The following is a 1,153,433-nucleotide window of genomic DNA, read 5'->3' as shown; positions in this document are numbered from 1 at the left end:
GCATTTAAGAGGTAAACACTGGACACATTTTTCGAAACACCAGTACTGATTAGGTTCATTTCACTTTACTGGAAGTCAAAGATAACATGTTAAATAGATTTCCCCCCTCTTAACAGTCAATACATTAAAGAGTAGGTTAAATCCAGCTTTGTTCTTTGTTTCCATAAACATGAAATATGTAGAAAATGGAAGTCCTTCAATTTCTCTTAGCCAATCAGATTCCAGCATTTAGGGACCACAGATATGACGTATGGTTTGCTTATCTACCATGACTAAAATACCAGGGTTCAGTTTATATACCTGTCGGGATAAAACTCATGCTATTTCAAGAAATAACAGTTGATTTGTACACAAAAAGTACCATGCAATGTATTAATGGTTTCATTTGCCCTGTTTTTACTCAAAGCTAGATCACCGGAACTATAGGGCAGGGACATTATCAATGATGGTCACAGCTGTATGCCCAGTCCATAGCAGAGTTACAGAAGGCAATGGAACTGATTACTGAATGATTCCTTTTGCCAATCTTGATGCCAAGTTGGGGATAGTTATTAAGTTACCATTTTAGGCCTGAGTTTCTTTATATTATTTTTGATATATTTAATATTTCAATATAATATTTTTGCAAGATATATGCATTTCAAGTAAGTTTATTTCTGCCATTTTTTCGATAATTTGGATTATTTTCCCTTGTTCATACCTAATATAAGAAAAGTGACTGTTATTATTTACTTTTTTTTTTAATGTGTATTTATTTTTGACACAGAGAGAGATACAGACAGACAGAGCACGAGTGAGGGAGGGGCAGACAGAGACACAGATTCTGAAGCAGGCTCCAGGCTCTGAGCTGTCAGCACAGAGCTCGAGGCGGGGCTTGAACCCAAGAGCCATGAGACCATAACCTGAGCCAAACCAGGCGCCGTGAAAAGTGACCATTATTAAGTTAAAATGATATTCTTAAATTTACAAATTATCTATTGGTGACACAGGAGCCTAAATTCTGAAAGTAATTAATTATTCTTTGTCAACAGAAAGAGGAGTTGGGCCCCAAAACTAGATGAAAAACCCAACCAAGTAATGACCGAGAATAGCAATAATAGTAAATCCTGTCTCTTGCTCAGTAACAAGTAGGAGTCTCTAACCAGCAAATAGATACATACTATAGAAACACCAATGTCTGTCTCTACAAAAAGCATAAATAATAACTTTGTGCAGCAATAGCCTCTCCGATGCATTTAGAAAATGATGTTGGCGCACCTGGGTGGCTCAGTGGGTTGAGCATAGGACTTCAGCTCAGGTCATGATCTCCCGGTTGGTGAGTTCAAGCCCCACACTGGGCTTGCTGCTGACAATTCTCTCTCTCTCTCTCTCTCTCTCTCTCTCTCTCTCTCTCTCTCTGCCTCTCCCCCACTTGTGTGCACGCACACTCTCGCTCTCTCTCAAAAATAAAACATTAAAAAAAAAAAGAAAATGATGTGAAAACAGACCTTCAGGAATAAGTGTTCCTTTTAGCACTTCCAAGATGCACGCAACCAATGAAATACATTGTGGGGCAGGGAAAAAATCATCCAATCACAAGGTAGAAAGAAGCCCAAGATGTCACCTGGCCTGTGATGTGCACGTTATCGGCAAGTTTAATTTCATTCCACCAGCACAGGCTGCTCTTAGTCCCCTGGGCTCCCACTTTTGGCTCTGCCTGGAGACAGACCCACTCAAAGACCAAAAACCCTGTCATGTAGTCTAATACTAGCAAGCCCCTAGATTCTGATACCTCGGGCCCACTGAATACTGCAGTAACTTGTTCTCTGTCCCAGCCTGATTACTATTTCAGAGGAACACCGCTCTTTGTTGTGACAATTCTTCCTGCCCCTTGTTCAAAATGGCTCAGGAGTAGATTCAGGTGCTGTTTTCAGTACATGAAATGAATACTCTATTTATTCTATTGCATTTCTGTGATGCAACTGTGGGGTTACATGGTTGCTACTCTTCATCTGGCTGCTTTAGACACTACATCTACTGTGCACATTCTAACCAGCAACCGTGCACGTTCACATGAGCTTTCCATGAAAACCCCCCCGGCCACAAGCCTCATAGTTGCAGCAAACTGGACACCATGAAGGAAGAATCACTTCCTCTACAGTGTAACCATTAACTAAAAGAAAAACCTGGTGTGACATCAGTCATCTGTAACACAAGTAAATCATAATCCTGCAGGGTGAAGTAGGTGGCTACCTAGGAAGCAAGAGCTCAGAGGGGCTCCCTCTACCCGGATCAATCAAATTCTTGTCCTGTGAGACAAAACACAGAATTCTAAAGATAAAAGTCTGAAACGCAAATACACCCAGGTAAATTGTTCTAAAACTTCAGGAACTCACATTCTCCTTTCCCGATTCTCCTATCTGTGTGTGAGCCCATGTTCTAGCATTAATATAATATTTTTCTTTTAATCTACTCAATTTTGCTAAACTAAGTTTTCGGAAAGACAATTCCATATTGCCACTGTACATATTCACTATTGTGCGTATACAGCCAATATCACTTGCTGCAAATGGAGAAACTTTAAAAAAATTAATGTGACTGGGGCGCCTGGGTGGCTCAGTCGGTTAAGCATCCGACTTCGGCTCAGGTTATGATCCTGCAGTTCGAGGGGTTCGAGCCCCGCGTCAGGCTCTGAGCTAACAGCCCACAGCCTGGAGCCTGCTTCAGATTCTGTGTCTCCCCCTCTCTCTGCCCCTCCCCTGCTCATGCACTCTCTCTCAAAAATAAATAAACATTAAAAAAAATTAATGTGACTAATCCAAAAAGTGTTCACTTATGTACTATGTAAAATCATCTCCTATATCATGTGAAACACTGTAATAAACTATTGGTTGAATTTCACAGTAAAGAGTACAAAATGAGTGATATCAGGATTCTCAACACCCACCACCCCCCACCCCACCCCCCACCCCCACCACCAAACAGTGGTAGGAAGGGGACTGAGAACCTGAAGAAGCCTGTGCAAAGGCCACGTGCTTGGGGCTGTAGGTGCCGCGTGGAGTGTGTGTCACAAGCTATGAGAAATCGGGGTACGAAAGAGCAGGCTGTTGCCTACTTCACAATTATTTCCATCTGGGGCTGTCCCCGTATATGTGTCATAGAGAAAGTCTACTGTGTTGTAGGCCTTTCTCCACTTCTATGCACCGTCTCCTTTACACGTCTGAGCTCACAAATTACCCATCACAAAGAAATCGCATGCTGTTAATAGGTCTCTTCATTGTGACTGACAGTGCAGAACAAATGTCAATCCCTGTGCTGAGACCGAATTTCTGGAATACTAACAGGGGTTCCCAGTAGGAGGAGACACATTACCCAGAGGTCACCCCAATAACTCCTGGAGCAAGCTCCTGAATTCTGCTGCTTCTTGCCATATTTGCCACAATGGGCCATATGTTCAAGCTCTCCCTGGCTACCTTCTCTCCAATCAGATTCTCAGTTCTCTGATCATCTTTCCACTACTCTTAACACCTAGCTCTCAGCAGAACAGGTGCCTAATTTATACAAAACACGAGTGAATTTGAATGCATCAACCATAAATGAAAGAATGAATGAGTGAATGAATGAATGAATGAATGAATAAAAATAAATCAGCTTTGCACCTGCATGCCTAAGGTACACCTCCAAATTATCCCAACTCTGTCCAGAATTATCAAGGGACACAGCAAAAGCCCCATCAGTATGCCTTATCAGAGAAATGACAAGTTCCCCTTCCCTTGCCCTAGCTGTACAAAGATCTACCACATTCTATCTTTTCAAATGACTCCATCTTACAAGCTGTGCAATCTTGGTGAAGTTACTTAACTTCTCTGAACTTCGGTTCCCTCATCTGTTAAATTCTAAAGAAAAATATCTGTCCCATGAGTTGTGATAAAGATTAAATGAGAGAATTAAAGAAAAGTGACTGCCATATTGCCTAGAGTTGATCATAAGCTAAAGATGCTGGCTGCATTTTTTAATAAGATCACAGTACCATGATAAATGTCAATTGCATAATGGTTCTGTGTTGTTACAGTGTAACACCCACATGCTTTCGCCATCCTGATAGTTCCTTGGTTTGCCAGTGTTAAAAAGAAAACCACAGGCCCCAAATGGTGTCAGTTAGGCTAAGGTCCCAAGTCAGTAAACTGAGACTTAATACCTAACCTAACTGCAGTTTCAACCCCCAAAGAATATAACCTTTAGCCAGTCAACTTGGGGATTTAGTGGCCAGCACCAGAAAGTTTACTGAGAGACTCCTTCTACTCCCCTTAGGAGGGAGATCTTGCCTAAAACAATGAATTCTTTGTGAATAATTTCCTTTTTTCCACTCCCTCTCTACCTTTAAAAACATTTCTTTTCCTGTAGCTCTTTGGACTTCCCCTCCACCACTCGCTTAGTTGGGATGCTGCCTGATTCATGATTCATGAATTGTTTAATACAGCCGATTAGATTTTCTAAAATATACTCAGTTGAATTTTTGTTATTTAACACTAGAATCAGAGTTTTTAACGTTCACAAAGAAAATGGAGCAAATTAGCAAGTCCTAGTGCCATCAAGAGGCACAGCATCATGTACAAACGGTTCTTCATAAGTGCATCCTCCCAAGTGCATCCTGGGTCGATGATGACCACAATTCATTCCCATTTTGAAGCCCCCTACATTTTTCACTTCTTTCTCGCTCTGAATCTCCTGCACTGGTAATGCCCAGTAAGCGTCCCTCATTTCTAAATCAGAAGGATGCACACCTGCAGCCACAGGAGGGAACGTTCAGGATCTGATGCCTGTCATATTTTCCAGACAGAAAACAATCTCCCAATGCCTCTACCCAGGAGATGGTGAACTACTCTGACATCTCAGCTGTTGCCCCTCCGAGCAGATTCACACACCTTCGGTTAACGCCCCCTTTGGGCAGGCATCTAGTCATGTTTACAGTTATCCATTATGACTGGCTCTACACAGAGAGTGCCTTTGGTGTCAAACCGAATGGCCCTGTAGACCTCTGTCCCAAGAGAGCCGGAAGATACAGACATGCATTAGATAAGACACAGGCAGAAACACAGCATCCACTTCCCTGAGATGGAAGGAGACTGAAGCAGACCTACTTGGGTCCTCCAGAGCTGCAGTGTGGAGAGGGCCACAGCAAGGGCTCAAAAAACCTGAGTTGCTTCAGGATCCGAAAGCTTATCAGAAAGCATCCGTAGGTGTCTGCAAGCCGATATGTCAGCAAAGAAAAAGATGAACTGTTTTAAAGGGGAATCATCTTGAACCAGAAGGACGAACATGCATGCTCGGTGCCAGGGCGTGCTCCTGAACCCCTGAGCTAGTGCACATCCAGCTTGATGCCGTGCAACTCTCCATGGAAGAATCGCTCCAAGAAGGCCAAGTGGAGAAGTGCCCTTCGCCATCTGTAATAATCTAAGTGGGGAGTCATGGGGGGGAGGGGGGAGACAGTGACATGAAGAGATGGCCTCCGGTTCTCAGAACGCACCATAATGAACACTCTGTGTTTCAACAGGGTGAACTTGCATTTCCTCAAAAGGCATGTAGACACAGCCACATAATTGGGAGTGAATCTAAGAACTCTAGAAAGAGCGGCACATTTCCCCACTGACACAGCTGTATTGAAAAATCAACCCATGGCTCTAAGGGAAATGAGAAAACACAACTGGTGATTTCTAGCAAGGCATCCAATCTTCATTTTTGTGATCCCTCAATTCTCAGTTCAAGTATAAACAGACTTTTTTCTTCCCCCTGAAGTAGGAAGAGGATTAAGCAGGCAGGACGCTTTCTGAGTTCTGCGTAGCATATGTTCATAAGCTTTCCTTTTGTAGCATTTATGGATTCATTCTGGAGTAGGGTTAAGCTGGAGCAAAGCAATTTGGCATGCTTGCATTTGCTTTATTGCAAGTGCAGTCTGCAGGGGCCACCCTGACCTGAGCGGCAAAAAAGCTTCCTGGAACCCTGAGGGGGATGCTGATTATTTTCCTTACAGGGATGCTCCAGCTGAGACTTCCTCCTTGCAAAACAGAAAAATAGCTTCATGCAAATTATCCTCAGGAAAGTGGTGGCCCCGGGGACAAGCGTGATCATTATCGCGCAAACTTAATTTCTGACCACCGTCAAGGATCGCCCTGCAGTATCTGCACTGCCATACAGCCTCGGGGTCAGCATTCCAATCCATGCCAGCCGAAGGACCCCACTCAGTGACGGATGTGACTTCCCCATCTGTGTGTCCCCTTCTGTGTGCTACATCCACACGACGGAATACGGTGCCACTCTGAATGACGGTGCGATAGAAGAATTTTTAGTGTTCACAGTGCAAGTTTAAAAAGCAATATGTAATCATTTTTAAGTGGAAATGCATCCCATTTCTTTTAAACATGTCTACATAGAAAACTGTTAAGACACACCCCAAAAGGCCATAGGTGGTCATCCCTGGGCAGTAGGATCTTGAGCTATTTCTATTTTCTTCTCTTTGCTAATCCATTTCCCAAATAAACTAAAATGCGAATGTAGTATTTTTGTACTACGAATAAAGTAATTGTAAAGTGGCTTAAAGATAGACTGACATCTACGAAAGAGTGTTTCTGTCTGCAAAACAAAGAAGCATCTCCATTAAAATAATATAATTGACCTGCACCGTTAAGAAAGAACTACCACATAGCTCACAGATCACTTGGCTACTATTATCATCACTAACTACTTCTTAAGCACCTGCTGTATCCTGTGCCCTGCAGTAGGCATCAGTACTGGGCTAAGTAACTCAGGTAATAGCTAAATTATTTACATCATTGGGACCCTCCCAGTGTTACTAAGGTTGGAGAACCTGGAAAACAGCATTTAACAAGGGCATTAATCCGTCCACCTGGCCTACAGTGCGCCTTGTCAGAGACTCTCTCCCAATCCTACTGAGAGGGATTAAGTAGAATTAAGTAGGCAGTCGGCCAGGTGGACCCTGTGCCCAGACCACAGCGGACTCCAGCAAGTGTGGGCACCTGACCTAGATCAAGCGATTCAGACATTGCCCCCCAGGAAAGGGGAACTGGAGTAATTGCTGTCAGTCTCTATCCACCCCTTAAGTGGGAGAGAGGGGGCTGCAGGGACAGTCAAGGTGGCCCAGGATATGTGCAGCACAGCAGCCGGTGTGCAGGGAGAAGCAGTGGGAGAGCACATGCAGCCCGAGTCGGTCACTGTGCTTCAGGACGGAGACAATGAGAGACAATGTGGCTTATCCATGTACCTGTCCTGCTCGAGAGGGTCAACCACTTCCTGGGCCAGTGTCTCAGAAGGCTCTCAGTCCAACCTGCCCTCAAATCACTGAACTAGCTGGTGGTCTTAGAGCAAATGCTCCGTCTTGGGTTGTTTTTGTTTGGTTCGTTTCTTAAAAACAAATGATTCTGAACTGAGCGGTAGTTAGAAGGGCCAAGGCTATGACACCCTGCATGGCGGATTCCCCCTCTGGTCCTTCTTGCAGCCCTCAGCTAAAATGTCATAAACTCAAGCCCTCCCAGACCAGCAAGTATGAAGAGGTCTGCTCTGTTTTGCCTCCTGTTGCAAGAGGACTTAACTTTTAATTATATATGTGCTGTTTAGTAGTTATGACCGGTCTCCCTCCCTAGGTGTAAAATCATCAGCGGGGGCCCACATTTCTTGCACCTCCTACAGCACATTTCTGGCACATTCTAGGAGGTCAGTGGTAATGAAAGCATCAGTTAGTCAAGTACATTAGTACATACCCATTCATGCAATATACAAACAATCACTGAGTACTTAAAATTGCAAAACTTGGTCCTTTCTCCATAAGGAACTATTGACTCAAAGAAGGATATTAGGTATATATAAAGACAAGAAACACCTATGCAGCAGACACTGCTGAGGGCTTATCCAACAGCCATCCCCTCTTCTGCCTTAAAAGTAAAACTGAGGGATGCCTGGGTGGCTCAGTCAGCTAAGTTTCTTTGGCTCAGATCATGATCTCACGGTTTGTGGATTCAAGGCCCACATCCGGCTCTGCACTGATAGTGCAGAGCACGCTTGGGATTCTCTCTCCCTCTCTCTGCCCCTTCTATGCTTGCCCTCCCTTTCTCCCTCTCAAAATAAATAAATAAACTTTTAAAAAAAAAAGTAAAACTTACATTTTACTGGAGTATCCTCCCTCCACAAAGCCATATGCCCAGAGAAAGGGAGGATTAACCCAGCTCAGGGGTAAATCCTGATTAGTTTAAGAACGGGATGCGTTATAGCTGCTCAGATATCATCTCTTTAGCCCCTAAGGCAGCCAGGTAGAACAGGGTCAAGACAGCCAGACAGACCCCACTCACACCCCCAACACAGGCACACGCATGCACATACCCATACACAAGCCACGTCCAATTATGAGCAGCCTCGGGCACCTGGGTGGCTCAGTGGGTTGGGCATCCGACTTCGGCTCAGGTCATGATCTCACAGTTGGTGGGTTTGAGCCCCGTGTCCAGCTCCGTGCTGACAGCTCAGATCCTGGAACCTGCTTCAAATTCTGTGTCTCCTCCTCTCTCTGCCCCTCCCCTGCTGATGCTCTGTCTCTGTCTGTCTCTCAATAATGAATAAACGTTAAAAAAATTTCAAGTATGAGCAGCCTCTTCTGTTTACTTAATGTGCTGACCAAACATTATCATTTTCTACGTGTACCATGACAAGAACAAATTTAGATTGGAAAGCACCAATCTAACCCAATCAAGGTAATCCCACCCCATGTGCCTGTGTATGATTTAGAAAGGAGTATGTGGCTGCAATCAGCCAAATGTCACCTAAGGAGAAGCCTGCTAGAGGGGTTACAGGGAAGGCCCCTTGTTTTTAAAACAGGATACAAAGAATAGTTTCTTATGCCAAGGGATGCTACCATTAGTAGAGATGACTCCCCAGAATGAAGCAGCCATCTTAGAACCGTTAAGGCACCTTGGTCTGAGGACCAAGTCAAAACCGTGAAGATGGCAGAGGAAAAAGGCAAGAAATGAAGACTTTAATAACATTGTTGAGCCACTGAATTAACAGAGCCTGGAGTTGCTCTGTTGGGATATCTTGTTCCTTGACATAATTCATTTTCCTTATTCCTATGGCTTTTATTTTGTGTTCAAATGCAAGTTGGTAGAGAAATTCACAAAAGAAGTGACAATGCTTAGCAATCTGTCAACAGCTTAGTGCTGAAATCCTCTCCCTACAGCACAGTGACAACCATCAAAGGCACCCTGGTGGGACCCCAGTTGCTTGGCACCAGGGAAAAGTAGATTGAGGCTGGATTCCAGACATTCAGAGCCCAGGTTTTATAATGCCTTCCTATCAATCATGACATGCGTGGGGCTCAGCAAGTAGATATGGAGAGGGTGGGAAGCTTTTTTTTTCCTTAATTCTTTTATTGTTTAAACCATTTTGAGTTGACTTTCTGATTATGTGTAGCCAAAAGCATCTTGACTGATAAATCTATCTTCATATAATTAGCAACAAATTTATATGACCTCCTTGGAGCAAAAGACTCAGGAGAAAATGGTGCAGAGATACATAGTCCTGCCCACATTCCTCCAAATCTTCAAATGATGGGTCTTAAGTGAATTTCTCCCAAAGAGGTAGATAATTGAAAGGCCAGGAAAAGAATTAACCGTGCGATCATCTGATGCTCTCTCCATCATCAGAGTCATAAAGAACACCACAAATGCTGAAGCATCACCTTGTCTCAGTGGGGGGGGGGGCAGCATATTTTAAGCATACCAACTCGTACTTTTCATTATGCTTTCAGTATAGTTCCCTTTCTGATCTCAAGAACTTCAACAGAGCTTCCAGTCCCTTTGTCCCAAAGCAGAGAGTACTAGAGGGCAATCTCTCAACCAAATCTGGCCCCCGCTAAGGATTTTTTTTTCGACAGCCTAAATTCATGGAGGGGTACGTGCTAGACACTAGCAGAAAAAGACAACGATAAAAACAAATTTGGATCATGTTGTTTAAAACAGTTGTTTCCTTTAACCTTGTTTGGGTGGGACTGGACCTTCCTACTACTGGGGAGAAGCTGGAGGTTTTCCAGTTCCTTGAAGTAGTAGAGGCTGGCACTCTGTTCCCAGGTAGATCTCTAGAGAGGCAACAGGACTTTTGGTGGGGATGGTGAGAAGATGCTGGGAAAATGAATACTGGGTCCATGAAATCCAAAAGAGCCCAACCTCCTTTGGAGAGCACAGCAGGGCCACCCAACATTGCTTGGAAGAGGAACCTCCTAGAATAGCCAGCATGGACTAAGAAACAGAAGGTCTTTTCTTGAATGTTCTGTTTGCAGGGGCCAAGGGAAGGCATGCCCAAGATGGGCAAGTCTGAGTATTTTCAGTTAAAAAGCAATCGAGGGGTGCCTGGCTGGCTTCTGATTTCGGGTCAGGTCGTGATCTCGCAGTTCGGGAGATCAGGCCCAAGTCGGTCTCTGAGCTGGCAGTGCAGAGCTTGCTTGGGATTCTCTCCCTGTCTCTCTCTGCCCCTCCCCAGCTCCTGTTCTATCTATCTCTCAAAATAAATAAATAAACATTTTTTTTAGAAAGGCAATTGAAACCCAGAGGATTTGCCGCAAGCTCTTTTCCTAGTAGACTGGAACAAAGTCAGTCCTGTTTCATCAAAGTCCTTTCTGTGTCCCATTGTTTCTGAGTGGCCCAGCAAACATTTGTTTACCCCATATTTACTCTTTTTCATCTTCCTGTGAATTATATTCCTTCCCTTTTGAGTCCCAGACCCCCACGCCCTTCTCAAGTCAGAATGATACATATACTTCATTTTGCCTGACTGTTTTTGGAATCTCCATGTCTATGTGGATTCTCCATATGGATAAAATTAAATTTGTTTCCCTCTTGTTAATCTGTCTCATATCAATTTGATTCTTAGTCTTGCCAGAAGGTCCTTGAATAGAACGGGGCATTCTTGCTCCCCGACATGTGCTATGGCAGACGTGTAACACTTCTGTATCAATGACACTAAGTGAGCAGACACCCCAAACACCACCAAGATAGAACTTCCCAACATTTTGAGGGGGAAAATGTAATGAGGTATGTACGTATGCATGATTAAAATTCAGGCATGCAACATTCAAAACAAGTTTTCAGAATTAAACCTTTAAATCAGAATGCAAAGTCGGTTTGTATTTTTAATTGGCTTGACATGTCATGAGCTCCCAAAGGACACCACATTGCCGACAATCCCCACCAGTTATTCAGTATATTCCTGCAAGTCCTGCTACCTTAGAAAGGGAAAATTAATTGTAAGATAGACAGTTCCATAGCTGGTGGACATTACTGAATATTTTCAAAAGCATTCAAATAAAAGGCAACAAGAGAATGCTTTTATTTTAATTCTGTCTAAATAATGCCACACCCCTTCATGGGAAATGGACTATATTTACCTCAATGTGCTATGAATTAGTGAAGACTGCATATAAAGAAACCAAGTGCCCTATATGCATGGCACTTTAAATGGTTCAGATTCCCAAATAATACAAAAGCATTTTCAAGTCACACATGGGATATGAAGTGAAAATGTTCTTGGAGGAAATCTTCTCTAATAATACTTACCTACTTCAGAGGGTGCTGGGAAGCTCTATTAACACCAACAGAATACTTTTAGATCTTCAAATAAAAGGACTATAGAAATGCAAAGTATTATTATTATAGTTCTGAAATAATTTCACACCTAGGGATGAGAAAACCCCAGGCCAAATTTTAGTGCTTCTCTCCTGCCTGATAAACAAGAAATGCCACAAGCTGGGGGGGGGGGGGGGGGGGGGGGGAGAGAGGGGGGGTGGAAAGCAAATAGAACAAAGACATCAAAGTTTCTCTTTTCCTTGAGCTTTCTATTTCCTCCAGAAGTCATTTTAGGGGACTCAGGGAAAAAAAAAATGAGTCCGTTTAAGGTCAGGGTTAAGTACAGAGACAATATTCTCATTGCCTTTTTTTTTTTTTAAATCCAGATAAAGTAACCACCAACTGAGGTGAAAAAAATACACCTGTCCACTTCTATGGGGCATAGTTCCTCCAAAAGCACTGGCCAAACTTAAAAATGGCCTGATAAATCATTACCTGAATCACCTACCAGTACGATCTCACCTAGGAGGTCAGAAAGCAGCTGCTTTAACCAACAGCAGGATTTCTACTTAGCCACTGAGAGCACAAGACGGTCATTCATGGCCGCTGATGGAGGTGGTGGTGATGTTGCTGGTGGTCATGATGGGGAGGATGGTGATGACAGTAATGATAGGACATTAAGAAGAAAAGTTCTCAAACCCTGCTTGTCAATGGGATCATCTGTGGAGCTTTTTAAACGACAGGTTCCTGGTCCCCATTTCAGATCTACTGATTTTGAATCTGAAGAAAGACCTCAAGTCTTCATTTTGTTTTATTTTAACATGGCCATTAGGATAACAACTGAAGTGACAGTGCTTGCAAATCATGTCATGATTAAGAATACAGGCTGTGTAGGGGCGCCTGGTGTTTCAGTTGGTGAGGGTCTTTGGCTCAGGTCATGATCTCACAGTACACGGGTTCAAGCCCCGCGTCGGGCTCTGTGCTGACAGCTCAGAGGCTGGAGCCTGCTTCAGATTCTGTGTCTCCCTCTCTCTCTCTGCCCCTCCCAGGCTTGTACTCTGTCTCTCTCTCTCTCTCTCTCTCAAAAATAAATAAAAGCATTACAAAAAAAAAAAAAAAAAAAAGAATGCAGGCTTTGTAGACAGACTGGCTGTAATCTAATCCCAATTCTGACACTTACGAGCTGTCTGACGGAGCAAAATACTTCAACCTTAAGCCTCAATTTATGCAACTATAAAATGGAAATGCCGTTACTAGCCACACCTCATAAGGAAGATGCCTAGGAAAGTAAGCAACTTTTGAAAGCTTATCTTAATTCCAAGGAAGACCAAAAGTTACATGTTAAAGAAAACAGTGCTAACCAGACCAATGTGATAAGTATTACATACTGATTTAAACAAAAATTGTGAAAGAATTGTGTTAAGAGGCTATGGGGACCAGAAGCAGTGAGGGTGGGGAGTGTCAAAGAGCTATTGCTCACACTGATACAGCAGGAAAACACAGTATAAGCACATTATTTGCAAACAGAGATAAACACCGGAAGTACCAGAACTGAAAGTTGCCCACTGGGGGGTGGGCGTTGGAAGGGTGGGAGAAATGCAGGAGGAGGCAGGTGTTGCATTTTTCGATATTTGCTTTTTAGTGCTGTTTTATTCAAACCATGTACATAAGCTGCTTTGACAAAAATAAAAATGAATTTTAAAAGATAATTCATAACATGTATAATATTATATGTCTTCACATACTAGGGTTAACATAAGCTTTTTCAGTCGACCCAAACCTGCTTTTTAGAAACTGATGGCTATAATCCCTCCAAATGCACCACCAAAATATCTAGTTCTTGAAAGTGTGCCGTCACCACCTACTATGTCCCTGGCGCACTGGAAGTTCTAAAAAGGCATTTGCTGAATTGAACTGAAGATGGCAGAAAGACATGTAAGTATAAAGAAAGAAGTTCCTCTGTGCCATCAAGGTCACATCAGGAAAGAGGCAGCAGCTTCACCTGGGGTGTTTGAGGTGAATGGAATAAAGGGTGTGGGAAAGGGTAAGGGAAGCCAGAAAGGACAGTCCAGTACCGTGCAGTTAGCAAAAACAAAACTGTCGCTCCCCCAGACTTAAAGGGGCAAGGAGAAGGAGCAGTTCCCAGAGAGCAGCGGGAGCTTTAGCCACAGAAGAGGGGCCCTTGGCAGGAACTGTGGCCCTCCTTAGAGGGTTATAGTCACTACCAACCAAAGTGTGGCAAGGAAGGTAGGGAATAATATTCTAACCTTGAATTCTCGGATTTTCACCCAGTGCCTTCCATGGGCTAATGCAAGAAAAAGCGGGAGAGCTAGGAAGCCCAGGTAATGCTGACAACAGAGGTTAGCCCCCTGGGGCACAGAGCCTTTCAGAGGAGCAAGAAGTTGGAGGCACAGAGAACATCCAGCACAAGCAGTAGGCAGAGTTCTGTTTTTATTTTTTATTTTCTTGAAGTGTATTTATTTTTGATAGAGAGAGAGAGACAGAGCGCGAGCAGGGGAGGGGCAGAGAGAGAGAGACACAGAATCCGAAGCAGACTCCAGGCTCTGAGCCGTCGGCACAGAGCTTGACTCAGGGCTCAAACTCACACACCTTGAGATCATGACCTGAGCCAAAGTCAGGTACTCAACCAACTGAGCCACCCAAGTGCCCCTGGTTTTATCTTTGGTTTTAAATTTAAGTCCCTTTTCTACTCAGCCTTCTAAAAAAAAAATAATAACAAATAAAAAGTAAAAAGCCCTTGATTTTTCAATGTGTTTAATAAATATAAGTGGCATCATCATCATCACCTAACACACTGATGTCACGCAGCATTTGACAGCTGGCTAAGCACTTTCACACACGTTGCCTTTATGTCATCCCTCAAAACAGCTCTATGCGGTAGACAGGGCAAGGCTTACCCTGATTTTACAGGTGAGGTTAAGACCTTAAGAAAAGTTAGGTATTTTGCCCAGAATCATAAAGTTACCAAGAGCAGAGCCCAAGCTCTTAACGATTCAGTTAGGGCTCTTTCCACCCATACAATGCTGTCAAGCTACTTATTCACAGTGAGGAGTGCACAATTGATGTTCCTGTGGAAAAAAAAAATCATCAACCAACTTTGTTCTAGGCACTGCACAGAACACAGAAACAGTCAACAAACAAGACACCAGGGGAAATGGAGCCCACTTGCCCATTCCGTTGTCAAGAAACCACAAGCAATGCCAGAGACGAAAATAATTGAGTTTTCAATCACATTTTACACATCATTGAAAAGAAGGTGTTCAGTAGGGCAAGAAAAGTGTTCAACAGAGGAATAAAAACTCAGGGAAAAGCAGAAGAATATCTCACAAGTTTTGTTTTGGGAGGCTGGAGTAGGCAGAAGGAAATCACAGTCCCTTTACAAGCCACCTGCCACAGAGAGATCAGGGCCCCAGAAACTGGAGGGAAGACCTCTCTGCTTCTCTTGCCCTTTCCACCTCTACCCCTGCATATACACACATCCTTTGAGAGCTCAGAAAAGCAGCCACAAGTGACTTCTTTGTGCCGAACAAAGGAGTAGTGGGAAGTCCAGCAAAATAGCCCATTTTTGAAATACTAATTGAGAACTCTGCATCTTTTGTGACCTACTGCAAAATGTTCAGTTACTTGCCCATGAGGGAAGAAAGTAATGAATGGTATTTTAATTGTAAACCTCCAGACATCCTCCATTTATTCCAAATCTAGCTCCCTGATGTGTAAGCTACTCTACCAGTTTAGGCTTCTGTAGTTGCAAAGCAGTAGAAGCCAGTTGGCTAATTTGAGGATTATTGGAAGGAAACTAGGGACTCAGCAAATCCAAGGCAGACTGGAAACTAAGGCTTAGCAACCATCAGTCACCGAGACAGACATGGAGACTGGGGAACGGGAAGAGCTAAGGTGGTCCCAGAGTGGAGTAGATATTTTCAGAGCAGAATGCCAACTTGGAAAAATGAGAAGAATGCCGCAGCTCAAGATTCAACTTGTACACGAGCACCCACCTAACCAAGCTGGTGATCACGCCCCCAGCCCTAGGCTGAGTGTAGACTCCTGGTTACAGTTCCATTAATCAAATCACCTTAAAAGGAAATAAAGGTGCTGTCAGGAAGGGGAAACACATAAATACTGGGAAAGAAAGCAGAAGGACAGAGAAGTCCCTCTATACTTACCAAGACTCCCTTCAAAAATTCCTTAAGAATCTAACTAGCTAGCAGTTAGATCACTAATTTCTTAAGACGACATTAATTAGTAATTGTCTACACACAGCCAAAGAAAGTGTTTACCCTGACGCCTACAAACCTTCAACCTGACAACATTTTACTTCCAGAGGTCTCACGTCTCACACAATCTGAAAGCTCTCTTTTCGTGTGAAAAGAGAAGGCAGAATTTGTCCTTCTCTAGGCACGACATGCTCTTCAGAAACATCCTGAAGCATCCAAAAAGCACAGACTTGTCAAAATGTCTGATGAATACATTCAGAAGGGTGCTGATTTGATGACAATGACGATGATGGGAATATTAGGAAGAGCGGCTACAACTAACATGTACTGAGTAGTTGTCATGGGCCAGGACAGAGTAATCCATCTACCCTCTGCAACACCCTATGAGGAAAACAGTATTATTACCTCCTTTTCACAAACTAGGAAACTGAGACACAGAGCGGGTAAATAACGCATCCGTGGTCCAATAGCTAATAAAGGCCAAACCGGGACTGAACCCATGTCTGACTCCAGAATACCAATTTAACAACAGATTTTTGCTGAGAGCAGAGGAAATGGACTGTGCTGGGTGAAAACCTTCTCCAAGAGAAATGTGAGCCCCATAACTGTACCTAAAGATCGCAAGGTTCTCAAGATTGCTACAATATCACCAACTCCAAAAATTGATGAGAATTTATTTCTAAGAAGCTATCAAGATGTGGTGCAACGGTCCAGAGATAGGCGGAGTTATATGGCTGAAAGCCATTACAGAAGAAGTCCAGGCCAACCAGCTTTCATGGGCTGGAGTTTAGTCATCCCAAAGCAAATCCTCAAAACCGTGTTTTTATAGCTCGTTTTGATCATTTCAAGAGAAGTTTTCTCCAATTTGCCTATAAAATTCTTCTTCACCCTCAAAATAAACATTAAAAACTCAGACCCAGAAGTAGATCTGTCATAAAGTTGGGAATAACTTAAAATATAAGGTAAATCAAAATGGCTTTTCAACTTTAACTAAAGTGGTCACGGTCATGATTGCTGTAATAAAAACGACAGGAAAAAAACCTAAAATTGTCAAAAACATAATTGATGATGAAAACAAATGGAAAATTATGGCATATTTCACCCTGGCCACCAAAGACTCTTGATGAAACTGCAGCCCTATAATTCCCCAGAATGAATTCTTTAAATTAAAATACTTCATGCAGAACAGAAATTAAACAATGAATCAAAGAACAATGCCATGTAGTGGTATGCGTATAAATATACTTAGCAAAGAGGAAACAATTACATTTTTCCATGTAAAAAACCAACTCGATTTTAATGTGTCACAGAAAGGTGCTAGGTACTTTTCCCATTGCTTCCCACTTGGAAGTTCATTTCCGGTAACTCACTTAGGGTCCACAGAGACTGGGCAGGATGAAATTAGCTACACCAAACTGGCTGGCTTTCTCCTTCCTACAAAACTAGGTCCTCCACGCAACTGCACAACTGACTTGCGTGATAAATTTCATCCAGCCCAATTCAAATGCCACTCTGCATTTTAGTTTAAATGCTTTATTTGGCCAGCTGGTTTTATTTAACCATCGACTAGAAGCAGTACGAGTGCATTCTTTTTCCATCTAGCATTAATCTTAGTAAACTTAGCTCCAGTGGAATGTCTTAACTGCTGAGAAGAAAGCAAAAGTCAGCAAGCATACAATTGCATTTGGCTACCCTCAGCACATCATTTTATTTCCTCCTGCTCTCTGCTAACTATTGCTCAGCACTTTTGCCTAAGAGGGAGGACAAGCAGGTGGTTAAGGAAGTTGTCCTGTCAGCTATATCTTTAATCCAAGTGTTTAAATCTCTGAATAAAAGAAAAATCAATGTTGTAAAGGCAATGTTTGTCAAGGCCATGTAATAAATACACTTACCTTTACAGACTGTTCTCAATGGATTTTCCTCCTTTGCTGAGCTTCAAAGCTACAAAGAGATAAAAATGAAAGTAGTGAGTTATCTGCGAGTAAAACACCAAACATTTTCTCTCCGAGTCTCCAAGTAGAATCTCCATATGCCATGGTATGTGGTGCTGGCCGAAGAATCCACTGATAAAACCCATGCCTTGTACCTCCCTCACAAAGAGGCCGATAAAAGACACCGTCATCAAGTGAAAACAGTGCACACATCTATCCAGAATTGAATCACAAAAACTGGCCAGACCTACAGTGTTTTGGGTTGTGAACTCCTCAACAGAATGGGAATGGTTTATAAAGTGCAGAGATGAAAATGGAATTAAACGTTATGCAGCACACACAGTCTGACCAGGCATTTTATTTGCTTACTTCTTTCATTGTCATCTTTCTTGCACACTCGACTTCCATTTCTCTGCCAAGTTTTACGTGGGGAAGCCTGTTCCATATACACAAGGTGCATGGCCTTTTCAATCTAGACCTCGCCACTTGTTCCCATGAGTACACATGTGCAAGCTGACAGGCGCAGTCCCCTTTCTCACAGTAGAGAAAAGCCCCCCAAACGGAGGAAACCCCACTTGACATTTCAAATAAAAATCTGACTTGTTAAATTAAACTTCCTGTGACTAAACCATGCCACATACTGAGCACACACGGGTCCACATGACAAGAGGTGTGGTACATTATGGTTTTTTTTTTTTCTTAAATGTTTATTTTATTCTTGAGAGAGAGACAGCACAAGCAAGGAAGGGACACAGAAAGAGGGGAACAGAGAATCTGAAGCAGGCTCGGTGCTAACAGCAGAGAACCCAATGTGGGGCTCAAACTTGGGAACCACAAGATCATGACCTGGGCCAAAGTCAGACATTTAACCAACTGAGCCACCTAGGCGCCCACGTTCTAGTTGTTAAACAATATGGCAGTCCACCCTTATTGGAGGTTTCACTTTCTGTGTTTTCAGTTACCACCAGTCAACAGTGGTCTGGAAGTAGATGATCCTGCTACTGACAAATTGTCAGAAGGTCAAAGTAGCCTAAGGCCACTCATGGTGCCTACGTCATTCACCTCACTTCACTGCATCTCGCCAGCCTCTTATCATCTCACGTCATCACAGGAAGGGTGAGTACAGCACAATGAGATATTCTGAGGGAGATCAGAACTGTTGCTCATCTCTTACTACGCCTAACTTATACACCAAAAAAACATAGTATATACAGGGTTTGGTATCCACAGTTTCAGACATCCAATCGGGGTGTCAGAATGCACCCTCAGTCAATAAGCAGGGATCTACTGTAGTAATAACATTTCAAGGGGCTGATTCTATATCAGTACATCATTACTCATATGATGACTCCATGTGGTCAAAAATAATGGAAATATTGCCTCTTTCTGTCATTCTCAGCTAGGTCCCAACATCCCCTACAGGTGTAATAGTTGGCAATGGCCAAGTAATTCATGGTTTTCCCATGGTTCTTTCTCTTTTCCGTCAGTGCCCTAAGTACCTGCATTATTAGCTCTTACCAAAGAACCTAATACCACTGATGCATGACCACTAAAGAACATAACCAAACTTGGGCTGTGATGTAAATCTTGGAATATTAATGCAGGAGATAAAGACCCTCTATGAGACAACATCAGAAATTTCCCCTTCCCCCTGTATTACATGGATTGCAATAGATTTGGGGGAAACATAATTTGGAGAAGACTAGATAAAATAGTATAATACTGCATTTTGCAAAATATAAGAGATTTGTGGTCTGACAACTGCCTTTCCATTTTAAACACACAGAAATGCTAAACAAAATATGATGATAATTTAAATACATATATATCCAAATAGTCAAGTTCAAAAGAAAGGGAGAAGACAAATATGAAAAGAAAATGAATGTAAATTTTTGAGAATGAGACATGAATCCTCTTGAAAAAAAGCACCCCAAGACCTCAGCAAGATAAATAAAAGCAAATACACAGGTAGATACATCAGAAAGAAACCACAAAACACCAGAGATAGAAAGTCTTAAAGTCAATCAGAGAGAAAAAACAGACTCCTTGCAAAACAACTTGTCATCAGCAAAAACAAAAGCAAGGCAGCAACGGAATAACATGTTCAAAGTACTAAGGGGGAAAAAAGTTCAACAAAAATTCTATAACCATGCTAAACCAATTATCATGCAAGAATGACAAAGAAATAAGGACATTTTTCAGGGGGGAAACAGACTGTTTTCTGTTTACAGTAGTGGACTTTTGCTGAAAGAAATACTAAAAGACATAATTGAATAAAAAGGAATTGAACCCAGATGGAAGGAATGAGTATCAAAAAGCAATGGTAAACAAAGAAATTAGCAAGCATGATGGTTAATCTAGTTAATTTAATAATAAATAATGGGTATTGAATAATAATTACTAAGCCTTGGTTGTAAAAAACCAACAACAATTTTTAGGGTTTGCAAATAACGAGAAATGAATGGTTGGCCATAATTATATGGAATAAGTGAGGGGAATGAATTGCTTAGAAGGAAGAAACAGATACTGATAAATTGTTAAAGATATGCATTAAAGTTACCGACCAACTGTTAAGGATAACCAGCATTTCTTGCTCTATGTATATAACCAAAGACACCCTTGCATAGATGCTCACAGAGATGCATACAAGAATGTTTAGAGCATCATTGCTAGAATGCCAAGAACTCCTGAAAACAACCCAAACATCTATCAACAGTACAATGAATACATACATTTTTACAGTCTTACAATAGGGTATTATACAGCTTGGAAAAATCAGTGAAATAGTTACACACATCAACATCTATGTCTCTCAAAAATATGATATAAAACAAAGAAGCAAGTCATAGAAGACTAAATATATTATTCCATATATACAACACATTCAAAATGACAAAAATACACACTGTCTTGTTTTAGAATACAACAAAAGTGCCAAAAACCATAAAGAAAAGCAAAGGAGTGATTTACACAGAATTCAGGCTACATTTAGCTTGAGGGCAAGGGAGGAGATATAATAAGAAGCATTGGGGAAGATTCTGGAATATGGTAATGCTCTATTTCTTGGCCAGGAGAGAGGTATCTCTATGTTCAGTTTATTATTTTCCATAATAATTATAATATAGTACAATAACTATAAACAACTGTAAATATGCACTTCCAAAAATTATTTTGTATGTATGCTCTATTTCACAATTTTAAAACATGTACGAGTAATCAAAAGTACAGAAATGTCCAAACCAACTAAGGGAACAATATAGCGAACAGAAAACTCAGCCAATTCTCTACAGAAGACTGGAATGGAAGCAAGCAAGAAGCAAAGGAAAGCACAATGCGTAGAAAATACAAAAGGAAATATTTAAAATAAGTTCAAATATGTCACTAATCAGAGTAAATGGACTAAGTACATCTGTTAAAATAAATTTTTTAAATGGATATTTTTAAACTTTGCTATATGATGTTTACAAGAAACACACCTAAAACATAAAGAGAGTCTGAAAGGAAAAGTATAGAAAACTATACACCAAGCAAACAGGAACCAAAAGAAAGCTGAGACCTTCACTGGGGCTGTCAGCTGAAATACCTACATGTGGCCTCTCCATGTGCCTTGAGTCCCCCAACATGGTGGCTGGGTTCCAAGGGCAAGAGTTCCCAGAGAGGGAGTCAGGCAGAAGCTGTATTCTTTATGGCCTAGGCTTGGAAGTCACTTGAACACCATTTACATTTAACACCATTTGTGACAGGGCACTCACAAACCCCCATGGAAACTCAAGGAGAGAGAAGAAAGGCTCCAACTCTTGGCAGGAGGAATATTGGTCAGTGCTCAGTGAGAAGAGCACACGGGACTGGATAGATGTGTTGGTGTGACCACCTGTGGAAAATGTAACCTGCCACGGCATTCTTTGCAAGTACACGTAGAGCATAAGCCACACTGACCACATGTTAGGCCCCAAAGGTAGTCTTCGCAAACATCAAAAAACAGATACCAATCAAAGTTCTCTGATCACGGTACATTAAAGTTAGATGTCAATTATGAAATCATATTTTAAAAACCTGTGTTTGAATATTATAATCTTCAGGACAGTTTCCCTTGCAGAGCTGGGGTTGGACGAGACCACTGAACGAATCCCACTGCACAAGGATTCTCATCTGAAGCCCAAATCACCACTTTGGTTGTGGATATATTGAACTTGAGGTGCCTGAGAACTATGTAAAAGAAATGTCCAGGTAGGGAGTTGGATACGTGTCTCTGTGACTCAGAGAGGAGGTTTGGAAATGGTGAGTTATCCAGACGTAGGAAGTAATGTGATGTGAGTATGGATGTGGCTATCCAGGGAGACGGTACCAAGTAGGAAGGGAAGATCTGGTCCTTGAGGATTTTCAACATTTAACACCTGTGTTGAGGAGGATGCTGCCCATATAGGAGAGAGAATAGTTGCCAGAGAAGTAAAACAGAAACCAGTAAGTGTCACAGAAAGGTCAAGTGATAAAAATACTAAAAATGCCCAGCGTGAAGGTCACTGAGGAGCCCAGTGAAAACTTGGACTAGTTGAGACAGAATTCAGTTGGGAGTTAGTTACGAAATAAGTGGAAATTAAAATGAAGACAAATAAGGACAAATTGTAGACATGTTTGGGTGTGAAGGAGAGGAGAGAAAATACCAACAGGAAGTAGATAAAGGACAATGAGAGTTTCTTTGTATAGTTTATAAACGGGGAAAAACCTGAGTGTCAGGGTGATGAGAAGATCCAGTTGAGACTAAGAGGCTAAAAGCAGAAGAGCAAGAGAGGGTAACCAGTGATACAGGTTCCCAGAACGTCAAAAGGGATAAGTGGTGAGACTGGTCTTCCAAAAGAACTTTGGGCTCATCCTGGTCATGTAATGCCTTGTGACAGGCATGCATGGGATTGCCTCAACTTATTACTTTCTCCTGCATGTATGTTTTATCACCTTGATTTGCATCTAAACTCTTCAAGACCCAGGACCTTCATTGTTCAAAGCAACCTCACCTGCCCGTGCATTGTGAGCCCCAGATTCTATACCTGCACCAAATCCTCCTTCGGTAAATACTTGTGGAGTAGACAAGTACACGTGGATTCTACAGTCTTCGTGTACACCTCTGGCACCCGAGCATTTTCCACATAGGTCTACGTATCCAAAGCAGGAGCAGGTCAGGATCAGAAAATTCTGGTTTCAATGCCCAAAGTACACATCTCTGGACAAAAGTCAGGAATACCTACCCAAAGTAGTCCTCTCCTTCCCACGTTTGCCTTGACCCAAAAATCCAAGGACCTAAACTTCTCTAGGCCATGAAGACATGTTTACCTGCAGCTACAATGCGATATGCCACTTCCTACTCCCCTCAGGCCTAGCTCATCCCCATTTTGTTCTAGAGCAGACAGACTCTGTCTGACCTCATATGACCCTCATATGACCTCTTGCAAGACAGACTAGCTTTTGATCAATCCAAATAGGTTTGGACTTCAGCTGCTCCTAAAAGACATAAAAATGGAAGCAGAGCAGTACGGGCCAGTTAATACACTGATTTATCTTGGTGGTTTTTCAGAGGACAGACACCTAGAAAGTCTTCACCAACCCTAAGCCCCTCACTCCATGACCCAGCCCCCAGCCCCCTGAAAAACCAGTCAGCATGTAAACAAGCATCATTCTCAAATAGAGAAACCTTCTTTGCGATTCATCGTCTCCCAATTGAAACCTAGGTCTGGGAACCATTCAACTGCACCTTAACACGGCCAGGAACTGAGGGATTTCCCCCCATTGTTTGCATTCTGCAGCCCTCGCCTGACCTGACTGCCACAGGAAGGGATTGGTTATTGACCTTTAAGTCTTTAACAATTACCTACGTATCTGGGAAAGAAGTCTGTTCAGTCGGGAATGAAGACCAGACACAAGAATGAAGACACTGAATAAAATCAGCCCTTGTTTTCCTTCTTAGGCTACGTTTGGTGAGCTGTTACTGCCGACAAATTATTGCAACATCCTTTCAAATGATAGCCAATTTTCAACTCAGAGAAGATTCTTAAACCTTTTTCAATGTATCGGTGAAAACCAGGCAGCTGGAAAACATAGCCCTGGTTAAATGACCTGATGATGAATGGATATTTTAAACACATGGAATTATTTGTAAATCTGCATACTGATTTAAACACTCACAAAAAACAGCAGCAAGGACACTAGAAACTTGACATTTCTCAGGTATATTCCTAGAAGTTTTATTTCAGTTTGTATGTATGTATTTCTATTAGAATTTCTAATTCAGAATCTGTGAAACTGATATATTTAGAGTTCAGAGGGGTGGTTAGAATAATTCTTAGTTTTGTTATTCACCTAGAAAGCTGAGCAATACTGTCAAAATACATATGGAAGTCTTTCCACTAGACCTTAAGTTCAACAAAGATACAGACAACATCTATCTTGTTCTGCACTGAATCTACATCCTCTACAACAGTATCTGGCACATAACACACACTCAATAAAATTCGCTAAATAAAGGAATATTGTAAGTTTGCTTTACTATTAAAATTGAAAATTCTTTTTTATTAAAGATCTGTTTTTGAAAGAGAGCATGCGAGTGCAAGTGGGGGAGGGGCAGAGGGAGAGGGAGGGAGAGAATCTCAGGCAGACTCCATGCTCAGCACAGAGCTTCATGCAGGGCTCGAGACTGTGAGATCATGACCTGAACCAAAAGCAGGAGTCAGACACTAAGCCACTCAGGCATCCCAAGATTTTTTTATTTTCTAAGTAATCTCTACACCCAACATGGGGCTTGAACTCATATGCCAAGATTGAGAACCACACACTTCACCAACTGAGCCAGCCAGGGGTCCCTAAAATTGAAAATTCTTAAGTTAGGGTTAATTTTGTTTATTTTTGTTCTTTTTTTTTCTCCTTTTCTTTATTTGTACCCTAGGGCTTTCGTAAGATGAGAAGATCTCTCTATACAGAAGCCTACACTTCTGTGGCCACACACACACACACACACACACACACATACACACACACACACACCCCACACCATCGCCACACCTGTTCAATGCTGTCATATTTGCCAGACATCGGAAAAGCAAATTTGCCCAGAATATGAGCTCTGGAAAATCATCAGGTGACGTCCAAGGAGCTGCATACCAATCAGCCAATAATTAGCATGTTAAAATTCAGAGAGCTAGTGACGAATCAAATTGCATGAAATCTCGGGGAGCATGACCCTGGCCAGGTTAGTGCCCTGGCTATGGGAAGGCAGTGGCATTGTCTGACCAGCCAGACAGGACTGGGAAGTACCATGGCCACTCTAATCCCAGGGGGAGACACTCTGACAATGTGACATTTGCACAGGGATGCCCTAACGTGGCCCCAGTATGTTTCCTCAAAATGGGATGACATTTCAAGTCAAACAGCTCTGATCCCAATAGTACAAACCCTCCCCAAACTCGAATATAACCTGATTTTGAGAAAAACAGGGTCATCTCAGAGAGAAACTGGGGTTGCCCAGAAGCAATGTAAAAATAATCAATTTTTAAGGAAGGTCAAACCAGATATTCAGTGTTTAACCTCATTTGTTATCATTCCATCATTACATAGACCTCAGAGAGCCTTAGTCTAAAAACCAGTTCTCATTTGAGCAAAATCCTGTTCCCGGAGCATCCACACTGGATACTTTTTAATGAATGCTGAAGCCAGTTACAAAATTGAGCTACCAAAAGGTGTGGAGAGTGACTGTTAGTGCACTGTGTCCTCACCAAACCCCTGCTGTCTGGAACTGCTGTCCACATGCGAGTCTGTCCAAGGATGTATGGCCACTGCTGTTCCTGCTGCTTCCAGCCTATCTAAGGTCACCTTTCTTACATGGCTGATTCATTCTAAAGGAAGAAACACAGAGGTTGGAGAACACCAACTCCCCATTTTGGTTTCTGCAGTGCCCATACGCCTGGGGGAACACACTTAAAAAGAGTCCAGGATGAAGGGCCCATCCTCTAACCAGGCCCACCCAGCTCTTGGGGTAAATGCTCTGCCTCCACCACATGGCCTGTGTGTGCCTGGTTGGAATATGTTCCCACTCCAAGCCAACGGTGACTGGCCCACCAGCTCCCCCCCACCCCATTCCACTACAGGGTCAGGCAGCAGCCTGTGCTCCTCCTGGCTCGTGGCCCGATGCTCCAATAGCCCAGCTACGTCACTGTGGAGAGGGAGTCTGGTTGTGCCCTCCTCTGAACTCTCCATCTGGAAGATTCTCTGGCCTCCTTCCCTCTCATTTTTAATCTGACAGACACTGCTGGACAGGGAAACTCAGAGCACACCAAAGTTCATTTTCCCTTCCCTGCTTCTCGGCTGGCTTAATCACAGGGGCAGAACGAGGTTGGCGTGGACCGGGATGCCAGGAATTAAATGAGGGTCCCTGACCACTGGATCGAATTAGTCCTGCCTTCTAAAGTCTTAATTAGTCTTCCTCTGCCTGGCACACCCACTTGCCTTTGGAAAACAGGAAGGTGGCAGAGTAAGATGCCATGTTCACAGCAAGTATTCCACAAAATATTGGTTGAGAAGGACGGTCGCAAATGCCTGCTGGCTCAGGGCTTTGCAACAACAGTCAGTTTTGAGGTCTGGGCCCCAGCGGCAAGATTTCTGCTCCCCTTTCTAATGCAAACTGTTTTGCAGTGTTACCCTGAGTGATATTCAGACCCTAGCTCAATTTGGAAGCAAAATGATCTTAACAAACAGTGGCAGACTTACAGATAGGCTGCTGAGTCTGGGGACCAAAATAAAGGACAAAATGAAGAAAAAAAAAGAAAGTGAAGGATTGATGGCAAATGGAGAGAGGAAAACGAACAAAGAGAAATGAGGAGGATTTCGGGACTACATACTTGAGCTCTACTACTCCGAAATGAGCTGTGAACATACCAAGGACCCAGGGGTGGAAGCAATGTGGGGGAGATCACAGAAAGGAGACAGAGCAACAAATTTGGGGATTTTGATGCTGGTACAGATTCGGGGCTAGCGGTGAAATAGATGCAACAGTAAGTAACGTTTGAGAGGTTTCAAAAGACAATGAGTCTTAATTCCCTTCTGTTTTGCACCTCTTGAATTAAAGTGAGACACCAAAATTTGCTATTTTTCTAAGAGGACATTGACAGATACAATGGAAACTCTGAATACATTTTTTCCCTCTGCATTCATTATCTCTGGCCCTTATCCACAGGCCTACTGCAGACTAAATTGGATTCTGGATCACTGGTACTGAGGCGCTGCAATTAATTAACAATAAAAACATAATATTTATACCCAGGCCTAACAACATCTGACATTTAAACTATTCTGCCAGTCGGGCAAATTCCATTCGACAAATTTTCATTTTAATGAACATGACAGGCCATGGTTTACATGATAGGCCAAGGAGCAGGACGGAGTTGATCTCCTGGCATGGGTTCTCAAGGCCTGGCCACGCTGCAGGAGAAACAAGCTGGGGAACTGTCAGAGAAACAGAAATACCAGATCCCCGGTCCCACGCAGACAGACCAAGAACACACGGCCCACAACAAAGATCCTAGCAGGCAACTGTCCTTGTTTCCTGTGCAGGCTCAACGTTAAATACCTCCTGCTCCTTATGATCCACTGGATAATTTTCCTATCTTCGGGCTGCTGACATTTTCTTTGGGGCACGAAAATCCCTTAGTCCTTCCTAATTAAAAAGTGATAAACGTTTTGCAAGGCGTCCAATAATGTGCAAAGTACACAAGAGTTGGAACTGATGCAGCTTTCTCAGTTGGCACAAGACTGGCCTTCCGTGTTTTGCCAGATGGTGTATCTCAGTAAGTCCCCAATCCCTGACTCAAGTGAGGGGCATTGTCAATATGATGCTGAAGCAGAGACTATCTTTAAATGCTATCTTATTTTACATTATACCAATGCCAAAGGCCTAACATTTTTTTTTCCTTGCTGGAACTTTCACAGCTAAAGAAGTTTTCATTTTTCTGTGACTCATTAGTCAAGCCAACAGGAAGGAGATGGTAGAGATGAGGGGGAAAAAATTTCAATTCCCTAAGAACCATGTAAATTCGCTGGAAACCAACATTAGAGACCAGATCTCCCAGCCTGACCTCTTAACACTCCTCTGTGGGTTACGGGTCACAGGACCCTGGGTGAGATGGTGTAGAGTTCTCCAAACCTGTCTTCACTACCCCAAAAATGTGGATGTAAAGGACAGAGTTATGGATGAAAAATGCAAAGGAGGGCAAGGCAATTAGACAGAAGCATAACAGATATGGGAAAGAGCCAGTAGAAAACTAACAACAAAATGTCAGTAGAAGCCTTTCTTATTGGAAAGGCCATATATTTCTAGTTCAGTTATCTAAAACAGTCTTTATCCTAGCTTTTAAATCAATTCAAAGGAAATGAAATAAAGGTCCAATTTAAAAGTAAGACTTCTTTGGAATACGGATTTGGTTCTTGGGTTCCAATTTCAGCAATTGAAACAGCCACCTTCATGGCGACTTGTCTTCAAACTGTAGCTCTGAATATATCCAAAATGGTGCCAATGTTCCATGTGTATGGTCATGATACCAGAACATTAAATCTTGAAAAGATAACAGCATTCCCACTGTTATAACCCAATTTGGAATTATTACTGGTTTCAGTTAAGGTGACAACCCACATGTAGCGAGTAAACATATACACATGTACACACAAAGGTTACAGTCATCATCACACATTTGAGGACATTACATCCATTCCCTCATATATAACATTAGGAGAAAAGTGCTATTCAGAACTCTATTGCACACTGAGGAAAGGGTAATTAGAGATAATTGGCCTCCCGAAGAGGTGAGGTCCAAGGTCATAGGCAGGTAAAGTGGCAGAGTTGAGGTACCAATCCAAGCCCCAGCCAAAGCTCTACACAACACAGTGCATATGATGGCATCCGCAAGGGAGACGGCATGAAAGAATTGATTCTTTTGGCAATAGTCAAAATATCTTTTAAATATCAGGTATAAAACATTTTCAGCCCACCAGATGCTTATTTAATTTTAAAAAATCAATTTTTATGGAGCTGCTATGTTTGTTAATGCCTGGTTATGTTCCTGAAAAAGAAAAGCCTTACGGAGAAAAAGATGCATTTCTTAAAGTTGGGAAGAAAAGCAAAACCCTAACTAGATTGAACTGAAAATGTTTGACATTACACAAATGAACAGAATCTATAACTTTAACATGCCTTTGCGGGAGGCATGTTCTAAAATGGTCGTATCAAATTCAGAACACAAAAGACTTAACATGCTTACTGTCGTAAACAAAGGCATTTGGTTAAATGAAAGTTCCATCAAAGCTTAATAACCAAATTCAAGTGAACACAAAGTAAAGGGTTATATACTTTCTGCGGTTTCTGTAATAGCTAATCTAATAATGGTAAATGGAGGGTTATTGTTGATTCTTTTGCCTCTGTGTCATAAATTAGATAAAGCAACCTGGCAGTTACAGTACTTTGGAGTTTTATTTGACTAAGTGATTTTAAAGCTATCTCAAAATATAACAAAGCCATGACTTGAATGATTGCTGAACTGCACCTTGCTTTCCATCACCACGTTAGTACTTCTGACCAATGTTAAGTAAGTAAAAAGCTTCCTGTGAACTAAAACTATTCTGTAAAGCTCCGTAACTGACCATTTAGAAGGCAAAGTGTCATTGATGCAGTATCATCTGACATTCTGTTTCACCAGGGCCAAGCTTGTAAAATATAAACTATAAGAGCGGTCAAGGGTTATTTGTTTTCTGATGCAAAACTTGGGAACAGTAGAATTTCTCTGGCTAATGATTTTTCATAGCACATTTCCAATTTTCTACCACAGTTTATTGATCTGGAATACTAAAACAGTTTTCTTCCCTAGCTACAGAACATACAAAGCCCGAGCCCTAGGTCCCATGGGTTGTACGCCAAAGGTAATGGTGGTGGCCTCTCATCGGGTGGCTGAGGAGTGGCAACACGAACCAAGGCGTTTTCCTTACTGAAAGAATGTTCTGGTCGAATACTAGGCCTTTTGATAACAGGAAACACTCCCCTCGCCTCTGCACTTGGAGAGGAGACTCGACACCTGCAGTTGTGAGAGCCGATGGGTTGCCCTTCACAAAAGCAGTCTATTTTCCTACATTTTCCCCTTGTGCCCTGATATGGTTACTTTCAATTACCCTGATAGCCCAGGAAGAAAAATATCCCTCTCTCCATATTTCATTCACATAATAAGAATCTGCAAGCTGTTCTGTATGACAGATGAGGACTGTGAGCTGAAGCAACTTGTTCCGCCTGTCAGCCTCCAAGAACCCACAGCAATGAGATACAATCGTGATGACATTACTAGAGAAGAAGTGGGTCAAATACATGGTCACTTTAAAACAGAATGTCAACTGTTCTTTCCACTCCAGTAATTTGATGCAGTGGTCCCCTCTCCCTCCCCAAAAAAACAGAAAGAAGAGAAAACAGTACTTACCGCCATTAGCGTGCGCCTGAACATGTACGCGCACACAAGTACATGGATGCAACTATTGTTAAAAGCATTGTTCCTTGGGGTACCTGGGTGGCGCAGTTGGTTGGGCGTCCCACTTCAGCCAGGTCATGATCTCACAGTCCGGGAGTTCGAGCCCCGCGTCAGGCTCTGGGCTGATGGCTCAGAGCCTGGAGCCTGTTTCTGATTCTGTGTCTCCCTCTCTCTCTGCCCCTCCCCCGTTCATGCTCTGTCTCTCTCTGTTCCAAAAATAAATAAACGTTGAAAAAAAAATTTTTTTTTTAAAAAAAAGCATTGTTCCTATAAGCCCTTAAATGACTTTTCCAGCCTCTGACCAATCAGTCAACAAAACTTTTTCTAGTGTCTACTATGAGCCAGACACTAAACTAGGTAGAGTGTTGAAAAGAGGCATAGACCCTGACTTGCAGAGTTTACAGTGTGGGGTAAAGGACACACATTAACAAAGCGATTGAAATGGACGCAATGAAGGCTGCAAGTGAAGTTCAAGGTACTGAGGGGGCTTACAAAATAACTAACCAAGTCTTGTGGGTCAGAAAAAAATTTCCCTGTGGAAGAGACATTTAAGCTAAGGTGTCAAGTAGAATTAGTAGCTGGGTAAGAGGTGAGAGGGAAGAGTCCCAAGCACAGGGCCTTTGTTTTCAAAATGTTTCCTTTCAAAGAAACCAAGGCCTCAAGATGCAGTAGAAAGTACAATGGAATAGGGGAAGCCATGAAGTCCACCACTGGGAGTCAGCATCTTTTCACTGTTTTAACCCCTCTTTTAAAAACGTAATTAAAAGAAACATTTTAGGAGTGCCTAGGCAGCTCAGTCAGTTAAGCACCTGACTCTTGATTTCAGCTTAGGTCATGATCTCATGGTTCATGAGTTCTAGCCCTGCTTTGTGCTGACAGTGCAGAGCCTGCTTGGGATTTTCTCTTTCCCTCTCTCTGCCCCTCCCTCGCTTGCGCTCTCTCACGATCTCTCAAATAAAATTTTAAAAACCTTAAAAATAAATAAAAGAAACATTTTGGAAAGCACTAGTATGCCTCAGTCCTATCTTACCACATAAGGGCAAAAGTTAATCATAACCACGTCTTCTTGCTGATCTAAATATTAAGGTAGATTTTACCTAAAAAAAAAATCTAATTGATCTTGAGTGTGCTGGTTAAAGCCCATGGGTTATTTTAAAAAAACATGTTTTGACAGCAGTGAAACTTGCAGCACGTACAACACTAAGAGTCTAAATGTGTTCAGGGTACAAGAACATGAAAATTAACACAAGCAGTGGTAAATGTGGTTTATAAAAAAAAAAAAAAAGAAAAAAAAGAAAGAAAGAAAAAGACTCCACCAATGATATTCCCCTATGGTGGAAATTAAGAAGGAAGAGGTTCTCTTCTCTAATATTTGGTCATGAAAATCCATGAAATTTGTTCTTGCAAAAAAAACTGCTTTGGATCATCATTCATCCCTCTTACAGCACACAACTTTTTTTCATGGGTTTAACAACTTGGAACAGAGAGGGAAAACTGGATTTATTCATAAGAATGCTTGCCCTTTCCACTAAACCCCAACGTGTGACGATTGGACTATTTTCTTTCCAATCTCAAAATGCATCCTCAGAATCCAAAATCAATCAAAATTGCATTTAACTGAGTGCTGAATTTGGCCCTAAAAACTCAATGACCGACTAGGGCTACTGGTATAGGGAGTTTGTTGTTGTTGTTGTTTTATGTTTTTATGTACTAATTACCAGCAATTACTTTAGCAGTTGCTCTAAAATGAACACAAGCCAGGGCTACTTTTATTTGTTTGTTTCTTTGTTTTTAATGTTTATTTATTTTGGAGAGAGGCAGAGACAGGGTGTGGGCCGGGGAGGGGCAGAGAGAGAGGGAGACACAATCTGAAGCAGACTCCAGGCTCTGAGCTGTCAGCACAGAACCCAATGCAGGGCTCAAATCCATGAACCATGAGATCATGACCTGAGCTGAAGTCAGACGCTTAACCGACTGAGCCACCCAGGCGCCCCTGTTTGTTTGTTTTATATTAATAGTTTCAGGTGTACAATATAGTGATTCAACAATTCTATACATTACTCAGTGCTCATCATGATAAATGTGCTCTTAATCCCCCTTCACCTATTTCACCCATCCCCCCCACCCACCTCCCCTCTGCTAACCATCAGTTTGGTCTCTATAATTAAGAGCCTATTGTTGGATTCAGCTCTTTTTTTGTTTTGTTTCTTAAATTCCACATATGAGTGAGATCATATGGTATTTGTTTTCCTCTGACTTATTTCACTTAGTATTATACCCTCTAGGTCCATCCATGTTGCTGCAAATGGCAAGATTTCATTCTCTTTTATGGCTGAGTAATATTCCATTGTGTATATATATCACCTCTTCTTTATCCATTCATCAGTCGATGGACACTTGGGTTGTTTCCATCTTCGCTATTGTAAATAATAAACACAGGCGTGCATATATCTTTTCAAATTAGTGTTTTCATATTCTTTGGGTAGAGAGCCAGTTGCAGAATTATTAGATCATATGGTAATTCTATTTTTAATTTTTTGAGGAACTCCCATACCGTTTTATGTAATGGCTGCAAGAGTTTGTATTCCCACCAACAGTTCATGAGCACTCCTTTCTCTCCACATACCCACAACTAGGGCTACTTTTAAAAAATACAGTATGCAGAGGCGCCTGGGTGGCTCAGTCAGTTAAGCATCCAATTCTTGATTTAGGCTCAAGTCATGATCCCACAGTTCACGAGACAAAGCCCAGTGTCGAGTTCTGTGCCGACAACACAGAGCCTGCTTGGGACTCTCTCTCTCTCTCTCTCTCTCTGTCCCTCCCCGCTCATATCGTCTCTAAATAAATAAATAAATAAATAAAACCTTTTTTAAAAATACAGTATGCAAACCATAGAGAATCCTGTTGCTTAGATCCTATCAAGAGTTCAAACTGGAAGGCATATTTTAAGAGGAATCCTGGCCAAGTTAGAGAGTTCGTCCAGGAGTGCAGCCAGAATGGTGGAGGGTTCTGAACTTCACATAAAGAACAACTGAAGTACCTGGAGATTCAGCCTGGCAAAAAGTAATGAGAGACACAAAAACCTGCCTTCTTACATTCAATGGATCACTCATTGATAAAGACATTCCTTTTGATTGAGCACTTCCTCTGCACAAGGCACTGAGCAAGACAATAAAGATACAGCACTGAGCAAGAAACCTCCAGTCTTTCTTTTATCATGTGGAAGAGAAAATAGACTTTTTCTGTGGCTCTTCCCAGGACACGGTATAGCAGAGCAGAGCACAGATTCTGGAATCAGAGCACTAAAATCAAAGCCTTGTAGGGGGCCACATGGTGGCCCCCAAAGAGATATATCCGAGTCGGAGAGAAGAGGAAAAGACATAGAGAAGGCCAAGTGAAGGAAACAGTTTTACAGCTACAGGCCAAAGAATGCCTGGAGCCACTAGAAGCTAGAACAGGCAAGGAAGGGTTCTTCTCTACAGTCTTTTGGAGGAGCACACAATGGTCCTGAACTGTGACATTTAATTCCTTAAAAAGTACGCAGGACATGATTTCCTATAGGAGCTACCACCCCTCGGATAAGAATGGAGGGGTTGCTCTTTACCCAAACTAGACCATGAACAATCTTACAATCAAAGCTGGGGGGGCTAGTGAGTTTTCAAAGAAGATACACCTACCTTTATCATTCTCTCCCTTCTTGCATTTAGAATACTTCAGACACTGCCAGCTACACCCTGGGAAGCAAAGTCAAAATGTGCAGCAGGCCAGGCAGTAGGTCTGGGAAATTAAGATATAGCTGCCTGTTCCGATTAGTGGTATTGCTGCAGGGCCAGAATATCACGGTTCATTTGGGCCTGGTTTGGCTGAAAATATACAAGCCTCAAATAAGGCTAGACAGTAAAATAGACAAATAAAACTATGGAGCATTCACATAATGGAACATTATACAGCAGTCAAACCAAATAAAGTAAGGTACAGAATAGTGTATGTTGCATGTTGCTTTTTTTGTAAAAAAAATAAATAAAAGAAAGAAAGAAAAAGGAGAGTAATTTATACACATATTTTCCTATATACACTAAAAATACCGAAAAATTTTAAAAGAAACTAACCAAGGGGCGCCTGGGTGGCGCAGTCGGTTAAGCTCCGACTTCAACCAGGTCACGATCTCGCGGTCCGTGAGTTCGAGCCCCGCGTCAGGCTCTGGGCTGATGGCTCAGAGCCTGGAGGCTGTTTCCGATTCTGTGTCTCCCTCTCTCTCTGCCCCTCCCCCGTTCATGCTCTGTCTCTCTCTGTCCCAAAAATAAATAAACGTTGAAAAAAAAAATTTAAAAAAAAAGAAACTAACCAAGGTGACAACCCTAAGGGAAATGGGGGCAGAGATAGGAGTATGGGGACAGAAGCAGAAGCAAAACTTTCTTTTTGTATTGTGTTGATTTTTGAACCATAGGAATATATTACCTACTCAGAAAAACATTTAAGTCTACTGAAAATAAAAAAAAAAATAAAACAAGATTATAATAACTCACACTGCAGGCAGTAGTAGAAAATGATACATATGAAGAGGGCAATTTGATGATATACATCAAGGACTCTAAAATTAGACCCTGGACCTAGTGATTCGACTTCTGAAAGGAATTTAAGGAAAAAGTGAAAGATTTGTATATACACACACATACACCCATTCTTACACACAGAGATGTTCACTACAGAATTATCTGTCATAGTTAAAATTTTGAGAAAATTTTGAAAAAATAATCAGTCCAAGAAATTATGGAACATCCAAACAATTGAGTGATAGGCAGCTGTTAAAAAGTACGCCAAAAACAAATATCTTAGCAATACAGAAAAAATATTCATAGAGTATTTTTGAAATCATTCATTAATTTTTCAGTAAAATTGGTAAAGCGTTTACCAGGTGCTCTGCATTGAGATGGATGCTGATTAAAAACTCCAGTTATGAGGCAGTACATCAGTGGGTAATCCCGCTTTTTTGTGCATTTATAACTAAACTGGAAGGATAAACACCAAAATGAGAACAGTGATTACCTCCTGGTGGTGAGATTACAGGTGAAATATATTTTCTGTAATGGTCATACATTACTTCTACAATAAGAGCAAAAAGCATCACTTTTTAAAATCAGGCTAACAACTCCTAGGATCAAAAATGAATCACTTCCATCTCTCTTCCCTCAGCCCTCCCTGATTCACTGAACACAAGCAAGGTGTATCCTTCAACCACAGCCATCCAGTGATCAGTAAGAAAAAGCCAAGAATACTGTAGATATCTCCTTGACATCTCTGAGCTGCCGCAACCCACCTGTGCCCTCCCCCACCATTTCTAGGTTTCTTCTTCTGTGGAAGAAATAATCCTCTGGTTTTTTAAGCCGCTCTAAGTTGCATTTGCTGTTACTTGCATCTGAAGACATTCTGAGCTGACAGGGTAACATACTAAATAATAAAGGCCGCGTTATGGCTGGGATGAGTAGTCCAAAATGTTTCTTGTGATCACCAAGTTGAACCTGTAGACTGATGTTAATTACCTCACCAGCTTCTGGCTCCATAGTCTTCTCTGAAGTTCTTGGGAAACAGAACACAGGAGAAGCTGTTAGTGGGGACTCCAGGCACACAGGGAGCACTACCTATAGTGTGAAGTATAGAAAAACTGGGTAGCTACTCCTACCACATACAAGATGACCCAGCATTTCCGCTTCTGAGAACGCATCCTAAGAAAAGAATCATGGATGTGATGATGCATCCACGCAAATATTCTTCATTAATATATATCAGAAAGAGAGGTGGGCAAAACCTAGTGCTGAACAATTGGAATAGAAAGGAAAATTGCATGTTCTAACAGTGGAGTACTTTGCAGTCATTAAGGCCTGGGAATATGCACTCAATACACTGATGAGTGAAAAACAGGTAGCAAGGTGCTATGTAAATTCAGAAACCAGAACAAACAAATTTATACATGTAATAAAAAAGGAATGAGAGTATCCACTGAAATATTGATAGTGCAGTCACAAGGGGGGTAGAAAGACAATGTTATTTTATTTTTGAGCATTTGTCTTTTTGTTTAAGCTTCTAAAATAATGTATTTTCTTATGCAGCAGGTAAGAAGATTTTTTTTTTTAATGTCCCCTTTTCATAGAATAATGTGGGCCCTCCGGCCAAGATGTTGGCCTCATCAACACCAACTTAGTCTAATAACTGCCTGCAGATCCAATGGTGTTTACAAGAAACAATTTATATTTGTGTTTTAAACACAGACTGAGGCTGGGGCACCTGAGTTAGTTAAGCATCGGACTTCAGCTCAGGTGACGATCTCACACTTTGTGAGTTCAAGCCCCGCATCGGGCTCTCTGCTGTCAGTGCGGAGCCCGCTTCAGATCCTCTGTTTCCCTCTCTCTCCACCCCTCCCCCACACACACTGTCTCTCAAAAATAAACATTTAAAAATAATAATAAAAAATAGACTGAGGCCAACGGCAGCAAGCTGAGATACAGAAAAAGATAAAGAAATTTTGTTTCCAGGTAAATTTGCGTTATATAAATGCAGTATGTTTTCTTTAATTCCATAAATACAGTTTTGATGCTGCCAATTTGAGAAATTATTAACATTTCCTTAAATAAGTCTATTCTCTATTGAAGCTCATTCCCTTGCACAAAATGGAATGATCTTGGAAACAATATAAAGGAATGCTGATTTGCTACGTCATTGATAAAAGCATAGTCATTTACATAAAAAGCAAATCATTTACATCCTTGTCTTGATCCACTAGACTTCATTATGCAGAAATAGTAGCTATCAAGCAGGTCTGACCTTTGTACCATCTGGGGACAACAGCTAATACAGCTCTAGCTCCTGGATCACAGGACCTGGGTCCACTTCTAGCCTCACCACTTGCTAGCTGGGTGTCCTTAAGCGTTTACTTAACCTCTCGGAGTTTCAGCTTTCTCATGTGTATACAGAGACAGTAAGAGTATCTGCCTCAGAGAGCTTCCATGAAGATGAAATGAGCGAATCCACACAAAAAGGTCTGAGTTTCATTCCTCGCCCACAGTAATCTGATAAAAAGTAAGCTCTCTTCTAATTTGGTTTCATCTTATATGTGGAGATAGACCCTCGACCTGGAACATTAGATTCCTTTTTTTTTTTTTTGACTTGTAACAAAATGTTTTTTATTTATTTATTGTAAGGCAAAGTATATAACCATTAAAATCAAATGGCAATACACAGCTCTTAGAAAAAAAAACAAAAAACCCAAAAAAAACTCTTGCCTCATTTCTTCCCATTTCCCAGCTGTCATCCCCGGAGACACCTGCATTCAAGCATTTTAGTTATCTTCTGTTCTCCTCATTCTCCGGCGAGAGATATATCAGTCTTCCAGTTTTATTGAGAGATAAGTGACACACAGCATTGTGTAAGTTTAAGATGTGCAGCACAATGTTTGGATTTACATGTATTGTGAAATGATTATCACAACAGGCTTAGTTAACAACCATCCTGTCATATACATACAATAGGGAGAAAAGGAAAAAAATTCTCCTTGTGATGAGAACCCTTAGGATCTAATCTCTTAACTTGCCTGTATACGCTACAGAGGTGTTAGCTACAGTCATCATGTGGTACGTGACAGCCTAGGACTTATTTATCTTATAACTAACTGGACGTTTGTGCCTTTGACCACTTTCTTCCAATTCCTTCCCCCGCTCCCTTCGCCCCCTGGCTCTGGTAAACACAAACCTGATCTTTTCTTTCTAAGTTCAGTGTGGGATTTTTTTTGTTCTTGCTTTAGATTCCACAAACAAGGGGCACCTGGGTGGGTCAGTTGGTTAAGCATCTGACTTTGGCTCAGGTCATGGGGCTCAGGTCATGATATCACCGTTCGTGAGTTCAAGCCCCCCATCGGGCTCTGTGCTGACAGCTCAGAGCCTGGAGCCTGCTTCGGATTCTGTGTCTCCCTCTCTCTCTGCCCCTCCCCTGCTCACGCTCTGTCTCCCTCTCTCTCAAAAATAAATAGGCATTAAAAAAAAAATTTTAGATTCCACAAGTAAGTGAGATCAAACAGTATTTTCTTTCTCTGACTTATTTCACTTAGCATAATGGCCTCAGGGTCCAACCATTCTCATTTTTTATAGCTGAATAATACTCCAGGGTGTGTGTGTGTGTGTGTGTGTGTGTGTGCATACCCTAACTTCTTTCTCTGTTTATCCATCAACGGACACTTGTTTCTCTAGCTTGGCTACTGTAAATAATGTTGCTATGAACGTGGAGGTGCAGATATCTTTTCCATTAGTGTTTTCATTACCTTTGTATGTATGGAACATTAGATTCTGAAGAGGCTCCAGCATCCTATTTTAAGAATTCATGTTGGACATAGATATTTAACTTTTAAGTACAGACTTGACATCATTTATTTAATGTTCCCTACGTTAAATGAGATGCTCAGAGAAAATGGTGGATCTTTTAGACCACTAAAAATATACTTCAGCATGTGTATTAGAAAAGGTAACTACTCCCATTTGCTTGTCCTATCTTTTTTTTTTTTTTTAGAGACAGAGAGAGAGTGAGCAAGCGAGCGAGTAAGCAGGGGCAGAGGGAGACAGAGAGAATCCCAAGCAAACCCCACGCTCAGCACGGAGTCCAGCACAAGGCTTGATCCCATGATCCTGGGATCATGACCTGACCCGAAATCAAGAGTTGGGCGCTCAACCGACTGAGCCACCCAGGCGCCCCTGCCTTTTCCTATCTTATTCTTTACAAAAAGCACTACTTCATTCTTGGTATTGTGACTAATAATACAAATGATAGCTAAAACCATCACTCACATGTATTTGGTACTTACTATATACCAGGAAGTATCCCACATATTTTCATGCATTATCTTATTCTCACAATTAACCAATGAGGTACGTTCTGATTATTCCCATTTTTTCTATGTTTATTTATTTATATTGAAAGAGCACATGTGCATGAGCAAGGAAGGGGCAGACAGAGAGGAGAGAAGGAATCCAAAGCAGGCTCCGCCCTGTCAGCACAGAGCCCGAAGCGGGGCTTGATCTCATGAACCGTGAGATCATAAGCTGAGACAAAATCAAGAGTCCAACGTTTAACTGACTGAGCCACTCAGGCACCCCTATTATTCCCATTTTTTAGATGAGGAAACTGAGTCACAAAGAGACAGAAAAGTCCTGAGTCCAGATATAAATATAATATATAACAATAACATAACAATAATAACAACACAGCACTGGATTTCCAAACATCATCTCTTATGCTTAGGACAACCTTGTACTATTCCCAATAATGGATAAGAAACTAAGAACTAAAGTAAATTAGCTAAGGCAAGATATAGGTTTGTGTGGCCCCAAAATCAGGCACTCCAAGCAAGTGCCCCTCTGCAGACAGAACAAGGAAGGGCTTAGCAGATTCCTAAAGGTCTCCCCTAAGGTTATAGGACATTGGAGAGGCACAGGACTTCAGAATTACCAGATCCAAGCCCCCTCACTTTACAAATGTGGAAAGGGAGGCCCAGAGAGAGGATAAGACTTGCAGAAGGCAGTGAGAGCCACAACTAAAACCTAGGTCCCCTGACTCCCTGCACCACCTCCTTGTGGTGACATGATGAGACCCTGTCACACGGAGTCAGCCATGCCCGACTCTGTGAAAACAGGAAAGGAAAGCCTGACTGCCTCACAGTGATGATGTCGGCCTGTTGCCTCTCCCCCTGCTCCCTGCTGACTCTGGGGACTATTGCACATACTTCTGGCACATTCAGAACTGGCAAGAGCAGAAAAGCTTGGGAAAGGAATCCACAGCCAAGACAGGGAGCTCACAGTGCCCTTTCATGATCTAATAGGAGCCAATTTCCACTATGATTCTCCTGAAGCAGAACTGGAGATCTGGAGAAGGAGAGTGGCTCTAGCACATGTGGGTCTCTGTTGTAGACACCAGACACGAACATAACCTAAGTCTCTGAAAACGTGATCAAAATGAGCAAGTCCCCTGAATCTTTTCCAACTAAATGCATGCCTTTCCTAGTTTTTACAATGGATAAAAAACAAATAAGAGAAATTTTTAAAAACAGAATTTTGGATGTGTTGAATTAAAATTCCTTCAGTATTATGTAATCCTTGAAATACAACAGTTGTTTACTAAACTTTGATTTCTAAGCTTCCCTTTGATGACAAATATTAATATTTATCATTTTTCTGATGTTGGACTAATGAGAATCTTAAGTGTTTATGAGAAGGCATTTAAATATTACAGTACGGTGGATGTGTTTGTCTTCTGACCTCTATTCCTCTGTCTTTAACATCAACCAGCATTTATTTTTTGTGTTGAATCCTGGGTTGTTGTTTGCCAACATTTGCAGCAAACTCTATATGGCCAGAACCGATGGCATCTACGCTTACTTGATGACCAAAGGGAATATGACAGCCCACTATGGGAAGGATGTAGCCCTGATTTTCAAAGTGAAAATTGGGACCCATGTGCAACTACCAACCGGCAGGAGTAGAAAGAGCAACATCCCAGGTTTAATGACACCAATCAAGGTAATATTTATTGAATGGTGGCTACATATCAGGCACTATGCAAGGGCATGCTTCACAGCAACCATCTCACTTGATTCTCACAACAACTAAGAGCTAACTGGTATTATCCTTGTTTTACAGAAAAGCGAGATGCAGAAAGGTTGAGTCCTTTGCTCAAGATGACACGGCTAATGAGAAGCAAAGACAGGAGTTGGTCCTCAGAGCCAGAGAATAGGTTTTTGTCTCTACTCCCTTCCTATGAGCCCCTTCTTGACTCCCAGCATTTGAAAATTCCTATCACCTGCATGGAGCAGCAGCCTTCAAGGTAACCCAGACTTTCAGATCTTGATGGTAAGGATGAGACATAACTCATCCTGTCCACGACAGGCCTTGTGCTGCTTTATGCATGGAGAAAGAGCAAGAAACAGTACTACAAAAGGTCCATGCCTTCAGGGAGCAAACTTCTGAAGAGGGAAAATACACAATATTAACACAATAAACAAGGCACTCTCTACAGGAAAGGGAGGAAAGGGGAGGCTGTAGGATTCAAGAAGCAGTAAGGGGGCTGAGGTCCAGGACTTCAACAGATTTCACTTACCTATACCCTCCGTGCAACCAAGACTCAGCTAACCAGAGAAGTAATGGAGCAGAGCCCAGAAATAAGAGGCACAGTGCAAAGTTCAACATCGAGTTCTAAGTTAGGGACCAGGTGATGGGAGGCAGCATTAGCAAAATAGCCACTACTGCTGCCTTCATAGAGCTTCCTTTCCTTCAGAGGAAAGAGGGCACCAATCAAAAATGGAGGTTAAATAAAAGCTATAAAAAAAAGTATAAGTCAAGGAAGCTAAAACACAGGAACTAACCTACAGAGACCGAAGAAAAAGGCCTCAGTGAATGTGGAGTGAATTAATTAATGATGAGCAAGGAAATGACTCACAACCAGGAGCTGGCAAGAATACAGTTGGAGATTAGGTACAGACACTGGGGTACCAGGCGAGTCAGAGACTGTCAAGGCAGAGCCCAGTGAGGTCCATGGTCAGAGCAAACTTCAGCACTGAGTTGGATTTGCTACCGGACCTGTCACCAGGCTGTCATCCCACATTCCACCTGCCTGCTTACCTTAACTTCCAGACATCACCTACTTCCAGATCCTGGTCCCACTCTCCACTTACCTGTCTCTAGTGTAGGCAGCTCCTACCACACCAAGAGTGACTCACAGCAACCTGGCCAACCCAGAGTACCAGAAGCTGCTGTGTAGACCCCCCAAATCCAGTGATTAGTATTCATAAGCATAAGAGTAGTTAACACATGCCAAGAGCTTTATACATACAATCTTACTCAACCCTCACAACATCCAGAATCAGTGACTGTTACAAGTTCCATTTTAAAGACGACAAAACAGACCAAATCAAGACCTGTCCATGTGTCCACATCTCATACCCGGTAAAGCCGCATGCCTTGGGTTTACAGATCTGAGTCTCTGAGCTCAAAAATAATAAAAATGTAAAATATAATAACAATAATAAAAATAAAAGCTAACATTTACTAAGAAATTATTATAGGAGAGGTACTCGTGCTAATATTTTATATAGATTATCCCATTTTATTCATACCTTCCTATGAGGTACACACTCACTATGTCCATTTTATAGAAGAAAATAAAATTCTGCAAGGCAACACAACTTGCCCAAGATCACCCTCGGCCTGTAAGAGACTGCCCTATGTATTTGCGAACTCCTAACGCTCCTCATCGCATCACAACAGAATGGTAGCATGGGAGGAGCCATCAAGAACTAGAACCTTGCTTTCTAAGTGTGGCCCATGGACCAGCAGAATCTGTACCACCTGGGAGTTTGTGAGACATGCAGGAGCTTCTGGCCCCACCAGGACCTTTCCATATCATTCCAGCTAGTCCCCAACCCACGAGAGCTACACCCAGCTGTTTCATCTGCACTGGGAAGCCCAACACAGCTAACTCCTCCAGGCCAGGGAAGAGCTGGCCTGTTGCCTCTCAGAAGTTCAAGAGCCTAGAGGAAGCCGTGGCTTAGAAGAAGCTTTCTGTCCTGCTTGGAGGGGCCAAGAGAGGGCCTCAGCTGCAACCTTCATCTGTGGTCACTGGATGCAGAAGCTTCTGGCCTTGCTCGTACCCACTCAGCCAGCAGATCCCAGCAACTGGGATTTCACATGGCAGTGGCCACCTGCTGTTTTTGTACCCCAGTATCACTTCCCCTCTTCTGAAGGTGCCAGCACCTCCATTCATCAGGTCCCCTGCGTGTGATAACCAGGCAAGCAGGGCACAGCACAGCTCAGGAGGGCACCATTCACACAGATATTTGTAAAAACAAAAAACTTTCCATCCCCCCCTCCACCTGACCATCTTTGTTGTTGTTACAGCCCTTCCATACCCTCTGCCTTTGCTTCTCCATCTGGGTTGCTTTTTCCTGCCCTCCTTGGGACCACTACCTCTCTATCCACCAGCCTCACTCCTGGGAGAATCTGAACAGGAATCGCCTGTGCTCCTGGGCTGAGACAAACAACCTGACCCCAGCAGGTTCCAGCCCCCTCCTCTGCCTGTCCTCCCAGCACACACCTGCTCCGAGGCATCCTTAGAACGTCTCCAGGCACAACCGAGCAGGTACTGTCCTGCTGGTAATGTGGAGACTTAAGACAGCAATGAGTTCTAGGGTGTTTTTTCCCAAAAATGAAGACATGGGAAGAAGACCTTAAGCCTTGCAGAAAATGAAAATTTTGTTCTTACCATCCACCACATGCTTCAGTGATTAAACGACTACAGACCATACTCTCCTCCAAACCGTGCTCAACTAAAATATGCAAGCACTAAACCTCATGAGGGAGTACTGATACTTCCACATTATCTGTGATGGGTTTTAGCTCCAATAGCTGTGAGTCTGAGAAACTGCAAAATACACTGAATTTTAATGGAAATCTGATTCTTAATAAAAAGAGGTAAATCCATAACAAGGAAGACTAATAAACACATAAATAGACTCAGAAAGAGCCTTTCAGTTCCAGAATACTGTCGAGGTGTGCCTTTTGCAAACCTCTTAGCCAGTTTCTCATTTTCCCCTTCTATTCCTACTTATTTATCATTAAAAGAAAACCTTGGCATATGTACAAAATATCCCCCAAATATGTAATTTTTAAATGGATTTTAAACCCTCCAACAAGAACACTTTTTCCCACTCTCTTTTTCCCCTCTATTAAGTCAACACAGAAGAAAAAGAAAACTACTACAATTGCGAAATGACCTCCTGGTGAGTAAAAAACGCTCAGGAAATGCTGAAAAACGAAATGGTGGTGCAGGGTAATCGAAATTCAGGCCAAGAATGCTCCTGGACACTGGATACAAGGTTTTAAATATAAATATTCAGATAGAAACAAACTTACATATACACATTTTCTATAAGAAAAAAAAACTTTTAAAAGGAAAAGGTCCTCAAATACTATGGATAATCCATCAAATGGAAGGTATTTAATCAAATTAGCTTAATTATTCTGCCCTGAAAAGGAGGGTGAGGGTAACTCTAAAAAAATTAAAAAGGAAACAAATCTTTATAATAGGCAACCTCTCTGGAAGCCTCCGTTTCAGGCTACTGAATTAGAATGGTCAGATGCTACTGGTTCATTCCCACGGTGGGCGTGGGGCCTACTTAATTAAAAACAAAAAAAGAAAGAAAGAAATTTAAAATAAAAATTTAAAGAATGTTACTAGTTAAAACCGGTGGTAGTGTGTCTCTGAACAATAGTTGAAACCTTTACGATAATGAAGCCACAGCTCTCGAAAGCATGTAACTCAGTTTCTTTTGAACATAATTGTAATGGGTTACTATTTTTTTTCCAGCTATGAGGCATAAAACAAACTAAGTAGCAGGAAGAGAAACACAGCCAGAAACAAAATTGAGAATCCTAAATCAGGCGAGCACAACTAGAGATACAAAATGGGACAGGGGGTGGGGAGGGTGTCTTGGATTTGACCCCAAAGATAACCCGGAACACAACCTATATGGTTGTAGTTCATCAAATTCCAGGAGAGCTTTGTGACAAGGCTTTCATGCCCAAAGCCTTCAAAATGCTACATTCTAGATATTTCCCTCCCCACACAGGACGTTCACCTGTTAGACTGTACCTGATTCATTTCATGACGTTCTGTTGTTAGAATCAGTGGTTGTCACTCCTAAATGCACTTCAGACACACCTGGGAAACTTAAAAAAGAAAGTAACGCTGCCTGCCTCCCCTCCCACACTCTGATTTAATTTTTCTGGATGGGACCAGCCCCAGGTGACTTGAACTTGCGGCAAGGGCTGAGGACCACTGGTTGAAAATCAATCCAAACAGGTTAAAATTATGTAGAGAAAGAAGCACCATAATTGGCCTAAGTAAATTTACATGAGGAAGCAAGGTGCCTCAAATTCCCTTCTTAATCAGATATAAGATGATACTTTAAGGATCCCAGATTTTTTCTTCATCAAATTTAGAGTCTCAATTGCATGGGAGAAATATATCTAGTTGCCCATAATGCTCCAGCTTTTACCAAAGGACTGAAGAAGTTTGGCACATCCCATGCGAGACGGAGACAAAAACTGTACAATGAAGAGTGATCTATTCCATCTAGTACTCAAAATATGATAAACAAGGTAACGTGGAGCAGGGTGCATGAGGTTGTCTTATCAATTAACAACAGTAAGAGCAAATTCACAGCTACCATTTCTTGACTGCCGGTTACTGTGCTAAGCACTCTCTATGGGTTACCTCCCGGAAAATTTCAACAATTTGAAATCTGAAACAGGAATGAATCATCACCTCCATTTCACAGATAATAAGGAAACTGAGACTCAGCAAGACTAGGACATTTTCCCCAAGTCACACTAAAAGTAAGGTGTCAAACCAAGACTGTAATCCAGGTCTTTGACCCTCTAGTGTCCATTCTCTCTTTTTTTTTTAATTTTTTTTAATGTTCATTTATTTTTAAAAGAGAGAGACCGAGCACAAGCAGGGGAGGGGCAGAGAGAGACAGAGGCAGAGACAGAGAATCTGAATCAGGCTCCAATCTCTGAGTATCTGAGCCGTCAGCACAGAGCCCAAAGCGGGGCTCGAACTCACCAACCATGGGAGCCTGACCTGAGCCAAAGTCGGACCAAATGAGCCACCCGGGCGCCCCCCCTCTAGAGTCCATTCTTGTAACCACCACAATCTCCCATCTAGATCGCGCAAAAGTTTCCTCAATACTTGCTCCTCATAGTACAGTCCATGGACCAATGGCATCAGCCTGAATCTCTGGCCTATTTCACATGTACTGAATCAGAACCAGCAGCTTATGATCAGCAGGAGATTCCTATGGTCATTAAAGTTAAAAAAAACAAAACAAAACCAAACACAGGTCTACCTGGACAATTCTCTCTCACAAGCTCATCATCATCTATACTGCATCCACACTCTTAAAAAACAAATCCCATCATTTCATTTCCCCACTTAAGACTATAAAATGGATGGGGCGCCTGGGTGGCACAGCTGGTTAAGCGTCCGACTTCAGCCAGGTCACGATCTCGCGGTCCGTGAGTTCGAGCCCCGCGTCAGGCTCTGGGCTGATGACTCGGAGCCTGGAGCCTGTTTCCGATTCTGTGTCTCCTTCTCTCTCTGCCCCTCCCCTGTTCATGCTCTGTCTCTCTCTGTCCCAAAAATAAATAAAAGAAGTTGAAAAAAAAAATTAAAAAAAAAAAAAGACTATAAAATGGTTTCCCAAATGCCCTTGGAATAAAGTCCAAAATTCTTTTACAGTACAGGTAACTGGACTCTGAATAATATCGCTGGTGGCTGCCAGCGCAGCCCTACCTCCCCATGTCCCACAACCAGTGATTTTTATACCCCAGACACAGAGACCTTTCCGCTCATCAAATCCCAATACCCACTCTTCCTTTCCTACTTCCTCTTTCCTGCCTTCCTTCTTCCTCTAAGCTCTTTCCTGCCTAAAATTAACCACCACCCACCACCACAACCAACTCCATGCCAGCCACATTCACAGCTGTGTCTCCAGGGCCTACCAGTGAGGTGCCTGGCACAGAGCTAGGTGCAGGATAAATGTGCAGAATAAATAGATGCTACTGAGGGCTTCTGCTGTTCCCTCTGCCAATCTGCTCTTTGCTCTTCCCCATTTCTCCTTCTCTGTCCCCTGCAGCACCCCTTTTCTCTCACTCACTCCTTATCAGTAACCAATAGCCTCATGGCTATTGCAGGTGTCAGCTTTAGAGAGACACCTGCCATGTCAACGTGTCCATTGCCCTGGGGTTAGTCACCAGCAGGGTGATGACTGTTTCACTTTAACCCTGAGACACCTGGAATAGGCCTAGTCCTTTCCAGAAATAGAAAGAAGCCCTCACTGACAAGGGCAGGCCGCTTTTCAATCTGATATTTAATATATAGATGGAACCACAGATCAGGGACCTCTCAGCAGGCAATGTAAAGCCGAAAGCTTGACTATCTATCTCTCTCCCCACACAAAGAGTATCACTGTGCTGGCAAGATCAATTATCAAATTTGCGGGCACACTTGACATGTGATGGTCAACCTGGCTGTTCTAAGAAATCAAACGGCAAATCCTTTTATAAAATAGACACCTGCCTCAAGTTTAAATCATGACTAAATGTGATATATTTTCATATGTTGTTTACTTTTATTACAAAAATAAGAGCTACTAGCCATCTACTGAACACTAGCTACTGAGTGCCTGACAACATGCTCCAAGCCTTAAAAACATCACCTTATTTAATCTTTATCATCACGTTATGAGGCACAAATGCTGATTATTCCTATTTTACAGAAGAAACCAAGGGCTAAGTGCCCTAAGAGGGAAGGGTGGGATTTAAATCATAGGCCTCCAGACTACCACTCTCGATGGCTTCTTTGCTATGTTTTGCTATTTGGATCACTTTCTCGTCTGAGAAATCACAGACATGGACATTCCCAAAGAAACAGCCCCTTGGAAGATGACCTCAAAGGGTGAGATTTTTTTCATCGCAATGTAGACACCGAAAGGAAAGCAACCTGCTACATCTTATATTTCAAAGCATTTCTATCTTAAAAGAGATTCAAGAAAAAGATGTGGGAACAGAGCTTAGGGATGCTTATGAATGCAATTTCACAAACATTTTTTCAGTGTCTACTAGTGGTCAGGCATGTGCTGGAAGCTGAACAAGCAGACTGTTAGCTGGGAGAGTGCTGGGCAGGCGGTAGGGAGGGGGCAGGAGGGGTTGGGGAGAACATCTCTCATGATGACTGTTTATGAATGTTTAGCCGATAATTTATAAAAACATTAGTTTAATAACTAATTATGCAGAAAGCATCTTTCACACACACAAGAGGTAAGTTACCTGCTTTATTATCTACGAACTGAAAGGGCCAATGTGCCTTCTAAAACTAAAGTTTTATATAATTCAAACAACACGTGTGTATATTTCTGATACCCTACGTTAGCTAGTGGGTTAGAATGTAACTTGTGCGAATGCACAGTGTCAGATTTTGTTCTCAAGGGTCTGAAAGAAAAAAAGGGAAAAAAGCATGGGGAACCAAAACAAGACATTCCCAAAATAGAAAGGGAGCATATTGAAGCTGCATGTATATACAAATAAAGAGAGGAGCGCAGAAATATTTCCTAAAGCATTCCACCAAACGCTTCCAGGAATAGGAACAGGATGAGAACACCAAATAAAAGAAATCATGAACCTGAAAAGTCATATACAGTACTATGAGGCCTCCAGAATCCTGTCTCCTGGCAGAAACAAGAGGCTTTTGACACGAGGGCATGAGATGAAGACTATAGATCACTTTCCTCATTTATAAAATAAAGGAGTTAAATTAGATGGTTTTTAAGGTCCTTCCAGCCCTCACTCATTAGCTCCTTTAATCCATGTGGCCCCTGCACCTAAAGAGGATGGGCATATGAAGATGCTCAAAAAATATTTGCTTAATTAATGAAATAGTACAACCTTACCAATAAGAAAAGGGCCTTTACAACAATGGGTCCTGGCCTATGGCCTACAAAAAACAAATTAGGAGGGAAACCTTATCTAAACAGCTTCACATCTAGTGCTCCTCCTAGCTGACTGATGGTAGAATGAAAATAACCCTGGACTAGGAAATGAATCGCTTGGGTCTAGTCTCATCTCTGACACAAACCAACCCTATGACCTTGGGTAAACTGCTTTACCATCTGGTCCAGTTTCCTCATCTCTAAAAGAAAGGTATTATAAAGCTAAATATAGCTAACATTTTTGGAACTTTTACTATATGCCAGGAACTGTTCCAAGATCTTTGCCTTAAATTTAAATGATCTCAAAGGTTTTTGCAGCCCTAACATTTAGTCTCTGACTACAGAGGAAACATGGTATAATGGAAAAATTCCAAATTCTGTACTCAGAAACATTGGGTTCGCTCACTTCGTTAGGCGGGGTCTTTTTCTTTTCTTTTTTAATTATTTTTAATGTTTATTTATTTTTGAGAGACAGAGCATGAGTGGGGGAGGGGCAGAGAAGGAGGGAGACACAGAATCCAAAGTGGGCTCCAGGCTCTGAGCTGTGGGCACAGAACCCTACCTGGAAGTCAGACTCACAAACTAGGAGACCCTGACCTGAGGCGAAGTCAGACACTTAACCAACTAAGCCACCCAGCACCACCACCCCCACCCCCAGCATCTCAGGTGCGGCCTTTTTCTAAGCAGAGCCTATCAAGGAGACTGGGTCAAAATCCCAGTACTTCTATTCACTAGCTGAGTTAATTTGGACAATTTGCTTAACTTTAATTGCTTTACTAAAACTTTTAGTTTTCTTATATGTGAAATGCATATAAAATGGTTATCTCATACAGCATTTGAGAGAATTAAACTATAATAACTAAAGGTAATAAATATAAATAAACATACATTACTTTTTATTACTAGGTGTGTCATGTGGACAAATAATCTTCTCAAGATTTTTCCTCATCTACAGATGGCAGTTACGGTGTTACAAAAAGAAGTAATAGGAACACTCTAAATTATCCAGTGTTAGCTGTGTTTGAAAGCATGCATATTCCCTAACACTTGGAAAAGCACATACAATACTCCCCTAATACTTGTAACAGCATATACAATCAATGACGACGACACCTACAAAAGACATCTTTACTAGCTATATCTCTCCAGTACCCAACAACTGCTTTCCTAAACAATTCTCTTTAGTCCCAGCTTCAAGCAGGTGGACACACAGGCTGCCAGCCAAGAACGCAGTGCCACCTGGATGTTGTAGTTCCGAGTCAAAGGCCCAATCCACAGCACGGGGGGAAGTGAGACTTCAACTCCCAGGAGACACCTCGCCGCACCACATGGCACGCTGGGAGATAGAGTACCAGCCCGCCGGGAAACAGGGGGCAGGACTCCAACTCCCACACGCCTGCGCTACTCAGGCCGCCGGCAGTAACATGGAGCCTGAGAAGGAGAGTTCAGGCACACCCGGCTTAACAGGTGCGAATAGGAGTCGTTTTCGGTAGTCCCAGGCCCAGCATAGGTCAGGGCCTTTCTACAACAACCACTGAGCTCATTTTTCTACTGGTCCCCGGCACATTTCTTGAGGGATTCGAAATAATAAAGCAGTAAATCTGCAAGTGGCAGACTTCCACAAGCAAGACCTCTCTTAGCTTTCGGCTCCAGCCAGCATCCTTGGGCCACTTCGGTAAAGATCTTTAAGCTCTTTTTTCCCAAATAAAGCACTGTGAGTGGCTGATCCAAGGTCATATAACAGAAGAATCTGATCCTAGAGAGTCGCCTCCAACTCCAGTTCCACTAACCAGCCTCCCCCCCCCCCACGTTTTAAATCCCCGCGTATTTTTGTATAAAAAACTACATTAATCCATAAAATAGTCCAAACGAGTCCTCATGAGTTCCCCCACCATAAAGCCAGTGCTTTGTGTTTTTAAAATGTCAAATGTAAGATTCCCTCCCAAAATACTACCTTCCCTCTACCTACTTAGCTCCTTTCTTGGGCACGTGTTCAGCCCCCTCCCTTTGCGGATCCCAAAGCCGGGTGATTAACACAGTTTTGTTGGGGCAGCGATTTCTGCTACTTGCCTATGACCTTGGAAAACCCTCAAAAAGCGGCTAGTGCCAATTACACCACCAGGTCTGGGTGCCAGGGTATCCCTGGAGCCGCTGGTGTGGCCCATGCCTTAGTTTACCCCTTTGTGCAGCGAATGAGGGGCGGGTTAGGGTTAGGGCTGGTGCTCAGAATGGGGCCTGAAAAGGTTCAAGGGGTAGGAGCGTCCTCCGGACAGGCAACCTCCCCTGCCTCAAGGAGCTGTGCGAGCCAGACCCCGTCCCACTGGACTGAGGGAGTAAGGACCAGACACGAGTGGAAACCCAGACCCGCACCCCAGAAACACTCTTCGACTGGGGCTTGCCCCCTGCCCCTACCTTCCAAGATCTTGGCAGCTGGGAAGTGAAAGGCAGAGGGAGGGAGCGCGGGGCAGAAGCAGCGCCTGGGCGTGTGCCCACTGGGGTGGCCACCTGAGGGACCCGGTAACCGGAGGGCAAAAAGTCTCCGGACTAGACGGAGCGTAGAGGGGACTACAATTCCCAGAGGGCACCGCGGCGGGGGCGGGACCTAAGATGGCCCCTAGTCTGGACAGACGCAAGGGCCAATAGGCGTAAAGTATGATCCTGAACTGGGCCAATCAGAAGCCATAATGTCACTAACTCTGATTCAGGGGTAGGAAACGTTGTTTTCAAGACAGCAACGGAGGTGAGAATCGCTCTGGAAAGGGATTTTTGTCATAAACTGCACAAACCTCCTTTTTCTCCAAGTGACAAATAAGACTCTTCAGGTTATTCTGCTTTTTTTCCCTCCTACTTCCTTTCTTCCTTTTAACTACCCGCCCCCCCTCCACTGGCTGGATTTACTTTCACTTCCTCTACTCACTCTGGATCGTTCTTGATTACTTAAGCCTTCTTTTCCTCATGTTTCTCTCACCACACCGGCTCGCAGACCTTCACTTGATCCATCTTAAGACTACACTCCGCCTTCCCTGAAATCCTAACCAAAATTGTACCGCAAACTCCCTTGTCTCTTCCTTTCTACCATTTTTGTGCTGTTTTTCTTTTTAGCACTTTTCCTTCCCAGTGCTGTGTGTAATTTATTTATCTTTTTTATCGTCTTGTCCCCTATAGTGGAAGATCTAAGCAGATGACGATTTTTGTTCTGCTCACGGCAATATTTTTGGCACCTAGAAGTATATATAGTAGTAGGTACTCAGTAAATATACTTTGAATAATTGAATGAAATCTAGAGTAGTCTTTATTTTCTATTCTCCCTTTCTTTGGTGCAGATTTATTAAATACATCTTGAACCACCATGGGACCCTTGTGCTTGCTCCCTTTTCTAATTCAGAATCATTCTCTCAATATAGTCTAGGATGTTGGAGAAATCACTGAGTCAGATGCAATTCCTAACTTCAAGATGTTCCTGGTCTAGAGGAGTATGAAAAGTAAAATGAATTTTGCAATAAATGCAATTGCAAATTGCAGAACAGCTAAATAATTGCATAAGGTCGTGCAGCTCATGTACAGGGACTAGAATCTTGTCCTTCAGACCCTCGATATTACACACTATGCTCCTTATAGCAACCTCCCTTATTCAGGACTGCCTACTTCCCTTCTCTTTCCTCCCATTTCTAGTGCCAAGGAAGAACATATGTTTGCCAGTCACCTTTTACATTTAAGGAAAAACAAAGAGCAATTACACTTGGACAAACACCCAGATATGTCCCTACTTTGTCTGACACCATTTCCTTTTTTTTTTTTTTTTTTCCTCACTTGTTTCTTTGGCCTGCTTCATTACATGCAGGTGATTACACCAAGTCTTAGATCTCTCATCCTTTCTGATGTTTGAACCTCATGGAGAGTACCAAGGTGTCCTACAAAATGTCCTGGTGTGAAATACTGATGTCCTAGGAAGCTTGGCTCTCAGAGAATGTCACTGTGGATTATGGTCAATTTACAAGTCATCACACAAACACCATGGCCACATAGAATATTAGAGAATTGTGAATAACTAGATGAAATTGAAGACAATCACAGATGAACCAGAAATGTGATCAATATGTATAGAGACTAATTTTGTACGTAGAAATTATAACCTCTGTTCAGGCTTCCTAGCCTAATCTTCTGTCAATTTGGGGTTGTTTGCTGTGATACAACAGTTCTTTCTAGCTGTTATGAGCACAGACTCAGCTCAGCAATACCAACCTTTCTCAGGCTGACTGGAATGAGAGATTTCAACACATGTGTCGGCAGCCAGACTAAATGTGGAAGGAATCATTGAACCATGTGAAAACGGAAAGCTCAACAACTAGACTCTTCTGAGAAAGTATCAACCTATTATCACTGCATCTTCTACTTGGCAATCAAAAGGCAAATGTCATGAATATACTCAGGATTTAAACAGTGGTATCTAATGATTATGAAACCATTGTTAGGCAGCCTAGTATGAACATATTATGTACTGTTTCAACTGTGAGCTATGCTGTTTGCTGGGCTCAAGGTCAGCCATGACCTTCAGCAATATATACATACATAAAGAGCATTAACACATGGCACTTGCCGTGGACCCAGGACATCAAAGTGCCAAGACAATCAGTGGGGATGACTGTCTGATCTGCAACTTGATTAACAATCGCCAGGAGATGGTATCTTAGCTTGAGTTCTCCCAGAAGTATATCCTGAGACAGGTATTCAAGTGCAAGTCGGTAATTGCAGGAAACACCAGTAGAATAGAAAAGTGAAATAGGGAAGGGAAGACAGACAAAAAAGCATGTTACTACAAAGGGTGATTGAGCTTAATTCTCCTGAGGAACTATACGAAACAATGTGAAACACATGCCATAGACTGAGCTATCCCACCAGAGGACAAAAGAACTATGTTGTTTAAATACTAACTCCCATCAGTCAGTAATTGGAGTCTGTTTTCAGAGGCAGTTAAGTCCCTGGTTCTTCGGGCATGCTATATGAGAGGGCAGAGTTGCCTCAATGTCCAGAGAAAGCCAGGCAGCCAGGTGCTGCCATTAAAGTCAGGCTGGTGTATCCTGAAATGGCAAGGGAATAGGGGGTACTGGCAGGGCACCAAGAGGATCTGCTACAGGTGGCTTTGTGTCACCATAAGCTCATATTGCTGACACTAGCAGAATAAGAATAATTCAAAACTTACATACCAAAAACAAAACAAAAAGCAATCTATCACCTTGTATATTTCATCATGTGAACAATTAATATAGACAGTACTTTCTACATTCTCACTAACACACAAAAAAAACAAAATCTAGAGCAACAAAAGCCTCTCGCACTGGGAACTCTGGGGCTTTGAGGCTTCAGTGGGACTGGGGTTTAGTGAAAGGGAAGGAAGGAGATCGAGAAAAGGGGGAAAGGGAATTGAAAGAAATATTCCTGAAGACAATATGTTATTCATTTTGCGATATTGCAGAAGCACGTATAAAGGGCTCGGGATCTTTGCAAAATTAACACTAAGTACACAGACTGTGGTCTTTAGACCAAGAAGACAGTTTTGTGAAAGACCTCTATGCATGGTCCATTGTAGCACTTCTTCACAGCAAATAGCTTTACTTGAAGTTACAATCACCATTTATTTGTCTTTCTGTTTATCATTGATCTCCTCCAAATAAAATGTAAGCTCCCTGAATGCATGAAATTTTCTTATGTCTTACTCAATAGTAGACACTCAATAAATACAAAGTAAATAGGGAAAGTGCTAGAAGGGTCCAACATTATACCAATCATTACACTGTGCCAAGCCATGAAGTAAAGAGACAAAAGTGACCCTACAATAACCTCCCATTATCACAAAGCTTGAGACCATCCTAACATGTGGAAAGCCTGGTGGTCACATACTCTTCCACTTAAGTCAAACACTCCTCCCAACAGCATCCTCTTCAAGCACACAGGACCCACAAGAAAATCCTTACCATGGAAATAGAATTTCAAAAGTAGAAAGGCATTTGAGGTCAAAGAGTTCAACTCTCTGCATAATTCATCTCAGCCGTATGTTATAGGTCATAATCCAGAACTTGGGGGATATTTGGAAAAATCATCTCTAATAAGAAAATATTGTATTAGGAAAAAATGATGCATTGTTTCTGTAATACAAATCATACAAAGGTTGGGAAACTCAGCTGTACCCAGATGCTCACGTCTCCTTCACAAATTTCTCAGCCCATAATCATTTAGCTTTTTGGCTGTTATTGGAGAAATCTGGTTGTTAATAAGAACCATCTTGTGATGTGCTGAAAATTCTGTAAATTTTTTCCTTATCTTTTTTTTTTACCCTCCCCTCTTATTTATCCCTTTGTTGTTCTGTGTTAAATATATTCCTTGGGTGGATTTGTTCATCAGATATTTAGAGATCGGTCTATTCCCTATAGTTAGTGAACATATGCATGCTGTCTCCTTTTAACTATGCCTCATAAATAATCACACTTAATCCTTCTTACTGCCATCTTTTGCAATCATCTTCCAGTTACCTAGAACATAAGGTGCATAAAACTAAGCTCAGTGTCCAAGCTGTGATCTCACTAGGGTGGCTCAAAGATAAGCTCTGATTTTTCCTCACTCTCTTTCAAGAAATTATGCCTCTAAACACATTATGCCTAGTTTCACTGCAGCTTTAAAGGCATTCCATCATTCTTGGGCGGGGGGGGGGGGGGGGAGGGAGGAACGCTTTTTAAAAGCATTTCCTAAAAATTAAAAAGTATATTTCTTTCATAGAGGACTTAGTGCAGGGTGGGATGCAGCTTCAGCTCAGTTTTTCATGTATGGAGGGTTCCTCTGGGCCAGCCACTGTGCAATGGGCTGGGATTCACCAGTGAATCAGACACAGACCCTGATATTGCACTGGAACAGAGACCATAAGCAAATAAACTAGTGAACAAATCTATGTGATGCTTTAGAAGTCGATGCCAGAATGAGTCAATTCTACCTATAGAGGAGGAGAAGGGGAGTTCTAGGCAGAGGTAACAGCATGTGGAAAGTGCCAGAGCTCGGACAAGGTAGAGTCATTGGTCCACAATCCAGAGTGGAAGTAAGACAGTGGGGAAAGCAGCTGGAGGAGTCCCAAGAGCCAGTTCATGATGGTTTCACAAGCACACTTCTTAGTTTCCCAAAGAGCAACTGAGAGCCTTGTAACTATCAAACAAATTACTTAACTTTGAGGCAAATAGAAAAATGCATTCAACAAATATTTACTGAGCACCTACCAATGGCAGGCATTGTTCTAGTTATTAGGGGATGCAACAGTAAATAAGTCATAAAAAATCCGTACCTTCATGGAACTTCCGGTAGAGAAGACCATACATTGGTACACAAATTTATAATGTATGGTAGGATGATGAGAAATGCTAAGGAAAAAATGCAGAGTGGGGGGCTAGAAGATGATGGGTGGTCTTCTGTTAGCTAGGATGGTCAGGAAGGCCCTTTGAAGAGATATCATTTGAACAAAGATCTCAGTGAAGCGTGGGGGCCTCAGTGAAGTGAGGAGGTCTATGGAAGACTGTTCCAGGGAGAGGGAACAGTATGTGCAAAGTCCTTAAGATAAGAACAGGCTTGACATGGTGGAAGAATAGCAAGGCAGTCCACGTGGCTGGAGAAGAGTCAATGAGAGGAAGAGCCGTACAAGAGGAGGTAAAAGGTAATCAGAGGTCAGAGCATGTAGGCCACAGGAAACCTTAAGGGAAAATAATAAGCTATTCCATAACTGTACTTGCCAGATGGTGTATATAGTATGATCTATTTGTGTAATCATTAAAGGATTGTGTTACACATATAATTACCAAGGTCCATAATCACTCATCCAAAACTTTTGGGACAGGTGTGTTTTGGAAATTAATCTTACCGTTTTTAGAAAAGGTAAGATGTTGGGGCACCTGGGTGGCTCGGTCAGTTAAGGGTCAGACTTCAGCTCAGGTCATGATCTCACAGTTCGTGGGTTCCAGCCCCGTGCCGGGCTCTGTGCTGACAGCTCAGAACCTGGAACCTGCTCCGGATTCTGTGTCTTTCTCTCTCTCTGCCCCTCCCCTGCTCACACTCTGTGTGTGTCTCTCTCTCTCTCTCAAAAAATGAATAAACGTTAAAAAAAAAAAAAAGAAAAGGTAACATATGCCTACATTATATCTCTAGTGTCTACCACTCCTACAGCCGCCTTAGAACAGGACCCTGTCATCAAACATTGACATTTGTGCAACAAAACATACATGGGATAATCAAATGCTATAAATAGGCCAGACTTCTGGTTTTCAAAATTTTTGGATTTTGACATTGCAAATGAGAGATTGTGGACCTACCTGCACCTCTGGTAGGAAATTGGGAGCATCAAAATAGTTGTGAACGATGGTTGGGGAAAGGAGATGGCGTGGCTGTGGCAAGAGTATCTTTTATTCGACTTTATACAGTTCTGAACTTCTGACCAATATTTTTTTTTTGCCATGTATTTGTTATGGCATTGAAATAACACTAGTTTAAATTAAAAAAATAAAATAAATGTGGACTCTAATGATTTTATTCTTGTAGTCTTTGGGTGCTCAACAAGATGGATTGTATTAAGGGAAAATATTTTAAGCAAAAAAAGTAATGGAAAAGATTTCGAGTGTGCATTACAAAACTGCTTCTGAGTTTGAATGCTTTAGTCATGACACTCAACTTTTTCTGTGTCCTCTGTATGCTTTTCAGATTTTCGTTTTTTAAATATCTTTTGTGGATTGGAGAAAGTCATAGTATCGAGATGACTTTTTTAAGGAATAGGAAAATTCATTTCTAAAATTCAGTATAAAATATATTTTTTAAATTTATGGTAAATCACATTCCCTAATGTTCCAAAAAGGTTCTTCTGTTTTCTTATAGAACACAGTCCATTCTCTGGACTTATAGTTGTTTCTGTTTTGTTTCATTTTGTTTTTAAAACGAATCTGTGGGGTTTTTGTCTGTTTTGATAACAGGATGTCATGCTTGTGGTAAATACTTGCCTGAAAGAGATTTATAATGTGCAAGCCCCTAAAATATTTAGACATTCTAAAATTGTAATTTGCCAACCTCCCTATTTCCTACCACTCTCCCCCAACAAAAATTCGGAGAGATGTATTTAACAGATGCCGTGTTCTGTGGTGGATGTTATTGGCTATGTGGCTGAAAACTGTAATTAGCCATGCCTCACTGATTCATACATGAATCGTTTTGAGGTTTATTATTCCACCAGAATGTTAATGAACATGAATACAAAATACTCTGAGAGATTTTCTTTTTATCTTGGTAAAGTACATATGGTGAGGGAAAAATAATCGTTTAAAATAATTAATGAAAAACTACTTCATTTATAACTAGATCCTTGATTTTTTGAGTAGTAAATAAGACTCTAATTTATTGGAGCCTCGTGTCCAAAAAACAAACAGTAACACATTTCAATTAATAAAGCTTCAGGACCCCTACCAGGTAAATTTTAATCAAACCCAGGAGTCCTAACTTTTCTGACCTTGCCTCTAGTTTCCAGCTAAGAATCAAGCTGACAAAGATGCTCCCGTGTGTTTGAAAACAGAATGGGCATGAAACCAACATTCACAGTTCAGGTGTCATTTATGAGTAGTGTTCTCTTATGAACCTTGTTGGAAATAAAAGCAATTTAGGGAAATGATATTTCAGCACTGCCTTAATCTAGCAGGGATTTTCTTCATGAGAAAATTAAACCAAACACACACTGGAAGTATGACTTAACTGGGCCGGCGTCTGCATTTAGGGTCACCAAAGCATACTGTAAATGGAAATCAGATTGCTTTAGAATCCAAGAACAAACTCTACTTTTGACCTTTAGAAAGCTCATGATGTATATGCCCGCAAAATAAACAAAATAATTTCAAAGTAAATTCGTTGAGTGCACCTGACCTTTGAAACAGAGCAGATGATGTTAATCAGATTTGTACAACTTTAATCTAGCTCAGCTTCCATCTCTCCATGTAGTTTTTAAATATCATAAAGAAGAGTCTCACAACAGGGAATCTTTCAAATCGGAATAGATTTAGAAATGGAACAGAATGTATGACCTTGCCCCAAACAATGAAGTATAACTAGGACATGTAAGCAAGCAACCATTATGACTATAACCCAATATACATGCTCCTGAGGAAAAGTGATTTTTTTTCAAAATATTAACTTAAGCACATGGTAGGCAACTTCTCAATATTACAGTAAAATATGGTTTGAGTCCTGATACAGTGGAAGGCACCTTGGAGGAAACTTTGAGTCGAAAATGAGCTGCATATTATAAAAAGGTAGTCCAGGGGCGCCTGGGTGGCACAGTCGGTTAAGCGGCCGACTTCAGCCAGGTCACGATCTCGCGGTCCGGGAGTTCGAGCCCCGCGTCCGGCTCTGGGCTGATGGCTCAGAGCCTGGAGCCTGCTTCCGATTCTGTGTCTCCCTCTCTCTCTGCCCCTCCCCCGTTCATGCTCTGTCTCTCTCTGTCGCAAAAATAAATAAACGTTGAAAAAAAAAAATTTTAAAGGGTGGTCCATCTGACCACTGCGTCTGTCTCTCTCTGTCGCAAAAATAAATAAACGTTGAAAAAAAAAATTTAAAAAGGTGGTCCATCTGACCACTGCGTCTGTTTTTATCCAGCCATAACATTTCTGCATTTTGGATCTTTGAATGTTTGAGCCATGGCCTTTCTTGAGTAGCCTGTTAAGTAACTCGGTAGAAACATGCTTTCCTCCCCAGCATCACCTCCTTTGGGTAACCAACCCTGACCCCATCCCGCAGTAATCCTTCTCATTCTGAGTGGCTCTGATGGAGCTGACCACATTGGTTCCTTCCACCAAAAGGTAAGGTGATGGGCGCTGCGTGGGGGGTGCAGAGGGTGGTTCACAGAAAACAAGCTGGACAGAAGCACTCCAAGCCACTCGGCCACATGATTGGTTCAGGGATGGGCACGCGCCCCAAGCTGAGCCATTCTTTTCAGGTGTTCTGTGAGAGAGACTGAAGGAGGTGGTCCCTCCTCGTCTATGATAACAAGCTATAATGATAGCTATGTGGGGCTGCTGGCTACCCTGCCCACCTAGGAATTAGGTCAAACAGGGGCAAGCAGAGCTGAGAGATGAAAAGAGGAAAAGTCCCAGCAGTCATTGCATTACAGAATCCAATTTTGCCTAAAGCCACCCCTTAGATTTGCCAGTTCAATGAGCCTTTTCTCATTTAAGTTTCTTTGAATTAGGGTTTTGTTACTTGCAGCCAAAAGAGTCATGGCTAATTCATAAAGTTCAGTGGACAGATACACTCTTAAACTACCCAGAATAGGAAAGCGAAATGAAAGGGCTTATTCAGTTGTAACTTAGGGATTCTCAGAACTAGAGCCACACTGGTCTCTGCTCTACCTGGCACCAAAACTATGCATGAAGCATACTCCAGTCACTTGAGGATCTGGAGATGCTTAGCCTGGAAAAGAGAAGGCAGGATATGCCTGCTGGCTCAACCCTGGGAAGGTCTATTTTGTGAAAAAGGGGTAGGATGCGTTCTGTAGAGTTAAAACTCAGACCAACAAGTGCTTGTCATTCAGAGAAATATCCTATACAATGTGATGGATAACTTTTCTAACAATGAAAGCCATCCTAGTAGGCATCCTGTGACCCTCTCCCAGCAACATCACTTTTGCTGAGTGAGAGGTTAGACGAAATGACATCTGAGATGCCATCCAACTCTGTGATTCCTTGATTCAGTCAAAGTACGGTCACGATGATGATATTTGTAATTTATCATAAATCACCTCAACCTTTCAACAAATCACAGATCAATACAAATCAATCATACAAAAGGAGGCACAGAGGATGGAAGTGTCAGAAAAGATTTCCTAGAGCAGATACCACTTGCACTGCTTTAACTATGAACGCAACTTGGTCTATACCCCACCATGTGTAACAACACTGCATTCAATTCTAATTCTTTTTTTTATGTGTGTGTGTGCGCGTGTGTGTGTGTGTGTGTGTGTTTGAGAGAGAAAGCACGAGCAGGGGGACAGAAGGGAACAGAGGATCCAAGGTAGGCTCCATGCTGACAGCAGAAAGTCCAATGTGGGGGCTCAAATTCATGAACCGTGAAATCATGACCTGAGCTGAAGTCAGACGCTTAATCAGCTGAGGCACCCCTCAATTCTAGCTCTTTAGAAAAACTATTTTCTCTTTAATATCTTTAAATAACGTCTTTAAAAATACGTAAATACATATATAATGACAATATAATAAAGTGTACTATAAGCAAATAAACATTTTATGCCCCTTGAGTGCTTTTATAGGTATGTAGCTAGTAAGCATTAACACAGCAGTGTATACCAGACGCTCTCAGCCAATGAATGCGAGTCCTCCATTATTGCACACCATCATTCACCTCTGCATTGAGAGTGTTCTATACAACAGTTGACCTTTGAACCACGCAGGGGTGAGGTGCACCAACCCCCTGTACAGTAAAAAATCCAGGTAAACCTGTCTTCCCCAAAACGTAACGACTAATAACCTACTGTTGACTGGAAGCCTTACCAATAACACAAACAAGCAATTAAACCACATTTTGTATGTTCTGTGTTATATATACTGTATTCCTACAATAAACCAAGCTAGAGAAAAGAAAATGTTATTAAGAGAACCCTAAGGATGAGAAAATACATTTATAGTACTGTACAGTATTTATCTAGAAAAAATCTGTAAGTGGACCCATGCCGTTCAAATTTATGTTGTTCGAGGGTCAAGTGTACATGTTTTTGCTTCTCTTTCTGCCATTATTTTGACTACTGGCAATTTATTTTGTGTCCTCAAAAGCATTTTTGACACGCAGTGCTTAACAATGCATAACGAAGTGACAGCACCATGTTAGACACCAAATTGCAAGTTTTACAGAAGTTCAGGGTGCCTTCAAGAAGTGTTTGAGAAGACGGAGTCGGGCAAACAGAGACTGAAAGATCTCTTTTGGAGTTATGAAGGGCAGCATACACACCACTGCAGCCAGGGAGAAACAACAAAAATTGTATGGAAGCTACTTGGAAGAAATTATTGTCAGAAGGCACACCGTGATATAGAGAGTTTTACAGACAGCAGAAGCGTAGTTGCCATGTAAAGGACTTGGAATGCATCTCCGTGGAGATGGTGGTAAGAAGATCCAGGATAGGGCTGTTCACAGGAGCACTTCCAGTTTTAGGAATGGAACACTCCATCCATCTCCTGCCTTCTCTCTAAACAGACTTTGTGAGCACTGGTGGCCAAGAGGGATAGGCATTCAAGACTGAGACAACATGCAAGAAAAGGAAAAGAATTGTAAAACAAGGCATTTTAGAGAACTGTAAATAGTTTTATGTTACTAGAGAGGAAGTAAAAAAGAGAGAGAGAGAGAGAGAGAGAGAGAGGGAGAGAGAAACTGGAAATGTAGGCAAAAGCCATATAGGGAAAGTGCTGATGAAACATTCTGTACATGTCAGGCTTGACCTGTTAAGCAATGGGGAGCAAATGATTGACATTAGCAGGCAAGTGATATGATCAAATTTGAATTTTAGAGAAAAATCTCTCTAAAAGCACTGTGGAGGCTTGATTGGAACTGGATATAACTCCAAGAGGAGATCAGCAAGGAGATCACTGTTAGCAATTAGATCACTTTTTCTGGCCTATCAAATTACTAAATTAAGATATAAGCAGTAGCAAGAGTCGTCGTAGTAGCAATACACATCCCCATGGTATGATAAATGAGTAAATTTCCCCAAAACTATTTGCAATATGTAAATCAAATTGAGCTTTTGAAAGGTCAATACAGGAAGGAGTTCATGCCTTTTGACCCAGTGATCCTATTTCCAGGAATCTACAGTAAGAGAATAGAGAGGTAGACCAGTATTTGTTCAGTGATACTCCTTCCCACAGCCTTGTTTCCAAAAAATAAGAAACCATTTTAATGTTCAACAAAAAAAGGAATGGTCAAATAAATAAAATACGCCACTGCCATTTAAAATGTTTCTAAAAATATTCAATGACATGGAAAATTGCCCGAGAAATACTGTTAAATGAAAAGAACAACATGAAATCAAACATACAGTATGTGCTCAGTCTTCACAAAGGTATATGCATTTAAAAACTGGGAAATAAATACAAACGTAATTTCTGCCTATCCCCAAGTGGTGGAGATGTTGGTAATTTTTATTTTCATCTTTCTATCTTTCTGTATTTTTGATTTACTATTATGAACATGTATTATTCTTGCAAACAAGGATTAGGTTGAATCATCTGAAATTGCCTGCTGTGGACTGAATCTTGTCATCAAAATTCATCTGTTAAAGCCCTAACACTCAAGGTAATGATATTTGGAAACCAGACCTTTGAGAGATAATTAAGTTTAGATGAAGTCATGGGGGTGGGGCTCTCGTGATGGGATTAGTACTCTTATAAGAAGAGGAAGAGACACCAGAACATTCTCTCTCTCTCTCTCATTTTATCCCTTCCTCTTTCCCTCCCTCCCTCCCTTGATCTCTACCTTTATGTCTCTCTCCTTTATGTCTCTCTCTCTCTCTCTCCCTCTCTCTTTCTCTCCTTCCCTCACCTCTCTCTCTCTCTCTCTCTCTGCATGTTCCCAAAGAAGGGGCCATGTAAGCACAGCAAGATGGTGGCTATCTACAAGCCAGGAAGAGACCCTTGTCAGAACCTGGTCATTCTAGCACCCCAATCATGAACTTATACCTACCAAACTGTGAGAAAATAAGTCTCTGAGATTTAAGCCTCCTAGTGTATGGTAATTTGGTTTTGGTAGCCCAAGTTGACTAATACACTGCCAAAATTGACTCCAAAAATGACAAGTCCTAACAGTTCGACCTACTTAAAAGAGAAATAAGACAAGAGACTATCATTAAAACTGTCCTTGCAATGGATGCTAAGGGCCATAACTATAGCAATAACAATAAGGAAAGATGCAAAAGATATTAACGATAGTAGGTTCTATAATGTAGTAATTAATAGGATAGTATTCATAAATAACAGAGAGCATCTAGAAAATGAGTCCAATGTTTTTACACTAAGAAACTGGGTAATGGCAATAGTACTCTTCAAGAAGAAACATATTTAGAAAAACCTCTTTGGTAGCTAGCCTCTTAGGTGGTCTCCAATAATCGCCACCTCCTGGTATTCACAGGCTTGAGTACTGTCCTTGTCATTGTACAAGTTGGTCAGGAATCTACCTCATGTATAATACTGCAGAATTGATGGTGCACCACATCAGAGATGAGCAGTCTGGAAGAAGCCAGCTGCCATGTTGTGAAGGCACTCAGAAAGCCCATGGAGAGGTCCACATGTCGAGAAACTGAGGCACACAGCCAATAGCCAACAAGGAACTGAGGTCTGACAATGGCTACACAAGAGAGACAGGAGGCAGATCCTCCAGCCCCAGTCAAGCCTTCAGTTGATGGCAGCGCCAGCTAGCGTGTGACTGTAACCTCATGAGTCACTCTGAGCCAACCCACCCTGCTAAGCTGTGCCTGGACTCCTGACCCACAAAAAAATGTGAGAAAATAAATGCTTATTATTATACACTGCTAAATTTTGAAGTAATCTGTTACGTCACAACAGATAACTAATATAACCAGTGTTGATTAATTTCCTCATCTGAAGAGCTGAATGTTCCTTGAGGACAGGAGTCACATCTTAATATTTAAAGCTTCTTGTTGCACGTAGCTCATAGTCTATGTTCAATAAATACATTGCAAGCTAGAAAAGTGGAAAGGAGCCTGGAAAGGCTGACAAAGTAGTTTGGGCACCTCCTGGTAGGGACCCATTAACGAGTCATAAGCTATAACCATTCAAGATAAGGATTTGTTTGAGAAGAAATGTGGTGAATGACTTTAGTGCTTGATACTTCTTTAAGGACTTGTATTGCTTGTAAGTGTACTTTAATAACCTCATGTGCTTTAGAAGCCCACAAGTCCCAAATGACTCCAAATTGTAGCATTCTAAACCTGTAACTTATTTTCTTTTATTATAGAATGAACTTGGGAAAGTGTGGGCCTAAAATTTTTTAACTACAGAAAGGTTTAGCAAGACATTTTTCTCCAAAATCATTTCAGTACTTTAGGTAATTTGTAGCCAGCAATTTTCTGCCAGCTTTCATTTTTACTTTGGACTGTTGGTGACCTTGATTTAAAGCCCAGAGTTAGTGAAATTCAAATTTTTATAGGATATTTCACAAATCATATGATGCAATGGTCGATTCAAGAAAATTCTATCTGATGCACTGCATCCATAACTGTTCTTTATTGTTCTATAAACAATTGATTGGTCCCATTAATGCTTGTACACGTGTTAGAACCAAGAAGAAACAGAATGCAATGGACTAAATGTTTGTGTCCCCCCCAAAATTTATATGTTGAAATCCTAACTCCCAATGTTATTAGGAAATGGGGCCCCTGGGAGGTAATTAGGTCATGTGGGTGGAGCCTTCATGAATGCAATGAGTGCCCTCATATAAGGGACTCCAGAGACCTCTCTAGCACTCTCTTTCTGTCATGTGAGGATACAGGAATGCTGGCACCCTAATCTTGGACTTGTAGCCTCCAGAACTGTGTGATATAAATTTTTGTTATGCACAAGCCACCCTGTTCATGGTACTTTGTTATAGCAGCCTGAGCTAAGGTACAGATGATATAATAAAGTCCATTTGCACTGAGCATACAGACAATGGTATCTGGTACCTATTTAGTGTGTTACTGAGAGAATTCCATAAACATACAAACACACACACACACACACACACACACATACACATCCCAGGTTTTATGAAGCCGACTCATACTCTTTTCATCCTAGGGCTCAGTGAAAAATAGGAGTTTGTACCTATCTGGAATACACTGCATGCCTGATGAGAATGAAATACAAGAGTCTGGGAGCACGCTTCTGACATCCCCTTACTGAAAAGTAAGGCATGGAAATCTCACGTTCTAGCCAAATGTAAACAACAGTTCACATGAAACATTTATGTCTCTGGATAGAACCACAAAAACTGTGAAAGAAGAGGCAGGAAAGTCAAGGAGTGAATCCCCTGCTCATCTGAGGAGGGATTGGCTCTTGCAAGCCTTTTTAGTTCTGTTTGACATCCCCTCAATGACCCAACTCTCTTAGCTCTTGCTTCAAAGACTACTTAATTAGGTATGGCAAATAAGAATTTCCCTTCCTAAAACCATGACTGGTTTTTCTTTATTTTGTACCATTTCATAATTCACTTTGATATTCCTTGTACTACTTTCATACGATTTGCAACTTTCAAACATTGGAAGATAGTGAACATTACCATGTAGATTTCACTTAACTAAATCATAGGCAGTTTTTACCACCTTTAATGTTTATTTATTTTTGAGAGAGTGAAACAGAGCGTGAGTGGGGGAGGACCAGAAAGAGGGAGACACAGAATCGGAAGCAGGCTCCAGGCTCCAAGCTGTCAGCACAAAGCCCAAGGCGGGGCTCAAACCTCAGGTCATGAGAACATGACCTGAGACGAAGTCGGACGCCCAACCGACTGAGCCACCCAGGCACCACAGTTTTTACCACCTTTAAAAAGAAATGGCAAGAACATCTTTGACCTTGTATTTTAACTATAATTAAGATATCATCTGCAGTGTTTTTTTCTTGCAAATCAATAAATAAAATATGAATTGGTACAACAAATTCATTCATACTGAAAAGCAAATAACAGCTTATTCCTCATCATCCTGCTGCAGGCAAATAGGACTGCTAGCTGTGTGACCTTTAGAAAAACACTTGACCTTTCTATGTGTCTGCTCCCTAATCTGTACTAGCATAACAGTTCCTACCCTTAGGATTGTTGTGAGGACTAACTGAGATTATGTGGCTCTCTCCCAACAACATAGCATTATGTGTAATATCTCCCAGGCATGAATAAAATTCTTTTGGCTTCCTTTTTCAAAAAAATTTTAATGTTTATTTATTTTTGAGAGAGAGAGAGAGAGAGAGGAAGACACAGAATCTGAGGCTCTGAGCTGTCAGCACAGAGCCCAATGTGGGTCTTGAACCCACAAACCGTGAAATCAGGACCTGAGCAGAAGTCAGACACTTAACCGACTGATCAACCCAGGCACCCCTGGGCTTCCTTTTTCGAAAAGAGTTCATACTATTCCATTTGTGCCTCATCACCTAAAACAAGCATTGTAAGAGGGTTTTGTTGAATTATTTTTAGATGTTGGATTAGAAGCAGCTACTGAGTTATAGCATCCCAAGATGCAACACCATGAGAGGAGGTGTGCAGGAATGTACGTGTATGCACACACGTGTGAGTAAATATATATATATATATATATATATATATACACATTCCACATTTGCATATATGCAAAACACCAACCACAGCATGTGGTAAAGAATGGCAGAGATATTTATATTACATGTATATTTATATATATACATATATTACAAATATACACATAAATGCATATTTACATGTTCTGTTGTTCTGGTTGGAAGAAGAAATGCTTATTTATATGTACACCCATGGCTAAGAAAAAATAGGGTGCACATAAGCTGTCCTTTCTCCTGCCAAGGTGACTCCTGCAGACAGTTCATCCCCTTGCCTCTTCTCTTTACAGGCTTACTCCCCAGATCTGGGATAGAAAGCTTGAGCTGAATTGCCGGTGAGGCAGAAGAATGAAACAAAAGAGCTCAGGTTCTGAAGCCCCTTTGATTGGCCTTTAACTCCAGTCACTGCTACATTTAGCTCCAAAATCTTGGCTAAGTTACTGAACTTCTCTGAACTCAGTTAACTCTTCAGCAGAATGGGAATAATGCGACTAACCACCTCCACACAGCGGTAAGGATGATCCAATGAGATAACATGTGTGCAGCCTGTGCCTACCACACAGTGGGCACCTCACAAAATAAAATGGTGGCGGTGGTGCTGCTTGCATGAGAGAGGATATAGGCTCTAGCCGCTGCGGTGAATAACAAAGACCGAAACCTAACAGAGGTGTAAACAAGACACAATTACATTTCTCTTCACTTAGGACAGATCAGACAGCTCCGAGGGACCCAGACTGCTTTTATCTCGTTATTTTGCCACAGTCAAGTGGTAGCTTCTATCTCTGAGTGCCAGATGGTTCTTCCAATGTCTGCCATCTTAACCACAAAGGAAACACGGAAAGAGGTTGGGTAGTTATTTGTTCATTTGTTTTTCTGGCTGCATATTTTTGTATTATAAACCTCCAGATGTAGTGACATAAAACAAAACTCATCTTTCATGGTTTCTGTGTCCCGGGAGCTCAGAAATGGCACAGTCAGGATGGCTCGTCTCTGTCCCACAACGTCAGGAGCCTCATCTGGGAGGATTCAAAGGTTGGGGGTGACACTGTGGCTGAGGGCTGAAGCTAAGTCGGAGGCTTCCTGACCCCACAGGTCTGACAGCTGATACTGGTTGCCAGCTGGAACCCCAGCTGAGGTGGTGGTTAGCCAGAATACCTGGCTGTGTCTTCTCCACGTGGTTGCTTGAGCTTCCTAATTGTGCCAGGCTGGGTTTTGAGACAGAGGGTGACCCTAAGAAAACCAGGTGGAAGCTTCATCACCTTTTTATGTCCTGGCCTCAGAGGTCAAATAGCGTCCCTTCCCACAGCAATTTCAGACCTGCACAGATTCAAAATGGGGGATCATAAACTCTACCTCTCAACAGGAAGAGTGTCAAAGTCACAGTGTAAAAAGATCATATGAGGTGGAAGATTGTAGTAGCCATTTTTGGGAAATAAAACTTGACTCAAGCAGCCTGGGATTGATGCGGCAACTTTATGGTGATAATGATTTGTGCATTCATACTTTGAATAGATGTTTGTTTTTGTTTTTGTTTTGTTTTTTTTTTTTTTTTTTTTTTGAGTGCCCACAATATTTGAAGCACCATTCTAGGTTGTAGGAATACAGTGGTGAACAAATCCAAGTCCCTGCCTTCATGGTAATTACATTCCAGCCGGGAAGACAGACAATACACAAAAACAGATGTGCCCCGCTTTTCGAAAGTTCACATTACACCACTTCCCTTTTACAAAAGACCTACTTTGGTACTTGTTTTCGCCAACTAAAAGACATTTGAAGAGTATTTTCACTTAAACTGAAAAAAGACAAAAAGCAAAAATAGTATTCAGTGTTTGTGTTACAGGGAGAACGAGAGTTGTTACTGAGGCAGCACACACCCCTCACAGCAAGGCTGACCCACCAAGCTCCTTCCCCAGGAACTACACTCAGAACTTCAGGGTTGAGCTGCCCTAGCTTTGAACTGTGTCCTAGAGCATCTGTGCTTTCTGTCCATTTATTCTGCGTATCCATTAGCAAGATGTGTCCTAAGGTATTAGAAAAGCCTAAGAGAGATTATTTTGGGGGTCTGGGAACACCCCCCAATGTTTTCATACAAATTAATAGTAATTGCTTCTCCACCTTACACCATTGAGGGTTATGGAACATTTCATAGGAACGCTCTACTTTTGGATAACGGGAGAAACTGTGTATAATACACCCTTGGGCAGGGAAGAAATTAAAGCAGAGTAAGGGTATAGAAAATGACAGCAAGCAAATTTATTTAGATAGCATGGTTTTCTTTTTTCTTTTTCTTTTAAAGGATTTTCTGAGGAGGTGATGTCAACAGAGACCTCAGTGGTGGGAGGCACCAGCCATACAAGCTGAGAGAAGAGCATCCTAGGCAGAGGGAATTGCCCGCACAAGGTCTGAAGTGCAACGTGCTTGGTTCCTTAACTGCACAGCAATAAACACTTGAGACCAGGGTGTGAGAGTTCTGCAGGCAGCAGTCAGGGTCTACCAGCAAGAACTTTAGGCCAACATCATGAATCTGGATTTTATTCAAGGTGTTTTTATTTATTATTTTTAATGTTTATTTATTTATTTTGAGGGAGGAGGAGCAGAGAGAGAGGGAGAGAGAGACAATCTCAGGTAGGCTCCATGCTCAGCACCATGCCTGATGTGGGCTCGATCTCACGACTGTGAGATCATGACCTGGGCTGAAATCAAGAGTTGGACATTTAACTGACTGACTGAGCGACCCAGGTGCCCCTCAAGGTGGTGTTAAAGCAGTATGAGTGATGAAACCAACAGATAATAGATGGATTGTAGTAGAAAGATAGAGATCGATAGGTGATATTTGTCTAGTTTTTTAAAGACCATTCCATTCACTATGGAAGAAGAGGGTAAGAATGAAAGTAGAGGTTATTCCAGTATTCCAGGCAAAAGGTAGGAGAATAACCCTGGTGATGTTGAGAACTACCCAGATTTGGAATCAGTTTGGAAGGTAGGGACAACAAGAGCCACTGCTGGGCTGGATGTGGGGTGAGAAGGAAAGAGAGACACAGAGGATGATTGCTGGGTTTGAGGCTCCGGTTTGCACTGGAAGTCTCCCCAGCACCCCAAAGCTAAAGGCATACCATGCAGTGAGTGGTTCATATGCCCCAGTAGAGACTCCGGGTTAAAGCCTAAAGACTGTGACATCCCAGCAATGACCTCAGTTCCTCTCATTTCCACCACCTGCGGGCAGAACCAGCCCCACACCCTGAGGTTTACCTGGCAGGGGGGATTAGGCTTCTCAGATGAAGAGAGCAGGAAGCAGGGGGTGGACCAGGAGTGGGGAAGGTTGTTTTTGCAAGGAGCCATGGCAGAAAGGAATTAGGAGCTCCTGGGGCAATGCACAGTGGAGCCCAGAGGAAATCAAGCCTACTAATTCTCTCGGAATCATGGCCTTTGCTTCATTTTTGCCAGACACCCAGTGGGCATTCCCTAAACACCATTGACCACAAAAATGATGTTGACTGGGCAGCTCTGCCACTCATCGGACCAATTATTTATGATCGTTCAGCTGATTTCCCACTCTGGTAATAGTCTTCAATTTTACTGCAAACACAATTAGGGCACACTAATGCAAATGCTTTAGCACCACAAAAATAGATCTTACCTCCCACTGGATGCCTTTATGCACTAAATTTGTGGCCAAGAGACCCATTATCAAAGTCCCAGGCAGGGTTCCCCTGCCTGCAGATGAAGGCAGTGTAGGAAAAGTCAATAGACCCAGGTCAATCCTACCAGTGTATGATGGAGTCTACATTTTCCCTCTTAGCAATCTCATCCGCTTGTTTCTTACCTAGCATTGTATTATAACTTCCTAATATATGTATTTTTTTCACTTGAAAAATCAAATCTCAATTGATCCGGAATGGCAGGCTGTTCTCTGTTTTTGCTTGCTCCCTCATGCACTCACGCTCTCTCTTCTGTTTCACATTCAAGTCAAACTGAGAAGAAAAAGTTTGAAATCACATGACTTTTCAAAGTCAGAGAATTGAATCTCTTTTCCTTTAGAATGTCTATTTTTTCCTCTCTAGATTTTCCCTGAGTGTTTATTTCTTCAATATGATTGTGGCATGTTGTCTATTGAAGTTGAAAAAAAAATTTGCAACTTAGATCCTATATGTGTCACCACTACCCTTCTCCACCAACCCCAACTGATGGAGACCAAAGGGAGACAGGTGCAAATCTGAAATGAATAGGAAGAAGAGACCGGCTTCCCTTTGTGTTACGTTGCACCCGCCAACCTCCACTCCAGTCCCCTGCATTTACACATAACCAGGGAAAGACATCTCCTGATAAAAATCCCAGAACATGTGCCAAACAGGAGAAGAACCGGGAATTCTCCAAGTCATAAAATCCAGGGCCAAATGGGAAAACACTGGGGATAATCCAAACACCCTGAGTTAGCACAGTTGATCAATATTTGATTTATATTTCTTTGAGACACTTAAACTATAGAGTTTCTTCCCTACCTTAGAGATCTCTCAAACACAACTTTGCAAAACCACCCTATGTGTGACAGACACTCTCCAGTCTTTCTCCTGGATGTAATGGGCTAAGCCTTTTCTTCCCTTACAGCTTCTCTTGTCCTCATTTAAAGCTTAGTTTTGTTTTTGAGTCAGCAATAAAGGAACATCTTGTCTCATTAAATTTTATTTAGTAACTATTTGTGAGTGAATAAATAACTTGTTGTTTCTCTAATCTTTCAGACTGAAGGCTTAGTTGTTTTACCAAATTAGGACTCTAGCCCTTACCCTCTTCTTACTTTCCTGCTATTAAAGAAGTAACTCATCGGCTCTACTAAACTCTCATTGCCCTCTAAACCCTAAGTATCACTGCACTTATTAGTGATATGACAAAGTAATAGGAAACTAAAAGAGAAAATATGAAGCCTCAAGTTACACTTTCCAGACTGTTACTGTTAAAAAAAATTTTTTTTAATGTTTATTTATTTTTGAGACGCAGAGAGAGAGAGAGGGAGAGACAAAGCATCAGTCGGGGAGGGGCAGAGAGAGAGGGAGACACAGAATCCAAAGCAGGCTCCAGGCTCTGAGCTATCAGCACAGAGTCTGACAACCTGGGGCTGGAATCCACAAACCGTGAGAGATTGTTACAGTTTTAAACTATGTCCACAATGTTTTGATATTCCTCCTTAGAGTGTGAGCTGGTTCCAAGTGTCGGCTTCCAACACGTGAGATATGCAGAAGTGTGTGTGTGTGTGACTTTCAAGATCAGGGCATGAAGGTCATTGCAATTTCCATCTTTCTCTCTCTGGATCCCTTCCTCTGGGGGAACCCAGCTGCCTTGTCATAAAAATACTCAAGCAGCCCTTTGGAAAGGTCCAAATGACAAGGAACTGAGGCCTTCTGCCAACAACGATGTAAATGAACCATCTTGGGAAGTGCATCTTCAGCCTCAGTGAAGCTTTCAAATGACTGCAGCCCTGGCTGATGTCTTCATTAAAATGTCATGAGAGTGGGGCACCTGGGTGACTCAGTTCGTCAAGCGTTGAACTTTGGCTCAGGTCATGATCTCGCAGTTCGGCCTGCAAGTTCAAGACCCACATCAGGTTCTGTGCTGACAGTTCAGAGCCTGGAGCCTGCTTCGGATTCTGTGTGTGTTTGTGTGTGTGTGTGTGTGTGTGTGTGTGTGTGTGTGTGTGTCTGCCCCTCCCCACTCATACTCTCTCGCTCTCTCTCTCTCAAAAATAAGTAAGTATTAAAATTTCAAAAAATGTCATGAGAGACCCTGAGCCAGGCCACTCAGTAAATCTGCTCACTAATCTCCAACCCACAGATCCTGGGAGACAAAAAATGTTGTTTTAAGTTGATATGTTTTGGGATAATTTGTTAGGCAGCAATCAATAGCTAGTATACTGATACAAATGTATTACCCTCTTCTCTACTTGAACATACAGTGCTGTTATCCTATACTTACATCTCCATACACGCCTCTAATCATGACAGTTGATTATTGCACAGAATATCTTTATGTTTAATGGACTCCAACTTATATGCCAGGGACACCTGACTGGCTCAGTCAGAAGAGCATATGACCCTTGATGTTGGGGTTGTGAGTCTGAGCTCCATGTTGGGTGTAGAGATTACTGAAATATAAAATCTTTAAAATATATATGTATGGCAATCTGTGTATTTTTCAAAAAGCTAAAATGTTTTAAAATTGTGTTTTAAAGTTTATTTACTTAGAAGAGAGAGAGAGAATCCTGAGCAGACTCCACAATGTCAGTGCAGAGCCCAATGCAGGGCTCAAATTCATGAACCATGAGATCATGACATGAGCAAAACACAAGAGTTGAATGCTTAACCAACTGAGCTACCCAGGTGCTCCAAAAAGTAACATATTTTTTAAAATGCCATGTCTCTAATAGAAAATACTTATAATAATAGTAACTACCATTTCTTGACTACTCATATGTATAAAACAATTATATTAGATTCACATATTATGTGCAATTATGCATTATAAACTAAATTATATTCATATATCACATATAATTATATTTGTTATATTATAAAATTATTTCACTTTTCACTTATCACAGGCTTTGTCATTGACATCTATATCCCCATTTCTTTTTCTTTAATATTTGCCCACTTTGTTTTTTTTTAATTTTTAAAAAACATTTATATATTTTGAGAGAGCAGAGGAGAGGCAGAGAGGGAGAGAGAGAATCCCAGGCAGGCTCTGTGCTGTCAGCGCAGAGCCCAACGTGGGATGCGAACTCACAAACCGTGAGATGATGACCTGAACTGAAACCAAGAGTTAGACACTTAACCAAATGAGCCACCCAGGTGCCCCTTTGTATCTCCATTTTATGGAGAAGAAAAGTATGCCTTGGAGAAGTTGAGTAACTCATTAATAAATGGTAAAGTTAGAACTCAAAACTGTATCTTGGAAGGCTAAATTTTGCACTCTGTCTGTGTGACCACAAAAGATTCATTTTTAAGAATTCTTTCCACTGGAAAGAAAAATCCAATAAACATATATAAACTTTAACCCTAAACGTGTGTCTTATCAAAGTACCTTACAATCCTCTAATAATATAGTAATCAAGAACTTAAATTGTTATATTACTGTCTTCATCCATTTAGGGGTTTTTTGCATCCTTGTTAACACATTAGAACATATCAGACTGGTGTGAAAACCATTCATGTCAGCTGTGTCCAGAATTTTCCTCCTGTGGTGAAATTCTTTTACATTATAATGACTTTTCTGATACCTTTGCTTACCAATTTCATTCTCTATTACTCTCACATGGGCTATAAAAATCTTAGCAAGTTGTTGGGAAAAATTAATTCAAACAACTATATCATTAAAGGTAAGATAATGTGCTATTTAAAAAACCTGCCTCAATTTCTGAAATAAGCTATATGAAAATACACTCAATCTCAGCCTCAACAGATTTTTTTCACCATTAAAATTATCTTTCAGATAATTAGTTCAAAATAATGCAATAAAAATTCAGATTATAGTTAAAAATTGTTTTCTCAATCTACTATAACTTTTTCATATCAAGACTGACAATTAGCAATGATTTCTTACATCCACAGGTGAATGAATTTCCCTAATTTTTAACAGTGACCCAAAAGGAATTATTTCTGGGGAGTTATTATTGTTTGTTTCTCTAACTTCACAGTTTGTAATTCACTTAAAGACTAACAGGATTTTAAAATTTTTCAACAATGGGTTTCATTGTTTTACACTGTTATTGATATGATTCTTCATAGTAACAGATTTTTTCCTTTCACATTTTCCATTTGACACTTGAGACTGTTCAGTTTGTTGAAGACAGAAGGCTTAAGAAACACATTAATCTGTTTTTTCTAAAACTGTGGATCTCCTATAGCCTCCTCTTAAAATATGCATAATAAAAAGTACATCTGTAGTATTTCTGGAAAATAAAATTTTTTCCCAATTTAGCTATTAGGCAATTTCTTCTACTGTTTTCATTACTAAATAACTTAATAACTGTGAGATCAAACTGAGAATTATTACCTAGTAAATCCCTCTACCTTTTTATTTGTAATTTGTCTTTGAAGGACACTCACCATCTTATATCTTTCCATGGAATTATTTATATAAATGCCTTATTTTCTTCTCCAGGACATTATAATCAGTGCATAACTAGGGCTGTTCTTTCAAATGTTTGAATATTTTTCAGGTCCTTAACTGAACCTCTCAAAATAACTATTTCCCAAATTAAGATCATTCATGGGACTTTTAGCCCTATAGGATTTCAGACACAATACTAACAAAGAAATAATGGCTTTTATCTCTATATGAAAATTTTGAAAATTTTCACTTACTCATCCGTTCTTCAAAGGTTTCTATGGCAGGTTCCAATTCTTCACTCTACTGTAATACAATTATGTGCATAATTTTATATTTCTCTCCCATTTTGAATGAAACATACTTCTCTGCCTTGGTGATATCAGACTAGGTCATTGACATACTTGCTTTGGTCAAGGAAATGTTAATGGAGGCTACAAATGTGCTTGCATGGGTTGGCTTGCCTCTTACACTCTTGTTATCCATTATGAGAGGAATGTTCTTCAGCTAGCTGCTCATTCAAACAGGGATAAGAGAAATGAGGAGTAAATCTGGACTGAACATGTAGATTGTAACCAAGGTCAGCTGATGCTAGACAAGCACCGCAGAACCATAGCCAACTGTAGATCCATCGGCAAAACAAGATTGAATGCCTGCTATTGAAAGACACTGAGATTTCAGGCAGTTTGTTAGACAGTGTTATTGTAGTGATAGTTATCTATTACAGTGTCCTCCCTTTTAGTGTGCCTGTCTTTGTTGTAATGATTAAATGAGTTAATAGTATACTTTCAGTACTCAGTAAATATTGGTTGTTGTTATTCTGCTTAGCTCTGCATACAGATATAAACCATGCAAATGACCCTTTAACAACACAGGTTTGACTTGCTCCTACTTATACATAGTTGTTTCTTCCCCCCCATAAATATGATACAATGCTGTAAAAGTATTTTCTCTTCCCTATGACTTTCTTAATAACACTTTCTTTTCTCTGGCTTACTTCATTATAAGAATACAGAATATAACACATATAACATACAAAATATGTGTTAATCAACTGGTTATGTTATCAGTAAGGATTCTAGTCAACAGGCTATTAATAGTTAAGTTACTGGGGAATCAAAAGCTATCAGGGCATGTGGGTGGCTCAGTCAGTTAAGCGTTTGACTTCTGTTGTCTGCTCAGGTCAGGATTTCATGGTTCGTGGGATCGAGCCCCACATCAGGCTCTGCACTGACAGCATGGAGCCTGCCTGGGATTCTCGGTCTTCCTCTCTCTGCCCCTCCCACACTCATGTTTCCCCCACCCCTAAAATAAATAAATAACCATTTTAAAAAGTTATATGTGGATTTTCAACTGTGTGGGCATTTGACACCCCAAATCCCCAAATTGTTTGAATAACAACTGTAAATTGAGACAAATAAGCCCCCGAATGTGCAAAAATGTATTTTCAACTCCTCTGCATAATAATAGTAACCACTCGTATTCACAATATGGTATAGTGCATGGCACAGTTGATTTCAGAGACATATGAAATTCATTATAGGAAAATTGGGACATAGTACAGAAAAAAAGCTAAGTCCAACTTCAATTGCTGAGAAGTATCTTTCTTGAAATTCACAGGCAAACACATTTGCAGAGGAAATGAAAGAGTTAAAATGTGGGGCATTGGTATGACTCATTTAATTATTAATTCAGCTTCAAAAACTATTTACAAATAAAACCCAAAGAGTTAATTTCTATCCCAGCTGTCCACAAAGATTTATCTCTATAGTTAGCATTATTTTTGTAGCAAAAAAGTTGCAACAACATAAATATATGACAGCAAGGAATTAACTAAATTTTGATACAAACATGCAGTGAGATGGCATGAAGTCATATAAATTTCCTGTTATAAAAAATGTTGTATAATATGAAAGCATGCCCATTATATATTGCTTAAGTGAAAAAGAAAAGGTTACCAAATGGTATTTGCAGTTTGATTTATATTTTTTAGAACATACACTTAAAATATAAAAAAAACCCTTATGCTTATGCATTTGTTAGAAACACAAATTAAAACTACATAAAGAAACATTTTAATGTATTAGATTAGCAAAGACCCAAAGTTCAACAACACATCATATGGTGAGGGGTTAAGGGAGAATATATACTCATCCATCGCTCATCCCCAAATATATTTCATTATATGTAAAATGACATATGCAACAGGCATTATGGGTCTAATTGTGCCATCTTCCAAACTCATGTGTTGAAATCCTAAACCCGAGTACCTCAGAATGTGACCTTATTTGGAGATGGAGTTTTCACAAGATAATCAAGTCATAAAGATCACTAGCGGGGCCCTAATCCAGTATGACTGGTGTCCTTGAAAAAAGGGTAAATTTGAACACAGAGGCACACACATAGAGGGCAGACGACACGGAGACACATGGCAAAGAGGGACATCAACAAGCCAGGGAGAGAGGACTGAACCGGATCCTTCCTCTCAGCCCTCAAAAGGAACCAATACTGTCAACACTTCAATTTTAGATTTCTAGCCTCAGAACTGTAAGACAAGGTGTAGAACAGTTTGAATATTAAGCTAACATTTGGGTGGGGGGGCCAACGAAAAGAATCTACATACAATTGAGTCTACTTAAAACATCTCTGCAAGAAGAAAGAGCAGAGAAGAACTGGAAAACTGGACAAAAAGGAACTGGACAACCGACATTCTAAAGGAGGGGAGTTTTTTGATTCATCACCATTTCATTTTTTGAATTTTACACTATGAGACTGCATGATTTATTCAGATATAATCCGTGAGCCTGTATGTGAGTGTATATCCATATATTAGAGAAATTAACTAAAAGGATATAAACATACAACCTTAGGGCAATGACATAAGAGGTTATTGTTTTTATTCCTGTCTCCTTTTTGCTTAAAGTATTATCCTTGCAATTAGAAAAAAAATCACTATGTTTTAAAAATGTTAGGTAATTCTTAAAATAGAACTGTTTAATTTTGCTTTGCTTCCTAAGTGACATGGTAGCAGAAAGTACATTAATAGGACTTTAGGAAGAATCTGTCAGCCAGAAGAACAGAAAAAAAATGCAGTATTAAGAAATTTTATGGTTATCTTACATTAACGTCCTAATTATTTTCTTTCAACAGGTACAAACACAACAACATAATTTATTCACATGCTCAAAATATAGAGCTCATCATTCATTAGGATGATATTAAGACAAAGCCTACATGGGTCTGCCCTGAGATTTAGTCTGCTTAGAGCTCGTAATAGCCCGCCACTATAACTGTGTAGAAGCAGGTGCCACGGCGTCATATGTAGAATAGCATTAACAAACTGTATCATATCTGAATGACTGTCTCTCAGAGGACAGAAATGAAATTGAGGGCAGATAGTTGAGCCCTTATCAGTTTATTAATGAAGTAGCAACCTCTTCTGTATAATAGATAACACCACAGGGCCAAGCAAGCTAAAGCCAGCAGTGATACCATTGTACTTGAAGCAAAACAGCTCCTATAGGTGTGCTCTAAGGTAAACCATGAAAAAGAAAGCCTTGAATAATCTGAATTTTAATGTTGACTTTGAAAAGATTTCATTTTTCTATAGGATAATCTAGGCCAGCAATAGACCTTTACAGATTTGCTAGTGTTAAAGGTCTATAGAAGGAAATTGCTTATAAAAAAAGAAGGCTGCACAACCTGTATTCTCTTGATTTTACAAAGCAGACAACCTATCATTCATGGCCACATATTTATCTTTAATATGTGGCTATTCAAGAACGAGGTAGTTCAAATGGGTTTTTCATTTTCTGGGTTAAAAATAAAATCTTGTCAAACTCGGTAGAGAATTTACAGAGCACTAGGTAAGATTGGTTTTGCATTACAGGTGGATTTAACATCCCAATTTCTTGAGTCAGATCCAAATGCTTCTCAGTTCTTCTTCTCCTTCTACAGCAGTTGGGATAAAATTCTTGGCTCTGCTTCAGAGGAGAAATAACACAGGCTGGGCCTGAATGAGAAACACTGGGGCAAAATCACGTCTCCATAACTGCCAGTATTATGAAGACTGTTGAAGTATCTGGATAGTGGATACTCCTAGAAATTACCTTAGGCAACAAGAGGAAGATATTTCCACACGCCCATTGGATACTCTTTGTGATGGTTTAAAATATGTGTACAACTTTTTTGACACTCCTCCCTTGAGAGATGGGGGGTCAATGTCCCTGCTCTCTGAATCTGGACTGGTCTTAGTGACTTGTAACCACAAGAATGCAGTGGATGGGATGCTACATAATTCTGAAGCTAGGTCAGAAAAAAACCATGTAGCTTCTGCTTTGTTCTCTTGGGATGCTCAAAGCCAAGTGCCATGTAAGAAATCTGATTGCCCTGAGCCCACCATGCTGAAGATGCCATATGTACACAGTCAGATAGACAGGCTTACTGAGCCCCAGCCAATAGTTAACATCAACTGCAGCCATGTGAGTAACTCATCTTGGATGTCCTGCCCAGCTGTCTACAGCTCCAGCCAACACCTGACTGTAACAACATGAGAGACCCCCTAAAAAAGAACTGCAAAACTAAGCCCTTCCCTATTTCCTGACTACTCGATAGTGAGTAAAATTAAGTGGGTATTTTAAGTTACTCAGTTTTGGGACAGTTTGTTATAAGCCAATAATAATCAGAGCACTCCTTCACACAAATTATGAAAAAAAAAATAGATAACGCTTCAGCCTTTTAATGTCTATAAAATCTAGAATCAGCAACCAGCCTTTATTCCTTAAAAAACATTTGGCATTTTTCCAACCTGCTTGGATACTTCTGGGTTTTCAATATTCCACTGATACTCAACTCTAGAGTGTAGACTGGGCTAGAAGAGATTGGGCTGAGACGCCAGTAACTTCAAGAACAACTGTTGGTCTCATTTACCAGCCAATACAATTGATTATTCATGAGACAAATGCTACTTTAGTGAGAAATCAGCCTAGAGGAAACCTTTCTTCATGCTATGCTCCAGGGTCTAAGAATATTGACCGTGCAGAAATACCTCACTTGAGCATAGACATTATGCTCATGTCTGTTCTTTTCCCTAAACATTTTCATTCTCTATATTATTCAAGGTCAGAATAAAGTTTGAGGTGTGTTTTTTTGTATTGGTCCCAAAGCACAACCATTTCAAAGGCTAATAACACAGGGCGCATCTAGAGACGCCAGGATTTCTGATAAAACTTAGTTAATGGTCCATGGTTCATCCATATAACTGATTATTGCAGGACACTTAAAGCCCCAAACCTAAATTTATCCTGCAAAGAAGTGGGATGGTTAGACAGATTCAATGAGCTTCAGTTCTCACTTGATTTGCCAATGAAGCTAAAAACTTCCTGAGATGGGTGAGCATTTTCAATGATAAATGACAAAGCACCTTGACCGCATCTACTTAGATAACCTCCACGTGCATTAGGAAGAACTCAGGCAAAACAGACTGACTGGATGTCACAGTTCTGGGTCCAGTTCACTCGTGACACTTGTCCCATCATAATGATAAATTCTCAAGCAGATAAGTAGGGGAACGGTACCTGTAGCGAAGAAGGGATTTTTAAGACTTTCTTGAGCCGTAATATTCTATATGAATAATGCACTGCTTCAAAGATGTTCTGTGGCAAAGAAAATTCAAATTTCTTCCTTACAGACATTTTAATGATTTTCAATCACCTACCCTCTTCCCGGATCACTTTCTCTATATATTAAGTGGAATTCAAGTTACTGGTTAAAGAGGTTGTTCAAAATTATTCAAAAGCAGAGGTTAATCAAAATGATAAATCAGTTTGGGTAGTTGGAGACTTTCAAATAAAGAGCCTTATATGATATCTATTATATGCTCACTACATTTAATAAAATAAGTCACTTACTGGATGTGTATCCTATGCCCACAATGGTTGATGCTAGTTGGATACACACTGTGTTTTTCTGACCAGTATCCACTTCTTATTCCAGAAACAGGGTCTTTATTACCTCCACCCACCTCCATTTCCAAGTGTGAGTACATGATCCAGGTCTTGCCAATGAGAACATTTTAGGAAGGGGGTAAGGGAATCACAAGCAGTGGGTAATGAAGAAACAGTTTGTGCAAAGGACTAGACAGAGGTGAGCACAGGATGACTTCATGGAGTGTGGAATTAGGGGAAGAAGTGGGGAAAGGTGCGGAACAGGAAGCTTTGGATGCTTGCTGAGGAATTTGGAATTTTTCCTGGGAGCCCTCAGAGGGCTTTAGGCAGCGAAGATGTAAGAGAGTACTTTACTTATGTTTTTATAAAGTAACCCAGTCCGCATTGTGGAGAATGCATTTTAGGGGCCCAAGATGGAATCAGGGAGATAGTTGGGGAGATTACAGTAGGAATCTCAGCATGTGACAACTGTGCCCTGAACAAAGGCTGTGACAATATGAAGGGAGAGAAAAAATGTTAAGGAGGTAAAAGCTGACTTCTGATTGGCTAAGGAGAGGAGGAAGGGGGAGGGAGAAAAAGACACAAGCTGTTGACCTGCAAACCTGTTGTAAACATCTTGGGGTAAGAGACCCATGTGTCTCTCACTAAGGGAGACCTTGTTTGAATCTGATGTAGTGAAATGGTGAAGAACCCAGATCCCAAAATCAAACAGCCTGTGTTTGAGTCCCAACTCTGCCACTTACAAGCTTTGTGACTCAAGGCACTTTACCAGACCCTCAGGGCCTCAGTTTCCTCACCTGAAAAATGATGGAAAGGCCTGTACCTACTTCATAGAGTTGTTGTACTAAATAAGCTATTCCATGTATAATACCTAGGATAGTTCTGGAACACAGCAAGCACTGTATAAGTGTTAACTACTATTATTCATATAGTATACTCTCAATAAATATAAAAAGCAACCAGCCCTCCCCCAAAACACATTTTCCAGGGGAAAGTAAGATGTCTTTTGACATAATTTATCTTGGTCATCCTCTCCTTGCTGTTGAAATTAAGAAAAGTTACAAGCTACTTTCTGTTTTAAAAAATATAACAACATTTTCACAAGAGAAAAAAAAAAAAACCCCTGACTGAATAAAAAATAACGAGTAAACAGGCCAGAGTCAAATTGGGAAAAGCAGGGTGCCAGAAGGCAAAAACTGAAGCACAGTCTATTTAATATCTTTATTAATGATCTGAAGCACAAAATAAATTGTACATTACTCTTATTTGCAGAAAATCATAAACAGTGAAAAAAAATAGATCAACGACACAGAATAATCTAGAGACCTTGGAAAGGCACACAAGTTTAAGTGTGATGAGTTCAATTTACAAGAACATAAAACAATGCACTTTGGGAAAAATACTATGAAGCACAAACATAAACTGAGAATTCTTCTAAAGAGTGAAAGGCTTAAGAGGATTTGGGGGTGATGGTCGATAACAAATTCACAAGAGCTTACAATGTACTGCTGGTAGCAAAAAAAAAAAAGGCAGGGAGGTAAATGTTCTAAAAGAGGAGCACTACGAAATTACTGGTACTGAGGGAGCAGAATAATACTGGGGCAATCTAAGTTATTCCAAGTCACCCCGTGATTTTCTAATTTTGGCTTTAGAAAAGTGCATAGTGATACATATCTCACCAAGAAAATGTTCACCTTCATCTCCACAGCCCTAAAATAGCGAGGAAACATAACAAATAAATGAAAATAAACAGGGCTCTTTTCAATGTGAAAATTGGGCTCCCACATAAAAGTTGCCTTTTAGGACCCCCTCTGTGGCTCAGTCGGTTAAGCATCTCTTAATCTTGGCTCAGGTGGCGATCTCACGGTTTGTGGGATCGAGCCCTGCGCCAGGCTCTGTGCTGAAAGGTTGGAGCCTGCTTGGGATTCTGCCTCCCTCCCTCCCTCTCTCTCTCTCTCTAAATAAATGAATAAACTTGAAAAAAATTGCCCTTTAGTCTAAGGAATTTGGGTGAAGAGTAATATGGCACTGTCAGAAGCCAGTTAACTTTTAATGTTTATTTATTTTTGAGAGAGATAGAGACAGAATGGGAGTGGGTTAGGGGCAAAGAGAGAGGGAGACACAGAATCCAAAGCAGGCTCCAGGCTCTGAGCTGTCAGCACAGAACCCGAAGTGGGGCTCGAACTCAGGAGCTGTGAGATCATGACCTAAGTGGAAGTTGGACGCTCAACCGACTGAGCCACCCAGGCGCCCCAGAAGCCTGTTAACTTTTAAAAAGATAATAATTGTTACAGATGTCAGGTTTTGCCCTACTTACCTGTAGGGGAAATGTCAAGGAAAAATGCATTGTGTTCATGCATCTACTCAGTCAGCAACATTTATTGAGAAATAACATAAATAACAATGAAACCAGGTGTTGTGCAATGCCTAGAGATACAAAAATGGATAAGCTATAATTCTGCAGGAGACCAGGCCCTTAAGCTGATCATTGCACCCCCATGTGGTAAACCCAGTGATGGATGGACATAAGGACAGGAACCCACAGGATGGAGAGAGCAGGGCAGAGCTAAGCTGGGAGATGCTGTAAGTATTTTGTGAGGCTAGAAGACCAGGTCCAGGCTGACAGAGGTGAGAAGTGACACTGGAAAATCATCGTATCACTGCAGAGCCAGAAGCCAAGAAGAATGGCCAGTTTGGGTTACGTGGGGATTACTCTGGCAGCCAGTGTGTGGAGGCTGAATTTGAGAGAAGCAATTTGGAGAAAAATGACATCTAAGGGTCCAGATGTGGGGTGCTAGAAGTAACATCTGGTGTTTTTCCCACAAGTGGCCTCTTCCTTTGGCAAGAGCACCTGGATTGCCCTTGGGGAAGACACTTCTCCACTGGCTTCAAGCTTGGCAGGACGATGTGGGCTGCAGACTCAAGCTGGGCTAATCATATTCATCATTTCCCTCTCCCTGGAATTTGAATTATGAGCCAAAGGACAAAGGGATTGAAGACAGACAGAGCCTCTTTATCCCTATGACAGTATCCTCAGGGGATCACACTATTTTCTGTTCCCTATATTCCCTGAGCCCCCCTAGTGTCCTTCTCTACCCCTGCTTGCCCCTCCCAAGGCCTCACCTTTATCCCTGGATTGTGAGACCCCCTCCTCCTTTTGGCGGGGAAGGGGGACTTAAATTCGCCAAATTCCCATTCTGTTACTTGTAACCAAAGAAATCAAGCTAATTAATAACAGTCTGAGAAACAGGACTTAAAATAAGCAGGGCATAGTTTCTAGGTTTCAAACAATTTTTTGATTAATAGGTATGGCTGGGGATATAATCATATTTATATATATACAAATATGCGCCGTGTTCCTAAGCATATGTACCAAGTTGCAAATATTAAGAAGTCCTAAAACCAGCAAAATAAAATTAGCAAGGCTTTATAACTACTTCAAATGAATCATTCCAAAAACTTTATTTGTGAAATTCCTATTTTTAAGGCACAAGTAATTTCACTTTCAAAGATAAGGGGTTTTCCCAACTAGCATTCACAAATATTTAAAGCTCTACTCCGAATCCCTGGAACACATATTGAAAAGACATGTGAAATCAAGTCATGACATCAGAAGAACCATTGAACGGTAGGCGCCCCAAGCATATTCCCTGAGGGAAAATGGGTAGAGTACTTAAAATGATTTTTTCCATTAGGTATGGCAATGAATCAATTTGAAATTATTGAGTAGCCGACATTGTAGCACAGAGGAATAATGTCCTGGAAGTCTTACTTAAATTACTGACATCAGATATTTGAAAATGAATGACTATGAAATCTGCCTACAGGTAAGACACTGTGTATGCAATTATTCTTTCAATTTCAACTAGAGAGACATGCTTTTAAAAGCTTAAAATGAAAGTTTTTTTTAAAAAAATTACATTACCCATTGTATATATAATCGTACATTCATGGACACAGGGCCTTCTCTTTCTCTAATAATTGGAGATTGTAAAGTGAGGGCCCCCCCTACCCGAGAGTTAAGTACCAACAAGATACATACCATCAGGCCACACTCTGGTTCAAAAGTCTTTAGGGAGTCTCTAATTCTCCCAGAATGAGTCCACACTCTACATGTAGCTTTCAGGGACATCTGTCATCAATTCACAAGGTTTGAGCTGCAGTGCTAAACAAAATGTGCTCAGTTCTACTGCACTCTGTTGCCCCTGAATCCCTTCCTTGTGTATTCTTCCCCCACTGCCACCATTTCTGTCTGTCTGTCTGTCTGTCTGCCTGTCTAAATCCAGTCAGTGTTTAAAGACCTCCTTAGAGCTTATATCCTCTACAAAGATCATTGCAGTCACCCAGACCACCCTGGTTTATTTCTCTTTCAAGCTCCTCTTACCAGTGAGTGGCATTGATCAAACATCATTTTGTGTCATTACTTTCTTATTATATCTTCACCTACTACTTCATGACTGGGGCATCCATTCATTCATCAAATAGTCCTCGAATTCCTACTGTATACAGACATGGTCCTCTATAGAAAGAATCCAACAGCGAGCAAATCAGACATAGATATAGTCTAGTTGGGGAAGGGGTGGAAACTGATTTTTAAAAAATTTGTTTAACATTTATTTATTTTTGATAGAGTGAGATAGAGCACGATGGGGGGCACAGAATCCAAAGCAGGCTCCAGGCTCCCAGCTGTCAGCACAGAGCCTGACGCAGGGCCCAAATCTACGAATCGCGAGATCATGACCCAAGCCGAAGTCAGACACCTAACCAAGTGAGCCACCCAGGTGCCCCAAAACTGATTTTTATTAATCAAATAATCATGTAGTTGAGAATGAAATTACTGTGTCCATTAAGATAGTTCCAGTCTTGGGGCGCCTGGGTGGCTCAGTTGGCTAAGCGTACAACTCTGGATTTCAGCTCAGGTCATGATCTCAAGGATTGTGAGATACTGTGACAGTGCAGAGTTTGCTTGGGATTCTCTCTCTTTCTCTCTCTCTCTTTGCCCCTCCCTTGTTCACATGTGTGCACACACATGCACACATTCTCTCTCTTAAAATAAATAAACTTAAAAAAAAAAAAAAGAAAAGTTAGCTCCAGTTTCAAGTGATAGAAAAATCTTCACCTCAAATTGGCAAAAACACTATGGATATGTGCCACCTCTCGTGAGAAGTTTGACAGTAAAGTGACTTCACTTGTTTCCAGGTGTCTCCGTACTACCCACCTCTTTTGATGGTCTCTATCCTCAGTTTGGCAGAGACAACTAAGCTGTTCCAGGCAGCTCTTCCTAGCCAGCAGAGGCAGAAAATAGGCTGCTTTCTTCTGAATCCTCTTTTAAACAGCAAGAAACACTATCATCCCAGCCACCCGGCACATATTCTTTTTTGTTTCATTGTCCCAGACTTGGTTATGTGCTACCCCTTAACCAATCATTGGAAAGGATGTTTACTACGAGAGGGAAGTACAGACATCCTCTACTAAGTCATTCAGGGAGAGGCAGATACCTGAACAAAATTCAGGTTTTGTTACTAAGGGAAAATGTGGCAGTGAGTCAGTAGGCAGGTAGCCGTGCCTAATACATCTATTGGCTACCAACTAGGTGTTATGAAACACAATTCCATGAGAGAAACAAAGAAACAGGGCATAGACTTGGTACAGTGGAGAACAAAGGTAGGATCTGAGAGACAGGTAGGAGGTAAAATTGGCAAGTCTGGACCATGAGTGACCACCATAGTAAGAAGGAAGGCAGCCTCAGCAATGACCTCCAGTTTTCTGGACTGCCTCTGCCTTGAATACATCAGATAGATATTGGGACCACTTCCCAAGCTAGCAAACAATGGAAGGAGACTAAATTGGGAAGGAAATAAAATCATAATCCCAGTGTATTGCATGTGCTTTTTTATCATCTGCAAATCCAAGAAGCAATGTCCATGAAGCAGTGGGGATATGGGTTTGGAATTGGTGGAATGATTTGGGATGAAAATGTAAATTTGTGAAACACCTATTTATGAGAAGTCATTGCAGCCAAGGTCATAGATGAGTTTTTTTTTTTTTTTTTCAGACAGAGAAAGTAAAGAGAGAAAAGGAGATGATTCAGGACTGAGTCTTGGTGAGCTCCAACATTTAATGCCCAGAGATAAAAGATAACTGAAAGGGGGATAGAGAAAGAAATATCAGAGGTAGTAGCACATGCCCTACACATTGCAAGCATATCATATCGTATCATATCATGTCATATTATATTATATCATATTTCCTATTTCTGGATTGGCTACAATTACTCTTTTCTTTTTTAAGTAGGCTCTATGCCCAACGTGGAGCTTGAACTCACAATCCTGAGATTGAGAGTCACAAGCTCTACTGACTGAGCCAGCCAGGCACCCCTGCAATTTCTCTTTCCCTTTAAGTCCAATAATTAATGATTAACACAAATAGCACCTTTAAAAAATATTATTATTCTCAGGTTATCTCCAATACACAATTTAGCCCTTTATTTTACCCATCTGTATTGCAGCTATATAGAATTGCACTTGAACTACATACGTCTGTTTGTTTCCCCAGCGAGACAGTAAACTCTCCATTGACAATGATGAGCTCTTATATTTTATTTCCTTTGTTCTCAAGATCATAGCACAATATTCTTCCCACAGTAGTCATTCAGCAGATAATTTAATTGATTCTGACATTTCCCATACATTTATAATGTCCTTAATTCTAGGGCATGGAATAGGCTTATTGTTCTTGTATTGAGTTTAGAGCTAGACTCACCGTATGGTGCAGTAAAAAAGAACTAAGATGAGGAACCAAACAGCCTATTTCTAATCCATACCCATCATCACATTCCCAAGGTCCAAATTATCAAAAGGCATTTTTTACTAACTATGCCTTTGCCGTTTAATCTGCAGCTCCTCATTATTTTTCTAATAGAATGCTTAATAATTTACAAAGTACAAAAATGAAGATTACGACTTCGAAGAAACATGCCCCCTCCCTTTTTCAACTAGAAAGGACTTGCTAATAACATTCGACTCTTGTCAATCAAGCCACACATTCTAATTTTATGCTCCTAAAATATATTAGAATTCATTTACTCTCTGTCCCTTTAATGGCCAACATTTCAAATTAATTTTAGAAACTCAATGAATAATGACTATAAGCTGTCCCACTTCTACAAAGCTTGGTCTTAAACACAACCTGTGGTTAACCAGTGAACATCTGTCCACTTTGACATCTCCACTAGAGACATAACAAAAGCAGGTGTCTTCGGAGCCTGCAGAATCATTTTAAGTAAAGGGGTAAATAAATGTCTATCCAAACGGGCAACATAAAAATATCACTGCCCGACTTTGAAGAGGGAAATGTTTTTACACCAATCATCAGAAAAACAGAGGCATGGCATGGTCAGCAATGAAGATGAGAGTTAGTAACCACCAATAGTAAGTCTTGTGATGAAAACAACCAAACCAGAAATTCCAGAAGAGTCCTCTCCAAGTCTGTTGGAATTTCATGGCAATATCTCTGATATTATCAGTAGGAAAAAAAAAAAACTTGGCCCACACTTTTATCATTTGTGAGGATCCAAAAACAAGAGACCTGAATGTGTTATAAGGGGCTTTGTACCGATCTGGACAATTTACCTGCTTTGTATCCTCAAGCTCTCTGTCCAACAGGCCATCAGTTAGGCTGTCAATCAATCCACAAACCCATATTGAGAGCCTTCTGTAAGTCCATGTGGAGAGGAAGCCAGGCTGTGGAAGCAAGCTCTCCAATCTGGCACCTCTCATTAAATTCCAAAGTCACTTGTCTTTGTCTCTGTATTAAAAGAAATGATTTCCTGTCCAGTTTCTCTTTAAAAAGTGACAGAACTCAACCATGCAATATTCATTAGTTCTTTTGGCAACCCCATTTAGCTAATGGAAAATCAGGTACATTCATGTGCAATTATTAGATATTGAAAAATTATAAAAAGTCCAACTTTTCTTTTTATGGCACACACATACGCCCAGGTTCTACCCTAAGGTTGTGAAATAAACACATGCAGCTGTGACATGTTAATGAACTTTTGTGTAATTGGCAAGTTTTTAGTTTGCTGTATCTACGTATAATGTGATAAGCAGTCAGTTTCAACATCTTTATCAGCTTAACTCCGCTGTACTTTTTCCAATAGCACTCTGCAGCTACTGAGCACAATTAACCCAAAATAGGAGGTGTAGGGGGGTGGCCCAGAGTGGGGAACTGTGTATCACTTCTACACTTCCTTGACAGGGTCACCAAAAGGGCAGTGATTGGGAGAGAGGTCTGCATGGGTGGATGATAGTGCTCAGGCTGGGGTCCTCTGGGTGGCCTATGTGACTTAGAGCAATCTGCTTCATGTGCCTGAGACTCGGCTTCTTCATCTGGAAGATGGAGATGATATTAATACCAAGGTTAGGAGCACTAGCTTCAGGAGCAACATTTAAGAGGGCACCAAAAACTCAGTAGTAAAGATAAGTCATATTTTAATGCAGTATTTTATTTTATTTTTAATGTTTATTTATTTTTGAGAGAGAGAGACAGAGAGACAGAGTGCGAGCAGGGGAGAGGCAGAGACAGAGGGAGACACAGAATCTGAAGCAAGCTCCAGGCTCCCAGCTGTCAGCACAGAGCCCGATGAGGGGCTTGAACTCCCAGACTGTGAGATCATGACCTTAGCTGAAGTCAGATGTTTACCCGACTGAGCCACCCAGGCGCCCCTTAATGCAGTATTTTAAGAAATCAGATTGGCAATCTACAGCCACCTCTTTTTGTAAATAAAGCTTTACTGGAACCAATGCCAGCATTAGGGTGAAACAAGTGAGTCAGGGTCATGTCAAGTGTGGGTCAGTTCTGTCTTCATTTAAAATGCTGGCCATTTATCTAGCATGCTTTTTTTGCATTAATTTTGACTTTTTAAAGTATTGCATTAAAGTATGATTTACCTTGATTACTGTGGTTTTGGCCACTCACTTGCTTCACCCTAGTTCTGACTCTCATGGCATTATTGGGAAGGTTAAATGAGATAAAGTGTCTAGATAGTGGCCATGGGTTGCTCTGGGACCCCTCACTCTATTTCCCCTCACTCTGAGCCCTCTCAGTGCACTCCAACTGCTGTGCACAGTCTCCATATATGCTCACAGCTTCCTGTCTCTTGTGCCCAACTGTGTCCTCTGCCTGCGAGTTTCCTCCCACACCAGAGGGGCTTAGGGTAGCTCTTGAGCAGGGCACCCGGTAATGGCAGGCATTTAGCACCTCCAGTGGGGAGACCTCAACCAATGAAGGCAGAGTTGGTAAATAGACACCTCCATTCACCATATGGAGCTTTCATCCCAAACTCTGTTGACCAGCAGAGATTTAGCAGGACTAACGTGAGGCAGGTGAGGTGCTCATCTTAGGAGTATAATTTAAGGGAGGGCCAAAAACTCAGTATCAAGATAGAGGTTTCTTTCTTTTTTTAAAATTGAAGTGTAATATACATATAACATTATATTAGTTTCTGGTATCATTGCAAAATGATCATCCAATAACAAGTGTAGTTAACATCCATCACCACACAGTTATAAAAGTTTTTTCTTGTGATGAGAACTTTTAAGATCCACTCTTAGCAACTTTGCAATATGCAACATGTTATTAATTACAGTCACCATGCTGTAAATTACATCCCTGTGTCTTGTTTTGTAATTAGAAGTTTGTACCCCTTGACCCCTTTGATCCATTTCTCCCACCCCGACCCCCTGACTGTAGTGGCCACCAGTCTGTTCTCTGTATCTATGAGCATGAGATTTTGTTGTTGTGGATGTTGTTTATAGATTCCATGTATAAGTGAGATAATACCACATTGGTCTTTCTCTGACTTATTTCACTTGACATAATGTCCTTGAGGTTCATCCATGTTGTCATGAATGGTAGTATGTCCTTTCTTTATGGCTGAATACTACTCCATTGTACATCTATACTGTATCTTCTTTATCCATTCCTCCATTGATGGACACTTAGGTTGTTTCCCTATCGTAGATATTAAAAATAATGCTGCAATAAATGTGGGGGTGCATATATTTTTTCAAGTTAGTAATTTTGTTTTCTTTGGATGAATACCGAGAAGTGGAAATACTAGCTCATAGGTAGTTCTATTTTTAACATTGTTAGGATCCTCTAGACAGTTCTCCAAAGTGGCTGCACCAATTCATATGTCCACCAACAGTGCACAAGTGTTCCCTTTTCTCCACATCCTCAGTGACACTGGTTATTTCTTTTCTTTTCCATACTAACCATTCTAACAGGTGTGAGGTGGTACCTCATTGCGGTTTTGATTTGCAATTTCTTGATAATTAACGATGTTGAGCATCTTCTCATGTACCTGTTGGCCATCTGTATGTGCTCTTTGAATAGAGTTTAATGAAATATTAAAAAAAATTAAAAACTACAAGGTGTAAGGACAGAAACGAAGATTTATTTGACGACGTTTCAAGTCTTCAGCTCCACATCGTGTCAACTTAACCCTGAAATTAGAGCTGTAAATTTAAAGTATCAAAACTGGGGTGCCTGGGTGGCTCAGTCAGTTAAGAATCTGACTTTGGCTCAGGTCATGATCTCACAGTTCATGACTTTCAGTCCTGCCTCAGTCTCTGTGCTGACAGCCTGGAGCCTGGAGCCTGCTCTGGATTCTGTGTCTCCCTCTCTCTTTCTGCCCCTCCCTGCTCACGCTTAAAAATTTTTTTCTAAATAAATAAATAAATAAAATACAGTTTCAGAATCAACAGCAGAAAGAGGACCAACTTGCCAGGGATTTCTGTTCCTTTTCCATTCCTAACATCATAACACTTTCCCCTAACAACAGATTACTTATTACGTGTGAAAACTGTGACTACAATGTTCTTGCAAAGCAGACTATGAGGAACAACCAAACGCATTTGGCCCAAGACCACTTAGCCAAACGCCATGTGGCCAAAACCATTTATTACTTCCCTGTTAGGAGAGGAAAACAAACTCAACAATGTGAAGCAAATAAAAGGTTTCTATGTGTTTTAATTAATTAGCTTCTCCAATTCACCCTAGTTTTTAAAGAGACGCCAAGTAGTGTGTATCAAGAACATGTATCATATGCCTACTTCAGCGTCTGCTGGAAGGGCTAGCTCTTTCCTTGTTTATACTTCTCTCCTTACAACTTAGGCAACCTAAACATAAGATTTTTCTCTCCATAATCCTTCACAGTGGCACAAGATTTTAATCTCTTGCTTGTCCTTGTCAGTTTTACCTCACTCCTTCCCTGAGCCAAGCCCTCAGGAAAATCAGTGCTTCAGCTGCCAAGAAGGATTGGAAAGTCTGTCTGGAACAGAGATGCATGGGAACTGTAGTTTATTTTGTATTTAGCTCCAAGGCTTCCATAAAAAGTGTGTCATCCTAAAATAAATAATCCTGGAGGGCCAGGAACGTAAAACATCTATCTTTGCTCCGTCAGAAATGCAGCATCTTTGGTTCCTTGTTGATTGTACTTCTATTTCTGAGGAGATCCTATATTCACTTGGGTCACTCCTCACTGAGTTGTTTCTGTTCAACCTGAGACCTAATCTTCCTCGTACCTCCACCTGCGTTTCACCATGGCTGCCTCTGTGACTGTAACATACATCAGCCAGCATTGCTTTCAACTCTACACATAAGCCACCAGCCAAGCAGATATTAACTTCATCCCATTTGCATCAGAAATCTGAAGATCCATTCCCAGGACAGCCCATGCAGAAAATACTGATGAAAGTCAATAATAAGTAAGAGCAGTAACGGGGACACACTAAAATCGGCAATACTCTGGTAAACTTCCTCCCAAATAAATGCAGGCTGTAAGGGAAGGTTTTCTCTGAGTAAATTTCCAAGTATTATATTGAAACTCCATACACAGCTCAAAAAGAAATTAAAAGATGGGTCAGATTTCTTTTTTTTTTTTCTCAGCAAATATCATAGCCTATTAAGCTACATTAACTTAATGTAAAATGAATCCCATTTTAATATGTCAGATATTAAAAATATATAATTTTTAAGCAGCTAGGAAATATGCTAGTCAAAGTGCTAACCACACTGCATGAAACCCAATTAAGTTGATGTTGGATTGCTGAAATGTGTAAAAGTTCAACAAGTTTACCCAATCACAAAAGTTGCCTCTGAAGAAAATATTAAACAATTACACAATTACCTTGAAATGCAAACCATTCCAATATAGTCTAAATCGTTTGGGGAGAAAGCCAGTTGGAAAATTAGTCCTCAAAGCAAGTGATAAATTAGTGCTATTAGAGTAAAATCTGAATTGGAAGAAATTGGCCAGATTTTTAGAAGATTGAATAAACATGACCATATTGAAAAATTTGTTTGTTGCTTAGCTTTCGTGCTTTCAAAATTAGAATTTCCTTTAAATAGTCTCAGTCTTTTGTGAAAATTCTTCAAAATATATTAAGGGGTGGATTAACCAGATTGCTTTAGGAATGACACATTCTTGTTAATCTAATTAACCAGAAAATCTATTTCTCCAACCTATATGGTTGAAATTTTTACTAGAATGTTTTGTGAAGGAAAGTATACTGAACTTCATCTTCCCTTGAGAATCTGCCATCCTGGGTGATTGGGCATTACACAGAGCTATAAAAATGAAGCAAAAATTTGGTTGCATGGGTGCAGATATATGGTCCTAATTGGGGGTGTGGCATACAAGCCACACCCATGCCTTGTCTTATTCCCTGAGATATAAAAATTCTGCCTAGTTGGAATCAGACTTAAAAATAGGTGGGATGGAGAAAGATGGCGGAACAGCATAGAAGTTTCTCTTGTGTCTCGCATCCATGAAATACAGCCAGATCAACACTAAACCATCCTGCACACCTAGAAAACTGACTTGAGGATTAACACAACAATCTGCACAACCTGAACTACAGAACTCAGCAGGTACGTGGTATAGAGAGGTGAACTGGGGGAGAAGCCGTGGAGGGCAGAGAGCTGTTTTTGTTTGTGGAGAGAGGACGCAGATGGGGCAGGGGAGAGAATATGGGAAGAGCATCTCCCAAAAGCAGCTGGAGAGAAAGTGGAAAAGTGGAAACAGCCTCAGAGATGGAACTAAAAAGGGACAAAGGAGAAAGGAGAGGGTTTAAATTCCATTAAGATTCTATAAACGGGGAGCACAGAGTCTGAAACTCTGCAGTGCAATACCTGACAGTGCCCTGGTGAGAAGGGTCAATCCCCAGGAGCAGAGTGAAATCCAGGGGTCTTTGGGCCACACAGGGAGAGGGTCCTGCTGGGAGGACATCTGGTAGAAGCTGTGTGCCCCCCACCACCACTCACAGGCAAAGGTCCCAGTAGACCTGGGAGAACAGCCACATTCTCTGGTGCTGGAACAAGGTTGTTGGGGGTGAAGCCTGGTGCCAATGTGTGTTGTGATTTTCGATAATTTCTGAAATGCTGCTGCTACATGATTGACTGAACATTTTCTGGGGCAGGCTGGCACCCAGCTGCGGTCTCTGGGCATCAGCATCAGCACGATCCCCCAAACATTTCTGGGTGTGGTCGGCACCCAACCATGGCTCATTGAAACCCACCCGCAGAGGGGCAGAATGGGTCAAAGCCATAGTCCCTCAGAAGTGAGGGGATGGGAAACACAGCCACAACTAAGATAAAATTCAGGAGGGAGGTGCTGCCTGGGGCTTGGTTATAGACAGTGTAAAAGCAGGGAGTGGATGGAAGTCAAAGACAAAGGACAGGTGTGCGATTGCTGATCAGGGAGAACAGAGTTCCAATACTAGAGACTGGGTAGCTGGGTGACGCCATTTTCATGACTCCTGCTCCCGTGCACGCACACACACATCTACAAGCGCCACAACAATCCACCCCAGTAAGTTAAGCAGTGTCCTCTAATGGAGAACGGAGCCATTACACTAAGCCCCGCCCAGCTAGGCCAACCTCACTCTTCAGGAACACAAACCTCTCCTCCTGCTTAGTTTACAGACTATAAAGTACTTCATAGTTTGACTTCTATGGGAAAATGAAGTAATTTCGATCATATTGCAGTATGTTCACTGGTCCATTTATTCAATTTTCATTTTTTTCTTTTTCATTTCTTTTCTTTTTCTTGAAAACAGAAAGAAAAAAATGTTATTTTCCATTTTTATGAAAAATATTTTTATTTTTTCTACTATATTCCTTACTTTTGTGTAATTTTTTTCAAATTCTCTTTTACTTCAATCATTTCATTTTATTCTACTTCAGTGTATACATTTTTTCAAATTTTCAAACAGTTTCCTTCCCCCCCTTTTTTCTCTAATTTATCAAGCCCCTTTAAACACCCAGACCAAAACACACTGAGGATCTAGCATCATTTATTTGATTTGTGAGTGTGTGTGTTGTTTTTAATTTTTTAATTTTAATTTTTTTTAATTTTTTTTTTAATTTTAACTTTTTAAAAAACTCATTAATTCCTTTTCTCCCTTCAAAATGACAAAACGAAGGAATTCACCCCAAAAGAAAGAGCAGGAAGAAACGAGAGCCAGGGACTTAACCAACACTGATAAAAGCAAGATGTCTGATCCAGAATTTAGAATCAGGATAATAAAAATACTAGATGGAGTGGAGAACAGATTAGAATCCCTTTCTGCAGAGATAAAAGAAGTAAAAGCTAGTCACGATGAAATAAAAAATGCTATAACTGAGCTGCAATCTCATATGGATGCCACAGCCACAAGGATGGATGAGGCAGAGTGAAGAATCAGTGATATAGAGGACAAACTTATGGAGAATAATGAAGCAGAAAAAGACAAAAGAGCACGATTTAAGAATTAGAGAAATCAGTGACTCAGTAAAAAGGAACAACATCAGAATCATAGAGGTCTCAGAAGATAAAGGGAGAGAAAAAGGAGTAGAAGAGTTATGTGAGCAAATCATAGCAGAAAACTTTCCTAATGTGGGGAAAGACACAGACATCAAAATCCAGGAAGCACAGAGGACTCCCATTAGATTCAATAAAAACCGATCATCAACAAGGCATATCACAGTCAAATTCACAACATACTCAGGCAAGGAAAGAATCCTGAAAGGAGCAAGGAAAAAAAAATCCTTAACCTACAAGGGAAGACAAATCAGGTTTGCAGCAGACCTACCCAAAGAAACTTGGCAGGCCAGAAAAGAGTGGCAGGATATATACAAAGTTCTGAATTGGAAAAATATGCAGCCAAGAATTCTTCATCCAGCAAGGCTGTCATTCAAAACAGAAGGAGAGATTAAAAGTTTCCCAGACAAACAAAAATTAAAGGAGTTTGTGACCACTAAACCAGCCCTGCAAGAAGTTTTAAGGGGGACTCTCTGAGGGGAGAAAAGACAAAAACAAACAAACAAATAAATAAATACCAAAAGCAACAAAGACTAGAAAGGACCAGAGAATACCACCAGACACTCCAATTCTACAAGAAATATAATGGCAATAAATTCATATCTTTTAGTACTCACTCTAAACATCAATAGACTAAATGCTCCAAAGACATAGGGTAATAGAATGGATAACAAAACAAGATTGATCTATATGCTGTTTACAAGAGACCCACTTTAGCCCTAAAGACACCTTCAGATTGAAAGTAAGGGGATGGAGAACCATCTATCATGCTAATTGTAGGCAAAAGAAAGTCAGAATAGCCACACTTGTATCAGACAATCTAGACTTTAAAATAAAGATTGTAATAAGAGATGAAGAAGGGCATTATATCATAATTAAGGGGTCTACTACCAAGAATACTTAACAATTGTAAACATTTATGCTCTAAATGTGGTAGCACCCAAATATATAAATCAATTAATCACAGGGGCACCTGGGTGGCTCAGTCAGTTAAACGTCTGACTCCAGCTCAGGTCATGATCTCATGGTTCATGGGTTCAAGCCCCACGTTGGACTCTTTCCTGACAGCTCAGAGCCTGGAGCCTGCTTTGGATTCTGTGTGTGTGTGTCTCTCTCTCTCTGCCCCTCCCAGACTTGTACTCTGTCTCTCTCTCTCTTTCAAAAATAAACATTAAAAAAAAAAACAAAACAAAGAAAATGCCCATTAATCACAAACATAAAGAAACTCATTGATAATAATACCATAATAATAGCGGACTTCAACACCCCACTTACAACAATGGACAGATCATATAAGCAGAAAATCAACAAGGAAACAATGGCTTTGAATGACACACTGGACTGGATGGACTTAATAGATATATTCAGAACATTTTATCCTAAAGCAACAGAATATACATTCTTCTCCAGTGCACATGGAACATTCTCCAGAATAGACCATATACTGGGACACAAATCAGCCTTCAACAAGTATAAAAAGATCAAGATCATACCATGCATATTTTCAGACCACAACACCATGAAACTTGAAATCAACCACAAGAAAAAAATTGGAAAGATAACAAATACTTGGAGATTAAAGAACATCCTATTAAAGAATGAATGGGCTAACCAAGAAGCCAAAGAGGAAATTAAAAAGTAAATGGAAGCCAATGAAAATAATAACACCACAACCCCAAACCTCTGGGATGCAGCAAAGGTGGTCATAAGAGGAAAGTATATAGCAATCCAGGCCTTCCTAAAGAAGGAAGAAAGTTCTCAGATACACAACTTAACCTTACACCTTGAAGAGCTGGAAAAAGAGCAGCAAATAAAACCCAAAACCAGCAGAGGACAGGAAATAATAAAGATTAGAGCAGAAATCAATGATATCAAAACAAAAAAAAACAAAAACAAAAAAAAAAAAAAACAGTAGAACAGATCAATGAAACCAGAAGCTGTTTCTTTGAAAGAATTAAGAAAAGTGATAAACCACTAGCCAGTTTGATCAAACCGAAAAAGGAAAGGACCCAAATAAATATAATCAAGAATGAAAGAGGAAATATCACCACCAACACAGCAGAAATAAAAACAATAATAAGAGAATATTATGAGCAATTACCCACCAATAAAGTGGGCAATCTGGAAGAAATGTACAAATTCCTAGAAACATATACACTACCACAATTGAAACAGGAAGAAATAGAAAACGTGAACAGACCCAAAACCAGTAAAGAAATTGAATTAGTAATCAAAAATCTCCCAAAAACAAGAGTCCAGGGCCATATGGCTTTTCAGGGGAATTCTACCAAACATTTAAGGAAGAGTTAACACCTATTCTCTTGAAGCTGTTCCAAAAAAATAGAAATGGAAGGAAAACTTCCAAACTCTTTCTATGAAGCCAGCATTACTTTGATTCCAAAACCAGACAAAGACCCCACTGAAAGAACTATAGATCAATTTCCCTGATGAACATGGATGCAAAAATCCTCAACAATATATTAGTCAACCAGATCCAACAATACATTAAAAAAATTATTCACCATGACCAATTGGGGTTTATACCTGGGATGCAGGGCTGGTTCAATATCCACAAAACAATCAATGTGATTCATCACATCAATAAAAGAAAAGACAAGAACCATATGATTCTCTCAATAGGTGCAAAGAAAGCATTTGACAAAATACAGCATCCTTTCTTGATAAAAACCCTCAAGAAAGTAGGGATACAAGGATCCTATCTTGAGATAATAAAAGCCATATATAAATGACCCAACGCCAATATCATCCTTAATGGGGAAAAACTGAGAGCTTCCCCCTAAGGTCAGGAATGAGACAGAGATGTTCATTCTCACCACTGTTATTCAACATAGTTTTAGAAGTCTTAGCCTCAGCCATCAGACAACACAAAGAAATAAAAGGCATCCAAATCGGCCAGGAGGAGGTCAAACTTTCACTCTTTGCAGATGACATGATACTCTATATGGAAAACCCAAAAGATTCCACCAAAAAACTGCTAGAACTCATTCATGAATTCAGCAAATTTGCAGGATATAAAAATGCACAGAAATCAGTTGCATTCCTATACACCAACAATGAAGCAACAGAAAAAGAAATCAAGGAATCGATCCCATTTACACTTGTACCAAAAACCATAAAATACCTAGGAATAAATCTAACCAAAGAGGTGAAAAAGCTATACACTGAAAATTATAGAAAGCTTATGATAGAAATTGAAGAAGACACAAAAAAAATGGAAAAATATTCCATGCTCCTGGTTGGGAAGAACAAATATTGTTAAAATGTCAATACTACCCAAATGAATCTACATAGTCAATGCAATCCCTAGCAAAATAACACCAGCATTCTTCACAGAGCTAGAATAAACAATCCTAAAATTTGTATGCAACCAGAAAAGACCCAGAATAGTCCAAGAAATCTTGAAAAAGAAAACCAAAGCTGTATTACAAAGCTGTAATCTACAAGACAGTATGGTACTGGCACAAAAACAGACATTCAGATCAATGGAACAGAATAGAGAACCCAGAAATGGACCCACAAATGTATGGCCAACTAATCTTTGACAAAGCAGGAAAGAATATCCAATGGAATAAAGACAGTCTCTTCAGCAAGTGGTGCTGGGAAAACTGGATAGAAACATGCAGGAAACCTGGACCACTTTCTTACACCATACACAAAAATAAACTCGAAATGGATGAAAGACCTCAATGTAAGACAGGAAGCCATCAAAATCCTCGAGGAGAAAGCAGGCCAAAACCTCTTTGAACTTGGCCGCAGCAACTTCTTACTCAACACATCTCTAGAGGCCAGGGAAACCAAAGGAAGAATGAACTATTGGGACCTCATCAAAATAAAAGGCTTCTGCACAGCAAAGGAAACAATCAGCAAGACTAAAAGGCAACCGGCAGAATGGGAGAAGATATTTGCAAATGACATATCAGATAAAGGGTTAGTATCCAAAATCTACAAAGAACTTATCAAACTCAACACCCAAAAAACAAATAATCCGGTGAAGAAATGGGCAAAAGACATGAATGGACACTTCTCCAAAGAAGACATCCAGATGGCCAACTGACACATGAAAAAATGCTCAATATCGCTCATCATCAGGGAAATACAAATCAAAACCGCAATGAGATACCACCTCACACCTGTCAGAATGGGTCAAATTAACAACTCAGACAACAGATGTTGGCAAGGATGCAGAGAAAGAGGATCCCTTTTGCACTGCTGGTAGGAATGAAAACTGGTGCAGCCACTCTGGAAAACAGTATGGGAGTCCCTCAAAAAATTAAAAATAGAACTACCCTATGACCCAGCAATTACACTACTAGGTATTTATCCAAGGGATTCAGGTAGCTGTTTTGAAGGGGCATATGCACCCCCATGTTTATAGCAGCACTATCAACAATAGCCAAAGTATGGAAAGAGCCCAAATGTCCATCAATGGATGAATGGATAAAGAAGATGTGGTATATATATACAATGGACTATTACTGAGCAATCAAAAAGAATGAAATCTTGCCATTTGCAACTATGTGGATGGAACTAGAGGGTATGATGCTAAGCGAAATTAGTCAGGGAAAGACAAATATCATATGATTTACTCATATGAGGACTTTAAGACACAGAACAGATGAACACAAGGGAAGGGAAGCAAAAATAATAGAAAAACAGGAAGGGGGACAAAACAGAAGAGACTCTTAAATATGGAGAACAACAGAGGGTTACTGGAGGGGTGTGGGAGGGGGGATGGGCTAAATGGGTAAGGGGCATTAAGGAATCTACTCCTGAAATCATTGTTGCACTATATGCTTACTAACTTGGATGTAAATTGAAAATACATACATACATACATACATACATACATAAAGTCTATAGTTTTTTTTGTTTTGTTTTGTTTTTTTTACAGCAAGTTTAGAAAAAACAAATAGGTGGGGCATAGGTGGGTTATCCACAGAAACAGAACCAATAGGCTGTATACAGAAAAATTTATTCCAGGCAATTGGCTCCTATGATTTGGAGAATTTGCAAGTCCAAAATCTGCAGGATAGACAGGCAGGCTGGAGTCCAAAGGCAGTCTAGAGGCAGAATTCCCTCAGATGAGGTCAGTCTTTTTTCTCTTAAGATCTTCAACTGATTGGGTAAGGCCCACTCACAGTATGGAGGGTATTCTGCTTTACTGAATGTCTAGTGATTTAAATTATAATCTCATCTAAAAAGTAACTTCACAGCAACATCTAAGTTAAGTTTAACCAAATACCCGAGTACTGTGGCCTAGTCAAGTTGACACATAAAGTTAATCATCATGGGTAAGGTAGAGCATTCTTGCAGAAGTCACAAAATATTCAACAGGATAATGACAAATACATGTTAGAGAGCTAGAGGGCAAGCTCATCTGTTTCACCTTAGTATGTCAAGGCAAGAGAAGGAAAGGGCAGAGAGGTTAATATTATGCACATTAACCAACATCCTTTTTCTTTTAATCAGATGGTTTAAATACCTCCTTATGTGCCCCAAAGCATCAAGTCCATGTTGAATATTCTTATAGTCCATTGCTTTGCTCTGGTAACCTTGTGAAATGTCTGAGAGGTGGTATATAGACATCCTAATGGAGGGGTGCCTGGGCGGCTCAGTCGAGTAAGTGTCCAACTCTTGGTCTCAGCTCAGGTCATGATCTCGAGGTTCATGAGATCGAGCCCCATGTGGGGCTCTGTGCTGACAGCACAGAACCTGTTTAGGATTCTCTCTCCCTCTCTCTCTGCCCCTCACCCACCCATGCCCTCTCTGTCTCTCAAAATAAATAAATAAGCTTTAGCAAAAAGATATCCTAATGGATAAAAGGTTGAGTACTAGATGCTTTCCATGCACTACCTGATTTCACACACCCCCACAAAGTAACCCTTCAAAGTAGATAGTAATACACTGTCATTCTACAGATGAGGAAACTGAGGACCAGAGAGGTATAGTGACCAGCCTAAGATCAGCCACCAAGGAAGGGGCAGCATAGTGACTCATAGTCAGGTCCATAGAATACACTGTAGTAGCCTGTATCCCTGTTTTCCTCCACTACTTACCAAACACATATCAATTGTGTGCTACAAATAAACTGTGTGCTGTTTAGGCTACACATAAACATAAACTGGCAAGCTAAGGATTGCTGCTGGTTTGTTCTCTACCTCTCTTTTGCATTCCCACCTAAAAAACGCAGCCAAGCCATCCAATGCATACCAATTTGTGTTAAGTCACTTCCTTATATATTTCCTTGAACGGTTACTGAAATTTAAAATGAAATCATCATCCAGGCACAGAAAGGCAATTTAGGTACAAACAGCTAAAACAGGCAATATTTGTCAGGGGAGCTAAATGTAACATGTATGACATGGTATACTGTACATGGAAGGGCATAAAAGTTACAGTCACCCAAAGTCCAACCTGTAAACAAATGCAAATAGTTCCCCCCCTGAAGTAATCATGTAAGACAGAAACAAGGTGCTGTATGCTCTGAAGAAGCTCAAACTCTCTTTGGAGAAACAAAACTCTGCTGGATGAACCAGAAAGGGGTAAAAAGTCATTCAAACATAATTCAGCACCAGTAATAAGCATTTCAGGGCCTCTAGGTGAGAAAGAAAATGTTGGTTAATAATTGGTCTCCATCTTCTCGCTCCTCTAAGAAAAGCTGTACTCCTGCCACAAGGCAGTGAAAATCAGTCAGTGACACCTCTCAAAAGTTACATACCTCAGCTGGGAACCTCCAGTTCAATAAAGCCCTGAGAACAACCTTTTGTGACTTTCCAAACCATTGTCTGTACAAGCTTTGCCTCCACAAGCGGCGTCCAGGAAAATGAAAGCAACCATGAGTGTCATCAATGTTAAATAGTAATATGGCCAAGTTGGCAGTGGCAGCGGGCTCTGGTCCCCAGCACCTGTGGGATTTGGACACAGCCCAGGGTATCCTGCTGTTGTGCTTCTAGATGGTCCATGACGACAGGATTTGTGCCTAGTGTGCTCCAGTGCTCCCAGGGCCCAACGCATTGCCTGGCATACAGTGGGCACTTAGAAAATCAAACAAATCAAGCTACCCAATCAAATGGAAAATTGAAGGGTAATTTGGGGAAGGTATTCACTTTTGTGGGCTCTTCCTATATATTTTTTTTAATTAAAAAATTTTTAAAGTTTATTTATCTCTGAGAGAGAAAGAGAGAGACAGAGTGCGAGCAGGGAGGGACAGAGAGAGAGAGGGAGACACAGAATCTGCAGCAGGCTCCAGGCTCTGAGCTGTCAGCACAGAGCCTGGTATGGGGCTTGAACTCACAAACTGTGAGATCATGACCTGAACCAAAGTCAGATACTCAACCAACTGAGCTACCCAGATGCTCCATATTTTTTTTAATTTTTTTAATGTGTTTTTTTTTTTAAGAGGGAGAGATAGAGTGTGTGAGCTGGAGAGGGGCAGAGAGAGGGAGACAGAATCTGAAGGAGGCTCCAGGCTCTGAGCTGTCAGCACAGAGCCTGACGTAGGGCTCAAATTCATGAACCGGCTCGTGACCTGAGCTGAAGTCAGATGCTTAACTGACTGAGCTACCCAGGTTCCCCTTCCTATATATATATATATATATATATATATATATATATATATATATATATAACTTTATTTATTTATTTATTTAGAGAAAGAGAGAACACAAGCAGGGGAGGAACAGAGAAGGAGAGAGAGAGAATCCCAAGCAGACTCTCCACTGACAGTTTGGGGCCAAACTCACACACTGTGATATCATGACCTGAGCCAAAATCAAGAGTTCAACAATTAACTGATAGAGCCACCCACACACCCCTATATTTTTTATTATTCTCATTTCTGTTTTAAATATTTATTTATTTATTTATTTATTTATTTATTTATTTATTTATTTTGAGAAAGGGCATTTGCAGCCCTCTCAAATCACCAGAGCAGGAGAGAGGCAGAGAGAGAGAGAGGGAAGAGAGAAAATCCCAAGCAGACTCCATGCCATCGGTGCAGAGACCAATTTGGGGCTCTATGCCTCAAACCATGAGATTGTGACCTGAGCAGAAATCAAGAGTCAGATGCCTAACTGACTTAGCTACCCAGGCGCCCCTATGATTCTCATTTCAAACAGACAGCCAGACTTTGGGCTTTTTGGTCCCAAGAGAGATCTGAAATCAGCAGCAATTCCTGTCTTAGGTGGAAACCCAGTCACTGAATTGATTATTAATGGTTTTTCTTAAGCTGGTAGAGAGGGAGAGGAATACAGGTCATAGGAGAGGAAAGGGAGGCATTTCTCAAGGGAGATGGAAGAGGACAAATGTTGAGGCTCTTCTGATGGCACCAAAGGCCTAACTATGGCAACACTCTGGGGGCACCAAGATCTCAGAGGGAATTACTCTGCAGTGCTTAGGGAGGCTGAAAGCTAGGTTCCCAGTATCCACCTCTGCCCTGATTCCAGTTCCCTACACGCAAGAAGGTCAGACAGCATCAGAGAACGGTATCCCAGGCTTTCTTTGGGGCCATGTGAGACCCAGGAGACTGCTGCACAGCATCCTTGGTGGAGAGGGGGAGGGTGGGGAGCATGAGGTAGAAAAGTGTCCCAACAATGGCCAAGGTTAAAACTGGACCCACTCTGGCAGGAGGAGAAAACTTAAGCAAAGGTTAAGAAAATTAAGAACGGCAATCATTCATTCCACCTGCGGACTGTACATGGCACATCCTGGCACATCGAGCCGCTGGTTTTACAAATTGGAAACAAGTGTAAAGTACTCAACTGGTGATGCATTTATCACCCAGGGAAGCCAGGTGAGTTGGTAAATATCACTTAGTAGGAAGCGCAGCCATGCAGAGCCAAGCTAGAACAAGGGGGGCGCCAACATGAGCCCTGCTGTGGCTGGGGCTGACAGAGGGTCCTGACTTTCATCACAAGGGGATCCTATTTGGAGCCTCAGGGAAGGATACTCCACAGGCGGCCTCAACCCGCAGTAACTTCAGCCTGACTACTCAACTTACATGTCAGATCCCCAGGATTTAGACATTCATTTCAGTGCTGGGATTTATGGTTCAGCTTTGAAGCCTTGCCGCTGCCCAATGATTAACACCTAATCGGTGCTAATAGCAACAAAAGCAACGTTCACAGTGATGAAAATAGCAACAAAATGATAGTGATACTACTCCCGAGTTCTTACTCCCTGCAGGGAATACACCGCATCTCTTTACATGGATCGGTGAGGAAAAAAAATGAAAACCAAAAAATTCTTATGTTACCATTTTACGGATGGGAGGGTTAGCATTATCTCCATTTTACAGATGAGGAAATGGAGAATCAGAATAGTTTTAAACTTGCCCAAGTTCCCGAAAGTAGCAGGTGGCAAAGGCAGGGTTGAGATCCAGACAGTCTGACTCCAGCCCATGCCGTTCAGATATCACAGAAGACTGCTTTCATATGCGCTTATCGACAAATAAATAAGTGCTAAGAATTCAAAGGTAGTCCTGGATTCAGTGGAAGGTACTTTCTGAACCACAAAGATCCAGACAGGCCACACCTTGCCATGTCCCCTGATGTCCCCAGAGAGAAGGTGGTGGCATTGTGTAATGTGTGTGATAGTTTATCACATTCTCGGTGCAGTGCAAGTAGATTTCCAGAAAGAGCATTTCAGCTCCGCTTCAGAGAAAAATACTTCTGTTTGATGGAGAAATGAGGACAATAAATTGGAAGCTCTCCCACTGACAGCCTCGCATTCAGAAGAGAACTCAGTCCATACAATTAATATTTACACCTTTTCTTCAAAAACCCTAAAATATTGACTCATATTTTAAAACACGACATCTAGACCGATTCAACGTGACTGAAATGAAGCCACAGGGACAGGCACATCGTGTTGTTATGGTAACTTCTCACACAACTGTCCGTTTAGTCATTGAACAATTGCTAATTTCTTTGCTTTGCAAGAAGCCCCAAGTTGCTTCCTTAGAGGCTCATCCTGCTATCAAAGGAAATTGCGTATGATGGTGATAGAAATGTTCACAACAGTAACTTTTGGAAGAATAATCTTTTATTATTAGTCACGCTTTGCATTTCAATTTCTTTTCCTCCTCAGCACGCCATTTGTGGTGTCCCTGGCTTCCAACAGTTCAGCAGACTTTAGCAATAAAGGGGCTGGTTGGAACTTTGCTTTCTTTCTAAGACTCAGGCTGGCACAAAACACCAAAATCATCTGTTCCTGAAAAGGGATTTTACCCCATAGGCGATTAGAAACTGAGTTTCTTAAAGGCTGAGAATGAAGCTGTCTCTTCTCTGTGACCTTCAGTTTAGCTAACATGTTTACTGGATGGACAACTTCAACAACATTGAGGTTCTGAGGTATATTTTAAAATTATTTCCATCTTTTCCAAAATGCATAAGAATTATTTTACTATTTTCCTTTTGCAGGGCCCCAAGAAACAGATCAGGAATCTGATGAGTGGTTGTACCTAGAACTGTATGCCTGGAACTTGGAAGGCAAAATGAAGATGTTTAAAGCAGAGATCTTTATGCATGAAACATAAAAGTCTGAGGAACTGCTGTAGATTAAAGAAAGCAAAGAGACATGGAAACTGAATAAAAGGGGAGATCCTCAACTGAATCCTGGACTGGAAAAAAAAAAGTAGTTATAAAGAACGTTATTGGGACACTGGGAGAAATTTGAATATGGGAAGAATTAGATAATGATCTTAAATTAAGGTTAAATATCCTATGTACAATCACTGTATTACGTATTATATGCACATACACATGCATGCACATTTATATGCACATATGTATGTAGAGAGATTTTTTAAGAAGCAAATGTGGCAAAATGTTAACAACTGATGGATCTAGATGGAGAGTATACACTTGATCATTGTCCTACTCTTGATCTTTTTCTGTTAGAGATAAAAAACAGGGCTGGGAAGTCCTTTAGGATGAAAAACTCCAAAATCTGTAGGGAGATGGATGGCAAAAAAAATAAATAAAGATGTGGTAATTGGGTAACAAGAGAATATGATAACCTGACAGGGTACCAAATTGTACAACAATTCTTTTGGGACCAAAAACATCCACGTAAGATAAGTCTCCATAGAGATAATATTTGACACTAACTACAGAAATAAATTTTATTGCACATAAGAAAATACCTGTAGAATAACAGAATTCAGGTGAAATGATCCAAGACAGCTAAAGAAGTGCCAGAAATGGTCATTAAAGCAAGTCAAGAGACAGGAATAGATATCTCAGACCTATCTTCTTAAATGACGAGTCCATAGACAGACAGGTGGCAGAGCTGGGAACCTTGGCTTTCAGAGACTCCTGGAAGCATTGGCATCAATTGCACGACCTCTCACCAAAATGCCTAATAGCCTGCAACCACTGAACTCAAGTTCATAAGCTTTCCAAACAGCGGAAAGATCCAATAAGCCAATATTGCTTCTCAAATTCATCTTAATAATGGATGCAAATCTGACAAATATTCCTTCTACTCATGTCTATTGTTCTTGTAAATTGTTTTCAGATTAAAAAAAAAATTGATCAGTCTAGTTCTTCCTTCAGTTACAGTCTTCAAAAATCATTAATATGCAATGTAATGGACAGGGCCAGGGTGTGTGCTCTGAAATCTGACTCCCACAGATTGAAACTTACTAGCTCTGTGATCTTTCAACCTGAGTCTTAGCACCCTCATTTGTAACATGGGGGAAATAAATACTTTGAATCTCATAGACTTCCTGTGTTTATTAAGTCAGGTGACGTCTTGGGATGAGACCAGGCGCACTCTAGACACCAAATAAACATCCGCTAATATTATTTATAACTCATTTCTATGTCTCTACGTTACTTAGTTCCTAAGACAAGAGATAGTGATATCTAATAGCTACACATAGCAGATATGTGTTGCCTGTAGCAAAAAAAAAGGGGGCAAAAAATGTATGAACTCGTAACCATGTAGGATGCCCCACTACCACCTAGAGTAGGAGAAGACGCATACGTTGCAGACTTTTAGAAATCTGAGTTTCAATCTCTAATTCCCTCTCTTTAGCTATGTGCTCTGTGGCAACTACTTAAGATCTTTCTGGCTCCATGCCCTCATCTGGAAAATGGGAATAATATCACCTTCCCTATATTGACATGACAAACTGCGGGTACAATGGCCTGTCACACTGCAAGCCCTCAGGAGACGGTAGCCATGGAGGTCCTCATTCTGCCAGCCTACTGGACAGGTAAGTGTGTCCAAAATCAAATCTATGTGGGTCTATACCAAATTTTTTAAATGGCATTTCAGATAGCCTCAGATATGGTACATAGCTAATGCAAGTATTTATTACAGCCGGTAGCAAACTGGCTTTGTAAACACATTCATTGTTTTGTTTTGCTTCTTAAAAAAATTTTTTTAAGATTTATTTATTTTTGAAAGACAAAGAGAGACAGAGCGTGAGTGGGGGAGGGGAAGAGAGAAGGGGGAGACACAGAAGCCAAAGCAGGATCCAGGTTCTGAGCTGTCAGCCCAGAGCCCGAGGCCGGGCTTGAACCCACGATCTGCGAGATCATGACCTGAACTGAAGTGGGACGCTAAACTGACTGAGCCACCCAGGCGCCCTGTTTTGTTTTACTATTTAATTGAGGTATAACATGCAATACAATGTGTTAATTTTAAGTGCACTAGCCACAAGTGTACAACTCGATGAACTTTTACACATATACACACATACACATGCACGTGCTCACCATCCACATCAAGATACAGAACTCTTTCGGCACCCTCAAGCCCTTTGCAGCCAATATTTACCCCCCAGAGGTAACGACCAGTGTGACTGCTACCACCACACTTCAGTCTGGCTTGTTCTTTAAACTCAGGTAAATGTAGTGGTACAACGTGTTCTCTCTCTCTCTCTCTCTCTCTCTCTCTCTCTTTTTTGATTGGGGTAAACAGTATGTGCTCTTCTTAAAACATATTTAAAAATATGTTAAAATTTCCAGTGTATTTCTGGTAAGGAATGTTCCTTAACTTGGCCACTTTTTATTATTACTTTTGTCCTTGTCATTGGAAATCCCTTGTCTTGGTTTCATATTCACTCACTGTTTGTTTCAGGTCAATTTTCTGGACATGCTCGGAAATTAATGGATTACATCCAACCATCTTTCAGGAACTAAATGATTACTACTTGTGTGGATCTATTGAAGGAAAAAATCATGAGTGTGGGCATTCAAGTACATCCTCTAGAAAAGGAACACACAAGTGGCTGGTGGGTGCTATTATGTAACCAACAAGCATTCTGAGAGAGGAGGCTTAAAGCATAAATGTTTTCTTTTGGAAGAAAAAAAAAGCAAAAATTCAATTGTATGCAGAGAGTTCAGGGAAAAGAATACCCAGTATGAAGAACATAGAACTGCAGGAGATGGAGGAAAACAGAATTAGAGAAGCAAAGGAAGCAAGTAAATATGGCAAAGCCTTCTAAAAACACAACGGAATGTTATGCCCAAGAAAACAAAGGCTACCTTTGCTAAACCAGGAGCGAGCACATATTCTGAAAGATGCAAAAAAGAGCAAATATGGAACCACTATTTTGTCTCTGCCTTTAACACAAGAATGGAGGAAGTAGAAGCTCCATAAGATAAATATTAATGAGTCTCTGGGAATATCAAGAAACAGAATTAATAAGAGGCAGGTAAAAGAATACTTACACAATTTAAATATTTATAAATCAGCGGCACTGGATGAGATTCATTTGAACATATTCAATGAACCAGCCAAGGCAGGACGTACCTCCAATACTAGTGTTTGTCGTGGAGACTTATGTACCAGAAAAATTTAAGCAGGCTGATTTAGTGCTGAAGATAAAGCAGCCAAAAGCAGATCCGGGAAAAGGTGGGCTAGTTAGCGTATCCAAACTACCAGTCAAAACCTTAAATGAAATCATAAATCAGTCCATGAGCACCTTGAGGAAAATAACATAGTAAGTAATAGCCAAAGAGGTTCATAAAAAATAGAGCCTGTCAAAGCAACTTAATCCATTTCTGATATGCTAAGAAATTTGGGGAAGGTAATGGATGTTATAGACATAGTTTAGGGAGGCCCTGTGGATGCCACCAGACAATTCATTTTGGACCCATCTTATTGATGCAATGGCTGTTGTTCTCACTCTTTACAACCCTGAAGGGCAATTTCACCTGCACACTTAGTACGAGGGACTAGGACTCTGTATTTATTCCCCATGACAATCCCACATGGAATTCAGTTATTGGGTAAATGTAGTCAACACCCAGAAGTACAAACTACATGTTACCCAAATGACAATGAGAGATATTGATAATACTGAAGCACACTGGACTGTGTATGTGTGTGTATGTGTGTGTGTATCTTCAACTGTCGGCATAATTTAGGCAAAAATGAATGCTTTTGCTCGAACCACTCATTTAATTATAGAAAATATAAAAGGACATGGAAACAAAGGCCTTTTTAAAAATATGCATATCTGGGACGCCTGGGTGGCTCAGGCGGTTAAGTGTCCGACTTCCGCTCAGGTTATGATCTCACTGTTCGTGAGTTCAAGCCCTGTGTCAGGCTCTGTGCTGACAGCTCAGAGCCTGGAACCTGCTTTAGATTCTGTGTCTCTGGCTCTCTCTGCCCCTCTCCCCCATCTCTCTCAAAAATAAACATTAAAAATATAATTACAATTAAAAAAATAAAAATACACAGATCTGATCACGTCACCAGGTTTTCCTGAAACTATCTAAAGGCTTCCCATTGCTCTTACACCGTGATGCTTTGCCTGCCCAGGAAGCCTGCCTCATCTGGCTTGTGCTGACCTCTCCAGCCTCACTGACACCACCCTCCTCATTCTGGACAAGCCAGTTCCCCCATCTTCTTTCAGTTCTTTAAGGCATCATATTGTTCTTGCCACTGGGCCTTTGCATATGCTGTCCTGCCTTTCATTAAGTTACTCATTCTTCAGCTTTCTACCCAAATCCCACTTTTGGGGGAAACCTTCTTTAACCTCTCAGGCCATAAGCTTTCAATTGTATTTTGCTCTAATAAAATCACATTTCCTTCCCAGAAGTGTTTATTTTGGAATGTGATTTGATATTCATATTAAGTAATTAATATAGTCCTTCCCTACTAAACTATAAGCTCCACACAAGAGTGACTAAATATGGGTTTTTGTGAAGATTGCATCCTGGCACAGCACCATGGACAATAAATACTTGTGATCAATTAAAAAATCATTTAAAATATAGACACAGATGGGTTCCCTTCAAAAAGGGTTAACTAAAAATATCTCTGTCCTGAGGATTTTAATATTCTCTTCAGTCTTCTTCTCAAGTGGAATAATAGGGAAAAGTCTTTAATGAGGGTCCTGTTGACAGAGGGTATGAAAAACAAGAGGCAGCTCAAACTTGAATTGTTGAATTCTACATTACATTTGCACATTATACTTACCTCTGATGTGCTCCAAAATTCCATTTCATGGTGATAATGAGTATGTGGGAAATTAGCATTCTATCGCTCTTCCCATGAGAGTGTTAGTGAAGGTTTTCCAAGCCGTGTACCATGCAAAAGACAAAATGGTTTTCTGGCAAGTAAACTTCTGACCCACCCTTACTGCTTCAACAGCATTCATCTTTGTACCTCAGAGGGGTCTAAACCTAGACTAACAGGGGGCCATGAAGTTAGAAAACAATATTCTACTCTCAGGTCAGTCACTGACCGGAAATGTTCTCCTTCTCCAACAATGCTTGGATGTTGAGACTTTTTTTTTTTAAGGTTTATTTATTTTTGAGAGACAGAGAGAGACAGAGCATGGGAGGGGGAGGGGCAGAGAGAGAGAGAGGGAGACACAGAATCTGAAGCAGGCTCCAGGCTCCGAGCTGTCGGCACAGAGTCCGACGCGGGGCTTGAACTCACGAAACCGTGAGATCATGACCTGAGCCGAGGTCAGTTGCTTAACCGACTGAGCCACCCAGGCACCCCAGATGTTGAGACTTTTTAACACATAAGTTCATAAGTTCATAAGACACCAGACCCCTGAATGCAAGGTTTTGATATATTCAAGGTCACACAGAAATTAGTGACCCAGGGGACTAGAGCTCGGGTTTCTGGCTTCAGGTCATCGTTCTTTCATTAGTTCCTTTGTTCACTCAGGAAATAGACCAGAAGGACTCCCAAGGGTCTGGCACTGCGGGGCACTGTGGAAACAATGGTGGAGAAAAGGTCCTTGTCCTGATGAAGTTCGTTGACCTGTGTGAGGAGCCAAGCAGGAGGGGATGCAGCCGCCCTGTGATGAACGCTCTCTGGGGCAGCTGCTGGTGAAGCCCTGGGCTCGAGGCTGTCAGCCCTTCTCTGACTCCCGGGCAGCGAAGGTGGGCACCCCAGGCCTGCTAACAGCCTCCCTCTGCAGGGGCTTAGCTCAGAACACTGAGCTGTGACCACCCTGAAGAGTGACCCTCAACCAGAGGGGGATGGGAGTTGGTGGATGGATGTCCCACCCGCTCATCCTTCAGAAGGACAGTTTTGACATTCTACACGGTTTCTCAGAGAGACCCCTGAGATTGAGCCCCCTGGTACTAAGGACTGCTTTTGGAAAAAGAATGTTGGGCGGTGTGGTTAAAAAAATAAAAATCCCCAGAGCCTTTCTCAGGCATACACAGGCCCTTGTGCCTCTCTAAGTGGCTGGGACCATGCACAGAGGACCGTGTTTTCAGAGTCACTTTTAAAAAAAATTTTTTTTTAAAGATTTATTTTTGATAGAGAGGGAGAGGCAGAGCACGAGCAGGGGAAGGGCAGAGAGAGAAGGAGACACAGAATCCAAAGCAGGCTCCAGGCTCTGAGCTGTTCAGCATAGAGCCTGACGCGGGGCTCGAACTCATGAACTGTGAGATCATGACCTGAGCTGAAGTCAGACGCTTAAATGACTGAGCCACCCAGGCACCCCCAGTCACTTCTGTGACTCCAATCTGAGCTCTTCAGAACTGCTGTCACTCACCAAGATCCCCACCACACCAAGGACAGCAAATGAGAACTCCAACAGTGAAGGTGGAATAAAATGTCTCGCGAGGGCTAGCATTCCTTAGTTGTTTCTCTGGAAACCATTGCTTCCTTATGAGGCAGGAATAAAGACTTGGAGTGAGGGAATACTCCCAAACAGCACAAACTGGATCCAGTCCCTCCCCTATGATGCTTCCCATTATATTGGGATGATGTCTATGTGGGAGCCAGGTATAGAGTAGAGTGCCTGGCACACAGCGGTACTCAATACGTAATTATGAAAGAAAATTGAGAGAAAAAGGAGGAAGGGAGGGAATTAGATAGTTCGATAATCAATCAATGCATCATCAATCAAGAGATTTTAACGATGGCGTACACGTGGGATCAATGCACAGAGCCCAGTAAATTAAATCTTTATAAGGATGAATACATTAACATAATTCCAGATCTCTTGGATCCTTTGATGGATAGGAGAACTGGGGAGTGGGTGGAGAGAACATTATGTTCCCATCGAAGAAGTAGAAAAAGTTATTTTTTTTCCTTCAGAAAACATCAGTGGGTAAGATGATACTCTTTTATTGGTAATGAGATACGGGCTTTCTTCCAGAGAGTGACAGAGATCCTTCAAGCAAATCTCATGGTCTTTGATGTGAGCACTGCTGAGAAAATACTTTCAGCTGAGCAAGGATGGAAGAGAAATTTGAAGAAGGCATTTCATGTTCTCCTCCGTTGCATCTTTGATGTACACAAAGGATTTAGTCCTAGAAGATGAAGACTTTATCTGTTTTCCCTCTCCCTAAGGAGAACTTTGTTCCACATTTCCCTGTTGGGGCATGATCCTGGTGAGTAGGTGACAGATAATTACAGGGTTTTCTCATTACCCAAGTCCCCACAGGCAATAGAATGCACAGAAAAATAGAAGTCATCATAACACAAAAATATTTACCAAAGAGCTTACCACTCATAATATTTATAGTATCCTTGACTTAAATATTCCTTGTCAGTTGCAAAGACCCATATCAAACTATGAATTCAAACATATCAACTGTTGGGGTGCCTGGTTGCCTCAGTTGATAGAGCATGTGACTCTTGATCTTGGGGTTGTGAGTTCAAGCCCCACATTGGGGGAAGAGCTTACTTAAAACAAAATCAACAGCTAAGACCAACTGAAAATCTTCTAAAGTATACAGAGTTTCATGCAATCAATAAAAGTGATCTGGAAGAAGTGCTCCAAGCATAGGAAAAGCCTTTGGCACATGACAAATCAGCCTAGTTAAACTGCTTAAGAGCTAAAAAAAATGTGCAAACTGGGGTGAAGGGTGTCAGAAGGTACAAACTTCCAGTTATAAAATAGGTAAGTCATGGGGCACCTGGGTGGCTCAGTCAGTTAAGCATCTGTCTTCGGCTGGGTCATGATCTTGTGGTTCATGAGTTTGAGCCCCACACTGGGCTCTCTGCTGTCGGCATAGAGCCCACTTTGGAGAGCACTACGAAGAGAAAACGATCTGAATATCAAAAGACGATACCCTTGGGAAAATTAACAAAGACCAAATATTTCCCCCCAAATGATCTTCATTATGAACTTGCTGCAAAACTTCAACGTGAGGTGAAAGGTGCCATTATCATACTACCATGAAGTCTGTGTTGAAAAATTATGCCTCCAGAAATCATGACTCACTTTTCATCTTAAAATTTAGTTCATAATGATAATAACCTAAATAATTATGTGTTATATGAAAACAGAGATTTAAAAACTAATTGCGGTTTAATCTTTCCAGTTAGTGTGTCACTCTTTTGCCCTCACGATTTACTTAAAATAGTAAGTAGTAAATAGTAAATAGTCCCTGCATTAAATGGCCTTACTCTCAGTGACCTCTTCCGAGTATCAGCTCTCCTTGAATGAAGAAGACCTCCTCTACTCTCACATGTCTCTCCTTCCCCCACCCCCGCCGTGGCTTCCTTACTCCAGACCACCAGGATTTCTCACTGAGCTTGCTCTTCCTTCTAGCTTCTCACCATCCCCCAATATGCTATTGTCCCCAAAGCTGTGGTCCTTGCAACAGCCTACTGTCAGCATAGCTTTCAGTTCTGCACTTAGAAATCACTTCCTCCAGGAAGCTTTCCCAGATCCCCTGCATTTGGTATCCCTCCCTTGTAGTCCCACAGCATCCTGCACTAACTGACAATAATAAAGCATTTATGACATCATACTTAATTATCTATTAGGGATGAAAGCACTGGGCCTGACCCTTCAAAAGTCTCCGGCACCTTGCTCAGTACACAATGTATGCTTAATAAAGGAATGAATACATGAATGACCTGAATGACCAAGTTAACCAAAGCAAAATTAACACAGAAGGGAACAAAAAGCTATGCAATTAAGCTTCCTTCCTTCCTTCCTTCCTTCCTTCCTTCCTTCCTTCCTTCCTTCCTTCTGTTAATTATTGCAGTAACAACACTTAATTATTGTGGCATGAGATCTACCCTTAACAACGTTTTAACTGCACAGTACAGCATTATTAACTATAGGCACGATGTCGTACAGCAAATCTCTAGAACTTATTTGTCTTATATAACTAACACATACCCACTGAACTGTGACTCCTCACTTCTCCCTCCCCTCAACCCTGGCAACCACCCTTCTATTCTCAGTTTCTATGAGCCTGACTGTTTAGATTCCTCATATAAGTGAGATCCTGTAGTATTTGTCCTCCTATGTCTGGCTTGTTTCACTCAGCATAATATCCTCCAGGTACATGCATAGTATCACATATGGCTGGCTTTCCTTCTTTTTAAAGGCTTAATAATACTCTATCACACACCCACACATGTGCATGTGCACACACATACACATCCTTTATCCACTCATCCATCAGGGGACACTTAGGTTATTTCCACAACTTAGCTTGACTTGAATTTGAACAGTGCTGCAATGAACGTGGGAGTGCAGATAACTCTCTGAGATCTTGATTTCAAAACTGCCCAATGGTTATTTCTGGGGGGAGGGATTGGGAGTGTATGAAAAGGGAATTTCATTTTTTACTTTATACACCTAACAATTATTTGACATTTTGTAAGAATGCATTATAACAGAAATTTACAAAACAATAAATAACCACAATCAAATGTTTACTGTTAGTTTTAAAACAGCCTCTAATCATCTTCTTAATTTGAATATTTCCACTTGTTTGTTTCCCAGTTGTTAGAAAATAGAAAAACTTTAAAATAAAGGCTATCCTGGGGCACCTGTGACTCAGTTGGTTAAGCATCTGACTCGGTTTTGGCTCAGGTCATGATCTCAAGGTTTTGTAGGTTCAAGCCCCGTATCAGGCTCTATGTTGCTGGTGTGGAGCCTGCTTGGGATAGTCTCTCTCTCTCTCTCTCTCTTCCCCTCCCTTGCTCATGCTGTCTGTGTGTCTCTAGGAAATAAGCATAAAATATTTTTTTAAGCTGTCTTTAAGTTTATTTATTTTGAAAGAGAGAAAGAGTGGAGGAGGGGTAGAGGGAGAGGAGAAGAAAGAATCTGGAGCAGGCTCCACTCCACTGTCAGAGTGGAGCTTAATGCAGGGCTTGAGTTCAAACCATGAGATCATGACCTGAGCTGAAAACAAGAGTTGGACACTTAACAGACTGAGCCATCCAGGCGCCCCAAACTATATATATTTTTTAATATTTATTCATTTTGAGAGAGAGAGAGAGAGAGTGTGTGTGTGTGTGTGTGTGTGTGTGAGAGAGAGAGAGAGAGAGAGAGCAGTAGAGGTGCAGAGAGAGAGACAGGGAGAAAGAGAGAACCCCAAGCAGGCTCTGTGCTGATAGCCCCGACATAGGGCTCGAACCCACGAACCATGAGATCATGACCTGAGCCAAAATCAAGAGTCAGATGCTTAACCAAGTGAGCCACCCAGGTATCCCTAAAAAAAAAGGAACAACAACAAGTTCTGGACATTTTTAGCTTGCCTGTTATGTGATGTCTACACGGGATCTCAAGGATTTTTGTCTTTCATAAGATCTTAGAATGTTCTTAATAATCATGTGTCCTGAGAATTTAATTATATTTTTTCAGAAGAGTGAGATCGATGGGGGGGTTGGTGGGGGTGGGAAATGGGAGACATTCAGAGGGAAGAGATTTGTAGTTTTCACAGTATACCTTTCTGTCCTTTTAAAAAATTTTGCAAGTAGCTCATATTACTTTTATAATAAAATAAAAAGTGATTAAAAATTCAAAAGTAAATATTGGCAAGCATTTTATGAGGCTTTTAAAAAATACATTAACATTCCTGGCAATTCTGCAAGATAGATATTATCGTCATTTTAAAGATGAAGAAACTGAGACTCCAAGAAGTTCTGTGACATGTCCAAGGTCAAAAAGGTAATAGTGGCAGATGGAAAACTCAAACACAAGTCTGATTGTAAGGCCAAGGTCTAGCTCTTTAAAATGTAATACATCATGTTTTCTTGTTTTATTAAACAAGCAGATAGTTGTTTGCTTTGGAGGCTAAGTATGTTACTTTAGGGATGGAGACAGATTTATTTGCTTAGTTTAGGGCAGTAATAAAGCTTAGGGATTCAAAATAAATGCTTTCCTGGACTAAGGCACCCAAACAGGAATCCTATTACCTGCCAAATTTAAAACAAATTTCCTTCTAACATCATTATTAGTATCCTAAACATTATCACATTTCCTAACTACTCTCTCAGCTTTGGTAACAATAAAGCTTTTGACATAGAGCTTTGACCATAGTAAGTAATCAGTGTTTATTTGTCATTTGTTAAAGTATGAATGTGTATATATATCTATATACATGAAACATATGTATTTGTGCATATTTTCATATGAGAGTGTATATTGTTCATTATAGAAAAACATACATAAAATGTTAGCAGTTGTATCTGAGTGGTGAAATTATAAATAAATTTTAATATCTCTAGAATTTTCTGTACTTTTTCAATTGTCTAAGATGGGTATTTACTAATTTTATAATAAGAAGAAAGAGTAGGCATAGCTCTACAACATGGAGATTTATTATAAAGTCACAGTAACCACGGGGCACCTGCGTGGCTCAGTTGGTTAAAAATCCGACTCTTAATTTCGGCTCAGGTCATGATCTCACAGTTTGTGGAATCAAGCCCCATGTTGTGCTCAGCGCTGGCAGCACAGAGCCTGCTTGGGATTCTCTCTCTCTCTCTCTCTCTCTCTCTGCCCCTCCCTCGCTCTCATGTGCCTTCTTTCTCTCTCAAAAATAAAATGAAAAAACATTAAGACATACATATTTATTTTTAATGTTTATTTTTGTTTTTGAGAAAGAGAGAAAGAAAGACAGTGTGAGTGGGGGAGGGGCAGAGAGAGAGGGAGACACCGAATCTGAAGCAGGCTCCAGGCTCCGAGCTGTCAGCACAGAGCCTGATGCAGGACTCGAACTCATGAACTGTGAGATCATGATCCAAACCTAAGTTAGATGATCAACAAACTAAGCCACCCAGGAACCCCTAAAATATATATATATTTAAAGTCATAGTAACCATGTGTTTTGGTTGAGGAAGAGACAAACTGACCAATGGAACAGAATAGAGAGGCCAGAAATACATATGGAAATTTGATATATGAGAGGTAATATGGCAAAGTGTGGGGTGGGGGGAGGGGAGACATAATTCAATAAATTGAGTTTGTAAAAACCAGTTGTGCATAATAGAAAAATATGATTTTGGGTCCCTATCTCTAATCATACTCAAAAGTCAATTACAGATAAAGTAAAGACTTAAATGCCAGAAGGAAATAGAGAGGAATGAAATTATTAAACATGATACAAAGAGTACTAATCATTTTTTAAAAAGGTTGATAAATTCAACTCCATTAAAACTAAGAACTTATGCTAAGAACACACTAAAGTAAGTGAAAAGGCAAGTCATAAGCAGGGAGAAATTGTATCTGCGATGATACAACCACTGTACTAGCCAGGGTTCTCCAATAGGAAGGAGATCATATTTATATGAGGAGATTTATGATAGTAATTGGCTCACATGATTATGGAGGCCGAGAAGCCCCACAATTTGCCCTCTGCCAGCTAAAGACTATAAAAGCAGGTGATGTAATTCCATCTGAGCCTGAGGCTTGAGAATCAGGAGCACAGACATCTAAGGGCCAGAAAAGATGGGTGTCCCAACTCAAGCATAGAGCAAATTCACCATTTCTCCACCTTTTTGTTCTCTTCAGGTCCCCAAAGGATTGAATGATGCTCACCCACCCTAGGAGAGTGATCCCTACTCAGTCTATGAATCCAAATGCTAATCTCTTCCAGAAACACCATTAGACACACTCAGAAAGAGTATTTTACCAGCTACCTGCGTATTGTTTGGCTCAGTCAAGTTGACAATAAAATTAGCTATTGCAACCACCAACAGATTAGTATGAAAAAAATTACGAAGACCCTCTCCAAATCAATAAGAGAAAGCAAACAATTAAATAGAAAAGACAGGAACAGACAATTCACAGAAATGGAGATATTTATGGCCAATTAATACAAAAAGAGATGATCAACCTCATTAGTAATCAGAAATATAGAGCAAGGCCAAAATAGCATTTTACACCCATTAGCTTAGGAAAATTAAGAATACCAAGTGTAGGGGAGGATGTGGCTCCACAGGAAGGCTGACATGTTCTGGTGGGAGTATAAGTTATTACAATCACTTTGAGAAGTAATTTCATATTATCTGGTAAAATTGAACATCCACATACCAGCAGTTCCACTCCTGGGTGTGAACTCCCAAGAGAAAATCCTGTTCATGTGCCCATGAAGACATGTTCACAAAGGTCTGTGAAAGCACTCTTTGTCATATGAAAAAGATGGAATGACTGAAATGTCCATTGATGAGAAAATAGATGAAAGTGTCTGAGATCATGCCTTATACATAGTAAACACTCAATAAATGGCAGCCAAATCTTCAGCCCTGAGTATCAGTGTCTTCATGCAAAATATGGCAATAATAGTACCTGTCTTACAGAAATGTGTAAAAATGAGAAGCATATGTAATCCCTTGGTACAGAGAAGGCATTTGATAAATGCTTCTGCTTCCTTACAGATCTGTGTGAGGGCTGGGCAGGAGCCATCCAGTTAGTAATGGAAATTTGTATATATGCTGCCAGTCAAGGCTTACCCTCAGCAGGCTAAAACACTAGAGGCTTTTGTTCTGAGTCAACATTTTAATGCTTACTTTATGCAAGGAAAGCACCATGTGAGGTGATACACAGTTATCCCTAAATTTTACACATTTGGAAATTGAGTCCTGAGAGCTAAGATGACTTACCCCAGGTCACCCAGCTCAGAAGGACCCAGAAGATCTGGATTTGAACTAAGGTTGCTCGATCCACTCTCAAACCACCACTCTCTACTACTTTCCAAATGCCACCATCAACTCTAACAGGAAGTCAAGCAAAATCACAACTGGCAAGGATTCCAAGGTCTTCCTTCTATCACTGTCCCAAGCTGACGGCCGTGTGTGTGTGTGTGTGTGTGTGTGTGCGCGCGCGCGCTTTGGAGAAGGGAGGAGACCAGTCTTGACAACCTGACAACAAATGGGAAACATTAGGGGAAGTGTCAGCTTGGAGGAGCAGAAACCACAAATGGTTAACAGCATAACGCCCGGAAGGGCATCAGAAAGTCAAGTAAGCAATTCTTGACCTTTCTGAAGCTGTTATGAGGAAAACGTAAAGAAACAATTCTGTGGGCTTAATGAAGGAACGCTGTGAAAAGTGTAATGGGCTATTTGTGCACATCTCAAAAGCATCATATAATTTGGCACGACTGGCAGTCTATTCTCCAGTATGACCAAGCAGGGTGTTGCTACTTAGGCCCAAAGTGCCTTGGCAAAGCCAGGTCCCCCCCCCCATCCCTTCTCTAAAACCCAGGGCATCTATGACTTAATTTCTAAGGCTTAAATATCAGCTGCTGAAATGAAATGTAGCACAGGCTCATTCATTTTCCCCGATTGCAAAAATATGTTTTATGCTCTAAAATATGAGCCTTATTTTGGTTTTGTTTTTTTTTTTTCCTGCTACATATATGGAGTGTTTTTGTTTTTGTTTTTGTTTTTTTAATTACATTTTCAGGCAACTGGTTCATTACGTTGACTCAGCCCTTCGTGATTTTGGTGGGGGCTGATGGAAGAGTGAGATGGTAGAGTACTTCATTATTTTTAAAAATGATTATTGGCCATGTTCGGTTCCCATATTTCATTCCCAATTTCATAAGGACATTTAGTATGCAGAGTCTCTGCATAACATTATCAGCTGCTACATTAGCACAATGGCTCTTTTGGAACCATAACAGTCTACCACGGAAATGATCCGTGGATTATACAAGTTTATAAGGTCTGATACATTTACAAACAAAGATTTCTTTTTCACCCTTTTCCATTATTTATTCCTCATTAGGCTTCCCTCTCCCTTTTGCTCTCTGCTTTTTAAAATGCAAAAATAATACACAAAGCTGGGAAGAAACACTTCCCAGTGTGTTTAACTAAAGCTAAAGGAATTCTAGAGAAATGGTTCCACAAAAGCAATGGTTTTCAGTCATCCCTGGGCTTCATCTACATTGTGTGCCTATAGTTTCTGTTCATGGTGCAGATTGCCTTCTAAGTAAAGGTAGTGCGTGGCTTTGGGGGCTAGAGGTTACCAGCCTTTTGTGGGAGTTTCTGCAGTTCCAGAGGGCAGTTATGTTACTCCCACACAGTGTTGCTATGTTGGCTGTGAATGAGTGGCGTCTACTCCAGGTTCTGAATCCTTCTAAAACTGAGTAGTAGAAGCCGGAAGCAAAACAGGTAACCATGCCTTTGGAAAATGTGGGCATTTTTACTCAACTTTCTTAAAAGAGAGGAGACTTTGTCTAAGCCTGCAGAGATCAATAGGCAGAGAGCAAACTGTATCTTCCGTGGCCTGAGCAATCCTGGGATTAGAGCCCATGTTTGAAAAAGCTATAAACAAAAACAGCAGCGAAGTGAATTTAATGATAACGGAAACATACCCTGGACAACTGTCACTGCTCATATTTGATTTAGATAATTCTTTACAAGCAGTATAGCCTTGCCCTTCACTTCTGACACCAGAGAATAGATTGTTTTCTCTGAAATGGAATATTCAAGCGCAAGGTATTTTTAGACATCTGTAGAAATGCATCCACTAGCAGCAGAGGGTTGACCATAAGCATTTATCATCTCTCCCTGCCAAGACCCAATAAATGATAGTAAAAGAATGAACCCATAACTGAGACAAGCACCAAAGGGGGGGGGGCATCTGTGCATAAGTCACCGCGACAACTGATGGATGGGTAGAGGGTAGAAGCCTATTGGTGGATGAAGGAGAAGGAGCAGAGAAGTAATGGCAGGGTGTCTAAGAGGAGACTCCACAGGAAGAAGGAGAAAAGTGACTTAGAGATTATAGTCAAGATGGCCAGAATCAACAGAAGTTAGGAATGAGAAAGAGGTTGCCTGACATTATCTTTGGGAAGACTGTTTCCATCAGCTCCCTCTCTCACCCTCCCCTTCCCAGCCTTGCTGCAGCGGTACAGGGCTTGGTTAATGGAGCAAGTGTGGCTCCCACACTCCCCTACCAGTTTCCCCATCCCCAAACAAACAAGGTTAGGTCTCACCCTACTGCCACTACCTTCTAACCCCAGCATTTTAGCCCCAGGCTAAGGAACCAGAAGATTCTTTTCTAAAGAAGTTGAGCTAAGGCCTAGGGAGCAAGGAATTTTAGCATGGTTGCAGGCGGTCCCACAGTACAGATCTCCACCTTCTGACATTTGGAAGCCTCCAGCTTAGAACCCAGCTCACTGCCTGCTGAATTCCTTCCCTCCCTGAAGTGAAATCAGGTATGTACTACTCCCTCCCCTCATACTCAGAGCACCCAGGCAGCCTGCCCACGCTAAGGCTATCAGTACAGAGACCTACTGGTGCCATAGTCGATCATGTGTGGTCATGATCAATGTTGTTGCGGTCATCGTCATCATCGTCATCATCACCATCACCATTATCAAACACTTACTGAGCCCTATCTGACATCACTTCGCTGGTCTCTCAAGACCATTGTAAATTCTTGCCCCAAGTTGGGCTGACAACTCTCTCCCCCAACTTCCTCCCTGAACACTTCATCTTCCAATATTCTTCTTTCAGAAAATGGACCCACCAAACATCATCATTTACATTTAGAAAGCACTTAACACTGTTCTAAGCACGTGGCATATAATAACTCATCCAAACCTCACAACAACTCTAGGTGGGAGGTGAAGCCAGGCTGAAACAAGAAAAGATTCTTTGTAAGGATTTCAGATGACCTGGCCAAAAAGGTCTCAGAAGAAAGAGACTTAAATATCCAAGTCTCTGGTTATTTGTTATGATTCTTTTCTCTGATTTGAAATACATTTCCTATCAAATTTTACATGGTTTTTGTCTGGTGTGTCCAATTTTGTGGTCCTTTTACCTATAAATTTTAGGTTGTCATATCTGGGATTCAGCCCTGGACTGCGTACATTGAACAAGAACCAGACTTACATGAGAGGTCCCATGGGCAGGAGCAGTACCTGACAAGCACATAGTGGAGCCAACACATGTAGACTGTACTTACAACGGACAGGCGCTTGCCTGTAATTCTTCATGTATATTAACTCATTTAACCTATGCCCCACATTTTCCAAATGAGGAAACAGAGGCACAGGACATTGCAGTGACCTACTTAAGGTCCTAGGTAGCCAGGTTTGATGACTCAGCTGATAATGATTATAGCACTGTATCTTGAATCATTGAACAGCTTCTGCCATTAAAAAATTATTGTTACAATTTTAGCTGTGCAACAGAACTGGTGGTGTGTTTTAAATTGTGTGTTTACCTCAAAAAATTAAACACAGAGTCAGCATATGATCCAGCAATTTCACTTCTAGGTATGCACTCAAAAGAATTAAAAGCAGGGTCTCCAAGAGATACGTCCATATTCATACAGCATTACTCACCATAGCCAAAAGGTGGAAGCAATCCAGTGATCATCAAATGATGAACAAATAAAGTGCTGCAAATACACACAATGGAGTGTTACGCAGCCCTCAAAAGGAAGGGAATTCTGAAACACAAAGACTGCTAAGTGAAATAAGCCAATCATGAAGGACAAATACTGTATGATTCCACTTATATGAGATATCTAGAGGAGTGAAATTCACAAAAAGTAAAACAGTGTTTGCCAGGAGCTGGGGGATTAGAGAATGATGAGCTATTATTTAGTAGCTATAGAATTTCAGTTTGGGAAGATGAAGTTCTAGAGATGGATGGTGGTTGTACAACAATGTGAATGTATTTAGTGACACTGAATTATACACTTAAAAATGGTTAAAATGGGGGGCACGTGGGTGGCTCAGTTGATTGAACAACCAACTTCAGCTCAGGACATGGTCTCACGGTCCATGGGTTTGAGCGCCGCGTCAGGCTCTGTACTGACAGCTCAGAGCCTGGAGCCTGCTTCAGATTCTGTGTCCCTTCTCTCTCCGCCCCTCCCCGCTCATGCTCTGTCTATCTCTGTCTCTCAAAAGTGAAAAATTAAAAATTTTTAAATGTTTAAAATGGTAAAATTTATGTTGTTTTATCACAGTAAAAAAACAAACAGCAAACCAACAAACTCACCAAAAATAGCTATAAGCATAATCATTTTAAGACGCGTACTTATTGGGGCGCCTGGGTGGCTCAGACGGTTAAGCGTCCGACTTCAGCTCAGGTCATGATTTCATAGTTCATGAGTTTGAGCCTCGCATCAGGCTATATGCTGACAACTCAAAGCCTGGAGCCCACTTCGGATTCTGTGTCTCCCTCTCTCTCTGCCCCTCCCCTGCTTGTGCTCTGTCTCTCAAAAATAAATAAACGTTAAAAAAATTTTTTTAAATGTGTACTTATCTATTAGAAGTAAGAGCTAAAGTATTCATAGGTGAAAGAACATTCTGTCTGAGATTTACTTTAAAATAATCTGGTGAAAGGGCTCCTGGGTGGCTCAGTCAGTTGAGCTTCTGATTCTTGATTTCAGTTCAGGTCATGATCCCAGGGTCATGGGATCGAGTCTCATGTTGGGTTCAGTGCTGACAGTGCAGAGCTTGCTTGGGATTCTCTCTCTCTCTCTCTCTCTCTGCCCCTTGCCTGCTCTCTCTGTCTCTCAAAATAAATAAATAAACTTATAAACAAACAAACAAACAAATAAAATAATCTGGTGCGGAGAGAGGTTGAGGAATATAAGGGCATGGGAAGGGGTTGCAGATAAAACAAATGTCCAAATGTAAATAATTATTAAAGCTGGCTGATGATGTATATGGCCACATGATACAAATCTCTCTACTCTTTGAATGCTTGAAATTTTCCATTAAAGAAAAGAAAGTTTTAAAAATCGTATTCCAGTAGATGATGGGACAGCAGCTGCCATTGTATTTACTAACACTTCAAATAGAAATAGGGCCATGGATCAAAGCTGCCCGCTGGGCCCCTTCCACAAGGCTCTTGAGAAGACCTCCCTCTTCTATGTACCCAGCTGCCCACCAGTAAGGGCATCACCTTCAGTGTCCCTCAGAGAATTCTCAGAGCCCTCAGCTGTCAATAACTGCCCACCCATGGTGATATCATCCTGCACAACAAAAAGACAAATGCCAGAGAAGGCTCACATCATCAAGAATCTTACCTGCAAGCTACATCTGTCTCATGTCATGGGACTTACCAACCTTCCAACAAAAGACACATGTATTTTAAATCATAAAACTAAGGAACCCATTTTCTCCATTCACAGGGCACTATGAATATTTTTGTCTGAGCTTTCACACAGATGACACCACCACCACCACCAATACTACACACACACACACACACACACACACACACACACACACACACCTGGCTCAAGCAACCACAATAAATTACTGGGCACCGTGAACAAATGGTGAGCGCTCTACTCACCACTTCATTTAACCATGTTTCCACTAGGTATTTAGACAGTACTTACTACGCGTGAGGCACAGCACCAGGTGCTAGGTGATGTGCAGACCCCCTCGGACCCTTAGAGTTGATGTGAATATTATGTTGAGCTAAAAACATTGGAGATTCAACAAATCCAGAAAGAAGCCTCTCAAAGCTTCCCTTTTGTGACTAAAGACAGAAGCTTCTGGGTATGAGGCTGTCATAAATCTCCTCTTGGGGCAGTTTTCATGGGCTAGAAAGAACAGAGAGAGGGGTACTTGTACCTGCATCAACAAACATCACCACAAACTTTCTTACCTTCTATTTTGTTCTCCTAAAAGCCCATTTGGCCTTCCTAAAGAAACTCATTTGTTTTTCCCATAAAAGCCTTTTCTCCCCACACCTCCTTTTCCCATTATGAAGTGGCTATATGAGCCCCTATCTTTGGTTATTTTGTGAGTCACATTTTTCTGTTAACTCTCATGTTCGTCAGTGAATAAAAGTCTGTCTTTTCTCATGCTAAACTTTGTCAGTTTAGTTCATAGGCCTTCAGACACAGAACTTAAGAGGATAAAGGAAAATTTTCCCTTCCTGATAGTGACAGAAGCAGAAAAACTCTGGCTCTCATGGAAACTGCATTCAACTGGGGAAATACACACAGAAAGAGCAAAGGCACTAATGAATATTCACAGACTGGAATTACTGCTGTGAATCAAAAAATCAGGTGGGTCAGTAAGAGCTGGTAGTCACCTGGTTGGCCCCAGTACAAGGAAACGATTTGTTAATACTGGAGTCTATTCTGAGTAGTTGTTACCTATGCCTGAGGATGGTTAAATATGTAGAACATCACACTGGGTGATCTAAGAAAGCCTTTCCAAGGAGATGACATATAGGCTGAGTCCAAAAGCATGAGAAAGAACCAGCCTTGGGAGAGGTGGGGGAACGCGGCAGTCAGAGGAAGAAGCACACAAAAATAGCCATTGCTTCTCAAAGCTATAAAGGAAGATTCCAAAATGGAGCAAACAAGCCTGGTTAAGAAAGTCTCTTCGTGAGGTGCCGCCTGGGTGGTTCAGTTGGTTGGGTGTCTGACTTCAGCTCATGTCATGATCTTACAGATCATGAGTTCAAGCCCCAAGTCGGGATGTGTGCTGAGGAGACCGCTTCGAGTTCTGTGTCTCCCTCTCTGCCCCTCCCCCCATTTGCACTCTGACTCTCTCTCTCAAAAATAAACATAAAAAAAAAAAAAAGAGAGAAAGTCTCTTTGAAAATAGAATTAGGAAGGCACAAGGGAGGAGGAATTTATGCTCATCCTCATTGGAGCAACCATGAACTTTTTGCCAGCTGCAAGCCCTCAGCCTGGAATTAACCCTGTTCTCACCATGACTCCTGAGCTGCTGGCATTCTTCACTTCCAAAGGAGCTGATGCAATTTGACAAATTTTCCATCCCTTATTTGCATATTAACTCAACCAATTCTGGTGAACCTATTTCTGTTATGCTTACAGACCTGACCCTTCTTTGTCTTCCTGGGGACACACGTCAGGTTTCTACCTGAAACCATTGGGAAATGGAGATCTCCCAAATTGAAATTTGAATTGCCCAAATAAATGTCTGTTTACTTAAATTTTCAGTGAATTCTTTCTTGGGTGACAACACTTAAAATGTTAAAGTTAAGCAGATGAGAGGAGGGAGGGATCAGGGCACATCACACAAGACATGGTCATGCCTCTGTTTGTATGGGATGTCAGAATTTGGGAGAGTCACCACTGGAATCATCACTCTCTATGATGGTGGTGGGGGAAGAGACTAGGGCTTACAGACAAGCAAAAAGAGATTTCAGGTAAAAAGAGAGCACATCCAAAGTCAGGAGACCAATGAAGCACTAGACAGTCTGTAGCAGGATTCTCGCACATAGAAATGGGAAACTGAGGCTCTTCTTTCTAAGAAGCAGCTTTGTGCCAGCACAGGCTCAGTGGGCTAAGACCCCAAAAGGCTGAGTCCCAAGCACAGCGGGGTGTAGCCTTTTATGCAATTTCTATTTCTTTGCCTCCAATATATGGTGAAACATATAGCCTGATTGGACACAGTCCAAGTTACAGAGTCGTGTCAGAGCTATGCATATGTATAAAGGAGCTGATTGGGCCATGGTGCACATTGCCTTTTTTCTGAGGAGGCCTCCACCACATTCCTTAGGGAGGGGCTCTACCACATCCCCCCACCACCTTTGATGCTCAGACCCCCTATTTTGGGTCAAAGAGCATCATCTTGGGGTGCCTGGGTGGCTCAGTCGGTTAAGCGGCCGACTTCGGCTCAGGTCATGATCTCACGGTCCGTGAGTTCGAGCCCCGCATCGGGCTCTGTGCTGACAGCTCAGAGCCTGGAGCCTGTTTCAGATTCTGTGTCTCCCTCTCTCTGACCCTCCCCTGTTCATCCTCTGTCTCTCCCTGCCTCAAAAATAAATAAATAAATAAATAAATAAATAAATAAATAAACATTAAAAAAATTTTTTAAAAAGAGCATCGTCTTGGTTTAGAGGTTTATATTTCCATAACATCATCACATGCATGGCCATTTTCCTTTTGACCATTGTCTCAGTGAGGCTGGAAACAGACCATATAACCAGGAGAGCTAGGCAAGGTAGGATTAAGCAAGCTCCCCAAATCAAGAGAATAATATCTATGTGGGTTTTGAATTCCCCTGAGAGCTGAAAACCACTCTCTAAATAATTCCCCAGGTTCCAACCTTTCCAGGTCTGGACTGGGACATGAGCAACCTTTCTCATTTGATCTGTGATCTCTTCTATGACTTTTCCTTTATCATCTACCTGTAGGTAGCAGTCGCTCTGGTTAACCTTTCCACAAACTCCTCCCTCAGAAGCAAGCAAGTAATCTAAGGCCAAGCAAATGTGATAGATAGCATTGCACATTTTGGTTTGCTGTTGGGCTAGCAAGTTAAGAGCTCTAGCAGTTTCATTGATTATAATTTCTACAACTGCTTGAAGACTGATTATGCGGTTTAGCATGTGAATGGGAAGGAGGCAGCCCCAAGACCCATCCTCTGCCCAGGTGGCAGGGCCATAATATTGGATTACATGCTCAGGAGGCCATTCATCATCTTTCCAATGGCCAATGTGTAGGTCACATCGTTTCCTTGAGTCTCCGTGTCCCCATACACTTGGACTCCCAAATGTTCCCCTCTGGCAAGTGGGAGCAGGAAGCTGGACAAATAGTTCCTAGCACACATGACCCTGATTAGCCTGGAGGAAGTACTGTATAGGCTGTCCTTCCACATATCCAGTATAGTCCACCTGGGGCCCGCCATTTGATGGCTCCATCAACATTGTCTTAGGCCTCTTGGAGATGAGAGAAGTTAGACAAGAGGTGGGGACCTGGCTCAAGATGATCTGGGGACTCCCACCACTGGGTTTCCTGGGTGATTGAGTTATAACATCTTTGGCCTAAGCCTGTTAAACTTCCAACAGGGATGGTGAACTTTCTTCCCCATCAGGCAAGGCACGTTTTCCCAATAATTAAGGTTTTGAGGAGCCAAACCTTGGTAGTAGGATTGGGGTATTCTGTTCCATTATAAGATTCATGGGGATCTAATTCTCTAGCCTCCCATGGCCATTGATCCCCCATGTTGGTTATGTATGTTATACATAACAACAAGAGACCTTTAGAGTCTGAGCTATAGTCTCTTTTAGGGCTAAAAAAAGATGTTTCATTGTGACAGAGACAGGAGGAGGGCCCTTTTCCATTTCTTCACAAAAGGAGTGAAAGACTTGGTGGGTCATGGCCTTATGCGTGACTAACTCTCTTAAAATACAACAAGGTTCCTGGGTCTGTGCTCTACCCATAAATAAGTATACTAATCCTGCAGTTCGTTTTCCATTTTGAGTCTCCTGGGTTAAGGATGATAAAATTAATGGAATTACAGGTTCCCGACCGGCAATCTGACTCAGCCACACCCTTTGGAGGAGTGCTGTTTTGTCTTTAGTCTTCCAGATGGCCCATGTGACACAGCTCCAATAAGGACAGAAGAATTAAGGTGGATGAGGCCAGTGACCACATGAACCAGACTCTTCACACAGGTACTTGTCATTGTGTTGATATTCATGTTCCCATGTCAGACCTCCACATGGCAAACCATATGGCAATGTGTCACCTATGGCTTTACTTACACCAAAGAATATAGACACCAGCCAGTTTGGATTGGTAATTTGAGTTTTGTTAATTAGGTGGCCCACACCAGCGGTGTCTGTCTTGGGGTGACTCCAGGTCTCTAGCATTCCTCTGTTGGGGAATACTGTGGGTCAAAACAAGTGTTGACTCTCCCATTGGCAGATAGAATAGGTGGTCTTATTGTGTCTGCAGGTCCCCAAGCCCTTTCACTGTCATGAGAAATGGGTATGGTAGAGTAAGGTCCAAGTGACTCCCTGGCTTGACCTGGTTATGCAAATACACAGGTCACATGATGAGGAATCTACGTCTACGGATGAGGTCCAGATTGGTAGCAACCAATACCTATGAAGCATCCTATCCACAAAAGGAAGGTGAGTGCTAGCAGAAACCTCTCCCCACATTCCCAGGGGTGGCCTCTGCCAATCCTATGGCAAAAAGTAGAGCAAGAATCACAATCACGGTGAGAAACAAGGTGTGACAGTGCATCATAGTAAGGAAACAGATACAGAAAATAAAGAAATTCTCTGTGTTCCACTGGACCATCAAATCCTCAAGCTTCTGCCGTGCCTAGATTAGTCAGCTTCTGGAGTGACTAAAGCAGGGCTGCAGTCTCCCAGAGCGTCTGGAATTACAGATTGCTTCTTCCTTATGGTCAGTTTGCACGGCGATGACAGATCAGGAATTCATTCCCAGATTTGAGATGTTGGCTTCACTCTGCTCTGATGAATCCAGGGACCCACCTGGGCTACCTTTACTACAGGAGGGGTGGAAAAAATGACAGCGAATGGGCCCCTCCAGAGGGGTGTTAGGGGTTGGACATTCCATTCCTTTACCTACACAGCATCTCCTGGTTTAAAGATGTGGGTGTCTGAAATGGAGAGTGTTATGCTAAGTGAAATAAGTCATACAGAGAAAGACAGATACCATATGTTTTCACTCTTATGTGGATCCTGAGAAACTTAACAGAAGACCATGGGGGAGAGGAAGGAAAAAAAAAGTCAGAGAGGGAGGGAGCCAAACCAAAAGAGACCCTTAAAAACTGAGAATAAACTGAGGGTTGATGGGGGGTGGGAGGGAGGGGAGGGTGGGTGATGGGCATTGAGGAGGACACCTGTTGGGATGAGCACCTGTATGGAAACCAATTTGACAATAAATTTTATATTATAAATAAAGTAAATAAGTAAATAAATAAATAAAGAGGTGGGTGTCTGTGGTCAGACTCACAGGTAATCGCTCCCTAACCTCATGGTGTAAGGTGGTTAGGGTAGAGCCAAGGGCCCGCATCTGTTGTCTTAGGGTTAGATTGCCTATCTCATTTAGACCCCCCTTATGCCCTTGATAATGAGGGGAGGGTACCCATACAGGATTTCATAAGGGGAGAATCGCGCCTTCCTAGTGGGGCTACACCTGATTCTTAACAAGGCAATTGACAACACCTGGTCCCAGTGCAGGTGGGTTTCCTGATATGGTTTACTCAATTGCAGCTTCAGGATTTGGTTCATTGCTTCCACCTTCCTGGTGTTCAGGAATCCGTGTGCCGTGTAACCTCCAGGTGATCTTTGCCACCAGCTACACCACCTCAGCCAGGAACACTGGCCCATTATCTGATCCCATAGTGATAAGGACCCCAAATTGAGGAATGATTCTTTCAGAAGTTGGGTCACTTCATGTGCCTTTCCTGTGTAAGTAGGGAAGGCTTCCACCCAGCATGAGAAAGTACACACAAAGATATTTACAGCCTTGGACCCAGGGAAGCTCAGTGAAGTCCACCATCACATTTTCAAATGGGGCTTCCCTGACACCCCAGGGGCAGCCTTGGATCCCTGATGTGGGTTATTCCAGGAACACGTTTCACATTGCTCGCATACTGCTTGGGCTATTCTGGAAAGTCGGGGGATGTAGAAATGTCAGCTCAACGTAGTCTTGAGAGCTGTCCGGCCAATATGGGTTTCCTGATGGAACTGCTTGACAAAAGCTGGAGCCAGGGCCTCAGGAATTGCTACTCGGCCATCCACCTGAGAGGTAGTTTCCATTTTCAGTCTTAAACCAGGTATTCTCATGCTGTGAGTAATTAGGGTCCCATTCTGCCAGTGGACTAAGGAACAGTGTGGTGGCTAAAGTCACTGATTCTACTGTTCCTTTAGAGGCCACAAGCTTTGCCTCTCGGTCGGCCTTACAGTTCCTCCATACAGCCGTGGTGTCTCCCCTTGGATGTCCCAACAGTGCATGACTGCTACTCTTTTAGGGGCCCACCCAGGATCCAAGAGTTTAAGGATTTCCTTACCATACTTTATGACTTTTCCTCCTGAGTTTATTAGACCCTTCCCTTTATATAAATCCCCATGTACTTGGAGGGTGGTGAGGGCATACTTAGAGTCTGTGTATATATTAACACATATTCCTGCCACCAGTTGGAGGGCTCATGTTAGCACGATGAGCTCTGCCTTCTGTGCCAAAGTCCCCTTTGGCAGGGGTTTGGCCTCAATGATAGAATTTAGGGTCACTGTGGAGTACCCTGCAAAGTGTTCTCCCTCTTTCACAAAACAGCTACCATTGGTGAAATACTCAGTATCGGGGTCCCTCAAGTCTGGTCATCTGGAGAACACCTCATCCATGACTTCAATGCAGTCATGATCTGGTCAACCTGGCCCAACAGGCAGTAGGGGTGCAGGGTTTAGGGCCCCCACTACTTCTAGGTGAACACGTGGGTTCTCAAATAGCATCTGCTGGTATCTGACCATCCTGGTATTAGTTAGCCAGTATTGTCCCTTGTATTCCATTAATGTCAATACTGAATGTGGTGCTCAGACTGTCAACTTTGTCCCATAGTTAACTTGTTAGCCTCAGACACTTGGGCAACAGAGTCAAGCTTATTGGAGACATATGCCACCAGGCAATGCCATAACCCTAACATCTGGGTTAGGACCCCTACCATGATGCTAGTGTATTTATGAATATATAAGAAGAAGGGCTTGGACATGTCTGGGATCCTCAGACCAGCCGTGTTGGTAAGGGCCCATTTGATCTCTTCAAAGTCCCTTTGCTGTACTGTCTCCCATAACAGAAGTTCCCACTCTCCAACCTTTGTGGCCTCATAAAGAGGTTTTGCCAAGACCGAGAAGTTAAGTGTCCAGATTCTACAGAGACCTGTAGCTCTGAGAAACTCCCAAACCTGACATCGGATCCACGGGACCAGGATTGAACAAACAGCCTGTTTTCTCTGTGGGCCGAGTTGGTGCTGCCCCTGGGAAAGGTGAAAGCCAAGGTACTTGACTTCCTTTTGACAGATTTGGGCCTTTTTCCTTGAGACCTTATAGCCAGTTTCCCACAGGAGGGAAAGGAGCTGCCGAGTTCCTTCCACGCAATCCTCCTGAGACCTTCCAGCCAACAGTAAGTCATCTACGTACTGAAGCAAGACACAGCCATGTTGATCTGCTGGGAAGGCTCTTAGGTCTGAGGCTTATGCAGTGTCAAAAATAGTTGGGGAATTTTTGAACCCCTGAGGCAATCTGGTCCAAGTCAACTGACCCTTGTCACCATTTTTAGGATTCTCCCACTGGAAGTCAAAGATTGGTTGACTCTGGGGGGCCAGGCAGATGCAGAAGAAGGAATCCTTGAGGTCTAGGCATGTGAAGAAGGCAGCTTAAGCAGGGATGAGACCCAAGAGAGTGTATGGGTTTGGGATGACTGGGTGCAGGGTGACAGCGGCCTGGTTTATTGTGCACAGGTCTTGGACTGGCCAATAGTCATCAGTGCCCAGCTTCTGGACTGGTAGGAGAGGCGTGTTCCAAGATGACCGACAGGGTTGGAGGATCCCATAGTTTAGAAGTTTCTCCAGGTGTTTTGTCTGTATCCCCTTCTGTGCCTTACAAGGGATGAAATATTGTTTTGGGCGGATGGGCCCTTCTCCTGGCTTTGGTTCTATAATTACTGGAGGTATGTTCCAGGCCAGATCTGGTGGGTTGTCCTCAGCCCACACCCCCTGTACTCTGAAGGGCAGCTCAGGTCCCTGTTGTGGCTCCTCCATGTAGAGGCACCATTCTTTCCCTTGGGGAATCATGAGAGTCATAATCTTAGCTTCCAGCTTCCGTAGGATCAGAGCAGCTTGTCCGTGGGAGGTGAAAGTTATCTGGGCCTGCAGCTTTCCCAACAGGTCCCAGCCAATTAAAGCCATGGGGCAGTCAGAGAGGTACAGTAATTCACAGATGACTTCATGGCCACCTAAATTTTATCACCAAGGCAGCAGAAAGGAACGGTGTGTCCAATTGTCCATGGCCCCCACAATGGTGGCTCTTCTCTGTGAGAGGTCACCCACAGGTTGGGTCACCACTAAGTGTTCCACCCTAGTATCTATCATGAAGTTAATGGGTAGGCCCCCCACATTCATTCGGACCACAGGCTCTCGGAGGCCTAACAAAATAGAGTCTGTCCTAGTCCTCCTCATAGACCTCCATGGAGGTTAGCCACACAAAATCATCTTTGAGGGCCCCATGAGGCTGTGATGCTGGTTGGTACTGGCCCTGGACCACATGGCCTCTTTCTTTCTGCTTGGGGCCTTGCTGAGAATTACCCAGCCACAGGGGACACTAATTTTTCCAGTGGCCCTCTTGATGACAGTGAGCACACAGGTTCTATCCTAACTTTGGTCCTGGCCAAGATGATCATCCCTGGCCTTCCCCTTTCCAGCCCCAGACCCATCCCTGCAGGGCACCTTTCTGGGAGCATTCTGACCACTCCACCAAGGAAGCAGCTAACAAGTCTGCCTTTATCTTCATCTTCCGGCATTCTTAAATTGGCACCACCTGGTCAAGGTTGACAAACACCTTAGTTGCTACTTCCAGCAACTGACTGGCATTCATGCCAAGGAATGCCTTTAGCTTTTGCAGCTTGTGCTGGATGTCCCCTTGGGCCTGACCATCTGCTGGTTAATGAGTGCCTCTGGATCAAAAGGGGTATAGAGACTAAATGACTCACATAGTCTCTCATAGCAGTGGCTCCAGCTCTCCTTGGGTCCCTGGAGCACTTCTGATGTTTTACTTATATTTATGGCCTTCTCCCCCCTTCCTTCATGCCACTTAGAAGGGCTTCTTGATACCCTTCAGTCCATGTGAGCCCTCCATCTACACTTGAGTCATTTGGGTCCCATTTGGAGTCCTCCCCAGGGAAGTGAGCCTGAGCATAAGCCTGAGTGTCTAGCATCCCAACCAGGGCATTCTCTTCTAACCATTTTAGGGATTCCTGGGTAATTCAGTGATGCTCCTCCGTGTCGAAGAGTGTCAGGAGGAGTTGGTGGCGGTCCACCCAGGTAGGTTTATGCATTTGAATGATGGACTGCATTAGTTCAATCACAGCCTGGGGGCTTCTCCCTATAGGAGGGAGTATGGTGCTTCACCAGTTTAGGAGTTCCATAGTGGTAAAGGGTGGATACACAAAAATACACTGGCCTCCTTGGATCTGGCCTTCCTGGTCATAATAGATGGGTCCCCTAGTTTCCCTCAGGGTACGTGTAGGGCTCCCCAGTGTTGCTGCAAGAAGGGACTGCCTCCACTGGCCTGATCTCCTAGTCACCTTATGGGAGGGGTGTGTGGGGTTAGGACTGGTGGTCCGGGCAAGCTGGTCACATCCAGAGAGGCCAGTGGTACTAGAGGTGGCAAAACCTCGGGACTAGGGGCAGGCTTCAGTGGGGTTTTAGCAGCCAGGGCAGCTGGAGATGCAGCGGGTCATATGACTGTGGGGTCCCCTTGGGCTCTCCCGACAGTATTGGTTTTTCAGTTTTTGGCCGGCATTTGGAGGAAGCCATGACACGAGCCATCATAACTTTACAGTTCTCTTCAATACAGACTTTTAGCCAAGGTGGCCAGGATAGGACCAGGTCTTGCCAACAGTCAATGTAAGGAAATTGGTTGGGGTAGCCTGGATCCCCCACAAGAACCCTAAACACTCGGCCAACTAGTTCCTTACCAAGTGAGCCCTCGGAAAGCCAGCCCACCACGAACGATGGCCAATCAGCTTCACAGAATGTCCAGAGTTTTCTAGGAGTTAATTTCACACCATAATCTCCTGAATATCTCTTTTTGAAATTCCTCAACATACTGACTGACATACGGACTGAAATTCCTCCCTAAGTGACAACGTTCATGCACAAGGGAGGAGAAAAGAGGAGGGAAGAGACTAATTTATAGAGAACGCACACTCACTTTGTCTGTTTCCAGCCACTCTCCTCTTGGAGATATCTCAGGTGCCTCTTAGCATTGGTAGGTTCAGTATCAATCTGTGACCCAAATCAGACTCCCGAGAAAGTCTGTCACCACCTTAAGCCATATGAGGTCTCCACAGAACCTTGGAATGGGACTCAACCCTTGCTTCGGCCCTGGGTCAGGTCAGAAGCTTTCCTCCGTCCATCTCATTCACACACAGTCACACGGCAACCCCAGTCTGCTGCCCAGCACCCAGCGCCTTACAGTTGTGGTTTCATTCCTTATTCCTATGGAACTACTCAGGCAACTCTGGGAGGTGATGGGGCTCCTCTTCTCCTCTTAGGGGCAAGTCTACCAAAACGAACCTGGGTTCTTACCAGTCTGTTGGGTGGTGCTGCCTGAGCTGATTCCTAGGCCTCACTGGGTTCCGTTGTGCATCTGAGGTCCTTGCCCTGGTGTTCAGGGAGGTCCGCTAGAAGTGAAGTTGCTTCCCCCGGTGCTCCAAGATTCACACTCCGGCAACAAAGGAGGTGGAACCGCACCATCTCTGAATCCTGGACAAGCCCCCAAGAAATGTAGCAGGATTCCTACACAGAGAAGGGATACCAAGACTCTTATTTCCAGGAAGCAGCTATATTTGTGCCGGCACAGGCTCAGCAGGCTAAGACCCCAAAAATGCTGAGGCCTGTGCACAGCTGGGTGTAGCCTTTTATGCAATTTCTACTTCTTTATCTCCCATAGATGGTGACACATACAGTCTGATTGAACACATTCCAAGTTACAGGGTCATGTCAGAGCTACACATACGTGCACAGGAGTTGATTGGGCCACCTTGCATGCTGTCTTCCTTTGTTCTGAGAAGGCCTGAACCACATTCCTTAGGGAGGGGCTCTACCACAAGTCAATGTAAGAGCAAAGACCTGGAGTTGGACATCAGTTAGAAAGTAGAAGCTATCTGACCTTCAGAAAATATGGGGTGGGGTGGAAAGGGGGTTATGAAAGTGTCCTGATAATTGTTTTGGCCACTTCATCCCCTTGCCACTTTGTCATATGGTAGGCTTGAATACTGGGGAGGGAGTCAGTGAGGCTGAATTCATAGGCAGAAATATAAAGACTGAGTGCTTTTAGCAACGCGTACAATATGGTTCCCAAACATCTGACCTGCCAATGTGTTTTGGTTTTCTTTTATAAGAAATACATAGAAAGGAAGGGTCACACAGTGATTTCTGGATTCAAAAGAAGTAACATTAAAAAGGTTTCTTTAGCCCTCATCAAGTAAAAGGGTCATGACTTCCCCTAGAAAGAGGCCCTAACACCCAGGGCCTCCCAGAAGGCAGGCAGGTCTGCTGAAAGCACTATTTATATGCAACAAGAAAGGGAAAAGCCTCCAAAATGACAGGACTCCAATATTCCTACAATTCTGTGTGGAGTCATTTATTGAGGACTTGGGTTTATTTTTTCTAAAGTAGAGTGAATTTTATGTCATCCTCGAGGAAATGCAGTATTTAAAGTTAACCTTATTACAGGAGGGATTCCTGGAAAGATATAATAAAAATCCAACAGTTGGTGGATTGAAGCTGGAGGTCACTCTAATTAAGAAACTAAAGAGTAAATGGAATGCAAACAATCCTATTTCACACTAAACAACTTAACGTGGGGAATCATTTTAACATAATGACTCATGGGCAGATTGCATTCTCCCATGCATAGGCACAGCCCCCTTTGACTACCACCAGAGACGGTGATGCATATCTACAAACAGTTCCAAACAGTTCGGGGCCTAGAGGCTGGTGAAATAAATTGTGTGAATCAATTTAAAATGCAGACAGATGTTTTTGACTCAAAACGCTGGGGCAGGGGAGGGGGATCCACAGATAGCCCACATGACAGAAGACTGAAGTACAGGCTGCTTTCCAAAGCCATAAATTGGCTAACTTGACCTCTTTTCCTATCTTGCTATCTTTTTTGTTCCATTTAAGGAAGAATTCACGTCAAGAAATTATTTCGTTTGATAAGCATTTCGGAAGTCCTCATTTTAAAGAACTCTGAGGAAAACAAAGATGGATTAACCTGAATGCTGATCTCAAGAAGTTTGGTTAGCAGGAGAAATGATCTGTGCATATACAAGGTTAAGCAAGGGAGACATTCAGAAAATAATCACAGATGTGTGAAAAAGTCATCTGCAGGGATTTGATGGCAGCATTATTGCAATGAAAAAAGGTGGTTTTAAATGGGGAGTCAAGAATGATATTTTGTTTTCTTAAAGTACCTATTGATAGCAATGGAATAGCTTGTAGCCATTAAAAAGGATGTTGGAGAGGGTCACCTGGGTGGCTCAGTGGGTCCAGTGTTGGACTTCGGCTCAGGTCATGATCTCGCTGGGTTCATGCAGGGTTTGCGGCTGTCAGTGCAAAGCCTGCTTGGGATCCTCTGCCCTCCCCCTCTATCCCTCCCCAACTTGTGCCCTCTCTTTCAAAAGTAAATTAACATTCAAAATAGTAATAATAAGTAAATAAAAAGGATGTTGGAGAAAATATTTAAGAACTTGGAAAACTGATAAGATATTATTAAGTAAAAAAATAGCTACTAAATAAATATTATGTACAGTATGACTCTGTTCTTTCAAGAAAAAAAAAAGAGAGATTTTTACATTGGTTTGTTTGTACAAGGGAGAAAAAAAATATTTACCAAAATATGAACAATGCTTATCTTTGGGTGATATGAGTGGTTGTTTACTTGCTTTTAACTTTTTGGATTGTCTATGTTTTCCACAGTAAATATATACTATTTTTTGACAACTGGGGAAGAAAAAAATATGAAAAGAAGAGTTTAAAAAGAGGACAGAAGTGGAACACAGAAATTTAGAGGAGGCAGAGAATGTCTAACTGCCAGGCATCATTTACTTATTACCCCAACATTTCTTACTGAGCATCTATCTCGCAAGAAAGTCAGCCTATAAGTAACTGGGAAGAGCAACTAAATACCCATATCTTCAGAGCTTAAATTAGAGCATCTCTAAATACAAGACGGGTCTGCCAGATAAGGATTCCTTCTAAATGCTTTCATGTGTTCTTGGATCATGCCTTTCCCAAGAAATGTAACTTAAAAAAAAAGAAAAAGAAAAAGGAAGAGCAAAGGAAGGAAAGGAGATTGTCTAATAGATTTAAGGCTCTTGTTTTACCACATTTAACCATTTGGGAATCAAACAAGCAGTCTCAGAACCAATTCACAGCTTTATTTTAGAGTTTCATTATTAAAAAAGGATTAACAGTTGCCCACCAGCTTGCATGCTTTTTGTTTGTTTGTTTGTGTCCTTTCCCTTTCTCTCTGTGGCTTTAATGAGTTATCTTCAGAAGATAATTGAATACTTGCTTCAGTTTTCTTGGTTCTTTTTGACCATCCATGCCTTGGCTGGTCTTACCTCCTGTGGGTAGAAGGGTAGAAGGACTCACGCTACATCTCCTCCACACTATTTCATGAATCAAGTGTTAACTAACTTTGTAGCAAAACAAATCCATCTGGAAATTGGCATTTCTACGATGTGTTCTTAAAACTGCTGTTCATCATTCCCGACATGCGAGCATGTGTGAAAACTCTGAATACATTTAAAGCAAGAAGCACTGGAAAGGCAAGGCATACACTTAGAAGCTGGAATGCATGCCACAAGGGGAGGACATACTCAGGACTCCAAAGGTTGACTCTTGCTGGTATCAGGCATGAGACATATTTGACCATTTCCACTGAGTGCCGTTATTCGGAACAGGTGCCACCTTCTTTATTTACCAAAAGATTATTTAGCAACTGCAAAAGGGATTACAGTTATAACAGGTTAAAATATATAGCCCTTTTTCTTCATTAGTTAATTTATTTATACCCAGCCCTGCTTGTGGCAAGACGATTTGAGGTAGCTCAAACAGGACCTGATGAACTGAATTATCCAGGGACACATTCCTTTCCTATGCTGACTGCTACTTCCAGATGGATAATAGCAGTAAAATTAATAACAAAGCAATGATTCAGCATCACTCACATCCTTCCCCTGCCTACCATGTGCCAGACTCTTTGCTAAGTGCTCTGCCAACATTTTCTCACTGAACCCTCACAACAACCCTAGGTAGAGACAGTATTCTTGTCCCCATTTGATTAATAAGTAAAATGAGGTGCAGAGAAATGGGATACACAACAACATTTAATTAGTAAGGGGTGAAGCCGAGATTAAAATCCAATGCTTTTCCAGAAAGTTCCCTCCGTGCCACCCTGACCACTGCAGTTCCGGTGGGAAGTGTCAGCCTGGAGGAAAAGTTTCTAATTAGTCACTTGAGTCCAAAGACCCTGAATGACACACTGGAGATAGATTAAGGCCGGAGGTACAAAGACAAAATGTGTGATCAACTGGAGCTGCTGAGATGGGGGGGCGGAGGGGGGGAGGAATATAATATAATGAGTTCCTATATGCTGTGGTGCCTGAGGCGTCCCCTGGGCTTGAGGGCAGTGACCACATCTATTCTATTGACCAGTCTATCCCCAGTCCCTAGCACATTGGTGTTCGGTGAATATTTGTTCAATGAATGAATGTACCATTGGGTTCACCAAACCAGAAAAGGAACCTTCCGAGGAGGCGGGAATATCTGAAGAGGGATTACCTTCAGGAATTAAAGAATGGAGCAGAAAGATAAGTGAATTTTCCTCAATGATTCCACCTCCTGATAATCACACTCTGCATAATCCCTCCTATGATCCCATGCCAGACTTATTGGTTTGTTTTTAATAAACAGAATACAACAGAAGTGATGGGATGTCACTTCCGAGATTAGATTAGAAAAAAAGGCTGTGTGTCTTCTGAATTTGTCTCTTTCTGGTGCTCCCTCTCTCTCGGATGACCACTGTCACGTCATGTGAATAATCAGGCAGCCTACAAAGAGGCCCAGATGGAGAAAAATGGGGGCCTGCCAGCAACCTAAAAAGGGAGCTTAGAAATACATCTTTAGAAGCCTACCACCAACCATATAAGTGAACTTGGAAATGGATTTTCAAGGCCCCTATATGAGCCTTGAAACGACTGTAACCTCATGAGACCTGAACCAGAAGCACTCCCTTAATCTGTGCCTCTATTCCCAACCCGGAAGAACTGTGAAATAATAAGTATTTATTGTTTTAAACTGCTCAGTTTTAGGGTAATTTGTTATGCAGCAACAAATAACTAATACATTCCCTAATAACTTTCAGCGAAATGAGAATTATTAACAGGTGTTCCAGCTATGACAGTAGTATAGGACCACTTATAACTGCCCTATTTGTTATTTCCTGGCTGGTTTCCCCATAGTGATTATCTATAAACATTCTTACAATAGAGACAGACCATATGCTTATTTTCTGGGGCAGCAAAGGAGTGGGGCAGGCTGGGGACTCTTGGTCCCATTCCACAACAAGTCCTACAGAGACAGGACCTTCAAGAAGATGTACATGTCACAGCACAGGGAACATAGTTGATGGTATTGTGATGGCATTGTATGCTGGCAGATGGTAGCTACATTTGTGAGCACAGCATAAGGTATAGAGTTGTCGAACCACTATGTCATACACCTGAAATTAATGTAACATTGTGTGCCAACTACACTTCAATTAAAAAAAAAAAAAGAAAAGAAAAAGAAGGAGACAATGTACATGTTGTCATTACTTTGAAAAGGGAAGACAGCCAGGCATGGGGAATGTGGTCAGTAGTAAAAAATTAAGTCGATGGAAAATTCCTTGGTTCCTCAACACTCCTGATACTTGAGGTAGGTGATGTATCAATTAGAATTAGGTTCACCTACATAAGACAGGAACTCCCAAGTAACACTGCCTTAAAGGAAAACATGCTTATTTCTCTCTCCTGTAGGAGAATTCTCCCATAGGGAGAAGTCATTTGAGGATGAGTCTGGCAGCTCTAAGAAGTCATCCAGGTGCAGGCTCCTCCTAGTCATCCTCAAAGAGATGCCAGGAAGACAGCCCCCACCCTTGCAGTCTGACAAAGCAGTGTGATCTCCACATGTAGATGCTCACTCCAGCAGCAGGATGCGGGAAAGGGCAAGCAAGGACACGCCCACCACTTTAAATAGACTTCCTAGAGTCCCATGGGACCCTTTGGTTTCTATCTCATCGACCGGAACTTATTCACGTGGGTATGCCTAGCTGCAAAGGACACTGTAAAACTTGCCCAGCTCAACGTCAAGGTCCTGTTCCTAAAAGAAAGGGGAGAAGAGACACTGGGAAGGCAAGTAGAACTCTCCGCGACAGGTAATCAGACTAAAAGAGCACCAGATGGTTTGTTATTCTGAGATTTCCATGATCTGACTCATCTCACATTTTTAACTTTATCGTTGTTCTTTAATTTCAGCAAGCGGGACCAGACACCACTCTTGATGTCTTTCCATCTTCATATCTTGGCCTGTGCTGCCGGCTCTGCTGCTGGAGTCCCAGCCTCCACATCACTACTCATCCAGCTCCAATGCCACTTCCTCTGCGGTACCTTTCTCAATCCTTTCCTTCCTCTGAAAGTTCATGGCACTGATTTATGCCTTTGTCCAATTTAATAGAAAAAAAATCATGTACTTTTCAACTGGCAGACATTGCATTAGGAATGCAAATGTGAATTAAAAAAGGACCCAGTCCTCAAAAAATGTATAATAATCAATTGATGAATGTTTGTTCAATAATGAATGACTAATCTGCTTCTAAGTCTCACATCGAGCTTTGACTACATATGGGTTTTATAATCACATGCACAACAAAGGATGGAATGTGGCCCAGGTATACCTAATCCAATACGATTTCTTCTTCCTTCCCCTAGGGGCTTGGCATTATGTTTTCACATGATCCTTTCAGCCTTCATTCACACGTTTATTTAAAATCTACTAAGTGCCCTTCATTGTGCAAGGCACTGGACATAAAAAGAAAGACCTGGTCCTTTCCTTTGGGGCCCTGGGGAAAAGTCAGAAAAATAAACAGACCATTACAATATAGTGCTGTGAGATGATAGAGAATATTTACATATCAGTCTCTGCCCCTGGTTCCTGGCACAGAGCTCCTGAAATGCTTTTAATTTCCTGGGTGAGAGGAGCATCTTTTGTTCTAAGGAGTTGACTCTGGGTGGGGCTCCTGGATGGCTCCTGGACAGGGACTGGTCACCAGAAAGACCAAGCCATGATTAGAAGCCTGGAATTTTCAACGGTGTCCCTCTACCTTCCAGAGAAGGAGAAAGGGCTGAAAATGGAGTTAGTGATCCATCATGCCTACATAATGAAGCTCTCATAAAAATCCCAATAGTATGGGTTCAGAGAGCATCCAGGCAGTTAAACACATCCACAGACAGGAAAGATGATACTTTCCAACACCATGGGGATGGAGGTATACGATACCATATTGTCAACCTTGCTGACTTGATTTTTGGACTTCTGGACTCCTGAAATGTGAGAAAATAAATTTCTGTCATTTAAGCTACCCAGTTTGTGGTAATTCATTATGGCAGCTCTAGAAAATGAATTCAAGATTTAAAGAAACATTAAGGAAACCAAATCAACAAGACTAAGTGGGCATGAAGGAGGATTCCCTGGTTTCTAGTGGGACCAACTGGGCAAATAATGGTGCTTTATTTGAGATAAGGAACATACAAGAAAGGACAGAGGTGGAAGAGAAAAAAGGTTCATCTGTAGACAAATCACTTTGGAGGTGCCTAATGGCCATGCAGGTGATAGGTCTGGGATGGGGATTAGATGTAGCAGCACTTGAAACCCTTAGAGTGGATCTTGCTCACAAGTTGAGACTTTCATATGTGAAGTGGTTCTGGAATATTCCAAGACAGTGTGTACTAACCAGTCAAAATGTAGAGCATAACTATTTCAAGAACCTTGAAGTAGGGGAAATTAACGTAAGGTGGAAAAAATGGCCCATGTTTCTATAGTAATGAGTAGGGTTGTTTCATTTTTATTATTAACTGGCACAGACATACATTAGCCTGTGACCAAGCAGGCCGTACCAACTCTGAGATCAGTTTTCGTCACACCTGCGGATGCTCACACAATGCAAATGTTAGATTCGGATAAGACACATATTGTCCAACCACCTCCCCTTACAGATGGAAAAGCAGAGACTTTGAGGGAGAATGACTTGTCCATGGCCAATAAGACAACCAAGTGAGATCCCAGCCTAGGCTCTGTCTCCACCCTGAAACTCACATAATAGAGCAAATTGTGAAAAACCTCATCTGAAGACAAATGAAATGTAGTTTAATCTTTAAAAGTCAAATGATGAGAAAAATGAGATGAAAATACTGTCAAGCTCCAGAGCTACCAAGACCTGATTTCAAATCCAAAAGCCATCCAGGAATATCACTAAGTATGCTTTTGGGTTGTTTATTGTTGTTGTTTTTTTATTTCAACAAGGAGAAAATTACTGGTTGGCATAATTGAAAAAGTCTATTGACAGGAAGGGTTTGAACATGGTTGGAGCGGGCTCTAATTTAATTTCCACTGCCTTCTACGTTCTCCTCTGTACTTTTCAGCTTCACCCTCTGCCTGATTTCCTACAGCAGCCTTATCTCTCCACCCGGAGCACACAGCATCTGTACACTGGTGTATCAAGGGCAGGGAGGCAGGGAATGGTCTACCTTGGTGCAGACAGTAGGGTGCACATTATCTGCAAATAATTTTAAAATAACAATAAAACCAACAAACCTGGGCCTATTATTATCATCACAAAGCAGTCGCAACTTGAAACCAGGTCAGTGATAAAACACTTCTCCCAGCTACGCCCACTGCAACCACACCCAGTGTTTGGCTTGTCAGTACATCCATGCTCCAGAATTGCCAACAAAAGTCCCAAGAGCCACACAGATTAGACTGGATTAAGTCAGGTACCTGCACTTAAACTAATCATGGCCAATGGGAGCTTGGAATGTGCTGATTGGCTTAGTTTAAGTCGTTGGCTGATTGCCAAGGTAGGATCAACTTTTCCAAATTTCCGCAGTGTCCTAGTTGAAGCCTGGAATGGATGAGCTGGAGGAAAAGGAACGATGCTGGTGAAACACTCACGGGATGTTCACCACACCTGTGGCCTTAGGCAAGTTACTTGGCCCAAATCTCAGATATGTGCTGGATACTGTTCCAGATGCTCTACATGTATGTAAACTCCCATGGCAGGAGGTAGCTAATCTGATTATCCCAACACATCCATCAGGATCCTAACAGAAAACAAATAGCACACTCAAGTTAAAATCCCTGATGGAAGGCTTATTTACAAAAAGGCTATTTACAAAGTTGTGAGTTTGGTGCAGGGAACCACAAGGGAGCCTGCAGAGAAGTGAGAATGGAGGCAGCAGAGCACTCACTATCCCCAAGGCCTACAGGGACCAGGGGAGGGACAAGTTAGGCACCCGAAGCTGAAAGAGAGAGTGAGTTGTATAGAGATGGTCTCAGCAACCTGAGAGGGGCTGTGACTTTCGCCTAAGAGAATCAAGGCAAATTCACACCACAGGAACCAGGAAATACATACTCCACCCTCATTCTCCTCCTCCCAGCTATGGCAGGGTCTGCTGTTGGCCTACACAAACAGGAAGCATAGGATGCCATAGCCTGATAATGGGATCCATACACCCAGCCTCTTGGAGCCAAAATTAGGGTAGAAATGGTGGGGAGCAGATTTGGAGGGACAGAGAGAACACATCCAACACACTCCATTTTACAGAGGAGGAAACTAAGATTTGGAGAGGTTAAGTCACTTGTCTGGTCCAAGGCACATACTATTTTTAGTCATTTTTCTTTTCTCCTCCCAGCTTTATTAAGGTATAATTGCCAAATCAGAGTATATACTTTTAACCACTACACTATACAATCTCTCAGAGCAAGTAAAGCACAAAGCAGAGGCCCGGATACATAATATATGCTTCACAGATGTTATTTTTCCACTTCATTTTAGTCTCCACTGGCAAAGAGAAACCACTGATAAAATCAGAGTGTCCAGATCCTTCCCAGGGAGGTGCCCCCACCACCCCAGCAAATGAACTAAGGCTCCCTCCCAGGAGTCAGCCCACATCTCACAATCCACACTGTGTCAAAGCACCCAGGAGACCACAATATAAATGTAAAAGACATGCTGCTTTTCCTCTCTGCATTTCTAAACTAACTCGAATTGCTGGCTATACCACGAAAATAAATCAAAATGTGAGAGTCTGTGAACAGTATCCATTCAAGGTGCAATTGATTTGTTACACAATGCACACCATAACCAGAGCCACACAGCCTAAGTAAACAGGATGTCTAATGATACGCACACATTCTTGCAAGGAGTGCCTGCCTGCATGCCCCCCTTTCCAAGAAAATCAAAGTGTTCAACTGGCTTCTTCTTAATCCAATTCACACTCGCCTCACTCTTGTCGAAAGGTGGGTGGCAGATATTATTTATCATTTCAGTGTCACTGGTGGGCTCAGAAGGGTGACATGATTTACCTATTGTCAAACGGGTTTTCATAACAGCCTAACTCCATTTGACACATTCCTTTTCAGCAAACCAAATATGCTGTCGGTCCATACCTTGAATGTGTCAAAATAATTTGCAAGCGACACCCACATCCCCATCCCATTTGATAGAGTTGGGTTAGTCATTTGGAAGAGTTGCTAAGGAGATTATTCAGAAAGGAGGAATGCCAGAAAATTAGAGTTGCGGGGGCTTCGCCTTACATGGACGAGTCTGATAATTAATTATAATACTGACTTGTAAAGAGGTGATTGTGGGCAGGGTACGCTGCTAAGCCCCATGTTCCTGTATCTCATGTAATGCTCACAAGCGCCCAATGAGGGAGGACTACTGTCTGTACTATTTTGCAGGGGAGGAATTTGAGGTTAGAGAGATAAGTAGCTAGCCCGGAGGCAGGGCCAGCTTCTTGAACTGCAGCTTTAGAAAGGACCAGCGCTTGGTTCAAGGCTCTACTGTTGCCATCTTGAAATGCTTATTAACTTTTGCACAAGGGGACCTGCATTTGCATTTTGTACTGGGCCCTGCAAATAATGGAGCAAGCCCTGCCTGTAGGCAACTATCCTACAGATGTTTACCTAGTATGTATCAGGCACTGGTTTCAGCCCCACTCTCAGGGAGCTGCCATTCCACTAAGGGAGAAAGATGGCGATGACGAGAACAGCAAGTAACTATAGAGTGTGATGAATGCTATGAAGAAAGTAAACCGAGTGATGAGATGAAGTGAATGTGGGTGGGTGGGGCACTACTTTAGACAGGGTGGTCACCCCAACCAGGTGACACTTAATGAGGTGTGAACTTGAAGAGGAGCCAGGAGAGGCTCAAGCACCAACAAGGGTAAAGGGATGAAGGAAGGCAGCAGTCAGACATGCTGGAGAGCCAGGAAGAAACCTCAGTTCCTCAGCTGTGGGACAGAGGCTGAAGCACAGTGAGAGCACAGGTGTAGGTGCAGCTGAGAATGACACAGAACCCAGATCTCATAGGGTGATGAGCTTGGATTTGATGCCCATGCAAGGGGAGGCCGAGGATGCATACTGAGTGGTGGAGCGAGAGGCACTAATGCAGATTTTAAGATTACCCAGGCTTCTCATGTGGAAAACAGGGTAGAGGAGGCCAAGGGGCACAGAAACAAATCCCAACTATAGCGCCCACCACTCCATACAGCTTCCAATAGGACCAGCTGGCCAGAATGTGACGATTCCATACAGACCTCCAGAGAACCTACACATACAATAATAATCTGTACAAACATAGGTATACATGGCATCTGGAGAATCCACGCATAGCTGGTTCACATTTCATTATGTATGTTTAAGTATGTATATATCATATATTTTAAAATAAAACGTGAAAGAATCCAATATGCACACACAAATATACCATATTTCTTTTTTTTAAGTTTATTTATTTATTTCAAGATTGAGAGAGAGTACATGCATGATCAGGGGAGGGACAGAGAGAAAGGAAGAGAAAGAATCCCAAGCAGGATCAGTGCCAGAGCCTGACATGAGTCTTGATCTCAGGAACTGCAAGATCATGACATGAGCTAAAATCAAGATTTGGACGTTTAACCAATTGAGCTTCCCAGGTGCCCCACAAATGTATATTTCAAATTTACATTCAATGTACTAACTTATGTAGTGGGATTAATGCATTTTTGTATACAAACCTGATATTTAAAATTCCTTTGCCATCTTTACTTATTTGGAGAGTCTTCTAGGATAGCATGATGAGATGATTCAAACCCAATCAACATTTGAAACCATTAATAGGCACTTCCTAAAACTGCACAACTCAACCAAAGTAAGCAAGATGCTAGGACCAATAGAAAACTGTAACTATTACCCAAATCCAGTGTCACATTTGGTGTTCCCCAGCTTGTCACTGACTACCTCTAAAGAACGTAAAATGCTGCATATTTAAAGGTATATTTGGTTGTACTCTTCAAGACAGATGTGTCCATTTTGTGTTGATTCAGCAAATGGTAATAAAATGAATACTGAAAAACAAGACAGTCTCCTCGTCCTAAAACTTTACACATATTTACTCATGAAACCTGACAACAGAAGATTCTATTATTACACCCCTTTCATAGGCAAATAAAACTGAGTCACAAAGAACTTAATAACTCCTCGTGTTAGAACTTAATAACAAGGTCCCACAGCTAATAAGTGTCAGCTCTAGAATAAACACCCGGGCAGTCCACCTGCAGTGCCATGCTATAAACTAGAGGTTGGCAGATTGGGTTGGTAAACTACAGCCCATGGGCCCAATCTGGCCCTTTGCCTGTTTTTGTAAATAAAGTTTTATTGGAACATCCACACCCACTCATTCACATGTGGTCTATGCCCACTTTTGCTACAACAGCAGAGTTAAGTAGTTGTGACAGAGATTATATAGCCCACAAAGCCTAAAATACTTACCAACTGGTCCTTTACAGAAAATGTTTGCTGACCCCTGCTTTAAACCATCATACAATGTGATAGCATCTATGTGCCAGCCAGTGTTCAAAGCACTGGAGATAGAGTGCACACAGAACTAACGAGGGTCCTGCTCTCATGGTGCTTATAAGTATATGATGGATTTTGCATATATACATTCTGTATGTGTGTGCAGAGGGGCCATGTTCTGCAGCTAAAAATTTTGACTGTCCAAATATAGACGATCCCTTACATCTCATTCCTTTGTTACAAAAAAAAAATCTGCTAGTAGCAGAGCCTTGGGTGTCTTAAAATTACTTTGGAAGGAAAAGCAGTTGATATGATTCTAGGGACTTCTGTCACAGGCAAGTGTGACAAGCCACACAAAGAGTGTGGCTCTGACCCAGCAGGGTAATTCTCATGTATAAAATACACCTGCCTATTAGAATTGTACAGCTGGCTTGTTCTTGACAAGTATGCCAATAACAAAATAATTAATAGAAACAAAGATTGCTAAAATTGATAAACGTTTATGTAACCAAATCCGAGCTTGCAACTGAAAAAGGAAACCTGGTGAATACAGCAGGAATTAAAATATTTCTGAATCAAAACTCTACCTGCAATATTTATTTTTCCATTCACACCCTCGGTACTCTCTGTTAAGAGTTTGTGATTTTCAACGTTACCATGGCAACCTGTTTGAAGGGGCTGCCAAGAGATATACCTCAGGCTTCCCTACAGCTAACACTCACCAATAGTGTTCATCTTTGACTAAAGGGGTGGAGCACAAACTCTTGATGTAACCAGCACCCTACACCAAAGGACTTGTGGGGTTTTTCTCACATTATCAGATAATAAAGAAAGTCATTGAATTCCTAATACGAGCTGAATCCTGGTAAGATTTCACATTTGTAATCAAAATGTGGCAAAAATTCACCAGTAGAGAACAGTTTGCTGATCATATTATCATAATTGTTGATTGAGTGATAGATGACATTAACAGTCTAAACACAGATTTTCCTCTCCTTTTAAAAATTCACTCTTAATTCTAACTTGTGGCCTTCCTTCAGAATTTTGAAGCCACTAATTTGGGATTTGTGATTCAAATTCAATCAAAATGTATTGAGTTCCTACCAGGTGTCTTCACATGCATCTTTCATTTAATTCTCTTGGCTACACAACTATTCTTGGAAGTAGACATTATCACACCTATTTTGTAGATGAGTAAACAGAAGCTCAGAGAGGTTAAGTAATTTGCCCAAGTTACCCAGTAAGAAAAGGGAAGAGCCAACTGTCACATATTAGTCTCTTTATGATATTTCCAGGTTCAAGTTAATGTCTATCGTCACTTAGCAATATTTTCTTCATAGACTGTTGACGATATATAGGATGGGGGAAGGGTAAATGTTAAAATAAGTGAGGCAATTATTTTCATGTTGCTCAAGCTCTTTAAAATCTAGCATCTTGGGTGTTCTTTAGGGAGCTAGGCAAGATGGCGGAGCAGCATGGCAGTTCTCAGCTTATCTTGTCCCTGAAATGCAGCTAAATCAGAACCAAACCATTTTGAACACCTAGGAAATTGATCTGAGGATTACCACAACAATCGGCATAACTTGAGCCACAGAACTTGGCAGGTTTTCAGTGCAGAGAGGTGAACTGTGGGGAGAGAAAGTCGAGGAGGGTAGGGAGCTGTTTTTGTGGAGAGAGGGCAGAGAACAGGAGAGTACAGGAAAAACACTCCCCAAAAGTAGCTGGAGAGAGAAAGAAAGAAAGAAAACACTCACAAGTGACTGAACAAGAAATCTGTTTCCCAAAACCACTGACGGAGAGAAAGAAGAGGATTTCAATGCCGTTAGGATTCTATAAACAGTGGAGAGCAGAGTCGGAAATTCTGGAGCTCATTGCCTAGTGGTGCTCTGATGAGGAAGTAGAGCAAATCCTCAGGAGCAGGCAGCAGTGTCTGAGGGGACCATGTTCCACAAGGGGAGAAGCAGTTCCCTGCTTGGAGAGCATTTTGTAGAGGTCATACGTCCTTCCCACAGGCAAAGGTCCCAGCAGACCCCAGAGAATAGCCACCTTTGCTGTTATTGGGACAAAGAGGCCAGAGTGCAATGAAACTTGGCACCAACTATGTGTTGTGATTTGCCATAATCTCTGCACCTCTACTGCTGCACTATCGTGTGAAAGTTTTCTGGGGCAAGCCAGAACCCAGCCACTGGTCAGCAAGACCCTCCCCCAGAGGGTCAGTGTGGGTCTAAGCCGCAGGGTTGTGTGAAGTGAGGGGTTTTGAAACACAACCCCATCTGAGAAAAAACTCTGGAGGGGGAGGTGCTGCCTGGCAGGCTGATGGCTTGCACACAGACAGGGTAGAGGGAGGGAATAGATAGAAGTTTGAGACAAAGCAGGGGTGATTGATTGCAGGTCAGTGAAAGCATGAAGTTCCTATGTCAGAGATTAGGAAGCTGGGTGAAGCCATTTCTACCTTTCCAGCATACAGGCATATGCACGCCACACCAATCCACAACAGGAAACTAAGCAGCACCACCTAGTGGAGAACGGAGTCATTACACCAACCCCAACCCAACTGCACCCTCCAAGCATAGCCACTAGAAGACCAGCACAAGTCTCCCCATCTGCTTAGTGTGTGGACTATAGAGTGCTGCATAGTTTGAGTTCTAGGGGAAACTGGATGTAACTTCATTTGGGTTTCATTCTTCTTGCTGGTTCATCTTTCGCTTTTTTGGGTTTTTCTCTTTTTTTTTCCTTGCTTCTTTGTTTAAATTGTTTTTTTTTTCCTCCTTTTTTTTCTTTTTCTTGGATACAGAAAGAGAAAATCTCATTTTTATTTTCTTTAAAATTTTTTGATTATTTTACTATTTTTTATTTTTGTAAATTTTTATTCTATTTCACTTTATTTCATTTTATTCTATTTTATTATATACATTTTTTAATTTTTATTTTTTTAGTATTTTTTCCTTTTCTTTCTTTTCTTTTCCTTTTTTCTCTATTTTATCAATCTTCTTTCAACAAGCAGACCAAAACACAATAGCTTCCTTTATTTGATGTCTTGTGTTGTTTTTAAATTTTTCATTTTAATTTTTTATTTTATTACTTTTTCCTTCCCCCAAAATGACAAAACAAAATAATTCACCTCAAAAGAAAGAAGAAATGACAGCCAGACATAAGCAAGATGTCTGAACAAGAATTTAGAACCACTATGATAAGCGGTTCTAAGCTGGGGTTGAAAAAAGCATGGAATCCCTTTCTGTGGAGAGAAAAGAAATAAAATCTGGTCAGGACAAAATTAAAAATGTTGTAACCGAGATGCAGTCTTGAATGGATATGACACTGTCAAGGATGGACAAAGCAGAGCAGCAAATCAGCAATAAAGAAGACAAAATTATGGAGAATAATGAGGCAGAAGAAAAAGAGGGAAACTAGAGCATGATATAAGAATTAGAGAGCTCGGTGACTTATTAAAAAGGAATAACATCCAAATCAGAGGAGTCCCAGAAGATGAAGAGAGAAAAAAGGGGGCAGGTTTATTTGAGCAAATTATAGCAGAAAACTTTCTGGAGAAGGACACAGACATCAAAACGCAGGAAACACAGAGAACTTCTATTAGATTCAACAACAACCAACCATCACCAAGGTATATCATAGTCAAATTCACAAAATACACCGACAATGAAAGAATTATGAAAGCAGCAAGGGAAAAAAAGTCTTTAATGTACAAGGGAAGACAGATCAGGTTCGCAGCAGACCCATTCACAGAAATTTGGCAGGCCAGAAAGGAGTGGCAGGATATATTCAACATGCTGAATCAGAAAATATGCAGCCAAGAATTCTTTATCTAGCAAGGTTGTCATTCAAATTAGAAAGAGAGATAAATAGATTCCCAGACAAACAAAACTAAAGGAGTTCATGACCACTAAACCAGCCCTGCAAGAAATTTTAAGGGGGACTCTTTGAGTGGAGAAAAGATGAAACAAAACAAAAAATACCAAAGCAACAAAGACCGGAGAACAACACCAGAAACTCCAATTCTACAGGCAACACAATGGCACTAAATTCGTGTCTTTCAATACTCACTTTATAATGCCAATGGACTAAACACTCCAATCAAAAGACATAGGGTATCAGAATGGATAAGAAAACAAGACCCATCTATATGCTGCTTACAAGAGACCCTTTTTAGACCTAAAGACACCTACAGATTGAAAGTAAGGGGATGGAGAACCATCTATCATGTTAATGGTCGCCAAAAGAAAGCTGGTGTAGCCACGCTTATATCACACAAACCAGATTTTAAAATAAGGACAGTGGGGTACCTGGGTGGTTCAGTCGGTTGAATATCCGACTTCGGCTCAGGTCATGATCTCGTGGTTTGTGAGTTCGAGCCCTGCGTTGGGCTCTGTGCTGACAGCATAGAGCCTGGAGCCTGCTTCAAATTCTGTGTCTCCCTCTCTCTCTGCTCCTCCCGCGCTCATGCTCTGTCTCTTTCTCTCCTTCAAAAATAAAAATTAAAAAAAATAATAAAATAAAATAAGAACAGTAACAAGGATGAAGAAGGGCATTCTATCATAATTAAGGGGTCGATCCACCAATAAGATCAAACAATTGTAAATATTTATGCTCCCAATGTGAAGCACCCAAATATATAAATCAATTAATGTCAAACAAAAAGAAACTCATTGATAACAACATAATAGTAGGGGACTTCAACACCCCACTTGCAACAATGGTCAGGTAATCTAAGCAGAAAATCAACAAGGAAACAATGGCTTTGAATGACACATTGGACCGGATGGACTCAACAGGTATATTGAGAACATTTAATCCTAAAACAGCAGAATACAAATTCTTCTCAAGTGCACATGGAACAGTCTCCAGAATAGATCACATACTGGCACACAAATTATCCATCAATGAGTACCAAAAGATTGAAATCATACCTTGCATATTTTCAGACTGCAATGGTATGGAACGTGAAATCAACCACAAGACAAAATTTGGAAAGACCATGAATACTTGGAGATTAAAGAACATTCTACTAAAGAATGAATGGATTAACCAAGAAATTAAAGAGTAAATTAAAAAGTACATAGAAGTCTATGAAAGGAAAACACGACAGCCCCAAACCACTGGAATCCAGCAAAGGCAGACATAAGAGGGAAGCATATAGGAATTCAGGCCTTCCTAAAGAAGGAAGAAACGTCTCAAATAAGGTATAATCTTACACCTTAAAGAGCTAGAAAAAATAACAGCAAAGAAAGCCCAAAATCAGCAGAAGACAGGAAATAGTAGTAAAGATCAGAGCAGAAATCAATGATATCAAAATTAAAAAAACAAAACAAAACAGTAGAACAGATCAATGAAACTGGAGCTGGTTCTATGAAAGAATTAACAAAATTGATAAGCCCATAGCCAGATTGATCAAAAAGAAAAAGGAAAGGACCCAAATAAATAAAATCAGGAATGAAAGAGGAAAGATCACAACCAACACCGCAGAAATACAAACAATAATAAGAGAATATTATAAGCAATTATATACCAATAAAGTGGGCAATCTGGAAGAAATGGACAAATTCCTAGAAACATATAAATTACCAAACTGTAACAGGAAGAAACAGAAAATTTGAACAGACCCATAACCAATAAAGAAATTGATTCAGTAATCAAAAATTTCCCAACAAATAAGAGCCCAGGGCCGATGGCTTTCCAGGGGAATTCTATCAAACATTTAAAGAGGAGTTAACACCTATTCTTTTGAAGCTGTTCCAAAAAACAGAGATGGAAGGAAAATTTCCTAACTCATTCTATGAGGCCAGCATTACCTTGATTCCAAAACCAAAGACCCACTAAAAAGAAGAACTACAGACCAATTTCCCTGATGAACATGGATGCAAAAATTCTCAACAAGATACTAGCCAACTGATTCCAACAGTACATTAAAAAAATTATTCACCATGATCAAGTGGGATTTATTCCTGGGATATAGGGCTGGTTCAATATCCACAAATCAATCAATGTGATATGTCGCATTAATAAAAGAAACGATAAGAACCATATGATCCTTTCAATAGATGCTGAAAAAGCATTTGACGAAACACAGCATCCTTGATAAAAACTCTCCAGAAAGTAGGAATAAAAGGATCATATCTCAAGATAATAAAAGCCATACCAAAAGACCCAACACTAATATCATCCTCAACAGGGAAAAACTGAGAGCTTTCCCTCTAAGGTTAGGAACATGACAAGGGTGGCCATTTTCACCACTGTTATTCAACATAGGTTTGGAAGTCCTAGCCTCAGCCATCAGACAACACAAAGAAATAGAAGGCATCCAAATCAGCCAGGAGAAGGACAAACTTTCACTCTTCGCAGATGACATGATACTCTATGTGGAAAACCCAAAAGACTCCACCAAAAAACTGCTAGAACTGATCCATGAATTCAGGAAAGTCACAGGATGTAAAAATCAACGTACAGAAATCAGTTGCATTTCTATACACCAATAATGAAGCAGCTGAAAGAGAAATCAAGGAATTGATACCATGTACAATTGCTCCAAAACCATAAAAAGCTAGGAATAAACCTAACCAAAGAGGTGAAAAAAATCTATACACTGAAAACTATAGAAAGCTTATAAAAGAAATTGAAACTATAGAAAGCTTATAAAAGAAATTGACACAAAAAAATGGGAAAACATTCCATGTTCATGTATTGGAAGAACAAATATTGTTAAAATGTCAATATTACCCAAAACAATCTACATATTCAATGCAATCCCTACCAAAATAACACCAGCATTATTCACAGAGCTAGAACAAAAAAATCCTAAAATATGTGTAAAACCAGAAAAGACCCTGAATAGCCAAAGCAATCCTGAAAAAGGAAACCAAATCTGGAGGCATCCCAATTCTGGACTTCAAGCTGTATTACAAAGTTATAATCATTAAGACGGTATGGTACTAGCACAAAAACAGACACATAGATCAATGGAACAGAATGGACCCACAAATGTATGGCCAACTAATCTTTGACAAAGCAGAAAAGAATATCCAGTGGAATAAAGACAGTCTCTTCAGCAAATGGTGCTGGGAAAACTGGACAGTGACATGCAAAAGAATAAACCTGGACCACTTTCTTACACCATACAGAAAAATAAACTCAGGGGTGCCTGGATGACTCAGTTACTCCGACTTCAGCTCTGGTCATGATCTCATGATTCATGGGTTCAAGCCCCGTGTTGGGCTCTGTGCTGACAGCTTAAAGCCTGGATCCAACTTCAGATTTATCTCCCTCTCTCTCTACCCCTGCTCACTCTCTGTCTCTCAAAAATAAATAAATAATAAAATAAATAAAATAAATAAACTCAAAATAGATGAAAGCCCTAAATGTAAGACAGGAATCCATCAAAATCCTAGAGAAGAAAATAGGCAACAACCTCTTTGACCTCAGTTGCAGCAACGTCTTACTCAACATGTCTACAGAGGCAAGGGAAACAAAAGCAAAATTAAACTATTGGGACCTCATCAAGATAAAAACTTGTGCACAGTGAAGGAAACAATCAGCAAAACTAAAAGGCAGCCAACGGAATGGAAGAAGACACTTGCAAATGACATCATATAAAGGGTTAGTATCCAAAATCTATGAAAAACTTATCAAATTCAACACCAAAAAACAAATATTCCAGTGAAGAAATGGGCAAAAGACATGAATAGACACTTTTCCAAAGAAGACATCCAGATGGCTAACAGACACATGAAAAAATGCTCAGTATCAGTCATCATTAGGGAAATACAAATCAAGATCACACTGAGACACCACCTCACATCTGTCAGAATGATTAATATTAAGAACTTGGGCAACAGCAGATATTGTTAGGGATGTGGAGAAAGAAGAACACTTTTGCACTCCTAGTGGGAATGCAAACTGGGGTAGCCACTGTGGAAAATAGTATGGAAGTTTCTCAAAAAATTAAAAATAGAACTACCCTTTGACCCAGCAATTGCACTACTAGCTATTTATCCAAAGGATAGAGGAGTGCTGTTTTTAAGGGGTACATGCATCCCCATGTTTATAGCAGCACTATCGACAATAGCCAAAGTATGGAAAGAGTCCAAATGTCTATCAACTGATGAATGAAGAAGTAGTGTGTGTGTGTGTGTGTGTGTGTGTGTGTGTGTGTGTGTGGAGAGAGAGAAAGAGAGATAGTGGAGTATTACTCGGCAATCAAAATGAATGAAGTCTTGCCATTTGCAAAACATGGATGGAACTAGGTTATATTATGCTAAGTGAAATAAGTCAGTCAAAGAAAAACAAATACCATATGACTTCACTCACATGTGGAATTTAAGATACAAAACAGATGAAAATAAAGGAAGGGAAGCAAAAATAATATAAAAACAGGGAGGGAGACAAACCATAAGAGACTCTTAAGTACAGAGAAGAAACTGAGGGTTGCTGGTGGAGTTTTGGGTGGGGGATGGACTATTTGGGCAAGGGGCATTAAGGAGGAAACTTGTTGGGATGAGCACTGGGTGTTATATGTAAAAGATGAATCACTGAATTCTACTCCTGAAATCATTATTACACTATATGTTAACTAACTGGGATGTAAATTTTAAAAAATAATTAAAAATTAAAATCTAACATCTCTATTCAAATCCCTAACATGTTTGATGATGACAAATAGCTCCCTTCCTTATTAAGGTGGTCTAGAGAATTTTCTAGAAAATACTTGGTACCCACCCTATTCTATGCTCCGGGAGGCCTTTGTGGACCAACAAACATTCCTTGTCCTATGGTTTCCTTATGGATTCAGTCAGTGGGGCAGCACCATAGAAGATCAGAGGACAGAAAGAAAGCAGAGTATTTATTTCCTTAACTCCCTTCCCACAAGCTGACATTGGCTGCATTACTCTTTCAAATACCAAGCTCTTTCCAGGCCATCTTATCTTAAAGCTGTAGCTCTCACTAGGTTTCTGCAGAAACTCCCTCTTCTTGTGTTTTCAGGCATAAAGGGTGGTAGTACTTTCTCCCACCGCTACACTGGGGATGCTTCATCCTTCCTTGTTAGTTTCCTTTAACCCTGCCCTTGACCTTTATTAACAGTCCCTTCACTGAGTGCTCTTCAATCTAGGCTCTTTAGAGTTTAGATTATAGGTGTGAGACTTTCCTCTTTCCTAATATAAGCGTTAATGCTATAAATTTAATGCTATAAACTTTCCTCTCAGCATTGCTTTTGCTATGTCCTATAAATTTGATATGAAGTCTTTCATTCAGTGCAATATTGTCTTTTTAATTTCCCTTGTGACTTCCTTTTTGGCACATAGATTACTTAGAAGTGTGTTGTTGAGTTTCCAAATGTTGGGAGATTTTTCTGTTGTCTTTCTCATATTGGTTTCCAGTCTGATTCCTTTGTGCTCAAAGAACATGCTCTGCATGGTTTCAGTTCTTCTAAATTTGTTGAGGTTTGTTTGATGGCCTGGCATGTAGCTTATCTTGGCATACGTACCATGGGCACTCACAAAGTATGTGGATTCCACTCTTGGGTGGAGTGTTTTCATACATGGCAGTTAGCTTCTGGTGGTCGATGGTGTTGTTGAGTTCTTCCGTAACCTTGCTAATTTTCTGTCTAGCTGTTCCATCAACTATGTTTTTGGGTATAATTGTGGATTTGACCACTTCATTTCTTAGCTCTATCATTTTTAATTTCATAGCTTTTAGGAGCTCTGTGTTTGACACAGATGCGGCTCAGCTCCTCACACCATCTCTGTAGATGGGGAGGGGTGGTGGGCAACAATTATCTTCTTGAGAGCAGCTGTTTTCTGAAAGTCCTCTGTCTTTCTAGGCTGCCCTTTTCCTGGTCATTTGGCTAAAGAAAGCAGGCTTTCACTGGGACTCATTGATCTGCACCCATTGGTGCTTTGGGGTTGCCAGTTTCTTTAGTAGCTGGGCTGGGATATAGGAGGGAAAAAAGGAAAACCCAGGAGATTCATTGTCATGTTGTTATTTGGGTCCTGAGATCCTTAGCCAGTCTGCCTTCTCTCCACCTTTCATAGTCTTCTTAGATTTGAAATATAATATGCTATAACACAATAAAAACATATAATTTACAATATAAATCATATAATTATTACATTACATTATTTCCAGGGCTTTTACTTGGAGAAGAATAGGGTAAAGTAAGTTATTCCATCTTCCCAGAAGCAGAAGTCTTCACGTCAGTTAGTTTGGGAAAAGAAGTTAATATAGACAACTAGTTACAAAAGGTTAGATGAACTGAAAAGCTAAATGGCCAGCCAAAGATTTGCAAGAGCGGAACGTGGCTACTACCCTCGGGCAGCGGCGTGAGAGCATGTGGTGCTCACAGAGCCCAAAGCTGGAGCCGCTCAATAGGACAATGGACCAAAGAGGGAGAGAGTCACCCACAGACAGCATGAACCATGGAGATACAGCCAGTTATGGACTGCCATCTGTACCCAAGGTAGAAAGAGAGAGAAAAAAATACATTGGCTTATCCCCTCCTCTTTTCCTCCAGTCCCCTTCCAGTGTCTCTCAATGGCCAAGCTCAGCCAGAATCCACTTGCCAGGGGAGCTGGGGGAAATGTCATTGGCAGGAGTCAACAAACTGGACACTGAACACAGCAGGGGGAGGCAGGGAGCAGGTCTGAAGGGGAGCAGGTAAATGACTGGCACAAGGATAAATAGTTATTCCAGAAATGCCTTCGATTTGCAGTTGAGAATCCCTAACAGAAGAATGGGATAATGGCAAGAATACGGGAAGTATGTCAGAGGCCACAGGAAAGTATCGGGTGGCTCAGCGTATACTGGAGTAGGAAGATGACCAGCCCAGCATACCAGAAACATCCAAGTAATTTCCTGACAATCCATTCACTTTCCTCTGGCTATGCCCACCTAGCTTGAAAGATAGCACACCCCAAATAGTTATTCGTGTGACTATGCTGTCTTTGGACTCCACTGTTTTGATAATTGGGGGGTGGGGTGGGGAATAATCCTAAAGGTATTAGGCCTGTCTCCTTCAGTGATGCTTGATGGGGCTGGGTTCTTTGTGATGCGTTTTCTTTTCATTCATTAGTTAAAGTAACTGCATGCACAGTAGTTTTCCTGCACTCATTTCATGTGAGTAGAAGCTGGCTATGCTACCACTTTCAGATGGATATGTGAAGTTAAAAAGAGCATTAAAAATGTCCTGTTTGAATAGGGAAAAGTCAACATTGCTACAAATAGAGGTTCTATCTAGAAGTCTAGTGGGCAGATCCATCCACAGAGAAAATCAACAGGCTTCAGATGGATGACCACCACGGCACCAATGATATTCATTTGGTGGCAACTCGTGTGCAATTTCTTGGAAACGGTCTAGGAAAAATTTAATTCAGCAGAATCTGTGACATTAATAACAGAGAATGATGAATGGAAGAACTTCAGCCAAGTATTTTAAAGAATGCTTTCAGAGAATCCACTTTAATGAACAACTACTATATTCATCAAAATTCTTATTCTTTTATTATATTTGGAAAATATATTTTGGAAATGTTTTTCTCAACCTGATAGATTAAATAAACACTTTTATAAAAATATTTTATAACTCAGATTTGTGAGTATACTTCTCTCAGTGGTTGTGATGGGGGGGGGTTGGTTAGTTAGATATTATATAAGGAACCTACGTACAGAACAAATAAGCTATATCTGTTCTCACAAGTGAGTAACTGATTTGATTGACAGTTTTTTCCTTATTAACTATAGCCGACTATACTGGTGTTGGAAGCCCAATACAATAAATTATCCTTCAATTGTCATTCAAAGCAAAGTTCAAGAAAGAACTAAACAGGCAGGGGGGTGGGGGAAGGCACCACACGCATGGTCTATTAATAATGTACGAGAATGGCCAGCATAATACTTGAATGAGATGGAGGTGACAAAAGTCAATTAAAACCTTGAGACAGTTTCTGAGATTTGGAATATTAATTAGGAAAAGCAAGTGCAGACTACTGGCATACCCAGGCACACATTTGAAATCTTGTTGGTAGTTCAAGAAGCCCATTTTTTAAAGCACACTTAAGAGACTGAAAAGATGTATCCAGAAAAGAAGCAATTAAAATAACTCAGAGCTGGAAGATGTTAGGTCAACCCGGCACATGTAGTACAAAAGGATACAGTGGTCATCAGGGCATTCTGTGGGACTCTTTACTGGTTTTGGTTGTGGGGTTTTTATTTTTTTATTTGGGGAGGGGCAAAGGCCACTTTAAAAACAAAAATACAAGAAAGTCAGTTACAAGCATGTAGTGTTACAAACTATTATAAATTGCCTCTTTCAAGCATAAGTGAAAGAAAGGCCATTTCTGCTCTGGTTAAGCAAATCATATCTGTCTACAATAGAATTAGAGATGCGACAGACTGGGTAGCTTGGCTTTATTTCTGTGACAGGATGTCTACCGTGCAAAAATAAAAATAACTAACATCTTTGAGAGCTTTCTTGTGTACCAAGCCCAGCGATAAGCTTCTAAATGCTTTAGGCTCTCCAGAATAGAAGCTACGGGAAGGCAGGGAAACTTGCTTGTGTTGGTTTGTCCCATGCCTAGCACGTAGTAGGCACTCGATATGTACATTATCAATGCATGATGTTTCTCAATGGGTATGTATGTATTACTTTTGTAATCTGAAAAAATTAAATTGTATTTTACCACCTCTTGATAGCCACTGCCCTTATGCTAAGTCCCTCTCCTCGAGGGTTGGTTGGATATAGTCACTTACTTATAATAAATAAGAATACAGCAGAAGTCATGGAATGTCACTTCTGAGATTAGGTTACAACATGACTCAGATTTCCCATTTGTCTTCTATGGCTCTCATGTTGTGAGCTGCCCTATGAAGGGGCTCAAGTGGCCAGGACTGAGAAGGCCTCTGGCCATCTTCTAGTAGGCAACTGAAGCCTTTAGTCCAATGTCCCATGAGCAATTAGATCCTGCCACCAAATATATGAGCCTGCAAGTAGGTTCTCCAGCCTCAGTTGACTCTATAGATGACCGCAGTCAGTCTTGGCCGTGTAATCTTGTGAGAGACCCTGAGTCAGTTACCTACCTATTCCATACCTGGATTCCTGACATACAGGAACTATGAGATAAAAAGTATCTGTTGTTTTGAGCTATGTTTGTGCAATTTATTACACAGCTATAGCTAGCTAATGCATGAATCTACAGAGGGGCGCCTGGGTGCTCAGTTGGTTAAGCGTCCGACTTCAGCTCAGGTCATGATCTCACAGTCCGTGAGTTCAAGCCCCGGTCAGGCTCTGTGCTGACAGCTCAGAGCCTGAAGACTGCTTCCGATTCTGTGTCTCCCTCTTTCTCTGCCCCTCCCCTGCTCGTGCTTTCTCTCGGTCTCAAAAATAAATACAAACATTTAAAAAAATTTTTTAAAGCATTAATAAATAAATAAATAAATAAATGCAAAAATAAATAAATCTACAGAAAAGTAGTCTTTTTAAAAGTTGGGTTTTAGGGGTGCTGGGGTGGTTCAGTTGGTTAAGTGTCCAGCTCTTGGTTTCTGCTCAGGTCATGATCTCATGGTTCGTGGGTTTGAGTGCCTCTTGGGGCTCTGGGCTGGAAGTGTGAAGCCTGCTTGGGATTCTGTCTCCCCCTTTCTCTTTTCCCTTCCCCCACTTGTGCTGTCTCTGTATCTCGCAAAAAATAAATAAATAGACTTTAAAAAAATATTGAAGTTGGGTTTTGGGTGGGGTTTTTTTTCTAAAAGCATTATAATTTTCTACTTTCAGCTCTCTATGGAATGTACTAGTGTTTCCAAAAAATTGACTCTGCTTTGGCAACGTGGTAACCGCCGCTCCTTCCATGACCAAAAGATGGAGGCAATATTTCAACTGGAAATTTATTTCCCAGTTCTAATGGGCTACCCTAGCATATTGACAAAGGGGGTTTGAAACAGTACCTAGAAAATTATAATTAAGTCAAAATTCTAAAAATACTTTAAAATCCATTAGGTTTATTCATCGCAACATTGTACATATCATAATGATACTAAGTGCTCAAATTGATTTTCAGACACCTTCCTATTGAAGTGAAAATGGGCTCTATCTGGTTCTATCTGTGGTGTAATGACATCCATCTGTTTTCTTCCTTAAAGGCAGACAACAGCTGTACAAATGAGTCCTAAGGATTCACACCAATTCACCATTCCATTCTAAATACAGTAGCCAACTCCCCCCCCCCAACCCCTTATGCACGGGGAATATGTTCTAAGACCCTCAGGGGATGCCTGAAACCGTGGATAATACCAAACCTTATATAGAGCTGACGCTGGAACGATACAGGTTTGAACTAAGTCCACTTACAGGTGGGGTTGGTTTTGTTTGTTTGTTTGTTGATACAGCACAGTATTGTCAATATATTTTCTCTCCCATATGATTTTCCTAACGTTACCTTTTCTCTAGCTTCCTTTATTATAAGAATACAGTATATAATACATATAACATACAAAATATGTGTTAATCAACTGTTTGTTATCAGTTAAGGCTTCCTGTCAACAGGACGCTACTAGCTAAGTTTTGGCGGAGTCCAAAGTTTAGGCAGATTTTCAACTGTGCACGGGGTTGGTGCCCCAAGCCCCGTCTTATTCAAAGGCCAACTGTATACTATTTTTTCCCTATACAGACACAGTTTAATCTCTAACTTAGGCACAGTGAGGGAATAACAATAATAAAAGAAAACATTTATAACAATACCCTGTAATAAAAGCTACATGAATGTAGTCTCTCTCACTCTCTCTCTCAAAATATTTTATTGGAATGTACTCACCCTTCTTCATGTGATGATGCAAGATGATAAAATGCTGACATGATAAGATAAAACGAGGTGAATGACGTAGGCCTTGTGACCTAGCATTAGGTTACTACTGACCTGCTGACAATATATCAGAATAGGGATCACCTGCTTCTAGACCAAGACTGACTGCAGGTCACTAAAACCATATAAAGTAAAACCAGAGATAAGGGGAAATTACTGTATAGATAGCCCCCTGGGGTGTGGCCCCCAAGTTCCAATGATACCTATGCATGATAGCTTATTTTTGCACTACCGATATTATAAACCCTCAAATTTGATAAGCTCCATCTAATACTACAGTGGGACCAAAGTAATTTAATCTTTGAAATTCAAAGGGTGAAGGAGTGCTAATCACACGGACTCCGTCTTTGCCCACCATCCTGTTCATGTTCTTGCAGTGACATCGTTGGGGGCTACGTGCTCCTGGCCCCGGTGGGGGTTATATATCCTGACTGGAAGGCAGGAAGCCTTGTTCTGATCCTCCCTAAAGTGGCACACAGAAGGCTCCACTTTAGATAACTGGTCGAGGCCCTCTGGCACACAGATGGTACCACTTTAGAGAACTACCCTGTGACCTCGCCACCCTGCCCCTTCACAAAAGCCGGGGTTTAAGGTCCAGAATGGGCAAAGAATGGGGGTAGAGAATACCTGTGTACCACCTGGATCATCCATGAGCTCGATCCCCTCTGTCGGTAAGTTATCCTAAATAAAACTCTGTGTAAATGGTATGGAGGGGCTTGCCTTGCTTTTCTGTTTTCTAGAAGTGCCTACCCAGAAGCATACTTTACTGACCCTCCTCTACCTTCTAATCGAAAGGTCTTAGAGTTACCATTATGAGTAGCAAGTATTATTGTACTTAGTTAATATGAGCTTCTTTCTCACGTAGCTGTACCAAAGCCCTTGTACGTGTCCTCAGACTATAGGTATTCTCTTTTATCACTGAAGAGTACCTGGCATATAGTAGAAACTCAGAAGTATATGCCTAATACTCCATCCTCCTTTATTTGTTCAAAGATACTTCAGCATAGTCCTAGCCCTCAAGGCTCAATGGGGAAAGGAAGGAAATACACAAATAATCATGACGTAGGACAGTAATAATAATTACTTTGAGAAGTGTTCAAAATGATACTGAGGCTTTATTTAAAATACACAAATCTCTGGACCCAGCCTCCATTTTAATGTTTAATTTAGTATGTGAGGGTTGCTACGGGCAAACTTTTTCTATAAAGGGCCAGATAGAAAAAGGTTTTGGCTTTGCTGGCCATATAACTTCTGTTGCAACTACTCAACTCCATGATTGCAGTGGGAAAACAGTCACAGGCAATATATAAATGAATGGACATGGCCATGTTCCATTAAAACATTATATGTGGACATTTACATTTGATCTTTATATCACATGGTGTGAAATATTGTTCTTTTGATTTTTTTAAACTACTTAGAAATAAAGTAACCATTCCGAGTTCATGGGCTGTACAAAAAAAAAAAAAAAAAAAACCAGAGCGCTGCCCAGATTCAGCCTGTGGGCTGTAGTTTGCCAACCCTTGGCAGAAATGAAAGACCACAGACTCTGGAATTATCTTGACATCAGTTTATTTCAGCTCTTCTCTTTACTAGCTTGTCACCTGGGCAAACAACTTACCCAGGTGAACATGTTTCTTCACCTGAGCGATGAGAGACTTCAGTAATACCTACTTCATCCTTGAGGTGGCAAGAAACTCACAAGAGAGAGAGTGACAGGGAGAGAGGGAGAGAGAGAGAGAGAGAGAGAGAGAGAGAGAGAGAGGCTAAAAGGCCTGTATGCTAAAACAACAACTGTGCTATTTGAACTATCAGAGTAAACATGTTTTCTTTTTACATGCCAATCAGAGAACTAATTTGGACATGGAATTTAATTAAATGCAGTTGGCTGCATCACTAATACACTCCTTTTTCTTCATCATATTCTTTTACACAGTCGTCATTTCTTTTTGGCATTTGTTATTGTAATCTGATGAGACCTCACCATAACGTGTCACAGAGTGCACCAGGCCACATCTTTTATTTTTATATGACTAGGTTTTAATGGGATTTTACAATTTAGCTCTAGGACGTCTAGCCTGCCAAATCATTCAGCAAATGCTAAGGAAATTGTCTTAACTAGCATACTGCAAGTAAATGGTTCAATTTAATACATCATAAAAAACAATTAAAAAAAAGAGTAAAAATAAAATGGATAGGGAAAAAATCATTTTGGAGAAAATGCTAGATTTCTTTTGAATTAAGATTTCAGGAAACAAAGTTTACCTTTTATTTCTTCCATTTAAAGAGGGACAAGCATTATGGCCACTCTGATCATGATTCCTCCTCCCCGCCACCCCCCCCCCAAAAGACACATTCCTAGTGTAATCCATTTACTTTACATTGTGCCTGATAAGTGGTCAGTCCTCTAGCCTCATTTCAACAATCTATCCCTGATAAACGGGAGTCTTAAAAGAATAATGCCTTAACTGGAGTGAATGAATATTCTAATAATAGAATATTATGCATTAGAATTGAGGCAAGTGGGTAGTAGTGGGAGTGGTAAAAGCAGTAGAGTTTTAGACCAAAAACAAGCCCATCCCTGTCATTTGTGGGATCCAGGGGAAAAGTACAAATGTAAACTACATAGCATGTTGAAATATTTAGAAGACATAAATCAACCTAGCCCTTTGCCACCAACTCACAGATAGCTCTTGCAGGCCAAAGTCTAGGAATAGCCCTCCAGCTTGGATGTTAAAAGCCTATTGGACTGTGTGGTTGCACAGGTATGCTGGGCAAGGCAGAGTGAAAGGTAGACCTGAACTCGGGGCCAAGACTTCTGAGTGGTAAACAGATTTAAAAAACTATTGGAACTCATGATCAAGTTCAGCAAGATTGCAGGATAGAAGATCCGTATACAAAAAGCCATTGTATTTCTAGGTGTTAGCAATGAACAATCCAAAACCAAAATTAAGAAAAAAAATTCCATTTATAATAACATCAAAAAGAATAAACTGCATAGACATAAGTTTAAAAAAGAAGTGAAAAGTATAGACTCAGAAAACTATAAAACAGTTTTTTAATTAAAGAAAACCCAAATTAATGAAAAGACATTCCATGTTCGGATTGGACAACTTAATATTGTTAGGATGGCAATACTTCCTAAATCAGTTGACAGACTGAACACAATCCATGACAAAATTTCAGCCGTCTTTTTAGCAGAAATTGACAAACTGATCCTACAATTCACATGGAAAAGCAAGGGACCCAGAATAGCCAAAAAACCTTGAAAAAAGAAGAGCCAAGTTGGAGAACTCATACTTCCTAATTTCAAAAATAACCACAAAGCAACAGCAATCAGTAATCAAGACACTGTGGTGTATATCTATAAGGGTGGATGGATAGATCAATAAAATAGAATTAAAAATCCAGAAACATAACCTCACGTTTATGGTCAATTGATTTTCCACAAAAGTGCCAAGACAATTTAATGAAGAAAATAGTATTTTTTTTCAACAGATGGTATTGGAATATCCACAAACAAAAGAATGAGGTTTCATCTCTATCATATAGAAAATGTGATTCAAAATGAATTATAGAACTAAACTTAGGAGGTAAAACTGAAAAACTCTTAAAAGAAAATGTAAGAAGGAGTAAATACTCATGATCTTGGATACAACACCAAAGAACAAAAGACAAAATAAAAATAGATAAATTAGATTTCATCAAAAATTGAGACCTTTTGAGGGGTGCCTGGGTGGCTTAGTCAGTTAAATGTTCGACTTCAGCTCAGGTCATGATCTCATAGTTTGTGAGTTTGAGCCCTGTATTGGGCTCTGCACTAACAGTGTGAAGCCTGCTCAGGATTTTCTCTCTCTATCTCTCCTTCTCCCTCCCTCTCTGCTCCTCTCCCAGTCATGCTTTCTTTCTCGCAAAATAAATAAATAAACTTAAAAAAATTAAGACTTTTGAGCTTCAAAGGATGCCATAATAAAATGAAAAGGCAACCCATAGATTAGGAGAAAATATGTGCAAATCATATATCTGATAAGGGACTTGTATCTAGACTACACAAAGAACTCTCACATCTCAACTATAAAAAAGACAAATAACACAATTTAAAAATGGGCATAGGATTGGGTGTCTTGGTGGCTCAGTCCGTTAAGCATCTGACTTCCTCTCAGGTCACTGCCTGGGTCATGAGTTCAAGCCCCGTATCGGGCTCTGTGCTGACAGCTCAGAGCCATGAGCCTGCCTCGGATTCTGTGTCTCTTTCTATCTCTGCCCCTCCCCCACTAATTCTCTGTCTCTCTCTCTCTCTCTCCCTCAAAAATAAACATTAAAAAAAAATTTTTAATGGGGAAAGGATCAGAATAAACATTTCTCCAAAGAAGGCACATACATGGCCATAAACACACGAACAAATTCTCATCATCATAACTCATTAGGGAAATGCAAATCAAAGTCATAATGAGACACCACTTCACACCCACTAGAATGACTATAACTAAAAAGACACAACAATAATATGTGTTGGCGAGGATGGGAAAAAATCAGAACCCTCGTATGTTTCTGGTGTTCATATAAAATGGTGCAGTGCAGCCACTTTGGAAAAAGGTTGGCATTTCTTCCAAAAGCTAAACACAGAGTTATCACATTGCCTAGAAAATGCACATTTAGGTAGCTAAGAGAAGTGAAAAGTACATGCCCACACAAAAACTTGTACATGAATGTTCATAGCAGCATTATTCTTAATAGCCACAAAGTGGAAACAACCCAGATGTGTATCAACTGATGACCTGACAATGGAATAGTTGACAATAAAAAGGAGTGTAGCACCAATACAGGCCATAGCCAGATGGACCTTAAACACCTTGTGCTACGTGACAGGAATCAGCCACAAAACACCACATATGTGATTTTGTTTACATGAAATGTCTACAGTAAGCAATCTCTAGAAACAGACATTAGGGCTGAGAGGGTCAGGAGGAAATAGGGAGTGACGGCTAACAGGTATGAGTTTCTTTCCAAAAATGTTCTAAAATTGATGATGTTCTAAAATTAGTGATGATTGCATACTAAAAGCCTTTGGATTGCACACATCGAATGAATTGTATGGTGTGTGACTATACCTCCAAATGCTGTTGGAGGAGAAAACCCTAAAACTACAGCACCTACTTATTTGAGGAACCCAATCCATCTAGACATCAGCTTAGGTAACTCAACATGAAGCAAAAGCACAACAGCTGTGGTTTTCTACCCCTAGCCCCCACCCCCACACTTGCAAGCCCTCAGTCTTATGTTCTCAAGCTGTGAAATCCCAAGTAGGTTCAAAGGCCATTCTTCCTTAGTTGTTGTTCACTCAATGGTTTACTGAACTTTCTTACAAGAGTGAAAAGAAAAATGATCTTTGTGCTGGATATTTGTCACATGTGGGGTCCTCTAAAACTTGGGCTCTTTGTATCTATGTCTAAAGGCAGGATCAGAAAAAAGTTTTGGGGGCCCACCATAGCACGTGGAGAAAGTCATTGGGAGGCTCCTGGACACTCATTTCTCTTCAGCACTCAGAGAACATGAAAAGTCTGTCAATGTCCTCCTTCCATTGGAAGGCTGAGCATGCCAGGTTACATTAGCCTCAACTGCCACACTATTCATGGGTGAAGATGGGGAGGGTTTGTTTTAATGCACTTTAACTTAAATCCTTAGACAACCTAAATGGTCTCGATCTAGAACTAGCAAACTTTTTCTTCAAGGGACAGATATTAAGTCTCTCAGTCTTGTGGGCCATACATTTATGTAGTCTATGGTTGCTTTCAAGCAAAAACACAACTTAGACAAATGGGTATGGCTATATTCCAATAAAACTTTATTTATAACATCAGGCAAGGGGCCCCACAAGCCTAGTTTGCCAATTCCTGGTCTATGGAAGCCCTGCACTGTCTTAAAACCAAGACTTCTGATGTGACAGAGTACACAGTTGAGAAATAATCTGTCTCTAGTTTTCATGTTATTTTTCTCCTCGCCTCCCTAAAGTGGAGCCAAGGCTTAAATCCCAGAGAATTCAGCTTCCCCTGCCCCAGGGGAGAGTTAAAGTCTTTGTATTTAATAACCCTCCAATCACAGAGCAATATAATGATAATGATAATAATGGCTGACATTTACTGAAGGTTTAGTAAGTACCGGCATGGTGCAAAGCATGCTTTAGGACAATTAAATTATTTCATTATCACTATAACCAAATGCGGTGGATTTGTTATCATTCCCATTAGCTAGGAAAACTGAGATTTAGAGAGCTCCAACACATAGATAAATCTGGAGAAAGTAATGATTTCAACCTGGGCAGAGCCCATGATTTTATCTGCTACATGTATTAGAATGCTAGAACCTGGGGCGCCTGGGTGGCTCAATCGGTTAAGCGCCGATTTCGGCTCAGGTCATGATCCCACGGTTCGTGAGCTTGAGCCCTGTGTCAGGCTCTGTGCTGACAGCCCAAAGCCTGGAGCCTGCTTTGTGTCTGCCCCTCCCCTGTTCTCTCTCTCCCTCTTTCTCTCTGCCCCTTCCCCACTCGTGCTCTGTATCTCAAAAATAAACAAACATTTAAAAAATTTAAAAAAAAAGAATGCTAGAACCTGGTTGTGGCACAGATGGAGGTTTTCAAAAATTGAAGAGAAGTTAAATATTCTGACCTTTTATGAAGCTGGAGTCCCCTAATGCCAGGGAAATGAAAGGGCTCAAGGAAGATGAAGACCCGTGCCCCATTCCCACATAGAGCTTAGAGGCTGACGAAAGCTTTGATGGGATCAGTCTCTGGGGGACTGAGCACCAAACTTAATGGTGTTGAAAGATGGTATGAAGTCCCAGTAGCCAGGTCTATCATGAAAAAAAAGGGAAGAGGAGTGCCTTCAGAATTATCCTCCCTGGCGTGAATTCAGGTGAGGGAGGAACAGAACAGTCACCACTGACTGGTTTTTCTGGATACTCATAGGTCCCTAGGATCATTTTCCAGCACTGAGAGGAAGAGTGGCCAAAACAATGCTGATTAGACATCACGCCAACTAGATTATTGAAGTCTAAGTTAGATGCAATTCAATTTGGCAGATTGAAAAACAGGTGTTTCCTTGAAACCAAGAATCGTAGAACAAATTCACGGTACAAAATCATAGAACAAATTTAGGGGACATGGAAAAGGATGATGAAGAGATGGTATCTGGTGACACAATAAAAAATAAGAAGTTTATGTTTCTAATTTGAAGGAGTAGAGTCGGTCACTAGAGGAACTAGTTCTGAGGAATGGGGTGGGGGTCAGGGTGTAGATAACCTATTCAACTTATATTCACCATAGCAGGAATTTACTCAAGGCCCAGGAACCCAGACCAAACTTGCTTTCTGTTTCTGTGCTAAATAATATGGGCACCAAACTATAAATAACTTAGTTCCCTACTCTAGGGAATACCTGCTTCTGGTAGATAAGACCAAACTAACTACACAGCTTACTTATGAAGGCTATCAAGGCTAAATGTTGCTTATCAACATTTTTAAGTTTATTTATTTAGTGTGTGTGTGTGTATGTGTGTGTGTGTGTGTGTGAGAGAGAGAGAGAGAGAGAGGGAGGGAGGGAGGGAGGGAGGGAGAGAGAGAGAATTCCAAGCAGGCTCCACAATGTCAGCGCAGAGCCTGATGTGGGGCTCCAACCCATGAACCGTGAGATCGTGACCTGAGCTGAAACCAAGAGTCAGGTGCTTAACAGACTGAGTCACCCAGATGCCCCTCATCAACATTTCCTTCAAATATCATCTTGTGCCCATCAATCCAAAATTAGCAACCCCTTAACTCAGCCCAATTCCAATCAGTTTCTTCCCTGTAAGACTTGCCTTAAATCACCCATAACTTCATATATATCCTCCTCTGATCTCCCCTTTCTGACACTCTAGGAAGATTCTGGGACTCTTCTCCCTTCTGCAGTAAATCTAATTAACTTAAATTTGCTTGATAAACAAGTTTTTCTAGTAGTCTTTTTGAGGAGTTGGCAGTCAGCAATTCAAAGTGGATAAATTAAAAAATAGTAGGAAATGAAAAACATTTAGAGATACTGAAATAATCCCCTGAAAACAGAAATGGTCAAAAGAGTCTCCCTCTGGTGGTGGGGAGGGGTAAAGCAGGGGACAATTGCATTTCCGGTTAAGCCCTTCTGTACCAATAGCTTTTTAAACTATGTATGCATATTGCTATGCAAGAATATATTTTGAAATTTTAAATATTGGTAACAGTACAGTGGCTGGCAGACGATTTCCCCAACCCTTTTTATACCGGGAGAGCTGGTATTCCTCTTCCTGGATGCAGCTCTGAAAACATAATGTAATACTGAGCTAACAAAGAAACATTACAAGTTATGTCCATCCCCATGGCACAAACATAAAAGTCACAGCTAATAGACATATTTTACAAGCATAGAAATGAGGCCAAGAGAATCGAAAATATTGCCAGAGTCCATACTGCACCCTTCATCTGCTGCTGTAGAATTTCCTAGGTAATCATCACGTCCATGAATTGATCTTAGCAAGTTTGGGATTGGGTCCCCCTTCCCCCACCTGCTCTCACTACACACATTCCCAGCCAACTCCTATTCTTAACTCACCCTCAACAAGAAAAAATCACAAGAGAAGAAGTCATTTTTCTTACAGGACAGGCCTTTTCCCTCTGCGCCAATCATTTTTTAATCTCAAAGCTTAGAAAGGAAATTACCTGTTCAGATTGGAAACTGGTAGTCTCTGCCTAGCTCCAGCCTGACTTTACATATCGAGTACCTTGCTGTGAGGGCAATGTGTTTGGGGAAGTATTGGGCAGGCTGATGGGGGAACGGGTGGGGGTTATGGAAGTCCTTTGAGAGGCCTCAGCAGACCAAATGCAAATACGGTTCAGTTCAAAGAATAAATACGTACGTGAAGAACTTCCTTGAAGGTACATTTTTAGATAAAAACACACACATACATACACAAATGTCATGTGCAAAGAACCTCTTTCCACAGTCAAAGACCATAAAACAAGTTGAGTCTGGATCTCAGAATGTCCTCTTCCTCCAACCTTGAGACAAAAAGAAGTTATACACTGAGTCAAGGCCCCCTCACTTCAGAATCCATTCCCAGAATTGGCCAAAAGACATATTCAAGGCTAATGTGGCTTATTTTTTTAAGAACTTCAACCCCTTGGGGCGCCTGGGTAGCTCAGTCAGTTAAGTGTCGACTCGGGTCATGATCTCATAGTTGCTGAGACAGAGTCCCGCATAGGTCTCTGCGCTGACAGCATGGAGCCTGCTTGGGATTCTCTCTCTCCCCTTCTCTCTGCCCCTCCCCTGCTAATGCGCTTGCTCGCCCTCTCACTCTCTCACTCTCTTTCAAAATAAATAAACATAAAAAAGAAACTTCATCCCTCTTTCACATGAAGCTAGTAGAAATATCAGTAAGTGTGCACTCAGTAATCATTCATTCAACAGTATCTACTAAGTGTCCCCACATGGCAGGCACAGCTCCAGGCACCAGGGATGGGGGTGAACAAGAACCGAGTCCCTGACCACAAAAAGTCCCAATCTGGTAATTTGTACAAAGTAAGCATACCACAAATACCAGATGACCAAAGGAATCAATAAATAAGTTTAAAAATTAAGTCAAAAGATAATAAAATCACTCTCGAGTGTCAGACTTTTCAAATTCTCTTATATTTTTAAATGCTAATAAAAGGTAACTAAGTTGGAAAAATACTCAGTAATGGGAAATATATGTGATACTATCATAAAGAAAAAGATACAAACTCTATATACAGTTTCTTTTGTTAACAAGAAATATATACGAGGGGAAAAAAATCTATAATGCAACGATCCAAAAGGTTAACCGTAATCTTCTTTACGATTAGATACGTTTTCATATTTTTACTTCTCCCTTTGTTTCAATTTTCTATATTAAGCACACATTTGTTGTATAAGGAGGGAAGACTGTTCTTAGAAAAACAATGCTATGGTCATTCTGCACTTGGCAATGGAAATAAGAGATCTTCAGAAAACAGACTGTTGACAAGCCAACTAGTTTCTCTCAGCTTGGCCCTCCATACCCCAAGACAACTTTATTTTTATTTCTCAAATCTCATCTCTGTGTGGTATGGTGGAATTGCTAATGCTCAGAAAAGGGACCAACAATTCTGGGTCCAGGAAGCAAGCAGAGACGAAACCCCCATGGCACAGAATGCAGGAAGCAACAAGGAACGTCTTTCAGACAGCAGGTACCTGGGACAGGTGCTCTTACAATCACACATGGCTGGAAATGTGGTCAACTGATGTCTTGTTTGTTTGTTTTTTTTAATTTCTTCAGCTTCCTAATTCGTGAAAATGGTACTCATGGAACAAATAGACAATAGCAATTTCAATAGGAGCTAATGCTTCTGCATACTTGCTGTGGGCCAGGCTCGGCGCTATCCTTTGTACATGCATTATTTCACTGAATTCTCGGTCCTATGAAATAGGACTATTATCTATCACACTTAAAGGTGAGGAAACAGAGAGAGATGGTTAGGAACTTGCCCAAGATCATGATGTTAGGTGGCAAGGTGGCCTCAAACCTGGGTCTGGCTGCATCTCAGACTCCTCATGACTAAGATTCTTAACTATTTGCTACTATTTTTCTTTGCCGGTACCAACAAGAAAATTTCAGCACATGATATTAGATTTTTTTTTTCCAAAAGCTGGGAGGAAAATGCAAGGCTTTACCAACCTCTATTCACCCTTCGGTCCAATCATTTTTTTTTCAATAAAGTGAGACTTTGGAGGAGGGGAACATGCTAAAATATTTTTTTTTTAACTCAAAGAATTAGAGGCGCCTGGGTGGCTCAGTTGTTAAACGTCCAACTTCAGCTCAGGTCATGATCTCATGGTTTGTGAGTTCGAGCCCCATGTTGGGCTCTGGGCTGACAGCTCGGAGCCTGGAGCCTGCTTCGGATTCTGTGTCTCCCTCTCTCTCTCTGTCCCTCCCCTGCTTGTGCTATCAAAAATTAAATAAATAAACATTAAAAAAAAAACAGACTGAAAGGCTGTTACATATTATGCAATCACTTCCAGCATCACTTTTTGTCTTGTATCTTCTACTGAAAAAGAAACACATGCCATGCTATTATTTGGTATTTCCACCAGTCTCTAGGGGTCCAATATAGAAAACTGTGTAGGCAGGATAATATTCCTTCTGATGAATTTATTGCTTCAACTTAACATTTAGAATGTAGTGCAAAGAATCAATAAGCATATACTCTTCTTGGGACCCATAAACATTTATTTAAACACACTCAAAGTTCCTTTTGTGTTTATCCAACACATAAACAGCTAGAGATTGGAAATTGTATCCATTCCCTTAAAAATCTCAGATGAAATCATAGTAAATGGAAAAGGGATTGTATGAGACAACAACAGTATGTACACACTCAAAGAGCATTATCCCCTTCTATTATTTTGTAAGTCTGTAAACTGGATAGGTGAGATTTGGATCAAATTTGCACTTCTATTCGTGGTCATTAGAGCAAAGAGAAGTGGTGCTCAAAGTCAGGTCTCTTAAGAAAAATTGAGACTCACGACCTCCCATTTCAGAGATTCTGCACACTCTGGGCATCTGGGAATCTCTACTTGACAAGTTTCCCTGGGATTTCATCCCCTGGGTGGCACATGACCCAGGCCATGAGAGGTACTGCCATGAACAACAGTCGACAGGAGCCTGGGATCAAGAGCCCACCATACCGGTTTGCAGCATGTCCCTGCCACTTATGAACAGGGTGTCCTTCGTCAAGCAACTTAATCTCTCTAAGCCTCAGTTTCTTCATTTGTGAAATGGAAAGATAGCAAGAGTATCTTTCAGAGTTGTGAGAATTTTTTAAAGTAGATTTTATGTGTGTGTGTGTGTGTGTGTGTGTGTGTAGAAACTTACCACACTGCCCAACACAAAGTAAATGCTCAAACACTGTAGCTTGCTGATATTAAATTATTATTTTAAAAGAGGAAGCCCCAAAGCTCTAAAACCTCCTGCTGTAATGTTCTCTTCATTTCTCAATCTCCTCGCAGGGATATTGACTCAACTTCGTGTTTTCTCTTCATTAAATCTTTCATGAATATTAATCTTAACTTGCTTTGATCATGAGGTCCCCAAATTTTGTAAGCGCAGTGTTTGGCATTCAAACAGTTCTCTCTACACTTGAAAATATTGGAACATTAGGAGAGTCTGTTGCCTAATTTGGCCTTAGTTGGTACAACAATTGAAAATGGTCTCCCTGGATCTGTTTAGGTGGTGAATAAAATAAATCCCAAAACACAGAAGATCAATTAATTCGTTATCAAAGTACCGTGCACATGTTTTCTACTAACAGCATTCTGCGTATCTGTTTGATTTTTAAAGGGTACACACATGCACCCAAGAGTTGATACTATACTATTTCCTTCCATTATCTTTGAATAATATGGGTTTTCCGCTTCTAAACTTCATAGAATCTTTGCCTCAAACATTATGCCATAGTTTGTATTACAAAGTATGGTAAAAATATGTTTTAATATTGAAACTCAGGTTTCCAGGGGATTTGTCTTTTTTTTTATTGATATATACTATTCACACAGTTAAGTACACAAATCTTAAGGACACTACTCAGTGAACTTTGACCAAGGGAATACATTCCTGTAACCACCATTGAGACTGAGATTTAGAACACCACCAGCACTGCAGAAGGCCCCCTCTTGCCCCCTCAGTCATTACCTCCCCCACAGGTAACCATTACTGTGACCTCCATCACCACTGATTAATTTCATCTACTTTTGAACTTCAAATAAATGGAATCATGAAGGGGGCACCTGGGTGGCTCACTCAGTTGAGCCTTGGACTCTTGATTTCAGCTCAGGTCATGATCAGGTCTTGGGATTGATCCCTCTGCTTGGGATCTCTCTCTCTCTCTCTCTCTCTCATTCTGTCCCTCCTTCCCTGCTTGCATGCTCTCCTTCTCTCTCTCTCTCTCTCTCTCTCTCTCAAAATAAATAAATAAACATTAAAAAAAACAAAATAATAAAATGGAATCACGAAGTATGGACTTTCCCTTCAGTATTAAGTCTGAGATTCATCTATATTTTTGTTTGCAGTAGTTCCTTTTTTCATGAATATATTGTATTCCACTATGTGCATGCATCACAAATTATTTATCAATCTATGGACATTTGTCTTGGGGGCTACTATGAACAGTGACTCTGAACAGTCTGGTCCATATTTTTTTTAGCACACATGTGTATGTAGAACAGGATTGCTGGTCGGTAGGGTAGGCATATGTTTAGTTTCAACATGCCAAAAATAATGATTTTTACCAGTTTACATTCCCCCCAGCAGTGTCTAGACCTCCATCACTCAACATACTCACCAATTTGAATATTCTCTGTCTTGTCATTTTGGTGATGTTGGAGGATGTGCAGTGATAATGCACTGAGGTTTTAATTTGCATTTTTCTCATGACTGATTAAACTGACCATCTTTTCTTGTCTGTATTGGACATTTGCATACCTTTCTTTTAAGTTCCTCAAGTTTTGCCAATTTTTCTTTTGAGTTACCCATATTCGTTTGTTATTTTTAATAATTTGGGGTGATAATTTTAGATTTACAGAAAAGTTGTAAAGATAATACGATGACTTCCAATGTACCCCTCACCTACTTTCACTGGTGTTAACATCTTACATTACCTTAGTGCATTTGTTAAAGCTTAGATACCCACATTGGGACATTATTATTAACTAAACTTCAGGATTTTTTTGGATATCTCCACTTTTTCCACTATACTGTTCTTTTACTCTTCCATAATCTAAACCAGTCTAGCATATTGCATTTAATCATTATGTCTCATTAGTCTCCTCCGGTCTGTAAGAGTTTCTCAGTCTTTTCTTGTTTTTCATGACCTTAACAGTTTTGAGACATATCAGAGAGGTATTTTGTAGAATGTCCCTCAATTTGAATTTGTCTGATGGTTTTCTTTTGATTGGATAGAGATTGTGGGTTTTGGAAAGGATAATCTGACATTTATCAACACTTGCTTTATGACTCAGAGAATGGTTTGTTTTAGTAATTGTTCCATGTGTACCTTAAAAGGGATGGATATGGTTTGCTTTTGTTGGGTGCAGTGTTATGCAACACACACAAACACACACACACACACACACACACAGGCAAGTTTGTTAATTGCATTGTTCACATATTCTATATATCTACTAAATGTTTTGTCTGAGAGGTGATAAAATCACTCACTATGATGATTATGTATTTATCTGTTTCTCCTTTTATTCACATCACATTTTGTTTTACTATGTTGGAGTCTATGTCATTAGACACAGACAAATTTAAGATTGTTATATCTTCCTGTTGAATCGTCTCATTAATCATCATTACAAAATAACTCTTCATCTCTAGTAATAGCTCTTGCAGCAAAATTTGTCTACTACTGGTACAGAAAAACACCTTTCCGTGGTTAGTGTTTGCATGCTGTATCATTTTCCATGTTTTTCATTTCAACTTTTCTGTGTCTGTATGTTTAAAGCATATCTCTTATAAGCAGTATATAGTTGATTTTTCAATCCAGATCAACAATCCTTGCTTTTCTTCTTTTTTTTATAATGTTTATTTATTTACTTTTGAGAGAGAAGGGCAAGGAGGAAGGAGTGCAAGTGGGAATAAGGGAATAAGGCAGACACAGAGAGAGGGAGAAAGAGAATCCCAAGCAGGCTCTGCACTGTCAGAGCAGAACCCAACACAGGACTCGAACCCGGGAACCATGAGATCATGATCTGAGCAGAAACCAAGAGTTGGACGCTTAAGTGACTGAGCCAGCCAGGTGCCCCTAGTCTGATAATCCATATTTTTCTTCGGAATGTTTTATCCATTCACATTTAATGTAATTACAGATCTTCCTCAAACTTACGATGGGGTTGCATCCTGATAAACCCATCAGAAGTTGAAAATATCCTAAGCTGAAAATGCATTTCATGCTCCTAACCTATTGAACATCATAGCTTAGCCTAACCCACCCTAAATGTGTTCAGAACATTTACATTAGCCTACAGTTGGACAAAAATCATCCAACACAAAGCCTAGTCTGTAATAAAGTGTTGAATAACTCATATAACTTATTAATACTGCACTGAAAGTGAAAAACAGAATGGTTGTATGAGTACAGAATGGTTGTAAGTATATTGTTTGTTTACCTTTGTGATTGTGTGGCTAACTGGGAGCTGGGATTGCCACTGCTCAGCAACACAAGAGAGCTTCATACTGCATATCACTAGCCTGGGAAAACATCAAAATTCAGAACTGGAAGTATGACTTCTAGTGAATATGCATTGCTTTCACACTATCACAAAGTCCAAAAATCCTAAATCAAACCATTATAAATCAGGGTCTATCTGTACTAATATATTTGAATTTAAATCTACCACATTACTATTTGTTTTCCATTTATCCTATCTTCTTGTTTTCCTTTTTTCTCCTTTCTTGCATTCTATTTGATTAATCAATTATTTTACCATTCCATTTTCTCCTTTATATTAGATTCTTAGTTATAGATTATTTTTTGTTCATTTAGGATTTACCTTAGTTATTGTAACATACATCCAGAACTTAACAATTTACCTTAAGTTAGTAATTGTACTTCTTCCCAGATAATGCAAGAATCTCACAGCTTAACTCCAATTACTCCTTCCCTGCCTTTTGTGCTATTGTCATGTATTCTTTTTTTTAAAAAAAAATTTTTTTTAATGTTTATTTATTTTTGAGACAGAGAGAGACAGAGCATGAATGGGGGAGGGTCAGAGAGAGAGGGAGACACAGAATCGGAAGCAGGCTCCAGGCTCTGAGCTGTCAGCACACAGCCCGACATGGGGCTTGAACTCACGGACTGTGAGATCATGACTTGAGCTGAAGTCAGACGCTTAACCGACTGAGCCACCCAGGCGCCCCTGTTGTCATGTATTCTTAAATTTTTTAGTATTTATTTATTTTGAGAGAGACAGAGAGAATACAAGTGGGGAAGGGGCAGAGAGAGAGAGAATCCCAAGCAGTCTCTGGGCAGTCAGTGCACAGAGCCTGATGTAGGGCTTGAACTCACAAAACCATCAGATCATGACCTGAGCTGAAGTCTGATGCTTCACCCACTGAGCTACCCAGGTGTACCTGTCATGTACTTTAATTCTGCATATTGTTTAAACCCACTAGACCTTATTATTATTGTCTTAAAGAGTCAATATTTATTTTGAGTTTTTCATATATTTATCTTTTCTGCTCTTCATTCCTTCCTGAATTTCCATGCTTCTAGCTAAGATCATTAACTTTCTCCTGAAGAATTTCACTTAGTGCCTATTTTTGTGTGGGTTTTCCAACAATGATTTCTCTCCCTATTTGAATCAAAGTTCCTTTATTTCACCTGGATTTTTAATGTTTATTTTATTTTTGTGAGAGAGACAGACAGAGGGGCATGAGTGGGGGAGGGGAAGAGAGGGAGGAACACAGAATCTGGAGCCGACTCCAGGTTCTGAGCCTAATGTGGGGCTCAAACCCATGAACTGTGAGATCATGACTTGAGCCGAAGTCAGACACTTAACCGACTGAGCCACTCAGGCACCCCCTCACCTTGATTTTTGAAAGGTTTTTTTCACCAGGCATAGAATTCTTCTTTGGTAATTATTTTCTTTCAGGTGCTTATATATATCACTTATTATCTGCTAGCTTTCATCATTTCTTTCTTTTTTTTTTTTAAACAAGAGAGAGAGAGAACAAGTGGATCAGGGGCAGGAGAAAGGGAGAGAGAATCTCCAACAGGCTCTTAGCTGAGCATGGGGCTCAATCTCATGACACTGAGATCATGGCCTGAGCCAAAACCAAGTCAGCAGCTGAACTGACCCCACCTAGGTGCCCCTCATCATTTCATTTAAAAGGTCAACTGTCAGCTTATTGTTACTCTTTTAAAGGACATTCACCTTTTTTTCTCCAAGTACGACTTAGATTTTTCTCTTCATAGGTGTCATTTTTTTGCAGTGATATTTTGTATTTATTCTATGTGAGGTTCATAGGGCTTCATGAATCTGCAGTTTGATATCTTTCATTAGTTTTGGAAATTATTTGGCCCGTGTATCTTCAATATTTCTTCTGCTCCATTTTCCCTCTCCTACCCTTCTGGAATTTCAGTTACACATTACTAGATATTTTCACAAAGTCTTGTATGAGCCTTATGCTCTTATTTTTATTTTCTATTTATTTTTCCTCTCTGCACTTCAAGTGATATTTTCTACTTACCTACTTTTGGCTCACTAATTCTCTATTTTGATGTGTCTCATCTGCAGTTAAACTCATCTTTTGACTTCTTAATTCTTTCTGCTTTAGAACTTCTATTTGGTTATACTTTTAGATTTTAGTTTTATGGTGACATTCTCTATTGTATTATCTGCTTTATTTAACATATGAATCATGTTATTTTAAAATTATATTTCTGTTAATGCCAATATTGCATTGCTTGTACACCTATTTCTTTTTTTTTTTTAATGTTTATTTATTTTTGAGACAGAGAGAGACAGAGCATGAACGGGGGAGGGGCAGAGAGAGAGGGAGACACAGAATCGGAAGCAGGCTCCAGGCTCTGAGCCATCAGCCCAGAGCCTGATGCGGGGCTCGAACTCACGAACTGTGAGATCGTGACCTGAGCTGAAGTCGGACGCTCAACCGACTGAGCCACCCAGGCGCCCCTTATACACCTATTTCTAACGTCAGTTTTCTTCTTTGTCTTAGTTTTTGTCATTTGGTCCTGTTTCCTGGCATAGCTGGTAATTTTGGACTGAATGTTGACATCATGCATGAATGATACCTATGGTGTAGGTCTCTAGAGTATATTTTATCTTCTTTGCCTGACAGGCAGGAAATTTTGATCCAATTAAAAACTGAAATAACTGGAGGCTAGTTTTAAGACTTTGTGAGGGCTAATCTATTACTGATTTATCCCTATCACCAGCCATGACACTTCAGAAGACTATTTTTAAAACCTGGGGAATTTACTGAGATCTCTTCTCCTGGGTAGGTTCTAAATTATGATTTTTATCTCTCTTTAGCAATGTGAGGCTGCCAAAAGCTATGATTAGCCCTTTAACTTCTTAGCAACTAATTTTTTCTGGGTTTCTTAGGCTCTCACTCCACTCATCCTCAGCTTAGGAATTAGGTAAGGAATTAGCCTTATGTCTGATTTTAGTTTAGAATTGACAATTCAATGCAAATGTAGATTTGTTTCACATTTCCCTTCATTTAAAAAAAATTTTAATGTTTAATTGTTATTATTGAGAGACAGAGCATAAGCATAGGAGGCACAGAGAGAGGAGGAGACACAGAATCTGAAGCAGGCTCCAGTCTCTGAGCTGTCAGCACAGAGCACAACATGGGGCTGGAACTCACAAACTGCGAGATCATGACCTCAGCTGAAGTCAGACGCTTAACCGACTGAGCCACCCAGGCGCCCCCACCTTTCACTTCATTTGAGTGGAAATTATATAGAGAATGCCAGATCGCTTCTCTGAAATTAGTTTCTTCAGGATCTTGGCTCCATAAGTGCTTGGCTATGTTAATAGTCCTGAAGTTAAATTCGTGGTTCCCCATCCTAGTGATAGAGTTGCAAGCTCTAGACCTCTGCTTTCTCTGTAGTCTCTATGCCCCACAGGGAAATTAACAAATATTCCAAAAGCAAAAGCATCCATAAATGTAGGACTCACCTTATGCTTTTCCCCATCTTCTTGAGATGCTGGCGCTTCAAGTTTTGGACACCTCAATTACTATCTGATGGCTTTGAACAGCTATTATTTTGAATTTTACTGAGATTTTATAGTTTTCTCGGTGGGGAGATTAGTCTAATACTGGAGAATTTGGCTTTAATTTACCTTACTACTTGCTCAACCACTAACAAAGTTGAAATCAACCTGTAAGTGGAGGGATAATATATCCCAGTTTAATATCTAGGATGCTTCTGATTTGCGGCTCTTATTCTAGAATAATACCCAATAGTGCCCCCTTTCACTCTCAAGAGTTCAGTATGTGCAGTAAATGACATGATTATTTTACCTCTAAAGGTGATTTTATCTTTCTTCTGGTCCCCAATAAATAAGCATTAATTACTTATAAAAGAATGCCAAATGATGGGGCCCCTGGGTGGCTCAGTCAGTTAAGCATCCGACTTCTGCTCAGGTTATGATCTCAGAGTTCATTAGTTTGAGTCCCCCCATCGGGTTCTGTGCTGACAGCTCAGAGCCTGGAGCCTGCTTCGAATTCTGTGTCTCCCTCTCTCTGCCCCTCCCCCACTCACACTCTGTCTCTAGCTGTCTCTCAAAAACAAATACACACTAACAAATTTTTTTAGAAAGAATGAAATAAATAAATAGAGAGAGAGAGATTCTGCTCTTTTGCAGTCACTGTGGCATGCAAAGTCTCCTGTGACACCTCTACAAGGCAGTGGAGGCAGTCCTGCACAGGAACCAGTGGAAGCAACAGAAGTTTTTGGACACCATGGAGCTACAGATCAACTTGAAGAACTATAGCCCTCAGAAGGATGATGTTACTTGGGCACCGTCAGGCTTAAGTCCACACCGACTTCTCTGTGTGTGTTGTGGGGGGAGCAACAGCGCTATGATGAGGCCACAACTGTGGATTTCTCCCATGTGGACACTGAAACACTGAAGAAAAAGAAACTCAGCAAGAATAAGAAATTCATCAAGAACGTGGCCAAGAAGCAGGATGTCTTTTTGCTTTGGAATCTTTGATGAAGAAGATCCCATGAATCCTGGGCCCAGGCCTGAGTAAGACTGGCAAATTCCCTTCCTTACTGACCCACAATGAGAACATGTGGCCAAAGTTGATGAAGTGAAGTCCATGATCAAATTCCAGACAAAAAACGTGTTGTGCCTAATAGTGGCCATTGGCCACGTGAAGATGATAGATCATGGACTTGTGTCCATTTAGCTGTCATTTCCCTGGTGTCATTGCTCAAGAAGAATTGGCACGATCTCTGGGTTTTATACATTAAGAGCACCATGGGCAAGCCTCAGTGCTTATACTAATGCACAGCTTAATAAACTCTACTCCCACCATTAAAACACACACACACACACACACACACACACACACACACAGAGTTCATATATATTATTTCTGCAGGTCTTAGAATTAGTACTCTTGTGTTTACTTGAATATCTGACACATCATTCTGGAATCAAAAAAAGAAGTTTATATTTATAAAGATTAAGGATATTTCCACATGTTTAAGTGGGTAATCAGTTCCAATGTCTAAAAACTTATATCATGTGTGAAAACAGAAATATGTATATGAACACAATGTGTTCATTTAAAAAAATTTTTTAATGTTTATTTATGTTTGAAAGAGAGAGAGAGAAAGTGCAAGTGGGGGAGGTGAAGAGAGAGAGGGAGACACAGAATCCTAAGCAGGCTTCAGGCTCCAAGCTGTCAGCACAGAGCCCAACGTGGGGCTTGAACTCACAGACCGTGAGATCATGACCTGAGCCGAAGTTGGACATTTAACCAACAGTTGACCAAAGTCAACTGCTTTTCTACATGTATAATTTTCATAGCCTCTGAGTACTAGACGAAACCTTAAGATGACTGAACTCAGCCATACTTGCTCTTTACACAAAAGGGCATTGAGGTTCCAAAAGTTAATTTAGGGTGACCTGAATCATTTATCCAACATTACAGATAGATTCTGAACTCTCCTGATGCCTATGCCAATACAATTCCATCTCTACAAACTATCCCACCCAGTATTTTCCTATTAGCAAACTCTTCCGGCTCCTATGTCCTAGTGCACGAGTATAAAGGTTTGGGAATCCTTCCATATTGGGTTATGTACAGGCAAGATTTAAAAATTATAAAAAGAGAAAGATTTAGGCCTTTCATACCAAGCTACAAAGGGCAAGATATCTTCTTGTGAATTTCATAATCGTTAATATTTCTATTCACTAAACGTTTGCCAGAATACCTACTGGGTAGCCCCCAAGGATTTCAAGTTGCAGATGGTTCATTAGGATTCTTTGTTTATTTCAAATGGAAGAATTTACAGAGTACATGATTTATTAGGTAGCTCCAGCAGACACATCTGGTGCCCTGAGTCACATCCGTCTAGCCTTACATCTGATTTTAAACAGGTTGGAATAGACAATTCCATGCAAACTTGGATTTGTTTCACCTGATAGCATCCCACCTGTAGCCCACATAGTATCTCTCATTTCTTCCCCAAGCCTGTCTTGGATGCCAGTGAGAGTTTGCTTGGCTCTTATGTATGTGCAGGGGAGGAGCAGGGAGCAATCTTGACCAATGAACAAGAGTTAACGGATAAACATTCCTGCCTCCTGATCATTGTGTATAAAAAATTCTGGGGGCACGCCTGAATGGCTCAGTCGGTTGAGCATCCGACTTTGGCTCAGGTCATGATCCCATAGTCCGTGGGTTCAAGCCCCACATCGGGCTCTGTGCTGACAGCTCAGAGCCTGGAGCCTGCTTCAGATTCTGTGTCTCCCTCTCTCTCTGCACTCCCCCACTTGCACTTTGTCTCTTTGTCTCTCTCTCTCTCTCTCTCAAAAATAAATAAACATTTAAAAAAAAAATTCTGGGAGGCATTCTATGTGTGTCTTAGGATATTTCAGTAGAATTAAGCTTTGTTGCCCACAATGGCAGCCATGAAACATCACCCTTATGCTTCTCCTTTTTCGTATTTTTAATCTCGTTCTTCCTGCTCCCTCATTCCTGTCCCAATATCACCTCTCAAAGAAACACGCACACAAGTCTTTGTCTCAGGGTATCATTTTGGAGGAACCCCAATCATATAGTGCTCAAACACTAAATTCCTCCACTTATAAAATGTCCCTGTTTCAAAGTTCTCAACTTTGGTTTCACATATGAAGGCTACTCCATAGCTTCAATTTCTATGGCATGTTTTGCTAGACAGGAAAAGAACTATAATGGATGTGTTCTATTATGATGCCATCTAGTGGCAAGGATGAATCAAAACTCATGACATCCAAGTGACCATGTTGTAAGTACTAAATTTAAACCCTAGTAATTTCACATTACATGGGATAGATAGATGTATTCGAGAGCAGGCAATCTTACCACAATTCCACTGAAGGTCAAAAAGATAAATGTTTGTGACAGGATATTAAAAGGTTGGGATAATTTTATGATATGTAGGCAACACAAGCTAAGACAATGATAAAGATAATCAAATCTCACGCATGAAAAGGCAAAAGCTAATCGCCTACAAGGTCAGGTAGAGCTCTACCTCTATATTTTGATTTAGCTGAGCATACAGTCATATTAAGCACACAAAGTTGGTTCACACAGTATAGTATCAGCCCCAACAGCCAGTGCTAAAGAGATCCCAGGGTAGAAATAAGCAGTAACATGAAATAATAGTAGTAGTAGTAATAATAATAATAATAATAATAGCAGCTACCATTCAATGTATACTTATTATGTTCCAGGACCTCTGCTAAATCTTATATCCACATGACCTCATTTAATATTTATAACAACCCTAGAAGGTAGGTATTACTAATATACCCATTTTCATATGAAGAAAAGAAGGCTTTGAAAAATTAATAAAGTTCTCAAAGTCACACACAACTAGTGTTCTCTTACTCAGTTCTCATTTTATGCTGCATCACAAATCATGGCTAATTTTATGCCAAGTACATTGTTAGTGATTGTTATCAATAATGATCCCCCTTTTTACAGAGGGTGCTAAAACAGTAACAGTTAAATATCTTGCCCCAGGTCACCTAGAAATCAGTGGTCTGCCTGAATTAAGACTCCTTGGTCACTGGACTCTAGTCTAAACGTATCTTCTTTCTCTTGACTGACTTCTGCCAGCAATTAATTTATATCCCTAAGCAAAAGATCTGATTGCCTTATCTTAGATTATGTAACTGAAAGTGCTATTATTAGAGAAGCTCTTCTACAGAACTATGAAAAAAAAATCTATCCTAGAGAGTTTAACTCTGTGACATCTTCTGACAGTGAATTTCATAGTTGAATCAGGTTTAGGGTCAATCAGAGCTCAATGGCCAGCATATATTTTCCTAGCAGTTCATGCTAACACAAGAATCAAGGAGGAGATAGATTTACCATCAAAGGGCAAATAGAGTTTGATCGTGATAAAAAATAGAATCTCCCCAGTCATAGGCACATCCTCTTAAGAGAGACAAAAAAGCTTCTGGATTCTGTTGAACAACCATTAGCACAACTTGGGGTGAAATATTTAAACTTTCTGGACTTTACTGTTTCATCTTTGAATAAGAAAAATGAAACCAATGCCACAGAGTGGTGATGAGGATTCATCTATATAAGTAACCAGGAATAACACCTGATACCTGGTAGGACCTTAAATGATTTTGCTTTTCTTTTGCACCTTTTTTTTTTTTTTTTTTGCTTCATTAAGAATTCTAAATTGCTTATAAAAAAGGTCTCAAAAAATGCTATCTCTCTTCTTCCTTCTTGTAGTCCAAAGAAGAAAAGCTCTTGTAGCAAGTTGGACACTGCATAGGACTTGAGAAATTAATACTTTTGGAGTATCTAGGCCTGACCTTAGAGGACAATTTAGCAATATCTAACACCTTACAAATGCAAATACTGTTTCATCTACCAGTTCCACTTGTAGGAATTTTTCCTGCAGATAAATGATTGAGGTGCAGGGCTATTCACTACAGCATTAATTTTAACAGCAAAATATTTTTAAAATCTAAACGCCCATCAGAGGATTCATTATAGAGGTTATGGTACGTGCTACATCTATAGATGAGCATAGTACACAACTGGAAAAAAATTCCAGAATACATCTTTTAAGTGAGAAAGAAGGCATAGAAAATTACACATAATATACTATTACTGTATTAAAAGGAAAGAAAATAAGCATATATTAATATTTTCTTGTATGTGCATATAAAAACTCTAGAATGATAGCTGAAAAATTGTGTTTTCTGGTGAGCAGGGTGGGAGAAAACTGAGTTCATGTGTGAAATGGGTGAAAAGAAGATTTTCACTGTTTTCCATTTTTCTTTCTTTTTTTAAGTTCTTATTTACTTATTTTGAGAGAGACAATGAGAGAGAGAGAGAGAGAGAGAGAGAGAACAACTGAGTGGGGTGAGGAAAAGAGAGAAGGGAAAGACAGAATCCCAAACAGGCTCCACACTGTCAATGCAGAGCGAACGTGGGGCTTGAACCCATGAACTGTGAGAGCATGACCTGAGCTGAAGTCAAGAGGTAGACACTTAACCAACTGAGCCACCCAGACACCCCTGTATCCCACTTTTTCTAGGCCAGTGGCAAAAATTCAATAAACTAATTAAAGCTTAAAAATATTTTAATTAGTCTTGTATCCACTTCCAAAAGATAACAAGATGTTCAAGAATGTCATCTTATCTCACATACTTTCTAATAGTCAAATGGTTGAACTGAGCCACAAGCTACTAGATTTTTCCATAGAAAGACCATCATCACATCTTGGAGACAGAGAACTACCCACATCTATGACTACTTCAACTGTTTCTATTTTGGTCATATTTTATTTTTCTGATGCTGGTCCAGTAACAGAACCATATGATGGCCATTTGTAGGGAAGCACAGTTTCACCACTGACCTTTAACATAACTGACAACATATGCCACATACCCTTAATTTCCTCTTCAAGCAAACCTATAACACTTAATTGAACAGTGAATCACATCGCTCGCGTTTTTTACATGTCCAACTCTTGCACTTGTAATCAAACAGAAGTCAGAGGACCACATGATGAGCTCTCTTCCGGTGGTGCTCTATTTAGGGAGCACTTCCTTATTTGCACTCTAATTTTTCCACTTCGTATGTATACTCGAGCATGAAAACATTAGAGCAACACATTTCTTTTATGATGCCAGAGAGCCGACGCTTGACTCTCATAATGCATTCAGCAATATGACTTCCATGTCCAGACCTAATTTCTTGATTTCTTATACTCAACATGCTACTACCCAAGCGTTGCCCACCATGGCACACCACAGCACCAATTCACATAGATGCCTAGGCCACAGCCATTGGAGTCAGCCTTATTGCCTTTCTCTTGTACCCCACATCCGGCCTACCAACAGACCGTGCCAGCTCTACCATAGAACGTAAAAGAGCAAAGATTTGTAAACTAACCCATACAACCCGTGGGTCAAAGAAGATATCACTAGGGAAAATTAGAAGATATTTCAACCCGAAATATAATTAAAACATGAAAATTTGGGGGATCCAGCTAAAGCAATGCTGAGAAGAAAATTTAAAGCTTTAGGTGATATTAGTAAAAAAAAGTCTAAAATCAAAGATTTAAGTTGCCATCTTTTTTTTAATATAATTTATTGACAGATTGGTTTCCATACAACACCCAGTGTTCATCCCAACAGGTGCCCTCCTCAATGACCATCACCCACTTTCCTCTCTCCCCAACCCCCAACAACAACCTTGTTCTCAGGACCCAAGAGTCTCTTATGGTTTTCCTCCCTCCGTCTCTGTAACTTTTTTTTTTTTCCTCCTTCCCCTCCCCCACGGGTCTTCTGTTAAGTTTCTCAAGATCCACCTGTAAGTGAAAACATATGGTATCTGTCTTTCTCTGGCTGACTTATTTCACTTAGCATAATACCTTCCAGTTCCATCCTAAGTTTCCATCTTAAGAATGTAAAAAAAGTGGGGCACCTGGGTGGCTCAGTCGGCTAAGTGTGCAACTTTGGCTCAGGTCATGATCTTGCAGTTCGTGGGATCGAGCCCCACGTCCAGCTTGGTGCTGACAGCTCAGAACCTGGAGCCTGCTTCGGATTCTGTGTCTCCCTCTCTCTCTGCCCCTCCCCTGCTCATGCTCTCTCTCTGTCTCTCAAAAATGAACAACAGTTAAAAGAAAATGTTAAAAAAAGAGAAAATTCCATCTTAAGAATGTAAATAAAAGACCAAAAAAGAAAAAAAGCCCAGAAATCATGAATATCAGGAATAAAAGAAAAGTATCACACAGATCCTATAAACATTAAGAGGATAATGAGGATATGTCATTAGCAACTTTATGCCCATAATATTGACAAGTTATAGGAAACAAACAATTGTTTTAAAAACACAAGTTATAAAAAGTTAATAGAGAAGAAAATAAAAATTTAAATAGCCCAATAAGTAAGCACAAAAGTAAAGCACAAAAGTAAAATAGTACTTATTCACAAATGACTTGCCTTTCTACATAGAAAATAAAAAACAATCTATTCTTTTAGAACTAGTAGAATAAGTGAATTTGGCAAGATTACAGGATATGCGGTCAATATACAAAAACCAGTTTGTATTTCTCTACATTAGCAGCAATCAGAAAATTAAAACTTAAAATACCATTTCTAATAGCATAAAAAAACATAAACACTTAGGAATGAGCTTAAGGAGGAAAACTGTACAACTTGTGCCTGAAAACAACACAACACTGCCAAGAGAAATTAAGGAAGTCACAAATAAATGAAGAGGCACAGCATGATTAGAAGATTCAATATTATTAAAATGTCAGTTCTCTTCAAGCAGATCTGCAGATTCAACATTCCCAGACAGAATCTCCTCGGGATTTTTCTTGCAGAAACTGACATAGTAATTCTAAAATTTATTTGGAATTTCAAAGGGGTTAGAAATACCAAAACCACCAAAAATGTATAAAAGCAAAATTGAAAGACTCATCACTTGATTTCAAGACTTACTCTAAATGTACAGTAATTAAGACAAAAGTTGTGGGCACCTGGATGGCTCAGTCGGTTAAGCATCCAACGCTTGATTTCCGCTCAGGTCATGATCTCGAGGTTCGTGAGTTCAAGCCCTGTGTTGGGCTCCATGCTGACAGTGCAGAGCCTGCTTGGATTCTCTCTCCCTCTCTCTCTCTCTGCCCCTCCCCTGCTTGCTCTCTGTCTCTCTCTCAAAAATAAACAAACTTTTTTAAAAAAGACAAAAGCTGCAAGATTATTCAATGGAGAAAGAACGGGGTTTTTTTTCAACAAATGATGTGAGTCAAATGTACGATGTGTAAAGAAAGATGGAACACAATCTCGATGTCACGTTATACATAAAAGTTTACTTGAAATGAAACACACGCCTAACCATAAAACTAAATTTTGTATTTCTAGGAAAAAAATGTAGAACACCTTCACAAAGTTTTCAGGTAGGCAAAGATTTCTTAGGCAGATTTAAGAATCATTAATCAAAAGGGAGTTTTTCCCAATATTCTAATTTTTTGCTTGAAAACTCAAGTTTTATTATTGGCAACAAATGTATCCGTTGTTTTGGAAAAGACAGGCTCACATTGTTCATTCTTAAGAACACTTTTGTTAAAATGTCTGCCAAACACCTAAGTCTAACCAACCACAGTTTGTTCCACGACAAAAACAGCTAGTAGTTCAGTTTGCAACTCAAACCATCACCCAAGTGTTCCCCAGCCTAGACCCAGCCAATGAACCTTGTTATGCAGCATAAATAAGTACTTTATGCAAAGTTCCCAGTTTTGTCACACAGAATATTAAAAAGACTTGTATTCGTGAGTGGAGATGTAATAAAAACTATTTATACTTTAAAAAAAAAACCAGTCTGTTTTTAACTCTTTTAAGTTTATTTATTTTGAGAGAGAGAGAGAGCACAGCAGGGGAGGGAAAGAGAGAGAGAAAATCCTAAGCAGACTCCATGCTGTCAACATGGCCTATGTGGGGCTCAAACTTACAAACTTTGAGATCATGACCTGAGCCGAAATCAAGAGTTGGATGCTTAACTGACTGGGCCACCCAGGCACCCTCCAAAAACACATTCTTACATGAAGCTGTTTTTTCTTCTTTTTAATTTTTTTAAACGTGCATTTATTTTTGAGAGGGAGACAGACAGAGTGTGAGCAGGGGAGGGGCAGACAGAGAGAGGGAGACACAGAATCTGAAGCAGGCTCCAGACTCTGAGCTGTCAGCACGGAGCCCAACAGGGGGCTCAAACTCATGAACCATGAGACCATGACCTGAGCTGAAGTTGGACGCTTAACCAACTGAGCCACCCAGGTGCTCCTTCTTCTCCTTCTTCTTTAACTGTGATTGTATGGCGGTGAGGAATACAGTTATCAAGGAGAGCTTGGGGCCGCTTCCTTGATTCATGCTAAGGCACCAACAGTTTTACCCACTCTTGCTTTTGCACCATTAGTGCAAATGTCAATACTGTGAAGTAAGCAAATAGCATTTTAGTATTATAATGAAAATTCTTTTGACCTTATGAATTGCCAGCAGTCTGCCGATTTTCTGAGCTACTGTTCTAGGAGATAGAGAAATACATGTAAAGGCCTGAAGGAGACTGATTAACTAAAGCCATAAGATCGGCCGCAATTTACATTTGTTCATTCAGTTAAGTAATTAGTAAGTGTCTACTATGTTCCAGGCACTGCTGGCACCAGGCATATAGTGATGAACAAATTAAGTCATGTCTTTTCTCAAGGAGATTTCATGTAGGCAGGGGAGTATGTAGGCTGAAGGGTGGGAACAGAGAAGAAAATACACTAATTAGTCCATTACATGAATATATTACAATTTGTTTATCCACTTACCTATTAAGAGGAATTCAGGTTGTTTCCATTCTTGGTATTAAGAATAAACATGATACGAACTTTTGTGCACTAGCCTCTCTCTCTCTCTCTCTCTCTCTCTCTCTCTCTAAGTAATCTCTATGCCCATGGTGGAGCTCGAACTCATGACCCTGAGATCAAGAGTTACATGCTCTACCGACTGAACCAGCCCAGGTGGCCCCACTAGTCTCTTTTTGGACGTGTGTTTTTGTTTCTCTCAGCAGATAACTAGCTGTGCAATGGCTGGGTCACAGAGTAGATAAATGGTTCTCACCATAGGATGATTTTGACAATGTCTGGGGACGTTCTTGTCATGACTGGTGAGACTCTTCTAGTGGATGGAGGCCAGGGATACAGTTCAATATCCTACAATGCACAGGACAGTGTCCATGGCAAAGAACGACCTGGTTCAAAATGTCAAAGTGTTGAGGTTGAGAAAACTTGGGTCAGATCTATGTTTAAATATTAAGGAAACTTCTAAACTACTTTCTAATGGGAAGTAGCAAGTTATGAGAGTACCAGTTGCAGAGAAAGGGCCAATTTCCAGAACTTTTTCATCATGCCAATAACTTCTGTGTCCATTAAGTAATAACTCCTCACTCCCACCACCCTCCAGCTCCTAGTAACCATTGTTCTTCTTTGTGTTTCTATGAATTTTCCTATCTTAGGTACCCCCTACAGGTAGAATCATACAGTTTTTGTCCTTTTGTGTAGGTGTATTTCACTCAACATAACATTTTTGAGATTCATCCATGTTGTACAGATGTCAGAAGTTCATTGCTTTTCTATTTTTTATTGTTGACATACATTTATTTTTGAAAGAGGGGTGGGAAGAGAGAGGGAGACAGAGGATCTGAAGCAGTCTCTGCACTGTGAGAATAGAGCCCAATGCAGGGCTTTAACTCCTGAACCGTGAAATCATGACCTGAGCCGAAATCAAGAGTCCTCCACTTAACCGACTGAGCCACCCAGGAGCCCAGTTCATTCCTTTTTAAGACTAATATTCCATCGTGTGTATATACCGTACTTTGCTTATCCATTCATCTGTCAATGGACATTTCCATAAATAACATTGCCATGAATATTGTTGTACAAGTATCTGTTTGAGATTATACTCTCAATTCTTTTGAACATATGCTTGAAAGTGGAATTGTTGGGCTGTACAGAAATTCTATGTTTTACTTTTTGAGTAATCCTCAATAACTTTCAAGATATAAAGGGATTAGAGACAAAAAAGTTTCAGAACTGCTGTCCCAGAACATCCCAGCTTTGCCTGGATAACTCCTGCTTGTTATTCAAGATAAAGACAGGCATCATTTCTTAAGAAGAAAGTCAAGTCCACCCCTAGGTTGCCTTATAAGGCTGCTTTCTGCATGGCCTATATGTACCTTCCTCTTGGCTCTTAGTACACCATATTTGATCACCTGTTAACATCACTTTCCCTTCTCTGAACTATGAGTTCTTTGAAGGTGACACTCAGATCTCTTCCATTTGTGTACATGCTCAGTGTCTGGAATATAAGGGTTGACAAGAAATACAGTGACTTATCTTTGAAGGAAATTAAAGGTGATTATTTGAAATGCTCTATAGGAGGATTGATAAAGTCACCTCCAATTACCTGGTAATGGCTGCTTAGAAGGCTGTGTTGAGAAGGATTCTGAGGGTACCCAGAGGTTTAGCAGAAAGAACTACAGGGACTAATTAGCGACGTAAGTAGGCTACAGAAAGATCTATACCTGGACTAGATGTTAAGTCCCTTTCAATTCCAACATTCCATGCAGGAAAATGTCATTATTTTTGTTTTCAAATCTCAGCTTTATTACTTTAATCTAAAAATCTGATACTTCTTTTATTAGTAAATTAAATGTGACTATGTTGCAAAATCCACTGGATAGAAACCACAAATATTCCCTCTTTAGTCTGCATCTCTACCCCTGGATCCTACCAAGATCAAAAGTTCCTTACAGAAGTCTTCACGGACTTTTACAAATACATCAATGCAATTTTATGATAATATAGGGCTGTTAGAGTTGAAATGACTCACACTGCTTTCATCTGGGGACACATTCCTTATCCTAGTAGCATTCAGACACAAATATATACAGCCTACATTTTCATTTTATTTCTAGTTTCATGTCTTTCTTTGGTTTTATTTATAAAAAGCTACACATTGTTAGGAAATGAAAAACATTCAAATATGTATTATTATATTATTTCTCCAATTTTTCCTGTTACAAATGGATATTTATTGGAGTTTAAAAAAATTACTGGCTAGGCTAAAAACAAAAAAATTACTGATGCCTTAGAAGAAAGACTAACAAGACATATTTGAATGGGGAGTCTGAAATCTTTATGGCCACCATTTCAGAAAAAAAAAAAAAAGGAAGACACTTATAAATTAACTGTGAGTATGTTATTATCCATGTGGGTGACATAATATGTTGGTGTATCACAGTATTAATTTATCAACAGATTGATCCATAGATGTTCAAATTGGACTGGAGATGTTACTCCCAGAGAGACCCTTTCATTTGTGCTGTTTAGATGTGTTCTAAGATTACTATGCTTCAGAGAATGAGCTATGTACTTATCTTAAACTCACCCTAGACAGTATGGAAACAATAAGTGAGGAACTGAGAATTTCAGGAAAATCTAAGTGATACTACCTTCATAAAGGAACAGAAAAAACATTTCTAATTTCTTGAGGATAGAAGACAAGGATTGGGGATGCTTTCATCATATGCATACACGTGGGGAACAGTTGATAATAAATGTGATAGAAAGGCACAAAAAATACCGTCCTGAACTTTACAGCACTTTTTGCTTTTTAAAAACACGCTCACATTCATTATTTCATTTTGTCCTCCCAAGAAACCTGTGAGGTAGATAAGACAGGTTTCATTATCTCCCAGATTTATCTAACACTTTCACCACGACTATTTATAATAGGGTTCATGGATCCAGAGAGAAGTATTCCTCGCATAATGGCTGTATCTAGTGACTCACAAGAACTGGAAAAATGAACTAACGGGTATGCATTACGGGGAATAGGAATACGCTCTCTTCACCTGGGAGTCAACTTTCCCTTATAAATATTCTACCAGCAAAATTGCCAATATAATACATTTGTTCTGCTGTGTTGATGTGGGGATTTCCAGACAAACCACTTTTGACTTGCCAGCACTGGAGATGACCATAAAAGGCGACCCCAGAGACTACGCACCAAACAACACTGGCTCATAATTTCTTAACGTCATTCATAACTCTTTCTCTTATTTAATTCTCTCGCTGGCCGGTAGAAGATCAAAAATTAAGAGAAGGGGAATAGAGAAGGAGAATTAGGTTAGATAGTGCAATGATTAGAAATTGCCTTGTGTAAACAGAGTCCATGTTTCTATTTAATTTAAAGCTAATGTATGTATTAATTATTCCATACCTTATCAGAAATATAAATGGATAATATTTATTAAATGCGTATAATATACCAAGCAGAGTAAAGAAACCTTATACAAATGTCTTTTAAAAATTCTTACTTATGGGCACCTGGGTGGCTCAGTTGGTTAAGCGTCCAATTCTTGATTTCAGCTCAGGTCACAATGTCACATTTTGAGGGTTCGAGCCCCGCATTGGGCTCTGCACTAACATCGCAGAGCCCGCTTGGGATTCTCATTCTCTCTCTCTCTCTCTCTCTCTCTCTGCCCCTCCCCCACTTGTGCACACACTCTTTCTCTCTCTCCTTTCTCTCAAATAGATAAATAAACATTGAAAAAAATTTTTTAATTCTTATGCATGCTCAAAATGATGGCCTCCCAGGGGCTCTAAAATGCTATACTTGAATGGCTTTGAAAACAAAAATACAATTATTTGAAAACTGAAAACAAAAAATTCTTACATAAAAATGTTGTTTATGAAAACACTAGCTCCAGCTCAGAATGTACTCTTTTATTACAGTGAATTGAAGGGGGTAGCAGACAGAGAGGGAGACAGAGAATTCCAAGTAGGCATCACACTGTCAGTGCAGAGCCCAACACAGGGCTCAAACTCACAAACCATGAGATCATGACTTGAGCCAAAATCAGGACTTGGAAACTTAACCAACTGAGCCACCCAGGCACCCCTCCAGCAATTCATTCTTCAATACCATCTCTTCTCCTTTCTATGTTTTGCGGCCTAATGGTTAGAGGCTGGGTTCTGGAGTCACATGAGCTGGGATTCATATCCTAGCATTTCTCCTTTCCAACTGAGTGACCTTAGAAAAAATAATCTCTGTGGGCCTATGTGGGCCTGAGTCTCCTGATTTATAAAATGAAGACACTGAAAGGCCCCACCTAAGAGAGTAGTTGAGAATGAAACGCGTAGGACACAGTACCCAGAGGGTAATAGGTGCTTGATGCTAGGAGGCCTATTTACATCACTATAAAACATGGGTCTCGACCCTGACAGCAGATGACCTTATGAAAGGTAGAATACTCTCGCCTAAATGTCTTATATCCTGACATCTCTTCAGTCAGATACCAAGGTGGGTACATACCTGTATTGACTTCTGAAACCATGCCAAAGTTTAATGTAGCCTTTTTGTACCTTTTCTAATCAATTATGCCCTATCTCAATTCTACCATTGTACCTTACACTCAATTACTTATCGTTCTGCACAATCGTTCCTGTCCATTATTTTGTCTTGTCTCAGAGAATGAGCACCTGGAGAATGGGGATCTTCTACTTAATACTAGCTTCTGCTCCTCTAGTGCTGCTGAAATGAGGTTAAGTTGATTGACTAAGACTTCCACAGGGTTAATAACCAAAATACACTGCAGTCTGAATTTCTTGGGTGTATTTCGCCATTGGACCATGTTGACCACTTAGGTCTTCTCGAAACTTTCGCTTTCTGAAATGTAACTCTGGACCAATTCTCCTCCTGCCCACCTCTCTATTTCTTCTTCTCCTTCTCTCCCCTAACCGCCAAACGTTAGTATTCCCAATGGGCAGCAACTTAAAATAAAGAAGTAGTACTCTCTGTGTTGATGTAGACAAATTTCCCAAATATCTAGTGAAATGGGAGAAAAAAGTGTTTCACCAATAATTGACTCTCTTCCTTGTTTAGTTTTTAAATATCCTAACCATGGAAATGTGTATTAGTTTCCCAGGGCTGCTACAACAAAGTATGTACCACAGACCGGATGGGTTAAGCCACAGAAATTTATTCTCTCATAGTTCTGAAGGCTAAGAGTCCAAGATCAAGGTGTCTATAGTGTTGGTTCCTTTTTGGAGGCTCTGAGGGAGAAACTTTTCCTTGCCCTCTTCCTCACTTCCAGTCCCTTCTGGAACTCCTTCGCATTCTTTGGCCTGTAGACTCATCGCTGCTCTCTCTGCTGTCTCTGCCTCTGTTGTCACATGGCATCGCCCTGTGTGTCTCTGTCCTCACACAGCATTCCTTTCTTCATGTGTCTGTGTCCAAATTTCCAAATTTCCCTTATTTTATGAAGACACCATACCCTAAGCCAGTATAACCCTATTAACATTTAAAAATAATTAAAAGCAAAGCATATAGTTATGGGTTGTATAGTGTCCCTCAGAAAGATACTTTGAAGTCCTAACCCCCAGAATCTGAGAATGTGACCTTATTTGGAAATACATTTGCAGATGTAATCAAGTTAAGATAAGGTTACACACATACACAGATATATAGATATATATTTACATATTACATAAGAATTAGTATGCTGCAACTTTCTGTCCTGGCTCTTCCTTCTCTATCCCCATCCTGCCCAAAGACATCCAGGCGGGAAAACTGGGAGTCCCCCCTTGGGGTCTCCTTCATCCCCACCTGGCTGATTCTATCTCATTAAAATCTCTCAATCCAAGCCCTCCTTCCAGCCTCCTTGGGCTGTGCTTGAGTCCAAGCACTCATCATCTTTTACCTGCACCATTGCAATCACTTATTAATTGGTCCCCTGGCATCCAATCTTGACCCCTGAAATCCATCACTTCCAGGGTAGCTAGACTTATTTATATAAAATGCAAATTAGGTAAGTTGCCCTGCTGCTTAAAATCCTGCCCTGCCTCCTTTCCCTCCAGCTCCTAATCGACACATCTGACCCTCATTACCTGCCCTCCCCATCCCTTCAGCCTTATCTCTTGCCTCGCCTTGCCTTCAACACTAAACTACTAATATCAGTGGCTTGCAGATTCTGGTTCACACTTCTTTTCCTCTGCTGTGCTAGTCCTCTACCAGGAATGTCCTGCTTCAGCCTAAATTGTATCAACCTTCAGGATGCTTTCCAGGTGGGCCATGTCCTCCATGAAGCCTCTCTATCCCAGGTGAGGGATATGTGTGTGACCACATGTGTGACCAAGCACCCTCAGCACACTGATCTCTTCAACTTCCTCAGATATATTAAATAGCAAATTCTGTCTGCCTCTCTGACTGTATATCTTAAACCATATATCTGTAGTGTCTCCCCCATCCCTGGCACAAAGTAGGTGCTAAAGAAATGTTGGTTGAGTGAACAAAGGAAGGTGTACTTTATTATTAAAGAATTTCCACCAACTATTAATTAACAAAAGGATAATTGACCATTTAATAATATTTTAATAACATCACAGAACACTTTTTTTCAACATAATACTTAATTTTATTTTTTTAATTTACATCCAAATTAGTTAGAATATAGTGCAACAATGATTTCAGGAGGAGATTCCTTCGTGCCCCTTACCCATTTAGCCCATCCCCCCTCCCACAACCCCTCCCGTAACACTCTGTTCTCTATATTTATGAGTCTCTTCTGTTTTGCCCCCCTCCCTGTTTTTATATTATTTTTGATTCCCTTCCCTTATGTTCATCTGTTTTGTCTCTTAAAGTCCTCATATGAGTGAAGTCATATGATTTTTGTCTTTCTCTAATTTCACTTAGCATAATACTCTCCAGTTCCATCCACGTAGTTGCAAATGGCAAGATTTCATTCTTTTTGATTGCCGAATAATAATCCATTATTTATATATACCACATCTTCTCTATCCATTCATCCATCGATGGACATTTGGGCTCTTTCCATACTTTGGCTATTGTTGATGGTGCTGCTATAAACATGGGGGTGCATGTGTCCTTTCGGAACAGCACACCTGTATCCCTTGGATAAATACCTAGTAGTGCAATTGCTGGGTCGTAGGGTAGTTCTATTTTTAGTTTTTTGAGGAACCTCCATACTGTTTTCCAGAGTGGCTGCACCAGCTTGCATTCCCAAGAACACTTTTTTTTATATAGAGCAGAGTTTCTCAGCCTTGGCACTATTGACACTTTGGCCTGATAATTCCTTGTTGTAGGAGCTGTCCTGAGCATTATAGGATGTCTAGAAACATCACTGACCTCTACCTATAGATGCCAGTAGCTCCTAGTCTCTAATTGTGACAACCAAAATGTCTACAATCATTGTCAAATATCCCCTGGAGAGACAGAGAAGACAAATTCAGCCCCAATTCAGAAGCACAGGTATATACTGATGTTCAATATAGATTTTGAATTTAATTACACCTATAAAGGCAGGAATTCCCATAACATTTCATTTGGTCCCTCAGGATATCAATTACCTTTTGTAAGAGTGAATCTGCCATAGTTTATCATATGTTTTTAAAGGCATTTAAATTAGATGTATGTAAAACTTTTAAGAGTTTTTCTCTAATATAATTACCTTGTAAAAAGATGAGATCATGTCATTTATTGTTCTATAAAAATGTAGATTTCTTTTTAAAAAATATAAAATATAATTTTAATTTGAATGATACTCTTCTCTAGCTGTGAGAGAAGAAGGAAGAAGGGAGAGAAGGAGCATAGGAGAAGGAGAGAGGGAGAGAGAGAGGACTGTTTTACTTTATTATTATTTTTTCTTTAACTAAGCTCTACACCCAACATGGAGCTTGAACTCACACCCCTGAGATCAAGAGTCCCGTGCTCTACTGACTGAGCCAGCCAGGTGCCCAAGAAAGGACTGTTTCAATTCAAAACAATTTGGGGGGGTGGCTTTTATTTGCTCTCCACGTGATTCTAATTCACTGTTACGGACCATTGCAGTCAACATTAAATGAAGAATGAACTGTGTTACACAGCCTGGTCAGGCAAAGATCAATCCAATACTCTGGTTGACAGAGTTTCCAATATTCAAAGTATTCTGCTATTCATAAACACACCAAACATGAAAACTATGGTAAAATATTTTAGAAATTCTTTGAGTCAAAGGGAGTACCTCCTGTGGGCCAGGAATTAAGGACTTTTTTTTTTTAATTAATTTATTTATTTTGAGGGAGAGATAGCATGTATGCACAGGGGAGGGACAGAGAGGGAGAGAGAGAATCCCAAGTAGGCTCCATGCTGTCAGCACAGAGCCTGACATAGGGCTTGAACCCATGAACTGTGAGATCATGGCCTGACCCCAAGTCAAGATTTGGACGCTTAACCAACTGAGCCACCTAGGCGCCCTGAGAATTATGGACTTTTAAAAATGAGCCACACTAGTACCCAAAATCTACAAAGAGCTCACCAAACTCCACACCCAAAAAACAAATAATCCAGTGAAGAAATGGGCAGAAAACATGAATAGACGCTTCTCTAAAGAAGACATCCAGATGGCCAACAGGCACATGAAAAGATGCTCAACATGGCTCCTCATCAGGGAAATACAAATCAAAACCACACTCAGATATCACCTCACGCCAGTCCGAGTGGCTAAAATGAACAAATCAGGAGACTGTAGATGCCGGAGAGGAAATGGAGAAACAGGAACCCTCTTGCACTGTTGGTGGGAATGCAAACTGGTGCAGCCTCTCTGGAAAACAGTGTGGAGGTTCCTCAGAAAATTAAAAATAGACCTACCCTATGACCCAGCAGTAGCACTGCTAGGAATTTACCCAAGGGATACAGGAGTATTGATGCATAGGGGCACTTGTACCCCAATGTTTATAGCAGCACTCTCAACAATAGCCAAATTGTGGAAAAAGCCTAAATGTCCATCAACTGATGAATGGATAAAGAAATTGTGGTTTATACACACAATGGAGTACTACGTGGCAATGAGAAAGAATGAAATATGGCCCTTTGTAGCAACGTGGATGGAACTGGAGAGTGTGATGCTAAGTGAAATAAGCCATACAGAGAAAGACAGATATCATATGTTTTCACTCTTATGTGGATCCTGAGAAACTTAACAGAAACCCATGGGGGAGGGGAAGAAAAAAAAAAGAGGTTAGAGTGGGAGAGAGCCAAAGCATAAGAGACTCTTAAAAACTGAGAACAAACTGAGGGTTGATGGGGGGTGGGAGGGAGGGTAGGGTAGGTGATGGGCATTGAAGAGGGCATCTTTTGGGATGAGCACTAGGTGTTGTATGGAAACCATTCTGACAATAAATTTCATATATTGAAAAATAAATAAATAAATAAATAAATAAATAAATAAATAAATAAAATAAAATAAAAATGAGCCACAAAGACATCATCTCTATTCTCTGAAAGTTTACAATCTAGTAAGTGGAGATAAAAAATTAATGTAATAGTCAAACTGATGGGGGTGTAATTCAAAATTGAATAAATAAATGCTACGAAGTAAAGTGATTAAGGGACATGATCTAAACTTGAGAGAATGACACTTGAGTTGAGATCTGAAGACGGAATCTGAGAAATTAACTAAAAAAAGACAGAAGAGGAGCAGCTGAAGGTGGAGAGGATGGCGTGAGTAGATGTCCTTGGCTGGTGGCAGCATGTCAGGGACTGAGTGAGGGGAAGAGTAGTGCCCATTGGAGCCAGGCAGGGAGGCCAGGGCAGCCAGACAGAGCCTGCTGTGCCAGGTTGAGGGCAGATGGAAGGGCCATCAACTAGTGTAGGTGGAAGAAATCACCTTGGCTATGGTGTGGAGAATGGATGTGTAAAACAGGCAGGGAGGCCAGCATCTTACTAGTATCAACATCCTTATGACTCCTTGAAAGCTCAGGCCAAAGACTCCCTGTTCTACAATGTAGATGAAAGTTGAAAACATTATGCTAAGTGAAAGAAGCCAGTCACACAAAGCCACATACTACATGATTCCATTTATAGGAAATATCAAGATAGGCAAATCCATAAAAATAGAAAGTCGATGAGTGACCACCGGGGAGACGGGGTGAGAGGGGATGGGTGACTGATAATGGGTACTGGGTTTCTTTATGGGGAGATTAAAACATTTTTGAATTAGATAGTGGTGTTGGCTGCATAACTGTGTGAATATGCTGAAAGCCAATGAACTGAATACTTTATAAGGGTGGATTTTATGGCACGTGAATCATATCTCAATAAAGCTATTACCCAAAAAACCCAAAAAGCCCTCTTATTATGTCTTGGGAGAAACCAGGTTTTAAATTCCTAAGTAAAAACAAGGTTAAGAGCTGGCTTTTTAAATTCTTAATTTTGAGGTCATGTTCTTTAAAATGCTCTTTGCATTCTAAAATTCAATTAGCTGAAATGTAAGAATTATATTGAAATAGAGGCATTTAAACAAGAGCAGCTGATCAATGATTTAGAGAGAGCCCCATAATTCCAAAATCATGGTTTTTGTGAAGAAAAATTGTAAAAGCACCAGCCACTGGGAATTAGATCAATTGGAATTTTACTATTTTGTCAATTCAGTCAAATAGTGGATTTTAAATTTCTGCACGATTTTCATTTTCTACCCAGACAGCCACTTAGCAGATATGTGATATCAATCTTGATTTCTAACCTTAGCTTTCTCTATGAATTTAATGGGGGAAGTAATTGTGCAAGAATGTGTTTTAAAACACAAATCGTGACTATCCTATTATTACATTTATAGCTGATTACCATGTGAATTGCTTTTATGCTATGCAGAATATCACTACCACTGTTCTTTCAAGGGGTACAGTAGAAAGTACAGGATATAAGGAATAGCCTTTAATAATGGCGACACTGGATAATATTTATTTTTAAATTCAGATTTGCGTTAAAATTATTATCTTGAAAAAAGAACTAAAGTGCGTGGTAATTTTCTACATCAGGACTCTTTTTGGTGTCACAGAAAATTCAACTCAAAACAAGGTAAATGAAAATATAATTTAATGGCTTTCTTAGCTCTAAAGTTCAAAGGTGTTATTATGTTCAGGTACAGCTAAACTTGTTTTCTGAAAATTGCAAACTGCAAATTTTCTGTACGTTTCCCCCACTCACCAAACTCAACCAGAAGTTAGAAGGTACAAAAACTGTTATTCTTGTCCATTCAAGTCAGCCTTTGGGACAGACCCCAAATTGGTTTCATTTTTATACTCAGAGTTGTCTGGTTTTCTGCAAATTGGTTTCATTTTCACACTCAAGGTATTTTTCCCAATGGCAAGATGGAGTAGCAGCTCCTTCTTTCTCTCTGCCTATAGTCTTAGCAAAAGACTAAGACCTTGTGTCTCTCAGGTTCTAGCCAAGCCATGTGATCAGTCTTGGACCAACCACCATGGCCAGCAGGACTGGGCATGTTGATTGGCTCAGGCCTGGGTCACATGTTCAACCTTGCAGAACAGAATCCAACTCCAATCATATGGGCTTACAGTAGGGGAGAGATAGGTACTGATGCAGGTATTGTTGCTAGAAAAAAAAAACACGGAAGCTGGCAGGGAAAATAACAAATATCTGCCGAGGCTTCCAGTTAAAAGACGGGCCAAGGGAAAAGGCAGTGGGTGGGCAAACTGACAACAAAGCTAGGAAGTTGAGTGGATCCTTCCCTAGCTGACCACTCTTTGCAAATTTCTCCATTGGCCTCATGGTTTGAGCCAATAACTTCCACTTGCCCCTCTGGCTCCACTCTGTACCCTTCTAACTGTGCTTTCCACCCCAAAGGCTGACTTGAATGGACAAGAATAACAGACCCAGTACCCCTTGACTTCTGGATGGGTTTAGTGAGTGGGGAACACCCACAGAAGATCTAAGGGAGGGGGGAAAGGGTCCTTTCAGTCTAGTTACATCCCTCAACCAACCGTTACATGCCCGTTTACTTCCCGAGCTTCCCGGAAATATAGTTGACATGTGATATCGTGTAAGTTTATGATGTATATAACTGAGGATTTGACACACATATATATTGCAAAATAACGACCACAAGAAGGTTAGTTAATACATCCTTCATCTCACATAATTATTTTTGTTGTTTCCTCTTGGCAACTTTCAAGTATACAACACAGTATGGTTCAATATTGTCACCGTGCTGTGTATTAGATCCCCCTTTATGACCATCTTCTCTACTCGAACTTTCCGTCCTGGCTCTGGTCATTGCTTCCCCACTTGCTCGTGTAGGCTTAGAGATGGTAAGGGCTCCTTTTCTTTGTGAAGGTTCCTGAACGCTGTCAATAGCTTTGAAAATAGTCCCATAATTAAACCCTCCTTGAATTATAGTAATTTGAGTGCACCGTCTGTTCCCTGCTGAGACTCTGACAGCTATATGTATTGAATGGGGCAGATATGCCTTTACTGCATGACCTCACTTTATGTATTATTCCAAATCCTCACATTAATTCTATGAAATAGACATTCTTAATCCCTATTTGACAGATAAGGGAACTTTGGCTCAGAGAGGTTAAGTAACTTGACCAAGATCCCACAGCTAGGATGGGACCCAGATGACACGGGTCTAATTTCTCATTCTGTATGTCCAACCTGCATTATCTCTGATCTGGAATGACTTCCATTCTTGCCTTCTTATAGTTTTTCTCCACACAGCAGCCAGTCGTAGATGTGTTTCATAGATCTTCCAAGCTCTTTGTCAGGAGTCAAAGAAATAACAAGCAACAGTACATAGTACAGGGCCTTCAAAGTGTAACATATCAAGTGTACGCTTGTCTTGGGACGCCTGGGTGGCTCAGTCATTTAAGAGTCTGGCTTTGGCTCAGGTCATGATCTCACGGTTTGTGAGTTCCAGCCCCTCATCGGGTTCGCTGCTGTTAGCCCAGAGCCTGCTTTGGATCCTCTGTCCCCCTCTTTCTCTGCCTCTCCCCTCCTCTCTCTCTCTCTCAAATATAATAAATAAGCAGTACACTTGTCTTGATGAATACTGAGTGATGTCTAGAATTGTTAAATCACTATATTATGCATCTGAAAGTAATATAGCACTACTAACTATACTGGAATTAAAATTTAATATATACAAATAATAATAACAATAATAATATAAAACATAACATATTAACTCACTGAATATATATATATGTAGATCCTCTGGTCACTCTCACAATCAGATTCCTTGAAGTTGGAGGATCTGAGGGAGACACTGGAGGAGTAGAATCTAGGCGTCCAGTCCCTCTGCACTGACTCAGCTCATCCATCATCTTCTCCAGAAAGATCTTTCTGATACTCCAAGATAGAAAGATGCCCACTTTGTGCTCCATAGTATTTATCCTACCATAAAACTTATCCCATGTAATGTCATTATTGTTTGCTTTCTTTTTCTACTCCACATTCTACACCATGATAATTATCCATTCACTTCTTTGTCTCTTTCTAGACTATAAGTTTCCAAAAGGCAAGGTCATAGCTATTATTTCTGTATCACTGGTGTTTCCTAATTCCCTAACCTGAGGAAGGAAATAGATATCCAGATCCAGGAGCACAGAGAACTCCCATGAAAATCAAAAAAAGCAGGCCAACACCAAAACTTATTATAATTAGATCTGCAAAACATAGCAATAAAGAAAAAATGCTAAAAAGTAGCAAGACAAAAGAAGTTTCTCACTTACAAGGGAAGACCCATTAGGCTAGCTGCAGATTTCTCAACAGAAACTTGGCATGTGAGAAGGGAATGGCATGATATATTCAACATTCTGAATGGGAAAAAATATGCAGCCAAGAATACTGTATCCAGCAAGACTATCATTCAGAAAGAAGGAGAGATAAAGAGTTTTCCAGACAAGCAAAAACTAAAGGAGTTTGTGACCACTAAATCAGCCTTGCAAGAACTATTACAGGGGACCCTTTGAGTATAAAGTAAAGACTAAAAGTGATGAGAAGAAGAAAGGAACAGAGAAAATCTCCAAAAACAACAACAAAACAAGTAATAAAATGGCACTAAATACATATCTATCAATAATTACTCTGAAGGTAAATGATTCAACTCCCCAATCAAAAGACATGGTGTGTTAGAATGGACTAAAAAAACAAGACCCATCGACATGCTGCCTAGGAAAGACTCATTTTAGACCTAAAGACACCTGCAGACTGAAAGTGAGGGGAAGAGAGAAACATCTATCATGCAAATGGACATCAAAAGAAAGCCAGAGTAACAATACTTATATTGGACAAACTGGATTTTAAACCAACTATAACAGAGATAAAGAAGGGCACTATATCATAATATAGGGGACAATCCATCAAGAAGATCTAATAATTGTAAATATTTATGGTCCAATATGGAGTACCCAAATATATATAAAAAAATTAATAACAAACATAAAGGAACTAAGTGATAATAATACAGTAATAGTAGGGGACTTTAACACCCCACTTACTTCAATGGACAGATATCTAAGCAGAAAATCAACAGGGAAACAAGCTTTGAATGACACACTGGACCAGATGGACTTAACAGATAGAACATTCCATTCTAAAGCAAAAATACACATACACATTCTTTTCTTTTTAATTTAATTTCTTTAATTTATTAATTTTTTTTAAATTTTAGACAGACAGAAAGCATGCAAGCTGGGGAGACGGACAGAGGCAGAGAGAGAGAGAGACAGAGACAGAGACTCTTAAGCAGGCTCCATGAATAGCACAGAGCTGCAGGGCTTGATCTCACAACCCTGGGATCATGACCCAAGCTGAAAGCACAACCCTGGGATCATGACCCAAGCTGAAAGCAAGACTTGGACGCTCAGCTGACTGAGCCACCCAGGCGCCCCTACACATTCTTTCAAGTGCACATGGGTCATTCTCCAGAATAGATCACATACGAGGTCACAGAACAGGGCTCAAAAGTACAAAAATATTGAGATCATACCATGCATATTTTCTGATCACAGTACTATGAAACTTAAAGTCAACCACAAGACAAAAATTGGAAAGACCACAAATACATGGACGTTAAATAACATGCTACAAAATAATGAATGGGTCAACCAGGAAATCAAAGAAGAAAATCTTAAAATACATGTGAGCAAATGAAAATGAAAACACAATGGTCCAAAACCTTTGGGATACAGTGAAAGCAGTCCTAAGAGGGAAGTATACAGCAATACAAGCTTACCTTAAAGGAGCAAGGAAAATCTCAAATAAACAAACTAACCTGAGACTTAAAAAAGCTAGAAAAAAGAACAAGAAATTGAAGCCTAAAGCCAGCATAAGGGCAATAATGAAGATTAGATCAGAAATATATGATAGAGAAACTAAACACCTAATAAAATAGATCAATAAAACCAGGAGCTGGTTCTTAAAAAAAAATTAATAAAATTGATAAATCCTTAGCCAGACTTATCAAAAAGTAAAGGGACCCAAGAAAAGAAAAAGAAAAGTAAAGGGACCCAAATAAATAAAGTCATATATGAGAGAGGAGAAATAACAACCAACATGACATAAATACAATTATAAGAGAATATTATGGGGACGCATGGGTGACTTAGTCAGTTGAGTGTCTGACTCTTGATTTCGGCTTAAGTCATGATCCCAGGGTCATGGGACTGAGCCCTACATAGGGCTTTGTGCTGAGCACAGAGCCTGCTTAGGATTCTCTCTCTCTCCCTCTGCCCCTCTCCCTGGCTTGTGCTCTCTCTCTCTAAAAAAAATGATAAAACAAGACAATATTATGAAAAATTATATGTGGACAAATTGGACAGCCTTGAAGAAATGGATAAATTCCTAGAAATGTATAAACTACCAAAACTGAAATAGGAAGAAATAGAAAACTTGAACAGACCAATAACCAGCAAAGAAATCGAATCAGTAATCAAAGGTTTCCCAACAAGAGTGCCTGGGTGGCTCAGTCAGTTGAGCATCTGACTTGGGCTCAGGTCATGATTTCACATTTGTGGGTTCAAGCCCATTATTGGGCTCCACACTTACAGTGTAGAGTCTGCAGTAAATTCTACCAAACATTTAAAGAAGAGTTGATACCTATTCTTCTCAAACTATTCCAAAAAATAGAAATGGAACAAAAACTTCCAAATTCATTCTATGAATCCAGCATTACCCTGATACCAAAACCAGATAAAGACTCCATTAAAAAAGAGAACTACAGGTCAATATCCCTGATGAACATGAATGCAAAATTCTCAATAAAACACTAGCAAATTGAGTCCAACAGTACATTAAAAGAAATATTCACCCCGATCATGTGGGATTTAATCCTAGGCTGCAAGGGTGGTTCAATATTTGGAAACCAATCAACATGAAATACCACATTAATAAAAGAAAGGATAAGAACCATATAATCCTTTCCAAAGATGCAGAAAAAGCATTCGACAAAGTACAGCATCCATTATGATAAAAACCCTTAACAAGTAGGATTAGTGGGAACATACCTCAACATAATAAAGGCTAGCTATGAAAAACCCACAACTAATATCATCCTCAATGGGGAAAACCTGACAGTTTTCCCTCTACAGTCAGGAACAAGATAGACTCTCACCACTGTTATTTAACATAGTACTGGAAGTCCTAGCCATAGCAATCAGACAGCCAAAAGAAATTAAAGGCATCCAAAATGACAAGGAAGAAGCAAAACTCTCACTATTTGCACATGACATGATACTGTATATAGAAAACCCCGAAAGACTCCACAAAAAAATTGCTAGAACTGGGGCGCCTAAGTGGCTCAATCTGTTCAGTGTCTGCTTTGGCTCAGGTCTTGATCTCGCGGTCTGTGAGTTTGAGCCCTGTGTTGCTCTCTGTGCTGACAAGCTCAGAGCCTGGAGCCTGCTTCAGATTCTGTGTCTCCCTCTCTCTCTGCCCCTCTGCCACTCATGCTCTGTCTCTCTCTCTCTCTGTCAAATAAACATTAAAAAATTTTTTTAATAATTTCTAGAACTGATCCATGAATTCAGTCAAGTCACAGAATATAAAATCTACATACAAAAATCTGTTGCATTTCTATACACCAATAATGAAGGAGAATAAAGAGAAATTGAGGAATCAATACCATTTACAATTACAACAAAAACCATAGGATACCTAGGAATAAACCTAACCAAAGAGGTAAAAGATCTGTACTCTGAAAACTATAAAACATGGATTAAAGAAATTGAAGATGACACAAAAATGGAAAAAAACATTCCATGCTCATGGGTCAGAAGGAAATTATTGTTAAAATGTCTTTATTATCCAAAGCAACCTACACATTTAATTTAATCCCTACCAAAATACCACCAGCATTTTTCACAGAACTAGAACAAATAATCCTAGAACATGTATGCAACCACAAAAGTCCCTGAATATTCAAAGCAACTTTGAAAAACAAAAGCAAAGCTGAAGGCATAACAATTCTGGACTTCAAGTTATATTACAAAGCTATAGTGATCCAGACAGTATGGTACTGACATAAAAATTGATGATGGAACAGAATAGAAAATGCAGAAATGAACTCACAACTGTATGGTCAATTAATCTTCGACAAAGCAGGAAAGAATATCCAACAGAAAAAAAAACAGTCTCTGTAAAAATTGTACTGGGAAAACTGGACAGCGATGTGCAAAAAAATGAAACTGGACCACTTTCTTAAACCATACACAAAAATTGGGAATGTAAGCTGGTGCAGCCACTCTGGAAAACAGTATGGAGGTTCCTCAAAAAACTAAAAATAGAACCACCCTATGACCCAGCAATTGCACTACTAGGCATTTATCCATGGGATACAGGTGTGTTGTTTCGAAGGGACACATGCACCCCCATGTTTATAGCAGCACTATCAACAATAGCCAAAGTCTGGAAAGAACCCAAATGTCCACCAATGGATGAATGGATAAAGAAGATGTGGTGTGTGTATATATATATATATATATATATATATATATATATATATATATACACACACACACAATGGAGTATTACTCAGCAATCAAAAAGAACGAAATCTTGCCATTTGCAACTACGTGGATGGAACTGAAGGGTATTATGCTAAGTGAAATTAGTCAGAGAAAGACAAAAATCATATGACTTCACTCATATAAGGACTTTAAGAGACAAAACAGGTGAACATAAGGGAAGGGAAACAAAAAAATATATAAAAACAGGGAGGGGGACAAAACAGAAGAGACTCATAAATATGGAGAACAAACTGAGGGTTACTGGAGGGGTTGTGGGAGGGGGGATGTGCTAAATGGGTAAGGGGCACTAAGGAATCTCCTCCTGAAATCATTGTTGCACTATATGCTAACTAACTTGGATGGAAATTTTAAAAAATAAAAAATAAAATTTAAAAAATACACAAAAATAAATTCAAAATGGATGAAAGACCTAAATGTGAGACAGGAGACCATTAAAATCCTACAGGAGAAAAACAAGCAGTAACCTCTTTGACATCAGCCATAGCAACATTTTTCTATGTCATCTGAGGCAAGGGAAACAAAAACAAAAATAAATTATTGGGACTTCACCAAAATAAAAAGCTTCTGAACAGTGAAGGAAACAATCAAGAAACTAAAGGCAACCTACAGAATGGGAGAAGATATTTGCAAATGACACATCAGAGAAAGGGTTAGTATCCAAAATCTATAAAGAACTTAACAAACTCAACACTCCAGAAACAAATAATCCAGTTAAGAAATGGCTAAAAGACATGAATAGACATTTTTCCAAAGAAGACACCTAGATGGCCAACAGACAGATGAAAAGATGCTCAACATCACTCATCATCAGGGAAATACAAATCAAAAGTACAAAGAAATATCACTTCACACCTGTCAGAATGGCTAAAATCAATAACATTAAGAAACAACAGATATTGGCAAGGATGTAGAGAAGGGGGAACCCTCTTACACTATTGGTGGGAATTCAAACTGGTGAAGCCACTCTGGAAAACAGTATGGAGTTTCCTGAAAAAGTTAAAAATAGAACTACCCTATGATCCAGCAATTGCACTACTAGGTATTTACCCAAAGGATACAATAATACTAATTCAAAGGGATACATGCACCCTGATGTGCATAGCAGCATTATCAACAATAGCCAAATATGAAAAGAGCCCAAATGCCTATGGAATGATGAATTGATAAAGCAGATGTGGTATATATATAGAATGGAATATTACTCAGCCATAAAAAAGATGAAATCTTGCCATTTGCAAGGAGATGGATGGAACTAGAGAGTATTACACTAAGCAAAATACGTCAATCAGAGAAAGGCAAATACCATATGATTTGACACATATGTGGAATTTAAGAAACAAAACAAACAATCATAGGGGGAAAATAGAGAGAGGCAAGCCAAGAAAAAGACTCTTGACTATAGAGAGCAAACTAATGGTTACCAGAGGGGAGGTGGATGGGGGAATGTGTTAAACAGACGATAGGGATTAAGGAGTGCACTTGAGATGAGTGCCAGATACTGGATGTAAGTGTTGAATCACAAAATTGTACACCTGAAACTAATATTACACTGTATGTTAACTAACTGGAATTTAAATATAAATTTTTTAAAAACCCACCTTAAATAGTTTCTACTAACACTGATTGAAGAGCTAAATATATTGTAAATATAAAACACAGGCCCTTCACTGTTGGACAAATGGCTTTAGTGGAAATACTGTTGGCATTCAAATAAGGTCTTTACTGTAGCTTACAGTATCATAGCAGTTGGAATTTCCTGGTTCAGATCATTGCATTGCAGTTATATAAGACATTAAGATCAGAAGAAGCTGGGTGAGGGATAATGAAACTTTTTGGACTATTTTAAAAACTTTTCTGGGATCTAAAATTAGTTCAAAATGCCACTGTCTTATGGTACATTCTTTTAAAGTCATACTCTTAGAATCTAAATAGGTGATAAAATTTCACCAAGAAGTTCATGGAGTGTAACATATTAATAGCTGGCTGTGTTATTTGGAATCACAGATTACAGTTGGGATATGAGCTTGGCAGTCACAGTCCATCATTCCACTCTTGAGGGAGTCCCCTTGGTATTGTCCCTGATAGCATAAAGCCTTTGCTGGGACATCTCCAGGGACCACCGTGTACCACTGCTTCAAAAACGAATTGTGGAAGAAGAGCTAGAAATGTCTTCCTCTTTCTATCCACCAAGATGAAATCGATCTCCTTGATTCTCTGGACCCACGTGGTGACCCTTCAGCTACATAAAGAGTCATCATCATTTCTCCCGTGGTTTTTCTTCTTCAAGCAAAACACCCTCAATCCCTCACCCTTTCCAGGTGACATAATGATGTCTTATTAGGGGCTTCTGATGCTTTGACATGGCCATGTCCGAATTTTTCATTTCAATAACAGAACTCTTCCTCAAAGAAATTCTTATGTAGAAGTCAGTATGTAAAACAGAGGTCAGGAAAATTCTTTTGCTGGAGGTGGTGGGTAAGGGGTCCGAGAACTATATAATCCCCGCATCCTGCCCCTTCCCTAGTGGTCCTTGGAACTTGAAAATTTCCAGAATATGTTGTAAACTCCTCCTTAAACCAAAAACAAACTTTATCTTAAACCAAAGGTTTGAAAGGATCTGAAAACCTCAGATCCCAAGGTGGGTTTGTGGGTGAGAAGTTTTGGGGTACATGCTTTCTACCATGCCCAAATTATACCACCTGGACAATCCCTGACCTCACCATCCATAGGGCAATGCATAATGGTGATCACAACAACTAAGAACAACTAATGTAGGCATTCGGATCATCCCATTTTGTAAATGAGAAAACAGAAGCATGAAGGCAAATCAACTTATTCAGTGTCAACAGAAGTGACAGAACTAGGGTTTTAACCTGGATTTCTCGGATTCTAAACCATGCCCTTAACCACTGTACTCTCCTGTTCCTCCGGAACAGAAACTTAGAAGGATTATGAGACTCCAGCCCTCTCATTTCTTGTACACTAGTTCCTTTACAACTTGGACGTCATGCTGGAGCGGATTCAATAGGGAATCCGCCATAAACAGTAGGTCTCTGACATCAAGGCTCTACCATATAACCCAATCCTTTCCTTCAGATATACCTAAGTCCTCATTTAAACAGAATTACCTGGCAATATAATTGCTCTGAAGTCTTGAGGGTTAAAGACTCTTAGAATGGCTGGTTCATACATGAGGAAGGTTGGTCTGCAGACCTGCTCAGACTAATGCCCAGCAGAGCAGTAGTTCACATGGAGCCTGAGGGCCACTTATGATTCTGATCTGTGTCTGTTTTATCCTTTCACACAGGGCAGATGCTTCACGAGCCTCAGACAGCAACCTCTCTTCCCCAAGCAAGGGCTGGGATGACGGTCATCTGTTGTTACTGCCTGTCTGGCACCCATGCTCCCTTTGCTGATAACGACATGTGTTTTCTTTTGATGGAAACCCTCCCCTCCTACCCTTCAATACTCTGGTTTGGGTCGCCAGGCCTCAATTCCCCAACTCTACCTCAGGGTAGATACCTAGCTGAGCCTGGCTGATTAGCAGATTCCCACTTCCATGTGATCCAAGCTAGATCATTGAGACTCAATATCAGGGCAGCCATTAGAATCACTAGAGAAGATCTCCCTCTTTTCCCTAGGGCTCCTCAGCAGAGAGGTTGTGAATCCAGCAGCCATGTTGTCACCGGTAGACAACTGGCTGGATGTTGAAGCCAAGGAGAAGAAAACAAAGCCAACAGATGAAAAGAAACAGATTCCAGAAATCTTCACAGGCACAGCATCCAGCTGTACCTAGGGAAAGACTTGTTACATTTATGTGAACTAATAAATTCCCTTTGTAGTATAAACCCATTCAAGTTGGAAGTGTGACCTTTGAATTCTCTATAGGCCTCTCTTCTTCATCCATTATAGAATTGTAACCCATTCCACACCCTGGTTCTGCCTAAGCACCTTCCCTCATTTATTGTTTTATTCCTCGGCACTTATCTAACACACTATATATTTTACTTATTTGTCTTATTTATTTTCTCTCTCCCCAGTGAAAAGGTAAATGCCATAAAAGCAGAGCTTTTGCATATTTGTTCATAGCTATACCTGGAACAGTACCTGGGATGACCCTGGAACACAGTCGGTGCTCTATAAATATTGTGGGGTGAATGAATGAAAGAACTTCGGGTGAAATAGTTCTAAATGGTTTATATGGAAATGCTTTTATTTTAGTTTATTTATGTTGAGAGAGAGACAGAGAGAGAGCTAGAGGGGGAGGGGAAGAGAGAATGGGTAAGAGAAAATCCCAAGCAGGTTCCATGCTGTCAGCACAGAGCCCGAAGCAGGGCTCCAACTCACGAACCATGAGATCATGACCTGAGCCAAAGTCAAGAGTCAGACGCATGGGGCACCTGAATGGCTCAGTCTGTTAAGCCACCACTTTGGCTAGTGTCATGTCCTCATGATTTGTGAATTCAAGCTCTGCATTGGGCTCTCTGCTCTCAGGGCAGAGCCTACTTAAGATTCTCTGTCTTCTTCTCTCTCTGCCCCTACCCAGCTCACACACGCATGCACTCTCTCTCTCTCTCTCTCTCTCTCTCAAAACACACACACACACACACACACACACACATTAAAAAAAATATTTAAAAAAAGAGTCAGACACTTAACCAATTGAGACACCCAGGTGTCCCTGGAAATGCTTTTTTTTTCTAGAGAAAGTTACGATGGAAACTTTCCCTGTGACCTAACTTGAGGCAATTTCTCTCTCAATTTCAAATACCTATTCAGTAAACATTTATTGAGCATTTACCTATGATAGTCACTCTGCTAGACACAAAGAGAGAAGAAAACACAGTCCCTGCTTTCCAGGACCTCTCAGTCTGAGGCTCCCAGTCTTGCTTGCACAATAGCAAGTACACACGGTGGGAGAACAACCAGCTTTGACGTATGAACCTGACTTCCATCCGCAGGAGACAGAGCACCTCCCTCTCTCTCTCTCTCTCTCCCTCTCTCTCTGTCTCTCTCCCTCCCTCTATACTTACAGGCTGACCTGAAAACACAGAATGAAGAGTCATAAATACCCCAGTCTGGAAACTGGCTACACAAGTTAGAAAGACAAGGATACAGCTTAATTAAGGAGAGACTAGGATAAACAACAACTAAATTAAAACAACAACAACAACCTCAATAAAAACGAAACTCAAGTTTATGTGGCAGTGGTGAAGCTGCCTAAATACTTGGCATCCACTCCCTTCAGGTTATAGGGAAGCTAATTCTAGTAATACGAAAAGATTGTAGGGATACATGCGGGCGGCAGTGAGTGAGACAGTGGCCTCAGAAAGAACAGTAGATCTGATTGCCCGTCGTCTTGGGGACTGAACTGTGGCTCCTTCAGGATCCAAGGCGCTTAGCCCTCTGGTTCTATCGGGTCTCCTCAATGGGAGCCTGCAGACGTCGCCCCCTAGAGGCTGCGTAGCATGACAGCAGCTACCCTTGGTCAGCTTCTCTTGGCTTGCTTTCTTTTTCTTCCTTTCTCCCTTCCTCCTCTCTTCTATCCCTTCCTCCCCCCTCCCTTCTTCTCTCCTTTCTTCCCTCCCCTCCTTCCTAACTTATTTAGCTGCATTATTTATAATTGACATATTTAAAATTCACAGTGTAAGTTTTGACCTATGTTTACACCCGTGAATCCACCATAATCAAAAGAGTAAACCTATCTGTCACCCCCAAAATATCCTAAACCCCTTTTTAATCCTCTCCCCTGCCCCTCAGCAATCCTTCCTCTTTTCTCCCGGCAATTGCTGGTATGCTTTCTGTCGCTTTAGTCATAGTTTGTATTTTATAGAATTTTTAATAAAAGGAATCACACAGTATGTACTCCCTTTCTTTGGTTTCTTTTGCTCCGCACCTTGATTTTGAGACTCATCTGTGACATTGTGTGTATCAACTGTCCATCCCTTTTTACTGCTAAGTATTCCACCACACATACCACAATCTGTTTATGCATTTACCTGTTCATGGATATTTGGATTTTTTTTTTTTTTTTTTTTTTTTTTTTACTTTTTAACTATTATGCATAAAGCTGCTGTGAACATTTGTGTACAAGTTTCTGTAAAAACATATGTTTTCATTGTTGTTGGGTAAAAAAACTAGGAGTGGCATGGTTGGTCCCATAGTAAGTGCACATTTGAGGGCTTATTTATTTATTTATTTATTTTTATTAACATTTTTTCTTTTACATTTATTCATTTTTGAGAGACAGAGAGAGACAGAGCACAAGGGTGGGAGGGGCAGAGAGAGAGGGAGACACAGAATCCAAAGCAGGCTCCAGGCTCTGAGCTGTCAGCACGGAGCCTGACATGGGGCTCGAACTCACAAACCACGAGATCATGACCTGAGAGCCAAAGTCAGATGCTCAACCGACTGAGCAACCCAGGCGCCCCTTATTTATTTTTTAATGTTCATTTTTGGGAAAGAAGAGCATGAGCAGGGAAGGGGGGGGGTGGACAGAGGATCTGAAAAGGGCTCTGTACTGACATCGGAGAGCCTAATGTGGGGCTCCAACTCACGAACCATAAGATCATGACCTGAGCAGAAGGCAGACAGTTATCCAATTCAGCCACCCAGGTGCCCTTAAGGGTTTTTTTTAAAACTGTCAAACTGTTTTCCAAAGTGGTTGTGCCATTTGACATCCCTACAACAGTGTATGAGAATTTCAGCTGTCCCACATCCCCACTTGGTATGTCAATCTCTTTAACTTTAGCCATTCTAATAAGTGTGATGGTATTTACTTGTGGCTTTCATTTGCATTTCTTTAGTGAATAATAATGTCCAGCATCTTTTGTGTGCTTATTTGCCATCCATACATCTTAGGTGAAGTATCTGTTCAAATCTTTGCCCACTTTTTTATTAGATTATTTGTTTTTCTTATAGTACTTTGATAATCTTTTATATATTCCAGATATAATTTTTTTCTCATATATATGATTTGCAAATATTTGCTCCCAGTTGCTGGTATATTTTCTCATTCTCTTCAGTGCATTTTTTAAAATAGCAGAAAATTTTAATTTTGATGAAGTCCACTTTATTAATTGTGGTTGGTGCTTTTGTGTTATACCTAAAACATTTGCCTAACTCAAGGTTATGATTTCCTCCTGTCTTCTTACAGAAACAGGTTTGTGGGGTTATTTTTAAAACTATGGATTGGGGCGCCTGGGTGGCTCAGTCAGTTAAGTGTCCAACTTTGGCTCAGGTCATGATCTTGCAGTTCATTGGTTCAAGCCCCACGAAGCTGTACTGACAGCTCAGAGCCTGAAGCCTGCTTCGGATTCTGTATCCCTCTCTCTCTCTCTCTCTCTCTCTCTCTCTCTCTCTGCCCTTCCCTCCCCTCTCTCTCAAAAATAAACATTAAAAAATTCTAAACAATCTATGGGATCATTTTGACTCACTTTGGGTTTATAATGTGAGGTATGGATTGAGATTCACTTTGGTGCATCTGGATATACAATTGTTCCATAACAATTTGTTGGGAACACTATTATTTTTTCATTGAACTGCATTTGGAACGGCCTTTGCCAAGAAAATATGTTGGTTAAATATGTGGGGGTCAATTTCTGGACCCCGTATTCTGTTCCACTGGTCTATGCGTCCATCTTGGTATTGGTACCACCTTGCCTTGACTCCTATAGCTTTATAGTAAATTTTTCACATCAGGTTGCAATAGTCACCCAATTCCTTTTTTACAAAGTTGTTGTTATTATATTATTATTATTATTGTTATTATTATTATGGCTCTTTAACAAAACAGTCTGTTGGGATTTTAATTGGGATTACATAGCCTCTACAGTTTCATTTGGGGCAATCAGTACTTTAACAATGAGTCTTTCAACCCATTATTATCTTTCCCTTTATTTATAACCTCTTTAGTTTCTCTCAGCAATGTTCTGTAGGTTTCAGTGTATAGGTCTAGAACATCTTTTGTCAAATTCATGCCTAAGTATTTCATTTTTTTTCTAATGCTGTCATAAATAGCATTCCATTAGTAATTTTCCTTTCCAATTGTTTGATGCTTTGCGGAGTCTCTATTGTTGCATTTCTGATTAGAGCAGATCTTATAAAGTCAAGCCATCTTGCAAGGCACCATCCTGGATGGCTGTCTTAGGGGAGGGATCAGCCCAGGCTCATCAGCTGTACCTAAGAGTCCAGAGTCATTTGGTAGAGAACATGCCCTGTACCCAATTCAAGGATTAATCTATGGTCACTGATGGCCCTTGATTAACCCATTCCATACACAGGATGAGATGATCACTAACAAATTGGTGAAATGATTTGAACCAAATATTAATTTTGTGCTTTGAAATTTTGCCTAGAAAACATCTTTATGGCTGTAGGAAGGGCCAGGAAAAGAGAATCTTGCACTAAAGGTCAAGTATTTATTTCTGCTGGCATCGTTAAATACAACCATATGCTCCTAGAGACCAGGGTGTTACAAATTCCACCTACTGCGGGAAGATCTAAATTCCAAGGAGGCCACATATCTAATGATGTTTCCCAGATCTTTAACTTACCCTCTGGTCTGTCAACAACTCCACTTTCAACTGGTCTGCTAAGCATAGGAGGCAGGACAGTCCACTGAAGGCTGAGGCTCAGAATAAATAACAGTTGTCTCTAGTGAATTCCTATCTTTGAGGGCAATTTTTGTAATGAGGGAAATGCCCAGCAAAAACAGGACATCTGAGCAATTTTAAAGGAAGGCATTTTTAAGCCAAGATTATGGATGAATTATGATATTTTTTCAGCATGACTCCTTTGCCTTGGTTTTTTCTTTTATTTTCTTTCTTTCATTTATTGATTTTTTTTTTCCACCCAGCAGATATCCGTGAGAAACTACTTTGGGTCTCAGCGCTATCAAGGTGGTAGGGAGAGAGGGGATACCAAGGTTCATAACACAGGATTTCTGCTCATAAGAAGGGGAAGCCCACACACCAGTATCATCTGAGTAAAGATACAAGGTGGAATGCTTGGCACTGTGATTGGTAAACCATAAGGCACTGTTCCAATGTTCATTATTTTATAGCTCAGAGGAGGAGATAATGCTAGGGAGAGCTGAGGAACGCCTCACAGAAGATGCAGGAGGGTTCAGTCTACTGTTACAGATGAGCAGACATTACTTCACCAGGAGAGAGGACCCAGAAGGAGTCTCTGGGTTGCTTTTCCACTTCACTGAAGAGCTTGGTGTGTCATGTTGGAGGGAAACTAGAGAAGAGGATGTGGTGGAGGGATGTGGTCAAGCATCTTTTCCAAAGATGGCCACATTTCTCATCAAGAGATGGAGTCTAATTTCCTGGCCTTGCATGTGAGTTGGCTTTTGTGACTGTTGCAACCAAGAGAATGTGGCAGACATGACACTAATTACAAGATTAGGTCAAAAAATTTCATTTCTGCCCTTTTCACCAGACCATTCCAGCTAGAGCCCTGGGCTACCATGTAAGCACTCCCACTGACCTGGGGGAGCCATGTTGTGAGGAAGCCCAACCTAGCCACTACAGAGGTGGCATAAGGAGCCCTGAGATGACATAAAGAGAGAGAAATGGCTGGAGGCCCACCGCTGCTCCAGCTACAGCCACCTTCTGACTGCATGAGACAGCCAGAACTGCCCAGTCATGCCCCTCTCAAATTACTGACCCACACGAACCATGAAAGGTAAGGAAACGATTACGGTTTCCTTAAGTCACTAAGTTTCAGGGCACCTAGCGGGCTCAGTCAGTTGAGTATCTGACTCTTGGTTTTGGCTCAGGTCATCAGGTCATGATTTGCGGTTCGTGGGTTCAAACCCACGCCCTATTGGGCTCCACACTGCTGGCAGGGAGCCTGCTTAGGATTCTCTCTCTGCCTCCCCAACTCGTGTGCTCATGCACTCTCTCAAAATAAATACATAAACTAAAAAAAAAAAAAGTCACTAAGTTTCCGGGTGATTTGTTACATAGCAATAGATGACCAGAAAAAGGAGATAAGAAGTGACTTAGCTATTCTCTTTTCTTTTTATTCATTTCATGTCAGATTTGAATTTTGTGGAATTGGCCAAACAAGAGCTGAGAGGACCTAGAGACAAGACTGATCCCTGAGGGCAAAAGACGTAGTCAGGTTAAACCCAAGAGTAGGAGTAGAATCTAGATAATTGAGCAAAGGTATGTAGAGGAGCAGGGGGACAAGACAGAATCACCACTGAAGCAAGGTTGCTGCTAATCTGAGAACCAAAGCAAGGACTCACACGCAGGGGACAAAGGCAGAGACTTCACTACGCAAAACGGTGACAAAGTCACATGAAAATAAATAAGTGAAGCTTGACAATGACCAGGAAGTGTGACTTGACACTCAGTTGGGAAACTTTGGCTATAGAGTTTCTCCCAACTAGGGAAGCTGGAATGTTCTGAGCTTGGAGTGATGTGGGGCCTGTGATCTCACCTGAATGGTTTAGATGGAAGCAGGATTAGGGGTTGTGTGCCAGTCAGATCATTTTGTTCCCAGCGAGCCCTGATAACTACCTATTTCCCTCCACCAAGCCTCCTGTGAAAGTTAAAAGAGACACCTCTAAAGAAGTCTAAAAGAAAATAAAGTCAAAGGAGAAAGTAGAGGGGACTACGGGTGGCATTCTGAAACAGTCTATACCCACTGAAAAATCAAATTAGGTGCCCACCACTGAATTGGCAAAATGTATCAAAACATGCCTAGAAAAGATTTTTAAAAGACAGAACGCCATGCAAACATATAAGTAACAGAAGAATGATTGCTTTGACAGTGTTTACCATAGCTACATCCAAACCTAAAAGGAGAACATCAACAATGTAATTTTCCAACAATTAGGTGAATTACAGAATATTATGGAGGCTGCTTTTTTTTTAATGTTTTATTTATTTTTAAGACAGAGAGAGACAGAGCATGAGCAGGGGAAGAGCAGATAGGGAGAGAGAGACACAGAATCTGAAGCAGGCTCCAGGCACTGAGCTATGAGCACAGAGCCCAATGTGGGGCTCAAACTCACGAACTGTGAGATCATGACCTGAGCCAAAGCTGGACGCTTAACCAACTGAGCCACCCAGGCGTCCCGAGGCTGCTTTTTAAAATAACATTAATAACATGCAGAAATATTCCCAAGATATTGTTGAGTTTTTTAAAAATTCCTTGAGGGGCGCCTGGGTGGCTCAGTCAGTTAAGCGTACGACTTCAGCTCAGGTCACGATCTCGCGGTCCATGAGTTCGAGCCCCGCGTCGGACTCTGTGCTGACAGCTCAGAGCCTGGAGCCTGCTTCTGATTCTGTGTCTCCCTCTATCTCTGACCCTCCCCTGTTCATGCTCTGTCTCTCTCTGTCTCAAAAAAAAAAAAAAAAAAAAATTAAAAATAAATAAATAAATAAAAATTCCTTGAAAGCAGGTTCTTGGTCTCTGTATCTTTAAACACACCTGTAACAATTCCTTACACAAACAAGTCCTCAGGAAATGTTGGCTCAATGAATGAATCTTGTAGTTGAGGGCCTACTCTGTGCCAGGCATAATTTTAAGTTTCCTCCACATGTAAAATGATTTCACCTCCACATAACCCTAAGAGATAGATACTATTACCATCCCTATTTTGAACAAGTGAAAACAGGGGCAGGGGGGTAAGAAATTTGTAGGGGGGTAAATGGGTAGCACTGGGACAGATAGAGACAAGCAGCCTGGCTCCATGACACTGTATTGTCTCTTCAGCTAGATGACTCTTAACACAGTGATCTGAAGGGCACCTGGGTGGCTCTATCAGTTAAGCGTCCAACTTTGGCTCAGGTCATGATCTCATGGTTCAAAAGTTTGAGCCCCGCATCGGGTTCTTTGCTGTCAGCACAGAGCTCATTTTGTTTGGATCCTCTGTACCTCTCTCCCTTTGCCCCTCCCCACTGCCTTGTTCTTTCTCCCTCTATCTCTCTCAAACACAAATAAACATTAAAAGAAAACAGTTATCTGAAAAGACATCAAAAAATTAAAATTCAGTTTTTTCCTTACCAAGACAATACCCCAAATCATCAAGAAAAAATAACATTTATTAGGTCTCATGATGATTGGTAACACACCTGTGAGAACTAAGAGCGAGGAGAGTAGTAGCAAAGATTCCAGAATTAAGGAGGAGTGGGAGGGATCCTAAGATAGTCTTTATTTACATTTTTAATTTTCCTCACTGGCCAGGAGAAATAGAAAAAGCAGAAGGGGAAAAAAGAAAAAACAAGCTTGTTATTGGGTAATTTGGAAACGTTACATAGGAAGGAAAGATTCCAGTGAAAATATTTTAAATGCGTTATTCTGGAGTCTTCTACTTCCGGACCCATTTCATTTCCCTACTCATCTGTATACATTTGTTTCAGCACGTCTAACACAAACATAATTTGTCATAAATTAATTTAGGTCTGTTCAGGAAATTTAAAAAATCTTACCATCAAGAATTAAGATGAAAAGAGACTAGAGAAACCAATCACAGGAGACTGTCTCATGCTGTTTCTCAGCTGCTTCCAGCCTCGGGTTAAGACCCTCCAACTCCCAACCAGGATTAATGCTGGTGCCCATTGGCTACTTGAAATGGGGAAGGTGCCAGCATGGCATTCTTGCCCTCCCACACCTCCCCCTTTCTCTGCCAGCATTGGAAATTCGGACTGACCTGAAGCATGGGTGGTGGTGAAATGGGAGGTGTGAACCCAATCTCCCTCCCCCACCTTCTGCAGGTGCCCAGGGTACATTTCAACACGCAGTGGCTCCCCACACCAGCCAAGGGGAGAGATAGGGAGAGAGAGAGAGAGAGCAAGCATATGGAGCTTCTCCGTGTGTTTTCATTCATTTCTCCCTTCTTTCTCGCACTTAGAAGGAAATGGGTAAGGTTAGATAAAATTGCTACTTAATAAGGGGTTACTGAGTGTGTAATTGCTCCCAGAGTGTCTTTAAAGTGATAGTCCGCTGGTAAGAGCCAAGCTTCCTTCAAAGAATCTCACTAAACTGCCCAAAGACTGCAATTCCATTCATTTGTGGTTCTTTGAATAACACGCCAAAGATTAAGGAGCATCATTTACTGAAAGCCTTTTCCACTCACCTCATCTCAAACAGGTCAGCAAATTCAGAAGTCCCTGGTTTTAATCCTTGAGTTGTGGCGTGAACAGGTCTGAAGTTAGTCCAGAACCTTCTTTCGCACACATGGAAATTTCCCAGCAGGCCGATGTGATCTTTGACAGGGTTGTGGGCAGATCACGGCAATATATAATCTTTTTAGAGCCTAAGAGACCTTAAGGATCACATTCACGTGCCCTATTTCACAAAGTAGGTCACTCAGCTGGGAGTGGCAGTTAGTTCTACTGAGTGCTAAGCTACTGGTCTTTCTGTTTTCTCCCAGGACACAGGCACGGCACGACCAGAGCTAAGTGCGTGGTGGTCCAGGAGGGATGGGCACAGTCTGACTTGGTAGGTCGGCTTCTACTCAAGTTGACACGATTCCCAAGTGGTATGAGTGCTTCTCTTGATGAAAACTGTGCCAGTTTTCCTACTGTCCCAGAATCGGTGAGTTCCTAACCCCCCCCCCACCACTCCCCCACACCTTGTACTTGGCAAGGCTTTCCCTTCAAAGCTATGGCCTGAGGCTGCCAGGTGGAGAGAGTGCAGGCCTCACCCTTTTCACCTGGATGCTCACGGAGTCAATGCAGGGCCGCCATTAGAATTCCTGAGCTGTGCATTCTTCTCTGATGTGGTTAAATTACCTGAACTCCACAGTTCTACCAGAGGAACTCAGCTCACCCCAGAAGTGAGTGCAGCCAGACTTCTGGTTGTTGTTACCTCACTGACTCTTGGTCGTGGGACATTCACTTCTTAAGGGAGGCAACCTGGCCAGTCACATCCAATTCAGCTGTCTTCCCAGCGCCATTTCCAAAGAGCTTTAGTCAGTAAAGCAACAAAGGCAAGAACTTTTGGGGTATCTGTGTCTCCGGGTTGGGGTGTCCATGAGAAGTCTCAGGTTTTGTCCACTCAACAGTTTCTGGGGAGCCAGACAGGATTAGGGATTAGACACCCCCCACCACACAAACCCCTCCATCTTTCCATTCTCTCTGGAATCTTGGAGGGGTTTTTCTTGTTGTTGGGTTTTGCCTTTGGTTTTGTTTGATTTGGTTTTTGCTTTTTATTTTGTTCTGTTTTTTCCTCTGGAGCCACCATTCCAGGAATTTTGTTACCTTTGCTTAAGCTCCTCTGTTTGGTTGTTATAGGTGAATTGCTGTTGTTCATTTTTGCCATAATATATTCCTTGGGCCTTGGGGAAGGAATTGGCTGTGGGTCAGCTCCTAGGTAGCCATCTTTACTAGGGCACCATTCACAAGGGAAATAATACCATCATGTGCCTGATGAGGCACAATAATATCATCCTTTTTCTTGTATCCATTCTGTGAACCATCCACATACATTTTTAATCCTTCTCTGTTACTTGGTTTGACTCTAGACTACCACCCATGGGAGAGCTCACTGAAGGCAGGGAACCACCTATTTATCTCCTCTTTTCAGGATAATGGATACTTTGTGAAATAAGCAGGTAGTCAACAAGTGTTTGTTGAATGAATAATAGTGAAATGTTCAGAGGATACAAATGTTCAGAGGATGGTTTTCTAATCATTACAAAGGGAGCTATGAAAATTGATGGGGTGCCTATCTGGCTCAGTCAGTAGAGCATGTGACTCTTGATCTCAGGGTTGTGAGTTTGAGCCTCACACTGGGTGTAGAGATTATTTAAAAAAAAACAACAAAGAGAGCTATGAAATTTGAAAGGAGGAAGAGGTGATCTAGTGATTTGGCTTACACATTTCACTGTTTACCATTATTAATACAGAGAATTAAACACTATCTGTGGGACCATAGTAAGAAAGAAGTGATAAATTATGGTCAATTGGAAAGGCCTATTTACAATAACTTAAGAGCAAGAATGCTCACAAAATGATTATGAGTTAAGAGGCATGTGGGTATCTCAGTAGGTTGAGTGTCTGACTCTTGATTTCAGCTCAGGTCATGATCCCAAGGTCATGAGATTGAGTCGCACATCGGGCTTTGCACTGACAGCATGGAGTCTGCTTAGGCTTCTCTCTCCCTCTCTCTCTCTGTCCCTTCCTGCCCAAAATAAATAAATAAACACTCTTTTGAAAAAAGGTTCTCTCTCTCTCTCTCTCTCTCCTACTGCTCCTCCCTCCCTCTCATGCACTCTCTCTCTAAAATTAAAAAAAAAAATTTTAATATTTTAATGTTTATTTATTTTTGAGAGAGAGAGAAAAACAGAGTGTGAGTGGGGGAGGGGCAGAGAGAGAGGGAGACAGAATCTGAGGCAGGCTCCAGGCTCTGAGCTGTCAGCACAGAGCCCTACACGGGGCTCAAACCCACGAACCACAAGATCATGACCTGAGCCGAAGTCAGATGCTTAACTGACTGGGCCACCCAGGTGCCCCCTCTTCCCAAAAAATTTTTAAATGATCATGAGTTAACTTTATAGCCTTTTTCCTCAAAGCTCTTTCGATTATAAGCAGTGGAAACCTACTCAAAGTAGCTCAAATGAAAATGGGAGGTGGGGGTTTATTGTAATGCTACAACAATCTCACAAAATCCGAAAAGAGGAAACAAAGCTTACCTGGGTGTTATGCAAACCGGAGCACAAAGAAGAAAACAACCAAGAATTCTCCACTTGGCTTTTCTCATTTCTGCATCTCAGAATCAGCTCCACCCCCTTGCCGTGACCTAGCTTCTTCCACCTTCTCACCTGAGGCACGGTCCAGCAATGACATCCTCAGACCCATGAAGTCATTGCCCATCTTCTATGACAACCTCTCTGAGAGGATATCTGAGTAATCAAACTCATGTGACTTTGATGGTGTCTTAGCAATGGCAGACAGGTGGCCTGACAGTGGAGTGGGCCAGGTGTTATTGGTGAAACGTTTAGTGGCAGAGGGCATGGAAGGAGAAATATGTATTACCTAGAAATAGTCAAATGTGGGAAAGGCAATGTAATATATCTAGGCCTTTTAAACTTCTAGTAGTCTATGAACTTCTCAGTGTTAAAGATGCTGCTTCACGAAATAAGTCAGTCACAGAAAGACAAATACCATATGATCTCAGTCATATGTGGAATTTAAGAAACAAAATGAAGAAGCAAAAGGGAAAAGAAATGAGAGAGGCAAAGCCAGAAACAGACACTTACCTATCGAGAACAAACTGACGGTTATCAGAAAGGAAGTGGGCAGGAGGATGGGTGAGACAGGTGATGGGGATTAAGGCGTATACTCATCATGATGAACACCTGGTGATGTATGAAAGCGTGGAATCACTATCTTGTACACCTGAGACTAATATTACCCTGTATGTTAACGATACTGGAATTGAAATTAAAACTTAAAAAAAAAAAAAGATGCTGCTTTATTCTTGTTCGTACACTCGGTGCCTAGAATAGGGACTAGTACATAGTAAATATTCAGCAGTTGTCTGATGAATGACTGAAGGATGCATGGGTGAGAATGAATGCCCCTTAAACTTTATGAGAGACCGTGTTACTCGCACAAGAATATCTGTAATCAAGATGACACACGATAACCAGTGTTGACAGGGTGGAGAGAAACTGGAACCCTCACACAGACTGCTAGTGAGAAGATCAAATGGTACCGCCTCTTTGGAAAACAGTTTGGAAGTTTCTTAAAATGTTAATTATAAGTTTACTGCGCGACACAGCAAACTCATTCTTAGGTATCTAACCGGCGGAAGAAAACGTATGTCCACATAACGGCTGGCACACAAATGTCCATAACAGCATTATTCATGGTAGCTCAAAGGTGGAAACAATTCACACATCTCTCAACCAGCGAGTGGATAAACAAAATGTGGGGTGCTCATACAATAGAATACTATAAAAATGAATAAAGTATTAATAAATGCTACGATGTGGATGAACCCAAAAAATATTGGACTGAGTGAAACAAGCCAAATACAAAAGACAACATATTGTATGATTCCCTTTATGTGAAATGTTCAGAAAAGGCAAATCTGTAGAAACAGAAAGTAGATTAATGGTTGCCTGAGGGTAGGGGTGGAAACAAGAAGAGACTGCAAATGAGCATTTTTGGGTAGTGATAAAAATATTCAAAAATTAGATTGTTGTGCTGGTCACACAACTGTATACTGGTTAAAAATCACTGAATTATATGCTTTAAATGAGTGGACTGCATGGTTTATAAATTATACCTCAATAACACTGTTTTTAAAAATCTCTGAGATTAAAAATGGCTATATAGGTTATGTTAGATAACCAAAACCCTTTGACTGATTTTTAATTTTCTCTTCCTCTGTTTTCTGAATAATTCGCACCCAATCCACTGTTAGTTTCACATCCTCCTGGCAATCTAGCTTGTACAAAAATGATCTAAGCAGCATCAAAGGGGTCAACCAATTCATTGTGTAACTGAATTGTGTCCAGATAACATCACTGCTAAAGCTAAGATGATATGGGTTGTAGTCTCCTCCTCCTCCTCTCCATGGCCTGAATGACCAGTAAAACCATTCCCCTCAATATAGACAATTTACTCCTCTGGGGAGGTATTACACACTGTTATATGGGCTGTTTGCTTGGTCCAGAAAATAGAGCCAGCTGGTTGTTTTAGGTACCCATAAAAACTGTAATGTAATTGTTTAATACAGAATGTAACATCGCTGTATGGAGAGTGATTCATGTTGCATTCTTCAACAATACATATTGCCATGCTGCTTCTAAAGTCCCTTGAACATAATCTTGCCATATGGAAGAGGTTAAGGCTGGAAACAACATGGGGATATAGGAATAGTCAAAATGTTTCTCAGCCACCAGTATCCTCCTGTCTCCCGAGTGATAAAGAAGGGATGATGTTGAGTAAGTAACAATTGAAATAATAACAGGGGTGCCTGGGTGGCTCAGTCAGGTGAGTGTCAGACTCTTAATTTTGGCTCAGGTCATGGGGATCAAGCAGGCTCGCTCCACATTGGGCTCCACACTGAGTGTGGAACCTGCTTAGTATTCTCTCTTTATCCCTCTGCCTCTCTCCCCCACTCATGTGTGCTCTCTCTCTACAAATATAAAAATTGATTAATTAATTAAAATAAATTGAGGTTTACATTTAAAAACAATAATATCGTAGCTAGATGTTTTGTAGATACTTTTCTAAGTCAATATAAAAACTAATCTTATACATTTAAGTGACTGTAATTCCACCCTGGCCATTAAGATGTTGCTTGAATACATGATTTGAAGTAATGAACCACCCAGCTGGTCTGCCATTTTCCAAAGAGACTTGTGCTCTAAAAAAAAAGGTTTATGTTTTGCCCATCTCCGGGATGGGTCATAAATAATGTAAGCTATGATTCAAAAAAAACTGACTTCTTTATTTTTCTTTAATAAAGAAGTGGATTACCTAGACAAGCTGATTGGTTAGTTAAAAAATTTAATGCATGTATAAACACGCGTTAAATACATATACGTAAATGTTTGTGTTTTCTTTCCACAACTGCTCCAATTAGTTTGATATGGGTACCTTCTCTGATGATCAAATTGAGCCAATAAATGTTTGATTCATCTCTATGGCAAACCCTTAGCACTATAAAGTACAGTCATAGACAGGATAATGATAGGAACTGCTAGTCAAGGAGATTTTTCAAGGCAATAGAGCAGGGCCTAGAGTCAGGTAATAGGGCCAAAAGAGAGTGAAAATCCAAAAGTAGTGGCCATAGTTTCTAGAAATTCACAGGGAAAAAAATGGATTAAGGATTCTTAAGTGCAAAGTCAAATGATAAAATGTTTCCCAATTAACCAGAGCACCTTGTGAGTATTGAGTATAACTTAGAAAAATAATAAAGTTGTGCATCATAAATCAGGCAGAACATATTCCTCAAGGCATGATGGATGGAAAACAATGGGTTGAACTTATTATTATTCTAAACTTATTGAATAATTATTATTAAAAGTTCATTAAAAAATGAAACATTTTCTATGGTAAGCTGTTCATACTTCTGTTCATCATATGATCTTCCTAAATGAAACTGATCTTGAAACACATTTTTCAGAAGCCAAGATACTGATCTTTCTGCATTAATAGGGAAAAAAGGGGGAAAAAACATCAATCAGTCCAAAACATGACATGACTCAATGTCTTAGGAACATAATGGGATTATAAACAATGAGGATTTGATACTGATATATATATATATATATATTTTTTGGCTGCAAACAGAAAAAATTCTGGAATTGAGGTGTCTGTCTTTAAAGGTTTATATGCAAGATATTTATCTTTATCTTTGTCCATTTAAAAGATACCTGAACTTAAAGTGGAAGAGCTGGAAATAAGCACACTTTGGGAACACTAATGTAAGAAAACTGTTTTTCAACAGTGTGGGAACAGAAGAATAAGTATTCAAGAGTGTGTGCACTCTCAAATGACACTAATTTGTATTAATGAGGATAAGACTGGTCAAACTTAGTAAAATATAAACCAGAAAATATTCTAAAACAAAATAATTGTTGTTGGTTTTCTAGTACCTGCCCCTGAAATGAAAAAAATGGCTAACAAAGTCCTGGACCTGATGTTAGGGCCGGTTTTAATTGGTGAATGAGACCCATTTGTAAATGTTCATTAATTGCTTCTTTTTACCTGTATTAATCAACAAGTATTTAGTGCTCCTTACTGCATACCCACCCGTGTGCAAAATGCTGAGGAAGACACCAAAGGAACACAAAGAGGACTAACATAAATCTGGCTGTCTTAGAGATCAATTAATTTATAAAGCAGCCTACCCAATAGAGGCTAAATATTTCTAAACAGTCAGACACCCCTCTGACATTGTGAAAGTACATCTTTCACCAAGAATGCTTTTTATGGGCATTTTCATGGTTGGCCTGTACTATCATTCAAGGATACTCAGGAACTGTCAAGGAGCAAAGAGTTCTGGAATATTTTCAGTCATTTTCACTGACCATCTTCTCTAACTACTGCTGGTCTGCCTTCGGTAACAACCTTCTTCCTTCTAATTTCCTGCTTCTCTTCTCCAAACTTCTCTGACAGGAAACCAATTGTTTCCCATTTTATTTTCATTTTAATCATTTCATTATTTTAATCGAACCATGATTTCATGATTTCATGATTTAATTTCTCTTTATTTTAATCATTTTCAACGTAATCATTATAATAATAATAATAAATATTTCTCTATGTTAACCCACTCGTGGGGACACCTACTTTTTGTCTACTAGCATCTTTTCCTTTTCTTTTGGAAATAACATCCAAATTTTACTTTGAAGAGCTTCTTTCACTTCCCATGCCTACACACATGCGCACACACACACACACACACACACACACACACTTATAGTCCATTTGGTTTAGCTGAGCGGGCATGTGATCCAGTCTGGGCTTCTCAAAATACTCTATCTCCCTGACTATTGTCATTGGTCAGGATTGACCCAAGTTGAACCAATAAGAACTGGTGATACTTTGGCTGAAACTATTGGGAGGGAAATGGCCTCTTTCTTCTGTGGTGATTAGCCCTAAGGATGATAATGTAAAACTGGAGAGGTCTCTTAAGAACGATGCCAACACAGAAAGAAGCAAAACCTAGAGATGGAAAAAACAAGCTGAACCCCGATGATATTAAGTGTCCTGGATCCAGCTATCCCTGAAATCCACTTCTAGACTTTCCAAGTATCTGACCCACTGTCGCCTCTTTTTTGCCTTGTGCCATTGTTTATTCTGTGTCTGAACCTTGCAACTAGAAATACCCGCTTAATTCACTCACAGTTTCACCTGATTTCTGTCACAATTCTCTGGAGAAGATATTATGCTTCTCTACATTTTATGCCTCAGAAATCTGAGACCACAGAGATTAAGAACTTTGCCTAGCAACCTAACCATTAAGTGACAGAGCCAGGACTCAAAGCCATGTGCATCTAACACCCATGTCCATGCTTTAAATCTGTGAGGTCATCTTCTGCCATGCCTCTTTTCTCTCTGTGTCTCCAGCATTTAACACAGACTGACTCCTGCTCAGCGTTCTGTTAATGTTTTATTAATTGCCTGGCACTAGAAGACAAAGGAACAGGATTTCCTGCCTAAGGGTCAAAGACATATAATAAAATAACATGGAAAAAATACACGGGGGAGTGGGGACCATAGCAGGTGGGAGAGAGGAATGAGACAAATTTAGACGAGAAAAAAAGAATGGGGGAGAATGCCTGGCAACTGGTCCAGTTAAACCATTTAATAGCAGTTGATAAAAAGTGGGTTCAACATTACCTGAACTCTCTTATTTATCTGATTCACTTACTTTATAACCCCATACTTCATAGATAATACAAAGGTAAACTTCAGAATGGTTAAACCGGCCCAAATTTCTAACGAGGAAAGACAAATCAACATATTCTTCTCTATACTTAGGACAAGCTTTAACATTTTGCTCCTATATCATGACATAGTTTTTTTTTTTTTAACTCACCCTAGTTAATGATCTCAAAAGGGCCTACTTCCTGCTCATGTTCCAAGGGTTGTGATGCTTATCTGAGGACAGACCTCTCGCAGAGTTCAACGGGAACTCTGCCCTCAGATACGCTCTGTGGAATTGTGTAGCAAGACAAGAAACAGCTTCCTAAATGGGCATGGAGACACATCTGTCCTAATTAAATAATACCCTGTGCAGCCTCTGCCTTAATCATATCACAAAGCACACCCCAAATATCATTAGCCCCCGTGTACACACAGACATACAGGGACCAGCACTGCAGTGCGAGGCAGAAATGTGCGGTATGAAAACGGCTGCTAAATTATATCCGTGTCGTGGATCTCTGCCAAGGATGGCTGACAAGCCTCACCTGTCTAGCTCACTCATCCTTTGCAGGTCTGAGTCCATTAGGCAGATGATGGGGGAGTGAGGCTAAAGCAAACTGAAGATATTAAGACTCCATACGTCCATGAAAATGGATGATTGCACAGAGATTCCATCCCAAGTGATAGCCCGGGAGGCAAAGAACCCATTGAGAAACTCCATAAATTGTACTTATTATTTAGCATATGTAAAATATGTGAAACCACACTAATGGCTTCAGCTCACAGAAGGCTTGCTGTAGTCCAGACACTTTGCCAAGCTTCCTGCCTTCCTCATCTCATCATGATAACTGCCCATGACGCTGTCACCGTTCATAACCATGCTGATTCCACAGCTAGGGAGAGTGAGACACATTGAAGGACATAACTGGCCCACGGTCACATAATTCATAAGTAATGAGGCTGGGGTTCGATCTTATGGCTGGCTGTCTTTCTCTGGAATGAGGGTACTCAGCCACTATGTTATACCACCACTACAAGAGACTGCACAGAACATTAGAGATGTCCTCTGCAATGCAATTTGGCTCAACAGCAACTCTTGTAATTTTTTTTTGGTGGTAAAATACACAAAACATAAAATTTACCATTATACCTAAAGTTAACAATCCAGTGGCATTAAGGACATTGACTCTGTTGTGCAACCATCACCACTATCCATCTTCAGAACTTTTTTAAAAAAATTTTTAACATTTATTCATTTTTGAGAGACAGAGCATGAATAGGGGAGGAGCAGAGAGAGAGGGAGACACAGAATCCGAAGGAGGCTCCAGGGTCTGAGCTGTCAGCACAGAGCCCAGTGTGGGGCTTGAACTCAGGGAGCATGAGATCATGACCTGAGCCAAAGTCAGAAGCTTAACGGACTGAGCCACCCAGGCACCCCTCATCTTCAGAACTTTGTATCCTTGCACACTGAAACTCTGTCCCCGCTTAGCAATGGCTCCCCATTATTCCCCCCACAAACCATGATAACCACTCCTCAACTTTCTGAATTTGATTTTCCTATGTATCTCATGTAAGTGGAAATACACAATAATTGTCCTTTTGTGTCTACATTATTTACCTGACCTAATGTCTTCAAGACTCACTCATTTTGTAGCATGTATCAGAATTACATTCCTTTTTCAAGGCTGAATAATATTTGACTATATATGTATATAATATATATATAATATATATTATATATATATAATATATATAATATATATTATATATATATTATATATATATAATATATATTATATATATATAATATATATATATATATGCCACGTTTTGTTTATCTATTCATCTGTCAGTGACATTTGGGTTGTTTTCATCTTTCAGCTGTTGTGAATAACACTGCTATGAACATCAGCAGGCAAATACTTATCCAAATCCCTGCTCTCAGTTCTTTGGGGGATATACCCAGATGTGAAACTGATGGATCATATGGTAATTCTATGTTCAGTTTTTTGAGGAACCATCCTTACTGTTTTCTACCATGGCTGCACCATTTTTTATTCCCACCAGCAATGCACAAGGGTTCCAATTTCTCCCCATGCTCATCAATACTTGTTATTTTCTGGGTTGTCTTTGTTGTTTTTTGGTTTTTGGTTTTTAAACAGCCATCCTAATGAGTATGAAGTAGTATCTCATTATGGTTTTGATTCTCACTTCCCTAATGATTAGTTAGGTTGAGCATCTTTTCATGTGCTTATTCACCATTTACCTATCTTCATTCAGAAAATGTCTATTCAAATCTTTTGTCCATATTTTAGTCAGGTTGTTTGTTTCATTGTTGTTGTTGAGTTGTAGGAACTCTTTATATGTTTTGGATATTAATCCCTTATCAGATAGATGACTTATAAATCTTTTCTACTAGTCTATGGGTTGCTTTTTTACCCCGCTGATAGTGTCTTTAGGTGCACAAAAGTTTTGTGGTTTTGTTTTTTTTTTTTTTTTTGAGAAAAAGAGAGAGAGTGCGAGTGGAGGAGAAGTAGAGGGAGAGAGAAAAAATCTCAAGCAGGCTACACGCCCAGTCTGGAGCCCAATGTGCGGCTCATGCCCATAACCGTGAGCTCATGACCTGAGCTGAAATCAAGAGTCAAACACTGAATGAACTGAGCCACCCAGCAGCCCCAACACACAAACGTTTTTAAGTTTAATTGCATGGTAATGAAAAAATGTTTACCTCCTAGGCATACAGCAATGTAGTCAGAAAGTGAAGCTAAGGCAGGCAGGGGGGTGGGGGAGGCGGGATGTGACTGAAATTTTCTGCATCAGGGAATGAGGCATACAGGAGACATTATATGATTAAAGCCATATGTGGATATTAAAAAATTATGGAAGTCATGGTACAGAGAGAGTGATGGCTCATATCAACAACAGAGACCTGGAAAGCCTTGTAAGAGTCATCTCAAGTAGGAATTATTGCCCAAGAAATGAAATGCCTGGAGAAAGTACAGATCCTTCATGACCGCCTGGTAAAACAGGACCCAGCCAGGGAGACTGAGAAGTTAGAAGAAAAGGAAGAGATGGACTGATTGCTATAAGAGATCGGCATTTACACTGAGCAAGAAGTCTTAGTGTCAAAAGACTAGCAATCAAGTCCTAGCTTTGTTGGATATTGAGGATGTAGAACTGTGAAACAAGTCACTTAACATTTCTGAGCGTCGGTCTCAATCTAAAGTGGGGACAACAAGACCTACCCTTTCTATCTTCACATTTGCGCTAAGGATTCGGTGAGATAATGTAGTTGTCATAAACTGCAATGCACTGCAATGCACCTTACAGAATTATGAAAGCCGAGAAGAGGCATCAAGTGGGAGCATATGCTCAGCTTTCTAAAATTTGGTGGCCTATTTAAGAATTTAAGACAAAGATGTAGCAATCTGGAGATTCTTGGTGTCCAAGGAAGCCTCCTTGGTGACAGAGGAAGAGTAGAGATGCCAAATTGCCACTGGCTGAAAAGTAACTGGGAGCAGAAGGAGTCAGCTATGCAAAAATGGAGAGTGCCTTCGAGCTTTTGGGCAGTGGTAATTTGAAAGAGAAAGGACATGGGAAGGTCATGTGGGTCTGATGGGGATGGCAAGTTTATGGGATCCACTCTCCACAGCTGCCACAGGAGTACATGTCTCCAAGACTTTGCCCTGGCTGACTAATCAGAACATCCCACCTATTTATCTACAGTGGTTGAACCATGGTAAACATGTAAGCCAGATCCATATGGTCCAACAGGATTATAGTTGCAGATAGTAGAAGACAGAAGAGACACTCTTTCCTTGGAGGTAACCAAATTAGAGGGGTAAAGTGAGAATTCTCATTGATCTTACTCCTCATCCCACCTCCACTCACCTGGTCATGTGGAGAAGTCTATCTATAGTTAAAAAGAATAAGATCAACACCAAAGGAGGAACAGAGCCATGTGGGAGAGAAACATGCACACTGACACCAGGACCTGATAATGCCTTCTGGGTCTAGAACATGAGTCATCAAACTGATATCCAAAGGTCAAATCCAGCCCTCCACCTCTTTTTGTATGGCCCGTGAGCTAAATATGACTTTTACAATTTTTTTTAATGTTTCTTTTTGCAGGGAGGATCTCCAAGGGAGGGCAGAGGATCTAAAGCAGGTTCTGTGATAAAAGCAGAGAGCTCAATGCAGTGCTCGAACTCATGAGATCATGACATGAGCCGAAGTCAGATGCTTAACCTACTGAGTCACCCAGGCACCCATAGCTTTTACATTTTTATATGGTTCAGGAAAAAAATCAAAAGAAGAATATTTTGTGACACATGAAAATTTTATGAAACTCATATATAGTGTCCACAAAGTTTTATTAGAACACGGCCATGTTCATTCATTTGCATCTTGTCTGTGGCTTTTGTGCTTCAACAACACATAGGGCACCTGGGTGGCTCAGTCAGTTAAGCCTCCAACTTTGGCTCAGGTCATGATCTTGTGGCTCATGGGTTTGAGCCCCATGTCGGGCTCTGTGCTGACAGCCCTTCTCTCTCTGCCCCTCCCCTGGTTGTGCTCTGTCTCGCTCTGTCTCAGAAAATAAGTAAACATTAAAAACAAAACAAAACACAGTTGAGTAGTTGTGACAGAGATCATAAGGCAGACAAAGCTGAAAATATTTACTCTCCTGCTGTTTACAGAAAAAGTTCACAGATTCCTGCTCTAGAGTAAGGCCAGTGTCAGCCCTGGACTGTTTCATGAACCCCCCCAAATCTTCAGCTAACTGGAGTTGAACTTCTATCACTCACAACCAAGTGTTTCCCCAGAAATATCTTTTTGATTTTAAAGATGAGAAGCAGGAAGTTTTGAGGGAATAAGTGACTGGATTGGTCATATAGTTAGTGACAAAACTGGACCAGTGTCCTGGTATTCTGTTTCTAGGCTCATTGCCACAGAGGCTGGCCTCATGGGTGTGTGACTTGAGCAGTCATACAAATCTCCCCCTACCCATCGCCACCCCCACTTAAGAAGGACCTGCACTGGGATTAATGCTCTGTTTTGACAATCTTGAGATTCCTTTTTTGAAATATTCTTTAAGTTTGTTTATTTATTTAAGTAATCTCTACCCCCAACGTGGGGCTCAAACTCATGCCCCTGAGATCAAGAATCACATGCTCTTCCAACTGAGTCAGTCAGGCACCCTGACACTCTGGGGGTTTTTAACCCATTTTGAACAAAGGGTTCTACCCTTTCATTTTGCACTGGACCCAGTCCTGGTGCCAGCTACCCAGCCTCCCCAACCCTGTAAGACGTAACATTTTTTATTTTTTATTTTTTTATGAATACAATTTATTGTCAAATTGGCTTACATACAACACCCAGGGCTCATCCCAAAAAGTGCCCTCCTCAAGCCCATCACCCATTGTCCCTCTCCCCCACCTCCTCAAAACATAACATTTTTAAATCATTTTCCACATCCACGTTGTAATTTTGTACCACCCTAGCACATTCATATTGGAGAAAGTAAGATTGTAACAGCATGCATGTTTTAATTCCAACATTATATATATATATATATATATATATATATATATATATATATATATATAGTTAAAAGCACATTTGCCCACTTTTATACCACAATTAAGTTTCTCCAAGGTTCAGATAAAATAGCAATAATTTTATTTTTCTTGTGATTTAGTCATTATCCTCACCATAATTGTTTTGTATTTATTTTTGTTTTTCACTTGTACTCCAGGTGTGATATGGCACAAGGACTGGATTCAGTAATTCCACAAGTTCATAAATTGTGAACAGAATTTCCAAAATGGCGCCTGTTATTGAAGCATCTGGCTGTGATGATAATTAAAGTGAAAACATTCATGAAGTGCTTCGATATCCCCATAGCAGAGCAATGTATGGGTCAAGAAATTTATAGCACAGGGCAAACCACAAGGCTTAGTTGCCTAGTCAAACCTAAATCTCTGTCTAAAACAACTGGGTCCACAAAAGAGGAACCAAACATATACAAGAGAAAGGAACAGTTGGGTCACATAATATAATGTTGCTGTCCATTGTTTCAAACATTAACCTATTCAGGCTATGTTCAGTTTTTGTTTCCTGTACTCAGTTGACTTAAAAGCCTTTAACTAGCTTTTCCTTCCTTCCTTTCTTCTTCCCTTTCTCCCTCCTTCCCCCCTCTCATTCTTTTCTTGTTCTTTTCTTTTTTTTTCCTTCCTTCCTTCTTTTCTTCTTCCTTCCTTCCTCCCTTCCTCTCTCTCTTCTTTCTTTCTTTCTTTCTTTCTTTCTTTCTTTCTTTCTTTCCTTCTTTCTTTCTCACACCCTCTCTGTCTCCTATCCTTTCTGGCTCTTTATCATAAATTTTATCATTTTTGCAAATTACCAAAGTAATACATGTTTATGTAGGATATTTTTTTAAGTAAAGGTAAGAAAAATTAGAATGGAAAACCACTATCATTTCACTACCCCCAGATACCCATGGCTAACATTAATTTTTGTCATTGCTAACATTTAGAATACGCCTTTCTTAATCAATTTTCTATGCATACATAAAACTTTCAAAAATAAAATTTCGCTGTATTCCATGTTAGGAATTTGCTTGGGAGCATTTCCCCATGTCTTCATTATTCTTCCTGTGTGCCATTTTAATGACTACATTCTATATCCGTGTGATGATTAATTTTATGTGTCATCTTGACTGGGCTGAGGGATGCCCAGATAGCTGGTATAACATTATTTCTGGTTGTGTTTGTGAGGGTGTTCCTGGAAGAGATTAGCACTTGAATCAATAGACTGAGTGGAAAAGCTCCCCCTTCACCAATGTGGTGGGCATCATCCAATCCGTTGCAGACTCAAAAAGAACAAAAAGACAGAGGAAGGGCAAATTCTCTTTCTGTCTCTTTCTTTTCTTAAATCTTCTTTTTTTCACCATAAGTGCATTCATTCCTCCCCATCTCCTAGTTCCCCCATCCTCCCACCCACCTCGCCTCTGTAACCATCGGTTTGTTCTCTATAGTTAAGAGTCTGTCTCTTGGTTTATCTCTCTTTTTTTTCCCTCTGCTCATTTGTTTTGTTTCTTAAATTCCACATATGACTGAGATCATATGGTATTTGTACTACTCTGAGTGACTTATTTTGCTCAACATTGTACTCTCTAGCTCCATCCATTTTGTTGCAAAAGATAAGATTTCATTCTTTTTTGTGGCTGTATAATATTCCATTTTATATCACCTTTTCTTTATCCATTCATCTGTCAGTGGACACTTGGGCTGCTTCGGTCATCTGGCTATTGTAAATAATGCTGCAACAAACATAGAGGTGCACGTATCCCTTTGAATTAGTGTTTGTATTTTTTGGGTAAATATTCAGTAATGTAGTTCCTGGATTGTAGGATAGTTCTATTCTTATTTTTTTGACGAAGCTCCATACAGTTTTCCACAGTGACTGTGCCAGTTTGCATTCCCACCAACAATGCAAGAGAGTTCCTTTTTCTCCACATCCTCACATTCCTTGACTTGTTGTTTCATGATTTTAGTCATTCTGATAGGTGTGAGGTCATACCTCATTATGGTGTTGATCTGCATTTCCCTGATGGTAAATGATAATGAACATCATTTCATGAGTCTATTGATCATCTGTATGTCTTGTTTGGAGAAATGTCTATTCATGTCTTCTGTCCATTTTTAAAAAAAAAATTTTTATGTTCATTTACTTTTGAGAGAGAGACAGAGACAGAGCATGAGCTGGGGAGGGGCAGAGAGAGAGGAAGACACAGAATCCAAAGCAGGCTCCAGGCTCTGAGCTGTGAGAACAGAGCCCGACACGGGGCTCAAACCCACAAAACTGTGAGATCATGACCTGAGCCAAAGTCAGACACTTAACCAACTGAGCCACCCAGGCGCCCCTTGTGTCCATTTTTTTAATTGGATTATTTGTTTTTTAGGCATTGAGTTGCATCAGATCTTTATATATTATAGACACTAACCCTTTATTAGATATGTCATTTGCAAATATCTTGTCTTATTCAGTAGGTTGTCTTTTAGTTTTGTTGATTATTTCCTTCACTGTGCAAAAACTTTTTGTTTTGATGTAGTCCCAATAGTTTATTTCTGCTTTTGTTTCCCTTGTCTCAGGAGATATATCTAGAAAAATGTAGCTATGGCCAATGTCAGAGATTACTGCCTGTGCTCTCTTCTAGGATTTTTATGGTTTCAGGTCTCACATTTAGGTCTTTAATCTATTTTGAGTTAATTTTTGTGTGTGGTGAAAGAAAGTGGTCCAGCTTCATTCTGTTGCATGTAGCTGTCCAGTTTTCTCAATACCATTTGTTGAAAAGGCTGTCTTTTTCCCATAGTATATTCATTCCTCCTTTGTCAAGGTTAATTGACCATATAACTGTGGGTTTATTTCTGGGTTTTCTCTTTTATTCTATTGATCTATGTGTCTACTTTTATGGCAGCACCATACTGTTTAAATTACTACCACTTTGTAATATAACTTGAAATTTGGAATTATAATACCTCCAGTTGTGGTTTGTTTTGTTTTGTTTTGTTTTTTCTTTTTCAAGAGTTCTTTGGCTATTCAAGGTCTTTCATGATTCCATGCAAATTTTGGGATTGTTTGTTCTAGTTCCGTGAACCATGCTGTTGGTATTTTGATAGAGATTGCATTAAATCTGTAGATTGCTTTGGATAGCATAGAATTTTAATAGTATTTGTTCCTCCAATTCATGAGCATGGAATGTCTTTCCATTTCTTTTTTTTTTTTTCAATATATGAAGTTTATTGTCAAATTGGTTTCCATACAAGGCCCACTGCTCATCCCAAAAGGTGCCCTCCTCAATACCCTTCACCCACCCTCCTCTCCCTCCCACCCCCCATCAACCCTCAGTTTGTTCTCAGTTTTTAAGAGTCTCTTATGCTTTGGCTCTCTCCCACTCTAACCTCCTTTTTTTTTTTTTCCTTCCCCTCCCCCATGGGTTTCTGTGAAGTTTCTCAGGATCCACCTAAGAGTGAAAACATATGGTATCTGTCTTTCTCTGTATGGCTTATTTCATTTAGCAACACTCTCCAGTTCCATCCATGTTGCTACAAAGGGCCATATTTCATTCTTTCTCATTGCCACATAGTACTCCATTGTGTATATAAACCACAATTTCTTTATCCATTCATCAGTTGATGGACATTTAGGCTTTTTCCACAATTTGGCTATTGTTGAGAGTGCTGCTATAAACATTGGGGTACAGGTGCCCCTATGCATCAGTACTCCTATATCCCTTGGGTAAATTCCTAGCAGTGCTATTGCTGGGTCATAGGGTAGATCTATTTTTAATTTTTTGAGGAACCTCCACATTGTTTTCCAGAGTGGCTGCACCAATTTGCATTCCCACCAACAGTGCAAGAGGGTTCCCATTTCTCCACATCCTCTCCAGCATCTATAGTCTCCTGATTTGTTCATTTTGGCCACTCTGACTGGCGTGAGGTGATATCTGAGTGTGGTTTTGATTTGTATTTCCCTGATGAGGAGCGACATTGAGGAGCAACATCTTTTCATGTGCCTGTTGGCCATCCAGATGTCTTCTTTAGAGAAGTGTCTATTCATGTTTTCTGCCCATTTCTTCACTGGGTTATTTGTTTTTCAGGTATGGAGTTTGGTGAGCTCTTTATAGGTTTTGGATACTAGCCCTTTGTCCGATATGTCATTTGCAAATATCTTTTCCCATTCCATTGGTTGCCTTTTAGTTTTGTTGGTTGTTTCCTTTGCTGTGCAGAAGCTTTTTGGCTTCATAAGGTCCCAGTAGTTCATTTTTGCTTTTAATTCCCTTGCCTTTGGGGATGTGTCAAGTAAGAAATTCCTATGGCTGGGGTCAGAGAGGTCTTTTCCTGCTTTCTCCTCTAGGGTTTTGATGGTTTCCTGTCTCACATTCAGGTCCTTTATCCATTTTGAGTTTATTTTTGTGAATGGTGTGAGAAAGTGGTCTAGTTTCAATCTTCTGCATGTTGCTGTCCAGTTCTCCAAGCACCATTTGTTAAAGAGACTTTTTTCCATTGGATGTTCTTTCCTGCTTTGTCAAAGATTAGTTGGCCATACGTTTGTGGGTCTAGTTCTGGGGTTTCTATTCTATTCCATTGGTCTATGTGTCTGTTTTTGTGCCAATACCATGCTGTCTTGATGATTACAGCTTTGTAGTAGACGCTAAAGTCTGAGATTGTGATGCCTCCTGCTTTGGTCTTCTTCAAAATTACTTTGGCTATTCGGTGCCTTTTGTGGTTCCATATGAATTTTAGGATTGCTTGTTCTAGTTTCAAGAAGAATGCTGGTGCAATTTTGATTGGGATTGCATTGAATGTGTAGATAGCTTTGGGTAGCATTAACATTTTGACAATATTTGTTCTTCCAATCCATGAGCATGGAATGTTTTTCCATTTCTTTATATCTTCTTCAATTTCCTTCATAAGCTTTCTATAGTTTTCAGCATACAGATCTTGTACATCTTTGGTTAGATTTATTCCTAGGTATTTTATGCTTCTTGGTGCAATTGTGAATGGGATCAGTTTCTTTATTTGTCTTTCTGTTGCCTCATTATTAGTGTATAAGAATGCAACTTATTTCTGTACATTGATTTTGTATCCTAGAGCTTTGCTAAATTCATGTATCAGTTCTAGCAGACTTCTGGTGGAGTCTATCGGATTTTCCATGTATAATATCATGTCATCTGCAAAAAGTGAAAGCTTAACTTCGTCTTTGCCAATTTTGATGCCTTTGATTTCCTTTTGTTGTCTGATTGCTGATGCTAGAACTTCCAACACTATGTTAAACAAACAGCGGTGAGAGTGGACATCCCTGTCGTGTTCCTGATCTCAGGGAAAAAGCTCTCAGCTTTTCCCCATTGAGGATGATGTTAGCTGTGGGATTTTCATAAATGGCTTTTATGATCTTTCAGTATGTTCCTTCTATCCCAACTTTTTCAAGCGTTTTTATTAAGAAAGTTGCTGAATTTTGTCAAAGGCCTTTTCTGCATCGATTGACAGGATCATATGGTTCTTATCTTTTCTTTTATTAATGTGATGTATCATGTTGATTGATTTGCGAATGTTGAACCAGCCCTGCATCCCAGGAATGAATCCCACTTGATCATGGTGAATAATTCTTTTTATATGCTGTTGAATTCGATTTGCTAGTATCTTATTGAGAATTTTTGCATCCATATTCATCAGGGATGTTGGCCTGTAGTTCTCTTTTTTTACTGGGTCTCTGGTTTAGGAATCAAAGTAATACTGGCTTCATAGAACGAGTCTGGAAGTTTTCCTTCCCTTTCTATTTTTTGGAATAGCTTGAGAAGGATAGGTATTATCTCTGCTTTAAACGTCTGATAGAACTCCCCTGGGAAGCTATCTGGTCCTGGACTCATTTGTTGGGAGATTTTTGATGACTGATTCAATTTCTTCGCTGGTTATGGGTCTGCTCAAGCTTTCTATTTCCTCCTGATTGAGTTTTGGAAGCATGTGGGTGTTTAGGAATTTGTCCATTTCTTCCAGGTTGTCCAGTTTGTTGGCATATAATTTTTCATAGTATTCCCTGATAGTTGCTTGTATCTCTGAGGGATTGGTTGTCATAATTCCATTTTCATTCATGATTTTATCTATTTGGGTCATCTCCCTTTTCTTTTTGAGAAGCCTGGCTAGAGGTTTATCAATTTTGTTTATTTTTCAAAAAACCAACTCTTGGTTTCGTTGATCTGCTCTACAGTTTTTTTTTTAGATTCTATATTGTTTATTTCTGCTCTGATCTTTATTATTTCTCTTCTTCTGCTGGGTTTAGGCTGCCTTTGCTGTTCTGCTTCTATTTCCTTTAGGTGTGCTGTTAGATTTTGTATTTGGGATTTTTCTTGTTTCTTGAGATAGGCCTGGATTGCAATGTATTTTCCTCTCAGGATTGCCTTCACTGCATCCCAAAGCGTTTGGATTGTTGTATTTTCATTTTCGTTTGTTTCCATATATTTTTTAATTTCTTCTCTAATTGCCTGGTTGACCCACTCATTCTTTAGTAGGGTGTTCTTTAACCTCCATGCTTTTGGAGGTTTTCCAGACTTTTTCCTGTGGTTGATTTCAAGCTTCATAACATTGTGGTCTGAAAGTATGCATGGTATGATTTCAATTCTTGTATACTTATGAAGGGCTGTTTTGTGACCCAGTATGTGATCTATCTTGGAGAATGTTCCATGTGCACTCGAGAAGAAAGTATATTCTGTTGCTTTGGGATGCAGAGTTCTAAATATATCTGTCAAGTCCATCTGATCCAATGTACCATTCAGGGCCCTTGTTTCTTTATTGACTGTGTGTCTAGATAATCTATCCATTTCTGTAAGTGGAGTGTTAAAGTCCCCTGCAATTACCACATTCTTATCAATAAGGTTGCTTATGTTTGTGAGCAATTGTTTTATATATTTGGGGGCTCCTGTATTCGGCACATAGACATTTATAATTGTTAGCTCTTCCTAATGGATAGACCCTGTGATTATTATATAATGCCCTTCTTCATCTCTTGTTACAGCCTTTAATTTAAAGTCTAGTTTGTCTGATATAAGTATGGCTACTCCAGCTTTCTTTTGACTTCCAGTGGCATGATAAATAGTTCTCCATCCCCTCACTCTCAATCTGAAGGTGTCCTCAGGTTTAAAATGAGTCTCTTGTAGACAGCAAATAGATGGGTCTTGTTTCTTTATCCATTCTGATACCCTATGTCTTTTGGTTGGCACATTTAGACCATTTACATTCAGTGTTATTATAGAAAGATATGGGTTTAGAGTCATTGTGATGTCCATAGGTTTCATGCTTGTAGCGATGTCTCTGGTACTTTGTCTCACAGGATCCCCCTTAGGATCTCTTGTAGGGCTGGTTTAGTGGTGATGAATTCCTTCAGTTTTTGTTTGTTTGGGAAGACCTTTATCTCTCCTTCTATTCTAAATGACAGACTTGCTGGATAAAGGATTCTCGGCTGCGTATTTTTTCTGTTCATCACATTGAAGATCTCCTGCCATTCCTTTCTGGCCTGCCAAGTTTCAGTAGAGAGATCACTCACGAGTCTTATAGGTCTCCCTTTATATGTTAGAGCACATTTATCTCTAGCTGCTTTCAGAATTTTCTCTTTATCCTTGTATTTTGCCAGTTTCACTATGATAGGTCATGCAGAAGATCGATTCAAGTTACGTCTGAAGGGAGTTCTCTGTGCCTCTTGGATTTCAATGCCTTTTTCCTTCCCCAGATCAGGAAAGTTCTCAGCTATGATTTCTTCAAGTACACCTTCAGCACCTTTCCCTCTCTCTTCCTCCTCTGGAGTACCAATTATGTGTATATTATTTCTCTTTAGTGCATCACTTAGTTCTCTAATTTTCCCCTCATACTCCTGGGTTTTTTTATCTCTCTTTTTCTCAGCTTCTTCCTTTTCCATAATTTTATCTTCTAGTTCACCTATTCTCTCCTCTGCCTCTTCAATCCGAGCCGTGGTTGTCTCCATTTTATTTTGCAAGTCGTTGATAGCATTTTTTAGCTCCTCCTGGCTGTTCCTTAGTCCCTTGATCTCTGCAGCAAGAGATTCTCTGCTGTCCTTTATACTGTTTTCAAGCCCAGCGATTAATTTTATGACTCTTGTTCTAAATTCACTTTCTGTTATATTGTTTAAATCATTTTTGATCAGTTCATTAGCTGTTGTTATTTCCTGGACGTTTTTCTGAGGGGAATTCTTCCGTTTCGTCATTTTGGCTAGTCCCTGGAGAGGTGCGGGACTGCGGGGCACTTCCCCTGTGCTGTCTTGAATAACTTGCGTTGGTGGGCGGGGCCGCAGTCAGACCCAATGTCTGCCCCCAGCCCACCGCTGGGGCCACAGTCAGACTGGTGTGTGCCTTCTCTTCCCCTCTCCTAGGGACAGGATTCACTGTGGGGTGGCCTGGCCTGTCTGGGCTACTTGCACACTGCCAGGCTTGTGGTGCTGGGGATCTGGTGTATTAGCTGGGGCGGATCGGCAAGGTGCAAAGGGGCAGGAGGGGCAGGCTCAGCTCGCTTTTCCTTTGGAGATCCGCTTCGGGAGGGGGCCCTGCGGCACCGGGAGGGAGTCAGACCCACCGGAAAACGGATCCACGGAAGCACAGATTTGGGTGTTTGCGTGGTGCAAGCAAGTTCCCTGGTAGGAACCGGTTCCCTTTGGGATTTTGGCTGGGGGATGGACGAGGGAGATGGCGCTGGCAAGTGCCCTTGTTCCCCGCCAAGCTGTGCTCTGTCGTCCGGGGCTCAACAACTCTCCCTCCCGTTGTCTTCCAGCCCTCCCGCTCTCCTAGCAGAGCTGTTAGTTTATAACTTTCCAGATGTTAAGTCCCGCTTGCTGTCGGAACACACTCCTTCCGGCCCCTCCGCTTTTGCCAGCCAGACTCGGGGGCTCTGCTTGGCCGGCAGGCCGCCCCTCCGCCCCGGCTCCCTCCCGCCAGTCCGTGGAGCGCGCACCGCCTCCCCGCCCTTCCTACCCTCTTCCGTGGGCCTCTCGTCTGCGCTTGGTTCGAGAGACTCCGTTCTGCTAGTCTTCTGGCGGTCTTCTGGGTTATTTAGGCAGGTGTGGGTGGAATCTAAGTATTCCTCAGGATGCGGTGAGCCCAGCGTCCTCCTACGCCGCCATCTTCCCAGGATCCTGTCTTTCCATTTCTTTTCATTGTCTTAAATTTCTTTCATCAGTGTTCTATAGTTTGCAAAGTACAGATCTTTCACCCCTTTGGTTATGTTTATTCTTAGATATTTTATTGTTTTTGGTGCAATTGTAAGTGGGATTCTTTTCTTAATTTCACTCTCTGCAGCTTCATGATTAGTGTATAGGAAGGCAACATATTTCTTTTTTTTTTAATGTTTTATTATTTTTGAGAGAGACAGAGAGAGAGACAGAGTGCAAGCAAGAAAGGAACAGAGAGAGAGGGAGACACAGAATCTGAAGCAGGCTCCAGGCTCTGAGCTGTCAGCACAGAGCCCGACGTGGGGCTTGAACTCACAACCTGTGAGATCATGACCAGAGCCGAAGTCGATGCTTAACCGACTGAGCCACCCAGGCGCCCCAACAACTAAAATTTTATTGAATAAATGAATGAGTCCATGTTATCAGATATTGCCTTTGACCATTAACATCCAGGACTTTCATTTCTTCCCTTTATTTACGATCACCATTGATTCATAACTTCCCTTGGTTCCCTCATCTGTAAAATGGGAACAGCAACAGAGCTCTGTACGATTGTGAGGATCCAATAATGTCATGGACAGAAAGCATCCAGCAGCAAGCATGGAACTTGATAAGCCCTCAACAAATATTAGCTGTTCCCATTAACAGTAGCATCATCTCATCATTATCATTCTGGAATGTGAATGCCATCTGTCCTGCTCTCTCTTCATGCAGGCATGGGCCTTATTTTTTCCTTGAGAAAAAGATGTTTACTACAGTTGAGTGTCCAATGCATTCCCCACCAGAGGGTATGATGTGGAAGGGAGTCAGAGTGTGAGGGCCGGAGGAGAAAGGGAGCCGTTTAATTTGGAAAAAGCAACATGTTCCAGAAAACCTTGGCCTAGTATATGAGAAAAATGGACTTAGCAATTACAACTGTTATGAAACTTGTGTTTTATGAAGCCAGAGGCTGGGACTGTACAATAAAACAACTCAAAAATATCAGAAGACCACTTTGGGTGGCCTACCAGTGGATTATAGACATGACTTTTATATTGAGAGGGATTGTCTGGCATTGAATCAGAGGAACTATACTGTTTGAGCAGCGGGATATCAGTAGCTAGTTTGGGCTTAAATACAAAAATCAAAAGTGGCAAATCAGTACAGCATAAGCCAGACCTAAGAGATTTGTTATGTGTAGTGTAAAGGAAGAGGAAGTTCTCTAAATATCCAATTCTGGAAGAAAATGCTGCAGGTTTTTTGGTTTTGTTTTTTTTTTTTTAAACCCTCTCTCTCAGTGCACTGAAACTTTTAAGGACTTAATTGATTTTTAGGAAGACATTTAACATTGCAATCTGTATGGGAACATTCGTCAAGTTAATTTAAGAACAAATTTATCATAAAAGCTCATTTTTCTAATTATGAAGGGAGAGTAAAAAGATTACAGGTTGGAGAGAGACATGGCAGAACCCGGGGGGGGAGGGGGAATCTCTCCAACTTCCTCACACAAAAGGAGAAGAGAAGAGGACAGAAATTGTCCTTTGCTGAAAACCACACCTGCAAAAGCTAATGAGAGCAAGGCATAGATAGCTCTGTGTCTGTCAACTACTGATGGTTGATAAGTAGCTCGTCTTATGAATGTTGCCCATTGAAAACGGAAACAAAAACATATGTGAGTTTTAGCTTATAATTGGTGGGAAAGACTACTGCTGTTTCTAGAACTCAGCACTGGCTGCTCCCTGTTTCCAAGACAGATTACTGAACCAGGTGCCATTCAATTGCTAAATTCATTTTCGCAGCTGCTATGGCCATTTCTCATCCGCTAATGTGCAACATATACCAATGTACAAGGTGGCAAAGTGGAGTTTTAGCATTTTAGGATGCTTGGGACCCACACCTTCCGTTAAAGCGGGTAAATAATGAAATAGAAGAGGGCGTAAGTGCTGAAACTGAACACAAACAACCCATCATTTCTGCCTGGAAACTTTCAAAATGATTTTGCCAATGAGTTAGTCTGTTCTAACAAAGAGGACGCTTCAGGGCATTGTAAATAATGTCACTACATGTGCAGAAAGCCATCTTCAAGAAATAGATTTTTATAATACTAATACATTTTAAGTGTTCATAATTGGAGTCTGGTTTATCTAGGGGGTTAAAAATAGAAGGCTTTTTTGTGTTAGAATCTTGTGTACTACCCGTCTTACAACAAAGCCCATTTGACTGGAGATCCGGCCATTGGCCTCCAGGCTTTCTAGAGACCATTTCTGAATGCCTCCTTGATTGCAGCTAATTATCTCAGCTCCAACCAGTATTTATATACATATCTGGTCCAGACTGTCCTATCGGTCTTGGGAAAATCAGAATTCTCTGTCTAAACTGACTAATCTTGCTGTCACCAACCGTACCTTATTGGATCAAGCCTCCACAGAGATACCTTTCTAAAACATAAACCTAATATTGTCAGGACCCTGTTTTAAAAATCTTCAATGACAAACTGCTTTCCTACTGGATTAAGTCCAAAATCCTTATAGTAACCATTAGAAAAACCTATAGGCTGAGCATTGTATATGCTATTCATTTAATAGCATAACAATTACAACATGTTAAAAATGATTAAAGATTTTAAAAAATTTCTCTTCAAGAATGTGCCCTATGGCTTTTTGTCTACTGAGTGAATGGTTTCGATTTTTCCTGAGTAAAGCAGATAGATACACAGCAGAGCAGAGGTTTCCAACTCACGACGATGTGTCCCCCAGGGGACCTTTGACAAAATCTGGAGACATTTTTGACCATCACAACAGGGAAGGGATGTATCTAGTAGGTGGAGGTCAAGGAAGCTGCTCCACATCCTACCTCACACAGGACGGCCCCCCACAACAGAGTTACCCAGCCTCAAATGTGAATCATGCCAAGGTTGAGAAACCCTGGGCTAAGACAGTAAAATATACTGCTCAGCTATGACCGTGAAATTCAGGGTTGGAGTCTCGTGCTACAAGAATGGATCTCAGAGGGGCACGTGGGTGGCTCAGTCAGTTAAGCGTCTGACTTTGACTCAGGTCATGATCTCACGGTCTGTGAGTTCGAGCACTGCGTCGGGCTCTGTGCTGACAGCTCAGAGCCTGGAGCCTACTTCAGATTCCGTGTCTCCCTCTCTCCCTGCCCCTCCCCCGTTCACATTCTGTAGCTCTCTCTCTCTCTCTCAAATATAAATAAACATTAAAAAAAAAAAAAAAGAACGGACCTCAGAGGCTGAAGGGTGGGTCCTTGTGAGAAGGGACCTTCACTTCAGTCAGGGTTACAGTGAACACTAAGGAAGGAGTCAGGACTGTACTGCTCCAATACGTATGGCATACCTGGTGTGCCAGAATCTCCAGATAAGGCAGGCAGGATAGAACAGACGAGCAAAGGGAAAAGGCAGAGAGAGAGAGAGAAAGGGAGAGAGAGACATCAAGAAACAGAGTCTTAATTACAGAGAACAAACTGATGGTTACCAGAGGGGAGGGCAGTGAGGGACGGGTGAAATAGAAGACAGGCACCTGATTACGAATGGCACGATAGTGACAGTATACACCTGAAAGCAACAAAGCACTATGTTAAAAAAAAAAAAAAAAAAGCAGGAAAAAAGTCTAGAGGAGCTTAGAGAAAAAACAAAAACAAACAAACAAAAAAAGAATGGCAAAGGAACCTCATACCTGGCAGAGTCCTCAGCACAGGTGATGAGTTTCATTGCTGTAGGTCCTTATGGAGGACTTCAGGGACCGGAGAAGCCATCCCACCAAGACCCTGCAGGAACAAATTGTGCTATAACAGTCTGTCTCTATATTCTTTGCCATTTAAGATTCTTGCATTCTCCAACTTCATCTCTTGGCATTTCTATTAATCACCATCTCTTTAGGACAATGACACATTGTGAAACAATGATTTTGGAAGCTAGACTGAGTCGAGAAAGAAAAAGCGATTCTAAAATCTCCCTTGAATATATCAAAGGCAAAGCTTCAAGATCTGAATGTACTTACCCCCCCGCCCACCACCACCACCGCCCCCAACGCTACCACCACCACAAGCCAGAGGAACCTGGAAATCAAAATAGGACAAAAGGAAATTTCCAAGCTGCCCAGGCAGGAAGCAGAGAATATTTGCTCGGTAAGGGAGTCTAGAGCAGACTGTGCAGGAAGAGGAAAGGTGGCCGGAGGTCAGGCACAAGGATACTGACATCCCTTCAGGGTCAAGAGCTTGGGTGGGCAAGTGAAAGACAGCAAAAACACCAGAAAGCATGAGATGGGAGCTGAAAGCCTCAGAGATTTGAGCCCTACCTTCTACTTGTAATTATGGAAACAGCCCATGTTTCTCTCTAACAAATACGTAGCAACAGAGGAAAAGGAAGCATGACCTGTTTGGGGCAGAAGTGGCATGGGAGGAATCCAGATGTTTCCACATGCACCTCGTGAGGAATACAAAAAGACTGAGAGTCAGCAACGCACTGAGAGGTGACTTTGTCGCAGAGGCTAGGGGTGGACAACCAGAGTGTGGGCTCAGAGGCAGGATGTGGCTGAGATTCACGGCATCTGCAGCAAGAATGCCCACATCAGCGTGGGAGGGGAGGAAAACACACCGAAGAAAACTAACCAAGAAAATAAGTCTTGCCATCTCTGAACTTCAGTGGCAGTTACCAAGAGGGACCAAGGACATGTTCACAAGGCCAGCAAACACTTGGAGGTGTGGACCAACAAGTGGTCCAGGCCCCCGGCCGTGGCAATACACGTGATTTATATACACAGGCACCAGCTGAGGAGAGAGAGAAAGAAAGGCAACTCTTGGAGAGCAGCAGAACTGAAGGTCTATGCAAATGTGTAAGCAAGGTTTAGGGAAAGGGCACTCAAGATGTTTAGATGAGGTATGGAAATAAAGAAGCTGTAATTTTTGGCACATCGAAATTGTAGTACATCAAAGCGAGTTTCAAGAACCACTGGCTCAGTTATGATCATGTGATGTTCAGCATCACGTACGACTCATATTGCAAGACTTCGCTCATTTATCAAGTTAAAATGTATTAGAAATGTTTGCTCCTCTTGCGGAACACTCGCAGAACAAGTTACTTGGCCCCCCAAAGTTTTACTGAATTTAAAATGTTGCTACTCATTTTAGTAGGAAATTCCTACTTACAGGGGGTGATTACGAGGAAACTGCAGCACAAAAAGTAGCAACTCGCCCCAGTTCACAGAGCCAGCAGGTGGGAGGGCTCCGGCTCCAAAGATCACAATCTTTCACTGTGCCTCCCACTGTCACCACATTCCAGCAGACCCTGGGCAGTCCTGTCCCATTTACCCGCCTCATTGACCACTACCTTCCTCATATGCTCTTTGTTTCAGTCACAGGATTGTGTCCCAAACGTGCCCTGCATTTTCCCCCTTCATGCCTTTAAACAAGTTTTCCGGGCTTCTTCAATCCACATCCAAACCTCCCACGCAAATGAACACCTCTGGCTAGGCTGCACCCTTCTTTGCTGGTAGCAAAAGGTGGGAAGTCCCGAAACAAGCTGACAAAACTCCATTACCCGAGCCAATTCCCAGAGAAAGAGTGCAACTGTCTCGGCCGGTCCTGCTTCCCCTGCGCAGAGGCTGCAGGGTCCACAGGCAAGGGCAGCCTGGGTTTACAACCACCTTCTGGATTTCTGCTGGCCCCCCCGGAGTCAGCACTCATGCCACATCCCAAAGCGCTGGTAAGTTCTCCAGCTCAGAGCCTTCGTTCGACCACTCTGTTTACTACGGTCCCACTGCCCCCCACTGCCCCCTGACGCGTCATCTTGCTCCTCTGGCACACAACCCTCCCCACATATTCCCGCAAATATTCCCCGACTTCCCTCTGCAACCGAATCAGCCAGACCACACACTCTTCCTGTTCATCTCATTTGCATGTGACTTTTCTCCTTACGAGGTCATTAACGGGAGACCAAAACCCCCTCCAGTGCCTCAGGCAAATCCACTGCGTCCTTTGGTTAATCTCCAACTGGCTTACCTCATTCGTTGGTCAGGAGAAGCTGAACAAACTACGACCTCTTCTCTTACCAACCCTTACTGACGTGTTCCTAGAACTACTCTGATCAATTCATGTTCTCCTAAACCCAAGTAGGACAGCACTTTCCAATAGGACTTTCCATGATGAGGGAATATTCTATGTCTGTGCTGCCCAGTATGGTACCCACTAAGACACCTGGGGCTATGGAGATTGTAGAGTGAGACTACTGTTCCTGAGGAACTGTGTTGTTGTTTTTTTAATTTTTTATTTAATTTTAAGTGATGTAAATATAAACAGCCATAAATGATTGATGACTACCACACTGGACAAACACAGGGTTAGAACATTCCATTTCAAACAATGTGCCGTGAAGAACTTTTCCCAGCATACGCTTAAAACATACATGATGTGGGACGCCTGGGTGGCTCAGTCGTTTGAGCGTCCGACTTCGGCTCAGGTCATGATCTCACGGTTTGGGGATTTGAGCCCCACATCAGGCTCTGTGCTGACAGCTCAGGGCCTGGAGCCTGCTTCGGATTCTGTGTCTCCCTCTTTCTCTGGCCCTCCCCCGCTTGTGCTCTCTCTCAAAAATAAACAAATAAATATTTAAAAATAAATAAATAAATAAATAAATAAATAAATAAATCATGCATGATGTATGTATATTCCACTAACCAAATACGTCTTCCATACTTCATATTTAAACTAAAATATTTTCTTCCTCTAATACAGATTTCCTTTTTCTTCAGTTATAACTCAGAGCTGCCATAACCAAGCCCAAAACGGCCCCCTCAGCAAAGCCTTCGCTGTCACCTTCCCCATCACCTCCCTTTCCAAGGCTTGCACATCATTGTGGACACAGATCTATCATACAACCCACCACGGTGCATTAGTTCATTGTTCCTATTTTGATCTCTCCTCCTGTCAGAATGTGCTCTCTCTGGAGGAGGGAAGAGACTTTCTCATTCATCTTTGGCTCCCCAGCACCTAGAGCAAGAGCGGGCATGGGAAGAATGAAACTGTTGGATAAGTGAATGAACGAACAATCACTGAACGCAAGATCGGTAGAACAGTCGCAAATACTTTTCTAAATGACCATGGGAAGGATTAAACCTAGCTGGGGCCGAGAGAATCGAAGTATCATCTTTTTTTTTATCTTTTTCTTTCATGTTATGGAAGTTCCTGTGATCTACTGGGAAGATACAGGAACCCACCTGCTACCGAGGCCTCTGCAGAGGCCAGCATTCAGCAGTGTTTGAGCTGTCAGCTCTCAAATGTGGGTGATAGACAGGAGGCGACATGCCTGCTGGGACAGTTCTTACCACACTTGTCATCTGCTACACACACCAACCCGAGACATGTCTCAGCAGACTTCTGAGTCACAATTAATACACCGCAGTGTTGCCATCACCCCCGCCCCTCTGATCCTCTTTCCAAGCCACGGCTTCACTCGTCTTTTTAAGTGCACATGGTACTGGGTCACGTCCATGATCAAAATCCATTGCTGACCAAACTCCTTAACGTGACCCGCAAGACCCTGTGCGATCTGGCACTCGACCAACTCTCCAGACGCAACCCACACTGCATTCCTCACTTCGCTGCTTCCGCTACCCTGGCCTTTCCTCTGTCTTCCACCGGCAAGTTCCTTCTGACCTCAGAGCGTGCACACATTCAGCTCATGCTCCCTGGAACTCCCTCTCCTTTTTGCCAAGTGAATGCCGGCCCATCCATCAGCTCTCAGCTCAAGAATCACTTAGTAGGAGAAGACATTCCTAATATCCAGACAAGACCAGAGCCCCTTTTACAAACAACACATACCTCTCTTTAATAACAACTCATCACAGTTGGTTTTATATATATTTGTGAGTGTTTGATTCATGTCAAATACCAAACGTTTAGTTCCACATGGACCTGAGTGCGTTTACTTTTTCTCAAGTCGTTTTATTTTATTATTTTTTAAGTAAACACTAACACCCAACGTGGGACTCAAATCCACCACCCCGAGACCAAGAGTCACAGGCTCCACTGACTGAGCCAGCCAGGCACCCCGTGAGTGTGTTTACTTTTGTTCATCATGTGACTGTCTGGCCGTCAGCACTGATGCTGGCACAAAGTGGACACTCAATAAATACTGGTTGGCTGAATCAAAGAATGCGTGAATGATTGGCACAAAAAAAATCTCCCTTAAGAGTAGAAGCCCAACAATTAAATATTATTAAAGATCACAACTCAAGTACCTAAGGATCATAACTTAAGTATCTAAAGATCACAGAGATTGGGTCCCTGATAAGGAAGCAGCACATCAACCATGGCCTGACTTCTGTATAGTTAAAAACAGCAATCATAATGACTCTCAAACAAAAGATAAGGTGTGAAGATAAGCTAACAGATTTCATTCTAGGAAGTGACCCATCTAGCAGTCATTAATTCAGTGCCATTAGAAGCACTGATGTTAAAATGTCCAGAGATTATCATTAGGGAATTTACCTCAGGGGTCAAGGATATGAATTTTTAAAACTATTTCCTAATTGTTAAAACAAACCAAAAGCAATGGTAAGTTTCACTTTTTCACATTTTATCTGGTTTTATCCAAAACTATACTATGTACTTTATAAATATACAATAGAACACATTGATTATACAATAACACACATTGATTACATACTCATACTCATTCATTCATGCAACAACTATTTAGTGACTTACTGATATTGTCCACTAGGGGTGGACAAACACAGACACAGCATCTGGCCTCATGGAGCCCACACCCCAGTGGATGGTAACAGCTAATATTTATCGAGTGTCTAGTCTTGTTCCAAGCCCCGCGCAAAGAGCTTAACATACGTGATCTCATTCTAATGCTCACAAAAGTCATGTAAATTCATACAATGAGCATTTTTGTTTGGGGACCACCCCAAATCTACAATTCTTAACATTCGCTCTTTTCCTTGAGAAATCATTCTTCTCAGGGAATACTCTCCAGCTGAGACTTTTACACAAAGGCTCAGGTGTCAAGGTGTATGCAGCCCAGACTTCTAGGCTAAGCGAGTGCTTCCTAGAATCTGAATATGGGGCAGAGACAGAATGGGACTGAATTCAGACCGGATGTCTATGACCGGGAGACCACTGAGAGCTGCCTTCTTCCTAACATTCCATGTATGCTGCCTTCAAATCCATGAGCCCCTGATAACCTTCTAATTACCTATTTTTGCTTAAGTTAGAGTCAGTTTCTGTTGCTTACAACTCATGAATATTGTCACTGAAAGGATGACAACATGGGTTGAGAAATGCATCCAAAGTCATACAGCTAGAAAATGGTCGAGTTGGATTAGAATCCAATCATGCGCTCTGATTCTAGAGCTTTCCTCACTACTGAAAAAGAAGAAATGTCCACAGGTGTCATGGCTCATAGGGTAAATTTAGCAGATGCTGTGCTGCCCCACCTTGATCTAGGCTTTACGAATGTACTACTGTCAGCCTATAATGAATCCATGTCTCACATTCTTTATTTGAAGTGTGGGAAGAGCCTCCTAGAGCAGAAACATGGAGGTTGCCTACAAGCAATGGCTTGGTGAAGGTTTGTGTGTAGAACTAGGCAGAATTTCTAGGTCACCTGGAGACTTCACTTCAAAATGAACACATTGGCAGACAGGCTGGCTACCGGTACTTAGGGGTTTCGCCTGGATAGCAACAAAATGACTTCAGAACTGAGTCAGCTTCTAGTTCGAATGGTGCCCCCAGCAGCTCTCCCCTCTTCCACTTATCTCATTCTGGGGAGTAGGAAAACTTACCCCAGAAACCTGCATTTAAAATCTTTGGGCCACAAGCCTTTTTCTCTGAGTATTAAAGTCTCTGTTGCAACTTTTAAATTGAATGACTCAAGCCTGGGGGAAGAAAAAGGCCCTCAGATAATCAGTGAGAAAGCACAGGAGGAGGGAAAGCAACAAACTGGGGTTATAATTCTGCCCCATGACCTCGCTCCAAAGAAGGGCAACGGTAAATGACCCCTGTAAACTCACGGGAGAATGAAATGTATATAAATACATTGTTGGAGTCCAGTGAGTGCAAGAACGTTTCTTTGACTGTGTTGGTTGTGGATTTCTCACACATACAATAACAAGTTTCTGGCTTCCCTAGCACATATGCTTGAGCAATGTGTTGCTGTATCTCTGACAGTTGGTGACATTTCCTTTGCAGTCAGCAAGATTCATACAGAGGCTGTGTGTCCAATGAAGAAATTAACATCCCAAGTCCCTCTAGTTTCTACAACTCATCATCTGTGCCTTCATCCAAACACCATTTATTGAATGCCTACTGTGTGCTCGGTCTTAGGGGACACAAAGATCAACCCGAAGCAGTGACAGCTTCGTCCCTTAAGGACGAACATGTACTTAAATAAGTATATCGCCCAGAGATATTAATTAGAACAATTGCAGTAAACATTTATCTGAGAACTAACATCGTGCCAGTAACTGTTCTGAAATATTTTACATGCCCTATCTCCTCTAATCCTTGCAGGAGTTCTGTTATTTTATGCACTTTAGAGATGAGAAGCATGGAGAAATTATATAATTTCCCCAAGATCACATTAGTAAAATAAGAATTTTTACTTAAGCGGGCAAAGTACTTCTGGATTCCAGAAGAGCAATGTTAGGTGCACAGAAGAGTACCAGGAAGGTGTTGTAGAGAGACGGTGTGTGAGTTGGTGCAGTTACTCTACGGTCTATTAAGCTGATGTTAAGAAAATGTGATCATATTTCTCTTGTAATTCCAACCCGTAAGTATCATTCTTACACATCCCTCGTCTGAGAATTGCTTATGAATCTGCAGGTACTGATAACAGACTTAACATGAGGACCTCAGGCTTATATTGATCTCTTTTCAAAGCTTGAAAAAGTTCATTCTATTGGACTGTTGTGTTTAAGATCTGAGAATTCAGTAAGTCGGTTTAAAAATTGCCGCAGCGTTACAAGATCAATTGAAGAAACTGATATCTTGATGGATTTACCTATTGGCCAAAAGGCCGTTAAACAATCAGAATTTTTCAACAGAGTGAGGCTTTGGACGTAAACTGATCTATCACTTTCAGTTTAGAAATGAAAGGACGAAGACACATAGAATTAAAACAGATTTGTCTAAGGGCACACACAGACTTAGGCACAGGGGCTGGTATGGCACCCTTGCCTTTTAATTCCTAATCCAATGTTCCTTTTTATTAAAACAACAGCAACAGCTTTACTGGAGTATAATTGAAATACACTCAATCACATAGGTTTAAAATGTATGATTTGACAGGCACCTGGTAGCTCAGTTGATTATGCCTCCGACTCTTGATTTCTGCCCAGGTCGTGGTGTCACAGTTCATGGGTTTGAACCCTGTGTTGGGCTCTGCACTCACAGTGTGCAACCTGCTTGGGATTCCCTCTCCCTCTCTTTCTCTCTCTCTCTCTCTCAAAATAAATAAATAAACATTGAAAAAATAAAATAAAATGTACAACTTGACCCACTTTGACATATGTATTCACTTGTCAAAACAATACTGGAATAAAGACAAATATTTCCATCACCCTCAAAAGTTTCCTTACGCTTCTTTATTCCTTTCTATACTCCTGTTCCAAGGCAACTGCTGATCTGCTTTCTAGAAGTTTGCACTTTTGATAGTTTCATATAAATGGAACCATACAGTATGAAAGTACGCTTTGGGATTGGCTTCCTTCACTCACATAATTATTCTGAGATTCATCTGTGTTATGTGTGTCTCCATAGTCCACCCCTTTTTACTGGGGAGTAGTCTTCCCTTGTATGGATATAACATAGATTGTAGCCATTTATTGTAGCCATTCCAGTTTTGAGCTATTATAAATAAATCCCTAATAAACATTCTTGTGCACGTGTTTGTGTGGACATGTGCTTTCATTTCTCCAGACTAGATACCTAGGAGAAGACTGGCTGGAGCGTGTGGTAAGTAGATGTTTATCTTTTTCAGAAACTGCCAAACTACTTTCCAAAGTTGTGTCATTTTACATTCCACCAGCAGTGTATGTAAATTCTAGTTACTCCACATTCTCCCCAGCATTTAGTACCAGTTTTCTTTTCTCTACTATTTTTATTAGCTAGTAATGATTCCCATCACCAGTAAGCGGTACATTCTTCAATGCTGCACTGGTAGAGGAATGCCTTTCAATGGTCTGAGGTTGAGGTGACTTTCTTACCCTCACACCCTCTTTGGTTCCGCTCCTAGCCAGTTTTGGTGGGAGATAGTCTTTGCTCAAGCAGAGCAAAAGAATAGATGGTTTTAGAGGAGATATCAGTGTAAAACACAGGAAGGTCTGACTTTCTTAGAGACGCTCCCTTTGGTGACTATGGAGGATATGCCATTACCGCCAGGCTGGAGGGGAGCAACACTCAGAAGACCAATGCCAGGACCCCAAAGGGTCCAATAAAGGGAAAGAAGAAGGAGGGAAACCAATGAGAAGGCTTTCCTCTCCCTTTAAGGCCACATGTGGCTCCTTTAAGACCATATGTGACCTTCTCATTCTTTCCCTAAACTCTTTGAGAATGGACATGTTCTGTTGGTCACACCTTTAGGAAATCCACAAATACCTTGTCTTACTTATGGAATCATGACAGCTGCTATTAATTTAGCAGAGACCTTGTGCCAGGAACTGCACTAAGAATTCACATCCATTTTCTTCATCTTAATTCTCAGAACAGCCGTGTGAGGTTGGTATTACTAGTTTCATTTCACACGTAAGGAAAACGAAATGTAGAGATGTTAAGTTATTTGTCCCATGATCACCAAACTAGTAACTGGAAGAATAGAATTTGAACCCAGTTCTGTCTGATTTCAAAACCCAAACTCTCATGCACTCAACTCTACCACCTTTTCAATGACTGAATTTGAATGTTGTGAGTGTAAGTGAATAGTGAATGAAGGGGAAAACCCCTTCCAAGCCTAACCCTCAATGAGTCTATTCTGTAATATCACGGACTGATTGCAGGCATTGCATGCCAAATATTCAAGGAATTTCTGCAATCCGTAAATGTTCGCCAAGAGTAAGTCCTTCATGCTCCCTAACAGATTCTGGAGGGAAGGGGGAATCCATATTTAGAATTTTGGTTACAAACTGTACCCGTCTTTTCTGCTCCACCATTTGTGTTGATGTTACAGCAATTGCTACAGGTTTTTCAGATGTGTGTACACGCACGTACCCCTGCCCACAGTGTCCAGTGGTCATCCAACCTTGGTGTACCTTGGTAGCTTGTTAAAAATAGAAATGGCAGGGCTTCGCATTCAGACATTCTGATTCAACAAGACTGGTTTTGAACCCAGCATCTCTATTTCCAACAAGCATCCTAGGTGGAAAGATACTTGTCCCTCTGCAGCTGCCCACCATCCATTCCCTGACCTAAAGTCAACCCGGTTTTCCCTGGGGGGGATTGCCCCCTCCCTAGTTGGACTTGATCCTGGGGGATGGGAAATTCCAGGCACTCACCTCCACAGAAGCCAAACCCCTTTCCCACCAACTGGTTTAGCCAAGGGACTGGCATGTGAACTATGCCTAACTAATCATATGTCCACAGACCGCGAGATCATGACCTGAGCCAAAGTCGATGCTTAACCGACTATGCCATACAGGTGTCCCAAAGAGATATTCCTTAATACCTCAGGCAGTTCTGATGCAAAATATCCAAAGGCCAGCCTTTGAGAGACACTGCCCTTAATTTTCAGTAATTCTTTACTTCACTATTCCGGGAAAGGGTACATTAGCAACACTGGCTCTCTCTAGTCATCATTCCCACATGAGTAAACTTGTCAGATCTTTTCAAAAGCATAAGGAAACCCTATTTTCACAAGGTTTTGTTGTGTATATTTTATTCTCCCTCTATTGCATACCACACTTGTAGTCTCTGCATGTAATAAGGGTGGGGTTTTTTTTTGCCCCTCTTCATGATTAAATTAGAGCTCCAAAATACTGTTCTCAGGCTAGCAAACTCTGAATTACCAGCCTTTCTTTATATCTGTGCACCTCAGAGGCCTCTGCTAGTCCAAAGTACCACAAGAAGTTGCTAGAGCCAACTAGACATCTGACAAGCCACTAATTAGCTGCCTGGTAATGTGTTGATGCCGGCCATGACCTCAGGGAACTGACTGCATAGGAAGATCCATAGGAAAGCGTGGAAAACCAAAAGAGCACCATTATTAGCAATTCCTGATGAAATGATGACATTCCAATGATAACAATAGATGCTAATCGTCCCCTCCAATAAAGTTTCTATTATAATAAGCCTTTGGTCACAGACTTCTGGCTAAGGAATTAGTCACTGTAGAGCAAACTACAGCAGAACAGGCTAAGGGCTGCGACCCCCTCTTTTCTCTGCTGTGGCAATCTCATGTACTTTGTTGTTATGTAGTGTTGTCAACAAACTAGTTCTAGATGCTGGAGTTATCTTGATCTTTGGAAGCGTGGACTTCTGGTGGGAGAGGAGACCTCTGTGGCTTTCCACTGGACAACGCCATTATTGTTCCCCTTCTCTGAGGATGGCCGCCCAGCATGCCTCTGGGAAATCATTTCTCCATCTCAGTCTGCATAGTTTCAGGGGGGTTGACACCAGTTCCTTAGCTTCAGAGCACAGAACGTAGGCCTGGCCAGTCAGGACTTTCAGTCTTTCTGGCCACAGTGTTAGATCCCAGATGGACATACGACACAAGCCAGACCAGCAAGACTCACACCTAGATTTTTGCTGGAGCCACCAGGAAGAAGGTGCTTTCCACCGAGTTTTTAAGGTAGTTAGATCCAGGCCATTTTTGCCACCATTAAGGGACAGACAGTTTAAGAATTGAACCAATTCAGAGGAAAGCAAACTAAGGAAGACAGATTCCTGATGTCCCTATGCGAGCCCCTGAATCCAGCCATGACACCACCCACTGGGCTTTTCAATTACAGCACCCAATAAAGTCCTTTTGGGTTTAGCATAAGTTATTTTAGGATTGGGTTTCTGTCACTTGCAACCACAAAGATCTTGAGCCATACCTATGGGAAGCAATAGATTGACCCCCACAAAGATTATTCCATGAGTTTGTTAAACCATTCATCTGACACTTTATAAACTACTCTTTCTGGTCTAGGAGGGAAAGTGATCAGGCATAAGGGAAGGACAGGAAGCCCTTATAATTGAATCCTCCTGCTACAAACACGTTCCCACACATTTCCTAAGCTATGCGGCAAAAATCTTGTTTCCTTGCCTTCCTTCTGCACAATGTTTTCAAATTCAGAACATATGCTGCCACATTCCAAATGAACTTGACTTCCACTGTTTCTCTTTCTATAGGAAACCATCTCACTTTGTGTGGCCTCCCCTATCACCTTGATGATTTTCTTCCAGTTGTAATTTCTTTAAGAAGCAAGGACACCTCCATACCAGGCCAAGGTCATGAGCCCTAGCACTGCCATCCAACACCTGGAGCGAGTTCTTCATCAGAATGAATCACAGAAGACTCAGAGCAGGCAGGTCAGGGTTGCCTCCTCGAACTCTTCCCATTGTGCCAATTGTGTACACTCTACTTCTTTATGCCTTCACACCTCAGTGGGGGACTGTGGTCTATTAATATTTAATGGCCTTTCTGATGTGATTGGATGGAAGTACTGAGTATCCCAACACGCCTCACTCGTGTGAAGTTATAAAATCAGTTCGCGGCTTATCCTCATCCTCGACTCCTCACAAGTAATTTATTGCCTAACGCTGTGATCTCTGTCCTCAAGGAGCTTAAAAATGAAACTCAGATTGCTTAAAAGAAAACACACAAGGATTTTCAACACCACTGCACCAAGATGTAGGTACCCCAAAGATCCTCTGCTTTTAAATACGCGACAAAAATTCAGGTCTAAAACCTCACAGAGAAAGACAAGAGACAAAAGATGGGAGGAAATGTGAAGGAAAAAATAGTAAAATCTAGCAAAAACTGGACTGCGAATACAGAGAAAAAGACAAATTGGAAATTGTGTTAGACCTGCTTGCTCAGGAAGTTAGACATCAAATAGAAAACAGCCATGGATTAGAATCGGTAAATTAAAAATTATTACTTTTTTTCTTTTACAAAAATAATACTGCGAATTGTAGATATAGGACCTGTAATGGTTGATGAGCTCAAGCCCCACATCGGGCTCTGTGCTGACAGCTTGGAGCCTGGAGCCTGCTTTGGATTTTGTGTCTCCCTCTCTTTCTGCCCCTCCCCACTCATGCTCTGTCTCTCTCTGTCTCAAAACTAAAATAAACATTAAAAAAATTTTTTTAAGTTTATTGTGTTTTTATACCTAAATATTCATTGATTTAGAAAAGTGGGATTTTATTCATATTATTTATTACAACCCACTTATTTAAACACAGTATTTACAATCATTCTTCTACATACTTATAATTCTAAATTTGATTTTTAAAATTTATTTTTTTCAGTTAATTACTCAATATTTCAAACACAGGAAGAGGTATAAGAAATAATATCATGGGCACCCTATACTCACCACCCAGCTTAAGAAATAAATTATCACATGGGAATGCAAGCTGGTGCAGCCACTCTGGAAAACAGTATGGAGGTTCCTCAAAAAACTAAAAATAGAACCACCCTATGACCCAGCAATTGCACTACTAGGCATTTATCCACGGGATACAGGTGTGCTGTTTCGAAGGGACACGTGCACCCCCATGTTTATAGCAGCACTATCAACAATAGCCAAAGTCTGGAAAGAGCCCAAATGTCCACCAATGGATGAATGGATAAAGAAGATGTGGTATATATATACAATGGAGTATTACTCGGCAATCAAAAAGAATGAAATCTTGCCATTTGCAACTACGTGGATGGAACTGGAGGGTATTATGCTAAGTGAAATTAGTCATAGAAAGACAAAAATCATATGACTTCACTCATATGAGGACTTTAAGAGACCAAACAGATGAACGTAAGGGAAGGGAAACAAAAAAATATATAAAAACAGGGAGGGGGACAAAACAGAAGAGACTCATAAATATGGAGAACAAACTGAGGGTTACTGGAGAAGTTGTGGGAGGGGGGGATGGGCTAAATGGGTAAGGGGCACTAAGGAATCTACCCCTGAAATCATTGTTGTACTATACGCTAACTAATTTGGATGTAAATTTTAAAAAATAAAAAATAAAATTAAAAAAAGAAATTATCACAAACACGAACACAGTTGAACCTTTCTGTACGTAGCTCTGGAGTGACACTCTCCTCCCCACTTGCCCGTTAAGTTTGATTTTTTTCCTGGATGACTAATGTTCCCTTATAGAAATGTATCATAATCGACCTAATTCTTTATTGTTAAGCATTTAGACTGTTGCAAATTTTTTTAAGTTTATTTATTTATTTTGAGAGAAAGATAGCACAGGCAGGGAAGGGGCAGAGAGAAGGGGACACAGAATCCTGTGTATTTATTTATTTTGAGAGAAAGAGAGAGCACAAGCAGGGAAGGGGGCGAGAGAAGGAAAGACAGAATCCCAAGCATTTGTTTATTTTGAGAGAAAGAGAAAGAGAGAGAGAGAGAGAGAGAGAGAGAGAGAACGAACAAGCAGGGAAGGGGCAGAGAGAAGGAAAGACAGAATCCCAAGCATTTGTTTATTTTGAGAGAAAGAGAAAGAGAGAGAGAGAGAGAGAGAACGAACAAGCAGGGAAGGGGCAGAGAGAAGGAAAAACAGAATCCCAAGCAGTCTCCATGCCATCAGCAGGCTCCATGCCATCAGCACAGAGCCCGATATAGGGCTCAAACTCACCAACTGTGAGATCATGACCTGAGCTGAGATCAAGAGTCAGATGCTTAAACCAACTACGCCACTCGGGTGCCTTGACTGTTGCCAATTTTTCATTATTATAAATAACACTGCAAAGAAGATCATTATGTGTACATTTTTACACACACATCTGTGATTATTTCCTTAAATCAAATTCCTAAAAGTAAAATCACCGTTGCCGTGTTGCCAAACAGTGAGAACATTTTGTTACATATTGCCAAGTGACCCTCCGTAAAGTTCCAACCAAGTACACCCCATCCCACCCCAAGCATTGTTGGTCAGAGCTTAGGAAATAGCTGCACATGGTGCACTGGAGAAGCTTCATAAAGTTTGTTTCTAGTTCATCTTTGCAACCAGCTGCCAGGTGTCCGTTCCTGGGTGCGGGCTTTGTGCTGGGCACTGAGGGTACAGAGTCCAGCAAAATCCTGACAATCTAGCCAAGAAGGATAGGTATACAATGTGTGTGCTGAATAAGCAGACCAACCAAGTGGTTGGATCACTGCTGTGGGCGCCAGACTTACCCCGTGGGCGAGGGGTTTAACCTCTCTGTGCCCCGGTTTCCTGATCTATAAAACTGGCGTCGTCCAGCACAATTCATAAATGGAAAGCTAAAAAGATACGATGCACGGTGCCGCTCACTTGGACGGCAGTGTTACTACCTCAACTACACGCACGGTATGTGATGGGGAAAGCAAGGGATAGAAAAGGAGGGCAGAGCTGCAAGTCAGAAGATAGAAACAAATAGGAGAACATGGCAGCAGGGAGAGCAACAAGGTTTGAGCTCACCGAACGGAAGTGCAATTAGTCTCCTGAGTAAGAGAGCCTGGGAAGGGCTCTATGCCTGTCCTTCTTCGTCCCTGCCTGTGCAGCAGCCCCCAAAACAGATTAACTAAATGCTTTGGGACTGTGATCCACTCCCCCTGCCTGAGGCTATATCTGAGCCATTTAGAGGCAAGTTACTACAAGGGCCTTGGATCCCACAGAGAGGGGTGTGTTTTCTGTCGCCAAGAAAAAAGGAAAATGCTCTCTCTCATCACGTTGTCGGCATAATCTCAGTGTATTGATGTACCCGCTGTATCATGTAGAAAAAAGCATACTACAGGGGCACCTGAGTGGCTCAGTCAGCTGAGCGTCCGACTCTTGATGTTGGCTCAGGTCATGATCCCGGCATCGAAGGATTGAGCCCCGCATGGGCGGGGTCTGTGCTGAGTGTGGAGCTGCTTAAGATTCTCCCTCTCTTAATCTCCCTCTCCCCCAACTCTCTCTCTGTCTCTCTAAAACAACAATTAAAAGCAAAAGGAAAGAAAAGAAAAAAAGCACACTACAGACAGTATGTTGCATGAGATCCCATTTTTACACACACACATATATAAAACTATAATTCACGAAAAGGCTTTATTGAAAAACAAAACAAACGAACAAACAGAAAAACAGAAACAGATTCATAAATACAGAGAACAAACCGGCAGTTGCCAAAGGGGAAGGGAGTAAGCGGATGGGTGAAAGGGGATTAAGACCTTACAAACTTCCAGTCATAGAATAAAAAAGCCCCAAGGATAAAAAGTACAGCACAGGGAATATAGTCAATGATATTGTTTGGTGACATACAGTGCGTGCACTAATCGTGGTGAGCATTGCATAATGTATAGAATTGTGGAATCATTATGTTGTACGCCAGAACTAATATACCATTGTATGTGGGGGGGAAAAAAGTGTTTGAGTGCTGACTCTGTGCCAGGCCCTGTGCTACAAGCTGGGGTATGTAATGAGGAGGCGGTCAGTGCCATGGGGGAGTTTCTGTTCCAGTAGCAGAGACTGGCATTGGTTACATCATATGCTTCCATATTGTTTGGTTTCTGTAAAAAATAGTGGTTAGGTATTACCAGACTAATAAGAAAAAAAACTAACTTTTTTGGTTTCAGAATAACGAATGGTCTGTAGCAGCTGTAGGACAGAGACAGCTAAGCAAATGAAAACACAACAAAGCAAATACGAAATGAACCAGGTCAAAAGAAAGCACTGAAAACCACGGTCAAAAGGATGATCACAGACGCTTCAAGAAGGACAGCGGACTGAGAGCAAACTGCTGTTCCTAAGAACCTCATTCAATCTGTTCCAGAGCAGGGGTCGGTAGATGTTTTCTATAAAGGGCCCAATAGTAAATATTTTAGGCTTTTCAGGCCACGTGGTCTCCGCCACAACTACTCAAGTCTGCCAACACAGCACGAACGCAGCCAGCGACAGACAATACATTGATGAATAGGCGTGGCTGTGTGCCAAAAAACTTTATTTATGGATACAAGAGTTTGAATTCCACGTGATTTCATGCGTTGTGAATTACTCTTCTAATTTTTTTAACCGTTTAAATAAAAATCATTCTTATCCGGTAGATTTGGCTCATGCACCACAGATCCCCAACCCCTGTCTTAAACAGCTATGTAAGGGGTACCTGGGTGGCTCAGTCGGTTAAGCGGCCGACTTCGGCTCGGGTCATGATCTCGCGGTCCGTGAGTTTGAGCCCCTCCTCGGGCTCTGTGCTGGCAGCTCAGAGCCTGGAGCCTGTTTCGGATTCTGTGTCTCCCTCTCTCTCTGACCCTCCCCCGTTCATGCTCTGTCTCTGTCTCAAAAATAAACGTTTAAAAAAATAAATAAAAAATAAACAGCTATGTAACAGTCCATTCCATGGATATGTCAAACTATTTTTTTTAGTGTTTATTTATTTATTTATTTGAGAGAGAGAAAGAGAGAGAGAGAATGCTTGTGCATGCGCACAAGCAGGGGAGGGGCAGAGAGAGAGAGAGAGAGAAGAGAGAGCATCCCAAGCAGGCTCCACACTGTAGCACAGAGCCAGCCTGATGCAGGGCTCAAACTCATGAAGCCCTAAGATCATGACCTGAGTCGAAATCAAGAGTCAGATGCTTAACCAACTGAGCCACCCAGGCACCCCCCCCCCCACCCCACCCAAATATTTTTAATGAATCCTCAATGGGGGACATTTAGTTCATTTCCAAATAGTTTTTCCCTATGACACACAGCACTATGATGAACCTCTTTGTACGTGCGTCTTTGCATCCTTGAGTGTAGAAATGACTATTTTCTACCTGTCTCTGAATCCACGCCCATGGCCCCAGCATGAGCCCATTTGAAAAAACTGTATGAGATGGATTCTTGAAACAGTCCTGCTGAGCTCCCAATGCAGAGGATAATATCGCCTCTTTTATTCACCAACCTAATAATTCTATTTATAAAGGGCTGTCAAATTGCCTGCTACGAGTTATTGCATATGAACCCTGCTGCTTGTTTTCAGTGATCTACTGTGCTCAGTTTTTGAAGAATTCCAAGATGGCCTTCGCAGATTCATCCGGGAGGCTGTCAGAAACACTCAACAGTCATTTGCCAGGCCACCCTGCCTCACTGAGAGACCGCTGCTCCCCATGTCCCTCACCAGTTTCCTTCCCTATCTTTGTTTTAGACATTCAGTCAGTTTGATGTGAGATTTCCTCCCTACCTCCCCTGAAATGCAAACACTTAGATGGGGGGTGGGTATGTTTGTAGATTTTTTTTTTTTTTTACCAAACGATCCTCAACTTCTATTTATACATGGCTATCACCATCCTGTCTACACAATTCCTTCTTTTCCCCTTTGTTTGTATCACTGCAAGTTTGTACAGAAAAGGTTTATTTTATTTTTTGCAAAAGGAATGTAGGCTTACTGAAGAAAAACAAATAGAAGCTCATTAAACTCTATAAAGTAGACTGTGAAAGTCTTCCCTTGTATGCCCCCACCCCCAGAGGTAGCTATTATTCTCAAACAGATTGGGGCTCTAGCTACAGAATTGCTTCCCTGTATGGCCTTAAACAAGTTACTTAACTTCTCTAAGATTTAGGGCCCTCCTCTGTAAAATGAGGGCGATAATTCCTGTTACCTCAGGAATCATGCTCACAAGCATTTAACGCTTAGCACAGTGCCTAAACATAATAAATGCTCAAGAAACACTTGTTAGGTTAGTCTTATTATTTTTTTAAGTTTAATTATTTTGAGAGAGGGAGAGAGAGAGAGAGAGAGAGAGAGAGAGAGGCAGTATGAGCAGGGGAGGTGCAGAGAGAAGGAGAAAGAAAGAATCCCAAGCAGGCTCCACACTGTCAGTACACAGCCCCATGTGGGGCTCGAACCTATGAACTGTAAGTTCATGACCTGGGCCAAAGTCAAACACTTAACTGATTGAGCCACCCAGGCAGCTCTGTTAGTCTTATTATTAACAGCTTTGTGTTATCATTTCCTCTGTGCAAATGCAGTCATAATTTTTTAACATCATGTAAAATTGGTAACATATATGGCATCTTCCTGTGTATAAACTTTTGTAATTTCTTTAACCAATTAATTTATCTGGAACATCTAGCTTATTCTTAATCTTATTCTTGTAAATAAATTTATGGAATTCCAAGGCATTGGTATCCCATTATTTGTGTAATCATTTGCTTATTGCAGTTTATTTAGGTTTACAGTCGATTCACATGCCTACAAAAAGCAAGTGAAAGAGCCTCCTTGGTATACCACTTCTGCAACTTTTCTTAATTTTACAGATCTTTCCTTTAGTCTTATTAGAGATGATCAATAAAAAAAGGTGTGGGATGCCTCAGCTACTTACCAAGGCTTTCTTAATTTCACCTCCTTATTTATTAGGAAATCCCATTTTTTTTCAGAACTACCCTGCCATGCTAACATACAACTAAAAGCCCCTTTCATGTTCTTTAATTGTTTTTTCTTCCCCAACATTATCTAATTCCCTTTTGCTGGCATCATCTTCTGTTCACCAGCTTTAACAAGGGTGCCATAATCCCATTCATGTTTTGCCTCACCATCTTGATTTCCACAAGAGACTTTTCCCCCCTCTTAGAGAATGAGCAGTCACTCTATTTCATATGCAATTATATTGACTGGTCCCTTTGAAAAAAAAATCACATTACAACTCCATATCTCCTACCTTTATTTTTGACAAGGGGGGGATAAGTGTAGGTGTGGATTCAAAACCTACCTTTAGCTTTAAGAAGGAGCTTAAATGCATGTACCTCACGAAGCCTGCCCTCATCGTCCTCAGCTCAAGGTCATGACTTCCTCCTCTAAATACCCATGTACTTTTCCACAACCATTTCTCAACATTCACTTTGCAGCATGGCAGAGAGAGGGATCCGCTTTGGGAACTAACCTTTCTGGTTTCCCTTTTACAATCACATCTTGCATTTATTTGCAACATAGTTTGTTTGCTACCATGAATTACAAAGTTATTCATTGGGTAGCCGCTCTCACTGGGTGAGAGGGGACCATGTGATCAGAACACCACTGTGAAAGCAAGACCTTCCGAAATGGTGTTTGGAAAAAGCCTAGAAGCCTTAAAATCTGAACGCTCAAACTCTCAAACCCCCTGATGCATTCCTGTGTTTGTTTGTCTACAAGTTAAATGATTCTTCTACTGAGAAAATTCAGGAAGAAAGGAAACAAGGGGATGTATTTTATGATAACCATTGGCATCTGAGCAAACTCTCTACTGGGACGTATCTATCCTGCTTGGAAGGATGTAGTATGACAATGTGAACTGACTTGGACCAGTCTGGTTAAGTACAAACTACTAGGTTTTGTTTTGTTTCCAAGATTTTATTTAAATTTGAGTTAGTTAACATATCGTGTAGTATTGGTTTCAGGAGTAGAATTTAGTGATTCGTCACTTACGTACAACACCCAGTGCTCATCCTATCAAGTGCCCTCCTTAATGCCCATCGCCCATTTAGCCCACCCCCCACCCTCTTCTCTCCATCAACCCTGTTTGTTCTCTATAGCTAAGAGTCAGTTAGCTGCCTAGCAAGCATAAGGCAACCAGAATCCTCCAACTTAGTGAATGGTGGTAGGCTCATGTTGGAATCAAGCCGCCATTCCAAAAGTGGGAAGGTAAAAGGCTCACTAGAGTTGTATGGCCCATTCATGTAAGATTGAGAAGTAAGTGTCTCTAAAAATTCTTAGTCAATCTACAAATCTTGAACACCACTTTACCAATGAAAACCCCTGCTAACATTCAATATGAGATTAACAAGACCTTTGGTATTGGACAGGATAAATATCATTGAAGCACTTGTGGTTAAATTCATCTGGCATGTGGTCTTACCAATGAATGCAAACTGGAGCACATTCCTAATCAGAGAGACTGTCCCTGGGGTGTAGCTTAAAACTAATCAGCCACATATTTAGTTCATATTATCTCTGCTAGCATAATTTAAAATCAATTGAGGACATCAAAACACAAGAGGTCACTCACATAAAGAGTTTAAAGCATAAAAATTAGGATGTTTAAGCCAGCCTTTGAAGCCTGGAGTGGAGGTGAACACTCAGCTCAGTAGACACCTCTCTGTGTATCTCTGGTCATACCAACTTTTGTGGCAGTGTAGTGCAAAGAATTTGATTCACCAGGAAGACATTTCTCCTGGTAGATTGAGTGTACTTAGTGGGAACAGCAGAGAGGTGATGTCAGCTGTCCAAATTTGTCAGGGACACCCTGCCCCATATGTTTCTTCTCACCCCTGTCTCCTTACAGGCATCTAACAAGTTCTAACACACCACTCTAAGATGGGGCGTAAACAGCAAAAGATCCTTCACTCCTTTTTGTTGCCTTAAGAAGAACACCTAAGAGGCAAGAGCTATTCTTGGCCCTTCACGCAACGGCTCCTTCTCACCCCCATCCGTATCTCACTTCCACAGCACAGAGGTGGAGTTGACACAGCTGTAGAGTTGAAAGAGGTGACCCTGGATGGTCCTCATTCCCCTCTTTCCTCCTCCCCCTTGTCACTGCTCTCATCTAAGGATACACTTTTTCTGGCCCTGGTGTTTTGTGCAGCACCTCACTGTGTCCCTGTCACTCCTCCACCAAGCCAAGGGGCAACATTTTAAGGTACAGATACTTGCATGTGGCCTTTTATTATTCCTTCCGTATTTACATAATGTCTTTTAAGTGTTTTTGAAATGTGTTTTAGGTCAGTGTTAATGGGTAAGAAGTGTTGAATGATAAAGTTCTGAGTACGAAGCTCGATTTTTTTGTAATAATTCTTATGGAAATAATTTCCCATTATAGGTCTTTGTACTGCGAGTTCCATTTTTCCTGAGAGGTAGCCTTGACACGTGATAAGGACGCCCCGTGTTTGCAGGCCTGTTTATCTACCCCATTAGAGCACACCAAGCACATGATCGACACCTCTTTCGCCTTTGTATGTCCAACAGTCAGCTCAATGCAAAAGAACAGAATAGGCCTTAGCTATGAGTTCTGTAAGTAGGTATTTACGATGGGTGGGTACTTCCGTGATCACAAACAATTAGCGGTTATTTGTACATAGTTTCACTGTAATCCTGGCTGCGTACAGGCTTAACTTTGCTCCGAGATTATTTTTACAGCTCAATGTGTTTCATTGTATCCTGAGTACACATAGAAGAAGCTTAAAATGTAGTTTATTTTATTTTTTCCCTAGTACTATTTCTACATTTTTACAGAAGGATGGTAGGCTTTGCACCAACCCTACAGAATTTTTGCATAAAATTAAGTCAGTAGTTGCCATTTGTTTAAAAGACTCCAAATTTTAGGGACGATTGGTAGCTAAGCAATTTTGTAATTAGAATAAACCTTGGAGATAACTTAATAATCCCGGTGTACATTTATTGTATACTTACTACATGAAAGGCTTTGAGCCAAGTACCGTACAAGCATGTTCTCATTTAACCTTTTTATTTTTTTGGCCTCAGACTCCAATGTGTCTTGGCAGAGTGCTCTCGCTGATCCTGTCTTCATTGAGAAGGCTGATATTTTGTTCATCGTGAATTTTTTTGCACTAATTTTGACTTTTTACAGATAGGGTATTAAAACATTATTTATCTTGAGGGCTGAGTTTTTGGCATCCCCTTAAATTTTGTACCCTATTTCTGGCAACAGCTTTAAAAGATCGGGGCTATTCTTTTCCTCCCTTTAGAGATGAGAGCACTAGAAGTCAAAGGAATTGCATTTTCCCAAGGCTTACAGATGCCAGTAACTGTAGAACCAAAATTGGAATCCAGATGACTTGATACATCAGCTCTCAGCTCAGGCACTTATTTTCACAGATGGAGAAAATGAGAAGCAGAGGGGTGTGAGGATGCCAGGACTCATTCAATAGCTCTGCAGCAGAACCAAACTAGAACCCAGAGTTCCTCACCTGTCATTAAAATAGCACCATGAGCTTTTCATTGTGGATGCATCATACTTATTCTCCAGGTTGCACCAAGTTGCAGAAGGCATTATTTCGGTAACTGTGTATTAAGTAACTCCTAGGTGCTACACACTATGTACCTGGTATAATGATGGCTGACCTCCTGGGCATGGAAGCTGGGAAAAGGTAGCCTCAAAATGCATTCATTCATTCATTCATTCATTCATTCTGCTAAGCTCTGGGCTACAGGGAAGAATAAAATTCCAAGAGGTCCATGGCGAAGAGAAGTATGAAGGTACACAAGTAAAAATTTGGGATAAAGTATAATATACTCAACCATGGAGAGACTCAAAAGTTACAGAGCCTCTATCCCAGATTCTGAAAGCTGGGTAGTTTTGGTTTAAGGAGCACCTCTAGAATTTGAAATGTTATGTTATATGCTGGCAGAAGAGAGAAATTAAAGTAAGCTTCCTGCCTTTTAGAAGTTCATAGTCACCTCGAAGAAAAGGATCATGTGCACAAAACATGCCCCGTATTTACCTCACTCCTTAATTTGGTAGTTGACCCTTTTAAGGATTCTCATAGTTTATAGCACTTTTTTGTCAGGTAATCATCCATTCATTCCTTCAATAATTAAGATGTATTGCTACCTACTATGTGCCAGGCATTTTTATACATGTTGGAGATGTAAGCATACATAAAATGAGCAGGGCCTCTGTTCTTATGAAGCTATATTAACAAAGAAACTAACTTTGCATAGCAATGAACACCTAAAACAGGGTGATGGGACAGTTTGGTAAAGCAAGTCTTCTTCAAGTCATTGGCATTTGAGTGGAGACCCAAATACTGAGAAGAATCCATCAAGCAATGATGTGGAGCAAGAACACAGGAAGCAGCAAAGGGAAAGACCCTAAGTAGAATGACCATGGCTGGGCTGGTAAGAGAAGGGAGGAGAGTTCAAAACAAGGGAAGAGATACAAAAAACCAGACCGCAGGGTGCCTCATAGGCCAAGGTAAGAGGTTAAGATTTTATTTTTTTTTTAATTTTTTAAAAATGTCTATTTATTTTTGAGAGGGGGAGAGGAGCAGAGGGGCAGAGAGAGAGGGAGACACAGAATCCGAAGCAGGCTCCAAGCTCTGAGCTGTCAGCACAGAGCCCGATGCGGGGGTTGAACCCACGAACTATGAGATCATGACCTGAACCAAAGTTCGATGCAGACGCCTAACCAACTGAGCCACCCAGGCGCCCCCAAAAGTTAAGATTTTAGCCAAAATGTGTCCATCATGTATTTATCTCCCTTCCAAACTAGAAAATAAGATGTGTGAGGAAAGGGCTTCTTTCCTTTTGTTCTCCATGGTATTGCCAACACACAGAGTAACAAATGGTAGACAACAGAGTAGAATTGATGCTCCATGAGTATTTCTGGAGCAATGAAGAATAAACAGAAACAAGTCTTTTAAGTACTGTGTCATTCTGAATGAATTTTGGATAGATATTGTCTCTCTTAAAGTTCATTTTGACATATTTATTTTTAACGTCTTTTTCTTCTCTTCAACTCCCGACTTTAATTATCCATCTGTGTCTCTCTATAAAAGATGGATGGTGGTAGGATAAGGGGTCCTTGCTGGAAAGTTTGTCTTTGAATGTGACCTAAGTCAGGAAATGGATAGTTCTCTCTAAGGTTTTAAGAGTCTAATAAATACTCAGTCCGTGGGTTAAGGTAATCTAGTGTAATAACGCCCCAGAGCTGGGGAGTCAGAAAGATCTAGATATACATCCTGGCTCCACCGCTTGGGCAAATTACTTGACCCTTCTAACTCACCATTTTTTTCATACAAAAAGTGAGAAGATTGGGGCACCTGGGTGGCTCAGTCAAACATCCGATTTCAGCTCAGGTCATGATCTCATGGTTTAGGAGTTCCAGCCCTGCATCAGGCTCTGCACTCACAGTGTGAAGCCTGCTCAGGATTCTCTCTCTCCCTCTCTCTGCCCCTTCTGCTTGCTCTCTATCTCTCAAAATAAACAAATAAACTTAAAAAAAAAAAACGAGAAGATAAACGGCATCCAGTGTATAGACCTGTTGTGCCGATTAAATCCAATAACATACCACAGTGAACTTGGCAACGGGCTACCCGCAGCCCCCTTCAGGGAAGAAGTTACCAGCTGGCTGCAGGGAGTGCCCACAGCAGACGCTTCCACTGTTGCTTCCCTTTGAGTTGGCCTCAGCAGCAGAGAGCCCCTCGTTCAAGGTCATGCCCTTCCTGGGACAGCCCACACCTTGTGACTCAAGCATGGAGCTTGGCTACTTCAGCCTGATGCAGGAGACCGTGATGGCTAATACTCACCTCAGAACTCTCCCATCAGGTTGGCTGAGAATGCAGGGTTGCGGGGGCGAGGGGGAGGGGGACTTCTTCCTCTGCACTGTCCTGCTTTCCTCTCCTTCCTTTCACACTACTGATCCCTAATAAACATCTTGAACCCCAAAATCCAGCTTAGTGTCTGTTCTGGGAGAACCGAACCTGAGGCATATGGCAAGTGCTCAACACTGTCCCTAACATCTGGATCATAAACATTCAAAAACGTTGTTTATTGTTATTATTATTAATAGTAGGAGTATTAATGGCCCTAATGAAGACAAAACTAAAACTGCTTGCTTGTTCTCAATATGATATTCTACAGTGGTATTGAGATTAAAATTTTTCAATGTCAAGGCGCCTGGGTGGCTCAGTCAGTTGAGATTCTGACTCTTGATTTCAGATCAGGTCATGATCCCAGGGTCGTGGGACTGAGCCACGTGTCCAACTCTGTGCTGGCAGCATGGGGCCTGCTTGGGATTCTCTCTCTCTCTCTCTCTCTCTCTCTCTCTCTCCCCCCCCCGCTTTCTCTCTCTGCCCTTCCCCCCACTCACATCAGCACCTGCTCTCTCTCAGTCTTTCTCTTTGTCCTCAAAATAAATAAACTTAAAAAATTGTTTTCAATGTCATTGCTTTCACTTTTGAACCTAATACTCTGTCTGCCTGTCTCTGCCTCATGCATGTGGATCCACTCATTTATCCCAAATCATGAGTGACTACAACGGGCCAGTCTAAATTCTGGGAATGAGAATAATATAACCAGCATTGCAAGAACATTTTAATTGGCCTCAGCTAGCCACGAAGGTAAGGGTGACACTTACTGCCCCTGGTAAGTGACCTTGCAAATGGATGGCTGTCTGCCCCTGTAACAGGGCCTACATTAAGGAATGGGAAGGAGGAGGCAATCCAGGGGTCCCACAGAGCCTGGCAACAGCAAAACACCCCGTTGGCAGAAAAAGAAGAGTTATAGTCAACCGACACTGGTGCATCTATTCCCACTCCTATTGTTTTTTCTCTCAAACTGCTTCAGAGGTGACAGGAGGGGCGCCTGCGTGGCTCAGTCGGTTGAGTGTCTGACTTCGGCTCAGGTCATGATCTCACACTCCATGAGTTCGAGCCCCACATTGGGCTCTGTGCTGACAGCTCAGAGCCTGGAGCCTGCTTCAGATTCTGTGTCTCCCCCTCTCTCTGCCCCTCCCCTGCTCATGCTCTGCCTCTCTCTGTCTCAAAAATAAATAAAAAAACATTTAAAAAATTTAAAAAAAAACAAACTTCTTCATAGGTGACAGAAGAAACATGTGACTCCCTGAGGGGATGGAAATTCTGGCTTCAACTATGGCCAAAGCTGATGACGACTAACACGCGAATAGTCAAGAACATACAAACGCAACAGGGAACAAGAGACACTTCTAAGGTCATTTTAGTCAATCATTTCCTGAGTTTGCTGGATGCAAAGCCCAGCTAGATGCCGGGAGCAAGAGACACAGAAGGACAGTCTCTAGCCTTCGAGTAGAGCCTAATACAGGCCAGCTATATGGAAAGTAGAGCGTTCTTATGAGTGTTGGTGTGAGACACCACATGGGCATGCATATAACCTCATTTTTACTTTCTCATTTTTCCACCAGAAAGAAGAGATTTGCCTTACCTCTGAGTCCTTACCGTTTCTCTCGTTACAGGACAGAAGCTCAAACAGCTTAATTTGAAGGATGAATCATTGAACCAAAACCGACTGCAACAATGCTGGTTTGGGATAATGACAGAGGTCACCTGATATTGCTTTAAAAAAACAGATAAAAAGAGAGATTTAAGACAGATGCAGAAAGTATTCCTGAATGTGTGACCTCACATACCCACAAGTCATATTATTTGTAAACAGACCTTAGAAAGACCATTTTAGAAAGCAATTCAGGACTTTCATGTCAGCAGGGCAGACACTAGATAAACACCACTGCTGAACGAGACAAGTAAAAAGCTGGATTAAAAACATAAAAATGTCTGTTTAAGTGCTTTGCTGGGCTGGGCCGGAAAGAAGGATTCTCCAGGGGCCGGGAACAGAAGAGCATGCTTCCTGGGAGACATTCTTCCCACACTCGAGACCTTGAACTTAGGCACTGGCAGCTGCTCCAGAGTGGGTGCCAAAGGGGTAGGGTTGAGGGTGCAGAGGGGTGCTAATTTGGTGTTCTTACATAAAGTAGAAACCCAGTTTATAACCCGGTGCTAGAAGCAAGGAAAATAAACCTCCTGTACTGAAAGCAATCAGAATAAAACAGCTCCGGATGAAGGCAGGGGAAAAAAAAATTCCCCTGAGAATTTGTAACCACAAACCAGCCTTTGCCTGGGTTTGCAATCCGAATTCTGTGTGATCACACAACATTTCCAGAATAAAATTTAATACAAAGGAAGACAGGATCATTTAAAGGCTGTGTCTTTTCATCCATAGAACTGTAACCATTTTTTAAAAAGCCATTTAAGTGCCTGGGTGGCTCAGTCAGGTAAGCATTCGACTCTTGATTTCAGCTCAGGCCGAGATCTCATGGTCGTGAGATTAAGCCCCACATTGGGCTCCGTGCTGAGTGTGGACCTGCTTAAGATTTTCCCTCTCTCTCTCTCTCTCTCTCTCTCTCTCTCTCTCTCTGTCTACCCTGCCCCTCCCCCAGCTCTCACCCTCTCTCTCTCAATACCCCTGCATCATTCATCTCTTTATTATACAGGTACACTTAATTATCATATTTTAAAAAAATACAAAAACTTAAAAATTTTTTTTCAACAAACTCTATGTATTCTACTGTGAATGAATAAGAAATCATAGAGAGTTTTAAGAATAGCAATCAAAGCTAGCTCTGAGGGCAGAAGACTTCCAAGGAGGATACCGTAAAACATGACTTGTTCTAACTAATTCGTTTAACTTTTACTTTTTTTTTTCTTTTGCCTTTCTGTGAGAATATTGAGATAAAGCTTTGGAAGACATTTTGGACAGAACAAAGTGATATGATGCTACTGTTAATTTATTCAAGAAATGACAGCCAGTAGCTTTCTTTAATTGTATCAATATCGAAGCTTACCAGGAATGATATTAGGCTTCCCCTGGATGGCAGGGGACTTAGCCCAGAAGATCTCAAATGCCTTTACAAGACAAATTAGGAACAGGAAAAAAATTCTTGGTACTGGTAAGTATTCAGGTAACCAGGGAAAAGTAGTATAAAGACAATAATTGTCTGGCATGCCAATGTTTTCCTCTGGTAATCAACCTCACTCTTCCAGATGTTCAAATCTGCTTTATTTGATCAAAGGGAACCAAAGAAGGCCACAAAGCACAGGGCTTAAATAGTCAGCCTCCAAATTTCATCCAAGTTGTTTTGTTCCTCCACTATATGATTTTCCCCACCCCTCAACATCCCTTTTTGCAGACATCCCTACTACATATAATTTCAAGTAATTCAGACATTGCCTTAAGTTTAGCTATTGACAGACAATGAGATGAGACTAATGCTCACCAATGCCTAAATAATTAGTAGTAGCTCTACTATGGGAACAGGGCTTGGTAGTCAGGCTGGAACTATTTCAAATCCCAAATCAAGATGTCTCAGCATGATTCCCTTCAACCTATGAGAATAGATCTGCATAGTATTTCATTAAACAGAAAGGTACTTCCTTAATGAATCAGAAATAATCTCATTGTTCTGATAGGTGTCTCCAATAGGAAAAGCTAGAGCCTACCCTGTTCATTCATTTCTGAGGCAGTCCGTGATGAATGAATAGATGGATGATTGTTCTCTCACTAAAGTCAGACATCTAGCTGCACTCATCCAAAATTGGCAAAAAGATGACAGTGCATCGCAATCTAGGGAAGAATGTAAAATGAGTATGCCTTGAAATAAAAAGAATGTTGGAGAGGACATTTGTTGGTTGTCTCCCCTGTCTACCTTCTAAGTCTTTTCCCTTTTTAACCGGACCTCAGACTTCTCAGGCATGAGGTTTGGCTAGAATTAAATTCTCCCAAGAGTCCAAGGTTAAGCCCTGACTGGCCTTTGTCAGCAAGTGTTTCCCTCTAACCAGAGTGAATGGCTTTTTGGAGCAGGTCTGAGAAAGAAGTATCCTCTCTTCTCTGTGAAAGCTACCAAAAGAATTCTTTCTCTTGTCCACTAAAACAGAAAAGGGTCGCCATTATTCCTGATGCTAGCCTTTCGTGGCCATGAAAGATGCTAATCTTTAAGTGAAACTGATGACAGAGAAGTATGTGTCTTAGAAGAGAGTATGGAGAAACAAAAAGAAACAGGGCTTCTAGTGACATGGTTTAGCCCCTAGATCAATACATACCCGAAGCCTACCATACCACAGGACTTTTCAGTAAGATAAGATGGTAAATTCCCCTTATTGTTTCAATTACTTTAAAGGGGTTATCTGTTACTTGTAACCAAATGTTTGTAAATAAAAGATACTTGCAACCTAGTTAATTATTAATGGAAGCTGGAATTAGACTAGAAGATAAACATCCTTTAAAAACCAGACTTGAATAAAATTATCCAGATATCAGAGAGTCACAGATTAGACATGGTAGGGCATCTTACTGGACAAGAAAATGTAGCCCGGTATTTAGTAGTAAAGTTGAATCCATTACAAGGAAAAGGTTTTAACATTAACATGTAGAGAAGTCTACTGTTGCTGATAAAAGTGGCAGATTTTGTTAAAACACTTCAGTTCACTGTGGAAAAAAGAGCTGAGGCTAATACCTCAGTCCATCCCTATGCATAGATTGTGAAGAAAAAAAAAGACTGAGTGCATAATTTCCTCCATCGTCTCCATGGCAATTTGCAAAGTCTCCATCATGAAATGTTTAATCTAAGAACACGACTTTGCTTTGCTTTGCTTCGTGTTTTAGTAGAAAGATGAGAATTCAGAGATATTCTTTGGACATCCCAGATAAAACAAAGATGGGGGGGGGTTGTTTCATTCTTCTTTGGTTTTCTGGTTTTATTACTGTTTTCTCCCCCCTTTTCCTGTTAAACACCACTAAGAAGAAGCACAGTCAGAGGTTCCTGACTGTGTGTATTGTGTGTTCCTCAGTTTGTCTGACCAGTGTCTATCACCTGTTCCCCTTTGCTCCCTCCACGTGGTTATAACAGTGGATGCCTGGCAGCCATGATTAGTTAATAGGTCCCTGACTACTGCATTCAGTTTGTTGACCCGGGATGGATGCCTATGCCACTAAGCCAAACAATGTCTTCTCTACAAATGTGGATTGGGAACAAAGACAGTGTCAGGTTAATTTGTTCCCTGAAACTGGGGTCGAGTGGCCATGCTTAACGATGTAGACTGGAAAGTTAGGAAATCAACTCTGCAGTGACATATTGCAATAATAAGGAGGATATAAAAACTAACAGTTATTGAGTGTTTACTAAGTAGCAGGCACTGTGATAAGTCCTTTAAGACTCATTACTGCTTAATGCTCAGAACCACCTATGAGGAAGCTGTTGTTATTATAGTTATTGTACAGATCAGCACAATGAGTGGGTGAGTAAATTGTCCAAGAACAGAGGGCTCATGGCAGAGCGAAGATGCAGACAATCTGTCTGACAATCTGTCTTCAGAGCATTTGCTCTAAACCTCTAAAACCCATCCCCGATGCCATTTGGTGCCTAAGGTCCTCTCTCTTTGAAACCTGTAAGACCACCCAGTATTTCTGTCATAAAGTCCCCCCCCCAACTTTTTCTTTTCTTAGTTGAAGCTGGTTTCTGTTTCTTACAACCAAACATGTCTTCAGGAGCACGTTAGTGACAATCAGGAACCAACCTTTACAGCTCCCAGGAACTCCATAAACAGTGAGTAAATGGATAAATAAGCAAGCGAAGTTCTCATTACCACAAAGCTGTCTCTGCGGTGGGCTACTGGGCATCTTAATTCCTGGACCACTTCAGATGCAGATTCCCTGAGCGATGCCTCTCATCTGCACCCTGTACACAGCAGATGCTCCATCCGAGGGCATTTTGGTGGTAGGTGGATAATTTCTGGGAAATGAAGCAAGTTCTTCATGTTCTTGGGAGGTAACACAGACAACACCTTCCTTTGCAGTCTTGGCATTTTGAAGGCCAGATGTAGAACGCAAACAGTAGTTAAAATCCAGGGGGGAATTTATGCATTTAGGTCGAACCTATGAAAAATAAAATGTATCACTTATGCCAAGATTAACTCAAGGCCGAGAAGTGAGTTTTGGAGTCAAGCAAATCTGGATTTGACAACTGCCAACCCTCCCCTCTTCTCCGCACCCCCCCCTTCGCCCCCCACCAAGGACTCCACTTCTCACTAGAGGTGCTTTGGGACACTGGGAAACTTTCTTAATGTTTCTCTAAGTTTTATAAATTTTTAAAATATTACCTTGGGGATTGAAAAGTATCACAATAAAAGTCCAAAAAAAGAAATAAGAATTGACCATATTTTCTCCAGAATTAATCACCATGATGGCCTATTTGCCTTGACCTTCTGTGTTTGCTTATAGGCTCATTGATTGGTTTAAGAAAAATCACGTAAGATGTTCCTAAAAATCGGGGTGCCTGGGTAGCTCAGTTGGTTGTGAGTTCAAGCCCTGTGTTGGGCTCTGTGCTGACAGTTCAGAGCCTGGAGCCTGCTTCAGATTCTGTCTCTATCTCTCTCTGCCCCTCTCCTGCTCGTGCCCTCTCTCTCTGTCTCTCTCTGTCTCTCTCTCTCTCTGTCTCTCTCTCTCAAATATAAACAAACATTTTAAAAATTAAAAAAAAAAAAGATGTTCCTAAAAATCGTGTGTTCAATATAAAGAATCCAAGCAATGCAGAAAAACATGAGGGAAGTTTGTTTTAATCAACCCAAATTCCACCATCTAGAAATTCCCATTATATACATCAGGTGAATATTATCATGGAATTTTTTTCTATGTATGTGCAGAAAGAAGGTTGTCTACATAGGTAAACAAATTTTTTGATAAATAGATTAGATTGATGGATTGAAAAGCATTGGTAAAGACAGATACTTTTTTTAATTTTTTAAATGTTTATTATTGAGAGACAGAGAGCACGCGCGGGGGAGGGGCAGAGGGAGAGGGAGACAGACTCGGAAGCAGGCTCTAGGCTCTGAGCTGTCAGCACAGAGCTCGATGCAGGGCTCGAACCCACAGACCACAAGATCATGACCTGAGCCAATGTCGAACACTTAACCGACTGAGGCACCCAGGCACCCCAAGACAGATACTTTTAAAATCAGCTGGCTTTTTAAAAGATCAGATGGTTGGAGGGTATTATGCCAAGTGAACTAAGTCAGAGAAAAACAGATATCATATGTTTTCACTCATATGTGGAACTTGAGAAAGTTAACAGAAGACCATGGGGGAAGGGAAGGGGAAAAAATAGTTATAAACAGAGAGGGAGGGAAGCAAACCATAAGAGACTCTTAAATACAGAGAACAAATGGAGGGTTGGTGGGGTGGGGGGCGTGGGGGAATGGGTGATAGGCAATGAGGAGGGCACCTGTTGGGATGAGCACTGGATGTGGTATGTAAGCAATGAATCATGGGAATCTACCCCAAAACCAAGAGCACACTGTATACACTGTATGTTAACCAACTTGACAATAAATTATATTAAAAAAATAAAATAAAAGATCGGGTGGATTTTAAATAAAATATTAAATTTATTTTTATTTGACTTTAATAGAAAAAAAAATCTGAAGGACACTATTCTTGAATGTTTTAAGATCTAATATTCTTAGATCAAGACCCCAAGCTCCCGTTGGTGCTTATGCAAATATCACCATACCCACTTACATCCATGTATCCTAAATTTCATAAGATCATCCCATGTTTGTTTGTTTGTTTCAATTGTGGTAAAATACACATACCATAAAATTCACCATCGTAACCGTTTTGAAGGCTAAATTCAGTAACATTCACAAGGTCGTACAAACACCACCTCTATCTAGTTCCAAAACATTTTTAACACCTTGAAAAAAAATGGAGCATTCACTCTTCCCTCCCTCCTTCCCTCAGTCCCTGACAACCACTAATCTACCTTCTGTCTCTATGGATTTGTCTGTTATAGAGCCTTCCTAAAAATTGAATCATGTAATATGTCGCCATTTGTGTCTGGCTTCTTTCACTTAGCGGAGTGTTTTGAGGTTCATTTGTGTTGGAGCATGAATCAGCACTTAGTTGCTTTTTTGTGACTGAATACTACTCCCCTGCACGGATACCCCACGTTTTGTTCATGCCTTTATCAGCTGATGGGTATGGGGCTTTTCCACATTTTGGCTGTGGACGGTAATGCTGATCAGAACGTTTGTGTACAAACTGCTGTTGGGAGACCCATTCTCAGTTCTTTGGGGTATATACCCAGGGGTGGGATTGCTGCATCACGTGGTAATTCTGTGTTTAACTTTTAGAGAAACCACCAAACGGTTTTCCATACAAGCTGCATCCCGTTTTAATTCTCGTCACTCACTTCACATCTTCAAAGGCTTCCTTGTGAAAGAGGTTAAAACACCCTAAGGCCAGTTCTAATATCTACCCAACCGTATTCTGCCAGTTGCTCTGTATTTTGCCTGAAGGATACAGTCAGTCATGCAGGCAACTCTTACGTGAATGCATAACTCTGCGTCAGAGTTCCCAAGCTAGAACCACAAAATTAAACATTTTGTCCTCTTTGCCTTAAGCCTCCTTCTCATCTCTTATGTGCATAGGCCATCTTGCTAACTTGGAAAAGCCTACCCATTTCCATCTCTGACGGCTACTCGTTTTTAAGACCCAGCTCAGACCCATTTTCCATTATTCTAGTTCCCCTACTGTGAACTCCCAGAGCCAACTTATTGTCAGTGCCCCATAGTTTGTGCTTATTTTGTATTGCTTATTATTATCATTATATGCATAGAATTCTCTCCATAGCTCATGTGCCCCTTCAAGATAATGGGTGAAAAGCACATACCGTCGCATGGACAGAAAGTGGGTCGTGCAAGTCAGACAGAGCAGGCCTGAGTTCACACTGTATTTAGCTGTGAACTCCCAAGCCTACCTCCATTTCCTCTCCTAGGGAATCAGGGGCAACGCTGATATCACAGGCTCATTATGATGGTTAGAGATAATGCCTATAAAGCGTACAGAAGGTGACTGGTAAATTGCAAACATACAGTCTACATTGTTTTGTATACCTTATATCTCCCACGTGTCACTGACAAGCACTGCAAGTTGTAGGAGCTCAGAAAATGTTAGTGGATTGTTGTTTTCATTCCACACTTACCTGTCCGCTTTGAGTGAAGCGTGAGCACCAGGCAGAAACCTTCCTTTGCTGTATTTGTTAGTATTTTGTGCATATTCATTTTCCTATCTATTTACACTCACCACTTTCCAAAAAGTTGTTGAGACATATTCTCTTTTCTAGATAGGCTCTGCCCCCCAAATCCCCTCAAAATAGTCATGGACACAGGAAAGTGCCAGAAGGCCTATTTTTACACTCATATTAGCTAATAGATAATAATTCAATTGGACAAATGTTAGCTCCCCTTTACTAAGTGGTCAGTGTGGAAGAGGCTCTGACTCTGCCTTTCACGGTGTTTTCTCCCTGAACCCTCACCATAACCCTATGACTGACAGGTACAATTATCGTTCTTCTCAGGTGAGGAAACCAAGGCACAGGGCAGGCACAGAGCTTCTCAGTGAGTGACAGAGGTGGAATTTGAACATGCTATCTGATGATTGCCAAATCCATGCTCTTAACTCTGCCGTTACACACTCTCGCTCCAACCCATAACTGACCTTCCAGAAGGAGCAAGTTTTAAATCACATGGGTGTATCAAACACCTATGAAAGTGATTAAAAAGCCTCAGAGAAACTGGGTTGAGTATATTAACAAGGAAGAGGTGAAATAAAATGCCATACAAGCTTCGCCAGAAGTTGGCGGGCACGGGTCAAAACACATCGTCCCCAAATAAATGACAAATGAAGCAACCAACCGCTTTCAGCCCCATCTCCTGCCATCATATTTCAACATAATAAAACCTGATGTGATCATGGCAGGCTTCAATATTCATGGAACACTACTCTGTGCCAGGCACTGTGCTGATTCACGTGATGCTTTTGAATCTGTTGAAAGAGGATTTATCCCACATGTTTAACCGTTAGATGTGTTGTACATTTCAGGACGAGCACTGAAGGAGTTTTGTCCTTCTGCACAGACCTGGTAATTAGCTCCTCAGAAGGAGCTTCAAGAGGAACTTGAGTTTGTGTGAAAATCTCTATCACTTTCTCCATCAATATTACTATAATTTGAGTAATTCTTACCACTTTGCTAATGTGAAAATTAAATGTCAGCTAAGCCTAAAAATTTCACCTGTTTAAAAACAATGAAGTCAAGATGGAACCATTCAAGCATGCTGTCGGAATGAGACGGCACATCCCGCACGTGCTTATACTCTGGCTGTGGGAAACAGAGTAATGACACCCTCCCCCAGAGCTGCCCATCCTAATCTCTGGAACCTGGGAATAGGTCACCTTACATGGCAAAGGGGACTTTGCAGATGGGATTAAATATCTTGAGATGGAGAGATTGTCCTGGATTATTCAGGTGGGCCCAAAGCAACCACAAACGTCCTTATTTAGAGAGCATGCTCATGCATGAGCAAGGAAGGAGCAGAGAAAGAGGGAGAGAGCGAATCCCGAGAAGGCTCCATGCTGTCTGAGCGAAGCCCAATGTGGGGCTGAATTCCACCAACCACGAGATCATGACCTGAGCTGAAATCAAGAGTCAGAAATGTAACTGAATGAGCCACCCAGGTGCCCCACAAGTGTCCTTAATAAGAGGGAGGCAGGCAGAGCAAAGAGAGGAGAGAGGATAAAAGAAACAGGTTCAAGTGATACAAGGCCACGGTCGAGGATGCACGTGGCCTCCACAAGCTGGAAAGGCAAGGAAACAGCATCTCCCCCCAGGGTCTCCAAAACGAAAGCAGAGGCCAGCCCACACTTGGATTTTAGTCCACTGACTGTGAGTCTCCAGAACAGTAAGGTAAGCAGTTTGTATTGTTTTAGGCCACTAATTTATGGTAGTTTTTAGTGTAGTCGTAACAAACTTGCAGACAGACCTTTTAGAATCATGGGATGGCCGGAGAGTAAATTACCTCTGAATGTAAAATGTGCCATCGTTTAAAAAGAGAAAAGGATGTGTCTTTTCATACCATTCTTTTTAAAATCTTGAGAAAACTAGGCATGTTCCCTTTCGGGAAGGCAAAGGGAAGAGAGAAGGGAGAACGGTACACTGTGCAGCCTGACCTTGCGGAGAGGTCAGGGTATGGTTTGTAAGAAGGAGGAAAATGCAAATTCAAAAGACTGTTAGAAGCGTAATCCTCATGAAATCTCACAAACCCTTACTATGTGGGCCGGTTTCTAACCCACAATCCCATTCAAAGAAACAACAACCAGGTATGAAAAAGCATGAGTCGGAGAATCTCGATCCAAACTTTCAAGAAAATTATAAAGGGGAACGTTCATTCTTGACAGATAATTTCTCAAAAATCCTTTTGGGGCTTCTCTCCTTCTCTGCCTGTAGCAGTAGCTCCAAATCACGCCCCCCCCCCCCCCCCCCTGCAGCTTGCTTTCTCTCTCTCTCCCCCAGGCAAGCCTCACCCTTTGAACGTGTGTAATCTTCCACTCTCAAGCAGGGACTGCTAACTAACCATCCTACAATGCACAGGCTAGCTTCCCAAACAAAGAATTATTTGCCACAAAGTATCAAGGTGCCAGAGGGGTAGATGGACTGAATGTCTCCATCTTGATTTTCATTTAGGAACACCTGGATCTTGCACAATAAAGGTAGCTCTTTGATGTATCAGCAAGACGCCTTCCTTTTTAGAAATGAAGGGGGGAAAACACTTGCTATCTCTCATAATTCAATATATTGTTCCATCCTTGTGTCATAAGAATTAAATGCAATAACATATACAAAGTGTCCAGCATGACTGCTAAAACCATGGATGCTAATAGGTGCTCAAAAACTAGTTCCCATCTCTTTTCCCAGAAGGGAATGAAGAATCCAATTTATTCTTAATATGGTATCCCCAAGATAATAGCATCTCTACCTACTGTGTCCTCCCACTGCATAGAGGCCTCAAATTTTTGAATATTGAAGTTATAGAAACTGTTCACCTGCTGTAAGAAAGTACTACATTCCCCAGGAGAGTTGGGTTTTAGAAATAAGAACATCAGAAAAACAGCAAAGAGGATTATTGAAACCCAGCGTTCAACTGCGGAATATTGAAGGTTCCAATTAATGTTTCGGTGTTTAAAATAAAATTGTTTATCAAGTAGCTTGTGCCATGTCTAAGAAAGGAAATGACTTCTACCTGTTTTTCAAAAATAGCTCATTTTTATTATGGTGACCATGGAACCCTCTGCATATATGTATCGAACATAAAGGATTGAAATACTGAAAATTGGAAATATAGGTTGTGTATATAGAATTTCAATTTTTCTATACATATGCTTTTTCAAAACTGTGGTAAAATACCCATATCATAAAAGTTACCACTATAACCATTTAAGCGCACAATTCAGTGGCACCAAGTACATGGACTTTGCTGTATAACTGTGACCATCCTTCATCTCCCGAACTTTGTTCATCTTGCAAAACTAAAACTCTGCCGAAGAAACAGTAACTCCTCATTTCCCCTTCCCTCCAGCCCCCAGCAGCCACCATGCTACCTTCTGTCTCTCTGAACTTCACTACTCTGAGCACCTCACGTAAATTGAATCATACAGTATTTGTCCTTTTATGACTCACTTATTTCACTTAGCTTTATATCCTCCAGGCTCACTCATATGGTAGCATGTGATAGGATTTCCTTCCTTTATGAGACTGGATGATATGCCATTGTACCTCTCCATAATATTTTGTGTATCCATTCATTCATCGGTGGACAAGGTTGCTTCCATCTTTACCTATTAAAAATAATGCTGTTATAAACATGGGTGCGCCATATGTTTTTTTAAATGCTCAAGTCATGGCGGTTAACATGTTCACATTAGATTCGTACATGTTTAACATGGAACTCATTTTACTTCTACTGGCCTCTGAAAATATTGCAACAAGTTACACTTCCTAAGGTGGCATTAAATAAAGCAACAAAAAAAGATGACATAATCACTGTAAAGCCGAGATTATCTATACAGTCTTATGAGGGTTGAAAGCGTGGTGCTGTGGAACAAGCAAGTCTGGGCAAGTAATTTAATATTTCAATAATAGTTTTTATCATTTATTGAGTACTTACAAATGTAAGTACAGTACAAATGAAATGATCACAATAATGCTATGAGAGGTAGACCATTATTATTCTAGTTTACTAGGTACTAGTTTAGTATCTTGCAGTTGAGAGTATGTGCTAAAGCCACATTGCCTAGCTACAAATCCTGGCTTCTCGAGCTACTCGCTACAGTATCTTGGTCAAATTAATTAACTGGGCATTAATTTCCTTCTAAAATAATAATGATAGTATCCACTTCAGAGTGCTGTTATAAAGATTGAGATGATGTATGGGAACTTTCACTTCAGGACCTTGCATGTAGTAAGTACTCAATAAATACTATATGTTAATATTTGCATGTACTTTGTACTCAAAACAATCCAGGTATGTTTGTTCCCCATTCTTAATGGTCATATCTGAAGAGTGAGTACCGAATTTGCAGCTAGTGTTAGTATCAACTTAAGGCAAACATAATTAAGAAATGCTGGGGCGCCCGGTTGGCTCAGTCGGTTAGGAATCCAACTTCAGCCCAGGTCATGATCTCACAGTTGGTGAGTTTGAGCCCCATTTCAACCTCTGTGCTGACAGCTTAATGACCTGGATGGAACCTGCTTTGGATTCTGTGTCTCCCTCTCTCTCTCTGCCCCTCCCCTGCTCATGTGTGTGCGTGCTCTCTCTCTGTCTCTCAAAAATAAATAAACATAAAAAAAAAAAAAAGAAATGCTATGATTCACAAAGTTGATATTTGTATCAAACACCAATCATCAAAGCTATATCAAACCCATTTTTTGGATAGCTCTTCACCTTTGGGTCCAATGTAACAAGATCCTGCTTAAGTCAGTTCCCTCAATGCTGTTCAACAGACAGGAAACATATGCCCTCTATATTATGTGCATGCAAGGCAAAATCTTTGCATATGGATTAATTCTACTGAGTAAACTATTTTTTGAAAAAAAATCTACTTAAAAAATTTTTTTAATGTTTATTTTATTTTTGAGAGAGAGAGAGAGACCACATGAGCGGGGGAGGAGCAGAGAGAGAGGGAGACACAGAATCTGAAACAGGCTCCAGGCTTTGAGCTGTCAGCACAGAGCCCAACACGGGGCTCGAACTCATGAACTGTCGAACTCCCAAACTGTGAGTTCATGTCCTGAAGCGAAATCGGATGCTCAACTTACTGAGCCACCCAGGCACCCCTGAAATCTACTTCTTCTAATAAGAAATACCTAAGTGGCTTCTGTACAGAGGCGACTTTTGGCCAAGTATATCAACTGCTTCCTACCTCTTCACCATTATGAATGAAACAGCTGACGTACTGAAGTTTTGCTAACCAGAAGACCGTGTACATAGTCCATGACGGATGGATTTGGCCCCTTTCTGACTTTCTAATTTCTGGGCTTTTGCATGTACCATTTTTATCCACCTGGCATATGCTTCCTTCCCAATGGAACTATAATTCATCCTTCAGGGACTAGTTCAAATACCATGTTCCTCCATGAAATCGTCTAGAGTCTAGTCAACTGTATGTTTCCTTCACCCTTCATCTTCAATAGTATTAATTCATACATTTTTAATGATCCTTGTCATATATTTCTTTGCTTTATTTGCATACCAATGTCATGGAAACTTACCTTTTTCATCTCTGGAATCTTTGTAGCACTTAACACTGCCCAGTACAGATGCTCAACAAACACTGACCGGTTGGATGCTACCTACAGCCTATAGCATGTCCCTGTAGATGCTACCTGTGAGATTGAATCTGATCATTTTGGGGCGCCTGGGTGGCGCAGTCGTTTAAGCGTCCGACTCCAGCCAGGTCACGATCTCGCGGTCCGTGAGTTCGAGCCCCGCGTCAGGCTCTGGGCTGATGGCCCAGAGCCTGGAGCTTTTTTCCGATTCTGTGTCTCCCTCTCTCTCTGCCCCTCCCCCGTTCATGCTCTGTCTCTCTCTGTCCCAAAAAATAAATAAACGTTGAAAAAAAAAATTTTTTTAAATAAAAAAAAATAAATAAAGTATAGGCCATGGTTGTGTCTCCCACAACCACCCTCAGAGTGACAATGTTGGATCAATTTATCTGAACAGATAATTTTTTTGCCTTACCTTCACAGTATTTCAATACTCTAAGTCAGAAAATGTGAGGAGAAACCCAGGAAATCAAAGAGAAGCAGCTTTGTTTATTACAGAAGGACAAAGCTACTTCTTTTTTTTTAATGTTTATTTATTTTTGAGACAATGCAAGAGACAGGGTGCAAGTGGAGGAGGGGCAGACAGAGGGAGACACAGAATCTGAAGTGGGCTCCAGGCTCTGAGCTGTCAGCACAGAGCCCGACACGGGGCTCGAACTCATGAACCATGAGATCATGACCTGAGCCCAAGTCAGATGCTTAACTGACTGAGCCACTCAGGTGCCCCAGAAAAAGCTACTTCTTATACTTGATCCTGTACTGTCCTTAATGACCTAATAGAAAGAAAAACAGGTGTTGACTGGGTCGACTCCAATAGTGTGCTGTGAAGTTTCCCAAAGATAAACAATCAAACAAAAAACAATTTCAAAAGCCATTATGGAACACTAAACTGGACCAAATCTCATTGCAAACAAACAATTTTGGGTAGGAAGAATAGTTGGAAATACACAAACATGGACCAATACCAATTTGCAACTTCTGTGAAGAGAAAGCAGATGGACTTTTGAATTTATCAAAGCTATTTATAAAAGTCCACAGGGCTGTGGATTAAGAATAAAGTGTTCAAGAACTGGTGAGATACAAAATGGCTGATGTAACTGGCTGATGTTACTCAGAACTAAGGAGTTCACCTTAAATGTTGAAAGGGGTCCCTCTGTTTCACCTTGAAAAACTAAGTGATACATATTCAGAATCATCGTATCCAATATAAACAAAGATGTCAATTGGCAAGCAGTATTTTCTAGGAATAATTAATCTGGGACTGGCTAAGGCCAGACTCCAGGTAATTCCTTGATGTAAAACCAAACTCATTGAATTACCTCCAGGAAAGTTCCCCGTGTGTTAAATGGAAACCAGAGTTCGAAGATTCTGGACCTTGCTCTTGGAAAGACAAAAAGCTGGCTACATTTCTGATGTTATCACCAGAAATTCCTGCCCACCTGCTTAGTGATTTACATGCCCCATCTTTCTTTCTTTTTTTTCCTCAAATTTAAGTCAGATAAATATAAAATGGTCATTATTTTAACGAGCTCAACACATTTTACTGAACACACCTATGCTCTGTTAAGACAAGAGATGATTAAGACAGAGATGACTGGCGCAGTGTGAAGAGGATGAGAGAAGGACCCCTGGACCAATAAAAGCCGGCATCCCTGTGTCCAACGACTCCATGCTGTGTCCCTCCATCACCACCATGCCCAAAAAAGGCTGAAAGTGATGCTACAGGTGATAAAGCCAGGGTGAAGGATGAGCCACAGAGAAGTTCTGCAAGTTTATCTACTAAAACCCACTCTCCAGAGCCAGAGCCCAAGCCTAAGAAGGCCCCTACAAAGAAGGGAGAGAAGGTACCAAAAGGGAAAAGGGGATGCTGCAAGGGTGGGAATAACCCTGCAGAAAACAGAGATGCCCAAACAGACCAGGCACCAAAAGCTGAAGGTGCTGGAGATGCCAACTGAAGTGTGCACAGTCTTGTACTTCTGGTGACTGTACAGTTTAAAATACTATTCTTAACAAGTTCTATAAATGTGCAGAATTTTGTTTGACTTTTTTTTTTAATCTATGTTGTTAGCACACAGAACACTTCATTGGGGGAAGGGCATATGTCCCTATTAGAATATCACTGAAGCTAGATTGATACAGGGGGGAAACACCTTTCTCTTCTAGTTTTGAGAGACTTCTTCTTGGTTCCCAGGAGGAGGGATTCCTTGATGTTGAAGCACATTAGCCACCGTAGCCCAAATGCCTTGTGGTGCAGAAAACCTAAAATTCATTTTTTATGTCCCCTTCTCCCCTCTCTGCCTTCACCTTAGACTTGACTCCCTTAAACCCAGGGAGCTGTGGGAACCTGACCCCCAAACACAGTTCCCAGTATGTTGGGCAGTCTGGACTTCACATGGAGATGGCATCCGTCAAAAGAGCTCCTTTTTTAGCTTGTGGAGCTTCAGACTGATAATTCTGCTATCTTCATTTCATTTCCTGAAAATCGGGATCCACTTGTGAAAAGTTGTTGAACAATATGCTAAATGGGAAATGTCAACCCTCACTCTAAACTTTCCCTGTTCAGAGCATCAGAAGAAGACTTCATCAGGTTTTAGAGTGGCTTTCCCATTTTGGTAGTCCATCGAAGAAGGGAGTTTGAAAGTTGTACACTGTTAACGATTGTCTGCCCCATGTCCTGCCTGAAATACCATGATTGTTTATGAAAAGTATCTTTTTTTAAGAGAGAGAGAGAGCACACAGGTGGGGAAGAGGAGCAGAGGGAGAGAGAATCTCAAGCAGGGTCTACGCTCAGCGAGGAGCCTCACATGAGGCTCGATCCCATGATCCTGGGATCATGAACTGAGCCAAAACCAAGAGTCGGACGCTCAACTGGACTGAGCTACCCACATGCCCTGAAAAATGTCTTTAATAAAGCTGGATACAGCTGGAAAAAGAAAAGACAGAGATGATTAAGACATGGTCCCTGTTCTGAAGGAGTATATATTATAGTAACAATTATTACAGTAAAACATGAATACAATAATAGAAATAGCATAGAAGCACTCTTATCCAGTGAGGAGTGAGGCCTCCAATCTTGGTGGGTTTTTTTTTTATTGCCTTGACGACTCTAGGGCATTTGCATCAACATTTAATTTTGGAGGAGTGTTTATCAATTTCTATAAAAAAGGGGACTGAAATTTAGATTGGGATTTTGTTGAATCTGTAGATCAACTTGGAATGAATTGATATCTTAGCAACATTTAGTTTTATAACCCACGGATATGGTATATATATCTGCATTTATTTGGGTCTTCTTTAAAATTTCATCTATATTTTCAGTGTAAAAGTCTTGGATATCACTGGAAGATTTTTAAGTATTTTGTGTTTGGAGTACTACTATACAAGGAATTTAATTTTATTTTCTTATTTGCAGCTCACATATAAAATACCTCTTACATATATAACATATATTATAAATATATTTTATGTATTATATACTATATATTATAAATTTATATTAAAATTTTTCTCTAATAGTTTGTTGATAATGGTAGATTATATTGATTAATTTTCAAATGTTGAATCAGCCTTGCATAACTGGAATAAAACTAGCCACGAAACGTAATTATTTTTCATATATATTGTTGGATTTGGTTTGATAACATTTTGCTGAGGATTTTTACATCTAAGTTCATGAGAGATAGTGGTTTGTAGTTTTCCTTTTTGTTTATATCTGGTTTTGGTATCAGGTAATATTGGCCTCATAAAATGCATTGGGAAGCATTTCGTCTTCCACTTTCTGGAATAGATTGTTTAAAATTTGGGTTAATTCTTCTTCAAATGTTTCATAGACTTTTCCAGGGAAACTATCTGGGTCTGCAGATTTCTTTTTCAGAAGCTTTAAACTATGAGTTCGATTTCTTTCATGCTTTTAGGGTTATTCAGATTGTCTAATGGTTGAGTTTAGGGTTATTCAGATTGTGTAATGGTTGAGTTTTGGTGGTTTGTTGTTTCTAAAAATTGGTCCATTTCTTCTAAATTGTCAAATTTTTGAAGATAATGGTGTTTACAGTATTCTTATTATCTTTCTAATGGCTACAGGATCTGTAATGATATCCCCTTTTTCATTCCTAATGTAGGGATTTCTTTCATGCACACACACACACACACACACACACACACACACACGGCTTGAACTCACAATCCCAACATCAAGAGTCCCGTACTCCATCAACTGAGCCAGACAGGTACCACTCTTTCTTGTATATTTTTATTTTTGTCAGTCTTAACAAAGGTTTATCCATTTTGTTGATTTCTTTTAAGTTTATTTATTTATTTTGAGAGAGAGAGTGTATGAACAGGGGAGGAGCAGAGAGAGAGAGAGAGTGAGAATCCTAAGCAGGCTCAATGTTCTCAGCACTGAGCCTGACGCAGAGCTCCATCCCACAAACTGTGAGATCATGACCTGAGCTGAAATCAAGAGTCAGATTCTCAACCAATTGAGCTATGCTGGTGCCATTTTATTGAGTTTTTAAAGGATGAGCTTTTTCTTTTTTTCATTGATTTTCTCTATTGTTTTTCTACTTTCTTTTTTTTAAATTTTTTTAATGTTTATTTATTTTTGAGAGAGAGAGACACAGAGACAATGTCCAAGTGGGGGAGGGGCAGAGAGAGAGGAAGACGCAGAATCTGAAGCAGCTCCAGGCTCTGAGCTATCAGCACAGAGCCAGACTCGGGGCTCGAACTCACAAACTGCGAGATCATGACCTGAGCCAAAGTCTGATGCTTTGCCACCCAAAGTCTGATGGGGTGCCACCCAGGCACCCCATATTGTTTTTCTACTTTCAATGTCACTGATATCTGCTCCTTTTGTATTTCCTTGTATTCACTTATATTGAGTTTATTTTGCTCTTTTTATTTGAATTGCTTGAGGTAGGAATGTAGTTTATTGATTTCAGACCTTTCTTCATTTCTAGTATAAATATTAGTGCTATAAATTTCCCTCCCAAAACTGCTTTATCTTCATTCCATATGCTTTGCTTTGTTGTTTTTATTTTCATGGAGTTAGTTTTTTTTTTCCCTTTGAGACTTCTTTTTTGAGTCATGAATTATTTAAAAGTGTGTTGTTTAGTTTCTGCGTGTTTGCAGTTTTTTCTATGTGTTTGATTTTTGTTTGATTCAGTTATGGGCAGAGATTACACTCTGTATGATTTCAGTTCTTTTAAATGTGTTGAGGGTTTTGTTTTGTTTTGATTTGATTTGTTCTTAAGGCCAAGATATGGCCTCTCTTGATGAATGTTCTATAGACTCTTCTGCTGTTTGTGGGTAGAGTGTTCTCTGTACATCAATAAGATCCTGTTGTTTGATTATGTTGTTGAAATAGCATGTGTAGCATTTGCCACAAGGGGATATAATCATGGAGTTGTCTATTTCTCCTTTCAACTCTATCAGTTTTTAGTCCACGTGTTCTGAGCCTCTGTTGTTAGGTGCATATACAATTGAAGATCATTATGTCTTCCTAGTGGATTCATTCATTTATCAGTATGTAATGTCCTTTTTGTCTCTAGTAACTTTCTTTTTCCAAAATCTACCTTATCAGATAATATTGACACTCCTGCCACTATTGATTATTTGCATGATACAAGTTTTTTCATCTTTTTGCTTTCATCCTATCGAATGGCAATGTTTTGAAATGAGTCTCTTATAATTGGCTCCTATACACTCTACCAATCTTTTTATTGGTGTATTTAGATCATTTACATTTAAGGTAATTATGTTATCACATAAGTCTTTTTTTATTATTATTGTTTCTTTATGTTTCCTCTAGATCTCGTTTCTGTTTCTTGTGTTTTGATTTCCTGTGCATTACTTGAAATTGGGGGGGGGGCAGTCAATCCTGACTCATTTACAGTATTTTTTAATTTGTACCATTTATAGTTTCCTTAATGCTTACTCTTGGTATTTTAATATACATATGTGATTTATAACATTTATCAGTATCAATATTTTACCTTTTGGAGGGCAGAAATCTTAATTCATTTAGAAACTTCTATTTCCCCCACTTTTAAATATCATTGCTTTGGACATCATGTGGTATAATAATTTTTTTCAATCATCAAATATTACTTATTAAACTCATGAGGAAAGGATAGTCTATTGTGTGTATTTCTGCTCTGTCCTTTCATTATTCTTCCTTCCTGATAATCCAAAATTCTTTCTTTTATCATTTCCTTTCCATCAGAAGAAATTCCTTTAGCCGGTCTTTAAGGGTAGGTCTGCAAGTCACACATTTGTTTTGTTTTCCTTTGACTGAGAATACTTTTATTTCCCCATTAATCATGAATGATAGCTTCACCGGATCTAGAATTCCTGGTTGACAGTTGTTTTCTTTCGGCACCTCAGAAATAATGACACACTTCCTTTTGACTGCCATGGTTTCAGATGAGAAATCTGCTGTCATTCAAATTGGTGTCTCCCTATATATAAAGCATTTTTTCTCACCAGCTACATAAAATTTTTTTTTCTATATCTTCAGCTTTCAAAGTTTAATTATATGTGTCTTGGAATGGATTTCTTTGGGTTTGTCATACTTGGGTTTCCTCAACTTCTTGCATCTTATACAAATATACTTTGTGTCTTCAAATTTGAGAGGTTTCCAACCATTATTTCTTCAAATACCTTTTCTGTCTTCCATTCCCTTTCTCCTTATGGGCCTCTGCTGATACAAATGCCGAATTTTTAATCATTTGGTGAATCCTATTGTTTCGTCCTCACGTTCACTAATTTTGTTGTCACTGCCACTCAACTCCTGAGCCCATCCAGCAAGTTTTTAAAATTTGGGACATTGTATTTTTTTAATTCTGTGATTCCCAATTTGCTTAATATTTTTTTTAAAGTTTATTTATTTTGAGAGAGAGAGTGGAGAAGGGGCAGACAGAGAGAGATAGAGAGAGAATCCCAAGCAGGCTCCAAACTGTCAGTGCAGAACCTGACCCGAGGCTTGAATTCACAAACCGTAAGATCATGACCTGAGCTGAAATCAAGCCTTGACACTCAATCAACTGAGCCATCGAGGTACCCCTCATTTTGTTTTCTTATAGCTTCTATTTTTTCATTGAGATCTCATATCTTTTGATTTTCATTTGTTTCAAGAGAATTTGTAATTGGTTGTTGAAATCTTTTTTATGATGAATGTTTTAAAATCTGATTTATCTCAAGGTTGATGTCAGTTGGTTATTGTTTCTTGGTCAAATTGTGATAGTCTCGGTTCTTGGTATATTAGGTGACTTTCAGTTGTATTCTGCACATTTTGTCCATTTTATTAACAGACTATAGGTCCTATGTCAATTTTATTTTGATAGTCAGTCGCCTTAATTAGGTTTAGTGTGTGGGTCTTGGATGACATCTGTGGGCTGTGCTTTCAACGGCAAGTTTAATTTCCGAGAATCTGTGATGTTATTTTGATTTGCTTGGGTTTTTTTTTTTAATTTTTTTTTCAACGTTTATTTATTTTTGGGACAGAGAGAGACAGAGCATGAACGGGCGAGGGGGCAGAGAGAGAGGGAGACACAGAATCGGAAACAGGCTCCAGGCTCTGAGCCATCAGCCCAGAGCCCGACGCGGGGCTTGAACTCACGGACTGCGAGATCGTGACCTGGCTGAAGTCGGACGCTTAACCGACTGCGCCACCCAGGCGCCCCTTGATTTGCTTGGTTTATCAGGTACCTCTGGTGCCGTCTGACAGGACAAAAGCAGTTGCCCCAGGCCAGGCCACCAGATAGCTACTGGTAAGTGAGAGATGTGGTTAGGATCTCCCTATTGGTGACCCCTAGCTACCTTGGTGTCTTTGAGTGAGGGAGGAAGGGAGAGTTTTGAGCCCATGGGGGACAAAGAAGCTTCCTGAACCAGGCCACCTGATGTATTTGAGGCTCTCCTGCAAGGCTCAACCTACTTGCGTTGGTATATCTTGGCAGAAATGGAAGATATCAGGTCTGGCAAGAAAAAAGAGACATCAAGTAAGTTTTAACATTAAACCAATCTTACATTCCTGGAATAAACACTACTTGGTCGTGGTATCCCATCCTTTTTATACCGTTGCATTTGATTTGCTAATTTGTTGCTAAGGATTTTTGTATCAGTGCTTCTGAGCTTTGCATCAGTGCATCTGAGTCTGAATGTTAGGGTTATACTGCCCTCCTAAAATGAGTGAGGAAGTATTCTGTCCTCTGTTTCTTAGTAAAGATTGTGTGATAGTGATTTTATATCTTCCTTGAGTGTTTGCTAGATTTCACATGTGAAACCATCTGTTCCTGGCAGGGGTTTATTTGTGGGAAGATTTTTTATAATGTATTTAATTTCTAATAGATATGACTCTAGTAGATATGACCTATTGGTTTAGGTAAGTTGTATATTTTAAATTTGTCAGTTTCATCCGCCTTGTTGAATGTTGGCATAAAGTGGTTTATAACATTATATTGTCCTTTGAATGCCTATAGGATCTGTAACAAAAACACCTATTTAGTTCCTGATATTGGTGATTTCTGTTTTGTTTTTTTCCCTTGATCATTCTAGCTAGAGGTTTGTGGATTTTGTAGATCATTTCAAAGAGCCAACTTTTTGATTGGTTAAAATCCCTTATTGTTATCTGTTTTTATCACCTTGATCTGCTCTTATGCTTATTTTTTTTTTCTTTCTTCTTCTTATTTGGATTTACTCTGCTCTTATTCTAGCTTCTTGTAAATGTACAACCTTTGGTCATTGATTTAAGCATTTAAAGTTTTATGTTTCCTTCTACATGCTGTTTTAGCTTCATCTAACCAGTTCTGACACGTTATATGTTCCTTATCATATAGTTCAAAATATTTTCTAATTTTCCCTGTGATTCCTTTGATTCACGAATTATTTAGAAGTAGTTGTTTAATTTCTAAGTGTTGAGGGTTTTTTCTAAATATTTTATTGTTACTAATTTTAAATTTAATGCCTCTGCAGTCAGAAAACAAACTTCGTATGATTTAATTCCCTTCAAACTTATCAAACGTGTTTTATGACCTTGCATATGGTGTATTTTTATGAACGTATCACGAGCCCTCGGAAAAAAAATATGTATTCTGTCGTTCCTGGTATAATGACCTGTAAATATCAATCAGGTCAAAGTGGTCGATAGTGTTGTTGAAGTTTTCCACATCTTCACTAATTTTGCTTTTGATCTAGTTTTTCTGTCAGTTCTTGTGATGGACTATTAAAATCTAGCACTGCAGTTGGGGAATTGCCTTTCTCCTTGCAATTGTGCCAATTTTTCCTCATGTATTTTGAAGGTGAGAAGCACGAAACAGCAGGACATAGTCAAGAAGCCTACATTCAAAGTTACGGAAGGCTGGGCACGAGGTAATGCTGGAGCTATTATTTTTCATCTTTATGAAATAATAATTGTTTGGGTAGTAATAACAACATTATCATGCTGTTCCCAGCTCATAGTGTAAGACTTTATTACGATAAAAATAACGTTATCAGGAGAATCTACAGGCATTTTCAGAACAAAATTTCATCAGATGGAGTTTAAATGAGATCCTTTATGGAAAATGATCTTAAAATGTATAAACACAAGTAGGAGTTGTCATAATCATCATCATTATAAAATCATAAATAGAGTCTTCTTCTACCCAGTTCCATGCTAGAGAAGGTTGTGTTCTATTAAGACATTAGTACTCCTAAAGTTTATTAGAGCTGTGTTAAAGACTCTTTAAAAAGTCATTATGAAATCTTTTCTATGAAAGTCAACATGAAATCTTTTCTATGAAAAAAAAGGGGGAGTGGGGAGATGAAAATACTTTGAAAATTACAAAATGTACATTATATGGAATATAATATGATAAAAAATTAAATAAGTCTGGAGTACCTGGGTGGCTCAGTCAGTTGAGCGTCCGACTTTGGCTCAGGTCATGATCTTACGGTTTGTGAGTTGGAGCCACATGTTAGGCTTCATGCTGACAGCACAGAGCCTGCTTCAGCTTCTCTGTCTCCCTCTCTCTCTGCCCTTCCCCTACTCATGTGCACACACTCTCTCAAAAATAAATAAACATTAAAAAAAATTAAATAAGTCTGTGCGTAAGCATATGGAAAGTTGAGTAGAGCACACTGTTAAATGAAAAAAAGTTGTAGAACAATGTATAATATGGGGTTTTTTTAATGCACAAGTGTATAGCTGCATATGTTTATTTGTACATGCCTAGATCCAGAATGAAATTGTTAACTGTGCACAACTCTGGGGAGGGGTATTCCAGGATAGGGAATTGGCTGGGCGGTGGGGGTGGGGGATAAGAGAGGGGCATTTTCACTCTGTACTTTCTATAGTGTCTATCATTTGTATCTTCTTTGAAAACCAATGTGAATTATTAAACAGTATATATTTTTAAGTCTGAGCAAAAAACAACTGATCAAAAAAGTGGAAACTATGCAAAAAAGAAATAAAGGTTAAATTTCCTAATATTTGGACAGAGGAGAACAGTGAGAAGGAGGACCTCGCTGGAGAATTGGCCTTTATAATGTAAGGCGGGGTGAGATTACTGGAGTATTTTTTTTTTCGTAAGTGCATGAAAATAATTTTCTCTGAGATTAATGATAATTATACATTGTAACTTGTTTGTTTTATTGGATTTTTAATCAAACTTAAAAAAAAAAAAAAACTAAGCAAATACAAAGCTACCTCCAGGGTACTGCAACACAACAGCAGCCTTCTTCTGTGCTGTCCTTTATGAGATTAATTAAATTAGATTGCCTCTTAGGGGATCAGGAATTCTCCGGAAGCCTAAAGGAAGAAGACACATAGGGCTCCCTAGCCACAGCAACGTTGAATCAGGACTCAGTTTGAGGGGGTGGTCAGTGAGACACATGAGGATTTGCTTACAGCCTGTAGCATTTTTAAGAAAATTCATTTTGTCCTAATAAGATATGCCAGACTGCTCAAGCGTGGTCATTTAGAATGTACATAATGGAAAACGGCTTTGGGTCTGAAAGCAGACACTTTTAGTTGGCAACCTAAAAACTATTTTCTTACCCAAATTTTCTGCCAGCATAGCCTTCCTCACGTTCCAAGAAAAGTTGAAAATCCCCATACTCAATTTCTAAGCCTCCTTGAAGTCAGGGTGTGGATATGTGGCCCAGTCCTGTCCAATGGGAGTTGAAGGGGAAATTTCCTGGAATAAAGAGAGGCATGAGTGAGTGAAATCTCTTTCTCCCTTCTGCTTTTGGACACTGTCGCTTTTTGCTACTGCAGCAGCTATCTTGTACCCTGAGGCAATATAAGTCCCTGCTAACACTGTGGATGAGAGAGCAGAAAGATGGAAAAAATCTAAGTCTATCAGTCACCTGGGAACCCCACCAGGGAGTCCCCTACTTCCGTACTATTGCTTCTTTGCCTTGGGGTCTAGAGGGGGTCTGCTCTGGGGTGGAACAGAATATGGGAGCAAAGAAGAGAGGTCAGGTGTTATTCATATCTTTGGCATAGTCAAGAGGATGGCCACAGTTGCAGCAGAAATTTTAGGCATGTGAACAAGGAAACATTTTTAAATCATCCACTGTAGTCTCAAAGGTACCGGACCCATGAGAGCTGGAAATGGACAATAAAATCCTTTTGGGAAGCCTACTGCCCCGTCCTCAGGCAGAGTCACATTTATGTGGGGGGTTGAGTGGGAGGGGGGGATTGCATCTGCCAGACCAATCAGCAGTGGGATAGAATCTACCTTCTTTGTTGTTAAAAGCAGCTGCCTAATCCACCCAATTTACCTCCTGTGCAAGTTATTCTTTGTGCAGAATCTCTCACTGTTAGCCTCAAGACTACGCATCCTCCATGGTTCCTGTCAGAACTGTTTTTCAGAGACTTCCTCTGCTGGAGTCCTGAAAACTTCTTGCCTCACTCTTACTCCAGCTGAGGACTCTAACGCCTGGGCAATACTAACAACATAATAATGAAACAGCTAACATTCATGGAGCACTCAGTCTATGCCAGGTGTTATTTTAGGTACTTTCGTGTATTTACTCATAATAGTTCTGTAAAGAGGATACTATCCTTTCCCCCGTTTTACAGGCAAGGAAACTATGGCGCTGAGTGACTTGCCGAGCTCATATGTAGTAGGAGATAGCAAAGCTGGGCTACAGTCCCTGACAGTTTGGCTCCAAAGCCTGTGTACCCAATGCTTACATAAAACAGGTCACGATCTCACCGTCTGTGAGTTTGAGACCCACATGGGGCTCTGTGCTGACAGCCCAGAGCCTGGAGCCTGCTTCAAATTCTATGTCTCTTTCTCTCTCTGCCCCTCCCCACTCACACTCTGTTTCTCTCTCTCTCTCTCTCTCTCTCTCTCTGTCTCTCAAAAATAAACATTTAAAAATGTTTTTATAAAAAAAGGAAAATTAAAAAAAAAAAAAAAGAAACAACCTTCCTGAAGAGGCTAAGGGAAGAGGCAGAAGAGAGGAATTAACCTGAAGAAAAGATGTGAAGAAGGGACCACCTGGAAGAGGGAGAGCACGAGCGGGAGAGGAACCCTGGAAAGGTGATCGCTAACCTGAGAGGCTTTCCTTGTGCCGCCAAATCATTCCAAACCCAGTCTTCCTGTCTTTCCATCTTTTTTTTCTGAAAGCTTCAGTGTAGTGAAAATATCTCCCTCACTGGCTTGCTAGGGTTACAGACCTCTTCTCTCAAACCTCCTCCTTTTACTCTGTCCATTTCTCCGTGGCTTCTTACTTGTTTGTTAAACAACATGTTTACTCCCTGACAGACTTGAGCTGTGGGTTTTTGCTTCACTTGTCATGGCTTTGGAGACAACAGACTGTGTCACCCTGATGGTGGCCTCTAACAAGGACTCACTGTCGCTTTTCTTAAACGGAAAGGAGCCACAGAGGTAGGAAGATAGATAAGAAAAAATATCCCTTTTTCCTAGTGTTCCTCTCACCTAAAGGTGCTCATAGTCAACAGACGACTGTGTTCCCAGCATGACATCTCCTCAGTAACACCCCCCTCATAGCCACCTTTCCCAGTGAGGATCCTGAAGGACCAATGAGAACAAATCAGAAGTGATTTCACTAGAACTTCCCATAATACTGTGATTCTCAACACTGAGGGCAGTTAGAATCGCCCGGACAGCTTTAAAAGAAGATCCAACGCCCACGCTATGCCCCAGACTAATGACAGCAGAATCTCCATTAAGTGGGACCCAAGGAACAGCTTTGTGTAAAGCTGCCCCAATGATTCCAATGTGCTGGGAAACACATCCCTAAATAATTTGTGACTTCATTGTTATGATATAATTTTCAAAACCTATATCGTATGCAGATATAAAATGCATGTGTCAGATTTGTTCAACTCCTCAATAAGGGAGCCAGTAATAATGGTAAAGCCAGTTCAAAGCACATTTGAAAAGATAGATATTTTTAAGTAATAGTAGTATAAGACTGTTGTGTTAGAATCAAAACTAGTTTAAGGTCACTCCCCAAAGCAATCTATAGATCCAATGCAATCCCCATCAAAATCTCAATGGCCTTTTTTTTGCAGAAACAGAAAAGGCAATCCTTAAGTTCATATAGAATTACAAGAGACCCTGAATAAGCAAAAACAATTTTGAAAAAGAAGAATACCATTGGAGGACCTAATTCTGATTCTAAAACTGATTCTAAAACTTACTACAAAGCTATGGTAATCAAAACAGTGTGGGGCTGGCATATAGATCTATAGATATAGATATATCATTGATATATATATATATATATATATATATATATATATATATATCAATTCAAAATTGAAGCACCTGCCTGGCTTTGTCAGTAAAGCATGTGGCTCTTAATCTCAAAGTCTTGAGTTCAAACCCCACGTTGGGCACAGAGTTTATGTTAAAAAAAAAAAAACAACTCAAAATGGATCAAAGACCGAAAGACTAAAACTATAAAATTTAGAAGAAAACAACCTTGGAATTTGAAGTGATTTCTTAAATATGACACAAAAAGCACAAGCAACAAAAGACAAAATAGATAAATTAGACTTTATCAAGAGAGTGAGAAGAACAGGAGAAAATATTTGCAGATTGTATATCTGATAAAGGTTATCTAACATTCAGAATATATAAAGAATACCTACAGCACATAAATGATGAGTCGTTAAATTCTCCTGAAATCATTATTACACTATATGTTAGCTCACTTAGATTTAAATAAAATTAAATAAAAGCTAAAAAAAATACAACACAACCATAAAAAGAGAAATGATCCAATTTAAAAATGGGCAAAGGACTTCAATGGACATTTCTCCAAAGAAGATCTACAAATGGCCAATAAGCACATGAAAAGATGTTCAATGTCATTAGTTATTAAGGAAATGCAAATCAAAACTATAATAAGATCACACCCATTAGTCTGGCCATAGCAACAACAACAACAACCCCCAAACAAACAAAAATGGAAAGTAAGTGTTGACAAGAAGGTAGCGGTATTAGAACCCTTGTGTGTCGCTGTTGGGAATGTAAAATGGTGTAGCCACTATGGACACCAGTTTGGAGCTCCATTAAAAAGTTAAACATAAATTTACTGTATGACCCAGCAATTCCACTCCTAGGTATATACCCAAAAGAATTAAAAACAGGTATTCAAACAAATACTTACATAAGAATGGTCATAGTATCCCTGTTCTCAATAGCCAAACCATGGAAACAATTCAAATGTCCATCAGCAATGAATGGACACACCAAATGTTGTGAATCCATGCAGTGGAATACATATTATTTGGCCATAAAAAGAAAGAAGTACCGATACCTGCTACAACATGGATGAACCTCAAAAACTTTACGCTGAGTGAAAGAATCCAGACATGAAAAGCCATATACTGTATGATTCCAGGTATGTGAAACATCCAAAATAAACAAACCCATGAAACAGAGAGCAGATATGTGGTCGCCAGAAGCTCAGAGTGTGGAGTGGAGAATAACTGCCTAAACAGTAGACTTTCCTTTTGGCATGATGGAAATGTTTTGGATAGATAGAGGTGATGATTGCACAACATTCTGAATGTACTAAATGCCTCTAGACTGTACACTTTGAAATAGCCAATGGTTAATTTTATGTCTTGTGAAGTTTCCTCAATTTTAGTTAATGTCCAACAGAATCATAAAAGTATAACCTTTATGGTTACCTATTCCACCAGACAGACCTTAATTTCATCTGGCTAAGCCCTATCAGACAAAAATCTACAAGTTAGCCTCTGCCTCCCATGAGTTATAATAAAATGGCCTTGACAATGGAAAGCTGACCCAATACTGCATTGAAGAACACCCAGCAAGCTCTTGCTTATTTTTAAGTTTTGGATATTTTTTTCTGACATCACATAGAGTCCGAATTACCAGTTTGGACTTTACACTTCCTGAGGGTTACTTTCATCTTTGGAGAGGGTTCCCTTTTTTCCCCCGCTTTCTTTCAGTCGGCATGCCTTATCCATCAGGGACTCCTTCGCCCATTACAAATGCTGTATTAAACTGGAAAAGAAAAGTGTTGGAATCTAGATGTCTTTCCTTTCTGGAGATTTCTTAACCCTTATGCAAATTTGCCAAACCATTCCCAGCAATCAAAGCCATGTGCATGTGGGTCTGTCGGTCTACTTCCTTATAGGGTATATTTTATCTGTGTCACCAATGGGAAAGCAGTAAAGAATAGTGTCCTCTCTGCTTACAGAGTTGGATTTTCAGCCCTTTGCAAACAAAGGAAACAGAAGTCCCTACCAACCCCTCTTGCCAAAAGATTAGAGAGAGACAGAGACAGAGAACTTTTCTGTAGCACTTCAATTTGTACTAAACATTTTGAGGGGTGTTGAAGTTCCAGAATTTCCTGTCCCTTTCATGATCCTTCTTGCTGGATTAAGAATCAGATTAACATGAGACAGTTTAACAGGAGAAAAATCAAATTTAATAGTGTGAGTACAAGGATTTCACACAAACATGGAAATTCCAAAGACAGGCATAGTGAGGTTAATGTGTCATGCTGAACTAAGGACAGGGGTGTTGGGGTCTGGGAATGCAATGGGAGGGAATGCAATTCACAGGAAGATGAAAAAGAGGAAATGTTTGGTAAATAAATGTTTGCTGGGCCACTCGGAAACAATGGGACATAAGGGACACCTGGGTGGCTCAGTCAGTTAAGTGTCCAACTTCAGGTCATGATCTCAGGGTTCCGGACTTTGAGCCCCACATCAGACTCTCTGCTGTCAGCACAGAGCCCAGTTCAGATCCTCTGTCCGCCCCCTGCCACCACTCCCCTGCTTGTACTATCTCCCTCTCAAAAATAAATAAAACATAAAAATAAATTTTAAAAAGATATTTTAAAAAAAGAAACAACGGGACATAGAGGACTTTGATCAAACAGGCTTCACTAGGCTTCTCCCTGTTTCCTACACCTATTTTCTATCATAATGCAGTTATCTGTGGTGATAGCTCTTTTCCTGGAGCAGGTTCTCTATCTAAACTTTTTTTTTTTTTTTTTTTGGCAGTGGAGAGGGGAGGTAAAGAACTTTTTCCTGAATCTGCTGGGTTTCAAATTGTTTTTTTTTTTAATCTTTAATTTTTATTAGAGAGAGAGAGCACATGTGTGAGCAGGGGAGAGGGGCAGAGGGGAGAGAATCTTAAGCAGGCTCCAGGCTCAGCACAGAGCTGGATGTGGGGCTTGATCCCACGACCCTGGAATCATGATCTGAGCTGGAATCAAGAGTCCCATGCTCAACCCACTGAGCCACCCAGGCACTCCTCAAATTGCTTTAAATTTTTTTTAGATGTTTATTTATTTTTGAGAGAGAGACAGAGCGTGAGTGGGGGACGGACAGAGAGAGGAAACACGGCATCTGAAGCAGGCTCCAGGCTCTGAGCTGTCAGCACAGAGCCTGATGTGGGGCTTGAACTCACAAACTGTGAGATCATGACCTAAGCCGAAGTCAGACGCTTAATGAACTGAGCCCCCCAGGTGCCCCTCAGATTGCTTTTTAACTCAAAATAATCTTTGCACCAAAGGGGCTATCTTGGGCTGCCTGTCCTTGTCTACTGTAGGAGCGACAGAACTCTCTGAAAATTCGAAGAAAATAGAGGACTTTGGGGGCATCTAGGTGGCTCAGTCAGTTGAGTGTCCAGTTCTTGATTTTGGCTCAGGTCATGACCCCAGGGTCATAAGGTCAAGCCCTGCATGGGCTCCATGCTGAATGTGGAGCCTGCTTGGGGTTCTCTCTCTTTCCCCCTCTGTCCCTTCCCGGTTCGCATGCTCGCTCTCTCGCTCTCGCTCTCTCTCCCTCAAAAGAAAAAAATGTAAAATTAATTTAAAAAGTAAAACTGAGGACTTTTTCTGCAGGAAAACACACATAGATACATAAGCCCAAAACTTTGCAGACAGCTTCTACATTTTAGATGGTCTTGTACTTCCAGAAAATTTTCCAGCTAAAAAATTCCTACTCCGGGTGCCCCTAACCAACAGAAATGGCCAAAGTAAACCATTTTAAAATGTTCTGTGTCATCTAGCTAACCCATCTGTATACAAAGCCTCCAGTCTGTAGCTTTCATCTTTTTGTAAAGATCCGCAGAATATATGAAATTGCTTCCTTTATTTGTAGGTTCCTGAAATGAGGAAATAAAATTGTGAATAGGAGAAAAAAGGCATCAAAGAGGAAAACTTCTTCATAGGCTTGCTTTCTGAAGTTGTTTGTTATTTTAACTAAGTAGCCCACTACTGTTAAAAGAGATTTATTTTGAAAAACTTCTATATTTTGTTCTACCACATTTTATTTGCACGCTGTCACTCTTGTACACAGATCACGGGTCAATAAAGTCTAGAACAGCCTTCTTCAGCATGCATTTCTCTTTGAGACTGAAAATGACATGAGCCCTCTGTATCAGCTTCTCGCTGAAATTAATCTTTACTTTTGTCTCAGCTTGAGTACTTTTTGTAGGCCTTTCCTCCTCTCACACTCACAAACTCATTATTTTCATCTGCTAATTTGCTTTTTAATTACTTATTTCTATCATACTATACAATTGTATTCAGTGATTCCTGACTTAGTAAACTTTGGCCCATTTCAGAAAAAAAAAAACTGTCAGAATGGTACATTTTCTTTCTGAATCTACAGTTAAAAATAAGATTTACTTTGCATGCACCATTAAAGGTGATAAATCTCCCAGCTTCAGTTAAGAACATAACAGCGTCACATGTCATAGAAATTCCTTCTTTATGCCACTTATTTCATTATGAAAGTTAAAGTAGAATTTAAGGTCTTTTTAAAAATGTCATAGAGTCGATGAACAATGCTTCTGGAAAGATGAGGGAAAAGCTATAATACCAAGGCTTCTAATCAGTTGCCAGGCACCATTACCCAGTATGGCTTTTTACATCAAGTATCCCTTTTCATTGGGTCAGTATCCATTCTAAATGAGCAGGCATCTCTCTTTGCATTGGGTTTCCCCAGTCTTAGCACTGAAAAGTCCAGCCTCCTGGAAACCCTTTCAGTTCTGGGGACACTGGAACAGCCTGTCACCCCAATGAACCCTTTCAGCGAAATCCAACATTATTAATTTAAAAGCACCTCAAGTCCACATTTTGTAAACAATTCACCCTCTTCCGGTTTGTAACACACCCCAGAGCTTTTTTGTTGTTGTTGTTGTTGTTTTTTTTAATATTCAACTTAAAACATATTTAAGACCAGAATGGAAATTACATGAGTATCGTGTCAGAGAAGCCTGGTAGCAGAAAGACTAATTTGCATTGGCATTTATAATGGAGAGAATTTACATATTACTTGTGAAATTGAAAATAAAGATTTTTTTTAAAGGAGACAGATTTGGAAATATGCCTAAAATGTGTTAATCTGAGAAGAGTATAGAATTTCTTCTGCAGCTATTTGTTATTGTTTTTAAACTTGAGTGTTATTGGTTGGAATAGGTAAAAATTTGAACAGAAGTTCAAGAGGAACAAAAAGTGTTCTTGCAATGAAGCACCTTTCTCCCACCGTGTCCTCCAGCCATTCAATTGCCCAAACAATGGTTATTAATTTTTAATACGTTGTCCAGAAATCTTCTGTGGAAATTTAAACAAAGAAATAGAATTTTTAAGGAGTAAATTGATCATTACTGAAGACGAGATCAGAGGGGTGCAGAGAGGCTGAGTTTGGAAAGGAAGGGAAGGAGTTAGCCAAGCCAACAAGACTAGGAAGGACAAAGGAACAGCAATGGGTAAAGGCACAGAGTATGGAGTGGCTTGGAGCATTTGTGGAAGGACAGACAATACAGGTCAGAGCTAAGGGTGCATGAACGGTGGGGGCAGTTGAGAGAGGAATCTAAAGAGACAGGGCCAGCACAATTTTTTCCAAATGGAAGCACAATTTTTCTTTTAAATCAATGGGAGTCAAAGAAAAGCAAATTAAGCCTCCAGGGCAGGGAGATTTGGTGGAGGGGGAAGTCAAATCAAAGGTCTTGATGCGCAATTGTCTTCACGCCAAGCCCCTTCGAACCAACCTCTGGATAATGGTTTAGGTCACATGGTTGGGAGGGGAAAAGATACGTACATTCAAGACCAAACTGCATTTCTTTGAAGACCTATGTTTCATCTCTAGTAAGTGAACCATAAGCAAAGCTTTGACAAGGGTAAACTTTAGAGGAAACAGTTTCGGCCAGGGCCCCTGCTTCCACCTAGTACTGCCTTGAGAAGCTCTATTTTCCAACATTGTTGGAAAGTTCTGCTTTCGACAGCCCTCATCAGTCCCGCCTCCCACAATCTTAGCTCAACAGATGTCATAACTTCTAAGAAGGCGTTCTCTGTGGCTGAAACTCTCTACTGGAGAAGCCTAAGGAACACTGTCCTCACTTGTGCATTCCTTCTGCGTGTCAGTAAACTTCTGGCAACTGTAAACATGTTCCCAGTTGCTGAGCCAATAAATAGAAATACCCTTTCTAGAGAGAGAAACTTGCACTATCGCATAGTAAATTCTAAGGAAGAAAAGAGACAGTGCAAGATAGGAGTTTCCCAACATGGCTTTTGAGAATTAAAAGAGAGAGAGAGAGAGAGAGATTCAGGACACCAACCTTGACTTATTAGGTCAGAATGGGGAAGAAATAATAACAGAAACTGAGTTTTTTTAAAAAGCACCACAGGGGTTGTGATCAATAAGGTTGGGGAGACTCCACTTGCTAATCGAAAAATGGGACAGAACCCTCAATGTTTTGTAATCATAGACTTCTTTCAGACGAATCTAATTGTATAGTGAGTGTCGAAAAGTTTCTAATCACTCCACCTGGGAGACTCTAACTCCCTGGAAGTTTGTTAGTCTCCAAGCAGAGGAAATGGTCGGTGGAGAAGAAAGTCCTTATTGAAAGCCATTGGCAATGGGTCATTTAACTGTATTGGTGTACCTTAAAGCAGTAGATGTGTTCCAAAAAGTGAATAAATCAGATTTTTATTAATGGAATGTTTTTAGTGTACTAGGAGACCCAGAGGGATCTTGTGAGGGCAGTTTTCAAATCAGTATTTTATTTTAAATGTACTGCATGCTCGTAGTTTAAAACAAATCCACACATGGCAGAGAGGAAAATAATATGAAAGGTAGAATCACTCCTCTCTTTCCTTACTCCACCCAAATAATCACTTTCTCCCCTTTCTTGTCTCCCAGCCATTTTTGCTACATATTCCATCATGATTTTATAAAATGTTTGCCCTTTTTTTTAAAAAAACTTATCAATACATGATGGACTCTACTCCGTGTCACAACATAGAGAATCCCCCTCATTCTTGCAATCGCTGAATGGAGGTACCAGGCATCTATGATCTACATAAATATTCCTCTACTTATGGAAAATTAGGTGATGTCTTCTCTTCCTCTCTCTCTTTCTCTCTCTCTCTCTCTCTCTCTCTCTCACACACACACACACCCCAATATTCCAATGAACATCTCTGCACATATATACAGGTGTATCTGTAGGGTAATTTCCAAGTGAAATTTCTGGGTGGAAGAGGATATGCATTTTAATTTCGGCACAGAAGTATTCCCTAGAACAGTACACAACTTCCATCCCCAACAGCAGAGTGTGACAGTGCCTCATTCCCACTGCCTCATCTCTGCTCCATATAATCCAACTGCTTCATCTAGGTCAATCTCATCGGCAAAAAAAACAAAAAAACAAAAAAACAAAAAACAAAACTACAACACAAAGAACAAAAACAAAACTGTACCTCATTCTTACTGTAACTAGCATTTATTTTATTATAAGGGAGACTGAGTAGATCTTTCTGTGTTTATTGATCACTTGGATTTTTTTTCCCAGTCTATTGAGAATTTTTCTGCAAAGCAGAGAATCCCTTTTCATGGCAATCCTTCATCGGCCACGATTTATCCCTTTCTGAATTGGGGTCGTCAAAAATCAGCCTGAACAAGTCATTTCCAAAGGATAGCCATACACGGGTCATTCTTATTTTGAAAAGGCCATTACTTGATCCTGCTAGCATCCCATTTCTCTCCTTTGCTTTGCTGTCAACAGATAGACTCTTATTTCCTCTCCATTCATACCTTTCTCAGTCCCCTAGATTTGGTGCCTGTCTCCACCACACTAATGAATGTGCTCTCTAGAAGTTCGCTGAGGGCCTCCTATCACTAAACCCACAAACGCTGCTCTGTAATCATTTTCCTCGATTTACCGGGTACTTAGATGCTCCTATGCTTCCTATCTCTTCTGCATCTCAGATTCCTGGGGAGATACTAATAATACCCTTTCTGTCTTGGGTTTGTTGGGAGGTTTAAATGCAAACCTATGGATGTATTTTGTAAGCTATAAATTACTACCTAAATACAAGTTGTCACTATCGTTCACTGTGACCCCTGGAGTCTCCAGCATAGGCTTCCTGCTGAAGAAGGGATCCCTCATTCTTACTGGTCAACTCATGCATGGCCTCCTGTAGTTCCTTCTCTCTGTCTCTCTCATCCTGAGAGATCGACTTATTAAGCACCTACTGTGTGCCAAGCAGCATTCAGGTGCTGGGGAAACAGCAGTAACCACTTTGGGGAAAACTTCATTAAGTGTTAACGGGGTGCCAGCACGGTGCTTAGAAAGCCCTCAGGAATAATAATGTTTCATCCTCCTAGAGATTCTCTGAGGCAAGTATTATTTTTACTTAGTTTTAAAGATAGGAATCTCAAACGCAAAGAGGTTGAGTAATTTCTCCAAAGCTACACAGCTGGTAAGTGGGAAAGTCGGGGTTTGAACCCAGATCTCTTCAGCTGCTCTGTGTAATGCTCATTACGCTACCTCCCGTGTCACATGGCTATCAGAAGAGTTAAGCGAGATCATGTAGATACTTAATGAGATGATGTAGATGGGGAGGTGGGTTAAGGAGGTGCTTAATAAAGACAGACTCTTATCACTGCAGGACCAAGAATGTCAACACGGTCAACTGCAGGAAGAGCAGAATCTAGACGGGACTGATACGAGCCAGGCACAGGCCTCAGGGTGCTTTGATTTTCCAAGTGAGCACAACAGCTGCCCTGCATGATGATCAGTCTTACCACAACCGAGTACCTATTTCTGCCTTCGCCCCAGGGGTCCATAACAACTCTGTCTCATCCACTCATTTATTGGCCTCTTGCTGGAGGGAACACCAAGGGATTAGGTGTCACATCACAGTCCTGAGTCCCAAGAAAGACTTTTGAAACACGTCCCTGCAGGCAGAGAACAGTGTGCTTTCTCGGGAGAGAGGAACTAGCCCTTCAGCGTGTGGATAGTATTCTCTTGAAGCAGGCACCCACGATTAGGAATTCTGGGTCACCTTGCAGATTCACCTGATAGAGCAAAGAGAGACAGAGCTCACTGGCCAGGCATGATTCCAAAGCATTTTTTAAATGAACTACACGTTGCTAAATGGTTTCATCAGAGAACACACATGGTCCCGTGGTACATAATCCAGGCGCTATTATGACAACGATGGCTGCTGCCATCTTCCATTCTACCAGCTGGGCAGTCTTCCAGGTGCTTTGCGTACCTTGTGTTATTCAGTCTTGAGAACCTCGTGAAGGAGGCTCTCCTCCCTCTCGTGCCAGGGCTTGGAAACCTCCCTACTGTACACACAAGATCACAGAAGCACCGCTGGAACCCAGGTCTGTCCAGGCCCGGGTGCAATTTCTGTCGCCACCCTCCATCAGTTCAGAAAAGGTCAGCGTGTCCTTTGCAGTGCCCAGCAGGCAATGTGGAGTCTCTGAGACCAAGCTCCATAATAAGTGGTGGTGGGAACCGTGCCCAGAGCTGCCACCTGCCAAATGAGCCTGGGATGTGAACTGCAGAAGACATGTGTGGTTCCCCAAATAGTTTCACCAAGGTCATCTAACATCAAAGAGCATGAGAAAAGGTCAGCACCAGTGCTGGCATGGACTTTACCTAGGGCCATTATTCATCTCAAGCAATGAGCTGATAGAACGAGGGTGACAGGCAGCACAGTGGGTGGGAGGGACTCGCTCAACCCATCCTACCTTCACTTACTGTAGCTTAATTCTGGAATGTTAGGAGCATCCACAGACGAGAATGGCTGGCCAAATCGGAAACAGAAGGAACAGAATATTCTCTGAGAAACCTCCAATGAATGCTCAAAAAGCTCTTGTCAAAATGTGAATGCTTTTATTATTAAAAAAAATTTTTTTTAATGTTTATTTTTGAAGAAGAGAGAGACAGTGTATCAGTGGGGAAGGAGAAGAGTGAGGGAGACACAGAATTGGAAGCAGGGTCCAGGCTGTCAGCACAGAGCCCGATGCAGGGCTCGAACCCACAAACCGTGAAATCATGACCTGAGCCAAAGTCGGATGCTCAATTGACTGAGCCACCCAGGCACCCTTGAATGCTTTTATTATTAAACACCTACTCTTAGCTCAACCTCTTCACACCCTTGCATGGAGCCACCTTATCCCCATTTTCACAGCTGAGAAAATACACAAGAACAAGGTCATCCAAAGTCAGCCCCCGGGCTGCCCAGTCCCATCCAAACCAGTCTGTATCAGGAGAAGAAAACAGCTGGATATTTTTACAACGGAAATCAGTGTTGTGATTAGTAAGGGACAGCAACGCCCTCAGGCAATGCTCCCAACCTGACCCAGTCTTAGGACTCCCTTGTGGATTCTCATTTAAAATTCTGATGCCAGTACCTCTCTTCCCAGACATATTCAATCAGATTATCTAAGAATAGATCTAAAATTTGTATTTTAAAAAGTGGCATAAGTGCCAGATTGTTTGGAAAACCCTGCCCTGAGAGCAGATCTAATTTCAATGTTTGGAGAACCATTGAAATAGATATTACATGGGTGGGTGAGTTGCTGGAACACATATGACCCCTTGAGACAAATGGATAAGTGAAAGGTTATTGGTTCTTACCTATCATTTTCTCTTTAAAAATCATCTTTCAGCCAATTGCCTGGACATCATTGAGGATGAGTTGGACCCTTGGTGCCTATAGTATAAGAGGGAAATTGAAGATGGCAAATCAGAGATGTTTTAGTTTCTATTGTTAATCCATGAAAACAGTGGTTGGTATGTCTGTAATTATTCCCACTTTACAGATGAGGATCCCAAAGCCCAAATAGGTTGGTGATTTGGTGAAGAGTCAGGTATAAATGAGACCAAGGGGAGCCGAAGAGGTAGCAAGGAGTATAAGGGTGAACTTGGCATTTAAGGAAATCTGATCTCAATTTAGAAATAATCTCAGGTCTTTTAAAAATCATTAGGCTTTGAGTTCGGAGGAATAAATCCTACTCGAAAGGAAATTAGGTTCCAACTTCTTCTGCCATTCAAACTCAACTGAGAAGAGTTATCAAAGCCCAATATCAATATATCCGGGTATTCCAAATAGTCTACCACTGTCACATGATGAGATTTAAAAAAAATTAGTCCATTGCCTTATCATCCTTATTAATAAGGATGGAAAAAATATTTCTTGCAATTCAGCCACACCCATTTGTGCTTCTAATTGCAAAGGGACACACTTACAAGAAGGACCTGTAACTGCTACACCAATCCAAACAAGATTACTCTGTCCTTGTGAATGTCATTAAAACAGTTCCCTAGTTCTGTTGATCAAAATTCAGTGGGCAGGAGAGCCTGTTGTGGGGCTTGTTAAAAATGCATATTCCTGGCCCCAGTCCCTGAGATTTTAATTGAATATATTAGGTTTGGGCTGAGGCCCAGAAATGTGCATTTCAGTAAACTGCCCAGCTGAATCTTGTACTGGGGACCCATTTATGAGATTCTGCCTTAGTAAAACTTATTTGTATCTACTTTCCATTATTACTGTTTCTTTTCACTGCAAGGGTGCTTGTTTTTTCATTCAACTCAGAATTGTCAGAGGTGGCTGAAAGAGCTCCGAGTTTCAACAAAAACAGGTGAATTAGCAGCAGAGTGATTTATGAAGTGAAATAATTCACTCATTTAGGCAGATCGGCTCCCCCTTGTGGAATGTGTTCTATGGCAGGGACGGACCTCACAAATGAACCAGAGGTCCTGGGGCTGAGCTTGTCGACACAACTCAACCAAGACTATTCGTGTGGTTGTCGAAGCTGAATTCTGGGAAAGCCATTTGGTTTCCTGAGTCCTGCTTCGCTTGATTTCTTGCATCTGATATGAATGCTCGGAGTTTCTGTCTCACTGATGGCATGGGTAGAAATTAATTGAATTAGCCAGTCTCCAATTTTCATTTTCAGAAACCCTCTTAGAATTTAATTCTGCAATGTCTGCTTTCCTGAAAGCCCTGTCTTTTTAGAGGTAGAATCCCTAGATAAACAAACCACCAACAAAAAGTTTCTCCCTTGGTTATTTCCAAAGATAGATTAGCTAAATGAATTCTGTAGAATAGGTTTCCATCATCATTTCTAAAACCAATATTTTTTTTTCAAAATCTCCTAATTCTATGATAATCTCTTGTAATGTGTGTTTGCTGTATTATTTAAGATTATTCACTTCTGCGATGGAAAATAAGAGAAGCAAATAGGGAAAGGAGATGAAACCAAGCAAAGAAGCAAGTAGCTTATGAGTCACATGAGACGTAGATAAACTAAGTAGAGGAATACATGTGCCAACATAGACAGGAAAGGTTGGAAAAACCAAGAGGCACCAAATATTTCTGCTATACACATTAAGAATAAGATTTTTTAAAAGGATATTGTGTAGGGAAATTACATTAATGCATTGATTGCCTCCAAGTACGTGAATCATGTAGTATTCAATCTATGAGGTCTTACGTTGGCTCCTACTGGTGACAGTCATCCTGATACCAGGGTTTCTGCCCAAGAAACAGTAATGGCTGCTCATGTGGCTTTGGGCAAGGTACAGATGTTGACCAGGGGTACTTGCTGGTGTGTCTCCAATAGAGCAAATATGTGTTATGATTGCACCTTGCTCAAACCTCACTTCTTGTCCTTGTAAACGCACCATCACTGGGAAGACTAATGTGGCAGACAGAGAGAGAATATGTGAACATCCCCAGAATTCAGATAGTGTGGGCATCTTACCCCAACGGTACCCTATATTAAATATGTTAATCTCTTCCATTTCTTCTTCCTTGCTGTGCAGTGAGGATTTTAAATTGCTTCAATAAACCATATGATTTGAACGTCTTCATTTGTCTGTAAGCATTTCAGGTAAGTCACTTCTGAGTTTCCTTGCCTGGTAGTTTCCTTGGAGGCTATCACTGACCACCTCAGAGTGTTTTCTCGCACAACATCTCTTATTTTTATATTGTCCATAACTTGTTTTAAAATACGTCAGCAGAGATATAGCGGTGTGAAAGATTTGGGCCCAGGCTCTGGGGCAGCTTTTGGAGGGAAGAGGAATTTTGAATAGCAGCCTCAGACATCAAGAAGGAAGCCCCAAAGACTCAGGGCACAACAGATATCCTCCCACATGAAGAGGGAAGCAGAAGTACTGAGAGCCTAGAGAGTGTAGATCGAGGGTACTGTAATAGCGTTATATGGTGACAGATGGTACATACACTTGTGGTGAGCCCGGCAAAAGGTTCAGACTTGTGGAATCACTATGTTGTACACCTGAAACGAATGTAGCATTGTGTTTAAATTATACTCCAATTAGGGGTGCCTGGGTGGTGCAGTTGGTTAAGCGTCCGACTTCAGCCAGGTCACGATCTTGCGGTCCGTGAGTTCGAGCCCAGCGTCAGGCTCTGGGCTGATGGCTCAGAGCCTGGAGCCTATTTCCGATTCTGTGTCTCCCTCTCTCTCTGCCCCTCCCCTGTTCATGCTCTGTCTCTCTCTGTCCCAAAAATAAATAAACGTTGAAGTATATCATCATCTTAAAATAAAAAAATTAAATAAATAAATAAATAAATAAATAAATAAATAAATTATACTCCAATTAAAAAAAAAAAACCACGTAATAAGATGAAACACCTTTGCCTGAAACACAGGATGAATACTGGAAGCATATATTGTTTACAAAAAAAGAACACCGAGAAAACCCCTGGAAACCTATTCCTTCTCAAAAGCGTCCATAGCGGCTCCTGGCTTCTGTCTCTATTCTTCCCAAGACCGACTTGGCACATACGAACAGGGGCCATTCTATCATTTCTTCACTGATGGCCAAGCTTTCACCAGGTGGGCTATCGGAGACAAACCCCCCTACTTTCACCAGCAGCCCAAGACCACCAGGAGGATTCACAGTGTTCCGGACAGCATAGTGAGCCATATGGTTTCCTTTTTCATCTAAGAATATGTAGTCCCCAGCATTGTTTGTAAATTGGATTTCCTGAGAAATGGGTGAAGAGACAAGTGAGGGACAATTTAGAAATAAGAAATGCATTCAGATTAGAGGTGGCAGGTCCATATTTACCAAGCTAGCCTTACTCCCCCCACCCCCCACCTTTCTTTCTTTTCAGCAGGGACTCAGTTTTGTTTGTGTGCCCACAGTGTCATGAACTCAACGAGGCAAACTCTCTCCTTATAGGAGAAACGAGAGAGTAATCTAATGGAATCAGCAAAAGTCTATGGTGTTGCCAAGAGAATGGCTTAGACATGGGTTCTGGTGAAAATCTGAATGAGGTCTTAGGAACAACAACAACAAAACCCAACAACACTATCTTACACCACACACACACACACACACACACACACACACACAATAATAAAAATAAATAACTCAAAACCTAAAGACTTGAATGTAAGACCTGAAACCATAAAACTTCTAGAAGAAAACATAGGTGGTAAGCTCCCTGACATACGTCTTGGCAACGATTTTTTTTTAATCTGACACGAAAAGCAAAAATAAACAAGTGGGACGGCATCAAAACTAAAAAGCTTCTGGGGTGCCTGGGTGGCTCAGTCGGTTAAGCATCCCACTTCAGCTCAGGCCATGATCTCACAGTCTGTGAGTTCGAGCCCCGCGTCAGGCTCTGGGCTGACAGCTCGGAGCCTGGAGCCTGCTTCAGATTCTGTGTCTCCCTCTCTCTCTGCCCCTCCCCTGCTCATGCTCTGTCTCTCTCTGTCTCAAAAATAAATAAAACCATTAAAAAAATAAAATAAATAAAAAGCTTCTGCACAGCAAAGGACACCATTAACAAAATAAAAAGGCAACCTGAAGAATGGGAGAAAATATTTACAAATCAGTTGTATCTGATAAGGGGCTAACATCCAAAATATACAAAACGCACTAGCAAAAATCACAAGCAATCTGATTTAAAAATGGACAAAATCTGAACACACGTTTTTTCCAAGGAACACATACAGATGGCCAACAGGTACATGAAAAGACATTCTGCATCATGAGTCAGCAGGGAAATGCAGATCAAACCACACTGAGATATCACCTCACACCTGTTAGAATAACTATTATCAAGAAGACAAGAAATAACAACTGTTGGCAAGGATGTGGAGAAAAGAGAATGCTTGTGCAGTATTACTGGGAATGTGAATTGGTGCAGCCGCTATGGAAAACAGTACGGAATTTCCTCCAAGAATTAAAAATAGAACTGTCATATGATCCAGCAACTCCACTTCTTGGTATCTATCCAAAGAAAACAAAAAACACTAGGTAGAAAAGATATCTGTACCCCCATGTTTATTGCAGCATTATTTACAATAGCCAAGAGAAGGAAACAACTTAAATGTCCATCATTGGTTGGATGGATAAAGAAATCGTGGCATATAAATACAAAGGAATATTATTCAGTCATAAGAAGAGGAAATTTTGCCATTTGCAACAACATGGACAGACATTAAGGGCACTACGCTAAGTAAAATAAGACAGACACAGAAAGACAAGTACCATATGATCTCACTTATATGTAGAATCATCAATCAATCAACAAATAAAATAAGCTCGCAGATACAGAGAACAGATTGGTGGTTGCCAGTGATGGGTGTGGGAGGTAGGAGGATGGGAGAAATGGGTGAACTTTCTTTTTCTTTTTAGTTTAAATAAATCGAATGTAAAAAGACATAACACAGAGGATGAACTTTGGAGTAAAACAAATGTCATTTCAAATCCTGACTCTAACAATAGTTACGTGAGTTTGGGAACGTTACTTAAGGAAGAGAAAGAGAGACATTGAGACACATGTGTTGTGTATGCGCACCACATTAGGTGTGGTGCATTAATAGTCAAAATGTCCTAATCAAGAATCTACATTCAGTCACCGTCTACAGGACCTCAATCAGGAATCAAACACAGCAGAGAAGCCCCTTCCCCAACAGCTTCAAATATCTCTATCTGAAACTGCACCAGAAGTTTTATTAATTAGCATAAAAGATGTTAAAAATAAGTTTCCATGTGTGAAATGATGTGAAGTTGGCAGGAAATTTTGTGCAGGCTTCTTCATTCTGGCATGGATGAGGTATAATTATCTGGTGAGCCCAGAAGCCTCACGCCTCCTGAGTGACACCTAAAGTTGATAATTCAGTTCAGTTCTGTGTCATCTCGACTTAACTTACTAGAGGATTCTTTCACCTGATTCAAGAAGGTTAGTAGATCCTGCCATTGCAACATGGTCACACTTGCCTGGTAAAGAGCCTTTTATGCACAAAGCTATCAAAGGACCTAAAACATCAGGGTCCTAATGGACTTCATGAGACTAGGGACGTGATTGTTTTGTTGTCCGCTTGTTTGCATAGCAGAATGAGATCTGACACTTGCCGTTGTTTTTTCATTCAGTGATAGTGTCAGGAAGAATCAGAGCTCTCACCTACCCTAATTCCTGGAGGTTATCAATATCCATTAAAAATAACATACAAATTGTGAATAACCACATTGACTTAGGTTATTTGAAGTCTGTATTAGTTTCCTATTGCTGTCTAACAAATTAGCCTAACAGTGGCTTAAGAAAATAAGCATTTATTTTCTTACAGCTTCCTTGAGTCAGGAATTCAGGAGGGCTTAAATGGGTGGTTCTGGCTTAGGGTATCTTATGAGGTACTCACTACCTAGTTGTCAGGGTGAATATGGTCTCAGTATATCCAGAACTTCTGATTTTTCAAGAGAAGGCGGGACATATGTACATGCGTGTAAAATTTCCAGAACATAACACTATGAGGGAAAAAGAAAGTCACTGAGCCTCGTTCAAAGTTTGCCATTTTACCATGTCTAAACTTTTCAGAAAAAAGCAAAATCCTGATGATTCCAGGATGACATAAGCAAAAGTAAGGAAGTAGTAAGCAAGGTCTAAATAATAAAGTAACGCTTAACTAAGGGTTGAAGGATGAGACTTTCACATATAGATATCAAAGAGACAAAAATACTCACCGAATGCTCCACTATTATCTTAATGTTACTGATGAACTTGAATACTAACAGATTCTGTACTTTAAAATGATGTTTTAAGGCTTAAAACAAAGATGTGAGAAACAGAGTGGAAAAGAAAAGGTACAGTGGAGGAAGTTGGAACTGTCTGCATTTGAAGAAAATGAACTTATACTCAAGTATGAATTATCCTGGATAACTTTTGGCCGTTTCCTCTTACTGAAAATAAAGCAATTTTTGTGTTTAAAAAAAATTGACTGATAGAGGGGAATAAAAATAAAGGTATTGAGATACAGATATGCCCTAAACTCAGCTTATTGCTTTTGGTGATTTAAAAATAAATGCTATCAGGGCAACGGACTGGCTCCATCATAGAGCATGCAATGTTTTGTTTTGTTTTGTTTTGTTTTGTTTTGTTTTGTTTTGTTTTGTTTTGTGTCAAGTTTTTATTTAAATTCTAGTTAGTAACATAGAGTGTAATACTGGTTTAAGGAATAGAATTTAGTGATTCATCACTCACCTATAATACCCAATGTTCATCACAAGTGCCCTCTTTAATGACCATCACCCATCTAGCCCATCCTCTGCCCACCTCCTTCCATCAACCCTCAGTTTGTCCGCTATAGTTAAGAGTCTCTTATGGTTTGCTTTCCTCTCTCTCTTTCTCTCTTTTTCCCCTTCCCATAAGTTCATCTGTTTTGTTTCTTAAATTCCACACATGAATGAAATCATATGATATTTATCTTTCTCTTATTTTGCTTAGCATAATACACTCTAGTTCCATCCATGTTGTTGTGAATGGCAAGATTTAATTCTTTTTGATGGCAGAGTAATATTCCAGTGTGTGTGTGTGTGTGTGTGTGTGTGTGTGTGTGTGTGTGTGTGTAAACATATATACCACATCTTCTTTATCCTTTCATCAGTCAATGGACATTTGGGCTCTTTCCGTAGTTTGGCTGTTGTGGATAATGCTGCTATAAACATCGGGGTGCATGTGTCCCTTCGAATCAGTATTTTTGTATCTTTTGGGTAAATACCTAGTAGTGTAATTGCTGGACTGTAGGATAGTTCTATTTTTAACTTTTTCAGGAACCTCCATATTGTTTTCCAGAGTGGCTGCACCAGTTTGCATTCCCACCAATGTCTGTTGTTTACTGTGTTATTAGTTTTAGCCATTCTGACATGTGGGAGGTAGGATCTCACCATGGTTTTGATTTGTATTTCCCTGATGATGAGTGATGTTGAGCATCTTTTCATGTGTCTGTTGCCCATCTGGATGTCTTTCTTTGAAAAAATGTCGATTCATGTCTCTGCCTATTTCTTAACTGAGTTATTTATTTTTTAGGTGTTGAGTTTAATAAGTTCTTTATATGTATATTTTACAAATTTATATCTGTAATGATATATATTTATATTTATATTTTTACTAACCCTTATGTCCAATATGTCATTTGCAAATATCTTCTCCCATTCTGTAGGCTGCCTTTTGGTCTTGCTGATTGTATCCTTTGCCACGCAGAAGCTTTTTATCTTGATGAGGTCCCAATAGTTCATTTTTGCTTTTGTTTCCCTTGCCTCCGGTGACATGTCTAGTAAGAAGTTGCTGTGGCCGAGCTTTAAAAAGTTGCTGCCTGCTTTCTCCTCTAGGATTGTAATGGTTTCCTGTCTCACATTTAGGTCTTTCAACCATTTTGAGTTTATTTTTGTGTATGGTGTAAGAAAGTGGTCCATGGGGCGTCTGGGTGTCTCAGTCGGTTAAGTGGCCGACTTCAGCTAAGGTCATGATCTCTCGGTCCCTGAGTTTGAGCCCCACGTCAGGCTCTGTGCTGACAGCTCAGAGCCTGGAGCCTGCTTCAGATTCTGTGTCTCCCTTTCTCTGACTGCCCCCCCCCCGCCACCGTTCATGCTCTGTCTCTCCCTGTCTCAAAAAAAAAAATAAAAAACGTTAAAAAAATTTTAAATGTTTAAAAAAAGAAAGAAAGAAAGAAAGAAAGTGGTCCAGGCTCATTCTTCTGCGTGTCGCTGTCCAGTTTTCCTAGCACCATTTGTTCAAGAGACTGTCTTTTTTCCATTGGATATTCTTTCCTGTTTTGTTGGAGATTATTTAGCCATATAGTTGTGGGTCCATTTCTGGGTTCTCTATTCTGTTTCATTGGTCTATGTGTCTGTTTTTGTGCCAGTACCACACTGTCTTGATGACTACAGCTTTGTAATACAGCTTTAAGTTCAGAATTGGAGCATGCAACTCTTGATCTTGGGGTTATGTGAGCCTCGCATTGGGTATGGAGTTTACTTAAATAAAAATGAGAGCTATAGATACTCATAATTGATCAATGCCCTTGTCATTCATTTTATTCCCAAATTATTTATTCTGTTTTAAGATGCAGATTACAACTGAGAAGTAGAAATAATGATGTAGCATGTCTTGCTTTAATAATGTGAGCTTTAAAGTCAGTAAAACTTAATCTGCTAGGCTTTCATATTTAAATAAGAAATCATGACTAACGGTCTTGAAATGAAGCAGAGCAGGTGTGGATATTTGGTTTAAGAAGGTGAATGACTTCTGTAGATATAATCACACAGTTAACATCAGGAGGGTATTGAGTTTTAGTTTCAGATTCTTGGTTCAAATTTTAGCCTTTGATCTTAGACAAGTTGTTAGATCTCTCTAAGGTTTTTATGTTTTAATCTGCACAATGGAGATAATAAGATACACACTTTAATATGTTAGAGAGATAATAAGATCATATAAGTAAATTCCTATGCTTATGGTCTGTGCTCAAGAAATGTCGTCCACTTGCCTTCCATATGGCTGCCTCCTGGTAGAGAAGTCTATCCAGCTCACACAGATCTCCCTCACCCTTAAAATCCACAGGGTTCCTTGTGGGCCTCAATTTCAGCCAACAGCTGCTTTCTTCAAAGACAGTTGAACATCACCACGTGGGTATTTGTTAAATTCCTGAAAAATTGCCGTCATGGTCTTTGTACAGGTTTAAATCCCGGAATTCTGGCCATGACCTCCTCTTACAAAGGGTAAATCACTTAAACTCTCAGCTTGTTTGCCTGGAGAAAAGAATAAAAAGTCAGTTTCCCAACTGTGATATTAATTAGCAGAGGTAAAGTGTTTGGGAAATGTAGACTATGGTTAATTTTTAAAGGGTGAAATATAAATGTTAAGTGCAAGGGATTTTATCACGCTGTGGAAGAAAACATTTCAATGTTTTTTTTTTTTTTTTTTGCGGGAAAACATTACACGGTGGTAATAATGCTTAGCTTTCAGAGGCCTGAGTTCATTGTGAGCAAAGCTAAGAAGAGCCTTGGGAGATGAGGCAAGTTTTTAAAATTGGAGGGGGAGAAAAAGGCACTAGGAATTTTATAGGACCACTTTCTCCATGAGATCCCTTTAGTGAAAATGAATTTGTTTCCAGTTTCCAAAGATTTCCACTGCAGACTATCTCTAGCTTTAATACAGGTATAATAGCACTCAGATTTTCTCTTTGTCACGAAGGGGCTCTCTGTTGAGTATTAAATTGCTCATTTCACTTGTGGAAGTGAGGGTCCTTGAGTCACTAAATCAATGTAATGGATTTTACGAGCTGGTTTAGATCAGTGAGGTGTTCTAGAATAACGACTTGCTTAAAGAACTATTTAGCTTTTCAAGATGGAGGTATTATCCATTTGACCAATAAAGTACACATAGAAATCCCAAACGGGGGAATAGTTGTCATGGCCCACATTGGAAATAATGTTCATGTTGCTCATGAACAAGGAAACTGGCTTGTTTTCTGGTGTTCTAAGGGTGCTGACTTTGTCTTTGTCCCAGTCTTTAGAAACCCTCGGTGGGGGTGGGGCACCTGGCTGGCTCTGTTGGTGGCGTATGTGATTCTTGATGTTGTTCAAGCCCCACGTGGGGTGTAGAGATTATTTGAAAATAAAATCTTTAAATAAATAAACAAAATAAAATGAAATGAAATGAAATGAAATGAAACGAAATAAAATAAAATAAAAATTCTCTGTGGGGTAGAAGAGTAACATTGTCTGTCCCCCATTGACTGGAGGAAATTGGGGCAGTTGGACTTGATGACTTTTTCTAAGCTTGTGACTTAAGCTAACAAAAGCCAAAATTAGAATCACTAACTTCCTGCACCTTCTCCTTCTCCACTGGACCCACTCCATCCCAGGCAAGAGCATTTCACTTCCCTGTTTGCTGTTTGGTCTTGGAGGAGTTCAGCCCTTCCCTATTCTTTTTTCCTTTGTCTGCCCTTCCAAAGACAGGAACGTTAATAAAGTCTTCTCTCAGAATGACCTGCCTGGCACTCGCCATTTTCAGACTTACCATAAAGAACAGGCTGGTGACACCCCAGCACTTAGTGAATTCTTTTGAGGGGGACAGCATGCCTCCAAAAAGGTGGCTGACCATGATGGGAAGAGCTTGGAAATGGTTCCTATGAGACATGGATAGAGTCAGATGAAAATAGGGCAACAAAATCTGAAGAAGGCCTGGAAGAGGAAGCATTAAGGGAAAGGACAAATAGTAACAGGTGTTCTGCAGTGATTGAGAAGAGCTGGAAGGCAAAAAACGTGAACTGCAGGAAGGAGGTGAAAGGGGGAGGAATTTTCCATCTCCTGGCTATGCCCAGAAAGGTGGGTAACTTGATGATGGGAGTGATGATGGACTTAGAGAATCTGAGTGCATTGCTGTCTGGAGCAGGGAAATGAACTAATAAGTTTGTTGGGTCTCTCTGAGCCACAACGTTTCAGACAATGCAAAAAACTAAAGAAATCATAGCCTGAAAGGCAGGCAGAGTCTGAAGGATCTTGGTCAAATGCAGATTTTGACTGAGTCCTAGATGGGGCTCAAGTCTACATCTCTAACAAGCTCGTAGAGGACACTGTTGCTGCTGGACAGTCTGGATCATATTTTCAGTATCAAAGTCCTAGAGTTACAACATTAAATGGAGCTATAATACGAGCCACAATTGTAATTTCAAACTTTCTAGTAGCCATCTTACCAAAAAAAATTAATTTTAATAGATTTTACTTAACCCTATATACCTAAAATATTATATTTTACCATGTAATCAATATAAAAAGTATTTATGAGATAGTTTACTTTTTTCCCCTAAACTAAGTCTTTGGAATCTGGTATGTATTTTACACTCTACAGAACAAGTAATTTCTATATTGGGCAGTGCAAGGGTAGACAACCCCAGCAAAAACTTACAAGGGCCCAATGCTATTGGCAAGCTGAACCCACTTGAGTGGGAACCAGCAGAGCCCTGGGCATCATTAATTCCTTGCTATAGAGCAGGAGACCTCAACGTTTAGTTATTCACCAGGATCCCCTGTAGACAGGGTTAAAATGCTTTAACCTGGGCTTTAACTCCAAAGACTTTAAAAAAATCCTTTTAATTATTTTTAAAAATGTGCACATCTGTACCCTAAAATAGAGAAAGTAGAATATTGCCTGTCTTCTCCTTTTCTAAGGCCTTTGGTGTGTTTGTTAGAGAAACTGGGCCGTGACTTTTTGATTTGGCTTATTGCTTCCCCATGGTGTTATTTCACTTGTTCTTCTGTTCCTTTTATTTCCTGCAAACTGGCATTTAGTGCTGGAGAACTGATGAGATTCAGGTCCCAGAGATTCTGATTGGAGCGGGAGGTTTCCATCCTGGCTCTACATGGGAAACACGGGAGGGCTTTACCAATGACAGATGCTGGGGTCCCTCCCCCTGCACTTCCAATTTGATTGGTATAGTGTATGGCCTGCACATCAGGATTTTTAAAAGCTTCTGATGGGAAAACCACCAGATTAGACAAACATTGTCTTGAAAAAGCAGGGTGCCTGGGTAGCAGGGTTAAGCGTCCCACTCAGTTTCCACTCAGGGTGTGATCTTACGGTTTGTGAGTTTGAGCCCTGCGTTGGGCTCTGTTCTGACAGTGCGGAGCCTGCTTGGGATTCTCTCTCTCCCCCCACCCTCTCTCTTCTCTCTGTCTCTCAAAATAAATAAACTTAAAAAAAAAAAGGATGGGGCGCCTGGGTGGCTCAGTTGGTTAGGCGACCGACTTCAGCTCAGGTCATGATCTCACAGTTCGTGAGTTTGAACCTCGCATCAGGCTCTGTGCTGACAACTCAGAGCCTGGAGCCTACTTCAGATTCTGTGTCTCCCCTCTCTCTACCCCTCCCCTGCTCTGTGTCTCTCTGTCTCTCAATAATAAATAAACGTTAAAAAAATTAAAAAAAAAAAAGGCAAGTACTCAACCTCCTTCTCGCTCTGCCCTAAACAACTTTGCCAAAGGAGCTTCAGTGACTGCACATGCTAAGAATTAGAGTCTCCGGAGGAGCTGAAAATACTACCAATGTCAGACTCTATGCCCCTGCCGCCTGCAAAGAATCTGATATAATTGTTATGGTTGAGCCTTGGTATCTTTGGTTTTAAACTCTCCCCACTGGTGATTCGAAAGTATAGCAAGGTTGTAGATAGCAAGGACTGGTGGTGCTTCTCAAATTTTCAAGAGCATATAAATCATCTGAGGATCCTGTTAAAATGCAGGTTCTGATTTTGCAGGTCTGGATTGAGCCTCGGGTCCTTCATTCCTACTGAACTTCCAGCTAATGCCACTGCTGCTGGGACCACCATTTGAGCAGCCAGAGTGTAGATGGACAATGAGCTTATGGAGTCAGAAAAAACTGCCTATGAATTACTTTTTAGCAACTTACTAGTTGTGTGGCTTTCAGCAAGTCACTTCACCTCTGAGCCTTTTTCCTCACCCACAAAGTTGGGCTAATAAAGCCTATCTTTAGCCCATCCCATGCCAGTGCTCAGTAAATGGGGCCTCATCATTGGCTGATGTGGACAGCACAGGAGATCTAGGTGGATGTAGAGACCTTAGGTTCTTTTCCCATTGATGCTACATCATTTCCAGGGATATTTGACCATCTAGCCTATCCTTTGTTAAAACCTGACAGATAGGGGCATTTAAATCAGTATTCTGAGGCCAGCATCCATATTCCCCTGCTTGGTGCCAGACTTTCTGCTTGGCAAAGCAGAATTTGAGGTTATCTGTGACCTGTCTCCTCACTTCTAGTCCTCATTACCTGTGATCATTTCCCTCCCACTTTGCATCCCCCAGTGCTCTGGATTAATTGTCTTTATGCCATCGTAAATCACAGCCAGCACCACGTGTTTTTACGACTATGTTGAAATAAAAACGCTCTTTTCTCACCATCTGCCTGGCTTGCCCCCACGTCTGAACCTCAGCGGGATCCCCATGCTGACTTTCAGCACTCAAAGCACACGCCAAGAAGAATTGCATCTATCCTGAAGTTGAGAAAAGAAACTCTCCTGTTAACATAACGTATGAACTACAAGTTCACATCCTCTATTTTTAGCCATATGGAACAATTTGGAAGTCTATAAATCACATGACTCTGCAAACTAAACCCAAACCACCTCTTTTTTGCATTTTCAAAAAAGCTTATGTTTATTGTTTTCCAAAGTTGACAGACAAAAACAAAACACGACAAAAAAAACCTGTTGGCTGTCGCTTCCTGACTTCACTAATGTGTCTTCCCGGTGCTTTCAGCATTGTTCTGAGTGTTAATGGCACACAGTGGAAGCTGATTAACACCATTAATAGCTTTCCAGTTCAACAGCCCTCTCCTAACTGAATTATTTTCAATATTTGTCTGTTTCTTTCTATGTGCTTCTCATTCAGGCACCTAACTTCCTCTCAATTTCAAGTTCCTGTTATGTCTTCTGAGGATCAAATAAATTAGAGAACTTTTTATTTGTTTCCCAGTAGAGATGTTCTCATGCTAAGTAAAATGACTGAAAATGCATTTTCTATTCAAATTAAAGGGGGAAAAAAGATACTTTCCATATCAGTATTTTAAAAGCAACTATTTAGTCATTGATTCAATAAGCAATTATTGGGTATTTGCTGTATTAAAAACACCATGCTGAGTGCTGAGGAGGGCACCTACAGAGATGAAAATAACGAAAACATAAAGTCTCTGTCTTGACAGGCCTGAAAATCTAGAAAGGGAGAGAAATCTACATATATGAGCGCCTATGATATGAGCACAATGTGAAAGATGTTTTTCAAAACCTTCCCAGGTCATTGTACCCTGAGCTCACAGTGCAACTTTATCCGTTGTCTTATAATTTTAATTAGTTGCCTACTGTCTGTCTCCTTGGCAGGGCTCTAAAGGCTCTCGGGCTAAGCAGGGTCTAGTACTCAAAAGGCGCTTGATGAATGAATGAAAGGGAAGAGAAGAAAGAGAGAGAAAGAGAGACACAGAGAAGGAGCATTAACTTGGAAATGATCTTAAGGCTAAGAAACGGTGCTTGTGCTACAGACATTCAGAGCCTGTAGAGGGAGGTGACATTTAACTCAGATCTTCAAACCTGGTAAGAATAACATTGGGTATAAATGAGGCAGAAGAATGGATCTAGAGGGTGTAATGCTAAGTAGAATAAATCAGAGAAAGACAAATACCATATGATTTCACTCCTATGTGGAATTTGAGAAACAGAAGCAAACAAAGACAAAAAAGAGACAAAAAACCAGAATCTTCACTGTGGAGAACACACTGATGGTTACTAGAGGGGAGGTGTGTGGGTGGAATAAGTGATGGGGACTGAGAGTAGACTTATCATGATGAGCACTGAATAATGTTGTTGAATCATCATATTGTACACCTGAAACCAATATAACACTGTATATTAACTAGCATTTTAAAAATGAAGCAGAAGACAGACTTCAGAAGTGATATACGGTGAGGGGTTGAGGCAGGAAAGGCAGGCCAATCTGAGGAATACTTTGTGTGTTCCCTGCTCCTCCTAAGTCCGAGATAGGGACTCCGAGAAATTTTAAGAGGGAGAGTAAGGAATAGAAACCCTCAATAGTGGAAATGACAATGACAGCTGGTAAAAGGCCTGGCATCAAAGCCATCCCTCTTTTGTGAATTAACCCAACATGTTTGATTGTATGTATTGAACCCTAGTTATGTGCACATTCTAATCCACGTTCTGGGAACCCAGCAGTGAGAAATGCAGATAGGTGAGCTTGCTGTCTGCATGAGGCTCATACTCCAATGGAGGAGAACCCAGAGAGTGACTAAAGCAACAAAACCATGCACATATGCGATGTGATAATTTACTAAGAAGGGGATAGTGTGCCGCGATAGAAAGCGACCAGTTGGATAAGGTGGTCAGGGAGAGCTTCCCCGAAGCTGGGTTCAGAGTGATGAAAATAGTATGGCCACACCAAGAGTTGAAAGAAATGACTCCACAGAGCAGTGATCTCAACCTGGGATGATGTTGTCCCCCAGGGGGACAATGGCAATGTCTGTAGACATTTTTGGTGGTCACCTCTAGGTAGATGGGGGAGTGCTACTGGCATCCATTGGGTAGAGGCCAGACATGCTGTTAAACATCTATGGTGCATAGGACAGTCCTTACAGCAAGGAATTATCAGGACCCAAATGCCAATAGTGCCCAGGTTAAGGAACCCTGAGCTAGAGGGATGGGTAACTGCAAAGACCTTGATGCGGGAATTAACTGTTAAGCCTGAGAAACAGACAAAAGGCAGCGTGGATGGGATGTTCTGAGACCTGGGAGAATAGAAAGTGACAAGGGAAATAGAGCCTTGAGGGGCAAATCATGGGAGCATGTTGGCTGTGGCAGTGAATGCACCTAAATTGTGATGCTTCAGAACAATTAACCTGAACCCCATAAGCTGCTTCAAATGATGATATTAGGCAAACAAAGTACTTCCATTAATAAACCCATCGCTGTTTGGGGTTGCTTTTTCTGGCTCACTGCTATCTCAACAACAGAGCAAAAAGTGATTTCAGTACAATCTTCTGGGAGCGTAAAGAAGAAACTCCCAAACAATTGCCCCCTTCATCCTGTGGATCAACAGAATTCCTGCAGCAAAAACGGACCCAGAAAATGGAAATCTTGTTTAACCTTGTTTAATCCAATTCACCAGTCTTCTGTCATACATCTTTATGGCTCTTTTGCCCACCCAAATTGCTAATGTGGAAAGAAAGACACCTTCATTACCGAGAACTCAGACATGATGGATGATGATGTAATGATTGATTTGCCGTTGTTGGAGAACTGAGCTGTACGTGTTAAAACCTCAGTAGAGAGAAGCAAGATTGAACGGGAACGTGGCTATTAATGTGGTTGCAGAGAAACATGAAAAAATGTGTCTTTAGAGGCTTTTGATGTATGTACACAAATGTATAGTTTTATAGGCATACCCATATATACTCAGTTATCACTTATTCTATCATTCATGCGTGCTGCTAATACTATTGATCACCTACTATGTGGGGAAAAATGTATATGGCATTGAAAACTAAAAAAAAAAAAAGTCAGTCTTTGTTTGCAAAACATTTATGGTTTGGAGGTAAAATATCACATAGTCAACAGAGTATAATATAATTCAGAATTAAAGAAATATTAGGTAGAAGCCACAGACACCCATTGTTTCTACCCGTCTAGCATATATTCCTTTTATTCTAGGAACAGCAACTTGATTTTTCTAGGAGCAACAACATCTCCCACATTCTTAGTCCTGTGGCTTGGATCAGTTTTGACCCTGGGGGGAGGGTGGAGGCACATGACCCAGGCCTGGCCAATCAGCATATTCTGTTTCTCTGGCCTTGATGGGTGGCACAGTCCAGGTCCGCCATGCCAAGATAACACATGACTAGAGCTGGTGCAATGAGTCGGTTCCATCAGTGCAAAGGCCAGGCTTGACACAAATCCAGCCAAGAGTAAGAGACACAAGAATTGGGGAGAGGCTAATTATTGCTGACATTGTTTAAGCCCCTGAATTCAGCTATTCCTGAAGTTAGTCAACATGAACCAGCATTTAAAAACATTGTTTTTATAATTTACATACAGTGGGGTGCCTGGGTGGCTCAGTTGGTTATGCCTCCAACTCTTGATCTCAGCTCTGGCCTTGATCTCAGGGTCCTGAGGTCAAGCCCGGCCTTGAGCTCTGCACTGGGCATGAAGACTACGTAAAAAATAAAAATTAAAAACTAAATAAATAAAATAAAATAAAATAAAATAAAATAAAATAAAATTTTATTGAAAATTGACTTTTGGTGCATAGTTCTGTGTTTTAACACATGCGCATTAATATGTATAAACACCATCTCAATCAGGTTACAAACAATTACATCACCTCAAAACCTCTCTCCTTCATGCTGCCCCTTTATAGTCAGACTTTCTCCACATCCCTCAGCCTTGGCAATCACTATCTGTTCTCTATCTTCACAGTTTTATCTTTTCCAGAATGTTACTTAAATGGAACTATACAAATGTAAATTTTGAAACTGGCTTTTTTTACTTGGACTTTGAAATTCATCCAGGTTGTAGCATGTATTAATAGCTCATACCTTTATATTGATGAGTAATATTTTACTGTTTAGATGCACCACAATTTTGTTTATGCATTTTCCCACTGAGGGCACTTGGGTTATTCCAAGTTCTGGTGATGATGCATGCAGCCTCTATAAACATTCATACACAGGGTTTTGTGCAAACATAAGTTGTATTTCACTTAGGCAAATACCTGAAGTGGAATTGCTAGGTCCTATGGCGAGCATATGTTTAACTTTATAATATTTTCCATAGTGGCTGTACCATTTTATATCCATACCAGCAATGAATGAGAGTTCCATCTGCCTTGTATCCTACCCAGCATTTGGTATTGTCTTTTTAAAAAAGCCATTCTAATAGGTGTGCAGTGATATCTTAGTGTGATTTAACTTGCATTTTCATAATACCTTATGATGTTGAACAACTTTTCACATTTGTCATCCATGTATCCTCTTGGTGAAGGGTCTGTTTATATATTTTGCCCGTTGTTACTTGTTTTCTTATCGTTGAATTTTGAGAGCTTCTTTAAATATTTTAGATACAAATCATTTGTTGGATATGGGATTTGCAAATATTTTCTCTGCATCTGTAGCTTTTCAGTCTCTTAACAATGTCTTTTGCAGAGCAATTTTTTTTTTATTTGGCTGAAGTCAGATGTATTGTTTTTTTCTTTTGTAGATTGTGCTTTTGGTATATTATTTAACACTTTGTCTAACCCAAGATCATAAAGATGTTCTCCTATGACTTCTAATTTTTAAATTGTTTTATGTATTAAATTTAGATTTATGATTCATTTTCAGTTAATTTTGGGGTAAGGTATAAGGTGTAGATTGAGGATTATTTTTTTGTAATGAATATCCAATTGTTCCAATACTATTTGTTGAAAAAAAATCCTTATTATATTAAATTGCCTTTGCACTTTACTAAAAATCAATCGGCCATATTTGTGTGGGTCTGAGTTGTCTTTTCTATTTCATTGTTTTATGTGTCTATACCTCCACCAACACCATATTGACTTGATTGATGTAGCTTTATAGTTTGTCTTCCCATCATGTAATATGTGAGGCTTCCAACTTTATTTTTTCATAATTGCTTGGCTATCTTAGTCTTCTTTCTTTTCCATAAATTTAGTATCAGCTTGCCTCTATCTAGAAAAAGTCCTCCTAGGATTTTGACTAGAAACGCATTAAGTCTATAGATTTACTGAGAGTTGACATCTCATCTATAATGAATCTCCCAATCCATTGACATGGTATATCTCTCATATATTTAGCTTTTCTTTTATTTCTTTCATCAGCATTTTATAGTTTTCAGCACAATGATCCTGCACATATTTTGTGAGGTTTATACTTAAGTATTTCTTTTTTTTGGATGTATTATAAGTTAGTTTTTTGAATTTCAGTTTTCAAATATTTACTGCCTATATATAGGGCATACAAATTATTTTTGTAGGCCAACCTTGTATCCTAGAACCTTGCTAAACTCACTTATTAGTATTAAGAATTTGATAGGGATTGCATTGAATCTATAGTTGGTTTAGGTAGTATGGACATTTTAACAATATTAATTCTTCTCATCCATGAATATGGGATATCTTTCCATTTATTTGTATCTTCTTCAATTTATTTCATCAAAGTCTTATAGTTTTCAGTGTACATATCTTTCATCTCCTTAGTTAAATTCATTCCTAAGTATTTTATTGTTTTTTATGCTGTTGTGGGTGGGATTGTTTTATTTCTTTTTCACATATTTCATTCTTAGTGTATAGAAATGCAATTAATTCCTGTATGTTGATTTTGAATTCTATAGGTTCTAATAGTTTTTTAGTGTAGTGTTTAAAATTTTCATATATGAGATCATATATAGACAATTTTACTCTTTCATTTCTGATTTGGGTGCCTTTTATTTTCTTTTCCTTTCAAATTCCAGTGTAGTTAACATACAGTGTTATATTAGTTTCAGGTACACAATATAGTGATTCAACAATTCCATACATCACCTAGTGCTCATCATGACAAGTATGCTCCTTAATCCCCATCACTTATTTCACCCATCCCCTCCCTCCCTCCCTCTGGTAACCATGAGTTTGTCCTCTACAGTTAAGAGTCTGTTTCCTGGTCTCTCTCTCTTTCTCCTTTTTCTCTTTGCTCATTTGTTTCTTAAATGCCACATATGAATGAAATCATATGGTATTTGATTTCTCTCTTTTATTTCTTTTTCATGTCTGATTGCTCTGGCTAGGGCTTAGAGTACTATATTTAATGGGAATGGTAAGAGTATGAACTCTTTCTTGTTCCTAATCTTAGAAGGAAAGCTTTCAGTCTTTCACTGTTGATTATGATGTTAGCTGTGGGCTTATCATACATGGCTTTCATATATTGAGGTTTGTTCTTTCTATGCCCAATTTGTTGAGTGTTTTCACATGAAAGGCTATTATATTTTGTCAAATGCTTTTTCTGTATCTATAGAGATAATATGATTTTTACCTTTCCTTCTATTAAAGTGGTGTATCACATGAACTAATTTGTATGTACTGACCATCCTTGTATCCCAGGGATAAACCTCATTTTATCATGTTGTATAATCCTTTATATGCTATTGAGTTTGTTTTGCTATTGTTTTATTGAGGGTTTTTGATTATATTCATCAGGGATATTGGCCTATAGTTTTCTTTTTTTGTATCAGGGATATCGGCCTATAGTTTTCTTTTTTTGTGATGTCCTTATCTGACTTTGGTATGAGGGTAATGCTGGCTTTGTGAAATAAGTTTGAAAGTGTTCCATCCTCTTCATTTTTTGGGAAGTGTTTGAGAATGATTCGTGTTAATGCTTCTTTAAATGCTTGATAGATATCAGAAGGAAAACCATCTAGTCCTGGGCTTTTCTCTGTTGGGAGGTTTCTGATTACTGATTGAATCGCATTACTCATTATCAGTCTGTTCATATTTTCTATTTCTTCATGATTCAGTCTTGGTAGGTTGTATGTTTCCAGGAATTTATCCACTTCTTCCAGGTTATTTAACTTGGTGTTGTACTACTGTTCATGGTAGCCTCTTATGATCCTTTGTAGACCTGTAGTGTCAGTTGTATGTCTCTTTCATGTCTGATTGTATTTGAGTCTTCCTTCTTTTTCTAAAGTCTTGTCAATTTTATTTGCCTTTTCAAAAAAAAAAAAAAAACAGCTCTTTCATTGATTCTTTCTATTGTTTTTCTGGTTTCTATTTCATTTATTTCTTCTCTGATCTTTGATATTTTTTTTCCTTCCACTAACTTTGGGTTTAGTTTGTTCATCTTTTTCTAGATCCTTGAGTTGTAAATTATATTGTTTATTTGAGATATTTTTTAAAACATTTTTTAGGGGCACCTGGGTGGCTCATTCTGTTAAATGTCCGACTTCAGCTCAGATCATGATCTTGCGGCTTCTAAGTTCGAGCCCTGCTTTGGGTTCTGTGCTGACAGCACAGAGCCTGAAGCCTGCTTTGGATTCTGGGTCTCCCTCTCTCTCTTTCTCTGTGCCTCACCCACTCACACTCTGTCTGTCTCTCTCTCTCTCAAAAATAAATAAAACATTAAAAAAAAATTTTAATGCTTTTTACATTCTATCCCTGTAAACTTCCCTCTTAGTACTGCTTTTGTAGCCTCCCATAGGTTTGAGCATGTTGTGTTTCCTTTTTTTCAAGCTATTTTAAAATTTCCCTTTTTATTTCTTCTTGGACCTATTGGTTGTTCAGAAGTATGTTGTTTAATTTCCATATATTTGTGAATTTTCCAGCTTCTCTCCTGTTACTGATTTCTAGTTTCATACCATTGTGGTCATACAAGATATTTGGTATGATTTTAATCTCAAATTTGCTAAGACTTGTTTTGTGACCTATCATATGATCTATCTTGGAGAATGATCAAGGCACACTTGAGAATAACGTGTATTCTGCTGCGGAGTGATGGAGTATTCTATATATGTCTGCTGGCCCATTAGGTCTAAAGTATGGTTCAAGTCCAATATTTCCTTGATATTTTGTGTGGTTGATCTATCCATTGTTAAAAGTGGGGTGTGGAAGTTCCATACTGTTATTCATGTTTGTGGGTTTCATTACTGGAAGATTATTGTGATCCTCCGGTCATATCATAGCACCTTGATTTTTCATGTTCCTTGAAGTTTTGCATTGCTGTCTTTGCATTTTGAGGTAGCAGTCACATCCTCTAGTCTTTACTAACTACCCATTCTAATGTGTCCAAAGTCATTTTTCCCCCCTCCAGTGATGTGCTGGAACTTCTCCTCTGGAAACCTTGATTTCCACAAAGGTTCTCTTGTCCACAAGTGATTGTCCAAGATGATGTTTTTCATGGGCTCTCAGACTGTGGCCAAGAGGGGCTGGGGCCAGTTTGCAGGCCACTGCAGGGTGCACAAATAGGGATGAAGTGTGTCTACTTATCGCCCAATGCATGAGTGGGCAATTCCTTCTGGGCTGCTTTGTGTATGGTGCTGAAACCTATAGCTCCATCAAAGGCATTTTGGTGGATGAATGCCAAGGTTTTTTTGTGTGTATGGGGGAGACAAAAACAAGGAACATCCTATGCCACCATGATGTTGATATCACTGTAAATGTTTCTTTTTTTAAAATAAGTTTATTGTAGAAAAGTTTAAATGTGTAAAAAATATAAAGAAGAAAATAAAAATCACTGGTAACTTTACCATCCTAAGATAACCATTTAAAATATTTTAGTGTATTTTCTTCCAATAACTTTCACGTATATATATATTTTTAAAGTTAAGGTAAGAGTATGCATTTGTGTTCCCATTTTTACACCTTACAAAGCAAGGTAAGGGGGTACCTGGGTGGCTCAGTCAGTTAAGTGTTAAGTTAAGATAAGTTAGTTAAGCTGGACTGACTGCTCAGAGCCTGGAACCTGCTTTGGATTCTCTGTCTCCTTCTCTCTCTGCCCCTCCCCTGCTCATGCTCTGTCTCTCAAAAATAAATAAATGTTTAAAAAAAGCAAGGTAAGCATTGTTTCCCATGTCTTTACAAGCATCATTTAAATTCCCATGCAATAATCTGTTATATCAATGTTTTTCAAAATGTCATTTTCATGTATAATTTCCTATTATAAATATTATTGGAAGGAACACCTTTGTAAACATTTTTGAGGGATTTTCTCTGCTGATTATCTCTCTCTTTTTTTTTTAATAATTTCTTTCTTCTTAAGGATGGATAACACTTTCCCATAATCCCTCATGAATTTTTCTCTATTATTTTATTGTATTCTTTATTTTTATTCAAGTATTGTATTTTATTCTTTATTTTTTTATTCAAGTATAATTGACACTTACTATCTGTTTTTTTTTTTTTTTTTTACTTTTTAATTTGAGAGAGAGAGAGAGAGAGAGAGAGAGCGCACACCTGAGCAGGAGAGAGGGGCAGGGAGGGGGAAAGAGAGAACCTTAAGCAGACTCCACGTTCAGCAAGGAGCCTGACATGGGATTGGATCCCACAAACCGGGATCATGACCTGAGCTGAAATCAAGAGTCAGATGCTCAACCAAGTAAGCCACCCAGGTGCCCCTATCTCTGTTTTAAGAGATTACTAAAAGTTAAATTTCCACGCCAAAAGACATAAATATTTTTGAGGTTCTTGTTATACACTGACCAATATTTTTTCAGGACATTTATACCAAATCATATTCCACTGGCAGCATATAAGTAACCATTTCACTGCATGTTTACCAGCATTTAGTATTATCAAGGACAATTTGCAGGTAAATTTCCTTCCTTCCTTCCTTCCTTCCTTCCTTCCTTCCTTTCTTTTTCTTTCTTGTTTGCTTTTTTTAGGGGGTTAGGTTGTCAAGACATTGTATATGTGAAAAAGATCAGCCCCTTCAGAACATTTCAGAGCTTCCTTCACTAACAGAAATCCTAAACAGAAAACTTAAATCCACTGCGTTGAAATATTTCATATTTATTGAAAGTCCCCTTATTTTCTGCAATTGTGGAAAATAGTATGTCTGTGAAAACTGGTTTAGGTTTTAACACTTTTCATTTCAAAAGCATCGTTGTAGATAGCAGCATAATATTCCACTGAATAGCTATGTCATTATCTAATTGATACCTACACTTGAACATTTATTTTTTCCCCACATTTTAGCTGCAAATGCTGTGATGAAGATTCCTATTCATGAATTGTTAGCACCTCTGATTACTCTGGACCTACAAAATTTGTTTTTTAATTTTTTTTTTTAATGTTTATTTTTGAGACAGAGAGAGACAGAGCATGAACGGGGGAGGGTCAGAGAGAGGGAGACACAGAATCTGAAACAGGCTCCAGGCTCTGAGCTGTCAGCACAGAGCCCGACGCGGGGCTCGAACTCACGGACCGCGAGATCATGACCTGAGCCGAAGTCGGCCACTTAACCGACTGAGCCACCCAGGTGCCCCTGGACCTACAAAATTTGTGAATCATGTTACTGTGATTTTGGCTTTGACTCTAGCATTTAGGTCTGGTAACTAGGCTTCAGGTCTTACTCCCTGAGCCTAGGGTTCTCCAGAGACTGAGCCCCTCCCTTACTTCACAGTCCTTGGTAGCATCACTTCAAATTGCCCAACCTATCGATGCCTTAGTTTTTACTTCTTGAAAATAGGAATAATAACAGTTCCCACCTCCAAAGACTGTTGTCAAGGCTTGAATGAGATTATAGCTACTTTTTTGCTGCCTGTCCTTCTCCTAGTCCTTATTCTTCTAACGTGTTGAAAATCAAGTATAAGCCCTGCACTAGGTCCGGCAAGTGCCTGGTCCTAGTCCGGGCAGAGGTACAGGACCCAAGCAAGGGCAATCAAAATACATTTTGGGGAGTCATTATGGACATTGGGAAAGATTTCTATCTGAGAACAGGTATCACCAGGAGCCAGACAAGAAAGTCAAAGGAAAGGTAAGCAGAGCCAACAGAGCTCAAGAGGGAATTTGGAGCCATCGCTGGAGCCCCTGGATACAGTTTTCCCAAAGTCTTACACTTCCCACCGGTGAGATAAATCAATAACTTCCTTTCTTTGCTCCAATTGGTTCGTTCGGTGCTTCTGCTGCTCGTAACCAAAACAGCTTTATCGGTCATTTTTGCTGTGAGTATTTAATCCTATTTTACAATAGCGTATTAAAATACTACCACTATTAGTTCACTGAATATAGGGCATTATGTGATCCCAAGTATCATTATTATTAGAGGACTTGGAGGCTTTTCTTTTGTACATTTTTTTTTCAGAGTAAACATATTTTGTTGTCTTTATCCTTTTACCCTAAAATAAACATTGCCCCAGAATCTGAAGTCAGAATGACTAAGTTTTCTGTTGTTACTGTTTTGTAAGGATTCACTCCTGAGGTTGGCAACGTAGTCACAAGTGTGGTTCCTCTACGCATGAGGACGATCTAAGGGAAGAGGTTAATGGCCAATGTACAGTTTCCCACAGCTGCTGTAACAAAGTACCACAGACTGGGTATCTTCACACAGCAGGTATTTATTGTTGCACAGTTCTGGATGCTACAAGTCCAAAATCTAAGCAGTGCCTGGGCCACACTCCCTCTGAAACATGTAGGAAAAGTCTTCCTTGTTTCTTCCCAGTTTCTGCTGTTTGCCATCAATCTGTGGCATTCCTTAGCTTATAAATGTGTCACTTCAGTCAACTGGCCATCTATTTCCCACGTGTTTGCATATTGTCTCCGCTCTGTGCTGGTCTCTATCTGTGTCCAAATTTCTCCTTTTTGTAAAGACACCGATTGTATTGGATTAGAGCCCACGCTAATGACCTCATTTTAACTTTCCTCTGTAGAGACCATGTTTCCAAATAAGGCCATATTCTGAGGTACCAAGGGTTAGGACTTCAACATTTCTTTCTTTGGGGGGACACAAGTCAACTGACACGGTAACCATTTCGCTTTAACAGTGGAGAGGCTGTTTGCAAAGGCCACAATTCCTCTCATCCTTGTTTTCCTGCTCCCATTTGCAATGGAAGTTTGCTACTCTTCCCCACAAAAGCTGGAGTCTGTTTCTCCTTCTCCCTGAACTGGGGCTTTTGGACTTGCTGAGACCAATAAAATGCAACGGTCAGTCTAGATTTCAAGATAGTTTACAGCCTCCGCTCTCATTCCTACTAGCCTGAGACCATTTTGCGAAGTCCGAGGTAGGCTGTTGGAAATGTCAGTGAACGAGAACTGAGGAGCCCCAGCCAACGGCACTAATTGCTGGGCATGTAAGTGAGGCCATCTTGGACCGGGCAGACCCATCTGAGCTCTGGCAGCTGGTGCTATAGCTGCATGAAGGACCAGCAGACGTGACCAGCAGAAGTACTGTCTCACTGAGCCCAAACTACTGGCCTCCAAAAAAAAAAAAAAAAAGGTTATTTCAAGTTACTACATTTTGGAGTGATTTGTTACATAATAATAAATGATTGATACAGTAGATCTGAGTCCTCTTTTACTACCTCAATCACCTTGGTTAAATCACTTACTTCCACTTACGTCTAGGAGCTCCTGCTTCTTTCTTTGTAAAATGTGGGTACCTTACTGATCTTTCGCCATCAGTTCCAAGTTTCAAGTTGTTCATTTCCATTTAATAAAACCCTGGGGGCCCCTGGGTGGCTCAATCAGTTAAGCATCTGACTCTTGATTTCGGCTCAGGTCGTGATCTCACGTTTCGTGAGGTCAAACTGTGCCTCAGGCTCCACACTGACAGTGCAGAGCCTGCTTGGGATTCTCTTTCTTTCTCCCCTTCTGTGCACTCTCTCAAAATAAATAAATAAACTTAACAACAACAACAACAACAAAAACAATCCAAAGAGGTAAAAGGCATAAAAGGAACTTATCAGCTCAAGTAACTGAAAAGTCCAGGGGTCTGGTCTGGCTTCCAGTAAAACTTAATTGAAGGACTCAAGTGATGAAATTAGGGTTCTGCTGGCCTCTTCCTTTCCACTCTGTTTTCCTCTGGGCATCAGTTTTATTCTCAAGCAGTCTTTTCCCGAGTGGAGCCCTTCTTTCTTGTCAAAGCTTAAGGTCATCCAGCTTGGTAGGTCCAGAAGGGTCTCGCTCTCATTGTACCAAGTGGAAACAGGTGGCTGTTATTAACCGAACCAGGCCAGGGGGCTGAGAGGCTCCAAATGGTCGGGGTTGGGACATGTGCCGATGCTTCACCAGTGAGGTGGAAAGGCAGAGGGTGGCACTGGAGGAAGAAAGATCAAGACTGTCGGTAAAGATTAGCACAAAGGAAAACCAGGGTGCTGTTAGTGGAAGAAAAGACATGGGAGTTGCGTAGGCAGAGAGTAACATGTTCACTCTCTCTTGCATAGGCTTGTTGAACAGATAACAGTAATAGCTTACATTTATTAAATGCTTATTAGATGCTCCACACTACTCTAAATACTTCACTCTTTTTTCTCTATTTTTTAAAAAAATCTTTACTTATTTTTGAGAGAGAGACAGAGACAGAACTCGAGTAGGGGAGGAGCAGAGAGAGACAGAGAGAAAGAATCTGAAGCAGGCTCCAGGCTCTGAGCTGTCAGCACAGACAGAGCCCGATGCGGGGCTCGAACTCATGGAGTGTGAGATCATGACCTGAGCCAAAGACGGATGCTCAACCAACTGAGCCACCCAGGTGCCCCACTATGCTCTGTTTAACTCCTTTTAATCTCCTCAATTTAGAAGTAGGTGCACTTATTACTTCTGCTTTACAAATGAGAAGACTGAGGCATGAAGTGATTAAGTTGCCCATGGTCAAACAGATAGAAGCCAACTAGACTGGCTTGAGAGCGATCACCTTTAACCAACAGTCTCTACACACAATAGACCACCAGCACTATGGCAGGCAGAACCCTGAGATGGTCCCCAAGATTCCCACACCCTGGTGTATTATCCCGTCTTCTGAGAGTGAGTGAGACCTGTAAATGTGTTGGGATACTCACTTCATTAGGTTACATTTTGTGGCAAAAGTGATGGGATGCTCACTCCCAAAACTCCTACAAAGCTGCCTGTAGGGAGATTCTCTGTCGCTAGAGACGAGCTGTCGTTATGTGAGAGGAGAGGACTGAATGGGTTGGACCTGAAGATGGTCTCCAGCTAACATCTACCTCCAGCCAACAAGCAGGAAGAAAATGGGGATCTCTGTCCTACAGTGACAAAGATCTGAATTCTGTCAATAATCTGAATGGGTTTTGAAGAGGATTCTGAACTGCAGATGAGAATGCCTGGCAGACACCTTGATTTCAGCCTAGGGAGACTCTGAGCAGAAGACCCAGTTATGCTGTACCCCAACTTTGGAACTACAAAGCAGTGACATAATAAAGGTGTATTGTCGTAAGCTGCTAAGTTTGGGGGTCATGTATAACCCACACCAGCCCTTTCTCTTTGTAGACTTATCTTCCTATGGAGGATCCCTTCCCTCTTTTGGCACTCCCACGGCCCCTCACACCCAGTATCTTGGGGTGCTCACCATATTGTGCATCCCCCACATCTCCTGGGAGGTGGATTGTAATCATCAGGTGGGGGCACTGTCAGGTTCACTGCCTGGTCATTCTATACTGTCAACACTTGATATGATGTCCGGTATATATGAGCTGTTCTATAATTGGCTGTAGAATGAATGAATGAAAAGGCATCCTGTGTGGTATCCATTTAAAATTCTATTTTATAGGGGCGCCTGGGTGGCTTACAACCGACTCTTGGTTTTGGCTCAGGTCATGATCTCGCAATTCGTGGGTTTGAGGCCCATGTCAGGCTCTGTGCTGACAGTGCTGAGCCTGCTTGGGATTTTCTCTGTATCCCTCTCTCTCTGACCCTCCTCTTTGGGCGGTCTCTTTCTCTCTGTCGTGCTCAAAATAAATAAAGTCACAAAAAAAGTCTATTTTATTATGGCACCTGGTAAGGCCTGGGTTCAGCCTAGGGCCTCAGAAAAGTCACCAGCCTGGATCTAATTCAATGTTACTTTTTAGTGTGCGGCATCCTAAGGGTAGTGGTGATTTACTCTCCAAACCCATGCGAACTTTCCCCCACTAAGCCACTTCTCCCACCCACGTGTCGGTGTCTTCTCAAACCATCATTTCTTTGCCTCTGCACATGGGTGGAGCACAGGCCTCAGAATCCCAGCTCTACTACTCACTAGCTGGGGATCCATTATTTGACTCCTCTGAACATGTTTCTTTGTCGATAAAATAGGGAAAATAATCCCTACTGCTGGCGGACTCTTGTAAGGACTCTATGTACTTTGGAAGGTAAACGCGAAGGTCACAGGCCTTGCCTTTTTTCATCTTGGGCGGGTTCCCACCATGCCCGCCCAGTAAATGCTCAATGAATTTGCTGAATGAACAGTTTCTGGAAAAAATTCAGCACAGTGCCTGGTAGATGATAGGCATTTCACAAATCGCAGTTTTTATTACCTACATTTTGCAAAGGAGGAAACTCACCTGGGGATGTCTTCTAGCCTACAGTTCTAATTCAAATCCCAGGGAGTTTACCATTCATTCGTTAGTAAGGTAGCCAGACACACAGGGGTCATTATAACCTCTTTCGAAGCTCCAACTGACAACTGGACAGCCCTTAAATACGACACTCCCAAGAAAACTGACCCTCCAGCATTTACGGGGGAGTCAGGATTCCAACAAAACCAGGAAGGACCAAATTCCAAAGCAAACAAACTCATTACTGAGGGAGGGTGTTCCCCCCTGTTCATCTAAAGATAGGGCGCGGGCCCTCCCCAGGAACTTCCTGGCTTTTATTAGTTTGTAATCCCAAACGTAACTTTTCAAAGGTTTTTCTTTTGGAAGTGTGGGTGTGAAAGTGCTTCCCTAATCACATCTTGCAGGAGGATCTCTGAACATCTGTACATTATTTGAAAACCTAGCATCCGGTTGGGATGTTTGGGTGGCTGGGTGGGTGGGTGGAGGACCCTGCGTGGTGGGATGGAATAGCAGGAGCACGTTAAAAACATGTCAAAATGGCTTTTAAACAGAGGCAGAAAAATTAGGCAAAAATTACAAATGGCAAATTACCTTGGCTTAATTACACGTTTAATCAAAAGCCTGCCTCCCCCACTTTTAGTACCCGCGTAAGAGGGGAAAATAGGGCGCTTAGAAGTCTGAGCGATAAAGATCTTCTCACCAAGAGCCAAGGGACAAAACTCATTACAGATAAGCCTAGTCCTCCCATTTCCCCCGGACGCCTCTCCCGGATTGCTAAAGAGGCAGCCGCTCCCCGGGTAGCTGCCAGGAAATCGGTCCTGCCCCGCGGCGCTGCTTTCACCCAGCCGGGGGTGAGAGGCGCATTTCCTGCGCCCTCCCCACCACCCAGCCAGAGCGCGGGAACCTTCCCTCCTCCCGCGGAGCTTGGAGTTGGAAAAACTCAGCCACCGATCCTCAGTGGCGAGGGGGAAGGGGGTGTGGGGCTCGGAAGGGCTGGATTTTGCAAGCCTCGGATCGATATCCCTCCCCTCCCCCCCTCCCTAGCCGCGGACTCCGCCAATGGAAGCCTGAAAGGGGGAAAAAAAAATTAAATCCCAACGCAGCCCCAGAGCAAAGGCCTCTCGGCTTTGTTTCCAGGCGGGGGAATGCGCCGGGCTGGGGGCACGAGCAGGGACTGAGGCAGGGCGCGCCCCGCTGCGGCGCTGCTAGGGCGCTGGGGCCGAACTGGAACCCCCCCCCCCCTCGCCTAAAAAGGCGGGCAATCGACTGTCCCCTTCCTCTCCTCTCCTCAGACCCGAACCAGGTCCTCCTGCCCCCAGGTCCGGGATCTCCGAGCAAAGCAGACGACGGAGGGGAGATCTCGCCAAGCCCGCGCTAAGCGCGGCGTCTTTAAGAGCTCGCAGAACTGGGAGCTGGCAAAGACTCGCCAGCTCAAGAAGGCAGCCGTCCTCCTCCCTCTCTCCGAGACTGGGCCAGAGCCGTCCCCAGGCCCCAAACTGCCTCAGCCGAGCCCGCAGTACCCCTGGCTGTGCGGGGGCAGAACCCGGCTGCGGGACCCCTCGGAGGCGGGAGCCGAGCGCGGCTGCTTTAAGAGCGCGGTGAGCGCGCTCCCGCTGCCCGCAGCCCGGCTGCGTGCCCCCGTGCCCGCCGCGCGCCCCCTGCTCGCGCGCCGCCGCGCCCGCCGCCGCGCGCCCCCTGCTCGCTCGCTCGCCGGCTTTAAAGTCTCTGCCAGGATCCATGCTCACATGTTACTTCCTGTATGGAGGCATGGCCAGTTTCCAGCCCCGCGCTCCTCGTTCCTCCCCAGCCTGCGCTGGAGCCACAACTTTCAGGAGCATGGACTGAAGGCGCCCTCGCCCCAGCGCCCCTCTGAGATCCTTTGTGTTTTCCTCCGTTTCCTCCGGCCGTTTCTATTTTGGGGGGCTCTTCGCTCCCCCCGCCTCTCCCCTCCCCTTCCCCGCTCGCAAACATGCCTCCTTCCTTCCCCGGGCCCTGGAAGGAGCTGCCTGCCTGAAGCCCGGAGACGCCGCGCCGCGCTCAGCCCCGCCGCCGCCCGCCGGCTCTCGGGCTGCGCCGCGCCGCCGACTCAAGTTGGGGATCTTCGGCTGCTCGCCGCCGCCGCCGCCTGCGGTCCCTGCCTGCCCCGGGCCCCCGGCATCGCCGCCGCCCGCCGACTATTCACTGGCCCTGCTCGCTCGGCTTGCTCTTTTTTTGAACGGAAAGCAGCCCTTCTCCGCCGAGGATCGTCCCCAGCGTGGCTCCGCGTTCCCGGTCACTTTTTGAGATTTTCCGGGGGGCGCTCGGCGGCTTCCCGGATTCCAGGGGGACTCGGGCCGCCGAGCGCGGGGGGCCCTTAGAGCAGGCGAGCAGGGGAAGAGCCCGGGCTTAGCGGAGGCTCACACGGAGGCAAGAACTTACTCAACAAGTTTACCCCCCCTGCCTTCCTCTTTTCGATGTGCGTTTTCGGACATGCGGAGGTTACTGGAACCGTGTTGGTGGATTTTGTTCCTGAAAATCACCAGTTCCGTGCTCCATTATGTCGTGTGCTTCCCCGGTGAGTGCCGGCCGCTGAGGGGACCCGGCCCTGGCCGGCGCGCGCGGGGGGATGCGGAGTTGTCGCCGCGGCACGGAGCTCGGGCGCCCGTCCCGAGGACCCTGGAGAGGGCGAAGGGGGGCCGGGCGCCCGGGAAGGAGAGAGAGGGATCCGCTCGGCTGGTTCTGGCGGCGTTTAGGGAGGCTGATGGTTGGGGAGGATGGAAGCAAGGGCTGGCGGGGGGACAAGGGGCCGTAGAGGTCTGCTCTCGCTCAGGTTTGGGGGGGGGGGTTCTGAGGGAGCCGGAGTAGGAAGAAAAGCTCGCTTTGGTGACACGCCGCGGTTCGGGAGAGAGCGAGCTCTGGAGCGATTGAGGAGACTGGGGCCAGGGGAGGATGCCTCTGTGGGTTTGGGGGGCCCAGGGTGCGCCCCTCGCCTAGGAGAGGATTGAAGGAGCTCGGAATTGGGGGACTTGCTTTGCGGCTTCCCGACTCTTTGGAGAGGCTGGTGGTGGAGGCTTGGGGATGTTGGGAGCCGCCTGCGTTCTGGTGTCCGGAGCCAGGGGCGACCCCCGTTCGGGGCTGGGGGGCAGGCTGCTCTTCCGTGCTGGAGCGAGACAGCTTTCCCGGGCGCTGGGGCCCGGGAGCGGTAGGAGGGCTGGGAGCAGGCGGTTTAGGGAGATCCGGGGCTCCCCCAACCGCGACCCCGTGGCGCCTTTGCCCAGCAACTCTGCTCCGCGGGGCTGCTCCAGTAGGGGCGCCGGGGGCGGGGGAGGGGGGTGGGTGGTCGGCAGCTGGATTCCAGTTCGCAACGGGGCGGATTTTTTTTCTGTCTCGCGCGCCCTGCCTACCTTCATCTTTGCCCTTTTGCAGGCTGTTCGCGGCTGGCAGACCTAGACCCGCTCCTTTCTGGCCAGGTTAAGACGGGAACAGTATTGGCTATCGATGACGATAATAAATCACCGCACGTAGCAGTGTGCGGCTCGGCGACCCTCCACATCCAGCCCTCCACTGGCGGACCCTTTTTCCTCTCCGGGAGAGCAGAGGCCAGCCGCCTCCCTTGCCTCTCTTGCAGGAGCCCCCCAACCCCCCGCGCCCGGGGCTACAGCTACACAGCTCCGAGCTCCTTGGAGTCTGTCCGACCCTGCTCCCCGGGGGTGGAGGCCACGTCCTCTGCCCTAGCATGGGGAAGGGATGGGAAGGGGGTGATTCGCTTTTTTATCACTCGCTCTCGTAAGGATGGAGGACCCCCCCCCCCCCGTTTCTGCCCTCTCATCCATTAGCTGTTGGCTACTCAGAGGTGGGGGTTATCTGAATGAAGGAAAAAAGGAACGTGCCCTGATGTTTCAGGCGGTCACAGCCGCCTCTCCCTGAGCGGCCTGAGCGCAAGGTTTTGGTGCAGCGGGTCTCCCAGCTCCATCGTGCGCCCTGCAACAGGGCGCGGGCGCTCTCGCTGCCCTCAGGGACCTGCTCCGGGAGTGGCAGCGAGTGTCCCTTTTGCAGGCACGGGGTGGCCTCGAGGGGCAGAGAGGCAAGGCACTGTCTTCTCTACGGCAACCCCTTTCCCCTCTGCGCATCCTCCTGCCCCCGGAACCGCAGGGAGCTCCTGCCACTGCCCCGAAACCTAGCTCGGATGGTGAGCGAGGACGCGCGTCCACAGCTAACACTGAGGCCTGGGGTTTGCCCACCGGGGTTCCGTCTCCACGGGGCTAGGGGCGGTGCGGACATTTCTCCTTAAGAATGCCCTCTCTCCCTTAAAAGACTCCCGTGTTTGTGTTTCCCATCTGCTGCTTCTAGACTTTCTCTGCAGTAGACTTGCCGGCTGAGTGGGCTCAGGTGCATAGTGGGGTCGAGCGTTGTAAGGGTCACGCTTTAATAGGGGCAGTGGGAGGCAGCAGAAGAGCAGCCCTGCGAAAGAAGAGGAATTTCTCCTTCCACTTCTGGCCGCCTCCTTTCCTCGGCTGTGCAGCCAGTGGGCTGGCCATGGTTTTCTTTTTCCTGGTGTCTCAGGAAGCGTGAAATCCAAAATGGGACCTCCAGTGATGCCGCCTTCGTGGGGCTTGGACAGTTTGCACCTTCCACGTTTTCTTTTCGTGCCCACGCGGGGAGGTAGATAGCACATTTCCTTGCCCCGGAGCCCAAGACTGTTGGAAAGGGAAGGTGCAATGGTGTGAGGCTCGGGGAAGAGGGGCTGTGGTTCGGAAAAGTACCTTTTGGAGAGGGTGCAGCAAGCAGCCTCTGGAATCAGGCAAAGTTAAAATGTCAGAACCGTGGGAGACGCCGGCTTTCGGTTTTCTGAAGGTGCCGCGACGCCGCTGGACCTCAGGGGGCGCCCCCGAGCCACTGGTGGGGCTCCTACCACCTCAGCTCGGCCGGCTCGGCCTCCTGGGTGCGGTGGGGCCGCGGTGGGAGCGCGGGTTGGGGCGCACGCGGCCGGGTTCCCGGGCTCGGGGGCCTGCGGGTGCGCCCTGGGGCGAGGAGGCAGCCTCAGCTGGGAGCTTCTGCTCCTGGCTCGCTCCAAACCCAGTGGGGGCCCTCATTTGCTTTGGGGACCCCCCCCCCTTGCCCTCCATAACCTCGGAAGCTTTTATCTGGTTGACAGGAGGGATAAAAATGCTTCTGGTGTTTGGTTGGGTCCTCCTTGTGAGGTTTTAACCCCAATCCCTTATTTTGTTTCCTCTCAGAATGACCCAACTTTCCATTTGTATTTGTCCTCCGCTCGTGTTTCGGATGCAGGGTAGCTGTAATTTGGGAGGATTTTGGAAACAGCCCTGCCATGGATCTTTCCCCAGCTGGTCGGAAACAGTGGCTTTTAGTTAGTCTTCCAACAAAAGTACAGTATATGGCAGGTGTGGGACCCGCATCTCGGTTAGTGTTTCAAGAGATGTTTCCACTTTCCAGAGCAGAAGTGTTATCAAACATGTTTTAGTGCCTAGTACGTTCTTTTCCTACGTGCTTTAGAAAATACGCTGTTGCAGAAAGATTTATGAAAATAGGAAAATGCAATGGATCCCTGTGGGTCCCGCCACCCAGTTACAGCGATGATCAATTCAATCTTTTCTATACCCTTCCACCCTCCCTAACAGCTCGTTATTTAAAAGCAAACCCGGTTCATACTTCACTTAAGCGTGTCGCATATGTAGCTCATCTTTGAGAATTTAAGTGCTTGCAACAGGATATAAAATGTTACGTGAGAGGGTTAACATTTTATGTATTTTACATTTGTAAGCTATTCAGCAGAAACATAAAATTTTTTTTTATTGATTTCTTCTCTCTTTCCACCCTCAGAGTGAAACTGTTCTCTTTGATTCTGATATGTTTTGTACCATAATTACATTACATCTAGGAGGCCGACGTTGGAAACACTTCAGATGGATAAGCTCTGTGTACTTTGGATGTGTCAGAATCAGACCATCGGTGATTGATGTCCAGTGAATCTCCCTCTCCTGCTGTCGGATCATTTGCATGTACTTGCTTATTGGTGATGGACATCCTTTATGGCCTTCTTAAAGATACTTTTTAAAAAACTTTTATTTATTTTGAGAGAGCATGCACGTGGGAGGGGCAGAGAGAGGGAGAGAGAATCCCAAGCAGGCATGGGGGCTCAAATCCATGAACTGCAGCACCATGACCCCAGCTGAAATCAAGTGTCTGTTGCCTAACCGATTGAACCACCCAGGCACCCCATTTACGGCCTTAGAAGTGATATTTGTACGGCAGAGGTGATATTTGTACGCTGGCAATCTTACTCTTTAGGAATGGAGTGAGAAATCATTCAGGTCCCTTCACCCCCTACACCCCGCTTCATGTGTCTTGTTTGAACCTGAATCTTTGTCCAGTCTTGAAACTTGGTCTCTTGGACACAGTTGTGGAATACAGCCTTCCATGTTTCCTTCTAAAGTGTCCTTCTTCCAGAGTTGATGAAGTTAGAACATGAATACAAATAGGCGTATCAGGATTTTTTGGAAATGGGAAGTTGCTGCTGCCAGAGGCAGAAAGTTTTAAGGAAAAGTTGGCTGAAATGAGAAAAAAAAACCACAACTGTTCAATAGTGAAACACCTCCCCATAATCATGGACTTGTTTTCACTGAGTAAAAGATTATATTGTTTACATGAAGCAGTGCAGGGACAGCAAAAGGAAACAAAACCCCTTTCACATTCCTCTTTGTTTTCTGAAACTCCCCAAGTTAATGTATATAATCAGTTACATATTGCTGCGCCAATTGGAATGGACTTTCTTGCCATTCAGGTAAGATCATTAAAAATGCCCCATAGCAATTGTTCCTGCGGACCTCCCTCCCATCTCCTTACCCCCCTCTTGTTTTTCTGGAAACTTCTTGATGCAAAGGACAGTCTGGACACTTAGATTAGCTTTACCTAGGTGAAGACAAATTAAATGTTGCTAATGCTTTGCTGCTTTACCTCTTGACCTTTATGGTGGATGGTTTTTTTTTTTTTTAATCTGAATTTCCACTCAACATTTTACTTGTATAGTATGCGGCAGTGTAGTGGTATTTCTAATCAGGTGAAGATTCTAAGATGGGTGTACATTCTGAATTGCAAGATTAAAAAAAATAGGGTTAACATTTTCATCCTGGGCACAACTTCCCTGTGGTCACATTTCATGAATCAGAACTTTCGGTACAAATTCAGGGCATCTGAAGTTATCTAACGAATTCTGGATTCTCCCCATCTGCTCCCCTCCCCAATAAGCCTTTGATGTACCTTGGTACGGGTTGATCGCTATCAGGTGATCAGTGGTAATCACTGAAACTGCATTTTTGGCTGTATGTGTGGAAAATCAGAGGCCTGTGTATCTAATAATATAAAGGAAGCCAAGGAAATGTGTCTAGCTCCCCACCAGAGCTTGATGTAGGTAAAAAGCTAGTGAATACAGAGGCAGGGTGGGGGTGGGAGGGGCTCCAGAAAGTAAGAAATGTTCTCTTGGTAAGAGCCTGCCCCCAGCAGGCAGTGGGAGTTGATTGTGGAATTTGTCCTGGAATGAGATTGCCTGGGCACACATTAGGTCCATGCTAAATATTTGCAAAGGATTAAAGGATCAGATACTTCAGGTTCTCTTCCTGAGAAATTGGAGTGACCACCTTGCTTGTAAAGAACTAAACCCAGGTCTATGGCACTGCTATGTGCATGTAAAAAATCAAAGGCACCATTGTAAGGAAAAGGGTTATCTGTTACAGACTTTGATTTGACATTTTTGGGGGAAAGGGGGTTGTGTCTATGAGGAATTGTAACCAAGAAAAATCACTCCAAAAATGATGTGTGTTTTAAAATCCCTTGTTTACCTCTTCCTACTTTTTCCTACAGTTCCCTTTGTCTCAAATTTCCAAGACCACAGAATTGTTACCGTTTCTTTAAAAAAAATAAATCTGAAGCAATGTGGGTGAATTTCATTTTCAGAAGCATCTGATGGTTGAAATCTATAACAGATAAATTTGTGGTTTGCTCCGGTTCTAAAAAGTATGAAGTTTCTAAGAGATGGCTGTGTAAGATTGCTTGAAGTAAGCTAGAGGGCTCCGTGTGCCATTGTCTGCTCCTATAGGGACACCTGTGACTGGAGGGGCCCTTTCACCTGGTATCATTTGCAGCAAAATGTTTGGTGTTTTGACAGAAAAAAATATAATCTATGTGAGATGGTTTGTCAGGCCTATGCAGGTTCATAGATTTTATGAGTATAATATCTGATATACTTACTTTGAAAAACATTGTAAAAAGTGCTTTTAGGGCTACGCGGAGGAAAGACAGCTGACTAGGTTTCAGATGTGCTTCTCTTTTTGAAGCCCTTCTAACTGAATTGGGTGGTGTTACTGTTGTATGGGGGATGGGGGCTGGGAGGTGGGAGGCAACTGTCACATTGAAGGAGAAGTTGTGTTCTCATGAAGGTCACTGTACTGTTGGGTCTGCATATAGCAAGAAGTCTTGTAGGAGCCTGGAACTTGTTAATGCCTTTTGTTTTTGTTTTTAAACCAGGTAACTGGAGAGTTATACTGAATATATTGAACATAAGAGTATGGTCTTTGCAGCCAGCCCCCCTCTCCCATTACTAGCTGTGCTGCTTTAGATAAGTTACTTCACCTCTCTGTGCCCCTCTTTATCTCTCTTTCTCTTTTTCTCTCTGTCTCTGCGAAATGTCACAGTGATAGTACCCTGACTCCTAAGGTCTTTGCATGGCCTGAGCAAGAATGCATGCTAAAGGGCTTAGAACTTTGCATGGTGAACGAGAGGTACTCAGTACAGTAGCCGTTTTTATTTTATGTGTATTAAAGAGAGCTGGACAGGAGTATATGGAAAGAGGAGAATGGAACTGAAAAAGACAAGGGTGTGTAAAATTAAAAAAAAAACATTTTAAAAGTGTTTACATAAACTTGCACGATGGGTTTTGTGCCTGGCTTTGCTGTTGAGGGCAAGGAGGAAGAGGACGGGCATGGGGACATCCCATGTAGAATTAGTGAAATGGTTACTTTTTGAGGTTTAAGGAAATAAAGTCTCAATGAAGTCTGAGATATCTCATCACTCACAGGACAAAGGAGGGTCTCCCCGTTACCAACTTAAAAGTCTTTTTCTTTTTTAATGTTTATTTATTTTGAGAGCAAGAGGGAGAAAGAGAGGGGAGGGAAGGAGGGATAGAGAGAATCCCAAGCAGACCCTGTGCTGTGAACAGAGCCCGACCAGACATGGGGCTCGAGAGATCATGACCTGAGCGGAAATGAAGAGTCAAACCCTTATCCGACTGAGCCCCCCTCAGGCGCCCCTCCCAACTTTAAATGGAAAAAATGTTTTCCACCGTTTTAAAAGGTGCTGTGTGAATCTCCAGGATCCACGTGTGGTGTTATCCTTGGTAGAAAGAGTTGCCTGGCCCTGCACCCTGCCGATTCTTCTAAGGCCCTCTGGACTGTGTTGTTACCAAAGGGGAAGGGTCTGCCTGTTACCGGCATTCCTGGGTTTTAATTTTGTGCTGCTAAGGGGAAGCAAGCCGTGCTATTTGGGTATTGCTTTTATTTTGTACTCGTATGGCACTTGGACACCGTCACATCCCTGGCTCCCCGTCTTCATGGATTCAGACCTGCCGAGCGTGCAGGGGAGAGCCACACACGGTGCGTAGCAGCTCCTGCCCTCGAATCAATTTCTTGCAAACTGAAATCAGCATGATGGTTTTCTGGCCAAACAACAAAATGTGATTTTAAACCACTCGACTTAGCTATTTTTGGGCTGTGGCAAAGTGACACAGTTGGCTGCTAAAATCGAGCAGCTAAAAAAGAAGAAATGAAAGCATAGTTCATGGAATATGTAACACTTTCATGCAAGAAAATAGGACAACTGGTCTTATTTTTGGGTCTGTGATACTATTTTTCTAACGAGAATGAAACAGGTTTGTCAATTGATACCGCAATGGGTATACTTTTGAGGAATTCACGCTGGTTGTAGGACTCCAAGAGGTATTTGAATTTTCACACCATTGCAGCCACGTAAGCTCCACAGTGTACTTAAATCAGATAAATGCATCATCAGTTTGGAATAGTTTGGATAGAGGAGACCGCCATAAACGGTTTACCAAATGTAAACGCATAGGCCGGATTAATAAGGAAATGTTGACTTTTTGCAGGTCACGTTAGTTACGCATTGTCAAAAGGATTTCTTTACAAAGCGATTGTTATTTATAAGTGGTTTCTGTTTATTAAAAAAAAAAATTACTTTTCCTGAAGTGTGCCCATTCAGCGAGTGTGGAGGCTACAAACTAGGGGCCAATTACCCACCATCTTGTGGAGGTGGGATTGAGGGGCGTGCCCAGACGGAGGTACCTCTTCTTCAGGAACCACTGTAGGACCCCAGAGGCGCAGGTTGAAATTCTTGTTCTATTATGGCAGTGTTACCTTGGGCAAATGGGCCTCATTTTTTTAATCCATAAAATGAGAACAGTGGTGCTTGCCATTATCTAGGCGCTGTGCCTGAGCTTTGACCTACCTGGATGCAGACACTGTAAATATCTCTGCTTTAGGTTGAAGAAACTAAAGCTGAAGGAAGCTGTCCCTTGTCCACGGTGTCACCCCTTGGAGTAAGTGCGGTTGGCTAGATGATGCCTCTCTAATCATTTCTCAGGATACTTTTGAATTTCAGACTGGTTGCTGTTTGTTTGAAAACTGTTTTTCCTAATTGCATAGGAAGGCCAATTAAGAGACAGACCCAGCCTTGTACATTTCGCCTTGGTACTTTTCCCATATAAGCAAGGACCGTAAACACTAGGTGAAGTAAAGGTGTCTTTCTGTGTATTTACCACAAATAAATAAGGAAATAATGCAATTAGTATAGGACTTTATTTGGTTTCATTGAGGAGATGACCTTTCAGCAAATTACTTTAGCTTCTCAATAAGGTGATAATAACTGTGGGCAGAGTGAGTTTGTTGGTGGTAAGTTTTTTTGATTCCTCGTTAGAATGATCTCATGTAGTTTATTGTTTGAGAACTTTTGTTTGTGGCATCGAATATGGTTATGTTAGAATAATGCCGTATTATTATCCCATATATCATTCAAGTGTGGGCTGCAGGCTCTGGAGCTCAGCTGTCCAGGTTGTGTCCTTTTTTTGACTTGATGAAAAGGTCCGAGGGAGTTGTATTTGGTGGCAAGAGATGGTGTGGGTTCTGGATTTTTCCTCTGGGGTTTAGAAGTAGCCAAGGGAGCCAGCCAAGCCAGGCATGGGATCTGAGCAAGACCCTGCGCTCCTTTGGGGTTGTTTTTCCCACCCTTAACTGAAATTCGCCTGGGATTTTAGGGGTTGTTGGTGCCAGGCTGGGCAGTTTGGAAGGTTGTATCCTTTCTGCAGGATGCAAGTCAGATGCTCATTGCATATTATATTGTGATTTCTGAGGTGTACATCTTGTTAACATTCCTCTGAGAGTTTGCTTCCTAAGGCTCTAAGAACCCTTTGATTATGTTGCTAACCTTGCTACAGAATATCCTGAGGGAACAGCCAACAAGGTGGTGAGTGGATCTTGGTTAATGGAATGCCTATAAGCTATTTTTTGTTTTTAAACATTAAACCTTGTTTTTCCTGGAGTCCAGGTGAAAAACGGAGGCTTGTTCGTGCCAATGAGGTTACATAGGGCCTTTAAAACTAATGTGATTTGTGATTATGGGGCAGGATTCTTTGTCTAAATAGAGAACACAGAGCTAGTTCTTGATCTTACTCTGGAAAAGAGAAATAGAGAAGGACAGTCATTCGGGTTATCTGGAGTTCTGCGGGGGGCATCTGGCCATACTGTGTTGACAAGAAAAAAATGAAATGAAAAATTGGGGCATTTTGTATCTATGCCCTTAACAAGTGGATCCTGAGTATTTACAGCATGCCGGGCACTGTTCCAGGCACTTGGGGGACAGTGGTGACCCAAATGGGTGGAAACTCCTGTTCTCATGGTAGCTTCCCAGAGACGTCTCAGTTACTCCTGGAAAATTGGGACGCACTGCAGCTTAGTGCCTATATTCTTGCTTGGCAACAGGGTAAGCTTGAATTAAATAGTGGCTGCCCCCTGAGATGGGGCAGTCACCGGGCCCATAGCGGTTATTTACAATATCCAGCTGGTCCCTGGAGAGGTGTTTGCCATCTGTGTAGGGGAGACTTGTAAGTTTCTGCCTGAGGGCAAGTTTTTTTTGTTTGGTTTTTTGTCTTTTTTTGGTTTTTGCTTGCTTGAGGTTTTGTATTACCTGAATTAGAGGTGCGTAAGTGCGTGTGTATGTGCGTGTCATGCTGTGAGGACAAACACCACTGGCTGACAGAGTGCCTTCATTCCTGTCAGTCTGGCCTATACAAGCTGGAGCTCAGCCATCCTGGCTGTGTCCTTTTTGGCTGTGTAGGTGGCCTGCTGCTTGGGCGTTTCACGGTATTGTGACTTCTGTGGCCCCATCTAAATTGCTGTTGGCTTGTTCAGTTTCAAAAAAGTTGTTTTGAAAAATGTTATCACTTGGTATAAGAACCAGCTTTCTTGGTCACCTCCTTGTTACCAAACTATAGAGGAAGGAGATGAGGGAAGGACGGTGACCAGTCTGGAAGGATCCAAGTCAGTTAATACTGGAGATGTCATTTTAGTGGGTCCCTTGCCAAGTATCTTAATTTTTTCATAGAACATCCCTGAGCCATTAACTTTTTTGTGTATGATACCTGTACATGGTTTAATGTATGGTGGAAATAGCACATCTTAATTTTTCCAAAAACAACATATGAAAACCAGCAGAATGCCCAGCTTTTGGCATAGACAGAAGATTTGAGTAGGTGATTCCTTCGCCCTAATTCTAGCACATTCTTCAAGTGGCCATTATGATATGTGGTATATTCACCTGAATTCCTTATGTATGATTCAGATCCTAATTAGACTGTTTGCTCTTTGAGGCCAGAACGTCATTCCTCCTTCCATCTGGTCTATCTTCAGCATCGGTGGGATGTTAGTCATATTTGAGGACTGACAGAATGAGTAGATGCTCCCTTAAACAAGACATTACCAGACATTTGATAGCATTGTAATTGGTTTCCAGAAATCTCACATTGTATATTGTATCCTTATAAGAGGTAGGGTATTCACACTTAACGTCTTCTTTAAGAGAATTAAGAGTATACATATTTTCATGGTGTTTGCAGTCCATCCTTAAAAAGGGAGAAGCTGGGCATCTGGGTGGCTCAGTCAGTTGAGCATCCGACTCTTGATTTTGGCTCAGGTCATGATCCCAGGGTCATTGGGATGGAGCCCCGCATTCTACTCCCACTTGTGTGTGCCCTCACTCTCAAATAAGTAAATAAATAAAATAAAAATAAAATAACATAATAAGAGAGAAGATAAATTTGTATTTTCTGTTGCTGGCCACCAAGGTATCTTTTGCTGGAAACAAAATACATTCTAATTAGAGTTGAATGTCCTCAGGGGCAGCAGGGTTATATTTTGATGATCACAAACTTTCTCTTTTGGAATAACTTAGGCTACATTCTGTGAGGCTGGTGTTCATTTACACCAGTAGTCCCCTCGGTTTTAGGGTTGATTAAGGAGAAATGGGTATTCGCATGTCTGCTTTGGTTGTTCTGGTAACAGGGACATGAGGTATCCAGAGGGCTGCAGAGTTTGCTTGCACGGACCATAGAGTCTGAAGATGAATTAGTACCTTGTGACAAGGCTTTGGGCAGGTTGGTCTAGGAAAAGGGCTTGCCTGAACTATTTTTGCTTGCTTCACAAGTATTGGTTGATCACCTTGTCGAATGGCCTTGATGAGACAGCTGTTGGCTGGTACAGCATGGTGATTCTTTACTTTGCTTAGAAACGAAGTTTTCTAGAATTCATTGCTAGTCGACGCCACCCTGTTTTATTCTTCTTCCATCCAGTTGTTTTCTCTTCTAAAACTACTCATTTTCTCTGCTTACATGCATGCAAAGGCCACGTGGAGGGTGAGGACAGTAGAAAAAACTTGGTAGTTTTAGGTATCAGCTCCTCATTTTCCCAACTGATCAGATTGTGCAGAAGCTGCTAAAATTATCTCGCGGGATAGAGGGTGGGTAACTCTGGCATTCGTTTTTTCTGAACCCCTTTAAAGATGTGCTTTTTTTTTTTTTAGTTGTGTTTTTAATGTTTACTTTTGAGAGAGACAGAGACAGAGCACCAGCAGGGGAGGGGCAGAAAGAGAGAGACACACACAGAATCCAAAGCAGGCTCCAGGCTGTGAACTGTCAGCACAGAGCCCGACATGAGGCTTGAACCCACCAACAGTGAGATCATGACCTAAGCCAAAGTCGGAGGCTTAACCGACTGAGCCACCCAGGTGCCCCTCAGGATGTGCTTTTTAAAAGAGAAACTTCTCAGTTGTTACTGAGGCATAGCAACTGATGCAAAGGGGGGGGGGTGGTGCTGCTGATTCTAGAGGTTCCTGTCTTCACTGGGGATGCCAAGTGGAGGAAAAATTGATTTCTGGAGATGTAAGCACTCTGACCAGAGAAACAAAGGAGTTTGGGGAAATAATTCTTCACGTGCCTTGGGACCTTTAAGAGTTTTTACGAAGTGAGACTTGAGACAGGTGCATTCTGATGAAAGGGGCCACTGGCAAATGCGTTTGGTTTTTGAATTGCACAGGTCTGTCCATCAACTTAAGTAAGTGGCCCACTTTCGTGAATCCTCGCTTTGTTCTTTACTTACTTGGGCCAGTTACTTGAATTAGCTTTCTCATCTATAAAATGGGGGATGATGAGAGTTTTAACCTCCTGGAGTCCTTGCTGGGATGAAATGGGACTGTGAGTGCAAAGTACCAGAAAAGCATCAGGTGCACAGGGCATTATAAATGGTGCCTAGCCGTTTTTAATATCTGTTGCTTAACATTTATGAAAGAAATGCTTGCATACATATGAACTCACTTAGAGCCATGTGACCTTATGAAGAGGTGGGAGACTGGGAACTCAGGGAGAGCGGAGATCCCACAGTTAACAAAATGGCCGGATCGGAATTCCAACTTGCCTTTCTAGATGGTGTCATGTTCCCTCTCTGCTAACAGAGTAGGTGGTGGATGAATTAAAGTGCATGTGGCACCGGAACATTTTTTATTGACAGAGATTTACCAAAGATGGCTATTAGGTTTCAATTTGCCCTATCTGCCCCCACCTTAAAGGAACAGGTTTATAGTTACCCTTGGTATCTCATTACTGAAATTACCTGAGTGGGTAGGATGTACGTGTCTTACTCTCTCCCTTCCTTCTTTCCTTTCTCCTGTCTGTCTGTCTGTCTGTCTGTCTATCTATCTATCTATCTATCTATCTATCTATCTATATCTGTTAATGTGGGACCTGTCCTATCCCTTGGGTGCACACAGATGGGAATACTCAGTGCAAGTCTGTAGCATGTACGTGTTCATGTGTTTGTCTCCGTGTTATTTTGCAGGTGTTCTACACAGGGATTGGAAATTGGCATTTGAGGTGAGGGTCCTCATTGCCCTAGCTTGACAGACATTGCTATTTGATCACAGAGCTTTTTCCTGCGAACACCTAAACTAGGTCTTGAAGTTCTTTGCAAGATTTGGCCTGGGAGAGGACTTCTGTGCTGTCTCTGTGCTATTCTGAGACACGTTACCCAGCCTTAGAGGATAGCATAAGGAAAAGCATTTCCAAGGGGCTTTTATATTCTTGCTACTGCAGGGGCAATTTTTAAACCATGGAGCTCTTTTGAAATGGACCTGAAAGAGCAGGTATCAATAGCAAGTATCATGAGCACAGGTTTCCTGATTCACAACATTGATTTTGGCTCATATTTGACTCACATTCATTTATTCACAAGGAAAAAAAAATCCAAATCTCTTGGTGGTGGTTACATCATATTCTAATTGGTGAGCTTTACTAATGCAGGTTTAGGGACTTAAATTTAGTTGCTTAGTTTTCCTTTTCTTCAAAGCCCAAAGGTTTTGCATCAGATTAAGGCTCCTGTAGGACTGTTTGTATTCCAAAGTGACACCTTTCTGAATTCTTAGCTATTTAAGTAAGTGTTAAGTACGGGCTTGGTGACAGCAGTCTTTAAAACTGTGACTGGCTAAATGGATCCTTTCCCCTGTTGTTTATATCTGGTAAAGTGTCTTGTGTTTACTCTGAATAAATTCATTGTTACCTTTTAGGTAGCTTGTTTCTCAAAATTTGAGCGGTCCCCTGATCAGTGTTATTTTTGCTACTGAAATTGGAGAGCGGGGATAAAAGGTGAAAGGAGTTCTTTTGTGAAGCTGACGTCAGATGACTTTTTGGTATTTGGTAATACACCAAGTACTTGGATGATGGCAGGTAATCCCTTATCTGTTCCCTGGATATGAGCTTTTCACCCCTAAAGGTTGAGCCTTTGCTTAGCTATGAACTGTCTGTGGAGCTGAGCTGTCCCACATGGTAGCTGCCAGCCACAGGTGGCTAGTGACCACTCAAAATGTGGCTTGTCCGAATTGAGACACGCTTTAAGTCTAAGATACACACGGAGTTTCAAAGACCTATGGAAAAAGTTTGTAAAATAGCTCATTAACATTGTACATTGATTGTTGAAATGATAAATTTTCAATACTTTGGGTTAAGTGGAATATATTACTAAAATTTATATTGCCTGTTTCTTTTTACTGTTTCGTGTGATGTGACTATTGTAAAACTTAAAAGTACGTATGTGGCTCGCTTTCCTGGCTTGTATTGTAGTTTTATCTGATAGCACTGGGGTAGAGTGCTCTTTCCAGCCTTATCTTGCCTTCCAGAAGAGCGTTTCACAGCTGTACCCCCCTGCATGACAATGATCACCTCTCCTCCCTTCCGTACCCTTTTGACACATGGGACCAGGAGACTCTAGTCCTTGGTGGAGAGGCTTGCCTCCTGGAAGGCTCTGTCACTAGAAAGCAAGAGTCTGGGTATCACGAAAGAGAGTTGAGATCATTTATCTCTGAGGTCATTTATTTATTTTTAAAAATGTGTATTCATTTTTGAGAGACAGCGCACGTGGGCGGGGGAGGGGCAGAGAGCGAGGGGGACAGAGGATCGGAAGCAGGCTCTGCACTGATAGGAGTGAGCCCCACGTGGGGCTTGAACTCCCCAACTGCGAGATCGTGACCTGAGCTGAAGTCAGACGCTCAACCTGCTGAGCCACCCAGGCGGCCCATAGCTCTGAGGTCATTTAGCTCTGCCCGGCTGTGAAGTGGGGTGTAGCAGTCCTGCTCTGTGAAGTCGTTGAAGGACTAAATGAGGAGGGCCCCGTAAGGCAATTAACACAGGCCTGGTGGATAGTTAGCGTTTGAAAATATTAGCCATTGTTGTTATTTTACCAGCTCCTGAGTGGGCATTTGGCAGAGTTCCTGGCTTTGATTTCTCCCTCTTCTGGTTTTAGTTGGTCATGCACTGTGGGGTCTCTGGAGGGTTTCCAGCCGGCCTGCATGGTTTTAAAATGCCAGCCTCTGCTTCCTTGGACACCTAGGACAGTGGAGGAGACCTTGAGCATTCAGACTGAGCTTGCACTAAGCAACTTGAAAGACAGAAAGGACCTTGGAGAGCTTCAGGCATTGCCAGCTGCTTGCTTGTAGAAGCTCGTTGACCAGAGTGCTAATCCATCCCCCAATACCTGTTCCCTCCTGCCTGTGGGACCTCTCATCATGCAACACCCCAGGCCCTTGCATTTGTCCTCCTGTGTATTTGGTTTACTGAGGCCGAAGTTTCCATTTCTAGTGAATAGCCAAGTCTGTACCAGATCCAAGGACTGCACTCTAGTTATGACCAGCGGTCTGGGCGTTATTAACACAGCTGTGGATCCAGTGAGGTGGAGCAGGTGCATCTACAGAGTGCAGAGATGTCCAAGCCTTTTCTAAAGATGTTTGGTTTCTTTCTCCAACAGAATATGAAAACGGGAGGCTCTTCCAAGCAGAGTCAATATTCCAGACTTGCCAACCTGCTTCTTAACTATGAAGGGGACAATGGGGAAAATGGGAGAGACGAACACACGTATCAGACGGCTCAGATCCACCTAGAAGGTTCTTGACGTTGGGTCCTGTGTGTCGGTGCACATCTGCAGGCCAAGAACTTGGGTAAGGGTGGCCGATGCTGGAAGGAAGCGGCAGATTGGCTGGGAAGGCCCATCCCTCTTTAATTGTTCTTCAGGTTCTGGATGGGAATGCTTCCTTCCCAGGGAAGGTTTGGCAGGGTGGACACACGCCCTTTGTTTGGTGCAGGTGGTAAGAATCGGAGTTTCAGTTGTTAAGTTCTTTTGCGAGGCATAAAGGAGGTTGTTGAAGTCTTCAAGTTAGGGTGTCGGAGACGCGTTAGTAAGTAGGTCCTTAGGCCCCATCCAGCGTCTGCCTTGGAAACCCAGGGGACGGGCTGTGAGAGCAGCTGTTCGTGCTCACGTGGGAAGGGGAAGGAAAGGACTTCTCTGAGGACTTTCTCGTCTTCGGCACAACGAGATTTCAGGGTGACTCATAAAGGAAAATGATCCTCCAGACCTTTCTGTCCACACAGAGCTTTAGTGTTTCTGTTGCCAAATTATCAAGCCACCTACCTTTGCAGGTTGCCTGTGATCACCTGTGTCTGCTGCTTCTGCCAGTTGCCTCCCTCCTGGCCTTTCAGTGGGTCTGGGAGTTTTATACTCCTGCATAGTGATTTCTGCTATAATCCCTGATTTTTGGGAAGAATACTTCCCTTCCAGGCCATTCTTGGCAGGGGAGAGTGAGGGTATCCAGACATTTGGCTCTTCCTCCTTCTCCAGGTGTTGTATAGCGTTGCATCGCTAACATAAACCTCTGTTGGTTGAGCACCCACTCCGAGCAGGTGGGCCTCTTGTGAGGGGCCACACACACACACCCTGTCTGAAGTTTTGCTCAGTTAAGAAACTTGCCCAGCATCAGACACATTTGAAAGCAAGGATCCAAGTCTCTGACTCCAAAGCTAGAAGTCTTTTTCCTAACATCACGGTGCTTCTAATAGATAATTGGCTCTGCCCATCTTGGTTGAACTCTTGGTTCATTCTGAAAAGTCAAGAGTGAGCGAGGACTGAAGGCTAAGTTGAACAGATGTCTTCATTCTCTCACACTTTGCCAATGTAAGGAGACACGGAATAGGGTCAAGTATTTATGTGTATTTCTGACTTCTGACACTCAGGTTGGTGAAATGCTAGAATGCATTTTCAGCTCAATAAATGATATGTGTGTTAATAAAAATAAGGAAAAAAGCCTTATTGGGTAAGTGTGTTTTGTTCCTGTGGCCAAGAATAAAGTCAAAGGACTTAAAGATTATTATTTTCTTTTGGCTATAGAAACCTTTCAGGAACTCTTGGTAAATTACCTTGGATAACAGGATATAATTACACCTTTCGTCTGCAGAAGGCATGTTTGCAAGGGACTGTGTGATTTGTACAGGTTTCTGGAGGTTTCTGAGTAGTTCCAGAGAAGTAATGTCTTTGGTGGAGGGAAAATATTTGTGTTTCCTTCCTTGTTATCTCAGTACACAGCAAGCACACATCTTCGCTCTGACTTTTCTAAGGCTTTGGGACTCGGTCCACTCAGGTATTTTTGTCAATATTTTTGGCATCATCTGTAGCCAAGGAAGCAGCCAGCTCCTTAGGGATGAATTTTTAAAAAATTTTTTAATTTCTTATTTTTGAGACAGAGAGAGACAGAGCATGAGTGGGGGAGGGGCAGAGAGAGAATCTGAAGCAGGCTGCAGGCTCCAAGCTGTCAGCACAGAGCCTGACGTGGGGCTTGAACTCACGGACCGTAAGATCATGCATGACCTGAGCCGAAGTCAGACGCTTAACTGACTAAGCCACCCAGGTGCCCCAGGGATGAATTTTTAACTCTACTTTTTTGGTGGTGGATACTTTTAAAAGCAGAATAGGTGGACACGCTTTGAGTAATGAACCCACCTCACTGAGTTCTCTCTGTTAGTTCTGTCCTCGAGGAGCCATTGTAAATCTAAAGCCATCAATTCCCTGGGAGGAAGTTGCCAAGGTTTGTTTTCTTCTTTCTTTCTTGCCACACCTGTTAATTAGTTCCAGACACTAGCTAATCAGATGGCAAGCGTGAAAGCTCAAGGGTGAGAAGCAAGGTCAAATCAGTTGTCTTTCTCCCTACAATCGAAGCCCTTGTGTTAACAGCATTCCCAGGTTTGCAGCATTGTTTTTACTGTGTTCCCAAACTCTGTGTTTGTCATTTGTGAGTGCAGCCTGCACACAGCTACGGGGCTCTTTGTCTCCTGTGATGTTAGATTTGTGTTTATCTATTTGAGAGTATGTGGTTACAATAATGTGAGAGGGCAAAACAGTGGCCGAGAGGGGCAGAGAAGAAATGGGAGAACCTAGAGTTGTTGCTTCATCCTGGCAGTCGCTATAGCCTTAAGTTTTTTGGATAGGAGTGTGTGTGTGTGTGTGTGTGTGTGTGTGTGTGTGTGTAAATGATACAAATTACAAAGATAGCAACATAAGTGGCCAAAGTGATAAGTTGTTTTCAATATGTCATTTCTCATCATGGCATGGCTCTTTAGATAGATACTGCTTTTCTAGGGGGTTATGGATGAGAAATTGAATAGTTTAGCCAGGGTAGTGAATGCAGCTAGAAAGGACTGTAATTTGAACCCAGGGAGCCTTTGCTTGTGTTTGGTAAGAGCAGGGTCAGTGTTGAATTTAACCATATGTCTGTTGGATGTTGGAAGGGAAGGGAAGGGTGACCAGGTTCACTGCTGGGTGAGGCTCTTGACTTCTGGACTTGACTCCTTCCAATCTATAGACAGAAACAAATGCCTTAACTGACCAGTGGGACATCATTGTTTTTACATAGAAAGGGAGGGTATCCTCTTGTACATTATTGCAAGGAAAGTAATGGATTCACATCAAATAATAGTGGAAACTCCTTGTGGGTAGCACTTTGCTTTGGGGTTCTAAAAATATGTGTGAATTGAGGAAATAAGGTGAAAGCCCATAAAACACTGTGCCTAGCTGTTTGGGGCTCAAGATGTAACATGGTGAAATACTGATTCATCCCCTAAATGTTCAGGAGCAATAGAGATGAGAAAGATACCTTCCTGGGAGATGTTCTATAAACCTGGGACAGGCTGCCTGATATTTTATATGTGCACATTCAGCAGGGGGAGCTAGTGAGCAGAGGCAGTAATGATCCTGTTAAGGTGGGTTGACTAGTGGGTAAATGGGCTTATTCCAAGAGCCAGAGCGATGCCATTCTGGAATGTGGACCCATATCCACGTGTTATCTGAGCTGCTTCCTCATGGCATAAAGCCATTGGTGACTGCTTGCAGATGGACACTGCAGAGATTTGAGAGACCTGGGAGGCAATGCTGAGGCATTGACTGGCCCTTGAATGCCAGGCTGAGGCACTTGGACTTGATTTGGTTGTTTGTGGAGACTGTAAAATTGCACAGGGAAAGACTGGACAGTTTTCTCACAGTGGTCTTATAAACTGAGACTGTAGCGTCTTGTTTTGTCCTGGGCTAGCTTTGTGTTCACAGTCCCCAATTTTCTCATCCGTAAGATGGCATGATGCTCTGTCTCATAAAGTTGATGTAAGAATTAAGTGTGAATATAAGTAAGGTACTGCCCCCTGCAAGCACACAGCTCTGCTTTTTATTCTTATACCACTCTTGATTTCTTTTTTTTAATTTTAAAAAATATTTTAGGGAGAGAGAACACGCAAGTGGGGGGGGGGGCAGAGAGAGAGAGAGAATCTTAAGCAGTGCACAGCCTGATGTGGGACTTGATCCCATGATCCTGGTTTCATGACCTGAGCCAGAATCAAGAGTCGGACACTGAATTGACTGAGCCCCCCAGGTGCCCCTATACCACTCTTGATTTTGCCTGCCCAGCATCTTTTTATCCTTTTTGGTTATTAGCATCCTTGCTACTTTTGGGTATGATCCCTCTGGGGCCTTCTGCTGATCAGGAGGCTCTATCCAGCCCTGTTTGACGGAGGGGCCGGCGGGGCGGGTTACAAAACCCAGGCTAGGCCGGTCATGGTCATACTTTTTCTCCCTGGAATTGGAGGCTTAAGTCAAGTGACCTAAGAATACTGACATCTCTCTTAGTTCCTTCTGTCTGAATTCCCAGAGCTGCTCTGATCCTTGCCCTTTCAGAAGCTGGATTGTTTGGCTGTTGATTGGACTCTTTGAAATGTTCCAAATCCTTTCAATACATTCTTTTTCTGCCTATGTTAACCAAGGGTTGATATTGGTCATTGTCAATCAAAGAGCACCAGTATCAGCCGGAAATAGGGTAGGTAACCAGGTGTATTGAGGACTGGAAAGGTCTCCCCTGCTTGCCCACAATAGTCCTTTAATAATGTTTCATTCCTCCGTTAGTTTTTTTTTTTTTTCTTAGTTCATTCATTTTGAGCTTTTTATCTCCAGGAATGTGAAGACTTTTATTTTGGTGCGTGGGACAGCTTCTCTCGAGGAGACATGCTGATAACACTTAGCCTTAACTGCTTCTCTTGATTTTATTTGTAAATGAGAATCCTAAGGATCTGTAAGGAAACGAGTAAAACTTAATTGAACAACATTTAGAGACGGAATTAAAAAAATAATAATAAAAAGAGTCCATAATGGTAAGAGGCCCTGGAGGCTGAGATTAACGAGGAGCGGTGAGTCTGGGTGTATATTCAGCCAACACCTCATCCTCTCTCTCAAGCCTTAGCTACTGCATAGACCGGAGGTCAGCAGAGTGTCTGATGGCCTCCAGAGCTCTCTCTTATCATATCTTGTCCCTGCTTACAGCCTTCTGTGCTGGCATTATTGGACAGCGAATGTTCCAGCCTAAATTAAAATCAATAAGAAGCAATTTCGTTTGTTTTTAACTACGAAGACAAGCACTTCCAGAGGAGCACTGTACTTTCAAGTAAAGTTCAGGTTTGTTTTGTTTTGTTTTCCCTCTCTCTGGCTGGAGCCCCAGGTGCATTAATTTTTCAGTATAAGACGTCGCTGGTGTTGCCCTGCTTTGATTTAAGGCCTTGTTATCATCATCATCTTTTTACAACCGGGATGGTTGGCATCTGAGTTGCATTTGTGTGTTGTAGCTCCTTGGCAATCAGAGCGCCATCGGGTTTGTCTCGCTGTCACCGGAGATCTTGTTAGAAATGCAGGACCTCCGCCTCGCCCCAGACCGATGACACCTGAATTTCTTTCCGGCAAGAGCCCCAGGTTGATTCCCAGCACCTTTGGAGTTTGAGGATTGCTCTCTGTGTTTGAATGGGAATGTTACCTTAATGTCCTCAGAGTTCATGATTTTTTTTCTGTGGAAGTGTAACAAATGTTCGTTGTAGAAAATAGGGGAATTCATTTTCATTCGTAGAGGAGAATGTAATCATCTGTAACCCCAACACCCTGTCATAACTAATGACTGACCATTAAGTCATTGGTCTGTGGCCTTTTGGTGGGTTGTTGGAATGAACATTAAAAAAGAAAAAAAAAGCAATATTAGAATCATATTGTGAAAGATATTAAAACATCTTTTATTCAGCATAAAGCTTAATTCTCAGGAGAAGAGAGATGAGCCAAGATCTCCTTTGGTCGATGACAGAAGACTCTTAGAGACCTTCTTTTCTCCCCCCGACTGTGCCATTTGTTAGGGACTTGCTATGTGGCAGGTACTGCTACCTGCCTATGGGACCTTAAGTCAGTAATCACAGAAGATGAAAATTGAGACACTTACTGGGCTTTTGATTCCTAACATGCGTTTTCTGGATAGTTGAGATAAAGGAAGGTTGTTCATACGGCTAGTTTTGTTTATTGAATTTCCCTCCTTTTTATATATTAATTTGTTTTGCTTGGCTACCATGGATTTTGAATTGTTAACTTTAATTGCTTTCATTAGGCGGTAGATTCCTCTGATTGAGCAGACCTTTCCATCCAAAAATATCTAGGATTTGAAAGGTCAGAGAGGACAACTTCTTCAGGGGGGGTTGGGGGGGTGGGAAGGATGGTTGTCTTGGCAGCTAAATCTCGCTAATTACTCTGCCAGTTGTAATGTCTATTTATGATGGAGGCACTGGGGACCCAATTAGGTCATTTTCATGTAAGGGTTTTGGGATGGGACTGTGGTGTGTGAAGATGATGTGGCAACTAGCAAGCACCTTCTCTGTGCAGGGGAATTGGGGGTGGTTTTAGATCGCATCACCAGGGATTGCCCCAGGTCATGGATAGGAAACTACAGCCCTGCTGTTCCCTTTGTTCCCTTGAAATCAACAGTTTCTAAAGTTGTCTTGCCTGCAGGGTCAACAACACTAAAAGGTTGCTACTCTTAAGAAAGGCTGGCTTCCGGGGAAGGAACTGGCCATGGTGATGAGGCCAGGAGGATGGTAAGAATCAGCGAACTAGAAACACAGGGATGTCAGAGGGCGTGGGACCATCTCTGTGGTTTCCATTTACCATGTATATTGTGGGGTGTGTTTTCCTTCCCTGGAGAGAACCTACTTGGATACTGTCACTAGTGATGATATGGAAATGACAGGGTACCAAGAGACAGACTAGGCAGCCTTTTCTACCCGTTTATTCCTTATCATTTGTAGAGCCAAGTATCACCTTGGTAGGTCTTCCTTCGCCCAGGTATGTCTGTGCCCAGGTATATCTTCCTGCTTCCAGTCCTGTGACACTTGGTGTGTGTCAAGGGCAGAGAGGTTGCTTGTGACCAGGCCACTGAAAGGGTCACTGCTAGTGGGTATGGGGAGTATTTTGCTTCTTTTTTATCTTAACCCAGAGCAGAAATTCGGGTCCCGCAGTGATATTAGACACCGTCTTGATTTTATATAAACATAATACAATCATCAGCAGAAAATTAACATAGACACAGTTCTGTTCTCTAATCTATTCACCTCACTCAAATATAGTTATGTCATCAATGTCCTTTGTAGGAAAACAAGAAATTTTAAGGTTTTTTTTTTCTTTTGAACTTTTTCCTCGTCCAGGATCCAAATACATGATCACATGTTGCATGGGGTTATCTTGTCTCTATAGTTTTCTTAAATCTGAAGCTTTCTTTGGGTTTCATGAACTTGCCCTTTGAAGAGTATAGGCCACTTATTGCATAAAATCTCTCTCACCTTGAATTTGTGTGATGTTTATTCATGAAGAGATTCAGGTTATTCGTTCTTTATTCCAGTTAGATGCCCTGTTTCTTTCTCTCTCTCTCTCTCTCTCTTTTTTTTTTTTTTTAACGTTCATTCAGTTTTGAGAGACAGAGACTGAATGTGAGCAGGGGATGGGCAGAGAAAGAAGGAAACACAGAATCTGAATCAGGCTCTAGGCTCTGAGCTGCCAGCGCAGAAGCCACCTTGGGCTCAAACTCAGGAACCGTGAAATCAAGACCTGAGCCAAAGTTGTACACTCAACCAACTGAGCCACCCGGGCGTCCGTAGATGCCCTGTTTTTGAGAAGAACACGTAGAACTTGCCTCGGCTTTTATTCTGCAACCCCCAACTTCATGTCTCAGCTTTTTTTGATCCAATACTCGTACTGAGGGCAGAAAATTTTGAACATACACCTCTAATGTACTTTATTTTTCTGAATTCTAGATTGTCTTAGCTTGGGCTGCTTTCACAAACTTCCATAGACTGTGTGGCTTAAACAACAGAAATTTATTTCTTATAGTTCAGGAACCTACGAAGTCCAAGATCAAGGGGCTGGCCAATTTGGTTCCTGATGAGGACTCTTCCTTACTGTGTGAACATGGCAGAAAGAGAGAGAGAGAGGGAGAGAGGGAAAACGTGAGAGAGCTCTCTTACGTCTCTTCTCATAAGGGCACTAATTCCATCATGGAGGGTCCACCTTTGTGACTTAATTACCTACTAAAGGCCTCACCTCCAAAAACTTTCACGTCGCAGGTTAGGCCTTCAACATACAAATTTTGGGGAACAGAATTCATTCCATAGCACAGATGTACTATTATAGTAATGTATCATAAAACGTTTCCAAAGTACAAATTATGAAGGATGAATGAATATGTACATACTCATGTACACACACATACACGCTCACATATATACATACATGTATATGAGTGCATAGGTGTTGTGTTTTACTTCAAGTAGCCCAGTGCTGCTGGGTGTTGTATGTAAGTGATGAATCACTGAATTCTGCTCCTGAAACCAGTATGGCCTGTATGTTAACTAGAATCATTTTTAAAAAGTCTTTTACGGTTATTTATTTTGAGAGAACATGTGTGAGTGAGCAGGGGAGGGGTGGGGCAGAGAGGGAGGGAGAGAGAGAATCCCAAGCAGGCTCTGAGCTGTCAGCACAGCCCAGTGTGGGGGGGAGGGGGGAAGGGGAGCGGGGGGGGGGGGGGCTCAAACTCATAAACCTGGGCTGAAATCGAGTCGGATGCTTAACTGACTGAGCCACCCAGGTGACCCCTAACTAGAATTTAAATAAAAATGTAAAAAGAAAAAAAATAAAAACAGTGCCGGAGAGGAGACTCCAGCAACAGGCAGGAGGGATTAGTTGCACAACAGGTTGGCATTCCTTGGTCTCTTTGGGTGGTAGGGTTTCCTCTAACACAGGGGTCAGCAGACTGTAACTGGGGACCAAATCAGACCTATTGCCTGTTTGTGTACAGTCAGTGAGCTTCAGAAGGTTTTACATTTTTAGGGACGCCTGGGTGGCTCATTCGGTTAAGTGTCCAACTCTTGATGTTGGCTCAGGTCATGATCTTATGGTTGTGGGATTGAGCCCTATGTGGGGCTCCGCACTGAGCTTGGAGTCTGCTTGGGATTCTGTTTGCCTCTCTCTCTATCCCTCTGTCCCTCCCCTGAAGGCTTGCACACACTCTCAAAAATAAACATTGGGGGCGCGTGGGTCGGCTCGGTTAGTTACGTATCTGACTTCAGGTAGGTCATGATCTCCTACTTCATGTGTTCGAGCCCCGTGTGGAGCTGCCAGTGCAGAACCTGCCTCGGAACCTCTGTGTCCTTCTCCCTGCCTGTCCCCTACTCACGGTCTTTATCTCTCGCAAAAATAAACACTTAAAAAAAAATTTAAAAAAATTTTAAAAAATGTTTCACATTTTTAAATTGTTGAAAAGATTAAAAAAAGATCATTACTGAAGGCAGGTAAAAATCGTGTCATTCAAATTTAAGGTCCATAAATAAAGTTTTATTGGAACACAGCTACACTCACTTTATTTTTTACAATCAGGAGAGTAATGTATGACCTGCACGCAGAGATGAGGCCAGAAGTCCCAAAAGTGTCCCGAAAATCCTGGTGAGTGGTAGTTGCATATGGCACAGTGCTTTGGGAATGCCTAGGCCTCATCTCTGTGTCCCGTGGGTATGTGCCTTCTTAGGAGGATATCATCTCTTTCTGATAGAGATGATGGGTCAAGCAAGGGGTCACCTACTATTGGGGTAAGCACTCCTGGCATTAATTATTTTCTTCAGTTGAAATCACATAGAGCATATGAATAAATTTTTTCTTAGAACATTTTAGCTAAGGCTTAAATCTGTTGTCTACTTCTCTTCATTCTGCCTCCCCGGAGCGTGAAGCTGTTTTAATAGGTTTAAATATAGATTTATACAAATACATAGATTATTTAAGGTACACCGTTTACTGGGCGTGCCTAGGTGGCTCAGTGAATTACAAGTTGGACTTTGGCTCAAGTCATATGCTCACAGCTCATGGGTTTGAGCCCTGCGTCGAGCTCTGTGCTGACAGCTCAGAGCCCAGAGCCTTCTTCGGGTTCTCTGCTTCAGAGTTTATGCCTGCCTTTCTCACTGCCTCTCCCCTGCTTGTTTTCTCTCTCAAAAATAAATAAGCATTAAAAAAAAAAAAGACAAATTATACCATATGAGACTTTTTTTTCCCCCATAAGCACAGCCCTTTTATTTGCTGTATAGTATTCCATTTTAAAGACTGTGCTGCAGAAGGCAGTAGCTATTTTCCAGCTGATGGTCATCAGGGTTACTTCACAGAGAACAACTTTATACGTATCTTCTGGTGCACAATTGCCAGTATTTGTTTACGGTCCACTGGGAGAATTAGAACTTCCGGGTCATGGGGTCATGGAAACGGGAGTCTTAGCTAGCGTGTTGCCCCCTTCTGGCCCTGGACACCCGAGGGTATGATTCAGTTTTCCCTAGCTGGGTCACTTAGTCTTGGTATTTGTGTGTATTGTTTCAACTTTTTGGAAGCTGAGAGGTCGGGAGGATGAGCTGTGGCATTTGCAGGCCAGGTGTACATGAATCTAAGGATGCCCCAATTACGGCGTTATAGGTTTACTTCCCTTGGTTTGTTGCGAAGTGACAGAAAGGATGTGTTAAGTTTTCCAGCGCATCCTCGCCTTAATGCTAAACTGTCTTAGCAGAGGGGGCCAGTGGCATCAACCTCCAGGTCAGTAGTGTGAAAACTACCGTGCGACAAGGCAGTAGGAAGAGGGGAGGGTGGCGAGGAGTGTCTGAGGGGCTGGAGAGGACCTGCAGATGGCAGGTTTTGAACTTGGCAGTGAACACGTGATGTGCTTCTATTTAGAAGCTGAGGGGCGTTTAGGTGGCTCAGTTGGTCAAGCGTCCAATTCTTTTTTTTTTTTTTTTAGGTTTATTTAGTTTGAGAGAGAGAATGAGCAGGGGACGGGCGGAGAGAGAGAGGAAGAGTGAGAATCCCAAGCAGACTCTGTACTTGGCGCTGAGATTGTTCAGCTCCCCGCAGGGTGTGAAGCCTACTTAAAATTTTTTTCCCTGAAGCGCCACAATGTGTAGCTGGCAGGTGGTGGGGGTGTGGCTGGGGAGGACATAGCCTTTGGAACTGAGGAGACGGATTTGGTTCGAATCTTGTTTCTAGGCTGAACCAGCTAAATTAGCCTGCTCTGAATGTGGGTTTCTGTAAGGATCCTGGAGAATATCCCTGAAGACAATGGATAATGAAGGGCTACATGCAGTGCCTTACACTTACTAGGTGCTAGTTTTTAAGTCTCTATTTTTTTTTTTTTTTTTGAGAGGGAGAGAGAGAGAGCACGTGCTCAAGTGAGCCAGGGGCAGAGAGAGAGAGAGAGGGAAAGAGAATCCCAAGCAGACTCTGTGCCATCAGCCTAGAGCCAGATATGGGGTTGAACTCATGAACCATGAGATCATGACCTGAGCAGAAGTCCGATGCTTAACCGACTGAACCACCCAGGAGCCCCTCTTATTTCTCTACTTTGTCCCAATTAAGTGAGTGTGGTGCTTGGACTAGAAAGGATAAGATGTGGACTTATTCTCAACAGCATTCAAAGGCTAGAAACTGACACGTATGTAAATACATGCATAAGGAAAATGTCGGATGAGCCCAAAAGAGACAGGAGGAACTGTTTGGAGTTTCCTCCGTAAGAGCCATTAAAAAAACAAAACTGGGGGTGCCTGGGTGACCCAGTCGGCTAAGTGTCCGACTCTTGATTTCAGTTCAGGTCATGATCTCACGGTTCGTGGGTTGGAGCTGACAGCACAGAGCCTGCTTGGGATTCTCTCCCTCTCTCTGTGCCCCTCCTCCATTCACTCTTGCACTCTCCTTTCTCTCTCTTAAAATAAATAAATAAACCTAAACAAAAAAAACTGAGAAAAAAAAGAAAAACTATGAGTCTTTCCTTTTTCTGGAGCTTAAACTGCTCGAGCAAGTAGATACTGCAGCGAACCATTTTTGCTTTTATATAAAGCATATAGGTAACCGAAATGATTTCAAATTTTTTTTTAGTAGTAACTGTAAGAATTACCCATTTGGGGGAGGGCGGGGAAGGTGGTGGATGTGTGCATCTGTGAACTTGATACAGTCTCTTTGAAAGTCACCTCTTTGTCAATTGTAGCTCACTAGAGCTGGGGACGGAAAAGGGGAAAAAAAATCATCCTCAGCTTCCTGAAGTCTGGTTGGTGCTCTTCGGTCCCACCGTGGACGCTGGGCATGCAGACACAACGCAGGTTCTGAATGGGCCTAGGGCATTTGTTCTGGGATATTCTAGATCTTGGTATTTGAAGTGTCAGCCCCTGACCAACAGTATGAGTATCACCTGGGCGCTTGTTAGAAATGCAGGATCTCGTCTCCCCCCTCGGTGCCCCCTGTGCACATGGATGTAGGAGAAGCCATGGGCAGAGAGAGGTCCGGGACAGCTTGGCCACATCTGTATACCCATTCTCGTTGCAGCTTTTCCTCACATACACACCAGGCACCTCTGCTCCCCATCAGGACAGATACCTTTGGAACCGTAAAGCTGTCTCTCAAGACGGGCCCCACGGTGGTGAATTGCTTTTTGGAAGCCCTTCATTTTACTTTCAGCCCAGGAATCAGCATTTCCTTTGTTAACTAGGTAAACGTTATGAGATTAAAAAAAGGAAGAAGGTGAGGGTGGTCTGCTGGCTCAGCTGGTAGTGCCTTCGACCCTTGACCTTAGGGTTGTGAGTTCAAGCCCCACGTTGGGTGTAGAGATTACTTAAAAAAAATAAAACCTTAAAAAAAAATAAAAGGAAGAAGGTGATCAAAATTTTGCTCGCAGTCAAAACAGCTGTGGTAACATGGGTGGGAATTACTTCTGGAGGCTTAAAGTCTTCCTTAGAAGGAAGCTGTGTATACAGTTTTCCTTTACTTAGCCAAACAAAATGAAATGGGTTTTGAAAATTAGAGATAGATGAATGAGGTTTTTATAATAATCACTTGCATTTACTCATCAGCTCTTGTTCTCTTCATTTCCTTTCAGATCGAGGCATTTTTAATGAGGAGAGGAATTAGAAAAGGGGCCAGGAAAACCAAAACACAGAAAGAAAAATTCTGCTGAGCTCTGTAGCTGTTCTCCGTTCTTTAAAGTGCTTGAGAAGTATTATTTTGTTGCTCTTAAATCTAATTAATAGCTAGCTGGTACTCATCAAGACTTCATTTCTTTCAACCTTGAAGGCAATTGGAAAGATACACAGATCTGTGTATTATCACGGCAAACAAATTCTCTTTTTTTCCTTAATCATTTAGAGCTTTATCAGCAATGTAGGCAGTGGATGGACAGCTGTGTTTAAAGAAAAAAAAAAGAGATGCATCTCGGTGTTCACTGTGGCATGTAATGAATGTGTATTGATTTTTAAAATTACTTTAAAAAATATAACTTTGAAACCAGAGTCTAAACTATGTACTAGGCATGGTTCTTAACGGAGTATCCAGCCTATTCCTGAGTACTAGGGTGGGATCAACAAGTCTTTGCAAGCCTGTTCTCTGCCCAGCATGGGCTAATCAGAATGCTGTGGACCAAAATGGATTTAAACACAAAGAGAGGATGAAAATGCTCATCTGGGAGGAGGCAACCGCAGGATTACAGTGCAGAGCTCTGCATTATAGCCCATGCAGGGTGCAGCTGTGGGCTGTGAGTTACATGGACATTTCTTCCATTCTGAGCGGACCAAGTATGAATTGACTTGTTGGCTGACGTGCTAATGGGCTCAAGTAAAGTAGGTCAAGCCTTAATTGTAGCTATCAGACACTGGGAGTCCAAGCAAAGAGAGGCAGAGATTGCAAATGCAGCTTATGTAGAGGACAAGAGACGCTTCCGAAGGCCCTCCGTGCGTCCCTTTTATACTCTCTCCTGCGTCCAAATCAATTATTTCTATTGAAGCACACCCAAGACTTGATGATGTTTTGTGTTTGTTAGGTACAGTGTTGCTCGGTTTGGCAAATACTAAGTATCTACTTTGTGCCAGGTCCTAGGGACAGCAGTTTAAGCCTCAAATCTGCCTTTTGGCTGGTGGGGTCAGTGGAGCCAACATCCAAAAGCACTTTGCATGGCTGTAATTTATACTATGCTAATAATCTGGCAGCCCTCCTTTCAAGCCTGACTCTTATCAATAAAGCATGACAGAAAAATCTGCACAGTGTGTTTGGGGAAATAGCTTGCAGGAAGAAACACGATGTTACAACAAAACTGGTCTGATCTAAGCATGGCTAAGGTCTGAAATCGACAGGGAATTGTTACAATTAGTGCATTTTTTTTCTTTTGACCGTTTTTAATCTGTTGTGGGAAAATGAAGTTTTTCTTAATCCAGATGAAAAGTGAGAAAGCCTGTCTGTTTGTTTACAGATGTTTGTCATTTAGTCAAAACACAGATGAGAGTATGGTTTTTGGTTTCCATCTGGTCATGCGGCATGTGGCTGTGTACACAGAGCAGGGATAATCTCCCACCTCCCCGGATGGAACCGAGCAAGGCATGGGGTATTTCCTTTGTACCCTGAACCTAGAAGCTTTGCAGTCTGTGTTTTTGCTGATGAATGTTTGTTTCTGCTATAGGTGGACGGTAGGATCCGCCCAGTCATATTCACATTACAATCAATTCATTAAATTGTACTTCCTATCACTTGCAGATGGGAAGGAAAATTGGATTGTATAGTGTTAACGTAGCTGCTCAAAGAAGTTGCCTGAACTAAAACTAAAAAGTCCAAGGTGTCCTTTCTTCGAGCTGGGAATGTGTCCTCTACCTTTGGGCGCCCTACAAGATGTGTGAACAATGTTGCAGTTCTAGCAAAAGGATTGAGGTCAGAAGTAGGGTAAAGGGGTGTTTTCTTATGGGTATGAGAGGAAGGTGTCAGGGAATTTTATTTATAACTTGGCAGTTTGGCCCTAGGCCTTGACTCTTCTAAATGAAACAATTAGTGTCATGTTCATAAGGAGTAGGTGGAGTACCATTTATATACACACAGCAGCTGGGAAGCTGTAGGTGGGACAGAGTCTCAGATTTCCATACATGACTGGATATGGGTCTTAGAGTCCATCAGGTTTATATAAAGGGCAAGAAATCCAGCTAGTGTTCCTATGAGGGTCAAAGATTAGAAAATTGATATGTTGTATTTCTTTTTATACTTAAGTTTCTGTAAGTAAACAAAGTCTGAGGCAGCTACTGACTAAAATGTTAGTGCCATTGTATTCTTTAGCAAAGCTTGAAAAATTGAAAATATTTTTTGAAAAGAAAGCTTTTTTTAAATCCACTTAATTTATACAGAGCTCACTTTTTTTTTTTTTTGAGAGAGAGAGAGAGAGAGAGAGAGAGAGAGAGAGAGAGAGAGACAAACATGTGGGGGGAGGGAGGGGAGAGAATCTTAAGCAGGCTCTATGCCCAGCACAGAGCCAGATATAGGGCTCCATCCCACGACCCTGGGATCATGACCTGAGCTGAAATCAAGAGTCGAATGCTCAACTGACTAAGTCACCCAGGTGCCCCTATACATAGCTCACTTTTAAAGCAAAATCTATTTAGGCAGGAAGACCATTAATTTTGAAAAAATATTTGAACATCTCAATTTCTGTTTGGTTTCAGCATATGGAAAACATATGCCTTTTATTTTATTTTATTTTTTTAATATCTATTTTTGAGAAAGTGCAAGACAGAGTGTGAGAGGGGGAGGGGCAGAGAGACTGAGACATAGAATCCGAGGCAGGCTCCAGGCTCTGAGCTGCCAGCACAGAGCCCGACATGGGGCTTGAACCTAAGAACCATGAAATTGTGACCTGAGCTGAAGTTGGATGCTTAACTGACTGAGCCACCCAGGTGCCCCAAAATGTATGCCTTTTAGATCACTTTTCGGGTACCTTTCTCCAAAAGACATATTCAGACAGAATTATTCTTCATAAGTTGCTTCTTTTGAAATGCTTAGATAGGGCAAACATTTATCTGTGATTACCTTCTTACTTGTGAACTCCCTAAAATTGGTCTCAACCCTGTTTTTCCTTTGTATGTGAAAACACTGGATATCTGCATTTAGCTTAAAAATAAGTGGAATTTTACTTTAAGTTCACATTAGTTGTGAGTGTGGAACAACATACATAATTAATTCATTTCTACAAGTAACAGGACCATTTTGGAAAAAAAAACAAACCCAAAACAGAAACAAAAAGACCAAATTTCACCAGTGGTTTTCAGACTTTGTTTTTTAAGCATAGAATCTGTTCTTCAAATCTGATTTCTCTGATTAAAGCACAGAATGTGCAACACATAGGATGCCTTATTTATTTGACAAATAATTGGGGGGCAGTACTAAGACTCTTGCCACCTTAGATTTTATTTATTTTATTTTTTAATTTTAATGTTTATTTAATTTTGAGAGAGAGAGCATGAGCACCAGTGCAGGTCAGGGAGGGGGAGACAAAGAGGGAGAGCACAATCTGAAGCAGGCTCCAGGCTCTGAGCCATCAGCACAGATCCCACGAGGGGCTCCAACCCATGTACTGTGAGATCATGACCTGAGCTGAAATCCGCCTCTTAACTGACTGAGCCACCTTAGGTTTTAAAATGAGGTCTTTGTTTTTTGATGGAGTCCAACCCTTGTTATTCCTGATGAGAATACCCGTTCAGGGTCACAGTGAGTTAGTAGTGGAATGGTTTGAAATCCGTGCCTCTTGAGTTCCTACCTAGCTCCTGATTGTTTTTTCTTTGAAAGATAGAATGATGAACAAAAATGGTAATTGCACACATGTGAATATATGGTCTCAACTGTTTTTCAGAATTGAATAATTTGCTCAAGGTTTGTGGGTTTGTTTGTTTGGTTCTTTTTTTTTTTTTTTTTGCTCAAGGTTTTTATGCTACTTAACCCAACTTTTAGTAACTGTATATGGGATTGAAGAAAATAATGGTGTAGAACATTTAATGTCAGATTTCACTTTCCTTATCTGTTAACTATAGAATACTGCCAACTGACCACATTTTCTAAGGCAACCGAGTTGTTAAAGGGTCTGATTTATTTAGTGCTTTTACCATGTTGAGTTTGGTGTTAAGTCATTAATAAATTTACCAAGCCTACGTATTATTTGACTATATCATGTTTAATTTAATCAGTTATGATGGATAAATCTGCAAAGACATTGAAGATCCTGTATTTCTTTGACAGGTTTTGTGAGTCATTTAATCATTTTATTTTGCCATGTATTGATATTTATGTGAAAATGGAGAGACAGTGGTTTGTGTTAGTTGTAATTAGAGTCATTTTACTAATAAGAACTTTATCCCCTTAAAGCATTTGGAACCATTATCTTGGAGTATAAAACAAAACAAAACATTATCCTAGCATGAAAAATCCACTTAAAGGGCACAGTTGTTGCTACAGTTTGCTTTTCTTTACCAGCTAAGATAGGGCTTTGAAACCAAGGGGCATTGGTCATGGGAAGGAGCTATTGGCATGGAATGAATAGAAATTTTGCACATGCTTGTTTTGAAACTCGGCTACTTCTGTTCAGGGTTGACTGGTCTCGGTGGTAACAAGCTTAAAATGAAATAATGCCTTTGCCAACACCATCTTGATTCTTCTTGTATGGACTGCTTGAGCCAATGTAACACATAATGTAGAGCAAAACAAGGAATCGATAAAGCCATTAAGTGGCTCACTGTCTGGCTAGGAATGTTGATGAATGGGTCCGCATTTCCCCTTGGGTGTTTTTATTCACCATGGGAAGAAAAGGAGTGGGCCAACAAAGTAGAGGAATTGAGAAGAACGGTTTTTCATGCTTGAGCAAGGCAGTTCAGCTAGTGTCTCTTTTTAGCTTGGAGACTTTTTTTTTTTTTTTATCTGTGAATCAAGACTTGCAGTTGGTCATCCTGTGCTGTCCTCTTCCTGTCTCTTATTTTTTGGTTTATTGTCAGTTGATGATAGGGTGGAGAGATACCAGACACGTTCCAAAAACTCAGGCATCAGTTAAATTGTAACACCACTTAAGAGTCATGAGACCGGTGCCCGAGAACATGGGTGCAGTGGCGTCTACTGGGGCCACGGGAGAAAATGTGAGCTTCTATGTGATATTAGTTTGCTAGGGCTGTCGTAACAAGCTACCGCAGGCTGGGTAACTTAAACAGGAATGTATCGTTTTACGATTTTGGAGGCTACAAGTCCAAGATCAAGATGTGGACAGGACTGGTTCCTTCTGAGGGCTGTGAGGGAGAATGTCTCCCATGCCTCTCTCCTTAGCTTCTGGTGATTTGCTGGCACTCTTTGGTGTTCTTGGCTTGTAGAAGCATCACTCTGATCTCTGTTTTTATGTTCACCTGGCGTTCTTCCTGTGTGCGTGTCTGTGGGTACATTTCCCCTTTTTTATAAGGACACTGGTCGTATTACATTAGGGTTCACCCTAATGACTGCCTCTTAACTAATTACTTCTGTGATGACCCTGTTTCTAACTAAGGTCATATTCCAAGGCACTGGGGGTTAGGTACCGGGGCTAGGATATATATGATTTTGAGACTTCAGTTCCTAACAGGTAGATTTTCTGGCTGATTTTGTGTGTTTCTAAAATCTCAAGAGTGGTTTCAAGTCTGCAATCTACAGATTCAAACTTAGTAAACACTTACTGCATTTTACGGTTTTTTTCGAGGTGCTTTCACATCTCTTGTGTTCCTTATCACAGCAAACAAATGTTTTCATGTTTGTGAAGGCTGTAGAGATTTTATAATAGAATAAAATAGAGCAAACCCTGCAGATGATCAGAACACCTTAGAATCTTATACTCCTGTTTTCTTCTGGATATGGAAAATCATCATAAATCCCAGTCACCTGCATGAAAACTTTAATTTACCTTAATCAAGCTCAGTGGGTGGCAGCTGTTGGCATTACACAATCTGTGTTCTGTATTTTGACATAAAATATAGATTGTACTTTTTGAGTGATTCAAGGGATTTGTCAAGGGTAATTTTGGCTCTTGCTAAAACCTTGTACACTAACTTTTGAACCTGACCTCCTCACTACCCCAGATGGTAATCTCCAATTAGATGAAAGTTTGGTCAGATGGGTTTTGTTTGTTTGTTTTGGCAAAAGAAAAAAAAATGTCTTCATATCGAGTTCTTTTTTTTTTTTAATTCTTTTTTTTAACGTTTTATTTATTTTTGAGACAGAGCATGAACAGGGGAGGGTCAGAGAGAGGGAGACACAGAATCTGAAACAGGCTCCAGGTTCTGAGCTGTCAGCACAGAGCCTGACGCGGGGCTCGAACTCACGGACCGCAAGATCATGACCTGAGCTGAAGTCAGCCACTTAACTGACTGAGCCACCCAGGCACCCCATATCGAGTTATTTTCAAGTATCCTTCAGCAGCGGAAATTATTTTGCAAATGTTGCTTAAGTTTATTTATTTATTTTGAGAGAGAGCAAGCATGAGCAGGGGAGGGGCAGAGAGAGGGAGAGAGAGAATCCCAAGCAGGCTCTGCATTGAGCCTGAGGTGGGGCTTGAACTCACGAACTGTGAGATCATGAGCAGAGCCGAAATCCAGAGTCTGAAGCCTCCTTTAACTGACTGAGCCACCCCGGTGTCCCACTTGATGAAAACTTGTAAGATTTATTCAGTTAGCAATTGTCATCTACACAATACTGTGCTATTAACTGTAGTCACCATGCTCTGCGTTACATCCCCGCGATTTACTGATTTTATAACTGGAAGTTTGTATCTTTTGACTCCCTTCACCTATTTGGTCCACTCCCTCAGCCCCATCTCTGTTAACCACCAGTCTGTTCTCTGTACCTATTAGCTTTGGGGGGTTTGTTGCTGTTAGTGTTGTTATTTATTTATGTGAAGGTTTTATTTTTAAGTAATCTCTACACCCAACGTGGGGCTCGAATTTACAATCTAAGATCGAGAGTTGCACGCTCTATTGACTGCGCCAGTCAGGCGCCCCTGTTAGTGTTGTTTTTTAGATTCCATACATGTCAGGTATACCTCAAGTCAGTGTGCACGGTATATTCTTCTGTTCATTTCTTCAACAGAAATTGGGAGTAATCTGTAAGGTGTTGGAGATTTAAAGATCCATGCGATATAAACTCTTCCATAAGAGTTTTTAGTTTTCATTCATTCATGCATCCGTCCATTGTTCCTGCTTATTGAGTGCCTCCTTTGTGCTATGCCCTGTTCTTTGTATTTGAAAAAGTGATGTAACCGAGAATACCTGTCTTTGCGGGCTTGTGTTTGATTGCAGGGGGTGGTGGGGTGGGTGGGGGGAAACAGTGAACATGCTAGAAGGTGATGAGTGTCAAGAAAAAGGAAAATATGATTAAGAAGAATCAGGTGTTGTTGGAGGTGGGGAGTTGGGTTGGGTGCTACCTATTATATTCATTTGATTTATTATTTTTTAAAAGATTTTTATTTTTCGGTAATCTCTGCACCCAGCATGGGGCTCAAACTCACAACCCCGAGATCAAGAATTGCACGCTGTGGCGACTGAGCCAGCCAGGTGCCACATTGTGTCATCTATTTTAAATAGACCTATTGTAGAAAACTGACATGGAGTAAAGCGAAGTGTGTGGTGTCTGGGACGCAGGGGACAGACAACCTGCTCGCCTGCATATCTCAGTTGGACCCAACAGTAGCCCTCTAAGAGCAGGTACTGTTAGGACCTACAGTAAGCTAAGGCTCAAGTTGTCCAGGGTCAAGTGACTAGGAAATAATGGTGGAATTTCCAGCATTTCGATGCAGCGTGAAGTTGCCTAATTGGACAGAGGTCTTTCTGTGACTTTGTTAATGAGAACCTGCATTAGGCTCCTTTTTCAGGCCCTCCTAGCCTTTTGCCAGCCTGTGTGTCCCAGAGAGGCTGTGGCTGTATCTTTTCTTGCTCACTTGGCTCTCCAGAGTGCCTAGTGCATGTCTGTGGTTCACTATACATGTGTCGGCCGAATAAGAAGGATAAAATACGGTCGCCGCCACCTTGTAAAGAGAGGGGTTCAGGCACCCAAGCCTGTGGTGGAACGCAGTTCCGAGGGGAATAAGACCACCTTCCACAGGGTGGTACCAGCCACGTGTCCAGCTTTGGGTTGGAGTCGTGGAGCGCCCTGCAGCCGTGGCTCACGTACGTGGGCTTCTGATTTTCTCTGGGGGGTCACACTAAATGGTCCATTGTTCATCAAGGAGAGGGGAAATTGATTTCAAATCACTCCTGTATTGGTTAAAAACCAAACTGCCACAAATGCTTTATGGGATCAGCGAGAAGATAGGCCCAGGGTTTTAGCTGCACTAAAACCTGCTTAATTAACCGAACGCTGTCTATTACCATCTGACAGCAAGCGTGACCCCACTTCTGCAGAGGGGCTTGGTTTTGATGACCATACTCCCAGGGTCAGGAGTAGTTTAGACCTGTAAGGGTGGAAGATTCGTGCTTTGTGGGCTTCTCGTGCACTCTGATAAGCAACCTTTCCCTGGTCAGGGAGCCCTTTGTGCAGGCTCATGAGAACGGATTGCTACATTACCAGGAATTTTGTGAGCTGGTTATGAAATTAAACATCATCTTTTTAAAGGATAAACTTACGTAAACTTACAATTAAGTTACACTTAGAAGTAATAAATACCCCAGACTCCTCATTTCCTAATTATGTTAATACATCTCACTGTTATATCTGTGGTCTTGAGTTTTTGTCTGTTGTATTTGTGTGGTAGAAATGCTGTACGATGAGGGGCGCCTGGGTGGCTCAGTCGGTTAAGTGTCTTGACTCTTGTTTGCGGCTCAGGTCATGATCTCGTGGTTCTTGAGTTCGAGCCCCGCATCGGGCTCTGCGCTGACAATGCGGAACCTACTTGGAATTCTCTCTCTCCCGCTCTGTGCCCATCTCCTGCTCCTGTTCTCTCTCCCTCTCTCTTTCAAAGTAAATAAAGTTAAAAACAATGTTGTACGATGATGTGCTTTGGTCATCCTTTACCTGTTTCACATTTAGTGATGTCACATTGGTAGTTTGAAATGAGCTGTTCTGGGAATGTTTATACCATGGTAATCAGCAAATGGTACAGACCCAGCCCCTCTCCCGGAGCTGGATGGCAGAATCTTTACAAATGTACCGCTGGTTGGGGCCCTGCTCTGTACTCGTTTGCTAGGGCTGCCATAACAAAGTGCCATAAACTAGGTGGTTGAAAACAGCAGAAAATGATTGCCTCATAGTTCTGGAGACTAGACGTCCAAAGTCAAGTTGTCAGCCGGGTTGGTTCCTTTTTTAAGGCTCTGAGGGAGACTCTGTTCCTTGCCACTTCCTAGTTTCTGGTCCTTGCTGACAGTCGTTGGCTTGTACGTGAATCATTCTGTTCTCTGCCTTCATCTGCATGTGGCCTTCTCCCTGAGTCTGTGTGTGTTTTCACATGGCCATCTTCCTTCTGTGCCTCTTGCTGCTTATTATAGGGATACCAGTCATATTGGATCGAGGGTCTTTCCAGTAGGAAGTATGAACTCCAATGATCCTAGTTCCAAATAAGGCCACATTCTGAAACGCTGGGTGTTGGGACTTTAACATATCGTTTTGTGGGGACACAATTCAACCCCTCATGGTCTCCAGTGGCTCTACATTGAGTTTTGGGACATCTTGCATTTGGCAGCTCAAATAATAAAAATAAACATAAAAGCCCACATATATAATAACTTAGTGGCTTACTGTATACTAGGGTTCCCCCCTCACCACATGTCTTCTCATTGAACCCTTTCAGCCACCCTGTAATGTAAGTACCATTATTCCCATTGAACAAGTTAGGAGTTTGGCTCTGGGCGAATTGGAGCTGTTGTCCTAGATAGCATATCAGGTATTTGAATCCAAATACCACTGGCTTCAGTCAACTTACTTGTCATGAATCTGATTTCCCCAGAGCCCTATTAGCTGTGCCAAATCCATGTGGAGGCTTAATTGTGGCATTGTAGGAGAGAAGGATGTGCAAGATGTTTTATAAACTTTACAGAATCAGGCACCAAGCCTGGTGCCTTTATCTACATATTACCTACTTTAATCCTCATGCCAAATTTTTGAATCTTAATGGCTTGTGTAGATGAGAAAATGGGACCATAGGGTGATACAGTGACTTTTGTGTACTGACCAGGAGCACAGAGCCGGTAAAGGGAATGACTGAGATAGGAGCCCACGTCCCTCTGGACCAAAGACCCTTCTCGTTGCACGCTCCCATGTTGTCCTTCCAGCAAAGTCCACATCTGATACACGGGCACATACCATTCCTCATCCTTCTTGTTGGTTGAGGTGTTAGACCTGTGCGTATTCATTTTCTCATTCAGTTAGAAAGTATTGAGAGAGCCCTAATGATGTACCAAAGACTGGGCTAAGAGATGGTTTATGACTTGTCAATCGATACTAACAGCTCAGCTCTCAGACCTAGAAGGCTCTAGAATCCTCCATGGCCAGGCTTCCTTAAAAAGTCACAAGGTCCTCTGTCTCCGCCATTTTCCTAGTTGGTGACAACCCTGAGCCTGTCTGGTGTATTTTGTTTTCTATTGCGGTGTAATAAATCACCACAAACTCAGTGACTTAAAACTGAGTGACCTAAAACTTATTATCTCACAGTAACCATGGAATAGGAGCCCGGGAATTAGTTGGGTCCTCTGCTCCAGCTGAAATCAAGGAAGTGGGCCAGGGCTGTGGTCTCATTTGAAGCTGAAGGTCGTCTTCCAAGCTTGCTAACAGTTGGCTGAATTCAGTTCTTTGTGGTTGTAGGACTGAGGCCTTAGCTTCTTTCTTTTTTTAAAAACATTTATTTTTGAGAGACAGACTGAGCATGAGCAGGGGAGGGGAAGAGAGAGAGGGAGGCACAGAATCCAAAGCAGGCTCCAGGCTCCTAGCTGTCAGTACAGAGCCTGACGTGGGGCTTGAACCCACAAACCTTGAGATTGTGACCTGAGCTGAAGTCAGATGCTTAACCGACTGGACCACCCAGGTGCCCCTGAGGCCTTAGCTTCTAAAAGCTGCCTGCCTTTGCCTGCTCTGTGGCCATCTCTACAACATTGGATGTTTGCTTCTTCAAGGCCAACAGGAGAGTGACTGCTTCTAGTCTCTCAAAAATTCACCTGATTAGGTCAGGCCCACATAGGATAAATTCCCTATTCATTAATCTACAGTCAGCTGATAAGAGACATTAAATTACATCTACAAAATCCATTTTCCTGTTGCCATTTGTAATGGCTAGAAGAAAGTTTTCGGTTTCACTTCTGCCCAAGGGAAGGGGATTATGCAGGGCACAACACAAGGATGAGGTCACAGAGGCCATCTTGGAATTCTTTTACCTTATCTGGTAAAATAATTTATCCACCCTTTTGGGTTTGGACCCATGTTATTCCCCCGTATTCCCTCCCTTACCTTCGCTAAATATCTCCACATAGTTCATGAACAAGTCACAGTTTGAGTTCACTGAGTGTTCAAACTGTGGCTGGCTTTGTATGATTTTGATCTGCTTCACCAGTCCTCATGATTAGTATAAAGCTATGTAGGTTCCTCATGTAGAGTCCCAGTCCTCTGGCTTCATCTCTGATGCCTCTGTTTTCTATTTGAATATTCTGAATTTCAAAAAAAAAATTGCGTTTTCATTTGGAAGGAAGAGAAGTCAACACAAAGTAGTTCAAGCAGATAGAACCTACTAGTGCCACAGCACCAGGGTGTAGTGGGTTCAGGCATGGCTGGATACAGGTTTTCAAACCATGTTATGAGGGCCCCCTCCGTCCCTTTTTAATATCCCCTTCTGGTAGCTCTTGTGGTGTTGACAGATAGCCACCCTCACACCCCTAACACCTGCAGACTTACAGTCTCCTTATTTCTGAGGAAGGAAACTTAGTTCCTGAGTCTAGACACCATATTATCATGCCTTACGCTTAATTATCAAGACTTGGGTCAGATTTGGCTAGACCAGTAATTGGCCAGGCTCAGATAATGTCCCCACCACTGTGACTGAGGCAAGAGTAAGAGCCTAAAAGGCTCTTGCAATAGCTTCCTCTTAGGAAAGAGGGGGCTTTGCCAAGGGAAGAGAAGAGGGAACATTGTCAGGTGAAAATAACAAATACCCAGTTTGGAACCTGGAGTGATAGATAACAGCCTAATGGATCATCTTGGTATAATTTCAGGGATCATTTTTGGTATAATTGGTATGCCTTATCCTTCCCTCCTCAACACCACAGCTGGTGAAACAGAAGTGGTATGGACAGCCATCGGTGACATAACAAAAGCTTTGGGTAAGTGGCAGTCCCCGGTAGGTTTTCATATTAGCGTAAAATCCTCTGTCTTCTTGACACGGGTCTCCTTTGAAGACTTCTGAATATTGTCCTGAGAAAATGCCACGTGAATTCAAGAAATCGGATCAAAACTGTGTTCTTTGGGATTCATTAAAACTGAAATGCCTGGGGCCAAATGCTAGCCCGATGCATCAAACGCACTAAATCTGAGACAGCGCTGAGCTGGATCACTTGGATGTTCTCATTTTATAGGATTTTTCTTTACCACGGAAAGGCAGCTCCATAAACTCTTTAAATCTTACATGACTTTTTTGGGGGAGAGGGATCTGAGATGTGGCTAGAAATTTTTTATTATTAACCTGCCTTTCCCCCTGCTTCTCCTTGGAATTGAATTGTCCTTGAAGAGGCCCCGAGGTGGACATCCCTCCAGGTTGAGGGCTCACTTTCTCCCCTTGGTTTCTGTGATGGCTGGTGTGGAGATTGCAAACGCAAATAGATGCCATCTGGGCTCGGGAAGCTGAAATAAAGGAGGGAGCAGAGCCAGAGGGAGTGGCAGGACTCTGGACATGTGCACACAACTTGCCTTTCCTCTGGGGCCAGCTCTGTTCTGCTTGATTGTGGCCCGGAGGGAATCGGAGCCAGTGTTAGAACATTCCAATATTTCAAGAGAAGCTAGAGATCTTACATTTTACTGAATTACTTCTGACTTAAAAATTTTCAAATGACTTCAGTTTTTATTACACCGTGAAGGCTGAAGTGATTTGTCTTTTGGCCAGGGTCGTCCTCTCAGTGGCCAGTTTTGGTCTCTGGTGTGCGTCTTGCCCAGGTCAGAAGGCCTGTTGTGGATGCTGTTTGATGCCTTGCAGCATCCAAGTCCTTCTTCCTAAGGGAGCCTCAGTTGTTTACAGGGTCCACCCTCCTCTCTGGACCCTCAGAGCTGGGGAAAAGCCAAGCTCTAGCTCCAGGGCTCGGTTTGTTTGGTTTCCATCCCTTATTAGCGATTGGTTCAGGGTTGGCCATGTGATCGGACTCTGTCCAATGGGAGGGAAAGATGTGTCTGCGGGGCCCTCTCATGGAAAGCTGCATTTTACCTTGAAGCCAGGGAAGCTGTGGACTCTCCGTGCTCTGGGTAGGGTTGGGATGTCGCACCTCCTACTGCTGCAGGTGACTTGCTTTCAGCCTGAGGATGAAGTCAGCTTTGAGGCCCTACCTGGAAAAGAAGGGAAGAACCTGGATTTTTGTTAACATCCTTGAAGGGCTGAATCCACCAGCCCTGAAGCCTAGTCTTCCACTGAAGTTCTTTTGACATAAAGAATTCTTTCTTGGTTAAGGCAGCATGACTTGGCCTGAGAGGACTAGGACTAGGGGAGAGACCCCCCCTCCATTTGTAGACCCCCTGAACTATTGGTCATAAAGAATGCCTTCCCTGATGCTGGGCTGGGCTGTCACTGCCTCGGCGCTAGATGATGGAAGGGGTTTCTTCTTCTGTCTTTACTCTGATCCCTTGCTACTGCTCCCTTGGAATAGTATCTTAGGAGAATACGCCATCTTTCTCTTGAGAAGGGGGGGCTCACGGGAAGAAAGAGAAACCTCATCAATTACAATTGTCATGGGTGCCCTGAGTGGTGAGCAGACCTTGTGTTTGCTGTCAGTGGTTTGTGGTCAGATTCCTCCTGAACACGAACTGAGGCCTTTACTCTCTGTAGAAGATTAGAGAAGGATTAATAATAACTAAACTATGGCCTTGACCATTTATGAAAATTGTTCTTCAGGTCGCTACATCTTTGTTATGGAAAGAGCTTCACCCTTCAAGGAAGGGCCAAGTTGTGTTTGGTGTAAAGAGTTTTAGGCTCTTAGAAGAGGGCAAAACAGAAAGGAGTTCCTGTTTGACCTGTGCTCTGAAGGTAAATCCGCTGGAAGCAACCCACCATCTCTAAAAGTTCCAGATGTTATTTTTTTCTTGTTCTTCTCCTCCTCCTCCTTCCCCTCCTCCTCCTCCTCCTCCTCCTCCTCCTCCTCCTCCTCCTCCTCTTTCTTGGTTTAATAAGGACTAATCTTGTACTTTAAGATGTTTTCTTATTTCTGTCAGTTTATGCAGATTATTCTTCCCAACCTTTTTCCAGTTGTTAAAAATTAAAGACCGCCCTTGTGTTATTGATAATATAGGTAGGCTTGCTCATGCACAATTGATATTCACACTATTATTATCATTATTATTATTATTATTATTATTATTATTTTGATTTAGCACAGAGAGGCACTGAGTAATGTGGTAAGCAGTGTGAGCCCTGTTGCCACACTTCTGGGTTCGAATCCCAGCTCTGCCACCTACTGGCTGTGGGTCCTTGGCAAATTGCTGGATTTCTTGGTGCCTCCATTTCCTGATCTATAAAATAAAAGTAATTATAGTGCCACCCTCGTAAGGATGTTAGGATTAACAGTTTAATGCATGGGCCCTTTTAAAGCACTTGGAACAGTGCCTGACACACTATACGTGCTGTGTATGTGTGCTATTAGACAGCGTCACAAGAATGGTAATAAAATCTATAATGCTACCACTGGCTGTGGCATCAGGCTTTCGTAAGAGATTTTGGAAGACCTGAACCATTTGGTAGGTGTAGTGTCAGTGGCTCTGAGATTACAAGTGATTTATTACCGGGTATAAAAAATTGCCCTAGGAGGTGAGCATGGGGGATGGAGTCTCCATGGGGCAAGGATGCTGGGGTGTAGCCAGCAGTCTTCAGAGCAGATGGATAAAGATATTATATAGTGTGTTTGCCTAGATGGGTTTGGCCGTACTCAGGGTGATAGTAAGTACAGGAACTGATTGTTACTTACGAGCCCAACACCAAAGCATGCAGCATTTAATAAGACAAACATTTCTCCGTTAAATGACCATTCCTTTGAAGGCAGGTAGTTCTCTCATTTCCTTCACTTAAATGTTATTTATTGCCTTACTGTCTCATTCTTTTTTTCTGAAGTACAAAGACAGTATGAGTATGTGAACAGAAATTCCAAACATTTTGAAATTGTTACAAGTATGGGGTTTAGAGCCATTGAAGCCTGGGCTGGACCTCCGAAGACACCATCTATGGCCGTGACCTTGTGAGGACCTCATGAGGACCATGGACGAGTTCTCTGGGGCTCAATCTGTTCATCTGTAAAATGGGGGTAACCGTTCCTCAGAACCCGGCTCTGCGGATGAAATGGAATCATGTACACAAACTGGCCAACGCAGTGCGTTCATCATCATTTTTTATTTTCATCTTTTTCCTGCTTTGTTTCTAACCACTGTCTTGGCTACCAAGTCAGCAAACTTGAAAGCTTTTCTGGGGGACTTTATGTACGTTGTGTCATTGCTGCTGAGTTTTCTGAGAAGGCAGCCTATTTAGAAGGTAAAGAACAATTTCTTTGATTAGTAACTACATTTTTCTAGTGGGCCTTTAGTTGATTTGGAACTGTTTTCTTGAAATTTGTGGATGAATTTGTGGCAGGGATTGGCAAGCTTTGCTATAAGAGCCAGAGAGTAGACATCTTTGGTTTTGCACACCATATATCTCGTTTGTATTACAGCTCAGGGGTGGTCATGGACCATACGTCAGTGAACGGGCATGGCTGTGTTCCAATGAAACTTTATTTATGGACACTGAAATTTGAATTTCACATATTTTTCATGTGTCACAAGATATTCTTTTTTTTTTACCCCAACCATTAAAATTATAAAAACCATCCTTAGCTTGAAGACCATACAGAAAGGGGCTGTGAATTGGAATTTGCCAACCCCACCATTAAGGTTTTGATGAACTGCCTTATATAATCCAACCACCAGAGAAGGCTCTCCTTTACAAAGCTTGTCTGGCCAGCGTCTTGGAATCGGAAGCTTCTTCCTGTAACATTGGTAGTGACTTTGCACTTCGGTCAGGTTCAGATGCTGTTTTCATGGATGGCCTTTGCCCAAAGTGAGGTGCATCCTGCTTCCGGTTCAGTGTAGCCTGGGGCCTGTTTCCAATTAGAAATGTTAATGCCTCGAGCTTTGGTAGCTGCTGGGCATGAATTGCTTGATTGCCTCCTTGAAAAGCTGTTAACTTCTCCACTGCTTTTGAAAGGAACTTCACCTTGATGCATTCTCCAGCCTATTTTGTTCCTTAGGTGTTTTTGTTCCCCCTCTGTCTTCTCTGCATTAAAGGTGCATTAGTGTATTCTCAGTGCAACACTTTAGAGTTCTTGGAACAGGCAGAGAGCAGTTATATCCCATAATAGCAGGATAATCAATGGAAAGAGATAGATTGCCAGGTTGTAAATCATGTGAGAGAATTTGATGATATCAGCTTCGGCGGGGGGGGGGGGGGGGGGGGGATGGGATCCTATTACTCGTTCTGAATTCTCTGGTTCCTGGAATTAATTTTTTTTTGTACTTGTAATCGTTTGATGGAGCAGCCTTTGTCGTGAACGTGAGGATGACACAGAAGGGGTCAGCTGTGTCCCTCCATTCTTCGCTGTCCTGCTCACCCCTGTATAATTTCTGACCTGCGGTGTGAAATGCTGTTTCTATTACCCAGAGTCCGCACTGCAGAGTGGGATACACTTAGAATTGTCAAAGATTTGAAAGGGCATTTATGCCTCCATATTCAAAAGTGAAAAAAATCACAACCTTTAGACCAGGACACTCAGAAACCTAGTGGCATTCTAGCAGATGCAATTACTGGCAGTAGAAAGCAAAGAGCTTTTTTTTTTTTCATGTTTAAGAGAAATCAACTGTACCTTTTACTTTCTGACTTAATGCAAAGAGATGAAAATATGCTAAAGACACGGGTTTTTTTTTTTTTTTTTAAAGGCATAGACCAGAGACATTTTGGAACCTTTCATCTGGCAAATCTGGCTTCCCTTTAAGCAGAGCATCAGGATTGCTTCAATATTTAGGTATTAATATTCCCTTGTGGCTCAATTAGCTCCTTGAAATGAATTTCTCGGCACTGCTGTCACAATGAAAGAAAGACATGCTGAAGTGAAAGAGAATTTGTGTGTTTCTTAGATTGGAAGGATGTGTTGAGTCAAATGAACATCCTCTCAAGGTTAAATTATCTATTTAAAACCCTCCCAATTACAGTGCCAGGTACAATCTTTGATGAGATTCAGAGAGAACAAATGACTTCATCGGTGGGAGAGAGATTCTCTTTGGATAGAGGAAAGCTATGAAATCAGAATGAACTGGACGTTGTTTATTATGGGGGGAAATGGTTACTTAAACTGAATGTGGTGTAGTCTCACTAAAACATGAACCATTACCGGGTGACTGAAGGCCTCGTAATAGAAGGGGTAGGGGTGAGTTCTTTGCTCTCCGTACTTTAAAAAACGGGGTGGGGGGGAGAGGTGCCAGGGTGGCTCACTCAGTTAAGCATCTGACTGTTGATTTTTGCTCAGGTCATGATCTCATGGTTGGTGAGTTTGAAGCCCTGCATCGGGCTCTGTGCTGACAGTGCTTGGGATTCTCTCTCTCTCTCTCTCTCTCTCTCTCTCTCTCTCTGCCTACTCTCCCCATCCAGAAGGAAGGGAGGAAGGAAGGAATTGTGAGTTGACCAGAACAGAAAACCACCGGCACTGTACTGTGACTTTTCTGTCTCTGTATGCAATGTGATCCAAGGAATTTGGATGGTGATTGCATGGTGAATACAGTTTTGTTTAAACGGTGGTTTCATGGGCTGGCTGTCTAGAATAGTCACCCAAGTGCTGTTGCCTTTACTCCAAATTATAAATCTTTACTCTCTCTGGCCAGCGTTCTCCATCTCTTCTTTTACTGACTTTGTCCTGCCGGAATTCAAATACAGTGACAGCCTTTTAAGGGTCTCCCTGATTTCAGAAACATCTTCCCATTACGCGTGGCAAAATCCAGACTCTCACCTGTAGACTTGCCTACTCCATTCTTCGAGGCTGGGGTGGTCCCACAGTCCTGCTCCATGCTGCCTCAGCGCCTCATGCAGTTACTTGCTTGGGATAACCTTGGTGATGTAGTTGTTGAGTCTAGACCCTGGAGCCAAGACAAGTAGGTTCAGATCCTAGCTGTGTTACTAACCATTCTGTGACCCAGGTAAGTTAGTGGAAATCTGTGTCTCAGTTTCCTCATCTTTAAACTGGGTGTAGTAATAATTCTGGTTGGTAATACTTAATTCTATGTAAAGTTGTTGTGAGGAATCAGTGAGTGAAGATAGGGAAAGAACCTAGACCATTGCTTTGCACTCAGTAAACATTGTGTAAGAGTCACATAGTGATGGTACTGTTTGTTCTAAAATTAGCTTCGTAATTATTATTCTGGCTGGGTTTTGTGTGGTGGCTTCTTCTCTTGTACATCTCAACTTCAGTGTCCTTTCTGAGTGACTGTCCCCATCCACCTTCCGAAGGACCCAGCCTTTCAGCAGCCTCCTTGCACCCTACACATTACAGGTTAAAGAAGCCTTTTTTTCTTTTTTAAATTAGAAAAAAATTGCAACAACAAGTAAAAGAACTACCCCTCACCCTGAACCAGTTTGAATTCTTTGCCAACCCGGTGCCTTGTCATTTTTGAACACCTGTACGTATAGTTCCTGTATGTGTATTTCCTCAACAAGGACATCCTCCTGTAATGTCACGGTACATCCATCAAAATCAGGAAGTCAGCTTTGATAACAGCACTCCTGTCTACTCCTCAGACCCCATTCAGATTTGCTGTGATTGTCCCCATAGAAAAAGGAGCCATTTGGGATCATGTGCTAGTTGTTAGCGTCCTTTTTTTCTGCAACAGTTTCTCAGATTTTCCCGGACTTTTATGACCCTGATAATTTGGGAGGTAACAAACCAATTATTTTGTACATTGCCCATCAATTTGGGTGTTTTGAGGCTTCCTCACAATTAGATTTAGGTTATGTGTCAGGGCAGAAATATCAACAGAAGTGATGCTCTGTTCCTTTCACTGCACCTTATCAGGTGGCCCATGATTTCCACATGTTCCTTGCTGGTGATGTTAACTTTAATCACTCTGGTAAAGGCAGCAGGTGCCGGGCTTCTCCGGGGTAAAGTCCCTCTTTTTTCTCCTTTGTACTGTTTTGGGGATGGATACTTTAAGATCCTTCTTAAACTTTCAGCTTATTTTTTTATCATGCCACTTTTGGACACATGGATTTCAGTTTTATTTAATAGGTTATAATATGTTACTACCATCATTTTGATCCTCACATTTCCCCCACCTTTAGATAGTGGGAGTTCCTTTCAGCGGATTCCTGTGTCCTTTGATATGTGTCGCCATCATTATTTGAATGCTTCCTTACTGGAACAAGAAGTTCTGGGTTCATCTTGTGCATTGCTGGCCCCAGGTCTGGATTTAGCTAAGGAGCAGAGGAGCCATGGAGCTTTGATTCGTTTTAGAGGAGAATGGCATTTAGAAACCAAGATCTGGGCATTTGATGTGTTCATTGCTTGTGAGATGTTACAGCTTCTAGATCTGTTCATTCAGCAGAACTATTTAGGGATTGTGTGTGTGTGTGTGTGTGTGTATACACACACACACATATCAGTATGTATATATGCACACACACATACATTTACATCTCTATTTATTTCTGTATTTTTATGTATTAAAAATCACAAGTTCATTACCTCCAATTCCATTTCAGCAACACATGGTTCAACTTTGTTTTCTCCTTTCTTTATTTGTAACTCCCTGCTTTTGACAGTGAGTATCCTGGCTCCCACTGTCTTGAATATATTTCCTTAATCAATCATCCCACCCCTTGTGGGGCCACTCTTGCATGTAGACATGCTTCTCAACTATCTGAGATACACTCCGTGCCAAGCCCTTCTCCCCCTCAGGTATAGATGCCCTCCTTGCCATACTTGGTGCCCCTTCTGGACAGATGGTGCTTTTGTGCAAGGAAAATGGTACCTCCTCCCCCGGCAGAGAGCAGCCTCATGCCAAATCACCTAGCTTGGCAAGTGACATGTGTAGGCTGCATTTCACTTCTCTTGATTGACTTTTATGCTGTGTGTCAAGTACCCACATTTTTTGTGGCTATGCCGAATTGGTTGATGGTGGGCTCCTCACTCACCTTGGGACTTAGGTGCTACAGCTGCTCTAGCTAGTTTGCTGCTGTATTGAACCAAGGAGGTTTAAGAGAGGATGCTGCTGGTAGTTGATTTCCTGCCATTGGCACTGGAAGACAGAGAAAGCTTGCTGCAGTAAGAGGAACTAGGGTAGATGGACAGAGGGGATGGGGAAAGAAGACTGTTGAGACTTCATAGAAGGATTGAGAGCCTTATCCTAGCTTGTGTCTGAGGCTAGATGCATCCCTGCCCTTGATATTTGAGTGATAGGCTCACATTCTTATACTAAATTCACTCTTGAAGTTCAGCTGCCAACCTAAGCCACGTCACATGGCCAAACTGCAAGTCAAAAGACAGAGAAGTCCACCCTAGAAGGAATTGCAAAGTTGACTGGCAGAGGACCTGGATGAGGGGCCAATTATCTGGTCTATGAAGGGGGAGGTCAAATTGTTTGCCAAAGGCTAACTCGTCAATAAGTGGCAGAGCTAGGAATTGCATGAGGTCTGTCGAGTTAGGACGTCGACATTTAATTACTCTTCGGTTGCTTCTGGATCAAATAGGGGCTTGATCTGCATGTGGTTTTATCACGGTGTATAGGCATAGGCAGGTTAAAAGGGTGTTCCCCTCCTTGCTTTCTCCTGCCCTCTTGTACATAGGAAGTTTACTTTCAAGAAGATGGTGTTAATCAGATACAGAGCTTCTTCCAAGAACCAGATGGCCTTCATTTCTTTCTTCCTGATTAGCTATATAAAGCTAATTGTCCAACTGAGAGAGGCTTAATTTTACAGGCTTTCATGGGAGGCACACTTATTGTTTACAGCTTTCTACCCCACTCTTGCCTTCTTTGCCAGAGGCTCTGCTCCAGCAGGGGAGCCTGAGTCTAACACTAACAAATTTTGGAAGAAGTTTGATATTTACAAGGAGTCACTGAATAGGGGATAGATAATGAGAACCCTTCTCTTCAATTCTGCAGGTTAAAGGTGTGCCCATATTGTTCCCAGGCCCTTCATTCTCTGTCTTCTCTGGATTTATCTTATTTTACACGGTTTTGACAGACAACAGGAGTTTGTATGGTGGTTTTTGGATAATGTCTGCATTAATGTTCTGTAGGCAGAGGGCCGATTGTGCTGGAGACCGTATTAAGGAATTGTAATATAAAAATTACACTGAATTATAAATGTTATTATTATAATTAATTATTAAGCTTACAAAGAGGCCAAGTGGTACTTGGTAAATCTTATTATTTCGTGTGGTGGAAAACTATTTTGCATCAGTGGAAATATTACACTGCAGCATTGTGCCTTTTTTGCGGAGTAAAGATAATAGTGGCTGTAATACAGGATCAGCCATGTGCTGTGTGAAAGATGGCAGGCTTAAAAAATCCATTTGTGTTTCTGGCAAATTGTCTTAACATAATCCACATGCCTTTCTAATTTAAAATATGAAAAGTTAAACAAAGTTTATACTGAAGTTACATCCAGTAGGAAACTGGTAAAACAGTCAAGTCTCTCAAGCTGAGACTCCAGCTTTAGATGTGTGTGTGTGTGTCTCCTGCTCACACTGAATTGTGAATTCACGTTGCATTCCCTTGCAAGGATGTGCCATTTTTAATTAAGACTAAAACATGGTGGGGTATTCTAAATTAGGCCTGATTATAATTGCAGATGGCAATTGAGCTTTTGGAAGCTGGTTTCTTTAACTGTTAAATAAAAATTGTCTTTTTTAGTGTTGGTTTGCCGAAGTTCAGCAGTAGTTGTTTAGGGGGAAAAAAAAACCCCAAACCTTCCATCTATCTCTGTGTTTCCAATTAAGTAAATATCACAGAGTATCCATCCGTCTTCTCTTGGGGGGTTTGACTCTGAAGAAATTTTTCTTAAGGGTTCCTTGACAAGTGAGGAAGTGAAAAATTTCGGCCCCTAAAGCTGAACTTTCTGGAGGCTTTCTGTTGATGAATATGGAAAACCTGTGACAGATAGTTTTCAGGTGTTGTTCTCTGCCTAGTCCTTGAGCTAATGCAGTAAGAGCGACAGCCTTTTTTTTTTTTTAAATAAAAAGAGTACTTTTGACTAGTAGTAGACTTTTAATGGTCAAAATCAGTACCTCTGCATACCTGCTTCTGTTTGGTAGGCTACCTTGACTTTGTTCCGTGTCCCAGAAAGGTTTATGGGCATTGATAGACTATTACCTAGGTGTTGAGTGGATTTATGGATGTTGTTCCCTGCTTATACGAACCATATACGTACAATTTTTGCCTGTTGATGGGCATGTAGACCCAGTAGACCAGTGGTTTGCAACCAGGGCTTCACAGTTTTGTCTCCTGCAAGGGGACATCTGTCATTGTCTGGAAACATTTTTGATTGTCAGGACTGGGAGGTGGTGCTGCTGTCATTTGGTCATAGAGGTCAGGGAGGCTGCTAAACATCCTGTAGTGCACAGGACAGCCTCCCACAGGAAAGAATTACCTGGTGCCAAATGTCAATGGTGAGGCTGTTGAGAAACCCAGCAACAAACAATGAACTCATCATGCCTCCCTTTGTCTCCCACCGTGAAAATGGTCATGGATTCACCATTGATCTCCTTGTATTTTATCCTTCCGTTACAGTGCCAGTGGGTAGTATATTGAATTAAACACGAATTGATAAAAAATGTGTTTTCTGGAAGAATTCAATAAGGAAGTCAAAGGTGAACCACGTGTTCGTTCGGTAAGAACCAGAAGTTTGCAACAGGCCAGGTAGTGGATTTGCTTATGGGCCTTGGTGAAAGCGGGTGGCTCTGTCCCACCCGGGAAGTCTGCCTTTGTTGGAGTAGATGCCGCCCTTCAGTGTTTGCTCTTGTAAGTGATAGATTCATAAAAAGCTGGTGATGAAAACGTCTTAATAAACATCATGCAATTGTGTTATGCCTTCACACCGAATTCTGCCTAATGAAGATTGGCTGTGTACAGCCACCACTGCTTAATTTTGTTGCATTTTATGTACACACCTCAGAAAATTAAGAGACCGGGGAACTCATATTGAGTAGAATAATAAAAGGACCTTCTTGAATGGTGGCACTTTTGATGTTTTCTTTTTCCCCCTGCCTTACATGACTGGAGGAATAAGGGAGAAGGACGTCATGGGGCTTATAAACAGCTGATAACAACAGGCTTCATTTACATTTTGTAGCTTGAATGGCCCCCCTCCTCCAAGCACATGTGTAGGGAATTGAAATTGCAGTTTGCCTATTATGTGTTGGCAGTAATCTTTCAAAAAAATTTTATGTTTCAAAATCAGGCAGCCAACAGCAGTAGCCAGTGATATATAGGGCTATTGATGTGAATTGAATTTGCAGAGGGAAAATGGGATTTGGTTGCAGTATGAACTCGTAATGAGGTGGCCCCATAGATTTGTAATGGTCAGCCATTGTTTGTGCCCAGAATCAGCCAGGAATCAAATACCTTTCAAAGAGAGACTGAAACGAAACTTGAGTTTTTGTTGTTGCTGTTTTTCTCTCCTCTAGTTAATGGAATGGTTCCAAAGTTGTGTCATTTAATTTGGTTATTGTGAGGGGACTGGAAGGTAACAGGTTCCCCTTTTAATATGTGTGTAAATCAGTGTCTTCATTGGTCATATTCACTGTCTTATCAGTAAAAAAAAAATGGACCCATGCCCCCAATATATGCATATTTATTGAATTTGCATGTGTGGTTTTATACTAAAATATTATATAAATTCTAAAACAAAAATGTAAACCATGAAGTAAAAACTATTATGATAGACGGTACAATTTTTTTTTTCTCCCCCCAAGGAATCATGTTGTGCAGCCCTTGGGTGCTCACTGTTGGAAATGGCAGGTGCTAGTGTTGCATTAGGTGACATTGTCAGGTTATGGAGAACATTGGGCTGCCTTTCTTTCCACGTAAGTGTCTTTCTTTTTTAAATCGTTATTTTTGAGAGAGAGAGAGAGTGCATGCATGAGCGCATGAGCTGGGAAGGGACAGAGAGAGAGGAAGACAGAGGATCTGAAGTGGGCTCTGTGCTGAGAGCAGAGAGCCCAATGTAGGGCTCAAAGTCACCAAAGATGAGGTAATGACCCGAGCCGAAGTCGGATGCTCAACCCACTGAACCACCCATGTGCCCTCCATGTGAGTGTCTTAATCTTGAACCTTTACTGTGATTGTGTGGTGTGAACTACAGATGGGATTGGATTGATGCTAGACATTCAGAAGTGACTTTCTTCCCTGGGTGCAGAGTGTAGGATAGAGTAGAGTAAGTCAGCGACAGCTGACATCTCATGGTTGTATCTGGATGCTGTGCCTTAGAAGTTTACTTTCTGATTTATTTCAGTTATTTTTCTTCTTTTTTTCCCCCTCCCTCCCTTTCTTTTGCTTTAGTGCCAGGGAAAACTGGGACACATTTTCCATATATAGATGTTTTCCTCTAAGGTCTTCTCTCTGTGTGGGGGTTGAAGTTAGAATAATTATAGTATTTGAACGAGTGAATGAAAGAATCAATAGATTTATCCCTTAGTCTGAACTATACTGGTTAGGTGATCTTGGTGGGTGAGCTGAAACTCCTCTGATTCTCTCTTTTCCTGTCTGTGCAATGGGGATCAATGCTGATCCATGTTGTTCTCTGTGGGATTAAGGAGGGTACCCTTCCCAGGGCTTAGCATCAAGATAAATGCCCATTTCATTATGATGCAGTTACAATCCCAGCAGCCCCCATCCTTCTTGGAATTCTTTTTTTTTCTTTTTAAGATTTTATTTTATTTTATTTGAAATGTTTAGTTTTGACAGAGAGGTGGGCAGAGCCAATGGGAGCGGGGGAAGGTCAGGGAGAGAGGACAGAGAATCTGAAGCGGGCTCTGCGCTGACAGCAGAGAACCTGATGTGGAGCTTGAACCCATGAGCCGCGAAATCACGACCTGAGCCGAAGTTGGACATGTAATCGACTGAGCCACCAAGGTGCCCTGAAGATTTTATTTTTAAGTGATCTCTATACTCAACATGGGGCTCAAATTTATAACCCTGAGATGAAGAGTTGCACACTCTACCAACTGAGCCAGCCAGGTACCCCTTGCTTGGTTTTCTTGAAAGTATTTCTTGGATATCTTCACTTAACTGTGGCCAACACTGATTTCCGTGGCCTCAGAGCCCTTAGATACCACAGTGACCATTGATACAATATTTCCTGGGCCCAGTGGTATGATTATTCACTTGGATGTTCTTTCACTTTCCTTTTCCCCAAGCAAATTTGGTTTCTGGAGGATGGAAACCAAATCTTAACTTTCTTTTGTGATTGCTTGCCTTTTCTTGCCTCCCTGTGCAACACCATGCTGAGTGACTAATCAAAGAGCTAATTCTTCGTTGACAGGTTAAAAGGCATTTTCATGCTTTACTGTGCTTTTGGTTGACTCAGAAGACTTTGGAATCAGGGAAGGTGTAGGAGGAAGAGGGAGCTGGAAGGATGTCAGAAATGAGATTTTGCTAATTGTAATTAGCGCCAAACAGAAGTTGGTACACTTCTGTAGTTTTCTGTTGTCAGTCACTTTGGATGACGTTTTTTTTTCCCATTATTTGTAAGTGACAGATTGCAGTACATATTTTAGGACCTGCCACCCATTTTGATTCGAAAGATTCTGTTGTTGGAATTTTAGACACTGCAGGTAAAGATCCAATTTTACTAAATAACAGGGACTTATGAATCTTGTAAATTACTTTGCTCTTGCAACTGAAAGTGTTTTTCTCTGATTTATTATGCAAATAATTATAAATCCTGTAACTGAACAGAGTAAAACTTTTCATGTCTTTTAGAATCTGTTTTCTGGTTTTGCTCATTCTGTAACAGTCTTACCTTAATAGGCAAGAAGTATAAATTGTGTGGTTTACTGAGCAAAGATGAAAGGTAATATATTTTGGTTATTTCCAGTTAGCAGACTGCCTCTTAATGAATCAGATTAAGTGCCTCAATCACTTCCTTTTACAAGTTGTCTTCGGGAAGGCACATTTGCATCCTAAATGCAATTCAGGGAGATTATTATTTTGCTACTTTTACTAAAAGTAATAATATCCTGTTTTCCTGTTCCAGAATTCCAGGTATGACCTCCTGAAGCGTAAGGAGAGACTGAGTTTCAACTGTGTGTCTTAATATCAGGGAACTATCTTACATGCACATCACACTGATGCAAGAGGGTTTTCTTAATTGCTAGCAGTGTGATGGATTCTGACTGACTTAGTTCACAATTTGGCTTTGGAAGGGTTCTATTGTATAGGTTTATTTATAGGAACCAGGAAAAATGGGATAACTTGGAAAGCGCAGGAACCAGGATAGGGGGAGCTAATGGCCAACTGGTTTTAGAAAGAGTTGGGCCCAACCATGTCTTGTTTTTAGGGATGATAACTCCACTCAAGAACGAGATCCTTCCCTGGTAAGATTCTGCTTTGCACGGTTGGGGAGGAATGTTCAATGGAGCATGCAGAACAAAGTGGAGGGATTGTAACCTGGAGAAGATGGGGAAGGACCGTGAAGTTAACCATAGCCAAGATCTCTTGAGATTGTCCCTTATGTGGCTTCCAGCATGCAATGGATGACCAAATGTTGGAGCAGGAAGGGGCTCCAGATTCCTCATGAAAGCCCCGATGAGTAAGTGATGTGTGTAGGGGGTCCTCCAACTGTGGGTATGTAGGCTAGTTTTTGTCATCTTTGCACCAGGCTAGAGAATTTGGTTCCCGAATGATGCTATCTCACATTGGGAAAGAAAATCTCTTTTCAATTAGGAGAGACAAAGTATTGACAATGAAGTCGAGCGGATGCCTATAAATATAGGTGTTCTTTAATTGGAAAGGAGCAATTAAAGACAACTTGAAGACAACTTCTAGCTGTTGTTTGTAGAAGCCAAGTAAATGACTACCTGTGAAAGCCTTCACCTGTTTGAGGATTATATAAATATCACTTGAACAAACAAATACCCGAGGGAATAGTAGCAGGCTATGTAAGTCTATTCTTAAATTTTATTGCCATGCACCAAGTGCATCCTCTAGAATTTCCTCAGAAAAGGCTCTTTTGGGGCCACATCAGCGGCTCTGTTGGCCTGATTGCTTTCTTGGGTGCTCAGAGGTGCTGAGTTTATCTAGAAATATAAAAGGAGACACTGCTGTAGTCAGGAGGAGCTCCTGAGAGGCCAGACCCTCTCCAACTCTTTTTCAGTTAGGAGCACTCCTTCACAAGGTCTTGGGTTTGCCAAGGGTACGGAACAACATGGCGGTTCCAAGTATGGATTAAAATGAGACTGGATTTAAATCTCAACTCTCCCCACTTCATAGCTGTGAACTTGGGTAAGTTTTGAACCTCTTTCAGCCTCTGGTAGATTTGCTTAATCAGGATCGAGTCCCTCCTTCCTTCTAATTGGATCCTTGTATTATTGGGGATACCAATAAATCTGACTGAAAAACTGTATTCCCCAGCTTCCAGGGCTGCAAATAGGGATGGTTGATGAGTTACAAATAGAATGGTTAGGGGCTTCCAGGAAAGCTGTTCTGAAGAGATTTAGTCAGGTGGGAAGTAGGCTGTTTTTTGATTTTTTTTCCACATTTTGCATTTGAGATAGGAGGTACAGATGTTATGGCTTGGAGCTACAGTAGCCATTTTGGGATCATGTGGAGAAGGTCAAGGGAACTGCAGAGATAGGGGCATCTTTGAGCTGTTAAGTATCTACCTGTAGTCACTTACCTCCGGACGTCTTGCTATAGGAAAGAAATCAACCCTTATGTGTTTAAAGCCGCTATAATGGTCTCTGATGGCAGCATTAGAAAGCAGTTCTTGATCCCAGACTTGAGATACAGTTTAAACCAGTATCCGAACATATATATGTAGCATATTACTAATGAAGTTGTATTCTTTCCCCTTTTTTTTCATTGCAAAAGTTCTTCATAAAAACATCAAATGCTTCTTTCTGAAAAAATTGCCCTCCCCCCAAAAAGTATCTTGTTTTGTAAATGACTTTTAACTTACACTTTTAGATTCTAGAATCAGTAAGTGCTTGTGAAAGGGCCCTTTGTTGTAATTTTAGGGCAGTGACTCTGCTCTTAGGGCACTCTTGGATGTGAGTATTCACTTGGGTAGTTTTCAAGCCCATGGCTAAGAAATCTAAGAGTCTGTTGTTTGCTATTCCATATTCTTTAGAATTCTTTGGAGTGAAGTATTAGTGTGGTCACAGTCATGCATGTTATGGATCATTGGGTGCTGTTGGTGAGTCACATGACAGTGATGCTCAGGCATGTCCTCCCACAGTGTGCCCAGAACACAGCACCTCAGGCTATTTAAAGTGTCTCTAACGATGCTGCCAAACATCTCGGCCTCCAGTGCAAGTTCCGTAGGGTGGGACTTGTTTAAATCACATTCTGATTACAAACATTAAGAAAAAAATGCTGAAGTTTCTATTATTGGAGAGTTTTTTCAACTCTGTTTAAATCTGGAAGGAAAAAAAAAAGACATTAACGCAGTGTTCTTACAGCTCCTTTCTTTTCCTTTCCAAATATTTCAAGCAGTGAGACTGTTCCCTCCTGAGTAAAGCAGAGTAGTTTGTGTATTAAATAAATAACTTTCCTGTCCCGATAGGTGGTGGTGTTTTTTTTGTTTTTTTGTTTTTTTTTTTTGAAGATCACTTTTAGGCAACATTATGTATTTGTAGGGGCTTGTCTTCAAATAAAAGGCATAATTGAAATACAGCCGGATAGGAATCAAGAGTGTGATTCAAGTATAAGGTAAAATTGATGACATCCCTTATTGCTTTATAGATGAATTACTTTATAGTGGCCTGTTTCCCGATAAAGCTTTTTTAAAAACGAAAAATGCATTTTTCTACACTCTAATCATCCATACTGACAGCAGCGAAAAGAGAAAAGCTGTTTCCCCCCATCCCTTAGCAGTGATAGTAGAAATTGCTTATTGCTTGAAAATCTATATTTGCCTGCTGGTGTGCCATTAGAAAGGGATTTTGTAGCCTGAATTCCATTTTTTTTATTTAACATAAGACATAAGGGGTTGCATTTTCCATATTGGCAGACTGTGGAATGGGTGGGTGACTTGATTGTGGTCTTTTCCACGTGGAGTGTTCAAAACCTACGTGTGCCAAAGAACTGGGCCTGTTACATGGGAGATTGAACAAAGATGACCTTGGGGTTATTTTTCTCTGTATCCACCAAATTATTAACCTTCTTAGAGTCAGTAGCTCAGCCCAGGAAAGAAGAGGACCACTCTTGAACTGGTGCTGCTGATTCCCTGTACTGGATGCCAATCTCCCAACAAAGCCTGCAGAAGAGGAAGTCTGGTTGGGAAATCATTACATTGTCAACCAGATTATTTCACGTGGCCTGTCTCACCACCTGCGATGTATTCTTGGAAAAAAGAAACATAATTTGAGTCAGATCAAACCTCTTGATCGAATTCTGAGGATAAAGCATAATGTAAAAGGACACACATGGAATTCAATCAGCAAAACCCAGAACGAGAGGAATTCTGTACTTCACATGACCCCATTTATTCAGTAAATGTATCGATCAGTTTAAAGAGTCAGAAAAGAACCTTTAGGTGAAAAAGGATTAAAGAGACATTGCCACTAAATGTAATGTGTGGACTTTGGATCCTGATTCGATCAAATCAATGTTAAAAGGTTTTTTTTTTTTTTTTTTTTTAATTTTTTAAATGTTTATTTATTTTTGAGAGGGAGAGAGAGAGAGAGAGCATGAGAAGGAGAGGAGCAGAGAGAGAGAGGGAGGCACAGAATCCGAAGCAGGGTCCAGACTCTGAGCTGTTAGCGCAGAGCCTGACACGGGCTCCAACTCACAAACTGTGAGATCATAACCTGAGTCGAAGTCAGATGTTTAACCAACTGAGCCTCCCAGACGTCCCCATTTATTTATTTATTTATTCATTCATTTGTTTTTTATTTTTATTTTTTTTAAATTTTTTTTTTTAATGCTTATTTATTTTTGAGACAGAGGGAGACAGAGCATGAGCAGGGAAGGGGCAGAGAGAGAGGGAGACATAGAATGTGAAGCAGGCTCCAGGCTCTGAGCTGTCAGCACAGAGTCCCATGCGGGGCTCGAAGTCACGAACTGTGAGATCATGACCTGAGCAGAAGTCGGACGCTTAACCGACCGAGCCACCCAGGTGCCCCATTCATTTGTTTTTTAGATAGGGAAATTTGAATACTGATTATTTAACTCATGGCATTATTATTAATTACTTTCTAGGTATAGGCAAGATAGCAGTTATGGAATGATAATTAAAAAAGAGTCCTTATCTTTTGGTGATAGATACTGAGTTAGTTATGGGAGAAATTGTGATGCCTGGGACTTTAGAATTCTTTAGAGTGAAGTATCATTGTGGTCACAGTCAGAGACCAGGTTGAGTCGGGAGGGAGTTAGGGTAAAAAAAAATAAGATTTTCCATCCATGATAATTGTCGAAATTGGGAAATAGTTACATGGGAATTCTATTTTTGAATGTTTGAAATTTTCAATAGAAAATTAAAATATAGGAAATTATAATAATGGCCTACCTCTGTTCTATTTTTCATCTTGAGTGCTGACTTTACCAGAGCAACTTCTTTTTAAGTATTCTTAGGGCAATAAATATTTTAATATATAACCTTTCACCTCATTGTGATCTAAATATAAATATGGTCACTGACTTGCAGCAACCAAGCCTTAAAGAATTGACAGGTTTTATTTAATGACCCATTTTCCTTTATTTGAACTCAGCCCTGTGGAATAAAAGGGGATGTTTTATTCATCAGACTTTTAACTTTTTTTAAATCTTAGAATGCCTTTGTAGGAATTAGCAGGTGTTTAATTATCAATGGGAGGATTCTTGATATGCTGAACGCGGTAGAAAGTCATTAAAAGAAGTTTAAAATATGAAAAAATCCAATGGGAGAACTTGGGGAGAAATGAATAAATCTGTTCTCCCGTGTCCTGGGTTTATTAAGGTCAAATGAGGTGCGGTTTAATGTTTTCCAGCTTCATTGTAAACTAAGCCAAAGGAAAATCTTTCTGCCCTTTGGTCAAACATTCCTGTGTGAAGAGAACACCAGCTACAGTGGAACACTGCCAAGGTTTTTTGGGGTCATACCTTAGCCCTCCAGTTTAGATAGTTGAGATAAGCCAGGATTTATGGATAGATTTATCACCGGTCTCAGCATTGAGCCATGACTTCCTGTTTGGCATTTTCTTTCATGCTACGAGGAATTGTGGAGTGCCCATCTAGGAACAAAGGTAACCAGAGTTTCATGGTTTTGTTCTTTTGTCTGACTGGAGCGTCAACTGTCCCCTGCTCCCTCTTATCTCTCCCCTAACTTCCTCTTTTTCTAGCAACATTGCCCCCTCAACTTCTAATGATGTAATGCCCATGGTGATGGTAAGTTATTTGGATCTGGGAAAAAGGTGTCATTAAGTTGAGGCAGTTTGGAGGTGGAGGGAGGAAGGGTGGGGACAATAGCTACCATGGATCCGGCTCTGACCCTGTGCCAGGTACTGCATGAAGAAATGTCTGGTTTATTCTGCCCAAAATGTCTGCAAGGTAGGAATCACTCCTACTTTTACAAGGAAGGAAGGAAGCTCATAGAGCTTGGATAACTTGCTCAGGGTTTCATCGCTCCTAAGCATCTTTGACGGTTAATGCACCAACAAAGTTGTGTTGTAACCAACATGCCATGTGCGTTCTCCAGGGTGTAGGTAATGAGGGTAGTTTTTAGTGAAACATTGACTGTTTTCACAGCGATGTTGCTTCTTATTGACTCCATACGGGACGTTGAGGAGCAAGAGGAGGGACACTGGGAGATGGGCATTTGTGCCTTTGTGTGGTTCACATCGCATGTGTACAGACTTCAAGATTGCCTAAATTAGACCTGTAACTTACATATTTTCTATATAAAAGAGGGGCACAGGAAGGACAGACAGACACCGGTAGTTTGGTTACCATGAAATGGCTTTGTTGGCTTTTCGTCTGCATTGCTGCTTTGTTTTAACCTCAAAGGTGAAAAGGTCTCCTTGATGTAATCCAGAGAGATCTTTGTGAACGAAGCTGCTTACAAGCCCCACTCATCGACAGGAAAGCAATATCTTCTTAAAGCTTGCAACTGACATTACTTTTGTGGTCTCTGGTAAGAGGGAAATAAAAAGGGTCATGGTTTGCTGTAGATTCTTTTGAAGGCACATGGAGTTTGTGAAGTGATAATAAATGGTGGATCTCAGTTGTTCTGGAGGCTCTCCAGGTCGACCAGTGTTGTAAGTGTGCCCGTCTTTGGCTTTGGGTTCCTTTTCCCTTCAGGAGCTGTTCTGTCGGGCTGCTAAGGAGCACCATGCCAGGAGCAAAACGTTGGAAAACAGTTGGAAGGTGGATGGAGAACAGCAATTTCAAGTAATGGACAGGAAATCATAGGATTGCAGAAATTACTCAGGCTGCGGTAGTGTGCCCAAAGATGCTGAGTAGGGCTGGTGACTGAGGCGTGCATTTAAGTGGTATTTCTTGGCCACAGGGCAGTGGGAATTGGTCAGCTCGATGTGTGCTTTAAATGGATGATCTTATTGGTGGGAAAGAAATGATGGGGTGAGAACTGTAGGCTTGCTTCCTGCACACTATTCCAGATCTTTTTTATGGAGTTGTTGGCCGGGGCATCTTTTGAGATGGAGAGGTTGGCATGATCTTCATTCTGAAGAAGTTTACTTGAGCTAACTCAGTATGAACAAAGTCCAGTATTTAAGGTGTTCTGCCTTTTTATATGAACAGGAGAGCCATATAGAAATAAAACATACATATTTTTCTTCAGTGTTTTAGGTTAATACCTGGTTAATACTTTAGCATTCCATGCTTTACTATTAATAACGAGTTTTTTTCTTAGTCATATATTTTGTCCTGTCGTCCACCCCCAATCAGAAAAAAATGTTTACTGTCTTTCTTTCAAGAGCTCTTTGGGGGATCTTTTTAAAGATTGGCTCAAGCTGAAGGAATTTTCCAGTTCAGTTGACATGCTTTGCAGTGTTTGTGGTTTCACATGGCTCAAAATATTTATCATCTCAAGTTTCTTTGACAACAAGGGTAGAAAGAAATATTAGTGTCCTTTCCCCAAAGTAGTATAATAATTGTCAGATGCTTAGAAAATGTATCTTAATGAGGGAGGAGGACATCCTGCCATTTGTAACAACATGGATGGACCTTGAACCACGTTATGCTAAATGAGATAACATCCGACAGAGAAAAAAAGTACTGTATGACATCACTTATATGTGGAATCTAAAAATTCCCAAAACCTTTATCTCCGTTACTCATCCTGACAAGTAATAGCCTTTAGAGCATGGGTACTACTATGTATAAGGAAATTAAATCAACGACTTGTCTATGGACACAAGTATTTATCCAGAAATTTTAAGAACCAAGTACATGAAAGTTAACTCATGCCAGTTCTTTTTTCTGATTCGGACCTTTAACCATATTATACTGCTATCTTATAGGTTGTTGCTACTTTGCTGTTTTTTTTTTTAATGTTTACTTATTTATTTTGAGAGAGAGAGACAGACAGACAGACAGACAGACAGAATTCTTAGCAGGCTCCTTGCTGTCAGCACAGAGCCCAGTGTGGGGCTCAAACTTAGGAACCATCTCAGGAACTGTGAGATCATGACCTGAGCTGAAATTAAGAGTCAGGCCCTTTACTGACTGAGCTACCCAGGTGCTCCTGGCTTCCCTGCTTTGTTTTCTAGATATTTCTGTGTATCCTTCAGAGTGGGTAAGGACTGAAACCAGGAAGTTCTGCAAACCAGATCAAGAGCAAAGGATTCTATAGATAATGTAAAACATCAGCTATGGCCCTTGTATCTTGCATATGGCTTCACTGAAACTTAACTGTTTTCACAATTATTTTCCTTAAAGTCTGTAAGTTCTATGGAGAGGCTATTTGTATTTATTTTTGTTCTTTGCTTTATTTATTTATTTTGAGAGAAAGAGAGAAAGCGCAGGTTGAGGAGGGGCAGAGAGACAGGGAGACGCAGAATCAGAAGAGAGCTCCAGGCTCTGAGCTGTTAGAATAGAGCCCGACGCAGGGCTCGAACTCCTGAGCCGTGAGATCATGACCTGATCCAAAGTTAGACGCTTAACCAGCTGAGCCACCCAGGTGCCCATGGAAAGGCTATTTTTTAATCTGCATAGCACAGTAGTTCTCAAACTTTGCTCATCAGAATTGTCAGAATCATCTAGGACTCCTTGTAACACAGATTGCTGAGCCCTCCCTGCCAGAGGTTCTGATTCAGTAGGTCTCTGGTGGGGCCCGTGAACATTTCTAACCAGATTACTATTGATGTTGATACTGCTGGCCTGGACCACACTTTGAGAACCACTCCTCTGTCGGCTGACTAAAACTTAACAAGTTATACGAGCAGCTTACTCCACGCTGCTGTATATCCCTCAGAACAAGTTGTTCATAATTTTTCAGTAGATAGAGTGATAAACTAGTAATCTCAGGTAGGAAACTGATTCCCACACAGAAGAGAGGATCAGAAGAGCTTACAGAAACAGACTGCAGGCTTTGTCTTGCCCTCCAGTCCTCTTAACCAGTTCTTTGGAAGGGAGAGGAGGAAATAGAAATGCAGACTTTTAACTTTGAAAGAAAAAAGGAACTTCCGATTTTCTGTGTCTTCTGCCTTGAGTCTTTAGGTACTTCTATGTGTTTATCAAAAAGACGAAAGCTAATTTTAATTTGCATTAGTTTGGTAAATTGGATATTGTGCAGTAGGGATTAGACTCGGATCATAAGCACTTTTTGGGAACCGTTAGATTTAAAATAGTTGTCTGGGCCTACATGTAATCAAATTAATTCATTGGTGTTCAATAAGATAATTTTACATTTTGTAGTATAAAAAACTTTAAATGAGTAAGGCAAACTCATAAAAACAGAGAGTAAAATGGTGGCCACTAGAGTATGAAGGGGGAGTGTGGAGGGTTAGGGCAGGTGTTTAAGGGTACAGACGTACACTGTGTAGAAAATAAGCCTTAGAGTTAATGCACACTGTAGTGGTTATGGACAATATCCTATTATAATTAACAAATTTGCTAAAAGACTAGAACTTAATTACTCCCACCGCTAAAAAAAGAATAAGTAGTGTAGTAGAGGTGTTAATTATCACTACAATTATTAATTGTAATCATATTACAATATAGAAATGTAAAAAATTACCATCTTGTATGCCTTAAGTTTATGTTATTTGTCCAAAATATTTCAGTAAAAAGGAAAATGTGTCTTGAGGATCTCCTTAATTCAAATCTTGAGACTGTTTGAGGCAGGCACTGTTACTGGGTTGAGGAATCCAGGTTAACGGTTCTGGTTTGACTGCCTTGAAATTGCACTGTGGGAAAAAAAAATGGGCGACAACTTTTTGCCAGATGTAAAGATCCCCCCAGAGTTTGGTGTGTGAGTATATTATTTTCTAAAAATTGCATTTGTTATATACAAATACATGTTGCCAAAGTTTTCCTAAGTCTTTTGTTTTTGAAAATAGCCTAAATTTTATAAGGGTGTTTATTTTACTCACATGTTGAGATTTTTGAGCAGTAGCGAAAAGGGAAATTTCAAACACATGCAAAGCTTCCCCGTTTTCAGTGATGTGGGCACTGGCAGTATAGATAGGAAGAAGATAAGGAAACTCTTTTCAGAGAACTTATAATCTAGTGACAGAGATGGGCATGTAGATAATCAATTGCAGTAAAATGATGTAGATGCTCTGATTGTGGTGTGGAGTGGGGACAGTGGAAGCCAGTAAAAGGCAGTGATCAATTCTGCAGAGGTGAGATTTGAGTCTACTGTCTAGAGGAAGTGATCAGATACACAGATAATGCTCATAATACTGCATGGAAAGTGATAAGTGTAAAAGTGCTCTTTGTTTCTAGAGAAAGAAATTCCTTCTGTTTTAGGCAGTTAGGTAAGGCCTGAGTAAGGATGATGATAATTTTGCTGCACTTTTCAGCAGCAAATTTCATTTTGCAAAGAGTTTTCAAATGTGTCATCTGGGAGGCAGTTGAGATAATAATCGGTATTGGTTCAGAGAGGTAGGGTGACATACCCACGTTCACACAGCAGGTGATGACCCAAGCATGTGTTGCGTTCAGCGTTTCTGACCATTTATTCCACAAAGAAGCTGAGTGAGCACATCTTATCACTTCCTTTCTTCCTTCTTCCTCCTTCCTTCCCTTAACCACTGGCTTCCCAGCACATATTAGGATAAAGCTTTCACTCTGGACCCTAGCCTGCAAGGTCCCACATGATTTAGGCCCCTGCCTCCCACCACCACTGCCCCCGCCCAGCCTGGGCCTGGCCTTGGCTGAGCCCCCTTGCTTGCCCTGCACTCTGGCTGTTTCGAGAACACACTAAGGTTGTTTTCAGCCCAGCATTCTTACATATGCTCTGTAGTTGTATAGAAACCAACCACACAGAAACCAACCCCCCACCCCACGCTTCTTCTTGATTTTGGTTTATTCTTAGAATATTACCACCTCAGAGAGACTTCCTTGGCCTCTGCATCTAAGGCACACCCCACCTTCCCATTAGCCTCCACCTCTCTTCTTTGTGTTACTTGTTGTGAAATAATAGCATCAGAAGTCATTGGTTTTTTGTTCCTGTTTATTGTCTCGTATGCCTAACTAGAATGTGAGTTTCATGGAGGGAGGCAGTAGGGAATATTTTTATACACTGCCATTTCCCTAAAGCTTGGGATATAAGTAGCACTTGATAAGTATTTATCAAATGAACAAATGTGACTTTAAGTGCTTAAAGAGCAATTGAGATACTTAAATTGATATACTTTTCTGAGAGCCAGAAATGAACATCATTGGAATGACTATAATTTCCCAGCGTATAGGTCAGAGATCTGGAATTTATTTGAGACAAAGCTGATGTGAAACACAAATTTTAATTTCATTCTTGGATTGTTCATTGCTAACGTATAGAAATATGATTGATTTTTGTATATTCATTTTGTATCCTGCCACCTTGCCGAACTTCAACTCTGTTGAATTTTTAGCTCATGTAGGTTTTTTGATGGATTCCTAAGAATTTTCTATATACAAGATCATGACATCTGCAAACAGAGGTAGTTTTACTTTTTCTTTTGAAATCTGGATGCCTTTTATTTCTTTTTATTACTTAATTGCCCTGGTTAGAACCTCCAGTGTAGAAGTGGACAGAAGTGGTCCCCAGAACAGAAGTGGTGAGAGCAGACACCCTTACCCTGTTCTTGATGTTAGTGGGAAGACGGATAGTCTTTTACCAGTGATGGTGATGTCAGCTTTTGGGTTTTTTAGACGCCCTTTATTATTACGTTGAAGAAGTTCCTTTTTACTCATTTGTCAAGTGTTTTTATATGAAAGTGTGCTGGGTTATTGTCAAATGACTTTCTGCAGGAAAATAAAGTTTTAGACTAAATTTTTCTTTTTCTTTTATTTATTATTTTTAAAGATCTTATTTTTTTATTTGAGAGAGAATGAGTGGGGAGAGGGGCAGAGGGAGAGAGAGAGAGGATGAGTTGGGAGAGGGGCAAAGGGAGAGGGAGGGAGTCTTCAGTTATTTCTTTGAAAAAATGTTTATTTTGAGAAAGAGAGAATGTGAGTGGGAGAGGAGCAGAGGGAGAAGGGCGGAGAGAGAGAGAGAGAGAGAGAGAGAGAGAGAGAGAGAATCCTAAGCAGGCTCTTTGCTGTCAGTGCAGAGCCCAACCTGAGGCTTGATCCCACGAACTGTGGGGTCATGACTTGAGTCGGATGCTTAACCCGCTGAGCCACCCAGGCGCTCCCAGATCTTTCTTTCTTTTTAAAGCACAGATTTCTTTAAAGCACAAGGTTTCTTCTTGACCCCCATGCCGGAGATGTTTGCGAGTTTCTGCCTTTCTTCCGTGAGCTCCCTATGTATTCGGAGAAGCATTTGTCAACAGGTGAACTGTCTGAGAAGGAAGCCAGGGACTGTCCTCTTGGAACAACTCTGATGACAGGATGTTTCCCTGTAAGTCTCAGGTACAAACTGCTGGAATGTGATGCCGTACCTGACACGCGCACCATTTCCATGTTTGTTTTGCGGGTGTAATACTGTCAACGCACTGTTGAATGAGCTGATTTCAAGCTGTTGATATAGTTCAGACCTTGGCAGTTCTCTAATCTCCTTGAAGCTTTAGTGTTTGATTGCATTCGTTTGCCCTGCAAATAGTCAACGGTGTAAGTGATCTCAAAGTGAGAATATATCTAAAGCCTGTATTTATAATAGACAAGGTTCAAAGGAGAGCTGAGACCTTGTAAAATACACATATGGACTTCGTGAGCATGTAATGAAGACTTAACTTCCACTCGTTGGGGCCTGTCAAACAGCCATATTACAAGCATGATTTGGTGGCATGGGACTTCTATTCTTGATGTTAAAATAACATCCAGCAAAGGGAGTTGGTGGAAAAACAAGTTGTCAGCTAGGAGAATGAAGGGTAAGTAAGGTAGGATATCCCTAAAGTTGTATTGTGTTAATTTAGCAAGTTCAGAACTTTGAAGCATATTAGTTTTTTCTTGGGAGGGTCCTACTGTCCAATATTGTACTATACCTTCACGAAGCTATGAAAATAGCACTGACATTTCTTGGAAGTTTTGGATATTTATTGGCAACAATGTATATGGTGGGGTCTCTGGGAGAGGGTCCTGCACCCCCCCCTTTTTTTTAATACTTATTTTTGAGAGAGAGAGAGACAGAGTGTGAGCAGGGGAGGGGCAGAGAGAGAGGGAGACACCGAATCCAAAGCAGGCTCCAGGCTCTGAGGTGTCAGCAGAGAGCCTGACGCGGGGCTTAAACCCATGAACCATGAGATCATGACCTGAGATGAAATCGGACGCTCAACCGACTGAGCCACCGAGGCGCCCTGGGTCCTGCCCCTTTTGATCAGTGAAAGCTACTGGGTGGTGTTTTAGTTTTAGTTGGAAGTTACTATTTTCTGTTCCATGTGGTGTCACTAAAAATGCTGAGATGCTATGGCTTTGGCTCGTAAGAGCCAAGAGTCCGATGAGATCCAATGAGGAGGGCCTCATCATTTTGTTGTTGAATCTTACCAATTAGTCTGTAAAGTATTGATTTATGTTATTATTACTGACTCCATTATACAAGACAAAAAGCTGAATCTTGTGCTGATGGCTTCCCTAAGGGCATATTATGAAATGGTAGAGAATGGATTTGATTGCAGGGAACCTACCGCCACATTCTGTGCTCTCATACATATCCCAATGCAATGATAAATTTTTCAGTTACTTAACTGTCATCTGTGACAAATATGAGCATTTTAGTATCTTAGAGAAAGTCTTTTTGAACTTTTATCCCACAGGTGAAATAAGTCCCTTTGGTTGTTTTCTTCACGAAAAAGTCAGGTGGTCTCTGCTTGAATGCTTCCAGCACCAAAGAGTTCACTACTTCACGTTGGCAAACTTTTTTTCTTCTTCTTTTTGTTTTTTATTTTTAATGTTCATTTATTTTTGAGAGAGAGAGTGGGAAAGGGGCAGAGAGAGAGGGAGACAGCTGTCCGTGTAGAGACCCCTGTGGGGCTCGAACACACAAACCATGAGATCATGACCTGAGCCCAAGTCTGCCACGTAACCGGTTGAGCCACCCAGATGCCCCCTGTTAGCAGACTTTTTCCTTGTTCTTCCTCATTTTGAGCCAATCTGAAGGTCAGATCGTTTTCCTAGAATTAAGGTATACAAGATTCTCCTGCTTTCCCAAAGTCAGGTACTCAGAGGAACCTTTGGTAAGCTGAGATGGCATAAAGCCAAGAAGCAATTGTCATTAATTATGTGGAAAATTTTCTGAGCATTCCCAGACCCCCAAAAAATTATCTTAGGTTTTTCTGATACTTTAGGACACATCTTGCTAATGGATGCACAGAATAAATCGAGAGAAAGCACAGATGCTCGCAGACGCATTTCAAAGCTATGGCGGTTTGATGCTGAGTTGCTGAGTGTAGTTCAGGGAAGAGCTTGGTGGGGCCGCTCTTCAGCCTCCGTAAGGCTCGCTGGAGAACAGACTCTGAATGCTATTTTTGCTTTTCACCTTTTTCTTTTTTTATAAAAGTGAAAATCCTCTTTGGATTTCTTTCGATTAGTAAAAATAGGTACTAATGCAGGTCTCTTTTGAGAGCAAAGTGGTGTAAGGCCAACTTCTAAAAAGCAGGATATATCTATATTGCTATCTCTGTTTAAACATACAAGCAACTGTGGGGCACCTGGGTGGCTCGACCGGTTAAGCGTCTGACTTTGGCTCAGGTCATGATCTTGCGGTTCATGGGTTCAAGCCCTGCGTCGAGCTCTGTGCTGACAGATCAGAGCCTGGAGCCTGCTTCGGATTCTGTGTCTCCCTCTCTCTCTGCCCCTTCCCCACTTGTGTTGTGAGTCTCTCTGTCTCTCAAAAATAAATAAACATTAAACATACAGGCAACTAAATGCTCTAGATGTTTTCTTTTTGTTTTTGGGAACAGCTTTATTGAGATAGATCCATATACCATACGGTTCACCCATCTAATATCCGCAGAGCTGTGCAACCATTATAAGAATCAGTGTTAGAACGTTTTCAGCACCCTGAAAAGAAAGCCCATACCGATAACAGAAACCTCCCCGTTTCCCCTCAACTCCCCCTAGCCCCAGGCATTACTAATCTGCTTACTCTTTGTATAAGTTTTCCCATTCTGGACACTTCATAGAAATGAAATCATACAACATGTGGCCTTTTGTGACTGGCTTCTTTCACTTAGCATAATGCTTTCAAGCTTCATTCATCGTCTATGTATCAGAACTTCATTCCTTTTTATGGACAAATAAGAATAGTCCACTTATGAATATACCACATTATGTTTATGCATTCATCACTTGATAGACATGGGAGTCATTTCCATTTTTTGGACATTATGAATAATGCTGGTATAAACGTCTGTTCCAAATTATTTCCGATGGAACCGTCTGGTGTGTCCCTGGTCCTGCATTTTATGTACTTGGTGGTTAATCTGAGCCTCATATTTTACATGGTAAAATCTCGTGTTGTTGCTTTTAGTCCGGCTCCACCTTGCTGGATGTTTGGAATTTGGTTTCTTTGATCTACTGTGTGATCTGTTCATTCCAACCTTGTACACTGGGTCAGTTGATTAAATCTCCACTGAATCTTCACTGAAATCCTAGATCAAAATGCTGTTCAGTATAGGGTGGCTTCTTGGCCACATGGCTTGTTACTGTGGGGGAGGCAGGGCCACCTCCTTCCAGCCACTGGTCTCCGTACAGTTTGGGGACTAACACACTTTCATGTTAGTATCAAGTATTTTAAGTCATAAAAACACTTTTTAAAAATTTCTGCCAGCACCCAGATGGTCTGGTGTCACAGGATCATCTTTGTCATTTTCTTATCTCTTGTGAAGTTCGTTAGTTGTTTCATGTTCTAGCTCAGACCAGAATTTGAATTCTGGCTTTTGCACTAACTACTTAGTGCCAGAACGACATTGGGCACGTTACTTGAAGTTCAGTTAATTTTCTCATCTGGAAAATGAGGATAATAGTAGCCCTGACCTCACAAGGTTGCTGAGAGGGTGGAATGAAGACAGAAATCCATGCAGAGGACTCGTCGTGGGCCAGGCACACTGGTGAGGGCTGTATTTCAGGGAAGAAAATGGAGGCCAGGGAATTTTCTGTGACTTTCTCAGTGCCAAAGCTAGAGCGACATGGATCCAGTCGAACACTTCCTGTTCCTTTGGCGCCTTGTTCCGGTTTCAGTTTCTGAAGGAAATGAAGCTCTTTGTGATCTTGGAGCACACACCTGTGGAACTTGAGATTTCTTAGGAATTGACCCGGCTCTGCCCTGCCTCTTCCTCAGCATTTCTGTGTGTGAGTTTAGTTTATCATTGTTGGCCCTACGCCACAAAGATGTCAGTCACGTCTGAAACTGTGCTGGTCACCCGATAGAGAAAACTGCACAGGAACACAGCCCAGCCCTTTGAGGATCTGCCTGCCTAGCTGATGGTGATAAGTGACGATAGCCATCTTATCATTCAACTCTGTGAATTATTATTTATTTAGACTGGAATAATCTCGTTAAGAGAACTGTGTGTAATCTCTGCATCATAATCAGATTTCAGTTTATCACTTGGAGCTGTGACTCAGTCTTGTGGAATTTTAAGGACATAATTTAAAGAAAACATTCCTGCTTGCTCTTTTAGAAGGGCGTTTGTTGGACTTACATTTGTCAAACCTTTAGCTACTATTTTCAAAGTTGTGGTACCGAGTTATTATTTCCAGATACTCACATAGCCTGGCCCTTTGAGGCCTTAGAACAACTGAAAAGGCTGAGGGAAGAGCGGCATCTGATTACTAATTCTCTTCAGATACTGTTATGGAATGGATAACTGATGTTTTTTGTATTCAAGATGAAGGATATTCAAGTCAATATTTGTATGTCATTATTTTCTTTCTGTTACGCTGAGCAAAATGTCAGCACTGTACCATAGAGCAGTGTTTCTCAAATTTATGTATAGACATCTTATCAAAGGGAGAAGCATCTTGCAAGAACTCTGTGAATTTATCCAAGCCCCACAAACACAAGATATTTCAGTTTTGTTGCATGAAAGTGTCTTTTGACTGCCAGTTACCAGGTTTTTTGCCTGGTTTGTATTTGGGAGTATTTTATTTTTAGTTATTCATAGAAATAAAAACAAATCTTGAACTTTTGACTTTTGAAAAGACTATACTGTTCTTCTAATTCCGTTTTGAGAGACCTTGCCCTAGAGGTGAGCCCACCGGTAGGAAGTGAGGGAACTCTGATGGTCTCCAGGAGGTTGTAGTTTGTAGTAGATTGATAAAGTTCTAGATCAAATCGTATGATGCTGTCTTCTGAGATTTTGTTTGCTTGCAAAGATGCAGATCATTTTTTAAAAATTACATACGTGTAACTTAAATATATGTATGATTTGTCAACTTCAAATATTAGGCAGTCTTATTTAGAGTGGACATGCATGTTGTTCTTTAACACCTGGTATTTGTGCTGTACTGTCCTTGTGTTTTTTTAAAGTTTATTATCTTTTAGTGATCTCTACGCCCAACGCGGGGCTCAAATTATGACCTCGAAATCAAGAGTCACACGCTCTTCCGACTGAGCCATCCAGGTGCTCTGTCCTTGCATTTTTGCCTTGGCCCGACCTCCTTGAACTACACCGTTGCTCTGTCACTTTCTGACATGGCTTCTTACCTGGCACCTGCCTGTCCTATTTGTGGCTTTGGGACAACTTAAGAAGGAGAAGATGATGCCTCAAGTGTGTTACCTGGATGTGTACTTGCCTGTGAGTGCGGAAGCTGTATTAGTTTCCTAGGGGTGCCACAGCAAAACGTCAAACTTAAAAGGAGAATCTATTCTTTACCTCTTTTTCCTTCTGGTGGCTATCAGTATCCCTGGACCCTGTGACTCCATCTCTGTCCGGTGGTCGAGCTGCCTCTGCCTCTTCTGCCTGTCAAATCTCCCCTTGGCCTCACTCTCCTAAGGATACTTGTCGCTGGATTTAGAACTCACCTGGATCATCGAGGAGCAATATCTCCTGTTAGAATCCTTAACTTAATCACACCGAGGCTTGTAAGGGAGTGTTTGCTCTTGATGATACAACGTGGTGTTCGCAAGTTCTGGGCATTAGGACATAGACTTTCTCTCTTTTGGAGGGGGGAGTCAAGGGTCACTATTTAGCCCCCTACTGTAGCCTAAAGCTCTAGATTTCTTCTAGCTGACAGAAACACCAGTGCCGAATGCCGGATGCTCAGCAGTCTCAAGAGCTGCCGCTTTGCTTTCCAGGAAACTGGGTGATACACTGGTCTGTTGCATCCTTCTCTGTTTTTTGGTTCAGTAAAAACTTGGCACGTACCAGGCACCGCGTAGGCGTGGAGGGATACCCTTCAAAGCATTACAGATGCCATGTCTGTCTTTAATTGGGTTTGCATTCCACTGGAGACTTGCAGTGGGTTCCTTCTTCTTTGAATTCTTACCACCCGCTAACCCGTATGGACGTCTCTCTCCCTCTGTCTGCCCTCTCAGAGAGTCCTGCCCAGCGTCCACTGTTGACAGCTTCGTTTCTGGTTGAGCACTTTATGTGAACATGAAAATTCATAGCAGCCTTAGCGGAGGAAATGAAGCTGATGTGGTTGGTGGGCAAGGGACAGCCATCACTGTCTCGCCACTTGCCCAAAATGAAAGCTACCCTCTGGAGAACTCAGAGTAGAACGTGGGGTATGTGACATGACTGTATTTCCAACACTAAAATGGGCTATATCTCTTCATCGTGTACTGTAAGTTGATCATCGTCAGCATGACCGTCACTGTGGTCGTCATTCTCTTTGTCTTCATCATTCTCTTCCTCCTCATGATCACAACTTGTAGAGCATATTTGAAAGCTCAGACCCTGTGCCAAGTATGTTTTGTGCATTACCATATTTGATTCCCTTACAATTCCCAAAGGGAGCTCCTATTATCATTCCACTTAACAGATGAGGCAAATGAGTCCCAGAGGAGAGGTTACCTGTTTATATTCCTGTGGCTAGCCCACGTCTGAGCTTTTTGATCCAGAGCCTGAGTTTTGCCAGTAAACAGCCTGCCTCTTCACTCATCCTGCACTATGGGCTTTCAGGTTTTAAAGAAATGAAGGCTAACAACAGACGGTAGTTATTTGAAAGGCAGTGCAATGATGTATTCAAGGTCCATTTGCTTTGGGATATTTCATGTCTCGTCTGGTTTCTTCCTAGTTCACTTTCAGAATATAATGGATCTGGAATGAACAGGGCCCCAGTGTTTGGAGTTTCTTTTCTCTCCCTTCACTGCTTTAAATGGGAAGGTCTTTGCGGATCAGAGGAGAGGTTAATGGATTGCGTGGTATCCCTCAATGTTTGGGGGTTTCCAAAGAGCTTGCTATGGAGATGTGGGGAAATAAGGGGGGTGCTCTGCTAGCTTTGATGGGAGGAGGTCCAAGCAGGTTGTTTTCTGATGAGGTGCAATTAGGGGCATATTTACAGAGAAGGAGCTGAAGCTTAACTGTTTGGTCATCTCCTTGGAGTAACCTGTTGGCTCTGAAATACCCCTGGTTCTAGTGAATGAATGGAATTACTGTCCTCCCTCAAATAGATACAGAACACCTACCATAAAGCATTGTTCTTGGTGTTGGAGATACAGCAGTGACCAGAAATAGTTGAAATCCCTTGTGTCCAAGGGCGCTCATAGAAGTGGGGCAAAATGGAAACCAAAGGAAAGCAAGAAGCCACGGCACATGGTTATCCTGTGGACTACAGCTGTGGCGTGAGTAGTTTGTTAAGCAGTGATTATTTTTATTAATGTGGGGGAGAGACATTTTACAAACGTTAATTTCCCCTTGCTTTCTTTATTAATGTATTTTTTAAAGGAAAATCCCTGAGTTAGTCCTGACTCTCATTTAGGTAAATGTTTCCAATTCATTTAAAGCTTATCAGCTTCTGTTTTGTACCACTGCAGATGGGTTTGTGGTTCTGTTTAAAAGCTGGGCCAGAAGTACTTATATAGAAACTTAATCCGGGTTTAGAAGTGTCAACAGATGCCTCATGAAATCTGACAGGGATTAAGAAACAAAAGTAATTTCTTTGTTTGGTTTGGGGAAGGGTGGGACCCAAATCTAGGTGCTTGGTCATGAGCGGTGGTGATTTCAGTGCTTATGCCTTTTAGAAAAATTAAAAGCAGGGAGTAAACCTTTCCTGCTACAGAGATCTGAGATTTAGAATGGATGGGTCTAATTTTGTTTTGCATTTATATTTAATGGTCCAGGTCTCTTTCCCGTGGGCCAGTGCACATTTAGCTAATGAATGCAATTCTGAGGAGACCTTGCCGGCAGTAAGGAGGTCTTCCCAGCCTCCCCATCTGGAAGCCCCAGAGGGAAATCTGGCTCAGTGACCTGCGGGGCCATGCAAGGCTTACCTGCGGACTTGCTTCCGCACTCTCCACTCGCCTGGATTGTTAGTTGATAAAAATCAAAGGCCCAGGCAGAAGCCCAAGTGCCGACCCTGAGTTATTAAATCGGCTCTTCTGGCCTTTTTTTTTTTTTTTTTTTTTTTTTTTTTGTTTCGCAGCCACAGAGCTGCCCACCAGCCACAGACCCTGACCCCGTGCTGTGGTGTGTGCCTTTCTCCGCCTCGGGCTGTCAGCCCTCCAATTTGTAAAGCCATCGTTAAATTGAGTTCAGACTGTTGACTCCATTTTTCTCCTGCACAGTTTGTCAGTTCTCTCCGCTTTGCTGCCTGGTGTGAGGACTTTCCTTGGCCGGCCTCGGGGGAACTTCGGTTCAGTTCCCGGATGCCCGCTTCGGGTTTGGGGGCAGCCCGCGGCCCTGCGCTGGCGTTGGGAAAGTAACCTGGGCATGCGCAGTGAGGTGGCCTGCCACTCCCACGACAGGTGCCCCTGTGCCAAGGGCGCTGCTGGGTAAAGGGCGGTCTGAGCTCTCTGGAGGCTCCACTGTGTTGGCCTTGCTGCACTTTGTACGGATCAGGCCCCTCCTGACCTGGGGAACTCTTGAGCTCCAGATCTGGCTGGAAAATAAGGAGGCTTTTGCTTGTGGCTTCTGGTTATTCTATACATAGTGGAAGCTTAAATCTACAAGCATGTATATATTTAAAAATTAAGAGTAGCTTTTGATCCTGAGTAACCAGGGAGCAGATGGGTGGAAGTTTTTCTTTATTAATTTTAATTTTCTTTTTTTTTTAAGAGAGACAGAGAGCGAGAGAACCTACGAGTAGGGGACAGGCAGGGAGAGAATCCCAAGCAGGTTCCACACTCAGTGCTAAGCCTAGTTTGGGGCTGTATCTCCTGAACGATAAGATCATAACCTGAGCTGAAATCAAGAGTGTGGCGCTTAACTGACTGAGCAACCCAGGCATCTCAGAAGTTTTTCCTTTATGAAATTATTGTAACAACGAAAGCGAAGTGGAGGACTGCCATTTTGCATCCACTAATGAATTAATTGCCAAATGTAGGCATGGGCATTAACAGTGAGTTAATCCTATCACAAAAAGACAACCAGGTATCTTGAGCCCCCAGTGATAGAACACATTACCTCTTAGGAAATAGTCTTGCAACACCCTACTCCCTTCTACCTTCCACTCCTCCCCCTAGAAAAACCCCACATAAGGCTGTTCAAGTGTCCAAATATCCATTTTTTCCCCCTAAACTATATAAGAAGCACGGAACACTTCACAAATTTGCCTGTCATCCCTGTGCAGGGGCCATGACAATCTTCTATCATTCCAATTTTAGTATTTGTGTTGCTGAAGTGAGCACTGTCCAACCACCAATTTAAAGGCATTACAGAGGTCTGGCTGGAATACGTGGTGAACAGCACCATAGGAATACAAAAGGCAAATTCCAGACTGACCAAAGGTCTGGATTTTTGAATGAGTAAATTGCAAGGGGGAAATAGAGAGGAAGAGGAAAACCATAAAGATTTTAAAAGATATACTGGTCAAGCTCTGTGTGGACCTTATCTGGATCCTGATTCAGATGAATTAACAAGTAAAAACTAGGCATTTGGAGGGACACCTGGTTGGCTCAGTTGGTTAAGTGTACAACTCTTGATTTTGGCTCAGGTCCTGATCTCACGGTTTGTGAGATCGAGCCCTGCGTTGGGTTCTGTGATGACAGCGTGGAACCTGCTTGGACAGACAGGTGCTCTCTCTCTCTCTCTCTCTCTCTCTCTAAATAAATAAATAAACAAACTTTAAAAATAAACAAAAAAACCAGGCATTTGGAAGCTTGGGCATCGTGTATGGGATTGCGGCTTCTCTGTGGGGTCTTTGTGTTTGTTGGAAATTTTCCAGACTTAGAGATAAAAAAGGGAGCTAGGGTAAGGTATCTCCAAAAAAGCTTTTCCTAATATAAAAGCCACATGTGTTCATTGTAACAAACACAGATAATATAAACATGCTTCTGAGTTAGTTACTTTGAATACCTTAGTGCATTTTTGTATATACTTGTCTTAGATTTTTAAAAAAAAATTTTTTTTTTCAACGTTTATTTATTTTTGGGACAGAGAGAGACAGAACATGAACGGGGGAGGGGCAGAGAGAGAGGGAGACACAGAATCGGAAGCAGGCTCCAGGCTCTGAGCCATCAGCCCAGAGCCCGACGCGGGGCTCGAACCCGTGGACCGCGAGATCGTGACCTGGCTGAAGTCGGACGCTTAACCGACTGCGCCACCCAGGCACCCCTAGATTTTTTTTTTTTTTGATGAAAATTGTATTCTGTTGTAATGTGCCCTTTTCATTGAAGTATTCGTTTTACGTGTTTTAGGCCATTAGTCTTCTGAAACCTTTAGAATTGACCATTGAGAAGTGTTGAGTTTAATGCTTGTACCATGATTTTATTTAACTATTTCTTTATTGTTAAATATAGGGTCTTACAGTTTTAGATATTATAATGAGTTCTGTGATGAAAATCCTTCTAACTAAATCCCAACACTTGGCCTACTTTCCTAAAATAAATTCCTCGGAAATCTCAGGCAGTATTTGTCCCTAGTGTTTTGGATAGCTTTTGCTTGCACACTTTGCTCATGAAATGTTCTTAGCTTTCTTTCAGAATAGTAAGCCCCATATTTTCGATAACCTTCCTGTTTCATAAACGTGTCAAGATGTCCATGGGTATTCACACCTGCCTGTTGTTCCCTTGATCTTTGAAAGACACCCTATTCTCATTGGAGCTTGGAAGGAAGATACCATCCTTACTAGTTAGGTGTGGCCTTGTGGTGTCTGTGAAATAACATGAATATTCAGCATTTCACCAAACTAAAAACAGTGAGGCCTGCACTGCACTTTGACATTAATTAGTGTGAAGGGGAAATTTCCTTGGTAAGCACGGTAGAGTGTTGGAAAGGCAGTAGCTCCAGACTGTGCAATATAGACATTCCAGGCAGATTTGGGGGAAGAACATAATCCTGCCCTCACTAGTGTTTTAAAATGCTTGTGTTGGGTAGCTTGGGTGTAGTCAGCAGCTAGGGTTGTTCAGAGACCTTGTAGAAACATCTATTTTGTGATCAGGGGTCTCCTCCCGTGTCTCCGTCCTATTTTTCTCGTCCTCACCCTGGCAGCGAGAGACTGGACCATCCTGGAAACGATGGGCGTGAAATTGCATCGTGTTTCTGAATTCCATACGGGAGTTTATCTATTTCTTGTCCCTGGATGAGGGGACTTTGGTAACTAAAGAGTGAGATGTTTGGTGTTGGAGGTGGGTAAATGAGGGAGTGGTAGGAAAGGTCTTTTTGTGCCTATAGATAACAGAAATATGGGTCAGATTTTAAAAGCTCGAGGTGAAGTCGCTCATCTGATTTCACAGTGCTCATGAAAACAAGACTCCACCTAGGCCTTCTGTGAAGGCAGCAAACCGAAGTGCTTAGGACCCCCTCTTAGCCTTGTGTAATCCCAATGATGTGGAGGGTTTTTGGTACAGGCCTTGGAGAAAAGTGATTAACTCTAGCTTGGTGGTGAAAAGCAAAGGTTTTGTCATGCCGACAGGACTGAGTTTGCATCATAGCCATGCCACACGTAGTTTTGTGATCTTTGGCAGATGATGTGAACTTGTGCCTCCATTTTCCCATTTGTAAAATGGTGGGCAGTAATCTCACAGGGTGGCTGTGAGGGGTAAATGAAATAAAAGTGAAGTAATAGATATGTTTACAGTGATCAGAGCAGTGCCTGGTGTGTAATAATGGCTTAATAAATAATAATTACTGATATGCTAGCTCTTTTAGAGGCATTTTAAGGCATCTGAGCTAGCGTGATGATTGCATATAGTCGGCTAATGCTTGTTACACTGTCAGTTTGGTTGTATAATAGGTTTTATTCAACTCTTCCAGATGGACTGGGATACCCTTTGGTTTGAGTTGACCCGTTTACACCCTACAGAAAGGAACAGATGAGGCTTCCAGTTTTTCCCCTTATCGGGCTCTGCGGAATCCAATCCATTATGTATATGGCACCTACCCTAGCAGGGGATGATCACGCTCATGTTTAAATTATACTGCGCACCTACAGAGTTTGAGCAGATGTGTGAATATTAAGTTATTAATAACTAATTGGGTGCTAATTACGTTCCCTGGAGTTCTTGGAGCTGATAAAGAGGTGTCATCTACTGTGTCAGGCCTCTGTTCAGACCTGGAAAATCGTTTTTGGCAGAGGTGCCGAAGTAAACTTTTGAGCTCTAGCTTTCCAACGTCATCTCCCGCAAGCCTTGGTTTTATTTTTATGTGCGGCGTGAAACCTTCCTGATGAAATTGATGTGGCTTCTGGTAAGTGGGAGCTCCATTTGCAAAGAGGGGATAGCCAATACGCAACCCTAGTGTTTCAACTGTGAGGAGATGAGCAAGAACTAAGAGTCATCTCGGGGAAGAACTAAACAATGTTGCAGGGAATTCAGGAGTGCGTGGGTTTTTGGTGTAGTTGGGGAGATGCCTCTAGTTTTGAACTTGGATCTTGCAGGATTTAGTTTCAGCCCTAAGGATGTGCGTCTCGCACTTGCCTCCCCAAATCCCATCAGTCGTTCCACCTCCATTCCAATTGGTAATTGTCTGGCTTTTGTTAACTGGAAGGAAGCTTTGCGTTAGAAATCCTGGATGCAAGTCTGCATGCTAGGAATATGTTCCACGACATCTAACATTTATGGAACCTTACCGAGTTAAAGGAACTATTTTTTTTTTTTAAGAAAGCAAGAGAGAGGGAATGTGTGTGTGCTTGTGCACAAGTGGGGGAGGGGCAGAAGGAGAGGGAGAGAGAATCTCAAGCAGGCTCTGTGCCCAGTGTGGAGCCCAGCTCCGTGCTCCATCTCACGACTGTGAGATACGACTTGAGCTGAAATCAAGAGTTGGACGCTTACGTGACTGAGACACCCAGTTGCCCTGAAAGGAGCTATTTTTTTAATGTTTATTTTTGAGACAGACAGAAAGCAGGTGCACGTGTGAGTGGGAGAGGGCAGAGAGAGAGAGAGGGAGACGGAGGATCCGAAGCAGGTTCTGTGCTGACAGCAGAGAGTCTGATACGGGGCTCGAACTCACAAACCTTGAGATCATGATCCGAGCCGAAGTAGAGAGCTTAACTGACTGAGCCACCCGATCGCCCCTAAAGGTGCTGTTTTTAATGTGATAATCATTGAAAATACTACCCTCTCTTCATTTTATCTTTCATTACATGTCCGTGTTAGATTGCTAGAACTTTTCCCTCCTACTCTGGAAAGGCAAGATACTCATTTGTCTTAAAGTCAATACAATGAGAGAAGGTGTTGCCCTATGATTGACAGAACCCATTTGCTGCTAGGGAGTTGTTAGAATATTAGGGTTGCCTGGTTTGCTTTGTCTTTTAAAATTAGCTTCATAAATGCACACAACTGAAGAGACTCCCAAGCTTCGGTTCTTACTTTTCCTCCTACCCAACTAAGAGCATTAAAAAAAAAAATCAAAGCATGTCTAGACCAGGGGTAAAAGTATACTTTCAGTGATATAAGGGCAAACTGAAGATGAAAGTCAACAAATGGAAGCCTGGGTTTAGCAAATATTGACAGCGATTAACACCTCTTATTGGTCAAATTGGCAGAAAACCCCGTGTTTGGGTTGAACCACAGAAAGTAAAAACTACCCAGTTGGGCTGTGGTTGACGGCTTTGTCCACACTACACATAGCACTTCCATCCTGTGTGTTCTGCTCTCTGAAATCCCTTTCTGGTTGGGGCCTTGTTGGCTCTGAGTCGTAGTGGAAGAAAGGTCTGTCTGATGTTCAGGTTTCCAGCTTCCCTTGCAGCTAATACAGGGGCATTGACCTGGACGCCACTCGTTACATACATCTGCCTCGGACTTTGGATCTGTTTGTTGCTCATATTGCGAAGACACAGGGACAGAGGAAAAGCCATTTGGGCAGTGGCTAAAACATCCTGTTGACAGGCGGCAGTGGTGGTTGGAGGACCTCTTTTGCCTTAACTGGCTTGGCTCCTGAGCTTCGTTATCTAGCCCAGAGGTTGGCACTTATTTATTTATTTATTTATTTTTCTTTTGATAGTAAATATTTTGGGCCCTGGGGGATATACAGTCTTGTTTGGAACTACTCAACTCTGCCGTTGTAGCGAAAGCAGCCATGGATGATATATGGATTTGGATATAGTTTGCCAGTTCCTGGTCTAGCCTCCCTGGTGGTTCTGGGGCTCATCTACCTCTTACTTGCTGTAACTTCTTTTTCTTACATTGGGCAGAGTTGGTTTATTTTTCTTGCCTCTAGGATGCTCATTTCTACTTGGAGACTCCTTAGTCCTAATTTACTGTGTGGAGTGGCTGTAAAATCCCACCTTCTTTATATAGACACAAATAGGGGCTGTTCCTACCTCCAAAGAGATATAAGCTCTTTTCAGGTGAAATATGGCTCACTCCTTCTCTGCAGTAGATCATTTAATTCTTAACTGAACTTCTACTCTTCGTCTAAAACTCTTCTGCCCATTCAGAAATACTTCCATTTGAAACTCCCTGCCCCCTCCTCCCAGGGTTCCTGTGTACCCCTTACTCAGTCTACTCCAGTGGTTCCTTCTGTATAATTGTAGTATGATATCAAAATTAGGAGATTGGCATTGTCACATTCATAGACTGTGTTCAGATCTCACCAGTTTTGCACACACTCAATTGTGTACGTGGTATGTTTATGTGTGTATTTCTGTGCATGTAAAAAAAAAACACATTTTTTTATTCTTTATTTATTTTTGAGACAGACATATAGAGAGATGGAGCGCAAGGAGGGGAGGAACAGAGAGAGAGGGAGACACAGAATCCAAAGCAGGCTACAGGCTCTGAGCTGTCAGCACAGAGCCTGACGCAGGGCTCAAACTTACGAACTGTGGGTTCGTGACCTGAGCCGAAGTCAGACGCTTAACCGACTGAGCCACCCAGGCCCCCCTCTGTGCATTTTTATCATATGTTTAGATTCTGGCACTAGAACAGTCCTGCATCTTTACTGTGGTAGTGGTTACATGAATCTAAAGAAGATGATGCCATGTGCTACCCTTTTATTAGCTACATTGAGCCCACCCCTAACCCCTGGCTATCATTAATTCATGGTCATTTCAAGAATATTATATGAATGGAATTACACAGTATATAACCATTTGGGGTTGGCTTTCTTCACTCAACAGAATTCCCCGGACCCATCCAAGTTGTTGGTCCCTTTTTGTTGCTAAGTCATATTCCGTGGGATGGATGTAGTCTGGTTTGTTACACAGTTTATCTGTTAAAGGACTTCTGGGTTCTTACAGTCTGGGTATATTCCAAATAAAGCTGCTATGAATGTTCATGTACAGGTTTTTGAGTGAATCTAAGTTTTCATTTCTCTGAGATAAACACCCAAGAGTGTACTTGCTCGGTCGTGTGGTAAGTGCATGCTTAGTTTTGTAGGAAACCAACCAACTATTTTCCTTAACTGGGTGCACGACAGCGTGGATTGCTAGTGTTGGAAGCGTTCTTGGTTATCTTTCTTTCTTTCTTTCTTTCTTTAAGTTTATTTATTTTGAGAGAGAGAGAGAGAGAGAGAGAGAGAGCCAGGGAGGGGCAGACAGAGTCAGAGAGAGAGAGAGGGAGAGAGAGAAGAATCCCAAGCAGGATCCCCATGGAGCCCTATGCGGGGCTCAGTCCCATGACCGTGAGATCATGATCTCAGCTGAAATCAAGAGTCGAGTCAGACACTTAACGGGTTGAGCTACCCAGCTGCCCCCATCTTTCATTTTGTTCTTTTCCAAACCATTATCTGGGTTAATTTTACTAAAACAATAATTGCAGCTGTCTGACATGCCTGATATTATACTAAGCACCATGCGCATAGTATCTTATTTAATCTGTATAACAACTCCTCAAGGGAAGGCCGATACCACAGTTTCTCTAGCGAGGGAAACTGAGTCACAGTGTAATTGTTCAGGTTAACCCAGGACATTAAGAGGCAGATCCCACAATGCAAATTCTGTCTTTGGAGCTAGTGCTGTTAACCACCACACTAGATGGCTTTTCTAAAACACTACTGAATGTTCCACGCGCTCAACGTTGGGATGTTACCTTATGAAGTATTTCAGTTCTGATGATGGCGTTTTTGAAGCCTATTACAGCCTGCCCATCTGCAAGCACTGTCTTGCACCCATCATGAATCTTCTACTGCTTTGGCTTGTATTTGCCCTCTTGGCTTTTGATATACCCGAAGCCCAAGAGTTTCCACGCCTTCATGGTAAGTGAGGGCTTAATGTTTGACTAAATGGATCCTGTGGCACTGGTCACCCGAGAATATTCCAAAAGTGCAAGTGGTGAAGGAAACTTTTGCAGAGTGTGGAGATGAAGGCTTTCTGAGATTCAAATAACCCAACACATTTGTGTAGCTGTCGGTTCATCACCATGCAAATTTGTTCCTTAACCAAGCCCTCACAGTGGAATCGTAGCTGGGTTTAACAGAGCCTAACCATTAAGGAATCCATCCTTTTCTTCCTTGAATGCCTCCATGTATTCCAGGCACAGGCCTTGGCTCTAAGGATCCATCTGTAAGACACTTAGCCTGCCGCCTATCAGGGTACACACATTCACCACAAGGAGGAAGAAGACTGGGTGGCAAGAGAGAGTATCCAAGGAAATAATGAAATACTCTAATATACTTTTGTGGTATAGAGAAGTTTTCTCCTAGAACATACATCTTGAAGTATCTAAATTTTTCTGTTCTGACACAAAAAGCATTTCCTTTTGTGCCAGTGGCTGACTGCAGGGTGTTTATTGGGGTGACCCTAGGCTAACGTACCAAGGGAATGCCTGCACCTCCTAGGCTTTTCTGCAGAAACACATACTCACGACACACTCATTTGGCAGCCATCTGGAATACACTTCTTTCAAAGAGAGGGGATAGAAAATGTTCTATTAGGTTCTGTTACCCTGTATTGCAAGAATAATGGCATATTGCTTGAATGTTTCCCAAGAGAATGTTTTCATGTGCTCCTTGTGTATTTCAAACTCCAAATAGGAAGAAGAGTAATGGTGGCGGTGTGTGCGTTGGGTAGCGACTCTCCGCTTTAAAGACTCTGATCTTTGTTGAAGCAATTATTTATTTACATGAGAAAATAGAAGATGTCTTTTCCTTGAATTGTCTCCGCAAGCCCACAAGCTAAGAAAAGCATACAGATTTAATATAGTGTAGTGATACCCTGAAGCAGCCACATGTGAGTTTACTACCCAAGTGAAAAAAAGCCTAGTGGGAACTTTGGGCTCAATCAGAGTAACAACTAGGTTATTGTGTTAAGTGTAGTGCAAGGCTCTTTGTATCTTGACTGCTCTCCAAAGTCCATTGCCCTATTTTACACATAAGCAAACTGACAGTGTTTTACTTAAGATTGCGTGGCTGGTGATAGGGCTTATACTTGGCCGAGCCTGAGTTTGGGGTTTGGTCTCTGCTTTATTTATTATGTCCCAAAGCCCGTTATTTTAGCCAGCATGCCATGTTCTGTCTTGCCAAAAGCAGGCTGTAAAAAATACAAATGGTAGCCGGGAGGTCCCAATCTACTAACCCAAATCAGGGACATCTTTCTTTCTTTCTTTTTTCTTTTTCCCCCCTGATTTCTCTTTGTCCTTAATTCTCTCTTCTTTTCTTCTGAAAAGGAAAAATAAAACCTTTAGACACCAGGGGTTGCCATGCCTGGTCATTTTGGTTTTCCCTGTAGAAATGCCGTGATGGCGTGGTGCCAGTGTGAAAAGCACAGCTCTGTGCTGCTGTCAGGAAATGATCGTTTGATGCCTAAGAGTTTCAGAACTGAACCAAGGCAGCCAAGGGTGGAGGCTACATATACCGGAATCCCGAAAACGTTGAATGCCAGCAAAGTCTTACGGAACGGGCCCTTGCCACGTTCCCGGGAACATTAGCGGGAATGTGTAATACAAGATTTTTGTGGAATGAGACTCATGTTCGAAGCGCAGAGTGGAGAGCTCTGCACAAAACTGCTGAGAAGCAGCCAGAAAAGAGCTCATGAATGATGGAGCCCTGGCCAGGAGAAAGGATATTTGGCACCTGACTTAATAGGATGCACTGTTATCCAGCCATTGGATGCGTCTGCTGTTTTCACGAGGAGAACTGTGGGACCTCACTCTGGGTGATGACTGAGTAAGGAAGTTTTGTGTTTGAGCCCGTGTGTGTTCTCTACTGTGGAATGAATGTTTCTGAGTACTGGTGTGAACATTTGATCAAGTTAAATAAACATTCCATCATCAAACACAGTCAAGTTTTATTTTAGTTTATTAATGCAACCATTTTCGGCCGTTTTGTGTTCTTTTAACTCTTGAATTGCAAATGAGCTCTTTTGTCAGATGTATGCATTTGGAGGGGGCTTTCACCAGGATTTGGCTTTATGGCCCGCTTTTCTTGTTTACGTTATGTTATAAACGAATTTTAACGACCAATAAAAGTTTTAGGAATCCTATTTACATCTGAACAATGATTCAGCAACTTGAACCTATATTTTTTGCTGTGGAGTTGTCTAGTAAAAAGTTTATATGATTCTGCTGACTCTAATGGCTCAGATAAATTATACATTTATCTGTGTGTGTGTTTATATTTCTTTCCTCACTACCTACACTTTTAGAACCCTATTCATCAACCTCAATTACACCGGTGTATTTGGACACTCTTTCTCAGTATTTTTTAAAGGAAAAATATAACTTCTATGTGCTACCAGATGGGTGTGTTGGCTATAAGATAAAAATCCCAAAATACCTAACAGACCATCTGGTGTCTTGGTAGGGTTTAGTTGATTAAGTTCTTACGAACTGACTTCCAGGCTCATCAGAGGTAGCAGTCTTGCCCCCTTTGGATTTTTATTTTTAAAAAGTTGTTTCTGTTTTGTCCTATTGTGAATCTTTCTTTAGAACATTCACACAAATTATTGGTGTAGATGGTACCTGCCATTTTTTTCCGTGTTCACGTAGTTACCAGTTGGTCAGTAATAGGGTGTCCTGAACAAACCTGATGAGGCTGGGGGGTTAGGCTTAGTTCGGGGGACACAGCTTTCTCCAGGAGATGGTAACTGGTTCATACGGGAACTGCCTTTCCTGGTTTCATTGGCATTGAACTTGAAGCTAGGCAGTTTCCATGCACAAACATGATGGAAGTTTTTGGGTATGTGGGTTATACATAGCAGGTCAGGTCACCTCTTGCAAGCCATCCCTTTGGTTCTTGTGTATCTTGGGCAGTGTTAAAAGCGTCATACGCTTTGGCCAGTGGAAGTCATACAAGAGTTAAGTATGGCCTTGTAATCCTCACTTTGGAGATGCACAGTATGTTTAGTATGTTAGCCGTTGGCAGAGCTGATCTGTAAGTCTGTCTGCATCTGACTTTGCAGTTGGAATTTCTTCCACAGTGCAGCTCTGTGTTCCCTGATGGATGGCACACTGGCTAAGCCACCTCTCTGTGCCATGAACACTGCTAAGATGAAGGGATCCTCAGAGGAACAAGTGTTCCCCATCTCCGCCCTTCTGGAAATTTGTTCCTCTGGTACAAAACATTTTAAATAAGGTTAATAAGTTTTCTTCTCGTCTTGTTTGTGTTTAGGATAAGCATTCAGGCTCCCCACAGTATGATTTTTATCCTAACGTTTTATTTATTTCTAAAATGTTAAAAATGTTTATTTGGAGAGGTGGGGGAGGGGCAGAGAGAGAGGGAGAGAGAATCCCAAGCCGGCTCTGCGCTGACAGCCGGGAGCTCCATTCCACGAGCCGTGAGACCATGACTTGAGCCGAAATCAAGAGTCGGATGCTTAACTGACTGAGTCAACCAGGCACCCTGGTTTTTATCCTAATACTTACATTTTTTTTTTTTAATGTTTATTTTTGAGAGAGACAGAGCGAGAGATGGGGAGGGACAGAGAGAGAGACATACACACAATCTGAAGTAGGCTTCAGGCTCTGTGTCAGCACAGAGCCCGACGCGGAGCTCGAACCCATGAACTGGGAGATCATGACCTGAGCCGACCGAGCCACCCAGGTGCCCCTATCCTAGTACTTTGAAGCAGGGTTTTTCAACCTCAGGGCTATTGATGTTTGGGGCCAAATAATTCTTTGTTGTGGGGGGCTGTCTTGTGCATTGTGGGAATGAACTGCACTAGCACCCCACCCCCGCCAAGATGAGACAACCAGAAGTTTCTTCAGACATTGCCTCATGTCCTCTGGGGGCCAATTCCCCCCACTTGAGAGCCACTCTTCTAAAGTAACTGCCGACTATTTGTCACTGGGTAAAAGTTCAGAAGCCCATTTTGGCAGGTGCAGAATCTTCCTGTCAGAGGAGAGGAGATTTACAGTACAGCCACCGACGTCATGAAGGTAGAAATTATGTCAAGCAACAAATTTGTATTGTAGAACATTTTATAAATACATATAAGATAGAGGAAGGGCAATTTTTAAAAAGTGCTTATCAGCAAAACAGGAAAGAACATTTAAAAAATCATCTCACAATCCAGAAATAATGCTGACTTGATATTTTGTTCTTTGTTCTCGTAGTTTCTTAATCTATACATCTCACGTATAGGAAAGACATAGTATACTTACAGGGATAGATCGGCTGTCCATGATGTTTTGCTGTTTCCCTGTATATCGTGAACATTTCCCATGTTTTTCATTCCCCTTCTCCAGCATGGTTCAAAATGGACACCTTCTCTGCTAGTCCTTATCCATCCTTTTTAGCAGCTGCAATAGTAATCTTCAATTAATGGAATAGTATCTATTTTTGTATAATTCTGATGTTGGACATTTAATTTGTTTTACGTTTTTATTTATTTTTTCTGTTCCAAAAAATGCTTTGATTTATTCCCCAAGTATTTATTTATAATGTGCTGTGCCCCAAGCATTCCTGTTTGAGGTCCCTGGGGTAAAACAAATGAACCAAACAGAGCCCTGTCCTCATGGTTCTGACAGTCCAGCAGATCACTTACAGCTGAGTCGTTGTATATATATCTTTGCTTTGTCTTGTTGGGATTCATTGTGCCCTGCTGTGGTCTCAGATGTGTTGGCTCCCCCTCCAACCTTCTTTGCTCATCTGGACAACCTCTTCCCGATGTAGAAATCCTAAATCGGCTTGCCTGTGAGATTAGAATTATCCTTGGCTCAGACTGCTCCCAGTTTTCTAGCAAAATCACTGTGAGCCAGAATACACTAGAAACAGCATGTGTGTGCTTTGTTAACTGGGGGAACTGTCAAGGAACATGTAAAGCTAATTAAGGAATTTAATGTTACACAAAGTGTTGACTGAATGCTATCTTTCTTGTGTTGGTTTTCGTGGCTGGCCTCGTGGGAAACCCAGTTCGGCATAGGAGAGGCATTAAAGGGGTATGAGATTTCGCACCTTTCCTGAATATTTGACCTTGGTGAATTATTACTTAATCTCTTTGGGCCTCAGTTTACTCTTGTACCTCAGAGTCATTGATAGAAGTAGATCAGATGTGTGGGCAGCATTTGGCATAGAGTCTGGGGGTGGGGTGGTGCTTACTCAAGAGAATGGAGGCTGCTCCTTTTTGACAGCCTTTTGAATCACTTTCTAAGCACCTATTGTATACCTCCCTTTTGCCAAATAACTTGACATGCATTCTCAAGTTTTTAATAGTATGCTCAGGTGATAGATATAGGTGGAATTCTGTCAGTTTTTGCTTCATTTGTTTTGAGGTTCCAGTTTGAGGTGAATGTACATTTCTAAGGTTTTTCTGGTCTCTTGAGCATTCTATCCTGGGTTCTTGCACATGGCCTGGAATTTGCATGGCCATGCAAAGGAGGGTTTGTCTGTGCCTTGTTACCAGCTTGCTGAGATGTGGGGCAGAAGGGTCTCTACCTGCCTAGTGAGTCCTCCTGCAGGTGGGGTGGTAGAGCCTCTGAGTCCCATGTCACGTCTGTCCAGAGTTGCATATGTGCTCAGCGCTGCCTCTCAGTGATAGAAATAAGTATTCTGTCCTTGCCCTGCTTCTCTTTATTTCATCACCGATGATTATCTTCCCAGCAGTCAGCCACATTTGCGAGTTACACCTTTCGTGTATTTGTTGACCTGTTCATGACCTTCCCTTACTCTGGATTAAGGTAAGATTGACGAGGGCTGCATCATTTTCATTCATTCTTACACAGGCACAGCTCATTGTATGGCGCTTCGTTTTATTGCACTTGGCAGATACTGTGTTGTTGCAATTGAAGTTGTGTGGCAACCCTGCATCCAGCAAGCCTATGGGGGCCATGTTTTGCAGCAACATTTGTTCACTTTGGGTCCCTGTGTCACACGCTGGTGATTCTTGTCATATTTCAGACTTTTTCGTTATTGTATCTGTTACGGTGATCTGTGATCAGTGGTTGTTTTTAAAAGAAGTATAGTTGACACATAATGTTCTATCAGTTTCAGGTGTACGATCTAATTATTCAGCAAGCCTGTGTATTATGTGATGCTCACAAGTGTAGCTACCATCTGTAGTCAATGATCCCTGATGTTACTATTGTAGTTGTTTTGGGGGCACCACGAGCCACGCCCGTGTAAGATGTTCCACTGCTTCACCATAAGGCTGTTCCCCCGTCTCTTTCCTTCTGCCCGGGCCTTCCTACTCCCTGAGACATAACACGATTGAAATTCGGCCCTTAACCCCACAATTAATAACACCACAGTGGCCTCTAGGTGTTCAAGTGGAAGAAACCATTTGCGTGTGTCTCATTTTAAATCAAAAGCTAGAAAGGATTACGTTTCGTGAGCAAGGCCTGTCGAAAGCCGAGATAGGTTACAAACTGGCACCAAACAGCCAAGCTGTGAATGCAGAAGAAAAGTTCTTGAAGGACATTAAAGGTGCTTCTCCAGGGAGCACACAAAAGGTAAGAAGGCAGAGCAGCCGTATCGCTGATACAGAGAAGGTTTTAGTGGTTTGGATAGAAGATCAAACCAGCCACAACATTCCTTTCACAAGCTAAAGCCTGATCCAGAGCCGGGCCCTAACTCTTCAATTCTGTGAAGGCTGAGAGAGGTGGGGAAGCTGCACAAGAGAGGTTGGAAGCTAGCAGAGTTTGGCTCGTAACATTTAAGGGAGGAAGCCATCTCTGTAACAACATAGTGCACGGTGATGCTGTGATGATTGTTGAAGTGACACAAAGGATTTACAATATTACATAAACCTAGTTAATAAAGCAGCGGCAGGGTTTGAGAGGATTGACTCTAGTTTTGAAAGAAGTTCTGTGGGTACAATGCTCCCCAACGGCACTGCATGCTACAGGGAAATCGTTCATGAAAGAGTCCATTAATTAAGTCATTGTTGTCTTATTTTAAGAGATTGCCCCAGCCACCCCAATCTTTTGCAACCACCACCTGATGCCTCAGCAGGCATCAATATCAAGCAAGACCCTCCACCAGCAAAAAGATTTACAACTCGCAGAAAGTTCAGATGATGGTTAGCACTTTTTAGCGTGAAGTATTTAAAAAAATTTTTTTTAATGTTTATTTATTTTTGAGGCAATGTGAGAGACAGAGTGCAAGCAGTCGAGGGGCAGACAAAGGGAGACACAGAATCCGAAGCGGGCTCCAGACTGAGCTATCAGCACAGAGCCTGACGTGGGGCTCAAACTCAACGAACCATGACCTGAGCTGAAGTCGGACGCTTAACTGACCGAGCCACTCAGGTGCCCCCGCATGAAGTATTTTTAAAAAAAGGTGTATATACATTGTTCCTTGAGACATATGTTATTGCCCACTTAAGACACTACAATATTAGTGTAAAACTAAAACACTAATAACTAATACACTGGGTAACCAAAACATTAATTTGGTTCACTTCATTGTGGTTTTTGCTTTACTGCAGTGGTTGGGAACTGAACCCACCATATCTCTGAGGTATGCCTGTATTACATGTTCCTAGAGCAATGACTAGCATGTAGCAGGTGCTTAAAAACAGATTAAATGAATATTATTATTGAAATATCTTAGTTAAGAAGGAATGTCACTTATACTCAGTTTTTCTTAAAGGCATATTCAGGTTGATATGTGCTAATACGTGCTTACGCGGTTTGGCTGTTTCACTCTTTTAACTGTTGATGTCATTTGTTTCCTGAAAGGTTTTCCTTTCTTTTGAGTTTGTGTTTCCTGAGCATCCTGAAGACACAGATACAGAATTGGCCTAGTCTCAGTGATTAGCAAAGGTAGAATTGAAACGCTTGCATAGTCCCCAGTTTACATGTGAATAATTAAGAGCTGGCTGATGGTTTCAAAAGATAGGAGATGGCTGGACTGGGTCATGTTCTCAATTCTCGAATATTGAAGACATTTTCTGTGTTTTTTTGATCTGTTCCTGGTTTCATAGCGTTTAATTTGTGCCTTTTTTTCTTTTTTTTTCTATTTTAAGCGATATTTTTATTTATTCCCCAGATCTTATTTATAACCCACTCTGTGCTTCAGGCACCCAGCCTAGAACAGTGAACAAAACATCCCTGCCCTCCTGAAGCTTACATACTTGCAGCTACCTCATTGTATATGTATCTTTGGTTTGTTTCTTGGGATTCATTGTGCCCTAGTGTTGTTTGTGCCGTTTCCCAGCCCTCCGCCTTTCTTAGCTCAAAATGAAATCAAATGACTACACATGAAATGAGTACAGGAGGCTTTAAAGCAGTTATTCACTGCGAGCATTTGGGTTTTCCTTCTCAAAGAGTGCTGTTCACGTGGCTCTTGAGCGCTGTGCACTCCTCTCTGTCCTTAGGTGATGGGGAGCAAACCTCAGCAAGGAAGGAAGGGGCTCCTGCTTCGCGTGTTAAGAAGTGGGCAGCCGAGCAGCTGGGGTCCGCTTGGCCGGGCCTCGCAGCTGTTGGTGCTGTGAGGGTGGTTACTGTACTTTCCTGGGCACGCACGCTAGGTACTGACCCCATGGGCAGACAGCTCTTTGAGAAAGACGTTTGGCAAATGCAAGAGCTCCAGGCTCCAGGACAGGAGGGGAAGAGGACCTAACTAAATGTTAGGGGCTGCAAAAGCTGCCAGAATAGGACTGTTTAGCCTGGGCTAAGCGGATACCAATGCCTCTGTGTTTGGGGCTGGTCACACTGCAGCTGGACTTTGTGAATCCAGATGTCCCTCTGAGGGGGTGTTCCAGGAGAGTCACTAGGTGAGCTCTCCAGACCTCAAGACACAGGGTTAGAGGAGGGCAGCGTGTCATCATGACTAAGAGCTTGGATTGGCGCTACGGCCGGGAACCATTCTGTGTGGCCTTGGCAAAGTCGGATGATAATTTGAGCTCATTCCTCCATCTCTAAAATACGAGTCAAATGTCTAACTTCGTCCCCTGCCCCATCCCCATCACACTTGTGCTTTCAAATTTTGTTTTCTTTTTATCACTTATCCCTGAGATGAAGGTTTGTTTTGTTGTGGATTTCCCCAACTAGGATGCTACTTTGAGAGTCAGGTATTTGATTCTTTTTTTTTTTTTTTTTTTTCCCATTGCTCTATTCCAACAGCCAGAACCTAATAGATGAAATATTTGTAGAATGAAAGGGTGAGTTCACTAGAGTCTGTTCAGTAGAGTGAGTCTCATGGTCATTATCCTGTGCTCTGTGGCCTGTATTTCTTTGCCGCAGCCAGGAAAAGATCATCTCCAATTAAGAGCTCAGTGTATGTTGTAGACATCATGGATTCTGCCCATCATGCCCTTGGCACTTTTGAGTCTGTTTTCAGACCAAGAATGAAACACTTGTTCCCGTGGCCTGCCTTGGAAGATGTCTTTGCGAATTGCCGCCGACAGCCTTCTACTTGGGATCATGAGCTCGGCTGTGTTTTCCCTGCCCCCGTCCTGGTCCTTGCTCCCCTTTCTCTGATGGTGCCCAAGGCCTGGCAGGGGTACCCTGGGGCTCCTGCAGCCTTAAAGACTGTCTGATCCCTGCTTTTAAGGGTTCTGAGCCATGGCCTGGTGAACATCAAAGACAGGATGCTGGTTGTTTTATTTTTTAGCTCCACAGCTGTCAGTTTGATTAGATGTTCTCAGGGCTTCATAGAGGCATATAAAATGTATGTTTGCTTTCATCGACAAAGGCTATGATTGTGCAAGTCCAAACAGTGCCGTTCAGCTCAGTATTTTCTAGTTCAATTTTCGGTAGCTCTTGACGGACTGCATTCTGCTTCATTGGAGAGGAAGATGGTTTCACGGTACTATGTATGCTTCTTTAAGTGAAAACGCCTTTGCAGATAGTTTCTCCAGGCAGTAGGATGCAGCAGGAAGGCGAGCTAAAAAATGGGAGTCTGAATTCTGATTTTGAGCATCTGCTACCCCCCCAAAAAACCTTTTTTTTTTTTAAACCTTGACTGTCAAGTTCTACCTCTGTCCCAAAGTGGATTCGATTCAGTGTAATATGGCCAGCAGATTTAATTTTGAGTGTCGTGAGTGATTAATGGGTTGAGACTACTTGGATTACTGTGTTGAGAAGGATTCTGAAGTTGTGTCAGGACTCCCTGGGAAAGCGTCGCGATCGACTTATTTTCAGTAGCCTATTTACCTAAAGCAAATGACACCATTTTTCATTCCTGGATATGTAATGTAAAATTTCGTTTAAAAATAAGTAGTTCACTTGAAAGAATTGAATGGATTTTTACAATAAGAGTCAATTGGTGTATAGAGGGCACAGCATGGGTATGGCAGATACCATGAGCATAGCATGAGAAAGAATGAAATTCTGGAAACATGAAGTAGATCAGTGTGAACCTGCCCGACAGGATTGTTTCAGGGATTTTAGTGCAGGTGGGAAGTTCATTGTGATTTCTGAAGGCAGTGCAGGGGTAGTAAGTGGTGCGTGTTGACTTTCTTTTTTTGACTGAGAGGTAGATCTAACCCAAAGCCTGCCCACGCGCTCTCCAAGACAGGCCTTGCGTGTAGGATGTAAGTTGCAGTATAGAATGCAGAAGAGTATAGAATAGAATGGCCTGTACTCCGAACCTGGATTGCCTAACATTTATATAACTAGTGGGAGGGAAAGTTATTTGGCTTCTCTGAGCCCCATTTCCTCTTCATTAAAATTGGGGCGATAGTCATACCTGGCTCATGGTATTGACACGAGAATTAAATGGGTCAATCCAGGGGAGCCTCTAAGTAGCATCTTGTTTAGTACAACACAGTATACACATGTTGATGGTGATAATAATTATTGGACGTAGAGAACCTTAAACAATTCATTAAACATGTGTTTGAATATTTTCCTCCTCATTGTAGAAAGGGGATGGCTGGACTTACTGATTGTCGAGACTACTCAGGTCTGAAGTTTTATTATTTTTATGAAGGTTTGCTTTTATTGTTTTTTAAAGAGAAGTTATTTCTGGCTGGAGGAGTAACAAATCTTGACTTGGGTGAATATCTTATTCTTCCCCTAGTTTCTATATGCTCTTTCTTGTGCCTGTGTATATGTTATTTATCTGGCTGCCTAAGGCAGTTTAGAATATGTAACCATTTATGCGACTGAGTATTTCTTAGAATTATGGCATCTTTGGTGAATGACTGTTTCTTGGCTGAGACATTTTATCATACTTTAAATATCAGAAACACTAGAAATTAAAAAAGTTTATTTCATTTTTGTTTCTAAATCCAACCCCTTTTATTTTGCAGGGCATGAAGTATTTTGTTTTTAAACTTCCTTGCTTCTCCACACCTCCCTCATATAGCAAGTCAAGGGTAAATCCTCGTTTGTGCATAGATATTAATATTTTTATGTAAAGATTGCAGCCCTAGACGCATAAAATCCCAGTACCTATTAGCTAGTTTTGAAATGTAATTGTGGAAAAGAGAATGATGATTTAAGAACACCGGTCTGTCAAAACAACAAAACAAAAAACAAAAGAAAACAAAACTCCAGTCCCTTACAGTTTCTTTCCAAATACTGATAATTTAAATTTTAATAAGCACCAGGACTAACGGCCTCATCACGTAAGGTTCTCTTTCCTTATGATCATATACACTTTGGTGTAGCTCACCTACATCTGGTGAGCAGATCATTTCATTCGTGTTTAAGGGAGCCCTGGAGCACCGCCCTGGAAGAGCAAGCAAAGCGAGGTGCTCCAGGTATCAGCCCCTCCCTTGTCACGTGATCGCATGCGGGGTTGGTCTGTCGGCAGGAGGGTGGGGGGACGGGGTTTTTGGGGGGGTTGCTGTGGAGGGACTGGAATCTTTTAAAATCCACCTCAGCTGTCTGGGATGCTGCCCCAACATGGGGTCTGTTGCTTCCTTTGGGAAGTCAGTTCCTACCAATTTCCCGAGGGGTGGGGTACACTGAGAACATTCTGTAGGCCAGGGGTCAGCGAGAGGACCAATCCCGAGTGACCTTCAGGGCTCACACAGGTCTGTCAAGTACCTGGTCTGTACCAAGTGGGCTGAGCCGTTCTAAACTCAGGTGGACTCCCTGTATCTCCTCCTTGTGGAGCTTGAGCACCAGAAGGATGCCACCTCTGAAGGAAAGTCTGGGTTCTGACCTGTGTGGAAGGAATGAGTCTACCCTAATTAGAACAAGCTATCCGGGAGTAGAGGATGTACCAGCAAGAGAGGGGCAGCAGGTCGTAGGAAATGGCACCTGTCCACTCAACCTGTTCCTGGGGCCACACCCACTGGACATGCGGGAGCCTCTGTAGAGACGATGCAGGATCTTCCCTGGAGTGACAGCCTTTGTCTGGAGCGAGAGGAGAGGAGTTGTTACCTTGGATTGTCCCCAAAATGAGAGTAGAGAGCAGGCACCAAAGCCTGACCTGCCCTCCTCCCCAGACTGTGGGAAACTGAGGTCAGGGAGCTGTCCCTGACTGAGAGTATGGAGGACTGTGGAAGGTCCTTGTGAATAAAAGGTCCCAGTGGGCAAGACCTTGGAGGGAAAAAACAAAAACAAAAACAAAAACAATCTAAATTTACCTTCCAGGTCTAGATTTGTGGTTAATAAGCCTGAATTCTCCTGAAGGCCTAATTTCTTCTTGTTTTGGATAGAATTATAAGGTAATAGTCATGTTAAGTATACCCACAAATTCTTAGATACTCTCTTCAGAAGCTGGAGCTGAATTCTTCTGTTGATTCTGGGCTAGACTCAGTGACTCACTTCTAATGGACAGAATAAGGGAAAAGTGATAGTGACTTTAGCAACTAGGTATCTGAAGAGACTTCCTCCCTTGGGTCATTCACTCTGGAGGAAGCCACCCACCATGTTGTAAGGATACTCAAGCGGCCGCTGGGAGAAGCCCAAGTGGTGAGGAACTGAGTGAGCTTCATGTGAGTGAGTTTGGAAGTACATCTAACATCCCAAGTCAGATACTCACACGACTATAGCCTGATACTTTGATTGAAGCCTTAGGAGGGATCCTGTTGCCAGAATTTCTGGCCCAGCTGTGCTGGAATCCCTGGACCACAGAAATGGTGAGATAATGGATGTTGTTAGAGGCAGCTATGTTAGGGGATAATTTTTTACACAGTAATAGATAGCTAGCATAATAGGAGCAATTAATCATCACTGAAGCCCTAAGCCTGTTCCTCTACTTGGCCTTCCCTTTGGGGACTAACAGTGGTGGAAACCCTGGGAAAGGTCTTTCTAGGAACAGAAAGGGTAATGTGGTGGCGTTAGAATTGGTACTTTCTAAGCGTAAGGAAGATCTGTTACAATAGCAGTTTTTTTTTTTTTTTAATGTTTATTTTATTTTTAGAGACAGAGCATGAGTGGGGGAGGGGCAGAGAGACACAAACAGAATCCGAAGCGGGCTCCAGGCTCTGAGCTGTCAGCACAGAGCCTGCTGATGTGGGGCTCGAGCCCACGAACCGTGAGATCATGACCTGAGCTGAAGTCGGACGGCCAACCGACTGAGCCACTCAGGTGCCCCACAACAGCAGTTTTTAAAGACCTCTCAACTGAGACTTCTTGATGGAGACTTGTTTCACAGGACTGTCAGTTGGCAGGAGGAGTGCGGGTACGCAAGGGAGGGCAAAGCAGGTGCCGTAGATGTGCAATACGGAAATTGGCTTCTGATTAATTTCCAAGTCTGTTGTGAGTCACTTACTTAGTTTTCAAAACCATTGGAAAGAGCAAGGACACTGGCATTCCACTAAATTTGCTCTGAAATCTGGCTTTGCCAGATCTGTGTCATTCCCTTCTGCAGGCCTGATCTTGTAGAACATGGAAGGTTTTCCGTGGATATTTGTTGAGTGAATGAATGAACATCGTCGTGTGATTTGTGAGCAGATGATAATCTTTTTTGAGCCTCAGTAACCTCTCTATAATGGGGATAAATCATCTCTATCTTACAAGGTTACTGTAAGAGCTGGAGATAGTAAACATCCTAAAATGTCTGGTCTCTGGGAGGTGGGCTTGTATTTTACCAAATCCTCAGCATTAATTTTGGTTGTGGGGGTCAGAGAACGAATGTGAACGTGTGGTCAGGTCCTTTCTGTTGTGACGGAATTAGCCTGTGTAATTTAGTTCCTTCAGTTTGTTGGGGATGAATGCAGAAAGTGAAATGCTGGATTTGACTTCGTGTCTGGATCGTATGAAGTGGAATATCAGCAAGTTTCCACTCTCCATGCTCTTTGTAGTCAAGCTGATGTCACACCCCTCATTTCCAAGAAGATAATGTTGCAGCTACCCAGCAGGAAGCCCCATTCCTAGGTCTCCCTGGAGTGGCCTTGAGCAGAGTTCTGGATACTGATGGACCATGATTCCTCATTTGTCGTCTGTCCAAGAACACCTCCACATTCTTTATTTCTTTCACGAAGATGGTTTAAATAAAGTGACCTAGGACAAATCCATATATTCAATAAAAACAGTTCTCCCTTTGTGCTGTACATAGTACTTAGGAGTGATTGTTGGTGGGGCGGGGGGGGGGGTGGTGTTGGGTAAAAGAAGCACATTGGGAAGATATGGAGTAGGAATTTTCTGTCTGTACCCTTTTTTGTGTGCCTTTCTTTCTTTCTTTCTTTCTACTTATGACAAATGGAGTTTTCTGATAAATCTTAGTGCTATTATCAATATCACTCTGGTTTGGGTGGGGACTCTTGGGGAAATTCAGATTTAATGTCCGTTTTTGTTCTGTTTTGAATCTTTGCGCTTGTGGTTGGGGGTGGAATTCTGAAGAAACAAAATACTGTGTGGTAGGTGGGGCAGGATTAATTTTTTTTTTTAACGTTTATTTATTTTTGAGACAGAGAGACAGAGCATGAACGGGGGAGGGTCAGAGAAAGAGGGAGACAGAATCTGAAGCAGGCTCCGGGCTCTGAGCTGTCAGCACAGAGCCCGACGCGGGGCTCAAACCCACGGACCACAAGATCGTGACCTGAGCCGAAGTCGGACGCTTAACCGACTGAGCCACCCGGGTGCGGTTGGGCAGTAATCTTGACCATGTGAGCCCCTACCTTTCCACCATTCAGAACTTGAGACCTAGAAGAGGTGGGGCACCTGGGTGGCTCAGTCGGTTAAGCGTCCGACTTCAGCTCAGGTCACGATCTCGCAGTCGGTGACTTCGAGCCCTGCGTCAGGCTGTGGGCTGATGGCCCGGAGCCTGGAGCCTGCTTCCAATTCTGTGTCTCCCTCTCTCTCTGCCCCTCCCCCATTCATGCTCTGTCTCTCTCTGTCCCCAAAACAAATAAACATTAAAAAAAAAAATTAAAAAAAAATATGTGGTCTGGCCTCCTGTAGTACTTGCATATATGTATTTATGTCTATAAATGAAAGGTTTTATTTTTCTAAAAGTTGAAATGTGCAGATGAAGCTGCTTCAGTGGAAATTTTGTTTGTAGATTGGATAAGTCCTAAAACTGGAAAGGACTAGAAGTCTGGCTCTTAGAGACTTAACGTACTTTTGCCAAACGCCACGGCTAATTATTCTGGGAACCAGAGACAGGTGGCTGTGTATCTTACTTGGTAAATAAAGAATGATGTTAACCTCTCCAGAATGCTGGTGGCTATTGAGTTTGGGCAGAAAATCCTATAAAGGAGAACGAGCTGCAGAGTGTAATAAACTCCCAGCTGCTGAATAAAACTCCTGTTCCTCTTCCGCTGGCTGGTCAAGATCAAGGGCGCTGCTGCAGCTCTGCGGAAGTCTCCTTACCAGTGGGAAGGTGATGAGATTTCTCCTCTCCTGCTATCCCTCTGAATTACTTCTGGGCCTGACAGAGACAGGGACTCGCTTTTGATAGCAGTTCAGGACTTTGGATATCTTATTTCCTTTAAGTTAAACCCACCAGTCTTCATTTGCCAAATAATTTCCACTCCTGGGAAGGGCAGGTGGTAAACCTGACAAGCTTATGTTCAGTTCTCTGCTGATACTTAGAGACCGCGGGGCTTGGAGCAGGCATCTGAGCCTCTGTGCCGTCTTTTTTTGTGTGTGAGCCAGTGGACAGAAAGGAAAACCAGCTTTGCAGAGTTATTGGAGAGTTATTGAAATTAAATGATACGCCCAGGGTACCTGGCTGCTGATGTTCTAGCTACTGTCTTTTCCTACGTTTAAGGCAGTCAGCACAACCTCACCACCACTGCTATTTTGGACTGCGTATTTCTTTGTTGCAGGGCTCTCTCTGTGCACTGTAGGATAGTTAGCATCCCTGACCTCTGCCAAGTAGGTGCCCCTAGCGTCTAGCCCCACCTCCCTACCTGTGACACCAAGGATGCCTCCAGACACATTTGCCATTGATAGAAAGGTACATAACAAAGCCTAATGTTAGATTTTTCCTTTGACCAAAAATGGAATGAAGGAATGACTTCAATGTAATGTTATCTCTTAAAATTTTTTTAAAAATGTTTATTTATTTTTGAGAGAGAGAGAGGCAGAGTGCGAGTGAGGGAGGAGCAGAGAGAGACGGAGACACAGAATCTGAAATAGGCTTCAGGCTCTGAGCTGTCAGCACAGAGCCCGATGTGGGGCTCAAACTCATGAACCGTGAGATCATCATGCCTGAGCCAAAGTTGGACACTTAACCGACTCAGCCACCCAGGCACCCCAAAGTAATATTATCTTATACTTAATAAAAAATTGTATTATGATAGTGTCTTTCTCTCCCCCTTTTAACTCATTGAATCAGTGCTCTAAAAGGTACTTCTTACATTGAAGCCCAGCTGTCTGTTCCTTCTTTTCGGCTTAAACCAATGTTAATCGCTTTAGGATGGGCTTGGAAACAATAGCAGAATGGTCTCCTGTGACTACCAATAATAGTAGAAGACCTCGAATCCTATGAGAATCACCAGTGAGCTCCAAAGTTTCTATGTGTCCCCAGCAAGCTGAATTTGGATTGCACAGGTGATGTATTTGACTTAACCCTTTAAACCTCTATTAATCTCTACAAATTTCTGTTTCGAACATGCATAAGCATTAACACAGGGATGGGCAGAAAATCTCTTTCTAACTTTCACTGTAAAGTCTGATATCTTTGACATAAGCATACTAGAAATAAAAATGTAAGTATTTGTTTTTTTAAAATTTTTTTAATGTTTGTTTATTTTTGAGAGAGAGAGAGAGACAGAGTGTGAGCAGGGGAGGAGCAGAGAGAGAGGGAGACACAGAATCCGAAGCAGGCTCCAGGCTCTGAGCTGCCAGCACAGAGCCCGATGCGGGGCTCGAACTCATGAACTGTGAGATCATGACCTGAGCCGAAGTAGGACGCTCAGCCGACTGAGCCACCCAGGCACCCCAAAAATACAAATATTTGATGCTGGTTGTTGGATGAGATCAGTCATATTAAAAATAATGCTCGTAGCCAACTTACGGTACTTAATACGTGCCAGCTACTGTTCTAAGCACTTTCCCTCTGTTAATTTACTTGCTTCTCAGAACAATCCTATGAGGTAGGTTCTGTCATGCCTGCCACAGTCTTGCATTTTATCATCAAGGAAACTGAAGCAAAGTTAAGTCACTTGCACAGAGTTATCCAGCTAATAAGTGGCACTTTGGCTACTCTTTTTTTAACCTCATTTCTGCTGATTCCAAGACTTGTTCCACAAGACCCAGGCTTGGCAAATCTTAGTCCCAACGAACAAACATCTGGGCCACTGTGTATTTTTATAAATGCAGTTTTACTGGAATACAGCCATGCCTGTTGACTTACTGTCTGTGGCTGTTTTTCTTCCTAAAATGGCAGAGTTGAGTGGTCGCGACAAACACATTGGCCATCCGTGCCTAAAATATTTAACGTCTGGCCCACCCTGGCACAAGACTGTCTTCATCCACATGTGTAGTCCAAAAAGCTTGTGTGGGTAAATAAAAGTCATCATAATTCTGTAAACTTGCGAGTATGATTTAGTTAACATTTATCTCATACATTGAGGGCCCAAGTATTTGGTGTCGTTCTCAGTGTTATGGTGGATGTTAAGACATTTCTAGGAGACCCCTCTTCCTTGGGGCATTCTAGCAATTCTGGGAGCCGGGAGAGGGACAGGTAAACACATGAAAAATTGGAGAGAGCGTAGCAAAGTAGATCGAGGGACACTTGTCAGTGAACGTACAGTTCAGATGCTGCAGAGGTAGAAAATGACCGTGGACGGTATTACTCTACAAAGTGGACTTTAACTCCTTGCAAAATTTGGAAATGGTGCTCTGAAGCTCGGAAGGTTCCATTCTTCTTCCTACTTTTCTGTAATAGCTTCAGAATAGAAACAGAAGGGCCCAGTTTTGTAGAAGGCAAATAGGAACGTGTGGGGTGGCTCCTTACAACACAGTGGCCCAAGGTGGGGTGGGGGGAGGGGGAGAAAACAAGAAAGGGGTTTCTTTTGTAGAATCAGAAATTATGCACATTTTAAAAAAGTATTAGAGGGGTTGTCTATGGCTTTAATTGGTTTTATGGTTTTATCATTTTCTTTAAAATGTTACTTGACGAGTATTACCCTCTGCTGAACGTTGTAGACACTTCCTGAAGTTTTATGAGATCTTGGAGTAAAGTCACAAGTGTGATTTTCTAACATTTTCAAGCGATGATATTATTTTAGACTCTAAGTATGCTACACTAGGCTGTCATTTACTAGGAGGATTCACTCCACCACACAGGCTCCTCTTTATCTAAAATTACCGTGAACTGCAACATAAAGCTTTTTGGGCACACCTAATTCGCAGAATACTCAGTGTATATTAAGTCAATGGTGGCCTAGTTTTTTTAGGCTCACTGATTATGCTGAACCTTAGTTAATATAGAGATGCTTTATAATTATGGTTTTGTCCCCTGGTAAAACTAGTATTACCCATTGCATCTTTATTATTGACACATCATTCTAGGTACTCATGAGTGAAGGTGGCCGGCCGCTCTCTGGGATTGGTTATTTAAAATTTTGACTTTTAGGTTAACAGGGGACTGAGCTTGTGTAATCAAAACAGAAAGCAGCAGCAGCAGAAGTGTTTGTTTCATAGATTTTTCAGCGCTTCATTTCCGTTGGGATTGATGGATGGTTTCTGTGGGGTGGAATCGCTCACCGAGACCCAGCATTGGGTCAGAAGGCCCAATTCTGGAGTGGCATGTAGGCATGCTGTTCTCCATGTGAAGGGCCCAGAAGGAGTATTGAGCACACTCACAGCGATGACTGCAGTCACGGTCCACGGCGTGCCCGTGGCTTAGAGTGTCTGTAGGGGCGCCTACGCCTGTCCTTCCTTCCTTCAGGCCTTCACAGACTCAGTGCCACAGTTAATTACAGTTTGGTGTCTATTTCAGTTAGCCTATTTTACTAGTTTACACTGGGACCTACAGTATACTGTTGAATGATTGAATGTCTTGCCCTTTTCTTCTCCTTGGAAGCAAGGGGTTTCCCGATTGGAACCACACTGTGCAGGTCATCTTCACATTCCGCAGGACACATAGTCTTTTTTGAGGTCTGTGTCCTCCATTGTCACAGCAGTCGTCTGTGCTGGACACAGACTGGCATGTGGCCCACCCTGGCATCCAGACGGCTGTTGGGGTGATGTGAAGAGGTAGCAGGTAGGACTGGGAGGGAGCTCTCAGTGAATGAAGGTAGACCTCAGCGAAAGTGGTGAGATGGGGCTGCTCCTTTTGGGGAAGAGGAAGCTTGATAGGGAGGTCACAGGTCTCACTTCTGGAGCCCAGCTGACCTAGATTTCTGTCCAAATCCTGGCTCACTGGCTGTTGACCTTGGACAATTTTATTCAGCCTTGTTGTGTAGTAGTCTCTGTTTCAGTCCCTTTAGGTTGCCCTAACAGATACCATAAACTGGATGGCTTATAAACAGATTATTTTCTGTCCGTTCTGGAGGCCAGGGAGTGCAAGCAGTGCTCCTAGATGCCCTGCACTGTCTGCTGAGGATGATTTTCTGGTTCATAGTGCTTTATGGAGTTCTCACATGATGGAAGGGATGAACCCGGGCGCCAGGGTCTCTTTTTTATTTTTGTTTATTTTTTTAAATGTTTATTTATTTGTTTTCAGAGAGAGGAGAGCGAGCAGGTGAGGAGCAGAGAGAGAGGGAGAGACAGAATCCCAAACAGGCTCGGTGCTGTCAGCATGGGGCCTGATGTGGGGCTCGATCTCATGAACCCTAAGATCATGACCTGAGCCAAAATCAACAGCTGAATGCTTAATCAATTGAGCCACCCGGGCGCCGCCCCCAGCCCCCCTTCTCTTTTTTTAAAGGCACTAATCTGGGTCATGAGGGCTCTGCCTTTTTGACCAAATCACCTCCCTGCAGCCCCACCTCTTAATACATTATCTCACCTTGGGGGGTAGAATTTCAACATAAGAATTTTGGGTGCACACAAACATTCAGACCAAAGCAGTCTCCACATTTCTTTGATGGGGATAAATACCTGGTTGTACATAGGGTCTTGGGAAGGTGTTGAAAAACTTAGCCCTGGGCTTGGTATGCAGTAAACTCTTTTAAGTGTTAGCTTTTCTTCAGTTGGATCTGAATGGATTGAGTTGCACGGGGACTCAGGATGTAGGTTAGTGGCTAATGTTGAGAAACTTGGGAGAGACCCTGGAGGGGATTGACTTATCCTGAAATGAAGTTTTTTTTGTTTTCTTTTTTTTTAAATTTGTTAACCTCTTTGAGGCCAGCAAGGTGTCATCTAAAGATGTTAGAGAATTAACGAGTTCCCAGGGATCTCAAAATGTCACTGTGGCTTTCAGACACACCTAAGTTATTTTTAAGAGCACCTTGCCTGGTTGGAGTCCATTTTGTTATATTTGTTTAAATTATGTTACAAAGTACCGTGGACTTGTAATCGGTGTTCAAAATGGCATTATCTGCCGCCATATTGATCAGCCCCACACCTTTTACTTGCTTATCTCTGCTTCACATATGGCGAAACTCCAAAGCTAGACCAAGTGGAGAGCCACTAAACTCATTAACCTCTCTGACACAAAATATAAACCTTCCAGAAGGGGAGTAGCTGTGGGAGGCAGAGTGTTTAAAATCTCTTTCAGCCCCACTGAGTTTTTTTTTCTGTGTCCCCATCAGAGGCCTTAGTATTGGTGCAAGTTTTCACAACATGGAGGAATTTGGCATTTTTTTGTATTGTGGCCATTGAAATCCCAGCCCTCTGTAGGCTTGCCCTAACTTGGAAGAGGTGTGAAGTAGAAACTTCCTAAAACCAGAAGACTCAGGCCAGGTAAGGCAGTGCTTAAGTTGGCATCACTTTGAGAACACGATTCAATTGAGAACATGATGGATTGTGGTTTAATTACCGTGTTTCGGATCTTAGGATTTTCCCTGACGTGATGAGGTGAATGCTTCACTGAGAAAACTGTTTCTTGCAGTTCGTCCTATTGTGGAATCTAAAAAGTTATGTCACCTTTGCAGCTAAAACAGAAGTTGTCCCTGCATGGAAAGCCAGTGTTTGTGCTTTCTGGAAGTAATTGACATTTCTGTGGGTTCACACCTTGACTAAGGTTCTTGCCAAACCACTGGTTTAGATTTTTTTTTTTTTTTTTGGTAAATAACCAAGAACCTGAATGGTCCCATGGGGTAAAATACCAGGTTGAGACTTTACAAAGTTGGGCTCCCATTGTGATCTTTCAGTCTTCAAAGTGAGGATAGTATATTATAGATGTTCCTGTAATTCATTGCTATTATTGAGTTCAAACTCAGCATTAGGCATCAGACTGACTATAAAACATATGCCTCCTTGTTCTTCTGTTCAGATATGAACTCTGAGCAACACTGGGTTGGATGGGAGGGTTGGAGTAAGTAGCATGTAAATTCCTTAGGTTAAGTAGTAGTAGCAGGAAAAACAAACACAAGTTTGTGCATGACCAAAATCAACCCATTGTGCATCTCTTGAGATAGACATGCAAATGTTGACTTACATGGAAAGACCTGGATACTGAGCTCCATTTCCTCCCTGTCTCATTTTTGGATTTTACTATTACCTAATGTATTTCAAGCCATATTGGAATCCCATACTGCGTTTTTTTTTTTTTTTTTAAATTAAGGTGCAGTAGTAGAAGATCCTTTAATTCCCCACAAAGTTAGACTGATGTGCTGCTGGATTCTGTTTGTTTAGCCAACTGAGCGCTTGCTTGTTGAATTTGTTACAAATGAATTTAAAATAATTTTATCCTGACCTTTCCTTTTTGCACCTTTCGTATCTCCTCATGAGGTAGCTGGAGAAGTCCTGGTATGTCTTTCAAACCCTGAATGGGAATTACTGTTTAAAAGTTGTCAGCCAGTGTCACTAGGTGATAATTCCCCTCTGTGTGAATGTCATGGTTACAGTCTGCTTTTTTGCCTCTAAAAGAACAATCATATTCAAGAAATTTCCTAGTGCATTTAAAAACAGCTGGGTGAAAGTCATTTTAAATCCCCAAATCCAACACATTAGTTCTTTTATGCATTTAATTAAGCAGAAGTTAAAATAAATTAGAACAGAAGACATTCAGTGCTGATTGTTGAATCAACAAAGCAAGAAACAGCCTAGCATTACCCCACCACAGATGTCTGTCACTCAGCACAGTTGCCCTATAAATTTGCATCAACTCTTAACATTTTTGGAATAATGATTTCCTTTTTCGTAAAAACTGGCACGTGATACACAGCAAGCACTGTTCTTGATACAGACTTGTGCGTGTGCATGTGTACATGCGTGTGTGTATGATTTCTTCTCTTTTATGTTAACTTTGCGTTGCTGGCTTAGATCATGTTTGGGGAAGGAGGAGCCTAGACTAGATTGGTAAAGTTTAGGAAAATACAGAAAACTGAAAAAAAAAAAAAAGATTTGGTAGTAAATGTGGGTGGCTATTAGTGGAGTAAATGTGGATTGGACTGTGGAAATTGTTTTATTTTTTAGTACTAAACTGTAAGGACAGGGTAAGAATGAGTTTAAGTTGTCTTTATAATGTGAGTAATAGATGGCTGGCTCATTGTAGAAGTAGTCGATTAAAAACACGTTAGCCAGAAACTTAGCTATGTAATCTTATCACCCAAATATATATTCCTGTTGCCATTTAAATATAGGGATTTTTTTCCTAGTATGTATATACTTTTCTTCTTCTTTTAAAATAAGGGTATGTTTGGTAGGCGGTATTCTGTTGTCTTTTTTTTTTTTTTTTTTCAGTTTGATAGACTATGATGCTCGATGTGGTGTCCAATGTTGACTTCCAAATAGTCCAGGGGAGAGGTGAGGGTGTGGCTAGTGTTTCCACTGAAACAAGATTTCACCGTCAATTTTGGATGCTTTTTGCAGCCAGGTAATGGGTACATAAGGGTTCACTGTACTCTTGCTTTTGCATCAATTTTGTATTGCCCTTCATAAAGAATTTATATATGTATGTGTCAATCAGTCCTCAACATCTTCCCAGGTCTACAGATGAACATTGCTCTCATTATTCTTAGGAGCCATGTGTCATGCCCTTGCAGCATGGACCATGACTGGTAACACAGTCATAATGGAAACCATTATTCTTTTGTTGTATCTCTATTTTTTAGACTATTCTTGAAAATGGATGCAAACTTGTTTGATCATTTTCTTTTTCTTTCTTTCTTTCTTTCTTTCTTTCTTTCTTTCTTTCTTTCTTCGTTTTTTTTTTTTTTTAATGCTTATTTCTTTTTGAGGGAGAGACAGCACGAGCGGGGAAGGGGCAGAGAGAGAGGGAGACACAGAATCTGAAGCAGGTTCCAGGCTCCAAGCTGTTAGCACAGAGCCCAACATGGGGCTCAAACCCACAAACAGTGAGATCATGACCTGAGCCGAAGTCGGATGCCCAAATGATAAGCCATCCAGATGCCCCTGTTTGATCATTTTCTTGAGAATTTGTTGGTTACATTTTGTTTTTGTTTCATTATTCAATGAGGAGTCTTGAATTACTGAAGAGAGGAGAACCAGAAACTGTTATTTAGCAATTACTAAAGTTTGTGAAATCGGTACATTCTCCGATGTTAGTTCAGATGAATCTTAGTTGTAATCAGATGAATCTTACAGCTTTGCACACACAGACATGCATACACACACACACACACACACACACACACACACACACACACACTTTACTCCCCCAAATAATTTTTATTGTCAGATATCTCAGTGTCTTGAAATATTTTAACACATGATGCAGTGTCCCTTGGGGTTTCTGGAGACATTTTTGGGTACAGGGGGATTGCATAGTTTGGTGTGGTCTGTCATCTTTGTGCTGTTTATTCATCACAGGCTACTAATTCCCATTTTTCAGCTGAGGGCTATTCTAGACTTTCCCCTGGCTGGGGGGCAGTGGAGCCAAAAAGAATAGAGACTGGGTAACTGTGTGATTGTGGGCCAATTATTTTCCTATCTCATTCTATAGTTAGTTAGATTGGGAATCCTGAGTGAGGAGTATTATCTGTTCTGTGAGCCACAAGTGAATTTGGGTAAGTTAATTTCGGGTTAATTTAATATCAATCACTTTCTCTTATGTGACCTTACGTATAGGGCAGGTTCTGTGTTATAGCCAGTACTACCTTCTTTATTCAGCTGAATCTTTATAGCAGCGTTCAGTATAACAGCAGTTTCTTTTATTTTTCCCATATTACAAGTGTGGAAATGAGGCCTAGGGAGATAAGCTTGCGCAGAGAAGATCCCACTGCTAGGTAGAGATTTTTGGACACTATAGTCATTCCATTTAGTAGCTAGGATCAAGATCCAAATGGATAGCGGTGTATTTACTTATTAATTGTAATGCATGCCCATGGAAAGTCCTTAGGTATAGGCCTGGGATTCAAATCAGCTCATTGGTTATATGTCTAAATGTTTCTTTTCTATCCATGCCTCAGTAGCTGAATTTTACCGACTTTCCATTTTCAGCCCTCTTAATTTGATTTGGAATAAACCACGTTTGTTTTTTGTTTGTTTGTTTAATTTTTTATTTTAGAGGGAGTGAGGGAGAGGGGCAGAAAGGGAGAGAGAGACAGAATGAATCTCAAGCAGGTTCTATGCTCAGTGTGGAGCCCAGTGTGGGGCTTGATCCCACGACCCTTGGGATCATGACCTGAGCCAAAATCAAGAGTCTGATGCTCAACTGACTGAGCCACCCAGGTGCACCCAAACCTGATTGCTTTTTTGTTTTACCCCCAAACCAGATTTCTAATGTGTGGGGTCCCAGAGTGGTAAAGTGGCTTGTTTATTTGACATACATTTTTTAAGTTAGCAATTTCTGAAAATTGGCAGCCTCTTTTGTTGGGCAACACTTAGAGCATGAGTCACTTACAAAGAGTGCTTTTGATTTATGGGCTGTGGCATGGGGGAGGGACAGGGAAGGGACTAGTAGAGTTTTGAAAGGTACTTTTTGTACAGCTCTTCCGTATGGATTAAAATTTATGAAAGCTTTTTGGGGAAATTCAATACCCAGAGGTACAGACATCTCGTTTGGCAACACAACATGCTGTGTGTAGAGGCTGAGCAGAGAATCTCGATGTTGAGTAGATCGGGATGCTTTATCATCATTAGTCCAAGGGTGCAGGCCAGCTGGGAAGGAGGAGGGGGCTGTGTCAGGGATGAGCAGGCCCCACTCAGCAGCTTCCCTTTGCAGACTCATGAGCAAGCCAGAGATGTGGGTGCAGTTCCTCCCCCCATGTCCAAGGAATATGGATGATGAATATAAAATGATGGTCTCTTTGAAAGACCCTTGAAAACCAGCAGCTGAGGAAGGCTTTGGGAATACTTGAAGGGGTAGCCTGATGAATTTTAAAAACTGAAGAATGGGATAGATATTCATGTTTGGCCCAGGGAAGAAATCATCAACATGTGTTTTAAATCGTCTGCTTAGTGGTCTGGTCTTAACAGATGAAGTAGTCTGAATACACAAAGAAGGGGGTTCAAGAACAGGGAGGAGCCAGGTAGTATTGAAATGATCAGGTAAGACCTGAATGGTATTTTCTCTTATCTGCACCCCCCCTTTAATGTTTACTTACTTTTGAGAGAGAGAGACCGACAGACTTGATATCGAGTGCGAGTGGGCAAAGGGCACAGAGTGAGGGAGACACAATCCAAAGCAGGTTGCAGGCTCTGAGCTGTCAGCACAGAGCTCGATGGGGGGCTCGAACCCACAAACCATGAGATCATGACCTGAACTGAAGTCAGACACTTAACCGACTGGGCCACCCAGGTTCCCCTTTTATCCCCCCTTCACTCTATCTTCACATCTTTGATCTCTCTAGCATGGAGCATCCCAGACAAGATGGCCACCTCCCTGGTAAAATGTTTAGTGGCTGAGAGCCACCAAATTTCCCATCCTGGCTTCCAGGATAACTTTTAAAAATGACTTCAGGGGCACCTGGGTGGCTCAGTGTGTTGAGCATCCGATTCTTGATTTGGGCTCATGTCATGATCCCAGAGTCATGGGATTGAGCCCCAAGTTGAACTCTGTGCTGGGTGTGGAGTCTGCTTAAGATTCTCTCTGCCCCTCCCTAGTGTGCTCACTCTTTTTCACTCTCCTCCTCTCTCAAAAAACAAACAAAACAAAACAAAACCAAAAACAACCCAAACTCATCCACTTTCTGAGGGTTTGTTGACTGAAATTTTGTTCTCCAAAAATAAATACCTATTGTAGCACCCAATGTGTTCTTTTAGATTGTATCCCCACCCCTAAATTTTGGGATGCCCTTGAATGCCCACCCTTATTAAGGATCTCTGTGTTAGTTAATTATTCTTCCTCATAAACTTTTCTGGAACAGTGTTTTTATTTTGTTCTGTTTTTTCTTAAGCGAGACAGTCGCCCCTAAGCTGAGTTTATGTGACCCTGAGAAGGAGAGACCGTTCAGGGAGACCACTAGCTCGATGTGATTGGAAAGACTGATAGAGACACTGAAAGTCTGTGCCATAGTCAGACTGGATAGTTTGGAAAGCTTGCTGCCTCAGGGATGAATGTATATACAGAGTCCCAAATGGTACATTAATTGATTTTGATTATATGACTCCAAAGCTTGAGCATATCAAACTGTTTTCAAACTAATGGCCGCCACATTTGGCAGGCAGCCCAACTGTGCCTTGGGTTCATTATAAAAGGAGATCTTGACAGCTCATCAGGAGGACAGAATGCCTGCTAGGTTTTTGAGTAGTTGCTCAGTTTCAGAGGAACTTGTACTTCTTCCTTAAATGGGACTAGAAATTTAGGACCCCTATCACCTGCCAGGCCAGAGTGACTCCAGTAAGCACTCACAGAACCTTAACAGTATGGTCTCAAGGTCTCATTAGATTCCAGCTACTAAAACCTCTGATGATCAGAGGTTCGCACAGTTTAATGGAACTCGATGAGAAGAATTTTCCCCAGGAGAAGTAAAATCTGTGACATTTTGCCCCCTTCAACTTGTCCCACTTTTCCTCAACTGCCCCGCTCCTGGTACATTTTCTCTTTCTCAATTTCAGTTGTCCCCTTAAGCAATTTACTAATTAGACATTAAAATTTTCCAGCCTCTCACTCCCAAAGCAAAACTGATGAACACAGCAAACCAAAGCATTTGAGTTAGAAAAGAACAAAGACCTACGTGCTGCAGAGATTTGAAGCTGGAGCCCAAATTGGTAACCTGACTAGGGTGCCTTTAATGTCCCATTAATACCAGCTTGTCTTAGTGCGATTATGAACAGTGCCCCCTCTTCACTCTCAAAAGCGTCCCATTTTAGACCGTTAATTAAGAGGTCACCTTAGGAATGGGTGGGATGAGTGACGGGTGGTGGCGGTGAGGGGTGAGGTGAGCGATGGGCTCTCATCTCAGGAAGTGTCTGGTGCTCCGATCCACCGGCCGTGCCTTGGGTTGGACGTGAACCCTCTGTTGTCCCAGTTGCACCTTAAGAGAAGCAGGAACTCTGGACTGTTAGGGGAATGTCCCAATTTTGAAAAGTTGGCAATTATTCAGCCTAATAATACACACCGTGGGGCAGGCAAAATAGGTGGGTGATCCATTGGTCGCTTTTGAAGTTCTTTCTTTCAAAATACAAAACCAAAACCCAAATAGGCAATAAAGGGGGACAAAGGGTAGACATGGAGAGATACCAGCCCCCTCGAATGGGATATATGGGCGAGCAAACTTTTCCTACATCCAGTCATACATTTCCTGTGAAGGGTGCTGGGTGGGATGACTAGGGATGCAGGGTGCAAGAGAATAATTATTGTCAACTGGCTTGTGTTTGCCGTCTTCAGCATAACTGGCCGGGTGATGGAAATCTGTATGTGGCACATGTCAAGTGCAGCATGGGATGTATTTAATGGGAAACAAGGGTGGTGTAGAGATCATTATTTTCAAATGCAGTCATGGCTTTTAGGTCATGATTTTTTGTTCTTTTTCCACAGCCAGTTTAGACGAACAGCTTTGGGTTTGAGTCAGGTTGAGTTAATCTTATATCTTTATGTTCTCCTAAAAAATGTAATAATGTCCAAGCTTCCCTGGAGCCATTTCTGTCTTTGTGAAGTAGGCAATTTAAGGTCCATCCCATCCTAAAAGCTTTTAGCTTGTGAAAAGCTTCTTTTCTGGCGTTTAAAACCTTCACTCTGTGTTTAGAAAAAATGGCATTCCTGGATCTATTAAATAGGCAGTTAATAATGCCACAGAAGCTGCCCACGGCACAACCAACCATAAAACTTGCTCAGGGGGCAAGACATGTATTGGAATATTCTATAATGATCAGATGCTGAAACATTATAATCAGCCGTGACCCTGCAATCTGCATGCTTAATTACAGTCTTCATTTACAGTGGAGTATTGATCTACACTTAGTTTGTCCTGAGGGTTGACTGGATCTCAGTAATCTATTCATGTCAGACTGCTTGCTGGGACCAGCTTGAATTCAGCTCTTTAGAGAAGCATTGTCGTAGGGAGAAGTCTGGGTGGTTTGTTTCTCCTTGACATATTTTTCAATATATGCCTCATTCCCGGGAGATGCCTTTTCATTCCTCTTTTTTCAAAGTGTGGATTATAGGGTCGCCTGGGTGGCTCAGTTGATTGGGTGTCCTGAGTCTTGATCTCAGCTCTAGTCTTGATCTCAGGGTCATGAGTTCAGGCTCTGTGTTGGGCTTTGTGCTGGGCATGAAACCTACTTAAAAAAAATTAAAGTGTGGATCATAAGGACTCATGCTCCATGGAGTTTTTATGAGGTTTAATTGAGACAATTCATTTAAAATGCTTGACAGGAGAACATAATAAGTACCAAATAAATGATAGCTGTTATGATTTTTCTTACTCCAGATTTCAGTTCTTTAAAATCCTGAATTTTGGGGGCACTTGGGTGGCTCAGTCGGTTGAGCGTCCAATTTTGGCTGAAGTCATGATCTTGCGGATCGTGGGTTCGAGCCCCACATCCGGCTTACTGCTGTCAGCCTGTCAGCACAGAGCCCACTCGAATCCTCTGCCCCCCTCTCTCTGCCCCTCCCCCACTTGCACTCTCTCAAAACATAAATATTCAAAAAATCCTGAATTTTGGGTTACTAATCTTGTTAACTATTGAGAAGAGTTGAAAAACTATGGCTTCATTTTCTTGATTATTAAAAAGTGAACTAAAAATGAAAGCAAATGACATAAATGAAATTAGTGGCATAATTGGTGAAAGTCAAATGTGGACTGTAAATTAGGTCATATTACAGCAATACTAACTTTTCTGAATTTGATTGCTGTACTATAGTTATGAAAGAGAATATCCTTGTTCTTAAGAAATTTGCTGAAGAGGGGTGCCTGGCTGGCTCAGTAGGTGGAGCATGAAACTCTTGATCTTGGGGTTGTGAGTTTGAGCCCCACATTGGGTATAGAGATGATTTAAAAATAATATCTTAAAAAAAAAAAGAAATTTGCTGAAGAATTTGGGGTGGAAGGGGCATGATGCTTGCAACTTGCTCACAAATAGTTGAGGAAAAAATCCTGTGAGAGAATTAGAAAGCAGATGTGGCTAAATGTCGACAAGGATGGGTATGGGTGAAGAAAATACAGGAATTGTATCATTTCATCTCAGTTTTCTTTCTTTTTTTCTTCCTTCCTTCCTTCCTTCCCTCCCCTCCCTCCTTCCTTCCTTCCTTCCTTCCTTCCTTCCTTCCTTCCTTCCTTCCTTCCTTCCTTCCTTCCTTCCTTCCTTCCTTCCTTCCTCTCTTTCTCCCTCCCCTCCCCTCCCCTCCCCTTCCCCCTTCCCCCTTTTCTTCTTCTTCTTCTTCTTCTTCTTTTTTTTTTTTAACAATGGCTGGTGAGGAAACCGGTAGCAGGTGAATGTTCCGTATTTGTCATCAGGCGAAACTACTGGTTTAGTTGTCTTAGAGCTTCCTGTCAAGTGATGGGTTTCTTCCCAATTTCCTCCAGCCATCCTCTCCCACCCTCCAAATCTTGATTCCTGGGTATGGTTATTTGCAAAGAACTGCTTTGCCCAGCAGTCAGTGTAGTGCCCCTGCTGTTTCGTTTCCAACTCCCAAATCATAATCCTTTGTTCATGACATTATAATCATCACCACAAGTGGCTAATTGTGATGTCACAAACAGAGGATTATGACTCAAATGAGGACTAAACAGCAGGGGTGGATTAATTCCTAAGCAACAGAAGAAGGTTCTGTTTGGTGCAAATGCCCCAGGGTAATAAAATTTAAAACCAGAAATAGGCAAGAGAAAGACAAAGCTGAACATATGTGATCTATTAGCCAAATTGCCTTTAAGTGGAGAGCTTCTCCCCCCTCTGCCCTCCCCTCCTTGCTTAATTTTCCATGTGGTATGAATAGCTCCTCCATGGCAGATAAATGGATTTGTTTTTAAGGTCTAACAAAGCTCAAGGTGTCTTGCTGACTAATTACAGGGATGTCACACCTGGTCTGAAAAGGGAGTCATTATGGAACCATCGAGGTGTTTTTATTTTCTGAAACGTGTCCAATTGCTCTTTGCAGTCAGCATTGCAAAAGTCAGGCTATAAAGATCAGCACAATGGCTGCTGACAGCTGGGCGGGTAATTGACAGCAATCCCAACCTGGGGACCCTGGGTGAAGAAGCTAGAGCCGGATGAGACCAGCCTCAGTGGCTCCCGTTCAGGACAGTTTTCTGAACGGCTTCCATGTCCGTGAAGCCGTGGTAACAGCTGTTGCGATGGGTTGGGCTAGACTTCGTAGTCAGTTCTCTGTGGAACTGTAATTTTCAATTCCAAGTCAAGGATATACTTTTTTCCCCTTTTAGGAAATGTGTAGTTCCCATACTATTTGGTTAACCAAATACCCCAATTCTCCGCTGCAAGTGACACTTAACAGCTTCTTTATCCCTGGGGTTATTTGGCCGTCTCAGGAGTACTTTTGAATTGGTGGCCTTTTCTCAAACCATGGTTTCTGTAGCCAAACTAAACTGGAAATCCCTTTGAATTGTTTTCCTCTTCACAGGACACAGTGTTCCCTTCTCCCGTCTGTTATATTTAGTTCTCTCGCCTCGTGCTGTTGGAGCCCTCGCTCGACTTATGACTTACCCCTCGCTTGAACTTTGGAAGCCTTCTGGAAAAACACGGGTGGAAGGAAGACTTGAGGCTCCAGTTTGGCATTCGGCGGAGAGCAAATAAACCCACGTTTTAAAAAACATGGGAAATTTAGTTATAAGGGAGACTTCCCATTTGAGTCTAGGCATTTAATAATAGCCTTGATGCCCAAAGTGGAAATTATGTGATTATTATCTCGAGGCTGTGATTAGAACGTGGTGTTACATTGGTAGCACTGAGAGATGTGTAACTTCATCCATAGTGTAGATGGAGCCGCTTCGTGGTACCAGTCAGCACGACGGAACGTGATCCTGTAGTTGCGCGCTGGTTTGAGGTTCCCTGGAGAAAGTCATGCCTCCATTTGCCACTGTTTTCTCCTTTGTTTCCTGAAGCGACCCGAGCTGTTTTCTGTGTTTTTAAGCATAGCTCAGACAGCAACGTTGCCTTGGTTGTGAGGCAGTCACACATGGGTGTGTGTGTGTATGTGGTGGTAGGGGAGTTGTTTTTCTGGCTCTTTCCCTGTTAGGACACTGTGGCTAGCTCTTCTCCAGGAGGCGCTGTCTGGATGCAGGTGTGTGGCTGTGTGTGACCTTCCGGGACTTTCAAGGTGAGCAGACGTTCAGTTTTTCCTTTGAGAATCTTATTTGGAGCATTTACAGCCCTTCAAAAATGCAGTCATTTTCGTATGGGTTTTCTCTGAGCCAGTAATTGCCACACTCCAGTGATATTGGGAGAAACAAATGGAACACGTCCAGGCCCAGAGGGGCTCTTTCAACATGTGACAGGAGCTCCCAAGCCTGGTGTGGTTGTTATTGTGGGAATTCTCACACCGAGTGCTGTGGGAAACACAAAAGTTGTAAAAATGGGGGCTTAGGGTCCTGGGGGCATTTACAACTTAGTTGGGGAGCCAAAACCAGACCATGTGAAATCGATTAGAGCAGTTTCAAAACCAAGAATCGACAAATGTGGATTAATATAGATCAAAACTTGCCTGTATGATTTCAAGGGAGTTGTGGATTTAAGTTTTATAGTTGACTGGAGGAGGCTTCCTGGAATAGTTGAGGTTTGGGAACCAGATCTGAAAAGAACCAATGTAGCGTGTGGTGAACGTGACCATGATCTATGTCCTCAGAGGCACCTGTGTGTGAATTGCTTTCCTGCGTGGACTGACCTTGGAAGCAACGATTTAACCTAAGTCTGGTCTCCTAGACATGGATCTTCTCTCTGACTCTGGCTCTGCCCTTTCTCTTTCATTCTTTTTCCTAAATACAAGAGTTCCTGCCTTGTAGGTCACATTTATGAGGATTAATTGGGGGCAGAGCCTATGAGGAGTTGGGCAAAGTGCCTGCTCTTATTAAATTGAGAATTTGGAATTATTGATGCAGGCAGAAAGAATGCAAGATGGGGAAGCTGCCATGTGCAAACGAGTACTGATGGACATTGGTTTGACCGATAGCCTTGTGGAGGGAAGGATGGCTTGGTTAGAAAGGAAGGTCTGATGAGGGAGGTGAGAAGGGTTTGGATAAGTTTAAGAGTCCTCTTGATGATCCCAACAGGGTGGTCTATCCACATGAGTTTAAGAGGGAGGCAGACATTGAGTTATCGGGTGTAAGGGGGCTTATCAGGGGTTCATGCCTGTGACAGGTGAAGGTGGTGGGGGAGGCAAGATTGGACAAGGATTACGTCAGAACATGCTGCAGATTTGACACCATCTCAGCCAGCCCCCTGGGAAGCTCTGAAGCAAAGTTTGCCCGTTTTCGTGAGGTGGGCTTTGGGCAGAAACATCCAGTCCCCAGTACTTCCGAACCCTTTGTAGTCTTTGCCTGGGAGATGCTTGGGAAGAGCTTCATCTTGGTCCAAAGCCTCTTGGATTCGGAAGTTGCCTTGCAGCAGAGCAGCAAGATCTTTCCCGAAAGGAGATCCGAGTCCTTCTCCTGCCCAGGGTGTGGCCCTTACCTGTGTAATTGGCTGTCAACAAACCCAACAGGTAGAGAAGAGGGCATTTGCTGCCAGCCTGGCATATGACAGCATCAGGTCTCGCACTGCCATGATCTCTCATTTGGCCTCGGAAAGGTTGCTCACCTCTTGTTGGATTTGAGTGGGAACGCGGTCATTGTGAACATTTGCTAAACATTCATGGAGGCCGTGCATTGTGGTTATCTCCTTTGGTCTTTCCTGCATTCTGGCAGCGGGAAGGACTAGCTTCGGTTTAATGGGAGGATGCACGTATACATGCGCATCCACTGTATGGATGAGGAAACAGCTTTTGAGAACTTAGTTTTTTTTTTTTAATTTTTTTTAACGTTTATTTATTTTTTTGAGACAGAGAGAGACAGAGCATGAACGGGGGAGGGTCAGAGAGAGGCAGACACAGAATCCGAAACAGGCTCCAGGCTCTGAGCTGTCAGCACAGAGCCCGACGCGGGGCTCGAACTCATGGACCACGAGATCATGACCTGAGCTGAAGTCGGCCGCCCAACCGACTGAGCCACCCAGGCGCCCCGAGAGCTTAGATATTTAATATTTAGACTCTACAGGGTTTCTCGGCTCAAGAGCAGAAGAGACGGAACTTCATGCCTACGATCCTCATTACTCTGCTACCATGCTACAGGTAGAGTTGGGAGCTAGGGGAACGAAGGGAAGGAGGATTTGGCCCACACCAGGGCCCTGACCATTCTCAGTGTTTTCTGTGCCAGGTTTAATGGCCTTTTAGAATTGGTTTGTGCTGTAAATAGTTGGTAAGGCTGTGGGGAGTTGGGGAAGCCTTAGCCGTCAGTAGTGGGGACTTGAAATTGGTACAGCTTCTGTGAAAGTATTAGGCTATGTCCGCCGTAATTACACATATGCATCACCTTTGATCCAGCAACTTTGTCCCCAGGTGAGTATTCTGCAGATGAACTTCCACAAATGCCAAATGACTTGTGTCAAGGTTATGCATTGCAGCAGCGTTTGGATTTGGAAGCAATTGGGAACAACCTGACAGCCCATTAATAGGGTCTGTTTAATAAATTATGGTATGCTAAATAATGGCATATGTGCAGCTGTTATAATCAGTGAAACAACTCTATCTGAACTGATGCATATGTTTTTCTATATATCCATATTTCCCTGAATATCTTGTTAATTTGGTGGGGGAAAGGCAGGGTGCACAACAGTATCTAGATCAGGCTACTTTGTTGTGGGACACATACAGGGATATCATTAGATTTGCAGTAATAGGTGTTGCCTTGGGAGGTGTGGGGAGGAGGTGAGGGAATAAGATGTAGTTTCCACTGTGCATCTTTTTGTACCTTTGACTTCACCTTTTATAGTATATGCATGTGTTATCAATTCAGAAAATTCAATAAGGAGATCACCTCAAACCGATGGAAAATGAATAAGGCATTGACCATTCGGACCAGGGAGAAGAGATCGTATAAAGTTTACCAGTTAGACAACATCTACATTGAAATAAAACACAAAATCTCTGTTTATTTCCTGTTGAGAGGAAAACCCCAAGGAGATTTTCAACAAATTTGGAGGAGACATGGTGGGAATAGTTCCACTTGAAAATCTTACTCTCTGGCTTATCTGGAATTTGCTTTGGGGGCCTTCACGGCACCTCAAATTGGTACGTAGCCATTTGCCAGGTCACCCACTGACCCAGATTTGCAATGAAGGGCACATGTGCAGCTGTGTTAGCTCTGTTGGGAGTGACAGCCAACAATCATTGATGTAACAACCATTATTAATTCTTCCGGGCAGTATGAGGGAATCCACCATCCAGATGTATTTGTCAAGTCCTTACTGGGACTCTGGGGCTGGACAATGGGGGACCTGGTCTGACCTGACGCAATCTGGCTTTGGGATCCTTTTGGAAGTTATTGGTTGATGTTCCTTTTTTTTCTTCTTCCAAACAAAGTGATTTGCAATGAAAAGAAAATGAAACCGTTAACTTTAATATTTATACAAAAGTATGAAAAAGAATGAGAAGTTAGGAAAGCGTGAATTATTTCTTAAGTAGGACTTTGTAGCTTCGTTGGTCATAGACATCTTTTTATTAACACATTAGACAAATTCTTTAGAGGCCAATTTGCATTCACTTAGAGAAACATTTGTGGGGGTGGTGTATAATATACAGCAATACCTGCTCCTTTTTGGGAAATCAATTTGTTAAATAGCCCTCAAAAAATGACAGCTTTATGGTAGGATTATGACTTTTTTTGTTTTCATGTCTGCTAAAGGGCTAACAGAATAAGACAGTTTAATCACATGCCATTATGTGGATAGGGGTGTGGGGGGCTGAGTTGAGCTTCCTGAAGTGGAATTAGGTACCTGGTTTTTTGCAAGCTGCTTCTTAGCAGAAATCATTTAAGCAAAGCTCCTTAATAATTACATGGTTTGGAGGCATGCCCACTGAGCCCCTTCTAAGGGTGGCTGACCTTCCTGAGCCACGGCTGACATCACCTTCTCTACCTGGGTCCCATTGAGGTGGTTGTCAGGGAAGATGTGTTGCTAGGTAGGGATGTTGTCTCCAGAGGATTGGGGGGGGTGGTGGAGGGAGAGAGGCCTCCCCTGGAGTCATCCATGTTTCCAGCCAGATTTATATTATTTCCAGGGGATTAGGCAGGGACCAGGATTTGGACCAGCGTTGTCCTGGAAAATTGTTTTCTGACCTCAAACCTAAAAAAGGGTGCGTGCTGACCAGCCTAGGGAGCAGGTCTCCGCGGGGCAACCTGTACTCAGTATTCAGCGCTAGAGGAATCAGAGCTAGATAAAGCATGAGCTCATCAGAGGCCCCCTTTCCTGGGCCACCTCCATCTTTGCAGAGACGCAGAGGCCCCCAGCTGCGGAAGCGGTCTTGAGCTTTGTCCGTGATTAGCTGCGCCGCAGGGAGGCTCTTCGCATTTCCCTTGGTCCTGGAGCTCTTTGGTGGATGGGAGCAGTCTAATCTGGCTCCTCACTGAGTGGGCTGCGGGCAACTCTGAGTCCAAGAAAGGAGCCAGTGTCCCGCTCTCCCCCCAACCTTGTGTTTCCATACGAAAGGACTTAACACTTAGGCTTGCAAAACTCAACTTTAGTGCCCTTGTCAGCCGCTACTTTAAATTCAGTGTCCTTTTCTGTTTCTGGGTCACTGCCTGGTAAATGGTAAACACCGCCATATCCTGCCTTCCCTTTTCTAGGTTATCTTGTGTGAGGCTTGTCAGTGGCAGAACCTTCGATAGGGTGGCTTGACCTTGACTTGCCTGCCAAACTCGTGGACTGCCCTACCTCAGATCTCACCGCATCAGGGAAAATATCCTAACGTGTCTCGTGTAACCTTTTACTTCACAGAACGGGCAGAGGCTGAGGTTTGGCGATGGTCCTGCAATTGTTTAAGGAGCCCAGGCTGACGAATCAGACGTTAGCTCGGGCATCCTGGCTTCTGTTTGAGGACTCCTTTTACCCAAAGAATCCAGCACTGTGGGTTTTATGTACTAAGAATGAAAATTAGATTTTCCTGTTAGCTTACGGAGAACATTTTGCAGTTCCTATTTGGAGCTGCTGTAACAAAGATCCCTAATGCCAGCCAGAAGTGACTTGAGGATTGGAATGACCTATTGGGGGAAGGATTCATATAACTGCTCCTCTCTCATCATATGTAGGGAGAAATTGAAACCTCAGATGGTCCCTGACTTAGGATGGTTCGACTTAACATATTGCAGCTTTACTGTGGTGCGAAAGGGATCCACATTCAGTAGAAACTGTACTTTGAATTTTGAATCTGGGTCTTTTGAATCTGGGCTGGCGATCTATGGAAGATCCTCTCTCCCGATGCCTGGCAGTGGGAGCCTGGTTCCTAGTCAGCCCCGTGATCATGAGGGTCAGCCACTGACATACTTACAGCCATTCTGTACCCACACACCTATGCTGTTTTTACAACAGTTGTACAGTTGCACTGTTTGTACAGTACTCAAATTATATGAGATGTTCAGCTATTTGTCATAAACTAGACTTGGTGTTAGGTGATCAGACCCTCAAGGTAGGCTAGGCTGAACTATGATTTTGGTAGGTGAGGCACATTAAATACATTTTTGACTTACAGTATTTTCAGCTTATGATGGGTTCATCATGACGTAAGCCCGTCGTTAAGTCCGGAGGATCTGTATATGTGTACGTTCACACTTCTATGCACGTGCACGTGTGCGCGCACGCACACACACACACACACACACACACATGATCATTTGTTTACTGGATCTTAACTCTGGAAGAATTTTCAACAAGACGATGCATATCTGTGATGGTCTAACTTAAAATGTGGACTATGTGGCATATAAGAAATTCACCTCGAAGGGGCCTAGGGAGAGCACCCTAAATAAAGAAATAAGTTGTCACTCTCTTCTAGAGCAGCTGGAAATGAGTGACACACAGTGAGAGGCGAATGTGGCTATCCACCTGGGAAGGCCTAATCTCCATTATAGGATGCTGAGCAGCATGGACTCCTTGGAAACTTGGAGCCAGATCTGAAGTGGCAAGGGCAAGTATGAATTACAGGCATTGATTTGCATCAGATCTGCTTCTCTTGGGGGCATTTCTGTGTAGTGCGGGGGATAGCATTAGAAATATTGGTTTTCCTATTTATTGATGATGAGTAAATTTTCTCAAGAAATGGAGAACATTCTAGCATGTCATAATAACGACAAAAAGAAATCCATGTCATTTTCGAGTACGCTTATCCCACCCATTGTCGAGATTAGTTGATCAGAGAAATTGAGGGGTTAGTCATCTTCCACTTATTTTCCACTGGAAGAGTTTTGGGGATATCAGTTTATGTTCTGAAAATTCTCTAGCTACTAAGCTTTAGTAGAGTTAGAAGCAGTGTGCGTCTTAAGTGCTCTGGAATGAAAGCACATCCGGGGAAAGACTGCCAGTCAGACAAGGGGCATCCCTTCTAGCAAGTCTCCTTGTTCTTCCCATAGGATTGTTTCCAATATGATTGTTCTTCTATTTTTCTCCCCACCCCCTTCCTCTGGGCACTGTCTAAGCTGTCCCCTGGGTTCTCTGATGAGGGAGCTTTGCCAGATTTTGTTCTGGCATTAGCCCCAACCCGACAGTGGACCTGACTTGTTATGACAACTTCACCAGCCCTCATTGTTTGTAGCAGATGGCTTGGGAGGCAAATGCTGTCATTGGGGTGATCCCGCTCAATTCTTGGAGGAGCAGAGGCTTCATGGTTCTTCAAGGCCACTAAGCCCGAAAAGGGAGCGAGTGTGACATGACAGAATCACTAAGGGTCACGGTCAGATCCCTTTTGAGTGTTTGTTCCAGGGTAACTTGTTTCCTGATGCTCTCCAGGACAAAAGGCGAACGTTTAATTGTCCCTGTGCTTGACGGAGACATGTGTTATATACAACAGCTGTTTCAGGACCCTGTCTGAATTGCTTTCCATCTCTTGGACATCTGATACATGCAAAGTGTGCACCGGATTGGGGGACAGGTTGAACAAACATGCACACAACCAGGGAAAGCCTGGGACCCTAAACATTCAATGTGTTTGCCCTGCAGGTCTATGAAGTGATAAATTCATCTTCCCTCCCTGTCAGCACACATTAAGGCCAACATTGTGCCATTTATAGATTCCACATCCTAAGAAAACCATTCACTCAAATGGTTTCTGGTAGTCGACTCCCATTCTCTTTCAAATGCCCTTCTAAGTATTTGACTGGAAACAAAGCTCTCTGAATAACAGCAACCCTCTGTTGGCTTTTGAGCTTGTGTCAGAAAGCTAGAGAATTTTTTTTTTCAAGGAAATTAATAGACAAGACACTCATTGCCTGGCAGTATTGGATCTCAGCACTTTCTTCCTTGAAAAGGCACGTTAGTATTTCTTCACATGTCTCAGATGAAACTGCTTAGGAATGACTGATTTTTGGAGGGAATTGCTGTGTTTTTCCATGGACAAAAGAAAATCACATTATCTGTTGATAGAGGATTGGTTAAATCAAGCACGGCACCCCAGAAATATGGAATATTAGGTACCCTCAAATGACATAAGCCTATGTATACTGACATGGAAAAATGTTTACTATGTTGTTGGGTAATAAAAGCAAGTTGCAGGACAATATGTAGTATGATTCTATGTGTTTTTTTTTAAGTTTATTTATTTGGGGGTGGGGGAGGGGCAGAGGGAGAGGAAGAGAGAGAGAATCCTAAGCACGCTCCGCACTGCCAGCGTAGAGCCTGACGCAGGGCTCAAACAAATGAAACTGCGAGATCGTGACCTGAGCCGAAAGCAAGAGTCAGACACTTAACTCACTGAACCACCCAGGCATCCCTCTATGTGTGCTTTTTAAATAAGTGGAAGGAGCAGGGGCACCTGGGTGGCTCAGTCTGGTAAGTGTCTGACTCTTGATTTTGGCTCAGGTCATGATCTCACATTTTGTGAGCAGTATCGAACCTTGCAGCAGGCTCTGTGCCAGGAGTGGAGCCTGCTTGGGGTTCTCTCTCTCCCTCTCTCTCTCTCTCTGCCCCTCCCCTGCTTGTGCTCTTGCTCACTCTCAAAAAAGAAACAAAGTGAAAGGGCCAGCCTTTATATGTAGGAGTATCTGTGTGTGTGTGTGTGTGTGTGCGCGTGCGTGTGTGTATGTGTGTGTGTAATCACTTAGGAAAACGACTGAAGAGCTATAAACCAAACTGGGTTTCCTTCAAGGGATATGTGACAGCACTGAGGGGAAGGAGACAAAGGTGACCATTGTGCTTTGTCTGGACACATGTGTGTCCTAATCTCATCCGGAGGATGCCTTTATACAATACGGACTTACAAATTCTGGAAAATATCCCAACAAGGTTAGTGCAAACTACTTTGTCTGAGGTTACCATTAGGGTTTCCACCAAGCACAGATATAACACCAGATATTTCAGTAAAATTTTAAGACTGTGAAGGGCAGATGGGGCTTCCTTAAGGGCTGGTAGGTAGGTGCAGTGGAGTCACATTGAGTGAAGAGGACTTTCATTTGAACCCTGACTCATAAAGAACCTAGTGATGGGAGCATGGAAAGGGCACGTTCCATTATATAAGGGGTTGAAGATAGTACATTTTAGGTTATGGAGAGTAACTAGGTAAGTAGGATGAAGGATGAACAGTCCATGCTATATTTACTTGTATGCTTTTGTACACTCCAGTGCTGAACTGTCCTATGTGATAAGTAATGAATTTTCTGGTGTTACTCTGTGGTGTCCCGTTTAAGGGTTCAGGTGCCCTTGGGTATATGTGGTGCCAGTTAATGGTTTGATGAAGAGTTTTGTGTTGCGCATACATCTCAAATGACATTTACAGAAATTTGAAACACGACATTAGCCATTTTTATGCCACACAGAGTAGAGGTTGGGTGGTGATAAAGACCATGCCTCAGGGAATTGGACAAACCAGTATTCAAGTCTCCGTTGCACAACTTGGTAGTAACACCTCCTTGCGTGAAGCTTTCAGCTCAAGGTATTCAGCTATAAAATGTGAATAACAAAATTAGTCGACTCCACACAGTTGATGTGAATATTAAGTTTGTAAAATAGTGTGCAAAAGTGACCTAACTATAGTTTGTGGCACCTGTTGTTTGATAGCTGTTACCTGCTCTTACCGTGGTAGGGTTCCTTCCCTGAGGAATGAAGACAAAAACCAAAAAAACCTGAAGGCAACCTGGCTATATACACACATGACAACATCCCTCATGACCTTGTGACATGAGACCACTTAATCGGGTTGCATGTTTGTGTGTTCCCATATATGGGAGACAAAGAAATAGAAGATGTATAAAAAACTATGCCATGTAGCTTGGGGCTCAGTTCATGGGGTACGAACCCAACTGAGCTGTGCTGGCACGAATAAAGTTGCTTCCCGGAAAGAAAATCCTCAGTGACCTGACTCTCTGTGTGAGAATCCTGCTACATTACTACCTATTATACTGTGGAAATGATCAGAAGTGAAAAATTCATGGTAAAAGATAGCCATTGCTATGTAAGCACATATAAAACTTTTTAGTATGTTGTACATTTTATTCAACATCCTCCCAGCTCTTTTATGAACAGTTGTTTTTATAGCAATTGGATATGATATAAGAGCAAGATTTTTTATTAATTGGTTGCTATTCCTTGGAATAGAAATGAAAAAAAGATTAACAATGGAAGAATATTAAAAACGCAATTTGCCCATTCATTATACCAGACAATTCAGTTTTATGGAGAGGTGGGCATCATATTAACATCCAACTATTTAGCAAGATGTATAAATGATTAATATGTGAGAAATTCTGAATTTAATACCTGTCCCAAATTTGTTAGAATAAATGATTTTTATGTTTCCATTAGGTTTTGTGATGGGAAATAATATATTTTATGTAAGGGAATATTCAAATGCTTCTACTTATTACCCATGAGATGTTCTTAAACTTGGCACTGTATTCCTTTCTGCTAATGTATTCTGAACTTTTCTGGTTGAATGCCCTGGTAATGTGGTATAACCAAATGCACGTCCGTATCAGTACTGTCTGTCAGCCAGGATCCAGTAGATTCAGCTGACATTTCCTGCCCAGTAAGTCACTGGACTTAGTGCTAATGAGGACCAAAAGATGATTGAGTCCTTGCCCTGGAAGGGTATGTACAAATACTCCAAGAGACGAAGACATGATCTGTTACAGAACAGAGATGTTAAAAGGCATGTGTGTTGGGGGGTAGGGAGACAGAAGAAGAGAATACAATGAAATCTGACTCTGTTTGGGCTCCTGTGTGGAGAGGAGATAAGAGAGGCAAGACTTTGAAAAGTAGGTGGTGTTTGAGTTGAGTAGGGGATGACCCAGTTGGGCCTGAAGGTCAGCATGGGCATTACAGAGAGAAGGAATAACATCTTAGGTAGAGGGAAGAGTGTGTGTTAAGACATGTGGGCATAAATATGCCAGCTCTTTAGGGAGTGGCTGAGGATGTAACAGAGACAAAACTGGACCAGGAAGATAGGCAAGAGGCCAATTCATGAGGGCCCTTGTGAGTCTTATGAAAGCATTAAGATTGTAGCTAGTAAATGGGAGAGGTTGGTAAAAGGGTACAATCTCTCAGCTATAACATGAATAAGGTGTAAGGATCTAATAGAAGATACGGTGACCACAGATGATAACACTGTATTGTACAATGGAAATTTGCCAAGAGAGTGGAATTTAAATGTTTTCATACTCTCCCTCCCTCCTCCCCCCCGCCGCCCCAATTAAAAGAGAAATCTGTGAGGTGATGGATGTATTAATGAACTAGATGTGGGAATTTTTTTTTTTTACAATATATACATATATCAAATCACCATGATGCACACTTTAAATATCTTACAGTTTTATGTGTCAGTCATACCTTAAGAAAGCTTAAATAACAAAAAGTAAAAGAACTGCTTGGTAGGTAGGATTTTCCACGGTCCTGAGTGTTTACTTTGTAGTTCCTTATTCCTACCAGTATGGTAGTCTGTGCTTCCTGCAGTCTCTTCTTCTCCAGACTAGTATTTAAAAAGAATGAGAACTTTTTTTTCTTCCTTTCTACTAGAGTCCTAATGTACTGTTTAACCATATCATTCTAACTTTTTATTCCATCCAATCACATAAAGATTGCTTTTAGTAATTAATATGAACCCTTTTTAGACCATGTTAAAAGCTGGAGAGAACAGAATGAAGCCATAAGAAGGTTAGGTATTTATACTTTATTTCAAGCCAACAGTCTGTTGATTCAGTGCTCCGTTTTACACACATACACACCAACACACCCACACCCCTCCTACACTCATTTACCTACATCTTTCTGATGACTGGTTACATTCATGTATTCCAACTCTCCTTTTCTCTGATTTCACTTTTTCTCTTCTTTTCTTATCCAAAACTGACCGGTGGGTTAAGGACTCCAAGATATCATATACACCAAGGATTTCTTTACAATGCGGTTAATATTACACATGCTTTAGTGAATCAAAAGGGCCAAAACTGATTAACATGATCTTTTTTACTGCCTTGGTCCTTAATAATAATTTAGAAAGGATTATAGCTAGTAAGGAGCCATTTTGGGAATAGGTTTCATAAAGTCCCTTACATATTAAAACCATAATGACATAACATTTTATGTTGATTGGCAGAGATTAACATGTTTGACAAAGCATCAAATTAGTAAGGGTACGGATCAAAGTACTATCTACTACTGGACCACAACCATGTTAGTGGGAATACATGCTTGGTTCAGTAGTCTTCGGAAGGCAATCTGTAAGTTTCGAAGGAAAAAAGAATACATACCTTTTGACTCCCATTCCCACTTGTGAGGATTTATTCTGTGGAGAAACTTGCACATCTGTACCAAGATTGAGGTATGGGGATAGTAAATACAGCAGGCATTGGGTAGCCTGAACTGGGAACAACCTAAATATGCATAATTAGAATTCTTACTTGTGATGTATTTGCCTGATGGTGCATTGTGTAGCCTTTTATAAGAAAAGAGGCGACCGTATATATATTGATTAAGAATTATTTCTGATTTGGATACTTAGTAAAAAAGGCTAGATACAGAATTTGTATGGATTCCATTTAAGTGTTTTCCTGTGTGGGTGGGCAAAAGGAACATTCTCGTTCTCTCTCTCTCTCTCCCCCCCGTCTTAGTCATTCAAATGTGCATGCATGCATGCGCGCGCGCGCGCGCGCACACACACACACACACACACACACACACACACACACGTCTTAGGATGTGGAAGATCTATTGCAAAGGTAACTTCTGGGGACTGGGGAGGGATCCCAAATTTTCACTGCATGCTTTTTTTGAACTATTTGAAGTTTGGTTATAGAATACTCCCATTTTTTTTTCAAAATTTAAAAATAAAATGCCTAGACTGGTATGAGGTTCCCTCATGTCTTAAGAGCATTGGACTGGATGGACCAGTTATATCAAAGGCTGTGCTACCTAACTGAGTTTCTGGATCTCAGTTTTCTTCCTTTGAAAACAAGTTCCTCTGACTAAAGCAAAGGGTCTCTCTGTTCCCTTGCCATCACTGAAACCCAGTGCTTCCATGGCCCCATGTACCTCCTGCATTTTAAGCTTTACTTTGAGATTTTACAGTTGATTTGACTTGCTTTTGTTTTGTTTATTCGACTCCTGACTATTCAGGAGATTCTTTTAAAGCCAGACATTTCTATTAAAGGTATGATGAGTTCTGTGGCCAGTATGATTTGTTCCAGGTTGCAGTAGTATAATTCAGAAAGTACTTTTCTTCTATTTGTTTTAATAGTATGGTCTGTGCCAAGTCAACAATAATTGTCATAATCAAAGATTATATGATATACAGAGTCTGTTTTGAGATTGATAAAACACTAGTATATTAAATATACATTGGTTCTTACACAAATACACCCCTAATTCAAAAACGTTAGAGAGAATGAGTGACTGGGTGTGTATTTTGGCAAAGGGGATGGTGTCAGAATTAAGGAAAAGCTTTGAGAACATTCTGTGGCACCATCAATATTAGACTGAAGCGATTGGAATGTAAATACAGGTTATTAAAACTACGACTTTGAGGGTATTGCCATGAGAACAAACCTCATAGCTGCTTTTTTTTTTCAGTGTAGTACCCATAAATTCCCCCTAATGCTTATGTGGTCATGTTAAGTATTTCTTGTTGTTGTTATTGTAAAGGGCCACAAATTGACATCTTAAGTGCATAGCCATTTAAGAAACTCTAACCACATGCTCATTTCTTTTTCCTTTCTTTTTCTTCTTCTTTTTTTTCTTTTTCTTTTTTCCTTTTCCTTTTTCACGGTAGATGGAACTTTTATTAACCTAATAAACAGCACCTACCAAAAATCTGCAGCAGACATACTCGATGGCTAATGTTGAAGCTTTTCTTCTGGGGTCGGGAAGGATGAAAGGATTCCCATTATTATTATTTCTACTTCTTCTGGTTCTCCTCCCCCTCCTCCTCCCCCCTCCTTCACCTCCTCCTCCCTCTAGCTTTATTGAGATGCAGTCGATGTATGAAAAAGCACCCAGTCATTTCTAATGTAATCCCATATTTGGTTTCATGCGGCTTTTTGCAGATGGGTTGTGCGAAGACATCTCCTTGTACACTAGGTAGGCACTTCGGTGTAAGTGCACGTGAGCAGGGCATGGACTGGAGAAGTAGCCAGTGGTAGAAACAAGTGGAATCCTGTGCTCTCTTCAGTAGAAAATACCTTGTCTGAGTTTTGTTAGGAGGTTGTTCTTTTTTTTCCTGGGGGGTCTTTTGAAAAGTTACTATGTTTATTTTTCTTGCTTCATTCAGGCCATGGTTGATCCTCCAGTCACACCTGGTTTTGAATATTGCCTGCTCCACTGGTAAAACCTTGTGTCCTGAACATCCTTGAAACTGAGTTTTAAACTTTTCCTCTGTACAATGGGGTGTGGTGGCCTTGCCCCGCTGGAGTTAACTGGGAAGATGGAATTGATCCACGTAAGGTGCTGCTGGCACAGAGCCTGGTGCATGGGAGGTGGCTGGTTAAGACTGGTCATGGGCGCCACCATCCTCTCTTTCTGTAAAAGGCCAGATGGTGACTATTTTAGGCTTTTCAGGTCATACCGTCTCTGACAACTACTCACCTCTGCCCTTGTAGCAGGAAAGTAGTCGTGGATGATGTGGAACCAATGGGGTATGACTTCGTCTCAATAAAATTTTATTAATAAAAACATTTATAGAAACGGGTTGGACTTAGCTCCTATACAGTCTGCAAGCAAACATAGCTGTGTGCCAACAAAACCTTACAAAACCAGGCATGTTGGATTCGGCCCGTGGGGCATAGTTGCTGATTGCGTTTCTATGGTAGTGGTTCTCAAACCTTTTAATCTCTGGTATCCTTTGCACTCTTAAACGTTACAGAGAACCCCTGATAGCTTTTGTGTATATGGGTTTATGTTTTATTTACCCTATTGAAATTTTAAACAGACACTTAAAAACGATTAAATCACTAAAAATAAAACTAATAAAACCGTAGCATGTTAACATAAATAACACTTCTGTGAAAAGTAACTATTTTCCAAATCAAGAAATGTTAGTGGGAAGAATGGCATTTCTTTATCTTTTTTTTTTTTTTTTTTTTTTCAAATCTCTTTAATGTCTGGCTCAACAGAAAACAGCTGGATTTTCCTCACTGCTTTTGCATTCATTCTGTTGTGATGTTCCAAGTCATGGGGTCTCTGGGAAACTCCCACTTTTTATATCCTGAAAGCATCTTGACGACCCCCAGGGGTCTGTGGACTACACTTTGAGAATCCTTGTTTTGTAGACATCATGAAGGGAAATTGAATTAGGTATTACCCTAAAAGTACCAGCTGCTTCTGCCTTCCATTTCCAAGTCCCTTTGTCCTCTTATTCTGAGCTAAAAGTGAAGGTTGCACCGTTCTTCCCTTCCCCCCACTGCAGAAGGCATATTTAGTCACGTGGGAAGAGTTTATGAAAGCAGGTTTGCTTTATTTTCTGAAATGATTGTCACCTTAGCTTAAATTGTCTGCTGCTGCATTGCAATAGATTGTTACTACTGTAGAGAAACAAAAACCAGGAGAGAGTCTGAATTCATTGGAGTAAAGGGAACAAAAGAAGGGAGCTTCAGAACAGGAAAATGCTTCTGATGACAAAGAAGTCTAAAAGAATGATTTGCATAAAATTGAAACACTTGAAAAACTAGAAAATAAGGTTAAATGCAAAAGGAGACTCAACCCTGGAGTGGCTGCTTTTGAAGTAAGTTTTACAGTATTCTTAGGAACAAATGTCTCATATGTTAGTGTTGAGGGCCCTTGAATTCTAGGGCAAAGATGCTTGGAGCTTTGAATTATTTGAGGGGGGAGAATGTTGTCTCCGTGGTCCTCTTGGAATTGATCGCTATTTAGTGACCAGGTGTCTGTGAATATCTTTTGGGTTTCTCATACCCATGTGTCCTATTCCTTTGTATATATTCCCTCCCCCCAAGGATTGCCATCGGCTGATGGAACTTGACATTTCAACCAAGAAATAAGTTGACTCACGCTTTACTAAAACCTTACTGTGAAATCCCAATATAAACCCATGTATGTGTGATTTTCCTCATCAAGAAAGGGAAAATTACTTCATCCAGATCTGTTTTGCTCGTAGATACCTGCAAGCCAATAGACTGGGGGATAAAACTGCACATAAGCTCAGAATGTGTATCATCAAAATTTTGTGTAGCCCTGACTCGATAGAAATGAATATTAAAGTAATTCAACACAGTGCTAAAAGCTTGTGCCTAATTGCCTTTTCTTGATATTTAGCTTAACTTTAAGGGAAATTTATAACTAAATTGGGCTCAATGAATTCCCTGGTTGCCTACTTTTATTACACATGATAACACAGTTGGGTTTAATTTACCTCTTAGCACAATGATACTTCGATGAGACGACTGTATCTGGAAGGTGGTGAAGTGAACTTGACTGCCTTTGGAGGGTGAGTGCTAGGGCTTCTCAAAAATAAAAAAAAGAAAGTAAGAAAGAGAAAAAAATGAATGGCAATGCAACACTCCTCCCTTGTTCTAGGACGCTCATATTTTGGGTTTTCTGCATGTAGAAGGATAAATATCCCTCTTTTCTCAGAGTCCTAGTCGGCTCTGTCACTTTCATTCTGTGTACACCCCTATTCCCCATTTATGACATCTGTTACTTGTATTCCCCAGTGCCCCCATGAATCTTAAATTGCACACTTTTATACTCCGCAGGAAATACAAGTAAAACATCTTAACATGTCTGATGGAAACAAATCTGCATCCCTGTCGTTAATGCTGTCAAGGTCAAAGGGCCCTTCCACGTAGGGAGCCCCGGCAGTTAGTAACAGAGTGAGACCGGTCAGGGAGGATAAGGCTCCTGGTTTTCTGGCAACATTTGTAGTGGGAGAGGAATTGCTATCCACCTTCCCCCCCACCCCCACCCCCTGCTCCGCCACTGCCCCCTTTGCTTGCCCCTTTGTCTGTTTATTGCTGGCTACATGTTTCTTCCTGTGTGTTCACGCAGCACTCCACCATCGCGCCATATGGGCTTTTTCCTCCGGTGATTAATCAGGCTGCATGCTGGGCTCTCTGATTCTTTGGGGACCGCGCTTCCTCCTGGTCTTGTCAGAACATGCAGAGTACCAGTGTGATACTTCTCGCATTTGCACCCACTGCTAACAAGGTACCTGACGGCTCCTCCGCGGCACCTGGGAGGCAGGATGTGGGATGTGGCCGGATGCGCGTCTCATTTACAGATCTCTGGTAGGGCTGGGTCTCAGGAGGCCCCAGGTCACCTCTTACTTATGCTGCCTCTCGAGTTGCATACTATTATCAGAAGAATTGATTTGTTCTCTTCGTGTGGGGTTTTGTGGGCTAGACGATTGGGGTTTTATTTTATTTTATTTTATTTTATTTTATTTTATTTTTTATTTTTTATTTTTTACTTTTTAAATTAAATTAAATTAAATTTTATTTTATTTTTCAAATGATGGGTGTTTAAAACAACCAAAAGCCCACACGGACAGTTCTTACCTCCACGGCATGTCAATAAAGAACTAGCAGAACTAGCTGGAAGAGTTATCACAGTGTGGATGGTAGAAATAAAAGCGGCGATGTGTTTTGAGGCGTGGTGGTAAGAGTTCCCCTGTCCTTACCTTCTCCACTATTTTTACCACAACTTGGTGAGAAAACGGGCTATTGGCTCCATTTTCAAGAAGAGAAATTTGAGGCCCAGGAAGAGAGGTGTCTGGCCTTCAGTACCTCAGCTAGTTAGTGGCAGAGGTGGATTTTTGTCTCTACTATTTTTTTTTTTTTTTTTGAGAGGGAGGGAGGGGGAGAGAGAGAGAGAGATTGAGTGAGAGTAAGTCTCTAGCCGGCTCCACCCTCAGCACAGAGTGCAACACAGGGCTTGGATATCACCACCATAAGAGATCATGACCCGGACTGAAATCCAGAGTGGGGTGTTCAGCTGACTGAGCCAGTCAGGCTCCCTGTCTTTTTACTTTTCTTTAAGCAATTAAAAACGTTTTTGGTAGTTGAATTAGAATATAAGTTAATACACAAATAAGTTTACATATTAATATGAACTTAGTTGATATTAATGATAATATTTACTACATACGTAAATTAAATATATACGTATTATTAAATATATACGTATATTGGGGCGCCTGGGTGGCTCAGTCGGTTAGGCATCTGGCTTTGGTTCAGGTCATGATCTCGCGGTCCGTGAGTTCAAGCCCCGCGTCGGGCTCTGTGCTGACAGCTCAGAGCCTGGAGCCTGTTGCAGATTCTGTGTCTCCCTCTCTCTCTGACCCTCCCCCATTCAAGCTCTGTCTCTCCCTGTCTCAAAAATAAATAAATGTTAAAAAAATATATATATATATATACGTATATGGTAGATTAAAACATAAACAATATCTTAAACTTTAATTTTATTAAATTATCATATTTAATACACATGCACGCATAAATCCTAAGTGTGTGGCTAGATACATTACCATAGGGGCGTTTCTGTTTTCACCTTCACCATAGAGCCATCCACGCACGCCATGTTGGACTTCTTTTATGCAATGTCGTGTCTGTGAGATTCGTTCGTGATGCTGTGTGGGTTCCTTGGTTTTCTTCAGTGATGTGAATACACCACAGTTGACACACTTTCCTATTTGTAGACCTTTGGGTTCCTTCTAGTTTTAGGCTTGTAGGAATAAGCGGTAAAGAGCATTCTTGTATTTGCCTATTGGTGCATATTTCTAGATAATTCCCTTGGGTCCCTACTTTTAAGGGAATCCTAAGGTAAGTACAGAGTTTGAATTTGAGACTTGGTCCTTTATCCTCGGGGTGTTGATACTTTACCACTACCCTTTGCCGCTGCCTGTAGTTTAGAAATCTCCTCAGGTGATGAAGTTATAGGTTCTTTGTCAAAGCTCACTGGATTGGTACTTTGAGATGTGAAAAGAAAAATTCCACACACTCTCTCTCTCTGTCTTCGGATGACAGTTTCATGATGGGTCCCCAGGTTACCCAGAACTTCTCTCTGACTTGGTTACAAATCAGAGGTACCCCTAGTCCTTTCCTCAGATTCAGTCAGTTGCTAGAATGACCCAGAACTTGAGAAGACCGTTTACTTACTAGATTACTGGCTTATTACAAAAGGTCTATCAAAAGATGTAAATGGACAACCAGATGAAGAGATACATAGGGCCAAGTCTGGCATTTCTGTCCCTGCGAAGCTTTGAGGTGCGTCCTCACCCACCTGACACTTGCATGTGTTCTGGTTCAAACCTGAAAATTTCTCCCAGCCCTGTGTTTTTGGGGTTTTTTACTGTGGCTTTTTAAAAGTCACCTCATTAACATACAATGAGGTGTGGTTGCAAGGGGCTTGTTCATTTTTTATAGCTGTTAACACTTAAGAAATTGCAAGGGTTTCGGGAGCTTGGTGTCAGGAACTGGGGCAAAGACCAAACACATTTCTTCCTATAGGTCACTGTATCACAAGACGTTTCTTAGCAGCTTGTGTTTGCCCCACGTATCCAGGCACCGAATCATTAAGCTGCCCATTATGTCAGTTTGTTTTCAGACTTGTGCTTTTTTGTAAAAATAGATAAAGGACTCCAGAAGAATGCATCTTCTCAGTATTGCTGGCTTAAAAGGTTTTGAAGAAGTTTCAGTTACGATTGGGGTTGAGAGTCACTCTGTGTAACTAGGCTGGTACCTTTTCTATTTTAGCTTTATTTTATTTAATATGGCATCTGGGTAACAAAGTTTGAGTGATCTAAATTCAGAAACCAGAAATAGCGTTTCTAACACATTCCACAGCTTCGGGGCGTTGACACCATTTTTTCTGGGCTCCCCTTGTGCTAATTGGTTGTGTGGCTTTGGGAAAGCCACTTTCTCATGCCTTACTTTGTTTAATTTTAAAATGGGATGTATAGGATTGCTTCACAGTTTCTTAACCTTTTCTTGGTTCCTGCGATCCCTGTGGTAATCTGAAGGATCACTCTCTCCTTTGAGAAACAAATACAGATTTATGTCCAAGTTGGTATGGACTTGTTCATGCCTATTTCCTCCTGATTCCTTGATTGTAAAGGGTGTTTCCAATTGTAATACTAGATGAAAACTCACCTGTCTGCATTTTGGAGGAGGAATCTTGTATTGTGTTAGGTTTATTGTTTGGATGCTGGTATATACTGTCAGAGTCCAGATGACCATGGTACTCTGCGGTCACCCTGTAACAAAACTGAGCTGGGGGCACATTTGGTTATGTGGTAAGTAACATCTCTGCGGATTGCCTCTGTGAGATAACCTTGTGCTGTGAGGATGGAGAAGTGAGTAAGTCAGACTCCAGCCCTTCTATGAATGACGTTAGGGTTGGAGGACGGGGGAACAGGAATCAGCTATGGTGAAGAGCTGCTGAAGAGGAGGAGCAAAAATCGGTTGTCTGGGAAGGCAGGTGATAATGATGGTGAGTAGTGTAGGTTCTAGAGGTAGACCGGATTGGAATCTCAGGTCTACTTGGGCCAGTTATTTAACTCTCTCTGCGTATTGTTTGTCCTTCTGTGAAAAGAGTATACAGAATGGGGTGCCTGGGTGGCTCAGTCGGTTAAGCGTCTGACTTCGGCCCAGGTCATGATCTCACAGTCCGTGAGTTCGAGCCCCGCGTCGGGCTCCATACTGACAGCTTGAAGCCTGGAGCCTGCTTTGGGTTCTGTGTCTTCCTCTCCCTCTGCCTCTGCTCTGTATGTAATAACTATACCCACCATTGAGGATGGTTGGGGTTTTTAAATGAGTCAAGGCAGTGACTCAGCCTTGGCACTGTTTGACACTTCAGACCAGGTCATGTATTGTTTTGGGATGACTGTCCTGTGCATTGTAGGAGGGTTGGCAGCATTTTGGGCCTCTCTCCACTAGATTCCTCCACTTGTAGCAACCAAAAATGTCTCTAGGCATTGCCAAATGTCGTGGAGGAGGTAACATCCCCTACCCGTCCTCGCCCCTTGAGAACCATCGGCCTTAGGTTAAATTCGATGTTCTAAATGCTCTGGAAAAAGTCTTGGTGACGAGTGCCTTGAAGAAAAACTTTTTTGAATGCGCCACAGTTCCCTCCCGGATGCCCCACTGATGGAAACAAAAACAAAATGCTAACAAAACCCAGGTAACAAAGGTCTGTTTTGTTCCCTGCTTACTGAATTATTGATGTCTCCTCCGAGACGAACTGCATTCATTCAGGTAGGATTAATACCCACCTGCTTCCTGAAGAACCGTAGCGATTGCCTGGCTCCTGCCCCTGGCTGCTGTGATGTGACAGTTTCCACTACTGCCCATTTGCAGCCCAGCTTCCTGCGAACAGGCTCTGTTCTCGTGGTCCTTGTTCAGCGCGGACCTGCTAATAATGATAAAGCCAGGCCGCTCTGCCCAGAGCGCTAGCCCGCTGCAGGTGTGGGCACAGGTGCCAGGCCGTGTGTGAGCTTAGTGGGACGGTGATAAAAGACACATGCAGGAAGGGCTTTGGGTGGCCGAGACGCAAGCCCGGGTATTATCTCCTCACCTGTTAATGACCACACACCCCGGAGGTATCAACTAAGAAGTGGTGTACAGGGGTGGGGGGGAGGTTGGTAGATCTGATTCTTTCTTTATTCTCCATTTCTTTGTTCTAGGGTGTTATTTGGTTTTCTGCTTTGGATTTTATGGGCCAGTTTAAAATAAAATTTGAGGGCTGATGTAAAGTAGCTGACCTTTAAATTTGTCCATTAAGGGTGTGTAAAGCAAAAAAAAAAAAAAAAACCCAAGAAACCATTTACTGGCACTGGCATTGCATTAGAAAGAAAAAGATGTTTTGTCATGAAAGAAGTAGGAGGGACGTAACAGTGGAATAGAGAAGTCGTTTATGTGGAATAAATTTGGGGTTAGGGAAGGTAGTCAGTGGTCCGTTGTTTCCCTTCTTTCCCCAGGGCGGGGAGAAAGAGGTGGTGAAAGGCCCACCCCAGTGTTTTACTGCATGTAGGAGGGACTCAGGGAACGATGTTGAAGGGTGGCTGAATTAGTGAACGGTGCTATCGCACATTTGCCCGCCCTAGTGGGGACTGGTGGGCGGGCACACGCTGCGGTGCCCTTTATATAGGAGGTGCCCTCCTGAGGGCATTTATCTCCTTTCTCCTGCCCTCCTTTCCCTTCCCCGTCCTTTTGACCTTCCTCTAAATGGCTGGTGAGGGCATAGCAGGTGCACAGGCATATTCCTGCTCCTAAGATGTGGTCCCTCTGGTTTGTTCTTTGTTTCCTATTGTTTCTGTGTGCCCTAGTGGGCAGGTGTGTTGTGTCTCCCCATACCCCCCAGGGCCTGGAGAGGGATGGCATGGCTGATTGAAAGTGCAGAATGTGACCGCCGTTAATGCAGGCAAGATTAAACACTTGGAATTCACTGACGTCTTCAAATGCTTTGGGCACTAAGGGTTAAAGAGAGCTTTTAGAATTGGGGGCTCCCTGTCATTAAATAAAAGAACAACTCTGTGAAAATTTAAAAAAAAGAAAAAAAAAAAAGGAAGCAGAAAGCCTGGGAGAATGCAAGAATGCACAGGACCCAGCTGGGAGTTGTCCCATTGAATAAGGGCCCAGTATGTGCTACGTCTTTAATCCAAGTCAAGGCCCTGACCAGTTGCTTCTAATAATCAGGCAGTACTGTATCTGTAAAGCCATCAGTGAAGGGAGCCCCTAATTTCTTGCTTTGGACAGTGAGTATAGAAATTGCATTTTGTCAATTTCTTTCCTTGGTTTTTATCTCATTCTGTCAGTGTGTTGTTATTTTTATTTTCTTTTAGTTAAAAAACAGTAGATGAATCCATTGTGGTTTTAAAATTCTAACACTACAGAAAAACTTGACCTGCCCCTCCTAATTCTAGACCCCTTTGAAAGATAGATGTAATGAATTTTGTGCATTTACTGTGTTTTAAGTGTGGAAAACGTCTAGTTTTTATATTACACGAATGATACACAGCTAACCCTTGAACAGCATCGGTTAGAACTGCAAGTGCTCACTTACATGTGGCTCTTTTGTGATGAATATACCGTAGTAGTAAATGTATTTTCTCTTCCTTATGATTTTCTTGATAACATTTTATTTTCCCTAGCAAACTTTGTTATAAGAATAGAGTATCTAATACATATAACATACAAAATATATTTTAATTATTATGTTGTGGGTAAGGCTTTTGGTGAGTAGTAGGCTATTTGTACTTAAATTTCTGGGGAGTCAAAAGTTATGTGCCGAGTTTTGACTGTGCGGTGAGGGGGGCGGTCAGTGTCCCTAACCCCTGTGTTGTTCAAGAGGTAGCTGTATGTGTATTGTTAGACAACCTACTTTTTTTGTATTTCATATATCTTGGAGATCTACACAGGTCATTCCATAAATAACATCCACACCCTTATTCATGGCTGCATAGTATTCCCAATGTAGTCATGCCATAGCATATAGAGCTGTTTGTAGTTGTATGCTACTACAAATAATGCTGCGGTGAAAACAGAAGACATAATACATGCATCTTCTTGCATGTGTGCATTTATATCTATATATTTATATATTTAAAGTTTATTTTGAGAGAGATTGTGTGAGTGCACAAGCAGGGGAGGGGCAGAGAGAGAGAGAGAGAGAGAGAGAGAGAGAGACAAAGAGAGAATCCCAAGGAGGTTCAGCACTTTTAGTGCAGAGCCTGATGCGGGGATCGATCTCACAAACTGCAAGATCATGACCTGGGTTGAAATCCATAGTTGGATGCTTAACCGACTGAGCCACCCAGGTGCCCCTGCACACATGCATTTTTACCTATGGTTAAATACATAGAACTTTACTTAGTATTAGGGTATTTTAAACTTTAATGTATATTTTTTTCCTCCTGGCAATACTATGTCACTTTGTGTTACTGTCATCAACAATGAATGAGAAGACACTCGTACTTGTCTCACTGCTGCAGAAGCCAAGGGACACTTTTATTAACCAACAGGTAGAACATTTAAGTCCCCCAAACCTCTGCTCATTAGATCTTCTCCTAATGAGCTGGCTCTTTTAATTAAGTTGCATAGTATGTATACATTTAATTCTGAATGGAGACCACTGGTCTGGGTTTCTTAAAAGATGTTTGGGGGAACATATTATTTTTCATGGGGCTATTTCCAAGTCACCTTTGAGTTGACTTGCCCTAAGAATACAAATCAAACAGGGTAATTTTAGAAATCGTCACAAGGTCTGGCACGTTTGGATTCTGACTCTGTCAGAAGGAAGTAAACACTAGTAGGAAGACTGCAGTTAAAGCAAAACATCCAGCAGCGGGTCGGTTACCTGAGCACCGTGCATCTGTAGGGCTGGGGCCTTTGTGCTGGAAGTCCGTTCAGTGTTTAGTCCTTCCCACAGCCCCATGGATCAGAGCTATTATTATCTTCGTTTTGCAGATGGGCCCTCTAAGGTACATGGGAAGGGAGCATGTTGGGGATACAGCCAGTAAGGGGATAAACCAGAAAATGCAGGTGACAAAAGTCAGCCTGAGTCCCAACTCCTGACTAGGGGTCAGCCAATGTGACCTGCCACCTGCTTTTCCAGTCCACCAGCTAGGAGTAATTTTTACCTTTTACTTATTTATCATTTATTTTTATTTTATTTTATTTTTTAATTTTTACCTTTTTAAATGGTTGCATTTTAAAGGATTCCATGAGTAACTACATAACCTTGATTTTTGCCTCTTGGTCTGCAAAGCTTAAGATGTTTATTATATAGGGGTGCCTGGACGGCTCAGTTGGTTAAGTCCGACTCTTGATTTCGACCTCAGGTCATGATCTTGCAGTTCCTGAGATCAAGCCCCGAGTTGGGCTCTGTGCTGACAGCATCGAGCCTGCTTGGGATTCTCTGTCTTCCCTGGTCACGTGCACTCTCTCTCTCTCTCTCTCTCTCTCAGTAAATAAATTTAAAAAAGATGTTTACTATTTAGCCCTTTATGAAAAAATTTTGCAACCCCTGCTCTCGACTACTAACTCAACTCCCTAAGACCGAAAAGGACTCTTTGTACTCAGATGGGAGTGTCAGGTAGGCCAGTGGTTCTCCAACATTAGCATGGGTCAGAATCATGGCGAGGCTTGTGGCAACACATGTCACTGGGCCCTGTCCGTGATGTCTGCAGTGGGACCAGAGCAGTGGCATTTTTAACAATCTCCCAGGGGGCCTGATGCCCCTGTTCCTCGGAACGCATGACAAGCGTTGACTGAGTGAGGGAAATGGGAAGGAGAAATGGATGTTGGCCGCGTGACTGCAAGAATGTCTCACTTCAGTCACTGACAGGAGCAGGCCCTGCAAGTTTGAGCCACAGGTTTGTAGAATGACAAAATTGTGCCTTAAGTGCAGAGCACTCCTGTGTTGACAGTGAAGAATTTTAAAATGCGGGGACAAAAGCTGCATGAAAATGGAGATGGCTATACTTCAGAACTTTACTTTTTCCTCTTAAATATTTTCATCATTAATGTGGTTGACTATATACATTTAAACCCATTACTTATTTAAATGGTAGTAATTGGTATCAATTATTGATAACTTACTGTGTGTCAGTCTCTGTGCTAAACTCTTAAAATAATCCTATGGGGTTAGATAATAGTACCTCCATTTTAAAAGCAACTAAATGGAGAGCTAAGAACATGTTAAGAGCTGGAGAAGTAATTTCCCATCAAAGTCACTTGGCTGGTAAGTGGCCCCCGATCATTTAGACCCTTGTTCGTCATATAATGTCCCCATTACTCTCTTCACATCCCACCTTCACCCTCCTCCATGGCAACCACATGTGAATCCTGTCTTTCTTTTCAAGCTTAGAAACATATTACTCTGGGAAAAAAATGGCTCATTAGGTAAATTGTTATTAATGTTATTTTCCTAGCAAAAGCTTTTGACTCTAGTTTAACTGTCATGATTATTTTTAAAATTTGAATTATGGAAAAATTTTGCATAGAGAAAACACACCACTCACATTGGACAGATGCTAATGTTTTTATCACCGCTGCTCAAGAGATTTTTTTTTTTTTTAAGGAGAAAACACTAGAGAATTGCTAAGTTCCTAAATGTCTTTAGTCCTTCCTTTCCCACTCAGGATAATGCCTTGCTTTGTTTATGCATACTTATATATGTAGTAAAGGTACGAAAACTTGCAAGGGAAATCATCTATATCAGCTGCAGCAGGTGACATTATAATCAGTTATGTGTTGACAATTTATTAAATACCCTGTGGAAATCAGATGAGAGAATGGTGTCCCTTGATGTTCCTGGGGATTTGCAGGCAGCCGATTAATAACATTTCCCACCTTCAGGAATTCCTGTTGGCACTCTAATTCCCCCACTTTCATCATCCAGGTATTTGTTGTTGTTTGCTTTGGTTTGATTCTCCAACGTCTTGGAAATTCCTAGGACATGTCTTTGGGTTTGGATCTTTAAGTTGCTATCAGAGTTTGAGTGAGCCCCAGGTTTTACAAGCTGGCCTCATCATTCATTAGTGGTTACCATCATCCCTGTGAGTATGGCAGAAGAGTGTCCCAGTTTTTGGTTTGTAGAAGGTGGTCACCTTATCTATTATGTGGCAATGAGGCATCCGCACTCTTATTAAATGGCCTGCAAAAGTTATGTGCCCATTTCCATTTGTTATTAGACAATGTGCTAATTGCATGGATGATTTAAATGTTAAAAAGGCTTTAAAGCATTTGTTGTAATAATTAACAAAGGATTGGTAGGTTACAAATGAATGATAATGCCATATTTTAAAAATACAGTGTTCCATATCTGTGTAAAGTGGTATATGTCATGAAACATTAATATTCAAATGAGAGATTTGAACTGAATGATCTCTAAAATCCTTTCTAGTGAGTTCTTTCTGGTTTTCTAAAGTACGGACGCTACATCTATTAATATATTTCGTGAAGTATCAACTATGTCGCTTCTGAAAACCTCAAGGAGAGGCCACAGCCTACCTTTTGTCATATATCTGTGTATTAACTGACCCTTGGTTAGTGGACTAAAGATTGCTGATTTTCTTCTCTTCCTTCTCAACAATAAGAGCTCAGTTTTTCTAGGTAGACACAAAGCTGCATGGAATAAAATCCAGCCTTTAGCCTCTGTAGTTCTGTATGATTTAAATTTTGGCTGATGGGATGTAAGTGGAAATGGCATGCAATGTCTAGGAAGTTTCCTTAAAGGGCAAGAAGCATGTCTTTATTTCTTTCTTTCTTCTTGTTGGTTGGAATGGAGGTCAGTATTATGTACAGAAATGGCAGAGCCACAAAGATAGAAGTAGTCTGGGTAGACTGTAGTATGTGTTTGTGTATATGTGTATGTGTATATATGTGTGTATATATAGTTGCATACATATAGTGTGTGTGTGTGTGTATGTGTGTGTATACACACTGAAAGGTTGATTAAGGGGCTGAAATTCAATCCAGGCTGTGCTTCCTGAGGTGTGTGTCTGGAGAAATGTTGGGCCTTACTTTCTACAAAAGCATCATGTGCTTGCTAAGCCTTGTACCTACAGGGCTGCTTTCACCCAGAGGGGTAACTTTTCCTAAGGTATTAAAGGTGCCACATGAAGCTTGTTACTGTGGATTGTCTCACCACCCCCAGACCTCCCCATCCTTGCACTTGATTAATGGTAGAGAGAAGTAACCCATTATCTTGTTTTAGCCACTGTTGTTTTGGTATTTTCTACGACTAGTGTCTTCACCTAAATATAAATAAATAGATCACTTGTTTGCAAGGATTACTTTGGATTTTTTGTTATGTTTTCTGTTGTTCGAAGCAAAGAAAACAATCTGGGCAGGTTAAGTCAACTGGAGTTCTGTGGAAGGTTATCACATGCTCATGCAATGGAGAGGTCGTGGGCAAGGAGCAAAGAAATGTCCGGAGGCTGGGCAGCAGGAAGTCTGCTCAGAGGTGCAACTTGCACCACAGGGAACTGTGATCTCCAGGCTTGTCTTTTCTCCTTACGGAGCTCGTTGGTGATTCCGTGGTGGCATGAGACCAGGGTGTCCACTTAGTGGAGCATAGGTCCATGTGTCCTGACCCCTTGGTGTCCAGTTCCTGTAATGGGAGCATACCCACCTGGGTTGACTTCAGTGAAGGAAGCATGCTTTTCCAAAATGGAATGGAAGCTTCTGGGAGGAAGTGGGGTGGATGCTGAGCACCAAAAGAGGAATCAAAGGGAGCTAAATAGAAGAGGAAGACAGAAGGGGTGCCGGGCTGGCTCAGTCGGTGGAGCATGCGACACTTGATCTCGGGGTCGTGAGTTCACACCCTACCTTGGGTGTAGAGAATCCTTAAAGATGAAATATCTCAAAAAAAAAAAAAAAGAGAAGAGGGTGACAACAGGTGATCACACCACGGGGTTCTTTCAAAATAGGAGACGGAATGGAGTGAATACTAGTTTCCCACCAAAGGTCGTTTTTTCTTTTTGGTGCTTAATTCTCCACCATGTAGAAGGGAGTGCTGTTTCTGTATTTATGAGTCCACCCAGTGATCTCCAGATCCTCACTGCCTGCCTGCCATGCAGTACATAAGAGATGAGAGGGACGTAATGACATTATAGGTGGAGAGGGCCCTCGCTGTGGGGGTGGAGGCCAGGAGCACGTAGAAGCTGCAGAAATGGCTTTGCAGTCACCGCCACCTGCCCCTCTTCTCCCCTTTATAACTCTTTAGGGAATGGGTTATTTGCTTTTTTTCCCAGAATTGGGGCTGATGTCTCAAGTCTGAGGGTCTCACATCATCTTGAACCCTGCAGAGGTATGTGTCTGCCTCTGAAGTGCTATTTTGCGGTAACTTTATGGGTTTTCTTTATGAATAATTTACTCGTAGAGTCCTAATATCTTTGTACGACAGTGAATTTTGGTGTTCATCAAGGATATGTCTCCACTAGAAGAGAGAAATCAATTTCTTATTACAAAGCACAGCAGAACATGAGATCATCTACCCTATGGGAAAGCGGTATATTTTGTAAGCATGTAGATTGTTATTATTTAAGTCAGGAACCCTTGGATATATAAACAAATCATCGTTCCTTCTCATAAAGAAAATGGTATATTTATTACTCTCCTATGTATGTGGTCACCATCTATTCTTGCTATTGGGTTATGGAGTGTCCTGTAGTTATAGCATTTTATTGGCTAAAAGGCAGACTGTGCTTTAAACCCTCTTGTAAAAATATCTGCATAATCTGTTTATAAAAATTCCCAGGGACATAGACTCCATAACCTATTTCAGTGACTTATTTCTTTCTTTAACCCTTCCAGCCCTATTGCAAGAGAAATATTGGTGCTCTCGTCCACTTTTCATAAATGTTCCTTAGAATCCCACGCCGTGAAAAGTTTTTGTGCCTCTCAAATTCAACAGTCCATATTTTTCTCTGCTTCTTGTGATTAATCTCTGATTGTCCAAAGGAAAGAAGAATAGTAATAATAATAGTAATGGTTATGATTAAGTGCTTCTTAAATGTCATGCATAATCCTGACCATGACGCTGTGAGGTACAAACAGTTACTATCCCCATTTTAGAGATGAGGAAACCAAGGCCCAAATTCTCAGGGCCAAAGGCAAGAGAACCAGAGCTTGCCTGTGGGAACTCAAAATCACTTTTATGTTTTCCGACGAACTGTAAATTGATGTACGAACTGTAAATTGATGTACGAACTGTAAATTGATGTATACTTTTTTAAAATGTTCATTTATGTATTTAAACAAAGTTTCTTTTTAACATTTATTTTTGAGAGAGACAGAGACAGAGTGTGAGTGGGGGAGGGGCAGAGAGAGAGGGAGACACAGAATCCAAAACAGGCTCCAGGCTCTGAGCTGTCAGCACAGAGCCCGATGCAGGGCTTGAACTCATGAACTGCGAGATCATGACCTGAGCTGAAGTTGGACGCCCAACTGACGGAGCCACCCAGGTGCCCCAGATGTTTATTTATTTTTGAGAGAGAGAGACAGAGTGTGAGCCGGGGAGGGGCAGAGAGAGAGGCAGACCCAGAATATGAATAGGCTTCAGGCTCTGAGCTGTCAGCACAAAGCCTGATGTGTGGCTTGAACTCACGAACTGTGAGATCATGACCTGAACCAAAGTTGGATGCTTAACCGACTGAGCCACCCAGGTGCCCCTGTATACTTGACTTTTATAGTAGATGTTACTGTAAGGAGTGGCTTGTGTTTTCTTATAGGTATTAGAATATGTTAGCTCTTGTTTGACCCAAACACAATTTGTAAAAAAATAAACTCAGGAAGTCATCACCAATTTTGAAATACCAAATTCCTTCTCCTAGTGTTGACCTGTTATATTCAGGAAAGAATTTGTTAATGACATTACTTGTTATCCTTAACTACATTTTGCTCTAGCCCACTGTAATGGGACATTCTAGAAGGTGCAATGAAAGATGCCAGGTAGATTTGTACTGCATGCTCAAGAAGATGGGGACCCATGTAACATCTCTTCTTGAATGCATTTTTGGCATTAGCAAGTTAAAAGGGTGTTTGGTACTGTCCTTTAGTTTTAAAACCCATGGCTGTTTTAATATTCATTATTGGGGTTGAAAGGAAAGCAGGAAGGTGGAAATTTTGCCAGTGTCTCTGTTGCTTTGAAATAAACCAGGGAAATTCGGTGTGCCTCAAATAGCAGCTTGGGTACCAAGCTCAGTGCTCCCGTGACTTTTCTTTGGCAATTAGATACCGGGGCATTCTTTGGCTTTTCTTTGGCAATTAGATACCGGGGCATTCTGGAAGCAGAGGGAACTGAAGTGTCCCAGAGACTCAATAGGGCAGCTTGATGAGCTCACCAAGGGGAGCCAGATTTTGCAGCAAGGTTGTGATAACCTTTTGGCTTGGCGCTCTGTCACCTCACGTCCTTTCCCATTTTAATAGAAGCATGGATTTCAATGCTATTGACTTCAAGCAGTCATTGAATCGTGATGCACACAGTGAATTTGAAGTTTGGGTCTTAAGTTGAAAGGGGATAAGCAATCCACATTGAATCCCTACCTGGTTATAGCTTTGTTGGCTTCATAAATTGTCCCTAATGATCCCTCATGAGTGGTACAGGTACCAGCCATCACCTGGTTTACTAAAAGCCATGAAAATCCCTAAACCTCATTTTAGGCAAGAATTTCCACTTTGGCTCTCACGAAAGCTTTCTCAAACAGCAAGGATTCCATATGTGAAACACTGTGTTGCTTTTCCTGCTATTGAACCATAAAATCTTACCAGAGAGAGGGAGGAAAAAGGGCAATAGAGTATGAATCACAGAAATCTTTAGGAAGGAATTTGTCTATTGACTTGTGTACATGAAGGTGTAATCGAGGAGTGGCCCTGGAGTTAGTTTCTTTCATTAGAACAAAGATTCCAGTATTCTCTAGCAGTTACCAAGTACCTGCAGCCTTGGGCCTTGACCAGAGGCTATGGGGATGACTGAGGTGTAGAGCCTTTTCCTTTCAAAGCATCTGGAGAGTGGCCTCCTCAGAGCTCGCGCCCTGCTGTCTGGCCTAGCTGCTGTAGGCTCTTCTGGGCCCCCATGCCTCCTTGTCTTCCATAGTGGAGCCTGAGGTAGGGTCTTTGGTGGCCTCTTTGGTAGTGGCAGAGGAAGGGAAGCAGGAGGAGGTGGAATAAATCTGTGGGGTACCCACTCATCCCATTGTGGTTCCATACCCGTTTTCCCCTTCTCAGTCTCTTATCCCGTTTCCTCCTCATGGCAGGTTCAGCATTCCAGATCTGAAGTCTTGTCTCTGCATTGAGTCAGTGTGTGTGTATGGCTTAGGAAAAGGGGGGCTAACCATTGGGTTGAGTTCTCTGATCGTCACTTTTCCAGTTCTTTGTAGAATGATGCAAAGGCGTCATGGGGCAGGGAGTGCAGCACATTCTCCCTTTGCATGCTTCCGTGCTTCCTAGTATTCCTTCCAGCACTACAAAAGGTCTGTGGTTTCCTCTCCACTGCAGTGCTTCTCCACTGGGGGGCATTTTTTTACTAAGGAGGTCTGGCAATGTCTTGACATGTTGTCACATCTCTAGGGGAGGGGCTGGCTAATGGCACCTAGTGGGTGGAGGCCAGCAATGCTGCTGTATATCCTGCAGTGTACAGGATGGACCCCTCCCAGCATCCCCACCCCCGTGAGATGTTGTCCTGCCCCAAATGTCAGAAATCCTGCTCTCCTGCAACATCTCTCTGGCTACCCCGTGAGCCCGTCTTGCCTGGCACAGGGATCACTTGTTGATTTGATTTATCTGTCTGAAATGTATCCAACAGCTTTTCTAATCCAGTGACTCATTTTCCCTTTAATATGTACGGCAAACTCTTTCTCTACACAGGGTCAAACTAATCACTGCCCTAAAGGATCACAGGTTCCAAAATAGGGGAGTCATAATTAGAGATTCTGTTCCTTGGAAGTAATGCCAATCATCAACCAGTTACAGAAAGATGTTTGAGTAATCTCAGCATAGCTCACCAGCATTATATGGGCTCGTAGGAGTAGGGATTTTGAAGTTACGTGGTGGTCCAGCTAGCAGTTGTCATCATTTAGGTTGATCACTTATTTTGTGCCAAGCCATGTGCTATGGTTTTTCTCTGGCCTCTCTTACACCAAGCCATTTGTCTTGTGGGCCTCGTCTTGGCTATCATCACTTCCTCCAGGAAGCCTTCCTTCATGCCTCAAGCTCAGAGTTACGTGCCCCTTCCAGGTACCTGTTCCTCTGGTAACAACTCTCAACTCCTTGAATCAAGTGGCTTGTTGATATGGAGGCCCAGTACCTTCCACCTTATAATTTATGTCTGCTGGGCACGTACTAGGGCTTCTCTAAATACTTGTGGAATAACTATATCAAGGAAAACTAACAGCCAGCACTTTTAGTGGGAAAAAAATAGAAACCCAGAGTCAGAGAACATGTGTTTTGATGTTGGTTCTCTGACTCTCATTTATCAACTAAGTGGATAAGTAAGTGGGCCTAATGAACTGATTCTAAACGGGGAGCCTCTGGGTTTCTTGTAAGCACGCTGATGTGTGTGGTGCTCTCAATAGGACACTTGATCTGTATTATTAAAAACAAATGGGTTTGTGTTGCTGTTGGGCTCACTAGCGAGCAGAGTATTGTGAGATTGTTAGCACAGATCTTGCCACTCCTGATTGACATCCCTCTTCTCATGCTAGAGTTCTTACGGGAGCATCCAGTAAGTACCTTGACATCTTTCACCTTTGCCCCTCGCTCGCTCTGCTGCAGCCACACTGGCCTTCTTGTTCTTCCTCCCACTTCTCAGATGCACACCTACCTCCGTATTTTGTAACTACTTTTCCCTTTGCCTGGTGTATTCTTTTTCCAGAGGCTGCCATGCTTTGTACTTGACTGCCTGTGGGTCTCTGCGCAGATGTCCGGTTTTTGTAAGGCCGTCTCTGGCCACCCTGTCTCAGATTATAGCCCATTCCTGACTTGTTCTGTCGCCTCTCCCTGATTATTTCTTTCACCAGAGCACAGTTTGGCATTCCATATATTTTACTTTAATTTAGCTCATTCCTTTTTTATTTTTTCTTTGCACCTCTACTCCCCTTAGAATGTAAAGCACCATGATGGCAGAGGGATTTCTTGTTCATTTTTATTGAGTTGGTAACATGCATATGGAAAAGTGCAGATGTGATAGTGAACTGCCCGGTGAATGATTACAGTTTGAACACACCCATGTAACCAGTCCCCAGATCAAGAAACAGAATGTCACCAGCACTTCAGAAGACCCCCTCACATCCCTTGCCACTTTTTTTTCACTTCAAGGGCTACAATTATCCTGAGATCTGACCTCATCGATGAGGTTTGGATGGTAGGGACTTTGTCGGTTGCTTTCACTGCGGTCTATACAACTCATGCATGAAGTGAGCACTAGCTGAGCGAATGAAAACAATATCGGAAGTGAAACCAGCACATCTAACGTAGCTAGATGTCTAATGCCAACCTCCTTTTGTGGATTAATCCCAGTCATTGGGAAATGCAATTAGAGGCTTTTGAAGTATCCAGTTGCATGGTACTGGCTGCTATAACTTAGCCAATTAGATTTGTCACTTGTTTCTGCTGTGTTGGCCTTGATTATTTAAGTATTTTACCTGTGATCTCTGTAAGTCCACTCTTCTTGCTCGTAATTTTAATTCATTGTCTATTCTGTTTGCTAGGCACTTAATCAGACCTCTCTCTGGTGATTGTCTTACAGGATTATTTAACTTCTTCTTGCCTTTCAACTACATTGTAAATTCAGCCAGGCATAATAAACTTGCATCAGATTTTACCTTCAGTCTTGATTCTTTCCTAGCTGGAATTACCGTACATTTCTGTTCCTGGTCACTGACCACTGTCTGAGATTCATGGAGTATTGGTTACTTTTCCAGTTGGATGCCTCCATTGGAACTGCAACTGAATTGTTATAGTGCTTTAAGTAATAGAGGGTCATCAGATTTGATTGTACTGCTAACCATTTGAGATTTGATAATGAATTTAAGGATACAAGGCTTCAATTTAAGCCACCGAGTTTGAGCTATCTCTAGCTGTAGAGGTGTCTAGAAACTCAAGGCTGTGCCTTTCACTTCAGAGACACTGTGTAATTGACAAAGTTATTGGGGTTTTATCTTGGCAGATGGCAGAGAAGTGTCCAGAAGAGTTACCAGTTTTAGCTCACACACGTTACCACATCATCTGATGCTGGGCTTGACTATCATGTGATGGGATATTATGCAGTCATTAAAAATTAAGAAGATGACTGTTACATTTTAGGACATGTTTTGTGTTTTGTTTTTCATATTTAATGCCATGCCATACCATGTATATTTCCCTAAGTTAGGAAGTGCCTGGAAGACTTAGTTTTGTTAAAACCCACAGAGACCACACACTGGGTAGGGCGGCCTTGTAAGCAAGACCCATGTGTTACTTCTGATGCTGTCAGCTGCAAGCAAGGAGAGACCCAACTCTGAGTGATGAGGAAAGAGAAATGTTATCATCTGTAGTAGAGATCTGGAGGTAGTAGATTTCCAGGCATCAGTGGCCAGCCACCTCCACTGAGAACTCAGGTGGTTTTCAGATTTCTGCTCTGTCATCTGTGCACCAGATTTGTCCTCAGAAGGTTCTGCCCAAGGTGGCAAGATGGAGCTACCCACAGTGTCTCATCCAGACCTGCAGAGAGGGGGTTCGGTTTGACCCATTTGGGCTACTTACCTGGTGCTGTGAATTGAGGCAGCCCTCTTGAGGCTCACAGCTAAGTGGAGGGGCCATCAGGACTGAATGTGGGTTCTGATCTGGAGGAGGAAGCAGGGCAGGTAAGGGTGGGGAGCAGATACAGGACGGGCATCTGACCCATATGCTGGAATTTGAGTTGTGTTTTTGGAGCCCTGTTGGCAAAGGGTCTCCCCTGCATGTTTCAAATTCTAAGCAACTATATGAGATATGAAAGTCAACATCAAATTCATACACCCGTTTTCTCTTAAGTTATAATGATCACAACTTCAAAGGGAAACTGTTGGTATCATTGGGTAATTAATAATGGCGAATATTTTAATATTAAGTCTGTTTATTTTGGTGAAACTTTAAAACTTTAAACAGATTGCTTTTTCCTTTTTTAAGATTTAGTATACTGTCTGGCACACCGATGCTTAATACATAGTTATTTAATTGTGAGTATATGAATAAATGTTTTATTTTCTGTTCTTAAGAACTATATAAAAGGTGCCAGCCCACATTTTGGAGTTATGACAGCGGCATTTTAATTTGGATGAGTAGAGAGATAGAAAAGGAATTTCTTTAAATTTTTTTTTAATGTTTTTATTTATTTTTGAGGAAGAGACAGAGCATGAGCAGGGGAGGGGCAGAGAGAGAGGGAGACACAGAATCTGAAGCAGGCTCCAGGCTTCGAGCTGTCAGCACAGAGACCTACGCGGGGCTCTTAACTCACGGACTGTGAGATCATGACCTGAGCTGAAGTCAGACGCTTAACTGACTGAGCTACCCAGGCACCCTAGAAAAGGAATTTCTAAAGGATTGTTTGGGGAGGGGGTTCGTGGGGGTGGGCAGATGTGGATGATTACTTTCCAGGAGATGGTTTTGTAATCTGTCCCCATGTTAGAACTATTTGGTATTCACCCTAGGCCAAATATTTGGGACTATGGTTTTGCTCTTTCCTTTCTTTTCAGGAAATGTCTTTGTTTTAGAAATGATATGATCTGTTCCTTAATTGGTACATTGTTCAAAGGCCTGGTAATGTGGGTTAACAAACTCTTGTTTTATTGCTCAAGTATTTTATCAGATGATCAACAGGAAATTACACATTTAAAATCATGGTGGCTTTTCCACTTTTTTCCTCTATCACATTGTTAATTTTCATGATGAGATTATCTGTGGGGATATCTTTCTAAGAAGTTGCTGACCTTCACCTGCTGTCCCACCCCCGCCCCCTCCCACAAATGACTATAGTAAGTGGGATGTGTGTGTAAATTTGGGGCAGAACAAGAAACGGGTGGGAACTCTCATGGTCTTATTGTCTGTAACATACATTTCTCCCAATATGATTTCCTTATTTCCATGTGAAGTCATTAAAATGGTTTGGCTGGAAAGCAAAAATTATGGCTCTTGTTAGATTGTCTAAAGTATTCTCCTTTTGTAACTTCTTATTTTTTATTTTTTTGGAGAGAGAGAGAGAGTGCAAGCATGTACATGCACGGAGGAGGGGGGGGGGTGTGGAGGGAGAATCCCAAGCAGGCTCCACACTCTGCTCAGAGCCCAATGCGGGGCTCAGTCCCAGGACCTTCGTATCATGACCTGATCCAAAATCGAGTCGGACGCTCAACCAACTGAGCCACCCAGGTCTTCCTTTTTTAACTTCTAGTTTTAAAATAATTCTAGATTGATGGAAAGGTGCAAACGTGGTACAAAGTGGTCTCATGTACTCTTTACCCACTTTCCATCATTGGTTCCATCTTTTGTGATTGTAGCACATTATCAAAACCAGGAGTTTGACGTGGTAAAATGTGTGCGTACAGTAATGTGCCATTTTATCGCATATGTTTATTGGTGTATCCATTCCTGAAATCGAGATATAGAATGGTTCCTTGTCCGGTGAGCATTGCATATAGAATTGTCGAATCCCTCTGTTGTACACCTGAAACTAATGCATGGATGGATGTACCCATCACTGAAATCAAGATACAGAACGATTCCTTATCGTGGTGAGCATTGCATGTATGTTTTTCGAATCACTGTGTTGCACACCTGAAACTGATCTAACCTTGTCTGTCAACTATATTACAATAAGAGAAATGTAAAAAGAAATTATACAGAATGATGCCATCACTGCAAAGATTTCCCTCATTTTACCCCATTATAATCACAATCCCCTTCCTTCCTCTCCCATCTCTAATTGGTGGCATCCACTAGTCTTTTTTATATAATTCTGTCATTTTAAGAGTGTTACATACATCAAATCATACAGTATGTTACCTTTTTAAAAAATGTTTATTTATTTATTTTGAGAGAGAGAAGAGAGAGTGAGGGATGGGTGCAGAGAGACGGAGACAGAATCTCAAGCAGGTTCGATGCTGTCAAGGGAGAGCCTGACACGGGGCTCGAACTCACAAAACCAGGAGATCATGACCTGAGCCAAGATGAAGAGTCAGACACTTAACTGACTGAGCCACGCAGGTGCCCTAGTATGTGACCTTTTGAGATTTGCTTTTTCACCCCCTTTCTTTAAAAAGAATAATTGACACACAATAATATATTAGTTTCAGGTATACAGTGTTAGTGATTCTATTTCATATACACTATGAAATCGTCACCACAATAGGTCTAATTACCATCTGTTACCATACAGAGTTGTAACAACAATATTGACTATATTCCCTGTGCTGTACATTACATCTCCATGTCTTAATTTATTTTATAACTAGAAGATTATATACTTCTTAATCCCTTTCACCTATTTCATCATCCCCCCTCACCCCAAGTCTGTGTTTTATTTTGTTGGTTTTGTTTCTCAGATTCTACTTATAAATGAAGGCATTATAATTTGTGTTTCTGTGTGTGACTTATTTCACTTAGCATGATATGCTGTGGGTCCAACCATATTGTCACAAATGGCAAGATTTCTTTCTTTTTTATGTCCAAGTAATATTCCATTGTGTGCATATACCACATCTTTATCCATTCTTCTTTTGCGGTTGCTTCCGTATCTTGGCTATTGTAAATAACTAATGTTGCAGTGCACAAAGAGGTGCACAGTTCTTTTCAAGTCAGTGTTTTTTCTTTTTTTCAGGCAATTACTTAGAAGTGGAATTAGTGGATCATAGGGTAGTTCTAGTTTTAATTTTTTGAGGAACCTCCATACTGTTTTCCAGAGTGGCTGCACCAATTTATATTCCCACCAAGAGTGCACGAGGATTCCTTCTTCTATGTGCCCTCATCAACAGCTGTTAGTTCTTGCTTTTTGGGTAATAACCTTTCTAACAGGTGTGAGGTGATGCCTCATTGTGGTTTTGATTTATTTTTCCCTAATGGTGAGATGTTAGTGATGTTGGCTTTTTTTTTTTAAGATTCATTTTACTTTGTTTTTTATTCATTTTTTTTTCCAACGTTTTTTTAAATTTATTTTTGGGACAGAGAGAGACAGAGCATGAACGGGGGAGGGGCAGAGAGAGAGGGAGACACAGAATCGGAAACAGGCTCCAGGCTCCGAGCCATCAGCCCAGAGCCTGACGCGGGGCTCGAACTCACGGACCGTGAGATCGTGACCTGGCTGAAGTCAGACGCTTAACCGACTGCGCCACCCAGGCGCCCCTTACTTTGTTTTTTAGAGAGAAAGAGAGAGACAATGTGTGTGGGGAAGAAGGGCAGATGGAGAGGGACAGAGAATCTTAAGCAGGTTCCACGCTCAGCATGGAGACTGATGCAGGGCTCAAGCCCACAAACCTGGGATCGTGACCTGAGCCAAAATCAACAGTCAGAGGCTCAACCGGACTGAGCCACCCAGGCACTGCCCACTCCCCCCAATGTTGGCTTTTTTTTCTCAGCATAAATTCCCTGACCTCTGTCCCCATTGTTGGGGGCACCAGTAGTTCCTCAGCCTTATTTTAGAGGTATTTCATGGCACGGGCACACCACCATTTCTATAACTGCTCACCTTTTGAGGGAGGTTTTGTTTTTTTCCACTTGTTTCAAAACAAAGTCAGTTATTAATAGTGATGCAGAGTTTTTTGAATGGGCCTTAGTTTTCACTTTTCTGGGATAAATACCAGGCAGTATAATTGCTGGGTCACGTAGTAAATGCATGGGTTTTTGTTGTTGTTGTTGTTGTTTGTTTGTTTGTTTTTAAGAAACTTTTCCAGAATACCTGTACCATTCTATGGGCTCACCTCAATGTATGAGAGATCTAGCTTTTCTGCATTCCCATGAGATGTTAGTGGGCGCCACTGTTTTTTATTTTAGCTATTCTGACAGGTATGCAGTGAGAGCTCATTGTGGTCTCAATTTGCATTTCCCTGATGGATAATGATGCTGAATATTCTGAATATTCATGTGTCTTCATGTCCCTTGCTCAGTTTCTCTTTGGGTTTTTCTTTTTCTTTCTCTTTTTCTTTTCCTTTCTTTTTTTTTTTTTTACTGTTTAGTATAGAGAGTAAGAGAGTTCTCCATATAGTCTAGATAGTAGTTTCCTACCGAATATGTGGTTTGCAGATAGTTTTCTCAGTCTGTATCCTGTCTCCTCATCCCATCAACAAGGCTCTTTACAGGACAGAAGTTCTTATTTTTGATAAAGCGTAATTTACTCATTTCTTCCTGTCTGGATCCTGCTTTTGGTGTCCTCTCTGAGAACTCTTCACTGAGCCCCTGGTCCAGAAGATTTCCTCCTATTCAATCCCCTAAAAGTTTTATAGTTCTACATTATACATTAAAATTTATGATCCATTTTGAGTTAGTATTTGTAATAAGGTATGAGGTTTAGGTCAAGATTCTTTCTATTTAGCCTGAGGACATTCAATTGCTCTGTAGAGCATCATTTGATTTAAAAAAGACTGTCCTTCTTCCATTGAATTGCTTTTTGCACTTTTGTCAAAACTCAGTTGTCTGTGCTGTGCAGGTCTCTTTCTAGGCTGTCTATTCTGTTCCATTGATCTTTGTGTCTCTTTGTGTCCTAGTACTGCACAGTCTTGATTACTGGGTATGTATTACCAGTCTTAAGATTGGGTCAAGTGATCCTCACTCTATTCCTTTTGATAGTATTCTCTTTTGAAGACTTGATTCTCTGCCCATCCCCTGCTTTGTTGTTGCTTGGAGTGATCACTGTGTTCAATGTAAATGACCTCATGGCCCTTCAAGAACTCTGCCCTTTTGGGGTGCCTGGCTGGCTCAGTCAGACGAGCATGTGACTCTTGATCTTGGAGTCATGAGTTCAAACCCCACGTTGGGTGCAGAGATTACTAAAATAAATAAATTTAAAAAGAATAAACAAGTCTGCACTTTAACGTGGCACATTTTATCCTTAGGGTCAACTCCAATGGATTGGTGATGTCCACTTATAATCTGTTTTATTCTCTTTCTGGAATCCAATTTTGAACAGGACTGAGAGGACAAGGTCTGGCTCAATGGAGAGTCCTGTGAAATGTGAGTGATAATTAACCTTGGGCTGAGGATAGGCACATGATGGCAACAGTGTCCGGTGTTTGCCTTATTGGTACCATGTAAGGCACTGTTGAGTTTACCTGGAGAAGAGCCAGAAGTTTATGACTCTGGCTGGGATGGGTGGGAGAGGATAAGCCTTCCCCACACATTTAACCTAACCTCTCCAGTTTAATCTTTCCAGTGAATCATCATACTCTATGACCTTGTAACATAAATCTGAGAAGAGCTGCATTTCTGATTTGGTGGGATTTTTTTCCACCATGGATAGAGATATGCATGGATTAATGGTTGTAACATGAAGGATTTGATTGTTAGAATATATCTAGAAAAATTGGATGACTGGGGCATCTGGGTGGCTCAGGTGGTTAAGTGTCCAACTCTTGATTTTGGCTCAGGTCGTGATCTTCACGATTTGTGGGATCAAGCCCCCGTGTCGTCGGGCTGCGTACTGACACTATGGAGGGATTCTTTCCCTCTGTCTCTGTTCCTCCTCTGCTTTCTTTCTCTCCCTCTCTCAAAATAAATAAATAAACTTTAAAAAGAAAAAGAAAAACTGAATGAGTAATTTTTGGAGAATGTTATTAAAATCTCAATTTTTATAATGGACATTAGTACCATTAAATGGAAAACACCAAAATATTGCTAAACATAATTGTTACATATATCTTTTCCTACATAGGATATTGAAGATGTCTACAAGACCATTTTATAATCCATTAAAGACCAGTGGTGGAATTAAATCTTTTTCAGTGCCTGTCCTCCAAATCACCTGTTCTGATGCCTGAGGTTTCAGCATCAGGGTCATTATTGTTGTATATTTGCATCTCCAGAAATCTTGTGTATTAGATTGTGTGTTCCCTTGAGTTCGTGGTATGTTAAGCTTCACCCACTTATTAAGGTTGAACTATAGAATTTAATTTGATTTTCCATGGCATGTTTCTGAGTGCACTTGTTTGGAAATGGAAGGGAAGAAAAGGATAGGCCTGGGGCTCAGGTTGTTTGGGAGGGTGGTTTACATTATTGCAGTGTCAGATCATCATTTTCAGAAGTTAAAAACATGACTCTTACACAAACAGAATTAGTATATATCAAGTTCAAATCATTAATATGGTAAAGCTGGTTAGAAGAGCTTTTAGAGGAACTAGGTATTTTAAGCTAATAAAGGACGTCAGAATATGATTCCTAGGTTAGCTCCAACACTGGTTAATATCCCACAGAGTTACAAAACCATAAACTAATTCTTTTGCTCCCCCCCCCCGCCCCCCTTGAACTGCATTGAAATCTAATCTCCAGGTTAATATGTAACTTAACCAAATCTGGCCTTTAATCTTAGTGAATAGCAAGTTAAACAGTGGTACATTCCCATAGTTACTTAAATTATTTTGGGTGAGTTCAGCTCCAGTGTGAAATTGAAAGGGACTTTCTGCATTCTCTTTACCTAATTTCTGTGTTTTGGATAATTTTTCTCATCAGTGGTTTGTGAAGCTTCAGGGAGACCAGCAATGCTTGAGTTTTATTTTTATCTACTTTACAGTTTTGCTTTTGGCTAGTGTTGATGGCTGGTCTGCCTGGTTGCACTTGAACTCTTTGTGATATTTTCATTGCTTCTCTCCTTCTCTGTTAGCATTTGGCACGTCCATTCTCCCCTCCCTCCTCACTTTCTTTCATCCTGTTAGAATGCATTTATGCCTTTCCTATTTACTGTACATGCCAGCAAAAAGGAATGGGTGATTGGAGAAGACTCAATTACAGATTCCTGAACAAATTCAATTACTTAGCTGTCCTGGGCTTGGACCTAACTCTGCCATGTCTTACCTACGTGACCTTGAGCATATCTCTTAACCTCTAAAACTCTATTTTGGCCACCTAAAATGGGGTGAATGGTGGTGCTTACTTTGTACGATGCTCTGAAGATTAGAAGATTAAAGAATAAAAATGTCCTGTAATAAGAATAAAAAAGTACCTGTAATTGTATCTTATCATTTTACTTACTAGATATTTGCTAAAGGAACGCAAACCCACTTGCTTAAAAGAACTAGAGAGGCACGCTGCAAATAACTGAAGGGTCTTACAGTATTAAGCATAGAAGCAGGGACAACTGGCATCTAACACCTGGCATCCCAGCTGGGGAAAGAGTAGTGGTTGGTAGGGACCGTGGCAAGATTTACAACTGTCCATCTCAAGCCAGTTATGGTTCAGTACGGCTTTATATTAAAATTTTTTGAAGACAAGACTAAAGTCTGAATTGTGCTAAGTCATTTCCCTTTGTCAGTGTTGGCACCTGATTGGCATACTATGTTTATGGGCTCCATAGAGTGGGCCATGTTGGCTCTTGGTCAATTTAGATGATTTAAGCAAGGCAACATTGTTCACGTTAGACCATGTCAGAATTTGAAGTGACCATACTAGTCATTTTTTCCAGTCCCCTGCTTTGATAGATGGGACAGTTTGGTTAGGGCAAAGTCTCAGTACTTTGGTGGTGGTTCTTTTAGTTTTTATGGAAATGAGCGTTACTTTTACATATGGGAGTTAAAAGGTTTAACACAATTTTTTTTTATTGAAGTGTAATTGGCATACAATGTTATTAGCTTCAGGTGTACAACCTGTTGATTGGACAATTCTGTACATTACTCATTACTCATCATTGTAAGTGTGGTCACCATCTGTCACCATACAATGTTATTACAATGTTATTGACTGTATTCCCTGTGCTCTACTTTTTATCTACGTGACTTACTCATTTTATAACTGGAAGATTGTTCTTTTTACTTCCCTTCATCTAGTTCATTCATCCCTCCATGTGCCTCTCTTCTGGCAACCACAAGTTTGTTCTTTGTATTTAAGAGTCCTCATTTTTGTGTGTGTTTGGGTTTTTTTTTTTTTTTGATTCCACATTTAAGTGAAATCATATGTCTTTTTCTGTCTTATTTCACTAAGCATTATACCCTCTAGGTCCATCCATGCTGTCCTTAATATTGACCCTTTTTTGAAAGATGACTATGCGTTAAAAAAAAATGATCCTATTGATTATTGCAACAGAGGAGAGAAATGTACCAAATTTTCACAATGGTTATGGTCATGTTTATTTTCTTGTTTATGCATTTTATGTACTGTCTTGCCTATTTAATGTACTCTGCTCATTAATGCACTTCACCTAATGAGCTCATACAATGAGTATTTATTGCTTTTCTAATCAGGAAAAGCAATAAATGCTATTAAAAACAGACTTCATTGTGGAAATGCCTAGGTATGTGATCATATGATTATTGATCAGTTTCATGGTTCCAGGATTTTTGCCAGCAAAGTAAAGGTTCATGCATTATTTCATCTGCTCCAAGAAAATGATGGTGTGGTGCATCTTATTATGCTATTTAGATACGTTTAGACAGGTCTTCTTCAGGTCTGCAGGGATTTCTTTGATGGAATGGGTTTCTGACCACCTTGGGGCAAATAAGTTGCTGGTTCTAAGCTTGGGCAGCTTGCCTGCAAGGGATGCCGTCTGTTTTGGCAGAGCTGGGGGCTTGCCCTGCTGGGCTGGAGCCCACCAACTGTTGCAGCCATGGTGGCTCAGCTGTTGTGCTTTCATACTAACTGTTGTTAGCCATGCAGACCTTTATGGTTCAAACCAGGCCACATCTGTTGTGAGTCTCATGACCTTCAAAACCCAGAGCAGAAAGAAATGCAGAACACACTTTTTAACTCCAGGCTTTGTGCAGACAGGTCTGTTTAGAGGGTTTCATTAAAAAGATTTTTCTAAAGTTATTTTGTAAAAGATTTTCATTTTCCTCGTTCTGCATTAGCAGTGGATTTACAGTATTGGAGATTTGAGCAAATAGGTGTCGTTCAGAATGTGGTTTGTTGACAACCTGTGTCTGATCCCAGAAGGAATTGATTTAAAAATTTATTCTGGAATCTCACTGTAGACCAAGATGTTCAGGTTCTCAGGGGTGTATTCTTGCACCAACATTTAAACCAGTGATTTGGGCATTTAGAGCAGAGTGTCCAAAGGGACATCCTATTCTCTTATAAAGAGGTGGGCACAGGGGCGCCTGGGTGGCTCAGCCGGTTAAGCATCTGACTTCTGCTCAGGCCATGATCTCACGGTTCGTAAGTTCGAGCCCTGTGTCAGGCTCTGTGTGGACAGCTCAGAACCTGGAGCCTGCTTCAGATTCTGTGTCTCCTCTCTCTCTGCCCCTCCCCTGCTCACAATCTGTCTATCAATAAATGTTAAAAAAAAAAATTTAAAGAGGTGGGCACAGAGTTAGCTGATGTAAGATAAATGGTGAATTGAGCACTCCCAGGAATGCCTCGGTTTCTTAGTAAGTTTGGTTTTGGGTGTAAGGTTTTGGGAAAGGTCCTAAAATCTTGTTACCTGGAAAATGTTCATGGTCATTGTAAGATGGAAACTGTATTTCCGGTTGAACATGGTGATTCATTTGGTTATGTTTTCCAGAAATAATATGTTTAAAATGAAATTGTTCCCTTTGTATATGCTGTATGTTCTCGAAACTTAGTTCCTTCTGTGAAAGAGAATGGCCAGAATGCCAAATACTACAATGATAATTGTTCCTGCAGTGTTCAACTTCAAGCCATTAGACCTCCTGATGCATTTACGAGCCTTCTATTGCCATTGCTAAAGCAATGGAGAGACCATTGGACCATATGTCTTTATGCAAGCCCCCCACAAACCGAATTAACAGTTTCTTGAATAGAAGAATGAAAAAAAGAAGTTGAATTTTTATATTTTGGGGGAATGAAGTAGCTAGAAAGAAGAAGGAGGGTTTCACTAAAGTATTCTAGGTCACATTGTGTCCTTGGCACAGGAGCAAAAGGGACTAAAACTGATTCTCACTGTGCTTTTGAAATGTTTAAAGCAGTACGTTTCAAACATTTTAGATGGAGCAGATTTATTTTATCCAGTATATCCAAAATATTTGAACGTGTAATTAAAATGAAAAATATTAATGAGATGGTTTACAGTCATTTCTTCCTACTCTGTGTCCAAATCCTGTGTGAATTTCATCCGTACAGCACCGCCCAGGGTAGCCCTGTGTGGCTGGTGGCTGCTCTATGGGACATGCTTCTTCTAATCCCCACATCTCCGTTTAAATGTAAACATATGCTTACATGGAACATTCTTCTTTTCTGTTTTAGAGAAAGTGAATTGTTTTCTCAGCAGTTAGTTGCTGTTAGTGTAATGCCTTCCTGTGTAGGCTGTAGTGTTAGAATTCTCCTTGCAAGCCTCGTAATAATTTTGAGGAATTATCACTTTTATTATAGTATTTTTAGTGGCAACTAGAAAGTTTTTATAGTGGGAATTCTTTCACTCTGAAATCTCTTAAAAAGGACAGTCAAAAAAAAAAAACATTGTTGCTTCTGGGACTCAGGGTTGGGGCATCTAACTAACACTAAGCAGGAGACAGAATATGTATAATTAGATTCTAGATTTGTCCAGGAGAGTACTGGTTCAGAGGTCACTTGGTGTCAGTGCAGAACGTTCTGTGTTCATGTTTTATGTTTGAGCCTTTGTATTTTTTTTTTTCGGAAAGGACCTAATATGCATGTTGCTTATTTCCACGTTGCAGGCCCCCAGACTTGAGAGGGGTGCCTCAGTTATTTTTCCTGTCCACTACCTGTTCAGGGTGTCCGAGTCTGAATTCCTTCTGCGTGGACAGTGTAATGTGACTTGGAGGAAGTACTTTGCCATTCTGTGCCTCTGGAAAGGATAGTTGTGGGAGGATTGACCCCTCAGAGTCTGGTGAGGACTGAGTGAGATAATCCACCTGGGGAGCCTGGCCACCCCGTATGGAGTAGGGGGCTATGTACCCAATAGCTATCCTCTGCGTCTTCGCTAATTACCTTAATTTTAGAAACTGAAGCCACACGGGGGACTTTTAGGAATGAATGGATTTCTTTGACATTGAGATAAGGTTTAAAAAAACACTTTCTTCAGGGCACCTGGGTGGCTCAGTCGGTTAAGCATTTGACTTCAGCTCAGGTTATGATCTCGCGGTCCATGAGTTCCAGACCTGCGTCGGGCTCTGTGCTGACAGCTCAGGGCCTGGAGCCTGCTTCGGATTCTCTGTCACCCTCTCTCTCTGCTCCTAACCCATTCGCATTCTGTCTCTGTCTCTCTGAAAAATAAATAAACATTAAAAAAAAGTTAAAAAAAAAACTTCCTTTTTCTTGAAACATATTAAAATTATCTTTGTTTCTGCCGTGAGGTCTTTTGCCTCATCCTTCCATTTCCTCCAGTGTTTTGTCCTGGAATTGAGCAGCTCTTCACTTTGAGTAAAAATATTTTAATAAGTACTCTGGTCAGCGTGCCTGTATTAAAGGAACTTTCAACCCCCACGTCCTTGCAGGGTGGAAAGTCCTAAATGGATTTCACAGAGTACCTTTCCTGTTTCTGAAACATTGGTTCCTGAACAAGCCTCAAATGTCATGCATGATTTCTGAAAAACCTGAAATCTGCAGCTTTTCTGGCTCCATTGTGTTAAATATCAAAGAATGGATTAACCTGAACGTGGGCCTGGCACAAAAGAAAAACCCGGAGGTTTCCAGCAGCTTCTAATACCATCCTTTGCTCTCACCTTTTCATGTAATACTCACTTACTCATTATGCAGAGGCGATATTTAAGAGCAAATGTGCTTAATAAAACTTTGTAAGTAATATTTAAAGCAGTGTTTGTTTTTCAAAATTCACTCAGAATTTCTGTAATCTGCAGTCCTGTAGTTTGGGTACATGTGTTGTACCAATTTGTTCCAGAGTTTTCTACTGCCTATGCTACATCGTTCTTATCGGTTGTCTGAAAATCAGAGGAACAATTTGTTTCATTCATTTTTTAAATTAAAAAAAATTTTTTTTAACGCTTATTTATTTTTGAGAGACGGAGACAGAGAGACAGAGCGCGAGCAGAGGGGGACACAGAGAGAAGGAGACACAGAATCCAAAGCAGTCTCCAGGCTCTAAGCTGTGAGCACAGAGCCCGATGTGGGGTTCGAACCCATGAACTGTGAGATCGTGACTTGAGCCGAAGTCAGACACTTAACTGACTGAGCCACCCAGGCGCCCCTGTTTCGTTCAGTTTTGCCTAATAGGGAAGCCTCCAAAGATACATAATTCCTTTTGACTTTATTATATTTATTTAAAAAAGAAAAAAAAAAAGAAAACTGTCCTTCTGTTCTCCTTCCCAGTCCCAGTTTGATTGACTGTATTGCAGAGTCGTAAAAGGATTTAAATTCAGAGTTGAAAAGTCTCCTTGCAATTGATTTCAACGCCTTGTATACAAATAGATATTGAGAGGGAAAAAAGCAATATTGAACTGAAACTTTCAATTTTAGATTTGAGCTTTTTGAAGTCATAAAACTGCTGTTCCATTTGATGCTTCAAAAAGATCTTGGGGTATAACTGGTCAGAGTCATAGAAGGCTTTAGAAAAAGCACAACCAAAACAAAAAAGGAAAAAAAAACCCGCTATTTAATAGCTGCCATTTCTTCACCAGAAAAAAACCATTGGTTAAATAGCTCCTTTCCCAAACAAGGGAAAAATTTCTCCCATATAATTAGTTTAAGCAACTGCTTTTAAAGCTAGGTAAAGCAGAATCAGACAGATATGCCTTTGCCATCTTGATGTGATCTGGTGACAATTTTTATGTGGTTAGAATTTTTAATTAAATCATTTTATTTAAGATTGTAATAGCCCTTTCAAATTACTCTCGTTGAGACTTGCATTGTGTTATTTCTAGTTAATAACTCCTCTTCAAGCAAGCAGAATGCAGGCTATTTCTTCTGATTTCTTTCTTCAATTGAAGAGAACAAAGCAAACCTCATTCTTGCTGGAAAGGAAGCAAAACGAACACCTAACAAAAATTGAGATAACAAAAATGAATTTGTAGCCCTGGGATATTCTGACCAGCAACATTAAATTCCTTGGATTATTTTTTACTTTAAAAACCCCAAGTCCAGTCTAGTTGGCTGAATCAAATAAAGCTGATGGGAGGCCTGTGTCCCAGTGTTTTAGGAGGGAGAAGTCACCCTATGCACGTTTAATAACAGAGAGAAGGGTATATTTGGTAATATATCTGCCAACCACCCAAAAAGCATATTTGTCCCTGAATACATTTTCGTGATGATAGACAATCTGGGACAGTTGCTAAAAACAAAAATCCTTGTCATTTTGCAGAGATGAATTAATTCATTAATTATCTTTTACTTAGGTTCTTCATTGCTTATACGTAACTGGGTGGAAGAGAGGTTTCTTAAAGAATTGTTTGGCGAGGCAGAGAGAAGTCAAATTGGGTTTAAAGCCACTCACGTGTCCATGTTTACGCAGTAATAAAATTGCCCGTAAAAAAAAAAAAAAAAACACCTAAGTCTCTCCTGACATCCATAATAGTATGCTTTGTAGTTCTACAAGTATCATGTGGGCAGATAGTTATTTTTCTTATGTGATATTGAGGGTATAATTTGGTGCAGCATATAGCTCCAAGAGAAAATACAGTATAATGAGTATTCTTGCCTTCTTTTCCTCATTTTGTTTGCAAATAGTTGTATCTGGTTTGCTTCTCATTAACTGTTAATCTATTTTTATTGACAGGTACTGTATAAGCAATTAGTTGCTTCATCACATTAGTGCAAATCCTAATTCAGGTGAAAAAGGCAAAGGGGAGGGTTTAGAAGACATTAGCAAAATAAAACTAGAGGAGTCAAGAAGGATTTTGGCCAGGTAACTGTAAATATTAAGCTACTGTTTGCTCTCCTAAATGTTGCCTCCAGCAGCACCGCCCCCCTGCACACAGGTGCAGGTACACAATTAATGAATGATTTGTCTCGCCTTAACCCTGGGGGCCCCGCTGATGAGCCGCTGTTTTCTGCTCTTGCCCGCTTCCAATCTGTTCCCCGCGCAGCACAGTCACCTTTTGAAAACGTTGATAAAAATACTCTAAAATTAGATTACGGTAACAGTTGCATGGATCTGTAAATATACTAAAAACTATTACATTTCAATAAAGGCATGTTAGAGGAAAGCATATATCAGACCTCTTTGCCTCCTTGGAGCCCTTGGGTGCCTCTCCAAGCTCATTTCAAAGCACCTTATGGTTCTGTAGGATTCTGCCATTCCTTATCCTCAACCTCCTTATTATCCCTCAACTAGCTCCCCAAGCTTTGGCCTGGTTGGCCTTCTTATCCCATACTCTTGCCTGCCTCAAAATCCTACTTTCTGTTCCTCGACCTTGGACGCTTTCCTCTCGTCTTGCCAGTGTCTTCAGCTAAAATGATGTCTCCTTCCTTGGCTATTCTAAGTACATTTCTTCTCTACTTGTGTTCTCAATGACTGTACTGTGTGTGTTTCATTTAATTTTCATATTTGTTTTACCATGCATTTCACTTATAACTTTTAAATGTTTTTTAAAACTTATTTTTGAGAGAGAAAGAGACCGAGACTGTGAGCGAGTGCACAAGCAAGGGAGGGGCAGAGAGAGAGAGAGACACAGAATCCGAAGCAGGCTCCAGGCTCTGAGCTGTCAGCACAGAGCCTGACCCGGGTTCACGAACCATGAGATCATGACGTGAGCTGAAGCCAGATGCCTAACTGAGCCACCTAAGCGCCCCTAACTTGGGTGTTTATTGATTGGCCCAACTACTTGACTGGAAACTCCCAGAGGGCAGGAGCAATGTGGGGCATGCATTATTGAATGTCTTGATGTAGTAGCATCCTACTACAATGAATACTTGCCCACATCTTACCAAACTCCTGAGAAACTCTCTTTTTAGCCAGAGGAGTTAAGAACAGCTTAAATATATCATAAGTGTGAAGATGGAGTAGACACTTTGAGGATCAGAAGCAGAAAGCTCTGGCGAATAGATAACTACAGGCCACTGCATGGCTGGCTGGCAGGATTTTACATGGTTCCAGAAGTTACAGGTTTCTGGGTTTACTAAGCCAGTCAGGTTTGTCCCCACTGTGATTGGTGTGTTCAGCAAAAGGGTGTGATGGTGCCTTCTGTATTTAATCCTCAAGCCCAGGACTTAGGGCTTATGTAACCTACAGTGTCTTGTCTTGTCTTGTCTTGTCTTGTCTTGTCTTGTCTTGTCTTGTCTTTTCCTCCATATTTATTTATTTATTTTGAGAGAGAGTGTGTACATGTGCACATGTATGAATGGAGGAGGGATGGAAAGAGAGAATCCCAGGCAGGGATGGAAAGAGAGAATCTCCATGCTGTCAGCACAGAGCCAGACATGGGACTCGATCCCATGAACCATGAGATAACCACCTGAGCTGAAATCAAGAGTCGGATGGTCCACTGACTGAGCCACCCAGGTGCCCCTACAATGTGTTTTCAACAGTCTACCATGGTTACATATTATCTTCATTAGTATTTTTGTTACTGGGCACATTATGCAGGGTTTGGTTTAGAAATAGGCACTCAGCATTTAAGTAAGCTTTCTTTGATTATTTATTTTTGTTCTATAAAAAAATACCCATTTCCTTCGATAATTTTTTTGATATTGCATAGGGACTGTGTGTTTATAAATGAGTCAACTACTGAAAAGACCCAAGTTAGGAGGTTTATTTTTTATTTCTCAAGGATAAAAATTTTTCAGGCAGTCACGATGACAAGTTTTAAACAAAGGAAAATATGAATGAAGAGAGCTTAGTAATCTGTATCACTTTGTTTCCCAACTCAAGTTGTAACTTCATTTCTGCCTGAATAGAAGTGACTTTCTTTTTTATAGACAATGACCAATGTTTATATAACTGTAATTGGATATTCTCCACATCATGTTAGAAAAATCACTATGTTTTTCTGTTAGTATTATTGGAACGTGATTTTATCTTAGACATTTGCCAATAGTAGTGGGAAGAATAGCCTAGAAAACTTCTTTCTTTTAAAATTATTATGTTTTTAGGGGTGCTTGGCTGGCTCAGTCGATAGAACATATGACTTTTTATAAAATTTTTTTTGATGTTTATTTATTTTTGAGAGAGAGAGAGAGAGAGACAGAGAGAGAGAGAGAGACAGAGCTCGAAAGGGGAAGGGCCAGAGAGAGAGGGAGACACAGAATCTGAAGCAGGCTCCAGGCCTGAGCTGTCCGCACAGACTCTGATACAGGGCTCCGATTCACATCATGACCTGACCTGAGCCGAAGTCGGACGCTTAACCGATTGAGCCACCCAGGCGCCCCGATAGAGCATATGACTCTTGATCTTGGGACCATGAGTTCAGGCTTCATGATGGCGTAGAGCTTACATTAAAAAAATAAGAAAAATAAAATTAGTATGTTTTGAGTTTTCTGAGACCCACGTAGAAAAAGCCGTTTTTCACTTTTGAGCAAGTATACAGTAGCCGTTAACTCACAGGTACTTTTATGATGAGTAAAATTCAATTTCGTGCAGAATAATTGAAGTCTAGTGTTAATTTTGTGGGTTTGAGAGTAATGTCCAGTTCAGGGCTTTGTGTTCTTGGGTATGTTATATACCTTTTCTGAGTAATTGTATGTAAGCCACAAGGTTATTGGAAGAATTGAAGGAGCCTATGTATTTATTGATGGTGCTTTTAATAGTGTCTGCCACATAGGCAATAGGGGAGTTAGCGAAAAGCTTCTAATTGGGTGAGGCATCGGGTGGCAAACTCAGGTGGCCCTAGAGACTAGAGGGGAAATATAAATGATAAAAGAGGATTGGGTGGGGTTATGGTTCTTCTGGAAAGAGCTACTTGCTCTTCACAAAACGTATTGTTGCTATTTGGGAACAAAGCCCAGAGAAACGTATTGTTGATATTTGGGAACCAAGCCCAGATGGCGTTAAAAAATACAGATCTTGGGGTTCTCTCAGGATTTCCCCATGTTGGCAAACACTTAAACACAAACACACCATAGGTGAAACCAACTATCTGGAGGGATTGGTGGCTGTATTCAACATAGTGGCCAACAGGGTTAATCTCTGATCTGTGTTTGCCAATTCTGTTGACCATTAAGGATTCAGAGTGTTGGCACGTTGTAAAATTGGAAGTTCAGATTTGTGGCAATTGACATTACCACAGCCCTATCTGTGACTAACCCTCGTTTTCTTGATAATCTTGTAGAATCAAGAGGCTTGGTTCTTTGAGAACCAAACACTATTAAAGTGGATCAGAAGAGGCGGTTGATTTATTGCTGTCTTATGCTGTAAGATATTTGAAACCAGGAGTGCAGTTCTGTTTTAGAAGGGTGGTTCTAAGGAGGAGTGAACCTTGGTATTTTTCAGATTTTTATCACAAATGTATAAGGACCCTTTGTATAAATCTGTTCTCTAAGTGTACCTCTCCTTGGACTTGTTCAAAGCATCTATTTTTATTTCTGAAGTTTTTAAATTAGGATATAGTCAATAGTAGAGAGATGGCTCTAATTTTTTTGACTCTTTTAGTCTTGTCTGGTTAAAAAAATTGGTTCTGCTTTGGGACACCTGGGTGGCTCAGTCAGTAAAGTGTCCGACTTCGGCTCAGGTCACAATCTCACGGTGTGAGTTCGAGCCCCACATCGGGCTCTGTGCTGGCAGCCCAGAGCCTGGAGCCTGCTTTGGATTCTGTCTCCCCCCCTCTCTCTGTCCTTCTCCTGCTCACACTCTGTCTTGCTGTCTCTCAAAAATAAAGAAAAACATTAAAAAAATAGATTATGTCTTTTTAAAAAAATTTTTTTTACTGTTTATTTTTGAGAGACAGTGAGAGAGAGACAGTGCGTGTAAGCAGGGGAGGGACAGAGAGAGGGAGATAAAGAATCCAAAGCAGGCTCCAGGCTCTGAGCCATCAGCACAGAGCCCATCACGGGACTTGAACCCATGAGCTGAGCTGAAGTTGGACACTCAACTGACTCAGCCATCCAGACATCCCTAGATTCTGCCTTTTGTAATCAGTGTTATTTGAGAGTAAAATAACAAAGAGAAGATCAGTCTTTTGCTTCTCTACGTGACTTAAGTAGCAAGGTCATTTTTATAACCTACTTTGTGTCCTTTTTTCCCCTAGGATACTACATTGCTGTGCAATTCCTCTTTCCCTTGTAATCTGTTCTACTTTAAAAAAAAAAAAAAAGAAAGAAAAAGTCATGGCTCTATATTAGGTCTCTTTATCACTTTAGATGGTGAAGAAAATATATATTTTTGTAGCTGGGACAATAAGTACATTTGAATATGATAAAATGGGTAATCTACTGTAATATAGTCTATTGTGTTTGAGGTGAGCTCAGTATCACAAACAACTGGAGGGACCATTTGTAATGCACTAGTTACAAAGGGACGTACTTCTTGATTCTACCATTTGGGACACTCACCAGGTACATTTTACTACGATTAATTGGAATACAGACACAAAGGAGATGAAAGGCTGATGAGAATATTTAATTATTTTAACTATGATTTGATACTTTTGCCCATTGTAGGCACAAAAAAGATAAAGATTTATTCATTTTAGACTATTGTGTGGGATTTAATGTTCTTAAATGCTTTTTAAAATTCAGAGAAAATTATGCTTGTTAGAGATTTTGCCATCCTTGAGGGATCTTTAATTTGTTTGTTGTATGAGCTGTTATAATAGATGTAAACAGCCCGCTTAACTGCTTGTCTGCCATTATGGAAATATGCATTCTGGATGTGAAAATGTGAGTGCCTGTACTTATTTTTAGTGGGCTTATTTTTGGCGGTAACTCTGGCAGAGAACTAGGACTCTTTATGTGAGAGCCATCCATCCATCATCTTAAGTAATTTTCATTCTGGCACTAGAGAACCAGAATTTCTTTGTTCTGATGTTTTCAATTTTGGATGGAAACAGACTGATTCTTCTAGGCTTCTGAGTCCTTTGGAATGACCTAGAACTGGGCATACATTTAAGTGGAAATACCCTCAAGGGTCACTAAACTATTTTGCTTCGGGTACAAGATGTGTGACCACGTAGTAGGTGGAACTTTGGCCTGTTCTCATCATAAATCTTTGGTCTCACCCGCACGTAACCTCTGCCCCTGTAGGAGATCTTGATAGAGCTGGCATCCAGTAGACACTGGTGGCTCAGTATGGTCAGATGATAACCGTCATCTGAAGGAATGCTGCGGATGTGCTGAAATGCCTAGTGACTGTGTGTCTTTCTCGGTGGGCGTCTCAGACTTCCACTCATTTTCGGAGACACAAGTGCATGTGTCAATGTATCATCTTTGTCAAAAAACAACAAGACGTTGGCTGTACTCTGGGATTTCAATTCACGCATTTGCAGTATTGGAAGAAAACAGTCTCCATCATTACATAACTGCATTTAGTTTTCTCCCATGTAGATTTAGTGACCCTTCTCTTTGACAGTAGAACCTAAGGAAAGACACTATGTCAGGAATGTTATTTAATGTAGTGTTTAGAGGGGCTGGTCTCTGTATGAAAAATGTTCTGCCTGCAAATTAACACAGTAGAGTTCAGACAGCTTGAAACTCTTTTTATTTCCCCCAAGTCAAAATTTCTGGGAAACGCTGAGAGTCAAGATTACATAGAATCCTCCTGAAGATATAGTTAAGGCAAATGGGATACACATCTGCTTTTATAATCCCAGAATACAAACATTTATTGTTATAAACTATGTCCGGTGGCTCTGGGAAATTAAATCATGCACATAGGAAACAGTTCCGTTGATATCTTCAGTGGTAGGTAACTCTTTGGATATTTTTATAGGAAAGGATTGGGCCTTTGGGTCTGGAAACGTTTTTATCTTTTTTTGCTTCGGGCTGGAAATGAGGTAGGCTCCGGAGAAGTTCTGAGAGTGGGTAGAGTTTATGAAATCTCCCTGATGAAAATACCTGTCACTCATTTCCCGCTCTGCATAGCAACCGACCTGACTTAAAGCTTCCTCCTGCTGAGTGAGGCGTAAGCATCATTGGCTAGTTAATGCTATTGGTTTTGAAATCTACACTTTCATCCTGTCAAAATTGAGAGGCTCAAATTCTCCTGGATGATGGGAGTAGCTGGGTATTAACTGTCTAAACTCATTTCATTATTATACCATTCAGACCCTCGAAGGCTGCCCGGGTTTGATATTCCTCTTGCCCAGGTGTGTTAGCCGTGTGTTTGTGTGTGTGTGTGTGTGTGTGTGTGTGTGTGTGTGTGTGTTGGTTGAAGTCGCACTGGAGACTACCTCTTTGAGGTGGAGTCTGCAGCATTGTGCACTATTGGATGTCCTTTTTGTCTTCTACACTTGTTCCATCACGGTGATCCCAATTCCTTGAAGCATTATCACAGCATTAAAAGCCCTCCTGAGCTTTCTGCTGACAGATGACTTCAGCTCCATTAACCATAGTGGGCTTGGTGCTGTAGAACTTGATAGAATACATGTTTGCACAACACTGACTCCTCCCTCTTATTAGTCACAGGATACCCATAGGCAGATTTATACTTCTTGTCTGTTCTGAAGAATGAAAATACATATTTTCGTAAGCATGCTCCATTTTTAATTGTGTAATTAAGTTGCTGACATAAGCAAGTATGTAATTTCGCATTAAGGTAAGGATCCGTAAAGGCATGCATTTGCATAATTTAATTTTCTGCACAGAAGATATTGAAAATCAATAGCATGATTCATAGCCTTACCATATCATTGCCATGCTGCTGTTGGTTGGCTGTTTGCGTTTAAAGAACACAAAGAGTATTAAAATTGATTGAATTTGGGGTGCTGAGTCTGTATCTTTACTTGGGAACCTCAGACTGTTTCTTTTGCAAATCTCTGCTCCTTGCCAGTAATATATTATGTTGCTTAGTATACTCAATTCACATCTTTGAGTGCTGTTCAAATAATTTCTAAAAATTGTTTTTTAAAAAACACCTTATTATATGATGAAAATACATTTGAGGAGGGGAGTAAAATTCTTTTGTTTTAAATTATAGAAGTGCCATTCGTACATGCTTATGTTCTTAGAGAAAAAGAAATCACACATTACTGATGTGGATGGAATAAAAGGGAAAACTAAATATAGTCATCTTTAATGAATAGTTTATGTGTTAAAAAGAAATCTGGTGTTGGGGTGATAAAGTCCTTTGCCTCCCTGTTCATTTCTGAGTTGCCTCCCTAAACAGTCGCTTATGAGGAATTCCAGATCATTCCTCCAGCTTCATGTTTTAGATGTTTGCTATTGTGATAATTGGGCAGCGACTAGACAGTGAGGCAGTGGGAAGGTCGTGGTTTTGCTTGTGGCTGATATGAATACACACGTGTACATATACACAGATAGACGCACCCACTCTTATCCCCCTCCCCCCCCAACACAGACACTATCAGCCTTTTTGTCGTTCATGTGTGTGCGTAGTCATTCGCTCACTCATGATCGAATACCTACCATATTCCAGACGCCATCATGGATGGTAGGTTGAGAGCTCCTTATCTCTGGGGAGCTTGGAGCCCGTCCTAGGCCACACAGCATGTCCTTCAGAAGCAGGTTTTTTGCCCATTCTTCGCCTTGCTGTGTGCAGCTCACATTGTACCTCCATACTTTTGGGGGTGTGATGAAGACGGGGTTAGCCCGCCTTCCTTGGGATAGCCCTGCCCTCTGCGTTACCTCTTGTCAGTTGGCCTGTTTCCAGCAAATACACACGGCTTGTTTTTTTGTCCCAAGTGAACTCCCTTTAGACAGCTCTGCCCCTCAGTTGAGGCCCCTTAGTTCACAGTGTGCTGCATATGGATGGCTGGGAAGGCAACTGCTCTTTGAGGTATGGATTACATTACTTGGCAGTGCCAGGGGAGGACCTTCTGACGGTTGTACCTCCCTTGTTTCTTGAATTGGATACGTCTTTGTAGGTTTGCTTTTTCCACTAATAGTTCAGTGGGCTTGGGAAGCTGGCCGGTGTGGGATCCCCAAACCTGCTTACCTGATGAAGCTCTGGGCTCTGTTGCTTTGCTTTTCCTGCAGGATGGCTAACATCGCTGCCCACACGAAAGCAACACCCATGAGAGATGGTTCTGGCAGCCCTTGTCCTCCTTTGTTCCCCACCCGAGTCTTCTCAAAGGTTCTGGAAAATGACAAGCACCTCCTTTTCAGGACAAAAGGGGGATTGGTTGTAGAGATTGTGATTTCAGATAACACCTTCTGTAAAAGGTATAAATGAATATCCTTGAGGATGATTCCATTCCTCCTTTCCTTTTACATCTGGTTCATTTGTGTGTGAGCTTTTCTGGTTGAGTTCAGATTTAGCCACATTCTGAGGTTGATGCTACACCCGTGTGATTTCTGTAGTAAGCGGTTCATCCTTGCCTGGCCAGCCTTTTCCCAGGGTTAACTTAGCCAGTCAGGTTCCAGGCTGTGAGGATGAGTTGAGGGAATGTCAGAGTTGAAGAGGGTCTCTCTGGTCTAGCTCAGCAGGGAAGTTTGTATTTTTATCTCTGACTTCAAAATTCAATCACCTGGAGAACTTCCTTTAAGAAAAGTACCTGTATGCTGTATCTTGGTGCCTCCCCAGATCAAGTGAATCTGAATCTTAAGTGGTAGCCTCCAGGGCATAGATTATTTGTTTTGCTTTTGTTTTGTTTTTAAAGCATCCAAGTTGAGAATTAGAGCTCTAGTCCAACAATGACCTTTTATGCATGGAGAAATTGATGATCAGGTGTAGAATTGACTCATTTGAAGGTCACCAAGGTCACCTTTATAGTATCAATTGGGGATCTTTTGTATACAACGGACAGAAAAGGGAGCTTTGGCAGGTAATTTGTTCATGTAAATATAAAGCTTCCCACAGGAACAGTTTCAAATTACCTTTGTCATGGGCTTTAATTTTGTCAGCAGAATTGATCTATAGATTTTGCTTCCCCTGGTGTGGTTGTATTTTTGAGCTCCTCTCTTCATCTTCTCCTTGACCCCTAGCTAGGCTCCTGAGGCTTTCTGGATCCTGCCCTAACCCAGCCAGGAAGAAGGAAGAATCTCTCTGATTGACTGATGTCCCCATTGCCAAACATGACACTGGGACCAAGGGCATGGTTTACAATGATTGGCTGGTTTAAGCCAAACAAGGCCCCCTTGGAGCTGGCAGGGATGGACTGACAGGATAGACTGTCCATTACATGACTTAACAGGTAGACTTATGGGGCGTGGGTATGATAATGACAAAATCAGAGTCTCTGTAACAAATTTTTTCTCTGTTATTTGGTATTTTTGAATCACTCTGTGCCCAGTGCTTAGCTGCTCTGCTCACAGTTTCTTGTGGTGGTGTTGTAACAATGCTGTGAAGCTGCTACTTTTAGCTTCATTTAACAGGCAAGGAAATTCAGGCTCAACCACATACCCGAATGGAGGTCACATTTCTGTGTTCAAGGCAGTGTTTTGCTCATTGCCTTGACAGAAAGAGGAAGGATTATTTGGGAATAATTATTTAGAGTGAACTAGCTCTAAGAAGCATATTAAACAGATACATAAAAAAGTTTCCCGCATGCACAGAAAACAAATAAGCTGGACAATTATTTATGTAGTGTGCTTTAATGCAGGGAAAAAATAGGAGTGTAGGAGATGGAAAATTTTATTTTTGATCTCTAGAAGTTTAAAATGGTCAACTTCCTGGATCTCTGCATGGCTTATCTGCAAAATAGTAGGATGGATTGCATGGTGGCTACCTAAACCTTTATCAACAAAAATTTTAATTTTTGTTGTTCAGGACCAACGAACAAACATAAATGGTATCAGTATCAGGTTTACTTTTCAAGCATTTTTTTTTTTAAACCAGTGTTTGGAGTTGACATGCAATCCTAAAGCACAGATCTCCTCGACTTTCGATGGGGTTATGTTCTCATAAACTTGTCGTAAGTGGGAAATATCTTGCACTGAGAATGTATTTTATACAGCTCACCTACTGAATGCCCTAGCTTAGCCCAGCCTGCCTTAAACATGTTCAGAATGCTTACATTAGCCTACAGTTGGGCTGAATCATCAAACACAAAGCCTAGCTTATAATAATGTGTTGAATGTTTCATTTAATTCATTGGATACTCTACGGAATGTGAAAAACCATGGCTGTGTGATGTGAGTACAGATGGTTGGAGGTGTGTTGGCTGGTGATCCTCGTGGTCGTGGGGTTGATTGGTAGCTGTGTCCTCTGCTGCCCAGCATAAGGGCAAGAAGATCTTACCCGGCATATTGCCAGCCTGGGGAAAAGATCCAAATCCAACGTCCGAGGTTCGGTTCCCACTGACTGCGTATGGTTTTTGCACCATTAGTAAAGCTGAAAAATTGGTAGGTCGGTCCGTCGTAAGTTGGGGACTGTCTGTACTTTACATGTTTCCTAATATGCCATCATGGTGACATCATTATCATTACTTTGACAAATGCAGAATGGAGAATGTACTGTTTTCTTAGTGCCTTCCTAATCTTAAATTGAATCTACAGTTCTCCTAACCCATTGTCCCTGCTTTTCAAAAGCACACTTGATTTTGTTTGGGTGCATTTAAATATTAACATAGATAGCTGGGATGTATTGTTTGAAGTGTAATTCCATTTCATTTTGGATTCTGGACACCTGTGGTATTTGTGTTCTTACATGTCAGTGCGTTTGGGTGTGGGCTCACAAGAAGGGAAATTTACATTCATGAATTGGTTGGGAGGGGAGGAGTTTGAACACTGTAGCAGGCTCTCTGTAATGGCATAGAAGATTGGTCATCATGAAACAGGGTTTCTTTTCTGAGCATGGTTGACCTTGCGGGTTTCGTGTTTCATATCTTCAGGTATAACAGGTGACTGTTTAGGGTCTAAAGGATGTGGAGGATGTGTACTCACCATGGGATGTCTCCCAGGCCTTAGACTGCGATGTGTTTGGATGGCAGAAGCTGTGGCTTTGATGTAGGCACGCTCATGTTCAGTTCCCCGATGGCTGCATGCTTATCTGTGTTACCTGGGACCAGTTACTTAGTGTCCCTGAGTCTTAATTCCTCCAGTTGTAAAAGAGACCAAATGACCCCTTGCTCTGTGAAGATCAAATAAGGCTTAGAGGCCTTTCGCAGCTAGGACCTAGCTGCGAATCTACCTAGCCGGAATAAAAACCGCGGATTCCAAGTCTACTAGTTGAGGGACATTGGGCAAGTTAAAGTTATTTAACTTCTGTAAGGTTCAGTTTGCTTATCTATAGAATGGTCTCATTACTGGGACCACCGGATGTATTGTCTAGTAGTGTTCTGCGGACTGTGTAAGATACTATATGTCAGGGGCTTAGTGCACCATGCTTGGTGACTCAAAGGAAAGGCTCATTGTAAACTACTCTTCGTAGTAATCCTGATAATCTGGTTATATAGGTTATCCTAACCTATATTATAGGTAATATAGGTTATCCTGTAGTTGTGTTTCTGTAAGTCAAGAGGTTCTATTCCATTATCCCTGAGGTGTGTGCTTCTGGGAAGTCACCCGAGGTGTGTTGGACACCCTTCCTATGTCCAGTGAACTCACTGTGCTCTCCCTCTCTTCCAGCCTTGACAGAAGGCTACGTCGGGGCCCTGCACGAGAGCAGACACGGCAGCTCAGCGCAGATCCGCAGGCGTAAAGCTTCAGGTGACCCGTACTGGGCCTACTCCGGTGAGTTGATCTGTTCCGACCAGGATCACACAGGCCAGTCACCAACCCCGTGAAACTCACCGGAGAGTACTCTTTCAATCAGTTTCACACCTAACTTGTTTGTTCAAACCTTTGGTAGTTCACTGCAAGTTGCAACACCGGAGCCTGTTTTTCCTCAAGGTTATATAAGTACTTTAATTTATTTCTCCCACCTGTTTTCTCAACCTGCTTTCCCCCCCCCGCCTTAATTTGCATTTATTTCTGAACTTTACTTGTTAATGAGTTATTGTACCAAACATGTGATTTCCCAAAAGACACAGCCTTTTCTTTTCTGTCTTTTCAGTGGCTGTGATTTCAGAAAGCAGCAAATACAAGGCTAGTCTTCAGCTGCTAAATGTCTGCTAAATATTACAAAGCGTCACGTATCAAAATGATCTGTTGTGCTTTAATCTAAAAAAAAATGCAACTTTATTTTCAAGTCAGATCTTGTTAGTTGAATATATTTCAGCCCTCTATGGCATTCTGCAGTTCTTTTCATTTTTGCTTTTAAACTTTTAGCCTTCAAGCCAGTGGAGATAAGAGAGCATTATTAAAATTATGTTGAATGTTACACTGCAAATAATTTTCTTACATTCTAAGGGGGGAATAAAAATGAACACCTACAAGAATATACAGACATTTCTGGATGATGCTTCCAGCAACCATCAAAAGTAAGATAGGTGGATTGTTAGTTCCAAACAAGATTTTGATGCTTACAAATATATGGAAAATGTATTGTAGCCAATTAAGGAGGAAAGGCTGAGGAAGACAGACAACTTTGGAAATTATGGTGGCATTGAATAATTCAAATAATTTGTAGGAAAAGGCTTGAAGGCATGGGGTATTAGTATTAATAATAAATCTGTGTTTATGCAATGTCATTGCATATAGAATTGCAAGGCATTATTTTCATCATGATGCTCTGGTTTTCAATCCCGAATTTCCACCTGCAAATCTTGTTAAATTTATGTCACTGTAAAATTTATAGGCTTGATCTTTAATTACACCTTATCTATTGGCTTTTTGCATCCTTTTGTCTATTGATAAATCTCCTGCCCCTACGGGGAGAATAGCCTATCTGTTTTGTTTTGCAAGGAACAGATAACGATTCTGAAGTCTTCCATCACACCCAACTCCTTGTGATTAGAATTATCTAATTAGAGCCTTTTTGTCACCATTTCTGATAAATGAAGGAAATTGCGCGATGAAGGCCAGAGTTACATATATACGTAGCTTCTTGCCAAGAAACGCGAAGAAAATTTATCATTTTGTACCCTGTGGCTCCCATATCAGTTAGGAGGAGGTGTAAAGTGGCCTGCTATTTACAGTTCATCAATCTAGAATAATAATGCTGTTAGGCAGGAAATTGGAAATTCTATCCCATCAGCATCTCTGATTGCAAGTGGCAGCGAAGAAATGAAAGACCTAAAACTTTTGCCATCACTCAGTTAAGAATGGATGCATGTGGTGCAGTCTTTGGAATGGAGCAGTTGTTGACATCCTTAACTCCAGTGGACCTAATGAGTCTCTGTTTTGCATTTACGGAATGCATTTCTGGAATGGATCTGGGAACTGCCTCTATCAGCAGAAGGGCTAGTAGTTCAGTGGCAGGCTTTTGGCACCTCTTTTCTGTAAAAACTCCAGACAGTAAATATCTTAGGCTTTGTAGGCTACGTGTGGTCTCTCTTCCGCTGTCGTGCAGAGGCAGCCATCGGTAATCCTAGATAAATTGGCTGGGTTTCCAGAAAAATTTATTTATGAGCACTTAAATTTGAGTTGTGTATAATTTTCATGTTTCAGGAAATATTATACTTCCTGTTATTTTTTTTCCCCCTCAATCATTTAAAAATAGAAGAACCATTCTTACTTCACGGGCTGTATTTTAAACTAGGTGGCCAGTTGGGTAGGGTTGGATAAGGTCCACAGGCTGTAGTTTGTCAACTCCTCTCCTAGTTGTTTTTTTTTTTTTTTCCTGGGTGGGATAGGACAGTCATACGAGGAATCTCCCAGAAGGCTATAGAGTGGTTTGGAAGAAACAGAGAAATTACTTCCTTAAGGGGAAAATGGAGAAAATAAAAAGTAAAAGAAGAAGAAAAGATTGAGACAGATATCAATTGATGGTATATAGTCCATATGCTTTAACTTAGTTCTTCCTGAAAATTCTATGGTATCCATGGTTGCTTCACTCCAAAGTGCTGGAATATCGATTTTCATGTCAACAAGACTTTGGGTCCATCAGAGACACTTCTTAGCATTTGGCCAATAGACAAAGACAGATCAGGAAGGGGTTGTTGTCTGTCACTTTGGGCACTTGAGACCAAGGCCTTGAAACCACAGTAGACCAGAGGTCTGCTCTGAGATACAGGTATATACACCTCTAGGTATAAATGCTTCGAAAGCTGGTGTGCCAAGGGAAAGGCTCGCTGTTTGTAGAGGGAATTGTTTTTAAATTTAGCAAAAGTGAAGCAGGCCATTTCTAAAAGGTTGGTTTGATGGTCTAGATTTTAATTTCATGCCTCTAATTCACAGATTTGTCTTACTTCCTCCTAAGATAATATCATTGGTGCTTTGGGGGTATGGTGTGTGAGAGTATGAATTTTGAAGTCATGTAGACTATGGCTCAAATAGGAGTTTTATCTCCTAACACTTAAAAAAATTTTTTTTTAAATGTTTATTTATTTTTGAGAGAGAGTGAGAGACAGAGCATGAGCATGAGCATGGGAGGGGCAGAGAGAGAGAGGGAGACACAGAATCCGAAGCAGGCTCCAGGCTCTGAGCTGTCAGTACAGAGCCCGACGTGGGGCCCAAACCCATGAACCGTGAGATCATGACCTGAGCCGAAGTCGGATGCTTAACCGACTGAGCCACCCAGGCGCCCCTGTCTCCTAATATTTTTGTGACATTGGGAGGACATTTAATTTCTTGTAGATTGAGGTTCTCCATTTTTGAAATGGGGATAATTAAGAACGATTCCCTCATAGAGTTGTTTTGGGGATGAAATGAGATGATATGTGTGAAAAGTAACATAGTCTCTTGCATCCAGTACCTAATATTCCTGCTGTTTTTGTCATGATTATTAACTACTTTTGGTGCTGTTGATGTTGTTAATTGCAATTCTCAGTGGGTACCTGTGACGGGCCACTGGGTGATCGCTTGGTTATACTGGGAGCTGAGTAAGCTAAATTTTGTCAGTTATATTCACAAGAACTCCCCATTTGGGATTTGGGAATGAGGGTTTAAACAAACTATCCTCAACTGTACTATACAAACCATGGCGGTTTTTGTGTATAAAGTTTTACTGAAACACAACCATGCCCACTCCTTTGGGTATTGCCTACGGCCCCTTACGTGGTGGGGTTGAGTAGGTGCTACAGACTGACCAAAAGACCTAGGATATCTTTATCTGGCCCTTTAGAGAAAAGGTTTACCAACTCCTGCTCACATTGAGATAGCTTGGGTTTTTGAGCAGATATTAGCCTGACTCATAAACAGAACTGTTCAGAGATTTGGAAAATGTCTTCTTTTTAAAAAATTTTTTTCCTCCCTTGCATTTTCCCTTGAGCTGCAATGTCCTCAGCAAGTCTAGTTAGCATTCAGAAGGGAGTCTGGTGGAAAGGACTGGGGAGGAAGAAAGAGATGAATGGAGAAGGATGTGCTACAGGAGCTGGATCAGGGAGAGGGTTGGGTGTTGGCGCTTCTGGGGTCCCGTGCCCCTGGGTTACTGCGTCCTGCTCAGTAGGCTGCCTTTGTGGAGGTGGGCTTTGGTGCCTGATGCTGACCCAGTTACTCTGCTGGCATCCCACCACGTTCACTTTAGGAGAGTTGTGCAGGTTTTCGAGCTGGGGATATTGTCACGACAGTAGTTCATTAATGTTAGTGTAACTTTCGCATTAGGACTAACCAGGTTATTTCCGTTTGTCCGTATCACTTTGGGTAATGCACACTTCCTCGTTACATTTGAGATGCTAAAATCTTCACTTCTGTAGGCTTATCAGACAGTGCCACTGTGAACTTCTAGCATAGAGGACTGTTTATTGAGGAGCCTGGAAATAGGTGCTCTGGTCCCATTGGGATCATCTGAAGATTGGTTATCTCTCTGGGTTTTATTTTCATCTACTGTAAAAAGGGGGGGGGTCATAATATCTGAGTCCAATGTGAAAGTCTCATGCATAAGAGATACGAAGTGGAACATAAATGTAAGATATTATTATTGTTAAATGTTAATAATGGCTTTGTAATTAAAAGATTACTTTCTATCTTTGGGTTTATTTTCCTCATTCCAAGATAGGGACAAAAGGGGAAAGACCTCTTTATGTATTTCAGAATTATACTGGAAAAAAAAAACAAAACAAAGATTGAATAAGAGTATCTCACTGGAAATATTAAAATAATCTCTCAGTTTTACTTGACTAAGACACAGATATTTTTCTGTGTTACTTGAAGTGATGACAGCTCATGAATTTTGGAATTTGCCCAGAACTTCTGTAATTATTACACAAAAAGTAACAAATGCTAGGTAGGTCATTGTTGCCGGAAAGGGAAATGAGAAACAAATCTGGAGCAAGTTCAAGGGGGAAATTGGAGGCATTTTTATAAAGCTATCTGTTTTTTCTCTTCCCCCTTAGAGACTTGGGGAAATGTAAGTTGCGGTTTTTTCTCTTACCCTTTGATTTTCTGCATTTCAGGTAATCCATACCTCATGTTCCTTCTGTGTAGAAAGAGTCTATCAACCAGTACAAGGGGGGACAATTCTCATTGTTCGAGGAATCCAAAATTGAGATGAGTGATGCCAAAACTACCTGCAAGAAGTGTCCGGTGTTGTGCTGAGCAGTGGTCAAGCAGGATTATTCTAAGAGGCATTCCAGCTGTGGCCAGGACATCATAGGAGGAGGCATTCAAGGTCCCTTTTCATTGTCCTGGTTGGTGACTTACTCGGCTGTACAATGGAGACCAAAAGAGGACATATCTTGCAGGATGGCTTTTTGAGGGTTATATGTAACATATGTAAGCACCTGCTATAATTCTTGGCCCCCACTCTGGAGTGGAATACGCATTACCCATTTGGCTCTTAATTATATGCCACCCCACTACATTCTTCATATAGACATCTTGTTTTAGAATGCACGTGCATGTGAGTATGTGGTGCATGGAGGTGTATGTTTCATTTCCCTAGCGAAATGTAGAATCCTTGAGGATGAGGATTATAAGTCCTTTTTTTTTTTCCCTGCTGTGTGCCCGAGTATCTCATTTTGTGCCTATTTGGTGCATATTTTTCAAGTGGGTGAATGGATGTACAGATAAATGAACTCCTGTCAGAGTCTGGGCTTGAGGACTCACTAAGGGGATCCTGCCATGAAATTCAGATAAATTAGTGGGTGATTTACAAAAGGCTTCCCCATTGGATCCTTTTAATCAGCTCCCCTGGTGAACTTAAGATATAATTAAATTCCTGAAATATAATTTCCATGCCTCTTTTTAATAATGCCTATGAAGGGTAAAGCAAAATATACCTGCCTGTAGAAGTCTGCTCTTGTGATTGGGAGAATGGAAGCCACATTAGGACTTCAGAGTTTCATATTAATTTTGTATTGTGTGCTCTTCTCCTAAAGCCTCCTGTGAAGCTTCTGAAGGGAATCATTTCCCTAGAGACATTGCGTTTGCAATAGAGAGCTTCTTATCTGATGGAACCGGACCGTTGGGGAGGAATCAGTCTTGAGATTCATGTTCCAAGTCCCAGCTCAATGTTCCCTCCACTTTGATGCCTAGCCTGAACCCCCTCTCCCTTATCAGTCTCCCTTTGTTTTTCTTTTTCTTAAATTAATTAAAAAAAAAGCTTATTTATTTTTGAGAGAGAGGGAGAGAATGAACAGGGGAGGGGGCAGAGAGCAAGGACGAGATAGAATCCCAAGCAGGATCCAGGCTGTCAGCACAGAGCCCGATCTCACCAACCCTGAGATCATGACCTGGACTGAAATCAAGAGTCAAATGCTTAGCTGACTGAGCCACCCAGGCACCCCAACCTCTCTTTGTTTTTTACACTTAATTTCTCTCTTTATAACTCCCTGTTACTCTATGAACCATTCTAAGTAGAAGATACTTATTCACTGAGCACACTTATTAATTACTTACTGTATGTCAGGTGTTGTGCTATAATGGGAGGGGTCAGAGAGGCTCCCAGAATTATTGCTGCCTGATCCCAGCCGTTAAAGATGGGCAGGTGTTTTCCAGGACATGAGGAGGCCTTGAGGCGTGAAATGACCTGGCAGTGACTGGGGAAACGAAAGGAGCTCAGTAAGTGTAGAGCATATGGTAGGGTGGAGGAAGTTGAGGGAATATTGCAGAGTATTGGACCATGAAGAGGCTTTCAGTATTCTACCAGTGACCTAGAACATCTATCTGAGAGTGATGGGGAAGCATTTAAAGGTTTCGTGGTGGAAATGGAGTATGTTGGCTTTATATTTGAAGAAGACCACTGGTTGTAGGGTTAAGGATTGGTCAGTGGGAGAAGTAGGCAGGATGAAAAATGGTGAAGTTGTATTATCAGAGATTTGAGAGATAAAAGGAAAGAGTTCATGGGAATTCATTACCATTAGTATCTGGAAGAGAATGCAAAAGAAATCGTCTAGGATAATCCCCCGGATGATCGAAGATGGCATTGCATTTAATTTAAAATGAGTCAAGAGGAGTGATGGGCTGGGTATGAAGGTAAAAAATTTGGACTTGAGTATTAAGATATGGTGTAGTGTTTTGTCTGTATTTCCTGCTCTCTTAAACCTTATGTTGCTTGAACAGAACCTTTGTGTGTAATTAATCTTGGTATTTCCCAGTTCTTAGTTAAATGTTTTGAAATAGGAGGGCCTCAAGGTAGGGAACACATTGAAGAACAAACTGTTTCTTCCTATAGGTACTCTTTTTTCTTTTACACTTGATCTGTGATTACAAGGATAGATAGGGTGAGAAAAAAACACATATGGTCACACACTAATCAGGACTTTATGTATAAAAGAGAAAAGTGTGTTGCCATATGCTTAAGATACCTTGAGCATTTTTCAATACTTGGCCAAGTTTGGCTTTTTCTTTCCATCTCTCCCCCACTCCACTGTCGGAAAGAGACTGTTCTCATATCTTAAAGATGCCTTCTTTTTCTTTTCTTTCTTTTTTTTTTTTTTTTTAAAAAAAACCTTCTTGTAATCTTTGCCACCTGAGTATTTAAGTTTCTTGGCATCTTCTCCCTGGAGATGGTTTCATGAGTGTTTGCCAAGTTCATGGATGCTATTGTATGCTGTAAAGGACATCAGTAAATTCCTTAGGGTCCTTGTGACCCTTGGAAAAGCCTCTTAGGAAGATGAAATATTGTTTACTGCTGTGTTCGTGTCAAGAAATATATATCAGTGATAAACACTTTCAATTGTTGCTCTGATGGGACATTTAAAATGTGGTTAAATGGAAGCCTGAGAGTGTGGGTTTTCAACTGATTCTGAAGGTAGGTTGGTGGAGCCTTTTTGGAGGGTTCTCTGGCAAGATGTGTGAAAATGTTAAATATTTATAGTCTTTGATCCAGCACTTCTGTTTCTAGGAATTTGTGTTTTAGAAACACTTGTGAACATCCCCAATGTGACATTGTGTTTAACAGACGAAGTAATCATAACTAGGGACTTGGGTAATTATACTACATTCTTATGATGAAACTCATACTACGCATCCACCAAAGTGAAATAGGCAGAAGATACTAGAATAATGTGGGTAATAAGGTCCTATTAATGATTAGAGCTGAGAGGTCTGGAGACTATAGACAGAAGTTAATTGTGGTTATTATTGAAAAATGAGGGATATTTCCTTTTTTTACATTTATATCTATAATACTTTAACATGTTACAGAATTATATCTAGAATATTTTAATTTCTTATACCAGTACATTCATAATATTTCCTAAAGTAATCCTTTTATTTTAGAGTAGATGGCTGAATGGTATTAAATGTAGGCAGTTGCCTTTGTAACAATTTTGAGGAGAGAGAAAGAAAGGAACAACTAAAAGGAAATCCAGAAGGGAGGTAAAAGCTCTTTTGTCTCTATAATTGGCTGTATCCAAACTTTTTAGGTGGAACAGTCCACTGGCATTTCAAATTTTGTAAAATGCTGATATGAACTGTGCAGAAATTAATGAACTGATATTGACTCAGTTTGAAAATGAACATCAAGATTTATTGAGCAAAGCAGTAAATATTGAGCCAGGCAGAGATAAGGTCAATATTTGCTTTGATACAACATAAATCTTAATATTCAATAATCTATAAATTTAGTGTCTACAGAAGGCATACAGAGTTATCTATAAGTATATATCTTTTCATATCTGTGATGGATCAGAGTCAAGTATCTTTTTTCCTGGTTATAAATTTGAACAGATGATGTTCTCTCCTTTGAAACTAGCTTGTTGGGGGCAAAGGTGGGGGGAGTGTGGGTTAGTGGAAAGACATTATTACTTTAAAATTTCAAAAGAAAGATATTCCTAGCCTCATACATGCCTAAAAAAAAAGCTAGAAAGCAATTACCCGAATGTGCTGTGTGATTTACTTAAAGGCTGGTCATCTTTTTTCTGACCTAACACTATGTGCTCATTTATTATATCTGATTTGGTTCATAAAACCCACTACCCTGACTCCCTGAATAGGGAAATATTCTACCATTCCCTTTGGATATTGGTAAGCTATGTTATGTGGAATTTCTTTTTTTCTTTCTTTTTTTGGGGGGGGGGCAGGAAAAATGTCATTGATACATATCATGATGAGTAACACTTTATTGGCCATTCTCTTTATTGAAATATTAAGTTGAACTGCACTCTTTATCTTGTTGTCTCTTTTATTCATGGGGTGGGCATGGTGGCAGTATAAAAAGCAGGACTGTCTTGCTGGATTGTGAACTTTTATTACTGCTCATATGTAGCTGGTATGAGTGTCCCATGTGCTTAAAGACTGAATTTACTCAGTCCACAAGTTCAAGTGTAATTAATCTGTACAGGAGCAAAAGTCTTATATGGTTCAGTTGATGTCAGGCTACCTTCTGTATTCTTCCAGTCTGAGGACAGTGTACCGTGGCAGTGTTAGCCTTGAGTGGTTTCTTTTCTTTTTTTTAAAGTTTATTTATTTTTGAGACAGAGGGAGACAGAGCGTGAGTAGGGGAGGGGCAGAGAGAGAGGAAGACAACAGAGTCTGACACAGGCTCCGGGCTCTGAGCTGTCAGCACAGAGCCTGATGCGGGGCTTGAACCCATGAACCGTGAGATCATGACCTGAGCCGAAGTCGGACGCTTAACTGACAGAGCCACCCAGGGGCCCTAGCCTTCAGTGGTTTCTTAAGTGATCCTGAAATTAACCACAGCTCCACCTTTCAGCTGGTAATTTCACATGACTCTATTTGAAATCAGTAGCATCAAGGGTAGTACATATTCCTGGTTGTCGTTCTTGCTACTAAAATTTAACCTGTCTTCTTTTTAATTTATATTCACCCATACATATACATACCATGGAACCTTACCTTCTTATGTAATACTTTGTAGTAACTCTAGGAATTGTTACTTTTCATTAATCTTACTATAGTATTAATAAATAGTGTTTTCCCTTAGTATTGAATGTGATGTGATGTCATGAGAAATGACTCTACCCCTATATAAGAAAATGACGTTTAACATAATAAAGTCCTGTTTATCAAGGAGAACGTCATAGTTTGGTGCTAATAAATTTTTAATACTTCTGTCACTTACCAGTATCTCTTTTTAATGGAGATAGTTCTTGTTCAGAGCCTTCAGCTGGGGGAGAGTATTTTAGAATTTGATCTTGTGGGTTTTACTATATCCTGGTACCCTTAATATTTGGCAGGCTATGCTAATTTTCCATTCTGGGCTGGTTAAATTTCCTATTATATATTTAAGATTTTATAAAAAGTGAACCAGTTTGAAGAAAAATTTAAACTTAGCATTTATACAATTGGTGTTCCAATATGGCAAAATAAATCTTCTTCTCTAGGAAGTATTATTATCATCATGGAAGAATTGAAAGCCTCTTCTTGTATGCCATACAATCAACCTGTATCTGTGACGTGAAAAGTCACAGAGGGTAAAGAGTTTCTTTGAATTGGCTTAAAAATTAGGGAAAATATTCAGTGGCCTAATTTACAAAGTATGACTCACTGTGTGTCCTGCTTCTAGCATAGCCATATAGATTATTAAAAATCTTAAAATACACATTGGGGCCAAGCCCCGTGAGTTTCTCCTCCATAACCTTCTCGGCCACTCCTCCTATTTTGAGACCTCCCCAGGATCAAACAGTGGACCTCTGTACACATCCTCCACTAGCCATTGTTACTGGCTATTGCCTCTGATTTATTAAATATTTTAAATTGATGGAGGGAATTTCATAGTGAAAGAGTGGGGTGTGGTGAGGTATGCATTATGTTCTTATATAATAAGAGCATTATTATGCTCTTCAGCCCACTTAGTGAATTTAGTTGACCTTGACATCTTTCCTGGACTTGGGAAACCACTTGATCCAGATTTCCTGTTTGTGTTGATCTACATTCTCCCAGTTGGAAGGCCATTTTCTGGGAGGAAAAGAGCTCCTTCTTGAAGCTGCATGAAACTTTGCTACTCCCAAAGGGATCGTTAAGTTGCCCTGCCCCAATTATTGTTGGCCTCTTTCCCCCCTGGAACCCATTTTTCTCTGTCCCACCCTTACCCTAGTTCCAAGTGTGAGGACAGTGTTCTTCTAGCAGGGTGTGCATGCCATTAGTACATTTGGTAGTAGTGATTGGTTGTTGAGAAATTTGAGCAGGAAAATGAAACCTGAACTTCTTCTAGGCTGTTTCAGTAGTATCTGCAAAGATGAGAGAAGCCATTTGTAGCATGTTTCTGCTTCTGGGGCTCACTGTGATAATGGAGGTATTTTCTCCTCACTGTTGTGAAATACATAGTCCACACTCTTCTCTTGGGGAATGATTTTGACACTTTTTGAAGTCCTGTGGCTTTTACATTCTTATACCACCTCTTAATGAGCTATCTTACAACATCCTTTTCATCTAAAGATTGCCCTTTCTCTCACCATCCACTAGGGTGTGAAAAGGAAATTTCAACACTCAGGGCCAATTGGACCACATACCTGCTGTGCCAGAAAGAACGAGTCAAGATTTGCCTCCCTTTGTCTTATGAGTAGTCCTGGCTGCTGGCAGTGTTATGAGGATTTTTCTCCTATATTCACACAGAAGTTATTTCCAAGAGCATGTCTTCATATAAAGATTTGTTTTAGCATCCATTTCCATGTTTTAGCCTCTGGAAAAGATCTGACTGTCCAGGCTTAGTAATAAGGGCAATTTATGATCTAAGGTAGCCCTCTAGAGGCAGGGCACTTCTGGGCAGTATCTTTTATTCTGCCATCTTTAAAGTGTACTCCATGTTGTTTATGCTTTACCATCAATGGGCTCGTTCCTCAGAATCACTTATCTCATGACTTGAATACAGCTTGAGCAGTTCCAGAAGTCACATGCTGAGGTACAAAGGCCAGAGAAAGAAGAGAAGGTATCCTTTTCTTGTGTCTCTAGTTAAGTGCCTGTAACATGTTCCTCTAGGCACTCCATCCCTGGCCAGTCAACCCTTCTGTCCCATTGGTCAGACTGGATCACATGTTCATGCTTAATCCAGTCACTAGCAAGAGATTTAGACCCATCAGGATCTACCTAAGAATAGCAGGGGGAATGGCTGGCTGTTGGCAAAGTACCCCATGATGCTTGCTACCCTCCTTACCTTCCGAATCTTGAAAGCTAAGCAACCATGTGACGCTGAATAAGGGAAGAAATTATAAGAAAGAATTTTTTTTCCTTTTGAAGTGAAAATTTGATTCTAGAAGCCTGACATGGTTGCAAATAAGATAATAAAGTTTCATGAATGTAGGGTACTTCACAGTGTTCATGGTTGCACTCTCCAGTCCTGTCACCACTGGTGATACATGGCTATTTACATTTAAATTCATTAAAGCTAGATTTCGAGTTCTCAGTAGCCACAAGTGGCTAATGACTACCCTTTGGTACAGCAGCGATATAGAACTTCACTATCCTTGTAGAAAGCCCTATTGGACAGTGCGATTCAGGGGATTTAGACATTATAGAGAAGCCAGCAGGTACATTTACTGAGTACAGACTGTCTCAGACACTGGGCATATTGCTCTGTCTTAACTGATGTTCAAACCAGCAGTCTGAGATAATGTTCCCCCCCCCTTTTTTTTTCCAGAAACCTTGGTGGGGAAGTGGCTTCCTAGGGAGCAAGTTAGAGACCTCTCCTGAGCAATGATATAACCTGTCTGTCTGTCCCCCTTCCCCAGGTTGTGAGTCACTGGAACCACGTTTGGAAAGAGGACAACCCTATACATGCAAACATTCTCTTAAATGCAAAGCGTTAGGTACACATGCTGATTTAAGATCTTCCTGAAAAACTTGTATACACTCCCAAGTATACAAGCTGCTCAGTTCCAGAAAGGCCCCTTGTAGGTCCCTCTTCCCCTTGGTGGTCTTGGGGAATTGTACTACTTTAGGACCTAAACATTATTTTTGCTGAGGTTCTATGTTTTTAGCTAAAGAAATCAGGGACTTTAGTGAATATTGTGTGTGTGTGCGTGTGTGTGTGTGTGTGTGTGTGTGTGTGTGTGTGTGTGTGTCTGTCTTCCTTCCTCTCGTCTTCAATTCATTGAGGCATTTGCCAAAAGAGTATTTGTCAAACACTGGCCACGAGGCCGGCTGAGTCCTAGGAACTAGGGCTACAACAGAGAACAAAAGAAACAAATGCCATTCCTATGTGGTGGAGGCTGACAGGGAAGCATACACAAAATAATATGTAATCTCATCAAATAATGCTGTAACAAAAAAGTAAAATAAGGCAGTTGAGGGTGACGAAGGGCAGAGAGGTGCTATTTCAAAAGGAGAAGCCAGAGATGGCTTCTCTGATAAGGTGGTATTTGGGAAGACACTTGAGTATAACAAGGGATTAAGCCCTGTGGATGTGCGGGCAGGCATTCTGGGTGAGGTTATGAAGGGAGGTAGTAGAATTCAGAAAACTTAAATGTTGGACCTAAAATCACACTGCTGACTTCAGCTGGGCCTTATTCTAGCATCTAGAATCTTGATTGGCCCAGGTTGCTGTAACAGTGCCTACAGTGCCCACAACAGCCTCCAAAACAAAGAATTATCTGGCCCAAAATGTCAGTAGTGCCAAGGCTGAGAAACCCTCTGGGAGGGGCTTGCCAGAGCTCATTGCGTTTACACAGATGGTTGCCATGATGTGATGAGAATTCCACTTTCTAGTTAGTTGTTGATCCAAATCCTCAAAGTTGGACAACTGAGTCAGGTTTCTGTGGCAAGAATGCAACAGGCCGAGTCATGAAGGGTGGCTAAGGTATTCCAGAGTCCAGTGAGCAGCTTGGTGTTCAATCCTCTGTGGAGCCTGGAAAGGAGAAATGGAAAGCTTGGCAAGCTGACCATTCTAGGAGTCGAGGCATAGAATTGTAAAGGAATGAATCACAACACGGGTTGGGTGAAAAGCCCACCTCTCATGTCTTGTGAAGGCAATGAGTGATAGCCACACCACAGTAAAGAGGCGGTGAGATTGCTTTTATTATTATTGTTTTGTTTTTGAGGTCCCTGGTGACTACTCCATGTGTCAACCCTTTGATCTAAGAGGCTGCTGTGAAATATTATCTGTCTTCGTATTGCTAACCATGAAGGACCTTCCAGCATAGCTGATCAAGCCATTGCAGCACCATGAGAAAATTTATAGTTATCCAGTGTGAAACTTGACAAGTCACTTCAATGCTGGGCAGGGCGTAGCACACGTTCTTAAGTGATCACTTTTAACAAAGGGAGTGGAAAGGAAAATAGAGCTATAAATGATGACTGATAGGTCATCATGATCCAACATTTTGTCAAGTGTCAGCAGCTTAATATTTGATACGAGTTATAATAATGTTATAATAGTGGCCATGGATTCCTCATCTTCTGTGTATGGATTAAACAAAAATTACATTGCATGTGGGGGAGGGTTATAAATGTATGTGTATTTATCTAGACAAATCATGGTACCCTGAGATTTCCACAGAGCAGATGGCTATTATGTACTTTTCTGTCCCAAGCCCTCTTACACATGTTTAGATATAAAGACAGATTTATAGGGTCACTGTCCCCAGGAGCTCAAAGTTTTTTCTCCTTTCTCTTTTGAAAGTGAATTATCAATGTTAATGATGCCCATGGTTAAACATACCAAGAGGTAATATATGTATCTTGATATTCCTATGGTCCTATGGTTGGTCTACTGAGAGTTTGAAAAGTTGGGGAATCACTTTTATGTCAGACTGGCCCAGAAATATTTTTCTTTTAATTGGAATGATAGCACCTTATTAAAGTATTGACACATCCGTTTGAATTATGTTTGGATGTGTGTTATTCCAGCTCCCTTAGTCCCCACAATTTGAAGTTCAAGTCCAGAAACCTGTTGATGGTGAAGGTAATGTGAGAAGCACTTGTCTGTCCAAAGAAAATGTGTAATTACTGTAGCTTCTTTTTCCTACCTTGGATTGTTTCTCACATCCCCGACTAATTCCAAGGGGCTCTCTTTAGTCACTGATATTGACAACAGACTTCATTTTTGGAGTATTTTTTTCTTTTAATTTTTTTCTCTTAGATTTTGAGTCTAACATTTCTGATTGGTTTCACATTTTCTGGGTCTCCATCTGCATATGAAAAGGAGTATATTTGGGATCTTAAATCTCTCTAGTGAAAATATAAACTGTGTTATAAAAGGGAAAGTATGTCCCTATCACAAATGTATTATTTAACACCATTATTATACTGAAATATGTTTTCCTAATTTAAAATCCTTGATATAAAACAGCTATTCATTAAAAAAAATTTTTTTTAATGTTTATTTTTAAGAGAGAGAGACAGAGACAGAACATGAATGAGGGAGGAGCAGAGAGAGAGAGGGAGACACAGAATCTGAAGCAGGCTCCAGGGTCTGAGCTGTCGGCACAAAGCCCGATGTGGGGATCAAACTCACGAACCTTGAGATCATGACCTGAACTGAAGTCGGACGCTCAACTGACTGAACCACCCAGATGCCCCAACAACTACTCCTTTTTAAAATGTGACTAGAATAAGAGAATCGACATTTTTTTTTTTTGCCACACTCCTTTTTTTAAATAAGTATTTTTTTAGTGTTAAAGAAAGTTACAGTGTGTACTCTTACTCTGTTTTCTGGTGGCTTATTCAAACACGTAATAATTTCACTATAGTAAATAATTTCTCCTAATTTTCCCTTAGGTAGACAACCCCCCAAATATATAGATTCTCATTTAAGTAATTTGTCTAAAGGTTGTTTCACTGAGTGCTGCTCTTTGCACAATATATTTTACAGGATATTAAGAGCATTTAAAGTATTCTTTCATATTAATTGCTTGGCATTTAGGTGGTTTAAGTTACTTTAATAAATTAAGTACAGCTATAATATAAAGAGTGGAAAGTACAGACTTCCAGGGTTCAAAGACACTCAACTACATTGTTGAATGCTTAAAATACAAGTTCAGGTGAATATTTGATATTTGATTTTGAGGCCTCATTGTAGAACCGAATAGATTTATGCATTGGGAGGACAGGAAGTATAATAATTAGACATATATTAATTGATTTCAGATTTTTGTCTGTAAAATACTAGTCATAAATATGGTTATTAGAATCCATGTTTATAGTCTTGGAATTTGATTCAGGGAGTGAGTTATTCATCAAAAAAGACACTAGTCCTACCATTTATCACAACGAATCGTGAATTTATATCTCTGTAACTCATAGGTGTGATGTATGTCTCTTTTCGGTAGGGACGTTTACTACAGGAATTAATTTTAGACATTGGGAGACTTTTATGGCCATTTTAACTGTTACTTAAAGATATAAACAACGTTACTGATATCTTGTCTTTATCAAGATATCTGGGAGTTGAGTTTCTGTGAGCAAAAAGAAGATTATCATTAGAACACAATTGTTGGAGGATCTCTGTGTTTACCTCAGAACCGAGTCTCGGGGTAAGAAGTCCTTGTCAAGGGGCTGATAGGCTAAGGTGGTTGCTCAGAAAGCGTTGTTCCAAAGTCTGTGCTTGGAACATGAATGCAGCGGCCTGTTAATAGGCTTTCTATGGCAGAAGAGTCCCGTGGGCCAAGGAAGATGGGGGAATTGCTGTGGTAAACACAGGGATTCAAGTTTTCTTATTGCAGGACTTGTCAGAAACTTTAATATCCCACTCTTGGGCGCTTCACCTTCACTGTGCACGCGGAACAGAAGCAAAGGGTATGTGGGGGAGAGTGTCGGTAGGTTAGGTAGGACATTGGTTCTTGGGAGCTGGATCTTCTATCGTTATTTCCTAACAGCTTTGAAAGGGCTATGCTGGTATTCTAGAGTATGGTTACAGGGAAATTGGAGAGGATGAGTTTCACATGATTCATACATCTACTGGGAAGTGCAGAGATATGCTTGATTAAAAGGAAAAGCCATGCCCATGTACATCAGAAATTTTTTCCTCTTTCTTCCTTACTTAGTGGAAATGGAACATTTGTGTGTAAGAGAATTCCTTGGAGGATGAATTGCCATTTAGTTTAATGTGATGAAAATATGTATTCCAGTCACTGTAAATGAAAATATTTACAAGACATGACTACATTTAAATTTATGGACATGTGCTTTGTATAATACCTTCGTTAAGAGGGTGATGATGTATGGGAGTGTGGGATGGTTTTATTTCGTATTGAATTTGGGAATAATAGAATTGTCACCAACAAATGGGTAGATGAACCCCATAAGAAGGGAATTCGCAGTAACACGGTATTAAAGATTTTTGTCAAACCAGACGACGCGTGATTGGGCCTTAGCAGTGAAGGTACCTGCAGAGTTTAAGTTTGGAAATTAAATTTTAAGACGAAAGAAGGGATGAATAGTATGGAGAGAGAAAAAAGAAGTGGGGATTGAGAGTATGGAGAGAAAGAAGCAGGGTGTCATGATTCTGTCGTTGTCCTTTTGTCTTTCCTAAGTGTGAAGAGTCACACATACCCCACTGGGAACTCAAAACGTGTTTCCAGACATTGCCACATGTCCCTTGGGAGCAGGCAGAGCAAAATCGCTCTTGGTTGAGAGTGTGCAAGACGTAATAATAATGGGTAGTAACACTGCGCAGTAGTATAGATTATTAGATGGTAAAGTTGGCCATGATGTTTGACCTGAAAAATTTATTTAGGTAGCTGTCAAAGGTTCCCTATTGCAAGTGGGCGATTTTAAGTGTTTCTTCCCATTTGTTATAACAAATGGGTAGCCTGGGTTTTATTTCCCTTTGATTTGTGCTTTGTCAGCCCTGGAGAGCATGGATGAAGTGGATTGTAACTCAGATTGAAGATGAAGAACATTACAGGGTTGCCTTGTTAATGGGATATATGTTTGCCTCTGATTTGTACAATTTATTGTTTAAGATTCATATTTAGGGATGAATGATTGGGTGGGTTTTTAGACCTTGTCCACCTTAGCAGGATTATAGTTCTAACACTTAATCTCACGTTTGCTAGTATAAGGAATTCAAGATGCTGCCTGAATTATATCAAAACGGTAGACATGGTCATAATGTTAATTAGCTGAATATGTTAGCCTGCAGAATATATATGCATACATACAGACATATCATATATATGTATATGCACACACACACACACATATAGTTTTTTATGTCTGGGGGTGTGAGGACTAATGTCTGAATGATTTTCTTAACTTCGCATCTACTTTTCCTCCCCCAGCATTCAATTTCATTCCGTTCAGATCATCTCTAATTTCTGTGGAAATGGCTTCATGAAGTATTTAAAATGAGCCGTGATTTGAGATCTTCTTTTAAAAAAAAAAAATGGAAATTGGATTTATCTGGGTTAGAATTTTATCGAGAATTACAGCTTAATAACTCTTAATATTATTTTCAAATTCATATCTAACACAATTAAAAGTTGGGTTGTTAAATTTCAGAGCAGAAAGCAAGCTTTTTCAACTTTTCCTTTGCCTGCCAAGGAATGTTTTTCTTTTTTTCCCTTGGCGTGGATGACAGTGTCCTTTGTCACACCTCTTTTTACCTTCTACTCTGTGTCCTGGGCTTTTAAATTCTGTTCGGCAGAATTTTACCTCTTTCCTCGTATCTCCCACTGGACCTAGAGAAGTTGTCCCCACCCCTGGCTCTTGTTTCTCTCCTGGGACAGCTGCCATCTCATTGGCCATGGCCTCCTTTATTTCTGTAACTTTTTGTGTTTCATGTTTGGGGAGGTTGGGGAGGTAGAGAGCGTCAAATTCAATGAAAGAAAAGAGGACTCTTATCTGTTTCACACTGTACAATGCCTTAAAAAAAAAACAGAACAAGAGAATAAGAGAACAAGAGAAAATAAGATGCATTATGATGAAACTTTGACACTTGATCATAATGAAGCTTTTAGTTCTCATAATGTTGAGTGGAGGCTGGAAAATCTGCCAAACCTCTTATTCTGTGTTCAAGTTCAAGTTTGCTCTGACACCTAAGACGCAGAAAAAAAAGGGTTGTGGGAACTTGAGCACTTTATCTTTTTGTCTTAAAAAAAAAAACTTTCTATGTCAGTGGAAAGGCATATTAGTTTCATATTCTGGTAGTTGTCTGAGTTTCACTGACACCATACAAGCTGACCTTTACATGTGACTTCTGTTTATGTGTTAACTCACATCTAAAGATCATTTGGATGCTCAGGGTTATTCCATGTATCCATTGGCTTCTCTCATAACTTACTTTGTTTTGCAGTTTAATTACCATGGAGATGATATATAAATCCAATACCAAAAAATAATTATTGTACCTGCACAACTCATTTTTCATACTTTGGCTTAGTGTGTTCCTATTCCAGTGAACTTCTGGAACAGTGTTAAAATGATATCCCTTCTTCCCTATCCTTCTTTTTCCCTTGTTGAATCATAGTAAGGTTGGGCAGATGTGAAAACTGTGGTAACCATTCTACCTTTTACGCCTGCGCGTGCGCGCTCACACACACACACACACACACACACACACACACAGCATTTTCTTTTTTGAAGCCATTTGCTTTTTTGCTAACATTATTCTCTTAACAATGTTGAACAGATACTCGTCTGAGTCAGTACATAAAGATCATATATTTTAATAACCACATTTCATTCCATAATACAAATATGGATGTGCCATGTTATTCAAACATTTCCTTAATAATGGACATTGGCACTGTGTCTAGATTTTGGACACTCCCAAAGGACTTCACAATTTATACTTAACATGCTTGTGCTTTTATTTTTGCTAAAGAGATCATCAAAAATAAGCGTACGAGATCAAGGAATATGGTGTCAGTTCTTCCCATGCACTTCAGCACAGGGCTTTTCAGATTTGATTATTTCTCTATCACCAAGAATGGGAGAAATGAATGGGACAACTCCATTATATATAGACTGAAAATAAATGAATTGATCAACCATGAAAGAATTTCTTTTACAGGCAAGGGCAGCATTTAAAACCTCAGATGTTGGTTTGCTGAGCTTAAATTCAAAACATGCAGGTGCATATCTTAAAAAATATGCACGTTGGGGGCTGGTGTAGGGTCGGGTGTGATAGGATTGTGTTTGGAGAGAATTAATCTATTCTATAAAATCTTAGGGAGGATTTCTGGATAAATGTAGTCATGTGGAAAAGCTACAAGGACCATCCTCTAACAATTACTTAAAATTAGAGACTGAGGTGATGGAAATTTACCAGATACGGTCGTGGAGAAATGAAGGCAATCCAGCGTTTTGCTTGCCGTGGTATATATTGTTTATAGGTTTGAGAACTAATTTTTGCTTGAGCTAAAGAAAGGGAGGGAGGAAGAGGGCAGATTGATACCTAACTATTGAGCAGTGATAGCAAAGTAGGAGAGGACTCCCATGTGATGGAAAGTTACAGGGACACCTAGACTTAGAAGTTTGATACATGTGGCCAAAATGAGATACTTTGATTGACAGTGGTCAGTGGATAAGTAATACTTTATTGGATGCTTCCTTCATATCAAAATATTTTAGGTGAATAGTTTCTTTTAATTTCTCCCATCCATCCTGAGATGAGGGTATGGCTATCATTGCTATTTATAGGTGTGAAAATCAAGGTACTTAGGGTTAAGTAAGTTGCCTTCTGCTCGCTGCTGTATCGTGAGATCCTAGAAAAGGGTCTATCTAGCACAGAGCATGTAGTTAATAAAAATTTGTTCCATGAGTAAAAATACTTCAGAGCTTCTCTACTTGTCTGTCTGTCCATCCCAGCCTTTGAGAGTATCAAGGAGATTGGAATCCGTCCCCCAAATGTGACCACACAGAACACAGCAAAACATGACACTGAAGGAAGATTTAAAAACAAAAACTAAAGACTAGTTCATTCACTAGGGCAAAGTCTAAATGAGTTTGGTGACCAAGGGGTCCAAAGTGAGAGATCTTCATGCTGGTCTGGCTGGTACACTGGGAAAAGTGTGCCCAGGACCAGACGGCATGGCTATTCATTTGTATGCTTCAGCTAATCATTTTTGCAGAAGATAGTACAGATATAAATACTCCATTTGGAATTTGTTTCCTGGCCCTTGGAAGTTTGGCTTTTTATATAAGTAATGTGACAGTTGGTGCCGGAGCTGTTGCGTAAGGAGTCCTACCCAGAGCAGAGCCAGCGGACATCAGGGCACGTGGATTCTGGCAGGCTCCCTTGGATGCAGAACTCAAATCTGTTCCACTTTGTGTTTTGCGTGTGAGACTGAATCTGTCTTGACCGCTTCCTTGGGAGATTCCAAAGTTCACGTTGTTGTTTCACAATTAGCACCGATATAATCGACTCAAGAGGAACCCTCCGTGGATTTGTGCCTACAGGCGGTGGAGAGTGAAGGGCACGTGTCCTCGGGGATCCGAGCCCCACTTTGTGTCCACGTGTGGCTGTTGAGCAGCTTCTCAGGTTACTACGAAAACACAACCCTAAGAAAGTTATTGGTTAGGACAAGATTGAAATGGATGCCAAAGTGACCCAGGGATTACTGGGGCTGACCCATTCCCTACAATGGAGAATTTATTCTTTCCTGACACCCGTTTTCATACAGTTCCAAGTTGGTCCCCTTTCCTGCACTTTCTATAGTTCTTAATTCCCAGCAGGTGCCCTCTCTCCTTAGCACCCCAGCCCATTAGTAGTTTTAACCAGTTGGCGACTGTGTGTGACATTTTGTCTTTCAAAGAAAGTTCTTTGAACATTTTAAATTTTCAAGAGTGTAGTTTTGCTTGCATAGCAACATGGCCTGCCTAATTTCTTGAATATGGGTGTATCTTTTTTTTTTAAGTTTATTTATTTATTTTGAGAGAGAGAAAGAGAGCATGTATCAACAGGGGAGGGACAGAGAGAGAGGGAGAGAAAGAATCCTAAGCAGGCTCCTCCCTCTCCAGCATGGGACTTGAACCCACAAACTGAGATCATGACCTGAGTGGAAACCAAGAGTTGGATGTTTAACTGACTGAGCCATCCAGGAACCCCAAAGGTGTATGTTTTTAATAGTACTAAAATAATGTTGTGAGAGAAATGCTTACCTCATAAAGGATATCTTTCTTTTGGTAATTTAGTTGATATAAAGAGATAAACTGAACCTTATCAAATGCCCAACACTCTTGAAAATATTTTACATATACAGCTCATTTCTGTGTAAAACAAACATTGAAGATCTTGGCTAAGAGTTGAAGGTTTTGATATCAGTAGATTACGTTGGTCTGATAAGTTCACATTTCGAGGTTCTTCTCTTTGTCTTGGGGAGTGGTTTGGAGACCAAGGGATACTATTGGATAAGGGACTGCAACTAGTCTCTAATTCAAAGGCGTTTTGCCATTTTCTTCTTTGGATGAATGAGAGCCATGGGGCTGACTTGGTGCCTTCAAAGGGAGATGATTTTTTTGAGTCCAGGTTCGCTTTATTATTGGAATTTTAAATTTAGTTTTATTGAACACACGCGTATCAACACAGGTGATTTCCCCTTTGTCAAACATGAGTAGAAATCCCAGACACCACTTGATGGTTATGGAACAAACAAGTTCATGTCTTTTAATTATTTTCTCTTGACGGGACTAATTCCTCAGCCTCACAACTGGGGGAAGCTCCCATCAGTAGTGAGCCGTCTACCAGTGGGCCTTGCTAGGGCGGCTCCACATTTTCTATTCAGAAAATTCTTTCCTTTTAACTAGAAGCTCCAATTCTCTCCATGTTCCCTGGTTGCAGTCATCTATAGCCTTATATTTGCCATACTCTCTCTGTCTTAGACTTTGTACTTCGGCGCCAGGAACATTTTTTATTCCTGAACATTCTCTGACTTTTCCTGTAGCTGAATTCTCATTTATACAGATTTTGAATCTGGGATGGCCTCTTGTTGTCTGTGAAAATCCTCCCCGTTTTTAAGCCGTATTTCAGAAACCACTTCTTTGCCTAAATGTTGCCAGATATTTCACTTTGCTCTGTCCTCCGATTTGAGTTACTTATTGTATGCTTCTATGACTTCCTTGTTTATTAGTTCCGTGCTAAAGTTTAGCTAACCACTGACTGATGGGTCTTGCCTTGTGAGATTCTGGAGGGGTGAGCGTTAGGCTTTGTTCCCCTCTGAATCTCTGTTGGGCCTCGCCTGGTATTGCACATAGAGAAGTTCCTAAATAAATATTTGAGGTATTTTATTGAATTACGTGTCTCTGTGGAACACAGAAATAACATTTCTTCTAGTCAATAAATAATAAAGTGTTTACTTGGTAGCTTTATTTTCTAAAGATCCATACCAGTGCCGTCCAAGAGGTCTTTACAATGATGGAAATGTTCTCTTTTGTGCTTCCTAACATGGTGGCCACTAACCAAATGTGGCCATTGAACATTTGAAATATGACTAGTGAGGCTGAGGCATTGAATTTAAATTTTATTTAATTTCAATTTCAATGTAAATAGCTACGTGTGGCTAATGGCTGTTGTACCATGCAGGCAGCAAAATGAGCTGTTTTAATCAGGATCTTTTCCTCTTTGATTTCAGCGATCTTTTTTATTTATTTATGTTTTAAGTTTATTTATTTATTTTGAGAGAGAGAGAGAGAGAGCGAGCACGCACACAGGAGGGGCAGAGAGAGTGAGAGAGACAGAGAGAATCCAAAGCAGGCTCTTCAGTGATATGGGGCTGTAATTCATGACCTATGAGATCATAACCCGATCTGAAATCAAGAGTCAGGCGCTTGACCTATTGAGCCACCCAGGCACCCCTCAGCAGTCTTTTTAAAGCACCTGTTAGGTGACAATACAATGTTTAGGCCCTGTTGATACCAAGAATATGTGTTAATTCTAGGACTTGGGAAGCTCTCACAGTACTGCAGAGAGACTGACAAGATCCCGGCACTCATTCATGCAGGACAGTAAGTGTGCTACTGCCAGGATAAACACAGAATGAGGTACACATCGAAGAGGGTGGTATAAAGCCAAGATTGTGTGCAGCTAAATGTGTGGAATTGGGGGTGGATCTTGCGAGATCAAGTCCTTCATCCATTTCTTTGACTCTAAGCCCTGACATTTAAATTTCCAAGGTTTTCAAGTATCAGGTGTATTTGGCTTTTCTTTGAATCTCCAATGCCTACTACAACACCTGCCATGTGGAAGGCACACGGGAAACTTCCATTTATTCATTTATTTATATATAGCAAATACTTGACGATTTGGTCGTGGCTCCACTGGAGAATGTGACCCTTTTGGTCCCTGGTTCCATGAGACCCATCTTAGTGGGCCAGTCAGGCAAGAAATTGGTAAATATCAATAGATACAACTCATCTCTTGTAGCCATGAAGGAAATGAATGGGTCTATGGTAGATAACAGCCATATGGTTCTGTTTTGGGTAGGTGGTGAGTGAAGGTCTCTCAGTCATGTGATGCATCAGGCAGAAAGAATTCCAGGCAGAAAGAACAGCAGGGACAACAAAGAACATGTGGTGGGAACAGTGCTTGGCTTGCTCTAGGATCTGGCCAGGGATCATGGAACTTGGAGTAAGGTAAGAGATGGAAGTCCTGTGAGATGAGATCCCAGAGGGAGGAAAGGAGGAAGGCAGGGGTCAGAGGCTACAGAATATTGTGGGATATAGAAAGAACATAGAATCCTGAGGATCGTGAGAAATCAATAAAGGTGAACAATATTTACATTTATTTCAAGAAGATTTACCGAGAGAAACACACACTCAACACATTTTAAGGGAAGGAAGTTTGTAGAGTTTCAGCCCATCTGAGAAGTTACTGAACACTTATGGTCAGTTCCACTGCTATTTTGAGATGCCCTCCTTTGGGCCGTAGATTAAAATCCACTAAGAAACTGCAGAGGGTTCTATATTCTCGTGGGAGTGCTTGAAGCAAAGTAAACTGGGGGAACATCTGATGAATCCTCGGAGAGAAAAAGTAGAGGACATAATGCTGCACAAGTAGGTTTCGACGGCAGGTCTCATTTTAAGAGTGAGCCCCCCTGCCAGAGGCAGTAATTGGCCAGAAGAGTGTGATTGCTCCTAATTGCCTCCCTAATTGCACATGCGGGTGTTGGGGACCAAAGGCCTGGTGCTTGGCACTGTACATCACAAATGACTTGTCCCTGAAGACACAAGACTAAAATATCTCTCAAGGATGAGCCTTTATTTCGTAGGCCCCGCACGCAGTGGGGATGGAGACAGGAGAGGTTGAGGGATGTAGGTTAGTGAAGGGGGCTAGGTAGGTAGGCACCAGCCAGCTAAGAGAGCACACATCCCACCAAACCTTTCAGCCTTAGGAAGATTGATTTCTTAACTTATTTAACCCCTTGCTCATTATCAATAGGGGACGGCAAGATGTTGAGGTAGCATGTAAGCTGTTAGGATTCTGCCTGTATTTCCTTTTCTCCTGTGTGCGGGCACCTGCAAGTCTTTGCTTGCGGGCTCCCTAGGGCCACAGAATCCTTTGCATTGCAGTCGGGAAGAGCCAAGGGAAATTCACACCCCTTGCCAACAGCTTTCAGTCGTTGGTTGATCAGAGTTGGGTAATACTTTCCTGTGTCCTTCCCTCTCGCCTATTGTTCCTTGGGTCGCCTCCCAAATAAAGTACTGGCACTTGAATCGTTGCCACAGGGTCATTTCCTGGGGAGCCCCAAACTAAGATACCTTATGTTAGGAAAAGTAGGCATAACAACTCAACGGTCACAAAGCATCATTACCAGACAGGGAAGACACACATGAAAGCTAATAACTAAGTATGTTTCTGGGAATAAGACAAAGTCAGAGCTATTATATCAAATGTAATCCAGTGATGACAATTTAACTTGAAATCAGTCATTTAATCAGGAGCTCTGGACAATGACATTCAGATTTTGCTTTTTGAAGCAGGGCACACCATTTTGAGAAGCTAGAAAATATCAGAATATTGAGTGGGGGACAGGCAAGGACAGTAAGGCCCTCAGTGAAATTTTTGGGAATGCTCCATGAAACTATAGCGAATTTCCTTCATGAGACTACATCAGAGGCAAATTAGATTCATCTCTGATTCGGTCAGCAAATATTTTATTTGTATGTCTTTGAATTAATTTTTGACTTATAAACAGAGGGTTTCATTATTTTTTCAAGCTTATTTATTTCTTTTAAGAGAGAGAGAGAGAGGCAGGGATTTTGGGAGACAGAATCCCAATGCAGGGCTCGATCTCACAAACTGTGAGATCATGACCTGAGCCCAAACCAAGATTCAGACGCGTAACTAACTGAGCCATCCAGGCGCCCCACATTGGGGATTTTAATTTAAAAGGCCAGTATTAATATCTTCCTTAAATTCAATGCAGAGTACACACAGTCCAAATGAAACTGTAAAATCAGGCAGTCTGGAAACGCTGAGCCCGCATTCCTGCCTGACAGTGGTACCTCCTTTCAGTCAGTCGGCTGCTGTGTAATTTCTTGCAGTCTGCCATTTATATTATCTGCCTGGCCCTGTGAGAGTTGAATTTGCATCCATGATCTAAGAATTTGTTTTCAGTTCATTAACTGTTTGAAAAACTTAATTCTTAGGCAGTCTTGCCAATTAGCTTTAAATATGAAGATAAAAGATCCAAGAAATTAAACTGGGTGCCTGTGTCCATCCTCTTTGTTTTAGAGGGTGATCTACTTGATGGTGTGATATTATAAGTTAATGGGATTTTGTTAACAAAAACATTGATTAGCTCGGATCTCTCCCAGAATGTGCCTCTGGAGGGAATAGGGAAGAATTTTTGTAATTATGTAGCTCTTAGAGCATCTGACTTGGGTCTCTTTAGTTATGTTAGCTAATTTCAGGTAACTTCTGAGCGTCTGCCAAAAAGTTGAGGGGGAGATGTAGATATTAAACGGATTTGGGTAGGAATTTCTGCTCAGTGATGACCTCTGTAGGAGGAAGGATTCCCTGTCTTTGTATATCTATTAGGAAATTCATGATTCATTCTGTCCTCCCACCTACGTTTAAGAAGTTCGTAAACTTTTAGTAGTAGAAGAGCCAGTGAGATGAAATTGCTAGTGTTTCATATAAAATAGGTTTATTTATGTGCGCTTTTCAGTTAAAACGTGGAAGGGTGACTGGGCATTTGCATGAATAGGGTCTGTTTTTCTAGGAATAAATGGAAGGTAAAAACTATACATCTTCAGTTTGATGACTGTCCTTTGAGCACTATTTTAAATCTGTTCAAATTTTTTTTTCTTCTTTGAAATTCATGAGAAATATTCTGTGCTGTGTGGAAAAATGAATTTAGCTCATGTTATCTCTTCCCACATTCTGACCATTCTGTGCAGAAAATTTTGTCCGTGACCATGGTAGGCTTTTGTCAGCATGCTAACACCATCCAGTTCTAGGTATGGCAAACAGTTGATTTTTGATTGGATTATTATGAGGATGTCAATTATGTAAGTGAATTTATTAAGTCATTAATTATCCTCATTTTCCTTAATAAACAGGATTTAAATCGGTCAGAACTGCTACCTCACTGAATGAATAAAATTCCACTTGTAAGCAAAGGCCACAATAGGCAGTTATTATTTGTAGGCTCTCTGTAATATTGGGAATCAAGGTCTCTTCTTTTGGATTCACTAAAACTTATTTTAATTTTTTTAAGTTTATGTATTTATTTTGAGAGAGAGAGAGAGAGAGAGAGAGAGAGAGAGAGAGAGATTGGTCATGAGTGGGATAGGGGCAGAGAAAGAGTAGGGGAGAGAGAGAATCCCAAGCAGACTTTGCGTTGTCAGCACAGAGCGTGATGTGGGGCTTGAGCTCACGAACTGTGAGATCGTAACCTGCGCCAAAGTCAAGAGTAGGAAGCTTAACCACCTGAGCCACCCAGGTGCTTCTGTTAAAACTAATTTTAAATGAAAGAAGTGTGCCCATTTCCTCTACCATCTCTTCAACGTCAGATGTTTATTTTCCAAAGTATCTCTAGTCTAATTTGACAGACCAACCAGTGCTAATTTAATAATAGATGAGGGCAGTGCTTTATTCATCAATCGAGTCATGTGTTAAATCAATCAATAAGTGTGAACTGTCAGCCTGGCTAATGAACCCTGCCTTTACTTGGTATGAAAAACAGACATGAGGCAAATAATTTCCCCAGTTACTGATTTACAAGTGTGATGTGTGCAAAGAAGTTTGGTGTGCGGCTAAACAAGGGTAAGTCGGTGAGCCAGAAACTGAGATTTTAAGGAGGGGAGTGGCGTTAACTGAGGCAGAGGGGTCTAGAGAGACCAGGGCCAAAGAGCTTGTTTAAGAAGAGTATGTAATGTAGTTGACCTAGAGCATCATAGAGCCTTCTCTTGCCAATTAATATTTAAGCTGAAGGTTATATCCAGGATCTGCTCTTTCTTCCAAGGTAGTAATTACATGAGTGTGGTTGTGTATTTCATTTTGTCATTCACAGTTTAAAATAAATTTGTCGTTTGTCCACTTTGTGTTAAGCACTGTCCTGGGCACTTTAAACGCTTAAAGGGTGCTCATTGTAGTTAGGGTATGAGAGACACAGGTGACAATTCACATAATATAATCCTGTGGTAACTGCAGTAGTAGGCAGGTGTATATTTGGTTGTGGGACCTAGCTATAATCTCTCCTGAGGTGTGGTAGGGTGGAGAGGGAAGGTTTTTTTGGGTGGGTGGTGGTGCTTGTACTGAGCCGTATTCGTGTTTCTTTACCTTTTTTTCCTTTTTTTAAAAAAAATATAATTTATTGTGAAGTTGGCTAACATACAGTGTATACAGCGTGCTCTTGGTTTTGCGGGTAGATTCCCGTGATGTGTGGCTTACATACAACACCCAGTGCTCATCCCAACAAGTGCCTTCCTCAGTGCCCATCACCCAACCCCCTGACCCCCTATCAACCCTCAGTTTGTTCTCTGTATTTAAGAGTCTCTTATGGTTTGCCTCCCTCCCTCTCTGTTTTAACTATTTTTTTACCTTTTTTGAGAGAGAGACAAAGTGCGCACCAGGGAGGGACAGAGAGAGAGGGAGACGCAGGATCCAAAGCAGGCTCCAGGCTCTCAGCTGTCAACACAGAGCCCGACACGGGGCTCGAACTCACACTGCAAGATCATGACCTGAGCTGAGTCAGACACTTAACTGACTGAGCCACCCAGGTACCCCTGAACCATATTCAATAAATCAAGGCCACGTGGCTAAGGAAGGGTAGGTGGAGTGTGTTGAGGGTAGATTAACATTGTTTGGGTTGGGGTGGGGTTGTTGATGCAGTGGGCAGAGAGTGAGCAAGGTGTGGGGACCAGACTGGTCTCGATCATTTCTGGGCAGCCCCAGGCAGATCCTGAGCTCTGAAGGAACTTGAGGGCAGGCAGTGGAGGAAGATGAGCTTGGACTGTCAAGTGAAGGCCTCCATATTGAGAACCTTTGTGTCACATTTTGGAATTCGAAATGGAGAGCCAGGAAAGGGATCTGTTCAAGGGACTGACCCAGTTCATCTGGAGTGCTAGAGGACATCTTGCTGGAAAAGTCCAGCAAGTCACTGGCTATTTGAGCCTGTAGATGAGGGTGGGATGAAGATTTGGGATTCACCGAGATGGCTGAAGGAGAGTTTATAGAGCAACAGCCCCCTGAGAAATGCCGATTTATTTATTTATTTATTTATTTATTTATTTAAAAAAAATTTTTTTTCAACGTTTATTTATTTTTAGGGGGACAGAGATAGACAGAGCACGAATGGGGGAGGGGCAGAGAGAGAGGGAGACACAGAATCGGAAACAGGCTCCAGGCTCTGAGCCATTCAGCCCAGAGCCCGACGCGGGGCTCGAACCCACGGACCTCGAGATCATGACCTGGCTGAAGTCGGACGCTTAACCGACTGCGCCACCCAGGCGCCCCGAGAAATGCCGATTTTTAAGGAGCTGAGAAGGGAGTAGGAACCTTCCCAAAAGAAGGCGAGGGATGGTGTCATGTGTGCAATGTGTTGAGGTGCCAGAAACTGCTTGGGAAGTTTTAAGGAGGAGAGGAATTGATGGTGTCAGCGGTGTCTCACTCACAGGAGACGGTCCCCTTATTCTCAGTGGCCAACTGGGCTGCCTGCTCCATGCTGGTGGGGCAGGGGTGGGGCCAACTGGGCAAGAGGAGGGTGTCCTTTGACTGTCAGTTTTCTTATGTGTGCCACAATACATAAATGATGTCGATTCTACGAGGACATATTTTTAACCTCAGAAGTATGTGTGTGCATGTGTGAGAAAGAGAGTGTGTGTTCGCGAGTGTGTGTGTGAGAGAGAAGGAGTGTGTGAAAGTGTGTGTGTGAGAATGTGTGTGAGAGGGAGGGTGTTTGTGAGTGTGTGTGTGTGTGTGTGTGTGTAAGATAGAGAGGGAGTGTTTGAAAATGTGTGTGAGAGTGTGTGAGGATGTGTGTGAGAGAGTGTATGAGGGAGGGTGTGTGTGTGTGTGTGTGTGTAAAGGAATCATAGAGTTTATTCCTGGAGGGGGTACTATGGATGGGGACATTGAGGCTGTGTTAAAAGCTATCTGTCAAATAAATAAATAAATAAATAAATAAAGTAAAATACAATAAAATAAAATGAAATAAAATAAAAGCTGTCAGCTTCTGTGAGGCATGAGCTAGTCTAACTAGTTGATCTTCTAAGTAATCTTTTTAAGTTTCTTGTGCATGGTATTGGGAAACTGGGAGCTTGATTAATTTCATTTAGTGATCGTGATCTGTTTCTTCTGCCTTTCCCATTTTACGCGTAGAAGCAAATATCATTAACAACCAAAAGGACCTGCACGCTCTCATTATGAGATACAGTTCTTTGGAAGAATTTAGTATGCATATCCTTGACCTTTTTTGGAATTAAAAATTATCTTGAAAATTTACCTCTCCATCTGTAATTTCGGCGGTGTGCTCAAGAACAGTTTAATAGTCTGAAAACGGATGAATTTAAAATTAGAGAGTTGAAGGTCGTAACCCAGCAGTGATAACTCAGCTAATGAAATATTCATTTCCAACTACGAAGTGGCACTGTATATCAATATGTTGTCACTGTCTGTCATCGTTACGTAGTGCGCAGGTATATTTATGCATTTATAAATAGCTGAGGGGAAAAAAAAGAGGCTAATTACATGCAGAAGCCCGACAGAAATGATCATGGCTGTGCTTCAAACAGGCACTGGCTAACCATTTTTCCAAGCCATATTTGTGAATTAAGTATAGTTTCTGCACGTTAACCTCTGCCGTGTTTGGTTTTTAGAATGTTGTAATTAGAGGGAGGACAGAACAGGAGATATACGTGCTTTTTTAGGTCATGTTCACACCAGGGGTTTGTTTATACAAGTGTGAAATGAAGTGCAGAATTTAGCACTTACCTAGAAAAATCAAACAGAAGACCCTTTGGATTGAAGAATCTAGAAAATTGTAGAAGAGATATATATTTACATAATTAGCTTTACCAATTAAGAGTGAATTTACTTTAGCAAAAATCAATGTCATTATCCAGATAATTCAGGCTAATTAGAGTCCTTCCCCAATCCTTAGACTTTCATTAGCGGCACGTTTCTGGTTAAAGTGGTATTTTTGGGTGTTAAAGTCACCTTATAGTTTGTGTCGGTCTTGCTCTATTTTGCGAGTGTAGACCTGGCTTCAGTTGACAGTGCACACTTGATGAACCAATGTCCTTCAGGGAGAACATACAATGGGAAATATAAAATGTTACCCATGAAGTTGAAAGCGTGCTGGCACTCATTGACAAATCTTGGAATTCAGCATTTATATCCAGGTATGCATAGACAACAATAAAGATTTCAGTAGAAGTCATGTGAACAGGTGTGAACATATATGGAGAGTCACGATGATAATATCCTAGTGAACAGTCTGTTGCGTATACACACACGTACACACACACACACGCACACAGTTCGTTTCTCTCCCACCTCTTCCCTTCCTTCGATGTCTGTATTACCCCTTCTCCTTATTTTGGTGACCCATTAGCCCTTTCCTAAATGGAAAGTGATTCACTAATTAGATTTATAAATAAATGCCACTTTAAATGAACATCACGTGTAGGTTCCCCAAATCATTATATGTGTCTTGCTTCCCCCCCGCATTGGCTGTAGAATTGAAAAAAAAAACCAAACAAACCATTTTTTCCCTTGTTATCTGAAGGAGGTGGAGTAGGTGGCATCAGATGTGCCCGTCAGAGTAGTTGCTCAGAAATTAAAAGAAGAAGATTTGCCTTGGGCAATTGGCACTTTATTTTAGCTCCGAAAAAATTCATTTTGTTCCTTTTCTCCTTCCTTGTTTGTTCCTAGCTTTTAATGTGAGAAAAGAACACAGATTTTAGGTCAGGGTAATAACCTCATGACTAGGAAGGCACGTGATACACCCAAGCTTAGTTCGGCCAGTGTTTGGCCGTGGGTTGACTTGATAGCTGAACCTCAGGTGGCGTTATCTCATTATCACTTTGTCACTAGATGTAGTCCTTTATCTTTAGAGAGCTTTAAGAAAAATTTTGAACCGACTAGGGTGGTAGTCATATTTTTGTAGGAATTTAAGAGTGGTTGGAGAGTTAAAGTAGGGAAAGTCTGGAAAAGGGCAAAGAAATTCTTGCTAAAGATGGTGGGGTCAGGAATAGGCAGAAGTGTTATTTTATGGGGAGAGGACTGCTTTTACCTTTTGTGGTCTTTTTGTTATTATATTTGTCTAATAATTTTTTCAAACACTAGAAATGACATATCTATCAAGTTTTGTGAGTAACGTATTTTATTTTTTATTTTTTGAGAGAGAGAGTGAGCATGAGCGAGGGAGAGGGGCCAAAGGAAAGAGAGAGAGAGAGAGACAGAAAGGGAGAGAGAATGAGAATCCCAAGCAGGCTCCACGCTCAGCATGGGCCCCGAGGTGGGCCCCCATCTCATGACCCTGGGATCATGACTTGAGCCAAAATCAAGAGTCGGATGCTCAGTTGACTGAGCCACCCAGGTGCCCCAGAACGAATATACTTTAAAATTATTCTCTCTGATTAGATCATGTAGATTTAGAATATCCTAAATCTGGGGACAATTCAGCATGGTTATCTTTGAAATGTCCCAGTGGGACCGAAGCCGTACACACTGCACCTATGCCTAAGTGACAAGGGAAAAAATAGATGTGTTCTGCATTCTTTCTGAATCACCACTCTGGTGTTCCCCCATCCCACTGCTGGTTTTTCTCAGCAAAGTACAGTTTCAGTCTTTAATGTATATCCCTAAAGGAAAAAGAGTAGGTGACCTAATGTGCTTCTTCAAATGTGTTTTATAACACAGGCTGAAAGAATCTCTTAATTTCTTCCCAAGAGCTGCATTGTTTGTGTGGAAAAGGGGGAGAGGGGAAGAAAAAGAGTTCTTTAACCTAAGAAACAAGTAACTTGTTGAGTTGAACATTTAATGTGCCCCTCCCCGCCCCCCTTTTCTAATATGGAGCTTGTTGAAGAGGGGATCACAGTGATGAATAATTCATAGTGGCTTTTCAGTGTTCATTTATATTTCCTGTTGATGATTAAAGTTAAGGAAATTATTTTGGAAAGAATCCAGAAACAAGAAAAACTCCCTACAAGGAATTATTTAAATTGGGCGGTTACTCTCTTCTGCCTTGCTCTTAGTGGCCCTAAGGCAGCTTTGGTAGAATCACACTGTCTCAGTTTGAAAAACCTTTCCTGTGTTTGGTTTCAGTGGATGAGCTACCTCATTGGTGTTTGAAACTGGGGAGGTTGGGAGTGGTATTGCACCTGCTTTGGTTTGCAGTGATCTGTTAAGTAAAAGCCCCCTCCCGCTCTTAACACAGGATTTTTTACTTGGACAGACAGTAACCAGATCTCCGTGGTCTGCTTTTATTAGATTCTTCTGGAGAGCTGATAATTGCTCCATCACTGACCCCGTGGACCATAAATGTCTCTCTCTGCCTGTTCTGGACCTTAATGTTCATTCCTTATTTGAAGCCTTTAATTTTTGGTGTGATGGACACAATTATATCACAATGGTTCCTATGGAGTTGTTAAAATCAATTTGTTCCTAGAAACTTCTTAAAAGGCCGATTTATTGACTTGATGGGCTGTAAAGCTATTTCTGCTTATTAGGAGAATTGCCTTTTTAGGTAGGCACTCGTGCCCACGATGGCTGTCGTAATACCCCTCGTTACCCAGTGGAGTCCCGTTCAAAGTACTGAAATTAGGCCATCGATTCCCCAAGGACACTGTCTCCACTGTTGTACTTTCTTCTTGAAGATGGCACCTGATGTGGGGGAAACTGCCAACATGTGGGTTTGTATGAAAAAAAGAAAGACTCTGTAGCAATAGCCAGAGTATCTAAAGATAGTAGTTCCGAGTTTGGGAGCCTCCTGCCGCTTACTTCTTCCTCTGTCCTCAAAATTGGCCACGTTGGCCAACTTCTTTTCCTTTCCCAGTTTAATAGCGATTCATTCCCATGGTCCCGAGTGCTATTTTCGGCCTCCAGCTGTACTGCATGGGGTAGTTTAAGTATCCAGACAAAGACTCCCGTTTCTCCTGGGGATTAGAAAGCATTTCAGGTGCCTAGAACTACTGTATTTATAATCGCCATTTTAACTGCATGTATCAGAGTACATAGGATCACGGAGAGAAGTAATTGTTGAGATAGTTACAAAACATATGACCGTTGGTGACTTGATCTTACACAAGCGTTTTATTACTATGTTACACAGCAAGATGCCAGTAGCAGGGTCTCACAGCTGTCACCATCTTGAAGTTGCAGTGAATGTCGGTGGTGTTTTGAGATACCTGCAGCAACCATAATGTGAGTGATTTCTGTTGATAAATTCTCAGGTACTGCTCATTGTGCTGTGGTTTTGTCGACATGTGGGAACCGAAGGAAATACTGAATGCCCAGTTCAACAACCAATTTGAGGTTGTTGAGAATAAAACTAATTTCCTGGTTTCATGTCAAGTCCACGGGTCCACCAAATTCTAGCTACAGGTTGCACTAGACCAGGGGTCACACACTTTTTCTGTGAAGAGCCTCAGGGTATAAATACTTCCGGTTTTGTAGGGCATCGAGTTTCCATGGCATCTGTTAGCAGAGCTGCTTTGCGGGAGCACCTGTAGACAGTTCCTAAATGAATGGTCAGGGCTGTGTTCCAGGAAAACTTTTTTAAAAAAAATTTTATTTATTTTCAGGGAGAGAGCGAGCGCGCGAGAGAGCATGAGCTTGCAGATGTGAGCCTGGGGAGGGGCATAGGGAGCAAGAGAGACGGAGATAAAGAACGCGCTGACAGCTCAGAGCCTGATGCGGGGCTCCACCTTCCAAACTGTGAGATCATGACCTGAGTTGAAATCTGGAGGCAGGTGCTTACCTGACTGAGCCACGAAGGCGCCCCTGGGAAAACTTTATTTAGAAAAAGAGAGACCTAGATTTGGCCATGGGCCACGGTGACTGACTTTTCTAGATGAAGGCTCTTGCCAGATCAGCTGTCTGCCTTGGCTGACGAATTCTCACTTTGGGATGTAATCGTTAATACCACTCTTTGTTATTTTGCATGTGTCTTTCTCCTCGCTCATGTTTGGGTGCTGTGTCTTATACTCATTGCATTAAATTCAGTTAACAGGCACATGTCTTGAGCACTGGTATGTTTGTCTTTTCACAATACAAAGATGATTAAGACATACTCCTTGCCTTTGCTGAACCTCCTCCTGGTTAGGGAGACCACAAGTGGGCAACTACATATACAGTGTTACCAGTGCTACAATAGTAAAGCATGAAATGTTCGTGGGACAATGTTCCTGGGACCATGAGGAAGACGAAAACAATACCATATTCCTCCTTCACAAAGACCTGTTAACGCTTTTCACTTTTTTTTTATATTGATGATTTTCTTTCTTTTCAAATGACCCCACGTATCTGAAAGTCACCATGTCTTCATTTAAATAAGTATTTTATTTGAAAATGGCAGAGAGCTCAGAAATCCTAAATGTTTAGATCATGGTAATGTACATTTGTTCGCAGATAACGTATTACTTCGGATATACTTTGTTCCATAGGAGCTGGTATTATTTTAGGCTTCTGTTTTAAGTGAGGCGAGGTAAAGATAATGCTGGGAAAGTAGTTCTTTCATCTGGGGGAGTGAGTTTTGTGCATAAAGTGAGTTTTTGCAAGTGGGCATGTGTTGCCCTAGTTGAGATTCTGTGCATTAAGTTATATAGGACTTTATTTTCCTGAGCTCTTTCCTGGTACTTCAGGGGTCAGCATGGCCAACGTGTTTGTCATTTGCTGCGTTTACTTGGATGGATGATGCCTACCTGAGGTTGCTGAGTTCACAGGCTGCACCTGTGTGTGTGTGTCCACTGAGCACTGAACCATGACTGTCACGGCCAGGAGGGCAGGGGGCTGCTGCCCTCTCCCCATCTCACACCTGCACCAGGGGAACCCTGAGGGCCCATTCTTTTTCCATTAATTTAGAAATTCCTTACCTTCTGCAGTTGCTCGCACCATTTTTCTCGGGAGAGCTATCCCGAGAGCCTCTTTATTATGAACTTGCATTTGAGTGAAAAATTTCTTAGCCCAGTGCTTTAGATTAAAATCAAGCTTTATGGCCAAACTCAGACCAGATGCTATTTGACTGCAAACATCAATAGTGACTTTATTTGAGCTTTTAGAGTTAGATAAGAATTGTCATAAAGAACCGAATTGCTATTGATGTGTTGCTGACCTTCATGGATTAAAATATGGATAAAATTTCTTTGGTAAGATTATAAATGTATACTTTCCCTACATAGACATGGGACAAATATAGCTGTAGAAGCTTTGCTGCACTTTGCTTTGCTGTTGGTTTTTTCAGTTAGTTTCATTAAGGCAACTTCTCAGTCTCAAAATCCCTTCTGTCTCTAAAGTTCTTTGATTTGCCTGATTTTTTTTTTTTTTGGTAAGTTTTTTCCTGAAATTCAATTATTCACTTCGTGGTTTAATTATTTTATCTAGTAAAATATGCCTGAATAAGCCATTCATCTCTGCCATTGGTAGGTACAATGATTGATTTGTAGATAAGTCTTTGTATATCAATAAGATAGAGTATATGTAAAATCTGATCTTTTGATCTGTTGTATATTACCAAAGGAATTCTTGCTTGAAACGAATTATAAATCAACACTGCTTTTTTCCTCTTACTGTGCTAAGATGAGGCATGGGTCATCAGTTTAAAACAACAACAATCCAATCAGTTATTGCCATGTTGCTCAATTATTCATGAAACAGGGGAAGAAGCATGATGTAATTTTTATTATTTGACTTTACTTCTCTCCATATATTTATATATAATTAATCCAGAGCTATTAGCTCTCAAGCTTTGAGGATAGTTTTGGGAAGCCAGAAACCATCGTTTCTCAGTAGGCAGGACAAGCAAGAACATTTACCTAGGACACTTAGTATGTCTTGTTTCTTAGATTTGTAATTCAGGCTTGCTCCCACAGAGGCTGGGAAATTATTTCCTCTTGTAAAGATGAGTTCCTTGAGACATGTCGTTCCAGTCTTTGATTCAACCTCATCAAGTAACTTGAGGAACTAAACTGATCCTATTATGTAGATTATCTGCTTGAGGCAGAGATTGGGCAGATATTTGTAACAATTTTAGACACCCAGGACTGCTATATTTATAATAAATTTATTTGTAATCCTTTCTTGGTGATTATTCTACAAACCACAAATCTCTGTGCTAGCTGGAACATTGTTTAAGGTACTCTTTTGTGTTCAGAGGAATTATTTATTAATGAATTAATTTTAATCTCTTCTCACTTTTTTGGTTTTGTTAATGATTTGCAGAGCTTTAAGAGAAGAAGGCAGAAAAATACATATTTGATGCATGTTCATGAATAATAAGCAGGACTCTGAGTTCTAAAGGCTGGAATATTTTAGATTTTTTTTTTTGATGTTTGTTTATTTTTGAGAGAGAGGGGGAGAGAGAGAGAGAGAGAGCGAGCCAGCGTGCGCGTGCAAGCGGGGGAGAGTGCAGAGAGAAATGGAGACACAGGATCCAAAGCCTGCTCCAGGCTCTGAGCTGTCAGCATGGAGCCTGTCTTGGGGCTCAAACTCACAAACAGTGAGATCATGAACTGAGCCAAAGTCAGATGCTTAACCGACTGAGCCACCCAGGTGCCCCTGGAATACTTCAGTTATTAAAGCTCAACTTTCTGCTTGGGTTGCTGTGACCTCAGAGCACCGACTTTTTTGGGGGGGAAGGACAGGGAGGTGAGAGGGTCTGTAGTCTTACAGTTGGTACAATGTAACCAGAGGGGCCTCTGGCAAGCTCAGGGATGCTGAGCCCCTCCCCTTCCTCAGCACAGGAGACTTACGGCTTTCCTTTGCCCATCAGACTACTTTTAGGGGCCTCATGTTGGCACATGCCACATCGTTCTCAATTCTAGGCCCATTCCCACCAAAGAATTCAGGAATTTGGTTTCAAAAAATCTTAGGTGTGCTTTTCCCATTTCCTTAATTCTTTTTTCCATGGAATGTTTTCTCCTCTCTTTTCTTCTCCCTTCCCACAGCGTACCGTTCACTGGCCGAATAGAGGCGTTGAGGGTGGCACAAGAAATATAACCCCAGGGAGGAAAAGGTCTCCAAGGCTGAGCAGGCGTGAGAGTACTGGAGGCATCTCTAGAATTGTCCTTCTTGGTCCAGCCCATCCTTTCCCCAGGTCCACTCTGCACCCCCACTCTACACGGTGCTTGTAGGGTTGTCCATCCCGGTGATCAGAACGGTGTGGGCCAGTTACCCAGATGGGTGCCTTTCACATGGATGGGGAAGATGTCCCCCAGGCTTGTCAGAGTACCTAGCCTGTACCACCATAGTGGCAGTTTGAAGGCTGGCTCTGTGTCCCCAGTAAAATTCATGAGTGTCTTCCTAGGTTTGCTAGGTGGACCCCTCCAAATGGAGAGTTCTTCTTGTTCATTCATTCATTCGTCCATTCATTCATTTTAAGTAGGCTCTGTGTCCAATGTGGGGCCTGAAGACACCACCCTGAGATCAAGAGTTGAACACTCTACTGAATGAGCCAGCCGGTTGGTCCCAGAGACTTTTCTCTTCTTTTCGATGTGTTTGTCATCCAAAGGGAGAGTGTGTTGCGGTTTTGGCTTTGTGAGGACAACGTTTTGGTCTGAAAATTAGAAAAAGAATCAGAGCCATTATGATACCTCTGTAGTCCCTGAAGCCCTATTCCTTAAACTTTCCAATTAGTTAAGCTATTCAGTTCCTTGGTTCTTTCCTTTGTCCACCTAGATTTATGCTCCTCTCAATTAAAAGTTACCCAGGTCATACACAGGGGAAGAGGGCCACAAAAAGTCACTGATTTAATAATAACCAGAAGCTACTGTTATTAGCACAGGGCTTTAACCTCCAAATTGAAAGGAGTTGAGCTGCAGCTGTCTCAGTGTGGTCTACTTGTCTTCTCTCTGGCCCCCCCACACCCTTGCCAGTTTCCTTTTAGCTAAAAGAATCAAAATTAATTCCTGGTTTGGCTACATTGTAAAAAAGAACTTGTGTGAATCATCTGTTCTCTGGTTTCTCGTGCCTTACAGAAATAAAAAGCTTTTCGATTATTCAATTAAAGCAAAACTGATGTTTATCCATGGCCTGTTAAAGTTGTTCCCACCAGTTAGCTTGTTGGAGTAAACTGATCAACATAGAGGAGGCGACGTCCCCCAAAGTGGATAATGACACAGTTTTGGTATATCTGCTTCATGCTAGAGGACTACTTTGTGTTTAGTTTGTTCAAGTATGAGCACAGAAAATGATTTTGGATAAATGCTTTTATGTACATCCTTTCTTCTACTTTCCCTTGATTCTATCCCCACCCCCATTTTACTTTTTAAAAATAAGAATAAGATTTATTTTGCTTAATTATTATGGACTTGTGGGGCGCCTGGGTGGCTCACTTGGTTAAGCATCCTGACTTCGGCTCAGGTCATGATCTCACGGTTCATGGGTTCGATTCCCACATCGGGCTCTGTGCTGACCGCTTAGAGCCTGGAGCCTGCTTTGGATTCTGTGTCTCCCTCTCTTTCTGCCCCTCCCCTGCTTGCACTCTGTCTCTCTGTCTCTCAAAAAATAAATAAACACTAAAAAAAAATCATTATGGATTCGTGTTTGGGGTATCTTTTTTTTTTTTTTCTTCCTAAGGGATATGTTAGATTTACTGTTTTTTAAAAATTCTCCTTGTCTTTATTTTCCTGTTGCCATCTGTTCATTTAAATTTTCTCAGATTGTTTATGGTTTCAGTTTTTCCCTCCATACATTTTCTGGCATTTGGCTCTCCTTTTCTGACACAATAGGTCAGGCCTTCGAAAATCTGGCCCCTATGTAATTTGACTTTTTCTGCAGTCAACACACTGCCTATGCCTTCCGAAGTTTTTCATCTCCTAGGTCTTTGAGCAGATGTTAACTGTTTAAATATTTTGTTGTTTGGGTGTAAAGAAAATTGAAATGTAAGACGTCAGTGATAGCATGCTTTGTTATACCAGAAGCAGATTGCTGCCTGCTAGTTGAATATGTAAACGTCTTTAAAACATGGAGCGTTCCCCTTATGCATTTTAACCATAATCTACAGGTTGTGTACTTTGAGAACTGAGTTAAATTCATCAGGTTGTGTCTAGAGCATATCTAAAAACTGGTGTTTGTATTCTTCGAATTGGTTTACAACAGCTCTCTCCCTGGTGATGGGCTGAGCCTTCTCTGTGGCTGAGAAAGGAATCTGGTGTGCTTTATGCTCTATCATTTCTGGCTCATGTTGTATCAGTGATGGTGTTGGGACTCATTTGGTTATACCACGGATGGCTAAAATAAATTGATAGTAAGTTAATGATGTTGTAAAATCGAGCAGGAAAAGTGGGGGCTTGAGTAGTAGCGTCAGTGACTAGCCTGGTATAGTCTGACACCCTGCCAGGTGTCCCGTTTAATCCTTCAGCCAACTCTGGACATTGATCCACATGATGGTCCTATTTTACAGACAAGGGAACTGAGGCCGGGAATGGTTAACTGGCTTTCCGAGGTCATGCGACTAATGAGAGTGGAGCTGGGATGTTCGGTCTTGGTGGTCTGAGTCCAACTGCTCATGGACTGAGCCTCTGAATTGCATTTCCTTGTGGTCTAGGCCTTAAGAGTGCAGGCTGTGGAGGTCATGAGGATTTAACATCACTAAATCTTCAGGTTGTTTTTTTTTTTCCCCATCCGTAAAAATAGATGGAAACAATATCTACCTTCAAAATGTTGAGAAGTCGGGGTGCTTGGGTGGCTCAGTCGTTTGAGCGTTCGACTTCATCTCATGTCATGATCTCACGGTTTGTGGGTTTGAGCCTCGTGTCGGGCTCTGTGCTGAGAGCTCCGAGCCTAGAGCTTGCTTCAGAGTCTGTGTCCCTCTTTTACTCTACCCCTCCCCTGCTCATGCTCTCTCTCTCTCTCTCAAGAATAAATAGAACATTAAAAAAATTTTAAACAAAACAAAATGTCAAGAGGTTATATGGCAAAATACAGATGCCTGGTTGGTAAGTGCTCAGTAGATACCAACTATTATCATTTTTACTGAGGCCATTAATTCGTGTTACACTGTAGAACTTGAAGCTTACTGTGCTGACCCCTCCCTCCACCCACTGTCTCTGGATAGCAAACGTTCATTGTGGCTTTGCGGGTAATCATTGTTAAAAAACAAAATTCAGCCGAGTAAATGGGAAGATCTCGTTGGCTTTATTCAGTGATTCATGAATTGGGCAGCATCCCATCTAGCCAACAGAAAAAAGCTCCCAGGAGCTGTGCAAAATGATGGCTTTTTTCGGCAGAAGGAGTGTTGGGACAAGGGAATTGAAAAGACTGGATTATTTTAGGCAAGGTTACCTTCCTTTAGGGGAAGGCAGGGGAGCTTATCAGACTGATTACCTCGCTAGTGCCAACCAGGAAATTCCAGACTGATTGGTTTAAAATTCCACCCCTTGGGAGAGGCTGAAACTGTAATTAGGGTAGATACTCAGTCTTGGTTTGCTGGAGTGGGGCTTAGCACAGGTGGCTTCATTTTGGCCCTATTGTTTGTTTTTTTTTTTTTTTAACACTACCTTTGGGTAGGTAATAAGTCACCACCTCTGCCTTTCGTGACATATTAAATAATTGAACAGCAGCAGCTTTCTCCTTAACTTTATTCAGATTTCGTCCTTGGCCCACTCCCCACCAGCCAAAATGAGAAGAAATTTGTAGCTCGGGCCCTCAAGTTGAAAGTGGGCATTAATATAGCAAATTCTCTTTAATAATCATCACATTAAATTTGATAACCAGAGGGGACGTCCTCATAGCTTATAACTGAAAGTAATGTCTCCGGGAGGCGAGGGAGCGTTTCCCAAATGTTAACTACTGAGCAAGATTAAAGAGAGTGATGACCCGGGAGTGCGATGGTTGGTACTATTATTCGTGCAGTCCATACTCAGGTAACTCGACTTAGGTTTCCTGAGCATCTGTGGCCTTTTAATTGTAGCTGCAGAAATAGAAAAGAAGTTTGTGGAAACCAGTCCCAAAGCAAAGATTATCGATAGTTTTTCCTCTTAAATGACTGAAAACAAAAAAGGACAGTAATAATGAATGGCCCTGACCCTTGGGGTAACTAACGATGCGCCATTAAATCCAGCAGCCAGGAGAACCAAGAGCTGCTCGTAGCAGAGCCTGAACAAGCAGAACTTGGTTCCTGGGGCAAATGAAGAGGTGTAGTTGCTTAGAAAAGATTGACACCTGCATGGCCTCTTGTGTGTGGGATGAACCTTTTGGCAAGAGCCAGAGCGTTGTTGTTCTTCCATGCTTCTTGACCATACCATTGGATGCTTGTGTGCATGGTCTTCTCTGCTTCCTTCTTCAGGCCTGAATCCCCAATCCCCGAATCAACCAGTTACATGTTGATTGATAGGTGTGGCCCCTCCAGAGCTGTCTCACCTCAATCTGTCACCTTGTGTTATTGCTACTAACTTGTTTATTGTTTTCTCTCTCTTATTAGACCCCATAGTGAGGATTTGGTTTCTCTGCTGGCTACTCGGTTTTCACATAGGGCCTCCTGGCACATAATGAGTCTTCACAACTCCTCGGAGAACAAACACCAGTGATGGGGTTACTACATATGGTTTTATGTAATTGTTGTTTTCACTAAGGTGAAGGGCTAGTTTTTGGATCCATCTTTACGTGCCTGGAAATAAGAAATCAAGAAGGACTTCAGGGAAAGGTATAAAGCCTGCTCCTGATCCATCAGACTATTAAAGGCTGGGGATCATGTGAACGTTCCTATGATTCCCAGGGGCTAGGATGTCCATCGCTTACTCTTTGAGCCTCGCTTCCATTTTGTCTGAAATGCAGAGCGGATGCTTGCCGTGTTAGAGGCTTACCCTGCAGATTATGTGATGCTGTAGATCTCCTCGATAGTGAGATTTTTTTCCTTCTTCACATTTTAACATCTCTGAAATCAGAATGTAATTTTCATTTAGTAGTGTTTGAAAATGGTTATTGGGTGTTTTTTCCCCCACATATGAACATCCCTGAAAATGGGATGAGTCTTTATAATCAGTGGTGTCTTCCACCTCACGAAATAAGGTCATTATGGAGGTATATATCCATGTTGGGTGTAGACTAAATGTTTGTTTCCGTATCTCTTTCACTCTGTAACAAAGGAGAGGAAAGCCTTGGTACAAATATCACTGTGAGAAAGAAAGGCAGCTTCTTGTAGAAGCAGAAGCACGGGCCTGGGGACTGGCAGGCTGGGTTCTTTTAGTTCTAGTGTTAGCCTTACATAGTAGACATTTCAGCTCTCTCGGCCCTCCTGTGTCAGTCGAGGTTTTGGTTTTCTGCAGTGGCGAATAGGTTTCCTGTCCGGTGCCATTGATTGCCAGTGGCTCCTTGGAGCTTTGCATTCAGAGTTGGTAAGCCAAGCCCTGGGTCTGTAGGCAGAGGCCAGGATCGTGTAGTGCCATTTGCTGTGAGCAAGGTGTGGAGGGGTGTCTTACCAGGATTCCCGCTCCTGCGGTCCCTGATCTTCAGTTCTAATTGTCAGTGTTAAAAAAAAAAAAAAAGATGAGTAGGGGAAGGAAGGAAAGAAGGAAGAAGAGAAAGAAAAAAAAAAAAGAGAAAAACCAGGTCAGTGGGATTTTCTTCCTAGCATTCAGACTGTTTACTGAATGAATCCAAACATACAGTTCTTCTTCCTTTTTATTAAAAAGTTTTTTTTTAAAATATCCATTTGTTTTTGAGAGAGAGAGCATAAGCAGGGGAGGGGCAGAGAGAGAGGGAGAGAGAGAATCCCAAGGGGGATAGATGTGGGGCTCCATCCCATGCACTGTGCGATCAGGACCTAAGCTGAGATTTAAGAGTCGGACACCCAACCAACTGAGCCCCCCAGGCGTCCCCCAAATATATAGTTCTTCTGTTGGGACAATATGGCTACGTACTTTTCTTCTTTCGTGTTAAATTATTTGTCTACATTTTAACACAGACAATTGAATGAATCATTTCTCAAAGGAATAAACTTTTTTTTCCACAAAGGCTCACCATGCCCAGCACTGTCAAGAGCTTTAAAAGAGTTTAGTAGCTGGGCTGTAGGAACGAAACCCTTCAGATAATTCTGGAAGGTAATGGATATAACTGTAACTGTAGATTCCAACTCAACATTTCAGGCTGCTCACCCCCACCCATAAGTTCGCACCAAAACACTGTATGCTACAGTAAATAACCAATCGCTTATTCTTTCCATAGGTTAGGAAGGATTCTTTGGGCATTGGAAATAATATCAATGTAATGATCAACGTAGTGCTGGTCAAAATCCTTTGCAATTTATGTCTCTTCCTCTGAGGCTTCTGTACAAAACATTTCCCAGAAAAGAATAAAAATTTTCAGTCACTTAGCTTTTTGAAAAGCTTGTTCTTTACCATCCTCGTAAGGCATTCAAAGTGTTCTGGTAGTTACTGTTTTTTTTTTTTTTTTTTTTTAAATCTTTGTATGATTTTGAATTCTCTCATTCTTATCTTTGAATTGAAGGGGCCCTTAACGAAGAAGTATTTTTGTTTTTGTTTTTTTTTTTGTAAATGTTTGTAGGTTTGTTTTTGGTTTTGGTTTTTTTTTTTTTTTTTGGTAAATGTTTTCAGTTAGTAGCTGGCTGAAAAAATACCCAGCATGGTAGCTGAGATAGTTCAAGGGTGGGAATTAAATAATCTGCTTCTATCATTGAGTGCAACTAGAGAATGAAGCAGTCCGTGGAACAAAGTAGAAGCATGACAACTTTTTGGGTTCCTGTTGATGAGGCAGAGCTTTATAGCCTGGGGCCGGCATTCTGTTTCTGAGCGCAGTTCCCTTCATTGCTAGAACTGGAAACTGAAAGTTTCTTGATCTTTCACACCTTTCCTCAACTATTAGGGGCATAAACATTTTTAAAAAATAAACCACTTATGTCAAATAGTTTTAGATTTGTGGAAAAAATTGCAGAGAAAGTACAGAAAGTTTCCATATATCCTAAATCCAATTTCTGCTCTTACCGATCTCTTACAGTTTGGTACACTTGTCATACTTAAGGGCCACAATTGATGCATTGTTATTAAAGTTCACATTTACTCATATTTCCTTAGTTTATGCCTAATGTTATGTCCTGTTCCAGGATGCCATCCAGGAGACCACATTACATTTAGTTGTCATGTCTCCTTAGGTTCTCTGGATTGTGACAGTTTCTCTGACTTTGCTTGTTTTTTGATGCTCTTGACGCAAGGGTATTCATTCGATACTTTGTAGAATATCCTTCAATTTGTGTTTGTTTGATTTTTTTTTAAGTTTGTTTACTTTTGAGAGAGAGAGAGAGAGAGAGAGAGAGCGAGAGAGAGCACATATGAGCAGAGGAGGGACAGAGACAGAGAGAGGGAGAGTGAGAATCCCAAGCTGGCTCCTTTCTGTATGCGCAGAACCTGACGTGGGGCTCGATCTCATAAACCGATCTCACAAACCGTGAGATCACGACCTGAGCCAAAGTCAAGAATCAGATGCTTAACTGACTGAGCCACCCAGGTGCCCCTGATTTTTTTCTTTTAATGTTTATTCTTGAGAGAGTGAGAGAGACAGAGCATGAGCAGGGGAGGGGCAGAGCAAGAGAGGGACACAGAATCTGAAACAGTCTCCAGGCTCTGAGCTGTCAGCACAGAGCCCAACGTGGGGCTTGAACTCAGGAGCCGTGAGATCATGACCTGAGTTGAGGTCGGACACTTAACCGACTGAGCCACACAGGCGCCCCTGATTTTTTTTTCTCACGATGAGCCTGGGGTTGTAGGTTTCTGGGTAGAACAGAGCAGATGTAAAGTGGCATTGTCATCCTATCATATCCACAGGTGCATGCTATCAACACAGTTTATGCCTGTTGATGTTGACCTTGATCACCTGGCTTGCGGTATTAGTTTTTAACTTTCTTTACTGTAAAGTAACAACCTCCCACCCCCAGCTTTCCCACATTGTATGGATCAGAGGAAAATCACTATGAGCAGCCATATCTAAAGAGTAGGGAGTTAGGCTCTGTTCCCTCGAGGGCATGAGATAATGTTTTCCTCTCCAGAACAATAAGTGTATTTATTAGCAAGGAATTGAATTTCTAATTTGAAATCGTATATACTTCTCAATTTGGAAGATGGCACATGACTCACATTGGAGTGTTGACCCTGAAGCCAGACCAGCCTGGGTGTGGATTCCAGCTCTTCTGCTTCCTAGCTGTATACCCTGCAGAAGTTGCTTAAACCCTCTGTGTCTCGGTTTCCTCCTCTGTAATAGGGGGTTAACGATGGGAACATAGTAAACATTAAATGCAGTAATCCATGGTGCAATGTTGAGCCCGATGCCTGGCAAACTGTAGTTGCTTAATAAATATTGCCGAGATTATGCAAACGAACTAGTTTGTGTGTGTGTGTGTGTCTGGGGGTGGGGTGGGGGGGACAGGTACTGTTGGTTTGACATTTATTTGATGTGTTTTTTTTCATAGAGCCATCTTTGTGGAAGGTGCTAGGGCTTCCCGGTGAGTTAGAGACGGATGTCCTGCTGCTCCAGCACCAATTTCAAAAATAAGAACAATCGAACACGAAACCATATGGCTTGAAACTATCCTGAGCCCTGGTAGAGGATGAAAGAGTTTTTACTAGCAGGGTCGTAGGCGGAGAGACGTGTAGAGATTCTCAGGGTTGCATTTTGGCATCTTTGTCGCTCTAGAGGTGCTCCTGCTGGATGATGCCCACGTTGTCTCTGAAGCCTGAGCTCCCCGAGAGGGTGTCGCAGGGCTTGCTTACTCCTGCCTCTCAGGGTTGGTGTGTCCGAGCTAAATGAAGAAAAGTATGTTTTCCTGAGGTGATAGGAGTGGGGAATGGAGAGTCACCTGCGGTGTGGACGCAGCTCTCAACAGTTCTCTTGAGGAAGGAGCAAGGTGGGAAGCAGATATCTGTTAAAAGCTTCATTTGCAGTGTTGTTCCGGTGGAGCCCCCGACCCGGCACTGGCAGTTTCAGTGTCCCTGTGGGAAGTGACTTCCTGGTGAGGTAAAAACTGTGTAACCAGCTGCTTCCACAAAACAGATGCACTGGGAGCTCAGGGGAGTGCTTGTGAGGTGGGAAATGGCTTCTGACTGCTTAATTTTGCTTCAAAAGCACACAAATTTTCATGATTACTCCCCAGTGGTCTGTATACCTGGAGGATGTGTGTGTGTGTGTGTGTGTGTGTGTGTGTGTGTACACTTTTACACTCACACAGAGAGAAGAGGAGTGGGAGGGCACCCTGGGCAAGAAGGTGATGGTTAGATGAATAATCTCCATCAGGTGCAAGCAATGAAAACTCAACTCAAGTTGATTTCCACAGTAAAGGAAAGGAATCAAGTTTGTGTTGTACTCGGTTTTGGTTGCGTCCGGCCGCCCAAGACTGCGGTCAGGGATGCCGTGATGCTGTTTATTTCTGTATCTGGGCTCTGCCACTCACAGCGACAGCATTATCTTAATGCTGGCTCCCCATCATCAACGGAGAGGCAGCTGTCCACAGCACAGGAGGCAGGGAGGGCTGTTTGGGAGCAAGAACTTTCTCAAAACACCTGGTGGCTCAGGCTTCCAGACTTGTCAGGCGCATCCTTGCTCTATTATGTGTGCAGCTGGTTATCTGAAGCTTATTGAGTTTCGTGCTACAGCCCTAAAGTCTGAGGGGAACCTGAAAAGATTTTTTTTGTGAATACTATGCCAAAGTAGAGTAGTGTATATACCCCGATGTACTCATTACCCAGCTTAGGTGGAACTTTTAAAAATCGGTAGTTTATGATTTGGATAGGGAAGGCATGACCTCCCGGACTGAATCCAGGATTGTTCCCCAGAGATGTTGAAATAGAGCCTAGGTAGCTGACTGAAAAGGTGAGGCCCATACAGTGTTCATTGGAGAGATGGTAAGGGAGGTCAGCCCTGAGATAGGTGCAGTGTGTGTGTTTAATAGTAACACGATGTCCTGCAGAGGAAATGGCACGGGCCGTTCCCTTCTTTGTTTATGTCTGCAATTTGGAGAAAGTTTTCCAGTATATTTGTTGTAGGCCTCGTTTCTTTTATCAGTAGGGTAACTATACATTCTGGTGGAAGCCTGTTATCCAGATACAATTATTAATTATGCCTACGTTCGTTCTCAAGATTGATTTTGTTTGTTTGGATGATCAATTATACGGTCAACTCACTTATCAGCTCCTGATAGGAACGCCCGTGATCTGATTCTTCCTTATAATACCAATTTTACAGCAGGAATGCTGAATGCACATGGCCATCATGTAAAGGCCAGACCTGGGGAGTGATGGGGGAGCGAGGCTGTGGGAGCTGGAACCTCCTTGCCCAGGCTAAAGGCATTCACGTTCAGATTTGTTCACAACCCATGCTGGATACGAAAACATAGTTGCAAGCTGAATTCATATCCCAGGACCTTGTTGAATTCATTTTCCTCTTCATTGGGAACTGTTAATGATCTAGACCTCGTGTAGGCAAACTGGAGCTCATGGGCCAAATTCTTATCTTTCTGCCTGTTTTGTAAAGAACATGTTGTTGGGACACAGCCACACAGATTTGTTTACATATTTTCCATGGCTTCTTTATACTGAGACAGAGCCTGAAATATCTACCATCAGGCCCTTACAGACAGTTTGCTGACTCCTGTTCTAGAGTAGGGCTGTCCATTCAAAATACCGTACGAGTCTCATATGTATTGAGATGTCCTCAGTGATTACATTAAAAAAGTAAAAATTGGGGCGCCTGGGTGGCTCGGTCGGTTAAGCGTCCGACTTCGGCTCAGGTCATGATCTCACGGTCCGTGAGTTCGAGCCCCGCGTCACGCTCTGTGCTGACTGCTCAGAGCCTGGAGCCTGTTTCAGATTCTGTATCTCCCTCTCTCTCTGCCCCTCCCCTGTTCATGCTCTGTCTCTCTCTGTCTCAAAAATAAATAAATGTTAAAATTAAAAAAAAAAAAAAAGTAAAAATTAACAAGTGAAACTAAATTTAAGAGTATATTCAACCCAATGTCTCTATAATACTGTCATTTTAAACATGTAATCCACAAATTAATTATTAGTGAGATATTTTATGTTCTCTTTTTCCTGCTAAGGCTTTGAGATCCAGTGTGTATTACATACCGTAAGCACATCTCAATTCTGAGTAAGCCACATTTCAAGCGCCTAACTGGCCACATATGGCTAGTAGCCACTGTGTTGGATACTGCTTCTAGAAGGTCTGTTTGATACAGTTCTCTAAGCATACTGCAAACTCACAATACCTTTTCAACTGAAGTTCATGTTTTATGGCACACCTGATGAGATTTTTTCTTCTCCCACTGAAAGAATTTTTCTTGTTGTGTCTTGAATGTGGCTCTTTTACAAGAGCCCAGCATTGGGATGGGAGTGGTGGTCGACTAGGCTCTCTCTTCCTGGGTGACATGACACCCTGCACTAGCTCTCAGGTCCTTTCTTTCTCAAGAGATTCAAAATTAGCTATTGGCTGTGGATCTTCCAGGTCTGTTAGAATAATTGCCAGGCATTTGGAAAGTTAAAAGTTGCAGTTCCGGGTCTTTTGTACTTCCTCTGAGACATGACTGTCAGGTGTGAAAAATCTACTGTGGCTAGATCCATTTGTTGTATTAATCACTACCTTCCCTTGAGGTTGATTTACGGTTCCGTGAGAAATTCTGAAAAACGCTTAGTGCCAACAAGACCCCGTTCATTCAGAGAAAGACCGGAATGTAGGTTTGAAGTAAAGAAAAATAAGTTTCCAAGGCCCCTGGGAAAAAGTGTTTGGTCACTTAAATTGTCATCAGTTTTCTGTGAGTAACATCAAACCTGCTATTCTGTGTATGGGTCTGGTAGCATCTTCCACACAAAGAACAGGAGAGCAGTGTTAATTACCACTCCCCCCCCCCGGGGGGGGGCACTTACTATTAAAAGTATTTGTAGATTAGTTTTAGTTTCGCATTGTAATTTGATGTTTGATACATAAAGACTTCTGGCCCAGAATACCTTTATTCTCTTGTTAGAAAGATGCGGACTTTGTGCGTGGGGAGGGGGTGGAATCTGGATTTTATGGTTAGAACTAGATTGGCACCCTCTTCACTGGGGTAGGAGCCTTGTCCCCTGAATAACCCAACATAGGGGACAAGGACTGTGATCTTAGGTTTTGAGCTTTCAAATTGCCAGACGTGGTTTGCTTTTATGTTCCCTAAATGGTACTGGAATCTTCTTTATTCCAGTGATACCTTGTGGTAGACTGTATTCGGCAACCTCTCCTACCAAGGGGTTAAAATGAATCTGTCTCATCAGTGTCTTTTTGTTTAAGGAGAGCGTAAAAGTGCTGATGGTTGGCTTTACTTCCTCATATGCTCATTTTTTATTTTTACTGCAGGAGTTACTGACTTTTCCCCCCGTCTCTTTCTCTAAACAAAAACAAAAACAAAAACAAAAACAAAAACAAAAACAAAACTTCATTGATATGTCAAAAAGATGAAAAGATGTTATCAACATACGTTGACTTTTCTGTTTCTTTGCTTTCCAGCCCACCTCCTCCCCACCCCCACTTTTAAAAATAGATCTTATAAAATCAGGCATTTGCCAAAGCTGCAGTTTTGAAGCATAAGGTTTTCCCCTTTTCTGATGTATAAATGCTAACCCTCCTCCCTCCTTTGCAGACACAGGCATTTTCCTTTTTTGGGTTTTAGTTTTATGATTGCACATGATGAAGGCTTTGACAGATCCTTTAAAATATAGGTCTGTTGATATATGTGCTGGTGATCTTGGCTGCCAGCTTCATTGGTGATGGGAACACATACATGCGCTGGAAACTCACAGAGGCTGGACAGACCTCTGTCCTCCAATATTGCATCATTATTTTCCACCAATAGTGCCAGGGCCAACCTTAATAATTTTACAGGGGCGATCTCTTGATGTAAAGCAGTAGTTCTCCACTGGGGTCAGTTTTATCTGCAAGGAGCCATTTGGCAATGTCCGGAGACCCGTTTCCCTTGTTGGCACATGCCTGGAGCTACCAGCATCCAATGGGTAGAGGCCAGGGATGTGACTAAACATGCTACACTCTGCAGGACAGACTCCCACCCATAACAGATTATTCACTCAAAATGTTAGTGGTGTTGAGGTTGAGAAACTCAACGATAAGGGATGCTTTCTAGGATTGAGCTATGGCCAGTGTATTTCTTTCTCCTGTTATTAAAAAATACGCCAACAAATGAAAAGCCACCAACTGTATTCATCATAAATGGTCTCTTTAAAGAAAATGCCAGGGCTACTCTTCCCGCAAAAAGGAAAGAAAGCAAAATCAAAGGGGCCCCCTGGTATGAGTTACCCACTGATGATATTCCCTCTGAGGACTGTTTTCTGGGTTAGAGTAATTAACAGAGCCCAGAAGGTTGTGAAGTCTAAGTTAAAGGGTGTCAGAGATTCAGTCCCCAGATGGGCCATCCCGCTGAGATGTATGACAGTATAAACTACAATTAAATCTCGTAGTGTATTTACTTTTTGATGGGAGGAAAAGGAAGGAATGCTCTTTAGTCATTCTTACCAGAGGAAAACTCCTATTTTTCATTTTAATGTGATTTCTTATGAAGTGTAGATGCTGGATAGTGAAAAGGGGGGTGGAAATGAATTTACAAATCTTGCTGTTCGCAAAGTGTGACATGACCTTTTATTTTTATATTGTGGATTGTGTTTTCTATTAAGCCGTCGATCGTATTTTCTCTTTGCCATTTCAAAAAAGGAAAACACGGCCTTTTTGCAGATTTTAGTACATGGGGACAACATTTGTTACGATAATGGCTAAGGTTGTGGGCTAGGCTTTTGGTGCTAATTGTTTTTTTCTAAATCAAAAAATTTGTTTTTATATTTTTATTTAATTTGAGAGAGAAATAGAGAGCAAGGGGGGAGGGGCAGAGAGAGAGGGAGAGAGAATTCCAAGCAGGCTCAGACCACAATGAAGGGCTTGAACCCATGAACCGTGAGATCATAACCCGAGCCGAAATCAAGAGTCGGATGCTTAACTGACTGAGCCACCTAGGCGCCCCTGAAGCTAAATTCTTTTGAATTGACCAGTATCAAGTGCACTGAACACGGTTTTGTGTGCCTAGGTCTCTGCTAGAGCTCGTGGGCACCATTTTTAGCCTGAACTTTTGAGATGTGGTCACTGAGATGATACCTGAGCATTATCATTTTGGTCCTTCAACGTGGAGGGAGAGAGAAAATCCAATTATATCAAACGTATTGGATTGAATAATCTTAGAATGGACTTTGTGGGCAATAATGGTGTTGACAAGAAACAGAGTTAGGTTTCTGAAGTTAGTGAACCCCGTTCACCTGTTGGCACAAGTTCATCTGGGCAGTGTGTCCCCAGTGTAATCGAAGGGTATTTGCAGTGGATGGCTTAAAGACTCTCTTTTACCATCCTACTCATCCAAGTTCTAAATACATAATGTCCTGTCCACTCTGTGACTCATTTTAGATGCACCTGGTGGAAAATTGAATTTAATGATCAAGTCCTTTTGATTTCTGAGTCGTGGAAATTCTTGTGATTTTTGCGATTCTGGATTTGCAGCGCATCTTAACGAATATCTTTCTTCTTCCTAAGTTATCTTAAACATGCGATAGCGTGGTGAGTGGGGTTGGGCCGGTTATGTCAGTGGGCAAACGAAGGAGAGGAAATGACAATATAGGTTCTGATAGGCTGAATCTCACCAGAGTGGTAATTATTCTTTAAATACTAAAATAGAGTTTTACCTATTAGAAGGCTCATAAAACCCGCATCCACCATCTATCTGATTTTGCCGTTGATGTAATTTTAGGAAATCAAATGAACTGAGATGGAAATTAGGTTTCATCCTCAGTGGCTTGTGTACCCCTCTACGTTCTATTAGATTTAATAGGAGTTTTGCAGGTGGAAACACAGCAGGACCACAGCTTTTATCCCTCCAGAGAGCAGGCCTTTCATAAACAGAGAATATAAAATCATGCCTTTTATCTCGCCATTTAAAAATCTCTGCGTTTTCTGCACCCAAGTTATTTATCACATGCACGGAGAGGACAATCCAGGATTGTATTTTGAAAAAGGGGAAAGGGAAGCCATTCAGATTCCTATTAAAATGAATTGTACAAGCTGTACATCACTTTCTAATTTCTGAGACTACTTGTAAATCATGGGGAGAGAGGGCATTCTACCATTGGTCAGGGGAAAAATGGGAAATTTAATAGTTTGTCAAAGATTAATAAGAAAGGATTACCGCTTGGAAAGACCCCGACTTGGTGAGCAAGTACGTTTTGAAGTTCATCAAGCTTATAAGCAGATGGAGGGGTTTAATTAAAGTTACTTGTCATTACTCAAGTTTGCTTCTGCTCTGTCCCTGGGACAGAAGTGTATGTTATGCCAGTGACATTGTCAAAACTTAGATGTGGCCTCAAGAGCTGGGTGTTTTTCTTTCATGCTCTCCCTATTCCTCTTTCATCATTTAGGAGCTGATGAATATCTTTTACTTGTGGTCCATTCTATGTCTTGATCAGTAGAAATTCCAGGAGTTGATTCTGTTCATTTATTGTGCCCTATTTTATGTTTTAATTAACTTTTTAGCGATACTGATTTAAGTGGAAATAGTGTAAGACTGCCAGGAATAAGGTGTGTGTGTGTGTGTGTGTGTGTGTGTGTGTGTGTGTTAAATACCATGTTGATAGCAGAGTTAAATGTGTGTGTACCTATATATGTGAGAGCGTGTGTGCACATATTGCATATGTATGTGTCTGTGTTTATATATTATTGAATGTTATCATGATGACATTTACCCTTTCAAACTCTGAGCTGCACATTTATGCCACTCTTGTAAGCAAAGCCCTTTCTTTTCCTCTTGTTCCGGCAAGAAGCTCAGAGAATGACTTTATCTGGGAGACCGCATTTTTGATCTCATGTAGAGCTAGGAGCACTCTGACATATGGTTCAACAAAGGCACCCGGGCTCAGGCATCCAGCACTTGGGGTGCTTCTGTTAACGCCTGTTTATCAGATTATTGAAAGGCAAGCTGCTTTCCTCGGAATGTGCTTCCTACTCCCTGAGTATCTGTAATCCTACCTGGATACCAGCCTGATATCATTATATAAACAGAACTCTCAACAGACACTGCAGAAACTCATAGAATGTGTTCTTTACGATCAGGCCTTTTGTGTGGATGCAACGAAATATGTAGGAGACTTATATTGTTAACAGTCTGGAGCTTTTCAAAATTGTAGTTTTTGGAGATGAAAGCCACAAACGATGACAAAATCCACTGATTTCTTTTCATGGTTGTTATTATTTTTTTTTTACATTTTTAAAGTATTTATTTATTTTGAGCAAGAGAGAGAGCACAAGCGGGGAAGGGGCAGAGAGAAAGAGAGAGGGAGAGCAAGACACAGAATCCAAAGCAGGCTCCAGACTCTGAGCTGTGAGCTCCGAGTCTGATGTGTGGCCTGGACTCATGAACTGTTGAGATTGTGACCCGAGCCAAAGTTGGTTGCTCAATGGACTGAGCCACCCAGGCACCCCTGTATAGTTATTTTTAAACTGGTAAGGTACAGAAGTATTAATAGTTGAGGTATGGAGTAGACTGGAATCCAGGGGTTCTCAAATCATGCAGCTCAGCAGAAACCCCAAGGTCCTTTGTAAGGGGTACCTGTCCCTATTTAACTGTGAAATCTATTTTTTTTCAAGCACCCCAGATAATTCTTCTGCAAGTGGTCCCTTGATCCAGTTTGAGAACCCCTTATGTAGATTATCAACCTCATCATAACCTTCCCAGGCAGGAATCAATTTCTTTGAATGTTAAGATGAACCGTCCTTTTCGTAAAACACAGAGATTTCAAGTTAGGCCTAAATCTTTGGAACATATAGTCCATTGGGCACAGATCCACTGGCCTAGATAATACTGAATTAAACTCCTCCCTTTCCTGCCCTCCCACATAGAAATTGGCCAGGGTACCGCAGTGAAGGTTGTTCTCAAAACCAAGCCTGTTGTTCAAATCTGGCAGTGAATAAAGCTTTTAAACTTGGGTCCACTCCTAATGGAACCGTTTGATGCAAATGCTTTAGCATTAGACCTTTTGATATCTTAGTTGATGAAAACTGAGGCGTAATGTAACATTAAACGTATTTTATTATTCCTTTTTGGACCTCTTGGATTCGAATCTGGTTTTGCTACCTATTAGGTATGTGACCTTAGACAGGTGCCTCAATCTTGCCCCACTTTGTTGTCTAACCTATAAAGCGAGGGTAATAGAATTCATAAAGCTAACGCAGGACTAACTGAAAGAGTGTGCAAGGTATTAGCTCATCGTCTTCCACACAGTAGAGGCTCAGTAAATGTTGTCTCTTAAAATTATCACAGGGGTCAAAAAAGTTGCAAAATGCATGAGTGGCAGATCTTACCCTAGTCAAGGGCTCGCAGCCTCAAATTTGGCATAAGGTGTAGTTAAATACCATAGTACAAGTAGGAAGGACAGAAGGCTATAAGGGGAGAAAGGAAAAATGATTGCAATGTTTTCAGAGGAGAACGAGATTACTTAGTACTTTCTGCTGCATCTTGATAGGAAGCATCTTTTGTGCCTTTTTGAACTGAGCCTCGAGGAAGCAGCCTAAAGGAGTAGGACAGATAGAAGGGTGCACTCGAAGAGGAAACTGGATGTGGAGTAAAATAGCATGTGGCACACAGAAAACACCCAGGAGATAATGGTTGAAAGGCGTGCGCTTTATGGAGAACAACTTGCTTGTGAATTCTGGTCCTGTTGTCTTCTGTAAGATGGGTTTGATAACACTGACCACATAGGGCTGCGTGGATTGAGTGAATATTATACGTAACTTGCTTAGCAGGCTATTTGGCACGTCATAAGCACCCAATACCAGGGGCTAGTTGTGTAATTATTCTCTCCTGGTATGAACAGGAATAGGAAGATTTCAGCTGGCAGTGCAAATGTACACCAGATGATGAAGACATTTTAATACGGAGCTAAGGCGTTTAGATTTTATTCACTTGACAGTTGGGAGCCATGGACGCGTTTTGATCAGAGGCACAGACATTGAAGGTATTTCTTCTCCTGGTTTCATTACAGTGCCTCAGGGAATAGCAGAAAAAGAAGTTTCCATACCCCTCTTTCTGTCAGGGAGTTAGACCTTTTCCAGAGGCTCCATTGCTCACTTCACCTCAGACCTTTCCCCTTGGGAGTGGGTCCCGTGTCCATTCTGTAGCTGCATGTGTCTGGAAACGTGGTAGCTGGAAGATGGCTCTCTGTGTTCACTGGGAATGGCTCTTGGAGTGTGGCCAGGCCAGGCAACCGGCAATATCTGTCACTGGGAATATAATGGTATGTTGGAGCCCCAGGTGTGCTCAGTAGGAGGCACAAGAGAGAATAAGAAAAATAGCAGGATATGGAAAATAGAGGAAGAGGTAAAAGATGTGTGTAAAAAGCTGTTAAATTCAGCTCTCGACCCAGCGTAAATTCGAGGTGCAACTATAATATCCAGGAAGAAGTGATCCACAGGCAGGAGGAATTTAGGATTCGACTGCAAGGCTGAAAGTATTGACTTGGTAATCATTTGCTTGGAAGGTTGCAAAGAGCTCCTGAGATTCCCAAAGTAAGGAAAAAGGAGTAAGGAATGGACAAGAACCAACTAAAGGCTAAAGGAATGATTTCTTCTTGGGGGGCTTGTCACGGGCAGTGCCAGCCAAGGGAGACCTTATTTACCATTGTGAAAACCACCCCCCTTGGTATTTGCCATTAGCCTCCATATCCTCTAAGGCATGTGACCTTCGTGAAAACAGCCATCTGCTTGTTACACACAGCCAGCTAGAAGGCAAGTTCCAGTCTAGCTGCCCACCCCTCCTCCCACCTCTTCTGGGTGGATTTCTCCTCTCAGCTCCATCTGAGAAATTGAGTTGTCTCTACGGTGGCCACTCCACTGGCAAGTGACAGTCTCCCTTAGCTTGTCACCTACCTGTGGTAGGGACTGGAGACTGTCAGGAGGGCAAGTGTGGTGGACCCAATTATTGTGCTGATCTGATATATGCCTCCTGCAACTGCTCTACTGCCCCTTGGCTGTGTAACTCTGCTATGCCTCCAGGTGGGTGGACCCCTCACTGCCCCACTGACTTTGGGCTGACCTCTGTGATTCTCTTTGGTCAGCGGAATGTAGTAGATGTACGTGAGTAGAGGGCTTGAACGTGCTTGCATGGTTTAACTTGGCCTTTCTGCTCCACCACCTGCCATGAGAATAGCATGTTCCAGGTTCCCTGGCAGGTGCTGGTCCCAGAATGAGAGATGTGTGGAGCATCCTGGCCCCAACCTGCAGCTTATGCTCAGTTATCCAGTGTACCTGAACTCCATTGAGAGAGTAAGTCCTTATTGCTGTCCATCACCAAAATACTTTTACTTTTTTTTGGGGGGGGGGTCATAGTTTTTTTTGTAGCAGAAGTCTGACCTATACAGCTGCCACATGGACTTACGTATTTGCTCTTCGTCCAGAAAACCTAGGAGCTAGAGTGGTCAGCAATGTGAGAAAGGAATCCATTGCTTCCAGGGTCACGTAATCAGCCATCCGTTTGACCAAAGCTGAATTCCAGGGAAGCGCCCTATTCAATCATGCCTGCGTTCAGTATTGTAAAATGATATGCTTTTTCACAAAACAACTTCCGCTTTCATATTCTGATTAATAAGGGCCATATACATTATTAGACTTAATGTAAAGGTGTAATCAGCTGTGTCAGTCACAGGAAGAAAAAATAGTACCATGGACCTTTTCCAAATTACCAGAGGCTTAAAAAATACAAAGTCCTGCAAGAGTGCTGACGGCACACCTTGCCCGCTATTATAGCTCGGACTTTGTTGTGTCCCTCTGCCAGTACCAGAATATCATTAGGTTACAAATCAGATCTAACGGTTTAGATTATTGTTCATCTTGAGCTCTGCGCTTTCTCTCCATTAGTTGTGACATAACAGAAATAATTTATTTGTAGGCCTGTCTTCAAAAGAAGCTTTTATTTCAAATGTGCTTGAGGACATACTGGGGGGAACTGAGAGTTTATCCTCTGGGTCTCACTCAGGAAAATTGCTAGGCTATAGCAGGTTTTGAAATACATGTGCTTTTGCAGGATAAAGAGTTGCTTGTACCCTGATGCAGCGCATCCTTGCTGCAAAGAATAGATTTTCTAGCAACTTCTTTTTGGTAGCTTTAGGTGTGTGTGTGTGTGTGTGTGTGTGTGTGTGTGTGTTTTAAGTGTGTCCTAACTGTACTTTCAGATTTACAGTCTTAAAGATAAGAGAGCAGTGGTCCTGACATTCATTCATTCATTCATTCATTCATTCATTCATTCAACTTTGTCAATTCATCTGTTAGCCATTCAACAAATATTTATTCTCTACCTTCATTTCAGGGCGTGATTAATTTTCCTTTTGTATATAATAATCTTTCACACAAGGTTGAAGATTATTCAAAATGGATATGTACATTTTACAATTCGGTGACTACTCACCAATATTAACTCAGATGTGTTTCCGATTTGTCAGCTTAAATTTCCTAAGTTCCCACATAATGCCTCGATTAGCTGCTTTCTACAGTAGGAGCTGAGGATTATTCTCAAACGCATGTATATGCCTGCGCTTATCAACTTAAACTCAGATTCATCATTAAATTTGCTAGGTCTCGGGGTACCTCCTCAATTAGCTGCTTTCCACAGTAGAGGTTCTTCAGGGCCCGCGATATTAACAAAATGGTGCTGGGTCTTTAAAGAAGTACTGTGCTCTTAGGGTCCTTCTGATATCTACCCTCAGTAGCCCTGTGTGTGGGTCCAGCCCTGAGGTAAATCTCGTGTTAGGAATGGGAGGATAGGAAGTATTTGAGGGCATTGTGGCAGATAAAAAATATGCTGTGAACAACTGTTTTGCTGGTGTGATGAATATTTAATGTGCACCTACTGGTTTAGGATGCTGGATTCATTTAAATGTACATACCTGTCTTAGTGTCTTAAATGCCCCATGTTTTATGGAGACATTTAAATTTTAAATCCTATATAGGCAGTTCTGTTACACGCAATGAATAATACTTAGATTGCCTTAAATAGATTTCTATCCATTATTGTTTAGCAAAAACTAGGGTCTTGAGAAACTAGGACAGGACAGTGAGGTAGACCATAGTAAAAATCTGACATGAGGTATTGCATGGGAATCAACTTAATGGCGGAATATGGTGTTCAAGCCTTCAGACAGAGTGAGGAAAATACAAACTAAAATCTGCTTGTGTGTGTGTTTGTCTAAATTGTGTGTGTGTGTGTGTGTGTGTGTGCGTGCGTGTGCGCGCATGCAAGTATGTGTGTAATTATGTTGGTTTGGTTTTTAGCCATCATGGTTTGAAGAGTTCTGGATGCCTTTAATACAATAGTAATAGCTGAGTTGTAGTTGTGATATTAGTAGACATTTATTGAATGCATACCATATTTGTGGTCTAGTGCTATACTGTTTACATGGAGTATCTTGTTTGATTTATCTCAACAATCTTAGGATGAACCGTTGGCTGTTAACATTCTCATAGAGTGTCCCGAATATTTATGTAGTTTTTGTTTTGTTTTTAAGAGAGAGTGAGAGCATGTGCACACATACCTCAGGTCGGGGGGGGGGGGGGGAAGGCGCTGGAGGGAGGAGTAGAGGGGGAGGGAGACAGGGAGAGAATCTTAGACAGGCTCCACTCCCAATTTGGAGCCCGACATGGGGCTCAATCTCATGGACCGTAAGATCATGACCTGAGTTGAAATCAAGTGTCAGACACTTAACTGATTGAGCCACCCAGGCGTACCTCATGTAATGTTTTAATATGTGCCAAGCATTCTTCTAAGTGCCTCTCAGTTGTCACCTTAATCCTTACATAAATCTTAAGTGAGATTATTTTTACAGATGAAGAAACTGAGGTGGAAAAAGTCACGGGACTTGTCCAAAGTCCCAATTACTACTAAGTGGTGGGGCAGGATTTGAACTTAGGCCCTCTGGTTGTAGAGTGGGCTCCTTAACTGTTCCCAGTGATAACCTGTCACTAACCCATAGTCATGGCCCTAGGACACACTCTGGAACCATCTTGCTTAGGAGCTTGTGTTCAGTAGCCATTATGTTATTCCACTTTTTGTATAAAAGAACAGATCCAAAGACAGGGTTTGCTTGTTCTTAACAGATTGCAAATCTGAAATCCACCGGGAGAACTATGTTTGGTGGTAACTTGATTTTTGGGGTTTGACTTGGTGGTACTTTGGCCTCAGCCTAGTAACCCCATATGTTTTCCGCTTGTTTTTTTGTTTGCTTGTTTTATAATTTAAGATCTGCTCTTAGAGTATTCTTAGACCTCAGGGAACTAAGTTAAATGGAGGCTGCTTAAAATTCTGTAACTTAGCATTTAGCTACCTGAGGGTGTCTAGTCTTTATGTATGAAGCAAAAGGAGAAAGAACATGTGTAAAAACTTAGGTGCCCTTGTAGGGTATCTCTTTTGTTTTCTTCCTCAGTATTACTTTTTTCTTCTTTGTTTTTATTTATCTAAGATGACTGGGAGGGGCTTGAGAAAATAGAATTCATTACATGACCGCTCTGTGTCTAGTAAGTTGCTAAGTGCTTTGCATACCTGATCTCATTTACTCCAGGCAGCAACTCTATCTAGGAACGACAGTTTTTAGCCCTAATTTATAAATAAAGATGCTGAAACTTAGGGTGACCAAAGTAGAAATGGAATTTAAACTCAAATCTGCCTAACTCCAATTCTGGTACTTTTTTTTTTTCCTCTGGAGGGCTGCCTCAGTCTCAGTTCTATGTGACCTGCCTGCTAGTTTGGTCCTTAACGGCTACGCCTTTCTCAGATTTAGTTTTGTTTATTATTGAAAGAAATCCCATTGTTTCATTTTGCTGGCTGTAATCTTGTTTCCAGTGCAGCCTAGAGATGGCATACATTACAGTGGGGATCACCATTTCCCAATGTCATCTCTCATTTGAGCTAATAGAAGAATACGAGCTTATATTGGCAAGATTGTAGGGACCCAGATGATGGGGCTTCATCGTTTTACTGAGCGAAAATAGTTTATCCATTCTCTATTGCCAGTGCTTATTGAGAACCATATTGCTCTACAGTGTCAGTCATTACCAAGCAAGATGAAAGATACAGTGACTGTTTATTAGGTTAAGGGAGGCCCATGTATCCATGCAACAAATATTTATAAAGCTCGTGTTACATGCTGGCACTGTTATAGGCACTGGGATACAACAGTGCACAAAGCAGATCAGGTTCCTGATTGGTCTTAAAACTGTAACTAGAATCGGGGATTCTAGAAGGGACCTCTCATTATTTTAGTTTTATTTAGTCGTAGGCTATTTTATTTCATAAAGGCACTAGTTACTGACTGTTTTAACCCCTGAAAATATCACTGCAAATGAGGATTTTCAGCAGCCGAACTGATCCCTTTGGTTGGCTGAGTGTTCGTTCGTTGCCTAATGAATAAGCTTTTTTAAGTTTGTTAGGAAATCTGAAGGTTGACTTCAAGATCATCCATAGTCAGACTCTCAATGGGGAAATTGAGGCCCAGGGAGGTGAAACTCAAATAGCAATGTAACTTAGTTCCGAGTAGGGATCTTCCCTTATGTTCTTTTGTGTCTTGAAATTCCTGAACGGAATTCAGGAACCTAGAGCAAATGGTAGACTATTCACTATGTCCCATCTAACTTGTAGACAATTCCAGCTTTATTGGTGTTGACTGTATCCCCTATAACTACTAAACAGGTTATAGCTCTATTGGTTCTTAAAGTTTTGGGGGCCAAGGACTCCTTGGACATCCTCTCCCTAGAAAGCTACCCTTGGCATGTATATTCATATTGTTTATACGTTATTCGAAAATGGTTTGAAGAGGGACATAGGCTGTTTTCGCAGATGCGAAACGGATGGCTGTTTTCACAGTGGCCATGGTGAGACATGATGAGGGTTGATTGGGGATAGTAATGCGGAGGTAGGAGTGATGAGATTTGAAGGCTTCGGTGAGACACGGTTTACACCGTGCTGTGCCAGTTGGAAGTTTCCCTTGTAAATCCTAATGGAAATAGAGCCTTTTGGGGGAGATAATTTATTTTTTATTTTTATTAAAAAAAATTTTTTTTTTAGCGTTTATTTATTTTTGAGACAGAGAGAGACAGAGCATGAACGGGGGAGGGTCAGAGAGAGAGGAAGACACAGAATCCGAAACAGGCTCCAGGCTCTGAGTGGTCAGCACAGAGCCTGACGCGGGGCTCGAACTCACGGACCGCGAGATCATGACCTGAGCCGAAGTCTGACGTTTAACCGACTGAGCCACCCAGGCGCCCCGGGAGATAATTTATTGATAAAATTAATTTAAATTTAGTGCTGGGAAGCTCTTGGTAAGTACATGAGGGTTTCATTAATCAACTCTCTTTTTTGCATATATATTTTATGACATGTTTACAAAGAGCTAATGATAATCTAAGAAAAAAGTATAGCTAAACCCTTTTCATTTAAATCACTAAAGTTATTTCATGCAAAACAACAAAAGCAGTGGTTGAAAATTTACAGAAAACATTGGTAGGGGGGACTATTTGGTTTGGGGGGAGTTGGAGTCTTTTCATGTACTTACTAGTATTTTAAGTAATATAAAAATGTTAACTGATTGTTTTGGCTCTAGAAGTATTATAAGTTGAGTTTGCAGTGAATTCTGGGAAGAGACCACCAGTGGTGACAGTTTTTAAAGCTCAAATTTCTCCATGAAAAAAAAAAAAAAAACATAGAGCAATGGGAAAGCTAAACTCCAAAGGCACACATAATGTCTGCATTAAAACCAGGTTGTAAGGTATGCCTGCCATTCTCAGCATACGTGTGGACAAGACAAACGACTGGACAGCTGTAAGACCTGTGTAGAAGTAGTCCTAGAAGGAGGTGAGGGAAGATCTGAGGACCCCGAATCAGCCACAGATACCCATCAGAAAGTATGGAGGGCCCAGTTGGAATGTGCATCCCTACCAGAAATTGGTTCCATAGGATGTCTCGTTCCTGGGTGAGGGCGGGCAGCCTGTGATGTTTGGGCACTAACTATCATTGTGTACTTTTAATACACTGAATGTCCCTTCCAAGGTAGAACTCCACACCCAGGAGAAAGTACTAGGAGTAGAGCCCAGACTGAGCAAGATGGGGTAGTGAGAGTCCAGGGAAGAGAAGGTTCAGATAGATGTGTGGGATCTGAAAAGGCAGACCTATGAAGGTAAGTCAGTTTTTGGAATGACTCTGTGGGAACAGTGAAAGCAAGCGGAGCCAGACCTTAACAAGAGAGTATCAGCTACCAACTCCGCTCTCCACAAAGTTGGGGATTATCTATTTTATGTATGTATGTATTTATTTATTTGTTCATTCATTTATTAAAATTTGTTTTGAGAGAGAGTGTGCATGTGCATGCAAGCAGAGGGAAGGGGCAGAGAGAGAGGGAGAGAGAATTCCAAGCAGGCTCTGTCAGCACAGAGGCTGATATGGGGCTTAGACCCATGAGCAGTGAGATCATGACCTGAGCTGAAACCAAGAGTCAGATACTCAGTGGACCGAGCCACCCAGGCACCCCAGGGAATATTTATTTTAAATGAGACATGAGCAATAGGATTATAGTTGAACTCCTCACAAATTTATTATAATTAAAGAGAAAATAAGGAACAGTGCTCACAAGAGCTGACAACTACAGACCTGATATTTTAATTAATTAATTAAAAAATATTTTACTTTTAAGTAATCTCTACACCCAGTGTAGGGTTCGAACTCACAACCCCAAGGTCAAGAGTTACACACTCCACTGACTGAGCCAGGCAGGTGTTCCTATTTTAAAAGGAGACAAGGGGCATCTGGGTGGCTCAGTCATTTAAGCTTCTGACTCTTGGTTTCAGCTCAGGTCACGATCTCTTGGTTTCTTGAGTTTGAGCCTTGCATCAGGGTCCGCACTGACAGTGTGAAGCCTGCTTGGGATTCTCTCTCCCCGCCCCCCCCCCCCATCCCTCCCTTGTTTGTGCTTTCTCTCAATATAAATAAAGTAAACTTAAATGAGACACAAAGATTAAGCACATGGTGGGAGGTATGAAGGAGTCTTATGTAGCAGTAGTAGAGAAACTCAGAAGTGAAGATTAGAAAGGAAAGATGGCAGACTTCCGCAAAAAGTAGAAATAAAATAATGATTTCAGAAATTAAGAGTAGGTGGAAAAAATGCAAGAGCAAGTAAGGTAAATGCAATTGTTAATGCTTTGAGAAAAGCAGAAGAGGTGGAACATTTTACTAATCAAAAGTATGGGAATGAAAAAGATTTCAGAAGTTGTAGAGAGGCTATCTAAAAGAGAACTATGTATAACAGAAGTCCCATAAAAGGTAATTGAAATTAATCAGAAAAAAAAAGAAAACTGTATTGAAAGAGGACTCCTTGAAGCTAACAATTGAAAAGGCCACTTTCACTTTGTTCCTCATAAAATCATCTCAGATCATCGCTGAGATATATAGTAGAGTAAAAGTATGGTCCTTCATGAAAGAGGAAAAAAAACCTTTGAACATCCAGGGGAAAAAAACTTTATTATTATAAGGGAAAGAAAATGAGATTCCCATGAGACTTTTTTTTTTTTTGACAGTAGTGCTTTATGCCACAAAACTATAGAGTATCATGTATAAGGAAATCATGAGAAAAAAAAAGTTAGCCATGAAATTTATAACCAGCCAAACTGATCTTCAGATATAAACCAGCAGACAAGTTACTGTGAATGTGCTAGAAATCAGGGAATGTTATTCTTAATGAGCTCTTCTTAGAGAATTTAGCAGAGAATAAGCTTCAGGAAGCCTTAAAATGTGGAGAAGTATTGATGATATGCATACAGGCAAGTAACTGAATGGTCGATGTAAGCTCTTTCTCATAAGAGAAGTATTTTGGGTAATAAAGCCACAGTTCTGCCTTTGAGATCATCATGATTTTCGTGTTCAGTGGGTTCAGGGAAGATTGCACCAGTGCATCTAGTGTGACCACCTTGAATCCATTTAAGGAGAATCCTAGACATGATGTACTTCTTTATAGGTGTATATACAACACTACCTGTGAAGTAGTTTTCCCAGAGAGCTATGCAGCTTTAATTTGATCAGACTTCTCGGTCTATATATAAATTAACAGAAAATAAGTAGGGTAACCTGTTAAATCATACCATGGGGGATGTAATGGGCAAAATTGACAACATCCAGACCATGGGAAACTTGACGGTACAAAAAAGTGGAATCCGTAGATGTAGGAGGACATTGATTTGTTTTAAAGTATGAACAATTTTTGGATCCTGACTCAAACAAGCAAATACATTGTAAAATAGAAAAAACTGTAATGTTAATTTGAAATTGTGAATGTGAAATTGGATTTTTCCGAACTGACAGTTCATATTTATTAAGAGTTTAGGGTGTTTTGATTTTTATTACTAATAATGAAAAAGAATAAAGAAAAAAAAAGGTTTGAAGGCCAATTAGTGAACATGGGATGTTGAATAACTCACTTGGGGTTCTCCAGAGAACAGAACCAGTAGGATACATACAAGTCAAAATAAAACAAGGCAAGCAAATCAAAACAGAGATTACTTATATTGAATTGGCTCATGTGATTATGGGGGCTAAAAAGTCTCATGAGACCCTGTGGAGAACCAGTGGTGTAAGTTCCATCTGAGTCAGAAGGCGTTAAGAAGACCAGTGTCACAGGTCATGCGTCAGACTGAGCTGGACTTTTCATTCCTCCCCCTTGTTGCCCTAGCCAGACCCCCATCAGATTGGCTGATGTTCACTCACATTGGGGAGGGCCCTCTGCTTTAGTCAGTCTACTGATTTAAATGCTAATCTCATCTAGAAGCACCCTTGCAGACACACCCAGAAGTAATGTACCAAATTCTGGGTCAGTCAAGTTGACACATCTAAAGTTACCCATCCCAGTAGAAAGCACTTTTTTAAAATTTCTCATCCGTGTGTTCCTTTTGTCTTCTTGGCTGTAGGTGATCAAAGGGTAATTATTGGTGTTGAATCACTGTGGTCTTCAAAACGGAAAAAAGTGAGTCTTGCTGTTGAGTAGATTGAGGCTCCTGGTCGCTGGGGATCGTTCAAGGAACAGCTGCAGTATTCATTTTCAGGGGCTTCGTTTTGCGCTAAGTCTGTGAGGGTAGTGGGAAATCGTATGTGAGATTTCCTAGTGTTCTTGGCCCCTAGGAGCACTTGAGTTCTTATTACCTCTAACACCTTTTTAAGACATGGCTTTGTTGGTTTTTTTTTTTTTTTTTTTTTTTGGATTCACTGTTTCATGGACTTCCTTTTTTTTAGTATGCCAGGCATTTCAAATGTTGCTTTCCTGAGAACTTTTAAAGGCTGTGTTTTCTTATGGACTTTGTCTCTCTGTTACAGTATTCATCTCAATATAGATTTACTACAGCCGTTGACAGTTACATCTTAGCCTTAAGCATCTTAACTTGTTTTTTTAGTAATATTAACAATAATAAATAACAACAAAATCACCCTGGTTTTGCCCTCAATCAGTTCCCATATGGATGCTCTCCTCAGGTTGATAGAAAACCTGAGAAGTTTTACATTTTTTGCATTCTTGAACCCCTTATGGTGGGTGTTATTTCTTTTATTTTGAATGCCAGAAAACCAAGGCTTCCATGATAAGTGACCTGCTATAGGAAGGTTAGAATGCCCCTACGCATGTAAGAAAGAGGCATAAGAAGAGGGAAAAGACAGAATCAAGTGGTAAGGATAGTAGAGCGTGATGAGTTGTGAGGTATGTATATGAATGACAAATGGATGATGATCGTACTAATGATTGTAGGCATAGGGAACATTCTCCCAGGAAGCCTGCTAAGAGCTTTTGTAGCATTGCACCATAGGATTTCATGGCACCTTTTTGAGGTAGCCACCATTCTTTCTTCCATCTTCTAGGTGAGTAGACAGAGCCTTGCACTGTGCTGGCCTAACCAGTCAGTGTGGGACTGTGACCCCATAATTTAACTGCCTCCCACGCATCGTAGTAATGTGTCTCACTCCTTCTCACAGGGATTAGGTAACTGTACCCCAGACAGGTTAAGTAACTTCCCTCAGCACTTACGTTTCAATCAGTGGCGGAGCCAAGAAAAGAATGTCTGTTTACTGACTGGGAAACGTTATATTATGACTTTGCTCAGTGAGTCTTTTTTTGTAATAGCTTCTCTAAGGCTTGTCTTTTCAGTAGTGTTTCTTTGACTTCCCTGCCTGTTTCCCATTGTTCACCCCTTCACTTTCCACCCACATTCCCAAGTATGAAGGAAGTAATGATGGAATTTCACATTATAATCAGAAAAGATAAAAGGCTGCCTGAAAATAATCCTGGCCTGTTGGGAATGTTGGCTTGATCTTTAGAGAAATTTTTACTTGTCTGTGACTTTAGACTTAGCTTTTCCGTTAATGAGGACTAACACGTTAATGTTGTCCCTGAACTTTATTTGCAATAATTCACCGATGGAAGCACTCACAGCCAGCTCTGCTAATGAATGTAGAACAGCGACCTTCTGTAGAAAAGGAAAGAAAAAAAAAAATCTTTTCTGTTCTCACAGGGATCCTTTCTTGTTTGGAAAAACCAAGTAGACAAGAAAAATAAATCAGGCACTTGAAGGAAAGGAGCTACATCCTTGAGAGTGTTACATTTGTAAAAATTCTGCTAGCCCAGAGATTTTCTTTCCAGTTTAAGCAATGAGGAATTTTCCAACATGAAAGTGGCCATTAATAGGGTATGTTTTGGTGCTAAAATAGTTGCTGGTCTGTGGTGTAGCGGCCTTTACTCTTCCAGCCATACACAGTAGGAGAATTTCCTCTGTGGCTATGTTCGTAGACCTTTCCCCCAAAAAGACATGGGGAAGGCAGTGTTTGTCTGAGATCCTTTACATGGCTGAGCGTGACTGAGAACACCCTCCATGTGTTTCTCTTCAAGGGAAAATGAGGAACAAGGGGGAGTCCGTTCTTGAGAGTCAGCATCCCTGTGGTGATCTTCGTGTTGCGTATCTTAGTCAGGAGTTCTCGAGGCTTTCGATAACCTCAGGTTGAATGTCTTCCACCATCCACCCCATCCCATTTTGTGCTCTTTGCTCCTCAAAGTTTGGTTACCATAAGAGATTGATGGAGCTGGAGTTAATGAATCAATTGCTCAGGGGTTATTAATTAGTGAAATCATTATTTAATGCAAAGCAGTAAGTAGAACTCAACTGCTGTGCGTTTTTTTGTATCGGAAATCTGTAGAATTAAAATAGGATAGATTTTAACTTAACAGAAGTAGTGGAAAACTTAAAGGTTATTGTCATTATTTATATTATTTTTATTTTGCAGATCGGTATTAAGGTGCTACGGAATGGAACCACCCCTTTCCCCAAATCTCTGTGCTTAATGGAGATAAAATTCACATGGATTCATAATACAATTAGAAATGAATAAAGTAGGACAGTGGAAAAAATATCTTTAATTCTTGAATTTGTCTGATTTACTGTTGATCTATTTCAGTGTTTTAAAAGAATTTATTAAAAATTTTCTGCTTTGTTGAGGCATAATTGACATAAAATTATAAGATACTGAAAGTGTACATTGTGGTGATTTGATATACACATTTACGGTTTTTTAATGGTTATGAAAAATTAGTTGTCGTCGTGAGATTTGGGTCAGAGACCTTAAATAGTTTCACAAGCTAGACTAAAATATTCCTGTTGAGTTATTTGGAAATATTTCTGGAGCTTTCTGTAGAAAATATTTGTCGTGTTTACAGACGAACATGTTCATTCTGCCTGGGAAGCCAGGCTGAATTTTCAATTGGTTGTTTCCTTGGTTGTAAGATTATATTTCATAAGGCAGGAAGCCTCTTTCACCCATAAACCCCATAGAGCCTTCTATAACCAGGTTGTCCAGGTAGGATAGTTATGTAGAAGAAGCAAACCAAGGATTCCATTGATGATGGCTCCCCCTTGAAGCAAGGAAAACTAGCTGCACGTTCATTCCCTGTGAGGATTTTTAGTCTCAGTGAGAAACTTAAATAAAATTGTGATTTCTCTGTGGTCAAGAAAATTTTGCACAAGGCTAGTTGAAACGCCTTGGGTATACTGCTTCTCATGTTCATAACCCATGCAAGGTCTAACTGGCTCTTAGGTTGGTTTAGCAACCCACTTAAGATACAACCTAGGATGAGGAAGGAACTGTACTTGGCGTCCAGTTACTTTCCTTAGGTGTGTCCCAGAGGCCTATCTATCACAGCAGGTGGAAGGAGACAGGATGGCAAGGCTAATGGAGACATTCCAGAGTAGAGATAAGAGATTGCCTTCTAACCCTGCCTCTCCATCTGCTCTGAGTGTGATTTGTGAGAAGGGTCAGAACACGGAAGATGTACCACAAAGCTTACCACTGATTTTTACGTGGGCCTGCAGAGATTTTCTGGGTTATTTGTCAGAACTCACATACCTGTCACATCCATGTGTCTCAACACTTTTGGGGATCACCAATTAAGAGCAATCCAGTAGGCTTACTATCTTTCCAGATTTTAGTTTGAAGCCCAGTAAATTAAAAACATTTTTTTAATGTTTATGTTTATTTATTTATCATGCTCAGAGCGTGAGTGAGGAAGGTACAGAGAGAAAGAGAAGGAGGGAAACACAGAATCCGAATGAAGCAGGCCCCAGTCTCTGGGCTGGCAGCAGAGCCTGAAGTGGGTCTCGAACCCATGAACCACGAGATCATGACCTGAGCCGAAGTCGGATGCTTAACCAACTGAGCCACCCAGGTGCCCCTGAAGTTCAGTAAATTAAATGTTTCATATAGAAGACTGATCATAGTGGACATGGAATCAATAGAACAACTACAAAGCCAATGCATGTCGGTACTGGAGGTCATTTAAGAGATTAATTTGCTTCTGATTATGATCTCTAGAAACGGGAAAGACCAGAATATACAAAGGGGAAATGTGGACATTGCGATATTCCATATGTATTGACCTGGTGACTTTATAATATATATTACATTTAAAAATATTTTTTAAATAAGAGATAATATTATGTGATAGCTGAGTTTCACAAAGTTGGGACTAAGACCAGATTTGACGCAAGTTAATTCCACGGTCTTGCTAATAAAATGAAGAGAATAGTAACAATTTTGTAAGATTCACAGAAATAATCCATGTAAATTATTTAGCTATGTGCAGGTTGCAGCGAGTGCTTAAAATTTCTCGGCCATTATTATCATTAACAACTATCTCTATAGTTTTGAGAGGATAAGAATTTGTTCTGAAGATTTCCTTTTTTTTTTTTTTTTTTAATTTTTTTTATTGGTGGGTGTGGATTTTGGATGGTGTGGCCTGCTCAGGCCTCTTCATTTGTTTCTCTCCTAGAGATTTAGAGTCTGTATGGACTAAAAACATTCATCCTTTTGCTGTCAAAGGGTCCCTTCTCCCCCATGGTGTGTTGCACATGGTGAATATCAATGCAAATACATTCAAATCATGGAGGCACCAGGAGACTAGTGGGCAGTGATGCTAAGTAGATCCGACATGATAATGACATGGAGATTATTGGTGATTAATGCAAGTCACTGAGGATCATGGGAAATGCATGTGTCCTTTTACCTGACCCTCCCACACAAAAGTTTTTGACAGTAATCTTGGGGTCACTCAGCCCATCTCTCCGCTTCTTTCAGAACTTCAAAAGCTCATGTCTGTACAGTTATCCCCCCTTCCTACTTTTGGCGGTAGCTAATTTGTTAAAAGTGGAAGAATGGCTCGATGTTTAATGTTTGTGTTAGTAGCAGCCTGGAGTTAAGTATAGCATTTTCTGAAAAGGGAAAGCTTTATTTTAGTTTTTTTTAATTAGTCATACGGTGGCAAAATGTAACCCGTCTTGACATCATTTGGGGACCAAAGTAGTAATGACTGTGCTTCAAAGAATGATTTTCACTCTCCACCTCCAGGCAGATGGTAGCGTTACCCCGCCCTGCCCTTTTTAACGTCCATGTGGCCCTGAGACTTAGCCCAGCCAATTGCCATGGGAGTGGGTATGAGTAGTGTTACCGTAGGTGGAAGCCTTAAGTGTGAGCGCACACTTTGCTCCCTGCCCTTTTCTGTCCCCTGCAGGCAGGAAGTGTGAGAGTACAGCTTCCCTCAGCCTGTGTACCTGAATGAGCGAGATCCGTCTCCTCTCCTAGGTGGTACATTTGCATCATTAGCAAGAGAACACCGTGTTGTGTGAAGTTTGTGTTTTGGAGGACTGTTTGTTTCTGTAGCATAACCCATTCCTCCTGAGAAATGTGAGGTAAAAATAAGACTTCTGCTTTTAGTCTCTAATGTAATTCAATACACATTTGGAGAAATGTTTTGATTCTTGGTTCCCACTGTGATCTTGTTATACTTGGTTCCTGGTTGGGTTCCGTCTTCTTCCTCCGCTCACCACCATAGCAGCCCCCGGCCTATGGGAGGGGGACAGAATCTAGAGGTGCAAGGGTCACTCGTGGATCCAAGAACAGACATCTTTTGGGTGCTATCTAACCTGAAGACATTCTTCCTGTGACTTCTTGGCACCTGTGACATCCTTGAGTTGCCCTTCAGTACATGGAAATGTCCCTGGCTGTAGGGGAAGTTTCTTGACATATTGATGTGTATATGTATGTACTTATGTGTGTATGTATATATTTATATATTTTAATATATCTAGAAGGATCTATCTATTATCTAAGTCTATCAGTCATCTATCTTTCCCCCAGAATTTGATTGTATAATTTTCAAAATGATATAAATATGAAAATCAAGTAGATAAAATACAAAGATCTTCTATTCAAAAATACAGGTTGTCACTGGCAGTCCTATCTTTACATAGCTTGTTTAGAGGTCTAAGGAGGTACTATCTACTTTATAGAATTATTTCAAGAATAGAGCACATGCTGTGCTCATTAATATGGTACTTTAAGAATGCCTATATTAAAAGATAATAAGATAGCTCATTATCTCATGTGTACTGCTTGAAGAGAGGTACTTAGTCTTTATTTATTTGCAAATATTAGGTACTGTTCTTACCACTAAAATACATTTTTCCTTAAATCATTTCTTTAAATCAACCCATGTCCCTTGGATCAAGTCAATTATGCATTATCTGCTTATGTTCCATAGGCGATAACTAGTTTTTGTTTGCTGTTAGTACTGAGTCATTGCCACATTTTTGTAGTAAGTGTATGATTTTTTTCTTCTACATACCATTTCTTCTTAGTATATGAAGTCATGCCACATGGGTTTTATATTCTAAACATTGCTATGAAATAAAATAATTGTCATTCACATTTTAAAAGTTTAAAATTCTGGGCTTGCAAAGTTGTGAAGTCACTTTGCAATATGCAGTAATCAAACCTGGGTGACACGGTTGGGAAGATATTTCTTTATTTTGAGAGAGAAAGAGAGCACAAGCAGGTGGTGGGGGGTGGTCAGAGAGAAGGAGAGAGAGATCCTAAACAGGATCCACGCTGTCAGTGCAGAGCCAATATGGGGCTTGATCTCATGAACTGTGAGATCGTGACCTGAGCCAAAATCAAGAGTAGGACGCTTAACCAACCGAGCCACCCAGGTGCCCTGGAAAGATGTTTAATATCTGTATATGCATCTGTCCATCCTTTCATAGAGCAACAATGTATCAGGCGTTCCTAGCAGCATCTGGAAGTATGTAAATGAAGAAGTCGTTGAGTCTTTGCTGTTCCATGGGGATCAGCAGCTGTACTGGCACAGGGTGGACAAGGTCTGATTTGCACACGACCTGACCCTTGCACGTGCACAGTGCTGGCAGTTGGTCAGTACCAATAGTGAGTGAAGGAACGCATGGACCTGTGACTGATACTTGCCATGCCTTCCAACAGGTGCTTTCTGTAGCCTCTCACGGGGTTACTGTGTGAACCCAGAGAAGGGAATGACTTAGCGTGCATGGTTGGGGTAGGATGTGTTGGAACAGCTTCAAGTAAGGTGGTATTGGACTTGAGCCAGGAGCAGTTAGCTTGGTGAAGAATTCTAGGTGTGTGCCTGGAGTGGGGGAGAGTGACAAGTCTTGCCTGCAGTGACAGCAGCTTGTGTGAAGAGGCAGTGGCAAGGATTATGTGAAAAGAGGTGAGCGGTGGTTTTCATTTCCCCGAGGGATCTCTCTCTTTGGGCCAGTATCTTCTATGTTTCCTCCTCCCCACCTTGGTCATAGGTAAATATAGTTACCTATGTGACTGGGCCTCTGCTCAGAGAGGGTCAAAGCCCAGACCACTTCTCCAATATTTATGGGATTCAGTTCGGTTAGTATCTGCTTGCTTTGATACAGATATACATCCTTTGCACATCGTGTGTGGTGTGTGTGTGTGTGTGTGCACGGGCATTTGAAAGAGGAGGAACAGACTCGATATGCAGCATGAGAATAAAAGATCCTTGGTGGGGCACCTGAGTGGCTCAGTCTGTTAAGCGTCCGACTTCGGCTCAGGTCATGATCTCATGGGTTTTGAGTTCGAGCCCTGCGTCGGTCTCTGTGCTGACAGCTTGGAGCCTGGCGCCTGCTTCGGATTCTGTGTCTCTCTCTCTCTCTCTCTCTCTCTCTCTCTCTCTGCCCCTCCCCAGCTTGTTCTCTGTCTCTCCCTCTATGTCTCTCAAAAAATAAGTAAACGTTTAAAAAAAAAAGATCCTTGGTGTTTGTTCAGATACATGTATCCCAACAAAGGAGAAGTAAATGTCTCCGTGGTATCCCACATAAAACACGAAGTACTAAATAATATTGAGAGCGTCTCGCTGAGCCCTCCATGAATAGTACATTAATGTCAAGGAAGTGTTGAGGAATTCCCAGAGAGCATTGTAGTTCAATAATGACCGTTATTTATCACAAACGTGCACTCTGTTTGTTCACATTGGGTAATGAATGACCTTTCTGTTTCCGTGGCCAGAGCCAAATGGACCCGTGTCTCCGCTGGTGCAGGCTGGGGGCCATTCATCACGCCTCACTTAGCCGATCACTGCCTTAAACGACACCACCAGGGAAATACTCTGGCTTAAAGGATCATTCCAAACGAAAGCCTTCGTGGGTTAACTACTCCAAAAGCAAATACTGTCTGACCCTCCCCGCTGCCTCTTTGTCTTTCTTCCTCCCCCTCTCTCTCCCTCTCTGTCTCTCAGATTTGACTCTACTAGACCTTGAATCAAATCACTTGACATTGTTGTCAGGGAGAGTGTACTAATCCACAAGAAAAGTGTATTTTCAACATTAAAAAAAATTTTTTTTAACGTTTATTTATATCTGAGTGAGAGAGACAGAGTGCGAATGGGGGAGGGACAGAGATGGAGACAGAGTCTGAAGCAGGCTCCAGGCTCTGAGCTGTCAATACAGAGCCCTAGGCGGGGCTCGAACTCACGAACCGTGAGATAATTACTTGAGCTGAAGTTGGACACTTAACCGACTGAGCCACCCAGGAGCCCCTCTAACATTTTTCTTTTAAATTTTATTTATTTATTTTGAGAGAGAGACATGGGAAGGACAGAGAGGGAATCCCAAGCAGGCTCTGCACCATCAGAGGAGAGCATGACACGGGGATTGAACTCACAAACCGTGAGATCATGACCTGAGCAGAAACCAAGAGTTGGACACTTAACCGACTGAGCCACCCTGGCACCCCCATTTCCAACATTGATGATTCTTGCAAGATTTTATTCTTGTTCTGTTTTTGTATGGCATAGCTTCTTCTTCTTCTTTTTCTTCCCTGAACCTTTTTACCATCCTTCAAGCGAGAAGCCTGCAGTCCAGACCATCACTTTGATCAGCCAGCCTGTCATGCTCCTGAAGGTGGCATAAACTGTTGCCTTGCTCGTGGGGTGCTTGGTTCTGTTGGTTTAGCATGCAATGAGGGAAGGCCATTTCGTCCATTTTAGTTGGTAATGCCCATGAGCTTCTTGTAGCCTCCAGATGGTGCATGGCTTCCAGAAAAGAAGGCAAAACCCTTTGCTGGGGACAATGATAATACAGCGGTGTGGAGCTGGCAACTTGGTTACACGCAGTAGTTGTCCCTAAAAGTTAGATTTACATGAAAGGCCGGTCAGATTTGTTCACTGAAGAACGTCTTTAAGGGCCGGCTCTGAGAAGTGCTGTAATGTCATCTGGCATAACCCCGGGAACACTGCCAGTTCTGGCAAGCAGTGCAGCGAATCAGAATTGCCGTATTTTTGGAAACATCACCGTGTGAATTTTGAGACTGCTATGCTTTGGAATTGTACGTCGTGAGCTGTTACTCTCTCATAATGCTCTCTCAACTCTCTTTGAGGTTGATAATGTTTCATTTAGTTGGCATGACTTTATTCCAGCCACAACACAGAAAGGAAAACATATATGGATGCGTGCGTGTGTTTTAAAAGGTGGAAACTGACTTTTGGGTCTCCCTAGGCTTGCTGATCCTCAACAGGTCTGTTGACAATTTTCTCTTCATTCCCTCCCCCTCCCCCCAACCAATCAATCTGAACTTCTTCGGAGGCCCAGGATTAAATGCTGGCTTGTTTTCTGGGGAAACTTGGATCTCTTCAACTTTGACTCTGTTATTTAAAACTGGTGGTGGTTCTCCTCATCAGGAGCTAACAGCACATCATGATTTGTGAAGCCAAAGTGAAATTTGTGCTTAATTTTACATAGTGGTTTTCCTTCAGTTTTAAGACCTAATGAGAATGTTTGAGTAGCAAGCATTCTGGTTGAACATGTGAAACCTTAATTCACATAGTCTATCTGGTATTCTCAAGTTATTGAGGCAGATCAGGAGCATGATGGACATTAAGCTGCAAAGTTTTTTGTTTTGTTTTGTTTTTTTTGTGGTTAGGTACTGAAAGCTGAGGTAATGCATACATACATATATAATGTATGTATGTATATATATATATATATATAGTGTATATATGTATAGACACACACACACATAAATGTTGTTTCTTTTTTCTTTTTAAATTTATTTTGAGGGAGACAGAGAGAGAGCATGAGCAGGGCAGGTGCAGAGAGAGAGAGGCAGAGAATCCCAAGCAGGCCAGAGGCTGATGAGGGTCTTGATCTCACAAACCATGAGATTAGGACCTGAGGCAAAATTAAGAGTCTGATGCTTAAGTGACTGAGCTGCCCAGGCGCTCCTCTTTTTTTTTTTTTTTTTTTTAAGATAGAGCAAGAGAGCACAAGTGGGGGGGGGGCAAAGGGGGGTGTAGAGAAAAAGAGAATCTCAAGCAGGCTCCACGCTCAGTGCAGAGCCCAATGTGGGGCTCAATCCCAGGATTGTGAGATCATGACCTGAGCTGAAATCGAGTCAGATATTTAACCAACTGAGCCACCCAGGCACCCCTCTATTAGATTTTTATGGAGGGATCAATTGATGCATAGCTCAGAATATTCCTAGCTAACGTTGCAGACTTTTACATGGAAACGTATTAATAATGCGTATAAACATCTGTCTCACAAAACTTCATGAGAGAACAAATAACCCACTTATGCTGAAGAAAAGGCATTAAAAAGTAAAGCAATGAAATGAGCAATTTTAATTCCTGTAGCTTACGTAGAACCATTGGGATACTTTTTACCTAATATAAATATATCATGAACAGAATGGACCCTTTTAAGTTTCATTTTAGGTGACACCTGTTTTCTGTCCATATCACTCCCCTTGCTTGATGCCCACCACAGGTGAAAGTGGAATTGGACCCAAGCTACCATTGTCCCATGGATTCCATCCATCTGTTATCTTTTATTATGTTAATCCGGTTTTTTCCATGTAAAAGTGTTTCCCCCATTAAGAACTTGGGAATTTCAGGAATGGATGAGTTGGCATAATGCCAGCGGTCATTGAAACCAGGACAAAGTACTTCCAAATTTGGGGTATTTTTTGACTTATTTCTTTGCTGGGAAATGATATTTTTGAGGCTTTCTCCCCTATTGAGAAAAGGATTTTTAATAGGAATTGTTGGTTTGAATAGCATGTATATATACATATGTGTCTACCTGTATATACACGCACACACATCTTTATGGTGGATATTTTTGGTGGTAAAATTTTCTAAATGCTTCGGATGAGCAGACAAAGAATTACTTATTCAAGGAGAAAAGAGGCTAAACCCACATCCTAATTGTTTATAGCTATTGTTGGTGGAGTATTTGTTTTAAAAAACAATTTAATAATTTACAAAGTATTTCCAGATGAAGAATTTCACCTGTGCGTTGATTTATACATTTGTATCTTATAAAATATCCCAGAAAGAGTCAATCACGAAATTATATCTGGCAGAAGAAATGTAATCATGTTGTTGAGCCTAACAAGAAGGAGGTGCTCTGCATGCACAACTCCATGCAAATGAATTCGCATTTCCATGTAGCTGGAGTGGGGCATTTTCTCTCCACAGCTGTGCTTTTAGTTTTCACAGGGTAATAGAAGCTCCACTTGCAAAATTATTGGATTTGGAAATAGGGCTTGGAATATTGAATTTGCTGCCTAACGTAATGACGATCATTTTTTTTTTCCCCCAAATGTTACATGTGCCAGGCACTGCTCAAGATCCTTTGCCTGTACTAACTCATTCAGTTCTCTTAACGATCCTCTGGGGTTGGTATTGTTAACAGTCTCGTTTTGGGTGGGAATCTTGAGGCATAGAGAGGTGGCCCATTTGGTGCAGGCTCACACAGCTGGTGAGAGACTGATCTGGACTCGAAACCAGGCTTTCTGGCACTGTTAACCACCTGGCACGCTGCCTTCAGGGTAGCTGGCCCTACCTTCACATCACGGTGCCTGTTATCCCCGGTGCTACTGCAGGGGGATATTGCTGTCTTCATTGCACAGCTCACAAAACTGAAGCTCAGTGTAATTCCCCGGGACAAGAGCATTGGTATTCTTACCTTTATTTTCCTGCTTCTTTTGATGAGACAGATGGAATGGAGTTGGCCTGAGATATAGGTGGAGTCTCTTGACTGAAAGTTTTAAATGAATTCCACACAAGACCCTACATATTCTAGAAGGCGTCCACTTTCATACCCACATTTATGCCGGGCAGTTTGCGGCATCTATCGAAATTAAGCACGAGTCTTTGGATATAGCAAATCTACTTAAAAACTAGCAGAAGAAATCATAAGAGCTTTTTAGCAGCATTTACTGGTGTAATCTAGTTTATTTCAGACATTTAGATTTTATGCTTGAGATCGTATTTGCGGGTGTACTACACCTCATCGAAAGAGAGGCTGTGCGAGGTTGTACCGAACGCGTGTACCCAGGTGTGTCCTTTATTTCTGCCTCTTTTCCTCGATTCCTCATTCCTTCAGTGTTGAAGTGTTTCCCATAGAAGCACATCTATAGAAGGAGAGCTGTGTCTAAATGTTAGGTATTATTATCCCCAAGGTTATAGGTTTTTTTTCCTTCTCATCTACATTACTGCTTCAATTAGATGCTACGTGGTGTCTTAATATGATTAATGACGTGAAGGTCAGCTTTAGGACTTAGGAAAGTTTTTTTTGTTTGTTTTTTTCTTTTTTTGGCAAATAAACATTACAGAGAGTTTATTCTTATATTCTTTCTTTTAGCTTGTCAAAAAAGACATTTGCCTTGAAAGGAAATTATTTGTGGTAGCCTCTGCTTTTGACGTGTTTCCTCCCTCAAGTCATTTCTTCACAAAAAATATCTCCTGTGGTTACAATAGTTGGACAGAGCTTTGTTAAAAATCGGTCTTAGAGTCATCTGGAATATTTTTATTTTCAAGTTTGTTCATAAAAATTTCTCTTTTGGCCTTAAGATGATTTCTTTCTCACAAACATTCTCCCCGGTAAGGAGGCCAGTTTACAGCTCAGAACTTTCTTTACTATTGAGCTTGAATTATTTAAAAATCCGGCTCTGATGTGTGATGCTGATTTTTGGCTTCTCATCCTGAAAGTTATTCCGAATGGACGTTTCAGGAATCCAGGGCTCAGCGCTCAGACGCTTGGATTTTATTTCAGCCAGATTGTCATCCCAAGCCAATGAAGGCTTAATTTATAGGCTTATTATTATTTTGTATTTGGGGCTTTGTTTTATATTGACATTCCTTTTGACTGTACTTTCCATCTTTAGTACAGTTAAAGACAGAAATAGACCTAAGGTCCAGCATCATAAAGGTCAGGTCCCTGGAAAGATCATTTACAGTTGTGTTGTTCAGAATTATGCTAGCTGGGTTGGTACTTTCCAGGCCTCTCTTGCATGGGCAGAGATAGGCAGCTGTTTTGCTTACAGTGGTTGTATTACTGTGACTCTACCTCAGGGTTCTCTTTGAAGAAAATGTTAAGTTACTACATCAGCTTCTGGTCAGTCCTTCCTGTGTCTGCTGTTCTACCGTGAAGTTCCTTAACTGGATCAGGTCATTGCTGCCATTCAAGTCCTTGATGGTCTGACCTTGTTGAGCTCCTGAAATCTACGTCAGCGCTTCTCAAACCTGGCTTTCCGTGAGGATTACTGTCGAGCAAAATGCAGATACCCAGGCCCCGCTGCAAGTTCATGGCTCTTTGGATGTTTTCAGGCATTATTCTGAGAGCTATGGCTGGGATCCATTCATGAGTGAGACCTTCCCAGTCTTCCTTTCTTTCCAGAGCCTTGTTCTTTGTGTGTTTGCCTTTGTTTGAGTATGTACCTTTTGTCTGTTTCCTCCTCTCTGGTATGGGCACCCCTCACCTTATGTGTTACTGTTATGCAGCACATAGCGGGCACTTGGAAATAGATGGTGGAAGTGAATGTGGGTCTAGCATTGTAACATTCTGGGATCTGGTGTTGGTGCGCAAGGGTGGTAGGCTGGATTCTAGAACAGGCCACTCAAATTTCATCTCTTCTGCCTGCCAGCTTCATTTAGGGATAGTGTTTCTAAGTACAGAACCTGCTATTTACTATGCTGTTAATATCTTCCACGCATCTTGCTTAATGCCTTTTTAGTTTTCAATGACACGATGCTTTCAGTGTTTGATTTTTGAGGGATCTTCAAAAGATAGGTGAAGGAACTGCGGCTGGGTGCCTTAGCGTGCTAGGGTTGCCATACTAAAGTACCAAACACTGGTGGGCTTAATCGATAGATTTTTTTTTTTTTTTTTTTTTTGCTCATAGTTAAAGGGGGCTGGAAGTCCAGGATCCAGGTGTGGTCAGCTTCAGTTTCTCTCCCTGCATTTCTCTTCTTGACTTGCTGACTGCCTTCAAAGTGCTGTGTCCTCCTGTGTACTTGCCTCAGTCTGTTCTCTTATAGGGACATCAGTCCTGCTGGATTCGGCCTCCACCCATATGACCTCAGTTGTTCTTAATTAGCTCTTTAGATCCCCGTCTTCAAGTACCATCACATCAGGGGTTAGGCCTTCAACAGACACATTTTGGAGGGGACACGATGCAGTCCATAACCAGTCAAGGTTAAATGACTGGCCTGAAATTCCACATTCAGTAACTGGGAGGGAACCGGACCAAGACCCAGGAATCTACAACGAATGGTAAAGGTACCACAACCATTGTCTTCCACTTAGTATGTGAGGAGCAGTGAACTTGGAAAGGTGGTGCTATTGAGTGTGGCCTCAGTTCAATGGGAGACTTGTTCTTTGTGTAAAACGATTAATTCTAGAGGTTGGTTACATTAATTAATGTAAACTACGGCCACCTAAGTATATATACACTTCTTACTTTTTCTTTGTAAGATCCCTTTTAGATTTACTTACAGAATAACATTGCCAGATTTAACTTCCTAGTACGTTTTAACATGCCCTTGAGTTTGCCACTAACTGCTTTGCAGGCCTGGCCTAACATGACACAACAGAGAACTTTGGATGTGCTATGCTGGCCTGCATGGCGACTGAAACCATTTTTTCTTTAAAACTCTACATAGAGCTGGGTGGCTCAGTGGGTTGAGTGCCTGACTCTTGATTTTGGCTCAGGTCATGATCACAGGGCTGTGGGATCGAGCCCTACGTCAGGCTCCCGTGTGGAGTGTGGAGAAAATTTCTAACTCTCTTTCTGTCTCTCTCTCTTCCCCCTCTTTCCCCCCTCCCCTCTCTAAGATAAAACAACAAAAACAACAACAACAACAACAACAAAACGACATAGCAGTTAAGGACTATGCATCCCTTAAGTAAAGATCAGATCCCTTAAGTAAGTGATGTACTTACATTTGCTGGTGTGGACCGAACTTTTTGAACCAGATACCAAGTTGGAAAAGCTTTTTAAAAATCGTTGACTCCGTTTTATTTCAGTAGCACCGTGATACTCTTTTATCAAATGGCTGGTCAAAAGTGAGAAATGGAGTGTATCTTACCATTCTCCCTGAGGATTTTTTTTTTTTTCATTTGCTTTCTCCTGCTAAAACTGTCATTTGGAATTAGTTCCTGTCTTGTGTTTCTGTAAATAAAATTGATAGCATGTTATTAGTGTCTTTGTTTCCAGAATTCAGAGATTGCATTTAAAAAGGAACTATATAAAATCCAAGCTTTTCATGCTTAATGGGCTAGTCTTTAAGTGAACAATAGTGTGAAGTTAGCACATACTAATTAAAATGCCTGGGAACCTAGTGGTTTACGAATTCCATAAAGATTGAGAGAAGTATGCAGGTTTCTGATATGTACGTTATACTATCAGGGCATTTTTAATGTTGTAAGCAAATCTAAAACCCACAAGTAAATCTTGTGTGTAAGGTAATAAATAACTTTCATTGATGGGTTTAAAAAAGCTGAATTGTAGTAAGAAACATCACTGGTGAAAGAAGTAAGGATGTTTGTTTCACAGGAAATTATCATTTTTATTGGTGCTAGGAAAAACTTATTTGATGTATTCGCTCTGTTAAATAACTCTTGAGTTGATTACACCTAAAATGTATTTACTGTTACTTGGATCTGGAGGGAGATTGGCCTCTGTAGAATAAATAGAAGCAAGACTGTTATTTCAGGTGCACAGACAGCAGTGGACAGAAGAGAATGTTCTGTGATCTTGTTCTGCGTCTTTAAAAATATGTCCGGCTGCTCCTGGACGCCCCAGGTCAGCAAGGAAAATAAATTCAGAAACAGACTATAGTGAAACAGTAAATATTCTCCAGCTGCCAGAAGAGGGGAATGTTGAGGATGGACCAGCTCCAAGAGCCTCGGCCAGAGAGGTTTTAAACCTAGCTTGACAGAGTTGTGGCTTGAAAGGAAAAGATAGGAATTCGCCTAACACAACTTTACCTAGCAACATGACTTTCTGGTTTGAAAAAATGCTGTAAAAATATCTTTTGATGAAGTTTATTTTTAAGATTATAGAGGCAATGTGTGCTCACTATAGAGAAGTTGGAAAATAAAGAAAAACTTACAGAGATAAAAATAATTAATTACATTAAGGAAACAGAATGGCTTCTGATTTTTTGTGGATTTTATTCTGGTGCTGTTCTCTGGCTGGGTCCTCCCTCAGCTCTCACCCCCGTATCCTGACCTCCACATAGCGTTTCCTTCATTGTAAAACTCACTGTCCTCACACATTTGCCTTATTTTGTAATCTGAATGCATTCCAAAACCGTGTGTATTTTATGTGCTGCTATTTCTTTTTCTTCCAAAAAAGCTGCTATTAAAATGACTGTATATTTCAGAATTCATGGAGTCTTAGAATTTAGGGAATATGGCACACATATATTTATATATACACTTAACAATTTATATGCATATATATATTTAGATATGCACCTGCATTTCCCTCGTGAGGTCATAGCATTTCCTAGTTGTATTAAGGTGCTTTATTGGCTAAACCGCATGAATTTGTGTGACTGTCTTAATTGAGAAGATTTTGCTGTGGTCATTTAGATCGCTTTTAAAATTTTTTGACTACACATAATTAATTTTCTTAAGAACATTCTTTGTGAAGTCTCTAAATATCCAGAAACCATTTTGATCTGTATTCATTGAGTTACTGAGACTCTGAAGTTTGAATATTGAGGGTTGTAAGCTCATATTATCTAAAAAGTGAGTGCCTTACATATCGAATTATGATTTGGGCATATGTATCTTACTGTTCTAAGGCAACAAAAGATAGGCGTTCATCTGTTAAACTTAAGTGATTTAATAAGCATTTAATGAGTGTGTAATGAGGATGATTTGGGGTTTATTAGAAATGATGTCAGAGTGTGAATTGTGTAACCATTTCTTGCTTTGGTCATGTTGATTTGAGCATGGGATACATATTTTTATTCATCAAAGAACCGTTGAGTGCCTAATCCTGGCCAGGCACTTTTTGGGTGTAGATGAATGGGACAGAGAAGGTGTTTTATTTTTCAGAGTTTGCCTTGGAGGAGGGAGGATTAGTGTTGAGACAGACAATATGTGAGTAAACAAATATACAGGATATAGTTAATTTCAGATAGTATCTCTTTTGTTTTTCCCATAATATCTTTTATCCATCCATTGATTGTTTTACCGCATACAACACAAATGGAAAAAATAAAAAGGCATCAGCTCAAACATTGCGACTGTTATAGAAGTTAAACCCAAAAGTGTTAAGGAGGTGTTTTGTATGTAGTCAGATAGTCGTAGTGAGGGTTATTAGACTTTCCAACTCAGATGGTTGTTGAAAAGACATGAATTGGGGCACCTGGGTGGCTCAGTCGGTTAAGCGTCTGACTTCAGCTCAGGTTATGATCTCATGGTTCGTGGGTTCGAGCCTCATGTCGGCTTCTGTGCTGACAGCTCAGAGCCTGGAGCCTGCTTCAGATTCTGTGTCTCCCTCTCTCTCTGCCCCTCCCCCAGTCACACTCTGTCTGTCTGTCTCTCTCTAAAAAATAAACATTAAAAAAAAAAAAGAAAGAAAGAAAATACACGAATTAAAGTGAGGACTTCCAGTGCACGCTCCAGATGCAGAAATTAAGAGCCTGTTGCTTTCTTTAAAGTGATTTTAGTTTTGGGAGTTTTTTTTTTTCTTCTTCTTTTTAAAAGGAGGAAAAAAAAAATCTTTGTCCTGTAGGTATAAAGTCATTACTCGGACTAATGGGGCATTGAACTAACTGGAGGTACAAGGTAGACTCTTTTTAAACCTTTTTATTGAATCCTTGACTGTCAAGTCAAACATGTGATTAAAGTTAGCCCTCCTTCCCCAACCCTGTTGCCTCCGAGAAATGTTTTCATGCTTAGGAAATGGCACCAAAAAAGAAGAATTGGGTGGTTCTCTCCATTGGCGTTTTACTAATTGAAATGAAATAAAGGAAAAGGATAAAGAGAACAGTATGGATTGGTGAAGGGGGCTCACTGTGCTAGGACTGTATAGTCCTCCTCCCTCCTCACTGCCTCAGTGTGAGATCGAGGTAGGTGATGTGATCTCCCTGAGAAGATATTCCCAGGTGCTGAAGACGGAGGACCCAGAGCCTACGGGAGCCCTGAGATGCAGTTTGGGGTGCATCGAGTATTTCTGGTGGACCCAAGAAGGAAGTGTGAGCTGCCACCACGTTAAAGGCAAAGGCTCTGTAGCTGGGAAGGTGCAGGAGTCCTGTGGAAGGCTTGGACCAGCCTTATGGAAGTCTTGGAGAGCTGAAAGAGAAGGGCCCAGCCCTCTGGGATGCCCCAAACTACCCTTACTCCATGCCGGCCTGGGGGTTTAGGAGCTCTGTCTAAAATGTAGAGTGTCAGGGTAGACAAAGCTGTGAGGTAAAAGGCTAGATTGGGAACTCAGACATTGGAATCTCTTATAATTACAGCTAGACACTGATGTATAGATTCTAGGCAGACAATCAAAATGCCACCCATTATGCCTTTTTATAGAAATTGGCAGGGTGCCTGGGTGGCTCAGTTGGTAAGTGTCCAACTTCAGCTCAGGTCATGGTCTCGCAGTTCATGAGTTCGAGCCCTGTGTTAGGCTCTGTGCTGACAGCTCAGAGCCGGGAGCCTGCTTCAGGTTCTGTGTCTCCCTCTCTCTGCCCCTTCCCTGTGCGCGCGCGCGCGCTCTCTCTCTCTCTCTCTCTCTCTCTCTCTCTCTCTCTCTCCCCCTCTCTCAAAAATAAAGAAACATTCAAAAAAATTTAGCAGTTGGCAACCTGATTCTAATTATTGGAAATACACAGGAGATGACATAGAATAGTCCAACATATTCTGAAGAAGAGGAGTTGGAGGAATGCAACTAGCCAATTTCAAGAATTACTGTAAAGCGATAGTAATCAAAACAGTGAGGCCCACCAGAAAGTTGTATGTGAGTGTTCATAATTGTCAGAAACTGGAGACAGCTCAGTGCCCGACAACTAGCGAGTACATCAACAGCGCGTGGTGCATCCATACAGGAAATTCAGCTCAGCAGTAGGAAGAAATGTACCACAGATACGTGCAGCAGCATAGCTGAAGGAATGAAGCCAGGCGTAAAAGTTGATGTCCTGTGTGATTCGGTTCTACCAAATTCTAGGAAGGATAAAACTCTAATGATGAAAATCAGATGTGTTCTCTACAGCTACCAGGGAGAAAATTAACCACAAGGGGCACGAGGGTACGTGCTGGGGTTATGGAAATGTTCTGTAACTTGATTGTGGTGCTGGTTATACAATTGTGTGATTTCGTTAAATAATCAAATTGTACCCTTAGCAATGAGTGGATTTTATCTTATGTAAGTTGTATATTAAATAAATTGGCTTAAAATAAAAGTGAGAGGTAGTTAGACTTCCCACCTTCCTCTTTGAAGTTACGCCTGAAAAGAAGATTTAGAATGGTATTCCATAATAGCCATGAATAGGAATTTCTTAAGTGATCCATAACATGGACATAAACCACAAGGTTATTTTATGTTGCCTGAGTTTTGCAGCATTCTAAGTGAATGGAATTGATAGGTTGGGGAACTTCATTATTTTTTTTTTTAAGGAAACATTCCACTTTTCATTTATTTTATTTTATTTTATTTTTTTAACATTTATTTATTTTTGAGACTGAGAGAGACAGAGCATGAACAGGGGAGGAGCAGAGAGAGAGGGAGACACAGAATCTGAAACAGGCTCCAGGCTCTGAGCTGTCCGCACAGAGCCTGACGCGGGGCTTGAACTCACAGACCGTGAGATCATGACCTGAGCCGAAGTCGGACGCTTAACTGACCAAGCCACCCGGGCGCCCCAACATTCCACTTTTTAAGAGATTTTCTGCTGGAGTACCTTGGGTATCAGCTGTTGTCATCAACTGATAATGTATTTCACTTTAGTTCTGTTAGGGAACGATTTGAGCTAAGATTTCAGACTTCTTGAGGGGAAAAAAAAATCTTTTCTAGTGAGTGGAATCCCACCAATAAAGTAAATATTTTTGGTATGGTAATAAAGAGAGGGAAACTGCCCCAGGGATATACCTCCTGGATTAGGCAAGGACTGACAAATTTGGGAACTGCCAAAATTATTGAAATCACCTTACATACCAGTCTAATCAGCATTTTAGCTTCTTCACCAAAACATTTTAGTTAATTTTCCTTGTGAGTTGTCTCAAAATACTCCCGGACGGTAGGTACTATCCTATATTCATTTGTATCTTTCATAGTTTCCATTTGGACTTCAGTCCGTTGTTAGGCCTTTATCTAATCTTTATCTAATGTTTTGACAGTATCTCATGTTGAGAGTATTTGCATTTTGTTGTAATGCCGACCCATGATGTTTATTTTCTTTCTTTCAAATTCTTCCTGGTGATTCTTGTTCCAGATGAACTGTAGACTTAACTTCCAAACAGTGGTGGTAAGCTGGCCGGTGAAAATTTGAATCGACATGTGTAGCAGAACAGGATTTTCACTGCAGAGTGAGTCCCTACGAAACTGAGATAAAAGAGATTTTTTTTCCTGTCTAACGTAGAGAAGTGTTCTAATTCAGGCCGGGTGAGAGAATGATACAGAGGTTTCATTAAATTTCATTTCATTAAATGTAATTTGGATTTCGATTTGCATTGCAAGGACTTGGGAATGTCTTAATAATGCTGGTGGCTATAACAGGTTCTCAAATTTCAGGAGTTCAACAGAAGATGACAATTTGCTTTCAGCTCATGTAGAGTTAGTAATGCAGGTCCGGCTTTTCATTCGCGGACCCAGACTCCTTCTGTCTTGTAGCTCTGTGTCCCCATCTAGCTTGGCAGGATATTATGGGTCAGCCCAGAAGTGGTGCATTTGACTTCTGCCACGTTCCATTGAGCTACAGGATTTCTTTTGTCTGCTCCTGCACTGCAGTGAGGGAGTTTGGGAAATGTCCCGTATTTGGGTCATCAGGAAGAAAAGGAAACAAGTTTCATTGTAGCAGAAGTCTATGCTGCAGCCTGTAAGTGAATGCCTGTACACATACCAAATCTACATTGGGTTGCTTGAATGTGGACCCTCTGAATATTGCCTGTCTGTCCATGGAATACAAGAGACACATGTAGTGAAGGTAGATTTGGACCATCCTCTCTTGTTGATATTTCTGGTACCGACTAGGGTCAAGACTGAAGATGTGAGCCAAAGAATGCTGCTCACCCGGCTGGTGAGAGAATGTTAAGAGTGTGTTATTGCCTACGTATGCACAGAGATGTCAGAGTTAATCCGTTGCCTTTCAAGCGTGTGGCGTTCCCTCTAGACACAATAAGAAATTGTCCAGCTACCGAGTGGTGGATGCACGTAGAATTGACAGATGTTTGGAGGGACAGATTTCTAACCTTGACTTTTTTGGATTAGATGTGGTACAGGGTATGATAGCATACTCAAAGACAGACTTATTTATCTCTCCCCATCTTCAACACTGCATTGTTTCCTGTAACTACACTTATCAAATAAAACCAGAAACTGCAACTTCATAAACAAAATTTTAGTGATGTGCCTCTCATTTTGTGTTCACCTGGGGGGGTTGCCATTCACAACAACTGTCCTGTTCACATTTCCACACTCAAACATGAGAATTGCTACCTGGTGATTTGCCTGAAGTTATTAACTATAAGAGCTCTGGAGCAGAGATCTATATTTCATATTTATTTTGCAACTTAACATTATTGGCCAAACAGTATGTTTGGTTTGCCAGATAAAATATAGGACATACTTAGTGCTAAAAAAAGATATTCGTCTTTTATCTGAAGTTCAGATTTTAACTGGTCATCTGCATTTTATTTGCGAACTCTGACGACCCTAGTTTCTGGAACTATATCGCTGTGTAACTTAAAAAGGATATTAAGTGGCCTGGTAGTTTGGAGATAAAGCCACAGTAAATATTGTGATGTTGAAAGGTCTTTAAGTCTGTGTAAACTAGGGTAAGGCTGTATCTGACTTCTTTGCTGCTCTCTTCCGAATCTTGTTACGGTGTTTGCCACATAGTAAGTGCTCAATATCCATTTCTTACATGATTGTTCATGACTACAGCGGAAATTGATCCATTCATTTTGGCATTCTGTTTCGTTTAGGGTTGTCACACCCTCTCGGGCAGCCCATTTTAGGCATCTTGTGGGTAGAGGTTGTTTCATGTCTTCTTTTGTCGTTTTCAAAGTAACAGTGATTTGAAAGGCACCTTGTAGGTAACTGGTAGGAGCTCCGTGAATGAACAGTTACCGATCAAGGGTTTTTAATGGGCGCAAAACGCTGAGAGAGGTCGACTATTTGGGAGAGCAGCTTGTGGTTACCATGTTGGAATTTAACAGAAAGAATTTAAGCTATAGATGAGGACAAAAAACCTAACAGTGAGGACGATTAAACTGTGGGGTGGCCTCTTGAGGCAAACTGCAGAGACTGTTGCTTTAGTCAGTCAAAGGCAAATGCCTCCACTGGGAAGTTGCCTATTGATCTTATTACCTGGGGACTTGAAATAACGTTTCAAATGTTCCCCTTGAAAAGCCATGATGTCGTTTTTTTTTAAAATCACATACTTCATCCTTAAACTCTCACGCAAAGCCAGTACTTGAGCTAAACCTCCCTCACCAGAAATATCTTCAAGGAACACTCTCGGTGCAAAGGATGTGTATTGTGGAAGATTAGAAAAGAAAGTGTTTTGGTTCTCTGTGGCATGTGGCTGGGCTCTTTGTAAGGTGAGCCCCTTTGGAGGCTGTGAAAAACTTCCTGTCATATAGTGCGGTGTTTTCCATTATATTATTGGCACGTAAGCGTATTAATAAGTTGTATGAAATCCTATGACAGTGTGGTTTGGGGAGAGAATTTTGGAATCTAGAAAAGATGTGAGTTGGGGACCATTCATTGGCTCTGCAAACTGAAGCCAGTCACTTGACCTTTGAAAGCCTCAGTTTGCTCATCTTTTAAATAGGAATAATACTACTAATTAATGTGAGGATTGGAGAATGTCTGCACTCATTTCAGTGTATAATGTCTGATAAATGTTGGAAAAATTTGAATTGCTATATTTTATTATTTACACATGTACTATTTAAGAGAGAATTATTGTTACATTGTTAAGACCTAAAGCTACAATAGCAAGTAATTAATCCCTATAATAGCAATTAATATCTGAGTGATGAATTGTCTTCCCAAAAGAGGCAGCTAGGAGTGTAGTCATCCATGTGACTGTAGCGTGTCCCAGGAGAGTTACAGAAGTTAATTTGTAATGGAAACAGCTGTTGGACGAGCTCAAGGCACAGGCTTTGGAGTTGAAATATTCCACATCCTGATTCATCCTGACTTAGAGGCTCTTTGACCTTGAAAAAAGTACAAGTACTTAGCCTCTCTGAATTTAGAGAAGATATTTTGGGGCTATGCTGTCCAGTACAGTAGCTGCCATATGTGGTTATTTAAATTCAAATTCATTAGAATGAAATAAAATTAAAAATGAGTTCCTCAGTTCTTTGGTTTGAGTTGTATTTCTTCAGGATTTATATGTTGAAGTCCTCACCCCCACTACCTGAGATTATAATATTAATTGGAAATAGGGTCATCGTAGGTGTAATTACCTAAGATGAGAACGTACTGGTGCAGGATGAACCCCTAATCCAGTATGACTAGTGTCTTTATAAAAGGGGAAATTTGGACACAGATATATAAAACGGGGGGTGGGGAGGGGAGGGAGGCCATGTGGATGCGAAGGCAGAGACCAGGGTGATGCTTCTAAAAGCCATGGAATGCTGAAGATGGCCAGCAAACCACCAGACCCTGGGAGAGAGGCATGGAACAGATTCTTTTAGCGGCCCGCACAAGAAACCAGCCCTACCCACACCTTGATCTCTGGACCTGTAGCTTCCAGAACCTCGACACTAAGTAGATTTCAGTGTCTTCAGTGGTCTGGTTTGTGATAGTTTGTTACACAGTCCTCGCAGAGGACTTCAGGGAGTCTCCCTAACCACGTTCCAAAGCATGAAATAGCCCCAATGGGCGTGTGGCTCCTGTATTGGATGGTGAAGATGGAGAACGTGGCTCTCATTGCAGAAAGTTCACGTGGACAGTGCTCCTTGGAAGATTCCAGGCTGCCCACAGCCCCTAAAGTTTAAACTTTAAAAAGCTTACAAAAGGTTGGATGAGTTTTATGAAGTATGTTCTTTGTCCTGATATCCAGGGCAAGACGCATAAAGGATTTATAGGGGGGGGGGGGAGGGGGGAAAAGCTCTCCCTCAAAACTGGGCTGGTCAGACAGCCAGATATTCAGGAGGACTTCTGTTCTGGCAGAGATGTAGAAAGAAGCCAAGACGCCCTTGTCTAATGTGCAGGACGACTCTGCTTCTGCTTCCACCGTTACACTCTTACATAATCGTGCTCTATATATAGAGCTTCCCTTTGTATCCAGCCCTGCCTTTCCCCCTTGCTGTCTTGTTCAGACTGTCTGAAAGTGTTGGGATGACTGCTCGCCCCCCACCACAGGCTGTCAATACGCCGGCAGCCGCGGGTTTGCAGCTCTGTCTGGGTTTATCGCTGCTTCTCCGCGTGCGAAGGCCACAGAGCCCTTCCCGCCTGGTTCTTGGCCATGGCCCGGGACGTACTACGAACTCTCGTGCACCCTTTGCTTTGGCCAGAGAACCTGTCCTGGGAGTGGCTCAAGTCACCCGGCTGGCAGGGGAGAGCCTCCCAGCTCCGGACTAGACATGAACACCACGCTGCCTGTCCTCCGGGATAGGGCTTGAGGTTTGCCAGAGGTGGCTGTGACCTCCAAGGGGGCGCAGTCACCATCCTCTCGGCGCGCTTTGTCCACTTTTCAAGAGGCTGTACCTTGGATGCTAGTCAGCCTCTTTGGATCCTCGGTCAAGTGAAAACAGTCTGTTCACCTGACCTCAGAGCGGCAGCTCCCTGCCCTGAAGCGCCTCTATTGGCAAACCTGGCCTTCAGTGAGTCAGAATTGAAGGGGAAATGCTGGAGGAATATTTGCATTTTTTTTTAACCTGTTTAAGGGTGTTCTTTTAGGAGTGGGTTATCCTTTAGAATATCTTTAATACACCTTTTATAGCAGCTAATATCTTGAAAAGTTACTTTATCTTTTCATATTAGAATTGTTATTTCAGACTATTTTTGTTCATTTAGGATTTTGTTACGCCAAAGTCCTTGCAATAATGAACATAGAACATCAAGAACTGCTCTATTTTAAGTAGCTCAGTATAGCGTTTCTTGAGTTGTTTTATACCCAATCCTAATACTCTATTTATAAAAATACATAGATCTGTGTCATAAATGAAACCATTATTGTGCCCTACTGTGGGCCAGGCATTCTGGTAGGCACAATGCATTCATTTTAACCCTTATACTAAATCCTATAAAGAGGGAGGTGTATTCCTCACTTTGTAACAAAGATGAGGAAACTGAGGTTGAGGGAAGTCTCCTAAACAGATCCGACTGGCTGGAGAACAGTGGGAAGCTTATCTGACATCACAGCCCAGGCCCCCTCCTAGAGAGCTTGCGGAAGAATGATTTCATTAAACATTGTTAAAACCAAAATTGTGTTTGTTCTTGCAGTCTTGGGAGCACACGGGGCCTTTTGCAGTCAGGACAAGCCCATTTCCTTTCTCAGCGGGAACCACTCCAAGTATTCCTCTCGAAACAAAAACGCCGAGGATTATTTTTGCAGACTTCTGTGGACTCGTTTTTGGACAACACCCTGGAACAGGAAACCACAGTTTCTCCTAAATTTGTACAGGATGGAAATAGATAACATTCTTTATAAAACCACTGCCACAATTAGTGCTTTCAAAGGAGTGTAATGGTGGATGGTTTCATTTATGCATTTCTTACCTGCATAAATTATTGGAACCTGCTGCCTGGGAAATTCATGAATAATTTTATAGGGCTTTATTTTATAAACTGGAAATGCAGCAAAAAGCTAGGTGTCGTTGAGGAAAAAGCACCATGTGATTTAAGGTATTTGGAAGCTTTCCTTGGGAAATGGCTTTGACATAAAATAGGATACGGCACCTTTAGTGAGGAGAACGTGATTTCCTGTGGCCACCTGAAGCCTGGGTACAGCTAATTGTGACTGGAGTGAATGTCGACACTTAGTGATACAGGGGATGATAGGTGAGAGAAGGCCACACGGTAATCAAAAAGTAACTCCACTTAGACGTCGAATTTTTCTCTGTTACAGAACGGTAGCCAGAAGTATTTCTAGAACAAATCCCAGGCATACCCACGGCAGATCCGGAAGGATTGGGGTGCTTCACTACTTAACCCCAGTCCTTGTGCTGGAGTCGTGCCTCCGTAGCGGTAACGCCTTGTGTATTTTGGGTCTGTTTCTACAAAGTTCCAGTAGCTGAATTGACTTAAGCTGAATTGAGTTTTTTTTGGGGGGGGGCTATTCTCTTTTTATGGTTAATTTTAAATTATTAGAAGCAATGCATGGTTATATTCTCCTGGGGGGAAAAATGAAATGTTTTGTACAAACCTCATCCTCTCACTCACTCCCTAATACCAGACCCTTGTCTTTCTTACTCTCAAATAAAAGATAGGACTGGTTTTGTGACTATACTAACTCCTAGGATGCATTTAATATGCATAATGTGTATCTTCATATCCCCTTGGGAAATACTCCATATCCTTGTTTTTTATTTTTAAGTTTGTGTGTGTGTGTGTGTGTGTGTGTGTGTGTGTGTGTGTGATAAATATTATACTTTTAAAAATCTACTGCCCTGGGTGTGCCTTGCATAGGTCGTCCACATTAGTTTGTATTTGCTTGTGTTTCCATTACTAGATGTTTAGCTTGTTTATATTTTATTAAGAATTGTACTTGACTGAACTTTTGTCTCCATGCCTCCTTGTACACTTGCGGTATTGTTTATGGTAGACACATTAAAAATTTCAATAGTCCAAAAAATTTTAATTGTATAAAAATGAGAGCGCCATCTTGAAGCAAATTTTAGAGACATTTTTGCAAAGTAAAACCTGCCATTGTGTGAAATAGGATATATATAAAGGTAGAACTCAGTTTTGCTTCCCCATTTAATGTGTTATCTGTAGGGATATGTTCCAAGGTACTAAACCCTATATATACTATCTTTCTTCCTATAATTTTTTTTTTAACATTTATTTATTTTTGAGAGAGAGGGAGAGAGACAGAGTGCGAGCTGGGGAGGGGCAGAGAGAGAGAGGGAGACAGAATCTGGAGCAGACTCCAGGCTCTGAGCTCTCAGCACAGAGCCTGATGCAGAACTCGAACCCATGAACTGTGAGATCATGACCTGAGCTGAAGTTGGACGCTTAACTGAGTGAGCCGCCCAGGCGCCCCATCTTTTTTCCTATACCTACATACATACATACATACATACTATGATAAAATTTAACTTATAAATTAGGCACAGTAAGAGATTCATAGCAACAGCCATAATAAAATAGAACAATTAGAACAATATACTGTCCTAAAAGTTAAATGAATGTGGACTACTCATCTCTCAAAATACCTTAGCGTACTGTGCTCCCCCTTCTTACAATGTGATAAGATGATAAAATGCCTACGTGAAGTGAGCTGAATGCTGTAGCCATGGCGATGTGGTTACTGTTGACCTTCTGATGCTGTGTCAGAAGGCGGATCATCTGTTACTGGATTGCACTTGACCATGGGTAGCTGAAACTGCAGATAAGGGAGAGCACAAGGTTTCTTAGAGCTTAACGCACCAAGGAGCTTGGGGCCACGTGAGATGGGCTTCTCAGAATCCTAACGATAGCTGGCCCTCTTGCTGTCTGCTCACTGGCAACAGAGATCCCTGGCTGTTTTTCACCAAATAACCCTGAGTTCACAAATAATACAAAAATTAACTTACAATGTGTTCTTGTCGCAGAAACCAAAAGGCTAGTCTGGCTGAGCTTTAGGAAAGATGGACTTTATTGTAGAAAGATAGGGGAGCTGGGGAACCCTCTGGGATAGCTGAAAAACCCAGCTCAGAAAGGATTCGATTCAGGGATGCATCTTCTCCAAACTCACTTTCACTGTTGTGTCTGAAAGTCTCTTGGTGGTATCATGGGGCTAGTGTAGGGTAAGGTGAATACCTTGCTTAAGTGGTCCGTCAAGAAAAGATCTAGTTGTGAAAACATAGTCGTGCCCGAAGAAATCCGGCTGCTTTTAGCAGAAGGCAGAACACAGAGCTCGGCTGTTGGAAGACACATAGTATCTGCTGCCACTGAAGAAATATACTGATATATTTCCTAACTTATTTTATCAGTACCCACCATTTTCACAGTTTGGCTTTCACCTCGGTGAGGGAACTGGTTGTTTGAATGAAAGTATCCATTTTTCAAGAGTTAGAGTAAGGTGAAGTATATGTGTACACATTTGAAATTTAGGGGTGCCTGGGTGGCTCAGCTGGTTAGGCGTCCGACTTCGGCTCAGGTTGTGATTACAAGGTTAGTGATCTCGAGCCCGCTTCAGACTCCACACTCTCTCTCCCTCTCTGTCTGCCCCTCATAGGATTCTCTCTCTCCCCCTCTCTCTTTGGCCCCTCACTCACTCATGCTCTTTCTCTCTCAAAAATAAATAATAATAGTAATAATAAATGACATTTGAACTTTAAAATGGTTGAGAATTGGCATCAGGAGGCTGGGAATTATTAGACTATTTTTGATGGGTTTGTGGTTACTTATTTATAAAGATAGAAGAGTATTCTGATTGGGGATCTCAAAAGGTTACCACAATCAGTTCTTTCTCTTTTGCCTTCAGTAGCATAATTTTTAAAGTAAAAAATTAAAAGGTGTGGCTTTAAATTGGAGTCACATAATTTTCCAATGTTTCAGATCATGGTGATCCAGACGCCTGACCCTCAGAAACTGAGATGTAATAAATGTGAGTGGCTTCAAGTTTCTTTGTGATGCAATAACTGATGATATACAGTATCAGTATCGATTGAGCCTGTATTTTTGATTGATGGAAAAAGATTTCTGATGATCTGGGGACTGGATTTTAGAGAATTTAACAAAACCTTTGGTATTTTGCCTTCTTTCTAAGATGTTTAAATGCAGTACTAGATAGTAGTTTTCTCTCTCTGCCTCTACCCTTCTCCGAATGTAATCGTTGAAAAGAAGGCATTTTGCTTGTTGTTCCTTGTGCTTTAACAAGAGGCCTGACTTTCTGTTTTTATGGTCAGTTTTAAAGTTGTAATGAGGATTATGTTGACCTTTCTTGAGAAGCTGTCATGGCGGGTTATATTTCCAGCATGTTGTACAATGATTAGAAGATGGGCCTGCTACTTGGGTAACGACTTAAAAACTGAATCTGACATTAAGATGCAGGTCTAGGCTTAGCTGTATCTAGTTCCACAATTCTTACCTCCTTACCTGAACAATATAAAAATAAGCTCGTATACTGTCTGCTTCTAGCTTCGGTGATGTTATAAGTATTCCGATGAGTACTTAGGTACAAATAGGTTGTTCCTTATGAGCACCGATGGGTCCCAGAGAGGTGAGTGGAAGAGACTTCTGTTCTATTAAATGTCACACACTGTCACGTGTGCCATTGACTACTGATCACACAACCTAGTTCCGCTTCACTGTGCGAAAATACTAGCTAAGGGCGTGAAAACCAGGAGGTGAGGATCACTGGGGGCCCTTTTAAGGCTGACGCACGTTACCCACAATTTCAACTTTCTCATACTTCTGCTTTAACTTTTTCTCCTTAGAAGTTGTATCTATCTATCTGTCTATCTCTATCTGAAGTTTATTTTGAGAGAAAGAGAGAGAGAGAGAGAGAGAGGGAACATGCACATGAGTAGAGGAGGAGTGGAGAGAGAGGGAGAAAGAGAATCCCAAGGAGGCTTCATGTTGTCAGTGCAGAACCCGTCTCGGGGCTCAATGTCACAAACCAGGAGATCATGATCTGAGTTAAAATCAAGAGTTGAATGCCTAACTGACTGAGCCACCTGGATACCCCAGAACTTAACACTATTTATTTTTAATTTTTTTTTTAACGTTTTATTTTTGAGACAGAGACAGAGCATGAATGGGGGAGGGGCTGAGAGAGAGGGAGACACAGAATCGGAAGCAGGCTCCAGGCTCTGAGCCATCAGCCCAGAGCCCCACGCGGGGCGCGAACCCGCGGACCGTGAGATCGTGACCTGAGCCGAAGTCGGATGCCCAACCGACTGAGCCACCCAGGCGCCCCGACACTATTTAAATTCTCTTACTCATTTATCTTACTCACCGTCCACTTCCTACAGCAGGATGTCAGCCATAAAAGGTCGGGGATTTTTAAAGTTTTGTTCACTGTTCTGTCCCTTCTAAAAGCAGGCCATGAAGGCATTGTGGCTTCTGCCTTAGCCTCCTGTAGAGCAAGCTGACTGCCCTATCATGAGGCACTGAGGGAGAGGCAAGTCTCCCGCCAACAACCAGCACTGTTTTGCCAGTTGTGTGACTGAACCATTTGAGAAATTGGACCTCCAGTTCAAGTTAAGCTTCGAGTGACTACAGGCCCAGCTGACATCTTATCTGCAATCTCATTAAGAAACCCCCAGCCAGAGCCAACTAGCTAAGCCCTCTCTAAATACCGATCTGGAGAGACTGTGGCAGACCATGAATGTTTATTGATGTTTTAAGCTACTGAGTTTTGGGGGATTTTGCTATAGAGCAATTGACAACCGATATAGGGTGCCAGGAAAGCCCTTACATAAAAAAGCTTTGGGGAAATATCTGTGCCTTTTTCTCCTTTTCTTTCCAAGTTGATGGGTTCTAGGCCATGCTGTTTCCCCTCCCTGGGCTCGAAGAATGCCTGTGTGACCCAGGAATGGGCATTTAGGGTCTTATGACTGCTTTGACTGGTTCAGAGATAGATGTGTGGCCCAAGCCCATCCAAGAAGACTTGGTTCTATACTTTTCTTCCAAACCACCATGACAAAAAGGCCTTTCTATGCTGAGGCTCCTGTGCTGATAGGAACATAAGCTAGACGCGCCTGGTGGGGAAGACCTGCTCGATAGCAAAGCCAGCCCTGGGAAGCAAAACCGAGTTGCAGGGAAGCGGGAGAGGGGCTCTGTGATGAGACACTTGGATTCTGTATTTAGTAGGACTGTACACGTATACACAAGGTGTACCCCTAGACATTTCAGGGGCGTGAGCCAATGAACTCCATGCCCCTTAGTTTTGTTTTCTTTAAGACACTTTGAAGAAGATTTGTTTCATTTTGGTTTCCTCATCTATAAAATGGGTCTCACTTTTTAAAAAAATAAATATGAGCATTTCTTTGGCACCCGAAGGCAGTAGGATCAAATCCTGGCAGTGCGAAGGGGGAAGGTTCTATCACTCAGATATGTCCACAGGATGCTGACCCAAGATCAGGACTCGGCTTTAAGTTTCCGAACCACCCAGTTTACATAACCGGTATTTATTGAGCACCTGAACTACCCCAGGCCGAGCACTGTGCTGCAGCACTATGGGAGACGTGGGGAAGTTGTCTCACACGTGGCATCTGTCTTCCTGAGTTAATAATGCCAGCAGAGGGGCACCTGGGTGGCTCGGTCGGTTGAGCGTCCGACTTTGGCTTAGGTCATGATCTCGCAGTTCGTGGGTTCGAGCCCTGCGTCGGGCTCTGTGCTGACAGCTCAGAGCCTGGAGCCTGTTTCAGATTCTGTGTCTCCCTCTCTCTGACCCTCCCCTGTTCATGCTCTGTCTCTCTTGTCTCAAAAATAAATAAACGTTAAAAAAAAATAACGCCAGTAGATAAACTCATGGGAAAATCCAGAGTATAAATACTAAGTCGTGTGTATTGTTAAAGGGAAATTTTGTCCAAAAGTAGGATTCCAGCTAGAGTTGGTTTCTTCCTTCCTTCCCCAAATGGGTCTGATTGTACCTACTTCTGTCTGTCTGTCCTGAGAAGTTGGTGGGGGAAGGTAGGCAACGACCTTCCTCTGTCCATTCTCTTTCCTCCGTTTCTCCTCCTGTAGCCCTATACTCCATTTCAAAACATGGAGATATTTTTCCTATTAAGATCTGCACCTCTTGAAAAAGAAAATAATATTGGGGCGCCTGGGTGGCTCAGTCAGTTAAGTATCCAACTTCGGCACAGGTCATGATCTCATGGTCCATGAGCTCGAGCCCCATGTCAGGCTCTGGGCTGTCGGTTCAGAGCCTGGAGCTTGCATCAGATTCTATGTCTCCTCTCTCTGCCCCTCCCCCACTCACTCTCTGTCTCCCTCTGTCTCTCAAAAAATTAATAAACGTAAAAAAAAATTGTTGAAAAAGAAAACAATATGTAAACCTGTGTATCTATGTATAATGCATAAATATGTGTATACACATACCCACTTTTTTTTTTTTACCTTGCCCTATTAGGAAGACTGTATTAGCACACTATAATATATGTATAGCATTAGCAATTTGTAGGTGTATCCAGAGCCATGCTAGCGGAGGGACAATGATAAGACACAAACAGGTGTTTTTCTGTAATATGAGCCATCTGAATGGGCAGTACTGACCTGAGGTTTAAATCAGGTGACAGGTGAGACCACCATATACCCTATCAATCCGTGATGTGGGGTGTGTGGAGAAGGAGGATGTTTGCTGCGCTGTTCGAAGGGATACTTTGTACTTCTGGTTTACCAGAAAAGATTGCAGGCATATCTGCATGGTACACCTGTAAGTCTGAAATTCAAAACTCCATCTGTTTTAGATTTTTTTCCCCCCTTCACTGACCAAATCAAATATTTGCATTTCTTTTTGTAGTAAAACTAGAGAGCTGTTGGTTTATAGAGGTATAAAATGGCTGTGATTTAGATTTTTCTTATTTTCAGTGCATTGGAAGGGGCGCATAGTTACTGTACAATTTTCTCGTTTGAAGCCGTGCATGCCCTTACTTGTTATGTGCCTAGACTCGTGTTTAGGGCCCTAAAAAAGATTGCTAAACTAGCCCTACACCTTCTGACCTTAAGGCATGGTCACTTAGAGGACTATAGAAGTAGTAGCATTTAAAGCTTTCATAGCTGGGCAGCTGGACTCTTCTCATAGTTTATCTCTTCCCTTTTATTTCCCGTAGGGAATTTTTTCCCAAGTGGTTCTCTGAAAACCACAGGTTTTGTGATCATCTCATTGCAATTTACAAGGTTAAGTCTTTTGTAATTAATCCCCTCTAGGCTTTCATGGTGTAGATAGAGATGCTGTCATACCCCTTCTCAAAGAACAGGTTTTTTTTGTCCAAGCCTGATGGTTTTTCCAAGTGTGTTCTGGAATTATCTGGCTTCTTGGAGTCTTAACAGAATTTTACTTTCTATATTTTGGCCTTCCATGTAAAACTTCAAAACTCAGTTTGAAGAAAGACTTGAAATAGCTTTAAAAAGTTTATGTTCAAGTAGACTTTATAATTCTGTAATATTTTACTTAGTGGTAGGGTAGACTTTTTTGAAGTAAAGCACATACATAATTATCATAATTTCTTACTTTTATTTCTCATGTATTTGGTTTCAATAGTGCTTCAGGCCTCATAATAGGAAGCTTGCTGAGGTTGAAAGCCTCAGGTCATATGAACACAGTCTTGCTGGGGGTTCTGGAAGACCCTGTGGGGAGGTGACAGACATTAAACCAAGAAAGCTTAGGGAGAGATACCTGTTGGAGATCAGGGTGTTGTAGAGCCTGGCATTGGGTTTCCCTTGAGTTAGGGAGAAGCAAATGTCTGTATACTCCTCTGGGCACACCTGGGCATTACCTCTTCTTCTTCTTTTGTTTTTTTAAATTTTTTAATGTTTATTTATTTTTGAGAGAGAGACCGAACACGAGTGTGGGAGGGGCAGAGAGAGAGGGAGACACAGAATCTGAAACAGGCTTCAGGCTCTGATATGTCAGCACAGAGGGGCTCCAACTCACAAACCGTGAGATCATGACCTGAGCCGAAGTCGGACGCTAAACCGACTGAGCCTCCCAGGTGCCCCTGGGCATATCTCTTCTTATCCCTGGAAGGGCTTTTAGGGTCCCTTTCCTTTCTTCCCACCACTGTGGCCTTTGTTGCTTCAAGTCTACCGGTGGTGTTACCGGTGACTGTGGTCAAGCATGATGGTCTCAATCTCTTCTACTCATGCAGAACATTAAGACCAAGAATGATGTTAATCGTAAAAATACACATCACATAAAAATTGCCATTTTAACCGTTATAAATTGTACAGTTCAGTGGCATTAAGTAAATTCACAGTATGATGCAACCAGCACCATTACCTAGTTCCAGAACTTTTTCATTACCCCAAATGGACCCTCCGTGCCCATTAAGCAGTCATTCTCAACTGCCCGCTCCCCCGGCTTCTGGCAACCTCTAATCTACTTTCTAAGACCAAGGATTTTTACAGGTATTTTAAAAAATGTGAGATTTCTCTTTTCAAGCTATAGATAGGCCACGAACAAGCCAAAAGGATGAGTTATGCTGAAGCGAAGCCCACAGTCGAACCCACAATTATATGCTTCTTCTTTACCACCCCAGCTTTAGTGCTAAATATCTTAGGGTGTTTCCTTCCCCACTTTTTCTCATTGCATGCACACTTGAATTCACATATCGTTGATGCATTATCTTATTGCTTATGGATATAGGGTGATACTGAGCACATTCCCCTCAACTGGCTTTTTTTGAACATATTTGATGCATCTCTCTCCAGATCGGTGCAAACAGCTTTAACTGAGTTACTCTGCAGCTCTGTAATATTTTGTCATGTGGATAGTCCATAAATTACTCAGTCATGCTGCTCTTGGGAGCTCTTTGAAGATTTAGTAATTAATTTAAAGGAAGTCCCATGAGGAAGGGCCAGGCAGGTAGAATTAGCCTCTTTTGTATATCAGGACACTGAACCTCAGAGAGGGGTGAGATCTTTTATCTTAAGTCAGGTGTAGTACTGTTCTGTGATGTGATGCTCTTACTTACTTTGAAATCTTAAGAATCTTCTTTCTTAAATGTTTTTTTTAGTGTTTATTTATTATTGACAGAGAGAGAGAGAGACAGAGACAGAGCGTTGAGTAGGGGAGGGTCAGAAAGAGAGGGAGACACAGAATCTGAAACAGGCTCCAGGCTCTGAGCTGTCAGCACAGAGCCCGACGCGGGGCTCAAACTCATGGACAGCAAGATCATGACCTCAGCTGAAGTTGGACACTCAACCGACTGAGCCACCCAGGTGCCCTGAAGTCTTAAGAATCTAATTCCAGTGTGTGTGTGTGCATGTGTATGTGTGTGTGCGCGTGCGCACTATTCCATGCTTTCTCCTTGGTTTTAAAGATATGAAATGTCCTTTGTTTGTTGACCATTTCCTTTTCTCCTCATTTCTCACCCTATTCTCATCTTCCTGTGTGCATCTAATACCTCTTATTCATATCCCGCCAGAGAGCCACAGACATTTAATGTTTTGCAGTTTGCAGATACTGCCACAAATACCTCATTACTCCAAAAATCTCACACTGTGACATCTTGCTTAGAGTTAGAATTAAAAAGCCCCCTTTAAGATTCCTTAATGTGTGTCATATACCTGAAGGAAGTAGACTCAAAGAGGTCAAGTGACTTGCTTAAGTTCATACAGCCCTCCAGTGGCCAAGGCAAGACTTGAACACCCCCTCCTGAAATCATATTGTCATGAATGCCAGATAGCATCTCCCATGCCAGTGCCAATGACTGGAGCACCACGTGAGAAAGATTCTGAAACTCTGATTCGTTAATATCTGCCATGAATGAAAGAGGCGGGATGACTAAGTGGTGGTACATGTGTCATGTACTTCCTGTCCCCAGTGTACTGTACTCATGGTGATGATTCTTGAGTATGACTAGAGAATTATGATACTTAAAGGGTTGCAAGAGTTAGTTTGGGGAGAAATCATAAACTCATGTTGTGGTCTTATGTGTGATAAGGCTTTGAGACTAGTTATATTTGCTTAAAATTTTTTTTTAATTTGAGAGAGAGACAGAGAGAGAGAATGAATGAATGCATGAATCTTTTTTTTTAATTTTTTTTAATGTTTTTATTTATTTTTGAGACAGAGAGAGACAGAGCTTGAATGGGGGAGGGTCAGAGAGAGAGGGAGACACAGAATCTGAAACAGGCTCCGGGCTCTGAGCTGTCAGCACAGAGCATGATGCGGGGCTTGAACCCACGGACTGCGAGATCATGACCTGAGCCTAAGTTGGACGCTTAACCGACTGAGCCACCCAGGCACCCCGAGAATGAATGAATGAATCTTAAGCAGGCTCCACACTGAGTGTGGAGCCTGATGTGGGGCTCGATTGATTCCATGACCCTGGGATCATGACCTGAGCCGAAATCAAGAGTCGATGCTCAATTGACTGAGCTACCCAGGTGTCCCCACTTTAATTTTTTAAAAGTGGTTGAATTATAAGTTGCTAATTGGTGCTGTTACTTGTGTCTTTTTACTCATCTTGGGAAGACTGATGTAATTCCTAACATTTTTTCCACTTTTAATTAGTATATTCCTCTTGAATGCTGTGTTTGTGGAATTTGCTTCTTCACTTTTTCCTGCAATCAGGTAAGACTTTCTTTGGAAGAAATGACACTGGTTGTAGTTAAACCTGGCTGCCTGAACCTCAGCACTGTGGACGTTGGGGCTGGATCATTCTTGATCGTGAAGGTTTGGCCTGTGTATTGTAAGATACTCAGCAGCATCCCTGGCCTTTGCACACTAGAGACCAGTACCCCCACACCTCAGTCTTGACAACTGTGAATTTCTGCAGACATTGCCAAATATCTCAGGGGCAAAATCACCCCTGTATGAGATCTACTAGCTTAAACTCCTGCGTGCTTTCATTGGGTTGTAATGGTTTTTTAAAAAGGTTATTTTCTCTGGTCCATTTGTATGTTGGGTGTTAGAACTGACAGGACAACTTGAAGGAAAATAAACTCGTTATCCTTAGAAAGACAGTAGGACGCTTTGCTTTACTGTAGTACTGAATCGGAACACCTCAAATACAAAAGCTCATTTTGCGACAATAGGTGGCACACTACTACCAGAAGCTACTTCAGAAAGTGGATGGAGGACACTGGTTCATGAGCCAATGTGTTTCGATCCACTTTTATTAACAACATGGCCAACTTCTTTCAACTTATTTCCTTTAAGAGGATATTCGACTATCACGGTGCTTCTGCAGCCAATTTTATTCTTAAAAAATGAGTACAAATTTGCCACTTGGTGTAAAAAACAAACCTATAATCACTCTGGTGTTTATAATAGAAAGATCATATCATCATGGGAATAAACCAAATTAACTTCGATGTGTCAATTATTTTCTCAGTGCAGTAGAGAAAGAGACAGTTTTTATTTTTTCTAGGATATTAGCGTTCCATGTATATTTTTTCAGCAGGTAAATGACTTTTTACTCTCTGTTGATGCTTTAATGAAGAAGCTTACTTTTATGTCTGGCTTCTGTTGAAAACAGGTCATGAGATGCTAGCAGCGGGTGGGTGGGGAGCGGAAATTATGGCAGCCCAACGCCTACTTTACTAGTAAAATATCCTGTTTTATTATGATGCCTTCACGTGCAGTTGGAGAAGACTATAAACTGAATTTTAAAGATTATAACCATGGTGCTTATATCTAGCAAGATAGACTAGTTCATTATAAACTCCTTTTAATAAACTGTCCACCAATAAATTTAAAAATAAATACTGTCTTTTCCCTATTTCCATAAACATGACTTCCAATGTTTTGCGTATCCAGGCTGTGATGAGACAACAATTTTCTGAATGAATATAGAATATAGAGACACAATTTTCTGAATGAATATTTACATTTTTATGATGGTGTCCAGTGACTTGATTTGGGGTTGGCTTTTAAAAACTTTATAAGTGGAGGGCCGCCTGGGTGGCTCAGTTAGTTACACATCTGACTTCGGCTCAGGTCATGATCTTGCGGTTCACAAGTTCGAGCCCTGCGTCGGACTCAGGGCTGACAGCTCAGAGCCTGGAGCCTGCTTTGGATTCTGTGTCTCCCTCTCTCTCTGCCCCTCCTCTGCTCACACTCTGTCTGTCTGTCTGTCTCTCTCTCTCAAAAATAAATAATAAAACACTAAGAAATTTTTTAAAAAACTGTTAAAAACTTTAAGTGGAATGAAGGTTAATCTAGTGGAGACTTTCAAAAAGAGTGATAATCTTCTTTTTCAAAATAATTACACTTTAAATACATTTTAGTATTACTGTTTTAAAATATTTAAAGATGCTTGTATGTTTTAATCATTGGAATCCTATTGATAATTTATTATGTACCTGCCATGTGCCAGGCATTGTTTAAGACCATACGGACATTTTCTTTCTGTAAATCGTAGAATAATTTTGTAGGAATGAGTAAGTTGAGTTCAAGGCAGGATTATCTAGGAGCTCACATCACATTGTTACTGAATCACAGAGCTGAGATTCAAACTCAGGTCTGATTTTTAAATTACTCTTTATCTAAAATCATAGAATGTCACAGACAAGGGAAAAACACAGCCATCATGAAATAAAATCATGTTGTTTTTTGTTTCTTTTTAAAGTAGAACATCAGTGTCTATTCACCCCTAAGGAAATAATGGCTCTAACGATAGTCGTCAATACATGTTTATAGCATTAGGTGAAAATTTTGGGGGGGAGCTTCAGAATGAATGTATGGATAGTGCCAACACCAACAAAGGTACAGATCAATCTTGAAATTGTTTTTATGATTTATTGAAGTATCGTTGCCATACAGTTTTATATTAGTTTCAGGTATATAGCAGTGATTTGACAATTGTGTACATTACAAAATGCCCAGCATGGTGAGCATAGTTACCACCTTTCACTATATAAGGTCATTGCAGTATTATTGACTATATTCCTTAGGTTCTACTTTTCATCTCTGTGACTTATTTATTTTGTCACTGGAAGTTTGTACCTGTTTACCTTCCTCATCTATTTAACTCATCCTCCCAACCCACCTCCCCTATAGCAACCAGCATTTTGTTCTCTGTTTTTGTGAATCTATTTTGGCTTTGTGTTTGCTTTGTTTTTGTTTTTGTTTTTTAGATTTCACGTGTAAGTGACATCATATGGTACTTGTCCTTCTCCATCTGACTTCTTTCACTTAGCATAATATGCTCTAGGTCCATGCATGGTTTTGCAAATGGCAAGAATAAAATTTTACTTCTTTCCATACCTCTGTCCCCATTTTTCTCCTTCCTTTAGCTATGGAAACTTTGTTCAAGTAAAATCTTACAGGAGTCCCAACAGAGAAAAGGAGAGCTTCTTGCTTGAGGCTATGGTAGGCAGTCTATACTAATAGCCAGTAGACCCCGAGGGGTTTGATTTGTCAACCACTGAACTGGTTAAGACTTTTTGGTTTGTTTTCTTTCTTTCTTTTTTTTTTTTTTTAACAAGCAAGGAAATTTAAGAACGGCCAGGCTGGTGAACGACCAGCATCTTGAATAGTTGTAGAACTAATGACCTGAACACAACGATTTATCTTGTTTTGTGTCCTCAATTTTGATCAGTAGAACACATCATTTGTAACTTACATTCCTTTTAAAATTTAGTAAACTCCGGAAGAACAGGGAAACATTTCCGTTTGTAGATCAGTTCATAAAATCGTGCATGGGTGCTTTGTCATGTTACTAAAGATGTCGAGACACAAGAGAAGATACTGTATGTCTATCTTGGAGTGAAAAATTCTGCCTCGAGGCAGGATGTGAAATTGAAACAGTTGGGCAGAGTGCTGGGTTGAGAAGAGGATCCTTTCCTACGTTTTAATTATGCACCTCCCTGCCCCCCATCATCATATCCCATCTTGTTGATATTTGGTCTTGTCCTTTCAGCTGTCATGGACTCATGATTCTGCTCTACCATTGGTTTTTTCCCCCTAGGGCATAGAAGTATAGCTGATTTTTTTAAATTAAAATATTTGAGATAACTAATACTTCACATGTCATCGTACTCTTTTCCTGGTTAACTGAGAAATGGTTTTCTCCAGTAGGTAACATTTTTGCAGAAGTGTAGGGTAATATCACAACCAGGATAGTGACATTGATACAACACACCTATCTTAACCCAGGTTTCCCTGGAGTTCTTGTACTCGTTGCTGTGTGCCTGTGTGTGTCCACATGCACACGTGTGCATATTATGTTCTGTCCAATTTTATCACCTGTGTAGGTTCATGTATCCACCACCGTAGTGAACAGTTCCCACACCAGATGGATCCCTTGTTTTGCCCTCTTTTTTATCCACACCCACCCACCTCCTATACTCCTACCCTTATCCCTAACTAACCCCTGTCCCCGGCAACCACCACTTTTCTAAAATTTTGTCATTTCAAATGGTGTAGGAATAGGATCATAGAATAAGTACTCTTTTGGAATTGGCTTTTTTCACGCAGTCTGGTTTTCTAGTGAATCACCCAAATTATTGAATACATCAATAAGTGGTTTGTTTTCATTGCCAATTAAAAAAATAGGGACTGTTGTTTTAAGACGATCCATTAGGAAGCAAGCTTTCATTATAGTAGTTTCAGTGACATAAGGTGTCAAAGGCAGGTTTTTTGCTATAATTATTGTTCTCCAGAGTGTCCACTGAGCAGCTTTTTTTTTTTATTTTTAAGTTTAAAAAGAAAGCTGCACAGACATCTCTCCTTGAAGCTTTTGTCAAATTGGGGGCCTAAAACAAAATCCCACAAAGACATAGATCAAAGATACCATTGTAAGAGGAAGTCCTTGAGGGCAGAAAATGCTGTCTTCCTTTTACTGGCTTGCCATAGTTGGCTGTTAGTGAAGTCCTGTCCTTTGTCTTCAAAGCTTTGGAGAAATGCTCCACATAAAAGAAAATGATGCAGGGCCACCAAAGGGGCTTGTCTTTGTTTTTTGTTTATGAGGGAAAGTATTGTTCTCTGCTATTGGCAAAGTAATTTTCAGCTCCAGGTGAGCCCAGATCAGTCACAGTGGTTTTCACAGGCCTTATAGGAAGGGCTAGTGTGGTGTTAATTAGTCGGGGAGAGCATGTGTTGGCATATTGGATCAGTTTGGAAGTTCCTTCAGTAGGCTGGGGCACTCCTCAGCTGTCATGGCATTAGAAGGCAGTTAGTGCACGTGGGTGCCTGGGGCTTTTATTGTGTTACTTAAATTTTCTGCTTCTGCTATGTATCCTGACGGTACAGTGCATTGCTGCTTGAGACGTGCATTATGAGTTGTGAAATTAGATGGAAAGAATTTTATAGGGGCAGAATTAAGATAGGACACAAGCAGAGGGTGAAGGGGGTAAATGTTCTTTAAAGTTGTATCATCGTGTAATAAATGCACTGAAACTTTTTTGTATGGTCACCTAGAATAATGGTCTCCCTTGAACTTTGGCCAAGGAGCCATAATTAGTATTAGGGTCTAATTGGAGTCTAATGCTAATTACTGGCGATATTGGTAATGCGGGTGTGGCCGAGACTGAAAAGAACGGCAGAATACTGTTACCATTTACTTACCTGGGCTTCGTTTTCTAGGCCTGCTCATAAAAACCCATTTCAAGGGATTTCCTTCCTATTTCCTTAGCTTCTGCCTTCTCCCGGCTCAGTTTGTATTTCTGCAAAGACTCGAGGTGGTTTATGAGTAAGTTCTAAGCTCTTTGAGCCTGATATTTAACCTCTCTGGGTCTTAATTCCCTCCCTTGTAAAGTACAAGATGAGATTTCACTTGATGACCCCCAACTCCCCTCCCAGTTTTAGCGGTCGACAAAATCTGTGAGTCTAATTTCTAAGACCGGCCGCCTTTATCTGACCTTAGAGCCGTGAGACAGTGGAAGCCTGGAATTTCTTGTTTGGACTCAGGAACTGCCTGTGTGATGAAAGGGGCCAGTCTCCTTTGGTTTCTGGTGTTTAGGGTCAGGCACAGGCGAGGTGCTTCACACCAGCTGTGGGATGAGCTGCCAGTGGACTGGTGCTGTGGACTCACCTTCCTTCACCGTCTCCCTTAGGATGCTTTCACCTGTCTCACCTGCCTCGGTGATGTCAACGCAAGCATTTAGGTGGTGGGCATGGAAGTGTTCACTAGCAAATTCTTCCAACGTTGTTGTATGTTTGAACACTTTTATAAAAACACATAGGAAAAAGATCAAGGGGGAATGTCATTGCTTACACTGCGGGAGCAAATCAAAGTGTGTGTTTCGCTGCAGGTCCCTATAGCTTCCGCTCAATTCCTGGCCTTCTCAGGCTCTTCTCCAGGGTTTTCCTGTGGAGTGACAGATGTCTACGGGGCAGGAATTTGTAGTGAGGGAGGGAGGCCCCCATCTTTACCATCTCTACTTCTTTGCTGTGCGAGGCCGTTTATCCCTGTTTGTCAGCATGGGGGCTTGGATTCTCCGTCATACCTTTGGCAGTATGACCCTGGGCTCCTGAGACAGGGCTCTCCTCCTTCCTGCTCTTTGCAAGCCTTGTATGAGTTTTTGTTGTTGTTGTTGTTTGTTTGTTCAGGTAACCATTCGATTCTAAACATATCACTTAAATCAGAAAAAGGAAAGGCCAGCTCTGTGTGTGTAGTGAGCACACGATTCACCTTTACCCCACTTGCATTCAAAGAGAATTCAGCAGGTTAAGGGAATTACCCAGAATGAACCTCAGAGTTGCCTGGTGTACTGAGCAGAGTTCATTTATCAATGCCAAGTCTGAACAAGCTGCCCAAGGTTGGGTTCGTGCTGGTTAAGGAAGATAGCAGTGGGGCCAGATAGCTCAGGGTTGGAATCCATGACCTCACCCTCTCCTAAGAACTGGATCCCCAGTTCTTCTCATTTGTAAAATGTAAGTAAAATTACTTGCCACATGGGATTTTTACGGGAACAAAATAAATAGTTCCTATAATATTCTTTTGCACCTGCATTGATAATGACCAATAAATGTTACCTGGAGTGGTAGAATTCTTCCTGGCACTTAATTAACACCTATTCGATCATTTCACTCCTTTATTTATTTACCTAGAATTTCATTCAACACCCCAGGAGACCAAGGTGTTCTATCTCACAGACACATGGGGACTTTGTCCTGTGACACTGATCTACAAAGATGTCCATCTTTGATTGGTAAGTAGATAGTGCTTCTCTCGACCCTTGATTGATGGGTGTGGAGGTTCTCAGCCCAATTGTAAGCAAAAGATCTAAGCTGAGCATCTCAAGGATTCTAGGAGAACTAAGGCAAATCCCAGGAGTATTAGGAAACCAGAGTCATTTGCTTATCACTTGATCTTTCTGTAACCAACTATCAAGTTCAGCTTTGCATGGTGAACGGAATTTGTTTCAGCTCTTAATTTTTCACCTTGTTGCCATAATCCTCTGGGTGCCATTGACGTCTTTAAACTGGTTCACCAGTCACCCAGAGTGTTTAATAACCCAGGCATTGTAAGGTTTCCTCTTCAACATCTGTGCTTTGGAAATGGAGAGAAGACCACAGTTTAGGAAATCACTTAGAAGGAGGCAGGGAGGATCACGGGATCCAGCTGTTTGTAATGTGTAGTGACTGTGTTCTCATTTTTACCAGATTATTCCACGGCTATTTGATGGTTCTGCAGAAGCTCTGTCATGAGATTTTGGTGTCTTGGAAGAGTCCTCCGTGTCAGCATGCCGCTGTCACACAGACACATTCATTTGTTCCGTTTACCCACGCTGAGACCATTTTCCATTTTCTCCATGCAATGCAGTGTGCTCAAGCATTAGCTGCGTCTGGGCATCCAGAGACAGGGGTCACTTTTGCTGACCATTGGGGATGATGGTGCTTTCGTGGAGAGGGAGCCTGGGGAATGTGTATATAAGTAGGGTATTTGTGGGGTCAGATTTGATGCAGATCAGAATGCTGGCGTTCAGTGTCTGTTCTCTACTCTATCCACGTCAATCATAGCCATACACAACAGTAGTGATGGTTAACAGTAATGATAACAACAGCTACCAGTTAAAGAGCTCTGTGGTTTGATCATCTCATTTAATTCTCCAGAAATCCCATGAGGAAAGTACTATTTCCCACCCCCCACCCCCCATTCTCTAGTGGAGAAAACTGAGTACTCGCGGTCTCAGTCCAAAGCACCTGTCTTGTAAGTGGTGAAGCCAAGATTCAAACCCAGCCCGTCTCTACCTGGTACTCGAGTTTGTACTGACTGAGCATCATCCCTATTATTCTCAGCGGGGGCATAGGCGGAGTTAGGAGTGATGTCCTCATACAGATGGCCTCCTACCTGAGCATAATAAAATCATCGTATTTTGGACGTGGGCACCCCCCATGCTGACAGGGCAGGTGGCAGCAAGCTGTTTCCACCATGTGAGCGTGGCAGAGCCGCTTGCCTTGTCACTGACTACGTTCTCCTTTCTTCCCGCCTGTGCGGCCCCTCTACTGTGACCAGATTTCCTAGCCCACGGCCCCACGATAAGATGTATTTCCTCCGACAGCCATGTAGCCAGAGCACCGCAGAAGGCGTGGGGTGTTGGAGCGGGGTTATTTTCTGCTGGCTTTATCTGTACTCCTCTAGGAAATGCCTTGATTCGGCAGTTGTTCGGAAGGCACTGACATCTAATTATCATCCTGTGGGCTACTGCCATAACAAGCTGCAGAGTCAAGTGAGCCCTGATACGGGCTTCCTTTGCCAGTCAGAGCCACTCTGGTTTGTTGATAGGTGTCATCGTTAACTCTTTTGATCGGCCAACATAAGGACATTGCAGAGGTCAGTTATAAATGAACGAGGAAACATCTGTGGTACAGGTGATTCATATAAATACCACCTCCACTGCACCCAGACTGTCCCCCATCCCTTTTAGGGACATTGCCTCCCGTTACTTTCATTGGATATCATTTTATTATTCTGCACTGTCTATTGAACACCTGTGCTTCCCTTTCTCCAGTTTTGATGCACACCTAGAAATGCTGTTCATTTGCCCACGGTAACACACACTTCTAATCCCACTTCACCATGGGTCTGGCATCACGGAGGAGCAGAAGGTGACGTCGGTTTGGAATTGGAAGTCTTCTGAACCCCTATCCAGGCTGGCGTGCGATTGGGGCTGTGGCTGAGGACCAGAAGGAGAAAGGGGGAGCGTGTCCCCATTTTAGAACACCTGGCTGGGGGTTGGGGGGGAGAGGTGGGCATAGTTCCTTCTGTACAAATGACATTTATTCAGAGTTTTCCCCTCTGGAACGGGTTGCTCTTTTATCCTGGAGGAGACTTGTGTTTGTATGGACGAGATACCCAGGGAGTGCCAGGGCCTGAGTTCAGAGGAAGGTTTGACAGGAGATTCAAGGCTTCCCGATGGCCGTGAAGAGCCATCTGCCTTTGAGGCAGACGTCGCTCTTTCTCAGATTGCCTGGGATTGCGAAGGAAGCTCTCCAGATGGCCTCCTGGCCCCAGAAGTTCCTTCTGGAGCTGAGCTGGGTTTTCTTGTCGCTGTGATTCAGCAACAGCAGGACTTGATGGCGCCCCCACCGGGTGCCTGGCATGGCCTCATACCTCCTGCCTCCCACAGTCTGCAGCCCTCCTCCGTGGCCAAGGAGGGACTACATGTGGAGGCAAAGCAGTGGCCCCCATTGAGCTGCGTGGTTGCCTGAAGAGAGACTGGTTAAATGGGTAATTGACGGAAACAAAAAGCCAAGGGAAGTGGGTCCCTGCTGAGTAGCTGGTGAGTTAAGGGGCTGTGTGGAGACAATGGGGCTGAGGTTGGTAACCTTTCCAAAAGGTGAGTCTCTCCCCATCTCTCCTTTCTCCTCATTGTGTTTCATAATAATAACTCTTGGCTTTTTATGAGCTATAACTAAGCTCTTTACACCCAGTATTCATTTGATCTTTTCATGACAATTGAATTCATATTAAAAACAGGGGAATTGAGGCCCAGCGATATTAAGGGAAGTGTTCAAGGTCATGCATTTTGGTAGGTGACGAGGCCTTGGGGCAGCTCTCTGGAACTCTACCCTGGCCCTCTTCCGCGTCTTTCTCTGTAGCTCTCTCTTCCTCCCCTCCTGGGAGATTCCTGAGTACCCATCCTGAGCCAGGTGGTAAGGGCGTTCCAGACATAGGGGGCATAGGTCTTTCCTTAAGAAATTCAAGATACATTTGTTGGGGACAAACAAATGCTTCTGACCCTTTGTAAGGTGAGGGCAGCCCGGAGCTGTGTTGGACCCCTTTGGTGAATTCCCACCTGAGCCTGCTGCCTGCAGTTGGGTTATAAAGTTTGAGTGCTGCAGGGAGTCTAAGGACCTGGAACCGAGGTGGCTTGAAGCACAGTTCTCCAGGTAACCCAGAGCACGAGATGCTGGTGTGGTTCCCTTCCTCTGTGGCTGGCCTGTAGATGTAGGGCTGGTTAGGTACACCCTTGTGCTCCAGGTCTCCTGTTTCTCTCCGTCTTCCTCTCTCTGCCCCCTGCTGTCTGCCTCCCCGAAATGAAGAAGTACGAAGGAGAAGAAAAGGGACGTGTCTCGAGACCTGGGTTTGTGCCAAGCGCTGGACTGGGCATTTAAAATGTCGTGTCCCATCATCCTCGCACAAACTCTGTGCGCTGGATCATGTTCTATCTTGTCTCGTGGTGAAAGAGTCCTGGGATCAGAGAGGCTGAGACAGCTTTTATGTCTTTCTTTGTTCCCAATCCTCTCGTGGTTCCTTCCCTCTCAGAATAGATTCCAGAATCCCCGAGTTCCAGAAGAAAGGCCTTATATAATCTTGCCCGTGGTTATCTGACTTCGTTTCCTACCGCTGTGCCCCAGCACCCTGGCCTCTCTGCTGATCCCGGATTTGCGGTACGCTTCCACCTGGGGCCTTGGCTTTCCGTGCCCTTTCTTGCCTCCGTCTCTTTTTCCTTGCTCATCGCCCCGTTTCAAACTCTGTCCTCCTTCTGTTAAACGTTTCTCGTGTGAGTTTGATTTTGAAGGTTTTGATGGGCAAAGCGAACACATTTGGCTTACAGAATTACCCTGAGGCTAATTTGTAACAGAACATTGTTTGTGAAGGGATGGATTTTTTTGTATGAGTAAGCACAAATAAGGCAAACAATCCAGGGTCAATGTCAAATACTGTTTCTTACAGCTTTTAGAACTTCCTAGGGCCAGGCTGTCTAGTTCTCGTATTTAGTATTTTAGATTCCTTTGGGCATCAGTCTTTGTACCTGAAATAGACTCATATTTAATTCAACATGCACATTTATACCAAGGTCTTATTTGACGACTCACTTAGGTATTTTTTTTTTTTTTAAAGATTTCAGCAGAATCATAGGGTCTCTGGTCTTCGGGTTGGTAACCAAGACTTCTCCAAGATCTTTTTTTGGCAGAGCAAGTCTGGTCTCTTGTGTGGCCTCCCTGCTTTGCAGACCGTGAGGAAGATGGGATTTCGCTTGCTAGTGGTTGTGGCCTTTACTGCAGCAAATTTCAGTTTTGGTCCGAGTTATCTGTCTGTAGTTGGTCCGTTATCACAGCTTACCTGTCAGTTCCACATCAAGCGATGATGCTGTTCATGAGGGACTGGGTTCAGATGGTGGACATCACCCACACCTCTGTACATACAGGCTTCCCGCTTCTTTGAAGCATCTCCATGTAATTCAGAATTTGTTTTCTGTTTTGACTTAGGGGTGTCCTTGCACAGATCCCTGGGTGTGGTCCTGTTTTGCAGGCGGCACAGAACAAAACAAACGTCTTGCGGTCGTGTGTAGACCGATCTTTGTGAGAGATTAAATCATGTTTCGGTTTTTCGGCTGGGTGATTAAAAAAATGTCGAAACCGAGAATGGATATTTGCTTTTCAGTCAGGCGACTGCATGCTTTTCAGAGTATGCCAGTAGAGTTTTTAATGTGCTTACCTGGGAACGTTCCAGAGCTATCTGTGGTGTTCTCGATGCCCTGGGTACCATTCTTGATGTTGTCACTTTAACGTTCCTCGTGACACTCTTCTTCTTTTCTATCCCTGGTGCCACCATAGCCCCCTCCTGCTCCTCGGCCCCTCCTCCTCCTCATCGCTGATTACTAACCAGGGATTGGTCAACCTTCCCTGGAAAGGGCCAGATGGAAAATACAGTAGTCCGCCTTCTCGGTGGTTTCACTTCATCTTATCCCGCAGGGATTTTAGCATCTCACATCATCATAAGAAGAAAAGTAAATACAGTATGATAAGGTATTTTGAGAAAGAGAGAGACCACATTCACATATCTTTTACTATAGGGTCCTGTTACAGTCATTCTATTTTATTATTTTTGTTGTGAATTTCTCACTGTGCCTAACTTAGAAATTCAGCTGTATCATAGGTATGTATGGGTAGGAAAGAGCACAGTATATATAGGTTTGGTACGATCTATGGTGTCAGGCATTTACTAGGGGCTTGGAACATAGCCCTCGGGTGAGGACCACTGTTATTTTAGACTTCGTGCCCCCATGGTTTCGGTTCCAGCTACTTAACTCTGCTCCCGTGGCACCAAAGTAGCCACGAGAAAACACATACATGAATGAGGGGGCTGGATTTGGCTTGTAGATTGCAGTTTGCTGGCTTCTGACTTGGGGGAACGAAGTAACTTATCCTAGAATATATAGCTAGTAGTGCCGGGGCTAAGATTTGAATCCTTGCTACCCAATTCTTAAGACTCTGTGTTGCACCTCTGTGCACTTTGCAGAAGACCTTTTGGACTGTTCATCAGCTCATCTGAGCCTTCCCCTTTTCTCCTAAGAAAATGTGGTTAATAGTATTTTTTAGGGTTATCTTAATAATCAAATAATACAGTATAGGAAAGGCGCTATTACTTGAATGAATAGCGCTATTATGTAGAAACTAAAACAAGTCTTAGATAACTATTAAATAAAACTTTTAATCTGACTTATAATTATTGAAATGCTAATTAGTGGATGGAATTTCACTTATTAATGTTATTGAATAAAAACACAGATGTGCCTATTTATTATCCTTTGTACATCAAGGAATATGTTGATCAAATAAATGTTTCAACTGTTTACAGAGATCTTTCTAGCTTTTCAGAGTTTATTCCTTCACTGAGCTCAGACTTGTTACCCCCTCCCTTGTCCCAGGGATCAATCAGGTAATGTAAAAATAATATGCCGCTTACAGCATTCTTATGCAAATTAATATTATTATTATTATTTTTTAATGAAAGGGTAGCAGCTGTGTGGGTAAAGTGCACTGCACTCACCACTGTTCAGCTCGATGAGACATATGCTAATATGTAACCACTACCCAGGTGGATGCAGAGAATATTTCTAGCACCTCACAATGATTTCCTTGCACATCTTCCTTATCTATAAGCTGCCCTCTCCCAGAGGCCACCCCTGCTCTAATTTCTGTGACCACTGGTAAATGGTCTGTTCTCGATCTTCCTATAAATGGAATCATATGATAGGTACTTTCGTGTGCCTGGATTTTTCTCTCGGCCTATCTGTGAGATTTGTTTATGCAGTTACGTGTACCAGTAATGTGTTCTCTCTTTTTGCTCTGTTCTATTTCATTGTATGTTTGTACTACAATTTAGTTATCTATTCTTCTGTTGATGGGCATTTGGGTTGTTTCTGGTTGGAGGCTATAGTGAATAAAGCTGCTATGAATTTAAGTGTAAATACTATTTTTGTGGACATGTGCATTTTTATTTCTCTTCGATATATAAATGTTATTTATTAGAGGACATTGGAGTGTTTGTATTTGTGGGTGTTTAAGTGCCATTGTGAGAGTTTTATTCCAATTACGTCCACATTAGGGCTTTAAGGATAAAAGCGCCTAAATATGTAATTCTGAGTTATTTCAAGTATGTATTTTTTTTAATTTTTATTTTCTTAGAGTGGGGAGATGGGGCAGATGGGGAGGGGGAGAGAGAGAGAGAGAGAGAGAGAGAGAGAGAGAGAGAATCTTTTTTCTAAGTTTATTTTTTTTAGAGAGAGAGAGAGAGCAAGTGTGTGAGCGGGGAAGGGGCAGAGAGAGAGAGAGAGAGAGAGAGAGGGAGGGAAGGATAGACAAAATCCCAAGCAGTCTCCATGCTGTCCACGCAGACCCGATGTGGGGCTCAGTCAGTTCCACAGACTGCAAGATCATGACCTGAGCTGAAATCCAGAGTCGGATGCTTCACCTAGGTGCCCCTCAAGTATCTTTTTATATTTATTATTTAAAAAAATTTTTTAAATGTTTATTTTTGAAGGAGAGAGAGACAGAGTGTGACTGGGGGGAGGGTCAGAGAGAGGGGGAGACACAGGATCCAAAGCAGGCTCCAGGCTCCAAGCTGTCAGCACAGAGCCCGATGCGGGGCTCGAACCCACACACCGTGAGATATGACCCAAGCTGACGTCGAATGCTTCACCGACTGAGCCACGCAGGTGCCCCTCAAGTATCTTTTTAAAGGAGGGTGTGAACAGTGATGATGCATATTGTCTTAGTTAACTGCAATATAATATAATGACTTAAAATCATCTAAGCAAGAATATATGTGAAGTACAAAATGCCCTGCAGTATCATTTCCATCATTTTAGAAAAGAAAGTGTTCATGCTATTGTATAAATATCATTGTTTCCCTTTTGATGGGAATAGTTTTTTACACAATATGCTTTGCTGATGCTAAATTTCCCATTGCAGAGTGGGAAAAACGATTCTTACGTCTCCATTTTGAGTATCAGATGATCGTAGAAAGTCTGCGAAAGTGCCGTATAAACCACAAAGTTCTATTGAAATGTTGGTTAAAATAGAGGCAATCATAACAGTAATAACTAGGTTGTGTGAGGCTTCCATTTGTGAAATAAATTAGATCATTTACCGAAAGCTCCACTAATGATTATGACTGTCAAGTTTTTTTTAAAACCACTGGTTAGAAATTAGCAGTGGAATATGGTTGCAAAGGAAGATTCCTATCAGGGGTTTTGGGGAAAACTGAGATGACCGTTTTTCAGATTGTCAGTCTCTCTGTGCTTCAGTTTCCTCGTTTCTAGAATGAAGGAGCCGTAAGTAGAGTATCTTGGGTTCCTTCCAGCCCTCCACTTTCCCCACATTCCCTTTTTATTGTTAAAAAGCATAAAAATGCTGACTCTCCACTGGGCATTTGATCCTAATAGAAAAAATTTCTCCTCTGGGCCCAATTGGATCATGGGATGGATTGTTTGACAGAATTTGTAGTAACTTGCTTGAAAAGAAGAAAGATTTGTTGATGTGTTAAAAAAATTTATTTTATCCCCTCTGCCAGGATCTGACTGTTCTGTGCAGAGCCACTGGGTTTCAGGTTAGTTACCTTAAAAGTGACAAGTTTGCACTGGGGAAAAGGAGAAAGACTTGTTTCTCTCTAGCCTTCTATTTTAGAATTCATCTTGCGCCCCACTTTCCATTGATTCGGGGGGTAGTAGCTTTGGTAGTCTGGGCAGCAGGTTCTAGAAATCAACCGAGGCCTTTTCGGAATCACAGCTCCCAAGCAACACAGCCTGCTTGCCTTCTCTTTTGAAGGAGATAAATGGCTCTCTCTCTCTCTCTTTCTCTCTTTCTCTTTCTGTCTGTCTCTCAGCAAGGCTATTTAACTTTAAAGGCCAGAGGCATTAAGGATCCAGGGATCTGTGTTTTAAAGCCGGGTGTTCTTGCCCAACATTTCAGAAGCCAAGCTCAAAGCTCTCGACAGCTGAAAATACCCCCTTGCTCTATTCAGCCAACGCAGGCGCAGCAGATTCTGGGATAACAGACCTTTTCTCATATACTCTGCTTACTGCTGAAACCTTGGTAGAGGGAAACACTTTTAAAATGTCTTGTTATGGAGAGGATTGGGCCAAATAAATACATTGCCTGTGGAAAATAACATACACTTGTAGTAAAGGGCAGTCTCGGTATCATAGCTGGTATTTGAAATGCAAGAAGAAGAATATTGGTTCTAGAGGGAGGATCAGTGGCTTTTCCAGTGCTTGCCTCTGCAGCCAGCTAGGTTTGTAAATTACTTATCTGAGCCCCCATCTGTAAAAATGGGGATGACATCTAGCTCTAGGGATGGCTTGCTAATGCAGGCAGTGTTTGCTTTGCCTGGCTCACTCAGCATTATCACAGTTTCCACCCCCTTGCCTATCTGTGAAATGTATCATCCTGTATATATATAAAGGGTCCCAGAAATTTCTCCTGGGGAGCCTTTCAAGTGGTCTGCCTCAGTGAGCCCACAGTACTGGGCTCTTCCCCAGAGGTGAACAGTCTCTGGGCCAGTTTCTATGGGAGACTTCTGCACGGCCAGTCTGTGTGTGCCCAGAAGAGTCCAGAAGTCATAGCGGAACGAAAAGACCCAACCTGTCAACACATCTAGGTTTGGGAAGGCAGATCCTTCCCTTGAAAGTCTCTTCCTCATTTGAGATCCATCTTCAGAAAATCTGAGGGGTTGGTTTTGGATCCGACTCATCCATCACTGGAATGATGAAGAGTTCAAAAATGAAATTAAATAGAATTACAAAATGCGGTTCTCACCCCCTCCCTTTCCTCAGAAGACTTATTAGATGGCAGAAAATGGATGCAGCTGTTTGGGGAAGCTGTTCAGTAAAGTGGAAGATGTATATGCTTTATGATCAGGTAATTCTATTGGTAGTTAAAAAAAAAACTTGGTACATGTAGCTTGGGTGATTCGTACAAGAATCTTCATAACAGCACAGTTTGTGATAGAGAAATACTGGCTAAAACCTAAAATGTTTTTCACCAGGCAGTAGGTAAATATATGTGGTGTATTTCTCCCTTGGGGAACCGTGCAGCTGCTAAAATGAATAAACAGGAACAGTTTATCAATGTGGACACATTTCCAGCTTTACCTGTAGCATTTCATATCTTTACTATTAAAAGAGATCTAAGGCAAGTATAGCAAAGCATTCAATCTTGTTAAATAATGGTGGTGGCTAAATGGCTGTCAGTCATATTGTTTGTGCATATTCAAAACACTTGTTAATTTTAGATAGCTGGTAAAAAAAGAAAAGAACCAATGTCATAGGATGGTTATGGGTTACTTTTGGCATTTATCTTTATGCTGGAGAACATCATTTCCTTGAGGGAAATAATGGCAATGTGTGGCAGAAGGGAAGTGTTTGTGTGAACGTGGGTATTTTTTGTATTGGGGGTAGTTCCTCTTTTAACCCCATGGTCTACTTAACCATGAAGGCATTTTTTTCCCCACGTCAGCCCTCTAATGTGAGAAAAAGTGAGTGGCAGTTTAGCAGGCAGCGTATGTGAGTGGCTAAGTGGTCAGGGTGCCGAGGCGGCCTCCCTGGGTATATGTCTCTGCTCCTGTGGTGTATGAGGAAGAGATTGATCTTCTGCCCTGTTGCCTCCCTACAAAACAACGTCTAGTGGCATAGTAGGCAGTAAATGGGGTTGTTTCTGTTGATTCAAACACTAGACAGTGTGTGACTCCGAATGAATGTTAGCTGGTTTTATTATTCTAGTTTGCTGTGGCCAAGGAACTCTAGAATTCCGTGTCAGGGCTGGAGCCTCAGTCTCTGTCACAGCTCCATGAATCCAGAACCTTCAGCACTGAGCCTGGCCGTTTCCTCAATATTGAGCTTGTCTTTGCACCGCAAGCTCTCCCTGGGAACTATCTTAAATAGCTGCTGCCCGTTTTCTGTCTGTTCCCTGCCTTGGGATGTGGGGTTGGCCTGGCAGCCTTTGCCGGACTCCATCCACCAACTCGGGCAAGCTCATGATCTCTAGTTTGATCACGGTTCATCAAATGTGTTTCTTTCCAGAATTTGATCTAGCCTGTGCAAATACGTTTTCAGTGTTGGTGATGGAACACACACAAACACACTCACTTTTTTTTTTTTTTTTTTAAGAGAGAGAGAGAAAAAAAGAAAAAGTGCATTAGCAGGGGAGAGGAGCAGAGGGAGAAAATGAATCTTAAGGAGGCTCCGTGCTCAGCGAGGAGCCAGATGCAGGGCTCAGTTCCATGACTCTGGGATCATGACCTGAGCTGAAATCCATGCTTGGACACTTGGGGCGCCTGAGTGGCTCAGTTGGTTAAGTGTCTGACTTTTGGTTTGGGCTTGGGCCACGGTCTCATGGTTTGTGGGATCTAGCCCTGTGTCGTGCTCTGTGCTGACAGCAGGGAGGCTGTTTGATATTCTCTCTCTCTGTTCCTTACCTGCTCACAGGCTCTCTCTCAAAATAGATAAACAAACTTTGGAAAAAAAAGAGACGCTCAACTGACTGAACCACCCAGTTGCCCCCCAACACACACACTCACTTTAAATTTCTTGGACTTGGTCTGAGACAGGGGGAGTTCTTGATCAGATGTTGCTATGTCCCTAGCAGATACTTGGCAATGTCTGAAGACAATTTTGATTGTTACCGCTTGAAGTGAGGGAGTGCGCTATTTTCATCTAGCGCATAGAAGCCAGGGATGCTGCTGTTAAACACCTTAGGGGCCCCATTACAAAGAGTTCTCCATCCCCAAATTCAGTTGTGCCGAGGTTATGAAACTCTGCCCTTGGCCTAATGAGGGCTATAGACTGAGGGTCCTCACGGAAGTTGAAAGGCTTCACGACTTTAGTGTTGTTTCAGCGTGGAAAAAATCTGGCATCAAAGACTTACTCTTATGTAGAGGGAAAGACAAAGCAGGTTGGGGCAGGAACAAACCTGTTAAGCCCCTCATGGCTTAGGTCTCCTAACAGGTGTAGAAGATAAGCCCGAATAGAAAATTATTAACGTTTAGAAATTCTTCTCCCTCTTTTCCCTCTGCCTTGCGCCCTTATCTGGAGAAGGGAGATTCAGAGTGGATAATGATCTTGAGAAATCTGTTGCTCTGGCTTTTGATCCCTCTTCTCATTTTCTTCTTCTCTTTTCAGAGTGTAGAAATCATATGTCAAAGCACAGACCTGCTTAGAATATTGAGTGTTAATAGAGGCTGGAGCTTTCTTTTTGCTGCATTCTGGTTCAGCAACTGACACTTGAGGAAGTACTTCCTATTGATATCGTTCAGGGAACGGTTTCAGAAGGGCCCTGAGCTGCATGGGGATGGTATCAAGCTGCACTTGAATCCCATCTGCAAGGCTAAAGGCTTTGAGAGAGAGAGTATCCTCTTTTAAAGGAATCATAATGTCTTTAATGTTAATTATACAGGCTACCTGATTAATCCGTAAACTCCCATCTTTATGTATAAAGGGAACCGCACGATGTTCAAAATGAAGGTTACCTAGTGGCTTGAAAGAGCTGTTTGCTCCGTGTTTATATTTTGGGACTTGGATAGCTAGTGCTTCAGACATCTATCAGATGGAGGGCTGTCTGCTTGGAGCTGTGCCTTAGCTGCACACACACACACACACACACACACGCTCGCATGTGCACGTGCACGCACACACGCACACACACACAGATGCACAGATTTTATAGACTGGCTTCACACTTTGCTGAGGTCCTTCTATTCCTACTTTTATTTTATTTTATTTTATTTTATTTTATTTATTTATTTAAAAAAATTTTTTTAACGTTTATTTATTTTTTTGAGACAGAGAGAGACAGAGCATGAACAGGGGAGGAGCAGAGAGAGAGGGAGACACAGAATCCAAAACAGGCTCCAGGCTCTGAGCTGTCAGCACAGAGCCCGACGCGGGGCTCGAACTCACGGACAGTGAGATCATGAGCTGAGCCGAAGTTGGACGCTTAACCGACCAAGCCACCCAGGCGCCCCTTCTATTCCTACTTTTAAAAGAGCCATCATTTCTCGCACGGATGTAACTAGAGAACAAACCTCGCAGAGATGGTTGAATTTGTTTTCACTTCTATCCTCTGCCTAGAATCAAGATCAAGGAGAGGCCAGATTTTATTTCATTCTTGACTCACTTTGATAAGAGCCCAAGGTGAGGGACACAAATGGCAATGGGGAAACCTTAGAATTGAAATCCAGTCCCTGCTTTAAAAAGTCTTACTCATGATTGACCAAAAGCAGTTTTTCTTCACAGAAAGCATTATAAATAATGTTTAAAATTGTTAGTTTTTGAGGCATCTGGTGGCTGAGTCAGTTGAGCATCCGACTCTTGATTTTGGCTCAGGTCATGATCCCAGGGTCATGGGATCGAGCTCCCCTTGGGGTTCTGTGCTGAATGTGAAGCCTGCTTAAGAGGCTCTCTTTCTCTCCCACCTCCCTCTCTGCTCTGCTCATTCTCTCTGTAAAATAAAAAAAATTTTTTTAATGTTTATTTATTTTTTGAGAGACAGAGAGAGAGAGAGAAACAGAGCATGAGTGGGAGAGGGGCAGAGAGAGAGGGAGACACAGAATCCGAAGCAGGCTCCCCAGGCTCCCGAGTTGTCAGCACAGAGCCCGATGCGGGGCTCGAGTTCATGGACGTCAAAATCATAACCTGAACCAAAGTCGTCGGACACTTAACCGACTGAGCCACCCAGGCGCCCCCCTAATTTTTTTTTTTAGTTTTTCAGAGCCCTTTGTCAATGAAAGAGATTTTTACAATGAAAATCAGTAATTAGGAAGAATGCAACGTTACTTATCTGGCTCTCCTGCCGAAAACGTATAATCTCATTCCAATCTTGGGATGACATCAGACACCCCAACGTGAGAAACCTTCTACAGTTAACTGATTGAGGACACATTTTTTTTTAAGATCAGGAAGACTGAGGAACTGTCACAGACTGGAGGAGGCTATGGAGAAATAACTAAGCGCGATATGGGATTGGAAACTGTAAAAAGACATTAAGGGAAAACCTGGTACAGTTCAAATAATGTCTGTCGTTCTACTTAATAGCATCATGCCAATGTTAATTTCCTGGTTTTGATCATTGTATTATGGTTATGCAAGATGTCAGCATTGGGGGAAGCTGAGTGAGGGCTATGTGAAAACTCTGTGCTGTTTTTGGAACTTTTCTGTAATTCTGCAATTTTTTCAATACAAATTTGTTTTTTCAAAAGCAGTAATTACTATGTGTAACCAAACCAAGTTAAACAGTTCCCATTGTTCCCTTATCCTGCTAGCAGTTTAAATAGCACTTCACAGAAATAGTTTACAAGGGTGTTTTATGAATAACAAAGCCACGAAAGTATTGGTTGCACATACTAAATGGCAAATTTAGTTTTTAAATTGAGATGATACATGAAACTTTTTCAGGTTAGTACTTGGCCTTTAAAAAACTATTATAAAAGTAATTAGGCTTACTGTAAACATTTCAGTAATATAAAGCAGAGAGGGGTATTCTTAACTCCTATCTCTACTTCCCCTGCCATTATCAAGGTTATGCCTCCCACTGTGAAAAGTTAGGTGAAAAGTTCGGGTGTCTAGGTCACCAAGTCCAGACCACAGAATATCTATTAAGCAGAATGTGGTCATGTTGCCAAAGCCCTTCCATAACTTATTCCCCGCCCTTCAACCTAACAGGAACTCAGGGCTTTCTTCAGGACATGTGTTTCTCCCTTACCTGTTATAAAATATCTTTTACATCTGCCATAATGTGTTCATTTAGCTACTCCTATATGAAAATTTCATCTGTCTTCCAGATTTCATCCATCAAGTGTTTAACATCTCCTCTCTTGACATTCCTCTTTTTTTTTTAACGTGTAGCCTTTAATTCAGGCCTACATTTTTCTACCAGAAAGAGAGTATGGCGTCTGCCTTGTGCAAGCTCTGCTTTCGTTTTTTTAATTATTTTGTATCTGTAATGTAACTTCCTAGACACCAAATGTCTGGGTCCAAATATAATAATGTTTTGCGTTTAATCTGCAAAGAAGAAAAGTCATATTTAAATTCTGTGGTTTCCAGCTTGTATTTAATTTTTAGACCAGTGTGGCCCTGCAGGGAGCTCAGAAGTGTGACTTTGTGTTTGGATATTTATTCCTAAGTACTGAGAAGGCGGATGTTGTACAGCATAGAGAAGTATGTGAGCAAGCTGGCCTGGCCTTCAGAAGTTAATTTTGTGTTTTTAAACCCTGGTGTAAGTGCATCGCCTCCCAGCAGGGGGTTAATAAGTAACCCACAGAGAAGTGGCACAGGTGCCTAGATTTAGTTGTTCTGTAGTTTATCATGAGACCCGAAAGGAGGGGGAAACAGCTGAATAAACAGTTCAAAGAAGTTTATCATATTCGAGTGGTTAGTAAAAATATACTAAAGAGAATGAATTTCGGGAGTTGTGTGTAGGCCTTGGGTAGAAAAAGCAGTAATGGTTTAGGTGCACTTGAGAAACATGTAGGTGGGATGCTAATATGTTTACATATAGGAGTTTCTGAGACAGTGGGACAGAAATAATGGAAATGATGGCAGTACCGGGGAGAAAAAGATAAAGGGGATCCTGGTTGGTGAAGGAAGATAGCTCTTTGGTTCCAAAATATTTAAACCCCAAACAAGCTGTGGGTGTTGTGGATTTATTGTGTTAGCGGTGACACCTTTCAAAATTAGGAAGAATGAGGTATGTTCTCGAATACAGTAGGCTGGCATAATTACCGAAAATACAGTAAATGTCCCTATCATTCTTTGGGTTTAATCTTAACATAATTAGCTCCTTGCACAATGGAGTATTTAATTTGAAATGCTGCCAACGCTTATTAAGTGAGAAAAGTGCTTCCTGAGATCTCTGTTGTTACATTTGGGACTTTCTAGATGAGATCACTTTCCCCAGAACTGCTGGGGTATCAGAATTGTTGCTCATATTCTGGCCTTTGTCACCCAAACTCACCGAAACGCTTACCATTTTCAGTTCTATTGATGGCATCTTTTATGAATATCAGTGATTTTGCCCAATTGTTTGGAAACAAATTAATTTCTGGAGACCTGACAAACCCATTTGCCCTGCAGCACCTTGCTGGTCCAGCGACTTGGTAGTAAATGGGCACCAGTAGAATTTATTTCTTTCATCTCTTGTTTTGGATTTTCTTTGTTTATTGCTGAGTCAGGGCAAGAAATAGGAAACGTGAATATCCGTTTTCTTTGGTTTGCATGTCTCTTTTGGTTGTGACTTGACATTTCCCCAGGTTTGTAAAACACAGTGGAATCCTCTGACGACTTTGGGGTTGGAGTGTAGAATATTTTAATATGCTTTCATAGTTTGTAGATATATCAAGTGACAATAACCAATAGTGCAAGTTATTCCCTAAGATCACTCACCTGTGTATACTAGAATTCCTTGGTGTTTTTAACCTACTTTCATATAGTAATAGAATATCTAATCAAGAGTATAAAAAATTGAAAAGTTATCATCATTAAGAATCAGCATAGGTTCAACCAGGAATAAGTCCTGTGTAATTTGCCTCATTTCCTTTTTTGGTCAGAGACAAACCTAGTTTGTCTAAAAAATTCCTTATAAAAATGAATGGGAAATGTGGGCTCTAGGATGATAAGGGTTCACATGGCAATTTAACAACTAGGGTGATGATTAAGAAGGCAGTGAAAACCTGCATAAGGCCTAGATAATTGCCCTGACTCAGCAATAAATACTAGGACAGTTTTAAGTCTTCTGATATGAACATGAGCTATCTTGTTTATGTAGGTCCTTCATTTCTTTCCATGATACTTTCTAGTTTTTAGTATACGCATTTTTTACTTGTCTTGTAAAATATATTTATCTATTTAATTTTTATCTTTTATTTTTAACTTTAAATTTTTAAAGTTTTATTTATTTAGAGGGAGCACAAGTTGGGGAGAGGCAGAGAGAGGGGGAGAGAGAATCCCAAGCAGGCTCCACATTGTCAACATGGAACCCGATGCGGGGCTCAAACTCCTGAACCATGAGATCAAGACCTGAGCTGAAACCAAGAGTCAAGACGCTTAACCAACTGAACCACCCGGGCGCCCCTGTAAAAGATGTTTCTAAGGGTCTTATATATTTTTTTATGTTCTTTTAAAGGGAATTGTTTCCTTAATTTCCTGTTTGTTTGCTGCTAATGTATAGAACAACCACTGAGTTCTGTATATCGATCTGTGTCCTGTAGTCCCGCCAGTTTCCTCAATTCATTTATTAACTCTGTTTGGTTTTGGTGGTTCTCGTTGGGATGTTTCTTTCTATAACATCATGTCATCTGCAAGTGGAGACAGTTTCACTTACTCGTTTCCAATCCACTGACTTTTATTTCTTTTTCTGGCCTATTGCTCTACCACCTCCAGCAGAGTGTTGAATAGACGTGGTGAGGGGTGACATTTTTGGCTCCTTAATGTATTTTAGGGAGTGTTTTCTTCTTCTTGGACTGAATATATACTCGTACGTAATGCCTTGTCGATCTTTATATTATAATGAAACAAACTGAAATCCATTTTACAGCTGAAGATGTGGAAGGGTGAACCAGTGGTGGTTTCCACTGCAGCTCACTGGCCTTTGTTCTGAATTTGCTTGTTATGTGGTCACATGAAAACTGACCCAGTGGTAGTTCCAAGGACAGATTCTTTTCTATGGCATCTTCATTATAGCGTCAGAAAGAACTTCGTACTCTCTGGCTCTATAAAAAGAATAGTCACATCAGGCAAACGCATAATTTAATTCACTTATTCAAATATTTAACGAGTGCTTACCAAATACCAGCTGTAATTGGTGTTCTGGAGAAATAGCAGTTCATAAGAAGTTGAGAGTCTAGTTGCTTAGAGGCAGACCAATTAGCAATCAGATTGATAAATACAAAATTTGTTTAGACTATTTGTCTCCTCTCTACCACCTTTCCTAGAATTCCTATTTTATTTTGTTTTTACATTTCTTTTAATCTTTGTTTTTGAGAGAGAGAGAGAGAGAGAGAGAGAAAGAGAGAAGCAGAGTGTGAATGGGGGAAGGGCATAGAGAGGGAGACACAGAATCTGAAGCAGGCTCTAGGCTCTGAGCTGTCAGCACACAGCCCGACGTGGGGCTCGAACCCACAAACCATGCTACCATGACCTGAGGTGAAGTCGGATGCTTAACTGACTGAGCCACCCAGGCGCCCCTAGAATTCCTATTTTAAAATGCATTCAGAGACTGACATACAGCATAGTTAGAAGGTCCAAAACCATGTAATATGCAGAACAGCTAAAAGAGTCAGGGAGTGACTGTATGATGTTTAGCCAAGAGTTTTGGGATATGAATGAGGAAAGAAGGAAGTTACATGTTAGTGGTTGCTATTATTTGTCCTCTGGATACAGTGACGTGTTGGTTCGCATTCAGATGATACTCAGCCGATGGAAGTTGAAGCGAGAGAGATTTTAAATGTCTTTATACCAAGAGATTTTCACTGGATCGATGTTTCTTTCATTGGAACATGTTAGACTGGGTAGTCACTACCCCCTTTAGACAGAGCATGGATGCTGGTGTTTTGTTTCGTTTTGTTTTGTTTTGTTTTGTTTTGTTTTTGCCACCATCCCTAAAACTCCCTACTCTGTATTTGGCTTGTTTCACTTATTTGTTATCTTCTTGGCATCCTTATATCATTTGTGTCCTTATCATATCATTTTACAGTGGGATTCTTCTAGCAATTTGAGATGTCCATAAGCAGAATAGGGAGGAAGTCAGTGCTAGCAAAAGTGATAGCTACTTTCTTTAAAGGAAAGTTGTAGGTATTTTTCTTAGTAATATAGAGTTGGCTAGATTTGTTATTTTTAGGTACAGAACACTTCACTCAAATACTCTTTCACATCACCCTCTTTCCCCCAATATATAGACTTGAAGAGAGACTCGGAATCTATAGCCCTATCCTCTTGGTTTCCTTTACATTCCTTAAATAGCTCCTGATGGGCCACTTAAGGACCATGGGACACAGTGGTTAAATCACTAGCTTTGATAATCGTTGGAAATCTGCATTTGTCTACAATAGTGTTTCTCAGAACTGGCACCATTGACATTTTGGACTGTGTAATTCACTGGAGTACCTATGGGGCTGGACTGTATGTCCTGGGATGTTTAGCGGCATTGCTGGCCTCTGTCCACTAGATGCCAGTGTCACTTCCCTTCCCAAGTTGTGACAATCAAAAATGTGTCTAGACATTGCAAATCTCCAGGGAGCTGCTGGGGTGTCAAAATTGGCCCTGGTTGAGAATCACTGGCTCTACCTTAGTTTGGTTATATCTCTTTAGTCTTATGTACACATCTGAGAGTATTTACTGGGCTTTCATGATGACGCATCAACTTTAGAGAACTGTGTATTTGACTCCTCCATAATTTATTTGTAAAATGGGTTTTATTAAGACCTTTCTCATAGGACTTAGGAAAGTAAATGTGGACAAAAAGATGTAGCAGTATAGAGCTTGGAGACAGACTATAAACATTACAGTAGATTAATGTTTATTTATTTTTGAGAGAGAGAGCGAGAGCATGCATGCATGAGTGGGGGAGGGGCAGAGAGAGAGGGAGACACAGAAACTGAAGCGGGCTCCAGGCTCTGAGCTCTCGGCACAGACCCCGACGCAGGGCTCCCACTCATGAACCACATGATCATGACCTTAGCAGAAGTCGGGTGCTTTAACTGACTGAGCCATTCAGTTGCCCCAACATTACGGCAGATTAGACTGTTGATTAGAGTGTTTGTTTCTGAAGTTGTTTTGTGCAGGCTGTTTCTAAACGTTCTTCTAATTCCTTTGAAATAAATATTTATTTCAGAGTATTAATCACCTTTCATGGTACCCACTGCTGTGAACTTTCTTCTTATTACCTCCTACTCCCACCCTCAATCACCACACATATAACAGGACACACATATAACAGACCTGTTGCTTTCCTCCTTAAAGTCTCATATGCCAGGGGTAAGAGCTTTGTGGGATGGGCATTCCACATTTGATTAACTCTCAGATGGCATCAGGACTGGCGCTGTCCCTCCTTCCTTCTCAATAAGGGTACTTGCCAAATCTTTAATTTCCTGAGAATGTAAGCTGGGAACAATTTTCCAAATGGAAAAATCATTTGGCATTTTGAAACATAATTAGCGTCTGAGTAACTCATAAATCGTGGGTCAGTGAACTGCATGGGCTGGTTACACAATGCCAGTGACTAGTTGGAAAGCTGTCTCCGTTGAACCAAATGGTTTGCTCAGATGGATTTACCTTCTGTAAGACGGGGTTTGTTAAAATAGGTTTATACCCTTTAGGTAATCAGAATGTCCTGCAAAATGGGCTGTTCTGATATGACGTACTCTGAAGTTATGTTAATGCACTTACTATGGTGTTACTTCTCATTGCATTAGACAGATGAGTTGCTGATCTCCGTCATGAGGGTTTGGCGTGGTGCCATGTTGGTGACACAGTTGGTATGAGATACTAAGGTTCCCAGCCATGTGCCATTTCACTTACCTGTATTTTTCCAGAGAACTTTGGAGGTCACACACACTCCCATGAATGTCAACATTCATAAGTCAAGGATTTGTGTATCTAAATATACCTCATGCTAGTTGACATCTTAGTTTTTAGAGTGTTCCTCTGTGGATTCAGGCAGCTCTGGGTTTACCTCTGTCAGACTCCTAGTTACACTGTGTTGCAATCACCTGTTCACTTCTTTGTCTTTCCTGCTAGATTGTATAGATTTGAGCACTAGTTTTTGTGCTTGTTCTTGTCTATTTCTTTTTTTTTTATTAAAAAAATTTTTTTAACATTTATTTATTATTGAGAGACAGAGCATGAGCATGGCAGGGGCAGAGAGAAGAGGAGACACAGAATGTGAAGCAGGCTCCAGTCTCTGAGCTGTCAGCACAGAGCCTGACGCGGGGCTCGAACTCATAAGCCGTGGGATCATGACCTGAGCTGAAGTCGGGTGCTTAACCGGCTGAGCCATGCAGGTGCCCCGTTTTTGTCTATTTCTGTATCAAGTATGACCCTAAATAAAGTAGACAGACAGGAGATGTTTGATGGCTATGACTGGCCCAGTGTCCTCTGGTTATTCCTCTAAAATCTCTTCCAGTATTCACCCTCCATTTTGCATTTCCTTTGCTGCCCTCTCGAGGCTTTACCATCTTGACTGGGCGATTCTAGGAGATGCTTGATGATCACCCTATTGCCACTTTTCCTCTTAGAAGACAGAACTCATTTTGTTACCTTCAATGTTCTGATTTTGTCAAGGCCACTAATGTCCATAGGTGGTTACCTGCAGTAGAATGCCTTGGCAATTTATTATATGGACAGGTTTTTTGAGGCTGGGCCTTCTTCTTCTTGGGGATTTAACTTTTTTTTTTTTTTTAAATTATCACTGCAAAGGTAATAAAGCCTTGGGGAAGAAAAGAAAAATGATATAAAATTGACATGCTGAACTACATTCCTATCTTTTAACCAAATGATCCCTCAGCTTCTTTTTGTTCTGCTTAACGTATCAGGCTCTTTGCCACTTATGTACTGGTGAGGGTCCTTCTGTTCCAGGTTCCTGTCTGCCTTTCCCTGTGGTTCTCCATCCGGGGTGCTCTGGCCCATTGCATAAAGCCTATGAAGTATAAAAGTCCTGTCATCTGGAAATCTTTCCCTGATTTCTCCAGGCAGCATAATCTTCCCTACTAGAATGTCCTTTCAAAATACCTCTAAAATGATATTCCACATTTAGCAGTTCAGAGCTCACCTTGTTCCAGAAAAGGTAGTTTATGGGATATGGAAGAGTCTGTAAGAATTCCATGGGGACAAAAACCAGTGTCTTTGAGGGTTAGGATCTAAAGCATGGCCAGAAATGAGATTAATATAAAAAATGCACATCATAAAATTGGAAATATTTTTAATGCGTTGAAATAGTACTTTTCTTGTTGTATTCTTTATTTTTTCTTTGCTGTGTTTGGTATGAATTTATGTGTGTATGTAGTTTCCCAGTTTCATTGAGATAGGACAAAGAGCTCTAAGAACAGGTTGTATAGCATGATGATTTGTCTTACATGTATCATACAATGGTTACCACAATAGGTTTAGCTGATTCCATCATCTCCTATAGATCCAAAAGCATGTATAGTTATATTCTTTTCCTTAGGATCTGGTCTCTTAACAACTTCCCTTTATATCCTACAGCAGTGTTAGCTAAAGTCATCATGTTGTACATGGCAGCCGTAGTGTTTATTTCTTTTATAACTGGAAATCTTCACCTTTTGACCACGTTCTTACACCTTACTTGTATTCTTGTCTTCACTTATAAGTTTTTGGTGATTAAAATGTTGGAAGACAATAAAAAATGTATGACATCTTTGGGACATTTGTAGCCCCTTCCCTCCTCTTACTTCCTAATAAATTGTTTTGGGGAGTTTCCCATTTTTTCCCCCTGACTTCCCATCTGACACTTATCTGTAGGGTTGCTGCATTGATGTTTATGTTATTGCAATGAAATGCTGTAGGAGACAGAACATGGATTTAGTAATGAGTTGAAGGTGGTACCATTCACTTACACATGGTGTGCCAGTGAGCTGTGGTGAGTGTTGAGGTTATCTGAGATGCTGGGCTGTGCTCAGAAGCTGAGAGCGTAGTCTAGTTGGAGGTGTAGACTGCAGAAGGTAAGAAACAGATGCATGAAATGGTTAGAAATTGTGTTAAGTCCTCTGGAGGAAAGGAAGTTTGAGACAGTTGATCTGCCTTGAATAGAGGTTGCAGAAGGTCTTTTCAGGATTGCATTTAAGCTGAACCATGGAAAAGTGTGAAAACTTGAGATTTTCTTGTGTGTTGAGGTAGGGTGTTGTTTCTGGCAGAGAGAACTGTTTACCCAAAGGCCTTAAGGCAAATGATACCTTGATTATGTTTGAAGAAGTGAAGAGTGTTCGTGTAATTGGAATAATAATTAAAATGTTTTTCTTGGAAAAAGTTGAAATTCTTAAAGGCAGGAACTTTTTTTTTTAAACGTTTATTTATTCTTGAGAGACGGAGCATGAGCAGGGGAGAGGCAGAGAGAGAGAGAGGGAGCCACAGAATCTGAAGCAGGCTCCAGGCTCTGAGCTGTCAGCACAGAGCCCGACGCAGGGCTCGAATTCATGGACTTTGAGATCATGACCTGAGACTAAGTCAGACGCTTAACCGACTGAGCCACCCAGGCGCCCCATGAAAGTTTTTATCTTTGAAGGTCTTCATCTCTTTTTGATTTAAAGAAGCAGGTATTTATACAAGGCTACATGATGCTGCAAGGTTTCCATATGCCACTTCAACTAAACTCTAAGGGAGTGATCTTCAGATTTGATTCCTGACAGATTTTAAATGCCCCTAGCCAAAGAAAACCCCAAAGGAAACCATGGTTAAAGCTTGGGAAAGTGGGATGCTTCAGGTTTAATCAGAATACCTGCTCTTATGCCCAGAGCCGCATATAGATCTGTCCTGCATTTGTAGTCAGTAAATAATGTTGACATGTAGTGTTGGCTTTCGTTGTTGGCTGGAGCAAAATGTCATTTATTTTACTCTGCCAACTTGAAAACCATGCTCTTTTATGAAAATACAAGTAGATGAGGTGTAGAGGTGGGGTTTTTGCTGTCTTTTCAACCAATTTGTGAATTTCATAGATCATCTAACAGGGTAAACTGACAGTTTTGCTCAGAGTCACACAATGGGCAAAATATGTTCTGAGGTTTGCCTGTAAACCTCAATTTTGCTGTGCTTTTTCAAAAACAAAACAAAACAAAACAACAGCAACAAAAAGACAAAGCCCAACTCACCTGTGTGGGTTTCTTTTGAATACCATGGAGTATTTGAAAACCACACTCAAGGCTAAAGAAGCAAAAATTATTAGCCATTCTCCCGCTGCCAAGAACTAGCTGTTACTGGTCTGTTCTTTCCTGGATTCTTTTTCTCTATGTGCGTGTTCACCTTGATTTATGCAGGAACTCTAATATGTATAGTTTTATTATCCTGCCTTGTTCTTACCTCTTACCTGCCCCTCAATGTCCATTAATTGAGAAAAAAAAACTAGGTGTCAAATCAGACTGTCCGTTTCATCAGTGGTAGTGCTGAACTGAACAGCACTTCTTAGATCTACGGTGAACCATCTTCATACTTTTTTCTTGAGTCTACATCTTGGGATGTATCCATGGGGCGATGGGCCATAAAAGGTGGTTTTAAAGCATTTAGAGGGGCATCTGGGTGGCTCAGTTGGTTAAGCGTCGGACTTCGATCAGGTCATGATCTCACAGTCTGTGGGTTCGAGCCCCGCGTCAGGCTCTGTGCTGACATCTAGGAGCCTGGAGCCTGCTTTGGATTCTGTGTCTCCCTCTCTCTGTACCCCTTCCCCGCTCTTGCTCTGTCTCTCTCTCTCTCTCTCTCTCTTTCTCAAAAATAAATAGGTGTTAAAAAAAATTAAAGCAGTTAGATAGTTAGAGGACTAGCCTACAGGGGCAGGTTGCATACCAGTTACAGTTGGGGGGGCGGGCACTTATCATAGACAAATTATCCCTAGAGAACCTATAAGATACTTCACTGTACCCACTGGGTCCTCCTTCCAGTTCCAAATCAGAAAAGCCATCTCCTTCCTTGGGAGAATAGCAGATTAGGGGATTGAGATGGAGAAATTATTACTCCCCTCTTACAGGGAATGGAGTATAAAACCATTTCCTTCCAGGCCACTTGAGCATACACATAAAAATAAGCACTTCCTCTTTGAATTTTCAAATCTTAATGTTATGTTGAATGACTGCCTAATAGCGCATTTATTTATCTGTAGTTTTATGTCTTTTTATGGGGCGTGGTGTGTTTGTTTTATTGAATATTTTGGTTTGAGATCCCAAGGAAGCCTTTACAAAGATGGGTGTGGCCTGGTATAAGTAGGATAGTGTTCAAGGACATTGACATCTGGTGTTGGTTGTTCTACATCTTGTCCTGTGTGCCTGCTTAGAGCCCACCGATAGCTGTCAGGATCCATACAAGAGGATCTTACCAGAGGGAAAGGTAGAACACTTGAACCAGGTAATCTGGAAGCTGATGGGAAGGTTATTTGACACAAGACATGTTGCTGGGGAAATACTTCCTAGTTAGTCATGACCCACGATCATTTTGAGCTACCTTAACTAGCCCTTCCATTTTATGTTTCTTTGCAGATTTGTGTTTTATAGATAATCTTCTTCCAAATAGAAGGGTTTTATTTTCTGCTTAATTGAGTGTAAACAATTGATTACATGTTTGCTTCACAGACTCTGAGTGTTGTGGCATTTTTCTGCTGTTGGAGAATTGATCAGCAAGAGAACTGGACTTCTCTCTCTCTATTTTTTTTTTTTTTAAAGTGAAGTTTTGATTAGAGATGAAGTCAAACAGTGCTCAGTGTTCATGGACGATCAAGCAAAGCAATGAAGCATCCTGTGTGCTCTGCTAATAAGAAGAAAAACTCTCCAGTTCCAATTTTCTGATTGTCTTCCACTTAAACATTATCTGTAAATACTATTTTTAAAGTATAAATAACCATAACATCTTATTTTTAAGTGCCATCATTAAATACTCATTTCAGCCTGGTAAAACAAATTCAGCCCTTTCTGAGGAGAGAAAGGAAAGTCGAAAACAAATCTATCGGATGAGACTCTGCTGTGATTGCTAAACCCCTGGCAGTCATTTCTTTACCTAACCAACAGCCATTAAACCAATTTTAACAAGACCTCTAGACACAGTGAAAAACACATGGTAAGAATAAAGAGTCTAGCAAAACTTTGAAGATTTTCTCACTTAGAGATTTCCCAATTCACTATTTACAGTCATGTCCCCAGTCTTAAAGTGTATTCAGATTTCTTCAGGCTAGGAAAAAATAAACGCACACATACCGTGAGGGAAATTTATTTACCACATTAATGAAAGTCTTGGAACTTTGGATGTAAGTTGCTCTTTAACCCTTCTGTGTGCTATGTGGCGGCACAGTATATGGTTGGACTATTGTTGTTGTGCAAATTCACCACGTATTACAAGCTTTAGTTATGGATGATGGCTTTCAGTAAGCTAAAAACTAGTGAGAAAAAAAAAGCTGACAGTTAAATCATCCATATTTATTTAGAGCAAAAAAGGGGACCTCGGAGTATCTTTGCATATAATCTTTACTCTTAAACAAAAATTAATACAACCCTTATCTAAATAGTGCTGAGGTAACATTCCTGGAAATGCAGAGATATTAGAGGGAACATTACTCAATCTAATTTGTCATAGGAACAATGTTAATAGATTCAATCAGAGGGTTCTGGAGAATAGCAAAATGGATTAAGGTGATACCAAATAAGGGAGATACATTTATAAAGACAGAGAGAGAGTCAGAAATATAGATGATACTCAAATACGTGGTTTTATGACTGAGTGGATTATTCATGTCTTTGTTTACACCTGTAAGAATTTTAGGGGGTAACTTTGTATTTTTACATCATTTCAAACTTCAAAAATGAGTTGAAAAAACAGTGCAAAACTATCTGTGTGTCTTTAACTCAGATTCATCAGTATTTAAGTCATTTTTCCCTCTGTATTTATTTGAGAAAGTTTCGAGCATTATGCCCCGTAACATAAATATTTCACTATCTATATCCTCAGAAAAAAGGACATTTTTTACATACCAACAGTAAATTGTCTGAATCTGGAAATTCTCTGTTGATGTGATCCTGTTATCTAAATCCACATTCCATCTTCATATCCCACCATTTTGTCCCTATTATGTCCTTTATGGTCGTTTTCGCTCAAGATCCAGAATCATGCAATGTATCAGTCGTAAAGTTCTTGTAATGTCCTTTAATTTGGAACGTTCCTCAGTTTGTCATTGCATTTTATGAAATTGGCATCTCAAGCAGAAGGGGCTAGTTTTTTTGCAAACTGTTCCTCATATAGTTTCTCTGATATTTCCTTATGGCTAAATTTAGGTTATGCATTTTTGGCTGGAACAAACATAGGCGATATTGTGTTTTTCTCAGTGCGTCAAATTAGGAGGCGTTGGTTGTCAAGTGATATTTTTTAAAACTGAAGGTTAAATCTGGCGTCCACCAGATTTCTTAACTTTGAACCTGTTATTTTCTCACGTTATTAATAAGTGATTTGTTGGTTGCTAACTGCACATCTGGGTAAATTTGCGCTTTTTCATCAAAAGTTTACCCACTAGCTTTAACATCCCTTGATAATTGTTGATGATAGTGTGATAGTTGCCAAAAAGTGATTTTCTAACTCTGTGGTTCCTTTACATTTATTTCTCTACATTAGCTGGCATTCTCCTGGAAGGAAGTACTTCCTTTTCTCCTCTGGTTACGTTTATTCAGTCACTGACGTTTATCATTGCGACTCCTATATTATTGCTTTTTTTTTTTTTTAAGTTTATTTATTTATTTTGAGAGAGAGAGAGAGAGAGAACGTGGAAGGGGCAGAGAAGGAAGGAGAGAGAGAGAGAGAAAGAGAACCCAAGCAGGCCCTGCACCATCAGCCCAGAACCAAACGTGGGGCTTGAATTCACGAACCGCAAGAACATGAACTAGCCGAAGTCCAATGCCCAACAGACTGAGCCACCCAGGTGCCCCTATATTCTTGCTTTTATTCAGTGGCTAAAACCCCCTGTTTTGGTGTTCAAATTGATTGTCCCAGATTTGGCTAGTGGGATCCCTTCAAGCTAATTCCTGGGTCATTTGAACATGTCCATATTATGTCTAACTTGATTAGGAGGGTTCAATTTTAACACAATAGTAGAATATTGATATACCCCGCGATGTGGAAACTTTAACCGTTATAATGTTGTTCTGTTCTATCAGTGTTTTTATGTTGCTCACATGAGAAGCTGTTGTTCTTATTTCTGGTCTATATATTTGAATTGTTAGCTGGTGTAGATATTACAGTCTACTTACAGTTAATTAATATCATCTTAAAATGGAATCTTCCAGTAAGTGGATGATTCTTAGGGGGATGGCATCATCCTCTACTCAGAAATCAGTCATGCCCAGCTAAACTATTTCCATAATGAACTGTAGATGTGATTTAGTATTTCCTTCTTGTTATTTTAATATTTAGCTTATTTCCCTTGTCACTTCTGTAGCTGTCCCATATTCATAATCTAGATTTAATTAAAAATAGAGCCTTCTAATATAGTCCCATACCTGCAAACAAGAATCAATGTCAGAGACACTGAGGATTGGGAGGGTTCTCTTTAAAGCACATGGAATCAACAGCAAGTGTTCTACTAAGGGACAGCCAAATCATTCGATTTTGCACATAACTATTCTCATACTTATTGAAGAAAGATATTTTCAGTTTTTCCCACTTAAGCTTTTCTGCAGGGTATATGGGGACAGCTGTTGCATTCTTTTTAGTAGCAGAATATGATTCATTTTGCAGTCTGAAGATCAAACTGAAAATCAGACTCAATTATTATCCTTAAGGTGTTTATTGGATGGAAAATAATCCACAGCTTGGTATGTAAGGTTAACTGGATTGCCAAATTTAACTACAGGAACAGTTTAGCAAAGGATGTTATCATTTCTGTTCTTTGATTCTCCTTATCTCCCTTCTCCGTTAATATGTAATATCTTGGATTAACCAAGCCCTGCATATTCCCACATAAGGCTATGGGTTATGCAAATATTTGTGGGTTTTGTAGTTTTTCCTTCTTTTTCTACTACTTCTCTCTCTCTATTTTTTTTTCTTTCCCTTGTCATAGCTTGGTTTTGTCAATTCTCTTTTCAGGTCCTAACTCAATAACTCTGTAGTATTTGAGCTAAGACATCTGGAAGCCTTAGCAGCAATGAAATTATAGGCATTCCTTGAAATAGCTATGTTACTACGTTTCATCCCTTCTTGTTCTAAATGAGCAGAGGGTTGAAATCGAGTCTCCCTTTTCCAACTTGCAAGTTTGAGAAAGGGTGTTTGGTATAAAAATTGGCATTTTAAATCTAAATCCGACGTGAACCCCATTGCAGCAGGAGTTTTAGGCACAAAACATTTGTTTCTGTCCATGTGAGAGAAAATGGGGTGAGTTTCGCAGTGTTTACACTGTTACTTTTCACAGGTGTCCAAAGATGGCTTATAATTAGTAATGTACTTATACAAACTTTGACCACTTGAAAATCATTACATTGGTTCTTGGAAATTCAGTGGTTTTATGGGTAGGAAATGTTGGTTTCAGGTGTCTAGTTTTTTTTTTTTTAATTGTTTTCCTTTTTTGATGTTTATTTATTTTGAGAGAGAGAGAGCATGAGCGGGGGAGGGTTGGGGGGGGTGGCAAAGAGAGGGAAACACAGAATCCAAAGCAGGCTCCAGGTTCCAGGCTTTGAGCTGTCAGCACAGAGCCCAACATGGGGTTTGAATCCATGAACAGCGAGATCATGACCTGACCCAAAATCGAATGATTAACCGACTGAGCCACCCAGGTGCCCTTTCAGGTGTCTGTTTTATCTGTTTAAAATATTTTAAATTTAATACCTCTATTACCTTTCTTGTCCTCTGTTCTACCTTGTGTTTCATACCAGTTGGCTCAAAACTACTCCCTAAAAGACCTTTTTTCTGAACCTTTCAAATGACATGAGTCTACATGGAGATTGTCAAGGTGCAAAGCATTTAATTTTTGTCTTCCAGTGTAAACATAGATCTGTAGACTTAAAAAAAAACACACAAAACCTTTCAGTCAGCTATTTGTTTTTCTTTTTTGAGTCAACCTGGCATTCACCTAATAGTGGTGAACAGATACACAGTTCAGAAAATAAAATTCTAGGTCATAAAACGTTTCTATGTAGATGTTTACCTTTTGGAAAGCACATGGAGTAACAGAGAGATTAACCAACCAGAGGTTGGTTTTACGGTAGAAACAGGCATATTGCCTAGGTTCTTAAAGAGATGATTGTAGGACAGGTCAGTGTGATTTATTACACATCAGGTACTTGGCTAAAACTTCTTCGACCCTTTAACTTGCTATGGTCATTTCCTCACTTCAGAAACAGTAGTTGGTGTAAGATGTTCACCCACACACGTGTCAATCCTTCTGGAACTTAGCACTTTTCAAAGAACAGTTGTGTGATTTCACCGAATTGTTAACACAAACTGGTAATTCTTTTTCAGTATAAACGGATTTAGCTGAAGTTTTAAAACTTCATGGCTGTCACTATGAAATTAAGAATAACTTAAATTTTTTACTGAGTGCTGATAACGTGCTAGGCATTGTGCTATTTTTATGAAAGTTTTTCATTCAGGAGTCTCAGTTGCTTTAGGAAGTGGTGAGTATTTTTGCTCTCCATTTTTTAGGTGAGAAAGCATATCTCAGCCTAAGAGGACACTCTTTAATCTACCCAGCTGAAGTGAAAGTAGTAGAAACTTGGGGCGCCTGGGTGGCTCAGTCTGTTAAGCGTCCGACTTTGGCGTGGTCCATGGGTTCAAGCCCCGCGTTGGGCTCTGTGCTAACAACTCAGAGCCTGGAGCCTGTTTCAGATTCTGTGTCTCCCTCTTTCTCTGACCCTCCCCTGTTCATGCTCTCTCTCTGCCTCAAAAATAAATAAATGTTAAAAAAATTTTTTTTAAATGGGCTAAATTAAAAAAAAAAGTAGTAGAAACTAGATTTCCAACTCCCATGGTATGAGTGCAACGCTGAGGTAAGGACCCAGCCTTCTCTAGGTGATTATCAGTATCTACATGTATCACCTACTGAAATAATGAACCAGGCGTATTTTGTTCAGTTTTAAACCAGATGGCTTTAAGGGTCTAGGCTGGCTAATGACTAAAGAGAGGGTCTGATACAGACTATGAACCCAACTTGATGTGCTCAAAGCCTCCATTTCAGTTTCTAACAGGGATGTAACAGACGTTATTGCATTTGGTCCATTATCTTGATAGGTGGCATGTCATTATCAGCAATGACTGATGAAGTGCCGACGGCTGCTGTTGGGAGCCTTGTGCCATCCGGGAGGGAGATCTAATCGGAGTGCTCTGAGTGCAAAAAATGGAAGAACTTATCAAGGTGTTTAGGAGGTAGCATGTTTTGAGAAAGCGAGTCCGCACGCTGCTGAAAGATCTTGTGGTAGGACCCGCTGAAGAATCCGGAACTGTAAGACACGAGGTTGTAGCATTCAGATTCCTTTGCTGTTAAGGATAACAACAGCACTATTAATCGAGCACCAGGTCCTGTTCAGTTGCATTGTCCGTAGTAAGTAAGTGAATCCTCACGAGAACCCCACGAGGTAGACACTGTTTTATCTCTTATTAACATTCTGAGCAGCTAAGACTAAGAGTGCTTCAGTTCTATTGATTGTAGATGGAAGAGCCGTTTGGTGTTCATGTTCTCGACTGCTCCAGGTCAGCCGCCTCTGTGGTTTGATGCCCCCTGCAAAGATCCGTTTGCAGATTGGATAATATTCCTTTTAACAGAAAGGTTTTCCTTCATCCAATTAGTTACCTGAGTGTGTTTTGGAGCCTTCAGGGGCAAACATTTCCTTTTAAGCCTTGAAGGAGCCAAGTGTGTGAGTTTACCGTATTATTCTTTGTATTCACCTTAGCCAGGTTCTCCGTGGTGTGCCACTTTTTTGGCCAGACGGCCAGACTTAGATTCCTGAGCTGATGTTTCTGGTTTGTGTGACGAGGGGCCAAAAGAAACATTTTGTTTACACAAAGACCTCTTAAGGTGTGTGTGTATATATCTGGCAAACATTTCTTTGGTGTCAGCCTCATGAACTACTGCTTAGGTAATGGGAAAGGTGGTTGCCTCAGAGTTAAGGTTTCCCTTATATGAGTATTAGTGGAGTGAGGGGAAGTGGCTGATGAAGGTGCTGGTCAGATTTTCCACAGAGAAAGCGACTGGCACCTAGTGTCCAGACTAATTATATCTCCTGCCACAGGAGAGGAGGCCAGTTAAGAGTAACCAAATTTAACCTGAGAAAGATGTAGAATCAGAAGTGGTTCACTCCAGGGGCGCCCGGGTGGCTCAACGGGCTTGGTTTCAACTCAGGTCATGCTCTCATGGGTCGTGAGTTCAAGCCCCAGGTCAGGCTTTGTGCAGACAGTGTGGAGCCTGCTTGAGAGCTTCTCTCTCTGCCCCTTCCCTGCTCATGCTTTCTCCCTCCCTCTCTCTCTCTCTCTCTCTCTCTCTCTCTCAAAATGAATAAAGAAACTTAAAAACAACAAAAAAAGAAGTGGTTCACTCCATTGACAGCTGGGAAATAATCGATGGAGGTGAATGGGAGATAATCCATTAACAGTATCAAAGCACCTTCCTTGCCTGGGATCTGTGCCGAGTCCCGAGACAGCCGTATCTTAAATATTTTCGTTTTCCCAACAGCTCTTAGAGAGAAGATCAGTTATGAATCCCCCTTTACAGATAGTAAACTGAGACTCACCAAAGGTAATTATCTAGTTGAATGTCACCCAGATATTAAGTGGCAAAACTGGGGTTCTGACTTGGCCTTTGTGGCTCCTGAATTGATGCTCTTAAAGCATAGTGATCACAAAGAAAATCTTCTTTCTTGGGATGAATCAGACTTAAGAGGATGAAGGGAGTAAGAGCTTCCTTTGCCCTTGGAGGCTCACTCCACCTTAGCAACTCTACATTTGTTCCCACATGAGTATTCCTTTTGTTAAACCCAACACAAGTCTTCTCTATGTCAGGGAGACTGATCAGCATGACTGATGCATTGGGCCCAATAATTCCGTGTTATGGGGGCCTGTCCTCAGTATTGTAGGAATTTTAGTGCCATCCATGGTCTCTACCCACTAGAGGCCAGTAGTGCAGCGACCCCCACTGCAGTCCCCATTTGTAACAACCAAAATGTCTCCAGACTGTATGATGAAGAGAGTAATAAATTGTTAAGCAAGGAATTATTGCATCCTGGGTTCTGAGACTTCCGTGTGTAGAAAGTCAGTTGATACTTTGTTTTCAGTGGCTTTTTCTTTTCTTTGTTTCTTTTTCTTTTTAAAGCATATCTGCCTTAGTAAGTCTGGACAGGAGCCTAGGAATCTGCAAAGTGATTGATGTGGGTTAACTCATGGACCACTCTGTTAGAGGAAGCGGTCACAAAGAGATGACACTCACATCCTTTGCTGCAAGCCAGCCATGCTTCCTACTTAGCAAGGGAGTGTAGTACCTTTGTGGATATTTAAATGCTTTTCTCCCTGTCCTTTTAATCTTCTTTTGATCTGCTGGCCTATCTTGCCAGTGATTAAGTTTACAGTTCAGCTAATGATTTGCTTCAGGTTTTCTAGCTTGTAAAATCACATGCCGTGCATATTAATGTGTAGGATTTTGACCTTATAAACCAAGGAGCAATTATCCGCATATCTTAAGAAGGGGAGGCCACCTTTTGACTTTGAAAATATCACCAGGAAGCCATTTTATTTCAGGAAGTCAAGTTTTTTGTTCCCAAATACCTGTTTATTGGGCTTCTTGGTAGCAATTCAAGGCAAAGTTTTGTTGTGAATAGGGGCCGAAACAACTGATAAAAATGAAGTTTGGGATTTAGTGATGTAATTTAGATTTTATGTGTTACTTATCTCTTATTGCTGTAGCTGAGCAAGAGTTGTTTCTCTGGGTGAATTCTGTATTCAGTGTTTCTATGAAACTCTCAGTTGGGAAAGCATTGTATTGAGAGGTGATCCTTCACATTAAAAAGGTGTCCTTTTGCTTTTCAAAACACTATTTTGGAAAAACAAAAAAGGGAAAACAACTCTCCCTTCCCCCCCCCCCCCCCCCCCCCCCCGCCCGGCCTCCCGACTATTTTGGGCTTGCCTTTGCTAACTTTAAAAGTGATGCCACAGAGAGATCTCTTATATACTTTGCCCAATTTGTCCCATGGTAACATCTCACAAAAGTACAGTGTATTACAGAATATTGACATTGATACAATCCACTGATTTTATACCGATGTCCAGAGTTTAATGTATGCTGTGTGTGTGTGTGTGTGTGTGTGTGTGTGTGTGTGTATTATGGTCTGTATGATTTCATCACCCATGTAGGTTCATGGGTCTACTACCATAGTCAAAATAACTTAACAGCTCCAACACCATAAAGATCCCTCAAGATTCCCTTCCATGGCCACACTCACCTCTTTCTGACCTCCATCCCCAACACCTGGAAACTCCTAATCTGCCCTCCATTTCTAGAAAGGTTGTCATTTCAAGAATGTTATATATATATGTATATTAGAGTATGTAATCTTTAAGGATTGGCTTTTTTCACTCAGAGTAAATTTGGGGGGATTCATCTAAATTGTATGTGTCAACACTTTTTCTCTTTTTACCGTAGGGTAATAGTCCAAAGTATGCACGTGCTGAAGTTTAACCTTTTACCAGTTGAAGGCTATCTGGGCTGATGTTGGGTTGGGGCTATTGCAAGTAAAGCTGCTTTGAACATTCATGTGCAGTTTTTTGTGTGAACCTAATTTTCATTTCTCTGGGATAAATGTCCAAGAGTGCAATCGCTGGCTTTTGTGGTGGTTGCAGTTGTATAAGAAAGTGGCAAATGGCTTTCTGGAAGGACTGTAGCATTTTCCATTGGTACAGCATTGTACAAGTGATCTAGTTTCTCTACATTCTCGCTAGTTTTTGTATTGTCACTATTTTTTTATTTTGCCCACGCTGGTAGATGTGTAGAGATCATCTTGCTGTGGTTTTAATTTGCATTTTCTTGATGGTTAATGATGTCGATATCTTTTCATATGCTTATTTTCCATCTGTATACTCTCTTCCGTGAGGCATCTTTTCATGTCTTCTGACCATTTTCTCTTCCAATTGAACTTCTTTTCTTTTTACTTCTGAATTTTGAGAGTGCTTTATGTATGCTAAATACTAGTCCTTTGTTGGAGTTTTGATTTGCAAATGTTTTTTTCCCCACTCTGTAACTTGTCTTTTTATCCTTTTCATGTGGGCTTTCACAGAGCAAACGTTTTAAATTTTGATTAGCTTCAATTTATCAGCTTTTCCTTTACAGATTATGTTGTTCATTTCAAGTCTAAGAACTCTGTGCTCAGCCCTGGATTCCCAAGGATTTTTCTCCTGTGTGTGTGTGTGTGTGTGTGTGTGTGTGTGTGTGTGTGTGTGTTTTAACTGTTTAAAATGTTTATTTATTTATTATGAGAGAGAGAGAGAGAGGGAGTGAGCGCACAGGCAATCAGGGGAAAGGCAGAGAGATTGGAAAGAGAGAATCCCAAGCACGCTCCCACTGTCAGGCTATCAGCGCAAAGCCTGACATGGGGGGCTGATCTCATAGAACTTGAGATCCTGACCTGAGCCAAAATGAAGGGCTGGATGCTTAACCTACTGAACCACCCAGGCATCCCTCTCCTGTGTTGTTTCTTAAAAGTTTTAGTATGTTACATTTTACATTTAAGTCTGTGATTCATTTTGAGTTAATTTTTTTGTGTAAAGTGTGAAGTGTAGGTCAGTGTTCTCTTTTTTTTTTTTTTCCCCTCTGGATGTCTAGTTATTCCAGCACCATCTGTTGAAAAGGGTATCCCTCCTTTATCAATTTGAAATCTTCATTAGAAAGAGTTGAGCATATTTGTGTAGGTCTGTTTCTGGATTCTTCCTTCCGTTCCATTGCTTTATGTGTCTGTCCCTCCATACTGTCTTGATTACTGTGACTAGCATAGTAAGTCTTAATATCAGGCAGAGTGATTCTTCACACTTTATTCTTCTTTGTCAAGATTGTCGTAGCTATTCTTGGGCTTGTGCCTTTCCATATAAATTTTGTAATAAGGTATTTTATGTCTACAAAAAGTTTGCTGGGATTTTTATAGGAATTTCATTAACACTGTAGATCAGTTTGTGAAGCACTGACATCTTTACTGTGTTGTGTCATACAATCTATGAACACCGTCTCTGTTTATTTAGGTCTTCTTTGATTTCTTTCAACATCATTGAGGTTTTCAGCATACAGATCCTGTACACGCTTTGTTCAGTGTGTACATAAGTATTTCATTGTCTTTAGTGTAATTGCGAATGGTATCATTTTCATTTAGGTTTGTTCACTGTTAGGATATAGAAATGTGATTTATTATTTTTTTGTGCGCCCATCATTTAATTCTATGATCTTGCTAAACTCACTTATTAGTTCTAGGGTGGTTTCTTTTGTAGATTCCTTGGGAATTTCTGTGTAGACAGTCATGACATCTGCAAAGAGAAATAGTTTCCTTCCTTCCTTCCTTCCTTCCTTCCTTCCTTCCTTCCTTCCTTCCTTCCTTCCTTCCCTCTTTCTTTCTTTCTTCTCTGTACGCCTTTCTTTTCATGCCTGATTTTAGTGGCAACAACTTGTAGTTCTGTGTTAAGAGTGACGATAGCAGACATCCTATCCTCCATCTTAGGGCAATGGATTCAGTCCTTCTTCAATAAGTATGATGTAGGCTTTTTGTAGATGCCATTTTCACACTGCAGTAATTTTTCTCTATTTTTAAGTTCCTGAGAATTTTTAGCACGAATGGATATTGGATTTTGTCAAATGCTTTTTCTATAGCAATTGATACGATTGTATGATTTTTCTTACATAGCTTGTTGATAGTGGAAGATTGCATGCCTACGTGTTTTTTTTTTAAATCATTCAATTTCACATTTAGTTTTCATGACATTGGGTTTGTAGAACGAAACAAGAAGTCAGGAAGCCTACCTCTTTGGAAGCATTACACAGAGCTACACTTGCTTCATTGTTTGCCCTCATGCCCCTTCTATTTCTCTGTCTTCCCCTTGTTCTGACTTTATCTTTGCTTCTCTTGTTAATGTGTACAAATAATGCTTCACGTAGTCCGGGTCAAAAAAGTTGGATTAGGTACCGTTGTTTCATACATTTGAATCATCTGAGTTCATATTTAAGCCTAGTTTTCTGGGTTGGCAGTAGAAATAGGTGTGCCATATCTCATTGCATTGTTATTCTCAGATAATTGTTATTCCTCAGTATATGATTTTTCAACATACTCTCTTCCGGATTGGCCAAAGCATACGGGCAAGGACTTTATATGGAAAGAGGTTCTTTTGATGGTTCATGTGCTGCAAAGTGAGTAAATACTGGGGAATAGAGAGCCAAAAGAGGAATTCTTAAAAAAAAAAAAAAACAGAGAAAAATATAAAACATGATTGTGTTGATTCTAGGGTTAGATTAATCTAGCTTCAACCTGAGTTCTGGGAACTTAGTAATTGTAGATCCCTGGGCAACATATTCAACCTTTTATAAGTTTTTTTTAAAATCTATGAAATGGGGACATCTCTCTCAGGCGGATCAAATGAAATAATATCAGTCAACCATTGCCTGGTCCCTAGGTATCTTGTATGTCATCCATAAATGGTGGCTAGTTCTGTCCTAGTATTGCTGGACATGGAATTGAGTAGATAATTCTAGCAGGAAAGAAGAATGAAAAGTAGAAGGTGGTTGTAGAATGAATGCTAAAATGGAATTGCTACTATGATAAGGTAAAAGAAACAAAAAGGGATTTTTTTTTTCACGAAAAAGGCCAAAATGCCCCCAAACAGTTGCTTTTGAGAGTGAGTGTGGTCAGAACCTGTGACTTCAAAGTAATATCTAATGGGTTTTTTTTTAATGTTTATTTATTTTTGAGAGAGAGACAGAGCTTGAGCAGGGGAGGGACACAGAGAGAGGGAGACAGAATCTGAAGCAGACTCCAGGCTTCCAAGCTGTCTGCAAACAGCCCCACGTGGGGCTTGACCCATGGACTATGAGATCATGACCTGAGCCGAAGTTGGATACTTAACTGACTGAGCCACCAGGTGCCCCATTATCTAATGGGTTGTTAAAGGCAACTTCTTTCAGGAGAGCTGCCAGTTTTGGTTTTGGTGTGTTTTAGTCCTGGTCCTACCTGTGGGGAGGTGGGGGGGGTGCCTTCCAAAAGACCCACCAGTAGCAGATCCTAAACTAGTCCTTCTTTCAGGCACGTCTGGGGAAACCTGTTATGTGAACAGGTAGGTTTGGAGGAGGGCCCAGGAATCGGGATGGATTCTTGGCGACAAAGATCCTAGGGAATTCTGATATCGAGCTGAAAGGGGAAGGAGAGCCACTGGGAAGAAGTCCCTACTTCAGGTGCAGCAGGTACAGTAGCTTTTTAAGTTCTGCTACCAATTTTGTGTGCAACCCCAGGTAAAACACCTAACCTTTTTGTGTGTGCCTTGATTCAGCCTTTTGAAAAAGTAGGCATATGGGGTGCCTGGCTGGCTCGGTAAAGCATGAGACTCTTGAGCTTGGGGTCATGAGTTCGAGCCCCATGTTGGATATAGAGCTCACTTTAAAAAAATAAAAAAAAGAGGAGACATAGGGGTTAAAAACTCTGACCCACTTAACATGGTTGTTGTTAACAATTCCTTAAAAAATCAACAACTGGAAAGCACTTTGCAAATAGAAATTGCTCTATAAATGTCTTTTTAAAGAAATGTAATTTTCCAACAAGGTATTAAACACAAATAGTCTTGTTGAGTGCATCGGCTCAAATTACAAGTATCAGATGACATGGTATCTTGATGGCCGGAACCCAAAGTTGGAGGCAATAAGGAAACAACACAAGGTTGTAATGTCTTCTTTTTATCCAGAGCATCGTTTAAAAATAATGCTGATGCTACCCTCCAAAATCTACATTTGCCCATTTGGTTTGTTTTGTGTTTTTAATAGGCTACTCCCACCAAGTTGAGAATTTAATTAGAAAAATAAATGACTTTTACCATGGCTCCTGGATTGTTCATCCTCCCTTTCCCAGTCTCTCAATTAGAGGCCAACTCCTCCTGTCACAGACACACGTGTGGGTCTGTTAGAAGTCTGTAAATGGATGCACACCTTCAGAGTTGGCGAAGATTCTGTTAGTCCGGTCCCCTGATGGAAAGTGTACTCTCCTGTCACTCAGGCATCCCCATAGGCGTTCCTGAATCTGTTCCCCTTCAGATCTGCCACCGTGCGGTTCCCAAGCCACCTTTCTCCAAGGCTAGGACGAATGGAGTCCCATCAACGCAGAAGTACCTGACTTACGTTTGGGATTTATGGATTATAAACTCATTTCTCTCCTCAGAAACCTGTGGTGGTGTTTTTAAGGTGGGAATGAAAGTCAGGTTAGAGGGGAGAGTCCATGGGAATTCAGAATGTGTAATTTTAGGCACTTGTCACCATATTTATGTGTTGTAGTATAAAAAAAATGTAGGTGGCAATATAGGGTGATTGTTCTGGAGCTGGACTGGCCAGGTACAAGTCCTGGACCTCTCATGGCCTTAGCCAAGGGATCTGGTCTCACCAAGCCTCTGTTACCTTATCTTTAATCTGGGAATGCTAGTAGTAATAATCTCATAGAGGTGCTGTGAAGGTCAGTGGAAATCAGCATAAGCTTAGTTTGGGTCCTGCCCCACACAGTTGAGCATCTTATCTGCTGATAAAGGCATTGATGCCATGTAGCAATGGAAGGCAAATCAGGAGAATGGTTGTGGATCTCAGAGGTTGCAGTAGTCTGTATTTAAACATGTTAAGCCCCGAAACCGATAAATTTATCTGTATGTGTTGTTTACTCTTTGTGGGATTTTCTCTTAAATTGTATTCTGTGACCCATGCTGGTGCACATTTGTACTTCTTGGTATACGTAAACCCACACAGTTATGATACTATGTGGCTATTCACAGTATGTTTTTATAAGGCAATGAGAAGGAAGATTGGAATGGAGTGCTGCCTCCATTTTTAATTTTTGGTGTACAAAATGTTATTGGATGTCTGTATTGACTGCTGAATACAGGAAAGTGTTGTCTTAATCAGTGGAGTTCTGTTCTGACTGCTGACGACAGGAAAATGTTGTCAGTTGCTCGCTCTGCGTGATATACACTGAGATTAGGTAGAACTGGAAATAAGATAAGAAAAACTTTGAATGTGGTGCTTTAGCTCTCTTGAAGGTATAACTCAGAAGGTAAATATGCATGATGTTTATGACACAGTTTATATACCCCCAGTTTCAACTGGAGATCCCTCAACCCACAGAAGAATGATCTCCTTTTGCATTGTCCATTGAGACTAGACTAGAGTATTAATAGCATTCCAGAATCTTCTGTCCAGGAATCTTAGAGCCTTTCATACTGCCTCTGAGATAAGCCGATTGGCCAGCTGCTCTCCGAGGGTGGCCACCTGCTCCTGGGGTCTGAACCATCCCATTTTAGACAAATTGAGGATTCAGTTTTTGTAGAATACCTTTTTCTTTCATTTTTTTTTCAATAGTGATATTATTGCCAGATACTGGCACTATTAGAAAGCAGAAGGAATCAATTTAACAAAAATGACAAATTAAAATACTATTACCTTGTGGTTACGAGTGCCTATTTTTATGCTCCTCCTGCTTTCCTCAGTGAAGATTTTTCTCTTGTAAGGAAACATGGCGGTAAAGAACCGATTGGATGAGAAGGTACTGTATTTTCCTACCAGCTTGGTTTGGAGAGATTGAAAATGCAAAGTCTATATAGGTTGGTGGGCTATCACCCAGTGTGGATGGCCCTGTCTCACCCACCCTGGGGTATACCACATGTTGACCACTTAGCCGGCTCTGTAGGCCTGGGGAGAGAGATCCGTTCTTTTCCCTGTCTCCCGGGTTGGTTGAGATGGGAGAGGGATGGCATGGCTATCAGGATGGCCTCAGAGAGTCTTTCTGCATGCTTGGGAGGAAAGGATTAGGGAGGAGAACGTCCAGAGAGTGTGGTGTGATGGTAGGCTACAGAGCTGAGTGCCATCAGACGCAGGAGTGTGCTTGGAGACAGGTGCATCTAGACCCAAGGGGACGGACTTAGCTTCATCAAGCCCTAGTCTCCACCACCTGTTCTTGAGATTTTTGGTTGATACTTTTACTTCACCATTGTGTACAAACAATTTGTTTATATACTACTACTGTATAGTAAGTATATTCATATACTAATATAGTATATACATTCTAAACCATATGTTTATGTACTATTCTTTTGTGTACCACTAAAGAATAATTCTCATTCCCAATTTAACTATGGCGTATTGCTTAGGGTACCATCAGTTTGAGGATCTATCCTCATTGCAGAGAGATGAAGATATGAGTTGTAAAATACGGAAGCACTTCTCATCATAAACATGTGAGAACTATAGTCGTTAATACCTGTGGTGTTGGAGTGGTTGTCCGAACATACAGTGAGCACCTAGTAATCATTAACTTGGTCCTCTTACTCCTGTCTCCCAGTACTGTTTTCTTCCTGATCAATTGGTGAATCTTGTCTGGGACGTAAGACATATCTGAGCTTGTTTTTTGTGTGTGGGACCTATCAATGAACAAGTGGGCATCAACCCTAGTGCTGGTAAAGCTTGTACTCTACCTTGTGGCCATCAGAAGGGACCTGCCATCATCATAACCAGCGGCAACGCCCCGCAGCTCAGCTCTCTTTCCCACCAGCAAGAGCTGCTTTTCTTGGCCCTGTCGTTGGGTTGGATGCATCAGTAGCATATTCACATACAAGATCTGCCAAACTCCTTACAGTTCCAGTACCCTCCAGCATTTTCCGTGGGCCTTGTGTTCTGGCTAAGCAGATAGCTTATCTCAGATCCCTCAAACCCTTCCATGCCCCACCTCCTGCTTCTGCCTGTGCTAGTTGCGTTCTCTCCATCTGGTGTTTCCCGCCCTTGGCTAGGAGCGTGCAGCTTCCCTAGCAGTGGTGGAAGTTAACCTCTTTCCTGATGCCTTTCCTAGCCCTTCCGACCCAATAGAACGTATCTTCTTAGACCTCTCCCCTAGTGCTTCTTTGCATTTGCTTTTTGTTCCTCTCTGAATGCAATACGGCAGCCATTGGGATGTAGGCTCCGCAAGGAAGCCCTGTGAACAATAATTGCAGGCTAAATATACCTGTTTTTATTAATGCATATCAGCACATCACACTGAATTACACAAATGCGTGTTTCTCTTTCAAACACATTAAGTCCAGGGCCCTCTAGTTGGGTCTTATGGCAACCCTGCCCTTGCTCAGTTATTTTTATATTTTATTAACAGGAAGCATGTCATTAAAATCGGAAGACTCTCCGCACCGCTCTCCTTTTTATATGTCTCTCTTTTATCTTCTCACATTGCTGGACCGTCTAACACTCGTCAGCCGGAAAGATGGACGTCATTCAGGTATTGGCAGGAAGAGAGGCTTCTGTAAATAGCCTTTTTCACATCTGGGTGTTCAGTTTCTCCTGCCGGGGCTGAGGGAATCTGATGAGCCTTGGGTATTTTTTTCCATGCCCGGGACCGATGCAGCCTGGGCCGCTCTGTGCCTCCGCTCTGGCATAACCTCATCCTGTTCTTCCTCGTTTCCACACCCCGTGCAGCTGTGGGGCCCTTCATCCGCTTCAGACTTGCCACTACGCACTACTTGAAACTGGGCCCTGCTGTGATTCTAAGTCTCCATCCAGAAGGAGTTGGGTTCCCCCCCCCCCCGCCCCCGCCTCAGGACTCAAGAGACTGTGAATGTCTCATGAAAAGGAAGAATTTTGTTCCAAGACAGAGAAGTGCAAACACCCTCTGTTTTCTGCCTCTAAAGCCGGGCCAGTGGTTTCCGCTGCCGTGGTTTTTTATGTCGTTTGACTAACCATCTCCCTCGAGGCCCAAGCAAATATGGGCAGCGCCGATCCAGCCTCCCAGGATCCTTTGAGAGTTCCTGTGATAGAGTATTTTACTGCTTTGCAGGATGGCTACAGACTGCCTCCTTTATAGGACTGAAAACTTTCCTCTCAGACGCCCACAAGCCTCCGGCTCCTATCTACCAAGTTTTGTGGTCAGCTCTGACACGATCCCCAAGCATACGGCTGAGTTTTTCACTGCGTTTAAAGTCTTCCTCAGATTTGAATGTAGTCTTTTTAAAAAGCCATCCCCTAGGTGGCTTAAAAAAGGTGTAAATCCAGTCTGTAAAAGCATCAAGAGGCATATATATATATATATATATATATATATATATATATATATATATATATATATATGAGTATGGCTGGAATTTAAATATGTGTATTGGCATTTCACGGATATATTCTTTTTCAGCGGACACGAATCAACCAAGTAATTTTACACTGAGTTTTCAATCCTGGAAAGTAAATTGTTAAATATTACCAAAGTATAAAGTGATCTTTGATTTTAATCAGAAAGACTTTCTTTTTGATGCTCAAGTTGTAAATGGATAGAAAATTGTACATTTGGCTCCTGCTGTCTGCCTCTTCCAGCCCTTTGATGAAGGAAGGGCTTTTATCAGCACATAGGAGACCTCAAAGGAACTGCTTTTTTTCAGGAACAGGCCCCAAGATGGCCACACTGTAGATAATTGAAAACCAGATGTAGCAATTAGAAGGTTGTTCTGATCATCTGACCCCAGTGACCCATATAGTTTATATTACACTCACATATATGTTAGTTCATGAGAGCTAGGCAGGGCACCTAGACTTCAGTGGGGTAAACTGAGGTGGAGAGAGGTATAGGAGCCGGGACATGGTGAACCCCAGACTCCCAAGATTCATTTCCCTGCCTTTTAATGGACTCACCATGCACTTTCCACGAGTCGCATTAGTATCTGCTAACACGGTATTTAGGCTGGTTAAGTCCTTCAGGATCACTTTTCCTTAGCATCTTTTGACGCCATTTCTTCAATCCTCAGGATTCTTTGCCTTCCAGACTTCGTTTCTTGGAATGGACTTTCATCTTCTCAGGTGTAGGTGGTCTTCTCACAGTTGCTTGGCATAGTTTACTAGTTGATCCATTTCTTTGATAGACACTGAGCACAAATCCCAGGACTCAAAAGGGTCTTAAAAGTAAATATTAATTTTTTTTTTATCAGTGTGTTTAATTTTAGGGATCCGTGAATACAGTTATTGTCTTTGTTTTCATTTACTTCCACAATTGATGCATCTTCGTTAAAGTAAAGTTTGAGGAATTCTTTACCACCGTGGAGAAAGTGAAGTCCTATTTGAGGAAACCGTGTTGAGACCTGAGTGAGATTCAGTAACAATGGTTTTGTATTCCTGTTGTAGAAATCTAACATACTTGAATTAGGTTTTAAAGTTCTGACTGCTGTTGCTCCTGGCTAAAACTGTAAGGAAAGCATTCAGCTCTTTCTTTGGCAAAGAGCTGTGTTGTTTTTCTTCCTTAACAGAAAACAGAATTACTTGAACCAAGAAATGAAATTATTGCACTTTTGATTTGGCCAACTTAAAACCTACAGTGTTTGAAATTATAAAGCATTTTCTGGAGCAGTTGGGTTTTTTTTTGGTGGGGTGGGTAACATTGTCAGAGTACACTTCCTAGGTTCTGCCTCCTTCCTTGTTTCCCTCTCTTCTTTTTTACATTAATGGTACTTCAGAAGAAATATACCCATTATAGAGTATGTCTGGTTTGTACTGTTAATACAAAAAGCTCAAGGGTGACACTCAAACCTAAGACTCAGTGATTGGAGCGGCGCCTGGGTGACTCAGTTGGTTAAGCGTCTGACTTCAGCTCAGGTCATGATCTCGCAGTTTACAAGTTCAAGCCCCGCATCAGGCCCTGTACTGACAGCTCAGAGCCTAGAGCCTGCTTCAGACTCTGTGTCTGTGACTTTGTCTACCTCTCTCAAAAATTTTAAAAAACAAACAAACAAACAAACAACACCAAAACTCAGTGATTGGAAAGCCTGCATTCTGGATCTCCAGGCACTCATCTCTTGCCATGTTCATGGAAGACATTGCCAATGGATCAGTCTTCCTAGTAGAGCCCAGATATGCACCCTCCTGGGTCTTTTTAGCACATCTCTGCAAGCTGCCTCCATCAGTCGTGTTAAGATGAAATCTGTTTTCTTTGAATACTCTTTGAGAGTATCTTTTGATTGTCTTTGAGAGTATCTTTACTGAAGGTCCTTTGATGGGCAAACCCCAGTGCCAAAGGGAGGTATTCTGTATTCTAGGAATTTATATTTCTGGTTTGGAAGGTTACTCCAACATCACAGCACAGTGGAACTGTATCACCATAGTAGAACCATAAGCAAAGCCTACATCGAAGCTCCTGTAATTGAGAGGATACATATGGTCGCTATCTGCCCAGGAAAATGCTGAGTTAGTCAGATTTTGTCTGAAGTCAGCCGGTCACTGGCACTTCTTTCTCAGTTGTGGTAAAGCTGAAGAATTTGTTTCCTTTGCACATTTTGAACAGAGACCCAGGTATGGTGTTGAATCGACATTTTGAGATCAATGTTTGGAGGCCACTGGCTGACTTAGGCTCCAGTGATGCACCTAAACTTTGTAGGACATGGTTAGAGTTTTGAGTAATTTAGGATCAACAGTCGAATCCTGTATAATTTAGTGACTCAGCACAGTAATAAACCCAGGAACCTTCTGCTTCTGTTTCTTCTCTGCAGGAATTAAGGGCAGATAGGAAGAATGCAAACATGAATTAATTTGATTTTATGTGCTTAAGCAGACATAATGAGAATCTGTTGGCGTGGCAGAAGTTACCACCAATCTACATAAAAATGAATAATACTGACATTAAAAGAAAGAGCATTAATTATGTTACTCTGGCTGTAGACTTAAATGATTTCAGGGGCTTATGCCTACACCTAAGGGTGTCAGGTGTCTGAATTTGTTGGGACATTACGGGGAAGCTGATGCAGTGTAAGGGTTTGAAATGTTGCCTGCCTGTCCCAAGTGCAGTTTTCCTGGTGTTCCTTTTCATGGACTTCCTCTTTCACTAAATAATGCCACCTTTTCTCAGAAAGACTAAAAAAAGGCTTTTGTGTTTTCTAAGAGTAGAAATGAAATGGGTTTTCCCACCCCTTTTGATAACCAGGCATTTTAAATAGCAAGGCTATTCTTGCCTTCATTTCTTGGCCAATTTCGTGATAGTTTTTTGAGCACTTTGGAATCCACGTGCTCTGTGGCAGTTCTTCAGTAGAAAATTCAAAGATCAGTCACCAAGAATTCCAGATTCCTTGCTATAAGAGGTCAAACAAATGGTAGAAACTACGTAAGTATTTCTTGGAAGGTAACGATGCTGTTCTCTTAGGCTAAGTGTGCCCTTTCCGGCCTGCTAATATGAATCTCTGACAACTCAGGTTTTTAGATCTTTAGGACTGTACAGTTTAAATGGAAAGGTAGCACAGTCATTTAAAGAAAAACTATATACACACAACTAGCATTGATAAGACCTATTAGAAAAAATATAATTGCTAAACTGCTATTATGATATTTGTATATGATAAAATGTCAAGTGAGGTTTTTATCACTGCTAAAAATCAAAGTATGTTTGGAAATCACTTAGAAATTTTATTTTTAAAAGATTGGGCATAAGAGGGGTGCCTGGGTGGTTCCGTCAGTTGAGCATCCGACTTTGCCTTGGGTCATGATCTCACAGTCGTGAGTTTGAGCCCCACGTTGGGCTCACTGCTGTCAGCATAGAGCCTGTTTTGGATCCTGTGTCTTCTTCTCTCTCTGCCCTTTCTCTGCTTGTGCACGTGCACTCTCTCTGTCTCTTTCTCTCTCAAAAATAAAAACATTTAAAAAAGTATTTAAAAAATTGGGCATAAGATTCAGAAGGTATTTATGGTATATTCACATCCTTGGTTTGTGAAGAGGCCCCTACTGGGTTTGTTTGTTTTTTTTTTTTAATGTTACTTCATTATTTTTCTCCTGTAGTCTGATTCCATTCTTTTTTTCCCTCAAAGATGCTTACTATCAATGTCTTTAACTCACCTGGATTTTTTTGTGCTACCGAATTATTGTAGTTTTAATCAACACCATCTTTGAAAATCTATCCGTACGTTTAAAAAACATTTTTTTTAATGTTTACTTATTTTTGAAAGAGAGAGACAGAACGTGAGCGGGGAAGGGGCAGAGAGAGAGAGAGAGGGAGACATAGAATCCAAAGCAGGCTCCTTCTGAGTTGTCAGCACAGAGCCTGACGCGGGGCTTAAACTCACAAGCTGTGAGATCATGCCGTGAGCTGAAGTTGGACGCTTAACTGACTGAGCCACTCAGGTGCCCCTCTATCTACATGTTTTAATGTACATCCTGTTCATTACTTTTGATTACTGTATAGTATTTCATGCATCCATCCATCCCATTCTACTTACCCATTTGCACAGGGAAGGACACCTTGGTTGTCTGCAACCTGTTGCTTTTATCTACAGTATTAACATGAACATCTTCACACCTGTTGCTTTGTGGGTCTTTATCTATCAAGCTGTGTGTATATGTGTATATAGGTGATTATATATGTGTGTGGATGTTTGTGCCTTTGTGTATGTATCCCTCCCTCCCTCCCTCCCTCCATCCATCCACCCAAAATGTGTCTTTTGAATTTCGCAAGTATAGTGAATTTGGTAATTAGTGAATTCCACCAAAATCTGTTCTTTCAGCTCCTGGAATGGCTGTACCGTTTTACATCACCAGTGTTTCTGTATGGGATTTGCATGATCTTCCCAATAATTCACATCGCTTGATATTCTAATCTTTGCCAATCCAGTGGGTATAAAATGCTAACTAATTCTTTTAATTTTGCCTTTCTTTTATTGCTGTGTTGGTTGAGCGTCATTTTATATATTTAACTGTTAGCGTTTCCCCTTCTGGCAATTGGATTTCCCTTTCTTTTCTTGTGGTTTGCATGAAGTCATTCTGCTGTACTTGGAGCAGACTCTGTGACTGGGCGATGCCACCTGAGGTTACTGCTTGCGTTTCCTTTCACCTTTTAACCACCTCAAGACTTGCTTGCCCCGTGAAGTTGTTCCTCCCCGGCTGTTTCCACATGAGCCCCTGCCTCCCTGCAATACAGTCCAGCAAACTGGAGCAAACCCTGTCCGGTCATAGCTTTGCTTCAGACCTTCATTGGCTTTCCTTGGCTTTTAGGATCAAAGCTGAATCTGCTGGGCCAAGGCCCGCCTGTGGTTTAATCCTTGACTCTGGTCCTCCCTTGTGCTCTCTGTGTTCCAGCCACAGAAGACTTCTTCCTCACCTTTCCAGGCTCAGGAAGGTTGAGCTCTGGCTCAGCCCAGCCTGTTCTCTCTGCTCCCGTGGCTGCCCTTCTCTACCTGGAGCTTTCCATGGCATCTTCAGGGAAACTTCCCTGATCTTCTTCACGCTAGGTTAGGTCCCTTCATGGCCCCTGTGGCCCCCTCTGCTCTTCTTTGAAACTTTCTCTACTGAAGTATTTAATAAATTTTTTGTTTAAAAGCAAAAGGGTGGGGCAGAGGCATTTCCCTTGGGAACTCCATGAGGTCAGTATCTGCATCTATTTTTTTCTATTGTATCCCAAGCATCTAGCTTAGCACTTGAGATATAGAAGCATAAATGTATTTAATTGCATTTTTCTTGTTGGTTAAATAGACATATTTAAGTACATTTCTCTCTGCTAACATTGTCTACAGGTTTATTTTTAATAGGGTTGTATGTACAAGTTATTAGCTTAAATATCATTATATACTGAGCTGCTGTGTCATGATTTGTATAATTGTTCCCTTATTTTGAAGCATTAGGTTGTTTTCAGTTTTATTACATTATAATGAAATAATATTTCTTGGTATAAATTAATTTCTTTTTCCCCAAGTTATTTCTTTGGAATTACTGGTTTTGAACAGCTCTTCTTAAAGGCTGCTAGATTGTGGAGAAAGATTGAAGTTGGTTTCATTGCTAGGCAGTATGTACCTGTTTATCTAGAGCTCCACCAAAATTGAGTTTTATAATTTCATTGTATTTTAATAGCGCTAAAGTGTAACTTTAAGGTTGTTTCAATTTGCGTTTCTTTCCCTGCCAGCAAATCTGTGCATTTTTTACCACCAATGATTTACGCCTTCAGTTTCCTCTGCTTAAATTGTCGGAGTGTATCCTTTGATGTCCTCCTAATGTAATCACATCTTTTCTTTTTGTGAGTGGTATAAGAGGCAGGTCGTCAGGATCTTACCTTCCTGCTTACTATTTTTGGGAGTATTTTTTTTTGAACCTTACAGGATTTGCGTCTGAGAATATTCTTTGATACTCTAAGAAAATACGCAACAAAATAAAGTCAGCTTTAGAAGTACCCCTTCTTTATAAGCAATTCCCACTTAAATGTTTTGGCCCCGGAGCACTGCTGAAATGAAGCCAAACCAGTAACACTTCTCTTCAGTTGAGTGAGAAATATTACATGGGAAAGACAGGAATACATGTAATGGAGAGTGTATTTCTTGGTTCCCTTTTAAATTTAAAAGTTATTTATGGATTTATATTCCATGGTGTCCCAGCATCATTTAAAATTAGGCTTTGCTTATTGAACTCCAACTACACAACTTCACTTAAGCGTGACTCAATTACCCTTTAATGTATTAAAAAAAAAATGCAAAGAAAAAAAATCCATCAGAATTTGTCATTATGATTGATTCTCGTGCACAGAAGACTGGCGGTCTTTTCCAAAACTTTCATGGCTGTTTTTTTTTCTCGATCCTTTGCCTTTTTGTTTGATATACTTGAATAATCTGCATAGTTTTGATATTTAATTCTCCTTATTCTTGTCAACTGGGAGCTCAGATTGGGAGGTTGGCATTTCTTTATTCTCCATGCAGTTAGAGGTTTCTTCTAAAGCATTGAAATTATGCAGAGCCTAGAATTATTTTAAGAGTGGTTTGATAAGGGTAGTTTGGTTTTGGGGGGAAAAAAAGGAATGCATGGTCTCAAGGCAAGTCCTAGCTTGATGTTTAGGCCTTAAGTTATATTTTTCAGTATATAAAAATATTTTCTTTTGTTCGAATTTCTTTTCTCCCTACTGGTTTTTCTCATGCTGAAAATAGCATGCATTTTTTTTTTTTTCATGGGAAGTGCCACAGTGAACAGCTGAGCTGGATGTTGACTGTGCAGGAGCACTGATCAAGGGCACAATGGTAGCTGCATTCCAGAGCTAGGGGTACCTTTTCCTAAATCACAGATACTCTCTCTGAGGTGGCAGTCATCTATGCTGGCACATTTGTGTTTTTTTCACAATGATGAAAGTAGTTCTAAGTAATAGCTTAGTAGTTGCTAAGAGTTTTCTAAGTTTTGTATTTCTACGTGGGTTTCTTTCTTTTGTCTTTTTTTTAAATTATTATTTTTTTTATGTTTATCTATTTTTGAGAGAGAGAGACAGAGTGCAAGCAGGGGAGGGGAAGAGAGAGAGAGGAAAACACAGAATCCGAAGCAGTCTCCAGGCTTGGAGCTGTCAGTGCAGAGTGCAAAACGGGGTTCGAACTCATGGACTGCAAGATCACGACCTGAGCTGAAGTCGGAAGCTCAACTGACTGAGCCACCAGATGCCCCTTCTTTTGTCCGTTTATAATCTTGCTTTTCTGATCTTCAAGAAGGGATATCCAGTGTTCTGGGCCTTTTTGTTTTTCTTTTTCTTCCTATTTATAGCATATTCCTCAATAAGTCACCACCCTTGGCTGGATCAGTGTTCTCCTGTCCATTTAAGCTCAAATGGGCATATGCCATTATGTTACTAACCGGAGGGAATACTTCCTAGCTTTTAGTTCTTTCTGATGCTTTCTTCTCACCAGTGGGAATGTCTGGGTTTTCAAAGCGTTGTAAACCTAGAAGCATGGTCTTAGTGAAGAGCTTGGCTGTCAGAGATTAGTAGAAGTTTGCTAAAGAGTGTTCTTTTGTGTCTGTGCTATAACAAAAGAACTTCCCCCTTTTCTCGGCCTAATTGAGTTTCACAGTGAACTCACAAAGGATCTGGTTTATTTTCCATCTGAATGGAAACCTTGGGTCCAGGAGCTGCTTTGCTTCTCATTTGGAGCTCGCCACCAGTGTCTGTCTTGAGTGGAACTGGATTTGGGGCACATGGTCCCATAACGGATGTCACGATCAGAAATCAGATGATGGTCATGATAAATACTACACTGGCTTCCAGCTTTTTAAATTCTTTGACCCGGTTTTCATGTGTTGGAAAGATTCATTTCACTTGACATACCATTTCTTCCTTGTGATTCCATGTTGGTGTAAGATACAAAGCTCATTGATGTTCTTGGAGATGAGCCTTTCTCCTTAAGATCCAGTTTCAGTCAATGCTGTCTTGGGAACTTTAGATTTCTGCTCTCTGCTCATTTTTAGAGAAATGTGCCAGAGGCCCTTAGCCATATTTGGCATTTCCTTGCCATCCGGTAGTCATCCCTGTCTAGGTCTCTTTCGTGCTATGAAGATGCCAGTGTGGGAGAGGGATATCTGCCCCATCCAAGTTTAAGCATTTGTAAGTATTCCTCATAAGTGAGCCAGAATGGTCTTTTGTCTTTATGGATAAAGACCGTGTACTGAAAGGACATTAGTTTCTCCTTTTTAGAGTGAAATCTCTGCCCCATTTCATTAGCTTAATCTGCTTCCTAACTAATTACCAAGGAAGTAAAAGGTTGATCCTACAGAGCAGGCATGATTACCTGGGTGTATAAATTAGAAGACAAGAACCGGAAGGGTATGCATAAGCCTAAGACATCGTTACCTCTCCTCTGAAGAGGAGTGCCTGGGTCAGGAAGGACATAAGGGGTGAATTGTGTTTCACCAAACGTGACTGTATTGTTTGGGTCTTCTACAATGAGAATCTGTTACTTACAAAACAGTTTAAGTGAACACAGTTTTAAAAATTATTCGGTGTTTTCTGAATGTTTCAGGACATCTCTTGGTTCTCTCCTCTTGGCTTGAATATGGCAGTGGCAGGGGATTTGAGCTAAAATCCTGATTAATGTGGAATTATTCATGTTTCTTTACTGGTTTTGAGCAAAATTGGCTTCCAATTGGAGGAAGGCGCTGTTGTTCTGTAAATAGAGCTACAAAATAGAGCTGACTTGTCATCATCTTCTTATTCTTTGGCCTCTCGCTAGAAAGCACCAGAAAGTTTGTGAATCCTTCTTTAGAAGTTATCCTTTAGCCTTTGCTGAGGGAGACCTTATAAGAACTTTTTTTTTTCCTCCTGAGAAGTTCAGGAAGTGTTTATGTCTGGTTTGTTTTCAGATAGTCTATGTAAATGGAAATTAATTTTTCAGCAAGAGTGCTCTATCTTAATGGTATTATTAGAGTTTACGAAGCACCATGTTATCACTTGATTTAGCATGAAATATCTGAAGCTGCATCATAAAAGAAAGGCCAAATAGTGACACCAAATTTGAGACCGCTTGGGTTGCATTTATATCTCCTGGCTGAACAGAGTGAATAATTCCAGCCCGTTCTTGAATTAATGTGTCCAGGCCTGTGAAATTTAGCACATATGAGGGAAAAGTCACCATGTAAACTATTCAACTGTTGTGAATTCTTATGAATAGAAAATATACAAGGGCACTGTTAAGTCAGACATTCATATTATGGCACTTTAACCCCCCAGCCCAAATGGAGTGAGTTGTATTTGACATGGGACATGGGAGAAATTTTAATTTGCCCTTTAGTCAGGAAGCTGAAGGAACATTCTCCTCTTGAGCCATTAAAAGTGGGCTCTGTATTTTTCTTCATTGGCATTTGTAAATTGAGTTTTTCACAGCATTCTAGACTTATTTTTGGCTGTATATATAAAACCATAATATTTATTGAAAATATAGTTTGACTCAGAAATAGGGCAGTATTAAAAATTATTTTAGTAACAAGATTATCATAGTCATAAATTAATTTTGAAAATCTTAATTTTAGTGCTAGATGGCACCCAAGAGACCATCTCTCTGACCCCCTGGGTTTTTTTATAAGTGATTTCTAGAAGTGAAGCCGTGGCAGAATAAATCTCACTTTCGAATCGGGGACCTTTTTACGTCTAATATGAGATAGTGATAATTTAGGCTAAAGATGGGCCTCCATAGATGCCTATTTACCTCTCTTTAAAGCTGTTCTGGAAGAAAACTAATAAGTATACATTATTGTTATTGTGTGTGTGTGTTTACATATTTTAATCATTGCATATTTCTAATTACTTAATTTGTATTGGGCTCCATACATGATCAAAATTCCTTTGTATATTTAATCATCATACCAGTCATGTGACATGTAGGTACTGTTATCAGGCTCATTTTTACTTTTTTAAAAATGTTTGTTTGTTTATTTTTAGAGAGAGCGAGTGCTAGTGGGGGAGGGGCAGAGAGAGAGACAGACAGACAGACAGACAGACCCAAGCAGGCTCTGCTGTGTCAGTACAGAGCCCATCGCAGGGCTCCATTTTCCAAATGTGAGATCAAGACCTGAGCCCTAATCAAGAGTTGGACGCTTCACTGACTCAGCCACCCGGGCGCCCCAGGCCGATTTTTAAAATGAAGAAAGTGAGATATGAGAACATTACATGACCTGCCTTGGGGTCAGTTAACTGGTATATGGTAGATCCATTTCCCTTCAAGATCCCAAGCTTTTTAATCACTGTTTAGAAAACTCTAGCCAGCGCCTTGATAAGCTTAAACATGACTACATTCTGCAAATGTCAAAATAATGGAACCAAAGCAATGGTGAAGGATGCCCATTCTTGTGGATAATTTTTTCTTGTATTCTGAGCCGTTCTCCTATTGAGCCTTCGACCTATCTTTGTCCCAGTGACGCCGGAGCTGGAAAGCTACGGAATCAGCTGTACTGGCTGATGGCAGATGCATTTTGGGTCAAGGTGGCAGCCAATGCTTTTTGTGTCCCCCGCAGCTGTTGAGACAATATGAATCTGTGCGGTGGAGGTCTGCCAAGTTAGACTCGCAGCTCCTCATTATGCCTCGGGAACTCACACTTTCCGCAAACCTCCTGCCCTACAGCGGCTCACATCAGCGCATTGCTATGTCAGGCTGAATAATTCGCAGCATTTAGCACTTAAATTGGCTCATTGCAGACAATCCAATTAGAATAAAGTCTATTATCGTTTTGGTACCTTGGAATGAAATGGAGTGTTTAAGCGATGAACATGCCATGTTGCTGGCACTTGCTCCGTGTCTAACTCATCGTCTTGCAGGTCCTTAGCGTCTTGCTGAAATGACGCCCTGCCTTCGTGTGAGCCTTCGTATGAAGTTTGGTAACACACCTGTCTCGTGCAAGTTTTCTTTTGATATGTCAGTATTTGGAGACTCCTTACTGCTCAACAAACACCTCCTAAAACCTTGGTTATGTGTCCTGCTAATAAGGGACGTTTAGTTGACATGTGGCTGCTTTTCAGATCCAAGCGAAGAACCCAAGGAGGCATTGATGCAGGAGGTGGGAGCATCCTGTAAGGAGCAGAGCATGCAGCTTAGACATCAGTAAAATAGAAGTTTGAAGGAGGACACAAGTTAGGGAATCCTTGATTCCCCCCGCCTCCCCCTCTCATAAGGTGGCAGGTCATCAACCAGAAGAGGGGGAGCGAGGGTGTCAGGGCAGCCTGGTGGAGATTGTCCAAGAAAGATGCTGAACAGAAAGTCCCTGCGTTGAGTCCAGGGGGAATGATGGTTTCTACATGCGGCGGTGGGTTTGTGAACTGAAGTCGTGATGTGGATGGAAAGTGAGACATTCTCGGGGGACCAACTCAGGAGGAAACAACCATTTGTTCCTAACTGATGCCCTGAGGACACAGATTCATTTGGACTCATCAGGCTTATAAATTATGGAATGGAGATGTGTATTTTTATTTATTTTTATTGCCCTAAGATGCGTCAGGGTGCTCTGAACGTACCTCTGTGTTCCAGACCTGGATCTGAGACTTAGCTGCGCCGTTTTCTGTTGTGTGACATAGCAATTAAAGACACATCGATTCATTTTTCCGAACTTCATGTGAACATTTGAGTAACGCCCCCTGTACAAATAGCAGAGAGGATAGGAGATAGTCAGTAGATGCCCCTTGCATTTAGTAAATCCATAAATGGTGACTGTTTATTTGTGTTGTAAGCACGGAAAGTACATGGACCAGGAAGGAGCCTGGAACAGCTTCCTCTGCCCCTTTAAGGTTTTGAAAGGACTGTATTTGAATTAGACACCATGAATGGATTGAGGGGCAGGGGCGGGAAATGCCCTTGCCATGCACTGAATATGGTGGTGATTTAAGCCATCTCTCTCTACCTCTCCTTCCTTTTTGTCTAACATACGTTTTATAGAGCTAGCCAACTGATCCTCATTGATTTCTTTTACACTGTGAGTCAAAAAGCCTACCTCATTTCCTGGGGAAAGCCTGGTTCTGTAAATATCCTTTTATCCATCTGCAAATGCTGTTAATGGCTTCTTGAGAACTCAGTGTGTGTGGGAATGGGACCCGGAAATCTCTGTAGTCCTCTCCCACACGGTAGGAGGCGAGTTGGTTTTTAACTTGGTTCCCAGTGGCAGAAACGCTCCCAAAGGTCTGGGCGTCAGTGCTTGTAATTCCTGTGATGGCCCGCATTTGAAGTCCCACACCTGATCTGGACTCAGTGCTGTCCTCAGTAAGCACAGCTTTCCAGCTGCAAGCGGAGTGTTGATTTTGCATCAGATGGTCGCTCGGCTCCTGCTCTGTTCCAGGTGCTGTGTGGAGGGTGCGTGATGCAAATGTGGTTGATCATGCATGGTGGAATGAGGGAGTGTTTCGGGCCTCGCCAAACGAAGAAAGTGACAGTAGTAGCAGGACGTCTAGACAAGGGTCAAACCGTTCCTGTTTATGTTGCAACAAATGGAAAGCAAATAAAAAGCCAGACAATGTCCAGATTCATTTGTCGATGGACCTAGTTAGCCACTAACCTCTTAAGTTAATTAAACAAGGAGGCCGTTAGACTGAGGTGACTCTCCTGTCCTCACGGCCTACATCATAAGCCTGTAAATGCCTCGAAGTTATGAAATTGGAACCTGAGGACCACGAGTCACAAGCAGCTAACCAGACTTTAAGCTGTAGCCAGTCAATGATTTCCTTACTTTGCATCCTCCTTTTCTATACCAAAGTGTCTCTCCAGCTCCTGTTAATGGACTGTTCGTAACCACTTCTGGTTTGGTGTATTCCCATCGGAATGGACTTTTGCTCCAATAAACTCGTTAGGCCTTGGTTGATATTTGAACACTATCTATGTATTATATGAAAGCAGCATCTTTCAAACAAAAGTACTTTGGAAATGGGATAAAAATTTGTTACCCATGCTTCCCGTCACCCATTCTTCTTCCCCTCTGCAGCCTGTCCTTAGCACAGGGGCAAAGTCCTCTTCCTGGGACCTGCCTTAAGAGTGGTCACCGGCGAGTAGTTGCCGTCTGTTCATCCCTTTAGTTCCCCATGAGGAGAAGAAAAAATGGTTGTACCAGCATCACAGGCACCAGTTAGGAAATTCTCTTGATTCTCGCCCATAACAGGAGGTGCTGTTGGTGTGAAACTCAGCTATGTTCCAGCCATAGAGTAGTCAGGAGGTGTGACCATCTGTGTTGTGAGAGAGGGAGATGTTCCCTTGAGGAGGAGAGGTTTCCCTCCATAAGGAGATAATGCGTGCCTGGACATGTCTGCACATCTCAGTTGTAGAGCAGACCTCTCCTCCCTTGTCAAATGTGCTTTCCAGAGTATTTCCAACACCGTGCCCGTAGGAGGCCATGTCTGGAGATGTTCTACATCCTTCATCACATACTCCTCTTCTGAGTGTGTGTGTGTGTGTGTGTGTGTGTGTGTGTGTGTGTGCGCGCGCTGCACCCAAGGATAGCCTTCCTTTGGAACAGGCTCAGAGGCTTGCACTTACTACTTACCATCTAGAACATGCTCCTCTCTCCACTCTCTACCTCAACCCCCAGCCCTAAAGCATCTAACTTGCTTTTTCACTCCATTCTGGTCTTTTCTTCAAATTTCACTTTCCCAGGGAGACCTACAAATAAGCTTCTGTAAAACAGTACTTTTATCATGTTTATTCCTTTCTCTCAGCTTCCTTTAATTTTCTCCAGAAGAATGATCCTGTTGGCCATTGTTGTCATATTCCTCCGTTAGAACTTAACCCTTGGAGGGGCGCCTGGGCGGCTCAGTTGGTTAGGCATCCAACTTTGGCTCAGGTCATGATCTTGCTGTTTGTGAGTTCAAGCCCCTGCTTTGGATTCTGTGGCTCCCTCTCTTTTTCTGCCCTCCCCTGCTCGCACTCTGTCTCTCTCTCTCTCTCTCTCAAAAATCAATAAAAGCATTAATAATAATAATTTTTAAAAACTTAACCCTTTGAACCCTATTGTTTTCCTAGCATCTAGAGCTTAGTAAGACCTGATTAAAATTTGTTAAGTTTGTTAATGCTTACATATTAGGGGAGTCTTTTTCATAAATTGGAACCCTTTAACTATTTGCCTCTTCCCCCAGTCGTCCCAAAACTAACTTCCATTTTATAGGTGTGTAGATGGAGACTGAGCTACATAATGGCTTTACAGCAGTACTAAGAGTAGACTTAAAGATACATGATATTTGCTGTTCTCACGTATTTCTTTATTTGCTGCGTGAAGTTGTCAGGCTTTTCCTAAAAGGGGAGACCTCCTATTGCAAAGGTTTCTCTTTCTTTCCTTGATAATTAAAAAAAAAATCTCCTTGCATAATCTCTAAGACCAACGTGGGGCTCAAACTCATGACCCTGAGATCAAGAGTCACATGCTCTACTAACTGAGCCAGCCAGGGGCCCCAGCTATCTTATTTGTGTTTCCTGGAGGAAGAATATTCAGACACAGCCTGTAATAGATGGGTAATGATCAGCTTATATACTACCTATAATGTCTTTTCCATGAACAAGCAAATAGTGTAGGATGGGAAAGATTCTAATATAGCAAACAAGAAATTTGGTGTCAAAATAGTGGGGGGGGGGGGGGGGAGTGGTGCCTGGCTGGTTTGGTCGGTAGAGCATGCAACTCCTGATCCCAGAGCCATGAGTTCAAGCCCACACTGGGCGTAGAGATTACTGAAGAAAACTAGTGTTTGGGGAAAGGGAATTAAATTTAAAAAAGTAAAATTGTTAGGTAATGTATTTGGATGATTTTCTGTATTTTCGCTTTATAATGAAACCACAAGAATACCTTATCATCCAGTAGGTATTCACCTGGCAAACGTGTAAGAGAGGTTATTAGTATTACACCTATTTTATGGATTAGAAGCTGAGGCTTAGAAAGGCAAAATGATTTATGTAGGTCCCCAAGCTGGAATTCAAACCACGTTTTGATTCTGTGGTCCATGTTTTTTTGTTTCATCGTTGTGCTGTCCTACTATGAAATAGCATAGAAGGGGATGTATCAACTCCTAGTTTTATCAAGGAAACGCTTCATCTTTAAAAATAACTGGTAAGCATCCATTTCTACCATGCTAGTTTGCTATAGACAGTTTTATGAAATGTTTAGAGGTCTTTTTAAGATATCCTGTAGTAGCTCTTACGCTACAGGAAGTTGGAGCTTTGATTGTTCTCAGATCTTTTGCTCCCTTTTCCTTTACTTCCTTTATTCAAAATTTATGTTTCCTATTGGGTTTATAAAAGGCAGCCGGCTCCTGTGTGTTCTCTCTGCTGTGGACTCAAGTTGGCTTGAAAACGGGCTGTCTACTGTGCGTTGGCCCAGGGTCTAGGGGTCATGCAGTTTCTGACCTGGATTTCCAGGTCTCAGGGTCTCCTGCTTCTGGATATGACAAGTCCTGATTTGGAAACTCCATTCTGTCCTGCCTGTAAGCAGTCTAAGAGGAAGGAAATGGAATTTGTAAGGGACAAAGAGTAGGTTATTGTTACTAATTGGAGGCTATAGGAGGAACTGAGATTTTTAGCATCTTCTAAATATTCTAAATGCTTTACATTAAAGAGTTAGAGAAGGGAACGAAGCTTCGAAACCTCTTGATTCAAAACCAAGGGCTTAATTACAACTTGCTTAACTTGTTGAGTGTCTCCTGTATGCTTCGGACTGTGCTAAGGAGCCGTATCTGGTAATAAGCAAGAGGGCTAAGGAGCCTACTGTGCCAACCAGGAAGACACCTCTTGAAGAAGTAATTACGAGTTCTGGAAGTGCTGTCAAGGTAAAATGGAGGATGAATAATGCATGTGGATAGGTGCTTTCATGATCTAGGCCAAGGGTCAGCAAAGTTCTTCCAAGAAGGGCCAGATAGTAAATATTTTAGGCTTCAAGAGCCAGCTCTCTGCTGCGGATACTTGTGTTTGCTGCTGTAGCATACAAGCAAGCATAAACAGTCAGTGAACTCATGGATGTGGTTGTGCTCCAATATCACTTTATTTACAAAAACAGCGGTTTGGATTTGGCCTGTGGGTCGTAGCTTCCTGACCCCTGATTTGGGCTCTTCTTCTGCTTTCCTTTTGTTGTTGTGCACGCGCTCCTTCAGCCTCGTGCTTCTTTCTCTGTGCTTTTAAGATGGCTCCCTCAGCCTCCTATAGCCCAGCTTCCCATGGCAGACACCAAAGCAAGAGTTCAGGGAGTGAGGAGAGCAACTCTTTCATAGCAAGAAGTTTCGCTAACCTCCCCTTCCAAATTGTTGGCCAATGTTGGATCATCTTCCCAGCCCTATATCAGGATCTAGCAGGGAGAGACTCAGATTCCCACCACTGGCTTGGCTGGAGCATGACACATCCCCTAGGTTGAGTGCATTGCTGTTCCAGTGATATCAAGGTTCTTTGAGAGAGAAGAAAGGGGAAGGCTGATAGTGAGGTAGCCCATAGTGTTTCCCCAAGAACCGGGCCCCTGGCTACTCTCAGGTAGATCTGACCAGGGACATCACAGCACCTGGAAGCATGTTAGAACTGCAGAACCTCTCACGTCACTACTGACTCAGAATCGAATCGGCATTTTAATAGGATCCTCAGGTGATCAGCAGAAGCATTAAAATTGGAGAAGTACTAGTCTAAAGGGCCATTTTAAGGATGGTTAAACTGAGACTTGGAGAAAGCGTTTGGAATGGTTGGTAGCCCTACCTTGACTCGTGTTCATAGAATGCCATTGTAATTCTTGTTTGTAACGGCATTTCCCATTTAAAATCTTAGTACACGTCACGGTATTCTGTGTTCAAAGCGAACCACAGTTATTTTGAGGACCCATCTCATTCCCTGTTTCCCCCCAGCATGTCCTAGCTGTGTTCGTGGTGTTAGGAGATTGAAGCACACAAAACAAAGCAAAACAAAAACCCAAAGTCCTGGGGAGTAAAGCAGTCTAAACGTCATTCTGTCTTGCCCATATTATTGTGCCTGTAGGTGACGGGGCATTTCCTCGTCTTTATGTTGCATATAATCCCCCATCATTCATTATGGGCAACTGCATGAGTGCATATGACTGTCAAGTGTCCAGATTCTATTTTTGACTACAGGAAACTCTGCAGTTAGGCAACCCAATTCCATTTCAGAATCTGTTTCTTTTTTTGTTCTTGTTCATTTGATCTTTTCCATCGGTAGGCACATTAGCTTCCAAAGCATGAAGAGTGTTTTTCTTCCAGCTGTATTCTGCTCCAAGGGCGGAGGGCTTCCCCAGGAAATAAAAGCCTGACTAACTGGAAATGTGGTTGGTCTCATGGTACATCTTTGGGTCCCAGCCAGCAGGTCTGTCTGTGCCTACAGTCTTCTGTGCGAGACCTGCCGTGCATTCTGAGGGAGACCTCTCAACTGTCCCTTGGAATTTCATTAACTGCTGCGCTGTCGTGAACTAAATACAGGGAGAGGCCTATTGAAGAGCGTTCTTGCCAGCTGGGCAGGTCTCCCACTTGGCTGTTTTGAGAGCAGTTATATCCTGTCCTGTTGAAACAGGATGAACTTGGCCACGAGTGTCGGCCAGGAGCCCTCTATCCCATTTATGCTGCCATGCTGGCTGGGTTCTGAGAAGCGCATGATTTCATTTGGGAACTCACTGTGGCTCGCTGGTAACCATCCGAGTCTGCAAAATGATGCTTTTTAAGCATGACCGGGACAAAATAACCCTGGGGCTGTATTTGGTGTGGTTTGTCTGTAAGGTTTAAAAGCTCACTATAGGATTTTCTTGCTTTATAAAATTGAGGCCTCCTTTAAAGTTGTGTCGCTTCTATGGTTTATAAATCGGATTATCTTCCTGTCGGAATGGTGGCAGCTTAATATTTCATAGAAACCGGAGATAAGATGCCACTGTAAAGATTTCATAAGTGTTTGTTTTTGGTGACGTTGGCCATTTTCTCCATCTCCAGGTGGAGTATAACTTTACTCAAAGAGGGAGCACCATGATGGGGTGGGGTGGGAAAAGGGTTGTCAGGAAGGCATCTGTAACTTGGGCATGTTTTCTGTGTTGGCCACACGTCTGAACCTGAAGGTTCAGGTCTTCATGACGGTGTGTAGGAAGGTAAGAGTCAGGTGATAGGTTAGACACCATGCCATCCTTCTCCTGCTATAAGGAGCATGGAACGACAGGTTAAGTGGTAGACGTATGGTCCCTTCATTTGTCAGCAGGACAGAGCAGGTTGCTTGGCCTTTGGATCTCGCTCTGATAGGTTGTACCTTCACTGCTTAAGTTACCCTCGGTGGCTCTTTCCCCCTTGTCTAGGCCTGGGAACATGCCCTAGGCCCCTTGAAACTATGATAGCCCGGGATTCCTAGCCTCACCTCCTGAATGAGGCAGGCTGACCGTGAGAGCTCAGGAAACACTGAGGCAATGGGAATGTGTTTGTTAACCACACAGAACGTGACAATTTTCCATCTCCAGTGAATGTAGAGTGTAACCCAATCCCATTCTCGAAATCAAATGTGTTCTTTTGCCTCCGTGTCCATTTTGTATCCCTTCCTTTCTGTTGAGAAGATTAAATTACATGAATTTGCTGAAAGAGAAATCATAGCAATTGTCATACTGCATGAAGAGGGGATTTCTATGTTTCATGGATGGGACCAGTATTTCTTAGAATAAGTTGCTGAAGTGTATGAGCTTTTCAATTCGAGAATGTTGTCTGGGAGTCTCCATAAAACTAAACCTTTTCTACTCTTGTGATAATGTGACCCTGAAAAGACCATGACACTGGTGGTTTAATTGTTTGTTTCCATTTTAGTTTTTGCTTCTATTTAAAAAGTTTTAGATTTCTTTTTGGAATTGCAAAGATGTCGGTGATAAAGGGGTTGAAAATGTCTTATCTCGCGTCAGACTTGATATGTTTATGTAAAGATATCAACTAGATTGTGACAGTCTCTAGAGGTAATAAAATGTCATTCTGTGCAAACCAGAGCAATTGGAGTAGAGCACTGGTTCTCAAGTAAAGGTGATTTTTAGTCCACCCCCCTCCCCAGTGGGGGGTGACATTTGGCTCTGTGTGGGGACATTTGTCGTTGTCACAACAGGGGAGGATGTCGCTGCTGGCATCTCGTGGGTAAAGGCCAGAGATGCTGCCAGCCATCCTACAATGCATAGGACGGATCCCACATCAATGAATTCTGTGATGAAACACACCAGTAGTGCTGCTGTTGAGAAGCCTTAGAACAGCATAACCCAGACCAAATGTTCCGCCCCTCAGCTCTTTGTTATTTCACGTGATATTTAAGACTTCGCCAAAAGCATGTCAGAAACGTGTCAGCCATTTATCCCATGCAAAAAGCATTGTGTTTCAAAATAACAAGTGTGAGTCTTCTGAGCCAAATTGTCTCCCAGAGGTTGTTCTCTCTACTTTTCAAAAACTGCGTTGCTTTGCACGATGGACTCTTTCTTTAGTGATTTTCCTTTTTAAACTGAGTGGTTTTTTGAATGATCCCATATTTAGTCCTGAGGTTCTTTTCCTAGACTGGAACTCAACCTTTAATTGTAAAATGAATAGCCCATTCTGGTTCCATATGCTTTTCATTGTGCGCTTCCTTTGAGAAAAGCCCATTAATTGGGTCAAATTGTCCTTCAATGTGGGTTTTGCATTGTGGATCACTGCCCAAAAGATGATGAATTAAATTGTTAGATTCATTTGAGTTGTGACCTGAGATGAACAGAAATGCATTTGAAAAATGAGGAACAGGTTGTTTATTAGACACACGGAGTGCCACGCCTCAGACTCATTACAGACATTTAGGGCATGCTCTGTCTGTTCAGCCTGCAGTGTTTGAGGAGAAAGAGGGATGAGTGGGTTCTTTGCAAAGTGGCGTCCGTTTGACCTTGAACACCATTAAAGTTTTCATGTGTTTAGTTTCAGCTTCTCGAGTTTTAGTTTCTTTGTGTGTATCCTATGAATACAGATTCGTGTATACCAATTTCTATTAAATAAAAGGCACTGAATTGTCAGTAATGAAATATCAGGTTTTAATTAATCAGTAATGCCCTTTCTTGTGCTTGGTACTTGCATATTGACATACTTAGTGATGAATAACAGAGAATGTGGTATTTTTTTGTTGTTGTTCCCACAAATTGCTTTTAATTCTCCATGATCAGATTGACAATTGCCAGTGTAAGTATTTATAGAGAAAGATAAAGATGGAGCTACCTACACTGTGTCTATAAATACAGCCGTACATAAAAAATGTGACGGTGACAGCCATCTTGGCTGTAGCAGATGCGTGTGTTTTTAGGAGGATTTGAATATAAAAGATTTATATTTATATAAATTCGTTCGCGTAGTTTATGCCACTTCTTACTTTCAAGGGTGACTTTGAAAGAAATTTCGACCCAGAGAATTAATCCCAACAAATTTCATTTGGAGGAATGTTGGCAGTTTTCTGGAGATCAGAGTTGTTGCACTGCACCCCCCCCCCCCCCCGCCACTTTAGGAATGAGGAACGTGCTGAGGAGTTACCAGCCCAAGGAGGATCACACATCAGTTCACGTTGGGGTACAGGAATGGGTTTTTCATGATACCTCTTTCTTTTTACCCACTATTAAGAAACATTTTCCTCCTCAGGGACAAATTATAAGCAGAAAAGGAGGGAGAATATTGAATGTTCTTTGAAAAACAAAAGACCTCAACACTCTGAATGTATAGTAGCCCGTGGGTCTTTTTTTTCTTTTTTCTTTTTTTTTTTTTTGGAACTGGGCGAAATGTCTGGGTGTCTCAAAAGTAAAATCATAGTAAAAAAATAATGCTGGTAATCGTGCTGTTGAATCACTACAAAGGAGACCATAAAAGAAGGCAGTGCCAGTGTAATCCATTGCTTAGCAAGGGCACATAACTTTCCTTTCCTCCAGGGACCCTGCGATCGATCTGGCTCCCACTGGCCACTCTGACTTGGTCCCCCCCACCCCCGCGACTCGGTCTTCCACTGCCCTGTCTCTTCCTCGTTGTGCTTCACCTGTGCTTCCAGCTGCTTCACCGGGCAGAGTTCCCACCTGCCCTGGGTCTCTCCTGTCCGTGCCTGGAAGGCTCTACTCCTGGCTCTTGCTGTGTTGAGCTCATTGTCACTCCCAGTGACTCTGCTTGAAGGTTCATTTGTAGTTGTAGCTAACTCCAGGTTAGGCCTACCACCACCCGCCCCGTGGAGTGAGCATTTAGTAAATGTTTATTGAATGGATGACTATTTTTTTTTTACCCCAGTTATATAAATCATTACAATTTTAATGTTTAAAGGAGTAGACATCCATTTTTTCTGGAATTCTGCTTGACAGTATTTGATGAATAAATTATTGTTCAGCATAGATATATTGCTTTTCCATTCCATTTTATACTACGGGGTGATGACATGTCCACAGTCATTGGAATTTCTTTCTTAACTAAGTTGTGACTACATTGCCTTCCTTGCCACCTCTGGAGCTAAGGTAAGCTAAACTCACTGGATTTTCTTCTTCTTCTTATTTTTTTAAATTCTCAAGTTACTTAACATACAGTGTTGTCTTGGCTTCAGGAGTAGAACCCAGTGATTCGTCACTTACATATAACACCCAGTGCCCATCCCAACAAATGCCCTCCTTAATGTCCGTCACCCTTTTAGCACTCCCCACACCCTCCCACCCCCATCAACCCTCAGTTTGTTCTATTTAAGAGTCTCTTAGGGTTTGCCTTCCTCTCTCTTTTTATCTTATTTTTCCTTCCCTTCCCCTATGTTCATCCATTAAATTTCTCAAATTCCACATATAAGTGAAATCATATGGTGATATCTTTCTCTGACTAATTTCACTTAGCATAATACACTCTAGTATCATCCACATTGTTGCAAATGGCAAGATTTCATTCTTTTTCATCGCCAGGTAGTACTCCATTGTATGTATATACCATATCTTCGTAATCTACTCATCAATTGATGAATATTTGGGATTTTTCCATAATTTGGCTATTGTTGATAGTGCTGCTGTAAACATTGGGGTGCATCTACCCCTTCAAATAAGCATTTTTGTATCCTTTAGATAGATTCCTCGTAGTGCAATTGCTGGGTCGTAGGGTAGTTCTATTTTAATTTTTTGAGGAACCTCCACACTCTTTTCCAGAGTGGCTGGACCAGTTTGCATTCCCACCAGCAGTGCAAGAGGGTTCCCGTTTCTCCACATCCTCGCCAGCATCTATAGTCTCCTGATTTATTCATTTTAGCCACTCTGAGTGGCATGAGGTGATATCTCAGTGTGGTTTTGATTTGTATTTCCCTGATGAGGAGTGACGTTGAGCATCTTTTCACGTGCCTGTTGGCCATCTGGATGTCTTCTCTGGAAAAGTGTCTATTCATGTCTTCTGCCCATTTCTTCACTGGATTATTTGTTTTTTGGGTGTTGAGTTTGGTAAGTTCTTAAACCCACTGGATTTTCTGGAAAGGTACTATGTGTGCTTGGTTCCAAAGGGTTACTGCTCAAAGGACAAGCCCTCCCTCTTCTGGCCTTCCCGGCCACCTCTCACCAGCTGCACACTCACTTCCCTCAGCCCAGGCAGATATTTAAGTTTATGATCTACCTTGATTATGTTTTTTGAGGACTGCCAAACTAGCAATGGAGTTGGCTCTTAACTTTTGGTAGCTCTAAAAAAGAAAGAAAGGAAGGAAGGAAGGAAGGAAGGAAGGAAGGAAGGAAGGAAGGAAGGAAGGAAGGAAGGAAGGAAAGAAAAGGAAAGGGGAAAGAAAGAGAAGAGGAAACAAAAGAAAACAAAAATAACGACAAAACAAAACAATGCCAGTACATTGTCCAAGAATGATGGTCATCCTAACATTTTTCACGGTTTAATCCACAGATGGCTATAATAACAAACTCTCATCTCTATTCACAGCATGGCGTTCCCATTCTTAGCTCCAAAGTGAGATCTTGGGGCCGCACGGATTCTAAGGAAACCCTGCTCTTCTTTGTTGTCTTCCTTTCTTATCAACTGGCGAAATTATTTTACCCCCCATACAGCAATTATTCTTCATTCATAGTTTCATTTTGTCACTTCTTGTTTTGTTATTGGAAACATATTTCTTTGAGAAAAGTACTTCCACCTTCAAAATCTGCTTGCTTTTTAAAAATGAATACGATTGGATTTACTCTGAAGGTCAGTTAAAGAGCTCCTGCTAAATATATGTAAATATGGGGGCGCCTGGGCAGCCCAGTGGTTGGGCATCCGACTTCGGCTCAGGTCATGATCTCGCGGTTCGTGAATTCAGGCCCCGCGTTGGGCTCTGTGCTGATGGCTCAGAGCCTGGCGCCTGCTTCCGATTCTGTGTCTCCCTCTCTCTGCTCCTCCCCCACTCACACTCTGTCTTTCTCTCTCTCAAAAATAAAATAAACATGAGGGACCCCTGGGTGGCTCAGTCTGTCAAGCGTCTGACTTCAGCTCAGGTCATGATCTCACAACGTGAGTTCAAGCCCTGTGTCGGGCTCTGTGCTGATGGCTCAGAGCCTGGAGCCTGCTTCCAATTCTGTGTGTCCCTCTCTATCTGCCCCTCCCCTTCTCGCTCTGTTTCTCTCTCTCTCTCTCTCTCAGAAATAAATACATATTTAAAAAAACGTTAATATATGTAAATATGAAGTCTACGGAGATAGGGCTGGCTGGCTTCCTTATTCAGCTGATAGTTTGGTAAAGATGTGCTGGCCTGGGAGCTGCATCTTTTGGTTGGATATTGCATAAATTCTTGTTACACAGTACTGCATGGAATTATCCCAATGTGCACATTGGTGTTGAACACAGCAGACCATAAAATTCCATTTCGTTTCTGTTGCATAAACATAGGATCACAAATAGTGTGATTATTTCTGGCAGCCTCGGGCATCTTAGCTAGGAGGAAGATGTGGGAAAATATGAATACTTAAAATGTATTATGAGCTTCCCGGCATGAGCTGACCAAGTGCCTTTGGCACTAGCCTTTAAAAGGGTCAAATACAAAAACACTGACTACCATCGTTTGCTGAGTTCTTACAGAGCGCAAGGCACTGTTTTCATGGTTTCATTTGCCTTAAAACAGTGAGTCTTCAACATTGTGGTGTGTTATATTCTCATTCTGCAGCTGAGCACTTGGAGGCTCAGAGAGGTCATGAGAATTGGCAAAGTTGCACAGGAAGAAAAAGAGGTGGATTTTGAACCCATGTCCTTTGAACCCAAAACTTGGGTTTTTTTTAATCTATTACTTTTATTAATTTTTTCATTTTTGAGAGAGAGAGAGAGCATGAGTAGGGGAGACAGGTAGAGGTGGGGAGAGAGAGAATCTTAAGCAGGTTCCATACTTCATGCAGAGCCTGATGCAGGCCTCAATCCCACAACCCTGGGATCGGACCTGAGCTGAAATCAAGAATCAGACGCTCAACGTACTGAGCCACCCAGGCACCCCTGAACCCAAAACTTATAACCACCGTCCCCATAGAAATCTTGGTCATGTAGTTAGAAGGAATTCCCTTGTCTCACTGTTTCTTTGATCTTCATTGGCTTTCCTTTGCAGATTTTCAGGTATTACATGTCTCAGCATCTCTTGAGAGGAAGGCTGTCCCTGAGAGCCAGGAGGAAGCCTCATCTTGACCAAGATTAGAACGAGTAGAAAATAATTACCACCCCCTCACACACACTTGCTATTTTACTTTTAGCTAAAGGAGCAAAAGTCCAGAATGGTTATGCTGGCCGTCTGGAGAGGGGATTGCCAATTATGAAACCCATATGGCTACGAATTTGTGGCCCGACAAGCAAAATTGTTTGAGCAGAGCCTCTGCTATAATTCTGTGATTGGGGTCCCAAAAGCAAGTATCTGCAGGAAGCCAGGCAGGGATCATAAATACATAAAACAGGGGAGGGATAAGATAGCAGGAGATGATGGGGCCTCAGTCCGCACAGACAGGTGCCATTCTCTCTTCATGTTGGAAGAGTAACCATAATAAAAATTTAAAAACTTGATGGCCTAGCATAATGGTGCTGGAGTATGAGTTTGTGTTCTCTGTAGTTAGAATGCCAGTCTTTGAAGTCAGAGACCTTGTCTTTTTTTTTTTTTTTTTTTTTTTTTGCTCTCATATGTCCTTCAGTAATTATTGTACAGGGCGCCCTGTAGGTACTCATTGAGTATGTTGTGAATAAATTGTGGGCCACAGTTTCCTAATCTGCAAAATGGCCACAATAACTACTGGCCAGTTCACAGCTCTGGTTTGTTCAGGAGATAAAACGAGATTCTGTACAAAGTGTGTTTTGCTTATAGTGTCTACTGATTGCAAGTGATAGCTGAAATGTTGGCTGTTAGTAATGGTTTCCATTTACTGATTGATTGATTCCCGCCATGTCACCCCTTGCTTAACTTGGTAGCAATAAACTTTTGGAAAAGATCACCTAAGATTATCAAAGTATGATTCACGTTGACAGTGATGACCATCACCCATCTTCTGCTGCTCTTTTAGTCCTTTTGTTTCTCTACAGTTCTGTAACTTTTCAGACTCTGTATCTCGCTAGTAGCAATAGGACATGATGAGATAATCCAGCAGATTTCCCCCCTTGTCTCCTCAATGATGCCAGTCTTTTCTTGCTTTGGCATTTATATCAAACATGTAATCAGTAGATCAGCTAGTTTGAAAATAGTCTCCACTGTAGAAATTCCCTCCATGAGATATCTGTGCCATCAAGCCCAGGGAAAGCAAATTTCCTCTCTGCAAGTGAGCCACATGTGGATTGGGCTGGGGCCCCATCTTTCATTCCTGCACCTGTGTTTTCGCGCCTAAATATTTTATGGGTGCAGTTATAATTACCTCGCTTTGGGAGAACATTTAGCTTGTTCTATTGGGTGTTTGATTCTTAGTGGTGGTGGGGAATGTATCCAAGTTACATGTCTTCGTTAGAGTGAAAAGTAAAGTGTCAGTCTTAAAAACAGCTCTCATCAGTCTAAGTTCTGTATCTGCACATACGTAGATGTGTGTATATATATTTATGTATTTTATATATGAATTAGAATCACTGACATTGCATATTCTGATGTAGGTCGGAATGCCCCCTGGTGATGGATGCTTAAGTGATCTAGCGTGGATTATATACATTCTTGCATTTGCCTTACCACTGGGATTTTCTAATACCGTTTTCCCCGCTTTCTGAAATAGAATGTTCCTATGAAATCTGTTGTAAGCCAAAAATGGCCTAAAATGAAGAAGCAATTACCATTAATTTATATGGTAAAAGTTTTTGAGCATTCCCAGACCCCCAAAATAACCTCTCTTGGGCTTTTCTGATACCTTAGGACACATCTTGCTAACAGATGCAAAGAATAAAGCACATTCACTCACGGACACAGTTCAAATCTTTGGCAGCTTGAGCTGAGGTGAAGCTCTGTTGTTCGCAGGGCGGGGGTCTGGAGGGACCCCTCTAGCTGCACGGGGTGCGTGCTGCTTAGAGTGGCTTGCTGCAACACAAACATTGGACACTATTTTCACTTCTCCCCTTTTTTCGGTGAAAGCGAAAATCCTCTTTGAACTTTTTTTGGTTAGCAAAAACAGGTACTAATGTAGGTCTTTTGTAAATGGGAAGTATTGGAACACAAACTTTCGAAAAGCAGGGGATTCCTGTATTAATCTGACAGTCACAAAATCGAACTATCTTTTCTAGGCGTGTGTATTTGTTATTTTCTGGGAATTGTATTATGCCACTCAGCTGCTATGACAATGGCCCGTGTAACAGTGGCTTAAACAACATAGTGAATTTGGTTCTCATGTGATCATTTGCACTCAAAGCAATTTAGCACTGATACGACACTGTTAGAGACTCAGGCTGATTCTTTCTTGTTACCTTGTCTGGTGACCTCAGGTGGGTGCCCCACCTCCTGCCATCATACCAGTCTTCTGGCCAGGAAGGTATGTCAGCGCATTTGAAGCTATGTCCCATTCCCTTTAAGAGCAAGCACTTTAAGCTATCCATACTGTTCCTGCTTTTGTCCTGTTGGTCACAGTTTATTTTCATGTGCACACCTGGCTGCAAGGGAAGCTGGGAAACGTAGTCTTGACCTTGAGTGGCCATTTGCCCAGGTAAAACTTAGGGGCTCGCTTGCTCTTTTCTTTCTTTCTTTCTTTCTTTCTTTCTTTCTTTCTTTCTTTCTTTCTTTCTTTCTTTCTCTTTCTTTCTTTCTTTCTTTCTTTCTCTTTCTCTTTTTTCCTTTCTTTCTTTCTTTCTTTCTTTGTTTCTTTTCTTTCTTTCTCTTTCTTTCTTTCTTTCTTTCTTTCTTTCTTTCTTTCTTTCTTTCTTTCTTTCTTTCTTTCTTTCTTTTCCTTCCTTCCTTCCTTCCTTCCTTCCTTCCTTCCTTCCTTCCTCCCTCCCTCCCTCCCTCCCTCCCTCCCTCCCTCCCTTTCTTTCTTCCCTCCCTTCCCTCCTTTCAAGTAGGCACCACGCTGGGTGTGGAGTCTAGCAGCAGGCTTGAACTCATGACCCTGAGACCAAGACTTGAGCTGAGATCAACAGCCGGACACTTAACTGACTGAGCCACCCAGGTGCCCCATGTTACTCGTTTCTTTCAGTTGAGTAGACATAGTTTATAATCTTCTCGCTGTGAGGAATCTGTTTGTCCTGTTGAATGCCACGTCCCTGGTGTCAGATCAGTGGCTGACACATCGCCGATACATGACATGTGTCACTTGAATGCGTGGGTAAAATGGAGCCCGTTTCATCTTTGCAACCTGAGTGTAGTGCTCCACCCGAATCTTTCACCTTCCTTTCGTTGTTTCTCTTTCTGTCCTAAGGGTTTACACAGCAGCCCCTTTCTCCATCCCATGGATGTGCCTGTACTTGGTTTCAAGATAGCTGCCAAGTGCAGTCCTCCCTATCTCCCCCCACCTCCACCAGGCCCAGCACCCACATTTCTTTTTAGTGTTGCACATTTTCATAAGCTGAGGTCCTTCCCCCATACTTGTCTCTCACCTCCAAGCACATTCCAGTTTTGCTCATTTCTCATCTAGAAGTGTGATCTACAGAATGGAGCACAGCTTCTCAGTTTTGCAAGTAACAGATGGACAGAAAGCACTCTGCTTCATGTGCTGTTGATGGACACCCTGTCTTCCCCAAACTCTTCCCTGCAGCTTCTTCCTGTGTGGCACAGGAGTGGCCAAGACATGCGTGTGCATATATACCCGCCCACACATGCTGCCCCTCCAAAAATGCGCATTAATTACATTTCACAGCAAGTGGAAGGTTTGAACTTTCTCGATCCTTCTCTACAAGCTGGAAGAAGCACTGCCTAAGCCGTGCAGGTCTAGGCTTAATTGGTCTGGTTCATTGATACATTTTGAACCACTGTTGGCACAGGAGCACCACTGGAAGGTTTTGACCTCCAGCTTGGTGCTAATTTCATCTTTTTTGTCCCCCTACCTTCATTCTCAGATGCCCCCCCCCCTTTAAAATATGTTACATTCTCTACATACTTACAAGCTGAAATCCAAGGAGGTGCTCTTTATATTAAATATGTATATCTGAAAATTGTATTAATATTTGCCACCCACATCTAACCCTTGGTCAGACCAGGGCGTTGTTCTAAGTGCTTCTTTTAGAATATTTTAATAGCCCTTTGGAGTAGGTGCCTCTTCCATCCGCAAGACAGCTGACGCTAAGGGATCACGTAACTTGCCCATTTTTCCTTTTCAGAGACGACATTCAGTACTAGGAGGTCTGGTTGCAGACTCCATGCTCTTGAGCAAACATGACTCTCTACTATATTCCCTTGTGACCTTGAAGCTCAGCTTGTACCAAGGTAGTCCGTGGCTGTCCTCACAGTTGGGTGTACATTAAGTAAATGATGAGTGAAAGCCAGAAAAGAGTCAGGAAACTCCCTTCACCCACCCGACGTGCATACATGAGCACGCACGTATGAGCGTGCACACAAACACACCCCAGTCAAAACAGAATCGAGCCCAGTCTGTTGGGAGATACCGGGCCGCCCAGCGTGGAGAGCTGTGTGTTGAGGTGTTCGGATTTCCACCGCAGCTGTATGTTATTTTGCATTTCTTTTCGGTGTCTGCTGCAGGATGGGGCTGATCACCTTCGTGCTCTTTGTAACACCGTGAGGGGCTCTGGGTTAGATCTCAAGAGCCTTAAGTTCTGGGTGTGGAAATCACGTGTTATTTACAGCTGACTTGTGAAGAGAATTTCCAGAAGCGATACTAGGGAGGGAATTCCTCCTGTGATTTTCCTTTATACAAAAACAACCGCCACGCAAACATCCCCTTTAAAAAGCCACAGGGAGGTATGTTTGGTTTAGAAGCAAAACTTGATCCTTGAAGAAGTTCAGAGAGTGAGGTGCCCTTAAGAAATTCTTGCTTTTAGCCTCACAGGTATATCGCGAATCAAGTGGCCAGACAGCCTGAGGCTTCCTTTTTAGACATTCCTCAGCATGTTCTGAACTAAAATAGGAACCTTGTCTAAGGACAGTGCATTGTTGCCTCCTGTCGCTTAGATAAGATGTAGAATTAAAAAAAAAAAAAAAAAAGCAGTGAGGATATTTCATTTGCAAAAGCCTTTCATTGAAAGTCACCGAGTTTTGGAGGACGCCTAATCTGGGAAAGGAACGACATTCTTGGGAGTCAGCGAGTATGGGGTTGAATATGCCCACCAGAATTGCCTTCCTGCCAGTTCCTTTTGGTGAAGAATCACCGGCCCTTCCATTTTTACCCTGGGCTCAGCACTGTTGCGCACTGTCCTTTTGAATCTGGAAGGCGTGCACACAAGGCTTGCCACGTTCTCACGTCATGGACGTTCTGAGCTGCTGTCCTATAAGCCAAACTCAGATCCTGGGCCAGACCACCCTTAGAAACTGGGTGTCCGCTCCAAAGTCTCAGAAGCCATTTGAAAATACTCTTCTCCTCATTGAGGATTTCCAGCTGATCCAATCTCTTTCGTTCAGAGCAAATGCTTAAAAATGCAAAACCAACTTGCCTTTGATAAAGGCAGCTGAAGAAATTTCCCTTTATGGGTTCTCTGTTCTCTTCTTTGAGGCTTGGAAACTTGGAAACATTTTCACAGCTTCTTGCTTATTTTAGAGGCAAGAAACATGCAGCCGGAGTGATCACAGTTTTAGATTTATAACAGGTGACGGCAAAAGGAGAACATGGTGCTCATGAAACCGCTGGTAGTGCTTCCAACTGCAAGCTTCAGTATATTTATTAACATCTTTTGAGTAAAGTCTTAAAATTATCTATTAAGCGCAATTTTTCACCCTTTCTGACAGATTACCGGTGCTGCCAAGAGGCTTTTAAGCTGTAAAGGCAAAGGAAAAACAATCCTGCATTTGATCTTGGGTTCCCCTCCCCTTCTGTGAATTTATCTCAGACGAGAATTTCACCACGAGTACTTTTATTGGAATTTAAACTCCAGTACCACCCTTTCCTTCTGTCTGGAGTTAAGGTTTCCCACTGTTCTAAGACTGCATTTAGAGTTGTCTGACTTATCCTAGGAAAGGTTTTTAAAATAACGGTTCCTTTTAATCTAAATTTCTTTTCTCTGTAGTTAACCAAATCTGAATGATTCGTTTTAACAAAGCTTTAATGTGGTGTCCCCCCCCCCCCACCTTCTGGACAGCTTTTCCATCCTCTTTTCCTGTCTTTTCCCTTTTTTTTTTCTTTTTCTTTTTCTTTTTTTTTCTTTTTTCTTTTCTTTTAAGTTTTAAATCATTTTCCAGACTTGCTTGGGTAACCATATGGTATGGGTGTATAAACTTTTTCGTACGGCCATGAACTTTGAAAATGGGTTTTAAGAGAGTATTTGCATCATCGTACCCTGAAAATCAGACACTTTATGATTCGGGAAAGGGCTTTCGGTATGCCTCCTATATTTCTCTGGAGTTTTATGTAAATTGAAATTTATTATGGATCAGGTTCTATTTTTGTTGTTCTGGGGGAATCTGTAAATGCCCGTGGAGAAGGGAAAACTGATACAGCCTTTGGCGCTCTGTGATGAGTATAGTATGAAATGTGTAACTCCACATTATAAGTACTGTTAATGTATAGTCTCTAATACCCCCTCAGAAGAGCCTGCTAATGAAAGCTGTTACCAATTTTCCATTTAGGGTGTGGTCAGTTGAAATATTTGCCGTTGCTCTATGCTTTATGCACAATAGAAAGTGACATTTTTTATCATTGTGATCTACTCATCGAGAAGGAAGGAAGAGGGAGCTCTCCTGGAATGAGAAAAATTATTAGCATTGGCTAACAATGTCATCATTGACTATCCAGCTGTCACTGGTGTCCAGATTATCGCTTTGGGTATGAAAACTTTTATGCGTGGCTTTTAATTCCTGCTGTATTTCTATGAATGGAAAGTAAATTCAGACATCAATAATAATTACTTGAAATGGCCCACTGAAGTTCAGTGTAAATGTGTCATTGCAATTATAATATGTAGAAATGAGCTGAGGCTGTTGGCAAACCAGAAGCTGGTACAGCTGCCGTGTTCCCACTTGCCATTGTGGCAGGTGTTTGGATGCTGTGTAGGTTAGACCAAACTGGTCATCACACTTGCAGTGCATGTGAGAGTAATTTTTGCACAAATTAAGGAAACTTTCAAAAATAAAACATTGTTTTCTGATGCAAAGCAGCTCTATATTTGCTCAGACTGGGATCACAAAGCTTCGTGGAATAACTTGACATCAGGTGCCTCTGAGCAGATGTCAAACAAGCTCTTTACCTCCAATAAGTTTAAAAAGGGATGCTTACATAGCAAAACTGAGTAAATATGTGCAGAGCTCATAAAAAGCCATAAGCGATTGAACCTAAAGAAAAAGCCAGTGCTTAATGAAATTACAGTGTGATGATCACACTGCTAAAGCTATCATCACAACAAAGTGCCAGGCAGATACAGAAAAATTGCCTAAGATTTTCTAAGATTTCCTTTTTTCCTTTTTAAAGTGTAGGCTTGGAAAAGAAGTAAGGCACCACAAAGTAATCCATACTCCTTTCTGAAGTCATGGACTTCTAGTTTTTATTAATAGTACATAAAATGGTTTGAGAGGTAGATTTCACTTTGTTTTCTTGTGGCTGAGGGCAGGTCTGCTGGCCAGATGCAGAATGTTGACTTCGCTTTGCAACATTGGGAGAGGTATGTTTCACTTTACTCGAAGGTGTGAATGATGTGGACTTTTATTCTTTAGGAAATAATAATTACCGATTTTGGAAAGCTAAATAGGAAACTCTGGCTTGCCTTTTCATGCCGAGGTGGAGTTTATGCACCTAGAATTGGAGGTGCAGCTCCAGGTCCTGCCTCCTGACCAACATGCCTCTGGTGTGTGTCTGCCTGTGGTAGGTAAAGAGGTAAAGCAAAAGAAAATGCTGGACACCTTTTGATTGCATGAAAAGAGGTCTGGCTTGGGTCCCAGCCTTGTCTTCATCACCTGCTTGTTTTGGATGTGGTTTTATTATTTAATTCCTCTGTACCTCCTTTAAATTCTGAACAAGTCATTTTATAGGAAAATACGGAGGAAATAATACCATACAGGTGATAGGTTATTATGGTAACCTAAGTGTCATGCATGAATGAATGAAATTTGAGTAATGCTGGACTTCAGAACCTCTAACCTTAATTCTTTGAGAATACTTTGAAAGCAGTTTTGACATTGTTTTCTACACTTAGCAGTTGCTCGTTTCTGTCCTAATTGTTTCTGCATCTGATTTGGCATATCCTTCCGTGCCTTGTGATTATTTCCAGTTTTGTTAGATCAGTAGGATTTTGCATTTTTTTTTTTTCGGGAAGAGACCAGATTTTATTTTGTTATTTACTGAACCCTGTGGATTCCATAGATGCTTATGATATGGTGGTCAAACAGATGTGGACTGATGGAAGCGATTCTGTACCTGAGGTTGGACAGATTGACAGTCTGGTCCTAACAGCAGCTATTTGTACTTCTTTGGCAAATTAATTGACAGCCCTGTAAATCCTTTACGTACTAAATGGGAAAGAAAAGTCCTCTAGTTCACAAACTTGCAGGGATCAGAGATGACAATCAATTATGTCTCTGTAGGCACCATTGTCCTGTGATCTCCTACAGTGTTTCATTCGTACGTGACTCTCATCTTTATGATTCTCTACAGGGATTTTCTCAGGGAGCCAGATGATCAATCAAGATGCCAGTGATTTGGGGGTGCCATAAAATATGCCTTTGTGCTCCACTTAAATTTAGCCAGCAACCTCTCCCCACTTCCTGTTCTTGTTCTTCTTTTTGCCTTTTGCAGTGATTTTCAAATTGTCCTTCTTGGCTGTTTATGGTTCAACAGTGTGGCTCATGCTTTGTTGATTTACACTTTGCTTTTAACGAAATGTTTGATATGCTATCTAGCACATAAAAACCATAGATCTTTTTTTTTTTTTTTTCTGAAAAAAATCAGAACACTTTGCATCATGACACAAATTAGCCAGAGCCAAGTTGGTACTGTTCTCTTTACCTGGATGTGTCTTCTTCTGTTAGCTGTGGTCCCCATCTGTCTCTATTGCCTTCTGACTCAGAGGCCAGATGTAAATTGCTGCTTGTTGATATTCATTTGCCGTTGTTTTCCAAATACAACAAAGAAGTAAAATACCTGCTACCTTCACATACCTATTAAATGAGGGAAAACAAAAATTAGGCCGGTATCAGCCAGTATTTCCCTTGACCCTACTGAGTTAAATAGGTTTACCACATGGCCCCTTTGGTCATTTTCAGTTTATAGACATTATTTGTGGGTGAAAATCCAGCCTAACAAATATTTTGTTATTTTAACACACTTTATGCTAAGTAGTGTGCTAGGTACATTCACATATGTAGTTGAGTTTTCCCAACCAGTTTTTGAGATGATGATTATTATTATTTCTATTTTTTTAAGAGATGAGGAAGTTGAGACTCAGGTGTTTAAATTAGCCTCCACCAACACAGCTATTGTTTAGAAGAGCTAGGCATTACACCCAGACCTGGGTAGTTCTCGGTTACTTTTATTTCACTTTCACCAAATCTGCCCCAAATCTTGAAACAAAGATAGAGTCAGTTTTCATTACGTTGAAGATAATCAAGAAAAACATTACTTCTCCTTCTGTTAAATATATATTTTTTAAAACTGTCCCGGGGTGTAGAAAAAGTGACTTTTTTAAAAGACTTGGAGCAAGTTTTCTTCTCAGTTAAGAATTCTTTATAAAGGAAGTGAAATGTCCTTCAGGAAGACACTTCAGGCTTCCAGAATAGTGTTTGCCAGTAGTAAGAGGGGCAGTGATGGGAATGTGGAGGGTGGTGTGCACAGAATTTTGTCACGTGACCAGTAGCATATCTGCTGGCCAGATGCAGAATGTTGATTTTGCTTTGTAGCATCAAATATTCTAGCTGCGCTGACAGATCATTTCAGAGTTCACGTGATCTGTGTATAAGCAATTGTGTTTTCGTTTCAAGTTTTTTCCTGATGTTTAGGCACCAGAGGATGAAAAATCCCCATGTAAAAAACATGCATCGAAAATGATTATTCATAGTGCAAAGAGAACTGAATTGGGGGATGGAGTTTTAGGGTTTTTGGTTTAGCCCTATCCCAGTCTGGGACTTGGTTTCATTTCATTGTTCTAAGTCTCCTTTTTATGTATAAAACATATATATATATATATATATATATATATATATATATATATATATATATATATATGTTTTTCTCCTTTAAGGTGTAATTGCCTGTGCAATATTGATGAACAAAAAGCAATTAACAAGTTTTTATTTTTTAATTTATTATTATTTTTTCGGGATTTTATTTTTAAGTAACATCTGCACCCAGTGTGGGGCTTGAACTTACAACCCCGAGATCAAGAGTCGCATGCTCTACCGACTGAGACAGCCAGATGCCCCAATAAATATTTAATAGAGGGTAGTTTTTATCATGTCATTGATTTGCCACCATCATCATCTTGCCCTAAAATACTTTTTAAATTTTTTTTAAATTTTGTAATTTACATCCAAGTTAGTTAGCATATAGTCCAACAATGATTTCGGGAATAGATTCCAGTGATTCATCCCCTATGTATAACACCCAGTGCTCATCCCAACAATTCTCTTCCTTAATGCCCCTTACCCATTTAGCGCATCCCACCTCTCACAGTCCCTCCAGTAACCCGCTCTTTGTTCTCCATATTTAAGACTCTCTTAATGTTTTGCCCCCTCCCTTGCCCTAAAATACTTTGTTCCCTTGATGGGATACTTGGTGACTTTTTATACCAGTCACTTAGTGTGTGTCCTTTTTTTTTTTAATTTTTTTCACGTTTTTTTTTTTTTTTTTTTTTGAGAGCAAGAGCGACCATGAGCAGGGGAGGGTCAGAGAGAGAGAGACAGAGGATACGAAGCAGGCTCCATGCTGTGAGCGTAGATCCTGACGCAGGTCTTGAAAGTAATGACCATGAGATAATGACCTGAGCTGAAATCAAGAGTCGGCCTCTAATCCAACGGAGCCACCCAGATGCCCCAATGTGTGAGTCCCTTTAAACAAAGCATGAATGAAATGGGCAGACTTCCACTATGACACAGTTGGATAGCTGATATTTAGCTGATGGGGTAGAGATCATCACCAGTCCCAGTGTAGACACTGGAGAACTCGAGAAGCAGGAGTTTCAGTGGCAGCCTCAAATCTGGGGTTATCTTTTTATATTTCCCTCAGTTCCCTTACACTAACTTAATACAACTGCTGTGTGCCTGGGAAACAGAAGCCAACAAAATAGCCATATTTCATCCGTAATATCAGGGTTTCTCAACCTCAGTGCTAATAACATTTTGTGGGTGCTGTCCTGTTCATTCTGGGAGGTTTTACAGCATCCTTGGCCTCTACCCACTAGATGCTAGGAGTAGTGCCTCCCAATTGTGACCATCAAAAATCTCTCCGATGACCTCTGGGGAACACACAACCTTGGGTCGAGACCCACTGTATTTATGATACACAGTTTTTCTGTATTAGTGTCCCTGTCATTGGGATGCTTCTTACAACTCCTGACCTCCTGTAATCGGGAGCAGGCAGGAGTGAATTTTCCTGTTGTGTGAGTGGCTTCGTATAGGAACAAGCTGACTCTTTGTCATCATCAGCCATCATCATTTACACAGGCTCTGTTCTCAGCTCACAACAGTCTTGACTGCAGTGCAAGTCTGGATACCAGATTAAGGTGAATTTAAGTGCCTCCCCGTTTGAAGAACTTTGTGACTCTATGACAGAATGAACCTCCCTTTTGCAAAGGGCCAGCTTCATGCCCCACAATAATCAAATTGCCTGATTTCAAGCCCTTTAAATTCATCAAGGGATGGTTTTGGGAGAGTTGTCAACCTCTGCCTTGCCAGAGTATAATCTTGAAAAATAAATGTTTCAGCTTGAATCTGCAGTCTTTTCCTCTGGAATGTGCTGTTACTGACAATACCCTGGCTCTGGTTAAAAACTTTTTTTTTTTTTTTACTTACATGACTAGTGTTTATCTCTACCTTTGGGGGGCCCAGATGGCCCCACCCCTGCTCCCTAACTGAAATTCCCTTTGGTGTTAAAGGCATTTTGTAACGTGCTCCCTGAGCTCTAACGCACAGAGCGCAATGGTTGCTAAGAAAGAAAAGAAGTATATTTAAGCTATGGTGTATGTCATGAGGGCTTCCATAGAGTGGATGTGTTTCTCTTGTTATCTTCACTTGGCTCTTCCATAAAATGGGTCTGCAGTGGATGGCAAAAGGGCACAGCTGAGTTTGAGACCCACTGTGAAACAGAATACGTGTACATGTTCTAAAGTATACAGTCTCGGTCCACAAATTGTAAGCAAAGTACCAGGAATGTTTTTCCATACTTTGACACATATCTGATGAGACGTCTATTGAGGCTGATGCTCAAAGTCCTAGAAGGAAAACCTTAAGTGGAGGGACATCTGAGAGATTGCATGAACTCACCTGAACCACCTAAGATTCAGCTGTAGATTTCTCAGGGAATCTATGACCTTGTGCTGTAAATATACATTTATTTATGTTTACAGCAAATGTAAACAAATGTGATTTGTTGCTAAATTAATAAAGCTAAGAGGGGCTACTATTGAGCACTTAGTGTATACCCAGGCACGGTCCTGAGAGCCCTGAATATCAAATTAAAACTGACAGTGGGGGAAAAAACAAAAAAACAAAAAACAAAAACTGACGGTGACCGTGGAGGACTGACCAGCACTACCCACGATTGCTATTCCTCTCTCATAGGTGCGAGGCCCGAAGCACAGAGAGGTCAAGTGGCTTGCCCATCCTGTGTGGTTAAAACGTCATTGTCGAAATGAGCTCTCCTCGGCCTAACCACCTGTTTTGATGGAATGAATTCCTTCATTTGTTGTATTTTCAGTAGTCTCACCCCTTGTTATCAAACTATAAATTGTTACCTAGAATACTGGGCTTGTGATTCAGTTATGGAATATTCAGACAGCACAAAATTTTAAAACCTATTTTGCTGGAAGGTTCTTAAGGTGCAGCTGGGGATTAGTGTTTTCTGGTTTCCTCATCCGGTCCCAAGGTCCACTCCACCCTCACAAGCGGGAAATAAAATCCCACTGGATAAGAAGTTGCAGATTTTTCTGTCTCTCAGATATGTGGTCACGGCTGTGCTCTGAGAGTAATACTACAACTGGCAGAAGCTGAGAAACTAAATACATTTTTTCACACGATATATAAAGTTTATCATATTTTAATGTTGATAAATAAAAATGTTAATGCCTGTGGCACCTGGGTGGCTCCATTGGTTAAGTGTCAGACTCTTGGTTTCAGCTCAGGTCCTGATCTCACGGTTTCGTGAATTCGAGCTCCGGATTGGAGTCTGTGCCGATAGCATGGAGCCTGCTTGTGATTCTCTCTCTTCCTCTCTCTCTCTCTGCACCCCCCACCCCCCGACGTGTGCTGTCTCTATCTCTCTCAAAATAAGTAAGTAAACCTAAAAAAATGTTAATGCCTGCCTTGCCTAAGAAGTTTGGAATGGGGAACAGAGAAGGATTGTAATTTAGAAATGATTTCATGAAGACTTAGGTTCGAATTAAGAAGAATGAAGGGAGCACCGTCCCGTACTTTTCTGGGGGACTATTTGATGGCGAGTCTGCTACACCTTCACAAGCGTTCTCTCTTGCCACTTGAATGGCAGCGTGCCTGTTTCCCCCAGATGGGATGCTTATCCAAAGGTAAGGCAAGTGCAGGTACATTCCACTGCCATGGAAGGGAATTAGCACTGTCTTGATTTTGTAAACGAAGAGGCCAAAAATACCTGCGCTCAGTCATGAGTACTGCTTAGTGCATCAGTGTGCTATTTTGGCACTGCTCTTTTCTGTTGCTGAAATTTGAACTCATCTGTTTATTTTCAACTCGGAAAGACCTTTTCAAGCCTGTTAAATTGGTAGGACATGAGCTTGCGCTTACGTTAGAGTTCCTTTCGGTATCTTACCTCTTCTAGAATACTTTTACTGGATGATCAAAAATTAGTGAAAACATTTGAACAAATTTAGACACGGGATGATGAGAAATGACAGCTCCTAATACAGGCGAGAGTGTTGTGCTCAAATCCCTTCTTGGGGCGATGTGTGCTCTGGTTAAGTCAGGTAGACTTTCAGAGTTTTCAGCAGAGATCTATCCCTTTGTAGAAAAGGCTCACGTTTCTTTCAAAAACCACCAAAGTGGACTGACTAGGGTGACATTGCTTTTATTCCTGGTGATAATTAGTCCACCTTGATCATGTCAGCATTTGGGCTTTTGATCCCTTGCTAATTTGTGGGCCTGTAAAGGAGATAAACTTTCGCAGACTAAAGGTCAGTTTTGTGGATGGCCTGTGTCACGAGCATCTCTTCAAAGTATGTAGAATGATTGTTGAAAAAAATCCCCAACAGGTAATGAAGCTACCTTACAATGGAAGGGACTCGTACCTGCAGACAGCTGAGGTACTCAAGGGAAAAATGTCAGTGATGGTTGGGAAATCTTCAAGTTGGGGATTGCCCAGATGAAGGTCAGGAGGTACATGTATCCATTAGGACTTGTTCTGGAAGATATAACAAAATCCAGGATGAATAGTACTGATGCAGAAATTGGAATTTATAGGCTAAAGTCATTGGAAAGTCTGGACTTAGTTCTGGGTTTCAGCTTGACTAGGTCTGTGTGCCTCTGCCTGGATTGGCTTCCTTTCTTTGTGGGTGTTTTCCTTGTAAAGGTCTCTAGCATTCAGAGGCTTAAAACATCCTTATGGTTAGCAATACTAATGGAACAAGAACTCCTTTTCGTAACATTTCCTATAAGGGTCTTATCCTTGAACCAGTCCCTCTCTGCATTCAGAGAGAGAAATATCTCTAATGACTAGTTCTGGATTTCTGCCTGCCTCCTTTTTCAGAGGAGGTCCTGACATCTTGCTTGCCTTTTGCAAAAAGATGGAGTATGGATTGAAGAGAGTTCCCCCAATGGAAACCTGAGTGTGTCATCAGAGAGACAGAATTGATGCAGGCTAGGCAAGAACAACACCTGTTCTACAAGGGATCAAGAAGGAAACTGTGGTCTGGTCACTCATTCCTTTACTCATCTTTTCAACAAAGAATTATTGGGCATTTCTTAATGGCCAGGGGTTGTTTGAGATGCTGGGAGTTCCAACAGTACACAAAACATCCCCCAAACTCTTTCTTCGTAGAGCTTATTACATTTTCATGCTATTGTTGCCAGGGTCAAGAATGGAGTAAGTTCTCCAAATATGGAGTGATAGTTGCTATAGATACAATAAAGGGCAGAGGAGTTGATTGGATCTGGAGTGGCAAAGGTAATCGAGGGAACTAGAGACTGCGTGTATTACAGAAAGGGAGAAAAAAGGTGGAAAGGTTTGAATACCTCTCAAGTGGAAGCTGAGGGTGGGTACCTGGAGCATTTTATAAGGCACAGAGGGATTTAGCGTATGTGTGCAAAGAGTCTTTTTGTTAATTGGGAGTGAGAGCTTAATGTATTTACCTTTGAGGATGCAGTCATGATACTGTGTTATTTTAGATGCTTCGCCTGGCCTGGAAGAAGCACTGAGTTGATGATCTAATAGCTTGTTACTCTGTTAATGTCTATGATTATCTTTGTCACAGTGGGAATACAGCTGTCAGGGAAAGAGAAAGGCATTTCTTCTTCACTTTCAGTAATGGAGCTCAACTTGCTAGCACTCCAAAGAAATAGCAAAGGTTCTGAACAAAAAATATAAGCAAAATAATGCCATGGGACCCTAACATATGGTAGATTTTATTTTTAATGTTATTTATTTTGAGAGAGAGCATGCAAGCAGGGGGGGGCAGAGAGAGAGAGGTTGAGAGAGAGAATCCCAAGCAGGCTTCACGCTGTCAGCGCAGAGCCTGATACAGGGATCCATCTCATTAACTGTGAGATCATGACATGAGCCCAAATCAAGAGTCAGATGCTTAACCGACTGAGCCACCCAGGTACCCCCATGTGGTAGATTTTAATGGCAATGCTCAAATGGTCTCGCCAGTGGCTTGACATCCCCCCCCCCTCGCCGCCAAAGGTCTCTGTTGTGTAGAGCATGGCCTGATGGCTTTACAAACAACAACTAAAACAGGTGTGATAGGGCTTTCTGTAACTGAGAAATAAAAAAGGGGGGGGGATTTAAGTGAGCAAATGGAAAATTAAAAAGAATGTAGTTTTTCTTGTTGAAGGAGACAGAATGAGGATTATGGCGCTGTTTATTGTTGGAGGGGTACAAATATGGGAAGGATGTGGTATAGGCTGTCTGAATAAAGAATAGTAGCATCAGAAATCAGGTCTGTGGAGGAGAATCAGGATCTGGGCATCGTTAGGGCAGAAACAGTAATTAAGGTGAGGCTTTGTGTGACGCTTAGTTCACAAGGGCCCCGGGTATCTTAACCTTTGGCACAGGTCACCCTTCCTGGGAACCAGCAGTGTCCTAATTTTACATTTGAGGAATTTGTGACAGAGAGAGCTAAGTTTCCACAGCTGGTAAAAGGCAGTTCAGGCAGTGAAACCGAGGACATTGCCACTTTTTCTGAGCCTTTGGTTTTTAACCACTGCCTTGAATATATCATATCATCTGGTTAAACCTTGCAAAGGTGGCCAGGACCCTGCCTCTAAGGGTTCCCTTGAATGGTTTTGCATGGTCTGTAAGATAAAGTCTTAAATTACTTCGCATGGATTACAAAGTTCTTTCTGAACCAGCTCCTGCAGGTACTTCCCATGCTTGCACTGAATTGTTCCATCCTTCCTGACATTCATTTAGTTCACCTCCCTCCCCAGTCCCAGCGGCTGCCATCTTGTTTCCTGTTGTGCCCATGTGATTTTGCTTTATACCTCTGTTATGAAAATTATGCCTCCACTTGTCTTTTTCCATATGCTTGGCTGTTGGAGCTGTGGGGAGTTTCAGTCTTGCAGAAGTTGTATCTTATTTTTTTCCCCTATAGTAGGTATTTGATGAAGTAAATGCTGAAAGAAGACGTGTCAATGGTAGGTTTGAGAGGGTGAGTAATTGTTGGTATTTCTTGTTGGATTGAAGCCTCCAGAAGAACTTCAGGAGCAGCAATCATGCCTTTAATGTTTTCTATTAATATTAAAAAAAAAAATCATTGACTCAGGGTTCTTTGGGTATGGTTGTGTTAGAGACAGGTTGCACTTCCTTTCTTGCACATCTGGTAATTGGATGAAAAAATCTTCGTTCACCTGGGAAATCTTGATTCGTACCTGAACTGGCTGATTCAGTCCTCGTAATTACTTCACCGTATTTGTGCTTGCCACAGGAAATGTGAAATTGGGTATTTTTAGAACCTTAGGTTTAAATTATTAATGTAAGGAGTCAAAAACTAGAAAGAGAGCTCAGGTGCTACATGGCATGCTATATTCATAAACATTTTCATGTTGAAGAGTGGAACGTCCTGGGATGAATCATGTGGGTTTGCAATAATCCTTTGTCCCGTGGTGCGGACAAGTACTTCCTGTAGGGATGAACCCAAGAGTCTCCAAGCCTTGCCATCTTTCCCTTCCGGCTCACTGTATGTGCAAGACTTGCACTGCGGGAACTTGGGACTGGATAAAAACTCCTTTTCGTCCGTAGCACAAGAGGCCATGGATTGTACCATAGTTCTTAAAGACAGTAACCGTTGTCAGATGTGATAACGCAGAATTTAGGAATGCTTCAGTCATTGTTCGCCTATCATGATAAGCCTATCGCTTATCTTTCCTATTGGGAGAGTCTTCTTCCCCTCCCATTTGAGCTCGTTCAACTAGTTCCTAGAAATAGAAGTGACAGGTTTTTTTTTACATTTATTTTTGAGAAACAGAGTGAGACAAAGCGTGAGCGGGGGAGGGGCAGAGAGAGAAGGAGACACAGAATCCGAAGCAGGGTCCAGGCTCTGAGCAAGCGATCAGCACAGAGCCTGATGGGGGCTCAAACCCGCAGACCGTGAGATCGTGACCTGAGCCGAAGTCGGATGCTCAACCGACTGAGCCACCCAGGTAGCCCTAGAAGTGACAATCACTTCTAATCTAGGGTGGCCAGTGTTTTCTATGGGGGGCCTCTTCTCTGACAATTGAGGAAGTGTTCCTGTTGGACGAGGGATAGTTCCTCCAACTGTGGCTTTTCGTGTTCTTGGTTTCATAACAATTCTGTCTTTTCAAAATTTGCTTGGAATACGTGTTTCTTTAACCTATTTAGGCTATATCTTTGTGCTATTTTGGAAATCTATCCTTTCACTTAGTATTATAGATGTCACATCAAGGCTGCAAATTTCCCTCAGGCAGCCCTTTCAGAAACCTTCTTTATCTTTGTATAGTGGCGGGAATTCTTTACATGTTTAGATCTGGATCATTTAGCAGCAGGATGCCTCCCAGTCTGCCCTCCTAGGCCTTCCTGAGAGCAGAGAACTCACCGACTTTTCCTTGGTCTCCCCAGAGCCCATTTTGTTGACTGTCTTCTGTAGGCAATCTACAGAAAGTGTTTGCAGGGGATTGAATGGGCAAGGGTATCTTCTGCACGACAGTTTACTAACGACTGGTTTTTTACTAAGGGCCTGAAGCGTGTGCTCTGCTGAATAGAATTGTTTTCGTGAAGTCCACTTTGTCTGATTGAATTAGCAAATAACTCAAACCAAATTAAAAAATGGTAGCAGCAGAATCTCCTCATTCCTTAGACCTCAAAAGTGGAGGTAGGCCATGCTTAGCACATTTAGGAAGGACTGCAACCCCCAGTGCCCTGCAGGCAGCCACCAGTGACCTCACAGGACCATCTTGGCATCTGGCCTGTCAGCCAGGATTGTCAAGTTTTTGTGGGCACTTCTGCTTTGCACAGTGAAGGGGAATTCTTTGCAGTTTTGTGATCTGGGAGTGACAGGCCGTCATTGTAACCACATCAAGGCTCTGTATGATAAAAGGGTCGAATCATTGTCATTCATTAAATTCGTTTAACTGTTGGAATTCCTCTAAGGATCCAGATGGAGGTCCCTTCTCCTCTCACTCTGTGCTCTATCTCCCCAGGCAACCTTATAATGGCTTAAATTACCATTTATTCCAGCAGCACACTCAAATTGATATTTCTGGCTGAGATCTCCTCTGTGATCTTAGGGCCTGGAGAGCCTACTTCTTCCCCAAGACACCTTGACACCTTAAAACCCAGCTCGGTATTTGCCCCCATCGTGCCTCTTTACCTCCAGCCCACTCGCTTCCAGTCCTTCCTGTCCCACGGGGTTGCAGAACCACAGGTCCCTTAGTCCATTTGCGTCAAGTTCAAGCCTGGGCTTCCTTTCTCCCTGTCTTCATTCACCATCACCTAATACCCCTGAATGTCTCTCTTAAATCCATTCTTCTTCTCACCACCACTCTATGATTGATAATCTCTGGCTTAGATGACTGTAGAAGTCTTTGGACATCTCTCAGGGTTCGCTTTCTTGTGATCCCACTGTGTTGTGCACAGAAATCTGGAACGGTGTTTAAAATGGAAATGTGATTGTGTTACCGTCATAGTAACTGCCTTATAGTGGCTTTCTGTCAGTCCGAGTATACGTTCCAGGATGCAGCAATGGCTTTTCTTTGGGATCTCTCCCTGCCTACTTCCTTTGGCCCATGTCAGGTCCACAGTTTCCCCTGCAAGCCCTAAACCTGCAGCTGATCCTACTTGAAACTCCTTCACCACCACCCTCACCTCTGGTTTTGCCTTTCCACTAACTCATGCATCAGGACTCACCTTCCTTCACCACCCCCATATAGGTCAGAGCCTTACACTTTCTCCCTGAACTGTGCACCACCTTTGTTCTTCTACTGACTGTTAAGGATGGCTTATGAGGGGTATAAAAGAGAAGGAAGGTAGTGACATAGGCATTTGTGTGAAAGGAATGGCTAGAAAAGGAGTTGAGGGTATGCCTTGCTATTGTTGACTTTGTCCTTTAGTATTTGAAAACTTGGACCTGATCTGATAAGGCTACATACGGTATGGTTCCATATGTATGATATTCTGGAAAAGACAAAACTATGGAGACAGTTAAAATTCCAGTGTAGAGGGGCTCCTGTGTGGCTCTGTCGGTTAAGTGGTTGACTCTTAATTTCGGCCCAGGTCATGATCTTATGGTCCGTGAGTTGGAGCCCTGCATCGGGCTTTGCACCGGCGTGTGGAGCCTACTTGGGATTCTCTCTCTCTCTCCCCCTCTTTTTCTGTCCCCCACCCGCCTTTCTCTCAAAATAAATAAATAAACATTATATATATATATATATATATATATAGTATAGATTAGGGGTCACTGGGGTCTGGCAGGTGGTGAAGGGATGAGTGGTGGAGCAGAGAATTTTTAGGGCAATGAAATTACTTTGCGTGATACCTTGATGGTAGATACAGGTTATTGTATATTCATCCCAACCCACAGACTGTGCAACACCACGAGTGACCCCTAAGGTAAACTGTGGACTTTGGGGTGATTACAATGTTATCAGCGTAGATTAGATTCATCAGCTATAACAAACACACCACTCTGCTCCAGGATGTTGATAATGGGAGGGCCTATGCATGTGTGGGGACAGTGGATATATAGGAAATCTCTGTACCTTTTTCCCAATTTTGCTGTGAACGAAACTGCTCTAACCTCCCTCCTGCGTTCCCCCACAAAAAACTCTGGGCAGAACCCCTATTATCAGTGCCTCTGTAGAAATGTGAACCCTTCTGGATACCAGGTAGCATAAAGGTTTACTTAAGGGCACCCTAGTAATTAATGTTGGCTATTGCAGCGCGGTAATCAAGCAGGGAAATACACATGATTGTTGTGGTTGTTCTGTAGGGGAGGAGAGATTCTTCTCACGGGCTGGGTGTCTTCCCTGCTGCTCTTCTAGTTAACATAATTTCTAGCCCCAAGGCTCACTGCTGAACTTTCTCCTCCAGTGTAGAAGGACTGTGGAGATGTACGCTCTTTTAACTCATCCCATTCAACTGCGCTGAGAGTGGGGGGAAAGGGAACAAACATTCATGCATTTAAATAGCACATATGGGGGCGCCTGGGTGGCTCAGTCAGTTAAGCGGCCGACGTCAGCTCCAGTCGTGATCTCACGGTTCGTGGGTTTGAGCCCCACATCAGGCTCTGTGCCGACAGCTCAGAGCCTGGAGCCTGCTTCGTATCCTATGTCTCCCTCTGTCTCTGCCCTTCCCCTGTTTGCACTCTGTCTCTCACTCTCTGTCTGTCATAAATAAAATAACTAAAAATTAAAAAAAAATTTTTTAAACAGCACATGTAATTCCACTGGCTACGATGCTCTAAAGCACACGTTCTCCAGAAAAAGGATGAGGGGTCATGTATAAATCTGCTGCTTTCCTACATGCTGCATCCTCTTCCTATGGTGACTCTCTGCATGTGATTCCGAGATTCAAGCTACGTCTCTTTCCCACCCAAGGCCAAGTTGTAAGCCAACTATTGTATTGAATGCTCCCTGGATAAAGAGAGATGGGTTGGAACCCTTTGTAGAAGACAGGCTGATGGGCCTTCCAGTCGGCTCTCTAAGGGATTTTGGAGGGTGCTTTTGACGATACCCTATTTGGTTTCACATTTTGTGCTGACTTTGGCACCTACATCCCATCCATGCCTAGACTTCCCACCCCCACCAAATATACTGGTCCACTGCCCAGGTGTGAGTGCATGCGCAAATCCCTCCTGGACTCTTGTTTGAGTCTCATTGTGTATAATCTGTAATGATGATATGTTGGAAAAAGTATCAGTGCTAAATGTGCACATGTTTGTTTTCAGTGTTGAAAGAGGCTGGGCAGGCAAGGGTGTTGAATTACAGGTTCCCTGACTCTTAGGGCTGGGAAAGCCATAAATACGATATGTTCCCATCACCTTGATGGACTGTATATGATAAAATGATAGATAAAGGCAAGGTTGGCTTGTAGAGCTTTTTTATTTAATGAAGTAAGCAATAGGGACCTGCAGAGATTCATGGAGGAGACGTTTCTTATAACCCTGAAAAATGGCACACTTTGGGCAGACGAGATTGGAGAGAGGAGACTGGACTCAAGAGAAGCAAGGGGGAGAATTCAAGATGATTTTTCAGATACTGACACTCATAAGATACTTCCCTTTATCCCTTACGAAATCCATTACTTTTCCTTGAGCTAGGTTATAGCAGTGATCCACTGGAAATATTTTGTGGTGAAATTATGAGATTCTGCAGCATAAAGTAGAAAGATCAGGAGATGTACAGGGAACAACATCTCAATGGGATGTGGAGCGGAAGACTTAACAAATCAGATGGGCAAAGGAGATGCTTGAAGAGAAATCAATTGAGGTAGAAGCGATGCAGGCATCAGCGTTTGATTGAACAACACCAACCTATCCTGGGAAACTTCCCTAATAATGGTCGAATCAAATCAACTTTTGATACACTCTTATAATCATAGTATTATTTCAATTTAATGACCATAGGTACTGGCATCTCCCGGCAATTAATCTAACATTAACCCCATCTTAGTTCTTGGATATAAGCTACAAGTTTAGGCATTAAACATGATGGATAAGAATGACTGACTGCTCTGTACCTGTGTATATATGTCTTATCCATGAACTTTTATTAGTTTTTTCCTACTTCAGTCATTTTCAGACCTTCATCTAGAAGACCCAAGTCTTTATTATTTGTGACCTGATAGGATGCTAGATGTTTCTAACTGGGAAATGTTAATGACCACTTTTTTTTATAAGAAGTAAATGTTGTACAAATTGAATTTTAATGCTTTCCTTGTCCCAGAGGAAGCTAGAAACCATTAGCTAATGACGATGGTAATGTTCAAATTGTTTTTAATTTTAAAATAATATTTATAACGTGCAATACTATGGTGCCTCATTTTGGACCTAGGAGAAATTTATCAACATCTTCATAAATGTGTGTGAATTAGGCACTAGGAATAAACCAGCTTAAAAGTACAGCTATGGCTTAAGTCTGTTTATACGTATGTGTGAAACTTGAACGATATAGGTATCTGGCTAGAAATCTGCCTGCTCAATTATAAATGAATGTCAAATTCCCCTACAGTTAGTTACCCATTATTGAAAATATCCTTGTCTTAAATTTACTTTGGCAGGGGAATGTGCTGGGTGATTATCATATGGGGTTACTCTGGGGAGTTAAAGATTTATATTATGTTTTAGTTTTGCTGAAATCATGGCACTCATAGGCACACACGTATCTGTATATATATACAAAAGTGCTTGAGAAGTTCTTTTTTTAACAATAGATGTTTTTAATATTGTCTGAAATAAAATAAAAATGTTCCGTTTCCTATCACTCTGGAATGTCACAGGATTCATATCTTTTTCTTCACTCCCAAAATAGGTAACACAACATAATATGTTATACTCATTAAAGAACAGATTTTCAGTTTCAGAGATAGTTGCCAGGTTCATTATTTCTGGGAAAAGGAACAAATACTAACTCCGTAGTTTTAACCTGAAGACAAAAGAGCATATGAACTAATGAAATGTATTTATTAAAATGGAAGTTTCTGTCTTAGATTGTCTTGTATGTTTTTATTTCCAACAGACATAGGATTCCCACCCTCCAAACAGTGCCATGAGGGATTTTTTTTTTTAACTGTAAGAGAGACAGAGACAGCATGAGTAGGGGAGAGGCGGCAAGGGAGGCAGAGAGAATCCCAAGCAGGCTCTATGCTGGCAACACAGAGCCCAGTGTGATACTCGAACCCACAAACCATGAGATCATGACCTGAGCTGAAACCAAGAGTCGGATGCTTAACCCACTGAAGCACCAGGCGCCCCACCCACGCGCACCACGAGGAATTATTTTCAATTTTCATTGCATTAGTTATTCACATTGCATATATCACCATAACATTCAACCCTCAAACACACATACACACATGCTCACTGCGTACTCACACATTTGTTCTACAGGGACGGGGGGTAATAGAAGAAGAGACAGTTATTAATACTCATGTTCCAGCTGTGTACAGAATCCTCTCAGAACCTTCTTACTGCAACATTCGGTCAGACTTACTGCGTATCATTTCCCCTCAGCCCTGCTATTCGTTGCAAAAATATTTAACAAGGATCTAGTAGGTCACAATGTGGTTGGTATAGAGAGACCCAGTAGGACTGATCACTTACCAATTCCTATTTTAACAATCACCTCAACATTCAACTCTGTGGATGTACCAGACACTGAATCTGGAGGTTGAATGTAGGGATATGGCAAATAACCTAAGGGCCAAAAAGCATGGTTACTGGTATGTTAAAGCGAGAAATATACTAAAACTTCTGTATCTGTATGTTGAGATTTTTTACTGGTCAGCAGTCTAAGAGTGCACTTAACCTATCTTTCTTTTCAGAGCCCTGGCAGGAGATAGTGACATTTCTGATCGGGCTGGTTATGGGACATCCGGGAGGGGTTTTTAGTTACTGGTGATTTAACCATCCCTTTGTCCTCGTCTCGGTGTGCCTCTTGCTCTTTTTAAACATTCATTAATGAAATCGCTCTGTGTCATACCCATCTCTATGATTTGCTTCTTGTATTCTGTTGACTAGTTTAACGTATATAGGAAGTTGGGTTGAAAACTTGTTAGCATTCCACATTAATATTACCTCGAAGTCTCTCCCTTGTATTGCTAAATCACTACAAATAAAAACTTGTATGGTGATGCATGTTGCTCGCCTATAAATATCACCTGAAACAGAACAAATAAAGCTGTGTATGTTTTCCTGGGAAGAGTTGAGGATTAATGCTAAATTAAAATATTGTCACACAGATTAGTGTAGTCATACCCACCGACAGTCAGTCTCTGATGCCTCGCTCTTTATGGTGAACACTGAATAATAATTATTTTATGAAGGTAGTGCATTGTAAATATTTATAAACAGAAATGTAAAACAGTGAGACCACAGTGAATAAATTATTTTGAAATATTTTAAAATCCAGTTTTTCTACGCTTTTTAGTAAAAAATTATTCATGGTGATCAATATTTCTTTCTCACTTGCCATCTGCTCTGCTTCTTTGGCTGCGCAGTTCTAGGTGAATGATGCACTGTGCTGTATGTATAATGCGCTCCGCAAATTTATTGACTCAGATGCAGCGGGTTTACGGAGAGCATGCAAACATGTAATCACTCAGCGCAGGTCTTCTGATGTAGGTGATTGCCAATTCTTTCCCATCCCTGAGAACAATTAGGTCACCATCAGACTTACAGCAGGATGCTTTGCATTCTCTCTACATGTAGGTGGCATTCAGAAACGTCTCCACCAGAAGGTGGAAGAAGTGCATTCCGCATCTTCCTGGAGTGACGGGTCCGGAGGATTTTGTTTTGTCTTTTGGAAGCAATTTCGTATTTTCCCTTTGCATCTGGGTGAAGATCCTCTATGGTCCTACAGTTCCGTTTGAACGGATGTTTCAGCAGTTAAGTTTTTGCACTATCGAATCCGCTCCCCCGGAAGCCTCAGACAAGGTCTTGGGGGTGAAGCGATGGCACTTAGGTGGTTTGGCTACCCCTCTCTGAATCCGAAAGCAGATGTCTGCAGCCAGTTAATAACCTGTGACTCTTGTACTTTCCTTTTCGTATCAGGCTTGGAGGATTTGCCTTAATGAAGTTTACGTGTTTTGTTGGTTTTTCGGATACGCTTTCCCTTCCCCCAAGCAAACCATTATAGGCATTGTTATTATTAATTAATTAATTAATTAATTAATTTCTGGCATGTTGTTGGACCGGTTATAAATAGTCAAGGAATTTTCTTGAATCAGGTAAAATAATAGCTATCTAGGGATATCGCTTGCGTGTGAGGACAGTTGAGGGTCAACGTCTTAATGTTGCCTCTCCTTGTGACGCCATCCTTGCTTCTCCTAGTTTGAACTGATCACCCTGTTTTGTATGCTTCCCTGGTTACGGTTTATCATTGGCTGTTTTCTTTTATGAGTCTGCCTGGCTTACCTTGCCTTTATGATTGCCTCGCTACTGGATGGCAAGGCCTTCAGAGACAGGAACTGAGTCTTATTCATCTTGGCTTCGCTTTGCAGAACACGGAATATGAACTTGATTATTACTTGTTCAGTTGGAGATGGTCAAATTTTCTAGACTAAATGCCCTCTGAACCCTCCTTGTATTAGTCAAGGACTTTTGGATAGCAAGAAAGGAAATCTGCGTAAACATGCTTTAGGCACGAGTGGGAATTTCTTTGGAGACTGTGGCTGTGTCTCTGAGACCCAAGCGGCAGGTGTCTTTCTCTCTTCCTAAGCTCCTGGAGCCCAGAATGATCTTGCCTTTTATTTTTTAGAGAATTCTGCATTCCATTCATTTAATGTGTGCTTGAGCTGAGCCCTGCCCTGCTCCCCACCTTCCAGCATTCTCCTTGTCCTTATTTTCTACATTGTAGGTTTTCTTCAAGCTGTTCTGTGTGCCCAGACTGCCCCTCCCTGAGGCACCTGGGTGGCTCAGTTGGTTAAGCGTCCAACTCTTGGTTTCAGCTCAGGTCACGATCTCACAGTTCGTGGGTTCGAGCCCCACGTCGGGCTCTGTGCTGACAGTGTAGAGTCTGCTTGGGATTCTGTCTCTCTCCCTCTCTCTCTGGACCTCGCCTGCTCATGCGCGCGCGCGCGCTCTCTCTCTCTCTCTCTCTCTCTCTCTCAAATATAAATAAACTTAAAAAAAGACAGGAAAAGACAGACTGCCCCTCCCTCACTGTTATATATGGGTCAGGGCTTAGCTAAAATGCCCACCTCCTCCAGAGGCCCTGTACAGTGGGGAGCTCCGCTGAGAGTTCTGCTTCGCATTCAACTTATTTCTGAAGTGTTTTCCTTCAGTGTGGTTGCCTGTGTTTGCGCTTGCTTGTGTACTGCTGTCCTCCTCCACTAGAATGCAAGCCCCCAAAGCCTTAGACCTTCTCTGCCTTGTCCAACTTGGATGCCAGTGCTTGGGTTGCAGCGGGAGCCTCATAAATGCCTCCTTAACATGAAGTTGTCGGGTTGGCATACATCTCCCTGAGGTGCGACGCAGCCTCCTTTTGAGCGACTGAAACGGAACCCTGCGTTAGGCCATCTGCATCAGGGTGATAAATTCCCCGTGTGTATAGTCAGCTGCCCTGCCATGAACGTAGCGCTCCATAATGTGCATAATATAATCATTTAGCTTTTGGGGTTGTTTTTCTGCATCATTTGATCAAGTCATAAACTTAAGTTATGAAGTCAGCTCTCGAGACTGAGTCTAAGTAAAACAGATCAATGGGATCTGTCTCAGGAACAAGAAATGTAATATACTCTGTTTGACAGCCGACTGGAGTCATTGTTTTTGCTTCCCAAATGCAGGACTAATCATCCAGATATGACAAAGGTGTTTGTTTTTTGCTCTTGTTTTTTGTTGAGCAAGATAGAATTTTGTGAACCTCCCTTCTGGATTAGAGGATGAGATGGTTTGGGGCCCTTTACTTTTAGAAGTAAGAAATTATAGCTTTGGGGCGCCTGGGTGGCTCAGTTGGCTGAGCATCTGACTTCAGCTCAAGTCATGATCTCTCGGTTCGTGGGTTCCAGCCCCACGTCAGGCTCTGTGCTGACAGCTCAGAGCCTAGAGCTTGCTTTGGATTCTGTGTCTCCCTCTTTCTCTGCCCCTCCCCTGCTCACACTCTGTTTCTGTCTCTCAAAAATGAATAAATGTTAAAAAAAATTTTTTTAATAAGTAAAAATAAATACACATTAAAAAAATAAAATTAACAAACAATTAATAGCTTTATAGTGGGACTTGGGAGGTATCACACATCCCTATGTGCCAACTAGTGTCTTGTACCAACTCAGGTACCCAGTTTCTCAAATCCCTACAAGGAATTTGAAGGGCAGCCAGTGGTGTGGGTAAAAACTGGCACTCTAGAGACTAGGTTCAAGATCTTGCCCCTTCATTAATCAGCTCTGTTAGCTTGGGCAAGTTATTTCATTTATTAGCCTCTGTTTTTCATATGTAAAATAGGAAGAATAATATTATTGCTTGAGCAAGGATCCAGTAAGGATTCATTAAGATTCTGTGGGTTCTCGAGGTGCCTGGCTGGCTCAGTCAGTAGAACATGTGACTCTTAATCTCAGTGTCTTGAGTTCAAGCCCCACGTTGGGCATACAGCCTCCTTTAAAGACGAAGAAGGAGAAGGAGAAGCAGCAGCAGTTATATATTCTGGACACAAAGCCAGACAGTGAAGTGTTTTATAAACTTTGTTATCACTGTCCTCATCTTTGTCTCCCCAGGAGACCTTTAAAAGGTGCTACAGATGCTACCTGGAAGGAGGCCAGGAACAGGAAAAGGTGGTACTTATTTATACACACAAATACTATTTTGGGGCAAGATAAACTTCCATAAACATGGATTGATTCATTTGTTATTTATTGCTTTGAATTCTTTCCAAATGATGTCTTTGGGGTTAGTGCCTGGGGACAGGCTGGTGTGTGGTTTTCCCTCAGCAGTGGGGATACCTTATGGCTTCCGTACAAACAGACATCTCAAAAGTCTAAAATTGACTTGACTAACCAAAGCAAAAATAAACCACCTCACATCACTTTACTGCCCACCTCAGATTGTGTTCTGTTTTCCTGGGGGGAAATGTGGCTTAATGCTTTGTTTTGGCCCCAAAACAATAAAATTTAGGCACATATCACCCTTCAAGGGTTGAACACTGTTCATCTTGACGGCTTCTGTTTGATTCACATACTAAAACAAGATGGAAAAACCCAGCCTTGTTTGAAAAATCTTCGGTTTTTCTGGATCTGCCTGCCTTTCTTAATTTCAGCAATGACCTGGAGAGTGAAGTTGGCTCTCCTTAGACCAACTGTTTTCAAAGTGTGGTCCCTGGGCCAGCAGATCAGCATCACCTGCGATCTTAAAAGGAACACATAACTCAAGATCCCACCCCAAGGCTTCTAAGTTAGAAACTGTGCAGCAACCTTTATGAAACCTTTTTGATGTTGCTTACTCGGGAGTGTTTGAGAAGCTCTATTTCACCTTGTGCTTTGAAGTTCTCCACAGTCCCCACCCTTCCTTGTAATCATGCCCCCAGCTCCACTCACTGAAGTTCAATTACCTTCCTGGTACCTACAGGCAATTTTATCTGGGGACTGGTATGGATTTTAGAGTAGGTTTGTGTGTGTGTTGATTTCTGTTTTGCTTCAAACAGATCTGACACCTTAAGCTTTTGAGTTCCCAAGTGTCTCTAAACCTGAGTGAGAGATACACAGTAAGAAGGATATGCCCCTAAGAGTATGTTTAACATTGTGGAAGACTTTTGACAGCTGTGTTGACTCTCAACACAAGATCAAGGATAATAGACTATCTAAAAGGCATATATTAATTTTATTCCTTAAAACATGAGGGGATCATCTCTTCCTAAGTACACTAGAAAACTGGGGTTTAGATTCAGGCTTTCCCTAGCTGTAGAATCTCAGGAGCTTTGCTCCTGAGTGTGTGGTTGGAGTGAACATATTTAACCTCTCTAAGCACAGCTTTCCACATCGGTGAAATGGGTATAAGATAGCCTGTCTCAAAGAGAAATGGTGAGGGTTAAGTGATGTGTCCACAGGAAACTTCGCCTTAGCTTCAAGGTTCATTTGCAGTCATGTGTATCTGGCTTTTCTGAAGCATAAATACCCACATTAGAAAGTATGGTCAAAACTGGTGAGCTTATTAATTGATTAATCAATATGCTATATATTTATTAATTCATACATTAATCATTTATGTGTATATAGTAAGGCATATATGACTCACTTTGAGTTAATCTTTTTTGAGTGCTTATTATATATCAGGCAGTCATCTAGGGACTGGACAACACAGAACCACCCAGACTATTCATAGTTTTATGGTCCTCATGTTCTAATTTGGAGATGAAGAGAAGAGACAGTAAGCAATCATATGAATAAATGAATTTTGTGATTTCACTTATTCTTTCAAATAGCATTCTATACTGTACTTTAACCACAGTAGTTCATTGAATGCATCCAGGGAACGTATAAATAGCTGGAAAACAAACTTTATTAATATAAACGGGGAGTGACACCTGGGTGGCTCAGTCGGTTGAGCATCCATCCGACTTCGGCTCAGGTCATGATCTCAAGGTCCATGAGTTTGAACCCCGCTGTTTTGTGCTGACAGCTCGGAACCTGGAGCCTTTAGATTCTGTGTCTCCCCTCTTTCTGCCCCACCCCTGCTCGCTTGCGCGGGCGCGCTCTCTCTCTCTCTCTCTCTCTCTCTCTCTCTCTCTCACACACACACACACACACACACACTTAAAAAAAAGATATTAAAATATAAATGGAATTGCAAATATCATGCTGAACCTGCTTCAGGAGGCATAGACCACAAGGATTAATGTGTTATCTTTTCAGGAATAAAAAACTAAGTTGATGGGACAGAGAGAACAGTTTTATTCTATAATCGCTAAAGTGGTTTGGAGACTTTCCCAAAGATATTGGCAGGATGGCTTTATAACATAAACCATGACTTCAAGAGGATAAAATTAATCCATAATCCTCACCAAGATATAAAATGGTGAATGATGTAGGAAATGTCATGGGGAAGATCCCTTTTGTACATCTGGGGACTTTCTTCAGTGGTACCCTCCCCGCTTGGTATCCTCTCCTGGGCAGCATTATCCTGTGTCTTTATTTATTGTGGGGTTATGAGTTAATCACCCACCCCTGCTGCCTTTGTCATAGCAAAATGTTAGTTGGGGAGCAAAACCCCATATCCAATGTTGGTGAGTTCCAAATTGCTAAACTGCCCTTCTCTGCAAGGAAAGTGATACGACCCATTCTGTGTTTCTCCAGGCGCCTATAAAACCAATAATTCTCCATTCATGTGAATCTCCTCTTGTCTTTATTGCCTCAACCCCCTTTTTACACTTTTTATTATAGTTCCTTTGTCCTTCCTTGTTGTGTCAGGGCTTTATACGCGTGGCTCAGCCTGAGCTTGAGGCTTTGTTCTCTCTGCTTTTTTAAAGCCTTTTTGATGAGTCGCTGGGTAGTTCCAACCCACACTGTTGTCATTTGATCTCACTGACCTAGAATTTTAGAAGAAAATGTAGTCTAGATTAGATGTGTTTGAATTATTCAGCCTTTAAAAAAAAGAAATCTAGCTAAAATGAAATAATTGTGTCTTTAGTAAAGAATACAGGATAAATAAATACGATGCTAAGTTAAAGCTTTTAGGAGGGACCCATACTCATGAGTAGAAAATGTACGAGTTGGGGGCACCTGCATGGCTCAGTCGGTTAAGCATCCAGATCTTGATTTTGACTCGGGTCATGATCTCACATTTCGTGAGATCGCGCCTCATGTCTGGCTCCGTGCTGTCAGCACAGCCTGCTTGGGATTCTCTGTCTCCCTTTCTCTCTCTCTTTCTGCCTCTACCTTGCTCATACGCACGAACAATTTCCTCCCTCTCAAATTAAATAAATAAACATTAAAAAAAAAAAAAAGGAAAATGTACAAGTTGTTTTTAAGTGGGTTCCTTCTAAAAAGGGGTTTCCTACCTATAAAAATAGGGGTTTTGGTATGCTCAGTCATCTCACGGGCCTCCTGTGTGTTCTGTACAGTGTAATCATAGTGTTTAGAGTATTAATAGGTGATACTCAGTATTTCACTCTTTGCAAGGCACCGTTGTAAACAGTTCCCTTTATTCTACTCCTATGAGGTAGGTGCTATTATTATCCCCATTTCTACAAACAAGGAAAATGAAGTGCAGGGAGTTTAGGATACTTTCCAGGGTCACTCACCCACCAAGTGGCACAGTTGATTCAGTGGTCTGGCTTTAAAAGTCATGGTCTTTATCACTAGGCTATGCACTTCTTCTTTCCTTATGGAACTTCTCATCTAGGGGAACCTCATCCATAGAGTTGTATTTTCAGGACTCACAAAGCAAACCTGTCCCAGAGCAAAAGGCAAGCCTTTGTTCTAGCTCTGTCTGCATTACCACCGACTCTGAATTAATGGAGTTCAAAGGAATGAGATTTAACCGTAGTTACCAGGCCTCTGCACCTGACATGTGACTTGCGTGCCAGTAAGGTCTTCCATATTGACTGACACTTACATGTGATATTTGGTTACGTAGTTTAACTTGGGAAGCAGCTTGCATGCTTAACTACCTGCTGGTGAAATTTTCGATGCCGTGGAATGTGTCAGAACCAGTGGAGCGTTGCAAGTTAATTACTTGTGTGCTCAGCGGGCCGTGCTGCAAACAGGCAGCCACCAGCCATTGGAGAATGAGACATTACTTGAGACACCAACATTGGGCTGTTAATGAGTCATCTTGAGGAGCAGGGGATGGGGAATGTCAAGAAGGTCACATATGGCCTTGTTCTGATGGCACGTTTAGGCTGTGAACCAAACCATTGTTTTAAGTAGGGTGCATTGATGGGAGGTTGACTTCTGGCGGCACCGGTGGAGTTATGTGACAGGGATTCGGTATTCATAATGCCACATCAATTTCATAAGAAGAACATGTGGTAAGATGATTAGAGCCACTGGCTTAGCTCCCATTCATTTGTCAGTTTGTTTTTCACTTATTCGTTCAAGAAAGATTTACTGGGTGCCTCTTACGTGCGAGATACTTCTGCTATACTCTATGGAAACAATGGGGAGCAAAATGGACAGGTGGCTCTAGAATTTCTATAGAAGATTCAGCCACTACACTCTGGGTGGATGTTGGAGCTAGCAGGATTTGTCTTGTGGCAGCATGGCTATAGCAAACACTTTGCTTTCACTTGGCTTCTATGTTTATTTAGATGGCTTTGGGGAGGGCCATGGCCAGTGTTCTCTCTTAGATGTTTCTTGGAGATGCCATGAAACATACTCTTGGTTCTGGTGGGAAGTAGGAGTTGTCACAAACACGGTAGACTCCCATTCTTCCAACCGAATGAATGAAACTGGGTTTAGTGGTCCCAAAGGAAAGCAGTGTGGTTTTTCCAGAGCTTATGGCAAAGTAACCTGACCTAGAATGGAGGACCAGGGGGGTTTTCCTTGAGGAAGTGATTCCTCTGCTGTAATTCAAACATGTGATACAGAGCCTGGGCTTGACCTGGGTCATTATGAGGTCAGACACAAGGCCCACGGCAGGTATCACGGGGCTGACCTCTTTCCATTTTCCTAGTAGGGAGGTGGGCCCGCCCATGGGGGCTGCTGATTGTCTCTCACATTGAACTGTAAAGCCTTTCTAACAAACAAGGCAGAATGGAGTGTTAAAAACCTCCATTAGAAAAATTGTATTATTACTCATGTTATCAGCAAGACTTTTAATTCATCTCAGCTTTTCCAACTCGCTAATCTCTGCTCTACTTGTCAGAAGTAGCAAGAAATATTAACCCACCTTAGGAATGGTCTCAAGCCTCATTTCAAATATTAGTGGTGCAACTAAACCCTCAGTGTTGTCTTAACTGAATCGTAGATGTCTAAATTCATTCCCTGGCTGAGAAGGAAAGGTACACAGTTAAAAGCAGAAAAGGGCTAATGACATAATACTTGATAAGCATGGCCTTCTGATTAGAAGTGAGTAACATTGTTCCAGATTTATGCATATGACTGTCACCGAACACTGATTATAAATTTACCTAACTTCAACAAGTTCTTTCCGTATTGGTTAAGATATCTTGTGTAGGGATGCCTGGCTGGCTTGGTTGGTGGGGCATGAGCCTCTTGATCTCGAGGTCGTGAGTTCAAGCCCCATGTTGACATAAAGTCTACTTAAAAAAACAAAAAAGATAGCCTGTGTATCCTGTCTATTGTTGTAGGAACATACTCTTTGAAGTGGAATTTTGGGTCAAAGCGAATGGATGTTTTTAAAGATGTATATGTAAACAAGAGATTGTGTGTGTTTCGTGAATACATGTGTATGTGTGTATATACAGATGGCTCTTAGATTTTCTCTAGTGGGCACGTAAATGAAGTATTTTCAGTAATAATAAAAATGTATACGACTAACTTCAGATATAGGATCATCATCTTCCATGGAGAACTAGGAATGGACTAACTTCAGATATAGGATCATCATCTTCCATGGAGAACTAGGAATGGGAAATAGGTATGGTAGAATATATCAAGCCTATTTTATTTGAAGTTGAGTCTGATTATGGAAGGATCCCTGGACATCTTATTCTTCCATGAAGTAACTGCTTCTGACATCGAGCTAAGTGATCGATACTGTTTGATCATAAGCAAGTACTGCATTTGGCTATTAAAATGAACCCCTTAAAGGTAAAGAATTTTATTTTGTCACACCTTCTTGGTTGCAGCTGGTGTTAATAATCATTGTAGATATTTGACTTCATATCGTGCTTTTCCTGCTTGGTGTAATTGTTGCCTCTGTTTCCGAGTTACGTTCTACTCCACTAGATGATGAGACTGGCTCATTTTGGGATAGGCAGTTGGTATTCCCTTTTTGTCCTTAAGACAAAGGACATGAAGCATATGTGTGCCTCGCTGTCTTTCTTTACTGAACTGGGTTTTCTTGAGTGCTTAGATTCCCACATATGGACTCCCTGGGCTTAACTGTGAAACCTGTGAAGACATTAATACATATTGTGAGAATTCCACCCAAAATATTTGTGCTAAATTGTAGTGCCTCTAGCATTGTCTAAGAGCACTCTGCCCTTGTGGTGGTGGTGGTGGTGGTGGTGGAAATCACTAGTGGCGTCTTGTGTGGGAACATCCGTTTGATAGAAATTCTGAACATGGTAAAATCAAGGTGCTATTTTTGAGTTGTCTTCGGGCTGTTCATTTAAGCTCTCTCAACTTTCCTTTCCTCACCTGTTAAACAGGTGGTGAGGGAGGGTATGGTAAAGGATGATTGTGGTGGAACTGCCAGGGATGGGTGATGCGATTTCAGGGGAATTACTCAAAGAAAATAGATGGTCCACGGCTGGTCCACCTTCAAGAACGTTTGTAGGTTAGTTATTCTCACAGCTCACTTTCATTTAAACTCGTAAGTCCTTCTGAGACATGGTGTCTCTTCTCCGCACATTTTATTGAAAAGTTGATGTCATGTATGATGAAGAGTACAAATGAGTCTCCGATTCACCAGAACTCATATTCTTACTCCGTGTGACTTTGATTTCTTCGTGTATCAGTTTTCACGTCTATATAATGGGAACGTAATACCATATTTGACACAGGACGGGATGAAGAGTAAAATGAAATGTTACAGGCCAGTTGCCTTGTTCAGTGAATGGTTCATTAACGGTGGTTAGCGATAGCCACAGCAAGGCTGGCGGTGGTTGTATGCACAAGAATTGTGTTCTCCATCGTGGCAGAGAGTCTCATCCCTCAGTAGTGTTCCAGTGTACTATGGACCAGAGCGTGGCAAAAGGGGGCCCTGGAAGAAACCTGGAATGAATATTTGCATCAGTGAATGCATAATAAGAGTAGTAAATGATTATTGACGTGTGGTGAGTGAATTAATTATTCTTCTTGGGGAATTTTAATTAAATACGTGAAATAAGAAGTAACAGTTGGGCACACAGTAGGCCAATGCTGAATTGTGTGATACAGTTTCTCTTTCTCGGAAGAAGTACTGAAGAAGACGAAGAAGGAGAGGGGCAGGACATGGGCAAGTTGGTGAGTGGCGTGTGATCAGAGAATGATTCTTTTCCACAGATACAATGCAGACTCAGTGCCCTTCATTCCCTCCATCTTGCACGTGCTTTGCGGCCCCTGGTGAGCACATCTGGCCTTCCAGGACTAAAACATGTGGCATCTTCCAGCTGCACATAGCCAACCTGGGGAGCAAACCACCTGGCCTAGTGTGTTTCCTGGCTGCCGCGGGGGAGGAAAGATACAGAATGTTTTTCTCCTCGGAAAGCTGCAGTGCGGAGATGTACATGGCTCTGTGCTCCTCAGTTATATATATCTGTGCGGTAGATTTGTTTACATGGTTGTGCAAATTAATATGAAACCAATATGAGATTGTTTGGGGGATTACATTTCAAAGTAATTTGGGGGTAATTTTGAGGCCAGCCTATCTCCAGCCTTAGATAGATTCCTGTCGTTTCTTTTTAGCATAGATAATTGTTCATTTGACTCCAGTCGTATATATTCTTAAGCAAGTTAGTGAAATGACAGTTTGGGGAACCATGTGAGGTGTATCTTCCGGTTGTTAGTGTTTATAATGTCAATTCAAGTTAATTGGACTCACCAGCGTGGAGTATCTGGGTGACTTGACTTTTGGATGGTGTTGACGAACTTCATTTCTCATGCGAAAAAGGAAAGAATGATTTTGGCTTCTTTGTCATCTCCTGACTCCTGACTGTGTTTTTGTGTTAAGAAGACCATACTTAAGGTGTTTTCTTTTTCTTCCTTGCTTTTAAGAATTACCAACAAAGAAATGCAGACCGCAGAGAGTAACATCTAGTGAGGTCTGAAGAAAACACTGCCACCTTATTTTCAAATGTGGTGTTAAGGTTTGCCACTTTTAGAAGCTGATTTAATATCTGCCTCTGTAAGTTATAAGCAATATTTGAAAGGACAGACATCCCGTGTGTGTTTTGTTTTGAAATCCTAGTGGTTACTGTGTAACAGATTTTCCCTAAATATGCAAAGGGAAAACACCTTTGGGATTGGAAGGGGTTGTTTGATACAATTAATAGTAAAGGTAGATTATTCGTGGTATCTTCATTGTGATTTTTAAGGTGGGTGTTTAGAATTTATTTTGAATTCTCCATGAAAATTTGAGAAGCTGGATCTAAATCTCAAAGTAATAACTTAAATCTTGGCTTTGAACTTGGTAGGTCTGCACTGGCAGGTTAGAGGGGGAAAACCCCGATAAAGGAATAGGACCCAAGTTAGCTCATGTATGGGAAGTTATACCTGCCACTTGTGCTAAGTTTCCTGAAACCTTCTGAAATCCTAAGGGTAGCTGTTTGATGCTGATTAACTTTTTGTTTATTTTCTGTCCTGCTGTTAGTTTATTCATGTGCCAGGGTGATTTGAATATTAGCATGTGGTAGCTTCAAGGAGTCCTTGGTTTCTAAAAGTGAAGGTTGCTAATTTGAAGGTTCACCATCATGGAAGGACACAGCTGGGCATATTTGAATGAGAGCCCATGACGGAACCTGGGTCCCACTGGTACTATATCAAGAGGGGAAGATGTTTCCCGCAATGTGTAGAGGCAATGCTGGGAACCCCATATTTGTATATTGGTTTTCTTTTTTTTTTTTATTTTTTAATTTTTTTTTTAATTTTTTTTTTAACGTTTATTTATTTTTGAGACAGAGAGAGACAGAGCATGAACGGGGGAGGGGCAGAGAGAGAGGGAGACACAGAATCGGAAGCAGGCTCCAGGCTCTGAGCCATCAGCCCAGAGCCTGACGCGGGGCTCGAACTCACGGACCGAGAGATCGTGACCTGAGCTGAAGTCGGCCACTTAACCGACTGAGCCACCCAGGCGCCCCTATTGATTTTCTATGTCTGTTACTCAGTGTTTCTGGTAAAAGAGCAGGATTCAGGTTCTACCTATGTGTTCTTTCCATTGATCTTGTGGTGCTGTGTATAAACGAAAAAACTCTTGTGTCTCGAAACAAAAGGAAATCATAAAATGCTGAGTAACCGTGGTCCGTGACTAAGCTACTTTTATTAAAAACCGTATTCCTATGAGTTTGATTACCTTGCATCACAAGGGAGAAGTAATGTAGGTACTTTCCAGTTTAAAATTTCTCTCCGAATCATTTGATATAATGGAAGCATTCTGCAGCTGGCATGTGGCGATGGTTGTACAGCTCAATAAATTGACTAAAAATCATTGAATCGTATGCTTGAAATGCTTGAATGTAAGCGTATATCGTAAACCTCAATAAAGTTGTTTAAAACCCTATCTAAAAATTTTTAATGTTTATTTGTTTTTGAGAGAGAGAGACAGAGTGTGAGTGGGAGAGGGTCAGAGAGAGAGGGAGACACAGAATCCGAAGCAGGCTCCAGGCTCTGAGCTGTCAACACAGAGCCAGTGCGGGACTTGAACTCACAAACCATGAGATCATGACCTGATCTGAAGTTGGTCGCTTAACCGATTGAGCCACCCAGGCAACCCAAATCCTTTCTATTTTAATTTGAAACCACATTGTTGTTTATGTTTGCAAGAATATTTACTGACCTGTGTATATATACAGTGCACATAACAGGCACACCACTGTCCTTATGGAGTGTGCATTCCACTGGGGGCAGTGAGTAGATAGCCGGCAATGTACAAAACACTTATGTAAAATGTTAACAGGCGAGTCCTACGGAGGAAAAAATAAAAGGAAGAAATCACATTGAGTTAGGGACATAATTTGAGTGGTGGAGCAGGTCTCCTTGAAAAAGTGACAGTTAAGTAATGATCTCAAGGAGGTGAGGGGTTACCTGTTACCCTGGAGAGGCAGAGGGGATAGCAGGAAAATGCTGGATATGTTCAGGGACATCAAAGAAGCCCATTTGGCTTATATTGTGGGATCAAGGGGGACAGAAGTGGGAGCTGTGGTCAGGGAGGTAATTGGGGTCAGGAAGCTGATGTGTGGTGCCTTGTAGACAATTTTTCAGGTCTTTGGCTTTTCCTCTGGATAAGGAAGGATGCTGTGGGAGGGTTTTAAGTATATGGCTTATGTTTTAACAAGATTATTGGCTGCTGACGGTGGGGAAGGAGAATCAAGGAGTCAGGGGTGGAGACAGTTGCAGTGATTCATAGGACAGATGATGGCAGTTGGGGCGCAAGTGGGAGCAGTGGAAGACATTGGCTTCTGGATGTGCTGTGAAGGTGAAGTCAAAGATTCCCTCCTGTATCTGAGGAAGAAGATAAAGAAGGTGTGAGGGTTGACACCAAAATTTTTGTCCTGAGCACTCGAAGGATGCTAGGAAGATAGTGAAGACCACACTGAATGAAGTTCAGGATGGAAGAAAGTTCTGGAACTTCAGGTTTGCACACGAGAAATCTGAGATGCTCACTAATCACGAGCAAAGATGTGGAGTAGACAAACGGATATAAGACTAGGGTTTTGTGATTCAACGGCCATAGGGACCTGCAGCTTCTGACCAAGGATGTCATGTGGGGTCAGAATAAATACCTGTTTTTCAGAACATTGGCCTTCCAAACTTGCAGAGAAGTGTTAGGCTGAGAGGTACTGATGATCCCTTTATCCACCCCAGTCTCAGAAGGAGCATGCTTGCCCTTTGGGGCTCTGGACTTTTTGGTGAAATGAGGCCAAAAGCAATATGGGTGTTAAGTTTAACTTGCTTCTAATTTTGATAGAGTATGAACAGCCAGTGGAGTAGTATGAACAGCCAGTGGAGTAGTTTGATTGCTTTCTCTTTTTTGTCCTGACACTTCGCTTCTTTTTAGAATCATACCCAAAGAGAGGGGAGCAGCCCTAGTTTGACGTATTGGAAAACAAATTCAGAATAGATATTAAGTACAGAAGTTTTGCCCAGAAACATAGTGGTTGAGAGGTCTGTTCGTACAACCCAGTAAGCATGGATAAGAACCTACTGCTTAAAGAAATGTCTGTGCTTGATCAAATCTTTGTTTTCCCTTGTTTCTCTGAGTTCAGTGTTTTTGGAGGGAGTTGGGGAGAATATTTAACACTAATAAATGAAAACAACCTCTCCTACCTAGATACTCGAAAAGTCTAGATTCCCCCTTAAAGAGTGGTTCTATGGTTGAGTATGAAGGCTACAAAGAGAATGAAAGCTGATTAGAGCACATTTTCTCCTCTTTGTCCAGCATCTTCTGAATATGATTCTTTTGTACTGAGGCTTTGTCTGCATTAGCAGTTTTATCTGCAAGGAAGGGACTTCTAATTTGCTAATTAGAGAGCTTGTTTTTCACAACCAGGATCCCACTGTTTTGGAAATCACTAAGCATTTTCTCTGGGATGTGAGAGCTCCTAAACTAAAAACAATTTCAGCAAAGTTCATCAATATGGTGGACGGGCTTTGGCATATACTTACCTCGTGCGTTGCTGTAGTTCTTGAACTCAGAAGGGAAATGTATGTTCTCTCTCCTGCTTAGTCACAGCCCATGGATCCTTACTTCAGCTTCTTTTTAATCCTGTTATTAATGCATCTTGCCAGATATGATTCTTCATTGTATTATCTAAACAATGTCTAGTTTCTTCTTTTTTCTTGAAAGAGCCCCAGATATAGTAGTCCCACCATACAACTGTAAAATTGTGCTTTGCTTTCTGGATATCATACCTAGTATACCTCATGGTATTGATAACTTAACTAGTGGAAGAATTACAGAACCAACACTATTCAGCCACACCATGGCCAAGCCTTTTCTTTTCATCTAAGCGTTAACTGCGGTTATTTACCCTGATGTCTCAGCACTGTTTTCTTTAAAGTGGGTTAATATGGTTGTTAAATATTTTTAAATCTTTTGTTACCTTAACTAGGGAAAACCCTCTTTGTACAAATGGATGTGTGATTTTAATTGGTTGTACATGTAATTTTTTCCATCGGCTTTTCCTTCCATCTTGATTCTGCAATGTTTATGGTATTTGGTATGGTAATGATGGGCCCTCTGTGCTTCTGTAAATGGCTGTCTGAAGACAACAGAAGTCCCTGCTAACTCACTTCATTTACCTTTATCTGCCAACTTAGCTTTGTGCTCCAACTACAAACACATGGTTTTATTGAAAATGTTAATGCTTTGATAGAAACAAATATTTTATTTTCTGATTGTGAGGAGCCAAGGTCAAAGCTACCAGTAGGCTTTTCTCCCTAACCTATGGCCTTGGCTGAGAGATTCAGTCCTTTGTGGAGTAGCTTTTTGGATCTAGCCATGCAAACTGAGCTGAAATTGACATCCAGATTTGGTTTACATCAGAACTACCCAGAAGTCTCTACCCATTTACATATTACTATAGCAGGATATTTAAAGGGGGAGAGGAGTCCTTGGAGCCAAGTGTCTGAGTTTGAATATTGGTTCCACTTTTTGCTTAACGGTGTGATCTAAATATGAAACAAATTAACCTTTGCAGGCATAATACCTTCATCCATAAAATGGGAATAGTATTGTCAGAAACAACAGAATAACCCAGGGACTTTGGTCCACTGTCAGTGGCCTGTAAATATTAGCTATATATAAAGAATGGGTGTAAAGTAGGTAAGTCCAAAGCTGTTTACTAGGGAAGTGGTCTTGGACCACTGAGACCCTCCATGCGTCATCTGTATGACAGCGGCAATAGTGAAGTTTACAGCTTATGGTGGATTTGAGAATTAAGTGAGACGATTCTTGTAAAGCACGTCGCACAACGTCTGGAAACAGTACTCATTGTCATGTCTTAGTGCTATTCGTGGCTGTTTTCACTGTTCTCAAAACAGTTTCCTTGGCCCCACTCAGTGCTGATATTAGAAGCTCAGGAATGTGGATTTTATTTATTTTTTTTAACTTCTCCACTACATAAAGCCCAGCACTTGCCTTTGGTTCAGTATTTAGGAACCATGGCCATTGGTGGACTGCCGCATCATGCCTGAGATGAAATCCTGAGGTGAAATTGTAGTCCACTTGCAAATAAAATTATTGATATTTTTCTACAGGATACTTTTTTTTGGAATGGTGACCCCTGTCTTCACTGTCAGTACAAATAGCTCACATCTATAACTCTCATAATTACATTATCTTCATCGGTGATCGGTTTCATTCCTAAAAATAAATGCTTCTTAAGGTTTATGAAATTTTCCATCAGACATTTTATTTTGATCACACATTGTTGACAGAGTAAAAAAGAAGAGAGCTGACCATTTCTGGGTTTTTGCTGATTTGCTCTTTTTAATATTCCCCTTGTATGCCCAGTTTATCTCCTGCAACCTTTACTTATCCAATGCCTGCACTGCCAGATGTGGGTAACGAGGGTGAGGAAATTCAAGTGTCCTGCCCTCGTACATTCTAATCTTCTGCAATGCAGGTTCCTTGTTGCTCCCTGTTTTAAAACTCTGCAGTGTGTTGCAAATATTACTAGATTTTCAAGTGCAACCAATATGGGTACCGGATTTCAGAGAAAGCCTTGACAGAATGTCTCATGATTTTCTCAGAGGTGAGATGGAGGAATGAGGATTCATAGTAGATTGAAAAGCTCTTCCCAGGGAATTCTGGATAATGCACCACTGTCATGATGGAAAGTTTTATATTTGGCCATGGCCTTTGGTGTATTTTTATCAACAACTTGACGGAGGAGATGGATTTATTAAATTTGCGAATGGCATGTTGCTGGGAGGCCGAGTTCTGAGATTAGATGACAGAATCAGGATCCCCCCAGTTCCTGAGGGGCAGGGATGATGGGCAAAGATTAAATATGATGTAGTAGAGAAGCCACAGGTGGGGCAGCCAAATGGAAGCATTGTACAGACTGTTGTTCAGATCACAACTTGAGTGTTGGCACAGCCAGTGCAGAGGACAGTCAGGAATGGAATGACTTCTCAGTGATATTGACTCTTCCTATATTCATCTCATTTTAAGGTTAAAGTAGAATATTTGCTTTAATAAGGATCTCACTTAACAATCACAAGAAAAAGACCCGAGGACCTTCTTTGCCCACATAATTGCATAATACGTACTTCCTTTCTAAACCTTGTTTTCTATTATTGCCTCCTTCCTCAGCCTTTTTAGACATTTGGCCCTAATCACACCTAACCCATGAAATTTTACTAACATAGATAGACATAGACTATATATCTGATCATGGGTTTTATGTATATCTGTGCTTTAAGGCTAGGAAAAAAACGTAACATATTCTGCCCCCCCAAAACAAACATTTACTCACTGGGGCAATATTACCCCTGTGGAGAGTGCATTCCATAATGTATTAAGACCAAAGGCGTTCCAGAGTCCATAGAGAATATTCTCAGGTCAAGGTCTTAGATGTGTAAGTGTCAAAATTTTTTAAATACGTTTTTTGTTGTTGTTGTCAATTACAAAAGTACTATACATCCTCTCAAAATAAATATCTTCCTAGGTCATAAGGGAGTAATTAGTGAAAAATCTCCTATCCCTATTTCCTCTTCATCTACTAGTGTTATGGTTTCTTACATATGCTTCCAAACGTATCTTATGTACATACAATAAATATATATATATGGCCTTCTCATTTTTCAAACAAGATTGGTATCATATTATAATATATATCAGTTTTGTCACTAAAAAAAGTCACTTGTGGGGTTCCTGGTTGCTAGTTGGTATAGCAGATGACTCTTGATCTTGGGGTCATTAGTTTGAGCCCCACATTGTGGGTAGAGTTTTCTTTAAAAAAAAGTAACTTGAAAGTTTTACCATTTTAAAGAGCTGTCTTTTTCTTATTCGTTGTCTCCCATTCCACACATGCCATTGCATTGATTTCCCCTAGTTTAGTTAACTATCCCTTTGGAGATGGATGTTTATCTTGTTTCCAGTCTTAGATATTACCAACAATGCTTCCATGACTAACCTTAACCTTGTGCCAATGCAAATATATCTGTGGAATTAATACTAGGGTCCAAGGAATGCACATTTGTTATTTTAATTGTTATTGCCAAATTTTCTTTGATACAGATTGTATCAGTCTCTCGGTAGCCATAAATGAAAGTGCTTATTTGTATACATCCTTGCTAATAGTGTGTAATCAAACATCTTGATGTTTACTGATTTAGTAGGTGAAAAAATACATCCATAAAATTTTAATTTGTATTTCTCATTATTAATGAGGCACAGCAACTTTTCCTACATTAAGGGTCCATTTGTATTTCCTTTTTTTGAACTCTTGGTTCTTATCCTTTGACCATTTTTTATTTTGATTTTAAAGTTTATTTTTAAGAGAGCATGAGAGGGGGAGAGGCAGAGAGAGAGGGAGGTAGAGAATCCCAAGCAGACTCCCAGCTATCTGCGTGCAAAGCCCAATATGGGGCTTGAACTCATGAATCATGACATCATGACCTGAGCTGAAACCAAGAGTTGGACCAAGCCACCCAGGTGCCCCCTTTGCCCATTTTTATATGGGATTTTGGGTCTATTGATTTCTAGAATCTCGATATACCGAAGAAGATATATACTAAATAATTTTCCCTTTTGTGGTATAAATTGCAAATGTCTTGATGGCTGTTCATCTCTTTTGTGTTTCTTGTGGTGCTTTCTGCAATCAGAAAATTAAATATTTCTTTAACGTATATGATTTCATCAGTCTTTTCAGAGTTTGGGCTACTACGTGATATATAGAAATGTTTTTCCTACTACAGATTTCCCTGCAACTGCTTCTTGTGTCTTTACTTATTTAATTGTTTAAATCTTGGATCCGTTTGGAATTTATACTTGAATAGGATTATCTACTCTTGAACCATTGTATAGTATTAAGTAATGGATGTAGTTTCCTTAGCACATCTCCACTGATGGATATTTGTACCACTGCCAATTCTTTCATCCTATAAACAAAAGGTCAGATGGCAAATATTTTATGTTGTGTTGTCTCTTTCATAACTACTCAACTCTGGTTTTATAGCATAAAAGAAGCCACAGCTAATATGTAATGAATGAATGTGGCTGTGTTCCAATAAAACTTTATTTACAAAAATAACTGATGGGCCAGATTTGGCCTGCATACTGTACTACGCAAGCCCTTGTAATTTGTAGGTCAGTCCCATAGATCTGGAATTGACTCTTTGTTCTGTCCCTTACTATATGAGGGCAAGCCTCCTAGCCTCTAAGCCTCAACTTCCTTATCTGTTAAATGGGAGAAATGAGCACATCCTTGACACAAGTTGTTGAAAGGATCTAAGAAGATGAAACGTAGAAAGTTGTCATCACAATGGCTGACGTACGTTTTAAACTTTAAAAGATTGCATTAAAATGTTATTTAACTTGATAACTGAGGTTTTGGTGAATGTCTCAATCCTAGTCCATTCAAACAGGTACTTATTTATTGGAACTTCTATGTGTTGTATGAACAAAATAGGCAAGTATCTGACATCAAGGGGCTTCTTTTCTAATGGACTATCTACAAGGAAGGGAAGTAAACAAGGTTACGGAAATTGGATGTGATTGCTAAGCTGGCGGAGACACCTCTGACTAGGTGAAATGGAGTTGATGTTCTGTTTGTCACTGTCCCGTCTGCTAAATCTCTCCAGTTTTCTTTCTAGATACCCTTTATGGGAAGTTACTTACACTATAAATTTAATGAAATAGAGAAAAGTACAAGTTACAGTGAACTGTTCACAGTGTGACAGACACAGGATCCGTCATGTTGTTTTGGCTTTACCTCATAAATGTGTCGCTTTATGTCTAGACATTCCCCCAGATAGCGTTTAATAGTTAATATATTTTAGAGCATACATTCCTCCTTTTATAGTTGCCACAGGAAGCGTGTTAATCATCCTGTCTGCACCCTCTGAAGTGCCGTCCAGTCCCACAGACCCCCTCCACTCCAGGCCCCTCAGCTGTTGAGTGAATGCCTCATAAAACTGTTTTTAATTTCTTGTTCTTTTTCTCTCAGCCCTTAGGTTGGTGGGTTGTTACATAGACCGTTAGCCCTCCCCAACACCAAACTCTGGGAATGTTTCCTCTTCCTACCCGTGCTCCATAACATACTGAGGGTCATGACACCCGATGAGAAAGTAATGGTGAGAAAAAGGGCCCTCCAGCCCAAGACAAGAAATGAGGTCTGAGCCAGACCTCAACTGTCAGTTTTGTCTCCTTCCCCTTTGTGACCTGTGGGATTAAGACACGGTCTCCTCAGTGCACCTTTCCTACCTAACACCTTGTGCTGTGGCTTGTGTCTGAGGCAGAAGCCTTTGGTGAGAGGGAGCTGTTCCACTTGGGGCTTTCGGGGATTCTTATCCCCTGACCCCTCTGTTCCCAAGACTAAGAATTTACAGCACGGACTTCAGAGTTTGTTCCCTGTGCTTCTGTCTAAATGAAATCTTTAAACTCTTCCTCAAGTTTATCCCTCTCCTGTGTAGGGAAAGAGGAGAGCTAGACGCACAGGAAGGAAGGGGAATCAGGAGATGTTATCCTTTATGATAGTCCACCCAGCAAGCATTTCTGATTTTTATCTTTATAATTCAACATTTTCATGTTAGTGAAGAATGAGAAAGCATTGAATACTTTGTCTTTTTAAACAAATATTCTGATTATATCATATATATATGTATGTATTTTAAGTTTATTTATTTATTTTGAGAGAGAGAGACAGAGAGTGAGCAGGGGAGGGGCGGAGAGAGAATCACAAGCAGGCTCTGTGCTGTCAGCGTGGAGCCTGATGGCAGGGCTCGAACTCACAAACTGTGAGATCATGACCTGAGCCAAAACCAACAGTCAGATGCTCCACTGACTGAGCCACCCAGAAGCCCCTATATCATGTATTTTTTAGTCAACAATAGCAGAAGGCATACTCAAGCTGTTTTAACTACAAAGACATTTAAAATGGAAAAGCATAGAGATGAAAGTTAAATTTCAGGAATGTTTGATCAGGTTTCCTCTCTTCCTCCTTCCTTCCTTCCTTCCCTCCCTCCTTTCTTCCTTTCCTTCTTTCCTTCTTTCCTTCCTTCCTCCCTCCCTCCCTTCCTCTTTCCTTCTGCCTTTTTACCTACCAGCTTTAGCCTCTGGTTGATTTCCCTTTCATTGCAGTTCAGTCCACTTTCTTCCTCTTGTTCATTCATATTCTGGGAGGAGGGTAGATCTTCCCTCAGAGCCCCGTATTGAATAACACCAACCTAAAACATTCCCTCTGACCAGGGAAATTCCATGTGCTAATTGACTTAGTCCTGGGTTAACACCCCTTCCCAAGCCAATTACATGTCAAGGAGGATGAAATTAAGCTGATAGCCAAATACCAATCAGACATTATTTCCAGAGCCAGAAGCCGGGTCAGACCGTCCAGAATTTAGGGTTTGAAAGTAGTTTCCAGAAGAAAGTATAAATAATCATGTTTATTGAGCCTTAGTATGTGCCAAGTACTGTTGGACATGCTTTATTAGTAAGAATTTACTTAATGCTCATCACATCTCTGTGGTTTCTTGTAGGAATGTATTCAGCGAGGGTGAATGTTGGTAGGATATTAACAAATATTTTATATACCTAGTTCATTCTTCCTCAGTGTGAAAAGAACTGTTCTTGTGAATTTAGGACTCTTACATGTTTTGGGGTGCCTGGGTAGCTCAGTTGGTTGAGCCTCTGACTCTTGATTTTGGTTCAGGTTATGATTCCAGGGTTGTGGGATTGAGCCCTGCGTTGGGCTCCACACTGAGAGTGGAGCCTGCCTAAAACTTCCTCTCTCCTCTCCCCTCTCCCCTGCTTGCACTCTCTCTCTCTCTCTAAAATAAAAATAAATAAATAACACTAAAAAACCAAAGAATTCTTACAAGTTTTAGAGACGATCCAGTATTTCATGTGTAAGGAAGTTGAATCATTTTAAGGCTTGACCACTGCCACATCCATGTCTATCTTGCAGAGTTGAGAATGGCGTGAAAAGAGCAATATTGTGGCAGGACTGTCACCACCTGCCTCTCTGGTGTGCTTGACATGCATTGCTAATTGTTCTGAACTTTACTGGTAAATAATCGTAGAGTCATTTGAGGCTAACATGCGAGTTAAAGCTTCTTGGCCATGTTTGATCTAGAATTCAAATGTCAAGTCTCATTGCCCCGTGCTTTTTCCACTATGCCATGTGACCATTTTAATCTTTGGATGATTGTTTATGTTAAGTTTTGTGGAGGCAGTCAGAATTCCCGAAGATAAGATTGTTGTCCTGTGAAGTGTACTGAGTGCTTCCCTGGAAGGTTGAAAGCTTCGGGTCTGGAGCAGACTTACCTGTAGCTTATAAACACTTCAGATGTTTGGCATTGGGCAGTAAGAATTGTGACTTTTTTTGTTAATATCTCAGGTGTTCTTTGTAATCAATTCCTTGTTGTATCTACAAAAAGCGAAATTAAAATTTGCCTGTGGGGTGCCTGGGTGGCTCAGTTGGATAAGCATTCGACTCTTGATTTCAGCTCCGTCATGATCCCAGGGTTGTGAGATCGAGCCCCTTGTTGGGCTCCACGTTGGACACAGAGCCTGCTTAAGATTCTCTCTCTCTTTCTCTGCCCCTCTCCCCCACTTGTGCTCTGTCTCAAAAACAAACAAACAAACAAGTAAATAAATAAATTTGGCCCAACTTTAAACATTATTTGTTCCGGTCGCCTGGTTGGCTCAGTCAGTTAAACGTCTGACTTTGGCTCAGGTCATGATCTCACAGTTTGTGAGTTTGATCCCCGTGTGGGGCTCTGGGCTGACAGCTCAGAGCCTGGAGCCTGCTTCAGACTCGGTGTCTCCCTCTTTCTCTCTGCCCCTCCCCTGCTCACACTCTGTCTCTCAAAAATAAATAAAGATTAAAAAAATTAAACATTACTTGATAGATTTTGAGTGAATCAACTATTTCATTATTAGTAGGAATTTTGACTGCATGTTTGGATGAAGGTAGATTCCTCCTGAAAGATACAATTTTTTAGTCCCAGATACTTCTAAACAGGCATCATCATAGACTTTGTCTTTGAAGGACCTTCAGAATTCCCTAGTCCGTGAATTGCATCATGCTCATAGTGCATGCATTATTCCTGTCATCCCACATACCCATGCAGACATTAATCACCCAATCCTCTTAACTCCTGGGTAGTCACCACCGGCATTGTCATTTTATGCAGTACCCTCTTTTTTAAGGACAATATAATAGGCTCCAGAGAGATCTTCAACATCAAGATTAGAATCTGGGACCTTCATTTTATTTATTTATTTTTTCAACGTTTATTTATTTTTGGGACAGAGAGAGACAGAGCATGAACGGGGGAGGGGCAGAGAGAGAGGGAGACACAGAATCGGAAACAGGCTCCAGGCTCTGAGCCATCAGCCCAGAGCCTGACGCGGGGCTCGAACTCACAACCGCGAGATCGTGACCTGGCTGAAGTCGGACGCTTAACCGACTGCGCCACCCAGGCGCCCCTGGGACCTTCATTTTAAATACTTGTGCTCTTTCACATTTTACCTAATAATTAGTTTTAACATCCAGTCCTAAAACAGAGATCCTGCAAAATAAAATGAATAATAGTTGGTACTGAAGAATGAATAATGTAGTTGCCACGTCTGGTGTTATTGTCTGATACTATATCTGGCATTATGGTTAGTTGTTGATAATTACCTTAAAAGCACACCATTGATGTGAAATAGGGGGATGACGGTTTTATACCCAAAATTTGAAAACAAAAAATTCGCCCAACTCTTTTAGTCAATCGGAAGGAAAATTTCCATTTTCTTAACTGGCTTAAAAATTAGAAAACTCCTTTGAACAATGTTGAACAGCTTCATAATTATACACGAATAAAAGGAAAACACTGGGGATCAGCAATATGAATGCTTTTTAGCGCTTCCTTTTTCTTTTTTTCATATGTCCAGCAATAAATGCACAAAAAGGTAATTAAGTTACTGGTAGTGGAGAATGCAAAAGAATCATAAGCTGAATCCCATAGAGCTTTTTAATTAAAAAATGGAATAGTTTTAAGATGTGTTTTAGATTTGGTAGAAAAAGCATTAATTATAATATTAGGTAAAAAAATGAATACTAATATTTTTGGGTTGTTGCTGTTGGTTAAAAGTAGACCACGAGATGCAGGGTAATAACCCTGGATTCAGGTCATACTTTTAATATAAGTTCCTTGAGGGAGGCATTAATAAGCATATTTGACTAGCAACAGCACATAACATGTATATTAGTTTTGTTTTTAATTAGATTTAGACAGAATTCATTATTTTTAATGGCTTTTCATTAGTAAACAGAATCCGTTATTTGGATGTATTATGGTAAAATAAATTCAAGGTGTATGCTTATTTTCTGCAAAGAATCTCTTAGGTATTTAAAGAAATCATCGTTTGGAACACAAATCCTAGGTATTTGAAATTCCTTGCTTTTAAACGAAAGTATGATTCATATGCTCTAAAAATAGTACTTTTCTTTCTTTCTCAAGTCAGGTGTTAATAATGAACAATAATTAAATGAGATAGTTTACTTAAATTGTTGAAAAGTCTTATTGCTAAACATTTATATTGGTTCACATTGGACTTTTCAAATAATATTGCTGGACGTGGGGGGCAAAATTGAGATGTTTCTCTGGGATTTGTATTTTCTTTGAACACAATAGCTTAGTTTTGTTCCAAAATTTATGCATGTCGACCAGGTTCTGTGGGTTAAATCTGCCTTAAAAAAACACTATGAAGTGGGTCTCAGAGAGGAGCCCAGATTTACAGTATTTGCCATCATTTTCACGTGGGGAATTCTATCTACCTTAAACAGGCCAGTCGGAATTAAACTCCAATTGTGTGATTTATTCGCTTTACTGTAGAAATATGTCTTCCTGATGTCTACTGAATTGTAGCATCTCAAAATGAGAAAAATACAGTGGCTCGTTAATGGTACACCAGGGAGGTAAAAGCAGGTTTTTTTAATGCACAAATGAGCTGTAAAGTAATAATGTTCTTCTTAACTATAGTTTTTAAAGGTGAATTTCTCCAACTTTGTAACGTTTTTATATAAGCTTAAATAATGAAATATCACCCACACGTTTGCTGTGTTTTCTTCAAGCCAGTCTCTCTCTTCCTTTGGTTTTGTTCAGTGGAAATTCCTTTCATGCAAAGAGGTTATGACAACAATCCCAGTATTATCTATAAATCAATGCCCATCTCCTTTATCTGTTGGGCCATACACCTACCCCCAGATACGTAACAGTAAATCCAATAAAATTTGGATATTAACAACACTTAGATTTTATTTGGCTTCTGAGTAGTTTCATTTATATTACTTCATCTTATTTTCAGAGTAACCACAGAATGACCCTATAGACAAAGAACAGTCAGGAAACCACCGCTGGTATGTTACTGTTAACTCGCTAAACTTTATTCGGAGCTCATGACTTTTCTCACTCATTTTTATATTTTGTCTCACTTCCTAATCCAGAATCCCACAATGCATTTTTTTTGGCCGCCACTCCTTGGTCTTTGGTCTGTGACAGATTTTCAGGTTTTCCTGGGTTTTCATGACCTTGACCCTTTTGAGGAGTATCGGCCAAGTATTTCATAGAATGTTCCTCAGTTTGGATTCGTTTGATGTTTTTCTCACGACCAGACAGAGGTTATGGAATTTTAGAAAGAATCCCACAGAAGTGATGCTCCCTTCTTATCACATCTGTCAAGATGTGCATGATAGTCCGTGGTATTCCAGGTGACCTAACCTTCACCGCTTGGTTAAGGTGGGATTACCAGGCTTCTCCATGGGGAAGTTGTTATTTTTCTCTTTTCCTTTCCTGTTCTTTGAAAGCTAGGCACTAAATCCAGCTGGTGCTGGGATTAAACTCCAAGTCTGGGAGGATCAACTGTACTTTTGACTCTTGTGCTCTACAAATGGGAAGTACCAGGGCCTAGTAAACTTCTTAGCATTTCAAAGAGTGACTCCCCTAAACTGTCAAGTTCAAAGTCCTGCCCCTGGGGAGGCGAGGGCCCCTCCTCTCTCTTTGTATATCATAAAATGCCTTCATCCTCCTGCCTTAGCTCTTGGTTGGACTACACATTTGTTTCCTCCATTAGATAGTCAAGTTCTTGAGGGCTTGCTACATGTTTTTATAACACAATAGCAACGGCAAAATAGCAGCCACCATTTACTGGGTTTTTATCCACTGATTATCTCATATAATCCTCAAAACTACCCTTTATTGTGGATACCACTAATATTTCCCATTGTGTGGATGAGAAAATTGAATCACCTTCCTCTTAAGTTGCCCTGGAGACCCCCAGGGCAACTGGCAGCTCCGTTTGCTGGCCCCCATTTCTTAGCACTGTGCCTGATACTGAGCAGATGTCAGTTCAATATTTAAATGTCTCCAGTGATAAGTTGATGAAACAAGACTATTTTTCTGCCTTAGTTGACCTTCTTTGATTAGAGAACACTGTTAAAGCATAGAAAAAAGAAGAGAGCCTTAAAAATAATCATGCTTCAATAAAGGCGTTGAAAGCAAAGTTCTGTCACATTCCTTTCTTTAAAAAACTGTAATTGCATTTAGTGGGCTTGTTAAATTTGCACACGATTCCATCATGCACATCACATACCTGCAGCTTATTTTATCTCATCCCCGTTCAGGCTAATTTAACATATAAGTGATGAAAGGAAGGAGTATTTATCTCTGAGGTTGATATCCTGACTCTTGAGTCAGGGAGACTTAATAAGGTCAGCAGATAGAAGTATAAAATGAGGGGCGCCTGGGTGGCGCAGTCGGTTGAGCGTCCGACTTCAGCCAGGTCACGATCTCACGGTCCGTGAGTTCGAGCCCCGCGTCGGGCTCTGGGCTGATGGCTCAGAGCCTGGAGCCTGTTTCCGATTCTGTGTCTCCCTCTCTCTCTGCCCCTCCCCCGTTCATGCTCTGTCTCTCTCTGTCCCAAAAATAAATAAACGTTGAAAAAAAAATTTTTAAAAAAAAAGTATAAAACGAAAACCAAAATAGCACCATAGGGTCATTGGAAGACAGACAGAAGTATGCAACTCGTTAAAATCATCTTCTAATTCATAAAAAAATATGTATTAGCAATCCGCTGTAGGTAGGACCCTGTGCTAGGCATAGGAATAAAACAACACAAGACAGAGAAGGAACCTATTCCCAGAGAGTAATGAACTAATGGGGAAGACAGACACCAAGAAATAAACAACAAATTATATTAGTGATAGGATGTTCCAGGGAAAAACAGGAGCCCACTCCCAGGATAACACACAACCCTGTACGTGCCTCGTGGAAGCCTCCCTGCCAGGGGTACCTTTACACTGACATCAAACCTTTAGCCAGGAATTTAAAATGCATCCACTGAATTGATTAAAAAGAAAATATTTTTCATCACAAGTTGAGTGGGATTCCACAGCCACTGTTTGTTCCTCTTGCTGCAAATATGTTGGCAGTGTGTCTCCATTAAGGTGTGATTCCTCCAACAGCAACTGGGTGGTTCAGCCGGTGGAGAGTCCAACTCTTGATTTCAGCTCAAGTCAAAAATCTCACGGTTGTGAGATTGAGTCCCACGTCGGGCTCTGCACTGAATGTGGAACCTGCTTGGGATTCTCTCTTGCACTCTCTCTGTCCCTCCTCTGTTCATGCTCTCTTTGTCTCTCTCAAACATAACTAAATAAACATTTTTTAAAAATAACTCATTCCTACAAGACTCTTAACAGGTGAATGGCGGGTTTCTTTTGGCGACCTAACTGCCCTGTGGTTTCTACCCCTGTGCTCTACCCTGCCCCTTTTAGGAAGGTATCCTCGTACATTAGTTTGTCATGTCAGAGTTGGTGAGCTGTTGAAAATGGATCTAACTGCCAACTGCTCATTCTAAGAAAGAGTCAGTAGGGGGAAACTGAAGCGCAAATGACTTTTCCTTCTTGTTTTCGATGGGTAATGTCATCCCTGAGGGCGGAAGGCTTCTTGCTGATGGTTTTTGCCTCCAAAACTAGGTTTGAAGTTAACCACAGTCTTTATTTAGAGCCATGTTTTTTACTCAACAGCGTTTATCCCAAGTTCTGAAAAACAAAGCATTCACTCCTGTGAGATTGTACAGCTGCAAATGATTAATGATATAATTCTCAGTCCTTTATAAAGTGTCTCAACACTGAAGAGGTTTATCCAGTGTGGAATGGTAATGGTGCTTCAATGTGAGAATAGGTAATCAATACCTCCGAGCTTGGAAAAGTGTTCTGTTTCCTCCACTAATGACATAGGGGTTTTTGTAAGGCAAGGGTGTCTGGAGCATGAAGCACTCCAAAGAAAAATTAATTTAAAATCCGAAGTGGAAGATCAGTTTCAATTAAACTTGCACTTGAATGTACATTGGGTGGAAGTGTGAAAGCAAGCATGTCGTTGGCTTATATCTTCAGATTGTTACCAGTGAATAAATGGATCCCACTGGTACGAACCCTGATTATATTTTCATAGAATGCTAAATTATATTTCACCCATGTCTGGAAGGTTTTGAGAACTAACATGAATGGCAAGTACTTTTAAGAGGTCGCAGAGTACTTTTCTTTATTAGTAGGATAATGATCAGGTGTCTGTATTTACAAATGATGGCTTGCATTCTCACTTCTTCGGAGTCGTACATGTTTGGAGTTTTACTGTGCATGTTTTTCCCACCGAGTATAATTTTATCGTACTAGTGATATCCTAAAAGGCATTGCACACACACACATATGTACGATATTACAACATTAGTTTCCATAATTTGAACATATAGGCTCATGAGACACATCAACAATCACTTTATTCGCCTATAAGAATATTTAAAGAATGGATCGGAAAATTGGAGCCATTCCTTATGTCCCCTTTCCCCTCCTTTTTTCCTTCAACTGTAGTGCTGCAAGATGAAAGTGAAGTTTGGCTAGAATATATGTAAATGCACACTCTGTTCCTTTATGACTCATCATAGTCTTAGGGAATTTGACCAAGAGGTGAAACAACGGGAGTGAAAAGCCCTTGATGTGTCTTCCGTTAGTAGAAGTCCAACAGTAAAGACAATGGTGATGTTAACTTTCTCTAGAAAGCCTTATGACACTTGTAAATGATTTTGAAAAGTGCCCTGAGGTTTCTAAACCTTTGCCAAGCGGTGAGCATGTTCTTCCTGATAGTCTCTTTTATCTTACTGTTTGGGATGAGAATTCGGGAAAATGACCCAGGCATAGGAAGAAGCCAAGTTACTTGCCAGACAGCAAGAATAGGGATCATTTTTAGGGAGTCACCTCAATTGCTTTTGCAGCCATGAAGCTTCCATGACCATGAGTGAAAAGATTTTCTATGTCTCTTTTTTCACGTACCATTGTTCATATTAGCTGTAAGCTGTATAGACATAGGGAGATGGGGACATTTGTGGCCCATGGTGGATGGCAGTGGGTTGGGGACAAATGTGTAGGCTTTTATTCAGTAGTAGAGAGACTTATGGTGTCTCTGTTCCTCCATCACACAAAGCTAGGTATAGAATGAGGTGTGAAAATACTGGTTCATGGGTGGATTGGTCTCTTAAAATCACTTTGGCTGTTTGTCCTCTTCTATCTGATACGTGAAGAAATTTGAAGCTATAAAACCTAGGTTGGAATCCATGTATGTATGTATGTATACACATTATACTTTACTGATTGGGAAACCTAAAAATTATAAAACTTAAACTTATTTTATATCTGATTCTCAAGAACAGATGTATCTTCATCTTTCTAGCAAAAGACGTGTCCATTCAACAGGCCACTCCTGCTTTATCGTGTCTAGAAGGGCAAAGGCCAGGAACAGAACAGTCTCAGATACTTGTTTAATTGTTTGATATCAACTTAATAGATATCACACACACCCCCCCCCACAGATCATTTCATGTCCAAGTATAGCAGAGAGGCAGGTGCAGTATGTTTTCTCTGCCTGTGCCTGATTGATACCCAGTAGGATTCGGCATTATAGTTGCATTGTATTTTATTCCTGCTGCGTGTATCCCCAAGAAGCCTGTCTTTATATGAGTGCTGCGTTCAGTCTGAAGGCACCTTTATACACCCATCTCCTAGGCCGGAGAGGGATTCGGAAGGAGAGGGAGTACCTGAATGTGCAAGTTTACATCAGGCCAAACCAAAAAATCTTTCACAAATAACCTAAAAACCCTGCCTCATTGCCTCTTTGTAGTGACTCTCATCCCATGTTACACTGCTTTTGATTTTTGATTTTTCCCTTTTCCAGTTCACAAACTCCTGGGAGCTAAGAAGAAAGTTGTGTTTGTTACACTGTTGGTGATAGCAAAATATGCTAAACTGATTAAGGTGTTTTCTTGTGAATCAATGCTTTGCTTATTTTGGGAAACTTATTTAAATTTTCTTAAAAATGTGAATGACTCTGACAGCCCGTCTGCTCAACTTCCTTAATCTGGTTACAGAGAAAGTTAGCAAATGTTTGATTACAGATCAAACAAAACAAAACTATATTAAGGGACATATCCTTTCTTAAATCTTCTCACCCCATCAACCAAGTGGCTTGGATCCATAGTTTCCACTGGACTGACATCTTTGGAGTGGGCACATGGGGGAAAATGTACCTTCGGAGACATCATGCTTAGCTTCCTACTTCCTGTTCATTCCATCCTTGATCCTTGAACCATGAGGATTGAAGTATCGTTTTCTTTTAACAGGTGCCTATGGTCCCGAGCACTGGGTCACATCAAGCGTTAGCTGCAGGGGCCGTCATCAGTCTCCCATAGACATTTTAGACCAGCATGCACAGGTTGGCGAAGAGTACCAGGAGCTACAACTCGATGGCTTTGACAATGAGTCTTCAAACAAAACCTGGATGAAAAACACAGGGAAAACAGGTAGAGTCTGTCTTTTTTTTTTACTAGTCCACAAAACACTGTGAAATATTTTTGGATGTCTCTAGTATTTACCTTACCTATGACTTGCTCCTTAGGTAGTGCATGTTGCTATAGGGGACATAGAGCTGAATGAGAGCTTTGGGATCAGCTCTTGGTGTGAGAACCAGCCACTTGCTCTACTAGCTGTGTGATTTTGGGCAAATTACTTAACCACTCTCTGTGCCTCAGATTTTAGAAGTATAATAAAGGTACATAATAAAATACTGTCAACCTCATAAAGTCATAAGGATTACGTGAATCAACATTTGTAAAGTGTATAGAACGGACTTTCAGAAATCTGCTCTATCCGTGATGATGGCCACTAGCCACATGTGGCTTTTTAAATTTAACTATTAATTAATTAAAAGCAAATAAGATTAAAGTTCACTCCGTCTGTTGTAATAGCCACATATCTTTTTTTTTTCCCCCTGAGTTCATTAGGTTGTCCATGTTCAGTGTTTGAAAGCAGAGGACACATATTCAGATCTTTGTGGGGTTTTTTTGTGGGGAGAATTTTATTTATTTTTGACTTTTATTTATTGTATTTATTGTTTATTTTTTGACTTATTTTTTATTTTATTATTTATTTTTTTTACTTTTATTTTTCCAGCTTTATTGAGAAGTAATTGACTTATTACATTATATAGGTTTAATGTATACAATGTGATGATTTGATACATGCATATATTGCCAGGTGATTACTGTAATTAGGTTCATTAATATTCCTATCACCTCACATTGTCCCTTCTTTCCTTCCCTCCCTCCCTCCTTCCTTTCTCCCACCCTTCTTCCCTCCCTCCCTTCCTTCCTTTTTTCTTTCCTTCTCTCCTTCCCTCCTTCTCTCTTTCCTTCTTTCCTCCTTTCCTCCTTCCTTCCTTCCTTCCTTCCTTCCTTCCTTCCTTCCTTCCTTCCTTCTTTCCAGTGAGAATATTTAAGACCTACTTTCCTAGAAACTGTGAAATACACAATATAGTACTGTTGACCTTAGTCACCATGATATATATCCCCAGGCTTAAAGTGGAAGTTTATACCCTTTGACCACATCTTCCCATTTACCACATCTTCAGCCCCTGGCAACCACCATTCTACTGTTTCTCTAAGTTCAACTTTTTTAGATTCCGTATATAATTGAGAACATACAGTATTTGTCTTCCTCTGACTTACTTGACTGAGTATAGTGCCCTTGAGGTCCATCCATATTCTCATAAAAGGCAGGATTTCATTCTTTTATATGGATAGTATTCCATTGTGTGTGCACGCGCGCGCGTGTGTAACATTTTATTTAATCATTCATCTATTGATGGACACTTAGGTTGTTTCCATGTTTTGGCTATTGTAAATAATGCTGCAATGAACATGGGGGTACGTATATATTTTCAAGATAATGATTTCATTTCCTTTAGATACATACCCAGAAGTAGAATTGCTGGGTCATTGGGTAGTTGTATCTTTAGTATTTTGAGGAACTGCCATATTCTTTTCTATAGCAGCTGCACCAATTTACATTCCAATCAAGAGTGCACAAGGGGTCCCTTTTCTGTGCATCCTCATCAATACTTTTTATCTCTTGTCGTCTTGATAATAGGCATTCTAACAAGTGTGAGGTGACATCTCATTGTCGTTTTGATTTGCATTTCCCTGATAATAAGTGATGCTCAGCCCTTTCCATATACCTCTTGGCCCTTTGTGTATCTTTGGAAAAATGCTTATGGTCTTTTGCCAAGTTTTAACCAGGGCTATTTAGTTGTTTGGTTTTTTGGATTATTTTCAGTGGGTTTTGGTTATTGTTTTTTGTTTTCGTAGTTGTTGTTTGCTATTAATGAGTTACATGAGTTCATTATGTATCTTGGGTATGGAAATCTTTATCACATGTGTAGTTTGTGGATTTTTTTTCATATTCATTGGATTGCCTTTTCATTTTTTTAATTATTTCTTTTGCGTGGAGAAAGAAGCTTTTTAGTTCAATGTGATGTCACTTCTTTATTTTTGCTTTTGTGGTTTGTGCTTTTGGTGTTATGTCCAGAAAATCATCCCTTAGATCGCTAAGACCAATGTCTGGGAGCTTTCTCCTCATATTTTCTTCCCGAAATTTTATGGTTTCAGGTCTTAGATTTATGTCTTTATTTCATTTCAAGTTACTTTTTGTGAGTGATGTAAGGTAGGAGCCCACCTTCATTCTTTTGCATATGAACCTTTAGTTTCCCCAGCACCATTTATTGAAGAGATCCATTCCCTTTGAGTGTTCTTGGCTCTCATGTCAAATATTAGTTGATCGTATATTGTATATGTGTGGACTTATTTCTGGGTTCTAGATTCTGTTCATTGGTCTATGTGTCTGTTTGTATGCCTGTTTCATACTGTTTTGATTACTATAGCTTTGTAGCATAGTTTGAATTTGAAGATCATGGGTAGTATTGTGCTAGCCACATTTCAAATACTTAGTAGCCACATATGGGCAGCAGTTACCATGCTAAGGCAACACAGATAGAGTGTGTGCTATCACTGCAGAAAGTTCTCTTGGGCAGCTCTGTGCCGAATGCACAAATGGAAATAAAGTTCTTACCTTCCTTGGGTTTTGGCTGTGTTAATATTTCCTATTGTATTAGAGCACAGAGGAACACTTTCTCGTTCTTGTGTATATCAGGTCAGCAACTCTAGTCTCCTGCTTCATTTTAACACAATCACCCTCACTTGTCATTTGAAATTTATGAATATGAAACATTCTATTTTCGCCATTGCTTATGCAAGGAGCTATCTCCCTCTTAATCACTATTGTGCCATTATCAGTTTTAGATTGTCCATGGAATTAGAGAACGCTTTGCTGTGCCCCACTGCCTGATCTGAAAAATAAACACAGGGCTATTATATTACATCTCTACCTCATGCTACCTGGGATTCTGTTGGTACTAAATACATTTTTCATATCTTATTTTTGAACTCTTATAACTCTCAATGATTAAAACAAACTCTCTCTCTCTCTTTCTTCCTTCTTTTTGAAATGATCCCTTTGTAACCAAGGATATCACTACAAACCACTCTTAGTAATCCCTTTCAAGAGCCTTGGCTGGCCAGAGCCCTAGTGCTAAGCTAAAATGACTTCACTGTCAGCCCTTTTTGACCCACAATAAGAATGAAACCAGAGTTGTCTTTTCTTTTAACCTAAGTGGCTGTATGTACAACTTGGGGAGGATTCATTTTCTTTCTCCAAATCAGCATTTGTCTGAGATTATTCATGGCTGATGGTTTGGGGTTGGCCTCATTTGTTCGTAAATTGCTTCTCAATTGTCAGCACAGTGATTCCTGGCTTTGGGCTCTTTTTCATAATGTTCTCATAATCGGTGGTCCTCTTGCCTTAGAGTAGGTAGGCTACCCTCTCTTGCACCTGAGTCATCCATTTGCATAGCTGCTCAGGAAACATGTGGGACTGGTAATGTTATCTGTACACATGCTTTTTCACCCCCATTTCTCTCCTCCAATGTAGACAATATATATTTTTTGTTACAATTCAGAATTTCTCTATCCGTGGTCCTGCTTTGTATTTCAAGCATGAGTAACCTTTGGAGAACCGTGATGGGAATATTAACTCTTCCGACCATCTGAATGTGGTGGACGGGAGCGTTGCCATACTAGGTGTTATCAGCTGTTGGCATGGAGTGACACCTCGGCGCCACATTCCGGAAACCTGCCAAAGGCAATTCGCTGGGCTCTCTGATACGGTTTTCTACTTGACTCGCAACGTTTGACAGCCTTCTGCGAAGATAACACGTTTCAGTGACAGCCTTCAGCTTGGTATCACCAATGACAGGTTTTAGATGAGTGTGGGGTTCACTCAATGCACGTTGATTCATGACCTTGGTCTTCCAGAAGCTGATTATCAATCTCTGTCACTGTGCTGACTTCCTAGAGTCATCAACAACTTGTTGTAGATCCATGAGTGCGCGCGCCTGAATTTAGAGCGCAGCCATCCACATACGAGCACGTCTGTCTCAGAGAGTCTAGAAGAAGCATGTCTTTCTGAGAAGCAGAAATAAATCCCCATTACTTCTCACTCTGTACTTACTACTGTAAAATTCATGACATCATCCTCGATTGGCCATATTTCAAATAATCTTAAGATGATTCCATAGGGCTGGTTTTTAAAAAGTGACAACCACGTCTAGGCAATGTTAAACAAGAACATGGAATTGTTTCTCTGTTCTCTTAAGTTTCAGTTTATGGTGGTTTAGGAACAGGGGTGCAGAAATCTTCTTGTGTTATTGATTTTCTTTTTTCTTTGTCTTCTTTTTTTTGTTGTTGATAAGCACAAACCTAGAAACTTCTTTCATTCTGTAGTTGTTAAAATGCCAGATGAGTTCATAAATTTTCCAGTATTTTGGAGAAATGAAGATCAGTTGCTTTATTTCCCATGCACGAATCTTATAAATTCAACTGAAAAACAGTATACGTACTGTGCAGGGTGCCGTGCGCCTAAATTAAGGGCGAGTATTGACAGTATCCACTGTGAATAGTACTGATAGGTACCCCAGATAACATCAGTTTTCGAAAACACACATATCATCAGCCCTAACTAAATAGGAAGTGGACCTACAGCTAGTGGTATTCCAGCAAAGGGGTCTGGACCCCAAAAAGGAAGAGAATCCAGAGTGTGAGAAGAAAGTGGTCAGCAGAGTATAAGTACAAAGTACCAGAAACATCTGAAGATTAAATCCTTCTGCTGGTACCAAAACTCCAGGAAAGAAAGCATACATATAAAACATGCCATAGGAAAGTCTCCCAAATTCACTTCTGGTTCCAGAAGAGCTCACGGGAAGAAGAGAAAGGCCTTCCCCTGTTTGGTGACCTGAAACCTGCAGAGCCCAAGACCCCAGGTAAAGGCCCAGGGAAGAAGCCGAGAATCAAAGAAAAAGTAGAGAAACAATGACATTCTTCATTGGGGAAAAAGGACTCTCAAAAATGAGAGGCCAAGATCTTCACTACTCCTAGTAAATCTGTAAGAAAAGCTCCCCATACCCCCAAACTGTGGCCTAGAAAACCTAAAATTCCCTAGTCAACCTAAAATTAGAGAGTCAACCAGAAGGAAACATCTAAACTCCCTAAGGAGCTTTAAAAATGCCCAGGTCCTGACCCCTGTTGCAACCTTCTCCAAAAGTGAGCCCCGGACTTAAATATTTTTTAAAAGCTTCAACAAGTTTTATGGATGTATGTTCATGGGTGTAAGAACTTGTAGTTAGAAGTAAATCATTTGTTCTTCTATGTACTTGGTAATGTAACGGGGAAAATGGAACGCTTCTCTACAGTTGTTTTTTATTATTAAACTGCAGCATTTGCTTCTGAGTGAATTACTGGCATTCCAAAAAAATTGTTAAAAATAAAAAACAGGGGCACCTGGGTGGCTCAGTCGGTTAAGCCTCCAACTTCGGCTCAGGTCATGATCTCACAGTTCGTGGGTTCGAGCCCTGTGTCAGACTCTGCTGACAGCTCAGAGTCTGGAGCCTGCTTCGGATTCTGTGTCTCCCTGTCTCTCTCTCTCTCTCTCTCTCTCTCTCTGCCCCTTCCCTGCTTGTGCCCTGTCTCTCTTTCTTTCTCAAAAATAAATAAACATTAAAAAAATTTTTTTAAATAATAAAAATTAAAAAATAAAAAACAAAAACATGGATGTCATTTTACTACAGTTTTGCAAGCTGTTACCATTTTGGGGAACTGGACAAAGGGGACACAGGACCACTGTATTATTTTTTACAACTGCACGTGAATCTATAATTATCAGAAAAATTATAAGCTTCATGAAAGAAAAGCCCCCCCATAAGCCACATGGTCTTTCTTTGTTTTACTTGTTCATTTTATACATACCTTGAATACCTAGATGAAGAAAAAATGTCTTTTTCCTTCATCATTAATTTTTAACCAACACATGTTTTTTTTTTTTTATTCCCCAGAAGTCTTTTTTTGAATTTAGTTCTTCCACAAAATAAATTCAGGAGAGAGAATTTATTTTTTTGTGATGGAAATTTACAGGTCACTTACCTGTAAAATAGACTGCCTTTTGGATATTAAAATATGAATATAGAAAGTTAATATTTAAAGCAGCCTATTATGTACAGACAGTAACTTTCCCATAAAACAGTTTTAATGTTCTTATGAGTCTTAACCCCCTGAGAGGGCTATATATCCAATCCAGCATAATCAATAAAGCAGGTTGGTTGTATGTAGCCCACTTCTCAAAAGTTGTCTAAAATACCTTTGCAAGACAGATAGCATCTCTCTTTTTCTTCCTGAGGAGCCATAACTGTCTATTGTGCCAGTTCTCATTTGATTTCATCTAAAGTTATTTCCCTTTCTTTCATTTTTGTAGAATGAATAGATAATGCATTCATCAAGAACATTTCAAGATAATCTTGCTGTTCCTAGTGTTAGCTTCAAGCTAAATGATCAGAATTTAACAGTTAGATGGTGCTTCTGATGTATGTTAATAAGCCACGTTCTCCTATGAATTTGAACTATTGGAATGGCTTTTTGGTGTTTCTCTACTTTTTCTTTCCTCCCACACCAAGGACAGATAGGAAAAGCATTTATCACCATGCTTTTACTTCCATTTTCCCACTTTGTATGTGTTCACTGTGTAGTTTTTATCTTTGCCCACGTTCTTTCTTATTTGTCTGGATATGCCACAGTGCCTGGCCTAGGTGGATTCAAGAAAAGGTTGTTAAGTTAAGCAAAGTAGATAGATTACAATAGCCAAAGTATGGAAGCCGCCCAAACGTCCAACGAAAGATGATTGCATAAAAAAGAGGTTGTGTGTGTGTGTGTGTGTGTGTGTGTGTGCACAACAGAATATTACTCAGCCATAAAAAAGAATGCAGTCTTGTCATTTCCAACAACACAGATAGAGCTAGTGAGTATAATGCTGAGTGAAATAAGTCAGAGAAAGACCAATCCATGTGATCTCACTCATGTGGAATCTTAGAAACAAAACAGGTGAACAAAGAAACAAAGGGACAAAACAAAAAAATGGACTCTTAACTATAGAGAACACACTGATGGTTACCATAGGAGAGGTGGGTGAGAGGTATGGGTGAAATAGGTGATGGGGATTAAGAGCACACGTATCCTGGTGAATACTAAGTAATGTATGGAAGTGTCGAATCACTATATTGTACACCTGAAACTAATACAACTGTGCGTTAACTAACCGGAATTAAAATAAAGACTTAATAAATTAAAAAAGATAAAATTTTTCCTATTTTAGAGGTCCAAATTCTTGGGTTCTTGCATCCTGTTACTATTCCGTCTTGCCTGAACTCTGGAATTCAAGTCAGAGCGATTTCACTGGGTCTGTCTTTGGTACACTACAAGTTCTGTGTCACATCCGCTCTGCTCCATTTCTTTTCTCTGAATCCCACAGTCCCAGCTCCTGTGCCATGGTGGTAGAAACTAGTTTTGGGAAAGACAGAAGCCAGTTACACACCAATTACCTGGTGGGAAGACCAGTGCTGTTTTACACAGATAGACTTGAGTAAATTTTGAATTTTGAGGGTCATTTTTGAAGCCTGCCTTTATTTTGTAGGGCACAGGACTCTGCTAGATTGACATCTGTCATATCTTGTATGAGTAAATGGTCAACTGATCTACTTTGTTCATCTAGCTCAGTTTAGCGGTGAGTTAACTGAGACCCAGGATAATCTCATGACTTGACAGCTCTTGGATGTCTGAGACTGTACCGACCTAACATGTCCCGTCTGTCTTTAGCAGATGAGTGCAGTAACCTCCCAACTTTTGTTCCTACCAACTAGTGTTGCTTCCTTCCCAGGCCTTCTTCCTTTGTAGCCAGAATAGTTTTATTTCCCAAATCTGATCGTGTCTGTCTTTCTCTCGCCCCCTCTTTCTTTCTTGGTCTCTCTCTCAGCATATCAAGGAGTTTCCATTTCTCCTGAGGGTAAAGACAGACTGCTCACTGTCCCTGACTCATTCCCTAGCCTCTGTGTCACACCCTGCTCTCTGGACACCAACCACCCTGGCTTCCTCTTACTTACTCCCATTACCACAGGGCCTTTGCATGTGCTTCTTTTCCCTTGATGTGTTCTCCTCTTGTCAGCACTTCCCAAGGTTGCTCCTTTAAGTCTCTGCTCAGGTCATTTCATCAGTCTTTGAAGATACCCACTCCCCTTCTCCTCTCTGGGGTTGGCTTCTCATCTGTTACCACTTGTCCCACTTGCTAGGTTATTTCGGGTTATTTCAGGTTATTTCTGCTATTATTTCAGTTACCAGGACCTGCCTTTCCACCAAATGTACCATCCATGGAGGCAGGAGCTAGGTCTGATTTACTTACCTTTTCTTCCCTGATAATAAGTTGGTAAATATTTGAAGAAATAAATGCTAGTGCCTACAGAGAAGTTAGAACTCTAAAACTAGAGGTCCTGTTTCTTCACTTGCAGACCAGAACATTTCCCTTTTTTGTTTGTTAGTTTTAAAGTTTATTTATTTAGTTTGAGAGAGCGCATGAGCAGGGGAGGGGCCGAGAGAGAGGCAGAGCAAGAATCCCAAGGAGGGTCCTCACTGTCAGGAGCCCAGTGCGGGGCTCGAACCCACGAACCGTGAGATCATGACCTGAGCCGAAACCAACAGCCTGCCACTTAACCTACTGAGCTATCCAGGTGCCCCAGAACATTTCCCTTTTACCAAGGGCCAAAGCATCCCCTCATGGACACCTGTATTGTGGGTGGTCTGGGGGATCCCACCATTAAGATCCAATCCTGGAAGTCTTTTCTCATTTTATAGTGTTAAACAATTGCTTGGAGGTAGTGGAGGTAAGATAGCAAACAGCTAGCTTCCCTCCCATCCATTTTTATTTATTTAACTTTTGGCGCCTACTGCTGTTTACTCAGATTTTGGTGCGAACATTTGCTTTAGCCCAGCATTATATAGACATGTTGAGCTTTATTTATACACAGTGCGTGGATGTCCTGCAAACAGTGCTGTGCATGCCAGGTACTCGGTTATTCCTTCCAGCTCGGGAGAAAATGAATCCCTTACCCGTGGTGTAACTTCCCCGTCCCCGCTCCTTGTGGACAATCTGGGATGTTGTTACACTTTGGGGAGCCTCAGACACAGGGGGAGTCTGTAAAAGCTGTGGCTCCTCTCCCTACGATAATAACCTTTATAAACAACACTTGTACAGTTCTACCATGCTGTCTTTATGCTCTCGTGTCATATAGGAATTACTGTTCTGAACATTCTTCATCTGTCATTCCTGCCATCTCCTCACATGCCTATGAAGCTGCTATTGTAGAATTCCAGTTTTACAGAATGGGAACCCGGGCACCAAGAGGTACAATGCCTTTCCCACAGTTGGGAGTGTGACAGATGATGCTTTTCAACTCAGGCTCCCCTGGCTCCAGAGTCTGGCTCCGTGTATGCACCCACGCTCAGAATTTTACTTCCTATATCAGGAGGGTGCAAGACCCTAAAGCCCATGGGTGGCTACTACCGTGGACTATAGACTCTAGGTTAAGAAACCCCAAATTTGAAGCCCCAGCTCGCTCCTTCCACTGTCTCAAACATTCTGCTGTGATTCCATCCCAGTCCATGATAGCAGCTCAACAACCAGTGGGCCTTGTTCTAGAAAGTCTACTCCCAGGGCGTCAGTTGAGCATCTGACTCTTGATTTCAGCTTACGTCATGGTCTCATGGTTTGTGAGATCAAGCCCCGCATTGAGCTCTGTGCTGACAGCGTGGAGCCTGCTTGGGATTCTCTCCCCCCCCCCCCGCCCCCCGCCCCTTCCCGGTTCGTGCGCAGTCGTGTGTGTGTGTGTGTGTGTGTGTGTGTGTGTGTGTGTGTGTGTGTGTGTGTTTGTGAACACATGTGTGTGCACGTGCTCACTCACAAATAAATTAAAAAAAAAAAAAGTCCACTCCTGTATATCTTTCCCATTTACCCCTCCTATCATAGAAGTCTCCATTCTTCAGCTGTTATTTTCTACCTTCCTAATTGTCCCCCTTATCCAGATTCAACTTACTGCTATTGTTTTAGAATTTAAAATTTCTTTTTCTTTCTTTCTTTCTCTCTTTCTTTCTTTCTTTCTTTCTTTCTTTCTTTCTATATAGTATAATCTACTTACTATTTTTCTTTTGATTGACTCTATTTTAATTAAATGAACTGATTATAAAGGAAATCTTTTTACCAACACCTTAACAGGAAGACCAGTGCCATCTGACATGGATAGACATCTGTAAACATGTATGTCTGTGATCTATGAAAATAAATCAAAATTGCCACAGTTATTAAATTCAGCATAATACTTACTCTAGGGTACAAGGGGGAAATGAATGAATATCAGGGAAGTGTGGAGAACATATCAGCACTAAACTGAGATCTTTTTTTCCCCTTGATGTGACCAAAGCATAGAAATAATCAAGAAAAGGAAATCCCTTTTTATTCTGTGTTGTAACGAATTCAAAGCATCTACTCAGCACTTACGATCTTCTCTCAAGTATTTGGGGCACACTTACCCTTGCTGTCGTCCCTGTCCTGGGTCACTTTTTATTTTGTGGGGAAGCCAGTATTGCTTTGAAATGGAAGTCTGTCTGAAAATGGAGAGTTAGCACCTGTGTGGGAGCCCCTCTGTGTTCTACATTAGCTCCATCTATATCTCTACAAAGGAGTTTGACAATAGTCTCCAGTGCATGTGTCCTTCCTGGGTTTCTGGCACTGCTTTGTTAAGGGCTTTCCAGGTGTGATCTCCTTCAGGCGTCAAAACAGCCTTGCTATGTAGGCGCTGTTACTGCCATTTGACCAGTGGTGGAAACTGAGGTGGAGAGGGGTCAGGTAACTTGCCCAAGGTCATGCTGCCGTGAAGCGTCAGAACTGGATTCCAACCTAGGTCCGTCCATCTTCTGAGCTCATGGCTCCGAAGACATTCTGTGTTTTGTAGTAAGTACTTCTGGTTTATTTTGTTTTGAAACGGCTCTGTGTCATCAGTGGTATTCCGAAAATGGTGACGTGGTAGTTTGGGGAAAGTTGTCACTTCTCACTCCTATAGGTAAACACAACTGATTATAAGCCACGTTCAGAGTTGGGGCAGGGGTGCGTGCACGTAGCATGCTGTGTGCTCTAGTGAGGACTACAGTAACATGAAAAATGAGATGAATGTTTCAGATTGTACAGTTCCCTAATTATGCTTTTAATTATTCATATAAAACAAGTAAAATGACCCCTGACAGAGACATAAATGATTTAGGTAAAATCAAATATTTATAATATGCTGTTGAGTCCCTGGGTGTATTGTAACAGATGCACTCAAAGTGCTTTGGCTTCGTTCGTTGGATGCAAAGTGGTAGGTATAGAATTGATAACAGGCTGAGGGTCATCAACAGTATTTAAGACAATACTGAGCTAATTCATATGTATTTTGGCTTTAGAACTAAAGGCGTGTGATTGGTTTAATGTATTTTGTCTTCTAAAACCTCTTACTGCATTTTAGGGGTCACCACATGACAGTCCCTGATAGTTTCTGTGTTCTTAAGGATTGAAAAACAATCAAGGGGAGAGTAAGATTCCATGGCCTGTGAAAATTATATCCACATTTTAGTTTGGATAAAGTTTTATTGGAACATAGCTTTACGCATTCATTTACGTATCGTGTGTGGCTGCCTCCGGCTACAAGGACTAGGTTGGGTTGTTGCAGCAGGGACCAGAGGCCGAACAGAGCCTTAAATAATTACTGTCTTGTCTTTCACAGAGAAAGTTTGCCAACCCCTGCTAAAACACGCCTAACATACACCAAAGTGAGACAGTGCTGTAGCATGTTAAATCAGCGCAAGAAGCACTTGCTTTCACTTTGTTTCATCTTTTAATTCGCTGTCCCACTAATTGAACATTCACTGTATATTTTTCAGAAGTTGGAGAAAAATTGTCCTTTGAATGCAATAAAAAGGGATTTATATGCGAAGGTTTCCTTTACTTGCTTTTAATGCTTCCTTTATAGAGAGAAATACTGAAACTAATTGCACTCTTTTAGAGATGGGTCATTAGTCTAGTCCCTATCTTTTATGGAGACCTAATTTTCATGCAGGATTTCTCTCTGAAGCTCGAACTAGGATCACTTTAGGAAGAAGAGACAGTGAGGATACAAGAGCTTTTCTGTGGCTTCTACAAGTTTGGCTGTTCACAAACCATGAAGTATATTGGTTGGCGTCTCACCTGTGTTTAGCACCCGATAAGTATTTGTTGAATGAATGAATGAATTCACTTTACAAAACAAACAGAAAAAGGAATGTATCACTTACAAAATAAAATCCGTTATGCATTTGGATATTACATTCCTTTGGGGAAAATAATTGTTATGCTAGTATAAATCCAACGTATTTGCTCTCAATTTCTCCTTCCTGTGTTTCAAGGAAGAGGGCTATGTGTTGGAAAGTTAGGGTTTAAATTGACTAAGTTTCCCTATGTTATGGAATTCTTAGGTGTTCTTTTGGATGGGCCAAGTAAAATTTTTCTATACATGGAATAAAAAGAAGCATTAAATTAAATATGGTTATCTGCAATAATTTGAGTGACTTAATGAATACAATTTTCCCAGCATTTTCCTGTGCACCGTTATCAAATACAATGAATATAACCCTAACTCTGGCTGTGTGCCCACTGATATTGCCTTAAAATTGGAAGAAGCTGCAAATTTTATTTAACGATATCTTTGCCTAAATTTTCTAATTAAAGAGTCGTGCCTCTTACATCTGTCTTCTCATATGTTTTTCCCATCTCGTTCCAGACCTTGAACCTTAGGGTAGCCCCAGGAATCCAAGCTTACAAAAAGAAAGATCTCACTCTCCAGATAATTTGGGTTGTCAGGCAGACTTAGACAATTCTCATTCAGAGCGACTTACTCTCTTCCTGTCTCCGTTCTTTTTCTTTCTTTTCTTTTCTTTTTTTCTATCTATGAAATGCATAAGAAATTCTGAGATCATTCCCTGGGAATTTTCATGATTTAGAGTGAACTGGTGCTTGAGAACATTCTGCAGCTAGATTGTGCTAATTTATTCAAACTAGTGTTTTTGACTTGTTTTTCAAACAGGAGCGTGAGGAAATAATTCACATCATGTAATCATGGACTTTATTTGCAGCGGTGGAAGATGTCATTCAAGTTTTGTTTTGAAACTCACTTTGTTTCCCTTCCCTTCCGTTTTATACAGTTGCCATCCTTCTAAAGGACGACTATTTTGTCAGTGGTGCTGGCCTGCCTGGCAGATTCAAAGCCGAGAAGGTGGAATTTCACTGGGGCCATAGCAATGGCTCTGCAGGTTCTGAACACAGCATCAATGGGAGGCGCTTTCCTGTGGAGGTGAGAACGAGATGTCAAGTGTAGCCCTGCTTTGGGTCTTCACGTTAATGAGGTGCTTTGGGTTTACCCCCAGTGACTTTGCAAATCAAACTTGCACCCTCCATACCTTTGTCTCTGGCAATCTTTTAAATGCAGCATGACACGTGTATAGCCCTCCACAAGCTTCTCATCTTTGTTTAACTGGAGAAGCATGGGGAAGTCCCGGATGGGGAAGTCCCGGGCCTCATGGTTTGAGGAGACTACCCCCCCCCCCCCCCGCCCAGGCTGAGGATTTTTCAACCATTTGTTTCCTTTGACACAAGTGTCTTTACTGTTTCTGAAGTCCCACTTTCTAAAGGTGAAATTCTCTATGAAACTCAGGGGACTGTTTTCACCCTTTAGAAAAGAGAAAAGTTAGTTGATGTGTGAAGCGGAGTCTCAGAACCTTTTGTCGGTAGGGCAGTTGTTGTAAGGTTTCTTTGCTCCTGCCGGCTGTCAAGAAAGAGGCTGTGGCCATTGGTGGTGTAACTCGCGGATAGCATTGCTGGGATCAGTGATGACATTTTGCCTTAACTGTCCGTTTTCTCAAAGATCCATGCTGCTAGACAGAAGATGTGGGTACGTACAGTAGATGGTTTGTATCTTTTGGGGGAGGGCGGGAGGGAACAAGTCTCCAAACTCCTTCATTAATATTGGGTGGGGACAGCTCACCCCTTTTATTGCTAACTTGATTTTTACTTTTCATCATGATCAAGTCTGGTGGCTGTTTGGCTCCCCATGTGGTAAGCTGTACACGTTTGTGGAAGAACTGAATGGGCTCAAGCCTCTGACTAGATTCTTAGTGTTTGGCACCTTCTATTAAGTCATGACCTACTTTGATAATCAGATGAATACTTGAGATCCCCTTCCATACAGGGAAAGTACGTGGATATACACACAGATTTGCATATCGTTTATAGGATTTCGTCATTCACCTTAGCTCCTCAAGCCCATTTCTGGGCCATTTAGGCATCCTTGAAGCTTAAGTGAAGAATCCCTATAAACTGAGAGAAGCAGTAGTATTTCTTTTTTCGGAGATGCTCATATTCGCATATAACCTTGTCTCTTACCTGTGATCGCTGGAGAAACCAGACAACTATTCTGAGAAAACGCTTCCCGTTTTTTTCTTGTCCACCTGACACATTTTGGGTATTAAGACCCTTCTATCTGTGGGGCTTCCTGTGCTAGTCACACGTGTTAAAGGACTCCTGAGTAGGGTTTCTGCTTAATGGGCTCTCCTCCTCCTGTATACTGAATGAATCATTTCTTAGAAATCTTAGCTTTATTTGTACTTGAAGACGTGATTCCTAAAGGCAAAATTACAGCGTCCTTTTAAAAGTTTGGGGTTTCCCTTCTGTTCTTGCTGACCGCAGCGTGAGTTGAACGGATGGTTTGTGTCCAGTTGGTTTTTCTTTACGACCTCTTTGTCTTAGAATTGGGTTATCATTTATTTAGCTGGTGTTGTTGGGACAAAAGACCCGTGCTTTGAAAGATTGAAAACTTATTCTGGCGGCTGCCTTGGTAGAGAAGAGCTCGAGAGATAGGAACTGGAAACTTCTGCCTTGTTCTAGTTACATCCCTTAATGCAGAGACGGGCCTGGCTCTTCCTCCTGGCCCATTCAGATTTGGAAAAATGCATGGACTAGATGCATTAAACTAGTACTACTTTATCAAACTTACTACTTTAAATGAATATTTCAGTTTTCTTTTACTCAAAGAGTGCCCTGAAATTCAGAAGCTAATTAGAAATGGCAGCTACAATGCACAGATTTATTATTCCACCAAGTTGTTTGAATTTATTTCTGTCAAGTAATGTCAGATGGTAAGGCTGCCTGTATTAATTGGGTTTCTCATTGAGGTCCCTCTGGTTCGTAGCTTGTTTTGTTTTTTGGTTTTTGTTGTTTTGTTTTGTTTTCCATGTGATAAACGTGTTAAATTACTTAGTGAGTATATTTAGAGGAACTTGAATTTCAAGAGGTCAAAGGTAATGGGATTGGATTTAACCTTAAAATATGCAAGGAAAGTTGCTCACCTTTGCTTGAAACACGTCTATAATATTTTAACGTTAAATTGCTTTATTTGAGCTCTTTATCTATAGGAACGCTCTCTGATGTTCTTACAGTTTGAACATCTCGGACTTGGTTTATTTTGTTCCCTATAACTATATTGTTTTCTAAGAAATTAAAATGAAAGTAAATAATTGTCATGTATCCTGTAGTCATTTGTCAGCATGGGGGCAATTACTTATTTGCCTTGCATACAGAGTCAGAGAAGAGATGTGGTTAAAGATTGCAGTGGGATTGGTTCTCAACTAGAGACCAACGTTCCCCACCCATGGGGACATTACGCATTGTCAGGGGACGTTTTTGGTTGTCGCTGTTAGGGCCAGTGGTATGCTACTGGAATCTAGTGAGTAGAGGCCAGGGATGCTGTTAAACATCCCATTCATAGCACAGCCCCCAAAGAATTACGCCACCCAAAATGTGGCTGTTAGGAGGCTTTGAAGTAGAGAAAGTGGTATGCTTAGCTGTAACTGACCTTCCTTCTTTTCCCTGTGTGGCATCATTGTAAGTACATTTGAATATTGAGGACTTTGTGCCTGAGAAGTCCTTCTATCCTCTTGTGGACTTTAGAGAGAAATGTACCTTGCCTGTTGGGTGAGAACATTGCTGGTCCCAGTTCCTTTGGGCTCCGCTGGGAGCTAAGTCACGACCTCAGGTATTTATTTCAGCAGCTGCCTCAGTGCTCCAGCCCCGCAGGCTGAATTGTAAGCCTGTGGCCCGCAAGAATCGGGACCTGCTCCCTGAGGCTCAGTTGCAACAAACCCAACTTTGTAGGTTTTGCTGCCCACCCCCCCACTCCCCTCCAGGAATGCCTTGAGGTCACCTACAACAGCTTCCTACACATCCAGAAGCCAGACCTCCCCACGTTGTCCTGGCTGGAGTCCTGGACTTGGTCTTGGAATTCCTACACTTGAAAACATCCTAATAGAAAAATAAATGGCCTTGTAAAAATGAAATAAGAGCTCTTCAGTAGCCACCAATCATTACAGCTCAGTGTAAGTTAGGGAACAAAGTTGGAATCCGATTACAATGCCATGCTTAGGAGGTGAGACCCAATTTGGATCCTCCCATGCCCTCACCTCCTATATATATGCAGCTTTATTCCTTGCCTAGCAGCAAACTTTACTTGAGTGCCTTCTGTCATGTAAGCACTGGGTTATAAAGGTAAACCGGTAAGCCGGGACCCCTACCCTTAAGGTACTTACACTCTGGTAATGACACAGAAATTGAACAAGCGGTCACATAAGTAGCTGTGTGATAGCAGTTGGGATATTGTCTCTGAAGGAGAGGGATATTTTGTCATGAGCTATGGAAGGCCTCTAGACAGATATTTATTAAGCTACAAGGTATTTATTAAGTGATATTAATTAAGAGAGAAGAGATAAATCGGAGCTAGTCCATAGAACAGGGGCATGCAAAGACCTAAGGCAGGAGATACGTGGTAAGTTGAAGGAATAAAGAGAGATCATTGCGGGTTTCGATATTCAGGATGGTGCCCCCCTCCAGATGTCCCCTCAGTAATCCCTGAAACCTATGAATATATATATTACCTTATATGGCAAAAAGGATTTTGCAGATGTGATTAAGTATTCTTCAAGTGTAAAGGCTCACAACATTCCAGTGATTAAAACAGTGGTATGTCCTGTTCCCGTTCTTCCATGGCTACACAACTTTGTGTTATCTCTGCAACCACAGTTATCTATATCAGCTTCTACCCTATCCTACGCTTTCCCTTTGCACACTCTCATCCCCTGTTCTGTGATTGGTAACTTAAATAAAGGTTCATGTAACACTAATAGGATTGAATCATGCAGTGTTTCTACTAATAGCTGAAGTTGGGGTTAATGCAAAGAGAAATCTCCAGATAAAACCTCTGATAGCTCCATTAAAGTGGAGGTTCATTGCATACTTGTTGTGTAAGGTAATTAAAATCTTGTTTATTACAATAAGAGATCGCAGGAGTTGTTGATTCAGACTTATTGGTACTTTATGAGTTGGAGTCTTCAATAAGCTTAAATGATCCAAACTGATTATATATGCCCTTTCCAAGGAAACTCACAGCTCGTTCATTTCGGCACTGCTTAGAGCATCCCGGCAAGTGAATGGAAGAAAAGGCATTTTTCCTAATATACACCACGTACACATCACCATATGGTACAGGTCTACAGTCCCTTAGCTGAAACCCTTGAGGCCAGATGTTTTAGAATTCAGGATTTTTTTTCGGGAAAGGTAGTAGGATACGCATGCTATACATATTACTGAGGACCCTAGTCGGGTCTGCCACTCTACTCCTTGAATGCGTTAATTTTTCTGGAGCATGGAGGTGAATGAAATCTCAGTATTCTAAATGGCTCCATATCTCTTCACTTCGGGTTTTACCACCAAATTGGCTTTTGCACCCGAATCATAAATAACTGTAATAACAGAACACCTTTGGTCTTGCAAGCTTTTGAGATTTCATCACCACTGATAACTTACGGGCCTGTGTTTTAAAAACTGGGTCCATAGCATGGCACCACTGGTTTATGTTCCCAGGAGTGTGGGTTAGTTCCAGCCATGACACAGACACGTTGTCACCTTGGTGGGCCCAGTGAGTGCAGGAACGATCTGGTGTTGGTAAACGACATTCTTAGAGCTAAGTTTTGTTCAGGGAGCAAGAAGTTGCTTGTTGTAGGCTGACCTTGCTCTGTGATCTCTTTCCCCCTTTAACATTCTGCCTGGGGGCTCTACCTTGACCTTCTCTTGTCTTCCCTCTGTCTGCCCAGCTTCCCTCTGCCTGCCTAGAGTTAGGCTCATGTTCTGCCTTTTATTTTGTGAAATAGATCTTGGTTCTTCCATCGTTCCTGTTACATCCTGGTTAGACGGTTCTCTTTCTGTTGGGCCCTCAGATTAACGTCCTAGGTGATGTGCATCGGCCTTCCTTCACCCAGGTGAGCTCGTGCACTTGTGACCCACACAGAGGCCTGCCACATTGTCACTCGCTACACTCCTGCAAACATGGCAGGATGCTACATGAGTCAGATGTGGGCCTGTCCACCAGAGGCTAAGTTCTCATATTGGTCCCTGGCTTCAGTAGTGTGATTTTCTGAATTTTTTTTTAATGTTTATTTTATTTCTGAGAGAAAGACAGACAGAGCGTGAGCAGGGGGAGGGGGGGAGCAGAGAGAGAGGGAGACACAGGATCCAAAGCAGGCTCCAGGCGCTGAGCTGTCAGCAAAGAGACCAACGAGGGGGTTTGAAATCGTGAACCATGAGATCGTGACCTGAGCCAAAGTCGGCACTTAACCAACTGAGCCCAGCCACCCAGGTGCCCCAGTAGTATGACTTTCTAGAACACAGACTAAATGTTCACTTTGGCTCCTACTCCTTTATGTAACCCTTCTTTTCTGCTGGAAATAAATTTATACACAAAATGCCTTCTTGAAGATGTATTTTAAATATTAGCATATTAAAGACATTTGAAGAGTCTTCCGCTGAAGAAATGTATTTACCTTTATTTAACTCCATTTTCCCCCAGACTTTTATAAGCCCACTGTCCCACTCCTTCCTCAGTTTAAGTTAAGCAATTTGGTAACAATTCCCCCTTTTTTGGAAATGAGGTTTAAAATTTTCTCCTGTTCTCCTTTATTCCCTATTCCGGTAAGAAATGGGGTCCCATTCAGGTAAGTTTTTCCAGAAGACACTAATGGTAATTTTTATTTCTCTTATCTTAACAATTATAAAACCACCTTGGCTTGTTCATAAAACAATGGTCATTATGAACCTGATAGTATCTTGCTTCGTCTGTCTTTAGAGCTGTCATTAAAGGAAGATTGAGACATTTTCTTTTTTTCATTTTTTATTTTTATTTATTTTGGGAGAGATAGAGAGCAAGCAGAGGAGAGGCAGAGAGAGAGGGGAAGAGAATCCCAAGCAGCTTCGGTGCTGTGGGCGCAGAGCCCGATGCAGGGCTCAAACTCACAAACCATGAGGTTGTGACTGGAGCCAAAGTCAAGAGTCAGACACTTAACCAGCTGAGCCACCCAGGCACCCAGAGACATCTTCTATGAAAAATAAGTTTTGCCACATCATGGTGATTCTTTCACCCTGCCTTGTACTTTACTGAAATTCCCGGAATTGTGCAGTTTCTCTGAAACGTTGCTTTGTGCGTTGGAGAGTCCTTTGTGGATGTGTTCAAGGCAGTGCCTGTTTTCCTTGTCACTCTTCCTCACGGAACATTGGAAGCGTCAAGGAGATTGTCCCTGGTTATCTGGTGTTTGCTGCTCCATGGTGTGGCCAGTCGGGTTTTTCTCTGTAGTGACTGCCATCAAATGGTGAGGGAATTGGTTAAAATTTAATGAATGACTTTATTGAAATACAGATTCCATTTCTGAGCAGAATGTTTCATCCTTTGCTGGTGAAATACTTCATTTCCATCTGGCTGATCTTTTATGTGTCTATCCTGTGTTAATTAAGAAGAACATGGGAGGAGGCCCCAGGACTTAGAGGATGCTCCGTGGAGAAGTGAATGCCTTGGTTGTACAAAGCCAGAGAACTGATTTGGCGAAGCAGAAAAGCCTTGCCCCTGGCGTGGTAAATGTCCATAATGTCTGACAGCCCTCATCACACACGGTCTTCTTTAGATGTGAACTTGGCTCGGGGCTGTTTGATGGTGTGTCAGTGACACATAGTGTGTTGATACCTGGTTGAATTGCCCTGATAATCACAGAAGGGCAGAGGACATCGCAAAAAGAAAACCCAGGTAAATTGGAGATAATTTCAACCTAGAAACTTGATGACTCCGGCAGAGCCCTCAGACAACCGAAAAGAAGGCTTGCAGTGTTGGTGCTGGTGGTTTTCATCATAATGATGATACTGTAGACACCATTTAGTAAGCATTACCTGTGTCAGCAACATTCTAGATATTCTTCCTTTAATTTTCTCACCTACCTTATGAGGGAGGTGCCCTTGCTGTGCTCTAAGTTGGGACAGCTGAGTTTCTGGAAAGGTAAGTGGCTTGGCTGAGATTTATTGTTAGGACTTCAGAATCTAGGCTCCAGTGTCTACAAAATCTTAACCAGCATTCCTTTTATTTGATAAATCATTTTCTCGTTGTTCTTGCCATTGCTTTAGGTTGTTTTTAGAATCACTGATGCAGTAGAAATAATTTTGTTGGAATCTTAACTGCTGTTTATTGGATTACAGGAAGGAAAAAGTATCAAAGGGCTTTAAATGTTCAAACATGGCTGAACCACTGGTAAAACATACAGAGAGGAAAGTGAGAGAAACAGGAAGTGCCATCAGCTCTTTGCCTAGAGGTATTGTAGAAAGCACTGGATTTTGTGTGGATTGGCCACTTCTGTCTATTTTCAATCATGTAAGGCAGCACTTGTCTGATAGAAAACAGAATGGGAGCCATTCAGTGTACTTTGAAATTTTTGGCAACCACATTAAGAGAGGCAAAAAGAAACAAGTGATTTTATTTGACTTTACTAACTTACCTTATATAATTTATGTTATATGATAATAATTGTTAGAAAATCAATTAATTTTTAATCGATTTTAACAATCTATTATTGTTACCCTAATACATTATAATATTACTATTTCAACATGTAATCGATATAAAAAATTATTACCAAGCTATTCTACATTCTTTTTTTGGTACTTTCTTTGAAATCTTGTATGTATTTTACACTTAGACTGGCCAGTGATCATATGCTCAGGAACCACATGCATGTAGTGGCTCCTATGACTAAAACGTGTACACTTAAGGGTTCCAGACCACACTAATGGAGTTTATTTATTTTTTTAATTTACACCCAACTTAGTTAGCATATGGTTTCAGTGAGCAGTAGTTTCAGGAGTAGATTCCTTAATGCCCCTTACCCATTTAACCCATCCCTCCTCCCACAACCCCTCCAGCAATGCTCTGTTCTCCATATTTAAGAGTCTCTTATGTTTTGTCTCCCTCCATGTTTTTATATTATTTTTGCGTCCCTTCCCCTATGTTCATCTGTTTGGTATGTTAAAGTCCTCATATGAGCGTGAAGTCCTATGATATTTGTCTCTCTGACTGACTAATTTCACTTAGCATAATACTCTCTAGGTCCATCCACATAGTTGCAAATGGCAAGATTTCATTCTTTTTGATTGCCGAGTAATACTCCATTGTGTGTGTGTGTGTGTGTGTGTGTGTGTGTGTGTGTGTGTATATATACACACCACATCTTCTTTATCCATTCATCCATCAATGGACATTTGGGCTCTTTCCATACTTTGGCTTTTGTTGATAGTTCTGCTATAAACATGGGGGTGCGTGTGTCCCTTCGAAACAGCACACCTGCATCCCTTGGACAAATGCCTAGTAGTGCAATTGCTGGGTCGTAGGGTAGTTCTATTTTTAGTTTTTTGAGGAACCTCCATACTCTTTTCCAGAGTGGCTGCACCAGTTTGCATTCCCACCAGCAGTGCAGAAGAGATCCTCTTTTTCCACATACTCACCAACATCTGTCATTGCCTGAGTTGTTAATGTTTGCCATTCTGACAGGTGTGAGGTGGTATCTCATTGTGGTTTTGATTTGTATTTCCCTGATGATGAGTGATGTTGAGCATTTTTTCATGTGTCGGTTGGCCATCTGGATGTCTTCTTTGGAGAAGTGTCTATTCATGTCTTCTGCCCATTTCTTCACTGGATTATTTGTTTTTTTGGTGTTGAGTTTGATATGTTCTTTATGCATTTTGCATACTAACCCTTTATCTGATATGTCATTTGGAAATATCTTCTCCCATTCCGTTGGTTGCCTTTTAGTTTTTCTGATTGTTTCCGTCGCAGTGCAGAAGCTTTTTATTTTGATGCAGTCCCAATAGTTCATTTTTACTTTTGTTGCCCTTGCCTCCGGAGACCAGTAAGAAGTTGCTGTGGCCAAGGTCAAAGAGGTTTTTACCTGCTTTCTCCTTGAGGATTTTGATGGCTTCCTGTCTTACATTGAGGTCTTTCATCCATTTCGAGTTTATTTTTGTGTGTGGTGTAAGAAAGTGTGGTCCAGGATCATTTTTCTGCTTGTCGCTGTCCAGTTTTCCCAGCACCACTTGCTTAAGAGACTGTCTTCATTCCATTGGATATTCTTTCCTGCTTTGTCAAAGATCAGTTGGCCATAGGTTTCACACTAATGGAATTTAGACACTAAACTAGCCAAAGGACTTACAGAAATTTTAAAGAGGGATTTTTATGCTGAATTTGTAATAATTTTCACCTTTTTTTTCCTTTCCCAACCAAAAACTATGTGCAATTCAGTTTTCTATTGGGATCTGACCTGGTTGTTGAAAGTCTTCACCTGGATGTGATTCAGGATTTTCTTTTTCTGTTTCTTTTTCTGTTTCTGTTTCTGTTTCTGTTTCTGTTTCTGTTTCTTTTTCTTTTTCTTTTTCTTCTTCTTCTTCTTCCTCTTCCTCTTCCTCTTCTTCTTCTTCTTCTTCTTTCTCTTTCTTCTTCTTCTTCTTTTTCTTCCCCTCCTCCTCCTCCTCTTCCACCTTCTTTTTTTATAAGCATTCAGTATTTCCCCCTTACTTATTTATTTATTTTTATAACATTTGTTCCCAGGGCTTTGAGGCTTTGAATACTATTTTTCTCAGAGTCTGTTTCCAAGCTGAGGAACTCAAATAACACCGGCTCAGGGAGACCTTTGTGCACTGAAGGTAGAGACCTCAGGCGGCCAGATCAGATGTATTGTAAGTTCAGGTCAGGAGGATTTATGGGCATAAGGCTCAGAAACATCGCCCCTGCACTTTTTTTTCCCCTGTCCTGTCAAATATTTGAGCAGGAAGGTTTCAAGCCATCTTAAATCTAAAGCTTTTAGCAAATTCTTTAGTGCCACCGCCACTCAGAAAGAACAGTGAAGAAGATTTATAAGGAACAGAAAGAAGTCAGGATTGAAAGAAAGTCTATTTCCTCACTCCCCTTTAAATCCCCAGCATGGAGTTTCATAGTACCCCTCCACCCCCCATTTAATGGAAGGGAGAGGAAACTCCTAAAGCTTACTTCCCCGGGTGCGTGGCCTGGCTCTGTGTTGAGCACAGATACCGCTCTGGGTACATTTACTGTGATATATGGAGACACCAGCTGGGCAAATTCACCAAAACCTTATTTTACTTAGAAATATGAATTTCATCTCTTGAATGTTTGAGGATGTCTTAGAAGACAGGGCTTTAAAACTCAGGTTAATACATGAAAGATATTTGGGTTAATGATAAAATGACTCCTAAACCCCAGCTTTTACTCTACGGATAGAGCTTCGATTTCTGAATCTCCTTGTTAAAACCTTTACTGCATCAGTTTATAAAGTTCAGTATTTCAGGGAATCTTCTTACTGTATTGCTTCAGGGTTCGCCATCCCCTGATTCAAGGAGGCTAGGGGTGAAAGAAAACTCATTCCGTGCTCTGCCATTTCTCAGCCTGGTTCTGCCTTTACAATTGCTCCTGTTTCTGTCTCTGTCTCTCTGTCTCTCTCTGTCATCACTGTATTTATTCACGTTTATGTGTTGGCAGAGTACCTGTGGGTTGAAACATCATAACCATGTGTGGCAGCCCCTGGTACATTTTCTGGATTCTGTTAGTTGGTCTAAATGATCTGCACAAAAAGTGATCTGGGGTCAGATACGTTTAGGAAACGTTGCCTACTATACCTTCCTCTTGTTGCTTGATAATGGGCCAATGTAATAAAATTTTTGAGAGAAACTTGCTTGTAACCAGGAATCTCCCAAACTCAGTTGACCTTGGAACTGTTTTTTTTTTTTGTTTTTTGTTTTTTGTAACATCCTGAGAGGTTAATGATGAGAATTTTCTACGTAGGGGAAATGCTGTCCCACGTAGTTCGGTGGGGAGTTCTTTCCCATACCTTGATGCTGTGTAAAATGTTTAAATTACGTTTTGACACTCATCTTTCATTTCTAAATTATCAGTGATGTTCATTCAGTTGCTTAATAGGGCCTTCTCTGTGTAGGACACAGAATGCCCTGGCCTCAAGTGGCTTTTGTTTTAGTAGGTGCTAAGGCCCTGAGGCAGAAGCTTGCCCTGCATGTTTGAGCAAGCAAAGGGCAGAGTGACAGTAATATAGTCTACAAAATAGTTGGGGTCCTGATGATACAAGGCCTGGTGGACCATGGGCAGCCCAGTTGCTTTTGCCCCGGCCAAGATAGAAAGCCCTTGGAATGTCCTCAGCAGAAAGTGGACGTTATCTGGCTTAGATTTTAGAAGGATCCTTCTGGCTACACATGGCCATAGGAAACACTTGTGGCCACTGAAGTCAGAAGATAATTATGATATTTCAGGAGAGGTGATGGTGGCTCGTGCCTGAATTCTGAATGAATTCTGAGTATTTTGAGGGAAGAGCATGCTAATTGAGGGAGATAGGATAGGGATGCTTATCTCTTATGATAAGTTTATATTTCTTGGTTTTAGAAGATCACGGATAACTGACGACTCTGTATTATTTTATAGCATTTTCTTTCACTTTTTAAAATTCTTTTAAATTTTTGATTATGTAATATTTAGATTTTGTGTTGTACACATTATATGTGAGTTTTGATTACATACTATTTGTTGTACATTAAAGAAGAATGTAATGTGGGGTGCCGGGGTGGCCCAGGCCTTGGTTAAGTGTCTGACCCTTGGTTTCAGCTTAGGTCATGATCTCACGGTTTCATGAGTTCGAGCCCCGCGTCGGGCTCTGTGCTGACAGTGTGGAGCCTGCTTGGGATTCTCTCTCTCCCTCTCTCTCTGCACCCCTGCATCTGTCTCTCTCAAAATAAATAAATAAACTTAAAAAAGAAGAACGTAACATAGTGCAGTGATGAAACACAATAATAATGAAACAAACCCCCTTTTGGAAGGCTTACTCTGAGATAGTAGAGGTCAGTGCTTCCACCAGCACCTGGCACATTCTAAGAGCTTCCTTGATGTTAGCCATTATTCTTGTGTCCTGATCCTCCAGTTACATTGGACGGCACACTCCCAATTCATCAGTTTCTTTTCTTTTCTTCTCTTCCCAGCCTGGTTCAAGCCATCACCAGGTCGGCCTTTGACCATTGCTATAGATTCCTGAGAGCTCTCTCTTGCCCCCGACAGTCCACTCATCTAGTGACCAGAGTGTTCTTCTAAATGCTTGCATCGCAATATGTTTTTCCTTTGTTTAAAAACCTTCCAGTGGTTTCTAGTCCCATGTTGAATAAATCCAAATATCCTACTTGGCCCTATGAGGCCTTACTGGACGTGGCTCTCACTCCTCCCACCCCTCAAGCTCCCTACCTCATTTCCACCAGCTGTGTCCTCAGTCCAGAATGTTCTCTCCCCGATTATCCCTTCTCATGGCTCATTCCTTTCTAAATCCTACCCATTAATATATTCCATGCTCTCTCCTTTCAACTCAATCCCTTTCTTTCCTATTACCCAGCTTCATTTTCTTTATAACAATCATCAGTTTTTGAAATTACTTATTGATTTGTTTACTTGTTTATGAACTTGCCTTCCCCCCCCCCACACACACACACACTGCATGTCAACTGCTGGAGAAGAGGAGGGCCTGTCTGTCTTGTTTGCTGCTGAACCTCGGTTGCTGATGGACACAGTCCCCTAAAAGAGTAAGCAGTAATACCTATTAAGAAACCCCCATTCTCATAGAATATCTTCATTTTCTTGTCTCAGTGGTCTTAAAGGGTAAAGAGCTCTAAATCCTGAGAAGGAAAATATGTAATTCATTCATAAAAAGGACATTTAAAGCAGCAAATCCTCCCCTAAAACTACCTCTTGTCTTAAGGATGTGAAAGACCCAAATAAATTATTTACTCCCAAATAAACACATTCATCCTGTTGCCTCACGCTGTGAGGCTGAGGGTTAGTTGCAGTTTACAAAAATGATATTTGTAAGGTCTGTTCTTCCAGAGTATAGCTCTTATATTAACAACCATTACATCTACATATCAAGACAGATTGTTCCAATTAGTCAATGAGGTCCAGGTCTTTGAGAGCTGTTAATACGTACATGAGCAATTACAGTAGCAGAGTTAAAAGGCATGCCTTTGGGAATTTTAGATTGAGATTATCAGTTTCATTCATGAGCTAGGGCAGGGGCCCTGAGAATTATGTGCTGCATTTCTCCGCAGATGCATTCGCTGGAAGGTTCTCCAGTGCCTATACATGATAGTTTATGAAGTTGCCAGATTCCTCTCCTCTGCCCAGCCCCCACCCCATCCCAGACCAGTGCCTGCCTCTGTAATCATAGAGAACCAGGCATTGTGATAAGCGTTTGGGAACTTCACTGTGAACAAAATACATAAGCCCTGTGACTTCATGACCGCTTAAGAGACCAGCAGGGTGAATCTTAACCAGAGGTTACTTCAAAATCAAGCGGGCATTTAAAAATTTTTTTCTAAACTCACATTTATGTGATTTTCACTTGTTCCTTATTATTGGTGAATAGAAACAAAACACAACAAAAACACTCAATTATCAGCCTGTTTTTCCACGTTCAAATAAAATGCCCTGTATTTTTAACATGAACACTGCGCCTCTCCACTGTGCTCAGTCTTGCTATTTCCTTTCCAGAGTTTACTAGAATTTCATGATTTAAGCAGGAACTGGATTTGGAGTCAAATACTAGATGATTTGTAGACTCTGGGGAATGTCCCCCTCTTTCCAGTAGACCAGTCTTGTTGAATGACTGAGGCTAACCAAGTCAGTGTCAAATGTGCCTGAAATTCTTCCCTTTTAGTTAAGGTATTGCTGCCTCTTCAAATGCTAATGTAAGGGAAAGAGCAAATTATAAGAGTTCCTATCTCTGTTGAACACATTAATAAAACTCATCAGATCCACTCCTCACTTGGAGTAAGAGGGATCGGAAATAGACTCTGAGGGGACACAGTGGGCTGGACGAGACACTTCCCAGGGAAGAAGGAGGCCCCAGATACAGGGTGAATGGATTGAGGAGAGGAAGCATCAGATCTCAAAGACATACTGGATTTATCCATGTTGGTACATGAGCATGCCTCATCTGGAGAGCAGATGATTTGAATGAACAACGGTGTGCAGATAGAGTGTGATCATGGGTCTTGATAGTTTTAAAGGGATTCTCATGGAAAAAGGAATCCCTTAGTCTTTGGAGGCCCAAAGTAGAACCAGGAACTACAGAAGCAGACTCCACTGAAGAAGCTGGTTACAGCTGGGTCATATCACCCAAGCCACAAAATTCAGAAGAGATTTTCAAAATCACATTCCCTCAATCCCTCTGGGGACCTCCTGGATTTGGTGTCAAGAAGTTAAAGATACCCTCCGCCCCCCCATAGTCCTTCTATGAAAACAACTCCTGGGATAATAATGATAGGTAAACTCTTCAACAGGTTCTGACTTCATGTACTTAGAGCACTCTATACATATCGTATCATTTCATCAAAACATACTCGAAACACCTGTCCATAAAAACAGCAGTTAATAATCAGTATCTTTTCCTCTCAGATGAGAAAACTAATGTAAGAGAGTTATTGTGATCGAAATCTCAGTAAAGCCTTATACTGTCTTTTAAGGAGCTTAGGAGTCTGTGTTCAAGTGATCACAGAATGATCCCTGTTACCATTTTGATCTACTTCCTTCCAATATTGGATGCGGGGCCGGGGGCGGATAAAAGTATAGTCAGTATCGAAGTGAATCATAGCACGCTTCGTCACTTCACATGTTATGAATATTTTCCATGTTTTGAAAGATTCTTCACTCCTGCAAAAATGAAATCAAAATCAAATTTTCTTACTTGAACCTTGCTGCGTTCTACAAGTTTTTCACAATTAGCAGATTTTACTTTAAGATCAGGGAAGAAAATAACAGAACAGTGAGTAAATTAATGTCATTTCTGAAACCTTCTTTTTTACAAGCAGAATAAAGTACAAAGGCAGCATATGAAAACATACACAATAATTTTTTCTGAAATTGCAAAAGCATAGTCTTTTGATTATCAAAGTAATATATGTTCATTATAAAATGATTCAGACATTATATGAGCGAAGAAGAAAGGATGTGTTTTTTTTGCAAATACAGAACACTCCTTGGAAATGCCACTATGTGCTACGTAGTTTTATAGGCTCATTCCCACTTACTAGATGATGGAAGTCTTCCATTGTCAGTAAGTAACTGTCTACATCATGATATTTAAATGCTGCATAGCTTAGGCTCTGAGCCAGATTCCTGGAGTTCAAATCTCATCACTGCCATTTGTGAGTTCTGTGACTTTGGGCATCTCTTTAACCTCTTCCTATATCCGTAAACTGTCATTTAATACTGATCTCTACCTCATGAGTGTTTTTGGAGGATCTAGAAATACAGTATTTTAAAGTACCTCGTTTAGTATCACATAGTAGATCAATTGATAAATTTTTGCTTCTCTTTCTGATATGGATGTGACATAATTTATTTTAGCAATGCTTCATTGATGAACGTTTTGGCTCTTTCCATCTTTCCCTGCTATAACCATCACAGCTCTGTAGAGCATACATTTGGGATAAACTGAGGTTCTCTGGGGACCAGCCCTATGACATGAGGTGAAAGGTAGGTATTGTCGAAATGCTTTTTGGCTTATTGACATTTGGGAATATAAACTAACATTAGTCAGAACTTCCAGCTTTTTCAAAAAAAGCTGGAAATCTGTGTTTGCAAAAGCCAAAAATCTCTGTATTCATTTGCATACTGCATCCTTAATGTAAAATACACTGTTCTGGCTTTCACAGTTTATTGGTGGTGTAGAATTGGTGATCAGTTAGGGTTTCATATCCAGGGTGCTTAATCTCAAAGCTAAAGTTTTTTGTGTTACAGTTCATTGTGTCTGCCTTTACCTTCATGAACTAAGAATGTTCAGGATGGTATACAAAGTCAGGTTATTATTATATGATAATATAATTTGGTGGCTTTACATATAAATTCTGAAACTGTCTATAATATTAATAACAGGATGTAAGTTCCTAATATGGGACTAATAAACTTCCTAAAATTACATTTAACATTTTGTCTATTTAAGTGTCTTTTGTTTTTCTTCTCTCTCTCTCTCTCTCTTTTTTTTATCTAGTGCTACATTCAGAATCTGGTATTATTTTCTTTTCTTCCCTGAATCCCCCTCCAAAATGGTAAAGAACCTGGGAAGAAAGGAACAATTTTTTTTTTCTACAGAACTAATTTGTCTTTTACTTTCTAATGTACAGAATATATGAAAGTTTACATAAAATTTCATTCATAACCTCATTACCAGTCTCATGAATTTTCTAGAGTCCTGAAACTCACTGTGAAGGCTGATGTAAGTGTCTTTTCTCCCAGCCTCAATGGGCATGGACCATCGCTGTCTTGTTAATTTCCATAACCTCAGTGTCAAGCGCAGAACCTTGTATGTTGCTGGTGACCTATTTAAATTTCTTGAAAAATAAAATAATGCATCCGCTACTCTCTATGTTAGTTAATTTAGACCTATAAGGAGATTTTGAGCTTAGGTTCACAAGAACCAGCTCATAAAATGTCTCTATCTTTTAGTGAAATCTAGTCCTAGGACCAGTGGCTGGCACACCAGAATCAGTATTGATGGGCATTTTGTTTTGACATACTGACTGGCAGGCACAATGCTTGTCACCTTCTCTTGGCTCAGGAGAGGGTGGAAAGTTCAGCAGGTCTAACCCAACAGGCTTTGTTCCATTTAAGTAGCTTACAGTGTGAACGATGGAGGTGGAGATGAGAGCTGGCAGGGAGCTGAGATTTGAATAGGACCTTCAATTTATTTGACATGTCTAATGATCTTATGAATGGGGATGGAACCCTGGTTTTGGGTGATAGGTAGAAAGACTGGCTTCGGGATTGATAGAGTCTTGGGTGGATTAGTAAATCGATTTGCTAAGAGTTAGAATGATACACCTTTTGGGTCTGAAATTCACCCTGGCAACTGCTTAAGATAACAAACCTAGTGGCAATAGCTTTTCAAAGGTATTTTCACATAAGCCATAAGTAGCTTTTCTGTAGAACTATTATTTCTACAGAAATAAAAGCTATCATTTTTGTTCATAAAAATAGGTAATTGATTGCTTGGTAATATATTATCTGAAGCCTTTTATTTTTCTTGGCTGTTCTTTTTAAAAAAATTGTTCTTCAGCCTTCTTATTGCGTGTTTATTAAAATAATATGATAAGTTCAAAACAAAACTATCTCATTACTGAGGAAGATGCTCCACTAATTAATTAAATTTGACCTCAAAAGGCTTCAGCTTAACTTTACTGCTACATGTTTGTGGTTTAAATTACCTGTTGTAAATAGTTTGGTAAAACAGAAAAAACCAATAACAATGCCTGTTTTCTATTCAGTAAATTGCACTTCTCTGTTACATTTACACATAATTCTGAATCAACCTCAGATATGAATATATTACCAAGCAGATATTAAGGTTTTTACCTTCATATCCCATCAGGAAATGAGAAATTTTCCTCTGCTAACAATGGAATTGATCAAAATCAGTTATGATGACATTCACCTCAACTGTCCTTTAGTGCTACTAATATAAATGTATATTTTTCCCGTGTGTAGCCATTTGGAAATTTTAGCCAGACCTCCTCTCCCCACCCCACCTCCGGTCTCTTCCAGTTCTCTTTACATCTTCGTGCTGGGATTTCCCTAGCCATTTTTCTTTTTGTTTTTTTTCTTTTTAATATTTATTTTTTTAGTAATATCTACCCCCAACGTGGAGCTCAGAGTCAAGACTCTGAGATCAAGAGTCGCATGCTTTTCCGACTAAGCCAGCCAGGACGCCCCATCCAGTAATAATTTTCCATTAAAGTTATTAGTAAGGGCTCCATCTAGTTCAGAATATTTCTGATTTGTTATGCATTTCTCCAAGTATTGTTTTTGAATACGTATTACTTTCCTCTCTCATCATTATCCTTGTTTACTTATATATACAAATAAACAAAAAACCAAAAAATCATTTCTAAGCAAAGTTACCAAAAATGACTAAAATTTCTGAATTTTAGATGGCACAAAAATCTGCCTTTTTTAACTTATACAGAAACTGACTGTTCTGAGATCCCAGGGCCACTTGGGCAATGCCAAGTCTTGGATATGAAGAAGTTAAAATCTACTTTCCTGGTCTGTGGTAAACATTAATGAATATACTGGTTATCGTTGTGTCTTAGAACATACTAGAACCTGGGCGCCTGACTGGCTCAGTCAGTAGAGCATGTGACTCTCGATCTCAGGGTTGTGAGTTCGAGCGCCACATTGGGTATAGAGATTACTTAAAGATAAAATGTTAAAAAAAAAAAAAAGAGAGAGAGAGAGCATACTAGAACCTGGATAAATGTAAGGTTTATCAAAAATACAGACAAGATTACAAGATACCATGCAATAATCCTTCAATAACAGTGTTATTAACCACATTCCTATTGGGAAATACTTGAATCCTCTGTGAAGAGTTTATCTTAGGACATACCATAATTGTCTTCTCAGGCATGAGGAGGTTCAAAGAAGTCTAAGTGTAGTCATTACTGAAAAGACAAAGGAAGCGAGACTGTTAAGAGAGAGTCTGTTCAGTGTTTTACCAACCCTTTCTCGACATTGTCTTTCATCGTTTTCCAAGTCCTTTGTGCCTTAATTCAGTACTTTGATTTAACTGAACCTGGTGGTAGTAATGAATGAATTTCTTTTTCTATCAAGACACTGTTACTGATCTCCCGTCGTCATCTTTCCATGACATCGTCTATTTTGGCAAAAAACTATAATGAAAGTGCACTACTTTATCTTTGTGGTGTGTTTACTAGATGAAAGTTTTGGAACTTACAGTTTGTTTGTTCGTTTGTTTGTTTGTTTGTTTTAATGCCAGGCAACTTCAAAAGCGCATTTGGCTCTGTTTCTGTAATGAACCACTTTTGATTTCCCATTCCATCAAACTTAGGTAGCCTGCACCACCTGCATTTCAGCAGATGGGGTGGAAGGTGGATTCAAATCTGAGCTGAGCTGAGTTTCATTAGCTGTGTGTGGATTTTCCAGTCTACCCACTTCTCTGGAATCTTTTTGGCATCTTCCCGCCTGTTACCTTTTACATCAAATGGGTATTTGAAGAAAGAAAGTAAACATTTTTGGATGCAAGTCTTCTTGAATCTCAACTGCATTATCTAATAAAAATTGATCGGTTAATGAATGAATTTAAACTGAGTAGATCTGATAAATGCTTTACGCTCGAGTTCTTATTACTGGGGTTAGGATCATGAATTAGGCTTCGCTCTGTGGGGGATTTTTTGACATGAGATTTTCCTACTTGCCGGTATCAGGTGATGAGAACTTATTTGTGACAATTTCAGCAATTATTGGCCTTTAAACACGGGTTGCTACCTTTGTCTTAAGATCTACACCTAGAGCACTTTCTTATTATTAGTACAAAAGTGATCTTCCTGGGAGTGTGAAAGTCATGCTTGTGACCCCAGTTAGGAGGGAGATGTTTATGTAATAGACTGGGAGTTAGACCAGAAGGTTTTGATATGTGGGTAGTGAAGCCGGAGTTAGATGCTGTAGCAGGCAGTGGGATGAAGCACTAAAAATTTTTAATATGTGGTGTCTTAGCTGTCACTACCCACCTCTGTACTTAAGGGAAGAACGTATTTAAAAAAAAAAATTATAGGTCTGAATGCATATATATAGCAGCACACATATTCCTGATGCAGATGTACTAATGTTACGGGGAACTTTGCTTTTATGTTTTGCTTTGCCCTTCAAGAATTTAGTTTCGCAGCCTTGGCAGAAGCCCTGGGAAGTACTTTCAGCATGTGCGGTGCTTGGTTTTCTTCTTCCTACAGTTATTTTTTAGGAATTCTCAATTCCGTATGATGGAAAACCATGTTTTCTAGTTCTATTAATGACGTTTTTTCCTATATTATGGTAACCAAACTTTCATGTATTATGTTTGCATTGGGATGATTTGGTTTTAAATTACTGGGACTTCAAAAGGGAGCCAAGAGTTTTATTTTCTTGACAAATGTAAAATGTAGCCATTCTGGCGTAATTTTTTCCCCTTTGAATTCTTTTCCAATGACCTCACTTATTCTAAAGTTTTTCTCCTCTAGGGTCTACGCATCCTTAAAAATCAAGTTTCAGAACAATGTTCTTTTGAACAGTGTAAAAATTATCCATGTTTTAGCATGAGAGCACAATAAAACTAATCTGATTAGAAACATAGTTGGGATAGGCTATTAAGAATCTTCAGGGATAACCTAATTAATTTTTATCCGAGTTATAAGAGAAAACCTCAAGCATTGTCTTCCTTAAGTATTGGCTTTTAAAAGGCAAAACCATTTTTATATCCTTTCTCATATTTTACCGATATATTTATAATCACAGGTTTTTCAAAAGGTTAATAGAAATTGCAATGCTGTATTGTCACAGTGCTTCAATGATTCCTTTTTCGATAGGGTATGTTATTAAAGAAAAAAACTGATTTTGCTACTCATGCATTAAAGACTGCAGTGATATCTGTCTTAAGGCTTGGTAATCAATGGTGTAAGTGAGGCCGGTTTATTTCTCATAGATTTACCAGCGTCACTGCATAAATAGCCATAATGGAATTGATCTGTTAGGCTGAAGCAGCTTTTATCACATACAAGGGTTTGATGATGACTGTGTTAAACATTGGCCTTTGATTAGCACAGTCTTTCTTAGAATCAGAGGTTTCAGAAACTTCATACTCAGAAGACTGAAAAGGCAATGCTTTTGACATTAATTTTTCTTTTTTACATTAACTACCTGTCTGTATCTTTTCCTTCTTAGACAAGTCCTTATCTTGTATGTATCTTTTCTGTAGCTCAGGAGGGTGTTACGGTTTCCAGCCGTACGCCCTCTGTGTTCATCTCAGAGGCACAGAGAACGATGTGGTGAGGAAGCGCCAAAGATGCGAACTTGGACGTGGGCCTGGGTTTGAATGGTGGCCCCTTCCCACCTGCCTGTTTGACCTGGACACACACCTTGACTTCTGCAAGTCTCAGTTTTCTCATCTTCAAAATGGGAATGAAAGTACTGGGAAGATTGTTGTGTAAAACGGAGCAAAGTGTGTGTTGATGGTACTTGGCATTGGGCCTGACAGACAAATAAATAATAGTGATTGTTACTAGTATCTTCTCTTACTATTCCTAGTACTGAGTCGACATAAGACAGCCACAGCAAGCATCGAGAGTCAGCATGGGTGTTGCATTCCCTTGAGGAAAATTTAAATTCTGGGGTAGTTTTCCTTTTATCATAGTGTTTTCCGCCAGGAGCTATTTAACAGGGTGAATTGGGGATGAAGCTTATTCTATTCATCCCAAATGGGTTTTCTGCAAAATATTAAAAAGTCACTAATTAATAGGGCAGAGAAGACCTACCTTCTGGGCAGATCTAGCCCCGAAGTGCCTCGTGAGGGCGAGGATGTCTGTGTACCGTCCAGAGCCCTCACTGTCGCAGAACAGTCCCTTAAGCCGGCCTGTACTTTATCCTGTCTGGTTGTAGAAGGTGACTGACAGCTTCACCTCAGAGCCACAGCAATTCTATTGCCACCTGTACCCCTCTCCTGGGAAATGCAGTTCTCACCCACTGGGCTTGTGTCAGAGTGTATCAGCTCCTCAGACACCCATTCAGCAGACAGTCTTAGATGTTCAGGATCTTTGCTGCAAGCCAATGCCTGCCTAAAAATAATTTGTTCCTTACCTGAGAAGGCCTCTATGCCGTGCTAAATCTAATTTCTCCAAACATTTTCAAGTGCCAATTCATATTTTAAGCCAAGCATCTGACAAAAATTTACCTGTAGGCTAGCTTAATCTGATTTTAACCTAGTCAGAGGCCGAGCCAAAGAAATAAACTGACTTTGTGAGCACAGATTTCCAAATCTGTCAAAAAAAAAAAGAAAGAAAGAAAAGAAAAAAAGTGCCCCACAGCCAATGTGATTAAAAAAAAAAAACAAAAAAACACAAAGGATTTGCTAAATGATCGCCTGGGGAGTGTGTGTGTGTGTGTCTATAGGACAAGGCCAGGGGTTAGAAGACAGGCACATTTTTGTGTTTCAGTAAGTAATTTTCCTTGTTATAATAAAAAATCACATCCCTTGTTGGAAATCTGGTTGGTGCCCAAATGCTCCGGGCAAGTGTTTGCAACTCGTGATTATTTATTCCCCAGATCTTTTTAGATGTGCTATGTGTGAATCAGCTCAGCCTGCATTTAAGGCTTGAAAAATGTTCTTTAGGATTCCTTAGTATCAAAGCATCCATTAATTACTGAAAGGATAAGACAGTGGCTTACTGGAAGTCAGAATCTGCATGGCTCTTTGTTCTGAGGGGGAGAAAAGGAGTCCGTAGAAAGGAGAACCACTTTTAACGATACCCTTTTAATATCCTGTTGAAAAATATGCTTTTTTTTTATTATGAGAGTTCTTTCAAAGTGATCTTTTTTCTGGTGACATCCACATTATACTGGAAAATATTCTTGTGTTTCTGGCAGTGATACACTAATTACTGCCTATACATTTTTAATAGTTTAATCTGTCATATTCTAGGAGAGAAGTGATTCTGATTCCAAACAAAACCGAAACGCATGACCAACCACATTATGAAATATGTGGTTTCATTAAATCCTGTTGTTAATTCAGTCAGAAGAAAATTATTTAGTTCAAACAGAGGAACAGGAGTGCCGAGGTATTACGATTGCATTTCCAAATGTGCACGTATCTTACTATTTGTAGTCAGACCTCACCACCATATTATATTATGTTGCCTAGTAGCCATCAGAAAAAGGAAGTCGTATCACAATCTGAAATCAGAACGTTGTCATACGCTATGGCTTTGTTTGCACAAAATCATAGCTTATCGTAAATATAGAGTGTCTCATGGAACTCAAGAGCACTGCTGTGGCAAGAAGGGGGCTAGAAAGTGGCCAGATTTGTTGTTGTTGTTGTTGTTGTTGTTGTTGTTTTACATCCTTAGTTTCTGTTTGTGCTTTCCTGGTTTCTTCTTTTGTATCTTCTGACGTAAATAGGTTCTCTCAGTCAGTGTGTTACATACCGGTTCCAGAGACTTCTTAAGTTCATCAATTAGAGGTTGATACTGGCAGTCCCTAAGGCCAAAGACACAGGAAAGAGAAACTAATTGGTCCAGTTGGCTCAGGTAGTTCATACCTGGTCCAGTTGGCTCTGTCCATGGAATACCGAACAATATGGCAGACCTAGGTCTATCCTGTGATCCCTATGTGGATGTTTCCAGAGAAAAGGGGGCCGGCAGAGTCCCTGTAGTGTCCCCTCTCTCATACGTTAAGAATTTTTTCATTTTTTCCTCTGAAAGATGATGTGCATCTGGGCCGGCAGCAGATCTTGAGGGGTGGTCTTGCAGAACTCTGTATGTATCATCTAGACATGGCTTAGCAAGCATGACTGACACAGGTCTGAGTTAGAGTTTATCTGGAGACACTTCATTCTCCCGTTTTCACATGCTTCACATGTGCCGCCTAGAACCAAAGAGAAGGGTGTCTATTATTTAAAGCTGGGCTTATTATCAAAAGGTGACCAGGGGTGTCCTAGCTACCATTCACATTCCCAGCACGCTCTGAAAAACTGCTAAAACACTAGGTATTATTTATGAACAAGTCAAAATAGCAGCATGTCCTCTGAAGGGATGCCTGGGTTATTTATTTATTAATTTATCCCATCTCCGTTGGAAAACTTACCATCTGGATGCTGTCCACATTTAAAAAATACATAAATTAAAATCCCAGGCAAGTTGACTATAATGTGAATGACCTTCAAACCCCCTCTTATCCCAGACAGCCATTTCCTATTCTGATGGCACAGAAAGGGTGGAGGAAAAAGGCAAAATGCATGCACATAGACATATCTGCTCCTGTTTACTCGGTGAGATCAGGTCTTCCTTCATAAGACCTTGCATTTACTTTAAACTTCGTATTATAGGAGATGATAACATGTGAGTAATGAATGCGAGTGTGAGGTTCACGTTCCTAAAATAACACAGTGCATTTCCTCTTGCCCAGCCATCTTCCACCTGTCGGAAGGCGTTGTCCAATCTGATTTTCCAACTTGCATTTTCTAGCTCGGCTTGAATGACTTCATAAATTGCTTTCGTGATTACCCTTATGTTGTGTTAAAGGATATGGGTTAGATGGGTAAATACATTGTTTACAATTTGCCTCTATCATTTGTATCTTCGGAGTTATTCAAGTTTTAAATTACATGAGGCTTTTAGGGAAATCATGTGTATCTGAACACAGGTTTAACTTCTATGCAGGTACGTGTTTTACGTAGACACACAGTTCTAAAATGGTGGAAACATTTTCCCTTTTTTTTAATGTAAGTGACTTTCTGTACTTCTTTTACTTAAGTCTGCTTGGCACATTACCAAAAAATAGTTTATTAAAAAATGTTTTTGTTGTTATTGAGAGTTATGTAGTAACCTAATGTCACCCTGTCAGAATCCTCATGGATTGGTTGCTTGTGAAAACAGTCTAATTGAGATAGTGCTTTGGGGAATTCAAGGTAGGTAGGAGGATAAAATATACATAAGACTAATTAGTGTTTTTTAATAGATGGCACAACATTTCTATAAATTAAAGCTTGCAGCCTGGGGATTTATTGTACAATTGTGGTTAAATGGGTATTAGTCAGCGTGAGCATTTTCATAATTACGGGTAAAAGGAATCAAGCTTTTACTGGAAATGCCATCATTGATCAACCAGTTGACTTTCAAATGAGTATTGAGGAGGAGTGGTGGGGGTTTCATAAATCATAAAGGCCAGTTTGGGATGGGAGGTGAACTCATGAGTGGTTAATGAACAGCAAACAGTATGAAGACTGTTGAGTTGCACACAAATCCAAGAATATGACATGAGTGTCTGTAATGGGATTAGTGGTGCAACCATCTGAACAAGACAGGAGATGGTCGCTGACTTCATTCAGGGTGAAGGTTGAGTCAGCTCTGGAATGGGGCGGGAATTTAGACTGACCTGCACTGACTCTATGCCGGTCTGTGTGTTGGGTGAACAAAATGGAACTAGTGGCCTACTAGCAGTCAGAGGGCAACAGGTGAGCTACAGGCTGTGGGGAGAAAAGCGAGATGAGTGGTTTCTCTGGCCTGGAAGTTCAGGGATGACTTCTGGACAGGAGTTACAGGCTCCCTGAAATCTCAAGAATATGGAAGAGTTGGATGGGGGAACCTGCAGAATGAGGGGTTTCAGGCAAAGGGAACAGCACATCAGGACCCAGAGAATAGGGAGAGAATGGTACATTTGAGGGAGAAGTCCAGGATAGCTAATGGACAGAGTGAAAGCATAAGAGAGAAGACTCGAGATGTCAACAGTCAGGAGTTTGTGTTTTATCCTAAGAGAAATGAGAATCCCTTAAAGTGTCCTGAGGAGGGAGAGCATCTGTTAGGTCGTGACTGGGGCTGTGGCATGGATGGTGGAATGGATTGAGGAAGCCTGCAGCCTGAGATCACCTTGGGAGGCTCCTAAAGTAATACAGGTAAGCAGTGATGGTTTCTTACCTACATCTGATTGGAGACAGGGGTCAGGGAAAGAAGTAGACTGCTTTGAAGGATGTTTGGGACAAGAGACTGACAAGACTTGGTGCTGGATGTGGAGAGAAGACAGAGAGATGACATCAAGGGTTTTGGTTTGCATAAGTGGATCCAAGGTAGTGGTCCATTGAGACAGCGTGCCCTGTGGAAGGGGCAGGATTCATTCTGTTTTAGACGTACCAGGGCATATCCAATGGGAGAGGTCTAAATCGGTGACAAGTCAGAACTGGAAGTAAAGATTCAAGAAGCATTCGCGTGCCTATACTAATTAATGCCTTAGTGCCAGTGAAAGTGGCCAGGGACACTTGGGTTGGGTGAAAACTGCTCGTCCTGAGCCATGAGTGACACAAGCCTTTAGGAGACAGTCGGAGAGGAGGGCCCTGTTGAGAAGACTGAGGTGGAATCGTCGGAGACGTCGAAGGGAAACCTGTGTTCGCAAGGGCAAGGGACACATTTGTTTTGAGAAATGCAGGAGGACCCAACAGTATCAGGTGTTTTCTTCAAAGTCACATGGGGATACGGGCTGCGATGGAATTCAGCTACAAGAAAGCTTATTAGTGACCATTCCCCAAGCAGTTGCTTTAGATTTAATCAGTATGGGTTTATTTTTTTTTTTACTGTATTTATCTATCTATCTATCTATCTATCTATCTATCTATCTATCTATTTATTTATTTTCCTTTTTAAAAATATTTACTTTTGAGAGAGAAACAGAGTGCAAATGGGGAAGAGCATGAGTGGGGGAGGGGGGTGGGCAGAGAGAGAGGGAGACACAGATTCCGAAGCAAGCTCCAGGCTCTGAGCTGTCAGCACAGAGCCCGACACAGGGCTTGAACTCCCGAACCGTGAGATCATGACCTGAGCCGAAATCGGATACTTAACCGACTGAGCCACCCCGGTGCCCGTAATCGGTATGGATTTAAATGGGAATATTCAACATACCATTTGCTGGACAAATCTGAACACACTGTTAGAGGAGATTCTGGAGCTTCCAGTGACCCACAGACCCTTTGTGGCCAGGACGAAATGGGACAACTGAATTTTATTGAAAAGCATTCCAATTTTACAGAAGTATTGAAGGAAGGAGGGAAGCAACAAATCTGATTTAGTGAAGACATTTTCCTTGACAGCAAGATTTACTCCTGGGTTATAAATTTGCCATGATCGAGACTAAAATGCAGTGAAAGTTAAATTTCACCTATATCTCATTCAACGCCTAACGTGATTTAAATGACAAGATTTCAGAAGTGACATGTAGCCTTGGATCTAAATATATTTTTTATGGCTGGAAATTTTAATTTCAGATCAGTGAAAAATCATGACGCCTCTTCATGTATAAGAGACTTAGAGTGGAGTGTTAGGCCAGTGCAGATGGTTTTGTCAGGCAGAACTATTAATGCTAAAGGGAATCAGATGGCAGAATTTGCACAGGCTTATCTATAAATTCGCTCCTGCAAGATAATATTGAAATGGTTGAATGACCGACCTAGTTCTAAGATAGAGACACGATGAGTTCATCTTGTTTTAATCTCACATTGGATGTTCAATTTGCCTGTGACATGCTGGCATAGACATCCTATAAAAGTATTATATGTGCCTGACCCCCATTCCTGCTTCCCATCCCTACTGCCACTGGGAATACTCTTTCACTTGCTCTCTCTGTTCGTTTCAGTGACCTTTTTCCTTTCAAACGGCCTTGCCTTTTCCTGCCCCAGGACCTTTGCATCTACCCTCCTGGCTTGTCCTACTTCTGACCAGACTTCTCTTTTTATATGGTCTCAATGGACACGTCACTTTTGGAGGAAGCCTTCCTTGCTGAGATCTAGTGTCCCCTGTTCCCTACTCTTATTGTCCCCAATCCTTTTTTGAGTGAATGCATATTAGGGAGAGAGGGAGGAAAGGAGAGAATTTGGCAACAACCATTTTGACCACTCCTGAGGTTTCTTTCCGGTGACCATTCTTGTTAACTGATGATTCTCCTGGAGAAGATGATTTCACAAGCTAATGTTTATTGAGTGCTCATTATTTGCGAAATACATGGTTCATTTTAATTCGCATGGGACCCTTGTGACGTCAGTGTTGTCTTCATGCACATCTCACAAGGAAACTGAGATACAAAGAGATTAGGTCACCCAGCTGCTCTGGCTGGTGTCGATGCAGTTCAGACCCTGGAGCAGCTTCCTCTGAGCTCTGATGGTGCGTGTTGAGTCTTTTGAAAGGCAGCTACCCACAGCCGAGTGCAAACGCAAACCCCTCTTTTCTAGGCTTCCTAGTTTGTCAGTTACGCTTACTTAGCGGTAGACAATCCATTAAAGGTTGTTAACAGCTAGTGTAGGTTTCTCTCTTCTGATAGTGACCAGTCTGGTCAAGTGATTGAGAGAAAGGAATTTCTGCAGCACTAAGTCGTACTCCCCACCCCTCCAAAAGAAAGTTTAAAAGTTTCCATCCCAGCAGAAGAAAACTATAAATGATTTAAAAATAAATAACATCCGTGCTTTGGCTTTGCTGGGTTTTCTGGATGATTGTCTGCAGTGGTCTTGGCCTCCACAGCAGCGAGTAGCTGGAGATGCTGGTTCGATGAATATAATGGGAGCTATCTAACTCTATTACTTTTAAATTAACTTAGTCTGTGTGGCTGTCCTCATCCATGGCTCCTTTTGGGGGAGCAAGACTGCTTCGTACTGATTCAGGTGATGGATGAGAATATTAAGCGTTCTGAGACAGGACAGGAACCCTACAATGTGGGCTCCTCCAAGGGAGGCCCCCAGCGTCTGAATAAGTTAAGTGCCCCTAGATCGGAACAACAAAACCCTGGGGCAGATTTAACGTTGAAATCTGAACATCAAAGCTCCGCTTGGAGCTTGAAAACGGCACTGTATTCAGACTCTGCATTTTGAAGATCATTTTCTCTTCTCCACGTACAAGTCAAAGCTAGAATAGAGTGACATGAATTCCTGGTCATCAGTCAAGGCTGATATTTCAAACAACCTTTGCAGTACCTGGAAACAGGGAGGTAGTTCCTTGAAACATAAAAACATAAAAACTTGAAAAGTTCCTTGCAATCAAAAGGGTTGCAGTCCAGCTTTCATGCCCTGACAAATAGATGGGGCGGGGTGAGAAGATATAGATTCTTCCGGGACATTTCAGAGTAATTGTAACAATAATGCATTAAAGTGTCAGGAGGGGAAATGATTAATTGAATTTGCCCTCATTTTTCTCACTTATTTGCTTTCGGTCTTGTCTTCACTATCCTCTGTTAAAAAAAAAAAAACAAGTATTCCTATTCTGCCCAGTCCCCAGCACTCTCTTTGAAGTCCTTTATTATTGCAAAGTGACATATGTGAAACCTTGCCACTGACATTCATAGACTTACAATCCTACCCCTTCCATTGCTTTATTAATGCTTTGGCTTTCAGCATAAAAGCCAGCATATTGAAAACCACGGAAAATTTCTGATGATGACAATGACATTTATCATTCTCTAATGGAGGAGCTATAGCTTCTAGGTGGAACGTTGGCAGGTGCACCCGATGCAGAATTCCTCATTTTAAGTGCAGTGCTTGCCGGGAGTAGCTGTTCTCTCGGGCACCGGATACTCTACATCTCACAGTTGTAGGTGCATGTCCGGCAATTGGTGGGAGCCCTCTGATTTTTAACTGTGGGTTTTGTGGGTGAGGAATCGATATTAATGCTAATTCAGTGATGCATCCTACATATGAAATGCTCTCTGTGTGCCAGACGCTGTCTACGCAGTTGGGATGTGTCCGTGACTAGACACGATTTCTTCTCATCGAGGAACTTAAATTCCTAGCAAGGGGAGGGCAGACCAGAAACCTAGATTGCAAATGATGATATGTTAGAAGGTGAAAAGTACTTTGGAAAAAAACAGGGGACACTAAGGGAAATCGGTTGGGCCAGGGATTTGTTGGGGGTCAGGGGTTACAGCTTAATAGGCCTCGTTGAGAAAGTGACATTTAAGCAAAGTCTTGAAGGAGCGGAGTCTGGCCTGGAATATTAAAGAACTGTCACCAGGAATTCCGGAGTAGGTGGGAAAAGAATCTGTATTGGCGAATACTAAAAATCCTGGATTGCTGGGAATGAAAAATCCTTTCCTTTTTTTCCTTTCCAACTTCTTCTTAAAAAAAAAAAAAAGATTTATTTATTTTTAGAGAGAGCATGCACACACTCTGTTTTGAGAGAGGGGGGCTGAGGGTGGGGGAGGGGAGTGGGGACAGAGGATCCGAAGCTGGCTCTGCTGACAGCAGAGAGCCTAATGTGGGGCTTGAACTCATGAACCGGGAGATCATGACCTGAGCTGAAGTCAGACGCTTAGCTGACTGAGCCACCCAGGCACCCCTTCTTTCCAACTTGTGAGTCCTCTTTCCTTCTGTCTAAGCCCCAGCAATATTTCAGGGCAGTGGCCAACCCTCCTGTCACTCCTCACTTTAAGGGGAATTGGATGAAACTGGGAGACTCCAGAATGTGACATTTGTATGTGATGCTTTCAATTTGTCATGAGCTCCAGTCAAGAGTTAAACAAATGGAGGGTGTTGGCTTCAGGCACGCGTTTGCCTCACTTTTATTGGCGTTCCCTGTGATTCACTGACCTGATTCAGTTCTAATGGTTCACTTATATATGCAACTTTGTAGGAAGGAAAAAGATAAAAATGTCCCCAGAGCAATTTTCCTGAGATTTGGGTCCAAAAAGAAACGGCGTAAATAAACAGCAAGAAAAGCAGCAGCTGAGGCAATGTGTTACAGAATGAACCAGAAGACAAATGCTGGGTAATTTGTACCATCCTCTGATTAAATGGCAATGAGCAAATCATCGGGGCATCCAGGGCGCTCTCCATTCCCCTTTGCTGGGGCTACGGGACCACACGCGCATGTGCATAGATCTGCGCTCGGTAACTCAGGCTTAATTGCCACCACTCCCCGACACCCTAGGTACCACACGCGTCGTGTTTCCTGAGATACAGGAGCTGGTAATGGTAATTATTTAATGATCCTAATCTTTCTGTGCATTGTCTCATCTCACAGTAACCTTATTAGAGAAGTGCTTGTTCAGATCCGCAGTTTCCAGATCTGGAAGTGGAGGCCACGGGTACCGAAATTAGTGATGTGAACCATACACAGCTAGTTAAGCGAAGGGGCCAGAGTGGGAACCCAGTCATTCTGGCCCCAGGGGTCATGGAAGAATACATTCGATTATAGCCAGATAAATCCTGGTGCCAGATTATAGGGCTGATGGCATGTCTCTTGATGTTGTAAATTAACATCTCCAATCTTAACTTTAATCTGCCTCTCCTTGTCCCATGTGTCTTCCATACTTGGATATCTCCTTTCTCTGGAGACTTTATACTACTTGTAAAGTAGGTCACCCCTACCTGACTCTTCTCTGGTGCTTCTGGGAGATTCATTTCCTTTTGTGGAATGTGAACGCACCTGCAGAAGGACCAGGGCCTGGTTGTACTTACAGCCAAAGGCATTGCCTGACAGAGAAGGTGCTCGAAAGCATACCCACGCGACAGTGTTTCTTGAGGACATAATATATGCCAGGCAATGCCCCCAGTGCAGGGGTTTCTGAACTTAACACTCTACTGATATTTGGGGCCAGGTAATTTTTTTTTTTAGATTTCCCCCTTTTTTTAATTTAATTTTTTAAAATGTAGATCCAAATTAGTTAGCATATAGTGCACCAATGCTTTCAGGAGTCGATTCCTTAATGCCCCTTACCCATTTAGCCCATCCCCCCTCCCACACCCCCTCCAGTAACCCTCTGTTTGTTCTCCATATTTGTGAGTCTCTTATTCTTTGTCCCCCTCCCTGTTTTTATATTATTTTTGTTTCCCTTCCCTTACGTTCATCTGTTTTGTCTCTTAAAGTCCTCGTATGAGTGAAGTCATATGATTTTTGTCTTTCTCTGACTGACTAATTTCACTTAGCATAATACCCTCCAGTTCCATCCACATGGTTGCAAATGGGAAGGTTTCATTCTTTTTGATTGCCAAGTAATACTCCATTGTGTATATATACCACATCTTCTTTATCTGTTCATCCATTGATGGACATGTGGGCTCTTTCCATACTTTGGCTATTGTTGATAGTGCTGCTAGAAACATGGGGGTGCATGCGTCCCTTCAAAACAGCACACCTGTATCCCTTGGATAAATACCTAGTAGTGCAATTGCTGGGTCGTAGGGTAGTTTTATTTTTAATTTTTTGAGGAACCTCCAGACTGTTTTCCAGAGTGGCTGCACCAGCTTGCATTCCCATGGGCCAGGTAATTCTAGGTCGTGGGGGCTGTCCTGTGATTTGTGGGATGTTTAGTAGCATCTCTGGCCTCTTCTCACTAGATGCCAGTAGCATTTCCTCCCATGTTTTGACAGATACACTAAATGTTCATCGCGAGGCAAGATGGCCTCCTTTTGAGAACCTCTGGTCTAGATGCTCAGGTTTCCTAGACTTGCTCTCGTGCACTCAAGTCAGACTCTTCCATCTCTAATCAAATTTCCAATCCATCTAGGAATTTTCAGCTGTGGCTGTGTGTATTACTCAGCCCAGGCTGCCATGACAAAATATCAGTAGCTGAGTGGCTTAAATAAGAGAAATTTATTTCTCACAGTTCTGGAGGCTGGAAGGCCAAGATCAAGGTGCTGGCAAGGTAGGTTCCATTTAGAGACCCCTTCTCTTGGCTTTGTAAACAGCAGCCATCTTGCTGTGTGTTCGAACGATCCCTTCTTTGTACACTGGGAGAGAGAGAGAGCAAGCTCTCTGCTGTCTTTGTATAAGGATGAAAATCCCATCATGAGAGCACATACTCTTCATTACCTCCCATTGGCCCCATCTCTAAAACCTGTCCTAGTGTCTGCTTCAACATAAGAATTTTGAAGGGGCACAAACATTCAGTCTACAGCACTGAGCCTTGACATGCTGGAACAGTAAAGAGAGAGGATGAAGTCAGAAAGATAAGAGTTCACTCCTGTTCCAGCTTAACCTTTCTTAGCCTCTTTCTGGTCCTGCTAAATAGGGATGAAACTATTTGCCTCATGGGTTTGCTTTGGAGATTAAAAGAGGCAATCTGTCCCAAGATGTGTAATTTTGTTTTCAATATATGAAATGTATTGTCAAATTGGTTTCCATACAACACCCAGTGCTCATCCCAAAAGGTGCCCTCCTCTATAGCCATCACCCACCCTCCCCTCCCTCCCACCCCCCATCAACCCTCAGTTTGTTCTCAGTTTTTAAGAGTCTCTTATGCTTTGGCTCTCTCCCACTCTAACCTCTTTTTTTTTTTCCTTCCCCTCCCCCATGGGTTTCTGTGAAGTTTCTCAGGATCCACATAAGAGTGAAAACATATGGTATCTGTCTTTCTCTGTATGGCTTATTTCACTTAGCATCACACTCTCCAGTTCCATCCACGTTGGCTACAAAGGGCCATATTTCATTCTTTCTCATTGCCACATAGCACTCCATTGTGTATATAAACCTCAATTTCTTTATCCATTCATCCGTTGATGGACATTGAGGCTCTTTCCATAATTTGGCTATTGTTGAGAGTGCTGCTATAAACATTGGGGTACAAGTGCTCCTATGCATCAGCACTCCTGTATCCCTTGGGTAAATTCCTAGCAGTGCTATTGCTGGGTCATAGGGTAGATCTATTTTTAATTTTTTGAGGAACCTCCACACTTTTCCAGAGCGGCTGTACCAGTTTGCATTCCTACCGGCAGTGCAAGAGGGTTCCCGTTTCTCCACATCCTCTCCGGCATCTATAGTCTCCTGATTTGTTCATTTTGGCCACTCTGACCGGCGTGAGGTGGTATCTGAGTGTAGTTTTGATTTGTATTTCCCTGATGAGGAGCGACATTGAGCATCTTTTCATGTGCCTGTTGGCCATCCGGATGTCTTCTTTAGAGAAGTGTCTCCAAGATGAGTAATTTTTAACAGAAAGGGATTTTTGTTCTTTTCTTTTTCTTCGGAAGTCTGTCTTGCCACAGATAACCTTGTAGGTGGTGATACAGGACTACCTTCAAAATTGGGAAAACACCCTGAAATAGAAGTTTGTAGAGCATTTGATTAAATGTGTGATTAAATGTGTTAGAATTTATCCAATGAATAGTTATGCTTTAATACCTTGTCACCAGAACTGTCACAACTGAAATAAGGCAAAGGTATACGTATGTAGATGCATCGATCTATCTATAGGTATGTCTAGATCTAGATAGAGTGATTTTTTTTCCTGATAGAGTGATGTTTTTTAAAAAAAAAAGGAAGAGAAGTGTTTACATGTACAACTTAAGTAAAATGGATTTTTTTTAAGCTAGTAAGAAACTCCTGGAAAGTTCCTTACCATAAAGAATCAGTGTTTTCATGTGATAAGAGAGGGAAATCTCTTTTTCCTTTAATAAAATTGTGGAAGCAAGATGAGTAGTAGCTATGTGAAAACATAGGTTTTCCAAATACTTTGGGGCTTGTGCCACATTTTCCTTCTGTTAAGGCAAATCATAGTCATGTCACAAATTTGAACTTCAGATTGATATTGTGGTAGATGTGAAGAGAGTCTATGTATAGAACTATTGTTTAGCATTCCAAGAAATTAATTTCAGGTATGATAGAAACAGATGTGCCTGTGTGTTAACTTGATTTGAGAATATGTTTGGGGTGATTGTCTTTGTAGGGACAGGACGCCTCTAGCTGGCGATCCTTAAATACGCTTTATAAGGAGTCCAGTCTGCTGTCGGCACAGCTATAAAAACTCAGCGCCTTTGCTTTGTAATAGTTACAACGCTTGCCTCTTTCCCCAGCGTTAGGGTAGTGCTAATCATTAAGTATGTTTAATAAAAAATACCTTCTCAGACTCCGAGTGACTGTATGTGTTAAATATTTTAAAAAGTTATTCTACTCAGTGAGACACTCTTGACATTAAATAGATTTAATAAGAAATCGTTGGTTTTGATGGTTTTCAGTGTTAAGTATTTTTTATAGGTAGTTACATTTCCAGCCAACAACCAGCTCCAAGTGTTTAATATTTAAAAAGTTGCTTTTATAGCTGCTTGGTGCATCTGTGTATGAAACATAACATGAGGATTGCCTCTAAATTTTGAAAGACTCCTCCTAATGAACATAAGAAGAAAGCGTTTTCATTTTCTAAGCATATTTATATTTCATACACCAAAGTAGATTCCAAGTGTCACAAATTGGAGGCAATTTTCCCCCAAATATCAGTTTTAATATCTTGTAAGATGCCAGACACAAAGGCACGCTTGAAGAAATGTATTTATCTAGCATTGAGCACCTACAGGGAATGTGTTGTGGGTAGTGATTAAGACATATAATTTTCTTTCCCATGGAAGCTCTCTGAGACCTTACAGACACGTCATTTTGTCTACTCTGAGTTTATCTGAAGTTGCACATGGTTCCCATGAGTGGAGTTTTAGAGTGGAACGTAGGGAAGCAGAGTTCAGGAATTGAGATCTTGGTCAGCGACATCAGGTAAGAATGAGTCCACATGTTGATTTGTGTTTTGAGAGAGCCTTATCGTAGGCTTCTGCGGTTTATAGCTCTTAAAGCCATCGTGTGCCCTCTGTGTACAATAGCTTCGAGAATCTTACTGACTCTGATCAGATGGCTTACTCAGGCTAAGTGCTGGTGTTGACATGCTGCAGGAGACAGATGTAGAGAGTAGGCAGAGGTGATGATGTTCCACAGACTGAGCTTGGAGGCCTGGCCCCACCCACTTGGCTTAGTCTGGGTCAAGACACTTACCCTTTTCTCTTTTTTTTTTAAATTTATTTATTTTTGAGAGAGAGGGAAGGAACACAAGTCGGGGAGGGGCAGAGAGAGAGAGAGAAGACAGAGAATCCCAAGCAGACTCCATGCTGTCAGCACAGACCCGACGCAGGGCTCAAACTCACAAACTGCAAGTTCATGACCCGAGACGAAGTCAAGACTCAGACGTTTAACCTACTGAGCCACCCAGGTGCCCCTAACCTTTTCTTAGATCATTTTCTTCCTCTATCAAAGGGAGATGGTCATGTCTGATTCTTGTGGTTGTTGTGAGAGTCAGATGAGCTGATGTATATGGAGTTTTCTGCTGGGCATCCATGACATATTAAATGTTCATTAAATATTTGCTATGTTTGTATTTTTGTGTATATGTGCATTTGAATAGCAGAGTTCCTTCTTTGCAGCACTGTTTCAGAGAACGGTTGACTTGGAGACTTCGAAGGCTTTGGGGATGCCAGGACACAGAAGGCTGTTTCTTCTCTTGTAGCACTTGAAGAACAGTGTCATATTTTCCCATGTGTGAGTGGTTGTGGTCAAATGGTGGAGATGATACCATATGTGAAACAGATAGGCCTCTGTGTCTGAAACTGACAAACGATTGAGGGTGTCTTTGGATTCCTTCCCCTTTGTAGTGCAAGGAGATTCTTCAAAATCTCTCCCTTCAGATAAAAGCTATGATCCCTTGCTTGGAATATCCAGATTTCTCCCACTTTGCTTAGAAATCACCTTTGGCCTTCCCCCACACCGTCTGATGTTCTGGGAAATTCTCCTCTATTAAAGTGGTGAGCTAAAAGGAATTTCTCATTTCGGCCTGCAAAATCTTCCATTAGATGTTTTTGCTCCTACATGGCGATGTCAGTGATTTGGATGATGGAGATAATAGTGGTGATGATGATGGTGATAGTGATGATGATGCAGGTGGTGATGAGGATTTTGATGATAATGATAGCGGAGAATATGATGATGGTAGCTCTCTTGTATTAACTATTACCATGTGATAGACACAGTGCTAAATACTTTGCCTGCATTATGTCGTTTAACCCAATTCTTAATTTTGTATGGTCATCGTCCCTCTTAACTGGACAGAATTTAGTTTACCCAAGGCTTTGACCCAGGAAACTGGTGAGCTGAGGTCAGAATCCAGACCTGCCTCAGCTCCTTACTGCTTTCTGAACTGCCTCTCAGAGTCACTGCATGTCTGGCCTGGCTGCCAGTTACTGCTGGAGCTCCTGGGATTCCTGGGCACATTTCACCTGGAGCTTCCCCTGCAGTTATGGAGGCAGAGATGTAAACAGTGTTCCCAGCACTAACGTGGCCTTACCCTTGTAAAGCCACGGCCAGGGATTGGTGTGAAATTGGCCGAGGCTTTGAAGGCGGGATCCAAATGACTATGTGCCTTCAGAACAAGCCCCAGGGTGGTTTACTGTCCATGTTTTAAAAACCTGGGAGTTCTACAATATGTCCTTCTTAGACTAAAACTCTTGCTGTACTTAATCTTTCTGATCATCTGTCAGTTATTCCAGGCCTCATGCTCTCTTTCTACATTACTGGTCTTTAAGGCCAATTGTTTCTTCGCCTGAAATTTCCTTCCCTACTCCATATGGCCTCTCTAGCCTGTGAGTTTTCTTCTACATCTCATCTTAGTTGCTTTGTTCTGGAAACCTTTAGACCTCCACCTGCCTACTCAGATGCCTCTTGTAGGTGTTCCTGGGTCACCTTGTCCTTTCAAAGCTTCTGTCCCAGTGTGCCTCCTTTCCTCCTTGTCTTTCTCTTGAGACCATGAGCTTTCCGGTGATGCTGATGCTTGTGGCCCCGTTCATCCCTGTGTGCTCAGCATTCAGCACTTACCTTGGTACACGGTAGGTGCTAGGTAAGTATCAGTTGCCTCCTTGAATGAATCACATCGTGTTTGCATCTCAGAACCACATCAGGCAGCATAGGCTACAGAGTTAAGGTTGTGACCTTTTGTCTTTGGCCCACATTGTAAAAGGGTCAAACCCTTTACTTGCATACAATTAACCACACTGTAGTAAAAATAAATTTCTAGTTGGAAGATACTCTTCAGGGCATATTTTTTTTTTCTTCATTGAGCAACATGTGTCAAGGAGTTTATTAGGCTAGATGGGGATAATAAGTTCATCAGTTTGAAATTATCTTTTTTAACAGACAGAAGGCATAAGGAAGGCAAAACTCATTTTTCTGTTCTGTTTAATTTGATCATATAAGATTATCTCCACAAATGCAAGGAAGCCCAATATGTTTTTTCATTAGGCTTCTATATTTATTTTGTAGAATCAACGCTATAGGTACACCTCCAGCATTTTGCCTTCCAAAACGCAATATTGTTTATTTTCATATTCTATTTTCTCTCTCCAGCAGCACACATCAAGACTTTTTAAATCAACATTCAATTATCACCAAATGACTTCTCTGCCTATTTCAGAATGATTTTAATGTGCCGGTGTTTATTTTATTAAAGAATTTTTATATCTGCCTTGGGATCATGCAATTAGAATTTGTCCTCTTATGCAACCACTATAGAACCCTTTGCAGGAGAGAATAAAGAAACCCAACAGGGGAGAAGAGTGGCTTTGTTTTATTTTTAAAGGACAGATAAGATTGTCCTAGGTTTTAAAAGGTCTTTTTCCGCCCTTTGTTAAAAATGCAGCAACTTGGGGGATTCATGTGTGCAGAATGTAGGGCATCTTGATGTAGGTGTAGAAAAACAAGCTTACGTCAGGGCTCGGTTTTATTTCTAAAGTTCTGCCAGTTTTATATTATGGGGATCATGACAGCCTCTCGTATAGGTTCCAAAAAAGTGAAAGACCCAACTCCTGTCCAAGGGGTGGTATGATTTAGTTAAAAAGTATATGAAAGAGGAAATAGAATTATTGATGAAATGCAGCTTTAAAATCTCTGTCAGAGCCCGTTAGGAAAACCAGGAAGCTTTTCAAAAATTATAGTGGTTAGTGTGCAGCTGACTAATGTGTACCAAGAGCTAGAAGGAATATTGAGACTAAGGTGGAAATCTTCACATTTCTTGGGGGGATTCCATTGCCACTCATCATTATCACCCTCTTACCCGGCCATGAGCCCCTCTTCCTTTCCTTTGGCTGTCTCTTTACAGCCTTTCGAAATGACTATCAGATTTCAAATGCTGACCATTTTCAGAGGCAGGATTGCCAGAATCTGATTATATGCAGATTCCCACCTTTGCTGCTTAGTAGCCATGTGGTAGGGAGTAGGGAGCAAATCACCTCCCTGTAGCCAGTGTCCCCATCCTTAAAGTTAATAGTGATGCTTCCCTCCTGAGATGACTGTGGGATTAAATGAGCTGTCAGTTTGGGGCCAGACACACAGTAAATACTCCTGAAATCTTAGTTGGGGCTATTAATAAAAAGTAAAAATAATCAATAACATATATTATGCAGCCATATTGTCATTATTGTTAATATCCTTCTAATCTCAGATACGTCATTGCTCAGCCCAAATGCCAGCTCTTCCATTAAGCTTTCCTTCGTCACCCATTGGAATTAATTACCCTTCTGTATTCTTATTTACTTTCTCTTGTATGTTTATTATAGCCCTTAATACTTAATGGAGTTTATTATGTATGTCCTGGAAACTTGGGGCCATTTCTTACCCTTTCTTTTAATCAAGCCTGAGCAAGGTAATTTATTTTAAATTAAACAGCATGGTGGTGGAGGAGATGCTAAAAAAGTGTGACCCGGGTGAGTGTTTCTTATTTGCTTTCGTGGCAAAAATGGGGAGGGGGCGGTGTTGGGGTTGGAGGCAGCCATTTTGTGAAGCCCTCAAGAGTTGTCCAGAATGCTACCTTGATTCTTAGCTATGTGTTTGCACGTTAGCTTAGATTTCAGTTGTTGCTTTTCAAATGATGCAAGCTCTGTCTTAGGTCGAATATTCGTTATCCAATTCAGGAAGAAGTTTCCCCAGATGGAAAGCCTTGAATTATTTATGCAGTGTTTATCTCTGAGTTTACTTCCCATCACAACCAATTAAGGCTATTTGGTTTCATTAAAAATAGCATTTTCTCATTTGGGAAAACATTTATCTGAAGGAAATTTAAATTTACCCACTTGGAGGCTCCAAAGCCAGTGTCGGGTTAGCCGTACAGCCCTTAGCCAAGAAACAGAAAAGGAAACGGATACATTTTTTCTCCTCACTGGACTTTTTCATTCTTTTTGATTCTTCAAAAGACATGAATTGCATAGCGTCCAACCTCATTTTGTCCAATTTTTAGATTCGAAGCTCTGCAAATCAGAAAGCATATAAATGACACACGTAATTAGGTTGCATGACCCTGAAAGCTGCTGTTATCTGTACCATGTCAAGTGCCCTTAGTCATGAGTTGTCATACCTTAACACGTGTAGAGTAGGGACAGTCACTCAGCATTCACCGTTGTTCCTTAGTCATTATCTTGAATGAAATACGTTAAGTCTTCTCTTAGTAGGTCATGACCTATATAACTCATAGTTCTCCTCTCCTCCCTCCCCATAAACCTCGTGGAAGTCCATTGAACGTGAAACTCAAGCTTTACCTTAGAGTGTGACTGTTGCATTTTGGTGGGGCAAGGTGAGACAAAGGGTAGGGCCGAAGACTGGATGACTGTTTAGCCAGGCCATCTCAAGGACAGTGTTCCAGCTGGACCAGTGCACCCTCTAGGTGAATTCATTAGGTGGCTGACTCTTGAGAGGTGCTGTCTTCCCTCACCTTCCCCACATGAGATGGTTGCATTGCCTCTCACAGGTGTTACAAAGGCCATAACTATCAAGTATGGGAAGCTCCATTTGCCTCACCAGGGCACCTTGTGTTATAAATCTTGTGCAGGAGGCCAGTTATAGCCTGTTAGGTAAGAATGGTATTGCAGCACTACGTAGAATTGGAGGATGTTGCTGTCTCCCCCAAAAGATGTCCTTGTGCATTTGCATCTACTCTGCTCTATCCATGCATCGAAGGTACATAGAGGGGTGCACCCTGCAGGAGCTCATCTATTTTTCTCCCTTCGGTGTGACTGTCCACCCTCCACGGACCTTTCCTTTTTTTTCTGGGAGGATGACAGCAGTGTATAGTGCAGGAATTATAAGTGCCTTCTGAGTATAGCTCCTGAGCCCGTGCTAGATCCCACTAACTGATCATACAATCCTTTCCCCTGAGTCGAAGAAACTTCCTTCATCCTTCTGGAAGATTGGAGCCAAGAAGCCACCACCAATTACTCAGCATTCACATGCAAGATTAAACCTATTTGCTACCTTTGATTTAAGTTCATGTCTTTTCTTCTCTATGTTTAGCCTGGCGGGAGCTTTCTGTCTCTTATGACTATGTGCTGAGTTAAAAAAAAAAAAATCAGACTTTCAGAATTCATTTATCACCTGCAATCTGAACTAGTCACATTTCTCATAGTCAAAGATTTCCCAAAAATCTCTGTATATGTCAACTGTACCTCAAAAAAATAAATCTTTGTGTGATTTCACTCAAAGGAAGAATGTTGAATAAACCTTTGGGAAGATCATCTTTAGGTTTCGTGGTAGATATTTGTTATTTAACCTGGATTGTTTTGACCCCTCCGTGAAGGATGTTTTAGACCTACTGTATGCATTGGAAAACTATCCCAATAATAACCACTAGCCTTTATTGGGCACTGGTTGGGTGCTGAGCTAATTACGAACATCGTGTCATTAAATCTCACAAATGTGCGAAGTAGGTAATAATAAATCCCGTATTCTGGATGATACCTTGGAGAGGGTAACCTGCCCATGTGTATAAGTGCCAGAGTCACAAAGAGAGCCCAGAATTAAAACGCATATCTGCTGGGTTTGCAAGCATCATCTCGAGTTTAAATCTTGGTCTTTGTGTTTAAAATACGCTGCCTGCACAGCCCCATCGACTTCTATCTAATTGCCTTGTGCCCAATGTAGGGATTGTTTGGGTTTCTTGTTGCACGTGCACAACTCCCTGAGTGCCTTGCTCACAGTTTCAGACTTACATGAAGTTCAAGTTCTTTCTCCCCCATTCAGCTGTCCCCTTATATAATATGCATTTGCCTCTCTCTAATTCTGGGCGTCAATGCTGACTTCTACAGAGATGGCTCATGCCTCAGGATGGAAGGCCCCTTTTGTCCCAGATAGAAATCATTCCAGCAGAGGCCTTCGGGTTCATAAATTCAGTAAGCCTTACTCTTTTCCTGTCCCTACTATTCCCTCCCCTGCCTTTTTAAAACAGATTTCAGGTTGAGATTTACATGAATGCAAAAAACAAGCCAGCATGCTTCTTTAGCTCCAGTCTGCAGTTAAAACAGTGGGATGCATAGCTAATTTCACTCATACTTTTTTAAATGTGCATTAGTAACCTGACACTCCATTAATTACTATATTTCATATTGGGAAGCTAAACTTGCTTTTCTTAGAAGCCTGCTGAAAGTAAGACAATTACCTCTGCAAGCCGCCTCTGAGTGTTTCATATTTAATATAACATGTTAACATAATAATGTTGTTTTATGGAGAAAAGAGGGTGAATTATGTAGTGATGATAAAAAAGCCCATTTAAAATTTTTTTTTTAATGTTTATTTTGAGACAGAGACAGAGCATGAACAGGGGAGGGGCAGAGAGAGAGGGAGACACAGAATCTGAAACAGGCTCCAGGCTCTGAGCTGTCAGCACAGAGCCCGACGCGGGGCTCGAACCCACGGACCGCGAGATCATGACCTGAGCCGAAGTCGGACGCTTAACTGACTGAGCCACCCAGGCGCCCCAAAAAAGCCCGATTTTAAAAAGAAAGAAAAGAAAGTGACAGTGAATGTGGCCCTTTTCCAGGATTAGACAAAACACACCCCTGTGAAGCAGTGTCTTTACAGCCAAAAAAACTAGTCAAGTTGAGGTGGGTAATGGGGGTTGTGACGCGCTCGTTTGGCAATTTGTAACTTTTCTGCTACCTGCCTTTGACTTAGTTGGTGGGGGTAAAGGGAACAGAACAGTCTAAGTCCCCCTTTTTCTCCCAAGATATATTTTGTGACCACTAAGTGCAGACATGATAGGTAGGAGTAAATCCTTCCATCTATTCAATGGAAAACGACAGTAGATTTTAATTACTACTTGTAAAGTTGGGAGGTAGGAAAACACTGTAATGTTATCAACAGGAAGAACAACTTTTACAAATTTATGTCTCCTTACTACCTTTTTCATTTACCATCCGGTCTCTTTGAGTCTCTGGCAGCCTTGGAACACCACAGACCGACACTGAAGGAGAATGTTGTGGTCCGTTATTCTCCATCTAGAATCATGCGGGTTACCGACATTCCCTAATTGCTGTGTCATCATATTTTATTTGATCTGTAAAGGTGAACACGTTCTTTTTCCCCCTCTTGCAGGGAACAAAGGAAAAGAATATGTATAATTCAAAAACTGGTCCAGTGAAGGCACATAACTTTCATTTAATTAAAGGTTCTGAGTAAAGGAAGTTTGAGATAAGCTTGAACAAGTGGCCGGCTGCCTGTTTCTCTCTCTGGCCTTTTCAGACAAGATACAATGTATAACTGAATTTTTATGAACTAAAAGGAGAAATGACTTTGACACAAATTTGAAGTTGATAACCTTGAAAAACAGTGTGAGAAGGGACGATCTTAAAGAGTGTTTAAGTTTTTTTTGAAGTTTATTTATTTTGAGAGAGAGTGTGTGCACACGCGCACACACACACACACACACATACAAGCAAGCAGGGGAGGAACAGAGAGAGAGGGAGAGAGAGAATCCTAAGCAGGTTCCTCCCTGTCCGCTCAGAGCCTGGCTTGGGGCTTGAACCCACCAACTGTGAGATCATGACCTGAACCGAAATCTAGAGTCAGATAGATGCTTAGCCAACTGAGCCACCCAGGAGCCCCTAAGAAGTATTTTCAAAAATAAAACAGGATCTAGGGAAAGAAAATCTCTCATTGTACCTTTTTTGTATCCTTCAACTAACTCAGTGCTAAGCAACTTCCTGTCCATTTGAGGTCTATATATGGTAGTCTCCCCTTATTCATTGAGGATACATCCCAGGACACTCTGGATCCCTGAGACCACGGACAGTACTAATCCCTATATATACTAAGTTTTTTCCCATACCTACATACCTATGATACAGTTTAATTCATAAACTAGGCACAGTGAAAGATTTACCACGGCAATAAAATAGAACAGTTATTAACAATATACCATAATAAAAGTTATGTGGATGTGGTTTCTCTCAAAAAGTCTAATGGTACTGTATTCTGCTCATGTGATGAGATGAAGTAAGGTAAATGACATAGGCGCTGTGACGTAGCATTAGGCTACTACTGACAGCAGAGGGAGGATCATTTGCTTTGGACTGTGGTTGACCACAGGTAACTGGAAAGCAAAATGGTGAATAAGGAGGGAAGACTATACACTTGATCTTAGCCAAAAGGCTGAGAAGCGATTAGGAGGGAAGACTATAATGTGAACAGCGTGTTTGGTTTTTCAAAGTGATGCCCCAGATTATGCGTGCTTCTTTTTGCCTTGAAAATGAGTTTTAGTTTATAGAATTTCTCCATTTCCAAATACATTAATGAGGTGCTTAGCCATTTGGTATACTGGATATAGAAGGGCTTTTTAGAAGTAATTTTCAGCGTTTCAGTCTGGTAAAAAATATCTTTCCCATTTGAAATATTTACACGGCAGTGCATGTTTAATAAGTTTACTTTGAAGATGGTTGTTTCATGTGATCAAATGCACCTTTACTCAGTAACTTTTTAAGTGATGTGCAGGATTTTCATTGTCTTGTGCCCATTAAAATTATCAACTGGATTGTTAGATTTTTGCCTGTCTTTTCTAGATAAGTAGCAAAAAAATGCTGGGAGGTAATTTGTTCTTGAACTTTCATGGGTTCACAATACCATAACAGGTTGATGGGAAAACTTGTAGGGAAATTTACACTTAGAGCACTTTATGAACTCTGCAGTACTCAGCTTGCATGGTAAGTCAAAAGGAATTCAAAGCAGGGAAGAAAAATATTCCTGAGCTGTTTAGATAAATTCTGAGGAAAGCTAAATTTTGTTGGCTGAAGTACAGTGATTTTGGGAAGTAATTTTCATGTGACTTCTTATTAAAGGTTTATTTATTTTTGAGAGAGAGAGAGAGAGACAGAGCGAGAGCCAGGGGAGAGGCAGAGAGAGAGAGGAAGATACAGAATCTGAAACAGGCTTCAGGCTCTGAGCTGTCAGCACAGAGCCTAACGCAGGGCTTGAACTTGGGAACAGGGAGATCATGACCTGAACCGAAGTTGGATGCTTAACCAACTGAGCCACCCAGGCACCCCTCATGTGGCTTTTCATAGAATTTATCTTGTTTCTCCTGGACATTGAAAACCATCAAAAATGGTCTTAAAGTGGGAAAATATTAGAAATAATTGAATGTGTGACTAAGTTGACACCAAGGAGGTTTTTTTTTTTTTAAGTTGTCAATGGACTGAAAAATGAAGCCTGTGGTAGTGTTTTAGTGGACGTCAATAATATTAGGAAAAAGATAGTATCTGAAAAGGGAAATTGTTAAAACAGGTACAACAGGTAAAACATAAATGTAGTGATTCTTGACTTATGTAAAGTAATAGAAATACAGACTTGGCAGGTGCATGAGACAACACAGTGGCTTTGTTTTTTTACAGAAGAAAATGGAGGAACAGGGATAATAATGCCTTGCACAGCTGTGTTAGTATTGTTTTGATTGGGAACGACAGAATCCTTGAGAAAAACGTGGGAACTTAGTGGCCCACATAAGTGCAAAGTCCAGAGGTAGGATTGATTTATGACCATAAAGACAAGTTATCAGGAATCTCTGTGGCCCGGCTCCCCTTCTCAAGCAGGCAGTCAGTCTTCTTGGCATTGCCTACAGCAACTCCAGCTAATATCTTCCTAGGTTCAAATCCCGTGGAAAAGAGAATACTTCCTGGACTATTTCTAGGAAATTTTCCATTTAATTTTGACTTCTTCTGAATGGATCACATGTCCATCAGCCCAAGGCTCCGTAGAAAGCTTTTCTTCTAAAGGTGGGGAAGGAGTTGCTACCCAAAGAAAATCAGAACTTAGTTACCAGAGGTGGGGGTGGGGGGTGTCAAACCTCCAGGTGTGCCATAGGCAGTAAATAAAGCAACTTAGGAGCACAACTCAGGCACACCTTCACGTGTCCTGACGGTATGACATCAGGCTCCCATTCTTTCCATCGGCCATGAATCCTACAAACACTTAACTGCATATGTCCTGTGAACAAGGTGTAGGTGGTAGCAGGCCTCCCAAATTGAGGCCAGTTTGGATGGGAGAGGTGCTAGGGTAGTAGTGTCCAAAGCTGGCTGCCATGCGACTCTCCTCTGGACTTACTGGATGGGATGGGAGCCCAGACGTGTGCCTTCCTGATGAGGAACTGTTGTACTAGAGAGCAGGTTCTAAGCATTGAACGATGTCTGCTAATAGTCATTTGCAAATTACTTCCTGTCATATTTGCAAACCCGTTTGGAGTTTCTCAAAGCACAGAATACCTGATTTGGAATTAAACTCTTGAGATTCCAGGGCCTCACCCTGGATCTAATGGAATTTCTGATTTCAGGCTTAGGGATCTATATTTTCTCTAAGCTATTCTGGGGAATTCTGATACATGATAAAATTATTCTCCAACGTGAGCTGCATAACCTTGAACCATTGGGGCTCAGGGAAGACTGTTTGCTAAAATGTTGTTTTTTATGTTTTTTTAAAAGAAAGCTTGATTGATATTTGATATATACATGGCAGCTGGCGCCCTCACGTGGTCTGTGTGCCAGGTGGTCATGTCTTCTGTGGCAGATATCCAGTGGAAAGAAAGGTGTGCTGAAAGGCATGAGCATTCAATTGCTCTCAGCGTATTACAGTCAGTTGCATTTTACGTATCCCTGTGTAAGCGAATCTATGTGTTAATATTATGTTTGTAACTAAACCATTATTCCCAAAATAGACAAATGGCTTGATCAACATGCTCTCTGTCAGCCATCTTATGGGTAAAAACTAATGAGGATCTGATGGGATCAGACACGAAAACTGTAAGTTATCAAGATAATTTGATAGGTGCTTTTGTGTCTCTTACCATTAACTATCAATCTCACCTAAAATTATATTTTGTGAAGTTACAAAATAATAATGTAAAGATTAGCATCATATTTTGAAAGTGTTTATTTCACCCTTATTGCATTCATTTTTTGTTTTCGCTTCTGTGTGTGTTTAGAATGAACACATTATATTATTTAGTACAGGAATACAGGTGTACCATTTTTTTTTTTTAGAGGGAGAGAGAAAGAGCGTGAATGGAGGAGAGGGACAGAGGGAGACACACGCACAGGGACAGAGAGAGAGAGAGAGAGACAGATTGAATCTTAAGCAGACTCCATGCTCAGCACAGAGCCTGATGCAGGGCTCGATCCCACCACCCTGGAATCATGACCTGAGCCCAAATCAAGATTCGGACGCTTAACCAACTGAGCCACCCAGGCACCCCCAGGTGTATCATTTATCGGTGAACAAAAAGACTGGTGATGCATGCGCGCAAAAAAATTTGTACCAGCGGGGTAGGTGCATGATCTAAAAAATAGAGAGAGCGCTGTCTGTATAACAAGAAATGACCAGTCTTTAGAACTCTGGCTAGCCCTTCACTTCCTTATTGCATGACTTTAAATAAAGACAAAAGAGAAGAATTAAACATCAACTGCTATTGAGTGTTAGATTTAAGCCATAAGGAAAATACTTCATCCGTATTTACATGTTAATAAATTGCCTTCACTCTGTCAGATTCATTTGCATGTTGCTTTGTTGCTAGAGAAGGGGGAGATACCCAGAGTAGCCAAGGAGCTCAGCTTAGGCCACACATTAATTTTTAAACTATTCTTTAGATCAGAGTCTCTTAAATCCATTTGCTTTTCTAGTTTCAATGCCATTTGACAAAAGGATGTGTTAGTGTGCATTCTCTGGCTTAAAAAAAATTTTTTTTTCCTAAGGGTACATCAAACTCTTGACAGATATTTGAGTGTCATTTTTCTTGGTTTAATATAGACTGTATTCATATTTATAAATGTAATTGCTCTCCAAAGGAAATCAGTAATTTGTAAGCGATTATCTGCATTTTGAACTTCACTGCCTTGCTTTTAATATATTTGAAATTTCTCTAGCTAGTGCTTAATATTCTGAAGGCATGAGTTTGTTTGCTGTGGGAAAGATAAGCATGACATCTGCTTCACACCTGTGGTGTTGGGGATAAAAAGTATGCAGTAAGTTATATTCAGGGCCCTCCGGGTCTTCGGGGAATGGTCTCCGTTCTGAGATTTCGTCTCATCTAAATGTAAACTAAAATATAGATGCCGCTTCTCTCTCCTATTCTCCCTCTCTTCCAAGGCTTTTAAAGGGTCAGAGGGCTCAAACTGGTGGTGAGGTAATTGGCTTTCTAGCTTGGCCAAGCTAGCTGCTCTTTCAGTGCTGAATTTTTGAGACTTTCTATTGAGTATAACATACCTACGGTAAAGTCTTTAGGTGGTGAGTGTGCAACTTGATGGGTTTTACGTGTGTAAACCACCATCCCAATCTAGATATGGAATATTTCTGTCCCCCTTGATATCTCCCGCGTGTGCCTTCCCATTCAAGAACCTGTCTTCACCCCAAAGCTGTCACGGTGCTCACATGGGTCCTCTTCTGTCCCCTTTTGCCTGTTTATGATCAAAGTTAGTTGCTGCTGCTATCCTAGTTCTTACTGCATTAGAGTAAGATTTCTGAGATACTAAAACTTCCATGGCATCTATAGCTCTGAGCAAGGAAAAGTCCTACCTGTCTCCAGAATCTTACAGTAGGCCTTCTGTAGTTGTCAGACATCTCTTATTAGCTACTATTTTATTTTATTTTATTTTATTTTATTTTATTTTATTTTATTTTATGTTACATTATGTTACGTTATGTTACGTTATGTTATGTTATTTATATATTCTGTCAAGAGACAGAATGCAAGCAGGGGAGGGGCAGAGAGAGGGGGAGACACAGAATATGAAGCAGGCTCCAGGCTCTGAGCTGTCAGCACAGAGCCCAACACGGGGCTCGAACCCATGAATCAGGAGATCATGACCTGAGCCGAAGTCAGACACTTAACCGACTGAGCCAACCAGATGCCCCAGTTAGCTACCATTTAAAAAAAAAATTTTTTTTTACATTTATTTATTTTTGAGAGACAGAGACAGAGCACTAGTTGGGGAGGGATAGAGAGAGAGAGAGAGACACAGAATCCAAAGCAGGCTCCAGGCTCTGAGTTGTCAGTACAGAGCCCAACGCGGGGCTTGAACTCACAAACTCTGAGATCACTACCTGAGCCGAAGTCAGACGCTTAACTGACTGAGCCACCCAGGCGCCCCTCAGTTAGCTACTATTTTAGATTCTAGTTTTATCCCTCTTTTGGTCTTCTTTCTCTCCAGTTGTCTTGAATATACTTGTCCCCTGTTTGTCAAGATATTTGTATCTGCAAGCCCATCAGTGAGGGTCACTTGATGTTCTTCCTCCAGGGAGAGAGACATGGGCCAGGTAATTTGATGATAAGAGTCAGGAAAGTCAGTGGTTCTTCAGAGTGTCCCTTGACTTCACCTGTCTACCAAGGAGGACTGTATAGGGAGGAAGAGCCAGAGTTAACAGTGTAGGTTGAGGCACCTCCCTAATCACGTGTCTCTTTGGGATATATGAATTCTTCCAAGTGTATGGAAATGGAAACAAAAATGGGGAACTCCATTATATTTGTACTTTTTAAAAATCCCATGTCACCGTCTTAACAGAACTTCGTAGTTCTTCGTTTATTAAGCATGTGGCAGCCTATGACAGGGCATTCCAAGATGAAAAGGTTTCTGTCTGTGTGGTGCTTACTTGCATATGGCTTGTATGTTGCCAACTAAGTTTATAGACAAATTATAAAGGCTGAATGATAGCCTGTATCGGAAGCAGAAAGCGGTCCCCGCCCCCGGGGGTCTCTGGTGAAGTAGGGAGGGGAATGATTGCTTGCTGCTCTGGAAATAATTCACGTAGCAGGTGACATTTCATTGGAATCCTGACAGATGCTGAGTAGGGCTTCTCCGGGTAGAAGTAGATCTGAGGCTTTCCTGTTGCTGGTTGTTCTGAACTGGTACACTGACGACACAAATTGCTGTTGTGGTTAGTATTGTCATTAAGGCCCAATTAGGGTCCAAGTGTTAGTGGACTTGAGTCCATACTTCTACTGTGTGGCAAAATTTGAGGCAGCAATTAATGGAGGACAGTTATTAGAGCATTGCACGCATTTTAAAGATGACACCGTACTTCTAAAATTTTGGATTAGAACCGCAAAATGTGGTAGAAAAAAAGGTGACGGTGCAAGCGAAGTCAAGCTAACATGGCTGATGGCATTGAGAAAGGCATGCTAACCTTGCTGCCCGCTAATGGTGGGAGGGAGGACGGGCATGCTGCTTTGAGGTGTCACTTTGCGTCCCACTGCGTCTCATGGCAGCTTTAGACCTAGATGCTACTCGGGGCTCCTGGGTGGCTCAGTCAAGTGTCCGACTTTGGCTCAGGTCATGATCTCAGGGTCCATGGGTTCAAGCCCCACGTCGGTCTCTGTGCTGACAGCTCGGAGCCTGGACGCTGCTTGACATTCTGTGTCTCCCACTCTCTTTGTCCCTTCCGCATTCGCACGCTGTCTCTCTCTCAAGTATAAATAAACATTAAAAAAAAATTTTTTTTAAGAAGAACCAGATGCTACTCTGTTTGGTCCCACTTCACAGACACCGAGACACTTGTGGAGTTCCCTTACCAGTTTTGTAGAGCTGCCCTAACAAGGTAGCACAAATGAGAGAGCTTAAAACAACAAAAAATTTCAGGACCTCATGGAGGTCCAGATCAAGATGCTGACCGTGTTGGATTCTTCTGACAGCTGTGAAGAAGAAATCTGTTTAGTGCTGCTCTCTCTGCTTCTGGTGCTTTGGTGTCAATCTGGCATTCTTTGGCTTGTAGACACATCAACTGCTGTCATCTTCATACGACATTCTCACTGTGTGTGTCTTTGTGCCCAAATTTCTCCTTTTTTTATAGACATAGCCATATTGGTTAGAGCCCTTCCTAATGACCTCATCCTAACATCATCATTTGCAAAGACCCAGTTTCCAAATGAGTTCATATTTCACAGGTACCGCTGGTTAGGACCTCAGCATCTTTTTTGGGAGACACAATTCAAACCATAACATTGTTTAAGCTCACACAGCTAGAAAGCAATAAACATAGAATTCAAATTCAAGTCCATGTGGCTCCATAGCCGAAGGCTCTAGCATACATTTGGGAAATGCATTCATACCCAAGTAGATCATGCACTTCTGAATTCAGCAGTCAGCTAGCAAACATCATGATATTAACATCTTATCCAGACACGATTGACCTGGGAATGTGTCCTGGTAAGAAGTGTTTGTTCAGTGGTCATGGACTTGGAGGGTTTTGATCTCTACCCAGTATACGTTATGTGCTGTATTCTGTGTGCAAAGGACAAATGAGTCACTTAGCCTGTTAGCCTAAATGGAACAGAGCATCTCAACCTTGGCACTGACATTTTGGGCTGGATAATTCTCTATTGTGTCACATGCATCGGAAGGTGTTTACTAGCATCCTAAGCCTCCACCTGTATGCCAATAGCACCCCTGCCACAGTTGTGACCACTAACAATGTCTGCAGACATCACCAAATGTTTCCTGGGGAGCAGCATCACCTCCGTTTAAGAATCACTGGTTTAGGACGGGAGGAAATAGCATGTGGCCTGGCACTTGCTTTGCTTTACCTAGACTTAATGTTTATTTACGTGGTTGCCAGTGGAGAGAGGGAGGAAGGCAAGACATTTTTGCTGAACTTATTCGAAGCTCTGTGGCATCTGTGGGCAGGAGAAGGAAGACAGGAGACCCAAAGCACATTGTGTGCTCTCTGAACGGTTTGATATTTTTTTTCAAAGCAAGATGGTGGTTTTAAGCGATAGATCGCTAAATTCTCTTCCTGCAATCATTAAAAATAAATTAAATAAATAAATAAATAAATAAATAAAAGTAGTTTTGAAATAAATTTGAGATAAAAAGAAATCTGTTTTATCTGAACAAGAAGGGGTTATCCGCGTTTCCAGAAAAAAGCAAATGACTCTAATGGCAGACCGGAAGTTAGTGTGTTTACTTGCTATTTTGGGAGATACTTGCAATTGAGATCAGGGTTTTAATGGGCCTTCTGTCTTAGGGAAAGTGGGTGGTTTACGCTGGTTACACCTAGAGGACATTTGTGAAGTCTTCGTCTTTGTGGTGAGAAGCCATAGTCATTCTGGACTGGACACTGGAGCAGATTGTCAGGATATTCTGACTTAAGGCCTGCCCATATCCTTCAGCCTCCGGTTTGCACTGTTTTCTACTGCTCAAGAAGAGGAGTATTGCTCTCCTTTTCAGAGAAATGCTTCTTTGTGGTCACTTTGCTGGATACTGACAGATCACCATTTCCCAAGTGTGTTGGGTGTTATACCCTAGGGAGTTATCATGACCCACATCAACCAGAGCATTTTCTCTTGGCCCCAACCATTAACATGGTTGTGGACCCTCGTAACAACTCAAAAAACTGGAAAATGAACTCTGAGCTCTCTTGAAAGGAATACCAACTAACAAAGATAGCTCTGCCAAAGCGGTACCCGGACAGGTTTATGGCTCCCAGAGCCACCGTGTTGGTGGCCTGCAAAGCCCAGTAGGATGCTTTTGAAAAACGAAAAAAAATCCATCTGCTATGCGGTTAGCATTACCAGAAGGTAATGCCTGAGAACTTCTGAGGGTTGCTAATGTGCTGCTTAAGACTCAGAAAACTCAGAGAGCTATATGTTCTACAACACCCTGTGCTCCCAGACTAGGAACAAAAACCCGGGTATCTCCGTGAGGCACAAATAGACAATCACATGGAGGGATCCGTGGGAAGGTATTATTGAGCCAGCATGTTAAAAATACTTGAGGTGTAGGCGTTTCAAGAAATAATAAAGCCCAAAACTCCAACCTTTAGACCAGAACATGGGGCTATATTAAGATGGAATACAATACTCTGAATAAAAATATAACCCCACCCGTGACCCCTTTGAAAACCCAACAATGCATGTGCAGATGTGTCTCTCCTAGCATTGCAATCTTCACTGATCCAGCCTTTCTCTGTGCAGTTCAGGAAGCAGCATGGAAAATTGGGTTTACCTGGCCATAGTTCTTCACATAAGCTATTTATCTTTGCTGTGCCCTGTCTAGAAAGACTCCATTCCTAACCTCTGCTTAGTAACTTCGGACATGAACATAAGTTGCCTTATGGTTGGGAGGAGCTTGACAGCATGATGACATTTGAACGTTCAGTTTAAAGGTGTCTCATCTTTTATTTTGAAGCCCGCCCCCTCTCGCACATTTTGTTAGCATCCGGATAATATCTCCTGTAGATTCTGCGGGTCCATGTTCTCGTCCTCCATTTATGGCTCTGGGAAGTTTGTGTGCTGGGTCTTTGGGCAGCGTGTCTGGGCATGTGCACATGCCCAGATACTGTTGGTGAAGGTGACCTTCGTAGGGGGCAAGGACCAGGCTGAATTCAGAGTCACTAACAGCATCTAGCAGATGGGAGAGAATTTGAATTCCAGCCAAAACTGTTACTGAGACAAACTAGACTGAGGGTCCCTAAAGAAAGAGAACAGAGTCCCAGTATTAGAACCTCCTGGAGTGGAGATGTGATCTCAAGACAAGGGCTCTTTCCTGCTCTGAACGGCATTATGGTGGCATCTGACTGGCCCAGTGAGGTATGCCTTGTCTCCAGGTGTCTGATCTGTTGAGGAGGACCAAGTCTGGGTCCCTGACTGCTTGCTGGCTGTTCTCACACTTTTCTAACCTTCCCGTTCCCAGCCTTTAAGATGGGGTAAGAGCAGCACCTCCCTCACAGAAGTGCCGCAAAGATAAAATTCCCCTAGCTTTGGAAAGCACATGGCCTCGTGGCTTTTTCATACGTGGAGCTTACAAAAATGTAGATTATGACTTTTAGAGCGGGAGGTTCTCAAATTCTTGTTCCTCCAACCTCATTCCGTCTACCTCTTGGCAATCACCTTGAAAACAGCTCCACAAGTTGCCTCTGAAGACCCTGCTACCACCCCAGCCCCCTGTCTAACTCCCAGCATCCATAAAACAAGAGCTCACTGATCTCATAAAAAATGTTGTTTTTAACGTTTATTCATTTTTGAGAGACAGAGAGAGACAGAACATGAGCGGGGAAAGGGCAGAGAGAGGGGGAGACACACGAATCCGAAGCAGGCTCCAGGCTCTGAGGCACAGAGTCCGACGTGGGGCTCAAACTCCCAAACTGTGAGATCCTGAACTGAGCCCAAGTCGGACACTCAACCGACTGAGCCACCCAGGCGCCTCAAGCTCACTGGGCTTATCGTTGTCAACCTTGTGAAAATATGGACGGAGGCCTGATAGGAGATGATGGCCTCAAAACCATGGAATCTCATGCGTAGAATGACCTTAAAAGGAAATTGAGGAAAATGAATCTCTGCTGTTGAAAGTCAGGAGACGGTTATTCTTGGTTGATGGTAGTGACCCTGTGGGAACACATGGGGCTTCTGGAGGGCCGGAAGGTTTGCATGGATGTGCTCAATCTAAAACTTCATCCGGATTGCCTACGAGTGCCCTTAGGTGGGACACTGTCACGTTTCATAAGGTTTGATAAGTCTTGTCTTCCACATGCTCTTTGGTGTCCATTTTAGTCTCTCTTTGTGGTTGTTGTCTTTCACTTTTTCTTTCAACTATCTACGGAAGAAGTTCTTCTCATCGACAAATCTCTAAAAAGTACTGAACCGTAGTAGGGAGTGAAAATGGAAGCTGCTGTTTTGTCCCTACCTACATTTTTAATTCTCAGAGGGAACCACAGTTAAATTTCTTGTAGACTCTTCCCGTTTTTTCCCCTCCCTGTGCGTGCTTCGGTATTTTTTCCGCTACTTGAAAGATGAGACAGTCGGTGTACCGTAACTTGCCTGTTTAACTCCATGATATATCATGGGCGTCCTTGCGTATCAGATACAGAATCAACATCATTCATTTTAATAGCTGTGTAATATTCCACAGTGCAGATGTACTGTGATTTATTTAGTCATTCTCCTACCGATTGACAGTGAACTTGTCTACAGTATTTTGATATCGTAAATAATGCTTCTGGAATGCCATGAATCACCCTTGTAACATCTGTGACGCTGCTCAAATCACAGACAAGGAGGCCACGTAAGCTCCTTTTGATTTAGAACACCTTCTTCATTAAGATTTTGGGCTAGGGTTTTTGTGAGGATGGCTCTGGAGATAATGAACCAGGTTTCCCGGGTAAACATCTGAATGTATTCGCTGTTCCGTCACATGTTAGCAGGTTCAAGACAAGTAACGCAAACAAGTGTTTGAGCACAATTACATTTAATGTATAGTCTTTCTGGATGCGTTTTGGTATTAGCTAATCAGGGGCATGCATGAAGCCACTGAATAACGTGATTATTGGCTGACACGCTCCTGTAGATTCTTGACTTCATAAAGCCATTGTTTTGATATTTTGTTGTTTTCATCCCATCCCTTAAACTCTGTCTTTATTCCCAATTATTAACATTTCCCTGCTGACACATAGCTATCAGCATCTCACAATGTTCTCATTAATAGCGTTATTAAGCCCCTTGTAAGCCAGCAAGGCATTCTCTGGCTAGGTCCTAAAGCTTGGAATATATTTCTTGGCTTCCTCTTGCTGTTGAGGTTACTAGTTTGACAATGGCTGACTGTTGGAGAATGACAATGGGTGTTTTCCTTGAAAACTCAGCACCTGATTAAATGGATGGATGATTAATCAGCACCTGATTAAATTGATGAAGCAAGTGTATTAAAATGTTAATGGTAGGATCTAGGTGCCCATATACAGGTGTTAACAGTAATATTCTTTCCACCCTCATCCAAAATCGTACTCTGGGCAATTCACGGAAAGGAGGATCTCACTCAGCCAAGATGGGGTCTATACTCACAGTGATGTTGGTGGCAGAGCTCTGTCCTTCTCACCGCTGAGACTGACAACCATTTCCTAAAAGCCTCTCCCCACATCATCCCTTCAGGGTTGTACCCAGTAAGTACATCAGCAAAACTTTGCCTGGCTTTGGGCAACTCTGTTTTTCTCTCTAATTTGCTGGTGTCTCTCTGACCAAAGGTATGGTCGGAGAGAATTAGTACTTGGTGTTTACTAAGTGTGCACGCTGTAATTTTATGGCTAAGTAGGTGGAAAACTATTCGTCCACATAAATATACCTTTCAGCAGAGTGGCCCAGTTGAATAGTCTGTGTAGATCAGAAACAGGAGCTCAGACTTTTCTTTCTTTCACACCCCCCCCCACTTCACACCCCCCCCCCACCTTCCTGTTTGGAGTGTTAGCTTGAATAGTTGTGTGTTTCATTGCAGGCAGAAAAATGAGGAGTCAATTGTGTCCAAGGGATACCAGGAATAAAGCAGGATCACAGCCTGTGTGATGGCGTGCTGTCTGTCACTAGGGGCTGAGGGATTCATTCTTTTGGAGCACTTTGCTGATAAGGCTGGTTTTCTGAGTTGGGTTCCCTAATGGCTCCAGTAGCTTCAGTTTCTTGCTCTGCAGCAGTGGTGGGGATTTGGGCCCTGTTCCTTTCTTTTCCAACTTTTCTTCTCTCTCCTTCTCTCTCTCTCTCTCTCTCTCTCTCTCCTCTCTCTGTCATTTTAAAGGAGATTCTTTTCCCTCTAGATGTGCTATTAGTTAGAGCCACCAAGTATTTTCAACAGTTGCATTAAACCAAACCACCTATCTCAGGCCCAAACCAATTTGAAGCCCCCTCCCCAGAGAAAACCACTGTTAATAGTTTGTGTTATTCTCCAGACCCTTTGCTCCCCCTTTCCTTACTTCTGTACATCTGTGCAGATATATTCGCAACAAACAAAGTATTTTGACTTACAGCATTTTTTAAGTTAAATGTGTATTTATTTTGCATCTTGGCTTTTTTCCATCAGCAAAATATCTTCAAGAACTTTCAATGTCAGTGCCTATTGGTCAACTTGTGTTCTCCCCTCCATGGCTGATTTTACCACGTCTCCTGTTTATTATGCATTCTCATTTTTTCCCCGATGCCAACAGTAGTGGGGCAAATGCATTTGTATTTATAATACTTGTGGCAAGGTCATAATTTTCTTAATTAAAGAGCCTTCCTAAATTATAAAAAGGAAAATCATTAGAGAAAAATCTGAGTAGAGATCTTCATTCTTATTGGTTATTGGAAAAACTAAAGATGAGAACACATGTGTCCATCCAATGTATAAAACATAAGAAGGAATCATAACTCCCCATTAGCAATGATGTAGGAAGAGTGGTATCTCGAACATTGCTGACTACAATTTAAAAGGTGTGTGCAATTTTCAGAGGATGGTTTGAACCGTTTTAGGGTATCTGTCTTAGGAAAGGATTTTGTGCTTACAGAGGCATGTTCCCTTTTTTTTTTTCCTTGTAGCTCTGATCTTAACCTTTCTGGCTTGCAGAGCCCTTGAAGATGTTGACAAAAGCCATAGGCCACGTGAGATCAGGGCCGAAAATGTATGTTGAAGAGGTATCAGCACATGGTAGTAGATGGAACCATAAGAGTTCATCTGATGGAAAATGAAAGACGCTGTCCAGTTCACACATGTACATCTTCTGGCAGTATTTCGGGAGCGTGCAGCCCTTCTGGAAGCCAAAGCTATGGCTCCATAAATGTGGTTTCCATACTCTACTACTAATCTTCCCAAAGGTGTTGGCTGTTAGGGAGACCCAATAATGAGAAAGGCTGTGAATGGAGCAGGTGCAGTATATTTCCTCCAATATCAGATATAACATACATTCATTCATTCCACAGTCACTGCATGGGCACCTACTATGTGCTTGGTCCTGGGGTCAGCACCACTCACTGGGTGTGGTCCCAGCCTCCTGTATCCAAAAGAGTTCATTAGAAGGGAACCTCCAACAGAATTAAAGTTGACTAGAGAAGCAAAGAGCTCTTTCATAAAATCAATATTCCAGTTGGGTTGACCCAGCCAATCTCAAAAAAACCTTCAATGTGGGGATTGTCCCAATGACATTAGTGGATTTGATTTTGATTTATAGAACGCAAAAGCTTTTGGGAAGCATCCAGCATGCCTTGCATGTGTGTTCTCAGAAATGTTTTTCATAAACCTTTTTCTTGCAGGTACTCAGATTTGGCAACATTAGCTCTGTAGGGCGAATTGGGAGTTTTCTGGATAAAACTGCGTAACTTGTCTTTGTGCACAAGCTTCGTTGCAGGGTTCTGGCTAGGAGAAAGGGAGGAATACCACCAACTCTAGACCTGTGTTAATTTTGTTTAGCTTAATTGGAAATTCTTGGCATCATCATTTTTGCAACACCTATTATGGGGTAGAAAATGCAATATCAGAAGTGAGGAAAGAACTGTAATGGGAACTTCGGGTGAGTAAGTAACAAATAAACTATATTTCAGGTTTCTTGTATTTCAAAGTGAGAGCAGTATTGCTGATTCCTAGTTGGTTTTGAATGATTTATAACCTTTTATTTGTGGTTGAGTGTTGCAGTCTATGTTGTCATGGAAATTCTATTGAATTTATAGGTCCATTTATCCAGAATGATTTTCCAGACTTCATTTCATGGTGAATCATGTGGCTGTTACTACCAAGTACAAAGCAATTTCTAAAAAGTTTCATATTACAAAGAGCACAAACAGTGCGGTGGTTATTTTCGTGTTTTTGAAATACAAATGAGTTCCAGATGCACCTAGGGATCCCCTCCCCCGCCACTGTGTCCAAGGTGTTAAGCTCCACTGCATTTTAGAACCCAACCTTATGTGTAACGTAGTTATGCAGGCAAGGAACGGTTGTTTTAATTGAAAAGAAAAGTTATTACCATAACTCCAAGAGCAGGTGAAAGTGGTCTTGAACTTACTGGTTTACGTGTAGGGGTGAAACTGCTCTCCTAGTCTTTGAGCCCCATCACAGCAGACATGTTTGTCTCCCTTTAGAGATCGGTTGCAGCGGGAAAAGGGAAGGAAAGACAAAATGCTTTACCACATCCATGGGCCAGGTTTCCCACCACAGTGGGTAGAGACAAGGTCTCTACACCTCAGCACTACTGACATTTTGGGCAGGATAATTCTTTGCATTTGGGGGGCTTTCCTATGCATTGTAGGGAGTCCAGCAGCATCCCTGGCCTCTACCCACTAAATGCCTGTAGCACCCCTTCTAGAATGGACAACTAAACATGACTTTAGACATGGCCAATGTCCCCTAGAGTCTGAAGTCACCCATGGTTGAGAGAACCAGTACTCTGGAAATGTTGTGCTGAATCCTGGAGATAACTAACAGGGGCTTCTCATTGCTGGTGGGAATTCTGATCCAGATGTTCTGTGGAGAGGATTTTAAATGTGTGGGTTCTGGGTCCGATGCCTGGGTTGAATCCCAGCCTTCTTACCACTTAGACAAGACCTAGTATCACAGCTTTAATTTCCTTTTCTATAAAATGGGGATATAAATAGTACCCCTGTCAAAAAGTAATGGTGAGGATAAAAGGCACTAATTCATGTAAAGCAGGCTAAGAATCGGCTCCATTCAAGCCACCCTTGGGGAATGTTTCCCTGGACATGCTACCTTGGCTTCATCTGCCATGTCTGTCTTGAGGGAATGGGTGGGGAAGAGGGGACGCTTAGTCTAGGCTGGCGAGGTTCTACATGCTCAGGGACTGTCACCTCAACTTGCTCTGTCAAGCAGGTGAGTTCTCTCTATCCTTACCCTCAGGTTTAGAGTGGTCCCCATGGAAGAGAATGGGTCCCACAGAGGGATGCAAACTCTTTCCTGCTCATATGATTAGGTGGCATTATACTCTTGTTTATTCTAGTTTCAAAAGCAGCAGGTCATGAGTTTTATGTATTATTGAAAAATCATATACAAAGAGGAAAGTGAACAAACAATACAGCTGAATGCATTTTCGTACTCTTGCAACCAGGCCTCAGATGAAGAAAGAGCACTGATTAGCACCCCCAGAATCCCTTTTCCGCTTACTGCCCCCCAATGGGTAACCACTGTGTTGGCTTCTAACTGCATGAGTTTTTCCTGGTTTTGTACTTCATTTTAATGGAATCACACCGTTTACCCTTTTTAAAACTTTTAATGCTTTGAAAAAAATTGTTTTGTTATCTCCCTTATTTGGCTCAGCACTGTTTGTGAGATTTGTCTATATTGTTACCGATAGTTGTGCCTATGCCATGGTGTGACTGTGTCACAATTTGTTTATCGATTCCATTAATGATCAGTGTTTGGTTTCCGGTTTGGGGTGATTGCAAATAATCCTTTCACTAACTTATTTCCATTTTTTTTCCTGTTAACTGTTAAAGATATGTGCATCAGTTGGGAGTCCGCAATATGCCAGAACTTGGGTGGTGCTTGACTTATTTTGTTTACTGCTCACTGTACCCCACTGGCGTGTTTCTTACCCTCCATTTACTCATGGGGATGTTAAGGCTCAGAGAAGGTGACTGATTTCTACTGGGTCACACAGCTAATTCAGTGGGAGAGCTGTAGCTCCCCATTCCCTTTCCTGAGTACATGAAAAGGGTAGCTGGCCAACATATAGGTGGATGTTGAACCTGCCTCATTTGTGCCCAAACTGACACCAAACGGTAAGAAATAATTCATGAATCATGTGTAGCAAATCCCTGAAAAACTGAATTTACTACTATAAGCAAGAAAGAGCCTGAATGCGTCCTTACTGAGGGAAAAATGCAAAGATGAAATATTTATGTGACTAATCAGATGCAGCATTGAACCAGAAATTCTAAAAATCAGCTGATAAATACTTAGAATGGCTCAAACAGGTAACACACAGAGACTTTTGGAAGAGGTCCCTGAAACCATCCCCGCACCTCATTGTATGTGAGTCACAGCCCTCGTGTGCACTTTGGATTCTTCTGCCCCCAAAATGTGGATTCCTGCTGTACAGTAGTTGAAGATAATACCATGTTGCAGGGAAAATAAGAAAACAAAGGAAATAATTAAGGATTAGTGTACTCTGTGATTAATGATATTGTATAAAATAAATGTTTTAGAACGTTTATTTAAATGCTACCTTGCCTGCAAAGGTGCTGAATACCTACTATTTCTTTGGAACACCTTTCTTCTAAAAATAATCTGCCTGTGAAAGCTGGCTGTTTCTTTGTTACACTTTGTGGCAAAGACTCATTGGGATGTTGGCTGGTCTTTGGAAACAATTTATCTTCACCTTAGTTCATCTATCCCTTCTGTTATTTCTGGTCATAAAGAAATAAAGATACATAATAATAAAAAGGGAGAGCTGCTCATCTGTTCTTACTTTACCAAAGCATGTGCTTCGTGATGTGACGGGGGAAGTAATACCCCTGTTGGACAGAAGGGGACACTGAGTCTTGGAGCTCCCAACTGTCTTCAATATACAAATCAGGTCTGACTCTACAGCCCAAGCTCTTGGATCTCCATTTATGCCCCCCAGTCATGTTGTCTTTGCTATAAGCCACAGGAGTGTGAACTGGATTGTAACAGGTGCTACATTCTCCAGCCTGTTTGAAGGAACTGAATGAAGATGATAGAACTCAGAGCTCAAGGCAGCTCAAAAAATAACTGGCTTGCAGAATGGTTTTAGAATGTGATACATGGTCACATATACACGTATCCTACATAGGTGCTTAAAGTCAGTCCTGACCTTTGGGGGTGTATTTCTCATTCAATTTGGGGGGCAGGCAAGTCTGAAATTTGTAGAGCAGGGGTGGCTCAGTCAGTTAAGCATCTGACTGTTGATTTCAGCGTAGGTCATGATCTCAGGGTTCATGGGATTGAGCCCCACGTAGGAGTCTGTGCTGACAGTGCAGAGCCTGCTTGGGACTCTGTCTCTCTCCCCTCTCTCTCTGCCACTCCCCTGCTTGTACTCTCTCTCTCTTTCTCTCTAAAATAAATAAACTTTCAAAAAAATGTATATAAAAAAAGAAATGAGGATGCATGAATTACTTGACAAGGAATTAAAAGTATTTAAAAAAAATTTGCAGAGCAGACTGGAAATTCTAACAAGAGTTGACATTGTAGTCTCGAGTCCAAAGGCTGGGCAGTTAGGCAGAATTTCTGTGTCAAAATCTGGAGGCAGAATTCCTTCCTGTTAGGAACACCTCACACTTTCACCTGATTGGATGAGGCCCACCGCATTATGGAGGGTAATCAGCTTTACTCAAAGTCTACTCATTTAAATATTAATCACATTTATGGGGTGGCTGGGTGGCTCAGTCAGTTGAGCCTCCAGCTCTTGATTTCAACTCAGGTCGTGATCTCATGGTTGTGTAATCGAGCCCCAGATTGGCTCGGCATGGAGCAAGGAGCCTGGTTAGGATTCTCTCTCTCCCTCTCTCTCTGCCCATCCTCAGCTCACTCTCACTTTCTCTCTCTCTCTCTCTGTGTCTCTCTCTGTCTCTCTCTCTCAAACTAAGTAAGTAAACTTTAAAAAAACCAAAAAGCCACTAGGGATAAAAATTTCATTAATGCAAAGCAAAATACCCATATATTGGTTCTGAATTCAGAGTATTTGTCATGTATTTTTGTATAATATATAGTGTGTATTTATCATGCTTTCCATAATTTAAATGACTAGATTAAGTTTTGTTGGGGTATCAAAATTTCAGACTAGTTACCTGGGCACAAAGACTTTGAATTTCTTGTCGATTAAAAAGAAAGTAGGATAATCTGTGTTTAGTAGACCCATACCTGGAGCCACTTAGCTTTTCACAGTTGATTTTGGTGTATATTTGCACTTTCCTGAGCATTTTCTCCAGTGGTTTAGATCCATTCATTCTCTTAGCTAATTCTGACCCCTCCTTGCTATTCATTTAGTTACTTATTCCTATAGATAGGAAGAACCTCATTTTAGTCTTTTTGGCTTTATCATTACTCTGTCCTTGCTTCTAGCCACTCTGAGCCGTCACTCATGTTATTCACGCCAAAATAACTTACTGTTGATGATGAAAAGCACTCTTAAAGACACAGCTCTGACTCGGCAGATGTACTTCCTGCCTGCATCGGTCTTCCTATGTGATGGCAATGGCAGAATTAAAGACCTAGCAAGTGCATTGTTGAGTGTGTATGATCCTGCTTAAGCGCAGTTATGGGTCAGCGCAATCCAAAAGTCAAGTTGGATTAAGAACCTATTATGCCCAGACTTCAATTCCGATACCATCCCATCCGAGCGATCCAACAAGTGGAACCAGCAGATCATTAACTGGGCTTGGAATTATACTTTGCTTTTACTGTACATTTTTATACTTGAGCAAGTGTTTCTGGTCCACGACCATGTTCTCAGCTGGCTTATTCCAGATTGGTGCCAAGCGTGATCAGAAAACTCCCATTTCTCCTCTTGGGTTGTGTGATACCTCCTGTGTGGTTTTTAATTGCGCTGCTGCCTTTCTCATTACCATCTTTATCTCCTCCCGTTTACGTTTCATCTCTAGCAGTTCCTGTGTGTTCTTCCACTCTCTAAACGATGCCCAGCAGTATCTGGAAATGTCTAGTGAATCTTTCAGTAGGTTGCCTTTCGTCTGAACTGTGTGCTCTTTCCTTAATTTATCACAATGTTTTTTCTTGGGCATTGTTGGTACGGGGGTGAGGTGCATGCTGAAGAGATACAAGTTGTTTGAAATTAAAATGTGGAGCTTTGTGAATCACCGAAGAAGTTTCTGCTGGATTTTTCTACTCGCAGAATTTTGGGATCATTGCCTCTTGCCTCCATTATCATGGAGATGTGAGAGCTGACTTAGGCACGCAACTGTAACATTAGGTGATAGAAACTCCACTTTAAAAGAAATGTCCCCTCCCACCCATCACCACATTACTTTAGTATTTATTTACTGTATGCCTCATTTGTCCAAGAGCCATTCATTGGCTTTGTGTTTTGTGTTTTGTGATACATTTAACTACAACTCTAACTTTGGCATTCAAAAAAAAGAAAGAGTTAACGTTCTCTAATTATTAATATTTCAGTCTTTCTAAGCACAGACTGGGTCTTCATCTGTCATAGGGCCTTGTACATAATGGGCAGTAAGCAAATATTCTTGTCCTTTGTAAGGAAGCACAGTAATTAACACCTTGAACTCTAAGATTAGAAAGATGAGGTTCCTATCCTAACCCCTCCCTCCCTCCTTAACAGCTTTGTAAATTTTGGAAATCCTTGGTTTCTTTGGCTATAAAATGAGGATCATGGTGGTTCTTACCTCAGTGAGTATTAATGAATGATACTGTAGTACCTGGCATACGGTAAGCACTCACTAAATGTTTAGAATATAACAACATTAATGAAAATATAGAAGGCTCTAGTTTTCACTTATGTTGTTTGTGTTCATTCAGCTTAACACAACTAGTGATTTAGTGATTCAAGTTGGAAGGCAAGCATTAAGATAGTTTTTATACCAAATTGCAACTAGACTCATTTTAAATACAAGGTGGAAAATGGCACAAGGCAGGAGGAAGGGAAAGTTAAGTGAACCTTTTGTTGGCAACTCTGTATGTTCCTTGCTTGTGCCCTACAACAATAGAGCATTGACCTTGGTCAACCTTATGCTCACACTATCCATTTCATCCCCCTCCCATTACTTGGTAATGTTACTATTCATCCAGGTAGTGTCTATATCTATATCTTAGCATATGCCTCCTGGTCACTGGTAGGGCGTTTTATTTTCGTGCAATTCTTTTTTCCAAATGTCAGGTTATGCCATGTGATACCCTATGTTATCTATCACCTTGATCTGACCAGAGACATGCCTGGATATTTGTCCAGCCCAGCCATTCCACAGTGTAGACTTGTAGAATCATCCATCCAGGTCTGTGAGGCTTGTGCATGATTTTGAAGGATTTTGTAGAACTGGTCCCTTGATTGTGTGCTGCTATATATGGTCTACCAGTGACTTTTTAGTTGATCTTAATATAGTTTGTTTCTATGGGTGAGAGGACTTACATGTCTATGGCACTCTGCGTGGTGGAGGCACATCCATTTATACAAAGTTGATCTAGCTTTCCTTCCCTTGCAAAGAAGGTCCTGGTTGGGATAGACTCACTCACTTAAGCTGTAGGTTTTCTTGAAGAACCAAATGCTCTAATCTCAAACATATTTGGAAAATAGTGACTTTAGGATATAATGTCCTTAAATACCATTCCTTATTCAAAGGAACCAGAACCCACCCAAGTTATGGCCAATTTTAGGGCTGGAGCAGGGAAAAGACAAGATTGAGTCTAGAACATCTGTGACCGCTAATAAGGAGATGCTAACAAATATAAAATGACAGGGATATAGCAAAATGACAGAGGAATCCATTTGAAGGGTTTCCTACTGTGCAAAAGACCTCCTATTGAGACAGTTTGAATGTTAAAATAAATAATGCTAATGGATTATAACCCATTGAGTAAAACAAAATAAATGAGTACATATGGATTTAAATAAATGAATGAATGAATAAATGAACTGTGGAGGAGGGTAAGCTGTTTCTCACTCTAGAATCCCATTACTGCACATAGAATGGATAATACAGTTAGAAAATCATCAATAGACACTAACATTAGTGGATGAAAGTTAGATGATGAACAATATATGTAATCTCAAATAGCTCCATACAAAGTACTTTTCAATTATAGAAGGAATATTAATGCCTTTATAGTGGAGAGGCCTGGTAGACATCAACTTAACCGTAAGATCAAGTTAAACACCCCTAATGTTGGGAGGAATCCACACAATGCACTTCCTGATATGATGCACTGTGAAGACAATGTTACTACTGTGGAACCCTTTCCCAAATGCATCACCTGAATCTAACCCTGAGAAACCATGAGACAGACCCCTCATTCTACCTAACAACTGACCTATGCACTTCATTCGTACTGTTCAAATTTAAAAAAAAAAAAAAAAAAGGACTGAGTAACTGTTCCAGATGAAAGTGGGAGCTAGAGGGGTCAGTAGAAAGACACAAGAAAACGAAATGCCAAGCTTGATCCTAAATTGGATTCCTGGACTAAGAACCAGAATAATGATCTATAATGGACTTTATTTGGGCATTTGCCAAAATTCAAAATGGACTGTGAATAAGATAATAATATTGTATCAATGTGAAATTTGCTAATTTGAATAATTATACTGTGCTTATATAAGAGAGTGTCCTTATTCTTAGAAATTATACACTTAAGTATTTAGTGGTAAAGGGGCATATTTCTCTCAGTTACTACCCAGTGATTCATAAGAAGAAATTGTGTATCTATGTGCGCACACACAGAGAGAAAGGATGCAAATGGGATAAAGGGTACATAATTGGTGCTGGTAAAGGCTGTGTGGAACAGTTTGTAGATCTCTCTGTTGCCAGATTTTCTGGATCTTTTCCTTCAGTTTATGTGTGCCATGATTCTTCAGCAAGACGACTGACGCACTAAACATGCCTTAGATTCACTTTATTAGGAAGCACACGCTGGGGAGTAGGCTCTGGCGATGGCTTTTGGGAGCAGATACAGAAAGCCGATGGGCTACTCAGGATATTTATTTGCTGGCCCAACACCTTCCAAAGATATTCGTGGGAGATAGTTTTCCAGCTTCCGCCCAAATTTGTCTCAACAAGAACAACACAACATTTTAAAGTTCCAGTTCACTCAGCAAAGCTTCATCCACTTATTACTCTCATATTTAACATAGTTTCCAAAGTTAACATAATTCAAGAGACTACAACTTGAGAGAAATAGCAAGGAAAATTGATATTTCAGAATTCTGCTACTGTTCTCTTTATGAGACATTTTATTATCCTGATGGGTGGAGGCATGACTCAAAGACATTTTCTGAAAATGAATTTCCTCACCCGGTCGTAAATGAAAATGCCCTTGAAGAGGTCTTAAAGTATTTTGTATCAGACACTATTCAGGTGATGCATTAAACAATTCCGCCCCTGCTCATGGGCTGTAGAATAAGAAAAACTTCTGTGAACTTACTTAATTTGAGGGCCCGACTTTTGAAAGGAAAATGAAGTGTATTTTCTGAATGTACTTGTGTACCAAGTTTCTTTCTTGGGTTAGTAGCATTGCACATGAAACCATTCACCTAGTATTAGACTGTTTTAGTCTGCAACTCACTGAATGGATTTTTCTCCACATAAACGCATGATGTCTAAAACGGTCCAAACCTAAAGGCAACACATTTGTTAAGAGGCCACCAGAATGGGTGAGAATTCACAGTGTAAAAATAATTCACTGTAAGGAAGAAAATCCTCCAAAGGAATCTACCCATCTTTTTTTCATCCATTTAGGTGCCTGACTTTTCCAAGAAAGTATCCTGATTGGGCTACCTTATTTTACCTTTGAGAACAGAAATGTCCCCTTATTCTTAACATCTTAGGTAATTCAGGCAACATGGCTCTGTTTACCTTCGACCTATACGTCAGCTAGTTTTTCTAGTTTTCTGACTTAGCTTCCCCTCTGGGAATTCATCATTCAGCATCATATTTCCAAACTCCATCTGGGTGTAACCACACCCACATAATGGACATCTCCACACTCTATCATGGAGAATAGCATCGCGTCATTTGGAAAAGTGGAAACATAGAGGTCACAGCAGAGAGCTAATGAGTGATGTAGGAGATCTGATTTTCTGTAAGGAGTAGGATCATTCCAGAATTAGTGGAATGACATTCTTATTAGAAATTTTAAGATGTCTGTCGAATGTTAACTTTAAAATGTGATATATTGGTGGTGATGATGATGATGATAGTGATTGGCTGCGCAGAGAGATGAGGTCTAGGCATCGGGCTACTATATACTACACATTGACTCATTTGTCCCCCACCTCCCCCCTACCAGTGGTAAATTTTGATTCCATAGATGAAGAAGCTGATGCTTTGAAATAAGACTGTTTGAGGTCTCACAGACAAGTAAATGAAGAAGCTAGAATCGGAACCCAAATCTGTTATTTTTATCATATATGTAGTCTTTCAAGAACATTCTATGGTCCATTTTCGTTCTCTGAATTGTATTAAATATCAAGGAGTGTTCAAGCATTAAGATGATAGAAGGATTTTGAGTTGATTTGTCTGTGTTCTGCTTTTTGAATAAGAAACTCTAACTAGATGTAAGAGAAGGATTTAAGGTTGAAAGGAGAGCACTTGGATTTTACACTCTTCCTCTGATGTTTAATCTTAGCCAGGTTCACATCAACTTTCTGAAGCTCTGTTTCTTCATCTGTAACTGAGGGTAGTCATTTCTGCCCTGCCTTCATAGAGGTTATCAAATGACCTAAGTGAAATAATGTATGGTACAATTTTGCAAGCTGTAAAAATGTAACGCATTATTATCACCATCATTATGTTTCTTGTGGATTCGCTGAAATATTCCATTTGGGCTATTTATCAAAGCCACTGAGAGACCCCTTCAAATTCGTCTGAAAGAGTATTGCTTATAAAGATGTGCCCATTTAAGCATTTGTAATTTTAATGTGTACATGGAATGAATCTCACAGGCGCACTTTTTTTTTTTTTTTTTTTTTACTACTTCAGGATGTTTCAGTTCGTTAAAATTTTGCTTCCTGATAGGGAACTTTCACCATGACATGAATATCAGGCAATCAGAAGGTGTCAGTGTTATTTGCTTTGGGTAGCATGAAGACACTTCTAGCTATGTGAGAAGGTGTGTGCTTGTATGGTATGTAGGGGTAAAATGATCTGACGCGTGGGGTTTGCTCTCAGACACTTTAGCAAAGAAAAAATACAGATAGATGGACACATTTGGCAAAATCTTAAGAAGTGAGGAATCTGGGTACCTTGTGCTATTCTGTCTACTTTCATGTAGGTTTGAAATTTTTCCTAATACATATTTCAATTGTTCTTTTACAGATGCAGATTTTCTTTTATAATCCAGATGACTTTGACAGCTTTCAAACCGCAATTTCTGAAAACAGAATAATCGGAGCCATGGCCATATTTTTTCAAGTAAGCTAACGGTGATTCAAGTACTTGAACCAGAGAGTTCTCTGAGTATTTTTTTTTTAATTCGCCGAATTGTTCTATGTTTAATGAATGCATCTGTTTTCTCGTTTGCACCTGTCTAAATGAAAGATATTTCATATTGTCTAATGTGTGATTTAAAATGTAAATAAGTATGTTTAGAAACATAATGAAAATTTTTGCATGAATTATTCTGATTTTATTGCTACTTGACTGGTGCACAGATTGAAGAACACATTTATCATCTAAGTTACTTCACTGCTGAAGCGTTTTGAACAGGTTCCTTCAGCATGTTAAGAGACTGATGTTAAAAAAAAAAAGGTGATTTTCTTTGGAGCAACTTTTAACTTGACATTACTTACAAGTAGATTAATAAATAGCATCAGTCACTTCTCTGAAGAGACCCCTTCTCTTTCCCTCCCCCAAATCCCCATGGTAACTAAAGTTTTCCCTGAGACCATTTCCAAATTAGTACAGTCATGAACCCGCATGCTTTCTTTTTTTGTTGTTTGTATTGAGCGTTCCTAATTCATGTGCTGCTTCCACAGCTAGAAGCCACAGTTTGCATCCTTCCATAGATAAGGCCATCCAGGCTTTTTAATAAGTCACATCAAATTAAAGTAGTGTTAACCATCAAGTGTCTTAAAAAAGTAGCTGAGAGGAGATCTGGCGCTTTTTTGTGTGGAAAGTAACGTGAGTAGTAGGTATGTGACTTGTCTTTCCGTCTTAAAATTTGCCTGAAGACCACATACCAGTGTTTCTTCCATCAGTGAGTCATTGTTGGACAATGTCTTTCTGACAACTCAAAGGGATGTGGGAGACATCAGAACCTTTTCCACCATGGGTCTTTAACCCCTGCCTTAAAGGGGCAAGCTTCTTTGTCTTTGAGAAAGAGCCAGTCTGGTTTGGAATATGTTAATTTCACTACTCTTTTTAGCTTGTGACCCATGATGGACAGTTTTGTCCACTGCTGTCTCTCCCTCTTAACCATCCTCTCTCCCTTTCCTTTCTTGGGTAAAAGCCTCAAATGGGAGATTATATGTGAGAAATTGAAAAACTTAATATTCTGCTTCAACCTCAGAAACAGTGAGCGTGGTGGTCATTAGGGTTGGTTATGGCACTGTTTTTCAAACTGTGGGTTCTGACCTAGCAATGGGCCATGAAATAATTTCAGCAAATCCTGCCAGCAGTTTTAAAATAATGAAACAGAATAGAAAAAAAAATCAGAAAATATCAGAGTGTATGACACATAGTAAGGGTAAATATTTCTGTAGAACTTTTTTTTTTGGTAGAACCTTTTTTTTAGTTGTTTCCACACAGAGAGGCATCGTGGGTATGTACTTGGTAATGTTATTAAACATACTTCTTACTGTGGCTCATGGTCAAATATTTCGGAAGTTGTCTGTTTATGTATTTGCTTGGTATCTCTCGTTCTTCCACACATCTCTTTTCTATGATTACTTTCATAAACCACAGGTGAGCATAGTGTTTTAAGAGCTCACTCACTGGAGTCAAAACTCTTTGCTTTTGGGGCACCTTGGGGGCTTAGTTGGTTAAGCATCCAACTCTTGATTTCAGCACAGGTCATGATCTCATGGTTCATGAGTTCAAGCCCCACATTGAGCTCTGTGCTGATAGCACTGAGTCTGCTTGGGATTCTCTCCCTCTCTCTCTGTCCCTTCCCTCCCCTGCTCTCAAAATAAATAAACATTTAGGGAAAAAAATAATAAAAAAAAACTATTTGCTTTTGAGTCCCTTCTCTTCTACTTAACAGGTGCATACTGGTGATAGAGTTATTTAAACTTTCCAACCTCAGTATTCTTTTTTTACTTGCATTTTTATATGTTTTTGTTTATTTCTTTTGACTTCCAGTAGCATGATAGATAGTTCTCCATCCCCTCACCTTCAATCTGAAGATGTCCTCAGTTCTAAAATGGGTCTCTTGTAGACAGCAAATAGATGGGTCTTGTTTTTTTATCCATTCTGATATCCTATGTCTTTTGATGGGAGCATTTAGTCCATTTACATTCAGTGTTATTATTGAAAGATATGGGTTTAGAGCCATTGTGTTATCTGTAGGTTTCATGCTTGTAGTGATGTCTCTGGTACTTTGTGGTCTTTGCAACATTTTCCTCACAGAATCCCCCTTAGGAGCTCTTGTAGGGCTGGTTTAGTGGTGATGAATTCCTTCAGTTTTTGTTTGTTTGGGAAAACCTTAATCTCTCCTTCTATTCTGAATGACAGGCTTGCTGGGTAAAGGATTCTTGGCTGCATATTTTTTTTCTGTTCATCACATTGAAGATTTCCTGCCATTCCTTTCTGGCCTGCCAAGTTTCAGTAGATAGGTCTGCGACTACCCTTATGTGTCTACCTTTGTATGTTAGGGCCTGTTTATCCCTAGCTGCTTTCAGAATTCTCTTTTTATCTTTGTATTTTGCCAGTTTCGCTAGGATATGTCATGTGGAAGATCGATTCAAGTTGCGTCTGAAGGGAGCTCTCTGTGCCTCCTGGATTCCAATGTCTGTTTCCTTCCCCAGATTGGGGAAGTTCTCAGCTATGATTTGTTCAAGTACACCTTCAGCTCCTTTCTCTCTCTTCTTCTGGAATTCCTATGATGTGATATTGTTCCCTTTGATTGAAGCATTTAGTTCTCTAATTCTCCCCTCGTGATCCAGGATTTTTTTTAATCTCTCTTTTTCTCAGCATCCTCTTTTTCCATGATTTTATCTTCTAATTCCCCTTTTCTCCCCTCTGCCTCTTCAATCTGCGCTGTGGCCACCTCCATTTTATTTTGCGCCTCGTTTATAGCATTTTTTATCTCCTCATGACTAATTTTTAGTTCCTTGATCTCTGCAGCAACATATTCTCTGCTGTCTTTTATGCTTTTTTCAAGCCCAGTGATTAATCTTATGACTATTATTCTAAATTCTTGTTCCATTATATTGCTTATATCTGTTTTGATCAATTCTTTAGCTGTCATTTCTTCTTGTAATTTCTTTTGAGGAGAATTCTTCTGTTTCATCATTTTGGCTACTTTTCTGTCACTTACGCGTTTTAAAAGCTTGTTGTGTGCTCTGCACCTGCGATCACTGCTATATTAAAGGAGGGTGATACACTGTCCGGGGCCTGGCCGTCAGGAGGTGTTTTTTTGGAAAGTGTTACTTGCTCTCTCTTGTTGTGACTTTGGTTATTTTATTTCCCTACTCACAGTGATGTTTTGGACCCTCCACCAGGTGTGCTGTGATTTTTTTCCTTGAAGTAGCCCTATGGCCTGTCAGATTGTCCCAGTGTATCCCTGGTAGTGACTCAGTCTCCTTTCCTCCCAGCCTCTTAGAGTTCAAATCCCTTTGGCTTTAGCCCTTCTTTGTTTGAGAGATATCAGAAGTTCAGATTCCCCTACTTCTTCATTATGTTGGCCTCTCTCTGTTTTTATTTATTTTTGAGACAGAGAGACACCGAGCATGAGCAGGGGAGGGGTAGAGAGAGGGAGAGACACAGAATCTGAAGTAGGCTTCAGGCTCTGAGCTGTCAGCACAGAGCCTGATGCGGGGCTCAGACTCACAGATTGTGAGATCATGACCTGAGCTGAAGTTGGGTGCTTAACTGACTGAGCCACCCAGGCGCCCCCCACCCCCCCACCCAACCTCAGTATTCTTATCTGTGAAATGAAGATAGCAACTTCTACACCATCAAGATTAAAGTAGTCATTAAATGAAGCCCCTAACGTGGGTCCTGGCACATAGTAGACATTTGATCAATGCCAAATAAAACATGTATCCATATCCATGCAATTCTTTATCTGTGGGATGGAGACCTATGGTGTATGTGTCTTCTTTGCGTGAACAGAAGTCTATTTTGGGCACTGCCCTGTGGCAGGTCACTTGCATCTAAACCATGATTGGTTTGCCTTCCACAATACTTGAGGTCACTTGAGCCATTTTTAAACAATACCCACTTCCATGGTTAATCCCTTGTTTTCTGTTATTGTCCTCTTGGCATACTGTTTTTCTTGTAGTTGAACCTCTACTCCTGTAGCCTCACCATCAGATCTACCCTCTCCTCCTTCTCTGTCATGGCCACTCATGCCCAGCCCAACCAGGTCCTACTTTATAGGTCACCTTCCTTGGAGCCCAACCAGGTCCTACTTTATAGGTCACCTTCCTTGGAGGAAAACAGATTTTAAAAATGTTTTTATGAGTTCTGAAAGAACCAGTTCACAATATGTGCTACCCAATGGCTTTCTATTTTTCTAGCTCTGTTAACTCTTGTGAAATGTGAGACCAATTAGAGTCTTAGGCAGGCAAAGCACATTGGTATACAAACCAGCAAAATGCTTCAGTGTGAAATCTAGGGTTTGAATTGTTAAATTATTTCTAGGACATGACTACTACTTTATGCACAAAGATATACTTTCTCTGATAAGTCCTCTTCAAAATTTTGGCTTGCTGCCCTGTGTACACAAAATACAGGATGGATAGTATAAAATAGAACAGAAATTTTATTTAGAGACCAGCTGTGTTGAGCTGCTTCCTTTGTTTTCCTTATAAGCCACAGATGCATTTATACATTGCGGCTAACGCTACGTTGAGCAGCGGAGAGGAGGAGAGTATTATTATCACTTTAATTTGGCCGTCTAATTAGATTCCATACTTTGAGATCATTGTAGTTTGCATCTTTCTATAAGAATGTTAAATTGGGGGGCCACCTTGGTGGGTCAGTTGGTTAAACATCTGACTTCAGCTCAGATCATGATCTCAGGGGTCATGGATTCAAGTTCCAAATAGGGCTCTGTGCTGACAGCTTGGAGTGAACAGCCTGCTTCGGATTCTGTGTCTCCCTCTCTCTCTGTCCCTCTCTCTCAGTCTCTCTCTCTCTCTCCCTCTCCCTCTCTCTCTCAAAAATGAATAAACATTAAGAAATTTTTAAAAAATGAATGTTAAATCGGGGAGTTTGGTATTTTCCCCCCAAGTAGTCAGATAAATCTTGATATATATTTTCAAATTCAAGCCTGGGATCTCACATTTTGTTATTGAAAAAGTATTTGTCATCTGTTCAGCACAGATTCAGTGCCAGGAAGGGCATTAGTTGCTACATTAGCTACAGTAAATGCGATCAGCTCCTGCCCACTAGGACCTCACTGTCACAGTCGCATGTGATAATGGCTAGAAAGAGGTGAGTGGAGAAACTGTTCCATTTGTAAAGAGGCTGTATGCTGACTTAGTGCTTATAAACGCACATATTAATTGTCCAGAGTGACATGACGTGAATGACAAGTGCAGGTCTAGGCGAGGCTCCTAGTTCCATGTAGATGGTATAGCCTTGATGTTAGCTCACTCCGTACGCTAGAATAATTTTCTTATGGATTCAAATTGTTGTTATCTTTGTTTCTTTTTCCTTCCTTATTATGTGCCTGTTATTCTGAGTAATTTCAGCTCTCCCACCGCCTTTGCTGTGATTGGATATTATGAAGTTCATAATGTTTCCAAAACACTGAAACAAGCACAGACCTGGTGGGCACATGGTTGACCAAGGGACCTTAGGTTGGCTTAGACTAGAGGTTGCCTGCAGGTGCGCCTCTTGTAGCTCACAGGCATGATTGTTGAACCTACAGAGTGTTTATAGTTCTTCAGTTAAATATGGCAGATATTACATAAAATGTCCTGATGATGTGGCAGTAATCAAGATGTGAGTAGTGGCTGGCTGTCTGCTCTGGAGGGGGCATACCTTCCCACTGCAACACAATCTCCAGTCAATCTCCTCATGCTTTCGTGTCAACATCATCTTAAGATCACGACCCCATCCTGAACCCCGGTAACCTTGAATGGTGGCTGACATCTTTTGATTACAGACAGAGTTGAAGGTCACTCTCAATGCTGAAAGACGGTGAGCCATGTCTCCCCCAAGTGCTTTGTATGAACACCACTGCGGGAAGGAAGGTTCACTTCCATGCAGGGGAAATGATGAATCATGGCAGCCACAAACGCTTGTGTACATTTGAGCCCACATGTTCTAGATGGTACATTCGTTTCATCGCCACTGGGGAGTAATGTATCTAGAGGAGAGAACATCTATTTTCTAGTTCACACACACCTTTGGATCAACAGCCCTCTAGCAGATCTAGGGGCACGGCAAGAGGGTAGGTTGTTGAAAGGCTTTTTTAGATAAATTAATTAGAATAAGAAATTGGCAAGAGATGGAGATATGTGTTGATAAACCACTAAAGGGAATAAGTGCTTGTGTAGCTAATTTATGTCAGTACAAAAATTAAAATAATTGTTTTCTGTTTGTTAAAGTAGAACCTCTACTATTCTTTGCTGTTAGCTTGATACGAATTCCTGTAAAAATATAAAATACCAAATGTCATTAAAATACTCCTTCAAAATAAAATATTCTGTTTTTCTGATAACAATCTACATAGCTTTTCTGTTTAAAGAAAGAAATATGAAAAGCTTATGCTGACAGGAAAGTTGAAATATCAGTGGAATGATTAGATAATTTGTAGAAGGATGCTTTACTTTGAAAGCAAGGCACAAAAGAATTTGATTGGCTCCAGCTTAAGTTTATTGAGTAGAGAGTACCAGGTGCTCAGAATGACTTTACCCCAACTTGGCCTGTATTTTTGAAGACCAAGAAATCTTCTGTCATCCCTAGTGGAATTGGTATTTCTTTCAATATGTCTCTTCACTGTTTGTCATTGAACACTTCCCTCCATTCCTCTCAGAATCCAAGTGGCTTCTGTCTGTGCAGCCTTCTCAATAGCTTTCCATCTGATGCCCATACAAAGTTGGTATCCCCAAGCTTTTTGTAGTTTTGATTATTGTAGGTTTGCACGTTTGATTGTGTTTTTCTCCAGGAAGCACATGATTATTGTCGAATTTACCATTTGGGGGGAACGTCTCGTTTGTTTTACTGCCTAGTTGCCATTGTTATTGGAATGCCTAAAATTTTATTTGTATTTCCTGATTCCCTTGAACTGTGGAATTATAAACACATGATTTTTAGAAGAGCGTCTACATGTAAAAACTCTCTTAACGTGATGTTCTTGCCAGCCTCCTTGCAAGACTTTTTAGGGCCTATAGTCTCTTCTGAATCTTTGCATCAGACGCAAAGATGTAAAATTTTTATTATGTCTGTATCCAAAGGTCCAGTCAATGGCATATGCCTTGTACATTTAAGAAATAAATAAATTGCATCCTGATTTATTTATGGTTCTTTTTGTGTTGTTGTTTTTTTTTAATTTTTTTTCAACGTTTTTTATTTATTTTTGGGACAGAGAGAGACAGAGCATGAACGGGGGAGGGGCAGAGAGAGAGGGAGACATAGAATCGGAAACAGGCTCCAGGCTCCGAGCCATCAGCCCAGAGCCTGACGCGGGGCTCGAACCCACGGACCGCGAGAGCGTGACCTGGCTGAAGTCGGACGCTTAACCGACTGCGCCACCCAGGCGCCCCCTTATGGTTCTTTTTGACAACCTATCTTCAACAACCTTGTTGAGATTTCTTTATTTAAGGTTTCATTTTTGCTCCTCCTGGGAAAGTTCATCCCCCTTGGGCCAGTATTTTCTTTTTCTGTTTCTATTTCCATTTCTACCCAGAATATAATCCCGGTCATTTGGTTTTCCCCGACGTCTCCAGTTCTGTCGTTTGCTCCTTCTTCATTTCTGCCCTTACTTCATTGTTAAAGCAAACTTCAAAACTCAAACATTTCACAACTTGCTAACCCATTCTTTATATCATGTCGGTGGTACAGACTGCTTAATTATATTTCTCCATCTGGAGAGGCTGTGTAATTAAATGAAATGGCAGCACCTGGGATTATTTATAGACCTTGAGAAGGCAGGAGGAGTTCTCGATGACTCATCTGTCTAGGGCCTGGAAGGAAGGCCTTTTCTCCACTTCCCTGCATTTTGCCTTCCCTCCCCCACCACAGGTAGATGTGATACGTCTGTCCTTCCGTTAACCCGCTGTTTCTCTTAGCATTCCATCTTGCATTAAAACTGTTACTTTACTTTCTCCTGTCTTTACTGTGAGATCATTGAGGACTGGGAGTCTTCACTTGATCATCACTGCATCTCTTGCAGATGACTAGCACTGTGGGTTGGTTGTGCAAATACTTCACCGAATGCGGTGGAGACACACGGGCTCTATAGTCCTGAATGCAAAGGAACAACCCATAGCCTGTGAGCTGAGGAGTATCAGAAACAGGCACTAGGAGACATAGGACCTGAGAATACTAGAATGTAAACTCTTTGAGACTGAGGTCCATGTCCTGGTCCTGTTTTGTTTGTACCCCACCACCCACCTTTGCCTCACCCTTACCCCAGTGTCTTGACCTCAGTTACCGTTCAGGAAATACACACCGAGTAGGACTAAGTTATGCGACACCTCTCGAGGTCCTACCACAACATCAGTCATTTGGGTTTTTTGAAAGAGCATATGTAGGTGGTTGTGTAAGCTTCACCTAAAAGGGTCTGTGGTTACATAGAGGTTTAAGACCATCTCTTGAGATGGTCAAGGACATGAACATGAAGGCTATGAGTCTCCTGATTCACTGAGGTTGGTAACCCTCTGAGAATGGTCACCTGGGGCTCCATCGGGTCCAACATACTATCAGAGGGATGTATCTCCATTTATGCCCATGGTTGTGAAAAGGCAACAGGGCTTTACAAATTTTAAAGTGGCATTCAGTGGCCTCAAAGGAGTGTTTTAGTGCCAAGAATATTGGGATGTATCTGTATGAGAGAATGTTTTTTTATAAGATCTCCTACCAGAATGCTTTTATCTCAGTAGAAGGTGGATAGAGAAGCTTTTGTGGATTATTTTACTGTATTTCTTTCTGGCTTGCCTCTGTTTCTTATTTATAGCCTCCCTACGGTCTCTTTGTGATGTTGATGAGTTAGTGTGTGTGTGTGTGTGTGTGTGTGTGTGTGTGTGTGTGTGCGCGCGCGCGCACGCGCGCACACGCGCGTGTGTGTCAGAGCACCTATGTACACATTTCTTTGAGTTTCTTGTTCTTGCTCTTCTTTGCATGTGTGTGTTTTTCTTCCTCTGTCCCTCCTTTCTCCTTCAGATTCCTTAAGTGAACAAAATGTCATATTTTCTCATTTATTTATTCATGCCCTCATTTGCTAACTCATTTGTTCATTCTGCAATATTTATTAAGCACCTTCTCTGTGTCTTTCTCTATGAAAATTGTCAGTGTATCCTCAGATTTCTAGCCTGCCCTTAGAGTAGCTGGGGAACTGTAGGTTTTTAAGAGTTTGCCTTTCAATCCTTTCTTCCAAGGTGGCATCATTTTATCATTGGGGTAGGGAAGACGGATCAGGTAAGGGAGGTGAAATATCAAGGAAAGAATATGCAATTCCATCTTGTGCACATTTTCAACATAGTAAATATGTCATTTTCAAGTATGAAGTTCCTATTTGTGAATTTTAGAACTGGGCTGTCCTTTCTCCTTTAAAACAAAAAAATTACTTATTTATTTACTTTGAGAGAGAGAGAGAACGCGTGCTTGCGCGAGCAGGTGGGGGTGATAGAGAGAGAGAGAGAGGGAGAAATAGAATCCCAAGTAGGCTCTGTGGTGTCAGCCCAGAACCCCATGCAGGGCTGTGTCTCACGAATCATGAGATCATGACCTGAGCTGAAATCAAGAGTCTGTGGCGTTACTGACTGAACCACCCAGGCGTGCCTCCATTTCTTTTTTTTTCTTCCATCTTTTTGCAGACCAGAACACCACTGTGAAAGTATAAATCATCTCTTTTATGCATGGTGACGTAAATCAATCTTTTTATTTTTTTAACCATCCTCTAGGAATCTTTTTCTTTTTTAAATGAAGAATACATTTGCTATCCTTGCTATAGATAGTTCTAGTTTTTTTCTTATGTTTTAAAAAAAGTTTATTTATTTTTGAGAGAAAGAGAGAGCACATGCGTGAGTGGGGGAGGAGCAGAGAAGGGGGGTGGGGGCGGACAGAATCCCAAGCAGGCTACATGCTGTTAGCATGGAGTCCAGCTCAGGGCTCAATCCTACGATCTGAGATGAAACCAAGAGTCCTACACTCAGGACTCTCAAATGACTGAGCCCCACAGGCACCCCAGATCTTTTTATTTTTGTAACCATCCCCTGGGAGTCTTTTTTTTTTTTAATGAAGAATACATTTGCTATCATTCCTAGAGATACCTCTAAGCTTTTTTTTGTTTTCACTTTTGACCAGATCTGTTGGGAATGTGAAACAGGGCCCCCACTGCATAGAAAAAAAAGGGAGGGAGGGAGGAAAGAGGGAATGAAGGAAGTCAAGGAAGAAAGGAAGGAAGGAGGGAGAGACAGAGACAGGGAGAAAAAAGAAGAGGGAGGGAAGAACTACAAGAGAAAAGAAATTAGTAGTTATACCCAGTAACGATATTTTAGTGGGAGAACCCACGAGTTGGTGTTAGCGAGTAATGGTGAATTGTTAAAACTTCCTTCTGAGATGCTTTTCAGTATAATTGCAGTATACTAATTTGGTTCTTAATTTCTTCCTTTCCAGTTGCCTCTGTTTGAGTATCATCCTTCTCCCATTTTCCACATCCTTGGTTTTATCCAGTTATAAGTTCACTTCTTTCACTACATTACCTAGAAGTGTAATTTCCGAATGTTTGGGGTTGATTAGGAAGACTTTTTTTCTACACACACACAAATTAAAATACATATGTTCCAATTAAACTATTTTAACAGCTAATTGATTTCATAGGACTTACCGTTCGGTGAAGGCTAGAGTCATTTTTAATGTTCAGATGCAATTTCGGAGTAGATTTGTGGATGTACAACGTTGAATTTACAGCCTCTCAGGTGTTTTCAGTACATCTCTGGTCTGCAAATGGCCTGTAATTCAAATTTCCTCTTAGTGGACATTACGGAGGACAATTTAATAATTGGCAAAGCATCACACAATTAAGAGACTTTGAAAAAGACCACGTGCAAATCTTCTTTAATTAAATCACTGCACTTCAAGGATGGTTACCAAGTACTTTGCCTGTGTACGTCACTAAATGAAGAGTGTAGAAGCTGTCATTTAGTTTACATTTGCGTTCTTTGGGCCAGTTGTTCCAATAGAAGTCACGGACTCTGCATGTCATAGTCTCAGAGAAAATATGAGGAATTGCATAGCGATCCCCCAAACAGGTGTCTCTGTCCACAGTAGAGAGACCCAGCTGTGAGGAGGTACGAGGCTGACCAGGATCCTCTAGCTCTTTGGGATCTGCCAAGGCGAGAATTCTAGTTTCGTGACTTCCAATCCAGTCCTTATTTTTCCTAGCCTTGCTCTCCCTGAAGTGAGTTCTAGTGGACGCTTTAGCTAGGCCCTTTGGGAGATACAGTTAAAGCACTTTGCATCCCAAGAAGAGAAGCAAGTGGCACTTCTCTGGCGCTGCCCCCCCCCCCCCCCGACCCCCGGCGCTTTCCGCTCCTCCCCAGGTCAACTATTACAAGGCGCTTTTAAGTAGACTGCAAATGATGCTAATAAAAGTGAACATTTATTGTGGACGTAACTCATAAAATGCCCAAATAAAGTGCCTTATACTAACTGTTATCTTATTTAATTTTTACTGGGGCCCCTCAAGGTATTATTGAGTCCATTTTACAGATGCAGAAGCTTGAGGCGTGGAGGGTTTTGTTTTTTTTTTTTCCAATATAAATTTCTCAAGATTACACAGGCCAGTACATGTTGGAGCCAGTGTTTGACAACAACAGTCCATCTCCAGGGTCTGTGCTCTTACTGGATTTCGCCTTGTGCTGTGTCTGGCGACCCTTGCTGGTCACACTGGGGTGACAGTGCTACCTGCGTATAGTGGACAGAGACCAGGAACACTGCCCAACATCCTCCAGTGCACAGGACAACCCCCACAGCAGAAAAGCCTCCGGCCCAAAGTGTCAGTGCTGAGATTGAGAAACCCTGTTTCATGGTTAGCTAGTAAGTATTTGAGGACACTTGGACGTTTTAATCTCAATGGATGGGGAAGCTGTTCGCATTGCTCCGTCCGTTAGTCAATGGCTATAGGAATAACTAAAAACTTCATACCTGAGAGGTCCCCGGTCCCTGGCCAACCAAGGTTTAATCAACTGGGATTTAAAGACAAGGCATGAAGATTTACATGGCAGAATCTTTAAATTGGCCCTGCTTTAAATCCGCCCAGCTATTCTGGGTTCAGCCTTTAAATTAAAGAGCTCACATGGGTGTTTATTCCCAGATACGATAATAGTTTGTGAAAGAAGCACCAATTTGATAAAACATTCCCTCAGCCATAGAAAAGTAAACATAGGTAAGAACATGTGGAAATGCCTTTGAACTTAAAATCAGCAGGAGCTGGTTTGAAAAACTCAAAGATCTATGAACCTCCCTTGTGGAGGTTATAGGGGAATCTCCCTCCGCAAAGCCCAGCCGCAATCCCATGGCACCGTAGAAGTAATTTCCCAGGGCAGGATTTTAAAACTATTAATGCTGGTTTTATTTTAGAGATTTGTTATTGTCTCTTTGAAAATCTTGTTGCTCTCTGTGCAGCTAGGCATCGTCCCAGAGGAATGATGAACCATCCTTATCTGTGTGGAATCCTGGTGCTTACTCACCTGTGGGTGCTGAAACACACAGTTGCCCGTTGGAGAAGAAGCTTGCAACTTTCTTTTGTATTGGGGGGATACATTGAAACTATTGTTTTGTTTTCTCTTTCTGTAGCGTCTGAGTACATATGGCATGTCTGTACCCACCTGAGGCCCAGAGCTTTTGTTTCTTTGTTCAGGATGATTGATGTCGGTCTCTGGAGGGCGCCTCTGATCCACACTTTCAAAGCACGTGCCCTGTACCACTTGGATAGTATTTGAAGACAGACCAGTTCGCATAGATCTTTCCTATTTGATGGAAATCCATGCAACCATTTTTACATGGTGTGAGAGCAAACCAGTGAGAAACTGAATTTCTTGTATCTGTGGGAGACTTTTTATGATTTTCCAGCAATCTCCTTTCCTCTAACACCTTGATCTTGGGAAGACCTTTTAGCCAATTCTTGGGAATACCGTTGTGGTATTTTCTGGGAATGTGTCTCCTTTGATGTGTGAGGGACTTGGAGACAGACAATGGGGAGAACTTCCAAAATAGAAATATTTTATCCTCCTGCCTTTTCACTTGCAACAAATAAGTGTCCAAATGGGATATAGGAAAAGGCACAGTAGTTAGGGCTCACATCATGTCTTTGTTAGGACTGCCCAGGTGTCTTTCGAGAAAATCCTTACCATTGGATCCCCCCCTGCTATGAAACATAACTATGCCTTGACTCGCCTGGACACATCTGTACAGCAGATGCTGTTTTTCTTAGCCTTTTGCGTTTTCTGGATATGTGTTAAGTTACGTGATTTTGGTGTGCATGCAAATTCCCAGGTAGCTGTATACAGAATAATATGATAGCACTCATTAATTTAGAGCGTGCTTGTTTGGAATGTGGGTTTGCCCAAAGTTGAGGTAAGCCAAGACTTAAACTGAAGAAAGCCTGAATTAAGCACATCAGTACTATGGACAACAGTGAATGAGAAGGGTTACTCCATCCGCGTTTATCAGTTGAGTATTATCAACCGATTTTGTGTAGTACGCGTTTGATATCAGTCCTTTGGTTCTAATAGACAACTTTCATAAACGTGTATATATGTAAATGGGTTTGGTGAGGAAGAGTCTTAAAGTCACACTACCAGTAATTGGTTTGCACCACATACATGAAATAAAATTCTGTGCCTCTGAAACAGTACCCAGTTCTGACTCTTTGGTAATACACTTCCTAGAACTTCTAGATTCTGTTACTAGGATCTTACTTGACCTTAGCAGTGTTTTCTCTGGTAACTTGGCATCCTTGAGCACCATTCTAATGAGGTTTCAGCGCATTATTTCTATTTTTAGGCACTCTCCAAAGGTGACTGCCAGGCACTGGTTCTATTTAAAAAAAAAAAAAACAACAACAACCACCAATTACAGGGTTTAGCGCCAGATGTCTCAGAAATGCAAGCAGCTAACTAACACGAAGCCAATTCCTAAATCTTTCAGGAAAGGAAATGAATATTTAGGGCCACATCTGAACTTGGTAGGCTGGCTCCCCCCAACACCTCCCCCACCCCTTTTTAATGGCAAGCAGCCTAAAGCTTTGATTCTTCTATATTTTACATTGTACCGATGTCCTCATCCCGCTAAAACGGTTCAGACAGGTAAAATCACAAGGTTTCTTGAAAGAGATTTACAGGGGCGCCTGGGTGGCTCAGTCGGTTAAGCGGCCGACTTCAGCTCAGGTCATGATCTCGCGGTCTGAGAGTTCGAGCCCCGCGTCAGGCTCTGTGCTGACAGCTCAGAGCCTGGATCCTGTTTCGGATTCTGTGTCTCCCTCTCTCTGACCCTCCCCTGTTCATGCTCTGTCTCTCTCTGTCTCAAAAATAAATAAACGTTAAACAAAAAAAATTAAAAAAAAAAAAGATTTCCAGTTTTGGATTCTTTTTGAATATAAACACTAGTTAAAAAAAAAAAATAGGTGACAGTTGTGGACTCTGGTCCAGGACCTCTGTCAAGCATTCTACATACATTATTCCACTTAATTCGCCTGACAGCCCCCTGAGAAGGAAATCCTGATTCCAGAACCTTCCCCAGATACTTAGATTCCCTTTGATTATGAAATCAGTGTCTAGGAAAACCACTAAAAAGGGTTGGGATATTGGAGTGAAAAGTTCTATGCTAAAATTCTGACTTATCACTTACTGGCACGTTCCTCTGGACAAATCTATTTTATTTCCCTCGCTGCCTCAATTCCCTTGTCCATCAGATGGACATACTGATGTCTGATTGGTTTATTGTGAACTTCAAATGAGTCATATATATGAAAGCACTGTGGAGCACACTTTGAAGCCCTCCATAAAATTTGTTATAATAATAATAGTTTTGGGGCGCCTGGGTGGCTCATTCAGTTCAGCGTCCAGCTCTTGACTTCGTCTCAGGTCATGATCTCACGGCCCCTGAGATCGAACCCCACATGAGACTCTGTGCTGACAGCACAAAGCCTTCTTGGGATTCTCTCTCTCCACCTCTCTCTGCCCCTCCCCGGCTTGGGTACACACACGCACTCTCTCAAAATAAGCAAACATTTTAAAATAAATAAATAAGTGAAAATAATAGGTTTGGTGATGGTGGCAGTTAGTAACAACTCGAGTTGCCATGTCAAAATAAAAGGTGGGGGGCGCCTGGGTGTCTCAGTCAGTTGGGCATCCGACTTCGGCTCAGGTCATGATCTCGCAGTTGGTGGGTTTGTGCCCCACGTTGGGCTCCGGACTGACAGGTCGGAGCCTGAAGCCTGCTTCAAATTCTGTGTCTCCTCCTCTCTCTGCCCCTCCCATGCTCATGCTCTGTCTCAACTCTGTCTCTCAATAATAAATAAATGTTAAACAAATTTAAAAAACAAAATAAAAGGGAATGCTTTGAACCATTGCTTTTACTTATCCAGAAGCCTGGCCCGGAATAGATGCATTAAAATAAACATACTGCTTTTGGTGCATCAAATCTGTGCACCTTCCCAGTCCATCTCCTTGCATTTTGGAGGAGGGTGCTTCTGTTCTCTGAGGGCCTTGGCTGTGAGACAAGGTTCTGAAGTCTCAGTGGTTGTTATTGGTGCTGCCACTCAGTAATTCAGGAGGAGGTAACCAAATTCAAATTTCCTCGAGGAGCATCTACACGTCTCTCTTACCACTTTAAAGAGGAGCTAAAGTAATTAGTTTTAGCACCTTGGATGGTGAAATAAATAGTTATTTAATTGGAGCAGCCAGTCTTCTGGGAGAGAGACAAGTAACATATGACATGGGCCCAGATGCCTGCAGATAGTGGGGAGGCCCTTTGGAAGCAAAAGGGGCCTCATCAGATTTCCCGCTGCCCCCCCCCCACCCCGCCAGAGTCTGCTTAATTCCTAGTAGTGAGTTACTCCCCAGCGTCAAGGTTGTAAAGTAGGCAGCCTTTATGTGGCCTTATTTGTGCTGGAAATGTATCCTCTTTTATGAGATCCCTTATTAGTGCCTTCTTGGTTAGAGGCACTGCCAGCAATAATGATGTGATCATTACAGATTTTTAAATAGTATGGCCTGTGGATTATTGCCGGTTCTGGAAATTCATGCCATTCGGCCTTGTGTTTGATGTGCCCCAAAGATTGGGGTTGTGGGCAGGGGATGCCTTCCCTTCTGCAACTGTAACTGTGTCCCCCCTCATCGAAGGGGAATAAGATAACCCTGTACACACGGCCTGCTCTCCTCTCTTGTGGCCTTTCTCTTGCCTTGCTTGTTAATTCCCTTTGCAAAGTCATGGAGCCACTATGGTGTCCCATATACAGCCGTCAGCACTGTGTCTAGTGGACAGAATGAAGCATCGTCTCTGTTGTCAAGGAGGTTCATCCATGCTCACTCTCCCTCAACACACCTGTGCACACACAGGCACACGCACACACCTGCAGGCTCCTTAAGACAAGACCTTTGCTTGTTTGCTGTTATATTCTCAGTGCTTACCATAAAGATATTGAATGAAAGCAGTGAGAGTCTTTTTTTATGTTTATTCATTTTTGAAAGACAGAGAGAGACAGAGCACAAGCAGGGTGGGGCAGAGAGCGAAGGGGACACAGAATCTGAAGCAGGCTCCAGGCTCTGAGCTGTCAGCACAGAGCCCGATATGGGGCTCAAACTCACAAACGGTGAGATCATGACCTGAACCAAAGCCGGACACTCAACTGACTGAACCACCCAGGCGCCCCAGCAGTGAGAGGCTTGACTGATAAAGGTGATGGTCTCTAAGGTCAGACTGCTTGATGAAATCCCAGTTCTACCCATAAGTAGCAGTAAACTTCAGTTTACTTAGCCTTTCCGGCCCTCAGTTTTCTTCTCTGGTAAATGGAGCCAATAATAAGAGACCTTCTTGGAGGGCTGTTGTGAGGTTTGTGCTAGTTAACACAGGTGAAATGAATATGTGCCCAGCACATAGTAAGTCCTCAAGAAGCGTTAGCTTTCATTATAATTTAAGCAACAGCATGCATTGTCGTTTATGCAGTGGTAACAATGAGCTAACCAAGTGTAGCACTTATATGGATGCTGGGGAGCTTAGCCTGCATTGTGTGGGAGAGGAAAGGTGTTCTCGCCTGAAGAGGGTTTGTGAAATGTTATCTGTGGGGGTTTTTTCCCCTTCTTTTCTAGACTTATGGGGCTGAGAGGGCAGGGACAGTTGTCCTCCACGGTAGCTGCACAGTGGGGTCGCTGAGCAAGTGTTAAATAACACTGATGTTTGGGTCCCCCTCCTGGGACTTAGATGTCATTGGTCTGGGAGGTGGCCTGAGTGTCAGTATTTTTAACAGTTTCTCATGTGATTCTTTTCTTTTTTCTTTTAATGTTTATTTTTGAGAGAGAGACAGAGCACAAGCAGGGGAGGGGAGGAAAGAGAGGGAGACACAGAATCCAAAGCAGGCTCCAGGCTCTGAGCTGCTAGCACAGAGCCCAATGCAGGGCTCGAACTCACAGACTGAGATCATGACCTGAGCGGAAATTGGACGCTTAACTGACTGGGCCACCCAGGCGTCCCTATCTGATGTGATTTTAAGTACAGCACAGGTTGATAGCTATCACCATAGCCGGTGACTGCCTCTTGGGCTGTCTTGGGCTCCCGTGATTAAATCGTTCACCCCTACTTCTGCCCTGCCAGCCCTCTGCTTAGCTGGTGGTGATTCGTGTAGGCCCTCCTGTGTGGTGGTCTCTTTCTTGAGAGACTCCTGAGACCCCGACGAGCCTCCCTTCCTCCACGTCTCAGAATAACACCGGTCCCACTTGGATTCGCTTCTCCTTTTGCAGACAGCGGTTTCAGAAGGTGCCGTTGTCTGGTGGTGACTCCATCTTGTCATCTTATCCAAAGTAGTAAAATTCTCAGAGGGGTGGACAAGCCTGGTCATTTGCGCCTCCTGCTAGTTGGAGCCAGAAGAAGCGCAAGTGTGAGGGTGGCTGGTGATAAGGCAGCTTGAGCCTTACGGCTGGGACCGGAGGCTCACATGAGTCCACCCCTGGAGAGGTGAGCAGGCAGAGTAAGGCCATCCTGCCCATTAATGAACCTGGGAACCAGGGGTTAGGACTGGGGTCTTGGCTTGGCCAGCTGGGCATGCTTGATGTTAGAGGCTGGAAGCAAGGACAGCACTCCTTACCCCCAACCCCTGGCATGGGTATGGAAGGGTATGGCCGGGGAATTGGAAGGGCAGCTCCAGGGGAGAGGGCTGTGCTCACTTTTCTTAGAGAAGCCCGGCATGAGGGAGGGCTGTCCCTGCCTTGGGGAGGAGGCTGTGGAGGACAGCTGGGAGTAGGGAGCTGGAAAGAAAAAAGCTTCACTAGCACTTGTGGGTAGATGCTTGTTGGTACAAATTTCCACTTCTGGTAAGCCCTGGAGGCAATGTGGGGGAGAGAAAGAGCAAGTTCACACGTCCCCTCCTGGTCTTTCTGCTCCCTCTGTTATGAATAATATCGCGCGGGGGAGTTTTCTGTTTCCACGTGCCTATTATCCGTACCTTTTATCTCCTTTCATGCCTCAGATTTGTACAGCAGGAACATCTGTCCCTACCTGACCAATGAGGAAACCAAAGAACAGCCATATTTGATGATTTACCCAAAGTCACAGGACTGGAAAATGGTGGGATTTTAACCCAGGTCTTCCTTACTCTGGAAGTTCTTCCTCGCTTGTCAACCTCAGTATTATGCCGCTTCCTACCATCCTGTAAACTCCCTAGCCTCCCAGGAGTGTAGACCTGGGAAGGGGGCCCTAGTGGCAGTACTCGGGACCTAAGCCAATTAGCACCTCAAGGGACAGTCTTCGTCGGGGAAACCTGTATTTTTGAATGACTCCTCCTGCCAGCAGCCCTCTTAAAATTTGGATGATGCTAAGATTGTGAGAGCTTTGAGTTTCCCATTAGCCTGCCTCCAGAGCACATGATTTTAATTAGCTGCCTATGGAACCTCGCTTCAAGCTCATCAAAAGTGGGTTTTTATGATTGTTACCACAGAGCTCCCTCAGTCTTGTTGCTTCAGTAAAAGATTTTGGATGTTTGTGCTAGAAAGTTCCATGCTCTGGCAGCAACGTCTAGACATCTCAGTACCAGAGCCAGGCCTCCCACGACCCCACGTCCCTGCTGAGGCCGTCCAGGGCCAATGCCAAGAACTCACTAATGCACGGGGCCAGGACGGGGTTTGTCTTGTGAGACCGGGGAGGCTTGGGGTGGGGTGGGGGGGTGGGGGGTCCTCAACGGGCTGACCGGCCTCTTGGCTGCTGATGAAACTTTTTGGAAGCCCAGAAGCGGTTCTGCTCACGTCTAGCCGTGTTCTGCCAACAGGCATTTTTTGACATTTCCAGATCATGAAGGCTGTGACCTGCTGCAAAGGAGTATTTCCATCCACGAGCTGACTCTGCTCATCAGAATGATAATCTACCTTCCGTGCCTTTATCCACCAGCACCCCAATGTAATAATCTGCTCCACTCTGGCTTTTTAAATGATGAGATGTTGCAGTGTTTTTCTGTCAGGCACATGTGTACAACCAGCCCGGACACCCAGCAAAGCGCTATGCCTTCAATTACATGCTTGTTGTAAAAGCTTCATTTAAAAATTCTTGGGCCATAAAGCAAAGTGAGAGCAGTGTTTACCATCACGAGTTGTTAAACAGACGGTCCTGGTGTCAGAGGGGACTCTGTTAGGCAGCAATGTCATCAGTTATCGAGAATGTCAAAGCTACATCCCCTGTGTGGCCTTCAGCAAGGCAAAGAAAGGATGTCTAAAAAGATTTTTACGATTTGGTTTGGATGCAGCCTGAGGACTTGCAGGGCTCGTCCGCATACAAATGACAGGAGTGGACGTTACGCCAGCACGGCGAATCACGGACCATCCTATATCTCAGCGACGGAACGGTGTTCGTATCTAGCCCTTTCCAGCTTATGCCTGTAGAATTATCTGACCCCTTTCAGTTTTCATTTACCAAACATTTCTTGTAGCCAAATGTATGCCAGTCTCGCTGATAGGCCCTGGGGCTATCCTGGTAAAGACAAAACCATGTCTTTGTCCTTGTAGAAACCATAGTCTGTTAGAGGAGTAGATACTAATCGTATGAATGTGTTAGTGGATGCATAATTAAGCTCATGTTAAGTCCAGCAGAGGAAAGAGGTAGTCAGAGCTTTGAGAGCAGATGATGGGGGCCAGGCCCAGGTTCGAGGTCAGGAAAGGCTACTGGAAGTAGACACAATCAAGGAGAAGTTAGCTAGGTCAGGAAGTTCTCAGCTCCAAGGGATTAGCAGCCATGTGTGAACACTCCAGTGTGGGAGAACGGAGTACCCGTGGACCTACAGGAAGCTTCGAGGGCTGGAGCTGGACCCCACAGAGCCTTGAGGCTGGCAAATCTGGGCTTTTATCTGGGAACCATTGAAAAACTGGCCGGGCAAGGGGGCTAACTTGGTTAGCATTTCGGAGCAGATGAGGAAGGCTGTGGTGAGAGGGCCAAGCTGGCGAGGAGCCAAGGACAATGCACTGTCATCCGTTTGTCATAAAGCAAAGAGATGGTGGTAGCTGGAACCTGGGGAAAAATGATGTCTTTCTATCACCAAGATTGTGGGAATTTTATGTTCTTATGTAGGAGGAAGAAAATTAGTTTCAGGCTCTGGGAGCATGCATTTGAAGCAACTTGGTGACTAATGAAAATAACACTTCTGGGGTAAGAAAGCAGGTCAGAGGGGTTTTATAAATGCTGCTCACGATCAGGTTTGGAGAAACATCCTCATTGTTGTTTTGATACTGGCAATTTTTCTGCGCTCACTTTTCACTGCTTTTCGCATTTGATGTTTTCTCCTGTTGTGTTTATTTCTTTACTTGTTTTATGGGCATCGTACAAGTGGATTGAATGGGCCTTCTGTCTTCTTTGGGTTCCATTTTAATTTTGGAGAGCTGGACAGGGGTGTGGTTATGATTATCAGCCCCTGTGTGCATTTCCCTGCGTGTTGTCATTGCGAATTCAACTGACTGCTTTCCGCTGTGAAAGTTAATTTTGCAGCCATATTGCAAAACCTGTAAACCCACAGATCAAACTTCTTGCGGGGATTTCATTCATGTGTTTTGCAAATAGTTCTTAAATGTCTAATATATAAAAATTATAGTCCCCATTCATAATATCATATTATCTCTCTACCCTCTGTGTTTCAGGACAGATTGATAACCACGGGCTGAAACCTGATTATAATTATCAGAATAAAAGAACAAATTAGGTGGATGGTCCTTAGCTACCGTGGCCTTTAATGCCAATCACAATTATACTCCGTTACAATTTACAGTTCAAAAGACCTTCCATTTAGGATTCTTTTATAGAGCACAGAAGGATTTTTAAACACATAGTTTACCAACTGATCTTAAAAGCACAAAGCAAAAAGCCATCCATCTGAAAAGTGAAATTAGGGGGCTAAACTGGTTTAAGGTGACACCATTAGGAACCCACTGTCAGAAACACAAAGAAACCCCTAGCCAGTCATTACTATTATCGTGCATTTAAGCAAAGGGCAAACTCAGATTCTCTTTGTGACTGATTGCCTTGTTCCACTTAGTACTATAAAGGAGATATTGGTTGTAAAACCTAATGGTATCAAATAGACTTGGTAAAGGATGGCCTTCCCAGTTCCTTTAGATCTTGCTCATGTAATCTTCCCACTGCGAAGTGAGAATGTGAGTCCTATTAAATGCAGTTCAGGACGTTCTGCCAAAGGCGATATTACCCCAGACCTGTGACTGTTCCAGCAAATGAAAACCTAAATAAACCCCACAACAGCACCTAGTGTTCTTTAAAGGACTCATGGTCTAAGGAAGCATTTCCACATAAATAAAAGAACACTCTCATGAGTAATGGTGCATTTCTGACTTGCTCATGTTACTGGTATATGAATGTGAAATGGGGGGGGCATGCCTCTTTTAGGGGAAAAGAGGACTCCTCTGCACTCCTCCCCCAAATTAGAAAGTATCATAGATAGCATAGGTAGGGATCTGTTCAGAAAACAGAGTTCTAGATGGTATCCCTTGTATGAAATAAACTGCACTCAGTGTTTTGGACCATCAGTATCCAGAATGCTCAGAAAATGGAATTTTCAAGAATGGTAACAGTCCCAAAGTTAAATGCACTGTTATGTTATTAAATAATAATGGAAACAATATTAAATCATATGTTTAATTAAGAATAAATATGAACTAATATGGTCAGAAAATACTTTAAATATTTTAGGTTTTAAAACTAGAGGGGCACCTGGGTGGCTCAGTCGGTTAAGCATCGGACTCTTGGTTTCTGCTCAGGTCATGATCTCGCGATTTCGTGAGTTCAAGCCCAGAGTCGTGCTCTGAGCTGGCAGCACAGAGCCTGTGTCCGATTCTGTGTGTGTCTCTCTCTCTCTGTCCCTCTCCTGCTCGTGGTCTCTCTCTCTCGCTTCCAAAAAATAAATAAACATTAAAAAAATTTTTAAAAACTAGAAATTCATTTTCCCAAGATCTCTTCCATGGAGTTTCTATTCTATGATACTCTTTCTATTTTGAAACGTGGGCTAAATTAAATTTTGTATATTTAATACAGAGAAATGATGCGGATCTTCCTCATCAGTCCTCTTCCAGTGTTCTATTATTTTATAAAGGACACAAAGTACATTATTTGTGTTTTTAGAAATACTGTTAAAGTGGAATGGTGAGTGTGGCCAAACGTCATCATCTCAGAAATCACTCTCTAGAAGAGGAGCCATTGGGGATTCTCAAAAGTACTTTCAGTAAAAAAATTTTTAGATGCATAATACAATGCTAGGAAGTTAACTTTAGTCATTAAAGCAGGCAATAAATATCTCAGAGTAGTAATTACCACATCATACTTTCCCAGGTCTGAATGGCCGCTATCTTAGAGATTTACTAATCCTAATTAGACATTATATTTTTTATGGATACTAAACTTTTGAGAGATGATACAACTAATTGATGAAGGAACTAGAACAAATATTTTAACATTAATTTACTTTTCTGCAGGGCTTGACAATTTGTCACGTGCCTTTACTTACATGGATTCTTAAGACAAGTAGGCAAATAAGGTATTTGTGGATTTCATTCCGCCTCCCATGGTGATTTCAACCTTCCATGCCTCTGTCATCATTAACACATGGCAGAACTGAAATGAATCTGTGCTCCTAAAGGGTTGCAGCCAGAGTGTATTCTGACCATAGGGAGGAGAGACTTGGAATGTCGAATGTCTTACAAACAGAAGTACATATTTCATTGTCACTGAACAAAATCTGAGATGATAAATTTTCATTCAGATTTAGAATTTAGTGTTGTGTGAGACAGAGAGGGCCTCTGGCAGCCATCAGCCTACACACATAGCTGTGTTTTCTGATTTACTCCTAAAATCCCCGCATTTAAAAATTCTCACCAATGGTGGTAGAGTTGGGATCCTTGTCTGGGATTTGACTATGAGGATTTGCTTATACTTGTGACTCAGAGTAAAGCATGAGCATTCACAGTTAGATTCATTTAAGGTTTCCATAACCATTTCTGCTTTTACAAGCTTTTGGCGTGGAATCTTGTTTTTTTTTTTTTTTTTTTAATTCCTTACCACCCATCACTGCTTACATTTGTTTTTCAAAATGGTATTTTAGGCCTGAAATTTAATCCTGAGAAAGGAATTCAAATGTTGGAAAGCCTTTGGGCACAGAAGTGTTCACTGTTAGTTACAATAGTTAAAATTATTTATGATAGTAAACAATAAATCCATACACCCAATATTTTGGAAATGATGACATAAATTAGGCCCATCCTGAAGTTGGAATATTATGTAGCCATTAAAAGTTATACCTTAATGGGATGCCTGGGTGGCTCAGTTGGATGAGCGTCTGACTTCGGCTCAGGTCATGATCTCACAGTTCATGGGTTCGAGCCTCGCGTCGGGCTCTGTGCTGACTAGTCAGAGCCTGGAGACTGTTTCAGATTCTGTGTCTCTGTCTCCCTCTGCCCCTTCCCTGCTCATTCTCTGTCTCTCAGAAATAAATAAACGTTTAAAAAAAGTTTAAAAAAAAAGTTATACTTTATGGAAACTTCTAATGACATAAATGACAAAAATCACATCGTTAAATAATACTATTACCGATAAAACATTATTATCATGACTACACAGAGCAATTACAAGGAGCAGACACACATGTGGTACCCATTACGAGGTGCTCGTGTAACTCCTTTACACTTACTATGAACAGCAAGTACTCATAGTACTTACGAGGGAAATACTTTTGGTAAGTTCATTTTTTTAAATTTTTATTTTATTTTCTATTTTTAGAATTTTTTTTTAAGTTTATTCATTTTGGGAGAGAGAGAGAGAGAGCCAGGGAGGGGCAGAGAGAGAGGGAGAGAGAATCTCAAGCAGGCTCCACGCTGTCAGCAAAGAGCCTGACGCTGGGCTCAATCCCACAGTCCGTGAGATCGTGACCTGATCAGAAACCTAGAGTAGGACGCTCAACTGACTGAGCCATCCAGGTGCCCCAAGTTCATTTTTTAAATGAGGAAACTGGAGTCCAGATGTTAGGTCACACACCTAATAAGTGGAGGAGTGGGGATTTGAACCCCTGAACTCAGCCACTACTGCTGTTTGTCCCAATGTAATGTGTATAACAAATGATCTCATCCACACTACGACGTGTATGTATGTGTGTATGGAAAATTTGGAAGGGCATATGACCCACTTTCCAGCACTGGTGACCTGTGTGGTAGGAATTTGGATAGCTTACTCTTTTCATAGTTTTTCTGTATCTTCTACAGGGCATGTGCTATTTTTGTTATTAAAATATAATGCAGTTTTAAATAAATGAATAAGTGAGAGCTCTCTTTATACTTACCAGAATTTTCTGTCACTGAATGAAAACCCACCCCTACTCTGTCATTTCTGTGTCTCCCAGTTTCTGTGCAGTCAAACCACAGAGGCCAAGCTTCCTCTTCCATGATTTGGCAACACTTGAGTGTATTTGGACACATTCCAAATTTGCCTGGACATTTTTCTCCTCCCTGATCATATGCAAACCTCCAAGTGGCACAGGGGAGTGTGTGATCTGAGTCCTGGATCCCTCGGTTCCCATCTCGTAATTTTTAGCTGATTTGGCTAGAGGCATGGGCAGTTTAGCCATGGAACAAATACTAGTAAAGACTTTATGGAATAAATAATGGGAAGCATTTTCAAATGGTGCACTGTTTCCATTGAATTATGGACAGATGGGTTGTTTATGCTCTTTCAGATACAGACTTTTTTTTTTTTTTTTTTGGTCTTTTGCTGGTAAGAAAGTAGAATCAGAGTTCTTTTGTTTCTTCATTGACTTCCTGCTAAACATTTATTTATTTATTTATTTATTTATTTATTTATTTAATTTTATTTAGAGAAGGAGCACATAAGCAGGGCAGGGGAGAGAAAGAATCTAAGCAGAGCCCACACTGTCAGCACAGAGCCTGATGTGGGGCTGGAACTCACAAACTGGGAGACCCTGACCTGAGCCAAGATCAAGAGTCAGATGCTTAACCGACTGAGCCACCAAGGCGCCCCAAACCATATTTAAATGTTTACCTTTATAAACTATAGTTTGCAATGATCAAGTAGTACCCCGAGGGCTAAAGGAATCTGTTAAAAGACATTCGAAAGAGGCCCCTTCTTTTAAAGATACATATGAGGGATGCCTGGGTAGCTCAGTCGGTTAAGCATTCAACTCTTGATTTCAGCTCAGGTCGTGGTATCAGTTTCTTGAGTTCAAGCCTCATGTCAGTTCCTGCAGTGACAGCGTGTAGCCTGCTTGGGATTCTCTCTGTCTCTCTGCTCCTCTCTCCCCCTCGCACTGTCTCTGTCTCTCTCAAAGGAAACTTAAAAAATACGTAGAAAAATAGTTACCAATAAAATAGGATTGAAAATTTACAGATATAGGTGAGAGAAGATTGCTCATGAAGCTCAGTGGTGGGCACATGGGAGCTCATATTACTCTTCCCACTTCCGTTTATGTTGAAACATTATCGTCATCAAAAAAATGAATCAGACACTTAACTGCTATCTCAGCTATTCTATTGCATCATGAGATGCAACAAATGCAGTTTGAAAGGGAAATTTTCTGGGAAGTTACATAGAATTTTAGTCTATAAAATGACAAAGCAAGAAATTGAAATGTGAAAAATCATGACAGTCGATCACATTGTCTGCATATAACCATGTCATATAACCATATAACATTGTCTGCATATAACCATGTCATGCCTAACAATGTCAAAGTATAATTTGGCTGGCTTTTTTCAGCTCAGCTACTCTTATAGTAATAATATTAATGGGTTTTGATATGTGTTTGTATGGTTTTTGAGGTATAAGCTTTTTATAAGCCCTTACTCTCTTACCCGTGGACTTTTGTAAAAGTGCCTGAAAACGTTCACTTCGATTTCAGACCCTCGGCCCTTCGGGCCATCCTCCCTGTTGTCTCGAGGCTGGTAGCACATTTCCTTCATCTTTATCCCTGCCTAGAACTTGGCAGTGGATCTCTGGTTACCTGTGAATAAAATCCATGTTTTATTCTGACCCAAACCTACCCTGTAGATTGATTTCTTCTAGTACAAAACATTTCCTAGAAATGGAACCATACAGTCAAAAGAGAATGAGCTTTTTGAAAGCTCTTGAATCAGAGTTTCAAATAATCTTCTGAAATACCTACGCCAACTGCATTTCCACCAAGTCCGTAACTGTGCCCGTTTCACCATACACGAAGAAGCGTTGGGCATTATTATTTTCCAAGATCTTTCCTGATACGAAGGGGAGTGGTATCTCCTTTAAAAAAAAAAACTTATCACGGAGGATGGCTGTTTCCCAAGTTTTCATTATCATTCACTTTGTCCATTTAAAATGGATTTGTTCCTAACTTCGTGTATTTTTTATTATCATATTAATAGTAACATTTTATAGCGGGATGCAGGTGCATCCTGTGTTCTCAAATGTTCTCAAACTTCCTGAGAGGGTCCTGTCATCTCACCATTTTGCGTTCTCCGTATCTGATCTCGTGCCTGGTGCAACGTAGGTAGCACGCAAAGGTGTATACAATGGAATAGCATCCACTTTGAGTAAGAATGTCTATACTACTCATCATTAGGAAATCTTTTTTTTTTTTTTTCATCACTGCTTCCTAGAAGTAACGTTTGGAGGGTTCTCAGAGGCCAGTGGCTGTGATGCAGGAATAATTGCCCTTCTGATTAGTAAGCTGTGCTCCCCATACCAGTAGCATCATGGTAGGAAAAAAGGACAAGTGCTGTGCTGAGATGTGCAAGTTGATTGTATGACATCACACTCATGAGTAATTTCTCTTGCACTCGTGCTATCATCTAAATTAAAGACTTAGTATGATTAACAGATCTTGAGAAGCCTTTTTTAGCTTGTTGGTCTAGATTATTTTAGTGACTTTTTTTTTTCCATCTCCCAATCTTGGTATTAAAAATGAAGAGTTAAATCAGAAGCTTTTTGTTATTTCTTTCTTTGTTGTTGTTGTTAAGATTTTTTTCAACATGTTTATTTATTTTTAGAGAGAGAGAGCACGAGCAGGGGAGAGGCAGAGAGAGAGAGAGAGAGAGAGCCTATCCCAAATAGGCTCCACGTACTGTCAGCACAGAGGCAGTGCAGGGCTTGAACTCACGAACTGAGAGATCATGAGCTGAGCCGAAATCAAGAGTCAGACACTTAACGGACTGAGCCACCCGTTGAGCTCTACGCCCGATGTGGGACTAGAACTCACAACCCTTCAGGATCCAGAGTCACATGTTCCACCGACTGAGCCAGCCAGGGTGCCTCTTTTGTTGTTCTTTCTTACTAGCCTATCTTTTTTTGTGTCCTGCCTTATCTTCTTTACCTTGTGATTTTTGGTCCTATAAAAATCCCCTTCTTATAGAGATTTTTTTCATCTTGTTTCTCAGCTATTTCTCATCAAATTTCCTTCACTTTGTATTTCTAGCTTCTGAACACTGAAGTTAAAGACTATGATCTTCTTGGGGCACCTGGGTGGCTCATTCGGTTAAGTTCAACTTCAGCTCAGATCATGATCTCACAGTTCATGAGTTCGAGCCCTTCGTCGGGCTTTGTGCTGACAGCTCAGAGCCTGGAGCCTGCTTCAGATTCTATATCTCCCTCTCTCCCTGCTTCTCCCCCACTTGTGCTCTCTCTCTCTCTCTCTCTCTCTCTCTCTCCGTCAAAAATAAACATTGAAAAAATCTTTTAGGGGCATCTGGGTGGTTCAGTCGGTTAAGCATCCGACTTCGGCTCAGGTCATGATCTCATGGTTTGTGAGTTTGAGCCCTGCGTCGGGCTCTGTGCTGACAGCTCAGAGCCTGGAGCCTGCTTCGGATTCTGTGTCTCCCTCTCTCTGCCCTTCCCCCACTCATACTCTGTCTCTCTGTTCATCTCTTAAAAATAAATAAACATTAAAAATTTTTTTTAATTTAAAAAAAAATTTTAATGAAATTTATTGTCAAATTGGTTTCCATACAACACCCATTGCTCATCCCAACAAGTGCCCTCCTCAATGCCCATCACCCACTTTCCCCTCCCTCCCACCCCCCCCATCAACCCTCAGTTTATTCTCAGTTTTTAAGAGTCTCTCTCTCTCTCTGTTTTTTTTTTTTAATTTTTTTAAAAAGACTGTGATCTTCCTGTGGCATGCCTGGAGACTCTCATATCATGAGGAAGCCAGTCTTTTAGGTTCTGACTCTTCTGGGTAGATGTCCATTACCTCACAGTGTGAGTGACATTTTGTCACACTCACCTCTCACCAGGTCACCGCCACTTACAGAACGAAGCGAAGTTTTGCCTTCCACTCCCCATGTCTGCATGTAATTCCTCTGAATGAGTAAAATAAAGAGTCATCCATTTCAAACACTTCAGATTCCAATCTTACTTTTTCAAAAGCATTTACTTGTTCCCACAGTCTGAGATGCAGCTAGAAAGGCCAACCCTCGAAAGGAATATTTGATTACCCCCCCGGTTCATGCCATCTCCTCGGTTCCTATGAAGGAAGGCAAGCCTCTGATGCTTCCTCCTTTTCATTCTGGTGTCATTTTGTGACAGATGGTGAATAAAAGCAGCGATCCCAGGCCAGGTGGCAGAGTATCTGTGTCTGCATTTTGACGACACCTGTCACTGGAGAATCTAGGCACACAGACTGAGATAGTGTCCAGGGACAAGGTGGAGAAAGTGGGCAACCTGGAAGGAAGCCCCACCAGCTGAGGAGTTTACCGGGGTCTCAAGACCTTATGTTGATGTGATTTTGTACTTAGACCCAAATTTTTAAGCAACCTGCATTTCACAGGAGTTGCTCATAATTTAGCTCATGTTTTCTCTTGCTTGACTTTCCCACCATGAGGTGCAGAATTCTGTGCAATAAAGTCATCAGTGAAATAAAAGTGCAGTCAGCCTTATGCCACCCCTGTGATTAACCAATGTTGTTAGTTCAGGTTCTAGAATATTGGGTATATTTTTTCTTCCCGGGCCTGACTGCTTAGAACTATGCTTTGGTAAAGAGAAGAAGCTGGAATTGTTTCCCTAGGTGATCTGTTATATCTGCATGTCATTTTCAAGTCAGCTGGACTATCCAGCCTAAAGTAGAGATCTACCCCTAACTTCTTCCAAGCTAACATTCTGGAGGGGACTGCAGAAACAGAAGAACTGATCATTCTGACCTCTTGAGAGTATAGCCTTTTTTTGTTTTTAATGTTTATTTACTTTTGAGAGAGAGAGAGAGTGCACGGCGGAAAGAGAGGGGGACAGAAGGTCTGAAGCCAGCTCGGTGCCGACAAGCAGAGAGCCCGATGTGAGACTCAAACTCAAGAACCAATCATGACCTGAGCCAGAGTCAGACGCTTAACCAACTGAACCACCCAGGCGCGCCTATAGGCTTTTTTGATACAGGCAAAAAGAGGAAGAATATGCTTAAAGCTTCTCTGGGATCAGCTGTCTTTCTCTTGGCCTCCTAATACTTTTTGTTCTGACATATACAGAGAGACATGAAAGAGAGAAATATAGGTATATATGCGTGTGTGTCTGCATATAATTTTAGCTACTTACTGTCTCTCGAATGTCACCAACAGCCCATTCTGAGATTCCCAAATTATAACAAAGCTTTCCAACTCTTACTGGTAAAACTGATTCATCAGGGCTGCTGTACTCTGGCCATATCAGCAGAGAATACGCCTTGCCTCATTTTGAATGTGAAGCTTTGTGTCTTTTTTATCTCCCTCAAGTTACCGTTTGTATGATGTCCTCTCTGCTTCATTCAGGTCACAACACTGTGCGACAGCCTACACTTTGTACTACGTGGGCAGAGGCTCCACTCGCTTTATTTCTGCCCAAACACAAAATGCACTTTATGGCAACAGTAGTTTGGAACCTTCCAGGGATTTTTTTTTTTTTTTAACAGATGGCAGGACATAGGATATTGTTCTGGTGCTGTTTCGTCCAACTCGTTGACCCAGGAACAGTGTCATCGTGATATGATAATGTATATGCACCATTTTACCTTTACCCATTACCACTTCCATGATGTACAGGCAGTGTCTTGCTTCGTTTTGTTTTGTGAGCCAAAAATGAGATTTGGGCATGAATAGCTGCAGCTTTAGAAATTCCAGAATCCCTCTCTAATAGTCCAAATCAAGTCGCAATTCTAAATGATACTGAGAAGTCCAGCGTAAAGAGCTTTTAGTTCTTTGTCTTGTTATCTGGAAATTGTCATTCTCTTGGTAATGATCTTGGCTTTATTCACTTGTTCAAGTCGGTCATTCACTTAGTAAATTATGATGAAATACTTGGCATGCCCCAGACACTCTTAGACTATTTCATAGCCATTTCAGTGTGCAGTGGAGAAATGGGGACTGATGTTTATGTTTATGGCATTAAGGACCATAGAAAATGGTGGATTTGAGCACAATTCTCTCTTTCCTCATAATTCTCTGTTGCTTTTGGTGAGGAACAGAATTCACTTAAACATATCATTGGAAAAAGGCCCTGCCATGCTCTGTGGGAGTGAAATCTGGAACTGACTGTCTATAATGCCATGTGTGACCAGGAGCCCCACATTGGAGAGCTTTACAGTGTTCATAACCTGGCAATTCTGCTTCTAGAAGTTTATCCCAAGGAAATTAACATGAATATGTATATAGCTGTAAAGATGTTCCTTCATACTTTCAAAAAAAACCCAGTGAAATATTGAATAGAATCTACATGTCTGATAGTGGGATGAGTTATATACACTACGGCTTCTCTGTGCAGTGGTATCATAAGCAGCCACTAAAAGTGATGTTGAAGAATATTTAATAACTGGAAAAAATAAAGCTGTTTTGTGCATGGGCTTTTCACACATTAGAGAAATGGGAAAATGTTGGGGGCACCTGAAAATCCGACTTTGACTTGTCAGTTGCATAAATTGCATATCATTGTGAAAACTAGTGGGCTAATTCAGGTAAAGTGCCTAGCCCAATATTTGTCACATAATAAATGTAACCTGTAGTCATGTCAATGACAACAATGACCGGAGATTGCATTGAATGAAGACTGAGTGTTTGTACCAAAATATTATTGTTTATAGCTACATGATGGAATAAACTTTGATTTCAATTTTTTTAAATGTGCTTATAAGTATGTTTTAAATTTTCTGCGACTAATAGTGGGAAACACCTCAATGAAAGAAGTGTGGTCACTTTGGTGTTAGGAGCACCAGTATTTTCCATTAATGAAGTTCCAATGGAATTGAGGAGAATGAAACAATTGTGCGCAGATATTTATGGCTGAAGTTTCACCAAGACAAATAGCACGCATTAGTCATTGTCAGTGGGAAAATTCATTGTATTTCTAGGGCATCTGTATTAGCAGCGGTGGCCAAATAGCTATATTAATGTTCTCGTATGTGATTTGGGTTAATTATTGTCACAGTTTTATTAGGCTTTGACATGACTTTTTTTTTCTCCCCAGTAAGTAAAATTTGAGGATATTCAAGATTGGCATTAACTATCTTGCTGCAAATGCATTTATAATATGGACAACTAAAATCAACAACTATAAAACCACAGTGTCTATAGAAGAGTGAAGATTTCCTAATATAGACATCGAGTAGAAAGCCTAATTTGATTTCAGTTTCCTTTGGACCTCTGTTAGTTTACTTACCTAGAGAGGCATTTAAGACCAGAAGGTTCTGGGAAGACTTTCTGGAGAAGGGACTGGTTGCATTTGCTTGTTTTGTTACCCTTGGAACCCTTTTTCCCCTCCTTTAACTTTATGGTAGTTAATCATCTCTTACTCATTAACTGTTCTTATGTATGTATGTATGTATTTAGAACAGGCGAGCACAAGCAAAGGAGGGGCAGAGAGAGAGGGGGGAGAGAGAGAGAGAGAGAGAGAGAGAGAGAGAATCCAAAGCAGGCTCCATGCTGTCAGCACATGACGTGGGGCTCAATCTCACAAACCATGGGACCATGACCTGAGCCACAATGAAGAGTCAGACGCTTAACCGACTGAGCCACTCAGGCGCCCTTCGCCATTCTTTATATTAAAGTCTCCCTGTTCAAATTACTGATGAGGCTTCTGTCTCCTGACTGGACCCTGAGTGAAAGAGAAGAGACCAGAGAAAGCCATCTGCAAAATGAATTAATTGCTACTGAATTGCCAACTCATGACCAACACTGTATATTCTTCAACATGCTTAATAACTGATTTTATTTTAGTATGGATTACATCAGACATTCCATAATCAGGTGCCGACTATTCCCATCAGCATTACTGCATTGAGTACAAAATAAGTAAATACCCTTTATGCCTCCATAATATGAAGGCATTTATCCACTCAGCAGAGATTTATTCAGCAGTGTTGGCATGGTTGGCACTGGAGTAGGTGCTAAAAAAAGGAATAGTACTCTGGCCTTGCCTTGCCAGCTTGTCGGGGAGACGGGACCTGGGTGTGTGAAAAGTTAACCAGCAATGCAGTAAGAGTTTGCGAGGCAGCATACAGTCCCATTAGCATTTGTATTGCTTCATATTTCCAGACTAAGTAATGTTGCAGAACACCGGTATTCTGTTCTGTACAACCTGCTCACATTTCTAAGTACATGGGCGTTCATTTGTCTTTTCAATTGTTTTCCATTTTCCCTACATACTCGATACTTGCTGGCAGGAATTTCAAGGGCTGCAAATTGGTAGGTCCTCTGTAATCAATGAAAATAGTTTATGACACCAGATCTTTGAAATGGTGTCTGAGTATGCACACTTTGGGACTTGAGGAGGTATCTCTTTTACTGTATAAATTACTGAAAGCCAGCTGTGTAGGATGGAACAGGAGCGCTTTGTGGAACGTCAGTGGTTTGGAGGTTGTAGGCCTCCATGGGAAGTGATTCGAGTTTTGGAACCTTTATGCAGACAAAAGTCACAGAGCCAGAGTGAGAACCTGGTGCCCCTTCATACGTGTGCACAGCACAGAATAATATTTAAGGTGTCCTCGTCTCAAAATAGTTGTAGTGAGTCCCTCGAGTGGAATTGTGTGCCCTTCTCTCTGCGGTTCTTGCAGAGAAGTTAAATCATGTTGACAGACGTCTCGAACTCTGAACTGTTGCTAAAGGTAAAGCTCAGAAAAGCGCTAGGCCAGCCTTTCCCAGCACATACTTTGAGGAGCACCGGTCCTGGAAGATGCTCGACGTTGGTCAAGTCCTGGGATATACTATCTAGTCTAGAATATCCTCCTCCTCTTAGAGACTGACAGTACAGTTTAGCATCACAAAGGCTCTCTGACAAGTCCTGAAGTAAAAGGAACCTGTCATTTTCTAACAGGGTATTCCTGCAATTTTGTCCACACTGGATCCTTTTTTTCCTTTAAATATTTATTGTCCCACTAAAATGTTTTCTCTATACTAATTAGGGAATCTGGCTATTGTTTTGAGTATCTATGTTTAGAGCCTTCACTCCTCTGTGTGTGTGTGTGTGTGTGTGTGCACGCGCGCACGCACGCGCATGTGTGTATGTGAACCTATGTGGCTTTTTAAAAAGATTTTGGTGGCTCTTGTCATCCTTAAGAATTAGAAGGAATGGATAAATGGTCATGGGGCCTGGAAGGGGAACCATGCATAGGAGGTACAGGAATTACGATGATGTAGGTAAATGGCTTAGATTGTGCCAGAAAGACCGTGGCCTCAAGTTTGAGCCCTACCACGTTCTAGCTGTAACTTTGACAAACCACTTGTTCTCTGAAAGCCTTTTTGAACTAGGTTTGCAGAGGTGCTGCCGGTGAAATGGCATGGGTGGTGACTGATAACGGGGTCAGCCAGCAACATCGCCGTGTGTGTGTGTGTGTGTGTGTGTGTGTGTGTGTGTGTGTGTGTGTGGTCATGTCTGCAGGGAGGGGTCCCTGCGGAATGGAAACAAAAACCAGCACCTCACGCAAAGGCTGCTGTCCTCCAGCTCGGCCTCACTGCTTTCTCACGCCTGTGCTCTCTGCATCTTTCAGCTGTTACTTTGGGGGGGGTGGATTGCTTCCCCAGGTCTTACCTGCCTTTCTTCCTCATTTTTCTATCTGTAGCAACCTAATTGCTTCACCCGTTTTAGCTGTTGAAAGTACATAAGGTAGTCAGTAGGAAACAACAACAACAAAATGATCTCTGAACATGCTAATTTTAAAAGTGACCAATTTTTTATTCCAAAATAAATATGGCAGTTTATACTCTTGGGCTTGTACCAGCGGATATAACCCTGTTTACATGGGATCCAACTAAATGCTTTAGTTGCACAGAGGCACAGGCAAAGCTTAGAGATTTTCAAGCCATTAGGAAAATAAAGATTTCTAGGCCATGGTCACGTTTGTCTCTTCTCTTATCATCCTGCCTCCTACTTATTCTGTACCCCAGTGTCCTGACTTTCAACCAGACAGAATTTTAATCTCCCTTAGGTTTCGTGGGAGGTGGTATACGGAACATCTAAAATTCATAGATAAGCCTGCTATAGGTTTATCTCCCCAACACTAATGCAAATGACTGAAAATCACAAATGAAAGCTTTTCCTTTCCCTCAGGAGATTAAAAAGAATGTTTATCTCTGACACCGACTCCCAACTAAAATTGTGTTCTTTAGTTTTTAGTTGTATCAACAGATTTTCAAGGGCTTGGGACCATAGGTAGGTGGGTTACTGCTCTGTGAAAAATGATTGATCATGGAGGAAAGACTCTGAAACTCATGTTTGCCCTTCACTGACAGCCAAGCCCAAAGAGGAGAATTGACATGTCACTTACATATGTGCTTGAAGTATTAATTTCTCTTTATTATCTGAGAATTCCAACGTAGATTATAGAGTGTAACCTCACCAAGCGCATGTTGATGGATTTGAGACGCACTGTCAGAGTCAGAGAGAATGTAAGTGGGAGGGTTAAAAAAAAATAAGCAACTGTGATCTTTTTAATTAGCCAAATTTGTGTATGTTGTAAGCAACTTTTCCAAGTATATTTTATCTGCTGTATTATCATGGCACAGTGATAATCGTACGTAGGGTTGCTTATTCCCTAAGCGATTATCACATCAGCCCTCATGACAGCTGGAAGAGGTTATTGAAGCTGTCTTTATTTTGAGGTTGAGGGAACTGAATTCCATTGAGGGTAAATGACTTGCCCAAAGTCAGCCTGGTATCCAGAACTGAAACCCAAAGATCTGCCCAACTCTCAAAGACCTTGGACATGGCCACGATGCTCTGCTGATTGCCATGGTCGTGGGACAGATTATGAATCTGTCATGGTACTGGCCGTGCCTTTTGGTGTCATTTGAATACAGTTCACATTCAGTGTCGTTGCTGTGCTGGCTGCTTTCCCGAGATATCGACCCCCCTCTTAGGTGTTTTGTTGGCTAAAAACCTTCCCATAAACTACATTAAGTTGGTCATGGTTTATATGACAGCAAGAGAAATAATCTTCCGCTAAGACAGCAAATGTTGGATGAATAAATCATGAAATATTCATATGATCATGTTCTCTACGGTAATAAAAAAGAACAAAACTATTTGCTACATGGAACACAGATGAATCTCACAGATACTGTGATGCATGAAAGCAGGTGAAACAAAAGTGATGCATGAAAGCAGGTGACTGGATGATTCCATTTATATGTATATGGTGTATGGGAGTATCAACTGATGCCGAGATCCTTCTGGAATCCAGAAGGGAACCTTCTGGAATACTGGAAATGTTGTGTCTTCACCAGGACTGAGATGACCTGGATGTGTTTCTCACGCATGTGTTTCTCAAAATAAATAAATAAATTTTTAAAAATGGAAATAATTTTGGGGCGCCTGGGTGGCGCAGTCGGTTAAGCGTCCGACTTCAGCCAGGTCACGATCTCGCGGTCCGTGAGTTCGAGCCCCGCGTCAGGCTCTGGGCTGATGGCTCAGAGCGTGGAGCCTGTTTCCGATTCTGTGTCTCCCTCTCTCTCTGCCCCTCCCCCGTTCATGCTCTGTCTCTCTCTGTCCCAAAAATAAATAAACGTTGAAAAAAAATTTTTTTTAAATAGAAATAATTTTGAAGATTCAGAGGAATCTATCTCTATGTCGCTGCAGCCATATGCTGGAACATACGCACACATTCATGGGAGAACTCTCTGATGCTTGACCTTCTAGTGACATGTAGCAAGGGGCCAGACACCCTTTGCTTTATTAGAACCTGGTCACCTAATCATTATTTGAAAGATCCGGCTTTAATCACTTACTGTGGCTTAGATTATGTTGAAGGAAGCAATGAAGTGGGCAGTATATTTTATGAACGTTTCATCTGAAATTGTAAGTAAGTTTGAGAACTAAAAGGGGATGCTCACATTGGCTGACAAACCACTTTCTGTAGCGCATTCTCTGTACTCTTCTACCAACCGAATTACTGCTCTGCGCCTCATAGAGCAGTGTTGGACTTCGCAGATTTAACATCCTAAGGCAACTCTCACGTTTCCCAGTGAACTGTTAGCCTTTTTGAATTACTTTCGCTGTGATATTAAGACCTGAGTAGCACAACACCTGCAAAAAGCTGTTCCTGGATGTTAAATTTTCATGTGACGTTTACAGAGAGACACAGTTCATTTCCTGTGTCATAAAATGTGGGCGGTTTTTGTGCCGTCATTGGAAACCTTCCTGCTTTGTCAACTCTTTGTAACCACCATCAATCAATCAGCCATTCCCCAAAGATTTCTTTGAAGGCTTAATGTGGGAGAGGCACTGGGCTTCCTAGTGTACCTTTTCAAACAAAACAAAGCTCAGAGTCTGGTTGACATAGTACTAATACTCTACCTGCTAATACTCATGTCACTGTTGAATAGCTCATAGGCTTTGAGAAGACTACGGACAGAAAAATTTCACAGTCATGTGTTTTGTTTGCTTTTGTTCATCTAATAGGTATATCGACAGTAAAATATATCCTACTTATCAGGTACATTCTAAATATTTGTCGATTTAGTTTTTTTTTTTTTTTAGGTAGGCTCCATGCCCAACATGGGGCTTGAACTCACAACCCTGAGAACAACATTTGTACACTCTACATACTGAGCCAGCTAGGTGCCCCAATATTTGTTGGTTATATAAGTTAGTGAATCGATGAATAGGCAAGTGGTTGGTTGATTGGATAGAGTTTAGCACGGATAATTTAACAAAAATATTTACTATTCAAAATGTATCAAATTCTGCGTATATCCCTGGCACCGCGCTAAGTATTTTATGTGGATTATCTCAATTTAACTTTCTCAACAGCCCTACGAGGGAAATATGATTAGTGTCTCTATTTCTTAGATCGAGGACAGTGAGGCTTAGAGAAGTAAAGTGATTTATTTGCCTAAAACCAGGATTGGCAGGATTTCTCTAGAAAGGTCAGATAATAAGTATTTTTGGCTTTGCTGCCCAACTCTGTCTTTATGGCAGGAAAGCAGCCACAGACGATATGTAAACTGTAGATGTGTCCCAATAAAACTTTATTTACAAAAACAGTCAGTGGGTACAATTTTCCCAGTGACCATCGTTTGCTGATCCCCGTCACACTTCATCAGTGATGAACTTTGATTTGAACCACGGCAATGTGACTTTGAAGACCATGTATTTAACCAATAAGGAACAAATTACGATCCATTTTTAAAAAGGTAGGAAGTTTGCTTTGGCAGTCTTTATTAATAATTGCTTGTTTCGTTTTGTTTTGTTTCTGCGTTTCCTTCCAACGTCTTCCTTTGTCAGCCATACCGCTTTTCGGTTGTGAAATTGAAAGAAAATAAAACCGAAGCTCACCTCATCGCGATAGTCCCCGGGTGTGTACAGTGTGGAATGTAATGCCTGTTGCCACACACATGCTTTCAGTCTGCCCCTGTGGGTCCGCCCCGGCGGGGCGGGGGGGGGGGGGGTGTGCACTTGTCCACCTGCCCAGAGGGATCGAGTCACATACCTGAGGTCACACGAGCAGTACACAGCCAGGACTTGAATCAGATTCTCTGGACATAAATCTAAGAATCCTTGGCTGATATTTTCTTTTATCTGTTTTTTCTTTTATTTCTTTCCTCCTTCTCACCCCTTTTATAGCTACCTATTGTTCTTTCAGAAAACAAACGTGTGTTAGTGTCTGTTCTGTGCTGGTACTGAGGTGCATGGTGCTGGGAATATAAAATCAAATAAAGTACGAACCCTGCCTTCAGGAAGCTGCCAGCCCAGTCAGGGGACAGGTGTTTCAACAGGTCATTAAAAGGAAGGGTAGGAGGTGCCGCTGAAGTGGATGACGCAGGAGTGACGCTGGAGTGGATGAGGACCCTCTGACTTGTTTAAACTTTGAGGACCCCCTCCCCCCGCCGCCAGGATATCCTTTGGTGCACCAAGCACCTGGGCTGCCCTCCAGACTTCAGGTATTGACAGGCAGAGGCTGGTGCTGGGGAGGAACTGAGAGTGATAAGTTAACAGGTATTTGGGACGGGCCAGTTTGGATGGGGTGGTCGGGGAAAGCCTCTTGTAGCTGCGATCTGAAGAGTGAGAACCGGCCCTTCAAGGATCTGATTGAAGGGCATTGTAGGCAGAGGGGACAGCGCCATGGCCAAAGTAAAAAGGCCCAAGAGTATCCGAGGAAGAAGGAGGAGGGAGGCCGGTGCTGCTGAACTATAGCGAACCGCGAGAGTCATGGCAGTAAGAATCTGCAGAGGACCTCAGCCCGATCCTGGGGAACCGCTAAGCAGGCATGTATTGTGATTAAGTGTACTTTTTGAAGGATCATTCTAACTCATTGGTTCTGTCAGAATCATTTAGGGAGCTTTCAAACGCCTAGGTGCCCAGATCACGTCTCAGGTCAGTCAGAACAGTGTTTCATCATTGTTGTCTGATTTTTGTTTTACTTTTAAAGCTGGTTAAAGGCGGTGCCGGTGCTTAGCGGTTACAGTAGAGAAAGTCGGGAAGCCAGTTAGGCAAGGCTGTTGGAGGTTACTTAGGTTTAGAGTGATGGTGGGGTAGGCACCAGAATGGAGAAGCTGGAGGGAGGTGGTCTGTGGATTTGGATTCGAGGTATATTTAGGAGGTAGGATCTTCTGGACTTTCTGATACATCGTATGTGGCCGTGGAAAGAAAACGATTCCTGGGTTTGGGGTCTGGTCTGCTGGGTGGAAAGATGTTACCATGCTATTGTAATCAAAGATTGGGGTGCAGGTAGGGGAGTTCGTGCTTCACTGGATTTAGCTTAGAGCCCCGATACTGTCGGTCTGTTTGTAACTAGAGGTAGTAGTATTTGTGTCTTTATGTGTGTTCGTGTATGCCTGGTTGGGTACCAGCAGGGCATGCCTGCCCCTTTGGGAAAAGAGTGGCTGTGGCTAGTTTTGAAGAATCCTGGGTGTATTAGGCACTGCGCTGAACATTCATTTAATCCTCTTAATAACCCTGTGTCATTGAGGGGCAGTGATCTCATTTTTACAGGTGAGGAACTGAGGCATAGTGAGGTTGTAATTCACTTTCATCCAGCTAATTAGCTGTCAAGTCAAAGAGTAGGGTTTTGAACCTAGGTCTACCAACCTGGTTTCAAAAACTCTGCTTAACCCCTCTGCCAGTCGTACGCACCCAGGTTTCACATGAGCTCATCACAGGAGATGCGCGCTCGTCATTTTCTAAGAAGTGACTTATTCTCAGGTTATTATCCATGGCAGGATTCACGAGATAAACCTCTTCCTGGTTAAATATTACCTATACCTCCCCTACTGGGGCTGTTTTGTTCAAGAGAGCTGCTGGAGGAAGTGGAAGATCCTGAGCACTGTTGCTTAAATAAGTAGACTACATGCTCTATGAAGAAATCATATTATTTTCTCAAAGGAGAGAAAGTTGGCCCAGTGAGACAATGATTGCTAGGAACAAACTTTCTGGTTTTCCATTTTGTTCTGCTACAAATAACACGTTCTATCAATCAAGGCCTGCTGGGAAAGATTTTGTCTTTCCTCATTGCGATTTAATTTTATCCTCTGTTGAACTCAGGTGCATTTTCCATACAAAGCTGAACTCTTCAGTTAGCATTAATCTGTGTCCTCCTTGAGATGGGGCTGGCCCTTGTGTAGACTACCAGGTACTTAAAAAGAATCTTCCTAGTTTGTAGATTTGAAGACCTTTGTACACTTCAATAATTTTTTTTGTATCCCCCAAAACATTACTTAACTAAAGCTCTTAAGTCAGATGCTCCAACTTTAATGATTGTACACTGAAAATAACTATCACTGGGTTGTTGGATGAAATGGGATGTTTAGATGAGTTAATGGATTGATTTCAGAGGACAGTGACAGGAACATAAAGTCCCCCTTATAGTATCGAGCACCAAAGCCTTCACATAAGCGTGTGGTTTGGAATAGGGAATACCCTGTGAGGTATTGCTTGGGAAAAGTGGATTGATACTTAATCAATCTTCAGAGGCCACACTATGGGGGCAATCATTCAGTGCTCTACAGGAGGCACAGAGTGGAAATACCCCTTCCAAAAGGAAAAATAAGTGTATGGAGTGTGTAATTAGTCTTCACTTAGCTTGGTTGCTATGAATCAGAAACAGCAGCTGCTCACACCAGTGTGTTGTGCTATGTACCTTGCCCAGGGACATCTTTCTTTGAGAAGGACTCGGATTTGGTGCTGCAATTTATTGGTTTCCTATGTTTGTTCAAAATAAAAGCCACTGAAAACACTGTATCTCAGAATTAATGATTGATGTCTGTTTGCCCCATTTGGGGTTTACGCACTATTTTTGCCAAATTTTCCTGGTTGGAATTTGGATTTTATTTTTTTTATTATAATTTTATTTATTTTTTAAAAAATTTTTAATGTTTATTTTTGAGAAAGAGAGAGAGAAGGAGGGATGAGAGAGAGAGAGGGAGACACAGAATGTGAAGCAGGCTTCAGGCTCTGAGCTATCAGTACAGAGCCTGATGTGGGGCTTGAATCCACGGACATTGAGATTATGACCTGAGCCAAAGTCAGATGCTTAACCATGTGAGCCACCCCAGTGCCCCGATTTTATTATAATTTTAGAAAGAGAGAGTGAGTGTGAGCTGAGGAGAGGGGCAAAGGACGAGAGAGAGTCTCACCCAGGCTTCACACTGAGTGTGGAGCCTGATGTGGGACTCGATCCCATGACCCTGGGATCATAACCTGAGTTGAAATCAAGAGTCAGACACACAGTCAGCTGAGCCACCCAGGTGACCCATTGGAACTTGGATTTTAAACGTATTGCTTCCCCTCAAACTCTAGAAGCTATGATGTAACATAGCAATTTAGGTCTGTGAGAGGCAAGAACCTATTTAGAGTGATGGGAACTACCTTGAATAGCTGAAGCACCAGTATCAAGAAAATGGTGGTATGTGGATTCTTTAAGGAGGCCAGGGCCCTCGTCTCCCTGTGGGAACAAGCAGTAGGCTGTCAGGTCTGTGATTCATTCAGTTCCATATCCCAGCACCCAGTTCTTGCTATGTGGTTATCTATTGCCCTATAACATTACCACAAGCTTAACAGCGAAAACCACACACATTTACCATCTCCCAGTTTCTCTGGGTCCCCTCCTTCATGGTTTCTCACTTGGCTGCAATCAAAGTGTCAGCCAGAGTTGAGGTCGTATCTGAAAGTTCAGCTGGGGAAGGATCCATTTCCACACTCACTCAGATTCTGAACTCAGAATTCAGTTCCTCAAGGGCTGTGTGACTGAGGGCCTCAGTTTCCCTCTGGCTGTTGGCCAGAGACCACCTTCAGGGTCTCACTGTATGGGCTTCTCTAGCATGGCCATTTACTTTACCAAAGTATGCAAGCAAAGTACACAACATGCGAATCCGCTAGCAAGATGGGCGTTAGAGTCTCTCGTAACCTGATCATCAAAGGGGTGTCTCTGACTTTGCTCTCTTCTACTTGTTAAAAGCAAGCCGCTAGATCCAGCCCATCCCCAGAAGGAGTTAATTCCACAGGGGTCTGAAGACCTGGGATTGGGAATCACTGAGGGCCCTCTTAGTGTCAGCCCACCACAGCATGCCCTTGGCACTCAGGGCATATCTGTTGAATAAATGAGCAGAAGACCTGGGGTTTTGCCATGGAGGCCAAAGGCACCATTTGTTTTTTTCCGCCATCACCTCTTTATACAACCGTAAGATGAGCAACGTCATTTTAATATTTGATATATGATAGCTACATGGTATTTGGAGAGTCTTCCCCATCCCTCATAATGCCATCTGGATGCTTCAGTTTTATCCAAAGTGATGACCTTACCCATGGAGGAATGTTTTCAAGGGAAGGATCAATCTGGTGACCCCTTTGGTCTGATATGCCTCATCTTTTATATTTTTCTTGCTGCACACATGGCGGGGATTTAAAGCAGTCCCCACACAGTGCTTTCTGGATTCCGAGTCTTTTGTAAATGGAGAGCCCTGAGCAGCGTTTTGCTTCGAGGGAAAGAGAAAGCAAGGGTGAAGGTTCACATCTAATGTGTTTTGGTTGAAGCCACTTGCTCCCTGTGGAAGCAGTCAGCTCTCCTTTCTCCCACAAGACTTTGATATTGTTGGGGCTTTTCAGTGCATGGCAGGATTATTAACAAAAGAAAGGCAAAGTTGTCCAGCACTGCCACACTGAATCGAGAGAAACTTGCAGCCAAGTCACTGAACCTGAAATAAGCTTCTCTTGCCCCAGGCTTCCCCAGATTGCATGCCTTTTTTTTTTTCTTTTAATTCAAAAAATCATAACAGTATCTGTGTGAAATGGTTGGCACTATAGCCTAAGAATCTCAGTCATACTTTGCTAGGTTGGAATTTCTTTTTTGCCTCTTTCCAGTTCAAGAGCAGCCTTTACTTTGAGAAGTCTGGCCGGGGTGGGACAGGCAGGTTCTGGGTCTCTGTCTGAAACTGCTGGAAAGGCTTTCCCACTCCCTTCTTGGCTCTGAAACACAATGCATTAAAAAGACAAAGAAGGACAAAAATCACCATGTGGAAGTTCCATTTGTCAGGTGCCCCAGCCTGCCCATTTTCTCTCTCTCGCTCCTGCCTTGGCTTTGAAATTGAGTTTTTGAGAGAGTCCAAAGCCAGAGGAAATGGCATTGTGTACTCAGTCCGGGACAGTTTGATCCTCGTGAAAAGGAGAAATCGCCTGTATTGACAATAGGCGAGGCTGCTGCTGGCAAGGTCCGCAGTTGTGCGGATTTGCTACTGGGCCTCGCTGTCACCCTGCTGGGTTGGTTTTTCCAGTAATAGACTCCTCCAAGCCAAGTCTGACAATTAAGTGGTAAATACTCTGGTGAGCGGGAGTAGTGGGAGCAAAGGGATAGAGAAGGTCAGTCTAAATAGACCAAGAGCATTAAATTCATTTCCTCTGCGGCCTTCTCTGGCCACGAATCTCAATTCTCTGGAGATGAATAACTTGTGAATTGACTGGTTTCCACTAACATTATGAATTAACAGTAAGTAAGCTGTGTCAGTGCTCAAACTCCTTTTGAAGCGGGGAGGGTGAATCCTATTAGCATTTATAATTGTGTTGCCTTTTCATATTAATCCCTTACCATGGCTGAGGAATTAGGCGTTTTCTCATCTGTGGACGGAAACCAGTCCCAGGAGGATGTCCTGTCAAGTGCCAGAAAATAGATGATGATACGGGGCCATACCCTTCCCCCCAACAGGAGCTCTTGCCTCTCTTGTGAGATGCGCCTGTGATGTTCTGCATATCTATGAGATCGGGCTTACGGTATGATTCTGGAAATTTATTACTCAAAGTGAAGCCAAGCCTCCTGGCCAGGAATCCACACTTGGTGAGTTGCCTTTAGCTGACGGGGAGGCTAAAATCCCTCCTTTCGTGAAAAGCAGTACACCTTCACAGAACTCCTTTTTCCTCTGTCATGCCTCGCTCTGGATTGTGTCCCTTGTTTTCTCTCGGACTTTATTCCGTGGCAGTTTGGGATGCTCAATGCACCACGACCTCTGATTCTGCCTGTCGTAATCCCGTGGCAGCAGTGACAGTCAGGAGAGAATAGAAAGCATCGTTGGGATGTTCAAAGGGAAAAAAGAAATTTCTCCCAACAGAACAGGGAGAGGCTGTGGGCTGTGCAAGAAGAAAAGCCATATTTGTGAGTATTTACAAAGACAGTCAAGAGAAGAACGGTGTTTTCAATGTGGATCCGTGTGGTTAGTGGTTTGATGCTATGCTTGTGTCCTTGCACATAGACACGTTTCCTAAATTACTGACCAGTATTTCATTTATTAATAAAGGAAGCTGGTTGGTGTCCTGTCTCTGGGTCAGGCCTAACTGAAATGCAGTGGTACAAAAGTAACCAAGTTGTGAATGGTTTGAGCCAGGAAGTTCTTGACAGTAACTTGACTCTGAATGTGTTGAGTGGTGACCAAGGTGTTGGAGTCAGAATGAAAGGAGCTGCAGCATCCTTGCCACATGGCTCTTTAGGTAAGAGCCGTGGGAGGAAGAGGAGAATCAGATCTGAGATCAGATCTCATGAGAAGTGCTTGCCCTTGTCCTGATCAGACACTTCAGCTTCTGAGTACACAGTGGCCCACTAACCTTTGGAGTGGATGGCTCATCACCTCTGCAGTTCAGGAAGGCCATGTGGAGTCTCTGGTCCTGCTGTTTGACACTTTCCTTCACAGGCGTGGTTTAATCATGTAGCCATTCACTCTCAGCGGGCATAAATCCTTTTTCCCACAAGAGGATATTGGCTGGATGTGACGTTTATAGGATGAAAGGAGCAGCTGGTGATGTCGGATTCAAGGCAAGTAGGTTGTCTTGGCCATCCTAGTTAGCAGATGGCCAGGACTTGATAGATTGAAGATTATTAGGATCGAAGTCAAGGGCCAAATGGCATGAGGGACTGGAAAGTGGCAGCTGATATCTGAACAGAGGCACATGCAGTCTGCTGGGGCCTCTCTACTTGCATTTCATTTTGCTTCAAGCAGGAAAGACCTCAGGTCCTCGTAAGGCCCTGGCTTGCAGACGCATCTCTAGAGATTATTGACACCGTGGTTATGAATCTGATAGTTGGCTCAATCCTTATCATGGTCTATTATTCGGAAAGATAATTTTATGAAGATTAGATTTCATCAGCATTTATATGAATTTGGCCTTTTGCCCAAACCTACGTGTCATGGTTTCCTACGTGGCTAATGTCCCTGTGTCGCTTGTTATATCTAAAGACAACTTAAAGGCTTTCTCTCAGGGCCCTCTGTCGCGTTGGCATGCCATCCTTTTGACGATGACTCATGCCACAAAAGCTGCTCCGAGTTAGAAGGGCCAGGAGCTGAGCTTTGCAACAAGAGCGCCAACTGCAGGGCAAGGGGATGTCCATTTCTCCGAGGCCATTTTAAGCTCATTTGTGTAATTGCCACCTTCTCAGTATTACTGCATAACTCCTTTGATCTCAGAGGAGAAGGTGGCAAATTTCAAGATCCGGGAAAACTCCTCGTGTGGCTTTCAAAGGAGCAGCGTATTACGAAACTGAGTGGATGTCAAATAAAACATAAATTTGGATCTTTTGAAATTTGAGCTCAAGTAGGTATTACTTTTAGAGCCAAGCACATTGACAATTTCAGGGATGAAACTGCTGTTGTTTGACATTCATTTAAATTTGAGTGTTTGGGTCAAGTTGTTGCCCAGTCACATCCATCCTTCTTGAATGTTGCGTTTGTACTCAGCATTATACTCCAAGCTTTACACATTTAATCCTTAGGACAGCATTAGGAAATTGTAACCCCATTTTATAGGTGAGGACACTGACGCTCTAAGCGTTCATCCCTGACTCAAAATTTCATTGTTTTCCCCCACCCTCTGGCCTCCTCTACTCTAGATGAGTCCAGGATGTAAATATGGGTTGCTCAAACAGCCTTCTTCACCGTAGGCATATTTCAGAGCTATCCAAATTGCTTAGCTTGTGTTCATGATTTTTTTTTTAAGTGGCAAATTGATTGAAACAGTAAATGGAAGGGATTATTTCAGACAGGGTTGTGCCTTTACTGGAACAAATCCACTTATTAGCATGCTATTTGGATTCCCACCCTGAGCTTTAGAACCAACACATAGACTGGAGAGTGAGCTCAGTATTACTAGTAAGTTATTTGGACCAGCCAATGATCTCCATTTTCTCTCCCTTTCTCCTGATCTATTTTCCTTAACCCCAGCCATGGAAACTAGCAATGGGGGCTATGGAGGCAAATGGGCATTGTAGGTTTTCTCATTTATGGGGTTACTTAGAATATAGGGTCAGGCCCTGGAACTTGAATGGGATCTGACTTGAGTAGAGATATTGTAGTCAGAAGTGGTCAGAAAGTCAACCTGGATTAGGTTGCCTGGTTATTTTCCTCTTGCATGAGCTACAAATGTTATTGGTGAGTGGAAGAAATGGGGGACTAGAGCTTTCTCTGAGCTTTCTTTTCATGAAATAAGACTGAATGCATTAAAGGGTCCCCCAACAATAAAACATCCCCCCACAGTTGGGATTGAAAATCAAAAGCATCTGAAATGTTGCCCTGGTAGAGGAGGGGTAACACAGTTTTGGAGAAGCACATGAGTTGATTGGGTTAACAGCCAATGCTGTGTCTTGGTATGTGGAGTCTCATTGAGAAACCTTTATGACAAACCAGAAGCAGAGTATATTGGTCAAGAAAATTATTGGTCAGGTGCCTGGATGGCTCAATCGTTTGAGTGACCAGCTCTTGATTTCGGCTCAGGTCATGATCTCACAGTTCATGGAATCGAGGCCCGGGTCTGACTCTGTGCTGACAACGTGGAGCCTACTTGGGATTCTCTCCCTCCCTCCCTCCCTCCCTCTCTTTGCCCCTCCCCCCACCCTCTCAAAATAAATAAATGAACATTAAAAAAAAAATAAGAAAATTCTTGGTTTCTTAGTCTGTCCCAAATCTTCCACCTCTGTACACACTCTGAAACCCTAACAGTTATTTTATGCTGTAACAAATGATCCCAACTAATTAAAACAAAAATTATTTTATTGCTTTATGGTTCTGTAGGTTAGCTGGGCAGTTTATCTGGTTGGGACCAGCTCGGGTGGTCTCTGGGGCCTTCAGGTAGTTCATGTGAGGCTGGATAGTCTAGGAGAGACTCACTGTCCTATCTGATAGTTGGCAAGCTGGCTAATCTAGAACTACCTCAGTGGGGACAGCCTATCTGCCCCATGTCATCTTGTCCTCCGAGAGTCTAGCTTGGGATTCTTCACCTGGTGGTCTCGAAATTTCAGAGTCCCAAGAGAGGTTAAAACTCTACATGCAAGCCCTGTGTAAGCTGCTCCCTATACAGGTTCGCTCATGTCCCATTGGCCAAAGCAAGTCACGGGGTCAAGCCCAGTTTTAAAGAGTGGAGAAGTTGGTATACACTTGTGATGGGAGGAGTGGCCAAGTCAGATTGCAAAGGTGCATGTGACAGGCATGACACAAGTTTGTGGCCCTTTTGCCATTTCCCACAGATATTAGGGTAACTACGGGTGGTTGAGGTAGCATAAACTTCTCTACCAGCCTAAATCTGGAGAAGGAGAAGGAAGACCATGTTTTTGTCTATACCTTCAATTTGATATGAGATAGTTCTCTCCACTCCTATTTATTCTTTCACTTCTAAAATTTGGCCACATTTACCAGTAGACTCTCTTATCTTGCATTCTTGAGTGTGATTCCAGTTTTGAGCATCTTTGTAAAATGTTGGTGAGTATTTGCTAGGGTGTAAATATGAGGTCTTCATTTTGATGTCTTTTTTTGTGGATGTTTACCTCTCAAGAATGCTTTGTGCTCAACCAATCTGTCAAACCCTTGGCTAGAGCTTCCTGTCAGGCAATTCGGAGGTATGCTAATGGTAACTCCCAGAATTCCACCTTTGTGATCTGGTATACTGGGTTCCTATTCACTGATCCTTTCTGAAGTGTCTGTAGTGTTTATGGTGTAGTACCAAATTCTGCCTCACTTTATTAGTCTATAAATGTGACACCATATATAATACACCTGTGTTTTAATTTCACCGTAACCCAAGGCTCCTGTCATCAATATGTAATGACATATTAATCACTGTTAACTCACAGTGCCTGCAACTAGGATTTCTCAACCTCACCTTATGCCCCGTTGACATCTTGGGGCAGATAATTCTGTGCTGTAGGGGGGCTATTCGGAATACTATGGAATTTTTGGCAGCAGCCTTGCCTCTAACCACGTGATGCTGGTAGCCCCTCTTCTTCGTCCCTACTTGTGACAACCGACAGTGTCTGCAGACGTGGCTCAGTGACCTCAGGATGGGTGTGGGCAGTGGGAGATAGGTAAAATCACCTCCAGGTGAGAACCACTGTGCTAACGTGGAGATGCTGAAGCAGAAAACAGAAGGAAACGTGTGAAGTATGGGTATTGTCCGAGAGTACACTAGGAGTGGCAGTCCAGTGGATGATTTGTTAACAGGGAGAAGGAATGTGGGAGATTTTCAGTTACCCTAAAATTTTGACCTCCAATGACCCTAAATTAACTAGGAAACGTCCAGTTGGGTCTTGCTACACCTTGAAAGATTCACCAATATCTGAACTTCATTATGTTAGAAGTGGGTTAAATATAAATACCCACCCCGGGGCGCCTGGGTGGCTCGTTCGGTTAAGCATCCAACTTCAGCTCATGTCATGATCTTACGATTCGTGGTTCGAGCCCCGCGTCGGGCTCTGCGCTGATGCTTGGAGCCTGGAGCTGCTTCAGATTCTGTGTCTCCCTGTCTCTCTGCTCCTCCCCTGCTCACTCTCTCTCTCTCTCTCAAAAATAAATAAACATTAAAAATAACTAAAAATATAAAAACTATTTCTGAAAAAAAAACTCAGGAGATAGGCTGACCATATAGATAAGGGATTTTGGAAAACTTAAACACACACTCTAAAAAGTATAGAGAAAATTGTATCATGACCCATTTGATACTCATCACCTAGGGTCATCAATGATTGATTGATAGCCAGTCTTGTCGCATCTTTTCGAACTGGTATCCACTGTTGGATTATTTTGAAGTAAAATCTAGATGTCGTTGCATTTCATTTGTAACTATTTTAATTAGTGTCTACAAGAAAGTACCTAAAAACCAAAATTATAATACGCTGGTGGAATTTTAGTCTTCTGGAAAGGGCCAGAATGAGAATTTATACTGAGTAATAATCAGAAACTTAAGGGAAAGAATGGGAAAGAGGCTTGACTTTGGGGGGAATTAAAAACCCCAGAGGGAAGTGAAGTTGGGAGGTACTGTCTCTTCAAGCTCCTCTCCTGCCCTGTCCTCCCCTCTCCTACTCCGAGGTAGTCTTAGAAATTCCTCTTATAGTATGGTGGTGGTAAAGCACAGGAAACTGGGATCCTCAGAAAGGAGAGCAGGCTGGCAGGGCACAGATCCATTTTCCAAAAAGAAGCGGGGGCGGAAAACACATCACAAGAAGGTACTGAAATATTCAGTCAATGATGGATCACTCTTTGATGACTTTCAATGACTTTTTAGCAGATCAGGGTGTACTTTTAATAAAACAAATGCAAGAAGAAAGTCTTACCATTGCTTTTTAAGATTTTAGTAGGGCTGTGGTATTTCTCTCCTGTTCTAATGTATCCTAAGAAGTTTCTTTCTTTTGATTTAGACTTCCTCACTTGATTTTATTATGTCATAAATCTTCTGTGTTTGGTGAGAGCCATGGTATATGTAAGACCTAAGCAGCTTGCTAGATAACATCTATTTCCCCCACCCCCTTCTCTGCAGAAGATTAAACTGAGGCTGTTGTGTCTGATGCCAGAATAGATTTAACCAATCATGTTTCCTTTACATGTAGGTCAGTCCAAGGGACAATTCTGCACTGGATCCTATTATCCATGGGTTGAAGGGCGTCGTACATCATGGTAAGTAAGCCATGTACGCTTATTTTTGCTGGTATGTGAAGAGCTAAGGTCTCCACCTAAAGGAATGGGGTTATCTTGCAGAGGACACAGGGTGACACCGATTCCTCATCCACTGATGTTGAAGGGCGTTAGAGCCATTATTTGATGGGTAAAGAGGATGCCCATTTATTACCTGAAAATGGATCTGGGTTAACAGTAAGCCATTTGTTTCTCTTCAGGTACCACTTTGAGTGCATGTGTTATAAATCAAAATGCCCTAAGATGTACCGTTTGTATGCGTTGAACCTGCCACTGTCTCATGTCTCTCTTAAAAATACTCTTCTTTCAAGTGTATTTGCATTAATAAATTTCTTGATTTGCCGCTCAGACTTAGGGAAAAAATTTAAGTAGCTGTGACAAGTCATTAAACTTTGCTGCATGTGAGCAAGCATCATGAGCCACTAGCATGGAAAAAGCTAGGCCGTGTTCTGTGTAGCAGACGTCTTATCCTCAGGCATAAAACTGGGAGAGAAAGTAAGATAAATGGGTTCTGTCTTTCCCAACTGGTTTTTATTGGAAGAATTTCCCCGCAACTTTATTATCGGCAATGCATCATTAGCTATGACATCAGGATCCTCTAATTTCAAAAGTACCCTTGTCACAGGGAGGTATGGAGTCTAGAGGTAGTGTCATGATTTGCAAAGTTTTAATAATCTAATTAGAATTCCAAAGACATTGACAGAAATAGCATTAGTAACCATAATAAATCTACCCTTCATCTCCACAGCTGTGATAAAACATCGTCACACCTTTCTGGGAGGATTGTCTTTCAACATTAGCCAACTCTGCAGACCTTAACAGACATCTTCCCCCATTTCTCTCAGGGAAACTAAAACCACTTGTCAGGGTACAGTTGAAGCCAGCAGGATTCTGGATTAATTGTCCTTCTCTTATAACCATTCAATCGTGCAGCAGTGAACAATAATAAACGTATGAAAAGTAGGAAAATAGGGTGGCTGAAAACACCCCCGTAGAGGTTTTCATTGTGAGAAATTTCCACGGCTTCTTCAAAATTTCAGTTTGCCCCAAAGCAAACCCCTCACATGGAGCTGGGAAGTAGGCTATGTGACAGTTTCTCTAGAGAACAGAGCAACTTTGCCAAAACTGTTTCTGCCTGCGCATTTGTTTGTGTTTTGATGTTGGTCACAACAGTGGTGGTTTTGGACAGTAGGGATATTTGCATTGTTCTCTGGACACCTCAAAAGTGCAAAGAAAGCTGGTATTTGGGCAACATGTTGTGCATTCTGAGCTCCTTTCCCATAAGATCCCCTTGGACATTCAGTTGACCAAACCCTTCCAGAAATTCCAGTTCGTGGTGTAGATTGAGTTTTGGGGCCTGAAACGTAGTAAATGATGACTAGATCGTTTCCTTCCTTCCCTCCGACTTATTCATGTTTGAAAACAAAAACACCATGAAGAGTTCTAGACTCTTCGAAACAGGTACCTATTCTTCAGTCAGAGAGGAAGCATTCCACCAGCTAAGGCAGATCATGTTCTTATTTCCACAATGATAATTGAAGGAGATTCCATATGTTAAAGATAAGCGGAGGCTTCTGTTAGCTCTCAGATCCCCAAATCTCAGTAAACTCACTGCCTAGTCATCATTTGGTTCATGAGCTCTGTGATGGCATAATCGTGTTATATCCTTCCTCATTATCCACAATTACCCTCCAAGAGGCTATTACGTGTTTGCTCTTATATGTTTACCTGGCACTGGGAGGGAGACAAAGATGCCTGAGTTGTGGTTTCAACACACTTTCTAATGGAGAAGTCAGAGGAGATCTGCCAGGAATAATTCCCTGCAGGAGGAAGTTTACTTATTTGTACAGCAGAAGTGTGGCATGCCCACTGTGTGCGATGAAAGTTCTTTTTTAATTATCCTATCCCATGGCCCACCCACTCCCCACCACATCATCCTAGGCTCCTTTCTTGGAACCGTTGGAAGGTATCAAAAATAACCTTGTCTTTTATTCACTCGTGTATTACCTACTGAAGTGTCCGCGTCATGAGGGCAAGAACCCCCGCGTGTGTGGTGAGTAATAGACGTTCAGTAAATGTCCGCCAACTCAGTGGATCAAGCAGACGTACAAATAAGTGAAAATATCAAAATATGAAACCTGAAGAAGAGGAGAAGAAACTAAGGCTCCTTGAGTTTTGCTCTGACTGGGAAGAGAAAGGAGTCAGAGAACATCTTGGAAATGTGACTGCACCCTCCGTTCTCAGGCTGTCATGGGTTTTCCCTGTGACAAGGGGATTGTGAAAACACACATCTCTTTTGTCATTCTTCCAGAAGAGAATGAACATTTTCAATCGCTAGAACAACTTTTGGTGGAACTGGAAGCATTTTCAGTTGAAGGTCCTGTGAGGGATTTGAATGATCTGTTAATTTGATGGGACATAAATAATTGTGCCCTTCACAGAATCTCTGGCTTGGAAATGACAATAGAAATGTGTAAAAAGGAAAAGATCAATATGGATTTCTGTTACAGTTCAGAATTGGTTTTATTTCTTCAGCTCTGGGAGTCATATCTTAGAATATTAATTCCTCATTAAATGAAAGGGTTTTTTTTTTTTTTAATAGGAAGAATCTTGTATGTTCTTCCATTTGAAATGCCAGTGAGAAATCTGGTCATACTGGCCAGTCCTACTTAGCATTTGGTCATCGGGGTTCTCTGTGAGGCAGACAGCAAGGTGGGGTTTTAAGTGCAGGTGAATTTTTTGGCAGGGGAGGGATAAAGAGGAGCAGGGCTGGATGGGGAGAGCGTTGGGATGACAGTGCAGGTCTGACATCTCTGAATGAGGAGGGAATCTAGGAGGACTGGCTGAAGGCAGCTCTCAAGAAGTCTTGGCCAGTGTGGAGTTTCCTCAAAAAATTAAAACTAGAACTATGACCCAGCAATAACACCACTAGGAACTTATAGCAATAACCCTATGACCCAGCAATAACACTACTAGGAATTTATCCAAAGGATACAGGAGTGCTGATTCATAGGAGCACATGTACCCCAAGGTTTATAGCAGCACTTTCAACAATAGCCACATTATGGAAAGAGCCTAAATGTCCATCAACTGATGAATGGATAAAGAAGAGGTGGTTTATATATACAATGGAATACTACTTGGCCATGAGAAAGAATGAAGTCTGGCCTTTTGTAGCAACGTGGATGAAACTGGAGGGTATTATGCTAAGTGAAATAAGTCAGTCAGAGAAAGATACCATATTTTTTAAGTATAATTTATTGTCACATTGGTTTCTGTGCAACACCCAGTGCTTATCTCAACAAGTGCCCTCCTCAATGCCCATCGCCCACTTTCCCCTCTAAGAGAGATACCATATGTTTTCGCTCATACGTGGCTCCTGAGACACTCAACAGAAGACCATGGGGGAGGGGGAGGGGGAAAAAAGGTTACAAAACAGAGAGGGAGGGAGGCAAACCAGAAGAGACTCTTAAATACAGAGAACAAACTGAGGGTTGATGGGAGGTTGGGGACAGGGGAAAATGGGTGATGGGTATGGAGGAGGACACTTGCTGGGATGAGCACTGGGTGTTGTATGGAAGTCACTTTGACAATAAATTATATTTAATTAATTAATTAACTTAAAAAGAAGAAGAACAAGAACAAAAACAAGAAGTGTTGGCCAGGCCATCGGAGCACCTCAGAGCCAAGACTGCCTGGGAGAGACGTCCTGCGTTGGGCAGGAGTGGCCCAGCCTGGGTTCCCCTGTCGTGGGCAGTCACCGGCTAGAGTGTGCCAGCAAGGCCAGCCTCCGTGAGCACACCATGGTCAATCCTGAAGGTGCGGCAGCTGGAGGCTGCCAGATAACAAGGCTCCTGCTGGCAGTTTGTCTCTGGAAGGAAGACCTTAGGCCTGCCCTCCCTTGGCTGGCACGGAGGTTCTCATCTTCCTTCCAAAGACGTTCTCCTAGTCCCATTTCCCAAGAATTTTTTTTTATTGGTGCTCTCACTTTTAAAATGCTCAGAGGTTCTTAGAAGCAGTGCTTATTCCTTTTGTGCCTAGTTATTAAGTGCCTGCTATTTTTGTTTTTAGTTTATTTATTTATTTTGAGAGAAAGAGAAAGAGAGAGAGTAAGTGAGAACAAACTGGGGAGGGACAGAGAGAGAAGGGGATGGAAAATCCAAAGCGGGCTCTGTGCTGACAACAGAGAGCCCGATGCAGGGCTCGAACTCACAAACCGTGAGATCGTGGCCTGAGCCCACATCAGACACTTAACCAACTGACCCACCCCTTAAGTGCCTAATCTAAGCATACTACTAAGCTAGGCAGAGAGAGCACAGCAGACAGACCTGCCCTCCTTGCATTTATAAAGTCTTGGGGGAGACATACGATTAAGCATTGTCATTGCATTAGAAAGTGGGGAGCAGCAGGTTTAACGTATTTGGGGGTACAGAGGAGACATCTCAGACAGAATGACCACTCAGACCTAAAGAGTACATAGAAGCTGTCCAGGTGGAGAGGGGAATGTTTCAGGGTTTTAAGCAGCATCCCTGTAGACGAAGGTCTCTAGTGGTGAGTGCATGTAGCATGTTGGAGCTCTGAGCTCAGCAACATTGCTTCTTCGTTGATGGGGAGAGAGATCTAGAAACCCCATGGCAACATAAAGTGTTGTTTCTTATGTGTTCATTTTTTAGGTGAATTGTGATTTTTATAAACTTGAGAGCCATGCAGAAATAGAAATAGAGGGGCACCTGGGTGGCCCAGTTGGTTGGGCAACCGACTTCAGCTCAAGTCATGATCTCACGGTTCGTGGGTTCGAGCCCTGCATCAGGCTCTGTGCTGACAGCTCAGAGCCTGGAGCCTGTTTCAGATTCTGTGTCTCACCCTGTCTCTGCCCCTCCCCTGCTCATGCTCTGTGTCTCTCTGTCTCTCAATAATAAATAAACATTAAAAAAAAAAAAAAAGAAATAGAAATAGAGAGCTGTGATTTGCCATTGATTCTGGCCCCATCTATCCAAAGAGCAGTACGTGGATGCAGTAAAACATATCTATAGTCAGGTGTTTTATTCACACACCACCACCAATATCCACTGGGGGGGAAAGATTTAGGGAGATATTGTGAATCCTATTCACAGCATGGACTCAGTCACGTACGCTGCTTTCTGTATTCAGGACCCAGCCCTTAATAGTAGCCACACCTGATAGAAATATTGGTTCTGAAAAACTTAATCTAGCTCTGTTTTTTTTAACCCATCTAAGAAAAAAGAGAAAAAAGAAACTCGTATGTGAGTAGGTATAGAAATGTATCCTTCTCTTACAACTAGTTTTACCCAATTGACCAGTGCTCAGAAATGTATATTATATCCTGTGTCAATTAAAAAGTTTTTTTTCTTTCATTTTTTTGGATTACCTACTCCTCTGTTCCTTTTTTATAATATCCACACAAAATCCAGCAGCCTGTTTATGTACATATTCTAGAACACTGTCAAAAGGCATCGTGACACTCACCACTCTCTCTTGTCTCTCTTGTCCCCAATTTTTTGTTTTTGCAAGGAAGCGTGCTCGTAGTGATTGCTTGGTTGTTGAGCTTTGATTCTCTGTCCCTCTTTTCCTGTTACCCTCCTCACTGTCCTTTCCATCTTCTGTTGAATGTACTACCTTAGTGAGCAGGACGGTATCTTTCTCCTTCAGAGGAACTGTGAGGGGGACAGTTAGAAATCGACTCAGACACCACGCAGAGCCAGAAGGCTCCTCCCCCTGTCCTCTCTGACCAGCCTCTTCCGAGAAAGCTCTCTGTGAAAGTACAAACGAATGATCACCTGAAAACACCCTTCAATTAAAGTAAAAAAACAAGGCTCTTCCAAGTTTTTCAGTGATGGAAGTTGGGGCTATGACAAGATCAAAACTTTCTTTGCAAAATAGCTTCCCCGATTGACTAGTTTTCTACTGGGTTCATTTCTGGAATGTTTGACACCCATTTTCTCCCCTGCCCTGGAATGCTCATCAGCTGTCCAAATGTACGGACAATGTCGAATCACTGGAGTCACCCAGGCGTTCGGCAGAAAGGGAGAGATAAAGGAAATTTGCAAATATAAGTGACTCCCTGGCCAAGTGTTTCCGTGTGATGGTAGGAGCAGGTACATTTGCATCTGTTTTTTTTTTTCCATATTCCACCTGCTAGGATTGAGGTTTCTGCCCATCAAGAAGAACTGGAAAGGGACTCCGGGCCTTGAGCAATCTGAATTTCCTCTAAAGGATGGCGGGGGGGGGGCTTTGTTTTGTACACCTGCTGATATGTTATACACATCATATGTGACATGTATGTGATATGTTAAACATACACTGTCTTAAAAGAAAGCAGCCCGGGGCACGGCACCCTTGCCGCCCGAGGAGAGCTGCTGTGGAGATGCCAATGGTTCAGCCTCTCTGAAAGCCGTGTGGCTATTTCTTCTGTTCGTTTTTCTTTTTTTAATGTTTACTTATTTTTGACAGAGAGGGAGACAGAATGTGAGCAGGGGAGGGACAGAGAGAGAGGGAGACACAGAATCGGAAGCAGGCTCCAAGCTTTGAGCTGTCAGCACAGACCCCAACACGGGATTCGAACTCATGGACTGCAAGACCACGACCTGAGCTGAAGTCGGATGCTTAACCGACTGAGCCACCCAGGCGCCCCGCTCCCCCCACCTTTTTTCTTCTTTTTTTCTTTTTCTTTTTTTTGCCATTTGGCCGTTTCTGCCAGCGCTGTACATACGCCTTATCCTCTGAGCTGGCAAGCCCCCATGTGGGTATACACCCAAGAGAAATGTCCACAGAAAGACTTGCCCATGGGAACTTTGTGTATATTAGCCACAAAGTGGAAACAACCCAAATGTCCACCAATGGAAGCCTGAATATGCAAGTTGTAGTATGGCCAGACAGTGGAGTATTATGCAGCAATTAAAAGTAACCAGCTGCTTGACTTACTTGAAAACAGAAGAGCACATACAGCTTAGTTCCATTTCTCTCAAGTTCAAGAACAGAAAAAAACCTAGTCTTGGATGGTAAAAGCCAAAATAGTGAGATGGAGGGGTATAGTAAGTGAGAGGAGACATGAGGGAATTTTCTCAGGTGATAAAAGTATTATGTATCTTGATCTGGAGGATGATTACATAAGGTATAATATAAAAATTCACCACACTGTCCCCGTAGATTTGCTCACATGACTGTAAATTAAAGAATGACCCGTGTATATCGCATATTGATTTCTCAAAGGTAATACATTTACAAAACCCAAAAATAATCTGGCAATATGCACCAGATAGCCAAATATTAAAAATCCTGATGGTGTACCAGCTCCTGTATGTGTATGTGCCCTAGAGAACGCAGATGAAAGTGTACCATGAGATGTGTACAAGAACATCGGTGACATTGTTTTTTCTGACTGCCCAAACCTAGAAATGCCTCACATGCCTATCATCAGCAAGCTAGATAAACACAGTACAGTTTTACAATAGAACATTCCACCCTGATGGAAAGGGGTGGGATCCTATACCTCTCAACAACCTGGGCACATACGAGAACCACAACGTAAAGCAAGAATCTGAAGAATGTGTAAAGTATTCCTCCATGTCAAGTTCAAATCCGGAGAAAACTTAGCCTATATTGTTTAGGGGTGCATCTGTAGGTGGTAATACTAAAAGAAAAACAAAGTAACAATGACTTGTAAAAAGAGGATGCCGGTTACTTGTTGGGGCAGGATGGGAAAGTGATGAGGCACCGGCCCAGGGAGGGTGCAAAGGGCTGCCCCTGTTCTGGTCACCCCAGGTTTCACTTTAGGATGATTTGTCAACAGTATATTTATGTTTTGTGCACCCTTCTGCGTGTGTGTTAAATTTCACAATCAAAGAAGACAGTCATTAGCTTTAGAAAGTAAGAGATTCCGACAGCACTTTCCTGTGGGACACATCAGGTACCAAGTGGCCTTACAACAAGCAAAGAGGGGAGTGACAGCACCTTTTTAAAAACGCTTCACCGTAAGTACCCCTGACAGACTGTTTGTTCTCTCTGCAAAGTGATTGCAGGCCAAAGAAAGAACTGTGGCCACCTTGGGACTCTATCATTAAGAGATGACTTTGAGAGCCAACGACTCCTTTTGGAATTTGGAAAAAGGAAATCAGAAACAAAGGGGATGGGGAATCAGGTCTCAGGTTTAAAAACAAAGGCTCCCCACTGCTACTGTGCTGGTGCAGGCTGTCTCTGCACCAGGCCAGGGTCTAATTATCTGGACAGGCACCAGTGAATGCTCCAGAAAGCCTCTGAGATACAGTTATCCTGTCCCCCTTTATATAGAAAGGTAAGCAAAGCAGGCATTGCCTGAGTGGCTTGAATCAAGGTCTTTGTGACTTGAGATTGGCCCTCTTTACTCCCAGACCATCCCCCCCTCTGTTCTCTGCCAGGGTCACCACCTGCCTCTTTCAGCCTTGATTTAGGTTTGTTATACAGACTGTAGAAAGGACATGCAAAGAAATGCTTAACGGGACCATGCTCTGCCATCATCATTCTTGCGCCATTGTGATTATCCCTGGGGTCAAGATCTTGGCATAAACTTTCTGTCTGTGGCTAAATGGCTCAAGTTCCTAAAAAGAGTCTTGCATGAACTTTGGAAGAAAAGGACAAATCCCAGGACAAGGGACCTTTGGGGGGAAATTCAGCTACTAGACAGAAATAGTATTATGTGTCATTACAGTCCAGCAGCAAGAAGATGGGGCAGGGATGATTTGATGTGGTTTGAGGACTTCTTGCCTGTTTTGTGTATGTGAACTTTAAGCTTCTTTAATCATAGAGTTTATGTGTCCTGTCATCCTTGGAGGGCCTACAAAGTGCTAGTGAAGGTGTTGAGGATAAAATGATGAACGAGATTTTCCCTGCCTTTAGGGCAATTTTAATATCATGAGGAAACTTTTGTGTGTGTGTGGTGGTGGGGGGGCATCCCATTCTTGGTGGTGAAGATTAAAAAGACTAATATTCTTCACCTGCAGAGTAATCTCCTGTGTTCATATGAATAAACAATTAGAACATTGGAATGAGTTTTCTGAAAAGTCTGTTATAGAATATTTTTAAAGAAATGGCATTTGTTATTTTTCACATATAATGTGACTTTAGGAACACTGGATCCTGAAACAGTGCTTCAGAATGTAGTCTGTCTTGGGTTTGAATTCTGGCTTGCCCCATTGGGAGCTGTGTGATCCTGGAACAAATCATTGCATTTCTCTGTCGCTTGGGTTCCACCTTGTAAGATGGGGATAAGGCCCCATAGGTGTTAATGCTACATGCATTCCGATAAGGAAATAACTAAGAAGAAAGGGTGGCTGGCACCTGTCCACTGTCCTCTAAATCATCAACCAGCAAGTGCAATCTGTGAGCCAAATCTTCCCTGCTGCCCATTTTTGTAAATAAAGTTTTACTGGAACACAGCCACACTCATTTGTGTACATATTGTCTGTGACAGCTTCTGCACCATGACAGCAGAATTCAGCGGCTGTAACACAGAGAGTTAAGGCCCACAAAGCCTTAAACACTTACTCTCTGGCCCTTTATAGAAAAAGTTTGCCAACCCTGCCTTAACTAAATGGTAGCTATTACGGTCACTGTGCTAATAGAGTTAGTGGCTTGTTCATGTTGGGATGATGTAAGTGTCTACTCATGTCATTACTTAACCATTTGATAGACTTTTCAGAGATGGGCTTCACTTTTGATCTCACCCAAATCGCCATGTAATCCGAATGTGTTTCAACTGAATTAATTAGAGTTCCGGTTTAATGTTTACCTTAAAGAAATCAAATTATTTTCTCCCTTTTCAATAGGAAACCCGATGCTATATCATCTAGCAGCCCACTGATAGTTTTGAACATCTTAATATGCGACAAAATTTCCTGTTTGAAGTTTATGTCTCTGGCATTTAATTACATGGAACTTTCCTGAAGTGTGCTATAAATATTCAGTACCCTGGTCTTGGCTAATTGGCTCACATCTGTTATGGATCCAGGAAGGGCAGATGCTTATCTGAACACTTTTGATCTCAAAATCTTCGAGAAACAGGCGCACTTAAGCCATTTCCACAGTTTCCTGGACTTCAACGTGTCAGAACTACCACCGTAGATGGGAGCTATTTCCATTTCTTTTCTTAGCCAGGGCCAGGAAATGGGATGCTGTGCGGCTTCTATCTTATCACTCACAGTGTTGTTACCAATAATGTTAAGACAGAAAAGGACTTCAAAAGTGATTCCCTTTACACTGGATTTGAATTTGAGGCTAGGTGTCATTTGGCCCAGCCTTCTCTGTCAGTATTTGATCATTTGCACAGGATCATGGGAGCCCAAGGAAATGCCCTTTTCCTGGTTGTTTCAATGGGATGTGGAAAGCAAAGAGAAAAGTTTAAATTATGTCTCCTGTCATCTACTGCAAAGATGCTCACTGAAGTACCTGGGGCTACTTTGTGTGATTTTCCCACCGTGCTATACCAATGTCACCTTGGCACGGGAGAGGCACCATGGTGGCATGGCCAAGAGCAAGGCTCCGGGATTAATACCAGGATTATTTGGACTAGGCACAGCCTGCACAAGTCACGTAAGCTTTTTGTGGCTCTGGTTTCTCAGCTGTATAATGAGGTAATAATAATGCCAACCTTACTGGTTTGTCCCGAGGAGTCAGTGACTTCTTGTACCTGCTGTGCCTAGCACATGGTCAGTGTCAACCTCAGCTGCTGTCACTGCCCCCTTCCCCATCACCATTCCCATTGCTGTTGTTACTTGTTGATGTGAGTATGGAGGTGACGGGATATGATTGCGGATCCCTGAGTGCTGCTTCCATCACTACCTGGGTGTTGAAATAGAATGTATGTTGCTGGAGTGAGTTGAGTCATGCAAAATAAAACCACATGAGGAAGAAAATGGTCACAAAGTGATTGGGGTAGCCAGTCCCTTTGAGATCAGGGGAAGGGGTCATGGGCAAGGAATCAGAAAGTGTGGGAAACGAAGAAGATCCTCTCATCTGGTAATGCCTGGGTGTGGGCCTAACCCTGCCCAGATGTTCTGTACGTATAATCCTAATGAATCCTACCCAACAGCGCAGTGAGGTAAAATTCTTAATCTTGTGCTACAGATGGGTCAACTGAGGTGCAGAGACCTCAGCTGATTTGTCCCAGCTCATGGAGTGGAACAGTAATTTGATCCCAGTTTTATTAGATCCTAAAATACATTCTCTTGCCAGCTCTGCTCGGCCAGTTCCTATTTCCATCATTGATTAACTTCCGGATTTTTGTCAAAATCACTTCATTCTTGTGAGCCTCACTTTCTCCACTGTGAATTAGGTCTGATTGAGCATCAGAAGGGCGCTAAAACAATGTACATACCCGGTCGTTTACAACCACTGGGTAGGGGAGAGAGGCGAGCAGTGGACCTGTTCAGTGACAGTACTGGGTTTTTGTCACTGTATGACTCTATAATTTAAATATCCTGTTCATTTCCTTAATTGTTGACAAGACTCTGCTTTTTGTGTTTCTTTGGAAATATTCATGTCAACATACGTTTTACTCAAATGCCAACCCTTAAATCAAAATGCCACGTTCAGCCAACTGACAGGACCAGTAAACTCAAGGAGCCTAGATGTCTTTGAACCAGGATGGAGTGGCTGTTCCATGCCCTTGGAGTGGGTCTTTGGGCGCTTGAATTCAAGATTCCAATTAATCAGGTGGGCTCTTTCCCAGTCAAAGCAGCCTTTGCTCAGAACTTGGAATAACACCAGCTCTTCATGTTATGGTCATGAGCCTATAGGAAGGGCCAGTGGGCAGAGAATTACATTCTCTGGTGGAGAGTTGAATGCCCACTGGTGGAGAATGTCTAAGAAGCAGAAGTAACAGTTACACCTCTACAGCCTTGTTGTAGGTTGCCCCATTCATTCTCAAATGGGATTGCTTGTTGCCCCCTCTTTTAAATATCCTACTCCTCTTCATACAGGCACAGGGATCAGCAAACTCTCTCTGTAAAGGGATTGATAGCAAAGATTTTAGGCATTGCTGGCCATATGTTCTCTGCTGCAACAACTCGGTTGTTTAGTTGTAACCTGGAAGCGGGCATAGACAGTTTGTATACAAATGGCCATGGCTATGTTCCAATAAAACTTCATTTACAAAAACAGGTGCTAGGTTAGATCTGGCCCCTGGGCCCCTTTTGACTTAGAGTTACTTCGTGATTTAGTTTGATCAAAAATGTTTTTTTCAGCTATGTATAAATGACCTACTCTTTAAGGCACTGTGTTATGTACTGAGGGTATAGTTGGGAGCCACAGTCTGGCCATAATGGAGCCTCCAGCCTGCTAAAGAGAAGAGACCACTATTAAGCCATTACACAGACTGTAATGAGAGCGAGGTCTGTACAGCCATGACCTTGGGCAGATTATCAGCCCTCATCAGGATGATGATACCTACTTCACCGAGTTGTGAAGCCTCATTTAGAGAACATCTACAGCAGTGCCTGACCCTGAGGTCATACATATAAATGTGCTCTGGTAAGAAGAGGTGATCTGTAGAACATCCTACACTGTGGAATGCAGTCCAGGGGTTCAGGTCATTGAAGGGTAAACTGAGGCTAGAGAACCTAGTCAGGATAAACAGATGGGAGTCAGTGCTGCTGCCTGGCCCCATGAGCACTCTATACTGTGGTCACATAAAATAGGCCCCGACCCGGCTTCTAGTAGTCTCATAAAGACGATGGAGTCCTTTCATGTGAATCTTGTTGAAAATGTCATGTCAGTATCCTAATGTCATCAATTGTGTGACTCTCATTTCTTCATATATTTTTGGTCATATATTTGTGTCCTGACATCATATCAGTTTCAGGTATACAGTCTAATGATTTAATGTATGTGTACATTGTGAAGTGATCACCACACCAAGTCTGGTTAATATCCATCCTCACACATAGTTACAGGTTTTGTTGGTTTTTTTTTTTCCATTTCTTCATATTTTAACAACTCTAAAGTCAGAATGCATCTTACACATGATGTCATGTCATTGTTTAATTAGCGGCATGTTGCCTTGAAATAATGATGTGTCTTATAGTTGTCAGTGACTTAGATATGAAAGAGACACAATACCTAGGATGCGCTGGTTATTTAAGATATCCCAACTACCATGCTTGTTTGTTCCTTCATTCTCTTTTCACATAACTATTAGGCACCTGCTATGTTCCAGGCAGTGTTTTAGTTATTGGGTATATGGGGTGGATGGGAAAGGCGAGGTGTTCGCCCTTGTGGAGCAATCAGTCTCTTGGGGAAGACAGACAGTAAACAAGTAAAAGCAGAGTGGGAAGGAAATGAACTAGGTGTGATACAGTGAATGCAGCAGGAACATACCAAGATGGGGTGTCTGGGGTAGGCTCTGAGGAGATAACCTTTCACCTTGCAGGACTCAGGGTGAAAAGAAATCCCCCATATGGAGTGACGCTGGGGAGGAGCATTCGAGCAAGGTGGGCGAGGAACAGCAAGGTGAGACAGGTGGGTTGTCAGCAAAGGTGAGCGCAGAGGTGAAGGGCTGCAGAGGTAGATAGATCATATAGGGCCTCGTGGCCACGGTAAGCAGTTTGGATTTTATTCTAATTGAAGTGAGAAACCACTGGAAGATTTGACCTGGGCAGTGTCAGGGTTAGATTTATGTTTATAAAAGCCAAGTTCTTCATTCTTCAGTGAGATTTCCTCCCATCATTTTTACATCAGGGCAGGGGAGGAACTCAGAGCCCAGGGACCCAGAATAGGATAAGAAAGAGCCTGGCGCTGGGCATCCGAGACCCAGATTCACTTCTACTTCACTGTGTGGTCGTGGTTCAGTCACTGTCCCCCTTTGGACCTCATTGTCCTCAATTGTAAAATGAAATGGAACCAACGTCCTTCTCTAACTCTTTGGAATCCCTCAGTTCTTTGTGATTCTTGGGGGACTTCCCCAGGATCCCCTCGTTGTAACTTTAGGCTTGTTCCCTAAAATCATCTATCATGAAGCCTCTTACGGGCCAGGCGCTTTTCCATTGCTCCATCTTTCCCATTCCTTCCTCCTTGCTGATGTCAGGGAGATGACCTACCTAATAGCCGACATCCATTTATACAGAGCAGGTATCATTGCTTGTATTTAGATCATAAAATTAATTCCTCAGCTCTTTCTAGGAGGCCTCTGCCACCATCTTAATTATTTTTTTTTCAACATTTATTTATTTTTGGGACAGAGAGAGACAGAGCATGAACGGGCGAGGGGCAGAGAGAGAGGGAGACACAGAATCGGAAACAGGCTCCAGGCTCTGAGCCATCAGCCCAGAGCCCGACGCGGGGCTCAAACTCATGGACCGCGAGATCGTGACCTGGCTGAAGTCGGACACTTAACCGACTGCGCCACCCAGGCGCCCCAACCACCATCTTAATTATAATCCAGTGCTTTCTGACTTCCATGAGGGCATCTAGATGCCATGCTCCTAAATCCCCTGGATTCAGGCCCTCAGGCTCTTTATTTCTATCATGACCTCCATTTTCCATTCCTGTGGTCAGCAGGCCCTTTGGCCACCAGCTTGTCACATGAAAGCCATTCTCAAATCATACAGCCCATTCATGGCTGATCCAGACTTAACCCAGGATCAGACTCTGGGTTTCTAGACTCATAGACTCATGTTTCTAGACTCATAGAGTCATCGATGGCATCTTGACAATTTTTAACCTAATTCCAGATTGTACTTTAACCAACAGCTGATCTTTTTCCTCCTAGAGCCTATCAAATTTGGGGCTCTTGAACTTTTCCTTCTATCTTCCCTCTTGTTCACTTCACCCCAGCCACACACCAGGAAGAATCCCTTTGCACTTTTCTCTCTGCCTGGAATGTTCTCTCTAGGTTGCTGCATCGCTCATTTCTGCCTTCAGGTTTTTAATCAAATGCTTCCTTCATGAGCCTGCCCTGAAAATTGTCATTTTCAAAATAGTAGTCAGGGAAGACCTCACTGAGAAATGTGTCATTCAAATCGGACTAAGTTATTAGCAGCTGAAAGGCATTTGCTCTAAAATTAGCCATGAATAGAGCAGTGAGGAAATGTTTCAGAGCAAAGAGCCAGTGCAAAGGCCCTGGGTAATATGATCATGTGTGGCTGTACCTAAGAGTCAGAAAGTAGCAGTGGATGATGCTGCGGACACTGTGGGGGCCCATTAATACAGTTCCCACAGAAACTGACTACTCTAATATACTCAGTATTGTGAAAAATGCAGATTCTCCGCTCAAACCCAGACTTACCGGATCAGAATCTACATTTTAACAAGCTCCCCAGGTGATGTGCGTGAACGTTAACTCTGAGCAGCAGTGTCATAAATCTTCTTGCCCCGTGTAGACCCAGGTCACTTGACCTGTGACCCAGTGTTTTCCAATGTCACTCTCTCCCTACGCTTCCCAGCAGGAAGCAGAAGACCAGTCCTACCCCAGTGACTTTAAGCGGTTCAGGGAAACATAATAGCTTTTCCTTACAAAAAGTTTTGGGAAATCCTGAAGAAACTCAGCAGTCATTGGGCTAAAGACAGAAGCTTGGGCTTTCTTTGATTTGTTTATCTTACACACTTCCCTGAAATTGATTGACTGCTCATTTGAAGAATGGCACAGATATCCCTCCCTTAGGGTCTGCCACATTCTGCCCCATGTGACACTGTGTTCCTCGGGGTAGGTCTGCTTGTTTGTGTTTCAGTCTCATTCCATAATTCCTGGTTACTGTATAGGTCTCATCTGTATTTTGATTGTTCATCGTACCTTCTAAAGGGATTTCTTCCTTCCTATATAACCAAAGCATTGAAAATATTAGGTTATTAACACACTGAAAAATGCAATCAATCAGATGATTATCATCTAATGTTTTAATGATCACATTTTTAATCCAATTATGCATGTTTGAATCTTTCAAATTTTCTTTAATTAAAGATTGCCTCCTGGCACTGCTATCAGAAATAAGAAATTGAACAGAATCGAGCCAGTTCTAATTTAGTGTTGAAAAGGATAACTGGGCTGCGCTGGGTTTAATGGTTGACCATGACTTTAAAGCCCTCATACAAAATTTTCTAATTGATAAGAAAAATTTAATCATCTTCGGATATACTCCGTTTGCATTCAAATAAGGTATTTCTTTTTCTAAATAAACCTCCCCTAACTGATTATTCATATTGTCGTGCAAAATGCTTAAAAATGAAAGACAGAGTTGGGTGAAATGTAGACTACTTAATACAGTGTGTATTTAATATAAAAGTCATACATTATTCATTTCTGCAATTTGAATAACTTTGAATTTAGCATCCCTGTTCTTCATCTTTTTCTTTGATGAACAATTAATTATTAAAATATAATATTGTCTGCATACAGCACTGGGATCCTTGAAAGTGGAATATGAGATTCATTCCCTTTCAATTCTTTTATCTAGTAATGCACAGAACCTTCTTATTATGGTTTAATGGAATGAATGGTGGTATAAATAGTGTTTCAAATATTTTTCTCAACTAGGTAAGTGGCTGGGAAAGGAATGTTTTGAATTCAAATTACTAATTTGGATCAGAGTTGGAGGCAGCATGCCCTAATCAGGATGGGTTTGGAGTCAAACTGCCCTTTGATAACAAGAGTCAGGTAACAAGTACTTAAATAGGTACTTACGCTGTGCCAGACAACCTCCTCAGCCCTTAACTAATGTTAATTCACTTAATACTCATTTATTCATCTAACCTACTTAAGCGCTTGACACTGTTAAAATCCCATTTTGCAGATATTGGGAGAGTTTATGTTTTCACCTGAAAAGTACATCCTTCCTTCCTTCTCTGTGGCTGTACTCAGGAATTCCCTGTCTTGGGTCCAGCCAGTTACGTACCTTGTGGCTTATTTGGGCTTTGTGGGCAGTGTGAGAAAGAGAGTGCCACCATCTCTAAAATTATTTCTAACTTACAACGGAGCATTATGAGCACCCCATTTGTCAGTGGAACATTCCCTCTGGGGCTGAGCAGGAAATGGAATGTTCAGGAAGATCAGTAAAAATTAATGTTCGGTGTTAACTAGGAAACTCAAGGAGGAAAGACAACAACTCAAGAGTTAATTCTGGAATGTCTGTTCACCAAAGAAATGATCAATAATGGTAGAGACACTTGAACATGTAAAGTTCTGCTCCCCCACCAAGTTGTAGCCCTGGTTATCAGGGTGACTTTCTAACACTTGCCCCCCTACCCCCATCAACATAAGGGTAGAGAAGAATGTGGCCTGATGGCAAAATCCATTTCACTGACTATGATTGTATGGCCCTTGACCTAAGAATGGTTTTTACATTCAAACTCAAAGTGAAATGTTATCCCCCACAAAACAATTCATTCTTCTTATAATAGATGTATCGATTTAAAATTGTTCTCTGTTATTGGTGTTTTGAATATCATTAATAAGGTTGTGCAAAAAAAAAATAATAAGGTGGTGGAAATGTGTTTGTTAATATAAGTACTTGTGTGACATCTTTGATTTTGCCTCTTGGCCTGCAAAACCTAAAATATTTACTATCTGGCACTTTACAGAAAACATTTGCCAATCCCTGGCTTAAAACACAAAATGAGCTGGTCTGCTCTCAGCCAAGTGCTTGCCTTGATAAATCAGGGCTCCCAAGGCGCTGTGCTAAGCCCCTTATATTTATGAGCTTGCTTAATTGTCACAACAATCCCAAAGAGTAAATACTCTCAGAATTCCCATTTTACAGATAAGGGAAGTAGCTCAGAGAGCTTAAGACCTTTCCCTAAAGTCACACAGCTATTAAATATCCATTGGTTCCAAAGCTCTTACTAGAGCTTTGGCAAAGAAAATTCTAACCTGTGTTGCCCAGGTTGATGGGCCATATGTGAGACGTGATGCACCTTTAAGGCACTAGTAATCAAGGTTAAAAAAAAAAAAAAAGACATGTGCAAGCATTAAAGGAAGTACATAGCTATGTAAGGTGTAGGTGGCCAGGCCTTGGTAGTTTAAAAAAGTAATAATAGGGGCGCCTGGGTGGCTCAGTCGGTTGGGCGTCCAACTTCAGCTCAGGTCATGATCTCGCGGTCCGTGAGTTCTAGCCCCGCATCAGGCTCTGGGCTGATGGCTCGGAGCCTGGAGCCTGTTTCCGATTCTGTGTCTCCCTCTCTCTCTGACCCTCCCCTGCTCATGCTCTGTCTCTCTCTGTCTCAAAAATAAATAAAACGTTAAAAAAAAAAGTAATAATAACAATACAAGTATTAAGAATTAGAATAAGAATGATACCTGTAATTTATGAGATGCTTACTATGTTCTAAGCTCACAAGAGCCTGGGAAGCTTTAGTAACTAAGATCACACAGCTTACAGGTCAGGGAGTTGAGATTTGAACCTTACGGGCTGGGAATCTTCTCTCCTCCCCAGCTCCTTAGGGACGGAGACATGAGGGGCTGAAGAGGGCAGTGGTTGGATTTTGGTTTTCAGCTCCTACTCCTAGGCTTACTGTCCCAGATCCTGAGCAGTTTCTTTGAAGAAAGGATCCCATCTGAATTTCTGTGTTCTCAAGTGTTTGACCATCCCTCTGGTCTTCTATTTCCCCAGCCGTAAAATTAAAGAATTGGACTAAATTGGTGGTTTCCAAGGTGTCCCTGGGTTCCCAGCTCAACGTTAACCACAGGGGCTGCACTTGAACTTGTTGAGTTGGCTGCTTCCCGTGTGAGATTTTGTTTGAATAAAGGGTTCCTTGACTCCCAAAGCCTCTGAACTAGGGTGGTCTAAGCCCCTTCCAGGTCTCAGAATCTGACCCAATGGTGGTGGCTGTGGCGTAGTCAACACGCAGCAAAGCTGCTTCTCTGTCCCTGTCACCATGTCTACCTGCCCTGCCACCCATTTGATGGCACCTGCTCATCAGTTAATGCTAGAACCTACCTCTGAAGCCCTTGGGTTTGGTCAAGGACAAAAAAAAAAAAAAAAAAAAAAAGCCCTTCTGCACTTATAGCAATGGTCACACCTGCAGTTTCCATCAGTCCCTGCCGAATTCATAAGCCCGTACAGGAACTTGTGTATATTTCAGAGTCCCAGTCCTGCTGAAACAGTGTGCCCTTGTGAAATCCGGCCACCTCAGGTTGGCGGGGCAGGTGTTTCTGCTCTTATCTTTTCATGTTCCTTAAAGCCACCACCTGTTCCTGGACTGGATGCTGTAGGTGGGGCTTCACCCCTGTGGGTGTGCGAGTGTGGAGGGATTTTCTCCTCTCTACCTGTCTGCCCGCAGCATGCTGAACTGCAGCCCACATATTGGATCAGGCTCCTAGGGAAAAACTCGAAAGATTTTCTGGTCGTTCAGTCTGGAGCCCTTGATCCTAAGGCAGCTCGGTGGGCTGTGGTGTGATGCCAAGTTCACCTACAATCAAGATGGTGATGTTGTGGCTTGTGATGCCAGGCCCTGTGCCCCCTGTATTGCTTGGGGCCTCGTGTTGTCTATTTACACAGCCCAGGAGGCACAGAGGCGGCAAGCAAAGGCCAACATGTTTCCTGCTCCCAGCCAACCCGGTCCCAGCCAAGCTCGCTTGCAGACATTTACCCCATCATTAGGCTGCTGGTAACCAGGTTGAAATTAAAACCCACGCTTGCCAGCGGGCAGAGGAGCAATTCGGTGATTTCCGGCCTTTTGTCTAAACAGAAACCGCTTTTGTCATTTTGGTTATAGAACCCTATAATTTGAAGACTTTTGCCTCTATTAGTTAATACTTAATTTTTCTTTAAAAAAAATGGAATTGAAAACCTGTATGAGAATCGGCCAAGTTTTCTGAGTCTCATGAATAAGTGCTTCTGTTTCTGCATTCACTAGTGACCTTGGGCTTGGTTATTTGAACTCTCTGTGCCTTGATTTCCACATCTGTAAATTTGGATTATTAAAAGCACATACACAGAGTGCTGTAAATTAAAAGCATATAGTGATGGTTTCAGAACAATGGAAGCCTAGGGCATCTGGTTGACTCAGTCACTTGAGAGATTCTTGATTGCAGCTCAGGTCATGGTCTCAGGGTCGGGAGACTGAGCCCTGCGTTGGGCTCTGCGATGAGCATGAAGCCTGATTAAGTCTCTGTCTCTGTCTCTCTCTTTCTCTCTCTCCCTCTGCCCCTCTCCCCACTCGTGGTCTCTCATAAAATAAAATAAAATAAAATAAAATAAAATAAAATAAAAGCCTGGACTCTAAACCCAACTACCTGGCTGTGCATTCCAGCTCTGTAAATTGGGGATAGTAGGACTACTTTGTGGGGCTATATTAAGAATTAAATAAATAAATCATTGTAAAGTTCTAAGAAAAAGACCTGACACATACAGTGAGTACTGCTTAAATGTTTACAACATGTAAATATTTAGAATAGTGCCTGGCATACAGTAAAAGTTAAATAAGTGTGAAGTGTTATTCAGTTAATCTCTATCAAAAGGAAATTGCCATTTTAATTATTTTAAAAGAGTCGTTTGGGGCACCTAGGTCCCACTTCGGCTCAGGTCATGATCACATGATTTGTGGGTTCAAGCCCTGTGTCGGGCTGTGTGCTGACAGCTCAGAGCCTGGAGCCTGTTTCAGATTCTATGTCTCCCTCTCTGTCTGTCCCTCCCCTACTTGTGCACTCGCTCTCTCTTTCTCGCTCTCTCTCTCTCTCAAAAACAAGTAAACATTAAAGAAAAAATTTTTTTAGTTTTTTTAATGTTTGTTTTTGAGAGAGAGAGAGATAGAGCATGAGTGGGGGAGGGGCAGAAAGAGAGGGAGACACAGAATCCAAAGCAGGCTCCAGGCTCTGAGCTGTCAGCACATAGCCCAATGTGGGGCTCGAACCCATGAACCGTGAGATCATGACCTGAGCTAAAGTCGGACGCTGAACTGACTGAGCCACCCAGCAAAAAAAAAAAAAAAATTTCCTTTGAAGAGTTGATTTCTGTTGGGGTTTTGCATTATCCCCCATTTACAGAGATCTCTCGAGTCTATGGATACACAGTTGCCCAAATACCTGTACTGATTGTTCTGCATAAAAGAAGAAGAAAGAGGGGTGGGAGCCTGGAAAGAATATTCCTGTGGGCACAGATGTGTCCGGAAAGTAACCTGGGGCCCTCAGGTGCCCCCAGGAATGTCCTTGGGCCCATGGTGAAGGCCATCAGGGAGCTAAGGCAAACCACTAACAGGACTATAATAGCCTTATTATATCCCTAAAAGGTATAAGAAAGGAATCCCAGACTTAAATTCAGGGAGGGCTAAACCTTTGGAGACCCAGGAAGAGAGTAGAGCCTTCTCTGATTTGGGAAAGAGGCTGGATAATCTACTGTGCCTGATTGGGAGAACTGTAACACCGTGCCCTAATCTCTGCTGCACTGTTTCTTACTGCCTCCGGACCTTTGCACGTGCTGTTTGCACAGCCACAAATGCTTTTCTTCTGTTTTGCCCCCACCCTTCAATATTCACATAGTTAACTTCAGCTTCATCTTTAGCTGAGTCAGTCCAAGTTTTGGTGTCAACGTGCCTGGGTTCGTATCCCAGTTTTGCCACTGAGGAGCTATGTGATCTCGGGCAGGCACTATTCCCTTCCACACCTTGTTTTTCTCATAGAGTTATTGTGAGATAATATTTTTAGGTCTCAACTGAAAATATCATTTCTCCTACTTACAGAAAGACCCCTCTGCTTTTGTAAGAAGAAGGAGCCTATTTTCAGGGCCATCATACAACCCATTCACCTCAGGGTTGTTTGTTGGTTAGATTTCACTTTGATTTGGATAGGCACTGGGTGAAACTATAATGAGATGTAACCAACTTTGGAATTGAGCTTTACCATTGGCTTATAGTTTTCTTTTCATGCTGAGTTTCTCCTGGGCGTCCCAGAGTTCATTCCACTGACTTTTAGTTCATAAGTATCAGATGGGGAAGGGTTCAGTGGTGATGCAAGACTGGGAAGGGGTGGGTTACATAAAATCAAGTCCGTTTGTTTTCTGCAGGACTTCTCAGAGACTTCACTGTGCTAGTGTTGTGGCTCTTTCCTGGGGGAAGAGGGAGGGACTGCAGATTGCCCTGCGTTGCTCGTCATGGAACGTGTTTTTCATGAAATACAGTGCACTGCGGTGTCTCAGAACACACCCTGGGAAACACTGCTTTGTTTTCTGTGGCCCTCCCACCACCAAATGCTAGTGCTTCTCAGGATGTAAACAAACATAAGGCTTGTGATGTGGCACCAGCATGCCGAGGGTTTGACTGTGTGTCTGCAGCATAATACGACTTACCATTGTGCCTTTCTTTTCCCTCTTCCTCCGAACAGAGAAGGAGACCTTTCTGGATCCTTTCGTCCTCCGGGACCTCCTGCCTGCATCCCTGGGCAGCTATTACCGGTATACAGGTTCTCTGACCACCCCACCATGTAGTGAAATTGTGGAGTGGATAGTCTTCCGGAAGCCTGTCCCCATCTCTTACCATCAGGTAGATATTCAGCCCCAAATGGGGGCTCTGTGTTTACTTGTTTGTTTATGTTGACTGAACTGTCTAACATTGTTACAGAACACCAGTAAGGATTTTTTTTTTAATTTTGATCCTCTGCTCCCCGTTGATTCCTTCATTCTTTCCAGCAAACATATTTTTGAAACCAAGAATTGTAAACTATGAAACACGGCCCCTCAGCCGCAAATTAACTGGCTGAGCAGAGCTGCAGCTATGAAATCGGGTATTATGTAAGTATCGATCTTGAGGAGAGAATAGCTACCCTCTATGATGATGACAGCTTGTGCCAGAAACTCTTCTAAGCTCTTTTTATATGTGTTGACCCATTTAATCCTCATGAACAACAGTCCCACGTGGTAAGTACCCTTTTGTACCCCCATTTAATAGAGAGACACAGAAGTGAACTAACTTGCCGGAGGCCACACAGCCAGTGACTAAGCCATGGTGTCCGACCCCAGAGATCATGCTCTGACCCATTAAACCTACCCAAAGTTCAGAAAAGAGAGGGCTTGTATACACAATGAAATGAAAGAATAAATAGCATCGATCGAACTCTTTCTGTGTGCAAACACTTTAGTTATAGCCAACTTAGTGGGCAAACACAGTTGAGAGACGGCTCTTGGGCTAAGATGTATACATAAGGACATCGTGGCCTGGAGGGATTGGGTAACATGCCCAAGAATTCATGGCTAATGAATGTTGAAGCCAGAAACCAAGCCCAGGTTTGTCTGATTCCAAAACCCACATTGGTGACCACGACACTGACCGCTTCTCTCCCAGTGTGACCTGGGCTGATTTCACGGGAGGATGCATTTAGAAATTGGTGAAATGGAGATGGGTTTGGGGGCCATGTCAGAGGAATAGGAACTACCAGGCAGGTGGGAGTGAGAAGGGACAGGGAACCTTGGAATCACCTCATGAAGGATAATAGATAGAAGAAAATTCTTAGAGGGGATATATGTGAGACGTCGAAATACAGCATGCACTGAAGTAGAAGATTATGTTTCTTCTCCATAATTTCAGAAACAAGAACCAACAACAATGGGTAGGATTTGTAAGAAAAGGGATTCGAGCCATTAACTTGGATGGTCTAAAAATGGAAGGTTCTTACTAGAGCTGCTCACAGAAATGTCTTCCCAGAGCGTGACATCTAGGACTAAGGAATGTTGTAGTGGGCAAGGGGAGGTTTTGGAATTATGTGATAATATCAGTGGTAAAACTGAACACAGACAACAAGATTGTGGACCTGGCTGTCATGGGGAATAGTCCAAAGATTTTCCTAATAAGGGCAGAGAGTACAGAATAGAGACCGGGGGAAATAGGGTTGGATGGTGTCGTGGTCAGGTCTGTTTTGGATTTAAGAAATAGAAACCCACTTAAGGTAGCTCACATAAGGGGGTATTTTAAAGAAACAGTAGTCGAGGCATCCTGAGATGGAGCTGTCATAACCAGGACCGTAACTAGAAGATGAAGCACATTCTGTCTTTCAGGGGCCACACAGGGTCTTAAGTCTTGGAGTTTCTGCCACAGCTCTGTGATTCTGTACTTCCACAAGATTCTCATCCCTTCTCTCTCCCAGTTTGTTTTCTTTTGGTTACTTGGCCAAATATGGTTACTCTCATACCTATTTACCTTTCGACTCAAATGCCAGCTACCAGCTAACAATGCTGTGGGTCCTACTTCAAGTATTCGAGAAGATGAATCTGAATAGATGTTGGCTGGCCAACACATTGGCTGGCCAACACATTGGCTGGCCTTGGGTCCCGTGTCCATCCTGAAATAAATCATCAAAGGTACCAGGTAGCATTCTAAAGCTTTAAGTGTTGTCCCTCTGGGGGTAAATGGAGCACGTTTAGAAGGAACTATGTGCAGGAGACACACGTTACAGTTAGGCCACACAGACTTACTTGGCTTCACTGCTGTTGACGTTGTACTTTGAGAATTTTGTTTTCTCTTACTTCTTCTCCGATGAACAAAGAAGTACTAGAAATTTGGTTGCCGGACAGGATTTCCAGCCCTAAGAAGACAATGAATTAGGAAATGAGTTTTCTTCTTCATGGTGAAGTCAGCATTGTTTTATTAGAATAAAGTAAAATCGCAATCCAAATTTTTATCTCCCCTGGATTGGGGCAGGGCATTTTGAAAAGGGATCCTTTTTTTGTCCCTTAAGATAGATGCTTTTGTTTTCAAAGATACAAGGGCTTGAGAGAACAAGGTTAAGACATGCAAGTCTGGTTACTTTTTTTGTAGGACACTGTGAAGGGGAGAGGCAAAGAGTAGTAATTGTTTAGTACTGGCTTTTATTAGAATTTCTGATATCTCATGGGTCCAAACAAAAGGCGGAGGTGTAGGCTTGGGTGTCTTGTCAAGTGCTGTCAGTGAGAAGCATTTTGACATCCGGTGACTGGGGGTCTTAGAAAGTGTTTGGTTAACAGCTGTTTGCTCTTCACTGCCTGCCACTGAGACCCTCAGAGAGAAGAAGCAGTGAAAGAGTTTTGCTCTGTGACTTCCAATATATGACTTTTCTGTAGGTAGTGTTTTTTCAAGGAAATAGTGAAGAAATAAATTAATCGTATTGGCTTCCTAGTTTCTTTACTAGAAACCGCCCTCAGTTAATCCTTTTATCAGACACAGCTTCATCTGTTCCTCTCCTTCCCTTTCTCTCTCTCTCTCTTTCTCTCTCTCTCCCCCAAGGGAGGAAAACAGCTCATTTTCATGTGGCCAAACAGAATCCTTTCTGGCGCACTGCTTGGAGGTCACGGCAGTGTCAGCCCTTGGAAAGGAAACCATTAGCCATCCAAGTATTATCGCTTCAGACCTTCCCACCCTGACCCTGCCAACATTCTTTCGGAAGCTAGCACAGAATGTTCGTTGCAGAAAGGCAGACAGCCAGTGCGGAAGACCAAGTAGACAGAATCCCATGTCTGCTTCTGTCAGAAGGAAAACATTCCTAGTTCCTCATCCTTCCCTTTCTCCAAAGACTGTTTCCTGTTCTCTCCTGTCTTACGCAGAGTGAGTGCCCGTAGGTGATGAGATGAGAGTGTGTTCGCCGTAAAATGCAACGGTTAGCACTTGTATGATGTGGATTCTTTGAAGCCTACTGGATATGAACAACTGCTTATTTTGCCTCTTTTGTGAGCCTCCTTGGATATTCAAACCAGCCCTGTAGCCAGTGAGCTCTGACTCCGGCCTGTGTGATAATCTAGATCTCAATTCATTGTCGCTAATGGAATCGCACGTTGGCTTGGTTGGCCAGCAGTCAGAATGGCTTAGGTGTTTGGTTCCACTGAACATCTACTGTAAGTAATAGGCACGCATCGTGCCATGACTTTGTCACCCAAACAAAATGGTGGCACTCTTCAGTGCTGGTGTAAGAGTTCAAAGGAACAGGACTAGCACATTGAGATGGTGCCTATGTTAGGCTTGTGATCATTCAGAGAACATGATCATTTGAGTTCAGTATACTAGGATGTGTTTTATTCTAGAACAGTGGCTCCCAAATGACGGTGCTTTGGCCATTGGAAACTATCCCAACCTTCCCTTTCCCCGGACTATTTGCTTCCAGTAGTCTAAAATACGATACTACCTATATTTTCCCTAGCGTGAATTTTGTTTAAGTGCTTCTTAGAGGTTCTGTCAAAAAAGTAATCAATAAATAGGAAGATGTCTAGTTTGTTTGCTTTTGGATGTTTGATTTTTTTTTCTAACAATAAGCTGGAGTGGATAGAAAAGGCTTATTTGCATACCTTTTTTTTTTTAACCAATGTTATCTCTGTCATAAAGAGCAGAGAAACTTTTTTGAAACAAGACCATGTTCTGGGGCACCTGGGTGGCTTAGTCAGTTAAGCATCCAATTCTTGATTTCGGCTCAGGTCATGATCTTACAGTTAATGAGTTCAAGCCCCACATTGGGCTCCATGCTGACATGGCTGAGCCTGCTTGGGGACTGACTCTCTCTCTCTCTCTCTCTCTCTCTCTCTCTCTCTCTGTCTCAAAATAAGTAAATAAACTTAAAAAAATAAAAAAAAATCCATGTTCCATTTCAAGCCAAACTCCCTGGGTTTCATTCCTGGCTCCATTTTTCAGCCAAATTACTGAGCTACTCAACGGCTTACTCTGTGCCACGGTTTTCATCTGTAAAATGGGGATGATAATAACATACCTACTTCATGGAGCCATTATAAAGATTACATGATGGAATCTGAGTGGAACGCCTAGACTCGTGCCTGGCACTGCGGGACATAGTAGGTGGGTTTTTTGTTGCTATTGTTAAATAATCACCAAGGCTCTGGGGCAACGTTGTCCAGTAGAAATAAAACACAAGCCACATACATTATTTAAAATTTTATAGCAGCCATATTAAAAAATGGAAAAAGAAACTCATTGTAATATTATATTTTATTCGACCCAATATATCCAAATTATTATCATTTTAACATATGGGCCTGGCCACATTTCTGGTGGGACAGCTGCATTTGGCTACTGGCTATTAATAGCCCTGACGTTTACCTCAAGGCCACAACAACTAATGAATTACATAATTCAGAAAGTTTCTATTCCAACACCACATAAGGCACAGCGCATGTGAATAGAGGTTTTTTAAATGGCGGGGTGAGGTGTCATTATTAATCCCAACAGATAGTTTTCTTTGGTAATTATGGTTTAATTTGTTTCTTTCTGTAGAAGGCCTTTCTGTTATTGTCTTCATGCAAAACTATCTGTAGCTACAGGAGGGACATGTCCGTGTAGTTAGCTAGCTATTCTCGGATTTTATTTTTGTAGCCATGGTTCAATAAGTAAAACTTTGGATGCTCCAGGCTACTGGGAATTTAATATTCCATCACTTTTGTTTAATAACGAGGCAGCAAAACAGGGCCTGCCCTGTCACCCCTCAAATGTGTTCCGACACTGAAGTGTCTCATGACCTTAGGTGTGACATTTCAGTTCTTAATGCTTACCCTGGAGTTTATTATTATGTTTATAATGGACTCTGGCTTTGTTTCACTGCCATTATATACCCGTCCTATAAAATATTGTGCACATGAGCCTTTTGCTGGTTCATAATTATATTACTTTTGATTTTCTCTCATTTTCCCCCTTCAGCCACGATGGTCCCTTCCCCACATCTCGTGGATGAGAGCTCTTTTTGCACAAGAACAGCATGAATAGATTTCAACTTTCCTTTGATTTGAACCGACAGATTAAAAACTAATTATTCTCTGTAATATTTTTATAATAAAAACTAAGTTGAAATGATTTATATACACTTCCAGCCAACACATTTGCAATTCAAGGTTAAAATTGTTCTTGAAACAGCACCAGTTAAAATGCAATTACAACTCCCCAAGCAGGGATAAAAGAAAGAAATGTTTTACATGTTCACTTCAAAAGTTAAAAAGTCAATTTTACATTATAGAAATAAAAACTTTCATTTATTTTTACTAAATGATAAAGACTTCATTAGTTATATTAAAGTAAAGATAAATCCAAGTGTGTTTATTACTTGCCTCTGGAAAAGAATAGGTGAATAAAAGTGTGGGCTTTGTGTGGTACACAGCTTCTTTTTCCTGGGTCCGCCATCTTGCTCGTGGTTTCCGGTTCCTTCTGTGTCGAGCCGTAGGCTGTTTCTTTCCAGAGTACAGAAAAGTGCAGATAGATTTCTGTTGCCAGTGGTGGGTGCCCTGCATGAGTGGTCTTTCAGGGTCAGCTAAAAGGAACAGTTTGGGGACTTCTATTATCGCATTCAGATCTCCACTGCAATGTTACTCTTTCGGTGAATAATGCTGCAGGCCTATTCTGCGTGTGACAGGAAGTAGCTGAGAGCATGACACAGTCATATAGACCTAGGTTTCTAATCCTCACTTCCATTCTATGATCTTGGGAAAGTCATGTAAAGTCTCTAAGCGCAGTTTCCTCATCAGCCAAAAATAATAATAATAATCTGACAATACCACCAACCATATGAGATTCCTGTGAGGATTAAAGGAAAAGCACAAAGCACTCTTCTCACAATGCCTTGCACGTAATAAACACTCAATAAATAGTAGCTGCTAGTGTAATGATATAATAGTGTTGTTGATAATGCTTCTTGAATGATATTATTTTGTGTTTTTTAATTTTTAAAAATTTATTCATTTTGGGGAGAGGGCAGAGAGGGGCAGAGAGATGGGGACAGAGGATCCGAAGTGGGCTGTGCGCTGACAGGCTGACAGCAGTGAACCAAAGCGGGGCTCAAACTCACGAACTATGCAATCATGACCTGAGCCGAAGTCAGATGTTCAACCGATTGAGCCACCCAGGTGCCCCTAACGTGATTATTTTAAACTAAAACAAGTTAGAAACCAAAGTAATGTTTGTAAATTCCATGACAAAGTACCTGTCACATAGTGGGTTGGATAAATATACATTACAAGGGAGAAAGGAGGGAGAAGCAGAGAGAACATCTTACAGTTGTTGGAAGCATATAATACAATCCTAGTTCCCACATTCCTCATAAAATAAGACTAATAGTAATGATAATAATACTTAGTGAATATGTACTGTATGCCAGGAATTATTCCTAACACATTATATATAGTAACTCATTTAATAGTAACAAGGACTACATGGGGTAGGTATTGATGTTATCTCTGTTGTACAAGTAAGAATACCAAAACACAGAAACATCAAATACTTTGACCAAAGGTCACCCATGTAGCAAGTAGGAATTGAAAACAGGGTTTTGAACCCAGATAGCAAGAGTGAGAGTTATGAGTTTAGGGCCCCACCATTAGAATTGGAGGCCCTAGAAAGCTTTGAACGGAGGCATGATCTTTTCTAAAAGATCGCTGTGCAGCTGTCAACCAGGTCTAGAAGGGTTGACAGTTTGTCCTGTGGCTTCCGTGTTGGGCATTGCTGCCGTGTGGTACAATCCTAGAGGACACCTTCTCATTGTAGTCTCTGTAAATAGTGTTTCTTATTGTAGTCTCTGTAAATAGTGTTGCTTGGATTCAAAAAGTGGAGGTCCAGGTGGTGGCCGGGCTCCCCTTTATCGAGCGTGGTTACAAAGCCAGGGTAAGGGCCGAGGGACAATCTGCAGTGGATTTCTCACCCAGAGTATCACTGTTCACCTGCCAAAGTGAAAACATAGACTCCCTTTGCCAACCCAGGGATCATGGCAGTTTCCACTCAATGGCCAAACATGCCAGATACCAACAAGAGAGGCCACTGGCAACTTTCATTCAACTTAGAGGAATGACAGGGTTCTAGTGAATGCTGCCAACCTACCAAAGGACATTTGATGAATCTGCTAAGCTTGACCTCCTTTTCCTCTTTTGTGTGACTGCCCAGTGAAGCTATGATCCAGATGACAGTATAATACCGTTCAGGTCATCAGTTCACTCCGTGAACCGTCACATCCTCCCTTGGAAATCTCTGGGCAAGTTGAGGTAATGACAAGGAAGCTACCGAGCTTTTAAGCCATGGCATGTCATTAAGCTGTAAAAGCAATTTAAGCAAAAGCATTTTTGTGTTAAATTCAGAACCTGCCTCTTACAGTTATATGACTAATTCTTGAGGCATCAGAAATAAACTTTGTAGGAGAACTAAATGCTAGCTGTGAAAGAGGCAAGTCTTCTAGAGAATAAACAAATCTTAGATTGCCGAGACAGTCTCCAAGGCCATCCTTTTTTGGCATCTCAGAGATTATGCTATTTCAGGGCAGAAGGCTGCTCTTCCAGAAGATTTCCAGTATACCTTGCTACGTATGGCAGCCCGGCCATTAAAAAAAAAAAAAAAATCACCCTGAGAGTTAAGAAATTCTTCCTTTTATTCAACTCACGTCTCTAAGGCTTTAATTTAAACCAGTTGCCTCTTTTTGGCCTTCTCTGGACATGGAGAAGAGCTGTTCAGCATCTTCCACATACAAGGGCCTTTAATCAAATTACTCCTAACTTGCCTTTTCTTCAGGCTAAACAATTCCACTTCCTTTAACCTTTCCACATGGGATTTATCCTCCATCCTTTTAATCATTTTGGTTGGTCTTTCCCTCGATGGTCTCCAGAGGCTCTTTGTTAATTCCTTCCATGTAATTTTAAGTTATTTTCTCTAAGAAAAACCTGAAACTTTCTCTCACGGGTGGATGTGTTCAGTTCTGATTTGGGCAGTCCTATCAGAAGCATATACATTGCCAGGTTGGGGCAATTTGATTTTTCAATACCTCCAGTTATGTGAGTGGGTCCCGTTTGGCAGAGTAAACAGTCCAATTTTCTTAATTTTTCTGGTTTTATTGCCTCTCTCTCTTCACTGTAAATAAAGAAGGAGCATCAGAAGGAAGAGTGGGAAGAAAGGCAATTCTGAACAGCCGCCACATGAGTTATTTAGAAGTTACGTGACCAGCAGAAAATGGGAATAACACCAGAGTACCAGGCTACTTTTGCTTCTGGGCTCGTTGAGAGACCATCCTGACTCTATTACCTTGATGAAAAAGCAGGGAAGGTTTCATGGTTTATTATCACTTTACATTTGCAGGAGAATTGGAGGGGAGGTGGACTGGTAGGTGAATCCAGGTACTTAAATGATTTCTCTTGGCTACGGTCACTATGATCATTGCTTTCTCATGCAAAGAGAGTGAGTTTCAGATCAAGCAGGTCAATTTTTGTGACATTCTCTGAAGCGGTTTGAGAAGCACTGGGGTTAGTTCCAGGCCTCGAGATTACCATCCAGAAACCCAGATTGGGGAGGCCTGGCCGGCTCAGTCAGTAGAGCATGTGACTCTTGATCTCAGGGTTGTGAGTTCAAGCCACATGTTGGGCATGGAGCCTACATTAAAAAAAGGGGAAGGGGGCACAGGAAGACACCCGGTCATATTGTTCTTGTTTATTTTACACATTGGTATTGGCCACCTTCTTGTCCCCCAAAGCCTAGGACAGCCACTCAGTGCCCGCTTCGGAAGCATCTAACATCTTTCACGTTGTAATTCTGTCCTAAGAAAGCATTCTGATTTGGTATTCAGGGAGCCAAATGGGCCGGGAAGAGTTCATTCAGTGTCTCTCTTTTTCATTCCATCCCTCAGGCGTTAGTATTTTCCATGGCTGGACGTTTTAGATTAACTTTATTTCTTTGGTGACCAGGATAACTTTCTGGTCCACTGAGAACACATCTCTGTTACCCATTCTCAGCTTCATTTCTCTTATATCATAAAATTACTTTGTTTTTTTTTTAAATCCTTTAAAAAAAATCTTTTTAATGTTTATTTATTTTCACAATTTTTTTTTAATTTTATTTTTTATTTTTTTTAAATTTACATCCAAATTGATTAGCATATAGTGCAACAATGCTTTCAGGAGTAGATTCCTTAATCTTTTCCCATTTAGCCCACCCCACCCCCACACTCCCTCCAGTAACACTCTGTTTGCTCTCCATATTTATGAGTCTCTTGTGTTTTGTCCCCCTCCCTGTTTTTATATTATTTTTGTTTCCCTTCCCTTATGTTCATCTGTTTTGTCTCTTAAAGTCCTCATATGAGTGAAGTCATGATTTTTGTCTTTCTCTGACTGACTAATTTCACTTAGCATAATACCCTCCAGTTCCATCCATGTAGTTGCAAATGGCAATATTTCATTCTTTTTGATTGCCGAGTAATACTCCATTGTATATGTATACCACATCTTCTTTATCCATTCATCAATTGATGGACATTTGGGCTCTTTCCATACTTTGGCTGTTGTTGATAGTGCTGCTAGAAACATGGGGGTGCGTGTGTCCCTTCGAAACAGCACACCTGTATCCCGTGGATAAATGCCTAGTAGTGCCATTGCTGGGTTGTAGGGTAGTTCAATTTTTAGTTTTTTGAGGAACCTCCATACTGTTTTCCAGAGTGGCTGCACCAGCTTGCATTCCCACCAACAATGCAAGAGAGATCCTCTTTCTCTGCATCCTTGCCAACATCTGTCGTTGCCTGAGTTGTTAATGTTAGCCATTCTGACAGGTGTAAGGTGGTATCTCATTGTGGTTTTGATTTGTATGTTTATTCTTATTATTTTTTTAATGTTTATTTTTGAGAGAGAGAGACAGAGACAGAGTATGAGCAGGAGAGGGGCAGAGAGAGCCAGAGACACAGAATTAGAAGCAGGCTCCAGGCTTTGAGCTGTCACCACAGAGCCCGATGTGGGGCTTGAACTCACGAACCATGAGATCATGACCTGAACCAAAGTCGGACACTCAACCAACTGAGCCACCCAGGCGCCCCAGTGCTTATTTATTTTTGAGAGAGAGAGAGAGATTGAGTGAGCAGGAGAAGGTCAGAGAGAGAGGGAGACACAGAATCAGAAGCAGGTTCCAGACTCTGAGCTGTCAGCACAGAACCTGACGTGGGGCTCAAACTCACAGACCGTGAGATGATGACCTGAGCCAAAGTGGGATGCTTAAAGGACTGAGCCAGCCAGGTACCCCTGAAATTACTTTGTGGTTTTTTTGTTTGTTTGTTTGTTTTTTTAATGAACAGAAGATTGATGGCCACGGAAAATCCTTTTTGATAATGGACGTATGATCCTGGAGTCCTGATTATTTTTTCTTTGCTTTTCCATAAAAGTGTGGCCGGTAATCTTGTCGAAAGTGGTTTTTAATAATATTAATGAAAATGATAGCTAACCTTTACTATGGGCTTACTGGCTGCTAAATAATTTCCAGACATTTTAATCCTTTCCATAATTTTATAAGACAGCTACTAGTAATAGATGTCTTTTACAGATATGGAAACTTGAGTTACAGAAACCTTTAAGAGTTTGACTATGGTTATCCATCTGGTAAATGTTGAAACTGGGCAGTTTACTTCACAAGCCTTGCATCCAGCAGCTTTAAGCCTTAGCAGCTTTGCTGTGTACTCGATCTCTAGTACGTATGTAAGAAGATGCTTAGTAAGAATTCAGTCACTAGTCTTTATCGAGTCTTAATGTGCCAGGAACTGTTTTAAGCACTGCACACAGATTATCTCATTTAGTCCTGGCACACACCCGATCGGGGTAGATGCTGCTATAATTATCACAACTTTATTGAGGAACACTTGAGGCTCAGAGCAGTTAGGCAACTTTCTCGGGGCCACAGAGTGGTTGAGCTGTGGAGTCAGAATTGCCATCCAGGTAGTCTGGCTCCAGAACCTGCCAGCTTCACCGTAACTTTGTGCTCCTCCCCAGAATACTAACGGTCTTGCCAGGGGGCACAGCAGAGAGACCAGAACTCTTTTCCAAGACCCCAACTAAAAGAGTTCCATACAGCCCTCCGGTGGAGTGTTCCACTTGTTGTCTGGCAGGACAGAAACCGCAGCCAGATAAGCCTGTCGACAGTGACTCCATCAGGCAACCTGGGTCCTGCTGGGCTTGTCCGACTCGGCCTTGGGCAAGTCCTGGCATTTGGTGTTCTTGTCACCCCCACCCACCTTGCACCACTTAGCTTTTCTCATCGGTGGTCTTGTTTTCCCTTCCCTCTCTGGTTCTCGGTTCAGCTCGAGGCTTTTTATTCCATCTTCACTACGGAGCAGCAGGACCACGTCAAGTCGGTGGAGTATCTGAGAAATAACTTCCGACCGCAGCAAGGGCTGAATGACAGGGTGGTGTCCAAGTCTGCGGTCCGCGACGCCTGGAACCATGACATGACAGACTTCTTAGAAAACCCACTGGGGACAGAAGCCTCTAAAGGTATGTTTGGATTACATGCTCTTGCCCAGAGCAAGATTCCTTATCCTAAATTACTTCGAATGAAAAGGAGTTCGGCAACAGCCAAGAGTTGGAACTCGGTATTGAGAGCATATGTTGCTCTGCGAAAAGAGACTTGTCTGGGTGATAAATAGAAGCATTTGCGGCAATAACTCCCCGGTTAAGTAGCTGTATGTTCAAAACTGCCCTTTTGACTAGCGATGTGTCAGTCATTCTGTCAGTATTTTTACCTTGTAACGTCAACACTAACGGGTTAATGTCTACAGAAAGCTTTGGGGTGTCTTACTTTTTACCCGTCTGCCCATTGAGATTGGGATATTGCCTCAATAGCCTTTGACTTGCCCCCAGCACTCCACTCTATGGTGTCCTTACCCACCTCCACACCAGGCAAGACCTCCCTCCCCCTCAGGTTCTCCACCCCTACCAGACATCACGTGGCCTTTTAGAAACCATTATTTTATAGCTTGATTCCTGTATCTGATACACATGAGTTTATTGTTTTCAGGCATCTTCCTCCTTTCCATTGCTACATTCTCTTGGGAACTGAAGATATATTTCTCTCCCAGGAGACGAAAAAGTCTGATTCTGCCCTCACGGCTCAACCTCGGGCTCTGTGACTTGTCCTCATTATGACTTAGAGCTCGGGAAACACTCAGAGAATAAGGCTGATCCAAGTCCCAATACTTGGGAGGGAGGAAGGAATAAGAAGGAATTTTCTTTGGGTGTGAAGAACTGCCTCTTTCCCAAGCCAGTGCTCTCCTCACAAGTTGTGAGCTTGGGTAGTATGGGAAGGGCTGGTGTCTCTTATCAACACTGGACAGACTGTGGTATTTTTAGTGGGGTAAGTTACACGGGAATGTTTTGTTTTAAGAGTGCCCCCACCCCCAATAAGAAGGACCAGTTTACTGGCATATGACCTTTGTAGGCACAAAGGGGGAATTTGTAGGGGGAATGCGATTATATTCCACAAATAACCGCATTGATGTGCACTTTGATGATAAGAATGAGCCCATTTTCCCGGCTCATGTGTCTGAAAAGGAGCTAAAAGAAGAGGAGAGGGAGCTTAAGAATGTGATCATTTCCTTCCTGTCTGTGTGATTTTGTCTGAGGATGGTGAGAGAAGCTAGTGTGTGGCCAGATCCCATCAAGAAATGCTTGAGATTCAAGTAATTTGGAGCCGACACTTTGTCAAGGGCACCGTTTGTCGGCTGGGAACAATGGGAGGGTTAGGAAGCATGCAAACCTGTAAAACGTCTCAGGTTGGCTGGCATAGCAGACCTCACTTGGGCTCGTTTTGTTTTTTAACCAAGCTAAAAATAAAACGACCAAACTCAAAAGCTTTTATCCAAGAGAACTTACTTGGGAAAAGAAGAATCTCTTTGGGATTTTGTGAGAGGTGAATGCCGAGGATGTGTAGGGGATGATGAATTTATATCACAAGTGAATACAAGGTCTGGTAGCTACAGTTGCTGAGGTTATGACAGTTACAAAGTTTTTTGCTAAAAAACAGGCCAGAGGGCACCTGGGTGGCTCAGTTGGTTAAGCCTCCGACTTCAGCTCAGGTCGTGATCTCACAGCTTTTGTGGGTTCAAGTTCTGTGTTGGGCCCTGTGCTGACAACTCAGAGCCTGGAGCCTGCTTTGGGTTTGTTTTCTCTCCCTCTCTCTCTCTCTCTCTCTCTCTCTCTCTCTCTCTCAAAAATAAGTAAACATTAAAAAAAATTGTTTTAATGAGCTGAGTTACACGATATATCACCTGTGCAGAGCGAATGCATGGTGCTTACTACCCAAAAAAGTTAGAGAAGATCATGGTTTCTGTCACATTAAATTGTCAAAGGGAGCAAGATCTTCCATGAAATGGACTTTCTCTGAATTTGAGCAGAGCCATGGACCCATCCTTAAATCAGGAATCAGTTTTTCATTCTACAAGGCTTTGTTGCAATTATCCTAGGGTCTATTGCTTACTCCTAAAATGTGTGACTATTAAAATGTTTTTTGATCGCTGTGGAGGCAGAGAAAGATGTAGGTGCAGTCCTGTTTGTTTTTTAGACATGTTATTGGAGTGTAACATACATAAAAGTGCACACATAACATATACACAGCCTGATGCATGTTCACAAACCGAATACACTAGAATAGCAACACCCAGGTCAGGAGGCTAACACCAACAGCTTCCCAGGAACGTCTCCATCTCCTTGCTAGTAACTGTCCATTCCCAAGGGTAACCAAGACCATGAATTCGCTTTGCCTGTTGTTCAGTTTCATAGCAATAGAATTATCTATTCTGTCCTTTTTTGTGTCTTGCTTTTTTTTTTTTTTTTTTTGCTCTGCAGTGGTTTTGAGGGTCATCTTAGTTGTGGTTTGTTCTTAACTGCCGAATTTCACTGTGAGACTCCACCTGAATGAATTTATTCATCCACTTTAGTATCCATGAGGGTGTGGATTGTTTCCACAGTTTGATGATGATGAAAATTCTCGCCATGCCTTTTGATCAGCATACAGACATACCTCTCTTCGGTATGAACCTGGGGGTGGAATGGAGGCAGCCTGGAGTACACATACGTGTTCGGATTCAGTTACGTACCGCTACACGGGGTCCCGGAGTGACTGTGTGTACCATGTTCCGCTTCTGGTGGCAGTCTGTCAGGGTTTCCTGGGTTTTTTGATGGGGTAATGTACATGCCGTAAAATCCAGCGGTTATAGATGTACAATTCAATAATTTTTACTAAATGTATAGCTACAGTTATGTAGCTATGTAATCCAGTTTTAGAACATTTTCATCACCCCAAAAAGTTCCTTCACAACCCTTTGCAGTCACTTCTTTCTCCTATCCCCAGCTTGAAGCAACCTCTCTCTGATCTGCTTTTATCTTTCACTTACTTGACATTAAGATTTTAAAATTTATCCATGTTTTAGCATGTGTCATGGGCTCATGCCTTTTTATCACTCAGTAACAATAAAACCTATTTGTTTTTTTTTTTTTTAGTAACAGCTTTATTGAGATTTAATTCACATATTATAATATTCGGCGGGGGGTGTTGTTTTGTTTGATTTTTTTTAAATCTTTATTTGTTTTTGAGACAGAGACAGAGCATGAGTGGGAAAGGGGCAGAGAGAGAGGGAGACACAGAATCCGAAGCAGGCTCTGGGCTCTGAGCTGTCAGCACAGAGCCCGACGTGGGGCTCAAACTCATGAAGCATGAGGTCATGACCTGAGCCGACTGAGGCCGACTGAGCCAGCCAGGCGCCCCGACATTCATTTTTTTAAAGTGCACACTTCACGTAAAAGCTGAGCCTGAGTGGCTCAGTCGGTTAAGCTTCTGACTCTTGATTTCTGCTCAGGTCATGATCTTATGGTTCATGAGTTTAAGCCCCCTGTTGGGCTCCATGCTGACAGCTCTGTGCCTGCTTGGAATTCTTCTTTCTCTCTCTGCCCTTCTCCCACTTGCACATGCGTTGTCTGTCTGTCTGTCTGTCTGTCTCTCTCTCTCTCTCTCTCTCTCTCAAAATAAATGAACTTAAAAAAAAATTAAAGTGTGCCCTTCATTGGTTTTTAGTATATTCACAGAGTCGTGCAGTCGTCACTACTATCTACTTCCAGAACATTATTATCACCCCCCAAACGAAACTCCATACCCAGTAGCAGTCACTCCTTCTTCCCTTTCTTTCTCCTGCCCTGCCATACATATGGTGGCATATGTATCAGAATTCTCCATTTTATGGCCAAATAATATATCATTATACGGATATACCACATTTTGTTTACCTGCTGATCAAGTGATAGATCTTTGAATTTTTTTCTACTTTTTGGCCGTTGTCCATAATGCTGCTGTGAACGTTCATGTTCAGGTTCTTGTGTGGATGTGTGTTTTCAGTTTTCTTGGGTATATAGCCTGGAGTAGGTAACGGAGTCATACGGTAACTCCAGTTTTCAAGTTTGGAGGAACTGCGAACCAATTTTCCAAATCCAGTGCACCAGTTTGCATTCCCGTCTGCAGTGTATGGGATTTCTGCACATCCTCACCAACAGGTGCTATGTGTCTTTTTTTACGTTAGCCATCCCAGTGGATGTGAAGTAGTGTTGATTTGCATTTCCCCAGTGACTATTGAGGTCCCTGTTTGTTTTTATTTTTTATTTATTTATTTTTTCAACGTTTATTTATTTTTGGGACAGAGAGAGACAGAGCATGAACGGGGGAGGGGCAGAGAGAGAGGGAGACACAGAATCGGAAACAGGCTCCAGGCTCTGAGCCATCAGCCCAGAGCCTGACGTGGGGCTCGAACTCACGGACTGCGAGATCGTGACCTGGCTGAAGTCGGACGCTTAACCGACTGCGCCACCCGGGCGCCCCTCCCTGTTTGTTTTTAAATGCACATTTCATGGAATCGTAGTCTACATAACCAAATGCTCCTCCTTTTTTGTCCCCAAGAAAATTCACCTAATTCCATGGCACTATGGGCCGAAAGCCAGGCACAAATACTGGCCATCAGTAGGCAGCCTAGAGGACTTAGATTGACCTTAGACCTTTGACATGTATGCAGTAAAGAGTCCCAATACACAGGCAGAGTCCCTTTCTCTTCTCTAGTCTTCTGCAAAAAAGATTCAAAAAGAGACGGATGGTGTTCTGTAATCTTCTGGTAATTAAAAAAATAAATAAATAAAGCCTGTCTGATTGGCATTCTCTATCTAATCACTATTGGAAACTTCCAATGCCTAAGAGAGCTACAGTGTTGATTACGGAGCTGTGTGTTTATTGTGCTGTTATTACAGAAGAAGGGAAAATAAATTAATTACAGAAGGGAAGGGTCAGTAAGCTTTCTTTGTTAAGGACCAGATAGAGGCCATTTACTCAGCTCTGCCTCTCTGGCATGAAGGCAGCCATGGACAATATGCAAATGAATGGGTGTAGAAAATGTCTTCCCAAAACATCTTGTTCACGAGAATAGGCAGCAGGCCAGATTTTTATTTTAATTTTTTTTAATGTTCATTTATTTTTGAGACAGAGAGACAGTGTGAGTAGGGGAGGGGCAGTGAGGGACATACAGAATCGGAAGCAGGCTCCCGGCTCTGAACTGTCAGCACAGAGCCTGACACGGTACTTGAACTCACGAACCACGAGATCAAGACCTGAGCCAAAGTCAGATGCTTAACTGACTGAGCCACTCAGACACCCCGGCAGCAGACCAGATTTACCAACTGGTGCTCTAGAGGACGGCTCAAACTAAGGTCGAAAAACTCACTCACAGGCTTAGTTTGACGTAAATATTTTCTGTCTTAAAGATGGCTGTGACCATGATCGTGAGGCATTGGTTGGTTCTATTTTCCCATTCCACTGCAAGACCTTAGGGCCAATTAGATATTTATTGACTCAGTGACCAACCACTTACCAAGTCACCTTAACACCTGGTCATCTTTCACGGCCACGATGTAAGAGAACCTTAGTGAACTGATTATAGCCCTGTACCTCCCTCATTCCCCTGGCTGTGATCATTACCTGGTGTTCATTGAGCAGCACCGTGAGGAGTGCCTGAGTCAATGTGTCCCCATCATGCCCTGCTGTCAGGATGATTGGATATACTGGAACAGAGAAAACAGAATCAAGCTTTTCAGTGCCAGCACTAGACGCATGGCCATGTACAACACCAAAGGAAAGGAGGAAAAGTCATCTCAATATTGTATTGTTGCTGAAGAAAGACTTATAATGGATGTCACCCATAAAAAATATAAAGCTTTAAGTTCCAGTAAATGGAAACAATATTTAGGCTCAGTGGATTGTTCAAGGGACATCCAGTTCTCCACTCTGCCCTTTGTCGGTAAATAACTTGGACGGACTTTAGGATTTAATGGGCTGTCATTTCAGTTATTCTGCAGCACATCCCGGACACATGGAAGAACATTCGGTGATTAAGTGCTGAATACTATCTATTGTGAAGACTTTTGGAACAGTGAACGGAGGAAAAATAACTTTCCTTCCAACAACATGAAACATATGGTTTATTAATTTAACGAAACCTGTTCAAACCACAGTGGAATCAAAACCACTTGATCTGATAATTTGATTTGATGGCTTAATTAAAGTGACACTGCCTAATGTAATAAAAGCAAAGGAAATGGTGAGGGCACTGGACTGCCTGTGTGCCCTCCAGTCTCCTGAGCTGATGCCATGTTTTTTGAAGAATGGCCTTTGCTTCTGCTGATGGAGGGATCTCTTTTTTAGCTACATTTTCAATGGTAAAGATTGCTTCCTGTTTTGGTCAAAAGCAGTTTTTAAGAACATATAGGACTGTGTGAGAATGTCTCAGTAAGTAGCCTATTTTAAATCCGAATACGTTGAGAAAGAGCATCACATTACCCACCCAAATTAGCAAACAAAGAAGTAAAGCCATGATTGCTCTTAAAAAGTTTGACATTGAAAGTTGTGGGGTTTTTTGCTATTTTGGGAGAAAATATTGATATTGTTCTATTTTCAGTTTAATCATTTCTACATACCAAATTAATGAGCTTGAATTACTTTATCTTATTAAAAGAAGCTCTGACACGGGCATTAAATTCCTTTGTATGCAGCTGTCCTCCCAGAAACTGTTCCAAAAAAGTTATCTTGTTACTTCCAGAAATTTCCAGCGTAGAAAAGTACTAAGAAAAACACATTTTTAACACTTTAAAAATGGAGTGTTTTTAACCTCCTTCTTTTAAAAATAGCTATCATTAACCATTACTTTTTAACCTGAGAAGTGATTAAAAAAGAAGGCAAAAAAGTAGGGCTGTTTTTAGGATTCTCCAGCATCCAAGGTTCTCATACTTTGCAAGGTCATGCCCATGCTGTCTCAGACATTTTTACATGCTTAGGCATGCCATGATTACTGTCACTTTATGTAAATATGTAAAGGGTTGGTACCAGTTGCCTTTGATTGGTTGACATGAAGTTGATATTTGTAGCCATTTAATGTAGCATTGACTACTTTTGCTTATGTAGCCAGTGAATTTCCTTCCATATGTTAGCCATCTTCATCCACCTTTGGGGAGCTTGTTGACTCTAGAAGCCAAGTGCCAGAAGCACCTGTGGTTAAGCAGGCTATGTGGGTTTCTTTTAATGTTCATTTATTATTTATTTTTGAGAGAGAGAGAGAGAGAGAGAGAGCACGTGCACACTCATGCGTGTGCATGAGCAGAAGAGGGGCAGAAAGAGAGGGAGAGAGAGAATCCCAAGCAGACTGTATGCTGTCAGCACAGAGCCCGACACAGGGCTTGAACCCACAAAACCTTGAGATCATGACCTGAGCCAAAATCAAGAGTCAGGTGCCTAACCCAATGAGCCCCCCAGCTGCCCCAATATGTGGGGGTTTTTATGCGCCAAATGTTAGGCTGGCTTCTTCCGTTCATATGTTGTTTTAATCCTGAAAACAGCCTCGGCCACTTTTTATTTCACTTTTCATTTATCAAATATTCGTTGATCATGTACAATGAACAAGTTCTAGGCACTAGAAATAAAGGTAACAAGGGAGAAGAGTCCCTCATCATGGAGCTTATGTTTTAATGTGGAGAAAGAAATAAACAAGTCAGCTGACAATGATAAAGCTTCAGTGTTCTGAGGATCAAATTAGGTAGTATTCTAAGAGTAGTAGAGTGTGGGGAGGCAGTGGGGATGAGATCTTCCCTGGGTAGGACACAAGGTGATAAGGAGCCAGCCCTGCAAAATTCTCAGAGGAAAAGGTCATTTGTGAAGGCTCTGAGGCATGGGAACCAGCGTGGAGAGATGGGCAAGGGTCAAGTCTGGAAAAGACTTCTCTTGGTATTCGTATGGCGGTGGAAGCCTTTGGAGAGTTTGAAGAAGGGCTGTGGAATGATCCGAACAGGTTTTTAAGCCTGTCTCTCTGCTATGTGAAAAATGTTTGCAGAAGGCTTAGGATATAACTTGTAAGACCAAGAGGTGACAAATAGACATATTCCCTGCAGGATAACAGTGGTTGCATGATGGTGATCCTGGTAGAGGTCGAAGTGATCCATTGGGAATGGATTTTGGAGTAGAGCCTCTGAGATTTACTAATCGTTAGGATGGAGATTGGGTGGGGGTGAGCAAAAAAGAGAAACACACTGTTGTGTGTTTTAACACATGTGAGGGTTCTGAGACTCAGAGCAAGGAAGCATCCAGAGCCTCTCAGCCAGGAAGTGGGAGAGCTGAGATGCGAACCAGGATTTTCATATGTCCAAATGCAGCAGTCTTTGCCGCAAGGGATATCCAGCTTCAAAATGAATCTACAAGCAGTGGCCTCTTTGTTTTAAATGTCATGAGGTGGCTTGAAAACACAGTGTATTACTTCCTCTCTGAGCAAAAGAGCTTCAAAAATAAACATTCTTGTGGGGATTGGGTATTCTTCCTAAACATCGGGTTTATCATCCTAAAAGAAATCACTGGGCTCTGTCTTTATCTGCTTTGCTTGTTTTGGTGGGTTTTCTTTGGTGTTTAGGGCATAGGCTACTGAGGCTTTGATCACAGGGTTATTCCCTGGGTGGGTCAGTACACCCGCTTGATCTGGATGTTAGGGCCTCCTAGGCTGAGGGTGTTGTGCATCCTTGGATCAACAGAGCCTGACACAGTACCTAGGACATAGTGGGTGGATAGTCATCTTTTGCTCATGAAAGGAATGAATGAATGAATGAATGAATGAATGAATGAATGAGACAATATAAAGCGATGGGTAAAAGTGTAGATTTTGGAGTTCAGCAAACCTGGACTCAAAACCATTTACTCTCGAGCATGCTTGCTCAAGTTAATACCCAATTCTTGGCTTCTTTTTCTGTAAAATAGAAATAATAATCATAACCCCCTCCTTGGCTTTGACCTTTAAAATGAAATAATTTAGGGAAGAAAGAGTATAGAGCCTGCAGTGGAAGGTTCTCTGCAAATAATTATACTTTCTTGTCTGTAGGTCAGCAGTGGCTTCTTTGGATGCTCAGGACAAACTATTATATGTAACATGATCACCGGAGAACACATTTCAAAATAAGGGGACTAGGCTCTCTTCCTGGTACAAATGCAAACCCAGGCTGCCGGAATATCTTCACACCTTTCCAGTGAAATCCACAATCCTTACACGGTGCCCGTCCAGGCCCCCTCTCCAGCCCCATCTTGCACTTAATTTCCCTTGGCGTCCTGCATATCAGTTCACCCCCACACCCAGTCCCAACAGCCCGTACCCCTTCCCTCACCTCTGTACCTAATCCACCCCTCCTCAGCCTCCATAGCCCAGCTGTAGGGTACCTTCCCCATGGAAGTTTCCTGACTGCCTTTGTCCAGCTGCTTGTAACAGGGTGTCAGTCCCTTTCTCTTTCACACTTATCTCAGTTGGAGTTTTACATTAAGTTGTATGTTTCTCCCCCTAATGTCTAGCTCTTTTTATTTCTTTTTTGCTAGAGAGGGTGCAGTGCTCACTGTTGGCTCCTCAATCAGTATTTAACTAGATGGGTGGATGGATGGAAGATTGGTTGGGGGGGGGGGTGGGAGGATGGATGAATGGGTGGATGGATGGGAGGAAGGATGGATGAATGGGAGGATGGATGAACGGGTGGATGGATGGAAGATGGGATGGGAGGGAGGGTGGATGGATGGAAGAATGGGTGGGAGGATGGATGGATGGATGGATGGATGGAAGAATGGATGGGAGGAAGGGTGGGAGGATGGATGGATGGATGGATGGATGGATGGAAGATGGGATGGGAGGGAGGGTGGATGGGAGGAAGGGTGGGTGGATGGATGGATGGATGGATGGGAAGGAGGGAAGGATGATTAGATGGATTAAGCTAATCCATACATGCCAGGTGGCCAGGAATTAAAGGATTCTTACCACAAGGGTTGGTACAATTGGAGCATTTATGATCTAGGCCAGGCTAGGTCCTCTAACAGGAGGAGCATAGCTAGACATTGACATTTGATGTAGGATTCCACAACCCCCCCCCCCCCGGCCCTGAAATCAGAGAGGCCCCTGAGATTTGGGAAGCCATCTCCTGCTTTGACCATAAATTATTTGGATGGAAGTGTTCATCTCAACAAAACATGGACAGAGGGCTTTCCTCTCCGTCCCAAGAAACAAGCACTCTACCCACACCTAAAAGCAGAGAACGGTGGCACTTAACATGGCAGGCACTTGTGTCAAGATGCTTCCAGGCACAACTGCTGTTATGGCTTGAGAGAGCTAGTGAGCGGATACTGGTAACAGACACCAGGGGCTGTCTGTCGTTTTCACACTTTATAAATATTACCGAATTACTTAATCCTCTCTGTTTCCAGGCAGATAGGCATAGTTGGATCTTAAAGGCCAACTTAGCAACCCTCCTACAGCTTCAGCTTTTCTTTGCTCTCTAGAAAAATCTTCCCTGACATTGTGTTTATTTGTGTGGACACTGTGGAGCTTGTGAACAGTAATCTGGAAATTAATAAAGGCCACCAGCATCCTTCCTCCCAGAGCGACAAGCTTCCCCTTTCTGTCGCTAACTAGCATTCACAGCCCGTGAAGCATGAGGCTCTGAGGTGTTTGCGAGCATCTCCGTGGAGTCACAGAAGGAATGTAGTGGGGAGACAGACTTTCTTCCCCATCCTTCCCACTGACTATTCCATAAACAAACATGCTTTAGTTGAGGCTGTTTCTTCTCAGATACAAGGAACTTGGGCAGAACCCTTGGATTTCTCGGGGTGTAAGAAACCTCTTACCTCCCCAGTCCCAGGGGCCTGATAATCAAAGATCACATGTAAAGGCACAGTAGTGAGAGGCTTCCTGTGGAGGCGTCTTTTTCTGTTACTTTCCTGGCATAGCCAGTGGTCCTTCTGGCTGTGGGCTTCACTCCTGGGCCCTCTCTTGACTGGCTTTGTGATTCCAAAGCAATGGTCTGAGCAGTTGTAATGAGCGTCTTGGCTGTGCCATTTCAAATCTGTGTCTATGATGAAAAGATGCTACCTGCACATCTGACACTAAATGTTAATAGGTATCATCAAGTGTGTGGAGCCCTGTGGTTTCTATGCTTATGGGCTGGCATCAGCAAAGCCTTCTCAGTAAGGAATGTACCGATCACTTAAAACTGTTGGTTCCCGCAACCAGCTAGAAGCCCGGTCTCCTCAGGGCATGTGGATCCTTACGCCAAGGGCAGCCAAGAGACCGGGTAGCTTAGTCCTTCCTGTGTGTTGAAGAGGTCATTTCCCCCTGGGGTGCTACCTGTTCATAGCCTGGTCTCTCTCTCCTTGCAAGTGGCAGGCTCCCTGTCCTCCTCTTGGGTCCTCTTGGCCAGGCCCACCAGTGGCTACTTGAGGCCAGTGCCCAGGTCTAGGAGCCCCTGGTGCCATCCCACAGAGGACCGTCCTAACTACATGGCCAGTTGATGCAGATGCCACATCTGGGGTTTGAAATGAGGTTGAAAGCCAAACAGTGGAGCTCATGCCCTGAGCCAGAACTGAGCTCAAATAAGAGAAACAGATGCCAAGGAAGAGTCAGAGATTTAAAGCGTCCGAAATCAACAAGGCCATAACAGCATTTCAGTGATAGGAAGTAGGAGGTCAGGCCAGAGAAAACCCAGCTCTAATACTTTTGTTCCCCCTAGAGCTGCACGCTGGTAATCTGGTGCAGACCTCGATCGGGAGCCCAGGACTAGAGCAGGGCAGAGGGAGAAGCGAGAGTTAAGTGGTACTGTGTGGAAAGGATGCTGTGCTCAATTCAAGTGGGACAGGTCCACTTTGCCCTTTTGGCAGGAAATCACAGCGTCTTACACTTGAAAGGGAGGGAAGTACCTGGAGTCTGGTCTCCCACCCAGTGTCTGAGAAGCTGCTGTTGTCAAGTGGAGCTGGGAATATGCATCATTCTGAACTTTGCCACCTCCCTTAGCGCCAAGCTGAACAATGCTTTTTCCTGCATAGGACATGGACACCTCCCATGGCCTTTAAACTCTCAGAGGAAGAGGGATATCACATAGGAAAAAAGACTCCGAGGAGGTGGGAGAGGTCGGGAACAGCATAATATGGGAAAGTCAAAACCGCGTGCTTGGAGGACTGGAGAATTGAATTTCTCCTTCTGCCTTCCAGAACACTGGCTGCTGCCGTTGTATTTTGAGCGTGTGGCTCTGTTACATGCACAGCAGAGACAAGCTGATGGGATAAGAATGCTTGCGAATTTGCTGTCTTCCACGGTAGTTCTGCCTAATACTCAGTTGGTGGCTGAGAAACTGACTTGCATGCCAGGGCTCGTTCATGGGAACGGAGGGGATGCCATTGGGTGGTGTGGAAAAGAATTCCACAGATACAATAGAAAACTTTGCTCTCCCTCCTGCTTAGGGGAAACCCAGTTCTCTACCTCCTGTGTGTGTGTGTGTGTGTGTGTGTGTGTGTGCGCGCGCGCGTGCGCGCGCCTCTTACTTTTACACAGAATACCTTACTTTGGGCACTTCTGGTCACCAAATGTGGGGTGGCTTTTCCCCAATCAGTCAATTCTGCGACACCAGCTAGATGTCCTACAAACTTAACTCGGTTCTGATGCTGTCTACCTGGAGATATACTGTCAGATCCCACAGATTGAGGGCTCAGTCCCAAAAGATACACACACCCCACTTCAGATGCCAGTCACAAGTAGTAGATCCCCAGGTTACCCACAGCTTCTGTCCAACTTGGCTTCAAATCACAGGTTCCTACTACCCCCTCTTTGGTTTGATTGATTTGCTAGAGTGCCTCACTGGCGGAAACACCTAATTATGCTTACCAATTTATGAAAGCATGTGATAAAGGATACAGATGAGCAGCCAGATGAAGAGATACATAGGGTGAGGCCTGGGAGGGTCCCCAGTGGAGGAGTTTCTATCCCAGTGGAGTTAGGAGCATGTTATCACTTAGATGTTTACAAGAGTATCAGGAGCCCTCTGTCAGGGATGAGGTCAGAAACAAACGTTAGAACAAGAGATCCTCTCAGTGCTCTTACCACTTGGAAAGTTGCAAGGGTTTTAGGAGCTCTCTGTCAGGACCCGGGGGTAGAGATGAGTGTACATGTTTTCTGTCATCTCGCAACAGGTTACTGTTTGCTTTAGTTAAGACACCATAGAATGTCGGGGCCACTGTGCCCCTGATTCTCTCACCTCATAAGAAAGTGGCCGTCCAGCAAAGTCTGGCCTCTAGTGAGACCCACCCAGGGGTGAACTCTAGCTCCAACACTACTAGCTTTGAGACCTGGTCTTGGACCATTCTCCTCATCCCCTACTTGCCAGCCATACTAGTTTTCTTTCCAGTTTTCCAACTGCAGGGCCTTTGCACAAGCTGTGTTTTTTATTTTTTTCTGTTTGACGTATCTATGCCTCCTTCCTTCCTGTTCACTTTATAAACCCTACTCTTGTTCAGATTTCAGTCCAAACATCACTCTTCTCAGTAAATCTTTGCTAACCCATCCCCCAAACCTAGGTCAGGGTCCCTTATTAAATCTTTGTGCAGAATAATATTTTTGTAATTACGTTTAACCTGTGAATGCCATGGACCCCTTCAGCCATCTGGTGAATCCCATAGACTTCTTCTCATATTGATGGTTTTTAGATGCATAAAATAAAGTAAAATAGATTACCAAGGAAGCCAGTTATCCTCAGATATTATCAAAAAAAATTTAATTATAGTATAGTAATTTATCTGCTTCTTGATGAAGGCATTAAATTATAAAATCTAGCAGCAGGTCTAATAACCATTGTAATTTTGAAATAATAATGAGCATGAGGAAGATTTGAGATATTGGCAACAACTGTAATCTAGCAGAAATAGATCTGTGATTTCTATTGGTGATGTCCCCCAGGTCCTGCTAATTACTACTACTATACTTTGTTGCCAGCATTTGAAATGGAAGGAAATGCTAAATTTTAGATAGAGATCAGTGAAAATAAAAGTATATTTTTTCATATCCAAGTTCACAGATTTCTGTGCATTCTATCTAGAGCCACTAAGAAGCCCTAAATTAAGAACTCTCTTTTAGGGGGATTAAGTGGTTGATGTGTTTCTCCCTCTGGGATGTAATCTCCAGGAGGTCAAGGACCATGTCCACTTGTGTTCACCTCTATCCCTAGTTCCTGGTCAGTGTCCTGGTATATAATAGGTGCTCAGTAAATATTTAACAGTAGCAATTTCTTATAGCACACTTTCTATACATCAGTCAGCACGTGCTTGTGCATTTCCTGCACTTACCCAAAAGCTTCACCATGTGTTACCCAAGACTATACAGCTGGTCTGTCTAGAACCAAAGCAGTCTGCCTCCAAAGTGAAAAAGTGAATGGATGACCATTTTGGATCTCTGATTCTAAAACGGGGGTAACATGGGGCACCTGGGTGGCTCAGTCGGTTGAGCATCTGACTTCGGCCCAGGTCATGATCTCACAGCTCGTGAGTTCGAGCCCCCTGTCGGGCTCTGTGTTGACAAGCACAGAGCCTGGAGCCTGCTTCGGATTCTGTGTCTCCCTCTCTCTGCCCCTCCTCTGCTCATGCTCTGTCTCTCTCTCTCTCACACACACAAATAAATAAACAGAAAATAAAATAAAACAAAACAGGGGTGTAACGATGGAGCCAGGATCCCCATAGAATTACAGAGAGGATTTCATGACATGGTTTGTGAAATACACTAACTCAGCCCAGCGCCAGGCTCATCAGATAGGACTTGTTATACTGCAATGGCAGCACCGAAACGCACAGAGTAAAGGCCCTGGTGGTGGACAGCTTGCACCACCCCACATAGTTCCAGCATCCCCATGATGGTTTGGGGGACCACAAATGTAGGCTGCATTTCTGATAGGGAGAGTGGGGATTGGGCTCCATCCATCCATTCATCCATTCTCAAAGGAGTTGGAAGCTGCTCTGGAACTTGTCAAGAGACCCTACACTCTCATGTGTCATTGAGAACAAGGAGGGGAGGGGAGGGAGAGTGGAGGAGGAAGTCACAGCCCTGAGGCTGCAGTAGCCACGCGTCATGCCTGTGTGCGACCGGTTTCACCTCTTAAGCCTTGAATAGCCCTCCTGACTTTTTACTACCATCTCGTAGAAGAGAGAGCCGATGTGGGAGGTGTCTGTGGATAGGACGTACATGAGCTTCCCGTCACTCACCCACTCTGGTTTGGAATCAGACAGACTGGGTTCCAGTTCTCAGCCCTCCTCCCTCTCTGTGGCGTTGGCCCAGCCCGGTGACTTGGTGTCTCTGGACCCCGTGTCCTCATTCATCTTTAATGGGGAGAATAATTGAACCCACCTCTTGGATTCAGTTACACATGCATGGGTTATCAAGATGAAGGCATGGAGCCTGGCCCTCGCATGTGCTTGGCAGCCGGCAGCTCCAAATGGACATTATCCGGATGCCATAAAACCCAAAAATGCCAGAGCTAGGGCTCTGCTTTAATTTCATCCTTCCCGGTTCTGCCACTTTGGCCAGTTTCTCATTCATAAGCCCTTGGTGAGGGTGGGGGAGGTGACACCCCCAGAGCACCAAGATACTGGGTTTGAAGTCCTACATAGCCTGCTTTGGGGGATTTGTGTTTAACTAGACCTCTTTGATTCAACCCTTCAAAAAGAAAACTCCTTCCCTGAGGCCATTTCTTTGGAAATTTCCCCTAAAGGACTCCATATTCAAGAGTTCTTGAGCTGGGCTGGGGCGATAAAGAAATGACAGGCGCTTAAGCTGTCAGAGGCGAGGCCCCATGGCTCTGTGCCACTTGAGTGCGTCCCTTCTGCTCAAGAGGACATTGTACTACTGTCTGCCCTCCCTGCCTGGCAGGTCCCTGGGGCAGGAATCTTGAGACCCCGTGATCCTCAGCCGGTTTGGGCTAAGCTGGTACCACTCTGTGTGGTAGAGGATGCCACAGAGTCCCCCTGCCTCAGCCCACGGCCCCAGGCAGCTGTTTCATTTCTGTTGAAAACATCGTGAAATAGTGAATCTGTACCACGTTGCTGTGTTTTGAGCAGTGCTGCCCCTTTGATTCCTGATCAGTAATCAGCCTGTTGCCTCGGGCGTGAAACTCAGGGTGGGGGGGGGGGGGTGCAGGGAGGAGGTCCCTCAATAGTTTCAGGCCCTTGCAAGTTACCACCGACCTCGAAACAGAGCCTGTCACATTAGTTTATCAAACACCCAGAATGAAAAGGGGTGGGGGTGGGAATGGGGGAAACTACCATTTTGTAAGAACCACTGAGAAGATATCCTTGACATTGATTTAGAATCAGAGGACCTTGGGTGCTCTGCTAAGAAGCCTCTTCATTATTTAACGAAGTCTGGGATCATAATTAAAGGTGGTTGAGAACGAAGGCAGAAATTCTCAGAGCTGGCACCGAACATCCTCTGAACTGCCTGTGAAAAAGCAATCAGACATAATCAGGCCCCCGAGAAGGGGAAGGGTGGTGTCAGGAGCACCTCGCAGGGGAGTATTTGTTTAGAGAGCCGGGTGTGGTACCTCCCCCATGGTTAACAGGCTTCGATTTTGTGTAAAAGACGACTGGCCGACTCCCTGTGTTAGGTGCAGTTTGCCATGGCCATTGTCAAGGGTGCCGGGCTGGGTGCCTGTTGCGTGCCTAGGACAGTGCTCCTGGTGCTCGTTTTAGACCAGGGGAAAACTCACCTAGCCTTGGGGGCCCGGCAGCTGTGGGTGAAATGAGCTGGGCCAAGGCCGTGGGGAGAGGCAGGGACTGGGGCAACACTGAGCACACACACCCCCACTCTGCAGGGGAGGCTGCTGTGGTCTTCATGTGGATGGAGACTCGATATAAAAATCCAGCTGTGCATGTAACATAGGCCAATTTTTAAAACTGTTTATTTTTTTGGTGGGGGGGGACAGAGCGTGAGAGGGGGAGGGGCAGAGAGAGAGAGGGAGATGCAGAATCCGAAGCAGGCTCCAGGCTCTGAGCTGTCAGCACAGAGCCCGATGTGGGGCTCGAACTCACGGGCCGTGAGATCGTGACCTGAGCTGAAGGCAGACGCTGAGCCGACCGAGCCGCCCAGGCGCCCCAGGGTATGCCAATTTTTAAAGTGCCATGTGAGCCCAGTAGCTTGCCCCTATATTTGCCACTGGCCGTGAGTCTTAGAGATTCCTGTTCAGCCCCAGTAGTCACTATCATCGTCACCCCAACCCCTTGAGGAGGGTATTGCCAGGTATTAACGAGAATACCCATTTTATTAACGAGAATACTGTGCAGGAGGCTGGCTCCAAAGTCTGTGCTTTATTATACCAGCTTTTCCAGAGTGTTCCATACAATTCTGTAATGCTCTGTTTTACATTTTGAATTTTCAGGGGTGTTTTTTTGGAAAGAAGGATTTCCATCACTGAAAAAGCCAGCAAAAGTTGACAACACAGAGCACAATAATGTGTTATCTCCTTCCTTGCCTATTGTTTGGAAGGCACCTGGTCACTCCACCTCCCCCAGCCTCCGAGCATCCTGGGAGTTTTGTCACCTCTGTAGACTGAACGTTTTTTTTTGTTTTTTTTTGTTTTTTTTTTTTGATGGGCAAACATCCCCCCTGCGGAAGGTGTGAGTCTAGGGACAGGGTCTTCCTACGAACTTGAGGCCCTGAAGTGATCCCAGAGATAGATTGTGTGGCACTGATTCTGTACATGGGAACTTTACCAGTGGTCCTGACTGGAGAGCAGAATGCCTTCCTCCATTCTGTGAATGAAATTTGAGGCCCTGCTAAGGGCATTAGTGATGCAGAGTGTGGTCCATGCTCTGGAGGTACTTACAGTCCTGTCACAGGGATGGAGAAGTGGGCAGCTGATGGGGACACACGTGATGGGCAAGTTGAAATGGGGAGCAGAGGGGCCCTGGGAGCACAGAGATGTCAGAGGGGAACTGTGAGGTTGGATCAAGACCCTCAGGGAGGCCGGGTGGGGGGCAGAGGGGTTGCTGGCCAGAGAGAAGAGTGGAAGAAGATGGCAGGCATGGCGGGGGTGATGGCACACGGGACATGGACAGCAGAGGAACCCACCCACCCAACATGCCACTCATTCTGGCAGTATTTATTGAGGGACTGCTCTGTGTCAGGCTCTGTGCTTTTTGAGTTTATTTATTAATTTTGAGAGAGAGAATGCAAGCAGGGGAAGGACAGAGAGAGAGAATCCCAAGCAGGCTGCACACTATTCGTGCAGAGCCCGACGTAGGGCTCGATCCCCCAGGAACCATGAGATCATGACCTGAGCCGAAATCAAGAGCCAGACGTTCAACGGACCGAACTACCAGGCACCCTGGGTCAAGCTCTGTCTTCACCACCAGGGATAATGCGGCAGACAAGACAGGAAAGATGCTAGCCTCTTGGAGTTTCCATTCTGGTGGGGAGGTAGATTACTTACCAAAGACATTCAGCAAAGTAAATAATATAATTGCACACAGAAGAGTCTCCACTCTGAGGCCAGGTGGACCTCTCAGGCTGTGTTGAGAGGCGGAATTCAGTGCTAAGAACGCAAGTGTCTTCAGATAAAAGCTTGGCCTCCCTTTATTTTCCAGATCAAGGATCAGCAAACCAGTGACCTACAGGCCAGAACTTGACCACTACCTTTTGTACAACCATGCATTAGGAATAATTTTTTTTTTAATTTTGAACAGTTGAAAAAACACCCAAGATTTCCTAACGCCTGAAAATCAAATGTGTGAACTATTTTTTTTTAATTTTTTTATTGTTTGTTTATTTATTTATTGGTAAAAAAAAGGTGATTTTATTTATTTTTTTAATATGAAATTTATTGTCAAATTGGTTTCCATACAACACCCAGTGAACTATTTTTAAGTTTAAATAAATTGAATTAAAAATGACTAATATAGACAACTTGGTATCTAGCTCTGCAGATAAAAAGAAAAGAAAGAAGAAAGTTCTATGAAATTGGAATGTAGTGTCCGGGAATAAAGGTTTACTGGAGCACAGCCACACTCGTTCCTCTGCATACCGCCTGAGCTGGTTTTGCACTTCAAAGGCTGAGTTTACTATTTGCAACAGAGACTGTGCGGTTGGAAAAGCTGGAAACATTTGCTGTCTGGCCCTTGACCAAAAAAGTTTGCCAACTCCTGTTGTTGGTCCTTCTAGTACTCTGCAAATCTGGCCCAGAAAAACCCTCCCTCTCAGGGCGGTGGTGGAGATAGATGGAGAGAGAAAAATTTCTTCTCTGCCTGCTCGTCTCAGGTGGGACAGAGCTCCTCAGCCTGTAAATGCTACTGCATGCTTCAGTATGTAGTCGGGACAAGCGGGGCCCTCTGGAGGCGCCTCAGTGAGGTTCCATCTGAGTGGGTGGTCTCATTAGAGGTCTGACCTGCCTCCTTTGTGAGCCTCACTCAGTACATTGTCTAGTACATTGTCATATACCTGAAATTGATGTAACATAGTATGTCAGTTACACTCACATAATTTTTTTTTTAGGAAGGTCCTATTGGACAAAGATTCTCCCTAGTTGTCAACGTGACCCACAGATTCTCCAAAATGGGATGTTAACTGATAATCTCAGCATTTAAAAACTTAAAGTGCTAGTTTCAAATAAAAGGTTTTGACTTTAAGTGTACATACATTTTTTTCTCGTACATTGAGACAGTGGGCTTCTGTACCTCTGCACGTTCATTCAAAACAGTGAAAACCGCAAGCTCTCTTTATTGACAAGGAAGTATTTCCATGACTTAGTGGGTTAAACACAACAGCAATGTAACAACTATAATGCAAAACCATATCCCATTTACATCAAATTGCATGCATGTGCTTTTACATGTGCACGAAGAGATACCGGAATGTGAGATCCCCAGAAAGTTAACAGTGCTTATCTCTAGATTCTGGGATTTGGGGTGATTTTTTTTTAGCTTTCTTCTTTTTGTATTACTTGGGTTTCCTTTTAAGAACATTAACATGAATCATCTTAATCAGCAAAGAAAAACTGAGCTATTTTAATTTGAAAGAATAAATAAGAAGAATGGTTGCATCCGCATGTGGGTGATAGAATTATTTATGTGATTATGATGTAACTCTTGGAGATATATGCATCCCCATACAGCTCACCACTAATTGGAGCAGAGGAGTGATGTCTTCAGAATAAGGGAGTTTAAATAAGAACATGGTAGGAGGTGAGAAGAGATGTAGAAATCAGGAAATTTGACATGGTCATCACTGTAAGATATGGAGGCTTTCCAATATATGAATCTCCTGGGTTCATTATTGGCACCTGGAAAGATGGGGTGTAGATCTTTCCTTGATTCCTCTCTCTCCCCCCTCCCCCGCCCATGCTCGGTCTTGAGAAACTACCAGCCGCATAGGCAGTTGGGGTATTTAAAAGCGGTATGTTAGCGCCACCTAGTGTCCTCCTGCTGTCACTGCACCCTAGCGTCTCGCTGCGGGCCTCCCTTTCAGATTGCTTGTTTGATGTCCCTGTGCTGGTGGCATTTGCACGGTAGGCAGCAAGATGCCTCCCGGGGTTCTGAGGGGCAGTGGGAATGCCTCATCAATTTAGCCCTTCCTTCCTGTCTCAGTCGCACAAAGTGAATCTCTCCGGCTGAAGCGTGATTTGGCAGTTGCAGAGCAAAAGGGTGCCTCCCTGTCAAAACCAATCTCCGCTTTTCTCCAGCAGCCAGGTCCTTAAAGCTGGGCCCATGCATCTCTGGCAGGAAAGCCATCCTGCTCCCCTGGGCAGCCTTGGGCTAGGGGCTCTCGGTTGGAAAATAGGGGAGTGTGGCTCGCAGTAGGCTGCTGGCCATGTAATTGTGTCTCTGGGAGATGCCAGAACCAAGCTCTGGAGCCTGACCCATCTCCTCCGGTGTTGCTCACCTCCTGCACCCCAAGGCGGAGTGTGGTCCTCACTGCCCTCCTCTCCCTCACACCCTTCCTAGGCCGGCACCTCACTGGGCCTCTCAGTTTTACCTCTTTGCTCTAGATCCCGCCATTCTCGGATCCTCTCTCTGGTCTGCAAGCCTGGCCACCCACAGCACCTCTTCACTGCCTCCCCCCTTCCCTCCTGGCTCCTCCAGGTTCTTCTACCGGGAGGTGGAAGCTCAAGGGATCTTGAAGAGTGCAAACCTGCTTGCGTCGTTCTCTGGTTTAGATCTTTCTCGTTTCCCGGTGCCCATAGGATCAAGACCGGACTTGGCTTCTGGGGTGTGAGGTCTTTCCAGCTCCACCAGTTAATGCTTGCCTCTTGCCTAGTTCTCTGTGCCTCCATCCAGCCCCTCAGGCCTTCTCCCTGCTGTGGTCCCTCGACCTGCCCTCCCTCCCTCCCCTTAATCTCCACTTCTCTGTCAGCTCTCAGGCAGATGTACCTCCCTCAAGGGAGTCTCTACCAAAGCCTGGGCCACATCCTCCCATAATATGCTTGGAAAACACTGCGTACTTCTCCTCCTGACCATCCATTCCATGAGGGCGTGTGATACCAGCTGCACATGTGTCTTTCTTTGACGAATCTCCATCGCCCCCTTTAGACCAGTGGTTTTTAGCTGGGGGCGACTGGCCTTCCAGGGGACATTTGGCATTCTCTGAGGACCATCTTGGTTGTCATAACTCGGGAAGGAAGTACTCCCGGCGTCTACTGGATGCAGCCAGGGATGCTGCTAAACATCCAGCAGCGCACACGACAGCCCCCCAGGAGCAGAGAATTGTCTGGCCCGAGGTCGGTACTGCTGAGGCTCAGAAACCCTGCCGTAGACTCTAAGCCCCACGGAGACAGGAATCATGGCCACTGGAAAGGACCCATTTGAAAACCTAAAATGTTGCACTATTAATGATACTGTCGACTTGGCTTTGTCTACCGATGGATGTAGAACCACCACATCCCTTCAAACCTGCCGGCCACAAGGAGTGAAAAAGAGAAGTAGCCTACTTTTCCGTATGCCCTGCATCCGTATAAATACACAGGGTACTGCTGGTCCAGAGGAAACCCATCCCTGTTTTGTGGCTTTGCTTCAAAATTAAAGTCTCATTTTAAATTATATCGGTTGACACTCTGGTGTATTTACGGTAAAATTTCATCTACAGTTTCACTGTGTCGGGATAGCCCACACATCAGATGGCCTGGCTTCTTCAAAAAAGTCATCAGGAAAAAAGGCCAGGGACTGTAATAGATTTAAAGGGCTAAAGCATTGTGATAACTAACTGCAATATGGGATGGGGGGGGTGGGGAATGGCTGTAAATTATCATTGGACATGACTGAGGAAATCTGAATATGGACTATATATCAGATAATATTATTGAATTAATGTTTATTTTCTTAAGTATGATAATGCTGTGACGGTTATTGCCTTAGCTCAGGCTGCTACCACAAAATACCATAGCCTGGGAGGTTTGTCAACCACAGAAATTTTGTTTTCTCACAGTCCCAGAGGCTTGGGACCCTGGGGTAAGGCACCGGCAGATTTGCTGTCTGGTAAGAGCCTGCTTCCTGGTCCGTAAGACGGCTGTCTGCTTGCATGGTGAATGGGTGAGGGGGTGCCTCTGGGGTCTCTTTTATAGAAAAACTAATCCCCTTCATAATGAGGGTTCCATCCTCATGACTCAGTTGCCTTCCAAAGACCCCACCTTCAAATACCGTGACATTGGGGATCAGATTTCAGCATATGAATTTGCAGAGGGGGACGCAAGTGTGCAGTCCAATGCAATTATATAAGAGAATGCCCTTATTCTGAGGAGATGAAGGCCAAAGTATTAAGGAGGGAAGCATCAGCATGTTTGCAACTTGCTTTCAGTGATTTTGCAAGAAAACAATTGCGCGCGCGTGCGTGTGTGTGTGTGTGTGTGTGTGTGTGTGTGTGAGTGTGAGGTGCAAAATGTTAGCAGTGGGTGAAACTCGGTAAAAGGAGTACGGATATCTCCTGTACTGCGATCCCAGCTTTTGGGGGTTAGAATCTTTAAGAACTCGGGCACGTGGTGGAATCGCGTGTTGTCCCGGGAGCCCCTGAGCTTGGCCGTGTGTTGTCTTCAGTTTGCAGCTCTCCGCCCATCCACATGAAGGTGCAGCCTCTGAACCAGACGGCGCTGCAGGTGTCCTGGAGCCAGCCGGAGACCGTCTACCACCCACCCATCATGAACTACATGATCTCCTACAGCTGGACCAAGAACGAGGACGAGAAGGAGAAGACGTTTACAAAGGACAGCGACAAAGACTTGGTAAAACCTCGCTGTGTTCCTAACTGCCCTTGCAGTTACGAGGGGAGCCCCCGCCGCGTCTCTTACCATCCGCGCACTGCACGGCGTGCCTTATCTGTGCCTGCTGAGGGCGCTGTGCTGCGCATCGCAGTGGCTATTCGTGGGAGCCGTGCGGGACCCCCCCCCTCCGGGCTCCTTCCACCCTTCCGCTTCCTGGCTACACCACCGGAAAAAGCTAGGTAGTTTCTTTGTAGTCAGGCTCTTCAAAACTGACTGCTTATTCTTACATTATTTCCAAAAAACAACCAACAGGGGCTTCTGGGTGGCTCAGTCGGTTGAGTGTCCAGCTTCAGCTCAGGTAGCAGTCTCACGGTGGTGAGTTCGAGCCCTACATCGGGCTCTCTCCTGTCAGCCCAGAACCCTCTTCCAATCATCTGTCCCCTCTGTCTCTGTGCCCCTCTCCCACTCGTGAGCCCTCTCTCTCTGGCTCTCTTAAAAATAAATAAAACATTAAAAAACAAAACAAAAAAAAAAACCAACCAACAAAAAACGAGAAAGCTTCCATTAAGCCCTTTTTTAAATCTGATGTGGCTATTGTAAATACGAGGTGTGCAAATGTACAACAGGTCCTGGCACATAAGTGCTGGATAAGCCCCAAGAACTACTATTATAGTTCTTCCTTTTCCTCTCCTCCTCCTCCTCCCCCTCCTCCCCCTCCTCCCCCTCCTCCCCCTCCTCCCCCTCCTCCCCCTCCTCTTCCCCACTAGTACTCTAGTCACCTGCATGGTCAGCTGCCCAGAGTCCCCACCACTCCCTCGGTCACAAATGATCAGCCTCACACATTACCATTTCACACTGGACCCCTGTGACCATGTGATTTTTAACCTGTGTTCTCAGACTCTCAGATACTCTAATATCTGACGTCACTCTAAGCTGTCTCTGCCCAGCCCAGCTTCTCGTCCTAATGTTTACGGAAGTGTTTAGAGGCCAACACCCACCGAGGCCCTTCAGAACAGGTGCTTGCAGATGCCATCTTCTTCGCTATGAAAGCAAACCCTCCAGCAAGCACGAGGCTTGAAGTCTTTGCATAGAAACTCAAAGTGACACATATGGTTTAAAAGCCTTCCACTTATTGTTAATGAAAAAAAAAAGGCTGTGGAATAATGAAACCGTAATTGTATGTGCACATGAAAAATACAGTAGCACCAAGTGGGATTCTTAATGACTGTTATCACTTTTTTTTTTCTTTCCAATACAGAGTCCCCAGGGCCCATTCAATCAGTTACAGAATAATACTTTTCATATTCTTTTAGATGAAGATTCTTTTACTTCATTTCCATTTATATTTTCAATTTCCCCACTAGACATTGTTATCTGGGTCACATTAGGGAATGATGAGCCTCATGAAATCAGAGGGAAATCTATTGAAAGGCACCCAAGGTTATGATGTGTTTTAACCTTTCTCTTGTCGCTATTGGAAGTCCGTAAAGGGTTTTACTCGTTCTCGAGTACAGATGACTTACATTAATCAGCAGAAACTAGGCGCTTACGCGGTTTCTTGTTCTAAGTGGAAAATAATTAAACACACAAAGATAAATAGATACCGGCTGGGAGTGAATTCTAATAAACCCCTGCATAGATGGAGCAAAGATTTCGCTCTGAACAAAGACAGACCAGGGGGTCAGAGGTTTAGAGAATGAGGCATTAATTAGTTTATGAGAGAAAGAGAAAAACCTGCTTTGACAGCAAGTTTTTTTTTTCTTTTTTTAAGCAGAATTTTCTGGGGGTGGTTATTTTCTTTGGGGACACAAAATTAATTTTCTTAATTCCTCAAGAAGTTGAGAGTGCTGATGTAGCGGGAGCAAAGCTGTTCTCTACCTTATGGCTACTGGGGTTAGAAACCTAAAAGGAACACTTTTTTTTTTTGAATTTTTAAAAATTTATTTATTGTTTATTTACTTATTTTTGAGAAAGAGAGAACACAAGTGATCAAGAGGCAGAGAGAGAGGGACAGAGAGTGAATCCCACGAGGGGCAGAGAGAGCGAGAGAGAGAGAGAGAGAGTGCAGAGCCTGAAGCAGGGCTCAAACTCACAAATCGTGAGATCACGACCTGAGCTGAAGTTGGACTCTTAACCGACTGAGCCACCCAGGCGCCCCCAATTCTCTCATTTTCAAAGACTCTTTGAATGAATAAAGCTTTGAGGAACAGGGATTTGGATTTGGCTGGTGATGCTTGACCAGGGATTGACAAGACGTTCTCTAGAAAGAGCCGGATAGCAAAATGGGGGGGGGGGGGGGGGGGCTCTCCAGGCCATTAGGTCTTTATGGCAGCTACTCAGCTCTGCCGTCGTAGGCTGAAAGCTGCCACAGACAACATGAAAATGAATGGGCATGGCTGTATGCTAATAAAACTTTATTTAAAAAAAGGAAACAGTAGGCAGGATTTGGCCTGTGGGCTGTGGCTTGCTGGGCTCTGTGTTAGACCAGGGGCATTCTTTACGTTATGTGGTATGGAATGCCTGCGAACAAGGTTTGCATGGCGTGTGTGCTACAGGACTCACAAGCATCCTGTGAGGTAGCTACTGCTTTTTGCATTTAACAGGGGAAGGTAGCAGAGGCTGGAAGACATTAAGCAGCTGACTTGGAATCACACGGCCAGCGAGTGGTGTGACAGGGGTGGGTCTCATGTCATCTGGACTCTAATCAAGTGTTCTGACCTAGCCTCGTGCCCCATAGTATCCATCCATCAAGTACAACGAGGCCTCTGAACTGCCAAGAAATGTATACGCCAAGATTTTGTTGTTGATATTTAAAACTCTGCCTGCTTCTGGAAGTTTAGTATACTTGGTAATTCTAGAGGCTGCCTAGGGTAAATAATTACAGTCTATAACTGGACTAAAGGAAAGAATCCCAAGCCTTGTGAGGACGAAGATGGCCGAAGACATGTTCCAGGCCGGTCAAGGATGAGTCTGGACTGATTTTGTTACATCTGCTATCCTGCACGCTTCAGTGTTGAATACAGATTCCCAGCCAGTTATTTCGAAACGTTCTTTCCCTTCAAACTGAGCCTTCGGTCAGCAGGGGAGCATCGTGTCTGTCAGGCTTTGCCATGGTACCCAGAAACCTAAAAGGAATGCTTAACATTATTTTAGGTTTGGTTTTAGAAGGTCAGGCGTGTACCAGCCCTCAAAACCAACTCACTGCCTTTTCTTGCTTCACCTGCAGAAAGCCACCATTAGTCACGTGTCACCGGATAGCCTTTACCTGTTCCGCGTCCAAGCCGTTTGTAGGAATGACATGCGCAGTGACTTCAGCCAGACAATGCTCTTTCAAGGTAAGGCCAGTTCCCCTCTTCTCTGGCCCCAAGTGCCCCTGCACCCCTCCTTTGTTATGCTTTATCTGTTTTCTTCTTGACGTGCCTGGTCAGAAGAAATAAGCCTGGCCTAAGAATCAACATGGAGTTTTAAATCACGCCTGAAAAGCCTGAGGAATTTAAGCCTGTCTTTTAGGTTGGGGGTTTCATAGGCCAGAAGATGGGGAACAAGAGCAGAGTGTTGATCATTTTGTTTATTATTATTGTCATATTCCAACTGTGGGGAACCAAGTATTTGTCTAACACTGCGTCATCACAAAAATCACATCCTAGTCGTGTTATGGAGTATCGCCTTTGGATTTTTAGCATGATTCACTTAGCTATTCTCTTAAGAACCAGAGCCCACGGGGCGCCTGGGTGGCGCAGTCGGTTAAGCGTCCGACTTCAGCCAGGTCACGATCTCGCAGTCCGGGAGTTCGAGCCCCGCGTCAGGCTCTGGGCTGATGGCTCAGAGCCTGGAGCCTGTTTCCGATTCTGTGTCTCCCTCTCTCTCTGCCCCTCCCCCGTTCATGCTCTGTCTCTCTCTGTCCCAAAAATAAATAAACGTTGAAAAAACAAAACAAAAAAAAAAATTTAAAAAAAGAACCAGAGCCCAAACATATAGCACACTCCTGTTTTTTTTTAAGTTTATTTATTTATTTTGAGAGAGACAGAGACAGCATGAGTAGAGGAGGAGCAGAAAGAGAGGGAGAGAGAGAGACAGAGAGAGGGAGGATCCCAAGCAGGCTCCACACTGGCAGTGCACAGCCTGATGCAGGCCTCAAACCCGTGAAACCGTGAGATTGTGATCTGAGCCGAAACCGAGAGTTGGATGCTTAACTGACTGAGCCACCCAGGCGCTCCTACAGCATGCCCTTCTCGCTTACAAGCCACATAAATGAGCCTTTGCTTGCAAGATCCTTGGGTTTCTGGAGAAATAGCTCTATGCTCCTGCTGAGATAGGGTCTGGTAGAACGTTCCAGAGTCAGGACTAGGGTGAGTCAAAAGAAGCATTTACCTTCGTGCAAAATTTAAGAGTACCAAAAAACTCCGTACTCAAGGTATGTTGTATTTTACCAGAACTTTTTTTCGAAGCAAAATCTGTGCAAAATGTTCGTGGAGAAAATACACAAATTCTAAATAAAGATAGGATCCACTCTGTCTTAACTTGCCCCAACCTAATCCCAGTCCTGGTTCCAGTGAAACTTTTTTTCATGACTTTATTTGGTGAGTTGGTTTGGGGACGTGCACCAAGACCAACGTGGCGGGAGGGACCAGGGCACTGGACCTTGCTGTGCTAGGCTGAGGTCCTCACTGGTAAGGTTCTTCACACCTGGGATCCTCAGTTTCAGAGAAACCTACGCCCCAGGCCAACGGCTCTTAACTTTTTTGAGTCATGTATCTGATGAAGTCTTTGGACCCTTCCCGTAGAAAAATCCAGAGTTTTAGTACAACTTCAGGGGCCCCATCAAGCCCGTAGGTCCTGAACCAGCAGCATCAATCAGCATCATCTGGAAGCCAGTGAGAAATGCATATTTATGGGCCTCTCCCTGAACAATTGCCTCAGAATCTCTGATGGTGGGGCCAGGAATCTCAGTTCTAAGCAGATGGCCCACCTGTCATGCTCAGTGAAGACTGAGAGGCACTGGTGTAGAGCTGGGGCCCTGGAATGAGGGCCCCGGCTTTGAGTCCACCTGCCACTCAGTGTTTCTGGAACTCAGAGAATGGTTATTAGCTCCCCCAAGCTGCAGTGTCCCGGTCCAAAAAGCGGCAGTATCGAAGGTACCGACCTCACAGGGACCTTGTAGAATGGCGTGTGGTGAAACATGTAAAGTAATTAGCAGAGTGCCTGGTACCAACTATAAATATCACCTTAGTACTAGGTTTGATATAAAAAGAAAGGGTGAACTCAGGGTAAGAAACCCTCCAGCTTTAGATTCCCTCTAAGGATCCCTTCTAGCTTTACAGTTTGGCATTTAGCATTTAAATACTCTTTGCTAGTGTTCACATTATGTCATCCTTCCGTTTAAACTAATTGAAATGAGCATCGCTGTGTTTTTTTCACGTGACCCCCTGTGCCCTGCGTATTTTGGCCCCTCTGCCTGTGTTGACGAGGGTCCACAGGCCAGAGCCAGGTCTGTGCGGCCCAGGGGAGAGAGAATAGGAGGCCACAGTAGGAGTTTGCTGAGGCCAGGGCCCTGGAACTTTGGACGCATAAATTATGATTAGGCCTCCCGTGTGCTCCGACCAAGAACCTAGAATCTGCAGAACTGCCTGTCCTGATTAATAGGCCCCTGAGCTTGCTGGCTTCTGTGTGGACTTTGAAAAATTAAATGTTTGTAATGTAATGTAATTCCAAAAGGCCTTGTCAGCTATAAATTCCAAGCATGGAATATTTAACATGTCTGATCACAGAGACTAGTTGGAAATGGCCAATGTCTCCTTTGTCTAGAAAGACTCACTTTGTTCAGAGGTGGACGTGCGTTTCCTCATTTTCTATATTGTTGCTTGTCCCTATACGTTGACAGAGGGGCGTGGATCTTCCGGGCCTCCTCACGGTGGCTTTTGCGTCTTCCCTAAATTAGGCATCCGGTGGGCAGCGTACGAACTAACTCTTCGGGGAGGCTAGCACGCCTCGTCTTGAGAGCCAAGGATGCGTTTGTGAGCAGTGGAGCCCAGCGTGCAAAACTGATCAACTGTTAGGACTCAAGTCTTAAAAGGGAGTGGAAAAAAGCTTAAGGAATTTCACAGAGGCCTGGTTCAGAATAATTAGGTTTCCCAGTGATGAAGTTTACATCTGGTTTGGGAGCATGAGGAAGCCATGTTGGAATGTTTACATTATGGTAAATACACTATTAAGTGTTACATATTTACTTGAGTGTGACATATATAATAGTAATAATACCAAGCAGTATCCATGAATGGCTCACAGTTACAGAGCCTTTTCCCATCAGTTAGTAAGTTATTTCATTTGACCGCATGGCAGTGGCAGCTTGTAAGGTACATGTTATTTTACTGATGGAGAGATGATGTTCCAGGCAGCCGAGTAACTTGCAGAAAAAAAACAACAGCAGCAAGAAGAAAAAACCACTTGGCCACTAAGCAGTGTCTTGATTTCTTATTCCAAATCCAGATCGTTTATACATAGCAGCAGACCACCCCTAAATATTACCCTGTGGCCCCCGTAATTCAACAAAAACGGGTGGCAAGATCGATTGCTTCGTGTTCAAAGCCTGTCTGCAGTTCTCAACGGTCATAGAAAATAGTGGTTCTTGAGCTTTTCTCTGAGCCACAGACCCATTAGGCAGCCTGAAGCCAATGGATCCCATCTCACAATCACTTAAAATAAATAAGTAAAATACACAGAAGAGAGAACCAATTATGCTCAAATACAGTTGTCAAAAGATTTTAAACACATAAATTTGGGCATATAGTCATATATGCTTTTTCCTTTTTTTATTAAGGCATCGAAGGACAAGCATTGGGTCGGCTTGCTACCTTGATGTCTGAGTGGCGACAAACAGGAATGTTGTGGCAGAATAGCTATGACAATTATAAGGGAATATAAGAATACCTGACTTCAGTCAGAGACAAAGTCACAGGTCCTGCTGGGGCTGCTGAGATGTGTTGGCTGCTCTCATGGCAAAAGGAGAGCCTTGATTTCACGTCAATGAGAACTTGGTGGGAAAAGGCAGATGCCTTTTTTTTCCTGTCCCTGAATCCCCCTGGGCCCATGGGTGCCAGGTTAAGCATTTCTGATACCAGCCGTCCCGGAGAAACTTCCTGGTCACCGCAGCTTGAACCAGCCCGGTAGAAACTGTCAAACGTTAATGAGAAGTATGTGTGCTGAGTTGCTGCTTCGTTTCTGGGCCTTAATCAGAGCCCTTTGTAAAGGGCAGGTGACACAGGTCTCTTTAGATGACCCGCTTTAACGAAGGGAAGTGAGTACTCCACGTTCATCTCTTTCCCACTATGCATCTCTTTCCAAAGTCGAGAGTTCATCCCGACTCTCCAACTATGCAAAATGAATGTGTCATTAGGCCGGGGGTTGCAGACTCAGGTGCCCCTGGGGCCGTGCAAGGCATATGCATAGACACGGGGGAGGGTTATCAACGGGAAGCTGGACATCCTACATCCACCATCCACTGAGGGATGCTCAGTCCCTGCAGGGAGGAGAGTTCAGTTTTACTGAATATTGTGACTTTACAGGATAAGCAGGAAATTGGGATTTTTAGTTTGAAAGCTATTGCAACAAATTCAGTTTTAAAAAAGGTTGCAGGCCAAACAAAAATTATGCCAGTCGTTTGCCACTCCTGGTTTAGGTAAAAACTTACAACAGACACGCATATTGTATACTTTGGTATTTAGCTTTTTTTTTTTTTTTTTCTGATTTTTCAGTGCCATGTATATATAGGAAGCAAACTTTTAGTTTATATAACACTCCTATTTGGAGATAACCACAAAGAAGCACTTTGCTATTTTCTTTAATTAGACTGTTTGGCATTATTCACAGTAGTGAAGCAACCCAAGTGTTCACTAACAATGAATAGAAGCACACAAAATGCTGTGTGTGCATAGAGGGGAATATTATTCAGCCTTGAAAAGGATGGAATTTCTGACACATGGCCCAGCATGGATGAACCTCAAAGACCTTGTGCTAAATGAAATAAGCCAGTCACAAAAAAGCAAATATATATGATTCCACTTATGTGAAGTATCTAGAGTAGTCAAACATATAGAAACATCAAATAGAATGGTGGTTGCCAGAGGCTGGGAGAGGAGTGAATGGGTACAGAGTTTCAGTTTTGGAAGTTGAAAAATTCCGAGATTGGTTGCACACCAATGAAAACATACTTAACACTACTGAACTGCACACTTAAAAGTGGTTAAGATGGGGCACTTGGGTGGCTCGGTTGAGCATTCAACTCTGGATTTCAGCTCAGGCCATGATCCCAGGGTCATAGGATCAAGCCCTTCGTCGGGCTCTGCCCTGATCATGGAGCCTTCTCTCTTTCTCTCTCTCTCTCTCTCTCTCTCTCTCTCTCAAAAATTAAAAAAAAAAAATTAATTGGTTAAGATGGTAAATTTATGTGTATTTTACCACAATTAAACATTTTCTAGAGTTATATTGTTTAACAACAATAAGAGGCAGAACCACAGGAAGGAACGAACATCAGAACGAATGTTGTGTGGGTCATATCAGAAGTTGACAATTTAAAGCAATGAAGCGATGAAGGCGGTATCTTACGGGGCTTTAAAACTGAATAGAAATAAAATATAAAATATATGACAGCACACAAAAGGCGAGGCAGGCAAATAGGGTTAAACTATTGTACAGTTCTTATGTTTTCAGGACGTGGTACAAGTGCTAGTTTAAGGTAAACTATAGTAAGTTCAGGATTCACGTTATAATCACGGAATTGATAATATAGGAAATTATAAACAAAAAGGTGGTAGGTAGGGGGGTTGTCTGGCTGGCTCAGTCAGAAGAGCATGTGACTCTTGATCTGAGGGTCATGAGTTTGAGCCCCAAGTTGGGTACAGAGATTACTAAAAAAATAAATAGACTTGAAAAGAAAGATGATAGGTAGAAACAGTGCAATAATGATTCCATTTATATGAAATCAGAGATAGACAAAACAGAGGTCAGAATTGTGGGTTACCTTTTGGAAAGGTGGGGTCAGTATCGTGTGGGGCTTATGCAAACCTTCTGGAGTGCTGGCCAACATCTATATATGTCTCAGTATGGGTGGTAGTTACACAGGTGTTTATAGAGAAAATTACTTGGGCAGTACACCTAAAATTTGTAGATTTACTTAGGTAAGTTTTACTTCAAAACAGAAAACAATAAATTTTTTTTTAAAAAATTAATACCGTAAGACAAGAGTCAGCAGGCAAGCTACGTAGCCCTGTGAAAGGTTTTTTAATGACTCACAAGCTAAGAAGGGTTTTACATTTTTAAATGGTTGGGAAAAAATCTACAAAGGAATAATATCTCATGACATGTGGAAATTATATGTAAATCATAAGTTTTATTGGAACAACAGAAAAAGGTATATTGTTTACAATGTAATTTCTTTGTTTCTCAGCTAACACTACTCGAATATTCCAAGGGACCAGAATTGTTAAAACAGGAGTGGTAAGTAGCAAACGGTAATTGCTTTGTCCTGGCTGGTTGTTAACTCGCATGCAGTTAAAACCGTGACCACGAGGTGGCAGTAGGATGTTGTTAAACTGCTCTTGAAGAGGTGAAAATACAGAAAAAATCACATTTCTCCCTCTTTATAATTCAATGTGTTATGAAAAGAAGCTTGGCGACAGTTAAAGCAGTTGTGTTGTACTGTATAGTTCCTATCAAGGTAAAAACTCTCCATATTTTAAATTATTTATAATCTATGGGATCATACAACGTAAGAGTGCAAATGAGTGCAAAAGGTCTGTTCCAAGCCCTTCGTTGAACATAGGCTAAAATTCAGAGGTTGTCATTTCCCCAGAGTTATGTGGATTTGCAAGTTTCTGGAGCCTCAATTAATATCTAAACTTTCCCATTCCTAGTGTAACTAACAATCATAATATTAATCACAGTGTTGGTAATAACAGTAATAGTCTAAAATTTACTAGCATTCCCTGGGTTTTAGATGATTTTATTATTTTATTTACTGCTTGCAGCATCCCATAAGACTAGTGTTACTACTGTTTCCATTTTACAGAGGAAACTGAGGCTTAGTGAGTTAAAACAATGTGCTCAGCATCACCCAGACAAGAAGTTGTCAACTCAAGCCCAGACCATCTGACCTCTATGTCCTGGATGCTTTGTCTTATGTGGCATTTAGCATTAGAAACAAACATGTGCTAACATTGGCCTTCCTTAGACTACAAAGTTTCCCAAGTGAAATGTGGTGATAACGTTAAGGAACCAAAGTGGCTCTGGCTGTATTGTTTTGAACTATATAAGTGAGGGGATGGCATTCTGGATGCTTATACCAGGCTATAAGAACTAAAACAGGTAACTTAGAGCAACATTTCGTGTTTTTCCAAGATACCATTATCTGCTTCTCACACAGAAGCCCCAGTTTAGGATGGTGGGAAGAATGAGTTGAGGCTTGAACACAGGCGGCCCTGCTCCTAGCCCTTAACATCTTTGTGCCTTGGTTTCCTGACCTGTAAAATGGGGTGATGATCCTGTGTGCCTCATGTACCTGGGCGTAGAGGTCCCCATGGATAGACCCAGAGACTCCGGAAGCGGCAGCGGCTATACGGGACCCACGAGGAAGACGCAGGGCTGTAAGCCACTTCCCAGAGCGTGCAGGGTTGAGCGTGGCTCCTCCCGCTGCAGACGTGGACAGCCACGTGCCCTTTCTGTCCATCTGCTTCCTCACTTTGAGTCGGAGGAACCAGACCCTGGAGAGCTTTTCTAGACCTGGTTGCTGTGTGTTCTCCATGAGAGCCAGTGATACATATGAAAAAGCAGGGACTCCTGCCTCTGGCAGAGTCAGCCCAGGATCATGTGACCATCTGATGTTGCTGATTTATTACTTAGTGGATATTGGTCTTTACCCCAACTTTAATGGTACTTACTTTTCTTTTTTTCTTTTTTTTTTTTTTTTTTTTTGCCACTCACTGAGCTTCTTCCTAAGCAAAAGTGGTGAAGAGTTTGATAGGCTAGTTGAATTTTTTAATGCGCTCAAAGTGATTGTAAAACTGTTGAGACCGGAGGTGGTCATGTGACCACGGACCACCTCATGTCAGCCTTGGTACCACAAAAACCTACTGAGGGTCATAAGCAGGGCCTTTTTCCCCATCCTGATGACTGACATGGCTCTGCTTTCTCTTCTGTCCCTTCCCCTGACCTCCCCGGGTGACCCTTTGAAGCCCACAGCGTCTCCTGCCTCTTCGGCCGACATGGCCCCCATCAGCTCGGGGTCCTCTACCTGGACGTCGTCTGGCATCCCCTTCTCATTTGTCTCCATGGCGACCGGGATGGGCCCCTCCTCCAGCGGCAGCCAGGCCACCGTGGCCTCGGTGGTCACCAGCACGCTCCTGGCGGGCCTGGGGTTCAGCGGTGGTGGCATCCCGTCCTTCCCCAGCACCGTGTGGCCCACGCGCCTGCCCACGGCCGCCTCTGCCAGCAAGCAGGCCAGCAGGCCCGTCCTAGCCACCACAGAGGCCTTGGCCTCCCCAGGCCCCGACGGCGACTCGGCGCCCACCAGGGACAGCGAGGGCGCGGAGGAAGGGGAAAAGGATGAGGAGAGCGAGAGCGAGGACGGAGAGCGGGAGCATGAGGAGGAGGGGGAGAAGGACTCCGAGAAGAAAAAGAGCGGGGTGACCCACGCCACCCAGGAGCGGAGCCAGGACGAGCCCACCCCCACTCCCTCGTCTCCCGACAGGACTGCGGAGGCCGGTGGGCGTCAGACTCTGCCTGGGCACGGGCGAGACCACACTGCCGTCCCTACAGCCCGGCCCGATGATGGGAGGGATGCCCTCCCGGGCCTGGACGCCGGCTCGGTCACCTCCACCCAAGTGCCCGCCACAGTCGCAGAGGAGCGTTTCGAAGGGAGTGATCCTGGGAGGCCCCAGATGCCATCGAAAAAGCCTGTGTCCCGAGGGGACAGATTTTCCGAGGATAGCAAATTTATCACTGTCAATCCAGGTAAGTGGCCCGGTCCTCCTGTGAGGCTCCGTGCTGCCGTGAGCATTCTCCCCCTTTAAGAAAAACCGGGATAGGGAACTTCATGTTCCTGGAAGTGTATGTGTCCCTGGCGTAAGAGACGTGTGTGTGCCTGTATCTGTCTGTCTCTCTTGCTCTCTGGTTTGTTCTAATAAGAAGACTTTCTCTCTTATTGTTGCTCGAGGAAGTCTTGCCTTGATGTTTGTTTGCTGGTAAAATCCACTTACCTCAGGGTACCTCCGAGGACTTGGACCCGGTGAAGTAAATGAATTAAAAAAGACATTGATCTTAAGAAGTGTATTCATTAAGATTTCACTCTTTTTCTTTTCTTAAGTTAATCTTGAGAGAGAGAGAGAGCATGAGTGGGGAAGGGGCAGAAGGGGAGGGAGAGAGAATCCCCCAAGCAGACTCTGCACTATTAGAGTGGAGCCCCTTGTGACGCTCAGACCCATGAACCACGAGATCATGACCTGAGCAGAAATCAGGAGTCGGATGCTTAACCAACTGAGCCACCCAGGAGCCCCTCTTTAAGATTTCATTCTTTTATTTTTTTTAATGTTTATTTTTGCAAGAGAGAAAGAGAGACAGAGTACAAATGGGAGAGGGGGAGAGAGAGAAGGAGACACAGAATTGGAAGCAGGTTCCAGGCTCTGAGCTATCACAGCACAGAGCCCAATGTGGGGCTTGAACTCACAGGCCGTGAGATCATGACCTGAGCTGAAGTCAGACGCTTAACCAACTGAGCCGAAGTCAGACGCTTAACCAACTGAGCCACCCAGGCGCCCCAAGATTTCATTCTTTTTTTAAAAAAAAATTTTTTTTTTAACGTTTATTTATTTTTGAGACAGAGAGAGACAGAGCATGAACGGGGGAGGGTCAGAGAGAGAGAGGGAGACACAGAATCTGAAACAGGCTCCAGGCTCTGAGCTGTCAGCACAGAGCCCGACGCGGGGCTTGAACTCACGGACCATGAGATCATGACCTGAGCCGAAGTCGGATGCTTAACCGACTGAGCCACCCAGGAGCCCCAAGATTTCATTCTGTATTCACTTAGCGCCTGTGTTTATGGACCGACTGTTTGGTGCCAGGCCCTGGGTGGGTGCGAACCGAGGTAAGTACAGCCTCTGCCTCTTGAGGCTCGCTGTATAAAGGACTCAGCGATGATGGCACTCAGCTAGAGCGCCCACGGGGAAGCGAGGAAGCAGGGTGTCAACACAGCAAGCGAGCAGGTCCGTTAGCTAGCCAGGAAACTGCCAACTAAAATTGGAGTCTGTGAAACGGTCATAGAGGGAATAAACAGGGTGCCGTTGAAGAGAATCATGAGGAGGTCAGGGACCTCTCTTAACTAAGATAGGCCCAGCTGGGGAAGTGACATTCACGTCGAAACCAGAAGCCTGAGACCCTCCAGCGTGCAGCAGGCTGCTAATAGCTCACCGTCCGAGCCCGGAGATCAGGGCTCCCTGTCCCAGAGCACTGTTTGCTGCATGAATCACCCAGCTCATGGATGGTGAGAGCAGGGCATGGTTGGTGTGGCCTCCGCCGTGAGGCAACACTCCCCGTCATCCTGACCAGTGAGATGTGCTGCTCTATCCAACGCTCAGATCCTAACGAACCATCCTGTTCGTCTCTGTGAGGCAGCCGTGAGCATGAGGGGTTGTTATTGTTGTGAGGGGTTTTCTTAATAAGAAATTCTTCTTTTTGCCAGACTACAAGATGTTTAGCAACAATTTTTTTTGCATCTAAGCTGTTGTGGAGTTATAAGAGTGCAAAAAAAAAAAAGCAACTGGTAAATATTTATTTGCTTTTGCACTTGTAAACATTAAAATTCATCTAAAGCTGAGATCTCGTATGTTAAGATACAACTTAGAATAAATTTTCATGTTTTGAATTACGTTCCTCCTTAAAGCTGGTATGGACTCGTTTTTTGAAGTTTGGGTTTCCTATGGGTGTTGCTCAGTTTGTCTTGATTTTAGGGAAAGGTACAGCGTAGCCTTCCGTGGAGTTGAGTGAAGGAAATACTGGGCCACTTATAAAGCTGTTTGAAGCCATTCCTACATGAATCATGACATTCCCTCTAGGAATGGCTGTGAAACAGAATTTCTTGCATTTGAAGATATTAAAGAAATATTTATGGAGTACCCGCTGTGTTCTGGGCACTACACGAAGCATTGGGAATAGAACACAGATCAAGGCGGGCTTCTGTTCTCCAGGGGTTTATGTTTTAGTGGAGAAGCTTGAGAATATTGCAAGGAAGAAATGCATAACTTCAAATAGTGCCAGAGTTGGGGGGGTGGGCAGTACGGCATCGAGTGTTCAAGGAATGACATTAGTGGAGAGACCCAAGCGGTGAGGAGGTAGCCATGCGGAGATCCATCAGAGAGCATTCTAGGCTGCAGGGGTAGCCGGTCTAGAGACCCAAGGTGGGGATTCATTTAGAGCAGTTTAAGAGCTATCCGCAGGCCAGTGGTAAGAGTTGGGAGGAGGGATAACGGATGAGTTCACAGATGGGCAGAGCTCAGGCCAGCAGGGGGGCTCATCGTCCGTGCTGAGGATTTGATTCTAACTGAAATGGAAAACCAGTGATGGATTTCAGTGGAGATCCCCTCATATGATTAACCTTTTGGAAAGACCACTCTGGCCTGTCTGTGGAGATTGCACAGGGAAGGTGAGAGGGGACACTAGAAGCCCGGTTAGGAGGTGATGGCAGGGGTGGCTTGGACCAATGGGGTTTCTCCAAAGACCAGTGGTGGACCTTGTTGAAAACGGATTTTCAAACTTGAGCAGCTCCGCCTGTGGACTGAAGGCTCCAACAAAGTACTATTCTCAGTGTGCTCCTCTTGAACATGTCTTTGCCCACCTTCTGATCAAGGTGACTGTGTTGAGAGCTTAGGTTGGGAGTGTTTACAGCTCAGAAGACTGGAGAGCAGTGGGGACCTGGGGCACGTTCCAGGTGAGTGGAACTGAGTCAGATTCCAGCTAAAGGGATGAGAAACAGATGGTGAGCACTGTGCGTTTCCAGCCCCAGGGCTGGCGTGTGTGGGTCCCCAGCTTCCGCCATCAGTGTCCACGTGTGCAATGGCAGAGTGGCTTTTGGAGGCTTGTCACCCTAGTAGTGTGTACCCCATATTCGCTCTGGCTCCTCAGGCGGTCTTTGCTCAGTGTTCTCGTCTGGAAGGTGGGGATAACAGGAGCTCTCGGTGCAGACAGGTGCAGATAAATGAAGTCACTCTTGCTGTCAGTCATAAGGAAGGAGGAGCTGTCTATAACTCAAAGGCCACAAAATCACAATGGTGACTCTGAGGAGGCCCCGTGCAGGTCTTTCTTTTGTAATCATCCCTGGACATTAAGGAGCAGGCCAAGACTGTGGTCCCCAATTAGCTGGCATTCAAACTGGCCTCCAGGATCTCTGCCTCTGCCCCCAAACCGGTAAAACCAGAGTGACTCCCTCCCCAGTTCTCTTCAGCAGGAAGGTTCATGTCTCAAAGCCTTGCGGGCCACAGGTCTCCGTCAAAACTTCTCAACCCGGCCAGGTAGGACAAAAGCAGCCAAAGACAGTATGTAAGTGAGCAGATGTGGTTGAGTTCCAGCAAAACTATTTACAAAAACAGACCCAACGGACCTGGGTTGATAGGCGAGGCAGCATTTGCCAACCCCTGGTTTAAGAAGAAATATGTGAGGGGCACCTGGGTGGCTCAGTCGGTTGAGTGTCCGACTTTGGCTCAGGTCATGATCTCACGGTTTGTGGGTTCAAGCCCTGCATTGGGCTCTGTGCTGACAGCTCAGAACCTGGAGCCTGTTTCAGATTCTGTGTCTCCCCCTCTCTCTGCCCCTCCCCCCTCAAAAATAAATAAACATGAAAAAAATTTTAAAAAGATATTTGTTTACAAACTAGAAGAGTTTTTAGGAACTGAACAGAACTCAGGTTCCTGAGTTTGAGCCCACATCGGGCTCTGTGCTGTCAGTGCAGAGCCTATGGGGAATTCTCTGTCCCCGTCTCTCTCAAAAATAAATAAAACATTAAAAAAAATTTTTAAAAAGAAGAAATATACGTGTGCTTGTTGGTTAATGAAGGCTTTGAGTGACTTGAGGGTAAAACCCACGACCCCACATCAGCCTGTGATCCCCAAGACCTTCCTTCGCTTCCAGCCATCCCAGCCTTTCCCTGTCTGCCTCCTCCAGTGTGGCATTTACTCTTTATCTTTTTTTTTTTACTGTTTATTTATTTATTTTGAAAGAGAGAGAGAGAGAGCTTGCAGGGGGAGGGAGGGATAGAGAGAGAGAGCATCCTAAGCAGGCCGTGCGCTGTCCGTGCAGAGCTGGATGAGGGGCTCGAACTCACCAACCCTGAGATCACGACCTGAGCAGAAATCAAGAGTAGGATGCTTAACTGACTGAGCCACTTAGGCATCCCCAAGGCATTTGCTCTTTAGATAAAGTCACCATCATCTTCATGTTAGTTCTGACTTATTTCAAAGACTTTGCATATACATTTGTTTAAATTGGTCTCATATTTTCTTCATAGTAAAGTAAAAGCAAGTACTTTAGTCTCTTGGACATAAGCATTAATGTTTAAAGTTACAGACTATGTTGTATTTTGACCAACATCTCCAAAAGGCTTTTTAAAAATTCCTCTGATGTTCAATAACCTCTTTTTAAGTCCTGTGACTGCTACAGCTTTGGTACTGACTCACAAGGAAGGAGAAGAGGGGAGTCCTTCTGTGGAAGAAGTGGCAAAGTCAGACAACTGTGGAAGTCAGACAGGTGTTATCAGTGACAGGAGAGGACCAGGTGGTGGACGTTAGGGAGCAGTAAGGACCACAGCAAATCGAGAGCACGTGTCCTTTCTAAAGAAGGCCGCCTCACTCAGTTCCCGCTGGTGGTAGCCACTGAGGCTGCCTCATGAGCCAAAACTCCCAGTCTTTGTGCAGAATCTCCCAGGTTTTAAGTGAGTTCCAATTTTTGAAACATCTTCACGTTTTTCTTCCTTTCTTGTTTTTGATTTCACTGAGGCCAAATGAAACCCATGCCTGGGCCGGGTACTTGGCCTCTACTTGCAGAGTTGATTGCTGTAGTTACCGCTGCCCTGGAGGCCCACCCAAAGGATTAGAAGCCTCAGTGCAGCCACTCTGTTTGCTGACCTCTGTGGGTGTGAAAGCCCTTGATGGGTTGCGTGCTGCATGGAAATCCAACATGGTGCCTCTCTCGGGAGCCACAGCCAGGTTGCGGTGGAGGCACCCCCGGTAACCATTTGATGCGATGAAATGTGTGCAGTACCGCATGCCCTAGCGGGAGCATTTCAGGGTGGGCATGGTGGATGAAGTGATCGCTTAGTGCTAGGGTTTTCCATTTTCCTTTCCTCGAATCAGGGAAAGTCCTTTTTCAGACTGTTCCTGCTCAGAACCCCAGTGTGTCAACACTCAATCACTGAAAGCTCACCGCTGCCTCCTCTGCTTCAGCCCTGAGCCAGGCGCTAAAAGGGTGGTCCGGTTCAGGGGTCAGCATTCCACAGTCTCCAGGCCAGAGCTGGCCCCTGGCCTCCTTTTGTCCAGACCATGAGCTCAGAAAGGTCAGGGTCCGTTCGTTGGGCTGGTTCTCTGCTTTGAGCCAGAGTGAAGGGTGCCAAGCTCCAGCCACCCGTCCTCTCCTTTGGGCAAACCCCAAGGAACCCCCTTTGGAACTGTCAAGCTCTAAGGAACCCCCCGTGAAAACCTTTGATTAGAGAAACAGTAACATCACCAGTTCACATTTGTTCTGTGCTGGTGTTGCCTGTTGCTAAAAGCCAAGCTGTGTGTTTGTGGTCCTGTAGCACCTGGGCGGCCGTGCTGTCCTTACCACCTTTGGCCAGTGAGGAAACCGAGGCTCAGAAGCCTAAGGAACGTGCCCAGGCAACACAGCACGTGATGAGATGGAGCTCGGACACAGGCCCTGACTCCCAGATCCAAGGGAACCCACCTCAAGCTGTGCTCCCTTCCTTCTGGCTTTGGACTTATCCTGAGTGGGCAACACAAGATGATTTCAGATGAAATTTTGATTACTAAGTGAATATTTGAATGTGTGCTTTAGAAAAAATACTAGTTTTCTGTTGATGGCAGAGGTTCTCAACCATCAAGGATTTGATCCCCCCTTCTTCCTGAAAGCATTTGGCCATATCTGGAAACATTTCTGGTTGTCACACCTAGGGAGGGGGCTGCTCCTGACATCTAGTTGGGCAGAAGACAGGGATGCTGTTGAACATCCTACACTAACACAGACTCTCCCCTCACCACAGAGAACTACCTGGTCCCAAATGGTCAGCAGTGCTGGGGTTGAGAAACTGATTTATCCTCTTAATACAAAGTTTCCTTTTCAAAGTATACTTGAGGAAAGAAATAATTAAGGACAAAAATAAGTACTAGGAAGGGCTCGTGAAGATAGGGCAGAAATCATGTGTGTGATACCCAGCCGTAGTATACGGAGGTCGAGGAGCAGAGGATGTAACACAACTATATTTAAAAAAAAAAATTATGACGGCACTTGTATGGACTCTCCAAAGCAATCTGCAGCCAGGGCTAGCTTTCTTGGTCAGGCTTCTTTCTTCGGAGGTGTTTTCTAGATCATCTTGATCACACCTGTTCTTGGCTATCACCTTCCTAGGAGTGTCCCAGGAAATTAGCTTGGAGTGGCTTCGAGGGGTTTACTCAGTGCTGCTGTGGTTTCGTCGCCTCCCACAAAGTGTCTGGGCCCTTGGATGTTGGCGTTCCCCACTGAGGGATCTTTGAACTAGGACAGATTATGTATCTCTTGGTGTGGGAAACCAGAATGGGTGGGTTTCCAGAAACTGGAGTCGGGAATTCAGGTTGTAGGGGGTGGTGTCTTTGACAAGGTAGGGTGTACAGCCTCTGTCCCAGCTGACAGCAGAGGCACATGATGTTGGCAACAAAGCATCTATGGTGATGGTTTGGTAGATCAGGACCAGCCCGTGTATAGGGCTTAGAATGAAACTGGGATTTATCAAACACCCTCAATTTTCCAACACCTAATTGAAACAGACATGACAGACTATTGTTTGATTGTTTGTGATGAAGGGAGCTCTCTGTGAGGGGGTAAGGAGTGCTTATTCACAAGAACTCCGGGTGGTAATATAAATGGAAATACATGATGCGCTAATCTAGCTCAAGCATGGTAATAGGAACACAGAGCCAGGGCCCCTTGCAGGAGAATATGTGTGTTTGTAACTGACAGTCATGTCTTTGCAGCCATGGTGTAGATGATGTTAGGGCTCAAGAAGAATAAAGACAAATTTTGTAACCCCGTAAAAAACCAGCCACCTTTTCACTTCACATCTGCTTGGTTACCATCAAAAAAAAACAAAACAGAAAATAACAAAATGTTGGCGAAGACATAGAGAATTTGGAATGCTTGTGCACTGTTGGTGGGAATGTAAAATGGGACAGCCGCTGTAGAAAACAATATGGTGGTTCCTAAAAGAATTACAAATAGAACTTACCATATGATCCAGCGAACCCACTGCCGGGTATATACCCAAAAGAATTGAAAGCAGGGTCTCAAAGAGATATGTATACATTCCTGCTCATTGCAGCATTTTCGCAGTAGCCAAGGGATGCCCATTTGGGTTGTTACCCAAACAAATGAATGGATGAATAAAATGTGGTATCTACATACAACGGAATGTTATTCAACCTCAACAAGGAAGGGCATTCTGATTCTTGTCACAATGTACGTGAGCCTTGAGGACATTATGCTAAGTGAAATAAGCCAGGCACAAAAAGACAAATATATGATCTCACTTGCGCGAAGTGCCTACAGTCAGTCAAAGTCATAGAGACGGAGAAGGAAAGACAGACACCAAAGGCTGGGGAAAGGGGGGGATGGCGGGAAGTTGTTGTTTAATGGGTATTGAGTTTCCATTTTGCTGATGAAAAACAGATTCCGGAGGTTGGTTGCACAACAGTGCGAATGTACTTGACATTGCTGAACTGTACTCTTAGAAATGGTTAAGATGGTAAATTTTATGTTTTGTTTTTTTTATCATAGATTTTTTCTTAAGCGTCTGAATTCACAAATGTGGGTGGTTTTTAATGAGTGGTGTTACCCAGAGCAAACGTAGTCAAGTCGCCCACAGTTGAACCAGGCTGAATTATGAGTGTGCCATTTGTCCTTCCTCTTGACCTTTCCTAAATGGTGAAAGAGTCCCACTTTCCCGTACTCCTGATGGCGGTCCTTGGATCCAAGCTCATTGTCATCTTGACAGCGTAGGGGTTTTGTCCTGCTGCAGAGGGTGAGCGCTAACTGTGGGGTAGGAAGCGCTTCACATGGGTCCGTCTGATGTATCACTGCCTGTAGCATTTATAGTACATTGTACTCCGTTTTTATTTGCTTCTACTGGGATGGGAGCCAAGCCAGTAAAAGGCAAACAGCATTAATTCAGTGATGACATATGCCACTGAAAACTGTTTTTCTTTTCTTTTTTTTTTTTTTTTTAATTTTTTTAAAAAAGCAGAATGGAGGCACTTTACTCAGATTCTCCTGGATGCTGAAATAAAACCTGAGGGGAGAGAGGGATACAGGGAGGTCATTAATCCTTGCCTCGCTCCTGTGAATGCTCAGAGAGGGTTAGTTTGCATCTTGCTCTAAGTTTTATCTGGAAGGCATTTCAGAAGCAGGCTCCTTCTCCTGGCCTCCGTCTTCTTACCTTCCTGGCAGCCCTTTATCTGCACGTCGCAGCCATGGCGCTGCAGGGACGGGTGGGTGTAAGTTGTGACCCCCGTCCCATTTCTTCCTGGTACACACGGGCCAGCAAGATGCGGCTATGGAAAGAGGATGGGAAAGGTCCAAGTTCATGGGGGGGGGGGGGGTGGGGGGGACGGGCACCATTGTACAGTTGGAGCCAAAGCCTGGTCAGTTTCGAATGGGTTGAAAAATAAAATCTCTTCGAAAATAAATCTTGAATTGGGAAAGGGGCCTTGTACAGAAACAGCTTCTTCCCTTGAGCCAGGTTCGTGATTGCCGAATCCTGGTCAGGAGTTTCTTACACCATAATTCTTACGTTTGATGATGAGGCCCTTTAAAATTACCCGAGTCCGTGTTGTTCTGCTCTTCCTCGGGTCAGAGTGCCCCCCTGCAGCCTGAAATTAGGCTGGCTAGAGTGAGCTGGCAGCAGGGGCAGGGGTGAGGGTGGCGGGCCTGGTGTGTGACATGAGGGAGCAGTGAGGACTGTGGCAAACTCGTGACACATGCCCTGTCTGGAAAAAGAGTGTTCTGCTCACTTCCAGCTGACATTTGCCGTGTGGGGATTCAGGCCTGTGCTGCCAACCTTAAACACTTCTGGTAGGAGCTTCCATTGTTGATTTTTTTTTTTCCATGCGAACCGAATCGCTTATTCAATGTTGGCAGCAAACTCAGTCCAATAATAATCAGTGGGGGAGGGGCGCCAAGCCAGGCCCACGGATGGGCTGCGGGTTCACACAACCCGTGGCGGGCAGGGATCGAAGGCCAGTTCTGCTGGGAACACCGGCCCTTCTGGATAAATCAGAGATAGAGGTGAGCAGAAAGAAGCTCCATGAGCCCAAAAAGGGGCTGGACTCCTTCTGGCGTCAGGATTTGAGCATCGGGGAGGGGGCACGCTCTCCAGGATTGGGGCAGCCAAGTTCGGCTCGGCCCTTTCAGTAGGCAGCTGGGCCACGAGTTGCAGCGCTGAAGGAAGGTGAGCCACTCCCAGCCACCGGGAGGGTCTGATTTTACCCCATCGACAGCACTGGTGCTGGGTTTCATAGGAAGAGAAGAATGACTGTTCCCTGGAGGATGTCTCCTCTGTGACCGGTCAGGCCCGCTTCAGGAGCATGGGACCTGGGCAGGCACACGGAGTCCTGTGCTCAGAAGGCCCTGTACTTGCCCTCACCCTCCCCCGCCCCCATCTTGAAACTCCTTAATAACTTTCAATCAGGACCCCCCCCCCCATTTCATCTTGCATCTGGCTCTGTCAGTTAGCTAGCCATAATTTGCATCATCTGCTTCACATTGGTTTATCTCATTTAATCCTTAGAAGTCCTCTGAGAGGTGAATGAGCATTATCATGTCTCCCTTTGATAGGGGAGGGACCCGAGGCTCAGAGACGGGCAGTCACTTATCCAAAGTCACACAGCTAGAAAGGCCTGAGCCAGAATTTGTAATCAGGTCTGCCTGACTCTGAAATGGAGGATGTTTGTTGGTTGTGCCGAAATTTCATAGTATGTTCCAGTCTCTGGGGGCTGTAGCTTGGGGAAGATTGTCAGGGGACTGAAGAAGTCACGGGAGCAAGAGAGTGTATATCCAGCCCAGGCAGCATGTTATATGTACCTGGTAGTTTCTGGTAGTTCAACACCAGTTCTGGTGTTGTTAGACTTTGTCCTCCGAGGGCCACGGATTGAGTCAGGCAGCGGGACAGGTGTTTCTCCCAAAGGACAGCAAGAAGTGTGGTGCGGTCGTATCTCAGGGCAAACTTTGAGGTTGTGCCTTCTCACAGGCAGCCTCCTGTGTGATTGGCACTTAGGCTTTCAGATATGACGTGGGGATCCCATGCTGCAGACACCCAGGGAGCCCTCAGCATCCGAGTGGTGCTGCTGGGATGTTGACGAGGGAGAGGATAGGGACGGTGATGACGATAATCCCGCCGATAACATCAACGAGGTGCTGATGGCTTCCAGGCAACCTTCTAAGTGTTCTATATGCACTAGTTCACATAATCCTCACGCTCCGCAGCATAGTAGGCAATATTCTCTCCATTCACAGATGAGGAAACTGATGCACAGAGAGGTTAAGTCACGTGCCCAGAGTTGCACAGCTGGTAGGAGACAGAGCTTCACTGCTGTTCTTCCACGTACAGATGGCAGTCAGCCCTCCCTTCGGGGACCTTCTAGTAATGAGAAGAGCAGTTATAACGGAGTGTGGTGTGTGCAGTAAGAGCACTGCATGATGAAGGTGTTGGTGAGAACGAGGGTAGGTGCACAGCATTGCTCAATGCCAGGCACACTCCTAGGCGTTCTGTGTGTATCTTCCCAATGAATGTTGCACCCCGCCCCGTGAAGCAGGGTTATTTTAGCCCTTTTTATAGATGAAGAACACCAGGCCCGAAATGATTCAGGTTATTGGTTAGAAGTCACATAGTGGCGCCTGGGTGGCTCAGTCAGTCGAGCATCTGACTCTTTATGTAGGCTCAGGTGGTGATCCCAGGGTGTGGGATGGAGACCTGTGCTTGGAATTCTCTCTCTCTCTCTCTCTCTCTCTCTCTCTCTCTCAATCCCTCTGCTCCTCCTCCACTCACGTGTGCATTCTTTCTCTCTCTGAAATTAAAAAAAAAAAAAAGGTCACATAGAAAGTAGGAAAGCCAGGATTTGAACCTGTGATCTGAAACTCTGTTCTGCCTGCCAGAGATAGCACAGACTGAGGGCCTGGGGAGGCCTCATGGAGAAGGTAGTCCCTGAGCCCAGATTTAGGGAGCAATGGGAGCTTCTGGGGGCAGAGGGGGAACGGCATTCCTGGCAGTGGGAAGGCAAGGCAGGGACAAAGGTGGAAAGGTGGGACTGTGGCCCAGCATGGTCCCTGGTTGGATGGGTGCTCCTGGAGCACAGCGGTGGGGAGCGGCAGGAAGGCCATGGTGTCCCTGAGAGCAGTGAGGAATTCCTGAGGACAGAGCACACGGTTTCACATGGTTGTGTGCACGTGGGATGAAACTCCGGGCTCCTGGTACCACGAGGACAAAGCAATCCCGTAAATGGGACAATCAGGTCAACTTTATCATGCCTCTCATGGCAGTCCAACAGCACTTGTATTTTTGCCTGGCCTTTAGGGGAGAGACCTGGACAAATCCAGCTGCCGTCAGGACAGCATTGTCTTAGAGGTCTCTCACCCGGCAAGGTGTTGCGGATGAGGGTCACTTCCCCCCCCCCCCCCCCCCGCCCCCGAACAAAATTCTCACGCGAGCACTATGAGATGTCAGAGGAATGACTCAGTCGTGAAAGCGGAGATTGAGCCTCGCCCGGCCCCAGGCCGGCTGTGACTTCAAGACCCCTACTCTGCAGACCTCCATTCTCTGGCAAGACTTTTCTGAGATTTGAGGCTCCCCAACAGCATGATGCAAACTTGCCCTCTCACTTTGTGGGGGATGAGGGAGGGGCAGACACAACCACCAACACATGAGATTTCTGGGGCAATGGGATATGCCATTGACCCTCACAGCTAGACCAGGACTTAGAAGGCTGAGAAATTCTGGGTGGCCATTGTTTACTGGTTTTAGGTTGGCAGAGATGCCCCAGAGCTGGTGTTTCCAATGACTGTTGGAACTGGAATGGGTGTCGCAGTGACAGACGGGCGTGAGGGGCTGTTTCGGCCCAGCATCCTTTTCAGTGTCTCAGGATGAACAGGACCTGGTGTTAGCATTTGGCCTCCTCCCCTGCCTGCCTACCTTGTAGTAGCCCAGGCAAAGGGTACTTTTTTGTCAAGAGGCACAGAGAGAAATAAGATATTGGGGGTTCACCCGGTTTGCACAGGCCTCCCAGGGAGGATACTGAATTCACTTGGACACGTGGCCTGTAATGCAACCCTCCCGCCACGTTTTCCATGAACAGGACCTTCCGGTTTTTAAGATACTCCCGGCCATCAGCCAGATAATTGCCTGGCTGGGCTGCCCCCTGCTGTAGCCCAGCAAAATTCTTCTCATTTGTGACTGTGGTTCTTTCAGCCTCACCAGAGCTTTGCTATTAAAGCTTTATGTTAAGGGGGGGGGTGGCACATAGGATCTTTGTAAGCCTCAGCTCACAACCCTGCTTCCAATCCTCTTGGGACTAGAACCTGTTCCTAATTCAGCGTATAGGGCCTGGCTGATGTGGCCTCTGCCTCTCTATCGTGGTTCCCCCCGTTCTCATGCTCTCGGTCCAGAACACACTTCTCCCCCTGGGCTCAGCCTGGCTAACTCCCCTTCACCCTTGAGGTGTCCCTGTCAAGGAGCCCCCTCCAGAATCCCAAAGACAGGACAGCTCCTCCCCTGTTCAGACCCCCTGGGCTCTCCTTAGCATCACATCCATTTCATCCTAATTACATGTTCTTATGTCTGCTTCTCCCCCTTTACGTGATGCCTGCCCCACGGCGCTGGACTGTTTTCATCTGACACCCTGCTGTGTCTCCATCCCCTAGGACCACATCTGGCACACACTAGGGACTTGGCAAATAGCTATCTAATGAGAAATTGTGGAGCAAGGGATCAAGAGAAATGGGCTGGCACAGTGAGGAAGATACTTTACAAACCGTGAAGTGCCGTGTTACGGTTTTTCATCACAGTGTGCCTCACCTGCCTGTCTCTGTCTTCTTACCTGTGAGCTGGCATCAGGCTGGCCCTGCGTGTTGACAGGCCCGTGCGGGAAACAAAAGAGGGGATCAAAGTAAACCAGAGGAAGCCAGTGAAAAGCTCCCTAACATGCGTCTTCATTACTCAGGAGACTTGCCTCTTTATAAATCTGGTCCCAGGGCCAATTCCTTCTTTCCTGGGCAGCCCACCTTCTATGACTTGGAAACCCAGCCTGATGAGCCCTGCATTTAAGCCACCCTGCAGAGGGACACTCTGGGCTGGCTGAACGCTGGCCTACTTTTTGCAGAGCAGAAGGATCCTTGCTGAGAACAAGTCAGCCTGCAGCCAGCTGTAGATTTTTCCAGGGGCTTCTCCCTGCGATCACAGTTAACCTTTGCTTTCTCGCCACCTGCCTCCCATGATTGGCTGCGGGCACCCCTGCTCTTCCCAGCCCCACGCGGCATCTGAGCTCCATTTGCGCCACCTGGAGATTTCCAGGCATCTCCCCCGCGGTCTAAAGGAGGGTAGGTTTCTTCCGGAGCCTCCTGGGGACTTGTGAAGATCCTCCGGGGCCTGCAAGAGCCAGCGGAAAGAGCTGCTTGGATAAGAGGTATCTGTGGACCAGAGAAAAGCCTACATCATTTCAGACTTTCCTTTGAACTCCTAGATGGGCTGCTCTTCAGAGGCAGATGTGTGCTGGGACCAGAGCGAGGCATGGCTTCCTATCCCCACTTGTCCTTGAACTTTTAGAAGGATGGGGATAAGAGGAGAACCTGGAGAAACGGGATCTCGGGGGATCCGGGTGGCAGGAACTGCTGGGTAGGTGGCCCCTGGGTGTTCCTGCTGGATTGTTCTATAATTCAGTCTTGTGAGTCGTGGGCTGGGACTCCAGGGTGAGAGCTGTTGCTCTGCCTGGAGTTCCATGCCCAGTCGCCCCCCTTGCCTGGGAGACTGGGAGTCCCATGCTTGGTTGGTTGTCCCACTATGACTCTATCTTTCAGGGAGAGGTGGTTTGGCAAAACAGAATGGGGTACAGGTACTAGAGGAAGCGGTGATGGGTGCTGAGCAGGTGAAGAATATAACCATTGTTGCTGTAGCTGCTTATCTTAGTAAAACCCCTCAGGCCCTCCCTCCGGCCCTGGCGGTTTGGACCCTGAGAGTTTCTCGGCCACCTCCCCCAGCCCTGGTCCCTTTCTAGAGGCAAGTGCGATGCTGCCTTCAGACTGGAGCACCTTTCTTCGGTGTATCCAAATGCTGCTGTGGGTCACCATGCTCTCGGAGTGAGGCTGGATGTGTGTCTTTTACACAACTCTGTGTCAGAACACCTTGACCTCTACCCGCGAGTCTGTCCCACAGGCAGTGCCAGAAAAAGCGCCTTTTGGGTTGGGACTTGGTAGGAAGTGGTGCCAGCTACAGGTGACCACTCTTATCCTAGGGTAGCCGAAGCAGGCAACTCCGTCCTCTGGAAACCCCCCCAAACTGGAACAGAGCTCCGGATCTTGTTCTGGCTCCCTGTTCCCCGTCTCCACCAGCCCCTCCTCTAACTGCCATGGTTTCTCTTTGCAGCAGAAAAGAACACCTCTGGAATGATAAGCCGTCCTTCTCCAGGGAGGATGGAGTGGATCATCCCTCTGATTGTGGTATCAGCCTTGACCTTCGTGTGCCTCATCCTTCTCATTGCTGTGCTAGTTTATTGGAGGTGAGTAAGCCAGGCTGCACCCACAGAGGGGAAGTGTGGGCTGGGTTCTGCCGCAAGCACGCTGCCCGGGGAGGGGAGCCCGTGGCTTCTCATTCAGTAAGGTGAGGCAGCTGGAGTGTTGCTGGGGTCACCATTGGGGGGATCCGCTCTATCTGGAAGCAGCTGCTGGGCTGAAGCCTCTTCTGAGATCAAGGCACTTAGGATGAGCTTGAGATTTAGTGCCACAGGAGCTTTCGATTGGGAATCTGGCAGATCCGGGTTCGGATCCCAGCGTTGGTATTTGCTAGATTCAAATCCCATTTCCACCTGAAGTTTTAGTTTATGGGAAATGAGTTAATGAGGTTCATAGTGTTTCCAGCTTCTCAGGGGCCATGTTTCACTTTGCTGTATCTACCTAATGACCTTCCTTGACCTGAAAATTTTTGTCACAGCCTTTTGCTGAAAATCCGGTGGTAGGGAAACCTTTAGCGTATTCCGTGGCGTTTAATACATGGAATATAAAAACGGCTGATTTTAAGTCCTCCCTGTATTATCGTTGTCCTTAAACTAGTTCTCACTACTTCCCCTGGGAAGCCTTCTTGCAGCTTCTGCTTAACAGTTCTGCATTTTTCAGCTACCTTCTCCAAGCCAGCTTAACTGAACAAGGTAGGTTGGCCTGGCTACCTTAACCTTTCAGACTAGTGTAGGAGGCTTCTGGCCTTGAACAAGCTTCCTCCATGATGAGCAGGCATCCTGTTTCCATCCCTTGCTTCCTTCTTGCCTTTCCTGCAATTAATTTTGAGCTCCTGTTATATGCCAGACATTCTTCTCTCCCGGAGGTTACTTTTTAGTGGGGGAGACAGACCATAAACAAAGCACATAAGTAAAATCTAGGATACTTAAGATGGTATCCAGTGCGTAAAGGAGAAAACTAAATCTGGAAAGAGGGGAGGCATTCTGGGATTGATGGGGAGTGTTCAGAGTAGTTAAAGAAGCCCTAAGTGGCAAGGGATATTTCAGCTAAGATCTAAAAGGGACTAAGATCCAAAGACACTCAAATGGGCTCCATGTAGGGCAAGTTGCAAGTGGAGGAAACAGCATGTGCAAAGGCCCTGAGGCAGGAATGTGCCTGGTATTTTTCAGGAATATCTAAAAGGTCAGTGTGGCCAGAGCACGTGAGCATGGGGGAGAGTGGTCGGAGAGGGCATCAGGAAGAAATGAGGTAGAGGGGAGTCCTGTTAAGTACAACCTTGTGGGTTATTCTGAATACATTGCCTTTCACCCTGAGATCAGTAGGATTTGCTGCAGAAGGGTGTTATGATCTAACTTCTGGATTACTTAGCTGCTATGTTGCAAAAAGCTTGGAGAGGATCAGGGGCAGAAGCAAAGAGACCATCTCAGAGACTGATTGAACTAGTCCAGAAGGACGTGATGAGGGTAGCAATGCAGATGGTAGGAATCCATTGGATTTAGATACATTTTGAAGGTGGGATGGACAGAATCTGCTGGCAGATAAGCCGTATGTTCTAATTCAGTAGAACCAGGAGATAAGGATTCATCTCCAGCTTCCTTGAGTGTCTGATGGCACCTATAACACTCTTAGTTCTGCAGACCTGCTGGATCACAAATTTCATGGTGTCAGGGATAAGCCCCGGAACGCTAGCCCCACCTCCACGTTGCTCCTTCTCCAGGACAAGTGGTTTGCAAACACACACTGGTCTGGAGCCCATTGGTATATTGGAAGCTGCCGAACACGGGTCTGCGTATGTAGAAGTAACAAAAGATGTGCGCACTCCTGTCTTGGCCGTGCTTGGGACTGTGTGGTTTGAGTTGCACACCCTCCCCACGGAGGCGCAGAGACTGTGCACGGCTGCCCCACACCGGTGACCGTTGTATACCAGCTGCAGTGTGAAATGGTTCCCATGCTGAGCACTTGTAGCAAAAACCTCAGGGCTGTTTGCAATTGGCCCGTCTTGGTCCTATGCACCCCTCCCCCCTGCTGAGAATAGATCACTGTGACCAAGAAAGGCCATGGGATATGTGGCCAAGCCTGCAAGGGAACCGGGCCAGCCAAAACACACAGGTCCACACTACAAGCTCCGTGGAGGAAAGGACTGTATAATCGGGTAAAGACAGCTTTACAGCCCTTCCATTCAAGATGCATTTTCCCATCAGAAAAGGATAATACTCCTTAGAAAAACTCAGTCTGAATAGAAAATGTATTGAATAATAACGATTTGTGTATAAAAGTTAGGTCTTCCTTCTATATGTGTATGTATTGAAAGCTAGATTAACCAGAAGTGGGGCACCTGGGTGGCTCAGGCAGTTAAGCATCTGACTTCGGCTCAGGTCATGATCTTGCAGTTCATGAGTTCGAGCCCCGCCTTGGGCTTTGCTGATAGCACAGATCTTCTCTCTCTGCCCCTCCCCTACTCATGCTCTCCCCCTCTCCCCCCTCTCCCTCCCTCTCTCCCCATCAAAAATAACGTTTAAAAAATAAATAAATTTAAGAAAAAATAACCAGAAGCTTAAACTTGAGCAGACTGCGCACGTGATCTTTTGCTAGACTCTGAGTGCCTGTATACAGAAGTGAACGCGACGGAGAAAAATTCTTAGAGATGAAGGAAAGTAACATTGAATTAGCATTAGAACGGATGAGTCGGCTAAGCAGGAGAACAACCTAGAGGAGACCAGGACCTGTTTTCTGTCCCAACTTTTTTGTGTTTTATTCATGTGAAAGAAGGAAGCATTGGGGAGCTCACACAGAAAATGGGTCACTGCGGAAGAGACAGGCATTTCCTGCCGGCAATGCGGTTTTGACAGTGTTGCTTTTCTGCCTTTTGAGGCACAGTGAGAGCGGGTGATTGGCAAGCTGACTTGACGTAAGTGGAGCATTGAGGCAGATCAACACCTTCTGGATCGGTTCCTCAGTGGCAGGCCTGGCACCCAGGGGTTCCAGCCGGCTCAGTGTGGTGGCAGTTTCTGCACCGAGGGACTGACTGTTGGCAGCTCTTGTTCTGGTCCCTGAGTGTGGTCACTCGGAGACGTGGACCCTGCAGTTGAATGCATCCAGGATGAAAGCTGAGGTCTCTGATTTCTTTTTCTCCACGAGTGCTGGCTAAGGTTTTCCGAGTCCCCTTTTAGTGCCAGGAACCATGCCGAGCCCTTGGGGGGCACCGTCTTAGGTGATTCTCCAAAGAAATCTTAGGGCAGGTACTATTATCCCACTTAAAAAACCAGGGACTGGGAATTCAGGGAGGTCAAGCGACCGGCCCAGAGTGCTGGAGGAAGTGGGGTGAACCCTGGTTTTGAATACAGGGCATTTTCATTCTAGAATCCATAACCTTCCTCGGGGCATCCGGGTGGCTCAGTCCGACGTCGGCTCAGGTCATGATCTTGCGGCTTATGGGTTCCAGCCCCGCGTCAGGCTCTCTGCTGACCGCTCGGAGCCTGGAGCCTGCTTCGGATTCTGTGTCTCCCTCTCTCTCTGCCCCTCCCCTGCTCATTCTCTCTCTCTCTTTCTGTCAAAAATAAACATTAGAATCCATAACCTTCTTGAACCACTAAGATGCATGTCTCACACATACATCCCATGATAGCTTAGCACAACTGACGTTCGGCCAAATCCACGGGAGGTGGGGTCAGTGGGCCTGTTGTGCCAGCGCCTTCCTGTTGAGTGTCCCCTGCTGTCTTTGGCCAGGGAAGGTAGAGGACCCAGTGTTGGTTGAGTGCCCGCTACGGGCCATGAAGTGAGCAGCAGCAGCATCCACAGTGTTGGACTTGACAAAAACCGATTTCAAGCGGCCTTACGCTCACGGGGAAAAAAATCCATGGATGCACGGAATTGAAAAGTTTGGCGCACGAGGCCCCGCTAGATTGGCGAGAAGGAACCAGACACAACAGCAGGGCTCGGCTTGTGTTGTGTGCCTGTGTTTCTCTCCCTCTTGTCTCAGATTTGCTCTCCCCGTGTGGGCTTTTCTCTGAGGCCCTCTGTTTCCACATGGTGGCCTCTGGTCCACATGAGACATACACCCTCCCATCCCCGTGGAAGGGAAGAGAAATTCCCTTAAGTGTTCCATCTCAGCCCCAACATGGTGTCTCTTAGAACTGACTCCGGTCATTTGTTCACCCCTTGAGCCTGTTGGAGGCGTTAAGGACTTTTGTCAGGCCTGGCTCTTAAATGAACTGTAAAGCCCAGAAGTGAGGTCTTTGCCATCGGAATCACATGCACAAAACTGGACAATGGGTGTTTTCCCAAAGGACCTCCAGGGCCCGGAAAGTGACCAGATGCAGGTGCCAGGTAGACAGAAGCAGCCAGTGTCTCAGAAGCAACCTTCAAAAGAAGTGGCGAAATCAGAACCAGGGGGAGAGGGGTGTCTGTTAAGAAAAGAGAATTCTGATTTGGATAGCAAAGAAATACACACGTGGGTAGTAGGAAACAAACAAAGCAGGCGTGCAAGCTCAGCCCGGCTAGCCGAGGGTTCTCAGCGAGGACTCTGCTGTCATGCATGGATCTGCCATGGACTGGAAGAGGGGCCACTCCCCTTTCCTCCCAACTATGGAGGACGTTTGGAGGCTTATGTCCAGAGCGCCAGGAGAGCACAAAAGCAGGGCTGCATGGAGGCCTGATGCCCAGGCTGGGTCTTAAAGGTTAAGCCTAGTGAATAAGGTGAGCAGGCATGGGGCCAGAGGGAATCTGGCGGATCGTAAGCAGGCATCTGGGGTTCACTGTCACTGGAGTTGGGGGACAGCGAGAGCCAGATCGTGAAACACTTGGGGTGCCACCCGAAGGGTTATGTGCCTTAGCCTAAGCGTGATGGAAGGGCGTGAAGGAACCACAGCTACAGAAAGGCAAGATGAGAAAGAGGCGGTCTTGGGGAGCGGTGAGGGAGCGGCCTGGGCCCAGAGGCAGACAGCCTGGATTTGGAGCCAGGATCCACCGCTCACGACCCATGGCCTCAGAGCATGTGTTGTTAGCAGGGGCTCAGTTATGCCCAAGTGGGTGAACATGAGTTCTTGGGAGGTGAAAAAACGTACTCTTTTAAGGCACAGATACACATGTAGTACACAAAAGCACAGCACGTTATTGGTGTTAAAATTTCACTGGGGGGTAGCGACAGGGGAGGGCGGGAAGGCTTATTTATAGGCCCCTTAGGAAGTGCACTTGGTCATGATGGCCCCAGGTGATGTGAGGAAGGGTCAACCACTATATTGTACACCTGAAACTAATAGAACACTGTGAACCAACTTTTTGAAAAGGCCCCTTAGGAGAGGTGCCAGTGGGAAGAAGAACTGAGAATTTCTTCATCTGCAGTATAGTCCAGAAATGGGCCCATTGGGCTCCCGTGAGGAGTAGGTGTGTGCTCTGGAAAATGGTTATCCCAGGGCCTGGTGCACGATAAACAAGCAATGATAGCTGTGTTATCCCCGACTTTAGTGAAAAATAAAAATTCACTTCTGGGTCCTGGTGTGCCAGAAAAGAAGGTCTTTAACAAAACCAGATTTACAGATCTAAATGAATGCTGTCCCTCACACATAATCAGTGTGTGGCTGTATACTTTCCAGTCATGTGTCATTGCTTAAAACATGGCTTGAAAATAACTTTTGGAACTTCCTTCTAGAGTTCATTCTTCGGAATGCTCTCAGAAGTGCCAAGTATTCATCCTAGAAATAGCTCAGAGTCATGTGTTTGGAGCTCAGTAGAGTATAAATGTAGGTGAACCAACTGAGGAGAACAGAACCACGTTGGACCAAAAAGGAAAGGTTAATGAAATGGGTTTGGGGGATGCTCCCAGTGGGCCTAAAGGCAATTCCAGAAGAGCAGATCCCTAAGTAACTAGGTTAAAGGCATGACTCAGCCAGCCCACTCTTCTTGAAGCCCCGGTGGTCAGCCTCATTAACTCATGACCGGCTTCATCAGAGCAAGGTTCATTAGCTGCCACAGACACTCTCCAACACCCTAGTGGTCTAAAACACAGAGTTCATTGGTCATCGGTGTGTAGACTGATGGAGCTGGGAAGCTCTCTTGCACTTGGGGCTTCTTTTTCTGGGACACATGTTTCCCAAGGGGCTTTAGCAGGGATTAAAAAAAAAAAAATCAAGGAGGCACCTCGTTCTCAATTGCATAGCCCAGAAGTGGAATCCTTCAGGACCGTTGACTCACCGTTGGCCAGAGGTAGTCCCACAGCCCCCAGGATACATGGTAAGGTGGAGAGCACATGGATATTCCTTGAGTGCTGCCAGAAGTATCTTTAAATATTCAGACCCACTGGCATCATTTGGCCAAGAGGATGTTTCCTTGAAGGAACAACTTTGGAGGCCAACCATCAGATTCGTCTCATTATTTCACATTTGGCCCGAACGAAAAAAATATGGCAGCGACCTGATTTGTATTTTTTAATTTTTTTCAATGAAAAGATTCCCAGAGGGCCACTAGGGTCTCTTTGAGCAGTATATTTATAGGCGGCAACATGGATTTGTGGGAGAAACTTAACCTTTTGATATTGGTTCGCTCAGATAGATATTAGAGATAGGATGCTACAGTTCTTTGTTAAATGCTCCTTGCAAAGGGCTGTATTGAAGAGCTATAGGAACCCACATCCATAGCAATGCAGAAGTCGCTGTGAAGTTCGGAAGAAATAAATGTTTTGGAACAAAGGTCAGGGTTATAGGGCAGCTAATAAAGACGAAACCGACGAAAAATCCACTAACAGGCACAGCTTGCTGCCTTTTGAAAACGGTGCCCTGTGTGTGCCTTTCAAATATCTTAATCCATATCAACCAGGCAATGGTTCCTAGCGGTAATCATTTATGTAGAAATGAGGGAGAGCCAATATGTGGAAGAATTTTTGAAGTGGGCCATTTTGGCCTTACTACTCAGGATGGCAACAAAATGCACCTTTGAATTACTAACAGTCAGGAAACGCATTCCAAGAGCTCCCGATGCCCTGTCTTCCCAAGACAAGCTGTTTACATGGCACCAATGTGCTGACGTTCCTGAAAAGACAGGGAGCCTCACAGCTGCTACCACTCAGAAGGAAGGGGGAGTTTTTGGAAGGTTTCATTTTGATTTGCATAATTTGAGGTGGATGCCGGGCGAAGAGCTCTGTGCAGGCTGTCCAGTCCCTGTGCTCGGGCACACCACTTGTTTATTTATGAACTTGCTCTGTAGCGTAAGCTTAACTATTGTGAGCAAGACGTCCGTGTCCATTTAGGATTGTGAGTATTGGCCGAGATCATTAAAAAATTTTTTCTGCAATCCAGAGGACAACTGCTTTGAAGGTAGCTCTTTTCTCTTTGAGCCAAATCTCCCCCCTCTACAGTAGGTATCGGAAGGCCTTGAGAGCCAAGAATCTTTTGAGTTTTTACCATACTGCACCAGTGCTAAGCAGATTACATTGCCCCCTAATCAGCGTTCAAATCCTAGGAGTTACTACGTTTAGCACATCAGAAAACCAAGGCTTGGTGAAATCATGTAGACGTGCCCAAGTCACAGGGTTAATCTTTGGTGGATTCTGGATTTGAACCACCATCTCATAGCCCACTGTCATAATCATCACTTTATTTTGGGGCACCTGAGTGGCTCAGTCAGGTGAGTTCTAACTCTTGATTTTGGCTCAGGTCATGATCCCAGCGCCGTGGGATCGAGCCCCTTGTTGGGCTCTGTGCTGGACATAAAGCCTGCTTAAAATTCTCTCACTGTCTCCCTCTCCCACATGGGCTCTCTCTCTAAAAATGAAAAAAAAATTTTTTTTTAAAGGCTTAATCATTACATAATTTTGCCTAAATGAGGAGTAGCCTGTCAGGAGGCATTTACTTCCTTCCATAGCCTGTTTTCATGACACATACTTGTTGAAAAGATCCTGTGGTTTGGATTTGCCAGAATCACATGGAAGAAACTTTACAGGACCAACTGTAATTTCAGGGGTTGGAGAAACAGAGTCAGTTTTGGTATTGAATCAGATAACCTATTTGTTCTTTCTTATCCCAGCTAATCAGTGCTATCTTACCTTGATGACAAGTTGAACATCAATATTATGGATCATAATTCTAGTTTAAAGAACTTTCCAGAAACGTAGAGCAACGTTAATTCTCAGATTCAGATAGGGCTGAGCTAACTACATGGACTCTGGAGCAGAAAAAATGGAAACTCCAAGGGGCAATATTAACATCTGACCCATGTTTGTTTGTTTGGTGTTAGAATTTCATGCTCTGATCTGAGAAATTGATGTCCCCCTTGAGCACATGATTGAGTCGTCTATAAATTCTGCGGTAGATGAGTCAACACTGATTTAGCGCCGCGGGCAGATTAAAAGATCTCTTTTATGCCCACCTTTTACACTTGAAGAAATTTTGCCGTGTATTGATCCCTCCTCATTAAGAATGCCATTCAGGGGGCACCTGGGTGGCTCGGTTGAGCGTCCAACTTCAGCTTAGGTTATGATCTCATGGTTTGTGAGTTCATGTCCTTCATCGGGCTTGCTGCTGTCAGCACAGAGTCTGCTTCAGATCCTCTGTTCTCTCTCTCTGTCCCTCCCCTGCTCTCTCGCTCCCTCGCTCTCTCTCTCTCTCAAAAATGAATAAACATTTACTTTTATAAAATGCTATTCACAAAAACAAGTGAATTTTTTTTATTGACATGATTTTTTTGCTTTGTTCTTTGGAAGACAGTGTAATAAACAAGAGGGGATGTGGGGTGACTCGGTGTCTTAGTCACTTGGGCACCCGACTTGAGCTCAGGTCATGATCTCATGGTTCGTGAGTTCGAGCCCCACATCAGGCTCACTGCTGTCAGCACAGAGCCCACTTTGGATCCTCTGTCCCCCTCTATCGAAAATAAAAATAGGAGGGAGGAGATGCAAACCCTAATCGTGGGAGGCAGTTGTGTTGGCATAATGGAGGCTCCACCAAACAGATACAGGTGAACACTGAGTGTGGGCGTGTGGTAATGCCCCTCTCCTGCTCAAAGAATGACTGACCACATGTGCCCCAGTAGAACGTGGATCCCTCCTGTAGTCCCACAGAAACAATGACAGAGCTGCCATGAGCCTGGGTACATGCTCTCTACCCACCTGCTCTAGCAGCCAATACTTCCCAGTTTACTCTCCAGTAACTTGATTTGATTTAGGCATACATCCCCCTCCATCCCAGGGAGGTCACAAAGGAGACAGATACCATTAAGAGTGATTTCTCCCATGCATGTGACTGTGCACAGATAGCAAAGGTTCATCCCCATACCCGATAACTGTTGAGTTGCTACAAAGCAAATGCTATATTATTTAACCCTGGAGCTGAAGCAGGTGGTAGCCAGGGTGTTAGGACTGCATCCACCTTCTTCCCAAGGGAGGAGACCACTTCCAGGAAGGGAATGACTTTTCCGGCATCACAGAGCTTGAATGTTTTAGAGGGACTCATACCTAGGGTTGGCTTTTGTTCACCGGAGACCCTTTATGGCTGGCCTGTTTATTCCTTCCTTTGTTGTTTGTTCATTCAAAGACCTTTCTTAAGCATCTAGTTTGTACCAGGCACTGGCCATCCAGCAAGGAGACAGAGTTCCAGTCTTCAGAAAGCATATAGGCTAATGGGGTAAATAAGCAGGTAAAGAAAGGTAATCCCAAATCAAGATCAAAAACAGGTGGCCCCTACACCTGTTTTATTTCGCAGATACACTGTTTTTAGAAGTCCGGATTGTTTTGGGGTGCCTGGATGGCTCAATTGGTTGGGCATCCAACTTTGGCACAAGTCATGATCTCACGGCTTGTGATTTCAAGCCCTGCATCGGGCTCTGTGCTAACAGCTCAGAGCCTGGAGCCTGCTTAGGATTCTGTGTCTCCCTCTGTCTCTGCCCCTCTCCTGCTCATGTTCTGATTGACTCTCTCTCTCTCTCTCTCTCTCTCTCAAAAATAAATAAACATTAATTTTTTTTAATCTGGATTGTTTTGAAAATGGGAAGATATTTCTTAAAACTCCAGCTATCTGGGTTCTCATGTTAAATGTGGTAACATTGTTGTCATGTTCTTTTGTGGCATTAGTGGGCTGGATAGAGCTGAGTGGGGAGTCTTTGGGGGGAGAGGGCCACCAGCTCTCCAGTCTGTCTCTGCCCTCCCTGCAGCCTCCTGCCTGGGCCCCCTGCATTTGGGCTCCCCCACGTTGCAGTAGTGACTTAGGGTATGTGCTCTGGAACGGGCTCTGACCACTGCCAGGGTGAGGTGGGAAGGAGACAGAGCCAGGAAAGGCTCCTTGGAGGAAGGATGTTGAGCTGTGATTTTCACAGAACAGAGAAAAGCCACAAATGCTTGGGGCAGAGCTCTGTGTCCGAGCGGACATAGAGGCACTCGGTCATGGCATGATCAGTACTGCCAGAGGGAAAATGCAGTCAAATTGCCTTTCATCCATGCAAAATAAAGTCTACTTTTGTGGGTGGAATCAGATTCTTTTCCAGGGGATTTGGCATGTACAATGGCACTGGGTCAGTCCAAGATGCTCTTACGTGGCTTGTGTGCAGAAGGGAATAGGAATGAAAAGCAGGTTTATATTCTTTTCTCCAGTCTAGAAAAATCCAGGTTTGCAACTCAGGTTTTATGGTGGCTTTGTGGGATCACCTTGGTCTTTTCTGCAAACAGGCTGCTCATGGGACCGCTGGTATTCCAGGCATCCCTTTTGCTTTTGAAACTGTCGATTGCCCCTGCCACTCATCCCTTCCTGGGACCTGCGTCTGTGGCCGTATTTCAAGACTATTTTTTTTTTAATCATTAGGAATAATTTTTACAATTCAACCCTTCAGATCCTGACGATGTGTCAAGCCAGTGGGGAGAGCTAACGTGCGTTGCATGATGCCAGAATACGGCTCGCCTCGGAGGGCTTGAGTTTAAGATACGGTGGCGCTAAACTGTCTTGCTCTGAGATGCTAAAAGGCATGGGGGTGGGGAGCCTTCTGAGGTCCCCAGCTGTTCCTTGAGGTGGGCACTGTTTTTTTCTTTCTCCCTGCAGCTGTGTGCCAGGAGATCTGGGTCACGTGCCAGCTAATGCTGCCGATCCCAGGCAACTTTTTGCTCAATAACTGTTTCCCAAATGGCTACTCGGGGCCTTTTCAGAATTTACAAGAACTGTCAGTTGTTATAGTAACCGGCCCCCTGCTGTCGAGTTTGGCCCTGAGATGCCAGTCGAAGCGCTTGGAACAGGCTAACACTTAGTCATTAGACAAAAGCAGGGAGGGATTCACTGCTGAAGGTTGCCATTTAAACGTACTCCATGATCCTTCAAAGAAGGGATTGGTTCTGTTAAGGAGGAAGTGGATGCATCCATTTTTAAAGCAAATGGACTTTTCAGGAAAGGGAGATTGCTGCGTTGAGTCTCTCCTACATAACCAACGCCTGTCTTTGGATTTCTCAAAATTAAGTGTCCTCTCTCCCAGGGTTGACTGTGTCTGTTCTTTGGGTTTGCTCAGGTGGCCCCCTCGATTATTCGAGATATTAGTTATTGGTTTTATGGCATTTGCTTCTCAGTGAAGTGTTGTCAGTTTACGGGTGGTAGTTAGAAGCGCCTGTGATTGTGTGTGAGGAAAAACTGCGGAGATCGCCGGCTCTGCTCCAAAATTCCCGAAAGAGTGAATCTGGCAGAATTCAGAGTAGGGCTAAGGGTTGAGAAGAAGTCTAAATATTTTAGAAAGCTGCAAATTTCAAGTTTCTATGAAGATTTGCAAAAACACTCCAACACACTCGTGATTTCTTCAGTTAATGTTCATCGCTGCACTGAGTATGTTCGTGATGTTTTGAGGACAGTTGCAGTTCCAGAATGTTCTCAATAGAGGGAGATAAGTTCTGAATTACAGCACACTGCTCCCACCCACCCCCACCTTTTAGTCCTGTACCCAACTTGGGACTTCTCCAAATTTTGGTTCCTGTGGCAAGCCCTTGTATCCAACATAGAAGCCAATAATTATCAAAATAAATAAAAGTTCGTATTAAAGGAGAAGAGAGGGGTGCCTGAGTGGCTCAGTCGGTTGAGCATCCGACTCCTGGTTTCAGCTCAGGTCGTGATCTCGTGTGGTCTGTGGGATCAAGCCCCACATCTGATTAGGGCGGAGCATGCTTGGGATTCTCTCTCTCTCTCTCTCTCTCTCTCTCTCTCTCTCTCTCTCTCCCTCTCTCCCTCCCCCCCCTCCCCCTCTCCCTTCCCCCCCCCGCCCCCTGCTTCTTACCCCCTGCTCCTGCTCTTACTCGTGCTCTCTCTCAAAATAAAAAAATAAACATTAAAAAAAACAAAGGAGAAGAGAAACCTAACACTTATGTATTCAAGGATGTTCATGTCTGGAAATAAAAACTACCAAGTAAATCAGAAGCTCTCAAATGGTCTTTGGAATTACATACCTGAATTTAGAGTTCAACGTGGGATTCAGCAGAACTTCCAAAGAAAGAGAACCTCACTATTAAGCAAGTTTGTCTTTGCTCTTCTATCAAGAGTTTGGAAACAATAGGCGTCATTCTGTTGTGAAATCCTGCAGCCCAGGTAGTTAGGGGATTAAATGTAATCAAGTCAACACCTTCTTGTGTGGCAAAAGTGTATCTTTCAAATGCCAGAAGCAAGACTCAGATGCTGCAGATACTTAAGTTCTAATGGGAAACTAAATACGGGACATTGTATGTGGTAGTAACTTGATGACTGCCCCACCTGCTCTGAGTTGCCTCTCCCACATGTTCTCCAATCTGGGTTGTGAGTCAGGAAACTGTCCTGAGATGAGAGGAATGAATGAAGAAAGGACAAAAACCCAGATTGATCTAACAACACCACATTCACATACGTGGGTGGCAGATGGCAGGTTCACATAACCCCCCAGTACGTTCTGGCTGAGTTCTGTTTATGTCAGAGGTGTTTCAAACGATCCTCTTGGCCAAAGCTTCGTGTCAAGGTGGAAGGTTAGATACGTGAATGGGAAAATCCAGTAGTGATTGGACTTGGGATATCTTCTACCATTAACACCAGGAGTGATAAAGGTTTCTAACAAGTGAAGACCACTTTTAAGAGCAAAGTTCCCATTTTATATTAATTAACTAGAAGCACAAACAAACCTTGATAAACCAGTCACCTTTGTGTGTAAGCTTTCTCTTTTGAAAATGTCCCAGCTGGGGCCCCATAATGGGTGTGTGTGTGTGTGTTAAGTGGGAGGGAGGACATGGGTGTGGAGCTCTTGGTAGCGATTGAAAGTACTGTCTTCTACACCTGTTCTCTTTTGTTTTTTGTCTATTTAGAGGGTGTAACAAAATAAAGTCCAAGGGCTTTCCCAGACGTTTCCGTGAAGTGCCTTCTTCTGGGGAGAGAGGAGAGAAGGGGAGCAGGTGAGGGGCGGTCAAGCTTAGGGGGGTGGGGGTGCCTCTTTGGCCGGGACTGGTTTGCCAGAGTTTTGTTTGTTGCCCTGGGGATTAAAGTCCTCTAGACCCCACAATGCTGCAACTTACCTGTCCTACCCCAGCTCCCAAAAGGAAGGATTGTAAATACCAACACAGAGTGTGGGGTAGCTGGTAGCAATGAAAGTATGACCTGTGTGTGCCTGCTTTGCTTTATTTGGTGATCTGGGGGGGGGGGGCGGTTTTATTTCTAGAACGGGACATACTGGGAATTTTCTATGTCGGTTTGTCTGTATGTCAGTTGCATCCATTATCTTTCCAGAATTTCAGATGCTTGCGTGTTTTAGAGCTTTAAAAAAAAAATGCATGCATTTAGCCTTACAAGTGAAAGTTAGCTTTTAGAAACCTAAATGTATAAATAAGGAAGAAGAGTAGGAAGGGGAGAGAGAAATGAGCAAATGGGGATACAGCATGTGTTTTTCCCTAAGAGTGAAATTTTTCAAAAACGAAAGCACATGAGTTCTAGGTAGCTTGAATGCTGGGAAGAATTATTGTTCTGTAATGATCTGTAATAAATCTTGAGAAGTCCTGATCACGCGATCTTAATCACCCCACATTACCACCTATTGTAATATTTCTATGTGGCTTATAGAAGGTAAACTCCACTTAATATGGTAATATTTTAATATTGCCAATTAAGATAATTCAGTAATCAGTATCCTGTGGTGAGTAGTCCCTTATTACTTTCAATGAAGCAATTTATAGAATTTACAGTAAGAATTTTTACATGGAATGATTTCTCTCCCATGGTTGAGGCTAAGTATTGAGATGAAATTTTAGATACCCATCCACTCTAATCAAGTACACTTATGAGATCTGAGAAGGTACGTTACAAGGGAATTGAGGAAGATGAATGAGAAACTCTGTGATCTATCTTTTTTAAGCTCTATGATGTAATTTTGCCTTGTAGGGAAAAGTGGTCACTGCTGACACCAGAAATGTAATTTCTTCCTAAGATCTCTTTTTATGTACTCAGGTCCTCAATTTTTAATCTGTTTTCAACATGCCAAAGTTAAAACTGAACGAGAAACCCCTCTGTATAGCTTCAGATTCAAAGATCTAATCTTGGAGAGGACATTGGATGTCACATAAACGCCTCATATTCATGCCCAGTCTGTTATAAATACAATATGGTTTTGACTGTAACACATTGAAAGTTGTCAGCATCTCATGGACACCACAGAGATAATGCACATCTCCATTCTGTGTTCTCCCCGGAAGTGATGCCATCGCTGGGTGGCCCGTGATTTATTCTAATTTATGCTCCTGGCCCTAGATGTGGGCGTGGTCTTATGAGAGATGTGTTTTAGTTCCTGGGAGGATGTACTTTGTCACAAGGTGCTCAGGATCTCTTGTGTCTTCTCTGCTTCTAAGTGCCCGAAGCTCGTTGGGGGGGGGGGGGGGGGGAAGCACAGTGACTTTCATTTAGATCTACAAGTTGAGAACAATCTTGGGAAACTGTAAGTATTAACAGAATCCGCCTGATTATGAGGTGCATCTTTTACTTGCCTTTTTTGACAGTGTAGTAGCAAGAGAAAGACAGACCTTGGCTCAGAGAGAGACAGGTTCTGCTGGAGCTTGGCCTGTTCCTGGTTGTGTGACCTTGAGCAACTTAACAAAGCCCTCTGAGCCTGGATGTCCTCCTCGAAGAGTGGGTCCAGTGATAGTTCAGTGTCATGAGGTTGTCCTGAAGAGGTAATGAGGTAGCATTTGTGAAATGTTTAGTGGACGTAATATATTACCCCATCAAGAGGATGAGGAGAGAGAGGCTCTGGGAAGTTGCTTGTCTGGTCTACTCCGTGGGGATGGCTGAGTAGGGACAGCCACATGGCAGTCTGAGTCCGGAGCGTGGCCCCTTCACACTGTGCTGCGCTCATCAATCCATGATGGGGAGTGGGCCGGATAGACATCCTGTCCTCAAATCTCTCCTGTTCCTTATGTGGGCCGCCCTGCCATACTCTGTTGACAGGGTTTGAAGACCACCAGCCCACTCTCCCCTCTCCTCCCTCCTTCTTTATCCCAGGAGCATTGGCAGCAGCCTCCTGACCCAGTTCTGTCCTCTTGCTGCTCTATAAAAAGCCCTACAGAGGACAGGGGCCCTGCCCTCCTCTACCAGGCTGCGGATGCAACAGGGAAGCCAGGCCAGACAGCCATCTCCTGCGTTGGCCTCTTTTTATCCACTCCCGTTTCCCGTTCTGGTCCGCATCCCATCCAAGATGTGGCAGGGATTGGGAAAAGAGCCCAAAAAGCTGCCTGAATAGCAAGCCTTCAAATGGTTAAAAATAGCTGTTGCAAAGTCTCTGCACAGAAACCTAAAGGTAATTTCCATTTCCCCATTTGGTCTGACCTCATTTGCCTTAAACAGTCTCCACCCCAGTGGGAGGAAAAGGCCTGTATAGTCTCAAGGTGGACAGAACCCATAAAAGCAGGACAGTGGCTGCAAGAAGTGACCACTGATTAGTTCCCCAGAACGTAGGAGAAAAAAAATTAATAATAATAAAAATCAGATCCAAGTATTTAGTTTTTCAAAACAAGTAGTTGATTTAAATTTTGAATTAGGTAATACTTGACACGGTTCAAAATCAAAAAGGTTAATATTATATATACCATTACATCTCCATTCCGTCACCTACCCACCGGGCTCCCTACCTCGTTATAGGTAGGTAAGCATGATTGCTGGTTTGTTGTCTCTTCTTCCAGACCTTGGAGGTGGGGTGTGTGTGTGTGTGTGTGTGTGTAAGCAAATATGAATCTATATCACCAGATCTCCTTTTATACAGTAGAACACCACATACACTATCCTACACCTTGCTTTTTTCACTTATCATGATTTTTTTCTCTGTGCATATGGTTTCCTCCTCCTTTTTTTTTTCTTTTACAGAAGCACAGTATTCCTTTGTATAGTTGTCATGATTTATTTAACCAGTCCTCTATATGGCTGTCATTTTGGGCTGTTCCTAGTCTCTTGTTATTACAATCAATACTAGGGTGAATAACTTTATGTCATTCTGCAAGTGGACAAGTCTGTCTGAGGATAAGGTTCGGAAATGGGCTGTGCCAGGAGCTACATGCATTTGTAATTTTGACGGATGGTGCCAAATTGCCCTCCCCGGTGCCATACCCAGGGCAGTTTCTATCAGCGACACCGTGAGCACCTGTTTCTCTCCGGCTTCCCCAGGAGAGAGTGTTGTCAAATGGGAGCGATTATTCCAACCACCCAGGGGGAAACGATGGTGTCTTCGTGTAGCTGGAGTGTGTTTTCTCTAATCCTGAGTGAGGTGGGGCATCTTTCTTCGTCTCCTTTTTGGTTTTTAATGTTTTATTTTTTGACAGCGAGAAAGGGCATGAGTGGGGAAGGAGCAGAGGGAGAGGGAGACGCAGAATCGGAAGCAAGCTCCAGGCTCTGAGCTGTCAGCACAGAGCCTGATGCGGGGCCCGAATCCACAAACCTCCACAAACCGTGAGATCATGACCTGAGCCAAAGTCAGAGGCTCTGCTCCATCGACTGATGCCCCCGCATCTTTCATGTTTGTGCCATTTGCATTTGTTAAGCTCTAAACTCTTGGTCTTTTGCTCCTTTTTCCTTTGCATTGTTGGTCTTTATCTAATCAAGAGAGACATTATTGTCAGCAGTAAGTGTGGCAAATAGTTTTTTTCCATAATCTGTGGTTTGTTAACTATGTTCATGTTGCTTCTTGGACTTCTTATAATCAAATTTATCCGTAAACTTCTTTTTTTTTTTTTTTTTTTTTTGGCTTCTGGGTTTTGATTCATCATTAGAAAGTCTTTCTCCATTCCAAAATGGTCTATTTTGGTACTTTTATGGTTTCAAATTTTCATGTTAAATTCTTAAATCATTTGGAATTGAACGTGGTTGATGGTGGGATGTCTAAATCAACTTTTCTCTTTCCCAGATGTATTTTAAAAGGACTATCACGGGGCTGGTTAGTGAAGAGGCATGTAATACCTCGCTAGATCCTTAAAATAGCACACTTCCAGCTAGAGTCTGACCGATTTATTAGTTCAGTCGGCATGTTGATGACACAGATAGTTGCCAGAAAATTTTTACCAGAATATTTTATGTTACAGATGTTGGATCATATGTGCAGTGAATTAAATGTGAGTTTTCATTTCCTACCTCCTGTCCAAAATGGGTTGGGCCGTCATGTCCCCATTAACCACCTCCATCAGTGGGGGATTCTGTTGGTGCCTTAAAATAGTGGCAAGCGGAGGCAGAGAGTCCCTTAAGCCTTAGGCCAGAAATTCAGAACATTCCAGGCCAGGGTCCTAACTCAGTGTGGGACAGCTAATTAAAAAGCCCCTGACTTCAAGCCTTCTTTTCTGGGTAATAGCTCGAAGACTGAGTACTGTCTAGAGCTCACATCCATAAAGCCAGCCACAACATAAAAACTGCCAGTTCAGGTTCTTGGTCTGTTGAGATGTGGTTGACAAAATGACCCCTGCTGTCTTATCCCCTGCAAGATACTAACCAGCACTTCAGTCATTCCTAAGAGTCTCCAAGGATTGCTTGGCAAACTTAATGTTTAGCATGAAAGTGTATTGCTTGGAGGTGCCTTTTGTCGCCTACATTCCTTGGATGCTAATGGCAGGCAGTTTGTATCCTCCAGTGAAATTCTCACTGCAAAAATCAGATTTTTGTCACATCTAGCTCTAACAAGAGTTGAATGGGCCATCTCTCCTAGCCATGTGAAGACCCAAGATATTTAGAAACATTTTCTCCTCGTTGATTGGTGTACCCTCTCTCACGCCTCATCTGTCTTCATGGTTTGGTTCGCTTTTCTCTCCCCTTCTTCCCCTCATCTCCTCCTCGCCTCTGACGGGCCCTAACTTATCCACAGTATAACAACCATATGTCCCAGGTTTTGTAGAATTGTCCTGAGGTGAAATATGTCATTTGATTATTCCCAAAAGGACTTTGATATTTGTCAGAACACATGTCCTTTTCTTTCCCGGTTTGGAGAATATGAAAATGAGAAGTGCAATTATGACTTCTTCCGACTTTTTCTTTCTAGAAGATTCCTTCCTGTAGAGACTATAAAACTCAGCTAGCAATCATTTCACATACAGTAGAGGAAACCGAACGGCAAGTGAATGGTTGCCTATGAGAAATCTCAACTCAGAGTGGGCTCTTTTCCAAGTGAGACCCCTGAGTTATTTCAAGCAGACATTCCTCTTTGAGGAAAAGCCCGACAACACCCACAGCCTTTTCCTTCTATTGTTGTCTTTGTCACTTGAATTTCTAGAAACATTTTGCCCTAATAAATCAACCCACATCTTTTTAACACAGCTCTCAATCATCTTCTTTGAAGGCACATGAATGTTTTCAACTTTCTATTTATAAGTGGCTCTTGATTCATACATTGTTTACTACGACGGATCCATACACAAAAGTAAATATTAATGTGATTTCTGTACTCCACGACATGAAAACAAATGGGATTATTAGCAGGCATGGCACTAAATTTAAATGAGGGCAGTATATAAATCAGTTAAGATTGCTTAATGAATATTCAACAGCAGTTCAGCCAACTGCCCATTCTTCCCTGCAATTAGCATTTTGAGCTGCACACTGCTGACAAACCCCTTGTCACCCTGGTATGATTATAAAACCATTGAGCTTAATTGAAAGACAGTGACTGGGTTTCTGATCCGCACACATCATTTGGTTATTTGGTCATCCGAGGTTTCTGTGGGACTCCAGAGGTGGTGTTGTGATCCTGCCCTTGCATGGGCCCCAGCGGTCGTGATGTGGAGGGCGGTGTTGTTGTAATAAGCCAGAGACCCTGGATAAGAACAAGGGGACCTCTCAGGCTTGTCAAAAGGGATGTACGTTTTGACCCAGATGTCTGTACATCTCAGGAACCTCCGCTTCTGTAAGCAGGGCTGGAGATGGTGTCTTTGGAGGACCCCTTTCGGTATACAGTGGTGCTGAGTGGGGTTCCAGACCTTCCTGCTTTCTGGACTTAAGGTCAGCATCTTTGCTTCTGAAAAGTATCCATCACCTAAATTCTTCCCAGATGCTTGTCAGAGGGGCAGGAAGAGACGGAAGTAAGAACACAGATAGCAAAGATTACCTTTGCAAGTACCTGGAAAATGGGGAGCAACAGAGAGGAAAGCTTTTCTGTAGAACTCTGATCATAACGGGTGTTCCGTGTTAAGGGGGTGTCCTTATTCCTGGAAGGACACGGGGTGGGAGAATGGCCAGTCTAGAGATCTCTCCCTCATCTTCCTAGTTTCCTGCATTTTATTTGAATAGTAAGTCTCTGTAACTTGAGTGATTATTGATACTGACATCCGGGTATGTGTGTGCGCGTGTGTCTGTCTGTCTGTCTCTCTCATTAGTCAGGAGAACCAATTAAATACTAGGCCTGCCATGTGCTGGCAAGTGTGTGCGCACTGCAGCGGGGAGCTCAGAGAATTGACATTGATGGCTTACTGATCGTGGTCGATATTTACCGCCTCCTGACTAGATCATGCGCTGTGACATGCGCAGTGCTTTTCCTTTTTTTTTTTTTAATTCTTTTTTTAACGTTTATTTCTGAGACAGAGAAAGAGCATGAGTGGGGGAGGGTAGAGAGAGAGGGAGGGAGACGCAGAATCAGAAGCAGGCTCCAAGCTGTCCGCACAGAGCTGACATGGGGTGACATGGGGCTCGAACTCACAAACCATGAGATCATGACCTGAGCCAAAGTCGGTCGCTCAACCGACTGGGCCACCGAGGCACCCCGCGCAGTGCTCTTTCAAGCACGGAATTCTTGGTTTTTGAAAAAGCCTCTCTTCGAAGTATCTCCCCTATCTAAAAGGACGAGAGGTTGTTTTCAGAAATTTTAGTCAAAGACCAAATGTTCATGACTGTGCACTTAACATGTCCGTGGGCTCCTTACAAGTTCGACTGATCCATCCATGGGCCTTCCTACCACAAGGCCTCAGGCACCATACCAGCCCGGACCACACAGATCATGGGTTGGGCTTGAGGACAAGGGAGCTGCTCGCCAGCATCCGTATCGATTTGATCGGCTACTAGAGAGGATATCACCCACTACCCTCCTGACTTCCTGTCAAGGCTTTCCTAGAAATCTTAAAATTTTAGAGCCCACGTTAGTTTTCTAAAAATGGATGAGTGAATGGAGAGTGATAAAGAAAGCGTGTTGGCACGTTGCTACTGAGAACTTTCCATGAGATGCACGTATATCTAATCGGTTGGCCATCTTCGGTCAAGCACCAGAAATACTGGGCTTGGATTTAGGAGAGGTGTTGTATGAAAAATGAAAACGTTTAAACAGTAGACAGTCAGGCAGTGTGGAGAAGTACTTTCTCGGTGAACGTGGCACAAAAGGAGTGCTTCACACTCAGGGACCAGCAAACGCACATCTCCCCTTCTGTTTGCATTCTGGCCCGTGGGCCCATTGAGTTGGACCCGAGGAAAAACTGCCTTCCTGCCAGCTGGGATGTCTCTTCCTTGCTCCCCTCTAGAAGCATTCAGTGAATGCTTGATGTAGTTCTATCTTGCTATTTCTTCATTGCAATGAGTTTTAGAGAGCCATCTGACTCCGTGGTTTTCAGATTTGTGCAAGCGGCAGATGCTTGGAATCAGGACGTCAGAACATTCGTGAACTTAGAAGTAAATATTGACCAATTCAGTTGCATGGGAAAAATGAAAATTTAATTTGCTGGCAGATAAGCAGAGCAGCCCACAAAGGTGGTTTGAAGAGTAGCTTTAGGAGGAGAAACTTGAATTTGAGAAATCTGTGATCTGAGAAAACACTTCCTCAGTATGGATGGCAGAACACTCCACTCCACCTTCGAGAAATGCCAGCCTATTTCTGAGAACTTAGGTTCCAACAGAAATGGAGCAGAAGACCTTTCAGATTCTTATTTAAAAGTATGTGAAATACAGTTTATTTTTTCTGTATTTGAGAGGATTATGTTAACATCCTTGAATTCTTAACTACAGTTTTTTAGCCCATCTGGGACCCTATAAATTCTAGGCTTACTTTTATGGTCCCTTTTATGGTACGTGCCGTTTGAGATTATTTTATTTCTTCAGTGGCTTTCTTAGAGCACTGGAGGGTCTGGAACCATTTTCCCTGTATCACCGTGCTTCTTAACTGGGGGCACTACATACCAGCCTCCATGGGGCGGGGTGGTTCTTCTAGATGACACAGGACTTTGCCGCACCCTGGAACTGTTCAGCTGGAATCAGTAGGAGTGGGGCTCATCCAGCATGGGTGCTTTAAAAGCTCCCCAAACCATGGGGCACGTGGGTGGCTCAGTTGGTTAAACGCTCAACTCTTGATTTCGGCTCAGGTCGTGATCTCACAGTTTATGAGATCGAACCTCGTGTCAGGCTCCAAGCTGATGGCTCAGAGCCTGCTTGGGATTCTCTCTCTCCCTTCTCTCCGCCCCTGCCCCACTCCTGCTTGTTCTTTCTCTCCCCGCCCCCATCTCTCTCAAAATAAATAAACTTTTTTTAAAAAAGCTTCCCAAACCAAAGAGATACATATGTACTGTTCATTGATAACCATCACTTGATTGAAACCTTACTGGTGTGCCTGTGTGTGCGTTTGTGCATACACACACATGCACACACACGCATGCATCTGAGAGAGAGAGAGACTGACTGATTTAAGGACCCCCCCCCCCAAAAGCTGAGGTATACCTAAACTGGGGAATCTATGTTTCAGGAGAATATATGTTGCAAAGTAGATTAGGGGAAGCAGAAGTTACCTAATTTGAATCATTGTTAAGCCAGTCAGGTCAATGAAAAAAAAACATCTATCGTCACTTCCTTAAAGGGTGCATGTTAGTTATGGGGGTGGGGAGGGGGAGTGTGCAGCATGGAAGGGAAGAAAAAAGGGGGAAAGGTAAGAATATAAGGTATATGGTGAGGACCCAGCAAACTATAAGTGGTAATTAAACTTGTAAATATATTTTTCATTCCAAACATGGTCCACTTCATTGTTTTCCCTTTTTTAAGGTATTTGCATAAACCAGTGTTCATTGTGAAGAAATCATACTTTTAGAAAATGGCCCTTTCTGATCCACAATCTTTGATTCAGGGAGGCATTTTTAGAGTGAATTGGACCTGCCCAGAAATTGGAAATTGCATGCACAGGGACACACGTGAGCATTTTCAGAAATTTTATCTCCATTCTCCAAAACTAGAGACAGTACTGACTCTTCGAACACATCGCAGTTGAAACATTTAAGAGGCATTAAAATTTGAGTTTCTTTTCCTTCTTTTTCAAAATCCCTACCTTTACTTGTTTATCCCTGGACACTACTAAAGGCCAAAAACAGTCTCTCGTGGGACTTCTCTGAAAGGAGTGAGTTAAGATACAATGTCATGTGATGTTGACCCTGAACCAACTGCTTTTCTTCATCATTAAACCCACAGTGTATAATTTGTACACAAACAGAATTCACACCAGTGTGGTCAACGGTAGTGAAAAGTTGACACTAAACTAGAACCTGAATCAGTCCCTCACTGAAAGTAGACCTCCAGTAATTAGTGATTAAGGGACTAAATCTCTAACCATGTGGTTCATCCATAAAATGGAGGATGAAGCAAGCATTAATGAGTTTATTAGTTCCTATTTGTTATAAAAGAGTCAGGTACAGTATGATTGATTTTTTGTTACGGACAAAAGAGAAAACGGCCTGTGCGTCTGTATTTGAGTGAGATGTAGCCCCTCAGGGATCTCCCCGCCCCATCCTTGGTGCCCTATTCCCCACTCATCACATAGCAGCCCAAACGAGCACCTGGAAGGAGGCAGGTCTGACGGTGCCCCTCCACTGACTAAAGCCCTTTGTTAGCTTTCCATTTTCCAAAGACTCCAGTGAAGCTTGCGGTCTTGGATCAGGTATGATCTGCTCTTGCCCACTCGTCCCCCCCTTTCCTCTTACCGCCCTTCCCTACTCTTACCTCTGGTTTCCATTCAGTTCCTACAACACGCAAGCTCACGCCGTTGTGTGGCTCCAGCTACTTGATCTGCCTAGAAAGTCTTCCCCTACGGCTTCCCGAGGCTAACCTTCTTCAGGTAGTTTTCCACCCCAGTGGCACCTCATCCTGTTTTACCTTCTTCGTCGCCCTGGACTGTTTGAAATCACTTGTTTACTTGTTAGTTGCGGATTTTCACCATGAGAACGAGGCACCTTGTCTGTCTTGTTGGTCAGACTGCCCTGGCCCCTCACCACCGGTGATCAAGGGACAGTAATAAGAGAGGAAAAGCATGGAAGGCTGTACCCCAAAAGGTTAATAGTAATGATCCCTAGGCGGAGGATGTGGAGTCATTTTAATTGATTTCTTTCCCTTTTGTTCATGTGTATTTCCTAATTTTTCTGCTGACATCATGTTTTATGTATGTACTTCGAATGCTTAGCCAGGCTTAAGGAAGTGGTTTTAAAGCTTCTAGGCAAGAGAGCTTTATTGCAGAGCTTCTATTGCAGAGAAGGCATTATCTGCACGCGCCACACTGTGCTGTAGGTGCTGAATAAATGTTTGCTCAGTCTGCTGAAACCATTATTCTAAGGGAAGGCATTTCCCCGAAGGTCTGTAGGTAGGTACGCGCCACCCCCCCCCCAAGTTCCTGTGTGGGAAGAAAGAATGTATGACGTGCATCAAGGTACTTAGATGTGAAGACCCGTGTCTCCCAGGTTTCTGACCTTCATCCGCAGGGCTGTGCTTGTGTCTGATAATCACGGGGTTATTTTGCTCCAGGGAAAATCCATTATAAACAGCACATGGGGCACTAGGGTGTGATGTGCTTCAGTACACGCTGCTTTCATTTATTTATTTATTTTTCCCAAAGAGACTGTGGAGCCGCATGTAACAGTGAGTGAACAGTCTGCCTGCCTTCTTCCAGAAAAAGAATCTACAATATAGTTTTTCCTTTCTAAGTCACTTGGCTTGAACAGTCCCTTGGCCGATAACAGTTCTTTCTACTAATAGCTTTGTATGTTAGTAGTTGAATAGGTATGGTAATTATGTCTTAAAACAGGAGACTTATTTGGTGTGTGTGTGTGTGTGTGTGTGCGCGCGCGCGTGTATGTGTTTCTAGTTGAAGTCTGACCTGGTAAATTGAATGTCATTTGTTTCAGTGTTAGCACTTCTTGGGGCTAGTAAATACTTGAATGGTCCAGTATCTCAACAAAAGCAGGTTTTCTTCAGCTAGGACACTGGGTCGTTAAGGTTCTATCTCATTGCTGAAGTCTGTCACCTTTGTTTAACTTTAACGCTGCCTTCTGGAAATCTGCAAATTTGGTAGAGGGAGGAATCCAAGACTAGAAAACTTGATGACTAATTTAGAAACAGAAAGAAGCTACTCCCTCAGACAAGAAAATCATGTGGGTTTTTTTTTTTCACATGGGTTTCCATCATTTTCACCTTCAGTAGAAGATTCAATTATTACTAGAGCCCTAAAATACTTTGTTCATTTCATATCCACGTAGCTGAAATCAAACTGACTGGCATTCTTTCCAAATTTAAGTAAAGGCAGCTAACGATGCATAATGGAAACTTGTTTTATTATTTCTAGTACAAATGCCGGCAAGTCATAGAAAAAAAAATCATTGTTTCAGCCTTCTGCAAGAGCAGTCCTGCTAGACATGTGCCGAGTAGGAGTGACTTATGTTCAGAACCCCCTAATGGCGTGGAACAGCCATCCAGATTGCTTCTAGAACAGTGCCCAAATGTACAATTGGTTAGAGCTTCTTTCCGTCTGGAAACAGGCACTGCTTAAAGAAAAATGCTGTGCCCAACAGAATCATCCCAGGATACTTTGGATTAGATGAGCAGAGACAGCTCTGAAGAAAAGTTGACTTAACTCTAGCGATTGGAATGCAGCCCCCAGGAAAAGCAAAGCTGTGGTGTGTATAAACAGGGCTTGGTGCGAGGCGCCAGAGGAGCGGGCTGGATCCCAGGGACACCGAGCACCAGAAGGATGCCGCCTGCTTGGCTAAAAGACCCAGCAGCAGGGCCAGCTATTGTGAAGCCCCTCCGCCAGATGAACAGGGACCCTTCTCTGGTCACAATAGCCATTCACGCTGAGCAGCCTCATTAAATATTCAGCCTGTGCTTCCGGCAGCTCATTAGGGCCGCAATGAGCGGTGACGTGGACGCTGGAAAGCCGAGGGCCAGCCAGCATCAGTAGGCAGAGGCTGAGTAAGCTGCCGATGGCTTTTCTGTTCACTGCCTGTCCTATGATGACCAGTGTTTGCTCCCTGCTTTGCCTGAAGTACAGGTAAAATAAAAGCGAAAACAGGCAGGTGGCACCTAAGAGCTGCAGGTTTTTCCCTCTGAGGTGGTCTGGCAGGGACCTCGGATAGTGAGTGCTTGCCCCCTTAAAGCCCTCTGACCCTCTTACAGCGCTGACTGCAGCTTTGGGGGGCCTTTGCTAAGCACTAACAATGTGGTGCTATTGTGTACTTGGGCTGTTTGATGACTGAATTCGGGAGGGTTTGAGGTTTGGTTTTGAACTTGGTGCTAGAGGTTTCGAATACCAAATTACTCTTCTGTAACAGGTCAAACTCAGAAATATTTGGGGGTAATCCAAACAGTTTGTGCAGCAGGTTGACGACATTGGTGCCAAGTTCTCATGTATTTGAGTGGTTCACCACTGAGACTTTGCCTTTTGACTCTCAGGGTAGATCTGGTACAATAAAAAGTAAATATTCTGCAGCTATCGGGGGTTCTTCCCATAGACTGAATGTTGTCCTTAAATCTTGTTGCTTTTCCATGGGTTTGCACTCAGTGCTGTGTGATATTTAAAGCTGCTGAAATCTGTGAAAGAAGAATTGAAAAATGAACTCAAAGTGTATTTTCTCTGGTCTCACTGTTTGCATGTTTTTCTCTTCCCTACACAGAAAATGTTTTCAGACAGCTCATTTCTATGTGGAAGATAGCAATTCACCTCGGGTGGTCCCCAATGAAAGTATCCCTATCATTCCTATTCCGGGTAAGTAAGACACCCTCTTATTTCCAATAGGCTAATTGTTTTTCTCTTCTGCTTGTACTTGTGTGTGACAGCCATGACAAAATATTATTTTCATAGCCTTTTAAAGCTTGCCCTAAGAGATCCTTAACTCAGGGTGCTTTAATGAAATCTTTGCTTCTTTGCATATCTGCGGCGTGATGAAGTCCCCTTTAAGAGGAACGAATGCCTAGGAGTTAATCCACAGAATAGACTCCCGTGCAGGGAGGGGAAGTAACAGTAGACAAAAGGGAGAGCAGAGATACTGGTGAGCCACTTGGACTGAGTTTCATTTTGATAGGCAATTTGTGCTTACGTTTTTTGTTTGTTTTTTTTTTAATCACAATTTGTTGCTACATTTCTCTTGCGTTTTCTCCTAAGATTCCTTACTCTGAAAATAGTTAATCTTAGCGTTGGCAGTTTCGGTTCTTAAGATTTGGGGTGGAAGTCTAGGGATACATTCTTGGTCCAGGACATATTTCATTTGTCCTCAGGTGAAAAGGTGAAACGCTCAGTCAGCGTGAGGGGTAGGGACTGGTGGAATGCACTGGAGTAAATCCAAGCAAATGACATAAACCTTGAGGAGGTCAGGAGCCGGTTCGTTGTAACAGAGGAGACGTGGGAATTGGAGATGGCTCCCACCGTGTTTATCTGGTGTCCCTTCCTTTTTGCCAGATTTGAACTCTCTTCCTCTGGGTTTCATTACGTCCTTGTGAATATCTGTCTTTAGATCTCTCAGACATCCATCCTCCTGACGTTATATCTTTGTAAACTGAGGCACTGCTTGTAGTAGTGTCCCACACGCCTGCAGCTCCCCTCTTTCTCCAGAATGGTCTTCACCGTCGAATATCCCATGTATTGCCCTTGTTGGTGCATCGTCTCTTCCACCTACACTGAGAGCTTCATAAAGGCAAGTGGATGTCTCCTTGGTGTGAGAATAATAGCTGGCATATAGTAAGCATTCTTTAACTCTCTGAATGAATGAATAAGTGAGTTAACGTCAGCAGACCTTTCTTCAGGTTCTTGAAAGGCTCTATCTGCGAAGCTCAGAGGTACAGTCATTCTCTCACTACCAAGGAATGCTTCTGTTGTTTAAAAATCTTCACGAGGTGCAGTTATGGTTGGGGATTTAATTGGACCTTTATGTGTCCGTGTATGTTAAGTCATTAGCTATTGTTGAGCTTGGCTGTGTTTTCTCCTTCCTGGTCAGCTTCTGTCCCTAAAGCTTGTCACACAGAAACAAGGGGTAGCAGAAGAGTCTCTGGTTAAGTTCCGACTGGGCTATTTCATGGCTGCTAAATAGTTCCTAGACAAACAGGACGGGTGTTGTGTCACCCTCCTTTCTTGACTGACCGTCACCCTTGGGTCTCGATGGAGGAAATTGCACTCTTGCCTTTGAGAGGAGAAGCAGCAGACCGCAAGCCTTAGTCTTCCACTTGCATGGAGTAAGTAGTTTTGTTGACACCACGGGATTTGTGCACTGGCATGTATATAATCATTTTCCTCTTGCGTCACCTAGAGTACGTGTTGAACTCTGGAAAATTCCTAGGAGCCTCTCTCCCTGTGAACTGATTTTCATCTGACAAACACAGCCGTTGGGTAGCTGTGCGGTTGAAATCTGTTTTAAAAATTTTTTTAATGTTTGTTACTCATTTTTGAGAGAGAGAGAGAGAGACAGAGCATGAGTGGGGGAGGGGCAGAGAGAGGGGGAGACACAGAATCCGAAGCAGGTTCCAAGCTCTGAGCTGTCAGCACAGAGCCTGATGTGGGGCTTGAACTCACGAACCATGAGATCACGCCCTGAGCCGAAGGCAGACGTTCAACCCACTGAGCCACCCAGGCGCCCCGAAATCTGTTTTAAAGGGCTAAATCGTGAGATACTTCTTGGGGCTGTTCTTCAGTTTTTATTTTCTTTTCTCACTGGATAGGGAATCAGAAAATCTGCAGTCCCCCCCGCTGCCTCCACCATGAAACCTTTGGTCAGTACATTGACCTCTGTGAGCCTTAGTTCCCAGAAATCTGTAAAGTGAACAGGATACTTGATCTCCTTGCACTTGAGGCAGTGATAAAAATCACACGAGATACTATGTTATAAAAGCATTTTGGACACTATAAGCCAGAAACATCCGTTGTTGAAGCTTTCCTTCCCAAATTCTGGTATTATTCATCCCAGGAGCCTTGGAGAGTGAGCATTTGCATGGTACTCAGGTTAAGATGGTCCCAAACACTGAACCACGCGCACTGGGTGTGGTCTGCCACGCCTTGCTCTTTGCCTTGGACTTGAGGATGTTCCTTTCACCGGAAGCCTCACAAAATGCCATCAGTCATGCCTGCCTTGCCACACCTCTGGGTAAGGTGTTTCACACCGGAAAGGCTTTCGAGAGTTTTCTGCCTCGTTTCCCAGCTACCTGTTGAGTCACCAAGGTAAATAGAGTAGTCCCCCTGCCCCCCTTCACCGTGGGGTATACGCCCTGCAACTCCCAGTGGATGCCGGGAACTGCAGATCTCCTCAAACCCTATATATACTGTTTTTTCCTACACATACATAGCTGTGATAAAGTTTAATTTATAAATCAGGCATAGGAAGAGATGAACAATAGTAACTGATAATAAAATAGGACAGCTATCACAATACACTGTAATTAGAGTTACACGGTCTCTCTCAAAATACTCTGCGCTACTCACCGTCCTTGTGATGGTGTGAGCTGATAGAATACCTGTGTGACGAGACGAAGCGAGGTGAATGACCTCGCATTCCGCTACTACTGTCCTTCTAACCAGACCTCAGGAGAAGGATCACCTGCTTCTGGACCACGGCTGATGGCAGGTAACAAACCTCGGATGAGGGGGGACTTCTGTACTCAGAATCCGAGGGCGTTTTTTAACTGGGAGTTTTTCCTGATTCATACTGGTAGTGTAAGTGCGTGGGGTGAAAATTGCTTCAGGTTCTCCACTGGTTGAGAAATCCATGGAGTTCAGTGGTACCTCCCTTGACATAGGAAACGCATCCTTGAGGAGCTGGAACACCTCTGTACAAATGAATCAGTTTAAATCTGCAGGGCGGTGTGATGGTCAAGGACCTGGAGAACCCGAGAGTGAGACCAGTCTTTCTGTTTTCACAGACCACACAGCCTTCCCTGGGCACATGCCAATACAGATCAACGCGTGTCTGTCTCCCTTAACTGGGAGAGAGTTATTTTACATAACCTTTCTTGAAAGAGTTTTTAAGTTAATCACATTCTCTAATTTTCCTTAAACAAAACCCCCACTGTTCCGTTGAGTAGTTGTATTTGTAAAATATTTTGTAATTTGTGATTCACGTTAACAATCCACGATTCTGTTTATTCTTATGGTTTCTTCTGCTTATTAGCACACAACTGTGTCCTGCGTAAGAAAGTCAATGTAAGAAAAACGCAGTTTTTAACAAATTCGTGAGTTATTTTCACTCTGATGAAGCTTTCAACCCAACTTTTCCCTGGTGGAGACCCCCATGGGGTCATTCCGAATGGTTTACCCTAGGAATTATGTCATCGTTCATATTTCCAAAAATGGTAGGATATTTATAGAACTCATATGGAATGTTTGTTCTCCCCAGTAGACCTGTTAGATTTTCTTCTTGTTCAAAACCTAGTAACAGGACTACTGGCCTTCTGATTTATGAACTTTATCACCTGAACTCCTTATGTCCTATAACTGATTATTTAAAAAATGAGTTTTTCAGATATTTTCCAGGTACTGGTTTTTCCAGTATTTCCAGGGGCACCTGGGTAGCTCAGTAGGTTCAGCGATCAACTCTTCATTTCAGTTCAGGTCATGATCTCATGGCTCGATCTTATGGATTGAGCCCTTGCTGGCCTGAGGGCTGACAGCATGGAGCCTGCTTGGGATTCTCTCTCTCTCTCTCTGTCTCTCTCTCTCTCTCTCTCTCTCTCTCTCTGTGCTCCCCCCCCCTTTCTCTCTCTGCCCCTCTCCCACTCACACTCTTTCTCTAAATAAACTTAAATTTATTTGTTTACTTATTTATTTATTTCCAGGCAAACACTATAGTAAACTGAGCCATTATACTGGTTAAAAACGTATGCCACAGGGTACGATTGAAAAGCCATCAGGCACCAAACTGTTACAAAATAAAACTTGTGGGTCAGCACTGTAGACTATGGAATGAGGTCTGCTCCTAGAACTTCCTTTACATTGAACCTCTTTAAGAAACCATCATCACATGGGGCGCCTGGGTGGCTCAGTCAGTTAAGGGTCCCGACTTCAGCTCAGGTCGTGATCTCATGGCCAGTGAGTTCGAGCCCCGCATCCGGCACTGTGCTGACAGCTCAGAGCCTGGAGCCTGCTTCGAATTCTGTGTCTCCCTCTCTCTCTGCCCCTCCCCCGCTCATGTTCTGTCTCTCTCTGTTTCTCAAAAAAATGAATAAATTTAAAAAAAAATGTTTTTAAATCATCATCATGTAACGTGTATTGAGCATTTACTGACGACATGGTTTATTTTCACTGCAATCCTATAGAGACCAGTGCCATTGATATCCTTCCCTTAGAGATGAGGAAACTGAGGCTCAGAGACACTGTTAATTCGCTCAAGGTTACACAGAGTTAGCATTGGAATGCATTGGAGTCCGCACTGGAATCGGCTGTGTGGCTTCAAAGGACAGATGCCTAGAAAAGGCTCCACCCCTGTTGGCATGTTCTTCTGACAGTTCTGATCTCTCAAGACTTCAGGCTCCTCGTTTGGATGTTGTTTCATGAAATCAAGGCCTTTTCAAATATTCATGTGTAGTCTTTCTGAGCTCTAGATCCTTATCTTCTTTCACCAGCACTGACCATTTGCTTCTCCATTAAGTTCTCCTTCATCCCCCTGAACAGTTTCCTTATTTTGCTGAAGTTTCTTCCATATCAAAAACTCATCTGCACTTTTGTCCTGCAGTCATTTCTATTTTCTTCCTATGAAAAAGACACTCCACCCACTGATACCTCCACTCCCTGTGCAAAAAGAGGCCTGTGTGTTTTAATGACTTGGGGAGAAATTCACAAATAGATTCAGACTTTTGGATGAATCTGCTGTGGTTAAAATTCATAAACAAACAGTCGTGGCCTTTAAATCCCAAAGCATAAGTGGGATCACTAAGTTACACTAACTTTGTGAGAAGTATTACAAAATAGGCAAATGGTTAAGGAAAGCTTTGCTAATTGATAATCATCCCTGGGAGATAGCCATTTATAGGACTTTTTGAAGAATTCTGAGTTATTGTACTCATCTCATTGAAATTTTAGGAGTTTAGAATCTTCCGTGTGTTCTTCTGATTTAACATAGCAAAGATAGTCTCGTAAGGATGAAGCCATTTTTTCCTGATCTCCCCTGGACTTCTGTACAACGTGGAAATGCTACAGAATGTGAATATGGTGGCTAAGGTGGGTTAGTATTAGAAAGCACTCCTCTAGGGGCGCCTGGGTGGCCTAATCGGTTAAGTGTCTGACTCTTAATTTCAGCTAAGGTCATGATCTCACAGTTTGTGAGATTGAGCCGCATGTCAGGCTCTGTACCGAGCACAGACCCTGCTTGGCAATCTCTCCCTCTCTCTGCCCTTCTCCCACATGCACAAGCGCGCACCTGCTCTCTCTCAAACATTAATAAAAAACGGGCGCCTGGGTGGCTCAGTCGGTTGAGCGTCTGACTTCAGCTCAGGTCATGATCTCATGGTCTGTGAGTTCAAGTCCCACATCAGGCTCTGTGCTGACAGCTCAGAGCCTGGAGCCTGCTTCCGATTCTGTGTCTCCCTCTCTCTCTGCCTCTCCCCTGCTCACGCTCTGTCTCTCTCTATCTCAAAAATAAATAAAAACGTTTAAAAAAATTTTTAAAAACATTAATAAAAAGCAACAACAAAAACTCCTCTAATGCAAGAGTATTTATCCAACATGAAAGAAATTAAGGAAGTGTTTTTTTTTTTTAAGTGTATTTATTTTAAGAGAAAGAGAGCAGGGGAGAGGCAGAGAGAGAGGGAAAGAGAGAATCCTAAGCAGGCTCCATGCTAAAAGCACAGAGCCCAACTCAGGGCTCGACCCCATGAACCACGATCATGACCTGAGCCAAGATCAAGAGTCGGTCACTTAACCAACTGAACACCCATGTGCCCCAGAAGTGTTTTTGAAGTTATGTTCATCACTACAGAAGTGTCATCAATTCTTTCATCAGGAAAATTTGGAATTATAGTGCCTATTCCATATATGATATTTGGGAAAAGTGGTTGGTTTGTTGGCCAGTTGGTTGGTTTTCCAGGTAGGCTGAACTCTTAACTTGTGCAGAATGAAAGGGGCGTTGACTCTTGGGGCGCCTGGGTGGCTGAGTCAGTTGAGTGTCCATCCAGCTCTTGATTTTGGCTCAGGTCTTGATCTCACTGGTCATGAGTTCAAACCCCACATTGGGCTCTGCACTGGTAGCTCAGAAACTGCTTGGGATTCTCTGTCTCCTCTCTCTCTCTCTGCACCTCCCCCACTCATGCTTGCTCTGACATGCACTTGTTCTCTCTCTCTCTCTCTCAAAAGTAAACTTTAAAAAAGGGGGGAAGCTTTGACTCAGTATTTTTTTTTCACTAATTGCTTTCCAAAATCGAATGGTTCTCCATTGTCACCCTGGGAGAGTTAAGCATAATAGAATGCAGTAACTTAGCTGTCCGTCCTCTCAAAATGCTTTCTCAGGTAGTTATTTCTAAGACATTTTTAAGATACTAAAGTGGTCACACATTTCCATTAAGATCCATATTATCCTTAACCTCTGCAACTACTTTTAAAAATCTAGAGTTTCCAATCTTGAGATACTCCTTTTAAATGACAAACTTCAGTAATATTTTCACTGCAGCTATTGAAGTGTCACATACATACGTCATCTGTAAACTATTTCCACTGTATTGCATTATTCTTTTAGACTTTCTTTACATTATAGCTTTTTAAAATCAAAACTTAGTTCATTAAATTAACCTGATTAGAGAGAATGTTGTAAGGGCTTTTCCAAATCTGCATATTGTCAAGCACAAATGTCCTTAGAAATGCTTTTTTCTGGAAATTAGAACATCCAACTTGCTAATAAGAGCACTAGAAAACAAAATGTTGCTGCTAACCAGTAGCTTGGAAATCCAGAAATGATTCATGCCTTTCCAGCAGTTAAAATACATCTGAATAATTTGAAGGTCACTTGCTACAGCAGGGTGCCAGCATATAAAGGGATTTTAAACACGCAGTTTAAAACCCTTGGGATTAAACCAACCTCGTTGGCATATTTTATTTATACAGAGATTATCTCCAAAGGAGATTCATTGGTCTTTTGACTATAATGAAGCCTTTTCTTTATTGACTTCATTGTGTCATAAATGAAAAGAGATTTCTTTTTATGGCAGGAAATAAAATGTTCCAATCTCTGCAACACTCCTTGCATCCAAAGAGTCTGATTTAGACAAAAATCTATTTGTTGTGCCCTAACTCGGAAACTAAAATCGCGGTAATGTTCCTTTATTTCATGTTTGCTTTATCTTCCTAAGTGGACACAGAGGTATTACCAAGTGCAGACAGAGACCTGAACTTGGCTTCTGGGAACTGAGAGCACAGACACAAGAAGGGACTGAGTTGTTCCTGAAATCCGGGACTATGCACTAGAGAGGAGGTTGACAATCCTGTTGTGGGACTTGGGGGACCAAGGGTAAGCTCTGAGCAGGAGTGACTTGATCCAGTGACTCTGCTGGGGCTTTATAGGTTCTTCTTATAAATTTGCCAGAGGACAGATTGGGTTGGGATTTGCCATAGGGTTGCAGGAACTTGAATGGATTAAACAAACTTCACAGAGATTGGTGGCAGAGTAGGTGACTTAAGGCCCTCTGGAATGTTCATTGTAATTCTTTATGTACCCACACCCTGCCAGTACGGTATTTTCTAAAATAGACGTTAAGCCAGTTGACCCCAGCACTGAGCATCTTGGCCAGAAGGTAAACACTACAACACTTTTTTTTTTTTTTACTTGACATCATCACGGTGACCAGAATATTAGTGTGAATTCTCCAGGTTTACGGAAGCTTCCTCTTCAAGCCAAAGTGTATCATTTCATTCGTTATAAGTCAAAGTTTCTTTAAAATGCATTATTGTGGTTTTCTGCCCTCTAACCGTGTACGTTCAATTGAAGGTCGAGAGACTTGAAATAAGGTAGAAGAGATGAGACTGTGGAGTTGGCCTGGGCCCCACCAGTTGATAATGACAGTGGACATTGGCCAAGCTCTTTGGTCTCTTGTAGTCAGTTTGCCTGTCTATAAAATGGGTAATCACCCCCCGAAATTATAGGGCTGTGCATATAAAGCAATTAGCACCCGACAATAAATGAGTTACAAAGCATTTAGTAAATGCCAAGCACTCATCTGCTTTTTGTAACACTATGTGTTAGGTAGTTATTCGCATTTCACAGATGAGGAAAAAGAACCGCAGAGAGTTTGAAGTCCCACCACCAGGCCATCTTGCTCTGGCCACCATTTCCCCGAGGTGCCTGATACACGCAGAATGCTTTCCATCATCAGTAACCGAGAAGAAGGACGCTACACAATCTTACCGAGTTACAGGCTAAATACCCTGCCACAGAGCTGCCTGACAGGCTGAGCCCTGTCTGCAGCACCTCCCTGTGGCTGATGTTCAGTTCAAGAACGGCCTTGGCTACTGACTTTCTTTCTTTTTTCAAAATGATTTATTTACTTGTGCGAAGACAGACAAGAAAGTGAAGTTTTTCCCCTTTTGTTTATCTGTTACTCCTGAAGAATAAAAGAAGGCAAACTAAGATTATGAAAGTAGCTTAGAACCATACACCAATGTATGGGTGATTTCCCACTAATGGCTCCAAAGATGCAAGTACAACAGAGACATAACTAGATTTGGAAGTAGCCTCTCTCTGTGTTCCGTGTGTTCTTTGTTCCTTACAGTGTTGTATTCAAGGTCAACAGTCTTGAGTCTTCCAACGCTCTGCTTTGGGTACCTACAAACCAGAGACCAATTCCAGGCTTCCTCAGAAGTGGTACATGAGGATGTTTCGTTGTGGACTGCCCAAAATAAAAGGTCTCTTGTATATGAAGTTTAATTCCAGCCACCAAAGGCCGAAATCTTGGAACAAAGTATAAATAGTAATATCACATAACAATCTTACCCTTAAGGTGCTGATTCTCAGCTGACTATACCAAGCACTTTATAACAGGATGATTTAACGATAAAAGCAGTACTCTCATTTTTGCTGAATTTAAATCTTCGCTATATGAAAATTCTAGAAGTAAATAGGAGAAGGGGAAAAAAGGGAAGCAAACTACAAGAGACTTTTGTTTTTTTTTAAGTTTATTTCTTTGGAGAGAGGGGGAGAGAGGGAGAATCCCAAGCAGGCTCTTTGCCGTCAGGGCAAAGTCCACGCGGGGCTTGATCTCGCAAACCATGAGAACCAGAACCAAAATCAAGAGTCAGATGCTTAACCAACTAAGCCACCCAGGTGCCCCAACAGACTGTTAACTATAGAGAACAAACCGAAGGTTGACGGAGGGAGGTGGGCAAGGCCTGAGCTAGGTGTATGATGGATATTAAGGAGGGCACTTGCGTGTTACAGGTGAGTGATGAATCACTAAATTCTCCTCCTGAGGCCAATATTACCCTATATGTTAACTAACTGGAACTTAAAGACTTGAAACAAAAAACGCTGGCACAAAATTTAAACATAACATTTTATCCAAGGGACTCTAATTAAACCAAGATACTCGGTTTAACTCCTTGTTCTTCCTTGAAATCGGAGAATGTAGACAAGTTATGTATCACAGCACATAGGAGAAAGAGCTTTGCATTCATTGCACCAGGGTTCAGATCTCAGCTCTGCCTACTGAGTTATCGGTCGCTTTGGACATGTTGCTTCCGTTACCTCCTGTGTAACATGAGGATAACAATGCCCCCTTCACGTAGTTCTGGTAAAGATAAATATACCGAAAGCATTTAGCACAGTCCCTGGTAACCAGTCTAGGGCTTAATAAACGCTGATTCTGTTCTCATTATACCCACTCTATCTTGAGACCGTTTCATTATATATCCTAACAATCTCCCATCTAACCTGGAGGCCAAACCTCTTCCCTTTGATGCCAGCTCATAGTTTTCTTTATCAGCACTACATCGGTAACCTTTATGTTTGCTCTGAGTCATCAAACCCCTCCCTTTTATGGCACTTGGAGTCTTCACCATGTAATTACATGCTGTTCTTGCCCGCACCTGCTTACGTTCATTGCTTCTCCAACACAAATGTGCCCTTGGGCAGAGACCATCTCCCTAATGTCCGGATAAGTCCTGGGTGCTCAGGAAATGCCTCCTCCAGTGGTTTCCCATTCACTCGGCCCATATACACAGACGGCAGCCATTCTCTCTTGACCTTGGATCCGCGACCCACTTCCCCTGCCATGGTCCAGCTTTTAGTTAATCTTTCTGAGCTTATTTTCCCAACTGTGAGATGGGTAGGAAAATAGCCTCTATCTCCCAGGGTTGTTGAGAGGATTTGAGTACATGTTAATGCACCTAAAGGGCATAGAAAAGTGCCTCGTCCATAGTTAGTGCTGCTAATGTCCTCTGCGTTCAGCAACGGAACATACTTCGGTGAAAAAGCATCTTTCATATGGATGACCTCTAACACCACAGGGTTTTTCCAGATAAAAGCTGAGATCAGGTCTATGCTGCTGTCCCAATTGCTTGGCCTTCTGCTAGTTACGGTAATTTTCTAATTATCTGGTTCTTGCTGAGAGAAATTTAAGAGGAAAACTATTAGGACTTTGCATTAGTCATAGCCTTATATTCATCGTAATATTGACAAAAAAAGATTTATGACCCTTCAGCTTCATGTATCTTGATTGAAAGACAAATACCATGTTACCTGGGTAGCTGGTGGTGGTCCGTGCTGAGCGTGTGTGGGTGTGTGTGTGTGCGCGCGCGCGTGCCTGTTGGTAGTTTCGTGACGTTACTGGTGGTGCCTGGAAATGCAGAGGGGTGTGGTTACACTTCCTTGGATGAAGAAGCTAATTGGAGACACTAGTGAGTCATATATTTCCATGATTATCATACTGAGCTCTGCTGGATTTCTCCTGCTCTAGCCACGGGGGATAGCAGGCAGACTGATTTCTGAGCACGTATGGCATTAGCTTGAATACTATACCTGAGCAATTGGCAGAAAAGAAAAAAATGATAGTTACCCTAAAAGCATTTTTTTTTTAATGACTTGAGGTGGGCTTTGGCCTTTGAAATGCCGTGGGTTTTGCCCTTTTTTGTTTTTTGACTCTGCAGAGTAAAATAGCTCTAAAACTGACCTGTTGTGTTCTCGTTCTTTAAACTACAGTCCCTGTGCACCGTAAATTTATTGGAATTCTAAAATTCTAAGCTATCATGGGATAAATGTTGCCCTCAGCCTATTTATGCCTGTTAATGATGTCCCCCTCGGAAAGGGGTGTCTTTAGGTTTCTAAATAAAGTGGAAGGCTGCATTCTATAGTGTTCGCAGGGTTACGTTGTATCTCATGTCTGTCGCTCGTTTTGCCCCTTGTCCAAAGGTGAGTGTCTTTGGGTTAATCTTCTTGAGACTCCGGTTTTGTACATATTAACCCTTCAGCCTCAGCTTAATTTCTCTGCCACTTGATCTTAATTGTAGAATTTGCTTACTCCTAAACATTTGAAGGGAAGTCAGTCAGATAATTTTGGAAATTTTTCTTGAACTGTGCATTCTGCTCAATATTCTGGAGAAACGTTTTGGCTCTGCTTACTTTGTTAATGCTGGTTACATCATTATGGGAGCTATAGATTTCTTGGGCGTGCAAAATGATTGCATATTCATGAACATCTTCAATCCTGAAATATTTGTAAATAACTTGGCAATTTTTTTCATAAGGTGGCCTATTAAAATGATTAGGTCTTTAATTGTTCACACAGAAAGAATTTGTGCTTACAGAGCACCACCTATTTGATAAGTAACGTTTCTATGCGAAGCAATTTGGATTATGAACATATAAATCACCTTCCTTAAACAAAGTATAAGAGATGCTATTTTCCACTTAAGAATGATTCAAGTTTGAAAATGTCAATAGATGCAAAAAGCCACCCTGGAGCTTTGCTCTCTCGAAAGAAAGTAGAGAAGGAATGACATAGTCAATGTTAACTGTCACCAGATGAAGAGAAATCAGATTGTCAGGCCTGGATCTATAACATTCTTGCCAAAGTAGGACCTCATTTACACATACAGATCTTCATACCCTTTGCTAAGAAAAGCATCTGTGGCAGTTTAGATGTTTGTGCGTTTGCCAAAGATCTTTCACTCTGAATAAAGTAAATGTCATGTCTGTTGTTTATCTCAAATTCAGCAGAGTATTTTTAAAAGGAAATATTTGCGGGGGAGGGTCGAGGGAAGGAGGTTGGGGAGCTCCAGTTAGCGGGGTGTGGCAGTTTTGTGGCCAGTACTCAAGTATCAGGCTGGATCTGGACAAAGCAGCTTAAAACACACTTTGGGCTCGTATAGCCGAAAGCGACCCTCTGAAGTGACAACATTGCAATAAATTGGAAAGTGGAATCTTCCTGAATCTCTACCTAGTCTGTCAACACCCAAAAAATCCAGTTAATTCAGTCAAACTGATTATTTGGCATCGTGTAGACACAGCTGTCTTGAACTCAAATTTTGAACATTTAAACATAGATGGCATTGTACCCGAAGCCAGCTGGTACAATGGCATCGATCTGTAATTGTGTATAAAGATTGCTTCGACTTGAGAGATGCTCCAAGTTCAAGCTGGACCCCACTGCAGAGCAATTTTTGAGAAATCTTAGGTTGTGATAATATTTCTTGACAAATGAGGTACCTTAGGTAGGTTCAGACTTTCAGTTGAGAGTATCATGCGGTCATTTAACTATGTAAATTGCCTAAAACATGTAAAAAAAAAAAAAAAAAAAAAAGTAATTCCCTACATACTTGAAAAGGAAACAAACCTGTATTTGACCTTGCTTCTCGACATTCAAAACCATAATGAGATAGAAATGTAAAATACATCCTGAGACTCTTCTTGAGGTCCTCTACTTCAGGTGACCGAATTACAGCCCTCTTTGCAAAAGTCAAATGTTTGTCTTTAATAATCCCTTGTCCGTATTACTTGTTTTATTGAAGTGTATTCTGTGTGACTCTGAATATCATTTTATCCCCACAGATGACATGGAAGCCATTCCTGTCAAACAGTTTGTTAAACACATCGGTGAGCTGTATTCTAATAACCAGCATGGGTTCTCCGAGGATTTTGAGGTAGGTTTCGAGACTGAAAAGTAACTTCCGGAGACCCAACCCTTACTGTGTGAGGCTTGTTAGAAACTGGAGCTGAGTTCATTCTGGCATAACAAAACAATGGTGGGAAAAGTGGAGACCGGTTTTCTGCTGCTGCTGCTGCTTTTCTGCGTCACGCTTACAACTGTGACCAGCACTCTCATCCCAGTAAACATTAGGCGAGAGGGAGTTGGTCACCCATGTCCTGAACGTGCGTTTCTACGGAAGAGCGGACTCGGGGGTAGAGAGGAGGCAAGCGCCCCCCGGTCCGGTCTTCATCTTAATCCTGAGCGGGCCAGTAGTCCTCACACCGAGGGTAGGGTTCGTGTCTCTGGGTGCACGAGGTGTTGAGGGGGTCGAGTGCACGGTAGGTAGGGTGCCTCCTCATCCTCGGGCCAGTCACCTCCTCTCCGATTCCCTGGGTCTCTCGCTTTTAACAGTGGCGCTCGCGTTACGGACGGCCCCACGGTGGGAAGAGGTGAATGCTGAACGTCTGTGAAAGCGCACCGGGTGAACCGTGAAGCCCGTGCGAAGGTTGATGGTTGTCGTTCTCGCGACTGTCACTCCCTGGAGAGAAGACACGGGTTAACGCAGCCCTTGTGATTCTAAGAACTGTTGTGCGGGGAGCAAGGTAGAGCGCGGCGCGCACCGCCCTGCCAGCTCCGGGTTCCGTGCCAGTTCAGCAGTGACAGGGCGTCAATGAGGAGCTATTAAACAGACTGCCCTTTTCTTCACCGAGGCGCTTAACTAAGGCACATCTCTGGCAGCAAGAGTTGTGCCAAGGGGGCCAAGTTTTCGTGGCAGCTCAGCTGTCTTCTAGCTTTGTGGGTGAGTCGGTTCCTTTCTCTGTCTCATTCTTCCTTTAAAATGGAAACGATGATGATGATGCTTTACGGCCCATCTCTTTTCCCAAAATGGGTGATGGGGATTAAATGATGTGATGGAAAGGACGCACAATGAGAAATAAACACAGGACCCAAAGCCCCTGTCTCCGTGCAAGGCCAGAGTCCCCAGAGGCCATCATAAAGGCAGTTATACTGACAACTATTTCTCTTGGTTTTTTGTTTTGTTGTGTTGTGTTTTTCTGAGCAAAACCGAAGCAAAGGTAGTAGAGAGAAGGGACCCTCCGATTTATTCGTCAAAGTCCTGGGTATCATGGAACAAACAAAAATATGTCGAGTACTTAATGCGGCTGTTAGATGCTTACCAAAAAAGGTGCCTATTCAACTACAGAGAACATGGTTTAAAGTCAAACATTTTGTATTCATGAGGACAGCAAATGTGTGTGCTGTTGAAGTGATTTAGTTCAATTGACTGTTGGCTGGATGACTGAGCAAGAATATTGAGGCATTTAACAATGTTGATGGTATTCAGGACAAACATTTATCCTCTGGAGAACAGAATTTGATCAGGATGACCAAATGCAACTCCAGTTTCTCAATTATTTATGATTTGAGACCCCCAGTGCTATTCATCACAGCTGGTTTTGACACCATTTAATTATTCAAAATAATCAGCTACACCTCTATAAACTTGATCTGACTTAAAATGGGCTTTGCTGCATCACAGTCAAGCCTGTTAACAAATTCTGGGCATCTGCACCCTATTTCTGTCCTAAAACAAAACAAAACAAAAAAATCCACTCTGGCTGGAAGCTTTTGTCTCCTGTATTGAACTTTATAGCTTAAATCTTATTAGCTGGTGGTTAAGGGAGGGGCCCAAAAGGGCAGGGACAGGGGAGGCATTGTTCTGCCCTTGTCCCTTCCCAATCCCTCCTGGTTCGAATGGTTTAAAATCAGGGCTATTCAGAATAGGAAGATTATCCTTTCTTCTGAAAAGAACAATAAGGCAGCGACATAATGGGAGGAATGAGACAGGAAAACTTGTTAATCTACCGTCCTCTTCTAATTGAGGGAGATTTTGAACTATTTTAGAACAGTGGTAGTCCTTTTTGGCTGCCCTGCTAAAAAGGACAACTGGTAACAGGCTATTTAAGAAATTATTAAGGCTGTTTTACAAGTGAGATAGTAAAAGACTGTAAAAGAAGGTCAGGAAAAGAGATTTTGTGCAATTAAAAAAAAAAAAAAAAAACAACTGGGGCACCTGGCTGGCTCTGTCAGTGGAGAGTATATGACTCTTGATCTTGTAGGTTTGAGCTGCACAATGGGTGTAGAGATTACTTAAAAAAAAAATCCTGGGGCACCTGAGCGGCTCAGTCAGTTAAGCCTCGACTTAGGTCATGATCTCACAGTTCATGAGTTCAGGCCCCGCATCGGGTCTGTGCTGACAGCTCGGAGCCTGCTTCAGGTTCTGTCTCCCTCTCTCTCTGCCCCTCCCCCACTGATGCTCTGTCTTTCTCTCTCAAAGATGAGTAAACATTAAAAATAAATCTTTTTAAAAAGCCAAAACAGCACCCTCATTATGATAGGAGACTAAAAATGTCAACCCCAGATTTCCACATCTTTTTAAGTGGAATAACGGTGGCCGGCATTTTCTTAGCACTGCACTTGGATTATTTCACTTGTTTCTCAGAACTGCCCTTCGTAGAGGTACTATTCTATTGTCCCCATTTTACAAATGAGGAAACTTTACCCATAGGAAAACTGAGGCTTTGAGTGGCTCAGATGTGAAATGGCAGAAGTTAGGTTTTAGGACCAGGATATGTGACTCAAGCCCACATGTTTTACCTCAATGCTCTCCAGACTCATTAAGTAGTATCCTATGGTGACCTGGAGTCAGAAGGAGAAAAAATCAAGACTACCAGTGACTGTCTAAAACTGATCATGCAGCTGATAAGCCAACAATTGTCTTGGCAGAAAAAAAAAGGGGGGGGGCAGGGGAAGGCAGGAGAGGAAGCCACCAAAATAAGGAATCCCCCCATTAAAAATACTGGGAGCCCATTACATGGTCTTTATGGTCCAGAGCCTACCAGATAGCTGAGAATCTGACTTAGAAAATTTTATACAGCATCTGAATAGAGGCCTAAAGTTAGTCAAAGAACTAACCTGAAAATTATAAATACCACTTAACAATTGATGTGTGGCTATTAAGAGAGCAAACAATTCATCTGACAGTTAATTCATGACAACCTTTTATTCTGTGGACATAACATAAAGCACAGAGGTAAATTTGAGACCTTGCCCTCTAGGAGTTTCACCTCCTGGTGGCAGTGGAGACCAGGGTGGGCAAAGCAAAATAAGTGATAATACTGACAAAGTTCTGGATGGAAGAGGACAAAGAAGAAAAGCTTCCATGAATTTTTTTATTATTTCACCAGAATTTCTATTTGCCCCATCTTGTTTAAAAATCTTGGACGGAAATGAAAAAAAAAATGGTGAATAGCTGTCCTATTTTCAGAATTTTGCTGCTTGGAGGAGAATGAGAAAAACAATTCCCCGGTAATTTTGAGTCTTTGTCTAGAGGTGATGCAGCAAGCATTTTGTCCTTGTCAGATAAATTTTGGAGACTGTTAAAAGCTGGCAACATTATACCTCTAGCAGATTTTGCAGTCACTGGAAATAACATCACTCCTTGTCTCAGGATGGCGTTCGATGCCTCTGTTCCCTTGGCTACCTGCGTTGACTTCAACCTCACTCTTCCCCAGCCTCCACAGTCCTAATCCAGGAGGCTTCCAAAGGCGCAGTGCTAGCATTATCTTTCAAACGGAGTGAGCTCTGAGGCTGTGTGGGTCGACAGAATTAATAGGCAGGGGTCAGGAGCATCACGAGGTGAAAGGCTGAGTGCAGAGATGAGGCCAGAGGTCCAATACCCCTTGACAAGATCCTTTGGGGGAATTACCTCTATTACCATTAACTCCAGCTGAGCTAAATGTGGGCGGGTTGCTCATCTTAAATCAGAACAAAGCTTTGTCCACCTGAGCCCATGCACTCGAGGGATCAGTGGCCACAATCACTTTATGTAAGATGCAGCGTTCCGATGTTGCCAGTGACACGTAAGAGGGCATCGCCAGATAGAGGGGTGGATGCTCCATGAGGCTGCGGCCTGCAAAATGGCAGAAGCCCGTGACAGAATGCCACTTAAGGTCTGAAAGGTCTTTAAAACATTTCTAAACCCTTAGCAAGAAGAAAACCATAGTTGCGTTGAGGTTTTTGTGAAGGGTGAGGAGAGAGGGAATTAGCCCAATTCACAAATAGTGTGCACAAGGTCATTTTATTTTATAGATCTGCAGGATAATAGGTGCTGTGATAAAAATGGGTGGTTTTTCTGGAAGGGTTAGGCAGTCACTGTATATAAAGACAGATGGATTCAGACCAGGGGTGAGCAGGACAGGCATTCTTGCCAAGGCAGATGGCAGTGAAGCAAAGAGCAGGAGATCCTACGGTCTTGTCAAAGGGCACAGAGGTAAAACTGTCCGGAAGGAGAAGGGAGCTGGTGGAAGATGGCAGATCTGGGCTGGGATCGTGAAAGCCTGGCTAAGGAATCCGGGATCTGTCCAGAGATTTCCGAGTAAGAGAATAACAAAGTCCAGGCAGCACAGGAAGAAATTTGGCATGGCAGCTGTTTGTAGCCTGAGAGGCAGGAAGATGGCATGTCACCGGTATCCAATGAGGGCCAGCTCTGTGCCGGACGCTAGGCAAGCACCAGACCGTAGCAGTGACCTAAAGTAATCAGTCTTTCGTGGCCCCTGTCCCTAATACAACTGTAGGCTGTCTGAACTCCCACACCAAGAATGTTCTGTATACTCGGGTCTCACACTTGGTCACCTGGTCCAAAATGTGTTCTTCTTGGCATTCTTTGTGAAGCTGAATAATCTGGAAGATTTCCAGATGGATTTTTATTCTGTCAGTTTCAAATTGAGCCATAGAATGGTAGGGCAGTAGGTCTCCATGTGCCTTTTCAGTAGCTTCTCACATCACTGACTCCAGGCAGCAGGAGATTTCCCCTGTTCTGTCTGTCAAGAATTCTGGATATGTCAACTTGGGGCGTTTTGTTTCAGTTTTACTTTATTTTTAAGTCTCTTGTTTTTACTCGGCTTTCTTCTGTGGTGGTGTGCCTGTCGATACTCAGAATATTCATTTTGAGAATTTCAACTCTGTTACATGGACAGGAAAATGCAAATAAGCTTAAATCTTAAAACTATATATCAGAGTGCCCAATAGGTAACTTTGCTATACACACTCCGTCAGCCAGTGTCTCTTCAAAGGGTTTTAACACCTATTAAAATCACATTAACTTTGGAATTCCAGTTCTGATGGGGAAAAGCCACTCCAGGATCAGATCGTAGTATCAGCATCTAAATGAGCCACACAGTTCTGCAAGGAATTACAGATGGCGTTATTATCCACAAGACAAAATCAGAAGGCCTCAGGCACACCCCTCGGGTTCTAATAAAATCAGATTTAACATTATTTATGACTATTCTTTGTTTTCTGTCATTCACATAATTGGAAAAGTGAAATAGAGGCAGTGGATCAGACCAGGGGTTTTAGATAACCGAGAGTTTCATTGGCGATATCGAATGACTGCTTTAAACAGTGCAGACAGATGCTTCCAAGCAGTCGTGGTCAATTGCATTATATTATAATAGAGGACCACACTAGGGTGGTCAGATCCACACGCTGAGAGACAAAAAGCAATAAACCAAGTGAATCTCAAAGTGAATTAATGCTGTAATCTCTTATCACAAGATGTTTTAGCAACCCAGCCCGTGCCAAAAGTATGACCTTCAAAACCCAGAAACAGGGATGTCAACTTATTTCAGGGATTTCCGTATAGATTGAACTAATGTCTTCCAGAATACAAATCCATCTTCAAAGGTATTCTGTCCCTGGAACTATTGAAGAATAGACCTCAGGTTTTCAGGGCAATTCTAAGCAGCCAGTATCCCCAGTACTTTGAGTATGGGTAGCACTGCTTAAGTGTTTGTAGATGTTTAAGATCTCAGACTCATCGCTTTGGGCCTATACTGTTTCTCATTTTAGAGAAAAGTACCAAAGCCTGGAGCCCCTTTAAACCAGCATTTGCAAAACCACAGATCATACACCATTTTAGAATAGAAAATAGCAGAGTTTATCACGTTTAGGAAGAGTAAGGAAAGGGTAAGAACTGCTGTGAAACACCCTTTCGCCAGAGAAGCGTGTGGGATTAGTGCCTCTGGGCTTTTTTTTTTTTTCTTTTAATGGACAACAGGGCAGGTCTACAATTAAAAAAAAAAATTGAATGTCCATCTGCCAAGAATCAGGAGTTCATGAGTATGGGCTCTTTGAATAGATAATGACCCCACTGTTTTTAGACTTTAAATTCTTGGATTAGAGTGAGTTAGTTCCTCCTTGGAAAGAAGAGAGGAACTCCTCACTGGGAAGTACTTTGTGAATCTAAAAGACAACCAGTTCCTTGTTTTCATTATGCCTCATGTAAATGCTATGGAAAACATCGATAATTGCTATGCATCTCCTTCATGGAAAAAAAAAAAGTCTGCACGCTCCTAAACTCTGTTACATCTGTCACATGTAAAACATTTCTCCTGATAATTTTCTGTCACTTGCTCCTGCTCTTTGCAACAGCTGTGCGCTGCTAATGACTTCCCTTATTAGTTAGCCCCAGTACTTTCTTGGGTTTGAACCGTACACTGTAGAAAATGTTGACTTTACAGCCATCGTGCAGGAGGCTAATGGATGATGTTTACCATACGTGGCTAAGGTCTTGAAGAGGTCCCTCTTCCACTGTTGCTTTTGTAAAGAAGGATAATGTAAATGAAACTAAGAGTTCACAAATAATTCAGCAGATCTGGATCTGTTTGAGCCACATAAGGACTGGTCACCAGGCTAATATAAATAGTGTCACTTCATGACGGAATATAATCAATTTGCTCTCAGGCAGTTATAAAACAAGCTATGTGGCCTGTAAGCATTTTGCAAATGATGGTGGAGATTGTACCTCTGGCTGGGAAATTGTTGTTCATCCTCTAAGACTGAGGTAAATGATCTGCCAGGAGCCTTTCTTTGTGCTCCTGCAACAGTATCTTCAGGCCTCTTTTCTGTGAATCACATTTGACTGTCTTTATCCTTTTGTGTGTGTTCCTCCCCCATCAGACTGGGACATACTCAAGAAGAGATCGTGTTTTGTAATCCCCCACGCCTAGGTCACCAGTTTGGAATGAAGTAGATGATTGATGAATTAGTAAAACATGAAATCCTTTTATCTTCTTCACATCCTTTGTACGTTTGTTATGAGTACATCAATTATTTCTGAAGCTGAGTTTGGGGAGGTAATGGCAGCTATCCTAGGGAGTGAGTAAATACTTCATGCTTTGGGGTATATAGTTCTTTTCTTCCTATACCCTTGCTAGACATCTAAAGTGCGTCTAAAATCTTTGAAATCTTGATGTTTTTTTCACTAGGAAGTCCAACGCTGTACGGCCGATATGAACATCACTGCAGAACATTCCAATCATCCAGATAACAAGCACAAAAACAGATACATCAACATTTTAGCATGTAAGTAATAAACTTGAAACTATCTTCAGCTGTGAGGAAATTAAATCTTCATGCTGGGTAGAAGCCTAAAGCCAAGCAATCAGAATCAGGATGCCAAGAGAGAATTACACTCTCAAGTTAACCTCTCATTAGCCCATCTTCAACCGTGTCTAGGAAGAAGTGGGGACATTGACTGCCCCCTGAGTCTTTCCTTAAGCCGGCAGATCTCAGCTTGTGAGTAAGGTGATTGAAAAAAATGTTCCTTGCCTCACTGTTCTCACATGAAGTGATTGCACACCTGATGCTGGGAACCAAAGTTTGAATGTCCTGTGGCTATCCTGACATTGCTTTTAAGTGGCGAGGAGCCAGGGTTTTAAATACAAATAGGAATACTGAAAATTGAATCACATAAGTGAATGCCAAAGTTGTCTAAGACTAGGTAGTTGGTCTACACCGCAAGTGATAGAGTCACCATTCCTTGTGGCCCATGTGCTCAGTTCTCTATACCGTATTTCCAAGGTCAAGAGTACTCTGGTGGTTAGGGACACAAACAAACATCCGTCTTACAGAGCCTTATGGAATACGCTAGGAGCACAGGCTACTTCTGTGGCTCTAATGCTACTTCTGATAGACAGTGGTGTTTGGGTCACTGGCAGATAATACATGCTTTGCTATTAAGGTCAGGGACACGCATGTTTATGGCTAACATACACTATGGTAAGGAACACATTCCATAGGCTTTTATAGTGCATTAAATTGAACCATTTAAATTTGAACACTACTGTAGATAAAGCTTTTTATAATGCTTTAGCGAGATAAAAATCACATACCATATGAAATTCACCCATTTAAAGTTAACTTATATTTAAATGGGAATTTAAATATAAACTGAATTTCAGTGGTTTTTAGTATATTCACAGTTGTACAGTCATCACCACTAATGTTAGAACACTTTCAGCACCCCAACAAAAAACCCCATACCCATTAGCAGTCATTCCCAACTCCTCCTTTCCCCCAACCCCTACAAAAACACCTACTTTCTGTTTCTGTGTATTTGCCAATTCCGGGCATTGGATGTAAATGGAATCCTAGACTCTGTGGCCTTTTGTGTCTGGTTTCTTCCACTTAGCATGACGTTTTCAAGATTCATCCATCTCGTAGCTTCTATCGGCACTTCATTCCTTTTTATGGCTGAAAAATACTCTGTGGTATGGATATGCCACATTGTGTTTATTCATTTGTCATTTGATGGACACTTGGGTTGTTTCTACTTTTTGGCTATTATGAATAATGCCGCTATGAACATTTGTGCAGACATATATTTTCAATTCTCTTGGATATATACTTAGGAGTAGAATAGCTAGGTCATATGGTAACTCTATGTTTAACATTTTGAAGAACTGCCATACTATCTTCCAAAGTGGCTATACCATTTTACATTCCCACCAGGAATATATGAGAGTTCCATTGTCCGTAATCTCATCAACACTGGCTACATATATATTATATATGTATATATGCATATATGTGTGTGTGTGTGTGTATATATATATATATATATATATATATATATATGTATTACAAAATATATACATAATCCCTAATGATGACTAATGTTGAGCATCTTTTCATGTATTGGCCACCTGTGTATCTTCTTTGGGGAAATATCTTTTCAGATCCTTTGCACATTTTTTAAATAGGATTACTTATCTTTTTGCAGCTGATCCTGGACACAAGTCCATTGTATAGATAAATAGTCCACAAATATTTTCTCCCATTCCGTGCATTGTCTTTACACTTTCTTGCTGGTGTCCTTTGAGGCAAAAATTATTTTAATTCTGGTGAAATACTAGTTTTCTTTTGTTGCCTGTGTTTTTGGTGTTCTATGTATGAAACCACAGCCTAAGCCAAGATCATGAAGATTTATACCTGTGTTTTTATCAAAGCGTTCTATGGCTTTAGCTCTTACATTTAGGTCTTTTATCCAAATGACTTTTACATATGATGCGAGGCAGGGTCCAAGTTTATTCTTCAGCATGTTGATAGCTGGTTGTCCTAGCACGCTTTGCAGATTGAATTGTCTTAGTGCCCCTATTGAAAATCAGCTGACCATAAATGTAGGAGTTTATTTCTAGACTGTCACTTCTCTTCCATTGATAGCTCTATCCTCAGGCCAGTATCAATTTGTCTTGATTGCAGACTATAGCTTTGTAGTCGATTTTGAATCTGGAAATGGTGAATGCTCCAACTTTGTTCTTCTTCAAGATTGTTTTAGTTTTTCTGGGTCCCATGTGTTTCCATATCAATTTTGGGATCGACTTTTATATTACTGCAAAAGGTGTAGCTGGGATTTTGGTAGGGATTGCGTTGACTCTGTGGATTAATCTTAACATTGTCTTCCATCCATGAAGATGGGATGTCTTTCCATGTATTTATATCTTTTACTCTTTTCAGTGTTTTACATTTATAGTTTTCCTTTTGTTGTGCTTCTTTTGTTAAATTCATTTAAGTATTCTTTTTGATGCTATGGCAAATGGGATTGTTTACTTAATTTTGAGACCTTGCAATTCTCATGTATAGAAATATAATCTTTTTAAAATATTGCTCATGTATCCCACAATCTTTGCTGAATTCATTTATCCTAATAGTTCTCCTTTGTGGACTCCTTAGAATTTTTATATACAAGATCTTATCATTTGCTATTACAGTTTCACTTCTAACTCTAGATAAAGTTTTTAAAGAACCACAAGTCATTTTTGAATCAGAGTACTGGTTTCACTTATGTGAGAGAATGAGGTAAACAGGACAACAAGGAAGAAGAATCACACTGTGCTTTTCTCTCCCTTCTTTGAATGGATGGACTCTTGACAGTATTTGTTGGCCAACCCAGTAAAGGCTCATTTTGCTGAGATTATAAGGATTTGTCAATCAATATACCTTATTTCTAACCATGAAAGTCAGGCAGGGATATAGACACATGTGTGTCTTGAGTACGTCCACACATATCATTCTCTCCACCTTGACAGTCCTTACTTTTGGTGACCTCAGTTCTTGGCTACAAGTATGTGGCAGAAAAGAGGGAGGAAATCACAGCAGCTTCTGGGTGGTATGCCCAAGGGTCATGCTATTTCCTGGAAAGTTTACCACCTGTGCTTCGATGTGGTTGTACTTTGACCAGTTCATTTGTGGTTTCGCTTTCACAAATTCACATTAGATACAGTTTTATTTCCGTAGGTTCAGAAAGTTGGGTTCTGATGTTCATGACATTTTGTCAGATTCTGGGCACATAAATACCCATCATCTTGGTCTACCCCTATATTAAGGGCTAATTTAGCGTGGCAAAAAATGGGACAGAAATGTCATGAAACAACTAAACTTAATGTGCCAGAAACACAAAGTAGGAAAAGGCTTCTCTCACAGAGCCGTTACAACTCTTAGGTATATATGGATGCTACCATACCCCCTCCTATACTCCTCTATTTTCCCAAGGCTGTTGCCTTTCAGATTAAATATGAATTTTGCAACTTGGATACGTGTTCTTGTCAGTCTGAAAAATATACAATATAGTGGTACCGAGCTAGGACATAGCCGTAGGTGTCCAGATAACTTGGGGGAAAATTTTCATTTGGAGCCTGTTTCTATCAGGCAGCCCCCGTGCCTATCAAATGTACTCGCAGCCTCCTGTCAGAACAACTGAAACAATTCACGGTTCCAAGGATGGAGAGTGCTTTCAAAAAGTGCTTGATATATAGTCTTGAGGTCATTAATGTCTAGACTAACTAAACCACTCATTGGACTTGTTTTTGGAATAGCCTTTTATGATTATGACTATAACCAGAAATGTAAACTTAACTTTTGCCCATTCTGTTCCTAGCTAGGGAAGATAAAATTATGACCTTCGCTTCATTTCATTGGCTGTCCTAAAAATTCAAGCTATACTTTGCTAGGTAACAAGAGGCATATAACCCATTCCCCTGTTTTTTGTTCATAAGCTGAAGTTAAGTGGTTCCTAAAATCTGATTGCTGGCCAGATTGCTGCAATGAGATTACTTTTAGGAATAGCTCTGGGTTCCCTCGGTTACTTAGGTTCTGTTGGGGTGACAGGGACTCTGAATTTAGCAGAGGAATCTCCTGAAAATAGATATTTGATGTTCTGGACCTAATAGAACAATATGCCTTTTTATATTTGTATCACTGGAAAAGAGGGCAATGGATAGTCAAAAGCCTCAGTTTTAAAATACAGGACAAGGAAATTTTGGAGGGTTACAACTTGAAATCATTTTACACGAACTAATAAGGACTCCAGTTTGCATTTCTTGGGCACTCACAGGTCAGAGCATGAGGTAGAAATGTCCCTGTGTTTTAAGATGGGTTTCAATGCTGTATCTTTGAAGTTTTACTTGTTGTTCTGGCCAAAGTTCTCTGGGGGGCACTCTGGGAGATGCCGCACTGCCTGTTTGGCTTGTTCTCTGCTTTAGAATGCTGGTAGTTTTTGAATTACACATTTTGTTTTTGCTTTTTTTTTTCTTTTTCTTTTTTTGTCCTCTATAGATGATCACAGTAGGGTGAAGTTAAGACCTTTACCAGGAAAAGACTCTAAGCACAGCGACTACATTAATGCAAACTATGTCGATGTAAGTCAGAAATGTTTTTATAAACCTGCTTCTGATAATTGAAGAGTTGCCACAGAGACTGTTGAACATGTTTTAATACTGCACAGAGCTTTTACTAAAACACAGCCTATTCAATCTGGAAGGCACTTGAATTATTAACTGGTGTGTGGTACCCTTGCATCTTACTTTGTGCTGTGTCATCTTTGAAGGGCTACAACAAAGCGAAAGCCTATATCGCCACCCAGGGACCTTTAAAGTCTACATTTGAAGATTTCTGGAGGATGATTTGGGAACAAAACACTGGAATCATTATCATGATTACGAACCTTGTGGAAAAAGGAAGAGTAAGAGCCTCTTGGCTTAATATCTTAAATCATGTACCTTCATTCAAAACCTGTTTATGGAGTACCTGCCATAGGGTTAGGAGCTTGACCAGGTGTAAAGAGTTAAGGCGATGAAAGGCATCCTCTCTGCCCGTACCTTGCTTGTAGTCTGGTGGGAAAGAGCTCAGCACTTATAAGAGTGAATTAAATGTGGCAGTAGGAATGAACAGAACGTTATAATGGGGATGCTGCAGAATGGATGAATACATCCTCTGGGGCTGAGATTTTGTAAAGGAGCTCTTGTTTGCGGTGAGATGTGAACAGTGAGGGACGAGGAGGAGTTAGGGAAGGACCTTCTAAGCCCAGGGAACACAGGGAAGCTGGAGGAAACCCAGTGTAGTGGGGGAACTACCGATAGTTCAGGCAGGGGACAGCAGCACTGCTGAAACACCCTAGCATTGAGAGAACCTTTTTTTAAGATGATGAATATTTGAGTTATTAGATTATGAGCTTACATTACATGATGGTAATGTAGGCTGGAATAAAGGCTAAGCCTCAAGTTCATTAGGCAGAGTCGCTTCAACTTCACTTTGTGGAGTCCCCGTTTCACCTTTGGTGACCCAAGTTGTGAAATGAAGATTTGCATTGTTACAAGACTCTCTTGCAACTCTGAATGCAGCCCAGACTCCTAAACGATAAGTAAACTCCTTTATAATGTAGCCAGCCCTATTTCTTACTGGCCAAATACAGGTTTCTTTCTTTGGCCCTCTTTAAAGTGCACTGTGTGTTGAAAGACGGTCACGAATACTAGACCCACTTCTCAAAGGATCTTGCCCACACTTGTCCCACGATTAACCACTTCAGAGGTATGTCTGCCTATAAGCCATTGGGCCCGTACGTTCCTTCCTCCGTCAACTACATGGCCAGAGTACTGGTTTTAAAGACTTATGAAATCACTTCATCGACAGTACAACCGTGGCATCAATTGCAGTTGCAGTTAACAACTTTTTCCTTTTTGCAGCGAAAATGCGATCAGTATTGGCCAACAGAGAATAGTGAGGAGTACGGAAACATTATTGTCACGCTGAAGAGCACAAAAGTACACGCCTGCTACACTGTGCGTCGTTTTTCAGTCAGAAATACAAAAGTGAAGAAGGTACTGAAGGAATCGGGTGGGCTGCCAGGGCATCTCTCTTTAAACTTGTACGAAAAACGGCACAACCAAGGCCAATTCTCATAACCAACTTGGCTTTAAAAAAGTATTTCTAAAAAACGTTTTTTCACAACTCGTTTGATTGACATCAATGTATGCTGTGAAAGATACTGGCAAAGCACATAATAGAATTTAACTGGCCTGATTAAATGCCGTAATCTCCCAGTGAAGGCTTCGCTTTTTGTTTTGTTTTGTTTTGTTTTTTTTAAAAAGGTCCTCTTCGGTTTTGGTGACCAGCAACTATAGCAGCATCTGCTTGACTGAGCTTTTTAATAGCAATTTTCTGACAGTTTTAAAGCATTATTTCCCAAAGTGTGCTCCAAGGAATGCTAACCCTGCAAGATGCTTGCAAAAATCAGATTCTGCTGTTTAATAGGTATGGAAAATGAATGCTAGGTAATAAATATTCTCCGTTAGAAATGAACAGGGCACGCAAGTGACCAAAGTGCTAGTGAAGAAACCTCTTCAACTTTATTTTGCCTAGTGCTTCCTAAAGTGCCTTAATACAACCCTTGTCTGTGTAACTGTTAACATCCTGAGATTCACACCCTGTGGAAAATGCTTTCAAGTTCTCTCTTGTTCAAAAGCTGCTGTTGCACCAAGACTCCTAGACCACTGCAACATTACTAGGAACTCTAGGTAGATGTTCATTAAGAAAATGTACAGTTGCTCTACAGAGACTTAGGAATGGCTGTTGTTTGTAGCAATGGGTATAATGTGGTGTTTTGTTGTTGTTGTTTTTAGTCTTGCACATCTTTGAGAAGGTGTTAAAACTCCAGCCTTCCTGCCCCCAGAAGAATTCACCTTTATTCAAGCTTTTATATACAATGTCATTGGCTCTGAAACCTATCTGTGCTCCAAGGTTAACAGTCCTTTGTACATGTAGTTTTTTCCCAGAATGGCAGAAGCATATGATAATCAAGTAGCATTGTATTTATCTGTGTTCTGATAGAGCTGTTACAAAGCCCATTTGTAAAAAGCCCATGGGAACCCTTCAGGTATTTAAGCACCGCCCACTTATTCTTATTTTGGAAGCAGCCTAGAGGGAGGAGGAAGTCAAATGGGAATGTTAGGAGTCTTGTGCAAGAGGAAAAAGTAGTAACTAAAAATAAGAAAGAAATAGGAAAATGAGAGTTAACAGAGGATTTCAGAAATGAAAGTCATCAGGCCTTGGTAGTACAGGTAGTACAGGGCCGAACACCTAACATGCTCCAGTGTTGAGTAATGAGCCCGAGTCATTAAAAAAAAAAAAAAAGTGAACTTTTCAGAGGTATTTGTGGTAAGAAAAAAACATGTAACAGCTAGTTACCCACTTGGGGAAATTTTTCATCCAAGTAGTTAAAACGAAAACAAAAAGTAGTTTAAAAAGCTGAGCCACTTCAAGGAAAACTACTCTGAAAAATTCATTTATGAAAGTGACAGATAAATTTATTATTGCTTTGACTCTGGAGACTGACCATCATTTGGCACTTAGGATCTTCCCCACAGCTGGTGAAGAATGTAAAGCAAGGACCAGCACTTAGGTTCCTGAAGGTTCAACGTGGACAGCGGAGAAAGGATGGGAATCCGGGCCCACTGTCAGATGAAAGCAAAGGACCAAAGCCTTCTGGAGTTGGGGCATGAAGTCAGAAAATGGAGACCCTGTAGGCAAATTACAGTGTTTGAGATGGTTCTAAATCCAAAAAACTAGCGTCAAGTGTTCGTACCTGGTACAGTCTTAAGCCATACTCTCCCCCAGGAGAGGTCTGATACTTGCCATCCAGCTAGGTGGTATCTCCATTTGTGGCTGTCACCAAGAGGAAAGTACCTCGTTCAGGAACAGTAGTTAAGGCAAATGAAATGGAAGGTCCTGTTTCCTGGATCCTTACATTATTTCCTTATACCAGAATGCCTACCCCCTGCTTAAAGACCTCTTTTTTTTTTCCACCTTTCTCGTAGGGTCAGAAGGGAAACCCCAAGGGTCGTCAAAATGAAAGGGTAGTGATCCAGTATCACTACACACAGTGGCCTGACATGGGAGTTCCTGAGTACGCCCTCCCGGTCTTGACCTTTGTGAGGAGATCCTCAGCAGCCCGCACGCCGGAAATGGGCCCTGTGTTGGTGCACTGCAGGTGGGGCCAACATCCTTCTCTTTCTTGTGCCTGGGATTCGACACTGGAAGTGGGCAAAGTAGGGAAATGTGGACCTCACGGGCATGGACTACTGGGGCCCTGCTTTGTTGCTTCAGAAACGGAGTCTTGCTCCGTCACCCGGGACCAGTACAACCTGTTACAGTTAGATAAAAATCACTATATATTCTCCACATGTTCAGAAATCATGTGCTATTTCTGAGGTTAAAACAAAATGTGCTCTTAGAGAATCAATCTCCAGTTTTATAACATCTACGATTAATAAAATCCCCATTGTTTATAGGGAATCTTTAAGCTGCTCCTATTAATAAAAATCTGACCTTAAACACAAGTCCAGGGCTTTCTACACTAGAGAGTTTGAGATTTTGTATATGGCTTTTCTGTAGGGTTCCTCTAAATAATAAAATGTATTGTGAGAGTAAAAAGGCTTTTTTTTTTTTTTTTTAATGTTTATTTACTTATTTTGAGAGAGAAAGAGAGCACAACCAGAGGAAGGGCAGAGAGAAAAGGAGAGACAGAATCCCAACCAGGCTTTGTGCTGCCAGAGTGAAGCCCGGCTTGAACTCATGAACCACGAGGCCATGACCTGAGCCAAAACAACTGACTGAGCCACCCAGGCACCCCGAGCAGCGAAAATATTTTTTCACTTTTTATCTTTGGTATTCAAATAGATGCTGCTTATTCTGCGAGTTAGAAAATGCCATGCAGCTAAGCATTTCTTCTGGGCTGTTGTTAATTACATGCGCTCACAAAGCAAGTCCTTTGCAGATGTTGGAACCCATCTCCTGTTTAAAACCCCGTGAAAACTACATTTTTCACTTAACCCAGTGAGGAATCACTAAAACGGACGAAAGTCTGTCAAAGAGCTCGGGTATCAGTGGAGTTGTGTGAGATGGGGAACCCACGGCGGGGGCGGGGAGAGGCGGTTCTGACAGAAGCAGCTTGTTAATCAGAACTCTGATCCTCCTTAGTGTTGTTTTTCTGATAACAATTAGGAAATGTGAATAAAAGAGGCCACATTTTCCAGGTGTGCCATTCTAAGGCACCCCTTTAGGTAGGAACTTTCTAATACTGCGCAGACTAGGGAGGTGTGCAGAAAGGGGGCTTAATGAAAGGATAGTGGGTGGGGCACCTGGGTGGCTCAGTCGGTTGAGTGTCTGACCTTCAAGCTCAGGTCACAATCTCACGGTTTGTGGGTTCGAGCCCCGGGTCGGGCTCTGTGCGGACAGTTCCCAGCCTGAAGCCTGCTGCGGGTTCTGTGTCTCCCTCTCTCTGTGTCCCTCCCCCACTTGTGCTCTCTTCATCAAAAATAAGTGAACATTAAAAAGATGAAAAGATAATGGGTGCTTCCAGAATTACGGGGAGTTGGAAGAGCAGGCGTGAACTTAGACACCAAGGACATAACTCCCTACCTGGGGCCTCAGCGGACACAGTTCTGGTGTGGGGACAGCTCTGCTGAGAGGGGCCACTCTCTGTCCCTCGCAGATCCCCGACTGAACATCCTTTGCTTGAGCTGCAAGTGAGGCTGAGAAAGCAAATACATAATGCAGCCTTTTTATAAAGGCTGTCTCTTCTCCCCATCAAGACTCCTGAGGTGGGAAATGTCCTAATGTAGTTTTTGGATGCTGTCCACAACGAATAACTTGTGTCAACTCTACTAGGTTATCTAAATGGCAAGGTTATTTCTCCGCTCACTCAGTATTTAGATGGTAACTTTTCCAGGTTACTGTTAAACGAATGACCGTCCTAGTTGGGTGTCCTCATTTCTTCTAGCGCTGGTGTGGGCAGGACAGGCACCTACATTGTAATAGACAGCATGCTGCAACAGATAAAAGACAAAAGCACAGTTAACGTCCTTGGATTCCTGAAGCATATCAGGACACAGCGTAACTACCTCGTCCAGACTGAGGTAAGGGGCACCTTCAGGTGCTCTCACGAGATTTCTAGCACATGCCGTAACTGAAAGTTAAATGATTCCAAGGAGGCAAATTCCTCTCGTGGGGCTTGAAGGCATTTACAGGTTTGTATTGGAAGACGTCCTGACCATGATACTACTCATTGGCTCAGTTTCCCATTTCTGGGTGGCGCTCACGTGTGGCTTTCTCAGGAACTACACCAGCACTCAGGAAGCAGACACAGCTGTATCTAGTGCTGTGTTTGATGCCGTGGGGAACTAAACATGCAGTCTGGCGTGAGAAGTAGAATGGTTCTAAAAGGTGATCATTAAACACATTTCTCCATTGCATGCTCCCTTGAACCTACTGTTTTGGGCCTAGTATGGAAAACACAGTCTTGACCCTAAAATAAGTAATAAGGGATAAACCAGTAAGAAATGGAGCAGGCCACCTAGCGGTAAGTGCAGGAGGAATTTATAGGGAGGTCCCTGTTAGAAGAGTTGCTCCGAGGTCGATTGCCTGACGGATCGAGGCGGCTACCCCTTACCAGCTCTTCTCAGTGATGACCTATACTGTCCCTTACAGGAGCAGTACATTTTCATCCACGATGCCTTGTTGGAAGCCATTCTAGGAAAGGAGACTGAAGTATCTTCAAATCAGCTGCATAGCTATGTTAACAGCATCCTCATACCAGGAGTAGGAGGAAAGACGCGGCTGGAAAAACAATTCAAGGTGTGTTCCGAATAAATTTCTTGGGTTAAAAAACAAACAAACAAACCAAGAAGTAAAGAAACATCTTCAATATGGGAGTCATGTCTTTTTTCCATGAATGTATGGACCAAAAGGGATTATCATCTGTATTCTTCAAATGTAATAGGAAGGAAATAGTTTTGACCTGTGTATGAATTGTTGGTATCCAAGTAGACAGTGCAGTGCTAGATTTCCTTCTGAGCAACTTAGGATTTGATCTGAGTGTAAACATGAGCAGCCCTTGGCCACAAAGACCTAATACTCAAGAGTCAATCACTCCAGGCCCAAAAATATCTTCTGTATTCTTTTTGAATTAATCTATCTTACCCTTATTAAGAATGACTATTTGTTGGCACACTGTCCCCAAAATAAAGCTATCTGAAAGACTATCAGATAATCCAGAAACTGAAAAAGTTACTAAGGAATACTAGAGAGAAGTTAGCTTTCCCCAAAGGATTATTCTTTTGCTTGGATAGAGGCGTGAAGTTTACAGGTAGGTAAAGTTAATATGGAATTGACTGAGGAAAAGGTGAAAAACCAGACTATTAGGACCTTAAAGTAATTAAGATCGTAAGACCTCAGTCTTTTATTCTAACTTTCAAACACTGTCCTTCCACATTCTTCTATATATGTCTCTCATTAGTCTTTTAAATTCCTTTTTTTGCATAATTCTATATGTAATTTCTCATTTTGTATCAAAATGGAAAGAATGAGGTGAATCTGTGCAATTTTAGTTTTCATGATAAAACTTTCCATGGATTTGGGGTGCCTGGATGGCTCAGTTGGTTAAGTGTTCAACTCTTGATTTCAGCTCAGGTCATGATCTCACAGTTGGTGAGTTTGAGCCGCCTATCAGGCTCTGCGCTGACAATGTGGAGCATGCTTGGGATTCTGTCTCCCTCTTTCTTTGCCCCCTTTCCCATTTGCTCTGTATCTCTGTCTACACATAAATAAAAATAAACGTAAAAAAAAAAAAAACTTTCCATAGATTCTGAAACCATCGTTTGAGATTGTCAAGCAGAGTAACCAGCAAAATTAATCTTATTTTTCATTCCATAACAATTTCAAATTTCTGGCTCTCCTTTTATATCATCCTAACTATTCTAAAAACCATTTGAGGTCATTAATAATGAGGACACGTAGTAGCTCGTTTTCAATGTTTAAAATTAATTCTTAAAAAATTTAAGGGCACGGGGCACCTGGGTGGCTCAGTTGGTTAAGCCTCCCACTCCGGCTCAGGTCATGATCTGGTGGTTTATGGGTTCGAGCCCCACATCGGGCTCTGTGCCGACATCTCAGAGGCTGGAGCCTGCTTCAGATTCTGTGTCTCCCTCTCTCTCTCTGCCCCTCCCCCACTCATGCTCTGTTTGTTTCTTCTTCCAAAATAAACAAACATCAAAAAAACCATTTTTTAATAAAAATAAATAAGTGCCAACATTTCTTAAATCCTACCTTTTCTATTCCTGCAATATTTGTTTCCACCTACTTTAAAAAAATTCATCCAAGAAATCTTCCCATTCCATTGGAAACCAAGTCATTGGTTCTTTCGTAAGCACTAATCACTTGAGAACTTGAGAAAAAAAAAACAGGTATCAGAAACTTGAAAACTACATCCAGGGCCCTTGACAATAGTCCTAAAGCATTTGATGGAGGCCATTCCCATATGTTCCATTAAGATAAATACCCCAGCCCTCCAAAAAAAAGGGGATTGACAAAGTGTTCAACCAAGCTATATAAGAACAGGAAGAATAACCAAACTTCTGGGCTAATTACTTATAATGGCCTTAGAACAATGTTAGTTTAGTTCAACAGAAATGTACTGAGAACCTAGTGAGTTAGGTTCAAGAAACACGGTTAGCTCTTATGACCATATAGCAGTCTTTTCTAGTGTAGGCCCACCCAAATCTCATGTGCCTGTGAGAAATTACAGAGGGGAACTTCCAAAAATCAGTGACACTGTCAGCCAGAAAGTCTACATTGATTCAGTAAACATCTACTACTCACACAGAACCTGTTACCAGAAGCCTGTGGCCTGATAGTAGAAATGAGACAGGTGTGCACATCACCAAGGGAATGGACAGAAGTAACCACTACTGAAACACAGCAATGCGTTCTTTGAGGTAGAAAAAATGGTTTTTTTTCTTGAGTAATCTGATTATTGATGGACCTTTTTCGCCAGATCATCAAGCAAATGCTGTCAATTGTAATTTCTGTTTCATTGGTTTGTTGTTTTCCAGCTCTTCTGACATTCAAATGCTATATAACACTGTACACATTTAAGGTGTAGAAAGGAATGACTGGATGCCTGCATTATATTATGAAATGATTGTCATGTTACGGTCAGTTAACACGTCCACAGTTACACCTTTGAATGAAGACTAAAGCGTTACTTTTCTTTCAGCTGGTCACGCAATGTAATGCGAAGTATGTGGAATGCTTTAGTGCTCAGAAAGAGTGTAACAAAGAGAAGAACAGAAACTCTTCGGTCGTGCCATGTAAGATCTTAAAATCCATTTGACTTGGTGGAATGTGTTAGTATTTTTTCATCGCATTTTATGTATTCTGTAAAGAGGCAGCTACTACCAAGGGGAAGAGTTCTGGCAGGAAGATTCAGGCACATTGATCAGACTAGCAGGGGCGGCTGTCAGTGCCAGCGAACGGCTGCCTCGGTGCCACGTGAAGTCTAGCTTCGGTTCACCTCGAAAGCCCAGAGTTGTGGGACTTCCACATCCTAACTAAAAAAATGAAGAAAGCCATTATCACTGTGGCATGAATACTCCTAGAAAGCTTAAGGATCTCTGACGAATCCGTCCAACCGGAATACATTATTACATTATCCTGGCTATTGAGGTCAAGGCACTATGCAGATGGGGCCCTTTGTATCCATAGCTTGGGACACGGCAGAGGATGCTATGTGTGTGCTGAGACACGGGCGTGGCTGATCGCTGGAAAGATGATCTTTCCTTGACAAAGGCCACTGTTTTCTAAGCCCTTTGCCAGGAGAAAGATACGGATAAGGCTATGGCAAAACAGCAGAAGTACAACGTGTGGGTATAATGGAAAGAATATCAAACCGGGGCTAAAAATTACCTGAAATCCTGTCATCTCTGCACAGAGTGTTCTTTTCATGCTCTGCTGTGAAAACCTCTCCCACAGTAAAATTTGATTCCTACGTTGCCTCTGCCCTCCTGGGACTGTGCAGCAAAATTCCACTGACATTCTCCTTAGCGGAGAACACTTGAGCTTAGTTAAAAATATAGGTAAGTTTTAACCTGAAAGGGGATCCAGGGGAATAGGTGATGCACCGAGTGAATCTCAGAAAGCACTATGCGTTCTGTGTGTATAATAAGGCAAACGTGGCGTTTTTGTTTTGTTTCCATACCATAGCCGAGCGTGCTCGAGTGGGTCTTGCACCATTGCCTGGAATGAAAGGAACAGATTACATTAATGCTTCTTATATCATGGTGAGAGTCAACAGTTAATTATAAATAAATTCAATTAAACTAAAAGGTGCTAAAGAGCAGATACCACCTATGTGGCTGATTTCACTTTTCAAATGATTTCTCGATGTGTAATATCAAAATTAGCTTTCTGTATCCGGAGACCTCTAACAAAAGACTCCTAGCCAGTGGGAGTACAAAAATACTTTAAGAGAAGTGTTCATTAAGGAATTATTTTATTGTTAATTTCACCCATCTAGCGTTTGAATAAATGTTGAAATTGCCGTTAAGTAAAAACAGCAGGGGTAACTAGGAGGAAATTTATGTGGAGCGAAAAATATCTACACATGTTAGCATATACAGCTAAAAATTAGCCAAATGTACTGACTGCCTTTTTCAATTGTTTTCGTGTGGTCAAAACAATGCCGTCTTATTTCGTGAACATATTTTACTTACCCCGGCGTCAGAATAAAATGTTTGTAACTGCTGATTTTCCGTCTTCCTAACTGAAGGGCTATTATAGGAGCAATGAATTTATTATAACCCAGCATCCTCTGCCACATACTACGAAAGATTTCTGGCGAATGATTTGGGATCATAATGCACAGATCATTGTCATGCTGCCAGACAACCAGAGCTTGGTAAGCAAAGCACATCTGCTATATATTAATGAGCCTGTGAGGCCAGAAGCATAAATCATTTTGATACCTTAGCACAGGGCTACACTGTCTGTATGTGCTAGGGAGGGTATTGAGACTTCGCTTCTTGAAGTTGGAGCAAGTTCCTTTTGTAGTCTCACAGTTAAGTGTCGCCATCGGTTCCATTACTTGATTCTCTAATGCTGTACATGGCAGGGCCATGGAAGGTTTTGTAAAGCCTTTTTTTTTTTTTTTTTTTTTAGTAACGTCATTAATATAGGATCTTAACCTCTGAGCTGCTATATGTCCCTTGGGAAAAATAAAATAGCATCTAACTATGTAACTGTGTTTACACGTACTAACTTGTTTAGTCCTCTCTACCACTTTATGACATAGATACTATTATCATCTCATTTAACAGCGAAGAAAATCGAGGGAAGTAACTTGCCTAAAGGGCATACATGAATAATTGGAGGCAGGATTTAAACCGGAGTGACCTTTTAATCCTTTTCTATGATGTGGCGTGGGACAAATATCATAGCAAAGTTTTCCCAGTCCTTCCCCCAAAAATTCGTATCTAAAGTACTAATTATCATTATCTTTCCCCCATACCTTAGGCAAGGCAGATCCATTACAGGGAAGGAGATACAGAAAGGCTATTTTGTTCCAGTTTAAAGGTGCTTCTAGGACCTTGGCTGAGCTACAGCCCTTTTCTCCTCTTGTTAGTCCTTCCCTGCTGTGGTCCCTAAGACCATATAAAAGAAGAGTTAACAAGTTTAGCGAAATAAACTTAATGGCAGACTTCGTTGGGTCTTCAGAAGTTATGAGGACACGTAAGCCCACAAAACAAAAACGGAAATAAGAAACAATGAGGAGCTGCTTCGACAAGTATCAGATCAGTGAATTTTTTCATCGAGAAAGAACAGCCTGTGATTGAACCCCTAGTCTTGACGACATGCATTTGACTGCGTGCCCAGTCAGTAGGAAGTTCACTTTGTCGCATTTTGCTCCAGTTTCAGAATACCAAGACTGCTTCTGTAGGAGAGAATGGCAACAAAATTGAGAATCTTCAACTCAAAACTGGAGTGTAAATTTTCAAATTAGCTGGCAATAGGGGTCTATTCTGTTTGGCGTGTGGAAATTGGAGGCATTTAGGGTTGTTAAAACGTTCATTTGTTGGATGAGTCAGTGTTTTGGTATTGTCACTGATCACAGGACAGTCACCAAAAGCCTCTACCCACAGGCTCGTTTGTATGGGGAGGCTGGACCAACAGAGTCCACGCGTGTTATGCAGACAGTGAGGACACAGGACTGCCCTGGAACAGGTCACCTCGGGCTGAGGGAGACCGGGCTAGAATCCTGAATGTCTGCCTTCTCAGCTCTGGGGTCGAAAGTCAGTGCACATTTTTCCCTAAAAAATGTCTGCCGATTCTCTTTGTTTGCTTTATTTCTTACTGCTATAATTTTACAAGACCATGATTCTGTGACTAGCCCAAAGTCACGGGTTCCTAGGTCAGAATGCACTGTTCTAGATATGCCTAGGCATCTTTGATCTACAAATGTATTTGTAAGCAAAATAACCATGAGACCAGAGGTCCTACTGAATTAAGAAGTAGCATGTATTTTTCAGAGCATTTGAAGATGATCAGTTTCTCCCTAATTTGCTTTCTGTAGTCAGATGTTTTGGTGTGTGTGTGTGTGTTTGCTTATTAAAATCCCCTTGGCAGTCATTAGGCCAATTTGATAATTTACTATTCAAGTTAATGTCTTACAGGTACATAATGTTATTCCCACTTTTCAGATATGGAAATTAAGGCCCAGATTAATTTATTCAATCCTAAATCCCGTGTTTAATCTCTGCGCACTGGTTAAATTTATAGGCCTTGTCCATTATTACCTTACATCTTTAGTATCTGTTAGAAGGGTCTTAACTTCCATTTCCTTGGACAAAATGTATTAAAACCCCTGACAGTTACAGACTGTCTTTTGTATAGCCTAAACCCAATTGCTAATCTGTTTCCCCTTATGCTGAGCTTTAAAAATAAAAATGTACTTGGCAATAAGCTATATTGAAACTTGAAAGGGTGATAAGTCTTATTGGACTGTTGGCTCATTTCTGATGCAACAATGTAAGATTAAACAAAACCTTCTTTGTTTTGAACATTATTCAGAATTATTTCTGACTTCACTAGTAGTATCTAAGCATTTTCAGGCAAATGCCCATGGAAGTGTAGCTATTCCAGGCAAAGCAGAGTTTGCCATTTGGACTGATGAGAAAAAGAGGGATGGGGGGGTCAGGGGTCTTACCCTAATCGTTGTATTTCTCACAAAGACTCCCACCTCTACATCTCTTCACTTTTTCTTCGGCCTCTGCAGTTTTCAGGGATGGAATTCAAGTAAAGAGCCTGAATATTTATTTTTAATGCTAAAATAGATGAACATTTAAAGCTTGCCTGACTCAAGGCTGAAAGCCTTTTTCTGTGTTAATCTCCTTTTGACACCTAACATGGTTAGATTAACTTTTCTTTGAAAAGGCACTTTGTACTTAGAACCAACATAAGCTTATTTATGCACAGCCTCTTTCCAGACAGGTTCTGTTGCTTACCATTTAGTAGCAAGTGTGATTTGAGACAACTTACAGGCTTCTCTGAGTCTTGATGTCCTCGTCTGTAAAGACAGATGATAAAAATCCCTCACCTCCCTAGTATATTGTAAAAATTAAGACCACGTTTATGAAATCCCTATGCAAAATGCTAATCAACTGTAGAAATGTTAAGCCACAGGAAGTAACAACTAGGATGTCTTCGTTGCTTAAGCAATTGTGAAATAATATATTAGCCCCAGTTGAGAGATATTCTGTAATAATACATCATAGTAAACAAGACAGGATCCAAGTCGATTAATTTTAATATGTCCCCTCTAGGGGGAGCATTTTTGGTTGTTACAGTGATGTAGGGAGGCAAGTCTAGAATACGGTTATTATCAATTACAATTTACAGTGACCACTGAACTTGGGATGATTAGAGGGGGATGTAATTCTATGTGCCCAAGTTAAAAGGTGACTCGGGAGGTATGGGAAATGACAGACAGGATACATCAATTTGCAAGAAAATTCAAAAACAAATGTTTGACAGCACTGCAGAGGAATTTTTTCTTTGGGGGCGGTTCCCACAGGCAGAAGATGAGTTTGTATACTGGCCAAGTCGAGAAGAATCCATGAACTGTGAGGCCTTTACCGTCACCCTTATCAGCAAAGACAGACTGTGCCTCTCAAATGAAGAACAAATTATCATCCATGACTTTATCCTTGAAGCCACACAGGTAACCTAAAGCTGCCTTTCTCAGTCACAGCCCTACCTGGGCCCTGCATCATCCAAGTAATAACAGAGTAACTTACCACCTCAAGTCGGGCCCAGGCATTTGAGTATGACTTCATTATAAATACGTACACTTCCCTTTTTCCTTCCTTCAAATATTTGCTTTTTCCAGCTGGGTAGATGAAATGTAACCGTTCCTCTGATTGAGCATGCATACAAATAGGTCTGTTGACCTAATTATAAAAGCAATATACTAGAGCTCAGTATTTTCTTTGCCACCAGAAATGTAAACATTGCAATGTGTTGCAGATGATAAGATTTTTTTTTTGTTTTTTTTGTTTTTTAGTAAACGACATTTTGATGTGTAACAACTGCCTTCTTATGGGGTGGATATGAAAGGACGAGGAGGATAAGTTATTATAACTTAAATGATGATTTAACCTCTCATTTTTTTCCTTTCCATTTATAGATAAGACAGAGTAGGATACAAAGTCTCATAATTTATTGGCACTTGCAATTCTGTCACCTGAATGAAACAGAATTTTACTGTTTCACTAACATGACCTGGTCATTTTTTAATGGCAGGCAGGCCTCCCTACTATTTTTCTTCTTACCAGCCCCATTTTGGTTAACGGGGCATTCTTCAATTCTATGCTATCTCAGGAACAAGTTCTAGTCATTAGATTACAGATCTAATGGGCTGGGCTGTGACTTCTGTTGTATTGGTTACAGGATGACTATGTCCTAGAAGTTCGGCACTTCCAGTGTCCCAAATGGCCTAACCCAGATGCCCCCATCAGCAGTACTTTCGAACTTATCAATGTCATCAAGGAAGAGGCCTTAACAAGGGACGGCCCCACCATTGTTCATGATGAGTATGTATCTATTTCTTAATTTTAAAATTCAAACATGTTTCTTGTGGAATTGCTATAGGAGTAGAAAGGCAAAGACAGACTCTATCTGCTTGTGACCATTCTGAGTTTTTTCCAGTGTCTACAGGGGCAGGTTGTAGATCTGTTTGAGTTTTAATGTGTCCCACCCTTCCAAGGCTTCAGGTACTCCTGGAGTGTATGTTCTAGAAAGGTGAAAGCACTATACCAGCCTACAAAAGTACACTTGAAAGCTTTCTGAGGTTTTATGTTTCAAAAACAATTTTAAATTATTATTTCCATTATTTACACAATTATTTTTATACCCTACACTGAATTTCAGCAAAAATTATTAGGAAAGAAGACTTTTAATTTTTTTTAGAAGGATGTTTGTTTGTTTGTTTTGAGAGAGCACGCACACCCAAGTTGGGGGCAGGGCAGAGAATCCCAAGCAGGCTCCACACTGTCAGCCCAGAGCCCGACACTCAACCAGCTGAGCCACCCAGGTGCCCCTAGAAGAAAAATTTTTAAATATGGTTTCATTGATTAGGAGTGAGAAAGTTACTTATTAATGATAAATTTAGAGTCTGCAGTCTGTTTGGACATGGTATTCAAACCTAGATACTTTCCTTCTTACTAAAGTAGAAAGGATCATAGGTAAACTTTATGGTATATGAATATTTGGGGTCAAACGTAATGACTGGCATCGACCTGTAAATCACTTGTGTAATTCCAGATTGTTCAGAATCTCACAGACCTTTAGCTAATGTGGCACCAATTAGATATCTTCATTTCTGTTTTATTTCCAAGGTAGCTCCTTTCGTCAGCAAATCCTCAGTGCATCCGTTACATTCATTAAATCAGCAGCCACTCTGGAAGCATAGATACTAATCAATTTGAAAGTAAAGCTTATGGTTAAGTCTTTCAATTTTTTCTGCAATATGAAGTGACCACAGACTTCCAGTTTAGGTCAACACCTGTACCTCAAATCATGGTTCTCTCTTATTTGAAGAAAGCCATATTAATGGCTGCTTCCAAAGAGTTTTCTGGAGTTTGTTTTAGGAAATAATGACTGTTTCAAAGTAACTGGGCAGCCGTTACAGGTCTATGAAAATTTAGGGTATGCAGTTATAGTATAAAATTAAGGCTGCTTCTAGAGATTTTTTTCCCCACTAATCTGTATTGGCTTTTCAAATACCTTTGGGGTCTGCCAGCTGCTATGAATTCAGCCTGAATTCTAATGTTGCTGCCCAGGTCTATGATTTTGCTGTTATTTTGTACTCAAGTTGGTAATGGAACTAAACTGACATTTCATGGGTAAGGGATGAGGGAAAGAGAAAAAACAGGAACTTGGTACGTCATTTAAAAAGAACTGTTTGATTCTTTTGTCTAGATTCAGTTTGGGGATATATTGTCTTACTCAGTGACTTTTATTTTATGCCTCATGCTGAATATGTCACCTCTGAAATTAATCAAATGTAGTTCGCAGGCCCACACAAGAAAAGAGTAAATTAATTCTGAACTAGATCAGCACATACCATGTAGGTGAGCTAGATTAAAAACCTCCTAAAGACATGTGTTCCTGTATCCACTCTTTAGGAGATAAGGGATTCCAGAGAAATTACTTTTCCACATTACTCAAGCAAATTTGAACTATTTAAACACCTGCTAGCAGTAATACAATCTTGTGAACACCAGTTACCTTTCAGTTTCCATCTTACCTACTTTTTGTGCCTCGTAGTATCCCTTCCTGGTGGCTGACAGACACCTCTAATTTAGCATGTCTAAGACCAAACTCGTCCTCGCAGCCTGCCTCCAGCCACTGAGTTGTGCAAAGCAGAGCCCTTTTTGTGTGTCCCTTCACCTCCACATCCAACTGGCCACGAGTCTTACTGATGTCACCCATTCTTTCAGTACACTTTCCAAATTCCTTTGCAGTCCGGCCAAAGTTTACTCATGCAGCTGTCATCCTAGTCCTCAGTCCACTCCTTCCTGTAGACCACCTTGCCCCTGCAAATGCTACTTCCTTTGAGTGCTCTGTCAGTCAACAGACACTTCAGAAGTCATTCTCCTTGAAACTATTGGTGACTCATCCCAGTGGTCATCATTTATCTTTTAAAAATATTTATTTTGAGAGACGGCCGGGGGGGCGGGTGTTGGGAGTGCAGGGAGAGAGAGAATCCCAAGCAGGCTCATGTCAGCACAGAGCCCGATGCCAGGCTCAATCTCGGGAACAGGGAGATCCTGACCCGAGCCGAAATCAAGACTCAGACGCTGAACTGACCAAGCCACCCGGGCGCCCCTAGAGGTAATCATTTAAAATCACTGACAGACATCACATTCTTAGCTGTGCTGTTCTTGTGTATCACATCATGTTGCACCCACTTGTTCACAGGACTGTCACCCCCCTACACTGCTGACACTGGCAGTGATAACTTATTTGTCCCAGTCTCTACAGAGTGAAGCTTAATGCCTGGCACATAGCAGGTTCCGTGCTTCGGATTATGATGACCTACAAATGAAGGATACATACATACAATATCCTTAGTGTGAACCTTTCCCAGAGAGCCCTGTGCTTTGCGTTTTGTTTTATCATCATCTTACTTGCTTAAAAATGTTTCAGTGAGCAGGCTTGGAGGCCCAAGTGTTTGCACTTAAGTCAAAGAGTTGAACTTTGAATGCACAAACTAGATATTTACCTGGTCTTCACAGAGATCTCTTAACACCTACTCTCAGGGCTGTCAGCCGTGTTATGAGGTGGACGAAGTTCCTAGAAAAATGATCTAAGGATAAAATTCCTCGCCCAAAAGTAAACTGATTGTATCTGAACACAAGCACCGCTTATAAAGGCAAACTGCTTTATTCACAGCATCCTGTATTCAAGATTCAGAGGCTGATCTGTAGCATTACTGTCAAAGTTTTTAAGCAGACCCTATGTTCCTTCCGACAGAAGAGGATTAGAACATAAGCACAGTTTTTACCATCTTGTGGGACAATAGATTAGAGACATTCATTCACAGAAAAACAGTTTCTTGTGCAAATAGTTATTCACTCTGCATCTAGCTCTATCGTCCTATTAGATACCATAGAAGGCTAATTTGATTAATAATTCTCAAAGAATGATCCAAGGGCTGCTGGTTGGGAAGGAGGCCCTTCTGGGGAATTCAAAAAGTCAAAACCATTTTCATAATAATACAAAGATACCATTTGCTTTGTTCATTCGCACTCTTGACAGCTTCTGTAACAGGTGCTTGCATGGCCTTGTGTTTTGACATTTTCTCAGTTCTAATTTTTCATACGATAAATAGAGGGGCTATAGCCCAAATAAGCAAGAGCTCTTTGAGTATCACCAGTAATCTTTTAATTTGATCCTGAGATACTCCATAGGAGATGCATAAATATATGGACTGCTTTCTATACCCACTGCTGCAAAGACCCCCAGAAATAATTCTGGTTTTCCTTTGAACCTTACCACTACCCCACTAAGAGGGTAATTTTGGGATCCCTTCTTCACATAAGAAAAAAATAGGTAGTGTGAAGCTAATGGCCTGCGTACACATATATAGTTAGTGTCAGAGCCAGGACCAGCTACATAACTTATGGAGCCCTATGGAAAAAGTAAGAATTTCCAGATGAGAAGTTCGAAGTGATGGTCATAAAGTTGCTCACCAGACTTGAGAGAAGAATGGATGTACTCAGAACCTCAACAAAGAAAGAAAAAATACAAAAAAGAACCAATAACTGAAATGAAAAATACACTAGAGGAAATCAACAGCATGTCCACATACACTAACATTACTGGTATCGGGGTCCCACAAAGAGAACAGAGACAGAAAGGAGCAGAAAACTTCCCTAACCTGGGGACGGAAACAGACATATCCAAGTCCCAGAAGCAGAGAGCCTCAAACAAGATGAATCAAAGCAAGACACATAATAATAATAAAGATAAATCGAGGATTCTAAAAGTATCAAGAGAGAAGCACTAGTTATTTACAAAGGAAAGCTCTCAGCTGATTTTTCATCAGAAACGTGCAAGCCAGAAGGAAGTGGCATGATATATTCAAAGTGTAGAAAGGAAAAAACCCATAACCAAGAATACTATACCCAGTTACCATTCACAGTTGAAGAAGAGATACAGCATTTACCACACCAAAATTAAATGAGCTCATCACCACTAATCCAGCCTCAGAAGAAAATCAAAGACTCCCCTTTGGAAAAGAAAAGGCTGTAAGTAAAAAATTATTAAAAAAAAAAAATTCACTAGTAAAACCAACATAGTAAATCAATCTTAAAACTAGTATAAGATTAAAAGACCAAAGCAGTAAAATCAATTATATCTTAAAAAAAAAATTGTCTATTTTGTGACTCCTTTAAGATGTACAATGACATCATACATATATATATACATATATATATATATATATATATATGTATATATATAACATGGAGAGGATAAGTCAAAGTGCAGTTTTCAGAATGTGTTGAAACTTTAAGCAACCATTAAAATGCACTGCTATATATTTAGGATGTTATATATGAACCTTACAGAAACCACAAACCTAAAACCTATAATAGATATAAAAAAGCAGAAAGAAATCAACACATAACACTAAACAAAGTCCTCAGTCACAAGGGAGAAGAGCAAGAGAAGAAAAGACATAGAAGAACTACAAAAATAACCAGAAAACAATGAACAAAATGACAGTTAAAGTACATACCTCTCAAGTGGTTTAAGTGCTCCAATCAAAAGACATAGATTAAATGGATAAAAAAACAAGACCCAGATGTTGCCTACAGAAGACTCCCTAAAGAGATATACAGACTGAAAGCTGAAGGGATGGAAAAAGATATTCCACAGAAATGAAAAAAGAAAAAAAAAAAAAAAAGCTGGGGTAGCAGTATTTACAGCAGACAAAATGGACTTTAAAATAAAGAATAGGGGCACCTGGGTGGCTCTGTCAGGTAAGCGTCTGGCTCTTGACTTTGTTCAGTTCAGGTCATGATCTCAAGGTTTGTGAGATCAGGCTCTGCACTCAAGTGCATAGCTTGGTTGGTATTCGCTCTCTCCTTGTCTATCTCTGCCCCTCCCCTGCTCATGTGCTCTGTTTCTCTCAAAAAAAAAAAAAAAAAAAATTTTAACAAGATCAGGACATTACATATGGTAAAAGGATCCATCTAAGAAGAGGATACAACAACTGTAAATATCTATGCACCCAACATCAAAGCATCTAAAGGGGGAAATTGATGGTAAGAAAATAGCAGGGAATTTTAACACCCACTTAAGTCAATGGATAGATCATCCAGATCGAAAATTAATAAGGAAACACTGGCCTTGAACAAGACATTAGACCAGATGGATTTAACAGATACATACAGAACATTCCATCCAAAACAGCATAATACACATTCTTTTCAAGTACCGATGGGACTATTCTCCAGGATCACATATTAGGCCATTAAGCAAATCTCCATAAATTTAAGAAGACTGAAATCACATCAAGCATTTTTTCTGACCATAATAGTATGAAACTAGAAATAAATTACAAGAAAACCTGGAAAAAATACAAATATATGGAGGATAAATAGCATGCTATCAAACAACCAATGTCTCAATGAAGAAACCCAAGAGGAAATTAAAAAATACCTGGAGGCAAATGAACACGCAAAATCTTTTGAGATGTGGCAAAAGCAGTTCTAAGAAGGAAATTTATAGCAATACAGGCCTACCTCAAGAAATAAAACTCTCAAGCAGTCTATCCTTAGGAACCTAAAGGAACTAGAAAAAGAAGAACAAACAGAGCCAAAATTTAGGAAAAGAAAAGAAAAAAGATCAGAGTAGAAATAAACGTAGACTAAAAAAACCATAGAAAATATCAATGAAGGGGCGCCTGGATGGCTCAGTTGGCTAGGCATCCCACTCGGTTTCAGCTCAGGCCATGATCTCATGAGTTCATGGGTTTGAGGCCCCACAGTGGACTCTGCACTGGCAACACAGAGCCTGCTTGGGATTCTCGCTCTCCCCTTCTCTCTCTGCCACTCTCACAATAAACAAATAAGCTTAAAAAAAAAAAAAATCAATGAAACCAAGACCTGGTTCTTTGAAAAGATAAACAAGACTAAAAAACTTTTAACCAGACTCCTCAAGAAAGAAAGCAGACTGAAATAACATTACAAATGAAAAAGAAGTTACAGCCAACACCAAGGAAACACAAAGGATAATGAGAGTGTACTATTAAAAATTCTAAGCTAACAAGTTAGACAAACCTAGAAGAAATGGAAAAAATAAATCCGTGCAGCCACTATGTAAAACAGCGCCGAAGCTACTCAACAAAGTAAAAATAGAAATACCATATGATCAGTAATTCCATTTATGGGCATTTATCAGAAGAAAACAAAAACACTAATTGAAAAGGAGGCATGCACCCCTATGTTCACTGCTGCGGTATTTACAATAGTCCTAATACATAAGAAATCTAAATGTCCGTAAATAGATGAGTGGATACAGAAAATGTGATGTATGTATACAATGGAATATTACTCAGGCATTAAAAAAAAAAAAAAGAGAAATCACCTTTTACATCAACATGGGTAGAACTAGAAGGTATCGGGCTAAGTGCAGTAATCAGATAAAGACAAATACAAGTGACTTCACTTCTATGTGGAATCTTAAATAAAAACAAAGAACAGAAGTAAACTAAGATAAACAGAACAAACTGGTGGTTGTCAGTAGTAGGGAGAGGGGTGAAATAGGTGAAGGGGGTTAGTAAGTACAGACTTCCAGTTATAAATAAATCACAGAGATGACAAGTATAGCATAGGAAATATACTTAATAATGTAATAACTTGGGTCACTATCATGGTGAATATTTCACAACATATATACTTGTCAAATCATTGTTACACACCTGAAACTAATACGGTCTATCAACTATACTTCAGTAAAAAAAAGTTCCAGATGGCCACAGCACAGCATTAAACTAAGGGCAAGACTCTTGTGAGCAGGAGACCCGTCAGACCGTAGCCAGGAAGCTGGCCCTGACTGCAGTCAGATCCAGATCTATCTAATCCTGCTGGTTAACACTGCCTCCCACTGGTTGTCACAGGAAGCACTCTGGCATTCATGTCCCTCAGTTCTCCAGACCATGTTTCCCTACTTTATTTTCTCATTCACTTCCAAAGTTTTAAATTTTTTTTAAGTACTATTTTAGAGAGAGATTGGGGGAGGGGACAGAGAGAATCTCAAACAGTCTCCAGGCTCACTGAGGAACCCAGTATGGGGTTCAGTCCTACAACCCTGAGACCACAACCTGACCTGAAATCAAGAGTCGGATACTCAAGCAACTTAGCCACGCAGGCACTCCCCAAAGTGTTAATTTCTTAAAGTGCTGTGGAAGGCTTTCATGTTGCCTTGATTCCCCCAGACCACTGCATATTCAAGCTTTAACTCTGTTTTCCTTTTTGCCCTAATGATTTCTACGGGAAGCTTTAGTTTCTTCATAGTGACAGAGTTATAACTCTGGATTGCATTTTTGGTTATGATTTTTAAAACTTTTTTTTTAATGCTTATGGGAGCAATAAAGTGATTGTTAAAACCTCTTAAAAGCGAAGGTACAATAATTATATGGAAGAGTAAAAAATATAATTAAGTGGGCAGAGGTAATATACACACTGACAATACAAGGAATCCCACTGTGGTTTAAAATGAATATAGAGCACTTACCATTACTGTACATCAGGAACTTCAAGTACTTCTATTTCTTTGAGGTATAGGCAAGGAAAGATGAAAACACATTTTGCTTTCTTCTTAACTGCACTAAATAAACATTCCTCTCAATGGGGCCCTTTGAGAAAGGCAAACAGTGAATCTGTACACTACTCTTGTTTTATATATGTTATAAAATTACTAGTATCACTTTTTCACCAAGTTCTTATAGTCTGAAGGGCAAATCCATGAAACTCAATAAATATCCTCTAATTCTATCTAATTCCTAATCTGAGAATGGCCTCTATTTTTTCAGTCTTTACCCTTTCACTATCATGTTTGGTATGTAGAAAATATTTAAATGATCTGTGGATTTGATTAATTTGACTTAGTTTCTGGTCCTGTTTGAAATCTTACTGTGTAGGTGCTTCCTTTTAATTTAGGTGCTTATTTAAGAGTGGCTAAATCTAAGAAAGGCAATCCAAGGACAGGCGAGAGTACATCCACATAGAGTACACACTATAATAAGATACGTAATACGGGACTTTTCTATCTGAAAGGCTATGGAGAGCTTTAACAAAGAGATTGGTTTGGGGGACAGGGGGAGGTTGGGGAAAGGGTCCTGAGTCTAACAGTTTCACTAGAACATATTAAGCAAAGGTTAGATTTTGGTCCTACTGGAAAAAATAATAATTAGTACAGAGGATTAAAAAAAAAAAAACGCTAGTCATGCTAAATAAGAAGGTAAACTGAGTACAATTTAGAATCTGCAGAAAGTTAACATAATGATCAAAGCAAGAAGAACAACAACAAAGTGTAAATCAGTTACTGGAGCAGTTACAATAGAACACATGCTCAGAGATCTAACAGAAGACTAGGACATTAACCAGAAACATGTATAATCAAACAGGAACAAATGAGAGAGTCCAAGATAGGGGAAAAACAAGAGACAGGCTAGTAGTAGTAGAATGGACAGAAGTGAAATCAAACTTAGTTACGGACTAGATAGGTGAGTTCTAACATACGTCTCAGAAGTGATCCATGTTGACAAAAGAGATTAAAGAAATAACGGCTGAGATTTTCTAAGAACTTAAGTCTCATAAAACATACAGTTTTGGAAAATGGTGAAGAAAAAGTAGGGAGGGCATAAATTGCCATTGGGAAGAAAAGCATCTACCATGTATCCGCAGTTACACTCAAAATATTTGGTAACTGTTCATTTGCTGAGGTGTGATAATGTTTATATGTATTTTTTTAAATTTTATCTTTTATACTAAAATATTAATGAATAAAATACCTGGGATTTACTTCAAAGGATATGCGGGAAGAAGTAGATGTGAAAAAAGATTGGCCATGAGCCAGTGACGGCTGTAATTGAGTAATGGCTACATCAAAGTTACAGTACTTTCAAGTGTTTGATGTTTTCTAATAATAAAAGGTTAAAATAGAAATATTTTAAAATAAACACTTGAAATTGTTTATACCAATACATGTTTTAAGTCTCAATAATAAGTATAATAAATGGTGTTTACTGAACATATTGTACATACTAGCTTCTATTAGGAGCCATTAACATGTATCAGCTCAAACTAAACTCGTCTGGCAAACTGTGAGGCCTTGGCCAGTTACGTCACCGGAACGTACCTTGTTTCTTCCGCTTTGGAAGGGGAATAACAACAGTCATAGCACAGGATTATTGTGACGATTAAGTTGGTACACTTAATACCTGTAAGAGATCCTGGCACATAGTAAGAGCATAACACACCTTAGTGATCACCAAGAACTGAATAAACAGACAAGTTCCCAAACTGTTAAGGCCCCCCAAGTCCTCACTAGGCTATACTTAAACAGTAACAAACACAGGAGATTTAATGTAACCTTGATTAAAAAAAAAAAAAAGGAGAACACCAGAATGGAAAAGTATAGGCCAATCTTACTTATTTGATTATGGGTACAAAAATCTAAATAAAATACTGTCAAAATCCAGTATGTTGGATTAAAAGAAATATGTATCATTAAAAGTAAGATGGTTTCATGTATCATGAAAAGGGTGTAGAGCTGGTTAAGTGTTACCACTGCTCTCTCAAGTGAATTCAGGGCATTATTAAAGGAATTGCTAAAAGAGTCAATAGGTGTTGGAAAGCACAGGATAAAATAACATTCACTCATGATCTCCCTCCCCAAAAGAAAACACTCTTAGCAAACAAAGTCGCAAGTATCTTCTTTAACTTGATAAATGTTATTTATCAGAAGCCCACAGCAAACATCTTTATTTAACACGAAAAACTTAGGGGCTTTACAATATGAGACCCCCTTGCAGTGTTACAATGCACAACTACCGGGTCCTAGCCAATGCAATAAAAGCAAAAGATGTAAGAAATACAAAAGCTGAAAAGAGACAAAATTAACATTGTTGGCAGATAAAGATGAAGCCAACTTCCTAGATAATCCACAAATTATTAGAACGTAAAAAGAGTTCTGCATGGCAGGATACAAGTTCACCATGTGAAAATCACTAATGTTCCTATGTATCAACGGAAACCAAACAAAAGATCATAAAAAGAGGCCATTCTTAGGAATGACAGACTCTAAAAAGGCACCTAGAAATTACCCTAAAATGAAACTGGCAAAGACAATGAAGAAAACTGTAAAATGTAAATGATAACTACAAAAGACCTGAAAAAGGGAGAAAAGGTATCATGTTCATGAACAGAAAAACTCAAAAAGAGGTTACTGTCCTCTAAGCAATCTATGTATTGAGGGCAAACCAAGCAAAACCCCAGTAAAACTTTTTGTGTTCCTTGAGCATTCAGTTTCAAGACTAATATGAAACAGGACAGGAAGGAATCAAGGAGTAGAGGTATTTGGAAATGAGTGTACAAGTAAAAATGAAAATACAGATGTTTGAAGCACAAAAAAACATGAAACAATGAATGTAGAGACAGCCAAGACTACAGGAACTTGCTCTTTCAGATGTCAGAACATTAAAAATCTATAGGAATTAAATGTAGGGAAATACAAAAAATAGATTAAAGGGCCAAACAGATTTCAGAAACTATATGACAATTTAGTATTTGATACAAAGGAAACTCAATGAGAAAAGAGGAGACTATCCAATAAAAAAAAAAGTCATCCATTAGAAAAATAAGTAAAATCAGACCATAACCTTATACCAAAATAGGATTCAGATGAAATATACAATGAAATGTAAAAAATAAAAATAGAAAAATGTAGGAGAATGTTTTTAAAGTGCTGAGTTAGAAAAAGCACTCTCAAGATTCCAAAAAAGCCAAAAATAAAAGATGAAGCCATTTGATTATGTGTAACAAAAGTACCTATAAACAATGTTAAGGGAAACTGAGACACTGGAAGAAATATTACAACCTATGCTACAAATAACAGAGAGCTAAGAGAAATGGCCAAAGTATATTAACACACAATTTCAGAAGAGGAAACACAGGCCATAAACACAAAAGATTCTCAAACTTCCTGGTAATCAAGAAAATGCAAATTAAACTAACATTAGGATACAATTTTTCACCCATCAGATTAGGAGAAGCTTTTCAACTTTAAAATGACGAGAAGATGGGGGCACCTGGGTAGCTCAGTCAGTTAAGCATCCAACTCTCTATTTCAGCTCAGGTCATAATCTCACAGTTTGTGAGTTCAAGCCCCATGTCAGATTCTGTGTCAACAGCGTAGAGCCTGCTTGGGATTCTCTCTCTCCCTCTCCCCCATCCCCTCTTCACTCTCTTGATCTCAAAATAAATAAACTTTAAAAAATTTCAAATAAAATGATGTCAGAGAAACAAGTATTCTCATGCTGGGAGGGGGATAAACCGGTAACAACCACTAGGAGAGAAACACTGCAGTATCTTTAAAACTAAAAATGGGCATACCTGTGAGCCAATTTTTCTACTCATGGTAATTCCACTGGTATGCCCAAAATACGAACCATGTAAATGCCCACCTACAGGGAAGTCAGCGAGTCCAGTATGCATACAGCACGGAAGTAATGAACCAGACTGAAATGTACCAACAAACTGGACTCTGGGCGACTGGACCTAAATGTAGAACAGTTTTTACCTCTAGCTAGCTGACCTCTAAAGTTGGGAGCTTTGGTCTTATTTGTATTAAAGATGTAAAACATCTGTAATGTTTCAATTTCATATAACGATAAACTCAGAAACTGCACATAAACTGCACTATAAACTGCACATTTAATAGTTTTTAATAGAACAGTGGGCACAAGCCATATACATATGCAAGCCATATAAATTCTAGTTTCATTTCTACCAGCATCATCACCTGGAACAATTCATTCAATCCCTGTGTTTTCTTAACACTAATGTGCCACCACAGGTTCCTGGAAAAAAATGGGATTTCCATTCTAAATGTGTGTGTGTGTGTGTGTGTGTGTGTGTGAGAGAGAGAGAGAGAGAGAGAGAGAGAGAGAGAGAGAGAGACTGTGTGTCAAAAACAACCATATTTTTCCAAGACTTTTATCACAGGTACTCTAACTGGCAAAATTCCACTTCAGTGCCAAAAACAATGACCTAATGTGAAATTCATTTTGAAACTTTTCTGACCACATTTTGAGCCACACATTTCAAGTCACGTTTTTTAAGTTTGATTTAGCTGGGTTTTTTTGGGGGGGGTGGGGGGATATTTTTTTTTTTTTTTTCAGATCCTTTCCCTACCTCTGCACATCCAGGAGCTTGTAGTTAGGGTTCTCGTATTTTTCCCACCTCATCCCCAGCATTGAGTCTTCTATAGCTATCCCCAGTCTAATTTTAAACCTCTCATTTCATCTGGAGTATCAAGCTGAGCATCTGATAAGCCAGTTTGGGAGCTTTCACATTCATGAACAAATGGCACCTTTGTGCTAGTCTCTACATCTTCTCCCCCTGTCCAGCATTTCACTGATTTCAAGAAGAGAGGTCACTGCAGTCTGTGTGCGGACTATGCAAACATATGCCACCATGCAAATATATGATGTTAATTTCATTCCAGTAAATTTAATCCCTAAGCAAATCTGAAATAGCGTTTTTTTTTTTCCTCCCCAAGGTATGGAGCAGTTTCAGCAGGAATGCTGTGTGCCCTTACCACCCTGTCCCAGCAACTGGAGAATGAAAATGCTGTGGATGTTTTCCAGGTTGCAAAAATGATCAATCTTATGAGGCCTGGAGTATTCACAGACATTGTAAGTACTTTGCTTCTTTGTGAAACCTGTTCCCCCATCAACCGAAACTCAGGCAAACACTTGAATTAGAGCAGCGGTTGTCAGTGAGGGGTGGTTTTGCCCCGCCCTCCCACCCCCAGGGGATGTTTGGCAACATCTGGAGACTTTTTTTTTTTTGGTCGTCACAACTGGCGATGAAGACCAGTGCTCTGGCACCGACTGAGCAGAGCCCAGGGAAGCTGCTAAACATCTTGGCACGCAGCAGACACACCTCTCCAACAAAGAATCATCTTCCTGAAAACATCATTAGTGTTGAGAGCGAGAAACTCTGCTTTCTAGAGTATGGAATTCTCCAGTGCTAGCACAGGGATATTCCATTCTCTTAATTCACTGTGTGTACTGAGAATGAGTTCCCAACTAACAACAATCAAAGTGACATGCAGAAGGCAAAGGTCTCCACTATGAAAGGATTCAAGTCATTTTTTAAAGTTTCTTAGCCTAAATGTATATTCTTGTTTTTTTATAATTACCTTTTTAAAAAATTGGTCTTTCTACCTTAGATGAAATGACTAAGCTGTTCTTTGTCTCAAACTGTCTTCTCCTTGTTTTTCAGGAACAATACCAGTTTGTCTATAAAGCAATGCTCAGCCTGGTCAGCACTAAAGAAAATGGAAATGGTCCCATGACAGTGGACAAAAATGGTGCTGTTCTCATTGCAGATGAATCAGACCCTGCCGAGAGCATGGAATCTCTAGTGTGATTGGAATCCCGAACGGGCACTTAATTTGTAAAACTTCTGAAGACTGAGAACTTTTTTGAGGCCTTTTTTGCCAGACTCTAGGTTATACAATAACCCAGTTACTTTTTTACACTGATAAAAGTTTTGATATTTATTTTTTGCCATTTTATGTCTTAATGGTATCCTACTGAGCATTTGCACCTCTGTTCATTTCACACAGTGAAACGCAATTTTACCTAGTTTGCACTATATGATCAGTGTTACTGCCTATAATCTAATCCTAAAGCAAGCCCTGATGTGACATTCCATGAGAACACACATGCTACTTTTTAGTTCAGTACAGTGAAGGTTTTGTCAGGACAGTGGATCTTGGTTTTTTTATTATTATTGCGAAAGCAGCTGCATCCTCCTAGCAGGCAATGCTGAGCTTTTCCTCGGTCCTCTCCTCTGTTTGTTTTAGGCACTGCTCAATACTGTCTGCCTTCTGTACTTTAATGGAGTGGATGGGCATTGTTTTCTTATAAAGAATAGCAGGTTCCTGGGAGCTACTGAGACAGTCTGTTAACCTCATGGCCTTGAAACAGTTCCGTTTATGACGGTAAAGGTATCCATTAAGAAATTAGAAGGCTTAAGAGCTTTATGTGAACATCACTTATTAGTTGAAGTTATATTCATAGCTTAAAAAAAAAATTCCCCAACTGTGTCAAAATAAAGGATATCTCTGTATTACAGTTTTCACAGTAGCTATGTGGACGGTGTGTGTTATTTCCATCTTGACCCTCTGAAATAGCTACACCCTGCAGTCAGGGCTATCTTTTACAATAGGGATATGGCAATAGTTTACACATCTCCGCTATCCCTTGAGTAACTCTCCATTAATGCTTCTTGGTTTCTAATACCATACATCATGGCAGGTAGAACAATGAAAATTTCTGCAGGTGTGTAACTTTGAAATTAGCCCTCTAAAATATCCCTATTACTCGTCTAGCACTCTAATAAAAACTACCTAAATAGTTAACATTCTTTTCTTTCCTTTTTTGCCAAATATTTCCTGATAAATTCCATAATGACATATATTCTTGTACTTAGGATAAAACTGAAAATACTTTATTAGCAAAAGTCTTGGGACTATGTAGATTCCCACACATGGAGAAGTCTGATTTGGAAAGACGAAATCAGAATCTTGAATAAAAGAGGATATGGACATTTTCAAATAGATTTTCAAAGATGGGGATGGCTTGGTGTGGTTTAGCCCCAAGAACAGACACACTTCCCTCAAAGAGGCTAATAATCATTACACAGAGCCCAAGGAACTTATCTGATCTAGCCTCTGGAGCCATATTCACCCTGCCGTAAGTACACAATTGGGAAATTAGGAGCAATAAGAAATTTCAGTTCAGTTAGAAAAATAAGCTCCTTACTGAGATCTGTTCTATTACATATTTGTGTTTAAGGGATGACTTCTGTTAGAAGTGAAGTCCTCACCAGAACTGGGCGTGTCAAGAAGAAAAGAGTTTTGGTTAATTTTTATGTCAATAAACTTCAACAACAACCCCATACTGGCTACTATCAATACTATCTGGGTAGGTTCTGTGACATTAATGATAATCAGCGCTGAGGTTCTGTTTCTCTTAAGTCAGCTTTCTGTGAAGTCTGTCAGAGTGGTGCTGAGGAAGCAAAGCCACTAAGGAGAGGCTACCGGCCAAGTTTGGGAGTTCCGATGCATAGCCAGTTGATGGCGTTTTCATGAACTGTGTCACCTGCCAGGGTTAATCTCATGTTTTCATCACATAAATTCTACAACATGGCAATAGTCCACTGTTCACGAACCATGTAGGTGAGGCTTAAGGAAAGGTGCGCAAGTGAGCGAAGTCCGCTAAACTGTACGTGCTAGAGGAAAGAACACCTCTGCGGCCCCTCCGCTACCGTCAGAGGTTAACACCAGGAAGCTCTATCTACACAGAAGGAGAGAAGCTTGAACACAGAAACACCACAGCTGCCGGAAGGCTGAGGGGAATCAGGAAGGGCAAGGTTGCAGATCATGGCAAGAGCTAGATCCTTTTCAGTCAATCAAGCAGATTATACTTAATTTATATAGAGTATTGATAGGAGTGAACTCTTTTTTAGTAGTTGGCACAGGTTTGGCTGTGAGAAGTAATGTTCGAGTTGGGGTTCATGGTCCCTTGGTAATTTTTTCTGAGACAAGTGAACACTGCTTAGAAAACAGCACGTATTTCCTTCTGTGCTATTTATAGAGGGCTCAATTCGTGAAAACCGTTAAGTTCCAACACAATTCTGTGACCATTTCTTACATGGGTATCGTAGTTACAATAAAAGAAAGATCGCGAGTAAACGGAAGCATTGAAAAGGGTGGCTTGAAGTTCTCAGAGAAATTGTGTGTCTATAGTGGGCTTGAGCCAAAGTCTGCAAATCCTCACACACTGGAACATGAGCAGTTGCTGTTTGCCCATCTTGCCTAAGTGGTCCAAACACACTTCAGTGAGGACAGCTCTGTTCAGCAGTTCTTTCCTCACTTGCCCCAGAGAGTGTATCCTGAATATGATCCTTCATTTGTTATCAGTAGAAATATGCTTGCATCTTTCCAGAGGCAGAGAGTTTCAAAGATGGTGTTTTGTTTGAGACATGAACACACTGCTTAACTACACAACAAGGTTATTACCATTTGCACTCAGGGGGAAAGGAAATAGCTATTGCAAACGATCATGTGCTATTTTATAAAATAAGCTGGTGGGTGTATGAATTTAGCTCTAGGTGAACAGAATGCACACATCATACAACACTGGACTGCAGTGATCAGAACAAGTGGCCATACTGGGCATCAGAGGAGACCCCTTACTGGCATCAGGAGAACTCTTTTTGCATCCAAAAGCCACAATGTCTTCTTTTATATACGCGTGTGTTAAAAAGTTAACTTCTGAATTTCAAAAGTAAGATCATTGAATTGGTTTTCCTAAATTTTTATGCCTTGGAGCTTTAAGAGTCTATTTCAAGTTGAAGAGTCCAGCACGGTCAGAGAAGTTGATGGTGTTCAAGGTTTGGCTGTTGGAAATTTTAGCCCAGAGTGACATACTGAAATCAACAAATAACCTTAATTATTTTATAATGACACAGCACAACTGCCTTGTTAGGAATTTTTTTCTTAAAATGCATATATATTTAAAAATTAAAATATAGATACCAATTTACCAAAGATACATATTACTAATTCTAAGCAAAAAATAAACCCAAACTCATCACAATTTAAGAAATAATAATCAAAATGTAGTTTGTCTTAAGAATTTAGCAATTATACTGGAAAATGCATTTTCAACTCCTGTGTTCTAAAGATTATGTTCAAAAGGTGCCAGTGAATTTTTATATGAAGGGAAAATGCCTGCTTTTTTTTTTTTTAAACAGCTATAATTTCACTTACCCCTTTGCGCTTTCCCTTAGTTGCCATTTAACATGCGATACTGGCTTTACTTATCTCTAGAAAGAAGGCATGCTACAAATAGGAAGGAATTGTACTAATATTTGGCCTCTACTTTGTCTTAGCTGTTAAACTGTTTTTAGTATTTTTGTTAAATATTTGCAAAGGGAAGCATTTTCTACAGAGGATAATTAATTTCAAGAAAAATCTTGAGTTTTAAGAAATAAACATCTCCAGAAAAGGAGACAGCCGATTTTATAAAATGTTGCAACTCTCCAACATTTGGGGTAGTGACTCCTTTTTTGTTAGGACATTTGAAACTAGCAAGCAGCCATTGTTTCTAAAAAAGAAAAAAGAAAAAAAAACCTCAGCCTTCATGTTAATTCATGTTTCTTTCACTTCATTTTGAAATAGCTAAAATCACTAAAACTGTAAATATTTTGTTGCTTGGATAAGCATCTTCTGGAAACTTTGTATCTATGGTATATAATCATAGAATTTTATATTTTCATATAAAGCTAATTTTTTTCTAGTTTCAACTCCGTCATAGTTTTGTTTTGTTTTGTTTTTGTTTTAGTTTTTTGGGTTTTTCTTTGTGGTGGATATGTGAATTCAACTTTCTGTATATTGAAGTAGCAAGAACTGTATCTTTGCATTCCAAAAGAATCCAACACGTGTTATTTCTTTGAGGCAGTGATTGTGAAAATTGGGTTTTCTTTCTTAATTCCATTGACCATTTGTGCAATAGGAATTAGACATAATTAGTCACTGAATACATTCGTTGCATTGACCCATTTGGAAAAAGTGATTGTTGTTTTGTTTTGTTTTTTTAATTTGTTCAGGGGGGAGGGGTTTTGTAACCTGAAATTTTTCCCTTTTTTCTTCTGTTTAAAACTATATCAAATCATTCTATTATAGTGTTATTTAATATGTAAATTGTATTGCTATACATAAAATAAAGTATGGTTTTTGATGTAATCATTAGTGCTGAGCATTTCTATGAAAGTATCTCCAATAAAATTAAGTTACTAGTCTCCCTTAACAGATAACATTTATTTTACTACCATGAAAACTAAGAGGGTTGGCAGGCATAAATGTAAAGAGTCATCTTCACATAGGCAGCAAACCAAAAGAAATGTCTGTTCTGAATTCTACCTTTCTCAAAGAATGAAGAATGACAAATGTTTACCTACATATGGAATCAAACTTGATTTGCATTATGAATCTGCTAAGGTGTAAGCAGAATTATTACTTCCTCCAGTATACCAACTAGATTTATAGCAACTTCTACCTCTTATTTACGATGTTGGATGAAGGATGTATCCTGCCAACACTTTTGGAGACTCTATGAGGTGTATGTAGGATCCCTACAATCGCTTCTACTTATGAGCAATTTTGACATTTCCAAACAGGGAGGGGTACGCAGGTCTCAAACCTGACGGCTTGGGCCCACCATGCCCCATGAACTTTCGGTGGGTTCACATCAGGAGCTCAGTACTACCAGGGCCCCCATTTTTCTTTCCACAGACAACAAGAGCTGACGTTTCATTCTCCCTAAGTAACTAGGAATTTAAGAAAAAATATGTTAATCTATTCCAGGGCTCTCTTAGACCAACTCCAGCACAAAATAATGAATCTCTCAGATGATAAAAACCCTAGCCTTGCTCAAATTACAGCCTCAGAGACTTAATACTCTGTATCACAGAGCACAACAGGTCACGAATTGATGGTCTACAGATACAGGTTATTCGGCCCATAATTTTCAAAAGTCACATGAGCCATCTACCAACATCTTAAGAAATAAAAGCTTTGACATCAAGATTCAAACTCTTTTCAAAACTGTGGGCAGTGTTACAACACCAGGCTCACATTTTCACATGGCATTAACAAGCTGGAAGCGAGTCACCGTTGCCCCTTTTAGGTGCTGCTTGTATGGTCCAGTTCACCTGAGTCTGTCTCTCCTGTCAACTCACGTCTGCCCCCTGTCAGCCATTTAAGGAACCTGCATGGACTCTATCAGCAGTTGCATAAGAATTCTGAGGTCACCGTCCATCATTAAAATCCCAAGAAGCCAGGATGGGCAAAGAGGGCTTCCACATTCCTAATTACTTCTAAGTCCACCCAAGCTGCCACCATGCAGCAGCAGTTATAACTGTTCAAAGTAATTAACCAAATTAACTTATAAACTTATAAACTTGGTTTTCACGGTTCAGAATAGAATATGGACAAAGAAGCTTCATTTCTGCTACCAAGAATGGGGCTAAGAAACAAGAATGCAAAAAGCTACGGGTTAAAAACTCTACTTTCTAACAGCTAAAATTCTGACTGTTAAGAGCTGTAAGATTTAGCAGCAAGTTACAGGCAGCCGTGTCCTGATTCAGAGACAGGATTAAGGACATTGGCTTTACCTTTATGCCTGTGTCGGTAAGACAGCATAATGGCACCAGCAAATAAGAACTAAAAGTTGGGAACTAGCAAGGTGAAATTGGCTTTTGTGATTAAGAAGTTTGGCAAGAAAGATAATCAGGAAAAAAAAAAGAAAGATAATTAGAGCAGCAGTTTATCTGAACCTAACAGTTACATTATGATGCTCAAAAACTGAAAAACAGGAAATTAACTTCATCTGATTTGTGGTCATTTGAAAAGCATTCGACTTGAATAGTTACTGGCCTATAACCTAATTATCTTCCTTCCCTTCCCAACACTCCACTTCTGTAAGAGTCAGGCTTTGTGGAGAGAGCCAATGGGCTTTGCAAAGCTTAGGGGAACATTCTAACTTGTAGATAAATTTAGTATTCTGTCCGAATTCTTCCCAAAAGCATTTGCCAAATGACCACTACAGGGCACAGGTTAGCCATACCCTGGACAGAATGTAAAGTTGTTGGCAGAGGCATTTCAAGTCAAAGGAGTCAAAAATTACAACTTAATCCTAAAAACTCGTTCTTGAGTCTATTCAAAAATACTTATTTGGCTCTACGGTACAAACGGATCTTAGGAAAAGAGTACAAAAGACAACTGTGCAACATTGGTAGCAAAGAAAGAGAATCTGTAACCACCGGCTCCCTGACTTACTGTTCACACAACTCTGTTATTTTATACTAAACTTGCTGCTAGAACTTAGAAAGCATTTCCCCACAGGGGAAAAAAATGTTAAAGAATAAGGACGACAGTTCAAACAGCCAACCGGTCTAGTCAAGGTTGCCACTCACAGTGATCCGGGGCGAGTTGCTTGACTTGTCTCTAAGTGCCATCTTCCTCAGCTGTCAAACAGAGCAATCAGTGTCTACCTCCCAGGACTGCTGGAAGGAGCACGTGACGTGGTGCACGCAAAGCTCTTAGGAGAGTCAATTAGTAATAGCCATTATAACAACCCTATCATCTAGCTTTATTAATGTATTAATTGCTTAGCAGACCTTTTGTCAATCATGAAACAAAAAGTCAACTACCTGAGCTTACCCAATTAAATAGTAATCCTGAGAAATTTCCTTCCCTGATGAGGAAGCTCACCGAATCGCAGTAGATCCGAGGGAGGCGGACGGAGAGGAAGGGGAACAATGAGAGTAGCCCATGTGTCACAATGTCCAAAAACAAGAGTGCCAAAAGCAGGAAACGAACACATATACACAATGCCCCACACCTTGAATATTTCTCTTCTAATGGTTTAAATCCCTTGGTGCATTCTAAGATCTTTTTTTTTTTTTTTTAAGAAAAAGCTTCATAAGCTCAGAAAAGTCAAGCATATTTGTTAATGTCAAACGCCAGTACAGAGTATTACACAGCATAACGAAAAAGATAAATATTATTTGTATCACTAACTACAGTGCCCTATTTCAACTCCCAAGCCCTATAAACTAATACAAACGGTGACAATTTCTTTTTCCTCAGCCGATTTTTATCTCCTCTAGCTCTCATTACTTTTAATAAATCCATGTCATTATCAACCATCATCTTCCCTCACCCTAGACATACTTGGCCTCTTTAGTCACTATTATACGGTGAAGAAATGGCCATCAATTAGAGACATTTCCTGGTTTTGCAACAGATTCTTAAAGCCTATCAATGTTACTTCAGAGTGTCCCCCTACATAAATAAGATCATTTGTTTCCTCTGCCAAAATGTCGATTATTGAAGGAAGAAACATTAAGAATACTGACTACTTAATATTACAACCTTGGGTATTTTAACAATGCATTAAAATATATATTACAATATCTAACATTTTCATGACTCACGCATGCTAAAAATGTTGCAAAATTAGTGATTTAAAAAATAGTATGGGATGGGCTGTTACAATGCGATACTAAGTATGAAACATCATTTTTCATGGAAAGCTGCACAATAATCATGTGAATTTAAGCTCCACTTATTCATATTCATTGTTTATTAGGACACCTCTTGTTGGGACTAAGTTCTCACATTGCTTAAGAATATTTGAACTGGTGGGGTGCCTGTGTGGCTCAGTCAGTTAAGCAACCAACTTCAGCTCAGGGCATGATCTCATGGTTCTTGAGTTCGAGCCCTGCATCGGGCTCTCTGCTGTCAGTGCAGAGCCTGCTTTAGATTCTCTGTCCCCCTCTCTCTCTCTGCCCCTCTCCCACTTGCTCTCGCTCTCATGTTCTCTCTCTCTCTCAAAAATAAATGAACACTAAATTAAAAAAAAAAAAAAGAGTATTTGAACTGGGGGCTCCTGGCAGGCTCAGGTGGTACAGCATGCAGCTCTTGATCTCAAGGTTATAAGTTCAAGCCCCACACTGGGTGTAGAGATTACTTAAAAAATAAAAATCTTAAAAAAACAAAAAAAGAGTATTTGAACTGGATTTTGTGCACAACATCCCAAAAGGTTGGCCAGGATTCTTCATTTTTTTAATTTTTTAAAAATGTTTATTTATTTTGAGAAAAGGGAGTGCACACACATGTGCAAGTTGGGGGAGGGGCAAAGAGAGGAAAGAGAGAGAATCCTAAGCAGGCTCTGCACTGAGAGCTCAAAGCCTGACATGGGGCTCCATCCCACAAACCGGGAAACCATGACCTGAGCTTAAATCAAGAGTCGGGTGCTTAACAGAGTGAGCCACCTAGGTGCCCCCAGATTCTCTACTTTTAGAGAAAGAGTCCTATTTGCCTCCTTGGTCTTATTTTTTAAATGCCTCATGTACATGCATGCATGTGAGCACTGGGGCCATACAGTTCCCAAACCATCCCGTGGCTTTTAACAGTTATCCCAGGCTTTAAAAACTGATAAAGGGTGGGGGGGGGGGGCCTGGGTGGCTCAGTCAGTTAAGCATCTGACTTCAGCTCAGGCCATGATCTTGCAATTCATGAATTCGAACCCCGCGTCAGGAAAGACCTCTGGATTCTGTGTCTCCCTCTCTCTCTGCCCTTCTCCCACTCATGCTCTCTCTCTCCCTCTCTCAAAAATAATTATTAAAAAAAAATTTTTTTTAATGATAAAGGAGGGGGCCCAGGGGGCTCAGTCATTTAAGCATCTGACTCAATTCTGGCTCATGTCATGCATGCTCTCCAGGTCAGGAGGTCGAGACCCATGTCCTTGGGCTCTGTGCTGGGCATGGAGCCTGCTTAACATTCTTTCTCTCCCTCTCCCTCTGCCTCTCCCCTGCTCACACATGGTAAAGGAGGTTTTTGCTATTTTCAAAAGGGATTTGGCCTAAATATTCCCTAAAATTCTTAGTACTGAGGAAAACTTAAAAAGCTGCTGCACCTGACCTCACCACCATCTCCCTCAAGAGCTCCCCTCTTTTTCAGTGCTCTAAAATTTCTCAGGGTTAGATTAATAGGGAACCCACATCTCTCAATAAAGTTGTACACCGGAGCAGGTGAATTACGACTGCTCAGCGGGCAGTAGGTGTAATCTGTTTTTCGCATCCCCATCATATTCCCTGTTTTTTTTTTTTAAGTTTATTTATTTTGAGAGAGGGAGACAGAGTGCACATGCACACAGGTGTAAGTGGGGGAGGGGCAGAGAGAGAGAGAGAGAGAGAGAGAGAGAGAGAGAGAGAGAGAATGAATCCCAAGCAGGCTCCAGCTGTCATCGCAGAGCCTGACACAGGGCTCAATCCCACAAACCTTGAGTGAGATCATGACCTGAGGCAATACCAAGAGTCAAATGCTCAACCAACTGAGCCACCAAGGTGCCCCTATATTCTCAACAAAACATCAATACCATGGAAAGCATGGTTTTGGTTACTGCAAAGACAGTCCAAATAAAAATACAATCTCTAGAACTTTATGGTGTACTATAACACCTTCACTGTTTACATTAAAAAAAAAAAAAAAACCCTTAAAGGACTTAGGGCTGCTATATCCCAATAATTCAGGAAAAAGACAACTACTATCAACTTCCCTATATGTGTAACTCATGATCTTTACCTCCCTCCTGTTACATCAGAAAGTGTCCCTGCTCCTATATAAGACCAGCCCTTCCCTCTTCCGTGACTTGTAGATGGCCCATCCTTCTTGCCCTCTCCAGGACTTCATTTGCATTAGCTTTCCTATTACTTGAGTCAGATGGTACCACAACTTCTGTACTGAATCATTCATTTTGGCATACGAATACACTCTATTATCACCAACTTAGAAAAACCTTCTCCTGATGCCAAGAATCCTTTGACTGGCAACTCAGTCGTGTTTCCCTCTGATTATAAAACTTCCTGAGAGCTGACTATAGTCACAAGATCCATTCTTTTCTTCCATTCTCTCGACCTGTGTCAATGGGGATTCCAGCAGCAGCATCCCACAACTCAAAGTTCTCCAAATACCTTGTTCTCTCCCCTCGACTCCACTAAGTTGTTAGCAATTGACCACACCACTTTCTTCTTTCAGCACTCAACGAATACTCACACAGCCACCACTATGCACCAGGAGAACAAGAATTATAGCAGACTTCTCATCATAAACCATTCAAGTCATAAAACAACGGAGTGACATTTTTAAAGTGTTGAAAGAAAAAACCTGCCAACCACAAATTGTGTATCTAGTGAACAGGCTATTCTTCCACAATTATTTACGTAAATAGATACAACTTATTTTCTATTTAGAGTTATATTCTCATAGGCTTTTTTTATTTTCCAAATGAAAGTCAACACATGCTGAGGGTACGTTTTCCTAATGATGTTCACCAAATGTGATTTAATGATAACCTAATTAGGAGCTGTCAAAGTGTTCTGTTTAGGAAAAATCTTAGGAGAGGAGTACAAACCCTATGTAAAATTACTGACTAAAAACTGAGCTAAAATTAGCAGAGAGAACATTATCATATTATCACAATTATCCTTAGCCATTAAAATAAGATTATGTTGCTTTGTTAAAGAGTCTACGAGACCACAGAAAGCTACACTCAGATTCATGTCTGTATTAGGCAAGCAAGAGAAATCGAAATTTTTAAAAAAAAAATTTTAAAAGATTAAATCCATTATTGGAGAGGGGTGATTGGCTGGCTGTCAGGAGAGCATGACCTTGATCTCTCAGTCATGAGTTCAAGTGCCATGCTGGATAGAGAGATTACAAAAAAAAAAAAAAAGAAACTTTTTAAAAAATCCATTATTTGAGAATACCAGTGTATTTTAAAAAAAAAAAAAAAGAAAGAAAAGAAAAGAAACACTTTGGCAGAGATCTGAAAAAAGGAAAGTACATTGTTAAGTTTGCATGAGGCAGGTTACACACAAGCCACGTGAGATATGGGACAAAAGGGATAAAAGAGAGTATGTTTAACAAATCTATTCAAAAAAACAGTTTTAGAAAATTCAAGAACAAATCTCTGTTAATTAATCTCCTTTAAAAACCAACCAATTTAATCTTGTCAATCTTCCTTGGACTATTCAATTGTTTCCTTCCTGTATCACATCAAACATTAACTCCTGGCTTTCAAGACGTCATCATTCCTCCTGTTACTACTACTACCATTTAGCCAACCTTCTATTTCTTCTCCTCTTCCTCTCACAGCTCTATGTTAACAAAGTCCAACCTATCTACTCCTTGGTGCAGAGGCGGTTTCATTCCTACACTTAGACATTTGCTAGTCACTCCTGTCACCTGGAATGCCCTCCCCTTCCTTCCTTCCAGTGCTCAGATTTCGCCTGGAAACTGTTTCTGATTAGTTAATCTGGAAGTTTTAATAGTAAGATAAACCATTTCGTTTCTATGCTCTTGCTTTGACAGCCTGTCCTAAATCTGTTCTTCAGCTTATTAAATAAGAGTTGTTCCTGAGACGTTAAAGTGGTGGTGAAGAATGAGAACATGAGATATGTCTTACCCTGTAAGGAGAAACAAGCACGAAAAGGTACAATGGCCAACACCCCTCAAAAAGCCCTGGATGGAGTCGTGTCCATTTGACATTATAAGTCGATGAGTAGCTAACCTCTCATTGTGACTTTATGAGCTGGGGCTTTCAGTAACTCCGAGTTTTATAAAGAGAATGTATGATGACTAAAGAGAATTTATTTTCCTGAATAATCTTTTTAACATAGTTTTGTCAGAGTTTTTCAAAATAAGAGTAATGTTCTGCATAGAGAACACTCATGCTCAAAGAGTCTATGCCATAGGAGTGGACTGGAGGGCAGTCCATCTTTTCAATGTTAAGCCAGACTTCAACCAAGAACTACAATACTAGGAAAACCAGCATAAGTTTTTTTTATTTTTTTATTTTTTTTATTAAAAAAAATTTTTTTAATGTTTATTTATTTTTGAGACAGAGAGAGACACAGCATGAACAGGGGAGGGTCAGAGAGACAGGGAGACACAGAATCTGAAACAGGCTCCAGGCTCCGAGCTGTCAGCACAGAGCCCGATGCGGGGCTCGAACCCACGGACCGTGAGATCATGACCTGGGCTGAAGTCGGACGCTCAACCGACTGAGCCACCCAGGCGCCCCAAGTTTTTTTTATTTTTAATGTTTCATTTATTTTTGAGAGAGCGTCAGTGGGGGAGGGGCAGAGAGAGCCAAAGCAGGCTCTGCACTGAGAGCAGTGAGTCCAGTGAGGGGCTAGAACTCACAACTGTGCAATCATGGCCTGAGCCAAAGTCGGCCGCTCAACCAACTGACCCAGGAACCCCAACTATCAAAAGTTTTAACATTTATTGAACATTTTTTTAAGCTTATTTATTTTGAGAGAGAGAGAGCACCCAAGCGGGGTAGGAGCAGAGAAAGGGAGACAGAATCCAAATCACAAGCAGGCTCCACACTATCAGCACAGAGCCTGATGGGGGGGTTCCAACTTACAAACTGTGATATCATGACTTGAGCCGAAATCAAGAGTCAGATGCTTAACCAACTGAGCCACCCAAGCACCCCTACTGGACGTGTTTTATATGCCTATCCCTACATATTCTAAGCCCTGTAGAACACAGAAAAAATTAAGATAACATGCAGTCTCTCTATATACACACACACCAAAAATACATACAGACCTGAATGTTAAATAACAACACATGACAATTTATCATTAGGTTCCAAACAGACTAGGATTATTAACATAAATTAGTGCAATGAAGTTCAGAGGAAAAGTTTTATTTGCATGTTAAATAAATGTGTAAATACCTTTATTCACCTGCTTTAGCTCATTTAGCAGGTGAATAAAGACCTAAAGCAGTCTTCTTAAACTTTTCCTCTGAACTTCATTGCACTAATTTATGTTAATAAATTATGTAAATAAATTAGGGTCATTTTCTTCTGAACCTTAAGAGAGGAAAGATTTTGAGGGACAAAATAAATAATTAAGGACCTTCTGTTAATGTGAATGTTGGTGCAAGTCTTGAATAAATAAAATTTTCATCTAAAAAAAATGAGACAAACTTGGAAAAGGAAGATGTGGTCTACACCATGGAATGCCTTAGATATCAGGCTAAACAGTTAGAACTGGACTTTGCCTGAAGGTGAGAGCCACTGAAGATTTAGGTATATCAATAACATTATTTCCAGGACACCTGGGTGGCTCAGTCGATTAACCGTCCGACTCCTAATTCTGGCTCAGGTCACGATCTCACAGTTTGTGGGATCAAGCCCTACAAGGGACTTTTTGCTGACAGTACGGAGCCTGCTTGGGATTCTCTCTCCCGCTCCCACACCCGCTTTTTCTCCAAATAAGCATTTTTTTTTAAATAACAGTACTGCCAAAAAGAGTACACAACAGACTATTTTTCTAGCTCAGTCCAGTTTACTCACATAATTTTCCTGAAAATACAGCTCTTCTCAAAATAGATCTGTATTTTCTCATACAGTTTTAGAAAAGGCTCACTCTATTTAAAAGTGTCCCTGGGAGTGATTGTCAATTTTAAATACAAATAGTATGGCTCTCTTTTCCATGGTAAGTCAGAAATAACTGAATCTTTCCATACATCTGGGGGTTAAATATTCTAATTTTGTCCTTTCAAGAACTACCTCAAAGTACAATAGATCTGTCAATTTTACTCTCCTGAGAAACTTAATTCTGTAGGTTTAAAAACATTTTAAAATTAAGTTTATTTATTATCAGTGACTTTTGAGAATTTTTCTAAGTTCCAGAATGAAAAATACACAATAATTCTGAGTCTACAAAGAAGAGGAAAATTAGTTCACAAAGCCTAATAAAAAATGTAAAGGACAAAGGGACCCTATTGCAAGATTTATTTCAAGAAAATTTACTTTTATTTGCATGTTAAATAAATGTGTAAATACCTTTATTCACCTGCTAAATGAGCTTAGAATTCATCAGTCTTTACAGCTCAGGTAATCTCAGAGATGAGAGAAAATATTATATTTGAAAAGACATTAACTGGACATTCATAGAATAAATCAGAACTAAAATAGACCAGACAGACCCTTGCTATCTTCATGAGAAAGAACCACATTCTAAGTTAAACAATTTAGAAGACTTTTACCACACTTTACAAGACTATGTATGATACTAAATAAGAACAGTCTAACAAAATACATCTAACTTTATCATTAGTGCCACTCAAAAGTGAAAATTTTACATTTCACAGTACCTTTCAATTCTGAAAGCACTTTCACAGGTATGATTTCATTTGGCCTCACAAGTCTCCGGTGAATTAGAGAAAGAAAGTAGTATCTTCCCTTCTTGCCAACGATGAAACAGTTTGCAGCAAATCCAGAACTACAATGCATGGGTTCTAACTCTGCAGGGTCACCATTTCACTACCCTGCTTCTCCAGCACCTATCCGTGCAGATATCCAGTGCATCTCAGTCGTAAAAGGTCAGACTTTTCAGACTTATTCACAACATCAGCTGGTTTAAAATTTCCATAAAGTCTGGGATTGGAAGAGGAGTTTACTATTTTCATATTCCTTTTCCATCCATACTTTGTTTAAAGGTGGTCTACTTTGAGTCAGGTGGAAATTTTATGTGGACTTATTTATGTATATAGCAAAGTTGGTGGAGAAATAAATTTATATAAAAGAGGTTTTTTTTATCCCCCACAGAATTTTTTTAAGGTCACACAAGTACTCTCAACAGACTAAATTTAAACTATCAATGAAAACAAAATAGTGCTCTTAAAAGGAATTTGAATGCATTCACAGTTGTCAGAAATTCATCTGAACCATAACATTATATTATAGTTTGGGGAAATAAATAAAATTGGGGCACAGGACATAAATCAATGTTCCATTGCCAGGCTCTCAAATCATCTTTTTTTAAGGAAATTTACGTCACAGGAATAGACAAGTTCATGTTCAAAACAAAATTATAGAACAAAAACTACTCAAGAAAATCTTGATTTCAACAGTGGTAAAAACACTTTAAAGTTTAACAAATTCTTGGGGCACTTGGGTGGCTCAGTTGGTTGAGCGCCTGACTTGATTTCAGCTCAGGTCATGATTTTACAGTTTGTGAGTTCGAGCCCTGCATCAGGCTCCATGCTGAAAGCACAGAGCCTGTTTAAGATTCTTTCTCCCTCTCTGCCTGCCCCCCCCACCCCGTCTCAAAATAAATAAACTTAAAAAAAAAAAAAAGTACAGCCATGAGGGACCTGAGTCATAACTTGCAGTATCTTCTTAGCTTTGTCCCTGCACCCCCTTCTAAACTTGGAATTTCTCTTCTGCCACCCAATACTACAGTGGCTGCCTAGATCTTACTTATTTTACAATTCTGTTAAACAGAATAGGAGTGGATGCTGTTCTAGGTATTGAATGCACAGCTGTCAGCAAGATAAATAGGGTTCCTGCTCTTGTGAAATTTATATCCTAGTGGGAGAGGAAGACAGCATACATGTAAGCAAATGTGTCAGATACATACACACACACACACACACACACACGCAAATTTGTATCTGGTAGAGGTAAGAACTATAAAAAAATAAATAAATAAATAAATAAAGCAAGGTAAGAGGACAGAAAATGATGGGGAGAGGGATTATTTTTGACCAGGTGGACAAAAATAGACTCTCTCAGGGAGTGACATTTGCAGAACATAGAAAGCTCTGTGGAAGATGTTCCAGGCAGAGTGAACATCTGGTGCAAACGTTCATAAGATGGGGTGAGGTTGGTGTGCATCAGCAAGATCAGAGCAAATGAGGGGGAACCTGGGGTAAGAAGGAAGTCAGTTAAGCAGTGCATGCAGTCCTCCTCTGCCAAGGAGTATGGATTTTACCCTAAGGGCAATGGAAAGCCACTCAGGATTTGAGGAAGAGAGTTGAGAGTTCTGATTTATGTTTAAAAAAAAAAATCACTCAGACTGTAGAGAAGATTATAGGAAGGGAAAATGTAGAAAAAGAAAAATTAATGAAGAAGTGATCATACATTTCTTTAGTACTTGCATTTTTGGACTCAAAGTGGATGGTACATGGTAACTACATCAAAGCACCCGTAAAACATAAGGCTATTCTTTGAGAATGAAATTTAAAAGAATCAAAATGCAAAGAATGGGAACAGATATCCATAGAGAATATTCAGGAGTCTGATAGTAGGTATGAAATTGACAACTTTCAGAAAGACCCCCAAATCTAATTTAACTAAAGTGTAACCTCAAATAAGTACAACTATCACTAAAATATTTAAGTTAATCTTACAGATCAGAGTGAAGATGGTAGAGACTGAGGGGGACCCTGGCCTTTCCCAGTCCCTCACACACAGCTGTACTGAGATGAGATCACTTGGAACACCCAGGAAATCAATCTGTGGACTGACAGAAGGATCTCCACGGTTGAAGGGAAACAGCATGGCTGGTGCAAGGTGCATGGGAGTGAATTAGGGGAGAGGGAACCCTTTCCAAGGAGAGACAAAAGGGAGAGAAAGAAAGAGGGGTTAAGAGAGTGTGGCATCGGTTCACACAAGAGGCAAGTGTCTCCGGACCACGGATTGGGGAAAAAAACTAGTGAGTGTCACAGGGTTTTTTTGCTAACAGCTTTTGGAGCTCAAACTCTGAGGACTTCCAAATGTGCAACTTTCTCTGGAGTGGAGCTGTGGCGTGCACTCCTGGGGAGGAGGCAGCTGGCCCCTGAGTGCATAGCATGGTGTAGAGATCTCCAGGGCATGTTGGGAGAGAATGGTTCCCTTCCTGGAGTACTTTTGGAAGAGGATATACTGCCTCCCCAAGGACAAAAGACCCTGCAGGTGCCAGCAAAAGGTGTTTCATAGACGCACCAAGAGGGAATGTAACCTTTGCTGCTTTTAGCAGCACTACACCATAGACTCCATGCCCTGCACAGGTGTGGGACTATTTTTCAGGGACAAAGGACTTGGGACAAAGTGTGGAGAGGGTCTACTCTGGAGGAGGTGGGTGGATCCAAATGGTGCCGGGTCCTTTAAGGCTTTGGGTTTTGAATCCCGGTCTGGCAACAAAGAAAAAACGCAGGACAGTTGTGGCACGGGGAAAGCTGTCTGTCCTATTAGGTGAGGGCTGCCTGAATGGGAGTGTGTGAGATTCCCCCTGTCTGGGGATAAGAGATTGTGGTGGTGCCATCCCCCCACCCCCAAATCACCACACTGGGGCTTCAGAGAGCAACACAGTGGCCCCCAGTGGAGGCGGGACCTGCTTACACCAAACTCTGCCACCTCGTGCCTGGCAACTGCTTAATTACTGGAGCAAGACCAAATCTGAGCCAGTGCAATGGGCCTCTCCTCCAGACCAGCACAGCCAGCAACCGCCGTGCCCCCACCCCACCCCCCCCACCATGCACCAAGTGTACTGAAAGTCAAGTGCTTCAAAATAACACCTGCAGCTCTGGTAGAAAAAGGACAAGACTTACTTTTGGAATGAGGGTCATAGTTTCTTGTGTATTTGTCTTTTCATTTCCTTTTCTTTTTTTGTTTTTTAACGTTTACTTATTATTGAGAGACAAAGTGCTAGCAGGGGAGGGGGCAGAGAGAGAGAGGGAGACACAGAATCCAAAGCAGGCTCCAGGCTCCGAGCTGTCAGCACAGAGCCTGACGCGGGGCTCGAACTCACAAACTGCAAGATCGTGACCTGAGCCGAAGTCGGTCGCCTAACCAAATGAGCCACCCAGGCACCCCTCTTTTTTTTTTTTTTTGATCAGTCTTAATTCTTTTTTTTTTCTTTTCTTCTTTTTCTTTTCCTTTTTCTTCAGAATCAGGCTTATAGTTTTTTGATTCTATGGGGGTTTTTTGTTCCCTTTTCTTTTCTCTTTTTTTTTTACAGACCAGGGTTTTCCCCCTTTTCCAGGTTTATTTTACCAAGCAAACCAAAGCACAGCTACTTAGAGGTCCAAATACTCCCCACTGCAAGCGAGGGGGAGCTCTGCAGAAGACTGACCAGTGGGAAAGAGCAGCAAAACACAGCAGCAGAGAGCACACAGCATACACCACAAACACTTCCGGAAGTGCCAGGCACTGGAGAGTGTATGACGCCTTTCGAATACAGCTTTACTCTCAGGTGCAGGAAATATAACAAGCTTTTAAAACACAAAAGACAGAAACTTAGCCAAAATAACAAGCTGGAGGAATTCTCCTCCCCCAAAAAAAGGTCAAGAAGAAATCACAGCCAGGGACTTGCTCAAAACAGATATAAGCAATATACCTGAACAAGAATTTAGAACAAGAGTCATAAAACTCCCACCTGGGCTTGAAAAAAGCATGGAAGCTACCAGAGAAACCCTTGCTGCAGAGATTAAAGACCTACAAACTAGTCAGGCTGAAATAAAAAATGCTATAACCGAGATGCAAAATCGACTGGATATAGTCACAAGGACCGAAGAAGCAGAGGAGAGAATAGGTGATGTAGAAGATAAAATTATGGAAAATCATAAGGCTGAAAAGCAGAGGGAAAGGAAACTATTATATCACCAGGGAACACTTGGAGAACTTACGGATTCCATAAAATGAAACAATATCCGTATCACATGAGTCTCAGAAGATGAAGAGCGGGGAAAGGGGGCAGAAGATTTATTTGAACAAATTATAGCTCAGAACCTCCCTAATCTGGGGAAGGAAATAAGCATTCAAGTCCAAAAGGCTCAGAGAACTCACCTCAAAATTAACAAAAACAGGTCAACATCATGACATATCATAGTAAAACTAGCAAAATACAAAGATAAAGAGAGAATCCTGAAGGCAGCTAGGGACAAAAGGTCCTTAACCCACAGGGGTAGACACATTAAGTTTCACAGCAGACCTGTCCACTAGATTTGGCAGGCCAGAAGAGAGTGGCAGGAAATATTCAATGTGCTGAATGGGAAAAATATGGAGACACAAATTCTGTATCCAGCAAAGCTGAATTTAGAATAGGAGAGATAAAGAGTTTCCCAGACAAACAAAAACTAAAGAAGTTTGTGAACATTAAACCAGCCCTGCAAGAAATTTTAAGGGGGGACTCTTTGAGTGGAGAAAAAAAAAAAAGAAGACCAAAGCAACAAAGACCACAAAAGACCAGAGAACATCACTAGAAACACCCACTCTACAGGTAACACGATGGCACTAAATTCATATCTTTCAATAATCACTCTGAACATAAATGGACTAAATGCTCCAATCAAAAGACAAAGGGTATCAGAATGGATTAAAAAACAAGATCCATCTATATGTTGCCTACAAGAGACTCATTTTAGATGTAAAGACACCAGCAGATTGAAAGTGAGGGGATGGAGAACCATCTATCATGCTAATGGAGATCAAAATAAAGGCAGAGTAGCCATACTTCTATCAGAGAAATGCGATTTTTTAAAACAAAGACTATAACAGGAGATGAAGAAGGACATTAAGTCATAATTAGGGGGTCTATCAAGAAGAGCTTTTATAAATATTTATGCCTCCAACTTGAAAGCACCCAAATACACAAAACAGTTAATAGCAAACAAAGAAATTCATTGATAATAATACCATACTAGTCAGGGACTTTACCCCACTTACAGCAATGGACAGATGATCTAAGCAGAAAATCAACAAGGAAACAGTGACTTTGAATGACACACGGGACCAGATTGACTTAACAGATATATTCAGAACATTTAATCCTAAAGCAGCAGAAAACACATTCTCCTCAGTGCACATAGAACATTATCCAAAACAGATCATATACTGGGTCACAAATCAGACCTCAACAGGTACAAAAGGATCAAGATCGTATCATGCATATTTTCAGGTCATAACACTATGAAACTTGAAATTAACCACAAGAAAAAATTTGGAAAGCACTCAAATACATGGAGGTTAACGAGCATCCTACTAAAGAATGAATAGGTTAACCAGGAAATTAAAGGAGAAAAAAAAAAAAACACATGGAAGCAAATGAAATCGAAAACTCAGCAGTCCAAACCCTCTGGGATACAGCAAAGACAGTGCAAAAGCAAAGTATATTATAATTCAGGCCTATCTGAAGAAGCAAGAAAGGTTCTGAATACACAATCTAACCTTATACCTAATGGAGCTAGAAAAAGAAGAGCAAATAAAGCCTAAAGCCAGCAGAAGGGAAATAAGGTTAAAACATAAATAAATTATATAAAAACAAACAAAAGCAGTAGAATAGCTCAATAGAATGAAACGTTGGTTCTTTGAAAGAATAAACAAAATTGAGCAGCGCGTGGGTGGCTCAGTCGGTTAAGCATCCAACTTCAGCTCAGGTCACGATCTCATGGTTTGTCAGTTCGAGCCCCATGTCAGGCTGTCTGCTGTCAGCACAGAGCCCAGTTCAGATCCTCTGCCCCCCTCCTACTCTCTCGTGCATTCTCCTTCAAAATAAATAAATAAACATTAAAGAAAAGAATAAACAAAATTGATAAACCCCTAGCCAGACTTATCAAAAAGAGAAAAGACCCAAATAGGTAAAATCATGAATGAAAGAGGAAAGATAACAACCAACACACAGAAATACAATTATAAGAGAATACTATGAAAAATTATATGCCAACAAACTGAGCAATCTAGAAGAGATGAACAAATTCCTAGAAACATACAAACTACAAAAAATGAAACAGAAGAAATAGAAAACCTGAACAGACCCATAACCAGCAAAGATATTGAATTAGGAGTCAAAAATCTCCCAACAAATGAAAGTCCTGGGCCAGATGGCTTCCCAGGGGAATTCTTCTGGACATTTAAATAAAGATGATACCTATTCTTCTCAAACTTTTCCAAAAAATAGAAATGGAAGGAAAGCTTCCACACTTATTCTATGAAACCAGCATTACCTTGACTCCAAGACCAGACAAAGATGCCACTAAAAAGGAGAATTACAGGCTAATATCCCTGATGAACCCAGATGCAAAAATTCTCACTAAGATACAGCAAATCAAATTCAACAGTACATTAAAATAATTCTTCACCATGATCAAGTGGGATTTATTCCTGGGCAACAGGGCTGGTTCAATATTCACAAATCAATCAACATGATATACCACATTAATAAAAGAAAGATAAAGACCATATGATCCTTTCAATAGATGCAGAAAAAGCAGTTGACAAAATACAGCGTTGTTTCTTGATAAAAACCCTCAAGAAAGTAGAGAGAGAAAGAACATACTTCAACATCATAAAGGCCATATACAAATGACCCACAGCTAATACCATCCTCAATGAGTAAAAATGGAGATCTTTCCCCCTAGGGTCAGGAACACTCTCATCACTGTTGTTAAACATAGTACTGGAAGTCCTAGCTTCAGCAATCAGACAACAAAAAGAAATTAAAGGCATACCAACTGGCAAGGAAGAAGTCAAACTTTCACTCTTTGCAGATGACATGATACTCTATGTGGAAAACCAAAAGACTCTACTAAAAAACTGCTTGCACTGATACATGAATTCAGGAAAATCACAAGATATAAAATCAACGTGCAGAAACTGATTGTATTCCTACAATCAGTACACCAACAATGAAGCAGCAGAAAGAGAAATCAAGGAATAGATTCCATTTACCACTGCACCAAAAATCATAAGATCCCTAGGAATAAACCTAACCAAATAGGTAAAAGACCTATAGGCTGAAAACTATAGAAAGCTTGTGAAAGAAATTGAAGACACAAAGAAACGGAAAAACATTCCATGCTCATGGACTGAAAGAATATTGTTAAGATGTCAATAGTACCCAAGGCAATCTATATATTCAATGCAATCTCTATCAAAGTAACACGAGTATTCTTCACAGAGCTAGAACAAACAATTCTAAAATTTGTATGGAACCAGAAAAGCCCCCAAATAGCCAAAGTAACATTGAAATGCAAAAACCAAAGCTGGAGGTATCACAATTTCAGACTTCAAGCTGTGTAACAAAGCTGTAATAATCAAGACAGTATGATACTGGCACAAAACCGACACATACGTTAATGGAACAGAATAGAGAACCCAGAAATGGACCCACAAAGATATGGCCAACGAATATTCAACAAAGCAGGAAAGAATATCCAATGAAAAAAAAGACAGTTCCTTCAGCAAATGGTGCTGGGAAAAATGGACAGCAACATACAGAAGAACGAACGTGGACGACTTTCTTACACCATACACAAAAATAAACTCAAAATGGATTAGAGAACTAAATGCAAGACAGGAAACCATCAAAATCCTAGAGGAGAAAACAGGCAGCAACCTCTTTGACCTCAGCTTCAGCAACTTCTACTTCGACATGTCTCCAAAGGCAAGGGAAACAAAAGCAAAAATGAACTCTTAGCACCTCATCAAGATAAAAAGCTTCTGCACAGCAAAGGAAACAATCAATAAAACTAACAGGCAACTGACAGAATAGTAGAGGGTATTTGCAAATGACATATCAGATGAAGGGTTCATATCCAAAATCTATAAAGAACTTATCAAACTAAACACCCAAACACAAATAATCCAGTGAAGAAATGGGCAGAAGACATAAAAAGACACTTTTCAAAAGAAGGCAGTCAAATGGCTGACATGAAAAGATACTCAACATCACTCATCATCCAGGAAATACACATCAAAACCGCAATGAGATACCACCTCACACCTGACAGAAAGGCTAAAATTAACAACTCAGGCAACAATAGATGTTGGCGAGGATGTGGAGAAAGGGAACCCTTTTGCACTGTTGGTGGGAATGCAAACTGGTGCAGCCGCTCTGGAAAATAGTATGGAGGTTACTTAAAAAACTAAAAATGGAATTACCCTATGACCCAGCAATTGCACTATGAGGTATTTATCCAAAGGATATAAAAATGCTGATTTGAAGGGGCACATGCACCCCAATGTTTATAGCAGCCCTATCAACAATAGCCAAATCATGGAAAGAGCCCAAATGTTCATCCACTGATGAATGGGTAAAAAAGATGTAATATATACATACAATGAAATGTTACTCGGCCATCAACAAGAATGAAATCTTACCATTTGCAACAATGTGGATGAAACCAGAGTATATTATGCTAAGCAAAATAAGTTAGAGAAAAGACAACTATTACAATTTCACTCATAAGTGGAATTTAAGAAACAAAACAGAGAACATAGGGGAAACGAAGAAAAAATAAGACAAAAAGAGAGAGTGGGCCTAACCATAAGAGACTATTAAATATGGAGAACAAACTGAGAGTTGCTGGAGGGGAGGTGGGTGGGGGGATGGGCATTAAGGAGGGTACTTGGTGGGATGAGCACTGGGTGTTATATGTAAGTGATGAGTCCCTGGGTTCTACTCCTGAAACCAATACTATACAGTATGTTAACTAACTTGAATTTAAATAAGTACATTTTTAAAAATCAATTTTAGAACATGTTATAAAAAATAACGAGCAGGTCACCGGGTGGCTCAGTCCGTTAAGCATCCAACTCTTGATTTTGGTTCAGGTCATGATCTCATGGTTTATGAGTTAGAGCCCTGCCTGGCTCTCTGTGCTGACAGTGGAAAACCTTAGGATTCTCTCTCTCCCTCTCTCTCCGTCTCTCCTCAGTTTGTGTGCGCGCACACACTCTTTCTCTCTCTCAAAATACACCAATAAACATTAAAAAAAATTATGAGCTAAAAAATTAGAGTGCTCTACGTTGAAGTCTACAAACCATTGGTTTGATGTTGTATTTTTTTCTTTGTTGTTTTTTTTTATTTCAAACAGTGATTGACAATGATTACGCAGAAGATTTCACATCAACATCCAAATTTCCATCTTCCCTGGAAACCTCAGCAGCTCTGGCAACTCTGTATCCATGCAAGGCAACAATCTGTTATAAATAAGCAGCAATTACGTTAATTGTGATAAAATTCTAGCAGAAACTTCTCTAAAATAAATGGAAAAATTCTTTTACTATTTTTTAAGTTTATTTATTTTGAAAGAGAGAGAGAGAATGTGTGTCTGTGTGCACATGCGAGCAGGGCAGAGGCAAAGAGGGAGGGGGAGAGAGAGAATCCTAAGCAGGCTCTGCGCCGTCAGCCGGGAGCCTGACACAAGGCTCAATCCCACAAACCGATGGGTTCATGACCTAGGCCAAAATCGAGTCAGATGCTCATCCAACTGAGCCACCCAGGCGCCCCTAAATTCTTTCACTTCTATTTTTGAGTAACATGGGACTGTTTTTATGCTGTTTGAAAAGAAAAGAGAAAAATTTATCCTGTTGCCAACTGAAATATATTCAACAAGCATTTATCAAAAGCCTACTAGGAACCAACCCCCGCTATTAGGAGTCTGGGGTCTAACCGGAGAGTTCTTATGAACTCTCTACAATGTGATCACAGACATCTCTTGGAGAGCCCACTGAACATTTATTCTGCCAACTGAAAAGGCAAACGCTCATTTCAAGATCTGAGGTGTTCAAAGTCCAGTTTCCATTAGGCTGCCCCAAACCTCTACACCTTTCTGGCTGAGAAGCACTTCACCCCCACCTCCCTGAACGCAAGGCCACTGAGGTTTTAGAACTATATGGTCTGAGTGCTCACATACAGGCCCTTTGATACCCTGGGTAGTGGCTGCTGCCTATGCCGTAATCTACTGTGTGAAAACAGACTCAGGTCATAAATTGCTAAATACAAGAAACAAAAGTCAATCAAGTAAGTCCTCTCGAAAGAATTGTTATTTCATATAAATCTGCAAAAAAAATTTTTTTTTAAAAGAGGCCACATCCTTTCCTCTTCTAAGCTACCTGAGATGTCCTTTAAGTCCTTTTTATTCTCTTCACCAATCACCCTATCACCATACAGTCATCATGTATCAGAGGTAGCTGTGCTCTACGAATGTATACGACATACAGTCTGCTCCAAGAGCTGAGGCCATGAGAGGAGAACAAGGTATGATCTGACAAGCTTCTGCTTTCTCTTATAAATACTATGAGAAATATTATTTGGCAACTTCCAAACACCAAGCTAATGAATTAAATACTTATAGGTAAAAATATATATAAAGTAAAATGCAGTTGCAAATGTATACGAGGGGATATCTATGCCAGCTTTTGGAATGGACTTATAGAGAACACATTTCCTCATGAAAATAGGCTTTACTTATATTTTAACATTTCAAGACATTAAATATGTAATAGTTTTCCCAATGGCATATGGCTTGAATTGATATTGGTAAATAATTGTACATAAAATAAAACTACACTGAAAGAGATGTTAGTAAAAATGACAAAACAGAGGCAGTAGAAGCCATTGCACAGGTGTATGCCATATTACAAGTTGAAAAAAAAATCTTGCAATTACAGGCCTACACTATTTATTTCACTTGTGTGTAATTACATTTTGTACATGTTTGTTTAGGAATATCAATCCAAGACATCGTTTTGAGAATATAATTAACTGGATGGTAGAACAGAACGTGTGTGTGTTTTTACTATTTTTGTGTTTCTGTATTTCAAACAAGTTGGTCTTTGTTAGCTGTGTTTAACTGCCATCTAGAGTTAAAATGAATCCATTTCTTTTCCCTTCTACTACTTTTCTTCAAAATTTTAGGCATATAAGCCAACATGTTTACTATTTCACATCAAACAAATATAACAAAATTGTAAAAGGACAACTTTATCCAATTTTTCAAAGTACCATTAACATTTCCACCAGCTGCAAATATTTTAAGTTGACTAAAACTTGAGGCTCCCATTTAATCTAATTAAAACATTATTTTTTGAATGTATAAACAAACTAGTAATCAACGTCGTACACATTTGAACTTGGGGAAATACATTAGAAACTTGCAGAAAATTAATTTGCCATCTAGCTCTTTGGCTTTTTACTTGTATTTTTTTCAGAGCCCAAGAAAAGCATACCCGTATATAAAGATATTCAGGAATCATTTCATGTTGTTAACCTCGCTGAAAAAAATGATTCTAAAAATGAGCCAAATCCCAAGTGTATATTTAACTAGGGTTTTCAAAATTCTTACATTAAAAGTAACATTCATTTTCAAATATGAGGTTTGTAAGAACAAGCCATCAATAGAATCAAACTCAGCTTTCAATTTAATAAAGTCATTTCTGAAAAGCAATACCCAAAAGAAAAAAAAATCAGGTTTGAAAGTAAGACCCGATGCTCTGGCAAAAGAAGAAATGTATTCATACAAAAGTCTCAAAAAACTAGATAAGACATCATCTCATGCTTTTGTCACGTAAATGAAGGATATGGGTGATTTTTTAAAAAATTATCTGTCCCAAACGCATTAATCAACAACAGACTATCTCACAATATTTTAACATACCATCAGATCTTGAAACAAAGAAGTGGCAATGTAGAAAGACTGCAACTCTTATTCTTTCAAAGGAAATTTTAAGTTTTCAAGGAGAGATAGCAAACAATAATAATGAGAAACAGGCTAGTGCCAAGAGCCTCCAATTTTTTTAGTAAACAGATGCAGAGCATCACAAAAAGATGGAAACTGCAGAATGCAGTGCTCCAAGTCGTGAAGTATGCATTAAGAAGGTTTTTAATTGCTTACTCAATAGTGGACTCATACAGTTGTTACTGAATTCTAAGAGCAAGGCCCGGGGTGGGGGTGGGGCAGGAAGAGACATGGAGAAAATAAACAGGCAGAACTATACAAAATTCCCACTTCAAGAAAAGCCTGAGTTAAAGAGTTAGAGAGACTAGTGAGTAAACTGAAAGCCGCTGGGAAATCAAGGAGCCAGGATTAAAGGGGGGGGGGGGGGAAGGCTTTTAAATTATACACAGCTGGAAGGGTGTCAATTTAAGACAAAAGGATTGTGTGAGCTTTAAATTGCCGAAATTTGGGGAGGAGAAAATATACGTATTTTACTATGTATACAAAACACAAGTGATTTGCTAAGAATTATCATGTGTGCTTTCAATTTAAAAATTCTAATGCGTTCCAAGTGAATTTTAGAACCAGTGAGGTTTTTAATTTGCTCTCGCAGGAAGGAAAAAGCTTATGCAAATTCTCACTGGAAATCTCTGGGAATGAGCATAGTTTTATCAGCACAGTCTTATTCTCTCAGCCAAGAATGTCTACAATGCAGGCACCAGCTGTGATAATGACTTCTCTATTGCACAGTTTTATCTGATTAGACCTAGATTGATAGCTGATTCGTTGACAAAAGATCCTAAAGAAGTATCTGGTTGTAAATTCTCTTTGGTCAAAACCCATCCAGGACCAATTTAAGGCATTTCAGAGATATTCTGAGCATAGAGTATTTTTCCATAGTGAACTGGACCATCTACAACTCTGGAAAAAGATAAAAGTCCAATGATTATATTTCAGAGTGAAGAAAAGCAGAAAGACAAGCAATTGGACCCACTGCACCAAATTTCATCTGGGATTTCCTGAAACAAGGGAGAAAGAAAAAAACCACTAACTCCATTTCAGGCATGAGTGCTTCATTTTCTTATTACTTGTCTACCCAAAGTACACCCAAAGGATGTCTAAAAAAGATGGCGTCTGTGTAAACCATAACTGCAAACCTCTGTATAAACTATAAGTTACTGTAATTTCAAGTCTGAAACTGTCAAGGTTTCTGGGATTCTTTTAATTATTTCTTAGTATCCAAAGCTTGTCCTTTCTTTTCCATCAAGTCTCCTACTTCTATTCTTTACTTATCAGTCTCACCTTTTCCAATCCTTCCTTCTCTTTGTTACTGTCAAACCTCTATTTTCTAAGTCTCTGACACCAGATATGAAATCTTCAAAACTGGAGGAAATGAGGAGAAAACATTCTTCTCAATGCTTCCTTTCCACGGCTCCTCACCCCAGACATATTCTCATGCACACACTTCCATAAGGGCTCCTTCACTTACAAGAGTTCACACCCCATGTTGCCACCTGATACCCCCAATTACAAAAGCAGACCTCCAAATTCCACCCAGTTTGCAAAACTCAACTTAGCCTTCCAAAGTGTTATCTAGGGGTGCCTGGGTGGCTCAGTCGGTTGAGCGTCCAGCTTCAGCTCAGGTCAACATATCACGGTTCATGAGTTCGAGCCCCCCATCTGGCTTGCTGCTCTCAGCACAGAGCCCACTTCAGATCTGTCTCCCTCTCTCTCTGACCCTCTCTTGCTCACACTCTCTCTCTCATAAATATATGGACTTTTTAAATGTTACCTAGACTATTCCTGCTCTTGGTGCTCTTTCTTCTCTAGCACCCTCACAATCTGCAGGATACATTTTAGTGACACATTATTGACATACTGTACACAATTACTTACAATACTAACATCAAGCTGGGACTCATTTACTTACAATATGGTCATAAATCAGGTCTCTAAACCTCAGTTTTCTCAGCTATAAGAATGGGGATAGTAAGTTAAGCAACCCTGTCTTGCTCACAGGACTGTTACGAGGATTAGATGAGGTAAATCACACACAGCGCCTAGTACAGAATGAACAGTCAATGAAAAGGAGTCATTATTATGTTGTCAGCCAAAATCCTCTAGCTTTCTGTATATACTTTAAGAGCCCTGTAGGCTTTTGAGGGCAGAAACTATATCTGAGAGATATTTAATAAATGCATCTTTTAGAATTTATGGCTAAAGAACACAGGGCTTTCTAAATGATGAGGCTAAGGAACAATTTTAGCACAGTGGTGGGCAGAACTATACCAGGGTTAGGAAATACTAACTTCACTGCACATTTACAGAATGCCCCATTATGAGCCAAGCATCACTTACAAGGTTCCCATAATCTGTGTGGTAGACCAAGAATATCTCACTCCAAGAAGTACCCAAACCTACCCAATAGAGAAGCTGTGTAGAGACAAACTGTGCAATTGCCACAGATACTTTTTCCCCAGCCAAGTGTCTCACAGAAAAGATCAACTGGGGGCTGTCATGAAGAGCGGAGCTATCACAGCAGATCTTTGAGTAGAGCAAGTGCTTTTACAGGATGCTACAAAATAATCCGTCTCTCTAGATAACTTTTAAGTGTCTGTGAGGTATTCCTGATTACTGTCCCCCTAAATATTGCAAGACAATTCTAAGGTATTCCTTGATTCACTCCTAGGGAAGACGATGACCTAAAGAAGCGAGATTCCAAGTCAAAAGAGCTGGGTCTGTCCCAATTATGTCACTATGCAAACCATGCATAAAGCAGGAGAGGCGAACAAAGTTTGTTTTAAACAACATACAAATGCTTTCATGTGCAGCCTCAAGGTTCATGCAACCCATTGCCAATTTAAAAAAAAATTCTTACTTGTAAATTTACATAAAAGGTAAGAATGCCTTGTACCCATGCAAAAGCTCTATTTCATTCCTAGAACAAAGGGCCAGACAGCTAAATCGAAGGTCCTATTAACTGAAGACAGAGCTCTCTTAAATTATGATGCAAATTCAATCCCAGATTATTTCAAGGCCATTTTAGTTGCTGAGGATACAGCAGCTAATAAGAATCGAGAATACCTGTTCTTAGGGTGAAGAACAGTGGTACAGTGTTGTGTTCTGGAGAGAAATACAGCAGGAGGAGGACAAAGAAGAAATGGAACTCCTCTCTTATATTGGAGGTCCACGGGAATGCTTCCTTGAGGAGGCAGCATTGAAAGATAAGGAACTGAGTCTACGTGAGTTTCTAAGGAATGGGTTTTCCAAGCAAAGGAACCATAAAGCGCCATAGTCCTGAAGCATCAGCGGAGTTTCATGGAGATATTCTGGGAAGAAAAAAATACGAGACACCGGGACTAGAGTCTGGCACTTCGCCCTTGACCAACTCAGTAACGTTAGGAAGAAAACAACTTTACCTCTCTTGAACCTCAGTTTCTACCTCTGAAACTAAGGAATAGTACCTCGTGTCTCACCAACTTATTTCAAAGGGGAAAAAAAGGTTTAAGAATGCGCTTCACAGCACAAAAGGATTATTTCTAAGTGCGGGGTCCTGAGGGCCGTGGGAAATTTCATTAAACCTCTGCGGGCTTCAAACCACAACCTAAATAAACGGCCAAGCTTGTCTGCTCCTCTGTTAAATGAGGACAGTGGGACCTACCCAACCCAGCATTGTGGGAAAGGGCCGAGATAATCCACATAACACCGCGACCCGCATGCAGACCCCTCAAAACGTCACCGATTAATGTTACTTTCCCTAGTGGGTGCGAACAGGGGCTCCGCTCCCCCGCTCAGCAACGGAACACCAGGGTGAAGCTCTTTGAATTAAAGTGCTTTTACTCACTGTAAAGACCATTCAATCCCTTTGGAGTACCTTGAAGGGGGCTTCCCCATTTCCACACTCCGTGACTTTCTAGCTTCCCTCTCTGAAGCCTTTTGAACGGATACAGGTCTCATTTTAAAAGGCCTTGAAATTGAGCTACCGCCAAACGCTTTCGCAAGGCTCGCAGCTACTGCTTTGGGAAAACTCCCGCGCCAGAGGTCCGCCTTTTATAGCAACGTGATTACGCCACCTCGTTGCGCGTGCGCAATGATGGCGGCGTGACCACGCCCAGGCCTGTGCTGGGACCCAGCGTCCGCCCTGTAGCGGACGCCTTTACCGAAAAGGTCTAAGCGCGGCTAAGTGAGTGGAGTCCCACGGCGTTACGGGCCGCGGGTGGGGGCCCTGACTGTCCGAGAACGGCGCAGGTGTCCGCAGGGCCGGCGGGTGGGGGGAGAATGTTGTTAACGGGGAAGGGCTGGGGTGATGAGGAAAGGTCGTTGAGTCCTGAGCAGGAGTTGGAGTGATCGGAGGATTGAGGACTCTCAGACCATGGGGATCTTCGGTTCGAAAGGCAGTATTTATCTTGGGGTTTGCCTGGAGTGCTGATGGCGGGCTTACGGAAGAGAAGTTACCATGGACTAACTTTCCGGGATTTCCTTGACGCTGCAATGGAAAGTGGGAGGAATGCGGCGAGGAGTGGCCTGCAGTGATCTTAGAGGAAGTATCTGTAACTGGATCCTTGCGGGCGGGCCTGGAGAGGTTGCTGTCCGTGGTGCTGAGCAAAACACAGCTCCTTCCTTTAGAAGGAAACCCGATGAGGGCAGGGCAGTGTTTCCTTGGCTGGGCTCAGGGCCCTACACCTCCATGCATGTACACAGAAGGAAGAGCTCAGTCTGTCAGCGCTGGACACTCCGAGATTAGCGACAGTATTTAATTCATAAAATTTAGGAAAGCCAGTGCTTCGCCCGAGGAAAGAATTTCATTCCTGTTTTTTCTCTCCCTTAGGACAGTCACCTTTGGCTTTTGCACCCAGCCAGATGATTTGCCTTCAGGCTCCCAGCCTTCAAAGTACTGCACTTGATCTTTTATCAGTATTGATCCAGGCTCTTCAGTCAAGGTGAGCTTGCTCATGTGCCATTAAAATGGGCTTTCCCAAACTCCCCAAACAGGACTCCTGAGCACGCAGGGTACAGTGAAGGGAACAATTGTGCTTTTCCACCGCAGTTACACATGAAAAATACTTTCTTATTTGGAAAAGAGATGGTAGAACTGGGCAGTCTTCCAATAAAAGAAAGACCATGAGTTTCCAGTTGGTTCTCATACTTGTTTGCCTTTCTATGTGTGTATGCACATGCATGAGAGGTGGTGTTCCTGTGTTGAATTTTACAGAGTGGATTTTTTTTTTTCTGTTGATTCAATAAAATGTTTACTAGTCTTAGTACCAGCTGCTTGTTTGTTTTCAATTCAGATTAAGGTTAAAGTGTGAGGAAATAAGAGGAAGAAATGTGAAATGTTTAGTTTACCTGATTCATGGTGTTTGGGGATGCACCTGGCATATGAAAAGCTGCGCATCGTAAATAAAAATGGTTTTAAGTGCATTCTCTCATTTTATGCATTACATCTCAATTTTTATTTTTCAATTCTGAGAGAATCAATGGGTTGAGGTAATAAAACCATCAACTCTTGAAAAGCTGAGGCTATGTAGTAGAAGTAACTGTACATGTTTTTATTATTTAGCAGAAAGCTTATAAGGCAGCTTTGACTAAGGATGACTTCGTTGCTTGCTCAAGAAATTCGCCTTTCTAAAAGACATGAAGAAATGTAAGGTTTTTTTTTTTTAAAGGCTTATCTAAATGAATACATTGTGCTGGCTTTCTTAGTGAAATATTGTGTGAACAGACTTAAAAATCTGAAAATGTGTCATTTAAATTTTCTAACACTTGAGAGATTTGGTATTAGGGAACGTCACTGTCTCTTAAGAATAATAAAGATTAAAAGGGTTATTTATGTTTTTACTTTGCTTTGCTATTACCTAGATAAATTTACCCTTCTCACCTTTCTAGGTTCCTCACTGGTATTTAATGGACTTCTCTAAACCTCTTACCCATAGCAGGCTTGGTTTAATGGTCTAATGTTGCTGTCTTGAAACGTGTAATAGTTTTTTTTTTTTTAAAGGAGCCCCATATTTTCATTTTGCATTAGGCCTTACAAATTATATAACCAGTCCAGTACTTATATTGATATCAACCATCTCCACCTCTTTCTGTGGGCTTTCATGTTTTCTTTAATTAATTTCTTTTCTTTAGTTCATTACCAGGCCCCCTTCCTTGGCTTTCTAAGGTATTTTCCTTATAAAAAATGTTCAAATTACTCAATTTTAATTCTACCCTCATGTATTTTTTATCATCTGACAATTTTTAATTAACCATTTAAGAGGGCCAAAAAACTTGTAAAATGATGATTTGACCAATGAGACACTTTTAAAATATATAAAACAAAGCAGTTTGATAATTTACTTACAACTTTTTACATCTTTCTTCAATTACTGTTTCACCTTGTTGTGAGTATGCATACATACACACAGCCTCTCACTCATATATGGAACCATCATCTTTCTCTTGGAAAAAGAGGAAAAAAATATTTTTATTGCTTCTTCAAACATATGGAAGTTTAGCGCAATTCTAAATGTGTAACATGAGATTCAGGGGTATTGAAGTGTTAAGCAGAAGGTTTCGTATAGCAAGTTATATCAATGTATGTGTGTGGGGAGGTATATATAAGTATGTGTACAAAGGGATATGTATTACAGTTTGCATTTTCACCAAAAAATTAAAACATGTTTTAACACTCTAAAATAATTGCAAAGACCATAGAGGCTAAAAAAAAAAAAAAAGAAGCATGTACTTACAGTAGATACGTTAATGAAAATAATTTTACCCATATTTAAGACTTACTGAACTATCTTAGTTCTCTACTGTCTTAATAATTGACATAGTAGTTGGCTTTCAAAATACATTGAACTTGAATTGAGGTGTAATTAAGAAATGTACTTCCATATTGAACAAGCTAAAATGTTCCCTTAAAAAAAAAATTATATAATCTTCCTTTTTTCTAGAGTATCACAAAGATTAATGTTACTTCAACAAATGGAGAATAAATGTCTAGATGAAAACAAGGAAAAGGCATCTCAGATACAAGCAGCTCAAACTGCTCTTAAAAGGAACCTTAGTCTTTTAAAGGTAAGTTTCATTGATTTTAGATATTTTCCCTCACCTATGCAAAAAAGGTTTTAAGTGAATTTCATAATTTTGATGTATATGATTTGTTTTGAATAAAATTAACGAAGTACCATCTAGTTTTTAAACCCATGTTAGATAAGTTGCATATGGATTCTCATTTTTTTAATGAAAAAAAAATGGAAGTTTGCTTAAGCTAAGTGTTTTTAATCAACCAGAAAAATCAGTGACCACGGAAGGAATTTAAAGGTCACCTTTGTGCAAGACGTAATAAATTTAAGATACAGCTCTCTATCTTCTTTTATTTATCGGGAGATTCTAAAACCCCATGAAGTACCTATAATGTTTTTAGATCCAACTCAAAACTATCCTCATAAAAACGAGAACAATTTGATTTTGCCCTATTGGGGCCACAGTCAACACACAGAATTCATATCTAACAGATAACAGATTTCCCAGATCTCTCTTGATAGTGATGGAGGAGGTGGTCAAAGTATGTGATTGCGCAGGGCCTCACCATTTGGCCAATGTGCCCATTTGGAGTAAAATCATATGTGTAACATTTTTGGCTGCTTGCTATACTTTGCTTCCAGAATTGTATGGCTTCATCCATAATTAAAACCCTAAAGTTTGCTTCCATTCAAGCTTCCAAGAGATCCTATGACTAAAACATTTGGTAGTAAGGCTATATTATTTAAGTTATAAAGCAGTGTTTTCAGTTTTTTATTGTTAAATATTTTCATCGATAGGCATGATATAGTTATCTTCTGTAGTCACTAGAGGATAAAGGAAGAGGGAAATTCAGTTATCTTCTCAGCTTCTGGCAGTTTGATCCACAGTAATTTAAGTCACAGCCATAGTGCTACCAAAGCATTCTATGTTGCCATATGTCTTACTTGCCCAATGGTGTTTGCAATATTTATTTTTAAATGGAAATATATAGGATAATCTGGAATTTGCTGTGAAAATTCAGAAAAACTAAATTAGAAGGCTTGAAGGCTTGACTGCTACCTACCTGCAACAAGTACAGGTGTTATTCGGATTTTTCAAGTTTGTCTTCCTTTTAGTGAGCAAGTATTTGGTGAATGCCCAGAGTTCTTACTACTAAGCTAGTTCTCAGCAGAAGGTGGAGTCAACAAAAGAATTCAGAGTTCTTTACATCCAGGAGCTCATAGGCTTAACTGATAACCTAAGGTTGAGGTTGTCACACACAAAATAGGAGACCTTAGGAGATCAAACATTCAGTTACGTGGAATCCTCAGCACTGCGGGACTAAGTATAAAAACTCATCAAAAGCTAAAATATTCTAACAAGTCTGACAGTGGAAGCTAAGCTGGAACGGTGTTTGAATAGGCACAAGGTAAGGTATTCCACTGCATTCTTACAGAAGAACCAAGCCCAGAAGAATGAATAGCCCAATTAATGTTCACGGGACCCTGAGCTAACTACCTCGTAAAGCCACAGGAAGCAAGGTTGGATAGATTTTGAGAGACCCAACTGAAGAATCTGAGACTTGATATATAGGGATAATACAGTACTAGACATGTTTGAGCAAAAGAAAACTAGAGACTTACATAAGAAACATATGGGTATTTAAGAAAAGATTCATCTCCTATTCCCATGAATGTGATTTGAAGAATGGAGAGCTTAAAGAAGAATAGCTAAGAAATCATTGTCCTATCTAGAAGGAAGATAATGAACCTAGTTTCATCGTCTTTTGGTATGGTTTTTCTCCCCCCGATAATAAAATATATTCTCACTGTAATAAACTTGAAAGCGTAAAGAAGATGAGCTAGCATAGTTGTTTTTATTGTTTTTTTAATCTTTATTTTGAGAGAGAGAGCATGAGCAGGGGAAGGCAGACAAAGGGGGGGGGGGAGACAGAGAGAGATAGAGAGAGAATGAATCCCAAGCAGTCTCTGCACTGTCAGCACAGAGCCCAATGAGGGGCTCGATCCCATGAACTATGAGATCATGACCTGAGCCAAAGTCAAGAGTCAAATGCTTAACTGACTGAGCCACTCAGAGCCCCTGAAATAGCTTTTTTTCCATATCACCCCACCCAGCTAGAAATTAGTATTTTTTTGTATTTTTCCTGTCAGTCTTTTCATAAACAGATACAGTGTGTTTGCTGTTAGACAGGCAGTCTCTTCACTTTTTTAAAAACATACTTTGAATATTTGTATATGCCATTTTTTTATCCTGCTTTCCCTCTTATTATTTTGTTTGAAACTCTGTAAAGAGATTATTGTGCAAGTGACATAAATAAGACTTGATCACAGAATATTCAGTTGGGAGCAACTTTTCAAAGCATATAGATTCACTTCTCATTGAAGGTTATACTTTTTTTTTTTTTTTAGCATAAAAACTTTTCTTCAAGATTAAAGTAAAAATGGACCTGCTTTGGCCTAAAGCCCCACCCATTTTGCCCTTCCTTGTCTGCTCTATTGTCACTCTAAGGAATGGTGAAAACCACTGACCACTGCTATTGCCTTAATTTAGAGCTGAGGAAACCATAAGGTAACTAACTACTCCTAATACCCCTGGTCAAGAACAGTTTCAGTTACATCACGATATGTACTTAAGACCAGAATACACTTTAAAAATGGTTCCACTAAAACTTGGAAGCATTCTTGTAAAGACACTAATAACAATATAAGGATGAGCTCTATCAGCATCCATTATTTGACCTTAGTGTTTCTTATATTGGTCAGAGCATCCAAATAACAGGGAGTAAGCCTTGATTTTTGGAAAGGAAGATCTAACACTAGTATTTTTAAACGATATGGCTGTATATGTAGACAAGCCAAAGTTGTTTTCAAACTAGTATTAGTTGAGTAAAATTAATGGATAGAAAGTAAACATAAAAATATCAGTAACAATCCTATAGATATACTTGGAAAATAGGAGATCACATTCACATTAGCAATGAAATTATAAAATACTTGGGAATGCTCTTAACAAGGGACGTACATGACTGTTACAATTACTACATTTCAATGGGAGATTCAAGAGAAAATTTAAATGGAGACATATGCCTTAATCCTGATGGGAAAACTATTATTTTTTAACTATTATTTTTATAACACCAGTTGTCACAAAGTTATGTTTTTTAAGGTTTATTATTGAGAGAGGGAGAGAGAGGGAGCATGAGTGGGGGAGGGGCAGAGACAGTGAGGGGACAGAGGATCTGAAGCGGGCTCCTCACAGACAGCAGTCAGCCCAATGTAGGGCTCGAATTCATAAACTGTGAAATCACAACCTGAGCTAAAGTCGGAGGCTTAACCGACTGAGCAACCCAGGCACCCCACAATGTTATTTTTAGATCCAATAGAACCCCACAAAAATTTCACATCAAACCCAACAAAATTTCTCTAAATGCATTTGGAAAAATAAATTAGCAAGAGTATCAAAGAATGTCTTTAAAATGGGATGATAATGAAAAGACTAATCCCAAACTGTTCAAGCATATTAGTAAAAGAATGAACATGAGTTTACATAGAGAAGAAAACTCACACTGAGGGTTTAGTCAGTAAGTATCATAGATGATAATGGATTGTTAGCTTGTTAGTTTCCAGAAATGAAATAAAATGAAATTTATCTGCCTTTTAAAAACAAAATCGACTTGGAAGAGAGAATTGTTTCCATAAATACTTCCAGGATGTCAAAGGTCATCTCTTTCCACCTCCTTTCTTACCCCCACCACCAGTGACAAAATTGTTTAACCCAAAAAGTCAGTTTTGTGGTAGCAACATCATCTTGTGAAGAAAATGAACAAACATTCCAGGGTGAGAAGGAACAGGCGTGTGCTACAGCAGACTAGAGATATGGCAGATGCTTCCTGTAAGGTGCATCCCGGAAGCCTTCTTGGGGTGGCTGCCGGTTAGAGCCTTGAACCAGCTGCCCCCCAGGATGGCCAATAACTTACAGGACCCCATCTCTCCTCTTCCCTACTCACATTTCTCACTTTCTCCAAATCCAGTGAAGAGCGAGTTTAACAAATGCTTAAGTGCTGCTTGTACCAGTGACCCTGTATCTCATGCCTAACTATCTTCTTTTTGCAATCCCAGAAATTGCACCTTGAGCACATTAAACGATTAGACCCAGCCCAGCCAGAGCTGGCATCACTGCATAGATTTATAGGGACATATCCATTGCTGGGTTGAGAGGGAGGGACAGGTCTAGTGAGGGGAAAAGAAAGAAATCGCAGTACATGACTTTTTGTGCTCACAGTTTACCTTTCCTAATCATGAGTCAACTCATTTATAGAGGCTGCTGAATACTGCCATAGAGTAACGTTTACACCACCATCCATACTGGAAACTTGTTTTTTAATTGTTATGAAAAATTGCGAACCTATGTAGAAGAGGAAATCGAAGAATGAACTTCCATGTGCTTATCACCCAGATTCAGTAATTATCAAAACACAGCCAATCTTGTTTCATCTACACTCCTCACCTTCACCCCCAGCCCGCCCCTCAAATTATTTTGAAGCTAATCTTCAGGCATGCCATTGTGTCATCTATAAACACTTTGGTGTACATCTATTTCAGTGTTTATCAAAGATAAGGGCTATTTCAAAGTATAATCGCAATACCACGATCAACTTAAGAAATTGACAATTCCTCACATATTCAGTTGAGATGCCCGTCTCCCATATTAACTTTTTAAATATTTTTAAGTTTACATATTTATTTTGAGAAAGAAAGAGAGAGCACAAACAGGGAAGGAGGGAGAGGGAGAGAGAATCCCAAGCAAGCTCCTTGCTGTCAGTGCAGAGCCTGATGAAGAGCTCGAAACTCAGACCCTGAGATAACCTGAGCAGAAACCAGAAGTCAGACGCTTGACAGACTGAGCCACCCAGATGTCCCTCCCTTATTAACTTACATTTGTTTGAATCAGGAGCCAAATAAAATCCAGTATGTAATTGACAGATAGGTTTCTCTAATCTCTAGAAGTTCCCTCTGCCCCACCCCTTTCTTTTCTAACCCCCTTTGAATTTCTTTGTTGAAGGAATTGGCTCATTTCTCCAATAGAGCTTCTCACAATCTGGATATTACTAATTACATTGCTGAAGTATCATTTAGTATGTTCCTCTATTCCCCATAATTGACATAGATTGATAGGATGAAGTTGTGCTGTGCAACAGAAATATAACGCAAGTATTATAAAATTTCCTAGTAACCATTTTTAATAAGGTTAAAAGAAACATTAAATGAAACATTAAAATTTTCCTATTTCAAATATATTGCTCCTGAAAGTTAGTACATACCTTGTTCTTTTTTCTTACTGGGCCTTCAAAATTCAGTGTGTATTTTACATTTCCAGCGCTTCTCGACTCAGACTTGTCACATTTCAAATTCTCAGCAACCACATGTTAATGCTCTGCATTTCTAGAGACCTGATCACATTCAGGTTCAGTGTTTTGGGGGAAGAACACTTTTGTAATGACTCGTTGTCTCTCCTTCTGGAATGTCAGCAGTCACTGGTGATCGTGGCCTACATATGCTTATCAGGGCTTGCAAAAAGTGGTATTTGCATTCTTCTATTCCTTCTTATTCGATTACTGATCATTTACAAGAAGATGAACCTGCCCTCAGCAGATAGTTGGTTATACTGAAGTACATTTCCTATAGGAACAAGCATGAGTGCTTGATTCTTTTCTCTGTACTTAGTTTTCAAAGATAACAGGTTGATTCTCTAGTATCCTCCAAAAGTGACAAATTGGTGTTTTTAAATATGGCTGCAGTGTTCAATCTGTATTCCCACTGATGCTCCAACTGTCCCATTTTTACCAAGTGGAAACCTCCAAGGTAGCTCGTGAATGCCTCTGACCTGATCTTAACAGTCCTTGGTAGTTTACTTTCTTTCTGGTACGATGGTATCTATCAGGTTCATCATACGCATTTGGAATTGGCCTTTGCTCCAAGGAGCCCTGGATCCTTTTGATAGGAATGTATATTTAGAGCCCTTGATCCGGTGTTTCTTACAACTTTTTTTAAAGATAAAATTGAAAAAAAAAAAAAAAGATAAAAGTCAGCAAGAGCTCGTATCAATAATTCCATTTCGATCACATGATTCCAAGACTTTTAACTTAAAATCATCAACCTTTAACTCTTTTTTTCCCCCTCAAACCAAAAATCTCAGTTCGCAAGTAATTTCCCAGTACCAACCTCATAGTCATTTACTGTATCCCGTGATAGAGACACCACTACCAGCAACAGTATGATTACAGACTATGGCTCTCAGTCAGAACCTTTTTACAATTCTTTTTGTCCTTGGGGTACATCTCACTATGGATGCTCAGTCAAAATACCGTGTTCTAAGACCACCTGATGTACTTTTTTCTTGATGTGGCTATGCCACCAAATAGACAACAGGTTTGTTTCCTTTTGTTTGCAACTTTTAGGGATTGCTTTTTCATTTGTTCTGTAACTATATCAATTTTTCAATGATATGTATCAAGTGACAGATCTGTAAAAAACAAGATAAAAAGGTCTAGTCAGGCAAGTCTACCCTCTTTTCACCTGTTTTTTTTTCTTCTTCCCCCCAGCCCCCTTGGGTACTTTTTTTTTTTAAGCTTTTCATTTATACTCAGGAAACTTTTGACACCTTAATCATTTATTTATGTAGTGAATATTTAAGAGTTTAGTACACGCCCTGCACTTTATAAGATTCTCAGATGCTTAAAGGTAGTAGCAAACATAGTCCTTATCATCTCACAGTGTATAGTCAAAGAGAAGGTTCTTCATTGAAAATAATATGATATAACTTGCTACAGAAGGTAGAGATTTTTCAGTCAGGCTGAGGAATTCATATTTTGTCCTCTGTGTAGTGGGTATGTTTTTTTTTTAAGTAGTAAAGACATATTTAAGTAGTAATTTTAGCAAAACTCATCAATTTCATATGAGGTTGAAATGAGACATAGTCTAAGCCTGGGTCCAAGTCATATTTGTTGAACAAGTAAGTAATAATAAGGCCATAGCACAGGATGGCATGGACAGACTAAAGGAGACATCCTGAAGGATCAGTCTACGGACCTTTGCATTTTTAAATGTCAGGGAATAAGAAGAGTTGAAGATAGAAGATGCAGCATCGGTGTCCGGGGGAGGAGAACTCCCACTATTGTATATTCAGTACAGTCAGGAGGACTGTTTTATTAGGTTGAGGAATAAGGGCTAGAAAGTTATCTGTCCCTCTACATTAAGAGCTGAAGCTAGATAAGAGGCAGTCTTGGAGAGAGCAAAAGTAAAAAGATGAGGACAGATGTCACAAATCTTAAGAAAGCCCACACTTCAGATTAAGAAGAGAAAAAAGGAGCCAGCTAAGGAGAAAGAGAAGTAGGAGGCAGAGAGGTAAGCAAAACAGCTAAGAAAGTAAAATCTCACTTGAGAAAGAAGTTCTCTGGAAGGGTGATAATCCCTTGTCGAAATGCTTCGGAGCTGACAGTCAAGTTACTCACAACAGGCCTGTCTTACCAGGCCACAGATCCCTGCTCATGTCTACTCTTTCATTGCAAATCTGCTCTTCTAGGAGAGAGATTCAATATCCTTACTTTCTGGTCTTTAAGGCAAAGGTTTATAATCTTGTCTATAGGTGCAAGTGGCACCTAGATCTACCACTAACAGTAAATTTGTAACTATTCTAATAATGGTGTAAATGGAGTTAGGATTCTTTTGTTTGATTTATAACAGTTCCAGGACCTTGTACAATCTCAGTGCAATCACAGAAGAGTTAATCTTCACTATTCAGTGTAGCATCGGCATCAGAAGCTCTTTAGCATGTGTCTCAGCTACAAACTTCTGGTGGGGAATAGACAGGGCTATTAGATGGGCTTTTGATCCCTAAATTGCTGGTTTTCCCCTTCAAATCACCTTCTTCTAGACAGCAGGTGCATTAATGGTTGTGCAACTTTGGGGAGTCCCTTTAGGGAATTTCCTGTTTTTCCCTTTTACATTTCACACCCATTCCTTGCTCCCGCCGCTACCATCTGCTCGCTCTTTTCTCCTGTTCAGCATTGGATTCTTCACACCCCACTCCCACGCCCTTTTCCATCGCTCTCCGTCTGTCCAACAGCCCTGTACTTGGATTGCTCCAATGCTTGTACATGGATCAGAGAACTTTCTCTTTTCGATCAACTCACTAAGCTCAAAGGAGAGACAAAATTTACACAGCCTTGAGCCAAGGCCTCTGTGAACTTGACAAACATAAGCAAGCACAAGACAACATAGGTGCCAATGTGAGGAGCATGAAACAGAGCTCAGCATTTCACTAACGACTTGGAATGTTCTACATTTCTGGGCATACACTTCATCCACATATCAAGGTAACATCTTTACCCGAGTATGAATTAAGTGTAATTAATTACCCTTGTGTTTCTACAACCATAAGAGCAAATGCACACACCCACGAATTAAACTACAAATTAAAGCCCAGTGCTTAAAAGCCATCAGATGAATGATGCACAACGTAGCAGTAAAGCTGGCCATCGAGACTGCCCTAGAAATCTAGTACTAAAAATCTAGAGTGTAGTGAAAAGGCTTTTGCTGCAAAGTACGGAGGTGCCTCATGGTCTTTCTTTTCAATATGTGGAGAATTTGCATGAATATAAAATAAAAAGAACACCGAACAAATGAAATGTGTGACATTAATATACCACTTCCATGATCTGGCCCAGAACACTTCACTTTTAAGGTTAGTGCAGTGTCAAAATATCTGTTTTTAGGGGCGCCTGGGTGGCTCAGTCAGTTAAGCGACCGACTTCGGCTCAGGTCACGATCTCTTGGTCCGTGAGTTCGAGCCCCACGTCGGGCTCTGGGCTGATGGCTCAGAGCCTGGAGCCTGCTTTCGATTCTGTGTCTCCCTCTCTCTCTGCCCCTCCCCCATTCATGCTCTGTCTCTGTCTCAAAAATAAATAAATGTTAAAAAAAATTTTTTTTTAAAAAAACACCAAATATCTGTTTTTAGTGTCGGAATATTTGACCGTTTTATCCACCTGGCAGTTTTGAATGGTATTAGGGCTAAGGTAGTATCCTGAGCAGTTTTATAAGAAAGTCCATTTTTCAAGAATTATTGCCATTTACTATTTTAAATGAAATGGAAGACCTTGAAAGTGCTCTCGACACTACCCCCACTTTTTATTTTAAGATAAGAAATGCTCTGTTCTCGATCTGAAACTGGTTGCCTCGCCAGTGATCAGTCTCCTACCTCAATGACCTTCCTTCAGTTCAGACTGTATATCCAGAGAAGAGAGATTTGGGATATAGATGTTGCTATTACAGGTGCCATTTGTATGTGTTATGTAAATACATTTTGTTTCTATAACATTGATACCTATCACAGGATATAGAAGCAGCAGAAAAGTCTCTACAGACCCGGAGTCACCCAATTCCATCACCAGAGGTGGTTTCTCTTGAGGTGAGAATCTTAAAGATCAAAAGTATAAGAAGAGACCCCATGCTGTTATGAGTACGTTTTAAATTAACTGTGGTTCTATGTATGTATTTCCCAGACTTATTTATTCAGTAAAATAAACAAGATATGTCTGATTGATCCTTACATGTCCACAGTGCTGTGCTTTGTATGTAGGTGACTGATAAGTATCTTGATGTTAAGAAAAAAAAAGTGTCACATGAAAATTTTCTTAAAATCCTTATCTTTTCATCTAGAAACAACTACACTGTTAAACCATGAGAGACACTATGCATTAAATCTTAAGATGACAGCATGCCTAACCAAAGTGCTTTTCCTGTTGGCTAATGTTAGTAGTTTAGTCCCTTCACCAATTTTCAACCAATGCTATTTCAATGCATATTATCATGCAGTATAGTGTGGCTTTTGTCTGTTTTATTTTGCTCAGTTCAAGAACAGATTGGGAAGATTGTTGGCAAAAATAAATCCTACTTGGTATACGAATATATCTGTGATGAAAGGAAATTTACTCCATATAGAATAGTTTAATTTTATATTCCTAATGACCTTTTTCAGATACAGTTTGCTTGCTGCCTAACCAGAGATGTGAATAGACTCAAAATTCAAGGATGAGAATTTGCCCTTCAATTTTCTGTGTCATCTAGAGTAATAAGAAGAGGCAGTGATCAAGGATAGAAAGAACTCTGGTACAAAGTTGTGCCTTGGGCATGTCTTTTTCTTTGTTGAATTCTCCAATACCTTGCTCTGGCCTATACGGGGCCCACACAATAGGGGTTAATCCAGCCATGAATGGTGGAGAAACTCCCAACCACAGGCGATGGTTGGTATTTTTCTGAGCTAGTCTTGAACAGCAGGATGACCTCTATTTTAAGTGTTTCAGGCTACTTCTCAGACCACATGCATAGATAGATAGATATGTAGAACCGCTCACCATTTTCAACTTTCAGAACTCCTGTACCTTGTTAATGTGCAGAGTGGATCATTATGTATTCTTAATGCTATGGAATTCTTTGGCTGAATTTCCCAAAATGAGATTCATAGTGATCATCTCCTATAAAATGCCCTGCAAGGATAGAGATTTTTGGTCGTTTACTTTTATTTGGCTTTGTTAGAGCAGTCATGCAAAAAGCCATCAAAGCTTCTAGAAACTATATGGTGATCTTTGCATGAGCCTCTGTAGCTTACAGACTTGCTACAGGCAGGCCATTAATACAGTATCTCAATTTCTAAGCCATTTAATGAAAAGTGGTTACATTATATTATTTTTTCTCAATATAAAAAAAAATTGGGAAGAAATTACAATTTACCATAACGAGTGCTCTTCTAAAAGGTATAATGGATGCACATTTTAAATGTTTCTCCCCTCACAATTAAGGAGTCCATTCACCTGAATCCTGTACTGGTTACATTTCAGTTCCTGAGCTCATCACAGGTCCAATCTTTTTAGGCCAACTATAAATCAGTTGTTCATGTTTAATCATTTCATTGTAATAACTTCAGTACACGTAATCATTTGGTAGGAGATTTGGAACAGTAACCGAAAACATTTAATGATCGTAGCCATAAATGATTCCACTGGTAATAATCACAAGGTTGGCCACAAGAGGGCGTGTAAAATCACAATAAAATCCTAAAACCTGTAATTCTGCCAGGCTCTGGTTTTACTGAGAAATTTGAAAATTAACACTAGTAAGTAGCCAGATTTCTTTCTAAAATTAACATAAAATATTCTGTAGAGGAAGTGCATTCTACGTCTATGTGTGCATGTGTGTGTGTGTACACGCATACACACACTTCAGTGAATAAACATTTAGACTATTATGAAGAGCCAAGTTCAATTGCTTGATATGCTTTTTTACTTTTGGATGTTGTTTTTTTTTTTTTTCCAGACTCTTTACTGGGCATCAGTAGAAGAATATATTCCCAAGTGGGAACAGTTTCTTTTAGGAAGAGCACCATATCCGATCGGTGTTGAAAATGAAAATGAAGCAGAAAAATACCACTCAAAATGAGGCACAGTGATAACTCCTTCACATGCTCTTTCAAAAGAACCTGTTTAGTACAGCTGAATATTAAAGAATATGCAGATCGTTTCAGGAACTTTAGGAATCGGGTATGTTCCCAGTGTCCCATTACCTTCTCAATGACAGTCAGGATCTGACAATCTGCTGAGTCTCAGGTTGTCACTTTGAGACCTACTAGTAGTTCCAGGTCAAGAATTTGCCTTCTGCCAAATCCATGGAAGTGTTAGTGTTAAAAGCTCATACTGAAAGGTGGACTGTTTATTAAACAAGTTGCTAAATAAGTGTGTGTGTCTCGTTTTAAGGAAAAAAAAATCATTTACAGCCATTCTTATCTAAACAGTAAATACTAGCTGTTCTGATGCTACATTTTCTAGAATCATTTTGGTTATTTTATTACGGGGATCATGTTCAGCACAGGATCAAAGTGGGTGTTGGTCCATTATTACAGTTTCTTCTAACAAGTAGAAAAAATAGAGACACTTAAGCTGCTTCAATATAATATTTATTAGAGAATGGATTTATAGGATTTTGTCCTTCATAGATAATCAAACCTCTGAAAGTTCTGGGGGAAAGAACTAAACCATCAAGCCTTTGATAAGTAGCCAGTTTCAGGAAGGCTCAGACTTGGTTCTGAAAAAGGTCCCCTGTTAGAGCTGAGAATGGTTATTGGATTTTGACTTGGTTATTTAAGGACTGCCAACCCTGTGAATGTCGATAACTCCTCTCATCTTCTCATCTTTAAACTTGCCCTTCCTTTCCCTCTCCCTTCTATTTTCATTATTTCTGAAACTGTCAGAAAGCTTTGAGGTTCCTCAGTCTTCCACTGCTTGAACACTCAAAAAAATTTGTTTTTCTAATTATAGAGGCAGCTCCTGCTAGCAAGGGGAGTCTATACGTTCATTGCCATTCAAGCATTTAAATTTCAAACTGGTTTGTGTTTTTAAAAGAAAATAGGATAAGCTAAAAAAAAAAAAAAAAAAACACGATATTGAAACGTCCATTGTGCTGATAAGTTCCTTTAAACTACCATCTTGGAAATATCCTGTTGAGTGGGTGGTTGGTGTGGGCAACAATAACGTTGTTTTCATAATATGCGCTGGCAGATTAACATACTTCTCTACAGTGTTAACAGTTGTAATTAAGGAATAAACAGCACAGAGTGTCAGTCCGATGACAATTTCATCTATAGTGTCACAATACAAAATGTCACAAAATATTAGAACTGTTATATAACTATAAAAAGTATCCGCTTAAAAGCTGAAAGCCTTTTTAAAAAAGGAAGACAGAGAAAGGAAGAAAAAAGAAAACTGGCATAGAGACCAGAACAATTTATACCTTCTCAAGAATGTTCTGACATGAAAATAAATTGATAATTTTTTTTTTCCTGTTACATCACAGTTTGGTTTCTAGCCATCCAGTTGATTTAGCAGGAGAATGCACGGCTTTTTAGCAGCTTTGAATTGGTAAACAGATTTAGATGTAGTAGAAAGGAACATGAGGAAGTTTTTTTTTTTTTTTTTAACATCCAATCTTTCCCAGCATATGCACATAAGAAGGTGAATGAAGCGATGTGAAACTTATATCTCTTTAGTCAAGTGAAAAAAAAAGGCTAAACATTTGTTGAGATAGTAAAATATTGTGTCAAGCAAGTAGGCACATTCCAAAATTAAACAGTGGTTGATACGTTAACATCCTCAAATATTTGAGTGCACACTTCCTTTGAGTTCTGTAAATTAAATCACCAGTAGGTTCGATTAAAATACAAAATGAATAGCAATTTAACCATGTCAGAAAAGGTTGTTTTTTTCCTCCCCTAAGTTGACTGACTTGCTAAATAGTTTCTAAAAAGAGCATATATTTAATATACCCTGGGTTACCACTTAGGGAAGCGGGATGGATGTCATTTCTAGGCTTTAGCTGTATCATTTGCCCTGTTACTAGAGAATACCTCAAAAACTCCCAGAGATGACTTTATTCCTGGCCCCCACAGAACTCCCTCCCCTTCTCTCCTTGTAGACTGTAACAGATTGCACCACATGGTGTATGTTTAAAAAAAATATATCCATAGGGACCTAGATACCCCATTAAAGGGCTTTATATTCCTCATGGCAAATTAGCTTTACATAGGAATTTCCAAGTACCGTTTTCTGTAAGGAGGGAAGAAATACCATATCTAACGTGTATTTTGTATTTGCTATCACTAGGAATCAGACAAGGAAACAGGTCATCTACTCATACTCCCCCTGCCCCCTACCACTGCTATGATTCAGCGTCCTTCCCGTTCACTCCCATCTCATACCTACTATTTATGAAAAACACGAATTCGGTATTTGGGGGTTTGGATTTTGGTTTTTGTCTGTTTACAATAATGGGATTTTCAAAATAAAGGTCATTTCAAGATTTTCTTCGCACAGCCTTGCTTGGATTGTTGCAAACACAGAGGTGCATAAATACTCAAACTCATTTTATGCTGGAACCAACACTCTAGAAACCAGACATCTGGTCTTTCCCAGGAGGGGGGGCAGGGGGCAGCAGGAGCAGTGCCAGTGAAAGGGAGGTCAAATGGACAGTTTTCCCTGTGCGTTACGTCCAAGGTGCTTTCACATGTCAGCTGAAGACTTGAAGGACTATAATAATCTAACTCTTTTCACAATTTGGTCTGGTCTGTTCCAATCCCTTTTCCATCAAAAAAAAAAAAAATACAATGGATATGTGGACATACTTATTTTTGAACCAGAATTAAAGTGAGTTGGTGATTTTCTCACTTCTACAATAACTGGAGACAGGCCAGGGGGCGGGGAGTCTATGAAAAGCCAGGGTTTGCAATCACAAGAGTAAGGTAGGAAGCTTTAAACCCCATCAGGTAGGTTTTAGAGTATAAAATTAAATGCACAAGACCACGAATTTGGCTTATCCACAAAATGTATTCTTTTCCTTCCTTATTCTGTTAGTCTTTATTAAATAAACAAAGGTGAATTGGTTTAAAGTCTTTTTTTAAAAAAAAATAAAGTTTTAAATCTAGAGTTACCACCCTCCCCGTTTCAAGAATTGTCCAAACATTATAGCTACATGGCTTAAAAAAACTCTCCATTTTAACAGTCTAGTTGACCTCTTCTACTTTGATTAGGATGCTAAGATGCCTTTTTTTAAGTTTCTGACTAAAAATTTACTCATCAGAGAAGGTACAAAGTACATAGTGAGTTCCAACAGAGGAAGGAAGGAAGGAAAAGAGGGAAGGAGGGAAGGAGGGAGGGAGAGAGAGAGATCAATCTGTGGAAAATACAGAGAAGGCAAAGAGAAATTACTTTGAGAAAGCTTTAAGTTGAAGCAAGAAGTACGCCCACTTCTTGTGTTTTATTTGTTTATCTTATAATTTAGAAGTTAATTTGTCTACATAGGAAATTTAATTCCCTATGGCTAATACAAGAACATTTAGAGTTTTCTGGGACAAACACAGAGACGTGTCAAACTTCAGCAATTAAGGAGAGGATTGATATGTGGATTTGACGGCTGGCATTGTGATCTCCTTTTCTAACTGGAACTGAGATTATATCCTTACTAAAATCCAAGACAAGGAAAATGACTCAAACAAAGACAGAGGCAAAAAAAACACTTCCAGACATCATCTTACCTCTCAGAGTCGAGTTTCCTTGCCTACAAGAGAAAAAGGACCGGGTTCCCTACCTTCACAGTTAATGTTTCAGAGTTCCTGCCATTTTAAAAACTCTAACTGGTGTCTCAAAGAGAGACTGAGACTCAGCTAGAGCAGTATCTAGATTGACTAGTACAAATCAATAAATACTGGCATTAAGAGGAAACAATGGAGTGTTCTTATTTTAGAAAGATGATTTAGTTTGTATTTTTTTAATTTTTATTACTTTTTTAATGTTTTTATTTTTGAGAGAGCGAGAGTGTGCACACACACACACACACACACACACACACACACGTGGGGGAGGGGCAGAGAGAAGGGGAGACACAGAATCCGAAGCAGGCGCCAGGCTCCGCACTGTCAACACAGAGCCCAACACAGGCTGGAACCCTCAAGATCATGACCTGAGCCAAAGTCGGACGCTTAACCAACTGAGCCACCCAGGCACCCCTGTTTCTGTATTTTTGATGACAGCTGGATCATTTAACCTCCACTGTTAGAAAAACTAAGGGGCCCCTGGGTGGCTCAGTTGGTTAAGCGTCCGACTTCAGCTCAGGTCATGATCTCATGGTTTGTGGACCCAAGCCCAAAAATAAATAAATGTTAAAAAAAAATTTTTTTTAACTAAATACATAATTTGACCTCCCCCCCCCCCCGATAAGTCTGGGTTATCAATGTATGAGTGTCTCTGATGTTTTACATGTTACCGCTTTGGGGACAATTCAGTCAAATTAGAGACGGACAAAATTCCAAGTGTATCTTTGTCTAATCCATCTCTATCTTCTTTCCTTTCCCAATGCAACATAATCATTTTTCATGTCTTATTCTCCATTTATAAGATCTATAAAATAGACATTTTGTATTGGATGCTCTTCCTCAGGAAAACCATTAATACTAAGATGTTCAAAAGAAGCTAAATACAGAGCCTTTGAAAATGATAGAGGAAAACAAAGCTGGGTAACATTTAAGCATCATTCATTCATTCATTCATTCCAACAGATCTTTCTGACTGCCCATCGTGTAGCAGGCACAGCTCTAAGCACCAAAAATACAGAACACAAAACTGCCCTCTAAATCCAGGTCCTTAAATAATTTACATTCTGGAGGGGCACTGGGTGAAGAGGATTGAAGGTAGTGATTAAAAAACACAAACAGGTACCTGGCTGACTCAGTTGGTGGAGTTTGCTACTCTTGATTTCAGGGTCATGAGTTCAGGCCCCACACTAGGCATGGAGCCTACTTTAAATAAGATAAAATATGGGGCAACTAGGTATCTCAGTCGGTTAAGCATCAGACTTCAGCTCAGGTCATGATCCCGTGGCTCATGGGTTCAAGCCCCATGTCAGGCTCTGTGCTGACAGCTCAGAGCCTCGAACCTATTTCAGATTCTGTGTCATCCTCTCTCTCTGCCTCTCTCCTACTCGTGCTCTGTCTCTGTCTCAAAAATAAACAAACATTTAAAAAATAGTAAGAATAAATAAGTGAAATAAGTAATTATAAGATTTTTTTAACTTAAAAAATACCTAATATATTAGATGGTAATAAGGTCTAATACAGTATGAACATCTAAAGTGTCTGCTCAAACCAAGAAAACAAAGCACATTTCATAGTTTCTTAGAAAATAGGACTAGAAGACTTTGTCCCCCCATTCAAAGATCTTGAGGTAGGTTTTCCAATGAAGCAAGTTTTCCACTGCCACTAATTTGGATACTGTGTAAGCTTAATAGATTTGCAATAAAGAATGAAAAAAAATCCTCACTACTTCAACACATAATTTGTTTCATCAATATTCACAGCAGCATTATTCACAATAGCCAAAAAGTGGAAAGAATCCAAATGTCCACCACTGATTGAATAAACAAAATATGGCATACAAAGGAAGGGGAGGATCTATCCTTCCATCAAACAAAACAGACTTGAATCCAAAAATAGTACCAAGAGACAAAAAAGTCATTATATAATAAAGGGGTCAATTCATCAAAAAAATATATCCTAAATATATATACACCCAACATCACAGCACCTAAATATATTAAGTATATTCTAACCAATCTGAAGAGAGAAACAGACAGCAATAATAGTAGGAATTTCAACACCCCATTTCCACCAATGGATAGATCATCCAGACAGAAAATCAACAAGACAACATTGGACGTGAATCCTTTATCAGACCAAATGGGGCTAACAGACATTTATAGAACATTAAACCCAAGGGCAGCAGAATACACATTCTCAAGTGCACACTAAACATTCTCCAGGATAGATCATTTGATAGGCCACAAAACACGTCATAACAAATTTAAGAAGATGGAAATCATATCAAGTATCTTTTCTGACCACAATGGGACAAAACTGGAAATCAACAAAAGGAAAGCTGGAAATTTTATGATCACCTGTAAACTAAACAACACACTCCTGGACAATCTGTGTGCCAAAGAAGAAATCAAAGGGGAAACATAAAAACATCTCAAAACAATAAAAACAAATATACAATACAGCCAGACCTATAGGATGCTGCAATAGCAATTCTTAGAGGGCTATAGTGATAAATGAGTATGTTAATATAGAGATCTCAAGTAAACCATCTAACCTCAAGAACTAGAAAGAGAACAAACTAAGCCCAAAGTTAGCAGAAGGAAGGAAATAACAAAGATCAGAACAGAAATAGAGACCAGACAAACAATAGAAAAGATCAATGAAAATAAGACCTGTTTTTTGTTTTGGGTTTTTTTCTGAAAGATAAATTAACAAAATTTTGGCTAGATGAAGAAAAAAAACTCAATCAGAAATTAAGGAGGAGACACTACAACTCAACTAATACTACAGACATACACAGGTTCATAAGAGATTACTATGAGCAATTCTATGCCAACAAATTGGATAACCTAAAAGAAATGGATAAATTCCTAGAAACATACAACCTACCAAGACTGAATCACGAAGAAATAGAAAATCTTAATCAGTAATAATTAAGGAATTTAAATCATTATTCTAAAACGTATTCACTGGTGAATTCTATCACACATTAAAGACTAACATCAATCATTCTCAAACTCTTCCCACATGTCTAAGAGAAGGGAACTCTCCCAAATTTATTTTACAGGGCCAGCATTACCCTGATATCAAAGCCAGATAAAGATATACAAGAAAACTATAGACCACTATCCCTGATGAATATAGATGCAAAAATTCTCAACAAAATATTAGCAAACCAAATTCAGCAACATATTAAAATTATCATACACCATGAACAAGAAGGATTTATTCTGGGATGAAAAGATGATTCTATACACACAAATCAGTAAATGCAATACACATTAATAGAATGAAAGATAAACCATATTATCACCTCACTAGATGCAGAAAAAAGCTTTTTACAAATAAAACATCCTTTCATGATAAAAATCCTTAACAAACCAAGTATAGAAAAACATACTTTGACATAATAAAGGCCATATATGACAAACCCACAACGAACATCATATTTGATAAGATTAAAAGTTTTTCCTCTAAAAGCAGGAACAAGACAAGGATGCCCACTCTCACAAGTCCTAGCTAGAGCAAGTAGGCAAGACAAAGAAATAGAAAGCAGCGAAATTGGAAAATAAGTAGTAAAAATGTCATTATTTGTAGATAAGATCTTATAGAGAAAATCCTAAGGACTCAACCAAAACCCGTTGCAGGATATTAAATCAACGTACAAAAATCCATTGCATTTCTGCATAGTCACAATGACATATCTTAAAAAAAAGAAAGAAAATTTTCCCATTCACAACAGCATCAAAAATAAGCAAATAGGAATAAATTTGATCAAAGTGAAAGATCTTAACACTAAAAACTGCAGGACTTTGATGAAAGAAAGTGAAGACACAAAAAAATGGAAAGATATCCCATGTTCATGGATTAGAACAATGAATATTGTTAAAATGTCCCAAGTACTCAAAGCCATCTACAGATTCAAAGCAATCTCTATCAAAATTCCAATGACATTTTTCAGAGAAGTACAAACAATCCTAAAATTTGAATGGAACCACAAAAGACCATGAATAGCCAAACGATCCTAAGAAAGAACAAAACCAGAGGTATCACACTTCCTGATAAAAAAACCTATGTAATTAAAACAGTATGGTATTGGCATAAAAATAGACACATGGACCAATAGAACAGAACTGACATCCCAGAAATAAACTCCGAAATTTAGGGTCAACAAACATTTGACAATGGAGCCAAGAAAACCCAAGAGGGAAAGGATGGTCTCTTCAACAAATGGTGCTGGGAAAAGTGAATAACTATATGCAGAGAAGTGAAATTGAACCCCAATCTTACAGCACTCACAAAAATTTACTTAAAATGGATTAAAGACTTAAATATCAGACCTGACATAGTAAAACTCCTAGAAAAAAAACACAGAGAAAAAGCTTCCTGACATTAGTCTCAGCAACAATTTTTTTTTTCGGATATGACACCAAAAGCAAAAGAAATACAATACTCAACAAGTGGGACTACACCAAATTAAAAAGCTTCTACACAGCAAATGAAACAAAAAGGCAACATATAGAATGGAAGGAAATATTTGCAAACCACATACTGGTTAAAAGGTTAACATCCAAAATACATAAATTCATACAACTCAATGACACCACCACCACCACCAACAAAGGCAATTTGATTCTAAAATGGGCAGAAAAATTGAATAGACATTTTCTCAGAGAAGACATCCATGTGGCCAACAGGTACGTGAAAAGGTGCTTAACATCAATAGTCATAAAGGAAACGCAAATCAAACCCGTAGTGAGATATCACCTCATGCCTGATAGGCTATCATTAAGAAGACAAACAGTGGCAAGTGTTGGACAGGATGTGGAGAAAAGGGAACCGTTGTACGCTTTTCATGGGAATGTAAGGTAGTTCTGCCACTGAAAAACAGTAAGGAGTTTCTATCAAGCAATCCTACTTCTGATTCTATGCCCAAAATAACTGAAAAAAACATTATCAAAAAGATATCTGCACTCCCATGTGCACTGCAGCATTATTCACAATAGCCAAGATATTCCAACAACCCAAGTGTCCATCAACAGATGAATGGATAAAGAAAATGTGGCGTGTGTATATAGCTATATGTATACATACATACACACATATATACACATATACGTGCTATATATACACATATACACATGTATATCTATATACACATATACGTATATACCCATACACACATGTGGGCATGTGTACACATGTATATATCCATGTGAATGTATTCATACACACAATTAATTATTATTCACTCCTAAAAAAAAAAAAAAGATATCCTGCTATCTGTGACAACATGGATAGACCTTGAGGGCATTATGCTTAGTGAGAGAAGCCCAAGGTAAATATTGTATGGTATCACTTCTGTGTAGAATCTAAAAAAGCCAAACTCACAGAAACAGTGGAATGGTAGTTACCAGGTCTTGGGGTGCAGAAGGGAGAATGGTGGGGAGATAAATATTGAAAACTTGAAAATGAAAGGGAAGGAAGTTCTGAGGATCTAATGTACAGCACAGTGATTACTGTCAACAACATTGTATTATATGCTTCAAAACTGCTAAGAGACAATATCTTAAATGTTCTCACATTAAAAGGCAATGATAATTATGTGAGGTGATAGAGGTATGAGCTCAAGCGGGGTGGTAATCATACTCGACTATATAAATGTATCAAATCAACATGTTATACACATAAAACTTACACAATGTTAATGTCAATTTCAATAAACAATGTGGTGTACACATACAATGAAATATTGTCTAGCCTTAAAAAGGAAACTGACACATGCCTCAACATGGGTGAACCTTGAAGACATTATGCTAATTCAATTAAGCCAGAGAGAGAAGGACAAATACTGTATGATTCCACTTATATGACATAACAAAATTCATAGAGACATACAGTAGAATGGTGGTGGCCAGGAGCCGGGGAGTTCGAGTTTAATGAGCACAGAGTTTCAGTTTGGGAAGATACGTCAATTCCAGAGATGGATGGTGATGACGGTTTTACAACAATGTGGATGTGCTTAGTGCCACTGAAATGTACACTCAACAAAGGTTAATTAAAATGGTTAAGTTTTATGTGATGTATATGTTGCCACAACTGACACATTCTTCACTAAACATCACTGGACCACTTCCACTGTGTAAGCTATTTAAATCTCATGTGTAACAACCCAACATATACAAGGGGGTTCATTCTTCCTAGAAAATTTCTCCATGTATTCCAATCCATTTGACCGCCTGTCTTTGGAAGGTTGGTATTGCAGAGGATTTAATGCCTATGCAACTCCTTACAAACAAGGTTCTAGTCCCTGGTCTGCTACTGCCACTCCGTTTTCTCAGTGAGTTCAAGTTGTCTCGTGTTTTTATGATGATAGAAATGTTTTCCATCTGCACTGTCTAAAAATGGCAGCTACTAGCCTCATGTGGTTACTGAGCACTTAAAACATGGAGCTAGCTTAACTGAGAAACTTAATTTTTATCTAATTTCGATTGCTGGAAAAATTTTAAGTATGTTTGGAACAACCTAGCTATGTGGATGTACTCTTTCAAGTAAGTTTTATGAAATCTAAGTAGAAATCAAAGTATTTTCAATGTAAAACTTAGCATCCAAATGGATATATGCTGTAACAGTAAAATGCACACTGGATTTTAAAGACAGTAGGAAACAAACAAAAGTAGTTTAATTTTTGTACTGATCACATACTGAAATGTTCTTTTCAATGTATCAGATTAAATGTATTGGATTAAACATATTATTAAAATTAATTTCATTTGTTTCTACTTTTTCTAAAGTAGCTACTAGAAAATTCAAATGACAAATGATACTTGCATTATATTTTACTAAGCAACATTAAACTAGAAGATTTCTAAAAGCCCTAGTAATTCCCTGAATCATAAACTTTATAAGCATTTTTAAAAATCCACTCTCAGGGCGCCTGGGTGGCTCAGTCGGTTAAACATCTGATTCTTGCTTTCAGCTCAAGTCATGATCCCAGGATCATGAGATCAAGCCCTGTGTCTGTCTTCATGCTAGCAGCACAGAATCTGCTTAGGATTTTCTTTTTCTTTCTCTCCCTGCTCCTCCCCCTCTCACGCTCTTTCAAAATAAACTTTTAAAAAAATCTAGTCTCATATTTAACAATGAAGACTGTAATTATTGGATGTGGGGGAAATTTTCTCTCTTGAGAAAGAGAGAGAGAGAGGGGGACAGAGTGCTAGTGGGGGAGGGACAGAGAGAGAGGGAGACACAGAATCCAAACGGAGTCTAGGCTCTGAGCTTTCAGCACAGAGCCCAACACAGGGCTCAAACTCGCGGACCACAAGATCATGACCCGAGTCGAAATCAGACGCTTAACCGACTGAGCCACCAAGGCTCCCCAAATTTGGGGGAAATTTTTTAAGTTACATAGTTAATTGACCTTTCCATACTTCACTTCCAACAGAATACTTCAAAAGTTAGGTGAAAGCTTACAAGAGCAGAGTAGAATACAGTTTTGTCCTTAGAGTTGTATTAAGATGTGTGTTTAGGGGCACCTGGATGGCTCAGTCAGTTACTGAGGTCATCATCTCACAGCTCACGAGTTCGAACCTCACATCTGGCGCCATGCTGACAGCTCAGAGCCTAGAACCTGCTTCAGATTCTGTCTCCCTCTCTCTCTGCCCCTCCCCCAGTTGCACTCTCTCTCTCTCAAAAATAAACATTAAAAAACATTTTTTAAGGTGGGTTTTTTTTTTTAAATCCCAAGTCCAAGCACAATGGCTGGGAGATATCAGATGCTCAATAGTTTTTTATGAACATTAAAACTAGGACTTGAATTTTGACCAGATTCTTAATTAAAGTAAATTTGATGAGAACATTTATTAAAGATGCAACAGTATGAGGCCGCTAGCCGGATGAAATAATTTGGCGTTGGTTTCCTTACAGTACAAGATAAAAAGAAGCTGGATATGGAAATCAACGATTTGTTTTTTTCTCAGAGGACCCTGCTCATCACTGGAGGCAAGATTAATACTTGGTGATAACAAAGCATCTCTTATGGGCAAAGTACAATACAGACAAATACTATTAATCATCAAATTATAGACAGTGAAACGGAAGCAGTCTATGACATAGCATATGACATTAGTGATTGTCAAAGTCACAGCAGGGGATCCACTCTTATACCTGGGGACTCAGCATTCTTATTCTCTGCTTCTCCCCTGTCTCCAGGACCACACCGACAGGTTCTCCAGAGGAACCATAGAGAAGCAATTACCAGTTAAAATTAGGTTGAGAGGCAACACTGCTTTCACAAAACATGTATTTTAACTTCGTAAACTAAATAGGCTGAGTCCAAAATGGAATTCACATCATTGTCACTCACTAGTAAAAGGGTCTGAGCAGACTTCTGTATTAACCTTCATTCAAAATTAAATTTTTAAAAAATACATACACCAGGTCCTTGAAGTGTTCTGCCCATTATCAGCAATACCCGTATCATGAGAAATGGCGCAGTTTCTGCACAATTATGTAGTCATTTGCTCACCTAATAGAACTTATTTATTTACTCCCCTACATGCCCTTCAAATTCAGACTCCCCTCTAATTATGGCAAAGCTTCCTTCTATCTCACTCTCCCATTTAAAACTGAATCAGAAATAAGGTGCACGGGTGCCTGGGTGGCTCAGTCAGTTAAGAGTCTCTCTTCAGCTCAGGTCATGATCTCATGGTTCATGCGTTTGAGCCCCACATTGGGTTCTATGCTGACAGCTCAGAGCCTAGAGCCCGCTTCGATCCTCTGTCTCCGTGTCTCTCTCTGCCCCTCTCCCACTTAAACTCTCTCTCTCAAAAATAAACATTTAAAAATTAAAAAAAAAAAGAAGTGAGGTACGATTCAACAAATATTTACTCCTGAGATTCAGAACGGGCTAGGAATTATGGAGATCAACAATGTGGCTGCCTCTGAGACTCTTGTCTGTGAGCCGTCAGCCATATATACAGATAAAGTAGAAGCATGTCGGTGGCTCAGTCGGTTAAGTGTCCTACTCTTGATTTTGGCTCAGGTCATGATCTCATGGTTCCTGAGTTCAAACCCCAGGTCAGGCTCTAAAGAGCACACAGCTTCTCTCTCTCCCTCTCGCTCTCTGCCCCTACCCCTCCCGTGCCCTCTCTCACTCAAAATAAACAAACACGTATTTAAAAGGCAGAGTAGAAAGACCCAGGTAGGCCATCTATCACAGCCTGGGAAGGGTGGGCAGCCGTGTGGAGAGTTTAGGAGAGAGACAAAGAAACTAGTTCTACATCTTAAGGATCTTTGACAGAAGAGTAGAAATTAGCCAAGAGACTTTCAACTTCAAGATCCCAGAGAGACAATGCTGACAGCGCTCTGGCTACGGTAGGATATAAGTGTATGCCCCTCATTTACACGATCACTTTCTCACCTCAGATTTTCTCTCCAACTCTCGCCACTGAGACTGCTCCAGTGGAGCTCAGCAATGCTTCTATCATACTATGTCCAATGTTTGTCCTAAATACACATCCTCCTCAATCATTCCACAGCATCTGACACACTCCCTCACTCTTGAGTGAGTCTTCATTTGGTTTCCAGAGCCCTCAAAACTCCTGCCTACTGGCTCTATTTCAAGTCCCTTGACCCTCAGCTTTGGGTGACCCTCGGTTCAGTCTTTGACCTTATTCCTCTCTCCAACTATTCCCTCACTGATATCAAGCAGCCCATGGTGTTAAATATGATCCCCAAAGGGGAAAATTCCCAAATATGTATTCTCAGTTCTGATTTCTCCCTTGAGCTGAATGCCCACTCAACACTTGGATATCCAATAAGCACCTCAAATTTAAATATCCAAAATGGAACTCTAGATTTCTCCCCATCACGCTTATTCTGCCCAGTCTACTCCATCCATTGTAAGGGCCCTCACTACCTGTCCAATAGCACAGGTCAAAATCTTCAGATCACCCAACTCTTCCCCCACCCCCTTACCCACCATACATATAATCCACCAACAAGTCATACTGGCTCCACCTTCAAAATATATCCCCCACCTATTCCTCACCACCTCAATCACCATGAGCCTGAACACCCTTGCCTGGACTATAGCAATAGCTACTTGAGGATTCTCTAGCTTCCGCACTTGTCATTCTTTTCACTAGAGACCAACCAGAATAATCTAAATGATACTCTCCCATCCACAAAACTCCAAGGCTTTCCATTACCCTGGAAATAAAATTAACATTCTTTATCATGGCCTCCAAAGTCTTTCATGATCTGGATTCTGGCTGCCTTTTTTGGTATTTAATTTATTTATTTTGAGAGAGAGCCAGAACCCGGGGTGGGGGGGGCGGGGTGGTCAGGGGCAGGTGGGCAGGGGCAGAGAGAGAGAGAGAGAGAGAGAGAGACAGAGGATCTGAAGCGGGCTCCATGCTGACAGCAGAGAACCCAATGTGGGGCTTGAACTCACGAACTGTCAGATCATGACCTGAGCCGAAGTCAGAGGCTTTACCCAGTGAGCCACCCAGGCGCCCCCTGGTTGCCTTTTCAACATAATTTCCTGCACTCTGCCCCTTGACCTGTGAACTCCAGCCACACCAACTTTCTTTCCATCCCTCCCTGTTACTGTGGTGTTTTTGCACTCGCTAAAGCATCTCCTTGAAAGGCTTTTCACATCCTCATTTCATGCAGGTCTCTGCTCACATCTCACTTCGGTGTAGAGGCCTTCCCCGACCACCTTCTTTAAAATACACTCCCTTCCTAATACCTCCTAATTTCTATCCTCTTACCTGCATTATCTTCATAGTATATGACTTTGTACTACGTACCACTTATTGCTCTATTTGTTCCACTGAAACGCAAGCCTTGTGACAGCAGAGACTCTGTCTTGTCACCACATCATCAGCCCTTATCACGTTACCTGGCACCTACCAGGCACTTGATGAATGTAGTTTGAATAAATGAAAAGAGAGGGGCGCCTCGGTGACTCAGTGGGTTGAGCGTCCAACTCTTGATTTCAGCTCAGGTCATATTGGTAGGGTCATGGGATTAAGCCCTGTGCTGGGCTCCTCCCTGAAGGGTCTGCTTAAGATTTTCTCTCTCTCTCTCTCTCTCTCTCTCTCTCTTCCCCCCCCCCCACCCCTCTCCCCAGCTCATGCTCTCTAAAACAAACAAAAAATTAAAAAAGAAAGAAGTTAATACCTGTATAGTCCTGCTCAGAAACAGAAAGAAAGCCCAGCAAATAGCCCCAAACAGTGAGAGCAAAGAAAACACAGCAGTGAACCAGGGCCTGAACAAGAGGCAACCAGAGAGGACAGACAGAAGCAAGAGATTCACGGAAAAGAAAACGACAACAGCCACTCAAGGGAAGAAATACTGTCAAATTTCAACGACATTCATCAGAATCAGGTAGAAATAATCAGGAAATAATAACAAGCATCAGGAAATCAGGTCGAAAAAATTAACAAAGTTTAAGATCATGCAGTGTTGGTAAAGCTAAGGAGAAAATGTCCTCTTGCCTGCTGCTGGGAGGGTGTCAACAGGGGCAGGCCACGCTGCAGGGCAGTGTCATAGGATCTATAAAACCCCCAAATTCACACACCCTAAGACCCAATATCTCCATTCATACCCTAAGGAAACATTCACACAGCCGGACAATGAGGCAAACAGAAGAAAGCTTACTGAAGCCTGGTTTGTAGTATTACAAGAATTAGGAGCAACACGGATAGCCTCAGTAGAGAAATGGATAAAAAGTCTACCATCTGTTCATACAAAGGAACAGTACACACTAGTTAACAGGCATAAGATATATCTACATGTAATACTCTGGACTCCTGTCAGAGACATACTTTTAAGTGAAAAAGGCAATATGCGGAATTATTCAACGTATCATCTCTATTAAAAATAGGAGCATGTGGTGTTACTGTAGGTCTTACAAGGAGACAATGTGCGTGTGTATGCTGGAGGCCATAGAAACAAGTAAACGGTCAAAGAGGACCTGATCTTTATAGGTAACACTTTAATAGCTCACAGGTAATGTATGGGGAAAAAATGTGTTTAGAAAATATTTTTAGTGTTTATTTATTTTTGAGAGACAAAGCATGAGCAGGGGAGGGGCAGAGAGAGAGGGAGCCACAGAATCTGAAGCAGGCTCCAGGCTCCAAACTGTCAGCCCAGAGCCTGATGTGGGGCTTGAACCCACGAACCGTGATACAATGACCTGAGCTAAAGTTGGATGCTTAACTGACTGAGCCACTTGGGTGCCTTGGGAAAAAGGCATTTTAAAGTATAAGGAAATTAGGGCTGGTGTTTGGAACAGAGCTAATAACCAGAAATCATGAAATAGGCTTATCTGAAAAACAAATAGGTCTATATTGTTGGAGCATTAAGAATGAATCAAGAAGTGGCAGAAATTGAGACTAGAGGGGGCTGCCTAGAACAAGCTGAACAGTCCTGTGGGCCAGGCTAAGTCTCATGGACCCTACACATTTTTAAATGTATCTCAAATCATTCAATTCTTTTTTAGCCTTGCAAAAGAGTCATTACCTATAAAGTCCCTCTCATAATTTACAAAAGTTGCCCTGCTAAAATCATTATATTAGTTGGAACATCTTAAACAACAGAGACAGGCTTTGCACCTAATGAATTACCCATGCCCCACTACTTTAAAATTACAGGAAAAGTCCTAAGTTGAAAAAAAAAAAAAGACAAGGATGCTTAATTATAAAAGCATTTTCAGCCTGAATATTTAACCGCTTTATGGTGAAAGCATTCAGTTCAGTCATCTTGTCATCCAATCATCAAATTTCTACTGAGTTCAAGTGTTTTAGGTGCTAAGGTTACAAGGATAAGCAATGATACTCCCCACTCTTGTGGAGCTTACAAAGTAGGCAAGTAAAGAGATACTAGGTAAATTACCACAAGAGAGAAATGTGAAATCACAACACTAATAACTTCTATGGCAGAATATAACTTAAGAAGGTCAGGGGAGGAGCTTGTGGGTAGCTCAGGTGGTTAAGCATCTGACTCTTGGTTTTAGCTCAGGTCCTGATCTCATGGATTCTGAGCTGACAGCCTGGAGCCTGCTTGAGATTTTCTCTCAAAATAAATAAATCAACATAAAAAAAAAAAACAGGGGGCCAGGGAAGGCTTTGCTAGGGAAGGGGGGATTGAAATTGAAAGGAAGAAAAGAAAAAACCAGGAGAAACAGCAATGCATAAAGTTGCATAAACCACAAAAAGAAGTTACTCCTTCTTGACAAATGAAATAGCATATGCAAAGGTCCTGTAGCTAGAAGGTAGAAAGCAGATGTTTCAGTGGACCTTTGAGAACACAGTTGCTAAGAAAACTTTATATCATGCTATTCTCTAATTTGTCAACCTGAAGAAAGATGGAGTTTAACTGTATCACATAACTAAACATTTGACCATGCCATCTTGCCCCACATAATGTTTTGTTTTTTGTTTTTGTTTTCAGTGGTGAACAAGGTTCTAAATCCATTATTTGGGGAGAGACTCTTAAACCTGAGGCTACATCTCCGCTAGTCTAAACTACTTATTCAAGTACCACAAATAGTTACACCAATAGCCTCTTTTGAATGAATGGCTTGTGTATTCATAAAGTAAGAAAATTATAAAACTTCAGTTGGGAAAATAAAAAAAAAAGTCAAAGCATTTCTGTAGCTCTGCTTAGAAGAAATGAGCAATTGATGGCTAAAATTTTTACATTATGGGATCTTCACGCATCTATAGAAACTACCTGTCTACAAGAAGAAATGTTTGTTCCTGAGTCCCCAACAAAAACTTGTCAATGCCCTCAGCAATGTTTTTAATTAGAATCTACATTTAAAAATTGATTTCATCACAGCTATATACACACATAAACAAAAAGTTTTAGGTTTCAAATAAACTAACTGTAAAATGATTCATTTTTAAAAAACAGTCCATTGTGGGAGGCACCTGGGTGGTTCAGTTGGTTAAACATCCAGCTCAATTTCAGCTCAGGTCATGAGCTCATGGTTCCTGAGATTGAGCCACATGCACCGCCATGCATCAGGCTCGTACTAACAGTGCGGAGCCTGCTGAGGATTCTCTCTCCTTCCTTCTCTCTCCGCACTTCCCCTGCTTGCATGCACGCACACATGCATGTACTCTTTCTCTCTTAAAATAAATAAAGTTAAAAAAAAAAAAGAGTCCATAGAACCAGAAAAGACCCTGAATAGCCAAAGCAATCCTGAAGAAGAAAACCAAAAGCTGGAGGCACCAAATTACAGACTTCAAGATGTATTACAAAGCTGTAATCAAGACAGTGTGATGCTGGCACAAAAACAGACACTTAGATCAGTGGAGAATAGAGAACCCAGAAATGCACCCACAAACGTATGGCCAACTAATCTTCGACAAAGCAGGAAAGAATATCCACTGGAATAAAGACAGTCTCTTCAGCAAATGGTGTTGGGGAAACTGGACAGCAACATGCAAAAGAAGGATCCTGGACCACTTTCTAACACCATACACAAAAATAAGCTCAAAATGGATGAAAGACCTAAATGTCAGACAGAAAGCCATCAAAATCCTAGAGGAGAAAGCAGGCAAAAACCTCTTTGACCTTGGCCACAACTTCTTACTCGTCTCCAGAGGCCAGGGAAACAAAAGCAAAAATGAACTATTGGGACCTCATCAAAATAAAAAGCTTCTGCACAGCAACGGAAACAATCAGAAAAACTAAAAGGCAACCAACGGAATTAGAGAAGATATTTGCAAATGACATATCAGATAAAGGGTTAGTATCTAAAACCTACCTATATAAAAAAAGAAACTTATTAGACTCAACACCCAAAAAAAACAATCCAGTGAAGAAATAGGCAAAAGACATGAACAGACACTTTCCCAAGAAGACCTCCAGATGGCCAACCGACACATGAAAAAAATGCTCAACATCACTCATCATCAAGGAAATACAAATTAAAACCACAATAAAATACCACCTCACACCTGTCAGAATGGCTAACATTAACAACTCAGTCAAGAACAGATGTTGGTGAGGATTCAGAGAAAGAGAATCTCTTTTGTACTGTTGGTGGGAATGCAAACTGGTGCAGCCACTCTGGAAAACAGTATGGAGGCTCCTCAAAAAATTAAAAATAGAACTACCCTATGACCCAACAATTGCACTACTAGGTATTTACCCAAAGGACACAAGTGTATTGTTTCAAAGGGACACATGCACCCCAATATTTACAGCAGCACTATCGACAATAGCCAAAGTGTGGAAAGAGCTCAAATGTCCATCGATAGAGGAATGGATAAAGATGTGCTGTGTGCGTGTGTGTGTGTGTGTGTGTATATATATATATATATATTCCATTGTGTGTGTGTGTATATATATATATATACACATACACACTATATATATATATATATACACACACACATACACACTATACACACACACACAATGGAGTACTAGTCAGCAATCAAAAAGAATGAAATCTTGCCATTTGCAACCACGCGTACGAAACTAGAGTATATTGTGCTAAACGAAATTAGTCAGAGAAAGACAAATATCATATGACTTCACTCATATGTGGAATTTAAGATACAAAACAGATTAGAGGAAGCAAAAATAATATAAAAACAAGGAGGGGACAAAAAATAAGAGACTCAAATATAGAGAACAAACTGAGGGTTGCTGGAGAGGTTGTGGTTGGGGGGATAGGCTAAACGGGTAAGGGGCATTAAGCAAGACACTTGTTGGGATAAGCAACAAGTTGGGATAAGGGTGTTCTATGTAGGGGATGAATCACTGGATTCTCCTGAAATCATGGTTTTACTTTATGCTACCTGACTTGGATGTAAATTAAATAATAATAATAATAATTAGAATAAATATAAATTTTAAAAAGAACATTAAAAAATTATTTTTAAAAAAGTCCATTGGGTAGAGTATTTTGTTATTTTGGAGACTGGATATTATATAATATTAAATAACTTAATTTTATTAATATTGATAACAATTACACTGTGGTAATATAAGAAAATGTCTATCATTTTTTAAAAGTACATCCTAAAATATTTGGGAGTGAAATGAAGTCGTGTCCAACATTCACTTTACAATATATCAGCAAAATCAGTCTCATAAAATATATCAGCAAAATAAGATTAAGAGGATACAGCCCAAATCTTAATAATTTTTGGATCTGGGGGATGGGTATATGTGGGTTCATTCTACTATTCTCTCTACTGTCCATATACGCTTGAAATTTTTCATAATAGAAACATTAAGTTCAAATGAAATGAATCCACTCTTTCCCCTAGTGTATATAATGCTGTTTGATATTTTCTATTCTTTATTTTTAAATTAAATGGGGGGGGGGGAGGCTAGTAATGACCCCTAAAGTGATTTCCTGATACACTACAGGTTTGTGGTACGTGGTTTGAGATTGCTGGTTACTTTGGTCTTTGCTCTGCACATACAAGTTATTCTCACACAGAAGACACTCTTTGGTCACTTGAATGCAAATTAAAAACGAAAAGCCTAATTCTCCTCAATGTTTCTAACTTCTAAAAATGTAATGCTTCTTGACATTTCCATAGTTGTCTATTTAAGTTCAATGTAAATAGCTGCTGCTACTTTGGGAGTGCCTGATAATGTCTATCACAGTACAAGGATATATGTCTCTCTGGTGACATCTAAATGTTGATCTTGTAAATTCTACAGCAACACATAATGTAGTACAAAGTTATGCCAAGTAGCATCAAAAACATTTTTTTTTCATAATCTGGGTTTAATATAAATGTCAAATCAAATTTAGAGGAAAACAAATTACAAAGTATTTCAGATGACTTCAGCTAATTAATTATCTCCACTGATTATATTCTGAACTTTGGACACAGAGGTTATTAAATGCTTTCTGTTGTTAATTATAGTTGCTAATTTACAAAACAAATGAATTGTATAAGCTAATTTTTTTTAAAGACTGATTCTATTTTTGTACCAAGTGGGAATTTCTAACATTAAATAAACCTATCTATACCCAGTGTTATCATTGTGCTGAGAGGTGGGGGAAAAAAAAAACAAACCTATGATCCAAAATATAGATAGATTATATATATTATATTATATTATTTATTATATATTTATTATATATATTTATACATTATATAAAGTCACACTCTACCTTCCTTCTGCTAACCCAGGGAAATCAACCTTAAGTTCTACAATGCCACTCTGACTTTGTAAATATCTTTCTTGCCTTCTTGTTCAAATTCATGTGTAGCAGACGTTGCCGGCTGGCTATCTGGCACTCCTATCACTGCTTCCTCTGCCTCCTTTTTAACTGAACCTTGATTTTATTCAGATACTTTATCACTCCAAGAATTAAGTACCGCAGGGAAGTTGCCCTACCCCAATAGGTAGTTCCAGGGATTATATTCCAATTTATCTAAACGAGCCACGCTAATCCCCTTCTTCTTGCCATTGATTGGTTTAGGAATGAACTAGGTGATAAAATTCTGGCCAATGACACAGGACAGCAAGTCAACTGGGAGGGCTTCTAGGAAATCTTTTCCTGCTCCTAAGAGACAGAGATTGTTTGGACATCATCTGGCCTACACATGAGGCTGGGACTCCTACAGCATCTTTCTATCAGCCTCAAAGGAAACTTCACATAGGAGAATCACAAACAGAACTGAGGCTCCTACTTCTGAGTTTCTTGTAATATGAAATGATCAATTTCCTTTTCAGTTAAACCACCTGCATGTAACCTGTAGGTAACAACTCTAAATGATACATTAGCTCTTTAGAATGCGGGGCAAACATTATGTATTAATCATTTGTGAGCTTCAGCTGATAGTGGATCTGTGTGACTCCAAAACAGTCTTTTCAGCTCAACAACAACAAGTCAGTATACAAGCTGGTAAGGTATTACTGGCAAAAGCCCTGATGGCAAACTCTCTGAGAAGTCTAAGGGTGTTTAAGCAAATGGGGTGAAGTTATATACAGCAAAAAGGGTAGACAAGATACAAAACAGATGAACTTAAGGGAAGGGAAGCAAAAATAATATAAAAACAGGGAGGGGGACAAAACATAAGAGACTCTTAAATATGGAGAACAAACAGAGGGTTACCAGAGGGGTTGTGGGAGGGGCGATGGGCTAAATAGGTCAGGGGCATTAAGGAATCTACTCCTGAAATCACTGTTGCACTATGATAACTAACTTAAATATAAAGTTAAAAAAATAAATTTAAAAAAAAGGTAGACAAGAAAACTGATGCCTCAGTTAACCCTATTAGAACAAGAGGAAAAAAAGAACTCTCACACATCTGAATTTCACACATCATTATCCCTCATACGTTTGGAGGCATGACTATAAGGTGTCAGCTGCTACGGAAAGATCCCAGAATTCTGGCTAATTATGAGACAAGCTGTACGCTTACAAGGATGTCCAAATGACTAAAGTTCTGAAGAGACACAATATGGGCTGACCTATTTCATTACAAGGTATTACTGCACAGTGTATATAAGCAGGTAATTGCTGAGGTTAGATATCAGCAGAAGGAGAGACGCAGATCTCATCTTGCAGAGCCAGAAGGAAAAGACTGAATATTGACAACAGATCTTTTTGTGGGGAGGGGCAGGCTAGGCCATCCTCGTTTTGCAGTTGATGAAGAGATCACCGGGCAAGGAAATAATCATTCCTTTTCATTTTTAACTTTTAGAGAAGCATGCCTGGTACAAGAAAAGGTAGGTAGCTCTTGGTATCCATTAACTGCAGGAGAGTAATATGAAGATAGTGGTTTTGACTCTAAAAAAAAAAAAAAAAAAAAAAAAATCTTGGGCTCCTTGAAAGAAGGGAGCTATGTAATTTTAAAATAAGAGTAATTATGTATTTCATGTAAAAGAGATATATGCTTGGCTTATGGTATTTAAAGCAAAATGATCATAGCATATGTTTGTTTTACATTATTTGAGAAGTGACATTCGAATTTAGAACATTGCCTAGCACATAGTAGGCACACAGATCCTGCCTCAATTTCTTGACTAATTACTAGAAAAAAAGTTGAAAAGGATAAAGGCAAACTGTTTATTCATCTGAACGGGGGGGGGGCATTTTTTAACTTTTAAAACTTTTAAGGAAGTTTAAAGTCATTTTGTATGATGCACCTCTAGAATAAACTATTTCTATTATTACCTTTGGGGTTTTTTTTAGTCTGACAATTTTTTAAACTAGCAATTATATTTTTAAACAGTTTCTAAAACTAAATGAAGCTTGATAATTAGGTGTAAATTGAGACGTGAGTGGCAATTCTATTTAAACTTTCGAATCCATTCTCTACTTGTTAGTATTCTTAATATAACATTTGAATTTTACAAGAATTTGAATGGAGATAACGTATAGGCATATCTGCTAGGGAGGCTCCCATAGATTTCTTTCAAAGGTTTTTGTTTTATTTTTTAAAATTTCCTCGGTCTAGTCGAATAACTTAGTAGCATTTTCATTAATAGGGGCAAGGCATTATACACATTTCAAACATGTACAAAGTAAATTTTAATGTGACCCACACATGTACTATTTCTTAGAAGCTTATCAAATCTAAGCCTTTGAAAATGCATACACTGTAACAGATTTTTCAAAAACATGATGGAAAATATATACCACCCAGCTAAACACTCTCTTGATTTAGAATCGAGGCCTATATGTTTCTATTTCCATAGTGACTATTGCTGTGGAATCGACATGTTTTAATTTAGATTTGAGATTATAAACATCATTTGGAGACAGAATTTATTTTCTCTCCTACAACTTCTGAAAATTGATCAGTCTAAGTGCGACAGAACAGAAGCAAATTCTGGAGCAGGATTTAGAAATTATCTGGCTGAAGGGCCACTGTGACTCACAAAAGGTGAGTATTTACAGAAACTCAAAGCTCTTTAATTCTTCAATTTTTTTTTAATTTCATACTTAAAAAAAAAAAAGCCACGAAGTGATTAGGTAAGTACAGATTCTGTAAAGATTTCTGTCTACAATTCCTGAAAAGTTGAAATGAGATATTTTATCTCTACCCATTTATCTAAGAAGACTAGCGAGGATGTGACTCATATTTGGGTCAAATAAAAGTTAGCAAACCAAACTGCTAATGAAGGGAAAAGGGGAGAGCAAATTATATTCATTTACTCATTTTTTCAGTGACCTTTTGGGGAACCCCTACAATCCCTGTATTCGGGGAGCTTGCAAAGGAGGGTGGGCAGAGAGGAGGAAGCCAGCAGTGAAGCAGAGGCTGGTAAGTGACAGAGAGCAGCTTCAGTGACAGAGCAGAAAGCACACAGGGGGTGGTAGCAAAGTGTCCTGCGATCTCTGCAAAAGGAAAATCATTCCTACACTCAGAGGAGGGGCTGCTTCCTAAAACTCAAAAAAAACAAAAAGCAAAACAATACCTCAGATGACTCTATTTAATATGGCAGAATCATACCACCCAGCTGGCACAAAAGCAGGCACCATCCCACACGGTGTGATGCACAGTTATTAAAAAGCCATAGTAGGGGCACCTGGGTGGCTCCGTTGGTTGAGCGATCCAGGCGGCTCTTGATTTCAGCTCAGGTCACGATCTTACGGTTTGCGGAATCGAACCCCGCATCAGGCTCTGCACAGACAGTGCAGGGTGCAGCCTGCTTGGCATTCTTGCTCCCTCTCTCACTGCCCCTCCCCCATGCTCACTCACCCACACACTCTATATAAATAAATAAATAAGTTAACAAAGATTAAAAAAAAAAAAAAAGCCATGCTGAGTGCCTGGGTGGCTCAGTCGGTTAAGCATCCAACTTTTGGGTTCGACTACAGTCATGATCTCACCGTTTTGTGGGTTCAAGCCCCGTGTCAGGCTCTGTGCTTGAGGGCGCAGAGCCTGCTTGGGATTCATTCTCTCTCTCTCTCTCTCTCTCTCTCTCTCTCGTTCTCTGCGCCCCTCCACTTGTGCTGTCTCTCAAAAAAAAAAAAAAAAGCCACACTAATTAAGGCAACAATTGAACAGCAGCATTTAACTTTGGATGAATAAGGATGAAAAATGCTTCATAAATCCGTTCTCTTCAACTCCTTGTAAATGCTTTTTTCTTTTCTCTCTTAAGAACAGAGATAAATCTACGGGTGTATACTTACACTGAGGATTACTAGACGACTCACATGGGGCATTTGGAAAAAGGAAGCAGTGTTGAGCCAAGCCTTAAGGGTGCACACAAATCAGCCACCTCCAGGAGGGGAGGAGAGCTCCTGAAGGGCAAAGTTGGATGTGGCTTCTAATGCCTACTCAGCTAGTAACAGTCGGGCAAAACTGGAGCCTTTTCCCCAAGTGATAGGACAATATGCCTTGCAGGATGGAGAGAAATAAAAATCGTGTTGGTAAAATTCCCTGTGCCTAATAGATGCCAAATAAATCCAAATTGTCAGGGTAGAATATCAATTCTGTTGGGTTTCTGCTCCCCACTTTGAGTGAGAGCATACAAGCAGAGACAACTGCAATCCGAACCTTGTACATCATTTTCCTCACGATTTTTTCAAGGAGAAGGCATGTAACTTTATCCCCCCTCGATGTGATGAGTGCCTACAACATGCCAGGCACGGACCTGGGCACTGGACATAGGCTGATGACAATGTGGCCCCCACTGTGGTACTTCCAGTGTATCTGGGAGGAAACAAGAAAGGAACAAGTACATACGTGATTTGTGTAAGTACTAGGAAGGGAAGGAAAGGAAGAATCATGGAGTCAGTGAGCGGGGAAGAACATAGGAAGAACATCTAGAATAATGAGGGGAGTGAGGGGAGACACAGGCTCTTTCCCAGGATAAGTTTTTTTCTTTTTAGGTTTATTTATTTTGAGAGAGAGAACATGCACGTGGGCACGTGCACAAGTTGGGCAGGGGCAGGGATAGAGGGAGACAGGGAATCCCAAACAGACTTCATGCTGTCAGCAGAGCCGCACGCGGGGCTTGATCTCACCAATGTGTGATCACGACCTCAGCCAAAATCAAGAGTTGAACTGAGCCACCCAGGCGCCCCCAGGATAAGCTTCTTTGTAGGTCAAACCCACCCCTAGTGTTACTACACGGTCTGTATTATTGAGCCCATTCCTTCCCGAGAAAGGCCATTCTGAAATAAGCTTCACAGGGTGGATGAGAAGGAACCAGCCACAAGAAGAATGAGGTAGAGGAGGGGCAAAGGACCCCCCTCCATGGGCTGAGTACAGGGAACAGCATGTGCAAAATCCCAGACATAGGAAAGCTCAAACAGAGGAAGATATCAGCCACTATTAAAACACAAAACAAACAAACAAATAACCACAGAGGGAAAAAGAAAGTCTCCCAAATCTCTTCTACCAGACACGTTGGCACTTATTTTCCCAGAGGATGGCACGTAAAACACTGCCTTGCAAAGCTATCGATTTCCCATGATCTAACCAGAAGTGATGTGATGAGTACTTTAAGCTTAGAGCAGCCACTTGTATGTTCTACAAAGCCCCCCTTGAGGGATGCAAGTGCAAACATCAGCACCTTCTTTCTCCAACACGACACTCCTTTGCAGTAGACAGTCAGTGGTCTTATGTCAATTTTATAGATCTGAGAGAAAACCCCACAGACGCTGTGCATCTTCTTCAAATTAATCTTAGATCTACAGTTAAATCCCACATTTACTCTGGCTCGCTCAAGGCATCCAACGTTGCTCTGCCCTCATCCCCAGAGAAAACCTGCAAATTTATTTTATTATAGATGTATAACATATGAGACATTTATAGGAGAGAAAACTCTGGCCAAGAGGACACTTTTACTAAAAGCCATGCATTTTCATGAACCAGATGAACCAGCCACAGTAGTCAGAGGGCTTGGGCTTCCCATATTTCTTTTTCCATGAACCCTGTGCCATGACTGAAGTTGGCTGGCACCTTCTAGTCACAACCCAAGCGATGCTAACCTATAACAACTTGATCAATATGTGGGCTTGTGAGCACATACTTCACAAGATTCAAAATTGAAGGGCTAATTTGCAAGGAAATCTATAAGAAAATCGGATCAAGGAAGCAGTTCTATTTGTGTTCTGGTGTCTCTTGAAGACAGCAGCTGAATAACCCCCCCCCCCATTTCCTTTTCGCCTTAGCTACCAGAAAATTCAGGGTCTATCTAAGCCAGTCTTCTAAGTAACCCTTGTAGCTTGCCTATTTTTCTATTTGTTACCTCAATTTTCTACTTGATGACCTTATTCAATATATAGTGTCTGGGGTAAAATTATATTGTGTTGTTTTTTTTTTTTTTTTTTGGAAAAGAACAGATAATAATGCTTCCTGCCCCAAATGTGCACTAGGTTTTAGGATCTGTCTTCTTCCAGGCTCAGAACACCCAGGAATTAAAACCAGCCTTCTTCCCATCTCACTGCTTGACCCCAGCCAACTTTCTTCCTTCAGTCTATGTGAAGACATCCTCTTGTATTGTGTACTACACTCAACAAATTGTTCCTACATTATAGGAATGCTGAGGAAAAATAACGAGATCATATCTTGAGTACTCTTCCTTCCTTTTCGGGGGGAAAAAGAGGGGAGGTTTTTGTTTATTTCCCCAGCTTTAGTGAGATATAACTGACATATAACATTGCATACAACTCGTCGATTTGCTACACGTATATTTTGCTATAGGATTACCACCAAAGCCTTAGCTAACACCTCCATCAAGTCACATAATTAACATTTTGTGCATGTGTGGGGTGGGGGAGGTGAGAATATTTGAGATCTACTCTCCTAGCAACTTTCAAGTATAAAATACACTATTATTAACGATATTCATAATGCTGTGTATGAGATCCCTAGAACTTATTCATCGTCTAACTGTAAGCTTGCAACTTTTGACAAACCTCTGCCCATCCGCTCTTCCTCACCACCAAGAAGTCCTTCTACACAAAATAATCTACATCTCAACACTGTTGTGCTGTATTTTTAACGTCTTTCTTCCCCAAATTGTTTGAGGCAGCCTCAGTCCCATCTCACTCTGAATACCCAGTCTGAATATAAAAATGTGGGGTGTAGGTAGGGTTATAGGGTTTCCTTCCTCCCAAACTTTTTCAGGTAGCAAAGCAGGCCATAGCTACTTGAAAGGTTCTCAAAATTAAGCGATGAAATTCAGGTAGCAATAAAAACGCTAGACAAGAAAATCTAATCTTGAACTTCCGATATTCTAGGGACTATAAGGGGAAGGTGAGTCACGGGTGGGAAGATTACTAGCCAGCACCTTGGGTTGTAAGTCACAGAAAACAACTCTAGCCAATTTATGTGGAAAATTAATTCATTGGAATGTTATGTGGGAGCTGATAAAGAAAAAGTTGAAATACCAGGTTTGGAAAAAGTTGTAATTCCAAGGCAACTGTATGTGTAATTAGGGCAACTCAGGATGTGTTTAAGTAGCAGGCTGATCCATAGTCCCCTTGGAATGAATGACCATCAGTTACATGTAACAGTATCCCTCGGCTCAAGGGTCAAATTCTAAACAAATCATCTACATGACCTGGTTTATGCCCCCTGTTTGTCCCTTAGCCGGTGGATGAGACACAGGGAGCTTTCTTCACAGTTCCAATGGTCTGTGCTCAGCGAAGGGCAGCTCCTTCAAAGCAAAATCAGAACACTGATAACCAAAAGAAGGGAAAGGGGATGATGGTCAGGCAAAAACGAACAAATGAACCATCTTTCTGCTTCTGAGCCGTTCACTAGTGACAGTGATGGGCACCAAGAAATCGTACAGACCTCATCATTCCATGAGCCGTGTAACACTTCACTCTTATCCTTCCCCCTCTCCTGACACCACAGCTAGGTCTCTGACTCCTGTGACTTCAGGAAGTGTGACAGAAAGAGTGGTATCCTGGAAAGCTCTCACCCAAAAGTCTGTTAAGAGTCTCAAGTTCCTAAGACAAGCAACTACCTCCTTGTGGAAAAATATGGCCTACCCAATATAACTGTTAAACAGTCACATTTAAGTCAAGGATGTGTTGCTTCGGTAATTCCATCTGGAGACTTGGCTGGGAAACACATGCTTTAAAAACATGGCAGCAGTATCTCTTTCTATAAATTTTTTCACTTTGATCAATTACCATGCCATTCAGTGCGAAAAACTGTATGTGGGTCAATGGCCTATAGCACCCACTGCCCAGGGATGCTCTTTGTTTTCCGTAGCATACCTTGGAAAACTCTTTTTTGGAGTCCCAGGCAGATTTGAGCTGGTCCAACCAATGGGCACTTTGGAGCTGTGGGGAAGAGACTCTTTTTTTTAAAGTCCAAGTGGATTAATTCTAGGGTCCAACTTGAGTTGTGTTGATGCTTCTCGTAGTTTCTGGGCACAAGAGGTGTGCCACACTGGTGCTGACCACCTATTTCAAGTAGTCTTGTCCCGCGTTAAGTCCTATTAGGTCACTCTCTTCTAGTTCCTTCCTGGTGTTTCCCATCATCTGATATTATTTCCTGACTGCTGGTTTATCTGTCTTCTGTCTTCCACCACTAGGATAAAGATCCTCCAGGATCAAGTCTGCCTTGTTTACAGTTCTTTCCCCACAAGTCCTGGCACAAGGCTTTCAATAAATATTTGTTTTATGACTGAACCAGTGCACAATGGAGTGCAAGCGGCTGCCCAGAAGACTGAGCGGGGTAACCTTCTAGCACACAGGGAGGAGAACGAGAGGATAACCTCCTTGTAATGCTAGTATACCCACTATGAGCCAAGCTTTGGGCACACAGCAGTGAACAAAGCAGACAATCCTTGCCCTTGTAAAGCATCCAGTGCTCTATTTGTTAAAGGATACTGCAGTCCTGGATGAGCGCTGGGTGATACACGGACTGGTGAATCGCTATATTGTACACCTGAAACTAACGTAACACCGTATGTTAACTAGACCGAAATTAAAATAAAGAATACTGCAGTCCTACTTGCTCTGCTGGTCAAGGATCTCAAGATTATTCCAGTGATTATAATTCTAACAGTAGTACTTAGGAGTAAGAGAAAAAGCTATAATTTATTGAACATCTACATTGTGCCCGGCACTTTACACATATTATCTCATTTAAATCCTTCTAAGAACCAGGTTAATGTTAAAGATGAGGCAACCTGGTCTCAGAATGTAAAGAGGAATGACACCTACAGCTGGTGATCGCAATCAGCTGGTCTAGGTGACGCCAAAGCCTACAATGTTGCATCTACATCCTGTTTCACTCAGAAAAAGGCAGGCTTTGGCGGCCAGGCAGATGCTGATAGGGTACTACAGTCGAAATCTCTGCCCTGAGATATCTCTAGCTCCCGTAGATCGCTCCATTGAACGACGCAGGACTCAGAATGCCAACCAGTCACCAAGGTGTCTTACCTTCAGGTGATAACAACTGCAGTCATTCACCTCAATGCCTGCAGTGGAACCGGGTGTCTGACTTGCCCCACTGCACTGAAACCTAACAGCTCACTTGGCAGAAACGCAACCTGAGGCTCAGAGAGGGCAAGCCTCCAGCCCGGAGAGCTCCAGCTGCTCAGAAGCACAACTAGGTTTCAAAGTCACACCTACCAATATTAAACCCAGCCATACCCACGCCCACCTACATGCATTTCAACCTGTGGGCTTTCACTGAGGCACCTTGAGATAGCTCTCGTTCCATTCCGCCAGCTAACAAACACCTCCTGGTCTCTGAAGACTCAAATCAGGCATCACTGCCCCTAGAATGGCAACTCAGACTTCCCTTTTTTTCTGCCCACCATCAGTCAGAAGTTTTGGGGGAGAGAAGAGACTCGGTATTAAAGCAAATAGCTATGAAGTCCACGTGTGCTTCGGACTTCAGTCACATCAGGGTCTAAGGAGGTCTTTAGGGCACCTCTAATACTCACAGTTCAGGACGGTCTCTGCAAACATCGTAGCAAATATGCCTCCACCAGATCCCCAAACTGCCGTCCAGCCTTCTTCGAAACCCAAAGGAAAAGCTTCTGCTGTGGCAAAAGCCCCGGGCAGGACTTTTATTGGCCCTATTTAGGTCAGGTGCCCGGTCCTGAGCCATTCACTTCGGCCAGGAGGATGTTGTGCTCCGATTGGCCAAGCCTGTGTCACATGACCACCATGTAGGGACGGACTAGCCCCCACCTTAACCATATGGACTGAGAATGGGGGAGGGGTGACGTCTCCAAAGGAAATGTTGGATGTTGCTACCAGACGGGGAAATGATGATCAGCAGGCAAAAATAACAGATGTCCACTGCACACCCAAACCCAGGCTGGATTGAATGCCCAATTTCATCTTCAGAACCAAGTTTTGTGTGGGGATCTTTGTTACAAGTAATTTTTCTCCTCCAGTAAATGGTGAACTCTGGAGCACACGCTCTGTCCTTCTCTTCCTTTAACTCCAGCACCCCGCCTTAGTGTTGGACACGCTGGAGGTATTCACATCATATTTGTTGAATGAATGATCAAATGTATTCATTAATTTATGAAAAGCTGATGGTGTTATTTCATCTACCAAAGACAGCGTTGTGGTGAGGTGGAAAGAACACAGATGCGAAATCAGTGTTTCTTAAAATGTAGTCTGGGAAATCAACGACTTCAGGTTAAAATACAGATTTCTGGGTCACAGAGCAGATCTGTTGACCCGGCAGCTCAGTTAATGGGGCTCAGGTGAATTTTTGGCCAAAACCTTTTGTGATTCTTGTGCTCATTCCTGCCAGAACCGTGGCACTGGCATAGTCAGACACAATCACCTGAGTGAGTCTGCACTCCATTGAGTTCCGGTGTGTGAGCTAAAGGGGACCATACCTACTCAAGCAACTTCTTCTGTTCACCTGCTCCTTAAAATGGGGCTAAGATAACCTACCAAATAAATGTGTAATGAGCCAACAAGATAACACGGGTAATGTTTCTTTATAAAGTGCTGTATTACAGTTTCACTACTTGGGTTTTTGTAACCATAATCTCTAACTTCTGGAATTCTTACTATGTATGTTCCAGGTGCTGTTCCAAGTTCTAGTTATATGTGTTAGCTCATGTTAGCCTCACATCTACCCTGTGAGATAAGGTGCTCTCTCTTGCCTTTTTTGAGATATAATTGACATACAACATTATATTAGTTTCAAGTGTGCTAGGTACGCCTAATATTCCTATTTTGCAGATGAGTAAACAGAGAGAAAGTCATTTTTCCTGATAAACGGCTGAGCTAGCTAGGTTTTGAACTCAGCTGGTTTGATGCCAGACCCAGGCTCCTAACCACTGACTCCACTTTCATTGATAGATAATAGCTTATCAGTCCCTAGGCATGTACCACCACCATGCACTTTGGGAGGGGGACAAAATGCGGACAATTGAAACTCCTGGAGGAAACGGAGCTCTAAATATGGCCTAGGACTGAAAAAACACTGAAGAGAAAACACAAACAATGACAATTGTGTGGCAGGTCATGTGGCCTTGCTAGGATGCCTCGGCGAAGAGCGAATTATTTCAGTCTCTGGTTCATCTGCAATCGAAACGTCTCATTTTCTCTCCTTTCCTTAAATGCACCTTTCTAGATTTTATAACACTTCTGCGCTTTGAAAACCAGACCTAGTCTCAAACCTTAGATGACTGTTTTTATTTTTATTTTGAATCGGTATACTTCTTCTTCCTCATTCTTTACTTCCAGACAGCAATATATTTTTTCCATGAAGCATGAGCACAGCCTGAAGTGCAAGCCAAGCCCTCAGAAATGTGATAGCTGTTACCAAGGATTTGAGAGTAAGAATACAAAACCTAGAATCAAGTTTTAAATGCTGCACTCTAGTATCTGAGATGGCACTGGTCCCACGTCAAAGATGGAATAAATAAGGCATTAAAAAAAAAAAAAACCCACAAGATTTGTTCTGTGTTCCTTAGCTGGTGGACTGAGCTGAAAACCCCATCTCACTGCTAGATTCTGTTTACCTGGCTCTGGACACTGCGTGTAAGAGAACCTCCAAACACTTCTGCTGTTAGGAAGCCTGGATGCTTAGGTTTAATTAAAATGTAATACATGTCTCATATAGACACATACCACTGACCTACTTTGTTCAAAAAAGGAAACATTAAAACGAACTGGTTTCTTAAAGACAGATGAACAACTATGAGAAACAATTTTAAAACTTCATAACCAGTTTCATGAAGCCCTGGGTGTGTTCAGTGTCTTCAGTTCCTTGCCACCTCTGCCCTATGCAAAATTAGGAAGGCAATTACCTGGCAGGGGTGAGGCGGTGTGGGTGGGGGGGTGGGGGGGGGTTGAATGGTCACTAGGAGGGAGCTCGGGGGAAAACTGAATATGAACTGGCGACATATGGTGCTCTTGGGGGGCCCATGACTGTAGAAGAGAGAAGTCGTTTGGCGAATGCCAGGGACTAATTACCAGATTACCAGAACTTTTAGGGAACCCTCAAAGGCTAGCCTGATACATTTTTCACTCATGAAAGAAACATCCAGAGGGTAGGGGGTGGGCGCCGGGAGCTTCTGATCAGCATCTTCAAAGCCCGGGGCAGTGGCTGGAGTTTGCTCTGGGGTGGAGGGCCCACCTTTCTGCCTATTTCCGAGCTCTTGGCCCCTCGAGTTCTGTGTCCGGTGTCCAACAAGGGGCCTGGCCGCGGCTCCTTTTTCTTGGGCTATGTACTTTCAACCACTTTTGAGCAGCCCCATTTCAGATTGGCCTTTTTATGTTTGATATAAAGAATAGTTGTTGGCCAATTTCATCTTTTCATCGCTGTTCTCTAGGCCTGAATCCAAGCAGTTTGTCAGATGCTCATTAACTCCCCCTTTGGCTCTTTCTAGAGTGTCTCCTAAGCTCATTGTGCCAAGAACTAACGCTTTCTTTTACACGATTCTCTTTCTCTGCTCCATCAGGGAGACAAATTACTTTCCAAAAGGGATCGCCAGGGATGGTTTAATGAGAATTTCTTTGGGGCTAGGCATGGAACGCAATGTAGTTAACATTCGGTGGACTTAATTGGACTTTTCTTTTCTGCCTCTTTTTAAAAAAATCTGAAGCTATCCTGTTAATCTCTCATTTGTAATCAATTGTGTTGACTAAACAAAAGTCTAGGTCGTCTTTTCTTCCTGTCCCAGACAATCCTTTGTTGCCTCTAAATGCCTCATTCTTGAGTGATCCTGGTCGTAGATGGGCCCGATTGTTGACAGTTCATTATTGCGCTTTTGTCCATTTAATCTTTCTTGCTGTGTTTTGCATGTGCATGCCTTAATGAGCTCCGTTGGCAATTAACATGTTTCTAGGAGCAAACTGGTTGCTCAGACGTTTGAGAGGGAAGTGCAGGGAAAAGGGCAACGCAGCTGCCTTGAGGTTGTTTATTTCCCAGCGTTTTCTCAAGACTGCTATCCTCCCTTTAGCAGCGCCCCCACCCTGACTCTCCTTCCCTCCCTCCTGCGTTTCTCCGCGAGCCCATCCACCACCAGCACACCTGGATGCCTCAGTGCTGTAACTCACGCACCGGCCTCAGGCAGCCTCCGACCCTCTTGGGAGCCAGACAGCAAAACGGGGACCACATAGATCCACTTCTGCAGCCAAGGCAAGAACGAGCACAGTGCCCCCCAAAATGTGTCTGGATGCTGGCAACTTCTCTGTGTCGCTCTTTGCAGAGAGGAACCTCTAACCCGCCTAAGGCAATAGGACTGTACAATCTGTTATGTACAAGGCTGTGGCTTTGGAAGAAGGAGGGTTTTTTTTTTTTTTTTTTGAGTCTTGCTGGCAAGATTGCTGAAGTGTGAGCAGTCATGGACAGAACAAACATCTTGAAGGGGAAAAGATAATTGGAGTCTTTTTTGTGTCTGTGACAGGATTCCCCTCCCCCGCAATTTGATTTTTTTAAAAATATTTTTTAAGGGCCGGCCTCTTCAATTTAATCCAGGTTAGCATATTAATATGCAGCTGGTGACTACCTTGTTTAAGTCATTTACTAATACTGCAAACTACAAGTCATGCAAACAGTTTAATATTAAGAGGGGAAAAAACTCAGAAAACAGAGCCTTTCACCCATCAATTCCGATGCATGGTGAATAAGCTAAAGAAGGATCCCAGTGGAGACGGTGACTGAAAGTTAGTGTTGGCTTCCGACCCTTCACTGGCTGTGAAAGGTGTTCAGTCATTCACGCAGAAGGTTCCTGTTTCTCTTTGTACTCCTTTTCGGGTGAAGGCATCCTTTCTTGAATCCCACACCTGAAGGAAGCAGACAACTTAAACCCGGGAGCAGTGACTTCCAACCTGTGGAAAGCGGAGCTGCGCCCTACAGATACAGAACTCTCCGTTTATCTGCAATTACCGCCAGATGTGAAGTAACACCTTCTCAGGTGAGAGCGATTGACAGGAGCTGGTGTGAAGGTGAAGTTAAGAATCAGGTTATGAGGAAACAACCTCAAGGAGGTTGGATCATGCCAGACACGCTGCTCAGGTGTACCCCAGAAGTCACAGGGACTCACTTCGCCCCTGACTGCAGAGATGAGCAGTCCAGGAGAGAAATGCCTCCTGCTCTCCCCGTTACTTTGATTTCATTTGCTGCCTCGTTTGCAAGCACGCCATCTTCAGAACTGTCACCCAGAAACCAATTTCTCCCGTCGTAGGAGATGGGCAACCCTTTTGGTCTTCCTCCTGGGAAAACTTACTACAGAAGAATTTCTCAAAGTTCTCTCACTTGAAGGTTAGAAAGTTCTTTTCCTGGGTGGGGGTGCCCCGTCTATTTTTTTTTTTTTTTTTTTTGATCATTATTTCTCTTCTCTTCTTAAAGGGAAAGAAGACTTGATCACGATTTCCACATTCAGGCCAACTTTTTAACCCAATTCTCTAAGCGGATGCTTTGCACTAAATTTGATGGTGTCTGCCCCTTGTCCCAAGTTCTGGAACTATTTAAAAAGAAGGTGGGCTCGCCCTGACCAGTATCTGGTCTCCAAGAAGTGAATCTGCAAAGGATCCTTTCAAGAATGCAAGAAGGAAAGGATTTTGGTTAAGAGGACTGTCGTAGGGTGCCCGGGATCTCCCAGAAATGGAGAAGGGTGTGTGTGTGTGTGTGTGTGTGTGTGTGTGTAAGGAGGGGCTAATAAAACCCGGTATGAGAACCCTGGGGGAAAGCTGACTCCTCAAACCAGCTCGCAATACCCCTGGGGATAGATGTGTGGGAAAAGCAAGGCGATATTTCCATATCCTTGGCCGCCAAGTCCTCCTCGCCCATCCTGGGGTTTCCTGGGGTTTGTGGCATCCATGGAGATTTCGGAGTTAAATCTGCATATCCCTCTGGGTCCCAATCTCCCCTCAGCGAACTGCAGCCAGAACGAGCTAACATTTAAATTCCTCCTCGCTTCCTCATTCCCCCTCCCCTGACTGCGTCTTCCCAGACTTGGGAGGGGGGGGGGGATTACAAAAACGAGGACGCTCTCCTTTCAGGAAATGGAATTCTAATGTACACGTTCCTATTTCTGAATCGGAGGTACTAAAAATACTCCCGCGACAGCCTGAGGAAGCTGTCGCTGTCCTCTGTGCAAACAAAATCGACAATTCTCCTTCCCCGCGCAATGGGTCTGCGAATTGGGCGGGGGCGGAACCCAACCTTTGGCTGTGACCAGGACTGAGCCTCCACGCAGCAGCCAAACGTCTTCGCGCGGGTCCCAACCTGGAGATTCCTCCCCCACCCACGAGGACTGAAGGCAGTTTGGGTTCCCTGAAAGCCTCCTGGAGTTCGAATCCCAGCCCTACCTAGTCCCGTGACCCGAGGCATGTCGTTTGGCTTATCTCTGCCTCAATGTCTCTGTCCGTCCATAAATCGTCCCCAGCTTGAGGGGTGTTGTGAACATTCGAAAGCACCTGTGCCTGGAAACGAAGCAAGCGTTGGGGAAACGTGAGCAGTTTTGATCGTGGAAGCCCCTGGCGCCGGCAGCACTGAGCTCCTACTGTATACCGGGTGTTGGGATAACCCGCACCCAAGTCACTTGCAGAGTTAGGAGGGGGTTTCCTTTTGCATTAACGAAGCAAATAACCTCCACTCGCAGTGGAAATCCGCGTGGGATCAACGCCCGGCTGCCGCCGCCCTATTCCTTGCAATGGCAAGGCTGCGTGGAAGCGCGCTCTCCGGCCCGGCGCCGCCTTTCCTCTCCACGCTGGGGAATATTGTTCCAGAAGACGTGGGCTGAATCTCGGCGCGAATATTAAGAGTGTGTGTATGGAGTGGGGGGGGAGGTCCGGCGCGCCCAGCCAGTAATCTGAGCTCTTGATTATCCAGATTCGGATCAAACGGGGCGGCGGCGGCCGACCCCCTCCTGGGAATGATTAGATGATTAATGTAATGCTGTTTGAAGGGTCTCTGTTTTCTCTCTTAATTTGGGTCATTACTTAGGAAGCAAGCGTGAGATCATTTCATCAGCGTGCTCGGCGGCGGAGATAGCTATTCAGAAAATGGGCTAACTGCGCGGTAATCGGGGAGCGGGAGGCGGCGGCTGCGAGCTCCCAGAGTCCGGGTGCGCCCTCCCGCGGCAGGGCGCACAGCACCCGGAGGCTAGCCCCAGATCAGCAGCACCGGCCAGGGAGCCCCGGAGCCCCAGAGCTCCGGCTGGGCTGGGGACCCTTGGCCTCCAGCTCTCGTCTCCAGGAAAAACTGGGAGGAAGAGTCCACCCCCCCACCCCCCGCCCGTCAGGTCGCCCAGAAAAGGAGACATGCTCAGAAGCTCCCCAGAGGGGCATTGCCCTGGCCGTTTACCCTTGCGCGGCAAGGCAATTTGCTGAAAGATGCACCCAAACCAGCTCCCCAACACCCAGCGACTTTTAACCCCTCCTTTTTTTTTTAATTTTCTCACCCAAATAAGGCAACACCCAGAATCCCAAGCGTCGGAAGAGTCACCAAATAAAAACTTGGCACCACGTGTAGGCCGACGTAGACCTTTGCTCCCTCGATCCGGGGGGGGGGGGGGGGGGTGGGGGGAGGGGGAGGGGGCGCGCGGAGGGAGGGTCTTCACAGGCAAGCGCCGCAGGAACACCGGTTTGGCCTCACCCTGGTCCCAGCACCCCAAAGGAAGTAGCATTTGGGCAGGGAAATGCTATAAACGCCTATTCCCTTCTCATTCTTTGGGGTTGCTGAGCTGACCTATCGGCGAGGGGAGAGGGGGGAAAGAAAACGCGCACTAGTGATTCTGTTTATTGAGTTAGATATGTATATATTCCGAGTTCGCTTGTACAGGAGGATTTACATGGCTGTATAAAGATGGCTGGGGGCGCCGCGCTCTTCCGGGGCGTTCACGTGACAGGCTGGGGTGAAAACCCACGGCCGGAGGAGAAGCGGAGGCCTGGAGGGAAATACGTTTCAGCGCACTGGGTTTAAATAAGTTTCCCGAATACACAAAGGTGGGAGCCACGCGTTTGCTGCCAGTCATCGAGGAAACGTTTAGCTTTCCAAAAAATATGCTGGTTTCGATAAATAGATTTTAGCCTCTCTGCTATAGTTTTTATTTTCTTTTAATTTTAGAAATAAGTTTATACGTGTGATCTGTTTGGGGGCTGGATGGGGCCGGAAGGGAGGGCGAGGCAGTAGCTCTCAGCTCTGCACTGTCCGAGTCAGGTCCTTTGTGGAGGGGGCGGCAGGCCCCACGCTATCGTGGAGTTTGCGCACGTGTTTCTTTAAGTCAAAGTTTCTGCAAAACCCTTTGCCGCAAGTGGCGCACGTGAAAGGCTTCTTGTCGTTGTGGGTGTGCATGTGGAAGGTCAGGTTGTAGACCTGGTGGAAGGCCTTGTTGCAGATGGTGCATTTGTACTGCTTCTCGCCGCTGTGGGTCAGCTTGTGATTCTTGTAGTTCCCTACGGGAGACCAAAAACAAAAAAAAGGAGGGGGGGAGGGAATGTATTGGAACTGGGGGTGGGGGGGTGCCGGGCGTCCCAGGGTTGGCTCAGGTGCCCGCGCAAAGAAGGCGACGCTTGGCTAGGCGGGCGCGACCTCTCCGAGTGAAGAAGTTGTCAAACTTCGTCTGCGTCAAGCCGGAGGCTCTCACGACAGGATGGAGGGCCGAGTCCCGCGTAGCCTCCCCGCGCCCCTGCCCCGCCCGGTGCACAGGCCCGCGCAGCGTCCCTCCCGCTGTGCTCGGCTGGCCGGGAAACTTTTGCACAGCCCAGAGACGCATCGGGTCCTTCTCCTGGCTGCTGCCTCGCTGGAAGAAATTCGCACGAACCCGGGCTTCGTCCCTCATTTTCTGTTTTTTTTGGTTTTTTTTTTTTTCTCATTTTAAAAGTTACTCCCTCTGCCCCCCACCCCCACCAAGATACCACCCGGAGATCCAAAAGTGCCTTGAAAAACCCAAGCGGGGCGCCGGGCCTGGAGGTGCTGGGGACAGTAATGGTTTCCCCCGGTCTTGTTATTCCCAGGAGGTGGAGTTTGCCTCGATTTTTTTTTTTTTTTTTTCATTTGAAAGGGGTGTCCCGGCTACAAAGACAAGCTTTTTCTATAGAGCAATAGCCTTTCTTTCTCCTACTTCCTTTCCCTCTGTCCCTTCCTTCCATCCCACCTCCCAAATTCGGAGTCTCCCCGTGCAACCAGCCTGAATCCAGCGAGGTCTACTAACCCGGCCCGGAGAGCTTCCACCCAAACCGGGCACAACCCGATTCCAAAGAAATGCTCTGCCCGCGCTTGCAGCTCTCACGCTCCCTCTCTCCGGATCCTTCTTTGCCTTCCCGCTAGCAGTGACCCGCCGAGTCCGGAGGTGAGGTGAGGAGAGGGCCTCGCCCCGCACATTACCTTTTTGGTGAAAGCCTTTGCCGCAAAACTCGCAGACGAAGGGCTTGTAGCCCGCGTGGATGCGGATGTGCGTGTTGAGCGTGGAACTGCGGTTGAAGGCTTTGCCGCACTGGTTGCATTTATGCGGCTTTTCCTGCGAAAAGGGGCGCGCGCACAATGAGGCCAAGGCCCCGGCTAGGGGAGGCCACCTCGGGGGCACCTTGAAGGGGCATGGGCTCCCCGGGAGGGGTAAGGGGAGCCCTTGCCATCCTCTCCCCAACACCGTCGCTCAGGCACGGGGTGTTGCGGGGGGGGGGGCCGAGCTCGACCCGGGGGCCACGTACCTGGGTGTGGATAATTTTGTGTCTGCAGAGCGTGCTGGCCTGGCGGAAGCCTTTGCCGCAGACTTTGCACACGAACGGTCTGGCTCCGGTGTGGACCGGCATGTGGCGGGTCAGGTTATAGTGAGCATTAAACACCTATGGGAGGACACGAGGGGCCTTGTGGTGTGTCCGTCCGCGAGGGTGTAGAATCAGACTGGGGAGGCCAGCGCCTTACATCCCCCAACCAACACTCCCTTCAGAAACCAACCAGAGCCCTGTTCATTTTGCCAAGCGCTTCCCAACCCACTGCTCACACGTCTCGTGTGGCCGCGGACAACGACATCCCCATTTTACAGAATGGGAAACTGAGGCCCAGCTGGCCCCCCAATGTGAGAAGTAGATAGCTACCGGGGAGCTCCTAAACTTGGGGAAGGGGCGGTCCGGGCTGCCTCAGCCAAGCTGCTGTTCTGCTCATCCCTCCCAGCCCCCGCGGACCCGGGGCCTCACCTTGCCGCACACCTCGCAGGTGAAGTTTTTGGGCTTGCCGTCCGCAGAGCCCCCGGGCAGCTTGCCGTGGCCCTTGACGCCGCCGCGTTCGGCGGTCAGGGCCGAGTTCTCCTTCAGCACTTGCTCCAGCGGCGCGGGCAAGCGCTCCTTATGGGCATAGGGGGCCGGATGGGGGAACTTGTCCGCGGCCAGGCCGGCCAACTTGGCGTTCTCCAGCAAAAAGAGTTTGGGGTGCGCGGCCAGGGCGGCGGGGGCCTGTGCGTTGAGGAGGCCGGACGGGAAGAGGTGGCCTCCGAGGAGCTCAGACGGCGGGTACGCGGCAGAGTCCAGGTAGTTGAAATAGTAGAGCGAGCCGCTGGCCGGCAGCCCCACCGCCTGGTTGATGACCTGCGGCTTGATGACCCTGCCCGCCGGCAGCGCAGACGGCGCCAGGCCCAGATCGGCCTTGCAGCACACGCCACAGTTGGTTTTGCACAAGCCGCTGGCGCCGCACACCGGGGCCCCCCCGCCGCCGCCGCCGCCGCCGCCGCCTCCGCCTCCTCCTCCTCCTCCACCGCCGCCCGCCCGGAGGCTGCTTTTCCAGAGCTCGGAGTAACTGAGCAGCGTCTTGGACGGCACCTCGTAGCCTAGGGGCTGGAGGGGGATCATACAGGGCAGCGGCGAGCAAAGGTTGAGCAATTTCTTGCCCTGGCCGCCGTCTGCCTCCAGCGTCCCCGGCCGGGGCTCAAAGGGCGCACGGGGCTCCGACGTCTTGGCCATGATGCGCTCGATGGAGAAGGCCAGCGTCTTGGAAGTGGCCGGCGACGCTCCAGCGCGCGGGCAGGCCGGGGGCACCATGGTCTCCAGGGAAGCCGAACTGGCCATGGCGCGCCGAGCCGAGCTTTGCCGTGCGGGACTGGGCCAGGGCGCAGCCTCTCTCCTCTAAGTCTGCATTCCGGAAAAGGCAGGGAGGGAAACCGCAATTTAATAAGCACCTTGTCGGGTCCAGGTCACCCATTTGCATTCAAATGAACAGGGGCAGAACAAAGTGCACCCAAGGGGACCAAATTACCTCCCATTAACCCGGCGCGCAAAGGAACCCACCAGCCCCTGCCCTGAGACTTTGAAAGGGGGAAGACGGGGGAGGGTTTACAAAGGAAAAGGAGAGAGAGAAAAAAAGAAAGAAAGAAAAGAGCCTCAAATTAACCCCCCCTGAGCCGTTCCCTGGACCCTGGCCTCCGCCACGCGTGCGGGGAGCTGGACGGTGAAGGGGCAAAGTTAGAGGACCAGGAGAGCCACCTCGCATTTACCTCTTTCCCCCACCGCCAAGGAGATGCGTTCCGAGCCATGCAGCGTGTCTCCTCTGTCACATTTTGATGGCAAACATCTTCCCCTCCGCGTGAGATCACTGTCTTTTACATTCAGCTGACATCACATGAAGTCACTTGAAGTGGAATGACATGGGCGGCGGCGCGGCTCCCGTAGCGGCCCCTGTGTTCCCCCGCGCCTGCCGGCCGCCGCCGCCACCGCCCCTCAAACTTTAAAAGGAGGCAACTGGCGCCCGCGCTCCCCTCGGGAAAGTGCGAGCGGTTCGCGAATCGGGAAGGAGGGAAGAGACGGGAGGGGGAGGGGGAGGAATCGTGATGGTTTTGCCGGTGGAAAGAAGGTGGGGGGAGCCCAAACCCAGGCAGAGTTCTGTGCGTGATTCACAACTTTGGGGGCCTATAGGTTTGAGGGACGCGGGGAGGGCAGAGGGTCCCGCACGCGCCGCCCCAAAGGGCCCCTGGGTGTCCGTCTAGTCGCTGAACTATCCCTTAGCCCTCTGCAGCCGAGCTGGGCATGGTGCTAATAAACTGCCATTTACCCACGGAGCCGGCGCCAGCCCCGAACACGCGCAAATGATAATTACCTCATTAGGATGTGGCGCATGGACGCGGGCGCCGCGTTTGGAGGGGGGAACTTGTTAATGGGGAAATATTAATTTATGCAAAAACAACGAGCTCGCCTTGGCTGGCGTCGGAGGTCGGGAGAGAGCTCCCGCCGCCCAAGGACGACCCTGAAGCGTCCGGAAGAGCAAGGCCGCGCGCCCAGACCCCGGGGGCCTCGGCGCCCGGTGGGCGCGCCTCCCCCTCTCTGGCCGAACTCCTCGCCTGCGGCTGGGGGAGACTGCACAGCAAGCTAGAGGACTGCTTGAGAACCTAATCGATCAGAATCGCTGATTTGTGATCGGGTTTCTGAGGCAAAGCCCGGCTCTGCTGCTGGTTTCGGGCTGCGTGCGGGGAGGATTCGGAGGGCAGCTCTCCCTGCTGATGGGTACTTACTGTTTGTATAATTGAGAAGGTCCAATCTCCACCTGTTTAAGGAGCAGATTGAAACAGCAGAACCTCCCCTGGATCCTATTAAAACGTTTTTCCTCCTAAGGCCATTCAGTCGAACCAATTTTCCGAAGTGATTCATAGAGCTGAATTCTGCCAAGGCAGCTCTTTCACTTCTAGCCACTAAAGCACCGCGTGGAACCGGGTTTTGTGTTTTTCTAAAATAAAGAGAAGGATTATCAGAGGGGAGAGGGAGGGGGCTTGAAGGGGGGCGGGCAGGGACTTAGTGTGGCCAGAGGTACAAGCAGAGGGAAGAAAAGGCCCTTTTCTAGACAGGCCCCAAGTAAGTTCGGAGGAATTCAGCGTTTTGTGCCTGGCGCACAAAAGCAGCGCGCTCCACGCTCGGTTTGGAGGGGCTGAATTCATCTGTTTGCAGACCATTCTACCTGCGTATCACAACAAACTGCTCAAAGACGCTCCAGCACTTTCAACAGGCCGGGTGCTCTTGGCGACAACAAAAGTGGTCGAGGCTGAGGGTTCTTGGGGGGTGGGGGGGGCGGCTAGCAAGAGAGAGAGCGAGAGAATTAGGTTTAGGAAGGAGGGGGGGGGTGCAGGGGTTTTTAAAAACTTTTGGACGGTTTTGTGTGCGGGACAATTACATCTTGCCAGCCGGCTTTTGCAAGACCACGAGTTTTGTAGCCGCAACCACAGTTTAAGAGGATTACGGCGGGTATAATATGAGCAAACAGGGTTGAGGGTTTGATAGTGAATTTCATCTCCAAAGATACAGGGGCTTGTGGAGCCCAAGAAAATGCTACTGAAAGCAAACCTTTCCCTTTTTCACTCAGGAACAGGTCTTGAGAAACTGAGTATCTTGCCTGAGGCCTCTCAGCTGCAAAACATCCCAGAAAGCCATCAGGGAAAGAACGGGGGAAAGGTCTAGTTTTAACTGAAGGCAAAGCATTCCTTTTCCCCTTCAGAACTTCTCTCTACTACCCACTCCCCTCTGCCGTGCAATTTCAAACCGGATATTGACCTGGCAGGTAAGGGAACAGAAAAGTGTACTTGGAAAGCAAGGGGAGGGAACAAAGAGATGTCTGAGGGAAAGTGGCCTGGAGGGTGACATCGGCGGGTGGATTTTCTCACCCTGCTAAGGCTGGAGAACTCCTTCTACTTCCCCCTAAATTCAGCAGGCGCAAGTCTATTCCCCAAAGAACCCTTCTCCCCAAACTTCCAGATTTCAAAGCTAGAAGAAAGAAGCTTGCTTGTCCGAAAAGTATTTCCATATACAACCCATTGAATTTAGATGTTCAAAGAGGCGGTATTCCAGACCCACTCTACCCCCATCCCTGTGTTAATGTGCAAACAACACAAATGAACCCGCACCCCCCCCCAACAGGAAACAAACCAACAACTCACCCCGACATTGAAACAGTATCAATACACCCGGAGGGGCTCAACACCCGAATTTCTATACCGACTTTCCTGTGGGTCTCCTTCAGTCACCGGCACCGCACCCCAACCCCCTTTCCAAATTGGGTAATTGTTGATCTCGGCAGCGCGAAATATCTGCTGGTTTGAAAGCTCCATCAGGCTGAAAGGCTTCCAAAGGCTTCCCGTGAACCTGTCTTGCCATCCCTGGCGCTTTTTGCAACTGCACAAGCCATCCCGCTCTCCCCGGCATCACAAAGGAGTGTTACCTCCACGGAAAGAAAACATTTGGGTAAAAACAAGTTGCCCCTAATGTGCCTCTCTTTCCAAATGTTGGGTGAATACACTGGCTTTTAGAAAAGTATTTAATTAGCTTCACAAACTTCTCCTTCCCTCGCCTGCAGATTATATTGAAGTGGAGGGTTGGAGACTATTTTACACCTTGCCACTCACATGTTAATTAATCTCTATCTAACCCTAATTGCAGTTTATTCAAGCACCGCTCAACAGCTCACCCACACAATAAACACTGATCCTACTTTTATACATATTACTTCACGTTAACACATTGAGTAATTAACTCCAGTACCAACTAATAGTGCAAACAAATATTTTCTGTAAACGAGATGATTTCAGGCAGAATAAAAGAGGACTAGGGGAGCATGGCACTTGGTGGAGGGAGGGCTGAGATTTTCAATCGCTGCCCCCCCCCTTCAAATTCATTCTCATTTGCAGGAATTAAAAAAAAATTTTTTTTAATGTTTATTTATTTTTGAGAGAGAGACAAAGTGTGAGCAGGGGAAGAGCAGAGAGAGAGTCAGACACAGAACCCAAAGCAGGCTCCGGGCTCTGAGCTGTCAGCACAGAGCCCGTCGCGGGGCTCGAACTCCCGAACTGAGATCGAGAGGTGAGCCAAAGTCCGTCGCTCAACCGACTGAGCCACCCAGGTGCCTCAGTAATTTTTTTTTTTTTTTTTACGCTGAAATGTCAAAACAAAGAGGGAGGACCATAGGGATTAAAATTTGACAATTTTATGAAGTTGGTGGCGGAGTTCTGGGAGACTAGGGGTAACTTTTTTCTACCTACACATTTTCAGTGAGAGCGGGGGAATCCAAAATAACTCCACATGAAGGGCAACAACAGGAGGCTCCGGGGATGCGCAGATGTTTGAGGGATGTGAAGCCATCTCTGGAAAATAAAGTTCTACAAAGCTTCCCGCTCTAAAGAAGTCTTGTCCTTTAAAGCCAGGGCAGAAGTGGGCCCAGGGATATATGAGAAATCCTCTCTCTCTCCCAGTCCAGACTGCTACAAAAGCTCCACTTTGGGGGTGCAGGTGCCTTGGGTCAGCAGCTTGACCAAGCAAGCCACCTTACGTGGAGGCACGCGGTCTGCGCCCAAGCGAGGCCCAGTAGGCCTCAGCGCCCGTGCTACACGCCAGCGGCCCAATCGGGAGGCTGCCCTCCTCCTATCCCCGGGCGCCCAGGCCCGTGCTGGCCATCCTCACTGGACGGCGCACACTGCAGCCCATCGCTCTTGGCCTGCCAGGCCTGGACCCACCGTGGGGCCTTCCTCTGCCCTGAGGTCTCAGCCCCTCGCCCGTCAACTTCCGGGGCCTCAGCCGAAAGCCAGCCGCTTTCGCCTCGACCCATCTGGCCCACGCTCGGTCCTCCACACCTCGGCCGCGGTGGGGAAACACTGCCAGCCCGACGCCCCTCCGCGGCCTGTGCTCTTCCCACGCTGCAGAGCAGGGTGCCAAGGCCGGGGGCTGCTTCGGCTCCGCTGGGCCTGACCCACGCCGCGACCTCGGGGATCAGCGGCTGTGGGGCGCCGCACCCGTGCCAAGCCACTCGCACACCACTGATTGGGGATCCAGGCTCAACCCCAAGGACTGGAGCGCAAGGTTTTAATTGAAATCGCAGGTTTAAGCACAGCTGGCGGCTGTCTATTGATTTTGCAAGGGCTTCTCTTGTGGGAAGCATATTAAATATGACTGGCGCTGCTGGAGGAGCCCCCTCCCTCTGGCCTTTTTATGGTCACTAACCCGAACACTGTAATGATGACTTTTGCTTAAAATTTTTTGTTGTTGTTGTTTAATGCCAGAAATCGCCTTCACGTTAGGACAAATTACTTAGCAGACGCCTGCCTGGGGTGTAGACAACCTCAGAGGAAAATCCCTTTCTGGAGCAAAAGCTCACACTTTGCACCACCTCTGGCTTCGCCGAGGGGAAAGGCAAATGTTTCTACTACAAAAAGGTGTTGCAGCTCAGGTGGCTCGTCTCTGTCGCTTCTAGGTGACGAGAGGCACTATGATTTTCAATATTATTACTATTTTCTCTCCGGTTAGGTTGCAGTACTTAATAACTCGTCCTGCCGTCTCCCCGGGGAGCTGAGCAGCTTGGGGGCGGACGGCGAGCTCGAGGCTGCCGGGTTTGGGGAAACACCCACCCGGCAGATTTGAGGTTTTTTCCGCGCTCCTTCGCTCCTCCGTAACTTGTTTGGAAAACAATACAAAACCCCCAAACCAAACTTAAGGGTGTAAGGACTCTCCCTCCCGTCTTTGCTTCTTTCTAAGGGGATATTTAGGATCTGATTAACATAGTGCCACGTTTAACCGCTGAAAATAGATGAACTTCAGAAGAGAAAATTTCCTGCGATCCTCCTCCCCCCACCCCCTCCCCTCCAGGAAGCATTTTATTGAAAACATTCGGACTGGCTTGCCAGTAGCTGGCTTGTCCAAGGCTCAGGGGCCTCCGCCTTCGGTGCGCGCCGTTTGCAGGATTAGTGCGGCCGGGAGACAAAGAGCCCCAGAGACCCGGGCCAGGCGAGGCCGGGCGCGCCCGGGGAGCTCCCGGGTTCCGGATACCCGCACGCAGCGCTCGAGCACAGTCTGGGGCCCGGGCCTCCAGGCACAGATGGGCCAGAGCCGTCTGCATCTGCCGGCGTCCTCGGGGAGGCTGCGGCGCCCACAGCCGGGGTGGCCGAGCGCCCTTCCCACCGCACCGGCGGCGGTTTTGCAGCACCCGTTGCATTCAGGGACCGGTTTGCAAGCCTCGGTGCACCCACAGCCTCGTATTCACCCTTGAACACGAGAGGCGCTGATAAAGCCAAGGGCGGCCGGCTTTGCAGCCAAGGGGAGAATGGGGCGGTGGTGCAAACCTACCATGATTTCCAGAATCCTCCCAGCCTCTTCTGCAATCACATCAGAGGACATTAGCTGCCTATTTGGAAATCTGGAAACACGCGCTCCTAGGCCACAAGGGTTCTCCCCAAAGAGCAGATCTGCAGTCTCTACCCACTCAAGTTTAGTGCGCTCTTCTCTCTGACTACTGGATGCATATATAATCACAAATTAAATATATATGTTTAAATATGTATGTAACAATTATGTACATATTTAAACATATATAACTATATACATATTTAAATACATATATATATGCGTTATGTATGAACATTGTGTATATATGTATGTGTATATGTATATATATTCTCCGCTATCGACAACCCTTCACTTAGAAATGCCATTTAATTAGGAATCTGATCCAATACCCTCGCGCAGCAATTTGTCAGCGGACTTGTCATTTCGCGAGGCGCGGTGGGGAAGACAGTCGTCTCGCGCAAATGCGTTTTCCTCTCGCCACGCGGTTTGGGTGTGCAATCCAAAGGAAACAATTATTTATAAAGAACAATTTATACATACTTATACATACAATACATGTAATATATATATAATCTCCACGTGCATATATTATACACACATACACACATATATAAATGAAATAAAAAGGCCTTTTGGTGAGTGACTGGCCCTGCCTAGTTCGGGTGATGTTGATCTCTGACTCCCTGGGAAGACGGCTTAGGATCCTCCGCGTTATTTAACTTGGCAGCTAGTTAAACTCCGCGGTGGAGCCTGCCCAAAGGTATTAGCGTTAAGTGCTGAGAGCTGGAGTTAAGCCGGCAGGGAAAAGGAAGGACTGGAAGGGGCAAAGGGGTGAGAGGAACTGATTTCAGGGTCGGCCAAACTTCTGGAAATTTGCTGGACAGAGGAGGTCTGCGTAGGATCGCCCACTGGATACGAACCGGAAACGCTGTGATCCCTTTACAGGGGAATCTCTCCGTTGTATTGTTTGGTTGGTGATTTGGTTTGGTTTTGATAGGCACTTCCCAGCTATGCAGGTGAAAAGTTCTTTCCAGCCTGGGTTTCTTGAGGTCTCCCTATTCAACTGAAGCCCATCTTCTCCACTCCTGGGTCCAGCTTTCTGTCTGAATGCCCCACCTGGGGAGTTTCTAGATTGACTTTGGTAAAGACAAAATGGCAACCGCAAAAACGCTGAGCAGCGCACTCCATCAAGAATGAACCAGCCCTTGGCTGCCTCTGTTGCTGTCTCCCTCACACACAGACCCTCTCTCTTTGGGGATAAAGCTAGGGTGGCAATCCGTAGGTGATTACTTATCACTGAGGACCCATCACATGTCAGGCACGATACTAAGCTAATACCCACTCTACTCCGTTCTCACTTCGTCCTATGAAGTCATATGCCCATTATACAGATTTGAAAATTGAGGCTCTTGAAGGCTAGCTAACATGCCCAGGGCCACACACCTGGGAAGAGTTTATTTTCAGCACCTGTGCTCCTAACCGCTATACTAAAAACCCACAGCTTAAACAGCTTGCCCGAATGGCTGGCAGAATGTAAATTGGGACACTTTGACAAACTGGTTGCCAGTATCTACTAAAGTGGAATATTTGCATTCCTGATGACCCAGCAATTTCACTGCTAAATATATACTCAACAGTGAGCCTATGTTCACCAAAAGACATGGATTAGAATGTCCATAGCAGTGCTATTTATCATAGTCCTAAATTGGAAGTCAAATAACCATCAAGTGTGGCACTCATAAATTAATAAATCATGGCATGTTCACAAAGTGAAATGCTCTATACATCAATACAAATCCACAAATTACTGGTACACCAAATAGCATCAATGAATGTCACAAACAATATTGAACAAAAACAGAGCCAAAAGACTGCATATTACATGATTCCATTTTTTAGAGTTCAAAGGTAGGCAAAAGTGGGGGCTTCTGAGGTGCTCGTAAGGGTTTATTTCCTGACTTGGGTGCTAATTTGTGAATATTTATCAAGCTGTGCACACTTATTTGAATATTTTTCTATATATTTGTTTTACTTCTGTTAAATAGAAGTATTTGGCCATATTTCTATAGATCTATTATAATACCTCTATGTCTGTTAAATAAATGAATACTTGGTAAGAAGTTGTCTGACTCGCCCCCTCCCCTCCCCTAGTTCCCCAAAGAGACACTGGTCCCCTGCCTCTTGAGTAATGCTCTTTGAATTTCTCCCCCTGAACCAGACAACTGCATCGCTTAACTGGCCCCTAGTATAGACGTTTAAAAACAAGCTGCATCCAAACTCCTAACACAGTCGTCTTTGGAGCCTGGAGCACTGACCCAGCTTCCCAGAGACCCTGAAGTGGGCTCAAGACTTAATCAGGGGAGCTCATTTGAAGCATTTTTCTCACCCAAGACCTCAGAAGAAGGATGGCAGCTTTGAACTTGGACCTGTGCTCTTTGCCCTGGGGCACCAGTTGAAGAACGTCAGGCCAGGAACTGCCTCAAACTTTCCAGAGACACAATCTGGCAAGCTGCCTTGGGAGGTGGAGGGTCTGGTTGAAGGCGGGAGGGTGGGGTCGGGATGTTCCTAGGAACTGGCATTAATAGAAAGCCTTGGCCAGGCTTTAGAGCTCAACTCACTGGGTCTTGGCCCTAGACGAGACCAGGGGCAAAAAGACAGAATCTTGGCTCTCTGGCAAGTGACCCAGTTAGCGGAACTAGCAGTTTTGCTCTGGGAGAGGGTGGTGAAGTTTATTTTAGCAAGAAAAAGCCTTGGGATACAGAAATCAAACCAAATACTTGACAATCCCTTTGTGCAAATCCATGGTGAATCCTCCCAGTGGCACTGGTTGGAAATCTGATCTCAGCACTTTAAGAAAGATACCAAGAACCTATAAGTAAAGCAATTAAGGTAGGACTCAGGCGGTAAGAACTGATGCTCTAGATAGCATAAAAATAATTCTCTGGTCCTGAGAGAGTGAGAAGAGATAAGACCTAAGGTGATATAATTAATTCATGAGTTAGCCAGCGAACCTACCTTAAGATTTGCTATATCGGGCACCCTCTAGATGCCCGCGATGTAATGCTTACCAACATAGACATGATCCCCGTCCTGATGCAGCTTACATTCCTTCATTCAACCAACAGGCATGCATAAATACCTTCTGTAAACCAGGCTTTGTACCTAGAAATGAAGAATGGATAACGGGCGTGGCCCGGGTGGTCCAAGATTCTCAAAGAGGGCAGCCAAAGGGAAAAAAGTATAAAGCAAAAGCACACCCAAAGAACTCCCTGACAGCAAAGTTCGAAAATTTAAGACACTTTTCATTTCAACAGAGGTGGCAGGCTGAACTAATAAAGAACAGGTTTCTAGAGGCATTGATTGCTGTGATGGGTGGGTAAATTTCCCCCTTGGCAGCTCATGGCCTGGTGACTTTTCTAGAGGTAGGATTCCGGTCTGGGTGGACGTGGGTCTCCCGGCGCATGGTATTATGGCACAATATTGAACTCCTTTCTGGGTTTTGTGGGGCTGAGTGTCTTTGTGGCAATATGGGTTCTAGAATCAGATCAAGTTAGAAGCCTGGCTAATCCGCCAGCTGTGTGTCCACAGGCAGGTTGGAAAACCTCTCTGCAAGTCTTTGCCCGTCTTTGACAGCGGTCAGCTACTTTGTCACAGGGTGGTGGGGACTAAATGAGAAAACACAGAAGTTTACACAACAGTGACTGGCCAAAGGAAAGCACTTGATGCACATTTGCTATTGTTATTACAATAATGATTGTTATTGTTAACCATGGTCCTTCAGTCTGACAGGAGGAGGAAGAGGGGAAAACAAAAACGATTTTTCTGTTTTTAGATTTTATTTTTACAGAATCTCTACACCCAAGGTGGGGTTGAACTCACAACCCCAAGATCAAGAGTCCCATGTTGCTGGGCATCTGGGTGGCTCAGTCAGTAAGCGTTGGACTTCAGGTCATGATCTCACGGTTTGTGAGTTCGAGCCCTGCATCGGGCTCTGTGCTGACAGCTCAGAGTCTGGAGCCTTCTTCGGGTTCTGTGTCTCCCTCTCTCTCTCTGCTCTTCCCCCACTTACACTCTGTCTCTCTCTCTCAAAAATAAATTTAAAAAAACATTTAAAATTTTTTTAAAAAAATTAAAAAAAAAGAGTCCCATGTTGCAACAACTGAGCCAGCCAGGAGCCCCGCGAAAATTACTTTCTTATCCTGCTCTTTACTTGTTTCCTTGTTTTTGCACACAAAAGGTTTGTGTTTTTTTTTTTTCTGATTTAAAAAGTAATCAATGAAGAAATTTTGGGGAAAGCAGAGGATTACAAAGAAGAGTTTAAAATTGTGCAAAATCCTCCTACACAGAAATCACAACCACATTAGCATATATTCTTTCTACGCATTGACAAGGTTGACATCATATGATATCTACTGTTTTATAATCTGCTTTGCCATTTAATATAGGATGAACTATTTCCCCATGTATTAAATGTGTTTCTAAGACATAATTTTAACGTCTCTGGAGTATTCCACTATACGGCTTTAACATGAGTTAAACAGTCCTTTGTCGTTGGCTATTTAAGTTGTTCACATTTTTTTTTCTTTTGCAATAGTTCCATCAGGAACATTCTCATACATAAATTTTGTGCATAGTTAATTCCCACAGGACAAATTCCCAGAAGTAGAGTTACTATAGCAAATGATATGCACATTTTAAAAGCTTTAAATACCAACTGACGAATTGCCTTTCAGAAGTAGGTAGAATGCCTCTTTCCCAACACCTTCACTGACACTGGGCATTATCACTGAAAAAAACCCTTAGAAACTTGATGGGTCCCAAATGCTCTCTCATTGCTATTTCTGCCCATATGTTCTTGCCCAGGACAGACTCAGGTGCCAAATTATGAAGAACTTGGAATACTTGGAATATAGAAATGATGGTACAGACCTAGGCGACAGAAAAGGTGAAGAAATATAGAAAAGGACACCCCAGGGAGAGAAATTTCCAGAGAAAGGGGAGACCAGTGTCACATATTTTGTGGCATCTGAACAGTTCTAGATTGCTTTAGGTTTTGAACATTTCCTTGACAAGACCCCTTACTTGCCTGCTCTTCAGAAGTCTCTGGTCAGAAAGTGAGCCGCTGTCCCCTCCATGTGTTCTAGACCCCTTGTCCCTTCCTGGGTGAACCCACTCCTAGGTCTTGCATATGCGTGCTGACCGGTAGCTGGAGGTGCAGCCCCCTGACTGGGAGCCTCAGGCTAATGAGGTCAAGGTGGTCTGTGACAGTCGTGGAAGTCTCCCAAAGGACTGTGTCCTGACCTTGGACAGATGTTTGTAAATGCAAGCTGGCTGGTCAGGAGACTCCTGAGAACAGGAGTCTCCTGAGAACAGGTAGACTAGTGCAAATGTCTCACCATGCCTAGAAAAAGAATCAGAAGCGGCACCTGGGTGGCTCAGTTGGTTAAGAATCCGACTTTGGCTCAGGTCATGATCTCACGGTCTGTGAGTTCAAACCCCGCGTAAGGCTCTGGGCTGACAGCTCGGGGCCTGGAGCCTGCTTCAGATTCTGTGTCTCCCTCTCTCTCTGCCCCTCTCCTGCCCACACTCTGTCTCTGTCTCTGCCTCTCTCAAAAATAAATAAACATTAAAAAAATTTTTAGAGTAATAAAAATAAACCTCACCAATCTGCAATCAAGAGTCGCATGCTCTATCAACTGAGGCAGCTAGATGCCCCCACCCCTTGTCTCTCTCCTTAATTCTCTTACCTATAAAATGGAAAGAGTGTCCTGTTTTCATACACACATGTAAGCTATCCACTTTTAACCCCTGGGAAGAAAGTCAAACCAATACAAATGACAGTCTACAGTTTGCTGCTGGAGGATATGAATATGTCATATTTTTGCACTTCTCAGAAAACGAGATCGTAGCTAACTAAGAGCAAGAAGGCTGAGGTCCCACTCTGGGTAGCCAGAAGTTTGCATCACTCCACTAAACATGTGGCCTTAGACTGATCACTGATGCCCGGCAAGCCTTGTTTATTTCATCTGAAGATGGGGAGAACCAGTCCACCTACTGTATAGGCTCACACTGGTGAGGTAGTAATAATTGCTAATAATGACTAAGCTCATGGCACCCGGCACATAGTAAGAAATCAGTAAGAGTGGTTGCCCCTGGGGAAAAAGACTAGAGATGTGGCCCAAAAGGAGACTTGATTTCCACTCTATTGCAGACAACATACTATATTATGTTGTGGCAATGCAGCAAGTGGTAGCAATTGTTATTATTACGTCCAAAGAGCCATTGCCACAGGAAACACAAGAGTCTGATGGAACTAATTAACACCCTAGATGACCAGTATTAAGTTATTTACTCCTTTAGGTTCTCTGGGTGAAAACTTTATCTTATCTGCAAACACAAATCAAAAGATAATACTTCCCACACTGCGCTATGTTAAATAAGCATATGCTCCAGTTTAATTTAACAAGAGGGAAAGAAATTGACTTGCTATGGCTCTCCTTTCATTCCCCAAGCAAGCTCTTATTTATAGAATGTTAAGTTTCTCCCGTACATAAATTTGTACCACCCCCACTCCCACCCCCAAGGAACCTATGGAGGTGTGGGTGGGAGAGAGAATAAGATCTAGAGGAAATCTTTATTCTGGAATGAAAATAAATATCTTCCCGATACCCGAGGGAAAGTCTGGGAAAGCTTCCTTTAGTTAAAAACTAGACATTAAAAATATATATTAGTAAGGAGAATAAAAGCACCAGTATACATTCCAGAACTACAGAGGATGAAAAGTCAGTCTGCCTGTTAAGTCGTCAGGAACTACGAATCTTGATCTGTACTGAGCATCATTACAGGACAGTAGGGAGAAGGTCTGTTTTTAAACCGACACGAGGCTTACCCTGTCCTTAGGAAGCGCAGGTGGAAGAGAAGTACAAGTAGTCCAAAATGCAGTGCTGCAAGCTGAGTTCAAGGGTGTGCGTGGCAGAGACATAAAGAAAAGAGCGCGTAATTCTCCCAGTTGTTTGATTCATCCAACGAATCGAGCGTGCTTGCTGTCCACTGGCGGCTGTGACTGGAGCGACCAAAGCTGCTCTGAACAAGAGAGGCCCCTGCCCTCCAGGGGTTCCCAGGCCAGGGGGGTGGGGGTTAAACAACAAAAATTTACTCTCAGAGGAATGTTCAAGAAGGATGGCAGAAACAAGGGCACCATCTTCAGAAGTGAGTTTTTTTAACTTGCCAACACCATGCGGATGCTGTCGGCAAAATTCAGACTATGAAAACTATAAAACAAACAAACAAACAAACAAAACCTGATTTTTTTTTTCAGTAAGTAAATTGCGAGGGGAGGAAAAAAGAGAGACATCTATACACTAAAAGAGACTTAAGAGTCATGATGACCATTCATAACGTACGGACCTTGTTTAAGTTCTAATTTCAACAAAAGATTACTTGAAATTATGGCATTTATAAGAAAACTGGAAATCTGAACACGGGGTATTTGATGGTATTAGGGAATTATTGTTACTATTTTAGGTAATGCTAGTTAAATTACTTACGGATGACAAAATTTTATTCCTGGGACTTGCTTTAGAAAAATAAGAGGGAGAGTAGATTGGGATGTAGAGGAACCAGGATTCGCCTTGGATTGATTTTATTGGGGTTAGGTATATGGGTTCATTATATTATTCTGTGCTTCCATTGAAAACCCCTCATATTAAGGTTTGGTTATTTTTTAATTAGCAGGAAAGATTCAGCCGAAGTTGCAAAGGTAACGAAAAGCGTGAAGTTCGCTGGCTAGGGAGAAGCTCAAATTCTCGCTCAAAATCTAGCTCTAGTAAGTAAACAATCCTCCACTGTGCCCCTTCTCCTCTATTTATGTGGTATGGGCTGGACCACTCTTCTCATTTTCTAGAATTTCTTTTTCCCTGGAGCTTCTGATTCTTTTTTTTTTTTTTAAGCTATTTTTTATGCTTATTTAGTTTTGAGAGAGACAGAGTGTGAGTGGAGGAGGGGGAGAGAGAGGGGGGAGACACAGAATCTGTGGCTTGAACTTACCTGGGGCTTGAACTTGTTGCATCCACACGACTCCTGAAACAGAATGCTACGGGCACCAGTGACAGTTGGAACAAAGTTTATTACAACGAGAGGCAAGGTCGACTGATCGGGACCAACACTCTTGATAAGAGTGCGGCCCCGAACAGCCGGGGTACAGAGTGTTTAAAGCCGATCACATCGTTTTATCATTATCTGGGAACAGAACAGAGAAACAGTTGCCAGATGAGTCAGAAACAGTTATCGAATGAGGCGATTATTTTAGACTTTCTGCCGCTAAGTTGCAACCAGTGGATCTCCTTGACCTTGTCTCTGATGCTCTTTTTTGAGCTTTTGTTTCCTTCATTGGTAAAGCCTGATTCACAAGAGTATGAAGTATGATTTACAAGAGTAAAAGCAAGGTTGTTATCTTTTGACCTTCAGTGTCAGAACAAAGTTGTTATCTTTCAAGCTAAGCGTTAGCCCTACAGTACAATTTAACCCTTACAAACTCATAAACTGTGAGATCGTGACCTGGGTTGAAGTCAGACACTTAACCGACTGAGCCACCCAAGTGCCCCTGAGGTTTTTTTTCATTTATTTGATTTTTTATTATTTAATTTATTTTGAGAGAGAGACAGGGAGAGAGAGAATATGATCAGGGGAGGGGCAAAGAGAGGAGAGAATCCCAAGCAGGCTCCACACTGTCAGCACAAAGCCTGATGTGGGGCTCTGTCGCACGAACTGTGAGATCATGACCTAAGCTGACATCAAGAGTGGGACGCATAACTGACTGAGCCCCCCAGGTGCCCCTCAGGTTGGTGAGTTTGAGTCCCATGTGGGGGTATTTTTATTTTTGAAAAATAACCAAATAAAACCTTAATTTCTATAACAAAGAGAGAGAGAGAGACAATAGGTAATAGGTAAAGCAAGGAATGGGATGAGGAAGTGAAAGATGAAGAGATCTGGCAGAGGTTCTCAACCTTTTTGTGTGAATTGGCAGGGGAAGTAGTGGCAAACATATACCATAGATGTGGACCCCTCCTCAGAATAAAGCTTTTAAACGTATAAGATAACATATGCACAGTTCCAACGGAGACCGTTCATATTGATATACAATTATCAAAACCTTTTTTAACAAGTGTGATATAGTGATATATATACTTTTTTCTTAATGCTTCAAATAAGATCAATGGCAGGTCTAATAACTAAGGTAATTTAGAAGTACTGATAAGTGATATTTCGAGATATTGCAACAACTATAATGTGATATGAAAAGTTCTAAGATTGGGGCGCCTGGGGGGCTCAGTCGGTTAAGCGTCTGACTTTGGCTCAGGTCATGATCTCACGGTTTGTGAGTTCAAGCCCCGCATTGGGCCTGTGCTGACAGCTCAGAGCCTGGAGCCTGCTTCAGATTCTGTGTCTCCCTCTCTCTGTCTGCTCCTCCCCGCCCTCAAAAATAAATAAACATTAAAAAATTAAAAAAATAAGATGTTTGTTTAAAAACTAGAAGAGTTCTAGGGGCGCCTGGGTGGCTTC

At 41.8% G+C, this 1,153,433-nt stretch overlaps 5 protein-coding genes, 2 long non-coding RNA genes, 1 other non-coding gene and 1 pseudogene across 23 annotated transcripts in view; 4 read left to right on the top strand and 5 right to left on the bottom strand.

The window, feature by feature from the left end:
• Positions 1–51,468, bottom strand: part of FHIT (fragile histidine triad diadenosine triphosphatase) — a 1,399,071-nt gene extending 1,347,603 nt beyond the window's left edge. For all 3 annotated transcript variants that reach the window (XM_053220342.1, XM_053220341.1, XM_015065266.3), the window contains exons 1-2: positions 51,295–51,468; positions 17,725–17,773 (exon numbers count right to left, since the gene is read on the bottom strand). The gene's annotated coding sequence lies outside the window, so the exon portion shown is untranslated. The remainder of the gene's footprint in view (positions 1–17,724; positions 17,774–51,294) is intronic.
• Positions 51,469–183,788: 132,320 nt separating this feature from the next.
• LOC106968853 (60S ribosomal protein L10a-like) lies at positions 183,789–184,499 on the top strand (annotated as a pseudogene).
• A 101,864-nt stretch (positions 184,500–286,363) lies between these two features.
• LOC106968852 (non-histone chromosomal protein HMG-17-like) lies at positions 286,364–292,362 on the top strand. The gene is made up of 2 exons (XM_053220294.1): positions 286,364–286,492; positions 292,051–292,362. Exons 1-2 carry the CDS (start codon positions 286,364–286,366, stop codon positions 292,360–292,362), a joined length of 441 nt encoding a protein of 146 aa, XP_053076269.1.
• Positions 292,363–298,092: 5,730 nt separating this feature from the next.
• On the bottom strand, positions 298,093–305,389 carry LOC128314890 (uncharacterized). The gene is made up of 3 exons (XR_008297100.1): positions 305,036–305,389; positions 301,440–301,578; positions 298,093–298,377 (listed from the first exon to the last, which is right to left on the bottom strand). It is a non-coding gene; the product is annotated as an uncharacterized LOC128314890 (long non-coding RNA).
• A 41,013-nt stretch (positions 305,390–346,402) lies between these two features.
• Positions 346,403–1,056,130, top strand: PTPRG (protein tyrosine phosphatase receptor type G). Of its 5 annotated transcripts, none has more exons than XM_027039123.2 (30): positions 346,403–346,539; positions 521,972–522,076; positions 754,908–755,087; positions 768,315–768,463; positions 836,933–837,028; positions 887,415–887,481; positions 909,797–909,954; positions 921,452–921,644; positions 944,569–944,753; positions 947,959–948,067; positions 954,175–954,224; positions 955,958–956,735; positions 971,641–971,770; positions 984,997–985,083; positions 998,038–998,129; positions 1,011,367–1,011,458; positions 1,018,837–1,018,933; positions 1,023,464–1,023,546; positions 1,023,735–1,023,869; positions 1,024,870–1,025,004; positions 1,027,000–1,027,172; positions 1,028,964–1,029,099; positions 1,029,671–1,029,817; positions 1,032,237–1,032,330; positions 1,033,223–1,033,299; positions 1,033,788–1,033,916; positions 1,037,088–1,037,234; positions 1,037,963–1,038,105; positions 1,050,869–1,051,004; positions 1,051,597–1,056,130. In XM_027039123.2, exons 1-30 carry the CDS (start codon positions 346,455–346,457, stop codon positions 1,051,741–1,051,743), a joined length of 4,335 nt encoding a protein of 1,444 aa, XP_026894924.1. In that variant the 5' UTR covers positions 346,403–346,454; the 3' UTR covers positions 1,051,744–1,056,130. The 5 variants fall into 5 exon arrangements, with proteins under 5 accessions (XP_026894924.1, XP_026894923.1, XP_026894925.1 ...); XM_027039122.2 differs by having other exon boundaries at positions 971,638–971,770; XM_027039124.2 differs by lacking the exon at positions 984,997–985,083 and having other exon boundaries at positions 971,638–971,770.
• On the bottom strand, positions 422,234–422,336 carry LOC113593615 (U6 spliceosomal RNA). Its single transcript, XR_003413895.1, has one exon. It is a non-coding gene; the product is annotated as a U6 spliceosomal RNA (small nuclear RNA).
• On the bottom strand, positions 1,024,999–1,082,274 carry LOC128314889 (uncharacterized). Of its 5 annotated transcripts, XR_008297099.1 has the most exons (7): positions 1,038,857–1,040,238; positions 1,037,311–1,037,463; positions 1,036,519–1,036,580; positions 1,032,926–1,034,948; positions 1,031,288–1,031,405; positions 1,028,886–1,029,009; positions 1,024,999–1,026,702 (listed from the first exon to the last, which is right to left on the bottom strand). It is a non-coding gene; the product is annotated as an uncharacterized LOC128314889 (long non-coding RNA). The 5 variants fall into 5 exon arrangements; XR_008297098.1 differs by having other exon boundaries at positions 1,036,519–1,037,463; positions 1,038,857–1,040,239; XR_008297097.1 differs by having other exon boundaries at positions 1,032,926–1,036,580; positions 1,038,857–1,040,239.
• A 12-nt stretch (positions 1,082,275–1,082,286) lies between these two features.
• Positions 1,082,287–1,097,034, top strand: CEP15 (centrosomal protein 15). 5 transcript variants are annotated; one of them, XM_015065263.3, is made up of 6 exons: positions 1,082,392–1,082,420; positions 1,083,066–1,083,177; positions 1,083,801–1,083,881; positions 1,085,176–1,085,299; positions 1,094,639–1,094,713; positions 1,096,618–1,097,034. In XM_015065263.3, exons 3-6 carry the CDS (start codon positions 1,083,829–1,083,831, stop codon positions 1,096,738–1,096,740), a joined length of 375 nt encoding a protein of 124 aa, XP_014920749.1. In that variant the 5' UTR covers positions 1,082,392–1,082,420; positions 1,083,066–1,083,177; positions 1,083,801–1,083,828; the 3' UTR covers positions 1,096,741–1,097,034. The 5 variants fall into 5 exon arrangements, with proteins under 5 accessions (XP_014920745.1, XP_026894927.1, XP_014920747.1 ...); XM_015065262.3 differs by having other exon boundaries at positions 1,082,393–1,082,420; positions 1,083,798–1,083,881; XM_015065259.3 differs by lacking the exon at positions 1,083,801–1,083,881 and having other exon boundaries at positions 1,082,287–1,082,420.
• A 37,531-nt stretch (positions 1,097,035–1,134,565) lies between these two features.
• On the bottom strand, positions 1,134,566–1,139,772 carry FEZF2 (FEZ family zinc finger 2). Of its 2 annotated transcripts, XM_015065308.3 has the most exons (5): positions 1,138,277–1,138,852; positions 1,136,988–1,137,914; positions 1,136,502–1,136,636; positions 1,136,179–1,136,311; positions 1,134,566–1,135,247 (listed from the first exon to the last, which is right to left on the bottom strand). In XM_015065308.3, exons 2-5 carry the CDS (start codon positions 1,137,849–1,137,851, stop codon positions 1,134,988–1,134,990), a joined length of 1,392 nt encoding a protein of 463 aa, XP_014920794.2. In that variant the 5' UTR covers positions 1,137,852–1,137,914; positions 1,138,277–1,138,852; the 3' UTR covers positions 1,134,566–1,134,987. The 2 variants fall into 2 exon arrangements, with proteins under 2 accessions (XP_014920794.2, XP_053075122.1); XM_053219147.1 differs by lacking the exon at positions 1,134,566–1,135,247 and having other exon boundaries at positions 1,135,657–1,136,311; positions 1,138,277–1,139,772.
• Positions 1,139,773–1,153,433: the final 13,661 nt, after the last annotated feature.

This window comes from Acinonyx jubatus, chromosome A2 (genome assembly GCF_027475565.1).
Source record: "Acinonyx jubatus isolate Ajub_Pintada_27869175 chromosome A2, VMU_Ajub_asm_v1.0, whole genome shotgun sequence".
NCBI classification, from domain to species: Eukaryota; Metazoa; Chordata; class Mammalia; order Carnivora; family Felidae; genus Acinonyx; species Acinonyx jubatus.
This window is presented reverse-complemented; position numbering and strand designations above follow the sequence as displayed.

Bases quoted from the DNA above. Each gene is read 5' to 3' on its own strand.
- CEP15 (XM_015065259.3), top strand. From the start codon at position 1,083,098: ATGATTTGCCTTCAGGCTCCCAGCCTTCAAAGTACTGCACTTGATCTT. The intron at 1,085,300-1,094,638 runs GTAAGTTTCATT...TACCTATCACAG, and splicing joins GGAACCTTAGTCTTTTAAAG to GATATAGAAGCAGCAGAAAA. The intron at 1,094,714-1,096,617 runs GTGAGAATCTTA...TTTTTTTTCCAG, and splicing joins CAGAGGTGGTTTCTCTTGAG to ACTCTTTACTGGGCATCAGT.
- PTPRG (XM_027039122.2), top strand. From the start codon at position 346,455: ATGCGGAGGTTACTGGAACCGTGTTGGTGGATTTTGTTCCTGAAAATC. The intron at 944,754-947,958 runs GTAAAACCTCGC...CTTCACCTGCAG, and splicing joins AGGACAGCGACAAAGACTTG to AAAGCCACCATTAGTCACGT. The intron at 1,029,100-1,029,670 runs GTAAGGGGCACC...TGTCCCTTACAG, and splicing joins ACTACCTCGTCCAGACTGAG to GAGCAGTACATTTTCATCCA.
- FEZF2 (XM_053219147.1), bottom strand. From the start codon at position 1,137,851: ATGGCCAGTTCGGCTTCCCTGGAGACCATGGTGCCCCCGGCCTGCCCG. The intron at 1,136,637-1,136,987 runs GTGAGGCCCCGG...GTCCTCCCATAG, and splicing joins CCTGCGAGGTGTGCGGCAAG to GTGTTTAATGCTCACTATAA. The intron at 1,136,312-1,136,501 runs GTACGTGGCCCC...CCCTTTTCGCAG, and splicing joins ACAAAATTATCCACACCCAG to GAAAAGCCGCATAAATGCAA.
- LOC106968852 (XM_053220294.1), top strand. From the start codon at position 286,364: ATGCACGTGGCCTCCACAAGCTGGAAAGGCAAGGAAACAGCATCTCCC. The intron at 286,493-292,050 runs GTAAGCAGTTTG...GACCAATAAAAG, and splicing joins TGAGTCTCCAGAACAGTAAG to CCGGCATCCCTGTGTCCAAC.